Source organism: Pleurodeles waltl, chromosome 9 (assembly GCF_031143425.1).
Source record: "Pleurodeles waltl isolate 20211129_DDA chromosome 9, aPleWal1.hap1.20221129, whole genome shotgun sequence".
Classification (NCBI taxonomy): domain Eukaryota; kingdom Metazoa; phylum Chordata; class Amphibia; order Caudata; family Salamandridae; genus Pleurodeles; species Pleurodeles waltl.
In genome coordinates, this window is record NC_090448.1 from 816,572,723 (window position 1) to 817,561,241 (window position 988,519).

General features: G+C 44.9%; 1 protein-coding gene across 3 annotated transcripts; it reads left to right on the top strand.

Moving 5' to 3' along the window:
- The first annotated feature begins 239,487 nt into the window (after positions 1 to 239,487).
- On the top strand, positions 239,488 to 867,030 carry ITPKC (inositol-trisphosphate 3-kinase C). 3 transcript variants are annotated; one of them, XM_069208096.1, is made up of 10 exons: positions 239,488 to 239,734; positions 488,844 to 488,982; positions 654,341 to 654,494; positions 655,156 to 656,767; positions 809,285 to 809,384; positions 846,035 to 846,248; positions 847,204 to 847,408; positions 852,791 to 852,892; positions 860,196 to 860,267; positions 864,104 to 867,030. In XM_069208096.1, the coding sequence occupies exons 4-10, from the start codon at positions 655,349 to 655,351 to the stop codon at positions 864,305 to 864,307; spliced, it is 2,316 nt and encodes a 771-aa protein (XP_069064197.1). In that variant the 5' UTR covers positions 239,488 to 239,734; positions 488,844 to 488,982; positions 654,341 to 654,494; positions 655,156 to 655,348; the 3' UTR covers positions 864,308 to 867,030. The 3 variants fall into 3 exon arrangements, with proteins under 3 accessions (XP_069064197.1, XP_069064198.1, XP_069064199.1); XM_069208097.1 differs by lacking the exon at positions 654,341 to 654,494; XM_069208098.1 differs by lacking the exons at positions 239,488 to 239,734; positions 488,844 to 488,982; positions 654,341 to 654,494; positions 655,156 to 656,767 and adding an exon at positions 721,769 to 723,122.
- The last annotated feature ends 121,489 nt before the right edge of the window (positions 867,031 to 988,519 follow it).

Sequence of the window (988,519 nt, forward strand, 5' to 3'; positions counted from 1 at the left end):
TTGTGATCCCATTTTTAAAATCAATGCATTTTAAACAATGTCGCCCTGCCTTCATTTACCTCCTGTCCCTACCATCAATTATGATTTGCAATGGAACAGCTCTATTTTTTTGTGCAGTGATAAAGGCTAGACCACATCATCAGCTAACCTAGATAGGGTTTTCTTATTTGTACAAATGTTAAATGTATTTTATTAATGATAATAGCTTTTGTTTTAAAACATACTCTTATACTGATTTTATCTGTCATGTTTTTGAACTGTGGTTTTTATGAGAAGTTATTTAATTCCTTGCAACGTAATCTCGCTACACGGTCCTTTTAGGTATGGTCTGACTTACTTGTGTTCTCATATTATTTTAAATATTGAGTGATGTTTTCAATATGAATTGTCTGCTTTTATGATTGTTGTATTCAATCGAATAAAGTATTTTTGATGATGATGATGAAGTCCCCTGGGCATGGCCATTGGGCGCAGTGCCATGTAGGTGGGCCCAAGTTAGGCCCCCCATGGCACTTTGCAAAAAAAATAAAAATACGTACCTGGACTTACCTGGGATGGGTCCCCCCATCCTTAGGTGTCCTCCAGGTGTGGGTGCAGATGGGTGGGTGTGTCCCTGGGGGCAGGGAAAGGCACCTGTGGGCTGTTTCCATGGTCTCTGACCATGGAAAAAGGCCCACAGGTCCCCTAACACCTGCCCTGACCCAGGCGTTAAATAATGGTGCTAAGCAGGCTGAGCGCCATTACTTAAGGCCCTCCTCGTCCCGTGCGTGATTTTTGCATGGGAGGATAAATAAGGCGCTAGGGCCTTTGAGTAATTTTTTGCCCGGGAACGCCTACCTTGCATCTCATTGACGCAAGGTAGTTTTCCACAGGCAAAAAAATACTTTAATTCCAATGTTTTGGCGCTAGATATGTCTAGAGTCAAAATATAAATATGGAGTTACGTTTGCGCCGGATTTGCGTAAAAAAAATGACACAAATCCGGCACAAACAGAGTATAAATATGCCCCTTGAATTTTTAAACTGAGATAATGGCAATATAACAGTGCGAAATTCGGCAGCGTTTAACAAAGTGATGAGCTTGCAGACAGGTAGCGCTACTCATGTGAGGAATATACTGACACAACTTGAGCATGCATTCTTTCTTTCGAGAGTGTGCCGTGCCATTTTGGGTATTGACGAATATTTACTCAATCAAGAGCTCAGTATTTGGCAGCAGAAAGGCATAAGGCCTTAAAAAAACCTCTGTGGTATAAAGTACATTGGGCAGCTGTAAATGAGACTTCGTGGTTGACTTCTCAGGTCGTGACACAATCCTTCACCTCCGATAACCCAAAGCACCACACCGCCTGACTTACCTCCTCAGTCTCTGCCTAGGCGTCACCTACCTGTGCCCACACTGGGTGGCAGTGGAATCAGGGCTCTGCTCATTTCAGAACAAAACTTATGACTCTCTTTCCACCTAGAAACTAGTATGCTTGCATTCAGGAGTCGGTATTTGAATAATTAGTGTAGCGCTTCATGCCACAGAGCCACTATGAAGCGCTGTAACTAATGTGCGCTCCTGGGCCTCAGAAAAGTAAACGCAATTGCTGTTCTGATAGTTGCTGGGGCCTCAGATCTGTGTGTAATCACATGTCTGAATTCTCATAAAGATCTTGGACGGGTAATTGGCCTGCTGCAGAGCATTCTATGTAACGTTAGGGCACAGATGTTTATTCTAAGTAAGGCATGTCAGAAGGCTAGTACTGTTGCTGGAGATATCCTTAGGGATAACCTTCGTCCTACGTGTCACACGTAGCCTATGATCCACTCGTTACAATCTTGGTATAGTAGCTCACTGACTTATGCATCCACGTTAAACTGCTGCATGTAAGAAGCAAGGCTTAAGGTAGCTCAATCTGTCTTTCTTTTAAAGGTTCGTGACAATGGTTCAGGTATAAAGTAATAAACACCATTAAATGGGAAAAGAGTCCGTTTGTACGGTGGAATGCAAATGTATATCATTTCCGTGACACCACGGACACATTCTCTTATTCTGACAGGAAGGGGAACGGGGCGGCCAACTACGCTACCATGGCAGTGGGACAGCATTGCTCCATGTTCAGCTGGTCCTTTTTCATGTTCGGGCAGCATGGCAGGAGTTTTTAGACTGTTTCCTATCCAACATTGTATCCTTATTTGGTAGGGGTGGTTCTCCTGCCATGCCACACATCATATTTGAGCCCTGGTCTTGAGTTCTGACCTCATTCTTCCCCTTTCACATCTACCTGAAGACCCTTTATCTATAGTGTAAGGGGTGGGAATTCTTAGCTTGGACCCAGGGTCACCTACCTTTCAACCTTAGTCAAGTACCATCTACTCTTCCTCGTATTATCTCCCTTGAACCCATACTCTTCGTATAGGGAACTGAGGCTCCCCATCAGGCTCCCACTCTATTGCCAGTGATGAGGAGTCACGTGATATTAAATCCTGCATGCATGGTATGGGTACACCTATGAGAGTGTGTGTTCCAGGGAGAATGCACTGTGTAAATATGAGTGAGCGTGTATGATGTTACATCACCTGTGATAACATCCATTGACTTCTGTACCAATGATTTCACTATAGAAAGCTCGAATCATATGCCACTGACCAGATAAGACGAAATAACATGGTGAATATGGCCCACATGACATCATGAGAGCTAAATAATGACATAAACGAGTGACACAGAGCACCACGCCTGGCCTTTACACCCATTTACATCTCTATTCACCAGCAAACACATTTATTCAGTTGTGTAAATTGTCCAGCTGCTGGCAAGAGGGGTTTGCATTTAAAAAATATTAAGCACTCTTAGAACATAGTTTGCAACTTGTCTTTCTGCTCTGGCAGGTGGCTGCATCCCCCTAGAAGTGTTATTTACAGCCTTCTCGGGGGAGAAGATGCCTCATCGAAAACAACTATACCAACTTCCTATATCAGCAAGCTTGGAAAATGTGTGTGTCAAAAGAAACAATCTCCAAAGTCAATGAGGTTACAACTGAATGAGCAGTACACAGAGATTGCCTGCTAGCCTTTGAGAGACTCTAGCTGTATTGCTTGATGCCCATTTCAGGGCCTCCTCTTCTGGGGCCCTTAATATTGAGGGCGGTTGATGGTGGTGGTTGGCAGTTTCCTGTATGAAAGTGTTGCTCAGCAAGATGCCAGTGGTACTCTTTGGATGAGTGAGCTCCTACGGCCATAATGGGATTGAGAGGGTTATCATTAAGGGGTGGACAACATGTTGCAGCTCCTGTTGGGACGTGGCAAACTCATATCTCTCCATTCTGTAAGAGTATTTTTTTTCTACCTCACAAACTTCCTGCACCACTCCTGATTTGAGAGGGATGATGGCGTATGGCGCAGTTGAATTTCTGGAGGGTAAGTTTCTTGTATCTGCCTGTCCAGCAGGTTGGTTCCGCATCTCAGGTTCCCTTGCTTTTAACGCACCACTATCCAATAAACAACCAATGTCTGTATAGGAAATCCACCATTTCTGTATGGTCATCCCAGATTCTTCATTTTTTGCTGGACACTATATTTTTGCTGGCTATGTAACTCTGTGCACTTTACCCTTGCGAATCAGTAGTAAAGTGCCTGTGCCCCCTCTAAACACATTCCTACTTGGAATATTTACCTTGCCTTTAAGTCCCTAGTACATGGGGCATAATGTACCTAAGGGTCCAAAAAGTTAAACACTGCCAATGAACCTCAGCACCACTTGTGCCATTCACTACAGTGGCAGTGTAAACATGGCTTCAGCCTTACCAGAGGAGCGTGTCTGACAGTGCAAAACCTTTGACCTTTCAAAATAAATCCTTTGTAACAGGTAAAGAAAATCCCATTTAAATAACAGCAGGTCACCCTTTATAAGCCTTGTAGCCCACAAGGTAGGGTGCATTGTATTTAAAACATGTTTACAAATAATATTTCCATGCCCCTTCATGTGTCAAGGCCCTAGAAGCTGTGGCCGGCCTAGGTGTCTTATGTAAAAAAACAGAGTACAGATAAAAATACTAATTCTATATCTCAGGAAAGGGGCCAGCTAGAAAAATAATTAAACAACTATTTTTAATAGTTATTATAATCCAATTCAATGTAAAGTCGGATTTTTTATATATATTAAGGAAAAGAGGTTTTTGTCAGGGAGTCCGGATCCTAGGGGTGTGCGCCTGTTCCCAATATGTCCACCTCTTGGCAGCTCCAAACTCTACTAACCATTATAGCACAGTGTTAAAGAATGGCCAAGTAGGGGATGGGGTTTTAGGTTGGGAACAGCGGGGAAGGAGACCTGTGGAAGTGAAAGTTAAGAACACAATAGCCAGATTATTCACATTGACTTTCATAAGCTTTGTTCATAATATCTATATACTGATAATATGAATGATCAAGAGCTTTCCTATATTATGACCCTATTAGCTCTGAGTACCTGAAAAATAAATAAGGATTATGCAAGCTTTCATATGAGAGTTTTGTAGAATACAATCTTATGCTCTGAACCTTGAACTGACTCAAGTTATTTTTTTGACTAGAAACTACTAAATAACAGTAATCAATAAACACATTAGTTTTCAGGAATAAACTGTGTTAGGCTCATGAATGATACTGCAAGGACACACTATAACAGTGATCAATGAACACATTGGTTTTCAGGAATAAACTGTGATAAGCTCATGAATGAACACATTGGTTTTCAGGAATAAACTTGTGATAAGCTCATGAATGATACTGCAAGAACACACTCTGTCTAGACATTCAAGATTCAATTGCTTAGGAATTATTATACACTTTGAATATCAAACTGTGCATCAAGATTTCAATGTCTAGAAATGATAGCGCAATCTGCCGATCTGAAACACAAGGGTTAAATGCCAGGAATGGGTCGCGCACTCTGCCATTGATTCAACCATCAGGATTTAAATGTCAAAATACGATTGCGCACTCTGCCGATCTGAATTGCAAGTTTTAATTGTCAAGAATGAATCGTGCACACTGATGCCGATTCGACCATCAAGGTTCAAATGTCAAAACATTCTGAGCTGAGAGAAGCCCCGAAGGACTGGAACTGGTCTCTCTTGTACCCAGGACAAAGAAGTGGACTTCAAGGGTCAGTTGACTGACCTCATGTATGGCTACAGGGAGACAACAAGCTGCAAGAGGCCTTTTCCTGGAAGCACCCAGCTGACCAGTGGCCACTGGACCTTGGATGGACCCAGCTGTTGGCTTCTGCCTGACATCCCGTGAGTGTCTAAGCTTATCTCCTGAGGTCCTGGGGGGAGGAGGATTTAGGATTGTTCTCGTTTGGTGGACTGGGATTTGTAAAGCTAAATTAGAAGGTAAATTCTTTGACAAGGAGGATCCTACTTGATGACAAACTTAGTTGATGTATCTGACCCATGCTACTTCACAAACAGCCTCAAATTACATCTCTGTCCCAGTCTATCGTAACCACTGACTATCGTGGGTGCTTTGTGCTTTTTTGGTGCTATTTTCCCTTAAATCTTTAAAAACTCATATTATTGGTTCCCCTTATTCATAACATTGGTTCCCCTTATTGGATTTGTTGTTTTGGTGTCATTAGGTTTATTACATTTTACCCTAATTTTTCTGATTTGTTTTGGTAGGTATTTTAATTGCTTTGACTTTTGACATTATTACTGTTTTGCCAGTACATAAATATTTTTCACATTACCCTCAGTTAAGCCTGTCTGCTCAATGCCATAGCGACCAGAGGGTTGAGCTTAGGTGAATTTACTGACTTTGAAGGTTCACCCTGACAATGGGTGTGTTAATTCCTTGAAGTGGGTAGTCACCCACCCCAAATAATAATCACATTTCTTGCAGTAAGGTAGTTTATTTAGTACATGTTTGCTTATGTGTTTGTATCTAACCAAATGACTGGTATTGTACCCATGAATCTGTGACCATAGCTATTGTATTTCTCTCCTTATTTTCACCCCCAAAGGACAATATGTCCATCAGATCGTAGTGGTCAGAACACCTACACTGTAGATTACTTCCTCACACCACCCTACATAAAAATGGCTCCAGGACACCCATGGCTGATGTTTTGTGCCACTTCAAAAGGACATCCAGATCAAGCAATACTTGCATACTGCATACACCACCACCACACATTAGACACAACTCTTGACACCACGTGTGATACATTGCAAGCCATATAAGTGGCTAAGCATATGCCACTTCAACAGTACATACATCAAGTTATAATGAGTTATTTATATATTATCACATATCTACATATAAGCCATTCTAAAGAAGTTAACTCAAACCTGCAAACCCGCATAGTTGGAGTGGCATAAACACCACATCTATTACAGGATATTGCTCGCCATTCTTGAATATAACTCACCAGGGCTATACGGAATTCTCCTGTATATGGCACACACATTGTATTTCTGCAGACAATGCTGCAGGTGTCTTGTTGTCAGCACGATGTACCTGGACTAAGGATGCACTGAAAGCGAGTGCCACAGGAACCTAGTTTTCCAGCACAAGAAAAGCTGCTAAAGTCGGTATCTGTATTCCATGGGGCTGCTAGCGGATACATGCTGCGCTCCCTGCGGGGCTCGGGATGCGGGCTTCTTTCACCTGACATGGGAGTGCGCGGAAGTGTATAAGTTTTGGGAGGAGATAAGACGGTCGATTGTTGAAATGATAGAAGTGGAAGTACCCCTCTCCCCTAAGATAGCGCTGTTGGGATATATAGATGAGGTCCAGGGCTCGCATAGACGCTTGGTGGGCCTTCTCATGCTGCTGGCTAAGCGTAGAGTTGCTATGTGTTGGGGTCGGGGGAGAGCTCCCCGTAGGTCCGACTGGTTACGAGATGCTGCTTTTTGCCATGATCAGCTGTTAGTATTCTGGGAACTTATGCCAGAGGGATCCCGCCCCAAAGATATCTGGGCCCCTCTAAATGAATATCTGGCGACACAGACGGAGGGTGCTGTGTGACTGATGACCCCCATCTGCGCGATTCATTCCCCCTCGGATCATGCGAGTTACCATGTTGTATGATAATCCTGCGCGATGTGACTTTGTGCTCCACCTGCGTTTTTAGTGGTTTTTGCAACTGTTATTTTCTGCAGTTCTTCCTGCTCGACGATGTCAGATTAGTACCATTGGCGTGTATCCCTAGCCCTACGTTGGGGCGGCGGACTTCTACGCTCCTCCGGTGTGGAGGCTCCTGTTTGGAATGGATCCCTTGATATTGGCATATAGAGAGAGACTCTGTCAGAGAGCCGCTTGCGACTTGGGATACTACAGTAGCTGTATGGTTTGTAATGGTTCTCATTTACCTTATCCTCTCGTCGAGAGATCTGCTGTACTAATGTATGTTTCTTTGGTTTGTGTTCAAATGAATAAACAATAAAAAAAAAAAGTCGGTATCTGTCTTTGTTTCCCCACAGTGCCAGCGCTGACTATAATGGCACTACCCTATTTACTCAGACATATCATAATCAGGTATTCCATTAGTGCCACTTAGCTGCCCGTTGTCCCGTCCCTATGATTGACATTTCGACCGATTCGTCTCCAGTCTGGCTTTTTAGCTCACATCATTTTGTTTTTCCATGTCACATATTGTTTCCTATTGTCTCTAAAAGAGCGATCAATCTAGAATTTCAAAACCCAAAGTGCTGGGAGCTTAAACTGAGGTTACTAGGGTGTCAAACATGACGCCCAGCAATTACCTCATATTCCGTAGGCATTGTTCTATTGAGGGTAAGATTCTGGGTCCATTTTAAACCTGAGCCTTGCCCTCTTCCCAGCAATTCTATGTCGGGACCAGAGACCAGGATTATGTATTATCCTCTTCACTTTTATTGTCACAGTAGTTTAAAAGAACATAACAAAAAACACTGAAAAACGTTAACACTACATGTCCCATGAACCAAGTGAGGGGAGTCCCCATAGCAACCATTGTCCAATCAGAGTTCAGTCCATTGTATGTATGTGTGTGACGCCCCTTCCTATTCCTTCTTCTTTGCTGGCGGAAGTTAACCACTGGCATCCACTGTAATCCTATTACTGGTCATTGTCTAAACTATACAAAATTATGTCTTAATTCAGAAGTTCCCAAAAACAATCATTATCCTCATTTAGTACCATGCATAACACAGATCTCATCATAGTAACATGACATTCAAAAGGCAAACGATATATGGCAATAACAATTAAGTATTATAGCATTATATCCATGCATTTCTTTACAAAACTGGCTCTTCACATTCATTTCATTATCATGAAAATATTTGCAAATTCTTTAGAGAAGATATATGAATGCAGTTACATACTTTCTATGACATAGTTCTAGGGAGGGAAACATGGTCCCCAACATCTTGGGAGGGATAATCCTCATCTCTGTGTCCTTAATAGAATTGAAACTTTCCTTCTCACTAGCTAAGACATTTTTCATTCTATGTCAGGACCGCAGGCGAGGATTATGCATTTTCAAAGCTTACTCACCACTAAGGTTGCGGTATCATAGATAGGCTTGAAATACAGGGGCATATTTATACTCCGTTTGCGCCGAATTTGCGTCGTTTTTTTCGACGCAAATTCGACGCAAAACTAACTCCATATTTATACTTTGGCGTTAGACGCGTCTAGCGCCAAAGTTCATGGAGTTAGCGTCATTTTTTTGCGTGAACACCTTCCTTGCGTTAATGATATGCAAGGTAGGCGTTCCCGTCTTAAAAAATGATTCAGATGCATACGCGTCGTATTTATACTCCCGGGCAAAAATGATGCCCGGGAGTGGGCGGGTCTAAAAAACCCGCATTTGCGCCGGATTTTAGTGCCTGGGTCAGGGCAGGCGTTAAGGGACCTGTGGGCTCAGAATGAGCCCAGAGGTGCCCTCCCCTGCCCCCAGGGACACCCCCTGCCACCCTTGCCCACCCCAGGAGGACACCCAAGGATGGAGGGACCCACCCCAGGGACATTAAGGTAAGTCCAGGTAAGTATTTTTTTTTAAAAAAAATTGTGGCATAGGGGGGCCTGATTTGTGCCCCCCTACATGCCACTATGCCCAATGACCATGCCCAGGGGACAGAAGTCCCCTGGGCATGGCCATTGGGCAAGGGGGCATGACTCCTGTCTTTGCTAAGACAGGAGTCATTTCAATGGGGGATGGGCGTCGTAAAAAAATGGCGCAAATCGGGTTGTGGCGATTTTTTTGCCTCAGCCTGACTTGCACCATTTGTGGACGCCCATACGCCATTTTCCCCCTACGCCGGCGCTGCCTGGTGTATGTCGTTTTTTTTTAACGCACACCAGACAGCGCCGGCGGCTAATGCCGGCTAACGTCATTGAATAAATACTGCGCCCGCATGGTGCTTCAGAATGGCGTTAGCCGGTGCTAATTTTTTTGGCGCAAAACTGCGTTAGCGCAGTTTTGCGTCAAAAAGTATAAATATGGGCCACAATTTCTTGAAGGTCAATTCCGATGACCAATCTGCCACATTCATTATGTCTTCAAGCCTTGTACCAACCTGAATGGCTCTAGACTCCATAGCGCTCCTAGCCGAATGAGCACCAAACCTCCTCACATTAATTCTTGCCTCTGCCATCCCCACCGTACCAACCTTGCGATGGAGGGTGAAGAAACTGTTTTAGAGGGCTTTTAATCGCCATTTGCAATTTTCTCTTACTTGCAGGTCTATACTCAATTGTCAATTCCTCATGCACCTTAATCCAATGCACCACATACAATTTAGGAGTATTTGTAGATACAGGATAGGATACTGACCTGGTATTAGTTTTCGTTCTTCTGGAGACTGTAAACAATACCCCCTCTGGGTTGAAGACCCAGGGGGGATGTCACTTATGCCCGCACATCCAAAACTCTCTTGCTGTGACAGTAAAAGTGAAGAGGTTAATGTATCATTCTTGCCTCAATGTCCTTAATAGAATTTAAACTTTTCTTCTCACTAGCTAGGACATTTTTAATTCAGCTTTCTTCTGTCCACCAAGCTGGCCGACAACTAAATTAACGCTGACAGAAAGAGGACTGTAGTCTGAAAGAACCACTCTTGCTGAGGAGGCGGCCATCTTTGATTGGTGTGTTTGGTCTGACCTATGCGACAAAACAGGGAGAGGACTGGGCCATCATGTCCATTGCTAGTGAACATTACACATGAGGTGGCCATACCATAATAGACACATGTGTACAACCACCCTACTTGTTTCAAGGTCTAATACCATTGCCTGTTAAGGGGAGCTCGAAGCACCTACACAAACTTGTTTCAGCACCCCTCTAACAAGAACATACTCTACTGCAGCCATATGTAAGAGGTAAGGGATAAAAAGGAAAAGGAGAGAAATAAAAGAAGAAAAGGGGAAGGAAAGAAGGGAAGGGGAAGGAAAGAAAAATGAGAAAAGAAGAAAAAACAAAGAAAAGGGAAATAAAGAGAAAAACAAAAGAATGGAAAGGAGAACAAGAGGAGGAAAAGGAAAGACAAAGGAAGGAAGAAAAAAAGGAAGGAAAAAAGAGGAGAAGAAAAAAGGGGGGAAGGGATTTTATTTTGGTCAGTAGCACAAGGGTACTGTGGCTGCTTGTCGATTAGAAATTTGCAAAGGTCTGGTCCCTCTTCGGTAAGTGAGTACCATCATTGGCCCCTCCAATAGAGGAAGATATTAGGCCACAATAACGCAATTGCTCTCATCCTGTCCTCTGCAGGAATAAACTCATTCAGAATCAAAAACCCACCTGTCTTATACAAAAATGGAGCAAGAAAATTCAAACACAATATTCTAAAAATCAACTATGAACCTCTCATATCAGACTTCTATTTTTGCTTCCCAAAAGGAGCCATCAAGACTGAACTGATCTTCCACACGAGATGCACAGCAAAACGGTGGAATGCAGTTTACTCCCTCGAAGCAGTCAATACCACACAGAACATCCCCTATGGTCTCAAACTCACAATAGCACCCTCGTGCTTACTCAAAGCGAAAGCTACAATTCAATTTATTAAAACGACAACATCCTCATACAAGCAGCAGACAATGACCTCCTAGCCTTTCACTCACTTTTTAGTGACATGAAAAGACAAGTAACAGACCAAGCTAAATCGCCCAATTACCCGTCTCATACCCCAAATCCTAACCATTACCTTACACCTACTAACACTGCCCAAAGCACTACACCCAATGGCAATCGGAGCCCTGCAGTCTGCACAGCCGCACAGAGACTTCATCTAGACCCTTCATCAAACGGCCCTCTCAGCTCGAGGAGCAACTACTCTACAACAGTTAACAGCTCAGTGAATAAAAAACATCCCCTGTCAAAGAGCAGGCGAGAGAAATGCAGTTATGGTCCACTCTACCTAATGTAAACCATGACCCTGTCAATTTCACACAGAACAATAACACATTTTGTCAATGCCACTCAATGTACCCATAAATCACACCAATGACAATCTGCAACTTCTCAAAGTAGAAACAGAATGGGCAAAAAGGAAAGTCATCACATTTGTACACACCCTAGAAAAGATGTACACTCCCACTACCAAGCACACTGACTCTCCATCTAACAGAAAACTTTCCTACAAACAAAAGTCTCACAACTCCTTGTGACAACAAGCTTCAATGGCCAAGAAGAACGAACAATCACATCACAGAAGAAGAGGTAAACACTCTGTTAGTATACTATCAGGGCGCACAAAAAACCCACCTTGACACTACATCCAACATCCCAGTTGTCAAGACTTCCAACTACAAAAAAGGAAAACACAACCCTCTACAAGTCAATCACAACAACTTGGTCCCAATTGCAACAAACACATTGTCCACCACAGTAACTCAGAAAAAAGTAACAGACCTCAAATGCATGCTTCACAATTGCAGATCAGCTGCAAAACATGCAACCAACATAGCAACATAGCAGATGTGATCCTCGCATATCATCTGTACATTCTCTTTCTAACCAAAACTTGGCTCAACCAAATGGCTGCCCCAATACTGGAACTTCTCATTCTCCTGAATTATGCCATCTTGAAGCAGAGGAGAGGTCTCACTATAATCTACAGAAACTCCCGAAGTGTAAATTCACTCTCACTTGAAGAGACATCATTGTTTGAACTTTTGGGATCTAAAATCAAGCTTGAAAAGAAACTGCTTGTGAAAACACTCCTTGTATATCATCCACCTAGGAACGACACAACCTTCCTTGAGCAACTTATGGAAACAATCACAATAAATGCTACCTCACTCTCTAAGACAATACTACTAGGAGACTTCCACCTTCATTGGACCAATTGCTGAATGCTGCTGACAGCACTCAGCAACCTACTTCAAGACCTCAACAAGATGTAAACATGCGAGGGATCAACTCACAACAAAGGGGCTACACTTGACCTGATCATCACTAAACAGGAATCCATCCCCTGCCAAGCTAGTGACCAACCCAGGGAATATTTCTCCCCCCACTCTCACAGCGCACAGCAATATCACAGACCCCAATTCTCACTAGAAAAATTTAGCATTCTGAAACAGTTTCAGATCTCTATTTGAATGTGAAATCTAGAATACCATTCAGTCAATTAAACTCCCCACACACGTTGACCACCTTTTTCCCTCCCATTTATTGAAAGAGACCCACCAATCCACCACTCCCCTTTTGACAAAAATTGTGAACGCATTTCTCCAACAAGGATCCCTCCTAGAATGCCTAAAGATGGGCCAAGTATCTCCCCTTTTTTAAAAAAATGGCACAGATCATAAAGACTTACACAACTTCCAAACTGTATTGAGTTTGCCTTTCATGGCTAAATTGGTTGAAAAATGCGCCCATGGGCATTCAATTCTCCCCACCCCGTAGAACACAACAACATCAACTATGATCTTATAACCTCAGTTCACTAAACTGCACCCCAACCTTCTGCAACTTCGAAAAATCACTAGGCATTACACTAGACTCTAATCGTAACATGCAAGCTCACATACAGGCTGCAACCAGAAGGGCTAACCTACTCTACACCTACAAAAAATAATATTCATACTGTTGTGAGACCTCAAAACGGTGGTCCAATCGCTAGTGCTCACAAGACTTGACTAAGGCAATACCACACTCATAGGTATTCCGAATGCCAGCCTAACCCCAATGAAAGCAACATTAAATGCAGCAGAAAGACTCATAACAGGCACACAAGCGTTATGATCACATTTCCCCATCACTCAGAGCCCTCACTTGGCTTCTAGTGAGAGCTAGGATCAAATGAAGGTTGAATGCATAACACACAAAGCTCTACACAACTATGGCCTTAAATACATAGCAAATAGGATCAAACTATCAGGAGGTAGAAGGGATTCTAGAAAAGCTAAATCCCTCATACTAGAACCAGACAGATTTGAAAAAAAGAAAAACACATGGCCACAGTTTTACTGGATTTGCCCCAAAAATATGGAACTCTACCACCTTCAAGGACAGCAATCACCTCCTTTAGGTTTTTCAAGATGGAAGGAAAAGCCAAACTACTAGAAAAACGTTTCATAAGAGAAATGTTTATACTTGTAATTCATTATAGCTCATTGGAAATCTTTTTGATTTGTACCAAGCTCTTCGACTTATTTGTACATTGTATTATAAATGTTTGGTCTTTTACTGTAATGCAACCCTCATCAGCTCTTTTTGTACAACACTTCTGATACCTTGTTGGTTATTGTTTGTGCTATATAAAACACTATAAATAAATAAATAAAATAAATACCCCTTTTAAGTTTTCATCTAAGTCATCACCTGAATTGTGATGTTTGCACCTCCCATGGACAGCAGTCTGCCTCAAAGGGTTACTTCCTCACTGAAACAGGTAGCTGGGTATTTTACCATCTAAATTGTTCTCTTCCACCTAGCATGGCTAAGTCTGTCTGAAGAGCTTTAATTAAAATGTGATATATTTATGTCAGTGGGTTACTACAGTGAAAATTGAACAGTTCAAACTGTTTAAATTGATGAAGATGAAGTAATCAGCATTTCACCTGCAAATGACGATTTGGAAATGAAAACGAAAGCTACAAGGGACTATATTTACCCACGTTCTGTGGGACCAGAGCCAGGGCAACCACACAAAAGCAACACATGTGTAAACAGTTCTGAGCTGTGTTATATGAGATCTCAAACCTTTTGCAGATCTAATCTGCAAGGCTTAGAAGTTTATGAAGGTTTAGGCTAAGTTTATCAATGCAAAAAAGACTGCATCTTTTTTGTGAACCCCGCAAAATGCTACCAATACATTTATAAACGGGTGCAGAGTGACGACAGACCAGTCATATGCATAATATTGATTCTCAAAAAACCTAATATTACTAGACCCATGCAAAATAATTAATTTTCTGGACTTGAGTTGTCAAGTGAAAACTGGGGCAATCTGTATGCTGTCATGCCCTGACAAATAAACGTGTTTAGTGGTAGCATACTGGACTTTGGAAATAAATAATATTCTTTGTCCTTTGTGATCTTGTGGTGTGACATTTGTTTCTGTGTATATTATTGACACCAAGACTGCCCTTTCTGTTCCAACTACCTTTAAACGAAAGCCTCTAAACTTCCCATTACACCTGCGCCTGCCCCCTGACACTCTGCTGCCCCAGCCCGTTCCCTGTCCTTTTTAAGATTGACACACCATGCTGCTTGCATAGGTGCTGTAAGTACGGGTGCGGGAAGTACTGAAGTACCCCTAAAATAAATGTGCTGTATAACAGGTGAATGAGCACTAAAGATGGATTTAAATTTTGTTTTTATCTTTTCTCATTTGCAATGCATCCAAAGATAGATGTCAGGCAACATCTTCTGGGATCTTCTTGGAAATTGCTGCTTATTCACTTAACATGGAGGTTGGTGTTTACTTTTCCTTCAAAGTTAAAGAACTTTGTAAAGAATAAATGAAGCACATTTTTTTAATTCTAAAGTGTGATGGAAACAATATTTTATTTGGATCATAACAAATTAATACATTTTACTTTGTGATGTGCAAACAATAGGACTGTCCTATCTTTTTATGTGTGGAGACTCCGCAGATGTAAAGATCCTATTCATAGAATAGGTTTATGACTAGCAAACAATTGCAAACTTTTATAAAAGTGTAAGTTTACCTTTGTGAATCAGGTCCTGAGTTTGTAACCAGTGGCAACTAGAATTTTCTGCAAGCAGCATATTGTTGTTCTCTGCATAGCCCCAACCACTTTCTGCCTTTTCTTTTGTGACTTCCTCCCGATTCCTGAAGAGGTCTCGAGTTGCCACACTACAGATGTAAGTGGCTCTTACAGGCCTGTACTTTTTGTTGGAATTCTTATATTCTTCCTCTATTTTAACAAACTGTCTAAAAAGACATTGTACAAGTTGAGATTGCTGCCTCTTGAAGAGCCACTGTTTCATTCCCTACATTTGCCGAAATAGCAAACATCTCAAAAGCACAAAAAAAATGAACTCTTGCTCTTAAAGTCTATCAATGCCACGCTAGCATGTTATGAAGACAAGAAGACAAAACCGGGACTCACTTGTGTCTCCAAGTCACAAGGACACCATTTTTCCAGAACTGGCATTTCCCTTTACAAACCAAAGTCATGTTAAATTGTAATTCAGATTGTTTAGTTGAGGTCAAACTAAGTGACACCTCCCAGAATGCCTATGTTTGTTATTACATTTATACAGTGCTTTCAACCATTGTTGTGGTATTGAAGAACTGTCTTCTTCTGACCACCCTTTCTTACCAAGCTGAAGGTCAATCATTTGTTACTGAATTGTTAGTGAGTTTTCTTCCAAAACTTAAGGTTGCATAGTCTACTCTTTCCCAATAGAAGATGATCCCACATGTTCTAAAATCTAGCCATGTCACTTCTCCATTAAAAAATCCCCAAAGCTTGCCTAAGTGTACTCATCAATTACAGACCACTATCCAATCTACTCTGGCTTAGGAAAATTATCAAAAATGCGTGTTGCAATGCAACTCTCACCATCAACAGAAGATAAAAATCTACTTGTAAACTATCCATCAGGTTTCTGAAAAGGCTGTTGAACCAAAACGTCCCCCACAAATTTTTGGATGTTACTAATTTCACACTGGACAATGGAAGGAAAAGCCTGCCTTTGGGTCATTTTTACCCTCTATATGTCCTGGCGCAAAATTGATCACCACCAGCTCACAGAGTTCATCAAGACTCGCATAGTATTCAACACTGTTCTTAGCTTGTCCATCTCATTCATCAGCAGCCCCACACTTTTAAGTAAACATGGGACATTCCACTCTGACCACAACTCGGTCCTGCAAAGTACCACAGGCTTCCAATCTAGCCCCTAAACTATTCAATTTGTTTGTAGAGCCAATGAGAGCCACGATGAAAGAACAAGTGTTACTCTCAAGCTCTCTCTTGGAAAAAAAATAAAAAATGCATGTCCTCAAACATCCTCAAAGTCAGCAATGAAAAGACATAATACCTCTTGTTCTGCGTGGTTAGTTGAAATTTGTTCTTTGTTTAGTTTGGGAATGGTTTGCATGAGCTAGTGTGAACTAGGAAGTATCGGTGTTGGGGAGGGGGGTCTTATCTGTCTTGCTGGTTAGGTTGATGAACTTTGGCCTCTAGAATGAGTGGTGCATTGAGCACTCAGAGTGTGGGGCTTTTTTTGTATACATTTCAAACTACGTCAATGTCTTATTAAGAGATGTATGTGCATGAATGTGTGGTGTATTTCTGCAAGATTCTATATGCATGCCTCTGCTCTTATGTTGCTGTGGTGCATGACAGTGCTCTTCATTTGGCAGTGCTTTGTCAACGGTGTGACTTTTGTGCTGTGCGGTAACCATGATGGTGACAGTGGTTTTTCTAGTGTGTGCTATGTATGACCATACATAGGTGAGATAGGAAGGATGGAGTGTGGGTGGATATCTGATTAAACCGGAGATCAGATGTGTGGGATGGGATATTGGGTGTTGTTTGTGTATGTATGTAAGGGCTCTCTGTGATGTATTGAACTTGAGAGTGGTTGGATGTCTGATGAGCTGGATAGCGGAGGCTGTAGTAGGAGGGGTAGGATAGGGTGGTGTGTGTGTGTGTATGTGTGTGTGCATGAGGGCTGTGTGTAATGTACTGAGTGGGAGTGTGGTTCCATGTCTGATGCAACTGGATGTCAGAAGATGTAGGATAAGGTAGTGGGCATGTGTAAGGGCTGTCTGTAATGTATTGAGCTGGAGTGCTGTTAGGTATGATAGTGGTGAGGGCTGTAAAAGGAAAAGGTTTATGCAATAAATGAATAGATATGTGCACTACTGTGTGGTGCATCCTGGGGGAGATTAGTCAGGCCTGCAGGAGAGAAGCAATGCGCTCAGGGCGGCAACCCTGTCCTTATTGGCTCAGAATCTGTTAAATGAGCTGTAGCAGATGGAGTAACTCGGTAACTCGAGAGCAAATCTCTCACAGTGTATTTGTGAAAAAAACAGCACGTGACGTTGCGCCCATGACTGTTCCGGCGTGCAAGGTGTCGTGCGCACTTGCTCGGCTTCAAGGCTTGTTTTTTTTACCTTTTATGAGTGCCTCCTGCCGCGAGTTCATTAGCCACAGTCTTGCGTGGGAGGCTAAATGTCAGTCTAATCTTGGCGTCATCTATATGCCAAGCTGCATATTTTGTTGTTTGAGAGAAAATTGAAAAACAGCAAAAGCGAGACGATTACTAAACTCTCCTGCGTGCTTGAACGACCACTGTGGAAAGGGTATGACTGAATGCCATGGCGTTTTTCCATATCATCTGACACTGACAGAATCGAGCCTCTTGGTCGGATCACACAGAGTGAGCATTGTATGTGATAATACAAGGCTTAGGGCCTGACCACAAAACATTGTTGACTGGCGCTATTTCCTGTCCTTGGTGGTGAGATAAGGCAGGACTTGTTCCAAACGTTTTTACCAGCCTATTATGAAAGTAGATATCTGGAGACGTTCATGTGTGAAAAGCATGATTCTTTCTTTAGTGGCATTTTGTTGTATTGGTGGTGTATGCTGTGTTGTTTGTGCTCCTTTTTTGTACTAAATTACTGCAATCTGATGTTGTGTTGCACTGTGAGTGCTGCATTACGTTCTATTTTGTTGTGGTGTGCCTTGTTACATTTTAATCATGTCATTATGTTTTGTGTTATGTTACTATGTTATGTTCTGAGGTTTACATTAGATGGCAACAAATTCTTCCACATTTCCATCCAAATGGGCAAGGACAATTTAGCAACTATTTACCAAAAACGAAGGTGTTCGAACTGTGCTGCTCCAAGTCTTCCACTATTTAAGACACCGACCAGCCCGTTGCAGTGCATCGTTTATGTGATACGACCCATGGTCTATGTCACTGTTTTGTGCAGATTCTTGTCTTAAATAGTTGAAGAGTTGGAACAGCGGCGTGTTACTGCCATCGAGAGCAGTAAATGGTTGTTTGTCATTGGAATTTAAGTGCGGAAGGGAACACGACGGCTGTTTTGGAGAGCTTGTAAGTTGTTCATAAAATATTTGGGTGCGCTGACGTTCCATGTTTGCCCATGAATACCTTCTTTCTGCTCGGATTTTGAATTTGTTCACAGTATTATATCCCTCGATGGGGATTGACTTGTAGGTGTGAGGAAGTGTTTTTCGTTGGTGTGTGAATATACCAAGGGCCGCAAACATTTCTTGATTCTTCTACACACTACTATGAATCTTGCCACTCTCTTCCCTTGAGCATCTAGCACTTTCATTCCTTTGTTCATTTTCTAACTTTCCCCCCCCAAATAAAGTGTGTATAAACGAAAGCGTGGTCTCCACCGCCGCCCAACTCAACAGGGCAAGGCACAGTGTTAGCCCTACGCCTGTCCAGTGGCGTTCTTAGCGAGATTTGATGGTACGGGTGTTAGACTGAGGTTTTTTGTAATAAAAATACAACTAGAAAGGGTCATGGAGAGTGGGACTGTGAGAGAAGAATGATGGAAAGGGATGACGGGTCTCTGGGGGAGGTGGACGCTGTTCTGAGAAGTAAACAACAGCCTTGGAATTCTTAACATATGGACTCCACACAACAGCATTAGAATATAGAGGACTCCGGTACAATATAGAGATACAGATAGAGCCAGTGAATATCACTAGCTAAAAGCCCTCTCTCGCCCTCTCTACCACCAGTTTAAAGCTAGGATCTACCCTGCAGGAAAGTGCACATACGGGGGAAAATAGACTATTAGTACACTTATTGACCAGATCTGAGGCCACTAGTGTTCTTCAACAATCTGTTAGCACATAGATAAGTCAGGTCTGTCATTATCTTCTTTTGTCTCTCTCTCTAGTCACTTGTATGTCATGTGAGTTGTGAAGGAGGGTGTGTAATGCGTTGTTGTCATGCATGATGAGTAGTGCAGTGCACTCCTTGTGTCACTATGTATCAATGACCCTGTCGCTGCACTTATGCCTGAAGTGGAATGAAGTGGAGTGAGATTGATATGCTTCAGGTCAAAGAGGCAGATATGGATTTAACAGGAATGCAGTCATCTGTGGTAAATGCTCTCTACCTTTTTTTGAGGAGCAACAGGAGAGTGAGACACAGGCATGCACTTGTTCCTGACAGTCATGGCAAATGACCTATAAAGTCCACCTAATAGTGACAGTGGCGCAGCACAGAGCTATGCACCGGATAAAGGCAGAAAAATGCACTATGGAGTCCATTGAGGAGTGACAGAGTTGCCATCCATATAAATGCACAGGTTATAGACAGCAAAGGACAAATGATCCATAGCAGCTGTTCTTAACTTGTGGTCCGGGGACCCCTGGGGATCCACAACGCTTACTCAGGGGGTCCGCGACTGCCTAGAAAATTAAATAATATTAACAGATTAATAAAGTGTATATAAATAGAGAAACAAAATTAGAAAATGGAACATTTTACAATGTTCGATAAAGGTGACAGAATTTGTAACTGGAGACTAAAAAAGTGTCCTCAGATTGATTTGTGGGAACAGTGCAATGCATCAAACAGAATATAGTATGGACAACCTATGGCCTCAGTTGGATTTTGTAAATCTCCAATATTCCCATTAAAATTAAAATGTTGATTATTTATTTTTGTGTTTGTCAATTAAACATTTCATAATTTGATGATTTGTTTGATGAACACTTGCTACCATAATGCTTTGTATTCTTTTTTGGTTCTAATCACCGAAACTGCTTAGGCCAGAGTCCTCCGATTCCCAAAATAACTCAGTGGGGGATCACTGGATTTCAACAATGATTTAGTGGGGGTCCCTGAATTCCAATCAAGATTAAAGTGGTCATTACAACCCTGGCGGTCGGTGTTAAAGCGGCGGTAAGACCACCAACAGGCCGGCGGTAAAAAATGTGCAATTACAACCGTGGTGGAAACCGCCAACAAAGACAGCCGCTTTAACACTCCGACCACCACGGCTGTACAAACAAACAGCACGGCGGACACCGCCAACAGACAGGCGGAGGACAAAGTACCGCCCACAGTATCACAACAGGCCAATCTGCCACCTTTTCCGGGGCAGATTCACCGCGGATAAAAACACGGCAGAAACAGGATTCCGAAGGGAAAACGCTCACCTCTATACACCCCACGAGGAACTAGGACACCATGGAGCCGGAACTCCAAATTCTCCCTGCGATAGTCTTCCTGTTCCTCTACCAGGAACACGAACGCTGGCGGCGAAGACCACGGTGAGTACTGCACCTACGACACAGGGGAGGGGGGAGGAAAAAAACAGACACACACACACGCAACACCCCCACCCCCACCCTCACCCACTACAACACACACACTAATACATATTTATACATGATAGTTAGACCCCCCCAAGCCCCCCGGAAGAATGCAAAGACAAAAGGAAATGAGTGTAACCATAGAAATATATTAAAATCAAGTATGCAAAAATATGTATATATACACCATTAACAAAATATACACCAAGCATAGTAGTCCAGGTAGTGTTCCAAGCAAGTCTGTGGAACACTGGGCCCACACAAGATCCCCGACCATGACGGAGAGAACACTGCAGGGGCATCAGAGAGCAAGAAAACAGGCACCTCAGGGGGAGGGAAAGGGGGAGCACCTCAGCCGGTTGAGTGCACGACGCCAAATCCACGAGAGAGCCACATGCCCACTGTTCAATCCTGGGGAGTGCAAAGCCACAGTCTCTCAAGTCTATACAGTGGGTGGGTTGCCCACTGCCATATCCTGGGGAGTACAAAGCCACAGTCTCACAAGTCTCTACAGTGGGTGGGTTGCCCACTGCCATATCCTGGGGAGTGCAAAGCCACAGTCTCACAAGTCTCTACAGTGGGTGGGTTGCCAAACTGCCATGTCCTGGGGAGTGCAAAGCCACAGTCTCACAAGTCTCTACAGTGGGTGGGTTGCCCACTGCCATATCCTGGGGAGTGCAAAGCCACAGTCTCTCAAGTGGATAACAGTCTCCACTGGTTCTGGAGGAGGCATTGTGCCCAGAGTGCTTCATCCTGCTAAGGACAGAGGTAGTGGATGCTTTTCTCCACTGGTTCTGTAGGGGGCTTTGTGCCCAGAGTGCTTCATCCTGCTAAGGACAGAGGTAGTGGATGCTTTTCTCCACTGGTTCTGGAGGGGGCTTTGTGCCCAGAGTGCTTCATCCTGCTAAGGACAGAGGTAGTGGATGTATCTCTCCACTGGTTCTGAGGGGGCTTTGTGCCCAGAGTGCTTCATCCTGCTAAGGACAGAGGTAGTGGATGTATCTCTCCACTGGTTCTGGAGGGGGCTTTGTGCCCAGAGTGCTTCATTCTGCCCGTGACGGACTCAGTAGCGTCAGTGCCCTTGGCGCTAATGGGCCAGCGGAGCTTGGAGCGGCGGTGCCCTGTTCAGCGGTGCTTGAAGAGGCGGTGCCCTGTTCAGCGGTGCTTGAGACGGCGGTGCCCTGTTCAGCGGTGCTTGAGACGGCAGTGCCCTGGTCAGCGGTGCTTGGAGCTTTGGGGATGATGGCTGTGGCCTCCTGGGAAGCAGGGATGATGGCTGTGGCCTCCTTGGCAGCGGGGATGATGGCTGTGGCCTCCTGGGCAGCGGGGATGATGGCGGTCTCCTCCGCCGTGCTGCTCTTCCCAGACTTTCCGGTTTTCTTGTGGCCCTTCCCCACCTTGGAAGGTGTCGCAGCTGAATCCACACTCCCACCGGCACCACTGGGAGCAGCTTTGGTGGTTGGAGTCTTCCCCCTCTCCCGCCGGGTGGGGGACTGTCTGTGCTGTGGCTCCGTGCCACACTGGCTGCCCTGGCGGCCGCTGCACTCCAGATTCCGGTGACTACAGGCACCACTGGTCCCGGAGATGTTGTGGCTGAGGTGCTAGTTCGGGGTGGGGGAGGTGTGGGAAAGAGGTCAAGGTTGGACAGGAAAAGTTTTTGGGAGACACTGGGACGGGCAGCTGGAGGGGGTTTGGGAGTGGAGGAAGAGGTTGTGGTTGTAGGAGGTGTTCGTTTGGTGACTTTGGGTGAAGGTGCATGCGCTGGAGGCTGTCGTGAGGTGGATGGCTGTTGGGTGGGTGTGTGCCTGCGTTTGTGTATCTTGGGAGGTGGCGTCACAGACACACTGGGAAGGACACAGGGGACGTGTGAATGGTATTGGGGGTGGTGACTGCACGTAAGCGGGGTGTGGTGGTGGGTGTGCTGGTGATGGCAGTAGTGGCTGTAGATGTAGTGCATGCAGGTGTGAGTGTAGTCAAGACTGGGAGGGAGGAGGGAGACGAGGAGGAGGGGGATACAGTGGAGGCAGTGGATGTTGGTGTGTCTGCATGTGTGTGATGCTTGCGTGAGTGCCTGTGGGATGTGTGGTGCTTATGTTTGCCAGAGCTTCCCTTGTGTGTTGACGTGTGTGCATGCTGGTCTGAAGGTGTGCTTGGGATAGGGATGGGTACAGAGGATTGGGTCTTGGTGGAGGAAGTTGGAGGGGTGAGGCTAGAGATGGGGACAATGGCTGCCATCAGTTCTGAGGCCAGAGTCTGCCGCCTGACCAGAATGAATGCCCTCCAGGAATGCATTCGTTTTTTGCAACTGCCTATCTACACCCTGGATGGCATTCAAAATGGTAGACTGCCCAACAGTGACGGACCTGAGGAGGTCAATGGCCTCCTCACTGAGGGCAGCAGGGGTGACTGGGGCAGGGCCTGAGGTGCCTGGGGCAAAGGTGATGCCCACCCTCCTGGGTGAGCGGGCACGGTGCAAAGGCTGAGGGGCTGCTGGGAGAGCGGTGCTGGTAGGGGGGGTGGCGGCTGTACCTGGAGATGCGGGGGGCACAGATGTTGCTGCCACCACAAGGGAGCTCCCATCAGAGGACGATGTGGTGTCAGCTCCTGTCCCCGCAGTGGAGCTCCCCTCGCCCTCCATCCCACAGGTGAACTCCGAGTCCGTAGTTTCGGCCTCCAGGGCCATGTGTGATGCAGCTCCCTCCTGCTCCGGTGCCACTGCTCCTCCGCCTGATGATGCTAATGCACACAAGAACAGGGAGACCACAAAAAGGGGGGGACTACAGAAGAAAGACATGTTGAGTGCATGCATTTCCGCTATCGTTGGTGGACACGACAGACACAGAAGCCCCCTGACCTACGCCGCGCTCTTGGGCTCCACTGTTCAATTCCTGGGAAATGGCCTACTAGGCTATGGACGACATCTGCACACATGGATGATACAGGGGCATGACTAGGTGTACTTGCCACTCTACAGAGGTGGGGTGGGGTGCCACATGGGCTGCCTTACAGAGGGACCTTGCCTACTAAAATCGCCCTGGCCTAGGGAAACCCACAGCCCACCTCCCCCACCCAAACCCCTCCACTGCGCACAAAATCAGCAGGATGAAGTGTACTCACCCCCTTGTGGCTGCTGTGATGCCCTCAAGCGCCCATCCAACTCCGGGTACGCCACCGCCAGGATCCTGAACATCAGGGGGGGTCATGGTGCGACGGGCACCCCTCCCACGTTGGGAGGCCATCCCCAGCTGAGCCTCCACTGCCTTCTTGCTCCAGCGGCGAATGTCCTCCCATCTTTTCCAGCAGTTGGTTGTCCGTCTGTGGCAGACCCCCAGGGTCCGGACGTCCTTGGCGATGGCACGCCAAATATCTTTTTTCTGGTGGGCTCTGACCTACATGATTTGTACAGGGGGAAGAGAAACTTATTACCAACTGCACCGTCACAGTCATTGGCCCCCATCCCTACCCTTGGCATGTGGCACATGCACTCACCGTCGTTTCATGCACGCCGCACTCTCCTCCCTTCCTTCTTACATCCACACCCCTCCAACCAGGCATTGCCCATCCAGCATGCTCCCAGTGTACTTACCTGTTTGTCTGGACGACCGCAGAGTAGCGTGTACTGGGGGGTGGACCCCATCCACGAGTTTCTCCAACTCCTCTGATGTGAAGGCAGGGGCCCTTTCCCCAGACACTCGAGCCATTGTCTCTTCCAGACCGAGGTCACAGCAGCACTTGCAGTGTAGGTCCTCTCCTGTTGAAGATCAGGTATCGAGTGATTGAACAGTTAGAAAATGGCGGTCACGTCCGCGACGTTGCGTACCGTCACCACCAGCGTACATCGTCATTGGCTCCTGGGACCCATAGGGTCCAATGTTAACCAATGCAGCATTGCGCCGCGGTCTTTGACCGCCTACCGCGATGGTGTACAACGTCAGCGCAGTTACCTCACATCCAATTGTCCCACTTTACAGGTCATGCAGCCGCCATTTCAGGGGCCCACATGGCTTCATTTTTAACTGCGTCACACATACCTAGGCCTAGCCTCAACACACATACAGGCCACTTTTTGGATTACGAATCGTGTTCTGTGTAAGCTGTGGGTACGTACCTCTGAGTTGTTTGACTCTGTGCTCGCTGTTGTCTTTCATAGGCACCGTCCGCTGGGACATGTGAGGAGATGGTGGCATCCTCCGGTGTACCGACCGTTGGTGGACCTTTCGACAATGGAGGAAAGACATGTGATCATCACCTACAGGCTTGACCGTGCCACAATCCAGGAACTATGTACCCAGCTGGAGCCAGACCTGATGTCAGCTATCCGCCATCCTATAGGATTCCCCCCTCGAGTGCAGGTGCTGTCAGTGCTCCATTTCCTTGCAAGTGGGTCATTTCAAACAACAATGGCCATAGCATCAGGGATGTCCCAGCCTATGCTTTCCAATGTGTTGTCCAGAGTGTTGTCTGCCCTGCTGAAACACATGAGGAGCTACATCGTTTTCCCTCAGGTGGAGGATTTGCCTACAGTGAAAGGTGATTTCTATGCCCTGGGACATATCCCCAACATCATAGGTGCCATTGATGGGACACATGTGGCTTTGGTCCCCCCCCACAGGAGTGAACAGGTGTACAGAAACCGGAAGAGTTATCATTCGATGAATGTACATATGGCCGACCAGTACATCTCCCATGTGAATGCCAAGTTCCCTGGCTCAGTGCATGATGCCTACATCCTGCTTAATAGCAGCATCCCTTATGTGATGGGTCAACTCCAGAGGCACAGTGTGTGGATATTAGGTGAGCACCTGGAAGCAAGACAGTGGGAATGGTTGTCTGGGTCTGGGGATATCCCTACAGGTTAGTGTGTGTCTAACAGTTGTCCCTCGCCATTTGCAGGTGACTCTGGTTACCCCAACCTGTCATGGCTACTGACCCCAGTGAGGAATCCCAGGACAAGGGCAGAGGAAAGCTGCAATGAGGCCCATGGGCGAACTAGGAGGGTGATCGAACGGACCTTTGGCCTCCTGAAGGCCAGGTTCAGGTGCCTCCATATGACAGGTGGATCCCTATTCTACTCACCAAAGAAGGTGTGCCAGATCATCGTGGCCTGCTGTATGCTTCACAACCTGGCTTTGCGACGACAGGTGCCTTTTCTGAAGGAGGATGGTCCAGATGGCGGTGTTGTTGCAGCTGTGGAGCCTGTGGACAGTGAAGACGAGGAAGCAGAAGAAGAAGACATGGACAACAGGGACTCAGTGATCCAGCAATATTTCTAGTGAAACACAGGTAAGAATACAAACCTGCCTACTACATGTACTTAAACACTACTACCTCTCTACTGTCTGTCGTTTTCACCCAGGGTATGGTCACTGAGTTGTCATTTTCCCTTACGATTTCACAGATGTGAGTCCCAATGTGGGACATCTGCTTAGATTCCTCATGGACTAGAGCTGTGTGACATAGGTATGTTGACATTACAAATGAAAGAGCTTTTTGCCACAGTAATTGCTAATACAGTATTCCGAAATCACAGACTGACTCCAGATTGTTTTGTGCTTTAAGGGTGTTTATTTTAGTGCTCAATATTGGAGGGGGTAGCAAAATGTTGAGGGATGTCCATGGCAGAGTCCAGTCTATTAGTCTCACAGGTGCATTGCCCAAATGGGCATAAGAAGTGGAGCTGGGGCAGTTTAAGGATGGACAGGGTGACAAAGTGGGACAGTAGGATGACATTCAGGGTGGGCTCATTTCTTGGCGGGGGTCTTGGCATCGTTCTCCGTCTTTGTCTTGGATCTCAGGGACCGTTTGCGAGGTGGTTCTCTCTCTGCAGGGGGTGGGGTGCTGGTGTGGTGGTCCTGTGGTGGTGCCTCCTGTCCACTAGCGCCGGCGGAGGTGGTGGGCAGTTCATCGTCCAGGCTAGTGTCAGGGGCCCCTTGTAGTGCCACAGTGTCCCTCCTGGTGTTGAGTACTTCCCTCAGCACCCCTACGATGGTGCCCAGGGTGGAATTGATGGCTCTGAGTTCCTCCCTGAAGCCCAAATACTGTTCCTCCTGCAGGCGCTGGGTCTCCTGAAACTTGGCCAGTACTGTTGCCATTGTCTCCTGGTAGTGGTGGTAGGCTCCCGTGATGTTGGAGAGGGCCTCGTGGAGAGTGGGTTCCCTGGGCCTGTCCACCCCCTGTCGCACAGCAGCCCTCCCAGTTCCCCTGTGTTCCTGGGCCTCCGTCCCCTGGACCGTGTGCCCACTACCACTGCCCCCAGGTCACTGTTGTTGTTGGGGTGGTGGGTTAGCCTGGGTTCCCTGTAGTGGTGGACACACTGCTGATTGACGTGTCCTGGGGACGGAGGTATGGGCCCGCTGGGTGGGTGCTGTGCTGGTGTTTCCAGAGGGGGGAAGCTCTGTGTGGCCTGTGACTGGGTGAGGGGAACCGACTGTCCCGAGGTCCCCGATGGGCTGGGCTGGTCATCTCAATCCAGTTGGACAGAGGTGCTGTCATCACTTTGGGCCTCTTCTGTTGGTGGTGTGGACATGTGTGGACCCTCCTGTCCGGTGCCGTTGGGTAGGGGTCCTGCATTGGTATAAAAGTATGTTTATTACATCTGTGTGCGGCATGGTGTGCAATGGGTGGGTGACCGTGTACCCCAGTGCTTGCATTCCTGTGTGGGACCTTCTGTGATGATGGTTTAGGGGGGTGTATGTGCAGTGGCCATGCTTTAGTGATGGGCGTCCATGCTTTGTTGTTGCATGCAGGGCTTGGTGTTAGGATGTGTGGTTTGTGATGTTGGGACATTTGTGAGGAGTTAGAGTGATGGGGTGAAGGTGGGGGTATGTGCTGGCATGCAGGTAGGGTGGGGGATGTAATAGTGAAGATGTAACTTACCAGAGTGCATTCCTCCACCTACTCCTGCGAGGCCCTCAGGATGCAGAATCGTCAAGACCTGCTCCTCCCATGTTGTTAGTTGTGGGGGAGGAGGTGGGGGTCCATCGCCAGTCCGCTGAACCGGCAGGTGGTGTCTGGAGACCATGGAACGCACCTTCCCCCGTAGGTCGTTCCACCTCTTCCTGATGTCCGCCCGATTTCTTGGGTGCTGTCCCACTGCATTGACCCTGTCCACTATTCTTCACCATAGCTCCATCTTCCTTGCAATGGAGGTGTGCTGCACCTGTGCTCCGAATAGCTGTGGCTCTACCAGACGATTTCCTCCACCATGACCCTGAGGTCCTACTCCGAGAACCTGGGGTGTCTTTGCCGTGCCATGGGGTGGTGTAGGTGATGTGTGGGGTGGTGTGTGGGGTGATAAGTGTGCTGATATGTTGTGGTGTGTAGTGTGAGGTGCGTAGAAGTTATGTGGGTGATGGTGTTGTGTGCCTGTGGATGCTAGTATTGTTGATGGTGGTGTCTCTCTCTGGGCTTCTCTCAGTAATTGTGGTTGTAGGGGTTTGTGGGTGATGTGGGTGTGTGTTTTATATTGTTTTGGGTGTGTGGGAGTGGTGTGTGTATGTGTATCAGGTGTGTGTATTTCGATTTGTCCAATGTGGCTGTGTTTTGTATATGTGTGTGTATTTTGAGCGCAGCAGTGTGCACCGCCAATGGAATACCACGGTTGGAAGACCGCCACGTGGATTCGTGTGTCGTGATAGTGTGGGGTATTTCTGTTGGCGTGACGGTGGAGGTTTTGTTTTTGCCAGTTTATCACTGATCTTTGGTGCGGCAGACTTGTGTGGGTGTCTGAATTTTGGTGGATTCCGTGCTGTGGGTCATAATAGCTGTGGCGGATTTCCGCGGCTGCGGCGGTGTGTTGGCGGTCTTCTGCACGGCGGTAATCGGCTTTTACCGCCAATGTTGTAATGACCACCTAAGTGTGAGTTCCACAGAAGTCAAAAGGTTAAGAATACAGAGTTCAACCAGGAGCATCAGATGAGCAGTCTACAGACATACAGCCAGGTAAATATGGTCAACAGAGGAGAAACCCACAGGAATGCACTGATTATAGGTAACCACGCTAAATGATCTATAGAATGCACTCAGTAGTGAAAAGGAGCAACCCATAAGCATGCTCTGGCTGCAGGCGACAAGCGCCCTGAGGTCATATGGAGGCCCACAAACAATTAAAGTGAAGCACCCTGTTGAGAAAAGAAAGAATTAATGACAAATTAAAAATAGAAGAAGATATAGCCTAATACTTAATTCCTATGGGTCACATTCAGTCCTTCATTACCCACAATTACATTTGACAGTATTGTCTAGGGTAAATGATCTATGGAGTAGGAATGACAGAGGTGCAACCACAAGCATCCTTTATTTAGGACTAGTAAATGATAGATGTAGTCCACTCAAGAGTGATGTAGTTGAACCAGCAAAACAGTAATTTTGTACTCCCAGAATTGATATTGGTGGTAGTAGGCTAATTCTGTGGAAAGAACATGATTTGTAGGGTAGACAGATGGAATGGATTTTATATACAGTGTCAATTGTTCTAGACTGATCTGTAGAATCAATTCACTTACAAGGCCCTTCATTTGAGCTTTATACGCTTGTCAGACCTCGAGCACCTGAACAGTTTTGTGATTCTCTCGAAAGAAAAGTAGTGTTTTTGACGGAAGATCAGTAAACAAAACTACATTCTTCAATACTACCCTGTCAGCCATCTTTTCCTCTACCCTCTTGTAACACACCTAGTGGGACCCAGTTCCTTACAAATCAACAAATAGTCAGTTTTAGAATAAGAAAGTGTCCAGTTCAGAAAAACGTTTATTTTGGATCATTCTATTGTCTCCCATGATCCTGCACTGTCCCAAATTTTGGGATAACATTTATATATCTCGCCACCCACTCCGCATACATTTGATCTGGGAAGAGCGTGAATTTAATAAAACTGTCAACTGTATTCAGAGAAGCAGTCCAATACCATTCTAATGTAAACAGTGCCTGAAGTTGTGATATGTCTATTACTATTCCATTTTTGACCATGCCCACTTACTACCGGGATAGATTTTCCGTCTGCTTCTAGAACAGCTGCCACAGCCTTTGCTGGTAGGTCACCTAGGGCCAGATGTAGCAAGCAGTTTTGCCCATTTGTGTCTATGGGAAAATGTGTTTGTACATATGGCCCCTAATGCCTTAGTACACATATTTGAAGCTTAGGTCCTGATTTAGTGTTTGGCAGACGGGTTACTTCATCACACACGTTATTAGAAGTGTATTATTTCCTGTGCCACTTATAAAACAGCGAACAGCATATCTGTCACATTTGTGATAGGGGAACCCACCCATCAGTCTCTAAATCAGGCTCTTGGTTTCTTACACAAATAGTTACGTCATTAGTTGTGTTTTGGATGGATGCTGCTACTCTTGTAGACCACAGATCATTCAGAGTTTATGTTGTTATGTTGAACGCGTGAATCTAGTAGGAGGAAGATGTGTGTCTTTGACTCCTATAGTGTCTGATAATTGCCTGACATTTTTGTGGATTATGAAAGAGGCAGTTAGGCAATCTGTTTTTTTAATGTTCTTTTTTGTAGGAGCGGAAATGTTTAACCGTTGCAACTGAATGTCTGCAATCAAAAGGCAATCTCCATCCTCACCTCCCACTTGAATGATTAATGTTTAATTGTATGCAAGTGAAAAGTCAGAAAGTTAAAAACATAAACATATTTTTTTTTTTACATAGCTTCAGAAGGCCCCAAGTCATTTGTAGGGTGAGTGCAGGGTAACCCTGTAATCCTGTTGGACCGGGTACAAAGTGAACAGGTAAGTGCCCAATGAGGAACCCATTTAGCAATACTCTGCACAATATGCGCCTTTGTCAGGATTTGTACAATGTGATTTTAATAGCTGTATGTTATTTTTCAATTCCACTCAGCCTCAAGGACAGATACCATGTTTTGAGTTTCATCCATTACAATCACTCATATAAAAAAGTTACATTCAAGTTGTGAAAAAAATATGTCCAAGCTGCTCTTTATTCTGTGTTTTATACATTTAAAGAGTGTTCTATAGGCTGCTTAGTGACATTATTTACAATTTCTCAGACGTTTAAAAACAAAAGGACTGAAAACTCGAATAGTGCCGAGCCCTGTAAACCAATTAGTAACCTAATATAGACTGACGAACAGCTTTCGCCTTAAAGTATTTCAGAATGTAGAGGTCTGCTCAAAGGAACTAAGGGCCAGATGTAGCAAAAAAATATTTTGCGAGTTGCAAATTGCGAGTCACAGCGACTCGCAATTTGCAACTCGCAAAATATTATGCAGAAACGTGTCTCAGACACCTTCTGCGACTCGCTATGGGGTCTCAAAGACCCACCTCATGAATATTAATGAGGTGGGTCGCAGTTTGCGACCCCATAGTGAGTCAAAGCACTCACAGCGATGGTGGCCTGCTGGAGACAGCAGACCACCATGTCGGTGACTGCTTTTAAATAAAGCAGTTTTTTTTTTCTTTTTGCAGCCCGTTTTCCTTAAAGGAAAACGAGCTGCAAAACGAAAAACTTCCAAAACCATTTAGTTTCGGTTTTTTCAGAGCAGGCAGTGGTCCATAGGACCACTGCCTGCTCTGAAAAAATATTTTTTTTTGCCTTCACAAAGGGGAAGGGGTCCCATGGGGACCCCTTCCCTTTTGCGTATGTGTTACCATCCACTTCAAGTGGATTGTAACTGCGAGTTGGTTTGCGACCGCATTCGCGGTCACAAACCAACTCAGCATGGTGATGCAATCGCAAATAGGAAGGGAACACCCCTTCCTATTTGCGAGTCGCAGCCTCAAATTGCGAGTCGGTACCGACTCGCAATTTGAGGTTGTGCATCGCGTTAAGCCTTTTGCGCGTCGCAAACTGCGTTTTTCGCAGTTTGCGACGCGCAAAAGGCTTCCTACATCTGGCCCTAAATATTTAGTGAATGTTTTTGAATTTCATTATTTCAAGTACCCGACAGCACATATTGCTAGTTTCCATGGTGTACACTGTTGTAAGAGGTCAGCGGGTTTCAACCCCTCCTAATAGCTTCATGGGCCTTCATTGGGCCTCATAGTTGGGCCACACATACTGGTTGTAGAGTACAACGTCCAAGGACAAAGATCATGTTTGTGTCACCTAAGGATACCTACTTATGGGCTAGATGTATGAATATCTGGTCACATAATACTGGTCACACACTGTGACCAGTATTTTTGTGACAAGTAAAGACTCTTAGGAACCGACTCCTAAAAAGGGATTAGTAGATAGGAAAAAAATAACTGTCACAAACGCCGAACTGGAGAATTTGTGACTGTTAAAATGCTAGTAAATCTGGCCTGTATTGCTTTTGAACTAGAAAGTCTTACATTATCTACCTTTTGTCATTCAGTTTTGCATATGAAATGAAGTACAATATTTTTTCTCTCTGGCTGTGATTTAATCATCACGAAACGTACAATGGCGGAATTGGACACGGGTAAAGCCTGTATCTGTACATAGAGTATCAAGTGAAAAATACAATGTAGGTGTCATTTTCAAGGAGAAATGTTTCCCAGGGCACAAATTAAAAATGTACCTCTTCACCTAATTTTGTCCAGCCACCTCCACCCTTTTCATATAATATACCATTTCTAGAGCTCTCCCTCTCTTTCCCTTTCTCTCTCTCCCCTGCTATTTCTATTTTCAGCATCTTCTCATAATGTCCCCTCTCACAGCCTCTTATTTCTCACACCTTCCTCTCTCTCCTCCAATCTCCCTGATTTAACCTCTCCACTCACTTCTCATTTTCTTCCCCTTTTTTGACCTCCTGTTTTTCATCTACCTCTTCTCTTACTTTCTCCTCTTTTACAACTTTCTGCATCTCCACCTCCTACCGCCAGCGCAATAAATTTTGTCTATATTCCCCTTGAGCAATGGTGTACATTGCTGAGCTTTTGGACAATCCACTGTTGGTGGCATCCTACACACCATGTGAAGTATTATCTTCCCTAAATTGACTGCAGTGTCCTGTATTTCACATATGATTCTATCTTTCCCACACACACCCTTTCTCATGTGGCTTTTCTATTGTTTGTCCACCTTCACATTCTCACCCTACCTTAGGATTCGTCTGCCTTGCCTACACTTTTCCTTCACCTTCCATCTCATTCTCCTCATCAAAATCAATCAACATCCTACCGTCATCCTCTGACACCTCACCTCCCACTCCTCCTCTCTTTCCTGTAGCTTGTTTCTTACACCATCCTCCTTACCATCCTCTCTGGAACCCTCCTCTCCTTCACACATCTAGTTCCACCTTTTGCTTACCTCCCTCTCCTACACCCTCCTCATACCCAACCCCTCTAATTCACATATGTATAGTCTCACACCCTTTCTCTCACTAAAACTTTTCTGAACACACCAAAACATCTCCCACTTAACATCAAGGATTTCTTACCTGGCCACAGTTAGAGAGAGAGATTACAAGGTTTGTCAGGGAATGGGGACCATGTAAGAAGGGGTTTAGACAGTGGTGCACCTGTAGTGGGGGGGAGGCTGCTGGGGGAAGCTACATTATGAGATGCCATGAAGCCATCAGCTTGTCTTCTATTCAGAAACTACATGAATTAGCGGCTTGTAAGGATGAACGCCCATCAATTTTAGTTGGTTATAAAGTGCCCATGTCACTCCATCCGACGATCAGCTTTTTTGGGACGTGTGGGATTTTTGGCCACTCCTTGACTATTGCTTGTGAATCTTGACAGATTGGCAGGATACCATTATATACTTGATTGTTAATTCGCCAAATGCTGTGGCCCACGTCTTTAGTGAAATACAAAATGATCCATAAATTGCTTGGCAGAAGCAAGCCAACATCAGGTATTGTAAAATACAGCAGATTGGTTCTGGGCACACAAGGACATAGAACCTCTTCTATTTCAAGATCATTGCCTCTACATACCAGTCATTACAACAGCATGTTTTAGATTAAAGTCATAAGACTCAAGACTGCATAAAACAAGTTTTGGTGGCCCATTTGAGAAGGGAATTTACGCAGTATGTTATGAAGCACTCAAGCCAAGTCTGATCCTACCTATTCAGTTGGTTTATTATAACCCCTTCCCACATCCTGAATCTTTGGCCTCACATATCAATGGGTTTTGTTTTTGACTTACCTGTGTCCCTTGAGTGTAAAATTTTATTGGTAGTGATTTATTAATTCACCCTATTAGATCATTTTATTTCTTGGCCTGGCCTCCCCTCAGCTCCCGAGTTATCACAAGCTTTTTTGAGAGATTGTTTTTTTACATAGTCACCCCAGTTTGAATCACAATTTTGGAACTTCTTGTGAAAACAATTGGGCACTCAATTTTAAATCAACCAGTTATAATACACAAATAGATGGCCAGACAGAGGGTCTTAGTCCATTGAACAAAACATCAGTTGTTTCCTGATCGATCATTCAGAGGACTGTAAAGATGACACTGCCTTGGCGGGAGCAAGTTTACAATATTAAACTGTATATGCCTGATGGGTATTCTGCCATTTATTGTATTTATGGCATTTATCCCAACTTCTCGCCAGAAACCTTGATTTCCAGTGATGTTCATTCTGGGCAGACGGTGGTTAAACCCTTGCCCAGAGTACACAAACTGGTGTCCCCTCATCTCGTGGGGGTACAGCTAGATTACGAAAGATATGTCAGACAGAGGCTGTCCTATACGATGGGAGATGATGTATGAATAGTTTTGCCACTCCTGTTGATCCCTGAAGGCCACCCCAGGTTCACCCTATGCTTGTTGGGTCTATTTCACATTACTCAAATATTGGACAAGGCAGTCCTTTACCTGGATCGTCCACCTAGATGGAAAATCCAACCTCTAACACATGTCTCTCATTTAAAACCTGTGGTTTTATATGTCCGTAACCCTTTCCAGCTTTAGTTGGCTGACTGGTCTTCAAAACATGACGTTGAGGTCATTTTAGGTTGAAGAATTAGACAGGCGTAGTTAAACAGGAATGACATTTCTTAGAGATCCGGGGAACCTTTGTTCAGGCTCCACGATTGGCCCCTGACATCCAGTGGTAGATGTCCCGATAACCCTTCCTGGGAGCAAGGGGGAATCCTTGGGTCAGGGTACAACCAGCAGTTCACACCAGGCATCAGAAAAAGAGAGATGACAAGGTTAAATGGGATGTGGGGGTTGTGCAGAAAGAGCTCCAGGCAGTGGCATATTTGGAGGGCTAGGTAGTGGCCGCTGGGCACAGGATGTATGGACTACGTGAGGATCATGGAGCAGAGTGTGCCAGCCTCCTCTTTTGGGATCTATGTGACTCAGCAGCACAGATATCATGGATAAGTGAACACCAAGCAAAATGAGTTTGTTTTATGGCATCCCTGTTGCTAAATTTTCATATACATTCTTTTTTACTTTTTTCCACCATTCCTTGGTGTCAGGGTTGTTTTTGTTTATTGGCTCTGTGTAGTACTGTTGTATCCTTTTATTGTCCCAGATAGCATTTTATTGTCAGTGGATCGCCCCCAACTTCTTAAAGTGTCTGGAGGTGGCATCTTGGAGAACTCACAGCGCATTTTGCCATGCTCTCCTGAAGAAGTCGAACCTGTCGCTCCTGCGTAGCTTCCCTTTTTACTTTGATAACCTGATCTTCTGAACTAAGAGGTGGTATCAGCAGCCTGTCAACGTAGATACAATACGATGTCTCTTCCTACGTGCCCAGCCTTCTCCACTGACCTGTTATTAAGGGCCTGATCACAATACAGGTGCTATTTATCACAGCTGGTAATAACCATACCACTGGGTTCAATATGTATCGGGTGCGATTAATAGCACAAATTACAAGTTTCTGGAGAATTACATGCACATTTTGATGTTTAACGCACCAACATCTGCATGCTCCAGTAAGTATAGTATGATTTCCCATGTTAAATTACAGCAGTTATGACCTGCCGAAATTTAACGAAAGTTGAGGTATTTAAAACACACACACGTCCACACACACACACTCTCCCTCTCTCTCTCTCTCTCTCTGAGTTTGCTATGAGGGTGACCGTTTCATAAATATTTAGGTGTGGAAAAAAAGCAAAATAAAGTTCAGTAGGACCTTCATAAACTGATAAACTTTGAGCTAATTATTTCATTTTCCACATACTGAAGAGTGTCCGTAGGACAGCTCCGAACCTATCAGGCCAGTGTGACTGGAGCAGCCCAGCCACACCCTAGTGATAATGCACTTAGTTCTGCATGCGCACCCACTTCATGTTTAAGTCACTGAGAGCCACCACTGAAATCAACGGTCTAGTTTTTGCAAACACAAGACAGTGCGCACGGGCAGCATACATTACACACTGAAGGTTTGCAGTAAGATGTGGCTGACTGCGGCATCTATCCTCTACATCAGCAGTTCTTTACATTTTGATTTCTGGGAAACCCAAGTGAATCATTAATTTAACCTGGGGACCCCAACACGTTCATTACTGGAAGCGAGGGACAGTAGATGGAACAGTTTCAATGATTGGAACTGCTAAACAATGTACACAAAAACAGAAACACATATACTTCAAAAGACTACACAAATGATGTAATCTTTTACTCAATTCACACACAAAAATTGGATTTGTACTTTATTATGATGCTAATATTATTTCATTTTCTATACAGTCGCAGTCCCCTTGAGTAGGCCCCTGGACCTCAGGGGTCCACGGACTACAGGTTAAGAACCACTGAACTACATTATTCTAGAATGATGGAATGTTCTGATCGAAAATGTTTCATTGAGGGATTGTACTTGTTTGAATTGACAGCCTGTGACCCTCTATAGCCTCCTGACTCATGCACAAACCCCCAAAATAACAATTTGGCTCGTGACAAAAAGAGAACTGTCATAGCAAGTCAAATATTGTGCAATGCAACATTCTTAGGATGCACAGCATGTGATGTTGTGGCCCTCGTAGTCATTTTCAGGTTCACTGAATAAGATTCCCAGCATCCCCCGTTAAACAAGTTTTTTCATTGGAGGAAGGTTGCAAGTGCACTCTTTTCATTGGGAGTTACAGGTTTAAGCCTGGTGCCTCTAGAACTCCGGATGCACAGTGGCAAACACTGGCGGAATGTTTCAGCACTTCTGCTGCCATGTGAGACCCAGCCGCTCAGTAATTGTGCGGTACTAGGTAGGAGGAACCCTGGCAGTCTCCCCGTACCATCAGCCAAGAATCAGGGCAAGGGCGATAGATAACCACACAGAAGACCCCTTGATCTCTTTGTACATTATCCCAGATCCTCCTCTGTGCAGCCACCTTTTACCCAACTTCTTGTGACTGGTGATGGGCACCTTATGTGTCCAGTACTGAATCTGAGTTGGTGGTTGCAGTAGGAACCCACCAGCATTCTTTTTTGGGGTTTGGGACTTTTTTACCATCAGACACTGACACAGAACAAGAGAGAGAAAGACACAAAAGGAGGAATAAAGAAGAGAAAGACGGAATAACAGTGACAGAGATGGAGAGCAGGCACGAAAAAGAACATGTGAGAGTGTCAGAAAGCGACCAGGGAAAGAAGGCGAGTTGCTGAAAGTCATGAGGCTTAATCAAGATTATACAGCCTTGGCATTTGGCAATCCTGACATTTGACAGCTGGGCCAGAGAGTTTCTGTGTAAAAAAATTGGCCTTGGCAAGTATTACTTTACTAAGTAAGCACTGGATGGTGCGTTTTTAATTTTGAGGATTCAATATTGTTTATTCAGTTGCATCTTTAGGCAGTTTCTCCCTGGTTTGATGGACAGACACCTTCTTCCACCCACAACTTGTCTCCTCCCCCTTGTGTGTGCTTGTGCCCGTAGAGCACACAACCTTGACACATTCAGTCATAGCAGATAGAAGAGAATCTCCACTACGTGAACGAGTTACCAATCCTTGTTTATAAGGATGTTTACTTCAGTCAGTGCCTATTTTGTTGCACGTCTGTGTGATCGCTGCTTCTGTGGACTTGCTTCTTTGGCTCTTGTCGTTCTGCTTTCATTTCAAACAATTTTGCAATCTTCTGCTCATCCCGGAAATTCAGACAGAGGGCAAAGCAGAACAACATTTACAAATGTGCAAGGTCTGTGGAAAATGTATAAAATATGCAAAATCTTTTAGAAATCATGAAATAAATTTAGATTCCCTGCAAAAAGATTCGAGCCTCAGATTTGGTCTGTTGCTAGGTATTACGTTTCATTGTGAAATCAAACACTGCAACTCCTGCACACTTCTTTCCTTCCTGTAAAAAATACATTGTTTCATATTGTGTAATAAATTGTGATCCTATTTTTTTCCACAAAAGAAGTGTGACATAATCCTCCCTGTAGTACGTTTGGTCCCAGCTCACCGTAAAGAATCATTAACACCACAAGAGAATGAAAATTCAATTCAAGCAGATGGACATTAATGCCTTAGCTAAGCAGAGTGCAGGGTCACTCCACGGTATGCATTGTCCCCTGCAGATGAAGCATGCAGTCCTTAGGTACACAAGCGATCCTGCTAAGGCCTCTCACCCTTATATAACAAAAGCTCATGAAGCAAATATGCACAAGGAAAAAGACCAACTGACAGTTTGACAAGTATTGAATACAAGCAGGGGGGAGGGTGTATTGTGTTTTTGTTAAGTGGAGAATATTGTCCAGGCTTGGGTTTATTATTCAAATGGCAGTGGAGTTCCACCAGCAGAAGCATTAGACTCTGCCAATGATAACCTACCGTCTGTTGGATAAGGCGTAGTTGAGTTGCATGCATAGCATTTTTTGGCGATTCTGGTCTGCTGCAGTCTTTATCACATATGCTCTACGTGCAACTATGCATGGTCAATTTACCTTGGATGTGACCGGGCAAATTAGCCATACCCCAGCCTCCACTAGTAGGGGAGATGCAATAACACTTTTGGGTGGGTGAAAAGGACCTCTGATGCTGTCAAGAGGGAACTGAAGAAAAATTAGATTAATAAATGATGCTGTTCCTGGTAAGACTGAGAACATTATGTAAAGGGAAATCATCTTATATCACCTGCGTACACAGAAATGATTATATGAGATAGGTAACAAAGCAGGGATTCTCATAGCATGGATTAATAACAGAACTGTGTAAGCAGCGCTGAACTGAATGGTGCACCGCCAGTTACAAATATTACAGAACAAATTCCAATTAGCTGTGGTAGTCCCAGGCTTTAGCTGCTTCCCTTTTGGCTCTCTGATTTCAGCACCTGCCCTCAGACCACTAAAACAGTCAAGAGCCTGGTGTCAAGACTGATGCTTCTATCCAGGTGGACACTCGAATTTCACCTGAACTTTCCTTCTATATGTTCTACTCTCCACGGCTGCCTCTGCTCCAGATAGACTACAGGTTCTTTCAATGTAGCAGCTCAGATTGGTTCAAGGCTAGACCACTGTATCAGTTTATATCGTGACATCAAAGCGTCAATATTGTCTTACCTGCAAATGATCCAAAATCAGGCTGCACATCTGGTTACCGGTGCACCAGGCTTTACACATCCCACGCCTGTATTACATGATCTGTTGACTTCTGCTTAACAGGAGGGGCTCATGCCAACAGGTGCTAGCCATAGAGGAGGTGGACTCAGGGATAGAGGTTTCAGTTTCTTTATTGCTGCCAACTGATGTGCTAAATCATTACAGAGGGCCTACTCATGTGTACACCAGTCTACCTGTCCTTCTCAGAGTGACCGTACTTCCTCTGCTTCTTACCAGAAGTTCCTGTCGGAGCAGTTCCTGATGAACAGCTAGACTGCTGACCTGCTCTTACAGGCATCCTTTCCAGGAGGACATTAGATGATCTACCTATTACAGTACATCAGCCGCCTATTCGACATAGTATTACAGCAATTCCAGTCACATAATCTATGATAAAATCTCAGAATTTATTATCCGGGAAAATGACAAATTACAATCCCACAAAAGGCTCTGTTCTGTTGCATTTTTGTCTTCCTCGTTTTCACAAAACCTGACTTCATGCCAGGTCTTTTTCTGTCTTAGCACCATGTATATGGAATTCTCTGCTGGGTACCTTGCAATGCAGAAACACCACTGAAAAATTCTTAAATCCAAAAAATCCTAATTACACCCTTCCTTCTCCCATTTGTTTTCAGTCTGTTACTCAGTCCTCAGTCTGACAGTAAGAGACCCCCAGGTGTAAGTGTCCTCCACAAACCTCAAATACAAATACAGAAGGAGAAAATAGATGAATTGGTAAACTGAAAATTGTTAAGGAAGGAGGTAGACACAGCAGATTACGCACATGACACAAGGAATTCCACTGATCATTCATAACAGATGCAGCAATATGTAGATTGTTTCTATACTGTAGATTTACGAAAAGATCAAGTTGTGTGGTCCCATCAGGTCCAGGCTGCAAATGAGGTGATAAGTGGTGATAGCATGTTTAATGGGTTCCAACCTCCAATTTTACAATGTCCCCAGGTCTGCCCACCAGCATGCTGCACTAACCTTACCTTCTGTAAACCCAATCAATCCGCCTGTGTGACGTTGTGTGACAAATAGGTTTGCACTGGGCCCCAAAATCTTTCGATCTGTTAGCTTAGGGGATAGTGGAATAATAACGCTATAGTTTCCTATTGCACAAAAATCATATCATTCAAGCATTTCTCGGTGTTGGGGACCTTGTCCCTACCCCAAGTGCAGGCCATTCACCTGTTTTCCAAAAGAATCGTGACATATACCAATTCTCGGACACACTGCGTTGTACATTAACTGTGCTCCCAAGAAGAGCAAACTTCAGAGACGGTGCCAACGTGGACCCGGTCATTTCCGAGAGGGAAGTGAAAACCTCATTGCAGAATCTATTGATAGGTGGGCAGTGCCGGGAAACATCACTTCCAACGCGGTGAACGAAACTAAATGCATTTACCACAATGAATTTACAACACATATGCATTTACCACGCATGCCTTTACCACTAATATAACTTTACCACGCAAGCCTTAACAACGAATTTCGTTGTTAAGGCATGAATAGTAAAGGTGTATGCGTGGTAAAGGTTTTAAAGGTAAGTACAGGTAAGTATATATATATATATATATATGGTTTAGGGTGGGTAACAGTTATTGGTGAATATATATATATATATATATATATAGATAGATATACGCCCTCATTGTGACATTGGTGGCAAATGACGCCTACCGCCACGGCGACGGCCGCTAACATCCCGTCACCATGGCTACCAACTGTTCATGGCAGAAGGCTGGCGGAATTCCGTCTACGGTCATGGCGGCAGAGGGCGGTAAGGTGGCACTGCTGCTAGCCACAGCACCACACCAGCAAAACACCGCCTACCGTATCATGTTCCATGATACGGCCTGGCGGTGTTTTGCTGGCGGACGATACAGCTGGCAGCAGCGCCGCGTCCCGTCTCCTGCCGGAGGACCCCTTGCAGGCAGGTAAGTCGGGTTCACAGACAGGGGAGGGGGGTGGTGGGCGTTGTGTGCGTGTGGGTGTGATTGTGTGTGAATGCGTGCATGCGTGTGTAATGCGTTTGTGCATGAGTGGGTGTGAGTGTACGAGCATGTTGTGTCGTGAGATTGCGTGTGTGCCTGGATGTATGTTCTGAGTGTTGCTGTGAGAGTGTTTGAATATATGAATGCGTGGGTGAATGTGTGTATGCGTCTGTGTATGGGTGTGTATGTATGTGCGTGTATGTGTGTAAATGTGCTGGGGGGTTGAAAGAGGGAACGGGAGAGTGGGGGAGGACTCTGGGGAGGTGGACGGGGACGGGGGAGACCCCTATCAGTGCCAGGGAAGGAAATCCCTGGCACTCAAAGTGCCTACCGCCATGGTTTCAGTGGCGGTACAGAAACCACTGAAACCATGGCATTGGGAGGGGTCAAAATGCCATGGGCGGCCTAGTGACGCTGCCGGACTGGAGACTGTAGTCTCCAGCCCAGCGGTTGTTACCCCTGTGGCTGTCGGTGTGTTGACTTGGCGGTTTGGCTTTGGCCAAACCACCAATGTCATAATAGAGGGGGTAGGTACTGCCAGCCTGTTGGCAGTAATACTTCCACTATACCACTGACCGCCGGGGTCGTAATGACTCCCTTAGTGTTTAGGGTGGGTAACAGGTATTGGTGGTAATTGCATTTGTAAGTTTTAGGGTGGGTATGGGTTTTGGGTGGTAATGTTATTTTTAGGTTTTAGGGTGGGTATGTGTTTTGGGGTGGTAAGTTTATTTTTAGGTTTTGGGGTGGTAAGGGCAATTTTAGGTTTTAGGGTGAGTATGGGGTTTTGGGGTGGTAAAGGCATTTTTAGGTTTTAGGCTGGGTATGGGGTTTTGGGGTGGTAAGGGCATTTTTAGGTTTTAGGGTGGGTATGGCTTTTTAGGTGGTAAGGCATTTTTAGGTTTTAGGGTAGGTATGGGTTTTGGGGTGATAAGGTTATTTTTAGGTTTTACGGTGGGTATGGGTTTTGGGGTGGTAAGGGCATTTTTAGGTTTTGGGGTGGGTATGAGGTTTTGGCATGGTAAGGGCATTTTTAGGTTTTAGGTTGGGTATGGGATTTGGGATGCTAAGGGGTGTTTAGGTTTTAGGGTGGGTATGGGGTTTGGGGTGGTAAGGGCATTTTTAGGTTTTAGGGTGGGTACACATTTTGAGGTGGTAAAGGCTTTTTTAGGTTTTAGGGTGGGCATGAGTTTTGGGGTGGTATGGGTATTTTTAGGTTTTGGGATGGGTATGGGGTCTGGGGTGGTAAGGGATGTTTAGGTTTTAGGGTGGGTATGGGTTTTGGGGTGGTAAGGTAATTTTTAGGGTTTAGGGTAGGTAGGGTTTTTGGGTGGAAAGGTGTGTTTGTGTGTGTATATATATATATATATAATTTTATATACATATGTTTATATCTATACACACACACACATATATATATATATATATATATATACATATATATAAAAGTATGTTATACATACCTCTAGCTTTTACCATGCATATGCCTTTACTACGAAATTTGAGTGGTTATGACATTTGTGGTAAAAGCATATGCATTGTAAAAACATTTTGTGGTAAGTGCATGCGTGGTAATGACCATGCATTGTACTTACCACTTTGTTTAGGCATGCATTGTAAGTGCATGTGTTGTTCCATCATACATCCGGCAGTGCCAAGCAAGGTGAACGAAATCTGCATTTGGAGCATCTCCACTGGGGTACAGTTATAATAGAGCTAAAAGTCAGGAGCTGTGAGGCCTCCGTGTTCGTAGGGTAATGTCAGTAGTTCCCAGCAAATCCTGGGCTGTTTACCCACTTTGGCCAGGGAGATCTTGTGGGATCTCAGGGGCATAGTTACAAGAAAGGGGGTCATCATAGATGATGCACCACTGTTCTTGCGCCCCCTTACCTCACCTAACAGCACCGTGGTTGCACCGTATTTATAATACGGCGCACCACAGCGGTTGTCAGCACAATAGCATCAAATTTTTTATGCTATTGTGGCGCATTGCTACACTAGCGTGAAAAATGTTGACAATAGTGCAGCAAAGCACAGGGAGGTCCCATGAATATAATGGGTGCATCATTTTAATGCCTGCTCTGAGCAGGTGTTTAAACTGACGGAAAAAACGGTTTAGTGGAATGTTGTATGTTTCACTGCACCATTTTTTACGGCCTCCCTGCGCCTCCCTGCGCCGGCCCCCCTTGCATACATTATGCCTGATGCATGCATAACGTGGCGCAAGGGGTTGTAAAGTGGCGCAATGCAAGTGTTGTTTCTCTTTGTAAATGTGGCGTGGCAGAAAAGCCACCTTAGCAAGAAAATAAGGGGCTTACAAATATGCTCCTCAGTGTTTTGAAAAATTGCTGATTCTGTACAAAAGGGACATTGTAAAATAAATAAATCAACCTAGGCAACTTTAATCTTCATCAGGGTTAGCCACCCCATCGGAGGGAGAGGTGAGTTTCCACCTGCTGAACTGTTCCTCTATCTTAGCCAGGGCCACCCTATAATTTTCACATATGACAGTGTTTTATCGCAGTTAGTCCTTACTTTGAGGTATTTAACTAAAGTTGAGCACCAGGGTTGAGGAAGCTCTAGTGTACAATAGGGGGTCGTTGAGTATTTCTGTCTAGACATCCGCTTTAGATACAGTGTCAAGGAAAGCCGATGGGGGTAAGTGCCAGTTAAAAGTAGAGGTCTTGGATTCCGGGTTCTCAATCATTAGTCTGATTGAGGTATGATCAGAGAAAGTGCACAGTAAATGCTCGACTGATCTAGGTCATGGGCACATATCACATGTACCAATTCAATAATTCAGTTGCAGCCAGGGGTTGTGTGCTGAGGATATGTGCCTTCCCTTCCTGTTAGAAGGGCTCCTACACCGCAATATATTTATAATACCGTTGGTCTTTATTATATCAGCCAGGACAGATGTGGCTGCATGATGTGTGCGACTAACGGCATTAGAACAGTTCATATATTCATTTAGAACCACATTGAATTCCCTGCCCCAAAGTATAGTCTAAGAAGGCAGCGTGGCACATCTGTATAATACCAGTCTGAGAAATTCCGGAACATCGTTGGTAATGCTATATGTGTTGATCAGTGTAATATCATTACAATTGAGATGGTCTGTATTAGGATTAGGGATCCCGGTTTTATGGTATTTCGTTTTTTAACATTTCTGTCTGTATTTATCCATATTTATTTTTGGGCCAACTTACTGGTATTTATCCATATTTATTTTCTGTTTTTGAGAATGAATGGAGTCAAAAAATGGTATATTTCCACAATTATATAACTGATGAACATGTGCCCATACTTTTATGCCTGTTGTATTTTAGCAAGTTAAGCAGCCAAATATAGCACACAACTACACCCACTGGTAAATATCAGCATTATCCTACAAACATATGTTAACGTCCTTGTATTTAGGGGAATTTCAACCTGTTTTTTAACTTCCCAAGCTATCAATCTGTTCAGCTGTTGCCCTGGAATTCATGAAAAGCAGCATGGAGAGTCACAAACAAGAAGCACAATTTTCAGTATTTTGCTACTTTTAAAAATACATACAGACAGGAACCATAATGTTTTCTGTCTGTATTTATCCGTAAAAACAGAAAACTGGGAGCCTTAATTATGATATGTGGACCTTGTGAGTAATTGATCTCATGAAACAGTCACATTTAAGCAGGAGGGCAATGTGTCTGACAAATAAAAAAGGAGCACCAGCCCATCAAGGAGAAAGCCTGAGGATGAAGCATGACACCCTAATGAGTGTGTGAGTGCTCTTGCTCCTGAGCAATGGGATCCCCTGAGATTCACGTGCTCAATCTTGCTTCTTTCGAATTTCCTTCCTGTTCTCTAGTAAAGGAACTGCACACTTGTTAGATAAATATTTCAGTTTTGTGGTTGTCTCTATTTGAAAGTGTGTGCCTGGTTGTGTGCAAATTGTTTAACCCCTAAACATTCTATGCATTAAATTGACTGATGTTGAACTTTCTTTACTCATGGACATGGAGCATTAACCCTACCTAATGGAGAATGTGGTCTGCAGCTGTGCTGCGCCTTCTATATGCATTTCTATATTCATGTGGGGTAGAGTATGCAATGAAATGTCTGCTGCGGTTCATGCTGCATGCTATTGCTTCAACCCATGCCAGTAATCCACCCCCACACACACTAGCAACCCCCAACCAGCCACTGACTTCCCACTCAATAACCAAACCAAACTTCCACCAACGTGGTGTAACTGCATCTACATGCATGACACACAACTTTACCAATGGTAAGAGGATTTAGAGGAATCAGAGTGCCAGGTGACTACCCTATCCACTCCATTTTGGTGTAAGCTTAGATGAAAGGGCTACAGACAAGAGCAGATTGTCTGAAAGGCACAGAGACATTGTGATCTAGGGCAGAGAATTTGGTGGTCTGTCGCCTCTGAGGCCAGGGAGAGCACAAACATGGGAGCCCCCTGCAGCACAAGAAAGTAGGCAGGCCAGGTGCATAATTCTCAATAGGGAGACTGAGAATGTCCACCAACGTCAACACACAATGTCAACATTCATGATTTACGCCAGCATATATTGCAAAAAAATTGTCAGAACACTGGGTTTCAGTTATAAAATATATGCATGCTTAGAGCAAGCTCAGATTAGCTCTGTGGAAGTGTTATGGCTTTGTTACGACAAAGAATTCCAGGCAAGGATGTGCCTCAATGCTTTGGCATTGAGGGGAGAACAGGGCAATGAAATATGGCTGCAATGCATGACACCTGCAAGGCCACTACAATACCTGCACATTGCCAGAAGCATCTCCTTAGCATATACAGCCTTTCCCAACCACACAGGTCAAGGCAGGTCCAAAGAAACTGGCTTGAGGAGAAGCATATTGTTCTTTAAATAAGATACATGTTATCATACTCTGTGCAAATAGAGACATATGCGCTCAAAATAGGCAGATTTAATCGCCCTGCCATCCGAAGTTATTCTAACCACTGCATGTCCTTCAATGGGCTACCGAGCGTCAGAGGAGTCGTGTACGGTCTGCTTGGAAAGGGCCAATATACCGGTTAAGCTAAGGCAGATGGAGCCACAATTGCAAGAGTATCCAGAAAAGCTAGCTTCAACATTGATTCAGGATTAGGTTTAGGACACCTCACAGGTTGCCAACGTCAGAGAGATCGACAAATAACTTGCAGTCTGTTAAGCGAGATACACAACTGGAGTCATAAACATTGAACAAGTACTGGCAAGCCCATGATCATCTAGCCCCCTGGCTAGCACCCCTGGATGTCGTGCTGATGAAGGTGGCAGGGAAACTTTGAATGACCCTTCTGTTGTTGTGGCCCATGGGGAGCTCTGTGAATGATTAAGACAACCAGGGCAAATGCTTGCTGTCGTGTTCAAACATTTACTTGGGAATCAAACTAGTGTGAACTTCCCATGGAGATGCAAACATGGGAAAGTGTGATCTAAAATCTGCCTTTCTGTTACCAACAGTTGATCCCAAAGGCTTTCACTTACTTGAATGCAGTTTGGTATGAAGTTTAGTGGTGTATCTATGTAAACAAAGCCACGTCCGTGATATGTTGGGTTTGCATGCACTGCTTCGGAGATATGAGCATGTTTCTAGAGTGGACAGTGACACAGGAGTCTAGCTTTGAGTAGGTGCTACACCACCTAAATGTCTTCCTTTTCATAGGCAAGCCTGAAGAATGAGGGCATTGTAAGACATTGTTGTGAGTTTACGATAGTGGTGCAAAAATTGGTCGATAACCAGCAAAAATAGAAGGTCCATCTACTTTTTGGGGATTGAGTGGTATTCCTTGGCCACGGTGTCACAGCTATAAAGCAACAAACTGCAGAAGCTGAGAGAACATGTTAATAAAGTAGTGTAGTGGAAAAGAGGTGAGATGTGACTGGTCCAACAAGCCCTGCGACATTTGAACATTGCCTGCAAAGTAGTTGCACCAAGCAGGGCATTTTGAAAACAGATGGTTGTATCCATTAAAGAGACAGCCAAACCTCATCACACAAAATGAGAGAAGGAAAGAGCTTAGATGGATATTCTGACTTGCCAGCGTTCCTGTATGAATACAATAGAGTGACGATGAGGCTGCAGGATGACCTGATGTCCTGTAGGGCAGCAATATTCTAAGATGTGGAAGCAAGATAATAAAAAAGAGACAATCGTGGTGGACACCGAGGCAAAGGTGAAGGTGAATAGCAATATGACTGCAAGCAACAAGTGGGTTTCCTGACATTTGCGGTAACTGGTGCTATTGTGCCTATGAAGGAACATTTTGTTTAGGGCCAGGCACGTACCTGAAAGCGTAGTGTACAACCTGTCTTGTTCCAAGTTAACAAGAAAATGGATTGGTTCCGGGGCTAGAAGAATTTGCAGTGCAGCTCCTAGAAGATAAATTGTCATCAGTAGAACAAGGACACTGAATTTGGCTTAAGGGTCTCTGGAAGCATCAACTGTGGTGACGTACTGGCAGGCATTGGATGAATATCTGATGAGTCTAAAGTTCATAATTAATTTCTTGACGGACATGGTGGAGAGATATTTAGCCTATGCCACCACTGCATGGAAATTGTGAGGGATGGCATTTTGTAGTAAATACCTTTGGGGCTATGATGTTGGGCAGGGATGTTGTAGGCAGATACTAGAAAATGGGCAAGAGAGAAGTGCCACTATGCAGGCACTGGTGCCCCAAGCAAGATTTGTATGTGTATAAATTTGGGATGTTTTGGGGGAGCTCTCAAAGCAGGGGTAGTGGGACACAAGAACTAGAGGGCTTATCACTGGAGAATGTAAGCATGGGAATAGGAAGGTGCTGGTGATGGTGTGAAAGAACAAGACAGATCAGAGGAAGAAAGGTATAGTGGTAACAGCTTAGAGTCTGGCCAACAAACAGATTTGCCAGTGTGCACATTTCTGCAGTCCGAACAGCAGAGAGGGGTACTAGTAAACCAAGAGTTATATTTATGATGCCCCTAGTGCCACTTTGCGCCACATTTGCGTCATTTTTTTAATGCAAATGCGCAGTTAAGGTGGCATTTCCCACATGCTATATTTACAAAATGGTGCAATGCAAGCATTGTGGCACTTTGTAAACCCTTGCGCCACATTAGGCCTGCACCAGGCATAATGTATGCAAGGGGGAGGTGTTCATAGGTTGGCTCAGTAAAATGGTGCAGTGAAATTTACTAGATTTCACTGCATCATTTTTAGTGTTATTATTAACGCCTGCCCCAGGCAGGCATTAAGATGACGCTCCCATTGAAAACAATGGGCCTCACTGTGCTTTGCTGCATTAGCGTCATGATTTATGGCGCTAATCCAGCAAAGCACCACATTAGCGGTATAAATTATGACGCTAATGTGGATATGACGGCCATGGTGCGCCGTATTGTAAATACAGCGCCCACATGGTGCAGTTAGGGGGACACAATGGGGTGCTAGAAAAGTGGTGCATCATTGATGATGCACCTCTTTTCCATAAATATGCCCCAAAGTGTTTACACATGAAGACTGAAGACTGGCCAGGTACTAGGGGTACTGAGAAATTGCCTGGCTGTAGGAGTACTCTAAAATGTGTAGGCAATCACATGTTCATTTATAGTGCCTAATTTGTGAAAGAAAGGGTGCTGGTGCCCAAAGCTCTCCTCAGAAGCCAGCGGCTGGTGCAATTAAATGTTAGCACACGGAATACTGATCCTGGTAGACTTCAATCCACTTCCATACACTCCCTGCCCCTTTTTCTTGTTCTTACACGTTCCTGGTTTCTACCTTTGTGGCGGTTTTGCATCATTTCTTTTACACAAATGTGGCGTTAGGGTGGCATTTCCCACGTGCCATATTTACAAAGTGATGCAATGCAAGCAATGCGCCACTTTGTAAACCCTTATGCCACATTATGCCTGTGACATGCATAATCTATGCAAGGGAGGCGCTCCCGCCTAGGTTGGCCCAGAAAAATGGCACAGTGAAAGTTACTAGATTTCACTGCACCATTTTCAGCGTCATTATTAACACCTGCCTAAGGCAGACGTTAAGAAGACGCTCCCATTGAAAACAATGGGCCTCACTGTGCTTTGTTGCATTAGCACCAATGTTTATGGCACTAATCCAGCAAAGCGCCACATTTGTGCCATAAATTATGACGCTAATGTGGACACGTCTGCCATGGTGCGCCAAGTTGTAAATACGGCTCATACAAGGTGTTGTTAGGGAGACGCAATGGGGTGCTCGAAAAGTGGCACATCATGAATGACGCACCACTTTTCCGTAAATATGCCCCAAAGTGTTTACACACGAAGATTGAAGAGTGGCGATGAGTAGCTAGGTACTAAGGGTACTGAGAAAGTGCCTTGCTGTAGGAGTGATCTAAAATGTGTAGCCAATCTCATTTTCATTCTTGGTGCTTAATTTGTGAAAGAAAGGGTGCTGTTGCTCAAAGCTCTGCTCAGAAGCCAGTGGCTGTTGTAATTAAACGTTAGAACACGGAATGCTGAGCCTGGTGGTCTTCAATCCACCTCCATACACTCCCTGCCCCTTTTCCTTTCTCTTACATGTTCCTGGTTTCACTCTTTGTGGGAGTTTTGCCATCTTTCCCTTTCTACGTCTTTCCAGTCTGTGTGTTTTCCTCTTTCTTGCACTCAGTAAATATCTAAAGGAGAAAAATAAGTTCTGGTCCTCAAAAATAAGTGCCGGTGGCCCCCACAGGCTCAAATCACGCACCATAAATGAGATTTTAATAGACAGCTATAAACGAGGCTTGAGATAAAAAAGACTGAAAGATTTGGGCAAATGGAAAATGGTGTCAGGGGATTCATTTGCCAGCAGAGAAAATCAATAAGTGACAATGTATGCAAATATCAAGGTCAAAGTCGGGTGGGCAAGAGAAAGTTGGAGTTGTAGAACTGCATAAACACCATTGATACGTGGGCCAATGCGCGCACAAGTAGGCACTATTGTGGTTGAGAATTGGAACTGCCTTTGGAGGATATTATGGTGCATTAACCTGGACAAGGTGAGGTGTGGTAGGACTAACTGCTGCCCATGCTGTGGCACCAGGGAATGAGTCAGCCCAATTCAAACATGATTATCATGCACGTAAGGGAGATTGGCCTAATGCAGTTGGTGAGCCTAGGGTTGCTATAAATTGCAAAGAAAGATCTGAAAACTATTAACAGCAGATGGAATTAGTCAGAAATAGTCTACACTCATTCATGGCCTTTAGTCCATCAGATCACCAGGTCAGCAGATGTTATGGCACTATTTAGATATCTCACTTGCCTACAGGGGATTTCCATTGCCTTTAGTGCATGTGTAAGTTGCTGTATAGGCTGTGATCTTTGCAGAATGAGTTGGTGGCGCTAACTCCAAAAAGGTTTTGTGTTTTCCTAAAACTAACAAAGTGGAGGTTTGTTGCTGACAAACAATAACATTAATGGGCCTATGCAGAGGGAGTTTTCTCCTGTAATTGATTCCTTCAAGCAATTTATCTCCTTGAGACCACCATGCTTGGAATAAAAGTGGCGGGCAGGGAAATGTAGTGATGGTCGTCCCGTCCTTACAATGATCTGATTGTCCAGTGGCTGGTGGGCCGTTAAGTCAAAGGATTCTATTGGATGAAAGGAGTTCGGACCTGGAGTGGCAAGCTGTCTGAGAGACCTGTAAGGCAAAAATAAAGTATCATAGTATGTGGTAGTAAGGAACAGGTGGTGGTAGGGCCTAACTAGGTAAGGAGGCCCATAAACGTAAACAGGTTTAGAGAACTGTTAAAGAAAGCTGAGGATATTAGGACGGGGGGGTAAAATAGTCAATTTGAGTTTTTGTAATGGATGGGGGTAGTTTGGGATGATATATCTTAGCTTGACAAATGGATGTTATAGTTTGTAAGCATTTGACCTGAAGGTTTAGTATGAGCTTGCTCTGCTTTCAGATAAGCAAACTTTTGCACATTTAGAGCGAATCTGTGTCCACTCTTCTCCTCAGAGCGTTCATGAGGGATGATGGGTAGATCATAGCTGCATTACCCACTCATAAACGACTTCCCTGTATCACAACTCCAAACTAACGAATTGGGAGTGAAGCAAAAGATTTAGCCTTTGCTCTGTATAGTTCAAACAGTTCACATGGAAGATAAGAGCCATACAAGCAGACATTGTTCTGTAATGTTTTCTAGCGTAAAATCTACAAAGGGCATGGTGGTTCCTGCTGGGCAAATATGGCATTTTCAAGACTTGCTTTTATTTAGAATATAAATATTCCTTATTGTTGTGGCAGGGAAAGCACAAATAGCATCTTATGCTGACACACGTGTCGGAGAATGAACTATTGAACATAATTTCTCCAGCGTTTTTTCTAAGTAATTAAATTACTCTCTAGGACAATTCTGAGTTTATTTCTCATCTAAGAAGTAGCAGAGGTGCATTCTGTTTCTATTACACTGCTACATATATCAGCTAAATATATTTTAAACTGCAGCATTCAAACAAAGCAGACTTCCAGGTGTGAGTGTAAAAGTATTTGTTAAATATGCAAGGATACATTTAAATAAGGAGCAAAAATGAAATATGGATAAATACAGACCATATATCCCAAAACTCTGCACGCTAATGGTAAGGCAGCTGAAAGTGTTTCTTCTCAATCTCTCTTAAGGCCCTACTTAGATGTGAAAACACCTTCAAAATTAAAAAACCCCATCAAAAATGCGGATTAGGAGATTGTCACTCTGTAAATTTTCCTGCTGTAAGCAAATTAAATGTTTGGGTGCAAACTGGTTGGGAATGAGGAATTACAAGGGGAGTTAGGTGTGGAATTACCGAATCCCTCAATAATTTCTCATGTCTAAGAATAACCTAATGGGTCACCTCATAACTGGTGCAGCAGAAAAATGGCTTCTACCTTTGACATCACAATGTTGATCTGATCGTGACCATACTGAAAGTATAATGTGTGAAAGTGTGACAAACTAATTGTGATGTGGGGCTCTTAAAGCCCATATTGAGGTTCATTCACTATAGTGTAAGAAAATAAATGTGTGTGGTATAAATCATATTAATTGAAATGTAACCACTGATTATGAATTGTTAACCATCCTCATGTAGTTAGAAAGTGTTTACCTTTGAAACGATAATGATTTCATAACATGTATGTACTAAATGTTATAAGCTAATGTGGAAAATTGTAGTTCTCTACTTTATTCACTTTTATTAACAATTTTATTTGTTTTGCATTTACTGTAGCATGAAGTTGAATGAGAATGATTATTGACCACTTATAGTTTCAAAAGTCAATGTGTTCTGTTTAGCTTGAATAAAATTGGGAACTTCTTACTCTGTACTAGTTTAGCCATGCTAGGTCTGCCCATAATGTGGGAAACTGTTTTTCATTTTTGCTAACGTGTAATTTCTTTCCAGGAACCTTTCACATGCAATCTTTGTTTGGAAATAGATGCGCTATTGTTTTACTCATAGAGAGGCTGAGAACTCAACCTTGAGGACAGTACACAGAGAGAATGAGAATGTGAAGACTGATACTATTCATTATGTTGCAAAGTCATACAGGAGACCAAGGACAGCTACCATGATTGTCCTGAGAATCTAAGAGACTGTTTCAAACCTAGCTGTGTAATATGAGGGGATTGGACCATTTGAACTTCCAAACCGTGGGCATTACCAATGAACTAATCATTCTTTTAACTAGGACTTTCACTGATCATTTTAGACAGAAGTCAGTTAGAGGCAGAAGACTCATTCCCTTGGAGAGGAGAGGTACAGAACCCTTTTCCTTTGTCCTGCATTTTCCCAATGCTTGCTGAGAGCACTTAGATTTTCTTTGGCCCTTGGGGGGATTCTTGACCGAGCTTCTGGTATGCTGACACCTTCCCTTTATACCTCCTTTTTTGCCTACTTTAGCTAGTTTCATTTTGCTCAAGATGTCCTTTTTCCAGGTTCTCTTTGTCCTGTATTTCCTTTCTACCTTTTGTCCCCATGTTTTCTAATTCAGCTTGAGTAAACTAGTGGCATGGTGTTTAAGGAGGATTCCCTTTGTCCCAGCTAGTTTAATTAGGTGTATTTGAGCTGCACTAATGTGTAACAGATTGGATCAATGTTTCTTTTCTGGACACCCAATTTTGCTGGTGTTATTCTGTGTTGCTGTAACAGAGTGCCTAGTTTGCTTGATGTACATTTAAATACATTTCTTAAGGCACTTCCTATGGTGATCTTGTACCTTTACGGTCTATTTTTGTTTACATTAACCTGAGTATTAATTTGTAATAAAACCCTTTAACTTTATTTTCAATTTAGGTTTTCATTGTGTGGCCACATTGGTTACGATGTAAATTGGTTGTTCTTTACTACTACCCCTTGCTAGGGTGAAAAGATACGTCTACATCAACTTAGAGCATAAGGAAATGCTCCATCATAGTCCTCTAGTATTTGCCCACCTCCCTTGGGATACTGATACCCACAGTAACAAAAAAGGCAACTCAAAATAGCTTTCAAATCACAATTACTAACCGTCAAAAAGCAACATTTTTGAAATTATTTTCATGGCACCTGTAAAAAAAAACAGAAGCAGATGTTTCATGTCAGCTATGGTTTACTGGCTACTTCTTGTGTACCACCAACATTCTGAATTTGTTTATGAGGAAATGTCTATTCCTTCGAAGATAAAATCAGTTCTACCGCTTCTGTTCTTTTGTCATGTACCAACTGAATTTCCTTTAAATTGTATAACTTCTCACTGATGTTCAGAATCAACTCTTAAATCAGAATTCGGACCCCTGCACTTCATGTGATAATCATTGGTTCTTTCTTCTTTTAACCCATCTTCTGAGGAATATTTTGAAAGACTGTTACCTCATTAAGCGGGCCCCTGCTTCCCTGAAGCAGGTAACTGTCACACATTCCTTAAGAAGGCTTAATTTGATCCTGAGTGGTTATCTATCTTTCCACCCATCACTCCACTTCCCTCGAAGATACTATAATGGCCTTTTCGTTTGTTCTGCTCCATCAGGGACTGGGAATCCCTTCTAGTTTTTTCTTGAGTGGTTTTCACTTGGTAGCATCTGGCAATGGTACAATCACTTTCATCGTCTTTAATCACTGACTGATGGATACTAAGCAGTTTCCCTACCAGCATTCACTTCTGAATCTCTGTTCTTAACGTGTGCATTAAGCCAGGAGACTGTTTCTCTTCTGTTGCTAACATGTCGTCCAGAATTCAAGTTAACACCTGTTTGGTGCCCATGCATCACCTCTGCTTAACACTTTTAGGCTGTCTTTCATTTCAGACAGAATTAATTTCAAAGTCTTGTGTACTTTATACCAATCAGTATGGTGGACAGCAACTTAATATGTCAAGGAAAATTTTCATAACCATAAATTTGGCACAATCAGAGAAAGTTGCATTTTAAACAGAAGTTTCATGCTTGTGCGATGGCAGGGAGTGCAATCAATTGAATTCTGGTTGGGAAAGAAAGGTCCTGGCTGGTTGTGCTAGTGAATATCAAACACAAGAATATTGACATACAAGAATATCATGAACAGAGTATTGAGAGAAAAAATATTGAAAGCTAAGTGCAGATAGGGAAGTATAGATTTACTATTCCAAACACCACATCTATGTACCTCGAAGATACATTCATCACCAAGGAATATACATGTGGAGATTGGTATAGAAAATCTATACTTACTTATCTTTTGGTATTTTGTCCTCAATATTTGCATGCCCCAATATTCTGGATTTGATATTCAGGGTATACCTCGTCTTGGCTAGGTCCTTTGAGCAGAGTTTGTAAATGGTTACCCACAGTGGAATGTTCATGAATATGGTGGTTCAGAAACATAAGAGCAGGCAACTAGGCGTAATCCAATCAAGCACAGCACCAGCAATATCAGACAAATATATACAATCCTGGGTACCTAACACCATAAATACAACTTATCAACAGTAAATAATCAGGCCTCACACAGATACACCCATATTTATTCTCTGTTTCTGGTGGGACTGGGTTTAGCAACAACTAATTACTATGTACTGAGTAGTCAAAAGAAACAAGAAGGGAGAAAGGACTCAACTAATTTCTACCCTAGAGTGCACCCCTTACCACAAAGTTAGGCATTTTGGCAGACAGTGGTGTTACATATACGTGGTGTGGAGTACTTTGTAGCTGTAAATTTTAGCATATTTGGTCTGCTTCTCTTGTGACACCCTTAAATTTAAAGCCGTGTAATGTAGATACATTTAATTCTAACGTGGAAATTAATGGACAGGTTCTCAAATGGAATCCATGGTTAGCAAAAATTTGACTGAATCCGGTAGATGAATGCTTAGCATTGGTGCATGCAAATTCGGCTGAAGGTAGTTGAACTTCCAATTGGTCAGAAAACTGTTCACAAAGAAAGATAAGTATTACACTAAAGTCTTATTAAGTCTTTTGGTTTGACCATTGGTCTCAGGATGCAAATTAGATGATAAGGCACTATGAATTCTCTTGTGGATAAAATTTGGAAACAAACTGCACTTCTCTGTCACAAACAACCTTTTTAGGTAAACCATGTAGATGAAAAATGTCTGTGAAACAATATTCACTAGTTGTGAAGCACAAGGAACTTTGGCCGAAGAATTAAAATAAGCTGTCTTGGTAAAAAGAACCACTGACTACAATTATATCTATACACCCTGCTGATCTGGTCAGATCTATAAAATAAAATGTATAGAAAAATACTCACTGGGCTGCTGGGGAAGTTATAATGCTTTCAGATAATTTGGCTTGAGTTTGGTCTTTGGACTGAGCACAGATGCCACAAGATTTCTCATAGTCAATTACAACCCACTTGAACTGTCAACCATCAAAATCATATTAGATTATATTTTCAGTCATGTTACTTTGTAACCTCTATAACCAACAGTCAAGGCATGATGAGAAGCTTGCAAGATTATCTTTTGCAGCCTCTTGGTTGGACTGAAAAAGTTTTTCTTAACAAAAATGAACCCATTCTTTCTTTGGATGTTTAGTTCAGGAGAATTCCAATTATTTCCTTTTAATTTATTGGTCTTACTCTGAACTTCTTCTAAAGGTATTTAGTAGTGGAAATACTTCTTATAGGTTCCTGAGCGAATAGAATTTTCTCTCTTGAGGGATGGTCTTCTTCAGGATAGATCTTTGATAAACAGTCAGCCACAGCATTACATGTACAAGGATTTTTTATATTAACAAAGTCATGTTGTGGAAACATAAAAGCCCAACAACTTGACAACTGTTTTGGCATTCCACCTGTTGTAAAAATTCTAGATTGATGTGATCAGTTCATACAGTAACCGGATAAAGAAAAACATACAATTGGGTGCTCTTCCTTTAATTTATGTACCTGAAGAAGAACAACCCCAATTGCTCAGTCAAAGGCATCTGTTTTACTTTAATGGTTTTGTACTGTCAGGCGTAAAGAAGCTGTCAGTCCATTTCTGCTTTTGTTCTGTCGAAGCTGTTGAGACCTCTTGTGACCATTTAAAATTGTCCCCTTTTTAAAAGATCTGTAAAAGGATTTATAATTTTGGAAAATTTCTTAATATATTTCCGGTAATAATTGGGGAGGCCAATTAGACTTTGGGGGTCATTCTGACCCTGGCGGTCATGGACCGCCAGGGCCAACGTCCGCGGGAGCACCGCCAACAGGCTGGCGGTGCTCCCATGGGCATTCTGACCGTGGCGGTACAGCCGCGGTCAGAAACGGGAAACCGGCGGTGTCCCGCCGGTTTCCCGCTGCCCAAGGGAATCCTCCATGGCGGCGCTGCAAGCAGCGCCGCCATGGGGATTCCGACCCCCTTCCCGCCAGCCTGGCTCTGGCGGTTTCCACCGCCAGAACCTGGCTGGCGGGAACGGGTGTCGTGGGGCCCCCTAACAGGGACCCATTCAGATTTTCAGTGTCTGCGTGGCAGACACTGAAAATCGCGACGGGTGCAACTGCACCTGTCGCACCCCATCCACTCCGCCGGCTCCATTCGGAGCCGGCATCCTCGTGGAAGGGGGTTTCCCGCTGGGCTGGCGGGCGGCCTTCTGGCGGTCGCCCGCCAGCCCAGCGGGAAACTCAGAATGCCCGCCGCGGTCTTTCGACCGCGGTACGGTCTTCTGGCGGTTCCCGCCAGGCGGGCGGCTTCCACCACCCACGGAGGTCAGAATGACCCCCTTTGAGTCTCTGAAGTGAGGGAAATGAAACTCAATGAAACGATTCCTTTTTCTTCATTTAATGTCACACGGGAGACGGAGAAGATTCATCTCAACAACGGGGGCACAGAGGGAAATAACCGTCTTAGCAAGGAACATAGAACACAGTGACATCATGTCAATGATGCCACGCTGTTCCATGTCCCCACGAGGAAATACATTACAAAGCAATCACCACAATTATCTTCCCCTTTTTTTTTTTTAAAGTAAATAATGAGAACAAATAAAGTAAATTATGACATAACAAAATCTTTAAATTTTTTGGGCGTTTGACATATTCTGGTGATTTTTCTACATTTGTGTTCACCAGTGATGCCTGGCACAATTCCACCGCCAGAGACAACAACATCAGAATAACTTTGTGCAGTCGGATCCAGTGCTATGCGAGAATTGTTCCACCAGCTCCCATCTGCCAACCTAACAGCATTCTTCCGCACTTCACGGATTTGCTGAGTGTTCTTGAACTTAGATAATCCTTTCTTAACTAAAACAGGATTTTTCACCCTCACCCAATCGCCAACTTTTAACTTACTTTCCTTGTTGCCTTTACCAGTTGCCCTTTTTAGACCACTGACATTGGAGTTAAATTCTGCAACCCGCCAGAGTTCCTTAAGATCACAACCTCCATGGAACAACTTTACCATCCAAAAAGGGCACAACTCAGTAGATGCCACTCTCCCTCTCATAAGTTCAAATGGAGTTTTCCCTGTGGCAATGTGAGGTGTGGTGCGATATGACCATACCAATTCCTTAATAGCTTGATCAGTAGACAGGTGATTTCTATATGAAGCTTGAATACAGTCTACCAGCACTCGATTAAACCGTTCGACCATGCCATTACTTTGTGGATGGTAAAGAGGTGTCCTGATATGCTTCACACCACACTTATTCAAAAATTGAAGCATCTCCGCTGAGACAAACTGAACACCATTGTCTGTTAGAATTTGTTCAGGAAAACCCTCACGACTAAATATCTTTTTCAGGCATTCTATTACTAGACGAGTAGTGGGAAACCTGACTAGCTCAACCTCCACCCACCTGGATAAATGATCAATTATTACAACAAAGTATCTCATATTGGGAGGCAAAACGTGATAAGGACCCAAAAGATCAAGACCGAGTTTCTGCCAAGCCCTTGCTGGAGAAGGAACGAAAGTCTCCAATGTTCCTTCCGTGATCAACACTTTGTCACTAGTACAGCATCTTGTGCAATTCTTTACATAGTCTTCAATTTCAGTATCCATTTTGGGCCACCAAAATTCGGATCTCAATTTTCTTTTGGTGATTGTAGACCCCAAATGACCCATATGAGACGACGCAATCAATCTTCTCCTTACGCTTTCTGGTGGGACCAACCTTTTGCCTCTAACCAATTTATCTCCTTCAATGGACAGCTCATCAGATACCTTCCAAAATGATTGTAACTCAGGTGATAGACCCCTCTCCTTGGGCCAACCCGATTTGACCAAACGCATCACTTCACAGAGAATCTCATCATCCTGTACAGCCTTCACCCATTCTCTTTCATCTAAAGGCACAGTGCTTTCAGCAACACAGGCAATGAAACATTCTTCAATTTCAGTTTCCCATTCTTGTTCATCATTATCATTAATGGGTAGCCTAGATAAACAATCTGCCCTCCTATTTTTCCCACCAGGTATGTACTCTACTGTAAAAGTGAACTCCAACAGCTTGGCAGATAACCTTGCAATCCGCGCTGTTGAACGTTTCACTTTTCTACCTGATAGAATTTCTACCAGGGGTTTATGGTCTGTCTTCAGCACAAATTGTCTACCCCACAAGTACTGTTTAAATTTTTCAATACTCCAGACACAGGCTAATAATTTTTTTTCGATCACTGAGTACTTGCGTTCCACCTGCCTTAGAGTTCTAGATGCGAATCCCACAGTGCTTTCCTTTCCATCGTTGCAAATTTGAGATATGACAGCACCAAGCCCATATTCACAAGCATCTACAGTAACTATGGTGTTCTTGTTTTCCGAAAATGGCTGTAAGGCCGGAACACTAACAATTTCTTGTTTGATTTGCTCAAACATGTCATTACATTCATTGGACCAAAAGAACACAGGGTTTCTCAATATAGTTCTAAAACACTCAGTATTTTTTGCAAAGTTCTTCAAAAATTTTGCATAGAATTTGCATAACCCAAGAAACGACAGTAGCTGGTCCTTAGTTTTGGGAGGAGGTGCCTCTAGTATGCTTTTAACTAAACTTGGCTTGGGTTTGATGCCATCCCTTGAAAAAACATGGCCAAGGTATTCAATCTCATCAACCTTGAAAACACATTTATCTTTTCTCAAGGTAACGTCTCTGTTTTCCAATGTGTACAACACTTGCTCTAAAACTTTATCATGTTCAGCCTCATTTTTAGCAAACACTAGAATATCATCTTGAAAGACTGCAACGTTAGGATTGTCCGTAAACATGTCAGACATTAGTCTCTGGAAAGCTGCAGCCGCTGAGGCTAAACCAAAAGGTAGTCTGCAAAACTGATAAGTACCATCAGGAGTAATAAATGCAGTAAGATGTCTAGAATCTACATCTAAATCTACTTGGTGGTATGCTGACTTTAAGTCTAATTTGATGAACCACTGAGAAGAGCCAGTCTTCGCAATCAAGTCATCAATTCTTGGGAGAGGAAAACTATCCACCCAAATCGCCTCATTTAAACTTCTCAAATCCACACACATCCTCAAGTCACCTGACTTTTTCTTAGCTAGAACTATGGCTGTCAGTCCATTTCTGCTTTTGTTCTGTCGAAGCTGTTTAGACCTCTTGTGACCATTTAAAATTGTCCCCTTTTTAAAAGATCTGTAAAAGGATTTATAATTTTGGAAAATTTCTTAATATATTTCCGGTAATAATTGGGGAGGCCAATTAGACTTTGAGTCTCTTTGACAGATGTTGCATTTTTACAATTTAAAATTGTTTTCACCTTCTTGTCATCCATGGCCAATGCGTCAGCTGATAACACCAAACCTAAGTATTCTACGGATCTTTGGTTAGATTTGACTTTTTCAAGCTTGGTGAACAGTTAATTTTCATTCAGTCTTTGCACATTTCTTTGATGGGTTTCATGAGTTCGAAGGTCTTATGAGAAAATCAGAATATTATCAAGATAAACTATCATAGAATGAAACAAAAGGTCAGAAAATATCAGGTCCATAAACCTCTGCAAAAGCTAGGAAATTGTATAGCTCGAAAGGCATTACTTGATTTGAACTGTCCCAAGGAAGTTCTGAACGCAGTTTTCTTTTTGTCTCCTTCTTAGATACATAAAAGATGATAGGCTTCAGTTCAGTCCAGTTTGGTAAAGTTCTTAGCCTCCAGGCCTGTGTTAATCCTCATAAGGCCTAACTTAATCTTCAGTAGTTAATGCAAGTGCATGCTGCTGAAGAATTATTTTTCAGAACCAAAAAAAGAGACTCACTGGGATTTTATCAACCCATTCTGTACATTCTATACTAAGGCCCTGATTTATACTTTTTGGTGCAAAACTGCCCTAAGGCAGTTTTGCACCAAAAAGTTTGGCACCGGCTTGCACCATTTCTGTGCACCAGCCAGGCACCATATTTATGGAATGGTGCAAGCTGGTGCAAAGGGTAGACTAGCGTAAAAAAAATGACGTTAGGTGGGTGGAGCTGGTGGTATGGAAAAAGGGGGTTTTGCACCAAAAAATGACGTTAGGTAGGTTAGAGTAAAAAAATGTACTCTAACCTGCCTAGAGTAATTTTCTGACGCAAACCATCCATGCCACATGACTTCTGTCATAGAAAAGACAGGAGTCATGCCCACCACTCCAATGGCTAGTACAGGGGATGAGGTTCCCCTGGGTATTGCCATTGCACCCAGTGCCATGTAGGGGGGCCCATTTCAGGGCCCCCAATGGCACTTTAATAAAAAAATACTTACCTATACTTAACTGGGATGGGGTCCCCCATACTCCACTGTCCCTCTGGTGTTGGTGATGGGGGTCCCTGGGGCCTGGGAGGGCACCTGTGGGCTTATTCCATGGTGTTCCACCATGGAAATAGGCCAAAAGGTCCCCTAACGCCTACTCTGACCCAGGCATTTTTTGACCCCTCCTTCCCCGTGCATGATTTTTGCACGGAATGTTAAATGACGTGCTAGGGCCTTAGAGACATTTTTTGCATGGGAACGCCTACTTTGCATCTCATTGATGCAAAGTAGGTTTCCACAGCCAAAAAATGACTTTAACTCCATAAATTTGGCGGTAGACAGGTCTAGCGCCAAAGTATAATTATGGAGTTAGTTTTGCACCAAATTTGAGTAGAAAAAATGACGCAAATTCAGAGCAAAACAAGCAGAAATATGCCCCTAAATACTCTATAAGAGTTTTTCTTCCTTTGACAGACAAGGAATACATTCTTCCAAATGGTGCAGTGGAGTTAGAGACTAAGGGGGTCATTATGAGGTTGGCAGTCTTGAGATTGCCGGCCCCGTGATGACGGTTGGAGCACAGCACTCCAGGTGGTCAGACCGCCACATTACAACCCTGGCGGTCAGACTGCCAGGGAACTGCAGTCACCATCGAAACAAGGTTCCTGACCCTCTGACGGCGATGGGACTCGTAGTCAGCCACTGTGGCACTGAACTTAGCGCCGCCATGCTGATCACGACTCCTGTTTCTGCCAGTGTTTCCATGGCAGGGACCCCCGCCATGGAAAGGCTCGTGGAAATACAGTGCTGGGGACCAAAAAGGGACCCCTGGACTGCCCATGCCTGTGGCATGGGCAGTGCAGGCTCCCCCCCAGCACCCTTGGAATGAGCAATGTCTGCCTTGCGTTGCAGACATTGCGCATTCCAAGGGTGCTTGGGTTGCAACAATATTGGCCTTGGCTCCCTTAAGGGAAGCAAGACCAATATTGTAGCACTGTTCCCACTGGGCAGCCAGATGGAAAGTTGTAATACAATGTTACCACCAGTTAGCCCGGCGGAAACATTGTAATACAATGAAGGGGAGGGCTGCAGGTGGCATGACAGCAGTGTCCTCCCCGCGGCTTTGGCAGTTCCTTGGTGGGATGGCCAAAGTCATAATGAGGCCCTAAATCTATGGAACAGTCCAAATTCCTACATGGAGGGAGACTTATATTTTCATTCTCAATGAAGACCTCCAAATATTTCAAACATTTGCTTGGAATCAGTGTTATTTGAGCCACCATTCCATTTTCTTCTGGTAATTGAGTTTTTTTTGTGGAAAAAACAGAACTATTGATGATTAAACAAAGTTTGATACAAAATTCAGAGACAAAGCATAGAGTTGTAGCAGACCAACTGATAAAATGTTTATGCAAAGACAACCAATTCATTCCAAGAATCACTGGGTACCGATTAGTAGATATAATGTAAACAGTAATCTTCTTGCTGTGTTCCGATATTAAAAGGATTATGGATTTGTTCCTACATAGGTCTAGAACAAGTACCATTAACAGCTTCAACATTCAGGGTAGCCTCCTTTCTTATTTTCTTTAACCTAATGCAAGGCCATGTAAGTTCCAGAAGTCACAGAATATATCTAACAAGTATATTTTCAGAGAAGAAGATCAAGGTGGCTTAAAGAACTATAAATCCAGACCCTGAAACCAGTTGATTTATTCATGGCAATGTGTTCAATGCTTCACTTGTTACCTCCCACAACCTCAAGGACAAGTATGGGCATTTCCCAACTCCTTTTCATGTCTAAATGTTCCTTCAGTAATGAGAGAGACCCAAAAATCTTCCCTATTTTTCTTCTTCCGACATGTGATCTTACTAAACCAAGTTGCATAGGCTCTTCCTCTAAAAAGCTGGAATATGAATGACTTGGTGAAGTGGAGTACTCTGTAAAGGTTTTTTAGTACCATTGAACATCCTATGTTTCCCTGACTTTCTTTCTTTGATACTGCTATCAAATTGTGAGATTAATACAAACCATGCAGCAACATTTGGTGGTTTACAAATATGAGTAAACTCAACTTTTATCACTTAATCCTTTTCTAAGAACTGAAAACAAAGTTGAATGTGTCCTGATCATATCTCTTGTAAGAGGCGTATACCTAGTGATGTAGAACTGAAGGCCTTTCTGAATCTCCTCTAATTCATCAAGTAAAAACTCCTACTGATCCTGTTGTTCAAAAACAGCCTTAAAAGAGTTAATGGATACATTGTAATTTTTGAGCAAGGGGTTGCCTTGGTCTGCCAATGAAGTAGCCCAGGTGAGGGCATTCTCAATTCGGCTACTCTTGACAAATCCTACTTTTGAGTGTTCATGGGCATAAATATGCAGTTTTGACGTGAAATGTATAAGGCAAAAGTCCAAAAAGTATTCGCACTTGTGAGGATTTCTATCAAATTTATGTTCAGTCACTGGTATTAATGAAGGGTCAACAGAGCCATGCTACAGAATTGCCAAAGAGGACCAGAGAGACGAAGTCTCAGTAGTCAGAGCTTGCACTTTGGCTGTGAGTGTGTTGACAGTCGCCAATAAATCCTGAACTTGATCCATCTTAACTACAGACCTTAAACAATCTTAGCATTGCAATCTGTCAAGGCTTGCCAAGGCTTGTTTCTTTTTAGCAGTAATATCTGGTATTTGCTTGGTGCCAAAATAAAGTTGGCAGCTTAGACTGGCATGCTCATACTCCAAGATGGTTAGAATTCGCTCTGGAGACTGACCAAACTATTGAGCAACTGGAAAACAAGGGTTCTGGAGGGAAAATCTCAAAAGCGAAAAAAAACTTCTGGAATAATCAGGCAGAAAGCAAAGGTAAGCAATGTCAGGAACGAAACAGGAAATGCACATTGCAATGCACTGAAGTAGCCTCCTGAGCAGCTTACATACCTAAAGGAAGCAGGAAGTAATGGCAAAACCTGGAAGTAGTTGACCACCATCTTGGATTGGTCATTCACAATGAAAGAACATGAAACTCAGCATTTCCTCCCAAGGTAAGACCCGACATGGAATTCAGGAACACAAATCCAAAGAATTAGGATTGCAGTGTGAGACATGCTGAACAGACTAGTCCAGAGAATGAAGGCACGCCACGGCCAGCAAGTCGACACACGCTATGAATGTTGAAGATACGCAGCATCAATACGCCATCTGGAGAGTATTACTATCATCTAATTTAGTATTGACAAGAGCACTAGTGAGGAAAGCCTGAATGGACCAAGCAATTTATCTGATTAACCTATGAAGATCACAATATGACAACAAATATTACTGCAAACTGCATTGACAGAAGAACCATAGAAAAGGTGTAATCAAAACTTTATATTTATTAGATGAGATATTATCAAGCAGTGGAGGAGGAGAGAAGTATTGCGTAGCAGATAGGAAGGTGAAGTGTATTGTACAAATGAAAATTCAATTATAGTCAATGTCATGGCCAATAAAAAGATAACAATGTCAACCACAATAGTGAAAAAAACAATACTTGTAGGCTTGTTCTGCATGTAGCAGATAAAAAGATAGTTAAGGACAAAACCATGCACATGATTTTAGGAAAAAAGAAACGTGAAGCAATTCAGAACTGCACAAGAATGATAAAATGACAAAATACAGCCATGTAGATGATAATTATGAAACCTAACCAATATATTTACTAAAGTTTTCGAAACAGAGTAAGGTTTGTAGCCCAAGAATGTACCAAATTTACTGGCTTCTTCTTTAATACAGTCTAAGGCAGCTACCGGGTTAGAGGAATATATTGCAACGTCATCCGCATAGGCTGTGATTTTAAGCTCGCTTCCCTGAGAGACAAAAGGCTGGATATAATTGTTGTGATGGAGGGAGAGCAAATAAGGTTCCAGATATATCGTAAATAAGAGGGGGGTACCGGGCACCCCTGTATAATTCCCCGATAGATCCTAGAGCTGAAAGGATCCCAGCATAAGCCAGTTTGGCACAAGGACGTTCATAAAAGGCCTGCACCCATTTAAGGAAGCGGCGGATGAAACAGAAAACAGCCATTGTGGCTATAGGCTCTCACACACAACACAATTGAATGCCTTCACTGCATCAAAAAAGTATCATCCCCATGTTTAAGCCAGTTTTCACAACAATATCAAAAGCTGCAATTGCAGTGTTAACATATGCCGTAGCATCGCAACCGGGGACAAAGCCATGCTGGTAATACGATACCAAGCCGGACATAAGGGGGGAGCAAGTCGTGCAGCCAAGATCTTGGTGACTATTTTGGCATCTGTGCTGATAAATGATACAGGGCGATTTGACACAAGTTCCTCCGGTGGCTTGCCCTTCTTCAGCAAGGCAACTATCCAAATTATATTCCAGGATAAAAGAACCTCACCACTAATCCCCATATGCTGGATAACTTGGACAAAGAGAGGTCATAAAGACCTTATAGAATTCCAATGGAATGGCATTGTTCCCAGTCGCTTTACCAGAAGGTAAAATTGTTATAGCTTGATTGAGTTCACAGACAGTAATGTCCTTCTGGAGGGGAGAAAAAGACAATCCACTAGGAGAAACAATATTAGAGGCCCGGAGATAACGCTTAAACCCGGGCTCATCAAATGCCCCACCTGGACCATGCAAGCCCCAGTAAAAAGTAGAAAATTGTTCCACAATCGCCTTCAGGCTAGTATGTACTGTACGCTCATCCTCTTTCACAAAGTGAATACGAGACTTAGACTGCTTGTCTGCAATTTGATGTTCCTTCAATTCCCTACCTCACTTAGTTCGATTCTCGGTCAGAGAGAGATAACATTTCTGTTGGTCAGCGTCCCCTTAAAGGATTTCATTGGCGTGAGATAGTTCTAACTGCGTCACCAACTGAAGAAGTGAATGTAAGATGATGGATTTGTCTGTATTCTGACGAAAGATAAACTGCTGCATCAGACCCTGCACAAAAGCTTTCAAGGAGTCCCACACCACAAAAGGGGAAGCTGTACGCAGGTTGGTTTGGACAAACTCCCTCAGCTCTTTGGTAAGAAACAAGACAAATCCTGGATCCGTGAATAGGTAACGCGTGAAAGAGAACTGACGTCTCTGACTTGTTCCAGGCAGAAGTTGGCAAGATACCAATACTGGGTTGTAATCTGAGGTTACTCTTGGGCACACTTCTGTTTTAGTGCAAACATGATTAATAAAAATTGTGACATTAAAATATAGTGTGAAATAACATATAATAAAAGGTTGTTTGAAAATCGTGTATTAATAAATAACAATGTGTAGCTGTTCTGATGGACACTATAAACAGCATGTATAATTATGAAAAATAAATGTCTAATGAAAAGATATTTTGTTTATTCATAATTAAATGTAGTGAAAATTGAATATTGATATGTACTAAAAGGATAAATAGTTTAAATATTATGAAATGTGTTATTCTTCATGTCTTAGGATTGGTTTAAAAAAGTTTTAGTAATTTTCCAGAGACAATTTTTTTTAAGTGTTATCACCGCAAATAATGGTTCTTTAAGCATCCTGTGTGACTTGCTCACTGTGGAACAAGTAATGTTCTTATGTTGTAGCATTTGTCTGCCTTCCTAGGTTGAGATAATGTGTACCCAGGAACAATAGTCTTTAGTGCTCATGTATAACCTGCAACAATTGTATTCTACTGTGGAAACTGGTGACTGCAGTGAGAAAAGATGAGCCAATCGCGAATTCAGAAAATGAAGAAAAATTACTTCAGAAACATGGAGAAAAGCTAATTAGTTCTGACCTAAACTACCCCATAGACTGACCAATAGAAGCTTAGTTTGTTGCTTTCTAGGGATTTAATATAGCAAGACCGAAGGGATGTAAGTGCAGATTTTCCTTTTCCCACCTAGTGAAATGATGTGTTCCTGTTTCTTAGCTCTTTGCTTATAATTCTGTCAGTTCAGATACATTAAAGCCGAACATTACTGAACTGTTCCCTATTATGTAATTACCCAATGAGGAATACCAGAAGATGCTCTACTGATGAAGACATTGCTGCTTACTGATCCATTTAGGAGAGGTCTAACCAAATGTGCATTTATCTTTCTTGCTGATTTTTCTCTTTTTAGAAAACCTGACCACTATTTTTGGTTAGCGCCATAGTAAGATGTTTTCCAAACTATTTTTTGTCTTCTTTTCTTTTTGTGTGAAGCTCAAACATGCTTATTGAATTGGAGTAATAGTTAAGAATGCCAAATTCTAAATTTGCCTGTTTCATATAAATTGATTGTAAATAAACTTATCTGCGATAACTAAATGTATTCTGTGTCCATCATTCATCTGCTATTGTTATTCTGCATGGTGGTTCTTGAATGATAAATATTCTGTTTAAGTTGAGATTCAAAGATTTGGACAGCCTGTATTTTTTCTGTACTTATATAATTTGGTCTTGCATTTGATTTACATGATCTTAGCATTGTTAATCTAAAGGGCAATAAATACTTGAACTTTATTAAACTGGTTTGGTGATTCATGGCCACATAGGCCATGGAGCGTATAAATTACTGGCTACAGTAGTGAAAGTGATGATGTTTATTGATTTGATCTAACTGATGTTGATTGTTATGATGGTATCTCACCCCTATCTGAGTCCAGAGATTCGTGTTGACCTCTAAGGGTAATTGATGGTTAACCTGAACGTGTCACCTTATAAATAAATTATCAAAAGAAATGTAAGGCCACACACGCCCAGACTTCCATTGAAGCATACTGGAGTAAGCCATTGCACACAAAAACCAAATTTATTCTAGAATAAAGTTATGTGGGACTGAATAATACGTGTACCATGGCGCCGATGGATGGAGGGCCCTCCAAACATCTCTAAGGCAGTGAAGCTGGACCATTTTATTTATAGAGGCCCTATTTTTACCCATTTGTGAGGAAGCCCTGTGATTAGTCGAATCCAAGCCATAGTTCATAACACAATTAAAGTCCCCCAGTACAATAAGCGCACCAGACCACTCGAGTAACTCGAGAGTTAACTCATATATAACCTCAGATCATCCACATTAGGGCCATATATTGTACAAAATACGTATTTTACCCTGTAAGCAAGAGCTGTGCAATTACCCAATGACCCCTAGTGTCATCTGTGGTTTTTAATAATTTATAATCCAACAAATTATCTTCCATCATGGCTACGCCCCTGGTTGTATCCAAGCTCACGAAATAACAGTGTATTCTTGTAGGCTAAGTGTGTTTCAGTCAAAAAGAGGAGATGAGGCTTATATATTTGAATCTCCTCCTGGACTAATTTATGTTTAATAGGTGAGTTCAGCCCACACACATTCCAACACATAAGCTTCATAACCCATTACGAGCATCCCCAGATTCTGAATTTAGTAAGCCATCATGCGTCTAATAAAAGCCCCTCACCACACCAATAACTGAGACAAAAGTGATTCCCAAACCCTTTATTGCACCATTTGATTGCTTGAAAGCTTGACAACTTTTCGCCCCAAAAATAAAAAGGTCCACCACCCCACTTTCCCCACCCACCACGCCTCAACAACCACCCAGCCCACCTAATGCTAGCTACAAGAATCACCGCCATCCCACAACTGTCAATGGAGCTGACAGCTAAGAAAGCCTACACCCCTCTAGCCCTATCGCTGCCCATTCCCCACCCGACTACCCAAAGTGAAACACCCATGCAAAAGAAAAAAGAAAAACACCCCCAGAGCCTAGAGAGCAGAAGAAGAAGACATAAGCTAAAAACAAATAAATAATCTGCCTCGAAAATGAATTTGTCCAAGCGGTGGAAGGCCAAGCTAAAGCACTACTGGATGCCACACAACACACGTCCAATATGTACGACACTCTACGTGAAGCGCACACTTCGGACACCGACTCCTCGGAATGCCACTCCAATAGCATGATAACCGGCTCCCACCAGGGCCCGGATGTCGCCCCACACAGCAGACAACTTGTGACAATGCCTCCATGCACGTTAACAATGGTAAATTACGTCAGGACAACTCCTTGTGCAGTGGGGAGGCAATTTTGCACAAGACTTAAGACCTAGAGGACAATCAGTCTAGAGTGAGAGGTCCATCTGAATTAGGTCAAAGTACTCAAACGACCACACATGTACACTCAGACTACTAGAGGGACCTCAAAATTATGAAATCTGATTAACAGCACAATTGCAACAACAGATCTTGATAATTGCTGAATGACCGCATACCCCAAAGAAGGCTGGGAACGTGGGGCGAGGGAACTTGTTTAGCTTGTGAACACGGCCCAGAGAGACCCTGGACACAATTCCGGATTCCACACGGCCCCAACAGGACTTTCCAAATGGACGATGAACAACCCACCAACGGGTTTGATTTATGTTATGTTCACAGGGGGTAGTTGACTGTAGGCCCGTTGGCCACAGACCTAACATGGTTGATGTTGAAAGGGCTTTTCATGTTAACAAGGGATCCTGGACGCAGACACAGGATGACACGGGCGGGGGAGGACACAGGGATGATGGTAGGGTTATACTCAAGGCACTGCATTATGATAATGCAATAGACACGGGACAGGGCAATGAGCGCACAATGAACATCACACGATCACAGATACATGGGAGCCACACGATATAACATCTTAACCGGGAATGTGAGGGGCATGGCAACACCGATTAAGAGCCAGCGGGCACACTCCTGTCTGAAATGCCACAATGTGCAAATAGCAATAATCCAAGAAACACACCTCACTGCAGGGGAACTATAAAAACTCAAAACTAAATGGAGGGGGCAGGTTGACGGCATGACACTATCGGCATTTGCCGAAGGGGTTTTTATATGGGTGGCTTCCGTAGTCCCTTATATCACAGAGCACGTCACAGTTGACAAGGAGGGCAGATATGTGCTATCAGAAGGTACACTTGATGGAGAGCCTCTAGCATTAGCCAGTATTTAAGCCCCCAACTCAAAACATAGAGAATTTCTGTCCTCCATCACACCCACACTCTTCCATGACCCCTCTGTCTTATGCATAGGGTGAGGCGATTTCAATTGCATTCCAGACATAGACACAGATAGATCCCACCCTCCCCTATCCGGGACACCCAGTAGAATCACCACACAAGAACTCTGCTCATGGATGTCTGATAGAGGGCTACATGATATATGGTGTTTAAAACACCCCCAAAAATGTGAGTACTCTTTTTACTCTCCGGTACATAGACTGCACACCAGAATAGATCTGATACTCAGACCAACTCGCCTGGCACAGGATGTTATGAAGGCGGAATATATGGCTAGGACACTGTTGGGCCATTGTCCGCTCATGATTTGTCTTCAGTGGGGTAGATTGCACGCAAACATACCAATATGGCATTTACAACTTTCAGTACTCACTGACCCTCCATTCTGTCAGGATCTGGCCAAAAACATAGGCAGTTACTTTAAGCACACGGCTTCCTTGCGAGCTGTAGAATCGGACGCTCACAAAGTGGTTGTGCGGGGTCACTGCCTCTCGGCCACAGGGGGAGTCAAGCGCATTCTGACGCGCGAACTACTCGCACTAGGGACGGACATGCGCGTCATGGAAAGAGATGTGGCGCAGGGCACGCGGACCCAGAAGCACTCCGAGAATTACATGCAAAAATTAAAGATGCAGACTCAAGCCTGCGCAGCCATGATTACAGATATTACATCACTAGGTTACATGCAGAGGGGAACCGATCCAGTAGGCTGCTCACATGGTTGGTAAACGGTGGACAGAACCACACTCCCATTGGATCAATTAGATTAGAGACGGGTGACATGGTTAACTCTCAAGTTGCTATAAATGAAACTTTTAGGGACTACTACAGCATGTTATATGCTGAAGGGCCAATACCCACCACAACACAATTAGATGACTTCTTTAATAACCACCCACTGAACCAACTCACTCTCCTGCAAAAAACAGAGCTCAATGAGCCTATAGATATAGAAGAGATTTGTACCAGATTGTGACAATTGGCACTTAATAAAGCGCCCGGAACGGATGGGTTACTAGCTAAGAACTATTCTACTTTCTCAGCTCACCTGGCAGGTCCATTATCGGAGGTGATGAACGAAGCAAAACAGCTGGGCAGTCTTACAGAATCCCAATGTGAAGCGCTAATAACGGTCCTACCTAAACCAGGCCGCGACCCGCAGGACGTGTTCTCATATAGACCCCAAACGCTACTCAACTTAGATTGCAAAATGTTGGGCAAAGTGCTTGCCAACAGGCTATCCCCATTGGTTGGTCACTTAATCCATGAAGACCAATCGGGATTCATTCCGGGACAGAACACTTCCCAGAATATCAGAAGGTTCTTATGCCTCTTACATGGCACACCCAAAAGGAAGTCTGATAGGGTAGCAATGTCACTGGATATTGAAAAGGCCTTTGATACCTTCGGATGGTCCTTCTTGAAGGCAACACTGAGATACATGTGCTTTGGCCCTGGCTTTATGGAGAGGATTAACACACTGTACTGCAACCCCACCACCCGGGTGTAAACGGGCTGTGTTCTTTCAGAGAGCTTCCCAATCCATAGGGGCACCAGACAGGGATGTCCACTATCGCCCCTATTGTTCGTAATAGCAATTGAGCCCCTGGTAGCATGCCTTCCCTAGCGTGTCCGGCAGTGTGGGATCATGGAGCAAGACACTCCTCACATTATGTCCCTTTACGCAGATGATGCATTAATATATCTATGTAAGAGTGATTCCACTCTTCCGGAGGTCATGCGACTCCTTGAAGTGTTTGGGGACTTATCCTGCCTATGGGTGAATTCGACAAAATCATGCCTGTTTCCCTTGACACCCATCCCGAAACATTTACGGCCTCCACTCCCGTCATACCGACTGTCTTGGAGTCATGCCACCTTTGAATACTTAGGTATCCAAATATATCACACCACAGAAGACCTCAGGTAAGATAACCTAGGAAGGGCGATGGGCTCGATCCGCGGATCACTGGCATTGTGGGGATCGCTACCATTATCACCCCTGGGACGTGTGGCAATAGCAAAAATGATAGTGCTCCCCAGTTTGTTATATTACATCAGAGCGCTACCACTGGTATTGCCCTGCTCATTTTTCCGATCACTCAAGGGAATGATGATAAACTTGATTTGGGGAAACAACCGACGAAGGGTCACCCTAACTACCATGCACCAACCGCTAGAGTAGGGGGGTCTAAACCTGGCTAATTTTGAATTATATTCTTCTGCGGCCCAACGCCAATGGCCCCTAACCTGGCTCCAGACACCTCCCACAGCAGAGAAAGAAATGGTGCAGGACAGATTGGGTCGCACGAATGTGCTGACATGGCTATCAGATTACACATGTCCTCCCTCACACAGCAACACTTTGATGGCACAGCCCGAACATGCTGGCGTAGATTTGTTGAGAAAGGGGGCCCATTACCGCCTTTGCTCCCAAGATTCCACTGGGGAAATACACATGCACCATGCAATGGGACTCTGGCTAGCAGCTGGACTGACCACAATAGGGGATTTATTCAAAGAGGGGACACTGATGGCATATGCAGACATTGAGAACACTTACAACATAGGTCCGGGACGCTGTCTAACCTACTGCGCCATGAAACAGCTCATACACAACACATGGCGGAATGGGGACACCGAACCCACAACATCACCCACTCTTCACCTCCTACTGTTAAATGCTGGGCACACTAAAGGGGTATTCCTCCTACGCGGCGCTCTCCTGGGAAGTATGGGAACAGGCCAGGCAAGAGCTAGAACCAGATGGGAGACGGACCTACCCAACTCGCTGTCTCAATCAGCTTGGACCAGGGCACTCCAACATGTGAAGGGTATGTCCCACAATTCTAGATTTCGCTACACACAATTTACACCAAACTTACTTATCCACCTACTGGATTCAACGCATGTTTCCACAACGGGCCCACAGGTGCCCTGGATGCGGAGACCAGGAAGCCAACTTCTGTCATATAGTGTGGTCCTGCCCACCCATGCACCGCGCCTGGCATGAAATTACCTTATTAATGGGGGAATTGATGAACCACCCATTGCTTCCCACCCCTTAGTCCTGCCTATTGGGCATACGCACTAGGGTCAAGGGGGAGAAACAATTGCATAGGTTTATCGACCTCGCCTTTGTCCGTTTCAAATGCCTCATAGCTATGCAATGGAAGGTGCCAACCACCCAGATGTAAAAAAAATGGCTAACAGGGCTGCAGCAATGGGCTGGGGCAGAAGCACAAGTGCTTTGCTCCCTTAATGACAGGGGTGTAGCGGTGGCAGGACGTGGAAACTGGGACATGTACATTGCAAGGGTGGAGGCTAAGAACGACTTACACCGCCCCCTGAATTACGATAGCCACCATTCACACTGGCGATAACTAGCACTTCCAGATCGCCTCACGGGAGGGCACTACGTGTAGGTGATACATAAACTTGCACAGCTCACACCAATAGCCCAACTAGGGACAAACATAACATACAGAGAGGCGAGACACACTACTCCACACAACAGAGGATGGAAACCGAGCAGAAACACCAGGACCACTAATGGGATCACACCAAGGTGCACGGTGGAAAGCCTGGGTGGCATTACATCATCGTAATCATACCCATGACAGCCAGATACAATGATAAATGTCGTAAGAATGCTGCTCTGATTACCACCACTCACCGTCATCAGCACCCTGATGTTGTGAGAATACACATATACACATGAAGCAAATAATTTTGTTGAGAAAAGATATTTGCTACAGTAAGAACTATAGTAATTTGGACTCCTTCCCCATTGTTACCCCTTCCACACAGTCTCCCACCTGTACATCATACCTGACATCAAATATTTGCATGCATAATGAACACCCAGTGATCTGCATTGTTTGATTAGGTTGTAACAATTAAAACAAAAATAGATTTGTAAAAAAGGAAGCTATTGATCTTTTTCTTTAGCAGAAAACCATTCAAACCTGGTCATCCATGTAAATCCATGGATGTGCATGTTTAGGATGCACTGGTGGCAGTCCCTAATTTTTTTCATAAATTAAAAGAAAAACAATTCCAAGATGGCTGCATGTGTCTACACGTGCGCTTATGCAGTCTGGCGCATCAGCTGCCATTTTATTAACGCATTGACAGTATCAGAGCATACAAACACTGGAAAGCCAATACCTCATCATTCATAAAAATGAAACCTGTTGGCTTTGCCAGTGCTTGCATGAAGACTAACCCTGTACTCTCACCACAAATGGCAAATCATTAGGACCCTCTGTGTCACCTAAACTGGTGTGCATGGACTGAATGTGTCCTTAAATGGTTTATGCTTCTACCAATTAGAGGGTAGTGGCAAATCCGTGGAAGCACTGTTCTAAACCAATGTGTCTGGCGTAATCGGGAATTGAACCTCACTAGGGTAGTGCACGTAGCGCTGCCCCCTAAACTGAGGACAGATAAGCATTTGCAGCTTTGTCTCTGTACTGAAGACATTGTGCACGTGCAGCTGTTTACTTGCGCGTGAATTAACTGAAAAAATGCGGCATTTGAAGTTTTGTTTAAGAGAGTTCACTGCTTGTTTACTGCGGGTAACGGAAGTTGAAATACAAAACTCGCATTAAGTGGCGCTAACTTGTTTTCCACTTCTGTACGTTGCAGTTTTCATTTTATCATGAAAAGTACAAAAGTACAAGTAGTTACCGTGATGTTTTTCAAAAGCACTACTGCAATTTTTTAACACGCAATTTGTAAACAAATAAAATCATGCAATTTGTAAACAAATAAAATCATACAATTTGTCATTGCTATGAAAAAAGTCCAACTATTTTACAAACTAAACAGTGAAAACAGTGCAGTTAAGCACTGTGAGGTTGACTACTTTGAATCAGGTGGTTGTCGCTCCTCTGCAACATGACAAGTGACTGTTGAGTTCCCCTCGCCTTTAGGGAGTACTGTCCTCTCAACGGAGAGAGGGACCCAAAAACATCCTAGGCCAGATTTACAAACTGTGTAGATTTTTAACAGAAACCTGATGCAAAGTTTTGCGGTGGGATTTACTATCCAATGCAAATCACAATTTGCCGCGGTTTGTGACCCAAAGTAATGCAAATCTGCGCGATGTGCTGCCTTGTGTTACTTTGCATCAAGGGGCGGTCCTTGGGTGGTGCATGGGCGTTCCTGTGCAACCACTTGTGAGTTTTGATGCAAAGCTACTTAGATTTGCACTAAAATACTGTGCTTCCTCAAGGGAGGCATATTACAAATATAACATACACATTCTTCTTGTTTTTCTCACTTGGCATGTGTTCTGCATAATCCAACACACTTACAAAGTGAGACACTCTTTACAGCATAGTTTGTGCACTGGAAGGGAGCACTTTCATAATAAACCCTTTGCTTCCCACAACGCAGGCACCCTTGCATTATGGTGCAAAGGTGTCTGAATTGGCGCATGGCTGCCAAAGCTGCGGCAGCGCAGAGAGAGAGAGCAGAACAGTGCCACATCTTGGAAGATATGCTGCTTACCGTTTAGGAGGAAAAGGGCATAATATATAAGTATACATACATTGGCCTTGTCTGGTAAACAGGAGCTCCCTCCAAAAATGAGAATGACTGTATAAAGTTCACAAGCCCACCCAAAGAGTGAGCTCTGAACACTGAAAATGTAAAGTCACGAGGCTTGTTAGCACGATCGTTGCTGTGTGGTGGTGCAGGTAATGCACAGATGCAGTGAGGAGGGTACCACAATGGGAACTACAGGCTGTTTCTGTAGTGACAGAAGAGAAGACCTGCAGTGGCAGAGGAACAGAGCTTCATTGAGGAATCCAGGCCTGTAAGCCACGTTGAAGCACTAGTCATTCTGGGTGGTACAACAGCACTACAGCATTAACAAGAAAGTCTCAAATCTAGGCGCCACACACACAAGTGCGTTGGCAGTCCTGCTCCTTTATCAATCGAGGACACTACGGAACCTACAGCTGTGTGGATGGTAGAGGTACCAATGCAAGTGTAACTACACCTCTACCGAAGACGCTATCGTACAGGCCTCCTAGCTCTGTATTGAAGACTTCCTGTGCCACCTGAGCTTAGTCTAAGTACAGCTGTCTCTGTACCTTTATTCTTTGGCTCAGGCCCCGCTGCCCCGCATCTGGGTATAAGTGGTGCACGTGCAAGCAGCTCTGCCTTTACAGACAAAGTGGTCAGTGTCGTCTGGTAATAGTGGTGCCAAGAAGACAGCCTAATGTGTATTAATTGTGTTATTCCAGTGTTTTGTGTACGTTGTTGTGCTATGTTCTGTTTTATTTTGACTTGTAAACAAATATTGCTGCATTTCCATCCAAAAGCAATGAAGTTCACGCGATAAGTAACACTTGGTCACTGTCTAGAGTGGGAAACAAGCACTGCTTCAGCTATTTAAGACACCAGTGAGCACAAAGCTGATGCAAATACTGTTTCTTAAATAAACACTTTACTTTATGTGATACTTCAAATGGAAGAGAAGTTTTGCAGTTGGCCTTTCGGTAGGATTTTGTACATCAGCCCCATCTTTCCTTGAGATTTATGATCGAAATTCCAAACACGGTGTAAAGCTTGCCAGTGCCCTGGAAGCGCTGGAGTTTGTACAGAGATGAAGGAGCTACCAGGCCGCCATTGAGTAGGAATAACGGGAGTCCAAATCTGAGGGAAAATTATTGAAGATCTGCAGAAATATTTTATTTGTGACAGGAAAAAGAAATTGCCTGTTTATAAAATTAGATAACTGTTTTTTTTAGCTTTCTGACTCCCTCAAATACATTTCTCTTCAACTTACATTTGTAAGTCCTGATGTCAAGATCTTTACATTGGATTTATGAAGGAACCACTCATGCTTTTTCCACCCGTCTTTACAATGCAACCACTATCACACATATATTTTTACCACACATATAGCTTTACCACGCATGCCTTTACAACGCGACTATTACCAGGGATATGCTTTTAACACGCATATATCTTTACCACACATGCCTTTACAACAAAATGTAAGTATTTCCCAGGTAAGTATTAAACATATATATATATATATATAAATATACACATATCCATTCAGTGACTGGGAGCCTGTGCAGGCTCTCTCCAGCCTGGCAATTGTGTTGCTGGGCTAAAGAGACCCTACTGCGCATGTGTTTTTGGCTGGCCCGAGACAGCCAGCCAAACATACATGCGCACTGAGGGGGAGCTGCTTATCATCCATCGTGGCCTTGTCCCTTTACATGAAAATGATAATAAACACAGTTTATTATCGATTTCTTCTAAAGGTTTTGCAGCTGGCAGGGGTGACACACCTCCTGCCTAATAGAGGAGCCGCCCCTGGTTTCTACATACAAGATATAAAATCTATGAGGAATTTCCAAAATGTCTAGAATCTTCAAGGAACTCAAACATGTACAGAGAAATAAGAAATCTGCATTTTCTACAGAAGAATGTGAAATGCAGATTTTGGCAGTTTCCAAGTAGGAGATTGCATTGGTATGCACAAGTGGTGGGAGCAGTCTGAAAATTCTAGAAATGTGATGTCCTAACCAGGCGCGGCCCGAACTTAAGGGCGGAGCGGCCACGCCCCCCTCTTTTTCCCCTCATGAAGAGTGTCTGTCAGGCTGAGCAAAGGTCAGCCTGACAGACAAACTTCATGTTCAGGTCAGGCAGCCAGGAGCAGACATGTGCAAATTGCACAGACTCCTGGCTGCCTGAGCTGAACTTTGCTGGGCTGAAAAGGTCACAGCCCCTATGGGCGTAACCTCCGCGGCTCAGCAAATGTGGCTCAAGGCCCTCCCCGGGTGATGAGGAAAGCGTCACCCATTGACTTCGACCTGGGCGCTTGAGTTTTAAGCCCTGAAGCGCCCAGGGCGAGCGTCAATCAGTGACACTTCGTCACAGAGTGGGGTGGGGTCAGCAGTCTCACTGACCCCATCCCACTCTGTGACGAGGCTGGGACTGCTGCCTTCCCTCATTGGCTGACCAAAGGAAAGGCAGCAGTCCCAATCCTCTTGGGAACTCCGAGGCTGAAGTTAAGTGTGTGTGTGTGATCTTTTTAAATGATTGTTTGGTGCGTGCGTGTATGTTTGAATGTTAATGAGTGATGTTAATGGATGTGCGTGCGTGTGTGTGTGAAAGTGTGAGTGTGTTTCCCGCCCCCCCATCTCCCTCCTAAAACTGCCGGCCGCCACTGGTCCTAAGAGAGGAATTAGAACTTGAGGCTTCTGAAACAAATGCAAACGCACCAAGAAATGTACAGCATTGAGGAACACCCCTGAGTATATATCATAGACATCAGTGACCACTGTTTGTAATCTCCGAACCCGCTTTCTGGGGAGTAGCGTGCATTTTGCAAAACAACTGACAATGGACATGTGCTTCTGAGTGGGTAGAGTTGGCAGAAGCACTAGAAGTTTCTCTTTCTCTTTCACAATCTGAAGTGTTATTTTTCTTTTTGCTTCGAGTCATTTCATGGTGTACATTAGCCATAGTTCTTTTTATGATTTCTAAGGTTGCGAGTGGTGCTTTTCCAGCAAGTATATTTTTCACAGCAGTTGCAGTGCAGGGATTTGACTTGACATCCTTTGAATAATTGAAACCTGAGTGTAAGGCAGAGCAAGATTTTGATCTAACATGGCCTAGAGTATCTTCTGAAGTCTAGGTGGTGCCACAGAGTGGTTTAGAGTTTTTTTTTCAGATTTGCACAGAAGTATGCTAACAGATTTGTCTACACGAGAAGGCATGATCTTTCCTGCACTGGGGGAGATGGTGTTTTGATGCACACTTCTTTGGGACTAAGTACAAGTCCGCAGTGCTTTGTTCGTAAAAGAATATGTGCCAGGGCCCAAAGTTTTGCCCAGTAAATGGCAGCCATGCTACTGATAGTGTGCCGACTACCAAGGCTGCATGGTCTGGATTCCTCCTCATGCGTCTTTATCTGACATACTCTGCTCAGTTACCTCACTCTACAGGATCCTGCTTTCTCCCTTAATCACGATTTTTCATCGATCTTTTTGTTCTTTTTTCCCCTTTTCTATTTTTCTCTCTCCTGCCCTCAGTAAAGGTGATATGGGGAAACATAAATGCCGGTCCCCAAAAACGAGAGCCGGTGGTCCCCAATTGCAACCACTGGCTTAAACTAAGCACTGTGACTCATTCAGAGGGGAATTATCATATAGAATCCCAATCCACCAGATTCCAAGTGGATCCGTTTTTCCACACCTGTTTTTTTTTTCTGCGTGGAGGACCAAGATCCTGCAATAACACCCAAGCCTTTTTCCTAATGCATACAATGCTCACCCCCCAAAAATCATTTTCCCCTTCCCTCCCTAAATCCTCCACCCCACCCTCACCGCCATCCCACCTAGAGGTCCCTTCATACATTTACCACTTCCTAAAAGGTGGTGGTAAATGTATGCATCAAACCCCACAAAATTGGACATTTCTTCTTGTTTTACAGCCGGAGAAATCGGGCCCACATGATAATTCCCTATTCCAGGGCTTTAACTTGTAATTGCATTGTACTGGGACAGATTTACGCTGAGTGGGAGGTGCGATTTACGTCCATGTGCTTACGAAACCGCCTGTTTCGGTTGCTCTCAGGCGAAAGCCCTTCCCTCTACAAATATAAATACATTCAGACTTTCTTTACTGGAAATGTCCCCCCAGAATACCCCACCTCCCAGATCTATAGGATGTTTATCCGCATCTCTGTTGCCTAGCAGCGCTGTTTTTACTGGTTAATATAGCTAGAACACTTTCTTTTTGTTTGGATAAGACGTACTTGCTACAAAATTATGTGGTTACATCCTGACTGAGGGCATGTTATCACACAGTTCGCACTCTCTGTTTAATGCTGTGTTCCACGGACCACTCTCGCGAAGGTAATAGAAGTAGTGATCATGTGGTGTAACTCATAGTATCTGAAAATATGTCACGGTGTTGACCGTGCATCTGATTACTATAATATAATGGCTAGAACATCAGTGGCAGATTTACCACATGCTAACGGGAACATTTCAGGCGATTTTGCTGTGCTCCCACTACCATTCAATTTGTAATCAGGCCGTGGGAAGGAGTCCAGTTTAATCTGGTCTTTGACCGTCCTCTGATAGCCACATAGACCCTATAGGAGGTATTATTTTTGCAAACGGAGTAGGACCCTTTAGTGCACAAGCTCTTGTGCTGGGATAGTGCTCCACTGAGCTTAATGCTTCTTAACACAATAATCTTGTGGTTAAAAAATGTACTTCAGAGAGCACTTCTGTTTTGCCAGTATCGAATCCATCTTAGCTTCAAACAGAATAAAGTGGCACATATTCAATACAAAAGGAAAGCAGGGAATGATGCTTCTCCTTTAAGATGAGCCTTTCTAGTCCAGGTGCCTCTCTGCAAACACCATGGCAAGCCAGGCCCAGGTGGTACAGTTAACTAACAGGATCTGTAACCCGGGAACCTAGGCCTCAAGTACGCACACACGGTTTAACTTACTAAACACGATGTAAGTCTGCAAATATTTATTGTTTCATCCTGTGATAACCGTCTCTCTTCTGTGGCATCATGAATGCGGCTGAATATAAATGCAACCCTCATGACTGTCTGCCCCTCTCATGGCTTTAAGTCTTTTTCCCAGTTACCAAGTGCCAGAACAGCCCTATTCCTCAGTCGAGGGTAAAAACGACCTCCAGGGGAACTGAACTGGAAATTTGTGCACCCGATTATAAGTTTTTCCCTGTGCAGTGGGAAATAGCATGCAAGAACCGGTTTTACTGCATTGTTTTCTTCTTCCTTCCATATAAATCTTTATTTGAGCTTTACATATAAGGAACAAAAACGTACAGCAGTCACGGTATTAAAAAATAACTCGTACATCACATTCGGCTGCAGGCTACTTGAACGAGATATTTACTTATGGAACATTCGGAAAAAAAAGTAAGAGAAAAGCACAAAGCAAAGAAAAAAACGAGAAATAAACAAGGACAGTGGGGTAAATTCCATAACACATTAACTGGGACATATTGGAAAACGGGGGTCGTCATAGGTCTCATACAATGCCCGAAAATGAGCACGAGTTAAGCGGGGTAACATAATTAGCTTAGCCAGTACATGTGCACGCCCTGCAATGACCCCCATGCAATTGGTGTTATTCACATCCAAGGAGAAGCCTACCTGGGCCGGCCCGGACAGCCCTCTATCACATCTCTCAAGTGGGGGCCACACTGGGTAAGTCAACTCACCACACCTTTGGACACAACCCGGGTCCACTGCTTATTTTATACTCTCAAACCTGGTATGAACCTGCCTCATTTCGGGCGGCCTCCTGCCCGATTGAACCTCCAGTGCTCCTAGGAATATGTTCCATACTGTGCAAACTGGCCTTTTTCCCACAATTTTCCGAAGTTTGCTAAGTGGATCCCCTTCATCGGTGGCCCTTTTTCTCAAGTCTCTGAGCCCAGTGGCTGTATCTTGAGCATTGGCCGATTTTCAAGCCATGGTAAACTGGTATTTAAACCAAATAAATGCTTGGTCTATAAATGTGGACACATATTCAGTAATTTTTAGTTCTCTGTATTTAACCCGCAAACATGCCAAGGGTTACTCGACTAGTAAGTTCCAACACTTCGCCCACTACCCACTACTGCTTGTCCAGAGTTGTGCTACTGTGAGATATAACCATTCCATGTGATATCAAGCATGTGCAATGCAATATGTCTTGCATTTGCTTGAGCTAGAGCTATTGGGGTTGTAAATACATAACTGGACTTTTCTTGCCACATAAATTGATCAATCCTGCTGCATAATTTGGTCCTTTCTGTCACATAATTTCTGTGAAAATGTTGCCATTATTTATTATATTTTGTAAATTATTATTTTGGGTTCTCCCCAACCTAGTGTGGGGCCCCATAGATGACCTAGAGAGAAAGACCAATTTGTGCAGTGAGTTATGGGCAAAAATGTTTTGTCAAAGGAATGCCCCACAAAGCATTATGGGGGGATTGTTTGAGTGCAGCGAATATTGTAGAATCTTGACTGTAATGCTCAGAACAGCCCCTAGAGGACCCCATAATAAAAATAGCATTTGTAAGAAACATGATCATGGTCATGGTCAGCCCCTAGAGGGCATCACAGCATGAAAAAAGAATGGCAGAAAGTAATGCAGTGTAGCAATATATGTAACACCCAGAGGGCTTAGTGCCTTACACATTATCTGACCTAGCAGGCCTACTACAATACTATTACAAACAAGGCCCTTAAAACACCAAAATACTCCCAAACTTAAAACAAAAATTCCAGCCACAAGAGAGCTTAAAAAGTCATTGAATAGTGGGAGAGTTTACTATTTTGGGGTCCCGCCAACTTGTGTGGGGACTCAGAGATGACCTAGACAGAAAGAGTACATCATGCAGAACATTTTGATGGTGGTCCCATTGCCCTAGAACCACCACACAGTCAGTAATGGGGAAAATGTTTTGTAAAAGTAATGCCCTGCAAAGTCAATTTTTTTAAGTGGAGCGAACATTGTAGTATCTTGACTGAAATGCTCAGAACAGACCCTAGAGAACACCATAATTTAAAAAAACATCTGTATGAAACATGGTGATGTAAGCATACAGTCAGCCCCTAGAGAACATAACAACATGAAAACAGAATGACAGAAAGTAATGCAGTGTAACCATATATGTATCCCCTAAAGAACGCAGTGCCTAACACATGTTCAAGCCTAGCAGGTCTACTGCAATAATATTACAAACAAGACCCTTAAAGCACAGACTACTCCCAGCTGTTAAACCAAAGTTCCAGCCAAGAGAGAACTTAAAAAGACATTGAATGGTGGGAGAGCTTACTATTATGGGGTTCCCCCAGCCTAGTGTGGGGACCTAGTGATGACCTAGACAGAAAGAGTGTGCTGTGCTGAACATTTTGATGGTAGTCACACTGTCTAGGACCACCACATGGTGAGTTATGGACAAAAATGTTTTGTAAACAGAATGCCTGCAAAGCATTACGTGGCAAGTTTCCAAGTACTACGAATATTGTAGTATCTTGACTGTAATGCTCAGAACAGCCCCTAGAGGACACTATAATAAAAATTGCATTTGCAAGAAACATTGGGCCAGATGTACAAAGGCTTTTACCTGTCTCAAACAGCCCATCAGGCAGTTTGCGACTGGTAAGATGCCTTTTGTCATGTGCCATCCCCATTTTGCAAGTTGGTAACCTATTACCGACTCGCAAAATGTGTTTGCAGCTCGCTAGTAGGAAGGGGTGTGCCAAGGGCATCCATTCCTAATTGCGACTCTCAAGGGGATGTAGGAATGTTTTGCACCCAGGAATGCGGCTGCAAAAGATTTGCAGTTACCGCTAACTTCAAGTTGTTGGCAACCCATTTGCAAATGGGAAGAGGTCCCTGAGGGACCCCTTCTCCTTTGTAAATGGCAGCGGAAATGTTTTTTCAGTGCAGGCAGCAGTCCCACTGACCACTGCCTACACTGAAGAAAACTTAAAAGAAAACTTTTCATTTTTTATTTTGAAATACGTCCCATTTTCCTTTAAGGAAAACGGGCTGCATTATTAAAAAAAATGCTTTATTGGAAAAGTAGTCACAGATATGGTGGTCAGATGAGCCCAACAGACCATTATCCCTGTAAGTTTGGCCATTCAGAGATGAGTCGTAAATTGCGCCCTGCCCCATGAATATTAATAAAGCAGGTCCCTTGCCACCCATTTGGGAATCGCAAACAGGGTGTTTAACACTGTTTTACATTTTGTTTTGCAACCCACAATTTGCGATTTGGAAATGAAGCACAAATTGCGACTTGCAAAATAAAATGTCGTACATCTGGCCCTAGGTCATGTAACCATATAGTCAGACCCTAGAGAGCACAGCGACATGAAAACAGAATGACAGAAAGTAATACAGTGTAACCATATATGTAACCCCTAGAGGGCTTAGGGCCAGATGTAGGAAAATGCCAATTTGCGACTTGCAAATTGCGAGTCCCTGCGACTCGCAATTTGCAACTCGCAAATTGGTATGCAGAACGGTGTCTCAGACACCGTCTGCGAGTCGCTATGGGGTCGCAATGACCCACCTCATTAATATTAATGAGGTGGGTCGCAAATTGTGGCCCCATAGCGAGTCTAGGCACTCACAAACATGGAGGCCTGCTGTCGTCAACAGACCTCCATGTTCGTGACTGCTTTATCAATAAAGCAGTTTTTTTTTTTAAGTGTAGCCCGTTTTCCTTAAAGGAAAACGAGCTGCACTTAAAAAAAAAAAACGAAACCTTTAGTTTCGGTATTTTTTCAGGGCAGGTAGTGGTCCCTTGGACCACTACCTGCCCTGAAAAAATTGCTTTGAGTCCATTCGCAAAGGGGAAGGGGTCCCATGGGGACCCCTTCCAATTTGCGAGTGGGTTACCATCCACTATAAGTGGATGGTAACTGCGATACCATTTGCGACCGCATATGCGGTCGCAAATGGTATTGCATGCCACTCCGAATCGCAAACAGGAAGGGAACACCCCTTCCTATTTGTGATTCTGAAATGCATATTGCAAGTCGGTCCCGAATCGCAATATGCATTTCTGCATAGGGAAATGCGATTAGCGAGTCGCAAACGGCAATTTTTGCCGTTTGCGACTCGCTATTCGTTTCCTGCATCTGGCCCTTAGTGCCTTACACATTTTCAGACCTCGCAGGCCAACTGCAATCCTACTACAAACAAAGCCCTTAAAATACAAACTACTCCCAACTGTAAAACAAATGTTCCAGCAATGAGGGATCTTAAAAAGACATTGAATGGTGGGAGAGGTTACTATTTTGCGGGTCCCTCTCAACCTAGTGTGGGGACCCAGAGACGACCTAGACAGAGCACGTTTGGTGGTGGTTTCATTGTTGTAAGACCACCACATTCTGAGTTATGGGCAAAAATGTTTTAAAAAGAAATGCCCTGAAAAGCATTATGAGGTTAGTTTCCCGAGAGCAGTGAATATTGTAGTATTGGCTCTCCTGCTGTGCTGGGAGAGCCATGTTGAGGATTTCTGTGTTTTTTCTGTTGTAATTGCTCCAGTTTGGATATTTTTCAACTGCTAAAAATGTACGTAAGTGGTAGGCATGTAAAGCTCTCCTCAGATCGAGGTCACGCTATATGAAACTTCAGGTAGTCATGTAAAGAGCTCCTCTGATCGAGTTTGCGCTATAGGAAACTTCACGTACTCATGTGAAGTGCTCCTCTGATCGAACTTGCTCTACATGAACCTTTTCAAAGATATATTAAATAAATAATGAAATAACCTCCCTCCAGCTTGCAGCCTTTGTGCGCAGACACCCCAAAGAAACAGTGGCATGCCCATAACAAGAAATATGGCCACGCGCGTGAACCCGCGAGGCAAAAGAAAAAAGTAGTGTGCCACAGTAAGGTATATGGCCGATCGTGCAATAGTCCATGTAACTGGGCCAGTCTTCAAGGCGGTAACAAAGCAGCCTCTAGGTGGGAAAAACGTAAAGCATTTACATACAAAATCAAGGGAATTTTGAAAGGCAGGCCAAGGAACGAATGAAAGTGATCGGCGTGAGATGGATGTGTTGTAAGTCCACAGATGTAGAATACATGTCGAGAGACAGTGCTTGCGCGCTGCCTAGGCTCAACCTCTAAAATCAGGCTCTGAATGACCACATCTGGGACACCGACAAACATACCGCTTATATGCTTTGGCGTAAGGTAATTGTGATGGAGATAGCTGAACTGTTTGTATTTTAATCTAGGGTTTCTGTAGACCTTTTTTGACAAATTCCAGCAAGGTCGCTCACTGCTTATCTGACACAGCCTGACCCACACACTCCTATCACATATTTTTAAGACATGGGCATTTGTATGCCTGTTGTAAGGTTAATGAACCATGGCCCGATGTACAATGCAATTTTGCGGTCACAAAAGGTGAATTTCACCTTTGCAACAGCAAAATGGCCTTTTCACATGTACCAGCCCCTTTTTGCAAGCTGGCATGCAAATACCGACTCGCAAAATAGAGATTGCAACTCGCAATTAGGAAGGGGTGTACCAAGGCATCCCTTTCTAATTGCCATTCGCGGTGGAATGAATGATTGTTTTGTGACCACGATTGCGGTCGCAAAATAATTGCAGTTACCACCAATTCAAATTGGTGGTAACCCATTCGCAAACAAGACGGTGTCCCCATGGGACCCCTTCCCCTTTATGAATGGAAGCAAAAATATTTTCTCACAGCAGGTAGTGGTCCCACTGACTACTGCCTACTCTGAAACAATTAAAATAAAACTTTTCATTTTTTGTTTGAAATGCATCCCGTTTTCCTTTAGGAGTAACAGGATGATTTAAAAAAACTGCTTTATTTAAAAAGCAGTCACAGACATGGTTTTCTGCTGTCCTAAGCAGGCCACCATCCCTGAGAGTGCAGCTAGTTCCAATGGGCTTGCAAATTGCGACCTAACTCATCAATATTGACAAGGTAGGTCATTTGCGATTCTATTGGGAATCACAAACAGTGTGGTTGACACTGTTGTACATTCCAGATTGTGACTCGCAATTTGTGACTTGCAAAAAAGTGCAAATTTCGATTCGCAATCTGGAATGGTCGCACATTCGCCCTTATATTTTGAATTATTTGCTTTTCTCCCTCCTCCATGCTTTAATAGGAGCTACAGGACCTCCTATTGTTTTGGTTCTTTCTGGTTCTGTCTGAAAACCTGCTGTATTGTCATCACCATGGTGATGGACATCAAAAATCAACACAAACCCATCCCATACATGCCTAATGTACTGAAACGTGCTCAGTGTACCATGTACAAACATACAACCCAGAGCCATCAGACTCTCTTCTGACCATGATCTTCCATGTGTAGCAGTTATACTTCTGAATTCTGGTGTTGCCTATAATGGTATACCTGAATCATATGGAGGAGGCCGCCCTTTCAGCCACACATTTCATCCAAAAAAAATTGACAACAATTGCAAGCTTATTCAATTTGCGAGATATTGGTTTTGGACTCATTAGCCAGTCTAAGAAAACACGACCCTGCAGGACCTGTATTCAATGTAGCCCCTTTAGGGTTAGCAGTGCTGCTCAGCCATTTCATTCCCCACTGCAGATGAGCTGCTGCATTGTATAGTTCATAGTTTGGGGCCCTATACTAAAGCAGTCTTTTGTTTGTTTTATGAATCTCAATTCTCTTCCTTCCCGTTAGAAATGGGGTCTCTAGTTGACAGTGGTTTGCACTCTGTCCAAGTAGGGACCCTCACTCTAGTTAGGGTAAGGGAGTCACAAAGCTAAGATAACCCCAGCTCACCCCCTTGGTAATTTGGCACGAGCAGTCAGACTCATCCCAGAGACAATGTGAAACACACACACACACACAGTGACACAGTGAAAACACCACAAAAGTACTCCACACCAGTTTAGAAAAAATAGCCAATATTTATCTCAGTGAAACAAAATTAAAACAACAAAAATCTAACATACACGTGTAAACATACAAATTTCCAAAGATTAAATCTTAGTATAGCGCTTAGAAACACAATAGCTCCTACTGGGGCTATCACAACACCTTGACGGAGTTGCAGGGACCCCGAGTACAGTACCTTGGAAGATGATGAGGAAGCAAAGATGTTGCACAGAGCCGGGGAGGTGAGGTGTCGCTGAAGCCTGTGAGGCGTTGGTCCCTTACTGCTAGGCAGGGGAGGTAAGGCATTGGTTCCTCACGGGTGCAGGGGAGGTGATGCGGTGTTGGCGGTGAGGTGTTGGTTCCTTGTTACAAGGCAGGGTCGATAAATCCAGCTGGTCAAGACGCAAGGAATTGACTTCACGGTGTCACAATCAAACCATGGAGCCACAGGCACTGCATGGAGTTGGGAGCCACGGATGTCGGTGACACAGCGATCTGGACTCATGCTGATGCGAGACTTCGAAGGTGCTGTAGCAGCATCGGGCCTGCAGTGTCAGTCACTTCACTCAGAGGGAACCATAGCTCTGGTGCAGGCAGCGTCACGGATTCCGACAGTGGTGCCAATTCCAAAGTCACTCTGGAGTCGATGAGCTTGGTTTCTTCTTGGTTGCACCAGAACTTACTCCCAAGGACCCAGGAACTGGATTTGGCACCACTTAGCAAGTCAGAAATCTCAACAAGAGAGCCTACCAGCTAGCAGGTGAAGTCTTTGTTCCTGAGACTTCTTAACAGGAGGCAATCTCAGTCCAAGCCCTTGGAGAGCCTTTGGAAGCAGGATGTGGAAAGCAAAGTTCAGTCCTTTCAGTCCCAGCACAGAAGCAGCAAACCAGCACAGCAAAGCAACAGGCAGAGTGGAAGTCCCTCCTATAGCATACAGCTATTCTTCCTTGCAGAGTGTCATCAGCCCAGAAGGATTCTACCTATGTGGTGTCAGAGGTCCAGTACTTATACCCATTTTTGTCTTTGAAGTAGGCAAACTTCAGAGAGAAGTCTTTGTAATGCACAAGACCCTGCCTCGCCCTGCCCTAGCCCCAGACACACTTCAGGGGCTGGAGACTGCTCTGTGTGAGGACGGGTACAGCCTTATCTCGATGCAAATGTCAGCTCCTCCCACATCTCTAGTTCAGGAAGACCCATCAGAAAATGCAGGGCACACCTCAACTCCCTTTGTGTGACTGTCTAGGGTGAATTCACAAAGAGTTCAAGTGTCATCGTGACCCAGAGGTGTATTCCACAGACAGACAGAGGCACATAATGGTTAAACAAGAGAGTGCCTACTTTTTAAAAGAGGAATTTTCAAACCTGCAATTCAAAATCCAACCTCACCAAAAGATGTATTTTTAAATTGTGAGTTCAGAGACCCCAAACTCCATATCTCTATCTGCTCCGAATGGGAAGTAACACTTAAAAGATATTTCAAGGCATTCCCCATGTTACACTATGAAAGAGGCAGGTCTTGCAATAGTGAAAAATGAATTTAGCAGTGTTTTTCTATCAGGACACGTAAAACACACCAGTACATGTCCTACCTTTTATATACACTGCACCCTGCCCATGAGGCTGCTTTGGGCCTATCTTAGGGGTGACTTACAAGTAGTAAAAGGGAAGGTTTGGGCATGGCAAGTGAGCGCACTTGCCAGGTTGAAACAGCAGTTTAAAACTGCACACACAGACACTGCAGTGGCAGGTCTGAGACATGTTTACAGGGCTACTCATATGGGTGGCACAATCAGTGCTGCAGGCCCTCTAGTATCATTTGATTTACAGGCCCTGGTCACACATAGTGCACTTTACTATTGAGTTACTAGTACATCAAATATGCCAATCATGGATAAACCAATCACCAATGCAATTTAGACAGGGATCACTTGCACTTTAGCACTGGTCAGCAGTGGTTAAGTTCCAGAGTCCTAAAGCCAGCAAAAACAAAATGCAGCAGAGCAAAAACAAAATGCAGCACACAGCCAAAAACAGGAGGTAAGAGGTCAAATGTTTGGGGATACCCCTACAAAAAGGGCTGTTTCCAACACTTCCATTCCCCCATATTAGGTCAGAGAGGGAGCCATGCAGTTCCCACAAACAAGCCTTTCACTAGTTTCACTAGTAATGCCCCCCAAAATACAGCAATTTCGTCAAAGCCAACATCTTGGCTATCGCCATCGATTCCTTTGGGAGAATAACCATGAATGATATGGATTGCTCTTTCGCTGTTCCTACCTTGCCCAAATTACCTTTAATGAGGTCATCCTCTGTCTGCTAGATATTCCCTACCAGATACTTGAAAGTGTCAAATTTCCATGCCAAACCTGCATGGTGTTCTTCTTTCTGCACTGTTCTGCAAGCATGCTCAATATCCTCCAGGTACTATGAAATACTGGAATTGGGCCCAATTTCTGTGGAATGTATGACACTGGCATTCAAGAGAAGAAGGTTATTCAACAATGTTCATGGATCAGATGTCTGGGGTGAGAGACAGGAAATAGAGGAATTGGATTATTACAAAGGGTCTGGAGAAGAACTGGGGAACTGTAATATAGGTTAGTACGAGGAGTCTTAGGGCCTCATTAAGAGTACAGCAGTCCATGGACCGCCGTATCCGCAGTGCGAACTCCACATTACGATGCTGGTGGTCGTACCGAGAGCACACTGCTGCCACCGACAGGATCAGAGATCCCGACCGGTTGGTGGTGGTGCAAGTCGTGGTCAGCCACAGTGGTGCCAAGTTCGGCACCGCTGCGCTGATCACGACTTTCCTTTTCGCTAGCCTTTTCATAGAGGTGTCACTGCCAAGAAAAGGCTAGTGGAAAGGTAGAGTTGGGGCCTCAGAGGACCACTTGCACCACTCCTGACTATTTTGTAGGCGTTGCAGGCCCCCCCATCAACACACTCAGAAAGCCACGGTCTGCCATGACAGACAGTGTGCATTCCGAGTGTGCCGTCAAACTATTTCTGCCAGCCAGCCCGGCAGAAATATCATAATACGGTGGTGGGAAGGCCGCCGGCTTGGTGGCCGTATTCTCACCGTCACATCAGTGGTCTGGCGGTCTGCTTCAAAGTTAACAACTAAGTTAGTGAACTATGTGAGATGGAGGCCTGATCCAGGGACAGTTGCAGGGGATGCATTCAGTTTCAATTGGAAGACCATGTGACGGTATACGTTTCCTCCATTCTCTATTATACAGAGATTTGTGATGCAGGTGAGGATGCAGAAATGCCAATTGGTGTTAGTAGCACTCTTTTGGGAGACTCAAGCATGGTATCCATCAGAGATGGAATTGGTAATTGAAGATCCTTTATTAATTAAGGCTTGCAGAGTTCTTCTAAAACATTTGAATGGAAGGGAACATCCTTTGGTAGAGTCAGGAGTGCTCAACCTTCTAGTTTGGAAAAGATCAGGGGACCAGAGCGATTCAAAGATTTATCAGGAAAGGCTACAGAATTATTATATGAGTCGGACACCAGAAATATGGGAGTTCATGGAATGTGTGGGTACGTTGGTGCCTGCAAAGGGATTTGAATCCTCTGGAAGGGAATGAGATTATGATTGCAAATGTCTTGTGGATAGTATATCTGTGCTAAGAAGTCCATTATTATGCAGTGTGATGAAAGAAATAAAGATAAAGAAACCACCTGTAGCTAGATATAAGACTCTTTGGGATGTTGGTTTAGTTTTTTCCATGTTTGTAAATTGGCCAGGATTTAACAACAAGGCAATTGTTGTGGGTGTTAGCAACGTTATTATGTATAATTTCATTTAAAAGAGTTTCAGATGTGAAAGCATAGAAATGACAAACAGATTTTATCATCCAAATGGCGTACTATTTGAGATAAGGAAAAGAACAATGATCATCCAAAGTTGTGTTTGATGAGATATATAAAGGATTATGAAAGGAGAGTAGGTGAGCACAGGAGTGCAAATATGAATCAATTACTAACCTCATATGTGAGGCCACATGGAGCAGTATCATCAGCTACAATTGCTAGATGGGTAGGAATCACAGGGATGTGGAATTCTGATTGCCCAATGCTGTGACATATTGTTTGGGGTCAAGGGCAACACGTTTTTATGTTTATTTTGTCCTTGGGTACAGGTACACCCAGCTCCCTGCAGCACAAACCCTTTGTCTGCCAGTTATCAAAGAAGGGAGCTGTCTGAAGTTGAGGTAACATGGGTGCCTATAAGTTAATGCTGCTTGAATTTGTATTTAAGGTTAATTAATGAAAACCCTTCATTATTAAAGTGAGAGCTGTGAATAAACTTTTTAAGGCCACATTGCACTACTGACAGTGGTTCCAGTAAAACAAAAACGTTTACACATCTTTAAAAAATTTAACAATATGAAGCTAAGTATAATGCTCCCAGAAGGCTCTCTGATTAGATGCAAATGTTTGCAGAAGCTTGTAAGCAAGAGTGATAATTCTTTGCTTTCAAAATAAATTGTTCAGGAAAAAATGCAGGCAGTAAAGAAGATGTTTCTCTACTATGAAACTTTAGGTGCTCTTTCTTTCAAGCCTCATTTATTAAAATGTGTAGATGAACGCTAGTATTTCCAAAAAAATATTCCTATTGGAAAATCAGTGCAACCATTTACAACAAGATTATGGGAAGCATGGAAATAAATAAGCGCAGGCAAAGCGAACAGATCCAACATTTTGTTTGAGTCTTTTGGTTTCGCTAATGTGTGTCTTGTTTTGACATGGCCTTCAGCATTGCTACAAACACTGGCAAAGAGAAAAAATAATTTTTGGTCTTAAAAAGCACACTCTCCACCAGTGGCGTAACAAAGGCCCCTCAGCCCCCTTCAGGGGGCCGCCTCTGTACAGCACCTGCCCTGAGTGACTCTGGAGGGGGTGGCCTCCATGTTCTTTGCAGGGGGGGGGGCTCCAGTTTTGTTATGCCACTGATTGCCACAGTGGTTCCTGGCACTGAACAAAACTACTTTGTAAGTCAATATACTCCTTGTGGAAGAGCAAAATGTGATCACTCACAGTAAACCCAGCTGCTAGATAGAGAAATAGAAGCTTAAGAAAAAAAAATGTCTTTCCAACGCCAGACCTAATAAGGGACCCAATTCATGAAGAAAGTCACAAAAGTGCACCCATGGTATGTCTTTAAGTTAGTGGCTTTCATGAATTCACAAGAACTTACAGAAATACATCAGGAAATCGTACTCCTAGAAAATATTTGTGAACTGTATTTTAGCACAAGCAAATATGCATGTGTAGATTTGCTCATGTGAAAATCTATTGAGTGTTTACAAGTTCACTTTCCCTCAACCACTTTTTTCCCAACCCTTGAAGAACTTCTACTTCTGCCCTTGTCAGGCGTACATTTCCAACTTTTCCAGTTATGTGAAAAGATTAGGGAAGAGCTTGTGAAAATCCAACATGCAAGTTAGTAGGTTTGCACCAGGGAACTATTGCTTACTGCTTCCTCCAGTCCCAGTATGTAGATTTAAGAAGCAACCCGTCCCATGGACAAGTAGATATTTTCTCAAATTCCACACCCCTGGAAACACGATGAGTGAATATGGGTTTGTTCAAGCCACATTCAATAAAAGGAGCAAATGCTTCAACTGTTTTTAATGCAGGGGAACAACAGTAAACGTTCCATGAACAGAACAGAACTACATTAGAATTAAACAAAACTCATGTCCATATAAATCTCCCTGTCCCCCATTTTCTTCATCTTTTGTTTTGTCTTGGTCAATGTATCCTCTTCCTAAATATTTTTGAACCATCAAGCTTTTATTGGTCTGAAAGACAAACAATAGCATGCAAGTATATAGGCCCTCATTCTGACCCTGGCGGTCGGCGGAGAGACGGCGGTCGGACCGCGAACAGACCGGCGGTATTAAAAATGGCATTCTGACCGCGGCGGTCCCCGCCGCGACCGACCGCTACTTCTCCACTCCGACCGCCACGGCGGTCATGACCGCGGGGCTGGAGTTTGCGCACTCCGGCCCGGCGGTCGTCCCAAGACCGCCAAGGGTATTATGACCCTGCCTACCGCCGCGGTTTCTTGCGGGCGGGAACCGCCGTGCGAACCATGGCGGTAAGCACTATCGGGGCCAGGGAATTCCTTCCCTGGCACTGATAGGGGTCTCCCCCACCCCCCACTACCCACCCGAGTCCTCCCCCCACACCCTCCACCCCCCTGCCACCCCCCAGAGGTGGTACGAACCCCCTCCCCACCCCCACCCCGACATGCACATACATGTACCCCGACATGCACACACCCCCAACATGCACATATACACACCCCCTACACACACATACACAACGGGGACACATACCCGCACACATACATGCCGACATGCGCACCTGCCGAACAGCACACATTACCCATAGACACAGCAGCAACCCCCGCCCGCATACACGCACTCACACACCCCCTCTACACACTCACACGCACACCCCATGCACGCACACATCACACAACACCCCCCCACCCCCTCCCCTCACGGACGATCAACTTACCTTGTGCGTTGGTCCTCCGGGAGGCGACGGGAGCCATAGGGACGTGACCGCCAACAGAAGACCGCCAACAGAAGACCGCCACACAGAAATGTGGGTCGTAATTCTGTGGGCGGTGTTCTGCTGGCGTGGCGGTGGAGGTTGACCAGTCTCCACTTTCCCGCCGACCGCCAGTGTGGCTGCTGGCGGTTTTCCGGCGGAACGCTCCCAGCGGTCAGAATGCGCACAGCGGCACACCGCCGCGGTCGGCGGTCTTCACCGCGGCGGTAACTCAGCGGTCTTGCGAAAAGACCGCCAAGGTCAGAATGAGGGCCATATTTTCTTTAAAAAAATCACTAACACCTTAGAACTTATCTTTTTGTATTTACCAAATTACAAAGTAACCACTTCCTCCAAAGAAACTGAGAGGATATGGTGGGATAATGCTAGACTCCTTGTCTTTAATAAAATCACAGTAAACCTTTAAGAATTGGCATTTTCTGGCAAGACATGAGGTTAGCATTATGCATGTCCAAAGTCATATACAGAACAGCGCGATATATGCTGTATTGGCTTAAAATAAAACTTCCCAAATGTATCTACATTTGACCAATCAGCTGCTTTCATAATGTCATTCAACCTTCAACATGACATAAATGTCTTACTTGCCATGGCACCCCTTACTGAATGTGCTGTATTTTTTTTTTTTTTTATCAATAACTGCTTCCCTCATTGCACATAACCAATCTCACAAATGTTGCATGGAATGATTTCACATACAAAATCAATAACTATTTCACTCCAGCACTCCTTTTTCCCAACATTCTGCACTCATACTCCTTAATACATCTTATCACCCATAATTTAAGAGAAATATACAAAATTGGATAGAATATAGAAGTAGACATGGCTCAGCTGTTTGTTTTTTTTACAATTGGTTTTCTTAGTACTTGTTTGGCTACTAATTATTTGGATTGGCAGATGTGTGTGTTGGGAGCAAGGAGTTCTCAGAGTTTGATGGGGAGGTTGGGGGATTTTGGAACTGGAGAAAACTGAGTGACTGCTTTGTTGGTTGATACTGTTGGACATAGAGTTGAAGATGGAGGCCAGGCGGATAGATGATGACAACAAATGCAGATAATGAATGATTGAGGAGGTGGTTACCGAAAATAAATTGGAGTTGAGGAAAATATAGTTTTTGCTGAATCAGTTCAATTTCACATTTCAGGAGGTATAGGCTGGCCGTGTTCTTTGAGGAAACTAGGTGTCTTCATGGCAGGTTCAGCTTTGCTTCATCACAGATTTTAGCTAAAGGGGGATGATGGCAGGTTTTCAGGGTTTGGTAGCTTTTTTTGAGAAAATTCAATGGCATAATAGTCTTTTGTTAAATGTTGAGTAAGAGTGGCAGCCACACATCTTTTCTGATATGGCTGCAGCAGGAACCTTAGGTTTGATTTATGTTTGCAGGTGATGTGCAAAGCAATGTGTTGTTAGTTTGGTCTTGGAGTGTTCCCCATGAGTGGCAGCCATATATATGCGGAGAGGGTGAGATTCCAAACAAAAAAGTGACCCACCATATGAACAAACAAACAGTGGTAGCACTGAAAAATGGACAAAAGCAAAAGATGATAAAATGTTTTGAGGCTGTTGATGGGTTTGTATACTTAGCTGTTCAATGCATAATATTTGTCTAGAGCTCAACATATCTCAGAGGCAGATAATAGCACTGCACATGCTTTGTATTGTTCACAGTGACAGAGATTCTGTGGACTGGTGCCGTGGGTCAACAGACTGAAGACTCCAGTACTAAAGGAATTGTGAGAGAGTATGGTGAAGAAATTTAATTTGGTGATTGTGTCCATAACTGCAATTACTAGAGAAGTCACAAGCAGGTGTGGAGGGGAATTTTTGATGAATGGGGCAGGAGGATGAGGCACTTCTGAGAGTAAGAGGAGACAGACAGTAAGATGCGATCTGCTTTAGTTCAACATTAATAGGTAGAAATTTGTTTCCTGTTAGATTCACAGGGAAGTTGGTGGGGTTCTTTTTTTAGCTGCGACCAGCTATCAGTGGGTAAGTTAGGTCACAGAATGGTAGAAGGGTAGCATAGATCAATATTTTTTCTGCTTGTGCATAATCTAGAAGTATTTGAAGACTTTAGTCTCAGAGTTATTCAGTAACAAAAGGAAGTGGGTTTGAGGTGGGGAAAAATTATTGGTTGATTAGCTATGAGTAAAGAATTAGTTGCAAAACTTGACAACCGATTAGGCTGAGTGGGGTAAGGCGGTATATCTGAAAAAATCTGTGAATGGGTTGATTTGTCTAGTGAAAACATTTAACAGCTTTAAAGGCATGACGGGCTCATGGTTGGGTTGAGTTTTTCGACAAAGGACCAGGCAAACTTTGTCATTCTGTCAGTTGTTACAAGGAAATTAGTATTGGGAGATGGCAGTCAGAATGTTGTGGGAGATAGGGAGATATGTTTCACTAGAAACGGTATTGCATTACAAAAATTGGGTGGGAGATATTGTGGTGTGGCTAGGTAGGCACTAAATAGACATTTGCAAGGACTTTCTTGATTGTTCTTTGTTTGTTCAGATAATAGAGGTTGTTTCCAGGGCCTGCGCAAGGAATGACCTGTGTTGATCATTGGGCATTGATGTATGAAATGGTTGACATGGGCTTCCAAGCAAACCAAGAGCTGACCATTTCTTAGACAAATGGATTTCTGTACAGTGGTGAGCAGCTGCAGCCAACATTGGCATAGCTCCTAAAAGTGGGTGGCTGTCCTGATTTACTACTAATACACCTGGAGGAGGAGGCTTTGTCAAAGCTATAGGGCTGCTTTTGGGCTGCTGAAGGCAATGAACTACTGAGAATTCTACAAAGTTAAGCAACCGTGGGCAGGGACACACATCTTCTGGAGGGAGTTGATGCAAAGGATGAAGTAGTGAAGCAGGTGGCTGTTGAGAAAGCACTTACAAAGGCAACTAATGGATGGGGAGGACAAGCTTTGTGATAGTGAGGCACCAGCATATAACATTTGAGGCTGAACCCAGTTGCGAGGGAACGAGGGGCATTTGTTGTTCTAAGGGAATGAAAATTACCTGGTTGAAGTGATGGACATACTGCATTGCACCTTGGTGAAACACTAAAGGGAGATGATGGGCTGGGCAGGGGACAAGAAAATGCTGAGGGAAAGAACTGCTGGTTGTCAGGGAAAGAAAATTTAAAGGAGCAGTTGTGAGCCTGCCAGAGAGTAGATGAACCAGCTAATGGGTAGTGATCTGAGGGTGCAGGAGATGTTCCAGAAACCTGGAAGTTGTTAAGGATTGAAGATGTTGGAAAACGTTAAATGACTAAGAGTAGGAGGCAAAGTAAAAAATAGGACTTTCGGACAGGAGATGACAAATGAGGACAAATAGGGGGGATTATGATGTAAAGTCACAGCTTGGAAATTGTGGATATTTGGAGGAGGATCAAGGGTGGCTTTCAAATCTGTCTTAAATTAATGGTCTTCCGTACATAAAAAGCGCCTGCCCTGCCCGAAGGGTATTTGAGGATAGGTAGCAACTGTCCGATCTCCCCTTAGCACTCTCCTCAATGGTGTTCTTTAGGTAGATGGTGTATCTGGAATGCCACAGGGGCTGGGGATACCTGAATAGTCATAGACAGTGGTGTCAAGTAGGGTTTAGGGAGTTGTGCAGTGGGAGGTTGTCCTCTTTTGCATGTGTTCAGACCTGGCTTATTAAAGTGACATCCCACACATAAGAAAGTGTCTGGCCTATTTGGTGCCACCCTGCTCAATAAACTTGATGGAAATGATTCTTCAAAGCAACACTGCAGTGATTCCACCTCACCCGTAAGACAAAAAAGTAAGCTTTAAGCATGCACATTCGTGCTTGGAAACATCCACCACTACTTAATATTTCCAGTGTTTTGTTTACAGCAAATATGATGACTGTAGACCAACATGCCCCTAAGGACACAACTCAGTCAAAAGAAGCATGTTAACCCTGGGAGAGAGGCTATTGCGGAAAAGGGAGTCTCCATGGACTCGCCTAGCCAGGAGTGAACAATCCAGTGTCCCCTGCAACTCTGGCTGCCCCAAGAGGACTCTTCCAATTGCATTGGGAGACAGTTGTGGAGGTTACAAGGCAGTTGCAGCCAGGAGGGAACCTGGAGTGGCCACAAGCAAAAATATTCGTCCCATCATTATATTCTCCTTCATGATTCTATGTGGCCAAGTCATTGTCACAGCCTCAGTCCTTCTCATAATTCAGATTCTCAGTGTCAAAGCGAAATTTTCACTTTTATGCACTCTAGTACCTCTGGCATCAGGGGTGCTTGCCACGAGATGCTGGAGGACACAACATTGCTCTAGCAAACAATGCTGTCATAAACAATGCAGAGGCTAACAGGGCCTTCGGAGTACAGTCCTTGGAATGGGTCACTGGTAACAGAGGGCTTCATTTCGAATTCAGAAGATGGAGTATGTGCCATCAGCGTGGTGGAATACATCACAACTGCCATGCCAAAGGTACTCTGCCTGCTGAATTTAGAGATAGATGTCTGCCATGTCAGCAGACATCTTTTGCATTGGTAGAAAGCACCATCACTGCAGCTCCTGTCAATGCATTGAAAATTCAACGGATATCTCAGTCAACATCATGGAGCTGTATGGCAATCTTTTATTTATTCATTTTTAATTTGAAAACGAAAATCAGAAAGCGGGGTTCGTTTTTGAAAATAAAAAAAGCAGTGACACACCCTCGCCATGGGTATTTTCTGCCATGGCGTGGGAGTAATTTTGCAGTTTTCACTGCTGCTCATAACGAACACTAAAATGTCATCATTTGTTTGCCCACTCTAAATATGGCAAGCAGACAAAGGGCAAAACCTTTGATGGCCCTTCCTCTGTCAGGCAGTCAGAGGTATATGTCCATCTGTTTCAAAATTCGGTGGACGGGCCTTCAGTTTGGAGCAGAGGGTACTCCATTGCCTTTGTAACTGAGAAACCGCTCTACCATACTCTAACTCTGAACCATAAGCACGTAGTTTCGCAGAGCACTTTGATTGTGGCTGAAATGCTACTGATGATGGCACCCTGTTGGGTGTCTTGGTAAACCTTGCTTGGTTGATGTATCCTTGGGACAGGAAATACCATAAGTAGCCAGTCTAGGGAAGGTGATGGTTGAGTCTACAGGAGACATTGACAGGGCAAATGTGATAATTCAAGTTCACCCTCACTTTCTGGGCACACTCCTGGTTTTAGTGTCAAACGGTCCTTGTGAGATGTCAGCATATTTAGGAATTCCTTTGTTGTGTTTTGAATCATCTGAAGAATGATACAAGCTTGATGATTGTCTTATCTCCATGATTTGCTTTCATATTTGGGGCACTAACATGTATTGTTGTAATTTAAAGTACATCCCAAACTTTCCTCTTGGGTTTGTTGATATCGAGTGAGTGCCTCATCCCCCACTTGGATATCTAATGGGCATGCAATTCTCATACGTAATTTGTCAGCACTTGCTATAAATGCTTGCTGACTTGAGACAAGAACGTGATCATAATTTAGGTGGTGCTGTTGACCATTTGTCAGAATAACACACACTTGGTAAAATCAGGTGAAGATATGTGATGCCCCCTGTATTCTCAAAGTAATCTAAATACTGCAAATTTTGATCATCATTTATTCTTCTGCTATGCTGCTATCTTTGAGTTTTCATATGAATATGTCTGCCCGTCTCCTGCCTTGGGGCATGTAGGGAGTTATTTGGCAGGCCTGTACAATTTAAAGTTTGTGCCTTGCAACGGGAGTCATTGTTGACTTTGAGTTGCAATTATGACTTTCCCTAGTTTGGGTATGGCTAGTTTGGTGTCAGTGCTTACAATCGACAATTGATACTATGAGTAATTTTCTATTACTATGTGTAGCCATTGCTCACCAAGTAAACCGCAGAAGCTTGTGCACAGCTTAGCCAAGTGTGTATCAGTTGCCTTTTTAGTGATGAGTATCTACATTGGCATACTTCTTTTTCCAAGGAACTTTACACCTCTAAGATACCAGCTGTACCACCAATTGGTGGCTTTCATGAGCCAGCTTGACTATTTTGTGAGTTTTGTTGCATGACATGGTGATTCAAGTCCATCACAGTAGTAGGGCTCTGATGTTCAAAGTTGCTTAGAGACTGTTATTGGTTGCCAGGTTCAGTAAATGTGTTCATCTATGAGTTTTTTCCAGCTGTCATCTTAGTGGGCACCGGTGGCTGTTTGTAGACCATGGTCTGACTCACAGTTTGTATTTCTTGTGGCAATTATATGACTTCTAAGGTTGCACATCGGACTCACCTGATCTCTAGTTCCAGTGGGTTCCACACACTCCAACAGTGTGATTGGTTATGGGTGTGAAGAAAGATAGACTTCTGGGCTGTGGGATCCCCATCTCACACTTGTAGCAATATAGCTGCAATGTCTAATTTTCATTCATGTCAAGAAGGGAAGAGTGAATCATTGCAATAGTTTGCATCTCTTCAGTCCCCTTTCCAACACTGCTTCCCAAAGTAAAGGTCGAAATCTAAAATGAAAGATTTCTGCCAGCATCTGACGCGGTTTCTGTGGAAAAAGAGAATTTGGGCCCTCAGTCTCTGCCATCATCTATTCTTACACTACTGAACTTGTCCCCTGATGATGTGAATAGTACTCTGGTTATGTACCCTAGCCATTCAATGAACAGCCCAGGCACTCTTTCAGTGAGAGTGTGGCCAATGAAGGTTCGACATTTTCAAACCCCACTGAAGTTAAAGTTACAGAAACAATTAAGCGAGTAAGGCAGGGAAGTTAGTGAAGCTGAGGATAGAAGCAATGGGTGGGCACGAAAGTATACCTTGCACACCCATGAAGATCTCAATGAACCACATTGCTTAATTACTGAACTGCTCCCTCTGTTTTTCATATGTGCCCTGTCCCTGCTCCTTCAATTTGTGGTCCCTGCCACCAGCCTGGCCCTGGTCAGTCTCATAACTTTGAAATGTTTGTAGCGAAACTTTCAACGGACACCAGAGGAGTTTCTTTGAGCAATCCATTAAAGATGTAAGGGGTATGAGGGCCTGCAGGGTCTAAAGTAGTGCCTGCAGAGTCAAAAATGTGAGAATTGTACTGTCCTGCCCTGAAGAAGAAGGAAACAGAGGGCTGAAGGAGATACTTAGAAAAAGAGCTGAGAGAGGAGGCAAGTGGCTGTATGCAGAAAGCCTTCAAGTAGCATCTGATTCACCTGCACACAGTAGTGCTCCGTTCATCCTTTATTTTCTATTAACAAAGATGACTGCACAGTAATACAATTATAGAAAATATAAGCGAGAAAGATAGTTCCTACAATATTATACATATAAAAATATGTAACATTCTTGCTTGTTGTGTTCTGATCGGTAATTCAGGGGTAATGCAAATGCATAATCTCGCTTTTTTCTATGCAAGTAATCTGTGTTCAGTTGTCATGATAAAGTAAAATGCAATAAACAGATTTATGAAAAAAGAAATATATATTTAACATTTGTCAAGCACCCTCCAGTTGAAGGACTGGATTACAATTATTTAAAAAGTGTGTTTACAGTATGTGTGCTTCTATCCACGAGTCAACATCATCTCAGATCATACCTAAATGGTTTCACTTGTGGTGTTTTTTTTCAATAATAGCCATTTCTAAGCAACAAAGATTTAGAAATTCAAACCATCAATCACATTCTCTGGATTACTATCCGCTGGTAGTGGCACAGATTAGAGCAGTAGCCCTTGTCCCTAGTTGGGAAAAACCTAGCCAAGGGCAAAGGGTGACTTGAAGTCGCCACACAATATCAGAGGTTCAGGCCAGTGATGCATCTCGCAAAGAAGACCATTAAAAACCATGGGATCATCCACGTTAGGACTGTAGCCTATACCTAATGTAAACTGAACAGTCTCCCTGGTAATTGCCAAAATTAGCCATCAGCTATTCGGATCCAGGCTGTGCCGGGCCAAACCCAAGCTCTTATCCTGCACCAATAGGGCTACTCCCCTCTCAGCGGAGGGGAAGCAGGCAGCACTGAGGGTATGAAAGGCCAACTCATCTACTTATGGAATCTGGGTATTAGAAAGGTGAGCCTGTTGCAAGCAGACTATGAGGGTCATTCCGACCCCGGCGGGCGGCGGGCACTGCCCGCCGGGCGGAAACCTCCAAAAGACCGCACCGCGGTCAAATGACCGCGGGGGTCATTACAACTTTCCCGCTGGGCCGGCGGGCGATCTCCAAAAGATCGCTCGCCGGCCCAGCGGGAAAGCCCCTGCAAAGAGGAAGCCGGCTCTGAATGGAGCCGGCGGATTTGCAGGGGTGCGACGGGTGCAGTGGCACCCGTCGTGATTTTCAGTGTCTGCAAAGCAGACACTGAAAATCTTTGTGGGGCCCTGTTAGGGGGCCCCTGCACTGCCCATGCCAGTGGCATGGGCAGTGCAGGGGCCCCTAGGGGCCCCACGACACCCGTTCCCGCCAGCCTCTTCCTGGCGGTGCAAACCGCCAGGAACAGGCTGGCGGGAAGGGGGTCGGAATCCCCATGGCGGCGCTGCATGCAGCGCCGCCATGGAGGATTCCCTGAGCCAGGGGAAAACCGGCGGGAAACCGCTGGTTCCCCTTTTCTGACCGCGGCTTTACCGCCGCGGTCAGAATGGCCCGGGAAGCAACGCCAGCCTGTTGGCAGTGCTTCCTCTGCCCTCCACCCTGGCGGTTTGAAACCGCCAGGGTCGGAATGAGGGACTATATGTGGATGGAGACAATATAGCTCTTCCATTATTAATTTACGCTTAAGGGGCAGCTTAATGTCAGTTACATTCCACAAGAGAATATGTATTTTCTTGTCATGACTATTAGCCTGGTTAGCCATTATCATGATCTATCCAACTTCTGATGCACCTTTCAAAAAGAGATAAAGCCACATTCTAGCTCTGTGACCTGCTCTTATTAGGTATGCAACACTGGATGGATTACTATCAAGCCAAAGTCCCACAATGCAATTTCTAACTATAACTATTGAAGCAAAAAGAATAATAATTAATATGTCAAAGGTAACAAAGGCTTAACTTTTAGCAGTATTACCTTTGTAGATATTGCAAGCTAACCATTGATTAGTCTGCTCAGTTCCTGGAATACATGTCTAATAATCCCTAATTTTTAAACAATAAATAAATAAATTCACAGCATCTGCACACGGTTCCCCACACCTAAATGCCCCAAGAATTAAGTCTTTTAGCTGGTAGTATACATTCTATAACATCCTATAATGCTGTGATTTGAGCTGTGACACATTGAGTATCTTGTGTCCTAATATAAAGCCTTTTATAATCTCATCCTTGCTACCAGTGTCCCCTGCTTTAGTTGACTATTCGCTACTTAGAGCATATTATCTGCTATATGTTCTAAAAATATGTGTTTGTTCTACTAATACGCTTCTTACCAGCTTTAAAATGCAGGTGGTCAATATATGGAAATGATTCAATGTTTACTATTGGCTCTAACATATTTGCAAAAACGTACACATTTTAAAATACTTTAAAAGATTTTTGGTGGAACTGAGTGTTGGGCAACCAGTGAGCTAAAGGATTGGGAAAACAATCCATCAAGTAACTGACCCACATGTTGGAGTGTGACGCTGGGCAACAAATGAACAAAGATATCATTTGAAAAACTTAGGAGTAAAAGGTTATGCCAAAGAGAAGTATATTTATTAATTTAAGGTATGCTTAGATGACCAAAATAGGGCACGAGTTGGATATAAAAAGTGGATTGGGCCCTGTTAGTATTTATGTTCATACTTTGAAGAAATTTCTTTGAAAATGTTCTGAGAAGATAAAGTTCAGCGGAGCATGGCTGCAGGCAGTGTCCGAGGAAGGAACCTGATTGTCGGGGAACTGCTGGATGAAGCAGCGATTAATAGTTCTACATTTTGAAGTAGTCACATTTTTGGAAGTTGAAAATCTCCAGCGGGATGCAGCTGTATGCTGTTGCCAATGAGATTTTCAGGAGACTGGATACCTCTTTGCCGAAGGATTGCTAACAGGATTGGTTACTGTGGAGAATAATGTAATTCGAGGTGCCACAAAGTTAGGCCAACCGGTAATGTACCTTGAGTGAATAGACAAGCAGGAGGCCCTGGTCTTTTCACAGTCCTCAGAGCAGTTTTTAGCCAAATATTTTTTAAGTCCCAGGTTTTGACTCTCTGGAAACCATTTGCATCACCTCTAAATGTCCAGGACTATGTGGGGGGTAGAACTCACTCAGACTGGATCCCGGTGCGGGTTTAAGATGGTTGGAGCCTTTTCTGTTCATGAGGCACTGATTAGGAGGCCACCCAACTAGCCCTTGGAGTCACTGTGGTAGGCCTGAGTTCAACTGCAGAAACAGGGCTCAAACAGCAGGGCAGGCTTCTGAGAGTTTATGGGGTGCTCAAAGCAGCAAATCAGTCCTTCCAGGTGCAGCACGTCTTGTGGAGTACACAGCAGGCAGCCACAGCAGCAGGCGGTCTTTTGAGAGTCTTTCCACAGAATGTGAACTTAAGAGTGGGTGAGAGAGTCCTGTTTTTATATCTGGTGACTTCTTTCAAGTAGGAGAAGTTCTCTAGAGAATTCCCTTTAAATTGTTTGAAGTTTCCTACTTCCCTTGCCCTGGCTCCTGGCTGTCTGCATAAACAAACCAGGGGTGATGTCCTTTGTGTGAAGGAGGGACACAGTCCTTTCAGTTGCACATGGGGCTGTGCCCAGCTCTGCCCCCATCCTGCCAGTAATGCCCCATCCAGGCACACCTAATCCCACTATTATGTGGCTGCCTGGGAGTAATAAACAAAGTCCAACTGCAAACTGCAGTCATGTGACCCAGTGACAGGCTGCAGGTGCCATACAGCTAGGGCAGGAAAATTCCAACTTTCTAAATTGGCATTTTCAAAATTGTAACTTAAAATCCAATTTTACCATTAAAGAGGATTTTTAATTACAATTTCTCAGACACAAAATGCTTTCCTCCTCCCAATATGAAGTTAGCACTTATTCAAAGTAATAAGGCAACCCAATGCTATCCCATTGGAGAGTTAGAGCTCACAGTAGTGAAAAACAAATTTAGGAATTTTTCACACCGAGGGCATGTACAGCCTAAACGTACATGTCGAACATTTTAATTACAATGCACCCGGCTCTATAGGCTACGTAGCTCCTTTTTTGGGGTGACTTATATGGAAAAAAAGGAAGTTTGAGATTTGGCAAGGGAGTTGTATTGCCAAGACGAATTGGCAGTTTAAAACTGCATTCAGGCTGCAATGGCAGGCCTGGGACATGTTTTAAGGTACTACTTACATGGGTGGCACAATGAGTGCTGCATGCTCACTAGTAGCATTTAATGTATAGTCCCTTGTTACATGGTATCCCACTTTACAAGGGACCTTTAAGTACATTAAATATGCCAAACAGGTGTAAGCCAATGTTACTATGTTAAAGGGGGAAAGCACAAGCACTTCAGCACTGGTTAGCAGTGGTAAAGTGCACTCAGTCCTAAGGCCAACAAAACCAATTTCATCTAAAAGTGGAAGGTAAAGGCAAAATGTTTGGGGGTAACTCTGCACATATGGCCAAGTCCAACACTTTCCAATAGGGTGGAAGCAGCGTCCCTGTATAAAAGAATTCAAAATTAATAGCAAGAGGGGTGCTAGAATTTTAGAAACACTTTTATAAATATCTGAAGTGATGCAGTCTGGAACAGGCGCCTTACCATCAGATAAACTATTTATTGTTCTCACAACTTTCTGTCTGGTAAAAGGGGTATCCAACAACTTAGAAACACTGTGGGGGGTTACATATTCCAGAATCTAATCTCTGTTGTATGTTGATTCTTCATTACATAAATTTATATAAGAATCTCAAAAAGCAGCAGCAATATCATTTGGTCTGTGGAGTTCTTAACATGGCAAGCCTCTAACGGCATAAAATAGTGTTCTTGGTGGCTTACTTTTTGATTTTAGGAGCCAACCCCTCCTACCCATGTTGTCATTATTTTCAAAGCATTTAGTGCGATTTTCAAAGATGTCGAATGACATTTTATCCCAAATCTTTTTCTTTAGAATGTTTCAGTTGTAAAATGTTTATCATACATTTTCTGCTGGGTCTCAGCTGACACAGCACTAGGACTGCCAGAGCATGTCCACTTCTCGATTTAGGAGTGATGTTCTTAAATAGTCTCATTCTAATTTATATTTTCTGTCTCTAGAGATGGTCAGTGATAATTTAGATCCTCGTGTAACTGCTTTCAGACATGCCAAACCAATTTTAAGCTAGTGGAATGTAACTTGATTTCCCAATAATCAATAATTATTTTGGAAATATGGATGCGATAATCTGCATCTGCAAGACGCTCCTAGCAAAAGTCCATTTGTGTTGGGTATTTGGTATATGAAGAGAATTCAAGCCATAGCTAATGCCAAAGATGTATGATCAGATACCAGTCGATGGTACATCCAAATACAAGACTGTAAGCAGAGATTCTGTGTTACTAAAAAGGTGTCAATTTAGGAGTACGTGTAATGTGAATGAGAGTAGAATATAAAGTTGTGTCTGTTCGGATAAAGCAAGCACCACACATAATCAAGACCATAGGAAGTAATGATATGTTGCCATGTTGCACTGGAAATGTTTCTAGATTTGTAGAATCTTTAGGAGGCTGGTAAATTGATATCACTGCAAATAGTGAAAGTGGACTCCCACAGAAAAATTTGAATCAAAATCTGCTGATATACTGAGGGAACATTGTTGTTTGGAGCACACATGCTGCAAACCGTGACATCATATTGCTGTTTCGTAAGTCTAGAAATAAATAATCTTCCTTGATTATTATTTTTCAATTAGCAGCATTTCCAATTATTGTCTTTTTATCAATAAAGTCACTCCCCTTACAGGAGCTTCCTAAGTAGACATAACAATAATTTTAAAGCCAAGCTGTGCTAATTTCTCTGAATCGCTTTTAGTCAGGTGAAATTCCTGAACACATATCATCGCTGAAGCTATATGTGAAATTCAGCTAATATACTCCACCTTTTGTAAGCAGATTTTAAGCCATCTACCTTCCAGGTAATATTTTTCAAATTAATAGCTGGCAAATACCTCCCCTACATGTTCCTGCTGCTATCCAAACCGTTTATCATATTTGCACATTTTTGCATATCCCCCCACACTCATCGCCAGACAAACCCCAACTCCTTCCCAGAATTCCACCCCAAAGGGAGACCTGCCCAGTCCCTCAGCCAAACCCACTGGAGATCCCACAGAAGGCAGTCTGAACTCTGTAAATGGTTCTCATTGTATTTTGAGGAGGCGCAGCCATGCCCGTGCAAGTTATAAAAATAGCAGAATTCATTAATTGACTTAACCTTAAAAATCCTCCAGTAGACCTAGCCCCACCCAGCTCACTACCACCAATTACTAATCCAATCGGATTTAATACACATCTGAAATATTTCTTTTGGACCAGTTCTGAAGAAGCTGTTGAGCTTTAATATACAGGGTGCACATCTGTCTACATAAGTTATAGATCATTTTTAATGTAGTCAAACAGAAGACTTGTTCTCCTATATTCTGGGGAGAGGTTTAGGAGAAGAAGTGTACCGGCAGCTCCGTAGGTGTACAGGCGAAACCCAAGCCTTGATGAATGTGTGACTACAAGAGTGTTTCTTCCCCAGTCTGACTGCCCGACTTAAACCCTGTAAGAATAGGGTAAAAACTGTTGGACGGTAGAGGTAAGTCTCACTCCTACCTACATGTTCAAATTAGTACTTAAGGACAGAGAGTGGTGGTACCTTATTTGCCCTGACAAAGGCCCTACTCCCTGTTGTAAGGGATCTTATTGTGGCCAAATTACAAACAGAGAGGATGCCGGAAATATAAGCACACTGTACTATACTGCTTTGTTTTTAACCCTGCCCTGTGTACCCTCTGGATAAAGGGAATACCTCGGCTTACACAGAGGTTGTTTTAGACTATTACCTGGACCCCTTGTATGATCAGAAACTATTTATCTTGCTCCCCCTCCCTACAAGGTCAAGACCATCATATTAGTATCATCTTAACCTGATGGGGCAGACTGGCCAATGATGAAGGATGCAACAAACAAGAGGATGAGGCCTTTCCGTCCAAATCTCTTTTGCTTGTTTTTTTACAGTAATTATCCCTATGTTCCAGTGTCGCATGGCAATAAAACAAATTGCCGTATTTTTGTGGTAATTAGTTTTAATGTGGAGGATGTACATCAATAATCCTCTTACTCTCTTGTTGTGTGAGGTATAAGGTCTAACAATTTGCCAGCGCCCGCCTCGACACTCTGCATCCAGGCACTGAGAAAGCTAATCTGTTTAGAGACATTATGAACTGCTGCATGAGTCTTTAAATGTGTGCTTCATTTGATAGAGTGGTCTTTTCTGTACTCTTCCAGTAATGAGCAAATCAGGTAATGAAAAGATGTTAATGTCATTTTGTGGAGCAGGGTATATTGATCTTACAACTGTGCTTGAATCTGCTCCCTTAGACTCTGTTTGTCTTGGAGGATCGCAGTGGCTGTGGTGTGTTGACCTGGCAGGCAAACCAGAGGTACCAAAACTAATGGCAGCTTAAGTGTCTCAACAGTATGTTCCCAAGAAAGAAGATCCTCCTCGGACGGACACTCATCATTGGGTGTCATAGGAACATCTTACTCTTCAGGATCTCACCAATAAGTTGTCAATTTCTTCTGTTTTATCAATGGATAGCCCAGATCCACACATCCACAGGCTTGCTCTTCAGAATCATCTTCTGTGCCGGACCCAGCATCAGAGGCATCCCATAACAAGAATAGTTTAGCCACCTCATTTGTGTCTAGATCGTAAACTAGATGATGAGGGAGGCTGAGAGTAATGTGTCTTTATCTTCGTTGGTGTCTGAGATTGCGGAGTCTTCCAACTAATGGTCAAACATTCTTGATTGCTGTTAATATCTTTTCTTCCTTTGTCTCCTGTGCCTTCTTCATCCTCACTCCCCACTTGCAGCACCCAGGTTCGAAATCTTCCTACCCAACCCCCATAATATCAGATTCATAATACAGATACTATAATCCAGGACCAGGTTCGGTGTATCAATCACCAAGGACAGGGTACGTCATAAGGCTGATCTTGTTTAGAAGCAGAACTCTGTTTATTCTCTTGTATAGTCTCCTGTATAATTAAAGTAGAGAAGTAGTAGCCATTGAAACTAATCGTCCGTGTTCCTTTTCAGCCAGTTCTCCAGATGCACAAGTGTCCATTTGCACAGACTGATCATTGTTTACTTTATCCCCGGCTCGCTTCCGCTGCGCTTCCTGTTGGTCAGATGGATCCAGCTGAGAGTGGAAATGATTAACCTGGAAGCAACCCAGGAAGAAGTCCTTTTTAGAGCAAGCCCCTTGCGAGGAAGAAGTATAGTCAAATCAACGGAGGCATCAAGATGCTGGGAAGAGCCTACATGCCCCCAATGGATACAAGGGTGTGCAAGATTTCCCACCTCTCAAAGCCTTTGCACATGGCTATGGAGTGGGGTGAATTAGGGTAGTTTGGAGTGGGGTAGATTGGAGTGGGAGATTTAGGTAGATTAGCATGATCGATTGGAGTAGGTAGAATGGTGTGGTATGGGGTAGATTGGGGTGGAGAGAGGTAGATTGGAGTGGAGTGGGCTCTGGTAGATTACAGTGAGGTAAATTGGAGTGAGGTAGATTGGAGTGAAGCATGGTAGACTGGTGTGGGATATATGGAGTAGACTGGAGTGAAGTGAGGTAGAGTTGGGAAGAGTGGTGCACAGTGGATTGGGGCAGATTACAGTGGAGTAAATTTCAGTGGGGTAGACTGGAGTGGATAGGAGTGGGGTAGATTAGAGTGGGGTAGATTGGAGTGTAATGGGGTAGATTAGAGTGGAGTGGGGAAGACTGAGTGAGATAGATAGTAGTGGGGTAGATTGCAGAAGACTAGAGTGGAGTGGGGCACATTGGAGTGGAGTAGGTTGGGGTAGGGTGATAGGGTGGTGTGGGGTAGATTGGGATGGAGTGGGGTAGATTGGGTTAGAGTAGGGATGATTGAGTTTGGCGGATAGAATGGATTGGAGTGATGCAGATTGGAGTGGAGTGGATTGTGGTAGATTGGAGTGGGACAGATTGGAAGGGGTAGATTGGATTAGGGTAGGGTGGGGTGGTGCGAGGTAGAGTAGATTGGAGTGGGATTGAGTGAGTTGGATTTGGGTGAAGTGGGTTAAATTGGACTGGATGTGAGAAAGTAGCCTCTTTCTAGCCTTGTTACTCCCACTTTTAGCCTGTTTGTGAGTATATGTCAGGGTGTTTTCACTGTCTCACTGGGATCCTGCTAGCCAGGGCCCAGTGCTCATAGTGAAAACCCTATGTTGTCAGTATGTTTGTTATGTGTCACTGGGACCCTGCAAGCCAGGACCCCAGTGCTCCTAAGTTTGTGGCCTATATGTGTTCCCTGTGTGATGCCTAACTGTCTCACTGAGCTCTGCTAACCAGAACCTCAGTGGCTATGCTTTCTCTTTACTTTACAATTTGTCACTGACAGGCTAGTGACTAAATTTACCAATTCACATTGGCATACTGGTACACCCATATCATTTCCTAGTATATGGTACTGAGGTACCCAGGGTATTGGGGTTCCAGGAGGTCCCTATGGGCTGCAGCATTTCTTTTGCCACCCATAGGGAGCTCTGACAATTCTTACACAGGCCTGCCAGTGCAGCCTAAATGAAATAACGTCCATGTTATTTCACAGCCATTTACCACTGCCCTTAAGTAACTTATAAGTCACCTATATGTCTAACCTTCACCTGGTGAAGGTTGGGTGCAAAGTTACCTAGTGTGTGGGCACCCTGGCACTAGCCAAGGTGCCCCCACATCGTTCAGGGCAAATTCCCCGGACTTTGTGAGTGCGGGGACACCATTACACGCGTGCACTATACATAGGTCACTACCTATGTATGGCGTCACAATGGTAACTCCGAACATGGCCATGTAACATGTCTAAGATCATGGAATTGTCACCCCAATACCATTCTGGTATTGGGGGGACATTTCTATGATCCCCCGGGTCTCTAGCACAGAACCCGGGTACTGCCAAACTGCCTTTCCGGGGTCTCCACTGCAGCTGCTGCTGCTGCCAACCCCTCAGACAGGTTTCTGCCCTCCTGGGGTCCAGGCAGCCCTGGCCCAGAAAGGCAGAACAAAGGATTTCCTCTGAGAGAGGGTGTTACACCCTCTCCCTTTGGAAATAGGTGTGAAGGCTGGGGAGGAGTAGACTCCCCCAGCCTCTGGAAATGCTTTGATGGGCACAGATGGTGCCCATCTCTGCATAAGCCAGTCTACACCGGTTCAGGGATCCCCCAGCCCTGCTCTGGCGCGAAACTGGACAAAGGAAAGGGGAGTGACCACTCCCCTGACCTGCACCTCCAAGGGGAGGTGCCCGGAGCTCCTCCAGTGTGTCCCAGACCTCTGCCATCTTGGAAACAGAGGTGTTGGGGGCACACTGGGCTGCTCTGAGTGGCCAGTGCCAGCAGGTGACGTCAGAGGCTCCTTCTATAGGCTCTTACCTCTCTTGGTAGCCAATCCTCCTTCCTAGGTAGCCAAACCTCCTTTTCGTAACGAATGCAAGAGCTCATCAGAGTTCCTCTCCATCTCCCTCTTCACCTTCTGCCATAGGATCGACTGCTGACTGCTCAGTTCGCCTGCAAAACCGCAACAAAGTAGCAAGACGACTAGTAGCAACCTTGTATCGCCTCATCCTGCCGGCTTTCTCGACTGTTTCCAGGTGGTGCATGCTCTGGGGGTAGCCTGCCTCCTCCCTGCACCAGGAGCTCTGAAGAAATCTCCCGTGGGTCGACGGAATCTTCCCCCTGCTAACGCAGGCACCAAAAGACTGCAACACTGGTCCTCTGGGTCTCCTCTCATCCTGACGAGCGTGGTCCCTGGAACTCAGCAACTCTGTCCCAGTGACTCCCACAGTCCAGTGACTCTTCAGTCCAAGTTTGGTGGAGGTAAGTCCTTGCCTCCCCACGCTAGACTGCATTGCTGGGTACCGCGTGATTTGCAGCTGCGCCAGCTCCTGTGCACTCTTCCAGGATTTCCTTCATGCACAGCCAAGCCTGGGTCCCCGGCACTCCTTCCTGCAGTGCACAACCTTCTGAGTTGTCCTCCGGCGTCGTGGAACTCCCTTTTGTGACTTCGCATTGAGACTGGTTCACTCTTCTTCCAAGTGCCTGTTCAGGTACTTTTGCAGGTGCTGCCTGCTTCTGTGAGGGCTCCGTGAGTTGCTGGGTGGCCCCTCTGTCTCCTCCTCCAAGTGGTGACATCTTGGCCCCTCCTGGGCTACAACAGCACCCAAAAACCTCTACTGTGACCCTTGCAGCTAGGAAGGCTTGTTTGTGGTCTTTCTGCGTGGGAACACTTCTGCAAGCTTCATCGCAATGTGGGACATCCGTCTTCCAAAGGAGAAGTCCCTAGCTCTCTTCTTTCTTGCAGAACTCCAAGCTTCTTCCATCCAGTGGCAGCTTCCTTGCACCCTCAGCTGGCATTTCCTGGGCTCTTGCCCACTCTCGACACTGTCGCGACTATTGGACTTGGTCCCCTTGTCTTACAGGTACTCAGGTCTGGCAATCCACTGTTGTTGCATTGCTGGTGTTTGTTCTTCCTGCAGAATCCCCCTATCATGACTTCTGTGCTCTCTGGGGGTAGTAGGTGCACTTTACACCTACCTTTCAGGGTCTTGGGGTGGGCTATTTTTCTAACCCTCACTGTTTTCTTACAGTCCCAGCGACCCTCTACAAGCTCCCATAGGTTTGGGGTCCATTTGTGGTTCGCATTCCACTTTTGGAGTATATGGTTTGTGTTGCCCCTATACCCATGTGCTCCCACTGCAATCTACTGTAATTCTACACTGCTTGCATTACTTTTCTTGCTATTACTTGCCTAATTTTGGTTTGTGTACATATATCTTGTGTATATATCTTATCCTCATACTGAGGGTACTCACTGATATACTTTTGGCATATTGTCATAAAAATAAAGTGCCTTTATTTTTAGTAATTCTGTGTATTGTGTTTTCTTATTATATTGTGCATATGACACCAGTGCTATATTAAGAGCTTTATATGTCTCCTAGTTCAGCCTAAACTGCTTTGCCATAGCTACCTTCTATCAGCCTAAATTGCTAGAAACACCTCTTCTACACTAATAAGGGATAACTGGACCTGGCACAAGGTGTAAGTACCTCTGGTACCCACTAGAAGCCAGGCCAGCCTCCTACACTGGAGTAGGGTAGATTTGAGTGGCGTGTGGTAATATGGAGTGAAGTGGAGTGGGGTAGATTGGATAGAGTAGACTGGAGTATGGTAGACTGGGGTAGAATGGAGTGTGGTGGATTAGAGTGGGTGGATTGAAGTGGGGTAAATTGGGGCAGAGTCTAGTGGGGTAAACTGGAGTGGAGTGGGGTGGAGTGGAGTTGAATAGATTAGAGTGGAGTAGAGACTGGAGTGGAGTGATACCGATTGGGGAGAGCGGAGTGTAGTGGGGAAGATTGGGGTGAGGCGAGGGAGATTGTGTGGATTAGACTAGGGTAGAATGGAATGGAGTGGGATGGATTGGGGTGAGGTAGATTTAAGAGGGATGATTGGAATTGGAGTGGGGTTGGTTGGAGTGGATTGTATTTGTTGTGGGGTAGACTGGGGAAGATAGGAACAGAGTGGGGTAGATTTGAGTGGAGTGCAGTATACTGGAATGGAGCGGGGTATACTGGAGTGGGGTGGGGTTGACTGGGTTAGATTGAGTGGAGTACATTGGACTGGAGTCACGCAGTTTGGCGTAGAGTGGTGTAGATTGAAGTGGAGTGGGGTAGATTGGAGTGAGGTAGATTATAGTGGAATTGGGTAGATTGGATCGTAATGTAGGGGACTGGGGTAGATTGGATTGGAGTGGGTTAGACTCAGTTAGAGCAGAGTACATTGGGTTAGAGCGGGGTAGACGGTTAGAGTGGTGTAGATTGAGTGGGGTAGATTGCAGTATTGTGGTAAAGATTGAGATGGAGTGGAGTACGGTGGAGTAAGTTGGAGTGGAATGGGTAGATTGGGTGGTGTAGGATGGGGTAGACTGGAGTGGAGTAGATTGGGGTAGATTGTAGTGAAGTGGAGTGGGGTAGACCATGGTACATCAGAGTGGAGTGGAATAATTTGGGATAGAGTGGAGTGGGTTAGAGAGGATTAAGGTAAGAAGAGTGGAGGGGTGTAGAGTGTAGTGGAGTGTTGTGTTGTGGAGTCAGTGGTGTAGATTGTAGTGGCGTGGAGTTGAGAGGCGTGGCGTGGTATGTCGCAGAGTGTCTTAGAGTCAAGGGACGTAGTATGGAGTGGCATGTCAGAGTGGAGTGGAGTGCCGTAGAATGGAGTGGCGTGGCACAGAGTAGACGGGCATAGAGTGAAGTTGCATAGTGTGTAGTGTGCATGGTGTGGTAGCGCACTGCCATTACAGAAACACATTTCAATTGAAATGACAATTACATTTGCACTGAAATACAGAACAACCCTTCTGGTCTTACATGGATACTCAGCAGGATTGTCACATAAATTCTCTCACTTTGAAGTCAGAGAAAACAAAAAAACATCAAGGTCCCTGGAAGAGAGAGAGCCTGACAATTGACCTCTATCTTTGAATGCACAGCAAATGTGACAAGATAAGAACAAGATTTGAAGGCCAGTTTACAGAAAGCAAGTTTGTGGAAGAATACAGTAAACACAGTTTGGGCAATGGGAGGGACGAACTCAAGATGGACAGCCTGAAGCAAATGAAACCAGCATATAGAAGCTGAACAAGGTGAGTTTCAGACCACAAGGCCAATGGTAAGCAATGAGCAGAATGCATTCCTAGGTCCGTTTTTTTAATGTCCCCGAGATGTATTTAGCAAATCAGACAACTGCATTGTCTGGTAGGCTACGACCTAAAAAGCAGGGACTGGGCAGCCAGTCAGGCCGTAGCTTCAAACCAGGTACATAAGCGGCATGGGAAGGCAGGGGTATTCACAGGACTCATTAAGGTGTATTTACTTCTGCTCCTTTTGTCCTTTTCGCCGTCAACTTCCTTCGCTCTTCTTTTGTCCTTTGCACACCACTAGGCAGATGTCAATGGCACCATCATGCTTTAATTAGATTGCTTCTTCTCCGACAGGCATAGCAACTGCAGCCTCCGTGGCAAAGCAAAACAAGGTGGGTGGGGAGACTCTTTAAATATCATCAGAAAATAGTGGCAGCTGAGGAGACATGAAGATGAGAGAAAGGCCAAACAACCTTATTGTGATTCGTACAAAGACATTTACATTTTTTTCTATCATGGCTTTAGCAGGCTCTCAGATCCTGCAAACTTACCAGAGTGAAAAAATACAGAAATTTTCTTGAACAAGATCAAGAGGTCCAGGAATGAAAGACAAGATGTCAAACGGCTGGAAATCTCCCACCTCATCTTTGATTTTATTTAAGTAAATAATTATATTCGTTGAAATTAAGTAACTGGAGACTCAGCTGGCAATAAAGATAAAATCAAACACCCTAAACCAGTGGTTCCCAACCTGTGGTCCGTGGACCCCAGGGGGCCACAAAGCCTCCTCAGGGGGTCTGCGACTGCTTAGAAAATTAAATATTATGAACATTCCAGGTCCACAGCTTTTAGCATTGACTCAGTGGGATTCTAATAATGATTCAGTGGCTGTCCCTGGGATCCCGTAGTGATAAAGTTGGGGTCCACAGAAGTCAAAAGGTTGGGAACTACTGCCCTAAACCATTGTGCCCCTCAAAGACAGGATTTATGGCTATGCTAGAGAGCATAGCGAATAAAAAGATGGGAAGTTGTTTGACGATGTTTTGTTAAGTTATTTGTTTTTTTATGTATCACATCTTCCAATTATATGCTTTATTTACAGATGCATGTGTCTGCTTTTGTAGGTTTGCCCACAGAGGTCCTTCATTGAGATGACTGTGGACAGACCTTGCCCAGTGCTGTGAAAGTGGTTTGTTGGATGTTAGGGGTTCCCTGGTGGTGCTATCCAAAGGTGAGCTATTCATTGTAACATACCAGCCAACCCATGTGAGGGTCAGTTGGTTTTAGCCTTGTCTGGGTGGACTATTGGTCCATCCACTCCTCACATCACGCAGGCAAGGGTGCGCATTGCGCAGCTGACCTGCTGCGTCCACTTGAACACACCTCACTGCGTCTCCTCTCTGCTACAGCACCCAGGAAGGCTTGCCAAGGCCCGCTTCTCTTAGTCCAGTGCTGCCGAACCACTGAGCCCTCTCTCGGGACCCTGCACTCAGGTTCTGGTGGCAGTTCAGACACTTCAGCCGAGCTTCGGCCCACAGCTACAAGAGATGCGAAGGAGCATATTTATGAAAAGTGGCGCTGCAACCAGTGCAGCACCACTTTTCTTGCGGCCCTTAGCATCCCCCCATACGCCACCATGGTAGAGCGGTATTTATAATACGGCGCACCATGGTGTAGTTAGGGTGACTAGCAGCATAATTTGTGACACTAATCTGGCGCTTTGCAGGACTAGCACCACAAATAATGACGCTAATCCTGCAAAGCACCCAAAGGCCCATTGTAATCAATGGGAGCATCTTTTTAATGCCTGCACTTAGCAGGCGTTAAAAAATGCTGATAAAAATGGCGCAAAGTAATCTCATAGATTCCTTTGCACCATTTTTACACCCCTCAGCACCAAAATGCCCCTAACATACATTATGCCTGGCGCAGGCATAATGTGGTTCAAGGGGTTACAAAGTGGCGCAATGCAAGCATTGTGCCACTTTGTAAATATGGTGTGTGGGAAATGCCACCTTAATGCCACATTTGCTTCAAAATAAATGCAGCAAATGTGGTGCAAGGTGGCGCTAGGGGCTCATAATATGCCTGAGGTGCGCAGGAGAGACGCTGCAGCTACTCTACCCCTGCAAGCTCGCTTGCTGTGTGCTACCTGCTATCCATTTGACTCATCACTTATGTATGATACCCTGATTTCAAATGTATCAAGGTATTTGAAGTTAGAGGGAAGTAAGTCAGGCTGTCAAGCTACACAGAATTATACATAAGGATGTTCTTTAAGTGCTACTAACTGAGAAAACTGGTCCATCATAAACATCGAAAAATTTAATGACCTACAACTTTAGTTTAAAGCTGCCAAAAATGTATATCCGAAGTTGATTACCAAGAGAAAAAATAAATTGTATTTTCAAAGCTGGGGTGAAATGATAAACGTAAACTTATGGGGTGACTCAAAGCAATTCTGGCCTTTGGTTAATAACGAAATAAAAGGTGCCCTAACTTATTAGAATATACAGTGTCAGAGGATAGCTGGATTTTCCATCTTTCTCACCGTTGTAAGAACAATAAAATGACAAGGTCTGGTACCTGGGTGTCTCAATGCCCTAATTATCCTGTGCTATTGAAAGTTATAAGTGTGGAGTATATTTTAGCAATAATTTCACCCATTAATCCACATGCAGGAGGGCCTGATAATGTTCTAGCAGCAATAATTGTTGCCAGTTTCTCATGGTGGCCCACAATGTTATGTCCGTGTTTTAGATGGATAACTATCAATAATTACATCTCTATTTGGTGAAGTGATGCTATTGTTAAACCCATTCACGAGAAAGGAGATGTGAGCTACAAAGGGTTCTCAAATGGTTAAAGTGCTAGGTTACAGGGCAATGCCCCATCCCATATGAACAAGTTGGGTATGAAGACAATCTTTCCACAGTAAACAAATGTTTTACTCAGAAAGCAAACACTTGGCTGTCCATTGAAGTAGTGGGACTACTGCTGCTTTGCAAACTTCCATGCCAATTTTGATCTGGTTTATTGTAATGTTTCATGGGCCAAAGTTTGGATTGTGGACATTCTGCTCCCTCAGCTTGCAATATTCCAACAACTGTACGCAGAAAATTGGGCTCAGATTGTTTGTGATGACAAAGGCAAACTCTCCCCTCGGATTACTATTGAAAACGGTCTAACAATGGCTGCGTTCTTGTGTCAATGCTTTTTAGTTTGTTTTTAGCTGATTTACCTAAAATATGATCTGAGAGACAGTCTTTCCTCCCCCAAATGGGAATTTTCTGTTTATTTTGTACATCTGTAGCCTTGCGAACATGGACTATACACCTATTGGGTTCCACTGTAAACCAACAGCGATTAGTGATTAGCGTAGTAACAAGCATTTGCAATGCAATAGGTCTCGCATTAGCGAGAGTTAGAGCTGTTGGTGTTGGAAATGATAATGACAACCTCGCATTTGAAACCTTATAAATATTTAGTTATGCAGCACATTAAGGCCCATATTTATACATTTTGATGCAAACCAGCGCTGGCGCTGATTTGCGGCAAAAAATGTACCGCCGGCTAACGCCATTCCTACGTGCCGTGCGGCGCCTTATTTAAGGATTGACATTAGCCAGCGCTGCGGGCTGGTCAGAGTAAAAAAAAAAAGACTCAAACCAGGCAGCGCCGGCGTAGGGGAAAATGGGGGTTGTGCGTCAAAAAATGGTGCAAGTCAGGTTTGAGGCAAAAATCATGGCTCAAACCGGACTTGCGCCATTTTATGATGCACAAACCCCATTGAAATGACTCCTGTCTTAGCAAAGACAGGAGTCATGTCCCCCTGCCCAATGGCCATGCCCAGGGGACTTCTGTCCCCTGGGCATGTAGGGGGGCCCAAATGAGGCCCCCCTATGCCACTTACATTTTGTTTTTAAATACTTACCTCAACTTACCTATACTTACCTGGGATTGGTCCCCCCCATCCATGGGTGTCCTCCAGGGGTGGGTGGGGGTTGCAGGAGGTGTCACTGGGGGCAGGAAAGGGCACCTCTGAACTGCTTCCATGGTCAGAGACCATGGAAGTGAGCCCACAGGCCCCTTAACGTCTGCGCTCACCCAGGCGTTAAAAAACGGCGCACATCAGGCTGTGCACCATTTTTTAAGGCCCGCCCCTTACTATGTGTCAAAATGACGCAGGAGTATAAATAAGGCGCACAGGCCTTAAAGTCATTTTTTGGACGGGAACGCCTACCTTGCATGTCATTAACGCAAGGCAGTTTCCCGCATCCAAAAAATGACGCACACGGAGGATTTTTGACGTCCGCGGGGTCGGGCGTCAAAGTATAAATATGGGGCAAGGTTTGCGCCGATTGTGCGTCAAAATTTCTGATGCACATTCAGTGCAAACAGAGTATAAATATGCCCCTAAACCTTTATCATACATAATCTGTGTTTGTGCATTTCTTCATACACTTGGCATTGGACTGTAATGGTCTAAACAGCTCCTACAGAGTACCACAGTACAAATAGCATTGGAAGAAACATGGTCATGTAACCATATATTCGGCCCCTAGAGAGCATAATCACATAAAAAAGAATTATAACGAACATTGCAGTGTAATCATAAAATCAGCCCCTTAAGGGCATAGTGTATTAAACATTTTCAGGCCTAGCAGGCCTTTTATATATCATTTAACTGTGGAGTAAGTGGCACAAGGGTGCAGTGCGGCAGTTCGTTACTAGGTATCCCTGTAGAGTCAACAACGGAAGGTACAGTACCATTGGTCGTGGCTAGATGTCTCTGTACAGTCAACAACAGAAGGTGCAGTACCAATGGTTATAGCTAGCTATCCCTGTAGAGTCAACAACAGAAGGTACAGTACCACTTGTCGTGGCTAGATGTCTCTGTACAGTCAACAGCAGAAGGTGCAGTACCACTGGCCATGGCTAGATGTCCCTGGGGAGACAAAAGCACTCAGAGTACAGCGTCACAAAACACTGCCAGAACTTCTTTTGACTTTAGAAGCTTAGAATGTCCCCCACGGCTGGAGAAGTACCAGGTCCTCGGTGAAATGGTTGAAATATTTAGCCATGCTGTACATTAAACCTTTATCAGAAATAAGCTGTGATTGTGCATTAGCAGAAGATGCAGTACCACTAGTGGTAGCTAGAAGTCGCTGTGGAGCCCACTGAGTTAGTAGTGCCCTGGGCAATTCTTATTCTTCAGCCCTTGGAAAGCATAGTGCATTACACATTTGCAAGCCAAGAAAGGCTATTAGAACATCATTACAAACAAAGCCCTTGTAACACAAACTCCTCTCAGCTATAATTTAATTTAAAAAAATCAAAAGCTCCAATCATAAGAAAATATAAACATGCATTGAATGGTAGAAGAGATTATGATTGTTGGACCCCCTCTACCCTAGTGTGACCCACAAGATGGCCTGGACAAAAAAGCACATTGTTCTGAATGTCTTGGTGGTGATCCCATTGCCCTAGGACCACCATAGGCATAGTTATGGGGAAAACCTTGTTGTAAAAGGAATGCCTGCAAAGCATTAAGGGTGGGTTTCCCCGAGCTCAGTGAATATTGTAGTATCGTCTCTCCTGTGTGCTGCGAGAGTCACTGTTGAGGATTTATTCCTGGGTCGAATTCATGCTGTATAAAGCCACAAAAAGTGTACAAAACACATGCACAAAACAACTACTTGTAATTACTGATTATGTAAAGTAAGGACCAAGTGAAGGGCAACCACGGAAAACGAACCGCATGCGTGAATACGAGTGCTTACTGACAAACACAAGAGGCAGGAAACAAAGAAAAATAGTCCTTCCATGCAACAGAATAACATTACAGGCGTAATTAAACTGTACTTGGCCAGTGCTCCTCAGCCAACTACAAGAAATGACATATCTGCTGCCAAACAAGTTAGGAGGCAGCAAAACAAGAGCGACACTTCCTTCAATCTATGGTAAGCGGCAGGCAGCAGCAGGCGAGAGCAGTCCTATACTCCATCTAACAAGTCTTGCAGACAGCGCGTGCGCTGTCTAGGATCAACCTAAAAACTGGATTGAAAATAAGGTGGCCTTCTCCACTCAGCCTATGCAGCATGCTTTGTGGTTTGCAAATACTAAACCAGAGCAGGTGTGCTCTAACAAGCATTCAGCTCTTTTATTTTCAGCCGATTCACGCTGGAAAGCCTATTATTCCTCCTAAAAACTATATTGATTACCTTCAGTAAATGCTCTTTTGCTATTTGATTATCGCTATGGAGGTTTGTCTGTCGAACCTTTATGAAAGGCTTTTCATGGGAAGATAACTCCCCTGGCTTGTTATGCAGCAGAGTTGTTGTCCATGGACCCCATTGTTGAGTGGCATGGGCTAGAAAATTGTTGGAAAAGCGTGTTTTCCTTGCCTTCCAGTGCCTCAGTCCAAGCTGTAAGTTTAAAACTAGGTATTACAGCTGAGGAGTTGGCATCTCGGATGCAGAGTTTGAGATTTATTCATTCATTGAGGTTTCTAAACATCAAAATAAGGTTTCAATAATATGTTGAGTGTTTTTGATGCATAGGTTTGGGCCATGTACTTCCGTGATGAAACATTTTGTGAGAAGAACTTGTCATTGAGAAAGCACTGATACTGCAAATGTTTATATGTCAGGTGGAACACTGAAATGTGCAATAAAAGCACAAGCTACTAGCATTAGTAAAATAAGATTGGAATTATGTAAGTTATAAATAATTCATTTCAGTTTTTTGTCTTGATAGTGTCATAGCAAAGTATATTTCTAACCTTGTTTATTCTGCCTGATAGGGTAAACCGTGATCAATTATTACAATGAAGAATAAGAATTAATCCGAACTGGCAGATAAAGGGCTGATTGCTGTGATTAAGACAAATGGTGGAATTCTTGTTTGTAAGCTTGGGGTGAAATTTGGTGTAACACTTTTACTTGTTCATTGTAAAAATGTGGTGTTGAAAACCTCTCAAGTGCCCAAATCTTACTTTATAAAACACAATTTATGGATGTTGGTATAGGGGCTGCTTTCTTTTTCAAAACTCGGCAGAAAGTTAAATTTGAGTTCTGTTTTTATTATGGTTGTTTTATATGTTGAGTTTATGATCTAAATTGATTGTTTTTTTAGTTTTTATATAAGACGTGGCCCTGGAAAGCAAGGAGAAAGCAAAGCCATAATGCAACCTACAATTCTGTTTAAAAGAGGAAGTGAGAAAGAGACAATATTCAAATTTAGACCGGAGGCCATAATACTAAATCTAGGGCATTGAAGGGCCCAAAAAATCTGGACTAGATTTAGAGTTCATGCGAAGGAGTACCTTGTCTACCAAACTGATGGTCTGCCTGCCCTATTTAAAGTGTGAGGACCCCCACCTTTCGGTTGGTGAAACTCCTGTTGGCTCTCTCGAATGACAGCTTCTTCTAAAAGCCCAGAAGAGTAGGGGCTGTCGGTGGAAGGGCATTTCACTGATCACCCTATTTGATGGATAGAAAGAATTACCACCCACAACAGCAAAAAACAACTCTGGGTGTGGGTGTCATTAGTATTTTGTTTGTCAATAACAAACTCCAGTTTGTTTTTGAAATATAAAAACTTTGTAAAAGTTTGGTGGAATGGCAGTCAAAACCAACAGCGCTCATCCACCAAACCTTTTGCACCTTGGCCAGAACTATGATGACGGTGGCTCTTATTAAAAGATCACTCCTGGGCCAGAGTGATCTCTAAAATTGGTCACACCAAAAGTTAAATCTCATTCTCTATTTCAGAATGAAAATGTGAATCTAATAATTAAACAGAGGGTTTAACCCAAGAAGAGCCAAAAACAGGCAGAAATCACTTGTGATTAAAAAAAACAGCAAGTAACAGAGGCCCAGTACTCTTTAAGCCCCTCCAGGTGCTACTGCAATACAAACCTAAGGTTACCCTGGATGCACCCAAGAGGTTTCAAATTCATGTAATTAAAAAAGAGAAATCAGCACAACGACAATCATCAGGTATAGGAGCAAGGCGATAAAGAGATGCCCTTACCAAGGCAGTGGCCAAGCTAGATTGGCTAAACACAGCAGGAGACCCAAATAATGTGGCGTTAAAGGCAAAAGAAAATCCTGTAGAAGTAGGATAGCAATATCTGGTATATAAAAACATGTGGTAGTGATGAGCTCTTCCAGGAGTGTCTGAAAGTCCCAATCCCAATGCTGTATCAGGTGATTCAAAATGTTGGTACTTCCAGTATTGCAAAGAAGATTAAAATGTGTACACGGACTGAAACATTAGATTCATCAACTGTACAAAGGAAAACGCCTTCTAGCAGAAACAGAGAGTACAAACCAAACCCCATAAAACATGGCGATCAGGGTCCCCAGGCTGCACGCTTTTTATGACGAGGGTGAATTGAGTACTAATGAATCAATTAGAGAGAAATACTCACTTTCCTGCAACACTGCCTATCGCGTAGGACAAGCCTTACACTGGGCAGGGCTCCCAAAGGCACGCTTGGCCATCTAGAGAGATGAAACAGCCATTGAATCACTATTTCACTCAACAACTGGCACAAAGGCATTTCGTGGATCTTCCGATACATACACAATCTTACCCTCCCCAAGAAGCATGGGTATATGGTGCAATAGGAAACGGAATTAGGAACCGAAATCTCAGAAGACACGTGGGGGGCGATATGGCAACAGGTATCTAGTTCGTCGGTTTACCTTTTCCATAAAGGAAATGTCTATAAATTGGTCCCACATGTCAACATCAGGACAGTGCGCGCTCTACGGTCGACGTAAATGCAAAAACCCAGTCCTCATGCAAATGCATATTTTATGCATTGTGTCTCTATGCAGTATGTTAACTTTTTCCATTGCAGAGCTTCTACCTTGAAAAGTCATTAACGCTGTTTGTAATTCATTGTTCATTTGCAAGGCTTGTTTGCAGGTCTACAGGGTGTGGTCCTTTATTCTAAAACCTTCTAGAAGTCTTTCTTGCAGCATGGTTGGGTGAGGCTCGTAGGCGGGGCTTCGCTCTATATAAGGGAACTAGCCCAGCTCCACGTGTTCACTATTCAGAGGTCCCGGTGCAGAGCAGCAGCATTTTCCAGAGTTGCTGTCCCGGAGGCCTATCCAGTCATTTCCAGGCCTGCCCTTGATTCTTTGGTGATCTTCCAGCAGGGCGGTAAGGCGGAGGTCGGGTTAGGCCCCCGACTCCGTTTCCAATAACACTCGAGTTTTGGGCCTAAACTTGCCATTGCGTGTGCAATTGTTTTCCTAGCATTTAATTATTGATTTTCAGATTGGCAGTGAGCGCGATCATTTCATGGCATTTGTATCGTGAATTCCGAATCGGCAAAAGTGTGCGCGATTCATTCCTAGCATTTACTTCTTGGCATTCAAATCGGCAGTGCGCTCGTTCATTTCATGGCATTTGTATCATGAATTCCGAATCGGCAACAGTGTGCGCGATTCATTCCTAGCATTTACTTCTTGGCATTCAGATCGGCAGTGAGCGCGATCATTTCATGGCATTTGTATTGTGAATTCCGAATCTGCAGCAGTGTGCACAATTCAATCCTGGCATTTACTTCTTGGCATTCAGATTGGCAGAGCGTGCAATCACTTCATGGCATTTGGTTCTTGATAATCGAATCGGCAACAGTGTGTACGATTCATTCCAGGCATTTAACTTTTGAAATACAGATGGCAGAGTGCGCGATCATTTCTAGATATTGAAATTTAGAAGTGCAAGTTTGATTAAGGTGCATAATATTTCCTAACATTTGAGTCTTGGAACTCTTAATCAGAGAGTGATGTAGCTGTGTTATTCATGAATCTCGTACAGTTCATTCATGCAGAGAAATAACCATGTGTTCTTTGATTCTTGTTACATTACAATGACTACTCTAAGAACTATTTGGAGAGCGTTTATTGTGCAAAAAATATAATATGTTAATTCTGGAATGTTCATATGAAAACCTTGTATAACCTTTTCTTGATTTCTAGGTACCTAGATTCTTGGGGCCTAGTTATAGTGAAGCCTTAGGCCATTCATGTTTTCAGTATAAGTGTTTATTTGACACAAAACTTATTGAAAGTCATTGTGATTAATCTTGCAATTGTGTTGTTTTACTCTTGCTTCCACAGGTCTCCTTCCCCGATGTTCCCAACCCAAAACCCATTCCCCCACTTGGCCATTCCTTAACTCTGTGCTATATTACTAGTGGAGTTTGGAGCTGCCAAGAGGTGGACATGTTGGGAACATGCGCAAGCCCCGAGGATCTGGTCTCCCTGACAGAATAGTGAGCCCACAAATTTGTAATCCTCCTGGTTTGCTGTAGGTTCTCAATATGGCCACATTGGATGAGTTAGTTAAAGTTATCACACAGCTCCAATCGGTTGTGGTAGCATCCAAAGACATAGGAACCAGTTTAGCTGAGAGAGTGAGTCAGTTACAAGACCGAGTAGAAAAGAAGGAACAAGGTCCTCTGGGTGCGGGTTGGCTTGGTACTCCTCCTCAAAGTTCAGGAGGTAATCCTCCAACTAACATTTCCATCAACGTTTCCTCCGCCATTCCTCTGGCTTCTCCAGAACGGTTTTCAGGTGATCCTCTGAAAACGCAATCCTTTTTGACTCAAGTAGAATTGTACTTTACCTGTCGACCACACACTTTCCCTGACACCCAATCCAGGGTGGCTTTCCTGTTATCTTACCTGACTGGAGACATGGCCACCTGGGCAATTCTTCTTGTGCGGAAAAACAGTCCCCTGCTTTACAATTGGAGAAACTTTGTTTGTGAATTTGAAAGAGTGTTTGATCGAAGAACAGTGACTCTATCAGCAGACCGAGAACTCTTAAAATTGCGACAAGGCAATAAAAATGTAGTTTCCTATTTGGCTAGTTTTAATCGGCTGATAGCAGAGACATCCTGGCCTGAAGAAAAGCAAGCAGCCCTTTTCAACCAAGGACTCAGAGAAGAGCTAAAAGACATTCTTGCCCAGATCGATGCTCAACCTACAGATTGTCAAGATCTGATAAACCTTGTTTTGAGAATAGACCATTGTCTTGCAGAACGACATGGAACATGCAAAAAGACTGAGAAATATTCCTGGCGTGTTCACGAACGTAGAGAATCAAGAACTCCGAAACAGAGTAATCACGAACCAATGGAAATTGGAACTATATGGCGGCCTTTGACAAAAGTCGAAAAAGACCTACTTAGAAAGAACAGACAATGGGGGTCATTCCGACCCCGGCGGGTGGCGGGCGCCGCCCGCCGGGAGGAAACCGCCAAAAGACCGCACCGCGGTCAAATGACCGCAGCGGTCATTCTAACTTTCCCGCTGGGCCAGCGGGCGATCTCCAAAAGATCGCCCGCCGGCCCAGCGGGAAAGCCCCTGCAAAGAGGAAGCCGGCTCCCAATGGAGCCGGCGGATTTGCAGGGGTGCGACGGGTGCAGTGGCACCCGTTGCGATTTTCAGTGTCTGCAAAGCAGACACTGAAAATCTTTGTGGGGCCCTGTTAGGGGGCCCCTGCACTGCCCATGACAGTGGCATGGGCAGTGCAGGGGCCCCCAGGGGCCCCACGACACCCGTTCCCGCCAGCCTGGTTCTGGCGCTGTAAACCGCCAGAAACAGGCTGGCGGGAAGGGGGTCGGAATCCCCATGGCGGCCCTGCAAGCAGCGCCGCCATGAAAGATTCCCTGGGCCAGGGGTAAACCGGCGGGAAACCGCCGGTTCCCCTTTTCTGACCGCGGCGGTCAGAATAGCCCAGGAAGCACCGCCAGCCTGTTGGCGGTGCTTCCTCTGCCCTCCACCCTGGCGGTTTCAAACCGCCAGGGTCGGAATGAGGGCCAATGTCTTGACTGTGGGCGCAAGGTCCACTTTGTCAAAGAGTGTCCTATAAAACCGAAGAGGTCCAATCAAGAAAATTGCAGCAAATGTACAAACCGAGCAGGAAAACGAGGTCACCAAGATGTAAAGAAGGGTTGCTCTTGGGTGTCACCATGGACCCTTCACAGTCAAGGCATCTTAAGTTAGACATCGAAGTACAAGTAAAGAAGAATAAATATCTTAAGAAAGCCTTAGTGGATTCTGGGGCTACCGGTAACTTTGTGGATGCACAATTGGTTCAAACACGAGGGACCCCATGCACCAAGAAGAAAACCCCAGAAATCATACAAGCCGTAGATGTAAAACTTTTAGCTGGAGGCCCAGTGACTCTGTAGACCATCCCCTTGTCGTGACCTGTAATGGGGGAGATCAGAATATCAAACATGAAGAGAAAATTATCTTTGACGTCATCCATGCTCCTCAGTAAGGAATCACTCTTGGACTGCCGTGGTTCAGTTATCATAACCCTGAAATCCACTGGTCAGAACGGAAAACCGTATTCTCCTCCATCCGTAATGAAAAATGTCTCCAGACATCAAGAGTCACAAAACCTTGTAAATCTCACATAGCAACAGCTGCTGAAAAAGATGTAACGCTGCCCTGGCAATACTCATCCTATCTAGATGTTTTTGATGAAAGAGAAGCAGAAACCTTGCCACCTCACAGACTATATGACTGCCAAATTGATCTAACTCCTGGTGCTACCCTTCCTAGCTGTCGTGTATATGCCTAGTCAGAACACAAAAATCTCCACCTAAGAAAATACTTAGATCAATTTCTAGCTAATGGCTTTATTCATCCTTCCAAGTCTCTTGCAGCGTCTCCTCTTTTTTTTGTCCCCAAGGCTAATCTTCGAACCTGCATAGACTATAGAGGATTGAACAAAATCACAGTCAAGAACAAGTACCCATTAACTCTGATTCCTGTCTTGTTTGATCAAGTTAAAAAAGCAAAAATCTACACTAAGTTAGACTTGAGAGGTGCTTACCATTTAGTCAGAATGAGAGAAGGCGATTAATGGAAAACTGCCTTTAAAACCCGATATGGTCTATTTGAATACACAGTCATGCCCTTTGGACTTTGCAACACTCCAGCAGCATTTCAATTCTTTCTGAATGACGTCCTTCGAGAGTATCTAGATCTATTTGCAATAGTCTATATCGACAATATCTTAATCTATTCAGACAATGAAGTCGAACATGTGCAACATGTTAAGAAGATTCTCACAGCCCTTGGTAAGCATAATCTGTATTGCAAATTAACCAAATGTGAATTCCATGTTACCACCGTCGCGTTCTTAGGAGTCATCCTTACCCCTCAAGGTATGGTCATGGCAGAAAGAAAAGTACAAGCAGTAGCTGATTGGCCCACTCCAAAGACTGTTCGAGATGTTCAGTGCTTCCTAGGTTTTGCCAACTTCTATCGCAGGTTCATAGATCATTTCTCTCAGACAACGGCGCCAATCACCAAGTTGTTGAGAAAGAAGGAACCATTTGTATGGTCCCCTGAAGCTTACAGAGCCTTTTCAACCTTAAAGGAAGCCTTCTCCGCTGCCCCAGTCTTGACTCACCCAGACATTGAGCGTCCATTCATAGTGGAAGCAGATGCTTAAGATGTGGCCATTGGTGAAGTGTTATCACAAAGCAGTAAAGATACTGGTCAACTACATCCTGTAGCCTACATGTCTGGAAAACTGAAAGAAGCAGAACAAAATTATGTTATTGCTGAGAAAGAACTTCTGGCAATTTGTGATGCCTTCAAAGAATGGCGACACAATTTGTTAGGCACCAAATATACTATCACAGTATATACAGATCACCGCAATCTCCAGTTCATGAGTTCAGCTAGACTTTTGACTCCTCTGCAACTACGATGGATGCTGTTTTTTTGCCGAGTTTGATTTTGTGGTAACCTTCCGTCCCGGAAAGGATAATCGCAAAGCGGATGCTTTGTCCCGTCAAGATTCTACAATGTTACCCGCGATTCAGTCTCCTAGGTCTATCATTGCTCCAGACAAGGTTTGCTGCATCATAAAAACCGAAGATTTTTTTGAAGAAATCCGTAATTCCTTCACCATTGAGAAATGGCAAACATGGGCTCAAGCAGATCTCAAAAGGTCAATCAAACAAGGACCACCTTTCCATGATGCCAGTTTATTTGTTCCAACTACCAAGTTGCGCAAGTTGGTATTTCATTGCCTGCATGTTATACCTACGGCAGGTCATCCAGGTATTCCTAAAACTCTTGAATTAGTTCAACACTACTTTTGGTGGCCTACTTTGATAAAAGACGTCAAACAGATGGTAGCTAACTGTGAAGTTTGTGCTCGCATCAGGTCAAGTAATTCAAAACCAAAAGGTTTGTTACATCCTCTCCCAACTACATGTCGACCTTGGGAGCACATCTCATTAGACTTTATTACTGGTCCACCCATTGTACAACATCACTCAGTAATCCTTGTGGTGGTAGATAGTCTCACGAAATATGCACATTTCATTGCTTGCAAGAAATTGCCCACCTCCAGTGAACTGGCAACAATCCTTTTAAATCGAGTGGTCCAATATCACGGATTACCAAAAGTGATTCTCTCAGATCGAGGATCACAATTTGCCTCTAACTTCTGGAAAACGTGGTGCAAAACACTTCAAATCACTTCTACACTGTTTACCAGCCATCATCCTCAAACGGATGGCCAAACTGAGCGACCAAATCAGACATTGAAACAATACCTGCGTGCTTATGCTGAGAAAGCTTTTAATTCTTGGACATCGATACTTTGGTTAGCTTAACTAGCCTATAATAACTCATATCATACTTCCATTGGTGTCACCCCCTTTTTTGGTCTATTTGGCTATCATCCTGCTACCCTGCCAATCACGATTCCACAAGAAAGTTCACTTACATCAGCCGTGTCAGAGGCGATTCAACAACTCCATCAAATCCAGAAACAAATCCAGCAACATCTAGATAAAGCTAAACAAACGTATAAAAAGCACTATGACAAGAAACATTGTGAAGGACCCCAATTCAAGCCAGGTGATAGAGTGTGGCTTTCCAGCCGTCGTATTGACTTCAAGAAAAAGCATATGTTTAATCCCAAATTTATAGGTCCTTACACAGTCCTTCAGCAAATCAATCCAGTGACCTATAAACTGCAGTTACCAAGGTCACTAAGTATTCATCCAGTGTTTCATACTTCACTCCTGAAAAGAGCTGTCCAAAAAGTCCGCTCCCAACCAGCTCCAGTTCTAGTACAGGGAGAATTGGAATACGAAGTTAAACAGGTGCTGGATTCAAAATTTAGAGGTCGTAATCTCTGGTGTCTAATATCTTGGAAAGGTTATGGTCCTGAGAGCAACTCATGGGTCTCCGCATCTGACATTCATGCTCCACGACTAGTGAGGCGTTTTCATCGCCTACATCTAGACAAACCAGGCCCTAGAGCGCGCGTGGGAGGGGGGAGTACTGTCAACCTCAGGACAGTGCGCGCTCTACGGGCGACGTAAATGCAAAAACCCAGTCCTTATGCAAAGGCAAATTTCATGCATTGTGTCTCTATGCAGTATGTTAACTTTTTGCATTGCAGAGCTTCTACCTTGAAAAGTCATTAATGCTGTTTGTAATTCATTGTTCATTTGCAAGGCTTGTTTGCAGGACTACAGGGTGTGGTCCTTTATTCTAAGACCTTCTAGAAGTCTTTCTTGCATCATGGTTGGGTGTGGCTCGTGGGCGGGGCTTGGCTCTATATAAGGGAGCCAGCCCAGCTCCACGTGCTCACTATTCAGAGGTCCCGGTGCAGAGCAGCAGCATTTTCCAGAGTTCCTTTCCCAGAGGCCTATCCAGTCATTTCCAGGCCTGCCATTGTTTCTTTGGTGATCTTCCAGCAGGGCGGTAAGGCGGAGGTCAGGTTAGGCCCCCGACTCCGTTTCCAATAACACTCGAGTTTTGGGCCTAAACTTGACATTGCGTGTGCAATTGTTTCCCTGGCATTTAATTCTTGATTTTCAGATCGGCAGTGAGCGCAATCATTTCATGGCATTTGTATCGTGATTTCTGAATCAGCAACAGTGTGCGTGATTCATTCCAAGCATTTACTTCTTGGCATTCAAATCGACAGTGCGTGAGATCATTTCATGGCATTTGTATCGTGAGTTCCGAATCGGCAACAGTGTACGCAATTCATTCCTAGCATTTACTTCCTGGCATTCAGATCGGCAGTGCATGCAATCATTTCGTGGCATTTGTATTGTGAATTCCGAATCGGCAACAGTGTGCACAATTCAATCCTGGCATTTACTTCTTGGCATTCAGATCGGCAGTGCGCGCGATCATTTCATGGCATTTGTATTGTGAAGTCCGAATCGGCACCAGTGTGCGCGATTCAATCCTGGCATTTACTTCTTGGCATCCAGATCGGCAGAGCGTGCAATCACTTCATGGCATTTGGTTCTTGATAATCGAATCGGCAACAGTGTGAGCGATTCATTCCAGGCATTTAACCTTTGAAATACAGATCGGCAGAGTGCGCAATCATTTCTAGACATTGAAATTTAGAAGTGCAAGTTTGATTAAGGTGCATAATATTTCCTGAGCATTTGAGTCTTGGAACTCTTAATCAGAGAGTGACGTAGCCGTGTTATTCAAGAATCTAGTACAGTTCATTCATGCAGAGAAATAACCATGTGTTCTTTGATTCTTGTTACAATGCAATGACTACTCTAAGAACTATTTGGAGAGCGTTTATTGTGCAAAAAATATAATATGTTAATTCTGGAATGTTCCTATGAAAACCTTGTATAACCTTTTCTTGATTTCCAGGTACCTAGATTCTTGAGGCCTAGTTATAGTGAAGCCTTATGCCATTCATGTTTTCAGTATAAGTGTTTATTTGAAACAAAACTTATTGAAAGTCATTGTGATTAATCTTGCAATTGTGTTGTTTAACTCTTGCTTCCACAGGTCTCCTTCCCCGCTCTTCCCAACCCAAAACCCATTCCCCCACTTGGCCATTCTTTAACTCTGTGGTATATTACTAGTGGAGTTTAGAGCTGCCAAGAGGTGGACATGTTGGGTGACATGTCCACCCCTTGGCAAGCCAAAGGATCTGGTCTCCGTGACACCACATTAGTATTTGACTCCAGTACAGCTGCACAAAATGTTTGTGAGCCCAGAACCTTACTGGAAGGGGTGCAGGGAATGAGGCACATTTTTGAATGCCTAGTGGTCTTGCCTGATGATCCAATCTTTTTGGGAGGAGATCCTACATAATATATGCAGTATAACTATTATGGAACTTCTTCGAGATCCCTTGCTGGTCCTTCTGGGTGATCTGGCCACAGAGAGAGCTCTCCCCACAATGACTCCACAGGGACGTTTTTTGTCTCATCTCCTCCTTGCAGCACGATTATGCACAGCACAACTAGGGAAGCAGCCCCATGCTCCCATTCTAAATCTGTGGTGGGGTATATTGCTTTTCACATGAAATAATATGACACGGTGCCAAAGCAATTCAGCACTCTTAGTCTGAATAATGTACTTCTTAAGGCACTTCCCAAACATCAAATAAAAGACACGAAAATATGAGACTAAGCATATAACTCAAGTGCAGAAGAATATGTGTACATACAAGAATACGGATATCAATTAGGTGATAAAGAGAATAAATGTTCAATGAATTAACAATGATAAAGATTTAGAATACATCATCAATTGAGTTGCAGACAACATCCTGGCCAGCACGACTGAGGAGCCCTCAGGTCAGTCAGGCAGGAGTCTCGATCGGGACCACAAAAAGACCCCTGGGCAAAGCATCCATTCCACAGACGAGCTCCTGTCAGAGCGCCAAGTTTCCCGTCTTTATACCTTAAAACAACTCAAGGGGAGAATTCTAGACACTCCCTGCCTTCTGTTATGCAATGAAAGCTGGCTGTACTTGTCTGCACAGAAAACACTTACAGGAGCTGGCCAGACTCCCATGTTTGTTCTGAGACAAGACTGTACATTACTCTGGCAAAAACAATCTCATTCCTGTGAACTTTATCAAATGCGCATCCCACATACCATGTACCAGAAACTGCCTGACCCTGTACTGTGGAGAGGAAAACAAATTATGTGAAGAAAAACACCTGTGCTGCACTGCAACTGCTGCAGGACACAAAATGGAGTCAGTCAAACAAGATGGAGTAGATGGTCAAATCCACATAGTATCATGTGGAGTAAGCTCTTGAACTTGTACACCACTGGAAAGCATACAAAAGCAAAAAGAACAGATGATGGACAGAATGCTGAACAATGCAAACATTCACCCCAGTCACAAAGATCTGGGTTTATTCCATTGTTTATTTGCCCACCACGCCAACCCAGTTTGGACCCAGCCATATGTAAGTCAGTCTTGACTCTGTTCCTCATGGGAACAGTCCAGCCAGAATTGCCAAGCCAGGTCCTCACTAGGCCTTAAACAAGCAACCTGGGATTGGTTTCAGGGTAGCACCCTTCATCGCCAGGCTAGCTTGAATCCAGTGGTGGAGTGAGCATGGGAGCCACGTCTGGGCATACCCTACCTACGTAGGAGTGACAAGAGCAAAAAGAACAGATGATGGACGGAATGCTTAGTAATGCAAACATGGAAAAGCCTACAGCAATCATTAGAGATAGTGTGGATAAGTTTCAGGCCGTATGGCACCCCCTTGTTACGCACTTTCGATGCCAAAATAGGGCAGGGGATATATATCTTACCAAGACGCTAAAAGCCTCAGACATATAGGTTTTCTCGTCTTCAGACTAGGCAGATGACTCTGCTTGACTTGCCTATGCTTTGACCGCTCTATATTTATGCTGTCACACTACGAGGGATAATAGGATATCCAGATGGAAACAATGGTTATATTTGATTCAAGTTCCCGCTTGTCTTTGGTGGGAGGTAATGAAAGACTTGTGAGGGATTTCCTGGACGACTACGGTGACTTCCTTTACAGTCATGATAACTATGCCCATGGCAATGTGGAGCGTCGATTCCCCTTTCCTGTCCTCAATGCTTATATGTTTTTGCTTATATAATGTGTATTGAATGAAGCTGCTAAATGTGTCTTGTTCTTAATTAAAATGCTAAATAAAGTTGATCACTTCCAAGTAGAAGAACATTATGAAATAGAAAAAGTCATCCCACTGATTCCTAATTAAAGAAAAATATATAATACACATCAACGTAGACTGACTCCCATGACGGGAAATGAGAGATAAGCTGAAAAATACAAACTACAGGCCTGGCTGGATGTAAAGATAGACCTCTACGATCATAATACCCTATAAAATACAAAACAAAGAGTGTGCCATGTGCAAGGATTACATAGTACCAGACTGTGTTGAAGGGATTTCCCTGTGGTTTGGGAACTTTAACTAAAGACTGGAACAGAAATGTTTGACCCAAAAACTTGGCTGCACATTCTCTGCACAAGGCCTCTTTATTTATTTAGCAAATTTACTAAAGCGCTTTTGGTGAACAAAAAAGGAAGGATATCCTAAGAGCTAATAACACTGTTCTGAAATTCTAAAGCCTGTTTCCGGTGTTTGCCCTTCAGTCACAATCTCTGCTTACTGAGAGTCCCTCGTTGTTTCTAGGGCTAGCCAATTGACAGACAGAAAGGAGACAGAGCATGTGGATGCATACAAGCTGCTGTTTGCTCGTAAATAGAAGGATACTGGAAGAAACAAGCGATTTTGTGTTGTTGGAAATCACGTAGCCGAACTATTTGAACATTTGCAGTGGCACATATCCTGGGTTACCTTCCATAGGGGGCCATGCCCATCTTACAAAAGAAGATAAACAATACTTTCGGAAACTCACCCCCAGTCACAGATCTGGGTTTAATCCATTGTTCATTTGCTCACCATGCCACCCCAGTTTGGACCCAGCCATATGCAAATCAGTCTTGACCCTGTCCCTCATGAGAACAGTCCAGCCCGAACTGCCAAGCCGGGCCTCCTTGGACCGGAAAAGAGCATACTGGGACCGGTTTCAGGGTATCACCCTTCATCAGCCAGGCTAGCTTGAATCCAGTGGCACAGTGAGCACGGGACCCACGTCTGGGCTTACCCTTCCCACTTAGGGCAACTTTAGCAACATGCAAGGATGAAGGAACACTTCTTAGTTCTAACAGTCCATGCCCTACATGCTGTTCCTCACCACTGCGAATCACTGAGCCTCAACCACCTGCTCCCATTACTTTTCCCATGACAGCAATACAATGGAGCTAAGGAGCTCAGTTTGAGGGCAAGGTTTCAATGGTCCATGACCCCACCCCTCTATTGTCCATGTCTGCTAAGTGATGGAACAGTTCCTAAACCATGTTTGTGCACCACTAATAAAAGGCTGTTGCGAACGAGATAAGTGATTGGAATCAGGCAGCCATTCCAACCTGCACAGTAACTTCATGGAGCATGGTCACTAGCAACAGTCAACTTAGTTAATATTCAGCCCACCAGGAACCACTACTCCATTAGGCAAGTGTTAAGGAATAACAAAATAATTAGGCCCATCTAGATGTGGTGCAGTTGCGTTCAAGAGCAGATATCAGACACTAGAAAAAGGTATTAGGAAGTGAGAGCTCTATAACATCCTAAAGGGGGTCACAGGTAAACAGGGGCCCAATATGATAGCCCTGCCCAGTATATTCGAGGGAGTAAAGCTTGTCAACAAGTTGCACCCAGGACAATAATCAAACAGCAAACGAAACATCTCTTTGGATGGCAGCTATGCCCACAGATCCTGGCTCTCACAAGGGAATTCAGAAGGTGATGGGTGTAGACATTAGTATTTGCACACAACAAACAAGGAGTAAGGCAGGGGCAGTACTCAGCAGACAATAACAGGAAATATAGCCACTGAGATCTAAGTAGGCAAATAAAACCACAAACACCTAGGACTAAGGTAACCATAAAAGGACTACCGAATTCCCACGCTACACTGACACTGCCAGAGTGTGGAGGAAAGGAAAGCAGAAACTGACTTGGAACCTGCAACCCACCATAAGCGGTGCAATTCATATTATGAATTACTTGGTAAGTGGTGTTGGTTGGCTCAGGAAAAGGGTGCAGTACCAAGCAGTGGTGCCCAACGATGGCAAGCAATGCAAGCTCATGAAATATGGGTGCAGTGCTAAACAATGCTGGCCCAGGAAACTCTAGCAGTGCTAAACAGTGCTAACTGAAGAGACAGGTGGGATGCTTCACAGAGCTGCCAATGAAAACAAGACTTGACTGCTGAACAGTGGCAGCTCGGGAAATGGCTGTCTATTGCTAAACAGTGATGGTTTCGAAAAATGGTTGTACTGGAACACATAGCTGATTCTGTGAATTGGAGTTCTACTAAACAGAAAGTACTAGCGCAGGAAATGGGTGTCTTGATAAATGTGCCAGTTTAGAAGAGAGGGATGCACTGCTAAACGGAGATGGCTCTAGAAACAGGCTCATAGCTAAACAGCGATAGCTCAGGAACTAGGGTTCCAATAACAAAGAGTGTATAATCTATGAATCAGAAGTACTGCTTACCTGAAATAAAGAATTGCTACGGATAATAGCAATTTATTTAACAAATATTCACTTTAGCACACATTCCATATCTGAAAATTAGGAAATCTCTAGATAAAAGTCACTCAAAAAGAGGAGCAAGCAATGCTGGAGAAGTAAAGTGTGATCTCACTTGTGATCACGGTCCTCAGTCGAGGCTAGGACTAGCCAGCCACAGCCAAATTGTTTCATCTGCACCTGGCTAAGGGTGGAGAGGAAACTGATCTGTGTGTAAAGGGATTTAAGAAAGTAGTCTTTGGAGATAAAGTATAATGGCTGTTTCAAAAACCAACATGGATCCTTGACAGAAGGCAGATTCTAGATACCTTCTAAGAGTCTGGAAAGTGATACACAGGTAGGCAACAAAGAAAGAGGCTGTAATTTAGCACTCCATAGCCATGCCCCAATTATTGAGCAAGAGCGTGAAAGTAACAGACTGTGACATTATAACCCGACCCATAAGCTCCACCTCCCACTCAACACGGGAACCAGAATCTTTTTTCCCTTGAGAGAAGTACTTTTGTACCAGAGTTAGCATTGAAAGCACAAGAGGCCTACGGGCAAAAGTGAGATGGACTGTATACTTGATAATCAGAGTCAGAAGAAGAACTCTGTAGAGCAAAATAGCCAGGAGCTGAGGAGGATGTGGTGCTGCTTTCTGGAGTTTGCTTAGTCTGGAGGCAGTAGCATGATGGATTGTAGGCTGAAATATCCAAAATGCTTAGTTGACGATGGCAGGTAGGGTTAATGAGAAGGAACTGAATGCAGCCTATAATCACAGGACCAAAATCAACTGGCTTCTCTTCTTAAGTAAATGTGTTGCTTTAACCTCACCACAGCATCTATAGGAACATCAGAGACGTATGGTAATGCAAAACAGACAAGTGGTTGCAGCACGTGCTACCCAGAAATGACCAGCAATGCATGACAAATAACTGTATGGAATGCAAAATTACATAGCTATGGAGAAGGAAAGTTTCAGTTCTATTCAGGTCACAGTAGTGAAGATTTTTGTCATTATCTTTTTTCTTTTATTGGTCAGAAGCTTGTCTTTCATGCAACCAGGGCCGACTGGGAACCCAAAGAAGCCCTGGCAATTTTGTCAGATCAGCCCCAGGAGTGGTGGGGGGGGGGAGAGGACGAAGCACTGCTGCTTCTGTTCTTTTGTGACTGAGGGCCAATATTGCAGCACTGCTACACAACTGGCCCTCAGTAACAAAACCGTCCCCATCTCTGAAAAAACGGCCCCCACCCTTCCAGCCACCCGGGAAAACACTTGATGCCCACTACGCCAGCCTGGACATGCATGCAACTCAGGAAAAATGACTTGGATCAAAGATGAATGTAATTGTCAGATCAGGACACTTACGCGCGCTCCACTTCTTGGTGGAGTGTCACGCACCATCCAACTGCTTGATGCTCCTCACGGCTACCTGTGTCTATCCAGCAATGGTCACAAGTTGGCCATCCACAGGGAGGCAGGGGAAAGGAGGTTTGGAAGGAGAAGATAGATGAAGAGCACTGAGTTTTGCTGTCTGTCTCTGAGCTGGGTTGACCTTAGAGGGTAAACTGGCCTGGTCACCAATCGCCTTCCTGGTTGTGGTTGTGTGTGGGGGCTTTAGATTAAGACAGGTTAGGTTTATAGTGACCCAGACCAGGTCGCCTCCGCTATGACTCTTTCCCTGGGATAAATTACATTCAACCCACCTAATATCCATCTTCCCTTCGAAGGATAGATATAAAGCACTTCTTGTCATCTTGCAAATTAAATAGTGTCTTAACACATTATTGAGTTTTTTACATCTACCTACGAAAATATCGATCCCAGAATGCCGACTACCACTATATCATCAAGGAAAGTAAATTTAAGTATGTGTAGATTCACACTTATTAACGCCAATCTACGTACCTTTAGGATGTGTATATCTTTGATCAGGTGGATATTGCCATCTTAATATTATTAGGCCCCACCCTCAGCACTCTATGGCAACTGCAAGGCCTAATTCTTATTCCAAAGCCACTTGACAACAGCATTAAATGTTACTGTTTAAAGAGGGTGAACCAAGGTCGAAGAACATCAATAGTTCAGCGACCTCTAGGGTGACTATATCATAAAAGCTGAAAATCTCCTTTCCAGGGTCCACCAAGAAAGAAAGTAAGAAATCAAATTTATTCAAAAGCAAACGTGCCTTGAATAGTTTAAGTCTCGGGGGTTATAACCTTTTATTTAAATGTAAAATGACACCATCACACGTTTTGCCATGGATCTCACTTTAGATGCAGCTACACCTGCACAATCTTTAAGTAAAATGCCCAAAACCCTGCTTAAATGTTTAGACCTTACCATTGTTTCATACCGTAAGTAGCTTTGGTTTTCTACATTAGGTAAGTTCAGTTTTACTTGCCCAGTCGAGAATATTTTGCCTATCATCCTTTATTAGTTCATGATGTTAACAGCTGTATTTGATAGACAAGTTATTGTATGAACAATGAATGGCGCTGCCCTGCAGGAATGAAGAGCAGAGCTTTCCATTATTATAAATCACAGGATATAACTTGGCAGTAGTTCTTAAGCGGTTCTGTTGCTCTGTCCTCAGCCCAGTGCCTACAAGCCCACCGGAGGCGCGTGGTAATGTCAAAGAGGGTGCCCCTCTTGCCATGTAAGGACAGATGATAGAACACTCCAGGACACCCGGCCAATAAAATTTCACTCTTGACTGTGTAAGCGGAAATTTGAATCTCTATTGGCCTCTTTCGGTGCACGAGCTGGCCGTTAAACAGTGCTTTAAATGACAGGAACTCTCTTTAATTAGGAGAGGCATCCCTCCGTACTGCCAAAGTTGTACATCTTCACTTCTTAAAATAGTTCGTGCCAGAGCTTTCCAAGTATTGTTTACTTAACATATGTGCCCCTTCAGAATTATTTCATTGTAATGATACAGCAATTGTTGTCCTTGTGTTACTAGGAGTTTCTCTGTACCCCTAATGAGGGGAAGGGTGGGTTCAGTAAGGCACCGAGGGCCTCATTTACAAGGAAATGGTGCAGTGCGGTGTCACAAGCAATCTTGCTGCACTGAGCTGCGTAATTTGCAAAACGCAGGGATGCGCCGTATTTAAAGGAATACAGCGCAACCCTGTGTTTCCCCCTGCACCAGCACCAAATTAGCTGCCTAGCGCCAATGCAGCCACCCTTGCGATGGCTGCATTGCGAAGGAGATCATTTTGTGCAGGAAGGGACACCTTCCTGCAGAAAAACAATCTTTAATGGTGATTTGATCCTACTATGTCTGCTGCAGAATGCAGCACAAAAAGAGAGAGCAAAAAACGAGGAGAAATAAACGTTTTTTTTCTCGTTGCTCTACTCTAAAACCTCCCTTAGGGAGGTGTTAGTTTTGGCGCTGCCTTAGGTTTACGATTTCTTGTAAATCTGAGGCAGTGTCAAAAAGCAATTGGTGTTGCGGGGGTACACCCACAGCAGCACCCATTAAGGCCCCTTAGCTGCCGAAAACTGCTTCAGGACGGCCCATATCTAAAAGACCGTGTTAAGCCAGGAAAAGTGGCTTAAGGCCTCCTTGTCGGTATGGTGCACTGCACAGCGCCACCGGAGCATCGCATAAGGAGACGCTCCAGTGGCTCTAGGGTCTTGTAAATGAGGCCCTGAGAACTTCTGACAAATGCTTCAGTAATAGCACTGCAAGTCCAGGTGTCCCACGCAATAACACCATATCTACAGCATAGGCAAACCTGGCAGCTTGCTTTCAATTGTTACATTCTGTGATACATATTTCTAACAGTAAATGTAGTAAGAAAATAAGGACCTGGATAGGATTTTTATTTTTTCCAGCTACTTGTAGTTTTAATTATTTGAAAAGAGTGGACCCAGTCAAAAGGCAGAGGAGCACTGTACTGGGTCGGGGGAGAGAGAGTCAAGAAGTGATTGATGAGGTAGTTGGCTTTTGTGAGAAGGGGTATACTGTTACTGTTCCCTAAAGAGGGTGGTGCCCATGATGAATGCAAGGAACTTTGCTTTGGGAGATAGTTAGGGTTTTAAACTGTCAATGTTGATACCATTGAGCCAGGTTTGGACTACTACTTGCTTGTTGTTCTTGATAAATAACAGAAATTCTTTCTGGGTGGAACTGAGATTCAGATAGGTCCTAAACATCGAGGGTTGGATGGGATGCAGGAAATGTTTGAGACAGTGGATATGTGAAGCAGAGGGGACTTTTAAATTGAGTTGCACATCACTGGAATATTGGTGAGTTTTGATGCTGTCACTGTAAGTAGAGCCCCAAAAATCTATTAATCTAATCAGGGCCGGAGTGAGAATCAAAAGCAGGCCTGGCAGGTTTTGTCACACCAGTCGCCAACACTGCACAGAGATAGAGTGAAGTGAAGTGAAGCGAGAGACCCTGACCACTACATGTCAGGTTTAGGAGGTTTGTCACTAAATTTTTTCAATTGGGGAAAACTGATGCACGTAGCAACACATTATCCGTCATATGCTAACATTTTCGCATCTCTGTTCTCTCTCAGTCCTCCTTTCTTCTGTCTGCTCATTCTTTCTCTTGAACCCTCACCTTCTGTTCTCTAATTACAGCACCTCTGGCCTCTCCTTTTTATGCTCCCTCCTAGTTACTTTTGTTGTCCTTCTACCTCCCTTGTTATTACTTCAATCTTCCTTCCCTTGTTTTATCTCTGCCCCTCTCCTTTCCATGCTTGCCTCACTGCCTTTCCTGGTTTCTTGAGTAGTTCTGTCTCCTCCTTCGCTTTTTCCATCTTTTCTCCTCCTTTCTTTCTAGTGCCTTTTACTTCTCTCTCTACGTTATCCCTTATATTCTTCCTTATAACACTTTTCTCTCTCTACCTCCCTTCTGTCACCCTTCTACCTGTTTCCGTTCTCCCGCCTGTTGCCCCCCCCCTCACCCCCTCCCCTGTATGCGCAGCATACAGGTGACTAATGATTTGTGCGAGTGAAGGAAGTGGTTAGTCCGGGTTGTGCTTTCGCTTGATTTTTATGCTAGTGTGCAGGAGTTAGGGATTAATGAACTCACGCAGATACCGAGTTCACTTAAATGCATTCTTTGCTCGTTTAGAGAGCAGCGTTCTCACGCACAATGCAGTCAGCACAAGACCACGTTTACATGGTACTTTATTTTACTGAAAAATTATGAAGGGAAGTATAATTAATTGCCCGTTACAAATGTTAGGTCTTTCTACGTTAGGACTGTGAGGCTGTCACTCCTTGCGGCACTAGCACCTAAGGACTAAAAGAACCGAAGCTAGGCTGCAGTGCCATACACCAAGTCTTGACCTCATACTTTGTCGTTGACTGGGCACTATGCTGATTGGCTGCCAATCCAGTACAGTAAGTCTCGGGGAACTCTGTTTGGCTGCCCTGAGACTTGTATTTTTCCTGCAGTGGCTGCTGGAATTACTTACTACATTCAAGGCCTTTGGTGAGAGCAGCCACCAGTAGGTGAAAATTGGACCCTTCGCCTCCAGCCCACCAGGGAAACACCCTATGCCTGGTCCAGACAGTTTGGCCCTGCATCTACTCTCTTTTAAAATGATAAATCACTGACACGTTGTACATAATATGGGCTTGATGAAGCCTAGTACGGGCATACCCCTTGGCATACTTATGAGGGATGGGCGGAACTGGGGCAGTATTAGATCTACTTCTTTTGTCACACTGTATGTGATGTGCAACAAAGACACAGGAAATTTCAATACTGGTAGACTTAGTCAGCCTGCCATCCATTAAAGTTGAAAAAGCGTCCATCTTTGGCCCTCTTTACATGTGCATCAGGCTGACCATTGCAGTCAGTTTACATTCAGAGTTACCAACACCTGAAGCATTGGTAATTCTGGGATGTGGGGCTACAGGGCATCACAGGTGGAACCCATGCTCTGAGAAATGGAGAATAATCAGATAAATCTTTATTACCGCACTGATTTATGTGGGTTTGTAGTAGAACGCATGGGGGTCTCTTCCTCCCAATTTGGAATCAGAAACCACAGGCGGGGGTGACACACCATGAGTCGCTCCACCCACATTAGAGGTCAATTAGATCTTTGGACTCAGTGAAGAGTGGGTAATCAGATTAATCACAAATCAATAACATGAGAAATCCAAACAATTTAAATACCATGTCCAATTTGGCCTCATAAACAAGACTCCAAACCGATTTAAGTTACAAAGCTTTATTACAACCACAGAGCCAATATAACAAAATGTATGCAAAACTAAGTTATAAGCATACATGAAAACAATAGGCTGACCAAAAGTTCTGAGGAGATTAAGCCTACTAAACATCAATACGATTAAACACTCCAAGAAGTTATTGTCTGAAACACAGTCTAGTAGATACACTAAGTGGACAGCTAACTGTCATCAACATGCTGCTTCCCATTAGTTCTGTGTAGCCATTTGTACAAGACAGAGAAGTGAGGCATGCCAGGGCTGATCAGAAAACGAATAGGAACTTTCAAGGTGTCCCACCTAAATTTTTGGCTTTTTAAATCATAATCCAGAAGGTTTCCCTGAGGCAGGTAGCCATACCCACTGAAATCAGCATACTTGCGGAGGAGCTCGCTGAAACATTCTAGACACTGCGAACTAGAAAGACTGATTAGCCTAATCCAGTGTAATAAGCATGAAACAACACAGAAAGTTCCTTGACAAGTAAATCATGAACACCATCAAAGCACTCTGCTTCTAATCCCAGCATTGGTAGACCTGCCCACCGTCCCAACATGTTGGAAACAGGCAAGTGGTTGCAGCACATCCTACCCAGAAATAATCAGCAATGAATGATAAATAACTGTATGGAATGTAAAATGACCTAGATGTAGAGGACGAAAGTTTCAATTCTATTGAGGGCACAAAGGTGAAGATTTTGCATTATATTTCTTCGCTTCTTTTATTTGTTCAGAAGCTTGTCTTTCATGCAACTCAGGAAAATGGCCTGTATTGAAGTTGAAAGTAACTGTCAGATCAGAACACTAACCTGCGCTCTACTTCCTGAAGGAGTGACACGAACCCTCAAGCTGCTTGATGCTCCTCACCACTACCAACCTGTTTCTGTCCAGCAATGGTACACCAGAATTTTGCAACAACCACTCCGACATCGTCCACAAAAGAATCATCAAGATCTACAACAACTTCAAACCCAGCTACCCCCATCAACCTTCCTCGCCTGCTAAACTCATCAACTGTAGACTGCCAACTGAGAGCATGACATCTTCTATCCATCGAGGACAATGAAGCACTAACGAAGACAGTCCACTCAGGGGCTCACACAGACCCCTGCTCTCACTATATCTACAACCTGGGAAGCGCCGCTATCAGCACCTCACTCACTCCATCAACATCTCTCTAAAGACAGCCAACTTGCCAGAGAGCTGGAAATATGCCAAAGTCATGGTCCTTCACAAAAAACCCTCAGCCAATCCCGAAGTACTCAGCAACTACTGACCCTCCTCACTGCTTCCCTTCCCAGCCAAAGTCATTGAGAAGACCATAACTAGACAACTCTTTGACCACTCAACATGTCACAGACTCCTGGATGACTCGCAAGCAGGATTCTGAAACAACCACAGCACCAAAACAGCCCTCATCGCTGCCACAGGCAACAAACGCACACCATTCTCCTGTGGATTGACCGCCACCCTCATCCTCCTCAATCTCTCTGCTGCTTTCAACACCATCTCTCACGACACAGTCATCGCCAGAATACACAGAGTGGGAATTAAGGACCAGTGCTCAAATGGATAGTTTCCTTCCTGTCTGGAAGAACATAGCAATTTGGGCTCTTGCTATTCACATCAGAACACAAGGACCTCATCTGGGGAGTCACACAGGGATCATCACTTAGTCCCACCCTTTTCAACATATACTTGACTTCTCTGGTAAACTTCATCAGATCCCACGGAATCAACATCATCGCCTATGCCGAATTCTTTCCCTCTCGGATGACCTAATCACCACCAACACAAACTTCAAACAATGCATAACCAGCTAGGCCAACTGAATGAAAGAAAATTGCCGCAAACTCAACATCGACAAAACTGAAGTGCTGATCTTCGGGAATAAGAGCTCATTTTGGGACTCTAAGTTGTTCCCTACTGATCTCGGACTGACACCCACACCAACCAGCCAAGCTAGGAACCTAGGCCTGATCCTGGACACCAGCCTCACCATGAAGTCCAAGGTCAAAGCTGTCAACTCCTCATGCTTCCACATCCTCTGCATGTTACGTAAAATCTTCAAGAGGCTCCCACTGGACAACCAGACGTACCATCATGCAGGCCCTAATCACAAGCAGATTGGATGGCGGCAACACACCCTACACCAGCATCACAACCCATCTTTTTCACAGACTTCAAACCATCCAAAAACCTGCCTCTAGACTCTTCCAGAGCCTCCTGTGCCGAACTCACGCCACCCCACTCCTCAAAGAGCTCCACTGGCTCCCCATCCAGAAGCACTGCCAGTTCAGACTTCTCAAGTGCATTCAAGTCACTGTACAACATGGTACCTGCATACCTCAATCACGGGCTTCACTTCCACTACCCCATCAGACAAATTTGCTCAGCATCACTCTGACTCGAACACATACCCTGCAACCACTGAAGCAGAACAAGAGGTGAATCATTCTTCTACCAAGTCGCCAAATCCTGGAACGACCTCCCCCAACACATGAGGCTTGCTTCTAACTGCTTGGCTTCCACAAGAAGATGAATGCCTGGCTATTCAATTAGTCTTCTTGTGGGACCATTGAGAGTGCCTGTATTCAAGCTCAGCCTCACCACATGCCTTCTCAACACCTGAATACCTTCATGGATGACAAGCAGCGTACTACAAATCCACCTTACTTTTCACCAAGAAAGATGGTCTGTTGGGTGCGGCCTTAAAAAGACTTGCAATATTGAAAATGGCCACAGCACTTGCAGCAGTCTGAATCCTCACGAGATTGTGCCAGGTCAAGGCAGGGATCCCTTCAGCCCCAACCCTTGTAAGGCTAACAGGTAGCCATACAACAGTCTATGCCCTCTTGCAGGGGCACAGTGTGGTGTAGGTGCACACAATGTGGTGTTGTGCTGCTGGGTGAGAGGAGTGAGAGTAGGGTGTGCATGATGAGTGAGCAGATGACCTGCTGTCCGTGGTGTAAGTGTATTGGCAAGCTGAGGACTGGCAGGTTGTGGTGTGCTGGTGCTGTGTGCTGGTCGGTTCCTAACAGTAGCTCCACAATCGTGGTTTGTGCTTGAAGGAAAGCATGTTCTGCAGAAGGGCACTCTTGAGTTCCTTCTTGATCACCAGCACTTCTGTTGCTTACAGACTGAGGGCCACCCCTAAGGACTCTGCAACAAACCTAGGAAATTCATGGGGCAACTGGGAGTCAGCTCTACCTTCTGTGTGATCAGAATGCCCAAGTCCTGTAAAAGATCAATAGTTGTGTTCAAGTGATATTGTAGCTTATCTGGACATTGGGTCAACAAAAGAATATTATCCAAGTAGCTGATCATACTGATCCCCTTAGACCTCAAGTACTCTACTGCTGGCCGAAGGAGCTTAGTAAATATCAGCAGGAACCCAAAAAGCAGTGCGAAGAACTCAAAATCTGCTCCCTGCAGAAGAATTGGAGGGAGGGTTAAAGATGGTCTAAAATGGAGACAGTCACATAGGCCTCTTTGACCATTCAGTCCCTCAGGAGTAGCATGTCCCTCAGCAGAAACGAGCCATTCATTGAATTCCTTCAAGTTGATTACCGGACTTTGACCCTCAACATTCTTTTCCAATAGTAAGATGATGCACCAGGGCCTGCTCCCACCTGCATCACAATCACACATAATCCCATCATCTGTCCTGTCCTCCCCTCTAGGAGATTGTTGAAGGTTCACACTTTTGCTGCCAGCTTGTGCAAAGTTTGAGAGCTTTCATACTGACTCACACTTTACCTTCTAGTTATACTTTACAAAGAAAGCCACTCAGAAACACCGGCCCCTTCATCATTACTACTATACATTTTATGTCCCAGACACAAACCCACGTTCCTCACTCAGCTAGAACACTTGGAGAATAACCGGTGGTTGGGTGCCCACCAATCAGGTTTCCACTTGTAGTGGTACTGACACTGCTTTAGTCAATGGTACAAATCAATTTGTGAGGGACAGTGATAGAAGTATAACCTAGTATTTGTTTTGTTGGATGTCTTTAGAGTGCATGTTAACCAACAGGCTTCTTGGTGGTAGGAAAGGCTCCAGCTGCAATCCGACCTAAAGAAATGACTGAATTACAGAATTGTAATAATTTGGTACTCAGCAGTGTTCTAAAAGTGTCAGCAGGGACATAATAGAGATACCTCTCATGATTCAAACATACGGGCAACTGGCAGGTTGCTGTACCTGTCGATGTTCATCTTAATCACTGTATGATTTTGCTGGCTGAGACAGGCATGGCATGTTGTAACTATGCTGCTCTATTTCATTTAATTTTCTCGAGCACTGTCAAATATAAAAAAAAAATCTCCAAATGGTCAGGCAACAATTATGCTGCGATAAAGCAAAAAATGGTTCTAACTATTTTTCCTTGAACGGTAACAAAACTGAGCTGACGCTGGCAGATATAGAAGTATTCTGGAAAGACTGGGACCTGCATACAAATCTTTTATGATAGAGGACTGATTACAACACAACAAAAAGTAAATACTTTGAGTTACATGTTGAACATCAAGTAATCAATGGAGAAGCAGATCAATGAGATTTAAAACAAATGTAACCATTATTTGATGCTTCCACACTGACAGTACCGTTTGAAGTCAGAAGCAGATAGAGCTACCATATCATCAATCCTCTAGACTGAATAATTGTGATGCGGTGGTTGCAGAAATACCAGTGTTTTAAGTGCCCGTGTGATCTTGCATTTCATCAATTACTGTGGTTACTCAAAGCATAAAGTGTAAATTGGAAACAATAATTCACAAAGTCATTTGGACCCCAGATTACTTGTAAAATGAGTTTTACCTCATGTGTTAGGAAGGCGCTTAAGAACAAGTACAAACGAGCTGTTTGTGCCTAAGGACCAGATGTATCAAGGGGTTTTACCCATTCTGTGTAAATGGGAAAATGCTTAGGTACATACGGCCCTAAATTCCGTGAAATTGCAAGAGAAGAAAAATCCATTACAGTAACTAGAATTTAATTGTGGAATTAATTGCCTTCAGAAATCAGGGAAGAACGGAATATGACGAATTTCATTAAAAAAACTATAAAACCCTTTTGATTTTACTGCATTACTGAGGATTTTTTGAGTGTTTAGGTAAACAGGTGTCTCGGGATTTGATACCACTCTTGGTTTTTAGATAGTACGGAAAGGTTTGCTGCAATTGCTTTGTTTATCAGATTTCAGGAGATGCGTGCAAGATTGGTGGCAAGTTACTTTCTTCTTGAAGCAAGCCTGAGCAGAAAGCACTAATATAATATATCTGAATGAAAGAGATGGTTTCCTTGATGCCTAGAGAGAAATTACGATCCCTTGGAGTCAAAAGTAATTTACATTTTCTTAGTTCAACTGGATGAAGATGGAATGGTTTACAGAATGGTGAAGTCGTTCGGTCCAGCCATTTCAGTTGAGCATGTACTTGTGTCCAGAATCCTCATGATGAAACATGCCTTGCTGTAAACTGTTGAGAGGTAATAGAGATGTGAAACCCCCAAAGTGCAGATATATTCACCTGAGGATCGTGAATAAGGTCCAATATTGTTCTTGATCTAGGTACCAAAAAAACCTTTTGACAAAGAGTTGTTGACCAAGCTGATTATGTGACTTGCCTCATTTTAGATGTGTAATAGCTAGAGGTGGATTGGATGTGGATGAAATAATGTTTACTCCTGAGGAAGTAACATTTACGATTTAAAGAAGACCCAAGTCCAACACTTGCACAGTGCTTACTGGACATTCCTAGATCAACCAAAGCTCTGTACGGATCAATTTGCCAGCATCTATGCGAAAGTAAAGAACAAATTCAAACTTGGGTGGTTTACCAACTGCTATTCTCTTTCAGAAGACTTCTGTATCACAATCATCTCCAATGTTAGCTATGCAGATAAGATGAATCATGCAGGAAGCATATTTAGATACTTCTACATGTGGGACCTATTAATTGGTGTCCTACTACAATATCATTGCCAGAATTTCATCTGAAATACATAATGTGACCCAGGTATCATCCAACTGGAGTTAACACGTATGTTGTTATTGGTTGTTATACAGCACGAACCTAGCTGTGAAGCAATTAAGTGCTGCTCATGAAATAGGGGCATTGAGGATGATCATAGATTATCTACATCAAGTGGGGATGACACAAATATATTTTACACACATTTAGGCACAGAGAAATGAAGTGATTTGCCCAGAATCACATGATGTGAGGCCAATTGCTGAGGCCACGATTCAAACCCGGTTTCCCAAGTTCCAAAGGCGGCAGCTCGAGCGACTAAACCGCATCTCCTCCATAAGGAAATCTACACCATATGGGAGAATACTTTTGCAAACAAGATTTAGGGTGCAACATTTATGTCAGAGAATAGTTCAGTATACGATTATCTGACAGATGACCAGATTTATTTAGTGGCAATTGCCTTGAAGGGCTTCTTGCTGGGCAGCAATTTAGAAGGTATTTTAGCTCAGACTGAATCTTCAATTACTCGTAATACCTGGTCCATGCTTTTAGTATCCACGAGGGAGTGAATGAATGGTCACTTTGAGCTTGCCTTTCTTCTCTGACAGGACACACTTGATTCTTGCCAGGTCTAAGAGGTCTGCCTTTCGAAGATTTTCGGAGAGACTTACTGATGGTTTTGGTGAACGATGTAATCTTTTCTCCCTGCAGAGACCAGGATAGATTAAATTGTGGCTTATGTTTCATGTCTATCTGTTTTTCGCATTCTTAAGGAATCGTACCTGTCGTCCATTTGTCTGGATCATGGGTAGGTGAAGCTCCACCTCTTCGGCCATCAGTAGCTGTTGGCCAGTATGGACTGGTCAGACTAAGTTGTGCTTTGACCTCTCTAACAGAGGTGTAGTTCGTCCTTTCGTCTTACTGAGGGCCTCATTTCAAGTCCCCCAGTACAAAGGGTGCTTATTCTGAACCTCTGGAGTTAACAATACTGGGGGTTGTGTGAACCACAGACAGGGGTGCTGTATTAATGGGGGTTTGGGTTGAACCCTACAAATCTACTGAGTAATGAGGAATTAACGGGGGAATCAGTAATTACAATCCCAATTCCCCCAGCTAATTCCTCAGTGTAGAGCAGTTTCCCTCTAAGGATTCAATATCTTCGGGCAACATGAAAGGTCTGTGGGAACTTTTCAGACTCCTTATTTCCAGATGGATACGGTGACAGTATCATATCCCCCATTGGAAATGGTCACCCTCTCATAGCAAGGGCCCAAGCCGTATTGAGGCAAGTGCTTCCCTAAGGGCTCTTTCCCCCAGTGGCTTGTTCGCTTTCACTGTCCTCCGGGCAGATATTTGGAGTTTGGCTCCTTCCGTTATTCGTTGTAGAACTTCTGGCTTGAACAGATGTAAGTTTGTGACTTGGACTACTTCTCATTGACTGCGATGATGTTTATTGAATTAGTAAAAATTGAAGGTAAATAGGAGTCTGTGTCCGGCTGCGCGTCTTTTATGAGGTGAGCGTCATTACTATTTTACTACAAATATTATAGTAGGACTGAGATGCAGGAGGTATTCTTCACACTGTAGTGCGGTACTCACTTGCAGGGATGCCGCCTTCACCTCGTGGATGTGCATATGTTGCCACATCCGAAAGGACTCGGGTGTCCATACTCATCCTGTTAACCAACCGATAGGCATCATATGGGGCTTTCACAAGTACTAGTACACTCTGACTAAAATTATTAGTAACGTAGTAACTGCAAAATGATGTGTAGAAAATGCTCCAGCTTTTCAAAATCAGGCCCCACAGAACTATTAAAGTATAAATTAAAGCTAGCAATAAGCCACTGGAAGATGGAATGTTGCTATGTGTTTCTAAGATTAGCAAAGCAGATTATTGGTGTGACATTTGTCACCACTAACAGGCTTCATTTGGTACAATAACCGCTGAGGTCCCTGAAATCACGGTCACAAGGTTCGGTGGGTGCGATCAGGAATCTGTTAATCATGGCCTTGGCCGCCCAGTCCAGGCCATGCCACTGTGACTCAGTGCCCAGATGCGAGCTCTTCGAGCCGCGGCCTGCAATTGTTGCAAAATGTGGTTTGTTCTTGGGGGAGTTTCTCAAGGTCTGTGGAGCTACACAGCTGCAACTGCAAAGTGAATTACTCATGTCTCATTAACACATGACTCTGGCCAGTAAATGTTCTCGTAAACATTGTATAGTATATGGAAATACAAAGCAGCATTTCTCGGAGTTCTAAAAACCGGTCTACCTGCCGTTCCCTCAGTTCGATCTGACTGGGACAGATATTTACAGTGTTTCGGAAAAGGAAAATAGAGGTGATAGATGGAATTCTTCCAGTCATTGGTAAATACGCTCCCGTCCATCATTCTGATAGGAGCAGAACTAAGACTGATTTGCATGTTAATGGTCCTTGTTTAGTGTAGAGAATTGGGCAAAAAACGAAGGTTTGGAATGTGCTCGCCTGTGATCGCCAGTGGCTGACAACGATTAAAACATTCCACCCATTGCTGTATTGCTTGTTGTAGTTCGAGCTCTAAGTGTGACAGGTATGCCTAGACATGTGTCCTGTGATGCAGAAGTCTAGCTACATCTTGTAGAATGAAACTGGTCTGGGATTGCTTCGATCAAGAGGGCTGTGTGTCTTCGGGTGGACTGTTCTAAAAAGTAGCAAGACCAGGGCCAGTTTACATATATATGGCTGGTCTTTGTCCAAAGTGAGAACATGAATGAAATGTGATCAACTGTAATGCATTTCAAGCACACCTTCAATCGCTTCATTGTTTCTTAAAGCCTCTTGAACTGGCAAATTCAATAGATGGGCATAAATCGAGAAATACATTCACTTCGTTCATGAAACCTAATCATGGCCTTTGCAGTTTATGTGGTCCATCGCCAACCGTTCACCAACGTATTCAACTAAATCAAACGTTTCATGGATTGAATCACTATTCACTAGCATCACAATAGATCAGTGATTTGTACCAGTTTTTGCCAATTTCTTTTTATCCTCACTACACATATGAAGTTGTGGGCTGCAATCTGTGAGAATGAAAGGCTGATGTTTTGTGTTACCCTGCAAGGGGGTCTTTAGAATTCTTATTAAATAAAAGGCTAACCATATTTGTCTCATTGGTTTTAATTAAGTCGTTGTAGGTTTTTGAATCCCCGAATGCCAGTGATACACTGCTGCCCTGCATATTGAACAACTCTGTAACCCTTTGGTCCACTCTCCATTGCGAGGTGGCCCTTTTCTTGGCCCTTCTGTTGATTTAGGCAAACTGCATAAAAAATGAGCTCTAAAAGGGAGAAACGAATGGTGAATGGTTGGAGGGAAGAGGGTAGTAATGGCACCTGCCACAAGCACACTGACAAGGGGAGATAATTGCGGGGTATCTGGTTGGATCACGTTATTATATTTCCAGTTGTGGATGTTCATTTAAGAGGCTAGTCTACTCTGGGAATTGTAGTCTTGATTCACACCAGCTGAGTCAATTGGGGGGAAAGTAATGCCATGCACTAAACCATGGATGTCTGCATGAAATGGAGCAGAGATTGTAGGGTTTGTCATGCAAGCCACTGGCCCTCAGAGCACCCTACAGTATTTTTTGACACACTGACAAGCAGAGATGAGACAAATAATGATACATTCTAACTAGAAATATTTTGCTCCAAAACAAACCTTTTAATAGATATCTAAACGACATGGGTTGACCATCAGGTCATTCATTACAGGAGCTTTTACCACGATCATTGGCTGAGGAGTGGAAGAAAATGGTGCATCTTGCAGTAAATGGAGGAGCTGATTTCACAAAAGATCAAAGGAATGTGCTGTTAGAAGTGGCATAGATGGTGTCTGCCTATGAAGAGCAGCCTGCCACAGACAGAGGGAGACAGAATAGAAGGGAAGCGGAAGCGGAAAAGTAACAACTACACAGGGAGGTTCAAGGCATCAAAGGTATGAAAAATAAGGTCAACTGGAACAGCACCATCCTACGTCACATGGGAAGAAGTCTGGAATGAGGCAGATTTAGGATAATCCATCAGGGACAGAGGGGCTCATTTATAAGAGTCCTGGGCCACTGGTTCGTCACTTTTTCAGAAGCTGCGGTGGCGCAGGACTCTCAATCGTATCTATGAGGAAATGCTTAGCCAACCTGCGTGGCTTTGCATGGCCTCATAGATATGGAGTAAGGAAAGTCAGCACAAAGCCTTACTCTACGTCAAGTAGGCATTCCATGGGCCTTTTGGTTTGTGTTTCCAACAAACACAACTGAATTTACAAAATCATGTAAACCTGGGGCAGTGCCAAAACCTTACGCCTCTCCAGAGTAGGTGTAACGAGGAGAAATGCTTTAATTTCTCCTTTTTTCCAATCTTTCCATGTTTGCTGCATTTTGCAGCACAAATTGAATGAGGAAACACCTCCATGGATTGTTTTTGTGCAGGAAGGCTTCTCATTTCTGGACTGCAGGAGTGGAGGCACAGTGAGTGGTGGGTGGCTGAACTCGGACCCACACCCAGAACCCATGACAGGAACCTCTGGATAATCACTGACAGTAAACTGGACATGACTGCACAAGTCAATGCTGTCACTACATCCTGCTACCACACCCTGAAGATGCTGAGGAAGATCTTCAAATGGTTCCCAAGCAACACTGGAAAAACTGTCACTCATGCCCTAGTCACCAGCAAGTTGGTCTATAGCAACTCACTGTCTGCTGGGTTCACCAAGAAAATCACTAGAAGACTACAAACCATCCAGAACTCGGCAGCCAGAATCATCCTCAACCTCCCACACAGAACTCACATCACACCACACCTCAGAGAACTTCACTGACTCCCAGTACCCAAACATGCTCATTTCAAACTTCTCACAGATGCATTCAAGGCACAACACAATTCAGATCTCACCTACCCTAACAGTTGCTTCGCTTCCACCAATCATCCAGACATTATCCCTCCACAGGATTCCTACTCGCACACATCCCACACATACACAGAACCAGATCAGGAGGGCGGGTGTTCTCTTACATTGCTCCCAAAGCATAGAACTACCTCCAATTTCCCATCAGAGCCTCCTCCTCTCTTCTTGAATTCAGCAAGAAGCTGAAAACCTGGTTTATCAATTAACAAACCTACCATAGGTAGGGCTAGGCACACACACCTGCTCAGCACCAGGACAGCTTTGCAGATGATAGTGAGCTACACAACTACACATAACATAACACAGGAAACACTGTGCTGAGGAATCCCCCAAGGGCTAAATGCCACCCCTGAGCCTGGAGTCTAATTGATACCCTCTTATTTCCTGTGCGTTGATAGCTATCAACAGCTCATGCCTATAGGCTGTCTTTGAGAACAGATACTCGTTAAGTCTCACCATTGTCTCTTTAATGATGATGATCGACATATTAACCCCAAATGCTACTTTAGATATTCATTCCTCATCAAGCGTTTTCTTGTCAGTGCCCTCATGTTGACACCCACTATGACACCAGACCCACAGACCATTCATGAGCCTAGATTCTTATTGATCTTTCTCTTCCAACTCCTCCATATTGACAGCCAGCATCAATTCTGACCTGTTGTCATCAACATGGAAAAAAATGGAATCTTCCTTGATGTGAGCTACACATTGATTTCATTACATCAAAACAAAAAAGACTATTCTCCACGTACTTTCTTCACACTCCATACACTGCTACTTAGGAACACAGCCATTTAAATGCACAGCACATGTAATATCATCAATGAGTGCCAAAAGTTTTTCTTTCATCCTGCTTTGCAGGCCATTGTTTTGTGTGGGACAAAGTGCTCCTCACAGTTAAATCACTTACTACAATTATTGGCAACTGGTGCACAGAGCGAGCAATTTAGACTCCTTGTTTTCCCTTTTTGTGCTTCTTAGTTGTAAGCCATGTAGCATCTTGCTTCCTCATGCCAGGATAGTAATGTAAAGTACTTAATCTTTTGGTAAGTTATGCTGGTGTTGACATTGTTGATGATAATGAGACCCTTGAAGGCAGAGGTGCTCTTGTTGCATTTTTGTCAGTTGTTTTAGTTGGCAGGAGATTGCAGGAAGCTCATAAGAGGATCAGATGTGGAGACAACAAAGTTTCACATGAGAAGGGCATAGTAGCCAGCCAGGTGTGAAAGAAACAATGCCTGCTGAGCAGATAGATATTTGCTTTCCATAGCAGTGAAAGCCGGTGAACTGTTTGGATTTTCTGTATTGCATTGGTGGAACGGAGTTTAGTGCCAAGGCTGATTCCGAGTAATTTAGCATTAATGGTGAGCTAAGTTTTAAATCAGTGTAGCTGGACTGTTCCCATGAGGGAACAGGGTCAAGATTGATTTGCATATGGCTGGGTCCAAACTGGGGTGGCATGGTGAGCAAAAGAACGATGGATTACGCCCAGATCTGTGACTGGGGGTGAGTGTTTGCATTGTTCAGCACTCCGTCCATCATCCTTTTGTGTTGCTAAAGTTGCCCTAAGTGGGAAGGGTATGCCCAGACGTGGGTCCCTTGCTCACTGTGCCACTGGATTCAAGCTAGCCTGGCTGATGAAGGGTGAAACCCTGAAACTGGTCCCAGGCTGCTTGTTTCCGGTCTAGGGAGGACCTGGCTTGGCAGTTCGGCCTGGACTGTGAAAGAAACAATGCCTGCCGAGCAGATAGAACAGATAGATATTTACTTTCCATATCAGTGAAAGCTGGTGAGCTGTTTGGATTTTCTGTATTGCATTGGTGGAACGGAGTTTAGTGCCAAGGCTGATTCCAAGTAATTTAGCATTAATGTTGAGCTAAGTTTTAAATCAGTGTAGCTGGACTGTTCCCATGAGGGAACAGGGTCAAGACTAATTTGCATATGGCTGGGTCCAAACTGGGGTGGCATGGTGAGCAGAAGAACGATGGATTAAACCCAGATCTGTGACTGGGGGTGAATGTTTGCATTGTTCAGCACTCCGTCCATCATCCTTTTGTGTTGCTAAAGTTGCCCTAAGTGGGAAGGGTACGCCCAGACGTGGGTCCCTTGCTCACTGTGCCACTGGATTCATGCTAGCCTGGCTGATAAAGAGTGAAACCCTGAAACCGGTCCCAGCCTGCTTGTTTCCGGTCCAGAGAGGACCTGGCTTGGCAGTTTGGCCTGGACTGTTCCCATGAGGGAACAGGGTCAAAACTGATTTGCATATGGCTGGGTCCAAACTGGGATAGCATGGTGAGCATAAGAACGATGGATTAAACCCAGATCTGTGACTGGGGGTGAGTGTTTGCATTGCTAAGCACCCCGTCCATCATCCTTTTGTGTTGCTCATGTCAGATAACCATTATTGGATATGATCTGACTGGTTTGTGTTTCCAATAGGGAGAATGTTGGTTTTGTGTGGTTCAGATTTAAGGAAGCACTTAAGACTTAGGGGCATCTTTACAAGAAAGTGGCACCACTTTTCTTGCGCACCTCTGCCCCACCTAACAATGCCATGGTTAAGCATTATTTACAATACAGCACACCATGGCAGTCGTTAGGCCAACAGCGTCATAAATTTTGATGCTATTGTGACGCTTTTCTGCACTAGCATCAACATTTTTTACACTAGTGCAGCAAAGCACAGTGAAGCCCATTGGTTAAAATGGGTGCGTCATTTTAATGCCTGGTCTGAGCAGGCGTTAAAAGTTATGGAAAGAATAGGGCAGTGAAATGTTGTAAATTTCACTGCACCATTTTTTTGGGCTTCTCTGTGTAGGAACACCCCCCTTGCATACATTATGCCTGGTGCAGGCATAATGTGGCCCAAGAGTTTACCAAGTGGCGCAATGCAAGCATTGCACCACTTTGTAAATACAGTGCAGGAGACAGGACTCCTTAACATCTTAGCGTAAAATAAAATGATGCTAGGGTGGCACAAGAAAGTACTAGGGGCTTGTAAATATGGCCTTTATTTTCATATGAGAGTAAGTTATATCTTAAGTTTCTGAATGGTGATATGGTCAACAAAGGAGAATTCTGATAGCGGTACATGTCGCATAACTCATAGATCGGGACGCTGAGGGGCATATTTATACTCCGTTTGCGCCGAATTTGCGTCGTTTTTTTCGACGCAAATTCGACGCAAAACTAACTCCATATTTATACTTTGGCGTTAGACGCGTCTAGCGCCAAAGTTCATGGAGTTAGCGTCATTTTTTTGCGTGAACACCTTCCTTGCGTTAATGATATGCAAGGTAGGCGTTCCCGTCTTAAAAAATGACTCCGATGCATATGCGTCGTATTTATACTCCCGGGCAAAAATGACGCCCGGGAGTGGGCGGGTCTAAAAAACCCGCATTAGCACCGGATTTTAGCGCCTGGGTCAGGGCAGGCGTTAAGGGACCTGTGGGCTCAGAATGAGCCCAGAGGTGCCCTCCCCTGCCCCCAGGGACACCCCCTGCCACCCTTGCCCACCCCAGGAGGACACCCAAGGATGGAGGGACCCACCCCAGGGACATTAAGGTAAGTCCAGGTAAGTTTTTTTTTTAAAAACAATTTTGTGGCATAGGGGGGCCTGATTTGTGCCCCCCTACATGCCACTATGCCCAATGACCATGCCCAGGGGACTGAAGTCCCCTGGGCATGGCCATTGGGAAAGGGGGCATGACTCCTGTCTTTGCTAAGACAGGAGTTATTTCAATGGGGGATGGGCATCGTAAAAAAATGGCGCAAATCGGGTTGTGGCGATTTTTTTGCCTCAGCCTGACTTGCACCATTTGTGGACGCCCATACGCCATTTTCCCCCTACTCCGGCGCTGCCTGGTGTACGTCGTTTTTTTTAACGCACACCAGACAGCGCCGGCGGCTAACGCCGGCTAACGTCATTGAATAAATACGGCGCCCGCATGGCACTTCAGAATGGCGTTAGCCGGCGCTAATTTTTTTGGTGCAAAACTGCGTTAGCGCAGTTTTGCGTCAAAAAGTATAAATATGGCCCTGTGTTTATTGAGTAGGGCACCAAGAGGCTGCATATGAAGGTTGATGATGGAAAGAGAATGGATCACCTTAGTAGTCAGCAGGTTAATGGTAGGCACTAAGATCCTGAAGTGGACAAATTAATGTCAGTTGAAGTGGTAAGAGGGATTAACAAAAGTAATTTCACCAGAATCTAATGTGCATATCTAGGACATTTGTTAGGCCTTTATGGTCAACAGTGTTGCAGGACATCATCAGGTCAAGCAAGATCAACACTCCAAGAAGTGGTTGATCATTGTCTTTGATGAGGGGGAGTAATGGCTCTAGCTATGTCTTCCATAGTTGCTGTTGTAATACTGCAAGGTGGCCAGAAGTCCAAATGGTAGTCATGCAGAGCATCATCTTTTTGGTTTGATAATGCAGCTGTATGTAGATTTGTTAATTATCAGTAATTATTGGTCACTAATTTGCAAGGTCATCAAGAACAAGGTTTGCTTTCTTTATGGTAATAGGATATGCACATATTTCAATGGGGCAAAACAAAAGCATGAGTAATTGCCTATTTTGAGTAAGGAGCAAATACTTCAAAACACAGTCACATTATTATGGCTAAGTGAAGGCTTCCTATCTGGCAGTTATGAAAGCTGTCAGGATGTTGGCGAAGACTAGATTGAAAGTGGATTAAAAGTCATCCATTGCATGGTGGACAGGGGCGAGATGAAAGATTTTGGTTTGTTTGTGGATATAAATATGTCTAAACTTGTTTTTCTTCTTTGTGGTGAAATGGATGAATTAGAGAGTGAGCGATTTCAAATGATTTAATCAGTTTCAAAATTAACAGGAAAAATTGGATTTGAGGAGAAATGTAAATGAACTCCTAAACTGGTCTGAGATTGTAAATATAAAATTTTTAAATCAGTAGCATTTTCAACCAAAATTCAAGTTTTTCTAGAGTTGAGGTGTTAGCAGAGGATTTTCTAAAATGCTAAAGACCCTCAATTTAGCAGAGGTAAAATAGAGACTGAGCCAGTGAAGACCAAAATCTCAGATGAAGAACACTGTGAAGAAGACGAAGCAAATGCCACAGCTGTTAGTTTGTTTGCAGACATGAAAGTTGCAAATACAATGCAAACAGAGCAGAAGGGAAAGGGGATCCCTACAAACCGTTGCACCTCTTGCTGTGACAAATCTTTGATAATGCTTGGTTAATGCAGATCAAAGACTTTGGGCCATGATAATAATTTCGAGCAATATTAATCAATTTAAGTGGCTCAGAAATGTATTGCTATAATACTTTCTTTATTGTCATTTTTGTCAGTTCAATAAAAAGGGTCTGAAAACATGGAAGGGCCGACAAATTACGTATCAACACTGGAAAATTGGCAATTCACATACTCACAATTCTTTACCCAATCAATAACTTTGGTTATCATTTCTTCCAAAATAAGGTTTAGGTGATATTTGTAAGGGGTTTTATTGTATGGTGCTGCGGTCTTTCCTAGGTTTGTCTTATCTCATGATGCAACCTTTCTTTTGTGGATGCCATAGTCTTCCAGTTTTAATGTTCTGCCATTCTCCTTGTATTTGTGCCATGTCCCTGGTGAAGCATTTCTCAGTTATGCTTTTAACAAGGTCAATCAGTCTTTTCACTCAGCATACGAGAAACTAGGCATAAAAATCAAACAATGCAAATTAAAATGAGAGTATGATCTGTGTGGCCATACAAGGAAAACTCCAGTCTGAAATTAAGTTAAGGCTTTTATTACAGATTCAGACTCAATTTTTTGTAAATGATTCTCTAAACAAAACTATATGGATACAAATCACCATTGGGTGTCAAAGATGACGAAAAAGATTTAAGCAAACTAACATCAAAATGACGAAGCAATCAGCAATACAGAACAACAAAAGAATGGTCTGATGAGCAGAAAACAAGGACTGTGCACGAAGGCAGTTTAAGAATCATCTAAGTTTAACTAACTAGGTTAAGGGAAATCCCTACAGATTAGCAAGTCACAAGTTAGCATGTGCTGGGTTAAAACACACGAGGACAAAAACGTAATAAGAAAAAGGACAAAAGGAATTTGGAAAAACACATTTGGGGCAAAATGTGACTAACCAAGGTTGCCAAAAAGTAGGTAAAAGGGGAAGGCGTCAGCATTTCAGAAGCTTGGTCAAGAGTCTTCTCCTTAGGTCAGGGGAAAAATTCTAAATCTCAGCAAAGCATTGAAAAAAGAGGGTATGGCAAGAGAAGTACATACCTCTCAGGAGTCCATATGGGGATCGGGAATGGAGAAAATGCCAGGGCAAAAGTGGCAAGCAGAGTGCTGCTAATCCAACTGGGAAATGGTATCTTAAAATCAAAAGTGACTGATGATTCGTCCATCAGCTGCATGACATCAAACAAATACTTCACTGTCCAATCAAAGTTCATTGCATGACATTCACTTGAAACATCAGACAAGATTGCCATGTTCAACATGGGAAAGGCATCAATCTTACCTCATCTGTATGGGTTGAAACAATTGTATATTTTCCATTTCCACAGTTCCTCAATGTACTGGGTTCAAGGTTACTTTCTAAGGCTCACTATGCGTAAAAACAGTAGGAGAACTATTTCCAGGCTAGCATTTCATGGGAAGGAAGTCTGAAAAGAATGTCACGTTAGAAAGCATTACTAAACATGTTTCTACATGTTATATGAAACAGGGCCTTGCAGGCCTCACATAGACTAACTAAAGCGATTTAAAATGGCACATTCATTTATATAAAGCAAGGCTCATGTTACAGTCAGAATTATACATTCATGGTCAATGTTCACATTAAAATAGGTTTAAACGACATAACTCTATCAATACGTGTTATGACCTATAGTGCAGAACTGCATTTTCAACATTTGCATGTAACATTAAAAAACTTTCTTCTTAGAAATGAATTACAGTTTTAGTGAGAACTACACATTAACATTATAAAAAACACAGGATAACAAAACACATGATTATACTTTAAGTTTTAGGGCTATCCCACATTACTTAAAATCACTAAGGGACATAGGAAACATGACCATGATGGAACAGCAGTGAGGGAGAAGATGGCAGGGAGATTTGGTGATCAGAAAGAAAAAGGGACTGAGCAAGAAAAGCTTCATGCAGCATTATTGTTCTCTTACCATGTTTAGATCTCCTTGCAGTCACATTTTCAAAGGTAACCGGCCAGGCACAATAGATTTCACATAGCAGGTCTCGCATTTAAGCCTATTGTGAAATTAACTAGACTTCAATGAGTGAATTACAGTCCATACACAAGCACAGCTTCTTGTTCTGCTAACCCTTCTCAGTACAGACATGAATGCTGGGGAGCCAGATCACAACACCCCATAGTCATGGGAAAAGCGAATACAAACACAATTCCATAATCACAAAATAATGGTGGGACAGAGGATTGGAACACCTCATGTTCTGTGTGTTCTATGGTAGGCCCGTTGAAGAGACAGCCTTCAGATGATGTCCAATAGGCTCAGCTAGAAACCTCATGGCTGCTCCTCCAAACACCACTAACAACTGGCGCAGGGAACATTTGACTTTTTTTTTACACTGCCCCACTAGTACAGGGGCAACCCCTAAGTTGTACCCACTATTAGAGCCACAGCAGTCTTGTGTTTCACACAGGTTCACAATATGCCCTGGTGCTTTTAGTGGCCCAGTGTGAAACTGTTGTCACAGCGATGACAGCTTTCCTCCTACAAGGGAGCAAAGACAACTTACCTGAGACACAAGGGGAGGGAGTAAGTGCCACCCTGCTTGTCAGCTATATTACAACTACTAAAGACACAGTCCTGCTAGCACATCTAATATGCAACGTTCAGTCTATTTTCTGCCACTCTCAGTGGTTCTACATTCCATTATAGACTCTGTATTTGCTACCACCACAGTGACCCACCGGCTTGTGGAATTAGGTCAAGGTCTGCAATAGTGGTGCCAGCTGAGGCTCTATTCTCAAAAACCCAGAAGCAGGGGAACCATACGTTTGGTGAGGTGGGAGCATTCCAGCACGTCACCATAATCTTGCCCTCAGAACAAGCAATAAAGGCAATATATCCAGGGATTCCACGAGGTAATATTACTTGAAGTGCTCCTCTCTCCCTCCTATACAAATTTTATGAGCTCCCTGATAAGGTTAAGCCCATCCAGACTATCAATGTTAGGGCAAGGAAGGGTTACCTATTACACAGCATGCCACTAAAACATGAGTGGGGTTTCCAGTTATGAAAAAAAATCGCTCAGTTGGTAGGGTAAGGAGAGTGGCACATTTCTTCGGGATAAACCTCTTTATGTTACATGTTGTTAGTAGAGAGGCTGGATTAGCTGACAGGAACCTCTCTCACCTTTAGCAGTATATGGTGGTGGGACAGTGGCCAATTTGCGGCAGTGCCAGACATGCCAATATTGAATATATTTTAAATGTGTGTGACAGAGGGCCGTGTCTTGGAGCTGGCAGGGACTGGAATGTGGGGCTGGGCTCTGACCTTTCACTGCCTAAGGGGTAAATTGGTCTGGGATGGTATATGGAAAGGAGGCATATAGGTTTGAGCTTGGCCCTGCCTAAGGAGATATTCTTACTGCCCCAAAAACAAAACAAAAGCTTATTGCGCTGCATACAATTTCCTTTAGAGTAGGAGAGTTTGGGGGCCTACTTATACTTTTTGATGCAAAGCTGCACTAATGCAGTTTTGCATCAAAAGGTTTAGCACTGGCTTGCCCCATTCCTGAGCGCCAGCAGGGCGCCACAATTATGAAATGATGCAAGCTGGTGCAAAGGGTGGGCTAGCGTAAAAAATAATTATGTTAGCCGGGTGAGGATGTCAGTATGGGAGAAGGGGGTTTTGCACCCAAAAATGACATTAGGCTGGTTAGAGGCAAAAAAAAACCTCTAACCTGCCTAGCGTCATTTTCTGACGCAAAACTATCCATACCTCATGACTCCTGTCTTAGAAAAGACAGGAGTCATGGCCACCACCTCAATGGCCAGCCCAGGGGACCAGTGTCCCCTGGGCATGGCCATTGCACCCTGTGCCATGCATGGCGCCCCAAGTTGGCCCCCCGATGGCACTTTAATTTAGAATAACAAAAACTACCTATACTTACCCTACTTACCTGGGATGGGGTCCCCCATACTCCGGTGTCCCTCTGGTGTGGGTGGGGGTGTTCCTGGGGCTTGGGAAGGGCACCTGTGGGCTTATTCCATGGTGTTTAACCATGGAAATGGGTCCACAGGTCCCCGAACACCTGGTCTCACCCAGGCGTTAAATAATGGTGCAAAGCAGGCTTTGCACCATTATTTAGCCCCTCCTCCCTCCCGTGCGTCATTTTAGCACAGGGGGTGATAAATATGGGGCTTTGGGGTTAGCACCATTTTTTAGATGGGAACGCCTACCTTGCATCTCATTGACGCAAAGGTAGGTTCACGCATCTAAAAAATGGAGCAAGCTCCAATATTTTGACATTAGACGTGTCTAACGTCAAAATATAAATATGGAGTTAGTTTTGCGCCTTATTTGTGTCAAACAAAATGAGACAAATTTGGCGCAAATGGAGTATACATTTTCCCCTTGGTTTATGGTTGCAGCAGAAATCTGGATATTTATACTAAAACGAGGCTAAAAAGGGGGCGGGACTCTAAAAAACAGAACCTGGAGCAGCGCTTGATCAAATACACTGCTGGGGCCAAGCAGTGAGCACATCTATTATGAATTATATAAATACAGTGACTAGTTCCAGCATACGAAACAGTTAACACAACAGAGCACAATTCTTACCCTTTCAAAGCAATAACAAGAGCACATAAATTTTGGCCTAACTTGAAGTTTCTATTGAAATGTATAGGGATGAAGTAATAGACAGGGCTACCGCAGCGCAAACATGTTATTTCTGACAACAATTGAATGGAAAATGTCGGTAGAATCTAAAAACTATTATCACTTTCGAGCTATAATGAAGTTATCAGCTGAACAGGTGTAAGTGTAGAAAGTATTATACAAACAAACAAGTCGTGCTTCGTAGCGAAACTCTGTTACCCTTTTGGGAAGTTGTGCTCAAAATAAGTTGATGGCAGTGGAGCCAAAAAAGCGTGTCTTTACAAATTGAAAAACAAAAGCAATGAAATAACACTGGTCTGTTGAGCACTTCGCAAACCAAGCCTCTGCGGGGGAGGTTTTACTGTATAAGGCAACAGTCTTTGCCTGTAGCTCATCTTTTTTTTTCTCTTCTTTTTCACCAACAGGAACTTGGACCGGAAACTGGAATTTTTCTTGCCAGATCTTGTTGAGCTGCTTGCTTCGTCGATTTTAATGAGTGGAATTTAAAAAATGCGAAGGCAGGGAGTCATGGGAGAAAGAGAGAAGAGAGCCCAGGCCAAAAGTGGTATTAGAAAACACATTTAATGAAGGCGGGCTGTGTTTGCAGAATGCTTCAGGACACAGGGCGAGTCCAGGAGGAATGAATACATTTGTATTTGCTCCGAAAGGCTGGAAATGACAACAACATTAACAGGTCAAAAAACAATGTCTCGCACGCTTCTTTCGAAAAAATGTTCATTACCTTGTATTTTTTAACTATGATAGAAAACAACAAACGCTGTCATTTGACAGTCCAACAGAGTACCCCGCATTTGTGTTATTTGTCTTATAGGCAGCATTTACTTCTCCTTTAATAAATAAGAAAACCCCATCTTTAGCATGGGGCTCCTAAAATGTATATGCTGAAAAAAATCTTTCATCGCGTAGAGCCTTTAACATTTTGGGGGTCATTCATGACCGCCAGGGCCGGGGACGGAGGAAGCACCGCCAACAGGCTGGCGGTGCTTCTGGGGCAATTCTGACCGCGGCGGTAAAGCCGCGGTCAGAAAAGGGGAACCAGCGGTTTCCCGCCAGTTTTCCCCTGCCCCAGGGAATCCTCCACGGCGGCGCTGCAAGCAGCGCCGCCATGGGGATTCCGACCCCCTTCCCGCCAGCCTGTTCCTGGCGGTGTAAGGCTGGCGGGAACGGGTGTTGTGGGGCCCCTGGGGGCCCCTGCAGTGCCCATGCCACTGGCATGGGCACTGCAGGGGCCCCCTAACAGGGCCCCATTCAGATTTTCAGTTTCTGCGAAGCAGACACTGAAAATCGCGACGGGTGCCACTGCACCCGTCGCACACCAGCAACTCCGCCGGCTCCATTCGGAGCCGGCTTCATCGTTGCTGGGGCTTTCCCGCTGGGCGGGCGTGCGGCCTTTTGGCGGTTGCCCGCCCGCCCAGCGGGAAAGTCAGAATGACCACTGCGGTGCGGTCTTCTGGCGGTCTCTGCCCGGCGGGCGGCGCCCGCCGCCCAGCGGGATCGGAATGACCCCCTTTGTCTTTGGCACAAAAAACAACTCGGATACATGGTATGGAATCCTTGTTGCAGTTTGCATTTTGTGGCCGACTTTGGACTGTTCGGCTGGAAACTCACCTACAGAGTCCTCAACCCACTGAGTTGTCAATCCCGGTAGCTGGAACCACCAAGTCAGAGGAGAAAAGGGCCTGACATTTTATCAAAGTCAGCCTTTATTATTGCACATCTGCCCCCCTGAATGAGGCAAATGTAAACAGAAAAGTAAATTCTTGGAGTTTTCCGAGATAATCCAAATGTTGCCCCATAGCTCACCACTGGCAAACGGCCTGGATTTTAAGAAAAATCTAGCACCGTGCTTAAAAAGTCTATAGATAAGTATGGGGTTTTATTTTGACCCAAGCTTGCGCACCTTCTTTTTTTGTTTTGTCTGTATCATAACTTCAGTTGTCCGATTTTAGCCACCTCTGCTTAAATTCCTGTAACACTGACTGTCCATTCACTTTATTTTGAGTTAATTACTGTGTTAGTCTGTCTTTAGGCTTTGAACCCTGTCATCTCCAAGACCTAACGTTTATTACTTGACGTTGCAACCTTCGGAATGTCAAGTGCCTAAACAGAGTGATTTTGTTATCCACTTGTAATGCCCCTGAGACACCAGTGGTATGACATTGTGCCCAACACAGATACTTTCCAGTAACCACTGATTATCCAAGGAACTCAAAACAAAGATGTTACATTCCTTAAGCCTCAACATCCACAGTTGAACTGACACCAGTTAGAACCTTACCACAATAGGGGCCAAATTCTCAAATTTAAGTTTACCTTTTGCTGCATATGCACATGTGATAGTATGCCTACTACCTTTGTTAAGCCTGCACTGCAGAAAACAGTGAATGGAGGGCAACATACAACGTACAAGACGTTACACTTAATTACAATCACTCAGATCACGCCCCAGTCACAACTGTAAATATATAAATACACACCACTTCCAAGGCTCTGTCTCCTTCCCCTTGTGTTATGTGTAGCTTGCAGCCAGAGCTTTGCCAGATCCTACCAGTTCTAGAAAGATTCCACTCAAAAGAAAGAGGAACTTCACAAAGAAGGAGACAGACATAACTCCAGGCGAGAACAGCCTCCAGAGGAAAAGGGAAGTTAAGAAAAACAAAAGATGATGTCCTCAGGGCCCTTCACGGTGACTGCATCAGTTCAACTCGCTGCAGATTTCTGCAGTGTTCTAGTATTATCATGTGTCCTTTGTGTCTACAAGTTTACACTATGTGTGCTTGGGACTTGTTCTTCTAAGGCATAAACATAACCATACATGGAGTGAAATGGTAAGTGTAAGTGCTTACCTAAAACCTCCCACTTTTCGCCAGTATCTATCAGCTGGGACCCTGGGTGTGCAGTGTAATCCTAAGGTAAATAAATAAATGCAGGATATAGGTGAAGTAAATACTCAGCAAATCAACTACTAGGACATCAGTATAGTACCCATAGGTACCTAACAATGAAACACAGAGGTCTAAGACTGATCAGATATGCAATGTAAATAAGCCATTCCTTAAAAGTCGCACAAAATCAAATATCCATAAGAATAGTGATTGAGTCAGATCTTAATTTGAGCTGGTGGTTTACGGTACTCTGCACCAGCACTTAATTGTCAACACCAGTACTTATGAAAGTCTGCCACACGGTGGTGCTGTTTGTCAAACACAACGACAGATGTTTAATAATTCAATATGCCTTCAAATGACTAATACCTGCCTCCCAAGCAATTCTTATAGCTTGGGGAGCCTGCCATAGTCGGAATTATCACACTTATACAGGTGTCATGGTTAGTAGCTGTGTTGATACTGTCATTGGCAGCGCTAAAAGGGTCAGAGGATGGTGCAAGCTGCAGTGGCCTTCTGACAAGGGACCAGGCATTTATATTTTCACAAATTAAGCACTGGATTGAGCAATGTCCCCAAGGATCACCAACAAGTATCATTAAATAGTCTTTAACACTCAATCAATGAACTGAGTACAGTGAGCACAACCTAACTGTTTTTTCTTCTTTTGCTGCATAGATAACCACAATCCAAAAGGTTCCTGGAGTCATAGCACTGGGCGTTGACTATATGTTCAACAATAGCTTGTAAACATGCACCTTACCACTCAAACCCTTTTGTTCCCTCTTTGTCTCCACAGATTCCAAGGAAGAGGAGTAGACAAGATTGAAAAAATGCCAAAAAGCCAGCAGCATAGAGAGCAGCAAATGAAGAAATGCAGGAATTCTCTAAAGCGGTCACAGAGGGAAGCAGAATTGTGACCGCTGTGGAAACTGTAGGTATGCAAAGGTTCAAATAATTACAGGGAAAGTGGGACTATTTCAGCTTTTATGCTGCAGCACTCAAAAAAACCTGGCTGTGACTAGCGTGGACTACTGGGAGGCTGAGTCAGCACAGGGGAACGTGGAAACACTAGACTGTGCCCCCACCTCTGTCTACTCCTCTACTTCCTAGTTTTCAGCTGCACCACGTGCCCCAAAAAGGGACACAGGGTCACAGCCATGACAGTTGCCTCCCTCCCAAACCGAGGTTAGCCTCCCCATCATGAAACCCAACCACTTGCTTAGCCTGCCTATTCCAGAAACACCCATCATCAAGTGAGATAAAATGTGCATAGTAGTAGATTGAGCAGTTTGTCATAAACACCACAGCTATCATCATGTACACTTACATCACACGTCACAGGAGACATAGGGCACACTCATAAACATGTAAACACTAGATACTCAGACCAGATGAATGACATAGCCTAAGTGTCTATAAATAAAAAAGAAAATGTCACAACATATATTGTGCTTGCATGCTGTTATCCATCTGTACACTACATTGTTACTCAGAAAGGATTCCATTCCTTGCATATACCATATATAAAAATGGCTTTGTTCTGTTATAGATGCTTCAATTGTGCCATTATTTTTCCTTGCATTGCTCCCTCATCGTTATGATTTTTTGCCTCAGAGTTTTTTTTAACCTATTTATATCCATTCTGATGCTATTTTGGCTTTCCTAGTGCTGGTAGATACTTTGTGTGTGTTAGAAATGGGGTCTCTGGTTGACAGTCAGTTTGCACTCTGTCCAAGCAGGGACCCTCACTCTAGTCAGGGTAAAGGAGAAGCACACCTGGTTAACCCCCACTAACCCCCTTGGTAGCTTGGCATGAGCAGAAAGGCTTAACCCCAGAACCAATGTGTAAAGTATTTGTACCAACACACACAGTAATACAGTGTAAACAATACAAAATGGACACCACACCAGTTTAGAAAAAAAGCTAATATTTATCTAAATCAAACAAGACCCAAACGACTAAAATCCAACATGCACAAGTCAAGATATGAATCCTTAGAAATCAGTGAGCACACTGTTGTTACACAAAGTATCTGGTTTGCGTAAAAAATAAAGCAGTACGGGCGAGCATGCATTGGAAAAGTCAGCGATGCGTCGATTGCTTACACGCCAGTGAGGCCATGCATCGTTTCTTTCTCCAGTCGGGTCGGCGTTGCGTAATTTTTCTCCCATGCAAGACAGCAATGCATCAATTTCCGGACGGGCACCTCGGGTTTGGGCAGGCTTTGCAGCGATTTTTCACACCCAGCGATGTTGCGTTGAAATCCAGTCACACAGTGTCAGGAAACCGCTCTGCATCATTATCAGCAGCCGCTAGCAGGTGTTGCGTGTCATTTCTCCAGCTGCGATGTGTCGACCTTCCAGCCGCGATGCAAGCGGAGAATCGATTTCAGCTGCGAGACCGGCGGCGCGTCGTTTATGAGCCTCGTTGCGGATGGTGTGTCGAAAATGTCCCTGCACTGGGGTCTTTGCGAGGATTTCATTCCTTTTCCACCAGCTTCACCTTTCAAGGGCCCAGAGATAAGTTAGGGCACCACTTCGCAGGGTAGGAGTCTCCGCAGAGAGTCCAGGTGCTGGCAGAGAGAAGTCTTTGATGTTCCGAGACTTCAACAACAGGAGGCAAGCTCAATTCAAGCCCTTGGAGATTCTTCACCAGTGGGAAGTCACACAAAAGTCAGCCTTTCTCCTCTCACAGGCAGAGGCAGCTACGTCAGGCCAACCCAGCAAAGCACAGTCACAGGCAAAGGGGAAGTACTCCTCCTTCAGCTATCCAGCTCTCCAGCTCTTCTTTTTGGCAGAGGTTCCTCTTGGTTCCAGAAGTAATCAGATTTTCAGGGGTTTTGGGTCCAATACTTATACCCCTTTCTGCCTTTGAAGTTTGCAAACTTCAAAGGAAAGTCTCTGTTGTTCACAAGATCCTGCCTTGCCCAGGCCAGGATCCAGACTCACACCAGGGGGTTAGGGACTGCATTGTGAGAGGGCAGGCACAGCCCACTCAGGTGTAAGTAGTCTCTCCTCCCTGCACTCTAGCACACATGGCTCATCAGGATAAGCAGACTACACCCCAACTCCCTTTGTCTCACTGTCTAGAGGGGATTCACAAACAGCCCAACTGTCAAATTGTCCCATACAGGCAATCCACAAACAGGCAGAGTCACAGAATGGTTAAAGCAAGAAAATGTCTACTTTCTAAAAGTGGCATTTTCATACTAACAATCTAAAAACCAACTTCACTAAAAGATGCATTTTTAAATTGTGAGTTCAGAGACCCTAAACCCCATATTTCTATCCACTCATAAAGGGAATCTACACATAAAAAAGTTATTTAAAGGCAACCCCCATGGTAACCTATGAGAGAGATAGGCCTTGCAACATTGAAGACTGAATTTAGCAGTATTTCACTGTTAGGACATGTAAAACACATCAGTACATGTCCCAGCTTTAACATAAAGTACACCCTGCCCATGGGGCTACCTAAGGCCCACCTTAGGAATGCCTTACATGTAGAAAAAGGGAAGGTTTAGGTCGGGCAAGTGAGTACACTTGCCAGGTCGAATTGGCAGTGCAAGACTGCACACACAGACAACGGAATGGCAGGCCTGAGCCATGTTTACAGGGCTACTAATGTGGGTGGCACAACCAGTGCTGCAAGTCCACTAGTACCATTTGTTTTACAGGCCCTGGGCACCTCTAGTGTACTTTACTAGGGACTTACTAGTAAATCAAATGTGCCAATCATGGAAAATCCAAGCACCAATACAATGTATACAGAAAACATATGCACTTTAGCACTGGTAAAGTGCCCAGAGTCCTAAAGCCAACAAAAACTGGTTAGAAAAAATAGGAGGAAGGAGGCAAACCTTTTAGGGATGACCCTGCAAAAAGGGCCAGATCCAACAGCATGGCTCTTTCTCAACCCTGAATTACCCTTTCTCAACCCTGGTCATCACAGTCAGACTCAACCTCATCTTGGATGCTGATGACACACAGCTCATTATCTCACTGTCCGAAGATCTCTACACCACAAAAGCTAACTTCCACAGATGCATGATGAACGTAGCAAACTGGATGAAGGACAACGGTCTCAAACTTAACACCGAAAAAAACAAAAGTCCTAATTTTTGGGAACAACACCTCGCCATGGACTGACACATGGTGGCCTGCACAGATCAGGGACAACCACCTCCCCCAAAGACCACGCCCGCAACCTCGGCATCATCCTGAATAGCAAGCTATCCATGAAGAAACAAGTCTACACAGTTTCAGCCACCTGCTACCAAATCCTTCGCCTGCTCTGCAAGATCTTCAGGTGGCTGCCAGCAGACACCAGATGGACCATCATGCATGCCCTCATCACCAGCAGAATGGACTAGGGAAACACACTGTACACTGGCTCCCGATTCAGAAGAGATGCCAGTTCAAGATGCTGACCCACACCTACAAAGCTCTGCATAACAAAGGACCAGTATACATCAACAAATGCCTAACCTTCCATCAACCGACCAGACACCTCTGATCAGCTTCCCTCTCCCTCGCAGACACCCCATGGATCTGTTGAGCCAACAGCAGAAGACGCACCTTCTTGCACCTGGCAGCCAAGGCTTGGAACAGCCTCTCCTGCACCTTAGGACCGCACCATCACTCCAGTGATTCAGAAGAGAATTAGAGACCTGGATGTTCAAATGATCATTCTTCCACGCAGCAGCATACGGCTCCAGTGCCTCAAGACCCTCACAGGTAATTTGCTGCATGCTATAAATGTTTGATTGATTGATTGATTCAGGGTGGTATTGGTGCCTTGCTTACAAACTCTAATATCCTCAACTATTTACAATCAAGAACTATCAAGATTGCCAAGGACTTTATACATGTAAAAGTATTGGTGTTTTGGATTCTACTCATAACAACACTGACCTTTACCTAATACTCACTCCCCACATTTGGTTTCCATCAATTTTAAGAGACTTAAGGTTCCTTGGGTTGAAACAACACTTCATAATTTCTTGGTTCGAAAATAAACCTTTTTGACCTGCTATGATAATTGCTAATCTCATTTGCCTAACTGACATGATTTTGGATGCTAAATGATTACATCTGTTTTACAGCCTTGACGAAGTCCTGCAAACAAAACAAATGTTGGCTGTTTTTTCAAGGGATCTATAATGTGGAGTATAACATTGCAGTATTCATTGAATAATTAAGGCGCTATACTTCTTATTAAAACTTATCTTGGACTACATACACTGACTATGTATGAGTACTCCCATCTCACTGTTCACATGTAAGGAATGCCTGTTCACATAGCCACTCCAAGTACATTTAGGATAACAAGATATATTGATGGTATAGCACAACTTATTTTACTAGTGCACAGTGTTCATATACATATCTTACAAGTTTCTGTTTACTCTAACATCCAATTTTTGGGTGTGCAACCATATCCCATTTGCTACCTTTACAATAGCTGCAAAATTGCCAGGGTGACGTTTCGTCCTTGTGGCTTTTTCCTCCAATCTGGGACTCTTAAGGAGACACTTAACTCTGTTTACATGCATGCATAGTGCAGGGTGGCATTGATTCTACTGGAGGGACTAGCCAATTTTTTGGCAGTCAGTGAAAAAACATTAAGAGGCCTTCACAGCATCCTGTCCAATGGCCAGAAGAAAGATGAGTGTAGGAGGAGAAATGAGAAGAGGCGGAAAGGAGGAGAGGAAGAGAGGGGAATCCAGCAGGAGAGAGTGCTACAGGACAGAATGCAGAAACGACCCAATTCGTACCTGTTTGATATTTCTTTCTTTCGAAGGGAGGCAGTGACTCTCCAAGAAATAGCAGGCCAACCTGCTTATAAACTAAAGGACAGCACACATCTGGAGAGAAATTGTTGCTTATCATGAGTGTATCATAGATAATAACTAAATATACCACATGACTATTAGTATCTCAGAGTGTGTTATATGTGACACACCTCTGACGACGTACTGTCCTAACTAAAGGCAATAGGAATAGACTGAATGCAGTCAATTGCTAATCTACATCCAACATCTAAAACATGAAGACAATGAGATTTAGGCCCTCCTTATGAACATGGTGGTCCGTCCCGCGCCGCCGCCGGTGGCGGTAGAAACCGCCAACAGAGGAGCGGCCGGACCGACAAATAATGAACCAAACAAAAGACAGGCAGAGTCCGCCCACAGGCCGCCGGAAAGGCCCAACCCACCCATCAAATAATGAACCACCAGTCCGCCAGTCCGCCGCAAGTTCCGGAGCAGGAACCAGCGCCACGCAAAGCCAGGCAGAAATAAACCAAATATAAGGAAACACTCACCGGAGGCCCACAGAACGTGCCGAAGCAGACATAGATAGAGAGCTGCAGATCATGCCAGCCCTGCTCCTTGCCATATATACCTCCACGACCGAGACCGCCGATGAAGACAACGACGGTAAGTACCACAACCTACTGAACAAGGGAAGAAAGGGCACACTCACATACCCACCCACCCTGCTATGCCCCCCAACCCTTCACAGTAGCACACGTCATACACCCCACAGGAAGAGGTATTTACCCGACACAAGGCTATTCCAACTTGACTATACTACATACAAATGCCCCACACCCATTAACAATGAAACAAAAGACCAGGGTTCAACAGCGTGCTGCCGAAACACAGGCGACACAGAAACTTGAATGTGAAGCTCACAGAGCCAAACAGTCCAAACAGGGCCAATGGCCAGTCCGTATGGCTAGAATTGCCATGGGCCACAAGGGACCCAACCTGACTCCCACAAGTGCATGGTAATCTGCCTAATGAGGCAACATATGGGCATCCAGACACCTCACGGAACGGGGGCAGGAGATGGTGGGGGTGGGGATTTGCGATGGGGGTGGGCCTTGGACTTTCATTTGGAAGGTGGAGGGGGGTGGGTTCGTCCTTTGAAGGGGGTGGGGGCTGTTTAGATCGGGTGGAGCTAGATGGGCTGTGATGTGGAACGAGTGGAAAGAGCAAGGAGGTGAGCACATTTGGAGACAAGATGGGGTGGGCCAGTGGGTTGGAAGAGGTCAGCACAGGAGAGGAAAAGTTTCTTCGGAGCAACTGGGGTGGTCCTGGATGAGGGCGTGGGAGTGGAGGCAAAGGGTGTGGATGTATGTGGTGTAGGGGTGCGTGTAGTGGGTGCAGGTGACTGGACAGTATACTGTGGTGATGTGGATGTCTGATGGGTTGGTGTCTTGGTGCGTTTGTGTGTTTTGGGAGGGGGGGTGGACACAGTGGGAGAAGACAGACAGCTAGTGCGGATGTATGTTGTGTGGGTGTCTGCAAGTCTGGTGAGTGTGCTGCATGTGTCAACTACAGTAGTTGTGGTGAGTGCAGGTGTGGTGTATGGGGTGCATGTATGGATGTCTGCTATTGTGGTGAGTGCAGGAAGAGGAGCAGCAACAGTGACTGAAGGTGCAGTGCTTGAGGGTGTGGATGTAGGGGGACAGACAGGGAGGCGGAAGAGGTGGGCACACTGAGGGAACAGGATGTTGTTGTATGTGTCTGTTGGCTGTGAATGCTTGTGGTGGGAGGTGTGGTGCTTGTGTTTAGAAGTGTGTTTCTTGTGTGTTGATGTGCTTCACTGCATGTCTGAATGTGTGCCTTGGACGGGTGAAGGGAGTGGGGTGCTGGAAGGGGTAGAGGAGGTTGGAGGGGGGACTGTATGGCCAGGGAAACTGGCTGCCGTCCGACAGGAGGCCAGAGCCTGAAAAGATCTCTGTAGGGCAGACACAGCACCATTGACAAAGGTTGTCCGCCCTACAGAGATGGTTCTCAGGAGGTCAATAGCATCCTCTGTGAGGGCAGCAGGGCTGACTGGGGCAGGGGAGGAGGTGCCTGGGGCGAAGGAGACACCCACCTTTCTGGGTGGGCGGGCACGGGCAACTCGGTGGGGAGCAGAAGGGAGGGCGGTGATGGAATGGGGGGTGGCGGAAGATGTCATGGTAGTGGTGTGGCCACTAGGGTCTGCCACAACAAGGGAGCCTCCATCGGAGGTGGTCTCGGAGTCACTACCTCCTGTGGTAGTTGCCTCACCCGTAGAACTACCCTCACCCTCCCACCCACTGGTCCCCTGGGCGTTGGTTGTCTCTGCCTCTGAGGATCCGTGGGCCACTGCTTCCCTACTTGCCAGTGCCTCAGCTCCCTTGCCAGATGTTGATGCTGTACCAAACCAACACAAGACAACAGGGATGGGGAGACAAAACAGGAGAGACACTTGTAAATAGCTGAATGGAGGTACATAATGGCCAGACATACACCCACCCAGAACACACACCAACAGGCAGCACCATTCACTATGCCCATGGCCATGCCCCTGACTACTGGCCAGAGTACTGCTCTACACCCATCCCCTGGAATACCTAAGGAGGCGACATATGGGAGACCTGACAAAGACACCCCTACACCCTTTGGGGACCATAAAGTAGATGGACGCCAGTCAAAGTCCCTGCCTCTAAGCAGCATGAACCCTAATGCACACCCAGACATCCTTCCAGACCGAAGTATGTGAAATGAGTACTCACCCCCTTGTGACTGCTGTGCAGCCTTCAAGCGCCCATCCAGGTCTGGGTACGCCACCGCCAGAATCCGTTGCATGAGGCGGGTCATTGCCCGACGGGCACCCCTTACACGTTGGGGGGGCTTCCCCAGCTGGGCTCCACTGATCTTACGTACCCAGCGCCGCAGGTCCTCCCACCTCTTTCTACAGTGGGTGCTCCGTCGGTTGTAGACCCCCAATGTCCGGACCTCCTTGTCGATGGCATGCCTATGTGCCCCACTTCTGGTGGGCGCTGACCTAAAAGGGCGACACAGAAATGGAACACAGAGGTCAGGCACTTGCACGATAGGAACAGCTGGCTAATCGTCCACTATGGGACGGACAGTACTGTCAGACATATAGACATACAGGACATACGCACGCAGCATGCCATGCACCATGGCCCATGCAGGATCAGAGGGGCACCCATATGTACAATCAACACCATCCATTACACACACACAGTGCCCCCCAAAACCCAGACTCACCTGTACCTCTGGCCGTCCGTACAGTTTTGCGTACAGGGGCAACACAAGGCACATCCATAGCTAGAGGCAGGCCACAGCAGTACACACAGTGGAGTACCTGTGCACACGAGATCAGGGAGGCAAGTGATTAAATGATGACGAACGTGCATACGTTCCTCGGCGGTGTGCACCGTCGCTGCCAGCGGCGATCATGATACGCCAGGATTCCCCATTGGCATCCATGTTAACCAATGAGGGTGCAATCAGCGGTAAACACCGCCTTACGCTGTGACATCAACCGCTAGCGGTATGAGGTCACTTCCACAACGAAAGGGCAGAATTACAGTGGGCAGACATTTTGCCATGACTTACGCATCTAAAATAAATTACTACTCATAATGCAGGCCCTACTAGCCACATGAAGCACCTAGGCCTATGTCAATTCAGTATTGTAGCACACATGAAATACTATGTTCCCTCCTTGTTATGTACATGCATATCTGTCAGGTAGCAGTTATTGTAGGGACACTACAATGAACAATGCAGTGCACAAATGATGACAAGTGTGCCTATGTATGTGTCTTCATCACATCTTTTTGAAACCCCTCGTAGGTACCGACCCTTGTGGAGAAGAAGGGCACCATCGGTGTACAGACCACTTGTGGATATGAGGACCATGGTGGAGTGTCAGATCATAATCACTTACAGACTCACACGTGCAACAATTCAGGAACTTTGTGCATTGCTGGATCCTGCACTAACTCCGGGAAATTATAATCAGCATGCCATCCCAACTGAAGTGCAGGTGCTCTCCGCACTCCATTTCCTAGCCACGGGCTCATTTCAATGGACAGTGGGCATGGGTGCTGGATTTTCACAGCCAGTGTTCAGCATGGTACTGACAAGATTTCTGAATGCATTTGTACGACATCTGCAGTCCTATGTGAGGTTTTCCCAAAGTACTGACCTCCCTGCCATCAAGTCTGAATTCTATGCCTTTGCCAACATACCACATGTTATATGTGCCATCGATGGCACCCACATACCGATCATACCCCCAAGAGTGAGTGAACAGGTGTACAGAAATATAAAGAACTTTCACTCCATGAACATCCAATTGGTATGTACTGCAGACCAGTACATCTCACATGTGAATGCCATGTTCCCAGGTTCAGTCCATGATTCCTTTGTGTTGAGGAACAGTAGTGTGCCACAGAAGATGGAACAACTCCAAGAGGACAGAGGGTGGATCATAGGTAAGTGTGCCTGTCACTAACTGACACATTGCAGAGAACCAGCCTGTCTGACTAAGGGGCATAACAATGACGGCTCTGTATTGCACCATTTTCTAGGTGATTCTGGCTATCCAAACTTGCGTTGGCTCCTGACACCAGTGAGGAATCCCAGGACGGATGCAGAGAAGAATTACAATGAGGCCCATGGACGTACTAGGAGGGTGATAGAGCAAACTATAGGTCTCCTGAAGGCTAGATTTTGTTGTCTACATATCTGTGTGGGTTCCCTGGCCTATGGGCCTGATAAGGTGTGTAGAATAGTGGTGGCCTGCTGCATGCTGCACAACGTGGCAGTGAGACATTCTATCCCCCTCTTGGAGGTGGAGGGTGCTGTAGGTCCTGATCAGCTACCTCAGAGAGGTGAGGAGAGTGATGGTGATGATGAGGAAGGGGAAGATGTCAATTCCAGGAGCCAACTGATACAACTCTACTTCCAGTAAATGTGTGGGACTTGGGCCTGACATTGGGGTTTGTGATAAATACTGTCAGTGTGCTCAGTCATAAAGGGGGGGTTGGTAATAATAGGCGAAACATGGCCCACTTCTGCATGGTACAGACTGAAATTATATGCATTTCCTCATTGCCACCATTTAGACACACAGGATTCCCTTCATGCACAGATTTGACAATAAAGTTGTTCTCTGCATCCATACTTCACTTTGTTCACAATTTAACACAGGGGACAGTGTTACAGGTGTGATATGTGTTTTATTGGTTGAAGTGAGTGAATAGTGCTATTTACATTGATGGCAAGTCAGAAGGGGGGTTGTCCTCAAGACCAACATGGTGGCAGACTTGTTGGTAGTATTGATGGGTCCATCTTGTCTTACAGTAGTTCATATTGCCTCTTAGCAATGTGTGGTTGGTGATTGGGTGTGATGGTTGCTGTGCATATTGTTGCTGAGTTACTTATTGAAGGAGACCTTGTTCTTAGCTATGATTCCAGTGCCATATCTTGGCCTGAGGGCCCGTTTGTGCGCCGGCTGTTGATCTTCAGGGGATGACATGGTAGGCCCTTGGGTTTCCTGTGAGGGTAGTTCCTGGGATGTTTCTGCTGATGGAGTAATCTGATGCTGGTTGTCCGGTGCTGTTGTGGGGGCCTCTTGTCCTGTGTGGGTGTCAGACTGTTTTTTGACCAGCTGCAGCAGTGCTCCTGTTGTGGTGGCCATTGTGGTGTTGTGCTCTTTCCACTGCTCCATGGCCTGTTGGTGGTATTCCTGCTATATCCTCTGACTGTGCTCCAGGGTGGACACAATCTGTGCCAACCTGTCATGGGTATGTTGGTAGGCCCCTAATACCTCTGAAATCACGTCCTAGGCTGCTGCATCCATCCTGTGACCTCCCCCCTGGCACACTGCCACCCTTGCACTTGCCCTAGCCCCCTGTGCCTGTGTTCCCGGCAAAGGTATGGCAGTACCACTTGTACTGGGGCCCTCGCCTCCCTGCATGTTGGGAGTGGGAGACTGTGGCCTCTGTACCTGTGTTCCACCAGTCTGTGGCCTGGATACACTTGTGTGGGGACACCTGCCCTGGGCTGCTGGTCTTGACTGGGTGGTAGGGGTGACAGTGGTTTCCTGGGTGGGGCTGCTGCATGGTAAGAGTCCAGGACTGTGTGAGGGGCCTGCCTGCTCATCAGTGTCAAGGGATCCTTCACCAGTGTCCTGTGAGGTGCCTCTGTCTCCCTGGGGGGAACTGGCACTCCTTGTCCTGTCCTTTAGGGTTGCATGGGTGGTGGTGCCTGTTGGGGGACATAGACATGTCTGTTACATCTGCATGAACGTTTGAGGTGAACAGCACTGGGCTATTTTGTGCTGGTGTTACTTTCAGTGGCCTTCCAGGGATGTGGGCCTGTTAGTGGGTTTGTGGTCATGCGGAAGGGTGGATGTATTGGCTGATGCCTGGGTGGGGTGTTGGTCCTGGTGGGTGTGGGTGGGGTGGGGTGGGGTGGTGCATGCATTACAGGTATGGTGTATATGGGGTATCTGTTGATGACTTACCCGAGTCCATTCCTCCAGTGAGTTCAGTGAGTCCCTTAGGGTGCAGGATGGCCAGTACCTTTTCCTCCCAGTCTGTGTATTCTGGTGGTGTAGGTGGCGGTCCTCCCCCAGTCTTCTGCACTGTGATGTGGTGCCTTGATGCCATGCCCCTGACCTTCCCCCGCAGGTCGTTCCATCTCTTCTGGATGTCGTCCCTGGTGCGTGGATGGTGTCCCACTGCATTGACCCTGTTTACAATGGTCTGCCACAGCTCCATCTTCCGTGCGATGGGTGTGTGCTGCACCTCGGCCCGAATATTTGTGGCTCCACCTTCAAAATCTCGTCCACCATGGTCCTTAACTCCCTTTCTGTGAAGTGTGGATGTTTGGGGGGTGACATGGTGAGTGTGGTGAATGGTGTTGGGGCTGGGAACAAGTTGAGGGTGCTCTTCTGTGGGTCGGTGTGCGTCTCCTCTATGCTGGCGTTCGCTGTCTGCCTCTGGTGTTCTCCGTCTTCTTGGCCTGGTTTCGTGACAAAGGATTGTGGCGTGTGTCTGGGGGTGTTTTATGGGGTTCTGGATGTGTGTCAGGTGTGTGGGTCATACGCCTATCCAATGTCTGCACTTCTTGCTGTTGAGTCCACTTGCCGCCCGTGGCGGGCGCAGCTGCCAATGGTCGTCTGGCCTCCACTGTCTGCCAAGGTGATTTGTGCATCATTATTTGGAGGGCGGGATGTGGGTGTGCTTGGCAGTGGTGGGGTGGGGAGGTCCGGGATTCCCGCCAACAGGGTCATGGCAGGGAGTGGTGGTCTGGTGATTTTTGGCGGGGTTGGAATTTCCGTTCATTACATGGCGAGCTTCCATTCACCGCCAATGGCGGGATTCTGTTCACCACCGCCACGGTGGTCCGCGTTGTTTCCCGCCGTGTTCATAATGACCGCCTTAGTCAGTGTCATAATTTTGGATATGATTACCTATAAGAGGTCAAAGTCTTCTCTTACTTAAAGATAACTATTTCACTCTGTCATTGAATCTACACATTTAAACCACATTAGCCAAAACAACAGCCTATTGGGATTTCAATTAGTTGCTTTGCAAGGAGACACTATTCTATTCCTTGGGCTCTTTTGAAGGGGAGATACATTTTTCAGTATTATAGTAGTCTAATTCAGTAGGTGAAAACCAACTGCTGCATGATTTGTTTTATTGACAAGGGTGGTTTTAATTAATACAAATCAAAAGGGAACCGCACAAAGTCATTTAAAACACCTTTTGTGGGTACTTGTTTAGTGAGAATAGAGTTATGCAAATCAGTAAATGTGTGATATCATTTGTTGTTTACACAGGTCTTGGTAGGTTTACAGGCTTCTTCATAACCTTTCTCATAAGCCCATCACTAAGTCGACTGTGAATGATTTCATCCTACACTAAGCTACTGTGTGTCAGAGCAGGATCACAGCCCTTGAGATTAGTATCCTAAACACATCCTTAATGGTATGTTAGTGCCAATCTATCCCCTTTGTGAGGTCTGCCTTCCTTACTACTAAGTTAGATGGGACATTTGTGGGCTGATCACACAACCTACCTTAAAGGGATCTTGTTATCTTAGTCGTGTCCTATTTTACAAAATTCAGTCTAACAACACCTAGATATACAGGCCTGTTTCACCTCAGGAATTTCAGGGGGCACCAAAGTAACACAAGAGCGTAGAGTTACTCTTCACATTGTCTCTCACTGGTCAGCCAACAGCGGCTACCTTATGATTTCCACTGTGAAGAAACGACTATCTCATACTACCTACACCCTCCTCCCTGCCTTGCTACTCCAAAGGGGTTGTTTATAACACCTTTTATCAGCACCAGGAGATTATACCGTTTTGGCTCTGTGCTATTAAATTTAATTAATATCTATAAAATACGGCACCAGATGCCTACGTTACACGTTCCTTCTTCACAAAGATATTACGAGATCTAGTCTATTTAACCCTACGCATGGGTTCCCGGGAGGACTGTTAGACACTGAGATGGAAGAAGGTGGCAGGGCTCCAGCTATCAGTAGAAGTGGTGGCTTCGCTGGTGCAGCTTTCTTTCACTCCCATTAAAGCTGCTCCCCGTCCCATTAAGAATACCATTCACACCTTACGACATTGGGGCATATTTACAAGAAAGTGGTGTATCGGTCCCGAAGCGCCACTTTTCTTGCGTCACCCCTGCCCCTTCTAACAACACCCTGGTTGCGCCGTATTTACAATACAGTGCACCATGGCATTCGTTAAGACAATAGCATAAAAAAATGTTATGCTATTGTCGTGCTTTGCTGTACTAGTGCCAACAATTCTTACGCTAGTGCAGCAAAGCAAACGGACGCTCATTGATTAAAATGGGTATGCCATTTTAACGCCTGCTCTGAGCAGGCATTAAAAATGATGGAAAAAATGGTGCAGAGAAATTCTGTAAATTTCACTGTGCGATTTGTTCAGGCCTCCCTGCGTCAGAACAATCCCCTTGCGTACATTATGCCTGATGCAGACATAATATAGCGCAAGGGGTTGCAAAGTGGCGCTATCCAAGCATTGAGAGGGGAAAAGCCACCTTAGCGCCTCCTTAGCATAAAAAAAATGACACAATGGCGGCACTAGGGGCTTATAAATATGCCCCATAGTTTGTTACGCAAGTGAGAACGCACTACAATCACATTAAGCTACTGTATAGATAGACTGCAAGTGGCAATCTCTGACTGGCACCTAAAACAGACATTGGCCCTCATTCTGACCTTGGCGGGCGGCGGAGGCCGCCCGCCAAAGTCCCGCCGTCAGGTTACCGTTCCGCGGTCGAAAGACCGCGGCGGTAATTCTGACTTTCCCGCTGGGCTGGCAGGCGGTCGCCTTCAGACCGCCAGCCAGCCCAGCGGGAAAGAGGCTTCCACGATGAAGCCGGCTCGGAATCGAGCCGGCGGAGTGGAAGCTGTGCGACGGGTGCAGTTGCACCCGTCGCGTATTTCACTGTCTGCGCAGCAGACAGTGAAATACATGTAGGGGCCCTCTTACGGGGGGCCCTGCAATGCCCATGCCAGTGGCATGGGCACTGCAGGGGCCCCCAGGGGCCCCGCGACCCCCCCTACCGCCATCCGGATCTCGGCGGTCCGACCGCCGGGATCTGGATGGCGGTAGGGGGGGTCGGAATCCCCGCGGCGGTGCAGCAAGCTGCGCCGCCGCGGAGGATTCAATGGGGCCGCGGTACACTGGCGGGACCCCGCCAGTGGTGCCGGTCCGACCGCGGCTTTACCGCCGCGGTCGGAATCCCCATTGGAGCACCGCCGGCCTGTCGGCGGTGCTCCCGCGGTCCTCCGCCCTGGCGGTCAAAGACCGCCAGGGTCAGAATGACCACCATTGTGTCCCATTGTGCTACCATCTTGTTTCTTAAAACATTAAACCATTTCTACTACTCTAAGCACGGAGTGAGAAAAGAGCGCCAAAAGAGGCCAGGCGGCAAAAAAAAACGACAAGCACACTTACAACTGCAATTACAATTCAGTAAAGCCTTCATCCTAAAACACTACTCTCAGTTGTAACACATCGATACACGTCAGCATAGCTGTGACACTAAAGCAAATGGCAGATTCACTTCCCGCAACTAAATGGCAGTGGTCAAAGTAGTTAAAGGAAGGTATGGGTACTGTGATCCTGGTTTCAGTTTGGGCGGTATCACCGAGTGTGGGGACAGGGTCCGATAATGCCTAAAAAGAACAAAATATTCTCTCATTTTGTGTTGATCTTTCACATATAGGTTACTGTATATAAAATACAATGCACAGGCCATAAGTAAAAAATAAATGCAACTGAAATGCATCCGTGGGAAATGCTCTATATGGTACAACAGTTTGGGTGTTTAATGCGATCACTTCAGATGTAAAGGTTTATACCGGCCCGAACCAGCTCCCGCGCACATTTACATTTCTCTCGGGTGGCAGGCCACCCGCAGCGAGAGCTTGTTCTTCTTTAGCTGTTCCCGCCTTTCTCTCACTTTACTATAGAGAACTCCTTTCTTCTCCCCTTTCAATCTTAAACCACTCAATCCCAGGAATGGTCGTTTTAAAAAGAAAAAGTAAGGAAACCGTTTTGGTCAAATGAACGTTGTTCCCTCGCGCACTTTGACGCGTGCTATAAGGACCTACGACGCCGGCCTTGTAAAATGTATCACTCCTTTTGATGCCAAACACCCGCCCAAGAAAGGCATTTTCAAATAACTATTGTAATTTGCGGACCACTGTGGAGCAAGTACAGAATTTGGAGGCAAAGAAGATTCGCCCAAAACAAGTGTGGATTTATTAAATTAAAGAGATTAGTACATTTGCTGCATTTTGTAAATGACATAAACTTTAAAAGCCCCCACTCTATCATCAGTAGAAAATAAATAAACCGCATTTTCTGTTGTAACCACTGTTCACGTTAGCTGGCGCGCGCGTGGGCGTGTGGCTTCCTTCTCTTAGCTGTGCTCGGCAGGCAGCACGATGAGAGGCGATGGGTGCACGAACGCGCTTCCAAAAGCAAATTGAAAAACAAAGTAACTTTCTCCGTACCAGTGCACCATCGATGTAGCAATGCACACCGGGTGCAAGATGCTGGGAGTGAGTTATGTTCTCATAACCTATTTCTTTCCAATTCCTGGGCAAACAATTTGTTACAACGGCGGCCTAACCTTATGTAATACCTGAATTTCATGCTACAAAGATTGTGCAACATTTTTGTATTTTCAAATAACACAATATTGTGCATGTCTTTTACTTCCAGGAGACTAATTCAAGTAGAAGATGTCTTGCAAGAGACATCCACTTTCTGTTACTTCATGTGACTTTTTTTGTGAAAGGCACTTGCAATACCAATGAAATATATTTTTGCGTTGTAACTGTAATTCTACAAAAAATAATATTTTATGAAAAATAATTTTGTAAACTTTGCACATCCACAGAATTCTGAAGGAGGGAGATACTGGATTGTGTCTCGACCACCGAATGGGGATGGGATCTTAACCACACATGGGGAAGGGTGGTGGGTATAGGCTTTACACGTGATCACCAGGAGTTGTATGTCCCAAGATCTTCAATGCCCACACCATTTACTTGTGTGCAAGTATTCTCAACTCAAGAGCAGATGTATGTAGTCTCCATAGGTTTTGATGTGTATTCTTTGTCAGGTGTATCCTGATGACTTAGGTCTCCCTGCAAAGTATGGGGTGTATTAACTGTCCAAGAAAGTTTTGCGCCCCAATGCTGGGCTGCAGAAAGAGTTAGAAAGAGTGAACTTAATCCATACAAAGAAACTCTGGGTATCCCAAAAAGCAAAAGCTTGACTTCTATCCAATACAGGCTGCCTGAATACATCTAGCAGACCCCCAAGAGACTCCTTTTGATTCCAAAGATAGATTACAATTCACCACTCCTCTACAGGTCCATAAAGTCCTAACAAATAAGACCTCTCATTATACCTCAAACAGAATCTCTCAGATAAAACTTAGATCTCAAATATAAATGTCCTTCATTCAAATACTTGTCCTTTGCAGACACAAGATTTTCAGTGTGGTCAGCGACGTTCAGATACTTCTAAATACATCAGAGGCATCTCACACCTTTTCTCATTCAGGCAAAAACTAAAGATCAGGCTGTTCTTCTTTATTTAATGTCCCCTCCTTGAAACCGCCATCTGCCCATGTCCTGGGCCTTTCCGAATATGCTGCATTTACATTTTTTTTACAATATGATGCATTTGCTCTTCATACAAAATACTCGGGAGATGTTACTCTCATTCTAAAACGTTTGGATAATTTTATTACTTGTGAATCAGTTTCGATGCCCCTAAATAATTGACTAAACCTCTAGCTGTTCTGTATATTCAGAAAGTCCTGCATTGGCCATGTATCTTTCTCAGTGCAGTTGGCCAAGGTCTGTAATTCACTCCCCTCAACAATAAGTTACCTCCACAACACAATGAGTTATGAAGGGCATTAAAACCCTGACAGATCCCAAACACCTGACAATCACTCATCAGGCAATGAGGATGAGATGGTCTTATGCGAAACATTCTCATATGATGTGATTCTCATATGATGTGATTGAGGATCTTCAGCCTCAAATTCCTGCTGCAAGACTGTTGTATAATTCTGGTGTATTCTGCTCAGCCTAGTTACTCAGCAGACTGTATTCAGTGTGTGTACAATAGTCTGCTGGACAGTTATCACATCTTTGGTCACTCAGTGATCATTCTGCCAGTACTTGGTGGCTGCCAAGAGGGATGTAAATAAGGATATTGCAAAGGGATGTACTCTCTCTTCGAACCTTCTGCTTCCTGTCTATTGCATTTCTGGGTTGGTTACAGACAGGCTGATGGCGTTCTTGTGCAGTTTGCTTGTGGCATGGCAGCATTTCAGGGGCTTTTGCTGGCTTTTATCTGGTTCTACACCCTAGTAGGGTCTTCCAAAGCCAAAGGCACAATTTGAGCTGGAAGCTACCTTGGCCCATAGCTTTTAAAAGATGTTATGTGAACGCTTGAAGGTGAATTGGTGGGCACTGGCTACTGCAATCCCATCTCACTTCAGTATGAAGAAGATATCGGTCTTCCATCAAGACATGCACATGAGCACATTGTGCTAAGAGTACACTTGGACACGCTTTTGATCTCTGGTCAGCTTCTGGCCACAGGTATTGTGCAGATGGCAGCACCAAATACAACTATAAACTTAGTACTAGTAGTGGCTTAACTGAATTTCATATTCCGTATACGTGGCAGAGACCTCCACAATTGGGCAGGAGATCGCTATATGGTAAAGTATGAGGAATAGTTTAAAAGTGTTTTAAACTTTAAAAAAAAATATATATATATTTTTAAGTTAGATATTACTGCTAAGTTTATATACTTATTTTAAATGTAGAATGAAATGTTGCATAATTAATAACATTTTTAAATAAAAAAAAACTTACTTTCAGTACATTAAATTAAACTAAAATTATTTTTCTAAAATTTATTGAAAACAATATTTTGTATTCTGTGTTTACATTATAAAAAGTGATGCATAGGAGTAATGTAATCACATTTAATACAATATTAATAGTATATTAATTTTTACATCTAAAAAGTTAATAACATATTTTAAATAAATGGATAATTATGTTTTATTTTTAGACTTTTTTAACATTAAAAATATATATTTTTAAACAGTTTATATAATTTAATTTATTTTCCCAGGGTTCCTGTGGCTTTTCTATGTCACTACATCCATTATGTTCTATTTGAGGGTATTCCAGAAGAAGTGGCTGGCCATATCTGGTGCTGGATTTATTTAATCTTTGAGCAGGAGTACATATACTGTTTTGGGTCCATTTTGGCTATAGTAACTATATAGATAGACAGATTGTGAATAGCAAAGGGGTTACTCTTTTGGGGTCAGTGCATGCCACTCCCTAAACCCCTCCCAAACCCTTCTTAAACCCCTCCTTACTCCTCTCATAAACCCTCCTCTTTAGTAGTAAGTAGTCCCCATTTTCCAGCCATTCACCTCTGTTCCTCCTACATTTACTTCTAAAATGTAAAGTTATGTGTGTGGAGAGCTCTGCAGTCGAGTGAGGATCTCCACATATAAAAGATAGAAGAGCGGAGGGTGTATATCTCCACACTTACGTACGTGAACAGCATTTTGTATTACATTAGTAGTACTACCAAACATACTACAAAATGCAGTTTGTGAATAGGCCATAATGTGTTTTCTCAGTAGAAAGCCTAGCAAATATATGAATTTATTTTTGTCTCAGCAAATAAGAACACAGATTTGGGAAAGATACCTTTGCATATATTTATTTTGGGGTCAACAAAAATTGTACCTGTAGCAAAGTCATCTTATATCCTTCCATTTGCTGAATGGACCTCCAATAACAAGGTTATTGGTGGTATGTGTATTATTGTTCAAGGGGAAACAAGCTTAGAATTATTCCACTAGTATATATTTTCTTAAAATAAAACCTCTCGTTCACCAATGCACCCCCACCACGATCTTACTTAAGTTTAATCCCATCCCAAGATGTACACAAGTTCTAAGCAATCTGTGTGAACATGGAAATACTTCCAGATGAAGGCTGCTACATCTGTATGTGTCTGGAGGTAAAGATAGTAGAAGCTACAAATGCCTGAGTAGTGATCAGCCTTAAGAAGGAAGTCTTTAGGATGGAAAGGTTTCTAAAGCTTATAGTCAGTGATAACATATTGCTGGTACGTTAGGAACTACATTGGAAACAATCTTTGCGGTTCTATCTGCAATGTAATGGCTTGGTTGAATGTGTCAACCTTATTGTCAAGGAACTGCTACAGCTCTGTACAAAAGAGTGTCTCAGAGCCAGAAAAAAGATAAGCTGGATGGCATATTATGGACTTACAGAATGACTGCTCGTTCAAGTGACAGAAGAGCAGAATTTGTAATACTAAACATTTGACTTGATGAATGACTATGTTCAGGGTGGCTGATTAGGACTACAAATGGCAAATACTCATTTTGAAATAGAACATATTAGGTAAATTCATTGTAAAGCAGCAGTAAGGTTGTGAAGACACTGTGTGTGTGTGCACTCGTGTTTGTGCTTGCAGCTAAAAAAGATGGGCAAACATCAAATTAATTAGCAGAGAGAGCCGAGCCAAGGGTGTAGCTAGGACCTGAAAGCATCTGTACAATCCAAGCCTAGAATATAGTTGTCATTTCAATCATGCAGTATCATGTAACAACATGAAAAGAGCTCTTCAGAATTCAAGTGTATATGTTTAACATGTAGAAGCCTTTCACCTTAGTAGATCAGATTATGTCACAGCATTGAGACGTAAACAGTGATCATTTTTAAACATGAACTTAGACACATTGCTGCCCCTGTGCCCTTATGACAATGCCATTAGTGAACTAAGAGGCAAATCACTTAGCCTAGATCCTTATTATATATGGAGCAACACTTTATTTTATTAAACGAAACACAAGAAGTTTTGTACATTGCACCTGCTGAACACACATACAGTATTTGAATGTGCTCATGTGTGATAATTAAGAAAAAGGAGGCTCAGTGAAATAAAATATTTGTCTGGGATCACACAGTTTAAGTGAGGAAGCCAGGATTGATTCCAGGTTTCCTGGTTTCACATTATATGATTTAGCCACTAGATGGCTTATTCCCTCCTTTATGCATAAAAGGTGTATGCTTTATTTTAAATTCTTAGCGCATGATGTTAGCGTGTGTTGGCATGCAGCACCCATAAGAAAGCTTGGCTCGATTTGGACTTTACAGTTCAAGAGGACCTTGAGCTGAGACAGAGCCAGTCCTCTGGTTCGAGCCTTCGTGGCTCACCCTCTTCTACTAGCAAAATGAGAATGAATGATGAAAATGTTTGTAATATAAGCAAAGCATTCCATGTAAAACCGTAAAGGCCTGGGGAGAGAAACAGTATGGATGACAAGCAAGTAATCAAACTGGCAGAAGTGGAGAAAAAGTTTGGTGGATTCAACATGAAAAGTATACCTGGAGGATAACAGATGAGGTGAGGATAGTGAAAAGTGGGTAAGGTGTTCTGCATTAAGAATGGGTTTACTCTTCATTTTGCTGTGAGGCATGGAGAGGTAATTTTGTTAGATGCATATAGTAGTGAACAAAGGAGAAATGACGAGGGAAATATATATTACTTGTATCTAAGAAAGGGAATATATTTGTTGAGAAAGGTGTTCAAGGAAGTACCATCCTGTGAAGGACAAAAGAGGTGTGTCAGGAGAAAGTTCTGAAATGAGTGTACTAACAGACAAGAGGGAAATAAACTGTAGGATTTTGTGGATGGGTACATTTTACAATAGAAATTCATTTATGACCTTTATTATTGCTTATGTTACAAAAGTGAGAAAAGTTAATGTATTGTGTATAGTGAGTCACTTTATTTTGTTGATCAGAAGGGCGTATGTAATTTATGGTGTATGTGTGTGCATTTATGTGGGACTGCAGAGCGCAAAACAAGCCACAGAGCAATGTTCCATTGTGATACAATGCTTCAAAGGGTTGAGGACATATTGATAGGGTAGGTTACAGCAGGGGAGTACGGGCCTGAGAGTTTATGCTATGGATCAAGCTGGAGCAGCGGGGAGTTTACAGTGCGGGCTAGGAATTCAGCGACAGCAGGCGTAAGTGGTAGGCAATAGAGTAAGGGAAGCTGGGTCGGAGGAAGGGCATAAGGCTACAGCTAGTGTTGAATAAGGTAGTCTTCAAATGTATCCAATAACCCTCTAGCTTTCTAGCAACCAGGTACTGATTGATGACTAAGGGCCCAATTACAAGCTTGGTGTCGGACCACCAGTTTGTCACGGTGGCAGTCCCAAGAAGACCACTGCGCTGGTGGTCTCCAGCCCGCTGTATTACGATGTATGCGGTTTGAACCACTGACTGCGGTGAAATATTGCTGCCCGCCAGCAGCGTGGCAGGCTGCAATGTTGGCGGTTCGTACCCTGATGCCGTCATGGCCGTGGGAACCGCCGAGCCTATTATAAAAACACAGATGACATGGCGACCCCCTTGCAGCAGTTAGCTGATGGCGGTCAGCCATCGTGGTACGCTCTCAGCAAAGCACCAGAATATTGGCCATTGGATGGATTACAAAACAACACAGCTGACAACCATTGGCCAAGTGGACACACCTGCAAAGCACACTACAAACCACACCCCATTCCAGACCATGACCCTTTGCTTCTCCACTGCAGCACAGAAAGACAGTGACCACACATATTTGTTTATTTTTGTGATATAAGGAAGCCCTTTTCCCATCCCATTTAACACCTTTCACACACCTCTTCTAATTTTTCCCAATTTCACTTGTCCTGTTTAATTAGTCACTAAAACCCACTTTAATTTACATTTGTCATGTCCCAAAAATCCACATTTTTCTGAGGATGAGTTGAGAGTCATGGTGAATGAAATCATAAGAGTAGAGTCACAATTGTTTGGTGCCCAAGTCTAACATACTCTTCTCAGTAGAAGAATGTTAATGTGGCAATGGGTAGTCTACAGAGTGAATGCTGTAGGCACCACCTTGTGCAAAAGGATGATATTAGTAAGAGGTGGAATAACCTGAGGGGGAAGCTGCATTCCCTGGCTTCCAGACAACTTAGGGAGTTCCAGAAGACTGGTAGTGGTCCTCCCAGCGCCCCATTACAACTCTTTCCCTGGGAGGAGAAGGTCTCGGCCATCCTACATTCTGAGGGCATGACAGGAATATCTGGAGGAGCGGAGTCTGGTAAGTTACACCACAAAAACTGCCACAAAGCTTCAATTTCCTGTATGCTCACATCTCAGCTTTGTCTTTGTGTTGCTCATCTACTTTCCTAACATGCAATACCCAAACTATCAGAGAAGGTAGATTGTCAATGTGTATTGTTGTGAATAACATCACATGTATCAATCTCCATTACATGCCATATGTTGGAATGAGGTCTGTAAGTGTATTACTATCAAATTACCATCCCAGGACCCATGGTATGTGTCAACATGTAAATGTCTGGTCTAACCTAACTGCAGTGTGGCAACAGGTATGTAAGACTAAACATTTGTCAAGTGTTGGAAAGTATAGAGAGTGACATGAATACACCTACCATGAGGCTGTCTCTGTAACTCAAAACAAGAGGCCATTGTGCTCTTACCCAAATACACTTGTTTGCCATGTCACAACTGATGTTCTCTCATCATGGAGTTTATCATTCGTGTAGTGTTGGGAAGTAGAGTGAGTGACATCACTACAACTACCATGCGGACCTGATACTGTATGGCAAAACAAGAGGCCATTGTGCTCTTGCCCATATTGACTTTTTTGCCATGTCACAAGTGATGTTCACTCATCATGGACTGAGCAATCTAGATATCGTGCTTAACTAAGAAACATGTCTGCCTACCTAGCTTGATGTTGTCTGGTATCCTCAAATGAAACTATTGATGCCATGAATGACACCTTACCAAGTGTACAGATCAAGTATGTTTAAGGCATTAAGCTGTTTCAGCCGATTGGAAGTTGTAGGTAACCCATTGACCCTGCACTGCTCATATGATGTCTACTGCTACATGTACAACTAAGTTATGTGTTCACCTGTATCTTACACAACTAGGCTTTGGAATAGTCAAATACACATGTTAATTCTCCACTGTGTTGGCTTAACTATTTGTTAGATGTTATCTTCATTCCTTCATCTACACTACAACTTACCAGCACATCTAATGAGTTGCAACCTCCACTAATGTCTTGTCAATAACTTCAATATCCATGGAAATATATCACAATAGGAAACCCTACCTATTAACATTTTCCTAGATCTCTACTTACTGTGACACAAAACATTTGGATGTAGATTCCACACTTCAACCGATAACAATGTACTCTGTGTATTAACAGTTCAAACTGGCACAGCACCTGGATAGACACTGTCCACCAACCAGACCCCAGCCCACCGCTGATTGAAGCCCTCTGGGATGACAACAGTCCTGGGCATGTGGATGTGCAATATGGACCTGACACATCTGGTTAGCCTGCTCAGATGGAAATAGTGAGTCTCACTGTGGCCACATCAACACCTCCCACCCCAACTGCTACAACATCTCAGCCAACAACATATCCCCAGACCTGTGTACCTAGCACAATTACTACAATCTTATGCCCCCAGTCCAGGATCCTGAAGTGCAAATCACCAGCCCTGACACAGAGGGACCAGGACCCAGCTGGAGATGGTACCCTGGGCCAAGGGCACAAGCTTGTGCAGGTAGAGTCAGTGGGAGGGATGCTGTGGGCAAGCAGAGTCACTGGAGCCACTCACGACCAGGACACCATCAGCCAAGTCTTGGGGGTCTATCAGGAGTCCCAGGGCGTGATGGGCCAGGCAGTTACCAAACTCCAGGAAATTAAGCAGCTGCAGAGGGGCATGTACCAACAGGTGGAGGCCTATAACTCCAACATGAGCACCCTAACAGGGGTGCTGATGGACATCCAGACAACCCTAAGCAGGGCTTTTCTACCACCGTCTGCCCCTTCCTGTGGTGCAACTACATCAAGCCCATCTACATCTGCAAACATCAGTGCCTCTAAAGCCGCTGAACCCCCCGCCAGCATTAGAAGGGACATCCACACAAATATCCAGGCGGTGCAGATGGCAAAACACCCACAACTGCCAGCAAAAAAAACTCAACCTTAATGTCCTCCTTTGTGTGCCACACAGTCACTCTGTGGACTAATTCTGAACACTATTCCATTTCTGATGGGAGGAGTAATCTGGACTTTAGAATTATGATGATTTGGCATCTACATCTATGGTTTAATTCACCATGACTGACTACTTCACTTTTCATTTGTTTGTTTTTGCACCAAGTATGTCTTCATCTTTATCACTTTAAAACATTCACAAGACATAAAGTGATTGTCTGCTGTAGTAAAATTCACATTTAGCAACACAGAAATATCAATCAATCAATCAATCAATCACTGCATTTCTAAAGCGTGCTACATACCCGTGAGGGTCTCACGGCGCTGGGGGTGGGGGCGCTACTGATCGAAGAGCCAGGTCTTGAGAAGTCTTCTGAAGGCCAGCAGGTCCTGAGTCTGTCGAAGGTTGGTAGGGAGAGTGTTCCAGGTCTTGGCGGCGAGGTAGGAGAAGGATCTACTATATAGGATATATAAGACCATGTGAACTATACAATGACAAAACAAGCTACTTGTGTAAGCATGGATATGTTGAATGTACATGTTTAGCCCATGATCACAGCCATGCCACCCCAACACATACATACAAGTGTCTTGGTTAAGAAGATTTTTATTACATTGTTCAAATCACAGGCTTTCAAGATGTCTGAAACATGGAAAAACATACATAATTAAATCATACTGTGCAAGTGATCATATTTACAGGTACAGACCTCCAGAACATGGAAGGAAGGGATATATCAGACACTGTCATGTAGAACAGGCAAAAATAAATTTGGTTGGTGTCATCAGCTGGAGCCATATCACCTACCTTACAAAAGGAATCCAACATCATATAATGAGGGATTCAGGTAGATGGCAGTGCAACAGTTCCTGATCACAGGGTCATTAGTATCCAATGCTTCTGCATCTGGTGGTATGGCAAAAACAAATGTCAGTTATGTGCCACGCGCACTTTGGCCTACAATGATGAAACACAACAACAGCAACATACAGTTCATACAGAAAGAGTGTTTAGCCAATGTGAAGGGAAACTAACACGAATTAGGCCTACAACTACAAATTTACTGACCACATGATGACACACATAATGCATCATTGCCACCACATGAGAAGTCAAATGGAGTCTCCTTAACTTCCATCCTATCACTGTGCAAGCTGTCTTGGCACAGGTCTTGTACACCCTAAGTCTGTGACATACATTCCCAAAAACAATCCACGTCCCCTTCGAATGTCCCAACAGCATCATATACCTGTCAATGTCACAATTCTGAAATGTCCATTTGATGATGCCATGTTGAAGGTACCTAAACAAACACAAAAATAAAGAGTATAGTTATGAAACCATACATATTACACAATTCACATATCAAATGTCTGGCAAACACAGTCCATGACAAAAATCTGACATAAACAAAGCAACATTAACAAAATGTGAATGTGTGAAAAGCTTTCTCACCAAACACCCTTTGCCCTATTTTGATTCAGCTTTCTAACAATTTCAAGAAATGTACTTTTACATCATCACAACAAGAGTTCATTCTACAGTCAAAGACATGACATCTCATGACATACTTACGCTCATAAGAAGAATCTGTCCATGAGATCTTGTCGCAAGTCAGCTCCTTCCTCTTCACCACTGTCATCATCATCATTTGGCATTTCTGGAATCTTACCTGGTGGCACCTCAGGCTCTCGGACTTCCCCTGGCGTATTTGGATACCTCAGTGGTGTTAACAACCAACGCATATGCTGAGTCTCCTGTTTTGTACTGAGACATATGTGCTACTCAATTCCTGATTATAGCACCTGACACTGACACACAAAGTTAGGACAGATGTTACTTACCAACAGGCCAGGTCCTCTCTGGTTGCAGTTGTGCCATAAGCTGGGGTATGGTGCTGTTCTACATTACAAAGGAATCATGGGCTGAACCTGGGAACCGGCCACAGACGTTTGAAATGTACAAATCTGGCAAGCAGAGAACTTGCATGTTGATAGAATGGAAGTGCTTCCTGTTTCGATAGACTTCTTCACTGGCATGCAGTGGCACTAATGCAATATGGGTGCCATCAAGGGCTCCTACCACATGTGGGAAGTGACCAAATTCATAGAAGTCACCCTTCAAATTGGCTTTACATTGGCTAAATCCTCACATCTGGGGAACGTGATATAGCTGTATATTGAAAGGACCTGTGGCCACAAAGTCTAATACTGCCATGGATCTCACAATGGGTGGTATACATGTTCGATTATAGTTTGATGAATGAGATCTGGCTCCAACTGACAACATAAATCTTGTATAGTTTGAAACTTCTTAATTTCAACCCTTTCTTCCATGGTCTGAAGGTCTGGAAATGCACGATACACTGGAGGTTGTAATCTCCTCCCTCTCCCTGGTTACCTATGTGTAGAATCAAATAAATAGGAGCATTAGTCACAGTATCCAGAGCAACATATATAATAAGTAAGACAAAAGTAATGTGACAAAAAATTACTGGCTGAAAAACCATTACACATATTTCACATTACAATTGTCTACTACCCACTATCCAGCTATAATCTCCATTGTGGCCTACAAATGTGTCTACAACATATATGTGCACATTATACACCTACATGGTCCTCATGTACACCTTGATATTGAAAAGTATGCTTTGTCCTCCCAAAATACCGTCACCGGTGGTGTACAGTGCGCTGCTATAATATAGCATTCATGACCAATAACACACGCCACTGATGATTGTGTAGAATAAATTAGAAATCAATGGAGTATAACTTATGCTTACATGTTACAACACATGCCTGACCTCATATATTGAACTTTTGGAAGCTGCTGCCACCAGCAGAAGTTGACCACGCGGTGGCCCGTTTCATTCACTGCGGACACAGCCATAGGCTAACATTGACTGTGATGGTCACAGCCCATTGGCTGTGCCTGTGTATGCTGATGACCGGGTACGCAGCATACATGTACGCCATGGTTGACTTCTGACACCGCTGCCATAAACACCTCATCCACTTTGGCTGCTCTTTGCCACCTCTTAAAGCTCTCATGCCAGGCCAAGCAGGTGAAAGGAGCCCTGCCTTCTCTCCGGAGGAGCTGGAAAAACTTATTGAAGAGGCCTTTCCCTGTATGGTCAGCACTACGGCACACCAGAGGAACAGGTAACTACCTCATATACGTATTTGACTCTGTTCAATACCATCCTTTCCTTTCTCACAACCTACAATGTGCCTCTGAGTCCCAGAGAGTTTCTTGGATGACTTTAGTTACATTTTGTGGTCCATGCATTGGTTGTACATGCTATGGATTGTCCAGCCCTACACTTTGTGTATATCAACTGACCATTGTGTTGTGTGAAGTCTGATAAGCCCTAGGTCCTCCTTCTGTTGCATTCACATATTTATGCTACAACACTTTTTAGGGTAACAAGGATATATTTCAAGATCAGATGATGGTAAATTACAAAATAAATATATTTGCATTACAGTGTGAGCTATGTATGTATAGTGTTAGAAGCAGTTGAGAACGATGTTAGCAATTTTTACAGTCGCACATATCACTCAGCCCAGATCAGGCTTTGGCAAACTATTGACTGAGAGCTCACTGACCCCTTCAGAGTGCCACACAACCTTGAGCTCACATATAGGATGGCCACAAGTTATACTGTTATGCATTGAAGTAACGGAAATGTGATGTTCAAGTTGGTTCAGTATTCCCAGCCTGAAAAGAGCAAGGCGTGTCCAAGGTTTTTCCATTATGGGCCATAACCCAGGCTGGGGCAGAGTTACTGTGACAATACAACTTATGCAGAGGGTAAACTCCTTGTAGACCTGCAGATCCTTGGATGTTCCCAAAATGAGTATTCTGAACCAATGGTAGGCCTATATGCTTTTACATTGAATACATTTGGAATGGTGATTGAGGTAACACTCTGACCTGGTAAATCTTTCCATTGACCCACATTGTGAATGTGTGACATTTACTACTGACAGGCCCGTTACTCCCACAGGTCTGTTATCACTTTTCCATAAGTCATGTTTGCACTGTACAAGCCTATTGAACAAGTGGCAGTGCAGATGGTTAATTCTGGAGAGATCATTACATGTGAATCACTAGCTTTGTTACAATCAATCAGTCAGACCAAACATACCTTGGTATGATGAATGGCATCTCTGTAAGAGTGCCATATATAGTAAAAAGTGTGTCCTGTGATAGAAGAACATACCACACAAAATCAATCAGATGTAGTATGAGATTCCATTAGGTAGTCCACATGTCCACACATCCACAGAAAGGAAGCTCACAGTGACACCTATGCCAGCCCATTCATTGTTACCTAAGTCTTAGGGTATAGTCTATACTATGGTAGTAGCCTATATGGACCATATGCAACAAGACAATGTGCCTGAATGTAAAGGTGTCTGTACAGTCATGCATAGATAGTTTACCCTTCAGAAGGTTACAATGTTGTGTTTCATAGTGGCCCACATCACAGTACCTGTTGTTTGGCCCCGGGATACATGATGTTAGTGGGCTGGCTTAGACAGTGTAGGCCATGACCAGGGTTGTGGGTAGTCAGCAGATGACTACAAAAATGTGTACTTATATCCCTGTACTTAGCAAGTGAGATTTACACATGTAGTGTGATAACAATTCAAAAATGCTTGTGCTAGGCGTTAACAAAATGTGCGTTAACCAAACAGATATCCTATACTCTGCAGTTATTATCTCTTCAATCCTCTAATGCATCCATAAAGGTCTACGCCCATCAGAAGCAAGCCATTTGGAGAGCGGTCACCCAAAAGGTGTGGACCCTGGTGGTGTAACGTCCATTGTCGATAAAGGTGGGAGAACCTGAGACGCTGGGCCTGGAAGGTCACGGAGGTCCAGCTGGGGCTGTAGTCCCATCATTGATGGGGCACGTGCTGGACCTTGACCCTCTAATGGTCCACATACTGGCAGTGGCCTACCCAGAGCTTGATGGGCGGTTGAGGGAATCAAGCATTTACCAGATGGGTGAGTCTTTGCAGATTCATACATGCTACAGTGCCAACTTTATGTGTTAGAGGCAGCCATCTCATCATGAATATTTGAGGTGGTCCATGTGTGACCCACAAGATAAGTAACTGTTTGTGCAGGCCTGGTAGTAGGTGCATGCTGATGTTCCTTGCCTATTGTCCTAATGACCAGGAACACAACAGAGTACCCTCCACTAGCAATATACACTCTTGAGCAGACACATGGCTGAGTACAGTGATCAATAAGCTCATGTCAGTTTCAGGCAGCTGTTCTCCATCATCAATTCGGTGATGGCCTTCATTCCTTCGTGGAGGTTGGTTTAGGCGGTGTCCTTGGTGAGGGAGAGGATCAGCTGCGTGTCATCGGCGTATGAGATGTTGTTGAGGTTGTGAGATTGGGCGATGTTAGCGAGCGGAGCCATGTGGACGTTGAAGCGGGTCGGGCTGAGGGATAAACCCTGGGTATGCCGCAGAAGATTTTGGTGGCTTCAGAGCAAAATGGAGGGAGGCGGACTCTCTGAGTTCTGCCAGTGAAAAAGGAGGCGATCCTGTTCAGGGCTCTGTCGCGGACTCCTGCATCGCTGAGGCGTGCGTGTAGGGTGTGGTAGCAGACGGTGTTGAATGCCCTGAGAGGATGAGGGCCGCTGTTTCACCGTTGTCCAGTATGGTTCTGATGTCGTCAGTGGCGGCTTTGAGGGCAGTTTCAGTGCTGTGGTTGCTGTGGAATCCGGATTGGGATGGGTCCAGAGTGTTGCTCTCCTCGAGGAAAAGGGTCAGTTGTTTGTTGACAATTTTCTGTATGACTTTTGCCTGGAAGGGGAGCAGGGAGATGGGCCGGAAGTTCTTGAGGTCCTTTGGGTCCGCCTTAGGTTTCTTAAGGAGGGCGTTGATCTTGGCGTGTTTCCAGCTCTCCGGGAAGGTGGCGGACTCGAAGGAACTGTTGATGATCTTCCGGAGTTGTGGTGCGATGACGGAGCTTGTTTTGTTGAAGATGTGGTGAGGGCAGGGATCGTATGGTGAGCCAGTGTGGATGGTGTTCATGATTTTGATGGTGTCGTTGTCGTAGACGTGGGTCCAGGAGAGCAGGAGTCTGGTGGGTGGTGAGTCTGTGGGGCCGGTGGTTGACGGGGGGTCTGAGTACTGAAGCTGTCATGGATGTCTGAGATCTTGCGGTGGAAGAAGGTGGCTAGGGAGTCACAGAGGTCTTGTGATGGCGGGATATCATTGACGTTGGAGCCGGGGTTGGAGCGCTCCTTCACGATGTTGAAGAGCTCCTTGTGGCTGTGTGCGTTGTTGTCGATGCATTCTTTGAAGGCACTTCTCTTGTCGGTTCGGATGAGTTGGTGGTGTCTGTGGATGGCGTTCGTGAAGGCTGTGTGGTTGTCCAGTGTCTGATCTTGGCGCCACTTCTTTTCGAGTCTTCAGTATGTTTGCTTAGATTCTTGGAGGTCGGCGGTGAACCAGAAGGCCTTTCTTTCGGTGCGTCTTTTGGAAGGATTTTTGATCGGGTGAGAGTGTTGGCACAGTCGTCGATCCATTGCCTGAGGTTGAGGGCTGCTGTGTCAGTGTCGGTGGTGTCGAAGGGTGGGTTCCGGGAGAGGGTAGTGATCAGTTGGTCTTCGGTGACCTTGTTCCATCTGCAGTGGGGAATCCATTGCGGGTGATGGTGTGTTGTGGGTTTCTCGAAGGAGAAGTGGATGCAGCGGTGGTCAGTCCAGTGGAGTTCATATACATTATCTTCCATGAAAAATTTAAAATAGTATTATACAGCAAAACTGGAGCGATTGCTTATCCAAACCTGGCCTTCCCCGAACATAGATTAACCAACCATCGTAAGCTTTTAGTATGATTGGGCAGCTTGACATAAAAACAAAGAAATTGCTAAAGTGCAACACGGTTAGGTGCAAGGTTAGGTGTAAAATAAGCTATTTGGCACACAAGTGCTACAGTATGTTTCTAAGAGTTGCAAATTACAATCAACTCACTCAACAAAATATATTGCACATCTGAAAGTTAAACAACTTAACATCTGTGCAAATTTGTCTTCATCATATTTATGGAACCATTTTCCCAGCAAATGGATTTACATAACTAAAATGCAGCAAATTTTGATGCAAAAATGGGCAATTTGATACAGAAAGTGCTACAGAACTTTTGCAAAAATTGTATATCATATTTATCCAACACAGCAAAAAAAAAACTACTGATCTAAAAATGTATCAACATAGCATCTGTACCAACTCATCTTCATCGTAATTGTGAAACCCTTCATCAGAACAATAAAGTGCAATAGTTTAAAGAAGAATTGACGATAGAGTCCTGCAGCTGAGTTTAAAGTGCATCAATTCATAAAGTGCTTTTGTGCTTTGCAAGATTCGCATTCTGGAACAAAACTAATTCTTCATACCCATTACATCTTTACTAAAGTTTTACATTATACCAAAGTGACTATGGGCCAGATGTAGGTACAGAAAATGTTGCGAGTTGTAAATTGCAACTCGCAAAATGGTATGCAGAAAGGTGTCTCAGACACCTTTTGCGACTCGCTATGGTGTTGCAAAGACCCACCTCATAAATATTAACGAGGTGGGTCGCAAATTGCGACCCCACAGCGAGTCCCTGCACTCACAGGGATGGTGGCCTGCTGGAGACAGCAGACCTCCATGTCTGTGACTGCTTTTTTTAATAGAAAACGAGTTGCAATTCAAAAAAATAATGAAACCATTGGACCACTGCCTGCTCTGTAAAAATATTTTAAGCGACATTCACAAAGGGGAAGGGGTTTCATTGGGACCCCTTCCCGTTTGCGAATGAGTTACCACCCACTTCAAGTGGGTGCTAACTGCAAATTGCTTTGCGACCGCTTTCGCGGTCACAAAGCAATTCTACATCGCAGTGCGAGTCGCAAATAGGAAGGAAACACCTTCCTATTTGCGAGTCGGATTCACATTTTGCGAGTCGGTACAGACTCGCAAAATGTGAATCAGAATCGCGATGGCCGTTTTGCATGTCACAAACTGCGTTTTTCGCAGTTTGCGAAATGCAAACCGGATGCTACATATGGCCCTTAATCATGCTACCTAATAGTATTACCTAGTCTCTTTGCCTTCTCGGAGTCGATTATACTTTAGCCATAAAAGCAGTATGGCGATTTTGTTACAATTCTGCTATATATATGGGCATCAATTCTAATGGAGCCCACACACTAAGATATTTCTTCAGGCTACCCATTCTCCTAGCGTATGCTTCCTCAAATTGCCCCGTCTTCTTTAGCCGCATGAACCATTTCTTAGGAGTTGGAACTGTAATTGTACGCCAGCATTGTAAAATTAAAATTGTAAAATTCATAACCTCGCAGTTGGCTAATGATGCTGAGACAAAATTCTGAATATTCTTACCTAGCCAGGGAGTTTGGCTTGATACCCCAAAAAATACCAGCTTCGAATCTGGCTTTAATGTCACCTCAATTCCATGACTCAATTCTCGAAAAAACTACATTCCAGATTTGCAATAGCGTTGGAACACCCGAAAAAATATGTTGCCAATCCCGTTTTCCTCTTGAGCACACCTAAAGCATTTGTAGATAACAGATGGGAACATTTTATGAATAGCTTTAGGTGTATAATATGCTAACCAACGACATTTGTCTACTATCGAGATGCGCTCCCATTGTCCAATTGTTACTCTGCACCCTGTCTCCTGCGCTAATTACTCAGATGCCTTTCGATCAATAATGAGTCAGTATATTTTCAAAGAGACCTACACCAATGTCCTATTCCCACCATTTGACTTTTGTACCACAGTTTCCAAATTACCTCTGAAGAATGCAGCATTCCTTGGAGACTGCTATTTATCAAACATTTAAATTGGACAAAGCTGTACCATAGCTCGCCCGCCTCTGCCACTACTCGTAATTTTATCTCTGTCCAGTTAGCAAGTCATGTGCCTAGGAAAAAGTCGCCCAGTGTCCAGTAACCTTTGGGGTTCCAAATCCTACAAATACAGTGGTGGCTGGTGACTGAAAGCAGTGGTGGGGCACAAATACAAGACGGAATTGCACCTTGTGAGAGTGCCTCACTACCCACGTATTTCCATTCAGCTACTCACCCACTGCCTTTGGCCACCTATCCATTTACTCATCCACATTGTCATCCACTGCCATTCACACAACTCCTATACACAGACACCCACATTTTCTCAGCCACTCTGTCAAGCCCTGCAAACACTTATTCAAACAAACACACATTGCCTCACCCATCCAGTATCCAGCAGTTTCAGTGATAAAAGGTACACGTTTATTTGAGCTGCAGATTACATGTTTAATATGACATATCACGTCATTAGTCTGCAGAAGAAATAAAACAATAACTAGCCATGATAAATTACTGGAACCATTACTACCTTTGAGAGACGAAATCACCTACAGAGGCAGTGAAAGGAGAGGAGAGCTGAGAGAACAGATTTTTTTCTTATTGTCTGTAAAAAAGATAGAGCTCCAACTTACTTGTGTGCAGGGTTGTCTTTGGCATATTTATGACTTGAGGTCTTCAGGTCACACTCCTGTCTCCCAGAGAGCCCTGGATGGAGTTATTTATTGTATTTATTCCATTTCTCTGCCGCGGACTGCTTGTAATGCAGGTAAAGTGGAATTTCTTTGCACAATGCCACATTCTTTTAATAAAATGTGACCTCTGGTATGTAGACCCTTCTGATCACACCCCACCATTTGAGTAAATAGGAAAGGGTGGAGAATAATATCAGAGTGACATGAAGTTTTCAGAAACCCGGGCTGAACAAAAAACGCTCCAGGCTGTTTACTATCAGGGCATCTGGTGGAGGAGGAGATAAGCCAGGGACGTCACTGCGTTCTGAGAAAACGTCAAGACTCTGAGTGGACAAGCCCTGTCAGCCATACTGTGCAGCTTTCAGCCACATACTGACGCAGGCGCAGTGGGGCTTTTCAAAATGCATAACTTTCACTCGGAAAATGTTGTGCAGAAAATGTTTTACTTTCATCATGTAATTAAATATAGGCTTCACTAGAGAGGCCAGAAAAGGCTAGGGGTGCAGCCCCTTAGCCCTTGAACACCAGCTGCCCCTGTACAAATAGTTTCTGAAGTTACCAAATCCAACCCCCTGGTAGTCCTGTAGCCTTACCGGCCGAAGACATTGTGGAATGTGCCTAGACCTAAACAACTTTAGTGCAAACCAAACAATTTTGCGTAGCACCTTGTATCTTGTTCTTTTCGTCAAACTCACCATCTTTAAGAAAGCCGCCAAGCTGCCTCCGCTCCTTTACCATTTTTCTAATGAAGAAAATATCAAAATCCCAGTTTAATCTCCCGTCCACCATACCCATTTTGACCAGCATATTCAACCATGCAGCCTGGTAATACAGAAAGAAATCAGGTAATGCCAGTCCTCTTTGTTCCTTATATAACTGAAGAATGGAGTATTTCACTCTAGGATGTGGTCTTTTCCATAGAAATTAGATTATGAGGGAATCTAGGGCCAGATGTAGCAAAGGGTTTTTCCCATTCTGTGTCAATGGGAAAATGTGTTCGTACATATGGCCCCTAGTTCTTTAAAAAAACATTGATGTCCTTTATGGGGAGATTTGCAAAAAGAAATATAAACTGCGGCAAGACTGACATTTTAATTAATGACACTCTCCCTGTTAACGTAGGCGGCAGCAAGGATCATTTTTCAAGGAGCCCTTTCACTTTCACCATTGTTTTCTCATAATTTAATTTGAATAATTTCATATAGATATTCGTCACCAGGATCCCGAGATAACGTATAGGATGATTATTACTAAAATTCTGAATTAATGCTGGTGGCAGCACTGATGGAGAAGCACTAAAAAGCAACATCTCTGTTTTATCCTGATTTACCTTATGCCCCCAAAATTAGTGTAATCTTTAATGATATTGACTGCTCCCTTAATATTAACCTGGTCAGCCTACAGATATAACACCAAGTAGTGCGCAAATAATTTGAGTTTGGACATCCCTAGCGGGGGGGGGGAATGATACAGTCGGCACTACGTGTACATTCCACTAACGGCTAAATAAAAATCGTGAAGAGTATAGGGGACACTGGGCATCCTGCAGGGTGCCGCACTTTGTCTGCACAGTACCTGCAAGCTTTGCAATAATTATTACACATGCTTCTATCCCTTGATTTAATCTTTTGAACATTGAAAACATTCGATCTGTGAATCCAAATTTCTCCAATGCAAACAAAAGAGCATCCCAGTTCACAAGATCGAACGAATTCTCGGCGTCACTCATTGCAACTGCATGCCCATCTCGAGCGCTGGGGAAAAAGTCGATAGCCTGGACCAAATACTGCATGTTCGCAGCCATTGTTCGCTTTGGCAAAAGCCTGCACTGATCTTTATGAACCACGGACTACCCAACCTCAATTATACATGATGCCCAGATATTGGCTACTAATTTGTTGTCTGCATTGAGTAGACTTATTGGTTAATAAGAATTTACACTAAGGGGATCTTTATCTCTTTTCAAGAAGCTTACTACCACTGATTCATTAAATCGGAGGGGTGTCTTTACCATCACTTATTTGATTAAATAAATGTACCAAATGTGGTGATAGCTCTTTCTGAAATATCTGATATATTTCAGTTGCAAAATATCTAGTAATTGTGCCTCTACCTGCGTTCCAGACAAGCGAGGAAGCCTGAATAAACTATAATACTCCTCAAGACTAGATCTGGAAATTACCCTATTACAGCTAGAGATTTTATTATAATGCTGCAAGAATACCTGGGTGGTTTTGATATCATCTTTTTCACTCAGATTGGAGCTGGGATCCTTAATCTCCCTAATACATAATAAGTATTGTTTCCCACGTGCTGACCAGGCTGGTAGTTTTCCCACAAGCTGACTCTCTTCATTTTGTTTCTGCTGAAAAGTTTTTGAGCTAGTAATCTCTTCAAGACCATAAAAATTGTGTAGCATCTGTTAAGCCTGATCATACTTAACTTTTAGATACACTCTACACTCAGCCGCCCAACTAGATAAAGCTTTCTGTTGCAGTTCCTTAACCCATATTTCCCGAACTCTCCTCTGGACTGATGTATACAATCACCTGACCTCTGAATGCAGCTTTGAATGATTCCCAAACAGAAAACAGGGAGGCAGTGCCCTGATTGATCTCGAAGAATTCTTTGATAAATTTACGCACACTATCCAGCCATTCCTGATTCACCAGGAGTGTCCTATCAAACTGCCAATATGCCCTCGAGATTTTGGTACCCTCTACCTCAAAAGTGACCCCTACCACAGAACGGTCTGAAAATGAGTTGTGCCAGAACCTTGTCCCCTTCCATTTTACTTGTTTTAAACTGAAAAGTAGTCCAGCTAAGAAGCTGTGTTATACTGGCTCAAGAAGCTGATAAATTGCTCTTGCCCACAATGATCGAGGCGCCACAGATCGACTAAATCTTAACTACTTTTCATTGCACCAGTCAAATTAGCTGTTTAAGGCTTCAACTGTTTTTTTTATTTATTTATGGTCTCCTCTATAAAATTGAAATCACCTCCCCAAATTAATGGGCCCGTTGCACTCATTGCCAGGGAAAACATTGCCTTCAAAGGAGCATCCTCACCCTGGGCTGGGCCATAATAATTGAGGAGGTTAAAGGAAACTCCTTGGACCCGAACTTTCAGCCAGATCCATTAACCCTCCTTGTCTCTAATAACTTCCTTGATATCCCAGTCAATTGATCTGGAAAAGCACCATGGCACACTTCTTAGGGATACATGATCCCCCACCCTCCACCCCACGGCCAAGTCCTGAGCCTTAGCTGTGCCGTACTCAGCCACACTCACCCGTTTAACCCCCCCACTTTTTCCTGGTTTTGCCTGGTTTTGCCTGGTTTCCTTTTTACATTCTAGCTAACAGACCCTAACACCTTTCACCTGACTCTGGACAACTTTTAGCTAACATACCAAAAAGTGGCAGAAAGTAGACCCAACGCTAACCCGACTTTGCCTTTCCCAAAAGATTCTGGGCCTCTTCAAGAGTTGTACATAAATAAAATTGGCCTTTAAGTAAAACTTTTAACTTTGATTGCTGAGCTATTGGAGCCTGGGCCCCTGCTACCATAAGTTGACCAATTCTCTCCTTCTCCAGGCTGAGGCTGCTGACATTTCTGACAACACTTGCACCTGTTCTTTCTCTGCCAAAGAGAGAGTTTTTGTTGGATTGCTTTTATGAGAATCTGCTCTTTAATCCTGTAGTCTGCAAAATTCACAATGATTGTACGAGGATACTTTGCGTTCGGCTGCTTTTTGGAGGGGGTTCCAATGCACTCGTATGATTGTCAGGTTGGCTGGAGGGTTTTCCAGGCTATGGCTCTTAATCAGGGCGTCCATAAATTGCAGCATATCTTGATGATTGCCCTGTTTTTCTGCCCCCTCCAGTACCCCCACAAGATAGAGGTTTGACCTCCTTGCATAGTTCTCCATAGCCTCAATTTTATTTTGGGACTCATACAACTTCTTCTGAACCCTATCCAGCTCGTTATCCCAAGCTAAGGAGCGATCCTCAAGATCTGATATTCTCTGCTTCAATTTCTGGAGGCATGCTGGAATCTGCCCCATTGCTTCCTCAATTTTATTGAGCCTTTGTTTTATCGCAGCTGTCTCCTTTTGTTGCAAATTCTTTAATTCTTGCAGTTCCTTCAAAATTGTTTCAACCAATATCCGTGACTGCACCTGAGCTTCATAAGCTGTATCCTGCACTTGCCAGTTAACGAGCTGCTCAGTTTGAGTGCCCTGTGAGGAAGTCTGATCATCAATAATTCTCTCTTAGCTGCTGGCTGGACTTCCGGCACCCGTCCACTAATTAATCTCCTGGTGATAGCTCCTGACTTATTGTCTGGCTTGGTAATTTCCCAGTTAAACCCTCTGATACCAGTTCAGTTGTGGACTCAAATACAGGTGCTCCACCAGTGCCGCAACCACCCTCCTGCACCTCAACACCTTCTGCCACATGTGGTCCTGAGGCATTCACTGGGTACATGGCATTGGTGGTCTTAAAGATTAGAGGGTAGTCTCTCCTGCTGCCAGTGCCAGATTATCCCGTAGAGTCAGGGTAGCCATTAATACCTGTGTCTGAAGGTGAACATAAGGGGAAATAGACACAACTGCCTGCTGACAGTCCTGTGCCACTACTCACTGACTAATTTCCATGGTCAGAGCTCGCTGCTTTCGGTCTCCAAAACCTTTGGGTCATCTGACACTTGAGTCACTAATCTCAATCGCAGTTCAACTTTTGCCATTGTTGACCCGCAGGAATTACCAGTTAATTTGCCCTTATGTGCAGCAGCAGGATGAGTGAGACACTTTTGAATATGTGGAGATGAATCAGCAACTCTGAAGCTAGGATTAGAGCCTATGTTAGACAACTGTCACTTTTCAGATATAAAAAAATCAGCTCTTTAATTAGTAATATGTGCTTAATGAAGGAGCCAAACCAGTCCGTTTGCCAGGCTGTCAGACATGCATGCACTTGCAAGGAGCCTGACCCAGCGACCCTCTACCTTCAGCAAGAGCGCACTTCCTCACAGCCACCAAGCGCCTACCGATACAGTGAGAAACCTGGTGGCTCTGGAAAAAGTGTCTTGTGTGCGGTTGCAGCTACGCCCGTAATCTTAATCATACATCAGTAGCGGCAGCCACGTTTCAAAGGAAGACACCAACCTCCTTGCGCCCGCGTGCTCCGTCTCTGCTCTGCTTCCTGGACAACAGCGTCTTGTGTGCCGACTCCTCGTAGGTCGCAGCTGTGCCTGTGTTTTTTAGTCATACGACAGTAGCGGTAGCGGCAACCATGCTTCAAAAGAAGATGCCATTCTCCTCTCGGCTCTTTGCTTAGTCCCCGCTCCACTCATGGCTTCCGACTCAGCCAACAGCGCCCACACGTATCGAGGGGGAAGTTCCAGGTGTGCCTACCAGCGGATCATGTGGGACGCGTCCGCGAGAAGAGCTTTCACGATACCATGCTCAATTAAACTGTTTATCAGGCGAGTTATTGTAGCAATTGTCTCAGGTGTCATATTATATGGAGGAGTTTCTGGATATACTGTATTTGGCTTCTCTGTTATCTTTGCAGGCTCACCTCCTTTAGTAAGTGCTATCTGTTTTCCTGAAAAATCCCAAACTTCAGGTGTCACTGTGTCTTTTAAATCTTCGGGCAAATCATTACGTCAGCATTGGGTACAATGTGACACTAAGGTACTGCTTCACAATTTTACAGGACACATCTTCCTCATTTGTCTGTATTACAATTCCTGGGGGATTGGAGCTAATGGGCCAAATTAATGCTCATCTTCAAATTAGCCTTTTTTATGGGGACAGATTCTGTTACAGGGTTGGTCAGTTGTTTATTTGTGACTCCTACAACTTGTATTATTTTTCCTGAAAGGGGCAAATTCTGTACTTCTGCTGTTATAACAGTGGAGCATTTAGCCCCAGTGTGAACCAAGAATGACAAATGGTGACCCATTACATCAGTATTTACGTAGAGACTATGTTGATCTACTTCTAAGGATGCACCTAGCATGCAATCCTCATCATCTGAGCTATCTGCCTGAAGAATGTCTGAAAATTCCTCATCACTCAGGTTCATTCGGGGAAACTGTGATGCTAACTGATTCACATTTGCAATTTGATTTAGATTCTGTTGGGGAACGACCATTTGCTGTTGAGTCATCGAGCTTGCAGCATTTGTATCTGCTGTTCTTGGGACACATTTAAATATTGCACTCTGGATCTTTGAATTCTCTGAATTTTAACCTGATTTTTGCCTTGTATATGAGTAAATCCTATATTCTGTACCTGATTATTCACAATATTAAGGGGACACTCCCTTCTCCAATGGCCAAAATTTCTGCACACATGGATTAATTCTTTTCACAGCCTGGACATTAAAAACACCAGTCTGATCTAGCTGAACATCACGTCTTCTACCTCTAGGTTGAACAACATTAGATCCCTGCGGTTGTAGTTCTTGCATACCACCAGTGTTGACCATCATCTGCGGGCTTTGACTAACCTTCTGTACAGCTTCAATTCCAAATAACTCCTGTATTATTTTGCATACTGCAGGATTTCGTCAACCATTTCATGTCTGGGGTTAATCCCTGTACAAATCTGAACAGTAAATGACCACTGAAATGTTTGAAAGCCTGCAACAGTCTGTAGTAATAAGCATGAATTGACTCCTTCAATTCCCGTGTCGCCCTGTCAATCCCCTGATATTCAATATCTTTGAGAAACATCTTGTTTTTCAAAAACGTTGTCACGTTGTAATACTTTTTCATCACTTCTTCCAATGGTGCACCTGTTACTGGATCTCTTGGGGGTTCACAGTCTAGCCAATCAACATTAACTTTGCATTCAGTCCACAAATCACTTGCACACACAGTGTCAAACAATGTATTCAAATCTTCCCATAGCCGCTTTGAAAGCTTCACACACCTTTCTGTTTGCTTGTACCATTCCACTGGTTTCTTTCTCTATCCCAGGTAGTAATTTGTAAAGATAAAATATCACTCCCTCTCACAGGTACATGAATATAACCTCCACCTGGTATTTCTCTCAGGGACAGCATTTTTACATTGGCCTCATCTTGCTTTGCTCCTGCTAAGTCACATTTGGCTTCACATTATTCTGATCGCTTTTTTTCACCTATCTACCTTCCCACTTATCTATAGCATACCATTTCTGATTGTACACGATTAATTCCTCAATGTGCAATTTCATTCCAAGGGATCCCATGTTGACTATACATTTTGTGCTGAACTCCAATCTGTAACATCTCTTTAAGGTCTTTGATTTCTCCAAATCCACATCATATTTTTCAGTTCGTCTTCTGTATAGGTTTCCAATTGGGCTGTGTCTAAAGTTCCTAATATCATTTAGTTTAATTCCAATTTCAGGCTTGGTACATTCACTGGTCTATCTCTCTCTGGGGTCTCTTTTGTTCTCGCATTGCAGTTTGCTATACCTTGCACCTTCAAGACTCAAATTAATAAACTAATCATTTAACTGCTGTGCAGTGAAACCTCTTAGGCTTACAGGATTATGTTGTAACACTTCTGCTCTTCATGGACCTACAGTCTGCTGGTTTGAGGTACTAAAAATAGACACCTTTTCTGGCATGGTAAAAGGTACTACTCCTTGTGGAGTGCTGTAGTTAACATTCGGGATCTGCTCTGGTCTGGGCACAAAATAATGTGAGACTCTCTGTGGAAACTTCGCATCAGATGTAAATCCTGTCTGACTTGTCATTGGGGTTGGATCTGCAATTTGTGTAAGGGTTAACGGTCTCAATAGAAAACCTGTTCTTTCTCTCTCTGAGTTGTAAGAATATACTGATCTCTGCATACCAATTGGTGACATCCCAGTGGATGTAACTAGTGTATCAGGAACTGTTGGAACATTTAAAGAACATGAATTGCTCCATATGTACCTGGAGCATACAAGGGAACAACAAGACCTACAGTCACCAGAATTGTTAATGCATCTGGACCATTTTGATTCGTCTGATTCTTAGGAATTGTCATTCCTACACTCTGCCCTGTTAAGACAGTACTGAAACGCTGTCCTGTTTGGGTTGGTGAAACATTTGGTTTAGACTAACCTGGATTGAACATTAGCACAGATTGATTCAGAATCAAATTTGGCAAAGGAAGATTTGTATAAGGTGACTGCACTGACTGGTTCACATTAGAATTTGGCACAATCTGATTCACAATAGGACTTGGCACAGGATGTACTATGTTAAAACTCTGAACGGGTTGATTCACTTCAGGAATCTGTGTCACTGAATTTAGAGGTGTACCTGGTATTATCTGACTCGGGTTGTGCAAACAGAACAGTAGGCACACTCAGGGTTACATTTGGTGAAGCTTCCCTTCTTGCTCCTATCTCGACTGTATGATACAGAGGCAGATGATTTAACAAGATCTGATTTATAAACTCATCATCCAAATCAGTGTATTATGTTGCTGCCTTTTTCTCTTCAGTATCTGTGGTCTGCAATGCGTTTTCTGTTTTTTTCTTAGTCTTGGGTTTAGTGCTTTCTCCATCTTCACTAGAAATAGCTAAAAACATTATAACTTCTTCAATTATGTCTGCTCCCCAAGCTTTCTGCTCTTCATCCCACCTTGCCTCTGCAAGTGTCTTTATTAGTTTTTGCATTCTGCTCTCATATTTACTTGTCATTTTCTGACGCGCTATATTTTCCCAAATACTAAGGGCTTCAAATTGTGTGGGTCTCAAAGGTGGTTTCATCTCATTAAACACTTGCCTCAGAATATTTAGAATTCTTAGGTTAAAAGTTCCATAATGGAGAAAACTAATGCACATTCTTTCCTAGTAATCTTCCACAACTGTTCAAGCCACGCATATGCAAGAAAACCTTTTTCAGACTAAACATAATGACCTGGAGTACCTTCAGGTAGGGACTCTATAGTCTCTATACCTGGAAAAACACATCTGCCTTTAATGCACTTTTCAACGCTTTAAAGAACTTAGGGCCAGAAGTAGGAAGCCGTTTGCATGGTGCAAACTGCGAAAAATCGCAGTTTGCGCCATGCAAACAGCCTTATGCGATGCACATTCACATTTGCGAGTCGGTACCGACTCGCAAATTGTGAATGCGACTCGCAAATAGGAAGGGGTGTTCCCTTCCTATTTGCGACTCGCATCGCAATGCAGAATTGCTTTGTGACCGCGAATGCAGTCGCAAAGCAATTCGCAGTTACCACCAGTGTCACACTGGTGGTAACTCATTCGCAAAAGGGAAGGGGTCCCCATGGGACCCCTTCCCCTTTGTGAATGTTGGCAAAAAGGTTTTTTCAGAGCAGGCAGTGGTCCAATGGACTCTATAGTCTCTATACCTGGAAAAACACATCTGCCTTTAATGCACTTTTCAACGCTTTAAAGAACTTAGGGCCAGATGTAGGAAGCCGTTTGCATGGTGCAAACTGCGAAAAATCGCAGTTTGCGCCATGCAAACAGCCTTATGCGATGCACATTCACAATTTGCGAGTTGGTACCGACTCGCAAATTGTGAATGCGACTCGCAAATAGGAAGGGGTGTTCCCTTCCTATTTGCGACTCGCATCGCAATGCAGAATTGCTTTGTGACCGCGAATGCAGTCGCAAAGCAATTCGCAGTTACCACCAGTGTCACACTGGTGGTAACTCATTCGCAAAAGGGAAGGGGTCCCCATGGGACCCCTTCCCCTTTGTGAATGTTGGCAAAAAGGTTTTTTCAGAGCAGGCAGTGGTCCAATGGACCACTGCCTACACTGAAAAAACGAAACCAAATGGTTTTGTTATTTTTTTTATTTTGCAACTCGTTTTCCTTTAAGGAAAACGGGCTGCAAAATAAAAATAAAAAAACTGCTTTGTTGAAAAAGCAGTCACAGACATGGAGGTCTGCTGTCTTCAGCAGGCCACCATCCCTGTGAGTGCAGGGACTCCCTATGGGGTCGCAAAATGCGACCCACCTCATTAATATTAATGAGGTGGGTCTTTGCGACCCCATAGCGAGTCACAGACGGTGTCTGAGACACCGTTCTGCATCCGAATTTGCGATTCGGAAATTGTGAGTCGCACCAACTCGCAATTTCCGAATCGCAAATTAGGACCTTGCTACATCTGTCCCTACATTTTTAACCAAATTCAATAATTTACAATAACTTTTCATTTGAATCAGGAAGTAACTTCAGTGCCACTGGCCCCTTTCTCAATGTTCTCAACTAATAGCAATGCAGCACTGTTCACCAATACCAGCGAAGCCTTAACCCAACTGACATATACCAGTGCAACACACGATAACGTCACACTCAATTCTTTAAGCAATGCAGTTGCTTCACCATTGCCTTTCACACAATCCCTCATACACACCTTATGCAAAAATACTGCGAGCAGAAGAAATCAACAACCTGTCTACACATTACAGGATATAAACTCAAACACTTTAAAGTTGTAGGGAGATACACTTTCTGACTATAGCTTTCACAAATACACAAACAGTGAAACTTGACCAGCAAGCCTCTCTCAGGTTGATACAGATCCTCCAGGGGCCCTCAGATTCACTTAATACCAACCAAAACCCACACTCACTCAAGGGAAACTATTGGCAATGTCAACGACGTCTCATGACAACAAATTAACCAAGTGTCTTCTACACTTGTGCGCTATCCTGGGATCTTAGGCAATGATGGACCTTTCAACAACAAATCAACGCAGAATTTTTTTAGCAACAAGCGCCACAATCAAACAAGTACGACGACACCGCAGTAATCTTCACAACATCACAAATCGCAAAGACTGGACAAAATAGGTACCACCAAACTTGCGATATGTACTGTCTGATGAAAATAATGGAAGCTAGATAATGACTACTTTCACCACATTGTTTCTTTTCTACCCTGAAATATCATTCACTAATAATATTCTAGATACACAGGAGGGTGCATGCCACATACACTAGATATACCAATGGTCTCTGTGAGAAATTGAACGTTTTTGGCACATATGGAAGGTGAGAACAGCACGTTAATAAGGGTAGGCTGCAATGTCACTGTTTCGCTCCTGCACTGCAGTGCCACCAATCCACCATGTGATTTGTCTCTCACACTGCATCTATCTGTAGCTTCAGTCTGATCCTCGACTTTGGCTCAGGTCTGAGCCATGTCCCAACTACGGCATGCCCACCTGGTGCTCGTCCATCTTCGTGAACCTTTGAGACCATAAGAGGAGTTTGGGGTGTGAATCCCTGCTCAAAATGTTGGCTTCCTTAGACCTATCAGGAGTAGGTGCAATCTGGACTGTTGAAAGAAAGAATTGTAGTTGCTCTTCAGGTTTCCAAGCTTGATGTCTCTTTCACTTCTTGTAAATCTTGTTTTCCGGCTTAACTTTTAGCTAAAAAGTTGTACAGAGGTAACTGAAGGAGACCTACATTGGTGCTACACCCAAATCAGATAAAAATGCTTCAGACTCCAAGTGTTCAGTGAAACTATGAGTAATATTATTGGAAGCACTTCAAAAATTGCAGACTAGATCATGTCGTATAGAATGTGTTTCCTGACAGGTTCCTAGGCCTTGGTGAACTTCTCCATAACTGCCCAGTTTCGCAGGTCCATGCATGATGTGCTGCTTCAGTCCAGGTTTCTTTCTTGGAATTCTTGGACTTGAAGTCATGGTTTATAATGGGATAAACAAGACAATAAGTCCCAGAATTCTAATGGAAATCCTGGACTAGAGCAGCACATCATGCTTGGACCTTGGAAACATGGCAGGGCTGCTTCTCTTTGTCATCAACATCTGTGCTCATTTAGCCAAATATCATTATTTAACTGTTTGACTCTCCTTGTTACAGAGATTGTAGTTTATCTTGCATTAACTTCGTGGTTTAGCAATAAATTGTCTTTGCCTTTGATTACCCTATGATTTTGGATTAACACAATCTATTGAATATTTTAGTAAACGTATGCTATACAGATGGTGTAATAGTTTCTTACAAACTCAATGAGATTACCCTTTTACCTTGCCTTTGGAACACCAGAGATCCTAATCTTAGTGTGTCAGGAATAATAAATGTGGTTTATATCTTGCATCTCTCTGCTGAGCACAGAAATCAGAGATTTTTGGCTGCACAGAAACAGAGTTGCCTTCGGAATCAGAAAGCTGTGGTTTAGGTGACCTTCATGTTGACACCATTTTATTTTGCAACATAGCACTTTTTTAAAAAGAGTTTTCTTAACTGTAGTCATATCAATTGTCAACCGGGAGATCATTTCAAACAGTTTAGTTAGACCTAGTGAGATTTTTTCCTCTTCCTTAGAACATAATACCCTTATTTTTCAGTGAACCTTTTTACCAAGTTGAATTTCCTTTTTGTTAGTATGTAGTTGAGTATCCCACAAAGAATGCAGAGGTGAACAAGATGCTTGCTTTTCATTTAGAATGCATGCCCTGATCCTTTTTTTTTTTTTATACCCTAGTAGCTTGACCTTGTGTTTCAATAGTGGTAGCCACTCTTGCTTTGTATGGATTGTAAACATTGTTGAAATAAAAAGCATGCCCCCCTATTGTCCTCCATTCACTCCAGATCCAGTGGAGTCTTCATGATAGGAAAATACAATACTTTAGTGTGTCCTGATTCACACAAGTGGTGAAGGATTTGAAGATGAGAAACCAATTATTTTGGATCCCAGTCACAATGTTGTCCCCCCTCTTAAGAGTCTTTAAATTACTGAAATTCTCAAAAGTTAAATCACTCTGAGCTGTTACAGATAATGCCCAAACTCACTCAAAGCTCTGGTAATATTCTGACTCAAAATCACCCATGACTCAGCTCCTTCTAATAGCAAGACTATCTCAGAGTACTGTTTCTGATAATACCCAAGATGCTCGGCTGAGTTATAGACTAGCAACTGCTGCTGGCCTCTCATCTGGGTCTGATTTTGGGATGTGTTGTGTGCTAGTGTGGAGATTACATATGAGTTGTTGTGGGCTGGACTGGTCTCTATGTTTGACTCTGGAATGGTCTTAGATCTACAGTGGGTTACGCTATACAAACAACAACACTGGGCTGAGGTTTGCGTCAGGCTTTGTGCTGGGCTTAAGGACATTCTGGGTTGGCACCTGGGGAAGGCTAGCTCCAGGTTAAGTTGAGCTGTGATTTGGAATGGTTTGTGGACAAAGTAAGGCATTAAGCTATTCATCAACGTCAAGTGCTCATAATGGTTAATTAATGGCTTCTGTGAAATACCATTCAAAACCTAAAATCTGGAAAGATGTGCAGTGGACCAGGGCTGCAGCACATTTTAGTGCCAACATTTGCTAAATATATGGTGGAAATGTCTGTACTCTGCAACGCCATTGCCCTCCTCTCTGTGCCGCCTTTTTCAGAATCAAGTTGTCAGTATGAAGTGCAATATAAACCAGATGTGGCCTGCACAATTTTCAAGTTGATTTGCTGACAAAATTAACTCTCTGATGTACCTCTTTGTTCAGACGGTCCTTTGATAATGTTTGAAAGAGCATATTGTGTATTAGGCTCATATAGCCTGTGCAGTGCAAGTGGTCTACACCTCTTCATGTAACCCTAACATAACAGTCCCATTCCAGGGCTCAAGACACTGAAAGTGTGTCCTTAAGACATTAGCTGCAGGCTAGGGCGCAACTGTCAGTGAACCTAATAGGGAAATGCGCTCGAATCAAACCAGAACCCTGCAGTAAGGTGGCACTTTTGATCTGATCATTTCTGACCCCACAAAGATAGCACTGTATAACCTCACACAAGTTGACTGGTCTGATCACTCCATCTGTTACTGGATCAGCACAACTAAAGTATTTCATCAATAACAGCTGAATCCTAATCCTAAACATGAATGGAGTAGGAACACCAAAACACAGCCTTTCACACTCTAAGCTCTGTCATCTCAAGCTGTGATACTGGAGAACACAAATGCTGACTCCTTAATAAAACATTACGAAACCTCAAGCATAAAATTATGAACACATTAGCTCCCAACACCACAAAAGGGATAAACAGGAAGGTTTTAAAAGGATGGTTTACTCCTTCAATAAATTTGGAAATATAATTATGCAAAGAAGAACATAAATAAAGGAAAGACCCTCACTGATCCTAATTAAGGACCTAAGGCAACTCACAATAAAATATAAATAAAACTTGCTATGCACCAAAGTTCTTTGAAAGACCATATGCACTTAGCAGAAACCAAACTTTTTGTTTTTGTCCAAGCCCAAATCCATACAAAGAAGAACTCTGACTTCACCCAACTCCCTGATGATTGTTTCTCTAAACTTGTCAATTTCTTTGATAATAACATAAATACTAACTCTAATACTATTGCCTCCACAACTACCTCTAATTCTCTGATCCCACAATGACCATAACAGATTGAAACAGCCTCTGATCATACCTCTTTTAAACCAATCTCAACAGATTCTCTATAGACAATCATTTAGTCTACTAAATCATCTAGTTTTCCCCTTTACCTCCTTCCTCATTACCTAGCAAGATCAGTCAGTTCATCTCTTCTCTCACTCTGAAAAGACATCACCACCTTCCTTGATTAAGGATTGTCCCACTCTTTCTTGAAAAAATGCATCATTAGAATCAGGATGTGTCAGGAGATGCACTTACTCTCACACACTAGTTCAGTGCGCCACGCTACTCTGAGGCTCATTAATGTGCATACATGCAAGAGCAGAAGAAGATGAAACAGTGCTGCTTAGACAGTATCCTCCAATAACAGAATGGTGCGATTGCTGAATACCCTTTAAAAAAACACAAGGACCATATGTCTCATAAGCCACAGAACTCTTCCAAAACTTGTCAATGATGGTGGCTATCTTGAAAGCAACGTTCCTCTTGGTCCACAGCATCCTTGGAAGGCAATCATGAAGCTCAGTTGCTGTCAACAGTACTTGCTGTTGTATTTATGTCATCTGTTCTACCATCAAGTCGACAAAAGACTCTTCAATCAAAGAAGTATCTCGCAAGAATAGAGACTTCTTTGTTTTCACAGTGAATCACCCTTGGGATCAAAAAGCTGACATGGCTTATTTGTTTTCACAGAGTACAAAAAGTTATTTCTTCTATTGAAGTTAGCACTCTTTAACAAACAATGCATTATAAGTCCAAGTGTGATTCATAGTTACCATATCAATTTTAACTGTATTTTAACTGGTAAGAAAGATTTAAATCAATTTATAATAGAATGCTGAAATGTAGAGAGGGTTAGCAGATATATCATAGACAATATCTAAGTTAAAACTCCAATGCTCAAAAGAAGCTAAAAGATCTTCTTTACTTTTTGATATCAATGTTCCTACAGTGCAGACAAGGCACAGTTGTGTAATCAGGCATATGATGATATCCTGTGCCACTGTTTCTCTCTGTCTTCTACAGTTCACCTTTCCCCAGACCTACTGTTCACCTTTATTTAGTAGGGATTGGCAGTGGGTTTGACAAAGTGTGGAAACTACCACTGGTCCTATCACATATGGATTGGCAGCTCATGTGTCTTGTCAGATTGCCTAGCCCACACTATCCTTTCAACTGGAACAATGGATTTTCAAACCACATTATCTCAAATTCTGGATATAGTACATAAAGGTAAACAGCAGAGGCAGATCAGTTTCATAAAACTTGAGAATAAAGTTCTACAAACTCAGTTATTACAGATTATTCAACAAATCAGTTTTCTGGTAAAACCTGATGAAATGCTAGTCAGGTATCATGCCCACAGAGCATAAGGTTACTGGATCCTGGATGTTACTGCATCCCATAAAAGACTGTATGGCTAGTGCACAGTCGTACACTAAGGTGTTACTTATAATACCTTAAGCACCACCAAGAGTTTTAGTGGAGACCCAGAAATGTACCTTGTTCCTTAATCATCAGTTTTTACTACATTTCCTGGTAAACATATGACATTTGTAGATAATTAGTCTAAGGTAGCCTTTTTCTTATTTTACATAAGTTGCAGCTTACATAATGCTGACAGCTGGTACATTCCATTAATAAAAACAATAATGGCCCCTTTCTATATAATTTCTCTGCCCTCTGCAAGTGAATGTGGAAGCTGTTTGCTAGGAAATCACATGTTCTTTCATTAGACAAGTTATAGAATTTAAAACAAATCATCAGGATTACGTAAGTTAAATCAATACCTCTAATGGTCTACTCTAGTGGTCTGAAGAGAAGAGGTCCACTTTATTTTACCAAGGGTTAAGAAGTAAATGAAAGATGTACTCATACAAGCAGTCAGTTATCCTAGGAAGTTTAAAAAGCTCACAGACGTATTAGTAAAGTTAGATCATTATCCAACTGATCAACAATCTGACAAAACATAATAATGTTAAAATGTTAGTGGGAAGTTCAAGAATTGAAGAGAACATGAAATCCGAAGTTCCAGAGTCTATATAACTAGATAATGTCATTGTCCTTTTCAAAAGAGAAATAGGAAAGAACACAAGCTCCAAAACTGCATATTTATTTTGGTCACATTTGACACTTTGTAAAAGCAATACACTCAAGGCTTCTAAGAGCCATTTAGTAGCAATCCCACAGTTAAAATAGGTACAATCATCTGAAAAACAGACTTTTTGATGATGAAGAAGCTGTCTTGTTGATTGAACTTAAGTCACGCCAACTTGGGTAGTGAATGCTATGTAGTTTTCAGTTGCTCTTATCAGACTTCCTATGAAAATGACTTTGCTTGATGGACAGGGAAAGATTGTTCACAACTATTAAATTCAGAAGCCTCTGGAATTTACATGCCCATTAAATTTGCTCAATCCTTACAGTTACTGGTGATTAAGAAAAAGCTGCTAAAGAAGTCAAGTGATCATTGTTCAGCGTTGTGCTCAGGGCCTATCCGTTTTCATATATACAGTTATTTTAGCATATTTTGGTAGTCATCATGAAAAGATTTTTTTTTATTTGACTGCTGCACGTCAAGTTAAACTGATCTTCGGTATGCCATAGTTGACCTTGCATAAACCTCACAATGATTTAGCAGATAGGCCCTTACAATTGGATTTTGATTATTGAAACAATCATTACTTCACAAATTATGAATCATCCTATAGTCAACCCACTAAGGCATTAGCAGGCGTTGCAACGTCGCACATCATTAGATGTAACATAATGATGTGTCTGATAAAAAGAAAGCAAGTATAATACCTCCACATAGGAACTATGGGTGCAAAATCAATTAAAAACCTGGAGCAGCAATACCCTGTACTCATGTGTATGCACTTACAGAGTCTGGTGTAACACATTGTAGGCAGTCCATAGATGAAAATGCAGCCAATGGGTTTAGAAGCCCTTGACAATCTCATTCATCAGTATTTTCGTGCCAAGGAAAGGATGCAAATTAGTAATATGTAATGTTTACAGAGTCATCAACAGAGTTACTGTAGAGACTAGATGTTGGTTACCTTTGATATCTGTTCTTTTAGATCAGATCAAACATGAAAAGATTCTTATTAAGCTGGACCTTAGAGGAAACTATCATTTGGTTAGGATCCACCAGGGTGATAATTGGAAGATTTCATTCCACACTGTGTTTGGTTTATTTGAGAATACCAGTCATGTCCTTCAGACTCTCTAGTGCTCTGGCGGCCTTTCAACATTTCATTGATGAAAAAGGGTTTTCAAACATGTTCTGCATAGTGTAATTAGATGACATTTTACTCTGTTTCTTCGGAGAAACACGCACAACATGTAAAAGCACTTCTGTGAATATTGCTAGGCATGAATTTCCCACTCGATCTGAAGACTTTTTGTGTTATGTATTCATGTGCAAGGTATTCAAATGGATGAGAACAAAGTGTCTGCAATAATTCAGTGACCTACTTCTACATCTGTTAATTCTGTGCAAAGTAGGCTTCGCCAGTCTTTATAGATGGTTCATTTATCAATTTTCTGAAATTATCACATTTATTACGAGTTGTCTTCGGAAAGGAGTTAATGTTGAATGGTCAGAGGAAACTGGTATTCAAAGAAGCATTTTCTTGTGCTCCTATTTTGAAGCATCAGAATGTAGAACTCCCATTTATTGTTGAAACTGAAGCATCACATCAGGCAATGGGGGAGTGTTATCTGGGTGAAATCCTGTAACTAGACAGGTGAATTTCACAGCCTACTTTTCTCATAAGTTTTCTCTAGTAGAATAAAACTATACAATCACAGACAAAGAACTGCTAGCAATAAAGAGAGCATTTGAGGAGTGGAGTGATTGTATATTGAGAGCTAAACACACAGTGCAGGAGTACACAGACCATAGAATTTTTCAATTCCTCAAATCAGCTAGGGTGTTAATTCCTTAGTCGACTCAGGTGGACATTATTCTTTTCTGTTTATGGTTGGTGTCAATTATAACCCTGGTCCACATAATGGGAAAGCAGAAGCCTAATCTTGTCAGAATCAACCTGAACTTGAAAATATAATAAGTGGTAAATCTCCCTTGATATTACTAAGCAAAGCACAAAATATTAATTCCATTTCGCTGATTAATGTTGATATCATCTTAACAGAGATCTGCATAGAAATACATTTTATTTATAAGGAAGCTTGATTTTGAGAAAAGAAACACAAAAATGAGAAAGATGAATTATAGTAATAAATAAGAAATTCTGTATTTGCCTTCTAAACAGTAGAGAAAACAGGCTATAAGTCGGTGTCATGATTCTAAAACTGCAGGGCACCTTGGGATTGCAAAAACACTGTCTGTAGTTAAAATATATTTTTGGTGGCCAACTCTGTTTACTAGTGTTAAGCAATATACGCATATGTGCTATTTGTGCTAATGTTAACAGTTCACACACTTAAGCCTATGGAATGTTTAAGACAATTGCTTGTTCCACATACGTCCTGGCATACAGTTTCTACAGACTTTACAACGGAATTACCCAAAAATCATAAGTGTGCCATAATCTTGGTTGTTGACCATTCATCAAAGATGGGGTATTTCATTGCATTGGGCTGCCTACTTGTAAAAATAGCACAGATTTTTGAACATCATATTATCCATCGGCATATAATTCCACTGATTTTGATAACCAACAAATGTTCCAACGTTTTTTCTATTCACTTTATAAGTTCCTGTCTGTTCTGTGTAAGGAACTGGATATATAAGTGCATTTGTCAACCTGATATCATCCCCAGAAAAACTGACAGCCAGAATGGTTGAATCAATGTGTTTAACAATATTTAAGATATCAGATGAAGGTGCAGGAAAAGAACTGGAGCAAAACATTATAGTTAGCATTCTAAGTACATGATAACACTAAGCATTCTGCTACAGGATTGTCACCCTTCTTTTGCTTGTATGCTTATCAACCTATACTTTTACGTTGAATTTACCCTTGTCTACACAAGTGCCTTCAGTACAAGAAGATTTAAATAAACTCTCAAAAATTCAAAAGGAAGTACAAGGGTCAGTAGAGAAGGCAAAAGCTTGTTATAAGCTCCATGCTGATAAGAAAAGAATTCTAACACCTAAATATATAGTGAATAAAAATGTTTGATTACTCACTAGCATTTAAAGACATTTTCTAAATTACAACATGAGTTTGTGGGTCCACTTACCTTTGAATGTGTAGGGAATCCTGTGACTGTGCGGTTGAAGTTGCCCCAGAATATGAACATTCATCCTGTGCTTCATGTCTCCTTCTTCAAATCCTGTCCTGCAAAAACACACCTTGCTCAAAACCCTACACCGATTCAAAGTAACGCTAAAATGTTTATGACGTACTTAGGATTTTGGGTGCACTAACTGTTAGGAGACAGTTTCAGTTGCTGGTAGATGGCAGGATGTTTGTCCAGAGCAGTGATCATAGGATCCAGCATCTAATCATCATGCTCATCACTTATAAAAGGCATTTTACAAGCTTTAATTGAATGAAGTATGAGGCCAGCCACTAAGTCACTAACCATTGGGAGGGGGCACTTGCAGCATGCAGTGTCTGTCGTGCTTATCTACATCATGGTCCAGAGCATTACACTGCTCTAGGCCACTTGAACCTACATGTCTGCAGGAGAAAAAGAGGTTAGAATGGAATCCAGGTTGTGGCAGCATTTGGACAGAAACCATGTTTAAAAAGAGTGGGTTTTCTGAAACACCTGACTAAGGGCACACATAACTACATGTACCATCAGGCCACAGGACTCTGATAAGTCTTGCCAATAGTGACATCTCTCTGGAACTCAAGGAGTATAGGTTCCTCCTGATCCAGGAGTTGATGAAAGTCTGTCTTCTGTTATTCTCAAAAGTAGACAAAAAACATCTTGGAGCCAATGAAGTATCCTGCAAGGATAGGGGCATGCACTTGTATGTTTTCACAAGGATTCGTCCGTTAGAATTATGAACTGTATGGTGCTTGTTTGTTTTCACAAGGAACCATTGATTTATAATCACAAACTCTTGCACCAGTTTATTTCAAAGCCATCCCTTAGGATGAACTCTTTTGCACTTCCAACTCCATAAGAAGTTACCTGTGTGACCCTTAACTATTTTTAATGTATACTGCTGAAGAAATACACAGGCACTAAATTATTGTTGTGTTGTATGCTGAAAACCAGGGATAGAAATTAATAATGCAATACTACATTATGTTATGTTATGTGGATTTGTAGAGCAAGGCTAATCACCTGTGAGGTTATCCAGGCGCTGACTAGAGAAGACTTGAGGGGGGGGAAAAGAGATCTTGTCTGTTTCAGCTGTCTTGAGGTTCCTTTGGAAGTCCATGAGAGAGGGGGAGGTTCTCAGGTATTGCAGGAGATTGTTTCAGGTCTTGGCTGCAAGGTATGAGGAGGAGCATACTCCGCTTCTGGCCTTCTTGATGCAAGGGAGGTGTTTTCTTATCTGGGACGCAGATCAAAAGTGTCTGGTGGGTTCGTAGAAGTTATGGCTGTGGTTGAAGTACACTGGACTGGTGTTGTGGAGAAATCTGTAGCCATGGGTGAGTAGGTTAAACTTACATCTTTCCTGTACTGAAAGCCAGTGGAGATTGTTGAGTTGTGGAGAGATGTGGTTATTTTGCAGGATGTTGAGGGTGAATCTGTCGGCGGCGTTTTGGGTGGTTTGGAGTTGGTGTAGAACATGTGCTGGTACCCTGTAGTAGAGGGCATTTCCATAGTCAAGTCTACTTGTGATAAGAGCCTGGGTGACTGTTCATCTGGTGAGAAGTGGGATCCACTTGAAAATCATGTGTACCATTCGAAGGATGTGGTAGCATGATCAGGCGCCAGCGTTGATCTGTCTGCTCATGGGGAGCCTGGTGTCCAGGATGATCCTGAGATTCTTGGTATAACCTGCATGGGTGAGTGGGGGCCACATTCTGAGGGCCACCAAGAGGTCTCCCCATGGGAATGGTTGTTCCTGAAAGCAAGGACTTAGTTTTGTCTGTGTTGAGCTTGGGGAAATGTTTTTCATCCAAGCAGTGATGTTGCTCATGCAGTTAGTGAAGTTTGCTTTGGCGGTGCTGGTTGAGTCAGTAAGGGAGACGATTAGCTGTGTGTCGTTAGTGTAGGATACTGTGTTGATGCCGTGGGCTCGGACAGTGTCTGTGAGGAGTGTCTTGTTGATGCTGAAGAGCCTTGGGCTGAGCAATTATCCTTGAGGGACCCCACAGATGAGTTTCTTGGATTCTGAGGTGTGGGGGCGGGGGAGTCTAACTCCTTGAGATCTGTCCATGAAGAAGGAAAATATCCACTTGAAGACCGGTGCGCAAAATGCTGACGTATTCTGATGAGTGAGCTGTATTGAAAGCTGCAGAGAGTGTGTCTGTTTTCCCTCATCTCCTCGGCCCTAGGTATCAAACGTTTTTCATGTTGCAGTCATCCAGTTATTACTTTGAACATTACCAGAGCATGGACATTTATTTTCAAATATTTAAGGTATCTCTCTTTAGCAAATAAGCATTTGTAGCCTAGAGTGTGATTTAGAGTTAATATACCAATCTTAATTATATTTCAGATCAGAAGAAATATGAAGTTTCACATTATAATAGTTGGTGGAGATACAGGGAGGGTAAACAGGTATATCGAGGACAATATATAAAGTTAAAATGCACAAACTATAGCCATGCAAAAATATTTTTTTCACTTCTGATATCAATGCACCTGCAGTGCAGACTAAGCCCAGCTATCCATTCAGGTATGTGATGATGTCCAGTATCTCTTCTTCTCTCTTGTACTATTCTTTTTTTCCTCAAGCCTCCCTCATATCTCCAGGGTAGTACCGTGGGACTGGCTGTGGGTTTCGCAAAGTGTGGAAACTACCATTGCTCTTCATGTATCTGCATTGACAAGTTAGTGGACTTTTACAATCAGGCCCATCCTCAATGACCATAAATCTGATCTAGACAACAATGACAATTATCGGTCCATCACTAGCTTAACCTTCCTTGCAAACATTGTGTAGCAAATCAGGTAACCCAAAACATTGAAGAAAATTAGACTCCTGAAGAAGTTCCAAAAAGGCTTCAAAGGAAGCGATAGCAGAAAACTGTCATGTTCAACATTATTGACTAAGCCTATAATGCAAATTACTTCTCAATATTATATCCACTCATTTTGATATCTGAGGAACTGTACTTAAATAGTTGACATTGTATCTCAATAAAAGTTATCAGATTGTGAAGATCAAGAGCACTTTCCTGAACCTTACAAGAATCCCTTTAGTGTCCCACGGGGCTCAATACTGGTCCTTATCCTGTTACAGCTGCACCTCGAACTTTAGATGATTTCCTAATCTCCAACAGCCTGTCCTAAAACCAATACATGCAAAATTCAGATCTTTGTGAAAGTGAAATATGATCTTTCTAGTCACTTCATAAAAGACTGATACGTGTGTTATACTGTGCAGGGTGACGCTGTGGTTATTCGGAGGACTATCCCTACCCTCAGGCAATAAACAAGGAAACTGATTAGACTCTCTCCACGTTCAGTCCTTGAAATCTCTGATCTTAGGGCTACTAGATGACTTTGTGTAACCTGATATAACATTCCAGCCAGGTGCTCTCACTTAACAAATAAACTAAAACTCATTTGGACTATGACACACAAAAAATTATTTCTAACAGTAAGGCCCATACACCGAAAGGTCTGTACCAATGGCATAGAATCATCTTGTAACCTATCCTAAATTTAACCAAACTATTGCCATGCTAAAAAAAAACATAAAATTGTAAAAAGTGTCTTTTGTTCAGTAAGGTAAAGTTGATGAAAAAAATTGAAAAACGGCTGAAGTAAATTGTTTTAATTCATACAAGTCAAATGATGAGTGCTGTTTCTGAAATCCGTAAAAAAAATAACTATGGCTCCTTTGTGTATTAAAGGCCTATCACTTACCTGCTTTACTCTAGAGAATACACCGCATAACTCAGAACTCTGACCCGTGCGCAAACACGGGTTTGCTCAGGGGTTGGAGAACTCTAGCCCAATTGTAATGAGGAGCAAAACATCGTATAACTTGTATAAACAGTTGTCAAACAAGAGGTTAACAGAGATAATGCAAGCTATTTCAGATTAACCACATTTAAAGCTAGAAGATAACTAAGTAGAGAAAACAAGGGAAGGAGAAAGAATGAAGGTTTAGGGGGCACTATTGAATGACAGACTCCCAAAAAAGGTCGAAGGAGCAAAACTTAACTTTTCATCCTGAAGGGAAATAAGGTTAGTGATTCCATGGAGGGAGACATCAAGTCCTGTTTTTCCTTACTTTACCTTTTGATGCCTATAGTTCTGTATTTAGAAAGGGAGATGCAAGACAAGTAGCAACAGACTGCAAATAGGAAAAAAACAAGATTGGGTAAGTGTTAGGCTGGAGAAAGGTCACGTGGATGGGTCTGGAGGGAGTGACCCCTGTCTCGACATCATCATAGCAAGCTCTATAGATTATCTGAACACCAGCTCAACATACATTACAATTACTGGTGTGTTCTGAAGGCATTTATGTGCCAAGAATTAGGTCCCAGAGCGCACCTCTTTACCAAAGCTGTTTTACCTATCCCTACCACAGAAAATTACCTACTGGCCTTTCCCACCTTTTCGAAATTAGATTGTCAATCTCCTTCAACCGAGTCCTTCGAACATCCATGTGGGACACTGATATTGTGCAGTTCTTACGGTTGTGTAGAGGGGATGTTTTTGGAGTATGTGTGAGGGATGATGTCATAGCCACACTGGAATCTATTTTGTGCTTCCAACATTCAAGTGGTACTGAAGATGGAGGGTTAGAAAGAGCCCTTACAACAGATTTGAAATCCAGGACTCATCCAAGTAATTCCAAGAAACCATTCTAGTGGGTAAGAATGTTGGCTGTGGAGGGGAGGAGATAATGTGCTGCTTTGAAGCATAGTTAGCTTCCCCTGTCCTTTTCCTGATTAACTGTTAATTTGAAAGGCTTGCCAGCACAGTCAGGGGTGTAACATAAGCCCCCACAGCCCCTGTGGTGCAGGGGCCCCCAAGGACCAGGGGGCCACCTCTGAAAAGCTGGTAGGTGGTGGGCCGGGGAGAGGGGCTCCCTCCATATATGTTGCAAGGGGGGGCCCTCAAGTTTCGTTACACCACTGAGCACAGATGACCAGGTAGTGAAGAGGTACACAGGGACCTTCTCTTGTACCCTTGCTTTGAGTCTCTCCTGTGAGGAGACATTTAGATCCTTCCTGCTAGCACCTACCAAACCTTGGCTGACCTTGACTGGACCATTCTGAATGGAATAAAAAAAAGGGCCAGAACTTTGAAGAATCATCCTCAAGACGGACTGCTGGAGTACACTTTGTGGTATAAAGATGGGAAAGCAACAACCACTGAGTGTGCCAAACTTTCTTTACCAGAATCCTGGGGTCCCACATCAGTGGCAAATGAAAACAATCTTTGTGTTCCAGGGATGGGGTATTTACCGCCCACTATTGTTGCTTGCTTTGGGTCTAAAAACCTGGGAATCCTCAACTAAAACTGCTACGAGGGTCTGCCTTGGATCCTACTTCGAGAAAGAGAGCTAACGAACTGCTCAAAAGGGACTTTGGAAGTGCCCTTGCACAAGGAAGATGCTCAGAAAATGAGCCATGAAACAGTCGAGGCCAGGAAGAGCCGAAAATTTCTGTTGTGGCATTCAGGGAGGCCTTGAACCTTGTGCCTACCTGAGCTCCATTATGAAGTTAAGCACCATAAAGTGTCAAAGCACTCAGAGCACTAAAAGAAGCCAGACAGTTCAACAGAAGGAAGAACCTGAGTGTCAAAAGAAACCCTACTGTCACGAAGAGGCCTGCAACAAGACTTAAGTATTTACTGTTAGAAACGGTGATGGGCACTTAGGTTGTTTGTATGGTGTCTTTCGTGATTGGGTCAAATGACAAACCCACGGTGCAAGATCCAGTGAATCATGATCAACATGACAACCCTCCAGATCCTCGACAGGTGCTTACTTTGCCTCCACCTACCTGACTCACTGTGCCAGCACAATAAATATCACTTACCTGAGTCTGTCGACCTGGGGTAAAAACACTGCCCTCCGCACTCCCTAGTTATGCCCTGCTAACTACTACGTAAAGCAGACAATGCCTTTGCTCTAGATGATCAAATGGACAACAAGGTACTGTGCAACCTTGGAGAACACTAACGGGGAGAACGAAGCCAATATCAATGGTTAGAAAGTAGTTGCAAGTGTGGGCCCAACCACTGCAGCCATCCCAAAGATTTTCAGAGTTCCCATCACCACCTTAAGAAGAATACTAGAGACTGTTCTGGGTTGTTACACAAATTCCAACTCAAAGAGACTGTCTCAACAGAATCAGCCTGGGCTGTGCGTCCCCAGTAAATGTTGAACATTTTTTTAAAATACATAGTATCATGTTCTGCCTTCTAACATATTATGTAAGATATTACGCTGTGTGTGATGTCATAAAGTACTTCTTATTGTTCAAAGACTGAGAAAAACCAGGACATGGAATTATTAACTTTTATTGAGCGGTCCGTTCAGTTCTGAATCTCTCAATCACACCACCTCCCTGAGTAAGCCTTGGACAGCTCAACTTTGCTACCCTGAGCGTCAAGTGCTAAAGGTGGGTCCTTGATGCTCAATTTGTTTCTCAATAGTAAGGTTAAGTCCATTGACTTCAGCGGTAAAAGGCTAAAGGTACATAATTGCAAACAAAAAAGTGCTAGAATAATCAGCAGTGTTCCTTTTACCCTGCTTGGATAAATTGCTACTTAAAGTGTCAGGCATGGGACATGCAGATGGCGCATATAAACAGAGCCAGTGCTATAACCTGAACAACCATACATGTGTCTGGGGCAGCAGGAGGTGATGGGAAGCAAGAACGTTTTATTATAAAGCACCTTTTCATTAAAGTCTGACTGCTTAACAGTCGGGGAGGTTGTTTCTTAAAGAAAATGTGAAGTTGTTAAAAGGAGTGATTGGCATTGCAAAACTTTAGCGATGAGACGTGTATATGGCTCCAGTACACAGTCATCCCTCGTTGTTGATACAAAATCCCTCTGTAAACCTATAACAGCTGCATGCTTTTTTACTGATTGATAGTAAGCATGTTAATGTGCTACACAAAGTAGCTCCGTTTTGCCCTAAAATATTTTAATTTTAAGTAATTTTTAAGCTCACATACCCTTTACACTTTAAAGAGCCACTTGTGAGTTACAATGGATAAACATAAATCTAAATGTTGTCACAGTTTGCAGCCGATTTAGTCAACCTGTGGGAATATGACTTCTTCCCTTAGGTTATTTTTATAAACCACTGTTCTCTTGTCCTCCTCACCTTGGGCCCAGTGCAGATCAGGTTTCTACCCTGTTAGACCTGGGAGCCTTAGGGTGGTCTTCCCCCAAACAGTTTGCCTGGGTCTTTCCATTTTCTGACCTCGTTTTTTCTGGTTTTAGGACTGTATCACTGCTAACCACTGCTACAGTGCTTGTGCTCTCTTCCTTAAAAAATTGTACCATTGTCTTAACCCCAATTGACATAATTTATATATACGTCCCCAGTAAAGGGTGCTACCTGTGCACAAGGCCTGTGAATCAAATTATATTTGAGGGCCTGCTGTACTGCTTGTGCCACCCTCTTAAGTAGCCTTCTTAGCATGTCTCGAGCTTACCACTGCACAGCTTGTGTGTGCAGTTTTACACTGCCAAGTCAACCTGGCAAGATAAACATCTTGCTAGGTCTAAAACTTCCCTTTTTATACACATCTCACCCCTAAAGTAGGCCCTACATGAGTCACAGGGCAAGGTGCAATGTATTTAAAAGGCAAGACACATACTTTTAATTTAAGTGTTACATGCCCTGATAGTGAAAAACTCCCAAATTCGTTTTTCACTACAGCAAGTCCTATCTCTCCTGTAGGATAACATTGGGATTACCTTATTACATCGTCTAAGTGTAATTCTCAATCTGGAAGATATTGGTTTGTCCAGTTTGGTATGTCTGAACTAACAATTTAAAATCACAACTTATGGTGAAGGCGGAGTATAAATTGCAGCTCTGTAAATGCCACTTTTAGAAAGTTAGCATTTTCTTACTTTAGCCATTTGGTGCCTACTGCCTGTTTCCAATACACGTCAGGGTGGGGTGACGTCTACGCTTGTGCATTCCCTCTAGACACCCACTCACAAAGGGAGCTTAGGTTAGACTGATAGGCCATCAACATCCAGATGGGCCATCCTGGGCAGGATGGGTGGTAGGGGCTGACACACACCTGAAATGGCAGTATCCTGCCACACACAAATAGCTGTATATCCCTTTGTAGTGAGTCTGGAGCCAGAGCAGGTAAGGAGGGCCTCAGTGTACTTCAAAGGCCTTTCTTTGAAGTCTTCCCCACTTCAAAGGCACAACTGGATATAAGTACTGGACCTCTGACACCATTAACTCAGTACACTTCTGGATCTGTGGATACTCTGTCAGGAAGAAGGACCTCTGTGCTTCTACAAAGACTGTCATCTGATGAGCTGCTACTCTGCTCAATTCCTGTTTTGCTGAGCTGACCTGCTGCTTGCTGCCCTCCTGCCTGGGAGTGAGAAGGGCTGGACCTGCATCTCTCCATCCCAGAACCAAAGTAACTCTAAGGGCTTGCTGGTCTGCCTCCTGTTTTCTGAAGTTTCATGGGCACTAAAGACTTTCAACACTCCTGCTAAAGCTCCTGGTCCCATTTTCAATCAGCATCTGACCCCCAAGAGGTGCCCCTCCAGTCCTGTGCCCTTAAAAGGGGTTTGTTTTGTGGCTCCTGAAATAGTGCTTTTGGGCTTTTCAGGGCCACGCGCACCAGAACCGATTTGCTCACATGAAGAATCAGCGTGAGCTGCCGCAAGCTTGTCTCTTCGCACAGCAAGTATTACACTCAAGACTGTGGGGCTCCAGCCTGCCTGTATGCGATGCCAGGCTGACTCCTCGTGCCGGTGGCCCACAGCACTGATGTTCTCCTTGCACCCGGAAAACTTCTTCCCCCGAGCAGGACTCTTGGCTCAACTTTGAGAAGGTAAAACTTCAGCAAGACTTACATAGGACTGTATCCGACTTGCACCCCATCGTGGTTGGCCTGAACTTTTGGATTTATCCCAGTCTAGCATGACCAGATAGCCCTGGTTGGTGCTTTATGCTTTTAAGCACTAAACTGCATTTTATTCTTTAGAAATTCATATCTCGATTTCTACTCCTTGGATTTTTGTTGCTTTCCTCTTATTTTCCTCATAAAATTCAGCTCCATTTTTCAGGTGTGGTGGCTTTTTGTGTGGTATCTCACAGTTTTATTGTTTTAAGTGTTGCACAAATACTTTACACATTGCCTCCAGAGTTAAGCCTGCCTGCTCTATGCCAAGCTACCAGAGGGTGAACACTGGTTAATTTATGGTGTGTAACTGACTTACCCAGGCCAGGATTGTAGTCTCTACTTGGACAGAGTGTATACCTCTGCCAACTAAAGACCCAATTTCTAACACCTCCTGTTTCTTCAAATGTGAGTTTGAGGCCTGCCTAGGAAAGTAGTTTACTAATTTCGAATATATTTCCTTCTTTAAGTACCTTGATGTATATTGATTGACTTTCATCTCACCCCCTTGTGACTTCGGTTGCTCGCAAGATTGATACTGATGGGTGGTTGAGTCTTCCTAATGTTATTCCCCTTTTGAGTTACAATGTCATAGGCCTCTCAAACAAAAGTGGTATTGAAGAGTTTTTATCTCTGTTATATAGATTTAAAATAATTTGTTTACAGGATATGTGGGATACTGATACTAACTTTAATCTGGATGATTATATCTCACATTTTGTCCCGGCTACTCCCTGTTTTCATGGGAGGGCAAAAGGGGGCCTCCATATCTTGGTGTGTTTGTCCTTAAGATGTTCCATTAAAGCATTACCTACCAGCTCTCCCAATATAGCTGCACTTCTGTTGAGATTTTTCAACCGTCGCAGTATTTTGTTGATTAATTGTTACAACGCATTTTTGCAGACAGCTAGTCAAGGTCAAGGGAAGGTATTAAAAACCTTCTTGGGCAGTTTATCCAAACCCCTGCTGGGAAATAATATTACTATACTAGCCGGAGATTTTAACTTGCATCCTTGTTTTCAACAATGCTAGACACAACATTCTGTAGGTCGTGACCCCTCCCCAGAGGTCGCTCATTTTTTACATTCGCCCGAGGGGAATTTTAGGTATCTATTATTGGATGATTATAACCTCGTCTCTATTTCTACTATATTGACCGATCCCAAACCTGATGCGGTCATTCCTACCTTTACTGCAAGAGGAGCAGCTAGTGTAATTTATCATATTTTTATTTCTTCACCAATTGTACATTTGCTGTTGGACTTTGAGGTGATCTGGTCCCCTTTGAGTGATCATAATCCCCTCACAGCCTTTTTTGTTGACACGCGGGGACTGCTCCCTCTAAGCATCGTATTCTGGACAATGTTATTTCTAGTCCCCTGCGCCGGTGCCTTAGGTAGAAGAATGTGATTCTGGACCCTTTCCTTTTAAACCTGTTTAAAGGTTGTCACTCTGAGATCGAGTTGTGTCTGAATAGCAGCTCTTCTGATTTGGATATCCTGGGCTCATTTTCTATCATTTGTCACAATATTAAGCTCCTTCTGACTTCCAACTCCAGTGCTAGGATTCCTAACCCACCTAAATGGTTTGATGCAAACTGTTCCAAGGTGCATTGTTTACTGCTGGAAGACTCGAAGTCTGTTCCTAGGGATCGTTTGAGGGTTGCTTCCTGACGTTCTTGGTATAGAAGGGTATTAAAGGAGTGTTAACAAGTCTTACCGAATGAGGCATGGGGGAAATTGTTTTCTGCTAGCAGGATCCATGATGGATCCCTGTTCTCTGAGATTATTAATCACCCTGTTTTTAAGCCTGCAACTCACCCGGATTCACTTTGTACTATCCTGTCTGAGCTTTGGGTCAAACATTTTGAGCATATCTATTCTGGGCCTAATTCCACTTCCACACCCTGTAATTTGCCTTTGTGACCTGCTCTTAGTGCTCCTGTGATAATCTCACATGATGAGGTGTGCAAGGCTATACAGCTGTTTCCTTCCAACAAGGCTCCTGGTGTTGATGGAGTTCCTACAGATGTTTTTGAAGCCAAATTAGTAGCCTGGTCACCTTTGATTACTCTCAATTTTGTTGCCAAGCATTCGATACCCGATTCCTGGTCCCACTTAATAATTGTCCCCGTTTTTAAAAAGGGTACCTGGTCTGACCCTAAATGTTATCACCCAATTTCTCTGATCTGCTCAGATGTTAAGATCTTTAGCCGAATAGTTTGAATAGACTAGTGAACTGATATACTGAAGGTTCCATTCTATTGAACATCCAGTATGGGTTCCGGACAGTCTTAGGGGCTGTTGATCAGTGTCTCAATTTGTATAGGATTATTTATATACTGTGGTTAAACAAGAGTCATTACATCTGGCCTTCATGGACCTGAGCACAACTTTTGATAGTGTAAACAGAGATAAAATGGAACATTATGGTGGGTTTTGGGGTGGAAGTGAGCCTAGTCTCTCTCTCACACAATCGTCATTTTAATATGACTGTTGTTGTTCATTTTAAGACACAGGGGGAATTCACTAATCATTAGTTGAGGGTGATACCGACTTGCCCCAGATTGGCAGCTGTTCCAACCTGGTATTGCTGTGTGTGGATGATGCTGTCCTTCTTGCTAGAACTGCCATGAGGCTGGATCATCGTGCTTAATTGTTTTGTTAATTTTATGGACACACTTGATTTAAGGACTAACTTTTCCAAATCCAGTGTTATGGTTTTAGGCCCTAGGTTTACGAAGTCTAGACTTTTTAAGATACATGAAAATATTTTTAGCTATGTTCCATCTTTTCCTTATCTCCGTGTCCAAGTCGATTCTTCTTTGTTGTGGTCCTTCCTGGTGTCTGCTAGAAGCGTCTCTTTTACTAGGAGTATTGCTTCTATTTTTGATTTTGCAAACAGACTGGAACATAAATCTATTAAGAGTTTTCTTGAGATTTACAATACTAAGTGTGTACCTCTAGTTGCTTTTGGCAGTGAAATATGGGGCTATGCAGATTATTCTGCTCTAGCAGTAACTAAGAATACATTTTTAAGAAGACCTTTATGCCTTCCCCAGAGTATTTCTGTTTTTATTACTCATGAGGAACTCAGTTTTGGGGACTTGGAGGACACTTACAGTTACGGTTGTATCTCCTCTGGTTATCTGTTTGACTTCATCCTGAGAAAAGTTTTAACTGTCTGGTCCTGCCTGAGTCTGGATCGACTGGCCTCTATCCCATGGATAAGTAATATCAAATCCAGTTTTACCAAACTTTCGCGGCCTGACATAAATCCAGACTCAGTTGTCAAAGGTGATATTGTGTGAATTAAAAAACCTTTAAGACTTGAAAAACTAATGAAAGAGAAGGGGTAGTAATGCACAAAAGTTAATTTAAATTATATATCCCACTGCAAACCATTGTTCTTATTGAGCCCTATATTTATTTGGACATGCCAAGCCACCACTGGATTTTATTGACTTGTTTTAGACTGAATATAAGCCCCCATGTGTTGATCATTCCAAGTGGCAGTGCTTTTGAGTATGTTATTATTCCCTGTAAATGTGATGGCGTCTTACCTCGGGACAAGCTGCACTTTATAATGTTCTCTTCTTTTTATTCCAAACTGGGAATTGTTTATACTCCCACTGTTTGCTGCCACCCATTTTATTCAAGTCTATCCTGCATTGTTTTATTTGATGTTATTATCTTATGGAAAGACTTGTTTTTATGTGGCTAACTTTTTACCTGGTGCAGTGCAATTACGGAAAGGCTTATCATCTATGTGAAATGTTATGCTTTTTGACTGTGTCTTTTATGGTTTGTTTTTATAAACCATATAAAGAATATTTGACATTAAAACTCTAATTTATTTTTGCCCTTATATTTGGGAAACTATGTATTGCGTGCATTGCTTTCATACAAAGCTCAGGCTTCATAGTACTCATAAATACATAGTATGATCACAAACCTCATGCACTATTTAAACCATTTTTAAAGCAAGAAATGAATTCCTTAATAAGTTTCATGGTGACATAATTCTGAAGTTTGTATGTCTCCTGACAAATGTATCTTTGGTAATGGGCTTAGTTGAGGTGCAAAGTATTTTAAATCAGTGCTTTAAAGGGAAAAAATAAGTGCAGCTACTCACCAAAAGAAGCAAGGGACTAGGGTGTAGTTTGAGGCAAGCATAAGGTGGAGAGAAAGGTTTATGAACTTTCTAAGCTTTGTATGCGAGAATCTGCATGTATATTGAGAATGTCAAATGTATCTGCCCATGAGTTATTACACTGACAGCCATTCTATAACACTTACTAACAAGTGTTTATTATTAACCAAGGTAACCTTTTATCAATCTTAAAATAAAATAAAAACATTGAGATAAAATAGCCAGGTTTCAAATGTATGCCTTGTAGTCTGCATGCATTTATTTAATGCAGAATCATAAGTCCCTAAGCTATATGACAAGGATTTTGACTTGTGACGACCTGCAGGAGGCACAAGATTCTCTCAAACAAAAACAGTAACTGAGGTATCTACGTAAAAAAACAAATCTGTGATCTGCATGCTACATGCTGTGCTTTACAGGCCCAATGACCCGCTATTCAATTTTATGCTGAGTCAAACGTTTGATTAGAATGCACACAGATCTTTCTAGCAAGTGCATCACCCACTAGAGTTATTAAAATGTCATAGTGCCATCGAATTTAATGTATACACAAACATCTCTCCATCAGGTGGCATTTTGAAAATCAGCCTGTTGTGATCAGTTACAGTTAAGCAAGCCAGAATAGAGGTATTATAGCAGTTGTCTTGTTGTCAAATTCTATGGGGCAAAGAGTTTTAAAAAAATTATAATTTCAGACTTTGCTTTATGTGACTCCACCCATTTTCTGCTGCCAACCGTTGACCCATGCCCAATTAATAAAACTAGTGTTGGCCTCATGACTAGCCATTTTTAAAATACATTTGTCTCCACAAAGGTAAACCTGCTGCATCATTTATTCACAAAGCTGGTATTTTCGCAAAGAAATCAACATCACAAATATACAATTCCCCAAAGTTCAATTAAAAGTCCTCAGCCAGGGAATTAAAAAGCACTTCCTGCACCCATGCTCTAAGGTTTCTAGAGTCTGAAGTGTTGCTGTAAATATCTCATTTCATACTCTCTGAATCACAATCAGTTTCACACAAACAAATAAGTACCTCTTTTTAGTCTCACGGATAAGCCCACACTTGCAAACTCACACACTTTTTTACCTTTACTTTCAGTTCCTTACGTGCTTTTTTACATATGTACTGCTGGACAGTGACAGTTCTCAAAAATGTTCACAGGTACAACACCAAGTCTAAGGTTGCATTTTGTGCGATGTGCGAGTTCTCATTCAGAACATGTTCAGATGCAGTCAAGAGTGTCTCTCACTGGAGCAGAGTTACTTAAAGTGTGATTTGGCTGTTCCAAATCACCAAAGACGTTTACATTTCTATAAGAAACATGTAGTAATAAATGTCCCACTAAGGAATGAATACTAGTCCTGCTGTTTTTTTTCAAATCATCAATGCATTGATTTAAGTCTAGATTCCTGCATATTTTCACTTGAGCATCAGAAGGGCATCTAGTATGGAGGATGCATACTCTGCCAGGATGGATTTTATCCAATATGTAACACATGCCCAGAGATAGACGGATTTATAGACGGCCCGGATGAATACATATAGCCTACGCCAGAAGCAGTGCTCTGAAAGGATTCCATTTTCTGCATAAAAAAGCCAAAACAATGGTCCTCGTTGGTATTTGTTTATATGCATGATGTGTGTGGACTCCTACAGGGTATGTGAGCAGTTTGCAATTGGCACCATTCAAGGTGATACGTTGAATCTGTCCCTGATGTTTGCAATAAATGCTTTGCGTGCTGATATTTTAAAATGTTGTACTGAGAATGAGAAAAGGAAACTATGAGTCCCAGAATGCAAAGATTTGCCAGCTAAAAGCCAAAACTGTGTGAATGTCTCACAGGTTCCATGGAACCTATCACATTTGGTTTACTTCTTGTTTTCCACCCGTAGCAAGAAGTTGCCACTTGTAAATCATATATATCCATAAACATCATTCTATTGTAATTGTATTTATATTGCACTTACTACCTCTGATGGTGTGGAACCCAAGAGAAATTAGTGGTGGATTAGTATAGGGAAATATGAGTACAGTATTAGAATTAGTTCATTTGAGCGGAGGATATGTGTTTGTTAGTTGGATTGGCTAAAGTAATGGAGGGCTAGAAGAGGGCAGAATCCAGAAGTGTTAATTGGGAGTTTATAGTAATAGGATGAGGCTTGGGACGAGTAAAGGAGAGATTGAGGAGGGAAGAGTCTGTGGAAAGGGTTTAGGGAGATCATAGTAGTAGAAGGATTTTTGGATGAGTCAAAGGTGGGATAAATGAGGGAGAATTTAGTAGGGCTGTTTGGGAGATCATAGTAGTAAAACTGAGGTTTGGGGTGAGCTAGATGCGGTAAAGGAGGGAAGAGCTTAGGCAGGGTTATTGTGGAGATCAAAGTAGTAGAATGGGTTTGGGATGAGTCAGAGGGGGGATTGAGAATGGACTGATAGAGACATAGGATGATGGGGAGACAGAGTAAAGATTACAAGAGAGTAAATGTTATTATATATATATATTTTTTTTTAATGTATTCATTTATTTAAATTGTATGTATTTTTTGTTTTATTTTCCTCTAGTACAGTAGGACTAGAGTAATAAATAAATAGATATGAAAATACATAGTAAGGCAATATATATGTAAGGTATATAGTAATGGTACTAAAAATATGCGATATAAGGTTGTATTGTATAAACACAGACTTTAAAGATTGGCAAAATTTGAATGTTAATTTATAAGTGTACTTTTCTAACATTCATTTATCTTTCCTCAATTTTTCAATGGCAAAATGCTTGCTGATAAAATAGTTTTGATAACATTTGCTCATTGTGATATAAAAAAGAAAACATGGATTCATAAGTATCTAATAGAACAACTTATCTAGGAGCTATGCAATGACCTATTAACATGTTAAGCATAGAATAATATAGACATATTTATGTATATACACACACATATACACACACACACACATATACACAAATATACATTTAACCGTGAATAAATATACATTTGTTAAACAGGCCTAAAGAGTGTGCGTATATTTTATTATTATGAAATAGTAAATATACATATTTCTTAAAGAAGTATACATGTTTAGAATATACACATAGTCAGATTTAAATATTTATCAACACAGGCATATGCAGTCCATTGCTGTTTGGGTATGGGGGTTATGAAGGAAAGAGTCAACTCTGGAGTAGTCTTCTGAAGACAATATAGTTATAAGTGGATCTTATATTTCGGGGAAATGAATTACATAGTTTGGCTGCTTGAACAGAGAAGGATGTACCACCTATTGTCTTCTTTGAATGGTGGTGTTTTAAGGCAGGGTGCCAATCTTGAAGGGAGGTTTATTTGTTGAATGTATTTGGTTATTTTGTTTCTAATGAACAATTGTCCTGTTCCATGTATGGCTTTGTTGGTGATACATAGCAGCTTGAAGGTGGATCTTCTGGGAACCGATAACCAATTTAGTGCTCTCAAGGCAGGGGAGATGTGTGTGTGTGTCTTTACATGTAATAGTAGTTTTTTCATAGTAGATACAGAAGATCCATGGTAGAGGCCATTGGCATAATCTAGTTTGGATAGTACAAGAGAGATAGTAGCCTGCACCTTGTGTGGAAATCTGAGGTGGGGGAAGATGCGTTGCAGACTCTTCAAGGTGGTGATGCTTGATCATGCTAATTTGTCCACTTGGGTATTCATTTTTAACTTGGAGTCCTTGGTAATTCCAAGGTTTTTAACTTCCTTAGATACTTGAGGAGGTGGTCCCAGATCGTCTGGCGCACAGTGGGCCAAAATGTTTTCCAGTCTCCATATGTGAGTATGTCTGTTTTGGAAGCATTCAGTTTGAGATGGCTCCAAGTCATCCACTGATCAACGGCTCTGAAGCAATTGGAGATTTGTGAGTTTACAATGTCTTTGTGGCATTCCAATTTAAGGAGTTTTTGTGCCATCTGCATGGCTGTAGTATGTTAGTTGAAAATCATTGATCAATTCTGGTAATGAAATCATGTAGATGTTGAAAAGCATAGGTGAGATGATTGATCCTTGAGAGACTTTTGCCTTTGTGAGGTAGGGTTTGGACGAGAAGGGGGAGAAAAGATTAAATTAGTTCTGTTTTGAAGGTAGGATGTAATCCAGTCAAGAGCAGTCCCTTTATGCTGGCTTTGTGGAGTCGTTGAATTAAGTTGCCATGGTCAACAGTCTCAAAGGCAGCTGAGAGGTCCAAGAGAAGTAGTGCAGCAACTCCACTGTGGTCAACTGTGTTTTTAAGATCATCCCAGATTGCTATGAGTGCAGATGCAGTGCCTCTTCCTGGGCGGAATCCAGTTTGGTAGTCTAAAAGTGTGGAGTTGTCTTCAATGAACTGTAACATATGGGTGAATGCTGCTCTTTCTATCAGATTGCCCAGGGAAGGTCCATTTATAATTAGTCTGTAGTTGTTGGGAGCATGCAGGTCCAGGTTCGTTTTCTTTAATAACGGGCATATGTATGCCTTTTTCAGGTCTTCAGGAAAAGTTCCCATAGTTAAATAGTTATTATTTACATATTGCATTGTATGTCATTTTAATTTGAGGTTAATTGGCAAACTGGTGGAGAGGGCAAGGATTTTCTTTCACTCAAATACCTTTAATTTAAATAGCTGTCAGACGAAGACTTTCAGGCTTTTTATGTCATGCTAAAAAGCTTTCTTGCCCTGAACAATCCGTCCCACACCTCCTAACCTGTACCTTGACAATCACAGACATTAGCGGGATGCGTTCTCTATCCTTGACCGTGATTGGCAGCTAATAAAACGCACGGAGGTGCCGAACTCAGTCGTGGGGCCAGGTGAAAGCGTCGTTTCCCAGAGGCGCACGAGACGCCCATTGGCCTTTCACTGACCAAAACTTTGTAAGGAGGTGGCTGGAGCAGGCTGGGAGTGGCAAGCTGCGCCTCCTTCCTGTGATGGCCACGCCTCGCGGCAGCGTTGTCGCGCTCCGCTAGCCCTTCTAGTGTCACTGCGTCTCGAGCAGCGGGCGCGTGGGAAAGGTTCTGTGAGGGAAGCAGGTTTCTTACGTGGCGCGGCGGGGGACACAATACCTTGAGTGATGACGCGCCCTGTAATTCGCCTTTACTGGGGAGACCAGGGTTCGCTGTCGCGTGGAGTCCCGCAGTCCGCTGCTCTGCGCAACCCAGGAGGAAGTTGAAGTTCTTGACCCGAGAGAAAAGAGGCTTCGAGGGCCAAGAAGACAGGCGGAGTGCAGGTGAGTGGACACGCGAGTCCGCTTTCTATTTCCCTGATCCTTTCTCTTGAGAAAATAACGGTAATGTACAATCAATGTTATGCCGCCAAACCTACAAACGTAACAATTTAGGGAGAAAAGACTAGCTCAGACCTCTGCTATCTTAGAATAAACACCTAAGTGGCACGAAACACACACTGCTTGAGGAAGTGAATAGACCGTCCTCAACCTAGTCACCAAAGAGCATGCAGTCCTAAAACAGTTAGCCAAAGAATAATCATGGGAATAACTATCACAACTTGTTTCACCCCTGCTAAACAAGCCATCAAAACAACATTCAGTCTCAAAACGGCTATTCAAAAAATATCCCGATATATCATCTGCAAAACATATAAACAGGGCAGCTGAAAATATGTGTTTCTGCAGTATTTTCAACCTTGTTGTGTCTTTGCCGTGTGTTAAGCTGGTCCCAATTTACATATGCAGTAAAAATGCCCAAAATTGATGAAGTTGCACTGGCTTTTGTCTGCGGCTGAAAGAATCCCCGTCACCGTTGAAATGCACAGAATGAAAGAGGGGCATATTTTTTTATTATAACTGTGCACATGTAGTCTTGTTTTCTGCTGAGTGCAGCATTGTATCTTAGAAGGGGTACTGTTAGTAAAATGTCGTGTCGTGCTTTCGTGTGCAATTTAATATTTTGTTGCATTTTCAACGGGACCTGGTGAATGTGTATACTGTTCTTTCTTAATAAACCTTTGCATTTTTGCCTAGCGTTGGGGACCCCATTTTAGACCTGTCTTCAGATAGCTTTAGCTGCTAGTATGATCGCTAATTGACAGCATTTATTCAAAAATGTACAATAAAGAGAACTACGTAGAGAGCATGGGATTTGGGTCTGCTGCTTTCAGTCATTGGCTCTTACGTTCTTTTCTTGGTTTGACATTACCTTCATGGGCTGTGCATTTTGTGGATGTTCCATTTTCCAATTTGTGATACATTAGGTTTCAGTGATAGGCTGTCAGTGGCATAGCAAATATTCCATAGACTCTGAAGTAAGGATAGTGAGCACTGACTACTGTTTGAGTAGTAAAATGTAGCAATAATCATGGTTCGGTAGGCCCCTCAGGCCACTGTCCCTGGTCATCATTGATTGATGCTCCCTTATGAGCATCAATAAGTCCTTTTTTAGACTGTATCTTGTAATTCCAAGCCAGTGTGTGTTCTCTGGTGTATTTACTGTCTCGTATAATGGCATTTTAGTTGCTGATTTGTGTTTTTTTGTTTGTTTGAGAAACATGTCCTTTTTGGATGCCTTAGCCTGTAATGTATTTTGCTCGTTCATATATATTTTTTTAACTTTGCCGGCATAAAAACATGTTGGATTTGCAGCCTTCTTTTTTTCAAAAGTGAACATTTGTGCATACATATACTTTTTAAAGGCATCATGAAATACTGGGCATGGTCAAAACCATCCAGGTTGCAGTGTATTGTAGTGTCTGCTTTCTAAGTTCTCCACTTAGTATGCCAGCATCATTTCCTGATTTCTTTTCATAACACACATCTTTGATGGCCCACCTTACCTCTCCTAATACTGTCTATTCAGAAAAGAGGCTACACTATTATCTTTCATATTGGTATTGCCCAAGATTTTGCTTTAATATGGTATTTTCTTTCTGGTGCGGCTGGAGGGAGCACACACAGAGACTTCAAACTGACACTTTTCTTAACAAAAAGAAATAACGATTTACTTTTCCAATGTTTATATATCAATGTTGTAAAATTAAAAATGACAAAAGTTTAAAAATTTCAAAGTAAGACAATTAAACGTGCTGCAAAATTTACCTGCATTAATTCCTGTCACATATGTCGGTCTTCCAATGTCACTAACTTTCAATGACCCTGCCTAAAACCCAGAAAAGCGCAAAATTTGGAAAACAAGTCAATAAAGCATTACACTTGTCAAATGTCAAACCACAACATAAGAAGCTATGCAATGGTAGATATAATTAACCATGGCATAAGCAGTCAACAAAACCACCTCATCTTAAAGAGCAGTCAGCAAAATCTTGGCAACATAAGTGATCAGAAAAATGTTTGACCATTCTAAAAACAGCTAATAAACAGTTACACAAAAATAAAAAAAATGGATCACAGTATTTAAACAGCAGCCAGGAAAAAAGTGTTCACATCCAAAAATAGACAGTCAAATGCTACACAATCCTGCACTCAATGACCCCAAAGGTAAGCTACACAATCACTACTCCACAAAAGGCAACCCTCCAAATGAGCCCATAAAAGGACGTCACATTCATAGCCAATCTTAAGATCAACCAGTGGAACATTGTTTGATTCTGTAAAGAGCTAGTGGGAAAAAAAGCAGCATCTCACATACAGCCAGTAGAACATCCCACGATGATACCAGCCAGTTTAAAAGAAGCTAGCAAAACTCCACTGCATAATTATTTCGTCGACTTTTGATTTATTAGACCTAGTCTATATGTAAACGAATTGTATCATACTGTTTGTTTCTGAATTGCATCACAATGTTAGTGCGGATGGATCACATTTGCTCGTCAAACATTAAGGGCAATTTGGAAGCCTTGTTGGGTGTATGCCCCCTTCTATCAATGCCACTCACTACAGGCCATATGCTGATTTCCCCTGTGGTCTGTCCTTTTGTTCCAAAAGAGATAATAGAGTTGCTTCTAACCCGACATGTGCACCTCTTTTTGGACACATCGGTGCTTTCTGCTGCCAGAAATGTTAAACCAGTTATTTTCCTTTGTATTGGGTCTTTGGCTCCCTCTTAAGCCACTTCTCACCTTATTGAAGTTATCCCCTCCTCCCCCATTAGTAGTTCTTAAAAGCAGTACTTCAGCAACTGTGCTTGTAGTGTGGTGTCTGAACGCCCCATGCTTCTAATCATTTGGGTCAGCTTTCTTACAGTGCCCCTTAGGAATTGTCTATGCAGATTGAAGGGCCTCTCATATCAGTTTGCTCCATGAGTTTGCAGACTTAGTTGCATAGTTGTTATCCTCTAGCGCAACCTCTAGCGCAATCACTTATTAGTGGTGATTTGTTCATTTATTCTGACCAGCTTGACATGCTAGAGCTTAAGTAGTCATACGAAAGGCAATCTACCCTAGCAACTACAAAATACTGATCCAGTCTAGCTCTTAGGTACCCTCACAGCCCAAAACCCAGATCACTCCAGTCTCCCATAATTTACTAACTTAAGGGATCATGTAGAACCATAATCTTCCTGTCACAAAGCTGTCATCTTAGATACTGCATACTTCTAAAGTGAGTAATACTGATGATATTGGTCTTGTAAGTCACCCTCCTGTTGTGACACTTTCTAAGGCACTGAAGAACAACAGTGAGAGGTGTGGTCTGAAGAAATATTTGGAACTCTGATGGCCTAGGCTAAATTATTTTTCTTCCTTCTCTGAAAGACAATATACTGCTTCAATAGTTCCTGGTGATTCCTCTTGCTTTTCCTGCAAAACTGCTTTCTTCAGCCACCAGGGCATAAACCGCTTTCCCATCCAGCGTCCAAGCTGGGTTAAGGCAAAAACTTCCTTACTTACTACTGTGGCAGTGTGGAAGGCTCTGACACTTTGCAGCATGAAAGGACCTTGGCTAAGAAGGATGGTTCTTGCCACCTTGGTTTTCCCTTTTCCTACGGGTTTATCAGAGGCACTTAGTTCATGCAATCTACAGAGAGACATCTTTTCAGTTACTGGAACCAGGAGAATGCCCCTCATTCCATGCTGGCTCCTTTTGTGGTTCATTTAAGAATTACTTAGAAAAGTGGTCCTCTGAACAGTAAGCTTCGTTGTGGGTCACGTTCCTATATTCTCAACCTAGAAATATTATTACTTGTTGGTTCTGATAGATATTGATGTTACATCTTATATATTGCGTGTTACAGTCTAATTAGTCCCTGTACTAGCTACCGCCCTGTACTAGCCAGTGGGCCGGTAGCCAAAAGAAGTAAAAGCAAATGTTTTTTATGTTGTCATCAGCGGCAATATAGATTAAGTATGTTTTTGTGAGTATGAAGGGTGATGAAAGAGGCATTCAGAAATTTAGTACAGGAAGGGAAGTTATCAAAAATGTATTAGCTACCCGTGACTACTGTGATATATTTATGACTAAATAAACTAAAAGAACTGTGCTATTATATGAGGTTGTATTGCATACGTGAGTCGGACATAATCTAACACAAAATCGAAGTGACGATACAGTGTAACAGTGAAGCATACACACTGTTAGTTTAATCTAAAAATGAAAAATTCTGTAAGATATTTACAAAAAAGTGGATTATTTAATTTACTTATAGCCATATTCAGTGCTCATTGGAGTCTGGAATTCTGTCTATGTATCCGATGTTTTTAGAGCGTGAAAGCAGCTACGGGGCAGAGATGTTCGGTGGCAGATTAAAAGCAAATACCGCCAACAAATGCTTACAGGGATAGCTGAGTTTTGAAAGCGGAAAGGGACAGTTACTACTTTGTAGTTTTCTATCAAGCAATGTTTCTTCAACTATTTCCTAAATTACTGTAGGTGTGGGAGGAGGCTTATTACAATGTGGATGCAATTCCAGCTTCTTTGTGTATAGATGGAGAAGCCCTGTTCTTTAAATTTTTTGTTTTTTTGCACTTCTGTGCCAGTAGCCTGACGGTGTCCTGGCTGCAAGTGTGCGAGTGCCACAGGCCGTCATAAGGCCAGACTGACAGGGGTCGCTGTCATATTCCAATTACAAGATTATGCGGGCTTGAACTGCAGTTCAGGAGCCGATTTCTGGGAGAAGCAGTATCCCCTTTAGTAGATGTAGCTAGTATCAGGCAGCCTTTATTTTCTTGGCTATGTGTTACTTGAGGATTAGGTCCGTTTCCAGGTTGTATCAGTGTGTTGGCACAGGGCGATAGTTGTATTTGTCTGATATTCCCAAATATACACCATATCCATTGTTTGTTTTTTTAAACTTGTTTTTATTAAAGTTTCTCGGTTTACAGTTTGCAGACAGGAACTAGCCAACAACATAACTGTTGCCGCAGTGTTGCACTGAATAGCCACTTCACTTTCCAAGATTCCATAAGCACAACCAGCAAGCCTCGGGAGAAAGGTGGGGAGATGGGTGGGGGGGTGGAAGTAGCAGCAAGGGGGAGGGCATAGTCGACTGGGGCTCTCTCTGCATTCCGTGCTTTCTTCACACCCCACGTGCAGTGTGGTCTGCCATGACCCTTCCCCACCCACTGACAGACGGTCTGCCTGATCTATACTGTCCTTTGCACCATTCGCATAATTACGTTTTCAGATTCTTTTTATGTGGAATCAGATGGGATCCTCTTATCATTCAGGCACAATTGAGCGTATTACTCCTCAACTTTGTCTACCTGGGTTTCCAAGGAAAAACCTTCCCAAAGAAAGCTTCTTCACTTGGGAATACAGATTGATTGACAAGATGCGAAGGGGTTGAGCTAATCTGTTACTTTCAGCAGTTTAACTTTGGCCTGGTATTTAACATCCAGTATGGGACCTCAGTTTGACACGTTCGCCTCTCCTTTGAAAAATATATTTCAGTAAGGCTAGAGCTGGATCAAGGGCTCATTGCCTACCATATCCAACCCAGGTGATACATTCAGGAATATAAGCCCTTTGATGTCTCTCCAGCATCCACATCATCTTGGTAATGAGGGAGTAGTGTGTAAGAACAATGGGAAGCACATAGTACACAGGGAAAAGAGGGAGAGGGGAAATGAGTAGGGTCCTGAGGAACGCATGTTTGAGTGGGGCAGAAGGAAGAGTGAGCCACACTGGAAATTAGGAGGGATTTGAGTGAGCTAGCAGAATTGCATATGTAGTCTTTTATAGGTGTCAAATAGATTATCATACATTTCATTGTAAGCATGTAATTGAAGGTGGAAAGCCCCATCAACCAACCCCCAAGCTGATAGCATCAGATGAGGGAGAAATACTGCTTTTGCCTGAGCCAAAATATGAGTGAGAAAATATCATGCCAATGGCTGAAAGAGGCTGTTCTGAAAATAAGACAATGGTTGATGGGGGTGAACTTAAAGCCTACAAGATGAAAAAAACGACCACAATACAGAAATGGAGATGCTCAGAGCTGGAATGAATCTAAAGGATGACAACATTTCTAAGCAATTCAACATGGCTATTGAAGAAGCTTTAACTTTCCTTTATATTCTATATCCGCTATGATGCAACAAGGGTACTGTAGTACAGTGATTTGGCAGTGAAGATAAGACTTTCTAAAATAAAGTATTGACTAATGTATATGCCAGCAAAGGTTGCTGGTTACCAGCTGCGGTTATTATGTAACGACCCCAAAATCCCAATGACCTAGAAGAAGGTTTGACACGACTTGGACAAGAAAACTTTTTTTTATTAAATATATGGATTCCGTGCAAATAAAATAGGTACCTTTGGGCAGTACTTAATTGAATATACAAAAAAATCATATAAATATCGAAGCTTTGGTAAAACATGCATTTTTCGTCAAGGTTTTAATCTGTTATTGTTTTGTAATGTACTCTGGCAAATTCAGTGTGGAGCAAGCCAAACGATACCAGCTCAGGCTTCGTAGTCTCACCCTTCAACCTCCTGACCACCCAAAAAAATCTATGCGCACTGGTGAAACCCAATAGCCTTAAGTCACCATCCTGGCACATGCGACTGATTTGAGGCTTTAGGGAATATTGTCCTGAATAAGCTGGTACGGATGTAAATTACGGCATCTGTCGCTGTTCATTTGGAGAATTACAAATTAACTGATTTCCCATAGGCGCAGATTCAGTTTCTAGCTGCCATCTCCAGAAAAACCAACCATGCATGTACCTGTTATTTTATAAAATTATGTTTTCGTGCTATAACCAGGCAATATGTGATGAAATCTGTGTTGTTTCATATGCCTGTAGGTGATAACAACTTCGCATGAATTCTGTAGGTGTACTTATTAATAAATATAGATTGTAATTTCACAAGAGTACGCCAAGCCTTATTCATATTTGCTCACCAGCGAGTGTCCTCAGTGTGCTTGAAAACTATGGACAGAAACATAAGAGAGTCACTAAATATATTGTGTTTACTTAATTGTGAGATTCTCTCCTCTTGTCATGCGGACAAAAAATAATTATTCCAGTGGCAGAAAGCCCTAAAATAATTATTTTGGCTAATTTTAATGCAGTTTAAGAGTACTGTCTGTGCTCATGCTTGAATATCCCACTGTGCTTGTTTGTTTTCAATAGTTTGAATTCATAAAATTGCAGTATTTTATTTCTTGTACCTGTACATTGCATTTTATTGTTTACCGACTGTTAAGATTTATCCTTATAAAACTCCATAAAATACTAATCTTGTGCAGGCTCCTATTACTGTATTTTTTAATTTAATTTGAAGTTTTTCTTGCAATTCCACAAAACAAAGAGTAAACAAGAAGTAATAAAAGTACCTAAATAGTCCCTTGCTACTGCTAGGTAAAACCTTCCTCTCTGTGCATATATGCAAAGGCAGTATTCTTAAAGGGAACATAAAGCCCCACAATTTTCAAGTCTTACTGCTTCTCTTCATGCACGCCATCATCTCTCCCATTAGCTCCATGCCATTGACCATTTGCATCCTAGTATGTCAGATACTCCTGAACCGGCCCCTGAATGTTTTTGGGCCGAGACATCATAGGTACTGTGGCAGAGTAGTTATCTGCCATGTCGTTACAGTAAATAAGATCTGTTCAGTCTTCAGTTTTAGGCATTACCCCATTTCAGACATGCCATAGATGTATATTTCCTCATTCCTTTAGGTACCTCCGGGTCATAGCTTAGCGAAGCTGCGAGGGAGTTATTTTCATTTGTGTCAGTTTGGAAAGTATCTCAACATTGAAACCCAACATTGTGATACTCGGGGCACAACCAAGCAGCATGTATATAGTCTGCTCTAGCAGTTTATATCGAGGGCAATTTGTGTTTGCATCCAAACCTATAGCCTCAAATCAAGCTGGAGTGTAAATAATCAATGCAAGAATTTAAAGTGTATGATTTTCTGTTTGGATACAGCAGTAATGCAATGCCTTGTCTGACAGTGCCTCTGTCAGATCGGCCTCCCACTTTGCCCTGACTTTAACTATTGAGGTTAATTGGTTAACTGTAACTGCTCTATATAATTTTGATATAACTCCATGGTGCTCGCTAATATTTATCAGCTATGTCAGGGCTGCAAGTGCATGTGTTTCACAGAGAAAGCAAGACTGACTTGGGTGTAGTGAATGACGAAGTCTGAAGTATAAAAAAAATCTAAAGGTATGGATCCCTCCATATCTTTAAAGCCTTCTAAGGACAAGAATTAGCCTGCTGATTAGAGATCTAGCTCAGGTACATTTAATCACAGCAACTGTTGTGCTCTCAGCTCTAATGATGCTTCCAGCCATGGGTTACGATGGATATGGCTCTCGGATGGGTATACTTACTCCAACCCCACAGTTCTAAGAAACTTGGGCGAGGTATATATGGTAGAATTTACTGTGTAGAATTGCACTTGAGGTGTAGAAAAGGGCTTGTAGTTAATGGGAAGGGGCCGGCATATTTATTTCTATTGTAAGAGCAGCAGATATGCACTCAGGGTATTATTACTGAAAAGCAAACCTTGCTTGTGCTACTCAGAATTAAGGTCCAGTTATTGCACCACAAATCCACCCCTTGCATATGGGAGAGTCCGCACTTCCCAACTCAGCTGAGGTTGCCTTGCTGTCCACATTAATTGGTAGGTATCATATGCAACCAGGTCCTGGGAACACAACATGCATATTGGTGAACATGTACAATAACTTGAGTAAGAAGATCATATTTAGGAAAGCAGGAGGGGACATCAAACCCATGTTTTCTTCTCACTTGTATCTATAATAATAATGGTCCCGTACCTGCACTGCATAACTTTCCCCAGAACCCTAGATATATTTTTAAGCCCAAGGAGCACACCAGTACAGCGCATAACTCTAGTGAGAATTCAAGGTGGAGCTTATTTGTATTCATTCTATTCGGAATACATCAGGATTTATTCCAATTGATCTGAAATCACAAATCTAGTCCAAACTGTATAATCTTTCCAACCAGAGACAAAACATTGTTAGACAGATATCTCACATAAAGAAGTATATTTTCACCATACATTGAGATCAAGTACCTAGCACCATGAATCCTAGCCTCCATATGCGTGGGATTCTCTAATAATAGAAGCCAGGGGCTCTACTGCAATTATAAACAGTAATGGTAAAAGGTGGCAGCACTTATGTCCTGTACCAAAGGTAATTGGAGAAGCAGAGGAGACGAGACCGTTCTATTCAGTCTAATCCGTAAAAATGTATTTATTATTGAAGTTATGCAGCCTAGTATCCCGGCTCCTAGTCTCATTCGCCTGAGAACTGTAAACATGTACGGCCATTTGAGAGAATCAAATGCCTTTTGTGCATACTGTATTAGTTTATGAACACCTGTTTCAAGTTGATTGAAAGATTCAAATATACTTATCTTTACTTGGATGTAGCATTAGCTAAACTGTATATACTAATGGAATATTCAGACTGATAAAGTTTGGCATACCATATGCCACAGGGTTTGTAATTGGTTAAGCACCTTTTGTAAATAAGTGTCATTAGAGGACAACCCTCATTTACTTCTGTGCCAGCCTTCAGCCAAACCTTTCATAATGTAATGCCTAAAAGGACATCAAACCAGACAGGAAATAATGAAATACACACTAGTCATAATATTTATCGGTTTTGTAGACCTTTTGTTCTTAACCTTTTGAAGTCTGTGGACGACTACTGAATTACTGCCGAAAGCCAGGGATCTCAACCTAAGCATTTTCTATGATTTGAAGTTCAAAATATTAAACACAAATAAAGAAACAAGTATACATCAAACAAATTATGAAGTATTATTTTATTTAATTCACAAACGAAAAGCATTCGCACACCAAATGTATTATTTTTTAATAGAAAAGTTGGAACTTTTTTAAGTTTTAGTTAAATTTCTTAAAGATTAAGTGATATGCTAAACTCTAGCTTTTCTAATGTTTTGCTCATAATGCGCGCTCTCTTTTTGCTGTAATATAGCAGTTCTTCATTTGAGGCAACCAATTGTCCATAATAAATAATTTTTCATGTACTTGCAGTACTCTCACAAATCAAGTTAAGGATACTACAGTGCTTAATTTGAGCTGGTCGAGGCCACCAGCACTCTTTTTTTTGGGGACTGGCACTTATTTTTCCTGATCAGACATTTCCCTAGAGCAAGTGAGAGGAAAGACACACAACGGGAAATAAGGAGAAAGAGAAAGACGCAAAAAGTCACAAAGAGAGAAAGCAAGAACTCACAAGAGTGAAATAAAGAGGAAGGGAATGTGTGGTAGTGGATTAAAGAAGCATGGGGTAGATTTTGACCACTCGTGCTAAAATATAATAACACCGGCTGCTGGCTTCTAAGCAGAGGATTAACCACTGGCACTCATTTTTTAAAAGAACTAGGATACTAGCTTGATTTTTAGCCCCAGGTTTTAAACTATTCACATTTTCAGTAAGTTTTTTAAATTTTTAAATTGTAAAATGTTAAGTTTGCTTTCACGTATTAGTCTGCTAACATTTCATTTTTATAACAATTGCCCACCCCCTGAATAGGTGTTCAAATCCCCAGGGGCCACGGACTCTAGATTAAGAATCACTGTTTTAGACTGTTAAGTGGCAGCACATATATATATATATATATATATATATGTTCCTTAACCATTGTCAAATTGTTTTTAGAACGCTCCTTACAGCTATTTGGCTTTAGTCTCTATCTAAAAGTACTAGGTATGGTACTTCTTTAAGTGGCTTCGAATAGTATGGGACGGGTACAAAATATTTAGTAGTCATTTGTTACTGAGCACAAAGGCTTTGTTGCATACTTTGTATTGATTGTGGCACTTCTGTGGTTAGTTACACTTTTTACACAAATTGATGCGTATTAAAACGCAGACGCCCTTTCTTCCAAAGGTTTTGTGCTTGGCACATTTAATAAAGGAATTCTGACCTGTCTAATGTTATGTTTGTCGAGTTGTTTTTCTTATCTTAATGTTTGCTTATCCAGAGCAAAACGGTTATGGCACCCCTTCCTTGTGATTTCACAATTTGCTGCAAGATTGTGTGGTTTTAATGGAACAAGTCGCATAACAAGATAAAAAGCGGATCAATGGTCAGTGAAAAATTAACGTTTCAAAAAGAAGTTAATATTTGCTTATGTTAACAAGGCTTGTTTTTGTCCTCCTCGAGACGAGCAGACCAGCTGTTCAATAGATCTTTAAAAACTGGGTGATTGAATCAAATTGTCATCACACCCGATGCATACAACGCTCCGTTTCTATGTGCCCGCAATTGTAGCGTTTCCTGAGCACAATCTGGACGATAACAAAGCCTAAACAATCCTCCCTATCTCCGATTTATAGTTGCCAAGTTTAATGAGTGTAACATTCAAAGCAAACAGTTTTAGTTTGTTTCCAAATGGTCGGGAGATAAGCACAGCGATTTTACATGCAAAACAGTGTGATAAATACACCTTTCAAGGTAAGGTTCTTGAAGTTAAGCTCATCTAAACATTCGACAGGCAGAAGGAGTTAGGCGGAGGTAAAACTTTATCTTCCGTTCTTTATTGCCCGTCACCTGCAGATTTATGAATCAAAGTGATCCGTCTCGCCAATTGGGCCTACAGTACAAACCGAACGGCCCAAGGTGCATGATGAAACCTTCTGGAGCACTAAAATCCACATTGCGTAGTCGCAATGTAGCTGCCTTCAACTCATTTGAAAGTGGGAGACAGAAGAAAGTGTACTAGCCCAGGACCCTGCTGCGAAAGCCCACACAGTGGTTCAAACGGGTTGTCGTTTGTATTGTAGGCAGAAGGGAGATGAAATGGAACCAATAAAGAAGAACTATTTCCCTCTAAGGACAGCTTATGGAATCAGAAAGTAACCGTACAGGGCGGCTGACCGGTTAATTGCTACCTCCACGGCACAAACTGAAGACACACAAGGCATTTATAGTAGTCAGTATTCGAACACACAGCATCCGAAGTGAACCCAAATGAATGGTATAATGGGAGTGAGCATCCACGGTGTTGCAGTGCTTTGTATTGAAATATTACAGGTCGCTGTTGATTTGGTGTACAAAAACAGATTTGCTACTTTTTTCTTTGTTGTTTATTTATATTCTTAACAGTGCTTTTATTCAAAGGTGAAAGTTTTTAAATATGTGTGCATGCCCGCGATTGCCTTATCACATGGAAAAGGGTGAGTAAGGAAAGTAGATATATATATACAGAGGAAAAAGTAAGGCGGAGGACCATTTAAATAAAATATCGACAGAGTTATTAAAGAACGCTGGAAATTGTGGTGGTGACGCCAAAGGTGGAAGGGACTTGATTGATCCAGTTCCATTGGCTGCACAGGGGTTGATTAAGCACCACCACAACTCATTCCTGGCCAACAGGAGACTAGTGTGAGTATTTGGTGCATTTTATGGTATGACTGTGCAGCCTTACTGTGTAAAAGCTTTGCAAAAACTGTCTTGTGTCCAGTCAGCCTTATTTGTCATACCTCGAGCTCAACCCTGTAAAGCTATGGCTTCGAGCAGGCAGGCTTAATCAAAGGAACTAGTGAAAAGAATCTAACAGTACCAAACAACGAAATAAAAAAGCCACATAACTCAAAAGAAATGCAACACCAACTTATTAAAAAAAGATGATATTATTTATAAATTTTCATTGTCTAAGATAAGTAAAATACACTGGAAGGTTCCCGATATACGCATTTTTAAAGAAACATTAAATCCGTTTAACTGCAAACAAGCATTGGTAACTGTAAAGTTTGTAAACTTTTGAAAAGTTTGTAAGAGTTGTGTTCAGCTACTCTGGCCTGATTCGGGCTACCCTAAAGGAGTATTTGGATGGTTACTTGTCCGCCAAAGCATGTTCCAGTCCAAGTTTACAGCACAAGCGCCATAGACTTCAGTGGAGTGACCATGATGCTGCGGATGCAGGAGATGAAATATGCTCTGGGTGCTGTGCAGTTAAAGGGGGTGCCTTTTGCAGTTATTCCTTGGTCCACCAGTCAGGTGGAGTGACTTTGGCCACAGACGTCAGGTCCCTCGAAGTTCTCTTTGGGACAGTAGAAGGCCAGCTGCGTCTAGGCTTCTGGTCTCCATCCATAGCAGTTCAGCTATACGCTTCAGTGGAAGCTGTGTCCCTTTTTGGTGACCAATCTGGACTTAGACGACACTCCTGGGTCCAGCTGACTCGGGTGCAACTTTTGTCCATCGAGGATCGGTCTCTTGGAGTGCCCAGAGGCAGTCAGCGGAGATTCTTCTGGAAAGGCTACTGATTTTCTGAGTTGGGCTACTTTGGCTTTGTTGGCCCTGGTGCTGGTTCCAGGGGGACAGTGGGCTGACCCTTGGAGTCACTTCTTAGGTCTGGGGCTAGCGAACAACTTTACCCCAAGCCTTTTCCCAAAAGTCCTCTCTTTGCTAGCCCAAGGTGGGGGAGGTGTAATCCAGCAGACAAATAAGCCTCTCTCTGCCAAGTTCAAGGGTCAACAGGGCAGTCCTTCCTTGGTCCTCTTTCCAGTTCTGGCATGATCTGAGGTTCAAAGTAACAGGGGTGCATATTTTTTCCCAGAAAGTGCCAGAGGGGTAATGTAGTCACTAGCCAATGGGTTACCAGGTCCACTTCCTCTGGGTGATGACTTTCTGGCTATGTGTGGCACCTGCAATCCGAGAATATACTTTTCTGCCCACTTTCAAGATGCCGGGCCCTTTCTCTGATGTTAGGAGCTTGGTAGTCCACCTTTAAGGTGTGGCTGCCTGTAAGCTATACACCCACTGGAAAACTCGTTCAGGCACTGGTCTCCCCTATCTGTTCCTACCGCCAGCCTGTCCACTTGAACAAAGGGCAGCCCCTCAAACGTGTGATTGCCATTTCCCCACCAAAGGCTGCTATGCCTTTTGAAGCTCCCCTTTCGGGCCATCACCTTCGATGGCTTCTGGCAAAGAGGAGGTAATAACCGTGCACCGTAGAAGGCTGCTATTGTCCCTATGCTTGAGAGTCATTCAGACTGCTCCCCTGGAGGTCAGAAAGCTGTGTGGTGGCCAGTGGTCACGTGAGACCATTGACAAACTGGGACACAGAGTGGCAACTTTTTCAAAGTTTCTTTTTTGTAATAGTGACATCAAATTCAACATGGGTATCAAGTTGGGTTTAATGCCACAATTTGATACCTTACTGAACCTATCTAAGTAGTCCCATTCAGAAGTTATCCGGGCTGAGGGGCCAGGCTGTAACTCTCTTTTAACCAACGGGTCTACTAACTCTCCCACAGCAAAACAACAGTATTGAACTGTTGCTGTCAGGACATGTATATAAAATACATGTCCTAATTAGTAATCCACACCTTCCTTCCTTAGGTTTCCATAGTCCTTCCATAACGGGGGAGACTTAAATACGTTAAGTGAAGTGAGCGCTTTGCTGCTGGTTTGAACGACAAAGTTGAACTACAGTGTTACCTTGGTCACACACAGGGTTTCACAATCAGTGCTGCTGCTCTGGGTGGACACTCTGCCTTACATACCCTTGGTACCCTGGGTGCCATATACTAGGGACTTAAAAGTGTCTGTCTCTGCCACTTGTGGATAGCCAATTCAACATAAACTTTGTAAGGGATTAGAACATTGGCACTGAGGTCTGGTTAGGCAGCCTCAGTGCACTTTCATAGTCGAAAAACCAGCAGCATCAGTCCAAAAGTGTGGAGGTGAACATGCAAAATGAGGCATTTTTGTTTAACTAGGGTCTCATTATCAAACAAACTTCTAGCAAGACCCCCTGACGGGCACAGATGAGAAGAAGGAAAAATGGAGTGAGGAGTGGTGGCTTTCTAACCTCCCAGTGAAACACCAGGTCTTGCCATGGCCTGAGGATGCGTCGCAGGTAAATGAGGTGGGTCTGCGTACAGGACTTAGGGGGTTATTACAACTTTGGAGGAGGTGTTAATCTGTCCCAAAAGTGACGGTAAAGTGACGGATATACCACCAGCCGTATTACGAGTTCCATAGGATATAATGGACTCGTAATACGGCTGGTAGTATATCCGTCACTTTACCGTCACTTTTGGGACGGATTAACACCTCCTCCAAAGTTGTAATAACCCCCTAAGTCTGGGTAGGGAGATGGGGTGAGAAAAGATGGCGAGAAGCCATAAAGGAAGGGCGTGGAGACAAAACGGAGTGCGCTAGGTCTTTTGATTATTTGCAGGGCCTCTTTTCACTTGGAGGTGGAGGGTAAAAGGAAGATACTATATTGAAAAATACTTTGTTCAGGGAAAATGACAGGGAAGACAGGGTCTGGAAAGATTAAGGGGTCTCTGCTTTAAAAAGAAATGAGCAAGCAGGAACCCTGGCAGGCACTACTCTAGACAGGAAGTTATGTGTCTAATATCAGAGACAGTGCATGACTATTGAAAGCGGTAGGACGCGTAACACTTATATGCTTATTAAGGATGGTAAATGCTTTAGCAGCAAAAGGTGCAGAATGAAATTCGTATTACAGAGACGATTGAGGCACATTCTATTTATGAAGCTTTTACCATCTGTTACAAGCATGGAATACTGCCATAAATAAACATAATCTTACCTGGACATCTTTATTCTCCAATGTTGCGCTTCCTGGCTGTTAATATATGCTTGCTGGTCCCACACACTATAAACCCCAAGCATCCCAAACAATCCAAGTACTGCTGTCATGCTGCTTATAAAACTTGTAAAACTAAACAACATAAGAGAAGCACCAGGATTGGCTCGGTAAGGCAAAGACAGCTCTCTGTTAGAGATCGATTAGGCTGTGACTCTGCTGTGCCAGCTCCCTGATAACATTGCTTTTAGAAGCCTGAACTACACATGGTAGGGTGGCCACAGTGAAAACACCGGCCAATCTGACATGCACAGTTAACTCTGCCTCAGATGGGAAGAAGAGCTCTATAGCTCACCTCTAATAGAATAAAAATTAATGTCGGTCCACGGGGTGGGTTGATATTTAGAAGGAAAAAAGTGTGTTGAAAATGAGTCTGTCTCACATGTGGTGGCTCGCTGTAGGGAGTCAACGCCCACATGCCCCCATAGAGGAACTGCCCCTGGTAATGTAAAGGCTTTAGTTTATTGTCTTTCTTTCCTATAATCAATTCTCACTTGCTGATCCTTTGAAAGCAATGAGACCGGACACTGGGGAATGAGCTGAAGCCCAACTTCATAACAGCTAGACAAAGAAGGGCAGTCACGTTTAACAGATACTGTAAAACAGAGAAGGAAGAGGGCTTAACAGTTGTGAGACTGTGAACATTGTTCTTTTGTTGGATGGCACAGCAGAGGAAATTAAGACAGATCAGTAATAAAACTCTTATAAGATACACAGGTTCGTGTTTCCTTCTTGATTAACGAGGTATTCACTTTCCTTAGATTATTTTCAAGCTTGTACGTCTCCCCTCATTAAAATATTGATGGGACATGGTGAGTGGGGAAGCAAGTCCATGAGATTCTGCCCCTACACCTTCCAGTGTTATTTAAATGCAAATAGCGTGTTAGATAACAGTTACAGTGGTTAATGAAATAGTGTCAGCACACACAGGAGGCGTGTCTTCCCTGAAAGCCATACACTTGAGAAGTAATTACATGGCTTTTGGATGAATAGAAATATAACATGGTTCCACATAGTATGTTTAAAATTTGTAAACTATTTTTTAAAATTCTTTCCTAAAAGAAGGTCATGCTACAGTTCAAAAATGGCTGGTAAACACAAATGTACTGTAAATATGTTAGATTTTCGGACTTTTGATATTTCATGAGGTAATTGGTTAATGCTTTATATAAAACAGAAATCCTCAAAGCGAATGCGGCTCTCCCAGCACAGCGGGAGAGCCTATACTACAATATTCACTGCACTCTGGAAAACCCAACCCATATTGACTTTGCAGGGCATTACATTTACACAACACTTTTGCCCATAACCCAGACTTTTGTGGTTCTAGGACAATTGGACCAACTTCAAAATGCTCTTTCTGTCTACAGCATCTCTGGGTCCCCACAGCAGGTTAGTGTGGACACCATTCAGTGTCTTTTAAGCTTTCTCATGTCTTCAATGTTTGTTTTACAGCTGGGAGAAAGTTTGTTTAAAAGGCCCTGTTTGTAATATCATTGTAGTAGGCCTGCTAGCCCTAGCTAACAATATGGTTACATGACCATATTTCTTACAAATGATATTTTTGTTATGGTGGCCACTGGGGGCTGTTTTGAGCATTACAATCTTAATGCCAAACGTTTATTTCTGATAAAGGTTTGTATGATAATTGTATATGTTTAAATAATCTCTTACTATTACAAATATGACCATAATTCAGGCCCACATAACATCCTTATTACACTATGACTGTTCGAACTCCCTTCTAGTTTAATTCTCCTCTTAATTGTGCCAGCCAGCCAGCACCTCTAATGGCTGGGTGTTGAAAGTGGTATTCTATTGGAATTAGCATGACAGATTTAAATTAGGATGCTAAATGGCAACATTTTCATTTTTTGCTGCAGATTGAGGAAGAAGATAAATGGAAGTGCTTTAGTTATATGCAGGGTCACTGTAAATATATGGCAGGAACAGATGAAAATATGAGGCACGGTCGACTAATTTATGTGACAAGAAAAGTCCAGTTATGAATTTACAATGCATATAGCTCTAACTCAAGTAAATGCATGACATATTACATTTCACATGCTTGTTCATTTTGAAAGGCCGTTTTGATTTGGGTAGTGACTTCGGAGTTCCTTTATAAAGTAAGTAACTTACAGAGTTCCTACTTAAATGTATCAAAGGACTGATGACAAACACTCCTTCCCAAATAAAGTACGTCTGGGATTTGTTGCCAACAGAGATCTCCGTTGCAGTTTTCTGGTGGCCTAAATTGCTATTTCCTGATCCTTTTGGTCTTATAATATCAAGAACCAGCTTTCTTCATTGCGCTCCAGATGCCTGTATTTGCTTTAACATGCTAGTTTGTTGGTACACAGCAGGAGGTAACACTCTTTCTTGCCCTCCATGAGTTAGTTATTCTGAGCTGTTTGATAAAAGTGTGGACATGGCCGTCTAGTGGGCAGGAGTAGTCCAGACTGTGGAGAAAACTTTTTTAAAAATCTTTCTTCATATTTTTTTTTTTTAATCAATCTTTTTTTCGATTTTTAAAACTTGAGAAAAAATAGCACACACAATACTATCATCCCAGACGTTCTTTCCACAATCTTCAGAAAAATTCTGCTCAGTAATATAACCTCTTACCACGCATGCATTGGCATTCTGTCAATATGAGCAACCTTGTTATCATTTATCCTTGCCTTATTAGTTCAATTCCTGGTGGTATTTCGTTTCCAGTTATTGAGCATTGGTTCCATGTCGGTTTAACTTGAATTTGCATTCATCTGAGGTGTTGTAACAGTTCTATATAAATGCTTCCAAATTGGCAATATTAACTGCCTTTTATTGAATCCACATTTTGCCATTCTGCTTTTTAGGTAAAGGAGTGTATACTTCAATCAGTACTTATTACGAAATTAGATATAACTTCTACCACTCAATCCTACATATCAATATCTGGTTGATTCTTTGATAATGCTGTGGTGCCATGTTGGACCACAGTAGCCTTATATATACATACCCACAGTTCTCCCTTGCAGCATTTACATGTGATGGAAAAGTTGCAAATTTATCATATTTCCTTGATATTTTTATCACTGTAGTTAAACTATATACGTTTACATTTGTTATTGCCTACATCTGGCCCACTGTGTTCGGAAAGTATGTAGCCTACAGCTTTGTTTTTGTGACTGGGCCACCCTTACAGCAGTGCCCTGAGACACCCATTTAGAACCATTTACAAATTGAATAACTGGGTTTACAAGGTTGTATTTCTTTGGTTTAATTGTGATTCACTTGAACATAGTGGACACAAAGAGCCTTGCTTGTGGATTTCATACCCTAGCGAAAGCTGTACATTTGTTAGCTCATGTGCTGTACAGAACAACTCCTATTGTTTGGAGAGCTGAATAAGTGCTTCTAACTGCATATCTTTGAGACATCCTGCACATCTAAATGTTAACTTGTGCTGGTAGTACAGAAGAGGCACCATTGTCCAAATATCTAGTCTTGGGTGTGTGAGCTTTACTATCGGTGTATGATACAGTTTTCCAAAGGAAAAAAACTGAGGAGTACCTGACTCCCAAAACTCTTCCCGAACCCCCACAGCTCTAGTTCTGATTTCGAATTGATGATGTGGGAAGAAAGCAGTCTAATATTGCTGTAGCCTGATCTGAATATGGACTTTAATGCAAACAATGCATCTTTTCATTTACTTGAATTTTCAGTTACCAAATAAGCATGGGTTATATATAACAGACAATTTAAAATTGAAAATTAATTTTGTTACCTGCATGTTAACATTCTACTTAAGACTGAGATTGTTTTTGACTTCCTAAGAAATCATTTAAAAAATATTGTAAGGCAATTCCTGCATATCAAATTCTCCTCTGAATTCTTGTGCGAATTGCATCACCCTTATTATTGTCATCCCTAACACTCTCTACCATAGTCATGGTGGTATCGTGCTATTTCCCCAGTTGAACAAACAGCAGCAGCTTTAGTGACTGCCCAGCCATCCCAAGGTTTTTTGATAGCCTAGCAAGGGTCATCTGTTCCTTGAGCAAGTTGATCCTGCTCTGGAGTTGAGTTTCACATCAGTAGCTTTTCAGATATGAGACAGCATGTTCAGTCATTCACCCAATTTGAATTGACATTTCAGACAGAATCCCCCATTGTCTCTTGACGTTCCTCAATGAAACCTTTTGCAGGCTCTTGACATATAAGAAGAATGTGTTGCAATAATATATCTTCAGATATCCAAATCCAATGAAGAAACGCTGGTTTAAACAAAGGTACTAGGATGAACCATTGCCTAGCACCTCTTTCTTGTATCATTTCTACATTTACCTATGCCATAGATAGGTATTGCCTAATTTCACTGTTATCCAAATAAGAACTGTAAGAGGTACTTTTAGTCTTGTTTTTTCCATTCTAACCCAAGACTGTGAGTCCTAGAATTTAAAGAAAAAAGACCTCTGCTGGAGCACACATCACACCTGGACCTGGTAAACTTGTCAGATCTGATGTTTTATCCAACTTTATCAAAGTAGTTGTTAGTTTCAAAAGCCAAGATCCTGTCTCTAAAGCCAGGAAGGGTTCTGCTGGCTATAACTGCCAAACATAGATTTTATAGTCATGTGGTTCTTTCACAAAATGTCATTAAGTTCCTCAAATAAAATAAGACGTTTTATACCGATGTGGCTGGAACCTCTTGAGCAAGGATAGTAGTTCTTTGGAAACCCTTTTCCGACGAAAATAATACTTTATCCTTCAATCTGGAAATCAAAATCTGCATTAAAACCTCAGTCTTGGTGCTATTGTAATGATTCGTATTGGACTAAGCCTTCTGTCTTTACCTGGGTACCCCCTTGCATTAGCGTGACTTGTGTAGCTACAGTACCATCTACGAAGAGCAAACAACACGTGGCAAGAAGGTGCCATCTAGAAAGGTTGGAAGGGAGGACCAGCATTGAGGTGAAAAACCCTTCAGAAGCAAATGAAGATGTTCTAAGAAAACTATCAGGACTCAGCTACATTAATATTGAGTAGAAAGGTACAGGCTCACAAGACTTGCAAAACTTTTTTGAATGATGACTCATATGAATTATGGATTTCATCTAGGAGGGCGTTTATTGGAGTTGCCAACAGTTAGTCTTTTTTTCTTTCTTTATTTAAATTGCTACAAGCAGTTGATAGAAAAAATCTTTAATACAATATAAGTTTATAATACACAACATTATTTAAATAGCTCATATAAAAGTGTTCACTAAAAAATTCTCATAGATATTAAAGACACATTATAACACAGAAAAAAAGTCCAAGAAATTTCATCATACAATGACAAGTGATCCTAACAAATATTAACAATTTACAAATGTTAATAACATTATAATATAAGAAAGGATCCAAAGAATTTCATCAGACAATAGCAAATGTTCATCGTAGGTAGATGCAACAAAAACTAAAGAGCTTTGTTGTGTGTTTCGGTAAAATGTTTAGAAATAACCGGGCAAATTAATTTTTGCTGACGATGTAAAAGACCCGTGCAAAAGAATAAAACATGATTCATATCCTGTTACGTGGCACCACAGTATTGCAACCTGGATGAAATGGTGTCCCCTCCTTTTGATCCATCCATTTTTATCAATTGGTATTTGCCCAAGCCTAAATTTAATAAAGAATCTTTCTCCTGAGGGACATACATTAGCCTCTAGGTAAAATTGCATCTCACTACACCTTACAAACAAACAGCTCAGGTGCAGTCTTTTCATATGTGAGCAGTGTTGGAAATCATCCTAAAAGCTTTCTATGTTAGCATATTCTATTAACCCCTTTGGTGCTGAGGATGGAACAGTTTCGTCCTCAGCACCAGCGCTCGTGTGCTAAGGACGGAACCGCTGTTACAGCAGAGGAATTTGTTTTTTCTATAAACAGCCTCGGGAGCTTGGAAAGAGCTGTCCGAGCTCTTGAGGCTGTTTTTAGTTTTCACTGAAATGATGAGCAGCTTGCATAATACGCTGACGTCATTTCAGTGAAAACAAACACTTTCTCTGCCTTGGTGCTTGGGGGGTTATCTCAGGTCCCTGAGCACTGATGCAGACTGGAGAGGCATGATTGGAAAGGGGAGAATCTCCCCTTTCTAATATTACCTTTCCCTAGTGGACCCCTGCTTGGGGATCGCCGCAGAACGGTTATCCCCCAAGCAGGGTTCCACCCACTAGACACCAGGTAGGCAGGAGCTGCCCCTTGGGGAAGGGCTTTTGCTCCCCCCCCCACGTTTTTTCAGCCAAATCAATCTTTTTGCGTCCCCTGGGGGTGATAGGGGCAGTAGCCTCTGATCTGACCCCTGGAGGGGTGGCGGAAAGCCCACTAGGCCCTAGGGAGATTGTTTTTTAGCCTGAGGCTGCTCAGAATGGGCTTGGCAATGCCCCTGCGCCTCCCAGAAAAATGAGCACAGCCTTTCTGCCCCCATGGGGAACAGATGGGGGCAATAATATGTTTTAGCCAGAGTAGGGTTGGAGGCTTCCCAGAATGGCCTTTACAGTGCATCCAGTCCCCCAAACAAATGTGAGCACAGTGGGCAGATATGGGCAACAGACCCCGATCTTTCCTCTGGCGGGGGAGGTACGCAGAAAGCCCACTATGCACCAATTACTATTTTTTTCTTTGTGTAGGGGTTGGGGCTGCCCAGAATGGCACCCAGCGTTCCCTGGTAAAGATGATACCTCGCTTGCGTGGGTGCCCAATGCAGAGTCAGCCTAAAACAGGGGTCTTCAAACTGGGGGACAGGCCTCCCTTTGGGGACCTCAAGTGATCGCAGTAGAGTATCAAGCTCTGGCCCAAAAGAAGCATTATACTGCTAAGTGTTTTGTTTTAGTGAGTGGATGTAAGCTGCTCTGTAATGGGCCATCACTAACATCTTTTGTCATTCGTATCCTGCTGGGAGAAGGTGTCAGAAGGGAAGGGACTTCAAATATTCTTCAAACTCCTCACTCCCATTTTTAATAATCACTCTGTGGTTACTTTTACAGTTAGTAAAGCCTGCTTCACAAGAATAATATGTTTGGCAATCATGTATTTGTTTTCAATTTTAACTCTGTAACTGAACTTAACTGCAATGTTTAAATTAGTCTAGATGTAGTTAAACATTGCCAGTTTAATAAAAAATAATTGTGAAAAAATTTGAGGGGGCTCCAATTCTTTTTTTTCCCTTTGGGGTGGGGACGCTGCATTAAGTAGTTTGAAGACCACTGGACTAAAAGCATATTAAAAAACTGTACTTATGAACATGTTTTGGTGCCCCCTCAATCTCTACATGTTTTTGGCCCTTTCCTGTTGCAGGCCCTTGGCCCAGACACACAAGTGAGGTATAATGTTTATTGGGAGACAGAGGGGAACGCCAGGTGGTAGGAAATTTGTGCAAGCATGGTGATCCTACACAGAAATGTGAGGAAAATATGACTTTTTTGTGCTAAATTTGAGGTTTGCAGGGGATTATAGGTAAGAAAATATTGGAGAATCTTTGCAAGCCACACCTCCTTGAACTATAGCCAAAATCTCAAGCTACCAGCATTGGGGAAAAAAAGGATCAGGTTTCTGTGAAAAACTGCACTGTGTCCATGTTGTGTTTTGGACCGTTTTCTGTTGCTCCCACCGGTTCCAGCACTAATACTGCTGCATCATCAGTCGGGACGCTCGTTCGTCGCGGGGGCCATTAGATGATCCATCTGCCCCTTGGGGGGGGGGGATCAGGGAAGTACTGTGGAAGACAGGATGTGAGGGGGTAAGGGGATCACCAGCAGGAGCCTCAAGGAGAGGCTTCCTCCTCCATTGCCATTAGGCCACCTTCAAAAACCGCTTTTCTGAAGGGCATTTACAGATCTGACTGTCTGTCCCTGACTGTCTGGCATTTGGAAAACTCCTCTATCTTCCTAGGCACAGTATGCCAGCTTCACCCCTTAATTGGTCAGTAGAAAAGTACACCCAAGTGTCTCAGAGCATTAGGAAAACTTACAACAGTTTATTGACTTTTATCTACTCTTCTGTGAACGCTTGGGCTCACATTCTGCCTTTGAAATAAAAAGGGTGGAACTGTCACACAGTTCCTGTAGAAAGAGAGAGAAAGGCTTTCCCAGTGCCAGCGTGTACAGGAGAGACAGCCAAAGCTGCTCTCCGTAGACACACTCTTGAAAACCTGCCATGGTGAGCTGAATTCATCTCTTCTGCCTGCAGTATGCTTAAAAATGCAAGAATGGAACGGTACAACAAAGAGATGAGGGCCACCCTGAAGCCAATTGGGATAGGTTATACCAGACTGGCAGGAAGCTGAAAGCCAAAGAACACCTCTTGAGTGGGACTGTTGCAGTAGTTATAGCTAATGATGGAAGCATTCTGATTCACTGAGATTCATTATCCCATTGTTAGTAGGCCACTGGAGAATCTCTTCCTTCAACAACAGTCTACTTCTTGACATAGTAAAACACATCTTCTTCGAACCTGCACCTTCTGAACAACATAATTAAACAGTTCTTAGTACTTACAGGTGTGTAGAATTATATAACTGTCCAATGGATGTAATGATTCTGAAATGTACTTGTCCAGTAATAAAACTCCTCTTGTCCCACTTGGTGCTGACAGAGAGGTATGGCAGAATTCTCATAATGCCAGAGCTCTTATAATAGCCTCTATGGATATGTTAATGTTCATATTATATAAGGGATTGGATTCTTGAAAGGCTCTGATTTTGTCACTTGTCTGCAAATCTACATGCAGGGACTTTAAGTAGGTGTGAAGCAACAGATTCAGGGTAGGAATGCCCTGTAAGTCTGCACACACAAAAATTAACATGTTTAAGGATATCACCAAATCCGCACCAATCTCTCATTGCACCTAAAAAAGTGAAAATTTACTCCTGGCAAGGGCATGAGTAAAAACCTTTCCAGGATGGGGGGGGGGGGGGGGAAGGGAAAAAAGGGGGATAGGGAAAGTGAATTTGCTGTTGCTCAGCAGTTTTCCACTTGAGAACATTTGCATAATTGCTCTTGAAAGAATGGAATTCACAAAAGTGTGTTAGAAATATGTCTTCCAGGTTTGCTTCTTAAAACTCCTATGAATTCACGAATGTCTTAAATCTGCACAATTGCAAGGACATGACTGCAGGTGCATTGTGACTTTCTTCACAAATCGGACCCTTACTTTATTTTCATGCTGCCCCTTATGGTTTTGTATTAGGTCAACCTTAATAATCTCTTTTTTGTTTTTTTAAATATTGGCGTGCCTCAAAAATGTTTAATTGAATAATGCCTCAGATAAATGGTATTTAAATTTGCAGTTTGGCAAAGCGTTTTTCCAGGTAGCATTTTTTTGCTTACCTTTTATTTTGAGAGCAAATGATCACCAAATTGTTTTCATGCATATGTTTGCACATGATGAAGTATCATTCTTGGCTCATTACAAATAGGCTCATACTGCTACATTTTCAACCATATGTACACATTTTTGTACTGGAAAGGCAAGCTCTCTGTAAGGTAAGCTGACCTCACCACTTACTGTATTTTTTTTCAGAGCGGTTGCCCCAATAGGAAAAGCTTTGCATTAATGAATTATATATACAAGTATTCAAAAGTTATAGGTGTAGTTGCATATCTTGCCTTAGTGGCAAACAGTCATCAATTCACAGATCCATACTATTGTACTTGTAAACAAACAGCCAAATAATTTTTACTGCAGGGCTTTGGGCCTGCTTGTCCACTGCACGAAATGATCATGAAATCTTGTCCTCAATCCTAAACAATATGTTGTGCGCGTTGGTTGGCACGATATCCACAAATGTGTGCTTTCAGTAGAGTCTGCCAGTCCAGTCATAAAAGTAACTGACAGTTTTCAATTAATACTTTACGGTTGAAGAATTTTTTTTTTTCATTCTAACTGCAGCAAAATAAAAACATATTATAGATATCATATGGTTTACTCCATTAAAACCACTTGAGTTTCTTGTGACATTTACAAAACACTCTATCTTCTTCATATATTAATGTACCACCATGGAATTATCACTCCGTAACCCCATCAGCGCCATGTACGTAATGGTTACGTGTGGTGGCGCGGTGCTGGAGCACCACTCACTTAACCATTATGTCCTTGCACTGGCCCATGGGGGGAGCGCTAGGGCTTCCCCCTCGCACCCCCCCAAATCAGGGAGTGGGGGAGATCGGAGGGACAGAAAAGGAAAGGCTTTTCCTTTCCTTTCATGTCTCTCTGATCATTTCTACAGCCCGATCGCATAGCAATTGGGCTGAAGAAAGGCCCACTAGACACCACAGACTTTGTTTAGTTTTTTTTAAATTTACTTATAAGGGAAGCGACCCCTTAGGCAAGGGTCGCTCCCGAGGGGGGCAATTTACTTTAATGCCATTTCTGCCCCCCTTGGGGGCAGATCGGCCTATTTTTATTAGGCCCATCTGCCCCCAAAGGGGGGCAGAAACCACTTGTGCACCAGGGATTGGTGTGTGTGTGTGTGTGTTTTGTTTGGGGGTAGCCCCTTGGGCAAGGGTCGCTCCCCATGGGGGCACATTACTGTTGGCCATTTCTGCCCCTCTTTGGGGCAGATCGGCCTATTTTTGTAAGGGCCATCTGCCCCCAAGGAGGGCAGAAAGCCCAACAGACACCAGGGAAGATTTTTTTTAAAAAGAGGGTGTGGTTATGGCCATCACCCCACACCAAATAAATGGGGACAAGGTTGTTCTGCCCACCGGTGGGTATATGTGGCAGTTACCCCCGATCCACTCCCTGGGGCGGGCAGAAAGCCTACTAGATATCAGGGGGGAAAAAATAGTGGGGTGGTGGCTACCAACCAGTATGGGCATGGTTATGCCACCACCCCAACTGAAGGGGGTAACAGTCTTTAGTTCTCCCCTTGCACACTAAAAGATCTTATCCCAACGGCAAGCAAAGGAAATTTGATTATTTGGGGTTTTACATTCGGGCTATGAGAGCTTGGCAAACTCTCAGAATCGTCCAACTTGGAATGGTGAGGGCTGCACTTCGGGATGCTGCCATCTAGAAAATCTACGAGACCTAGACTCAGCTGAAAACTAAACATCTGGGTGAGTCCAGGTTGGTGTGCTTCACATGCACCCACACCATTTTCTTACCCACAATGCCCTGCAAACCTCCAACTTTGCTTGAAATCACACATTTTCCCCACACTTTTGTGATGGAACCTTCCGGACTCTGCAGGAATCCACCAAATTCCTTCCACCCAGCATTGTCACTACTACACCAATAAAAATTCTGCCCCACTTGTCAGCCCAAAAATGTTTTTTTCCAAAGTGCCCTTTTGGACCCCCTTTGGTTCCCTCTCAATTTCAACATGTTTTTGTCTGTTCCCTGTCACAGGGATTTGGCCCACCTGCACAAGTGAGGTATAATCTTTATTGGGAGGCTGAGGGGAACTTTGGGTGGTAGGAATTTGTGCTGGTGCGGTGATCCCACAAAGAAATTTGAGGTTTACTGGGGATTCTGGTAAGAAAACACTAGGGGATCCACACAAGTCACACCTCCCTGGACTAACTCAGGTGTCTAGTTTTCAGAAATGTCTGGGTTTGGTAGGTTTCCCTAGATGGCTGCTGAGCCCAAGATCAAAAATGCAGGTCTCCTGCCCACCCCCCACACACACACACTTATGCAAAAACAGGTAATTTTGTATTTGATAATTTTGATGTGTCCACGATTCCTGTCGCAGGCACTAGACCTACCCACACAAGTGAGGTACGATTTTTATTGCGAGACTTGGGGGAATGCTGGGTGGAAGGAAATTTGTGACTCCTCTCAGATTCCAGAACTTTCTGTCACCGAAGTGTGACGAAAATGTTTTTTTTGGGCCAAATTTGGAGGTTTGCAAAGGATTCTGGGTAACAGAACCTGGTGAGAGCGATACAAGTCATCCCATTCTGGGTTCCCCCAGCTTTCTAGTTTTCAGAAATGTCCAGGTTTGCTAGTTTTTCCTAGGTGCCGGCTGAGCTAGAGACCAAAATCCACAGCTAGGCACTTTGCAACAAACAGGTCAGTTTTCTTTGAGAAAATGTGATGTGTCCACATTGTGTTTTGGGGCATTTCCTCTCACGGGCACTCGGCCTAATCACACAAGTGAGGTATCATTTTTATTGGGAGACTTTGGGGAATACAGAACAGAAGAACAGGTATTATTGCCCCTTGTCTTTTTCTACTTTTTTCCCTTCCATATGTAAGACAGTGTGTAAAAAAAGACATCTATTTAAGAAATGGCTTTTAATTCACATGCTAGTATGGGGACCCCAGAATTCAGAGATGTGCAAATAACCACTGCTTCTCAACACCTTATCTTGTGCTCACTTTGGGAATACAAAGGTTTCCTTGATGCCTATTTTTCACTCTTTATATTTCATAAAATTAATTGTTGTATACCTGGTACACAATGAAAACCCATTGTAAGGTGCAGCTCATTTATTGGTTCTGGGTACCTAGGGTTCTTGATGAACCTACAGGCCCTAAATATCCCTGCAACCAGAAAAGTCCAGCAGACGTAATGGTATATTGCTTTAAAAAATCTGCCATAGCTGAAAAAAGTTATAGAAGAAAACGTGGACAGAAATGTCTCTTTTTTTTTTCACCTTAATTTCAATATTTTTTATTTTAGCAGTTACATTCTGTAGGAAAACCTTGAAGGATCTACACAAATGACCCATTGCTGAATTCAGAATTGTGTCTACTTTTCAGAAATGTTTAGCTGTCTGGGATCCAGCACTGGTTTCACACCCATTTCTGTCACTAACTGGACTGAGGCTGAAAGCACAAAAAATAGTAAAAATGGGGTATGTCCCAGTAAAATACCAAAAATGTGTTGAAAAGTAGTTTTTCTGATTCTAGTCTGCATGTCCCTGAAAGCTGGGAAGATGGTGATTTTAGCACTGCAGACCGTTGTTTGATGGGGAAAAACCCCATCCTGCTTTCTTCTGCAGCCCTTCTTTCCCATTAAAAAAAAAAAAAAAAAAAACTACATTTTAGTTGTATTTTGGCTAATTTATTGGTCTCCTCCAGGGGAACCCACAAAGTCTGGGATGTTAGAAATTCCTAGGATGTTGGGAAAAAAGGACGCAAGTTTGGTGTGGCTAGCTTATGTGGACAAAAAGTTATGGGGGCCTAAACGCGAACTGCCCCAAATAGCCAAAAAAAAGGCTTAGCACAGGAGGGGAAAAGGCCTTGCAGCGTACACCTACGCATTATGTATACTTTAAAAAATGCACCCCACAAATGTGATTGCGTCCTGTCAAATAATTGGTGTTATTACTTATCTCCCGTTGAAGAGGCAGAACGTGGAGCTGATGAGTTGCCTCTGTGTTAATATGTGCATCTGCTGAATTAGCGCTGGTCCTAACTGCAGATTATTTAAAGCATTTTGCCTCCTTTTGAAAACGGCCAAATAATTTAACATGTGTGATAGTGCACTGTGCTGAGTCAAATGCAGTGTAGCAATGCATACCAGTTTCTGGTGCATAAATGTACATTATTGTAGCAGAAACCCTTACTTGCGTGGATTATGCGGGTCTACTGTATTTTCTGTTTGCTAACGCTTGTACAAAAGATATTGGATATTTCTTTAAGTTGTTTTTTTATAAACAGTTTTATTGATTTTGTAACGATATAGCGGGTCACAAACACATCATGGTCACAGTCACTACCACTCTGGTATAGAGGTAATGCGAGATTCAGTATTGCACCAAGGGTGAGTCTACAGGACAACCAACTAAACAACACAGTGTTAAAGATAAATGCACGGGGCTACATCCGAGTCTCTACCACTTATTCTGTACTCTTTAGGTTGTTTATCTGCTTAGTTTATATTTTCGTTGCTATTTAAATCTTTTCCTAGCTGTGATAATGATCTTCAATCCCCTCGAATTTGAGTATTGAAAGCTTTGTGCAATTAGATTAACCTGAAGTTTTACAAAGCATTTTATATTTAAAATCATTCTTGAGGGCTCAAATAGAAAATGGATGTGTGGAAAACAGAGGCGCTACGGTGGAAAGTAGCACAGAATATAGCAGGATAGTTTTTACATCTGTATCGTGTTCCACTGCTTTGCCTCTGTGCTTACCCATTGCCGTATTGAATGGAAACTGGGTAGGTGGCTGGAAGACTTCCTTGAGCTGGAGCTTTGGCATATGAAGAGCCAAATCAGGCTCTTCCGAATAAAAGAAGAAGAAGATGGAAACTGAGACAGTGATTGATGATTACAGAAGTCTTGTAGAAGCCCCATAACACCAGTCAAGGCTAACAGACAAATTGATTGTTTTAACTGGTTTGCCTGTCCCACCTCAGTGCTTAACCCTGTTTTTAGGTTGAGCGCATAAGCATTCTGACATGTTGTGATCTATCTGTGGGCTTTTAACCATGGCCACTGCGCGCCCATCACTATCATTCGTTCATGGGCTTGCCTTTCAAAACTCCTTTGTTATCATTGGTAAATGCTTTGTTTGTCCCTTCTTGGGGCAGTTTTGTTACCTTCATGGGCATTGACCCTATTACATGGATTATTGCACATTTGCCGAAACGTTTGACTGCAAACTAACTTTTTTCCTTTTGTGTCTCTCCTTCGCGCTCACGTTCATGGCGGCTGTAGTGCTTTGAATTGGCTTGCTTATGCCAACTGTTGTACTTTTCATTTTCAATTAATGTGGCAAGAAAAGTCCACTTAGGAATTTACAACGCTAATAACTCTAACTCGAGCAAATGCAAGACCCATTACATTGCAAATGCTTGTTTAATGTTTGGAGCACTTTTGCCTAACCCTTCATAACCTTTTTCTTTTTCTCACAGGCGGTATCCAGGACAAATATGGCTCTTTCTTTTCTCACACGTTGGGATTGTGGGTTCCCCTAGAGGGAACTGAGAAAAAAGCCGACATGTGACAATGTGTTGGTTATTTTTTTCTCAAATGAGGGAAGAGACACCACACAAGAAGGCATATATTTTATTCCTAGAAATGACATAAAAAAACGTTTTCTTGGTTGACATCACTATTTTTACGGCTTCCAGGAACAACCAGAGATGTAATACAAAGTATTGTTCTATCACACTTTCGATATTTTTCTAAGCAGTGGTAAATGTTTTCTTTTTTTGTGTTTTCAGCAGGTCAGTTGCATATTGTGGTGGGAACTGGTATGAAACCCATGGGTCCACTCGGAAATCTAGGCATGTCTGAAAAATAGACAAACCTCTCATATTCAGCAGCTGTAGTGCAGATTACTCATGGTTTACCCAAACCACTATTTTTTTAAAATTCAAAATAAAGAAAAAAAAAGTAAAACATGTTTTAAACTGTAATTCTTTGCACAGGAGGCTGATTTGCAAAAGTTATATACTGTTAAGTCCAGCAGACTCTTCTGTTTGTAGAAATATACAGTGTTTTTCATTTGTCCTAAGATCCTAGAACCATTTGTTCTAAGTACCTAGAGCCAACAACCGTAAAATGGAAAATGTGTATAATGGAAACCTATCCATTTTTTAAATGTTCTCAAGATACTGAGTTTAGGAAAAGTGGTGATTTGTACAACTGCTGAATTTGGGGGTTACTAATACGAACGTGATACAGAGGGTATTTAGCTAAACATGTACACTTTTGCACAAAGGCTTACATTCTTAAGCCAAATATGGAAGGAAATTCAGCTGATATTACCAAATGTTCTACTATTCTGTATCCCCACACTTCTCCTGATTAAAAAGGGTGCCCCCAGATGTGTGTGAAGGCTTAGCAGCTGTGACGGGAAAGGTCCCAAAATGCACATGTGAAACAACACATTTTTGTCATCAAAATCAATCCATTCTGGCAATGTGGATAGCGGAATTTGGGCCTAGTCTAGGCAGGCACCCAGGAAAACCTACTAAACGAACGAGTTACTTACCTTCGGTAACGACTTTTCTGGTGGATACATTAGCTACCTGTGGATTCCTCACCTCATGAATACTCCCATGGCGCCAGCATTAGACGGAAATCTTCTTACTAGTCTCTGCACGTCGACGAGGACGTCACTGTCTCGCACGCGACGCCGTCTGACGTCATACAGGCAATAAGAGGTCCTCGACGACGTGCGGACGTCAGTACCAATCATTTTTTACGTGCATGAGAACAACCAGGCAATGCAATGAAAGAACAAAGCAACATCCATTATATTGTAAAAATACACCACATTGTATGAATAACTGTAAATCTTTTTATGTACATATATATATATATATATATATAAAACTCTCTCTTTTAAAATATATACACACACCAAGTATATACATAAAGATATATACACATATACCTATATATATATATAAATATATTATATATATACATCTATTGCACCCTCAAAGATCAAGAGGAGCGCACTCAAGGATTACTTGGCAAGACCATAAAGGCAACGGGGAGGCGGGTGGGACCGTGAGGAATCCACAGGTAGCTAATGTATCCACCAGAAAAGTCGTTACCGAAGGTAAGTAACTCGTTCTTCTGATGGATACAACTACCTGTGGATTCCTCACCTCATGAATAGAGTCCCAAAGCAGTACCACGCCCGGCGGTGGGTGCCTAAATGGTCAAACCAAGAAATCCTGCAGCACTGACCGTGCAAAATGGCCGTCCCTTCTAACCTCAGAATCTAAACAGTAATGTTTTGCAAAAGTGTGAAGGGACGACCAAGTTGCGGCCTTGCAGATGTCGACCACAGGAACACCTCTGGCTAAGGCCGAAGTGGCCGACTTAGCTCTGGTGGAATGAGCTCTAATGCCCTCAGGAGGATCCTTCTTTGCCAAAGAGTAACATATTTTAATGCAAAGAACAACCCACCTGGATAGTGTTCTCTTGTGGACTGCCTTTCCTCTCCTCTTGCCCACGTATCCAATAAACAGCTGATCCTCCAGCCTGAAATCCTTTGTTCTATCGATAAAGAAGCTCAACGCTCTCTTTGGGTCCAGACGGTGCAGTCTTTCTTCCTCTTTGGAAGGATGAGGCGGAGGATAGAACGTGGACAAAGTAATTGCCTGAGCCAAATGGAAGGGTGAAACAACCTTCGGGAGGAAAGCAGCCTTGGTCCTCAACACCACCTTATCCCCATAAAAAGTTGTATAAGGGGGTTTTACTGATAAGGCCTGCATCTCACTCACTCTCCTTGCTGATGTTATAGCTATCAGGAAGACTGTTTTTAAAACCAAATACCTCAAGGGGCAAGAATGCATAGGTTCAAAAGGGGACCCCATAAGGAAAGTCAGGACTAAGGACAAATCCCATTGCGGCATAACGAATGGCTTTGGAGGATATTGATTTAGAAGACCTTTCAAGAATCTGATAACAATAGGGGATTTAAATAAAGATGGTTGGTCTGGAAGACATATGAAGGCTGACAAGGCCGATAAATAACCTTTAATGGTAGCCACTGCACAACCTTTCTGCGCCAGAGATAGAGCAAAAGACAAAACGTCCGATAGATGAGCATGTAAAGGATCAATCTGCCTCTCTCCACACCACGCAACAAATTTAGACCACCTATTAGCGTAGATAGATTTAGTGGAGTGTCGCCTGGCCGCTAATATAACATCCACTACCTCAGGCGGGAGAGAGAAGGAACTCAGGTTGCCCCGTTCAATCTCCAGGCATGTAGGTGCAGACTCTGGAGGTTGGGGTGTAGAACCTGCCCCTGCGACTGCGAGAGGAGGTCTGCCCTGAAAGGGAGATGGAGCGGCGGGCACGTTGAGAGTTGGAGAAGGTCGGAGTACCACACCCTCCTTGGCCAATCCGGAGCTATTAAGATTACTAGAGCCCGGTCTTGGCGAATCTTCCTCAATACTCGAGGAATCAAGGGTATGGGAGGAAACGCGTAAATCAACTGGCCGCACCAGGTCATTTGAAACGCGTCCCCCAACGCTTCCTGCATCGGATACTGAAGGCTGCAGAACAACGGACAATGCGCGTTCTCTCGAGTGGCGAACAGATCTACCCGAGGAAACCCCCACTTCTGGAAGATTAAACGGACTTGATCTGGATGGAGACGCCACTCGTGGTCTGCCGAGAAGTGGCGACTGAGACTGTCCGCACGCACGTTCAAGACTCCGGCCAGATGGTTTGCTATCAAGCAAATCCGATGGTCCTTCGCCCAGGACCATAGTCGAAGAGCTTCTCTGCAGAGAAGGTACGACCCCACTCCTCCCTGCTTGTTTATGTACCACATCGTGGTAGTATTGTCCGTTAGGACCTGTACCGACTGACCACGAAGGGAAGGGAGGAAGGCCTTGAGAGCCAGACGTACAGCCCGTAACTCTAACAGATTGATGTGAAAAATCTGTTCCTCTGGAGACCAAAGACCTTTGATCTCCAGATCCCCCAGATGAGCTCCCCACCCTAGAGTGGAAGCATCCGTTATGACTGTGGCCACTGGTGGCGACTGCTGGAACGGTTTTCCTTGTGAAAGATTGTTGCTTGCAATCCACCACTTCAAATCCACAGCAGCATCTCTGGAGATCTTGACAGTACCCTCTAGATCCCCTCTGTGTTGAGACCACTGCCTTCGGAGGCACCACTGAAGAGCCCTCATGTGCCAGCGAGCATGCGTGACCAACAGAATGCAGGAGGCAAAAAGACCGAGCAGACGAAGGACCTTGAGGACTGGAACTACCGCTCCATTTCGAAACATTGGAACCAAATCCTGAATATCTTGAATCCGCTGAGGCGGAGGAAAGGCCCGACCCAATGTCGTATCCAGTACTGCCCCTATGAACAGGAGGCGCTGAGAGGGCTCCAGGTGAGATTTGGGCTCGTTCACCGAAAAGCCCAGGTCGAACAACAACTGGGTTGTTGACTGCAGATGACGCAACACAAGCTCCGGGGACTTGGCTTTGATCAACCAATCGTCCAAGTAAGGGAATACTGCTATCCCCTTCCTTCTGAGCTCTGCCGCAACCACCGACATCACCTTCGTGAAGACTCGAGGTGCTGAAGTAAGACCAAACGGAAGGACCGCAAACTGGTAGTGTTGCGATCCCACCACAAACCGGAGATACTTCCTGTGTGACTTGAGTATCGGGATATGAAAGTAAGCATCCTGCAAGTCGACAGACACCATCCAGTCTTCCATGTTCAACGCCAAAAGCACCTGTGCTAGGGTCAGCATCTTGAACTTTTCCTGCTTGAGGAACCAATTCAAGATCCTCAGGTCCAGAATTGGTCTCAAACGACCATCCTTCTTGGGAATCAGGAAATACCTTGAGTAAACTCCTTGACCCCTTTCCTGCTCCGGGACCAACTCCACCGCGCCCTTTAAAAGGAGGACTTCTACCTCCTGTTCTAGCAACAGGAGGTGTTCTTGTGAACAATACAAAGGGCGGGGCGGGATGAGGGGCGGAAACTCCCGAAAGGGAAGGGTGTAGCCTTTTCCCACAACACTGAGAACCCAAGTGTCCGACGTAACAGTCTCCCATTTGGTGAGAAAATGCTGTAATCTTCCCCCTACAGGAGAGGAGTGAGTGGGAAATGGTGGAAGCCTAAGGCTGCTTCCCCTGCTGCACCCCGCCAGAGGATGAGGAAGAGGCAGAGTGCTGCTGAGAGGCTCCCCTGGTGCGGACCCTACCCCTCCCCCTAAAAGATCTATAGGGATGGGAAGAGGCAGGTTGCTGATATCTTCCCCGAAAGGAAGAGGAGGAAGAGCCACGCCCAAATCCACGAAACCTCCTGAAGAATCTGGAAGAGGCCGTGGAAGAAGGAGCTTGGAGTCCCAACGACTTAGCCGTGGCCCTGCTCTCCTTAAAACGTTCCAAGGCCGAATCAGCCTTAGCCCCAAACAGTTTGTCCCCATCAAACGGGAGATCCAACAATGTGGACTGCACATCTGCCGAAAAGCCCGAGTTACGGAGCCAGGCCTGTCTCCTTTCCACCACAGTTGTGCCCATTGCTCTGGCTACCGAGTCGGTGGTATCCAGTCCCGTCTGGATAATTTGGGTCGCAGCAGCCTGGGCATCAGAGACAAGATCCAAAAGACCCTGGGGAAGCTCTGTAAACGAAGAGGAGATGTCATCCATCAGAGCATGAATATACCTCCCCAGGATACAGGTCGCATTAGTGGCTTTTAACGCCAGACTGCAGGACGAAAAAATCTTCTTCGACTGCGCCTCTAGCTTTTTTGAGTCTCTGTCCCCAGGCACCGTCGGGAAAGAACCAGGCGCTGACTTGGACGAACAGGAGGCCTGCACTACCAAGCTCTCCGGCGAAGGGTGCCTAGATAGGAAACCAGGATCAGTTGGAGCCGTCCGATACCTCCTGGCCACGGCTCTGTGAACTGCTGGGGAAGATGCCGGCTTCTTCCACACCTCTAAAACCGGATCCAGCAGAGCGTCATTAAAAGGTAATAGAGGCTCCGCCGCGGCTGAGGCCGGATGCAACACCTCTGTCAAAAGGTTTTGTTTCGCCTCCACCACCGGCAAAGGCAGGTCCAAAAAACTAGCTGCCTTCCGTACCACTGTATGAAAGGAAGCAGCTTCCTCGGTATATTCCCCCGGGGACGAAAGGTCCCACTCAGGGGAAGTGTCCAGCCCACTGGCCGACTCCAGTCCACGCAGCCCATCACCCGAGTCCTCTAGCTCTCCTTCCTCTAGGGCTCGTTGGTACTCCTGCTCCTCTAGTACCCGGAGAGCACGCCTCCTTGAATGCAGTCGTTGCTCAATCCGCGGAGTCGACAACACCTCCGCCGAAGTCGGAGATCGGCGCCGATCTTCCGAAGCCACCGACGCCGCATCCGGCGCCACAGGTAACTTCGGCGCCGACTGAAGAGCAGATGAAACGGATGGACCCACCGGAGTCACAGGCCGAAATCTCGACGTCGACGGGATGGAAATCCCTGGGGCCAATCCCTCCGAAGCCATCGGAGCGGCCACCGGCGCCGACACTGGCGCCGAGCCCACGTTCCCAAACGGGAGAAAGGGCATAAAGGGTGCCGGCCGAAGAGGCGCAGGATCACCCAAAGAAAAGGCCAAAGGCCCAGCCGGAGCACCCCCTGGAGCCATCTGTTGGAAGATGGCATACATCGCATTCAAGAATGCGGAACTATCGGCTCCAGGGGTGGGAAAAGCCGGATACTGGGGTGCCTGACTCGGAGGCGACCCCGACGCCGGCCTCGGCGTCTGCGCCGGAGAAAACACTTGAGGCTCCAATACCTCAATCACCGACGCCTGTCCAGGCGAAGTTGGAGACGCCGGAGAGAGCAACGGCGTCGAAGGATGCGGCGTCACCGTGGGGCTGACCTCCCATGTCCTCCGGCGCCGATCCGGAGACCTGGAACGAGCCTCCCTTGAATGACGCCGAGATTCTCTACGGCGCCGGGAGTCTCGATGACGCCGATGTCTTGGAGAAGACTTTTTCTTGTGATGCTTCTCCTTTGACTTGGCCATAAACAGCTTCGCCTCACGTTCTTTAATGGCCTTCGGATTCATGTGCTGACACGAATCACAAGTCGAGACGTCGTGGTCGGAGCTCAAACACCAAAGGCAATCGGAATGAGGATCCGTCACCGACATCTTGCCTCCACACTCACGACAAGGCTTAAATCCAGACTTTCTCTGCGACATATTTTCCACAGAGAAAGAGTACGCAGCAAGATATACACTGTAACCGCAAGAGTAACAGTTGCTCCCTCGAAGATAACCGTTTCGAATGCACGGAAAAAAGGGAACTGACGTCCGCACGTCGTCGAGGACCTCTTATTGCCTGTATGACGTCAGACGGCGTCGCGTGCGAGACAGTGACGTCCTCGTCGACGTGCAGAGACTAGTAAGAAGATTTCCGTCTAATGCTGGCGCCATGGGAGTATTCATGAGGTGAGGAATCCACAGGTAGTTGTATCCATCAGAATCAGTCATTTCTGAAAAGTAGACATCCAGGGCAATGAGGAGTGGTGTGACTTGCGTGGATCCCTCTATGATTTTGTACGCATAATGCCCTGCAAATAAACCTCAGACTTTGGTTAGAACATGCATTGTCCTCACATAAAAAGTTCCGGAATCTGCTGGAATCAACAATATTCCCTCCTCTCAGCATTCTTACACTTCACTCGGTAAAAACGGTACTCCACATGTGTGGCTGGCGTGGCACCCTCAACAGGAACAATTTGAATCAGGGTCCATTGTAAAGATCACAGTTTTTATCTACTTTTGTCACAGGCGCTAGGTCCAGCCACACAAATGGGTGCAGTTTTTATTGGGAGAAGTGTGGGAATGTGGAATGGAAGGGAGTTTGAGAATCCTCCTAGATTCACAGAAATGTGAGTGAAAATGTGTGATTTTAGCTAAAGTTTGAGATTTGCAGGACATTTTAGCCTAGTAAGCGTAGAGGATTCCACACTAGCCACATCACCCTGGAGTCGCCTGGGTCTCTAGGTTTCAAAAATGCGTAGGGTTCCCTGATTGCCCACCGACCCAGAGCCCAAATAGTGCAGCTATTCACCATGGCAAGTGAGAGAAAATTGGGAATTATCCACTCTTTGCTGGCCTGTATATCAAAACTGCACTTTAAAAGATCCACATTTCCTTTTGCTTGCCATTCTGATGCTCTGAGCCCCAAGGAACAAAGACTATGGGTGCTTTAGTGGTAAGGGTATGGCCTAATGCAGAGACAAACCTCCACCTCATTATCTTGATAAAAATATCCCTGGCATCAAGTGGGTTTTCTGTCTTTGGGGCAGATTGGGGTATATTCTCTTTGTTGTGTGTGTGTGTATAGTGCTCTTTCAGCAACCCTCTTCCCCACGCTAAGAGGGCCAAAAATTCTGTTGGGCCATCATTATCTTGGGGCAGTGCCTGATGCTGGCACAGGCTGACCTTCTCTTCTTTTTTTTTTTTGGGCCACTTTTTCCTGGTGATAGGTGGGCTTTAGGCTTTTCGGCAGCCATGAATTTAATGTGGTCCGAGTGATTAGTAGTAGCTGAGATTAATTGAAGTATTCCACTCATCGCTGTTTTGTATACTTATTGTGTCGACCTAAGCACACCCCTTTCTCGGCTTATGACTCTCGTCATAACAACACACCCCTTTCTCAGTAATTTCATGTGTGTTCTAGGCCCATGGTTGTGGAGATGGGGCATTGATGGGGAAGACTCTGATTTAAGAGTAATGCAGTCTCTATGAGGGTAATATCACACTGCTTTTATGTTCTGGCTCTCTTCTGTTCTCTCCCTGTGAGGAGGTTCCATAACATTTTACAGCCATAAGGGTATAAAATGGTTCGTTAATTAGCTGAGACCTAGGCAGACAGATTGTGTAGGACTTTGTGGCCTGATTCAGCATAGCTCCAGGATACAACCTCATTAACAGTGTATTCAGAATAAATGTAGGTTAATCTACATGATTTCCAGGATATATTTCTGGAGCATGTCACCAACACCCCCGTAGCCATGTTGAAATTTGCCCAGGTATAATATGGAGATTGACCCTCATGCTCAATTTCATAATTTATATTACATGTTATCCATCTTGAGTTTGTAGCATTAACAGCTGCTCAGATGGTCTTATTGCATTCAAAAGACGCAAATAGTTGGTCAGTAGAATGCAGGTTCATGCCTCTGTCACAATAAAACTACTAGGTATGGCAACATTAACATTGGAGCAAAGGTGAATTGAGTTCCCAGGAGCCACTTCCCCCTACAGAAGACTGTTAAAGGTTCAAAGGAAAAAAGTTCATGCAGCTCGCTTATGCCTCTGTGATTCTATGACTACCAACCAAACAGATTTCTGCATACCATGTTTTGCCATGTGAGACTAGTGACTTCAAGGATCTATGCATTAACCCAGACATGACCTTTTTGAGGTCCCATTGTGCCTTGGGTAGCCTGACAAGTATAGAAGGAAAGAGCTGCACTAGGCATTTTTGGTTTCTTTTGGCACATTATTAGGTCTGCAGAAGGACTCTCAAAGCTGTTTCACGTAGACTTCTGCATGCATTGTAACGGCATGTGAAGTTCTGAAATCAACAGCTTTGAATCATTTTCTATTTTGGTCATTTTCTAGAGTTGTTTATACTTACCAGTTGATAGTTCAAAGGAAACTGGGGACGAAGTGGAACAGTGTTGTCATAAAAGGAGTTGAATCTTTACCATGATCTTGAGCACTTTACTAATGTCGATTTGTGCCCCATCTATAGCATTTATCCCGTGATGGTTAACAATGTATCCTTCCTAGACAGGTGTATACACTACCTTCCTTTAGGCCATATGACTGCTTCCTGCTAATCTGTGCCAATTTGCTAGCTCCAGCTCTTTGCATTCGCTGTAGTTGCAATTTCACGTGTTTGAGTACATTTCGCAGTGTTACCTGTTAATTGCTTTATTTGTGGCTTAAGTTGGCCTATTTGCATACTCATGTTTGCACTAAGCGGGGTACCAAATTTAGTTCATTGACAGCAGAAGAGATATGATCTTTCTGGGTGAAAGAAGATTTTTAAAGTTCCACATTTTCTGGGATATATTTTTATATCCTTGGCACATTCATAATAGAGATGACCCTTGGCTATATGTTTACTTACATATTTTCACATTTTCGCGGACTGGTGGCAGTAGTGTTTGTGAAGGCGAATCTCGCACTGTGTGTTAACAGGATCAGTGTAGTTTTAAGGATGTTGGATAGAACCGTGTGATAGAACCTGGCTTCATTGCACCATGCTTTGTGACTTGTTACCTTTACAGTTTATTTTAAAACTGGCTTTGTAAATTGCTGCACACCGTCTGTGCCATAAAGTGTGCCTGTGTTCCATACTGTGTCTTTTTTGTGGAGTCTTCTGGGTTTGTGCATTTTCTTTCCTAGTTTGCAGTACCGGACATACTTGTGGGATTGGCAGATATTCAGCTGGAGATCCTGTCATTATTTAGGCTTGAGGATCTACTACTAGAGTTGTGGTGCTACGCAGCACCAGTTCTGGAGCCTGTCATGGCGAGGGCAAACAATGCTCATAACAGCTACGTTGTCTGCTGGTGACTGGAGTTTTATAGCAAACTCAGCATCCGCTTCAATTCAAAACCACTAGCACAACTCAGAGGAGATGGCAAAGCCACCCCTCTCTGCAGCTGCCAACACTGAAGGGTTTTACCTGTGGAAGCACAGAGAAAGTCAGTGTGATATATTTGGAGAAGGTTTTGGAAAGGCCAAGAACATTGGGGCCCGATCAGAGCTGTGTAGCAGATCCCCATAGGAGGCTGTCAAGTTGGATAGGACTTGGGACCTGATGACAGCGGGCAGAACAGATGAATGAATGACCATTACATGCTCCACTGTGGATCGCGCCCAATTTCTTTGCTTGCAAACACTGTCCTACTTGTGTCATTTTGTGCAATTCAACACAAAAGTACATGCATTTTATGAATTTACCATATCTCAGCGTCATCACACACTTCACAGAATCGTGGTACATTTTAATGGCATCTTTTCTTTTATTGTACTTTTCCTATCTACTTGCTTTGAGTCTGTCTGAGTCGTGTCCTGACTCCCGTGTTATTTCATCTCAGTCTTCAAAGATCACCTTCCATCCATTCAGCAATTTAGTGTCAGTTTGAACAGAAGGCCAGATTAACGCAACCTAATTTAAAATTAATGCTGCTATTACATGTGTCTGAGCAAATTGTTCTTTCTACAACAAGCATTGCCACCCGGAGTCAGATGTAGATTCCATTGATGTTTAAGAGGGCAGCTTCTGCATTCCATTTTGTGGACCCGTCCCGCCTCGCAGATATCAAAAAGGTTTGCTGGACCCTCAAAGATTGTTGCATACATTGCATTCTCCGGGGGGCCAGGTCACCAAGATTACTGAGCATGGTAGTCATGCAAGAAAGTCAGGGTTTAACTCTAGCATATGAGCATAGCCATCTACATTTCTTGCTCCTTTCAATCTTCATTGGAAGCTGCATAAGCCCGCCAAGTGTACCCTGGATAGAAGCAAGGGACAGATGGGGAAAGTCCAAGAAAAAGATCAGGGCATGAAGAGAGACCCCCACAACGTCTGTCCATGCACACCAAAGAACTTACAAGGCAACTGTTGCTAATTTGAGTCAAAAAAACAGGTAAAAAGCTACAAGAATGTCACAATTGATACGCCTTTCCAGAATAGTACCCAAAGGGTAGAAAAGTCCTGCAGAAAGAAAAGAAAGAACTGTAGGAGAGGTAGTTTCTGAGCCTCCATTGTCTGAGCAGGCGGGTGAGTACCAGGCTGCTTAAAAAGAAAAGGTATACACGAAATTGAACTTGATTTGCAACGAAAATTCGTTTTTTGACTCATTGGGTACAAAAATCAAGGAAAGCTTCCACCAGTTGGCCCAGATAAAGTAGTGGTGAGGCATTTCCTAACTTTTAATGAGTTCCTAGTCTTGGAAGAGCCCCTCTGCAATGTCTCTAGACATTCCAACAAACGTGCTACAGCCCCTAATATAACCCTTAAAACGGATTCTTCTAAATAATCTGAGACATAAGTCTCTTCAGACTGGCAGAGAGGAGTAGAATATCGGATATGAGGGGCAGGAGGTCAAATTAAATGCCTCATTGCCAATGTCTGAACGTTCATGACATTCTGGCCAATTAAAGAATCATTCAAAAAAGTCCACATTCTTAAGGTTAAAACTCGTTGTTTGAATCGGAGAATACAGTGTAAAGGGTTCTAAATACATATAAATAAATGATAAGAGCCTTGACATGCCTGAAAGAATAAGGTTATGGCTATGGCATGGCCTCAATCCAGCATTGACTGTGGTGTAATTAGCCCCTCCAAGACATCACAAATATAGAATGGATGAACATAGAAGATTGGTGTACCCACATCTCACTGGATTGTGTCATTACGAATTCTAGTAAAACTTTACTTACCTATAGAAACTTACCTTCATGATATTTTTGTCCGCGATATTCTTGACACAATATTTGTCCACATGATATTATTTCTCCAGTATTTTGTATAAACACCAAACTGACAGAGTTCCTCACTATTTTAGATTTTTATTAACTACATCAGTTCCTCTACCTACAGAAGTTTAATATATTGACATAGGGTAATTTTCTGGCAGCTGTCCTAAATGTCTGCTGACTTCAAGATCACAGGAAGTACCTCTTCCTAGGTCTGCTTAACAGCAAACCTGTCACCTAACGGCACTGTTGGAGTGCTACAGAGAGTGTCTTTGACTCCACCCACATTGTGGTAGATAGGAGTACATGTTTTGATTGTACATAAGTTGTGTCCTTCTGCAGAAAAAAAGGGTTCCCCTCCAGGTAGATGTGGATTAATTTGTTTAATTATTCAGTTATCTGAGTCAGAAGCAACATTGCTGCCTAAGCTTGAACTTTTACGGACACACCCAACATTGTAATGCTGTTAAAGTGTCTTTACATAACTAAATAATTTACAGTGTTTCTTTGTTTTTCTTTAGCAGCAGCACAGATGGGAGGAGGGCAGTCATGAATAACTTTTTGCAGTCCCAGTACCCTCCCCTTCCATCATTAACTTTAGACTTCAGAGTTCATATGTGCCTTTGTCATGAACTGCTAATTAACCCATATATGAAACCACTCATTAAATTATCTAGGGCATTATTGAAAGCATGACTACAGCATCAGAAACAATATAATTTATTCGAGATTGTGCAAGGCATGGGTGTGAGTTATAGTTACTTTGGAGTACGAGTTATAGTTACTTGAGATAATTGTAACTGTGGTGAATTTCAGTGGTTTTGTTCGTTTAAAATGCTAGGTTTTAACTGGCATTTTCACCTAAATATAATGTTACTTTAACCTTATTGTTTCAGTGAGTTGATACTTTTTGTTGTTGATTTGAAGTAAGGTAAAATTACAATTCCTACCTATGTCAATTTAACCTTTGTTTTGTAAAGTAAATATATAGAGACACATATCCATATAGATACATAGAGGGCATTTTGGGCAGTTTTGTTCTGCCAAAGGCCTGTCTGAATGTCATTTACACTGTGCTTTCATCTATAACCGCATACTGCATGGCGTAATGGTTCAGTCCACATTAGTTATTAGCTTTCTTCCTCTGTGAAGGACATCATTTTCGTGCACAGCTACCCAAAAATCAGTGTGCTTCATTCACAGAGTTGGTTGGCCAGTACTTCATAGTCCCACTATAATTTCTTTGCTTCTCCTCTTTTTATGTTAACATTTCTTAAGAGGATGCTACAGCTCTCCAAACAGTACTAACTGCTCTTTTGCTTCCCACTCATTTCATCTACAGTGCACTGCGTCCCACATGGCCACTTCTTCTAAACCAGGAGATTATTATGAAATGCTGTTGTTCATAGAATATCATTGTTTTACCATTCCAAAACGGCCAAAACATTGGTTCTAAATGTGATGATCTTGTTAGAGCTTTAAGACTATTTACGATACCGATTTAATATAGACATTCACTGCTTTTTGGTGTTGATTTGAAGTAAGGTAAAATTACAATTCCTACCTATGTCAATTTAACCTTTGTTTTGTAAAGTAAATATATAGAGACACATATCCATATAGATACATAGAGGGCATTTTGGGCAGTTTTGTTCTGCCAAAGGCCTGTCTGAATGTCATTTACACTGTGCTTTCATCTATAACAGCATACTGCATGGCGTAATGGTTCAGTCCACATTAGTTATTAGCTTTCTTCCTCTGTGAAGGACATCATTTTCGTGCACAGCTACCCAAAAATCAGTGTGCTTCATTCACAGAGTTGGTTGGCCAGTACTTCATAGTCCCACTATAATTTCTTTGCTTCTCCTCTTTTTATGTTAACATTTCTTAAGAGGATGCTACAGCTCTCCAAACAGTACTAACTGCTCTTTTGCTTCCCACTCATTTCATCTACAGTGCACTGCGTCCCACATGGCCACTTCTTCTAAACCAGGAGATTATTATGAAATGCTGTTGTTCATAGAATATCATTGTTTTACCATTCCAAAACGGCCAAAACATTGGTTCTAAATGTGATGATCTTGTTAGAGCTTTAAGACTATTTACGATACCGATTTAATATAGACATTCACTGCTTTTTGGTGTTGATTTGAAGTAAGGTAAAATTACAATTCCTACCTATGTCAATTTAACCTTTGTTTTGTAAAGTAAATATATAGAGACACATATCCATATAGATACATAGAGGGCATTTTGGGCAGTTTTGTTCTGCCAAAGGCCTGTCTGAATGTCATTTACACTGTGCTTTCATCTATAACAGCATACTGCATGGCGTAATGGTTCAGTCCACATTAGTTATTAGCTTTCTTCCTCTGTGAAGGACATCATTTTCGTGCACAGCTACCCAAAAATCAGTGTGCTTCATTCACAGAGTTGGTTGGCCAGTACTTCATAGTCCCACTATAATTTCTTTGCTTCTCCTCTTTTTATGTTAACATTTCTTAAGAGGATGCTACAGCTCTCCAAACAGTACTAACTGCTCTTTTGCTTCCCACTCATTTCATCTACAGTGCACTGCGTCCCACATGGCCACTTCTTCTAAACCAGGAGATTATTATGAAATGCTGTTGTTCATAGAATATCATTGTTTTACCATTCCAAAACGGCCAAAACATTGGTTCTAAATGTGATGATCTTGTTAGAGCTTTAAGACTATTTACGATACCGATGTAATATAGACATTCACTGCTATGTTTCACTATTGCAGGCATATTCGTTGACCTAATTGTATGCTTTTAATTTGTCTTGCATGTGTTTTTGATTTTTGTTTGTGTTTTATTGTGCTTGTGTTGGAGGGTGAATGCAAAAAAGAGTCGGTGGATTGATGATTGGATGCACGACTGCAAAGTTTAGTGACATTGCATATACGATGACTTATTGAATGCCTAAATGCATCATTGGCACAAAGGGCACATCCACTCATCAGCCAGACCTAGTGGTGTTTCCATTTCTTGTTAATATGGGAGCCAACTCTAGATTTACAGTACACTGGATTTTGTTTGTGGTTTGCAGTGCTGTGCCCTTTTGTCTTTATAAAATGTTTGGGGGGCGTGGCCAAGATGGCGTAGTGAGCGGACGCGTTTCCGCGAGCTCTGCCGCCCGGGCCTCATTAATGGCATCATGACCCCTGCGCATTGCCTCCTGTGCGCCCCGGCTTGCTGAGGGGCGAGTGGAGACGGTGGGCGTGCAGGAGAGGAGACCCGGAGTTCGGCTGTGGGCACACGGGGCCGGCAGTAACGGGCCGCGGCTAGGCCAGCATGTGCTGCCGTGCGCGGCGAGGAGCTTGGCGTGACTGGCCTCGCGGCGAGTCCTGGAGGGCCGGAGGGCCTGAGACGGCCTGGCGGGGCCCCTAGAGGCACCGGAACACATCCGGCGGACCCGGTAAGAGACCGGAGGCCTTGGCGGGCTCCGCTTCTAGGGCCTAGGTGGACAGAGCTGGGCCTGGGCCTGTGGCGGGGCCCGGATTGAGGAGGTGGCGGTGGAGCAGAGAGGACAGCATATCCCTGGGCCCCCGGTGGAGGGACCTGGCTTGGTTGGAGCGGGCCCCGGTCGGTGGCATAATCGGCCTGCAGTGAACTCCTCTGGGACGGAGGAGAAGGAGGAGGCCCGGTCGGCCCGGTGTGTGGGCAAGAAGTCAGCAATGTGAGCCTGCGGCCCAAAGTGGAAGGTGACATAAGAAGCTTTGCTTACCTGACTTGATTAGGGGCGAATAGTTTGAGGAGGTCACTGGCGCAAGATACGTGCCAGGCGCCTGGACAGGCTTGTGACGGAGTGGTCGGGGCCTGAGGTTGACGACCGGAGCAGGAGAGGCAGTATCATGGCGTCCTCTAATACCCGGCGGGAGCAATCGTGAGGGACATGCTGACCAGATCCCAGCCGGCGAAGAGCGGTCCTACTGAAGGAGCAGTGACTACAAGGAGCTGTGATGACCGAGAGGATGTGTACAATGACGGCGAGGCCCCAGTCACCAAAGGCTTTCTCTCCTCCCTGTTTGATTCACTTCGGAGCAATCTGCAGGAGCTCAGGAGGGATATCTCCCAGGACATGAAGGAACTACGCACAGAGGTCACGTCCCTAGGGGACAGAGTGGTGAACGTAGAGGATGGTGAGATCTCTCGAAGGGAGGAGGTTGAACGCATGCAACAGGAGATACTACGTCTTCGCGAGCAGCAGGATCTTCTTCAGATCACGGTGGAAGACCTGGAGAACCGGTCACAGCGGCATAACATACGCATTAGAGGGGCCCCAATGGGAGCGGAGAAGGAGGATATTGGGGAGTTCGTCACAGAGCTGTTCAGCTCAATCTTGGGTTCTGATGAATCAAGAGAGATTATATTGGACCGTGTTCATCAGGTGGGCCGTACTGGGGAGTCTGGAGGTCGTCCGACTGACATATTGGCGTGTGTCCACAACTATGGACTAAAAGAAACCATCCTACAGAGAACCCGCAACCTGTCACATGTACATTTCCGTGAGCATAAACTGCAGCTATTTCAGGACCTCTCACTGCGAACGTTGCAAAGGCAGAGAGACTTTAGATCTATAACAGAAGATTTGCGGGCTCATGCAGCGTCCTATTCCTGGGGTCACCCATTCCGTCTTATGTTCCGATGGGAGGACCAGTGGCATCAGGTGAAGTCTGTGCCGGAGGCGAGAAGGTTCCTGCGACTGGAGGATAATGATAGAGAGCCCGGGGTGGCTGTAGAGGAGGATGGTGACGGGCGCCCGCGGTGGTGGCGGAAGGAGAGGAAGAGAAGGCAACGACGGCCCACCACGACAGAGCAGGTGCTGGAAAGACAATCTGTACTAAGTAGCTTGGCCGCCGGGACTAACGACTAGCTGATGGGCCGCTGAGAAATGCCACTGAGATTTGGGATCGTGTAAGTTCTGAATGGGGTCTTTGACCATTCTGAAGGGGCCCGGGCGGGGAATTCGCTGGATCCATGGTGACGAATTCGGAGGATCTACCGGCCCAACAAGACTGTACCTCTTTCGAGTTGTGCATAAGAGGACTTATCTGTTCTAAGCACCTGTTGTGCGTTAAGGTTGTGTGTAGGAGTGCTTCTACTGGAATTTCCACAGCTTCCGTCTTTGCTTGCTATCACTGTGTGGAAGACCGCTCCAAAGGTGAATCGGGTATGGGTCCGATGTTAGCTGTGCTTGCAGGAGAATGTAACTGGTCTGACATCCTATGTCCTTTAAGTGTTTAAGTCTGAATGTTCGGGGACTCAGTAGTCCAGCGAAGAGATTGGCGATATTGTCTGGTCTTGAGCAGTCCGGGAGTCATGTTTGTCTCCTGCAGGAAACACACTTGGTGGCCAAGGATACGTATAGAATGCATTCAAAGTGGTTTCCTAGGCAATTCTGGTCCTCAGCCCCTACAAAACATGCCGGGGTGGCGATACTTTTGTCGAAGTCCTTCCATGGTGAGGTGATTGGTAAGCTTCATGAGGTGCAGGGTAGGCTTCTGGCGCTCAGGGTACGGGTGGGGACCTTCCACTTCACTATTGCGACCATATATGCACCTAACATGCAACAAGAAACCTTTATGAGGCAGGCCATTTCACTGGTGCTCACCACCCCTGACAGTGCTATTCTCGTGGGGGGAGACTTTAACCTGGTAATGGACAATGAGATGGATAGGTCTGGCATCGTTATGGGCAGACTGGTGCGCTGACGGCAGCCGGGTAGCAGTGCCTGGCTTAATGTGGTCTGGAGGATGTTTGGAGGAGGGAGCATCCCACTCTTGGGGACTATTCCTTCTATTCTGCTGCCTCAAAAATGTATACACGTATTGATTACTTCCTGGCCTCCGTGGCGTTCATCTCTCGGATCAGGGAGACGTCAATCGAGCCCTGGGCCTTGACAGATCACGCACCTATCACCCTGGAGGTGAGTCTGGATATGAGGCGTGTGGGAAGCCCCAGCTGGCGCTTTAGAGACTCTATATTACAGAGTAGAGTAGCAGAGGAGACGCTGAGACATGTGATAGTGGATTACCTTAGCATTAATGATGATGATCGAGGAGTTAGCATAGAGACTGTATGGGAGGCCCTGAAGGCGGTGGTGCGGGGGGCGTGATTTCCCTAGCGGCTAAAGATAATAAAGCACGGAAGGAACAGAGAGCAGTGCTCGAGCAAAAAGTGGCTGCTCACATAAATATACTGGTGCACCTAGAGTATGGCGGGAGCTGGAGAGAGCGCGTCAGCAGCTGAATCGGCTGGACTGGGATAGGGAATAATATGCGATAGCAAGGCTCAAACACAAGTACCACATTGGGAGTAATAGATGTGGGAAGCTTCTGGCACACCGGCTTAGGGCGCAGCGCTCCGCATCGGCCATAAAAGTGATACGCTCCCCCTCTAAGGGGGAAGTGTGCACGGACGACCAAATGGCAGAGGTGTTTGCAGAGTACTATAAGGGATTATATTCCGCAGATGTGAGGTGTGATGTGGATCTGGCTGCCTTTTTGGCGGATAGTACTATCACTCTGCTTGGAGAGCACGAGGCGTCCTCGTTGGAACAGCCTATAAGAATATATGAGGTTATTTCTGCGATAGCACGTCTAAAGAACGGGAAGTCGCCTGGCCCTGATGGCTTTACGGCACTCTTTTATAAAACGTTCTGTCCAGAGTTGGCTCCAGTCTTGGCGAGGCTCTTCAACTCCTTCCGGGTATCTGGGGCTCTCACGCCCAGCATGCTGGAGGCTACCATTATGGTTATTCATACACCTGGGAAAGATCCGGAAGATTGGGCCTCATATAGGCCCAGTTTGCTTCTGAATATTGACGCTAAGTTGTTTATGGGTATCCTTGCTCACCGCCTCAGTCTCTATATGCCGGGACTTATCGATCCAGACCAGGCGGGCTTTATACCCCACCGGCAGTGTGGAGATAATACAAAGCACCTTCTGCATTTAATAGACAAAACTGGCAGATCGCGTAGGAAGGCGCTCCTCCTTTCTATTGATGCAGAGAAGGCGTTCGATAGAGTCCATTGGCCTTATCTATTTCAAGTGTTGGAGCGCTATGGGTTGGGACCGGGGTTCAGGACCTGGATTCAGTGCATCTATCGTTAGCCCAAGGCTGCGGTACGAGTCAATGGTACCCTGTCCTTGCCATTCTCGGTTGGACATGGAACCTGGCAGGGATGTCCGCTCTCCCCGCTTCTATTTGCGTTGTATATGGAACCCTTTGCGCAGCGCCTCCGTGATAACCTCCTAGTCAAGGGCATCAAATTTGGGGGCGACCATCACCTTATTAGTCTCTATGCGGATGATGTGATCCTTACCCTTGCGGAGCCCATGGAATCGCTCCCGGCTCTGATGGTAGCTCTGGAGGAGTTTGGGCAGGTCTCTGGATTCCGTGTAAATATGCAGAAGTCGCAGGTCCTTGGCTTGTCCATTTCTCCTGACCATGCGGAAAGTCTGAGGGCCCGATACCCCTTTATATGGTCGATATCGCAGGTACCCTATTTGGGTATTGATCTGCCTGACATCGGCGGTAAAGACGGCGAGCGTGAACTATGCTACTTTAACTCAGGAGGTTCTGCGAGACCTTGGGAGCTTGGGGAAGCATAACCTCTCTTGGCTTGGCAGGGTATCGGCGGTGAAAATGGCTTCCGCGCATACTCTGTCTTTCAGGCACTCCCTCTCACTCCCCGCCTCGCACGATAGCGACCCTACAGGCCGCGATTTTGAAATTAATCTGGGATGGTCGGCTGGCGCGGATCCTGCGGAACGTTCTGTGCCGCCCTAGGGGGGAGCGCGGACTGGCTGTCCCCTGTCTATTGCGGTATTTTCAGGCAGTCCAGCTGCGCTTTCTTTTAGAGTGGAGTAGGCCGCTTTCTGAGAAACATTGGTGTTTTATGGACCAGGCGGTGGCAGGGTCTCATTTTTGGAAGGAGCCCTGGCTCCGAAGACGGCACAGGGCGCACAGACTGTATTCCTCCCCGATCACGGGGTGACGATGCGTGTGTGGGATGCGGTGGCGAGTCGGCAGGACTCACAACGTTTCCATCCCCTATGTCACCAGTCAGTGAGAACCCTGACTTTCCACCAGGCCTACAGGTAGAGAGCTTTCGCCATTGGTATGATGGGGGCTGTAAGAGGGTGGGGAGTCTCTTTGATGAGAATGGAGTGATCCCTTTTGATCAGATGCAGGAGACATATCAATTGATTGAGGCAGATAGACTATTGTATTATCAAGTACGACATTGGGCCCTTATGCCTGCGAATAGGGCATTGATAGATAGACCACTAACCCCGTTTGAGAAGTGGATATTCACAAAGAAGGATGATAAAGGGGTGATATCAGAGCTTTATTGGTTCCTGCAGGGTCGGGGGCGACCGCTGAAGACGAGGGGTCAGCGGAGGTGGGAGAAAGAGCTGGAGAGAGAGTTCACGGAGGAGGAATGGGACAATATCTATTACAGAACTCATCATACGGCTCATAGTGCTGCGGGGACAGAGATGGCCTATAAGATAACCTCTTATTGGTACTTTACTCCACCAAGAATAAATGCATTGGATCTGGCTAACTCTGGCCTTTGCTGGAGAGGGTGCCGTAACACAGGCAAGTTGGCAGATCTTCTTTGGCACTGCCCCAAATTGCAGCGATACTGGACGAGTATATTAGATGATATTGATAATGTGTTTCAAACAGAGATCCCTAGATTCCCCTCATATGTCTTGCTGGGCCTACCCAATCCTATTATGTTTCCCCTTCGCTCGTTGAAGGGATGACAGATGGAACTGGCTCTTAATGCTGCTCTGCAGACAATTCTTGCCCTATGGGGCACAGATAGGTTGCTGACGTATGGGTCCTGGCTCCAGAAGTTATGGTTTATTCTGGCGATGGAAAAGCTGACTTTGGCATCCAAGCAGAGAGTAGGTGATATTTATACGTTGTGGAGACCTTTCCTTCAGATCTTATCCACAGAATTTACCGAGCTGACATGCCCAACATACCTAAGAGTTCTAGGACTGACCCGAGAGGTTTAGTAGGATGACAAGGACTAGGGCTATGAGGGTGGCAGAGATGATCATACGATTGGAGCGGTGAAAGGTTGAGACGAGAGGGAGACGGAACATGTAGGCGAAGAAGCACAAATGTTCTTTTTTCTTCCTTTTTATGTTTGTTGGGTGTGAGCACTGTGAGATGGTGTGGTGTGCCCTCCGGTCCTGAGGCTAATATGAGCCATATTAGATTGGGGAGATGTCCCCCTAATTTGAAGACTGGGATGGCTGTGTGACGACAAAAGCATGTTCAGGGCTAAGGGGCCTGTCACTATTGAAATGATTGGGGGATCATTACAGTGCTTTGTATTGTTCATCATGTTTAAATGCCAATAAACAGATTTGATCCATAAGATGTTTGCCCTGGTGCTGGCCTTACTGTGGTATGGAAAGATTCACTGCAGTCCATACTTATAAATCCTGTCTCATCCCAGAAGGGTCATGGGAAAAGGCAGAGTCCAGCCTAGTCCCAAGCCTTGGGAACACAGACAGTCATAGGTTCTCATTTAATTATCCCAAATACCTCTTAGTAGCATCCAAGAGTATCCAGTTGGAGCAAGCATGGGTTCCAGCTTGGCAAATGCCTTCCCTCCTCAAGAGAAAAAAATTGCCATTGGCCAAAGGATGGCTCATTAGGTCGAGCGTGCAAGCGCTTTGACCTGTTGTAAGGATTGTGGGCTTTCAACCACGCCCACTGCACTCCCATCACTTTCACTCGTTAGCGGGCTTCCCTTTCAAAAATCCTTTATCATCATTGGTAAATGCTTTACGTTTGTCCCTCCTTGGGACGGTTTTATTACCGCCTTGCAGACTGCCCCTGTTACATGGATGATTGCACAATTGCCGATACGTTTGACTGCAAGCAAACTCCTTTTTCTTTTTGTGTCTCTCCTTTGCTCTTATGCCCATGGCAGCCATTGTGCTTTGAATTGACTTGCGCATATTAACTGTTTTACTTATCATTTTCAATTTATGTGACAAGAAATTTACAGCACTAATAGCTTTAATTTGAGCAAGTGTGAGACCCATTGCATTTTTTACAGGCAATGAGACAATATCAGCGTATGGATCAAGGGGATTTTAAAACAATAGTAGTCCTAAAGTGCAGTCCCTCATACCAAACTGCATGTGCTCACTGAAGCCACATCTGCCTAAGCACTGAGCACAACTGATGGACCATCAGTCCAGAGTCATCAAAGTGTGACCATCTTTGGATCCAACTTTGTAATGATGGGCAAGTACTCAGAGTAGCCCATATGCTGCTCTGTCCGCATCTTGCAGTCACAACACTGACTCCTCACAGCATGGGTGTCAGGCACCTTGTGAAGTGCTGTCTTTTAGTGATTTGAGGCATAAGTAGAGATTTGTCTCTTGACACGAACAATATCAATTACCTCTTCTACGTAAAGAAGCATAAAGATATCCACTTAGAGTTGTGCATGCTTGTCTTTGGTAATGGACCTTAAAGTATTACATGTTCCTACTGGTCATCCACATTGCGGGTATCACACACCAACACAAGACAAAATGACCAGGCATCCTCGTTGAGTGAACATTTTCCAATAGGTGTGTGATCCCTTCTTCGAGGCATGGGTCTGTTCAGCTATAGATGCCAAAAAGGGTTCCCCACCAGGTAGATGTGAATTATTTTGTTTAATTATCCAGTTAGCTGAGTCAGAAGCAACTTTGCTGCCTGAGCTTGAACTTTCACGGACACACACAACATGGTGCAACAAGCAGGTGGGCCCACTACCCAAAAGAATGGCCTTTCTTGTATGTCTTGTATGTCTTTCCTTTAACTCCTCTGATTCCGAAGATTCCCTCAAAAGATAAGATAGAGCCAGGATGCTCAGTCATTCTAGTGCTCCGCCCTTGGCCTCACCAAGCCTGGATTTTAGACCTGCTCTCAGTGGTTTAAAAGGACCACATCATCACCTCGAGAGGAAAGGCATTCAGATCATGAAGGGGAAAGAAAGTGACACCCTGGATCAATTACCTTAAATCTGGTTTTATAAATGTAGGGTTCCTGGAACTTTGTGTTTTTTTTTTTTAACCCAATGAATGGAAAAGCAAAGACTGTGTTGCAGGTGAAAGGGGTGTTTAAGAAAAAGCAAGGAAGCCTCTATCAGGTGGATTTTGATAAACTATGCTGCATAATTAGCTATAACTTAATTAGATTGTCTCTGGGTTGTCAATTTTATCTGATATCGGTTTTTAATGTGAATCTTAGGTTATAAGATTTTGGTTTCATATATTACATTTGTTTAGTGACATTCCCTAGGACGGTAGATTGGAGTTCAACATTACAAAGGTGCCCATGCGATACTGTCTCCTCACAATGCACTTTATTCTATTTTGTTGCTTGTATCCCCATACATGGAAATGCTTCCTGATCCCAAACCAACGCTCATCTAAAGTTAGATCCCATAAGGAAGCCTTAGACTGACTTCTTGCAACAATTGAGTAACATGGATTTCTGCGTTGCTGTGGCAAATTTTGTTCGCTGTGCATTGGGGATCAGAAACAGCTTTGGGGTGATGTGAATTATTCTGTATTTTAATCTTCATGAGTCTTATTTATTATTTTGTTCAATTTAAGCTTTTATGGCTCCATTTTAATAAGCCAAATAAAGTTTATTGACTGACTGACTAAAAGCAGCACCCTTTCCTACCACTTTTGATCATGTTAGCATTTGCACGCCTAGCTCTCTGTTCAGATTACTTGGAGGTCTTGGTGGCTGCCATGAAGGACTGCACAAGAACTTAGTCTAAGCATTTGCGTTTGCATGTTCTCATTGTTCGCTAAAAAGAACATCAATCTGCTCACTGGTTTAGTGGATTGTATTCTTTCTTATTTCACGTGGCTGAGTGCAGGTGTTGGAGACTGATGTCGGAAGATCACCTGCAAGACTTGTGGTTTGGCCAGTCAAAACATCAGCCAGTGAGTAGGCACACATTCCTTTTGGTAAAGCAGGTTACACTTTAGGTTGTAGAGTCACATTTATGCTTAGGTGTCTTCAAGCACTTTGACTTTGAGTTCAGCATGTTCAAGGTGGGCAATCTACAGCTAGAGCTAGATGCCACCTGCAGGAAAGTCAAGAGAAGTTACATGTAGCTGTAAGGAAAACTGCAGCGGTGGAAGAAAGTTACATTTTTTTCATGTAATTCAGGCTCTCAAAGCATGACAAAAACAGCAGATGAGGGCTTATTTTTTATAACCCATTTTTATTGAGTTTTATCACCGACAATATAAACCACTCAGATGGCACAGGAGGGTACATATCATATAGATCATAATCCAAACGTGCAACAGTACACATCAGTACTATGTGAATGATCAATAGGAGACAGGGTCACAAGGCATGGCTACGTAACCCAAAAATGCAAATCACAAAAACCTATTATCAAATGATTGAATGTAATTTGGATCAGAACACGCACCTAGTACTCATCAACTTCTATAATAATGCAACGCATAGAGAAGTCCCCAAAATTTTAACAGAGATGGGTGATGACCTAGAGGAAATATGTGCGAGTAACAGACGTGAGACTCTTATTATATGGGGGGGGCGATTTTAATGTACATCTTTGCAAGGAACCCACAGGAAAGGTGTGTGGTTGGGATACTGAAGACATCGGCGTAGGACCGCACTTTTCACATACCATTCAAGGAGAGGCAATGAATTCAGTGGCCCAAAAACATAATTTGTCTCTTGTAAATGAACTACTTCCCAAAGAACTACAGCTTAAACCAACTTTTAATGGAAGGGACGCAAATACAGTTATTGACTATATTTTAATGTCAACACATTTTGTTCACTATTTTACTAATTACATAATCCACGACATCGCAATAAGCGACCATTTCCCTCAAAGCCTGGAACTCTCATTAATTCCTGCCACACAGGCCAATGCCAGAGAGGCAACGATGGTAAATGATATTGCACTAGCCCCGTGTAATGGTTATATACTGAGATGGACTCAGACTGACCCTCAGGCATTATTAAAAGAAATATTACGTGAACATACCCAAGTGTTCCTTGATTGCCTTAGTGATGACACGGCCCCAGGACAATGTCTAAGTGCTTTCCAACAAAAAACCTACGCCGTAAAAAAAGCCCTCACGTCTAGGACAGGAGGGGCAGGGGGCAAGAAAAGGGAAACCGGCTGGTTTGACCACGATTGTACGAAAGCGCACACAAGACTAAAAAAAGCCCTAAGTGCCCCCATAAGATGTCAGACAGAAATACGCACCTGCAGACTGGCATACAAGACAGCCACAAAAAAGAGGAAACTCGCTTTGAGAGGGAAGCTATGGGACAATCTACACAGAGCTAGTCTGACGAAAGACAGTGCCCTCTTCTGGAAAAGAATAAATACTCCCGTTCTAGGGGACAATAATACCCCTAGAATGGAAATTGCAATCTTGGAAGAGGACTGGATCACGTACTTTTCCAAGATATACTGTCAACCCAATGACAGAGTTCCTCTGGACCTTCCAAAAGTCCCAGACTCAGAGGAAGATCGACACCTAGCAGTATCACCTCAGTTTACCTTAGAGGAGGTAGTAGAAGCTATAAACACTAGCAAAGCCGGGAAAGTGCCAGGGCCCGATGGTGTTCCAATTGACCTATATAAAACCAACACCGACTTATGGGGCCCTCTATTGACGCAGGTACTGAGGGCCATTAGCACACAAGGCCCACCATCAACATGGCGCCACTCTATCTTCATACCCATATACAAAAAGGGGGATCGCCTTAACCCAGCCTGTTATAGGCCAATTTCTCTCCTCGATACATCAGCCAAATTAGCGGGGAGAATAATCCTAAATAGACTCCAAATATGGTTGGAAGAAAATAACATTCTATCCCCAGTGCAGTATGGCTTCCGCACAGGACTAGGTACAGTGGAACAGGCTCTGAACTTAACTATCCTAGTGGGGAAGTATACGAAGACCAAAGAGGGCAATTTGCACCTGGCCTTTATAGATTTGTCCTCAGCATTTGACTGTGTTTTGCATGAAAAGTTATGGGATATCCTAATAAGCATGGGGGTCGAACTAACGATAGTCCATTTCATAAGAGATCTGTATACTGGGTGCAGAGCAAGTGTAAGGTACGGGATGAGAGGGGAATGCACTAAGTCTTTTGGCATATACAGAGGGGAGCGCCAAGGCTGTGTTCTCGCACCACTTCTATTTTCACTATGCATAAACACGCTAGAAAGTGAATTGATAAGCAATTGTAAAGACCTTCAACAAATAGGCAATCGTCCCGTCACTGCACTCCTTTACGCAGATGATGCAGTACTCATGGCCAGGACACCGCTAGCCCTCCAGAAACTCCTAACCACTTGTATAAATTACATGACAGCCCTGGGCCTCACAGTCAACCGTTCGAAAACGTTCATAATGAACTGTGGCAGGAAACTGAGCAAGTCCTATAAAATCACTATTCACGAGGACAAGGTGAAGATAGCTCCCACCTTCTCATATTTGGGCATAATGTTCGACAAACAGGCCACTTGGGCACACTGCGTGAAAACAAAAAAAGACCAGATTATTAAAACAACGGCAGCCTTGAAGATTTTTTCCAAAAAACTAGGGGGGATCTCCCCGTCAAATATGGTAAAAATCTACAAGGCCAAATGTATCCCGGCGGCTACTTATGGAGCATGTATCTGGGGGTATACGAACTGCCATGCGATTCAGTTGGTGGAAAATGACTTCCTGAGATACCTGCTAATGGCACCAAATAGCACGTCATCATATATTAGCCATTCGGAACTAGGGGTCCACTTTGTAACTGATCTAATTAAGATACAGCCTCTATTATTATGGCATAAAGTGTGGACCTCTGAGCATACCGGATTAAACCAGGCCATACTATCCGACTGCATGAATCGTAACACACTCGCTTAGAGTCCCCTGGCTAAGATATATTATGACCTTTTTTAAAAATACGGGCTGCGAAGCATATTACCAAACCCACAATCACTGGAAAAAATAACCAGGAGAGATTTGAGGGCTCTGACTTTGAAGTACTTGGATGAACAGAGATGGGAAGTGGAATCAAAAAAATCTACTGTAATGTCTAACCAACTAATTCTGTCGACGGATGCAGTCCAGCCCTACTTAGTAAGCGTGGCAAATCCCCGACATCGATTTGTCCTTACAAGATTCCGCTTAAATATCTTCCATCGACTAGTAACCTTTCTGATTATGTGCGACTGGAGTACAGTCTTAAGAGTATGTCCATGTGATGCAAAAGCTCCCCAATCTACAATGCATGTGGTCCTCTTTTGTAAATTTTATGATATCCCAAGAAAACGTATTTTATTGCCTTTTTTAAGATCGACTAATTTGCGTCAGTGCCGCGACGCGTATTTTAGCTTACAGATTTTATCCTCTATTGAAATGTGTGGAATTTTAGCAAACTTTTTATGTACAGTACTCTCTGTAAGGAAGTCTATGGGCGTACTGAACTAATTTTATTTGAAAAATTTGGAATTTCCGGTAAACTCCTCACTTTCCAGAAAATACTGTAATTGATCTCGATTTTGCACTGATGTAAATTTATCAAGTTTTATATATCTGTCCTTGATGATTTAACGATGTGTTTTATTATCTTCCCTATTTATTTATATTTTTTTCTATTTTTTACATATTTATCAATGTACTATTACTTGATACTTTTATGGCCTGCTGAAAGCCGAATAAAGTCTGTTTGATGATGATGACAGGGTCACAGAAGCATAAAACACACTTCAGTCAACGATTCATCCCAGTTGACCCAACCATGTCCACTATATTCGTTCGTGCTTTGAAGGACATCCTTAGGCTTCATATACAGGTCTCTCCTTTTGTGCACATCAGTCCACTCCTCTCCGCCACTGTGTTATTGCCGGAAGAGTAGGGTTCTTCCATCGAGTTGCTATGTCATGCTTAGCTATCATGGTGGACATGCCCAGGAACACCCTATCCGCCCTGGAACCCGCTGAACCCTCCAGGACTCCCAGCATCAGAGAGGAAGAGTACTACCTCTCAGATGTGCTGGGCTGGGAGTTCACTTGTCACGGACGTCCAATATCTTTGAATTAAGGTGAATGACAACACTATGTGGTAGAAGTCAGCAGGTGCATCGGAGCAGCGGGGGCAAGTGGGGTCGAGGGAAGGAAGCCTGCCTGGTGTAGTGTGGCCAGGGTGAGATAAGCACAGTATAGATAATAGGTCTAAATGAGGCATAACCTGAAGGAGATGGTTATGACTTGAGGGGTCATCATAGCATCTCGCCAATCATCATCCTCAAGGAGACCAAGCCATCCCTCGATTGTGTCCTAAGATGGTCTAGCATACCAGGGGCATTTAAGATTAGAGTACAGTAAATCTGTGATATGCTTCCTTTTACCACTGTGCCCAAGAGGAGTTTGGCCTCTAGAGAGTTGAATTCTGGGAAGGAAGCGTCCAGGGCTCTATGGGCATGGAGTGCGTGTCTCAGTTGAAGGTATTTGTAGAACTGTGAAGAGGTGAGTGCGAAGGTGCTTAATTTAAGTGGAAGGAGGACGGTTTGTGCCGCACAACTTCTGATTTCCTATCTCTTGTATCTCGTTATGCTTGAGATTGATTTATTTTTTTTCGAAAGGCAAACTGTTGCAGAAAGATGTGATGTCTTTCCTAATCTACTCACATAGTGCATCCTAGATGGATGATAATAGGGTGCCTGGAAGAGGAATAAGAAAGTTCATTTTAGAGGAAAAATCAACAGGCTATCAAAAAATACATCAAATTCTCCTTTCTGTCAAATTGTAGGCAATCATCCGTAAAATTCATACCAGGGAGCACGATCCATTTGGTGGCCATAAAAAAATATTGGCGTTTTTAACTTTAAATGCTATATTATGTAGTTATTGAGTCAAATGCCAAAACAAGCAAACCATTCAATTTGCGAAACTGCAGGACACAAATCGTTATTAACGTGGTTTGTATAAAAAGTCCGTGAACATTAAACTCAGATTTTTATAATGTTTTATACTTTGATTTTTGTTTCCTAAGCTGTTAAAAACATTACCTAAAAAATCATTACATTGTGCCGTAAACGTGGATGATCAATGAAGGTAGAAAGTGATCCTGTGGATTTATTTGGCATTCATTTAATGTATTTTAAAGCATACACTTATTCTACCATAAGTCCAGACGTTGAGGCAGAGTACAATGTCTCTATGTTCTTTTTATAATGACAGGTAAATACATCGTCATAGGTCACTCTGCTGGCAGTCCTCTTTTCAAGATCCTGGAGAAAAAATATGGGCTAAATACGCAAACAAAGTACATCTAGGCTGACCGCAGCCCAAAAGCAAACAAAGATCCTCCTTCAACAGTAGGGAAAGGTCCGCAATTGATGAAGAGACACAAATATCGTGAACAAAAGGGTCTTGCGGAGCTGTTTATTCTTGCCGCATTGGAGCACAGGTGCTAAATAGCAAGTTACAATGAAGCCTGACATTTATGATGACAGATGGAGCCTCTTGCTTAATATCAAAGTGCATAAGTCTGCTGTAATATTATTCTACGAATCCGTTTTTAACCTTTAACCTGCCCTCCAAGATTACGAATTTTTAAGTCTAGCATTAGTCAAGACCATTTGATTTTACCGACATTATATATAGTGTACTTTAAGGGAGGAGCTTTCAGACCATCCTTTAATTGGCGTGCTGTTGTGTCATTCACATTTTCTGCCACCCCCTCCAGCATAGGGCATGAGGCACTGGCCTGCCCACTCCAGCCGATGTCTGATTTTTACAGCGAGTGATGACATTCTGCGTTTCTCAGGCTGCTCATCAACACAACGTAGTTTGCTTCACTGCCAAGGACTGCAATGGCAAAGTGTGCTGGGTGAGACCAAAAATATTTCTGCTCTGAGCGAGTGTTTATTTTTTATTTTGGCGAAAGCCCAGCAACTCCTCAAAAATAAAGTTGTACAAAACCCAGGGCTAAAAGAGCCCCATCACTTGCAGAGCATCCCCCCCCCCCCTCAGGATTCCAGAAAGCCTCCTGTCATCTTCAACTTTTACATAGAGCTTCTTGGCTCTCTACTCACAGATAACAGCATCACGTTTCACCAATATGCATATGATACACAACTTTGAAATTCTCATCTTCTCCAGACATCCAGTGCTTCAGACTCTGCTCATAATCCAGACCTGGATATCCAGCACCTCCCTGAAGCTCAAACCAGCCAAGATAAAATCCCTGTTTTTTGCCAAGAACAAACAAACAGTACAGACCTGGCTAAGTAACATGAACTTTGACAGCTTTGAATCTCAACTTTCACCAAATGTCAGGTTACTTGAAATTACCCAGAACACCAACTTCTTCCTCGAGGAACACAAGGCGTTAAAAAAAAAAAAAATGGCCTAATACTAGTCTCTCTTCAAAAGAAATTGAAACCATTACTTTCAGAAAGCTACTTCAGAACTGCTGTTGTAGCTCTCGTACTCTCAGATCTGGATGGTGGTAACGCCTGCCCAGACTCCACACTGGCACCCCTTAAGGGCATCAAACATGCCACAGCACACTTCCTCGAGGGCCTAAACCAGACCCCTGTTTATCTTCCAGACCAGGGTTCTGCAAAGTCGGTCCTGGAGAGCTGGGTCCATGCCATATTTTTAGTATATCCACATTTAGAAAAAATATGTTTCAGAAATCTACATTTTTCTAAATGTGGCTATGCTAAAAATCTGGCATGGACCTGGCTCTCCAGGACTGACTTTGCAGAACCCTGTTCCAGACGAGCTCACCATATCTGGTGGTACTGAGCTCATCTACAGCCAGAAAACCATCAGACTGCAAACTAAGTGAAAAAGAGCAAAATACAAGGCAGCAGGCCTTTTCCATCTAGGCTCCCAAAGATCTCCAACAAAACCCCTGTATACATGGCGATCAGTGCTATAAGTTATGAAAGATGTGAAGACTCCCCTCTTTCAAGAACACTACATCACAGTGCAAAAACCACCCATAACTTTGCTATTACTCATTGTCTTTTACCCTGTAGAGTGCTCTGCTACCTTTTGGCTAGGTTTGTCACAATGTGCTTTTCTCCTACTGCCTCTGTCGGATGTAAGTGGAGTATGGCTCATCCTGTTTTGGCCAAGATAAGGGTGACCTCTTCCGGTAGCCATGGTGCTGCTGGCACAATGGAAGCCCAAGCAGTTTATGCCTTCCAGAAGGAGCTCCAGAGGAAAAACCACAAGGGTAAAAAACCTCCAGTAGGAAGCTCCAGAGAATCAGAAAAGGGCACAGTAGAACTCAGGACTCAAGAACTGGAACATCAGAAAGCTGCAAGTAAAACCACGCAGAAACGATCCACAGCAGGAACAAACAAGAGCGAGGACAGCCACCAACCAACGCAAAGAAGGAAGAAGCTCATGCTCCTTATATACCAGGAAACATAAAGTGAACAAACAGGAAAAAGGAAAAATGCCATATTAAGTTGTGAAAGTGTCATAGGACAAACTAGGCAGAACGCCATCTTGGAAAGGGACTAATAAAAGGAAAGAACAGTGCATGCTGGGAAGGACAAGCATTCTGGAACTAAGAAAGTATGTCCCCCAAGACCAAAGAACGAACAGTCCAGAACCAAAGAATCAGATAAGTAAGAACAGAGCATGCAGTGACCGTGGCCCGACCCTGGGCCGCCCGACTTTGCCCTGGCACAAGAGAAGGACACTGCGGGCAGACAAGTAGCCCTCGGGCAGGCCCAACGCACCGAAAATCACTGGACCTCAGGCCTCCCCGTGGAACCAGAATGGAGCGCCGCGGGCAGATTACCGACCCGCGGTGTAACAGTTGTCCCCCTCCCAAAGCCCCAGGTTTAGCAGAAAAAGCTGAAATAAATTGCGAATAAGAAGGGGATCATGGACAGAAGAGGCATCTTCCCAATAACAGTCACTAAGAGGGTAACCATTCCAATGAACCAGAAATTGAAGACTGTTCCGAAAGAACTGTGAATCACAAATCTCTTGTACCTCATACTCTGCCTCATTATCCACCTACAGAGGAGGAGGAGGACAAACATGATGTCTATGAAAAGGATCAGAAACATATGGTTTCAACTGTGAAACATGAAAAACTGGGTGTATCTTCCATGTCAGAGACAATTGCAGATGGAAGGACACTAGCTTCACAATATGTACGATATTAAAAGGACCATATTATTGAGTATTAAATTTGATTGTGGACAAACGAAGAGACAAAAATTTAGATGAAAGCCAGACCTTGTCCTGAACCTGATACAAGGGAGAAGGACGTCGTCTTAAATCAGTAGCTTTTTTCATGAGTTGCTTTGCAGCCAGAACGTATCTTTTTTCGGACACTGCAAAGACAATGGGACAAAGAAGTTATAGATGGAACGGAGGAAGACTCTATATTCACTGTAGAAAAGGACCTGGGATGATACCCATACGTACAAAGAAAGCGGGTTGCCTTCGATGCATTATGCACCGTATTGTTGTATGAAAACTCTGCCAAGAATAGATATTGGAACCAGTCACTTTGAGTTGTATTACAAAAACAACGAAGATACTGCTCAAGTTCCAGATTTAAATGTTCTGTATGTCCATTTGTTTGAGGTTGGAAACCAGAGGATAATGCTACCTCAACATGCAATAGCTTACAGAATTGTTTCCAAAAACGTGAAACATACTGGGGGCCTTAGTCAGAAATGATAACTTGAGGGAGACCATGAAGATAAAAAAAATCCTGAAAAAAGATGTGGATCAACTCTTGAGCAATCTGTAGTTTCTTTAATGTCATTTTTGAAAAATAATCTACAGTGACATGATCACAGTATACCCTACAGAAGAAGGTAGGAACATTAAATATCTGATATAGTATGCCATGGGAATGATGGAACAGGCAAAGATTGTAATAATTCTGCAGGTTTGGTATGAGATACCTTAGCTTGTGCACACACTGCAGAAGAAGAAACGTAGGTTTTAACGTCTTTTACAACACTATGCCGCCAAAAAGATCAAAGGATTAGTTCTTGAGTTGCTGCGACACCACGATCACCTGCAACAGGCTAATCGTGACACATCTGTAATGCTTCTATTTGCACCTTTTTGGGAGGAAGGAATAACGCTTTTTCATGGTGATAATATCGCTTGATTTTCCACAATTGGGGACTCAATGTCTCTCATTCTTCTTTAGTAAGCATAGCTTATTCAGTTAACACTCGGTCCATAAAGGATTGTACCACTCCAGTGATCCAGTGGGGTTCTAAAATGTGCTGCGCAGGAATGGTCACACCCTCTGGCTAACGAAGGGATAAGGCAGGCATCTGCTACGATATTCTGTGATCCAGGGATGTAAGTGATGAAAAAATCATTGACTGAAGAAAAAAGCCCATCTTGCCTGTCAACTGTTCCGACATTGAAAGTTCAGAAGGCATAGTAGATTCCGATGATCAGTCCTGACCTCAAAGGGTTCTTTGGTTCCCATTAGGAATTGCCTCCATTCGGTACAGGCCACCTTTTAAAGCAAGTAATTCTTGCTCCAATATGGAGTAGTTACTTTCAGAATCTGTCAGAATGTGAGATTAATAGAAAACTGGATGTCCTAATCCATCTTCATCATGTCTTTGTAGGAATAGGAGCCCCTATGGCTCTAACAGATGCATCAGTTTCAACTAGAAATGTTTTCATAGTTTCGGAATGCCGTAAGATTGGAGTCCGTGTAAAAGTTAATTTCAGATTGTGAAAGGCTATCTCAGCAGATTCAGTCCAACAGACTCCATTCTGGAGATGTTCTTTCTTTAAAGTGTCTGTGAGAAAACCTGTTTGATGAGCAAAATCTTTAATGAATTGATGAAAAAGATGAGATAATTCTATGAAACATTGCATTTCCTTTATAGCGGAAGGAGATGGCCAGCCCAGAATGGCTTGAACTTTCCCAGGATCCATGGCTATACCAGTCCTGTTAATATGGTAACCCAGATAATCCACTTCAGTCTTGTCAAACTCACATTTTTCTGGTTTACAAAAATAACTGATGCTTTCGGAGTCTTTCAAGAACTTGGAAACATGTGACGTATGTTGTTCTAGTTGAATAGAATACACTCAGATGTCATCTAGCTATATGACAACTATTTGATTTAGGACATTTTAACTTACAGAATCCATGAATCTTTGAAATATAGAAGGAGCGTTTGTTAGTCCAAAGGCATCACTCGATATTTAAAATGACTTAAGGGGTCCTAAAAGTGGTCTTCCACTCATCTCTTTCCTTTATTCGGAGGAGGTGATAAGCAACCCGTAAATCCAACTTGGCGAATATCTATACTCCTTTAACGGCTTCCAGTATATCCTTTATAAGAGGTAAAGGATGTCTGTCTTTTATGGTTGTCTTATTGAAACCGCAAAAGTCGATGCAGCTACGTAAATCTTTTGTTGTCTTTGGTACACCAAAAAGAGGAGCCACTGCAGGTGAAGACTATGCAATCAAACAGCTCTTTATATTCTCATCCAGATATTCTCTAAGTTTTTCTTTTTTGGGTTCAGAAAGAGAATAGATCTGCCCAAAAGGGACAATCGCTCCGGGTTCCAGTGGAATGGCAGAATCATATTCTGGATGTGGTGGCAAAAAAGAACTTACACGCTTTTGGAAGACATCTAAGTATTCTTTCATTGTTTGGGTACCGCTTAAATGGCATTAATAGAACAACCTGCCTCTTTGCTTTTAAATGGCGTAGGTCTGGGAGACCAAAACATATCTGAAGGATAACAGTTCTGTTCACAAAAATTAGAAGATAAAGAAATGGTTCTGGCTACCCAGTTAATGAAGGATTGTGTTGTCAGCCAAGGTACCCCTAATATAATCGCATGATTAGGAGAAGTAATCAGATCAAAAGTAAGATATTCCTGGTGTTTCCCAAACTTCAAACACAAAGAAGGAGAAGTTTCTGTTACAGGCCCCAATGAAAGAAGAGCACCATCTACAGTATGGACCTGTTCAGGTGTTTTGAGGAGTACACCAGGTATCTTAGTTTCCTTGGCCCATTCCTTATCAAGATAGATACCACTAGCACCAAATTTCAATAAGGCAAGGACTCTCTTCTCTTCCATCCGTTAATTGTAACAACATGGGCAATAAAAAAAGAGATGATAAATCCATTTTAGAAGAACAAATAGAAGGGATCTCGAACCACCTCGTCCTCTCCCTTCTTACAGAGGACGCAAATTGACGTTTCCCATAGCCTTTAAGGGATGACTAGGACAAGCACAAATCAAATGTCATGAAATGCACGGTACAAGCACAGTCCTTTCTTTCGTCTATGTTCACGTTCTGTTTCAGATAGTGGGCCTCGGGTCATGTCTGTTTGCATCGGTTCTTCTCCAGAGACAGCGGGTGCAGCAGCTCGGGTAGCCTCTTGATGGTTGGTCACTGTGCGTGAAGTTCCCATATGCAATTGATTTCAACCTTTCCGTTTCTCCAATTGACGTTCCTGAAGGCCATATTCTATGGCTAATGCTAAATCCATAAGTTCCTTCATGTTGTATGTACGTGTAGAATGTACCAGTTCATCCTTTATTTCTTCAGGTAACCCAAAATGAAAAAGGGTAACAAGGGTGTGTTCTACCCAAGTGGTCTCTGCTGCCAAATAACGTTAACTGGTCATGTATTGCAAGACATTCTGATTACCCTGCTTAATGTCACATAAGGCCTCTTCTGCTGAAGACTCTAATCCAGAACGCTTGAACACCAAAGGAGTCGCCCATACTAAAGCCAGACCTGACAGGGCACTTATCAAGTAACCAACCGTGGTCTTCTTCTGAAGAAATTGTGATGGGCGAAATGCAAAGAATACTGTCAAGGAATCAATTAATTCTTTCAGCTTATTGGGATCCCCAGAAAAACGTGGCGTAGCAGTAGAGTCAAATGGAACTTCTGTTGTGTTAGAGGTAAAGGCCTGTCGTAATGCAGCATTTTCAGAACGTAATTGTTGCAGCTCTTGAGCCTGTTGTTGTACAGTATGTACTAATGATTGAGCTGTCTCCACCATCTCACCATTATCTTTTGGCCACAACGGGTTTTGGGCATTGCAATCTGTCACAATTTGCCATTCTCTTACCGCTTCTGTCGTATGTAGGTGGAGTACGGCTTCAGATCTTGCATGTCCTGGTCTGGCCAAGATAAGGGGGACCCCTTCCGGTAGGCACGGTGCTGCTGGCAAGATATAAGCCGAAGCAGTCCGTGCCCTCCAGAAGGAGCTCCAGAGGAAAAACCACCAGGGAAAAAACCTCCAGAAGGGAGCTCCAGAGAATCAGAAAAGGGCACAGTAGAACTCAAGACTCCAACAACTATAACATCAGAAAGCTGTAAAGAAAATAAGGCAGAAACAATCCACAGCTGGAACAAACAAGAGCGAGGACCACCACCAACCAGAGTGTTGCAACGCAAAGAATAAAGAAACTCAAGCTCCTTATATACCAGGAAACAGGAAGTGAACAGAGGAGAGGAAAAACGCGATATTGAGTTGGGAAAGTGTCATAGGACAAAACGCAGAACTCCATCTTGGAAAGGGACTAATAAAAGGAAAGAACAGTGCATGCTGGGAAGGACAAACATCCTGGGACAAAGAAAGTATGGCCCCGAAGACCAAAGTACGAACAGCCCAGAACCAAAGAAACAGATAAGTATTGTATATGCGTCACGGGGGCCACCCGTGACACAATAACAGAGCATGCAGTGACCCCCGCAAGATCTGCGGCTTCACACTGAGCCGCCCGACCTCGCCGTCACACAACAGGACGCTGAGGGCTGACAAGTGGCCTGTGACAGGACCAACGTGCCGAAAATCAAACTGCAAGCCTTCCCGCAGGATGAGAATGGAGCGCCTTGGGCGCATAACTGAACTGCAACGTGACAAGGTTTGCTCTATGGAAATACAATGTATGTATAAACATACACACCCAGGACAATACAAAACAAGCATTGATTAATCTATTAAGACTTGCTGTCAATTCTAGACATACTGGGTTTGCAAATGCTTCTTTCCTTTGTCAAGTAATAGACATTGACATCCTTTGTTCTCTGTACTCAGTGCTGGCTGCAAAGACAAAAGTGAATAGGTTTTTTATATATTTAACGTTGTATCGTACTCGCTCATCAACTTCAAGGCCAATAGGTACCTTATGCTGTATTCACTGGGGTGCTTTTGATCTGAACCCATTGAGAGCACTAGCATGCTTACAGGTACTTCTTTGATGATGTAAAGAACTAATTGTCAATCAAATCTTGCTGAATGATTATGCCATTTTAGTAACTTATTTTGCTCAAGATTGTACCCGTTTTCTTGCAGTGGGAGATTGGGAGATCGGATGAATGGATCAAGGTCAATGTAGCATAATGAGAACTTGTGGAACTGCTCTGTGTATTTAAAACACCACTGAAAGGGCCAGTGCAGCCACACTGAAACCCAGTGCTCCTCTTTTTATTTTCCCTGTACAGTACACTAGCGCTGACAGTAGGTACTTGCAAAACACCACAAGCCATGCATCTTTTAGGTATTTGTCTATTTTTATTAGCACTTTAATCCCCCTTTGTATGGTGTCTGTGCAGTTAAGACCCTATTCCTCAAAGGTTTATTATGAACTACAATTTATTTTCAAAACTGTTAATATCATTATGTTAGCGTGCATTAGCATTACCTGATTTTAATAATTCAAACTGTGATGCTGAAGAATTTGCTTTAAAAAAGGGCAATGTAGGCGGGAAGCATGCCTTTATTCGAAGGGTAAGACTTGTTACTCTCACTGCATTTTGCAGTTCCAGTTGCTGTGCAATTGCTCGTTCAATTATCACAATACAATTTCATGAATGGTAAATGTGTTTGGATTGTTATACTACTGCTACAAAAACCCCAGTGTTGTCCTTGGAAATCCTGGACAAAAAGGTAGGTCTGTCAAATGTAGAGATAATAGCCCATGTTTTAAAGGCAGTCCATTTATGTCTTGATTTTGAAAAGGGCACTTTCAGTCCCCCATGCCCAGCTTCAGAAGAACTTCTGGTACCTCATGGCAAAATGATAGTAGAGCGCTTCACCCTAAGTCATTTGAGTTGAGGAGGTAATAATTATTATAATAATGACTAAGACCCCTTGTGTGTCTTTTCATGGCACAATACATTAGCTGTTCCTGTGATTTATTATTTCAGTTCTTGTAGAGAAGTCCAGTGTCCAATATGGTGGTTCCATGTCTCTATGATTAGCTATTTTGAAATAGTTGAGTAGTGTAATTCTGCTCACTGATGTTTGTATTCAGCAGAAAAGTAGATTTCTCCATTTAACTATGCAGTACAGGTAAACCCTAGTGTAAGGAAGCTGAAATCAAACTTCTCTGAAGAAAAGTTCCACTTATTATGTACAAGTTATTGAATTGCCCATTCCTTTAGAAGCCAAGCTCGATTTTATGTAATTAGCAGCCCACAAATTCAATATAATTACCAAGTATGTGCGGATACGAAGTGCAGGTAATCTTTGGTGCCAGATTACCTGTACTTTACAACTCCACAGACTTGGTGATTGAACAGTTCTCGGCATGGGATCACATATCTCGTGCCCCCACCAGCCTGCATATTGTTTGCGGCCTCTTATCAGTGGTGATATTTTGGGTAGTCCACAGTACTATTGAAGCATATGTTACTCTTGTAGAATCCAATGTCCCACTCAACATTCCAATTCGATTGGAACAATTTAATCTCGCTCATATCTTGATGCACCTGCATCCCCCCTTACAGTGATTATTGTATATACTAAGATAGGATTCTATGTTAGGACTGGCGGTAGGGATTATGCCTTTCTTTCTTTATTTATTCTTATACAGCAGCTTCAACCTTAACAGTAATAAACTACAGTTCCCATGAAACATAGGGAAACAACTACAAGTCCCATGATCACTGGATCAAGCCCACTCAATAACATCCGGGTTGTTTCCCTTGCAATGTCCTCTTTCTTTCCTGCTCGCAGCAGCTAAGTACAGGTTTTTTTCATTCTCCGATAATGAAAGTGATTTATACAGTGTTTCTTTGCATTTCAGCTGGCTATCTGCAGCCCTAAGCAGCGCCGCAGGAACATGTCTCGGAGTTCCTGTCGCGGCAAGCTTAAGCCTCGGGCCCCAAGAGTGCGGTGTGGCGTTCTTGCCGCTAGGGGCGTAGTAGGCTACCAACTGGACACGCGCTTGTCAGTTTCCAGAACTGAAATGGACAGCTGCATTGCTTCAGCCTGACACTCTTCGGAGCCCTCGAGCCACCTCGAAGCCTTACGCCCACAGCTTGTGGGTGTGTATTTGAGGCACTAAGTGCCAGTTTTTCTTGAATTCAAAGGCAGTTCCTCCCCATGACACCTGCCAAGCGCATTTGGGTGTCAGCGTTTTACGCCAACTACTGCCTCAGGGGCCCGGCCCAGGTTTTATAATAATACTCCATCTCTCTGCCCTATATACATACCAGGGTGTGGGGGCCCCAAGGGGATTGTGCAGATAGCGCTTCGTGCAGCTAAACTTGCTACTTGGTAGCTCCAAAAATCACCTCAGGCAGCCCACCCACCCTTTTCCCGTCCCTCAGTCGGAGAATGGCGGAGGAATATATGGAAGAGGAGTCCCTTCAGGGCTCCCAATAGATGATGAATTTTGCCAGGCGGTGGATGCCTCCATTCACCAGGCAGTAGCAACGGTGATGGAACCTTTTGAGCGCCACCTACTTGAACTGGCCTCTGCTTGCCCCATACCCATAGGGGTGCCCTAGATCTCTACCCCCCCCCCCCCAGCGGGGTCCCTTTTTTGAAGCACCCTCCTCAGAAGCGCAAGGCAGACAGATCTGCAGATCTTAACATTTTTTAATCCCTCAAGAAAGCCTTTACTAGACCAGAACCTTCTGCGGAAGACAGTCCTCAAGACCCATTAGAGCTCCCTCTGCTGTCTGACAATGCTGATTCTTTGGATGAAGTGGGCCATCCCGCCCTTGGCGTCCTTCGCTCCTAGAGGACCCAAAGGTTCAGGAACCTGTGACCGGCTTGCTGGACCCCAAGGACTTGGTCCATCCACGCTCTTTGGAGTGGTTTCCCTAGGATAAGGTGTCCAAATATGTGGCCGCCCGCCTCCGCAAGCCCTTGGATAAAGAGATCAGGGCCTGTCTTAGAGCAGAATGTTGCGCCCGTCCCTTCCCGGGAAGGTGGCGTTAACTCCCGAGCTCGACCCTCGCATGGCCACCTTCCTCCAGAAGTACTTCAAGGACCCCAAGAAAGGGATTGATAGATCATGGCGTTCATGCCAAGATAAAATGCTGGATGTTAGTGGCCCTCTGACAAAGATCCTCGACTTGGCTGAAGATGCTAAGGCCACTAATTCTCCCATTTTGCCAGAAATCCTATCGGTATAGGCCCAAAGGGCGATCATATTTTTGGGGAACGCCAATTGCGTGCTCTCCACGGAGAGAAGGTGTTCCTTCCTCCTTGGATCCGAAGCTGGATGACTTGGCATCCACGGAAGCTGGCCTTGCGGCACAAGGGGGGACTCTTTGGAGAGCCTTTTATTAAGGAGCTGGGCAAGTTTGTGGCAACATTTACCTCATGGGATAAGGTACAGACGTCAATTAAAAAGATTTTCAACCCCAAAATTTTCATCAGGGCCGGCCGTGGCAGAGTGCGCTCGACCGGCTGGTTCTATAACCAGAGCTCTCCCAAAAGCTTCCGACATCCGCAAGAACTGCTCCGTCATAACAAATTCTTCAGCTCCTGGAGACCCTACAGAGGTCGGGGTTCGAGAGGCTCCTCCAGGTCCCAACTCCAAGCCCAGCCAGTTAAGGCTCTGCTCATCTTCCCCCTTAGGTCTAGGAGGCAGGCTGGCATGGTTCAAACACAATTGTGAAAAACTCACATCAGACGCATGGGCCTTACAAATCATCCAGGGCTTTAGAATAGAGTTTTATGGTACCCCGGTACCACAGATTTCCCCACGTCCACTGCAGTTTGCCGAAGATCAAGCTGCCTTAATCGACAAGGAAGCGGCAGATCTTTTGCAAAAGAATGCCATAACCGGACACGACGACACCCCAGGAGTTTTTGGAGCATTGTCTTTCTGGTAGAGAAGCGGGACAGGGGACATCATCCAGTGATCAACCTCAGGGAGTTCAGTGGTTGGTTAGTGTACTGCCATTTCAAGATGGAGGGTATCCATCTTCTGTGACACCTCCTGAGACCCAACGACTGGATGGTCTGCTTGGATCTTCAGAACGCATATCTGACGGTCCTTATTTTCCCCCCTCGTTGCAGATTTCTTCACTTCCGATGGAGACATCAGGTTTACAAATTCAAAACCCTACCTTTCGGCCTGTCCTCCGCTCCTTGGTGTTTTACCAAGGTCCTCAAGCCGTTGATGGAGAATTTGAGAGCTCAAGGCTTTTGCCTTATAGTGTACCTGGACGATATCCACATAATGGATCAGTGTTCAAGCCGTCTGTCAGACCAACTCCAGCTGGCAGTCACTCTTCTGAAGGACCTGGCCTTAGTCATCAAAAGGCGCAAGTCCCTTCTAGTCCCTGCGTGCCAGACCACCTTTCGAGGTTTCCTGATAAATTTGGTCGAGAAATCGCTGAGCTTCCCTAAGCGGAAGATCGCCAAAATATGTGTGGAGCTCAGGAAAACCATAGTGAAAACCTCCACTTCTCTCCTACAGATTGCCAGGGTAGTTGGCTTACTGTCCTCTTCAATCCAAGCAATTTTTCCGGGCCCTCTCCACTGCAGGGCCCTTCTGCGTCTGAAGGCCTCTCACTTGCGCAAGGGCCTTCAATACACAGAAATGGTTTCCCTCACAGACAAGGTAGTGGACGAGATGAAGTGGTGGCTGATGCACATGGAGGCCTGGAACGTCCGTGCCATTTTCGGTTCCGATCCTGATCTGGTGATCGGATCGGACGCCAGCAAATCTGTCTGGGGAGCGCTTTGCCGGGACTCTTGTTCAGACGGAAAAGTGTCCGACGAGGAACGGACTTTGCATATCAATTGGTTGGAAATCATGGCGGGTTCCTTTGCGATAAAATGTTGGACGAAGGACCGGATTCGGTGCACTGTCCTGTTGAAGATGGACAACCGATCGGTGGTCAGATACATCAACAAAATGGATGGATCCAAATCCAAGATGTTGGCGGATTTAGCCTAAGATCTTTGGGAGTTTTGCCTCAGCAAGAACATTTCTGTTACAGGGAAACATCTGCCAGGGGGCCTCCAATTCCGTAGCGGATTGGTACTCCAGGCAGTGGTCGGACTCGAGCCTATGGTGTCTAGACACATTGATTTTCCACCGCTTGGGTACCCTTTGAGGTCCTTTCTCGATAGACCTTTTTGCATACAGGCTGGATCACCAGGTACCGCGTGGAGGCCAGATCCCCTTGTGATAGCTACAGGTGCCTTTTTCCAGGACTGGTCTAAGGAACAGGGGTATGCGTTTCCCCCCTTCTTGACAGCACACGTTCGCAGGCAAGAAGCCAAGGTGGTCCTGATCACTCCTTACTGGAGGTCCCAAGTATGGTTTCCGGTTCTTCTGGAACTTTCCTGGGATTCTCCAATCCTACTACTCCAAGTTCTGCAACTCCTCCGGGATCCCCTGGGCTCCTGTCACCCATTGTTGATACGCTGCCGAATGCCGCTTATTGCCTGGTGGATTTCAGGCAACTCTGGAGAGTCCCAGCATTATCAGAGGAAGCTAAGAACATGCTGGTAGCGGCATAGGCAACTGGAACAAACAAGAGCTATAGGTCAGCATGGATTAGATGGGTACGTTGCCGTGTGCAAAACAACCAAGATCCCCTGGGCTGCCAAGTGGTCCCCATCTTGAATTTCCTGACCTCCCTGGCGACCTGTGATTGGCATGCAGGACAGTGAATTCTTACAGGTTAGCTATTTCAGCGGGCCATTTCCCTCTGGAAGGTTCCCCGGAAGGTGAGCATCTTCTGCTTTGTAAACTAATGAAACTAATGAGGGGCATACATTTGACTTTGCCGCCTGAACCGCGTTATTCATTTCTTTGGGATGTAAATCTCGTTCTCAACCTCTTCCTTTCTTGGCAACAGAACTAATATTTATCTCGCAAGAGTTATCGGCCAAATTAGCCATTCTTTTGTGCCTGGTCTCATGCTGTAGAGTATCGGATGTAAGGGCCCTGGACATTCCGGGCAGTTCTTTCATGCCAGACGGTGTGACATTCAATATTTCCAGGTGAACAAAAATCAATTTAAGAGTGGTCTCTCACCGCTTTTCCAAGACTTCCCCAATCTGTGTGTAGTGCATTGTCTCAAGGCATACGAGACAATGATGGGTGAGTTCAGACCTCCGGGAGAGAGACAATTACTTATCTCATTTAGGAAACCTCATAAGGCGGTTTCATCTCCCACTATTGCGAGATGGGTCCGGAGGATAATGTAAGAAGCAATATTGTGATCATTGGAGCTCACTCAGTTTTAGGAGCAGTGGCCTCTAAAGTGTTCCGATTGGGAGCCAAACCGGTATTGGACATGGCCTCGTTGGTGGTGAATAAGCTTTGAAAGGGCATAAACCTTACCTCCGGTCCTGAATGAAAAATGTCCTAGTAAACATGAAGGAAAGTTTCAGTTCTGTTAAGGACACGGATACGAGGATTATTCCCACCCTTGGCTTATCAAGACCATTGCCCGCCCCTTGACTTCTACTTATGTGTAGTTTGCTAACAGTTACAGCATAAGGTCTAAGTAATGTTCACATGGTTTCCTTAATGTCCTGTATGAGTTCGAGGTTATGTAAGGTTACAAGATGTCTTTTGCACTAAGCATAACTGTCTCTCTACGTATGACTACCTTTTGGCTATTCGGACCATTGAAATGTTATACTGCGTTAGTTAACCGTTGGCAATAGATTACCAGGTTCTCTTTGTTCAACAGAGACTGAAGGATCCAAACAAGAATGAAAAATGTGGAGATCAGCATTGCTCCTCGCACTCAAGAAAGAGGATGTTGCAAGGGAAACTATCGAGAAAACAACACAAGAGGGGCAAAAGAATAATGGGAAATTCGGAGAATGACTCCTGGTCCCGTGTGTAAGGTTCCCAATACCGTAAAACAAAAAGGATTACACACGGTTCCACCTCATATAGTAGGTTTCTTTAAAAAAAAAAAAGGGGGGACGGTGGTGGCCCAGTCATTAACTGAGAACCAAAATGTTTCGAAGCAAGGGCCCTCACTCACCATCCGGTGACATGCTTCATCATAGGGCCAGCTCCTCGTCAGGCCGGCGCTGCAATGCCTGACGGGCCCCACAGGGGGGCTCTTTGCCGGAGATCTTTTAAGAATTGTGAAAGCCGGTCAAGAAAGGGAATGGATTGGTAAATAGGAGATTAAAAATGCCTAGAGGTGTTCACTAAAAATGTTTTTAATTCTCGTACTACAACCTCTGACAAGATTAAAAACCGAACACGGGGAGTTCGTGGGATGATGTCCACACCCCCCATATAAGTGTAGGTAGGTATAATAATAGTTGATGAGTCTCTTGGAAAGATACAATAGTATACAAGAGGCGGAGCACACAGGATCCCCTGTGTCACTCTCTGTAGATGGTCAACATGTTTCTCGCTTTCTAACAGTCAAATTAACTTATGCGATTCATCAGGACCTTATAGCATACCTAATCCGTTAGTTGGTGGATAATTTCCACATATGTAAAAGTCAAAGACCTAAAAAGTTGTAGAAAGAAACCATAATTAACATAATACAATTCATATAGGAAGGATATTCCCAAGAAAATGACGTGGTGCACCCCCAAAAACCAATTGTGAAATCACTCTCGTGCCAGGTGGAACATGAATGTTACTGTAAGTGCGAAAGCCCATTCGGCAGACAAACACCTAATTCGCTTACCCTCCAAAAATTCATGGTAGGGCCACATCGGGGGAGTCAAGGCTACAGAGATCAATTCTGATCTAGCAATATGCATAAGAAGGAACATAAGTTAGGCTCACATCGAAGAAGTAATCTAGTATTAAGCTAACATTACAACATAATGGTGTAATATGCAAAGGAACAAAGGGATACGTCGGATCGTACTAAAGTTTAGCTCGAAATCAATCCCCAGGAGACAGGAAGTCAGTCGCAGGAATTAAACAGAGATATAATAAATCTTAACCTGCGACCCAGGCAGCCAAACGAAATCGGAACAAACATATGGTTCAAAACAGATTTCTAAAATGATAGACAGCGAAAGCTCAAACAGATAACAGCGTATATAATCACGCTGAAACAAGTGGAAGTAAAGCGGCGAGCGCGTAGATGCAATCGCGTCTCACCATCAGCTAGCCGCGAGTAGCTCGCAAAGACGGGTTGTATCTACCACGCTGCACCGTAATGGTGACACGCGGTAGTGGCAAGTTGGAGATAACAGAAATAACAAAAATTAGAATACCGGGCAACAGGGATCACATCGCCGTACTTGTCAAGTAAATTGACATAGTTACAGGAGTGTAAACAATAAGAGGTAAGTCACATACTAGTCTGTGGATCCGCTGCTGCCGATACACCTACGCCAGTACTTCAAACCCCGGTATCGATAAAACCACTGATGCCGGGGGTCTTTTTTTAAAAAGGAAGTAAAAGAAATAAAAGCCGGACTACAAAAGCAGAGAGGGTGTCGGCCATATTGAAAATAGATACACATCTGAGGGAAGCGTCGGCCATCTTAGAGTGTATATGTGATGCAGAGTTCCATTCAAGAAAACGCAATAAACAGATATATGGCAGTCTAATTGGAAAAATCTCAAGTTATATTACAAATATATGAGAAAATTCTCAAGTTATATTACAAATATATGAGAAAAAAAAATTGAGAAAAATTTTGAGAAAATTTGAACCAGGATAGCCATACAAAACAGGGAATGCTATTATTAATGTATGAAATTGGTCCATTGGATATCATCGTTGAGACCAATTGTATGAGTCTGGAGTCTAAAGACCCACCGTTGTTCTTTCTCGAAGAGCTTCTTGGAAATGTCAATGTTGTCTCTCATAGTTTCTAAGACAAACCATTTGATGTCATTCGGTGTGTGCTGTTTCTCAATAAAGTGGTTAGTCAGCTTTGTGGAGTACCTCTTGCATCTAATGGTGCTGCGATGTTCATTAATACGGATTTTAACCATCCTGGTTGTCATGCCAATGTATCTCAAGTTACATGGGCAAGTAATCATGTAGATACAATTCTTAGTTCAACAGTTAGTATGAGATCTTAGTTGCCAAATCTTTTGTCCGTCTATATCTACTTCACGTATGTTATCAGTAAGTGGACAGACATTGCAAGATCCACAAGGATAGTGGCCCATAACTTTGAGCCATTGACCAGGGGCCGGATTATCGGAAGGCCGTTTTACTGCAGGTCTCGTATGTACTACCAAATCTTTTATATTAGAAGTTCTTTTGAAGGCAAATAAAGGACGTTCTAGGGTGGTACCTGCACTTGTCAAAATTGGCCAAAGTCTGCGTACAATCCCTTTAATTTTATTACTGAGGGGAGTAAATGTAGTAACGCAGGTTAATCTAGTCTGTTGAGGGCGATCGTGATTGGTCAGTAGTGTCTCTCTAGGGATATTACCAGCCCTCTTTTTGGCCTGCCGAATATTTGGTTGAGGATAGTTTCATTCACTAAGTTTACGACATAGAGTGTTGGCTTGTATATGAAAATCATTTTTGTCTGAGCAGTTACGTCGTATCCTTAAGAATTGCCCGAAAGGTAAATTATCTCGAAGGGCTTTTGGATGGTAGCTGTTATAAAGTAGAAGGCTGTTACGATCTGTGGGCTTGTGGTATACGGATGAGTTGAGAATACCATCCCTAAGTGTAATACGTAAGTCTAAAAAGGACACCTCTTTATCGGAGACAGTCGAGCTGAAACGAAGGTTGGTGTCCAGAGTATTAACCCACCGTGTGAAGTCTACCGCACGTTCCTTTTCACCCCTCCAAATCACCAGGATATCATCTATATACCGGCGCCACAGTATAATGTTGGAAAAAAATGGTTGGTGGGGGGTCAAGATGAATCGTTGTTCAAAAGTGAACATGTAGATACATGCCAAACTGGGCGCAAAAGTGCTTCCCATAGATGTACCCTGTATTTGGTGAAAAAGGCTATTTTCAAATTGAAAAAAGTTCTCTTGAAGAGCCAAACCAGCACATTGCATAATGAAGCTCACTGGGGTATTGTAAGACCATGTGTCAGCTAGAAGTATTTCTTCGACAGCGGCGAGTGTGGCCTCCTGTGGAATATTGGTATAAAGAGCCTCTACATCTAGACATATCAATATATCGGTGGTGCCTGACTGATTAATATCATTCAGTAGAACCAAAGTATCTTTTGTATCCTTCAAAAAGGTAGAAGTCCTTTGAACGATGGGCTGTAGGTAAAAGTCACAGAATTTGGATAAAGGCTCCAGTAAAGAACCAATACCTGACACTATAGGGCGACCTGGAGGTGGTAGGCCTTTATGGATTTTTGGAAGGCAGTAAAAGTACGGGGTTCTGGGATTCTTTGTATCGAGGAACTCCGCTTCTTGCCGAGTGATCCACCCGGCTGCTTCAGCTTCGATAATCATACCACGAATTTGTCGTTGCAACCGTGGAGTGGGATCAACAGAGATCGGGCGATAGTAGGAAGTGTCACTAAGTAATCTCCTGCATTCCTGTTGGTAGTAGGTGGTGTCCATAACCACTATGGCACCACCCTTATCTGCTGGTTTAAGCGTAATATCAGGGTTCGAGGATAAAGAGTTGATAGCTAATCGTTCTAATTTAGAGATGTTCTGGAAAGCTTTAGGAGGGTTGAGTTGCTCAATTTCATGCCGGACCGCCTTTTCAAAAGTAAGTACTTCCAAAGGGACCGTGGCGGTGGGGGGCATGAAGGTGGAAGGATTCCTTAAATTAGTATCACCCCTTGTCTCTGCATTGGGACCGTCTTTAAAGAAAAAATGCAATCTAACCTTGCGAAACAAGGCTGCCATCTCACAATGTAGTCTGAAGTAATCCTAGCTTGGAGTGGGAACGAAGCCTAAACCTTTTTCCAGAACCGCCAGTTCTGGTGGGGACAAGGTAGAACTTGAAATGTTGACCACTAGGGTTTCTTTTGGCTTGTCGCACTGCGGCTTCTGGTAATCATCTGGGGCTCTTCTTGTGCCCAGTGGACATTTCTTCCTCTCCTTCTGTTTCTGCCTCTGCCCCGGCCTCTTCCTAAAAAAGGATTAAAGTTGAATTGAGGCTGTGGTTGAAAGAACGGCATAGGCATCGTTTGCCAATGTGGTATCTGCTGGTAAGGAAGAGGGAGGTTGAAATGAGCAGGTGGGACATAGCGGTTCCGATTTGGTCTCTGTCCCTCATCTCCGCTCCAGTCATCCGAACTAGAGCTGTTCTGTGGAAAACGAGGCCTCCGTTGAGAGGTCTCTGAATCATCAGAAGTATCGGAAAAGCCCTCACATTGATAGTCTTCTCTGGTGTAGGGATAAACTTTCTCTCTGCTGAAACGTTTGATGTCTTTTTGTAACTTACTGATTTTCTGACGAGTAAGATAGTCTTTAGTCTCGTTAAGTTCAACATTGATCTCGGCTAGGCGAGATTTAAAATGTGCAAGTTGGACCGTAGTCTTCATGGCTGCTTCGGTAATGGAAATCTGGATGGTAATTGAGTCTGCCAACCGTTTTGAGGTGTTGATAATGAGGATCAACCAATCACGCGTGCATTTCCACGATATTTGCGACCAATCCTGGCGAAATTGAAGGTCTTGAAGGAAGATCCTGGGTACGTTGGTAACAATAAGGCCATTAGGGGATATATTAGCCCTAAGATATTCAGTCATAATAGTGCCGTGTAAGACGGTCTTGACGAGTTCCTTCTTAAGAGCTGATAATTTCGTCCAGTCCTCTTTGGTGCCACTAGAGGGACTACTGTAATCGTCCCCTAGGATGGAAGGAGTTTGAAGGATAGCCTGAACCATGCTATCATCAAAGCTGAGACCTTGTAGGTCCGACATATTTCGCCACCAGATATAGTCTATCGGGGTATTGAGATAAGCAAAAGGCAAAAGGGATGCCCGTAGCCAAAGGCTACTCTAAATCATCAAGAAAACAACACAAGAGGGGCAAAAGAATAATGGGAAATTCGGAGAATGACTCCTGGTCCCGTGTGTAAGGTTCCCAATACCGTAAAACAAAAAGGATTACACACGGTTCCACCTCATATAGTAGGTTTCTTTAAAAAAAAAGGGGGGGAGGGTGGTGGTCCAGTCATTAACTGAGAACCAAAATGTTTCGAAGCAAGGGCCCTCACTCACCATCCGGTGACATGCTTCATCATAGGGCCAGCTCCTCGTCAGGCCGGCGCTGCAATGCCTGACGGGCCCCACAGGGGGGCTCTTTGCCGGAGATCTGTTAAGAATTGTGAAAGCCGGTCAAGAAAGGGAATGGATTGGTAAATAGGAGATTAAAAATGCCTAGAGGTGTTCACTAAAAATGTTTTTAATTCTCGTACTACAACCTCTGACAAGATTAAAAACCGAACACGGGGAATTCGTGGGATGATGTCCACACCCCCCATATAAGTGTAGGTAGGTATAATAATAGTTGATGAGTCTCTTGGAAAGATACAATAGTATACAAGAGGCGGAGCACACAGGATCCCCTGTGTCACTCTCTGTAGATGGTCAACATGTTTCTCGCTTTCTAACAGTCAAATTAACTTATGCGATTCATCAGGACCTTATAGCATACCTAATCCGTTAGTTGGTGGATAATTTCCACATATGTAAAAGTCAAAGACCTAAAAAGTTGTAGAAAGAAACCATAATTAACATAATACAATTCATATAGGAAGGATATTCCCAAGAAAATGACGTGGTGCACCCCCAAAAACCAATTGTGAAATCACTCTCGTGCCAGGTGGAACATGAATGTTACTGTAAGTGCGAAAGCCCATTCGGCAGACAAACACCTAAATCGCTTACCCTCCAAAAATTCATGGTAGGGCCACATCGGGGGAGTCAAGGCTACAGAGATCAATTCTGATCTAGCAATGTGCATAAGAAGGAACATAAGTTAGGCTCACATCGAAGAAGTAATCTAGTATTAAGCTAACATTACAACATAATGGTGTAATATGCAAAGGAACAAAGGGATACGTCGGATCGTACTAAAGTTTAACTTGAAATCAATCCCCAGGAGACAGGAAGTCAGTCGCAGGAATTAAACAGAGATATAATAAATCTTAACCTGCGACCCAGGAAGCCAAACGAAATCGGAACAAACCTATGGTTCAAAACAGATTTCTAAAATGATAGACAGCGAAAGCTCAAACAGATAACAGCGTATATAATCACGCTGAAACAAGTGGAAGTAAAGCGGCGAGCGCGTAGATGCAATCGCGTCTCACCATCAGCCAGCCGCGAGTAGCTCGCAAAGACGGGTTGTATCTACCACGCTGCACCGTAATGGTGACACGCGGTAGTGGCAAGTTGGAGATAACAGAAATAACAAAAATTAGAATACCGGGCAACAGGGAGCACATCGCCGTACTTGTCAAGTAAATTGACATAGTTACGGGAGTGTAAACAATAAGAGGTAAGTCACTTACTAGTCTGTGGATCCGCTGCTGCCGGTACACCTACGCCAGTACTTCAAACCCCGGTATCGATAAAACCACTGATGCCGGGGGTCTTTTTTTAAAAAGGAAGTAAAAGAAATAAAAGCCGGACTACAAAAGCAGAGAGGGTGTCGGCCATATTGAAAATAGATACACATCCAAGGGAAGCGTCGGCCATCTCAGAGTGTATATGTGATGCAGAGTTCTATTCAAGAAAACGCAATAAACAGATATATGGCAGTCTAATTGGAAAAATCTCAAGTTATATTACAAATATATGAGAAAATTCTCAAGTTATATTACAAATATATGAGAAAAAAAAATTGAGAAAATTTTTGAGAAAATTTGAACCAGGATAGCCATACAAAACAGGGAATGCTATTATTAATGTATGAAATTGGTCCATTGGATATCATCGTTGAGACCAATTGTATGAGTCTGGAGTCTAAAGACCCACCGTTGTTCTTTCTCGAAGAGCTTCTTGGAAATGTCAATGTTGTCTCTCATAGTTTCTAAGACAAACCATTTGATGTATTTCGGTGTGTGCTGTTTCTCAATAAAGTGGTTAGTCAGCTTTGTGGAGGACCTCTTGCATCTAATGGTGCTGCGATGTTCATTAATACGGATTTTAACCATCCTGGTTGTCATGCCAATGTATCTCAAGTTACATGGACAAGTAATCATGTAGATACAATTCTTAGTTCGACAGTTAGTATGAGATCTTAGTTGCCAAATCTTTTGTCCGCCTATATCTACTTCACGTATTTTATCAGTAAGTGGACAGACATTGCAAGATCCACAGGGATAGTGGCCCATAACTTTGAGCCATTGACCAGGGGCCGGATTATCGGAAGGCCGTTTTACTGCAGGTCTTGTATGTACTACCAAATCTTTTATATTAGAAGTTCTTTTGAAGGCAAATAAAGGACGTTCTAGGGTGGTACCTGCACTTGTCAAAATTGGCCAAAGTCTGCGTACAATCCCTTTAATTTTATTACTGAGGGGAGTAAATGTAGTAACGCAGGTTAATCTAGTCTGTTGAGGGCGATCGTGATTGGTCAGTAGTGTCTCTCTAGGGATATAACCAGCCCTCTTTTTGGCCTGCCGAATATTTGGTTGAGGATAGTTTCGTTCACTAAGGGAAACTACCCAGGTGCAATTGAGCAGGCCTGATGTAGTGATCATGGGACTTGTAGTTGTTTCCCTACGTTTCTTGGGAACTGTAGTTTATTACTATTAAAGTTGAAGCTGCTGGATAAGAATAAAAGAAAGGAAGGCATAATCCTCGCCTCCGTGTCCTTAATAGAATTGAAACGTTCCTTTTATGTTTACCAGGAAATGTTGCATTTTACTCATCACAATATTGGGCAGACTTTGATTCAAGTTCTGATGCTGATTCCTTTATGTATGTGGATCTAAATGCTGTCAACCAACTGAGCAGACCTGTTTTAATAATTTTATTGATTATACCGGCTGTTTATTGATTGTGTAACTTGTGGTATGCTCTTTGTGTATTTGTATCATCTTTGCATGAGCACCAAGCATGTTACTTGCACCCCACTGTTACTTATGTACGTGAAAATTGTTTACTTTCATTTATTAAAACATTGTTTTTGGAATATATTTTTTATCCATGAGCTGTTTTTTATTATATATTAGGGGCCACTGTTTCTTTAAAACACTACCAATTGTAAGTGAAGTCTGGCTAAGACGTAGATATCCTAGAGAGAGATCGCAGAGAGAGAGCTAGCATGTCTAAAGTGAATTTATGTTGCATGAGAGTTAATTGACTTGAAAACATTTAGGAAAAACTGCACAAGGCTGTGTGTCTTAACATTTTTTTTATCTGATAGAGACTTCTAATTGCAGATTACTTACCTTTGAATTACCCCAACGCTTCAATTTAATCTGGATAATTTTCTGAGCAGTACCTGTGCGCCCCTTTATATGGTGTCGAACGGCTCCATTCCCATCTGCGTATGACGTCACAGGTCCTATACAGGTACTATCCCGGCCCGCTGGCATTATTTCTCTTCTTTCCAAGCCAGCTAGCGCTTATCTAAAGAGAACTACTGCTCAGTCACTTTTTGACTTTTTTTTCAAGTTTTCCACTCCTGGTGTACCAGGAATGTCATAGGGGAAGGCCAGGTTTAAGCCTGCGGGTTGTGTCATTGGGTAATGTTGGTGATGGATCCGCACCTTATGTATCTTTGGTGCCTGCAGCGTGACCATGACCCAAAGTAGTGCCCAGTGTGTCAGGGCATGCAACAAAGGCTTTGAGGGAGCAGTCTCTGAAGATGATGGCGGCCTGATGCGCAACTCCATGCTAGTCAAGGTCCTGGTCAAGAAGAAGGTCCTCCGAGCTGTCCTCCATCGTTGGTCTTCCACTCCAAGTCCTCAGGACATTCGGATAATTCAAGGCACAAGAAGAAGAGCAAGAAGTTGAAGCTTACTTCGACTCCTCCTCGTCTGTGTGCTAATCAGACGAGGAAATGTTGGTTCTCTAGGCCTCCTTTCCGAGTAATTTGCGCCTAGGCCAACTCCACACCTCCCCAATTTTCTGGGCGCCGGAGCGGCCAGTGCCCAATTTCGAGAGTTTCATGAGGCCATGTGCCTCATTTTTGGGCATCCCGACTCTGCTGGAGCACCGCAGATTCAGAAGGAGCCCCTTTGGGTTGCACACCGGCGTCTTCGGCCTCGGTGCCAAGGTGTACCCCTGGATCCAGTCCTGGATCCAGAGTTGCCTCAGTCAGACCATGCAGGCCTTCACCGAAACTAGTCCTTATGCAGACGCTCCCGGCATCGCCGGCACCCACGAGTGGTGCCATTCCAATTCTCATTTCCAACTGACACGTAGACAGATGGGTGTCATACGACACCCATTCCGAAACTGGCAGGAGCCTTGCCTCCTATGTCAGATCCTGAGTCCCTTTCTTAAGGGCTAGGTTATGGTGAGGAATGGGAGGGGTTGCTTGACCCTTTAGAATACCAGCCCCAAGACCCTATGGACTGGCATACAGACTTGGGTGAGGCCAGCGGACTGTATACTTCTCCGGATACTGGCATGCTTTCTCCCCCTACCATGGCTATGGAGGAGGGAGCTTCCTATTCCATGGTGGTAAGAGCAGCTGAGGTCTTGGACTTTGAGTTGCCTTCAGCGGTGGTAAGGGGTAACCTCCTGGCAGGTGTTTCAGCCTGGAGCTTCCACCTCAGAACTCGGGCTCCCCTTTAATGAAGCCCTCACGCATGTCCTACTGGGCACCCGGTCCAAACCTAGCACAGGGGCTCCTCTGAACAGGACAATCACCCGCTGCCATTGCCTTGCTCCAGGGGACCCAAGCTCTCTCTCCCAATACCCCACCCCTGAGAGCTTGGTCATCCAAGCCTCCACATCCCAGGGCACTTTCCCTTCCTTATGCCTGAATAGGGAATCCAAAAGGTTGGCTACACTTAGGAAGAAGAATGTTTCTTCCTCCAGCCTAGTATTGGAGTCCTTCAACACTGCATGCTTTTGGGCCGTTATTCCCACACACTGTGGGTTACAGTTGACCAATTGCTGCTACAGGTCCTGAAGGAGGCCTGGGCTGTACTCTGACAGGCAGTTGCCGATGGGAAAGACACAGCAAAATTCGCTATCTGTTGTGGGCTGGACACGACCGACTCACTGGCAGAGCGGATTTAGCAACAGTGGCCCTGAGGTACCACACCTGGTTGAGGATGTCAAGCTTTTCAGGGGATGTCCAGGCTACCTTGATGGATATGCCCTTTTTTGGCTCCTCTCTCATTGTTGACTAGGCAGACTAGGCACTCGAGCGCTTCATGTATTCTCGTGCTACGGCCAGGTCCTTGGGTCTTGCAGAGGTCTATCGTCCTCCCCCAGCCTGCCTTTGGTCCCTTTCGGGGCTAGAGAATGGGTCTCCAACCGCATCTGTCCCCGGCCAACCACCTTGATGCACATGCTCCCAAGCCTCTGTGTGGACAAGGGCGTGGGATCCACCCACCTCGTGGATCAGGGAGCCAGTGGTCTGGCCAGGCAACTGCCTCCTTGCCACCTTTCTCTGCAGCAGCCTCTAAACCTTCCTAGTTTGACACTTCACCAGGGGCCAATCGGAGGCAGGATTCACCATCACCTGTTCAGCTGGCAATCCATCACGTCAGACAGGTGGGTTTTGAAGGTAGCTCGAAGGGGCCACTCCCTGTCCTTCGAGACTACTCCTCCATCCATGCCACTCTCATATGATCGGTTGACTGGGGATCACCTATCCCTTCTCCTTGAGGAAGTTAGGAGTCTCTTGGCCAGGGGGGCCATAGAGAAGTTTCCGGTGCCAGAAGAAGGTAGTGGTTGCTATTTCCGCTACTTTTTGTTACCCAAAAACAGCCCACAGATGTTACCTGCGGTTCACTGTAGGCCACAAGCACTTTCAGTTCACCATGCTCCCCTTTGGCCTTATCAGCGCCCCTCACATGTTCATCAATGTGATGGCAGTCTTCCCCTATCTCGACAACTAGCTGTTAAAGGCGGGCTCGCCCCAGGCTGTTGTCTGCCACCTCCAGAACATGGCGGACCTCCTGCATTCACTGGGGTTCACTGTAAATGTGCAGAACTCACACCTTATTCCCTCTCAGACGCTGCCTTTCATCTTAGCTGTTTAAGACACAGTGCAGTTTCAGGCTAATCCTCACAAGCGGTGAATCCAGGATATTCAGGCTGTGATAGCGATGTTTCAGCCTCTATCCGGGTTTCGACAGGAATGACTCTGAGGCTGCTGGACCTCATGGCCTCCAGCACCCTCCTGGTGACACATGCCAGATAGCACATGCGGGCTCTGCAGTGAGACCTGGAGTTCCCGTGGGAGCACCATCAGAGGAATCTCTCCGACAAGGTCAAGATCTCGTGGAGAACTGCTCAAGACCTTTAGTGGTGGTTAACGAACCACAGATGGGTAGGGGCAGGCCCGCTCCTTTCCCCAACCAGACCTGACAGTAGTGGCAGATGCGTCACTCTCAGGATGGAGTGGCCATCTGGGAGAGGTGGAGATCAGAGGCAGCGAAGTTCGGACTCCATATCAGTCTAGTGGAGCTCCATGCAATCCGGCTAGCATTGAAGACATTTCTGCCCTCTCTCAAAGGGTAGGTGGTGCAGAGGTTCCCAGACAACACCACCGCCATGTGGGACTGCAACAGGTAGTGGGGGGTGATCAAGAGGTTGTGCACCTCTGGACATGGCTGAAACAGCATGGCGTATCGCTGGTGGTTCAACATCTTGCGGGCTGTTTGAACGCCAGAGCTGATGAACTTACCTGAAAATGGCTACTGGATGTCTAGCGTCTCCATCCTAAGGTGGCGCTAGGCATCTTTCAGCAGTGTGGAGAGCCATGGTTAGATCTGTTCGCCTCCCTAGAGAACAAGCAATGTCAGCAGTATTGCGCATTGGAGTTTCCAAGGCAGCAATCACTCTGATACGCTTTTAGTCTCAAGTGGAACTCGGTCTTCTGTATGCCTTTGCGCCCATACCACTTCTGCCCAGAGTTTTCAAGAAGATCAAGAACGACTAGGCCCAAGTAATCCTTGTGGCTCTGGACATGGAGAGTCTGGTATCCCGAGCTGCTGACATGTCCATCGATCCATCAGACTGCCCCTTCAGGAGGATCTTCTATCTCAGCAGCAGGGGAGGTTTCTGCACCTCAACCTGTCCACTCTCTGTCTTCTTGCATTTATATTGAGCGGCAGTAGTTGACAGCTTTTGACCATCCTCCCGAATTCTATAACGTTATCTTGGCAGCTAGGTGTCCCTTCACCAAAATGGTGTACACCTGCCGTTGGAAGAAATTTGTGGCATGGTGCACAGACAAGTCTGTTGACCCCCCCTCTTTCTGTCCCTCTTGCTGAGGTTCTCTTGTTTATATTTCCTTTAGCCCAGCAGGGCTCTATCATGAGCACTCTCAAAGGTTATTTGTCTGCAATTGCGGCTTTTTTAAGTTTGCGTAATCAACCCTCTTTGTTTGAATCTCCTATTGTAAATAGGTTTCTTAAAGGCCTTACACATGTTTCCTCCATCCCCATTCATTATGTCCCAGTGGGATTTGAACTTGGTTTTGACATTTCTGATGTGCTCTCCTTTCAAGCCTCTCTACAATTGTCCTCTCAGGCGTCTTACTTTCAAGACAGCCATCCTTGTGGCTGTTACATCTGCCCACAGGGTGAGTGAGTTGAAGGCACTGTCATCTAAGCTGCCCTACCTTTTCATTTATCCTGACAAGGTGGTGCTTTGCAATATGGCATCTTTTCTGCCAAAAGTGGTAATGCACTTTCATGTAGGCCAATCCATCAGCTTTCCTAATTTTTACTCTCCTCTTCCTTAGAAGGATGTAGGGGTGAGACTCCACTGCCTGGACCCAAAAAGAGCATACACCTTGATCGTACAAAAGAGTTCCGGGTGGATAATCAGTTATCGGTTATGTGGGTGCAAAGAAAGGTCAGGCAGTGCTGAAGCGGATTATCTCCAGATGGGTCGTACTCTGCATTAAGATCCGCTATGCACTGGCCAAAAAGCAATCCTCTGAGGGCCTACGTGCTCATTCTACTCGACCTATAGCTGCGACCACTCATTAGCACTTGGAGTTTCAGTCCTTGATATTTGTCAGGCGGCAATGGGTGCATCTCTAAACACATTCACCAAACTACTGCCTTGATGGTCTGCTCCGTAGGGAGGGGTTCTTTACTCGGTCGGTCCTGCAGGACTTGCTAGTTTGATCTTGGTTTGCAGACCCACCCCGGGAATGTTATTGCTTGGCCATCTAGTCAAAGGTAAGGAATCTGCCATTTGCAGCACTTTTTTCGCATTTTTTCTCCCCAAAAAAACACACAGAAAAGATGGTTGTCTCAAGCGTTATTGCTCCGCTGTTACTTTCACCACAAGAGTGTTGGGTAAGGATCACTCTTGAATGAGCACATCACTCCTTACCCAAATAGTACTCCCATCTTGTCAGTGAGCTTACAACCAGTGTTTCTAGATTCATAGCACCACATGAAAAGCAGTGGATTAAGTAGTTTTTCTTCAGAGTTGTAGCAAAGCTGATCAGATCACTGTTATGTGAATTATCCATAACATTCACATTGCCGAAATAGTTTTTGGACCCCATTCCCTACTTGAGGCTTACACTGTTGTAAGTCATTTGAAGCTAGGAAAGGGAATGGAAGAGGGTGAGATGTTGGCCTACTCCATGGCTGAGGCATTGCTTACTCTGAGGCCTGAAAGTGCCACAATTGGCCGTGTTGTGTTCTTGTATGCCCTGTTAGTTGCTGTGTGATGATATTTTCTCACAACTATGCCTGGGAGAGAAGATGTTCTTGTACCCGGAGGAAACGGAAAATAAACTCGGCCCTCAACTTTTTGGAGTACAGTTCGTAGACTCGGCAGCCCTATGTAACAAATGTGCTCCTAAGTATAATAGGGCAGAATAGCAATTCATGTTACCTTCAGTACACAGCTGGCATCACCAACCTATCTCAAAACTTCCTGCTAGAAGTTTCTTCCAACTGCTCACCTACATGTTTTCCGAGGCAGACACTCTTTGGAGGTGACCGTCCGCGATTCAGCTTTGCCTAAGTACCGTCCTTCTTTAGAAACTTCTTGAACTTTTCTGTTGTGGCCTGCTTTGATTACCCGGCTACCTGCCTGAGGAGGTAAACTAGCCAGTATTCTGTTCTCTTCGGTTTTGTTCTAACTTGACAGAACCTTGAATTCGAGTCTTTTATGCTGTTTACTTGCTAAGAAGAAAAGTAGCTGCAAATGACGCTGCAACGCTCAGTTCAAGATTATTCCTGTTCCTGATATCTTGGTTTTCAGCCACGGCTTTACTGCTTACTCTCCCAATCGGTTTTATGTGCTTTGCCGCTACACCCACCATCGCTGCCAGCAGGCAAAGGGGAGATTGTAATCTCTTTCATCACGAACTCGAAAAAAAAACTTCGATCCCACGGCAATGCAGTATAGCAACTCCTCGTTATTTGTGTACATGCGAATGTTTGTGTTTCGTCGGAACTGTGGGTTATACTTTCAGCCTTGAAAGAAATCCAACTGAACTACTCAGATATATTTCCTTAGAGCATTTCGGAGTTGAGGACACATTTACGTAGCACTATTAGGGCAGCTGCTTTGAAAGGCTCACACTGAAAACAGCATTTAACAAACTTCTGTTATTATTACTCAGAAATATACTCCATTTTTAATAGTATTAACAGGAAGCCTTCAGCTTCTGTTGTTTGATGGTCTCAGGTAGCTCATAGCATCTCTTAGTATGATTTTGCACTTGTCTTGAGAGAAGTGTATTAATAGGTTTTAATGATGCAAGAGATCCATCTTCCAAGGGCTGAACTCGAAGATGTCTAAATTCTCTTTTCTTTTGTTTAGCTTATGCTGTGGGTTTGTTTGTAATTTGTATTTTCGTTTCACTAAATGTTAGTGTTTTAGTATGAAATACACAAATAATCTGAATGTGTCTATCGATCTTAAAAAGTGCAGAAGCTGCTGTTGGGTCACAGAGTAAATCGAAGTGATGCAAGTTACATAATGATTCCTCTAACTCTTGCAAACCTGCCCCTTTGCTCTTGTGCTTGCAGAAGAGAGCTGACATTGGTGCTTCAGGTCATGCTAGGAAACTTTCATCAAGTTTAAAGCTTTCAAGTGTATATTCTCATTGACAGCCTCTAATCAGTTCCATTTTGAGGACAGCTTGATTTGAAACTGCTATCATCAATCCCCCACTGCAGCTCACACCAATGGGTTGTGTGGCTAACTTTAAAACTCATTGCTTTGATGTGGTTGTACCTGCAAACTTTGAGTTCTAGGCTTACATTTCTCACAAGAGTGCAGAGTCCTGCAAGAATTCTGTCTCACAAAAACCATTAATCCGCCATTCGCGTGAGATGGACAGTGACCACCTCGAGTCGCCACAGCATAAAATCCCCAGCTTCTAGTCACTTCAGATCTTCATTCTGAACTTCTGGGGGAGCATATCAACTATAGGGTTCTGCCCTCAGATCTGATTTCACAGTACTTGTCTAGTCTTTGAAGCACGTTTCCATACCTGTGGCACTTTGTGTCGGTCTGTCATGCCTGCAGGGAACTTTAGTCACTACAGCGTGTAGAATCTGAAACCAAAACAAGACAAACTAAACAAATCAAGACAACAAGGCAAGGTAAATTATACAGCAAACAAGGCCGCCAGGATTAATATTGCATATGGGTATGATTCTTAAATGTGTTTGTGTTGACCCCATCCCTGAATTTGAGGATAAATTCACTTAAGGTAAGGGGAAAACAGGTGTTAACGCCTCATGTTGGAGGTGTGTCATGTTAGTTTTGGGACTTTGATTAACACTGCCTTCTTAGGTCCCACATGAACTTATACGCAGCCACATCAACCTTGGACATAGTTTGTTTTCTTTCTCAATTTCCTCTTTCTGCCCAGCTCCTTACTGTTTTCTCAGCTGATCCTCGTGGTTACACCAGATCTGGAGGGACTGGGACCCAAGTAGAACTTTGTATTCGTGAAGTTAAGAATTGTTAAAAAATCCTAGACTACCGGTAAAGATAGTGTTATGGGTTTGTTTTAGAAAATCATTATGTGATGTTAGTTTGTCAGTTTCGAGTATCACACAAAAAAGCAATAACCAATTGGGGCTGTGGATACACGGAAACAAGGGGTGCCAAGAGCTCCTTATTAGTATCCATTATTAATAAATAAGAGGCAATGTTTACTGGCCTTCTTATTGGCTGGCAGAAAATGTAGCTTGAAAATGTGGGACTCAGCAAGGCAGTTCTGTGAATCATGCTCTAATCTAGGCTTCTTTCTGTGGAAAGGTGGCAGATATGTTTTCTAGTTTGTATGATACAAAGACATGAAAAGGTCACTAGAGAAGAGATATGAAGCTGAGGGTAAATCATATAGCAATGTAGTGACTGTGAAACTTAATGGCTCCTTTTAAAAGGTGTGCTGCTATATTTTAAAGAGCTTCAAGACTGAGACCTTTTGGGTAGGGTTGGACAAAGCCAAGTCTGGCGCCAGTGATGATGGTGGTTCTACCTGAGAGTGCTGCAGAAGTCAATCTGAAGCTTGGTCACTCTTGAAGGCAAACTTTATGGTCTGAACTGACAACCAGCCAGAAACGAGTAGTTCCACAGTTTTGCGCTGTCTCCAAAAATCATTCATGGCCTAAATTGTAATGATATTATTTTTTTCATAGTTATTTTCACACAATTAGTCAGTTCTGAAATGTTTTCTCAGAGTAGATGATGAGAGAACATTCCGTTACATCACCTGTTTTCTGAACTCATTACTGTGATCGCGGCTGCTAATTAAAGCAAAGGTAGGTAAGAATCGTGTGCAAATGCAGGCACGTATATTTTATTAGCCCTTACACTGCAGTTTCTGTTTTGTTCAGTTGAACACCCAGATTGCTAACATTGTATAATGGCACCTTTCCCGATACGGTGCTGACTTGAAAACATTTTGAAATGCAGTCTTAGAAACGAGATTGATATGTAGTGCAACTCTACGTGTTGGGCAAAAAAAAAACCTTCGCTTTGTAGGCTTGACAGAGAAGATATGACACTTGTGGAAAATTCCGCAGTCGTTATCTGCTTAACCAACATTTCCTTCACTTGTTAAATAGTTCAGAACGTCGGAAAAAAGTATATATTTAACGTTTCCACTACTGTGATGCCCTGGTCGAGTAAAGTCTGGCTTACTTTGAAATTGTAAACACAATCTAGTACTAAAGAAACGTACATTAATTATGTTCATTTAAAAATAATGCAAGCATAGTTAAGTGTATCTCATCAGTCTCGCTTGTCATTTAACAAGCATTGTTCTATACAACTATGTTTTCTGCGTTCCAAAAGATGTAACAGAATATAAAGTCTTCAAGCCGTTCAGTAACTTAGGTTGTACTTTTTGAAATCCGTGCTGCATGCAACTTTGTATGAGTGTGCTGGATCTAGGCTTGACGTGAACTCGTAAAAATCGTTCTTGATATTGCAGGAAAGGAAACACACATTGGTAAATGAATGCAATCGGGGTCGCCTACGTGATTCATAATAAGCTGTTTTTTGTAAGTTGTAGCTTGAGAGCATTTGTGCAATATAAGTGTCTGAAACATAAAAACAGTTTGTCGCTGTTCACACCATCACTAGTTGTTTGTAACTGTGACATTTTTATGTGATGTGCATATATGATTACCACTTTAAAGTAAAGAATTGCAAGATGTTAGGGTATTGGAAGTCACATCACACACACTTGTAAACTGTCCATGACATCACAAAAATGAACTGTTGCCCCACCCTTAGTCAGCAAAAGTCTCCTACTACAGGCGTACCTAAGGTTGTGCGAGGGAACTAAACGTCGAGCTAGTGTCAACATAGCGCAGGGCATCCCTTTAGATTTGATCCCTCAAACCAACAAGCGACCGCCTTGCAATGCTCGGCTCTCTACAAAACGTACGGTGGCCCTGTTTGATACAAAGTTATATTAAGTACAGTTGAATAAAGGAAAATAGTTTCCCTGCTAAGAAATATTCTACATAGGAAAAGGACCAGCTTACTTAAAACCATAAACTCTACGTCTGTCTGTCTCACCTCTTCCTTGCCCACATAGGAATAGTAAGCGCTATATAAATATTCCAGTACCAACAAAAAAAGAATCAATGGCCATATATCAACAATGGCCAATTGAACGGACACTCAAATTGTATATAAATCATTGTTTCCATAGCGCTTCAATGCCTCATGTTTGGGAGTAAGAGCTGCGTATAAAATAACTTCATACTCGGGTGTGATCTTCCAGAGACAGATAGACGTACATCCAATCCATTTTGAAATAGAGTTGCGTGGGTGGAAGAAGGGGAACAACACTGATAGGAATAAACAAGGGGTTTACATGTCAAACGCTTTGCCCCAGTGATGGAACTAATATTACAGCCATCTCTCTGTCTACTCGCTAACTCCACCTGCCTTATAACCAAAAAAAGATCAAATCCTATATTAAGAAAAAGTTCATAATATCGTGAATCGGTACCCGTGTATTTTTTTAAATTTCCGGTTATGATACAAAAATAGCAAATCTGCATATACAAAGTTGAGTGTTTATGAACAATGAGCGAAGCAGTTAATATTAGTTTATTGCAATTTACATTGTCGATGTTATAAAAAAAAGAGCTGTTCCTTCTACTTTGTTTTTAACGTACACGGATGACGATGTGGTCACCCAAAGAATGCCACTGTGTTTCTGTCATAGAGCTTTAGATACAAGGTCCTTCTTCTGTGTGCATTATGAGAGTAAGCAATGGAATAAAAAGAAAAAGAAAGTTAAAAAAATTCTAAGAGTACTAAGTGCATGGTTTGCTTAGAACGCCTATCCCTGGAAGCTGGTGCTACGTATTTTCTGTGGGAAGGCAGTACCCGGTTCAGACCTAAATTGGTCCCGGAGGAGTTCCGAACACAATGAATGATTGTAAGTCTGTGCTTTCTATGGAAACCTTACCTAAGTGAAGGATGGTATATTTCAGTTCTTTTTAAATCAATGTGAACTGCTGTGAGTAGTCTCACTGTTATATTTTTTCAAAATTCTGAATTTATCGTATGAATTTTTGTACAACTTCTGGAGAAGAATTTATCTAGTCCTGATGAAGCGCCAAGTGATTCGTATAGACGTAGGAAGCAGTGAAACAAATTGACTTTCCGGAGTGGAATAAGTAATTGCTTTTGGGCTACTCACTCTCTTTTTTTTTTTTTTTTTTTTTGAGTAAAGGACCGTTATTTCCATAACTCTATTGTCGTTTTAAATCTTGACTAACACTTCCTTATCCTAATAAACTTGTTTTTCAGGGAAGTGTTAGAGCCAATTTTAATCATTTTTCTTTTCTCTCCAGCTCTTTTCGTCTTTCTGTTTTTTCTTGAAATTCTGGCAAAGAGGCCCCTACAATGGTCCTGTTAGACATTTCAGTGCCAGTCTGATGTGGAATAGCCCAATGATGATACATGAGGGCCTTTGCTTCTGAAAATATCCATACCCGAGACACCTATTTTTCTGTGTTGTCATGACTTGTTTGGAACAGTGTACTCTGTTAATTGACATATTATGATTAGAGAGTATGTACACTGGACCAGTTAATCTCCCAGTCCCTCTTTCTTTTTCACTATGTATTTTCCTACATAAGATAATACCGGAGGTACATTATACAAGGCATAATTATGGCCAGCAACCGATAAAATTCTCGAAAATAGCCCATAATATGTTTATTTATTGGTATTTAGGTTGGTACATCAACTTAGTCACAGGATCATCTCTACTGTTATAGTCTGATAAGTCACATGTTCATGACAATCATTACATAACCACCATACACTGTTGTCATTTGATATGCACCCCACATTGGTGATTAACCCTCATCTTATTCTGTGTACAGATAAAGCGAGTACAGTGTGAGTTACCAATGGTTCTCTGGTTTGTGCGGTGTATTCAGAAGGTCGAGTGGCTATACACCACCATTGTCGACTCTAGGCTCTCAGGTACCTAACTAATTCAAGTGCTGTAATGAACCATCTCAACATATAAAATAGAGCAACTTGCCCAGTAATGTGAACCAAACTACGTAGTCTGAAAGTGTGTCTGCAAGCACAGGGGCCTGCCGGGGGGGGGGGGGGTGGCTTGGAGGGTGGGATGGCTTGGAGGGTGGGACGACAGGCCTCGGTCCACTTGCGCTTTCGTCTGGGGGTCCCAGGTGTCTGGCACAGTTGCGATCCTAGTTTCCCTGTTCGGGCAGTCCATTTGCTGGGTAGTCCATGGTAGCCTCAAGTGTTTCCCACGTTCCTACCACTTCTGCCCACCAGGGGTCTATCGGTCTACACCTCATCCCTCTTATTCCCTCTCTATGGAGGGCCTACTCTTCCACCCTAACCCCAGCGTACAACATCTGACACCCATGTACTCAGTCTGGGTCCCGTGCTAGACTTCCAGGCAATCGCCACCCTCCTGTGTGCCAGTCCGAGCGCTAGCTCAATAAATCTATTCCCCACCTTTAGTGCAGGAGGACTTTCGAAGAGTCCCAGGAAGCAGACAGCCGGGCCGTAGTCCATGAAAATGTCCCATAAAATAATAAAAAATACCATCACCCAAACGCAGGCAGGTAACAGTACCCACTCTCAAAGAAACCAGCTTGAAGGCCACAAATCACAGTCATTATCGTTATTGGGTGTGAGCGCGGTTTATCACTGGGGCAGTGCAAAAATGTGTGTGCTGTTAAATAACATGAAATACTGCTGCTGTGTTAATACTTGTATGCGGTAATGTGGTCTAGGGATTTATCTGATGGACTCACCGTGGACTTAACTTCACTGGGAATGTGTGAGATGTTACACCTCCCAGTAAATTAATTTGCATGCTGATTAATCTGATTCATTACTTCCAATTTGTGTTATGACACTGCCTACCTCTGGCTTTTAGTCAACAGCAGAACTGCAGTAAATCTGCCTGCCGTGGACTGTTGAGTGTGTTGATCACTTTGCAGACAAAAGGGAGCACTAGAGTGTGTCCCTGCTTCAGCCCCAAGGGGACTGCTGAGTGGGCGTTGCGATTAGAGCGTTAGCTTCCCACAAAGCTTAAAAGAAGTTCCCGAAAAGCAGATGTAAACAGTACTTGGGCCATGGGACACTGATAAAAAAAAACACACGAGGAACAACAGGAAATATTAAGGTACAGCCAATAGAAATAGAATAAAAGTAAGTGGCAAGCACACAAACCAATTAAAAGTGAGGGCTGGATGTAAGCCTCTTTTAAGATTTATATTAAATACAATAGATTTCACAAGCACAGCGCAAGCTCTGTGCAGGCGAAATCTAAAAAGGGTGCTAAAAACATAAAGATGGGAGAAAGAGTGTTGGTGCAGGAGATTCTGTGGTTCGTCCTGTAAGGGGAGATGTTAGTAAACACCTTTATCTAGATTAGCAAGAGGGTCCAAAACATTGTCCCAGGGATGGTTATTCTTCAGCCCTGATTTTCCCAGATGTAGTTAAGAATTATACCTGACTGGAACAAGGAGTCCTGATTAGTTGATGTCTTGGAAGTGTGTGATGAGACACTTTACTTTGTGAATACTGAAGATCAACCTGACATGTATATTCATGCAAATTGCATAACCAAATTGCTTCTACTTGCTTGAACGAGCCACCGCCTGGTGCTTGAGGTGTTGTGATGGGTTACAGTAACTGAACCAATGTTAGAAGTTGTAAGAAAAACAGAAGTTATAGGTACATCAGTAATAATGTTGTTTGTCCTAAGTGGATTACCAAACGCAGTGTTTCCCAAACTGTAGGTCGTAGCCCACTGGTGAGCCGTGAGCCAATTTTTGTTAATGCGTGGAAGTCCAAGCAAGAAATGAATATGCTTTTTAATTCTGCATTTATCTTGTTACATTTGCTGCTCTTCAGAGACAGAGACCAAATGTCAGGCTATCTCTTCTGAAAAACTGGCAAGTTTTTGACATGGGAATTGGCCTTTACAAACTTCTCTCACTTTGCAGTCAGAGAAAGTAAAGTGAATGACGTGGCAATCTTGCTGTGGTACAAGTAGTAGCATACAACAAAATGTAAATACCAGTAAATGAACCGTACACATTCCGCAGTTAGGAAAGCAAAAATGAAGCACATTTTTTGGCAATTGTGAAGTGTGATGGAAACAGAGATTTTAAATACGATCACAACAAATCAAGAGACTTTAGTCGGTGTTGTAGAAATGATAAATATTCACTGAAACTCGATTTCCACCCATTAACATTTGTGTGCGTTATTGTTTTATCAGTAAAACAGTATATTTTTGCATATTTAGTGTCCTTTTTAATGGAAATGTGTGGTCTGTAAATGACAGTGCGCTAGCACACAATGCTTTGGTTACATTATAAAAACAAGCATTAGCAAATCTAATAGGTCTCACGTATAAGATTGTGTTTTAGCTGTTTTGTTTACCAATGTGGGTGCTGTTCAGCATGGGTAAAAGTTAGTGGGGTGGGGTAAATAGGGGTAGAGTTAGAATTGGGTTAGAGTGGAGTGGGGTAGTTTAATGTAGAGTGGAGTGGGGTAGAATGAGGTACAATGAAATGGGGTAGATTGGGTAGATCAGTGTGGTAAACTGGTGGGGGTAGATTGCATTGGAGTAGATTGGATTTGAGTGGTGTAGAGTAGGGTAGATTGGAGTGGGATATATATTGAGGTGGAGTGGTGTGGATTGGGAAAGAGTGGGGCGAAGTGCATTGGTGTAGATTGGATTGGGTAGATTGGAGTGGGGTAGACTGGGTATGGTTGGGAATATTAGAGTGGATTGAGGTATATTGGAGTGGAGTAGATTGGGCAGATTTCAGTCTGGCAGACTGGATGGGATAGATTGGAGTAGGGCAGTTTAGGGTCGCATGGTGTAGGGTAGATTGGAGTGGGGTGGAGTGAGGTAAAGTTAATTAGATTGGACAGGAGTGGGGTAGATTTGAGTGCCATGTAGTAGTATGTAGTGGAGTGGGGTTTGTTGTGTAGAGTAGAATGGAGTGTGGTAGTGGTGGAGTGGAGTGTGGTTGATTGGGTGGATTGGAGTGGGGCATGTTGCGGTAGAGTGAGGTGGAGTGGAATTGAATGGAGTGGAGTCCAGATTAGATTGGAGCGCGATAGACTGGGGAAGAGTGTAGTGGGGTAGATTGGATTGGAGTAGGGTAGATTAGGGTGAAGTGGCGTAGATAAAGATGGATTCGGGTAGGGTAAATTGTAAGGCAGTGGGAAAGATTGAGCGAGATGATTAGATTGGAGTGAAGTAGGTTAGAGTGTGGTGCAGTATAGTGGGGTTGAGTTGGGTGGGGTTGATTGCTGTGGAGTGGGGTGGAGTAGATTGGCATGGAGTAGATTGGAATAGAGCAGATGGGGTAGATCAGACTTGGGTAGATTGGTGTGGGGTAGATTGGGGCGGAGTCGGTTAGAGTGGGGTGGAGTGGGTGGGTTATATTGAAGTGGAGTAGGGTAGATTGGAGTAGATGGGAGTGAAGTGGAGTGGGGTAGATTTGGGTAGAGTGTAGTAGAGTGGGGCAGATTGTGGAAAGGGGTAGAATGGAGTGGTGTGGGGTAGATTGGGATGGGGACAGGTAGATTGAAGTGGGGTACAGCAGGGTAGATTGGGATTGAGTGGGCTAGATTGGAGTGGAGTAGATTGAATTTGGATGAGGTGGAGTAGATTGGGGTGGAGTGGGTAGATTGGGGTGGAGTGAGATAGATTGGAGTGGGGTAGATTAGAGTGGAATGAGGTAGGTTGGTGTGGGGTAGATCGGAGTGGAGTGAGATATGTTGGAGCAGAGGGGGTAGATTGGGGAAGAATGAGGTGCCGTGGATTGGGGCAGATTGGAGTGGAGTGAGGTGTACGTTGGAGTGGTGTGTGATAGATTTGAGTGGGGTGGGGTAGGGTAGATTGGAGTGAAGTAGGGTATAATGGAGTGCGGTAGATTGTAATGGGATATGTGGGTTATAGTAGGGTAAATTGGAGTGGAGTGGGGTACATTGGAGTGAGATAGGGAGAGGATGTAGCGCAGCAGTCAGGGCAACTGCCTCAGCAGCTGGGGATCGGCATCGGCGCAATGTCCTGTGATTCTGGGCAAATCACTTAATCTCCCCGTGTCCATTGACAGCGTGTGGACACCCTCACAGATGATAAGCCACACTATATTAATCTGCACACACATGCAGATAGGAGTGGGGTACTTTGGAGTGCAGTAGATTGGGTTAGGGTAGGTTAGAGTGGATTGGAGTGGAGTAGATTGGAGCGGGGTGACATTGGAGTGGGGTGGATTCAATGGGATAGATTGGAGTTGGGTAATTTGGTGGGGAGTCGGGTAGGGGAGATTGGATTGGATTGTAGTGGGGTGGATTGAGGGTGGAGTAGGTTAGATTGGACCGGAGTGAGGTAGATTTGAGTGGCGTGTGGTAGATTAGAGTGAAGTGGAGTGAGCTAGTTAGGGTAGCGTGAAATGGAGTGAGGTAGATTGGGGCAGAGTGGAGTGGGGTAGATTGGGTGCATTTAAGTGGGTAGATTGGAGTGGGGCTGATTGGGGTAGATTGGAGTGGAGTGGGCCAGAGTGGAGTTAGATAGATTGGAGGGGATGGGAGTGGAGTGAGATGGATTGGTGAGGAGTGGGGTTGACGTAGTGGGGTAGATTGGGTGGATTAGAGTAGGTCAAAGTGGAAGAAGTGGGGTAGATTGAAGTAAGGTAGATTGGAGTAGGGTATTTTGAAGAGGAATGATTGGAGTGGGGTACATTGGAGTGGAGTAGATTGACATGCAGTGGGGTAGATTTGTGTGGGGTACATTTGGGTAGAGTGGAGTAGAAAGGAGTAGATTGAATCGTAGTGGAGTGGACTGGGGTAGATTGGTTTAGAGTGAAGTAGATTGAATTGGGTAGGATAGATTGGGGTGAGGTGGGTAAATTGGGGTGGGATAGATTGGGTTGAGTGGGATAAATTGCTGTGGTTTAGATTGTAGTTAGGTGGATTGAAGATGGATGTTTAGAGTGGGGTAGAGTGGAGTAGATTTGAGTGGAATGGGGTGCATCAGAGTGGGTTGGGGTAGATTAAAGTGGGTTGAAGACGGGTAGATTGGAGTGAAGTAGGGTAGAGTGGAGTATAGTAGATTGGAGGCGTGAAGATAGTGGGAGATTGGAGTGGGGTAAATTGGGCTGGGGTGGAAAGATTGGAGTGGAGTGGATTGAGGTGGGGTGGGTTAGAGTGGAGTGGGGTAGATTTGAATGAAACGTGGGGTAGATTGGAGTGAAGTGGAATGGGTTAGATTTAAGTGGAGAGGAGTGTGGTAAAGTGCAGTGTGGTAGATTGGAGTGGCGTACACTGTGATCCATTGGATCAGAGTTGGGAGTGTGTGGAGTGCAGTAGGTAGGAGTCGAGAGGGGTAGATTGGACTACAGTGGAATGGACTGGAGTGGGGTAGATTGGTGTAAGGTACATTGGGTACATTGGGCATTTTCTTCCTTTGAATCCGAATCTGTTGAATTTGATGTATTATATTCTGCATATATTTATAGGCCGTTTTTGTTTTTTTAATTCACTGGCTGCTGTGTTTTCTTCACTTTTATCAGCATTGGGTGCTGTGTATGTTTTTCTTCGTTTTTAAACATACACTAGCAAATGCAACTTTTTAAAAACTAAATAACCCTTTTTACTCCGTTTTAACCTTTTGTATATTCTGAACTTGGGAGCCACGGGGGATATTTTTTAAGTCAATTCGTTATTTGATTGGGACTTTTCACTCTGGGGCCTAATTTCGCAGAGGCACCCGGCGTTTTTTTCTGTCTTGACCGGTAGACATTACACGGCAATTTTGCGGCAGCCATCTTGGTTGCCGCACTAGTTGTTGGAGGTTGTGGAGCTTGGTCGTCCCAACCACATGAAATACTTAAACACGGGCGGCCGCCGGGCGCACCAAAGGCAAGCCCGTCTGCGCCCTGACTCACCCAGAGCCCAGGGATGCTGCCCTTTTTTCCATCAATAGGTTGAGCTATTCTTCTTCTCAATTGCATGCCCTTAGAGGCAATCTGTCATGTCCTGTTAAGACAAACATGCATCATCCCTTCACCTGCTTTTCTTGTCCTAATTGCTCCTGGACCCCTCCTACTGCCCCTCCGACTAATTCTCCTCCCCAACAGTTGGGCAACATGTTGCTGCTCAACTGCCACTCCTTATCAGCACATGCTTTACATATTTATACACTTTTGGAAGAATCAGCGCCTGATGCCTTGTTCCTGACGGAAACCTGGCTCAATGAGGATTCTTCAGTTGATATCTGTAAGTCCCTGCCCCCCTCTTATTCTATAACCCATACAGACAGACCTCAGAATAGAGGTGGTGGTATAGCAATTATTCACAAAAGGACCATTAAGTGTCTGACACTGCCACTTAGGATTCCAGACTGCGAAGGTATGACCTTCTCTCTATATCTATCAGCCACTTTTACCTTTTCAGGATTTCTTCTCTATCGCCCACCTGGCCCTTGTGCCTCCTTCTTAGAAGCACTACCTGAGGCTGTGGCTAGCCTTATAGGTAAGACCCCAAATGTAACTGTCCTCGGGGACTTTAATATCCATCTTGATAATCCAGACTGCCCTGGGCAAAATCCCTGTTGGCCTCCTTTAATGCGTTAGATATGACCCAATCTGTCATGGGCCCTACTCATGTGAGAGGCCACACCCTAGATCTGTTATTCAGCAATATCCCGGATCTTATCATCTCATCATCGTTGCCTTTATCATGGACTGATCATTCCCTTCTTTCATTTAATTTTCCCTATGACATCCCCAGAGACCCTCAGCCCAGGCTAACCACCCCGGGGCGTACCTGGTCAAAGTTGATACCTAATCTTTGGCACAGTGCACTTTGTGCTTTTACCGAGTATTACGACGATCCCCCCTTGAACACTCCGGAACGGTTCGGCAGCTGGATCTCTACCACTTTGGATCTAGTATTGCCCACCAAACTAAGAATAAAAAAACCCTACCATAAATCTAAGCCATGGTATTTGTCCTCATTATTAGAACTTAGAACAAACTGTAAAAAATTAGAAAGGACTTGGAGAAAGGACTACAGCCTTTTAGCCAAAGAAAATTATAAGCAAGCCATCAGAATCTATCATCAAAACATCAAGGCAGCTCAAACTAGCTATTATAGCAGGAGAATAGAGAACTCCTCCAATTCCCAGAAGGAAATATTTCAGATTTTCAAAGAGCTCACCATTATCCCTATGCCGGCCTCTCCGATAGAAGCTTCCGTTACATATAGTAACTCTCTAGCTGCTCATTTCCAGGACAAGGTTACGAAGATTTATACTGGCTTCTCGTTGGCCCCTCCTCAGAAGTCATCTGATAAGCTGGTATTGAACTCCCTACCGGCTGGGCCCTCACTAACTATGTTTTTACCGCTCACAGATGTGCAAACTCTTAAATTATTACTTACTACTATTAAATCTGGTTCCCCTTTGGATCCTGCCCCTCCAGCTATTTTGGCAAAAGCCACAGACATTATTATTTCTCCTTTGACTAGAATACTTAATAACTCCCTCAGCTCGGGCTTTTTCCCTCAATCTCTTAAACATGCCATCGTAAAACCCCTTCTTAAAAAGCCTAAACTTGACCCCTCTGTCCTGGATAACTACAGACCCATTGCTCTTCTCCCCATTCTAGCTAAGATACTGGAGAAACATGTAAATTTGCAACTGATGAGCTATCTTGAGTGTAATACGCTTTTTCACCCCACTCAAATGGGTTTTAGAGCACACCACAGCAATGAGTCTGCGCTCCTAACTGTGACTGAGTCGGCCCGTCAATTATTAGACCAGGGAGGATATGCAGCCATCATTCTCCTTGATCTTAGCGCAGCCTTTGATACGGTTGACCACTCTCTTCTCTGCGACAGACTCTCCATGGCAGGCATGGGAGGCCTAGCGCTCTCCTGGCTTTCTTCCTTTTTCACAGGAAGAACCTTCCAAGTCCTGGACCGTTCTTTTCTTTCGGATATCGTTCCCCTAACCTGTGGAGTCCCTCAGGGCTCCTCTTTAAGTCCAACTCTTTTTAATATCTATCTATCCTCCTTGTCTAAAGTAGTTACTCCCTATAATCTTTCATTGGTCACCTATGCTGATGATACTCAATTAGTGGTTTCCCTTTCTAGTACTGGGAACCCTCCCTCTGTCAACCTAGCTGGCTGTATGAGGGATATCGGCGACTGGATGATTCAATCCAAACTCAAATTTAATTATGGCAAATCTGAAGTACTCATTTTAGGCAATGGCTCTCCTGCTTCCCCTTTAACATGTTACTCAGAGGCCTTTACCAGTCTGCCTCCTCCTAAAGGACAGGTAAAAAGCCTAGGTTTTATACTAGACTCCCGTCTCACGATGGAACCACAAGCTAAGAAAATTTCCTCGGTCTGCTTTGGTTTTATTAGATCTCTCAGGAAGATTCTCAATCTTCTTCCCGTCTCATCCAGAAGAATCCTGGTCCAGACACTGGTCCTTTCCCGCCTGGATGGCAGCTAGGCTCCTTATGAACTATCCCAGACATCTATCTGCCAAGCCGGCTCTTGCAGCACTCCATTGGCTGCCGATTAAACAGCGCATACATTTTAAATCCATGTGTATCACCCATAGAGCCCTACACAACAAAGGTCCATCTTTCCTCAGAAAACTTATTTCCATTTACGCTCCTTCGAAACACCTGAGATCATCCTTTACCCGGCAGATTCATATACCCCGCGTCAATAGATCTTGGGAGGAAACTCCTTTATCATCAAGGCTGCCCATCTCTGGAATGCCCTACCTCTTGAGCTCCGCCATGAACCTTCTGAATCTCTTTTTAGGAAGAGGTTGAAAACCATTCTCTTCAGTCGCTAGCCGGTCCTTCCTGCTCTCTTCAAGAACTTTCCTGCACCTTCAGCGCTGGGATGCCCTAGGGTAGCTATGCGCTTTATAAATGTATAAAACTAAAACTAAACTAAACTAGATTGGATCATAGTGGAATGGATTGGGGTAGATTAGGTTGGAGTGTGGTAGATAGGTTTAGAGTGGTGGCGATTGAAGTAGGGTGGATTGGAGTGTTGTGGGGTACATTTGGGTGGAGTACATTGGGGTGGAGTGGAGTGGAGTAGAGTGGTGTTGATTGTAGAGGGGGGAGGTAGATTCGATTGTAGTGGAGGGGAGTGAGGTAGATTGGGTTGGAGTGGGGTCGATTGGGTTGAAATGGGATAGATTGGGTTTCAATGGGGTAGATTTGAGTGGTGAGGGGTAGATTAGGATGAGGTGGAGGTGGGTAGGAAATTGGGGTGGGGTAGATTGGCTGGAGTGGGGTAGATTGGATTGTAGCGGGGTAGAGTGGAATGGGCTAAGTAGTGTGGAGTGGAGAGAAGTAGAGTGGATGTGCATATTGTTTTATGGAGTGAGTTGCGTAGTTTGGACTGGCATGGATTCGATTGGTGTGTTTCAGAGCGTCTTAGAGTGGAAGGGTGTGGAGTGACATGTCGTAGAATGGAGTGGAGTAGCATAGCATAGAGAGGAGTGAAGTGGCGTAGTGTCTGGTATGCATCGCCCTGCCATTACAGAAACACATTTCAATTGGAATGACCATTACCTTTGCACCAAAATACGATTTTACTGCACACAAACGATAATGTGTGCAAATGTCATCACCTAGTGCATTGATGTATTTTGATCATATGCAAATATTCTACCACACTTGCGAATTACTAAAAAATGTGCTTCATTTGTACTAATTCTGATATATTGTAAAACATCAATACAATTAATTTTCTTTGTTGTGTGCTAGAAATAAATAAAAAAAAACTTTTTCTCTTACATTTGGTACTCAGCAGGATTGTCACAAAGTCAGAGAAAGAAAAATAAACACCAAGCTCCCAGGAAAAGAGAGCCTGACATTTGTCCCCTGTCTTTAAATGTTGTACTTAACTTGTCACATTTACTATGCATTCAAAGCCTGTTTACAGAAAGTAAGTTAGTGGAAGAATACAGTAAACATGGTTTGGGCAACAGGTGGAACAGACTCAAGCTGGACAGCCTAAAGCAAATAAAGACAGAAAATTGAAAGCCAGAAAATTTGATCTACAAATCACAAAGAAGTGGTAAGCAATGGGGGAATGCAGTCATAGGTCAGCTTTCTGAATCTCCCCAAGATGTCTGCGCTGTCTGGTAGGCTTTGTCCTAACCACAGGTCTCATGCACATTGACATAGGTGGGTCTTGATCCTTTGTCATTCTAATAATTGGGTTGTGGTTCTAAACAGTTTGGTAAGCACTGGCATAACATATTTGTAGTTCTGAAAATGAGGCTATTGTAGGCATTGCTCTGGAGGCCGACAACAATAAAATGCAGATGTAAATGACGTAAAAAGAGTTTAGTTGCACCTGTAACAGAATTGCAGGGGGGGCATCTCTAACTGAAAAGGGGCGAAGCTTTGGTGCGAGAGCAAGTCGTTACAGTGATTGACAGTGAGCTGTGGTTGGGGATGAGCTAGAATTGGAATATGTTGGTTTTTTATCAATATTTTTTGTAAATAATAAAAGTGGCTTTTATGATATGATTCAATAGTCACATGCATGTTATATAAAACATTTAAATATCTGACATATTAGTTATTGTATACTGTGTATACATAGCATCAAACAATGTCCAGTAGAATACATTAAAATTACACTGCTGGAACTAATGTGAGTGTATCTGAAAATATTCCCATCACTGACCAGGGACCTCTGTGTGTTTAAGTGGAGATCCTGTAGCTCTCTTTATGGGTTTACGTGATATGGCAATCCTGTCCATCCCACTTACCATTCTTGGAGCGGCTAGACAGTAGGGGACAGTCAATACTTTGCTCTTTCTCTTTTAGTAAGTAAAGGTTTTATGATGGGTGGAGACCACATTCCTCTTTGGCAGCACTCCTTCTCCATAATACCTACTGATACAGTCTTAATGGATGCTTCAGTCTGATAGTCAATACCATAGTCAGTGCATGTGCATTTCTTCCCATTATCGTTGCATGATATTGCATCCACAAGTGACAGGGAAGAAATCTCTGTTTATAGTGGTGAGAAGAAAGACAATCTGGGGAAGCACCTAGATCCAGTCTCCAAAGTTAAATGGATGAATAATGACCTCTGTCTGGTCCAGGTGCAATTTCTGAGAGCTATCAAATTCTTAAGAGGCCATCAAAGCTTCCATTCCGTAGGTTTCATCATCCATACCAAGACCATCCTCTCAAAGCTTTCTGAATTTGGCAAACTTTTCTGAGGCATTTTAGACCACTGTGCAAAATGCTTACAATATACCTCTGGCCTCAGTTGGTGCAGCCCTAGTTTGGCTTCCAGTGGACTGAACTTTAAATAATATCTGCAAGTCTGACTTACAAATTTCTAGTGTAGTTTGTAGACAGAGATACTTACTTAAATAGAATTTGTGTAGGTAGAATTCTGCACTTAGCCGAGAAGAATTTCATGTGGTCCTCCTCCCAGACATTGAGATGCATATTAAATCCCATTTCCTAAACCCTGCCAGGCTTGCCATGTGGTTCAAGGATTTGCCACAACTCAGTGGTCTCGTGGGCCAATGTTTGATCCCAGCCCATGCACTGCAGACTCTTTTTCCATGCCTCCATCACCACTCCAGGGAGAAAGGTATTAGACCACTATATACCGCAAAACGAACCTGCCAATCCCATGTTTCTTTCATATATTGGTAAACCTCACTTAATTTCCAGTATATTTAGCCAATGCAGAGCTAAACCATAGAAACAATCTCATGAATGCATTTATTATTTTATTAGAAAAAATATTTTCCATTTTTTTTACAATAATAAAAATATATTTTTGGCAGATTTTATATATTTACTGTTAAGTGCTATTTCTTATCTATTGAGCTGTTCCAACAATGTATCATAACATAGCTACTACATATACCCACATTCTTTACCAATGATCACATGCCTCCCCCAACCCTCCCTTGACATTCAACCCTAAAATCCTAATTACTCAAACACATTCATACACAAATATATAGCATCACCCCATTAAAATCAACTCAATATCTTCAAGGTCTGGGCATTAAAGTAGACACAGGCAATATATTTCACGCCCCCTTCTCAGTCTTCAATTTCTACAAAGCATAGTTTGCAACTTTTCAATAACTAGTATTATCTAAAGAACATAGGGGGTCATTCCAACCTTGGCGGTAAAAGCCACTTACCGCTGTCAGAAGACCGCCAACATACCGCCGCGGTAAACCGCCACGGTCATTCTGACCCACAACAAGCAAACCGCCAATATACAGACATCCACAAAAGTCCGCCACACCAAAGGCCAGCGAGAAACTGGCGATGGCCAAACCTCCACCGTCACGCCAACAGAAATACGCCCACACTATCATGACACACGAATCCACGCGGCGGTCTCTCACCCGCGGTAATCCATTGGCGGTACACACCGCTGCGCTCAAAATACACACACACTTACAAAACACAACCACATTGGACAATTCAAAATACACGCACCTGATACACATACAAACACCACTCCCACACACCCAACACAATATAAAACACAGACCCACATCACCCACAAACCCCCACTCCTACCGAATCGGGACCACGCACTGAGAAAAAGAGAGCTGAGCACCCATACCCGCATTTTACTATCACCCAGCAATATTTCCACGCACTTCACACAACACACCAATACACATCACCACACAATACACCCCACACATCATCCACACCACCCCATGGCACCGCAAAGACACCCCAGGTTCTCCGAGGATGAACTCAGGGTCATGGTGGAGGAAATTGTACGGGTAGAGCCACAGCTCTTCGGGACACAGGTGCAGCACACCACCATTGCCAGGGAAGATGGAGCTATGGAGCAGAATAGTCGATAGGGTCAACGCTGTGGGACAGCACCCAAGAAATAGGGACGACATCAGGAAGCGGTGGAACGACCTACGGGGGAAGGTGCGTTCAATGGTATCCAGGCACAACATCGCGGTGCAGCGGACTGGCGGCGGACCCCCACCTCCTCCCCCAGAACTTACAACATGGGAGGAGCAAGTCTTGGCGATCCTGCATCCTGAGGGCCTCGCAGGAGTATCTGGAGGAATGGACTCTGGTAAGTCAAATCATCACTACTTCATCCCCTCCACCCCACCAGCATACCAACTCATACCCCCACCCTCACCCTCACCCCCATCACATCCTGCTCCTTGCAAATGTCTCACCATCACAGCCCACCCATCCCAACACCAATCCCTGCATGCGACCACAAAGCATGGACACCCATCACCAAAGCATGCCCACTGCACATACCTATCCCCCACCAAATCACCGTCACAAAAGCCCCCACACAGGAATGCCAGCACTGGGGTACAAGGGCACCCACCCATTACACGCTATGGCACACACAAATGCAATAACCATACTTTTATACCCCTGCAGTACCCGAACGCCACATCACCGCGCAGGAGCGTCCACAAATGTCCACTCCACCCCCAGAAGAGGCCCACAGTGAGGACAGCACCTCTGCCGACCTGGATCTAGATGACCAGCCCGGCCCATCGGGGACCTCGGGACAGTCGGTTCCCCTCAGACAGCCACAGGCCATAGCAGACCTTCCCCCCTCTGGGAACACCAGCACAGCACCCACCCAGTGGGCCCATCCCTCTGTCCCCAGGACACATCAAGCAGCAGTGTGTCCACCACTACAGGCCACCCAGGTTAACCCACCACCCCAACAACAACAGGGACCTGGGGGCAGTGGTAGTGGGCACACGGTTCAGGGGACAGAGGCCCAGGGAAACAGGGGAACTGGGAGGGCTGCTGTGCGACAGGGGGGGGACAGGCCCAGGGAACCCACTCTCCACGAGGCCCTCTCCTCCATCATGGGAGCCTACCACCACTCCCAGGAGACGATGGCGACGGTCCTGGCCAGGTTTCAGGAGATCCAGCTTCTGCAGGAGGAACAGTATTTGGGGTTCAGGGAGGAACTACGAAACATCAGTTCCGCCCTGGCCACCATTGTAGGGGCTCTGAATCAGGTAGTCACCACATTGCGGGACACTGTGGCACCACAAAGGGCCCCTGACACTAGCATGGAACAAGAACTGCCTACCACCTCTGCCGGCGCTAGTGGACAGGAGGCCCCGCCACAGGACCAACAGGCCACCAGCACCCCACCCCCTGCAGAAGGAGAACCACCCCGCAAGCGGGCCCTGAGATCCAGGAAGAAGACAGAGTAAAATGCCAAGACCCCCGCCAGGAAAGGATACCTCCCTGATTGTCATCCCACTGTCCCACATTTACACCCTGTCCATTCTTATACTGCCCATGCTCCACTTTCCACAGGCATTTGGACAATGCGTCAAGAAAAAGTGGGGGGATTAGGAGGAATAAAGGTCCAGTGTATATCCTCCAAGATAAGCTAAATAATAACGTAATACACTGTTCCTAAGTAAAGCCAGGGGACTGTAGGATGAGTGCTCTAGGATCCCATAAATCAGGAGCACGAGTCCTCACACACCCGATTGGGTGTCATGCTTCATCATCGGACAAGCTCCTCGTCAGACTGGCGCTGCAATATCTGACGGGCACCACCCAATGGGGGGCTCTTTGCCGGAGATCTTTTCGATGATGCCGCTCTTGCCCTCAAGTCGGTAAAGGGGGAAGACAACGCGGAGGGTTGGGAAAGGGATATAAAATTGACTCTGGACCCGGTATCGTATTGGCTTTTTATTCTATTAATGGCGGGTAAAGGTCAAGATTAAAAAAACTCAACAAAAGAGTGAAACAGAGGTAATGCTCAACCACTCTTTCACTGTATATGACATAGTGGTGGGTCAAGAAACTACAGGACCCCATCTCTGTATTGGGTCGACATGTTTCGCGTCTCAGTGGTCCATATGGATCCGGTGACGCTTCCTCAGGACCTAGTATAAAAGAAAACTCCTCCAACTATAAGCTGAATTAGCTAATAAGAAATCAGGACTGACAGTCAAGACAGTAGATAACGTCAGTCACTTACAGTCATACTTTGTGGCCATAGGTTCAGTTCCTATTCGTCGCCCTGGAAAACAACAATATATTAATTGCAGAATAAATGAAAGCTAAGTGCGTGACAAACTGAGTGGCAAACGGTGATGGTGTGGTGATAACAAGTCCATGCCAAAAGGAAAAAAAGAAGAAGAGAGACTGTGTATATATGCTTACCCTCCCATTGAGAGTAAGGGCTTCCTGGGATCACGCGGACCTACAACCAGATGCGTATACCAAACTATTTGTTGCATAGGAAGCAATAAAACATAGGGGTGAATCACATTGATTGAAATAAAAACAATGTACATACCCCTGTAACATTAAAAAGAAAGTCACAGTATTAACTCTCATGTAGAAATCTCAATGAATATCAAGTTACACACTAGGGACTTAAAAATTGCTTCAAAATAGTGTTATAGAAGGGATAATACATTAGAAAGTCCCATAATCTATCTTCATTCATAGTTACAAGAGCTATCACAGCGCGTAAAAAATGATTAGGGTTGATAAAATCTATTAACAAATAAATGCGTACATGATTGGCAGCATCACTAAGGTCAGTGAGCTAATCACTTGGCACAACACGAAGCTCGGATGTTAACAAACTCTAATAGTAAAGGTCCCAAGTGTCTGCAGGCAAGCTGGTTCTCGAGCGTAACAAAGCTAACACTCGAATCGGGTTATTTGTTAAAAAATTCCACACAAGTATAGCGGCGGACAAAGTACACTTACTTCAGGTGTCTTGGTTGCGAGTAGGGGCACCTACCCTCGTCGCGCTCCCGGAGTTAACTGGGAGACGCGACCGGGGCTGTATTTCAAGTCCGCGCTTGAATGGAAAACAAGGCACCGGTGTGCGCGTTGCCGGGGGATGCTGACGCGTCCCCGGCAGTGCGGCCGGTCATCACAATAGAAGAAGGACTCAGCAACCTCGGAAAACATAAGTCGGAGGTGGCGGCCATTATTAAGAGGAAAGCCCATATGTTGATACAGGGGTGACAAGTAGTCACCACGTCAGCCTATTAAGCAAGCTATTGAGATGAAGCTCATCTCAATAGAAATACAAGCTGTGTGTTGTAGTCTAAAAACGGTCGTCTAGAGGAAACAATCAGTAGGTAAATTAAGGGTGTGCAAAAAAACTGCATGTCACTCTAGTATGCGGCACTAGTACATTCTAAGGTAGTAGAAGTGGACTAATCCTAGTCTTGTATGGGAAATGATGCGGCTCATGTTTCATCTGCCTTTCATATAGTCATAAGGGGTCTCACATATCTCATGTACCTTTACTAATGAATGAAGAAAGGGAATTTAACGAGAGAAGCTCGTCCAAGGGATGTCGTCATTTAATCCCTTTCGATGTGTCCCCAATTTATACACCCAGCGCTGTTCTAGTTCAAAAAGGTAGTCAGTGTTTTTTGTGGGGCATGTTTGTAATACCACCCACCACAAATCATCTGGGCTGTGTTGTGCCTCGATGAAATGGATACTCAGTTTCGTCGAAGTCCGTCCACAGCGAATGTTGCTGCGGTGTTCGTTGATTCTAATCTTGACTGCTCTAGTGGTCATCCCTATATATTGTAGACCGCAAGGACAAGTGATCAAATAGACACAAAACGTAGTGTTACAGTTAGTATGTTTGAGCAGTCGCCAGTTGCCTATTGGTGCTAAAACAAGATTGTCTAATCGTTTCGTTAGTGTGCAGACGTTGCAATTGCCACACGGATAATGTCCAGTCACTGGAGGTAAATCCCATAATGTCCCTTGTTTCTTGGCTGATGTCTGTGGTTTAGGTCGCGTGTGAATAAGCATATCTTTCAGGTTGGTCGTCCTTTTAAAAGCAAAAAGTGGTTTAGGGATGTTCTCTCCACCACTGCACAAGATGTTCCATCTTTTATTGACAATTTTTTTAATAGTGTTAGACAGTGGTGTGAAGGTGGTGACACAAGTTAATTTATTCACTGGACACCTAGGGGCCGTATGGAGTAGTGATTCTCTATCACTATATTTGGCTCGTTTATAGGCGGTATTGACCACATTGGTGGGATAGTGGCGGTCACCTAATTTGTGTTTCAGTTCTGTAGCTTGTAAGTCAAAGGACCGAATGCTGCAACAGTTACGGCGTAGTCGCAGAAACTGACCAAAGGGTAAATTGTCCCTAAGTGCTTTGGGATGGAAACTCTCGTATAGTAGTAGACTATTACGATCTGTAGTTTTATGATAAGTGCTTGTCTTTAATTTACCTCCATCCATACTGATTGTCAGATCCAGAAAAGGGATCGTGGTGGTTGAAACCGAGGAGGTAAAATGTAAAAAGGGATTCAAATTGTTAATCCACGTAGTAAAGGTTGTCACTTCGTCAATGTGGCCCTGCCAGATGACTAAAATGTCGTCAATGTATCAGCGCCATAACTTGATGTTGTCGTAGAAGGGATTAGAGTCAGGAAGTATGAATCGTTTTTCAAAGTCATACATATAAAGGCATGCTAAGCTTGGAGCGAAAGTGCTGCCCATCGAGGTCCCTCGAATTTGATGAAACAGAAGATCTTCAAACTGGAAGAAGTTCTCTGTCATGGCTAGGGAGGCACAATGCATGATAAAATGTGCAGGTGTGGCAGACTGTAAGGTAGCAGTGAACAAAGCTGATTCAACTACTGACAGGGTATCTTGTTGTGGAATGTTGGTGTACAACGCTTCAACGTCTAAAGTAATCAATGCTTGAACAGTATCAGAGGTATTAATGGATTCAATCAGTTTGAGAACATCTTTAGTATCTTTCAAATAAGTAGAAGATTGCTGTACAAGGGGTTGCAAAAAATGGTCGCAGAATGTCGAGAGGGGTTCAAGAATTGAGCCTATACCTGAGACTATAGGGCGACCGGGAGGAGGCATTTTCCCTTTGTGGATTTTAGGGAGGCAGTAAAAGTAAGGAATTCTAGGACATGGTGTGTCTAGAAAATCAGCTTCTTTTTGTGTGATCCATGCATTACTCACAGCCTCATTTATCATACCTCGAATTTCTGTTTGAATTCTAGTGGTTGGGTCATTGGTAAGCTGTGCGTAGTAAGTAGAGTCACTAAGGAGTCGAAGACACTCCTGTCTATAGTCAACTGAATTCAATATGACTATAGCTCCGCCTTTATCTGCTGGTTTGATGGTAATGCTACTATCAGCTGCCAGTCTCTTCAGAGTATCGTTCTCATCTTTGGATAAGTTACAATAGTGATGCTTATGCACCTGTGATACTAATAGTCTGGACTCTGCCATGGACAATCCTCCACCATCACCCCTCACCGATGTGCAATCACCCACCAATATAGAGCACTGAAATAAACACAGGTATTGCACAAAACAATCAGGAGTCTGGCTGTGATTTTGTACTAATGTATTAGACATTACCGTCCCAAAATGCATATTTACATTGTGATGCCAACATACCACTGTCACACAGCTGTAGTCCATGGGGAAACAAAGCAGATGTCACGCAGTATGGCCCACATCTCTGAAATTGGAAGGGAAAGTCACAACTCAGTTACCATACACTGGGGGAAAAGGTCAGACAGTAGAGAGGTAGTAGGGGTTAAGTATATCTAATATGCCGGGTTGGAATCTTACCTGTGTGTCATTGAAAATACTGCTGTATTACTGTGTTCCTGTTGTCTATGTCGTCCTCTTCGGCTTCCTCGTCTTCACTCTCCACAGGCTCCACAGCTGCTACAACACCACCATCTGGACCATCCTCCTGCAGAAAAGGCACCTGGCGTCGCAAAGCCAGGTTGTGAAGCATACAGCAGGCCACGATGATCTGGCACACCTTCTTTGGTGAGTACAATAGGGATCCACCTGTCATATGGAGGCACCTGAACCTGGCCTTCAGGAGGCCGAAGGTCCGCTCGATCACCCTCCTAGTTCTCCCATGGGCCCCATTGTACTGTTCCTCTGCCCTTGTCCGGGGATTCCTCACTAGGGTCAGTAGCGATGACAGGTTGGGGTAACCAGAGTCACCAATTAGCCACACTCGGTGCCTCTGGAGTTGACCCATCACGTAAGGGATGCTGCTATTCCGCATGATGTACGCGTCATGCACAGAGCCAGGGAACTTGGCATTAACATGGGAGATGTACTGGTCTGCCAAACACACCATCTGTTCATTCATCGAATGAAAACTCTTTCTGTTTCTGTACACTTGTTCACTCCTGCTGGGGGGTACTAAAGCCACATGGGTCCCATCAATGGCACCTATGATGTTGGGGATATGTCCAAGGGCATAGAAATCACCTTTCACTGTAGGCAAATCCCCCACCTCAGGGAAAACAATGTAGCTCCGCATGTGTTTCAGCAGGGCAGACAACACTCTGGACAACACCTTGGAAAACATAGGCTGGGACATCCCTGATGATATGGCCACTGTTGTTTGAAATGACCCACTTGCAAAGAAATGGAGTACTGACAGCACCTGCACTAGAGGTGGGATCCCTGTGGGTTGGCGGATGGATGACATCAGGTCTGGCTCCAGCTGGGCACACAGTTCATGAATAGTGGCTCGGTCAAGCCTGTATGTCAGTATGACATGTCTTTCCTCCATTGTCGACAGGTCTACCAGCGGTCTGTACACGGGAAGATTCCTCCATCTCCTCGCATGTCCCAGCGGACGGTGCCTATGAAGGACAACAGCGAGCACAGAGTCAATCAACCCACAGGTACGTAACCACAGTTTGCACAAAACACGATTCCCAATGCATTGAATGGTTTGTATGAGTGTTGATGCAAGGCCTAGGTATGTGTGACGCAGTTAAAAGTAAGCCATGTGGGCCCTTGAAATGGCAGCTGCCTGACCTGTGAAGTGTGACAATGGGATGTGAGGTAAATGCACTGGCGTGGCACACCGTGGCGATAGGCCGTCGAAGACCGCGGCGCAAAGCAGCATTGGTTAACATTGAACCCTATGGGTCTCAGGAGCCAATGACGATGTGCGCCGGCGGTCGCGGTACGCACCACTGCGGGCGTGACTGCCATTTTCTATCTGCTTAATCACTCGATACCTGATCTTCGACAGGAGAGGACCTACACTGCAAGTGCTGCTGTGACCTCGGTCTGGAAGAGACAATGGCTCATGCGACTGGGGAAAGAGCCCCTGCCTTCACTGCTCAGGAATTGGAGAAACTCGTGGATGGGGTCCTCCCCCAGTATGCGCTACTCTACGGTCCTCCAGACCAACAGGTAAGTACACTGGGACCATGCTTTGTGGCCAATGCCTGTGTTGAGTCGGGTGGATGAAAGATGGTGGGGAGGGGAGCGAATGAGGCATGCATCAAACGACGGATGACAGGATGTGCCACATGGCAAGGGTAGGGATGGGGGGGCCACTCACATTGAGGGTGCAGAAGGTGATGACTCTTTTTCTCCCCCTGTACATTTCACATAGGTCAGCGCCCACCAGAAGATAGACATTTGGCGTGCCATCGCCAAGGACGTCCGGGCCCTGGGGGTCCACCACAGACGGGGCACCCACTGCCGGAAGAGATGGGAGGACATCCGACGCTGGAGTAGGAAGACGGCGGAGGCTCAGCTGGGGATGGCCTCTCAACGTGGGAGGGGTGCCAGTCGGACTTTGACCCCCCTGATGTCCCGGATCCTGGCGGTGGCCTACCCTGATTTGGATGGGCGCGTGAGGACATCACAGCAGACACAAGGGGGTGAGTACACTCTCATTCTGGTGACTTTGCGCGCAGTGGAGGTGTCTGGGTGGGGGAGAAGGGCTGTGGGTATCCCTAGGCCAGGGCGATATCTGTAGGCTAGGCCCCTCCGTAAGGCATGGCCCTGTGCCCCCGCCCCCCACCTCTGTAGGGTGCCAAGTACAGCTATTCATGGCCCTGTGTCATCTATTTGTGCAGATGTCGTCCATAGGCTTGTAGGCCATGTTCCACAGATTGAGTAGTGGACCCCAAGTGCGCGGCGTAGTGCAGGGGGCTTCTGTGTCTGTCCTCTCCGCCAACGGTGTCGCCAATGCATGCACTCAACATGTCTTTATTTCGCCCCCCCCTTTGTTGTCTTCCTGTTCATGTGTGCATTAGCATCATCAGGCGGAGGAGAAGTGGCATCGGAGCACGAGGGAGCTGCATCCCACATGGCCCTGGAGGGCCATGCAACGGATTACGAATACACCAGTGGGACGGAGGGCGAGGGGAGCTCCACAGCGGGGACTCGGGCAGACATAAGTGACACGGACTCGTCCTCTGAAGGGAGCTCCCTTGTGGTGGCGGCAACATCCGTGCCCCCCGCAACAACAGGTACAGCCGCCACCCAGCGCACCAGCACCGCCCTCCCAGCAGCCCCTCAGCGTTTGCCCCGTGCCCGCTCACCCAGGAAGGTGGGCATCTCCTTCGCCCCAGGCACCTCAGGCCCTGCCCCAGTCACCCCTGCTGCCCTCAGTGAGGAGATCATTGACCTCCTGAGGACGCTCACTGTTGGGCAGTCTACCATTTTGAATGCCATCCAGAGTTTCGAAAGAGAGGTGCACCAGAGTAATGCATACCTGGAGGGTATTCATTCTGGTCAGGCTGCCCTTCAGCGATCGTTCAACACTCTGGCCTCAGCACTGATGGCAGCAATTGTCCCTGTTTCTAGCCTCCCCCCTCCAACTTCCTCCACCCATACCCTATCACCTGTACCTCTGCCTATCCCAGACACACCATCAGACCAGCCTGCACACACCTCAACACCCAAGGGAAGCTCATCCAGACATAAGCACCACACATCACACAAGCATTCACCGAAGCAACATCCACATACAGACATACCAACACCCACTGCCTCCACTGTGTCCCCCTCCTCCTCGTCTCCCTCCTCCCTCCCTGTCACGTCTCCACTCACACTTGCATGCACAACATCTTCAGCCACTATGTCCATCACCAGCACACACACCAGAACCCCCGCACACGTGCAGTCACCACCCCCACTACCATTTACACGTCCCCTGTGTCCTCTCCCAGTGTGTCTGTCACCCCCTCTTTCAACGCAGGCAGCCACCCACCCAACAGCCATCCACCTCACGACAGCCTCCAGCCCAAGCACCTGCACCCAAAGACACCAGACTTAAGACTACTACAACCACAACCTCTTCCTCCACTCCCATACCCACTACACCTACCCGTCCCACTGATCCTAAAATGCTATTCCTGTCCAAACTTAACCTCTTTCCTACAACTCCCCCACCCCGTCCATCTCATAGGACTCCAGTCAGCACCTCAGCCACCACAAAACCGGGCCCTGTGATGACAGTCTGCCATGGACTGTGGAGTCCCCCACCCTCAAGGGCAGCCAGTTCAGTACAGAGCCAAGGCACGGGCAGCCCACCCCCGGAGAAACACCCGAAGATAGTCAGCGGCCGGCGCGAGAGGGTGAAAACACCAGGCACTAAAATCCCTACCATGGCTCCGGCACAAAGTGTGGAGACAGGTGGCACACCGCCCAAGGTGGGGAAGGGCCACAGGCGAACAGGGAAGGCTGGAAAGGTCAGCACGCCTGAGGAGAGCGCTATCAGCCCAGCTGGCCAGGAGGGCCCCGCCAGCCCCATCCCAGGTGGGCAGGAGGACACCAACAGGCCCCCCGCCAGCCACCCGACAGATGGGCAGGAAGGCCCCGCCAGCCACAGGACAGGTGGCAAATGACCTGCACGCCATGGCCGGATCCGCTGAACTGGGCCCTTCATCTCAAGCACCGCTGCACTGGGCCCTTCATCTCAAGCACTGCTGCACTGGGCCCCTCCGTCTCAAGCACCGCTGAACTGGGCCCTTCATCTCAAGCACCGCTGCACTGGGCACCGCCGTCTCAAGCACCGCTGAACTGGGCACCACCGTCTCAAGCACCGCTGAAATGGGCCCTACATCTCAAGCACCGCTGCACTGGGCACCGCCGTCTCAAGCACCGCTGAACTGGGCCCTTCATCTCAAGCACCGCTGAACTGGGCCCTTCATCTCAAGCACCGCTGCACTGGGCCCCGCCGTCTCAAGCACAGCTGAACGGGGCCCTTCATCTCAAGCACCACTGCACTGGGCACCGCCGTCTCAAGGACCGCTGAACTGGGCACCGCCGTCTCAAGGACCGCTGAACTGGGCACCGCCGTCTCAAGGACCGCTGCACTGGGCACCGCCGTCTCAAGCACCGCTGCACTGGGCACCGCCGTCTCAAGCACCGCTGAACTGGGCCCTTCATCTCAAGCACCGCTGCACTGGGCACCGCCGTCTCAAGCACCGCTGAACTGGGCCCTTCATCTCAAGCACCGCTGAACTGGGCCCCACCGTCTCAAGCACCGCTGAACTGGGCCCTTCATCTCAAGCACCGCTGCACTGGGCACTGCCGTCTCAAGCACAGCTGAACTGGGCACCGCCGTCTCAAGCACCGCTGAACTGGGCCCTTCATCTCAAGCACCGCTGCACTGGGCACCGCCGTCTCAAGCACCGCTGAACTGGGCACCGCCGTCTCAAGCACCGCTGAACTGGGCCCCGCCGTCTCAAGCACCGCTAAATTGGGCCCTTCATCTCAAGCACCGCTACACTGGCCACCGCCGTCTCAACCACCGCTACACTGGCCACTGCCGTCTCAACCACCGCTGAACTGGGCACCGCCGTCTCAAGCACCGCTGAACTGGGCCCTTCCATCTCAAGCACCGCTGCACTGGGCACCGCCGTCTCAAGCACCGCTGGCCCATTAGCGGCAGGGGCAGGCCCGCATCTGTGTCGGGCAGGGCTGCACGAAGCACTCTGGGCACCAGTCCCCCTCCAGAACCAGTGGAGACTGTCATCCACTTGAGAGACTGTGGCTTTGCTCTCCCCAGGATGGCACAGTGGGCAACCCACCCACTGCAGAGACTTGAGAGACTGTGGCTTTGCACTCCACAGGATGGCACAGTGGGCAACCCACCCACTGCAGAGACCTGAGAGACTGTGGCTTTGCACTCCCCAGGGTGGAACAGTTGGCAACCCACCCACTGCAGAGACTTGAGAGACTGTGGCTTTGCACTCCCCAGGATGGCACAGTGGGCAACCCACCCACTGCAGAGACTTGAGAGACTGTGGCTTTGCACTCCCCAGGATGGAACAGTGGGCAACCCACCCACTGCAGAGACTTGAGAGACTGTGGCTTTGCACTCCCCAGGATGGCACAGTGGGCAACCCACCCACTGCAGAGACTTGAGAGACTGTGGCTTTGCACTCCCCATGATGGCACAGTGGGCAACCCACCCACTGCAGAGACTTGAGAGACTGTGGCTTTGCACTCCCCAGGATTGAACCGTGGCCATGGAGGCCCCTCGTGGATCTGGCGTCGTGCACTCATCTGGCTGAGGTGCCCCCCCTCCCCTTCCCCCTGAGGTGCCTGTAGTTTTCCTATCTGATGCCCCTGCAGTGTTCTCTCCGTTGGAGTCAGGTATCCTGTGTGGGCTTTGCCCATGTGATTTGGGCCCAGCGGTCCACGGACAATGCCTGCTACAATGCTCGGACTTGTATATATATGTATATAAGTGTTTTTGATGTGTAGAGATATATATATATATATATATATATATATAATTCAGCCAGTAATACAATATATTCCAATGTTTAGAATCATTTCCTTTTGTCTTTGCATTCTTCCAGGGGATTTGGGGGGGTAACTGTGATGTATTACTGTGCATTGATGTGTCTGTTGTAGTGGGTGAGGTTGGGGGTGGGTGTGTCGCGTATGTGTGTCCCCGTAATATTTTCTCCTCCCCCTCCCCTGTGTCGTAGGTGCAGTACTCACCATTGTCTTCTGCGCCGGCGTTCGAGCTCCTGGTAGAGGAGCAGGAAGACAATCGCTGGGAGGATGTGGAGTTCGGGTTCCATGCTGTCCAGATTCCTCGTGGGGTGTATGGAGGTGAGCGTTTTCCGTTTGAAATGGCTGTTTCCGCCGTGTTTTTATCGGCGGGGCTACCGCCCCGGAAAAGGTGGCAGATTGGTGTGTTGTGATAGGGTGGGCGGTACATTGACTCCCGCCTGTCTGTTGGCAGTGACCGCCGCGCTGTTTGTTTGTCCCGCCGTGGCGGGCGGTGTGTTGATGTGGCGGTCTCTGTTGGCGGTTTCCGCCAGGGTCGGAATTAAATTTTTTTACCGGCAGCCTGTTGGCGGTTTAGCCGCAGGTTTAACACCGACCGCCAGGGTTGGAATGACCACCTTAGTTTTGTGGTTACAGCTCGAAGTCACACTTTCTGTCTAATATTAGATATTTTGTCTATAAAACCATATTATGGTGTCTACATCTGGAAGTGACACTTTCTATCAGATCATGTTCTGGTGCCATTCGGTGCTACATGGCCAGATAACTGCTCACCTTCGGGGCACCGATAAGTATGGTAAGCTTCATTCACAGCTAGAAATGGGTGGCAAACCTCAATAAAGCAGATACCAGTGAATGGTGAAACTCCAAGTTCTCAACAAATATCTATCCTCCAAAAGCTCCTTGATTCAGTTCAGAAATCACATGGCAACAAAACAATAAATAACTGGCTCAAGACATTTTGCAGATGTTTTCAATAGTTACTATCCAAAGAGAACTTACTATCTGGCCGGCTTGACCCCTTTTTACATGAAGAATACCTTTAAAACCTGGCATTTGTATAGCAGACTACTCACCCGTTAGGGTCTCAAGGCTCCGTACACATACTGCTGTCAAACCCCTCCTGGCTTTTCCCTGTGAGGCACCCACTCCTGGGCAACCTCCAGGGTGAAGCCAGGCATCCAAGCGCTGTCAGGGCCGTTGAGGAGATTAAGCAAGCTATTGCCCAGAGTTACAGAGTGGGACCCATTAATTAGATTAGGCACTGAGGCGAGAATTATCTGGTCCAAGGGAATTGAGCCCAAGACCCGCTGAGGCGGGAATTGAACCCTGGTCCCGGGCCAGATCTCTGCATCAGGGTCTGCCGCTCTAACCATTGTGCCACACTTCTTCACCTTTATAGTCCCTCTGCCATGTGTTATGGCCTTCTGCATCTTAGAGTTGTGCCATGATTGGAGCACCTAGCGTTCGTTTTCTAAATGCCAAGTGGCCGAATATTTGCGGCATAAGCCAGCATATGTTTGCAGAGGGCATGAAGATATATTCAGTAAGAGGGCTGGCCTGGTTCAGTGGTGATAAATAAGTGTACTCTAGGTTGAGATTCCACAAACACCAAACCTCACTTAAATTCAGTGCTGTTGCCAAGTCTGGGAGCAGGTAGGATTATCATATTTCTGTTCCCCATCTCCTACATAGTTGTAGCTCATGGTTAAAGACTGCACTAACGTTGCCAACAATTATCTTGGATCCTGTGGTGCCTTTATAAAAAAGTTATCCAGCTCATTTACTTTAGTGATGGGTGGGGTAGGGGGAGGTTTGCAAATGCTAACAAACTTCCATGGCTGGCCATTACATACTTAACACCATTGCTTAGCACCCTTTTTATCTGAGAGGTTTTAAGGGAGCACAAATAGAAGATTTTTTGGCACCCCATTTTTGCCCATAAAAGAAACGCTTAGATTACCCATATTACCCAACGAAAAGTCAGTTGGTATCTAGGATGCCAGTCTTCCGAGCATCAGGGTAGCAAGGGAATATCTCTTTGCAAACTGCAAGTCCACACCTTGTATATAAGCCTGTTGTTTATGCATTTCACATTTCAGGACAGTACCTTGAATTTGAGAGTTTTCTTTTGTGTCTATCTCTATCTTGGTGTAAGGGTCACATCTGAGCAAGAAAGAATGTCAATCAACCAAAACCAATAAAAAACAGCAATGCAACAAGGTGATGCTCCCACACCCCCAGGTTTTCTCCACCCTGCACTTCTAACCCAGAATCATCTTTCACTTAAACGCAGGTCCAATACCAAGGTGTATAAAACATTACAAAGAAAAATTAAACCAAAGTTCTTGTTGAAGCCCTGTTCTGAACTTTGTATTCAATAAGCACATCATCTCGTTGGCAGTCATTTTTTAGGCAAATTGGGCAAATGTCCAATCTCCACATTACACTATTAAACTGAGTGTTAATTTTAAGGTGGACTGTATGGTAGAGATTTATAGAGATGTCAGCCATTGATCATAATACGTGGAATTGCAGCAAGTTTGGTGCCGAAGAGATGGAAAGGTGGGCAAGAATTTTAACCACTGGCCCTATGTTTGTAAACACATCAGCCCTCATTACAACCCTGCCAGTCGGTGTTAAAGCAGCGGTAAGACCGCCACCAGGCCGGTGGTAAAAAAAATGGAATCACGACCATGGCAGAAACCGCCAACATAGACAGCCACTTTAACACTCCGACCGCCACGGCGGTACAAACAAACAGCATGGCGGTCACCGCCGACAGACAGGCGGAAGACAATGTACCACCCACACCATTATGAGAGGCCAATCCGCCACCTTTTCCGGGGCGGATTCAACGCGAACAAAAATACGGCGGAAACAGGACTTGGGAGGGAAAACTCTCACCTCTACACACCCCACGAGGAACCAGGACGCCATGGAGCCGTAACTCCAAATTCTCCCTGCAATAGTCTTCCTGCTCCTCTACCAGGAGCACGACCGACGGTGGCGACGACCACGGTGAGTAGTGCACCTACGACACAGGGGACGGGGGAGAGAAAAGAGAGTGACACACACACGCAACACCCCCACCCTCACACACAACAACACACACACTGGTACATGCTGAAACATTACATTTCCCCCCAAACCCCCCATGGAAGAACGCAAGGACAAAAGGAAATGAGTTGAACGATTGTAATCAGGAAAAATTAATTACTCACAAATATATATACACTATTAACAAATATGTACACCAAGAATTCAAGTCCAGGAACTGCACCTACATAGTCCGTGGACCACTGGGCCCAAAATGTATGGGCGAGGCCCACACTCAATACCCAATCCAAACGGAGAGAACACTGCAGGGGCATCAGATCGAAATAAAACAGGCACCTCAGGGGGAAAGGGAAGGGGGGGCACCTCAGCCGGATGAGTGTATGACTCCAGCTCCACAAGGGGGCTCCATTCCCATAGAGGTATCCTGGGGAGTGCAAAGCCACAGTCTCACAAGTCTCTCCAGTGGGTGGTTTGCCCACTGCTTTATCCTGGGGAGTGCAAAGCCACAGTCTCACAAGTCTCTCCAGTGGGTGGTTTGTCCACTGCTTTATCCTGGGGAGTGCAAAGCCACAGTCTCTCAAGTGGATAACAGTCGCCACTGGTTCTGGAGGGGGCCTGGTGCCCAGAGTGCTTTATCCTGCCAAGGACAGAGGTAGTGGATGTGATACTCCACTGGTTCTGGAGGGGGCTTGGTGCCCAGAGTGCTTAATCCTGCCAAGGACAGAGGTAGTGGATGCCTTTCTCCACTGGTTCTGGAGGGGGCTTTGTGCCCAGAGTGCTTCATCCTGCCAAGGACAGAGGGGGTGGATGCCTTTCTTCACTGGTTCTGGATGGGGCTTGGTGCCCAGAGTGCTTCATCCTGCCAAGGACAGAGGTAGTGGATGTGATACTCCACTGGTTCTGGAGGGGGCTTAGTGCCCAGAATGCTTCATCCTGCCAAGGACAGAGGTAGTGGATCTGACACTCCACTGACGGTGGGGCAACATGGAAGCTGTCCAGGCCCCTGGAACTGACCACCAGCCTCGTACGAATGACCACTGGGGATGGCAGCCATGTCTGCGGTGGTGCCAGTGGCACAGGATGTGGCAGGGCTGCTGGCGGTGCTGGCAGCGGGCTCAGTAGCGGCGGTGCGTGCGGCTCTCATTGGGCAGCGGTGCTGGTGGGGGTCTCACTGAGCTTGCTGCTGGCGGCGGTGTCCTGAGCGGCGGTGCTGGTGGGGGGCTCACTGAGCGTGCTGCTGGCGGCGGTGTCCTGAGTGGCGGTGCTGGTGGGGGGCTCACTGAGCATGCTGCTGGCGGCACTGTCCTGAGCGGCGGTGCTGGTGGGGGGCTCACTGAGCGTGCTGCTGGCGGTGGTGTCCTGAGCGGCAGTGCTGGTGGGGGGCTAACAGAGCGATCTGCTGGCGGCGGTGTTATGAACAGCTGTGCCCATGGCGGCGGTGCATGTGGCGGTGGTGGTCTTGTCCGCCGTGCAGGTTGGTGGCGACTTCTCTTTCTTTCTCTGGCCCTTCCCCACCTTGGATGGTGGTGCAGCTGTCTTGCCATTTCTAACTGTTGTCCTGGCTAAGCCCTTGGTGGCAGGTGTTTTGGCCTTCTCCCTCCGGGCTGTGGGCAACTTCTTTTGTTTTGGAGGTGGGGGAATGTCCTTGGCCTCGCTCCTTGGGACACTGGCTGCCCTGCTGTTTGGCGCACTCCAGACGCCGGTTACTGCTGGCACCACTGTTCCCGGTGATGTGGTGGCTGAGGTGCTGGGTTGAGACCTGGAAAGGCGGGCAATCAGGAACGGAAGGGGTGAGGGAGGTGAAGGGAAGAGGTCAAGGTTTGACAGCTAAAGTTCTTTAGACACACTGGGACGGGTAGATGGAGGGGGTTTGGGAGTGGAGGAAGAGGTAGTGGTTGTAGGAGGTGTTCGTTTGCTGACTTTAGGTGAAGGTGCATGGGCTGTCGTGAGGTGGATGGCTTTTGGGTGGGTGTGTGACTGCGTTTGTGTAGTTTGGGAGGAGGGCTCCCAGACACTGGGAGAGGACACAGGAGATGTGTAAATGGTAGTGGGGGTGGTGAGTGCACGTGAGCGGTGTGTGGTGATGGGCATGCTGGTAATGGAGGTAGTGGCTGAAGATGTAGTGCATGCAGGTGTGAGTGGAGATGTGACAGGGAGGGAGGAGGGAGACGTGGAGGAGGGGGACACAGTGGAGGCAGTGGATGTTGGTATGTGTGCATGGGTATTACGCTTGTGTGAGTGCCTGTGGGATGTGTGGTGCTTATGTTTGCCAGAGCTACCCTTGTGTGTTGAGGTGTGTGCATGCTGGTCTGATGGTGTGTTTGGGATAGGCTGAGGTACTGGCGATTGGGTCTGGGTGGAGGAAGTTGGAAGGGGGAGGTTGGACACAGGGACAATGGCTGCCATCAATACTGAGGCCAGATTCTGAAATGCTTGCTGTTGGGCTTCCTGGCCAGAATGAATGCCCTCCAGGTATGCATTTGTCTGTTGCAACTGCCTCTCTACACCCTGGATGGCATTCAGAATGGTAGACTACCCAACAGTGAGGGATCTGAGGAGGTCAATGGCCTCCTCACTGAGGGCAGCAGGGCTGACTGGGGCAGGGGCTGAGGTGCCTGGGGCGAAGGAGATGCCCTCCCTCCTGGGTGAGCGGCCACGGGGCACACGCTGAGGGGCTGCTGGGAGGGCAGTGCTGGTAGGGGAGGTGGTGGCTGTACCTGTAGATGCAGTGGGCAAAGAGGGGCCCACCACCGCACAGGAGCTCCCATCAGAGGAGGAGTCGGTGTCGCTGGTCTCAGCTCCTGTCCCCGCCGTGGAGCTCCCCTTGCTCTCTGTCCCACTGGTGAATTCTGAGTCAGTAGTCTCGCCCTCCAGGGCCATGTGGGATGCAGCTCCCTCCTGCTCCGGTGGCACAGCTCCTCCGCCTGATGATGCTAATGCACACAAGAACAGGCAGACCACAAAGAGGGGGGGGAAGAAAGTAGAAAGACATGTTCAGTGCATGCAATACTGCTACCGTTGGCGGACACTATAGACACAGCAGCTCTCTGCACTACACCATGCACTTTGAGTTCCCTAATTGATCACAGGGACATGGGGTACAAGGCCTATGCCTGATTGCTGCACACATGCAAGTCACAGGAGCCTGGCTCTTACCACTGGTGGGGATGGGGTGCCACTGAGCCTGCCTCACAAAGGTTCCTTGCCTACAAGGCTCGCCCTAGCTTTGGGGAACCCACAGCCCACCTCCCCCACCCAGACACCTCCAATGCGCGCTGAATCAGATGGATGTGAGTGTACTCACCCCCTTGTGGCTGCTGTGATGCCCTCAAGCGCCCATCCAACTCCAGATACGCCACCGCCAGGATCCGGAACATCAGGGGGGTCATGGTGCGACGCGCACCCCTCCCACGTTGGGAGGCCATCCCCAGCTGGCCCTCTGCTGTCTTCTTGCTCCAGCGGCGAATGTCCTCCCATCTTTTCCGGCACTGGGTGCTCCGTCTGTGGTGGACCCCCAGGGCCCAGACGTCCTTGGCAATGGCACGCCAAATATCCTTCTTCTGGTGGGCGCTGACCTACAGGAATAGTACAGGGGAAAAGGAAAAACTATACCGGTCCGGACCATCACAGTCATTGGCCCACGTTCCCACCCTTGCCCTGACGCACATCCACTCACCGTTGTTTCATGCATGCCTCATTCCCCCCCCCCCCCATCTCCCATCCACACCACTCCAAACAGGCCCATACAGCATGCTCACAGTGTACTCACCTGTTTGTCTGGAGGACCGTAGAGTAGCGTGTACTGGGGGAGGACCCCATCCACTAGTTTCTCCAACTCCTCCGATGTGAAGGCAGGGGCCCTTTCCCAGCAGCACTTGCAGTGTAGGTCCTCTCCTGTCGAAGATCAGGTATCAAGTGAGTGAACAGAGATAAAATGGCGGTCAGGTCCACGGCGGTGCGTACCGTCACTGCCGGCGTACATCGTCATTGGCTCCTGGGTCCCATAGGGTCCAATGTTAACCAATGCAGGATTGCGCCACTGTCTTCGAACGCATACCACGACGGTGTACAGCGCCAACGCAGTTACCACATATCCCCTTGTTCCACATTGCAGGTCAGGCAGCCGCCATTTCAGGGGCCCTCAAGGCATTAATTTTAAATGCATCACACCAATGTAGGCCTTGCATACACACTAAGACAGGCACATAGTGGATTGACAAATGTGTGCAATGAAGTTGTTTATTTCGTACCTCAGTGTTGGCTGACCCTCTGATCGCTGTTCTCATCCATAGAGCACATCCGCTGGGGCAGGTGAGGAGATGGCGGCATCCTCCGGTGTACAGACCGCTGGTGGACCTGTCGACAATGGAAGAGCGACATGTAATAGTCACCTACAGACTTGATTGTGCCACAATCCAGGAACTGTGTGCCCAGTTGGAGCCAGACCTGATGTCAGCTATCCGCCATCCCACAGGAATCCCCCCTCTAGTGCAGGTCCTATCAGTACTCAATATACTGGCAAGTGGGTCCTTTCAAACAACAGTGGCCAGTGGCCATTGCATCAGGCATGTCCCAGCCAATGTTCTCTAACGTGTTGTCCAGATTGTTGTCTGCCCTGCTGAAACACATGCGCAGCTACATCGTTTTCCCTCAGGTGGAGGATTTGCCTACAATGAAAGGTGACTTATATGCCCTGGGACATATCCCCAACATCATAGGTGCCATTGATGGGACACACGTGGCCTTGGTACCCCCCGCAGGAGAGAACAGGTGTACAGAAACCGGAAGAGTTACCATTCAGTGAATGTGCAGATGGTGTGTTTGGCCGAACAGTACATCTCCCATGTGAACACCAAGTTTCCTGGCTCAGTGCATGACGCTTAATTTCTGAGGAATAGCAGCATCCCTTCTGTGATGGGGCAACTCCAGAGGCACCGTGTGTGGCTATTAGGTGAGGACATGGACCCTATACAGTGTGAATAGTTGTCTGGGGTTGTCCCTAAGGGTTAGTGTGTGTCTAACAGTTGTCCCTCGACATTTGCAGGTGACTCTGGGTACCCCAACCTGTCATGGCTACTGACCCCAATGAGGAATCCCAGGACAAGGGCAGAGGAATTCTACAATGAGGCACATGGGCGAACTAAGAGGGTTATAGGGAGGACCTTCGGCCTTCTGAAGGCCAGGTTCAGGTGCCTCCATATAACAGGTGGTTCCCTATACTACTCACCAAAGAAGGTGTGCCAGATCATCGTGGCCTACTGTATGCTGCACAACTTGGCTTTGCGACGATAGGTGTCTTTTCTGCAGGAGGATGGTCCTGAAGTAGGTGTTGTGGCAGCTGTGTAGCCTGTGGACAGTGAAGAAGAGGAGGCAAAAGAAGAGGGCATAGACAACAGAAACACCGTGATCCATACTTCCAGTGAGACACAGGTAAGAAGACATCACTGCCTCCTACAACTGATAACATTGTTCTACCTCTCATCTGTCTGTCACTTTCACCCAGTGTATGGACCCTGATTTGTCACTTTGCCTTTTGATTTCACAGATGTGGGTCCCACTGTGTGACCTCTGCTATGTTACCTCATGGACTAGAGCTGTGTGACATAGGTATGTTGACAATACAATGGACATTGCTACTTCCCTTAGTTTTTGCAAATACACAATTGTGAAAGCACAGACTGACTCCAGATTGTTTTGTGATTTAAGGGTGTTTATTTAAGTGCTAAATAGTGGAGGGGGTTGTAAAATGGTCAGGGGTGATGGTGGAGGAATGCCCATGGCAGAGTCCAGTCTATTTGTCTCACAGGTGCATTGTCCAAAGGGGCATAGGAAGTGGAGCTAGGGCAGTTTAAGGATGGACAGGGTGACAAAGTGGGGCAGAAGGATGACAATCAAGGTGGTCTAATTTCTTGGCGGGGGTCTTGGTATTGTTCTCTGTTTTTATCCTGGATCTCAGGGACCGCTTGCGGGGTGGTTCTTCATCTGCAGGGGGTGGGGTGCTGGTGTCGTGGTCCTGTGGCGGTGCCTCCTGTCCACTAGCGCTGGTAGAGGTGGTGGGCAGTTCATCGTCCAGGCTAGTGTCAGGGGCCCCTTGTTGTACCACAGTGTCCCTCCTGGTGTTCACGAGTTCCTTCAGCACCCCTACAATTGTGCCCAGGGTGGTATTGATGGATTTGAGTTCCTCCATGAACCCCAAATACTGTTCCTCCTGCAGCCGCTGGGTCTCCTGAAACTTGGCCAGTACCGTTGCCATCGTCTCCTGGGAATGATGGTAGGCTCCCATGATGTTAGAGAGGGCCTCGTGGAGAGTGGGTTCCCTGGGCCTGTCCTCCCCCTGTCGCACAGCAGCCCTCCCAGTTCCCCAGTTTTCCTGGGCCTCTTTCCCCTGAACCGTGTGCCCACTACCACTGCCCCCAGGTCCCTGCTGTTCTTGGGGTGGTGGGTTAGCCTGGGTTCCCTGTAGTGGTGGAAACACTGCTGCTTGTCGTGTCTTGGGGACAGAGGTATGGGCCGCTGGGTGGGTGCTGTGCTGGTGTTTCCTGAGGGGGGAGGCTCTGTGGTGGCCTGTGACTGTGTCAGGGGAACCGACTGTCCTGAGGTCCCAGATGGACTGGGCTGGTCATCTAGATCCAGCTGGACAGAGCTGCTGTCATCACTGTGTGCCTCTTCTGTGGGTGGAGTGGACATGTCTGGAACCTCCTGTCCGGTGACGTTTGGTAGGGGTCCTGCAGGGGTGTAAAGGCATGATTATTGCATCTGTGTGTGCCATGGTGTGCAGTGGGTGGGTGACCCTGTACCCCAGTGCTTCCGTTCCTGTGTAGGACCTTGTGTGATAATTATTTAGGGGTCTGTGTGGGTATGTGTAGTGGACATGCATTGGTGATGGGCGTCCATGCTTTGTTGCTGCATGCAGGGCTTGGTGTTGGGATGTGTGGTTTGTGATAGTGGGACATATGTGACGAGTTGGAGTGATGGGGGTGAGGGCGAGGGTGGGGGTATGTGATAGCATGCAGGTAGAGTGGGAGATGAAGTAGGGAAAGATTTAACTGACCAGAGTCCATTCCTCCAGCTTCTCCTGCGAGGCCCTCAGGATGCAGTATAGCCAAGACCTACTCCTCCCATGTTGTTAGTTGTGGGGGAGGAGGAGGGGGTCCGCCGCCAGTCCTCTGAACCGCAATGTGGTGTCTTGAGACCATGGAACGCACCTTCCCCCGTAGGTTGTTCCACCTCTTCCCGATGTCATCCCGTGTTCTTGGGTGCTGTCCCACTGCGTTGACCCTGTCCACGATTCTGCGCCATAGCTCCATCTTCCTAGCTATGGTGGTGTGCTTCACCGGTGATCCAAATAGCTGTGGCTCTACCCGGATGATTTCCTCCCCCATGACCCTGAGCTCCTCCTCAGAAAACCTGGGGTATCTTTGCGGTGCCATGGGGTGGTGTGGGTGATGTGTGAGGTGGTGTGTGTTGTGATGTGTGGGGTGATGTTTAGGGGTGTGTGGTATTTTGTGCGTGGATGTGTATGTGTGATGGTGTTGTGTGCCTCTGTATGCTGGTGTTGTTTTTGCTTTGCTGTCTCTCTGGCCTTCTTCAAAATGTTTGGTAGTAAGGGTTTGTGGGTAATGTGGGTGTGTGTTTTATATTGTATTGGGTGTGTGGGAGTGGTGTGTGTATGTGTATCAGGTGTGTGTATTTCGATTTGTCCAATGTGGTAGTGTTTTGTAAATGTGTGTGTATTTTGAGCGCGCCAGTGTGTACCGCCAGTGGAATACCGCGGTTGAAAGACCGCCGCATGGATTCGTGGGTCGTGATAGTGTGGGCGTATTCCTGTTGGCGTGACGGTGGAGGTTTTGTTATCGCCAGTTTATCACTGACCTTTGGTGTGGCCGACTTGGGTGGGTATGTAGATTTTGGCGGTTTCTGAGCTGTGGGTCGTAATAGCTGTGGCGGAATTCCCCGGCGGTAAGCGGCATTTACCGCCAATGTTGTAATGAGAGCCATAGTGTTCAATACTGAGGTGGTCATTCCGACCTCGGCGGTCTTTTCAATAGACCGCCGTACGGAAGACCGCCAGTGCTGGCGGTCTTCCGCACGGGCCATTATGACCGTTGGCAGTGCTCCGCCCGTTTCCTGGCGAAGAGCCGCCAACAGCCATACTGGCGGCAGGCGGGGAAGTGGAGGTAGCTCCACCGCCACGCTAACAGAACACCGCCCAGCGAATCATGACCTGTGATTCGCTGTGGCAGTGTTCTGTTGGCGTGGCGGTGTCGGCGGAGCTGCCCCCATGGGTCCCGTTCCCTCCCGGAGGATCACCGGAACAGGTAAGGTGATCGTCCGCTAGGGAAGGGGGGTGGGTGGGTGTTGTGAGTTGTGTGCGTGCATGGGGGTGTGCGTGTGTGTATGTTGAGGGGGCGTGTGAGTGCGTGCATGAATGCAGGGGGGTGTGTGTATGTGCATGAGTGCGTGCATGAATGCGGGGGTGTGTGTATGTGCATGAGTGCGTGCATGAATGCGGGGGGGGTGTGTATGTGCATGAATGCGAGGGGGTGTGTGTATGTGCATGAGTGCGTGCATGAATGCGGGGTGGTATGTTTGTATGTGTGTGTATATGTTGGGGATCGGGGTGGGGACGGGGTCCTGCAACCTTTTGGGGGTGGCAGGGGTGGTGGGGGGGTAGGGGAGGGAGTCGGGGTGGGGGTTGGGGAGACCCCTATCAGTGCCAGGGAAAGGATTCCCTGGCACTGATAGTGCTTACCGCCATGGATTTCATGGCGGTCCCAAACCGCATGAAATCCATGGCGGTAAGCCGGGGTCAGGCGGGTTGGAATACCGCCGGCGGTATGTGACGACCGCCGGGCTGGAGACCCAGGTCTCCAGCCCGGCGGTCGTTACCGCCGTGGCGGTCGGAACGGTGAAGTGGCGGCTGGCCATGGCGGTAACCGCCATGGTCAGAATTCATGAAAAAAGACCGCCAGCCTGTTGGCGGTCTTACCGCCGCTTCACCGCCGACCGCCACGGTCGGAATGACCGCCTGAGACCCATGCCCAGCCACCCCCTTTGGTGACCCCCAATCCACTCCCCGTCCAGCCTGAGCACTCCCATAAAATTGTCAAACACATCTGTAAACATATAGTTAACCGTTCTGGTTGTAAGGTGCAGAAAGAGTGTTGTACTATATTTAACCTACTGGAGAACCTGTACCGGACTGCCCAAGTGGAGACCAGTACAGAGACCCAGTTCTTAACCTTAGGGCAACATTGGCACTAAGAGGAGCCAAGAGACAAAGACTAAGAACACCTAAGTGCTATGTGATGATTCTTCCTCTGATGAGCAATCGGTCTCACCCGAATCTGTCGCCCCTCATTAGTCATCTCCCCGATGAAGGTGTCTATATGTCTCATGAAAGACAATGGGGGTTATTCTAACTTTGGAGGAGGTGTTAATCCATCCCAAAAGTGACGGAAAAGTGACGGATTTACCACCAGCCGTATTACGAGTCCATTATATCCTATGGAACTCGTAATACGGCTGGTGGTATATCCGTCACTTTACCGTCACTTTTGGGACGGATTAACACTCCTCCAAAGTTAGAATAACCCCCAATGTCTTCAACCCCTCTTGCCCAAAATACGCACTCGGTCAAGAATCCCTTGTGACTGGGTTGTGGTCATCGGTCCAGCATGTCCAAGAAGGACCTTCGTCTCATCCATGCACTCTCATGCTGCTCTGGGTGTCTTAAAGAAATATTTTGTCCTCTTGGAGTGTCTTTTGATCTTGGCTGGATAGTGTCCACTTTTTGAATGAAACTGTAATCTAGTATTTCTTGGTTTTGTAATTAATGTTTTCTGAGCCTTCCTGGAAGACTCAGAAATGCTGTAGAATCCAGTTTTTCATTCAACAATAACGTATTTTGCAGGATCTTTATATGTCAGTCTGATCCATGGACTCCACATCCCTTTTAGTACTTATTTCCCCCTCAAGAATGCCTTATCTCACCTTAATGGATCCGTCAATGTAGAGTTGTTGTAAAGTAAGCATGTCAATTATTTTTTTAAGCTATCCATGGACTAGGCTATTTAGTAAAGACTCTTTACCAGCACTAGATTTGCAACCCATATTCTCATTCTAACCTTGAATAAGCTTTGCTGTCACATTGTTCTAGTAATGAGGAACAGGGACTGGATGCAGGGGTCCCCTGAGAACACCCTCTTGAATAAATAAGCTAATTACAACTGAGTACCCAGGTGAGACTATAATGACCTCTGAATGTATCTCAGAAAAATATTGAAATCTGTTGAATCAAAAATTCTTCACATAAATTAAGCAAAAGCCCTTACTTGCCCAAGGCTCCTCCTCGCAGAGCTGTGACCCTGAAAAACAAGGGAGCTCTTGATGTGTGAAAGAGTTAATGCCCTGATATGCTGCTGTAGCTGCCACGTTAATGCAAACAGAAAAGAAGTGTGCACTCTGACACTCCAAACTGGTGGACTAAACCGTTTTATTCTTGTCCTTAGTTATTGGGATTAAACATGGTCAGTAATTTTTCCACCTTACAAAACGGTTAACATGTTTCTGCCTTAACAGAAAGGTGTAATGTGTATTGTTCAGAACCTTCCCCCCTCTGTGTGACGATAACTAATGAGTGAAAAAATAGAACACAGAAATAAAGATAATGACATTGGTGTACAGAACCGGTTGATTGCTCAGACTTACACCATCTTGCAGGACCTAAAATAGGAGAGAATAGTACATTGAGGCATACAGAGACATAAATTCATGAGCATAATTTGGTCACCCATGCTAGGTGAGTACTACATGTCTGTCACTGCATACTGACACATTAACACGTGGTGACTAAACCTCTAACTTGAGTGAATAGCAACCAAAATGTTGGTGACAAACTAAGGACCCTTCCCTGTAGTTGGGCATTATTACCTCTACATTTGTGGTTCAGCTGTGGGAGTCCACTTTTAGGATTCCTTTGGACACCCATTCTGCACCATTAGGGACAGTCCCTTTAAATCCACAAAGTTCCTCTATTTCTACACATTGTTTTGCATATTTTCACCCTATCTACACACCTAAACTAGTAACAGTGCAGAACAAATAGGTCTGCCGTTTGGTGAAAACATTGTACTAAACATTTTTTCAACGTCTCATCTTCTGGACACTCCTACAATAGAGGCCTCAACTCAGACTCACTGGCAGAATAAACATTCCACTCTCAAACATTATCAGAGTATGGCTGAACTCCATGGTGAAATTATGGCTGAATATTTGACGAGCAATACATCACAACAAGGTCTCATTGTTTCTAACAAACCAAGGTTTTTGCTGGAGGACAAGGCTGTCAGGAACTTGAGGCTGAGGCTGGTAAAAAAGAAAAGTCTATGTAAACAGCTGAAAACAGCAGGGAAACAAATTCTAGAATGAAGCTTGGGGAGGGGGTACAGACTAGACTGAGGAAGCTGGGAAGGAATAGCAGGAGGAGGGGTGAGGTCAAATACAGGTGGCTGATCAGTGGGAGAACAGGTGGAGCAGGATCACCACTTCCCATTTAGGTTATGTAGAGTCAGTTGGCTGGAAGAACTCACCACACAACTTCTTTCTTTGTAGGGCTCCCAGTTGCTCTCAGTTGCTGAAATATTTGTTCAGTTAGCATCCCTTTTCACATTTGTTGTGCATACCGGTCCTTTCCCTGTCTCATTTCCCTTTTGCTGTGATATCCAAAGTACCTTTTCATTATGATTTACCTGCTTTTTCCTCCAAGAATCTTGGTGTTCTGGCTGTGTGGTCACTACTGATGTACCCATGTCTTGTGATGATTTCTGGAACTCCCTGGGTTTGTCAACTGGTCCATTATTGGAGCATCTGGTAAGCATGCATTGTTAGAGCAATTCCCATAAATCTGGAATATTTGTGACAAGTGTCATATAGATTTTCATTATTTGTGTTTGAGTCACTCTTGTGAGAATCCATATTGAAGCCCTGGGGGGAAGATATTGAATGTGCACTGATATGTCCCATTCCCAGTGAAGGTACTGGAAAAGATCATCAACAAGCAACTCATGGCATACCTGGAGCAGAACCAACTACTTGATGCGTCCCAGTCTGGCTTCTGCAGCAATCACAGCACCAAAACTGCCCTGATCGCAGCTACCGATGACTTACGAACATTCCTCGACTGAGGGCAAACAGAAGCTTTTATCCTTCTCGACCTCTCAGCAGCCTTCAACACTGTATCCCACCACATGCTGATCGAAAGACACCACCACATCGGCCTCCAAGGGGACACACTCAGATGGTCACCTCCTTCCTCACCAGAAGAACACAGAAGATCTACCTCCCACCTTTCATCTTAGAACCCAATGAGATCATCTGTGGTGTTCCCCCCCTGCCCTCTCCCGTTCCTCCCCAGGGCTCATCCCTCAGCCCCACACTACGCATATATGACCCCGCTGGCCAACATTGTCAGATCCCATGGTCTCAACATAATTTCCTACGCAGACAACAGCCAACTCATCCTTTCACTCGCAGACGACTCCACCACCACCAAAACCAGCTTCCACAGATGCATGACAAGCATCGCTAATTGGATGAAAAGCAACTGCCTGTAGCTAAGCACAGACAAGATGGAAGTACAGATCTTTGGCAACAGCAGCAACACAAGAACGACTCCTGGTGGACATGAGACCTAGGAGACAGACCCACTTCTTCCACCCACGCAAGGAACCTCGGAATCATCATTGATAAGCTCACCATGAAATCACAGATCAATGCCGTCTCCTCATCTGCTTCCTCACTTGGTGTATGCTATGCAAGATCTTCAAGTGACTACCCGTGCCCACGAGAAGCACCGTGACACAGGCACTCATCATTCATCACCAGGAAACTGAACTACGACCCTCTACATAGGAATCACCATGCACCTCCTACAGAGACATCAGGCACTACAGAACGCCGCAGCCAGACTCATGCTCGGCCTTCTACGACGAACCCACATCACACCCCACCTCAGGCAACTCCACTAGCTCCCCATACAGAAGAGATGCCAATTTAAGCTGCTGGCCCAAGCACACAAGGCTGTACATAACCAAGGACCCACGTACATTAACCAGCTCCTGAACTTCCACCAACCGTCAAGAAGACTACAGTGTGCCTCCCTTTCACTTGCCTATACTCTGAGCATCTACAGAAGCAGAAGTGGAGGACTCTCCTCCTCTCTATTTGCAGTAAAAACCTGGAACAGTCTCCCCATACACCTCCGGACCATCACCTCACTTCTGGAATTCTGAAGGGCCCTCAAGACTTGGCTGTTCAAAGAAGCCTCTGGGACATACAAGAGCCTGGGTACCCTATCTGGTGATTAGCCGTGCTTTGTAAATCCCGATTGATTGATTGATATATAGGACAAGACCAGTGGAATGAACATTATTGTTTCTCTTTCCTTTCTAACACCCATTTTCCATAAACAAGTGTTTCCCATCTGTGTGGGCTCTTCTCTCAGTCAGGAGGGTGATGAATTATTGTTTCTGATAATTACTATAATCACGCTCCACAACAGTTGTCTCATGACAAAAGCTTTTAGAAAAGATTGGTCACTGACCTTGCATTGGTGCAGTGGTCATTGGTTTATTTTGTTTATAAAAACCTCTGAGTGCCTTTCATGTAAGAGATTCAAACAGTGGAGAATAGCATCAAAATCAAGATCCAATTGACTGTATATAAGATACTGGGCAGGATCAACGATACCATTGTAGGAAACAAAACGTTTCTCAACTAGAATGTGATAACCATAAAAAATGGGTTATTAGTTGAGTGTAAGTAACTACCTCATGTAATAATTACAGTCCTTGTCAGGGTGAACCACTAAAGTCATTAAATATTCCTGAGCTTCCATCCCCCCCCCCCCTTTAGTTATGACATAGAGCTTCCACCCCCCCCCCTTTAGTTATGACATAGAGCTTCCTCCCTCCCCTTTAGTTATGACATAGAATAGAGAAGGCTTAACTTAGAGGCAATGTGTAAAGTATTCCGTACTAAATTAGTAATAAAGTTGAAATGCAAAACAGTCGAAATCCCAAATCGAATTAGAATACTAGAGTACATTTCCATAAACAAAATAACAAAAAACAATAGGGGGAACTGGATAAATGATTTTTTAAGTTTTAAGCTAAAATAGCACTAAGAAGCATAAAGTGTTAAAGATATTCAGTGATCATTGTAGACTTAGACCCAGGCACAATTTAATGCTGAGTGCAATGAAGCGCTGGTCGCAAACATCAACCAGGTTCATCCTGGTCAAATATTTTATATTCTTGCTTTATTCCTTTAAAGTCTCGGTCCACTACAGGATTACAGTTCTAAAGCTCCCCAGGAACACAGTGGAGGTGCTTTGAGACTCCCTACACTCCAACAGCAGTTCCCAGGCCAGGTCCAGTTGCGATGTGCAAGCTGGGCAGTTGTAGGGGAGGCCTCTTGTAGTTTGTTGTCTCCCTATAGTTTGAACAGGAGGTCAGTCTTATGAACATTGAAGTGCACCTGTTTGTCCTGGTTGCAAGAGTGAGAGCAGGTCTAGTCCTTTGGAGCTCTTCTCACCTTCAGTCCTCTTCTGATCTTCCAGATGTCCAGGAGGTTTTTGAAGTGGGTGTGGTTTTTGAAGTGGGTGTCTGGAGATGTCATATTTATACCTGGCATGAGCTTGCGGGTGGGAATGACACCCTAAACAATGAGATAAAGGTTCTTGAGCCTAGGTTACACGCATTGGGCATTTTCCCCGATGGTGAAAATCGTTGCCCATGCTAAAGCTGGGCTCTGAGGGCTGGTGGGGTGTGTGTGTGTGGGATAGTAATAATGGTTATCCTAGTGTCCTCCTCTATCGCTAAAATCCAATTTGAAACAGCCACTGGTCCCAGAGACAAAACTCTGGTAGAACACAAAGTAGGGTTTTCAACACCCAGACAGTGGATATACAATAAGTGTTCTGTCATCCTGTTTCCCTCATTTGAAGTGGGCCCTAAGTGTTATATGCAAGTCCAACAGACCCTTCAAGTATACTTTGACACTGAATTTAAAAAAGAGGCCTACTATGATTGGAGCCTGCCTGGCCTGGGTAGACAAAGTAAGGGCCCTGCCCAGGTGTCAGCTTACATTTACCTGACAGGGTAGGCTGCTTTGAAGCATGAAAACCACCAGCAGGTCTGTCAAGAAAGATTTGACACTCAAGCAGGATTTGTCACATTAATGTAAAATAATAGTTCACAGCCCCACTCTACATATTCTGTCAAGTTCAGAGGGGTCATCTCTGCCCATTCAAATCGCCTATTGTTGTTCTCGGGTGGAATTTCACACCCCATCTATTCAAGTGCACATTACTGGCTGGCAAAAAGGGAGAGCAAAATGCAAATTAGTCTCCAGGCAGAAAAAAGGTAACTTTCTAGAAGTTATGTTTCCCTAGTATTTAGTAGAAATTCACTTCACCATTAAATCGGATTTTTTTAATAACTACTAAGATTGTGGTTTAATTATTTTTTCAGCTAGTCCTATCCCTGAAATACAATCTTAGTATTTAATATTACATCTTTGGTTTCTAATGAAACAGCTAGCCTTGCTACCATGAAAATAGCTTTTGTGGCCTTTCCACTTTAAGGACATATGTAACCTTAAACCTTTATGTGTCCTACCTTTAAATACCATGCACAGTGCCTTACGGGCAATAAGGCTTCCTTTGGGTTGACTTATAAATATTTAAAGGAAAGGTCTAGGCCTGTCAAAACTGGTTAATTTGGCAGGTTGAGTTTGCAGTTTAAGACTGCAGAGCCAGACTACAGAGGGCAGCACTGGAGTCAGATTTATATTGTCACTATAATGGATGGCACAGTAGGTGCTGTAGTTCACAAGTGACATTTAACTTACTGGCCCTGCGTATACTTTGTACCTAATACCAGGGACTTATATGTAAATTTAAAATATGTAAGAGTATCCCAATGTCTCAAATTTGAAAGGAGAAGCACAAGCACTCTGTGCACTGCACTCTTGCCAACCAGTGATAGAGTTTTAGAGCCAGCAAAGGTATAGGATGCAACAAAAGGTGAACAATCCGGAGTGACCAGGCACAAATGGCAGATTTCCTACAGTTACTAAGTTGAAGGAACATGGCTAAATGCCCTCCCCAAAAGTTGTATCCATATTGCACGGAGGAATATTAAAGACATTTACAAGAGAAGGACACTGATAAAGATTAGAGAAAAATGCATAGGACCATATCAATGGCACTCCTGCTCTGAAGTCTGGTGCAGTGGAGAAGAATCAGACTGTGGCACCATGGTACCCCCCACTACCATGCTGCCTACCATTTTGGACCTCGAATACCCTTTTGGCCACTTTAACTTGTTTGATTCTATCGATCAGAATGCTTCCAAGGGATTCAGTAACCCTTCCCAAGGTGGCTAAACCCTTTGTTTTAGAAAAAGGCAGAGGAATAGTTAGAACATGGAAGTGTGGTACTCATCAAGTACACTTAGGGGGTCATTCTGACCCTGGCGGTAAAATCCGCCAGGGCCAACGATCGCGGGAGCACCGCCAACAGGCTGGCGGTGCTCCCTTGGGCATTCTGACCGCGGCGGTACAGCCGCGGTCAGAAACGGAAAACCGGCGGTGTACCGCCGGTTTTCCGCTGCCCTGGGGAATCCTCCATGGCGGCGCAGCTTGCTGCGCCGCCATGGGGATTCCGACCCCCATACCGCCATCCTGTTCCTGGCGGTTTTGGCCGCCAGGCACAGGATGGCGGTATGGGGTGTCGTGGAGCCCCCGTAACAGGGCCCCACCAAGATTTTCAGTGTCTGCCATGCAGACACTGAAAATCGCGACGGGTGCAACTGCACCCGTCGCACCCCTTCCACTCCGCCGGCTCCATTCGGAGCCGGCATCCTCAAGGAAGGGTGTTTCCCGCTGGGCTGGCGGGCGGCCTTCTGGCGGTCGCCCGCCAGCCCAGCGGGAAACCCAGAATACCCGTGGCGGTCTTTTGACCGCGCAGCGGTATTCTGGCGGGCCCAGCCAGGCCGGCGGCTTCCGCCGCCGGCCGGGGTCAGAATGACCCCCTTAATCTCTCCACCATCACCACAATACAAAGGCAGTCGTACAAGAGATAAACAGGCAACTGCCAGCCAAGAAATGACCTAGTGGTTAATTTAAGAGAAATAAATACTGAGTGCATACCAATTAAAAGTCTTTGACAAAGGATTGGGATTTACCCTAACCCACGATTGTGATGAATTTATGTTGGTTCCGAATTGGCCAGCTTTTTTTTTTGGTAAAATCCAACTAAGATTTTACTTCAACTCCATAGGGGAATGTCCATGTGAAGAGACCAACCCTGGTCTCAAAAAGAAGTCTACTTTTAATCTATGTCCTCAGTTTATTCCAACAGAAGTTGCAACGTTTAAAGAGGCTGAATCTAGTAGGGATCGAATTGGAGCACAGCCTTTTCATAAATTGTCAAATAAAGAAAGCAACATCCTTGGAGCCCTATCAAATTACCCGAGGTTGTGATCAGGCCAGCAGATAAAAAGGTGGGGGGGAGGTAGGGAGAGTCATTGTTCTTCTATGTACATCAGACTACAGAGAGGAATGCCTATGGTTACCGAATGATTTACAGAACTTTAAATAGATCATCTTGATCCCATTTTAAATCTACAATGAATGACTTGGTAGAGGAAGGTCTCCATATGAATTAGATCACTATGTGTTAGGCTAACTTCCTTCAAATTGACAAACTAAGAGTTCTGTATTTTTACGCTCTCCCAGAAATGCAGAAACAGAGAACACCACTACCTAATAGACCAGTCGGTTCACGTATTTGATCAATCTTGGAACCTTTGTCTCAATTTACCAACTGTTTTTTTAAATCTCTTGTGGGCTATATGCCCTGTTTTCTTAACAACACCAAAAATGTTCTGAATTTCTTGTAGAATATTGATGTTCACTCAGTAGAAAAATGTTTACTGTTTTTGAATGTTGAAGCACTGTACACTGGTATCTCTCAAGATAAAACATTATTAATATCAGCATCCAACCAATACATGTCAACAGTTAGTTTTATAAGGCAGTGTGCCACGCTAGCCATGAAGGAGAATTTCTTTCAGTTTGACATACAACTATACCTTCAGGCCACAGGGACTTCACCTCTAGAATGGCAAACCTTTATATGCACCAATGTAAGACATAAACGTATGAAAAAGTATCTTGATGATATTGTAAGAGTATGCAAGTGTGATGATGCTACTATCAAATATTTCTTCATGTGGCTTAATACATGCAATCCACATAGCAGCCTTATCAGCACATCAAATAGTAACTATCTTTCCTTTCTGGATCTAGTGATTTTTCTGGCAAATGTCAGGTTGGCCCCAGAGCTATAGAATACTCCTGTTGGCTGACATCATAGTACGCCAAAGTTAACCACCCTAGAGCAATGAAATAGAACCTACCAGTGTGTCAGTTCTAAAATATTAGGAGGTACTGCTCTAATTGGAACACTTTTGAAAACCATGCACAAAAACTTACCTCCCACTTGATGGAGAGAACATACCCAAGCCAGCTGGTGAAGCAAGCCAAAAAGACAACCGTAAAAAATAAACATATTTGAGACAAATAACAAGGAACCATCAGATTGATTAGTATGCTTGAGCACTTACTCTGACTAATCTAAAAAATCAAGAATACTTTAAATCACAATTGGCATGTTCTTGACACTGGCACCATGTTGCTGACGAAGCCATTTTTTGCTTTCAAAAATAGCAAATATCTGAAGAACCTGGTTGTACATACCACCCTCAGACATACTACTTTGACTACTCAGTCCCAACTTTGGAGCTTACACAAGGTCTCAGTCCACCAGCCATGTGGAAAGTGCAGGTTTGTAGGATCCAATATAGAATTACGCCTGGATCTGGTCACCTCAACGTAATAAGTAACTTCACAAATTGTTATAGCATTGGTGTGATCTGTGATCAGTTGCCCATGTGATTTGAAATATGTGGATTTGATTACCCACAAAATAAAATTTTAAATTGCAGAACACTATAGCAATATCAGGTGTAAGTACACCATTAGAAAACTAACTGCTGATTTCTTGGCCTCCAAATACCACAAAGATTATATAAAATGAGCCATTTTAGAAAGACCACACATCTATGATAACTGGGAAAATATCTTATTTCCTTTTTGTGAGGTGTTGGATGATCAAACTCAAGGCTTGTCCCAATAGACTCGGGAACGATAGCCGTTTGATGTCCTTAGGAGATTGTTCTTTTATAGCATGAGTGAGGTTTTGCTGTCACTGGTGGCTGGTGATCTTTGAAAGTGGTAGGACATAATATTTGCCAGGAGTTTACCACATTTCTTTTAGAATTTGCTTTGAGAGTTTTCCATATGTTAAAAATTATCTTCATTATGCCAGTGGGAGGCATGTGCTATAGTAGCCCCCTTATACCACAGTTTACATATATTTCAGTACCAGAATTCTGTCCTTGACATTGCCCACATACCATGGGCCCATATGTAAAAATGTACCTCCAGTATTTCAGTCCCAACATTTTGTCATTGTTTTCTTCCTCTAGCACACTCCAGCATCCCCCTATATGCCATGGGTACTCTCTCTGAGGCAACATATTACCTCACGTATGCCAGCACCAGCATTAGATGCTTTCCCTTGTGGCACGAAATACCGCCAAGGTATCATTGCCAGCATTTTGCCACAGATATCTCCATGCCAAGAATTTCCTCCAGTATGCAAGCACTACATTTTTCCAAAGGGACCTTATGCCAATAATTATTTTTTGTATGCCAGGGCTTGCATTTTGCATGAGTGTCTTTCCTTACACCGTGATTTATCTGCAATATTCCAGCAGCATGTTACTTTAGTTGCCACCCCAGAATTATATTCTGTATGCCATGGCCAGCGGCAGACACACCATTTTAAAACATGCAAACAAACACACTTACTCACTCAAACCATCTCTCTGGACCACTATCTCCTACTCACTCCCTCTCACATTCAATCACTTTCTTTCCTTTCACTCTAACAATTTCACTTTCCCATTCTCACTCATACTCAACTCCACCCACAATTACCCACATGAAAACATATTCATACTCACTGGTTTTCATTCTCGTAAACACTGATAGACTCAAGCTTTCTGATGGATACACCTACCTGTGGATTCCTCACCAAAATAATTCTCCCCTCGCGCCAGCCTTCGCCGGAAATTTCTTCTAGCTCTGCACGTCGACGATGACGTCACAATCGCGTGACGCCACATGACGTCATCCAGGCAATAAGAAGCCCTCGTCGACGTGCAGACGTCAGTTCCCTTTTTTCCGTGCCTCAATAACGGTTGTTTCTTCGAGGCTCACAGGGAGCAACTGTTACCAACTGTCAGTTACGATGTCGCAGCCTAGAAAATCCGGCTTTAAACCTTGTAACCAATGCGGGGGTCGGATGTCGGTTACCGACCCCCACGATAACTGCCTCTGGTGCCTTAGTTCAGATCATGAGGTCGAGGCATGCGGTTCGTGCCAGCGCATGAACCCTAAGGCGCTCAAAGAAAGTGAGGCGAAGTTATTCTTGGCTCGATCCAAGAGAAAGAAAGAGAGGCGTCATAGGAGGGAGTCTTCGTCGAGATCCTCGAGGTCTCGCCACCATCATAGTGGCTCTCGGCGCCGTCATGGATCTCGGCGGCGATCGAGCAAGGGTCGGTCCAGGTCTAGATCGGCTTCTCCGTCGGCTCGGCGTCGTCCGACGTGGAAGATAAGCCCGACCGTCACCCCTCCTCCTCCGACGACCCCGACGTCACCCGGGTCGGTCTTTGAGGTCGAGCCTCTCCAGAGGCCTGAAGGTTCTCCTGGCCAGGAGTTACTCAGACCCTCTTAGCAGCTTTACCGGCGCCGGTGCAGCAACAACAGTACCCGGCTTTCCCGACTCTGGGATCGGATCCTGCAGTGTTTTTGAACGCTATGTTTAACATCTTTGCTTCCATGGCGCCGGGTGGAAGTCACGCAGGTCCGTCTGGTCCTTTGGCCTACGATTTGGGTGTTCCGGCGTCTTTCAAGTCGGCGCCGTTCACCCTGTTTATGCCTACTGCGTCTGAAGCGGCGCCGATGCCTACGACGTCGGCCAGGATGGCTACACCTGTTACGGCGCCGGTGGATTCGCCTCGGATCCCATCGACGTCTAGGATCGCTGTGGAGCCGGAGCCTCCGGCTTTGGACAGATCCGAGGCTCGGCGCCGACAGACGTCTTCGGCGTCGGCTGACGCCTTGTCGACTCCAGGCTTGGAGTCCAGACTTAGATCAAGGCGTCTGGCCCTCCGTCTTTTGGAAGAAGAAGAGTACGCAAGGCAACACCTGGAGGAAGGAGAAGTTGTTGAGCCCTCAGGTGACTTCCAGGGTCTAGACTCAGCTAGCGGCCTGGACACTACCCCGGAGTGGGATCTAGCTTCTCCTGGGGAGATCACGGAGGAGGCAGCTACGTTCCATAAGGTCATTCGTAAAGCTGCAGACTTTTTGGATATTACTCTTCCCACCGCGGAGGTTAAGAGAAATTTGTTGACTGAGGTTCTCCATCCAACATCTGCTTCTGCTGAGCCTCTTCTTCCATTCACTGAGGCTCTGCTGGACCCTGTAAAGGATATTTGGATGAAGCCTGTATCCACCGCTGCAGTCAACAGGGCGGTGGCTCGGCGTTACAGGACGGCGCCTGGGGATCCGGTGTTTCTCTCCAGGCAACCAACTCCGGAGAGCCTTGTGGTCCAAGCATCATGTTCCTCCAGATCCTCTCCTGGCTCGTTTCCTGGGGTTCCTGCTGATAGAGAGTCGAAAAAGATGGACCATACTGCTAAAAAGACTTTTTCATCGTGCAGTATCGCCCTGAAATCTTCTAACGCCACATGTATACTGGGACGTTACATACATGCCCTTATGGAAGAGGCAAAGGGCCATCCTAATGTATCACAGGAGATGCTGCAACTCTTTTCGGATGCTCAAGCGGCTGCGACGCAAGTCATCCAGTCTGGTTTGGACACTTTGGACTCGGTTGCTAGGGCTATGGGCACGACCATAGTCTCTAGAAGGCAGTCTTGGCTCAGATCATCTGGCTTCTCGACGGACGTGCAGGCTACGCTCCTTGATCTCCCGTTTGATGGGGAAAGGCTCTTCGGTTCTAAGGCTGACTCGGCCTTAGAACGCTTTAAAGAGAGCAGAGCAACAGCTAGATCCTTGGGACTCCAGACGTCGGCCTCATCCACCTTTAGAGGCTTTCGCAGATTTAAAGGTTTTGGTCGTGGTTCCTTTCGAGGAAGACTGCAAGGACCACAACAAACTGCTTCTACCCTGCCTTACAGATCCTTCAGGGGCAGGGGCAGAGTCCGTACGAGAGGAGCCACCTTGCAGCACTCTGCCTCTTCCTCTTCCTCGGGAGGGGTGCAGCAAGGAAAGCAGCCGCAGTCCTCTGCCATTCCCTGTCCATTCGTCTCCAGTAGGGGGGAGACTTTCCCTTTTTCTTCCAATGTAGGAGGTCATAACATCAGACTCCTGGGTCATCGACATTGTGAAGAAGGGGTATGCTCTTCCCTTTCGAGAATTTCCTCCCACCCTCCCTCCCCGCACATCCTTCTGTTCGGAAGATCATCTTCTCCTGATACAGCAGGAGGTATTATCCCTATTACAAAAAGGTGCAATACAGTAGAGTTGGTTCCCGAGGGGTCAGGGGTGCTATTCAAGATACTTTCTGATTCCCAAAAAGGATGGTCGGCTAAGACCGATTTTAGACTTGAGGATTTTGAATTGGTTCCTCAAACAGGAAAAGTTCAAAATGCTGACCCTCTCACAGGTTCTTTTGGCGTTGAACGAAGGGGACTGGATGGTGTCGGTCGATTTGCAGGACGCGTATTTTCATATTCCGATCCTCAGATCGCACAGGAAGTATCTCCGTTTTGTGGTGGGATCACAACATTATTAGTTTGCGGTCCTCCCGTTTGGTCTTACTTCAGCACCTCGCGTCTTCACGAAGGTGATGGCGGTGGTAGCGGCAGAGCTCAGAAGAAAGGGGATCGCTGTGTTTCCCTATCTGGACGATTGGTTGATCAAAGCCAATACTCCAGAGCTCGTGCAGTGCCATCTCCAGTCGACGACGCAATTGTTGTACGACCTGGGGTTTTCAGTCAATGTACCCAAGTCTCACCTGGAGCCCTCTCAACGCCTCCTGTTCATAGGGGCAGTATTGGACACGATATTGAATCGGGCCTTTCCTCCGCCACAGCGGGTTCAGGACATACAGGCTTTGATTCCAATGTTTCGAAATGGAGCGGTAGTTCCAATCCTCAAAGTCCTTCGTCTGCTCGGTCTGTTTGCTTCTTGCATACTGTTGGTCACTCATGCACGCTGGCACATGAGGGCTCTCCAGTGGTGCGTCCGCAGGCAGTGGTTTCAGCACAAAGGGGATCTCGAGGACTCGATAAAGATCTCCAGAGACACTGCAGTGGATCTTCAATGGTGGGCAGCGGTCGACAACCTGTCTCAAGGAAGGCCGTTCTCGCTACCCCCACCAGTGGCCTCAGTGGTAACGGATGCTTCCACTCTAGGGTGGGGAGCTCATCTGGGGGACCTGGAGATCAAAGGCCTTTGGTCTCCAGTAGAACAGAAATTACACATCAATCTGTTAGAATTGCGGGCAGTACGGCTGGCACTCAAGGCCTTCCTCCCTTCCATTCGCGGTCAGTCAGTCCAGGTTCTAACGGACAACACGACCGCGATGTGGTATATAAACAAACAGGGAGGAGTGGGGTTGTATCTTCTCTGCAGAGAAGCTCTTCGGCTCTGGTCCTGGCTTCAGGACCACAAGATCAGCTTGATTGCACATCATTTGGCCGGAGTCCTGAATGTGCGTGCAGACGTTCTCAGTCGACGCAGTTCGTCGACCACGAGTGGCGTCTTCATCCAGATCTAGTTTAGTATATCTTTCGGATGTGGGGATATCCACAAATAGATCTGTTTGCAACTCAAGAGAATGCGCAGTGCCCGCTATTTTGCAGCCTCCAGTATCCAGTGCAAGAAGCTTTGGGGGACGCGTTTCAGATGTCCTGGAAGGGTCAGTTGCTTTACGCGTTTCCCCCCCATACCCTTGATTCCTCGAGTTCTCAGGAAAATCCGCCAAGACCGAGCTCAAGTCATTTTAATAGCTCCGGATTGGCCGAGAAGGGTGTGGTATTCGGACCTATTCCAACTCTCTCAGTGCCCTCCGCTCCGTCTCCCTTGCAAGGTGAACCTCCTCTCGCAGGGGCAGATTCTACACCCCCACCTCCAGAGCCTGCATCTTCATGCCTGGAGATTGAACGGTGCAATCTGAGTTCCTTTTCTCTCCATCCAGATGTGGTGGAAGTTATTCTATCGGCCAGGCGACACTCCACCAAGTCAATCTATGCGAATCGTTGGGCTAAGTTTACAAGCTGGTGTGGAGAGAATAGTTTAGATCCTTTAAAAGCTGGTTTATCTGACATTTTGTCATTTGCACTCTATTTAGCACAGAAAGGTTTTTCAGTTGCCACTGTTAAGGGTTATCTGTCTGCATTACCTGCTTTTCTGTGCCTTCCTGATCAACCATCCTTCTTTAAGTCACCAATTGTTTTAAAGTTTCTAAAGGGACTTACTAATAAGTACCCGCCCAAGCCATTCGTTATGCCTCCGTGGGACCTTAATTTGGTTTTAACTTTTCTAATGGGGGCCCCGTTTGAACCCATGCACTCTTGTTCTTTACGATTCCTAGTATTTAAAACTGTTTTCCTGGTGGCAATAACATCTGCCAGAAGGGTTAGTGAGCTTCAGGCTCTAACTGTAGAAACCCCATTCCTTTCCTTCTTCAAGGACAAAGTGGTGTTGAGAACCAAGGCGGCTTTCCTACCGAAGGTTGTTACACCCTTTCACCTGGGGCAGTCAAGTACGCTCTCTTCCTTTTACCCTCCACCTCACCCATCCAAGGAGGAAGAGAGGCTCCACCGGCTGGATCCACGAAGAGCGCTGAGCTTCTACGTCGCCAGGACGAAAGAGTTCAGACAGGATGAACAGCTCTTTGTTGGATACGTGGGGAAGAGGAAAGGTAGAGCGGTCCACAAGAGAACGCTGTCCAGGTGGGTCATTCTGTGTATTAAGATCTGCTATTCTTTGGTGAAGAGAGATCCACCTGTGGGGCTTCGTGCCCATTCCACCAGGGCCAAAGCTGCTTCATCGGCTTTGGCTAGAGGTGTTCCTGTGGCTGACATCTGCAGGGCAGCGACCTGGGCATCCCTCCATACTTTTGCCAAGCATTACTGTTTGGACTCTGAGGTCAGGAGGGATGGCCATTTTGCTCGCTCGGTGCTGCAGGATTTCTTGGTTTGACCATTCGGGCACCCACCACTGGAGGTTATACTGCTTGGGGACTCTATTCTTTTGGTGAGGAATCCACAGGTAGGTGTATCCATCAGAAGAATAAGTTACTTACCTTCGGTAACGCTTTTTCTGGTGGATACAGTAACTACCTGTGGATTCTTCACGGTCCCACCCACCTCCCCGTTGCATGACTGGTCAAACCAAGATCTCTTTGGGTGCGCATCCTTGATCTTGTTTATATGTATATAGCTTTTTCATGCATATAGTTGTATTCATTGTATATACTTTTCCTTTGCAAATTAAGATAGTGAAAAGGACATTTAGGACTGGAATTATACATATATATATTTACTTCTATCTCGAATTGAGCATTCATACCTGTGATTTATATTGAGTTTTATATTAAATGTTTTATTTTCATCTATTCTGGATGAATGTGTGCTCTTTAGGTTAACCTGTTCGCCTCTAGGGCACGTAAAAAATGGTGAAAACTGACGTCTGCACGTCGACGAGGGCTTCTTATTGCCTGGATGACGTCATGTGGCGTCGCGTGGAGTCGGGCGATTGTGACATCATCGTCGACGTGCAGAGCTAGAAGAAATTTCCGTCGAAGGCTGGCGCGAGGGGAGAATTCTTTTGGTGAGGAATCCACAGGTAGTTACTGTATCCACCAGAAAAAGTGTTACCGAAGGTAAGTAACTTATTCTTCTCACTGTTTGACACTGCCGGGTGCAATTGCACTTGCTGCACCATTGATAGCAACACCCCTGACTCACTTCCACTCCCTCTCACAATCTCCATTCACTTGCTCCTTTTAATACTTTCACACTCCTTCACCCACTGTCTCACACAAACTTTCACTTACTCATACTCTCTCCCAAACTCTGGTTCTCATTCACTTGCACTGTCATTGACAAACACTCTCACTCATTCACTCACAAACACATATATGCCATGCACAGAAAAAAAAATATTTTATTTACCTTGCTTCATTTGCAAGCAGCTTGGAGGCAGTTTGGTAACAGCAGAGAAGGAATCTGACAATGGACATTGAAACTGGCAAGCCATGATTCTCACAGAGAAGCCAGCCAGAGTAGCACATCCAGTGTTGAAAAGGGGAAGACACATATCAGTCCCTCTCCCAGTTTCTTCATAGCTTCTTCTTAGGGCTGGAAGCACAGCCCTATAGCAGGCTGGGCCAGTGCTGGAGGCTCTCCCTCTGCTTCTCTGTGTGGCTTCTCTTTGGCTTCAGGGGTGTACTGATGTGCGCCCTGACAGCTTCATTTTAGCAGATATACCTTGTTGCCTGAGGCATGTACAGTATGTCTGCCAATTAAAATGGATGGTGCCTGAATGATGGGATTGTAGTTGAACTACGCCCAAAAGACATGCGTGTTGAGGCAATAATACCCAACTAAGGAGTATGGACGTTGTTAGTCATCATTGTGTGGTTTCTATTCACTTGAGTGGGATGCTTTATTCATTGTGTGTTCAGGTGTGAGTTTGCTGTGACGCAGACTTGTAGACCTAACCTGGTATGGAGGACCACATTATGCCATGAATTTGTTATGGGCCTGTATGGCTCGATGCATTATTTTCTCCTCTTTTAGGTCCTCTGAGATGATGTATGCCTGACCAAATCAAACAATCAACCTCTTCTGTACATTAGCCTCATTATTTTGCATTTTCTCTTCTTTTTTCACTAGACAATGATCACCTAACAGAGAGAGCCTGATCTTGAGGAATGCCCTTTCCACCTTCCTTTTAGGGCAGAATCAAGAGTAAAAACATGTTGACCTCAGTTTTAAAGGTTGAAACATCCCCCCTCCATTTGTAATCCTACTCTGTGCGGACAAGAATAAAATTATTTTTTCTGCCTGTAGGTAGTTTTTGATAACACACTTCTACCCCCTCTGTTTATATTAAAGAGACATCCACACCAGCAACATGATTTTGGGCCTACTCTTTGACACCTCTCTGACAGCTCTCCTTTTTTCAAGGGCTGTAGCCCAAACACATAAATGTTTTTATCAATATGAGGAGGAAGAGATCTGTGAAGAAGAAGGCCACCAGCTTGGTGAGCACTTTCACCCTATTTATAGGAAGATTCTTTGTTTCATCTGATATGAGGAATTTTTCTAGGTACATTGAGTGCTCATTACATTCTCCCTCTGGGTACTTTGTTGCCTTTAACCTTAATATTGTTCCTCACATGATAATCCAAATTTTTCTGATTTGCTCAGCTTTATGTATGCATGAAGTCTAACCAAGAATCTAATCCTAATAGAATAAGCCTACTTACATTTCATCCTCCCTGCTTATTTGATAGTTTTTCAAACTCTTTCAAGACAGCAAAGCATGGTGACTTTGATATCTTGCCCCATATGTGAAGGCATTCCTTACTTATTCCAGTAGCTATTGAGTAAATACTTAAGTCTGAACAAAATACTTAACTAGGAGGTGTTAACCATTCTAAAGAATATATTTTATAAATGTGTTTTCTTCTGTACTTAGCAGTACCCAACTGCTGAGGATGAAAATGGTCACTAACCTTAAGTGCCACTCCAACTGCTTTAGTGCTAGAGGTGGCATAAACTCCACAAGTAGGGCCCCCTCTGTTTACATTTAAGTTGAAGTAAAGCAGTATTTGGGTAGTTTATCAATACTAATCTTACTTACTCATGCTTCAATACAAAATGATAAATAACTGTAATTCATCACATATTGTAACATTTTATATTTTTTGAGTTTTCACTGTGAATGTCTTCCACTTCTGATCTTTGGTGCCCCAAGGGCATCACTTTAGATTTTCTTGTGAAGCTTTTGTTTTTACTTTGTTGAAATGTATTTCACCAATCTAAAGCAATGGTGAAGCAAGCTAACTTGCCATTTCAAAACTGTGGAAGCTGCCATTTTTGACAAATGGGGTGGAATCCAAGTAGTTCACTTTGACATTCAGAGCACTGGGCAGAAATCACATTGCGTCAGCACCTGCCTTGGGACTTCGCAATTGTTTGTTTTAATTAAACAGTTGGATTCCCCTGATCTACACCAGTTCTAAGTTAGCTGCAATGAGCCAAGGGGCACAGAATGCCAGCCCTGTGCCCCGTGGAAGGCCACTGGGAGAGGGAACCACTGCAGCTGAGGCGATACACAGGAAGAGCCCGGCTTGCGTCCAGAGTCACCTCCACCACCCTGGAGGGTGAAGCCTCATCCAGCCATGGTGAGCACCCAGCCACAATTCGTGCCCCAGCTTGACCAGCCCAGGCCTTAGAGTCAGTCCTTAGCTCAAAGTAACAGATCTGACTTGCCGACTTCCTTATCCCGAAGTAACGGATCCTACTTGTCGACTTCTGTTAACTACATTGTTCCAATATGCCAGAGGATCTTCGCCTTGGAGACCTGCTGCGGATATGTGTATGGCCTGGAGCAAGATTTACAACATCTCCCCTGGATTATCAAGGACCAGGGAGGGCCCACCGTACGCCGCCGAAACCACAACACTTTTCAGGGCCTGTGACAGTCTCTCAGGGCGAACGCATTCCAGGGTGCCCTGCCCTTCACAAAGAAAAGGGAACTTTCCCCAGAACTTCTGCTGGCTTTTCTGGGATTGTTTGCTTTACCGCAGTGCAAGTACCTAAAACTGAAGTTTATTTCCAGCTTTGGCTGTAATAGTCTTCAGTACATGCCACAGCAATGCAACTGCTTTTTTTCAGGACATCCCCTCTGGACCTTCTTTCTCCATGATCCATTAAAACACTGTCCCCACAGTTCATGTACTCTCATGCGCACACACAAGGGTTAATTGCGACTTTGGGGGTCTTTTTGGAAGACCGCTGCGGTGGCGGTCGCCAAAAAGACGGTCATGTTGGCGGTCATCTGACTTCGGTATTAAGAGTCACACAGTGAAGATGGTAAAAAAACAGCCACAAATCTGACACCGCTGGGACACTGGAGGGCGGAAAACAGGCGGTTCCACCACCAGCACCGCCAGCCTGACAACTTTCCACCCACCAGATTACGACCCACAAATCACCACAGCAGTTCTTCCAAGCCGGAAAGCCATTGGTGGCATTCAAAAACTCACCTTGGACAGTTCGAATACCCCACACCTGCCACACATACACACAGCAGACACACCCACTCACAGCACTATATATCACACCCCTACACAATCCTTTGTGACAAAAACTACATACACAGACAGCAAGGACCCACAAACTCATTACTTAGCACATATACGTCATAGGCACGTATACACTCCACACTCTGCACACACCACACAAATGCATGATCAACACTATAAACACATCACTACTGCACACTAACACCACAACTAACCACCACACACACCCAGGTACCCGCACCCCACCAAACATCCTACACTGCACCCTGACAAACACAGCACCCACCCCCAACCACAACACAACCACCATGTCCTGTCAAAAGCACCCACGCTTCACAGACGATGAGTTGAGGGCCATGGTCGATGAAATCGTCAGGGTAGATCCACAACTGTTTGGAGCACAGGTACAGCAAACATCCATTGCAAAGAAAATGGAGTTATGGCAAAGAATAGTCGACAGGGTCAACTCAGTGGGCAACCATCCACACACAAGGGAGGGCATCAGGAAGAGGTGGAACGACCTACGGGGGAAGGTGCATTCCATGACATCCAGAGTCCACATTGCCGTGCTGAAGACTGGTGGTGGGCCCCCAGCTCCTCCCCCAGAGTTACATTGTGAGAGGAGAAGGTCTTGGACATCCTGCATTCAGAGGGCCTGACTGGAATACCCAGAGGACTGTACTCTGGTAAGTAACTAACACTCCCCTGGCACTAAATCATATGGTCCAGCATGCCTCCTCACCACCCAATCACTGTCCAATACACCCTATCTTCCACTTCACCTCCCACCTAATCATCTAATGCCCCACTCCTGCGTGCCACACCACCACCCAGCCCCAGTGACCACACAGTTCCTGCCAAGTGCACAGATAGCACTGCCAGTCATAATCACTACGACTCCCACAATGCACCTGCACATCCTCATCAAAACCAGCAATGTGTAGTGCACCTCACATCTCTTGCATGTATGACTATTCCACCAGCTACACAAACTGAATGCTTCGACTGAGGACCACTACATGGCAATAGCAGCAATGCAATGACACAACACAATGCCAAACCACACCAAACACAGACACAGCACTGTCACCAAACCTGAGGGCCACTAATCCAGATCCACAACCCAGAAATGGACTGAACATGGGCTTGTAGGTAAGAAGGGATACACTATGCACAACATGCACAAACAGGACAAGCAATCTTGCATACACATACATACCCCATCCCACTTGGGCACCTTGCTGCAATGTACAGCCATGCCCACTCACAACTAGCAAGCCTGAATTACCACTTGCCAACAGGGCACACCTGTCATGTGAACCATCACACAGGAACAGAACCCACCCACTGACCTAAAGTTACCAGCCTGATAGACCATAATCCACTATGGAGCATGGTACATATGTCACAATCCAACATCCACAAACTATGGTAGCAGTGCTGCACCTGTCATTGTCATTGTTGGGAATCCAGTAAAGCCACTTTATGCATCACACATAGTCACAGCCATTCACACCTCCACCATTTAACCCTCTCCACTCCATCCACAGGTACCCCTGCCAGTGCCACCATGGAGAGGATACCAGAGACTGTCAGCCCTCCCTGAACCAGAAACAAGCATCTGGTTTCATGGTATCACCCTTCATCAGCCAGGCTAGCTTGAATCTGGTGGCATAGCAAGCACGGGACCCATGTCTGGGCATACCCAACATATGATGGACGGAATTCAAAGCAAATCAAACATTCCCTGCCAGTCACAGATCTGGGTTTAATCCATCGTTTTTTTTGCTTGCAATGCCATTCCAGTTTGGACCCAGCCATTTGCAAATCAGTCTTGACCCTGTTCCCCATGGGAGCAGTCCAACCCGAATGCTGAGCCAGGTCTTCTCTGAACCAGAAGCAAGTATCCTGGGACCTGTTTCAGGGTATCACCCTTCATCAGCCAGGCTAGCTTGAATCTGGTGGCATAGCAAGCACAGGACCCACGTCTGGGCATACCCTTCCCACTTGGGGGGACAAATGCAAAAACAACAGATGATGGACTTAACACAGAGCAAATCAAACATTCACCCCCAGTCACAGATCTGGGTTTAATCCATCAGTTGTTTTTGCCTGCCATGCCATTCCAGTTTGGACCCAGCCTTATGCAAATCAGTCTTGACCCTGTTCCCCATGGGACAAGTCCAGCCCAAATTGCCGGGTCAGGTCCTACCTGAACAGAAAGAAGCATCCTGGGACCGGTTTCAGGGTATCACCCTTCATCAGCCTGGCTAGCTTGAATCTGGTGGCATAGCAAGCACTGGACCCACGTATAGGCATCCCCTTCCCACTTAGGGCGACAAATGCAAAAACAACAGATGATGGACGGAATGCAGAGAAAATCAAACATTCACCCCAGTCACCGATCTGGGTTTCATCCATCAGGTTTTTGCTTGCCAGGCCATTCCAGTTTGGACCTAGCCATATGCAAATCAGTCTTGACCCTGTTCCCCATTGGACCAGTCTAGCCCGGATTGCTGGGTCAGGTCCTCCCTGAATCAGAAACAAGCCTCCTGGGACCGGTTTCAGGGTATCACCCTTCATCAGTCAGGGTAACTTGAATCTGGTGGAATAGCAAGCACAGGACCCACTTCTGGGCATACCCTACCCACTTGGGGCAACAAATGTAAACACAACAGATGAAGGATGAAGGCTCCAGTGAGGACAACACCGCTGGATGTCTGGACAATGATGACCTATCTGACCCATCTGGGAACCCTGGTCAGTCTACCATTCCCAGCCTCACCCTGCCCACATCAACCCCACCCTTCTCCCCCACCCTATGGCCCCATCACAGCCAACCCTTTGTCCCCAAACCTGTGTCCCAAGAACTGTTCAATCAATAGTGTGCCCCACAGTACAAGGACCTAAGTCGACCCCTCACACCCAAGACAATGAAGGTTCTGCTGGCACTGGGAGCGGGGACACCGTGCCAGGAGTACAGGCACATGGGGGCAGGGAGCACAGGAGGGAACCTGTGGGCCAGAGTACGGGGCGACCAAGGCAGTCATCTTCCCAGGAAGCCATCTCTCAAGTCCTGGGAACATACCATCAATCCCAGGACAGGATGGGCCAGATCATCAACATGTTTAGGGAAAACCAAAGGCTTCAGCGGGAATACCTCTAGGAGGTCATGCAGCAGTGGCAAGCACACAGTGTCACCAGGGCCTCCATTGCAGGGGTGCTCAATAACATAAACGCAACCCTGTATGCTTTCTCCACCCACCAGCAGGCCCCTTCCACTACCCACATCACATCTGAGCCTTCAACATTTGCGGCTGCTACTGGAATGGAGGCCCTGCCAGGGGAACCACAAACCGCAGGAACCCCTCCCTGTGTAGCTGAAGAACCCCCTCACAAATGTGGATGTCCATCCAGACATCCGGCTGCAGCAGATGCCTAGACAAAACCCACTGCCAGGAAGTGAGCCTCTCGTGATGTTTTCTCCTTTGTGTGCCACTAAGACACCCGGTTGACTGTTTAATTACATTTCTCCATTTCCCCATAGCCCTTGGTAATGGACATGTGCTACCTACAGCTGTGCCACCTACACTGATGATTTCAACCACCATGACCCCACTCATCTTTGTGACAATTAATGCACAATAAAAGCTGTAGATCACAGCAAATGCATATGTGTCTTTATTTGTACCATTACAAAAGTTTGGTCAGCAATATGGAATGTGGGTATGGCCCCCTACACCAACAGGCAGTGTAATGGACTGCAGAGGGAGGCATCCTCTGCAGGAGACACAGGACAACAGACATGTCCCAGGGCAGATGTAAGGAAGTCACTAGTCCAGCCACACACCAGAGTATATCCACTGATCCAGCCTGCAAAAAGACCATGACAAACACTTCCATCAATATAGTAGGCATGGTGGCACACAAAGCACATATGGAATTCATAGATATTGTGCCCAGTGTGGATTGCCAACTTAACAGGGCACAACAGATGTCACTTCTACATCACCTGTTTCAGGGAATACATCACATAACACTGTAGCTGGCATCTGTCATGGCCTAATCTCATCTCTGTAATCAGTTACCAAAGGCTATTGAACACGAATGCCTCAAGCAATATGTTGTGAGGCAAAAATTCAGAGTAAACAGTAACTTGCTGGAATGACATGAGTACAGGAGAATGCTGGACACACAGCCCAATGCAGGCCTGTTCATAGTAGATGTGATACTTGCAACCTGCATAAAGTACACATGCTAGAGAACAAACACTGTAACTCTGCACCTTAAATGCAATCAGCCACAACACACACATAGGGATAGGAACACATTACACAACCACTGATGATTCTAATCAGAAGGACCGTTGACAACAAACTATGTGCAAATACAACACTTGCAAGTACACACACAGCATACCTGTGTGTCACTGGAAGTACTGATTGATGATCTCTGTTCTGATACCTTCCTCATCTGCCTCCTCATCACTTTCCATGTGTGCATCAACAGCCACTGGTCCAGCTGCCTCCTCCTCTTCAGCTGATAATGGTATCTGACGTCTCAGGGCTAGATTGTGGAGCATGCAGCAGGCAACTATTATCTGGCATGCCTTTTGGGAAGTGTTGAGTTCAGAGAGGTTCAGGCACCTGAATCTTGCCTTCAGTAGGCCAAATGCCCTTTCAGTTTCACACCTCGTCCTGCTGTGGGCCTCATTGAAACAGAGTTCCCCTTCTTTGGCAGGGTACCTTACTGGTGACAACAGCCAGGGGCCAGGGAAGGTTAGGATAGCCAGAGTCACCTGTCTGCACGGAGGTGGGACCTGTTACAATACAGATACAGACACAGGGAAGATTGTGGCGACAGGTGCCAAAACAGAACACACATCCAAATGCATACATACCAATGAGCCAAGCCATATCTCTCTGTAGACATGCCATCATGTGTAGGACATTGCTGTTCCTCAGAATGAAGGAGTCATTCACAGATACTGGAAACTTTTTCTGTCAATTGGGAGATGTACTGGTCTGCCACACACACCACCCGAACTTTGATGGAGTGGTAGTGTTTCCTGTTTCCATACACTTGTTCATTGGCACTGGGAGGGACCAAAGCTACATGGGTGCCGTCTGTGGCCCCTATCGCATGAGAGATGTGTCCCATCTCATAGAAGTCTGCGTTCACATTGGCCAAATCTGCATGTTGGGGGAACCTAATGTAGCTTTTCAGTTGTTTCAAGAAAGCCCACAGTACATCCTTCAAAACAAAACTGAATATGGGCTCTGACATCTCTGCTGCCAAGCCCACTGTATTCTGAAAGGAGCCTGTGGCAAGAAAGTGTAGCACTGACCGGACTTGGACTGTGGGAGGGATGGCATAAGGATTACATAAGGCAGGCAAGAGTTCTGGCTCCAACTAGGTACAAAGCTCCATGATGGTGTGATGGTTCAGACAATAGGTCTGGATGATGTGCTTCTCCTCCAGGGTTGCAAGGTAGACTAGCGGACGGTACACTGGTGCATCTCTCAGTCTCCTCCTGAAAGGCCATCTAAGATAGAGAGGAGTGAATGTACAATGTGAGAAGCACACCACACATATCAGTTGAACACGTCCTCATCACACTAATCTAACACTGTAGACATGCCTCACGCTGCTGACACACACCATATTAGACATACTGTGCGGCATGGGCACCATCCTTGCTGGCCCTGGTCAGTAGTTTGTGACACACATCACTTGTGTAATGTCCCATATCTGGTTCACTGAGATGTCCTGCCCGGAGCATATATGTAGTCATGCTGTATACCTATGTGGTTAAACTGTCTATGAGGCTCTGAGCACCTGGACATGCACGTCATGTGAAAACCGTTCATATAACACCACTTTGTCATGCATGTCACATGTATCAGCCTAACAATGATGGCACAGCATAGGCCTGCTCTGCATTTTGGTTAAAAAACTGTGTATGGCGCACTTACATTGGTGCAGCAAGGCATGATATGTGAATAAAATGTCAGCCACCTGTCCTACTCCACAGGACAGTTGGAAGTGACCCAAGTCCTCCACTTACGTTGTCATGGCGGTAGGCGGTTGCAACCGCCGTGCAACTTCTCATTGGTTAACATTGCTGCCAATGGGGGGGGCGGAGCCAAGATGGCGCCGAGGACGGACGCTCCTTGACGAGCTCCGTAACGGCCTCCACCAAAATATCCTCTATAACATAATTTACCTCTCCGGCACATACCAAAACCAGAGATGGGGAGTCTCCCTCCCTCCCCCCTTCCAATTGGGGGTACCCAGTCGGAATGCTGCGGAGCCGCTGGTGCGCTCCTCCGGGGCAGTCGAGAAGACGCGGCGGGCCCAGATGAGGAGGCTTCCCCGCCGTGAGGGAGGACTGGGAGCCTCAGGATTGAGGAGTGGCCGGAATCGGACCCAGGCTAGCGGGTCCCCCTGCCGGGGTCCCCCCGAGAACACCCGGTGAGTGAAATTAGTCAGCTGTCTGCCGCAAGAGCGGGGAGAAGAATCGGCGGGAAGTAGCTCCCTCGAGTTGCAGCCCCTGATATCTGCCACCCGGTGCAGGTGCTCGGGCGGCGGAGGAGCGGAATGGGGAATACACCTCAGATGGAGGAAAAGAAGAGGTGAGGGCCCGCAGACAAAGGGACCTGCTTCGGAGGCCCCCGGGGCGCTTGAGACAGGGCGACTGGCTGACCCCGGAGGAAACACTGCTGGGGCCTGAGGTGACTGGGTGCGTTCCCCATGCCCCCTCTTTGGGCCCCGAGCTTGGAGGAGACGGGGGACTCGCTACCCTGATTCCCGTGTGGACGGGGAGAGCCCAAGAAAGAAAAGACGGTGGTGAGTCGGGCCCATCACGACCGGTTTGTGAGGCGCAGAGAGAAGAGGAAGATTACGCGCTGACCTGAGGCCGGTTGAAGGTGAGGAAAGAGCTGAGAGAGAGGCCATTCACACGTGGGAGCACAGTGAGGAGAGACTTGACAGTGAGACTGAGCAGTTGAGCACCAGGCTTCCCCAGGGACGGGTGGGTCTGGGAAGCCCCCTCACCTGGTCAGTCCCCGCCTGCGGTGGGTGCGGTGATCCACTGCTTGTTGTAGGGCCACTGGGAAATTGGTGAACCGAAGAGACTTGTTGACGTCTCCCAATGGCAAGAGAGAAGGAGCCTAAACCGCCTCGACAGGGCAAAATGGATAGATACACAAAGGTAGTGACCCCCCCTGCGCTGGTGACGGACTCTGTATTGGCCCCAGGCAATTATGCGCTCCTCTTGGCGATACAAGCATCCAGGCGAGCTCTTGGAGCGGATGGGCGAGGTGCATTTGGAGGTCTCCCTGCTCGCACAGGATCTCCGTAAAGAGGCAGAGCGAGTCACATCTGCGGAGTCACGCACATCTGAAATGGAGGACACAGGGACCTACGGAAAGAGGCGTTAGAGATCAAAGTCATCAATAAGGACGTAATGTGGCTGCTGGAGGATGCTGAAAACCGAGCGCGACGCAATAATCTCCGCTTTGTGGGCTTTGCAGAGGGACTCGAGGGGACTGACATGAATCATTTCTTGGAGCAGTGGCTCAGGAGAGTCCTCCCATCTGAACATTTCTCTGCCTGCTTTGTAATTGAACGAGCCCACAGGGCGTTGGGAGGGGAGGCCTCCGTCTGGTGCACCCCCTAGGCCTGTGATAGCCCATTTTCTAAATTATCAAGGCCGAGATATGATCCTAATGGAAGTCCGCAAAATGGGGGAGGTCTGGTATGAAAACTCCAAGATCCTGGTCTTTCCGTACTACACTAGAGAAGTTCAGAGACAACGTCGCACCTTTGACTCGGTGAAGGTCAAGCTTTGCGATCTTCAGCTTCAGTATATGCTCCTCTTTCCGGCCAAGCTAAAGGTCCTGTTTCAAGGGAAGATATTCCTTTTTCAGTCTCTGGAGGAGGCCTGGGGATGGATCGAGGAGCGTCCCCGGCTCGCCAAACGGGGGGAGTGGAGAGACTGAGAAGGTACCTCAAGAGAGGGAAGGTTCGAGACCTAAAGATTGGTCCCTCCCAATACGCAGAGGCAGGCGGAGACAAAGAATTGGTAAGGACACGCCATGGCGGCTTCCCAGACGAGCAGAAAGAGGAGCGGACACTACTGACTCGGAGGGGAATTGCAGCGCAGGGGCTCGGACGCATAGTGGAAATGAAGCTATGGACTCGCTGACACCTGGGGGGTCTACTCGACCCCGGGGGGGAGTCTCCCCACCCGCTACTGGAGGCTATTGACAATATGGAGGCGGAGAGAGAGGTCCGGAGATCTAGAAGTCTGGAGGGGTAGCTGCACGATTGGAGGCCAAAGGAGAGTGGAGGAATGGTATTGCTTTGTCCCCCCCACCCATTAGGAGGACTAAGGTTCCCTTAAAATTAAGGGGGTTGTGAACATGTTTTACAAGTTCGTATTGCAGGGAGGGTAGGGTGAGGGAGGGGGGCTACAGACCTCTTGACTCTTGTGGGTAGGGATATAGAGAAGTACACTCACAGGGGCCACAGGGAGGTAGGGAGGGGAGTGGGAGGGGTTTATATTAAAAGAAGGTTATGTTCATTGTTATTGGCAAGTTGTACGGCTAACCCACAGACACAAATAGTTGAGCATTGTGTGATGGGAGAGACTGTTCCCCTATCCCCTCTTTTAAACTCCTTGAGGTCCGAGCGGTCATGGAGCTTTGTTACTAACATTCACTGCTTAAAATGGCCCCCATGAGTGAAGCCAGGGTGTTGCCCTCCGAGAATGAACAGGGCTTTGCTATCCTCTCCTGGAATGTAAATGGTCTGGGAGACAAGGTTAAGAGAGAAACAGTCTCCCAATATATCAAAAGGCAGAAGCCAGACATAGTGCTCCTCCAGGAAACCCATCTCAGAGGTACGAAGTGTGCATTTCTAAGTCGGGGTCCCTTTGTAGTGCTGGCACACGTGGGATACACATCTGGCTCCAGGGGGGTAGTGATCTTGATCCGTCGGTCCCCCCCTTTCGTGTCACTCGCTGCTGGGAGGACCCTGATGGTCGCTTTGTAGGGGTGGAGGGGTTCTGGGGACGGAGAGAGGTTCTGCTGATTAGTGCATATGCCCCACAGAGACTCCAGGGCCCCCTTCTAGAGAAGGTAGCAAGAATCCTACTGGGGTCCTCTTCCTCACTTCACATATTGGGAGGGGATTTTAATGATGTGATGGAAACAGGGATGGATAGATCTGGGGGTGGGCTGACCCCGGGCCTGGCTACCCCACTGTACGGGTTTGCTGCAGCCTTGGGATCAACGGATTTATGGCGACTGATGCATCCAACGGAAAGAAAGTACTCATATTTCTCCAGGGGTCATAGGGTTTTCTCCCGCCTCAACTATATCTTTTCCCCGGCTGGAGAGGTAGGCAAAATACATCGGACTTAATACCTGGCATGGGGGCTGTCGGACCACTCCCCTTCGATGGTGCGTCTGGGAGGGAGGCCAAGGGGTCGCAAGGGGTGGAGACTGTGTGCTTGGGATTTGCAAGACCGCGAAGTGGCGAGAGGATTACGGGTGGATACTGACTTACACTTTCAAGAAAATGTGGGGTCAATGGGATCTGCGGTGGTGTTGTGGGAAGCCTACAAGACAGTGCTCCGAGATAGTGCACAAAATCTAGTGGCTCAGAAAAGGCGAAGGGACAGTAAACAGTTGAGTGATATGGAAGGTAAGCTCCTGGAAATAGAAGAGGAGGTGGTGCGGATGCCTACATCCTTGCTTCTTCGGCAACTAGAGTTGGCGAAAGTTGAGTATCGAGAGACAGCAGAGAAAGAGGCCAGGAATCGCCTCCAGGCAGTCCAATACAGGTTGTACGAGACTGGGGACAAAGCCGGGAAATTTCTGGCTTGGCTTGGAAGGAAGGAAAGTGAGGCTAGATGGATTCAGGAGGTAGAGTCCCAAGATGGGAATAGGGTGTCCGCCAACAAAAATATTGCATAGACATTAGCTTGTTATTACAGAGACTTCTACAGGGCAAGATCATTAGAAAGTGTTGACCGCATCACTGAATATCTGGACAGGATAGATATTCCTGTCCTAGACGTGGAGGGACGGGAAGGAATAGAGGGAGATATTACCCTAGAGGAGATCTCGGCAGCACTGACGAGGCTTAGACCGGGCAAAGTTCCAGGCCCAAATGGGTTTCCGGCAGAGATCTTTAAAAGCTTCCGCGATGTACTGGCTCCTCATCTATTAAATATGTTTCTGGAGGCTTGTGAGCAAGGAGTCCTTCCCCCGGACTTAAGGAGGGCTGAAATAGCAGATATATATAAAGAGGAGAAACCCAAATGGAGGTGTGCATCATACAGACCGATATCCCTGCTAAACGTGGAGGTGAAGGTCTTGGCCACAGTGTTGGCAACCCGAATGATAGATGTTATCTCTCCACTAATTCACATGGACCAGACTGGCTTTATGCCAGGACGATCCACAAGACATAACCTGAGACGGGCGCATATGTGGCTGGCCACTACCATGGACCTCCCAGAGCCTCACCTGTTTCTAGCCCTAGATGCAAAGAAGGCCTTTGATGCGGTGCACTGGCCCTTCCTAGGGGCTACGCTAACACAATTTGGTTTCGGACCAAAATATAGAGGGTGGGTACGTCTGCTTTACTGCAGCCCGGTGGCGGCGGTGAGGGTAAATGGAGTCCTCTCCTTGGAATTCTCCATCTCAAGGGGCACAAGACTGATGCCCACTGCCCCCTTACTGTTCGCCCTTACTTTGGAATCCCTAGCGTGTAGGATCCGCACCTGCTCAAACTTTTATGGTTTTAGACTAAGAGAGGAGGAAGAGGTGGAGGAACGTATTTCTTTATATGCAGACGATGTCCTCTTGTACATCACCCGCCCAGGTGACCCTCCCGAGGCTTTTTCTCCTGATTGAGGAATATGGGAGACACTCAGTATACTGTATTAACTGGGATAAATCTATCCTTTATGCACCACAAGGGGACATGCACCTGCCCCCGTTGCCGATGGGGTTGCAGTGTACACATACTATCAGCTCCCCCCACGCCTGTTCAGGGCCATAGAACGGGACATGCGGCTCTTCCTATGGGAGGGGAAACATGCACAAATAGCTCTTAAAATGCTGCAACGCAATCAATATGCAGGGGGATTGTCCGTACCGGATATAGAGGCATACTACTGGGCGGCACACCTCGTCAATATTAACGATTGGTTATTCGCATCGGAGGATCACCCCTCGTTCTGCCTGGAGTGGCTACAGTGGTCGGGGAGGTCGTGTAGGCAATTCTTGTACGAGGGAAACGGGATCAGGCATCTTACTCCTGCTACACAGGTGGCCTTGAATGCTTGGACAAGAGCTAATAAGATGATGGGGTGGCATAGACGTTCCACTAAAGAAACCCCACTATGGGGGGGGAGCTGGCTGCGGGAAATTAAGAAATTGGAGGGTTTCGAGTGCTGGGACCGGATTGGCATTTCAAAAGTTGGGGACGTGATGGAGAATGGGGACATTATATGAGTCCATTCAAATGGAGTATGCACTGAACAGCACACAGCATTTCCACTACACTCGCCTGAGACATGCATGGAAGACGGAGGGCCTCCCGGGAGAAGGAATACCAGAGTACGCCCCTTTAGAGGGCCGACTACTAATGGGTGAGATAATTGCTAAAGCGACATCCGTAGTATATAAGACCATAAACAATAACATGCCAAATGCACTGGTAAACCTGTGTAATAAATGGGAGGCAGAACTGGGAACGATGGAAGCCATAGACTGGGATGCGGCACTGATGTTCACCCGAGATGTGGCGATTAGGGCACGACTCAGCCTAATACAGTTTAAAGTTTTACACAGAGTATACTGCAACTCACAAAGACTACATTTGATGGGGAGGGCGAGACACCCGGACTGCATTAGAGGTTGTGGTAATGTCGGATCCTTTTTTCATGTTTTGTGGGAATGCCCCAAGATCAAGGAGTTTTGGAGTAAGGTGATGGGAGAGCTGGCAGGAGTGTTGTTGGTGCAGATCCCCCTAGATCCCAAGTACATTCCACTAGGCATACCTAATGATATATACTTGCCCCGGAGAAAGCTTACACTGTGTGAACTGGGGTTGATGGTAGCAAAAAGGGATATAGTCCGCCTATGGGGCTCAGAGAAGTGCCGTTGATGGGGGTATGGCGGAGGGGAATGGACGGGTTCATGAAGGCGGGAAAAAACGACATACACGAATAGAGGATGCCCGTGGAAGTTCCAAAAGATATGGGGAGCTTGGATGACATACTATTCCCTTGAGATATAGTTGACAGGCGATTATGGATTCATGGGGGATGAGGGAGACACTCCTTTGCGCTCCGGAAAGGAAAGACCGCAGAGACAAACGAGGGTACTAAAAGAACTGAACTCTGGGACTGTTCAACGTGCTGATGGGGCTGTATGGGGATTTGGGGGGGGAGAGGGAGGGTTGGGGATGTTTTATATATGTGTTTTTGTCTGGAGACACTGCAAAGAGATTTTCATGTAAAGGATATCTGGATATGTTATGTCTCTGTTAAACTGCAAATATTTTTTTTTATTAAAAACAAATTGCTGCCTATGGGGTACTGGGGTCAATGGCAATCACCGTCCATGGTGACGGTCCTGTACGTGCTAGTCGCGACCGCCATTTTTTGCAGCCTTCCTCACTTGACACCTGACACTCTTGCAAGCAAGACCTCCACAACGTGAGCTTCTGTGTACTGTCTCTGGGAGCCATCATGGGACATCCTGCAGGAGAAAGGTCCCCAGCCTTCACCCAAGAAGAGCTTGAGAAGCTGGTGGAAGGGCCCTACCCCGGGATTGACAGCTGTATGGGCACCAGAGGAGCAGCCAAGCCCATTGCCATAGTCATGTGTGATAGGGGTGTTTGTGAGGGTGAATGGCTTAATTGTGGCAGTCTGGGAGTACATGCATGCAGGGTGAATGGAGTTAAGGTGTACAATCCGTGACCATGGGCATGTGTGGGCATTTGATGTTTATATTCCACTGCTGTTGATATGGTTCCGGTCTCCATGACTTTCTCCTGTCCGTGTCACCCATGCAGGTAAATGCTCATCAGAAAAAAAGAGGTCTGGCGTGCCAATGCCAAGCAAGTGCGGTCCCTGGGGGTCCATGCCCGGGGGAGCACCCATTGTCGCTAGCGGTGGGGAGGACCTGAGACACTGAGCCTGGAAGACCATGGAGGCCCAGCTGGGGATGTCCTCCCGACGAGGGAGGGGTGCCCGTCGGACCCTGACCCCACCTTATGTCCTGCATTTTGGTGGTTGCCTACCCAGAGGTGGACGGGTGTTTGAGGGCAGCACAGCAGCCACAAGGGGATGAGTACTGTCTGTATTCTGTAACTTGGCTGCCCTTAAATGGGATTGGGTGCCTCCCTGCAGGCAATTTGACAGTGTCGTTTATGGTGCTTGTTCATCATCAGTTGGCAGTGGGTATTTGGCAACCTGGCAGTGTATCATTAGTAGATGTGATGCCATGCTGTACTGTCAGTGGATGTACATTTCGCATTTACATTCCTCTTCATGTCTGTAATGTGGATATGCAGTGAGGACATAGGCACATGTTTGACCCCATCCTGGTCATGCAATGGATGTGTGTGTTTGGATCACCCTAAACATTGTGTATGACCAGCTCCATCCAACTGGATAGTGGCTCTGAGGTGTCAGGCCACTCACATCTGTGTTGTCAACCTGTAAATGCTACTGTGTCTGTGTACATCATGTACTGTATTTGGTATTGACCTGTTGTGGGGCTGCCAATACAGCTCCACCACAGAAATGGCCCTCATGGGACAGGGGTATAGGCCTGATAGCTGACTAGGCAAATATGAGTGAATTGTTGACTGTAGGGTATGTGTAGGTAGCCATACTTTGATACTGGAATATGTATAATATATGTGACCCTGATTGCAATGTTCATGCATTTCTAGGAGCTATACTTGGGTGGATGTGGCCCTCAAACCTGTGGGATGGTACTAGAGGTGGGAAGTGCCCTGGATGATCCCTAATTTGTCACCATGGTGTGTACATAGCATGTTTGACAAAACCCTAGCAATTACTATGCTGCATTGCTGGGTTACTGCCTACATCATGTCAACAAGGAAATTTGGGGGCACATCTGATGGCCTGTGACTATTATAGCTTGACTGGGGCAATAGTTAGTGGCAGATAATGGGTGGTTTGGGTTAGCATGACACATGGGGGGTCATTCTGACCCCGGCTGGAGGGAACCGCCAGAATACCGCTGCGCGGTCAAAAGACCGCCGCGGTTATTCTGTGTTTCCCACTGGTCTGGCGGGCGACCGCCAAAAGGCCGCCCGCCAGCCCAGTGGGAAACACCCCTCCATGAGGATGCCGGCTCCGAATGGAGCCGGCGGAGTGGAGGATGTGCGACGGGTGCAGTAGCACCCGTCGCGAATTTCAGTGTCTGCTGAGCAGACACTGAAATTCAAAGAGGGGCCCTCTTACGGGGGCCCCTGCAGTGCCCATGCCATTGGCATGGGCACTGCAGGGGCCCCCAGGGGCCCCACGACACCCCTCACCGCCATAGTGTTCCTGGCGGGCGGAACCGCCAGGAACAGGATGGCGGTGAGGGGGTCGGAATCCGCCATGGCGGATTCCCATGGGCAGCGGAAAGTCGGCGGTACACCGCCGACTTTCCGTTTCTGGCCGCGGCTGTACCGCCGCGGTCAGAATGCCCGGCGGAGCACCGCCAGCCTGTTGGCGGTGCTACCGCCGACCCCGGCCCCGGCGGTCCTTGACCGCCGGGGTCAGAATGACCCCCATGGTGTATTGATGTGATTGACAATTTGGATTCAGTCTCCTCTTGCTGCCTTATGTGGTAGTGGGATGTGTAAATGGTGTACAGCCAGTGGTGTTTGTCCATGTCTACCATTTGTACCTAATGAATGCTAAACGTTGCCCTCTGAGATGTGTGTTGTCTGGCCTCTGTGACAGGTTTTGGCATATGTGGAATGGTGTGTCTGAGGCTGGAGTTGTCATGGTATTTAGTCCAACTGGTGTACCTGCATGTGTGGTGGGTGGCATTGGAACTGGTCCATGATGTTAAATGTGTGTTGGAATGGTACTTCTGTAGTGATACTCCACTAAGTGGATGTATATGGATGTGTTTTATGTGGTACATGGCCCATTGATGGTGCACTTAGGAGTGTGCTGAGTAGTGTTATATGTGTTGGAAAACATCCTTTTTTACGACTTTTATTACGAAAGTCGTGGTTAACGAAAGCATAACAACGCTTTTTTTAACCACGACTTCGTATTTTTGTGCCTTAACTACGAATGTTCTGAACAACGAACATGTGTGGTTAAGGTACAAAGAAGGGGGTTGGCGAAGGTAAGTGGTGGGTTTAGGTTTTGGGGTGGGGTTGGGGCGTTTTTGGTTTTGGGGAGTGGGTGGGGGGTCAGGGGGTTTTAGGTTTTAGGGTGGGGTTGGGGGGTGGGGCGTTTTTGGTTTTGGGGAGTGGGTGGGGGGTCAGGGGGTTTTAGGTTTTAGGGTGGGGTTGGGGGGTGGGGCGTTTTTGGTTTTGGGGAGTGGGTGGGGGGTCAGGGGGTTTTAGGTTTTAGGGTGGGGTTGGGGGGGGGTGGGCCGTTTTTGGTTTTGGGGAGTGGGTGGGGGGTAAGGGGTGGGGCGTTTTTGGTTTTGGGGAGTGGGTGGGGGTCAGAGGGTTTTAGGTTTTAGGGTGGGGTTGGGGGGGTGGGGCGTTTTTGGTTTTGGGGAGTGGGTGGGGGGTCAGGAGGTTTTAGGTTTTGGGGTGGGGTTGGGGGGGTGGGGTGAGGGATGTAGGGTGAATGGCGCCTATTGCTAATGATTTTATCGGGAATGCCTTTACAACGAAATATCGTTGTTAAGGCATTCGTGGTAAAATCATTAGTAGTAAGGACGAGGTCGGTGTTCCGACCTCGTTGTTAAGGTTAGAAGTTGTTTTTAATTCGGTGTTCCGTCATATAATCATATGTGTTGGGTGTCAGCTACACTAGCTCTGTGATAGGGTCTGACTGATCACATGGCTATACCACAGATTCACATGGTACACATCAGATGTGAACTGTTTGGTTGTTTGACTTGTTTTTTCTAACTCAGAGTTGTTCTCCATCATGGCATCACTGTACTGAGTGGCCAGCCATGTAATATGACAGGTAGGTGCAATGTGGTCTGTGAGTGGGGTTGTCTTCACTGTGATTGACATGTCACAGAGGACATGGACTTTTCAAGTGTTGTAACTATAGAGGTCTGGTGTGTTGTGTTCAGTCAGCAACACATTCGATGGGTGAAAGGGGTATGGAGAGGTAAGGTGTGTATCCAGGCATTCCATTGATAGTGCAGCCAGACCATGCTGTGCAGGCTAAAAGGACTTTGGGTGGCATCATGAGGTTGACTCCTGTAGTGCTGCTCTACTTAAGTATTGATGTAGGTGTGAGGGATGGCATACAGGTGTGGGTAGAAGGGAAATGTAAGAACATGCTATGGATGAAGTGTAATGGCAATTGCCATGGCCTGGCTATTATATGGAATGTCACAGTTAAACATGTTTTGCCGTGTCTATGGGGGTATATGTTGACCCTTTTCCCCGCTATCTGTCTCTCCCCTCTCCTTTCTTCTCTCTCTCTCTTTGTGTGCATCAGCATTGTCTGGTGAAGGAGAAAGGGGACAGCTGGCACCAGCGAGAGTGAGGGACCCAGTGGGACGGGGGGCGAGGGAAGTGCCACAGGGGTTACCGGATCTACCACCTCTTCTTCGGAATCTTCCTAAGGTGGACACTCCCTGGTGGTGGCAGACCCATCTGGGATCACACCAGCACCATCTTTGTCTGCCACCCAGCTTACTAGCACCACCCTCCCAGGAGAGTGGGCGTCTCCTTTGCCACAGGCACCTCTGCCCCGACCCAGTCAGCCCTGCTGCCCTCAGTGAGGAGGCTGATGACCTCCAGAGGTCCAAATCTGTGGGTCAGTCGACCATTGTGAATGCTATCCAGGGACTGCCAGCTCATGTATAGCACAGCAATACATTCCTGGAGGGCATTCATGGTGCCATAGCTGGCCTACAGAGATCCTTTCAGGCACTGGCCTCCACTCTGGCGGCAACCAGTGTCCTTTTGTCTTCCGCCCCCCCCCTCCAGCTACCTCTGCCCAATCCCAAACCCGTCTCCCCATACCCATCCAAAGCACACGTACAGACAAGCATGCTCCATCTCAACAGGCAGTGGTAGCTCAGGCAAACACAAGCACCACAAGACCCCCCCCCACCAGCATGCACAAAAGCAACACCCACCTACAGAACACCCACCTACAGACACAACAGCATCCACTCTGCACTGACTCCCCCGCCACCCCTTCTTCACAGACACTACACCAGACACACCTGCAGCCACCACACCATCATTCACAGATCCAGCCACCAGTCCTATCTTACCCACAGTCAGCACAATATCAGACCCGCAGACATCCACCCCAGTCGCCAACCACATGTGTCATACCTGCAGACACTCCCCCAACAGTCACCCATCCACCACAGAATTTCCCTGCACCCCCTCCTCCCAGACACCTAAATGCCCACACTCACCCACCCAACAGACACCCAGCACCCACAAGCATTCCAGGCACGCACACACGCACCTGCACCCAAGACATTCACCAAGACCCATCTCACAACCACTCCCTCTCCCTCCACTCCCAAACCCTTTTGCCATGACCACCCTGTGTGTCTAAGAAACATTTACTTGCAGAGTTTTCCCTGTTCCCTACCCAACTCCCACCCTGTGTAACTCCCAAGCACTCTGTGGCAGTCCCCAAGTCCAGCCCTTCCACCTCCAAGTCCTCTCTTGCCCCCAGTAGTGCTCATGCCCCTCCCCCTGCCAAGAAGTCTGCCTCTCCCATGCCCAAGGCCAAGTACCCCCCTTCCAAGCCCAAGGACCCCCCTCCCACGCCCAGACCCAAGCCCAAAGACCTCTCACAAGTCTAAACCCCCCTCTACTCCCACCCCACAATCCCTGACATGCCTGTCTGCTTCCTTGATGCCCCTACCTTGTGGAGGTCATTTTGCAGTCAGGAGTGAAGTAGGGGCACAGTGAAGTGCCATTTGTGTCTTTGGCAGGAGGAACATTGGACTGGCCAGTGGCCTTATGAAAAAAAAATATATATTTTGATTACATTTTACCTTCCCAATACATCTGGACCAACCTGGTGTTGGATTGGATGGAAGCATACTTGTCCTGGCTTTCTTTCTGCATGGCTATTTAGTGTTTGTGGGCTTTGGATTGTGTGCGTGTCTGACATGTATGTGTGTGTTGGTTGTGCTAGCTGTTGTGCCTACGCTGCATGTGTGTGTGTGGCACTGCCATTAATCCTGCTGTCATTGCTGTGTATTGTGGGTAGGATATATTTGCGTTTGGTACCTTCATGTGTGTAGCTAAATTGTGTATTGTTTGTGTTTCCATGTGTTATGGTGGTGTTGTGTACCCTTGTGTGGTTGTTGTGTATCCGTGATGGCTCTGTCATATGCGTTGTGTGTGTGTTGTGTGACATATGGAATGTTCTATGGCAGTGTGTTAGTGTTGATTGTTTGTTTGGTGGTGTTGTTGTCAGTATGTGTTGTCATGTGTAAGTATGTAGTGTAATTGCCTGGCAAAGCGTTGTTGTGGTTGTGATGTCATTGTGTGACTCAGTCATGTTGAGTATGATTGTGTTGGACAGTGACGGTGATGTGTGTGTGTAGGTGGGCTGGTATGTGAATGGCACATGTGTGTTGGCCGTGATGTGTGTAGTTTGGGTGTGCATGTGTATAGTATGTGTGTGTATGTAGGTGTATATGTGTTCATATGGATGTGTGGTTGTGTGTGTGGCCGTCACTGTCCGTCCCGGGTGGGTATGTTGCGTGTGTACTGTTGCATTTCCCTCTAGTTTGTGCTAGGTGTGTATTTACGGTTGTCTTTGTCGTTGGCTTCGGAGTGGTTGTGCGAGCAGGAGCAGTGGGAGGACTTCGAGTTCAGGTTCCATGGCAGCTCGGGAACTGTTATGGCTTCCTGAAGATGAGTGTCTCCTTTTATTCTGTTGGTTTCCGCCAGGGTTTTGGTGAGTGGTGCGGCAGCGGCGTAAACCTTGGCCGTGTGCAGCCTCGTAATGTGTTTGGCAGAAACCTGGACGCTGCCAGTCTGAAGGTGCCTAAAGCCGTCCGTGGTGGCCTGACCGCACTGGCAGTTCAGTCGTCCTGCTACTCATGTGAGGCCCTCAGGATGCATGATCACCAAGACTTGCTCCTCTCATGTTGTTAGTTGTGGGGGAGGAGGTGGGGGTCCACCGCCAGTCCTCTGTACGGCTACCTGGTGTCTTGATACCACGGAACGTACCTTCACCCGTAGGTCATTCCACCTCTTCCTGATGTCATCCCTTGTTCTTGGATGCTGTCCCACTGCGTTGACCCTGTCCACAATTCTCCGCCACAGCTCTATCTTCCTTGCAATGGAGGTCTGCTGCACCTGTGATCCGAATAGCTGTGGCTCTTCCCGGATGATTTCCTCCACGATGACCCTGAGCTCCTCCTCAGAAAACCTGGGGTGTCTTTGAGGTGCCATGATGTGGTGTGATGTGTGAGGTGATGGGTGATGTGATGTGTGGGGTGATGTGTTGGGGGGTGTTGTGTGAAGTGCGTGAATGGTGTATGTGTGATGGTGTTCTGTGCCTCTGGATGCTGGTGTGGTCTTTACTTTTCTTTTCTCTGCTTCTTCAAAATGTTTCGCTGTAAGGGGTTATGAGTAATGTGGGTGTTTTATAGTGTTGTGAGTGTGTGGGTGTGGTGTGTGTATGTGTGTCAGCTGTGTGTATTTTGAAATGTCCAATGTGGTTGTGTTTTGTAAATGTGTGTGTATTTTGAGCGCAGTGGTCTGTACTGCCAATGGTTTACCGCGGTTGAAAGACCGCTGTGTTGATTCGTGGGTCGTGATACTGTGGGCGTATTCCTGTTGGCGTAACTGTGTGGGTTTTGCTATCGCCAGTTTATCACTGACCTTTGGTGTGGCGGACTTGTGTGGGTGTCTGTATAGTGGCGGATTTCTCAGTGTGGGTCATCATACCCGTTGCGGATTTCCACCGCGGTTACGGTATGTTGGCGGCCGTCGGCACGGCGGTAAGCGGGATTTACCGCCAGGGTTGAAATGAGGGCCTAAGAGAGAGAGTGTTCTTTTAAAATGTAGCTTATTCATTTCTTGCTGTTGTTTAAACACTTTTCTACATACCCACATGAAGCAAAAATGATCTTTATCAATACTTGCGGTATATTCTAAAAAACAAGAGAGGAAGCCGAAAATGTGGGGCCTAGGATTAATATATACACAGGGGTGTGGAATTTATTAAAATATCTACTTGTCCAGGGGACAGGTTGCTTCTCAAATCTACTTGTCCTGTAAAAAGATCTACTTGTCCCTTTGGTGCCATGTAGTGTGGCGACAAATTATGGCAGCAATCTCATTATGTAAGAGCTCTGATAATAGCCTCTCTGATTATGCCAGGGCTACTACCATAGTAGGGCTTGAATACTTGCAGTTTCAATCCCTACTGTAGTAATTTCCTTATTTTGCCACCTTTCGGCAAATCTGCATACTGGGGCTGGAGGAAGCAGTAAGCAATAGTTCCAGGGCTGGAATGCCTTTAAGTCTGCAAACCTACTAACCTGCATGTTTTAAAGATTGTCACCAACTTCTCTAATATTTTCCCATAATAAGAAAGGTTGGACATTTACTCCTGACAATGGCAGAATTAGAACTTCTTCCAGGGTTGGGAAGAAAGTGGCTGGAGGGAAAATGAATTTGCAAATGCTCAATAGATTTTCACATGAGCAAATCTACACATCGTATTTACCCATGCAAAAAAGAGTTCACAAATATTTTATAGGGGTACGACATATACCATGGGTGCACTTTTGTGACTTTCTTTAAGAATTTGGGGCCACATGTAGGTAGGTTCAGATTTGCGAAAACGAGATGCATTACAAAAACGAAAAATGAAACGTTTTCGTTTCATTTTTTCAGAGCAGGCAATGGTCCGCAGGACCACTGCCTGCGCTGAAAAAATGTTTACAGTGACATTCACAATGGGGAAGGGGTCCCATGGGGACCCCTTCTCTTTTGCGAAAGTGTTAGCACCCATTTGAAATGGGTGCAAACTGCGATTGGTTTGCGCCCGCGGTCACAAAACAATCCTACATTGCACTGCGAGTCGCAATTAGGAAGGGAACACCCCTTCCTAATTGCGCATCGCAAACCCATTTTGCGATTCGGTAACCAGGTTACCGAATCGCAAAACTGGGTTTGTGCATCGCAATGTGCTTTTTGCACGTCGCAAACAGCGAAAGTCGCTGTTTGCGACATGCAAAAAGCTACCTACATGTGGGTCTTGGTCCCTAATTTGGTCAGGTGTTAATAAAGACATTTTGTTTTTATTAAACTTCTATTTCTCTCTCTTTCAGCTGGCTTTACTGTGAGTGATCGCATTCTGCTCTTCCACAAGGAGCATATTGGCACACAAAGTAGTTTTGTTCAGTGTCAGGAACTACAATGGCAATCAGTGACGTAACGAAACTGGAGGGTGCCCCTTTGCAAAGAACATGGAGGAGCCCCCTCTCCAGACTCACTCAGGACAGGTGCTGTGCTGAAGGGGCCCCCTGGAGGGCGGCTACGGGGCCTTTGTTATGCCACTGGTGGCAACGTGTGCTTTTAGAGTTCAAAAAGTTTTTTGTTTTTTTTTGCCAGTGTTTGTTACAACGTTGAAGGCCTGGTAGCTCCCACAACAATAAAGTGTTACAAAAGCCATGTCAAAACAAGACACGCATTGATGAAACTAAAAGACTTATAAAAATATGTCAGATCAGTTGGCTTTGTCAGTGTTTGTTTATTTTCATGCTTCCCATAATTGTGTTGAAAATGGTTACACTGATTTTCCATTAGAAATATTTTTGGGAAATACTAGCATGCATCAACACATTTTACTAAATGACACTTCATTTGCATCTAATCAGAGAGCATTCTGGGAGCATTATACTTAGCCTCATAGCCTAAACTTTTCAAACATGTGTATACACGTTTTTTTTTTTTTGTACTGGAACCAACGTCAGTAGTGAAGTGTGACCTTAAAACATTTATTTACAGCACTCACCCTAATAATGAAGGCTTTCAAATAATGAACCATAAATACAAGTTCGAACAGCATTATCTTTTGGAAACACATTACCTCAACTGCAGAGAGTTCCACTCTCTGTAAACAGGCAGCTCAAAGAGGGTTGGGCCTACTTGTCCCAAGGACAAAGTAAACATAAAAACTTGTTGCCCTTGACCCCAAACAAGATGTCCCGGGCATAGGAATTCCACATCCCTGATACATTCAAACAGATAACATAATATGCATCAGCACTCATGAAAAAATGTCTTTTGAAATGCTTACCTATGTCTGATGTTTTAATTGGTTTAGAACCTAAGAGAGATTTAGGCCCTCATTACAACCATGGCGGTCCAAGACCGCCAGGGCTGTTCCGGAGGAAGCACCGCAAACAGGCTGGCAGTGCTTCGGTCGCACCGGCGGTTTCCCGTCACATTTGACCCGGCGGTAATAATCTGCCTGGGCAGCGCTGCCCAGGGGATTACGAGTCCCCGACTGCCAGCCTTTTCCTGGCGGTTTGAACTGCCAGGAAAAAACTGGCGGTGCGGGGAGTCGCAGGCCCCTGGGGGCCCCTGCATTGCCCATGCCACTGGCATGGGCAGTGCAGGGGCCCCCTGACAGGGCCTTAGCAGCTTTTCACTGTCTGCATAGCAGACAGTGAAAAGCGCGACGGGTGCAACTGCACCCGTCGCACGGCTGCAACACCGACGGCTCTATTTGGAGCCTGCTCCTGTGTTGCGGCCGAGATCCCCGCTGGGCCGGTGGGCGGAAACCAGGTTTCCGCCCGCCGGCCCAGGGGGGATCTCATAATGACCGCGGCAGGAGTGCGGCCGCATTGACGGCCGCCATGCCGTCAGATCTTTGCGGGCGGCTGAAGCCGCCCGCCAAGGTCATAATGAGGGCCTAAGTGATTTGCATCTTTTTAATATCTTTCTCGATGGCCTTAATCTAGTAAGAGAAATACTTAGCCCTTACTTTTTCAATGCATGATCAGCTCCATATTCACCTCGGACATGCAGTCGCTCCTGGTCAAGAAAAGCAACTGCCCGGATACACCTATGTTCCTTTGAAGCCTTGGATGCCTCTGATCTTCATGTCAGAGGTAACGCACTTCCCAGTAATGTCAGATCGGAGCAGAAATGAACTTTGGAATAAATGGTACTGAAAGTTGTAATGTCCATATCGGCTTTTTTCAGAACGGAAGCCCACTTCAAAAATGACATGCTGGGAAATTGATTCTTCAAGGCTCACTATGTACAAAGGCTCTTCTATTCTCTATAAAATATTATTTGTTTCTAGTTTAGGTTTTTGAACCTAATAAATTCAGTATTTTCACTACATGTCCAGCAAGTGGAATTAGACCATTATGTGCAAGAGATAAAAAAGGAGTGCACACTAGGGACGTCCAGATGAATACACAATAAGGCAAAACGTTTTTCATGAGTGAGATATATATCACTTTTCAAAAAAATAAATATTACCAATCTCATTCATTTCATTTAGTCCTGTTTCAGACGTCCATAATTACATTACCATAAAGGCCTCTTATCGAAGTAATGCTGAATCTCCACATGATTTCACTTGTACTTGTCATACTACGGACCATTTCAGGTCAAAGATCACATGATTATATTGTAGAAAATACTGCACTAAGGGGGCTGACATTATACTGTACCTGAGTTCTTACTTATGCTGGCTGAATCGATGTTGTACTTCCTGATTGATTTTCACAATGTAGGTGTCTTGGCAGGGGAAAAGTATGCAAAAAATAACATTCTTTGATATACAGTTTGTAAAATCATTGTGTTTAATTGCATGACTCCATATGTAAAATCAGTGCCCTCAATTGTGAGGTTGCGAACAGTACAATTAACACATTTACAATGGCAGAGTGCCAGTGGGTGTCCCAAGAGGCTTCTGAGATTCCATTGGGGTTTATGTTTTTTTCATATTGGAGTGAACCAATCTATCTTTAAAAAATCTTATTACGGTTCAAGGCAGATGTGTGTACTTATTTGAATGGTTCCAATTTTGAGACCTTATTCCCATGTTTTCTGATTATTTTCTTTACTTTGTTCTTGCTGGTGTTAAAGGTTATCACACATACCATTCTTTCCAGCTCTTTCTTTTTCTGTGGGCTGTGGGAGTGCTTCCCTTGGTGTATAATGCACTTTTTTCCTTACTCTTTCCTAGAGTCTCTATGGTTAATTTCAGTATTGGATCTTTGATAATAATAGCTCTGCATTGTGAAAATAATCCTCTTCTGTTTTTTTAACACTTTCTACAAATCCGCAGGAACTGGCTGTAAGTTAAGTTATCCTTTAAGTTCCTATGATGATGACTTCAATAGTGGAGGAATGTATTTATATCAATTTCTTTTGTATACAGCGCAATTAAAATTTTAATTTATGTTTGATGGTAAGATCCAACAATGTAATTTTGTTCCTTGCTCCTGTGTGATATAAACTTAATAGCTGTTGTTTTGTTATTAAGCCAGTTAACACATTCTTGAAGATGCCCTTCTCCACCTCTCCAAATTACGAATATATCATCTATAGAGTGCTTCCATGTCATGGTGGGGCAAAGGGACATGCCTTTGCGGTCCGTCCGTTGCTTCACGGCTAACTTCTTGAGTGACGTTGGTATATAAACTTGTGATGTCAGGAGTAACAAAGAGGTCCATATCAGCATCAAATTCCACTTGGTTCATTTTATTTAGTACACCTGTAGTGTCTTTTAAATAGCTTGATATCTGATGGATCAGAAGTTTTAAGAAGACATCCACATATTTTGCCAAAGGTTCCAGAATCAAATTTACCCCAGATAGAATTGGACGGCCTAGTAGAGTGAGGGGGTCTTTATGGTTCTTAGGAAGTGTATATAACACTGGAGTTCTTGGATGTTAATTAATGAGGAATGTCTTTTTCTTTTTTGGTCACCACCCCCATTTATTCCTTTCTCAGTGGATTAATTTAGCTGAACCGTGATGGAAAGTGACGGATCGCCAGCAATTTTCCTGTAATGAGCTACTTGTTGAAGTTGCTGTAGTATTTCATTTTTATATTGGCATCTGTCCATTATAATGATTGGCCTGCCTTTATCTGCCGCTTTGACAATTATTTCCTAATCTTCCTTTAATCTGTTAAAGACCAATCCTTGTTCTCATTAGCGATTATATTCCATTTCTTTTTAAGTTCAATTTGGTTCAATTCCCAAAGGACAATCTTCTCAAAGGAAATTCATTCCACTGGCGTACTATTTGTTGATGGAAAAATGTTTGACGGCTTCCTTAAGCCTGAATATCTGCTTGTTGAGAGGTTATACTTGTCAGAAAAAACATTTCAGTCTCATCTTCCAAAAATTTTTATTATTTCAAAGCTGATGTGTGTGTGGTCAGTCTCTGCATTAGGCACAAATGACATGCCTTTAATCAATACACTTTGTTCATTTTCATCCAGTGATCTTTTTGACAAATTGTATATGGGCATTAGGTATCGCTACCCCTTTTGTATAGTGGCACCTCTTGTGTATCTCCATGGTTCTGTTTTTAGGGACTTATACATCTTCATCTCTCTCTCCCTCATCCTCTGCCTAAAAAAAACCTCCTCATGAGTAGCCTTCAAAGGTACTAGTTGATGGGTCAGAATCACTGGTAGTAGTATCCGAATAAGAAGAGGTGTCTGAAAAACCTATACATCGTCTTTTACTCCTGGCTTGGTATTGAGGGAGAAACCTGGTGTTTTCCTGGATATAAAATTCCTTTTGCAAATATGGATATATTATTTATTTTGAGAAGCTGACTACATCCCTTTGTAGTTTCTATTGTTTCTCATTTTCAGTATTTCTCTTAATGCTCCCAACTTCTTTTTCAGCGTGAGATAGCAGTGCCTCAGAAGCTAAGATTGCTGAATTTATTTTGATTGCTTCTTCCAGTTCCTTGATTTGTTCCAGTTGTTTCCTACTTATGCGTTCAACTTTATTTATAGATAAAAACATTCAGTTTCTGGAGCATTTAGTTCTGATACAGCTAAGAGTCCAAGATATTCGGGAACATCTATAAAGATGACAGATACATTTTTCACTTGCAGACCTAAAGGAATTTTCCAGTTTCACAAATGTTCCAAAAGATGTGTGTGCATCTGCTTTATCTTTAATGTTAATATTTTTTTCTGCCTCAGTTTGTTCCGTCACGTTCGAGCATCCATCTCCCGTATTTAATACAGATGGACGTGTTAGAAGTTCTCCAATAACATCCTCAGCAGAGCTAAGTGTTTGTAGTCCTGACATTTTTCGCTAGTGGGTATGAAAACTGTATTAAGTTTATCCAGTACTTATAATTTGGAGCAGGAGGACTTGAGTCCTGAATATCTTAATATTTATATTAGAAAATCCCTTGTGTGCCACTGCACAAGTCCATAATCATAATGGGGTTTGATCCTGTAAGTCTTCATTGGGGGATTGCATTTATGCAAATCAAAATTATGTCCACCAATAGCCATAAATAAAGCACTATTCAAAATTTTAGACAAAACAAGTTCCGCTGTTATTCATTTATATTTTATGTAGCATTTCCCCACAAAACCTCTTAGTATAAAGACACAAAGACAAATTAAACTGTTTTACATCCAGATCACATAATTATATGTCGCATATCATGTACAATAAACAATAACACATGAATTTCAAGACAATTGACAAATAGTCAACACAGTAAACAAGAGATATGAAACTTTGACAATATTCTCTTCTTTTATATATTCTCAATGAGTCAATTGAATACTTAAAACTAGTACAATGCATATAACTTGTGCATATGTATAAATTGTATTAGTTTTGACAAATTTCCAGATGCGTAAAACACTAAATGAAGTGTAACAACACAACTTGTTCTCCATGTGTACCTAAACACTCAATGCAGTCCCATAAAAGAGGGAGGGTGGGTTTTGTATTCATGGTCCCATTTGCACTTCAGGAAAATGTCTTCCCATTCTTTATTTAGATTGTCCTTAGTGATCGTTTGATGATGACCTCCTAAAATTTTAAGTCCTACCTACATTGGGATTGAAATGCTTCTGCAGTGTTCAAGGAGAGGAATGTGAAGAAACCATTTCTGCTTTTGAAAAAACTGTAAATGAACCATTAATGACATATTTGATTTTGGAGCCTTTGCCAAAATATGTGAATGTCTTTCTAAAACCTTTGATCCATCAGATATGAAGCTATTTAAAATAAACTACGGATGTATTGAATAAGCTGATTCAAGTGGAATTTGATGCTGATATGTACCAGTTTGTTACTCCAGACATCATGAGTATATATATCAACATCCCTCAAGATGCTAACCTTGAAGCAATGGAATATTTTTGGACAAAATTGCAATGCCCACACAAAGTACCAGTGTGGTTCATTATAGAACTGGCACCTATTCACTTAAAAAGGCGTTGCTTCTATTTTAATAACAAATTCTACTTGCATGTGAAGTGGACTGCAATGAGATGCCCCTTCGCCCTAGAAATAGCTGTCATGTTTATGGCAAAATATGAAGACAAATGGATTTATGGAGAAAATCCAAAAATAACATCATGACATGTAAGCGCTTTGTAGATGATATATTCATGATCTGGAAAGGTGAAGAAAGCATCTTAAGGAATGTGTGGATTAGTTAAATATTAGAGCTGCAGATATTAGGTTTCCATCACACTGGAGCAAGGAAAAAAATCAACCTTTTGGATCTTACCATCAAACATAATGGGAATAACATTTTCAGTTCTTTGTATGCACAAAACTTATAGAAATACATTCCTCCACTAATCAAGTCATCATTAGAGGAACTTGAAAGATAACTCGCCTTACAGCTAGTTCCAGCGGATTCGAAGAAATTGTTTAAAACATAAAAAATTAAAAAAAGGTTATTTTCACAATGCAGTTCTATTAATGCTGAAGCTAAAATACTAAAATTATCCATATAGATTCTTGGAAAGAGCTGTGAAATGGACATGGAATGCAACAAGGGAAGCTCTCCTAGAGCCCACAGAGAAAAAAGAGCTGGATAGAATGGCGATGTGTAATAACCTTTAACTCCAGCACAACTGATGTCAAGAGAATAATCAGAAAACACTAGAATATGGTCTCAACATTGGATCCATTCAAAGAAGTAGAAGTACCCATACTTGCTCTGAAACGTAATAAGAATCTCAAAGATTTAATGGTTCTTTCCAGTACCAAAAAACATAAACCCAAACGGAATCTCAGAACCCTCTTGGGACTACCACAGGTACTCGGTCACCATAAACGTGGGAATTGTATTGTTTATGACTTCACACTTGAGGGCATTGATTTCATACATAACAACATTTCAATTTAACACAATTAATTTACGAACTGAATATCAAAGAATGTTATCTGTTGCATACTTTGCCTTTACAAAAAGCCTACATTGGGAAAACCAATTAGGAATTACAGCATTGTATCAGTAAGTATAAATCATAAATCAGGTGCCATACAATATCAGTCCCCTTACTGCAGCATTTTCTGCAATATAATCATGTAATCTCAGAATTAAATTGGATGGCACTACGAAAAGTATCAGTGAAATCAGGTGGAGATTCAGAATTACTTTGAGAAGAGGCCTTTATGATAATGAAATTATGGATGGCTAAAACAGGACCAAATGATGTATCTGAGATTGATAATTTTTATTAAAGAAATGTTATATATATATCTCACTCATGAAACAACTTCTGCCTTAATTCATTCACTTGGTTTTCCCTACTGTGCTCTAATAATACACCAATCACACATAATAGAGTAATTCGATTTTATTGAATTTATAAGCCTCAAAAACCTAAACTATAGACAAATAATCTTTTTTTGAGAATATGAGACCCTTTGTACAAGGCGAGCCTTAAAGAACATATTTCCCAGCATATCCTTTTTTAAATGACCATCCGTTCTGAAACTAAAATGCTGTGGAGACTACAACTTCCAGTGCCACTTATCCTGAAGTTAATATCTGCTCCAACACAACATTACTGGCAAGCTCATTTCCTCTGAGAATGTCGCTACCCCTGAGCCGTGAAGATTGGAGGTATCCCACAGCAGTGGGCATATGTTTGGACTCGGGCTGTGGTCTTTCTTGACCCAGAGCGGTCACTGGTCGGCAGTGAACATACTGCTGATAATGTACTGAAAAAAGTGAGGGCAACATACTTCTCTTAAAAGACTAATGTTTGAAGGTCATCTAGAAAGATATTAAAAAGATATAAATAACTTGATTGTCCTTATGTTCTAAACCAAATACAACATTGGTCATAGGTGAACGCAAAGACAATTTTCCACAGTTACTGGTGCACATTCTGGGCCAGACGTACAAAGCTATTGGCAGTCTCAAATTTGCTGCTTGCAACTGCTAAATGGCCCTGTACCATGTACCAACCCTATTTTGAGAGTTGTAACCTATTACCAACTGGCAAATAGGGTTTGCGATTTGCTATTATGAAGGGGCGTGCCAAGGGTGTCCCTTCCTAATAGCAAGTTGCAGGGGGATGTATGATTGTTTTGCAACCATGAATGCGGTTGCAAAACAATCGCAGTTACCACCAATTTCAAATTGGTGGAAACCCATGCGTAAAAAGGAATGGGTCCCCAAGGGGCCAACATTTTTTCAGAACACGAGCCACCATCTATTCTGAAAAAATGATAAGGAAACTTTTCCTGGTTTTTTGTTGTTTTTGTAATGCATCTCCTTTTCTTTCAAGGAAAACGGACAGCATTAAAAAAAAAAAAATGCATTATTTAAAAAGCAGTCACAGACATGGTGGCCTGCTGACCCCAGCAAGCCACCATCCCTTTGAGTGCTGGCCATTCCCAACTCGGTCTCAAATTGCAACCTGCCTCATGAATATTAATGAGGCAGGTCCCGCGTGACCCATTTGCAAATCACAAATAGTGTCTGATACACTGTTGTACATCAACTTTTGTGAGTCACTAAAAATCACAATTTGTGGATTACAAAAGCTCACCGTTGAAAAGTGTTTAAACAACTGCAAGCAATTAATAAGCTATGTTTTAAAAGAACTGTGTATTACCTGGTTTTATAAATCATTGTTTCTTCACCTTAGTGTCCATATGTGTATACAAAAAATAGAGATATGCCTTGATGATGACTTCCAAAAAGTATAAGACCCACCTAAATTGGGGTTAAAATGCATCTTCAATATTCAATTAGAAGAATGTGTAGGAACCTCTTCTGCTTTTGAAAAAACTCTAAATGAACCATTAAGAAAGAACTAAGGCGGTCATTATGAACATGGCGGGAAACACCGCCGTGGCGGCGGTGAACAGAATGCCGCCGTTGGCGGTGAATGGAAACCCGCCATATGATGATCGAAAATCCCAACCCCGCCAAAAATGACTAGACCACCACTCCCGCCATGACCCTATCGGTGGGAATCCCAGAGCTCCCCGACCGCCACCGCCAAGCACACCCACGTCCCGCCATCCAAATAATGATGCACAAATCACCTTGGCGGACAGTGGAGGCTGAACGACCATTGGCGGCTCCGACGGCCACGGGGGCGGCAAGTGGATTTAACAGCAAGAAGTGCACACATTGGATAAGCTTGTAACCCACACACCTAACACATCCATAACCACATAAAACACCCCCAGACATACCCCACAATCCTTTGCAACAAAACCAGGCCAAGAAGATGGAGAGCACCAGAGGCAGACATCGAACGCCAGCATACAGAAGACACACACCAACCCACAGAAGAGCACCCTCACCGCATTCCCAGCAGCAACACCATTCACCACACTCACCATGTCACCCCCCAAACATCCACGCTTCACTGAAAGGGAGTTAAGGACCATGGTGGACGAGATCCTGAAGGTGGAGCCACAAATATTCAGGCCCGAGGTGCAGCACACACCCATCGCAAGGAAGATGGCGCTATGGCAGACCATTGTGAACAGGGTCAATGCAGTCAGACATCATCCACGCACCAGGGATGACATCCGGAAGAGATGGAACGACCTGCGGGGGAAGGTCAGGGGCAGGGCATCAAGGCACCACATCGCAGTGCAGAAGACTGGGGGAGGACCACCACCAACACCTCCAGAATACATAGACTTGGAGGAAAAGGTATTGGCCATCCTGCACCCTGAGGGACTCACTGGACTCACTGGAGGAATGGACTCGGGTGAGTCATCAAAATATACCCCAAATACACCATACCTGTAATGCATGCACCACCCCACCCCACCCACACCCACCAGGACCAACACCCCACCCAGGCATCAGCCACTAAATCCAGCCCCCCCCCTGGCATGACCACAAAACCACTAACAGGCCCACATTCCTCACCCTGTGCACAGTCACCTACCCCTGCAAGTACCCACAATGGAACGACACCCCCACCACAATGCAACCCCACAGTTGACGCTAAATGCAGTGTCAACCTCACAAAGGCACCCTGTAAGGCCACTGGAAGTAACCCCAGCACAAAATAGCCCAGGCCTGTTCACCTCAAACGTTCATGGAGCTGAAACAGACATGTCTATGTCTCCCAACAGGCACTACCACCCATGCAACCCTAACGGACAGGACAAGGAGTGCCACTGCCCCCCCAGGGAGACTGAGGCACCTCACAGGACACTGGTGAAGGATCCCTGGACACTGATGAGCAGGCAGGCCCCTCACACAGTCCTGGACTCTCACCATGCAGCAGCCCCACCCAGGAAACCACTGTCACCCCTACCTCCCAGTCAAGACCAGCAGCCCAGGTCAAGCGTCCCCATACCAGTGTATCCAGGCCACAGACTGGTGGAACACAGGTACAGAGGCCACAGTCTCCCACTCCAAACATGCAGGAAGGCGAGGGCCCCAGTACAAGTGGTACTGCCAGACCTGTGCAGGGGACGCAGGCACAGGGGACTAGGGCAAGTGCAAGGGTGGCAGTGGGCCAGGAGGGAGGCCACAGGATGGATGCAGCAGCCCAGGACGTGATATCAGAGGTATTGGGGGCCTACCAGCATACCCATGACAGGTTGACTGTGCTCCAGGGTGGACACCATCTGTGCCAGAGGATGCAGCAGGAACACCACCAACAGGCCATGGAGCAGTGGAAACAGCACAACACCACAATGGCCGCCATAGCAGGAGCACTGCTGCAGCTGGCCCAAAACCAGTCTTACACCCACACAGGACAAGAGGCCCCCCTACAGCACCGGAGACCCACCTTGAGAATACACCATCAGCAGAAACATCCCAGGAACTACCCTCACAGGAAACCTAAGGGCCTACCATGTAGTCCCCTGGAGATCAACAGCAGGCGCTCCAACGGACCCTCAGGCCAAGATATGGCACTGGAACCCCAGCAGAGACCAAGGCCCCCTTCAAGAAGTAACTCAGCACCAATCTGCACAGCAAACATCCCACTCAGTCAGCCACCACACATTGCTAAGAGGCAATATGAATAGTAAGAAAATATGGACCCATCATTAGTACCAACAAGGCTGCCTCCATGTTGGTCTTGAGGACACCCACTCCTTACGACTTGCCATCACTTTAAATAGCACTATTCATTCACTTCAACCAATAAAACACATATCACACCTGTAACACTGTCCCTGTGTTAAATTGTGAACAAAGTGAAGTATGGATGCAACTGGCTGATAACTACTTTATTGTCAAATCTGTGCATGAAGGGAGTCCTGTGTGCCTAAATGTTGGCAATAAGTAAATGCAGAAGAATTCAATCTGTACCATGCAGAAAGTGGACCATGTTTAACCTATCATGATCAACCCCCCCTACATGACTGAGCATACTGCCAGTATGTGTCACAAACCCCAATGTCAGGCCCAAGTCCCACACAGTTACTGGAAGTAGAGTTGTATCAGTTGGGTCCTGGAATTGACATCTTCCCCTTCCTCATCATCACTATGTCTCTCCTCACCTCTCTGAGGTAGCTGGTCAGGACATACAGTAACCTCCACCTCCAAGAGGGGAATAGAATGTCTCACTGCCACGTTATGCAGCAGGCAAAGGAATCATGGACTGAACCTGGGAACATGGCATTCAAATGTGAGATGTACTGGTCTGCAGTACATACCAGTTGGATGTTCATGGAGTGAAAGTTCTTTCTTTTTCTGTACACCTGTTCACCCATTCTTGGGGAGATGATCGGTATGTGGGTGCCATCAATGGCACCTATAACATGGGTTATGTTGGCAAAGGCATAGAATTCCGACTTGATGGCAGGGAGGTCAGTACTTTGGGGAACCCTCACATAGTACTGCAGGTGTCCTACAAATGCATTCAGAAATCTTATCAGTACCATGCTGAACATTGGCTGTGAAAATCCAGCACCTAGGCCCACTGTCACTTGAAATGAGCCTGTGGCAAGTAAATGGAGTGCAGAGAGCACCTGCACTTCAGTAGAGATGGCATTCTGATTACAATTTCCCGGAGTTAGTGCAGGATCCAGTAAAGCACAAAGTTCCTGAATTGTTGCACGTGTGAGTCGGTAATTGATTATGATCTGACGCTCCACCATGGTCCTATCCACAAGTGGTCTGTACACCGATGGTGCCCTTCCTCGCCACAAGGGTCGGTACCTACGAGGGGTTTCAAAAAGGTGTGATGAAGATACATAAATAGGCACACATTTAATCATTTGTGCACTGCATAGTTCATTGTAGTGACTCTACATTAACTGCTTCAGATCTACATCACAATGAGGGAACAGAGTATTTCATGAGTGGTATATTACGGAATGGACACATGCTTAGGTGCTTCATGTGGCTAGTAGGGCCTGCATTGTGCAAAGTTTTATTTATAGATGCGTAGTTACTGCTAAAATGTCTGCCCACTGTAATCCAGGCCTTTCGATGTGGAAGTGACCTCATACCGCTAGCGGTTGACATCACAGCGTAAGGTGGTGTTTACCGCCGTTCGCACCATCATTTGTTAACATGGATGCCAATGGGGAATCCTGGCGTATTATGATCGCCGCCGGCGGTGACGGTGCACACTGCCGCGGAACGTATGCAAGTTCATAATCGATTATTCACTTGACTCCCTGATCTTGTGTGGACAGGTAGTCCACTGTGTGTACTGCTGTGGCCTGCCTCTGGCAATGGATGTGGCTCATATTGCAGGGGAAAGGGCCACGGCCTTCACCCAGGAGGAACTGGAGAGGCTAGTGGATGGGGTCCTGCCCCTGTACGCAAAACTGTACGGACAGCCAGGGGTACAGGTGAGTCTGGGTTTGGGGGGCACTGTTTGGGTGTAATGGATGGTGTTGGATGGACATATGTGTGTACCGCTGAGCCTGCATGGGCCGTGGTGCATGGCATGCTGCGTGCATATGGCCTGTAAGTCTGAGAGTACGGTCTGTCCCATAGTGGACAATTAGCCAGCTGTACCTATCTTGCAAGTGCCTGACCTCTGCGTTCCATATCTGTGTCACCCTTTTAGGTCAGCGACCACCAGAAGAGGGCACATTGGCATGCCATCGCCGAGGAGGTGCGGACCCTGGGGGTCTACAACCGGCGGAGCACCCACTGCAGAAAGAGGTGGGAGGACCTGTGGCGCTGGGCGTGTAAGATCTTTGAAGACCAGCTGGGGAAGTCCTCCCAACGTGGAAGGGGTGCCCATCGGGAACTGCCCCCCCTCATGCGACGTATCCTGGCAGTGGCGTACCCAGACCTGGATGGGATCTTGAAGGCTGCACAGGAGCCACAAGGGGGTGAGTACTCATTTCACAAACTTCAGTCTGGAAGGATGTCTGTGTGTGCATTAGGATTCTTGCTGCTTAGAGGTAGGGACTCCGACTGGTGTCCATCTACTTTACGGTCCCCAAAGGGTGTAGGGGTGTCTTTGTATGGTCTCCCACATGTCGCCTCCTTAGGTAGTCCAGGGGATGGGTGTAGAGCAGTATTCTGGTCAGTAGTCAGGGCCATGGCCATGGGCATAGTAAATGGTGCTGCCTGCTGTGTGTGTTTTCTGGGTGGGTGTATGTCTGGCCATTATGTACCTCCATTCAGCTATTTACAATTGTCTCTCCTGTTTTGTCTCCCCATCCCTATTCTCATGCATTGGTTTGGTACAGCAGCAACATCTGGCGAGGGAGCTGAGGCACCGGCAAGTGGGGAAGCAGCAGCCCACGGATCCTTGGAGGCAGAGACATCCGACGCCCAGGGGACCAGTAGGATGGGAGGGTGAGGGGAGTTCCACAGGGGAGGCAACTACCACAGGAGGTATTGACTCCGAGTCCTCCTCCGATGGCGGCTCCCCGGCGTTGGCGGACCCTAGTGGCCACACCACTACAGTGACATCTTCCGCCACCCCTATTCCATCACCACCCTCCCTTCTGCTCCTCACTGATTTGCCTGTGCCCGCTCACCCAGAAAGGTGGGTGTCTCCTTCGCCCAAGGCACCTCTTCCCCTGCCCCAGTCAACCCTGCTGCCCTCACAGAGGAGGCTACTGACCTCCTGAGAACCATCTCTGTAAGGCAGACAACCATTGTCAATGCCATCAAGGGGCTAGCATCAGAGGTGCAGCATACAAATGCCTATCTGGATGGCATTCACGGTGCCGTGTCTGGCCTACAGAGATCTTTTCAGGCTCTGGCCTCCTCTTGGACAGCAGCCAGTTTACCTGGCCATTCAGTCCCCCCTCCAACCTCCTCTAACCCTTCCAGCACCCCACTACCTTCACCCGTCCAAGGCACACATTCAGACACGCAGTCAAGCACATCATCATACAAGAAGCACACTTCTAAACACAAGCACCACACCTCCCACCGCAAGCATTCACACAGCCAACAGACTCATGCACACACAACAACATCCACTTACCCCAGTGTGCCCACCTCTTCGACCTCCCTGTCTGTCACCTATGCATCCACACCCTCATGCACTGCACCTTCAGTCACTGTTGCTGCTCCTTTTACTGCACTCACAACAATAGCAGACATCCATACATGCACCCCATGCACCACACCTGCACTCACCACAACTACTGTAGTTGACACATGCAGCACACTCACCAGACTTGCAGACACCCACACAACATACATCCACACTAGCTGCTTGTCTTCTGCCACTGTGTCCACCCCCCTCCTCAAAAACAAACGCACCAAGACACCCATCCATCACACATCCACCACACCACAGCATACTGTCCAGTCACCTGCACCCACTACATGCACCCCTACACCACATACATACACTGCCTCTGCCTCCACTCCCACGCCCTCATCCAGGACTACCCCAATTGCTTCGAAGAAACTTTTCCTCTCCCGTGCTGACCTCTTCCAACCCACTGTCCCACCCTGTCTTGTCCCCAAGTGTGCTCACCTCCTTGCCCTTTCCACTCCTTCCACTTCACAGCCCACCCCTGTCCGCCCTTCGGTCACATTCCTGTGCCCCTTCCCCAGGTAAAAAAAAGGCCTGGGCTAAGCCTAGTCCATCTGGCTCCACCCGCTCAAAACACCCACCCACCCCTTTCAAAGGACAAGCCCACCCCCCCCTCCACCTTCCAAATGAAAGTCCAAGGCCCACCCCTGTCTCGAATCCCCACCCCCACCACCCCCTGCCCCCGTTCCGTGAGGTGCCTGGATGCCCTTTTGTTGCCCATTAGGTGGAGTACTGTGCACTTGTGAGAGTCAGGTTGGGTCAGTTGTGGCCCATGGCAATTGTAGCAGTACGGACTGGCCATAGTCCCTGTTTGGACTATTTGGCTCTGTGAGCTTTCATTAAAGATTTCTGTGTGGTCTGTGTTTTGGTGGCACACTGTTGAATCCTGGTCTTTTGTTTCATTGTTTATGGGTGTGGGGCATTTGAATGTACTATGGTCAAGTTGGATTTGCCTTGTGTCTGTAAGTACCTCTTGCTCTGGGGTGTATGACTTGGGCTGCTGTGAAGGATTGGGGGGCATTGCAGGGTGGGTGGAGTGGGTGGGTATGTGACTGTGCCCTTTCCTCCCTTGTTTCGTAGGTTGCGGTACTTACCATTGTTGTCTTCGTCGGCTGTCTCGGTCATGGAGGTATATGGCAAGGAACAGGGCTGGCATGATCTGCAGCTCTTTATCCATGTCTGCTTTGCGCGTTGTGTGGGCCTCCGGTGAGTGTTTCCTTATATTTGGTTCATTTCCGCCTGGCTTTGCGTGGCGGTGGTTCCTGCCCAGAACTGGTGGCGGACTGGTGGTACTTTATTTGATGGGCGGGTTGGCGTCTTTCCGTCGGCCTGTGGGCGGACTCTGCCGTAGTCGGCGGCACTCCTCTGCTGGCGGTGGGTTTGGTTTGGTTCATTATTTGGTGGTCCGGCCCGCTCCTCTGTTGGTGGTTTTTACTGCTGGCGGCACGGAACGGACTGCTGTGTTCATAATGAGGGCCTAAATAACTAATTCGGAGACATTTTTTTGAAGTGGAAATAAGACTGTGAATACAAACCTCCCTACTCTTTTATGGGACTCCATTAAGTGTTTCGGTACACATTTTTTTTTTTTAATATTTTTTTATTAACATTTTATCATTCAATAAACAGTATTATGTTTACAGCACCATCTTGTTTGCTTCGTGTTAGTGCATAACAGTGTTAATATCACTACTGTCTACATTGTTTGAATGTTCTACTTCATTAATTATTCGATAACCTTTATACTTTAAACGTATGCAAGAATAGAACATCAGTGGCGCTTCTTCTCGTATGGGTTGCCCAATTGGCCTAGTGTAGCAGAGTCATGTTTTTCTAGCTATTATACAACACCTTTAACTCGTTTCAAACATTAATTAACTTAAACTTAAACACGATGGCAAAGTAGGGTGTGGAGGCTGCTAATGCAGGGGGATGCCATTTCTTGGCTTTTCCAGTATGTATGGTGACATTACTCATAGACTTGTCTGGTTTCAGGTGGGTGGGGCGTCTACCGGGTCCAGCCTGTCTGTTAATCAATGTCATGGGCTCTGTCCCCTGTTGTCCGCCTTTTGTTTAATCTCGGCCTTATCGTGTCTTCCCTTATCATGTCCTAGAGGGCGAGGCAACATTTCCTCCCTTCCTATGTTTATCCAGTCTCCACTCCTGTTGGAGTGTCTGCGTCCGCTGTTCTCAATATATTGTCCCAGCTTGTCATTGCTACTTCCCATTTCTGTGCTATAGGGTGGCGACGCAGTCCCCTCCCCTCCTCGCTCTTCAGGACCTGGAGTTCGGCTCTAGCCCATGTTGTAACGTCTTGTCTCCACCCAACCCGGGGGGGCCGAAACTGTGCCTTCCAGTTCTTTGTGATCTGTCTCCTATATAATACCAGTGCCAGATTCAGAAATCGGGTCTCCACTCTTCCCCGCGGCAACCCATTCCCAAAGCCCATCAAACATCTGTCAGGGGTCGGAGTCAGGTTCATATTAAGGAGTCTCGATAGGTCGCACATCACCTCTTCCCACCCCAGTTGGATCTCTGGGCAGGTCCATACCATGTGGTCAAAATTTGCGTCTACATTTTTACATCTGGGGCACACCCTAGGAACTCCCCCATAGATTACTGTTAGCTGATGTGGGGTGAGGTACGTTCTGTGGAGATAATTATATTGTATATATCTCAGGCGCGTACTGCGAGCGACGGACCGGGGGTAAGCCAAAGCTCTGTTCCATTCCGCATCTGACGGTTCCCTACCGACTGTCCTCCCCCATCTCTCTCTCAGTGGCCGCAGGGAATCTAGTGCATCCTCAACTTGAACTCGGTATAATTTAGATATCAGATGGGACTCATCTCCTGATGTCAATAGGAGATGCAGCACCCTGTGGGTGGCTGGTTCCGCGTTGACCGTGATTCAGTGCGTTTTCAGCACATGTATCAGTTTATGATACATAAGGAACTGACCCGGGGAGACTCCACTGTCAACAAGATTAGTGAAAGACCTCAACACTCCCTCCTGAAACAGGTCTCCCACCGTTTCTATTCCTGCTCTCCTCCAGGTTCCGAGGCTCATGCCTCCCAGGTTCCTCTCACCAGCCTCGATCGTAAGTACCGCCAGGGGTAGGGCCGGAGAGTACGGGGGGACAGTGCCATCCCTTTTCACGCACCTCTTCCAACATGCTGACGCCACTTTTGTCATCGGGCTGTGCATGTGGGGATTAAGCTTCCTATTTGTCATTCGAGCAATGGACTGATTTATGTCCTCCACTACTTGGTCGGCGTACCTCTCCAGGTGACCCTTACCTGTGAGCCACCCGGCAACCCATTGCAGCTGGGATGCCAGGTAGTAGGCTTCAAAATCTGGTGCTCCTAGACCCCCCTTGTTAGTTGGCCTGCATAGTATCTGGAGCGAGGTGCGTCTACGGCCATCATCCCATATAAGTTCCCTGAGTAGGGTGTTTAGTTCACGAAACCACGCTGTTGGAATCAGAAGGGGCAGGTTAGCGAAGTAGTATAGAAGCCGGGGCAGCATTACCATTTTGGACAATGCTACTCTGGCCATTATCGTCAATTTCAGCGATCGCCAGAACCCCACCGAGGACTTCAGAGATCGTAGAGCTCTGCCCAGGTTACCCTCGCGCAAGTCTGCCCTGTCGTGAAACACCTGTATGCCCAAGTACTTAAAGGTTCGAGGGGCCCAAATCATATCCCCAGGGCATGTTGTCGGGCGTTCGCCGCCCGGAGCCATAGGGAACACGCATGTCTTGCTACGGTTGAGGCAAAGTCCAGATATGTTCCCATAGTTCTCCAGCACTCCCAGCGCCCATGGGAGATCCTTCTCTCCGTCCCTAAGGTAGACAAGTATATCGTCAGCATATAGCAAGATGATATGTTCTTGGTGTCCCCATTCCACTCCTCTACCCACGCCCTCCCGCCGCATCTGGAACGCCAGCGGCTCGATGGCCAGGGCGAATAACAGTGGGGACAATGGGCAACCTTGTCTGGTTCCCCTGTGAATTGGGTAAGTTCCGGATACTGTTTTACCTGTTCTCACTCTTGCCAGCGGTGACGTGTACAACAAGTCCACCCATTTGACCCAATCTTCACCCATTCCCATACGGAGCATCACTGCTCTCAAGTAGTCCCATCTGATCGAGTCAAATGCCTTCTCAAAATCCACCGCGAGCAACACCCCTGCTGCAGGTTTCATGTCGCTAGGCATATTCAGGACCGCAAAGAGACGTCTCAGGTTTAAGGAGGTGCTGCGATTCGGGACGAAACCATTCTGGTCTACATGTACCAGAGTTGGTACAAGAGGGAGTAAACGGTTGGCCAAGATCTTGCTTAGTATTTTAAAATCACTGTTTAGCATTGACAGGGGGCGGAAGTCAGTCACCGAGGGTTGCCTAGATTTTGTCTTAGGGAGTGGGACTACCATTGCCTCTCTCATGGTGCACGGCATTATCCCATTCTGTAGCGATTCTGTATACATCTATACCAACTGGGGGGTCAGTTGCTTCTCGAATTTTTTATAAAAGTCCATGGGGAGGCCGTCTGTTCCCGGGGTCTTCCCTGAGGCTAATTGAGCTATAGCTTCACTGACCTCCGCCACCGTCACTGGGCCCCCCAGCCTATCCCTGTCTCCGGCCATCAGGCTCGTTATAGGTATATGTTGTAGGTAATTATCAAAGACCTCCGTACTGATTTCAGCCGGTTTTCCATATAAAAAGGTGTAATATTCCTTGAATGCATCATTTACAGGGCCTGGTCTACTTCTGCATGACCCTTCCTTATCCAGCACATTTGTGATGGGCTCAGCATCTCCACCCGGCCTCACCAACCAGGCTAACATTTTCCCAGACCTACCCTCTTCAGATTGTAGGGAGGCAAAGTATTTTTGTGTGCTGTGGCATCTAAGTTGTTCTTCGATCTGGGAATGGTCTCTCTTTGCCTGAGTATATTTCTCATTTACTAGTGTGCCAGTCCCCTGAGTAAGTTCTCCCTCATGTATTATCTTCTCTAGCGTAGTCAGCTCCCTTTCAAGTGTGCGTCTCACTCCGGCCGATTGTCCAAGACAAAAACCCCTTGTCACCACCTTGAGGGCCTCCCATTCCGTAGATCTAGAGGTGGTGGATCCACTGTTAAATTGAATATGGTCAGTCAGATGCTGTCTCAGGGCGTCTCTATATGCTGGGTCCTCAAGTGCTGTAGGGGACAATCTCCAGGCCGGAATGGGGGGCCTAATCTCTGCTGCCCTCCATGTTACCAATAGGGGGCTGTGGTCGGACAGTGTACGGCCCAGATATTCTGAGTGAACCATCCCACGTGCAAGGTCTGCCGTACACGCCGCCCTGTCGATTCTGGTGTGGAGTCGGTGAAGGCCCGAATAATATGAGTAATCCCTGTTGTGTAAGTGTTGTTCCCGCCATATATCCACTAGCCCCCAGTAGCTCATCCATTCACTAAGTTTCCCAGCTATCTTACTTGACATTGCACCCTGTAGTGGGGGGGAGGATCTATCCAAGTCTACATCTAATATACTATTGAAGTCCCCTCCAACCAAAAGCTCTTCTCTCCTCTGGCGGGTGAGGTGGCTCGATAATTTCGTCAAAAAGGGGATCTGGTCCTGATTTGGGGCATACATGCAGTACAGGACAATCGGTGTGCCGCATAGCTGTCCCTCCAGAATCACGAACCTCCCCTCACGATCTATGTTGGAAGCTTCTATCTCTAGGGGAACCCCTGCACGGATCCAGATCATTACTCCCCTTGCGTACGCGGAGTACTCTGTTGCGAACACCCGCCCCCTCCACCTACGTCTCAATCTCTCAGGTTCGCCAGGTGGGTCTCCTGTAGCATTGCTACCTGTATATTCCTCCTTTTTAAATAAGCCAGTATTTTGTGTCGCTTGGCCGGTGACCCCATCCCTCTAACGTTCCACGTTAAGAAATTGTATTCTGCCATGTTGGTGATTTTTAAATTTACATTGGCTACTCTTTGCTACTTTTACCGTCTGCTGTCCCCTGATCCTTAGTGAAGCACTGTTGTTACGCAACCATTCACCACCCCCTGCCATCCTAACTAGTAACTGCTTATCCCAACTCCCCCTCCCCAGGGCACCTCTCAAACAGTAGGCTGCCCATAAACAGAAAAAACACCCGTGCAACAGTGCAGCATGTTTCATCTTTTAGTTGCAGTTCTCGCCAGTCCACCTGTACAGGCGAGATTCCAGTAGGGGGGTGGCCCTGCACGGAGGGGCCATTAGTGCACCATTTGCGCCCGCCCCGGGGTATCCGGTAAGCCTCTAGGCCTCAGAGGTCATCTGCAGTTTGTGGGGTCACTACCGGGGCCTGCACCGAGCTGCTCGAGCCCCCCGCCGATGACATCACAGTCTCGTCAGATTCACCGCCAGAGTCCTCCCGGGGGGTCCCCTCTCCGTTCACACGGGCCGCTGCCTCCAGTGCTGCTCTTCTGCCACTTTCTTTTTGGTTCCGGGATGGTGCCAAGCGTGGGCGACTTCGGGTCCGTCTTTCCCTGGGGGGCCGGCGCGGTCCACCCCCGGCCGGGCCCCCCCTCCCGAGCCGCTCTGTCTGGGTCCCATGAGTTTCCAGCCATTCCCATGCGTCCTCCGGGGATTGAAGAAATGTTGTTTTACTGTCAAGCATTACTTTCAGCTTAGCCGGGTACAGCAACGAATATTGTATACCTTCGTCCCTTAGGGCCCTTTTGACTGCCATGTATGAGGCACGCTTACTCTGTACCTCTACTGTAAAGTCCGGGAACAGCGTGACTTCGCCATTTGCTACCTTAAATGGGCCCTCTTCTCGCGCCCTTTGTAGCAAGATGTCCCTGTCTCTATAGTGTAGTAATCTTGTGATCACCACTCGGGGGGGCCTGCCCGGCGCCAGGGGCCTCGCAGGCACGCGGTGCGCTCTTTCCAGAGTGTAGAATGAAGTCAGCCGGCCCGGTGCCACCACTGTGCTCAACCATTTTTCCAGGAATTCTACCATATTTGATCCTTCTGCCCCCCCCGGGAGGCCCACCACTCGCACGTTATTCCGCCGGCTTCTCCCCTCTGCGTCCTCAGCTCTTCGCTCTAGTCGCATCACTCTATCTCTGAGATGCGACATTTCGGCCTGCAGGTCTTTTTGTTTTGGTGCGATGTCGGCCAGTGTGGTTTCTGTCTCTTTGACTCTGTCCGATAATTTGTGATGGTCAGCCCTCAAGAGGCCCAGTTCAACCGCGACCTGATTGATGTCGTGTTGCAGTGTTAACTTAGTGTCTTCTATCGCACCCAATATTTTGTCCAGGGTGTCCTGTACATCGACCTGCAATGGACCCCGCACGTCCCCCCCCCGCGCCCGGGGGTCGCTGTGCCGTCCATGACTTTAGCCCTGTGGCGGTTCTTAGGGGACATCGATTACGTAGGAGATCGTCCCCCCCCAGTGGCGAATCCGACCACGGTGCGTTAGCTCAGGGGATCCCCCATCTAGGACTTCCGTCTCAAGCGCAGTTCAAGGCCCGCAGGGGCCGCCAGGTATAATCCCATCAGCACCAGAGACCCGTGCTTTCTCGCTCAGGATCTCCGTGGACTCGGGGCGCGTTGCACCAGGACACAAGGCACCACACCAGTTCGACCACAGCAGTCGCCACTTCAGGGGCCGGACCGGTCCGGTCAGGCAAGGCGCCCACTATCGACCATCCCCCGCGGTGGGCCACCGCGCGGAGTACCGCGGACCGCTCCCATCCCGTTTCGGCAGGCGAGCCCTGCTAGGCAGTTCATCCACTCTTAAGGAGGCGCTGCAAAGCGCCGCTTCGCTGTGCCTTACCCCCGGGCCACCGGCCGTCCGCCGTTACTCAGTTCCTCGATTGGCATGCCCCAGTCGGGGTCACCCCGGGATTCTCATCTCCCCAAATGCAGCCGGGCGATCCTTCATGCTCTGTGGCCCGGGGCCCACCATGCTAGTCCCAAGCTCAGGGGCCAGCGCTCCGTTCGCGCAGTAGGCCACCACGGGCACGACCATCCAACAGGGGGCCCCTCTATCCGCCGATCGTCTCGCTCGGCCGGGGGTCCGGTACTTTCCTCCCCAAGGGCGGCCCTCCCGGGGCCCGACCCGTTCCGCAGGAGTGTGCCGGTGCTCAAAGTGGGTGTCCGCTACACCAGAGGCCCCTTCCGCCAGACACAGCGTGCCGCATGCAGGGTCGGCGCCACAGCCAGGCTCCCGGCAGGCGGGCCCCCGCCAAGCCCAGGGGCTCCGGTCGTTTCTCCTTACTTGCGAGGGTGGGGCTGGAGGGCCCGCACGCACCCCCGGTCGCCGTCACACCGTCCTCTGCGGTCTCGGGAACACAAGGCTTTCCACGAACAGCCCTGCAGCAACCCCCAGGCAGGAGGGGGGCCGCCCCGTCTCCCCAGCCGCAGTCGGCTGGCTCCCCCTCAAACGGCACGCGGTCCCACGCCCAGCCGCGTATCCGCTCACTCGCTCAGTCCGGCTCCCGACATTAACGCGGCGACAGGCCCAAGGCGGAGGGGCTCGCTGGCCGCCTCCGACGGGCTCCGCCAGGCTCGCTCTGGGCTCCACCGGTGCTCGGGTCGCCCACACGGGTCCCCGAACTCGCTCCCCGTCAATTTGCCCCGGGGGGAGGCCCAGGATAACAGGAGAAGTTTAGGCCCCTCCGGAGCAGACGGATCAAGCGTGCGCCATCTTTGGCTTCGTGGCCACGCCCCAAGTGTTTCGGTACACATGACATGGAGAACAAGTTGTGTTGTTACTCTTCTCTTTGTGTTGTTAGTCTCTGGACATTTGTCAAGACCAACTACTATATATATATATATATATATTTATATATATATATATATATATATATATATATATTTATGCACAATGTATATGCAGTGTTTCTGATGGATACAACTACCTGTGGATTCCTCACCTCATGAATACTCCCATGGCGCCAGCATTCTACGGAAATCTTCTTACTAGTCTCTGCACGTCGACGAGGACGTCACTGTCTCGCACGCGACGCCGTCTGACGTCATACAGGCAATAAGAGGTCCTCGACGACGTGCGGACGTCAGTTCCCTTTTTTCCGTGCATTCGAAACGGTTATCTTCGAGGGAGCAACTGTTACTCTTGCGGTTACAGTGTATATCTTGCTGCGTACTCTTTCTCTGTGGAAATAATGTCGCAGAGAAAGTCTGGATTTAAGCCTTGTCGTGAGTGTGGAGGCAAGATGTCGGTGACGGATCCTCATTCCGATTGCCTTTGGTGTTTGAGCTCCGACCACGACGTCTCGACTTGTGATCCGTGTCAGCACATGAATCCGAAGGCCATTAAAGAACGCGAGGCGAAGCTGTTTATGGCCAAGTCAAAGGAGAAGCATCACAAGAAAAAGTCTTCTCCAAGACATCGGCGTCATCGAGACTCCCGGCGCCGTAGAGAATCTCGGCGTCATTCAAGGGAGGCTCGTTCCAGGTCTCCGGATCGGCGCCGGAGGACATGGGAGGTCAGCCCCACGGTGACGCCGCATCCTTCGACGCCGTTGCTCTCTCCGACGTCTCCAACTTCGCCTGGACAGGCGTCGGTGATTGAGGTATTGGAGCCTCAGGTGTTTTCTCCGGCGCAGACGCCGAGGCCGGCGTCGGGGTCGCCTCCGAGTCAGGCACCCCAGTATCCGGCTTTTCCCACCCCTGGAGCCGATAGTTCCGCATTCTTGAATGCAATGTATGCCATCTTCCAACAGATGGCTCCAGGGGGTGCTCCGGCTGGGCCTTTGGCCTTTTCTTTGGGTGATCCTGCGCCTCTTCGGCCGGCACCCTTTATGCCCTTTCTCCCGTTTGGGAACGTGGGCTCGGCGCCAGTGTCGGCGCCGGTGGCCGCTCCGATGGCTTCGGAGGGATTGGCCCCAGGGATTTCCATCCCGTCGACGTCGAGATTTCGGCCTGTGACTCCGGTGGGTCCATCCGTTTCATCTGCTCTTCAGTCGGCGCCGAAGTTACCTGTGGCGCCGGATGCGGCGTCGGTGGCTTCGGAAGATCGGCGCCGATCTCCGACTTCGGCGGAGGTGTTGTCGACTCCGCGGATTGAGCAACGACTGCATTCAAGGAGGCGTGCTCTCCGGGTACTAGAGGAGCAGGAGTACCAACGAGCCCTAGAGGAAGGAGAGCTAGAGGACTCGGGTGATGGGCTGCGTGGACTGGAGTCGGCCAGTGGGCTGGACACTTCCCCTGAGTGGGACCTTTCGTCCCCGGGGGAATATACAGAGGAAGCTGCTTCCTTTCATACAGTGGTACGGAAGGCAGCTAGTTTTTTGGACCTACCTTTGCTGGTGGTGGAGGCGAAACAAAACCTTTTGACAGAGGTGTTGCATCCGGCCTCAGCCGCGGCGGAGCCTCTATTACCTTTTAATGACGCTCTGCTGGATCCGGTTTTAGAGGTGTGGAAGAAGCCGGCATCTTCCCCAGCAGTTCACAGAGCCGTGGCCAGGAGGTATCGGACGGCTCCAACTGATCCTGGTTTCCTATCTAGGCACCCTACGCCGGAGAGCTTGGTTGTGCAGGCCTCCTGTTCGTCCAAATCAGCGCCTGGTTCTTTCCCGACGGTGCCTGGGGACAGAGACTCAAAAAAGCTAGAGGCGCAGTCGAAGAAGATTTTTTCGTCCTGCAGTCTGGCGTTAAAAGCCACTAATGCGACCTGTATCCTGGGGAGGTATATTCATGCTCTGATGGATGACATCTCCTCTTCGTTTACAGAGCTTCCCCAGGGTCTTTTGGATCTTGTCTCTGATGCCCAGGCTGCTGCGACCCAAATTATCCAGACGGGACTGGATACCACCGACTCGGTAGCCAGAGCAATGGGCACAACTGTGGTGGAAAGGAGACAGGCCTGGCTACGTAACTCGAGCTTTTCGGCAGATGTACAGTCCACATTGTTGGATCTCCCGTTTGATGGGGACAAACTGTTTGGGGCTAAGGCTGATTCGGCCTTGGAACGTTTTAAGGAGAGCAGGGCTACGGCTAAGTCGTTGGGACTCCAAGCTCCTTCTTCCACGGCCTCTTCCAGATTCTTCAGGAGGTTTCGTGGATTTGGGCGTGGCTCTTCCTCCTCTTCCTTTCGGGGAAGATATCAGCAACCTGCCTCTTCCCACCCCTATAGATCTTTTAGGGGGAGGGGTAGGGTCCGCACCAGGGGAGCCTCTCAGCAGCACTCTGCCTCTTCCTCATCCTCTGGCGGGGTGCAGCAGGGGAAGCAGCCTTAGGCTTCCACCATTTCCCACTCACTCCTCTCCTGTAGGGGGAAGATTACAGCATTTTCTCACCAAATGGGAGACTGTTACGTCGGACACTTGGGTTCTCAGTGTTGTGGGAAAAGGCTACACCCTTCCCTTTCGGGAGTTTCCGCCCCTCATCCCGCCCCGCCCTTCGTATTGTTCACAAGAACACCTCCTGTTGCTAGAACAGGAGGTGGAAGTCCTCCTTTTAAAGGGCGCGGTGGAGTTGGTCCCGGAGCAGGAAAGGGGTCAAGGAGTTTACTCAAGGTATTTCCTGATTCCCAAGAAGGATGGTCGTTTGAGACCAATTCTGGACCTGAGGATCTTGAATTGGTTCCTCAAGCAGGAAAAGTTCAAGATGCTGACCCTAGCACAGGTGCTTTTGGCGTTGAACATGGAAGACTGGATGGTGTCTGTCGACTTGCAGGATGCTTACTTTCATATCCCGATACTCAAGTCACACAGGAAGTATCTCCGGTTTGTGGTGGGATCGCAACACTACCAGTTTGCGGTCCTTCCGTTTGGTCTTACTTCAGCACCTCGAGTCTTCACGAAGGTGATGTCGGTGGTTGCGGCAGAGCTCAGAAGGAAGGGGATAGCAGTATTCCCTTACTTGGACGATTGGTTGATCAAAGCCAAGTCCCCGGAGCTTGTGTTGCGTCATCTGCAGTCAACAACCCAGTTGTTGTTCGACCTGGGCTTTTCGGTGAACGAGCCCAAATCTCACCTGGAGCCCTCTCAGCGCCTCCTGTTCATAGGGGCAGTACTGGATACGACATTGGGTCGGGCCTTTCCTCCGCCTCAGCGGATTCAAGATATTCAGGATTTGGTTCCAATGTTTCGAAACGGAGCGGTAGTTCCAGTCCTCAAGGTCCTTCGTCTGCTCGGTCTTTTTGCCTCCTGCATTCTGTTGGTCACGCATGCTCGCTGGCACATGAGGGCTCTTCAGTGGTGCCTCCGAAGGCAGTGGTCTCAACACAGAGGGGATCTAGAGGGTACTGTCAAGATCTCCAGAGATGCTGCTGTGGATTTGAAGTGGTGGATTGCAAGCAACAATCTTTCACAAGGAAAACCGTTCCAGCAGTCGCCACCAGTGGCCACAGTCATAACGGATGCTTCCACTCTAGGGTGGGGAGCTCATCTGGGGGATCTGGAGATCAAAGGTCTTTGGTCTCCAGAGGAACAGATTTTTCACATCAATCTGTTAGAGTTACGGGCTGTACGTCTGGCTCTCAAGGCCTTCCTCCCTTCCCTTCGTGGTCAGTCGGTACAGGTCCTAACGGACAATACTACCACGATGTGGTACATAAACAAGCAGGGAGGAGTGGGGTCGTACCTTCTCTGCAGAGAAGCTCTTCGACTATGGTCCTGGGCAAAGGACCATCGGATTTGCTTGATAGCAAACCATCTGGCCGGAGTCTTGAACGTGCGTGCGGACAGTCTCAGTCGCCACTTCTCGGCAGACCACGAGTGGCGTCTCCATCCAGATCAAGTCCGTTTAATCTTCCAGAAGTGGGTGTTTCCTCGGGTAGATCTGTTCGCCACTCGAGAGAACGCGCATTGTCCGTTGTTCTGCAGCCTTCAGTATCCGATGCAGGAAGCATTGGGGGACGCGTTTCAAATGACCTGGTGCGGCCAGTTGCTTTACGCGTTTCCTCCCATACCCTTGATTCCTCGAGTATTGAGGAAGATTCGCCAAGACCGGGCTCTAGTAATCGTAATAGCTCCGGATTGGCCAAGGAGGGTGTGGTACTCCGACCTTCTCCAACTCTCAACGTGCCCGCCGCTCCGTCTCCCTTTCAGGGCAGACCTCCTCTCGCAGTCGCAGGGGCAGGTTCTACACCCCAACCTCCAGAGTCTGCACCTACATGCCTGGAGATTGAACGGGGCAACCTGAGTTCCTTCTCTCTCCCGCCTGAGGTAGTGGATGTTATATTAGCGGCCAGGCGACACTCCACTAAATCTATCTACGCTAATAGGTGGTCTAAATTTGTTGTGTGGTGTGGAGAGAGGCAGATTGATCCTTTACAAGCTCATCTATCGGACGTTTTGTCTTTTGCTCTATCTCTGGCGCAGAAAGGTTGTGCAGTGGCTACCATTAAAGGTTATTTATCGGCCTTGTCAGCCTTCATATGTCTTCCAGACCAACCATCTTTATTTAAATCCCCTATTGTTATCAGATTCTTGAAAGGTCTTCTAAATCAATATCCTCCAAAGCCATTCGTTATGCCGCAATGGGATTTGTCCTTAGTCCTGACTTTCCTTATGGGGTCCCCTTTTGAACCTATGCATTCTTGCCCCTTAAGGTATTTGTTTTTAAAAACAGTCTTCCTGATAGCTATAACATCAGCAAGGAGAGTGAGTGAGTTGCAGGCCTTATCAGTAAAACCCCCTTATACAACTTTTTATGGGGATAAGGTGATGTTGAGGACCAAGGCTGCTTTCCTCCCGAAGGTTGTTTCACCCTTCCATTTGGCTCAGGCAATTACTTTGTCCACGTTCTATCCTCCGCCTCATCCTTCCAAAGAGGAAGAAAGACTGCACCGTCTGGATCCAAAGAGAGCGTTGAGCTTCTTTATCAATAGAACAAAGGATTTCAGGCTGGAGGATCAGCTGTTTATTGGATACGTGGGCAAGAGGAGAGGAAAGGCAGTCCACAAGAGAACACTATCCAGGTGGGTTGTTCTTTGCATTAAAATATGTTACTCTTTGGCAAAGAAGGATCCTCCTGAGGGCATTAGAGCTCATTCCACCAGAGCTAAGTCGGCCACTTCGGCCTTAGCCAGAGGTGTTCCTGTGGTCGACATCTGCAAGGCCGCAACTTGGTCGTCCCTTCACACTTTTGCAAAACATTACTGTTTAGATTCTGAGGTTAGAAGGGACGGCCATTTTGCACGGTCAGTGCTGCAGGATTTCTTGGTTTGACCATTTAGGCACCCACCGCCGGGCGTGGTACTGCTTTGGGACTCTATTCATGAGGTGAGGAATCCACAGGTAGTTGTATCCATCAGAAGAACGAGTTACTTACCTTCGGTAACGACTTTTCTGGTGGATACATTAGCTACCTGTGGATTCCTCACGGTCCCACCCGCCTCCCCGTTGCCTTTATGGTCTTGCCAAGTAATCCTTGAGTGCGCTCCTCTTGATCTTTGAGGGTGCAATAGATGTATATATATAATATATTTATATATATATATGGGTATATGTGTATATATCTTTATGTATATACTTGGTGTATGTATATATTTTTAAAAGAAAGAGTTTTATATATATATATATATATATGTACATAAAAAAGATTTACAGTTATTCATACAATGTGGTGTATTTTTACAATATAATGGATGTTGCTTTGTTCTTTCATTGCATTGCCTGGTTGTTCTCATGCACGTAAAAAATGATTGGTACTGACGTCCGCACGTCGTCGAGGACCTCTTATTGCCTGTATGACGTCAGACGGCGTCGCGTGCGAGACAGTGACGTCCTCGTCGACGTGCAGAGACTAGTAAGAAGATTTCCGTAGAATGCTGGCGCCATGGGAGTATTCATGAGGTGAGGAATCCACAGGTAGCTAATGTATCCACCAGAAAAGTCGTTACCGAAGGTAAGTAACTCGTTCGTTAAGTATTCTCTTGACGCACTGAGAATGTTGAGAATGTATTAAGAAAATTGTTGAAGCTTCATGTCTGGTGTTTGTTGTGTTGACTATTTGTCAGGTGCCTTGAAATTAATTTGTTATTGTTTATTGTACACAGTTTGCAACATATAATTATGTGATGATAGTGTAAAAGAGTTTAATTTTGTTTAATGTCTTTGTGTCCTTGGCGAGGTTTTGTAGCAGTGCTCCATAAAATATAATTAACATCGAATCTTGTTTAAAAAATGGTTTAATAGCACACATGATTCATGTTTGCTGTGTGCAGTATTTTGAATAGTGCTTTTTTATGGTTATTGAGGAGTCTTTTTGGTTTGAGTATACGGGCCCAACATAGCAGAGTGGTCTTCCATTTGTGATACTGTTGGCAGGTTCACCCTCTGCACAAATTGGATCCTCTGAGGCCATCACTTTACACCTTTTGGCACCTTTGCAGACTCCACCTCTGGCTCCACATTCCACACCAGTCCCCGGATCATGAACTCCGATGCGACTCCATCAAAGCCAGAAGAGGAGGCACTACCACTGTGCCTTCTGGGTCAGTGCTGTCCCGACCTCGACTGAGGCAGTGTTCTGTGTCCATCGAGCCGCAGCCATTGCCCACTCCAGCTGAGCCTCTCATCTTCCCAGTTCTGCTGGAGAGATCTCATACTCTGCATTCTGTATTTGGGGGAAGACTCTGACAACGGGTATTATGTGAGAGATGAGTTTGGGCAACCCCACAATGAAGACAACTGGTATGAGGATCCACACAATGCCAGTTGCTAGAATCCTCTCCTGAAACTGGCCTAATCTTGCCTCCAGGCACTGCCACTGAGGAAAGTGGCTTCTTTGCAATTGTTACTTGCAGTATTGCTGACGTTCTCTACCTCCACCAGTTTGGAGGTTAAAATTAAAGTGCTAATTGAAGTTCTCCAACCAGGGCAGTTGCCCTTTACTGAACCCTCACCAAGACTCTTAAAGACATGGGCTAAGCATTGCACTGGTCCCCAGTGAATCACCAGACATCATCCTGCAGCTCTTCTTTTCTGACTCAGCCCCCCTCTCCTGAGATGTCTCCCCCACTACTCCTCTGAATAGCGGGTCTAAGAGGGTCGACTCGTCGGTTGGTCAATGCCAGTTACCTTTTAGGCTGCTATTCCCTTGTTACTTGGGACTCTGTAGCTCAGGTTATCCCAGGGGTCCCAGAAGATCTTCATCCCGTACTGACCTAATTCATACAAGATGCTGTGATGTTGCCATATTTACTACCCGTTGTGGCATGGATACCACAGACTCCATTGGTGGAACCATTGGCATTGCTATTCGTCACTAAGCCTGGTTAAGATCAATGTGTTTCTCCGATGATGTACAGTTGTCCCTTATGGACATACCCTTTGACAGAACTTGCCTTTTTTTGGACAAAGTCTCTGCCCCGGAGCATTTCAAAGAAAACAGGGCCACAGCACACTCCTTGGACTTGTCTGCTTCTCCATGCCAACCGCACCAACCTTTTTTTAACCTTCCATAGCTCTGGCAAGGGCATTGCATACAGACATCTACTTCAGCTGGGTTCCCAGCTCATTCGTAGCTGAGGCTGTGGCACTCACCACTCCCACGGTTAGGGTCAGTGTGCCAGTCGGTCTACAGTCCCAGCTGTATCCACTTGCAAACCCCTTTAGTGTGCGCTTAGTGGAGACGAGTCACCTGGTTGGAGGCAGGAACCAGCAATTTTTACGAGGCTGGCAGGCTATAACCTAAGACAGCTGCTGCAAATTGTACAGAAAGAGCATGTCCTACTCTTACTGGTCCCTCCACTGCACCATCCACTATCCCCAGAATGCCTTACAGAGGACCATGTGTCCATGCAAGCCCTTTTACCCAAAGGGGCTATTGAGAGGGTGGCCATATTGGAAGTGGGTCATGGTTGTTATTCCCGCTACTTCCTAGTGCCAAAGAAGGATGAAGGTTTTTGTCCACTTTAGACCTTCACCCTCTCAACACCTTCCTTTGGAAGGGATAGCTCAAGATGCTCATTATAGCCCAGGTCCTTTTTGCTCTTGACGTTGGAGATTGTATGGTAGCGTTGGACCTGCAGGAGGCTTATTTTCACATTCCTGTCCTGCTCGACCACAGGACCTGTCTGCTGTTCTTGGTGAAACAGGAGCGTTTTCAGTTTGGTGTGCTCCCCTTTGGTCTCATCAGCCCCTCTGAGGTATTCACGTAAGTGATGGCGGTGGTTAGAACTTCTTCGGTTGTCAGGGACACCAGTAGTCCCTTACCTCGGCAACTGGCTGCTGAAAGTAGTCTCCCCTCAGGCACTTGTCTCCAACCTCCATACTACAGCCAACCTTCTGAAACTCTTGGGGTTTGCTATTAATGTGCCAAAGTTACACCTGACTCCTTCTCAGATGCTCCCCTTCGTGGGAGACAGTCTGGATACAGTGCAGTTTTGTGCATTCCCCCCAGAAAGGAGCACCCAGGACATTCAGCCTATGGTTCCAGTCTTTCAGCCTCTGTCCTGGATTTCAGTGAGGTCGACGCTGAGCCTGCTGGGACTGGTCACCATCTACATCTTGCCGGTCAAGTACAACATGCGGGATATGCAAGCTCTGGGTTGGGATCTGAAGTATGAATGGCTCAACATTAAAGGGATCTCTATGACCATTTCCAGATGTCGGAGGAGATTGACAAAGACCTGCAGTTGTGGTTGCTCGACTGTGACTGAGTCAGTTACAGACTCTTCCCCTACCCCAGCCAGTGCTGACAGAGGTGACCAGAGTATCGATTCTGGGTTGAGACGGCCTCATTGGTAGAGGTGGCGACCAGAGTTCACTCTTCTCCAGCGGAGGCCGGACTCCACATCCACCTTTTGAAGTTGAAATCCCACATAAGGGGAATGTCGGTGTGGGTGTTCACAGACAACACCACCACCATGTGGCATTGTAACAGATATGGAGGAGTGGGGTCGTGGAACCTGTGCCAGAAAGCTCTGCTTCTGGAAATGGCTGGACCATCAAGGAATCTTCCTGGTAGTGGACCACCTAGCTGAACTATTGAACATCAGGGTGGATGACTTCAACGGTCAACGCCTAGCAGATCACAAGTGGCAGTTAAACCCTGATGTGGCACAGGATGTGTTTCTCACATGGAAAGAATATTGCCTCGGTCTCTTGCTACCACTGAGAAAGGGCAGTGTCAGAAGTTCTGTGCGTAGGAGTTTCCAAGGCGTCTCACTGTCAGACGTTTTCTGCCAATGGTGGGACTCAGGACTCACTGTGGTGGGTACACTAGCACATTCAAGAGGTTGATTACAGTAGGATGCTGTTGCTTGCAAGTTTGCAATAATAAATGCTTGTTAAATGTTTCATTTATTATAACCACTGCATGTTGATAATGCACATTGTATTCCACCTGCTCCTACTGTAACTGCCAAAACATGTGCTCTTTACAATGTGATCTGTATTGAACATGTGCCACAATCAGGAGGATAATTGTTCATTACCTTAAAACGCAACCAACTGCCTTTCCACCTCCTCCAACTTTAACTGCCAAAATATGTGCTCTTCACAATGTGATCTGTATTGAATATGTGCCACAGTCAGGAGGATAATTGCTCATTTCCTTAACAATCAATCCACTTCCAAAAGGCGCATATGCACATTTGATTATTTAAGGATGCTTATGAGTCTGAGGCCTTGCTTGGTTTTGTTTTTTGCTCTGATCACCTGTTTCCAGTCAAGTCAAGTTCCTTGTCCTCCAGCCTGCCTCAGTCACGTTCCAGTGTAAGTCAAGTTCCTTGTTCTCCTACCTGCCTCCGGTCCAGTTCCAGTGTTCCTCATTCTCTGACCAGCTTCCAGTCGAGTTCAAGCATTTCTCGTCCTCTGGACAGTCTCCAGTCGAGTTCTGGCAATCCGCGCCCTTCGATTGGCTTCCTGTGGAGTTCCAGCTCTCCTTTTCCGTCTTCTGCTGACAATCCCATATTTCCTGTAAAAGAAAGAAAATTAGAAAGGTGAAAAAACCCATTTTGGGTTCTTCTGAAATTTTCAAGCATGTAACTTCAATTCATGTTAAAGAAAGATTAATTGCTTAAATGAAACAAAACATTGTTTGTGAGGGCACCCCTGCATGACCAGAGGTATTCCTATGAGCTACAGCTCCATTACACTGGACTTCTTAAGTGCTGGGAAGCCATTTTACCTGTGTCCAGCTACTTCATGGTAACTCTGAATCATAACCCAGTACTGTTGCCAGTATTGGTTGTACGATTCAGTGCTCTCTGGGGGTTCCTTGGAGGACCCCCAGCATTGCTCCTACCAGTCTTCTGGGTTTTCCTGGCAGCCCAAGCTGCTGCCACCCCTCAGACAGGTTCCTGCCCTCCTGCTGCTCGACCAGCTCAGGAAGAGGAAGGCAGAGCAAAGGATTTCCTGTGGGAGAGGGAGGTAAAACACTCTCCCTTGGAAATAGGTGTTACAAGGCTTGGGAAGGGTAGCTTCCCCAAGCCACCGGTTTGCTTTGAAAGGGCACATCTGTTGCCCTCCTTGCATAAACCGGTTTGCAACAGCTCAGGGAAGCCCTGGCATGAAACCGCACAAAGAAAAGGGCAGTGACTACTCCCCTGTCCATCACCATCCCAGGGGTGGTGCCCAGAGCTCCTCCAGGTAGCCACTCACTTCTGCCATCTTGAATCCAAGGTGGGCAGCGGCCCCAGGGAGCATCTGAGTGGTGAGGTCAGGTAGATGACGTCACAGTCCCCTACTGATAGATGGTCACCCTGCCATGTGACCAATCCCCCTTCCTGGGCTATTTAAGGTCTCAGGTGCCCAATCCCCCTTCATAGGCCACGTAGGGTCCCCCTCCTGGGTAGGTCCTCAGATTCAATGTGCAAGATTCCAGCAGAACTCCTCTGCATCGTTTATTTCATCTTCTGGCCACTGGGACTGCAACTGGACCTTCCAGGAACCGACAATCTGCAGCTCCAGATAGGACTCAGCTCTGCAACATTGTTTCTCCGGCTCCTTCTAGCAACTGCAACATTTCCCCCGGCTGTGTATCCTCTGAGGGCTACAAGTCTTCAGCCTGCACAAGAAGTAAGAAGGAATCTCCCATGGAGTGAAGGAGTCACTCCCTTGCACCCGCAGGCACCAACTGCAATGACGACCAGATGTGTGGATCTTCTCTCCTCCGGAGCTGCTTGGATCCTGCATCACAGGTGGTAATCTGGAGTGGTCCCCTTGGTCCTTTCTACCAGCTGTCCAACTTGGGAGATAGTAAGCCCTTGCCTCTCCTTGCAGGACAGTACCCCTGTGCACTGAGACTCCTGCAGCTACCATGGCTTGTTTGTCCTCCTCCAAGGGATCTTCAGACTCCCTATAGCCCCAGCCTCCAGCACTCCTTCCTGCAAAGCACAGTCTCCTGCCTGCTACTCTAGGGACCTGGGACTTCTACTGCCTGCTACTCTAGGGACGTGGGACTTCTACGTTCCACTTTTTTAGTATATGGTTTGGCCCTCCCCTAGGGCCCTCACTATTTACAATTGCTTTTTTGTTATAACCAATATTTATTGATTTATAAACATAAAAACCAAGTTGCAAAGTAGAAGTTACATTTCATTATCACATTTGATTACAGACTCCTAGATTACAGGTCCATGGTGGATTTGGGTAAGTTAGAATGTTTATGTGCGAGTAGCGCCCAGCCACACGTCCCAAATCTTATGGTATTTGCTTTCACAACCCCTTGTGTGATAGACAGATCGTTCCATTTGAGCACACCAATCCACCCCCCGTCTCCACTGTTGTAGCGAGGGAGGGGTCTTGGACCCCCAGCATTTAGCAAGAGCTCAGGTCACAGAGGGTTCGAGCGCAACTTTCGTGCCAAGGTATGTGAGGCTTAATCGTCGGATAGGAATGGTTGTTTGCCAATCAATCAACGCTCGAGATTCTGAAAATGGGACCAGCAGAGATTTCGTAGAGTTAATTTTAAGGCCAGATGCCTCACCACAAATATGTATCAATTGAAGACACCTCGGGCTGCTTATCTCTGGTTGCGATAAGTAAAGCAGGACATCATCGGCGTAATGTGCAATGCGGTCCTCCCCGCCCACCGCCATCCCTCTAGGAAGGCATGTTGGCGAACCATTTGTGCAAATGGTTCTATAGTGAGGGCAAAGAGGAGGTGGGATAGGGGACAACCCTGTCTAGTGCCCCTCCCAATGGGGAAGACCTCCGACAGCCTCCCGTTCACTAGGACACGGGCCAATGGTGTATGGTATAATACCTGAACCATGTGCCTAAATGGGCCCCCAAGTCCACCTTCCAGAAAACCAAGTCTAGGTAGCTCCAGTCCACCATATCAAATGCTTTTTCAAGATCGATTAGTAGGACGGCCGGGGGGAGTGGAGCATATGTCTATGTGCCAGGGCAACATGAAGCCTACGCAGGCAATGTCTAGTGCTACGGGTGGGCATAAAGCCACGCTGATCAGGGTTGATCAAGTGTTGCAGAACCGGCCGAAGACGAGTAGCCAGTATATTAGCGTAAATCTTTAGCTCAGTGTTGATTAAGGATATCGGGCGATAGTCGGCGCAGTGCAAGGAGGACGGCTTGAACTTAGGCAACACAACAATCGTGGCCTGGTCCAAGTCGAGAGGAAAGGCACCCTTCTCCAAGGCCTCAGTATATAGACCTTGGAGTTGGGGCACTAATATATCTCGGAACTTAGAGTAATATTCTTCTGGGTATCTGTCCGGGCAAGGGGTCTTTCCGGATCTAAGATTCGTGATGGCCTCCCCTATTTCCTCCAAAGTTAAGGGGTCATCAAGACCTCTGCTAATGAAGGCTGAGAGGACCGGCATGTCTATTTCATTCAACAATGCATCTGTTGTTCAATAATAGGATTGGGCGCTGCCGTGGACAGGTTGGCATAATATTGAGCGAAGGTCTCGGCTATGTCCTGGAGGGTGTGTGTATCAGTCCGGAATCATCTGTTATCTCGGGGATCACTCGTCTCTTCATTGGTCCGGTGGCCAACTAGTAAAGGACCTTACTGTTCTTATCCCCCCAGCCATAAATTCATGCCTGTGTTGCCCGCCAGATCTATTTTGCCTCTTCCAGGGAGTGGGTTCTAATTTCTTGCCTCACCACAGGGCTCGTCTGTGTCCCACCCTCCCGGATCTCAACATCTTGCGTTCTAAGAGGAGTGCTCAGGCCTCAAGGGATGTAATATGGGTTTGTTTCTCCCTCTCCCGTCGTCGCAGGAGACCCTTCGCATGGCCATAGACTGTGGCCTTACCTGCTGCTCAGAGACTGATACGGGGTTAGACCGACCTGGTGTTTTCACTGAAGTAGTGTTTAACCTCTCTGTGGAGGTCCGCAAATTAGGTCTCAGCTTGTAGAAACCAAGCATTGAGACGCCATATCGGTCTCCGATTCTGCTCCGGGTGGCCAATGACCATAGATATAGGGGTGTGATCGGAGAGGCCACGGGCATGTATCTGGATTTGGGTAACTAGAGAGAGGCCATGGCCGGTGTAAGGATCATGTCTGTAGGGGCCTGGGTGTGGTGCGCCGCTGAGGTGTGGGTGTATTGCTGGTGGCGGGGGTGCCACAGTCGCCATGCATCACTGAGGCCCATGTCCGTCATCCACCAGGCAAAAGCCAGAGAGCGTCTGTGGCGAGTATCCAACAAGGGACCTGTGATGTCCAAGTTCGGGTCCAAGACCACATTCATGTCGCCGCCCACGGCTGTGAATCCTGTGGGCGTCTGGGCTAGGATGGTGGTGAGGGTGTGAAAAAAAACCTCAAGCCTCGTAGGGGGGGCATATATGCTAAGTAGATTGATGTTATGTCCGTCCAACTGCCCCGTCAGGGCCACGTACCTTCCCTGTGGGTCCTCCCAAGTCTGTTGTATTGTCAAGGGATAGCCCCGGTGCAGAAGTATCGCCACACCCCTGACCCCCCTGAGCGTACCCAGAGTGGTAGACCTGGTCAAAGCAGTAGCGGGCCAAGAACACACATGGACCCCTATAGGTGTGTCTCCTGGAGAAGTAGGATGGAAGGTCGGAGGTGCTGCACATGGCGCAGTACCACCGTCTGCTTAACCTTGTCAAGGAGACCATTAATGTTCCAGGAGATTATTTTTGTGGGCGCCATATGGGGCACCCCCCTAAGCCGTGTGCACAGCTGGGGGAGCATGACATTGATCTGAGTGAGGTGCGGTGGGTGATGGGCCCTGCATTTGTCCAGTGTCTGAGCGACCTGTGTGTGCCTTCCAATGTGCGACCTCCAAATAATGAAGGCAAAGAACAATTAACAACATAATAATGCCATCATACAGTGATAAATACCTCCCAACTACCCCCCGTATTTCCCCTCCCAAATCGAAGAAGCATCTGTTGCCCTAGAAAAGCCCCAACAAACCAACATAAAGGTAAGGTAAAACCCATAGTGGAGTGGTGGACCCTTCCATTGATTCGGATCTCATCTACATTCCATTAGTGACCCATGCAGAGCCATTCGTCGCCCCAGGGGCGTCAAATGAGGGGAGTCTGACTCAGTCTTTCTCCTTCTTCCGGAGCGGATCGCCCTGGCGATGTCGATCCATGAGAGGCCTCCTTCCGCCGAGGCAGCAATGGTGAGGGGGCGCTTGGCCCGCGGGCCCCGGTGGTCCGCCAGGATCGGTGTCTTCTATGGTGGGAACTAGCACAAAGGCGTCCCAAGCGGCCGGAGCCCCCGGAGATCGCCCCAGGCAGAGCATCTAGAGGTCTCTCAGAGGGAGGGGGGGGTCCCTCGGTGTTCCCCTGAAGTGGTCATTCCTCTGTCGCCCACTCCCAGGCCGCCTCCGGTGTATCGAAAAAATGCGCCTTGCCTGCGTGCAGGACCTTAAGGCGGGCCGAAAAAAGTAGCATTTACTTTAGGTGTATAGCTCTCAGTTTCTGTTTTACCTGTTCATGTGAGCGCCGCCTCGTATGGGCCTCCCCAGAGTAATCTGGGAAAATCAGGATCCTTGAATTCTGATAGCGAAGTTCCGGCTGCGCCCCTGCCTCATGTAGTATGGTGTCCCGGTCCGGAAAGTTGAGTAAGCGGGCAATGGAGGCCCTGGGCGGTGCCCCCGGTGGATGCCTCGCGGATAGGGCCCTATGGGTGCGTTCAATAGCAAACCATGTGTATAGCTTTTTTGAGAGCACCCATGATTTGAGCCAGGTCTCCAAGAACTCCACGAGGTGGGGACCTTCGGCCGCCTCCGGGACCCCGCGAAGCGCAGGTTATTCCGTCTTGAGCACCATGTCTACTCTGATCTTCCCAGTCTTGTTCTCCACCACAGCCTGAGAGGATTGTATAGCGTGTAGGATCTTGTCAGTGTATCCCTCGGTCTCTCCAGCCAGGGCAGGAGCCCCCGCGGCACCACCCTCAGTCTTCCCCGCCAGGGTAGTGAACTTATCAATACAAGGTTTAGAGGAGGATGGTTTGGTTTGCCTGTCCTTCCCCATGGCACCAGGCGTCAGTGCGCCACAGGCACAGTTAGATCCGCAATATACCAGGAGGCCCAGATCCTCCCGGCCAGCCCGAGTGGAGTCCTGCCGCACAAGGCCCACCCGCCTGGCAGGACCAACAAAACGGGGGCTAGCAGGCGAGCCCTGCCGCGATCTACTGGCCAACGAGCACCGAGCCAAGACCAGACCCAGGCCCTCCCATCAACGCAGTTCCACCTCGCCTCCTCTGGGACACGCACCCAGCTGGCCCAGCAGAGCAGGCTCCAGTCAGGCCCAGGCCGCTGGGGGCCAGCAGGAGAGTCCCGGAGTCACCTCCTCCAGCGCCACTCACCTTGCGTCCGTGGGCCCGCCAGCCGCGCGGTCCCAGCAGCTGCAAGCCCCGTCCGAGATGCCATCAGGCTCCAGGGAGCAGCAGCAAGCCCCCCCAGCCGGGGGGCTACTACCAGTCTTTTACCCCCACTGCCAGATCCGGGGGTGCACCTCCGGGCAGGGGGACAGAGACAGAAGAGGGGGGTGGAATAGTCTCCGCCATGGTCCGACAGCCACGGGGACCCCTCCATCTTAATGCGCTGCTGCAGAAGGCCACTCACCGCCCCACCGCCGCCTCCAACCTCTGACGCCGCCAGCGCCAGAGTCTCCCTGTCCCCTCCGTCAATCCGCAGCCCGCCGGGACTCCAAATAGTCAGCCGCGATCGGCCAGGCGAGGGGCAGGCCCAATCTTCTGCACCCCCACACTGGAGGCGATCCAGTTGCTGCGCCGACCTCAACGGGCGCCCGCCATCTGGTGTGCCCGTCATCCAGGACCCTCGAGGTCTGAGCAGTCCGCACGCCGGCTGGCCCGTAATGCGCCTCCGCCTCCTTTCTCTCTACAGCCGGCAGGGCTCCAAAATTTCAGGAAGGGGGCCCCCGCATGGCGTGGATGACGGAAGGGTCCGGAGCACTCTCAAAGTGCTGCCGCTGTCTTGACGCCCCAAGCCACGCCCCTGCAATTGCTTTTACCAGTGCCAAGGGCTTTCTGTGCTATGTACTGATTGCTAATGTATATATAATAGTGTGTTTACTTACCTCCGGTTCGGGATTGTCTATGCCGTATTTTAGTATTTGTGTTACTATAATAAAGTACCCTTATTCCTGTACTGTACTTTTGTAACACTGTGTGTTTCTTTCATGTGCGTGAGTGATGTGTGACTAGAGTGGTATTGCATAAGCTTTGCATGGCTCCTAGATAAATCTTGGCTGCTCATCCACAGCTACATCTAGAGAGCCCTAGCTTCCTAGACACTGCCTACACTTCACTAATAGGGGATACTTGGACCTGGTACGAGCACCTATGGTATTATCACCAAATGGTGTAACAGTGCTAGTAAAAACACAGTGAACTCAGTGTAAAGTCAGCCCAAAATAATTCAAGGTCCCAAGAAGCCTAGAATTAAAGAAAATTCTAATCCATAATTTGCATACAGAACCACATGGTATGGTTGTGGCGAGTAATCGTGAGAAGATACTTCAGTTGAGTGGATCAAAGATTTCATATTTATACTGTTAGTTATGTATTTGACTGAGTGATATATAGGGTTAGTTAAGGTATACTAACCTGTAATCATACAAGGGAAAGGTCTTTCTATCAAGTGCTTAGACCAAATTTTGAAGATTGGACAGATTGTTTGGGATTGGAATGGGGCAGATTGTATTGGACTGAAGTGAGACAGACTGAAGGGGGGCAGATTGAAGTGAGGCTGATTGATTTTGATTGGGGTGAGGCATATTGGAGTGGGGCAGAATGTTGTAGTTAGGAGTGGGGCAGTTGTTTTGGCTTGAAGTGGGGCAGATTGAAGTGGGACAGATTATTTTGGATTGCAGTGGTGCAGATTGTTGTGGATTGGAGTGGGCAAACTGTTTTGGTAGGAATGGGGCAGAATGTTTTGGATTGAGTGGGATAGATTGTTTTGGAATAGAGTGTTGCAGATTGTTTTTGAATGGAGTGGTGCTGATTGGAGTGGGGCACATTATTTTAGATTGGAGTGGGGCAGATCGATTTAGATTGGTGTAAAACAGATTGCTTTGGATTGGCGTAGGGCAGATTGTTTTGGATTGGAGTGGGACAGACTGGAGTTGGGCAGATTGTTTTGGATTGGAGTGGGACAGATTGGAGTGGGGCAGATTGTTTTGGGTTGAGTGGGGCAGATTGTTTTGGGTTGAGTGGGGCAGATTGTTTTGGATTGAGTGGGGCGGATTGTTTTGGATTGAGTGGGGCGGATTGTGTGGGGCAGATTGTTTTGGATTGAGTGGGGCAGATTACTTTGGATTGAGTGGGGCGGATTGTTTTGGATTGAGTGGCGTAGATTCTTTTGGATTGAGTGGGGAAGATTCTTTTGGATTGAGTGGGCAGATTGTTTGGATTGAGTAGGGCAGATCATTTTGGATTGGTGTGTGGCAGATTCGATTGGCCTGGATTGGGAAGGTTAGAGTGGAGGGGGCTTGGAGTGGATTTTGGTGAGTGGTTTGGTTTGGAGTTGAGTGGATTGGAGTGGGGTGGGCTAGATTGGTCTCGGTCAACTGGATTGAGTGAGGTGGATTGCTGTGGGGTATTGGAGGTGGATTGGTTTGAATTGTAGTGGGACAGGTTGGATTGGAGTCCGGTGGATTGGGGTGTACTGCATGATTGTATCCAAAGCATAATTTTGGAAATTGCATATATGAAATAAACAATGTTGCTTTGCAATATTTAAAACAAGATAATCACCATCTTTTGAGAACAACGCTCAAGCAAAAACAAAACATGAGTGCAAAGTGAGAAAAGAAGACTTGGCAAAATAAAAGAAAAAAGTTAACCACAGAAAATAAAACTGTGCAGTTTTCTTTGTCCTGCTGGACATGTTTTTGCCAGCCACACACCTTCTGTTTGCAGGGCCCATGAAGTCAAAAAGAAGTACCTCAATCACATCAGGTGCCGCAGACGGGCACTGATTAAATTTAATCAATTAGTGGTTGGTCCCTGCTCCACAGAGAGCAACGGATATGATGTTTAGCCTGCCGTGACAAAGTGCAAGACTTTAAAGAAGAGTGCCACACTAGCCAACAAATGGTAAAGAACGGGCGGGCTCCAAGCCCTTTTTAGATTACAGAATCTCCCTAGCGAGATGCATTCACTAACGAATGCTCTCGCAGGCTCCACCCTAACACGGAAAAAAAAATCTGATACATTTTGTCTACTTTCTCTGTTCTGGGAATGGAAGGAGGTTGACAAAGCCCATGTTCCGCATTTTCTTCAGAAATTGTATTTGATGGACGGAGAGGATGCTCTGCCTCCTTAGATTTCATGCTGGCTACTTTGATTGGTAAAACAGCTGTCAGTCCTGAATACTGTACTCTTTCTGATGCCACTGACCGGAAGGTGGACTCTGGTATGAAGAGGGCTTTTTCTACTGGAAATTTGACTCTTAGGGCTGGTATTTGTTTGGCTTATTCTGCGCAGTCCTTGGTTCTGGACTTTGACAAACCTGCTGTGGCTGTGCAGGATAGGTCTGAATGTTCTGAATTACTGTCGGTTATGGAACAACAGGCCTGTTTATTATCATATATTTCTTCTGATGTTATCCGGTCCCCTGCTATGGCTTCTGGGGCAGTGATTGGAGCCCGCAGGTCTCTTTGGTTGCGGCTATTGAAGGCTGATCCTGGAGAGAAGGTGGCTCTCCTGAGACTTCCTTTTGAGGATCAGGCTCTGTTTGGTGATCAATTGCCTGCTATGATTTCTAAAGCCTTTAAGGACCGCAAGCATGCATTGCCTTTTAAAAGAAGTTCCGCATCAGGCAAGGGGTGGAAGTCGCATTCCAGGTCCTCGCCCAGGTTTGTTCCTCAGTCCTTTTCTTCCAGGAAGAGTAGGTTTCAGCCTAAGTTTTCTCCAAAGAGGTCAGTTTCCTCGGCGAAGGGTGCCCCCAAGAAGGGCTCCTGACAATCAAGGTTTTGGAGATTGCCCAGTGGGAGGAAGACTGCGGCATTTTCTGTCTGAATGGAGAAAGGACGTCACCGATCAGTGGGTCCTGAACACTGTAGAGAATGGATACTCCATAGAGTTCGAACTTGTTCCTCCGGATACTGGGGTTTGTCCAACTCCTTTGCCTGTGGAAGAAGGCAGACGAGGGGCTTTGGTGGAAGGAATCTAAAATTTGCTGTTCAAATGAGCCATTTGCAGGGGCCAATGGAGGAATGGGGAAAGGGGGCTTATTATGTTCTGTTTCTTGTTCCAAAACTGACTGGGGGTTTTCGTCCTGTCTTGAATCTCAAATGGGTGAATTCTAGGATCAAGACTGTGCACTTCAGGATGTTGACCATTCAGGATATTCTTCCACTGATTACCCGGGGGATTTTTCGGGGTCTCTGGATTTTCAGGATGCTTACCTCCATGTGTCTGTCGCAGTTTCATCTCAAAGGTTTCTGCGCTTTGCAATAGGCCTGGACCATTTTCAGTTCTGTGTTCTTCCCTTTGGCCTGAAGTCCGCTCCCAGGGTGTTCAAGAAAGTACTGGCTTCTCTTGTGGCGCTTTTGCATGTGGAAGGGGTGTTTGTGCATCCTTACCTGGACGATCTGTTGATCCAGACTCCAGACGCAGATCTCATGAGGCTTCATGTGGAAAGGGTCTTGGGGGTCTTAATCAGTTGGGGGAATTCAGATTTGGTGCCTTTCCAGGACCTGGTGTTTATCGGGGCTAGATTTCTGACTCAGAGGGGGTTGGTGACTGTTTCAGAGAGGAGGTGAAAGGGTCTTCAGGATCAGGTGAACGCTGTGCTGTCTCAGGTGGCTCCCAGGGCGCTTCAGTGTTTGCGGCTACAGGGTCACTTTGCTTCAGTGAAATTCTTGGTTCCTTGGGCAGGTTTCATCTTCTTTGTCTGGTCAATTGGTTGTTTTCCCGGTGGTCTGCGGATCCTTGCAATCTTCTGGCCTGCATTCCTGTGTCGGATTACATTTGCCGGGATTTGAGTTGGTGGATGGCGCCAGCTCCTCTCCAAATTGCGGCTCTTTTGTCTCCTCCAGTGCCTGTGGTGCTGATGGCCGAAGCCAGTCTCTCGGGGTGGGGGGCGTGGCTGGGGTCGGAGCAGGTTCAGGGGTTTTGGTCTCTGAGAGAATTGGAGAGGTCCTCGAATTGGAGGGAGTTGACTGCGGTCCGGCTAGCTCTGGTGCATTTTCAAGTGATCTTGAGGGGGGTGGCGGTGTTAGTCCAGACGAGCAACTTGGTGGCCAAGTCTTATATCAACAGGCAGGCGGGGACCAGGTCCCGCTCACTGAATCTGGTTGCTCTGGCCATTTTTGTATGGGCTCAGCATTCGGTTCTGTCTCTTCAGGCCTCATAAATTCAGGGGACGGACAATGTTCTGGCAGATCAGTTGAGCAGGGTCATTCCTTCCTCCTGGGATTTCTCCCTTCAGGTGTCTCTGATCCGTTGTCTGGTGCGGAGATGGGGTCGTCCGGTTGTGGACATGTTTGCATCCCCGGAAAATGCAAAAGTGGGGAAGTTCTGGTCCCAGTTTCGGTATCCTCAGGCATGGGCATTGGACAGTCGGATGTGTCAGTGGCCGCAGGGTCTTCTTTATACGTTTCCCCCTTTTCAATTGATCCGATCCTTTCTTGTCTGGGTCTGGCAGGTGGGGGCTCGGGTGATTTTGATCGCTCCCCGTTGGCCTTGTGTGAATTGGTTTCCTCTGCTTCAGCGGTTGGCCTCTGAGACGGAGTGGGTTCTTCCTCTCCATCCCTCTCCTCTGGTGTTTCCTTGTCTCTTCCGGGGATCCTTGCAGAGGCTGCACTTGATGGCTTGGAGGTAGAACAGCAGGGTTTGACTGGACTGTGGATTCCTGGTCCTTTGGCTGTGACTTTGCAGGCTGCTAGGCGTAAATCCACCTTACATTCCTATGGACATCAGTGGAAGGTTTTTTTCTTGTGGTGTTGCATCAGCATATTGACCCTACGGTGGTTTCTCTTTTTGTGATAGGCAGTTTTTGCAGGATGGGGTGCGTATGGGGTTGTCTGTGGCTACGGTGCGTGTACAGTGGGCGGTGACCCAAGCTTTTAGGGGTCTTAGGCGAAATTTGGAGGATGAAAGTCATTTGATGCCCACATTTTTTCCTGGTCTGGTGAATGTATTTCTGCGACCTGTGCTGTCTTTTCCTGACTGGAATCTCCAGTTGGTGTTGATGTGTTGCTGGACCCCCCCTTTCAAACCTTTGGGGGACATTGATTTTAAACATTTTACTTTGAAGACTTGTTTTTTGGTGGCTATTACTTTGGCCAGGCGTTTGGGGGAGTTGGGTGCGTTATCCTGTTCTTTTCCTTTTTGCTAAATTTTTCCTGATCTGATTGTGCTGGTTCCGGTTCTCTCTTTTGTGCCTAAGGTTAATTCGGCTTTTCATGGTCGCTAGGAGGTGATTCTCCCTGCTTTTTGTCCTGACCCTTCCTCTGAGGAGGAGGGCGGATTACATGCTTTGGATGTGCGGCGGGCCTTGTTGTGTTATTTGAAGATGGTTGCTGCATTTCGTAAAGGGGATTCTTGGTTTGTAAATTTTGGTCTTGCACGGAAAGGGGAGAAGGCTTCTACTGCTTCCCTGAGTCGCTGGATCCTGTTGATGGTGCTGTTTGCCTATGATTTGAAAGGGGTGGTGCCTCCTTCTCGTATTCAGGGTAGTTGCACTCGGGGTATGGCTGCTACTGTAGCTGGGTTGCAGGGCGCTTCAGTGGTGGAGATTTGTAGAGCCGCTACTTGGGCGTCTCTGTCCACTTTGGAGCGACACTACCGTATTGCTGAATTGGGGTGTTTGGAGGCTGCTTTGAGGCACTGAGTTTTGTCCTCTATGAAGGAATAGGGGCCTTTCTGTGTCTGGACTGGTTGTAAGTGTTTTTTTGTGTGTATTACAACTCAGTTGTCTGTTCCTGTTTTTCTTGCTATGTCTCATTGGTCAATTAGGAAGGCGAGGGCGGGACAGTAGGTAATGCGTCCACTACATATCATTAATGGCATTACTCCTACTCCCTCGCCTTCCTTACAGTTACTTCCCTCCCTGCCGTATCAGGACAACTGAGTTACCTTTGGCTTGTTTCTGTACAGGAGTGGGCGGGGGAACCTTTTAAAAAGAAAGGGGAGGGATCTAGGTGTGACAGAGGCGCCTCATTGGTCAATAAGGAAGGTGAGAGAGTAGGACTAGAAGTAATGCCATTAACGATAAATAATAGATGCATTTTCAGCAAGCCTTCGTTTTACATTCCAATGTTTTCAACTCTTTAATTTCCATTCAACTATGACCTAATAAGGATCATCACTCCTTCCCTTTTATTGGCTTGTTTTTTAAAAATTTGATGCATTTTAATTGTGCTATACTTGTACAAAATGTAAAGTGCATATAACATTTCCTAAATTTTAACATACGAGTAACATTTATATAACATTGGGCTAAAAGTCAAATACCCAAAGCACACTTTGGCATGGATTATTTTGGGGTTATCGTGCGTTTGTATTAAACTGAAATTGTGATTTCAGGTCCTTTAGAATACAGGAAAGAGGCGAAATATTTTATTAAATGCTGGAAATTAACTTAAAAGTAGCTTCACCTGTGTGTTAATAATACTACTAATGAGGGGTCCCTGGATTCCATTAATCTCCGCTATCCAAGAGAAATCCTGTGTTTTGCCAGTCTAAAAAGTTTTCGAAGGCATTACTCCCACCCGGGATGGTCTCAAACCGAAATGGCAACTACTCTTTCCCCACCCTCTGTTAATTTTAGTATGGAACTGAACTTGTCTGTCTTGCATGTCTAGTTTTACTTTGTGTGTGCTTTTCTGGGGTTTAACAGACTACCTTTCAAATAAAAATGGATTACATTTATGCATTGCCTTTTTAGTTGTGAAACTTCGCCCTGGGTGAAATCTCAAAATGGCTCCCAGTTTTATCTGATTCTGACAAATAGCTGGCCCACCTCTAGTGATTAGTTCCTGCCCCACGGTGTCTTGCCATGTGGTGAATTTTTAGGCACCCCTAGCTCTTCCAGTATGTCGATTTAATTCTCTTGAACTTGTTATCATTTTGGTATTTGAAATGCATAATTTGGTTTAATTTCCTTGTTGATTCAGTTGGTTCCTTTTTAGGTCGAGCTTGCAAGCATTCTGACCTGTTGTGATCTATCTGTGGGCTTCTAACCATGCCCACTGCACGCCCATCACTATCACTCATTTGTGGGCCTTTCTTTCAAAAATCCTTTTTATCATTGGTAAATGCTTTACGTTTGTCCCTCCTTGGGGCTGTTTGGTTACCGCCGTGGACATCAACCCTGTTACATGGATAATTGCACATTTGCCGATACCTTTGACTACGAGCGAACTTCTTTTTCCTTTAGTGTCTCTCCTTCGTGCTCGGGCTCATGCTCATGGTGGCTGTGGTGCTTTGTATCGGCTCGCTTATGTCAACTGTTTTACTGTTCATTTTCAATTTAAGTGGCAAGAAAAGTCCAGTTAGGAATTTACAATGTTAGCAGCTCTAACTCGAGCAAACGCGAGACCCATTACATTTCAAATGCTTGTTTGTGGTCTAGCTTGGTAGCGCAGCTGTCGCCAGACAATTATTTGAGAATCACCAGGAGAGAGGGGCTTTCCCTCCACCCAAATGTTGGGAGCCAAGAGTACATGTTTTTATTAGCCAGAAGTTGTATGCTTCCCTTCCACACACACACACACACCAGTTAAACTGCCACCTCACCTTTTTACCTATGCCAGAATTATTCTAAAGTTTTTTGCTTCCACAAAAATGCATATCCACTATAATGCGATCTACTTTTAGTGCATTACACATTTCACATTACCACACAACATTCCATTAAAGCCACACCTATTGGCATGGCCAATGCATCTTTTGTTTTTTTAGCAATAACGCAAGTTCGTCAACCTGTGGCATAATGCTGAATTGATGTAGCTTGAGGAACATTTCGTCAGTGACTAGTACAGAAAAAGGTAATCATACAGTTGTATTTAACTTACATAACTGCTAGAAAGAAGGAAAAGTTAAAAAGTAATTGCCCTCTTTGTTTATGCAATGTGACAAAATCATGCAATGCGATGTAAGCCAAACCATCTAAGGAAAGCTAAGATTTACAATGGAAAGAGATAACATGACAGATCTATAGTAATATGCCAGCCAGATGACTCGGCGAACTGAGTAGTTGCTATATATACATGTGTAACTTATGTTCACAAATTCCAAACTTGTCAGGCCAAATCAGCCTTTCACCATTTCTAGATCAATAAATGTAATACTGTTATACTCAGTTATGACAGCACATGTTCTACCTCATGGGTTCTTCATAAATATACATAACCCACTGAATAGCTCCACCAGATTACGTGGTCCAGGAAACTTTTATCAAAGAGAAAAAACGTGCTCTCAGTATGTTCTAAAGCACTGCTTAGTTGCACGCCTGATTTTTTTAAAAAATGTTTTACCTTTCAATTAGAGAACGAATAATCTGTGTAACAATGCCTCAGATAAAAAAGGGTTTAAATTCAGTGGAGCAGGTTTGCGGTTGAAAACTCCCTTATTTTTCTCTTTTTAAACTTGGCTAACAAAAGGAAATAAATGCGTTCGAGTAAAACCCAGAGCTTTATGGAACCCAAGGAATACCATAAACGCAATATGCCTTGCAGTGGCAATGGATCTATCAGTTTGTTTTTATCGATATATTGTTGGCTCACCAAAAACATACAGAATCTTGCAGTCTGTCCATTGCTTACCATTCCTTGAATATCATCTCATGTCAATCTCATTTGCCTGCTTCCTATTTATTTCTTATTTGTGTCACAGCCTGTCAGTCTTGCTGTTGCTTCATCAGTCAAAGCAGCTTTGGCCAGTAATTGTTGGTCAGCACTAAAGTACAAAGTTACTGGACGAAACATAAGCAATCCTCAATAGACCACTGGTTTTCCCAAAGATAGCTGTGAGCTGTTGTACATATGTACCATAATTGGAAAGCCATGGGCACTAATTTAAAATTAACAGGGTAGCCCAGGCTAAAGCATCTTTACAAAGATTACAAAAAGAGGATAATACAAACTGACTTTGGCTTGATCGGTAGAAAATTGCTCGTGTTTAGTCAGAAAATGTAAACTACATTGAGCCATGAATGACCGAAATCTGTGAAGGTCTTCTGAAAATCTTTCAGGTGCCACTTTATTAGTAGGAAAGTAGGGTAAATTTCATGAAGACCGGGAATGGCTCTGATGGCAAAGAAAGACATCCGTTTCCACAGTGAAAGTGCATAGATGGGATGATTAATATGCATGCAAGAGTGAACACATCTTTTAACTGTTGAGAGGCTACATCCTGTTCCAGAGCCTATTGAAACCAAAGACGTTTTTGAGTCAGTTAAGAAATGGATGAATAATGTCTGAGAAGTCTTGAACGAAAAGACTATTAGTAAATCCCAGGAATCAGTGACAATTCTGAGTATGGGCCAGTCCTAGATGACCCTCACTTTTTCCTTATTTATGTATTTATCTTAGAATTTGGAGACCTATGAAGACCAGCTCCAGGTCTTTAAAAGTGCCCTGCTCCAATGTGGCAAAGAGAGAGAGTTTTCATAGACATCCTAACACTTCACATGTTTTTATGCTTAAATAGTGTTTCAGGAAAGACCAAGGTATCACTGGCGAAAAGGGTTGTATCTAAGATGTCCCTAAAGATGTAATGTACAAAGCGCTGGAAAGCTGCTCTAGGGTATTGACCAAACTGTAGGGCATCACAAGATACTCGAGGTGTCCATTTCTTGTGTTGAAGAAACATTTGGGTACCTATATCAATTTCGTTCAATGAGATGGACATTTTCGTAACGAATTGGCTTTATATTTTTTGAGTTTCTGCTTTCCCTTAGGTTATAAGTGATGTGTGTCTGCTTCTCTAATGTGCAGAAAAATTCGGATCCTCTAAGATAAGTAGTACAGAAAACAGGACATTCTTTGCAGCATCACCTAAAGGCTTGTTGCACAGCCAATGGGATATAACCAACCAATTTGTCCACCTTCCATGCACACTCGAGTCCAAGAAACTGGTGTATGCTTGTTCAAGTACAGGACCAAAGGGCCCTCACCCTGAAGAACACCCCAGGTTAATGTTGATACGATGGGGTTGAAAGGCACAGTGTTGTCTACAATATAATAAGGAGGAACGGAAATACTGCTTATGCGTGAATTAGGAGGAGCGTTTTTTCAACCCACTACCCAGAGACTGTATCAGCCCTTCTAAGGAACTCCCCTTTGTAAATTACAGACATTGATATAATTACAGCTTCTGCAAACACTAAAAACAATAATTCGAATGAGACTTTTCGTATTTGTTTGCAGTAGGGTTCTTCACAATCATTTCCCCTACTAGGGTTCTTCATAACCATTTTTGTTTTCCCTGATTTTATCTCGGTGTGTGCAATTGATGCAGCTTGCAGGTAATACGCTAATCGTGTGGTGGGGCTGTGCACGAAACACAACTATAAAGATTAAAAAAAATAAAAGTATTTTCAGTATATAAGCAAATAATTATACAATTACATATTTTCATGCCACAACTTCCTTGTCGCCTAAAACTGAGGTTTGTAATTAGTATGGTTCCCAAATACGTGTGACTAACAAGCATTCAAAGTGCCCCAGAACCATGACTAGATCGTTTTTTCTTTATAACTACTGTTACGTGATCATGTACAAGGAAAGTCTCATCTGTTCACCTACATTATCGTCTTGACCCTTCATACACTTCCCGAAAGGGCACATTCTCACCTTTGCCCTGCAGACACCACTCTTAATATTAAACGTCCGTTTTTTAAGCACGTCTGCGGCTGTGTGCAACTGGTACTAACAAATCCTTACTGGACTAAACCTGATATGTATTTAAGAGTTTAGCTTCTCTACAGTTAAGTTAACTTTAACTCCAGGACAGAGATATAGGATCGATTCCCAGAGGCATGGCATATTTGTGCATAAATGTGACAAATAGGCTAAAAGATTATCTTGAAATCACTTCTGGACTACGGTAAAACTTTTAATGTTACACAGGCTGCTGATAATGCTCTCTGAGGGTGTGTAGGATGCTTTCAGACAGCTTGTACAGGAAATTATTTGTATCACAAAAATCTGTCTTTACTTGTGTTTATGTTGAAAGCTGCCAAAATTGAAGGGTGTTGACATAATTCAAATGTGGTTTGTCCTGTCCTGAACAATAATGCTAATTCATTGACTGAAAGCAAGTTCAGACTAAGCATAGAAGCCTAAGATGACAGCTTGGCTGTCTAACCTACCATGTTTATCTGTAGATTTAATGCATTTTATATTCTTTGGTCTCACTTGAGTGTTTACGATAGTGATGTTAGTGGTCACAGTCCATCTTCACATCCCTTCCATACCTCAAGGACTGGCTGCTGAAACCAGGCTTAATTGCCTACCATCTCTAGACAACTTCTAACTTCTTTCATCCTTTGGGCTTTCCACATAGCTGAGTCCCACCTGACACCTGCACAGAGGATTCCCTTCATAGTGGCTATTCTGGACACAGTGGTATTCAGGTCTTTCCCTTCACCACTGCAAGTCCATGACATTCAGGATATGATCCTAATGTTTTGTGCTCATTTTTGGGTTCTGGTGAATACAGGTCTGAGGCTGGAGTACTGACCGCATGCATCCTCCTGGTCCCTTGGTTCTGTTTGCACATGCAGGCCTCCCAGTGGAATCGCTGTTCTAAGTAGTCACGGGTGCTACCTGTCATACAGCATATGCTACTCCAAGGAGACCGGGCAGAAGCTTCTGTTTTGGCAGTTGGACACGATCCTTTCATGTGGCAGGCCATTCTTCCTGCCCCTACCACAGCTTTTAGTCGTGACAGATGCCTCGTCTCTTTCTTTAGGTGGTCATTTGAGAGTAGTGGAAATCTGGGGTCTTTGGTTCCCTCTGATGCAAAAGGTCCATATCAATCTTCTGGATCTTTTTTTGAACAATAATTTAATGACATTTTCGATAATCAGATCTTCCTAATCTTTGTGACATTGGATTGACACTCAAAGGCTTCCTTCCACCGATCAAGTGAAAGCAGGTTCAGTTTCTGACAGACAACCCAACCTCCACGTGGTACTGCAATAAGGAAGGTAGAGCGGGGTATTGGACTTTGTGCTAGGAGCCACTGAACCTTTAGACGGGTCTGGTCCATCAGAGTGTGTCTCTGACAATCTCAGCAGTTCTCATCTGGCTGAGCACAAATGTTGTCTTCATCTGGGAGTAGCTGAAACCATCTTTTCTCAGTGGGGAGTGTCCTGGGTTGATCGTTTAGCCCCTGCAGAGAACATTCAATGCCACTATTGCTGTGTGCTAGAACATCCACCAAGAGGATCCCTGGTGGAGCATTCTGCCTGCAGTGTGGCACATTGCTCTTGTATGCTTTTTTATTACTCCTTTCCAAGGTTCTGAAGAAGAGCAGGACAGACCCAGCTCAGGTCATCTTGCTAGCTCCATATTGGGCAAGGAGAGTTTGATACCTTGATCTGATGATGTGGGGTTTTGTTGTTTGTCCTATCATTGGTCCACCACGGATTTGCATTGGGCACAGTTGGAGATGATATGTCAACCACTTCAGCCTTTTTGCGTTTCCCCAATAAGTCTGTCATTCAATTCACTAGTTGTGGTGAGATTTCTTAGAGGACTGACGTACTGTTTCCCACCAACTCCTTTCATTATGCCTCACTTTTACCTTAACTTGGTACTTATGGTTCTAATGTGTACACCTTTTGAGCTTGTGCAGCTGTGCTCTGTGACTGCTCACCATAAAGACAGTGCTTCTTATTGCAGTTACTTCTGCGTGCCTCACAAGTGCATCCCATGTGCCCTATCTTTCCCTGACTAATTGGTGCTAAAGACCTGTACTTCATTTCTGCTAAATGTTGTATCAGCCTTACATGTTTCAGCCTTTACCCTTTCTGCCTTTTTCTCTTTACCACATCCCCATCAGCTAGACCCAAAGAGAACTCCCAGTTTCACGTTGAGCATATCAAAGAGTACCATGTTAATGACCATCAGTTTGTAGGGTTTACCGGTGCTAAGAACGGTAAGATGTTGAATACACAAATCCTGCACAGGTGGCTAATCCTGACAGTGAAGCCTGGCTAGGTCCTGCCAGGATCAAAGCCTGCTATGACTGCACTGGTGATGGGTGTCCCAGTCCTGAACATCTGCTGGGCTGCTGTATGAGCATCTGTGACTATGTTCACCAAGAACTACTTCCCTGACGGTCAGAGAGGGCTCTTTTGCAAGGCTTCTTTGAGTGAGTTCACTCCTCAGACGCTCCACCTTATGGAACATACTCCTTGGGTGTTTATTCAAAAGGAGAGGAATCAACTGTTAAAAGTATCCATTAAAAAAAACACTTGTTGTTTTTGCATTTTTCGCCCTAAGTGGGAAGGGTATGCCCAGACGTGGGTCCCGTGCTTCCCATGCCACTGGATTCAAGCTAGCCTGGCTGACGAGGGGTGAAACCCCGAAACCGGTCCCAGGATGCTTGTTTCCAGTCCAGGGAAGACCTGGCCTAGCAGTTCGGGCTGGACTGTTCCCATGGGGAACAGGGTCAAGACTGATTTACATATGGCTGGGTCCAAACTGGAATGGCATGGGCAGCAAAAAAACGATGGATTAAACCCAGATCTGTGACTGGGGGTGAATGTTTGACAATGTTCAGCATTCCGTCCATCACTTGTTGTTTTTGCATTTTTCGCCCTAAGTGGGAAGGGTATGCCCAGACCTGGGTCCCGTGCTTCCCATGCCACTGGATTCAAGCTAGCCTGGCTGATGAGGGGTGAAACCCCGAAACCGGTCCCAGGATGCTTGTTTCCAGTCCAGGGAAGACCTGGCCTAGCAGTTCGGGCTGGACTGTTCCCATGGGGAACAGGGTCAAGACTGATTTGCATATGGCTGGGTCCAAACTGGAATGGCATGGGCAGCAAAAAAACAATGGATTAACCCCAGATCTGTGACTGGGGGTGAATGTTTGACAATGTTCAGCATTCCGTCCATCACTTGTTGTTTTTGCATTTTTTGCCCTAAGTGGGAAGGGTATGCCCAGACGTGGGTCCCGTGCTTCCCATGCCACTGGATTCAAGCTAGCCTGGCTGATGAGGGGTGAAACCCCGAAACCGGTCCCAGGATGCTTGTTTCCAGTCCAGGGAAGACCTGGCCTAGCAGTTCGGGCTGGACTGTTCCCATGGGGAACAGGGTCAAGACTGATTTGCATATGGCTGGGTCCAAACTGGAATGGCATGGGCAGCAAAAAAACGATGGATTAAACCCAGATCTGTGACTGGGGGTGAATGTTTGACAATGTTCAGCATTCCGTCCATCACTTGTTGTTTTTGAGGTATATTAATAAGTCATCCGCTTATAGGAATACTCGGTCTTCATAACTATAAGACCATTTGAAGGCCCATGTATGTGGGTCTGTGTAGAGAATGTGCAGTAGGGGTTCTACAACTAAAGCGAATAGGGGTGAGAAGGGGCATTCCTTTTGCATCCCCCTCTCAAACCAGCAGTGCCCGTATAGATCCCCCAATTCTTACTTGAGAGTGTGCTTTATCAAAAAGAAATTTAACATTTAACAAGTAGTGCAGGCTGAATTCCATGTGTTTGAGCAGTGAGAACAGAAAATTCCACAATACACAGCCAAAGATCTTCTCGAAATGTGTTAGCATCACAGCCAGTAACTGCTGTGGTCTTTCTTAATGTCTGTTGGAAGCTGTGTCGCAAGTACTTTGGCAAATAATTTAGTTTTGCAGTTGAACGAAGACATGATGACCAGAGATTTGCAGGGCGATCGTGTTAAGGATAGTGACAATATGGGACTCCTTCAAGTCCCTTGGAAGAGTACTGGTTTCCTGCACTTTGATATAGAGATCTAGTAGAATTTGTGTACTGATGTCTGATTGGAAGATAAAAAAAAACACCAGAAAGGGTCCATTGGGTCCTGCGCTTTTTCCTGTGGATAGTTGAGAGATAGCTGAAGCAATCTCATCAACAGTGATAGGCACATAAAGGCTGCATCTCTGTATGTGTCAATTTCTGCCACCTGACAAGCCTGTGCTTTTGCAGAAAGCAAGACATATTAGTCAGCAGTGCATTTGCTCTGGAGTCGTATGTATGACTCCAGACTCGTATACCTCAGCCAGTGAAATAGTTTGCTTGCTTTGTTGTCTAGCTCATAGTCGGCACTGGGACACCTGCCAGAGTTTTCTGGCCTAATTAGATTGGAGTTGATTGAGTGATAAAGTGGCTTCTGTAAGTACATTGTGTGTTTCTTAAATACCTGATTGTTTGGCCCTTCTGAGGATGGCTGTCCTCTTATTTTGTTGAGCAGTCTGTTAACATTTCATTTAAGGCAGCTGAGTGGGACATTAGTGTTTTGAAAGGTCATAATTAGACATTAGATTGAAAGTTACAGACTGGAACCAAGTCTTGATGTGGTCATGTTGAGGGAATAAGGTGCTTGAGTGAACCCAACATATATAAATGTTCCTACCCTACTCCCGATACTTCAAACTGTGAATTTCCTGTCCTCTAAAAACAAAGTTGATGCCCCATTCCAAGACGAGGTAAGATCTCACACTCCATCTAGAATATCTCAAACAGCAAAGAAAATACATTAACTGTCCATGTGAAAACAAATTAAAGAGTAGGACGGCTGCAGTGATGAACCACAAGTACCTATAGGATCTCAGACTCAGGATGGCATGTAACAGCATGATTTGACTGCTGTGTATGACTAAAGACGGAGCCAAGGGCACCCGTACCGGTCAAGCCTGTTTGGGGAACAGAGTAATGGCAACTCAGCACAGTAAATCAGACCACTGTGGACTGGACCATTAGTAAAAACAGCTGTGAGGATATTGTTGAGGTCAGGTAAGGGTAACAACCAGTTCTGAGCCCCGGCTGGGTGTTGTCAGGGCACTTTCTTATGAATGAGTTGAGTGTCATTCCAGAGAGGCTAATCCCTCTACGGCCTCCATAGTTCATGTTGAATTCAGCGTATCCAACTGAATGAAGCACTGCCCTATACGCCTCCCTTTTCTCCAAGACCTCTTACGCCAATAGATGTTGTGAATGTATAGCTTCTGAGGAGCTAATCACTGACAAACTAGCTTTTCCACTTAGTGTAGGCTTTTTCCCACCCACTGTCAGGCAAGCTCTGGTGTATTAAAAACATCAGGATTGGAAAATATCATTGAGTTTTTCAGGGAAGAGTAGCAAGTATTACAGTCAGATAGGTCCTAGCTTTTGTTTGATTAAGTTGCAAGTCTTCTGCTGTTTTTGTATGTCTTTCATGTAGTCCCTAAAGACTATTACATTATGGAAATCATACTGGATGTTGCACTTTGTCCTGACTGTATGAAAGACTGGGTCTTGAAAGTTCCAAAATCTAGCAATAAGAAGTCTGGAAGCAGTCCCTGGATGTGGCCTCAGTCAAAAGAGCAGTGGACATGCTCCAAAAGAAAACAGCGAAACAGCTGCTGTGGAGACGTTCACCTGCCAAGTCATCAAAAATTGACTGGGGTCCGATCTGTCCACCCCTTTGGGAAAGCCCATGAATCTAAAGTTAATCCGTCAGGGGCAGTCCTTCACTTGTATGTGAAGGGCATGGAACTCAGTCGACAGCCCCATCACAGTACCATTGAACTCCTTGACAATATACTCAAGCTCAGATTTTCTCTCATTCTCATTCCGTGATGCTCTCAACAGCATTGCAAACGTCTTTTGGAGCAGAGAGACATTGGTTCTCATGTCATCAATTTTCGACTTAAAAGTAGGTTTCAAGTTGTTTATGGCCTGTAGAATAACTGCAGTAGAGGTTTGTTCAAACTGAGGTGTGACCGCTGGTGTTCTATCTTTGTATGTGCCCCTTATAGTGTACCCACATTGGTTTGTGTCATGGATTTGTCAATCTTCTTCTGTGCGGAGATTGAGGCTGATCTTTCCCTCCCACCCAACATGTTTGTCTTTTAGCGGTTTGTCCACTAAGGTCAGATATAGGTCTAACAGAGGCCAGAAGGGTGGGGGGGTTACTGGCTTGCAAGCAACCATGTGGGCTACACACAACACCTGAAGCACAAGGTGGAGATAACTGTCTATATCTGCATCCGCTTTTTAATGTGAGCATGGGTGGCTCCGATCTCCAATGCCCATTAAGCCCCAACCAATGTGACCATTCATGAATAGTCTCAACCACTCGGAAGTTGCTACCAGTTGTCACAGAGCCCTAGGAACAGGTGAAGTGATGGATAAAAGGTGATAGTTGAACTATATAGAGGGGAGAGAGATATATATGGAGTGATTGCCTTACATCAGGGGATAGCAAATCATTGTTCCCCTATTTTTTCCCATGATTGGATCCCTCTAAAGCAGCAGGTAGGCAAGGAACAGCATCCAGAAAGTCCTGGGAAGAGGTGAACTATGGCCAAGAATATCCACAATGAAAGAACTTCCCTGCTCACAGTGTGAGTCCAGCCACGAGTCATCTATCAAAGGTGGATGGACACGCACTTTCCCCCTGTTCACGGAAGGCAACGAGCAGCCATGTATGCTTTCCAGGGTAGTGAATGTGGTTTGGACCTTTCGAGGACACTGTCGTCTGTAGTGGCAAAGGGCTCCAGGATTCTGTGATGGATCAAGTGGGGTTTTGTTAGCCCCCTCTGCCAGGGAGCTACAGAAGTGCATGGAGTGGTATTGCACCCGAACACCCCAAAATTGGGTTGTCAAAATAATCAATAATCACCTGAGAATATACATCTCTTTGCTCCCTGAACTGGCATAAAGCATTACCCGGACACCCTTATTGATTTAAATGAAGAGGGATCTTCAGAGATGGGGATGGCACATCCTCCTCCTCGTCCTCAGGCAGGTGGCCCTCATCAAAATAATGATGCTGCCTCGTTTCTTTTATGTCTTCTAAAATTTCCCATTCCTTATTCCCACCCATGGTTTACAACCCTTAACTATATCATTCGTCCCTTTCTTTGGGTGGGGGACCACCCCCATATTACCTTTGATAGTAGCTGGCAATCCTCCTACGATGGTGGAATGGGAATGTCAGACTTAACTCACTACTATAGAGCCTCTCAGTGATTGTGAATAATGACTGGCTTAATGGTTGCTGGAATTATCTGAGTTGGCCCTGTTGGGACTTGACCGATTCATGAGTATCCTGTACAACGCTCTGATCCCTCAATCCCTCCCCGGAATTACATGGGTGGTCTTCCTCAACTGGAGGCGGTGCACCAACTTACGGTTGGGAACCGTAGACTTACATGTATGACTGTTGTCTGGCTGGAAATGTGACTTTATCACACATCAGGCCTGAAGGGTTTGTGAAATGGGACAGGATAGGAATCACTCAGCTCGAGGATATCTGGTCCAGGACCCACATTCAGACATTTCAGCAACTATAGGAGCAGAATTCATTCTCCCTTACCCAGTTTCACAACCACCTACAATTACAAAACACACCCTAACAGCTCACAGCCCCTTAGATACTAACATTCCTGACTTTAGCCCCCTGGAGGCTAAACTACTAAGCGGGGGGGGGTCACCAGTGGTGCAATCTCTCAATTTGACTAATCCCTGGTCATCAACGCCCCTGACTGGTTTACATACTGAATCAGTGGTGGGAGGCATGGGTGGGTGAACTGGATGATTCAGAATGGAGGGAACTCTCCCATTGTCACATGCCTCAGGTTGAGCCAACTCAGCTATCTGCATCTAATCTACATGACCCTTCAGCGGCTTCAGTGGGCAGACAAGATTCTCCAAGCCAGTTGCTTCCGCTGTTTGTCGCCGGATGCAGAATTTTTCTACATGGTCTGGTCATGCCCAGTGATTACCCGGTACTGGGGGTTGTATAGAGGAACTCTTCTCAGTCCTGGACTGGCCCTTAGACCTCTCCTCTGGAGATACCCTTCTGGGCTTGTGGGAGGCCTTGGAGTGACCGAGCCTGGAGCGTGCGTTCATTTTGTTTGCCACATTGGTCGCCAAGAAGGACATCGCCCACTGTTAGAATTCCAAGAACTCTCCTTCAATGGCTGTTTGGCGGGTGGGGGTAGGCTGGTGTGCTGAACAAGAGCAGCCTATCTCCACTGCCAAGGGTTGCCCACAGAAACATGTAAAGATTTGGGGCAAATAGTGGGAACATCACAGTTTGAGTCTGCATGACCTTGAATAGCCAATAACTAGAAGAACATTCAAGCAACTTGAAAGTCTGTTAAATTCACTTATCTGAGTGGGGAAAAGGAGACAAGTCAGATTAAATATCCCAAAATCAGGCACTCTGAAGGGAGCCATGGGACTCCTCAACCTGGAGGTGTATTATCTGCCAGCCCAACTACAGCATGCCACTGCGAACCATGATAACTGGCAAAAGTGACTACCTGCAGGCTCCTTGGGTTTGCAGGACCTGCCAACATATTTAATGGTAGGTAGGCGACAGGATAAACACTGTCTGTATTTGGTGCGACAAGCGTCACAATAAAGGGGGTTTTGCGCAGATCCCAATTCTCTGGATAGATGCCAGTATGGTGACTACAGCAGTTCATACGAAACAGTGATGCAGTGTCTATGGAGGCTTGAATGGAGGGAGAGTGCAATACATTGGATGATCCATACCCAGATGACAAGTGCATTACGTTTCAAGAGGCACGTGACAACTTTGAGGCAGGCCTGGATCAACTTTTAGAGTTTTTACAGTTTGCCACACTGTCTAGGATGGCCACAGAGATCTGGACATGTTTTCTCGACACCCCAGGCAAGACATATTTCTTGGGGATGTTGCTTAAGGTGGGGCTACTCCAGGGGCCTGGTCTCTCCCCTCTATGCGACCCTGACACAGGAGAAGACGGAAGTGGAAATGCTTGCAATGACAAATGGGAGACGTCTCTCACTGAATCACAAAGAGATGGGGAATGGCAAAAGGCTTTTCAAATGGTACATGGTGCGAGAGGTAATGCTCCATTCAGAATGGCTCATTTCTGTGTGCTTCACCACGCTGATTGTTCACAAGTGCGCTTATGCAGACTTTACCCAGGAAAATTTGATTGATGCCCCAGATGTCAGGAGGGTTATGCTGATTACCTGCATATTATCTGGAACTGCGCCATCATGACATCATAGTGGAGAGCCGAGGCAGGTTGCAATAAGCATTGATAAGTATTCCCTTGAAGATAATCTCTCCCACATTACCTGCTAAGGATTACCCCTATCGCTAAAAACAAGAAAATGTAACATAGATTTGCATTTCTGGAATTAGTTTTGACAAAAAAAGAGGCTAGCTATTAAATGGCTGTTGCACATGGGACCCACCTTTGAGGTCCTAGATGTAGAACAATGGGCCTTAACCAACGAGAGACGCGTGAGAGAGTGATGGGAAGTCCACCTGAAGTTGGGAAAGATAGTCCCACAAACACAACTACTAGTGTTGTACCTGCTCAGGCACGATATTAGGGCCTAAAAGACTCAGGGCCTCATTACAACATCCGTCAAGCTGTAACCGACGTGCGGCCGCCAATGCGGACGCACTCCTGCGGTGCCCATTTGGATATCCCCGCTGGGCCGGTGGGCGGAAACCAAGTTTCTGCCCGCCGGCCCAGCGGGGATGTGGGCCGCAACATGGGAGCCGGCTCCAAATGGAGCCGGCGGTGTTGCGGCCGTGTGACGGGTGCAGTTGCACCCGTTGCGCTTTTCACTGTCTGCACAGCAGACAGTAAAAAGCTGCATGGGGCCCTGTCAGCTGGGGCGGTTCAGACCGCCAGAAAAAAGCTGGCAGTCGGGGACTCGTAATCCCCTGGGCATCGCTGCAAGCAGCGCTGCCCTGGCGGATTACAACCGCTGGGGCCATTGTGGCAGAAAACCGCCGGCGCCGGCGATGCGACCGCGGCGCTACTCCCGCGGTCAAAATACGCCGGGAGGCACCACCAGCCTGTTGGCGGTGCTCCCGTCGTTTTGGCCCTGGCCAGGGTCATAATGACCACCTCAGTACTAAAATTCAGACTGAGTACAGCACTGTTTTGGTAGCTACTAGATAGGCAGGGGTAACAGAATACAGAACACAGCCAGCACCTTACCTATAAGAAATATATAATTATGAATGTAACTGGTTGTCATAATATAGGCGGAGGGCGGTGCTTTCCCGTTGCGAAACCTGAGAATGTAATGTCAAGCCTCTGTCCTGGTTGTACAGTTTTTGTATATACTTTTATTGAATGTTCTGCAATTACATACAGCAGTAATTAAGCAGTAATTTGGCGGTTGAGCATATTGACAACATCTTAAACAGTATAGGCATCTAAAAGCATAAGCCTGTCAGGTAGTGTAGCAGAAGTGTAAGATAAAACATATCCTGGTAAGTTTCTACATTAATAAAAAGCTGATGACTGCAGGCTCTTAGCATACAACGACTGTGGCAGTGTGATTACCACCAACAATACAGTGACAGGTAATACTTTGTTATCAGAAAATTATGTGTTAGGGTGCAAGCCTACAGCGACTCCATACCATCCTACAAGACCACATCTGAGTGTGATGTCCTGGGCTGATTCGGCCATCTCTTCATCCTCTACCTCTGAGCCAACTAGCTTTTCATTATTGATGGCATATAAGTAAGTCTGATATGGCCCCCAAATATCCCAACGACAGCTGCACATGGGGAGCAGTTCCTTATAAACATCTGATTGTGTGCTGCAGTATGTCTTATTGTTATGCCATTCCTTCACCATTGACAACAGGACCAACAAATTGCTACCCTGCACCGTGCCAGCAACAAACCTATTGCCACCAACTTTCTATCTCTGCCACGTATGTATCTGTCATATCCCATTAGAGCCAGTAGTGGTTTCCTAGCCAAGGAGTCCACAGTAATAGCCTCCAGGGCTTGAAACACCTCCTCCCAGAAGTTTTGGATCCCCTGGCAATACCAAGCCAGGTGTGCTGACCCAGCTTCATCTTCTCCACAACGCATACACTATGCGTTCTCATGCAATCCATACCGAGCAAGTCTAACCGGTGTGTAATACAACCTATTTATATATTTAAAATGAATAAGACTGTGTCTACTATTCAGTGAGACCAAATTTATGACCGAGCAATAGTATTGCCATTGTTTAGTCGCGATGTTGACACCCAGGTCTCTTTGCCAGTCCAGCCATCGCTAGGCCTGGTCTGCGTGGAGCGAGGGAGAGAGAGAGAGAGAGAGAGAGAGAGAGAGAGAGGAAGAGGAAAAAATAAAATAAGAATAGATTCTAGCCAACATATGAATAGGAGTGGGCAATTGTAACAGAGAGGAAAGGGCCCTGAGTAGGAAAGTACCCTCTTTTTGGCATGTTACCCCCAATTTCTGCCTGTCAGGGTGTTTGACTGTGTACACTGGGATCCTGCTAACCAGGACCCCAGTGATTATGTGCTCTCTCCTCTAACTTTTGTACTAAATACTGGTAACCCAGTATTTCTCACAAAATTGGCATACTGGTCCCCCTTATAAGTCCCTAGTATATGGTACCTAGGTACCCATGGGATTGGGTTTCAGGGGATCCCTATGGGCTGCAGCATTTATTTTGCCACCCATAGGGAGTCCATGCAAAGGCTTCTACAGGACTGCCATTGTAGCCTGTGTGAAAAGGTGCATGCACCCTTTCGCTGCCATTTACACTGCACCAGGTCCCTTATAAGTCACTCCTATTGCAGGCCTTTCAGCCCTGAAGTTAGGGTGCTGAGTACCTGTGTGTAAGGGCACCCCTTTACTAGCAGAGATGCCCCCACGACCTCCAGGACCATTTTCCCAGACTTCGTGAGTGCGGGGACACCATTTTACACGTGCCCTGGACATAGGTCACCACCTGTAGCTCCGAATATGGCCATGTTTGGTATCAAACATGTTGGGATCATACCCCAAGGCTTTTGCAAGCGTTGGCTGTATGATTCCATGCACTCTGGGGGCTCCTTAGAGGACCCCCACTACTGGCATTACAGCCTTCTGAGGTTTTCAAGGCAGCCCCAACTGCTGCCACCTCACAGACCGGTTTCTGCCCTCCTGTTGCTCAAGCATTTAGAGCCCAGTAAGGCAGAACAAAGGATTTCCTTTGGGAGAGGGGTGTTACACCCTCTCCCTTTGGAAATAGGTGTTACAGGCATGGGAGGGGTAGCCCCCCAAAGCTTCTGGAAATGCTTTGAAGGGCACAGATGGTGCCCTCCTTGCATAATCCAGTCTACACCGGTTCAGGGACCTCCAGTCCCTGCTCTGGTGCGAAACTGGACAAAGGAAAGGGGAGTGACCACTCCCCTGTCCATCACCACCCCAGGGGTTGTGCTCAGAACTCCTCCAGAGGGTACCTCGGTTTTGCCATCTTGGATTCCAAGTTGGCAGGGCACTCAGGGAGCATCTGAGTGGCCAGTGCCAGCAGGTGGCGTTAGAGCCCTCCCCTGATAGGTGCTTACCTGTGTAGCTGACCAATCCCTCTTTCAGGTCTATTTAGGGTCTCTCTCTTGGGTGATTCTTCAGATTTGGATTGCAAGACTCCAGCAGGAGTCCTCTGCATCCTTTACTTCACCTGTTTACCGAAGAAACTGCATCTGGACCCTCCAAGAACTCTACAAACTGCAACAAAGAAGCAAAGACGACTTCTGCAACATTGAATCTCCTGCCAGCAACTGCAACTTTTTCCAGGTCGTGCATCCTCTGAGGACTGCCTGTCTTCAACCTGCACCAGAAGAACGAAGGAATCTCCATTCAAGTGAAGGAGTCACTTCCCTGCTTCAGCAGGCACCGCTCTGCAGCGACAACCGGTGGTGTGGGTCCCCTCTCCTGAAGAAGTGCGTGAATCCAGCAACACGTTTGGTAGACGGAAGTGGTCCTGACGTCCAACTGTCCAACTTTGGTGGGGGAAACAGCTTGCCTCTCCACGCAAGACAGTACTCCTGTGCTCTGCCTGTTTTGCAGTCGCCAAGGCTGTTGGCATCCTTCTATGAAGTTCTTTGTGCACTTTGCAGCTCCACCCCTAGCACTCCTTCCTGCAATGCACAGCTTCCTGAGTGGTTCTCCAGTGGCGTGGGACTCCTTTTGCACCTTCTTTGTCCCCATGCTGTGGGACTCCTGTGCATGCTGCCTGGTCTTCTGGGGGCTCTCTGAGTTGCTGACAGCCCCCTCAGACTCCTCCTTCTGGGTAGAGTCCACCAGGTCCCTTCTGGTCCTGGCAGTGCCATTTTCCGCTAACCTCTTGCTTTGTGTGTGCCAAGGCTTGTTGGTGGAATTCAGTGACGCAAACCAGACTGCATTCATCCATCTGGCGTGGGACATCTTCTGCACCAACCAGGAACCCGCATCTGTCTTCTTGGGTGCAATACTGACTGTTGTTCCTCACCGGTGGCTCCTCTTTTGCATCTTCACCCGGGTTAGCAGGGCCTCCTTCAGTGCTTCATGGACTTGGTCCTCAGATCCAGGAATCCATCATTGGTGTCTTGCAGTCTCCTCTGATTCTTGCATAATCTTCTTTCTCATTTTCTTGTGTGTTCTAGGAAAGTTACTGTGATTTACTCCTGCTTTCCTGGGCTCTGGGGTCGGTTCTATCACTTACCTTTGGTATTTTCTAATACTCCCAGCGCCCCTCTACACACTACAGTTGCCTAGGTGGGAAAACCGACTTGCGCATTCCACTTTCTTAGCATATGGTTTGTATTCTCCTTGGCCCATTTCTAACTATTGTGATTTTCACTATTTGCACTGTTTTCTGACTGTTTTTACAGTTATTTCTGAATACTATTGTATATAATTTGTGTGTTACTTACCTCCTAAGGGAGTACAGTCTCCATGGTATTTGTGGCATTTGTGTCACCAAAATAAAGTACCTTTATTTTTGTAACACTGAGTATTTTCTTTCATGTGAGTGAGTACTGTGTGACTACAGTGGTATTGCATGGGCTTTGCATGTCTCCTAGTTAGGCCTTGGCTGCTCATCCACACTACCCCTAGAGAGTCTGGCTTCTGGGCACTGTCTACATTTCACTAATAAGGGATAACTGGACCTGGTATAAGGTGTAAGTACCTTAGGTACCCACTGCAAACAAGGCCAGCCTCCTACACCCCTCACTCTAAAGATTCCTGTAGATCATCACCAAGGAGCTTGTTCAAGGCCTGTCTAGCTTTATAATAGCAGGATTGTCTTAATGCCTGTGGGTGCAGTGATTGAGTCAGAGAACAGGTCCCAGCAGCGCATCATTCCCTCTTCAAAGAGGTCTCCCATAATATGTATATTCAGGGATGTAAAGGCCTGTGCGGTGCCCTGTTCCTGTGCCAATGGTAACCATAGCCACCAACCTAACTGGGCATGGGGCGAGTACAGGAGTGCACCAGCTTGGCACTCCAAAAGACTCAGCCAGGAGCAAGTCGGGATGGTTAATGTATCAAAAACACAGTGATGGTGCACTGGTTTACGAAAGAGCACCTGAGGCAAAGTCAGGAGGGCTGCCATTGCACATTCCAACCAGAAGTGGATGGGGGTGGTCTGTGGTCTGTGTATCCAATAATAAGCAAAACTTTGGGCAGCCCTACAGTAAGCTTTAAAATTGGGAGCGTTCAACCCACTCGTATAGTAATGTTAGAGTCTCCCAGCGCACCCGTGGCTGTTTCCTCGCCAGGCCAGTTGGATCATAAGCGCCATCAGTGTGTCCCAGACTGTTCATGACATCAGGAGTGGGATATTCATACACAGGAATAAGAAGCGAGGGAGTACTACTATTTTTATGAAAGCCTCTTGACCAGAAAGTGACAGTGGCAGTTGTCCGCTGCTTCTGTTAGTTTCTGCAACACTCTGCCATTGTTTTCTAGCAGTCTGACTTTTGGGTCCTTATGTACCCAGATCCCCAGATAGCAGACTGCATTGGTTGTCCACTACAGCAGGTATTCTGCTGGCACTGGAGTAGTGGCCAATGTAAGTGGGAAGACAAGGGGTTTGTCCGGGTTTATATGGAGCCTTAGTGCCGCCGAAAAAGAACCATCTCTTGCAGTACTGGCGTCAGATTGCTCTTGGTGTTGCAAATGTACAGCAATGTGTCATCTGCAAGTACTGAGACAATTAAGTTATAATGGGGAAACTGAAGACCACAACGCGCATGGTACTCCCAGACTGCACAGGCCAGCAGCTTTGCCACTAATGAATACAGCAGTGGAGAAAATGGGCTCCCCTCTTGAGTGCCTCTGCCGATATAAAGGGTGTAAAAATCATACCATTGATATGGATCCAAGCAGTTGGCTGCGTGTAGAGAACATGAGTGAGCTGTAGGAATAAATCTCTCACTCCAGTCGGCCTCAGTACCGCCCTCATGAATCTCCAGTCTATCGTATCGAATGCCTTTTCGGCATCTATGAAAAACGCTACTGCATGTGCATTGGGGTCTAGTCTCTGGATTACCCAGAAAGTTCTAAGGTTATACACTGGAGTGCATCCCAGGGCAACCCCAGACTGTTCAGGACCCGCCACCACCGGATGTATCATCACCAGACAATTGGCAAGTATTTTAGCGTACTGTTTGGTGTCTATATTCAGTAGTGACTGTGGTCGAAATGATGAGCATGCATTTGCGTGTTTCCCCAGCTTTAGGAGTGTGACAATGAGGGCCTCGTCCCTCATAGTGGGTGTTCAGCCACCCCTCTGCAACCATTTCTTTGAAAAGAGTTACCAGGTGGGGTATTTTTATATCCTGATAGGCCTTATAGAAGGCCACCGTGAGGCAGTCCATGCCAGGCCCCTTCCTGGATGGAATGTCTTTTAATGAGGCCCGCATCTCCCCAGGCTACTGCAGAGCTCTCAGCCTCTCCCTGTGCTCATTTGTGAGCCACATCATCGCTATATGTGCAAGATAGTCTGCAGTGGAGTCCTTGTCTGTGGTTGGCTGTGCGGAGTAGAGGTCGGTATAGTACCTATGAAAACGATCTGCTATTGCCTCGGTGATGTGCACTGGCTGTCCCTTTTCATCTAACACTTCTATTATTGTATCATCGTCTCTGCGGGTTGCATCATAGCAGCCAGAGTGTCGCTGGGGTGCTTGCCCTCACCGTGTACTCAGGCCACAGCGCATTTCCCTAGATGATTCACCTTGCTCTGGGCCACTTCATGCTACTCATCTATCCTAGTGTTGATAGTAGCTAATAGGTGCCTCTTCTCAGTCTCCCTATGTTGTCTTTCAAGTTATGCCAGCTCTAGTTCTAATTGCGCTGGTTATGGATGGAGCAGAGGACTCCAGCATGTTTGGACAAGGTGACTCCTCTTATATAAACTTTAAAGCCTCCCAAACTGTGTCAAACTTGTTTACCAACCCAACATTGGTACAAAAGAACTATTCTATGGCTTGCAACAGTTCCTCCCTGAAGGCTCTGTCTACTAACGAGTATGGGGAGAAGCGCCATGTGAATTGGGCCTGTTGCGGGGTGCATAACTTCAGCTCCAACACCACCAGCGAGTGGTCTAAGTGCATGCGGTGGAGTGTCTCACATTGATGGACATGTGGAAGCAGCTCATGTGACAATAGGCAAAAATCAATTTGCGTGTGGATATCATGTACCGTGGAGAAGTGGGTGTACCCTGGGACATCTGGGGAGTGGTGACGCCTTACATCCAGTAGCACACTCTGTGCTGCAGTATCTGTTATAGCTGCTGCCAACGGGCATTGTAGCGGACTCCTGAACCGATCACACTCTAGGCATAGCATGCAGTTGAAGTCCCTACCCCCATAGTTGAGGTACGCTGGCCCACTGAGCTAGCCGAGCGCTTAGAGTGTAGTAAAACTGAGGGTCGTCATAAATGGGTCCATAGACTCAGACCAATAAGACCATGGGGTTGTTTTTGCAGCACACCACTACATACCTACCATCTGGGTCCACACATACTTCTTGCAACTCTGCCCCCAAGCCTCCGCAGGTCCAGATCAGAACACCTGTAGTGTGTGTAGTGAATCCTGCTGCGCAGCACTGATCCTATGGTCTACGGGGTGTTAACAATCTATTCCTTGGCACCAAATATGTTTCTTGTAGGATAGCAACATCTATAGTATGCTGCTTAAGATTGGCCACTGCCATACGGAGTTTCCTAGTCACTTAAGCCTCTTTCCATGTGAGGAAGAGGACCGGCAGTGAGCCATCAGGCCTCACTATGGATCCATCCTCCATTCCATATCCTCAGCCATCCCTTGTGCGCCCTTCAAACACTCAGCCTCTGATGTGTGCCTATAGTGTGTGACAACAACTGCTGCATGAATCATTCCCCTCCCCCTCACCCACATTGGGCCGTGCCCCAGCTGACACAGTGTCCTAATACCCTCCCAGACTCCAACCTTTTCCCTATAGTTAACTCCACCATTTCCAACCTTCCCTTTTGATAGGAAACAAGTGGTAAACAAATTGGGGGGTGTGGGGGGTTGTGATTGCCATACCCAACGGCTGTGTACCTATGTCGATAACCACAACGGCAGAACTGCAGATATTTCATGTTCCTAGCCATGCCCACAGTCAACTGTGCAGACGAAGCAAGGGTCGCTTGCCATTACTTCAAAGAGACAACACCCACACGTAAACCCAGACCTCACCCCCTCCAGTACCCAAAGCGGCATTCACTAGTACATAGCTATAATGACTGAATAGAACAAACCAGTCTGCAGTAAATTCAAGGAATACAAAGAAGACAAATAGGAGACATAGTTAGTGTCAGGTTCAATAGTGAGGTGTGGTCCCAGCAGGCATCCCAACTTCATGAGCGCCAGGTGTAGGGGCAAAATCTGTTGGCATGAAGGTGGATTCTTTAGTTACTCCACCATTTCCAAACTTCCACCCACCTTATCAGTATCCAGCCTTGAAGACTGGTGTCACATGTCCTTGGGCTCCCTGCACTTTAGGAAATGCTGCAATGCCTTTGAAAAGCCTTGCTGGATATAGCATAAAGTATTTCAGGTGTAGGTCTTGCATCTTGCGTTTGGCTGAGGCAAATTGTTTCTGTTTGTCCTGTACTTGTTGAGTGAAGTCTGGGTAGAGGGACACCTGAGGACCCCCAAACCTTAGTATCTTAAGTTTTGGGGCCCTGTAGGGCACGCATCCCTGTCCCTGTAGTTCAGTATCCTCGCAATTATCGCAGTCACAGGGATAGGAGGCCCCACCAAGCCAGCCGGGTGCCATTCCCTCTCTTAGTCGTGGGCAAGCAAGGGAGAAGATCTCTGGAATGTATGCAAATATTAGGGGATGAGTGTCTACCTACTGCACGCCGCACTAGTCACAAGCATGTCTAATGTTCAGGGGCTCACCTTAACTGCCAATGTCTGCCCAACCTTCAGGGACATCCACCCCACTAGCCTCCTCGTCCCCACCCTCTCACGCCCACCCCACATCCCTCTGCTCTCTGCCTTGTGCGCTTGACTGCATTAAGGGGTCTGCAACTCGATGCCTCCAGCGCTGCTGCTGCTCACTTTGACGGCTTGGGTGCCGTAGGCTGCACACCTCAGCGCCAGGCCGTGCTGGTCTGCTCCTAAAAAATAATAATGAAAATGAGTAGGAAAGATTAGCAATTGTTAACAGTGTTTTCATCTGTAATTTTTGCTCTGACGGCTGATTTACGAACCTAACATACCATTACACCCATCAGATCTTTCTGGTCACAGGTATATATAGTGTTTGTTAACTGACCAAAAACATGCAGCAGCCAAAGCAAACAAATTAGCTCCAGCTTGTAATGATTTTTCTTTGTGTACTGTCCTTGCAGCAAGTCATGCAGTAAAATGTAATTAATGTATTTAGGTAATATATATATATATATGTTTTAATGTGTACAATTTATTGAATTTAGGGGTAGTAGTTATTTGTAAAGCCCTGAATTTGGGCCCATACTGTCATTTAATTCAGAAGGCAATTTGCAAGATTTTTTGTTAATATTCAGAAGACAATATTGGAGAGAGATGCAATTAATAATAGCAAATGATATTCTATTCTGTATTTCTGCTGAAACACTGCCTCACCTGTATGGATCGGCCTAAACACCATGACTCAACAGGCCCCAAAATGCAACATGGAGACAAAAGCATTTCCTGTTTAAAAAAAAAAAGACCTGTTATGGTGATGGGGTTAGCTGCGTTTTTAGGGTGAGGGCTTGAGAATTTGCACAGATCCACAAAATTCCTGCCACTCGGCATTCCCACACTTGCCTTAGTAAAAAAGCTACCCTGCTTGTGTGGCTTGGCCTAGTGCCTGTGACAGGAATGGATCAACCAGGAGCAATTTGAGGCCTCACGAAGGACAGGAACCCCAGTATAGGGCAATGTGTGAGCCCTTTCAGGCACCAAAAAGTTGTTGTGACATTCATTTTACTTCCACCCAATGCAGAATATATCAGGGGGCATGGATGAGACCATTTCGACCACTGATCAGTTATTCAGCTATCACCTTTTGTTTCTGCGCACCATAACATAGATCAATGTGTTGGCCAACTTAAGCCATTGACCAGTTACTGTGCCATTCACATTTTACTTCCACCCAGCGCAGCATATACCATTCATGGGGCATTAGGTGACCATACTTCAGCCACTCGTAGTCAGCAATTCATATTTTGTTTCTGGCAACCACAGCATAGGGCAGTGCAGCAGCCCACTTCACTCATTGATCAGTTAGACAAGACGGCAGCGCTGATCCTACTTCGATACTGTGTCTCATGACATACTCGTGGGGAGACTTATGCAATTGGGATTCACTGGAAAGCCTTGGTCTGGTAATCCTCCTTCTTGAGGAGCCATACTTTTCAAGTTTCCTCTGTCTGAGTTTTGTCCACATGTCACACTGTGGCGTCTGGAGTTCCTCAGAGATTAAGCCTGGCGCTTTTTAATTTCTATGTGTGCCCTTTGGGTGGGCACTGCGTTGTTACTCTGTTCTCTTACGCCAATGATATGCAAATCATATTCTGACTATCATCTGCTGTCATCCGCTCAGGACCACGGCCCTGTTTCTCTGATCTCCTGTCTGGTTCAGGTAGCCTCCTGGATTAATAAAAATTCTCTAAAACTGAATGGCGATAAAACAGAGGTGCTGATCTTCTGGGGCTACAGCATTGGCCAGCGCTTGGGAGCCAGGCAGCCCCCACTAGGGAAGGAAAATACCCAAATTATTTTATTCTAAATTTGGGGTGATTGGTCAACCCGTACCGAGGAATGTGAATCCTTATCACTCCCCACCCAGATTAGCTGTCTGGGGACCGGGCAGTGCTATACTTAAAAGAATGGCCCCCAAATTTTTCCCTTTCTCTGGTCCCAATCACCCTCTGAGGGAAGGGAAAATCTCAAAAACTTTATATGCCCCCATCGGGGGCTAATCCATGTCTAGATAGCTGACACCCTCCACAGAAAAACTAGACAAATTTAGTATCTAGTGGGATCCCTGCTCATGGATTACACTACATCCACAAGCAGGGATCAGTTTGAAAGAGGCATAGCTTGATGTCTTGCTGCACATATTAGCTCCTCATGGCACCATCCAGTGGGATCTGGGACGGCAGCATACACTGTTATAACTTGCTGGGCAGGGGGAGTTTTTGGGATTGATGCAGAAGCAATTCCACATTGACACCCGTCACTGGTCACATGGGGGGCAAGCCTTGGATGCGAGCACAGGAATTTCCCCACACTCTCCCTCCCTCAGATTAGATGTTTTTTTAAAGAATCTTTTTATTGCTAATTTAACAGATCAATAGATAAATTTAGCACTGACACAGCCAGTGTCACGTAAGGATATCCGTTGCAAATCACACATGTAAATATTGCAATTTATTGCTATCTCTACTTTCCCTCCCACCGCCCTACCCCATTTCAGTCATCCTTATTGTCCCCTATTTTGTGAAATTTACATGGGCAACCCCTCACTTTATATACTGTTTGTTCTGCTGCCACGAAGATGTCCATACCCTGTGCCTATTCACCCACACTGCAGCTGATGGCTCCGATCTAGTTGTGAACTATATCTCGCTTGCCAGCTAGAGGGCCCACCACCACAAATCTTTGAGCTTCAGTAGTATCTGCTCTGCCCTGTTCAATCCTTAATAATGAATGGCCCTAGTCCGTGTTCTAGGAGTAGCCCACCACATTTCCCAGTTTGATGTAAATCTCTAACAAACAGTGAGCAAATCTGGGGCATTTTGAAATCATGTGAAAGAAGTCTGGTTGTCCATGAGCACACTGTTGGCAAAATAAGTCCCTTCCTGTACCCATATGTCAAAGTTTGACAGGATCATAGTAGATGTATGGAAGTATTTGAATTGTATCCATCTTATTTCTTGGATTACCTGTTGACATCCTCTGCACTGCAAAGGTAGCACAGAGAACAAAAACGGGTAACCCAAGCACTGTAGGGATTAGTAAAGCTCTCAACATGTATTTGTTTAGGCTTTTGATAAGACTCTTGACAGATGGTCCTGCTGAAGACCAATTTGTCTCGCCGAAGTCAGACAATGGGACATATAAGGCTTAGAGACAATTCTAAAAACTCAGGGTTCCTCGTTTGTATTTGTTGCTCATCTGTTATTGTGATGGTCATTGGGGTTTCATCAAAATGAGACCTCAAAATATTCTTGACTTTTATGTTGCAAGCTAGATGTGCCAGAACTGTTACCTCAGGCATGACTGTGTTGTGGTGTTGAAATGTTCACAACAACGCCACATTTTGAGCCTTCTATGTCGGATCTTCCGTTACTTTGAAACTATATTCAAGTGTTTCATTATTCACCGACTAATAGAGAAAATGAGATGGATTATTTTACTCTTTAAGAGCCTTGATCTCTGTCTCATTCAAACAAAGTGAAGAAGATGAAAATTCTGTTTCAGACTTCAGTGGATCTGATGCACAGTATGACTTCTTGAATTCACTAAGAATATAATTTGAAAAAACGATAGGCGAAAACAGATTTCCCCAATCAGATATTGCTGCAGTATGTCATAAATGGAACAAAAAGTACTGTACCTGCAACTGTATATATTAATTGATTGGCTGCATAAAGTTAATTAGATTTCATTATAAGATATACAAATGAGTTCTAAAGCATGTGTAAGTTTTAGTCCGGACGGCTGCTTCAACGTATCACTTTAGAAGCTGTCTTTCTACCACCAAACAAGGTCGTTTTTTTTTTTTTTAGTTTGCCGCTTATTTCGAATTAGTATCAGGAGCCTGCCCAAGGGGTGTGGTGTTAAATCTTCTAGATTTCAGCGGACTTGGAAGTTAACGTCTCTAGAAAAAATGTATTTTTTTAATATCATGTACGGAAATGGAGAAAAACCTCAAGAGGCTCTCTCAGTTTTTTCGACTGAGCTCACTTCAGGGTTGAGAGGTCATCTTAAAGCGTTTACGAAGGTGTATTGAAATTTGATTTGCAGCCTTATGGGATGTGAAATACTAAACGCAGAACTGTAAGTGCTTGAATGTGCGGTCGTTCTAGATAACTCGGCTGTTGTCTGCGGGCTTACCTGCTATAAATGGATTTGTTAGAGCATTACGTTGTTATTTCTATATTGCTCAGAAAGCATGTAACATAATTGTTTTATGATTCATTTTTATCGAAATGCACAGTACAACTTTTGGAATTCTTTGAGCGAAAGAATGGTTAATGCTCATGTATTCAAATTCCAGTAGGCAAGTTCTAAAAACCTTGTTAGTATGTTTCTTACTGCAATGTTTGGTCATTGCAGGAAGAGGGCAGCATTATCAAACATGTAATGCATGCTTCCCTAAAGCATAGAACTGTTTGACATTTTGTGTTTGGGAAATCCCTTATAATTTCTGGACAGACCTTATGTGATCAACGGAAAAAAAGACCTTCAGGAGGCACTAACAGAAAGAGGGGCTTAGCAAACATGTTGATTTGTTTGGGCGGAAATCGTGTGCTTTGGTTGAAAAAAAGGAAAGTATTGCCGATTAAGCTTAGCAGGATAGGCCTGAGTTGGTTATAGTGACAAGCCAATAATCAAGTCTGTAGGCCATATTGGTTCATTAGGAAAAAATGTTAAATCAGATGCCACAGTGCTGATCTGTTCATTAGGAAAAGTTATGACAAAGGCAGTCGGCAAGACTTATTTATGACCATGCACGGTGCTCATCTGCCTGTTGACTCGGTTTGTGCTATAGAAACAACCATAGATGCATAAATACATACATTTATTGTAAAATGCATATGTTAAAACGAATAGGCCTTTATGTGTGGATTATTTTTACACTATGTTAGGGGTTGCAGACAAGTAGTTTCTAACATGAATTACCACAGCTGACTAGTAGACAAGCCTTTTGGTTTACACCTGGTTAAAAATGTTTTTTTTTAACCTACATTGTTTTATTGGCATGGTGGTATGTGATCACAAGAAAGCCAGCTATAAATAGCGGTACTAACAGAAGGGCTGTGGTTCCTTCTGCTTCTTCTTCTCTACAAGCATCGACTGCAAAGTAGTTGTGATAGTCCGCCTAAGATGTAGCTCCTTGCTCCTAATTGAATAGTACATGTCAATAAATACCTCATGTCGAATACAGTAGGAAGAGTCTTTGCGTGGTGTATGCCTTTGACCAGTAGTGTAGTAAGGGGTGTCACATTAGGAAATCTGCTGAATATTATAGGAAAGGGTTTTATGTCAAATTGCTCGAGAGAAATCAAGATAGGTGGTCTTACATTTTGAACTCTGTGACAAATACACAGGGTTTTAACAGTGTGATGATCGGGCCAGACAATATGGACATGGACTTTAAATTGTGAACCCACCAACAAATCCATAAGGAAGAGGCTTTACATTGTCGACTCTGACTAAGGTAATAAGAGGTTTTTTTTATTGTGAATTCCACAACAAACACCATATTAAGAGCCTTTAGTTTTTGAAGAAATTGACTAATACAGTAGGAAAGGATTCTACTCTGTCAGCTCTGATAAATGCAGCGAGAAGCATTTTAGTACATCTATCCATTTTTAGTTCCAGACAAGTAAATGCTCAGTGTTTTCGAAGCAAAGTTTAATATAAAAAAAAGTATAGTTTTGGGTCTACCTAAATCGTTTGCGGGTCGCTCTGGGTTTGGGTGACATGGTCGTGTTTATGTTAAAGCCAATAGACTTTTTCTATTGATTTTTAAATTTGACAAGGGCGGTAGCCACTCATTGTACAGTGTCAACAGTTTTACAAACTGTGTAGGCTTAATCTTTGTGATCATGATGTGCCTCATTTTTCTCGTAGGCTCGTAGCTGCAGACCTATAAGCACATTTGTGGACCTGAAATTCGATCTGCAAATCCAGCAAGAAAAAAGGGGCACATTCACTTTGTTGACTTTGTACCTGCCCCTCTGAGATAGCCCCCAGAAACATCCTCCCTGTGGTAAGTTCTTGCACGTCCATCTCTTATATGTCTTCTGTCAATTTTTGTGGTATGTAGGCTTTGGTGCCTAGCATCATGTAAAGCCACAACAACAGTTGTTTGTTGCTTCCAGCCAATCAGATTGCCTTTGCAGGATTAGAAGAGTAAACATTTAGAGAAAACTTCGCCATTAAAACTTACAGGCTTGAAACTCTTTTGAAACCGCATTTGAATTTTTCAACAATGCGATGGACTGTTTCAATTAATTATTTTTTAAAAGCAGTTTAAAATTTGTGATTTCAGCAAAATATGCACTTTAAAAAAAATAATTGGAGAGGATGAGAAGGCATGATGTTTGGTTTTTAAGCACCATAAGAGAGTGGATATGCTTAGAAGCTTGGGAAAAATTGCATGGAAATAGTCAAACATGCACTCTTAACATATGGTAAATTTGTGAATTTGGGGAATTTGATGGAACCCATTTTTATTGAAAAGGGTGTAGTGTTTTCCCAAATTATCTAAATTAAAAAATAATGGGAATTGAAGAGTTTCATGAAACTCATAGGTGTTTTATTTTATTTTTTAATTGTGAAGGATCTCATGGACACTTCTAACCGCAGATTCCTCTCATTTAGAATATACCTAGGCGCAGGCTGGATTTCAAAGATTTAAACAGAATTGATCCAGCGTGCCAGTAGGTGGCATCATGTGGCTCCGCATTGACTTTGTTCTGCCCCGGAAGTGACCATGAAACATAAGCAACACTCCTATGTGTCAATGTTAATGCCTTTCTGTCTGCCCCAAAGTATGTGGTTCTGGCACTTCCTCCAAACTATTCCCGCATCAAATGAGGTTTTTTTTTGCTCAATTTTCTTTTTTCCCAGTATGCAAGAAAGTCATGTCCCCATCCTCCCCCCTCCCCCCCCCCCCCGGAAATCACAGGGTTTAAGCCTTGTAGATGCTGCCTCAAACAGATGTCTGTGACATACACTATTGAGTTGTGTCTGTGATTTTGGGGTTTGAGGCACAACTCAGTCCTGCAGAGAGGGAGCCCTTATGAACACAAAGGTGATTCAGGAACATGAAGCTCAGCTGTATGTCACTAAACACAAAAAGAAGTCGCAGAAGTCCTGCTACCACTGGATTTTGAAGGCAAACCTGTTCCCGCACTATTTAGGCTGCTCCCACAAAAGGTTTTTGTCGTGGTCCAAGTCTTCTGGTAAGTAAGATCAAGGCACAAGAAGGCTAAACGGGGCTCATGGAGTCCAGACACTCGCAGGTTGTGAGGATGTTGGGGTGCCTCTTGGACTCTTTCCCTGTTCCCTACCGAGGAGCAGCTGATAAAAATGCACCCCCAGTTTCAAGGGCCATCAGAAACTTCCGAACATCTAAAGGTCTTCAAAGAGGCCACGTTGCACATCTCTGGCACACATTCGGGCCCCAAGCATTCGTGGAGGCTTCCAGTTGGGTTACCATTGGCAGGATTGCACTTGGCCCAATTTGTGCCTCTTCAACCCATCTCCAGTTACACTCTAATGCCCGAGACGACTACTGATCCAACAACAAAATCCATGTTCTGTTTGACATTGACGCCGGCCCTAACAGAATCTGAGGTCAACCCTGCCCCAATAGTCCTTTTGGACTCCAAGTCAAATTTGTCCAGCCTACACTGACATCACGTCCCGAAGTTGCACCAACATACCCTGTCCCATTTAAATCTGATTCCCACATAACCATACTTTTTCATCAGCGCTGCACCACAGCGCAACCGTTTTTTAGTTCGGACTCTGATCAGTCAGCCAGCTTCTGAGGATGACAATGGAGATAAGGGGGGTTATTTTGCCCCACACTGTGAAGATGACAATTTCTATACATACTCGCAGGAGGCCAGTGAGTTGGACACTGCATACTGGGTTCTGTTCTTCACCTGGGCCATCAATGGAAGAGAGTACCTCCTTTGCTGTGGTAATGAGATCAGAGTTGGAGGTATTCAGTTTTTAACTGGCAACTATGCAAGTTAAAACTAACTTATTGACAGAATTTTTACAACCTGGACAAACTTCATACGCTACCTTACTTCAGTTTAATTAGACCCTGACTTACACTCTTATGTCCAACTGGTGTAAGCCTTATTTCAGTCCACTAGTAAACAGACAGGTTGCCAGACACCACAGGTGGGCACCAGGCAACCATGATATCTTGTCACAGTCCCCTAGACCAAATGTTTGGTGGTTCAGGCTTTCATTAGCAGGGGGAACCCTGTTCATTCCCTACATCTCCCCCAGGGAGAGAGTCAAAATAAATTGAGGCATTCAGGAAGCAGATTGTTCCTATGCCAACCTGGCCCTGTGTTCAGATCTTTTAGAGGAGATACTCCAATGTTTTATGGGGCATGGTTGGTGAGATCTTGCTGGTAGTCCCAGAGGAAATTTGAGACAACTGGCTCATAACATCCAGAATGGCCATTATGGGATGAAGCACAGCTATTGGAAACCCTGCGGTGCACTGTTTGAGGTCACGGGCATGTGTCGGGCCCCTGCTGGTGAATGTGGTGCCCAAGAGGCAGGAGAACTTTTGAGGAAAGGGGCTGCAATCACGTGGGTGCAGTGCTCTGTGCATTGTGGCAAAGAGGTACCCGGCGGTGATATCCAGGGGCCTGCCCTCCGAGCATGCCTTAAGTACTCCTGAGACTGGCTGCAGTGGCAGCATACAGAATTGGGGTCTTGCGCTGGGAGCAGACATCTTATTAGCGGTACGTGGAGGGGGTCACAACGCAGCCCTTACACCCATGTGGATCTAAACAGCACCCCTTGAGCACCCCAAAGTGACTACGGCACAGTGGTCTGCCACAGGATTTTCTTGCTCCTCTCCTTCGAACCACCATAAGTACCCTGCATGGCACCCTATTGGACAGAGGTGAGCAGAGGTGTGAGGGACAGAATTGGCAGTGGGCACTGTAGCGGTGAGGTCCCGTAACTTGCATTTATGCCACAGCCAAGTAGAGGCATAACATATCAATTGGTACACAGATCGGACATCGCAGGTGGGGGTGCACAGAGGAACAAGAACTTGTATGAGATTGACCACACCAGAGGGTGGGGGGTTTGGCAGTTGATCTTGTGTTGCGGCCTGGGCCAGTGCGTGGGGAATGGCCCACATGGAACTCTGAGACCCTCCTGCACAGTTCAGCTGCCCCAGTGGCATGGGGTTCCTCTGCCTTGGCATGTGACCGATTGCCCCAGCCATATACGATATTGCCTCACTCATTTGTGGCTGACCCACTGGTGCTGTGTGCCACTCATTGTTGCTGAGGCTGTGCAGGCGACCCAGACATCTTGATGCAGGGAACGGAGATCTCAGCAGAGGCCCACACGTACTTCAAACCCAGACCGTCTGTTGTGCCTGTGCCCCCCCACCCCCAGGGGGTGGGGGTGTTGCCATCGTTGTCTGTCACAATCAGAAATACAGATAAGTCCCAGCCCAAACTACAGTTCAACCTCCAAAAAACCCCAAAGGCCTGTGAATGGTCACCACGGCATACTGGTCCTCCCCGATTATCCCTTTAAGAGAGTCGGCACGAAGCTGAAACAGATCCTGATGGCCATGCAATACTGTCTCATGAAAATAGATGACAAGATGGATGCCTTGACCTTTAGAATCGATTGGATGTCGGAGAGGCTGGACAAGCATGCCCAGCACCTCGATATGGTTGAACAATGTGTTTTGAAGGCTGAGGACGAACAAGTTGTGGCACCTGCGTTCCAAAGTAAGATGGACATGCTTCTCCTTCTCCAGCTTTGAGGAGAACATGCTCCTCCTCAAAGCCGGAGGATCTGGAAGACCCCTCAATTAGGAACAATCTGAGAATCGTAGGCATTGTAGAGTCCACCAATTTAGACAACATGGAACACTGTTTAACAACTCCTCCACCGAATTGATGGGCCAGGACACTTTCTCTGAGATCTTAGTGGTGGAACGTGCCCAATGCTCTCTTGCCCCGCGTCTGATCCCAGAGGCCAAAACTCGCTAATCATAGTGAGACTGTTAAATTACAGGGACCATGCTGTCAGACTATTAAGGCTCGAGAGCTGAAGGTCCTCCTGCACAAGGGATCTGACCTATCTTTCTACCCAGACTTCATGCAACAGGTACAGGAAGTGAGGAACAGTCATCCTGCCCTAGAAAAGGATGCAGGAGCTGCAAATGAAGTACAGTATGTTGTACCCCGTGAGGTTCCGTATCATACTAGGTTGCAAGGTGAAGATTTTCCAAGACCCCCAAGCAGATGCAGGAGTTCCTCAAAAATAGGGAAGCGGCAGTGTTGAGGTACCGTTGCCCCAGGGAGGACAAAGATGAAGCAGGAAGCACGCACGACATGGAAGACTAAGGGCCTGATTTAGAGTTTGGCGGATGGGGTTGCTCCATCACATATGTGATGGATATACCATATTATGAGTCCATTATATCCTATGTACATTGTAATACGGTGGGCCGGCTATCCGTCATGTGTGTGATCGAGTAATCAATCTGCAAGACTGTAAATCAGGCCCTTAGACTGCTCCTGCCTGGCTGGTCACTTTGGTTTCTGCCCCTGGGGGCTACTATGGCAGGCCTGCACAGGGAGCGCTGCCCCGCTTTGGAACTCTCTGGAAGGGCCTCCAGGCCTGCCTTTTCTCTTGGTGGGGGCTCGGGAGCTGCAGAGAATGCAACAATGGACTTGAAAAGAACTCATGCCAGTGCTGCATACGCTGGAGTGTGGTACAGGGGTTCCTATAGCTGCAATATGTTTGTATGATAGACTGAGGCCCTTGGCGTTACTGCCCGGCTGATGAGACGCCACAGTGTGCTAGAGTTCGCAGCTGGGACTGTCATGTTAATGTTGTTATCTATGCTTGGTATACGGACCCCTGTGGCTCTATGCTGTATGGGGTACTAGGTCAGGCAACATCTGTCCCCCATGTGTGCACCACCTTGTTCTGTTCAAAGCAGGGTGGGGTAAGAGTGTGACTCGGCGTGTAGATGCATTGCTGTAAAAGTTGTGGGGATTCATGGTGTGGGAGGGGGGTAGGTATTTGTTTCTGCAGCTGTATTTTAAGCGCTGGCAGTGGTTGTAAGCGTTAAATGATTCCAGGATAGACTAGGCAGGATTTGTGAAACTAGTGGCGGATGGTGAATGACACAAGACGAGCAGTGTCTGAACCTCTGGGCCACTTGCTGCTACAGTTTACTATGTGGAATGTCAGGGGGCTGGATGACTGCAGAAAGGTATGTAAAGTGGTAGCTTATCTCCAGAGGCACAGAGTGGATATTGTAATACTGCAAGAAACCCATTTAGCACTGGAGATTGAGGGTTGATACAACGTAGAATGCAGGGACTTCGCTGTGCAGCAGATTTCACTACATGCAAGATTCTGATCTGGGTGCGCAAAGGGTCGGGTGTCAGGTTACAGGAGGTGTGCATAGATCTGAGAGGCAGATATGTGGTGGCACAATGCTACAAGGATGACCTGGCGGTCTTATAAGACAGAGTGCATAGGCCCAGCTTTGACGATACACAGTTGTATTGCTCCCTTCATGCTCGGCCGGTAACAGTGGGGTGACCTGGCCCGAATTTGGGGCAGTGATTTCAGTTGCTTGCTGTGCTTGGATTGCGATCGATCCAGGGAACCACCCAGGCGGCCATCAGCAGTGGCCCGAGCCTTTTCAGAGATAGTTGTTCAAGAGGTGTTGTTGGATATCTGCAATTATAGGTCCCCTATGTGGTCGGGGTACACCCACTATTTAAGAATGCACAACATTTCATACCTCATAGACTATTGGCTGCTGTAGTGTGGCTGGCTTCTCATGAGCCATTAGTGCTTACATATTCTTACCACTCACTGGTTCTGTTGGTGCTGGAGCTGTGCACTCCACAACGGCCCGCGTTCTCATGGCGCTTCCCTGGGTATTCATTGCTAGACACTGCGTTTCGAGAGGAACTAGCTCAAGTGATCAACAAGTTTTTCCATGCAGCATATGTTCTGTGGCTACGTGTGCAACGGTGCGGGAAACGTTTAAAGTGTACATATGTGACGTTACATTGTCTAAGTATGCCGGGGTCCTCCTTTCACCAAGAGGCCGACTGTCTCAGCTGGAGACAGAGATTACCTAATTAGAACTGCAACACAGGGAAACGGCCAAGCGGCTCCTCCTAAGTGACATCAGGGCCAAGATAGACAAGTTCCATGAAACAGCTCAGAGCAAGGTATGCGGTTGCATGATCATATGGGGATGGTGAGCATTCTGAAGTGACCCTGGTGGCACTGCGGCTACCCCGCTGAGAAGCTGATACGGTTCTAGATGTGCAGGATGAGCAGGGGCAACATCTGTGTACTCCCAAGCCGGTGTCTGATTGTTTCTGTATGTATTATGCCGACAGTTATAGGTCACGACTTACTTACGATGATACTTCTGACACACACTACCCTGCACATATTGCCGTGAAATGGCTCCCTGTTGAAATCAGGGAACACCTCATGGCTCCGCTGTGACCTGAGGAGATATGTGCTGCACTCAGATATGCCGTCTGGGAAGGCACAGATGGGTTTGCTGTGGCCTTCTACAAGGGCTATCTGGATCTTCTTATTCCCCACCTGGTCACTCTGTAGGAAGAGAGGGTTGAAACCAGTAGTATGCTTCTCCACATTGCACAAGTCTATGCTGGTTACTCTTCTGAAGCTGAGCATGCCGCCAGCTTGTTCTTCATCTTATAGGCTGTTGTCACTGTTAAACATTGAAACTAAAATCTATGCAAAGATACTGACCAATTAACAGGCCGCGTTACTTGTGGCGGTTGTGGGCCCGGAGCAGGGTGGGTTTGTCCCAGGGTGCAACATAACATTCAGTCTCTGTATGATGTTTGCCACAATTCAGTGTTTAGATCTCGAGGTGTGTGCCGTGGTGGTATTTCTAGACGCAAAAAAAAGCATTCAACTCAGTTCTGAGACTCATAGGGGTGTGCAAAACTTTTTTTTATAGCTGGTAGCAGTGCTCTATACACCACGGACCGCCTGAGTACAGGTTAACAGCATTGTCATCGGTCCCATTGATCTCAAGAAAAGCACCAGACAGGGCTGCCCCCTGTTCCCTTTGTTATATGCCGTGGTGGCTGAGCCTCTGACCTGTGTGCTCTGGGAGTATCACACACATCAGGGTTTACGATATCTGGGTTACAAATTGATCATTTTGGCACCTGACGATGACACTTTGCTCTATATACTCAATCTGAAACATAAACTTGTGCCAGTGCTGTGCGGGGTGGTGTGGTTTTGGGGGGACACTCCAGGCCTTGCGTAAACTGGAACAAGTCCATAATATTTATGCTCACCCTCACCACAACACAGATGCAATTGGATTAACCTCTGCAATTGTCGATGGATGTGGTGCGTTACCTGGGAATACAGGTGTACACGGATTCAGCAGTTGTGATGCTTGACAATTACAGAATATCTCACAAGTGATACATCACTGGATTAGATTGCTGGTGTTGCTCACCTGGTGCATAGTTGTTATGAAAATTGTGGTTTTACCTTGATTCTTATTCCTGTTTCTGACATCCTGATTCTATTACCCGAGCGTTTGATAATCTTTGGGCTCTCATGATCAGTCTGGCATGGGCCGGAAGACAACCACGGGTGCACCTGGACACCGTTACCCTACCTTATGATATGGGGGGGTTTAATGCTCCTGATCCGGAAACCTATTATAGGGTGGCACAGTGTAGGTTTGCATATCATTGGATCCATGGCCCATGTGACTTATAGCATCTGTGGTTAGAGCATGATGCTGCATGCCCACATACATTACCCCAGACACTGTTTAGGATTCCTGTGCAGCGTCACAGTGTCTTTGATTCTCTGAATGCAATGGCACCCTCTTGGCGGTGCCTCTTAGAGTGGAGACCGGGTCTTGCTGTACTCACCACACGTGCCCTTAGATTGGAGCTTATGGTTCCCTATGGGGCAGGAACAAGGGGCTGCAGATGCACTAGAGGAGGTGGGTGTGCACACTATGGGTGATTTCTTCTTAGAGACGGTGTAATGTGCACCTGGGATGAGATTTGGGAGTGCAGCAATAGGCTCACTACTCTCACTCACTTCTATTACTATAGAGCATGACACACACTACAGAGATTATTGGGCTAAGATATCCTAGAACCCCCAGATATACTGGCATTGTCTTCTCTTCTGCAGACTACAACCGCCTGTTGATTGGTGGTTATAGTGTACGCATTTGCGCAGGAAGCACTCAGGCTGGGAGTCTTTAAGGTTCAACTTGAGTGGCAGAGGGGCCGGGGAATAGTCAACAGTGATAAGCAGTAGCAATATTGCTGCTCAGTAGTGAAGACTGTCTCACTAAATAACAGATATAGACTCTTGCACTTTAGGTATTTCAGCAGGGAATACAACACCCAGGCTCAACTGTCTAGATATGGATTGCGCCTGTGGGCTGCCAGCGCTGCAGCGAGACGGAGGTAGGATTTGAGCATCCTGCTTGGTTATGTACAGGAGTTCTGGCGGGCCGTGTTTAGGGAGCTTGAGGTTATCACTGGGGAGACATTGGAGCCTGCCCCTTTGCTGGGGATCACGGGTTATGACAGGGATGTACAGGATGCAGTTAGGTAGTTGCTGACTATTGGCTTGCTGCTCATGAGGCCCCAGGTGGCAATGCACTGGGTACCTCGGCCCGTTCCTGACTTTGGGGGGTGTCATGCTTATTTGGTCTAGTGGTGTTTGGGGGCCATATCAGGCTCACCCATGAGGTAGCAGAGCCAGCGAAGGAGACTGCTGCTGGTGTAGTGGATGAGTAAATGACTCAGTATTCTTCTTTCCTTGTATAATGTTATTGGTCTACTTCTGTGCAGCTTTGTTTGGCCATCTTGTCTCTCTGAGCCTGGTGTTGGAGAATCTAGCTGTAAATCTGGACTTCAGTGGGTACCCAAGGGAGCAAGGTTCTCGTAAAGCAGTATATTATGTTATGTCATTTAACATGGCACTGTCTGCTGCCGGAAATGCAGTAAAAGTCACAGTATTTCCGTCTTGCACTCCACACAGTGTGTATAATTGTACTTGTAACCATGTCAATATTTTAATGTCATATTAATTAAGCTGTTTGTTTGATGTAAACTGAAAATAAAGTTAAAACAAAACTTGTAGGCTAGGAGACAAGCTGGTTTAGAAAAGTCAGTTTCCTCAGTGGATGCTCGCCTAGCTTGATCTTCACTGGATTCTCCCTGAGTTTGATGCGGTCAAGGAGGGGAGAACTATGGCTACATAGTGTCATGGGGTTGGGATATAAAACCAGCACATTATCTACCAGTGTGCCTTTTGAAAGATGGCAAGAAAATGGCTGAAGACAGTCCAGATCTGCACAACCTTAATTGTATTTTTCAGTTTGTTCAGTGAATTTGCAACTCAAAAGACAGTTGATACGGAGAAGAGAACTCTAGGCCTGTGGCTATGCCACATAAGTGGGAGCTCCTGAGTTATTGACACGTTATGAAGGGCCGGCAAGTTGAGAATTTAGGCTGCACATTTGCCTCACAGCCTTGGAAGGAGGCTGTTCAATCTGCAGCAGTAAATAAGAGTGCCTTCTCAATTTTTCGACGGACTGGAAAAAATATGCTAGAATTTGAAAGCAGGTCTCTGAAGCTGTGAATTTTCTGCTGTATTTTGAGTTGACTACTACGTTGGACCTTTGGAAGTTAGATTCCTCTGCAGAAGCTGACTGTATAAATCTGGGCCTAGTCTGAGATGACTAGTGCAGCTGGGTATTCTGCAAGCAGGGCAAAGAAAATGCATTAGGGATTGTCTTTCCTGCACTGTGAGTAGGACTAACAATACATGAGGAATTGTCCTTTATACTAGCCTGAGGGCCAGGTGCAAACTTTCACCATGTAGGCAGAAGCAGTAGATACTAACAGTTCTTTACTTTGCAGGAAGTGCTCCAAGGCATCTGTGTGTTGTACAAAGACTTACTAGAACTGCCTTTTTCCTGTGAGTCTTTTGCTGAAGTGTTTTGGCAAGGGGGGTTGGGAAATTTGGCTTCAGTGTTCTTTTAGAGGATTTCTTAGATGGTTTAAGGGTCTAACTAATATTGTGTCTACAGTCCTGTGAGTGCTTGGTATTGTACATGGTGCAAGTCCTTTGTTATTTTTAACTGCACTCGTTGGTATGGTCTCGGCCTACATGTTTAACACCCGGTGCATATCTCCACTAACAAAGCTTCAGACTATTTTACAGAGGGAGACTTCACACCCTGCATTTTGTTTACCTTATTCTCTAGTTATTTCACATTTCTTCTGAAAGAACACAATGTGTGCTTTCAGTTACTGACTTCTTTATCAGTCCAATCCCAAATCTTGGACTTTTGAGAGCAGATGTGTGTTGTTCATAGTGTTTCTTTTCTGGTGTATGCAAAGAATAATGGTTTGTGAGTGTGGGACTTTGCTTATGTTTTCTGGGGGATACTAACCACAGCTGTCAAACTGAATCCAGAGAATTTTCCACCAATGCTCCCATACAGCTGTAGGTGCCAGTAGCAGTAACACTGATTCCATATCAGCCTGGAAGTGACAGAGCAGAGCCGCATATGAGCTCCACCCCTGCTCGCTGAAAGTAGTTTCTTTCCTTATGCACCTTCTGATGCGCATCTGGAGCTCTCCACTCCCACCTTTGTTATTCTTCCGATGACTCCAAAAACTCTTCACAGTATGCAAAGGATGATGAAATCAACCGGTTTGAAGCCCTGCCGCAACTGCAGAAAGCAGATATTGGTCACAGATCTGCACATGGTGTGCTTTTAGTGCCTCGGCTCCAGCCATGTTTCGTAAGTTCAAAGGTGATTGAAGATTGGGAGACAAAGCTGGGCATTATTAAACATAAAAAGTTGCCGTCTTCACACAGGTACCACTCCAAGGCCTGAGCCTGCTCCTGGTTATGAAACCATTCCCGTGCTCATCCCACTTCCCACCCAAAACCTTCAGGTATGTCAAAGTCTGAATACAAACACCTGCACAAAAAAGCAAAGCTCCATTCTGGTTCCAAGGAGAAGGCCGAAAGGTGTCAATAGTAGAGTTGCACTCTCTCACATTCACTGGCCACAGAACCGATACATTGTCTGGTTGTGACGCAAAGTCATGTGGTACAGAACTAATACCTCAGCTAGTTGTGATAGACCGGGGCCCTAGGGGCTCACAGCAAATTGAGGCATTGAAGGAGCCAAGCTGCAAATCTGTAGTACGTTTCTTGCTCCCACTGGCATGCATTGGGCCGCATTCAGGTTCCTGTTGCTGGGCTTCTCTTGGCATCATTTGTCCATGTGGTGCCCGTTATTCGGCCTGTACTAACCCTGGTACAGACATCAACTTCTGCAATATGGTCCATGCTGGTTCCTACCACTCCAAAACCGATACTGATTCCACTGGCGCAGAATGATGACCCACTGCTGACATCCATGTCTGATCCCAAACCTTTGCCTTGCTACGGAATCACAAAAGTGCAACTAATTCTTTATGCATCTTGACTCTCATCTGGTGCCTCTTTAGACACATCTATCAGCAGAGGCTCTATTCTCTTTTTGGTTCTGGCTCTGTTAAACCTATCAGCCTTAGGGCGGTCTCCCCCACCCCAGTTTTTCACCTGCCTCCTCCATTTTTTGTGCTGATCTCGTCATTAGAATTCTATGCACTTTACCACTGCTAACGGATGCTAAAGTGTGTTTGCATGCTCCTCTAAATGTGGTAATATTGGCTTATTCCACTATCGGCATATTGAATTACTGATAAGTCCTTAGTAAAGTGATATTGCATATACCCAGGGCCTGTAAATTAATTGCTACTCGTGGGCCTGCAGCAGTGGTTGTGCCACCCACTTAGGTAGCCCTTTAAACATGTATCAGGCCTGTCATTGCAGAGCCTGTGTGTATGTTTTAAACTGCCATTTCAACCTAGTGAAATAAACCTTTTGCCAGGCCCAAACCTTTCTTTTAAATACAGATGTCACCCCTAAGTAGGCCCTGGACAGCCCAGAGGGCAAGGTGCAATGTATTTAAAAAGTAGGACATGTGATTTTAAGTTTTTACATGTCCCATTAGTGAAAAACTCTTGCATTTGTTTTTCACTACTGCAAGGCCTACCTCTCCCATAAGATAACATTAGAGTTGCCTTACATTTTCTAAGCATAATTTCCAAATAGGAAGAGACCATCAGTTCATGTTTGGTGTCTCTGGAATCATAATTTAAAATCTTTAAAGTGCTATGTACCTGGGTGCCTATAAAACTAATGTATACTTAAATTGTATCCATAAAAGTGATTTAAGACAAATGTCCATTCTGTGTGAGCATTTCACTGAATGTAGATAGAACCTTTACCAGCCTAATGTTGAATTGGGTGTTAACCAGGTTTAGCACCTCCGTAATAGCCCCTCCTCAAGTGTTCAAGATATCTCTGTGCTCTCGAAGGGGTGAAGGTCACAAACAAACTAAAAGCTTAAGGCTTTCTATTACAGTCTTCCAGAGCCGGCAGGTGCACTCTGTGGGCTGAGTAAGCCACGTGGGTAGGAAGTCCAGGGTTGGAAAAGCCTCAAATCGATAGCGCATAAACTTCAGTCTGTTGTACTTCAAGTAGTTTGTTCTTAAAATTTCTTTTTAGGAAGTTACATTTTCTTTCCTTAGCCATTTAGTGCCTGTAGCCTGCCTCTGGTCACATTACTGAGTGTAGCTGACAGTTGAGCTTTGTGTATTCCTGCTAGACGGCCACACACAAGAGGGAGCTTTTGTGTGCCTCCCTGGTCCATCACTGGCAGGATGGGAGGGAGGAACTGGACACAGCCCCACTTACTCCTGAATAGGCTGTGTCATGCCTACACAAAAAGGAATGCAAATTCCCTTTAGTTAGTCTGGAGCCAGGGCAGAGAAGAGAGGGTGTCTGGGGACTTCAAAGGGAAACCTCCAGAAGCTTCTCTCCTACTTTAAAGGCACAACTGGGTATAAATACTGTGAATATTCTCTCAGAAAGAAGGACTACTGTGCTGCTGAAGGACTGCCAGTCTGCTGGACTGCATTTGACAAGGGAAAAAAACTCCAGAAGTCAGGAAACAGAAAAACTTACTCCACAGCATACTTCTCCTAGTAAGATAATCCCTCTAATGCCAGTATATCTTTTGGAGGGTGATGACGACTCGGATGATGAGGGACCATTTGGGACAGCACACAGCCCCTCACAGTTGAACGTGAAGTATCAGGATAACGATGAGGAGTACGGCTAAACTTACGATCTGCAGTTCTACGCAGGGGATCAGCCATATCAGGAGGATGTATACATGCCAAGCTCATTACTGTCAGATCTCAGAACGATGCTAGCCGACTATAGTAGGTGCTTTCCTCCTCCAGAACAGGTGCAACCGCAGCCTCCTTCATCGCCTGTTTCAAGGGTAACCACCCCACATCAAAGGCCAACTACTTTGCCACTAGCGAATGTGGCCACACCGGATATGACCATACCACATGACATTGACATTTTGTAGGGAGATCAGGAGGAAGGTGAGCTCCTCGATAACCAGTCAGACTGGGATGAATATATTATTCCAGCTCCTCCTCCTTCTCATTCAAAAATAGATTCACCTCCAGATGACATTGGAGGATACCATAATCTTTTGGAAAGAGTGGCTAAGCGTTGTGCGCTTTCAATGCCATCCAAGCAAACCGATTGCTTTCTATATGGTTTTAAGGAGCCTTTCCAGAAGTCAGTACGCTTCATACGCTAGTTAGTCACATATAAGAGGAGGGTTTGAAGGTCATGCAAAACCCTGCTACAGTCACTGCAGTACTTTCTTGCTTGGATAAGAAATACAAAGCACCGGAAGATGCCCCAGCATGCTTGACTGGTCACCCCCATCCAGAATCCGTGGTCAGTCAAGCAGCACAGAGAAGATCCAAAAATCCCCTGCTCCAGTCTCCGCACCTCCCGATAAAGATTGTAGATGGCTGGATAACATCGGTAAGAGGTTTTCATCAATGTCTAGCCTCCCTATAAGAGCGGCGAACTCCCTGGAAGTGTTAGCCAGATACGATAGGCAATTATGGGCAGACATCAGTTGGACTCCTGGTTTGCGGTGCTGACCTGATGCCCTCTTGCCTGGGTGAGAAGGACTGCATATTCATCTCTTGACCCCCGAACCCAGCGTGACTCCAAGGGCTAGTTGGCTGGTCTCCTGACCTGAAGCCTCAGGGTCATAACAGCCTTCCACCAACCTTTCATCTGCACCTGGACTCTACCATCTGTGAGTCTACCCTGCCAAGTGGTGCCACCCCAGTCCTGCACCCTTGGAAGTGGTCTTAAGGTTACTCCAGTATTGGAACTTTCATAGATTCACATGCTTGAATCATTCCCCGTCGTCGAGATGGGAGCCCCCGGTAAATTTATCCAAGTAGTATTAACATAGGTTTAAACCTAAAGGCCCTTAGCCCTCTCAGTTTAACACTCTATCAGAGTGATTTTTTTTTTAAAGGACCAAACTTTAGAGTCCACCAATCAGGCGACACCACCTGTTAGAACTTACTTGAGAGAAGCTCCAGCACCTCAGATTTTCTACTGCATGTCGTGCTAGGGAGTCTCCTCAGAGCTCTGCTCTATTCTTTATAAGTTTTGGGATAGTTTCAACTTCATATTCTTCAAACTTGTTCTGACTGATTGTGTGTAAGGTCTACAACATGTCTGACAAGGAAAGGAAGAGTTTGTTCAGATCCTGTAAGACCTGTGGGAAAAAGAGGTTACACTCTGAAGACCCTCATCAGGACTGCATATACTGCCTCTACCCAGACCACTTTGCCAAGGACTGCAAGGTATGTCGCGCCTTCTCTTCTAAGACCCTCTAGGATAGAGAGGGCAGATTATTAATATGGCGGCAGAAACATAAATCTAGGGACAACCCTGGTTATGAATATTTGTAAAATTCATAGCTACCCAAAGGCCTCCCAGCGCTATACGGAAATCTTCAAAGACACAACCTTAGGGGCAGGCAACTAAAACAGCCAGGTTTTCAATAGATTCTGAAATGGAAGTTCACGACTTGTTTGTCGTAGATTCAATGGTAAAGAGTTCCACAGTTTAGATCCAAAATAGGCTAACTATCTTCCTCCCCATTTAGCTTTTTCAATTTGAGGAATGGATGCAAGGGCAGCAGAGGATGATCTAAGTTGTCTTGCAGGGACATGGAAGGAGGCCAAAGTTTTCAAAAGAAGTGGTCCTTTGCCTTGTAGGGCTCTATGAATATAGTATAGAGATTTGAATTTTATCCTTTTCTCCATGGGGAGCCATAGCAGAGAGGCTAAAGCCAACCTGGCAGATTCATAGCTTGGTATTTTAAAGAGAAGGTGGCAGCATTCTGAACCACCTGTAGTTTTTTCACCACATATTTCGGTGCTTCAAGAAACAAGGCATTCCCGTAGTCTAATTGCGATATTATTAAGGCCTGTATGATAAGCCTTTTTGCCATGAAATGGAGTATTTTTAGAATTTTCCTGAGCAGTCTGAGTAGACCAAAGCAGGAGGAGGATATTATTTTTGCCTGGTATTCCAAAGTCAGCCAAGGGTCTAACCATACTCCTAAACTCTTGATGTTTACTTTGGGCACTGGAAGGTCTCCTAATAGACAGTCAACAGGAAGTCTGGGTTTGGGTTAGCCTGAGGACCCAAAAACATGACCTCAGTCTTTTCTCCATTTAGCTTCAGTTTAGAATCCAACATCCACTTGGATATTTCCTGAAGACAAGGAGTAAGTCGAGAACTGAAGGAGTTCTGATCATTGGAAAAGGAGACCACAAGCTGAGTGTCGTCGGTGTAAGACACTAGAGAAAGACTAAAGGGTTCCACTACTTTAGCCAGTGGACTCATATATATGTTAAATAGCCTAGGGCTCAAAGAGGAGCACTGAGGCACTCCCCAGCTACTCTTAAAGCAGCCGGAGTAAAAAGACTGGTCCAGTACTTGAAATGATCGTGAATCCAAAAATGAGGAGAACCAGTGTAGAGCGTTTCCTGAAACTCCGCTTTCCCTCATTCTTTGAAGTAGAATCCGGTTGTCAACCGTATCGAATGTGGCACTAAGAACTAATAGCACTATTGCTGATACCATGCTCTGATCCATGCGTTTCCTTGCTTCTTCAGTGACCGCAATCAATGCAGATTCTGTGCTACATAACGGTCTAAAACCCATCTGAGAGGGATGCAAGTCGTTGTTTTCCTCAAGGAAACTTGAAAGATGAGTGATGACATGTTTTTCCAGTATCTTTACAAGGGCTGGAAGCATGTAGATGGGTCTATAGTTGTTGGGTGAAGCAGGGTCGAGATTGGGCTTTTTAAGCAGTGGTTGCATGTGATTGCATGTTTCCATTGCAGACGAACAGTGCCAAATGATAGTGACAGGTTTAATAATTCTGTTAACACTGAACAGTTGTTTCCAGGGTGCCTATCCATTCCTTGACCCTAAGCTTATGCCAGCGCCTATAGGGTTGTGTGGTACTTTGGTAGTGTTTTTTGGTTCCTCTGACCAGAAGAGAAAAAGAGATTAAAAAGTGGTCTGACCAAACCAAGGGGGTAGGAGGCAGAATCGTTAAATCGGTTATGTTGCTAAAGACAAGGTCAATGGTATGACCTTTAGTATGGGTGGGGCCCTTGGTTCGTTGGGTAAGATCCAAGGCCTCCAAATCAGAAATCAGTCTCTTGGCGGAGGCATTATCCTGATCCTCAGCGTGAATATTGAAATCACCAAGGAATGTAAAATTTGGCTTTTTACACATTAGGTTGGCCACCTGATCCGATAATGATTGAAGAAAGTGTTGTGTTGCACTGGGGGGGGGCAGGGCGCGGGGCGGGGCTTTACAGTAAGGTCCCCGAAAACTGTATTGGGGATTTAAAAGAAAAGAAAAGTACACGCTTTCACAGTCCACCAGTTTAAGGGGCTGGATGGTGACCTGCACTGGATCCCTAACAATGATGGCAATCCCTCCCCCTTTCCTGGAGCTTTTATCTTGCCTCGATATTGAGTATCCTTTGGGTAGGGCCAAGTTGATATCTGGTACGGAGCACTCATGGAGCCATGTTTCAGTTAGGAACAGAGCTGTAGGTTTCAATTCAAATAAAAGATGAATGTCCAATTTATGCATTGCTAATGATCTACAGTTTGCCATTAGAAAGAGACTACCTGAGGGTTGATCTGGCGGTCGTGAGTTCTGATATGCTACCTGTGGGAGTCTAAAGACCCTTGTAAGCGGAGCTGTGGTGTCCCTGGCATCAGCTTGCTGATTGCTTCCAGAACTGCTTTCAGGTCTGAGGGAGCGAAGGAACACAGCCTCGTAAGTTATTCTCCTGGTGTCAAAAAGTCCAGAGTCACTGGCACCTGGGACCGGTCGGGCCTGGACAGGCACAGACGGGCATGCCTTAGGTGGGCCCGCTGTGCGGCTGCAGCATGACAGGCTTTATATGATCCAGTTTGAGGATGATCAGACGGCTAGCCCGCTGACTACCCAAGATGGCGACTGAGAATGTGCCTCCGAGAGGGTTGGAAAATGGCCGCCGTCTCAATACACCGAGACCGGCAGGCCAAATCCTTCCCTAGTAACAGCTGAACAGAGCCTGATAGACCAACCTGATCGGTCTAGTCGTAATTACTAGCACCCTTCAAAGTGTGTAGAAAAAGAAAGTAGGAAGTCTCCCCTATTATCACCTCTGGCCTCTAAACACGGACTGAGGTGGCAGAGTAAAATAAGCCTCCTTCACATAGTAATAAAGTAATTAAAAAGTATTTAAAACGTATTAAAACAGTAGCTTTATAGTATCAAGATTAAGAATTTACACAGTCACCTGTGGCTGTGTCTCCAATGAATCCACTGTGTGGGCGCCGCATGACAGGCTTTATATGATCCTGTCTCTGATTCGGTCAGCGATGATTCCTCACCATCATCCAGAAAATCATCTAAGAGACTTAGATCTCATTCAAGATCTTCCTCAGAGCAGCCAAGAAAGGCCCATAAAAATACCACCTCAAGGTCTTCCAAAGGCCGCAGCCCTTCTTCCTCGCCTCACAAATTCTCCAAAAAAGGGGAAAGAGAACATGTCAGCAGTTCTGAAAGGCCTAGGAAATCATCTTCTGTGCCTCCATCTACGTCTGCTGAACATTTTAAAAGACCCTTCTCTGCTCCGATGGTTGATAGACCACTGGCAAAAACTGTACATTTGACGACAGCCTCAACAACGGCAGTGAGTGCCATTTCACCGTAGACGATGGTTTCCACATTAACGCCGCTGACGGCCATGCTGACGATGACATCGTCTATGACGAGCCTTCCACCGTCCATGAGATCAACATCGACGTCATCGTCGACTTAGACCTACAAATCCTCATCGTCAACGTCAATAACTATGGTCTCTTCACTGCCATCTTCATTGTCGATGATCCTGTCGACGGTAGCTCCCACACTGAAACTGACAATGGTTAAAATTTCCATGCGGACATCATCGACGACTATACCGTCGACAAAGGCGTCTACAACTCCGACGACTGAAAAATTCAGCAGAAGTCAGGAAACAGAAAAACTTACTCCACAGCATACTTCTCCTAATAAGATAACCACTCTAATGCCAGTACATCTTTTGGAGGGTTATGACAACTCGGATGCTGAGGGACCATTTGGGACAGCACACTGCCCCTCACAGTTGAACGTGAAGTATCAGGATAACGTTGAGGAGTACGGCAAAACTTATGATCCACAGTTCTACGCAGGGGATCAGCCATATCAGGAGGATGTATACATGCCAAACTCATTACTGTCTGATCTCAGAGCGATGCTAGCCGACTATAGTAGGCGCTTTTCACCTCCAGAACAGGTGCAACCACAGCCTCCTACATCTCCTGTTTCAAGGGTAACCACCCCGCGTCAGAGCCCAACTACTTTGCCACTATCGAATGTGGCCACACCGGATATGACCATACCACATGACATTGACATTTCGGAGGGAGATCAGGAGGAAGGTGAGCTCCTCAATAACCAGTCGGAGTCGGATGAATATATTATTCCAGCTCCTCCTTCTCCTTTTCATTCAAAACTAGATTAATCTCCAGATGACATCAAAGAATTCCATAATCTTCTTGAAAGAGCAGCTAAGTGTTTTGCACTTTCAATGCCATCCAAGCAAACTGATTGCTTTCTATATGATTTTAAGGAGCCTTTCCAGAAGTCAGTACGCTCCATACTGCTAGTTAGTTACATATGAGAGGAGGGTTTGAAGGTCATGCAAAGCCCTGCTACAGTCACTGCAGTGCTTCCTCACTTGGAGAAGAAATACAAAGCCCCGGAAGATGCCCCAGCATGCTTGACTGGTCACCCCCATCCAGATTCCGTGGTCACTCAAGCGGCACAGAGAAGATACAAAAATCCCTCTGCTCCAATTTCCGCACCTCCCGATAAAGAGGATAGATGGTTGGATAACATTGGTAAGAGGTTTTCATCAATGTCTAGCCTCACTATAAGAGCGGCTAACTCCTTGGTAGTGTTAGATAGATATGATAGGCAATTAAGGGCAGACATCGCCCCATATCTTGATAAGTTGCCAGAGGACATAAAGTAGGAAGCTAAAAAGACATTGCATGATGGAGAACGCACATTGGTGGAAATAATAGATTGTGCAGTGGATATAGCCACTACTGCGTTTCGCCAGCTTGCAGGTTCGGCCGTCCTTGGGAGGCAAGGTTGGTTAAAGGCCATATCGTTCTGTCCGGAAGTGCAGAATAAGATCCTAGATCTTCCCTTTGATGGCCAAGCATTGTTTGGCAAACATATTGACGAGGCGTTGCAGTTGATTAAATCCGACACAGACACAAAAAGATCTTTGGAGACACTCCAGTTTCGCAGGCCTTTCTTTTGAGGCACGAGAGGGTGTGGAATGCCTTCATATAGGGGAGGCTACCGGCAATTCAGATACCGGTCGTTCTTCCTCTCAGCAATTTCGACAATATTACACGCAAAGGCAGCCGCTGCAAGCTGCATAGAACAAGTCTGCTTCCAGGGGACGCTCAGCTCGTCCAGCTAAAGACTCGGCTCACAGAGCTTGATGTATCCAAGGGTCCGGGTGCCCCCAACCATCTTCCCCCATTTCTAGGCAGAAAGCTATCTTTGTTTTCCAGCAATGGCAAACCATAACATTGGACAAGTGGGTCTTACAGCTGATAAAGTGTGGACACACACTAGAGTTTGTCCAAAGGCCTCCTCCCAATCCTCCTCACAGAACTTCATCAAAGTATCCAGAACAACTCAAGAGAGAGATCAACAAAATGCTCCTCAAGGGCACAATAGAAAGGGTGCCTCCATCGCAGCGAGGAAAAGGTTTTTACTCCAGATTTTTTCTCATTCGCAAAAAGTGGAAGGACTGGAAACCGATCCTCGATCTCAGAGAATTAAACACCTACTTGAGAAAACAGTCTTTCCGCATGATCACCCTGTAGGACATCCTTCTTTGGTTGAACCAGGGAGACTGTCTATTCTAGATCTGAAGGATGCATATTTTCACATCCCAATTCTCCCAGCTCACAGACAATACCTGAGATTCATGGTAGCCTGAAGCCATTTTTGATTTCGAGTCCTTCCATTTGGTGTAAGGTCAGCTCCCAGAATATTCACAAAGTGCCTAGCTCCTATTGCAGCCTTTCTCTGGAGAAGAAAACATCAAGTATTCCCATATTTGGACGACTGGCTGATAAAAGCAGACAACTATGTGCAAGCACGCAGGTCAACAAGAAAGTGCGTTGCCTTGCTCAGCAGCCTAGGCCTCACTATCAACTGGGAAAAATCCAACCGTCAACCATCACGCACAATCACCTTTCTAGGGGCAAAACTGGACACTCAATCCACCATGGCATGCCTTACTGTGGAGAGACAACCGAAATTAATATCTTTAGCAAGACCAATACAAAGAAAAGAATACATTTCAGTACACCTCTACAAGTCCTTATTGGGTATGATGTCCTCATCCATACCTCTAGTTCCTCTCTGCAGACTCAAAAGGCACCTCCTGCAAGAGCAGATCAATCTACAATGGCACCAGGTTTCAGGAAGCTTCAAGATCAGATAAAGATTACTCCGGCAATCACCAAAGCTCTGGTGTGGTGGGCTCAGGAACATCATCTTTCTATCGGTCTATCTTTTCTTCATCGCCCAGCAACATGGACAATCACCACAGATGCCTCTCTGGAGAGTGGTTTTACAAGACCTACAAATAAGTGGCAAGTGGCCACTGGAGCTGCAAACAATGCACATCAATCTGCTAGAGCTCAAAGCGGTCTGTCTAGCTTTACAGGCTTTCCTCCCAAAGATTGCCAGTTCAGAAGTGGTAATAAGAACAGATATCACCACTACGATGCATTACCTCAACAAACAGGGAGGTACAAGATCTCTTCCTCTCTCCAGGGAAGCTTAAGATATCTGGAACTGGGCCTTGCAGCATGGCATCCCTCTCACAGCAGTGCACCTTCCACGCATACAGAACAGGATAGCAGACTCGCTCAGCAGGCAAAAATCAATTTGTCACAAATGGGAACTGGACCAGTCCACTGTCACCCACATCTTTTCTCTATGGGAAACACCCAAACTCGACCTCTTCGTCAGCTGGTCGAACGCCAAATGCTGATAGCTGGCATCACCAGAAGGAATGCGTTTTCCATAGCATGGTCAGGAATCTTTGCATATGCCTTTCCGCCAATTCCCTTGTCCCGAGAGTCCTAACGAAGATGAACAGAGAACCGTGCATGCCAATATTAATAGCTTCGTACTGGCCTCGTCAACATTGGTTCAAGGAGCTTCTTCTCCTGTCACTGAAGCCCCACATCCCACCAAGAATATCTCTGCATCTCCTAAGAATGAGCAACAGACAAATCTTGCACCCGAATCCTAAATCAATGCGATTATCAGCATGGCTCCTGAGCCCCGTGAGTTTGCACATCTAAACATTCCACAAGAGTGCAGGGACATTCTATCCAAGGCCAGAGCAGTTAGCACCAACAAGACTTACTCACGTAAGCGGAAAAGGTTTTGTTTGTGGTGCCATCAGCAACATATTGATCCTCTTTCTTTATCTCCGGAATGGCTATTATCTTATTTGCTACATTTAGTGAATTCAGGCCTTGCGCATTCCTCTATAAAAGTTCACCTAGTGGCGATTGCGTCTTATAGACGCTCTGGCGCTTCAGCTTCGTTATGGTTCTCTATGTTGATTAAACGATTTCTGAAAGGGCTTTTCATAGTGTTTTCACCATTCAGACCTCCTCCTCCCTCTGGGAATTTAAATATTGTTCTTGCGCAACTTATGAAACAGCCTTTTGAGCCAATCCATAGAGCTTCTACGAAACTCCTCTCCTGGAAAGTCACTGTCCTTTTGTTCCCCCAACATTAACCAGGCGAGTCAGTGAGTGCAAGCACATTCCATAAAGGAGCCATTTTTACAGCTTAAGAAGGATAGACTAATCTTGCGTACTAATCCGCATTTCATTCTGAAGGTCTCTTCAGATTTTCATTTGAATGCGCCCTTAGTTTTCAGGACATTCTTTCCAAATCCTACAACACCAGCGGAGAGAGCATTACATTCTTTGGACATTAAAAGATGTCTTAAATTCTATTTAGACAGGACTAGACCATTTCACAAAGCCAAACAACTATTTGTGGCTTTCAGTGCACCCAGACGGGGTCAACCGTGCTCTAAACAGGGCGTAGCTAGGTGGATCTCCTCAGCAATTACATTTTGCCGTCAGGAGGCAGGCAAGCCACTGCAATCATCTGTCCGTGCGCACTTAACACAGGAAGTTTCCTCTTCAGCAGTGCTGTTTGCAGGTGTACCACTTCAAGACATTTGTAGAGCAGCAACTTGGAAGAGAGAGATAGCGGTGGGACAAGCAGTCCTCAGGAATCTTTCACAGTGAAGGAGAGCTACTTCTTTCATCCCACCATCCTAATTTCAGGTATGCACATTGTCTATGTCAAAGAGGTCTGAGAGACTTGCTACACCTTATTGCGGTGTGCCTATAATGTTTGGAAAAACATTTCTATGTATTGGTGTATGTTAACATGCTTTTAATGTATCTATTTAACAAATTAGATGCGCAATACAATGTGCATTTGTACTGCTTACTACTCTGATTCAAGCATGGGAATCTATGAAAGTTCCAATACTGGACTAAGAAAATTAGTTACTTACCTGTAACTTTAGTTCTCCAGTATTGGAATCTTTCATAGATTCAGATGCGACCCACCCGCCTCCCCAGAGAAGCTCACCTTCACCTCTCTTTTTTATTTTACATCTTATACGCACTTCTGCTTAGAAAATCTGAGGTGCTGGAGCTTCTCTCAGGGGAAGGTTCTAAAGGGTGGTGTCACCTGATTGGTGGACTCTGAAGTTTGGTCCTTTTTCTTAAAATGACTCTGTTAGAGTGTTAAACTGAGTGGCCTAAGGACCTTCAGGTTTAAACCTATGTTAATACTACTTGGATAAATTTACCGGGGGCTCCCATCTCGACGACGGGGAATGATTCAAGCATGTGAATCTATGAAAGATTCCAATACTGGAGAACTAAAGTTACATGTAAGTAACTATTTTTCTTTGGTACCAGCCTCTGTTGACCCAGCAGCGCAACCTCAAGCAGAACTGATGCATCTCGGCTGCTGTGTGGATTGGACCCATCACAAAAAACCTTCTTCTCTGCCGCAACCTGCAATGCCTTTGGAACCCCCACTGTGTGATGCATCCTCATCGCAGGCCCTCGCATCCCTCAAGTACAGCAGCCTCGATGATGACACCGGACTCCGCATCCCAGTCTCGCAGCTCTTCAAAACTGACACATCACCCGACTGCGCACCACATCCTCAACGCCGGACTTAGCCTCAAAAACCCCATCAAAGGGATCCTCAATGATGACGCAGGCCCTCACATCACAGCCTCACCGCTTCTCAGAACTGATGCATCTCTTTGGCTGCACATCACATCTTCGACGTGGATCCACGCAACGCTCTGCAAACCAGGAGTAAAGGTACCTTGCTCAGCAGTGCTAACGGGGGTCCCTGTAGCTGGCCCGCACTTCAACGTGGTCAGTCTGAACACAGATTAATGTAGGGATTGCTTCTGACTTCATTCTGAGAGGAACTGTGGTTGCAGCATGAGAAGGGGTTCACATCCCTCAACCAGTAACTACATTTCTTACAGACTCTGATCCTGTGCCAGAATAAGGTGCACCCCATGATACAGGTGATGATGGTGAAGGGGATGGCTTGCTAGATGCTCATTATACTGATGATGCCTTATGCCTTGACTTACAAAGCACCAGTGGGCTTACTTCCTCCTCTGACACAGAGCTTGACCCACCACATGAACAGTCAATGGAAGAAAGCGCCTCATTTGCTTTTGTGGCTTGGAGGGCAGCTAAGGTACTAGAGTTACAGTTGCCCTCCATTGAGACTAAGGTGAATGTTTTAGTAGAAATTCTACAGCCTAGACCAGTAATATTAGAGCCCTTGCTCCTATTTGGTGAGGTCTTCTTCGATTCCTTGATAGCTAACTGGTTAAAGCCATGCTCTTGTTAGCCTGTTAGTTCGCAGGTGGCCAGATGAAACAGGCTTGCACCTGGTGATCTGGATCTTCTCACCAAGCACCCTACCTCAGAAAGTTTCCTTTCACAGGCTTCAGCCATTGAGGTGAATCCTAAACATTTCCAGCCAATCATGTAGATAGTGAATCTAAAAGGATTGATGGTTTTGACAACTGAGTGTATTCACTCACTGCAGTCTATGGGACATAGCCAGTGAGATCTTTCCAGCAGTCCTGGAAGGCCGTAGTGCCTCCTTGCTTCAGAAGCTCCATAATGGGCAGTATGCAGCAAAACAAGTCATCCACGCAGATTCCATTGGTAGAGCAGGTGGTACTAGTGCCAAGTTCCTCAGATATGCCTGGATGAGGTTGACCTGGTTCTCTGATGAGGTACTGGCATTGTTATTGGGCATGTTTTTAATGGGTCTCGACTCTTAGCCAATAAAGATGCTCCATGCCAGAGTATTTAAAAGATAATAGTGCAGCAACCTGTTCCTTGGTGGTTGTTGCCATCTGCATAACGATTTCCTCAGCAGACATCACACAGGCCAGTAGGTGTACCAGTTTTTCAACTCCTTTTCCCCTGCTACAACAGACACCAGCACTTTACTTTTGTCCTCAGTAGAACACACCTGGCTGGTGAGAGGCAGGATTGTGTATTTCCTCCCACACAAGCAATCCACCTATTTCTGCAGATGGTTTTTACAGATTTTCCAAATGGGCTACCACACCTTACTTTTATTTCCTCCCCATTTAATATACCCCTGCACCAGAACAAATTTTGGAGGATCACTAGGCCATCTGGCTGCAGGCAATATACCTATTTCTCTCCAAGGGTACATCAAAGGGGCACCAGATTTGGAGAGGGGCCAGGATTGTTTTTCACGTTATTTAATCATCTTGAAAAAGGATGCAGCCACGGTGGGATTTTGGTCCTTCAACCACTTAATGCTTTCCTGAAGAAGTACAAATTCAGAATGTTGACATTAGCTTGGATCCTATCTGCTCTGGACCCAGTAAACTGGATGGTATCCTTGGACTTGCAGAACACATAGTTTCATATAACCATCCTGCAGTCCTTCAGTCTTCATCTGCGGTTCAGAGTCAGCCAGGAGCACTTTCAGTTTGTAGTGCTCTCCTTTGGCCCCACCTATGCAACTCGGGTCATCAAGAAAGTGATGGAGGTAGTCGATGCACATGTTCAGAGGTTAGGAGTTTTTATATTCCTGTAATTTGACAACTGGCTCCTGAAAGCAAGCTAGCTGCAGTTAGTTGTATACCACTTCCAGGTGACAGCAGTACTAATATAGTCAGGGTTCAGTATAAATTAACCAAAATCCTACCTGCTTCCCTCTCAGTGGCTTCTATTCATTGTGGAAGATCTGAACACAGCAGTTTTCAAGGATTTTCATCCACCTCAACAAATCAGGGGTTTGTTGGTGGTGGAAAATGATCCAGAACATGATCCATTTTTTTCTGTCTTGGTTCTGTATCCCAGGAGTGTGGAGTTGAGGCTTCTAGGTCCCTTAGCTTTGTGTATCCTCCATATCAAATAAGCCAGGTGGCAGGTGTTGGAAGTGCAATGGAACCTGAAATCCCTCTGGGCCCAAAAGAAGGCCACCAGAACAAGGCTTCTTTTCTGACCCCATTCATGTCTCAAGGGAAATTGCCTATGATCTGCAGTGGTGGCAGACTGATCATGAATTATCCACCGCTGGATGCTTTTTCCCACTATCCCCCATCCAGATCTGACAGTGGTGACAGATGCAGCGCTGCTGGGTTGAGGGGTTCATCTGGGTGAGGAGGAGATTAGATGCCTCTGGTGTCCCTGCAGAAGACAAGCTCCAAATAAACCTAATAGCGCTATGGGCCATCAGTTTGTCCCTGAAAGTATTCCTGACATTTATCAAGGTGAGGCTGGTGCATGTCCTCACTGACAACATCGCTATGTTACTGCAACAAGCAGGGTGGAGTGTAGGTCTGAGGCATTTGGCAAAAGACTTTGCATTTCTTTCGGTAGCTGTAGCTCCAAAACATCTTCCTTACCTTCAACCACATGGCAGGGTCCCTGAGTTCCAGACCGAATGAATTTAGCAGACTTTTTTTTTTGCAGATCACAAGTAGTGTATGCATCCCGAGGTGGCACAGGGCATATTAGATCCATGGGTAGAGCCCTGGATAGATCTGTTCACCAATGCCGTGAACTTGCAAGGTGAACAATTTTGTGTATTTTAATTTCCACAAGAGCACTTGTTAGGAGACTCATTCTGGCATGATCGGATAAAGGGGCTCCTGTACGCCTTCTCAACACTACTTGTCACGCCTTAAAATCAGAAGATCTAGAATGACTACGTTCAAGTCATCCTGATTGTCCCGGATCGGGCCAGGGTAGTCTGGCACTTGCAACTCCTGAGCATGAGCTTCTGAACTCCAGTCAGGCTACCATTTCGCAAGGACCTCCTGTCTCTGCAACAGGGAAGGGTCCTTCACCCACAGCTGTGCAATTTACACCTCCTGGCGTGGAGATTGAGCAATGGCAGTTGACTGCGTTTAAGTTGCTGGCTGAGGTGATAAATGTAATTTTTACTGCCAGACACCTTTCCACTAAATCCCTCTATGGTAGGCAGTGGGACAACTTGTTGTTCCGGGACACTGACCTCTTACAAGTGAAGCTGTCTGGCAATGTTTTGTTTGCTGTGTCTTTAGCCCGCAAAGCTTCGCAGTGGGCAATTTAGATGTTTATTAGTTAGCCCATGTGATTTTTTAATGTTGGCTTGACCAACCTTCCTATTAAATTACCAGCTGGGATGCAGTTTATGAAAAGTTTGACACACGTTCCCTCCTGAACTGTTTGTGAGGCCTTGTGGGACCCTAACTTGGTCTTGACATCTCTCATGTGAACATCCTTCAAGCATAAGCAGAGCTGTTCGCTGGGTCTATTGACCCTGAAATTGTCTTCCTCATTGCGATTATGTCAGCTCACTGTACGTTGCAGGCACTTTCAGTGCAACCGTCCTGCACCACCTTATTCACAGACATTGGGGATGAGGACTCTGGCAGTGTTATTGCCTAAGACTGTGACTCTCTTCCATGTTAATCAATTGATCGTTGTACTAGCATTCTTTGCTTCTCTCACCCCTCGAAAGAGGAGGAAAGTTTTCATTGGTTGGAGCCAAAAGTAGTTTTGAGTTTTTATATTTATCCGACTAAGGCTTATCAAGTATGCAAGCACCTCTTTGTGCGGTTTTCTGGAGGGTAGAAAGGAAAGGCTGTGCAGAGGAGGACACTGTGGTGATGGATAATCATCTGCGTCAATATCTGCTATGCATTTTCCAAGAAATAGCCCCCAGAGGGTCTGCAAGCTGATTCCACTAGGGCCAGCGCTGAAACAACTGCGTTGGTGCAATTGGTGTCTGTCCTTAATATCTCTCAAGCTGCGAATTAGACATCAATGCCTATCTTTTCACAGAGCTACTTCCTTGAAAGCCTGCAGAACACTTAACTCTCTGTCTTGCTTGGCTTTTTTTTCATTTATTTTGTATTAGTATTGAGATTCAATGCAGCAAAACAATATTTATACACCAAACATAAAGCAGTGAACAAAAATAACAAAGAAGACATATATATAGATAATTTCGTATTGCACAATTGTCTCCAGGAGCCTGACAACTTTCAGAGACTCATATTTCATCATGTATCCAATTCCAACCATGATAGTCAAGCTGGGGAGTTCTCCCACCAGCCTCATCAACTCCTTTTATTATACCATGGTGCCTCCATAAACTTCCACCAGATTTTAAGAAAACGCTTAGTCCCCCGCTTCTCATTGCATACAACTGCTCTTGTTTCCTTATTTGCTGCATTTTAGCCATCCATTCCTCTAAAGTAGGGATAAACGAAGTACGCCATTTCTATAGTAGAAGAGATCTAGCAATTGCCATAGCAATACATATCAATCTTATACATTTAGAATCACACTTTCCCAGAGGGTCATAGCCAAATGCTAGCAGCTAAATACTTGGATCAATTTTTATCCGTAGGGCTATCTCAAGATACCTTACCAAATTCTTGAAAGAGGTGACACCGACCTACAGTGTGTGTCCAGTTTGTGATGACAGCCACTTTACATCTAAAGCAGAGACAGGACTGATTAGGATTAACCTGCGCTAACAATGTGGGGTCCAATAGAGGAACCATTTACTAAAATATAACATTCTGTGGCAATTGGCTCCTTTTAATACGTTAAAATTCAGCCAATTAATTTCTGCCTTCATTTTCTCTGTTAATTCTAACCCTTCATACTTCTCCCATTTTCTGATTGCTTTTAAACAGGGATCTGAGCCCATCATTTCCATGAGAAGCCTTTTAAATTCACCTGCACGCTTGTAGCCTGAAGGTTCAACCAGCTCTTGACTATCTTTTGGTTGGCCCACATCTGGCTATTAACAAGGCCACTGAAAATATTAGACCCTGTTCTGTAGGACCCTACAAGCAGGAAATGTCCCTGCACCGCTTCCCCAATTTCTGACGAACTTTTCCACTTATCGCCAGATGCAAAGTCACCAACGTTCTGAAATCCAACATGCTCCCACTTTCTTTTTAAATCAGGATCTAACTGGGTGCCGGGTTCTGTTCCCATTTCTGATAAGGGGGTAATGGTATTAATATAAGATATTGAATACCTGTGATAAACATCAGCCTTCTTCCTAAATATAAAACCTGAGGATCTTTTCTTTGGGGATTTGGATAATTTAACCGCATCGAGTACACCATGATCCTTACAAATCAATCCACAAAGAACTGCTGAAAAAAAACCTCCTGTTGCGGCTTACCATTAAATCTAGCCATGTATTGCGCAAAGTATGCAAGGTAATAGCCTTTAATAATAGGAATTGCGAGCCCCTCGTCTCCGGTTCCACGTATAAAGTGCTCAGTGCAATTCGGGCAGTTTTGTTTTACCAAATAAAAGAGGTGAACATAGATTCTACTTTTCTAAGGTATGGAGTAATTAAAACACATGGGATGGCTGAGAATAAGAAGTTGAATAATGGCAGTATTGACATTTTTAACCAGAACAACCCGCCCTAAAATAGTCAGAGGGAGTGAACCCCACCGTGATAGCATGGTCTGAACTTCGGTGAGCAGAGGGGCAAACTTAAGATCATATAAAACTTCAGTTTTTCAGGAATATCTAACCCCCAGATATCTCTTGGGTAGGGAACTCAAATATGGAACCAATTCAGGTAATAGTGTGTCAGAGCTACATCCATATAGAATAATATATGTTTTCCCCCTGTTGATCTTATATCTCCCCACTTGCTCAAAGTGCAAAAAGATTTCAAAGGCTTTTTTTCTGTGATCTCCTATTTTAAAAAAAGGAATAAGTTAATATCATTAGCATATAGTTTAATGTTCTCCATCTGCTTCACTGGGGACAGATTGCAACATTCTGTCTAATAGAGATAGCTAGCGGCTCAATAAAAAAGGCAAACAGTATTGTCGAAAGGGGGCACCCTTGTCAGGTACCCTGACAAACTTGTAGTTTACCCGCATCTACAGAATTTATTATAATATTGGCTTCAGCCCTCTGATATATCTTTAGCCGCAGATTGTGATCTTGGAGGGAACCCCAAATTTTTCTAGGATGTCAAATAATGTCTCCCCGGCCACAAGTCAAATGCTTTTTCTGCATCCAGTAAAAGGATGACAGCTGGGATACTATTGACAGAGAAATAATCTAAAGCTTTGGCTAGAAAATGTGTGTTTGCTGCCAATTGATGACCAGCAACAAACTAATTTTGATCATGATACATCAGTTTGGCAGCAGTGGAGTTAAGGTGATTAGCCAACAGCTTCATGATGATCTTATAGTCATAATTCAAAAGTGTGATCAGACGATATGTGTTTGGATCTTCCCTGTCTCTGCCTTTTTGAAAAAAAAAAAACTAATTATATTTCCTACACGAAATGGTATTGGTATAGTGTCCCCTTGTAGCATAGAACCAGCCACCAGCAAAAGATAATCTGCGAGAACGTCAATAAAGGTTTTGAAAAATTAATCTGAAACTTTATCCGGGCCGCATACCTTTCCATTCTGGAGGTTTTTAACCACCTCCACCAGTTCAGCCGTAGTGAAGGGGCAAGAGATACTTTCCCTATCTTCCTCAAAGAGAGTGGGGATAGTGAGCCCAGCCAAGAATTTCTTTAGTTCTTTACTAGTCACAGCTTGATTCGGACTATATATCCGCCTATAATGTTCTAACATTATTTTCCCCAGCTCGCTATGTTCCGTATGTCTAAGTCCGGGGATCAGACATTTCAGTGCCAAGAACTTATTGCTGGTGAACTGCTCATGCGCTTGCCATGCCAAGAATGTACCCGTAAAATTACTTTCCTCATAAACTTTCTGCCTATGAGTCTGAAGCATTATTTCACTTCTACTAAAGAACTGTTCGCTAAAGGTCTGCTCGGCCTGATTTAACATTATTAGTTTTTGAGAGGTACTTTAAAAACTTTTTTCTAGACTCTTCTGCCCCCTCTCTTCTAGGGTCCGCAACAGTTGTCTAATACGACGACCATTGGCTGCATCCCTTGCAATCATAATCCCTCTTACGTGTGCTTTCAAGGAGTCCTATACAGTGCTTGGAGGTGCCGTTCTGTGATTCCTGCAAAGAAATTCTATGATCTCCTCTCTGCAAATCTGAACCCAGCCTTCCTTTTAAAGATGCTGCTTATTGTAGAACCACCTCCTGGGTCGGGCACACTCTGCTCCAGTACAGCTTCCAGAACAAGAATTGCATGGTCTGAGAAACCACTGGGAGGCATCCGCTGACCCTTATAAGCTAAGGTTTTTGTAAGCAGGAAGAAGTCAATCCGCGATGAGCTACGAAATCGACTGGAGAAACATGTATATTCTACCGTAGATGGAAAAGCCTCCCTCCAGGGATTGCTAAGTGTTAGTATGCTTGAATAAGTGTGAAAATCTTGCGCAATTTTAATTTGTAACTGCTTTTTCCCTTTTTCAGAGGAATGTAAACACGGGTCTTGGAGAAAATTAAAATCCCCACCAATAATAATCTCCCCGGGTACTTGTATTAAATAATGGAAGAGTTCCTTGTAAGGCCCGGGGTTATCTTCCACGGAGCATAGAAGCTCACAAGCATAAGTCTCATGGAGTGCACAGAACGTTGCACCGGGCACCGGCACCCACTCTTGCACTAACTAAATCTAGTACATGAGCCCCTAATCTTCTCGCCAAAAATACTGCCGCCCCTCTGTGTGCGGCCTGTGCAGTAGAGAAACCCCTATAATCTGCCCAGTTTTTAAACAAAGAAATTTCTGTGAGCTTCTTAGCTGGAAAATGGGTCTCTTGCAGCAGCACCATAGAAGGATTCTCTGCTTTAGCCCAAGCCTCTGTTGCACCCCTCTTCTTCCCATTATTTAGGCCATTAGTATTCAGTGAGACAACCTTTATCTCAGCCATTCCAAGGAATAGGCACTGAAACGTCGTTCTAACTTGTTGGCTTGAACCTGTATGTAGAAGAACAACTTTAAATGGAGGAATCAGAGTGTAATTGTAGCTACAGTGCAAAATATGCATAAAGTGCCTACAGTGCATGATTACAAACAACGGCAAATCATCTATGTTCCGTAGGGCATAGACATATAACCTGCTGCCTGCACAATCCACCATTCGTGTCTGCCCATTCACCTTTAAAGTGTCTATAGTGCAAATACACAGATGAGATCTCACGGGTATCCAGCTATTAATGTGCTGGACATCCCCTCTGCCGCCCCCCCAATCCTCCCAGGCCCACAACCGATCCTTCCCATAACTGCGCACTCTGCACAGCTCTATAGGTCTGCTGCCCTGCATTGAAAGAGGTATACCAAGATGTGTACGCTTCCCGGTTTTTGCCCATGTGCGCCAAATATCGACCTATAAATCACCAACAAATCAACTTTTGTATCTCGTTTTTCATCCCCTCCACACCCCTCCCCCCTCACTCTGTGCACCCACATTCCCCCATCCCTCCCTAAGCGACCTTTGCTTGAGGCCCCCCATGTAGGGACTCTAAGATCTCAATTCTGTATGGAGAGAAGGGGGGGGTTTAGCAGCTTCAACCATGTACAGAATATTTTCCCACCCTTCAAAAAGGACTTTGAGTTTTGATTGCTGAACAAGGCCCACAGTGGCCCTGACTTTTTGGGAATCCAATATCAGCTCTATGAATTTGCACCGTCTCCGTGCTGCAAGCGCTGACATATCTGAGAAAATTTAAAACGGGTACTTGAGAGACCTTAGCCGTAATTGCCAGTGCAAGAATACGTTCTTTAATTTTAAATCTTAAAATTTCTCCAAAATTCACCACTATCGTCCGAGGATGTCTTGCGCTGGGGGGGCTGGACTGCTGGAACTTGATGAGCACGCATAATAATGAGATCCATGTTTCTGTTCCTAATTAAGATACCAGCTTGCATCATTCTGAGCAAAGCCCACAGTTAAATTACAGGAGTGAGTGCCTTCAGAGTTACCCGCTATTCGCTGCAGTTGGGTCCAAGGAGCTTAAGTCAATGCAATTGTTTGATCACTCATCAGAGGGTCGGCAGGCCAGATGTAACTCAGTGCCCTTTATAAATCTTTTCTGCCCAATATTCAGTCGAATATGCAGCGCTGCTCCAACCCTTATATTTCTTCTGGCACAACAGTGATCACGCTAACTTCTGGCTTAACCAGGACTGGGGTGGAACGGCAGAAGACTAGTAACATGGCAGAAAATAGGGGTGCTTCTTTTGGTAAAGGCCCAGGCCGTCCTGAGTTAACTATCCAAAAGCAGAAGGGGGTGAGAAAGAGGGGGAATGTACTACGCAAATAGAAAGCTTGCTTCTTCAAATTCTGGGCGAACCTAAAACTTTGAAAGTGTCACAAGAAGAGGCAAATCGAAAAACTGAAGCTCAATTAAATCTTGTAAGAAATAAAATGCAACAACTGAACACCCGTATTAAAGAGGTAGAGCAACGGGAGTCGGACCAGGAAGATGGTGGGGCCCACCTGGATATATCTGTTGCTAAATGTCAATCAGAACTAGGTGACTTACAGATATGGATTGACGACAGCGAAAATCGATCACACTGTTCCAATTTAAGGTTATCAAATTAATCTCTGATCATATAAATCAGCACATCTTTACAATATCTGGGGATAGAAACATGGAGCCTTTCTCTGCTTTTGATTTAAATCCACTCCAGACCCTCAACATTTAACACGGACTGCTTTTGGGTATTTGTTCAAAAAGTGACAAATCTACAGGTAGAAGTATCCTTCTGAAGAAATTAATTAACCTTTGGTAATGCCCCTTCTGGTGGATACTCTGTAGAATCACAGATTTCCCCCCTGTCCTCCTACCTCTTCATTCTGTGAAGTGGCATCTGTTTAGCTTCTAGGAAAGTCTTACATTAGTGCTTAGCACACGGTCACAAGTAATTGTTTTATGCTCCATGTCTGACGGTGCGTAAAACGAAGAGCAAAGAAACTCAGGTCACTGCACAGTGCAGGGGCATGTCACTTGGGATTATCTTTATAGAGAAGCAAGTATTAGGGTATTAGGGTAATAATGATGCAACGATGGGAGGGAGGAGGATGGGGTGGTAATCCTGTTGTGATTTGTAGGTTTTCCAATTTCTTTAATTATTTCTTACTCGTCACAGAGAGTACATCCTTGCTCCTCAGTGCAGTCCTCTGGCTTCAACTTTCAGTATGCTTTGGTACACAGGAGGTCTTTTGGGTAAGGTAGACTTAATAGTTGTGCCCTGGAAAAGAAGGAATCAGGGGCCTTTATCTTCAGGTGAACTTGCCCTATAGGCAGATAGCCTGGGAGGATGGAGAAACCCTTAAAGTAATAAAATAATTGGTAACAAATTGAGACATTCCATTCAGATGCGCCCATATAAATCCTGGGCATGCTTAATTAAATTGCAGCAGATTCATGTCCTGTGTCGGGCACTATGCATTTTTAGGAAGGCTATTTCTTAACTTTGCTCTGATTGCTCCTGTACCATTACAAATTCACACCAGTGTAGTCTCCTATGCCCTTTAGAAGACACCCGCAGTCAGGGGTGTACCTATTAATAGTGCAGTAGGCGCAGTTGCATATTGTCGCAGGAGCGTAAGGATCCCAGTGGGCCTCAAAGATGTATTTTTGTTTCAACTAAAACAAGGGATTCCTTATTTGCAAAAGGCCTGTGACAACCTTTGTCAAGCAACTGCTGTAGTGGCCGTTTTCTCCTAGGTCTATCCTTCAGTGGAGAGATTAGCAAGGATGCATTTTCCAACCACTTGAAAAGCATGTGACCCTGAGTTTACCTTGCGGACTTTGAACTTACAACTTCCAGAGGACTGCATTTGCGTCAGTGGCGAGCTTCAGTGCACTCAGGCATCATCCCGGCATGACATGGAACACCGCAAGGCAGATCCAGCTTCACGTTTTTGTGGTGGTTAAGTTGATTACCATATATTGGGTAATGGTAACATCTGTTATTCACGACACATAGAAAAAGCAGAAGAGTGCTATTAAGTATTGCATAAAACGTATAACAGTTGGGAAGGGACAGAGGGAATACAACCAAGTCCATGTAAATGCATGTGGAATAATGATGGCTTTTAAAGAAGGGATTTCTGCTAGTTGAGCTAGTGAGACGAGCCTGGTTAGGGTTGAGATTGGGTCAAGGGTGAAGGAGGCACTACATTTCTGGGGGGGGCAGGGATAGGTCTGGGGACAGTCCTATGCAAAGTGCATGAGGTCTGCGATGTTGCAGGCGCTGATAAGCTTATACAATCACAAAGTTCTGAAGTGATATAGAAAGGCGGAGATGTAAGCATAGTTTGCAAGTATGCTTTATTGTAATATACATTTTACAGTGATTCAAGGGTAGTCATGTGATGTCCGGCATAGGTATTGGAGTGGAAGGGTGCCCTTTACCACTTTGTGTGTATGCTATAAAGTGCAGTATGTACACAAAGTTCTAAAAGTTGAGAAAAAAGAAAACTTTCCTCAAACTGTATAACCGCATCGAGGAAGCAGAGATTTTGGCACAAAGTCCTGTGCACTTTTCTTTTTAATAGATACAGCTTTGGATAAAAAAACATGAGTGGTAGCATGGAAATGGCCATTTACAACCCATGGAATGTCCCTCTGTCGCAAAAAAGCACATAGCTGTACTTTGCGCAACAATATGCAATTTTTAAATGTAAATCAGAATTTGTGTTGGAAAGTAAATCATAACACAACACTTTGCCTGGGTTTGCATTATTTTGTGATGCACACATAGTGAAAAGTGTTAGTATATTTTCCCCTAAGTCTTGTTGCACATTTTGTAGCAGCATGTAGGGCCTATCATACACTGTGTGTAATATATTTTTTACTGATATATATATTCACAATGCTTTTTCTATCAGGCTGGGATCCCTACGTCTGTATACACACATCAGTAGTATCCATTGCACCAACCAGTTATACATACAGATATCTGAAGTCATTATTTTAAACAACTAAGCTTTCCTACCTGAACAATACATTTTTGGTTTGTCTTGTATTTAATTTCCACTCAAGGTGTTTGCATTATATATTAGACGCAGTTAACACCCACGGTCAGAGCCACTGGTATTATGTAGTGGAGAGGACCAAATTGTGTGGCATGGTAGAATCGATTATGCAGCAGTAAAAGGCAAATTAGAAGGCATAAAGCAGCCCCTTTTTGTGATGGCATTATTTCATTATTTTTGCATTTTTTACAAATCTTAGCAAAGGTGTGACATCTTTATTACACGTTTAACAGAAAATTACAGGAATAAGTTACTGAAAGGCTGACGTGTCACCTTAGGAATGGCTTTCCACTGCGCAGTGATTTCTGTGGCTGCAGTTTCAGTAGCTTTTAATCCGTTTGAGATAGAAACAAGAGCTTCTTGTTAAACACTGAAGGTTATGCAGCAGAACACAGATCATGTTACAAATGCAATAATTCCATAATTATGCAGGAAATGCAGCACCCGCCGAATTGCATAATTACAGTGGCCCTCCTCATGGTACACTGCTTTACATGGTATTCGTAAAAGTCACAAGCTGGTCCATACACAAAAAAGGTTTGCTCAGCACAGTATGATCTTGTCAAGACTGGCTGTTCTTAGTTTGATGTGAAATGCAGTCACCATCAAGTGACCCATCATGAATTCCAAAAGCAGCAAAATACATTTTGTGAGCAGAGCATGTAAGAAAATGGAGAACAGGAAAAACTGTTAGTGAAATATAACAAATTGGTACGGCTTCAACACAGAAGCCTTGAAAATTCTGTCAGCCATTGAGACATGTTGTGTTTCAGGGAGCAAATGAATGTACAGAAGCCACTCAGCCTCTGGCTGTGCAGTCATGACGTGATTGAGAAGAACAGATATCAAGGATATGACTTAAGTGGCCACTCCTTGAAGAGAGAAAATGTGAATTTAAGTGGAGACTAAACATGATTAATTCAAGGAATTAAAATGGGCTTATTTAGCTTAGGTTCCTCAATTTTTAAATCAGAATATGTTTAATAAATAGTTCATACAATAAAAAAACAACAGAAACTTGACATTGGTGTAAAAAGTCAGCTGGGTCTATGAATAAAACTATATTCACAAGTTGATCTATAAGTCATACACCAGCAAAATGATGAAATATGTCATTTTTTCCACATCTCTATCCCCATCTCCTTTGTAGCGAGGATCATAGTTCCCTTGCTTTTATGCACTGAAAAACGAAAATTTTAAACAGGACTGCATTGATGTATCGGTTTAAACTTTACATGCTGTTGGAGTTTGCATGGTTACACTCTAACAATCCCTTACCTGGCTGTGGTACTATGGTGGCTTTGGGCTGAGTTGCACACTGATTTTCCTCTTTTTCAGCATGAAACTTGGCTTTGAAGCATCAAGCAGGTTAGGGATACATAGCTGTAAACTTTCCCAGGTGCACGCATAATGACTACTCCTTTCAAGGTTTTTTGCTTTGAATTCTGTGACTTGTTGCATTAGTTTTATAATTCAAGAAACAAGACTACAAGTCCCACAATCCAAAGAAAACATCTAGACTGAAGCAGCTTATAACACATACATGTAGGAAATTTGTTAAGGCAGTTTCTGAGGAGGGCCTAGGGCACTAGATGACACAGAGCCGGGTTCAGCCAGCCAGTGGGTGGTATGTGAAGGTCCTAGTTCTCGTCATTGGCAGGCTGAAGGCAGTAAAGAGTAGACAGCAAACAGCTTCCTCCTCTTTTGTCCTAACTGGCACTGGACACTGAACCTGTGGGCGACCAGACACACAAAGAATGGGCAAAGCCTTGGAGTCTAAATAAAAAGTCAGAGGGATTAAGGCTAGAGTGAACTTAATGAGAGTCGGTTGCATTACTAGGGCCTGGTCACACTGTCAAAAGCAGGGCCATAATAGGTTAAAGTGACCTCATTTTGAAAATGAAAAACTGTGACATTTGACGAACATAGAAGTAGGACTACAATTTTGCATTGGCTACTGGGCACAAGTAACAAAAAGGAGATTTGGTGAACTAAAGTAGTTGCCTAAGATCACACAGTTTATGGAAGCTGGTCTTGATCCCAGATTTTGCAGTTTTACACTGATCAATTCAGGAACTAGGTGTGCATGTCTTTCTGAAATCAAAGGGTAATGCTTTGTTTTAGAGGATGAGATTAAAACGCAGGAAGCAGACAGACTCCATATTTTATTTTGGACATTTTAAGATAGTGCAAACCTTGCCCAAGGACAGAAAAGTTCTTCACAATAGACAGACCGTGAAACATGTTTTATTTTTTTCAGCATAGCGATAATTGCCAGGGTTTACAGGATGCAGATCTGAGGCCAATATTCAAACAGGGTTCCCCATGTTACATGGTCAGCAGCTGTAGCCATGAGGTCATATCTTCTCTTGTGAAAGCTCAGCTCGTTTTGGGCTTGATGTTCCAAGAGGACCGCAAGCAAGGCAGGCATTTGGCTCATACCTGGCTCAAGCTTTTAGTGGCTTGCTCAGTTCAACATTTAATTTGGTTGTATTCTGGTACTTATAGTTTTGCCTCTAAAAAAGTAAAAATAGAGCTGTTAGATGCTGTAAGAAAAATATAAAACCACGACTTATTATGTGTGATATGTGCCTCCTAAACAGAAGGGAAAGTAGTGAAGAGAGGCAGAAGGATCTATAAAACAAACTGCCTTTTCTACAATCCCGAACCAAAAAAGAAAGCATACCTGGCCTTTAATAAAAAAAAAAAAACCTCGATATAGCATCAAAGGTTTGCCAATTTTGTTACAATTTAAATAAAAACAATGCAAATGTGTTTTCATTTTGTAGCCCCATTCCTTTTCAAAAGTTTGTTTTGCAGGTAAGAGGAAATCTCATGAACTCATGTGTTGGCTGAGGGTCTTTCAGATGCTGATTTGCGTCTCTTTGTGTCCTGCAGTGCTGCTTCACTGAGAGGCTGCATCACAACAGGGGAGTCTCTGAAACTACTTTAAAACAAATACCATATGTCCTTGTGGTGATAGGAGTGGGATTAAGTGAGTGTCTCTGCTAATGGTGGAGGTTCCCCAGAGTTTTCTTTATTCCCCTGATCCCCCCCAACCTCCCCCTCCCACCTTGTCCCCCTATCCCCTCCACTCCAAAATCTGGGTGGGGGAGACATATCCCCCGTGTCCACCACACTTCCTACCTCCATGGAGGGGGGGTGGGGCATGGGGTCGACGCTAACTTCCCATTATTCATTTACTACCCTTCCAAATCTACCGAGCTAGGTTCATACCATTAAGACCTGTAGCTCCATAGCATACAATTCACAAGGTATCCTCTTTCTGGAAAGACCGTTTCTTTTACTGGGGTCTCCGCCTGCCTACCTCATGATCCCACTAAGGAAAACCATATAATTAGTGTGAGCAGTGCAGTACTTAGCAAGGGTTCGATGGGTGCTGATGCACAAAAGGAAATGGCTTGCCTGTCCATGATGGGTGGTAAGCTGTAGCCATATATGGAGTTTATTGGGCTCCCGCATCCTGTGCCCCGGCGCCACTTAATCTGCTGCACTATTAATAGATAGGTCTCTGAATTATCATAGTGCTGAAGTGGTCGCATGATGTTGCATCCCATAAACCACTGCTATGGATAATAACAACGTGTTCCAATTAAATCTGAACACTGAGCAACCAGTGTGTACTGTTTATAAAGCAGAGGGCTTTTGAGGTTTTATTTTAAAAGTTGTGTGTGTGACATTACTTCTGTTTTTTAGCTAAAGGTCTGCGGAACAAAGGCTTCTCTGAGGAAGGTCATGTCGTTAAAAAAAAAAATGTACTTAGTAATGTGAACTTTAGTCTGTTGCGTCTGTAGCATGTTAACATCCTCTACGGGATTAAGTTTCACCGATACGAGCATACTTTCTCAGATGCCTGAGGCACTCGGTACCTGTCAAGGCTTGCATTGAAGAGGGCTCAGTACATTCTGGGAAGTGGTGGACACACCTAAAAATTCTTTCTCTTTTTACTTCCCACTTGTAAACGTAGCGTCATCATGACTAGAAATTTAGGTTGCTATTATTAGGAAAGTTAGACCTTTCTTTACTGGCTGTATAAAGACATATGGAAAAAGCATTATTGTCTTCTAAAGGTTTGTTACATGTGTGACTAAAAATTACACCCTTAAATATGACAGTGTGCATTTAATTTCCTGTATAATTTTGAAGTCCGCTAATAACTATAGCAGTGAGTCATTGATTAGACTGATCATTCACCAGAATGTATGGCATAAATGGAGTCACAATTATTTTTTTCCTGTTTTTTTGTCTGTTGTGAGACGGTCTACTTATTAGTTTAAGGTAAACACAGATATTGTTTTTCATATAAATACTTTAATGACTTTGGTATGTTTTCTATACAACAGACATATGCCGTCCATTAAATTCCATCGTCCATTCAACCCAAGATCCGAAGGGTTCAAACCATACATCTTACCCTGTCAAATTTTGTACTTTTGCAGAAAAAAATGTGACCCTTAGGTTGACGTGCCGAATGCTTATATTTGTGAATAGTTATCTGTTTGCCTCTATGTGTACCTTACGTTAAAATAAAAAAGCAGATGTGGTACAGAACAGAAAAAAACCTCTAGAAATCATTCAGTTTCTTCTTTAGTCCGTCAAGTAAACGTTAGTAAGTGAAAGAAGAATTTGAAAACCCACTTGGTTCACAAGATAGTGAAGACACAACAGTTACTGTAACAAACTTGTAGGTTACCAAGATCTGAACTCCAGACGCTGAAATTAATTTACAGTACTGAGTTTAGGCCTATACATTACGCCTAGACCTACTGAAGTTCGTTACCCAGTGTTCCCAAGCTGACTTAATTTTGGCAGGACTTTTTGGTCACTTGTGACAGTTGTGTCAAAAGCACATAACTGTAAGTGCCCATTAAAACAGCAGTGACAGGTTTTGCAGTGCAAAATGTTAAAGTTAGCCTTCACAATATCACCAGGCATACTTCCTCTGGAATCTAGGATGTGGGCGTCCTGGATGACTGTAACATCTGGATCACCATCTCCGCTTTCCTCAGTTTTGTATTTCCTTTCTCTCACACTGCGGCTTTACTGTAGCGCCGTGTGCTGACCCAGTGCCTAAGATTTTGTGCCCTAAGCATGGTGCTGTATAGACTACTCAGTTCTACAATCTGTACACACATTTCCTCGCGTATTCTTTCAAATAATTTATCAGGTATGTCTCCTCCTCTTCCGGTTTGCTGAGTAGTAAGTTACGTGGTTTCTGTGGAAGTCAGATCTAGAACTTCAGAGAGACAAAGCTGTGAGGCGTGCACGAGGTATGGTGTTGGGGTTTAGTCATTTATTTATAGTTGCAGTTTTATTTTGGGTCAAATATGTCCATGGGCGTTTCGGCTCTTTACAAGAGAACATGAATACATGAATACAATAGAACAATTGTCATGAAGAAACAGTTAAAGAACTAAATACAGGTCAAATTAACGTGAAATTAAGCAGTGGATCTTAAGGGTAGGAATTAGATAAAGAGATCACAGCATTAGCCAAATTGTCTTTCACATAGGTAGTCCCAAGAAGTTTCCACAGCTCTGCCTGCAGACAACTAGTGCCTGGACTACAGACTTCAAGTTCTGTTTTGGAATGAAATGCCTGAAGACCCACAAAAGACAGAATTGGTTGTGAGCTGTGCCAGGGCGTTAGAGCGTAAGAGGATATCATTCAGGATGAAGTCTTCAGATAGATTTGAGTTTAATTTACATACTTGTGATAAAGATTCACAGAGTGACTGAGAATATCTTCAAATGGTTCTAAATGTAGATTGAACAGAGTTGGGGATAGGACCCCTGTGGAATCCCTTGTGGTAAGTAAGCTGGACTTTGATAAATTAAGAGCTCCGAGTTTCAACTACTTGAGAAAGATTCAGCAAACAAAAGAAGAACTAATTTAGGACTACTCCGTTGACGGGTACCCGTTCTGCAGGTTAGTTAATCAAAGGGATGTAATTGAGAGTATCAGCAGCATCTGGAGAACTAACAGCATAAGTAGGCAGGGGCTGCCATTGTTCAGAAGGCAAAGAGAACACTCCAAAACTCCACCCTTTCCTCCTGGGCGTTTAAGGTTGCAGCACTTTTTCGACCCCGCCAGTTTTTCTTCATATAAATTTGAATTATTGTGCAGTTTCCTGTGAGTTTGTTTTTATTCTTTATTTTTCTCACATATGTGCATTTGATGTAAAGAATTCACATCACCAATTTGTATAAGAATTGTACTAAATGCACATATTTGAGAAAAATAAGGATCAGTTGGAAGAATTGTGTAATGTATTCTGAGTTTTATGTAGTCTTTATTTTCGGCGGTTCATTCTTTAACCTGCTTTCTTTAGCTTGTGTTATTCATGCTACTCTGTACCTCATTTTATTTGAAAACTAGGAATAGGAGCAAGAATGAGAAACGTGTTTATTTCAGGCTATTGGCCCATTATTTATTTTACAAATTGAGCTTTGTTTTGCAATAACTGGCCTGAGGCATCGCACAAGGATATAATAGCGGAAGCTACACACTATAGTAGTAGTAATTACCACAGCAATAACATACTTCTCAATACTCTATTGCTCATTTTATATGAAAAGCATGTACATGGGAGCACGGATGAATAAATGGATGTAAGGGTGGATGCTTGAAGGCTGAGCAACAGCCTCTCATTAAACAGACTGGTTTTCATGATGCTGTTCAATTTCCGGTCCCACCATGCAACACAGTGCTTTATTATGTGCACTCTACTGGGAATATTGCAGCACTGACAGAGGGATGGGTTTGTGGATTAGACTGATGAAGCTGTCATTAAATCATTGGCGGGCTATAGTCCCTTAGTTACCAGAAAGTGGTTGCTGCCCACAGATGTTGGCCGCACATAGATGTTGCATAGTACTCCATTCTTTTTGAAGACCATGTGCATGGGAGCATGAACGAAAAATATATGAACGCTAAGCAATAGCTCCTTATGGATTGAATATGCCTTTGATTTTGCACATCAGTGGCCTCAGCACACTATACAGATGTTAATTAACAATACCACGCTTCTTAGTACTTTGTTGCTCAAGTACACCGTGATTCCTATAATTTGGAAAAATAATATGCATGATAGCAAGGTTGAATGGCTCTGTGGATGTACAAATGTCATGCCACAGTCCCTTTTGTAATAGAATGGCCTTTATTGTGCAGTCATTGACCTTACATGTAGCCTGAGAAGTATCCCGTTGCTCGTTTTTAAAGGGGCACAAAGCACAAGGAACATCAACCAGACAGCCTCCTAATGGGCTAAGATTTTTCAGTTGCTTATGGATAGATAATCCTTTTGTCACATGTCTCCTGCCAGTGTCACATCTTCTGCCTCAACTTCACCATTCCAGAGGATGTCCTTCACGTGAGAGAGCATAGCCTAAGCTGAGGATTAGAGATGCTTGAAGTCCTAATGATTTTCCAAAGCTACAACTGTCCCGCCTTTTGTAACTGGAAACGTGCCATTGTGGGGGGTGAGTTGTTCAAAGGCTTTACGACAATTGTTCTCAACTAAATCTCTACCACTAAAGTACTCTGTGCGGTTTTTGATGGTTCTGCAGCATCTTCAGCTGCTACTTTGAGGGCTCCTCTTACTGAAATGGGGTGAAGCTGCTACTCCTGTTAAGAACTGTAGAGTTGGTCCATCCACCTGTACGTGGCTATTATCCTCATTTTGTTCTCTTACAAAAGAAGGGAGATGGTATTCACCCAATTTTGGATCTATGTGATCTGAACCAGTTCTCTTGAACAGGTGCTGACATATTCAGAATACGGACTAGATGTGTACAGTGAGTCTACAGGATGCATGCTCTTGTGGTCGTATCCAGACGTTCCACACCTCCTTTCATATATAGCATAGAACACTAATGCTTCCAACACAAGAAGCTTCTCTATATTCAAAACCTGTTCCCCTGAGTCTTCACCAGACTTTGGATTCTGGTTGCAGTTTTATGCATCTACATAAGGTACACTGCTAACACTATCTAAAGGAATGTGTCTAGGTTGCTGGAGGGCATCCTTAGGAGATAAATAACTTAAAGTTTTTCAGTCAATCAAGTGTATTTGTCATGACAATCCAGAAAGCATCCATACAAATGTTGAATAAATAAAGAAGTAAAATAATACATTAAAAAGACTACATTCAATACAGAATTCAGGTATGTATAATTTACAATAAGTATAAAAAGAAATAGAGTGAATAAATAAAATCCTATTAAAATGCTAATAATCCTGCAACTGATAAGTAGTTTAATCTTATTTTTCAGGCAAACAGTATGAAGCGTGAGACAGCAATAACTATCAGCCTTGCAATAACTGATTGTAAAATCTGCCATACAACAAGATAATTTTGTAAACCCATGTTCTTTATGATAGGAACAAGCCACTTGAAACTAAGTCTATGATATGAAGGACAAAATAGTATAGTGAAAACTGGTGTATTTATGTTCCTACCACTAAAGGAGAAAATAATCAGTACTTTGTGTGAAATGTATCTGGTGACAATTAGGAAGTAACAGCAGCTAATGATAAAGTGATGAGCCTATTATTTATATACAGACTCTTAGCTATCAGGTGTTCAATCTCTTATGCCTGTACAATTCAAATGGGGATTAGATTTGACAGTCAAGAAAGCCTTAATTAGACCACCAGATGGAACATTCCTGTGAATGTTAGCTGCAAACAAAAGAGCAATAATGCAGATTTACTAGGTTTTATGTTGAGTAATTTGTTTGAGTTTGTGCCCTAGGCATGTCAAGATTTCCCAGAATGCTTGTTTATGAGTGCTTAATGCCGAGTTACTCTGTAATCTAATACAATAAAGGACCAGCCTTCATTTAGCCACTTGTTTGATGCCCCAAGTCCCAAGGTGCAACCATAAAGGGGTAGGTTTTGTGCTAAACAGTAATTGTAACAACGTTTTGATAAATTTAACTTCACTAAATTTCAATGTATCTAACATTTGATGACACCATAGTTTAGAGCCACATATAGCTGCAGATTGAGCCTGTGTCTTGTAAATTTCCATTACTGGGGAAATAATTTGTGGACCTATTCTCTAAGCAAATATCAAAGAGACATTTGGCCTGTGGCCCACTACAACAGTACTACTTGTTTTGCCCAAGAACAGTTTAATGCGACCCTAAGACCAAACAGTCAAAGTCATGAACCCTTTGTAGCCTCTTTAATGCTAAAGAGGAGACTTAAAATGTCTAGAAGAGTTAAAAAACACGAACTTTGTTTTTGATGGATTGACAGTCCACATTCTTCACATATCTCACAAAATTATATAGTATGTTCTGGAACCCTGTCGCTGATTTAGATATAAATGAAGTGTCATCATAAAAAAAAGGCCATGTCTTTGAACCTGCCAAGTTAGACGTATCATTCAAGCAGCTTTCAACAGCATTAACCACTTCATTTATAAATAACAAAAATAATATCAGAGCCATTACAGATCCTTGGTGATCATCACAGTTAACAAAGATATGTTGAGTCCATTTACCATTAGTCCCACGTCCTAATCTGGTGTAGTTATTGACTGCAACCAAATGCTCAGGTTCAGTGTAGAGGTTGATAGTTCCAGATATAATACATTTTTCCACAAATTCTAATTAGTCTATGGGTCAATTTGTAACTCCTTTTTATATATTGGTAACATTTTTGCTCCAACCCTGGACTGTGGTATGGAAGCTCCTTTTGCATTATAGATGGCCAAACTGTGTGGCCCCTTGGTGTCAGGGTCATGCTTATTTTAAACTCTGGGAATATTATCCACTAGTTTTTTAAACTACTCAGAGCAGAATTAACTTTTTGATATTAATTTCAGTGCCTGCATCACTTATAATTGTGCAAGAGAGAGCACAAATTTCTACCACGTCGAACTAACTATATAACATGAACAGCTTCCATACTTCTGGCATTGTGCGTGCTTCTGGCTTAATGGAATGAGATAGGGTGCCATGTGATATGAAATCCCAGAATTTTATGGAGTTTTAGCTTTCAAGGTACTAAGTCATTCAACCAACTGTTCTTGGACCCATCGATCTTGTTTTGCCTTTATTATGATTTCAGATTGCCTGTGAGCATCTTATTTTTCGGCCACATAGCAATTTAAGTATTATGTTTCATAGTCTTAGATGTCATTTTGTCCCAAGTATGTTTACTTGACTTATGGCCCTATTTCGGCAAACATGCTTAGTAAAATTCGTAGCCAGCACTAAAAAGAGTCAATCGTTGAGATCTAACAGGGAGTGACTATATTCAAGCAGATCCTTTACTTCTTCCAGAAAGTGAATTACATCTTTATAGATGTTGCTTGTAATACGTCTACCTTCATTATAATGTTCCATTCAGTCCTTCTTCGATCATTAGCTAGACAAATTTAGTATCCTGTCGGATGATCATTTTTAAAATCATCACCTTTAATGGTAAGTAGCAAAGGCTTGTGATCACTCTTTGGTCTCTCAGGAATCATCATATCTATGATTTGGTGCCTTAGGCAAATGTACACATCTGCCAAAATATAATCAATTTGTGATGACTAGGGGCCCTTCTTGGAAAGTTGGCATACTCGGGCTTTCAGAGGGAGTTCTCCCATTACATGCCCCTACAAGGCCATTTGTTAGGCCATGGAATTGGTGTGTTTCAGATTAGTCTCATTCCATTGGCATATACTCCACAAGTCATTCTCATTTTCCTGAACTGATATTAACATAGGGATGTTGTTAAACCTGGCATTATTGGCATGGTCTCCCCTACCTGTTTGCCTCTACTTACCAGGTTGTTTTTGTGTGCTGGGCTCTGTTTCTGCTGTTTTGTTTGCTCTGGACACTTTGCCACTGCTGACCAGTGCTAAAGTGTAAGCGTTCCCTGTAGAAATTATATGTGTACATTGGCTTATCCATGATCGGCATATTTGATTTGCTAGTAAGTCCCTAGTAAAGGGCACTAGAAGAGCCCAGGTCCTGTAAATCAAATGCTACTAGTGGGCATGTAGCACTGGGTGTGTCACCCACCTTAGTAATCATGTCTCATAGCTGCCACTGCAGTGTCTGTGTGTGCAGATGTTAACTGCCACTTCGACTTGGCAAGTGTACCTACTTGCCAGGCCTAAACCTTCCCTTTTCTTACATGTAAGACACCCCTAAGGTAGGCCCTAGGTAGCCCCATGGGCATGGTGCAGTGTATGTTTAAGGTAGGACTTATACTAATGTGTTTTATATGTCCTGACAATAAAATACTGCCAAATTTGTTGCTTACTGTTGCAAGGCCTATCTCTCTCATAGGTTAACATGGGGGCTGCCTTTAAATATTCTTAAAACGCAGATTCCCTTTGGGAGCAGATAGACATATGGAGATTGGGGTCTCTGAACTCACAATTTAAAAATACATATTTTAGTAAAGTTGGTTTTTAGATTGTGTGTTTGAAAATGGTACTTTTATAAAGTAGGTATTTTCTTGCTTAAACATTCTGTGAATCTGCTTGTTTGTGTATTCCCTGTCTGTGTCAGTTTGACAGTTGGACTGTTTGCACCTCTCCTCTAGACAGTGACACAAAGGGAGCTGGGGTGTAGCCAGCATATCCTTATGGGCTATTTGGGCTGATAGGTGGGGAGGGGAAGAGTGGTCACTTAAACCTGAAAGGACTGTGCCTGGCCTCACACAGTGCAGTCTCCAACCCCCTGGTGTGTGTCTGGGGCCTGGCATGGGCCAGGAAGGATCTTGAAAACAACAGAGTCTTCTCTTTGAAGTAGGCCTACTTCAAAGTCAGAAAGGGGTATAAGAAGAGCACCCAAAACTCCTGAAAATCAGATTACTTCTGGAACTAAGAGGAACCTCTGCCAAGGAGAAGAGCTGGAGAAGTTGGAGGAAGAGTACTGCCCCTTTGCCTGTGACTGTGCTTTGCTGGTTTGGCCTGCAGTAGCTGTTTCTGCCTGAGAGAGGACAAAGACTGGCTTTTGTGTGACTTCCTCATGGTGAAGAATCTCCAAGGGCTTGAAACAGAGCTTGCCTCCTGTTGTTGAAGTCTCGGGGACAGCAAAGACTTCTCTCTGCCAGCATTTGGGCTTTCTGCTGAAAGTCCTGCCTGCCATGTGGTGCCCCAACCTGTCTCTGGGCCCTTGAAAGGTGCAGCTGGTGGAAAAGGACAGAAATCCACGCAAAGACTGCTGTGCGGGGAAACTAACGATGCGCTGCCGGCGTCGCGGGTAAAATCAACGTTCCACCTGCATCGCGGCTGGGGGATCGACGCGACATGGCTGTGGAAATGACGCGCAACACCTGCAGCGGCTGTTTATAATGACACAAGCCCCATGAAGTGCAGTTTCTTGACACTGTGCGACCGGATTTCGACGCAACATCGCTGGGTGCGGAATATCAGCGCAAGCCTTGCCCGGACCTGAGGTGCCTGTCCGGATCGACGCATCGCTCTCTTGTGGCGAGGAAAGAATTTGCACGCCGACCTGACCAGAGGAGGAACGACGCACGGTCTTGCGTGCGAGTGAGAAATCGATGCTTCACTGGCCTTTTCCGACGCACACTCACCATGTGGTGTTATTTTGACTCAGTTTGGTCTTGTTTTGTTTAGATAAATATCACCTATTTTTCTAAACCTGTGCTGTGTAATTTTGTAGTTTTTTCACTGAGTTACTGTGTGTGTTGGTACAAATACTTTACACATCGCTCCTGAAGGTAAGCCTGCCTGCTCGTGCCAAGCTACCAAGGGGATGAGCGGGGGTTAACTGAGGGTGATTCTCCTTACCCTGACTAGAGTGAGGGTCCTTGCTTGGACAGGGGGTAACCTGACTGCCAACCAAAGACCCTATTTCTAACAGATGTTTATAGAAATAACATTAAAATCGACATCACACTATGGTCATGTTATTAGGATCTCTAACTGTTAACAGATGGTCAGCATTCACCAGGGTTATTGACTTCCTGGATTTTCGATTTTCCCGGTTATGCACTTTGAATAATAATCATTTATTCACAGTTGGGGATCTGCTAGTCAAACATTGTAAATTAGGACAATCAGTAAACAATTATTTTCTGTCATCATTTATTAATACTTTTTAGCATAGAGTGAACGTTCTAAATGGGCAGTCTATCCTAGGGTAATGATCTTCAGTGAAGAAATTTAAAGAAAACATTAAGGAATTTAGGCAAAAATCCCAGGTCTGCTGTAATATCTAAATGCTCCTACCATCTTGGGTCTTTAAATTTTGTCACTAGGCCAGCTACATCCCAAGACATGATCTTTGAGGTTTGAATCATATGTGTTTTAGAAGTCAATTCTGATGGATACAAATACCTACGGCTTCCTCACCTTATGAATTCTCCCAATGCGCCAGCATTCCACAAAAATGTTCTTCCCAGCTCTTCATGTCGACGAGGATGTCACAATTGCACGGCTCCACATGCGACTCCGTCTGACTTAATCCTGGCAATAAGAAGTCCTCTCTGGCGTGCTGATATCAGTTCCCTTTTTTCCATGCCTTCGACGCCAACGTTTTTTTCCTGGCTCTCGAACAGCTGCTGTTTTGAAGGTGTTCTTGTTGTACTAGACACGGGGGTCGAATGTCAGTCACAGATTCTCATGAGGACTGCTTGTGGTGCCTAAGCTCGGACCACGACGTGGAGGGGTGCATGTCCTGCCAGCTGATGAACCCAAAAGCCTTGAAAGAGAGAGAGGATAAGCTCTTCTTGTCAAAAGCTAAGAGGGGGCATAAGGGTCATCGAAGATCTAAGGCGAGGGACTCTTCCTCACACAAGTCCTCGAGATCTCACAAGAAGCGGCGCCGGCACGATTCCCGACTCCATTCTTCCAGAGATCAGTCTCGGTCCCCTCCGAGACAACGCCGTACGGCGTGGGAGGTCAGTCCAACGATCACTCCTCAGCCTCTGAGTCCACAGGCTTCTCTGGCGCTGTTGTTGATTGAGGTCGCTGAGTCCCCGGCAAGTCCTTCGATTCACTTTACACCCGTGTTAGCTCAGGAGCCGGTGGCACAAGTTTCAGATCTGACCCAATCGCATCAAGATGAGCAGAGGTTTCCTGCCTTTCCGACTCTGGGAGCGGATCCAGCGGCGTTCCGTAATGCTATGTTTAGCATTTTCAACAATGCTGCGGACCCTGCAGGTGCACCAGCTGTCCCACGGGTCCATTAGCTTTCTCCTTGAGTTCATCGGCGCCGTCCAAACAGGCTCTTTATGTACCCTTCTATCCGGCTATAGGTGCTGGTTGGACACCAATGACGTCCTCACCGCAGATGATATTGCCAATGGCGCTGATGCCGGTGCCAGATGAATCCCGGTCGGGGCGCAGTATATCTCCACCATCTCCTACACCAGAGCGTCCATCTGCCCTGAAACCGGTGTCATTGATGTTGGCTAATTCTCTATTGACGCCGAGATTGGAGGCCAGATTGAGAACAAGGAGGAGAGCCTTGAGGCTCTTGGAGGAGCAGGAATATCCGCATCAGCTGTTGGAGGAAGGAGAGATTCCTGAGCCTATGGGGGAATTTCAGGGTCTGGACTCTGCAAATGGATTGGATACGTCCCCGAGTGAGATTTGCCCCGGGGCAAATTTATAGAGGGGGCAGCATCTTATCACAGTGTTATAAGGAAGGCTTCTGAATTCTTGGAACTTCCGTTACCAGCATCGGAGGTGAAGACAAACATCTTGACTGAGGTGTTGCATCCTTCCTCTGCGTCTGCAGAGCCTCTACTCCCTTTTAATGATGCCCTTACTGATCCTATTTTAGACATTTGGAGGAAACCTGTCACGACTCCAGCGGTTTCCAGGACTGTGGCTTGGAGGTACAGAGTTGCTCCTGGGGATCCTTAATTTTTGTCAACATCCAACTCCTGAGAGCTTGGTTGTTCAAGCTTCTTGTTCTGCCCGATCTGCACCTGGCTCGTTTCCTGCTACTCCATCGGATAGGGAGTCTAAGAGGATGGAACAAGCTGCCAAGAAAGGTTTCTCCTCATGCAGTATGGCCTTGAAATCGGTCAATGCTACCTATGTGCTGGGGAGGTATGTTCAAGCCATGATGGACATGGCAAGAGCTGTGGTGCCGAGCTTGCCTCAGGAAGTGCAGGGGCAGTTTGATGAGCTTCTTTTGGACACTCAAGCAGCAGCCAAGCAGATTATCTAGTCTGATCTGGATACAGCTGATTCAGTGGCCAGGGCAATGGGCACTTCAGTGGCGACCAGGAGGCATGCACGGCTTAGGTCTTCTAGTTTTTCCACTGAGGTTCAAACAACTTTGTTTAGACCTTCTGTTTTATGGCAAGAAGTTGTTTGGGTCCAAGGCCGACTCTGCTTTGTAAAGTTTTAAAGACAGCAGGGCTACAGGCTTCAGCGTCCACACCCTTTAAATCCTTTCGGAGGTTCAGGGGGTTTGGCCGTGGATCCTCTTTTCGTGGAAGGCCACAGTCCAGCAATCAACAGACTGCCAACCCTCTCTATAGGTCTTTTAGAGGGCAGGGGAAGATTAGAACACGAGGAGCCACCCAGCAGCCTCCTGCCTCATCCTCTTCCTCTGGGGGAACCCAACAAGGAAAGCAGCCTTAGTTTTCTATCCATCTTGGATAATGCTTCTCCCGTAGGGGGCAGGCTATTTTATTTTCTCCACAAGTGGGAGTTAGTCACATCAGACTCTTTGGTGCTAAATATTGTGGGATATTGTGGGGAAAGGTTATGCCCTTCCTTTTCAGGAGTTTCCCTCTCCCATCCCTCCCAGTCATTCATTTTGCTCGGAAGATCATTTCCTGGAGGTGCAAGTCCTTTTGTTAAAGGGTGCAGTGGGGTTGGTTCCAGAGCAGGAAAGGGGTCAGGGATGCTATTTGAGATATTTTATGATTCCCAAGAAGGATGGTCGATTGAGGCCTATCCTGGACCTGAGGATTTTGAATTGGTTCCTCAAACAGGAGAAATTCAAAATGCTGACTCTAGCACAGGTGCTTCTTGTGTTGAACAAGGAAGACTGGATCGTGTCTGTCGACTTGCAGGATGCTTATTTCATATCCCCATTCTGAAGTTGCACAGGAAGTATCTCCGGTTTGTGATAGGGTCGAAACACTACCAGTTTGCCATCCTTCCTTTTGGTCTTACTTCCTCACCTCAGGTCTTCACGAAGGTGATGGCAGTGGTTGCAGCGGACCTCAGAAGGAAGGGAGTATCTGTATTCCCTTACCTGAACGATTGGTTGATAAAAGCCAAGTCCCCAGAGCTTGTGCTGCATCACTTGCAAATGACAACACGGTTGTTGTTCAACCTGGGCTTTACGGTAAACGTGACCAAGTCTCACCTGGAGCCCTCTCAGCGCCTCCTGTTCATAGGGGTGTTTCAGATGTCTTGGTGCGACCAGTTACTTTACGCATTTCCCCCCACACCCTTGATTCCTCGGGTTCTGAGGTAGATTCGTGAAGATCGGGCTCAAGTCATTTTAATAGCTCCGGATTGGCCAAGAAGGGTGTGGTACAGACACCTTCTCCAATTCGCACTGTGCCCTCTGCTCAGTCTCCCTCACAGGGCAGACCTCCTCTCGCAGTTACAGGGGCAGGTTCTACACCCCAGCCTCCAGAGCCTGCACCTACATGCCTGGAGATTGAACGGGGCAATCTGAGTTCCTTTTCTCTCCCTCCAGAAGTGGTGGATGTTATCTTATCGGTCAGGCGACACTCCACCAAGACTGTCTATGCTAACAGATGGGCAAAAGTTTTTGCTTGGTGTGGAGAGAAGCAAATTGATCCCCTGAAGACCCATTTGTCTGATGTTTTGCTTTTTGCCCTTTCCTTGGCACAGAAGGGATGTACAGTTGCAACTGTGAAGGGTTATTTATCGCCGCTGTCGGCCTTTCTGTGCCTTCCTGATCAGTGTTCCTTATTTAAGTCTCCTAGTTATTAGGTTCTTGAGAGGCATGAGTAACAAATTTCCTCCCACTATGTTTCTCATGCCTCAGTGGGATTTGAATTTGGTTCTTACTTTTTTAATGGGTTCACTGTTTGAGCCTATGCATTCTTGCTCTTTGAGATTTTTTGTTTTGAAAACAGTTTTCCTCACAGCTATTGCATCTGCTAGACATGTGGTGAGGGAGCTCCAGGCTCTTAGTGTGAAACATTCTTTTACATCCTTTCATGCTGACCAGGTGGTGCTGAGAACCAGGGCGGCTTTCCTTCCTAAGGTTGTTACTCCCTTTCATATGAGGCAGTCTATAACACTCTCTTCCTTTTACCCTCCTCCCCATCCTTCAAAGGAGGAGGGGAAAAGGAAGAGCCTTCATTGCCTAGATCCAAGAAGTGCTTTCAGTTTTTTCATTGAAAGGATAAAATACTTTCGTATTGATGATCAACTCTTCGTTGGATATGTGGACAAGATGAAGGGTAAAGCAGTCCACAAGAGAACCCTTTCCAGGTGGTTCATTCTTTGCATAAAGATTTGTTATTCACTGGCAAAGAAGGTTCCTCCTGAAGGTATTAGGGCCCATTTTACCAGGGCTAAGTCTGCCACTTCGGCCTTAGCTAGAGGTGTACCAGTTGTTGATATTTGTAAGTCAGCAACTTTGGCTTCCCTCCACACTTTCGTGAGGGATTATTGCTTGGACTCAGAAGTTTTAGGGACGGCCGTTTTGCATGTTCTGTGTTGCAGGATTTCTTGGTGTGACCGGTTAGGCACCCACCTCTGAGTGCAGTACTGCTTTGGGATCCTATTCATAGGGTGAGGAATCCATAGGTAGTTGTATCCATCAGAAGAACAAGTTACTTACCTTCGGTAATGCTTTTTCTGTTGGATACAGTAGCTACCTGTGGATTCTTCACAGTCCCACCCGCCTCCCCGTTGCCTGTCTGGTCATACCAAGACTTCTTTTATTAACATTATAAATGTATATATATGTTTTTAGTATTTCTAAATAAACCGATATTGTGGTTTATGTTTGTATTTGGATTGGCATATATTATTTTTGTGAGGTCGGTATTCACCTGTTTGCCTCAAAGGCACGTAAAAAATGGTGAAACTGGCGTCTGCCGGCGAGTACTTCTTATTGCCGCAATGACGTCAGACGGAGTTGCGTTCGGAGCCGTGCAATTGTGACGTCCTCGTCAACATGAAGAGCTGGGAAGAAAATTTCCATCAAATGCTGGCGCATTGGGAGAATTCATAAGGTGAGTAATCCACAGGTAGCTACTTTATCCATCAGAAAAGGCATTACCGAAGGTAAGTAACTTGTTAATCAGGTATAGTAGCAGGTATGTATATCAGAGATGCCAGCATGGCAATGAATAAATAGTTGTCAAAAATAAGTACACTCAGGCCATCATTATGACTTTTGGTGGGCGGGCGGTCCGGGTGCCACTGTGAGCCTGGCGGTTCCTGCACTGCCAGACTCATAATGAGGGCCTCAGTCCACAATGGATAAAAGGATGCCAAGTTTAAATCTATTTTCTGAGCTGTAATATTGTGTGGCACAGTACGTTGTGAAACAGAAGGCTTTTGTATGTATTTTGGTGAAGCAGACTTAATTAAACTGGATATTAGTTTTAATGGATGCTGTGGTCCGAACGTCTCTTTGCCAACAGTCCAGTCCTCAGATTTATATGTGAGGCCCACAGTTATGTTATCCAAAGGGTTGTAATCACAAGAAACTCGTTTTACTGAAACAATTGCTGATCTAATTACTGTGTAATGGTGCCTAATATTTTATCCAATGTATAGATTTATTAGTAAGTGAATTCCTGTCTTAGTGTTTCAGAGGAACCAGCTTGGGCACGCCACAATATCTACTAGAAAGTTAGTTTTAGGGCAAGTACATTTTTCTTCCAGTGTTATTAATAGTCAGAGTAGTTCAAAGAAACTTAGCAAGAAATAATCATTGGTGAGAGATACTATAACATTTACAGGAACGTTGGTATAAGACCAGTTCAAAAAAGGCTAGCAACACTCAATCAGTTGTGTCCAAAGCCTTAAAAATATATATTATTTTCATCAGCGGAAAGTTACCCTATAGTCCAAGTTTTCTCAACAGGTGTTGTCTGTTCTTAATGTATTAAATAACTAAAAAAATAAAGTCAAGTAGTACCCCAGTCGGTAAGGGGGCACAGAGAGGTGGCCCAAGCAAGACCCTTCTAGGCTTTCACATGTGCATAGGGGTCTAGTCTATTCCCAAGCACTGCTCGGTAATGTACCACGGAGCATGAGAGAAGCGCACTTATTATAGTGCCAATGTTGGTGGGAGGGAGCTCCTTTGGCTCACTGCTCTCTAAGAATGCTAGGTGTTGTAGTCCTCCTCTCCCACAATGTCCTCCTGGAGCATCCTTTGTTACAGCGGTATGATTTAGACTTTTTTTTTTTTTTAAACCAATGCTCTTTTAGGATCATAGGTTCCAGGGAACTTTCCAAAATCCTCTTGCATCCTCATAGAAGATCCATTTCATTGAGGCCTACAGAGAGTGTCTTTAGTCAGGGAGGCTGTGAATCTGTTCCTAAAGAGCTACTCCATGACTTCCTAAAGGTTGCAGGGTCTTTTGAGTCAGTGGACCTCTTTTGTGAAAGGTGTCTCACTTGACAAACTGCGAATGGAAGGCTAACCAGTAATAGTTCAGCCATCTGTTGTTCTAACCTTGAGAAAGTTAGCCAGTGGTCCTAATTTGCTGGATGGGTATCACATCTCCTTGTGAAGACTGCAGGTCAGGGTTTGCCACATATTTGACAGTGTGTGTTTTCTGCAGTCCAAAAAAATGCATTCCTTAGCCCCACCCTCTTCAACATCTACGTGTCCCCGCCTTGCCTACTTAGTCAGATCCCACGGACTCACCATTATATCCTATGCCGATGACTTGCAACTCATCCTCTCTCTTTCCAAGAACCAGTGCTTAATTTGTGCTTGTTGTTTCCCTTGCTGAGCACCAGCACTTATTTCTGAGGGCCGGCGCTCAGTTTTGTGTCTCAAGCATTTACTGTGAGCAAAAGACACGTGGGAAAGACGGAGGAAGAGAAAAAAGAAGAAGCGTCAGAAAGGGGAAAAGCAGGAAGCTTCAAGAGATAGCTGAAGGGGCGGGGAGTGGCTGTTAATGGATTGAAGAAGCCAGAGGTGGCTTCAGGATTACTCTGCCTCAGTATTATGTGCTCGCACTTTTAATTGCAGCAGCCGTGTGTTTAAGAGGAGAGATTTTAGCACCGACACCTTTTTATTTACAAATTAAGCACTGCCTAGAACAACTCCTCCACCACCAGAACCAACTTCCAACAATGCATGACCAGTGTTGCCAATTGGATGAGGGATATCTGTCTCAAGTTCAACATAGACTAGACAGAAGTTTTCACTTTCTACTATGGCAACTCCCCCAGACAGAACAAGCGCCCACTCTAAGCCCAGCTGAGCACATCAGCAACCTCAGTGTCATCCTGGCTAGCAAACTCACCATGAGCTGCCAAATTAATGCAGTGTCATCCTCCTGCTTCTATATCCTGCACATGTTATGTAAGATTTTCAAGTGGCTTCCCCAAAAAGTGAGACACACCATCACCCAAGCCCTCATCACCAGTTCACTGGACTATGGAAACACCATCTAATTGGGTATTGAGACCCACCTAATTGAAAGACTAAAGACCATCCGGAATGCAGCAACAAGATTCATTCTCGATCGCCCTCACCGCACCCACATCACCCCCCACCTCAAAAACACTCCAGTGGCTCCCAGTTCAGAAGTGATGCTAGTTCAAGCTCCTGCCTATGCGTTCAAGGCCCTGCATGACTCTGGACCCGCCGATATCAACCAACACATGATAATACACAAACCCTTCGAACACCAGTGCTTCGGCTGCCTCATACTGGCCCATACCTCCTGTATACAATGCAGCAGAGCAGGATGATGCTCTTTCTCCTACCTTGCAAAGCCTGGAATGGCCATCCCCCGCACCTCAGGACCTCCCCCGTCCTACACAAGTTCTGTAGGATGCAAAAAAACCTTGCTCTTCGACTGAGACCCTGGACACTGCCAGCTCCTGGATACCCTCATGGGTGAAAAAGACGTGCTTTGAAAGTCAACTGATGGATTGATTGAAAAAACAGTTTTGATAACTGTGGTAATCTCAATGACTGTTGTCATTTTTAAATTTAAGTGGTGGATGTATAAATTGGTGCACAGGGCCAGCAGTCTTTTTTAAGAACTGTATAGCAATTAAGTACTACTCTGTCTGGTTGGTTGGAGGTTTTCCAGTGAAATCTTTGAAGACATTAGTTACTTGCAAGGAAGTGTGTCATTGGTTTGAAACTGATCTTTCTGTCTCCCCCTCCGTTTCTAGGATTTTTAAAATAGAAGGCACTTGCATGGTGAGTCCTGCTACTGTCCTTTACATTTGTATTTGTATGAAGTATCTCTGTTCGTCCTCTACCCAGAGTAGTACCTAACCTCCTCGTTTTTTATGACACAAACCTAACTCGAGAGCTGTGGTGTTGTACATAACAAAAAAGAAGTCATTACATACCTTATTTTCTTGGTTTTGTAGATGTTGACACTTACGGTATACACAGTGACCATTTTGGGAGAATGGACGACAACACTTTTCCCGTGGTTTTCAAATTTGTTTTCCTTTTGTGAAGGGAGATGTTGTGACGGAGTACCACCCCACCGCCGAGACTCTAGATCAGGCCCTTTGTCTGTGATGGTAAAAATATAGGTGGACTCAGATTTTTTTTGTGTTCCATTTCTTGCATTGGGAGAAGGCTATCCAGATTAACGTTCCTAACCTTGTTTCCATGTTGGGAGCAGTGGGATATGATGGGCTTTGCATTTCTTACCTTGCTATGGCACTGCAAATTCCAAACCACTGTAGACTACTCACCCTTTCTATAAAGAGCATTTGCTGCATCTGATGCTATAGTAGCATTGAGTCCTAAGATAGATAAGTTTCTTCACAAAAGCAGTAACTTTCTGTTCTGTGTCCTTTTCATTTTAGTCTTCAGCTATTCTCAAACATCTTTTAGTTCCATGCATTGAGTAAAGGAGTGAATCACGTTCATTCTATTAAGGACTTCATATGCAACAGAGATTAAAGTACTGCATCGATTAGCTAGCCTTGTCCAAAGAACAGTGTTTTAAGTTCAATGCCCCTTGTTCTTAGGCAGATACCATGCCAGGAGTAGGATAGCTGGGTTTAAAGTGATAAGGAATCTTTCTGGTTATCTGGTTCCTCAGGGTTATATATTGTTGTTGTTGTCGTTTTTGTATTTGGCATCTGCTGAAAGAGCGGATGTTGTAGTACATAGTGTCTAAAATTTGATGTTGAGTTTGTTGGGAGAAAATATGCTTAATTAAAGTCTTCCTCGTGGTAGAAGAAAATGTTTTAAAAGTCCTTAATTAAGATTGAGGTTTGATAGCTTATTATTGCTGTCACTTAGTGAATACATTGCTTTACTTATTATGTACTGCTCATGGAAGGTTAGAGGTGTATTTATTTTCTATCCTGTGTCCTCAATGGGAAAGGGAGTTGCAGACATCAATTTCAGCAATTTTCAGTATCTAAGTAAAAGAAAGACCGTCAGACTATATCAAGACCATTAAGAGCCATATGGAACAACCTGAGACGCAACAACTTATTACACCTGCCCACAGGTAGTTGTTTTGCCTGCTCTTTATACTTCCCCAGATGAAATTCTACAAAATATTCCGAAACCCTCTTGCATGAATATTAACATTATTTACAGTAGGGATTATTCTCTCTGCTGCACATCTCTTGGATTGATACTCTCCTTACACTTGCTCCTGTGCCTGCCTCAGTACCTGAGCGTACCATTCTTTCACACGTTTTACTCTTTACTGTGCTTCGACAAACTATTCATTCTCCGTTTTTACAAATCATAAACTCTCCTGAGTAACCATTCGTGCAACATCTAACCATTTCTAATCATCCCACTCCCATAAATCATGATTTTCCCCTTCTGTGCTATCGCTCATTTTGGTTTCACAATATCTAACCTCATCCACCTTGTGAAGAAGTGTGGCACAATTGTTAGAGCGGCAGACCCTGAATCAGAGATCTGGCTCAAGACCAGGGTTCAAGTCCCGCTTTGGCAGGTCCTGGGCTCAATTCCCTTGGACCAGATAATTCTCGCCTCAGTGCCTAATCTAATTAATGGGTCCCACTCTGCAACTCTGGGCAATAGCTTGCTTAATCTCCACAACGGCCCCAACAGCGCTTGGATGCCTGGCTTCACCCTGGGGGTGCCCAGGAGTGGGCACTGCACAGGGAAAAGCCAGGAGGGGTTCCATAGCGGTATGAGTACAGCGCCTTGAGACCCTAACGGGTGAGTAGTGCGCTATACAAGTGCAAAGTTTTATCCACCTAATTTAATTATCCATTTTTGCCACTTGCATGAACTCCCTCTGATCATTCCCCACGTTCTATTGTCTATTAACTTAATTCACCATTAGAAACTGGTGGAAATACTTCAATTTTCTCAGAGCACAAGACTAACACAATATCCAACAGATTGACAACAATAAATATTAACCCCTGGATTAATTACTAACTTTTGGTTACGGAGTAGCCTGCTACCCACCATGATACGTGTCATCGCCTCAGTAGGAGTAGTAAGCCTTATATAAATGCTATTAAGATACCGTACGTCATTGTCTGCCCGAGAGTCTAGTCATCTTCTGTATTCCCCTATATTCTTTCTTTCATCTTTCACGCTGCTTGAGAAGGGAAATATATTATTTTGTCGTTCTTCATATTTGTATAAAAGGGGGACATGTAATGACTCTTATGTGCCTTTCTTGCCCTGCACTGGCTGAAGATCTAGTGCAGTCCAGACTATGAGCGAACCACACCACTTGGAAGGGGACACGTGCAGTACAGCTGTCCTTGCTCCGGGTGTACTTACTTGCTTTCTGTCATACTAATTATTCAGTAATCTGATAAAGGACAATTACGTTTGTGTGCACTGTGCACCACAACCTTTCTACTCTGGGACCATCTTCGGGATTCTACATATTTTTATCTAACACGAAAATACAGTTTTACACATAATTGTCAAATCAGCAGTAGGTTTAAACAGGTTTTCCATGTCAACTTTAGAACAAAATGCGGTTACTCTGGGATGCATAGCCCAAACAAAGTGCATTCAAGTTCTCAGGTATCCACGTGTATAAAGCTGGATGCCGTAGAAGTACGTGCTTTTGTTAAACATGTAGGCAGGCAAGCTTAAAATAGATCTGTGCTGTGCACACGTCCAGTTTATTAAGCTGTGTTCATTGTATAGGTGACTAGACACTTTGGGGGTCATTACAACATTGGCGGTATAAGGCGCTTACCGCCGTGCAGAAGACCGCCAACACACCGCCGCGGCCGGAGAATTCCGCCACAGCTATTATGACACACACCACGGAATCCGCCGAAATTCAGACACCCACACAATCCCACCACACCAAAGGTCAGCGATAAACATGCGGAAACAAATCCTCCACCTCCACGCCAACAGAAACACGCCCATGCTATTACGACACACGAATCCACGCGGCGGTCTTGCAACCGCCGTATTCCATTGGCGGTACACACCGCCGCGCTCAAAATACACACACTCTTACAAAACACAGCCACATTGGACAATTCCAAATACACACACCTGATACACATACACATACCACTCCCACACACCCAACTCAATATAAAACACACACCCACATCACCCACAAACCCCAACGACCCGAAATTAGAGAGAAGGCCAGAGAGAGACAGCACAGAATAGAGAACCCCATCACACAGAGGCACACTACACCATCACCCACACAACATCCACGCACAAAACACCACATACCACTACACTCACCACAACCATCAACACATACACCACCTCACACATCACACACACCACCCCATGGCACGCCAAAGACACCCCCGCTTTTCCGAAGAGGAGCTCAGGGTCATGGTGGAGGAAATCGTACGGGTAGAGCCACAGCTATTTGGATCACAGGTACAGCACACATCCATAGCCAGGAAGATGGAGCTATGGCAAAGAATAGTCGACAGGGTCAACGCTGTGGGACAGCATCCAAGAAATAGGGAGGACATCAGGAAGAGGTGGAACGACCTACGTGGGAAGGTGCGTTCCACGGTATCCAGGCACCACATCGCGGTTCAGCGGACTGGCGGCGGACCCCCACCTCCTCCCCCACAACTAACAACATGGGAGGAGCAAGTCTTGTCCATCTTGCATCCTGAGGGCCTCGCAGGAGTCGTTGGAGGAACGGACACTGGTAAGTCAAATCTTAACTATCATATCCCCCACCTTACCTGCATGCTATCACACACCCCCACCCTCACACCCTCCCCATCACCCTAACTCCTCACTAATGTACCCATAACACCAACCACCCATCCCAACACCAAGACCTGCATGACACAACTATGCATGGATACCCATCACTAAAGCATGCCCACTGCACATACCCAGAACACCCCCCAAACATCAGCACACAAGCCCCTGCACAGGAATGCCTGCACTGGTGTACACGCCCACCCAACCATTGCACACCATGAAACACACACATGCAATAATCATGTACTTATACCCCCGCAGGAACCCGAAGGACCGTCACCACACCAGAGGGTCCAGACAACACCACTCCACCCCCAGAAGAGGCCCACAGTGATGACAGCAGCTCTGCCCTACTGGATCTTGATGACCAGCCCGGACCATCGTGGGCCTCAGGACAGTCGGTTCCCCTTGCCCAGCCACAGCCCAACACTGACCTTCCACCCTCTGGTAACACCAGCACAGCACCCACCCTGCGGGCCCATACCCCCCTACCCAGGACAGGTCAATCAGCGGTGTGTCCACCACTACAGGGCACCCAGGCTAACCCACCACCCCAACAACAACAGGGACCTGGGGGCAGTGGTAGTGGGCACACGGTCCAGGGGATGGAGGCACAGGAACACAGGGGAACTGGGAGGGCTGCTGTGCGACAGAGGGAGGACAGGCCAAGGGAACCTACTCTCAACGAGGCCCTCTCCTCCATCATGGGAGCATACCACCACTCCCAGGAGACGATGGCAACGGTCCTGGACAAGTTGCAGGAGACCCTGCGTCTGCAGGAGGAGCAGTATTTGGGGTTCAGGGAGGAGCTCGGGACCATCGGCTCCGCCCTGGGCATCATCGTAGGGGTGCTGACGGACATTCAAAAGACCTTGAGGGACACCGTGGCACTCCAAGGGGCCCCTGACACTAGCATGGATGATGAAATGCCCACCACCTCCGCCGGCGCTAGTGGACAGGACGCCCCGACACAGGACCAACACACCAGCACCCCACCCCCTGCAGACGGACAACCACCACGAAAGCGGTCCCTGAGATCCAGGAACAGGACAAAGCAAGATGGCAAGACACCCGCCATGAAATAAGAGCACCCTGATTGTCCCCCCACTGTACCACTTTGTTACCCTGTCTAAATCGGAACTGCCCCTGCTCCACTTCCAATGGCCAGATGTGCAATGTACCTGTGAGACTAATAGACTGGACTCTGCCATGGACATTCTTCCACCATAACCCATCCCCATTTCACAACCCCCCTTCATGTTTATGCACTTAAATAAACACCCTTGAACCACTGATAAAACTGGAGTCAGTCAATGAATTTGAACTTTGTATTGTCAATTACAGTGTCAAAAATGGGTACCCATTGGAAGGCCAACATACCAATGTCACACATCACAAGCCTTGCAAGGGTGCAAGCTGTTGACACGTAGGTTACCACATTTGTGAAACTGAAATGGAAGGGGACAACTCAGTTAACAAATAGTGAGTGAAATGTAGGTACAGGATAGAGGTAGACGTGTGAAAGTTAAAGTTATGTTAAACCTGAAAACATACTCACCTGTGTCTCACTGGAAATATTGCTGTATGACTGACTCCCTGTTGTCTTTTTCTTCTTCATCAGCTTCATCCTCATCACTGTCCACAGGCTCCACAGGCTCCACCGCTGCTACAACACCGTCATCTGGATCATCCTCCTGCAGAAAAGGCACCTGGCGTCGCAATGCCAAGTTATGGAGCATGGAGCAGGCGATGATGATGTCGCACACCTTCTTCGGTGAGTAGAATAGGGACCCACCTGTCATATGGAGGCACCTGAACCTGGCCTTAAGGAGGCCAAAGGTGCGTTCGATAACCCTCCTAGTCTGCCCATGGGCCTCATTGTAGTGTTCCTCTGCCCTGATCCTGGGAATCCTCACTGGGGTCAATAGCCAGGAAAGGTTGGGGTAACCAGAGTCCCCCAATAGCCATACACGGTGCCTCTGGAGTTGAGCCATCATATCAGGGATGCTGCTATTGCGCAGGATGTAGGCGTCATGCACAGAGCCAGGGAACATAGCATTTACCTGCGAAATGTACTGGTCTGCCAAACAGACCATCTGGACATTCATCGAATGATAACTCTTCCTGTTCCTGTAAACCTGTTCACTCCTGCGGGGGGGGGGACCAGAGCTACATGGGTCCCATCAATGGCACCTATGACGTTCGGGATATGTCCAAGGGCATAGAAGTCACCTTTCACTGTAGGCAAATCCTCCACCTCAGGGAAAATGATGTATCTCCTTACGTTTTTCAGCAGGGCAGACAACACTCTGGACAACATGTTGGAAAACATAGGCTGCGACATCCCTGATGCCATGGCCACTGTTGTCTGAAATGAACCACTTGCAAGGAAATGGAGCACTGACAGCAGCTGCACATCAGGGGGAATTCCTGTCGGATGGCGGATTGGTGACATCAGCTCTGGCTCCAACTGGGTACATAGTTCCTGGATTGGGGCACGGTCGAACCGGTAGGTCACGATCAAATGTCTCTCTTCCATTGTCAACAGGTCCACCAGCAGTCGGTACACCGGCGGATTCCGCCATCTTCCAATATGTCTCAACTGACGGTGCCTAAGAAGGACAACAGCGAAGAAACTGTCACCATTCCTCCAGGTATGTACCCACAGTCACACACAAGACTACAACAGACAATTAACCCATCCGGGAAAAGTTTTGAGTGTAGGCCTCGGTATGTGTGACGCAGTAGTAAATGAAGCCATGTGGGCCCCTGAAATGGCAGCTGCCTGACCTCTAATCTGGGACAATGGAATTGCGGGGTAACTGCGCTGGCGTTGGACACCGTCGCGGTAGGCGGTTGTAGAGCGCGGCGCAATGCTGCATTGGATAACATTGGACCCTATGGGTCCCAGGAGCCAATGAACAGGTGCGCTGGCGGTGATGATGGGCCCCGCTGCGGACGTCACCGCCGCGGACGTCACCACCATTTTCTATCTGTTCACTCACTAGATACCTGACCTTCGACAGGAGAGGACCTACACTGCTAGTGCTGCTGTGACCTCGGTCTGGAAGCGACGATGGCTGCTGCGTCTGGGGAAAGGGCCCCTGCCTTCACTGCACAGGAGTTGGAGAAACTTGTGGATGGGGTCCTCCCCTAGTACACGCTACTCTACGGTCCTCCAGACCAACAGGTTAGTACACAGGGAGCACGTTGGATGGGCTAGGCCTGGGTGGACAGGGCTGGGTGGGAGAGCGAAGGGGGCACAGTTCTTACAACAGAAATGCATGGGGATGAATGGGCCACATGGACAGAGTTGGGAGGGGCCCACTCACATTGACGGTGCAGTAGGTAATGACTGTTCCTCTTTCCTTGTGCATGTCATGTAGGTCAGCGCCCACCAGAAGAGGGACATTTGGCGTGCCATCGCCAAGGAAGTCCGGACCCTGGTGGCCCACCAGAGACGGGGCACCCACTGCCGTAAGAGATGGGAGGACATTCGCCGCTGCAGCAAGAAGACGGCGGAGGCTCAGCTGGGGATGGCCCCCCAACGTGGGAGGGGTGCCCGTCGCACCATGACCCCCCTGATGTTCCGGATCCTGGCGGTGGCCTACCCGGAGTTGGATGGGCGCTTAAGGACATCACAGCAGACACAAGGGGGTGAGTACACAATCATTCTGTGGACTTTGCGTGCAGTGGAGGTGTCTGGGTGGGGGAGGTGGGCTGTGGGTGTCCCTAGGCCAGGGCGAGTTAGGTAGGCAAGGCCCCTTCGTAATGTAGGCCATGTGGGACTCTACCCCAGCTCAGAACAGAGGCAAGTTGATGTATAGTTGCCCCTTTGCCATCCATGTGCGCAGATTTCTACCATTGCCATGTAGGCCATATCCCAGAAATTGCATGTGCAGAGGGCAGGAGCACGGCGTAATGCATGGGGCTGCTGCGTCTGGCTTGTCCGCCAACGGTAGCGGTATGCCATGCACTAAAACTCTTTCTTCTGTCTCCCCCCTTTTCCTGCTCTCCCTGTCCTTTTGTACATCAGCATCATCAGGCGGAGGTACAGTGGCACCGGAGCACGAGGGAGCTGCATCCCACTCTGAATGCACCAGTGGGACGGAGGGCGAGGGGAGCTTCACGTCGGCCACAGGATCACCAACCAGCGACACAGACTCGTCCGCCGATGGGAGCTCCCCTGTGGTGGCGGCACCATCTGTGCGCCCCACTTCTACAGGTACAGCCGCCACCTCCCCTACCAGCACCGCCCTCCCAGCAGCCCCTCAGCCTTCGCCCGTGCCCGCTCACCCAGGAGGGTGGGCATCACCTTCGCCCCAGGCACCTCAGGCCCTGCCCCTGTCACCCCTGCTGCCCTCAGTGAGGAGGCCATTGACCTCCTCAGGTCACTCACTGTTGGGCAGTCTACCATTGTGAATGCCATCCAGGGTGTAGAACGAGAGTTGCAACACGGTAATGCATTCCTGGAAGGCATTCATTCTGGTCAGGCTGTCCTTCAGCGAACCCTGCAATCTCTGGCCTCAGCACTGATGGCAGCCATTGTCCCTGTGTCCAGCCTCCCCCCTCCAACTTCCTCCACCCAGACCCAATCCCCTGTACCCCAGCCCATCCCAAGCACACCTACAGACCAGCAGGCACACAAATCAACACCCAAAAGTAGCTCAAGCAAACATAGGCACCACACACACCACAGGCACTCACACAAGCATCACACCCATACAGACACAGCAACATCCACTGTCTCCACTGTGTCCCCCTCCTCCTCTTCTCCCTCCTCCCTCCCAGTCTTATCTACACACACACCTGCATGCACCACATTTACAGGCACTAGGACTCGCACCAGGACACCCAGCACCCCAAGCCGCTCACCTGCACTCACCACCTCCACTGCCATTTACACGTCCCCTTTGTCCTCTCCCAGTGTGTCTGTGACGCCCCCTCCCAAAGTACACAAACGCCGGCAATCACTCACCCAACATCCATCCACCTCACGACAGCCTCCAGTACCTGCACCTTCACCCAAAACACCTAAAGTGACACCTCCTACAACCACCTCCTCTACCTCCACTCCCAGACCCCCTCCAGCTACCCATCCCAGTGTCCGTCAGAAACTGTCCCTATGTCAAATTGACCTGTTTGCCCCCACCGCCCCCCACTCCAGTTCATCAGTCCCGTCGTAGCGCCTCAGCCAAAAAGCCTCCAGTGCCAGTGGTGCGTGTTCCAGGTTTTTGGAGTGCACCGTCCACCAGGGCAGGCAGTAGGACCCGGAGCCAAGGCACTGGCAGCCCACCCCCTGTAAAGGCTCAAAAATTGGAGAGTGGACGACGGGACCGTGTCAAGACTCCTCGTGGGACAACAACTGAAATGGGATCGAAGGCGATTGGGGAGTCAGCTGTAACTCCAAAGAAGGTGGGGAAGGTCCTGAGGAAGTCTGCCCAGCCTGTTGTGAGTGTCACGGCGGAGAAGTGCGCCATCATTTCCGGCGGTCGAGACACAACCGCCAGCACCGTCGTTACTGGTCAGGAGACCACCGCCAGAGTCACAGCCCAGGAGGGCACAAGTATCATTACTGGTCAGGAGAACACCGCCAGAGTCACAGCCCAGGAGGGCCCAAGTATCGTTACTGGTCAGGAGACCACCGCCAGAGTCACAGCCCAGGAGGGCACAAGTATCGTTACTGGTCAGGAGACCACCGCCGGAGTCACAGCCCAGGAGGGACCAGGATCCCACAGCCCCGCTGGGCAATGATGGAACTTTAAGCCACACACCAATGTCCAGTGTGGAGATCGTCATGCCACACACCAATGTCCAGTGTAGAGTTCGTCATGCCACACACCAATGTCAGTATCCGAAGCGCCATGTCGGAGCACCGCTGAACAGGGCAAAGACTGCCATGGCTAAGCATCGCTGAACAGGGCAAAGACCGCCATGTCAAAGCACCGCTGAACAGGGCCAAGACCGCCATGGTGAAGACCGCTGAACAGGGCAAAGACTGCCATGGCTAAGCATCGCTGAACAGGGCAAAGACCGCCATGTCAAAGCACCGCTGAACAGGGCCAAGACCGCCATGGTGAAGACCGCTGAACAGGGCAAAGACTGCCATGGCTAAGCATCGCTGAACAGGGCAAAGACTGCCATGTCAAAGCACCGCTGAACAGGGCCAAGACCGCCATGGTGAAGACCGCTGAACAGGGCATAGACTGCCATGGCTAAGCATCGCTGAACAGGGCAAAGACCGCCATGTCAAAGCACCGCTGAACAGGGCCAAGACCGCCATGGTGAAGACCGCTGAACAGGGCAAAGACTGCCATGGCTAAGCATCGCTGAACAGGGCAAAGACCGCCATGTCAAAGCACCGCTGAACAGGGCCAAGACCGCCATGGTGAAGACCGCTGAACAGGGCAAAGACTGCCATGGCTAAGCATCGCTGAACAGGGCAAAGACCGCCATGTCAAAGCACGGCTGAACAGGGCAAAGACCGCCATGTCAAAGCACGGCTGAACAGGGCAAAGACTGCCATGGCTAAGCACGGCTGAACAGAGCAAAGACTGCCATGGCTAAGCACGGCTGAACAGGGCAAAGACCGCCATGTCAAAGCACCGCTGAACAGGGCAAAGACTGGCATGGTGAAGACCGCTGAACAAGGCAAACACCGTGTGGGTATGAATAGTCCGCCACATCAGGCATCCTTATCCCATGTGCAGCTGGGACAGTGACAGGACATGAACTTTCACGGGGAGGCTCATCCTGACTGGGCACCAGTCCCACCCAGTACCAGTAGAGAACTGCAGATACTTGCGAAAATGTAGCTTTGCTTTCCCCAGGATGGTCTAGTGGGCAACCCACCCACTGTAGTGACTTGTGAGACTGTGGCTTTGCACTCCCCAGGATGTAACAGTGGGCACGCCACCCACTGTAAAGACTTGTGTGACTGTGGCTTTGCACTCCCCAGGATGTAACAGTGGGCAAAGCCACCCACTATAAAGACTTGTGAGACTGTGGCTTTGCACTCCCCAGGATGTAACAGTGGGCAAGCCACCCACAGTAAAGACTTGTGAGACTGTGGCTTTGCACTCCCCAGGATGTAACAGTGGGCAAGCCACCCACTGTAAAGACTTGTGAGACTGTGGCTTTGCACTCCCCAGGATACATCAATGGGCATGGAGCCCAGTCGTGAATCTGGCTTTGCATTCATCTGGCTGAGATGCCCCCCCTTCCGTTCCCCCTGAGGTACCTGTAGTGTTTCTATCTGATGCCCCGGCAGTGTTCTCTCGGATTTTGGTCAGGTATCTATTGTGGGCCTCGCCCATGCATTTTTGGACTGTTGGTGCACGGACATTGTTGTGTACATATCTGCACTACTTCTTGTATTGTATATTTAATTATGATAGATTTTGAGATATATATCAGTATTTTTTTGTATGACATGTATATTGGCACATTACAATGTTTTACCGCAATTCGCTTTGTCTTAGCATTCTTCCTGGGGGATTGTGGGTTGTTAATGTGATATTTTTGACTGCATTGGTGTGTATGTTGTGATATGCGAGGGTGGGGGTGGGGGTGTTTGGTGGGTGTCCCCCTAACTTTTGCCTCCCCACTCCCCCGTGTCGTAGATGCAGTACTCACCGGTATCTTCTGTGCCTACGTCGCTGTTGGTCGCAGAGGAGCAGAAAGACAAAGGCAGGTAGGATTTGGAGTTCCGGCTCCATGGAGTCGTCGTTCCTCGTGGAGTGTGTTAAGGTGAGCGTTTTCCCATAGCAAAAGCTGTTTCCGCCGTGTTTTTATCCACGGAGAATCCGCCCCGGAAAAGGTGGCGGATTGGCCTGTCATAATAGTATGGGCGGTACATTGTCTCCCGCCTGTCTGTTGGCGGTGACCGCCGCGCTGTTTGTACCGCCGTGGCGGGCGATGTGTTAAAGTAGCTGTCTTTGTTGGCGGTTTCCGCCAGGGTCGTGATTCCCTTTTTTTGTCCGCCGGCCTGTTTGCGGTATTTCCGCAGCTTTCACACCGTCCGCCAGGGTTGTAATGACCACCTTTGAGTGTAAACGCCCAGTTCCTGGACTAGGTACATTTGGGTTTATATCAAATTTCAAAGCGCAATCAATGTAAATATCGTTAGTTTTGCTTCAAAAACATTTATTTCTAATTCCTCATTTTCCTCCTCTATGCGATTCATTTGAATAACTTTGTTTTGGACTATACCTTTGATCGTAACTTTTTTTTCAATCTGATAACGTTTTACAATGTGTGCTTGATTGTTCATGTTAGTTTTTATTTTCTACTAGGAATTCTCTAGCCTGGATCTAGTGGTCCTGCTACAGTTATTTTTTCAAACCTATGAGGAAACATTATACAACTGCCCAAGTTCTCTTATGAGGAAAAGATATATGCTTTCGTTACATGCTGGGCTATGTGAAAGCAAATGAATGAAGCATATGCAAGATGAATGCTTGAAAGTTCAGCAATTAGCGTTCTGTTTCGTTTAAGCATCCAGTCTGTCACACTTCTAGACAAGAGGGTTACTATGTTGCTAGGAGAAAGTTGTTTTAGATCTGCATGACGAAAACATTGAGTATTGTACCTAACAGTAGGGAATTGGAAAGGCAAACTAGATCAGGTGCCTCCATAACACATCGAATGCTTCGTCCGAGACCAATCTGGAAATGACACTCGGAGTGAAACGCTGAGCGACCTATTCAGAGTGGTGATGATTTAAAGACTTTGCAGAATAAGGATTGGGAAAACATCCCTAACAAGCATTTGCAATGCAATGGGTCACACATTTGCTCCAGTTAGAGCTATTGGCGTTGTAAGTTCCTAAGTGGACTTTTCTTGCCTTATAAATTGAAAATGAAAAGTAAAACATTAGTTGACATAAGCAAGACGATTCAAAGCGCCATGGCTGCCATGAGCATGAGTGCAAAGGAGCGACACAAAAGGAAAAAGAAGTTTGGTCACAGTCAAACACATCGCCAATCGGGCAATTATCCATGTAAAGGGTCACAGAAACCGCCCTCATCTCAGTCACAGACGACATCAGAACTCTGATGGACATCGGAGAAACAGTCGCCCTCATCCTCCTTGACCTCTCGGCTGCCTTCGACACCGTCTGCCACCGAACCCTAATATCCCGCCTCCGCTCCACCGGTATCCAAGGACAGGCCCTGGACTGGATCACCTCCTTCCTCTCCAAACGCTCCCAAAGAGTCTACCTCCCACCGTTCCGCTCAGACCCCACCGAGATCATCTGCGGCGTCCCACAAGGCTCCTCGCTCAGCCCGACTCTCTTCAATGTCTACATGAGCCCCCTCGCCGACATCGTACGCAAACACATCAACATCACCTCCTACGCCGACGACACTCAGCTGATACTTTCCCTCACCAAGGACCCCACCAGCGCCAAGACCAACCTGCAAGATGGAATGAAAGACGTCGCAGAATGGATGAAACTCAGCCGTTTGAAACTGAACTCAGACAAAACGGAAGTCCTCATCCTCGGAAACACCCCGTCCGCCTGGGACGACTCCTGGTGGCCCACGGCCCTTGGCACCGCACCAACCCCCTCAGACCACGCACGCAACCTCGGATTCATCCTGGACCCACTTCTCACCATGACCAAACAAGTCAACGCCGTATCATCTTCCTGCTTCCTCACCCTCCGCATGCTCCGAAAGATCTTCCGTTGGATCCCCGCCAACACCAGAAAGACTGTGACCCACGCCCTCGTCACGAGCCGCCTGGACAACGGTAACACCCTATACGCAGGAACCACCGCTAAACTCCAGAAACGTCTGCAGCGAATACAAAACGCCTCCGCCCGCCTCGTCCTAGACATACCCCGCAGCAGCCACATCTCCGCCCACCTGAGACACATGCACTGGCTTCCCGTCAACAAAAGGATCACCTTCCGGCTCCTCACCCACGCACACAAAGCCCTCCACAACAAGGGACCCGAATACCTCAACCGTCGCCTCAGTTTCTACACGCCCACTCGTCAACTTCGCTCCGCCATCCTCGCGCTAGCCGCCGTCCCTCGCATCCGCCGCACCACGGCAGGTGGGAAATCCTTCTCCTATCTGGCGGCCAAGACATGGAATTCCCTCCCCACCAACATCAGGATCACCCAGGACCACCTCGCATTCCGGAGGCAACTCAAGACCTGGCTCTTCGAGCAGCAGTAACCCCCTCCCCCTAGCGCCTTGAGACCCTCACGGGTGAGTAGCGCTCTTTATGAATGTTTTTGATTTGATTTGATTTCAGTGTGCAAGGCGGTAATAAAACCTCCCCGTAGGGACACACGTATGGCATTTACCAATGATAACAAAGGATTTTTGAAAGACAAGGGGGTGATGGGCGAGCGATGGGTGTGGTTAAAAGCCCACAATACTTACAACAGGTCAGAGCACTTGTGCAATCGACCTTAAACGGACCCTTTTATGGGTATTTCCTTCAACCCTCAAAGCAAAGGAAGGCATCCGTACAACTCAATAAAGGTTCACAGCAACGGTTTCTGACTTCCAAACCATATTCCCCCATCAGAGCTCATTTGAATACTGAAATGTACTAATACTTCATTAACTCCACCTGACCCATTCAGTCTACCAATCATAAAATCAGTAGCTCACTTCCACAATACTACTCTGGCCTCCCTAGTTCACCATGCAATACAATGTGCTACCTATCTTTCGTGCTTTAAAACTGTAGTTGTTCTTCCCTTATTAAATAAACTCCTGTTGGCCCCATCTGTTCTTTTAACAAACCCCCAATGTCTCTACTTCCCTTGTTCTAAAAAATAATCAAATGCTAACAATCTGCTCAACCCCCTCCAATCAGGCTCCTGTGCCCTCCACTCCACTGATACAGCCCTCATATATGCAGCTAACGTCGTAGCCTTTGCTCACAACAACCACATCTCATCCCTCCTCATGCTCTAAATGCTCTGCTGTTTGTGACAGTTGATCACCCTTCCTTACATGCCAGCCACTGGCATTATAGACTCTGCTCTGAACTGGTTCTCGTCCTGTCTATCTTAAGTCTTTAGCTGGGGGACTGTTAATTCATCACACCCTCCCCCAAACTATTACCACTGTACTGAACTGTGGTCCCTCCTTTTCTCGCTCCGCACTACCTCCATTGGTAATATCTTTTATTCATTTGGGTTCTCTACCACCTACAAAGGATGGGGCAGATTTTCATCTCCTACCCTTCCTTCTCATCCCTTCTTTAATCTAATGATTTAGATTGCCTTTCTGTTATTTATCACTGAATGGGGTTATGCTCCCACATTGTAATTCTAAATTATATTTATATAGTGCTTTCTGCTATGTTGAAGCACTTTGCACTGAGTAGCACACTACTCTGTAAATCTAGATAAGAGTTTAGTTGTTAGGAGGTTACTTAGGTTTGTGATATTGATTTCTTGTGTGTTTAGTAGAGTTTAGAGTAGGGATAGAATGATTGGAATGAATTTCGAAGTGGAAGTAGTCATTTCTTTTTTTGTAAGTAGTGGTCTGGTGTTCCTGATGGGTGATATGGCTAAAAAGGAGGTGGAAACTTGAGAAGGATGCTTGGGAATTCATAGTATTCCGAAAGGTTAAGACGAGTCAGAGGGATGTGACAAAAGTTTAAGGGGGTATTTTTTTGTGACAAAACTGAAATTAACTTACGCATACATATGTAAACATTACATTTGGGAACATTTTTACTGACTGGAGTAAACCCCTCTATATCAATATCTGTATGTACGTACAAGCAGCAATATGTACATGGTCTGATGTGCACATTTATCTTGCAGTGAAGTATGCTGTTTGTTTTGTTTCAAAATACAGTAATTAATTTAGAGATAAATATATACAATGATTCTTAACGTTTTAATAGCAGGCATGAAACTGCTCTCTGTATGCACCTATATCTACATAGAAGCAGCAATTCTGATGGTCTGTGATATACACAGGTAACTTGTGGTGTAATGTTTTTCCTATATATATAGATAAAGACATACATATATATATATATATATATATACATATATACATATATGTATATGTATATGCTTATAACAGAAGGAAAAATGAATGTAAAATGATACATTTATAACGGCAAACTCATCTCCAAGCCGTTATAAACCTAGTTTGTCATGTCTGAATATACTGTTGTGGCACTCTTTTGTGTTGTGACTATAGTCATCATGTGGGGAAGAGCTGGCGTTTGATTAATCTTCTGAATGTGATGTAGTTGTCATTGGATCTTATGTTTGTGGATAGCCAGTTCCATAGTGTGGCTGCTTGAGCATAGAAAGATTTTTCACCCTTGTTTTTTTCCTTGAATATAGGAATTTCGAGACAAGGAGCCATTCTTGAGTGTGGGTTCCTTTGTTTTGTGTATTTGTTGATTTTCTTTCCTTATGAAGAGTGGTCCTTTTGCCATGTATTGCTTTGAGTGTGAAACAAACCAGCTTGAAAATGGATCTTCTGGCAACTGATAACCAGTGTAGGATGATCAAACCAGGGATCAAAGGTGCTGGAGTCTTTACATGTAGGAGGGGTCTAGCAGCTGTGTTCTGAATTCTCTGTAATCTTTTAGTAGACAAAGGTGAAGTATGTTACAGATCAATAGAGTAATGCAGTTTTGATAGGACAAGAGATGGGAGCTTGAACCTTGTTGGGGAATTCTAGATGTAGGAAGATGCATCACAGTGTTTTCATTGTGAAAAAGCCTCATTTGGCTAACTTATCCACTTAGGCACTCATTGATAGCTTGGCATCCATGGTAATTCTGAGGTTCCTTACCATCTTAGATGTTTTTGGTGGTGGTTTTGGATTATCAGGCCGACACGCAGAGGGGATCATAAGTTCTCCAGTAGCCACAGGTCAGTATTGGAGCATTTGGTTTGAGGTAGATCCATGTCCTCAATCGTCAATTGCCTTTGGGTCAACGGCCGGAAGGCAACTGAAGATTTTTGATGCTCCAGTGTCTTGTGATCTTACTAATTTCAGAATTATCTGTGTGTCATCTGTGTAGTTATAGCAGGTGAAGTCAAAACTACTGATCAGTTCTGGTAACAATTTCATGTAGATGTTGAAATGCGGGAATGAGATGATTACCTTGAGGGACTCCTGCTTTAATGCTGTATGGTTTAGAATAAAATGGAGGCGTTTGAATAATATTTGTAATATTGTGTAGTCATGATGTGATCCAACTGAGACCCATGTCCGCTTTTCCAGCTTCCTCAAGTCTTTGGATTAATGTGTCGGGTCCACTGTATCAAAGGGAGAGCGCTGAAAAGTAGAAGAGAAGAAGGGCAGCAGCCATGTTCTGGTCTACTAAGTTGTAACGGTCATTCCGGATAGAGATTGCGGCCGATTCAGTACCTCTTCCTGAACAGAATCCAATTTAGAAGTCGAAAGTATGGAATTGTCTTCAAAGAAATGTGACATCTGGGTGAAAGGTGCTCTTTCAGTAAGGTTACCCAAGAATGGTCCGTTTGCTGTGAGTCTGTAATTGTTGGGTTCCTAATTGTACAGGTGAGTTTTTTTTAGTAACTGGTTTATGTATGCCTTTTTTAAGTTTTCTGGGAAAACGCCTATCTGGGATGACAACTGAAGTTGCTAGTAGAATGCTTTGAAAGGTTTTATTTGGACAAGGGTCACAGAGGCAGCCAGCTGGCTTGCTTGCTTTGGTAAGATCCAGAAATTCACTCAGTGATAGTTCTTTGAAGGAGCCAAAAGGCTATGTTGGCCATTCCCTGAGGGATTTTTGTCAGAAGTGGGTAGAGGGCTGTTTTTTTATTGTTTAAGTAAGAATCCAACATTGTTTTAATTGTGTAACAATTTTATAGTCTGTCACAGAATTCTTGAGAAACAGGATTGGTAGCTTCTTTGTAATTTGATTATGGAATTCTGTGACTTTGCATCATGGTCTTGGCTGAAATAATATAGTTATTTTACCTTTTTGATTGTTTGCTTGTCTATTATGTTGTGTCCGTGTAGGCATATCTTGTTTTGAGGCTTGTTTTTCTTTAAGCCAGTTGCTTTGAAGCTCAATAATTTCTTTTTTGATATTTATTAATTCTGCATTCCTCCAAGGCGTGTATGTTCTTATGTTATATATAGATGTTATCAGAGAAATTAAGAGATTAACAGCTTTGTGGAACCATTTATATAGTGTTTGTACAGAGTTCATTGTAACCAGATCTGTGTTGTAAGTAAGCAGGTTTCTAGTTCCTCCAAATTCAGCTTGTTCTGAGATTGATAAGTAGTTAAGAGTACGATGATTTTAGTTGGAGTAAGTTGTGATGTTTTGTTGGAAGGCAATGAGGTAGTGGTATGACCACGTAACTGGAGTAATACTTTGGAACATTCTAAGTCTGGGTTGACAAATATGGTATCTAGTGTGTGTCCAGCTATGTGTGTGAGATTGGGAATGAAGTGCTGTGTGTTTCTAGGCTAGTGAGGATGATGCAGAACTCTTCTAAAACAGAGGTCAAATACATTCCCTTGTCCAGAACGTCTTCCACTCCTAGCTTCATCTATGATCCATAGGGCAGCTAACTTTTTCCATGTTGGCCAGAATCAGAAGAGTGCTCTTCAACTCTTCAATTTAGATAACACCGTTCATTGCCATCATAGCCACTGCAGTGATATATCCAAATGCTTGAATATTTATTTTTCCCACAAATGAAATACGCTGCTGATCACAGTCAAGTAAATTCTTAGGGATCTTTGGTCCTGATGTAGGCTATCTGACCCTTTAGGGCAATTAAAAAATGGCCTAATATGTAGACCCATAGATGTTTAGGCACTAGAGTAATAATGATCTCCTTGCGCCACATCTTCGTTTTAACCTTACCAGAGGACCCCAATAATAAATATATTACTTGGTGTAGCCTACTAGGAATTTCAACAGAATATTTTCATACATTCCCTCTGATCTACATTACCACGAGCTCCCTTTCTTAGGTTGAGCCCATCCAGATGCACTGCATTCTGGATGAAGGACTCCATGATGTGGCATGCCACATAGATCATGGGAGACAGCCTAGCTGCTTTGTGATTTTCAGCACTGTTGTCATGTACATCTCATCAAGAGTTTACAACTCATTTTATCTTATTAGAAGGCTAAATCTTTCTCATTATTAACAGATTGGTAGCTCCAGTCAAAATAAGCTTGGTAGGACCAGCTTTTGGTCAAAATGTGACTCTCCTACAGTATCACTGAATACTTGACCATCAAATAGATAGTCTGTTCTGACCCATCGATTCAAGACCACTTTCCTTTCACCTTTCAGGTCTGAGGCAAGATGCTTCAGCTGGTGTGTCTTCCCAGGGTCTAAACTCTCCTTTCCCCCTCCTCACTTCATGAGTTCCACAAGAAGCTGAAGACTTGGCCCTTCATATAAGTACCTTTGGAACCACAAAACTACACACATGCCCTAGCACCTAGATATCCTCTTAGTTAATATGTGCCTATAGAAGTCACTATAACATAAAACACTAAGGAGTACAATTCCATGATTATGCAGATGACATGCAGGTTATAGTCAATCCGTTCACTTACTAGGCAAATCCTTCTATCTTTTCAGCTGCCCAAAACATATTCGCTAAGGTTCTAACAACTGTGAAGTGGTTGATGGCCTCCAATTTTCTGAAACTCAGTCCTACAGAGACAGAGCTCCTCATAACAAACAACACAGTGGATAAATTAAACCCCTCTACCTGACAAGGGCTTATGGGCCCACCTCTGCCCCCTTTCAACGTGCTCCGAAATCTAGGTATTCATATAAATGCAGAACCTCTCCTTGGTGCCCTGCCTTTCCAAGGAAGCCAGCACTTGCTTCTTTCAAATGAAACATTTGGAAAAAATTCTTCCCTACATTGATGCATTCCCATAGTTAGTGTCATAGTGCAATCTTGGCTTGACAAAAGTAATTCTACCTATCTTGTCCTACGAGACCTAAGAATGTTACTAATGGTGCAGAGCAGTACTTAGTTTGTGCCAGTGTTTTTCAGTGCTCAGCATAAGCACATATTCCGTAACACAGTCTACCACATGGTGGCTCTGTCAATCTGTTTCTTAAAAAAAAAAAGCAAATTTGCTAAATGTTTAACAATTTTATGTACAATCAAAAATAATAATACCAGGGTATTAGTCTATTCTTAAAGCTTTTGGTCATCTGGCACAGGCCTAGTTGCAACATTTGTAGGACTTTAATGGCAAGTAGGTGTTGTTGCTACGTGTATTTGGCAGTGCTGCCAGGGACCTGAAAAGAAACAAGCAGCAATGGACTCCTGAGAAGGTTTTGTGCCCTGGCACTTATTATTTTTCAAACTAAGCAGTGGTGCAGAGTGCCGTAACTAGACTTGTCTCCAGTACTAGATTCTGTGGATTCAGGCCAGCCTCATTGCCTGGTTCTGTGAAACTAAGTTTTGCAGTTCCAGTTAAGGAACTGCAAAGCCAGTAGGTCTCGCCTGTGTGACAGCTGTTGTCTTTGCCAATGTCAATTAGCCATGCTGTACAGCGGTAGTGGAAAGTAGCATAGAGGAGAATGGAGTAGAGTAGCATTGAATGGCATTGGGTAGAGTGGGGTATAGTAAAGTGGCTTAGAGCAGAATGGTATGGAGTGTCAGCGTGGAGGGGAGTACAGTACTGTAGAGTGGAATAGAATGATGTAGAGTGCAATGGTGTGGTGTAGAGAAGAGCAGCCCAGGGAAGAACGGAGTGGTGTAGAGTGTAGCAGCATATAGTGACAGAGTAAAGTGGCATAGAGTGGAGTGATGTATAATAGAATGCCATAGAGTAGGGCGGAGAGGCGCAGAGTAGAATGGAGTGGTGTAGAGTGGCATTATGTAGAGTGATGCGTCATTGCGTAAAATAGAGTGGCATTGAGTGGGATGGCATCGTGTTGGGTGTAGTGACGTAGAGTGATGTGAGGTGACCTAAAATGGTGTAGAGTAGAGTGGCATAGATTGGGGTGGAGTAGAGTGGCAAGGAGTAGAGTAGCATAGAGTGGGTTAGAGGGAAGTGGCATAGTGGGGAGTAGGTGGAGTGGCGTAGAGATATGGGTGCCATAGAGTAGAGTGGCAATGTGTGGAGCTGAGTGGTATGGAATGGTGTAGAGTGGAGTAGGTTACACAGGTGTAGATTAGAGTGGCATGGAATAGAATGGTGTGGAGTGCAGTGGCATAGAGTAGAGTGGTGTTGAGTGATGTAGAGTGCAGGGGCATAGAGTGTCATAGAGTAGTGTAGAGTAGAATGGTGTAGAGTGGAGTGGCATACAGTAGAGTGGCATGGAATAGGGTGGAGTGGCATAAAGTAAAGTGTTGAAGAGTGGCGTAGAGTGGACTGACATTGTGGGGAGTAGAATTAGGTGGTGTAGAGTAGAGTGCAGTGTAGTGGCATAGAGCAGGGTGGTCTGGAGTGGCATTGAGTGGAGTGGCATGAAGTGGTGTAGAGTGAGGTAAAGTAGAATGGCATAGAGTAGAGTGGCATAGAGTGACAAGTGGCAAAGGGTGACGAGTAGAGTGACAGAGAAGAGTGGAGTGGCATTGTTTATAGTGGCAAAATAGAGAGTGGAGTAGTGTGGAGTGGCATGGCATAGAGTGGAATGGAGTTGCTTAGAGGGTGGCGTAGAGTAGAGCGGCAGAGAGTAGAGTGGCGTAAAGTGGCATAGAGTGAGATGGAGTGGCGTGGTGTGGAGTGTCATAGATTGGTGTAGAGTGGAGTGGCATAGGAGGAATGGCATAGAGTGGCACTGTTTGGACTGGAGTGGCCTAGAGTAGAGTAGAATGGTGTAAATCAGCATAGAATAGAGTGGTGCAGAGTGGCATTGTATGGAGTGGAGTAGTGTAGAGGTGAGTGGCATACGGTAGGGTAGGCCAGTGTTGAGTGGGGTGGTGCAGTAGCATAGAGTTGAGTGTTGTGCTTAGAGTGTAATAGAGTTGTACAGTTGTGGGTGTAAGTAACTAAAGCATCAATAGAGACAGCAGATAGAATAAAAGCAACATAAATAAGGCGGTGTATGCCTTTATTAAAAGTAGGAAAGCACATTGCACATCCAGGAATAGTACTGAAATGCTTATAAGATTAAAAAAATAGTGCATTGCAAACAGATGAGAAAGAACAAAGACTAGGAAGTACACATACTTTGTCCATTCTTCAGGGAGGATATTCCAAAAAAGGAAGGGAGTTGAGTAGTCAAAAGATTCCAAAGTAAAGTGACAATGAAAATAATTAATGGATTCATGTGGCCAAGTTGTAAGCCCACTGAATTGCAAATACATCATGCAGAGCAGTACATGCACTGTGTAGGCGAGACTTAAACGTACTGAAAAAACGAGCCTGGTCAAACACAGTAGCACATTTGGTGTTGACCACCTATGGCAGGATGGGCACACTGCCTGGCCAAAAGCCAGGAGGGGTTGGCAGCAGTGCCTGACCTGCTGGGCAGAGCGCCTGGTCAGTGGCCAGGAGTGTTGGCTGCACTGCCTGGCCAGAGGCCAGGCCCTATGAATTGCTGCACATAGTGGTGGGTGGCCACCTGTGGCAGGCTGGGTGCATGTCCTGGACGGAGCTCTGGGCCTTCTGGCACCCCACCCGGTTCATGGTGAAAGGTCGTCCATTTGGGATAGGCAGCCTAGGGCTGGTTGGTGCAGGGCCTGGTTGGAAGGTTGGACCCTGCAGGAAACCCGTGTACAGGCACAGCCAAAGACCATACACAGAATAGATTGGTCAGGCTGGCTGCAGGCCAAAGATCACATACAGCTTGGGTTAGCTGGCCGTCACCCATGGTGGCCAAACCCTCTTTCTCGCTTTTTTACTTTCAAGCACTCTGTCACTGATTCTCTTGAGCATTCTTTCACTCTTCAATCTCTTTTTGTGCCATCACTTGCACTGACTCTCATTCAAGTGTCATTCACATATGAAAAAATAACATATCATTTTACCTTTTTTAAATCATTAAAGTTTGTTTAAAAAAGAACCATTCTTTGGTTTCAGTTTTTGGAGAAAACAGCATAATGCAAATTCAACTCTGGCATAAGAACTGTGTAAAAATTAGATTTTTTTTTTGCAGGTCTGCTAGTGGAGAAGCCCTAGATTTTTCTATTGTCTCCAATTGCAAACTCTACCAGAAATGACTGTGCCGTACACCAAGCAGAGTAAGCCCACAGTGGCAAAGCAGGTATCCATCTAGTTGTGCTTCTGATGCAGGGCATCTACTGGCAACCTTTCAAAAGAGGGGTTGTGTTTTACAATGTTGAGACAGATGTAGGTGCCTCTTCTGCATCCCGCTTCTTAATCTGGGCATGGAATTGTCATTTATGCCAACCGTTAAAATGATTATGCATCAAAGATAAGCTAAAGCTGAACATTCCTGTGCTTCCCCTGCTCAGTTTCTTTTTACACTATTTGTTTTTTTTACTAGGCAGACTAGTGAAAGATTTCTACACAAAGGATTCTAGTGGTGTTCTTGAACACATGGTGTCGACATCGCCACTTTCTTCATTTGTCTCCTGGGCATGTTCTTCTGGATTTCCCCTCACCTGTTTTTTCTTGTCCAGAAGACATTGTAAAGGAGCAAAATGTTTTGAAACCCCAAGAAAGAAACCTTCAGCAAAAAAACTACAGAGTCTCTTTAGCTGTAGAGCTCGCTTGTGGCAAGGAGTGTTCCGATAAATGGAAAGAAACAAGAATTATTTGAATGTAAAAGAATGTCATGTCAATTGAAAGTGTGTTCTGCTGTCATTCCATATGAAAATAAATTAAATATTTAAAAACAATATTTGAATGTGGAACTCTGCATTCTAATTATCGAAACAAGCTTTTCAATGGTCAACAAGGATCAGCAGATTCTATGCGGTTCCTAGAAACTACTAATAACCAGAAGAAGTGAACCCCCATACCATATCTTTTCAGTCCCTCTGAGATCTTTCTCAACAGACCCTCAACAATTTATTCTACCCTCGACGGTGAATGGTACCACCATAGGGAGATTTTGTGGGTAGCATCATCAAGGGGTCTCCATTCACTTCAGTATCCCATCATCCAAATGAACTGAAGGATATCTCAGTGAGAAGGTAAGTGAAAGAATGTGAGTTAAAATTACCTCATATCCTAAATTCCTATTTATTAGTGTCCATAAAAAGGATAACAGTAAGATTAAAAACAGGTGACGTTGTGAGGATCAGCAGTGAATCCTATACAACTAAAATTAAGGTCGACATGTTTCAGCCTGACACGGCCACTTAGGGTCCATGGCTTTCATCAGGACCTATTGTTAATTAGATTACCTGCAACTTTCAAGTAATCACCAAATGTAGTTATGATTTGTGGTTCAACTAGTGCCGCAACATTGGGAGCACAAAGAGGAATCCAAAATAATCAACAGACAATGAGGAAAGAATAATCAATATTATTCATTATATTCTCAACCCATATCCCCCTTGCCCACTCTGTGAAAGCTACATTTTGATTGCATTAAAAAAAACAGAACTAGGAGCCAGATGTAGCAAGGCTTTTCCGCGTCGCAAACAGTGAAAATCGCTGTTTGCGAGGTGCAAAACCCACATCGGGATCCCCATTCCCATTTTGCGAGTCGGTAACCTGGTTACCGACTCGCAAAATGGGACTGCGGGTTGCAAATGGGAAGGGGTGTTCCCCTTCCTATTTGCGCATCACAGCGCGATGTAGGATTGCTTTGTGACCGCGGTCACAAAGCAATTGCAGTTATCACCAGTGTCACATTGGTTGTAACCCATTTGCAAAAGGGAAGGGATCCCCATGGGACCCCATCCCCTGTGTGAATGGCCTTGAAAACATTTTTTCAGAGCAGGCAGTGGTCCAATATTTGACCCACCTCATTAATATTAATGAGGTGGGCCTTTGCGACCCCCTTGCGACTCGCAGATGGTGTCAGGGACACCATCCTGCATCCTGCATTGCGACTCGCAAATTGCGAGTCGCTCAGACTTGCAATTTGCGATTCACAATGCAGGTATTTCCTACATCTGGCCCTTAGTTCTAGGTGAAAAAAGGGTGTAATTGCTCAATGTTTTATGTACATTTAGTGACTTAATCAACAAAAAAGCTTTTTCTAGGAATAAGTGGCAGTTAGGGTGTCAACTTAGTTGAGTAGAGTCCACAGAAGAAAATGAGCAATCTGATGATGGTCTACCACATTAAAAATGGAAAATATAGCCAGAGAAACTCTATACAAAAAAAAACTCAAGGTTCAAATTCCTCAGTGGGAGCTCTCCCTCTATCTCACCACAGGAAAAGGCCTCTAGATGTAGAAATACACATATATGCACACAGAATATTTATGTGTTGAGATAGATGTCTAGACTTAAAAGTAAGCCTTAAAGTCCAGATGTAAGGAGAAGACTTTCTTTTGGAGAAGCGATCAAAATCTTGCAAAGACCTGTAATGCTGTCCTGATCCAAGTGAAAAGGATTGCAAAGATGGCTGTCCTTAAATACAGAAAGCTTGAACCACTGAGTAAATATTGCTAAGTTCCCAGGAACTAGCCAGGGGTCAGTAGAAGACTGCCTGGAACCATGGTTCCGGTTCCCAGTAAAGTGAATCCAACTAGGCTTAGAACACGGAAATGTTGAGAGGTACTATAGGCATTCTGCTTCAGTAAATCCACCTTTTCTGTGTGGTCACCGCAGATTTGTCAACTTTTGATAGATGTTGTTTGTTTGGCGGCCCGCGTTACTGCTGCAAACCAGTAGGACACTGTCTGTGTTCTCCTTTAAACATGGTGTTTAATTGCCTATAAGTCCCTAGTGTATGGTACAAAATGTAACCAAGGGCCTGGAAGTTAAATGCTGCTAGTGGACTGCAGCACCCATAGTGCCATCTACTATAATGGCAATGTAAAATGGCTTCAGGCCTACCACTATAGCCTGACTGTAGCAAAGCAAAGAATGCACAGAGACTTGGTATTTAAACGTGGGACATGTAGAGAAATAATATTACTATCTCCCTGCATTGACATTACCCTAAAAGGTATTTTCACTGAGGCAGGACCAGCTGCCCTATGTAGAAAGCCAGAGTTCATATTAAAATACTAATGTTATATGTTGGGAACAGGCCCACCTAGAAAAAAAATTTAATAACTATTTTTAGTAGTTATTAAAAATTCAATTAAATAGTGAAGACTGATTTGTAATAAATGTTATGGAAAAGTAATGTTTTGCTAGCTACCCCTTCCCCGCCTGAACTATCAGAAAGCTAATGAGCATACGTCTATGCTATCTTTCATCCTGTGCTCAGCCTGGAATGACGGTGTGAAATGCCTCCCAGGATCAAACAATAGGCCGACCTGAATGGGAAGAGATGACTCCTCTGAACTACACAGAATATGCTGCGTGGGGGCTTTGGGAATTTTTTTGATAGTACAGTGCCAAAGCCTGCTTAACATGTCTTTTGAGCCACATGTAAGACTTAGGGCACACTTCAAAGAGAGAGAACAGGATGTTAAGACAAAGACTTACCAGATCTCTGTCTCTGGGTTTGATGCGGGTACAGTGCCTGTCTGAAACTGGATTTTAGTGTTCGATGTGGGAGGACAGTAGTATTGCCATAGTATACCCTCCCCCATCCGAGCCCTCAGAGCCCAAGTTTAGTGTGGCCAAAAACTTTTGGCATCTTGAAAATTTCTTAACACGTGGCATTTTGGGCCTGCTTATAGTAAGGCAGACAGGAATTACTGAAACAGTATCTGGGATTGGCTCGGGGATTTTTTTCCCCCATTGATTAGAGTGTGCCCAGGAGTCATTTCCACCCACCAACTAGTCCCAGGCAAAGATGTGGCATCTCCAGACACCCACTTAGGAACACTATGTGGTCCTGTGGAAGATCTGAAGAGGACTAGACCTGCTGTTTGTGGCCTGAAAGACTGGACATGGTCAATTTTGTATCCAGGACAAAGAAGTTGACTCCAAGGGCCAGTTGCCTGATCTCATGTGTGGCTACAGAGAGACAACGAACCGGGACAGAGCCCTTTTCCTGGAGTTACTTCACCTAATCAGTGGCAACTGGACCCGTATTGGATCCTGCTGTTGGATTCTGTGTGATACCCTGTGAGTTTCTAAGTGCCTCCTTGAGTAACTGGAGGGCTTTGAAGTATAGTCCTGTGGTGGATTGGGACTTAAGCCAGAATGTAAACTCTTTCACCAGGATAGAACCTGGTTGATCTATCCTGACTGCACTCCATTGCAGGCAGCTTCAAATTGTATAGCGGTCCCGGTCTACAGCGTCCATTGACGATTGTCTAGTATTGGTGCTCTGTGGTTTTTGGCACTATTTCTGCTTAAATCCTTAAAAAGACATGCATCTGCTTTCTCTTATTATATTTTTGTCATTTTGGTGGCATTTTGGCTATTTTAGCTTTTATTCTATTTTTCTAATTTGATTTTGGATTTTTTTTATTTTTTTGCATTTCAACTTTATTACTGCATAAATACTTTCCACATTGCCCTTAATTAATCCTGTCTGCTCTGTGCCATAGCTACAAGGGAATTGAGCTTTGGTTAATTTAGTGACTTTGAGGCTTCACTCTGACAAGTGTTCTGATCGTGCAATGAGGTGGGTACTCACCCACTAAAAATAATAATCCAGTTTCCTTCATGTACTATTACAGGTGTGAGTTTTAATTTGTACTTAAGAACCCACTAGTCTCAAACAAAGTAAAACAATTTGTTTTCTAACAAAACATAATTTTGAGGTTTGCGGTATTCAGGGAGGAAGTCCCCCCTCTGAACGCGTACATGCTGTGTACTGGGAAAAACAATTACTGCACTATTGCTTTGCTTCTATTGGAGGTGCCACAATGGATCTGTGAATACTAAAAGAACAAATTAAAAAAGAAATGTGCATCTGATTATCACTCCACACTATCCAAAAATGAAGTTCAAAGTCTGTATTGAAAAGGAGCTCACTCGATGGAGGACACAATTTCCTCTTTCCTAAGAGTGAGAGAGTGATGCTTCTGCTGTGACCAGTGGATCAACACAGCAGATTGGAAGTTAGGAGGCAGCTGTATCCAGTCAAGGGCAGTCCTCTGCAGAAATACAGCAACACCATGATGTTAAAGTGGCAACTACTTCAAAGGCTGATGATGCTAAAGTTTTGGGATGAGAATCGGTAGAGTGGAAAGCAAACACCTGAAAGATCATATGCACTCTATGCGGACAGGACATGCAGAACAGACATGCTTGGATATACTTATTTTACTCATTCGGCACGAGTGCCATGACAAAGACCCTCAGGGCTATGCACCCAAATGGGCACTTCCTAGATAAAATGTAGAGGTAGCAACAGGTGGCTGTCTAGGAGGAAATCTTTCCGCCAGAAGCCCTCTGTAGGAAGCTGGCACTCTATATGGTACTCTAAAACGAAGTACACTGGGCAGAGAGTCCAGTGGATTCCCAATTGGTATTGCAGATGCAAAAGTAGATAGGACTTATGCTCTATTTCTGGTAGTGTGGGCGAGCAGTTGAGCTTATCAGATGGGTGTGCTAAGCATTTGTTGTACTCATAGAGGCAATAAATGAGACACACACTCAAAGAATAAATCTGAGACCAATTTAGAAAATAATAATTCTTTTTATATATGCTTCAAACCTAAGAACTACGTAATGAGGTAAGTATGCTTTCAAGCATAAATACTTTGCAGTTTCAATAATAGACACTTAGTGCAATTTTCAAAGTTCTCTCAATGTTTTCCTATGGAGAAAAAACAATGTTCAGCAGGGTTAACAATGACTTATGAAGCCAATCTCAGGTAGTTAAGGTAAGTACTGAGCACTGATCAGAACAACTCCAACAGGTCACACCGGCCGGCACTGGTGCGGCCGTGTGCAGAGTTGCAGTAAGGCGTTGGGTGCCCAATGGTTTCCTATTGGAGATTGACCGCATGACAAACAGGCTTCAGGCTTTGGCTAGAAAGCCAGTCGGGGACAACAAACATGTAGGTAGTAGACTTGAGGTGCTCGGAGACACAAGTGCAGCATTGGTCCTCTTCTCCTGTGCCCAGGGGAAACGGTTGCAGGGATGCCTTTTGGTGTTGGGTTTTCTTATCCGGGAACACTCGTGGTCAGGGGGTCCCGTGAGCTGAGGCTGCAGGCGTCGTGGGGGAGTCTGGCAGGGGTGGACCCAGGTTAGACTCGAGCTCTCAGGAGCCAGGGGACGCCGCTGGCACCGATGACCCACCTCAGCTGGGGTCACAGGTGCAGTGGTTGCTGTAGGTGTCAGGTTTTGGGGAGAGGGGGCCTGCATGCAGGGGCAACAGGCGACTGGTTGAGTCCTGTAGGGGTGACAATTGGGTAGACTTTGGGGTCAGGACAGCATGGGAGCCCTGCTGGCACCATTGATGGGCTTCTCACCGGGTCAAGGTCGTCGGGTGCAGAGGTCACCCAGTGCACTAATAGTCAAAGCCACATCAGAAACCAGGCAAAACGTTGGGGCTAACCATGTCAAAAGGGTGCTTTCCTACACACTTCAAGAAGCAGAAGAGGAAGGCAACCCAAGATCTAAGATGTTTTCCACAGACTGCAAGCAATGCAAAAAATATAATTTATGTTATGAACCAGCACCTCAAAAAGAATCACACAGCGGTCCTTCAAATAAAAAAAAAAAAGGAAAGAATAGTACAAAAAAGTTATACATTATGTTAAAAAGTTTTAAAAAAAAAAAAGAAAAATAACAGTTAACATAAAAATTTTAACAAGAGAAGAGCTTTCCAATATAAGAGGCTTAGGAAAACTTAGAAAAACTTGGAGTTGTCTGCCCATTTTAGGATGGACATAGGGCAAAGCTGGATTCCAAGCCCTTTTCCAAACCACTACTGCTGAAGGCCATGTGCGGCAGGCTAGCTGCCTGCTGTGGGTTGGAAGTAGGGTCTAGCCACAAACCGGGCCTGTGGGCAACATCTGCTGTGCATCGCATAAGGCTGTTCTGGTGGGGGCGTTGCATGCTTGTGCCACATTGGGCACAGGGCCTGGCTGCAGGGCAGGCCTTTTTTGTCAACCTACACTGTGCACAGTATAAGGCCTTGCAGAGTGGTGCACAACCTCTGGCGTGAGGCCCTTCAGCCAACCCAGGCTGTGCATGGCCCCCACACTGAGCATGGTCAATGACTGGGTGCAGCTACGTTTGGCCGCCCATGGCAGTTTTCTTACAGGGCATTGCTGGAACCTAGGCTCTAGAAGCAATCAATCACTGCCATGGGCAAAGGCCATGCACAGCAAAGGTTTGCTTTGTGGCACATGTTTGGCACGAAGGTCTGCCTGGGAGCTAGGCACTGTACATTGGTTTTGCCCCCTGCAGCAACTTTGGTGCAGGGCCTGGCCGCAGCCAAGATCGCCCATGTACTTCCTGAGCCTGTATGCAGTAGCAGTTAGTAATCAGGTACAAAATAAAAAAACATGAAATTCACTGATAAAGTCACAATTGGAAACTTTGTTCTTAAGCACAGTAGTGCAGCATTCTGTCCAATAATACTGTTTGGAGACACTGCACGAGACACAGTGGACAAAGACAACAGATCATACATAATCAGTCAATCTCTTTAAAACAACAAATTTCTATGGCTTTTTATGATGCACTTCATTCACCTGAGATGTACCCATTCAGCAGTACACATGGCGTACAGCCTTCTACAGCACAGTCTGGTGGCAGCCAGGTCCTACACTCTTTTTTTCTTTCTGGTCTGACTTCTGCCCTTATGAAATAGTCGAAGGCATATATAGGAAGTAATACGGACAGCCTCTTGGTCCACTTCCAGTCACGAAAAAGGCCTGTTGAGTTGGCTAAAACGTGTGTGTGTGTGTGTGTGTGTGTGTGTGTGTATATATATATATATATATGTGTGTGTGTGTGTGTGTGTGTGTGTATATATACATTTATATATAAACACACTACCTGTTTATCTCTCTATATTACCTAATGGTGGACTAGTTAGGACCTAGGGCCTGATTACGAGTCTGACGGTCTCAATACTGTCAGACTCGCTGTGGCGGTCAGACGCCCCCCCTTCCTCTTTAGTTACTGGGTGCGCCCTGGTGGATGGGGTTCCCGGGGTCAATATTGGCCCGAGGAGGGTGGGGGGGAAGGGGGGGGGTGGCTGAATGCTCCCTCTATAATAAAGTCAGGCACCAGGAGATGGGGTTCCTGGGGCTGAAATTGGCCTGAGGTGGGGGGCTGCATGCCCCCTTCTTCATAATTTAATGGATGGGGCCCTTGGGGCCAAATTTGGCCCATGGATAGGGCCACATTCCCTCCTCTTCCCCCCCCCCCCCACAAAAATAAAAAGGTGGCAGGTCACAGAGGATGTATTCTGTGGGGCTGAAATCGGCCAGGGATGGGCCTGCTTGCCCCCTCACCCTGGTTGAAAGCCTTTGAGGCATTTGGCAACAGTCTCTGGATGCAGGCCAGGCCCTATGGCCAACCTCCTATTGTACATGGCCGTAGGCCATGCTCAACATGGCGTTAGCTACATGCGAGGGCCAAGCCTAGCCTCCAGCCCCCTGCTGAAGGCTGTGTGCGTTGGAGATTGGATTGACATATGGTAATTACATATTATTTTGCATTAAATTTGCTGAAAAAAACAAAGGTTACATGGATGTTATAGTTGGGAAATAAAATTAAAAAACCTATGAAATTCACTAAAAAACCAATGGTTACAGGGACATTATAGTTAGGGTCACCATAGAAATGCAGCAGTTATAGTTAGTTATCTCAAGTAACAATAACTCGTCCTGTAAGGTAACTATACCTCGCACCCTCACCAAGCATAGCTGATTACCCCACATACTACATCACTCATGACATCTTCTATGACATCATTCATAATATCAGTGCAACATTTGCAGTCAAATTATTGATGAGAAAACTGTGCATGGTGGGGGCACGAGTTATAGTTACTTGAGACAACTGTGGTTTTGTGAGTGTAAAATGTGAACCTACTATAACGTCCCTGTAATCTTTGTTTTTCGAGTGAAATATATATATATATATATATATATATATATATATATATATATATATATATATATATATATGGTAATCCAAAGTTAAGGAGCACTCCTGGGTTTCAGGATAACGATTTATTAACACAGCAAACACGTTTCAGCTGCATCGCCTTTCTCCATGCCAGTTAAGTTCAGACAAAAAAATAAATATGTTGTTTTTGAAAGTTTCATGTTGCACTCCCATTGGAAAATCACTTTCAGAAAATCCAAGACAGACTTATCAGTGTCAATATCTCGCGCGTTTCTTATCTCGCCATCTTTGAAAGATATTCAGACCACAATAATCCCAAACACTGGTGCTTGTATGTTAGTACATTGTCGCCACAACATGTTGATATTAGTACACACCGTATAATATTAGTGAGACTACGTGCTCAATTTCCTGATAAATCTGTCTTGGATTTTCTGAAAGTGGTTCTCCATTGGGAGACCACTATCACGAAGGAGACCCATTTAGAAGAGTTTGGCAGTGTAGTGGTGTTTGGTGAGACTACAATATATATGTCTATATCTAGACCTATATTATATATATATATATATATATATATATGTATATATATATATGTATAGAAAAATATGAAAAAAACTGTTTAGGATTAGTTATAGTTAGGAAAACTCAATTTAGTATTTTCATTTCTATAGAAAAACAACTTAAACTACACAAACCTTAAAATTTACTAGATACATATAACTTTCAAGTTATAATGTAAAGATATAATTTACACCCACACTAAAATTAATATAACTCGTGCACCTGCACACAGTCGTCAACTCACTAGCCAGACTAAATTGTCTGTGTGTTATAAAGTAAAGTGGTGTGGAGTGATGTAGAGGGAGTTGCGGAGAGTGGAGTAAAGTGTTGTGGAGTAGCATAGAATGCAGTGAATTGGAGGAGTGGCGTACAATGGAGTGACGTGGCGTACAGTAGGGTGAATAGAGTGCAGTGGGGTGGCTTGTCATGGAGTGCCGTGCCGTAGAGTGTCTTAGAGTGGAGCAGCGTAGAGTGTAGTGGCATGTGGGAGAAAGGAGTGTTGAGTGTGTCATGGAGTGGCGTGTTGAAGACTGGAGTAGAGTGGAGGTGCATAGAGTGGAGTAGCGTGTTGTGGAGTGGCTTAGAGTGGAGTGGCGTGCCATAGAATGACCTGTTGACAGTGTCTCAGAGTGAAGTGGGATGTTGCAGAGTAAAGTTGTGTTGAGTGGAGTACCGTGTTGTAGAGTGGCGTGGAACCTTGTTGAGTGGGTACTGTGTCATAGAGCGGAATGATGTGTCAGAGTTGAGTGGCGTGTCATAGAGTGGCATGTCATAGAGCGAAGGGGCATAGAGTTTATTGGCATGTTGTAAAGTGAAGTGTTCTCGTGTAGTGTCAGAGTGGAGTATCATTGAGTGGAGTGGTGGGTGTTGAGATGGTATTGATGAGGTATACTTTTTAATCTCTCTGTAGTGTCTCTGAAGAAGAAATACAGCTGTATTGCTTTCCAACAGTCAGAGTGTCTATGGTTGTTGATGTAATTTAGTTATATTGGGCTGTGTGTATAGCTCACTTTGTGTTAATAACAACCATATGATGTTTCACTTATTAATTTTATTTCTTATCCAGTTTTCTGTTATTTTTTATTGACAGGTGACCAGAAATGTGTATTTTAAATGCCTTTCTAATACTTTTAGCCCAAATTATATTCAAGCCAATACATGTACCCTTTGAAAATTAGGATGTTTCTATTATTTACTTTTTTAATAGCCAATCATCTAAATCTGTATACATTTGTTTGTTCGCCTCAGTGTTCCTCATCCTTGTATGGCAGCATACATGCAAGATGGTTAGGGGTTGGCTTCTTGGACACAGTTTCATTTTTTGGGCGCAAGAGCATGCCAGGAAAGCATATATTAAAAATTATTTAGGTTGGAAGGAATTGAAATAGAGTGGATTGGTGAAAGAGGTTTAAAATAGAATCAGTTACTCACTCTATTTTCCTCTGTTAGTAAATATGACCACCCCCAGTTTATGGTTAACCACTGTGTTGGTAATAATATAGGACATTCAACTGGAGTTAGACTGGAAATTAAGATGAGGGAGACATTTTCCAGCTTAATGTCTATGTTTTCGAAAGCACATTTTGTGTTCTCAAATATTTGTCAGGCACAAAAGTGGAAGTGTCTCACTTTAGATGCTTCCAAGATTGAAAAGACTCAAAAGCTCTGGCAGCAAAGCAGTATCAACATTCCTTCAAGATCATGAAATGCCTTCCATTTTTCTTTTGAATATAAAATATTACAGTATAGCACAGTGCATAGGCTTTCATGGAGTGAAGCATTACTCATTGGGTAAAAGTTTTTAATCAAAGCTGAAGTATGAGCTCTTAGTTATGTACCACTTGAATTTTCCTTCAGTTTTCGTTTTTAATTATTTTTACTTGGTGTACAAATAAGCTAGCTGTGTGCTTCAAATTTATGGTCATGAATGTGGCATAGTTTCATTTTGAAATGGTTTCTTTATTACAATAGAAGAGCATGTATATCATTGATGACTTATGTGAAAATTTCAAGATGCTGACCGCAGTGAACTCTTTTTTTAGTAGACCTTTGTTGATATTGATGTAGTTCTGTGGGGGAGGAATCACGTATATTTACATAAAAAGTAATGGCTTCCAACATTGTGATCAAGAGTGCCGGGTGCACGTCGAAACTTGTAGATGTTATTCTTCAGCCACTGCCGTTGAAACTAAAGCGCCTTACACAGAAACTGGAGAGCCGGTCTCGTGGTTATCTCAATGAGGTTTGTGATATTCAGACAGGCAAATGAACGTGTCCCAGTAACAAAATAAGCAAAGAAACTGTATTAATAAACATATCTTCATAATTTTTTTCTACAGTGCAAAGGTAAAATTTGTGTTTATTACCACAGTACCATAAAATTTAATTGCGAAAAATACATTTTGTTACCTCACAGAATGCATGTAACAGTTCCTTTAAACAAGTCTTCCAATAGTAATGAGGGCACTTAAAAGTGGTTCAAGAACAAGTTTCAAAGTAGGGGTCCTGGCCGTCGGCACCTCAGAGACAGCGGTCTCTGAAAAATCCAGCTATCACCTAAAGAGTGGGTGCAGCAGATGGGACAGATGCATTTGTGGAAGAGTGCTTGAGTGGTGCAGGATCCAGTCGTGTATTTCGAATGGCATTTTCCGAACAATGTATATGGATAAATGACGTATGGTATAGTAATGGTTGTTCAATATCACCATACTCAAACAACCTCTGAACTGGCAACTCAGTTGTGACTGAGGAAAAGCAAGTTCCTAATAACTTTAGCTGATTATGACTGATAAGACAAACCTGGGGAACTGTGCTATCTCAACAAGAACAGGCACTAAGCATTGAGACCTTCCACCAACACAGATACAATCAATCAGGATTTATAAAGCGTGGCTAATCACCAATAGGGTATCCAGGCTCTTGCACGTCAGGCGGTTTCTGACTGACCAGTGATATATGTTCCTTTGCATGTTTGGCTATTAGTGCACGTAAACACAAAAATATCCTTAGTACTTAAACAGATTTTGCCACAAAGTAAATGTTCTAGATGAATTCCTCCAATTCCTATTTTTCAAATTAAAGAAGTTGTGGAAACAGTTAAAGGGCAGTAAATCAAATTATTGTGCCAATGTGTTTTTGTAAGTTATTTGTATAATGATGTTGCTGGAGCTGTAATAGTTCTCATTTTTCAATGAAAGGCCCTCTCCAGCATGCATGCATTCATGCACAGCAACCCCCTCCCCCCAAATTGATAAAAACTGAAAATATCATCCAAATACTTTACAATGCCAACAACAACCCTGATGCATTAGTCCTTGGTACCTACAAAACATTGATTATTCCAATAGAAACATTTTATGACCAGAACATGTCTAATTTCTGTTTCATTCAGTAACACTGATTCAAGCAGTGGTCCTAAGAATTGTCCGCATGACTGACCTACCTAGGATTGCAAAATTGTACCATGTCTGCAGGGCACCATGTTTCTGTTCTTTCCCTTTTTCAAAACATGATTGTCAGGTGTTATAGTCCACATGGGTTCACTGAAAGCAAATGAAACACAACTCTCATAATGCACTTAGATTTACCAAAAAAAGTTCAAGACTATCAACAGGCTGACTTATTTACATGAAGAAATATCTGTCAACAGTAGTACTGCTAAACATGGATAAGGCTGTAGCTGTGCCTGACCTGTCCTGAACAACACAATCGCTTAATTATTGTCAATGCACACTATCATACCCCATTCAGTAGGTCATGGAGCAGGCAGGGGCTACTGGGTCACAACTGTGGGGGTTTCGGGCCTTTTACCTCTGCTGTCCTGGACCGTTCATTCTGTAGCCCTGCAAATTGGACCAACTACAACCCTTTCCACACTTGACTGTCAATGATAGTGTAGGCAGTAGTCACAGGCTTCTAGGAAAGTTTAATGTGGGTGTCACTCATGCTCAAGAATCAATTCCACTCCACTAGTAGTCAGTTAAAATGAATGTCCATCCTAGCGCTTTACTTTGTAGGAAAAGTCAAGTACTTCTATTAACACAAAAACATAGATGGCCACTACACATTTAATTATGCACGAGTACTCGATTCCCGGGTGTGGGGCTTTGAGCTCTTTGGTACCTCTGCTGATTAGACATAACCTGGCTCTTGTGGGCTCCCTCACCCATGGTACTGAATCCCCCACTCATAGCAGGCTCAGGGTCAGTCAGGTAAAATCCTGGTAAAATCGCTTGCAGATATTGATTCTCCTGTGCCCCTGGTGGCAGGCACTATCTTCAGCACCTAGTGCCTCGAGGCAACAACCTTGAATCTCCATGAGGCACCCCCTAGAGTACCTCTATGGTCAATAAGTCTTCAGGACTGGTCTCAACCCAACAGCACACTTGTTAATGTCATGGTCACATAGCCTACTTGCTTCAGGACTGATATGAACTCAATGACTCACTTGGCATTGCCATGGTAATACAGTCCACTTACAGGGCACACAGGTTACAAGCAAGAGTCTACCCCAGCTTCAGTTGGGCCTGCCACAAGGGCACACCACTCCAGGGGACTGGCACCTCCAACGGTAATATGTCTAGTCAATCGCACTGCCTGACCTAGCAGTACAGAAATTCCTTAGTCTCTCTTGCTTACCGAGTTTGTCGGTTGGACCCTACACCAATTACAGCAGTTCCTTCCATGGTCTGCTCCTCCTACAAAGATGAAGAGTCCTTTCCTCGCTCACAAGTAGGGTATCTTGGCACCCAGGACAGTCAGTAACACCTTCTTCAGATCTGTCTTCAGGAGAAATTTTCTTGCCTATGTGAAGTTGGCTGTCAGTGCGACACCACCCCTTGGGTGCTTCCCAGTCCCTGAGTACTCTGTGGAGTACCCTTCCTTGGTAGAAGGGACCACAACAATGAACATGAACGGGTCTTTAGCTCCCATATTTATACCACTTTTTCAGTTGGAGGTTGCGTATTCCAGGTCTGCTCCTTGGAACTGGTTTGCGTCTATTCCACTTTCATGTGCCCTGTTTTGTTGGCATGGATGCTCTGCCTAGCAGGACAGTCTCCAAGTGGACTATCCACCACAAAAGTTCATTGAGATGAGAGCAGGGTGCACTTAGTTATTCAGCACCCTACCTCACAGAGATCAGGAGCAGAGACAAGAGCCTGTGCCTTTTCAAGGAACTCCTTTCTCTAACAACAGATAATGTAGGCCTCTTCCTGTAGTACCAAGCAGCAGCTGTAATCCGTCATTTCTTGTCCCATGTATCAGGATAGGCCCTGCCACTGCTAAGGAAAGTCTACATGACCAAAATCAAAAAAAGGATGAGAGGTATGCAATTCCAGTACGCAGGCCAGGAGAAGCCAACATATAGCGTGCATGGGACATTCCAGTCCCAATACACACTAACAAGGGTTGGTACCTACAAATGTCAGGGTGAATGTAGGATTGTGCAGATTCCTGTGTAATAACATAAGCACAATCCAGCCTGCCATTTTACAAATCAATTAGCATTTTCATATCCAGACGAGTTGTGATAAATGCATAATAATAGATTGATATAATTCTGTGTAGGATGTAATATATATTTAGGTTTTGTTCTATATTGTTTAATATAGTAGACTATTTAATTTTCCCTGCTTTACATTTTTGATCCATCGTATACATCATGTCTCTGGCTGGTTCTGCAAGTGGAGCCATTGAGTTTGAGCTGGCCAAGCTGGAAGATTATACAGTTAACCAGTTGAAAAGCATCTGAGGAGATAGGGGTGCCTGCCTGAGGAGCAACCAAGAAGGTGGAGTTTCAGATGGCGCTGGTGGCCTGGGTAAAGACCTGCTCCCAAAAGAATGATGAGTTGGAGGTGCCTGGAAATGGCTCTTCCAAGGAACTACCTGCAGCATTTGAGAGAGACACCCCATGGATATAAGCTTTATGTGAGACCAAGTAGCAGTGTCTCCATCCTTGACCTGTCCCCAGGGGAGAGGGGCGAGGAGAGAAAATTCGAGCTTGAGTTGACAAAATAAAAATGGAGGCTGAGGAGAGAAAGGCTGAAAGGGAGCATGAGAGAGTCTTAGCAGAGACAAAACTATGTCTGGCTCATGAACTGAGTCTAAAAGAGCTAGAAATCAAGGCCAGATAGGCAGATTCCAGCAGTGATGGTGGCAGCATACATGCAATAACTGATGGAGATAAGAAGGTTCATATACCCAAGGTTTGGTGCCCAATTATGTACTGGGAGATGACATTGATACACGTTTTTCTGCTTATGAAGTTGCACTGAAGGCACACAGTGTCCCTGGGGAGCACTGGATGGGGGAGGTGTATCTGTGGAAACACATGCCAACACTTTGGGAGGAACATACTTCTGTTGGGGACCAAACGAAGTACAGTCCCATGAAAGCTATCTTACTTTCTAAATTTGGATTGGTCCCTGAGAAGTATCGCCAAAGAATCACGGACAGTCAGAAGCCCCCCAACCAATTTAATTGATTACTCCAGTAAGTCACTTAATGGATGGGTGAGGGGGCAGCAAAGTTAAAGATTACGTTGTGTTATACAATCTAATCATGAGAGAGGCACATGCTCAGTCTCTATTTTGCAGAGCTGCACTAGCACCTAATGGACAGTAAGCTGGCTAACCCCAGGAAGGTTGCTGAGGAGGCAGACCTCTGGGCTAGTACCAGAGTGTACAAAAATGTATCGGGTAAGGACCCCCACAAAGGTGGTCAGGGTTCCCAACAGAAGAAAGAGGAGGGGGGGGACTCAAAAACAAGGAGTTCTCAAAAGGCCTCCAAAATAATTCCCAAAGGAGTAGCAGTACCCAGTTCCAGGCTGATTCTAAGAAGAAAGGGTTCTTTACCATGGGACAGGGACATTTGTACTCAAATGTACAGAGTGCTATAAGTATGGTCACTCTAAGGGTGACTCCAAATGTCCCAAAGGGCACAGTCCCCTACTGGTGGGCAGACACTTGGATTGGCGAGCGTAGCACTCGGGCAGGAGGTAGTACCATATCATTTTGGGGAACAGATAGAGGTAACCGTAGTATCCCTGGGAAATAGAGAAATTGTGCCAAAAGCCCACATGCCTTCTAATACTTCAGAGTACAGGGAGTAGGTCACCATTAATGGCCTAAGGGTGGAGGCTCTGCGAGATACAGAAGCCAGCATGCAAACTGTCAAGTGTCAGCTGGTGTCTGCAGAGGAGGTCCTACCAAACACATTCCGTTAAGTCGTAATCCCAGACAGTCCTGAGAACCATCTACCAGTGGCTTTGGTTCCATTTGAGTGATGGGGGGCTCAGGTTCTCTGAAAGTTGCTCTGAGCCATGCCTGTAGATTGTCTTTTAGGCAGTGACCTGGAGCACACTACCTGGAAGGAGGTAGAGCTTAGTTCTCACTTGGAGACGATCAGACTACCTGAGTGGGTCTGCATGACTACACGAGCCATGGCTGCCCAGAAAGGGGATCAAGGAAGTCTGGAGCCTTGAACAATGGCCCAGACAGGTGCCAAGGAGAGGGGCAAGGGGCGTGGGAAACTGGTCCCTGTAGTTCCGCATCAGAGGTTGATGGGGTCCCTGAGGAGGAGGACCCCCCGAGCCAACTGGGGAAGAGATTGCTGCCCTAGGTGACCCACCTCAGCTTGCCAGCTGGCAAGTTGAGGGTGGGCCCACCAAGGAGAAATTCTGCCAAGCACAGAAAGTGTGTCCCACTTTTGAGGGCTTGAGGCACCAGGCCTCAGTCTGTGCAGCAGGTGAAGCTTCTGGAGATCACCTAATCTATGGGAAGAATCATTTCCTTTACAGTGAGCCTAAGGTTTCTGGTGGTGGATGGCCTGTGTGCTGGTGGTCCCCCAATGCTACCAGACTACTGGGTCTGACTCAGGACATATCCCTGGCAGGACAATTAGGACAAGACCTTTTCCAGACTTTTCTCCCACTTCTATTGGCCCCAGATGAAGGCAGCCTCAGATACATTCTGCAGGTCCTGCCTGCCCCATCTACCAGGCCAGTGGAAAATCAGGAGAAAAGCACAAAACTCCAGTGATCCAACTACATGTTGTTGGCACCCCCTTTTGAAAGAGTGGGCATCGACATCATTGAACCTTTGGACCCCAAGACAGCCTTAGGCAACCGGTTTGTCCTGGTCTTAGTGGACCTTGCCACCTGCTACTTAGAGGCAATCCCTCTGAGGTCAGTGAGTGCACTCGTAGTGGCGAGAGCTCTGATGGGGATCTTTACCCGTGTTGGGTTCCCCAAGGAGGTTGAGTGAGACAGGCACTAACATCATGTCAGCGTACATGAAGTCCTTGTGGGATGAGTGTGGTGTGACTTAAAAATTCACCACATCCTATCACCCCCAAACTAGTGATCTAGTTGAAAGATTCAGCAAGATCTTGAAGAGCATTTATTATGGGCCTACGTTAGCCAAGAGGTGTAACTGGGATGTCCTCTTACCATGCCTTCTCTCTATAGGGAAGTGCCACAGAAAGGAGTAGGGTTCAGTCCCTTTGAACTCCTTTATCTCCTTTATGGACACCCTGCTAGAGGACCTCTTATCCTTGTCAAAGAGGGGTGGGAGAAAGCTCCCAAGACCCCACCCCCATGATGTGGCCAGCTTTGTGCTGGCCCTTCACAGCCAGATGCACTGCTTCTGGAAGAAGGCTAAAAATAACCTAGAGGCCAGCCAAACAGTAATGAAAGACTAGTACGACTAGAAGACCACACTGATGGAGTTTCAGCCTGGCCAAACTCTGTGGGTCATGGAACCAGTAGAGCCCTGATCTCTCCAGGACCACTGGACTGGCCCATATGAGATCAAGGAACAGAAGAGGGAGGCGGCCTACCTGGTGGACCTCCAAACCCCTCAGAGCCCCTTAAAGGTGCTCCATGTGAATTGACTGAGGTCTCACTTCATGAGGTCTGAATACAGCATATTCGTAGTGACAGATGAGGGAGTGGAAAAGGGGAGTGAACCTATCTTTAGGCTCCTCTCTGCACAGGAACACAATAAGTCAGTGAAGGGTGTCGCAATCTCTATCACACTGACCACAGAACAGCAAGGTGACTGTTACCAGTTACTGGAACGGTTTGCCCCATTGTTCTCACTGACCCCATTACTCACACATCTGTGCATCCATGAAATTGACACTGTAAACGGTTCTAGGGTAAAGAACAAAACTTACAGGCTGCTAGATGAGGTGAGAGCTAGTACCAATGAGGAAGCCTCCAAAATGTTAGCTTTAGGGGGATAGACCCTCTAATGGTCCCAGGTCGAGACCTGTAGTTTTGATAGATAAGGCTGCCTCACCGGGCGCCACACCAGAACTCCGGTTCTGCGTGGACTACAGGGGACTCAATGTGGTCACCAGGACTAATGCACACCCCACCCCCAGAACTAAGGAGCTAATTGACAGTCTGGGTGCTGTTAAATTCCTCAGTACTTATGACTGGGCGCTTCCCCTCTCTGTCTGAGGGGGCCAAAGAGAGGTCAGCGTTCTTTTTTGTTTTTTAACATTTTTTGGGGCATTTATAATACAAACAAACATAACAGTATAATGGGGGGATAAGAGGGAAAGGAAGGAGGGTTATGGCGGGGGAAGGTGTAGGGGCAGCGGGGGAGTAGGAAGAAACTCAGGAATCTTGCCCAAGTTATTGGAGCATGCTTGAGTATACATATACCATAAATCAATGATAGTGTTCGGCAGATGCAATATTTAAAACAAAGGCCCGTGTTAGCAGTGCACAGGCAAGAGAAATTCGCGAGGGGAGTTGTAGGGGTCCCCTTTAGGAGGAATGTCAAAACGTGATCAGTGGACCTTGACAACTTGGTGCTGACATCTGACATTTGGCTCAGTGTATTACATTAAACATTACAGTGAAGCAATCTTCATTCAGTTATCCCCAGCCAGCTGTGTTCCATCATTAGCATTTACCGGCGAGGTTGGATGTGAGTCTCTGTCGCGAAGTAAGGTTGCAAAAGGCTCCCATATGTCTCAAGGTCAGAAGTGCAGGGGCATAAGGTCTGAAAAAATTTGACAATTGTTTCTGGCAATGTATCTCATCATTCTTCCAATCTTTGGAGGAGGGGTTGGGCTTCCTGCCCACGTACATGGTGACTTTGCGCGTAGCCAGAAGAAGAAGCATTGGAGTGAGGTTGCAATGGGAATTGGTAGCTCTCTAATGAAACTCAGGAGGCCAGGCAGAGGAGTAAAGTGGGGTGAGTGTCCGGTAATTTCATGTACAGTGGCAAAGATCTCTGTTCAGAATGATGCTATGTGCGGACACTGCCAGACGAGGTGTATAAAGGAGGCAGAGAGGAAGTTAGTCTACAGCGGGAATCTGGAGCTAGTCCCATTTTGAAAAGTTGTAAAAGGATGCAATATAAGCGGTATAAAAATTTAAAGTGGATAAGGTGGAGTCTGTATTTGGGGGGGGGAGCCTCACTAATGGGCCATAGCAATAAGAACCCTGCGCATCAAAAAGAGGCGGAGATATATCTTTGTCCCAAACCACCTGAGCTCCCAGGGCTATAATTGAAGTAGAACATTGAATAGAGTTGTATAGATGTGTAATTCGTTTCCGGTGAGATGGTGAAGTGAGGCGGTGTTCTAGTGCCAGTAGGGGCGGTGGAGGGGAGGGGAAAGCATCATACAAGGCACGACAAGTGGCACGCAGCTGGTAGTACAGCAATGTATCAACCAATTTAGGAGAAAGGGACAGCGCAGCATCAAACATTGACAAGAACTGGCGATCGGGTAGAGGTCCGAGAATAGTTTTATGTTGCGACTTTGTGCGCTAGTAATAGCGCTCTTGACCAAAAGTGGAAGTACCATGGGATTTCTAGCCAGAGGGATAGATGGTGCATATGGGAGGGTCAAATCGGCTCTCTTTTGCAAACTCTCCCATGTCCATGTTGATTTCAGCCCTGGGTGCCTTGTATGATGCATAGAGCGTAGTCGACAGGGGCCACGTAGCAGCCGTGTGGGGCAAAAACGAGGTGGGGTGAAGCAATTGGGCTTAAGCGCATAGGGCAAATAATGTCACATCAGGTGCCCCAAGGCCACCCTGTGAAAGTGGCAGGGTGAGGAGCTCCAAGGAGACCCGTGGCTGTTTACCTGTCCAGGCCAGGGAAACCAAGTCAGACTATAGCCCCTTGAGGAACTGTGTCATGAGGGGAGAGGAACATTTATAAACAGATAAAGGAATTTGGGGAGGATAATCATATTCGCAATTGCGATGTGGCCAGAAATATAAAGTAGGAGTTAAGACTGCGTTGGAATTCTGTCCTCCAGCCATGGAATGGCTCGCCCATAATTTACATGCCATAATTCTTAGGCTCAATCAAATATCCAAATATCGCACCGTTTCAGCCCATTTCAGGGGGTACTCTGTGGGGAAGTGATTTGTGTGTTGTCGGTGAGGTGGAAAAGTATAAACTTGGCCCAGTTCACTTGTATGCCAGAATATCCGCTAAATTGCACCACTTCCCGGGTCAGTGGGGTTAAGTTGTCACCTGGGTTGCAGGCATATAGGCCCTCATTATGATATTGGCGGTAAATCCCACTTACCACCACGCTGACTGCTGCCAACATACCGCTGCCGCCGCGGATATCCGTTCACTATATTATGACACACACACACATTAATCCATCAGTATTCAGCCACAGACACAAGTCCGCCACACCAAAGGTCAGTGATAAACTGGCGGTATCAAAACCCACACCGTTACGCCAACAGAACAATCCCCATCACATTATGACCCACGAATCACCACGGCAGACATTCAACCGCGGTACACCATTGGCGGTACATACCGCTGCGCTCAAAATACAAACACACATACAAAACAACACCTCATTGGACAATTTAAATAACACACACCTGACACCCATACACACACCACACCCACACCAGTATTAAAAACACACCCACATTACCCACAACCCTTTACGAATACAAATCATTGCCAACAGAGAGACAGCAAGAGCACTCATAACCAGAGCCACATACCACTCACACCTATACACCACTCACACACCCCACATCACACACCCCAACACATTACCCTACACACCCTCACCTACACACCTTACACAACAACCATGGCATCCCCGATTTTCAGAGGAGGAGCTAACGGTCATGGTGGAGGAAATCATCAAGGTAGAAACACAGCTATTTGGAGCACAGGTGCTGCAGATATCCATTGCTAGGAAGATGGAGCTATGGCGGAGGATCGTAGACAGGGTCAATGTCGTGGGACAGCACCCAATAACCGGGGATGACATCAGGAAGAGGTGGAACGACCTACAGGGGAAGGTATGTTACATTGCAGCAAGACACCAACTCGCTGTACAGAGGACTGGTGGTGGACCCCCACCTCCTCCACCGCAACTAACAACATGGGAGGAGCAAGTCTTGGCAATCATTCATCCTGAGGGCCTGGCCGGAGTAGCAGGTGGACTGTACTCTGGTAAGTCAACCCTTTACTACTATCACCCCCCTACCTGCATGTCATCACATACCCCCACGCATACCATCACTCCCATCACTCCACCACCTCCCACACACCCCTCCATCACATCTCACTCATCCCAATGCCAAGCCCTGCATGCCATACCAATGCATGGATACCACTCACAGACCTGCATGGACACCTATCACTAAAGCATGCACACTAGAGAGAATCAGCTAGCCCAACAAATACCAACTTGCAAAAGTCAAAGCTGCCAGAGCAAATACAACCAAACAGGGCAACCCACTGATGCACAATATGTCACACAAAGAAACAATAACACTTCATTTACATCCCCACAGGTACCCCAGCCAATGTCAGCGACGAAGAGGTACCAGCACTATCCAGTCCCCCCACATAAGAGGCCGACAGTGATGACAGCAACTCTGGTCACCTGGATCTGGATGACCAACCTGGCCCATCAGGGACCTCTGCACAGTCGGTTACCCAGGCACTGACACACACCACCACAGAGCCTCCCCACTCAGGAAACACCACCACAGTGTACCCATACCGCTGTCCCCAGGACACGTCAATCAGCAGTGTGTCCACCTCTATAGGGACCCCAGGCTACACCTCGCACCCAAGACAATCAGGGACCTGGGGTCAGTGGCAGTGGGCACACGGTTCAGGGATCAGAGGCACAGGACAACAGGGACACTGGGAGGACTGCTGTGCGCCGGGGAGGACAGGCCCAGGAAACCGACTCTCCAGGAGGCACTCACCGAGATCCTGGGAGCATACCAACATTCCCAAGATACGCTGGGCCAGATCCTGGCCAAAGTGCAGGAGATCAGGGAGGACTTGAAGGCCATTAACACCACCCTGGTCTCCATTGCAGGGGTGCTGGCAGACTTGGCCAACATCATGAGGGAGGCAGTCTTACAACAGTGGGCCCATGCCACTAGCCAGACATCTGAACTGCCTTCCACCTCCTCTGCCCCTAGTGGACAGGAGGCCCCTCCACAGGACCAACAGGCCACCTGCCCCCCTCCACCTGCAGAAGGAGAACCACCCCACAAACATTCCCTGTGGTCCAGGCAGAAGTCAGAGACTATTTCCAAGACCCCAGCCAGGAAATGAGACTCTCCTGATTGTCCCCCTTGTGTCCCACTCTGTCACCCTTTCCACCTTGAACTGCCATTGCTCCCTTTCCTATATCCCCTTGGACAATGCACTTGTGCTATCAATAGACTGGAACAATACCCTGGACTTTCACCCATCATCACCCCAGCCCATTGCACTTGCCCCTCTACTTCTTAGCACTTAAATACACACACTTTTAAAAATACAAGTATGGAGTATGTTAAATTTATTTTAGTATGTATTGGTTTAACCAGGTTCAAACATTGCAATTCAACTGTACAGTAATGTTCAAATAGGAAAGATCTGTAGTTGGCTGCAGTGATCACACCAGGAGCGATAGTTGGGCACCAACATCTGCAAAATGAGTTGCCAAAGGGTAAAGTGAGAGGGCATAGATGTGGGAAATAACACCATGCCAGTGACAAAGTTAAACCGTAAATTGAAAATGAAATATGAAGTAACACTGTCTTACCTGTGTGTAATTGGAAGTATTGTCGAATCACTGCAGTTCTGTTGTCCTCATCCTCATCCTCTGCCTCCTCATCCTCACTGTCCACAGGGTCCACTGCTGCCACACGGCCATCTCAAGCTTCCTCTGCCTGCAGAAAAGGCACATGGCGTCTCAAGGCCAGGTTGTGCAACATGCAGCATGCCACAATTATCTGGCAAACCTTCTTGGGTGAGTAGCAGCTGTTAGATGGAGGCACCGAAACCTGGCCTTCAGGAGGCCAAAGGTATGTTCGATAATCTTTCTTGTTCACCCATGTGCCTCATTATAACGTTCTTCTGCCCTTGTCCTGGGATTCCTCACAGGGTAGCCATGATAGGTTTGGGTAACCAGAGTCACCTGCAAATATCGAGGGACAACATTTAGCCACACACTGTCTCAAATGGCCCACACCATACCCATACACCAACATCTACTGGGTGGGAACCAGGGGTCACCTATTAGCCACACCCTGTGCCTCTGTAGTTGGGCCATCACATTTGTGATGCTGCTATTCCTTAGGATATAGGCATCATGCACCAACCCAGGATACTTAGCATTGACATGGGAGATGTACTGGTCCGCCAAACCCACAATCTGGACATTCATTGAGTGAAAACTCTTTCGATTTCTGAACACCTGTTTATTTTGACAGGGGGACAAATTCAATATGTGTAACATCAATTGCCCCAATGATGTTAGGGATATGTCTCATTGCATAGAAGTCGGCTTTCACTGTGGCCAAATCCTCCACCTGGGGGAAAACAATGTAGCTGCACATATGTTTAATCAGGGCAGACAACACTCTTGTGAGCACTATTGAGAACATTGGCTGTGACATTCATGCTGCCAAGCCCACTGTCACTTGGAAAGAACCAGTTGCCAAGAAATGGAGCACAGATAAGACTTGCACAAGAGGGGGGATCCAATTGGGGTGACGGATAGCAGAGAGTAGGTCAGGCTCCAGTCGGGCACACAGCTCTGTGTTTGTGGCCCTGTCAAGTCTAGAGGTGAGGATAATGTGCCTGTCCTCCATTGTTGCCAAGTACACCAGGGGTCTGTACACGGTGGGTATGTCTCCATCTCCTATTCATCCGCAGCGGTAGCAATCTATGGGGCAAAAGAGTGAGGAGCCGGTCACAAACTGTCCATCGTAGCCACAACAGTACAATGCATGATGTTAAATTTCAATGTATAAGTGGCATTTGTCCTGTATGTCCAATTTTGAACAGTGACACTGTTATTATCCAGGGCTGTACCCCCTCCCCCTCGCCCTGCAACTCCTCATTGGTTAGTATTGGGCCCTATGGGGTATAGTGGCCAGTGGTGATGTACGCCGGCGGTGACGGTATGCACCGCTGCTGACATGACCGACATTTTCTTTCTGATCACTCACTTGCTACCTGACCTTCAACAGGAGAGGACCTACACTGCATGTGCTGCTGTGACCTGTGTCTGGAACCTACCATGGCTCGTGTGACTGAGGAAAGGGCCCCTGCCTTCACCTCAACAGAGTTGGAGCGACTGGCGGATGGGGTCCTACTCCAGTACGGACTGCTGTATGGGCGTCCAGACCAACAGGTGAGTACACTGTGAGCACGATGCATGGGGCATGAATGCATGATTGGTGGGTGTGAAGGCCTCGGGTAGGTGGGGCAGGTGGATGTCCCCTGAGCGGTGTGCAGCTTGTGTGCTGGGCCATGTGTGTGCAAATGTCGATGTGAAGGGGTATGGTGGGCCATAAGTGTAACAGGCAGGACTGTTTGTCTAAATATATTTTCCTGTGTGTATTTCGTCTGCAGGTCAGTGCCCATCAAAAGAAGGGTATATTGCGTGCCATCGCCAAGGAGGTGCGGACTCTGGGGGTCTACGGCAGGCGGAGCACCCACAGTCGTAAACGGTGGGAGAACCTGAGACCCTGGGCACAGAAGACGGCAGAGGCCCAGCTGGGGATGGCCTCCCAACGAGGAAGGGGTGCCCATCGAACTCTGACCCCCTTGATGGCCCGCATACTGGCGGTGGCCTATCCGGAGATGGATGGGTGCTTGAGGGCATCACAGCAGCCACAAGGGGTTGAGTACAGTTCCCATCATTACAACTTATGCATGGTAGGGGGGGTACCAGGGTGGGGGATATGCATCTGTGGGTGCCCCTAGGCCAAGCTTGACATTGCAGAGCAGGTCCCATGTGGCCTGGGTTCTGAAGTGATAATCCTGCTACCTAGCTTGTAGACATCCAGTACTGGTCACGGCTGTGTGGGTCGAAGTTGTGCTGCAGTTGGCGGTATGTGCCCCTCACCATGCCCTGGTGGCTAGCATTATTACTGGTAGTGCATTGCTTTGTGCGTAGGGCTATTCCCTGTGTGTGATGGTAGTGTGTACGCCAATGTTGGTGTTGGAGCAGCCATTGACCAAGTGTATCATTTGTCTCTTCCCCCCCTTTTTGTTTTGTCACCCTGTCCTTATGTGCATTAGCATCATCTGGTGGAGGAGCAGAGGCACCAGTGACGGAGGCAGCTGCATCAGACAGGACCCAGGAGGCAGAGCCCACCGACGCCGAGGGAACCAGTGGGACGGAGGGGAGCACCACAGCAGAGACAGGAAAGGACAGTACGGACACACATACCTCCTCCGATGTAAGCTCCCTGGTGGTGGCGGACACTTCTGTGACCACCCCAGCTACAGGTACAGACGCCACCCCGTACCAGCACTGCCCTCCCAGCAGCCCCTCAGCGAGTTGCCCGTGCCCGCTCACCCAGGAGGGTGGGCATCTCCTTCCACCCAGGCACCTCAGGCCCTGCCCCAGTTAGCCCTGCTGCCCTTAGTGAGGAGGCTATTGACCTCCTGATATCCATTTTTGTAGGGCAGTCAACCATTATGAATGCCATCCAGGGGCTGGCAGCCCAAATGCAAAAGACAAATGCTTTTCTGGCGGGCATTCACATTAGCTTGGTGGCCCAACAGAGATCAATCCAGGCTCTGGCCTCCTCTCTGATGGCAGCCATTGTCCCTGTTTCTACTGTCCCCCCCTCCAACTTCCTCTTCCCAAACCCATTCCCCTCAACCCCAACCTATCCCAAGCACACAGGCAGTTGAGCATGCACACAAGGCAACACACAAGAGTGGCATAGGCAAACATAAGTACCACACATCATCCCACAGGCACTCACACAAACACCATCCGGATGCAGACATACCAACACACACTGCCTCCACTATGTCCCCCTCCTCCTCCCACACCTCCCTCCCAGTTCTGTCTACACTCACACCTGCATGCACTGCACCATCATCCATTACCAGCATCACCACCACCACCACACCTAGCAGAACACACACCTCATTTGCAGACATCAATACAATAGCCATGCACACGTCCCCTGTGTCCTCTCCCACTGTGTCTGTCCCCCCACCTCTCAAGGTACACAAACACAAGCACTCAGACACCCAACAGCCATCCACCTCACAACAGCATCCAGCCCATGCAACTTCACCTTCACAACACAGCAGACAGACACCTCCTACAACCACTCCCTCTTCCTCCACTCCCAAACCTTCTCCGTCTTCCCGCCCCAGTGTCCCTAAGAAGCTTTTCCTTTCCACTATTGACCTCTTCCCTACCCCTACCCCCCGTCCTTCACGTCTGGCCAGGGTGCCAAAGACCCAGGCAAGCACCTCAGCCACCCAGTCCACGGGACCACTAGTCTCCACACCCATTCGTGGTGGGAAAGGATCCTGGGCATCAGCCACCAGCCTCAAAGAAAGTGTGCCTGCCTCAGCTGCTGCCGGAAGGGCAATGAGCCTGCCCCAAGTGCTGCCAGGAAGGTCAAGGAGCCACCCCCAGCTCCTGCCAGGAAGGGCAAGTTACTTGCACGTGCAGGCAGGAAGGACAAGGGGCTGGTGCAGGTACTCAGTTGGAGCCCCCACCACCAACCATGGCTGTGCAGCCATCCGAGGCTGCAGGGGATGGGCTGGAGCTTCGCCCCACCAGCAGCAGCAGCACCGCCACCACCAGCAGTGGGCAGCCGTCCGAGGCTGCAGGGGATGGGCTGGAGCTTCCCCCCGCCCCCACCACCAGCAGTGGGCAGCCGTCCGAGGCTTCAGGGGATGGGCTGGAGCTTTCCCCCGCCACTACCAGCAGCACCGCCATCACCAGCAGTGGGCAGCCGTCTGAGGCTGCAGGGTATGGGCTGGAGCCTCCCCCACCAGCGGTTGCAGCAGCACCACCACTACCACCACTGAGCAGCTGTCACTACTGGCGGATGGTGCGTAGTCCTGCCTCCATGGGCTGCTGTGTGGCCTGCCCCCTGCAAATCCTGTGGGAATGACACCCACCTGAAAGACAATGCCCCCTCCAGAACCAGTGGGTAAGCCACCCACTCACCCCATCTTCCCCAGGATCAGAAGCACAGGGCACGATGCCCCTTCCAAAACCAGTTGGGAAGACACCCACTTGAGAGACTGTGGCCTTGCACTCCCCAGGACCAAGCACAGGGCATGTTACCCCCTCCAGGACCAGTGGTGTTGTTCCATCTGCTGGCTGAGGTGCCCCCCGTCCCCCTGAGGTGCCTGCCTATTTTCCAACTGATGCCCCTGCAGTGTTCTCTCCGTGTTGGTGCAGGTGACAAGTGGGGCCTTGGACTTTGGCCTGTGGCCCACGCACAATATAGACTGGGCAGTGTCCCTTGAACTGTACATATGCATATACCATTAGATAGATTTTTCGTATTTCTACTATATTTATATTATTAAACACACTTTTCATCAATTCCTGTAGTCGTTGCATTATTCCTGGGGGGTACGGGGTAATTATGTTTTATTATTGCATCGGATTGTGTGTAAGGTATTGGGGGTGTGTGTTGTGTGTGTGTGTGTGTGTCATTCTCTTTTTACTGCCCCCCTCCCTTGTGTGCTAGGCGGCTGTACTCACCGTGGTCGTCTTCGCCGTTGTTGGTGTTCATGGTGGAGCAGGACGTAGAAGAGCATGGGGAAGATCTGAAGTTCATGGTTGTTCCCTGTGTCTCCCACATTGAGTCCTTTCCCTTCTGAGCTTAGTTTCCGCCAGGCTTTTGATGTCATTGTTACCGCCCTGGAAAAGGTGGTGGATTGGGTTGTCATAATATGGTCTGCTGAACATTGACTTCCACCTGGCTGTAAGCGGCTACCTCCGTGGTGGCTCTTGTTTCCGCACTGGCGGTCGGTGTGGTAAAGTGGCTGTCTATCTGAGCTCGCACCGCCACGGTCATAATTTGGCCGTAGTTACCACCAGCCTGTTGGCGGTATTACCACCACTTTATCACCGACCGCCAGGGTTGTATGAGGGCAATAGTGTGATGTTGTCTGCATACATTGCTACAACCAGGCCCCTGGTTGTGAAGCCAGTGCCTTTGATTGCGTGGCATTGTTGGAGCCTCGCCTGCAAGAGTTCCATTGTAATGGGGAAGAGTAGCGGTGATAGCTAACATCCCTGACGTGTGCCACATGTGATTGAGAGCAGCCAGGTAAATTCCTGTTGAGATGCACTTGCATGATTGAAAGCGTGTATAGGAGGCAGATTAAAATATTAAATTGCGGAATAAGGCCTAATCGCACTAATAGAGGAAAAAGGTAACCCCATTCTAGAGAGTCAAACACTGTAGTAGCATCCAATAGTGCAACTACAGCAGAGATGTGGGGGGTCAAGATGACACATAACCGCAAAGATGGTTCAAAGGGTATGTAGTATGGATCGACCAAGAATAAAACCAGATTGATCAGGCCGTACAATCTTGGCCATAAGGGACAAAAGTCTGTTAGCCAACATCTTAGTGAATATTTTATTATCAACATTAATGAGGGATGGAGGTATATGTGAGTCGCAGCGGTTAGCATGTTTGTCTGGTTTGAGAAGTGTAACGATTACTGCCTCCTGTAACGACGGTGGCAGTGAACCCGCATCCAAAGAGTCCTGATACATAGCAAGTAAGTAAAGGGACAGCGGAGGGGCAAATTTCTTATAAAAGGAGGTTGTGAGCTCTTCTAATCGGGGAGCTTTATCTCTTGGAAGGGTGTTGATAACCTGCTCAAACTCTTCCTTTGTGATGGGAGAGTCTAAGTAAGGGCGGTGGGTGCGGTCCACCCACAGTAATTGTATAGTGTCAAAGTACCCAAGTAGTTTGGATAATCTGAGGATTGGGGTGGCGGTATAAAGTTGGGAGTAGAAAGAGGACATCACGTCCAGTATCGCGGGTGTGGAGGAAACGGGGTTGGAGTCAGAGTCTATAAGTTTGGCTACACAGCTGGACCCATGTGGTTTTCGTAGCAGCCCAGCTAGAGATTTGCCCGACCTGTCACCCTTGCCATACTGTCTGGCCTGATCATCTCGATTCAGGAAGTGGGTCCCATGAAGTGCCTCCTCTTGAAACTCTGATATCTTGTTGCAAATATAAACCAGTTCATCAGTTTCCTTGGAGAGAAAGTATTATTGTTGATGAGTCCTTATATCCTGTTCGAGTCGGGACAGGGACCCCCGTATGACCTTTAGAACCCCCGATAGCTTTGCAATACAAACCCCGTATTACAACTGAAAAAGCCTCCCATAGCACAGAAGGTGAGTCCGCTGAGTCGACATTGTGCACAAAATATTCTATGATTTCTTTATGGATCTCCTCCTCGAACACCGTGTCATGCAGCCCTCCAAAAGGTAAGCACCATGAGAAGGTGCAAGGGGGTCATCAGGAGAATCTGGAATGTCAGCAGTACTGGAGAATGATCCAAGAGGGTGTGCGGTAGATGGGACACCTTTGCCACCCAGGTTAGGACATCCTTGGAAATCAGCTAGCAGTTCAGCCTGGACTAGGCATTGTGATGCACTGAGACACAGGTGCTTTCGCGGGCATATGGAGGCGAGAGGCGCCCCACATCTTTGAGGCAGTTGTCATGTGCTATTGAATTAATCGCTGTTCAGTCGAGGCATGGAGGTGTAAGCTTGTAAGCTTCTGGAGATGCCAGATCGATCCATCCAGTCATCTAGCATAGCGTTAAAAATGCTCCCAGCCCATAAATGGATTGGGCACCAAGACCAGAAATCTTTTTCCATATATCTGAGAAAAACTCGGAGTCGTCACAGTTGCATCCATACACGGCTGCCAGAGTTACTGGCCTCCCATGCAGGAAACTCGCAAGAATGACATAGCGACCGTTAGGCTCTATTCAGGAGTGTGATCATCACCATTGAAGCCCTGTGCGTATTGGGATCATCACCCCTCTAGCATAATTTGAATACGTGGAGAAATTGACATCTCCGCACCATGGAGCACGTAAAGCAGGATTCGAGGGATAATGTATGTGGGTCTCTTGCAGAAAGCATACATCTGTTTTATGTCGGATGGGGTAAGCATGGACTAGGCAAGCTTTTCTACAGTCATTGAGGTCTTGAATGTTCAATGAAACGCAAGTTACAGTGGCTATTCTACCTGCCAAGGAGGAGGAATAAGGAGAGATAGATAAAGAGAGAGAGAGATGTTGCATGATGAACGAGCTTTGGCAATGAAATTTTCAGAACGTGGCAATACCTGAGAAGCAGGGGAAAACAAACTAGATAACAATACCAGAACATAGTAACTCAACCCATTTCATCCCTCCCACCTCAACCCCAGAACTAGGCTGAGACACCCATACCTTCCCACCTTTGAAACAATGCTTTCCAAGAACAAACCAAAAACGGAAATTATCGCAGATGGGGTGGGGGAGACTACAGGCCCACATCCCCACCATTAACAGCTGGGTGGCCGAACAAGGAGACGAAGGGGCAATTAATTCTGGAGTAGAGGAATGATTATAAGCACAGAGTGAGAGTTAATTGTGCAGTTTTTGTAAGGAGTGTGATGCACATCATGTACAGTTGTTAGGTGATATTTATGAAGACCATTGTCATCCCAGAATTTTGGAGTGAGGCAGAGTGCAACGATTACGTAAGGCAGCTATGGTTCAATCATTATCGCTTAGATGGGTCTCAACAGAGCTGCCTGTTGCGGCTCTTGGGGATCGCCTATCTGTGACAGCACACTTAAACTTTAGGGTGGATTTTGCATCTGTAAAGAAGTGGGGTTTGCTGTAGAAGAAGATTCTCAGCTTGGCCGGATACAGGAGGGCATATGGTATGTCCGCCTGCTGGAGAAGTCTCTTGACTGGCAGAAATTTGCGGGGCCACTTGTACCGACAGTTTGGAGTCTGGGTAGAAGGATATGGGATTTCCCTGATGTTGGATTGTTCCTAAAGTCATAATCTATTCTTCTAACCTGGTGTGGAGTCTTCTTGTTGTGTTTTCACTGTGTTACTGTAGGAGGTATTGCACAAATACTTTACTCAATGCCTTCTAGGTTAAACCTACCTGCTCTGTGCCAAGCTGCTCGAGGACCACCACAGGATCATTTAGGTTGTGTTTTGACTTACCCTGACTAGGACTGTGGTCCCTACTTGGACAAGGTGCATATCTCTGCCAACTAGAGAGATTATTTCGAACATTAGTAAATTAAATATTTGATGTGTGACTTTGCTTCTTACTAAGAGTATGGAATGAAATGTGTTTTATTTGTATAGTTCAGTAGCTTAATGCACCTCCTACTCAGATCACAGTGTTTCAATTAAAAGATCAGAAAAATATAACATAAGGTAAATAGAAACAGTATGGAACATTCAAATTCATAAAGTTAAAATACATTTGATGGTTCTTAATTACCGCACACTGCTAAATCAGGAGGAAAAAAACCTAACAAGCATTTTCCACTGGAACATACCTCCCAATTTAACCTTTTTGTGGCACATAATGAAGAGTGACATACAATAACACAGTACACAATTTTATACATTTATAACTCTACATAATCACTATCGTTTGCAGATGATAATAGGGACATTTTGGGTGCAGTGATGCCGGCTTACTGTATAACCTACATGGACAACATTTCATACAATTTTATCACTAAATTCACGGCGTACAAACTATAATGTATGTAAAAGTAAGGTTTCCCTACATATTTTGATGTAGTCTTAATAAGAGGCAATTCTTTGTAATTAAAAAATGACAGCATATGCTACTTGGATTTGATTTGACTGTGTACATCAAAAATACAAGGATTTGGGGGTTTCCAAATGTGTCAAATTAACATTTAAATGAAGAAATAAATCAACGTAGTTTCATAATTACATATCTTACTAAAGGTAAACTTAATTTATTTTGGTCAAACTAAAACATTTTGTTTCCATCAAATTGTAAGATAAAGTGAAATGGTTGACCATGTGAACTTCAAATTCTTCTGGGATTAAAAAAAAAAAAGTTTTGTTATATGAGGAAGAAACGTGAAATGAAATGCTGAAGCCTCCTTTCACGCACTTGTGTACACCAGTTAAGAGTATACCATGTAACAATGTATGCTTTCTGGACAGTGAAAGGAATATAAAAGCATAGATCTTCTTGGTAAAATAATTAGTAGCAGTTTGACAGAAGATCGTGCCTGATATTTGAAAGTCTGTGTTTGAAAACACAATAAATGTTTTTAGAAGGACGGAAAAGGTTATTGCATATTCTCGATTTGAAACTTCAACGTATTCTGTGGTAGTACAATATAGCCTCTCCACTATTTCCAGTACCACTGTCTATTCAATATGATTTTTTCTAGCTGTATAAATGTAACCTGTGCATCCTGGTTTTGTTTAAATATGTTTAGTTAAAACAAATACACAAGCAAAAAAACACTATGGCATAAACTATATATACAGATGCGCCGAGTATAATATGCTGTTTATTGCCATTGTTGACTGAGGCAAGGGACATCATTTCTTAATCAAGGCCTTTCATTGCCAGATATACTACATATTTATCTATATAACATGTATGCCATGGCAATAAGTGATGAGCAAAAATATAACCCAAGAAGACGTGTTTTTAGAGCAACTGTACTACTAATCACCTAGTCACACATTGAAGTGAGGCCCCTCCAGAAGAAACCATCCGACGACCCAGCAGAACCAAAGAACTCCTGCACCATCTTCCTGCTCCCCTTCCCAGCGAAGGTTCTTGAAAGGGCAATCAACTAGCAACTCGCCGAACAACTGGAACATGGCAACCTCCTGGACTCCTCCCAATCCAGATTCCACGCCAACCACAGCACCATGACAACTTTGATCACAGCCAACGACAACATTAAGGCCGCCCTGGACTGCAGCGAAACAGCATCCCTCATCCTCCTGGACATGCCATCCTCCTTCGAAACCGTTTCTAATCACATCTTGATTAACAGACGCCACCAAATCGGAATCCAGGAAGACGCCCTCAAATGGATCATTTCATACCTCACTGGAGTAATCCAGAGAATCTGTCTCCCCCCGTATAACTCAGAACCCTAGAATTGTCCCCCGTAGATAGTCTGTCAGCCCTACCCTCGTCAACATGTACATGATCCCCTGGCTAACTCTGTCAGATCGCACAGACTCAACATAATCTTCTACGCCGACACCCAGCTCATCTTCACACTGTCAGAAGACATCTTCACCACCAGAACCAGTTTCCACAGATGCAAAATAAATGTCGCCGACTGGATGAAGGACAACTGTCTCAAGCTCAACGTGGACAAGATAGAAGTCCTCATCTTTGGGAACAACACCTCACCATTGAACGAAACATGGTGGCCTGCAGAACTCTGCCCACCCACTGCCTCGACAAACCACGCCCTTCATCGGCATCTTACTGGACAGCAAGCTATCTATGAAGAATAAGGTAAAAGCAGTCTCATCTGCCTACTTCCATACCCTGCCTATGCTCTGCAAGATCTTCAGATGGCTCCCAGACAACACCAAAAGGACTGTCACGCAGGCCCTGGTCACCATTAGCCTGGACCATGGGAACAGAATCTACATAGGAATCACCGCACACCTCTTGAGGAGACTACAGACAATACAAAACGCAACAGCAAGACTCATCCTCGACCTCCCCTGACAGACCCACATCACACCAAACCTCAAGAGACTACACAGGCTCCCTATATTGAATAGATTCTAGATCAAGCTATTGAGCCACACATACAAAGTCCTGCACATCGAAGGACCAGCATACATCAACAAATGCATGACTTTCCATCAACTGACCAAACAGCTATGATCCACCACCCTGTTCCTCACAGACACTCCCTGGATCCACCGTGGCAACAGCAGAGGACCATCATTGTCACAGCTGGCAGCCAAAGCTTCAAACAACCTTCCCTTGAGCCTTAGGACCGCCTCATCGCTCTGGGAATTCAAATGAACAGATCACAACATAGCAGCTAGCAAATCCAGCACCTTGAAACCCTCCTCATGGGTCATTTGCCGTGCTTTACAAATTCTTGATTGACTGATTACTAGAGGGCAAAAGTCAAATTCCAGTATAATACCATAGTAGAGCAAGATTACATGAGAAGGCACTGTTTAAAGTCTCACAATTGTGCGTTATAGTTACATTACACAGGGAAAGGGAGAACAAATCTCCAAATAGTATTGAGGGCTCTTCAGTGTGATTTTACATTGCAGCTTGACTTTAACCCATTACATCCTCGTTTTGTTTAAATACCTTTTAAAAACAAATATACTAAAAAAAAAATGCAATGACAAAAACCATATATGCAAAAACCTAGGATATAATACGCAATTCATTACCATTGTTGAGGGGGAACATGACCTGCTCAAAGTTTCACTTATCGTGAGTTATTGACGCTCACCACACTCATCCACTGTCCATTGCATTGTGTTGTTATGGTTAGGTTAGACCTTTTATTTAAATGCCATTTTATTATTTTGCTAATACTATTAGTATGTTTAAACAGTTCAGCATGAAACCTTTGAAAAAAATTAATTCAATTGGAGTTTGATAATGTAAGTTTCATGCAGGCTCCTTCAAAGGGGGGACATGAGTGTAGAAAGATAACAGGAGTTTATAAATTGTGTTTCCCATTTTAATTCCTGTAGGACTCTTTGCTACTCACTAAGAAAAGAATCACTGAAAGGAATTACACCATTGCTTGGCACAAAACTAAAACTTTATTCAAGGAGGTGCCTTTGTTTGGAATGGTGTAAACCTGTTCAGTAGTTTTCACAAAATTAGTATTACAAAAATGTTTCAAATGAGCTGCAGAGGTTTAAAAGATAACGATATCCTGACAGTTAAAAAAAAAACATTTTTTTAATTTGACTTCGGCACCATTTGACAAATTTACAAACAAAATGGCAGATATAATTTGCTTAAGTTAAGCCCAGTGTAGGTATGTCAAATATTTGAAAATGGTTGGGGGATTTAATAAAAATGAGTGTTGTCATTCCTAGCCTGCAGCATGACTCAGATGCATTATCAGTCATCACCACCTTCACCACACACCCACCACATATATCCACACCACCACATGTCAAACACTTTCACCTTTCTAACTTAGACATAGTTAATATGAACATATGTTTAGCTTTGGTCTTAACACTTTAATGTATTTTTATGAAATCTCAGAAATTCACTTGAAAACCTCAGTTAAACTGCTGTTATGGCTATGAAATAAAGTTGAAATACCTGTCCAGTTCCCCAATGATGTTTAACCTTGTAAACCATAGATCTCACACCTTCCATGAAAACCGTAACTCATACTGTATCCTTAAGATAGAACTCATATATAAATTAAGTCATATTGTACCAATAGTTAAATCATTCATAAAGTTGATAGTAAGGCAACATTTCATGTCAGCAGTGAGGTATTTTTTTATGTGGTGGGATTGAAAAGTCCCTTGCATGTTACGCAGATTTGTAGAGCTCCCTTTCACCTGGGAGGGTATTATGGCACTGAGCAGGTGTGAGTCTAGGCACAGCAAGGGCTTAGTGGGACTACTCAATAGCCAGGTCTTCAGCGTCATGTGGGATTCAAGAGGTTGAGGTTGAGTCTCTTATGTGCAGCAGTAGGTCATGCCATGCTTTAGGAGCGATGTAGGAGAAGGCCTAAGTGCCAAATTTAATTTCCGTATGTGTAGGATTTGTGCAAGTAGGAGTCCGGTCAAGCAGAAGTGTCTGGAGGGTTTGTGAAAGCAGATGCAATTGTTGAGTAATACTGGGCCAGTGTTATATGGAGCATTGAAAGTGTGGGTTAGGAGTTTCAGTTGTGCTTGCTTGTGAATGGGAGACCAGGGGATCTACTTCAGGTGGGGGTGTGATGTTAGTGCAGCATGGGAGGTTGAGAGTGATTTTGGCTGCTGAGTTCTGAATGGTCTACAGCCTGATGGTTAGTGTTTTGTTGATCCCGGCATAGAGTGTTCCCGTAGCCCAGCTTACTTGTGACCAGGGCGCGTGTGACGGTTTTCTGGGTGCTGATTGGAAGCCATCTGAAAATCTTCCTCAGCATCTTTAGGATATGTAAACATGAGGTCATGATGACATTGACTTGTGGAAATGTCAAGTTTGCTGTCACTGAGGATCCTGAGGTTCCTGGCGTGGATGGTGGAGGTGGGTGTTGGTCCTAGCTCTGTTTTGCCTACGATGATGAGGTGTTCCTGAAGATCACAATTTTTGTCTTGTCAATGTTCAGCTTTAGACAGTTGGTCTTCATCCAGTGGGTGATTTCAGTCATGCCGGTGTTCAACTTGATTCGGGTACTGGGTGTCTTGTCCGTGAGGAAGAAAATAAGTTGGGTGTCATTGACGTAGGAGAGGATATTGATATTGTGGGAACGGTTGAAGCTGGCTAAACAGATCATGTATTGATGAGGGTCGGGCTCAGAGAGGATCCTTGCAGAACTGCGCAGGCTAGGTCTTGGGTGTCCGATGTGTTTAGTGCCAGGCTAACTGACTGGGTTCTTACAGTCAGGAAGGAGCAGCTCATCGGAGTGTTGTGTCATGTACGCTTTGGATGAAGATGGGTGAGAGACTGTGTCAAATACTGTGGAGAGCTCCAGGAATTTGAGAGACGCCATGCCTCCTTTTCTAGGGTTATGCAGATGCCATCTGTAGCAGTGATGAGGTCAGTCTTCATGCTGTGGTCTGACACCAGACTGAGAGGTGTTAAGGAGTTGGTGGTCATTGAGGTATTCTGTGAGGTGTCGGTTGATAATTTTCATTAGGCCTTAGTAAGGAATGGTAGGAGGGTGATTGGTTGATAGTTTGCCAGTATTGAAGGTTAAGCAGAGGCTGTCTACTGCAGTAGGAAGACAGTTGTGTATTTCCAAGCATCTGAGAAGGGTGCGGACGAGATGAAGGCATTCAGAATGGGTGGGAGCAGGGCACTGATGGATTGCAGTCCTCTGGAGTAGTCATGGTGGGTGCAGTAGCTCGATGAGGCCTCTCAGTGGATGGACTTCTTAGTGGCTGCGGTTTCTTCTGGGGTGATGACAGGTCAGGTGGGTGACATTGGTTCTTTGGATAACATCGGGAGGCATTTGGCGAGGTCTGTCAAGTCAGTTTTGGGCTGAAGTTGCTGTAAACGGTGGTGGTTTTGTTGCTGAGGAATTGAGAGAGATTGTTGCAGAGGTTCAGGAAGGGAGTGATCGTGTTGGAGGCGGCTGATAGTGCGGTGATAACTTTCACAGTGGTGAAGATTTATTTTATTTTCTTGGTGCTTGCATTGATGCTGTCTGTCAGATCTGTGAATTTGGTGTCTGGATCATTTGGTGGTAGTGTCTCAGGATAGATTTGAACATGCTGCACTGTCCTGTCTCATTCTCTGTTTGTGCTCCACTTGTTTTCAGTTGAGTTTCATCAGTCTGATTTCTTCTGTGTACCAACTGGCCTGTGGTTTTTATTTTGTTGTACTGCTGTGTTTGGGGGTGGCTGAGGGGCATGGTGATATGAATTTACCCCTGCCCTGAGTGCCCAACTATAATTATGTCTGGATTCCTGATGCTGATTTTTGCTGTCAGGGGAGAACAGGGATCGTGTGTGCGCATGATATGGGCGTGTTTACGGATTTCGGTCTATTTGGGGAGTGGGACCCATAGTGGTGAAAGGCTACCACCGTTGCCAGGAGTTAAGCAGCATGAGTGTGGTGGTGGCAGCATACTGTGGAGTGACCAGTCTGAGTGAACAGGCTTTTTTTCACCTGCCACTGAAGTGAGACCTACAGGCTAATTTATTTAAAGTTCAGTTGCTGTCTGCTTAACTCACCCTTGGCCTACATCGGATTGCTGTGTAGTGCTATTCAGTGCATGTGTGTTATATGCATGTGTTTGGATGTATGTGTGCTTACAAATGGCACAGTAAAGGCATTATGCAGTGCTGGGCAGAGCATGAGTGTTATATACATACGAAGGATATGTGTTTGCCTGTTAATGGTACAATACATGGAAGATGTAGCACTGTGCCAAGGTTGTATGTTATATGCATGTGCTGGGTGTTAGTTTGCTTGTGAATGGTACAATACATGGAAGATTCTGGCCACCATTTTGAGACCCCCATGGGTACCTGGAGGAGCATGAGGAGGTAGAGGAATCCCCCAGAGAGATTTGTGGACTGCTGCTTTCCTGTCAGCTGGCTGGGAGACACTGAAGGAATGGAGAACCAGGCTCTTCAGTGTACTTCAAATGGTTCTTTTTGATCCAGAGAGGTCACTGGGAAGGGGCCTAGGCATATCTCAGGAAGGAGATTGGGCTAAGAGAATCATAAAGAGTAAGGTTGAGGTCATGGGTGAACCTTTTGACACAAATCACTGTGGCTTACATCCAAGTGTGAATCACTAGTCAGTCCCATGGCCTGTGTTGTGGGCTTTTCAGATTTGGAGTTGCTCCTGCTACGACTGACTGTTTTCTGGAAGAAGGGCAGGGCAGAGGAGATGGCACTTCAAAAGGAAGAAGACCTTCACCATACACTTCAGAGACTCAGTATGTAAATCACATTTGGGGTCTGACAATTTTGGGGACCTCAAGCTCCCCTTCCTATAGCCCATCTCCAATCAGCCAGTTGGGCTGTGCATGAAGGAGAAGCTCTGCAAGACATCTGCCTGTGATCAAACTGGGGGCCAAGGCCTGCCAGTCTCCCAGCTAGGTGAGGGAACATCACCCAGGGAATCCAAGATCACCTGCTTCTGGAGCACTAGTGCCTTCCTGCTTACCAAAACCAGTGTGTCCTTTGAGTGAGAGGGGAGAGCTGGAAGGAGTAAGGTCCAGTGGGAGATCCTGGTGATTGGATCTGTGAAGCGAGGTGTGAGGAGAACAGCTTTTTCACCGATTGGGTCATAGCCCTGTTCAGAAGGAGGTTGCTAACACCTAATGCCAGGTGGGGCCACGTTGAAGATTTCTGCCATGCTGATCGGGCCGTAACCTGTGACCGGGTGAAGTCCGCAACTCAGTATGCCAGATGGGACCATCGTAGGGATTACTGCTGTGCCAATTGGCCCATAACCTGTGTGTGGAGTGAAGTTGCAACCCCAAGTGAAGTGCAGAGTGAAGACAGTGACCCCGTATGCCAGGGGGCCACCGGGAAAAGGCAAGGAGTGTGGTCTGATGAGACAGTTGTTGAGAGGAAGTGGCTGCTGTGGGGACCCGTACATGCTCCTGCCCTGACCGAGGAGCAGCACCAGCATCGTTGAATTCCCACACCATCTGTGGGGAGGATCCAGGGGAACTTATCAGCATCTCAGGAATCTAGAGAACCCACCGGTCTCTGCCTCTGCAGGACTGCATTTGAGGAACTCCGGGACACCTGACCACTGCTCCTGCAGGACCATGTGTGAAGAACTCATGGGAGACAACCACTGCTGCTGCAGCACCCGTGAAGGAGGAGCACTTAGAGACTCTGCTCATGCAGGTCATGCTGGTGTGGGTAAAACTGATTTAAAAGCCAGAAAGCCCCAGAAGACCTTTCCTGCCATATAGAGCTTCGGCACTGAAACACTTTTGACTTGAGTCGGTTTGAGAGTCCTGAGTCTCTGACTACCAGTGGGACTTAACCTAAATGTCTCCTATAGTGGGTGGGAAATAACCACTACCTCTAGTGAGAGGGGAGTAGTACTGAAGAGCCTGCCTATCAAAACACTAAAGCTGATCTCAGGGAACTATGTGTATTGCTTGTAACTGATTATTTTACTCAGTTTTAGTATATAAATATTTCTTTTTTCATGAAAGCAAGGTTTTGACCTGACAATCATCTATTGCTGTTACTGAATGTATTTTGAGGTGTGAGCCTGTGTTCAATCCTTGCCCCGCCACCACCACCACCACCACCACCAGGAAACCTTGAACTGCTCGACCCACCCTACCAATAAGAGGCAAGTACTGAAGGGTACTTGACTCAGTTGCCCCCGGACATCATGAGTAAAAGGCCTCACCCCCCAGTAGCCCTTGCTTGCCTCATGGCCCTCTGCACGGGGTTCTAACAATGTGATTTTGTGAAGTCACCTGTAACATGAAGTGTGAGTTCATGAGTATTGCATTTTGCGTGTGTTTTTTTTAAATGTTAAAATGGCTTTATTGAAGATGACAATCATTTTTATGTTGATTGTTCTGTGAATTTATAAAATATACATTTGGTCATGGTAATTGGTGACTATTTGACAAAAAGAGGTCTGCCTAATATATGTCGAAGTGCTGACCCACTGATAAAGCCAATAGGCCTGCTTTTTATTTCTAATACTTTGCCAAAGTCAGTAGGTCTGCCTTGCTTAAAATGACAATCTATATACTATAATATGATATAGTTAGCCATGCATGTCCAGCCCCATGCTGCTGAAGGCCAAAGGCCGTACGCAGCAGGGGCTAGGTAGCCCAACCCAATCCTGCTCAAGGCTGTGGGGAGTTGGGCGTAGGGCCTGGTCACACCGCGCATGGTGATGGAATCTTACTTTACATTTAAAAAACAATTAATTTCACTGGAAAACATAGGTTAAAGTAATGTTATCCTTAGTAATTCTTATAATATCTTACTTTACATTAGTAAGGCTTGAAATTCACTGAAAAAATAAAGGTTAAAGGAGATTTATAATTAGGTGAAAATGTCAATTAAAACATACATTTTTAAACAAGCAAAACAACTGAAATTTACTAGTTATAGTTATCTCAAGTGGCTAAAATAACTAACTTGCGCCTTCACCATGCACTGCTAATTACGTCAAATATTGACATCACTCATGACATGTTCTGTGACATCATTGATAAGATCACCTCAACATCCGAAACAACGTCATTGATGAAAACACTGCATGGCAAGGGTGTAAATTTTGGTTTTGTCAGTAAATTTCAGATTTTTTTTATTCTAGAGTAAGATAATATATAATGTTCTAACTATATCATCACTTTAACCTTCGAATTTTTCAGTGAAAATTACTTTCTGACTCCACTTGTATGAAGAAACATGACTTATTTTAGTCAGCTGACCTTCAAGATGATTTTAGACTAGGGCTAGAAATTTCGGTCCTGAGGCTGGAGTGGAAATGTTAAAAACATCTCTGCCATTACAAAAAAGGTAGCAGAAGACGTAAGAAAAAGTGAGAATCCAAATCATAAGGGGCAGAGGGACGCTATGTGATGATGACTCCAGGTAGCTATAGAAAAGCTGAAGTACCGTCATCTGGTTAAATTTCTCAAAGAGGTATGCCAATAAGGTATGTAGAGCATCATGGCAATAACTGCGGGGGCAAACTACACAGTGGGGCATGGGTACAGATAGAAAGTCCAGGACATGATTTATTGGGGTAAGGTGCGTGGTGTGAAGGTATTGTACCTAACAGTACTCTTTCTCTACCATTGAGCACTACAAAACACATTTTTTTAAAACGCACTTTATGAGCCAGTTTCAAAATGGGGGAACTACTCTGGGAGCAGACACTGTTTCTGTTGATCCGGTGTTGGTGGGTGCCAGTTCTATATATTATGTTTTTGCCAGTTCTTCCCACATTGAACCACAAAGGCACCAATATGGCAGCACTATTTTTTAACATTTTCAAAAAGGAAAATCTGTCAGAACCCATACGTTTCTGGCTTTTTCCATGTCTTTACATGTCTTGGAAAATGCTTCATAATTTCTCATGTGATTCCTTGACAGTTTAAGGCATGTGAGCTAAAATACGCTCTGTTGTGTATTGGGAATATATATATATTAATACCCTGTTATCACTCTTTAAATCTGTACTATGAATGTAAGCAGTACTAGAATCCCCGGCCAGTAACCTATTTTCGTACGTGCTAGATAGTTGGATTGTACAATAAACTGTTTAATCCTAATGTAAGTTCTCTATTGTGAGGACTGGCTTTGGTTTGGCAACAATGGTTGCATATTGCTTTGTCAAAATGTACAATATAAGGCAAGGGTATACTTCCACACTTCATAGTATAGATCAGGCCATCACAGACGTGTAAGAAGCCGTGAAGTGGCTGGATACATTTCTTGGCATGATACTGGAATTCCTGCCAATTTTTGATGTACACTGTTAATGTCTTTCTGTACCAGAAACATCGGAGTGCTTAGTGACTGACTGATACTATCTTGATATGTAATGGCTATCGATTTGACAGTCAGCCAGAGCAGGTATAAGGTTCTGAATTACCTTTGCAGAAACTAAGGGTAGGGGTGTAATATACAGCGAGGAAATTCTCACTAACAACTTGCATTGTATCATCCAAAGCAGAAAGGGTCATTCCGTATCTTTAACACTCAGCAGTGAGTTAGTGCAGGAATGCCACCACTAAGGGACTTCAACTTCGAACTTATGCATATGACCCATGTGTTCATACCAAGCATAGCAACTGCATTTCACCTTTAACAGGGTTTGTTCAGAAGAATGGTCCCGACTCTTTCACTGAGCCCCCATGTCTCAACTCTAAGTAGTGTATGAGACAGTGGCAAGCTAACAACATGCTCACCTCAAGTGCAGGTCCTCTGTTTGCTCAGGTGGCTACTTCTGTAAATGCCTCATTTCCAAGCAGCCATTGGGCTCTCTGTTTGCTCAGACCGCTACATGTGAAAATAGTTCACTGTCCAAGTAGTTCCTTAATTAAGAATCTGTATGTGTTTTGTTTTGAGAGATAGCGATCATTGAAATACCATAGAGATTAGATTTGGACTAAGGGTCAACTGGCTCAAACATTAAGAAACCAAAACCCTTTCTCAAACAAAAGAAACATGCATAGTAAAACCGTGAATTAACCTGCTGTTTCTCAGTTGAAAACCTTTGGTATTTTGTTTTAGCAGTACTCCTCTGCACAAAGGAAAACCTTTACCAGACTTCAGTTTAACCGGTTGAAGTTGACCTCAGTGTGACAGGCATGTGAAATTAAATGGCATGTATAAGAAGGCGCAGCTGGGTGGAGACATTGACTCACTTCCTCTCACTTTTCCCAAATGCAGCTTAATGAGACTGATAGCTGCAGCCTGCTCTGTTTGCCTTAAGTCACTATGTAATACAGGAGCCAAAGCTGTCCTACTGGATAACCATGGGGTTGCAATTAGGACAGTCCTATTTTATAGCATTGAAACCTAGGTTAAAATTCCGACAGTGGTCCGATGACAGTATGAGGACAAACAGGTTTGCAAACCCTGGTAGTACCTTGCTGCAACTCACCAGTAAGAGTCTAGCCAGCTGAGAGGATCCAAGTGCAAGAGTATCAAAGGGTCTCTCACACAAACTGAGCACTTTAATATCAAATGGTAGCCGATAATAAATAGTTTTGTGTTTATTATTCCTTCAAAAGTAGAAACAGTGTTCAAATCTTAGAGTGAGTGCCATTTGGAAAATCAGCAACCGTTAAATGACTGATGATAAACTATAATTTAGATTGATGGTTAGATAATACAGTTGACTATGGACAAACTAGACATTCATTGGATGTTTCATGTTATGTCCTTTAGGACCTGTGTTTTGCAGTCATTTTGTCTGCTTTTACTGGATGTCTGAAAGACACTGGCTCCCACAGATTCTGCCAGATGAAGGATTTGTCCTTCACTTCAAGTGGTTTAAAGAGTTATACGGAGTTTGCTCTCCCATGTTTATTAAAATGTTTACACAAATAACAATAAAAATTGTGGCTGTGTAAAGATGGTGCGCACTTCCAGAAAGTAAGCTAAAGTATATATGTAAAGTCCATGGTAGTAAAGTCTATATTGTAGGAAGGAGTGTCCAAGTGATTTGGCACCCAGCCACAGGGTGCATGAGCTGTCACCTTGAAAAGGCCACAGTTAATTTGTAGGAAGAAGAAAAACCACGGCACATCGCAGATATGTAGAGATTTCAATTTATTCCTCTGTGGTGTCTCAGAAAAAACATCACCTGACCCAGTATCTTCACGATGCTGTTAACAGACTTAACAAACATTCTCCGTTGTCTGCTAAGGCTTATCATGGTCTTCGGATACTTTTTTCATTTCATGTTACGTTACCTTCTAAAACATTAGTGGAGATTGGAGCCTAACTGTACAACTTGATACTTCCACAAGTTGGAGCCTTGAAAAAGTCAATTCTGACAAAACACGTGTCGGCTGTTGTTTTTCCAAATAGGAGAATTGTATTGGCCTTTTGACACCGTGCCCATTGTGTCTTACTGGGTCAGGTGATGTTTTTCCTGAGACACCACAGAGGAATACATTGAAATCTCTACATATCTGCGATGTGCCGTGGTTTTTCTTCTTCATATTTTATTAAAATGTTGTTCCCCTTTGCAGATCACTAATGATTTGGAACAATCCTTAGATTACTTGAATTTCAATTCCCTTCATACCGCCATATGGGCTTCCCAAATTTCTAAGTTCTCCATTGTATCATTTGCAAGTGTGTTTATGTTCTACATGCTAGACTTTGCCATTGTAAGGACAATTTAGTTGCTTGTTCGCAATTGTTGCATTGCATTCACAATATAGCTTTTTTTATCTAGTATGGCCTGTGATGTGCTGAAAGATTACCTTGAAAGACTGGATATTATTTTTATGTGTAGTGATACCCTCTATGGGGGGTCCATTTCGATGTTGTTACAGTCACATTTGGATACTAATGTTTGTCACTGCACAAATTTGACCATATCTGCTCATGTTTTACTATTTTAGTGAACACTTATAAGCACAGAGTGCAGAAATACAGAATCATTGTGCACTGAGATTTTTTTCTTCAATTAGTACATGTAACCACTGTATATTGAGCTAGGTAGAAGGCAAATAAGTAATATTGAAGAAGAAAAAGTGAGTTTCAGGAGAGAGGGGATCACAAAAACTACTCATGTGAATAGCTTATATTTACCAAAACTAAAACAAGAAATGTTTGACATGCTGAAGCAATCCTGAAATATTCATCTGCAGTTTTTACACTATATTATGTATAAAAATTATCCACTGGAGTAAAGTAAATTTGTAAACCCTATGTTCAGGGTCACTCTGTGGAAAAAAAAACAGAGAGAAGGGGTGCCATAAAATGTGGAGTAAATTTGGCTAGCAAAACTTTATTTCAGTTCAGGGAATTTATTATTAGCCAGCTATTTCATGGAGGCTCAACCAATCACATAACCCTGCAAAAACATTTCTGAGTTTAAATAATCATGACTGCATTAAAATGACAAAAACTGGATAAGACATTTGATAGTTGTTCTAATTTTTCCATGAACAAAAGCAGTCTGACATATTGACAACGATAATCGCTGTGACAAATAGATGAACTGTGGGCCGCACATCGCTTAAACATCAGACTCCTGTATAACATAACATGCTGCCCTTACCACAAGCTGCCATACAACCACATGATTTAAAATTAGGGTAAAATAAGCACACCTGAACCCCCTGGATAACCTACATATTGGAATGGTGGCAACCAATTTGAGGAGATACATAAAGCAGATACAGTCTCTTAAACCTAAGGCAAACCTCCATTCATACACGCCTAGCAGTAGCATCTGAGTGAGCAACTTCATCCTGTTGCCCTACTCTGCTTATCATAACCGTGCAGTGCCCAGTGGCCAGTTTCACACATTCCTCTCACCCATGATTGCAGACTTGAACACACTTGCAGTAGGTCACTTCTGCAGTTCACTACCAACCCTTTCTGTTGCCCTCTATGACCTCCAAACTACTTCTTCTCATACTTCCTTGATAATGACACCAAATAATTCAATGCATAATCTCCAAAAAAAGTAGGCAAAACTCCTTTGAAGTCATCTACCCACCATTGTCAGCCAAAAATATGGCCAGAAATTCAAACAAAGGCTACATTCCTTAACTAACCAGAAACACTAATTCTGGGTCAATACTGTAGTGCTAGAAAGGGCTGCCAGAAAATGAATATCTTTATTTTCCTCCAAAAACCCTTCATCTGTCTTGGATCAACACCTTTGAGCGCAACATGACTACACATTTATGATAACCCATGGTCGAACGCTCTGTACCTCCTGTTCCACTTTTATTAAAGCCCACTTATCTCTGTTTTTAGCAGCAGAAGGAACTTGATTCAATCATCTTAGTCCAATAAGGAAATATTGCACCTTCACTTTACAATGATCACCCTGTTGATACCAGCTTTCTGACAAACTTGGCCATTAGTTTCATTACCTCCATCCCTGCAGAAGTCACTTAAACACCCTATCTTCTGTTCCCCGACCTGCTTTTCCTTCCAGCCTCCACCTCACCCTCCTAAACAGGAAGAACCCCTCTCTGGCAAGAAACTCCAGTCCAAAGACCTCCACCCCTTGGGAGGTAGTACACACCACTGATATGGCCTCCTCATCTTGAGGCAATTAATATATCGACTCAGCTAAAAATCCTCACTATAAATCCCTATCTCTAACACTCCCCTCATATCCTTCGAAAACCCCTAGTGGTATGCATCCTAATATTATAATTCCCCTCACTACTCTAGCCCAACTCCCAGACTCATTTTCAAAATCATAAAAGCACAATCTTAACTCCCTATACCAGTGTTTCCCAAACTGTGTGCTGTGGCTCCCTGGTGCGCCATCAGAACTCACCAGGGGCACCGCACACTTCTAGGGAACACTGAAATGCTTTCATTTTCATACTACCATAGGGCCCCATTCTTAAAATTACATCACATTTAGAATGGAGCTGTACAGGAGTATGAAAAAGAACAAATCACAGTGGAAATAAATCAAACTTGTTAGGGTTTTGCAATGTTATGTTGTAAGTTGTAAAACCCATCAAATTGGATTTGTTTCCACTGTGAGTCTAGCTAACAAAGCTGGATGGTAGTATGAAAGGGAAAGACTTGCAGTGGAGACAAACCAAACTTGATGGATTTTACAATAGAAGGGTAACATTGCAAAAACCTAACAAGTTTGATTTATCTGCACTGCGTTTCTTTCAGTTTCATACTACTGTACAGCTTCATTCTAAAGACAAGTTACATTTAGAATGGAGCCGAACAGTAGTATGAAAAAGAAAGAATCACAGTGGAAATAAATCAAACTTGTTAGGGTTTTGCAGTGTTACATAGTAAATTGTAAAATCCATCAAATTTGACTTGTTTCCACTCAGTCTTTAATTATTTATAAATAAAAACATACCTGAAAGCTCTCCTCTGAAACACCTGGCTGCTTCAATTAAATAGGCATGCACAGAAAATTGACGCAGCGGTAATCCTAAAGCCATTTTGGACCTCTTAAATCCATTTACAGCTTCTCCCTGGCCCTTCAATTCACTCTTGCATCTTTCTCCCAATGTGGAGCTTTTCCGTCCTTCTCTTCCTTCGCCTTTCCCGTATGTGCCTTTGCTCGCAGTAAATGCCTGATGCAGAAAACTAAGGCTCATATTTATGAAAAATCTGCGCCGCATTTGCGTAATTTTTTTAATGCAAAAGCGGCACAAACTTTTCATAAATATGGGCTTAAGTGCCAGTCCTTAAAAATAAGTGCTGGTGCTCCCCACTGGAAATCCAGTGCTTAGTGTGTGAATAAAAATGTGCTGGTGCTCAAAGCTCTCTTTTGAAACAAGCGGATGCTGCATTCAAATGTGCGAACCTTTTCGGGCCTCTTTAATCCATTTACAGCCACTCCCTACTCCTCCATCTCACTCATGCAGCTTTCTACTTTCTCCCTTTGTGATGTTTTTTAGTTTTTCTCTTCCTCCATGTTTCCCATATGTATCTTTTGCTCTTACTAAATGTCTGATGCAGAAAACCGGAAACCTCCTGCTCAAATTAAGCCCTGCGGAGAGCACTGTCTCAAATTAAGCACTGTTTGCACTGTCATTCTTTCTCTTTCATACTACCATATGGCTCCATTCTAAAGATGTTATGTTTGGAACAGAGCCGTACGGTAGTATGAAAAAGAAAGAATCACAGTGCAAAAATCAAACTTGTTAGGGTTTTGTAATGTGCATTTGCAGCCATGAGTAACCCATGTGGGAATGCCATGTGGGGTTGTTATGGAAGCCACAGCTGTCAGCGTCTGGAATGGTTGGACCAGCGCATGATGTCTTGCCTAATAAATAAAAAGTGTCTGGCACAATCAGGACAGTGATGGAGTGTTACATCTGTCCGTATTCTGCAGCTACTCAAGAAAAGAGGGTAATCATGAAATTACAAAAATGTCAACATTTAAGAGGAAAGTGGGAGATAAAAAAAAAAAGAATCTGGAGAATGTATTTCTCTCCTTGAGGCCTGAATCAGGTCTATTGTCATATGTAGGACTCCCAAGTGTTGTGCTGCAGGATCTGAGATAAAAAATGCAAATGTGCTTTTTTTTTTTTTTTGACTTGCCAGGAACAAGGAGAAAGCGCTATGGCAGGCAGAAAGAGCGTGACAAAAATGTTGTGCATTGGCCTGCAGGGGCAGATTACTGGCAGTGCGTAGTCCGTCACTAAAGACTAGTCCCTATCGCAGAAGCCCTTTATCGGCTTCATCCCAATTATTGTTTAGGGAGAAAAATTGAAATGCTCCCTAGTCCGGGCTTACATCCCCCCACCCGTCAAAAAAAGTGACATAACGGGGAGCTGCAGCCAATAGGTCAAGGGAGCCACAGGTCAAAAAAAATTGGGAACTACTGCCCTATATAATATTCATTTCTTGCTCACACTCTTGGAAATGGCCATAAGGTGAGACACTAACACTGAAAGACCAAGAGCTAGTTCTCAATAAACCCTCTCCTGTGCACTACAAAAAATGAAAATGCCTAAGCAACTATTCAGCTACCCTCTTAGAGTTATCCAGTACAATAAATATCCTTTTTGGCACTATCAAGTCTCTTTTCTCTGAAACAAAGCTATTAACCATGAAAACCTCACAATACAATTCAGTCTTGCCTATTACACCAAGACCCCACCATCTACCTTTACCTAAGAGAGTGACTTTATCCCTCAGCTCTGTAGGAATCAATCCCTTACTGACAACCTACCATTATACAATAGATGAAAACTTCGAATATGATCGCAATATTCCACACATCATGTCTCATGCACAATCTGGATGAAAACCCACACATGGAACTAAATGCATCCCACTTCATATAGGACCCTCCCCCCGAAGTGTCAGACATTCTACCAGACTGGAAAACAGCAGGAACCTAGGTCAATTTCCATTAATATCCACTCTGTACAGCAACACCTCCACTTACTCTATAAAGCATGGTACATAACTGCAGGTCTGCTAATGATCTCAAAACTTTGACTGTGGACTCGATCTTAGATTTAAATCTGCCGGAAAAATGGCTCAATGAATACTCTCAACTGGTCTTGGATTTTCTCTTGCCTCCTGAGTATATCACAAACGTAGACAGGAAAGGTAAAATTGGCAGTTTAGCTGTGATCATCCACAGGAAATCAATCACCTATAAGCATGTTGGAGCAGACTCCATCCCAGTTTTTTAACACCTCACTGTCGACCTGAGAGTTGGTGTCAATAAAATGTTCATGTTCAACATCATCTGTCACCCTTCACGGGACAACAAACTATTTGTGGAGTAACTTATGGACTTCACATCACAACTCATGGTTTTCAGTCACCACCCTATTTTTCTAAATGATTTTAAAATCCAAGGACAAGTTTTACCAAACCCTCTCCCCATTCCTTACAGAGAATGACCTGACTCAAAATTCTCTGAATGCCAGCTTATCAAAGGGGCCATACTCGATCTGATTACAGAAGATAAGGGCTTCATCCTTGTTAAAGACCCAGCTGGAATTGACTTGTCTGACCACCTCCAAATCTTTTTCAACCTCATTTTTTCCACACCCAGGACATGTGGCTAACCCAGATAATCACACATCTGGGCAAAGAGATACCAAATACACGAACCATGGTGACGTTGAAGTATGCCTAATAATCAATCTTCCCCACACCTGTGAACATCAGGATGTAAATACAGCATCTTTGCATTTCAATAATGCAGTGACTGAGATCATGGATGAGGTGGCATCCATTATAGAAAAAACCTTTAAGAAAAGAAGAGCGCACCAACAGTATACAGAGGAACTCAATTAAAAGAAGAACTACCTCAGACTACTCAAAATGCCATGCTGTCAAAAACCTTTCAGGGCAAACCGTGCACTACTTCCTAATTCAAGATGATCCTACAAAAAAATCTGTCTTCGAAGCAATAGCTCAGTCCATAAAATCTCAAGAGTCTGCAAAAAAATAGACCTAGAAAGCTTTTTGAAATATTTAAAGCAGCATCACAGCCTAGTACCACAAATGAACCATCAGAACTGGGAAAAAAAGTGTGAAGAATTTGCTCACCACTTGGTTACCAAGTTAAAAAATGTTAAAGCTTCCCTGGCGTAGTCTGGCTGAGTGGCAAGAGGGCTACTCTTTAGGGAGGCTCTGCTCCCGAACATCACATCTGATTAGACTACCTAACATCGGGACTGCCTACCCCTTCGAAAACACTACACAGACCTGCCAATTCTGAGTTGTGCTGCATTTTTTAAATTTAGAAGTGACTGGCTGCAAAGATATTCTGACTCGTAGATTACCGGTGCTGCTGCCTGTCGCCGGGAGGGTGGCCGGGCCTGGTGAGGACAGAAAGTGGAAAGAGGTAGCTTGAGTGCAGGCCCATAAACTGTTAATCCCGGGGCACCCCTTGTCGGGACGCGAGGGATGCCCCCTGTAGCCCCAACATACTAAACCGTGTCATCCTGAAATTGCCTGGTGCCAGGTGGGAGGCCTACGTTTTGCACAGGAGACCACATGGCTCCAGTGGGGCCTTGCAAAGTCCACTAGAACTCGGTGCGTCCTGAGGAGAGATATTCACCGCCACGAACCCAGGGTTCTCATCACCTCGGGAGGGGCTGCTCCAATGACAGCAGGGTTGTCGGGCTGTGGTAGGCGGATCCTCGCAAACCGAAGTGTGTGCGCCAGTTCCGGTTGCTCTGGTGTGCCTCTGCTCCCTGCCTCGCTGGCCCCTAGCCTTGATATCCTGACCCACACTGTGCAAGTAATGAGGGCCCAAGAAAATTCCTTATCCTCAGCCTGGATGTCAGGCCTTGGCTCTGGGCTCACAGTTGCCTTCCCATATAGGGCACTCAGGCCGCTTGATATGCTGGAGGGGTACCTCGCTCGCAAGGACGCTGATCAACAGTAAGTCGACGCAACACAATACCTGTGGCCCAGACGCGATGAGTCACAGTGCATGGCTCCTTAACTGTTATGCCACTATCCTGGCCATAAGTGTGGATGTCTGCTTGAAGGCTCAACTGCGAGGCCATGGGGGTCATAAATTGCATCTCCCCTCAATGGATATTATGGGTACTTGCATGCTCCACACATGGCAGTCTGGGAGGCCCCATTCATCCAGTACCAACTCACTCCAACTAGCCTACCTTATTGAACAGATTTTTTCCTGCTCCTGCCTCGGCGTATTACCAGGGTCCTCCATTGGGAACAAGGCCCCAATTAAGAATATGTGACATTTGTGGTACCCTATGAAGCTATTTTAAGAAGATTGTAGGTGCAAAAGAAGCCTACAGCATCGCCGCCAGTCTGGCCTGGTGGCTGAATCCTCTGTGCCTGCTTGTGCCCCCTGGTCAGTCCTCCCTCCAGGGCGTGGCGGTACCCAGGTGTGCACCATTTCCAACAGGCTTGTTCCTTCCCTAGTCAGCTCCTTTACAGCCGGACAGTCTCCCTCGGTGGGTGCGATCACTAACACCAGCTCATAATTCATACCAGCTAACGCCATTACTTCCATTGTCTCTAAGTGTTCATAGCCTGCTCCAACTATGGGGAAACACAACATGAAACAGCAAAAACTCTCCTTTGATATTAAATGTCCCACTCGTCAGACTGACCAGGAAATGCACTAGGGTCCGTCGCAAAATCCTACTGAAGAAGATACCCAGCAGGACGGCGACCTCAAAGACATCCTTATTGAAGTCAAAATGAGTTTCAAAGCCGTGGATGCTAAAATAGCCTTACTCACCATCAGACTGGAACATGATAAACAGCGAGTCGACAAACATGAGAATCGGCAGGATCAGCTGGAAAACCACGTCTGTGAAGCTGAGGACTTGCAGGCTAATGCCCAGGAACACCTCCTTAGAATGGACAAAGTCCTTGAACGTTTCAAAGCTAAGAATGAAGACATGGAGGAGCGTTCTAGGTGCAATAATCTTTGGATCACTGGCATACCAGAATCATCCTCAATAGCCAGGATGGAAGACTTCATGGAGGCACACCTCAGACACACTTCGACAGTCTTTACTGTTGAATGAGCCCACTGCTTGCTGGTCCCTCAGCCACCCCCTTGGGCTCTGCCACGTCCTATAATTGCTCACCTCCTAAATTACAGGGATCGTGACACAGTGCTACGATGAGCCCAAGAGCGACGTTCCATATAATATCAGAAAAGTAAAATTTCCTTTTATCCTGACTTCACAGTGGCGGTACAGACGGCACCCCGAGAATTTTTATAAACAAAATGTCTACTTCAGAAGGGAAATATTCCCTATGCTTTATTATATCCAGCTAAACTTCAGACTACAGTTGGGAACAAGCAACACTACTTCACTGATGCAAAGTCGGCCCTGAAGTTTCCAAAACATGTTACAAGAGGTGGAAGGTTCCCCAGGGGGACAGGGCGCTTCTTCGATCAGACTCCTCTCAGCGACAATGACAAACTCCTTGCCACATCAGTACAGGTGGTGTTCGCTCCCCTTACGCGAGGCCCCAGCACGTTCTGAAGCTACATGGTCCTGTGACCTGGCTACTAGGAGTCCAATCAGTACTGTAAACACAAGCCGTTATTGTTATCTGTATGCAACTCCACCAAATGTGCAGTGTCATGGCAGCCCCAACTGTCTCTTGTTTGGCCACCCAGCCGTTTTGGCATGGGGTTCGCCTCCAGACATGATTCCCAACTTAACTGTTCTTATTTTGATCTATTGGGGTAGGGCAGGGATAAGTCCTTCTCAAACAAGTTTGTGGGTTGGAGTTGGAGGCGGGGGAATGGGATGTATTCTTCGATGTTTAATGTTTTCCAAGCATGCCATTACAATTTAGCCCACAGCCACTGTGTATCATACTCGTGTCCCCTCCCACTCAACACATCACTTGCCGGACCTGCACATGACAAGTCACTAAGTCACTGCACCATTAGGTAATATGTCCACCATGACCTGCATCACTTGGACTATAAGTGGTCTAAACGACCATAGGAAGGCACACCTAGTACATTCCTACTTCCCAAGACACAAAATCAATATCTGCTTTTTGCAGGAGACTCACTTAAGCAATGCAGCGGCCCCCTGTCTCTAGGGCCCACTGTTGTGGTGGAATCGACGCCGCAGCTTTTCCAATTATGCCAAAGGGGTCGCTATTCTGTTGTGTAGAGGCCGCCACTGGCAACTATCCCACTCCCATATTGACAAAGAGGGCCGTTATGATATACTTGCTGGCACACTGCACAGACATCCAGTAATTCTAGCTGCTATACATGGTCCAAACACTGATGACCCTCAATTCTTTTCTGGGGTTTGGAGATTGATATCAGAGCTAGGTCCTTGGGCGATCATCTAGGGAAGAGATTTCAGTATGGTGTTAAAAGACCAAAGCAATCGCCATAGTATTTCCAAGAGCCTACATCCTCAAGCTGCGCTATCCCTCAATGCCATAATCCAAGACAACTGCATACAGGATGTATGAGGGCACACACATCCCACGAAGGCACATCCCTCTCAGCATAACGGAATGCCTAGTCCAGAATAAACTTCTGGTTGCTGTCAAGAGACGCTCAGGCCTGTGACACAGAGGTTACGCATCTCCCACACACCCACTCCAATCATGTGGCAGTTAAGTTGACACTGCGAATTCCCTAGGCCCCTCTAGGGCATTCACCTGGCAACGTCTGGCAGGGGAATTATGTGACGTAGCGTTCCGCAAGGGAATCCAGTCGGCAAAAATGTAGTATTACGAACATATTAAGGGCTCAGTACAATCGCCCTCCACACTCTGGGAGGCATTCAAAGTGGTATTATGTGGGGTATATATTGCCAAGCAGTCAGGCGTCCTCAAAGCCATTCGCGGCACTCTAGTCAGACTCAAGAGGAACATCTGCATGTTAGAAACAGAATACTTTGAATCAGGAGATCCTTCCATTTTAGCTAATAGTCAAGACAAATTGTCTGAATATCACAAAGAGTCAACTCGGGAGATGTGATATTTATTCACAGAGATTCCGACCCCCCGGTTCGGTGAGGGTGACCGTCCTGGCAGGACACTGGCCGGGATGCTACCTAAACCACACGCCTCCACATATGTGACAGAAACCCTTGACTCAATGTCCCAGCCTGTTTCCTCCCGTACGGAGCTCTTGTGGGTGATGTAGTCCTTATATTCCCAATTCTATAGGCAAACTTTGATTCCAGGCCGGCCTGAGATAACCGCCTATTTTGGCAATATACAAATGCTCTGGCTGGACCCAGCTCATCGTGAATACCTCGATTCTCCCATAACTACTGAGGAGATTGTACAGGTGATAAGCGGCTTGATGGCCTGACCATTGCCTTTTGTAAAGAGTTCGCCACTTTACTAGCCCCACACCAGCTAGCGATGTATCAGGATTCCCTCTCCACAGGCTCGCTGCCCCCTACATTGAGGGAAGCACTCATTATAACCCTCCTCAAGCCTGACAAGCCAGCTGAGCTCTGTGACTCCTACAGACCCCTCTCACTCATCAACGCTGACAATAAGATCTACACCAAAGTGCTTGCTAATCACCTGTTGGCTATACTGCCATTGATTGGGCGACTGGACCAATCAGGCTTTATCACTGGGCGCTCCACCTCACACAACCTCTGCACCATATTTGCCGTCATGTACCATCTTGTTCCCCACGTTCTCACTTTGGCCGTTCTGCTAGAGGCCACCAAGGCATTTGTTTCCTTATAATGTGCATACATTTTTCCACTCCTTGCGTGCCTCTGGATGAGTCCACAATTCATCAAGCAGATTCGACTTCTCTACACACTCCCCACCGGTTGTGTATGCCTAAATGCGCTCTTATCTGATCCTTTCCCCATCACCCATGGCACACGACAAGGATGCCCACTATCGTCTATTTTATTCGCTATTGTATGGAGCCCCTGGTCGCAAGACTCTGACAACACCACGTGCTCTGACAACACCACGCAAATAGAGGCACTGGATTCAGAACCAGCAGACTCATGGTCTCATGTATGCAGACGACATTACACTATATGCATGCAATCCGACTGAGAATCGGACCCTGCTCGGCCGTGAGGTGGTGTGATTTGGGGGCCAATACAGACATTGATTAGATTGGAGATGCCTCTCTCGAGGGATGGGGTGCTCACATTAGCCTCCTATAGACTCAAGGTGTTTGATCAGACAAAGAAAAGACCTATCACATCAATATGCTAGTATTGATAGCAGTTAGTTTAGCTCTGAGGTCCTGCTAGCCATCAATAACAACAAACTGTCTCCTTGTTCAAACACATAACACAACCAACATGTACTACCTCAACAAACAAGAAGGAACCCATTCTCACCTCCTATGTCTGGAGACTCAAGCCAGGTGAAATTGGTTAAAAGCCAGGTACCTAAACAATAACAGTCATTCATCTACCAGGCGCACAGAAAAGTCAAGGGGACTATCTCAGTTGAAACTTCCATGAAAGTCATGACTGGATTCTAAACAACATTATGTTGCAAGACATTTGCCAAGAATGGGGGCATCCACAGATAGGCCTATTCGCAGATGCTAAAATGTTGCGATTATGGGTCCAGGTTCACCCAACTAGGGTTGGAGGGGAATGCCCTTTTGATAAGTTGGTCGGGGAAATTTCTCTGCATGTTTCCACCAGCTCCTCTCAATCCATCAGTGATAGTCAAACTGTACAAATCCAGAACCAGAATGATCCTAATAGTGCAAGAATTGGCTCACCAGGGGTGTTCATTCGTCTGTCAGAGAGACCACAGAAGAAGGTGCTGTGCAGGCAGGATCTACTTTACAAGTTTGTAGGACAGATTCTACATCCCAACATATTTCACTGAGTTTGACAGCATGGCTCCTGAATTCCTCCAATATGGGAAGTTAGGCCTTTTGCAGGAATGTATGCACATTTAAAAGAGGCCAAAAGACCTTCCACCAGAAAATCGTATGCTTTGAAATGGAAAAGATTATATTTATGGTGTACCCATAATGATTTCCATCTGACTTTGGGCCAGGAAAATGTCATCTTACATTATCTTCTCCATTTAGCTAATTTGGGCCCTCAGTTTTTCTCCATAAAGGTATTTCTTGCAGCCATTACAACTTACACAAGGTCCCCTTCACAGACATCTTTCTTTAAAATGTCGGTGGACAAAGATTTTTTTTTTAGAGTGGCTTTAAAAGGTATTTCCTGCGATTAGATCACCTTTTCTTCAGTGGGAACTTAGTATTGTTCTTTCAAAACTAATAGGTCCTCCATTTGAGCCAATACATAAAGGGCCAGATGTAGCATTTTCCGATTTTGCGAATCGGAAATTACGAGTCAGTGCGACTCGCAATTTCCGATTCGCAAAATCGGATGCAGTACGGTGTCTCAGACACCGACTGCGAGTCGCTATGGGGTCGCAAAGACCCACCTCATTATTATTAATGAAGTGGGTCGCATTTTGCGACCCCGTAGCGAGTCCCTGCACTCACAGGCATGGTGGCCTGCTGAAGTCAGCAGACCTCCATGTCTGTGACTGCTTTTTAAATAAAGCAGTTTTTTTTATTTATCTTGCAGCCCGTTTTCCTTAAAGGAAAACGAGTTGCAAAATTAAAAAAATACGAAACCATTTGGTTTCGGTTTTTCAGAGTAGGTCTGAAAAACCCTTTTTGGCAACATTCACAAAGGGGAAGGGGTCCCATGGGGACCCCTTCCCTTTTGCGAATGGGTTACCACCAGTGTGACACTCGCAAATTGTGAATGTGCATCGCAAACGGCATATTGCATGACGCAAACTGCGATTTTCGCAGTTTGCATCATGCAAAATGTTTGCTACATCTGGCCCAAAGCCTCTTTGCAACATCTCAAATGGAAAATGGCTTTTCTAGTGGGCATTATTTCGGCCCGTAAGGTCAGTGAAATTCAGGCTTTGTGTTCTGAAGAACCATAAACGATCTTTAACTCCAATAGGGTAACTCCAATCCATCCTAGTTTTCTCCTGAAGGTGGTCTCATACTTCCCACATTAACCAAAACTTCTCACTGCTTACTTTCTTCCCTAATCCTTCCACTCCAGATGAAGGGGCTTTAAACTCGTTAGACATTAAAAGTGTACTAAAGTTCACTTAGATAAATCCAAATCTACAAGAAAGTCCGACCATCTCTTTGTTAACTATGGGACGATGAGAACAGGTTTGGCTTCCTCCAAACAAAAGATTTCTAGGTGGATAGGCTCCTGTATAATCCTTTTCTATCAGTTAGCTGACAAACTCTTCCCTGCTGGACCTAAGGCGCACTCTACATGGGGTAAAGCAGCAACATCTGCTATACTAAATAATGTACCTATTTCCGAAATATATGAAGCTGTCACATGAAGATCTGTACATACTTTTACTAGGCATTATAGTCTAGATTAAGATGCTAAAGGAGATACACAAGTATGACAGGCTTCTTTGAGGAATCTTTTTGGGTTGTTGCAAAAGCTGCCCTTGTTTCACATCTGCATTTTTGAGGAATGGGCTTGCTATTCTGTTCAGTGCTTATGACTTATTACAGGAATGTTATAGTTAGGTTCTGAATTTACTTGCACAAAACCATAGAAATTCAGCAGTTAGAGTTATTTCAGGTAGCTATAACTCGTGCTGTAAGGTAACTATAACTCGCGCCCCCGCCATGCACAGTTTTTTCTTCACTAATAATTTGACTGCTGTTGTTTCATTGATATTTTTATTGACGTTATAAAAGTTGTGATGAGTGCTCTAATATCTGGGATAATTGGCAGTGGAGGGCGAGGGCGAAAGTAATAATTACCTTAGGGCGCAAGTTATAATTAGAGTGATTTCAAGTAACTATAACTGTTGAATTTCTATGGTTTTGTGCAAGTAAATTCAGAACCTAACTATAACGCCCCTGTAATCTTTGTCTTTTTAAGTGAATTACAGTTTTTTTTAATTCTGTTTCCTAACTAGAACGTTCCTTAACCTTTGTTTTTCCAGTGAATATCTATGTTTTGTTTTTTTTAACTTAAATTGATTTCAATTACTATATGTTAATCCAACCACTACCGCTCCGTGCGCTATAGGGGTTGGCCTGCAGGCAGACCCTATGGCCAACCGCTTATAACCACCAAACGAGGGCCTGGCCTGTGGCTAGGCCCAACGGCTAACCTCCATAACCACCCAACCCCCGCGCCGCGCACAGCCTTCAGCCATTGGAGTTGGCCAAAGAAAGGGCCTGTCCCTCTGGGTGTGAGAATAGGTGTGAGAAAGTGTCTCTGGGTGTGAGAGTGTCTATCTAGGTGGGAGAGTAGGTGTGAGAGGGTGTCTCTGGGTGTGAGTGTCTTCGTGAATCTGAGAGGGTCTATGAGTGAGTACATGAGTCTGTGAGTCTGTGCATTAGTGTCTGAGTGGGTGTGAGAATGTCTGTGTCAGTAGCAGTGTGAGTGACTCAGCCACAAAGGAACCTCACCTGCCCTTTTATCCAACAATAGTCCATAGTTTTGCTCAAAATATCTACCCAAGAGGAGTTCTTTCTGCAACCCCCACGCCGCTCACAGCCTTCAGCCATTGGAGTTGGCCAAAGAAAGGGCCTGTCCCTCTGGGTTTCAGAATAGGTGTGAGAAAGTGTCTCTGGGTGTGAGAGTGACTGCCTAGGTGGGAGAGTAGGTGTGAGAGGGTGCCTCTGGGTGTGAGTGTCTTCGTGGATCTGAGAGGGTCTGTGAGTGAGTACATGAGTCTGTGAGTGTGTGCATTAGTGTCTGAGTGAGTGTGTGAATGTCTGTGTGGGTGTGTCAGTAGCAGTGTGAGTGACTCAGCCACAAAGGAACCTGACCTGCCCTTTTATCCAACAATAGTCCATAGTTTTGCTCAAAATATCTACCCAAGAGGAGTTCTTTCTGCAACCTTGGGTAAATGTGCAGTACGTATTCTACATTACAGCTGCGTTGTGAACCACGAGGAAATGTCTTGAACGAACTTGTGTGCCTTTGGCAATGTGATTGTCACCTGTGCATGTTTCTCCAAAATTCTGTGATAAAACGAATCCTCCTATAGAGAGAGCAAAGCAGCTATAAAGACGCACATCTCCACTAAACCAGGGTCCTTCCTTTTTTATGTATGACATAAGTGCTTCTTTGTTTTTAAAGATCTCATATCCCTCAACATCAAGAAGGTGCCATCAAAATCGGCATCAAATGCACTGGGGGGCCCGTTGGTAAGCTGTCCATCATCCTAATAAAAAGGGGCAGCTCTTTTATTATTTATAGAATTAGGGAGGGGGCCGTGCGGCTCTCCTCCCCCGACCGATTTCAGCCCAGGGTCCTTCCCCTGGGCTCCGCCTTAAAATATATTGGCCCTCATTACAACCCTGGCAGTAAATCACGCTTACCGCTGTGGTGACGGCCGCCAACATACCGTGACCGCGGCGGAATTCCGCTACGGGTATTATGACCCACACAGAGAAATCTGCCACTATACAGACACCCACACAAGTCCGCCACACCAAAGGTAAGTGATGAACTGGCGATTGCAAAACCCACACCGTCACGCCAACAGGAATACGCCCACAGTATCACGACCCACAAATCACCGCAGTGGTCTTTAAACGGCGGTAAACCATTGACCTCACCAAAATTTACACCATCTTGGTTACCATAGCAGGGGTGCTGGCTGATATGGGCAAGACCATGAGGGAGGCAGTGGCTCAACAAAGGGCCCTGACACTAGCCAAACCGAGGAACAGCCTTCCACCTCCACCGGCGCTAGTGGACAGGAGGCCCCGGCACAGGAACAACAGGCCACCAGCACCCAACCCCTTGCAGTAGGAGAACCACTCCGCAAACGGTCCCTGCAATCCAGGCAGAAGCCAGAGAACATTGCCAGGACCCCCGCCAGCAAATAAGACTCTCCTGATTGTCACCCTTCTGTCCCACTATGTCACCCTGTCCAACTTGAACTGCCATTACTCCCCTTCCTATGCCCCATTGGACAATGCACCTGTGATCAAATAGACTGGAGTCTACCATCGACCTTCCTCCACCATCACCCCAGCCCCTTGCACATACCCCTATACCCATTAGCACCTAAATAAACACCCTCTAATCAAAAACCAATCTGAAGTCAGTCTGATCTTTCACAAATGTATAATTCAAATCAAATCAAATCAAATCATTAGCATTTATAAAGCGCGCTACTCACCCGTGCGGGTCTCAAGGCGCTAGGGACAAAGGGGGTGGTTATCGCTGCTCGAACAGCCAAGTCTTTAGGAGTCTCCGGAGAGCGGAGTGGTCCTGGGTGGTCCTGAGGCTGGTGGGGAGGGAGTTCCAGGTCTTGGCCGCCAGGAAGGAGAAAGATCTCCCACCCGCCGTGGAGCGTCGGATGCGAGGGACGGCGGCGAGTGCGAGGCCAGAGGAGCGGAGGGGGCGGGTGGGGACGTAGAAGTTGAGCCGTCTGTTGAGGTATTCCGGTCCCTTGTCGTGGAGGGCTTTGTGTGCATGGGTGAGAAGTCGGAAGGTGATCCTTTTGCTGACTGGGAGCCAATGCAGGTGTCTCGGGTGTGCGGAGATGTGGCTGTTGTGGGGTACGTCGAGGATGAGGCGGGCTGAGGCGTTTTGAATGCGTTGCAGGCGATTTTGGAGTTTGGCGGTGGTCCCAGCGTAGAGGGTGTTGCCGTAGTCCAGGCGGCTCGTGACGAGGGCGTGGGTCACGGTTTTTCTGGTGTCGGCGGGGATCCAGCGGAAGATCTTGCGGAGCATGCGGAGGGTGAGGAAGCAGGCGGAGGACACGGCGTTGACGTGCTTGGTCATGGTGAGAAGGGGGTCCAAGATGAAGCCGAGGTTGCGGGCGTGGTCTGCGGGGGTCGGTGCGGTGCCGAGGGCCGTGGGCCACCAGGAGTCGTCCCAGGCGGACGGGGTGTTGCCGAGGATGAGGACTTCAGTTTTTTCAGAGTTCAGCTTTAGGCGGCTGAGCCTCATCCAATCTGCGACGTCCTTCATACCCTCTTGTAGGTTGGTCTTGGCGCTGGCGGGGTCCTTGGTGAGGGAGAGTATAAGTTGGGTGTCGTCGCCGTAGGAGGTGATGATGATGTCGTGCTTGCGTACGATGTTAGCGAGGGGGCTCATGTAGACATTGAAGAGTGTCGGGCTGAGTGATGAGCCTTGAGGTACGCCGCAGATGATCTCAGTGGGTTCTGAGCGAAACGGAGGGAGGTAGACTCTTTGGGAGGGCCTGGTCTTGGATCCCGGTGGAGCGGAGGCGGGTGATTAGGGTGCGGTGACAGACGGTGTCAAAGGCAGCCGAGAGGTCGAGAAGAATGAGGGCGACTGTTTCACCGTTGTCCATCAGGGTTCTGATGTCGTCTGTGACTGAGATGAGGGCGGTTTCAGTGCTGTGGTTGGTTCGGAATCCGGTCTGTGAGGGGTCGAGCAGGTTGTTGTCTTCCAGGAAGGTGGTCAGCTGTTTGTTGACGGTCTTCTCTATTACTTTGGCTGGGAAAGGCAGAAGGGAGATGGGGCGGAAGTTTTTCAGGTCGCTCGGGTCAGCCGTAGGTTTCTTTAGTAGGGCGTTGACTTCGGCGTGTTTCCAGCATTCGGGGAAGGTAGCAGAAGAAAAAGAAGAGTTGATGACGGTCTGGAGGTGCGGGCGATGATGTTGTCGGCTTTGTTAAAGATGAAGTGCGGGCAGGGGTCCGAAGGGGCGCCGGAGTGGATAGAGTTCATGATGGATTTGGTTTCTTCCGTGCTGATGTGGGTCCAGTTGTTGAGGGTGATGGTCGGGGATGTGGGTTCGGTGGTGTTAGGTTGGGTCTGGTGTCCGAAGCTGTCGTGGAGGTCGCTGATCTTGCGATGGAAGAAAGTGGCGAGGGATTCGCATAGATCCTGTGAGGGCGTGACGGCGTTGGCGTTGGAGAACTCCTTGACGATGCTGAAGAGTTCTCTGCTGTTGTGGCTGTTTTTGTCCAGTCTGTCGGTGAAAAAATTCCTTTTGGCAGTGCGGATCAGGTGGTGGTGTTTGCGGGTAGCGTTCTTGAGGGCGGTCATGTTGTCAGCGGTGCGGTCCTTGCGCCAGGCTTTCTCAAGTGCGCGACAAGTTTTCTTTGATTCTTTGAGGGTGTCAGAGAACCAGAGGGGTTTCTTGGTGTTGTTCTGTCGCTGCGAGCGTTTGAGGGGAGCAAGGTTGTCTGCGCAGTTGGAGATCCAGTTTGTGAGGTTGAGGGCTGCGACGTTGGGGTCGGTGGTGAGGGTGGGTTGGTTGGCGGCGAGTGCGGCGAAGAGTTGCTCTTCAGGGATCTTGTTCCACTGTCGGCGAGGGATGGGTTGAGTGCGGAGGTGGCGGGTCTCGCGTCGGAATGTGAAGTGGACGCAGCTGTGGTAGGTCCAATGAAGGGCGGAGGCGTGGCTGAAGAAGACGTGTTTGCTGGCGGAGAAGATAGGGTCGAGTGTGTGTCCGGCGATGTGGGTGGCAGTGTTCACCAGTTGTTTGAGGCCGAGGTTGGCGAGGTTGTCGAGCAGGGTGGTGGTGTTGGGGTCGTTGTTTTGTTCCAGATGGAAGTTGAGGTCGCCTAGGAGGATGTAGTCCGGTGAGGCGAGGGCGTGCGGGGAGATGAAGTCGGCGATGGTGTCGCTGAAAGGGGCGCGAGGTCCGGGAGGACGGTAGACGAGGGATCCTCTGAGGGTGGTCCTCGGGTCGGTGCGAATCTGAAAATGCAGGTGTTCAGCGGCAAGAGGGGAGTCTTCAGTGGAGGTGGTGACGCTGATGGAGTCTTTGAAGACGATGGCGATGCCTCCTCCTACTTGGTTGGTGTGGTCTTTCCTGGAGATCTTGTAGCCTTCGGGGATGGCGGTGGCGATGTCTGGAGCAGAGGAGGCGTTCATCCAGGTCTCCGTGATGAAGGCGACGTCCGGTGCTGTGGAGTCTAGGAGGTCCCAGAGTTCAACGGCGTGTTTGTGAACGGAGCGAGCGTTGACTAGGATGCACTTGAGGTGGTTGATGGCGCGTGGGCTTGTGGTCGTAGTTGTTGCGTGGTGGAAGATGCGTTTGCAGGAGTTGCAGGCGAAGGGTCCATGGGTGCGTTTGGGGTGAGCTTGGAAGCAGGTGTTGGAGCGTCCTGGGTTGAGGGCATGGAGGGTGGTGGGGTCATAGCGGATCATCGGGGCTTGGGAGTGCTGGGGACCAGGGGTCATGGCGCTGGGCGCGGGCCAGGCGCAGACGGGCTTGCCTCTGGCACGCCTCCGGCGCGCCCGCTGCGCAGTCGCGCAGCGGCCGCCATATGAGGTAGGAGGGGGGAGGGGTCAGCTGGGGGCGAATGGGAGCTGGGGGGCGGGGGCGTGCAGGAGGTCGCGGCGGGAAAGCGCGAGGGAGGGGGGGGGACAGGTAGAGTGAGAAGAGCTGGGGGATGGGGGTTTAAGGGTGGAGGGGGGAGAGTGTTAGGAGGTTTAGGAGATTAGGGAGAAAGATAGGTGTAGGGTTGTGAAGATAGGGGAGGGGGGGTTGTAGAGGTGGGTGAGGGTGAGAGGTAGAGTGAGGGGATAGGAAGATAGGTAATAGAGGGGGTGGCGGGAAGGGGGGGAGAGATAGAGAAATAGGTAGAGAGAAAAGGTAGATAGAGAAATCGATAGATAGGGAAAAAGATAGAGAGATAGGAAGATAGGAAGATAGGAGGAGGTGGAGAGTGAGGGAGTTGGATAGTGGGATAGAGAGATGGAGAGATAGGTAGATAGGAGGAGTGAGGGAGGTAGAAAGTGAACGGGTTAGATAGGGGAGATAGAGGGGGGGATGCGAGTGGGGGAGGGGGATGAGGCAGGAGCAGGAGGGCAGGCGCGGGGAGAAGAGGACGGAGGAGGCAGAAGAGCCGAAGGCAGAAGACAAGAAGACAAGAAGAAAAGAAGAACAGAAGAAAAGAAGAACAGAAGAGCAGAAGACCGGAAGGACTGAAGACCGGAAGAGCAGAAGACCGGAAGAGCAGAATACACACAGAAGAACACAGAAGAACAGAGAGGAGTACAGAAGAACAGAGAAGAATACAGAAGAAAACAGAGGAAGACAGAGGAAGACAGAAGAACAGAGAAGAATACAGAAGAACACAGAGGGAGACAGAAGAACACCGAGGAAGACAGAAGAACACCGAGGAAGACAGAAGAAGACAGAGGAAGACAGAAGAACACAGAGGAACACAGAAGAACACAGAAGAACACGGAGGGAGATACAAAAAACGAAGAAACAGGGTGCAGAATACCACAGCAGAAGATGAGGAAGAAGAGAAGAGGAGAGAAGACGGGGAGAAGAGGAGTACAGAAGAAGAATACAGACGAGGAGCGAGGAGGAAGAACAGAGAAGAAGGAAAGAGGAAAAGAAGCAGGAGCAGGAGAGAGGGAGAGTAGCGCGGGGCAGAACGAGGGGCTGGGAGGTGGGGGGTACTTACTGTGGGGTGGGTCTCAGGAACTCAGGAACCTGGAGGAGCTGCAGCGGCAGGGGGAGCGACCTACCCTTGGGTCAAGGGTCGCTACCACTGTCGCGCAGCGGCCGCCATATGAGGTAGGAGGGGGGGGAGGGGTCAGCTGGGGGCGAATGGGAGCTGGGGGGCGGGGGCGTGCAGGAGGTTGCGGCGGGAAAGCGCGAGGGAGGGGGGGGACAGGTAGAGTGAGAAGAGCTGTGGGAGGGGGGTTTAAGGGTGGAGGGGGGAGAGTGTTAGGAGGTTTAGGAGATTAGGGAGAAAGATAGGTGTAGGGTTGTGAAGATAGGGGAGGGGGGGTTGTAGAGGTGGGTGAGGGTGAGAGGTAGAGTGAGGGGATAGGAAGATAGGTAATAGAGGGGGTGGCGGGAGGGGGGAGAGATAGAGAAATAGGTAGAGAGAAAAGGTAGATAGAGAAATCGATAGATAGGGAAAAAGATAGAGAGATAGGAAGATAGGAAGATAGGAGGAGGTGGAGAGTGAGGGAGTTGGATAGTGGGATAGAGAGATGGAGAGATAGGTAGATAGGAGGAGTGAGGGAGGTAGAAAGTGAACGGGTTAGATAGGGGAGATAGAGGGGGGGATGCGAGTGGGGGAGGGGGATGAGGCAGGAGCAGGAGGGCAGGCGCGGGGAGAAGAGGACGGAGGAGGCAGAAGAGCCGAAGGCAGAAGACAAGAAGACAAGAAGAAAAGAAGAACAGAAGAAAAGAAGAAAAGAAGAACAGAAGAGCAGAAGACCGGAAGGACTGAAGACCGGAAGAGCAGAAGACCGGAAGAGCAGAAGACACACAGAAGAACACAGAAGAACAGAGAGGAGTACAGAAGAACAGAGAAGAATACAGAAGAACACAGAGGAAGACAGAAGAAGACAGAGGAAGACAGAAGAACAGAGAAGAATACAGAAGAACACAGAGGGAGACAGAAGAACACCGAGGAAGACAGAAGAAGACAGAGGAAGACAGAAGAAGACAGAGGGATACAGAAGAACACAGAGGAACACAGAAGAACACAGAAGAACACGGAGGGAGATACAAAAAACGAAGAAACAGGGTGCAGAATACCACAGCAGAAGATGAGGAAGAAGAGAAGAGGAGAGAAGACGGGGAGAAGAGGAGTACAGAAGAAGAATACAGACGAGGAGCGAGGAGGAAGAACAGAGAAGAAGGAAAGAGGAAAAGAAGCAGGAGCAGGAGAGAGGGTGAGTAGCGCGGGGCAGAACGAGGGGCTGGGAGGTGGGGGGTACTTACTGTGGGGTGGGTCTCAGGAACTCAGGAACCTGGAGGAGCTGCAGCGGCAGGGGGAGCGACCTACCCTTGGGTCAATTACAACATTAGCAACAAATAGCACTGTAAATGTTCATTTAGTCATACCAATGTATGACAGTTGTTGGGCAGCAGTACATATAGCAGAAGGCAGAATTGGGTACCCAGATCTGGAAAAAGGAAATCCAAAGGGAACAGTCATTGACCATAGACAGAGGTTAAGAGGCTGACATGTACAATGTCCCAAAGTATACTGAAATGTGAGCAGGAGTTACAGTCTCTTACCTGTGTGTCACTGGAAGTACTGCATGATGATGTTCGTTCTGTTGTCAATATCTTCTTCCTCTGCCTCCTCTTCCTCACTGTCCACAGGCTCCACCGCTGCCACAAGACCATCACCAGGCTTATCCTCCAGCAGAAAAGGCACCTGGCGTCTCACTGCCAGGTTGTGCAATATACAGCATGCCACGATTATCTGGCACACCTTATTCGGTGAGTAGTATGGGGAGCCACCTGTTAGATGGAGGCACCAGAATCTGGTCTTCAGGAGGCCGAACGTCATCTCAATAATACGCCTAGTTCGGCCATGTGCCTCATTGTAGCGGTCCTCTGCCCTTGTTCTGGCATTCCTCACTGGGGTCAGTAGCCATGAGAGGTTGGGGTAACCAGAGTCACCTGCAAATTTCGAGGGATACCTGTTAGACACACACTCACCCTTAGGAACTAAGGCTCACCTATTAGCCACACCGGTGCCTCTGGAGTTGGCCCATCACATAAGAGATACTGCTATTCCACAAGATATAGGCGTCATGCACAGAGCCAGGATACTTGGCATTCACATGGGAGATGTACTGGTCCTCCAAACACACCATTTGCACATTCATCGAATGGTAGCTTTTTCTATTTCTGTACACCTGTTCATTTCTGCAACGGGGGACAAATGCCACATGTGTACCATCAATAGCACCAATGATGTTGAGGATATTTCCCAGGGCATAAAAGTCAGCTTTCACAGTGACCAAATACTCCACCTGGGGGAACACGATGTAGCTGCGCATGTGTTTCAGCAGGGCAGACAAAACTCTGGTCAACACGTTAGAAAACATTGGCTGTGACATCCCAGATGCCAAGGCCACTGTAGTTTGAAAGGAGCCATTTGCCACGAAATGGAGCACTGACAGGACCTGCACTGGAGGGGGTATACATGTGGGCTGGCGGATTGCTGACATCAGGTCTAGCTCCAATTGGGCACACAGTTCTTGGATTGTGGCACAATCAAATCTGAATATGATTATGATGTGTCTGTCTTCCATTGTCGACAGGTCCACCAGGGGTCTGTACACCAGAGGATGCCGCCATCTCATCATCTGCCCAAGCGGTTGTAGCCTATGGAGGAGAACGGTGAGCAGAGGGTCATTTACCACATAGGTAGCACAACTGTGTCTGCAGTAATGTTAGTGAATCCGTGTGTGAAAGAGTTAGTCCGTAAATGTGCCAATATGTGGTGTGACGCAGTTAGGTGATATGCCATGTGCACCCCTGAAATGGCAGCTGCCTGACTTGTGAGGAGGGACAAGGGGAAATGAGGTAACTGCGCTGGCATTGTGCAGCATCGCGGTAGGCGGTCAAAGACCGCCGCGCAACTCAGCATTGGTTATTATTGGGCCCTATGGGTTCCAGGAGCCAATGGCCATGTATGCCAGCGGTGACGGTACGCACCACTGCATACGTGACCGCCATTTTCTATGCGTTCACTCACTTGATACCTGACCATCAACAGGAGAGGACCTACACTGCAAGTGCTGCTGTGACCTGATTCTGGAAGCGACAATCACTACAATGTCTGGGGAAACGGCCCCTGCCTTCACTGCGGAGGAGTTGGACAAACTGGTGGATGGGGTCCTCCCCCAGTACACGCTACTCTATGGTCCTCCAGACAAACAGGTGAGTACACTGAGAGCATGATGCGTGGGCAATGCCTGTTTGGAGTGGTGTGGATGGAAGCCACATGTTTGGGGGGGGGCTGAGTGCTGCATGTGAGGATAGTCAGTGTATGTGCATCAGGGCATGGGTGGGAACTGGTGGGCAATGAGTAGGACGGTCCGGACGGGTGAGTAATTTCCTTTCCTCCTGTACTTTCCCTCTAGGTCAGCACCCACCAGAAGAAGGGTATTTGGCGTGCCATCGCCAAGGAAGAGCGGACCCTGGTGATCTATCACAGATGGAGCACCCACTGCTGCAAGAGATGGGAGGACCTGCGCCGCTGGAGCAAGAAGACGGCAGAGGCCCAGCTGGGGATGGCCTCCCAATGTGGGAGGGGTGCCCGTCGCACATGACCCCCCTGATGTTCCCTGATTCTAGCGTGGCGTATCCGGAGTTGGATGGGTGCTTGAGGGCATCACAGCAGCCACAAGGGGTTGAGTACATGCACATCCATCTGATTCAGCGTGCATTGGAGGTGTCTGGGTGGGGGAGGTGGGCTGTGGGTTTCCCTAGGCTAGGGCGAGCCTTGTAGGCAAGGACCCTTTGTGAGCCAGGCTCAGTGGCACCCCATCCCCACCTGTGGTAAGAGGCATCTACACCTAGTCAGGCTCCTGTGACTTGCATGTGTGCAGCAATCGGTCATAGGCCTTGTACCCAATGTCCCTGTGATCAATTAGGGAACTTAAAGTGCATGGCGTAGTGCAGAGGGCTGCTGTGTCTGTAGTGTCCGCCAACGGTAGTGGTATTGCATGCACTGAACATGTCTTTCTACTTTCTTTCCCCCAATCTTTGTGCTCTCCCTGTTATTGTGTGCATTAGCATCTTCAGGCAGAGGAGCTGTGCCACCGGAGCAGGAGGGAGCTGCATCCCACATGGCCCTGGAGGGCGAGACTACGGACTCAGAATTCACCAGTGGGACGGCGGGTGAGGGGAGCTCCACAGCAGGGACAGGAGCTGAGACCAGCGACACCAACTCCTCCTCTGATGGGAGCTCCCTTGCGGTGGCGGGCCCCTCTGTGCCCACCGCATCTACAGGTACAGCCGCCACACCCCCTACCAGCACCGCCCTCCAAGCAGCCCCTCAGCGTGTGCCCCGGGGCCGCTCACCCAGGAGGGTGGGCATCTCCTTCGCCCCAGGCACCTCAGCCCCTGCCTCAGTCAGCCCTGCTGCCCTCAGTGAGGAGGCCATTGACCTCCTCAGATCCCTCACTGTTGGGGAGTCTACCATTCTGAATACCATCCAGGGTGTAGAGAGGAAGTTGCAACAGACAAATGCATACCTGGAGGGCATTCATTCTGGTCAGGCAGCCCAACAGAGATCATTTTCAGACTCTGGCCTCAGCACTGATGACAGCCATTGTCCCTGTGTCCAACCTCCCCCCTCCAACTTCCTCCACCCAGACCCAATCCCCAAACTGGCAAACATAAGCACCACACATGCCACACGCACTCACACAAGCATCACACCCATGCACACATACCAACATCCACTGCCTCCACTTTGTCCCCCTCCGCTACATCTCCCTCCTCCCTCCCTGTCACGTCTCCACTCACACCTGCATGCACTACATCTTCAGCCACTACGTCCATCACCAGCACGCCCATCACCACACACCGCTCACGTGCACTCACCACCCCCACTACCATTCACACATCCCCTATGTTCTCTCCCAGTGTGTCTGTGAGCCCTTCTCCCAAAGTACACAAACGCAGCCACCAGCAGCACGCTCAGTGAGCCCCCCACAAGCACCGCCGCTCAGAACACCGCCGACTGCAGCATGCTCAGTGAGCCTCCCACCCACCAGCACCGCTGCCCAATGAGCGCCGCAAGCACCGCCGCTACTGAGCCAGCAACCAGCACCGCCAGCGGCCACGCCACATCCTGTGCCAGTGGCACCACCGCAGACATGGCTGCCATCCCCAGTGGTCAGTCGTACGAGGCTTGTGGTCAGTTCCAGGGGCCTGGACAGCTTCCATGTTGCCCCACCGTCAGTGGAGTATCAGATCCACCACCTCTGTCCTTGGTAGGATGAAGCACTCTGGGCACAAAGCCCCCTCCAGTACCAGTGGAGAAAGGCATCCACTACCTCTGTCCTTGGCAGGATGAAGCACTCTGGGCACAAAGCCCCCTCCAGAACCAGTGGAGACTGTTATCCACTTGAGAGACTGTGGCTTTGCACTCCCCAGGATAAAGCAGTGGGCAAACCACCCACTGGAGAGACTTGAGAGACTGTGGCTTTGCACTCCCCAGGATACCTCAATGGGCATGGAGCCCCCTCGTGGAGCTGGTGTTGTGCACTCATCCAGCTGAGGTGCCCCCCCTTCCCTTCCCCCTGAGATGCCTGTTTTATTTCGAACTGATGCCCCTGCAGTGTTCTCCCCGTTTGGATCGGGTATTGAGTGTGGGTCTCGCCCATGTATTTTGGGCCCAGTGGTCCACGGACTATGTAGGTGCTGTACATGAACTTGAATTCTTGGTGTACATATTTGTTAATAGTGTATATATATTTTTGAGTAATGGATTTTTCCTGATTACAATCGTTCAACTCATTTCCTTTTGTCCTTGTGTTCTTCCAGGGTGGGTTGGGGGGGGGAAATGTTTCAGCATGTATTTGTGTGTGTGTTGTTGTGTGTGAGGGTGAGGGAGGGGGTGGGGGGTGTTGCATATGTGTGTCACTCTCTTTTCCCTCCCCCCTCCCCTGTGTCGTAGGTGCAGTACTCACCGTGGTCATCGCCGCAGTTGGTCGTGCTCCTGGTAGAGGAGCAGGAAGACAGTCGCAGGGAGAATTCGGAGTTCCGGCTCCATGGCGTCCTGGTTCCTTGTGGGGTGTGTAGAGGTGAGTGTTTTCCCTTCCAAGTCCTGTTTCTGTCATGTTTTTGTTTGCGTTGAATCCGCCCCGGAAAAGGTGGCGGATTGGCCTCTCATAATGGTGTGGGCGGTACATTGTCTTCCGCCTGTCTGTTGGCGGTGACCGCCATGCTGTTTGTTTGTTTCTGCTGCAGTCATAATTCCCTTTTTTTTACCAGGGTTGTAATGAGGGCCTATGTGTGCCACTGATATCCCCTGCCTGTTGAGCTGCAGCTTGCTACCTCAAGCTCCCCTGTGTGGGACAAGTCTTTTGTTCCATACTGAATTCCTCTCTGACGGGTCCCCCTGCACCCAAGAGCTCCGCTCTGTCAGCTTGCAACTCCTCTGGTGTAGCTTCCTCCCAAAGAGTGGATATGTCTCCCTCTGGAGTTGAATCGTCACTGGAGACTGGAGCAGGAGGTGCTTTCTTACCCTTCCTGCTTTTTGGTTTAGGAGGCTCTTGGGCCATTTTTCCAGGCTCAAAGGGTCCTTGTTCCTTCTCCTATTTAGTCTGTGCTCTTGTGAGGGTAAAGGTATGCCCTGAGATGCCCAGCGTTGCTGCATAGGCCTCTAGTTCCACTTCAGCCCAAGCTGAAGTCTCCAAGTCATTCCCTAGTAGACACTCTACCTGTAGGTCTGAGGAAACCACAACTTTTTAGGACCAGCAACCTCACCAGCTGGAATCAATAACTGCCATAGGGTGGCACAAAGTGTTACTATGAGCATCAGTCACTTGGTACATGTGACAAAGTAGGTGTAGTTTTTCAGTCACCATAGTGACACTGGCACCTGTGTCCCTGTAGGCCTCAGCCTCAACACCATTTATCAAGGGATGCTGCCTGTACTTAACCATGTTAATGGGACAGGTAGCAAGGGGCTCAAAGTCAATGCCTCCATCAGAGACTAACACTGCTTCAGTGGTCTCTCTAATCAGCCCAGGCCCCACTACAGTCCCTAAAGTGACCCCAGCTACACTCTTGGATTGACTACTGTTAGTAGTCCCACCACTACTGCTATTGCTAGGGGCACTAGGAGTAGGGGTGGAGTTTGTAGTGGTAGAAGGCTTGGTGTCTTTTTTAGGACAGGAGCTGTCTCTTGGCCTATGGCCTTTGTTTTTACAAACATAGCACCAAGGCTTCTTGAAGTTGAAGGAAGAGGATTTGCCCCCACCCCCAGAGGAGTTTTGTGGGCCTGATTAAGACTCTTTTGATTTTTCTTTGTTCCCACCCTTATCCCGATGCTTACCAGCTTCCTTCTATTTGTGGTCACCCCCTATGTGAGTCTTCCTACTCAATCTGGTTCTGACCCACTTGTCTGCCTTCTTTCCCATTTCTTGGGAAGAGGTCAGATCTGAGTCGACCAGGTATTGATGCAGCAAATCCGACACACAAGTTATTCGGAATGTGCTCTCTTAGAATTAGGTTGTACACGACCTGATAATGACTAAGTTTGTTCCAATGCAACCAGCCTTCCAGAGCTTTTACAGAACAGTCCACAAAATCTACCCAATCTTGGGAGGACTCTTTTCTGGTCTCTCTGAACTTGATTCTGTATTGTTCAGTAGTCAGATGAAACCCATCTAAAAGTTCTGTCTTGAGAACTGTGTAGTTTTCTGCATCCTCTTCTCTGGTAGTAAGGAGCCTCTCCCTACCGTTGTCAGAGAAGGAGAGCCACAAAATATCTGCCCACTGCCTTTGGGGGACCCTCTGTACATTACAGACCCTCTCCAAAGCAGTGAACCACTTGTAGATGTCATCCCCCACTTTGTAAGGGGGGACTACCTTGTTCACGTTCATAGAATCAAGAGTCCTCCCTGACCATAGTGTCCCTGAAACTAATACTGCTGCCACCATGGGGTGTTAACCCCATACCCTGCCTTTCTGTCTCTCCACTGCCAAGGCCTCCCTTTCTAGGGCCACCTGTTGCTGCTGCAGCCTCAGCTTGGCCTACTCCAGTCTCAGTTGCCTGCGTTCCCTATCGAGGGAATCCTCACCTGAAGTTGAGCAGTGGCCCCCTCAGAGACTGAAGAGACATGAGAATTTGCAGAGGAGGATCTGTTCCTATTTATGAAAACCCTCTCAACCAGCCCTCTAGGGACAAAGGTGGCCCTACTTGTATGACCCCCCCTTCCCACTACCAGTAGTTCTCCTAACAGGACTTTGAGTGTTTCTAGGTTCTGTCTGAACTGGGTACTTTCTGACCCTTCTCAGTATCTAAGTCTACTCTATCTAGAACTGGGGGTCAGATTCTACTTCTTCCTCCTCCTGGCTACCAGTATGGTCCTGGTCACCCTGGAGATGTAGGCCCAGAAGTAGACACTTGTTGGGATTTCTCCCTGTCTTCAGCTTTCTCTCAGCACACATCTCCCTCAACTCTTGGAAAGTTAGAGCTCAATATTGGGAGTCCATGAGTCCTGAAAGGTGTGCTCTACTGAGGACATGTTGTCAAACTAGAGTGGTGTAGGTGTCCCTAACTACTCTACCTACTAGGCTCCCAAAAACTTTTGCAGCAAGAGCTATGCTAGACCCCTAGCTTACAGAACCTTAGGAGACTAGATCCCTGACACTAGGTGCAGTATGTACCTACTAGTTAGCAAATGGTCTTTCCTGTGGAAAGTACCCAGTGGTACTTTCCACAGGAAAGACCATTTGCTAACTAGTGGCAGTGGCAGAGTGGTAAGGCAATTGCAAGTGCTTATCCCACTGCTGCACCACCAATGTAGGAAGCTGGCCTGGTGTGTGGTGAGCACCTATGGTGTTATCACCTTATACTACGTCTGGGTATCCCCTATTAGTGAGGTGTAGTCAGTGTCTAGGAAGCCAGGCTCTCTAGAGGTAGCTGTTTATGAGCAGCCAAGACTTATCTAGGAGACATGCAAAGCTTATGCAATACCACTATAGTCACACAGCCCTTACACACATGAAAGAACCACACAGTGTTACAAAAATAAGGGTACTTTTGTTATGGTAACACAAATACTATATAATGCAATCCCCCAACTGGAGGTGAGTAAACACACTGTTATGTACACATTAGGAGTCAGGAAGTAGCATAGGATGCAAGAGAAAACAGTGAAAGCAATAGTAAGTACTAAAGGCCCTGGGGGGGACCAAACCATATACCAAGAAAGTGGAATGCGAAAGTCGGGCCCCCAACCAAGGAAGTGGAATCGGTAGAGGGGAGCTGGAGGAACTAGGAACCCCAAAAGATCTATGCCAGAGTGCCTGCCAGCGACCAGGAGAAAAGAGGTAAGTACTTGGCTCTCCCCAAACCAAACATAAGGACTTCAGAAAAGGATAATGCAAGACTCAGACAAGACAGCAAGAAACCAAAGGTGGATCCTGAAAGAGGAAGACCTGGAACAGAAGGGGACCAAGTCCAGTTCACGTTGGAGTTTCCAGTGGTGACAGGAGCCTCTACCCACCCATCTGTTGAGGCAGGACCAGGTCAACAGTGGACGAAGTCAGTCAGCAGCGCAGCACTGGAGCACCTGAGGCATTCCTGAAGTGATGCAGTCGACGTACCATGCCGTAAGAAGGATTGCGGTCGGTCAGTGGTGAGGAAAAACCACCTACAAGCCTTGGCAAATGGCAAATGTTGTTGGAGAACAAATGCGAAGCTGCTGGGGACCAGCATGGTCCAGGAGGATGCAACCTAAGTAGGGGAGTCCCGGGTGACCCCCAGCAGTGAGGAGAGTCACAGGAAGAGGAGGCAGCCCCCACAGGCGGCCCACAGACAGCAAGCACAGGAGTCGCGGTGAGGCCCACACAGCACACCTAGGAAGGAGTCCCACGTCACGGGAGAAGCAGGCAGAGGGCTGTGCGTCGCAGAGAAGAGTGCTGGGGGCCTGGGGCTACACTGAGCCTGGAGGAGATGCCAACAAGCCTTAGTAGCTGCAAGAGACGCGCTGTATGGGGGGTACTGTCCTGTGTGCAGAGGCAAGAGCTTACTGTCTCCCAAGTTGGACAGCTGCTAGAAAGGACCAAGGGGACCACTCCAGACCACCACCCATGATGCAGGATCTACGCAACTCTGGAGAGGAAAAGATCCATGCAGCCCGTCGTCGTTGCAGTTGGTGCCTGCAGATGCAGGGGAGTGACTCCTTCACTCCAAGGGAGATTCTTTCTTGCTTCTTGGTGCATACTGAAGGCTTGCCACCCTCTGAGGATGCACAACTGGGGAAATGTTGCAGTTGCTGGAAGGAGCCAGAGAAACAATGTTGCTGAGCAGAGTCGTCACTGCAGCTGCAGATTGTAGGTTCCTGTGATGTCCAAGTGCTGTTCCAGTGCTCAGAAGGCTAAGTAAATGTTGCATGGGAGTCCTGTCTGAGTCTTGCACGTCGAATCTGAGGACCCACCCAAGAGGGAGATCCCAAATAGCCGAGAAAGGTAGATTGGTCACCTAGCATAATGACCACCTATTAGGAGGGGACTGTGATGTCACCTGCCTGTCCTGGCCACTCAGATGCTCCCAGAGGCCTCTGCCCACCTTGCATTCAAGATGGCAGAATCAAGTGGCCTCCTGGAGGAGCTATGGGCACCACCCCTGGTGTGGCGATGGACAGGGGAGTGGTTACTCCCCTTTCCATTGTCTAGTTCCACGCGAGAGGAGGGACCGGAGGAAACCGGTTTACTCAAGGAGGGCACCAAATGTGACCTTCAAAGCATACCAGTGGCTTGGGGAGGCTGCCCCTCCCAAGCCATGTAACACCTATTTCCAAATGGAGAGGGTATTGCCTCCCTCACTCAAAGGAAATCCTTTGTTTTGCCTTGCTGGGCTTGAGCTGGTCAAGCAGCAGGAGAGCAGAAGCCTGACTGTAGGATGGCAGCAGCGCGGGCTGCCTGGGAAAACCCTGCAAATTGGTAGGAACAAAGCTGGGGTTCCTCTAAGGAGCCCGTAGGGTGCATGGAGTCATACAGCCAAAACTGGCAACAGTATTGGGGTATGATTCCGACATGTTTGATTCCAAACATGCCCAGGTTCGGCATTACCATTATGTAGCTGTGTCCAGTCTATGCGTAAAATGGCTTCCCTGCACTTACGAAGTCCAGGAAAATGGAGCTGGAGTTCGTAGGGGCACCTGTGCTCATGCGGGGGTGCCTTCACACAAAGGTACCTGCATCCTGCCCTCTAGGCTGGAGGGCCTACCATAGGGATGAATTACAGTGACCTGAAGTGAAAGGGTGCATGCACTTTTTCATGCAGACTGCAATTGAAGGCCTGCAGACACATTTTACATGGGCTCCCATGGGTGGCATAATACATGCTGCATCCCATGGGGAACCTCTGGTGCCCCAATGCCCTGGGTACCATATACTAGGGACTTATGGGGGGCACTACTATGCCAGCTGTGGGGGGGGGGGTGAAGTCCCAGCAACCAAATTTAGAGGGAGAGAGTACAGTCACTGGGGTCCTGGTTAGCAGGATCCCAGTGAACACAGTCAAAACATACTAACATCAGGCAAAAAGTGGGGATAACCATGCCAAAAAGAGGATACTTTCCTACATATCAGATGAACAAGTTACCTTCGGTAACAATTAATCTGGTAGAGACCTATTCTTGTTGCATATTCCTTACCGACCCACCCATCCTCCCCGCTTGCTAACTGATTTCTAGGGACAGAGATTCCCCTTTCAGGACCTTAGCTCTGGTGCACCAATTTCAGTATTGTTCATGGCTCCTCGCTGCTGCCGCGGAAAGTCGTGAAAAGAAATGGACATCAGTGCACCTGGGTGGTGCCTATGTACAATTGCAACGTCATCACAGTGGAAGTGGAGTCGACCGATGCCACCTAACGGCGTGCAAGGGTACTGCTCAAAGAAAAATCTCCAGATCAAGTCTGACACCTGGGGGAAATTCTAAGGAAAGGAATCTGAAACTATAATATGTCTGTACCATATAAATCGTTACCAAAGGTAAGTAACTTGTTCTTCAATGGCTGCTCGATCAGGAATGGCGTCGCCATCTGCAGGTGGAGCAAGGACCCTTTCAGCAGTTTGGAGATCCTTGGTTAGATCTGATCACCTCTGCTAAAACCGCGCAATGTCAGTTTTGCGCTTTGGAGTTTCCAAGATGGCACTCAATCAGTGACGCTTTTCATCTCGAGTGGAGTTTAGGCCTTCTGTATGCCTTTATGCCCAAGAAGAAGATCAAGAACGACCGGGCCCAAGGTTTCCTTGTGGCGCGAGACTGGGCATGAAAAGTCTGGTATCCAGCGGTATTAAGCATGGCCATCAATCCTCCGATCAGACTGCCACTTCGGGATGATCTTCTATCGCAGCAGCCGGGCAGGGTTCTCCACCTGAACCTGTCCAGTCTCTGCCTTCTTGGGTAGAGACTGAGCAGCAGCAGTTGACAGCTTTTGATCTTCGGCTGGAAGTCTGTGACATTATTTTGTTGGCCAGGGTATACCGCTGTCAATCGAACAAATTTGTGACATGGTGCACAGACAAGTCTGTTGACCCTCTCTGCCGCTCTTTCCAAGTTACTTTTGTTTATACTTTCTTTGTCCCAGCAGGGCTCTGCTATCTCTGCTTTCCTGAGATTACATGACCAACCGTCCTTGTTTAAATCTCCTATTGTTAGTAGATTCCTTAAGGTCCTTACCCATATGATTCTTCCATCACTATTGATAATGCCACAATGGGATTTGAATCTGGTTCTTAATTTCTTAATGTGCGCTCCCTTCGAGCTGCTTCATAACTGTCCTCTCAGGCTTCTGATGTAAAAAACAGCCTTCCTTGTGGCCATCTTACTGCTCATAAGGTGACTGAGCTGTAGTCTTTGTCATCTAAGCCACCCTACCTTTCCATCTATCCTGACAAAGTAGTGCTTCGCACCAGGGCTTCCTTTTGACCAAATGTGGTCATGCCCTTTCATGTAGGCCAATCCGTCACCTTGCCTACTTTTTACGTACCCCCTCATTCTTTTAAGGAAGAGGAGAAACTCCACCGCCTAGACCCAAAAAGAGCGATGGTGTTCTACCTTGATTGTACCAAAGAGTTCTGGGTGGATGATCAACTCTTTGTTGGGTATGTGGGTGTGAAGAAAGGTCGGGCAGTGTAGAAGAGAAACATCTCTAGATGGGTTGTTCTCTGAATTAAAATGTGCTATGCATTGGCTAAAAAGGAACCCCCCGGAAGGTTTATGTTCTCATTCTACCAGGGTGACAGCTGCAACCACTGCATTAGCACGTGGAGTTCCAGTCCTGAACATCTGTCAGGCAGCAACGTGGGCACCCCTGCACACATTTACCAAACACTACTGCCTAGCCAGTCTGGTCCGTAGGGACAGGTACTTGGCCCGTTCAGTCCTGCAGGACTTCCTAGTATGATCTTGGTTTGCAGGTCCTCCTCCGGGGATGGTATTGCTTGAGTATCTATTCTGCGGTAAGCAATCTGCAACCTGAAGTCTCTATCAGAAGAGCAAGTTGCTTGCCTTTGGTAATGCCTTATCTGGTAGAGACTTATTCTAGTTGCAGATTCCTTACCGAGCCATCCAACCTCCCCGCTCCGTGAACTGATATTTAGGGACAGGGATTTCCCTTTCAGGGCCCTGGTTCTGACGCACCAGTGGTCAGTGTTCTTCATGGCTCTGCGCTTCTGCTTTGGAAAGTGATGAAATGAAACTGACATCACAGCACCAGTGTGGTGCCTATGTAGGTCCTGCAACATCATATTCTGTGCGCGCAACACTGACAATGGACACAGAGGCAACCAATGCCACCTAACGGCACTCAGGGATACTAGTCCGGATCCAGACTGTCATCTGGGGAAATTCAAAGGTAAGTCATCTGCAACTAGAATAGGCCTTTACCAGACAAGGCGTTACCAAAGGTAAGTAACTTGTTTATTAGCCTACAATTGATGTTCTATGTTTCAGGTAGGTGGAGTATTTCCGGATTGGCACAGGTTACTGTGCAGGAATGCTCCAATAAATTGTCACTTCTTCCACATTTTTGCAACAAGTGTTTCTGGTGCACCTACCACCTGTACCTTATGGTGTAGGTAAAGTGCATAGTGATTGTGGCGGAGGTGTGGTTACTGCTGCACCGCCAAATGATGCATTAGCCCTTGCAAAGGTTGCTTATGGGCACCGAATTGCAGGGGATCAACCTTTTACCTTAGGTAATTTGCTTCACTGGTGCTGGGGCTAGTAATCACAGTAAATTTGGTGGAGGAAGTGGTTGAGATGGCTTTTGCACAGGCGTTTCTGTTTGTGACATTGAGGCGTGGCCTTTTGGTGTGTGCAAAGAGGAATGTGCTAGTAATTTACTTCAGGAGTAATTGTCTAATGTGAACGGCCAGCAACATCATTGCTTCACTTGTGCACTAGAATGGTTAGATCTATGCGTTGGCATGCAAGCAGGGCTGTGTGCAGATCGCATTGGAAACCAGCGTTTGAGGAGGACGATATTATAGATTATCCACTGTGTATCGAGTACATTGGTTAGCGAACCATTGTATCAAAAACAGAATCGGTTCATAGTGTCTTCATACTTAATTGGGGAAAGTCCAAAAAGTGAAGTGCACCAGTTTTGGACACATTGCCTATGGTGAGAATACCTTCACTTTGACACTGTAAAATCATTTCAAAGAAGTACCTTGCATCTCTGTACTGCGCAATCTGAGTTGACAGTGTCACTATCCACCACTTCAATTTTTCAGTGGGCCCAATCAATCATGCATGAAATGGGCTAAGATGCTTAACAATGATATGCTCGCCGTCAGTGGTGATACTGCCTCCAGCACCAAAAAGGAATTCTTATTGAAGTAAAATTGCAGGGTTAGGAGGGTGAGGAAGTATTTGAACATCTTCCTTCACGTCAGCCTCAAAGGAGGGTAGATGCCAGAGAATGACTGTTTTACAGAAGCTATGAAAAGGTTTTAAAATCATTTTACTGAAGAGCCACACATTTGGATGGAAAGATTTATTTTTTACAAACAACATTATCATATCAAGGAGCCTATATATTCATGTGTGTTGGCTTTGAGAAGTTTATCAGCAGATCGTTTATTTAGCCTTACTGTATCCTTTTACACAAGAGATCAATTGATTGATGTAATTGATTATTCATTGGTCTAAAAGATGCAGAGCTGCTCCTTTGCCAAAACAATCCATAGTTGCAGGAGGAGACTCCAAGAGCGTGGAGCAGTCAATTGCACCATTTAAAACTATCAGTATTGGAAATCAACCTCCAGAGGTGATGGTCATTTCATTTAGAGAGAGTAAAAATAAGAGCAGGTTAAGTAAAACAGGATTTTGGAATGTTATATGTGATAGGTGTGGGTCAAGAAAGTACTATTTAAGGCATGTCAGGGCAGGAACAAATAACGTTTTAAGCGTGGCGGCAAAATGGGTAGTTTTGCGAGATTGTGTTTATCAGGTGCAAACAATAGCGTAGTGCAGATTCAACAGTATTCTGGATCAGATGTTAAACTGAAGGGGGATATAGTGTACAAGGAGTTGGGTGAGAGGATAGTGTGGTTACAATGGGGAAGATGGTTGTGCACAGGAAGGATTCAAATTCAAGTGGTGCTGAGTGTGGGTATTGATGAAGAATCATCTTCACCTCCTTCTTGTGGTGTGGTGGTGGATACAAGAGTGATGATAATTTTGGTGGATTTAGGTTTTCCATTCACAATTTTGTCTGATTAGTTCTTTATGAGGATTGGCACAAGTGTCTTGAATCGATTAATGTGTGTTTGCATTTGGCAAGGGGAAATTGGAATGATGTGGTGAATATACAGTTCCAAGATAAAACTCTTGTTGGAAAAGTATATGTGGCATCTAGAGCCAACATGTATTGGAGGTAGCAGCATCAAGGAAAATTAAGATTAGCTTTGCATCCAAGTGCCATCAATCCAGAGGTGTGTATAGATTTATTGTAGACTTCTATACACTGTTTAGCTTTTCAGGGTGGTGTGGTTTTGGATTGTCACAACAGTCTATTTCGTAAGGAGTTGGGCAAGATGATGGGGTTTTCGCATCATATCCAGCTTGAGCGAAATCCCATTCCAATTTGACACAAAGTGCGGCATGTGAGTAATGAGTTCCTGCAGGCACTGGATGATGTGTAATGAAGCAATGATTGAACTTGGCAATGCTTCAGAATGGATTAGACCCGTGGTTTTGGTAAAGAAAAAAAAGTTTAAGATTGTACGTGGACTTCCAGTCTGTGAACAAACAGATTGTAGATTGCTGTCATCCGCTACCTTTAATTGAAGAGTTGCTCACTAAGTTTGATGGGGCTACATTTGTCTCAGCCATTGATTTAAAGTCAACTTACCACCAGATTGTACTTACTGAGGAGTCCTGCCATTTCAGCACCTTGCTACATCTGGATGGTGTTTGGGGTGGCATTGATAGCCTTTGTGTTCCCTGAAGCTAATTCATTGCTTGCTTGGGACACTGAGGAGGTTGGTGCCTTCCAGGATGACATCTTGATGTTTACTGAATCATTTGAGATGCTTTGTGAAATTTGGAATCATACTTAATTATTGCTAAAAAAACAAAAAAAGGGGGGTGGTTTGCAGCTCAAGTTGAGAAGTGCAAGTTTGAAACCTCAGAGGAGAACTGTCTGGTGCACAGAACTGCCAGTGGAGAGATTGCTGCTAAATACGTCTTATTGAAAGCAATTAAGATCATTAAGGTATCGGAGAATAAGGATCAGTTGAGATCTTATTTAGGGTTCTATGAATACTATTTAGTTTGAACACAGTTTTGCAGAGTTAGCCATGTCTCTAGAAATGTAATGAAAAAAGGGGCAAAGAACGTTGGCAGGAGAATTAGGCTGAGCCTTTTACGAGGCTGAAGAAAGAAATTATTAGTGACAACCCACTGCCGCCTTATTTTCTTGATGCTAGAAGCATTATTATGGTGGATATGCCTGTGTTGTCTCGAGTAATGAAAACGAAATGGGGTGAAGAATGCACTATAGCATTTGAGTCAAGACTGTTGTATGAGGCAGAGAGGAAATACTCCATGACTGAGAGAGAGGCTAGGTTGTGTCTGGGGTGTGGAACAGTTCAGGACATATTTGTGGGGAGGGATAATTAAGCTAAGAACTAACTGAAACCATTGGTGTTCATTTTGCCTAAAAATAGAGTGTTGTTATTTTTTTTGAGGTTGGTGAGGCTATTACCGAAGCTATAGGAGTACAATTTTACTGTGTTTTTTATTCCAGGATTATGCAGTGTCAGAGGAAATTGTTTTTCGAGGTTGCCTATACGTCAATATTTTATGTTGACCAAGGTCATTAGCGAAGAGTGTGTGGTGGTTTCTGTTGATGTGGCAGAGGTAAATCAAATACTGACTAGAGAGGACTGATCATGAGCAAATTTACAAAATGTTATATTGAACAAGGTGAAGAATTATCTGTTGAGTGGATATCCTAGAGAAAGAAAATACCACAAGAGGTACAAGTGTATTGTAAGATACTAGAAGAACTGTCTGTGGAGTATGGTGTGATGATGAAAGGTAATTGCTTTGTTGCACCAGTGGGCATTTGATCTCAGATGTTGGGGTGGGTGCATTAGGTTACGTGGGTGAGACAAGAACTGGCCAAAAGTCCAGTGAAATATTTTAGTAGTCATATATGGACTCAGGAATTAAGGTATTTGTTAAGAATTTGGTGATGAGTCAACTCGTTGAAAACTAGGGTAGGGGAAAAAGTGGTTAGAAATTACTTGATGAACCATGGAAGGATTTGCAATGGCTATTGTTGGAGCTGTCTAAAGGTATCAAACAGGTAAATTGGGCGCTTTGGTCATGGTTGAATATTCCTCCAGATGAGTTGAATTAAAATGGCTAAGCACTCCTGATATGGTTACTGTAAGTGAGTTTTTGATGGAATGCATCAGGAGGGAAGGGTTCCTGTATACTCTTAAGTCGGATAATACTACACACTTTACAACTTATAAAATGCAGGAGTTATTCAGGAAGTTGAGAATAAAGCGAAAAACGTACAATCCCAATATGAATGGTTAGTGGAAAGATTTAATAGTGGAAGGGGTCAGTTAGCAGTAAAGTTGGGCCTGAATGTTAAAACACATTTACAAGTTCTTGTGGTTGTATCATTGTACACCCCCTCCACACACACACACTGTATCACCAGTGTAAGTACTTTTCTTATGCTGATGCGGTATGAAACCAAGAGATGTATTAAATCCAACGTGGTTAACAGGGTCTTATCACATGAGGGAGAAAACAAGATGTGTATTCAAGAGTTAAGCAGAATATATTGTGTAGTAGTGCATCTGCTAGACATGATAAGGTTCAATCAAGGTAAGTGTGGTCTTAGACAGGATACCAACTTGATGGAGGGCGCTGTGGTGGAATTTAAGTTGCTCTGGCATGTAACCATAGGTGATCAAAGTTTTCCAGGGCTTTAAAGGAGTTAGAGTAGGAAGACCATTAGCTTATTAATAATATATCAAGTTGGAATTTGAGGAAAGTGTCTATGGTGAACAGACGCAATTCAAACATGGTGAACAATTTGGTGAAGCAATTTCGCTGCGTTTAGCGGTGGATCCAAACACAATATTCCAGGATGTGTGACGAGTACCTAGCTGCAGTGTAAGGATAAGTTGGAATGACATGGCCAGCACCCTGAGTGTCACATCATCTGGACTGTCTAGGGTAGTGTGTCAAAAGGGTTATACACCAAATTCTAAGTTACTGTGCAAAGAGAGTTGTGCAGCTGAGAAATAATCAGGTTCCGGGAATAAATGCGTTCTGAAAAGAATGTCTGATGATCTGAAAATACAAGGAAGACTATTTGATGTATTAAATGGTGGGACTGTCATAAGTGTTATATTTCCATGCCACAACTTCGTGAAAATCAGGTTGTTTCTTTTTTTGGATTCTTCTCTTTTTCTCTTCATTATTTCTTTATTTAATTTTTCCAAAGGATAAAGTGTATGGTAGGTATGTTTTCTTTGTTTGACAGTTTGTTATGTGGGTCACTGTAGAATGTTATTTTTGGGTTCTCTTGCTTTCATTGTTGGGCTTTGTTAGCCTATAACTGATTTTCTATGTTACAGGCAATTGGAGCATTTGCCGACTGGAACTGGCCACTGTGGCTGGCGTCTACCCTTAAATTGGCATTTTTACTTACCTGGTGATAATGTGATTCTTTCACAAGTACTGATGCAGTATTGCCATGGAAAAGAAATTGACTCATCATCCAGTTTTCATGTAAGGCGATAATATGTAAATCCTTGAACAACCTAACCTGGGATTTTGACAAACCAGGCACGCGCTGCAACTTTCCAAGAACAATCATAAGCAAAGCGGTGCCTGGAATCAATTGGAAAGGGTTGTCACAAAATTCCAGTTCTATTCCCTTATTGTTACACCATTCCTTGCTAGCACTAGAACCAACTCTTTAATACCCCTTCTGCTGAAGCTTTAGCTAGCAATTTGTGAGAAATGACTACAACCTCAGGAGATAAAGAAAGCAGCAGCCACCATCTTTGTCATGTTCTTAAAAGGGTGTGGCCTCTCAGATTTGCAGTTTTTCTCTGAATGCTTGTTATTAAACCATACACTTAGTTCCCAGCAAAGTGTGACTTTCTACATTTACTCTATGATTCTTGAGAGTGGTCAGACCACATCGCCTTTCATATGACATATAGACTACAGAGATATATTTTTGACAGTTTGTGTGTAAACAAGTTTCCATTTCAAATAAATACATATACATCTGTTTGTGCCAGTAAAGCAGGGTCTTGTTGCATGCATGCTTATGAGAAGGTTTTACAATCAGCATTTGTAAAATACGTGTGTGTGTGTGTGTGCTAATAGTTCTGGTTGCTATGAATGGTAATAATGTGATTTTCTTTTTTATATTTCTTAGTCTGCAGAAGACCTGAGAAACCTGCCGATGTTCTCTTGAACAGTGACCAAGATTGGAGAAGGAGCTAATTCAGGATATTGGATTTGGAAATCAGAGTCCTTGGAGAGCAGCTGGTGGCACTATCCTTTCACAACCCCCGATCCTAGCTGCAAAAGCACGTCATCACCAAACAGTTAGGGATACACCTCCCGGCATGGGCCAAAAATCATCCAGATGTGACAGGAAAGAGAAGGCGACTACTAATAAGTCTTTAACACTATGCCTAGATTGTAGTCTGCACAGGAGGAAGAAGAAGCGGCAAATGAAAATTCATATGATCCCTAGCAGGGAGGAAGAGAACTGGAGGAGCAGGGAGCAAGTATCACCTCTGCTGCAATCGGGCAAGGGTGAAACCAAGGAAGAGTTGAATGGGACCCTGCCCGTGGAATGGAAGCAGCAGGTACAGAATTTCTCAGGACTGAAGTTGGGTGGAGAAGAGTTGGAGGGACAAGGGAGGAGAGAGGACCAAGAGGAGCATCAGTTATTAAGGCGAGACATAGAGGAGGAGGTGAATATCAGGATTGACCAGGCTGACACCATCTGCAGTACAGTGAGCTCAAACTTGGACACTGGGAGGAGACAACATCAAAAGCAGCATGTGGCCCAAACTTTGAAGGTGCTTGAAAGGGTGACCCAGAATATGGAGGTACAGCAGACAGCACAGGAGTACAGGAGTTCTCAGAGTGGATCTACAAATGAGCCAGAGAACACCCAGGACATAACACTGAAGGAACCAGAGAACCTTCAGGAGATAACTACGGAACTGAGGTGCTCCCAAGATTTTACAGTGAAAGAGCCATCAGTGTCCACGAGTAAGGAATTTGGATTTACAAAGTGCTGCGAAGAATGGACAGACGCAGTAAAAATCACATCCCTAGAAAAGAGCAACAAAATTGTGAGTGTTTCACAAGTCAGGACATTGCTTGAGCAGAAGAGAGGCAGCAATGATTTTATTAATGTCCTACAAGATGACAATCCCATTTTTACTGAAGAGCCCTTAGAAAGAGGTGCCCATAGAAGTACAAGGATGGGGCTTGAGATCCAAGAGAGCCAATCCCCAGCCTTCACAGGAAGACACAGGGTGTTGGAAGATGTAGTGCTCTCACACAACTGGAGTGATGAAATTGACAGGACATCTGCTGATATCACACCAGAGGTTGTCATTTGGACTGAGGAGTACTCCCAGGTGGATACAGCCTCTGAGTTGCAACAGAGAAGGACTCCTAAGGGTCTAACTTTTTCAGGTCCCATCCCACAACTAATAGTAACCCAGGAGCCCAGCCCATGCCGAAGCCTTAACGAGGAACAGGGCATCCTTTGCCAGAACCACGGCGAGCTAGGTCCTGATCCCAAGGGACTGGGTGAGGTGGAGTCCCCGTGCTCAGACAGCGGCTGCGGAGGCTCACCAGTACCCTCTTTCTTCCTCCGCAAGATGTCCAGCTCCTCTTCTGCTGGCCTTTCCTCTGCCTCTTCATTTGACGAATCAGAGGATGATTTTGGTGGAAGCGACTTGGAGCACACTGGGCATCACCTAATCCCTACCTTTGGAGGAAGCCCGGAAGACTGTACAAGGGTAAGCTTCCACTACTTTTTAAAATAGCTCATCTGTTTGTTTCGTGTTTATACAGGAAAGGTGTGTAAACATCATGGCAGGCACTTGGTGACAGTGTGGAGAGGGAACAGTTGGTTAAACGGGATAGTTGAGCATTTGTACCACTTCGTGGGTGTTTGTCATGTGGTCAAAATGAGTACGCAGATCTTAGACTGTGGCTTATGAGTACTTCATTTGTAAACTCATATTCCTGCTCAAATGGTCTTTCTAAATTAAGAAGGACCGTTAAATTGTAAATAAAGTGTTATTTAAATACAGTATTGTGGTGCCGTAAATGCTACCTTGCACTCACTTTGCAGTGCAACATTTTACAGTAGGACTTCCAAAACCTTCTTTAAAGGTGTGAAATGTGATCCTTTTCGATATTCCTTAGCAGCTATCCTCAACATTATGCTCTGTCTGTTTAAAGTGAGTTTAGTTCAATTTCCAATAGTACCGTGGATCTTAACTCCGTTATCAAACCTTGTTGTTTGATGCAAGCAAACCTCATGAAGGGAAGAATTTGAGAGATTCTGTTAATGTAGACGTTAAAGTCAGGACCACCAGAAGCACACCCTTTGAGAGTGTGTTTCGCAGCACGTTGAATAATTATGTAAAGTACATTATTGACTCTTTGTGATGCGTGATAGTTGGTAAGTGAGCAAACAGATGTACCCTGTTTTTAAAATCTTTTTTTCTGAATCAAAGTATCAGGTCAGGCAAGTTCTCCATCATATCTGCCAGAACTGACTGTGGTCTGTGACAGTTCCATCACCTTTCTGAAGTCTTTGGTATTGTGGGACCTCCAAGAGTCTGCAGTAGGAGGAATATGGAACACAGTGTTTAATTTTCGAGGTATTAACAAGTGCTTATCTCTGTAATCTCACTTCAGAGTGCTGACTGGAAGATCAATCAGTGTTACAGATGTTTGGAACATTGCTTGATTACATGGCACTTCCATTGGGTTTGTCTATTTGGTTATGATTTCTAAGGTTCCTAATCTGTGCAATTGTGCTTTCAGGGATGCAGATAAGAACATTTCCTGCAATTCTTTTTTTTTTTTAGGATTGCTTGGGGTCTCGTAATATCGTGTAGCGCCTAGCTCCTGAGTGTATGTATACACTAGATAGTTACCAAACATCTTAATATTAAAGAATGGTGGCTTTATCTGAAGAAAATCCCCATGTGGTTGGTGCATTGTGCCTTAAATTTGTGTTACCTAGTGATAGCTGGATGATCCCTTTTCTTCATTTTAACCAGGCAAATCGTTGTATTCTGAATTTAGGGCATGTGAGATGCTTCTTTCAGCGGTCCAGTCAAATACTATCCCATTTCATTAGTTTTCCATGAAGTGGTTGCAGTCTAAAATCAGCAATGACCAACTGTGCCCTATTTTTGACTTTTCGCTACTTCTATTCTGACAGAGGAATCTTTTGTAAAAAATTTCAAAGCAGTAATTATAATGCATATTTTTGTTGTCATACCACATTTGCCATGATTCATTATCATTTTATATTTGCCAGAACAAGACATTGAGTTTCAAGTAGCACAATAGATATGCACTTTATATTTTCATTTCTACTACGCTGGTGCACACAAACCCCATTGGTTGTAAGTGAAGTTGGTAACAATCATTGTTAACATTGTTAACAAGCTTTGGCAGTACCAATAGGTCTGCCTTTAAATAAATGTGTGTAATGTAAAGCATTACAAGTAAATAGTAAGGCAGTAGACATGTATTTGTGTGGAAGCAGATAACTGTAGAACAATAATGGTTTTGGTTAAAAGGACAGGTGACAGTTGGACTGCCAAGCCAGACCTAAAAATCCATTTAGGCCATTGACTACCCTCCTCCAATCTATGCTGCTGCCAGAGAAAAACGACATAAATCATCTAGTTATCTAAGGCACTGTAATAGCCTAGCCTTCTAGTGTTGTGTGTGCCCGTGAAAGTTCAAGTTTAGCCTGCTGGATAAATAAACAAAATGATCACAACTGCGTGGAGGGCAAGCACTTTTTTGTGGTAGCTCAGATCTTCTGCCCAATCAAAACATACTCTTGGCTTCCAAATGTAGGCAGAGTCAAAGCACCTCTCACATAATTGTCTTGCAACAGATGTGCTTTCAAGCCAGACCATAAAAAGGCCCAGATGTTGATAAGGGGGTATCAGTGTAGTTCTTCTGATTTGATTTAGGAAGTTGATTTCACACCAGTGATGAAACGTAAACTTGAAGGCTTTCAAGAGGGGTTAAATTACTCCTTCATCGCGGTCATTGGAGGCCCACTAAAATATGGAGCAATTCACATCAATCAACATTTGTGTATAACGCATACAGAGATAACTGAGTAGCTGGAGCCTGCAATAGCACTCATTCTTACCATTGGAAAAGTTGAAAAGGATTCCAGCATCTGTATGAGTGGGAAAAGTGTAAATAAAAAGAGGACGTTTCGGTAGTTGTGTAAAGGTTGTCTGCCTAATATTACATTTTCAACTACTCACATTTAATTTATCACACTGATTGAGGGATAACGTTGGAACCCATTTGTTTTTTGTTCTCCCTTATTTATAAAATTGACCAGTAAAACTTTCCTTGTTTATGGTAGCATATCATGGAAATGTGAGAACTTTGGGTTCACACTAGGAAAAACATCTGCAAAATCAATTGGAGTTTTCTTAAATTGAAGCATTGGATTAAGAAGGATTGATTCCATGGAAATGGTGGCTTAAGGTCCATTTCTGCCTTTGAAGCCTTTTACAAAATATTCACTTGGTAGAACCTTTTAGTTTATTTACAGTTTAGCCATGTTCCCGAGGTTTGAAAGATTTCATTCTACCTCCCCCCACCCCGGGGAGTGCTTTACAAACTAGGCAACACCTTTGATACTTGATGCCACATGCCACCTAACATTAGTTCCCCCTTGGGTTAGCTTCTCAGTGTATAGAGTGCCCACACCTTATGACTCATGAAGGAGTTCTCAGTCATACGATGTGGCCAAAAAAGCAATGTTTTGTATGTTAATCAGAAGTTGCTGAAACTAGCCTTGTTATTTCGATTAGGGAGAGGCATAATTGCAGACGCTTTGCTAGATTTGAATACTTATTACTCAGCAGAAATGCTGTAAACTGTCTCGCTAATGAGTAAATGCTGCAGGGTCTATTTCCTCTGCAATTCTTAGCGATCATGAATGAGATGGGGGATGATTAGATTTTTTGCTTAAGAGTTTGTGTAATAGTTTTTTATACAGCGAGAATCAAAGTGAAGATGTTGCCGTTTATCGAAACAGTGCACTGGTGCATCTAATACAAAGACGCTCCTAGCCATTACCATTCAAACTGCCTTTGGCATGACGTGGCTGAACACTGTAAATGGCAAGTTAAAAAAATAAATAAAAAAAGACCGTCACGTCTTTTCTATTGGCCTTATTGTTAGTCCCAAAACAAAACAGCTGTGTGAGCTCCAGTCCTCGAGACCTAGGGGGACGATGTTCCGAGGAGCTGCTACTCTGTTACTTTCAGTGCAGACTATTAGGGAAATGTGTCCGTAGTCTGGAATGAGGTGCGTTGGATTCATTGTTTCCATGCAACAAGCTAAAGCAGGCGCACGTGCTAACCCTTAGAAAGGCATGGTTGCAACACTGCCAATTATGTTGAAGTAACAGCATGTCACTGCGATGTTAGTTTGTGGTGAACTCCAACGATTGTGTCATACATGACAACGGATTCCAATAGTGGTTTAGGACCATAACAATATTGACCATGTGTTGTATAAATGCACTCAGCATAGGGTAATATAACATAGAAGGTAAAGGGCAAATATCCAAAGGTGGAGCCCCAAGGCCCAGTAACTGTGAGGGGGGCAGTTGAAGGGTGAACGGAGCCGCGGTTGTGCTGCTTGCAGTGTGCACCATTGTCCCAGCTTACCAGTTTACCTCCTGACTCGGGAATGAGGATAACTTACTTTCCATGCCATATCTTGACCAAGTTTAAAGATATCACCCCCTGTAACCTCCCAGGAGGTCTTAACTTTGCTTGTTTAACCTTGATGGTTCTCGACATTTAGGTTTCCTGTGTATTTATTTCCTATCTCTTTAGACGTTAACATAATTAATTATACATTAGGAATAAAACAAATGTCAATGTGTATTTTCCATAATACACTGAACTTTGCGGAACTAAAATCCAATTGGAGTCTTTTGGATCCCTTTACCTCAGTAAATAAAAGAAAAGACCACTGGGTGTATGAAGTCTCATTTTGATATATATTCCCTTTTTTTTAAACAAAATGTTACTTCTGCTCGTGATAATATTTACCAGTGAAGTGAAATCCCACCAATTATATGCATCCTTGCTCCTTCAATCCTCCTGACTAAACTCGCCTACTGGAACTTGATTGCAGTGGTGGTACCTGAGCACCAAGGAAAGTGGTGATTGAACTCACTAGTTTGCTGCTCTAATTCGAACACAGAGAATAAGGTTCAGCTGAAAATCATTAAAACAGGCTAATTGTAAAGTGACATTTTGCCTTGTATGGTGCTACATTCAGTGTAGAACGTGTCTAAACACTGAGTAGACTCTGTTGAAGGATAGAGTAAAGGGCATAGTACAGGCTGGGTTTCGAAAGGTTGCTTGTGTTTACATTGCAATTTTGTAGGGATTGAAGGCCGAGACTGCAAAGCCTCATCCTCAGATGAAGATTTATGATGTTCTAGGAGCTGCATCCAAATGTTTTTTGTCCACCATGCAACAGTTTGGACCCAGTAATATGAAACTAGTCTTATCCTTCTCCTAATGGGAAGAGTCGAGCACGAATAGGGAGGACCTGTCTTGGCAGTTCGGCCCGTATTGCTCCCATTGGAGCAGGGTCAAGACTGATTTGCATATAGCTGGATCCAAACTGAGGTGGCATGGTGCGCAAAAGAACAGTGGAATGGGATGGAGCCCTGAGTAATTACCAGTAGCTGAGATTAATTCAAGCATTGCATCAATCACTTTAGGTCGCCCTAAGTGAGACAGTATGCCCTGACGTGGGTCCTGAGCACACTGTGTCGCTGGTACCAGGTTATGCCCGTAATAAGGGCAAAACCGGTCCTGGGTTGCTTGTGTTTTAGTTCAGTGAGGGCCTGGCTTGGCAGTTTGGCATGGACTCTTTCGACTAGAGCAGGGTCAGGACTGGTCTGCATATTGCTGGGTCCAAACTGATGTGCATTGGTGTGCAGAATAACCGTGTACGGGGATGCAGCCTAATGTAATTTCCAGTGGCTGAGAATTAATCAAGTATTTCTCCCATCACCTTCTGTTTACTTTTGTATGTCGCCCTAAGTGGGACTGGTATGCTCCCAGACATGGGTCCCGTGCACACTGTGTCACTGTAACCAAGCTACACCTGGCTGATAAGTTCATAACGAGGGAAAAACTGGTCCTGGGGAATGCTTGTTTTCTGGTTCAGGAAGTACTTGGCTTGGAAGTTCAGGCTGGACTGTTCCCACTGGAGCAGTGTCAAGAATGATTTGCGTATTACTGGGTTCAAACTGAGTTGTTATGGTATGAAAAAAACAATGGATTAGGGCAGTGGTTCCCAAACTTTTTCGACCTCTGTCTCCCTTGACCTATTGGCTGCGTCTCCCTGTTATGTCACTTTTTTTGACGGGTGGGGGGATGTAAGCCTGGACTCGGGAGCACTTCCATTTTTCTCCCTAAACAATAATTGGGATGAAGCCGATAAAGGGCTTCTGCGTTAGGGACTTGTCTTTAGTGATGTGGTACGCACTGCCAGTAATCTGCTGCTGCAGGCCAATGCACAACATTTTTGTCACGCTCTTTCTGCCTGCCATAGCGCTTTCTCCTTGTTCCTGCCAAGTAAAAAAAAAAAAAAAAAAAGCGCATTTGCATTTTTGATCTCAGATCCTGCAGCACCACACTTGAAAGTCCTACATATGAAAATAGACCTGATTCAGGCCTCAAGGGGAGAAATAAATTCTCCAGATTTAGTTTTTTTAATCTCCCACTTTCCTTTTAAATGTTGACATTTTTGTAATTTCATGATTGCCCTCTTTTCTTGAGTAGCTGCAGAACACAGACAGAAGTAACACTCCATCACTGTCCTGATTGTGCCAGACCCTGCCTAAACAGACACACTTTTTATTTATTAGGCAAGACATCATGCGCTGGTCCAAAGCATTCCAGACGCTGACAGCTGTGGCTTCCCTAACACCCCCATAAGGCATTCCCACATGGGTTACTCATGGCTGCAAATGCACATTACAAAACCCTAACAAGTTTGATTTTTGCACTGTGATTCTTTCTTTTTCATACTACCGTACGGCTCTGTTCCAAACATAACATCTTTAGAATGGAGCCGTATGGTAGTATGAAGGAGAAGGAATGGCAGTGCAAACAGTGCTTAATTTGAGCCAGTGCTTTCTGCAGGGCTTAATTTGAGCAGGAGGTTTCCGGTTTTCTGCATCAGACATTTAGTTAGAGCAGAAGATACATATGGGAAACGTGGAGGAAGAGAAAAACTAAAAAAACATCACAAAGGGAGAAAGTAGAAAGCTGCATGAGTGAGTTGAAGAAGTAGGGAGCGGCTGTAAATGGATTAAAGAGGCCCGAGAAGGTTCGCATATTTAAATGCAGCATCCGCTTGTTTCAAAAGAGAGCTTTGAGCACCAGCACATTTTTATTTACACACTAAGCACTGGGTTTCCAGTGGGGGGGCACCGGCACTTATTTTTAAGGACTGGCACTTAGGCCCATATTTATGAGAAGTTTGTGCCGCATTGGCATTATTTTTTTACGCAAAAGCAGCGCAAAGTTTGCCCCGCTTATGCATAAAAAAAAACGCAAATGGAGCGCAGACTTTTCATAAATATGGACCATAGTTTTTTGCATCAGGCATTTACTGCGAGCAAAGGCACATATGGGAAAGACGAAGGAAGCGAAGGACGGAAAAGCTCCACATTGGGAGATGCAAGAGTGAACTGAAGGGGCAGGGAGAGGCTGTAATTGGATTGAAGAGGTCCAAGATGGCTTTAGGATTACCGCTGCCTCAATGTTCTGTGCATACATATTTAATTGCAGCAGCCACGTGTTTCAGAGGAGAGCTTTCACGTACGTTTTTATTTATAAATCATTAAACTCGGAGTGGAAACAAATCAAACTTGATGGGTTTTACAATTTACTATGTAACACTGCAAAACCCTAACAAGTTTGATTTATTTCCACTGTGATTCTTTCTTTTTCATACTACTGTTCGGCTCCATTCTAAATGTAACTTATCTTTAGAATGGAGCTGTACAGTAGTATGAAACTGAAAGAATCGCAGTGCAGATAAATCAAACTTGTTAGGTTTTTGCAATGTTACCCTGTCTATTGTAAAATCCATCAAGTTTGGTTTGTTTCCGCTGCAAGTCTTTCCCTTTCATACTACCATGCAGCTTTGTTAGCTGAGACTCACAGTGGAAACAGATGAAATTTGATGGGTTTTACAACTTACAACATAACATTGCAAAACCCTAACAAGTTTGATTTATTTTCACTGCGATTCGTTCTTTTTCATACTCCTGTACAGCTCCTTTCTAAATGTGATGTAATTTTAGAATGGGGCCCTATGGTAATATGAAAATGAAAGCATTTCAGTGTTCCCTAGAAGTGTGCGGTGCCCCTGGTGAGTTCTGATGGCACACCAGAGAGCCACGGCGCACACTTTGGGAAACACTGAATTAGGGATACTACTTCAAGAAATTACCAGTGGATGAGATTAATTCAAGCATTCCATTTGTCACCTTTTATACACTTTAGAATGTCGCCCTAAGTAGGACGGGTATGCCCAGACATGGATCCTGTGCACGAACCAAGCTATAACTGCCTGATGAGCTCATAAAAGGGCAAAACCGTCCTGGGTTGCTTGTGTTCTGTTTCATTGAGGACCTTACTTGGCAGTTTGAGCTGGACTGCTCCCACTGTAGAAGGGTCAAGACTGATGTCCATATAGCTGGGTCCAAATTGAGATTGCATTATTTGGAAAATAATCATGGACTGGGATAGATCCCAGAGTAAATACCAGTGGCTGTGATTAGTTAAAGTATTCCGTCTATCACTTTCTTTAATACTTTAATATGTGACCCTAAGTCGGAATAAGCTTAAAATCACACAGTTTGGTTAAGGGGAAAGCTGAGTTTAGGAGCCAGTTCTCATGGTTCATACAGAGCAGCTTAAGTGAATCTCTTACTTTGCCTTTAAAGCCAACTGCACACATACCTGTAACTACCTGGCCCTGCAAGTGAGAAGCGATATCAGACCTTGGGGTGTAAGTGGTTCACCCCCCCCCCCTTAAATGTTCTCTTACATACATCAGCATTTTCTTTTATATGTAGGGGTCTACAAATATATATTAGAAGGCACAGAAACAACCACAAATGATAATGATAGAAACCTGGCGCAGGACAGCATGTGGCGTCTGCATGACAGTGGTTCATTTGCTGTCATGGTAACTACACCCCAGCAGTACATAAAAACCTTGGAATACTTCTGTTGTCACATGTAGGGGCAAACCAGAACAGATAAGTGTGCCAGGTAGGAACAAGGGGATTCCTGGCATGTGAGATCAACCCTTTAATCCCCAGATGACTCAGCCTTACCAAGATTACAAACCTGTTACTCAGAAGCACACATGTTAACCCCCAAATCATCACAGTAGCGCTTTAAACTACAAGGGTCCTGAGTCAGTATTAATACTATTTTCAGTATAAAAAAAAAGAAAATTGATAAGAGAAAGCAGTAGCATGCATGTGTGTGTGTTTGTTGAATAAAGTAACGTTATAGTTTTAGGTGACTGTCAGGGACTATATCAACATTTATAACTCAACAGAACCACAGAAATTCAGCAGTTATAGTTAGCAGAGCCCCCCTCCCCTTGATTGAAACAATGTGGCCCAGGGCTGTCATTTTGTTTTTGTTTTTTTTGCAACCCCACTGGTGTCCCATGGGATAGAGGCAAAATTTGCTGTTTTCTTTCCCCAATTTTGTCCATGGGGCCTAGGGAGGCAGGGTATCCTTACCCTGCCCCCTTATAGAATATTTTTTGTTTTTCTTTGCAACTTCAGGACAGGGGACTAAGTCCCCGAGTCCAATAATGACTGCCAGAAACATTTTTCTTATATTGCTGGCAGCCAGTCAGAATGCGCTCTACCACGGGATTAACATGCAGGACCTTCAAAGAGTTCCGAAGATTATTAAGGGCCACTAGGTAGGTGACCTCACTCTTGCGCTCCTTTACCTCATAGGGCCCAGACCAGTGGTCTTGCAGAGAGGTCAGAGCTCCATGGTCTTCATCACCCACACTTTTTGGCCAGACTGAATCTCAACCAGAGTGGCATTCAGGTCATATCAGTGCTTCATGTCCTCCTGGCTAGCTCCCAGATTCTCCTGGGTGAGTTTACGGAAGCAGTCTGTTTTGTTGTGAAGGGCCAGCATGTAGCTGACCACATCCTGCGGGCTCTCCCGGGAGCTTGCTCCCAGCTCTCCTTTACCAAACTGAGCAGCCCTCTTACAGGGTACCCAGAAAGAAGTTCAAAGGGGCTGAAGCCAAATCTCTTCTGCAGTACATCCCTCTATGCAAACAGAAGGCGTGGCAGGAGGACGTCCCACTTACACCTTATGGGTTCGGGTAGACCCTTAATCATGCTTTTGAGGGTTCGGTTGAACCTTTCAACCAACCCATTGGTTTGGGGTTGTAAGGAGTGGAGAACGTTTAGGTTACCTCACTTTCTTTCCACATGGCCTTCATGTAGTTAGACATGAAGTTGGTACCCCGGTGAGATACCACCTTCTTGGGGAAACCCACACAGTAAAGATCTCCATCAGTGCCTGGCCACAGCGGGCACAGTCGTCTACAGTGGGATAGCTTCCGGGTACCAGAAGGCAAGGGTCCATCAAACCAGAATAAATCGGTTGCCCATGGCTGTCGAGGGGTCCAGAGGCCCAACAATGTTGTTGATGCCCAGATTCTCCAAGGGGGTGCCAGCAATAGGAAATGGTTGTAGGGTGGGCCTTGCGCTTCCCCGGCTTGCCACTCGCCTGGCATGTAGGACAGGACCTACTGTATGTATCTGAGGCCTTCCTCATTTGAGGCAAATAAAAGTGGGTGACAAGCCTGACAAAGGTCTTGTCTTGCACCAAATGACCTGTCAGTGAGACATCATGAGCCAGACTTAGTAGGAAGGTAATGTAGCACTAGGGGACCACCAACACATGTTGCACCAGGCTCAGGAGCTGTAGGCACACTATACAGGAGACCATTCTCCCAGTAAATTGGATGCTTACCAGAGGCGTCACCAGCTGCCTGGGTCTTAGCCTGGTGCCGAAGACCCACAAGAGTAGGGTATTCCCTCTGGGCCTTGCAGAACTCCTCCCCGGTGGGACTCCCTTTCTGCTGCAAGTTGGACAGCTTAGACATGTCCTCTCCTGTATGTACTAGTGTGTCCCCGTTAGGTTCAGCCTCCTCCCAGGCTGTGGGAGTCTCAGGAGCAGGCTTCCTGTGCCCCTTATCCTTCTTTTCGGCAAGATCCTGGGCCATTCTTCTGGACACTAGCCCACCTCAGTGGCTGCTGACTGGTAAGAGGGGGGGGCTGTGCCTGTGCCCGCTTGGGACACTTGGCATCCCCCTTGTAGTGTCCTTCCTGCTGACACTCATAACACTTAGGGGGTACCTTCCCTGTAGACCTACTGTCAGGGAACATTTTTTTCTTCTTTTTAGTAGGGGATGGAGGCCCTGACCCACAGAATTAGTTTTGGGTCCCTTGGAGCTCTCCTTACCGTTTTTTTTACACCCCGCCCCTTCTTCTGTTGAGGACCCTGCTGCCGATATGGTGATTCCTCCCCAGATATCTTCTTATGGACCCTGGTGCTGACCCAGTGTTCTGCCTGCTTAGCAAGCTCCTCTGGGGTCAGTGTGCTTACTACTAACATGATGTTGGCGCACATGTTGGAAACAAAGACTAAACATGTTCTCCTTGGCAACCAAGTTATACACCTCTGGTAATCCTTGTCAGGGGCACGGTATTGCGTGGTCCAGGGCCCGCCTCCACCAGTGTCTCCACTGCAGCCATCTGCAGTTCTCATGTTACACATCTGTTAATTGTCAATTCCTGTGCAAAAGCTCGCTCTCTGCACCCCTCGTGTGGTAGAGCACATTGGGCTGCAAGCACTGATTGTTGGTGGTTACATTGCAACTACCACTTCCATGTACTCTGTGGAAACTGGGGTTTATGATCGGACTACCATTCCTAGCTTTGCACTGGCGGCGGCCATCTTGGGGTGTGGCTGCTCTATAAATACCAGCCACACCCTACTGGGCTCGCTCACTATTCTGGAGGCTTCGTTCGAGGAAGAGCTAATCTCTCCAGTGCTCCCTTTAAACGAGTAGGTCATATTCGTTACGGTGAGTGTGTTCCTCTGAGTGGCTCTCTCGTATCTGGATACTATTGTATCCCTCAGCAACCTGGAACCGGATGCTTCACCGCAACAGAGTCTCCTATTGCAATTATTCCCGGGAGCGGAGGCAAGTCACAAAAGTTTTGCCATGTACATCTGCGCCCGCTTTTATTGGCATCTAAAGAAAGACTTGAAACATTGTATTTGGGTTTACTGCTGTTCCCTGTTTTAAAGACTTTGATGATCATTCCAATATTGTTCTCAGGGAGGGGAGGACGTCTCAGTTAGCATTTCTCTAGTGGAAGCCCTCAATTAGAAGGGACAGAAATTCCCCTTGAGTTTTGGATTAATTTTGTAGGACTTTTTTTTGCGGCATGTTTAGATAGCAGGATCTTGTTACTAGGTTTCTCCTTCGGTGTGGAATTGCGATAGTTTAACTCCTGTGATATCGAGTGAGTCTTGGTTGTGATTTTTGAGCTCCTTGTCCAATTGGGCTGTGAAAGTTGGAAGCGAACTTTGTGAAAACTCGCTCTCTTCACTCAACAACATTGTTGATGTCAAGATTATCTACTCTACTGTGTGATAACTGTTACCTTCGTATAGTTGTGCTTGTATTATGTTAACCCTTGCCTTTCAGATCTCCCTCTTACCGGTTCCCTTCCTAATCTCCCTTCCCCTTGCCTGGCATTTCCAAAACTCAGCGCCATCACACCCTTCTGAGTGGGTGCTGCCTGGAGGTGGGCCTCTTGTTCAGCGACGTGCAGATCCCGAGGAAAGGGCGGCCCTGACATCCTTTACCTCACTGCCCTTCATTCAGCTATCCAGTGCCTTGCAAAAGGAAGCCACACATACCACCCAGGTCTGTTGGGATAGCTTCTGACTGTCCCTGAACTTCTGTCTGTACTTTTCTGGGGTCAGACGAAACTTCCTGGTTAGGGCCTCATTCATGGGGTGGGGGAGCGATACCTCATCCGGTAACACCTCTCTAAGGCCAGTAGTGTCCCTCTCCTCACTAGGGATATGGCTCCACAGACTAGCTTCCCTATCCCCTCCACAGACTAGCTTCCCAATCCTCCTCAGTGACCTTGTGCATCTGTAAAGCAATCTTACAGGCCTCAAACCATGTGTCTATGTCATCTCCCACTACAAAGTCAGGCACCAGACCTTTGAGTATGTGGACACTCCTGTCAGAGGCCACTGAGGAATTTCTGCCACCATCACTTCTGACTCAGCCCGTCTGGCCTTACTGTCCAGCTCCTTCAGACTCAGTTCATGTGCCAACATGAGTTTCCTCTCATCTAGCCCTCTCTCTGCCTTCTCTTTCCCCAATTTCAACTTAGCCAGCTCCAGCTCCAATTTCAATTTTCTCTTCTCCCTCCTGTCCTTGGGTTCCTTTGGGACAGGCCTCTAGATACAATGCGTCTCCCTGCCCTGTTGGGGATATCTCCACTTCATTGGCTCCCTGCCTCACAGGCAGTTCCAGTGAATCCCGGTCCACTTCATCCTCTCTTATGTCATCCTCCTCCTCTGGGGTCACATGTACATTCCAGGCTGCTAACGAGGCCCTCAGTGCCTTGTGCAGCTCCACCTTCCTGGTAAAGCCTTTTGTAGAAAATCCAGACCCCCTGCAGAAATCATTGAGCTCAGCCACAGTGTAACTCTCCAGCTTGGCCAGCTCACGGTCTAGTTCAGCAGATGCATGTACTTAGGAGGCAATGTGTAAAGTGTTTGTGCAACACTTAAAACAGTAACACAATGAAGACACTACACAAGAGTAATCCACACCAGGTTAGAATAAATAGGGCCCAATCTAATGAACAAAAGAAGACCAAAACAACAAAAATCCAATAAGTAGAAGTCAAGATATGATTTTTTAAAGAATATATACAAATACAGTGCTTAAAGCACCAACAAGGGCTATCTGGTCACACTAGACCAGGTCAAATCTGAAAAGTCAAGCCGACTGCGATGGAGCACTGGCCGGATGCAGGGACTAACCTGTAAAAGTCCCACTGAAAAAATACCTTGTAGATGGAGGATGCGTCAACATCGCAGAACTGATGCGAGGAGCAGAAGAGGCGATACGCAGGCAATGCGTCAGTTCTAATCGCACAGTTTGGATGTGTCTTTGGCGAACCCTTGGTGATGAAGGTGATGCATGGTCAAGCCACCCAGCAAGCAATGTGAAGGTTGTTTTGAGCCACCCAGTAGGTGCCGCAATGTCCTTGTCCTCAGCTGCGATGCGTCGGGGAGAGATGTGCTGGTCCCGGTCTGCGCAGTGATGGCGATGCATAGATCTTTAGTAGAAACAGCTGAAGATCCCACTTCCAAGGGCTCATGACTGGATTGGCACCACTTGGCAAGGTAGAACTCACAGTCCAGAGACTGTCACAGAGTTGAGTGAAGTCTTTGATGTCCCTGAGATTTAAGAACAAGAGGCAAGCCAGCAAACCCTTGGAGTTCCAGGGATGTAGAGATGCAGAACCAGTCCTTCTCACACCCAGGCAAGGAGGGCAGCAGGCAACAGGACAGGCATAGCAAGTCAGGGGTACAACAGAATGACAGTCCCATCAGCAGCACAGCCGTCCTTCTTCCTGGCAGAATGTCCTCAGGTCCAAAAGTATACTGATTTGGTGGGGCCAGAAGTCCAGTTCTTATTCCCAGTGGTGCCTTTGAAGTGGAGGAGACTTCAAAGAGAAGCCTTTGCACTGAGTCCCTGCCCTGGCTCCAAATACATTAGAGGGGGTTATACAGACTTTTGTGAGGGCTCAGGGCACAGCCCATTCAGGAGTGTCGGCTCCTTCCTCTTATCCTGTCGAGGATGGCCCTTCAACATGCATATGGCCACTCAGTCACAGCTAAACTACCTTTGTGTGTGGCTGTCTGGAGGAAATGCACAAAAGCCCAGCTGTCACCCATCCAGACGTGTATTCAGAGATAGACAAAGGCACTAGATGATTTAAATTAAGAAAATACCAACTTTTCAAAAGTAGCATTTTTAGAATTACAATATAAAATCCAAATTCACCATAAGTTGTCATTTTAAATTGTGAGACCGGAGACACTAACCTTGGAGGTCACATCCCTTCCCAGTTGGGAATTCAACTTAAAAAATGTAATAAGGCAATCCTATTGTTAACCTGTGGGAGAGATAGGCCTTTTAGTATTAAAAAATGAATGTAGATTTTGTTCACTACCTGGACATTTAAGACTAAAAAGTACATGTCCAACTTTCTAAACACACTGCACCCTGCCCTTGGGGCTGTCTAGGGCCTACCTTAGGGGTAACTTAAATGTATTAAAATGGAGGGTTTGGGCCTGGCAAGAGAGTTAACTTGTTAGGTTGACATGGCAGTGTAAAGCTGCACACACAAGATCTGCAGTGGTGGGCCTGAGCCATGTTTGTTGGGCCAATGAAGTGGGTGGCACAATCAGTGCTCAGGCCCACAGGTAGCATTTAATATACAGGCCCTGGGCATATGGAGTGCACTTTACTAGGGACTTAGAAGTAAATTAACCATGCCAATTCTAGATAAGTAAATGTTATCATGTTTTAGGGAAAAGACACATGCACATTAGCACTGGTCAATAGTGGTAAAGTGCCCAGAGTCCTAAAGCCAGCAAAAACGAGGTCTGCAAAACAGGTCGTCAGAGGGCGAAAAGTTAGGTAAACCACGCCAAAGGTACTAGGTCTAACACTAAGTATAAGTTGAAAAGGGGGGGACAAAAGATAGAGCCTAGTGGAAACCCCTTGCGGGAGCGTCCTTTTGCAGAGGCGGACATGTGCCTTTTTATGCACTGAAAGTGATTGTCTAGGTAAGAGGTGAACCATGTGAGCACAGTCCAAACTTGATTTCTAAGATTTTTAGAAGCATGAAGTGTTTGACTGTGTTAAATGCCACAGAGACGTCAAGAAGTCATGACTATCCTTTGTCTAACATGAGGAGATCATCATCAACAATGTGTAAAACAGCTGTTTCTGTACTGCAGCCTGTTCTCAATGCAGATTGGGCATGGTTGAGAAGGTCATTGTCGTAGATGTGTTGTTTTAGCTGGGATTCTACACAGCTTTCCATGGTCAAGCACTCCAGCTGAGAAGGTCCCTATTCAGTGAAATTGAAATTCTGTTAAAAATTCTACTCTATCAGGGAAAGATCTTTCAGAAGATTAGTTCACATTTTTGTTGCGCAGTGAGCACCTTCTTCTTGCACTGCACGTACCTTACAACATAGGAAGGTTTTGTTGCCTGACCTGATGTGCTGCCATCTTGGTGATGAAATTCCATATATGAGGAAAGAAGTACACATTATTCCACTAGTTCCACTAGATAACAAAAAGAACATTTGTGTATTTGATGGTAAAATATCCTGTGGCACTCACGCTCACTATTTCATTCAGATGCTTGCATCTATTGCTATAGCAAGCCACGTAATCAGACATGGTAGCATTTTTGGGCTGATATGATACGTCGGAAATTTTGTGAATTCACTCACAGTTATTCATAACACAAAGGGTTGACGACAGGTAAAAGGTGCTTTTTTTTTTTTTACATTGTTCCTTATTGTTTCCTATTGTTCACAGGTACTTTTTATTATTAATTAACTAGTGCAATTTCTCGCAACACAAGTGGTGGAGTACAGACACTGGACAAGTCCTAACTGTGAAGAAAGGACACTTAACTATTATTTTTGTTCTGTCATTCATGCTAACGAATTAAGAGTGCACAAAGTTTCTTCATCAGCCCTCCACAAGCATTTTGGCCTGCAGGTGGAGAACCCTTCTTAAGAAGGCCAGAACAGAATGAGCATTTTCTGAGTCATTTACTAACTATTGATGGAATCAGTGTCATGTCTGCAGATCAAAAATAATATTCCTACACTATAAATGGCCTAAAGGATTAAAAATATATAACCAAATGACTTAAGAGCATGGCTCTGTTGATGCTAATGTTGTTGACACAACCATCAGATATTGATGATTATTTTGTACCAAATGTATATATTGATATTGTAGGGTTCCATTTTTTTCCAGGGGAAACAAGTGAATGAACCAATTGCTGAGTATGTGAGCATATATCTGCGCTTAAAAAACTTGCTTACAGATTTGGAGCTTTGCAGGAATAACTTACTAGAGACCAGCTATTCATGCATACTAGTGGTTTAGGAGAGGCTGTGGGTCAGCAGCAACTTTAAAGTAAAAGAGATTCTAGCAATTATATAAGAAAGGCTGAGATATCATGAAGATGTGCAAAAACAGTCAAAATTGAATCAAAAAACAGATGAGTGACTTTGTGGGTAACTTAAAGGGAAATACAGTGTAAAATACTTTAAAAACCCAAAGAATTATTTGTCAGAAAAGACAAAAATAGAGAGGACCCTAAGTGCTACAGTTGAGAGAGTAAAAATCATACGGCTTACAGTAAATCCTGCCTAGCATTAAAAAAAATGTACCTCATGTTGGTTGGTAGGTAATTTTTCTAAAATATGCATTAAGAAATAAGAAAAATGAAGTGTGTGGATGAGCAGCGTTCTAGAAAGGAGGAATGCACAGAATGAAAAAGGAGATTAGTGATGCAAGTGACAGGTTTGCATTGAACGTTGAATGCATGTGAGAACTAGAAAATGACACCAACTTTGCATAATGGTCAGTGGTGGAATTAAAATCTGGATATATTCAAGCTCTGGATGGCCAAAACCATTGTTAAAGTGTGGTGCTAGGAACGTGTGAGCAAAACTGGGTACCTACTATGTCCTCCAGTCGTTCAACCTGAAGAATATAGCGGGAAGAGGATAGAAATGTTAAGTTACCTCTGATATTAACCTCTTTGGGCGTCTGACAGCCATTGGCCGTCACCAGGGTGGGCTTTAAAAAATACTCGGGTGCAAAGCACCGGAGCATTTATTTTTTTAAAACCCCGGGGGAGATGCGAAACAACTTCCACGTCTCTCTCACCTCCCCTCCCAACCATCTCCAGGCACGCTGACGTCACAATTTTTTATCCACCGGACCGGTTGGAGGGGGAAAGGCCAAAAAAAAAATGTGGTGAGAGCTATGCAAGTCAGCTCACCCTAGATACCCCTAGGTGTCTAGTTTTAAAAAATGTACATGTTGGCTAGGTTTCCCTAGGTGCCGGCTGAATTATGGGTCCAAAATCTCGAGCTATACACATTGAAAAAAAAGGTTCAGTTTTCGGTGAAAAAATGTGCTGTGTCCATGTTGCATTTTCGGCCGTTTCCTGCCGCAGGCTTTTGGCCTATATAAGTGAGGTACCATTTTCATCGGGAGACATGGGGGAATGCCGAGTGGAAGGACTTTTGTGGCTCCCCGCAGATTTTAGAACTTTCCATGACAAAAATATGAGGAAAATTAGTTTTTTTTAAGTCAAAGTAAAAAAGAAAATGGTGAGAGCCACCGAAACTCTGTGAGAGCATTGAATAGTAGAACATTTGTATTACCTATTGGATTTCACTGCATTTGTACCTTTCAACGCAAGGCAGTGTATAGAAAAGATGATATTTGGAAAAGTACCCTCCAAATCATATGCTAGTACGGGTGCCCACAAATTCAGAGATACAGAAATGACGACTGCTCCTAAACTCTACATCTTGTGCCTATTTCAGAAATACATAAGTTTCATTGATGCCCATTTTTCACTCTGCCTATTTTGCCATAAGAATTTGACTACACTCAGTATTCAATGAACAAACATTGTACAATGCAGTGCAGTTGTATATCCCCGCAACCACAAGGGTCTAGCAGACGTAATGATAGATTGCTTTTGTCAATTGGACAAAAAAAATTACACAGGAAAATGTCACAAGTAGCCATTTTATCCTACTCGTTTTCAATATTTCTTTATTGCATCAGTCCTTTTCCTTGGAAAACCCTTGAAGGTTCTACACCTACAGCTATGACCCCATGCTAAATTCCAAATGTTTTCGAATTTTCAGAAATCTATAGCTTTTCTGGATCACCCAGGGGTTTCACACTGGTTTCCACCACAAACTGTAAGTTGATTGAGAGCACAAAAATAGGGAAAATAGGCTACCTCTTAGAAAAATGGCAAAACTGTGGTGCAAAATTTGGTTTTTGAATTCAGCTCTGCATGCTTCTGAAAGCTGGGAAGATGGTGACTTTACTACAGCAAACCATTTGTGGATGTTACTCTTAGAGAAAAAAGCTTTTACCTGGAGCACTTTTTCCCCTATTTTTCTTTTTTTTTTTAATTGCTATATTTTCCCTATTTTCTGATTCCGCTCTAGAGGAATATACATACACTGGGTACCCTTAAAACCCCCAGGATGTTGGGACAAAATTATGCAAGTTTGGCATGGATAACTTCTGTGGGAAAAAGTTATGGAGCCCTAAGCCCAAACTACCCCAGAATGCCGATTGTGAGGGGGGGGGGGGGTAAAAATAGAAACACAGTTGGAAATATGTATAGCGCAAAAAAGGCCATCTGTTTTAGGTTGGTTTAACCAAGGCAATCTACATATGGTTCTAGGCCTCAATAAACCCGAACCTGTGCTAGTGACAGACAATTGTGAGACTGCAGGAAAAAATCATTGGACAAATTTCCCAAGTTTTCAGTGGTTGCATTGGTATGTTAATTGGATTGAAGCACAAAATAATTATTTTTCTACTGTTGACCACTTCACTGGTTATCACCATATTCTCTAAATGAAGAATGTATGATGTACACAGCATTTATCACGCCAGTGGGATGTTTACAGTATACTGAAATGCCATTCAGGTTAGGCTCAGCGGCTGCAGTTTTCCAACGGTTAATGTTTCAGTTGTTTGGAAAAAATTAAAGGAGTGAAGTCCAGACTGCTGGATATTAGTCTTTGAACATTGTGAAAGGCTGATAAATGTATTTGAAATTTTGGATAAGAAAAGTCTTGACATATTGAATATTCTAAATGCATAATTGTGGAATCCTCAGTGTCTTACTTGAGTCATATCAATCAATCAGCTTTATTTCAGTAAAAGATATACCATAAAAGCACAGTACAAAATATTTAAAAGAAGGATAGAACATAAAATCATTGGCTTTGAAATGTAACCATACAATACAATAAAAGCTTCAAACAAAGCAAGCTGCATGTTAGTTTAAATAAATAAACAAGTATAATCAGGAGCTTGCAGTAGCTACTATGCAATGGTAAATAGTCCAAAATATGTTGATGATTGTACAATATAATGCACCGACTAAGAGATTGCGTTGCCCGCAGCCAATGTACGTGGGAGAAATTTACCTTTTAAAATTCCAATTCGGAGATGCCAAATGGATTCGAAGAATTTTGCCAAAGAGCATGCCAATGGCGCACATGGATCTGATTTAGATACCCTCAAAGCTAGTAAGCAGTTTCTAAGGCCCATAAGCTTACATGAGGGAATAATCCAACAAGCCCTTTGTTTGGTGTATGCAGGGCATTGGAAAAGAACATGAGTAATGGATTCTTTATTCCCGCAGCCGGTTGGGCATAATTTGGACTTATTAACTGAGTTGGACCAATTGTAGGTTAAGGAACACAGGGGAAGAACCCCTATTCTAAATCTTATGTACAAGGCATGTGCAAATGGAGAGAGTATTGTGTCCATATAATGCTCAAACTCATAGTGGCATTTGATTTGTAAGAAATTATCAATCATGGTGGAAGGAGGAGCAATTGCCAAATACAATGTTTGAACATTTAGCCAATAAGCATCCTTCAAGATCTGGGTGGCATCTGTCCAGTAGTTCCCCAACCCAAGAATAGAGAACGACCGCTCCACATAGATACACCACTTAATTTTAGTAGTAGAGCAAGTGATCACCAGATTATTCAGCCCAATTCTATAAGGGATGAGAAAATCTGAAGACCAAATCCGGATCCAATATAAGAGTGGCTTTCGAGCGGCGATGTGGCTAATGGAAGAGAGATTGAGATCCATTCGAATTGGCAGTGTTGGAGTGCTGGTAGGAACCCTCATCAACGCCTTTAGGAAGGAGTTTTCCACTTTTTCTAAAGCCTCCAGATTGTAGTAGCCCCATAATTAAGCTCCGTATAAGCCCCCCACCCATGCTTGAAATGTATATATTTCTATGGCAGGGGTGATAGCAAATCTGGGAGACCTAGCTGCAAATCTTACAATACCACCAGCCCTTTGTTTCAAGCACGTCGATGATTTCTGCAGGTGGGCGCACCATTTATGAGAATCTTCTAGTTTCAACCCTAGGTAATCAAAGGCACCCACTCTTTCCAATTGGACGCCCTCCAAGCAAATGTGTCAACTCATTTTGTGTCTTATATACCCAAACACCATGTATTTGGTTTTGGCTGAGTTAATTTCTAAGCCATGGTCTATGCAGAAGGCCACAAACATCGAGAGCGAATTGGAAAGGCCAGGCGCCGTTTGTGATAATAGCAAGGTGTCATCTGCGAATACCAGGCATGGTATCTTTTGCCCTTCCAGTCTAGGGGCGTTGTTGGAACATTTCAAGAGGTAGGGGATGCATGCGTTTATAAATAAGAGAAAAAGTGTAGGAGCCAGCACACATCCCTGCCTCACGCCGCGGTTTGTGGGAATCTCCGATGTAAGTTCGCCTTTTGGGCCCCAGCGGATTCTAGCACAATTGCCAGTATAGAGATCTCTAATTATATTTATCATAGAGCCTGGGACCCCCGCTCTGCTCATAACTTCCCATAACTTTTGTCGTGGAACAAGATCGGATTTCAAATCTACAAATGCCACAAAAAGATGGCCCAAATCCACATCAACTGTTTTCCATTTGATTGAGAGAAAACAAAATGCCTGGTCATTTGTGCTTACCTTGTCTCTAACCCCCTCCTGGAGATGACTGAGCGCTTGGTTATCATCTATCCATTTTTTTAGCCTACTTAATAGTTGATGGCAAAAAACTTTTTGTAGATTATCTAGGAGGCTGATAGGACGATAATTCCCTAGGATTCCCCTCTCCCCCTTTTTATGTATGGGTATAATGGTTGCTTCCTTCCATGACCGGGGGGTAAGATCTGCTTGCCAAGACGGCATTTGAGACCCTATTCACATACAAACCCCATTTAGTCAAATCTGATTTTTACATATCCGAGGGAGTGCCATCTGGCCCTGGGGCCTTCCCTAATTTTTTGAGGGCTGTGATGGCGAGCTCTGATTCTGACAGTGAGAAGGGTGTCAAAGTAATCAAAGACAAATCTAAATATAATGATTTCCCCATGGCTTGCAGGTTCGCATTCAGATGGGGAGCCATACAGTTCCCTAAAATGAGTGAGCCAGACTTCAGGGGAGATGTGACACTCTGGCTTTAATGCTTGATTTCGATCCTTTCGGGCCACCAAGGACCAAAAGCATTTAGAATCTGAAAGCCTGGCTGCCTGCGCCAAATCTTTCCATAATGCCTCTTCCCAGTCAATTTTGCAAGACTTACATATGGAAGCATAATTGCGTCTAGCAAAAGCTATTTCGTCTCTATCTTTTGTTATTAATGCTTCTATCAGGGAGCTCTTGGCCTTTCTACACCTCTTGTCGAACCACTTATTGTTAGAGTTAGATGATTGGTGAACTGGTTCCCTAACAGAATTAAAAAATAGATCTTTAAGGTTAGAGAAAAGATCCAAATGTAAGGTCATAACCTCAAGTGCAGTGAATAAGGAGTGGTCTACAAAGAGCGGATGGTTAGAAACTAAAGCACATAGTTTGCCCCATAGTTTGTTAGAGTTCTGGAAGGATTTCCATCTTACCACGCGCTTATTATTAGAGACCTTCAGGACATTAGTAATTTCAAAGTCCGGAGGAGGCATGGGAGACACAGCACCTGAAAGGAACTGCTATCATATACTACTAAAAGAGGGGCATGATCGCTGGTATACTGGTTGCCCACTCTCACATCTCTTATATGATGCCAAACCCTGAGGCCAAAAAGGACAAAGTCCAAAAAGCTGCTGTAAAACCCCCCTAAAGAAAGTTGGACTAGCAGGGGTATCTGCAGGAAAACGCCCATTGCCAGGAGGAAGGCCATGGAGTATCATGAGGTCTATTATCTGCAGCGCCCTATTACTAGCTTTAGGGGGATATTTAACGGGCGGAGTAAGAAGGGATGTTCCATATGGAGTCTTCAGTCTGCGTGGCCTCAGCAAAGACAAGGTTAGGCTCAATTGGCACATTAAAATCCCCGGCTATTACAAAATGATAGGTTGAATAAAAGTCAAATACAACAGAATTCAAAAGCTCTATAGTTGGCGAGAGCTGGTGAGAAGGATCAGTCTATTGTAAATGTTTATACACAAAACAGGGGGGCCCAAAATTGGTTGTATAACTATAGCCAAGATGTCGGGGGAGTCTACATGTAATTCTTTTACTCTGCCCACCTCTGTCATTCTTACCCAAGTAATGAGGCCCCCTGCTGCTCTACCAGCGGGCGACGGTTTTGCTTTTTTCGAAAAAGAGATAAACCCCTGCCTATGCATACTGCAAGTTGCCCAGGTTTCCTGGAACATACAGATAATGAAGTCATCAATAAAAAAAAACAATCAGTGTCAGCTAATTTGCTGCAAATGCCGGCCACATTCCAGGACAGAAACTTCGCTAATGGAGGATCAGTAGTACAGTAGGATTTGTGTGGAATAGCAGCATGATGGGGAATACTAGAGTGCTCAGCAGGGATTTTTATTGTTGCAATACCATTGGAAAAGGATGACGACCTCCACGAAGAGGCATCTTCTAAAATTAGAGAATTATTAAAAAGTGGTAAGGCAGTTTGGGAAAAATTAATATTAGTATTATGTAATATTACTTGAGTCATATGTTAAAAGCTGAAGGAATTTCAGTGGAAGCAATGGAAGCAATTGTGAATACACTCGCAAATGAGAAAGGAGTTAGGGCCAGATGTAGCAAAGGTTTTTACCCATTCTGTGTCTATGGGAAAAAGTGTTCGTACATATGGCCCTAAGTGCCTTCCTAGAATTTGCATAATTTTATTCAAAGGATGTAAAAGGATTTACTGAAAGCACATTCCTCTTATTTTGGAGTGCAGGGTGAATTGCCATGCTATATTTGGGATTTAAATCGTAGACGCTCCGGCTTTAATGGGTTTTTAGAAAAGCGTTGTCACCACCAATGTCAGTTGTAATGAGTTGTGTGATGTACTGTCACATAAGAATTATGGAGGTAATGAAATAATAACACTGCACACTTCCTGCCATTTGGCTATTTCTGAAGAAAAATAGGCTGTAGTTAAGAACTAGACTCAGGCATGTGTATGAGAGTCATAACATTTTAGGCGTTTATGATGGGGAAACACTTTTGTTTTACGTAACGTTTAAAAAGGTCTTGTCAAATCTTTAAATACTTAAGGAATATTGCATGATTCTGCGTGTGTTAAGGGACTCATCTGAATGTGGGTGTGCTTTCGAAACATCAAGACAGCCAGTATGTAAACATTATGGGCCAGATGTAGCAAAGGTTTTTACCCATTCTGTGTCTATGGGAAAAAGTGTTCGTACATATGACCCTAAATTCCCAGTAATCCTTGGGATGTAGTTGCAGCAAGTGCTTAATTTGTAAATACAAACGTACCGGTGCCCAAAGCCTCCCTATTAAACACGCGGCTGCTGCAATTAAATGTGCAAACATGGAATACTGAGGCAGCCTAATCCCGAAGCCATCGCGGGTCTCTTCAATCCATTTAGAGCCATTCCCTGCCCCTTCAGCTCACTCTTGCAGGTTTCTGCTTTCTCCCATTAAGACATTTTTTCGTTTTTCTTTTCCTCCATCTTTCCCATGTGTGTCTTTTGCTCGCAGTAAATGCTTGAGGCGGAAAACTAAGTGCCGGTCCTCAAAAATAATTACTGGTGCCTCGCACTGGAAACAACAAGCACAAATTAAGCACTGGTTGCAACTGACATCATGGGTCCTGTTGGCCCCTCCCCCAAGAACATTTGTTGATGCTTTCTCACGTTGGCCTGTGAGTTGTATAGTGAATGGGGAATACTGACATTGTCCTTGTAATGATGGAGTGCTCGTAAACAGAGGAGTGCCAAAGGGGTGCAATCCAAGATGAGTAGTTGCAATGGCACTGAGTTCTCTTCACATAAAGCCAAGAAGTATTTTAATAAGAGTCAGCATAAGACATTGTACGACTTCCTGTACAATGCCATTGGTAACGTTATGATAGAGGTTTAATAGTGTACTTACGGGGTTATTCAATTACCTCTAATGAATGGGACTGACTGGAAAGTGCAGGTATGGAAAACAGTTTGGATATATCGGACACCTCAAAATAATGCTACTGGTTTTCCCCCGTTTAAGCTCATGAGTCCGAGAACTAAGAGAAATCCGTAATGGATAATAACAGAATATTCCACTGGATGATATAGGGAAAAAAAAAATATTGGAAACTCTTTTAAATTACGAGTCTTTTTTATATGAAAAGAAGTGCTACCCTAGTTATGATTGAGGAAAGTCAAGGGGCTAGGTTGTAAGGAAGTAAAGGGGAGAGCTTATATTTTACTCAATTAAAAGTTGTTGTTAAAGTATTGAGGAACGCTGTGCAAGTGAGTGATGGAAAGGTATAGAATTTCAGAAGGATTGTTGTTCTGAAGGGGAATTCCAGGGGGGTGTCACGGGTAGAGAGTATCTATGATTCTTGTATCACATTTTATTTAGGTGTTATTTAGATACTAATCCAGTTAATTCTAACTTGTATCTGGAAATTCTCCAGAATACCAACTGTCTTCTGAAACAGAACAGGATGAGAGGCAAGGAGGACCCAACTACATCCAAGGATGTAGAAGAAGGTGGTGTGCCATTGAAGTGAACGTTCATTGAACGTTCATTGAATGAAAGGTTGTTGGAAGAGGAGTCTCCAGTGGACGAAGTGATGTAGTTAAGAAAAACAACTGACGAAGGAAAACAGCAAAGTGTGTATGTGATTACGACGGTGGCGAAGAGGGTATATAAGTAGGAAATGTTAACTTTTTAGTAAACAAATGGATTAATTTTGTCATGCAGTTTTAATAAATAGATTAAATATTAGTATACTGGCTTGGACAGAAAAATTAGTCATGTTTTTTATTTACTTGGAATGGGATGAGCTTGTCAGTCTTTTGGACAGATTGTTAGCATAAAACAATGACTTTGCTTATGGGCGCTGTTCTTAAATGATGAGGATTAGCTTGTTCTAATTATTGCAAAGCGACATTGTTTCTTTCTTATATGCAATTTCCGAAATTATGCTTCAAGACATAATTGTGGAGTACACCCCACTCCGGTCCAAACCAATCCATCCTACCTCACCCCACCCCACCCCAATCCACCCAACTCAATCCAGTTGACCCCAGGTCAGTCCAATCCACAACACTCCAAACACCCCAGTCCACTGCACTCCAGTGCTCCCAACCCATCCCACTGTAATCTGCCCAATATGCCCCACTGCAATCCAAAACAATCTGACCCACTCCAATAAAAAAGAATCTTCCCCACTTCCAATAAAAAACAATCTTCCCCACTTGCATCCAAAACAATCTCCCCCAATACCAATCTGCCTCCCACTCTAATCCGCCCCACATCAATCCAAAACAATTTGCCCCACTCCAGTACAAAATAATCTGCCCCAAAACCAATCCAAAATAATCTGTCTCACTCCATTATAAAACAGTCTGCCCCAAACCAATCCAAAATAATCTGCCCACTTCAATCCAAAACAGTCTGGCGCATACCAATCTGCCCCCCCATCCAAAATAGCCTCCCCCAATCCAATTCAGAACAATCTGCTCCTATCCAAAACAACTGCTCCAGTCCAATCCAAGACAATCTTTCCCACTTCACTCAGCCTCACTCCAAACCAAAATAATCTGCCCCACTCCAACTCAAAACAATCTGCCCAACTCCAATATGCTCCACACAAATCCAAAACAATCTGTCCCACTCCAGTCTGCTCCACTCCAAACCATAGCAATATCCCCCACTCCCATCCAAATCTGTCCAATGCCAATCCAAAACAGTCTGCCCCACTCTAATCAAAAGCAATCTGCCCCAATCCAAAACAACCTGCCTGACTTCAGTCTGCCCCACTTAATCCAAAACAAACTGCCCAAATCCAATTTAATACAATCTATCCCACTCCAGGATGCCCAACTCCAGTCTAAAAGATACTGCCCCATGCTAATCCAAAACAATCTGCTGCACTTCAATCCAAAACAGTCTGCCCTACTTCAATCTGCCCCAGTCAATCAAAAACAATCTGCGCCACTCAAATCCAAAACACTTTACCTCACTCCAATCTAAAACAATCTGCCCCTTTCCAATCCAAAACAATTTGTCCCACTCCAATTTGTCTCACTCCAATCCATTACAGTCTGCCACACTCCAGTCTGCCCTACTGCAATCCAAAACATTCTGCTCCACTTCAATCTGTCCCACTCCAATCCAAAACTATCTTCCCCACCACAAACTACCCCACGACCAACCAAAACAATATGCCTCACTCCAATCTAAAATACTCTGCCCCACTCCATTCTAAAATAATCTGTCCCACTCAATCCAAAACAATCTGTCCCGCTCCCAACTAAAATAATCTAACCCACTCCAGTGTGTCACACTCCAATCCAAAACAATCTGCCCCAGTCCAATCCAAAACAATCTGTCCCAGTCCAATCCAAAATAGTCTGCCCCACTCCAATCTTCCCCACCCAATCCAAAACAATCTGCCCAACTCCAATCCAAAACAGTCTGCCCTACTCAATCCAGAACAATCTGCCTCACTCCAATCAGCCCCACTCCAATCCAAAACAATCTGCCCCACTCCAATCCAAAACAGTCTGCCCTACTCAATCCAGAACAATCTGCCTCACTCCAATCAGCCCCACTCCAATCCAAAACAAAATGCCTCACTGCAATCCAAAGCAGTCGACTAGACTTGAATCTGCCGCACTCCGATCCAAAACAATCTTCTGCACTCCACTCTGCCCTACTACAACCCATACCTTTCTGCCCCCCCAATCCAAAACAATTGCCTAGCTCCAATCTCTCCCACTCCAATCGAAAACAATCTACCTCACTCCAGTCTGCCCAATTCCTATCCAAAACAATCTGCCCTACTGCAAACTAAAACAATATGTCCCACTACAAACCTAAACAATAAGCCCCACTCTAATCCAAAAATAATCTGCCACACTCCAACAAGCCCTACTCCAATCCAAAACCTTCTGCCCAACTCCAATCCAAAACAATCTGCCCCACTCCAAACCAGAACAATCTGCACCACTCCAATATGCCCCACTCCAGTGCAAAACAATCTGCCACACTCTTGTCTGCCTAACTCCAATTCAAAAACTTTTGCCCCACTCCAGTCTGCTCCACACCAATCTGTCCCACTCCAGTCCAGAACAATCTGCCCACTCCAATCGGTCCCATTCCAATCTCCCCCTTTCAACTGCCCCACACAGTCCAAAACAATCTGCCCCACTCAAATCTAATGCAAAAACAACAGATGATGGACGGAATGCAGAATAAATCAAACATTCACCCCCAGTCACAGATCTGGATTTAATCCATCAGTTTTTTTGCTTGCTGTGCCATTCCAGTTTGGACCCAGCCATATGCAAATCAGTCTTGACCCTGTTCCACATGGGAACAGTCCAGCCCGAACTGCCAGGCCAGATCTTCCCTGGACCAGAAACAAGCATCCTGGGATCCTTTGACAACTCAAATCTAAAATAATGTGTCCCGCTTCAGTCTGCCCCACTCCAATCTAAAAAAAAAACTACCCCTCTCCAGTCCAAAACAATCTGCCCCATTCAATCTAAAACAATGTGCCCCACTTCAGTCTGCCCCACTCCAATCTAAAAAAAAATCTGACCCTCCCCAGTCCAAAGCAATCTGCCCCACTTCGGTCTAAAACGTCCCCATGCCAATCCAAAACAACCGGCCCCACTTCAAATTAAAACAGTCTTCCCCGCTCCAGTCTGTCCCACTCAATCCAAAACAATCTGCCCAGCTTGAAACTGCCCCACTCCAATCCAAACCAACATGCCCCACTCTAATCTGTCCCACTCCAATCCATTACAATCTACCACACTCCAATCTGCCCTACTGCAGTCCAAAACATTCTGCTCCACTCCAGTCTGCCCACTCCAATCCAAATCAACCTGCCCCACTCTATTCCAAAACAATCTGCTCCCACTCTAATTTGCCCGCACCAATCCAAAACAATTGCGCTAAACCAATCTAAAATAATCTGCCCACTCCACTCCACCCGCTCTAATCTAAAACAATCTTACCCACTCCAATACAAAACAATCTGCACCAGTCCAATCCAAAATACTCTGCCCCACTCTAATCAGCCTCACTTCAAACCCAAACATTCTGCCCTACTCCAGTCTCTTCCACTCCAGTCCAAAATAATCTACCCCACTCCAAAATGTCCCATGCCAATCCAAAACAATCTACCCCACCTCAGTCCAAAACAATCTGCCCCACACCAATCCGCCTCACTTCAAACCCAATCTACTTCAGCCCTACTCTAATCTGCCCCTCGCAAATCCAAAACAGTCTGTCCCACTCCAATTCAAAATAATCTGCCCCACTCCAATGTGCTCCACACCAGTCTTAAAAAATATGCCCCATGCCAATCCAAAACGATCTGCCCCACTCAATCCAAAACAAATTGCCCCACTCCAATCCAAAACCATCTGCCTCACTCCAGTCTACCTCACTCCAATTCAAAACAGTTTGCCCCACTCCAATCTGCCCCACTCTGGAACAATCTGGCCCAATCCAGTATGTCACACTCCAGTCTAAGAAATCTGCCTCACTCCAATCTATAACAATCTGCTTCACCATAACCTGCCCCACTCCAATCCAAAACAACCTGGCTACCAATAATCTGCCACACTCCAGTATGCCCCCACTCCGATCAAAAACAATCTGCCCTACTCCAATCCAAAACTCTCTGCTGCACTCTAGTCTGCCCTACTCCAACCCAAAACATAACATCCCTCTCCAGTCTGCCCCTCTCCATTCCAAAACAATTTGCTGCACTCCAATCCAAAACAACCTGCTCTAATCAGCTCCAGTCCAATCCAAAACAATCTTCCCCACTCCACTCGGCCCTACTCCAAACTAAAACAATCTGCGGACCTCCAATCTGCCTTACTCCAACCCAAAACAATGTGACCCACTCCAGTCTGTCCCACTCCAGTCCAAAGCAGTCTGCGCCATTCCTTTCTGCCCGACTCCAATTCAAAACAATATGCCCCACACCAATCCAAAACTATCTGCAGCACTCTAATCTGCCCCACTCCAAAATAATTGGCCTCATTCCAGTCTGACCCATTCCAATCCGCCCCAAGCCAACCCAAAACAATCTGCCCTCTCCACTCCAAAACAGTCCAGCCCAGTCAATTCAAACCAATCTGCCCCACAACAAACTAAAACAATGTGCCCCACTCAGGTGTGCCCAACTCCAATCTGTCTCATGCCTATACAAAACAACGTGCCCCACTCCATTCTGCCCCACCGCAATCCAAACCAGTGTGCCCCACTCCAGTCCCAATCTGTCCCACTCCACTCGGCCCAATGCTAATCCAAAACAATCTGCCCTACTCCAATCTAAAACAATCAGCCCCACTCTAATTTTCCCCATTCCAGTCTAAAGAAAATCTGCCCATTCCAATCCAAAGCATTCTGCCTCATTCCAGCTGCCCCACTCCAATCAAAAACAAGTCTGTCCACTCCAGTATAAAGCAATCTGCCTCACTCCAATCTAAAACAATAGGCCCAATCCAGTGTACCCCACTCAGTCAGAAAGTCTAAAACAAATCCCCCCCATGCCAACCCAAAACAGTTTGCCCCACTCCAATCCAAAACAATCCAGCCCAGTCAATTCAAACCAGTCTGCCCCACTCCAATCCAAAACAATCTACCCCCCAATCTGCCCCACTCCAGTCTGCCCAACCCAATCCAAAAAAATAAGCCCCACTCCAATCTGTCCCACTCCAATCAAAAACAATCTTCCCCACCCCAATCTGCCCCACTCCAATCCAAATCAATCTGCTTGAATCCAAACCAATCTATCCCACTCTACTCTGTCCCAACCTATTCCAAAACAATGTACACCACTCCAATCTGCCCATCGCAATCCAAACTAATCTGCCACACTCCAGTCTGCTCCAATCCAAAACAGTTTGCCCCACTTCAATCTGTCCCACTCCAAAATAATCTGTCCCACTCCAATCTGCCCCATGTCAGTTGAAAACAAGCTGCCCCACTTCAATCTAAACAAATCTGCCCCACTCAATCCAAAACTATCTCCCATACTCCAGTCTAAAACAGTCTGCCCCACTTCAATCCAGAATAATTTCCTATACTGCAGTCTGCCCCTCTCCAATGCAAAACAACATGTCTCACTCCAATCTGCACACACTGTCCAAAACAATCTTCTGCACTCCAATGTGCCCCCACTCCAATCTAGAAAATCTGTTCCAATCCAAAACAAGCTGCCTCACTCCAATCTGCCCCACTCCAATCCAAAAACAATCTGCTCCACTACAAACCAAAGCAATATGGCCCACTCCAATACACCCCCCTCCAATCCAAAACAATCTGCTACACTCTAGTCTGCCCTGCTCCAATCCAGAACATTCTGCCCCACTCCAATCCGAAACAATTTGCCCCACTCCAATCCAAAACAATGTGGCCCACTCCAATTTAAAAAAAGCAATCTGCCCCACTCTAATCCAAAACAATCTGCTCAATTCCAGTCTAAAATACTCTGTCCCACTCCACTCCAAAACAATGTGCCCCACTCCAGTCTGTCCCATTCCAATCTGGCCCACGCCAGTCTGTCCCATTCCAATCTGCCTCACTCCAATCCAAACAATCTGCTCCAGTCCAATCCAAAATAATCTACCCTACTACAATCAGCCTCACTCGAAACCAAAACAATCTGCCCCACTCCAATCCAGAACAATCTGCCCCATGGAAATCCAAAACAATCTGCCCCACGCCAATCCAAAACTCTCTTCCCCACTCCAATTTGCCCCACTGCAATCCAAAACAATCTGCCTCACTCCAGTCCAAACAATCTGCCCCAGGCCAATCCAGATCAATCTGCCATGCTACAATCTAAAGCAATTTGCCCAACTCCAATTTACCCCCATTCCAATCTAAAAATAATCTGCCCACTCCAATCTAAAGCAATCTGCCCCACTCCAGTGTCCCCAATTCTAGTCTAAAAGAAATCTGGCTGCCCCATGCCAATCCAAAACAATCTACCCCACTTCAATCTGAAACTAACTGCGCCACTCCAATGTGCTCCACTTCAGTCTAAAACATCTGCCCCAGTCCAATCCATAACAATCTGCCTCGCTCCGATCTGCCTCACTCCACTTGAAAACAACCTGCCTCACTCTAAACAGCTTCACTTAATACAAAACAATCTGCTCCACTCCAATGTGCCCTCACTCTAATCTAACATATCTGCCCCACTCCAATCTAAAACAATCTGCCTCACTGCAATCTGCCCCTACTCCAGTCTAAAACAATCTGCCTCACTGCAGTCTGCCCCGCCCCAATCCAAAACAATCTATTAACTACAAACCAAAGCAATATGCCTCTCTTCAATATGCCCCACTCCAGTCTGTCTCAGTCCATTCCAAAACAAACTGCCCCACTCCTATCCAAAACAATCTGCTGCACTCCAATCTGCCCCACTCCAATAAAAAAACAATCTGCATCACTCCAATCCAAAACAATCTGCTCCAGTCCAGTCCAAAACAATCTGCCTCACTCCAGTTTGCCCCACTCCAATCCAAAACAATCTGCCCCACTCCAGTTTGCCCCACTTCAATCCAAAACAGTATGCCCCACTCCAGTCTGTCCCCCTACAAACCAAAACAATATGCCCTTCTCTAGTATGCCCCCTCAAACCTGTCCCAGTCCAATCCAAAACAGACGGCTTCACTCCAATCTACCCTACTCAGTCTAAAACAATGTTTCCCACTCCAGTCTAAAACAATTTGGTCCACTCCAATGTGCCCTCACTCCATTCTAAAAATAAAATCTGCCCCACTCCAGTCAAAAACATACTGCCTCACTCCAAGTGGCCCCACTCCCAACCAAAAAATCTGCCCCATCCAATATGCCCCGCTCCAAACTGTCCTACTCCAATCCAACACATTCTGACCCACATTCAATCCAAAACAGTCTAGTGCACTCCAATCTGCTCTACTGCACTCCATAACAATCTGACCCACTCCAGTCTCTCCCACTCCAATCCAAAACAATTTGTACCACTCCAATCCACAAAAATCTGCCTACAACCTGCCCCACTCAAATCTGTCCCTTTCCAATCTGCTGCAATCTAATCTGCCCCACTACAATCTAAAACAATATGCCCCACTTCAATCTAAATAAAATCCGCCCCACTGACTCTAAAATGATCCAACCCACTCCAATCTAAAACAATCTGCCCCAATTCAGTCTATAAAAACAAATCTTCCCCACGCCAATCCATAACAATCTAGCCCACTCCAATCCAAAACAATCTGCCGCACTCCAGTCTCCCTACTCTAATTCAAAACATTCTGCCCCACTCAAATCTGCCCCACTCCAGTCCAAAACAATCTGCCCACTCCAATCCAAAACAATTCACCTCACTTCAGTCTGCCCCACTCCAATCTGCCCAATTCCAATCCAAAAGTCTTCCCCACTCAAATCAGTCCAGCTCCAATCCAAAACAATCTGCCCCACTCTAAACCAAAACAATCCGCCCCACTCCAATCCAAAACAATCTGCTTCAGTCCAACCCAAAATTATCTGCCCCATTCCAATTGGCGCTACTCCAAACCAAAACAATCTTCCCCACTCCAAACTAAAACAATATGCCCAACTAAAATCTGCCCCACGCCAATCTAAAACAAACTGCACCACTCAAATCTAAACAAAATCTGTACCTCTCCAGTCTGCCCAAGTCCATTCCAAAGCATTCTGTCCCATTTCACTCCAAAACAATATGCCCCACTCCACTCTCAAAAAGTCTGCCCCATGCCAATCCAAATTAGTCTTGCTCCAATCCAAACCAGTCTGCCCCACTCCAGTCTGCCCCACTCCAATCCTAAAGAATGTGTTTCACTCCAGTCTTACCTCCTCCAATCCAAGGCAATCTGCCCCACTCCAATCTGCCCTGCTACAAACCAAAATAATATGCCCCATTCCAATCCGTCCCACTCCAGTCCAAAACATTCTTCTCCACTCCAATCTGCCCCACTCTTATTTGCTCCACACGAATCCAAAACAATCTGCCCCACTACAATCTAAAACAATCTGCTCCAGTCCAAAACAATGTGCCCCACTCCAGTCTAAAACAATCTGCCCCACTCCAATTTTCCCTACTGCAATCTAAAATATTCTGCCCTCTCCAATCTAAAGCAGTGCACCTCACTCCAATCTGCCCCACGCCATTCCAAAACAATCTGCCCCACTCCAATCTGCCCACTTTAATCCAAAACAATCGTATCCACTCTAGTCTGTCCCACTACAAGCCAAAACAATATGCCCCACTTAAATCTGCCCACTCCAATCCAAAACAATCTACCCCACTTCAGTCTGCCCACTTCAATCCACAACAGTCTGCCCCAGTTCAGCCTACCGAACTCCAATCCAAAACAGCCTTCACTACCTGAATCTGCCACACCCCATTCCAAAACAATCTGCCCCACTTCAATTTAAAATAATCTGCCCTACTCCGATTGGCCCCACTCCAGTCTGTCCCATGCTAATCGAAAACAATCTGCCCCACTCCAGTCCGCCCACTGCAATCCAAAACAATATGCCAAATTCCCCAGTCCTGTTCTGTCCCACTCGAGTCTGCCCCACTCATTCCAAAACAATTTAAAAAACATCTGCCCCATGCCAATCCAAAACAATCTGCCACACTCCAATCCAGAATAATCTGCCTCACTCCTATGTGAAACAATATGTCCGACTCCAATCCAAAATAATCTGCCCCAATCCAGTCTGCCCCCCTCCAATCAAAAACAATCTGCCCCACTCCCATCAGACCCACTCCAATCCAGAATAATCTGCCTCACTCCAATCTCAAACAATATGCCCCACTCCAATCCAAAATAATCTGCCCGAATCCAGTCTGCCCCACTCCAATCCAAAACAATCTGCCACCTCCAATCTACCCCACTCCAATCCAAAACAATTTGCCCCACTCCAATCATCTTAACTCCAGTCCTAAACAATCTGACCCACTTCAATAAAAAACAATCGGCCTGCTCCAATCCAAAACAATCTGCTCCTCTCCAATCCAAAATAATCTTTCGCATTTCATTTTGTCCCACTCTAATCCAAACCAATTTGCCCCACTGCAGTCCCAAACAATCTGCCCCACTCAGATCTCCCTTATTGCAAAACAATCTGCCCCACTTCAATCTAAAACAATCTGCCCCACTCCAATTCAAAGCAATCTGCCCTACTCCACTCCAAAACGACCTGCGTCACCCCAATCTGCCCCACTTGATCAAAAACAGTCTGCCCATTCCAATGTAAAACAATATGCCTGGGTCCAATGTGCCACACTCCGATCTAAAAAAATGTGTCCCACGCCAGTCCAAACAATCTGCCCCACTCCAGGCTGCAAGAGTCTGTCCCACTCCAATCTGTTGACTCAGTCCAAGACAATCTGCCCAACTTCAATCCAAAACAATCTGCTCCAGTCCAATCTGCCGCACCCAATCCAAAACAGTCTTCACCACCCCAATCTGCCCCACTCATACCCAAAACAATCTGCCCCACTCCAATCCAAAACAATATGCTCCAGTCCAATCCAAAATAATCTCCCCCACTCGAGACCAAAACAATATGTCCTACTAGGGTCTGCTTCAATCCAATCTGTCCCACGCTAATACAAAACAATCCACCCCACTCCAGTCTGCCCCATTCCAGTTCCAAACAACGTGCCCCATTCTCCAGTCTCAATGTGCCTTACTCCAGTCCAAAACATTCTGCCCTACTCCAATCCAAAACAATTTGCTCCTTTCCAATCTGCCCCACTCCTATCCAAAACAATCTGTCCTACACCAATAAAAAAACAATCTGTCCCACTCCAATCCAAAACAATCTGCTCCAGTTCAATCCAAAATAATCTTTCCCACCCCAATCTGCCCACTCCAAACAAAAACAATCTGCCCCAGTCTAATCTGCTCCACTCCAATCCAATACAATGTGCCCCCACTCCAGTCCTAAACAATCTGCCCCAATCCAACCTGCCTCACTCCAGTGTGCCCCACTCAATCCAAAACAATCTGCCCCAATCCAATCCACCCTGCTCCAGTCCAATCCAGCTCACCTCTCCCCAATCCAATCCACTCCACTCTATCCCAGTTCACCCCTCTCTAATCCATCAGTCTACCCCACTCAAAATCACCCCACACCAATCCAATACAGCCCAATCAAATTGAATCCACTCCAATGCAATCTACCCCACTCCAGTACAACCCAACCCACCCCAATCTATCCACTCCACTCATCACAATAAATCCACCCTCCACCATTCTAATCCACTGTACCCCAATCCATATCACTCCAATTCACCCACCCAACTCCAGTTCACCTTAATCCACTCTGCTCCACTCCACTTTAATCCACGCACGCCCCCTACACCAATCCAGTTCACCCCACTTCAATCCACCCTGCTCCAATCCATCCCACCCTAAAAATCCACCCCACTCCAGAAGGTCCACCACACTCCAATCCACCGCCCCACCAATCCAAATCACCCCACTCCAACTCCCCCCCCCTTCAAGTCCAGTCCACCACAGTCCACCCCACTGAAACCCAGGCAACTCCACCCCAGCCCTTTTTGCCCCACTGCAATCCACACCACTCCAAAAGTCCATCCCACTCCAATCCATCCCACCACACCCCAGTCAGTCCAATCCACCCCACTCCAATCTTCTCCAATCCACCCCACTCAATCAAATCCACTTGACTCCCATCCACCCCACCCCAAACCAATCCACTGCACGCACTCCATTCCACCCCACTCCAGTCTACCCCATCTAGTTCACTCCAATCCACCCCAATCCAGCCCTGCCCACCCCGGTCCACCCCACTTTACTGCACCCCACCCCAAACCAATACACCCCACCACAGTTCGCCCCACTCCAGTCTACCCCACTCCCCTCCAATCTAATCCACTCCATTCCAGTCTACTCCAGTCTACCTCACTCTGCCCCAATCCAGTGCACCCCACCCCACCCCAGTCCATCCAGCCAAACCCACTCCAGTCCACTCCAATCCACCCACCCTAATCCACCCATCCACTCCACTCTAGTCCACTTAACTCCACACTAGTCCAATCCACTGCACTCTAATCCAGTAAATCCAATTCATCTCACTTAAATCCAAACCAGCCCTGTCCAGTCCAGTCCAATCCACCCCACTCCAGTTCAGTATGATCTACCACACTCAAGTGCCATCTAATCCACTGCCCTCCACTACTCTCCAAACCACCCCATTCCAATCCACCCTACCTCAGTCCAATCCACCTCACCCTGTCCTATTACTCCAATTCAGTTCACACACCCCAATCCAATTTTATCTACCCGGCTCCAGTGAACCCCATCCAAAACAAACAAAAAACTATCCAATCCGCCTCACCCCATTTCATTCCACCTCACTCCAACCCACCCCATACAGTCCACCCATTCCAATCCACACCTCTCAATCCATACCACTTTACCCCAGTCCACTCCACCCTGTTCCACGCTACACCACACCACTCTACGACACACTCTACCATTGAACTCTAATCGCCTGTACTCTAGTCTGTATCACTCTACTCCCCTCTACTGTACTCTACTCCAACAAATCCACTCTACAACACTACTCCCCCACTCCAATTCAGTCTACTCCAATCCACCTCACTTTAACCCAAACCAATCCACCCACCTCACTCCAACCCATCCAGCCTACCCCACTCCAATCCAATTAATCCACCCACCCTGATCCACCCTACTGTAGTCCAATTCAGCGCACTTTAGTGGAATCCAGCCCACTCTAGTCCAGTCCATCCCATTCCAATCCAGTGAATCCAATCCACCTCTCCCCTTTCCAGTCCAATCCTATCCACCCCACTCCAGTTCAGTCTAATCCACCCAACTCCAAACCAACCGATTCCAATCCATCCTACCCCAACCCACCCCGTATGAATACTCCGATTTAATCCACCCATAATTTATCGATCTGTGCGCTCCTTTTGACCAGGTTCCCAGAGAGAAGCTCGGAGAAGTCCTCCAGGGAATGGGTACCACACCTGACCTACTCCACTTGATCAGCCTGCTCCATAAGGGAAACTTTGCAGAATTAAGGTGTGGGGTGACCGGAGAGTTAACTGATGCCTTTCCTGTTAACTAAGGTGTACGGCAGTGTTGTGTTTTTGCCCCAACACTTTTCCTTTTAGATATCAACAATACTATTGCCTACCTACTTGACTGTGTGGTTGTATGATAGAACCACACATAGCAGAACCACACATGGCTTAAGCTTGCCTTTGCAACGAATTTCATTGTAAAAGCATCCTTAGTAGAGGTATATGTGGTAATGCGATGCATGGTTGTGTGATACAAACCCCCCGATCTCCGCGCCCTGCCCTAAAACCTACTCTGTCCTAAAAACTACCCCATCCTTTCCTAACAACTACCCCAACCCCCGCCCCAATCCTAAAACCTACCCTGCCCTGTCCAAAAAACTAGAACAAAAAAGATGGGGGGATAGGGAGAAATAATGGTCCAGTGTATAATCTCCCTCAAATACAATTTAACAAAAATCACGATACACTGTTCCAAAAGGAAAGGGACAGGAGAAAAAGTACAAAGGAGTCCTAATATTTAGGAGCAAAAAACCTCACACACCCGAATCGGTGTCATGCTTCATTATCGGAGTTGCTCCTCGTCAGACCGGCGCTGCAATGTCTGACGGGCACCCCCCGAGGGGGGGCTCTTTGCCAGAGATCTTTTCCCGATGATGCCAAGACCCCGAGAGTGAGTTTGGAGAAAATAGAGGAGAAAAGGAGAGAAATACTAGAGGATAAAATTGACTCACAACCCTACCCTAAGAGTAACAAATTTATTAATCCATGTAGGGTATAGGCCAAGATTAAAATCGATAGGGGGAGTGCACCTGAAATAATGATCAGGTACTCTCAATCACACTTTTTGAAACACAGGAGGTGAGGCACTACCAGGACTTCCCTGAAAAAAGGGTCAACATGTTTCGCGTTGCTATGGTCCAGCTGGATCCCATGACGCTTCTTCAGGACCAAAATAACATATACTTCTCCTACCACACATTACTATACTGTCAAGACTCCTATAACCTACAACTGTCAGTTATAATGTCCCCAGTCACTTACACATTATCTGGTGTAACTTGAACGTACTAATCCTACATGTTGCCCTGAAAACAAATGAACACAGGTCACTTGTGGTCTAAATGAAAATAGTTGATATAATTTCATTAGTGATATTGTAAAACACAAACGTGTCAATCTGTGAGCAATCAAGTGATGGTGCAAAAAGTGGCATACTAGTGTATGTACATCAAAGAAAACTGCTTACCCTCCCAATTTGAGGAATGCACTTCATGGGACAGCATGGACCACTGGCCGGGCGTTAAATTACTAATAGTCAGGTAGAAAGAAAACAACATGAAGCCATTAGTGTGGCACTTCTCAAAGATAGATGGCTGTAGTGAAATAGAAACATAAATAACCGCCCAAAGGGCATAAGTTAAGATTGGACACAATGATCCTCTTGATCAGCCACCAAGTGGAGGCTACACATATCTAAAAGTACACTGTATAGTTCTTATGGTTATAGTACCAACAGGTCCAGAAAATAAAGAAGGAAAAAAGACAAATATATATATTCCTCCCTTAAATATAAAAAGATATCATGATTAATTGCAGTGCCCTGACTATTGTTAACACAATAATGACAGTGAAAAAAAAACATTCAGAAGAAACTGTCACTCTATAAAATATATCTCTGAATTGATGGCCATATGACTCAAAGAAACAAGAAACCAACGGGAGAGCGGAACCCAACTCCCGATCTACGTGGAGAGACAAACTGCTGCATACATTCAAATGAACGTTATTCTCTTCAGGAGAAATGTGAGTGCCATGTAATCCAAACGGAAAGACCATGTCAAAACGAACTGTCGTTAGGCAACTCACTCGAAGAACACATAGTCAAGGCAGTCTCATGCAACTTACTTGATCTGCTCCCGAACCGCACAGGGTGACCTACCCCTGGCCGTGCTCCCGTATGAATAAGGGAGGCCGCGGTGCTCGGGATAAAAAAGCCGGCAATCCGGAAGTGAATGCGTCACACTGACGCTCGCGTCGCTAGGTTACGAGTCCCTGCGCAAGTACGCCAGGGGCTCGATCAAGGCGTGAAATGATCGGCATAGAAAAAGGACTCAATTTTTAGAAGTGGGAAAGGGAGTAACGCGGGTAATATGTTACGCGACGATTTAACCCTTGGAGCAGATGTATCTGCCTAATGCCAAAGTAGCCTCATAACCGAGCCCTGAAGGTATGAAGGGAGGGCTCCTGAAAGAATGTCAAAAAGAGGTCACAGAAAGAGTGCTAACTTTAGGCACTCGATACAAAAGCTAAAAAGCTGTCACAGCAGTACCGGTCAGTCAAAACGACAAATGCAGAATAGATAATAATTTATCCCACCTATTCTGATTGGACAATGCAGAAAAATCTAGACCGGTCCTCAATCGTACGTAATAGGCAACATGGACATAAATAGGTCGGGAGCCCACCTTCAACCTTAAGGTAGGAGCCATTCCAGATGTGAAAACAAGACTAGTACAGGATTGTAAAGTGTCCCCAAGCCACGTGAATAACTATCTCTGCGATAGGCTAATCCAATGGATGTCATCATTCAGACCCCTCACATGGGTATTTAATCTATACACCCAGTGTTGTTCAAGTTCGAAAAGGGATCTCGTACCTCTTGGTGAGCTAGTCTGTAGAACAATCCACCATGTATCATTTGGGCTATGATTAACATCCATGTAATGTATGCTAAGTTTGGTTGTAGTCCGACCGCATCTGATATTACTACGATGCGCGTTAATTCTAAGTTTAACTGCTCTGGTGGTCATGCCTACATAACGTAATTCGCAAGGGCATGTGATCAAGTAGATACAATTGTTAGTGTTGCAGTTGGTGTGTCTCAATAGTCGCCATGTACTTATTGGTTCAAGTTCAAGAGTGTCCGTGCGTTTCGTTAAAGTACACACATTACAACTTCCACACGGGAAATGGCCTACGACAGGAGGAAGGTCCCAAAGGGCTCGTTGTATAGGAGGTACAGTGCAGAGTCGTGGGCGTGTGTGAACCAGCATATCCTTAATGTTAGTGGTCCTTTTGAAAGCAAAGAGAGGTTTGGAAATATCCTCTCCTCCGCTGCACAACCTGGCCCATCTCTTGTTAACCACTTTCTTAATAGAGTTAGACACTAAATTGACTTGTGTATCCACATTTACCCCTTTGTCTAACTCTATTAAGAAATAGGTTAACAAGAGCCATTTTGTGCAGCGGAGGAGAGGACATTTCCAAACTTCTCTTTGCTTTCAAAAGGACCACTAACATTAAGGATATGCTGGTTCACGCCCACGACTCTGCACTGTACCTCCTAGACAACAAGCCCTTTGGGACCTTCCTCCTGTCGTAGGCTATTTCCTGTGTGGAAGTTGTAATGTGTGTACTTTAACGAAACGCACGGACACTCGTGAACTTGAACCAATAAGTACATGGCGACTATTGAGACACATCAACTGCAACACTCTTGAACCAGTAGGTACATGGCGACTATTGAGACACACCAACTGCCACACTCGCAATTGTATCTACTTGATCAGATGCCCTTGCGAGTTACGTTATGTAGGCATGACCACCAGAGCAGTTAAACTTAGAATTAACAAGCATCGTAGTAATATCAGATGCGGTCGGACTACAACCAAACTTAGCATACATTATATGGATGTTAATCATAGCCCAGATGATATGTGGTGAATTGTTCTACAGACTAGCTCACCGAGAGGTATGAGATCCCTTTTCGAACTTGAACAATGCTGGGTGTATAGATTAAATACCCATGTGAGGGGTCTGAATGATGACATCCCTTGGATTAGCCTATCGCAGAGATAGTTATTCATGTGGCTTGGAGACACTTTACAATCCTGAACTAGTCTTGTTTTTACATCTGGATTGGCTCCTACCTTAAGGTTGAAGGTGGGCTCCCGACCTATATATGTCCATGTTGTCTATTACGTACGATTGAGGGTCGGTCTAGATTTTTCTGCATTGTCCAATCAGAATAGGTGGGATAAATTATTATCTATTCTGCATTTGTCGTTTTGACTGACCGGTACTGCTGTGACAGCTTTTTAGCTTTTGTATCGAGTGCCTAAAGTTAGCACTCTTTCTGTGACCTCTTTTTGCCATTCTTACAGGAGCCCTCCCTTCATACCTTTAGGGCTCCGTTATGAGGCTACCTTGGTATTAGGCAGATACATCTGCTCCACGGGTTAAATCGTCGCGTAACATATTACCCGCGTTACTCCCTCTCTCCACTTCTAAAAATATAGTCCTTTTTCTATGACGATCATTTCACGCCTTGATCGAGCCCCTGGTGTACTCGCGCTGGGACTCGTAACCTAGCAACGCGAGCGTCAGTGCGTCTCATTCACTTCCGGATTGCCGGCTTTTTTATCCCAAGCACCGCGGCCTCCCTTATTAATACGGGAGCACGGCCAGGGGTAGGTCACCCTGTGCGGTTCGGGAGCAGATCAAGTAAGTTGCATGAGACTGCCTTGACTATGTGTTCTTCGAGTGAGTTGCCTAACGACAGTTCGTTTTGACACGGTCTTTCCGTTTGGATTACGTGGCACTCACATTTCTCCTGAAGAGAATAACGTTCATTTGAACGTATGCGGCAGTTTGTCTCTCGACGTAGATCGGGAGTTGGGTTCCGCTCTTCCGTTGGTTTCTTGTTTCTTTGAGTCATATGGCCATCAATTCAGAGATATATTTTATAGAGTGACAGTTTCTTCTGAATGTTTTTTTTTTCACTGTCATTATTGTGTTAACAACAGTCGGGGCACTGCAATTAATCCTGATATCTTTTTATATTTAAGGGAGGAATATATATATGTCTTTTTTCCTTCTTTATTTGCTGGTCCTGTTGGTACTATAACCATAAGAACTATACAGTGTACTTTTAGATATGTGTAGACTGCACTTGATGGCTGATCAAGAGGATCATTGTGTCCAATCTTAACTTATGCCCTTTGGGCGGTTATTTCTGTTTCTATTTCACTACAGCCATCTATCTTTGAGAAGTGCCACACTAATGGCTTCATGTTGTTTTCTGTCTACCTGACTATTAGTAATTTTAAGCCCGGCCAGTGGCTCATGCTGTCCCATGAAGTGCATTCCTCAAATTGGGAGGGTAAGCAGTTTTCTTTGATGTACATACACTAGTATGCCACTTTTTGCACCAACACTTGATTGCTCACAGATTGACACGTTTGTGTTTTACAATATCAATAATGAAATGATATCAACTATTTTCATTTAGACCACAAGTGATCTGTGTTCATTTGTTTTCAGGGCAACATTGAGGATTAGTACGTTCAAGTTACACCAGATAATGTGTAAGTGACTGGGGACACAGTTGTAGGTTATAGGAGTCTTGACAGTATTGTAATTTGTGGTAGGAGAAGTATATGTTATTTTGGTCCTGAAGAAGCATCATGGGATCCGGCTGGACCCTAGAGATGCAAAACATGTTGACCCTTTTTTCAGGGAAGGTCTGGTAGTGCCTCACCTCCAGTGTTTCAAAAAGTGTGATTGAGAGTACCTGATTATTATTTCAGGTGCACTCCCCCTATCGATTTTAATCTTGGCCTATACCCTACATGGATTAATACATTTGTTACTCTTAGGCTAGGGTCGTGAGTCAATTATATACTCTAGTATTTCTCTCCTTTTCTCCTCTATTTTCTCCAAACTCACTCTCGGGTCTTGGCATCATCGAGAAAAGATCTCCGGCAAAGAGCCCCCCCTCGGGGGGTGCCCGTCAAACATTGCAGCACCGGTCTGACGAGGAGCAACTCCGATGATGAATCATGACACCCATTCGGGTGTGTGAGGTTTTTTGCTCCTAAATATTAGGACTCCTTTGTATTTTTTCTCCTGTCCTAAAAACTACCCTGACCTGCCACCCTAAAACCTACCTTGCCCTGTCCTAAAACCTACCCTTTCCTGAACCCCACACCAACCCTATACCCTAAAACCTACTGTCTTAAAAAGACCCTAACCTGTCCTAAAAACGACCCGACCCCACCCTAAACCCTAAAAACTACCCCACGCTGTCCTAAAAACTACCCCGACCCCTGCACTAATCCCTAACACATACCTACCCTAAAAACTACCCCCAACCCCACCCTAACTCCTAAAAGCTACCCTGTCACAAAAACTACCCCCACCCTGCACTGAAAATTGCCCTGACCCCCCCACCCAGCCACAAACCCTTAAACCTACCCTAACCTAAAAACAATCTCATCTTGTACTAAAACTACCCTGACCACCTGCCCTAGACCCTAAAACCTAACCGGTCTTAAAAACTACCCCCACCCCTACCCTAAAACCTACTCTGCCCTAAAAACTACCCTGACCCCTGCCTTAAACCTTAAAACCTACCCCACCCTGTCATAAAAACTACATTGACCCACCTGCTCTAAACCCTAAACCCTACCCTGTTCTAAAAACTACTTCACCCTGTCCTAAAACTACCTCAACCTCCCGCTCCCACCCCAAATGTGACCTCTCCTAAAAACTATTCCGACCCCCTGCCCTAAACCCTACTCTGTCCTAAAAACTACCCCACCCAGTCCTAAAAACTACCTGGACCCCCCCCCACCCCGAATTCTGAAACCTACCCTGCCCTGACCTAACAACGACCCCGATTCTCACACCCACCCTAAAACCTACCATGCCCTAAAAACGACCCTAACCCCCCCTCCAAACTGAACCCTAAACCTACCCCTCCCCATCCTAAAAACTACCCGACCTCGCCCTAAAACCTACCTTGTCCTAAAAACGACCCCATCCTGTCCTTAAAAATCCCTACACCCGCCCTAGGCCCACTTATCTGGCTGTCACGTTCCTCCACATGGCTGTTCCTGCTGTGTGCCTGAAGCACGCATATGCATTGAGCCTTAACTACGCATTTATGTGGATCAGGCACATGTGTGGTTCAGGCAAGCGTGGTAACGGTATGCGTTGCTCCGGATGCAGAAAAAAGGCTGTTTCCAGACTGGGTGAAGGAGTCCCCTTTCCTGGTAGGGGTAAAAATACCAGCACTACTCTTTGCACACAGACATTTTGTTGCCCTATACTAGGAGGGTCCTGCAAAATTTGGTTGTCTGCTTCAATCAATTTTTCAGTCCTTTTGGCCTTGAAACTAACACCCCTAAGACCAAATATATGGTTTACTCCAAGAAAGTAAGGTAAAAAAAGGTCATCAAGGTGAGCCCCGAGGTATTGGAAGCGTTACAGAGGTTTGCCTACTTGGGCATCAGGCTAGAAGAGGCAGAATCATGGAACCCACAGATATTAAAAAACACCCTAAATGTGAAACATTGGGCATGTGCAATACAAACATTTGCAAAAAAAGACAGCTTGGTCCCCTGTTCGCCCAGCAGTAGAAATATATAAGGCGCAGGCAAAAGGGTCAGGATTCTATGGGGTGGAACTATGGGGCTATTGCAACATTAGCCCCTTAACCATAGCAGAAAATAACTTCCTTAGAGGACTCTTGGGCCTAGGGAAGGGTCCACCATTAGTCCCCCTCCGTTTAGATTTAGGAATCCATAAGACAGGGACAGTGCTAGTTCTAAAACCTTTGCTGTACTGGATTCAAGTTTGGAGCACTGACGAACTGTGCCACCTCAAGGAGGGATGTCATCTTGGCCAATGGGTTGTGGAGGTTGGTTAAGGGTCAGGGGTCCTATAGCCCGATGCCCAGGATATATTGTTTGGGGTCAAGGACAACAGGTTTTCGTGGTTATTTTGTCCTTGGGACAAGTAGGCCTAAGCACCAATCCTTTGGCTGCAAGATTACAGTACCACAGTCTGAATCAGTGAAGGGCATTGTCTGCAGTTTAGATAATATTTGTGTCCATGTATTAATGTTGTTCGAACTTGTGCTTATGGTTCATTAATGCCAAGCCTTTATTATTAGGGCGCGCATTCTAAGAAAATGTTGTAAGCTCGGACTATACTACTGACAGTGGTTCCCATGTAAAAGGGTGTAGACAAGTTTGACAAGTCTAACAATCAGAGACTATGTATAATGCTCCCAGAATGCTTCTTGCTTAGAGGCAAATATTTGCAGAAGCTTGAAGGCAAGAGTGGTTCTTTGCTTTCAAAACAAAATGTTCATAAAAAGCAACTAGGAAAATAAATGTATTGCTGGACTACTGTGAAATTTTAGATACCATTTCTTTGAAGCATCATTTAGTAAAATGTGTTGATGGGTGCAAGAATTTCCAAAAAATATTCTTAATGGAAAAATCAGCTAAACCAATTTCAACAAGATTATAGGAAACATGAAAATAAACATACATCAGCAAAGCCAATAGGTCTGACATTGGTTGTCAGCCTTGTGGTTTTGTCAATACGTGCCTTGTTTTGACATGGCTTTTGTAAAACATTAGTATTATGGGAGCTGCTGGGCCTCATCATCATAACAAACATTGGAAGAAATATTTTTGGTCTCAAAAAGCACACTTTGCCACAGTAGTTCCTGACACTGAACAAAACTACTTTATGTGCCAATATCCTCCTTCTGAAAGAGAAGAATGGTGTCACACAGTGAAGCCAGCTGATAAATACAGAGATAGAATTTTAATAAAAACAAAAGGTCTTGGATAACCAATTAGGTGCCCAATTCTTAAAGAAAATCACAAAAGTGCACCGATGGTATATGTCCTTGTGTTAGTGCAGATTTACCACTTTCATAAATTCACAAGAATTTATTGACGTAGGCTAGGAAATAGTACTAACTCCTGAAAATATTTGTGAACTAGACTTTATCATGAGCAAATATGCATGCGGAAATTTGCTCATGCTTAAATCTGTTGGGCATTTACAGGTTCACTTTCCCTCCAACCACTTTTTCCCAAACCTGGGAGATGGTTTACTTCTGCCCTTATCAGGAGTAAATTTTCAACCGTTCTCAATATGGGAAAAGATTAAAGAAGAGCTGGTGAAAAACCCTAAAACATGCAAGCTAATAAGTTTGTACAGATTCAAAAGGGCATTCCAACCCTGGAACTATTGCTTACCCCTATATCCAACCCCTCTGTAAATCTGCTGAAAGGTGCAAAATTAGGTAATTGCTAGTGTTCAAACCCTACAATAGTATGAGCCCTGCATAATTAGAGACGCTATTATCAGAGTTCTTATATAATGAGACTGCTTCCATAATTTGTCAACATAGTACATGGCAGCAACGTGACAAGTGGATTTTTTTTTTTACAGGACAAGTAAATTTAGGAAGCAACCTGTCTCAAGGACTAGTAAATATTTTATGAAATTCCACACCCCTGAATGATGCTTAAAAAGCACTGGCTTGATTTGGGTATCAGGGAATTGGGGAGCAAGCCCCAGCCATTCGTAAAGGTGATGCTGCTGCAATGCTGCTGGTGGGAGAAAAAGCTAGCAGCTTAAGATACCACACTTCATCTATAGGGAGTTTGGCAGACAAGTGTGTTTCTCCTCCACAAATCTGTTCCCAAGGCTGAGAAGTTTTTGGATTTTATACACCCGGCACAGGCGCGACTCCTATATTCACAATTCAGGTATGGGTGTTTCCCTGTAGCAGCCTTTACTGTAAATTGGAGGAAGTCGAACAAGAAATCTGGCTGCTGCCTATGCTGCACAACTACATGTGAAAGAGATGAACATGTACTGTGATATTTATTGTTGCTTTTATCGGTTTTCCTATTTTGTTTAAATATTTTTATAAATGTACTTTTGATTATGAAACAAATGTTTTGAAATATCAATAATCTGACGCTCCAATTGAATCCACCCACCCCAATCTAATCTAATTTAATCTACACCACTCCAATCCATCCCACTCCAAACCAGTCCATCTCCCCCATTCCAATTCATCTCACTCCAGTCCACCCATTCCAATCCACACCACTCCACCCAATCCACCCCACTCTACTCCATTCCAATCTACCAGACTACCTCAATCCATTCCAACCTACCCTATTCCACCCCATTCTACTTCACTCCACTCTGACACTGCACTCTACAACACTCTCCACCACTTAACTCTATTCCCCGCCACAACACTTTACTCCCCCTACTGAATTCTATGACACTCTACTCCAACAAACCCACCCTACAACACTACTCCCCCACTTCATTCTGACACTCCACACCACTAACTTTGAGCCATGCTGAACTGCAGCAACACTGGTGTACAACATGGCAAAAACACAATGTCAAGCCAACAGCTCTTATATAGGCGAGACCTATTTGCTTTGCTGATGTTTGTGTTTTCGTATGTTTTGCAGTTTTATGTTGTGCGCAGCAAACTTAGCCCTAGGTCTTTCAAAAGAGCCAGATTATGGTTACACATATTTTAGGCACAGTCATATTAAGTAACATACCCAGCATCATAGGGTGTTGGGCATAGGCTCAAATTCTAATCTTGTTCCCAGTTCCAAAACATGGACTTCATTTAGGGGTCGCCAGAGGTCCCAGCTTCAACCCCTGGCTTGCCCCTTGTGACCCTTGGCACCGCCTTTGCGACCCCAGGCCTCAGAGGTGGCAAAATCAGTGCCAAGAGCACAGAAGTATATTGCATTTCTAGTGTCTGACTGCAAACTTGTTTTCTGCTAATTTTTATTACACTAATATTAAATAATGCTCTTAGTGTAGTTGAAAGTGGAGACGCAGGATCTGGAATGGACCTTCATTGGCATTTAAAGTAAGAAAAATAAAATAGCTTTAAATTCATGTTGTATGTGTGCACGTGGGTGAGCGTGAAATTGTCTGAGAGAGTCAATCAGTATTTGTAAAACGCGGCTACCCACCTGTGAGGGTCTCAAGGCGCTGAGAGTGTGTATATGTGTGAGCATTTATGTTAGTAAATGGGACTGTGTATATATGTGCGTGTGAGTGAGTAAATACAAGTGAGTAAGTGTGACTAAAATAATGCTAATGAGTAAGTCAGGGTAAGAGTGAGTGGATGAGACTGTGAAAAAGGAGTGCAATTGAGCGCCAATGAGTGAGCAAGACTGAGTGTGAGTGATTGTAAATAAATGTAAGTGAGCAGGAATGAGAATGTGTTATGCTTGCAAGTCTGATGTTGGACCCAGCATACATCTTGGCTTACAGAAGCACCATTCGGAAAATGCTGTCACTGGCATACTGGATGCAATACTTGCATATGGGATACCCCCGGTGTGAGTAATTGGGTTGTTGGCTGACTAGGGAGTGAGCCTTGGTCTTGGTTGACTGGGAAGTGAGCCCTGGTCAAGCAACAGCCACAATCCCTAGCAGGGTGAGCCACAAAAAGTCGTTAAATTAACCTGTGCTTAACCCTGGGTAGCTAGGCACAAAAAGCAGTTAGGCTAAACTTAGAGGCAATGTGTTAGGTATTTAGACAGTACACAGACAGCAACACAGTGAAAGCACAACACAATAAAAATCCCAGACCAATTTAGAAAAATAGAGACATTTGTAATAAATGATTTGATATCAAAACCCGATTAGTAGATCCGGAGTTATGTTTATTTTTATTTAAGTTTAAGGTTCAAAATAGCAAGTCTGTAGTTTTAGAAAATGGCCACCTGGGCACCTTTAGCACCCCAACCAAGGGTCCAGGAGTTGAGAGAGACCTCATGGGGGTGTAAGACTCACTCAGACTTGGTCCAGGTGCAGGTTTAAGATGGTGGGAGTCTGGTATGTCCCTGTGGCTCAAAACAGGAGACCAGCTGAACTAGCCCTTGGAGCCACTTGTGGAGTCCTGAGTGTAGGTGGTGATGCAGGGCTCTGCAGCAAGGATGGTCTCTGAAGGTACCAAGCAGGCACAGGAAGTAAAGCAGTCCTTCCAAGTACTATAGCAGTCTGGCAGAGTGCACAGCAGGTCACAACAGCAGGCAGTCCTTTGAGAGTCCTTCCACAGTCCAGTAGGTCTGAGAGTCCTAATTTTACTCCCTGCCCCTAGAAGTTTAGAGACATTTCCAGAAGAGCCCTCTAAATTCAAGGAAATCCCTGCTTGCTCCTCCCCTCCACCCCACTTCCCCCGATCAAGTCAGTCAATGGCCCATTCAGGCTCTGCTAATACCCATATTGTTTGACTGTCTGGGGTGAATTCACAAAGTCTCAGCTGTCAGTTACACCCAGTCATGTGACCCATAAGGCAGGTTATAGGCGGGGGGATAAGGGAAGGAAAATGCCAACTTTTTTAAAGTGGCATTTGACTTTACCTTAAAAGAGGCTTTACCATTACAAGTTCATAGGTACCAAACATGATATATCTACCACCTATATTTTAGGAATTATGGCTTATTATTTTCAATAGGGAATCCCCAATGTGACTCTGAGAGGGGTAGGCCTCTCAGTAGTGAGAAGCTGGAGTTGAGAGTTTTGTCACTACTAGGACACAGGAAAAATAGAAAGTGCATTTCCTACCTTTTATGATCTACCTAAGGCCTACCTTAAGGGTGACATTTGTAATAAAAGGGGTGTTTAAGGATTGGCAAGGGTTTTTAATGCCACGTCGGAATAGAGGTGGGACACTGCCTTCAGGCTGCAATGGCAGGCCTGGGACAAATTTTAAGGGGCTACTTAAGTGGGTGTCACAATAAGTGCTGCAGGCCCACTGGTAGCATTTATTTTACAGGCCCTGGGTATATGCTATACCACTCTACATGGGACCTGGTGTAAATTATATATGCTAATCAGGGGTATGCCAATCAGACCATGTTGAGAGGAGTGATCACATGCACTTTAGCACTGGTCAGCAGTGGTAAAGTGCAGAGAGTCTTCAGGCCAATAGAGCAATAATCCACACAGAATGGAGGCAAGCGGGCAGAAACTTTGGGGCAAAGACCACCCTAAGGCTGACAGGTCTAACCCACTGCAAAATGCTAGCACTGGACACACTATAGGTCAATTTTGGCATGGGAACCCATGGAAAATGTCAGGGCATACTGGGGAAATTCTTGGCATAGTTGACACCAGTGGCAGGCTGCTGAGGCTGACACACTTGAAATTCTTGGCATTTTGGAGGACAAAGTGACATATGTCAGGGGGCCCATCCATGACAAAATGTAGTCCTCGATGTACTAGGCGTAACTTTTTACATAAGGGCCCCCAATACTACATGGACAATAGCATTAGCAAAATTCTGGCACTGGCATATTGTATGGAATGCTTGTGCAAAAGAGGCGCCAATAACAAAATAGTGGCCCTAGTAAGATTTTGACATATGGGGCACACAAGATATTGTAAAACATAGTTGTTTCAACTCATTAAGATTATGATATTTCAGTAGCATGGCACACCATGAAGGCACTTGCCATGCACTTTAAGAGCCCATTTTGTTTTCAAAATGATCCCAGGAGAGAGAGAAACCCCCACCCTCCACTGGAGGACATCAGACTGTCAGAGTCACTTTGGATGCTTACTACAATTCAGGTAACAATTCCCTTAAAATATTACATCCGGCACCTTTATAGTGATGATATTCAAAAACAGACGTGCGTTTATGGAACTTCACCAATGTTAATTATTGTGTTTCATCGGGACTAAGGTCATGTGACAAAACTGCCTGGCAAGATTCATTGTCAAAGGTCAGATGATGTCACTTACTGTGACATAATTAAAGTGAAAATGTATAGGATGTGACTTCTGCTATCCCTAGCATTTTGGTGAATTTACATCCATGTTCCAAAGTCGTCAATTCTGCCCCCAGTCCGCCTCTTGTTCTTTTTCGCATTGAAGGTGTCTTCTGTCTGTCATGTTGTTAGAGGGAAATCAGTTAATAAAATAAGACAGATCAATTTGACACAATAATATAGGTTTAATCGATTTTCAGCCGGGAACAACAGGCAGTCTCAACATAGAGGCCATGACTGAAGTTCAAAGTTCTAGTTCACAAGCAGTGGTATTTATACTGTAAAAAACACAAAAAACTATGCTGAAAAGTTCAGCATAGACGTAAGCAAGAACAAGCAGTACAGATAAGATAATAGGTGAGAAGGACCTCTTGACAAGAGCACATGCACGATTACTGGTCACCTCATGGGTGGGTAAGTTACATTGTCGTCATTCAGCATCTCTATCTTTCCTGCACCACAAGTGATTATATTTTACATGATGCTCACGGTAGCCCTGCCTGTGCTAATGCTTATCTGACCCTTACACAGTTCCCCTCACCAAGATATGAATGACTTGTGGTTTTCAGGACCCTTGTGCTAAAGCAGGATACACCCTTTTGTTCCACCCTGTTCGTGCTAAGTGAACATTTTGAAAGCAACAGTTGGTGCAGCTTTAAAGAAAAACTCTCATTCTAATGTGGCTTGGGCCTCTTGTGTGTTTCAGCACAGCTAACTTAACAATGCAGCATGTGTATAAGTTTCCTAAGTAATAAATGTTAGTTTGTCCTAAATATGACCTGCCTTTTCTATTGAACCAACAGTCTGTCTTTTTTTAGGATGTCATGTATTAAGCCTTTCACTACTTGCATTAGTTTACAACTATCCCTAGCCTAAATTGTTTGTATTGGGATTTGGGAACTTATGTTTGTTTGTATGTGAGGTATGTGTTGTGTTCCTATTCTTCCTACATCATTCCCCCCTCTAGTTGATTATTCAACTACTTTTCCTACCTTCCCATCTACTAATGAAACCAGGGCAATCACCACATACCAATACTCTGCCCCTCCCAATTTAGCTGTCATCCTTTTGCAACATGCTAGTATTACCTGAAAAATAAGACACATCAAGAGCAACAACACGATCAAAGGCAACAAGTCCTTGAACAACCCCGACATCCAGGACGGCACACATTCGAACCAGCCCTCGAACCACCCATCAGGGGCACCCCCTCATCGATCATTTTCTTTTGTAGATCATGCAATGTCTGAATGGCCCGAGTTAATGTCCCATTGCCGCATCATTGGCCGGCACATAAGTACAACAGGCCGATCCAATCTTCTTACACACCCCTCCTTCCATGGCCGTCATTAAATCAAGTACATATCTGTGTTGCATTTCCATCAGCCTAAGGGCTCGGGTGTTCTTCTTTGATAGCATTGAACCCATCTTCGGTTGCATTTATGGCCTTCATCAATTCAAAGCGTGTGATCTGCAGCCAGCGTGCAGTTGCTTTCGCCTGAATAAATGGTAGGATGCTACCAAAAAAGATTTGGGCATCATTAAATAGTCTATGTTCCTGTGGAACGTCTTTCCACACTTCAGTACCAAGAAACACAGCAGCACGTTTTGTCCGGTAATGGTGAAGCAAGGTTGTTGGACGGCTCATGGGATGGTCATGTAACTGAGAGATGTCCACACCTGGTATCACCAGGGAGGGGGGGTGCAAAGTCAGAAGGGAGCAGAGGCCATTCCAGTTCAGGGGTAGTTGCATGTGGAGCTGGGCCCCACACATCCAGTAATGATCCATCAGGCTGGAGGTGCCGCCCTGCATATCAGCGTTGTAGGTGGTGATGTTGCAGTTGAGGTTACTCCCCACCTTCACTGTCCATTCCCTCTGAAACAAAGAGAAAACAGTGTTAATTTCATTGCTATTCTAGGGCGTATGGTAGTTCCTGTCCATGTATATCTTTGTATGTTCGCATCCCATATTTCCTGACATTGGCCTATTATCTTATTAAAACTTAGTGGACCTTGTGTCTCATTGCCATTCCATAATGATATTGCTCTACATATGACTTTGGCCTCGGTATGCCATTTATCATGGGCAAATACTGATCCTGTGATACTAAGAACTGGCCTGCCTGCGCAATCAGGGGGCAGGGGTTTAGCTAAATAGTTACTACATTCAGATGATGGGTAAGACCTTCCAAAAAATACATTGATGTAATACCCCTTTTTCCCAATCTGGGTGAGACCTTTTTTGCCCTGCTTTCTTCATTTTTTATATCTCTTCCATTATCTCTTGTTTTCCTGTCAGGACTTGTAGGACTTCTGGGGTGGTGTCAAATCTAGTTGTGTTAACTAGTGCAGTAACAGGACTAACGTGAGTTGGTTGTAGCTGTGCTCTCATTCTGCATAAAAATAGGTGCAGGAGACAATGTAATGTTTGGGGATACCTCTTTTGGGAGATGCAATCTATCTACTCCAGCAGCATGGGGGATGAGAGAGCATACATAACAACTGGTGTTGGACGTGGATGTGCCTATACTAGGCATGTGCTGGTACCACATATTATCAAACAAAGCAGTATGGAGAGGGTGATGGTCAAAATCATTATCAACAGTTCTACGCATGTGTGTAATAATTAATATAGGATCAAAAAATAAAAATATCCAAGGGCTAAAAACATCAATATCAATGCACTGAGGAGGAAAAACAAACATAAAATACATAACTGGAAAGAAGAATTGTCTAATATTGGAGCTTTAGAGGGAGGCTTTACTCCTGTTGCTACCCCCTCTTTTTCCTGCTCGGTGTCCAAAGGGATGGATGGCATGGTTGGGGCCAGGCGGATGTCCTGGAGGTGGTACCATGGTTTGTGGCCTTGGATTTTCACTGCTGTAGTCGAGATGTCTGTCACTTGGAAGGGTCCATTGAATTTGCAGTCCTCCCACTTTCTGACAAAATTGCGAATATATACTAAAGTTCCTAAAGGTAATGGTATTTGTTGATCCTTTACAGGAGATGCATGGGTGCGCTTCTTGGCTGCACGTGCAACCTGTTTAGAGAAGAACTTTGCAACTTTGGTTAGCTCAGACATGTATTCATTCACTTCAGGTGCACTCTCAGTCTCCAACTTATGTCTAGTTGGTGGTACAAATGTGCTTATTGTTCTACCTGTCACTATTTGATGAGGAGTCAAATGGTGATCTGATCCTGGGGTATTTCTCAAAGCAAAGAGTGCCACCATTTCTTCTTCAATGTCACACATAGTTTACTTATTTTGTTCTTGAGGAGGCCATTAAGGCGCTCCACAATTCCATTGCTTTGTGGATGATAAGCTAAGGACAATTTATGTGTTACTCCTAACAAGGTGGTGAGGTGAGGAAATATATTATTGACGAAGTGGATGCCATTGTCGGATCTGATCCCCTCAGGGACACCCCACCGTGGTATTACCTCACAGATCAAACAAGCATTTGCAATGCAACGGGTCTCGCGTTTGCTCATGTTAGAGCTGATAGCGTTGTAAACTACTAACTCGACTTTTCACCTATCGGACAAATGTGCATTTATATACATAATCCGAAAAAGTGCAATTAACTATGTAAAGCGCTCGACTTCTGCCATGCGGGATCGCGCTCGTAAACTAGAGAAAAAGAAGTCCACGAGCCAGACAGAAAACAGCGCGGCTCGCATGTTTTCTGTACTTGGTTGCTGCGCTCGAGGAGGGATAGCCACTGGAAAAGGCATGACGACGTATGCATGCCTTCGACTAATGAAAGCAAGCAGATTTTATTAGGCAAGCCCACGAACCAATAAAAAACACTGACGTGACGTTGACAGGGCTCCGAGCCCTTTTCTGAACACTAAAGAGTCTTGCTGCAATACGCATGCGCGAGCGCATGCAACGCAGGCTCGACCCTAAAAATTAGCAGCAGACTTGGCATCACAGTGAACACAAGGTCCTGCTTCAATCCACCTTGAAAATGGGCAGACTACAACTATAAAATAGCGATAATGATTGCATCTGTCAATCATATCAATGTGCAGTTCCTTAAAGGGACCTTGTGGGCGAGGTATTGTGGAAGCTATTACCTTAGAGGTGGGACTTGGTGAATACTGTTGGCACGCTGTGCAGGTGTGTATGTACATTGTAATCATCTCATGTAAGTTAGGGACAAACCAATCCTGACGCATTTGGAGGGACATATTGGGCCTGATTCTGATTCTGGCGGGTGGCGGAGGCCGCCCGCCAGAATTCCACCCTCCAAAATACCGCGCCGCGGTCAAAAGACCGCGGCGGGTATTTCAAGTTTTCCCCTGGGCTGGCGGGCGGCCGCCAAAAGGCCGCCCGCCAGCCCAGGGGAAAACGACCTTCCCACGAGGATGCCGGCTCGTAATCGAGCCGGCGGAGTGGGAAGGTGCGACGGGTGCATTTGCACCCGTCGCGTATTTCACTGTCTGCCAAGCAGACAGTGAAATACTTGTAGGGGCCCTCTTACGGGGGCCCCTGCAGTGCCCATGCCATTGGCATGGGCACTGCAGGGGCCCCCAGGGGCCCCGCGACTCCCCCTCCCAAAATATACAACACTGCCTGGAATGGGGTCCTCTGTTGCTTGGCTACACTCATCTGGAGAATATGTGGCACAGTCATGGGCAGCATCGTCAGTGTCTGAAATGGGGTGTGCAAAGAAAGTAGCAGGATTGACTATGTGGCATTTAACCACTTTCAAGGACGGTAATGATAATATTATCTCATAGCCTGATACTCTCTGTGTTGATAATGTTGTTTTAGCTTTCTGAATTATTGCAAACACAGCATTTTCAGCATACGGTGTCAGAGGTGCACCCATGACAATAGGGGCACTTTTCTCGACTGCAAAGGCTGCTGTGGCTAGTGCTTGTTCACAGGGGTAATTACTTTCCATGACAGAATCAAGTAGGCCACTAAAATATGCAATTGGTTTGTGGCCTAAAGGATACTTTTGGGCGAGGACAGCCGTCATCACCTGGCCATTACAGTGGCAAAAAAGAAAAAACTCCTTGTTGTAGTCTGGTGTTCCTAACACTGGTGCATTTGTTATCTCTGTTTTTAGCTTACTGAGGTTTTGTTCCATCTCCGTAGTCCATGTTATCCTGTCTTTCTGTGTTTTCGCCCGTTTGGTAGATGCAAGCAGTGGGGATATTAAAGTACTGTAGTTAAAAACCCATTGTCTGACATAATTACATAAGCCTAGGAACTTCTGCATTCCTTTCACAGTCTCAGGTTCTGCCATCTGCCAAATGGATTCTGCTCTCCCAGGCATAATTCGGCGGCCTGATGCTGACAGTAGTTGCCACAAGTATTGAACTTCTTCCTGGCAATACTGTAATTTGTCCCTGTCTACCTTGTAACCTCTTTGAGCAAGGGTGCACAACAGGGACACAGTGTCCTTTCTACACTGTTCCTCTGCTGGACTACAGATCAGTAGGTCATCAACATACTGCAACACTGTGCTGTCACATTGAAAATTGGTGAGGTCATTCTTGACCGTCCTGTTAAAGACACTAGGGGACTCACAGTACCCTTGAGGTAATCAGGAATGAAGGTACTGTGAACCGCAATAGGAAAATGCATTCAAATAGTGACTGTCTTGGTGAAGGAGAATGCTGAAAAATGCATTCTTCAAGTCTATGACTAAAAAGTATTTAGCATCTTGGGGTATGTTGGTTAGGATGATGGAAGGGTCAGGTACTACGGGGAATTCTGGTATCACTATGTCATTAAGGGGGTGCAGGTCTTGAATCATGCACCACAAATTTCCCTTGGCCTTCCTTATAGGGTAACTTGGGGTGTTGCAGGGGGATACACCTGGGTATATGACTCCATGCTCCACCAATGCCTGTATAACAGGTGCAATGCCCTCCTCTGCTTCTTTGGATAGAGGGTATTGTCTCACTCTTGGTAGTATTGCTCCTTCCTTCAAAATTATTCTGAATGGTACTGCTGTGCAAACCAGGCCTGCATCATAAGGGCCTTTTGTCCACAAGTTGGAGGGTACCTGCGCAAGATCATTATCTTTGATAGGACTGGAGACATTTACTGGTATCACAGGCTTTGTCTTCAGTGTGGTGCGTAGAGGTATAATGTTTTGAAAAACAATCTCTGTCTTTCTAAGGTCATCAGCAAACAAATGGTCATCTGATACGTCTCCCACCTGCATGTTGGGATCATAAAAGATGACACATGCCCACATCGCACCAGTGTGGTCACTTGCCATCAGTGTCTCATAGGTGGGGGACACTTCTAGAGCCTCTATTTCCAGAATGAGGTTTTTGTCTAATATTTCAAAATAGGGGCCCTGTCGTCTAAAGAGAAAGCTCTTGGGTAATTCAGCTAGCTTCCCTGTCAGTTCTGGTGTTTCTTCTATGATGGTGTACACTGCTCTAGTAAAAGCTAAAATGTCTCCAGGTATGGCTCTAACTTGGTTACCATCTGGGGGGTGTGTATCCATTGTCATGATGTGTGTACTAGATACTCAAGGTGTTGTACAGATCATAGTCCCATCCTCTTCAAAGTGAATAGTCATGTTTAATTTTGCCATGAGATCACGTCCTAACAGATTAGCTGGTGCATTTGGGTAGAATAAGAAACATCCATCAACATACCTTCCCCCTAGTTCCATCTCCACAGGTTTAGTGAATGGAACCCTCATTACATCCCCGGAGAACCCCTCTGTGTCCATTGATAAATTTGACAATGGCAGTCCCCTCTCACGGATACAGGACCTAGTGACCCCAGTGTCAATGAGAAAGGTGTACTCTTTGTCATTTATAGCTACCATCAAAGTGGGTTCCTCATCTGGCCTGTGGGTTACCGATAAGACTGAACACATGAGTCTTCTCCTTGGGCACCTTCATTGGGCATATCCTCCCATGTAGTTTTGCTGGAATGGGTTTCCTCCCCTGACAGTTACCCCTCCTTGTAAGTTCTGGTGCTGCAAGGTGGGCTGCACTGCTGTGGCCCATACTGTATTTGGGGCACTGATAGCTGTAACATGCTGAGGCTGTATCTGTGATTGAGGCTGCAGTTGTATTTGGGGCTGTGGGAGATATATCACTTGGGGACTCGTGGCAGGTTGTGCTACAATGCTACCAGGCAGTGCCATTTGTTGGCCATAATTTGCCCTTGTCTGGTTGCTAAGTTCATCTTACTTTTCAAACCTACAGTCTCTAATGAAATGTCCTGTCATCTTGCAATAGTGGCATGTCTGTCCACTCTGGAATGTGTTTACTCTATTTCCCCCAAACCTTATTTGCCCTCCTCTTCCATTATTCCTGTTATTGCTTCTCTGGGCATACTGGTAGGGTTGCATTGGGGTGCCTTAAGGGGGCACTCCCAGGGACGCTGCAGCTAACTAGGTGGTGGCAGTGGCAATTCCTTCCTCTGTTTTCTTAGTCAGTTTTTGCTGGACCAATTTAGCTGCTGCTTTCTCTATTTTATCTTTCTTGTTCTTTTCCTTTTCTTGTCTCTTCCTACAAAAATGTATTATGTGTGCTTGTATCTCTATCCATGGTTTAGCCTCTAAGGCCACTATATTATCTAATTTATCCTGTACTTCAGCTGGCAGACCCTTTTTCACTATATTGTAAAATAGTATTGCATTCTGTCCAGTTACATCCCAACTCTCCCCCACTTCCTGTGTCTATTTTTCCTTCATTCTGCTAAGGAATTGGGCTGGGTCCTCATTTGGCTGCATTGTTTGTGCCATAAGGGACCCAATGTCTGGCCTGTCTGGATAAATGTTTCTCAGTTGTTTCCAAACAATTCCCCTTACTCTATTAAATGGTGCCCCATCACATTTTGGGTTGGTCAATGTCACATCCTTTACTCCTGCCTTTGTGAACAATAGTTCTGTCTCGTCTCCTATAAGGGAACTTAGTAAACTCTTAATGTCCCCTATTGCAAGAGTAATCCCTGCAGTAAGTTTTTCCAGAGCTGCTATCCATTTCCCAGCACCCTCAGCAAGTTGTGGCAACTGTTTTTTAAGATTTTCTTTGTCCATCTGGGGCCATGGTATATACTGAGGAGCCCCTGGGCCCTTGAATATCAAGGGCAGTTGTGACAGGACTGTGGTCCTATTGCCAGTAGGGTGACGAGAGTCATGCTTACAAGCATTTTTCTGCACATAGGGATAATCCCAGTAAGGATCCCCTGTGCCCTGAAAAATGCAAGTTTCTGCATTAGCCATGTCTCGGGGTTCAAAGGAACCCTCTCGTGGCCATGGTGTCATCTGTGATGCCATTCCTTCTGTCCATCCTACTAGGTTGTCAGTAAAAGGGACAACATTATACCAACTATTTTCATACTGAGCTACTATTTCATTGGGCGTCAAATTATTGCCAGTACATACAGGTAATGCATGTGCCATGTCTTTCCTCAGTGTCATTTTTCCTGCCATATCAAATGTTCGCTTGCTCTCATATGGGCGTGCATGCGCCCCATCAAATACTAATCTCTGTAATTCTCTTGGCTTCTTTTGCAAAGTCTGTCCCGTCTTATTGTTTTCTTCTCCCTCACAGGCATATTGTACTGTGTTCCCTGTTATGGTCCTCAAGAAGGGACATTCTTTTAACATGTTCTGTGATGTCATCTAATGCCCCCTCTGATGCTTTGTAGGATTTTTCTAAATCCAGATCTTCTTCACTTAAGCTGCTATGTGTGGAGACTGTGTCATCTAGTCCTTCTTGTTCAATCATCTGTGGCCTAGTGAGGGCCCTTGACTTCCTCAAGGGCCCTTCCTCCTTTTCCCAATTCGCTCTTTGGTCTACCCGTCCATTTTCCTGCACTGTGCCCCCCTTTCCTACACTATTCTCCTCTGCTCCTGGGTGCATAAACCTCCAGCACTCTGTGGGAGGACTTTCTGGTGTGTAAGCTAACCTTCTTGTCTTTATATTTTAAGGTTGGTACTTGGTTTTTGTAAAACAACTTCTTTTTTTCTAGCCCCATCCATTCTCTGTGCCTCTCTTGACGCCTCATTAGGTATACCTTCATTTTTTCTAGTGGGGGACATCTCGTCCTCTAAATGAAGTGTAAATGTGGCATCTACTGTCCCTATGGATTTAGTACTGTCCCCACCTAACATTTCCCGTGGTGTACTGGCCATTTGAAGACATGGAGATGGGAAGACATATTCTCTACGTTCAGAAAAAGATTCTAATGGTGGGCTATACCTGGGGTCTGTATATCCCACAGCAGGGGATGTGAAGAGGTGGGTAGTGAGTGTGGGGTACCAGGTTGCATCGTATACATGCCCTGTACCTTTGCACTGCCTAACCTTAATTTCATGTCTTGATAGGGGGGTGGAGGAACCGAAGGGAGGGTCTGAGGCTTTGTATTTGACTCATTCATATTTGTTTCACAAAAGACCCTTCAGAGGTCTAGTGTGATCTTCCTTTTCTCTAGTTTATTTCCCTTGAATTAACTCTGTAGGAAGGTGGCCATGTGTTCTATTGTTGTATTATCAAATGTGCCCTCTTTGGGCCATGCATGTGCAAGTTTGAATGTTGCTTTGTGCCATTCCTTACAGTATTTTCCTATCCTGTCCTTGTCTCCTGGGAACCCTTTAACCATGTGTTCAAAAGGAGACCCCATGTCTGTTTAGTGAACTTAGGGCCAGATGTAGGAAAGGATTTGCAACTCGCAAACGGCAAAAACTGCCGTTTGCGAGTTGCAAATCGCATTTTCCTATGCAGAAATGCATTCTGCGAGTCGGACCGACTCGCAAAATGCATTTCAGAATCGCAAATAAGAAGGGGTGTTCCCTTCCTATTTGCGATTCCTAGTGGTATGCAATACCATTTGCGACCGCATATGCGGTCGCAAATGGTGTTGCAGTTACCATCCACTTCAAGTGGATGGTAACCCACTCGCAAATTGGAAGGGGTCCCCATGGGACCCCTTCCAGTTTGTGACTGGACCCAAAAACATTTTTTCAGGGCAGGGAGTGGTCCAAGGGACCACTCCCTGCCCTGAAAAAATACCGAAACTAAAGGTTTCGGTTTTTTTTTTAAGTGCAGCTCGTTTTCCTTTAAGGAAAACGGGCTACACTTAAAAAAAAAAAAACTGCTTTATTTAAAGCAGTCACGAACACGGAGGTCTGCTGACTACAGCAGGCCTCCATGTTTGCGAGTGCCCATAGTCGGTATGGGGCCGCAATTTGCGACCCACCTCATTAATATTAATGAGGTGGGTCATTGCGACCCCATACCGACTCGCAGACGGTGTCTGAGACACCGTTCTGCATAACATTTTGCGAGTTGCAAATAGCGAGTCGCTAAGACTCGCTATTTGCAACTCGCAAAATGCTTCTTTACTACATCTGGCCCTTTATCCTTTATACTATATGGTTTACACTCTAAATGAACTTCTATTTACTTCCTGGAGTATTTCCAGACTTCACATACACTGTTACTAGGCTGTGAAGGTGAACATCAGATATATATATCTCTAATCTCTGAAGGACTGTTCTTTTATATATATATATATATATATGAGGTAGGTGCATTTATGTGTGGCCTAAGTGGTTTGTTTGCCTGACACAATAAACAATTATGTTATTGTGATACATATATACATGTTTATAAGTTACTCTATCCTAAATTCCACACTGGGAGGTCCCTAACAAATGCATACAGTAGGAGGTCTAATACTAAATATGAGTCTTATTATTGCAGAGAATTCACATGACTGTTGTCCATGGTTCCACTGAAAAATTGCAGTGACTTCAATATATTCACTTTCTTGCCACAAGGTGGCACCAGTGCCACACATGAAAAATTAAACAGAATATTTTAGAGGCCTTCAAAGGGGTGCCTCACTCTTGGAAAGACAACTGCAACAGGTTTTGTAGATTTCAAAACAAACTCTTTTGTTCTAATTATGCGAAGGTCCTGTTCACATCTATCTGAAAGGTAGTTAAATATATTTGTATGTTTAGTAGCTGATAATTCTTCTTCTATTTGTCTACCCTCAAGATATGTGTATATGTCCCAGTCTATACTGTTTGATAATTCATTGTGCCTCCAATCTTGAGGCTCTATTGTTTCATAATGAGGATAATAGTTAGTAGTGTCCGTATTTGTTATGGGGTTCATGAGGCTACTACACTACATTTAACTTGGAGGACAATGTCCTTATATTAGTTCTTTGAATAATTATTTATAATTGTCTAACGGGCCGTTCTCTTATGTCAATGTAGGTTGTTTTTAAGGCCTAGAGGTGATATACTATAAATACCTAGACATTCATAATCTTCTAACTTAAATGATTCTATGGTATTGATATTACTGGTCTACTAAGGTCAGTTCTGTTGCAGAGGGCGACAGCCTGACCATTATAAAAATGAATAATTAATTCAGGAATGTGGAATTAATTAGTTTACGTTTTTAGGACATTTGCTCAATCCAATCAATTACTTTACTCTTGAGTATCCTGTTGTAACTTTACCTTCATAAGAATAGGATGTCTGATACTTATTCCTAAATTATACACTAAATAACATAAACTTATATATTGACATTATTATGTGGCCACATTTCTATCTATACATGCATATACATACACAGTAATTCTTCATTTCATACTAGGGCAAACAAAATACTACTGGTCATTTCCCTCCGGATTCATAGAGGGGACAACTTTTTCATTATTTGCAATTACAAATTGTGACTTCCAGACTTAAGGTCTGGGTTAGGTTGACTTGAGTGTTCTTTAGAACATACACTGATTGCTCAGCCCCAAGTCCAACACTACTCTTGACCACTTTTGACTTACTTAGTCAAGCTCCCTGTATCTTCCGGACTTACCACCGGGATCCCTTAATATTAAATCATTTCATTCATAATCTTGCACGCAAACACCAAAATTATATACATTACTGTGTCAAAATTGTAAATGTCTTTATAAAATAAAAGGAACAGGCCTCGTACTTTGTCCACCTCACTACCTTCAGCTGAGTCCCATCTGTCCTCACGAAATCAGAGATTTTTACATAAATGTTGGCATCTCCCTTACCTCTTTAAAAGGTGTGCAAATCACCTCGTGGAGACAGGCAGGCCGCCCAGTCCAGCAGTTGGTGAGATCAAAGTAGAGCTCCTGGCTGGCTCGCCAATATGATCAATATGACAGATCAATTTGACACAATAATATAGGTTTAATCGATTTTCAGCTGGGAACAACAGGCAGTCTCAACATAGAGGCCATGAATGAAGTTCAAAGTTCTAGTTCACAAGCAGTGGTATTTATACTGTAAAAACCACAAAAAGCTATGCTGACAAGTTCAGCATTGGCGTAAGCAAGAACAAGCAGTACAGATAAGATAATGGGGAGAGGGACCTCTTGACAAGAGCACATGCAGGATTACTGGTCACGTCATGGGTGGGTAAGTAACATTGACGTCATTCAGCATCTCTATCTTTCCTGCACAACAAGTGATTATATTTGACATGGTGCTCACGGTAGTCCTGCCTTGTGCTAATGCTTATCTGACCCTTACACAGTTCCCCTCGCCAAGGTATGAATGACTTGTGGTTTTTAGGACCCTTGTGCTAAAGCAGGATACACCCTTTTGTTCCACCCTATTCATGCTAAGTGAACATTTTGAAAGCAACAGTTGGTGCAGCTTTAAAGAAAAACTCTCATTCTAATGTGGCTTGGACCTCTTGTGTGTTTCAGCACAGCTAACTTAACAATGCAGCATGTGTATAAGTTTCCTAAGTAATAAATGTTTGTTTGTCCTAAATATGACCTGCCTTTTCTATTGAACCCACAGTCTGTCTTTTTTTAGCATGTCATTTATTAAGCCTTTCACTACTTACATTAATTTACAACTATCACTAGCCTAAACTGTTTGTATTGGGATTTGGGAACTTAGGTCTGTTTGTATGTGATGTGTTCCAATTCTTCCTACAGCTATGTTACACCAAGATGCCAAGGCTTCCTTTCCTTAGTGCAATAAAAATTATTTCTCTAGAGGTCTGCCCCAGATACTTACAGCAGCGGGATAAGTTGAAGCTGAGCTGACCGCAGTGTAGTGTCTGCTCGAAGTTTCCCCAAAAAATTACTTTTGAAATTTCAAAATTATTTACTTCTGACCTAGACGAATGTACTGGTTTTTTAAATCGGACTTTTGTGTTTTGAGTACCTACTGTACTCGAACAATGTTATTGCGTGTGTACCATACAACCTGAAAGAGATCACCTGATCATGCGACTTTGACGGCGTCGAGGTCTGTGAGCTGCACCACATTACAGCTCCAAACATGCACTGAAATAAAACGGTATTTTTGTCATGTCCCCGGGGAGTAGGGCGTGGACTGCAGACTAATGCCTCGCAAGATTGTAAAACTGAGAGGGTAGCACTGCATCATCTTGTCGGCAATGCAAACGTCGCACGCACGCACCGTCCTTACGTCGACTAAAGACGTCACACGCAATGTTCTCTCCGGTGGATTGGTGAGAGCTGGAGGGGTGGAGCGCTGGGTAGTTTGTCCTGTTTGCACAATTGAGACACACTGAGGCACTGCTGCTGTTAGAGCTGATGCACAGGAGGGAGTGGCGAAGAGGGAGAGCGCAAGAGGTGATCGTCGTTTCGCAGAGTATAGTGCTTCGAGATTCGACTCCAGTTCGCTCAGAGGCACAGGCAAAGTCATGTAGCGAAGAGTTTTGGAGCTCATCAACTTGCGGAATGTGCTGTAGGTAAATTATGTTCAGAAGATAGCTTTGCGAGGTGCAAGGAAAGAACCCCGTGCCCCTTGGCCGTTTTGTATCGATGAGTTAGGCTTCGTGAGCTGATCAGTTTTGCTCGTTTGTCCGCGAAGGTGTTAAGAAGACTAGTCTTTGCTGACTTTCGTTTCCTACTGCGGCAAATCTTAGAAGTAGTGTTCTTCGGTGTCCGCGCTGTGGACCCAATGAGTGAAGACCTGTGGAAATGTGAGCAGGGCCGATATTTAACTCGGTGGCACATGCTCTTCTCAAACTGTTTTAACAACAGAGACCTGTATTATTTCTAAATGAGAAGCGTCCGGACGTTGGGACTGACGTCCAAAAACTCCACGGCAAATACGGAACGTCTGGTGATCCTGAGCAGGGGCTCCCACAGGAGCCTACAATGAGAGAGCCAGCGATGCCCAACAGTGAGGGATTTGGGTTTACAAGGTGCTCACAGGATAGGACACTGAGTGTGAAGGTGCAATCCTTGGACCGCAGCAATAGCATTGTGAATATCTCACAAAGCATGACTATGGAGGGACCGGAAAGAAGCAGCAATAACTTTATCAATGTCTCACAGGTCAAGACATCCAGTTTGATCGGAGGGTCCTCACCAGGGAGTGCCCAGGCCAACACAAGAGAGAGCCACATGAACGTGGATATTACAGTGCACCCACAAAACAAGAGTACCCAAAGTGACCGGAGAATACTGACAGACGGTGTTACCCCAGAGGTTGTCATCTGGGGCGAGGAGGCCCCCGAGGACGAACTGGCCTTCCAGCTTCAGCAGCGCAGGGCTCCAAGGGGCCTGAACTTCTCTGGCCCCATCCCAAGACTGATAGTTACGCGAGAGCCAAGCCCCTGCCGGGGGCCTAACGAGGAGCGATGTATCCCGTGTCTGCATCCCTGGGAGCTAAGTCCTGACACCAAGGGGTTGGGGGATGCCGATTCTCCTTGCTCGGACAGCGGCTGTGGAGGCTCCCCAGTGCCCTCTTTTTTCCCCCGCAAGATGTCCAGCTCCTCGTCTGCCGGCCTCTCCTCTGCCTCTTCCTTTGATGAATCCGAGGATGATTTTGTTGGAAGTGATTTGGAGCTCAGCGGACACCACCTGATGACTGCAGTAGGAGGTAGCCCTGACGACTGTCCAGGGGTAAGCACCCAATGCTCTTTATTTTTTGTCTGTAGCGCCTGTACCATGTAAACACCACTTCAGGCACTTAGACGTGGTAACATTCAGGGGCATTTGATTCGACGAGGGTTATTGAGAAGTTGTTCTACGTCGTGGAGCGTTTTTAAATGGTTACTATTAATACACGAATGTTGACGTACTGTTTATGATTTGTAAAACTCAAGTTCACCATCATAGTGGTCGCTTGGAGCTAGAAGCATAGTTAGAATCTAATCAGATTTGAGGTGTGATCCTCTTGCAATATCCCTCTTTCGTTACATACCGGCTCTCAGATGAAATACAGTTTGAGCGATTTTATTTTCAAGAGTTTCCTGTAACACATGTGGCTCCGTCCTTGACACTGATTTTTTTTTTTTCACTGCAAAGATAGTATTTTTGTGGTCGAACTAGGGCAGGCTTGAGCGTAGTTCGGTCCAGAGGTTGAGCTCTAGCCTGGCTATTGGCCCCAAATTAAAGGGCTAGCACTGTACCCGCCAGACCTGTGCCTAATTTCCCCCGCCTTAATGCAGATCTGCAGTTCAAACATAAACAGTAGCAACTTAACATTGAAGAAGAGCTTCTGCAACAGAAGAAGCATGAGTATGTTAAAATGCATGTTCTTGTATTTTTTATATGACAACTAGTGTGTGTTTTTTACTTAGTTGTTTATTCAGTATCTTATCTTGTGCTTGGACTCACAGTGTCAATCTAGACCTCTAGTTTGACCCTCCTTGTAAAATTTATGTCCTGCCCATCTCCAACGTTGGTGTGTCAGACTGAGAAAGAGGCGAGTTCCTGTGGGTTGGTGTTGATATTGAGCATGCAGTGACAACTTTTCTTATCCTTTTTAAAGACCACCAGAAATACTCCTCATGAGACGCCATCTGGGAGTACATTAAGCAGTTAAAGCACGTTACTACTTCGGTGAGCCTCACGGCCATGCTGTCTGCATCTGTTAACCATGTGATTCATTTATTGTATAAGTGGCATGTGTACATGTTGTATCTGTAGAAGTGAATTAAGCTATCCATGTTGGTAGTCTCTGGAAAGGGATACATTCTTAAGCATATATACGTGAACTGAGAGTAGTCTGCTACCGTTTCACGACATTCCATAACTGTGATATCGAAGACCCTGTGGTGGGGGAAATTATAGTGTTTATTTGGATGTTTTGCATGGGGCTGGTTAATGCATGGCCTCCTCTTGGTGCTGAATGTGGAATCGCGGTCTCGGACGTCCAGGACCATTGGTTGCTAAAATGCCACTTCTTATATGTTTTGTGAACTCATCAACTGTTCTTAGAGTCTGTGTGCTGTACTTTTCCGCTTTCATACATGTAGTTTGGAAGTGCTTTGTTCTACATTTCGCGATTTTTAAGCTTACTCCGCTTATTGGTGGGGCAAGAGCCAATTATTAGACGCTGTCCCTCAGATTTTGCTCTCCTACAGCACTGGAAGTGTTTAATATTATCCAAAGGAGGCTAGTGATGAGAAAGGTCCTATACATCGTTCGTAATGTTAAGACTAAGAGGTTCTTATGATTAAGTCTAATGTGAAGAGCACATCATGCTTTACAGTGTGAGCAATGCATCATGCGTTGAACTTGTTTTCGTAGTAGCTTGTTGATAAAATCCTGTGATGTTTGGAGAATCCTAGCCCGTTTTTATTTTAACTCTTAACCAGGCGGATAAACACGTTACGAAATCACTGCAAGAACCTGATTTGTTAGCTTTGTCCAACAAAATACACCTCATTTGATTTAAATCAGATGCTGCAAAGTAAAACCCGCACCTACTGACGGTGCACTAGTTTTGCCTTTTCACTGTGTTATTAGGTCTACTTTGTGTCTGTTTCCGTGTTACTGTTTTGTTTTCACAAAATACGTATAACGTTGAACCAAATCAAAGATAGTCTGCGTTTAGAAGAATCCTTTCCCTTATATGTATTGTATGGTAGGACTAACTCACGACCATAATCCCTTAATTTGTAAACATTTTAATGAGCAAGATGTGCAGAGAGATTACTGTCTATGCCGGGCGTCCAAATCATGAAATGGACTTTGTTTTAGTCTTATGTGTAGTACAGTCACAGTGCCCACTAACGGGGGGTAACAGTCTCGTACAAGTTCGTTTAGGTTTATGTGGAGAAACGGACTGAGCTCTTTATTAAACGGCACCCACTTTGCAAACGATACTGATACAGGACTTCTACAATTTTCTCTCTCTCTTGGGTAAATTTGCCAGCTTTCCCTGTACCGACGTTTTTGATGCAGTTGTTTAAGGTGCGTTGTCCTCCAGAACCCTGCTTAACAACATTTGTATTTAGCTTGACTATCTCCATCAGCCAGAGGCATAACTGTAGAAGATTTGAATCATTTTAATTACTCCTTCATCTGAGTGCAGTAAAGCTTAGAACATGGATACTCAAAGTGCGGCCCGCGGGCTTCATGCGGCCCCTCTGACCTTTACATGTGGCCCCTTGGGCAACAGGAGCACTGGGCAGCTGTTTGCTCGACTCTGCACTAACAATAAAAATATTAAATAGACACACAATCATTTATTTCAAATTTATTTAGTGTTAAAGAAAGTAAGTAACTAACTAGGGACTCCTGGACTTCACTTTAGAAACGCCTTCATTTTTAAAGACATCTTGCAGCACAAGTGTAAAACTAAGACAATCTCTTCAAAATTAAAAAAGTGTATTTAGTTAACATGCAGAACCTTTTTGCCTTAGTACTATGTATTTTATCAGTGCATTGAGATGTATTAATTTACAAGTGATAGTTTTCAAACATAAATTTGGAAACATCAATTCTTTCCCTTACCCTGAGAACACCACCAATAGTAAATTAAAGAGGCAAGTCACTTGGTATGTGCACTTTATGGGTGGCCTGGGTTCCTATCATACATGAACAACATTTTAGTTTAATAAATCAAACATAGAAGCAGGTTTTGTGCAGCGCACACCATGAATCATGTATTTCGAGGTCATCTTAAATGTGATAATGCAGAAAAAGGATGGAAAGTGAGACTAAACAATTGCCTAGGATCACACAATTTGGAAAAGTAGGTAAGCCGGGAGTAAATACAGGTTTTCTGGTTTCCCGTTGTTTTTTTCAGCCACTAGATGTATACAATTTGCTTCTCCTACACCACCAATTCCCCCAGCCCCCCCCCCGACCACCACTGCCCTGACTTCAATGCGGCCCCCAGGCATGTCACAGACCAAACTTTTTGGCCCCTGGGAAAATGTTTGTGAGTACCCATGGCTTAGAAGAATGTGTCTCACCGTTGAGTAAGTATAGGTTTTATTTTCTTACAACTCTACAGTTCCTGGAGGATCCCGAATGGAGAGGATTCATTCCTGTACTTTAGACGCAAAAGAATGGTTTGCATATAGCGAGAGTTGATTGAAAATATCTCGGATGCATCTGATATTAAGAGAGCCTAACAACCAGCTTGTATGCGCGTTTGGTATAAAGCAGTTGTACCCATGCCCAAACCTTTGTCAATTCCAGGCCCCCCTTAGTATCAAGAGGAAACTGATAGCTGACTCATTAGAGCAACAGGCATAAAAAGGTGGATAAGGTATGATTTAAACAACCAGTTTGTCTGTTACTTTAAGTACACAGCATTATTAATGTCCCATTTTCTGCCATGTTTTAATTTGTTAAAAAAAAAAAACACCACCACACACATGCAAACCTTAAAAGAGGTATGAGTGCAACATGACCACATATTTTAAAAGTGTGGTATTGGTTTGTTGTAAACGCCAGTGGGTCTCTCAGATATGCTAAGGTGGAAATTCAAAATAAACTAAATAGTGGGGTCACCAGGCCTGGAAAAGAGCTGTTGTTGTGCTGCTTGCAGTTTAGAACATTGTCCTAGAATGGCCTCCTGAACGAGGTTAATTTACACCACATGCATCCTATGCCCAAACTTGACCTAGATGAAACATTATCCCCTGCTTGACCTCTCAGTAGGTTCATTTCAGCCTATTCAAGTTGCTTAAATGTTTACCAGAATTGAGGCATCTTAAGGAGAGTTTTTTTATTTTCACTTCACCATAAGGCTTAACGTAATTGTAAGTGAAAGCCAAACCGAATTCATAGTCTTTAACATCCATAATCTGAACTTTACAAAAGTGAGACTTTGGTGGCCTGCTTGGTTTCTCTTAAGATTCCACTAAAATGAGTCCTGGACACATTTGTGTGTTTGGAAGTTATCTTTCAATAAATTCTTTGAAACAAAATGTCATTTTTTATTGGGATGCAGAATTATTAATACAGTGTACAGTAGCCCTGTGAATCCTCTTTCTCTTGTTACAGTATATAAGCTTATATGAGAAATCGTTCTTTAAGCTTGTCCGTATTGACTTTCCCTCCTTTGCGAAATTTCTCCTTCTTCTCCTTCTCCTTCTCCTCCTCCTCCTTCTCCTTCTCCTTCTCCTAGGGCTCAGCCCCATGCGCTTCATCGTATGCATGATCTCGCAGGCCAACAAATCAGATCCCACGGTCTCAACATAATTTCCTACTCAGATGACAACCAACTCATCCTCTCACTCACTGACGACCCCTCCACCACAAGAACCAGATTCCACAGATGCATGACAAGCATCGCTGATTGGATGAAGAACAACTTCCTGCAGCTGAACACAGACAAAACGGATGTACTGATCTTTGGCGACAGCATCAACACATGCAACATCAGACCTAGGACCTACACCCACTCCCTCAGACCACGCCAGAAACCTCAGAATTATTAATAAAAGCTCACCATGAAATCACAGACCATCGCCATCTCCTTCGCCTGCTTCCTCACTTTGTGCATGCTATACTTAATATCGTCAAGTGGCTACCCTACACATGAGACGCACCATGACACAGGCCCTCATCACCAGCCGACTGGACTACTGCAACACCCTCTATGTAGGAATTGTAGTGCACCTCTTACAGGCACTTCAGACCATACAGAACTCTGCAGCCAGACTCATCCTCTACCTTCCCCAACAAAGCCACATCATACCCCACCTCAGGCAACTCCACTGGCTCCCCATACAGAAGAGATGCCAATTCCAGCTGCTGACCCATGCACACAAAGCTCTACACAACCAGGGACCTGTGTACATTAGCCACCGTCTGAACTTCTGCCGACCATTAAGAAGACTACGCTCTGCCTCCCTTTCATGCCCATGCTCCCAGCGTCTACCGAATCAGAAGTGGAGGATGCTCCTTCTCTCACGTTGCAGCGAAAATGTGGAACAGCCTCCCAACAAACCTCTAGACCATCACCTCACTTCCGGACCTTAAGGCCTGGCTGTTTGAATAAGCCGCCTAGACCTGTAAGAGCCTGGATACCCTATTGGGTGATTAGTCATGCTTTATAAATCTTGATTGATAGAATGTGAGCATTCTGGGAGCATTGTATATAGCCTCAGATTGTCAAACGTTTTATACTGGAACTACTGTCACTAGTACTGTCAGAGCTTACAACATTTTCTTAGAGTGCTTGACCTAATAGTAAAAGCATTCCATTAATGAACCATAACTACAAGTTCGAACAGCATTAACATAGGGAACAAATTTTAACAAATATGTTGGGGTACTGTAAACTTTCAGCCAAAGGGTTGGTGCTGCAGGTGGTTAGGCCTAATTGTCCAAGGGACAAAATAAACAAGGAAACCTGTGGTCCTTGATTTCTCCACCCCCCCCCCCTTTTTTTTTAAAAAACAATATGTCCTGGGCGTCTGGCTTAAGGAGTTCCACACTTGTGTTATAGTACACGACACACAGTACAGTTTGTGTGCTCCCACTGCTCTCCTTGCTTTCAACAAGAACTGTTTCTGAAATACTGAGTTGTGTGATACTGGTTACATGTCCTTGCTGTTGCCCTGCTCTCCAAATGAGTTGCAAAGTGTTCCAAACCGATGTAGGGGAGATACTTGTAGAAGTCATGTACCTGTCCACATACATACCAGTAGTCCTCTTTCCATGATGGTTTTGTCTCTCATACCTGGAATGGCACAAAAGCAGATTTGCCTTCCAGTATGCATGACACCAAAGAACTTTCAGAACTCAGTGAATCACATGAATATGACCACATTGACTGCTTACCGTCCAGCTTTGTTGAGAATTCTGTCAACCCGTTGGGCCCAGATGTGATATGAGCTTTATTTATAATGTGTGGGGCTGTACAGAATAAGCTATAGATCTCCTGGTCGGTGTCTCTGGAATATGCTTTGCCAGAACCTAGGTTAGCACACGCATGCTACAGCTGGTCCTGCTTGAATTTGCGCTTGCATCACCCTTAAACTTGTCAAAGGGATCGTTGCCCAGAGAACCGTTGTTCCAGTAGCCACCATCTGGGGGACTGAAGGCTGCCGACTGTTGCAGTTGAAGCAGATTAGCTGATGGAGAACGGGTGAACAGAGAGGAATAAGAGTAATTGTGGTGAGCTGAGTAGAAATTTGTGGTGGATTATTCCCCGCCGCACCAATCGGAGTAATAATAGCATAAAAAAAGTTATACCTGCATGAAATAAAGTAGTTTGATATCAAAACCTGCTGGACAACCCAATCAGACAATTACTAAAGGGGGCTGTAGCAACTGAGCGAGTGGTTGAAGGAGGCAAGCCCAAAGTCCCTTTCTGACTGTTATGTGTCCTGTGTGTGCATTGACATGACAGACAGCTAAATATGTCTGTAACTAAGCCTAAAAGCGAGCAGAATGTTGTTGAAAAGAGGGGTAGAATACACAGCTTAGCATAGTTAGCTTTACCATCAACCAGACCAAAACTCAAATGGCGGTGACATAAACTGAATAAATTACCCAATTCATTCATGAACAAGTAATGAATAGAAAACACCTGCATCTGTGTTTATTTTCCACTCCCTACTCCACCCCTGTATAGAGAGCTTGTGAAATGCAGGCCAACACTGCCAAAACACCACCTAAGTAGAGAGAAGACATTTTAGAAGAGACGGGCATAGAGCAATCCTTTCAGTTTGGTACACGATAAGAAAACAATTTTTGTATGGTATTATTTGACTCTAGCTTGAGGTGCTACTTTATTTTAACTACTGATTTATTTATAGTTACTTTTCTCAATTTGCATCTGTTTAACTGACATTAAATATCTGTAGTTGCTCAGTTCAGTTGTTGAAATGCCGCTCTACATTTATTTATTTAATGATGGAGCTAGAGGATTGTGACTTTCCTCTCAGAAGCACTTTACATAGTGATAGTACTGCATTAGGTCATTACCTTAAAGCAAGAGTTTGTGCAAGCAATGATAGGCAAAACATGGTACGAAGAAGGTGAGATATTACTGTAAAGCGGGTTACATTTTGTATATTTTTGTCAATGGTGTTTCATGTTCAGTTTAAGAAGTTGAGTAGATATGCCAAGGGATCATGAGTAGCGGCGGCACACGGAGCCCTTTCCCATTGTGAAAGTGCAGAGGCGATCTTTTTAAAGGATTCCTGATATTCTGGAATGAACACTCTCATAACGTTTTATGTTCTAGAGCAATTAATGCTAAAAATAGGTGTGGGATGGAAAGACTGATGCAACAGATGAAACACAGACTGAATCAATTGGATTCAGAAGGCCTAAGTGACAGAAACAGCATGAAGTATTTCGTTTGAAGAATTGTTACTGACTTTAAAAAAAATTCAAAGGCTATACACGTCGAGGAACAAGGACAGTAATTGCGATTAGTTTATTATCAGTGCGTTCCAGACTTTGAAACTGACCTCTTGCATGGTTTTCACAAAGCGTTAAGATGTAGGTGTCATAAACGATATAAATTGTTCCGAGTATGCTTATTATTTTTAGGTGTTGTCACTGATTGTAACTTCTGCATATGTTACATATAGGGTAAACTTTACTAAGCATTTTTTTGTCCCAGGCTAGGTGCCTAACTTAATGATTCTTTGTCAAGAAGGACTGATGTTGCTGGATCGTATTGATCATAAACTCATTTAGAATTAATCTTTGGCATGTGCATTGAACTGTTCATGTTTGCCATTTAACTTCTGTTTTTTTTTTTGGGTGTGGGAGAGGGGGGCGGCGTGGTTTTGGGGAGTATGCGGCTAGATTCTTTGTATTAGGCAGAATGCTATAACTGACATCTTTCTGGTTATTTCATGACAAGTCTTTCTGAGTTTGTGAAAGTGGAATTATAAATGACAATAGATAGCCTCCTAATAATTGCTGGGGAGCTATATCTTTATCCTGCAGGTCCTTAAATACATGATTGGCTGGTTAGTTCTGTTCAAATGTAGGACTACCACTTTATAAACACATCTTGTTAACCTCTTTGATAAAATATTCCCATGAGTGATTAAGGTGATTACGTGAACTGGAGTAACAAATCAGTTGGTACTCAAGTTGAGTTTTTCTTAATACCTCTGAATAGTAGTGACACGAGTTGCTTATTTTGGTTACCTCCTAGTTTCCCAAGATGAGGTTATATGATGCAGGGATCAATTCATCAGATACTTTATACAGACAGGAGCGTCCGTCCCAGTGGGAACAATTAAAATGTTTAATGGTTGATTAATTGGGTAAATCACGTGACACCTTCACTGAGTGCTGCAATCCTATAGATTTTGGCTGTAAATTGCGGCTGTGACCGACATAACAGCCCCGCTGCCATTAGGGACGCTAGTACCTCTGCGTCGTGGACGTTATCAGGGCTATGACTTGAAAACACAGAATTTTCATAAGTTTGAATTACCCTCCAGGAATTTCTGCGTTTGGTAGGTAATTATTAGTTAAAAAAAATAAACCCTGTTCAGAACTTTGACATGCGTTTTGTTTTGATAGCCTACGACCAGTTTCTCTCCCCTGGAGGTTTTATATCAGTTGGTAAGACCACATGGTGGTTCTCACTGAGCACGCACTGGTGTTTAGGTCTCTAAGTAGGAAAATGGCAGAAGAAAACAATGAAGCACTATGTCAGATTGACTGATACGTTGGTGACAGGTACATTTGGCTGGGTTCTGCACATAATTGCACTTTGATTGCGGTATAGGAGGTTTTTTTTTATACATATTTTCATCCCAGGGAATTGTTACATATAACAAACACTGGAGTAGCATTATTGGTTAAGCTCACTACAGTGCGATAAAAGGTTGCGCCTTCTGAGATGAAAAATACTTTTTGGAGATGAACTCCTTTCTTGACATTAAATAATACTGGAATGTAGTGGCTAGGTTGCCATTATTTGTTTTTCTATTTACTCGGTATGGTATTGCTTTATTGTATGTTACATTCTTATACTTGTTTATATGAGTTCCCTAATTGTAGACAGATTTTCCCCCCTGAATAGGCACAGTTATGCACTAAGTGCATTGGACTGCTTTAATGAAAAAAATATGATAATCCACATATAGAATGATGGCTCGATTAATTCTAAAATTAATCCGAAATCATGGTTGAGGAGTGATGAAAACAACTGAGCCAGACAGCAAGCACATGCGCTGACATAGTCTTTTATTAAAACTTCTCCAGACTTCTGTTGTTGTGTACTTTGAGTGGCAGGTGTTAAGGGCGCTTTGCATGTGCTCCCAGTTATCATGCAGTGTGAGACACCATTCTCTTCCATAGATCGCAAGCTACAGTACTAATTTGGCAGCCCAGTTCGCATACAACCTTTTTGCAATTGGAGTCTCCCTCTTTTCTTTGGAATTACATAATCGTTAGGTTCCCTTCTACAGCCACACACTGAAGCCACCGGAAAACTCACCGGTCTCTGCTCAGTGCTGAATCTAGCTACTAACTGCCCCGAGTATGGCCATCAGTCCCTCACTCCTTCAGTGAAGACTTCCTCTACACTGCTCCCGATCTCCTCGAAGGCAGTTTGACTATTCAATTTGCCCTGCATTCTGTTGCACCCTCTGTGCTTTCTTCTCCTCCCCGCCCCCATTCAAAGCTGCTGTCTTTATCATTTTGGTCCTGGGTTTTCTGGTTGGTATGTCTGCTGAGGGCATGTTTCTGTGGGGATGAGCGTGTATGTACATGTCTTTAAAGGACCCCTGTTTGTGTCTGCAGATTGTAGGTAGATCTCTCTCTTTCAGCAGGTGTATGTGTCTAAGCCGTTTGTCTACTTGCATTGTGTGTCTATACAGTGTATGTCCATCACTCTATTTTCAGGGGGGGGGGGGGGGGGGGGGTATGTGTGCTTGGGAGTTGTGCCCGTAACTGCAGCTTGAATGCATATGCAGAGTTTGAGTCTTTCTTAACAGGTTATTAGTATTTGGCTTCAGTGTATGTCTTGGTCTCTGATGCTATTCCGTGAGACCCTTCAAGCTCACAGCAGCTCCCTTCTGGTCCTGCTGCACAAATTACTTTGCCAGCACGTGTCCCTTAAATGCTAAAAACGGAACAAAATAAGAAATGGCGAATTAAAAAAGAAATTAGTATGCGATTGCTCAAAAATAGGGAAAGAGTAAAACATAGTAATGGGTAGAAATGGTTCAGATATAAAAAGCATATAAAACACAAGGGAAGGCAATACCCATCCAGATATAGGGTTCCGGATGAAACTATGAAAAGTAGCTGAGAAATAATTATCTTCAATATGTTGGAGATTAAAAATGGTTTGGAGATCCTGCATGTTATGCTCAGTGCAGAGCCTAAAGTTAGAATACATGGTAGTGTCCTGGTTGGGTTTCTTTAACAACGAGGAAATGGCATAATCACTAAGCATGGATAGGTAGAAGGCCCTCTTGATAAGACTTGCACATCGGTACCTTCATCTTTCATTAATTTTGCCATAGGTAATATTATATGGGAGAAATTAATAAACTTGGTCCATTAGGGAGGACTCTTCCAAAGTCTGCAACAGGTTCTTTGGGTGTGATAAGGAAATGTGTGGTGGTTCTTCAAGGTATGCTGCTTTTCTCTTTTTAGTAGAGCATTAGAATGGATGTCATCGCTGTCAGCAATACAGCAAGAATATATCCTCTTTACCTTTAGAGTGGAATAGTAGAGCTGAAACCATAAATTTTCAATGTGAGCTGCTCTGTATACTGGTCAGTACTACTTTGGGCATATTTATATCTTGAAGTGGGAATGCGTCCTGACTTTTTCCTTTTCTATGTTCTCTACTACTTAAACGCTTTGAAACTGGCTTTTCTTGATATTTGTAGGTCGAGCATAGCAGCGCGCAAGCGCTGCTTTTCCTACTTTTAACCACGCCCACCACACTTCCATCACTATCACTTGTTCATGGGATTGTCTTTCAAAAATACTTTGTTTTCGTTGGTAACTGCTTTACATTTGTCCCTCCTTTGGGCTGTTTTGTTACCGCCTTGGCCATCGAATCTGTTACATAGATAATTTCACTTTTATCGATAACTTTGGCTGTGAGCAAACTTATTTTTCCTTTTGTCTCCCTCTTTCGCGCTCACTGCGCGCTTTGAATCTGCTTTCTTCTGTCAACTGTTAAACTTTTTATTTTCAGTTTGTGTGGCAAGAAAAGTCCAGTTGGGAATTTACAACGCTAATAGCTCGAAGTCGAGCAAACGCGAGACCCACTGCATTGCAAATGCTTGTTTCTCTAGCTTTGCACTTACGGCTTAATCCAGGAAACCAGCTGCTCTTTAGATCTGCATGATCTTACTGACAGATCTCACCAGTAATTACACACTTTCTGGAATTGGTGTTGTGGTCCTTAGTCCGAGGCATTAAATGCCCAACTCATTAGTGTGAAGGCGCCGAATGGCCGAACCAAAATGCTATGTGTTTTTGGATTGTTTATCTTCTGGATCGATGCCTTGGAAGTCCCTGAAATTCCATAATTAACATGGGGAGTTTAGGGCAGAAATTTGTCAGCAAGTACTTATTGTAAGATGACGCAGCTGCTATGGTCCCTCCCTTGGACTTAAAATGTTGAACCCAATAGTTGCTCAGATCTAAGCACGTTTAAATTAGTGATAAATGAGTTGGCATACTTCATGTCGAAGGGAGGAGAGGTGTGCCCATGCCCACTGCTGATAATCAGGAACTCGCATCAGATTAGTCGTAGAGTTACTTTGCCCAGGCTCACCATGCCTTCTACTCCCCTTGGCAAAGAGGGGGCCTGCAACATCTTAGCATAGTATAACGCTTACACCATAACAGCAGCAAGCACAGTTTGTCCCCCAAAGTATGCACATATGTCTATCGTTTGTCGAGCATCCAGCCCGATGCCCTTTTTGCTTTGTCGTGCCTGGAGTTTAGGCAAATCCAAGTCCTGTACAGTTGCAGTGGTATAGATCATAGATCGGCTGAAAAAACTGGCTACAATTCTGACCAGTGGTGAACGCAAAATGTCGCCGCCCCCACCAAATAAAAAAAAAATAAGAATGTGACGAAGGGGCCTTTAATCTCCTGTATCTCACAGATATTCATTGACTTTGGCCAGAATGAGAGCCCTCAGAAAGGTCGGGTTGCAGGGGCCTGCCTTGCACTTATTCTGGTAGTACTCTTCCCCACTGCGTGCGAGAAGTGTTCAAGTTGAACAATGTTTATGTATGGACCTCTTGTAATTTTTGAGCTACTCGATGTTCATACTGGATTTTTTTTTCACACACTATGTTGTGGGCTCATAGACTTTTCCCCCAGCCTTGCAGCTTTCGTATCGTTAAGCGCCTAGAACAGTGCACTAGAGCAGTGGTTCCCAAACTTTTAACTTCTGTGGACCCCCACTTCTTCATTACTGGAACCCGGGGACCCCCAACGAATCATTATTGGAATCCGGGGACCCCTCCACTGAGTCATTACTAAAAGCTGTGGGCCTAATCTGTTAATATTATTTAATTTTCTAAGCAGTCGCGGACCCCCTGAAGAGGCTTCGCGGATCCCCCTGCCCCCCACCGACCCCCGGGTCCCCGGAACACAGGTTGGGAACCACTGCACTAAAGCGCATAAAATAGCTCCATCAGTAGATCTATTTTGGTTAATCCAATACACGTTAATTTGTTATTTTAAACCATATTCTTTCTCTGCTGTTATGTCTCAGAGATGGAGAACCGTACCGGTCAATTCTCAATGCGCCTTATCTTTTGACATGATTTCGCTACTGAATTTACTGACAACACTAAACTATTTAGTTGTTGAAATAAACATTTTTTAGAAAATTTACTTCGGCTACTTCATTAGGCAGATCTCTGCAGCTGAATTACAGCCATTAAGCGATTGACTTTTGGGCTATTGTCTGGGCCACTGAAATTATGCAGCAGGGGAGTACCAAATTATGTGGCAGCGCTGACCTACTTATTCGGCAAGAAAAGGCAAATTAGATGCCATAATCCAGTACATTTTTTTGATAGTATCACTTAATTATTTTGTAAAAACTTTCACACGCATAGTAATACAGATTTCACCTCATTAGTACCATTTTAACAACCAAATACAGAAATAAGTAACTGAAAAATGACCAGTTAATCTTTGCAAAGTGCTTTTCACTACGTGCAAACACTCTTTGGCAAGTTTTTAGTAACGTTTGATCTGTTTGAGCTAGAAATGATGTTTTGTTAAAATCTGCACATTATGCAGCAGATGATTGATTATATGGCAAACAAATACAGCAAATCAATAATATGAAAAGGTCACGGCTGCATAATTCCAGCGGCTTTGATTATTGTAAGTAAAGTTCACTTAAAGAAACAACTGAACGTGCAATTTGAGAAAGGTTCCCTTGGACATAAAGAAAACTTGATTATCTTAAAACTGAAAGAAATGAAAATCACGATTGGGAATGAGTCTTGTTTCCCTGCATTTTTGTTCAGGTATGAGAGCCCCATTACTTAAAGTGTATTGTATTCTAGGTGCATTTTTACAGCACCTATTACCCTTGATGAGGCATTGAAACATTTTATGTCAGGCAACATGCCTCTCCAGAACCCAAGATTAGTGGTTAGTCCACTGTTATTGCTGGCTATTGGGGTTAGATTTTTGTGTTGAAGCAAACCATTACATGCATTAACTCCAGTTTCTTTGTTATATATTAAATCAATAGGAATTTGGTGTCTGGAGGTGTGCAAGGTCATTCAGATGGTTGGTGGAATTAATAAATGAGCTGGAGATGAGTAGGTATTTGTTAGAATGCAGGACTTTGACTTTCAATGAAGTAGATTTGCAGTATGAAGTTGTTGTGGGCAATTTGCAGAACAAAATAATAGACATTTAGGTAAAATTCCATGTGACTTAGAGCAGTTTGTGTTCAAAGAAAGGGAGCATGCAGAGGATGAAAGCAAAAGAGAGGGGTATTTGAAATGAAAAAGAAATGGAGATGGAAATCAAGTTTGAAGTAGAGGTCAGTTTTCATGTAGAACTTTAAGAATATCAAGGTTATTATTATTTTATTTTTTTAGATTGGATGCAGTTTTAGGATGCACTACAGTAGGAAAAGTGATTATTTGCATGTGGATGCAGTTCTACACTAAGGTATTTTTCATGGACACCAGAATCTAGAAAACAGTCATCCCTTTTTAGGCTGCTGCTGTGTTACTGCTCCATCCAGGTCAGCTGAGGGTTGGAAGTGAAACATAATGGCTGGTGCATATATATAGGCAAATATCAAGAGATATGGCTGCACTCAAATGAAGCAATATCGTTATGTATGGGCGTTATGAAAGGGAGATTCAGCAAGTTCTAGAGCCATTTCATAGAACTGTTTGCTAATCAGACTTAGTTTAGATGTGAGATGGAATCCGGATTACTGTAAATGAGGGATCAGTTACTTTGGCTTAAGGAGGAAGGGTAGCTAGTGATTTCGATCTGATTGGACCTGATAACAGGTCTCCAGTATAACAGATCAGGAAAATCTGTACCAGAAAATATCTATAGAATTGAAAGTAGGATGAAAACGGAGGGGGGAGCACAGAATGGCTGCACAAAGGAACAACTAATTTTTTTCCGACTCTAGGGTTAACTTGAGATGATCATCATTACTATAAAGGTTAATAATTTGTCTTTTAAGTGAACCCTTTCTCTTGCTGCTGGTCAGTATTGCGATGCTGCCCTTCCCCTAATTGGCAACCCACCTGCGCACTTGCGTATATGACTCTTCATTTAGCTTGGGGTTTTGCGTATTTAGAAGCCATTGATCCAAATCTAGATTTCTGCAAAAGTTTGTTTAATGCACCAATTTTAGGGAAAGACATATGTATATGATGTAGTGGTTTCGAGCCACTAAAGTAGGCTCATTTATGCTTCTAAAGGTGTTCCCACACTCCTTTTGACGCTGCATTTGGATGAGGTTTTGGACATAAATGTGGTTTATTGTCCTAACATTTTCAACCTCCTGATGTTGTGCCAAGGGTATTTTTCTCCTTAATGTGATTTTGCACATTAATGCATTTTTTCGCCTAAATGTAGTGGCATATGGCTGCTTTCTTTGCACCAAGGGTGATTTCGCACTTTTCTGAATTTTTGCATTGTAATGTAATTTGTGATCACAAAGGTTTAATACCGCCGTGCTGATTTTGCCCTTATGGTAATTTTGGACCTCACTGTGCTTTCAACCAGACGCAAGGTAAAATCTGCTGGATTTTGTTTGTCCTGGGGGATTTTGGTCCTAAATGTGATACATTTTCCACTTTCATCTTTGTAACAAGGGTGACTCTGCACTCAAATGTGTTCTTTTTTTCAACCTCAGTACTTTCAAAATACTTTTAAAACTTTGCTTATTTTGTATCTGTATGTCGTTTTAGGTCCTGCATGTGTTTCCATATTACTCTTGATTTTGAACCAAAGGTAATTTTTACCCTGTAAGTAATTTTGCTTCTCAATGTGACTGGGGTTTCGAGTTATCTCCCAGTCAAAGTGATTAACTTCTTTTGGACTGGAAGTGCCTCTTTCCATTGTTCCATAAATCAGGGTTTATTTTAACTTGTAATTAAATAATAGTCTCTTCTTAGGAATCCAAACCAGTTTTTTTTACTCCATCTTTTTATTGATATGTTGTTATAACAGAAAAAAAGAAAGAAAAGCAATTCAAGCATACATTCAATAGGCTTTATGACCGGGAGTATTAGGCTCGTTGTGGTCGTCTCCCAGAAATGACAGAAGTTTGATGGGCAGATCACAATAGGGGAGCGCAGAGCCTTGAATCCGTTATTCTCACACTGTTGCGCTTGGTCGGCAAGAGCGCTGAAAACATGAAACTAGAAGAAGAAAAAACGGAACATGCCTTAACAAGGTCGCTTTCAGTAGGCATTCTAATGCGTAGGTGTCGGGGGAATGTAGATCATAGCGCAGGGGAAAGAGCAAAGGTACTTCTCAATTGATCTATGAAGTGGATTAGAAGGATTGCTTCGTAATTATTAATAGCAAATAATTCACGGCAGGTATTCACAAGAAGTAGGTCTCCATTCTTAAAACAAATCATGTCAATTATATCAAAATGAAGACAAGGGCCTATTTATAAAGGACTTTTCTGAAAAAAAAAAAAAACAATGTTCAATATTTTCATGTATGTTGTTAAAAAAAAAAAACCTTTTTATATAATGATTCAAATCTGTGGACTGTGAGGAAACACGAGAATCATGAGGTGAAAACTCCCAGGCATTCGATAGAAGCACAAGGCCAAGGTAACAGATGTGGGCTACAAGACTGCTGGTACTGCAGCAAACAAATGGGCGGATGCACAAGTCAGATATACGCATATCTAGTTTGTAAAAGAACTGACCTATGAACTAGTACGTGTTTTAAAAAAAAATCTAAATCGTAATGATTAGAATCCACCTCATGAGTATTAATGGGGTAGGTCTCAATCAGATTGGATAACATCACAGGGATTATGGGCTGCTAGGGTCAGCAGACTGCCGTGTCTGTGATCGCATTTTATTAAAGTCAAGGAAACCGAGCTGCATTAAAAAAAATAAAGTTAGTTTTGGCAGTAGTCCTGTGAAAAATTGGCTACCCCCAAACAAATTTTTTAACATTACAAAAGGTATGGGGGTCCTTAGAAACTCCTTTCCCTTAGTGAAAGAGCTAACCACCCAAACTTTCCAATTTATATGCCTATTCCACTTTTATGGATAGGAATCGCTGTTAGGAAAGGATGACTATGACCTGTCCCTTGAAATAGCATTTACTTATGTGTTTCTAACCCTATTTTAAAATTTGTAAAACAGTTACCAACTAGTACATTGTTAAAATCAGTTTTTAGGCCGTATACTCTAGATTTGAGTGCGTGCAACCAGGAAACTGCTTTGTCATCCCGCCCAGAATTATCTGTTTTGCAACAGAATAAATACCTCTTGTGGTGAATACACAGGCTCATTTTCTGTTTGTGTTTTAATTGCTTCTGTAAGAGACATTCTTCACCCATGGCCATAATTCGAGGATGCAGCAAATACATATTTTCCCAAAGGTTCCAGGAATCTGCTTACAGTGGACCTCTGCAACCCTGACCTGTAGATCACTTCAATTTCCCCGCTATTCTTGGTGTTTATCCAAGGGCACTTATCGGAGAACTTTTTTTTTTCTTCACAAAGCAAAAAATACCATGCAATGCAAAACCAGCCACAATTAATCTTCTTTTTTATGTGTTCTCTTCTCCTGCTCCCCTTTGTTCCTTTTTCCCTCTGTTCTTTCTCCTTTCTTTTCCACTTTTCTCACGTTTTCCCCACCTTAATTTTTTTTCCTTGATGTCTTCATTTTTCCCTTTATTTCTTTTCCACATACTCCCTCCTTTTTCTCTCCTTTGTTGCTACCTTTTTTCCTTTACGATTACTTACCTTTTCCCATTGCTATTTTTCTTTCCTGTCCTTATTTTTTCCTTCTCACCTTCTTACTCCTGTTTTATCTCATTGTTTTCTTTGCCTCTTTGTTCTTTGTCACATTTTCTGTCACATTCTAGCACTGCTGGGGTGAGTCATCATCCCCTAGCAGCTATTTCCTTGACTTCCTCAAACCAGCAGACAGGAGGAGGGGCTCCGGTTCAATTTTTGGCGCTGCTAAAGCATGTAGAGTCCTATGGGCTGCGTTTGCTGCTGAATTCTAGCACTGGGGTGAGACTACGTCTCCCAGCAGCCATCTCTCTGACATCTTTGAGCCTGCAGACAGGAGGAGGGGCTCCTGTGGACTTTTTGGCAATACTAAAGCATGTGGAGAGACCCACAGGGCTGGAGTTACTTGCTACCTCATTCTAGTACCGCTGGGTGGGACTACATCCCTCCAAAGGCCATCTCCCTGACATCTTCAGGCGTGCAGACAGGAGGAGGGGTTCCTGTGGACTTTCTGGTGCTACTAAAGTGTGCACAGAGACCTGGGCAGGGGACACATTTGCTGCCACATACTAGTACCTCTGGTGTGGGACTTCATCCCCCAGCAGCCATCTCCCTGACATCAACGAGCCTTCAGGATGAAGGAGGTGCTCCTGTGGACTTTTTGGCTCTACTAAAGCATGTGTAGAGGCCCGCAGTGTGGGACTTGCCAGGGCTTGTGCGCATGCAAAGACTGGGCCGATCTGCACCCAGGGGAGGCTGGGTGGGGCCACTCCTCTTTCGTGGATTTTACATTCTTGTTATACTGTGGCTCTTGTGTGAGTGCCACCTTTATTATTGATAATGGGCAAACGTAAAGCTGCTGGACATGTTAATGCCCTGCGCAGAATAACCACCATTGATATCATGCTGGAGAGAGCAGTGGGGATAGTATCACAGGAAATAGCATTAACAGAGCATAGACAGCCAGCCAGTATCCGTCTATACAAGCTGCGGTATTAACACTAATGGAGATCCAGTAGCAGGAGATGAAGTTCAACCTATTAGTCCCCATAGCATATGCGACAGATCCATAGATGATCTCGACATCCCCTCGGCCTCATCAAGCCCTTCAACCATTCATTTGCCGTAAGAGCCAGCTGTCGAACAGAAAAAGAAAAGCCTGCCTCTATCCCGGCCATGTCCAGTAAATATTGGTTCTCACAGAAGAACTTTGTAAAAAAAAAAAAAAATCTCCGCTGACATGCAGAACAATTGAGGCCTATTACAGAACGACTGGACCGCAGAGAGAACCAAATAGCCAGTCTTTGAATGGAAGATGCAGGCAGGAATCACCCCAATTTAAATTCCAATGTCTACACCCGCTGCTGTATTCATCGAGTAACAACTCACAAGGAAGCTGGATCTCTAACCACTGAGGACAATCCATCCTTCGAAGTAGCTGAGCTGCATTAAACTCCCTCAGTTGGCCCTCGTGGGCAACTGCCTTTCTCAACAGCTGTAGCCACTTTATGGCCTGCACTAATGATCATCGTACTCTAAATTCATTGGTTAAATGCGCTCCAGGGAGCTCTTTAAAAGTGGATAATGAGAGAACTATATTTCTCCCTAATTACACAGCACTAAACTTACCACCAGCCTTGTGCCCTATGAGCTGGTTTTAGCCGATGTACCACCTCTAAGGCGCAATCAGTCTGAATCTTGGGAACAACATAATAGAGTAACCCATTGCCTTTGTAGAAACACAAATTTTAATTTGATAGAATATACTGAGACCTTATTGATATGCAGAGTTGGTTGGGTGGACCCACGAGGAAAAACCTAAAAGGAGACTGCTTTGTGGTGAAATTCAAGACATCTGGCCTGTGTGAAAAATCTACTTAATTCACATGCAGAGGGTAAGCATTCTGGTTCAGAGATTGTCATATTATCTCTGGATTTCTTTTATAAAGCAACATTGCCCTCCCTCATGTGTAGTTATCCACAACCTAAGCCATCCCTGTAGGGTGAAAGCAAAGATTTGCAGTCCTGTCTGAGTTCACTGACGTTGACTGGCTTGACACATGGGCACAACTCATGAGGCGGTGCTTGATCAGAATATGGCTTCTCCCTGGCCTCCCAATCTCATTTCATTGATTGATTGTAAATTCTAATCAACACGCACCCCCACTAAAAGTTCTGATTTGGAATGTAGCTTGCCTTCTCACCAAGGTACTTTTCCTGACTAGCAGTTATTTGTAAGAAATTATGATATCCTGCTGTTTGAGGAAACCTAGGACCCTCTGCTCTCAATGTCTGTTTCAGCATGCCTGCTAAACCCTCTCGATATGGCCTTGCATCAGGGGAATTATCTATCTGGATTAATACATGCCCAAGCCCTGGAAAACCCGGAAAGGATTTTCTGGCTATACTCATAATGGGGAATTTAAGCCTATACATGATTCATTTTTATAATTATGATTGTGTAATTACACCAGAAATGAAGTTCTCAGTTTTGTTTGAATTCATCAAGGGCCAGATGTAGCAAAATCCGATTTTGCGACTTGCAAATTGTGAGTCTGACGACTCGCAATTTGCAAGTCGCAAAATCGGATACAGAATGGTGTCTCAGACACCTTCTGCGACTCGCTATGGGGTCGCAAAGACCCACCTCATCAATATTCATGAGGTGGGTCGCATTTTGCGACCCCATAGCGAGTCCCGGCACTCACAGGGATGGTGGCCTGCTGTAGTCAGCAGACCTCCATGTCTGTGACTGCTTTTTAAATAAAGCAGTTTTTTTTTCATTTTGCAGCCCGTTTTCCTTTAGGACCATAGGACCACTGCCTGCTCTGAAAAAATATTCGACATTCACAAAGGGAAAGGGGTCCCACGGGGCCCTTTTGCGAATGAGTTACCACCAGTGTGGCACTGGTGGTAACTGCGAGTTGCTTTGCAACCGCATTCGCGGTCACAAAGCAACTCTGAATTGCGATGCGAGTCGCAAATAGGAAGGGTACACCCCTTCCTATTTGCGAGTCGCATTCCCAAATTGCGAGTCGGTACGGACTCGCAATTTGGGAATGAGCATCGCGTGAGGCCGTTTGCATGGCGCAACCTGCGTTTTTCGCAGTTTGCGCCATGCAAACGGCTTGCTACATCTGGCCCCAAGTCACTTATAGGTGAGACTACTTTTAGTGGGCGTCCAACGCATCTATGTTTAGCAGGTGATTTTATCCCCAGGCTGACCCAGCACCTTGTGTCACACAACGATGAGCATATTGTAGAGGGTGTAGACATTGAGGCAAGGAATTGGAGGCTTCTATTTCGACCCATGATTTGAACAGTATTATGAATTTAATAGATACTAGGGAACATGGGCTGTGCACCTGTAGGGGTAGAGGGAGCACATCAGCATTTGATTATATTTTTATTTCTAGCAACCTAACCAATATATTACAACATGGAGCTATTATTCCCTCAAAGTTTGGTGTTCATAACCCCATAGAAGCAGCGCTTTCTGTACCTCTAAGTATCACACCCAGTATTGATGAAGAGATGAGTAAATTACATTCATCCCCAGACAGTCTTAGATTGATATGGAAACTCCATAACCCGGCCTAATTCCTGGAACTATTAACTATGCACAACTAGGAGCTGACTATGTGTTGCTTTGCCAACGAGGTAGGTCAGGACTCAGTAGATTGTTGCTTTGTTGTACTTTGTACCCACATTACAAAAAAACAGTTGTAAAACTAATCAGACCCATACATACTATCCCTAGGCGGTATAATAAAGATTGCTGTATAGCCAATTGACAGTCATGCAGGGATCTTACTGCTACCTCTAGGGACTCACTCACAGTAGCTGCTTTAAGTAAACTGTATAAAATAGTTACTGTAAAGACACAGAGTTAGAGCATTGGAACATGTTAGCTTCAGCAGCATCTTTGAAGGATTACAAGTCCTTCTGATCTGCTGTAACTGCCATGCAAACCCTTAACCATGCTGTGACTCAGATTAGCTGTCACACCTCGAGTGGAGCAGGAGTAGCTAATTTTTCTAAAATATACTCTGACACAGCACTGACCACACAGCCCAGCATGATTGTAGCAAGCATCAGGGAATATTTGTTTCATTGTTTGGAGTTGCTGACTCTGCTCAACAGAGCATTAGTGGGAAGCCACGGGCAGGGCTGAGTCCCTATAGATCTGATAGAGTGTAGCATTGAACTCTGGGTACCAATGTCGACTAACCTTGCACACTCCCTGCTACTGAGTTCATGGACTACGTCAACCATTGTCCCAGTATTTGAAAAAGTAACTGGTCTCATCCTAGCTGCTACTGCCCTACCCCACCCCACTCATTGATGCATCCGTCAAAATACTAGGTTGAGCTATTTATAATAGGATTAAGGAATGGGCATCAGGAAATACTGTCAATATGGCTTTAGAAATCGTGTCGGTACAATTGAGCAATGTTTGAACTTAAATCTAATTCTTGGCAAGTACACAATAGCTAAACAAACTCCACTATATCGTGCATTTATGGATTTGACCTCGGCATTTGACTGTGCGAACCGCTCGAAGCTTTGGAGATTTCTTCTCTCTATGGGCATAGACAAGGTACTTGTACAATTCTTAACCTTCCTACACAGAAACATGAAAGCCAGAATAAGGTTTTGGCCAAATGGTGAACTTTCCAAAGAGATTAAACTCTTTTGAGACGTGAGGCAAGGCTGTGTTTTGGCACCCTTATTTTTTATGCTTTATGTTAACAAGCTCAGCCCCTATCTAACCACGATTACCCCTGATGTCCCTTCGCTGAATGCTGCTTTACTCCCCACAATGTATACGCTGATGATGCAGTGCTGATGGCTCACAGCCTGAAAGCTCTAGATTTGCTGTATCCTCCTTCACTCAATTCATGGATGATCTCGATTTTCAAACAGGCTTCTAAAAAGGCTTATATTATGGCCCCAAACGATTTAAAGTTTCCACCCTTGCAGTTGGTACTAACTATTCAGAAAGAACTAGAACCTTCTCCTATCTTGGGGTCATCTTTGTTTCAGCTGAATCATGGGCACCTAACATCAACCACAACGTAGGCTGAAGCTATCTAGAGCATTTGGCTCCCTCTTTAGTCTCCCTCAGCCCTCTGGGGTGTCGGCACCCACCCTACTTTATGCGACCCGGTGTGTCCCTGTGGCAACATATGGGGTATTGCTAATTGCGAAGTCATTCAGGTGGAGGAAATTTGTTTTTCCAGAAATGTTCTTTCAGTCGCTTTTATCCTCTGCCCATTTAATTTGCCTTTTGGAGCTGGGCAGGACCTATATGGTAGATTGCAGTAGAGCCCGCCCCCTACTCTTGTGGCTATCCATTTGGAGAACTGAGGAGGCGGCCTTAAATAAAGACATTATCAAGGGTTGCTTAGCATGTGATAAGGGTCTTAGCATCCTATGGCTAGTGTGTGTGAAGAAAACATTCCAGGAGACTGGGCTGCCTCACGCTTTTAAAGAGCCTTGCTCCAGTGGGAGCCAAACATGTAAATACTCTGGTATCTAATCATGCTCGACCACACAGGCTTTCTATGGAAATGTTAAAGCCCTCAGTCTTAGCCTATTTTCACTTGAGCCTTGATAGTGTAGTGGCACATTATCTGTTTAGTGCAGTTTGGCAAAGGGAAAGATGTTTATTATTTTGTTTTGGGGTGGACACTTTTAAGTACTTGCTCTGTTTCCCACTGGGCTGTCAAACAATCTTGGTACTTGCCCAAGTCCCTGTGATGGCAGATCCAGGCAAACAATGCTGTGTTTCCTTTTTTTTCTGTAAATTTTTATATAAAATATACCAAAAAATTGTAATTCTATTTATCAGATTTCGAGATTTCAGACAGTGTAGACCGGCCTTTCCCTTCTTACAGCAATTGACAGATGTTGATTTTGCTCCTATGTTGGATCCTTCTTGAGATTTCTTGTATGGTCTTGAAGAACTATGCACTTTGAGTAATTCACTAATCCTTTTTATCGCTTGATATGTTTTTGTTGCACTTGATCTATTGTATCTTTATTGTATTACATGTTATATGATTTTCAATATTTTATATAGTATTTTAAATTGTATTTGAAAATGCATTTTCTCCTACCTTGTTTTTAACTTGGATTGCACCTGAATAAATCTCTACTTACTTCTCTCTCCTTCTCTCCTCCTTTGTCCCCTTTTATCTGTCTGCTTATTTTATTACTTAACCTTGTTCTTCCATTAATTTTTCCTTTTTTTAATTTATTAATGTTTATTTATTTTTTGTCCTCATTCATACCAGGCGCCAGGTCTTTCTTCACTCTTGTGATCGACCTGCTTCCTTAACCGGGGAGGGAGCCGCCTTCTCTCTCTCTCTCAAAATACACGTCACGGGGTGGGGGGTCCACATACCACCCTGATCTCATAGCTATGAGAGACATGAAAGAAGAATAATCATCGGACAAAATTACATGTGTAATTGGAGGTGTGTTCCTCCAACCAGACTTTAAATGGTGACCAAACTTTCTTTGACTTCGTAATCCCCATTACCGTGTCCATTTTAAATACATATATCAATTGATACCAATCACTCTTTGTAGGAGGGTGTGACCTTACCTACCCATTTCCTACAAATTTCTCACCTAGCTAATAATATAGCGTAGAACAACCATTTCTGCAAATCACTCCTTAGATTTCCTACCTGATCTAATCTTCCAAAAATAACTAATAGTAAGGTAATCTTAACCTCAACCCCCAATTCCTTTGAAATCGTATACCTCACTGCCTCCAAAAAAGGTTGAATTACCGAACATTCCATAAACATATGAACATCCGTGGCCTTTTCCATACCACACTTTCCACATTTAGCCACCTCTCCCTTCCCCATTTTTGAAAGCCTACAAGGTGACAAATATTCCCTCTGTATTACAAATAAATTATTTCTTCTAAACGGGGTAGGTTTAAACACTTGGTATAAGGTACGCATAGACACCTGCCAGACCTCAAACAACTGCATTTCCGGAAAAAAATCACCCCATAGATCTTTGGCCAACTTAAATCCCCCCTCTTCTAATACCAGGTAGCCACTACTTGTTTTTTTTTTTTTGGGGGGGGGGGGGGGGTTCCCTAAGCTTTTCCGCTATCTGATACTGCAGGCCACAACTCTTATTACCCTTCCATTCAGTTGGAGGTACTTTAGTTTTAACACAACCCCACCTGTTTTCGTCCAGATTTCCTCCTAAGGGAGTAAACACCCCTTCCTTAACTAACTCACCCCAGCATTTGAACCCTGTCTTCTTGATTGGAATGGCCAACACATCTTTAAGGCACTCTGGCGTGCCTGGTGAATCCCAAATGGGAGCCAGACTACTGTAGTAATCCATCTTAAACATACACCTTATGTTATACCTTAATTTTGCTGCATCCCTCAAAACCTTTACCTTAATTTTTTTGAAAAATTTAGGATCCCCAAGTTTAAACAAGAAATGGTTAGAGCCCCCCCTTCACTTCCGCTAGCATAGCCTTAAACATAAACCCCACCTCTGTGGTCTCTAGGGAGGAGCAAAGCATCCTAAAATTTTTAAGTTGAAACACCCAACCATATAACGCAAATCAGGTAACGCTAATCCCCCGTTTCCCCTTCTTCTGTGTAACTTCTTCCAAGAAATTCTTGCTCCATTCAGTGCCCATATAAATGAGTTTATATCTTGTTGAAATTTGACTATCAATGTTTTATCAAATAGCAAAGGAATTGAATTAAATACAAAACTAAACTTGGTCAAAATTATCATCTTCACTAATTTTATTCTACCCAAAATTGACAAAGGTAAATACATCCAAATTTTCATCAAATTGCAACAGTCCCTACGCACTATTTTAAGATTAGCACCTGCAATTTGCTCAATATCTAGCACTTTTTTGATACCGAGGTATCTCATTTCACTTTTTATTAATGGGCATTCCTTCCTCTGATTCCATACCATAATTACTGTCTTATCGGCATTAATCTGATAACCCGAAACTTTGCAGAAAATCCTCAACTATATTCAAAACTGACGGCAATGCTGCATGTAAATCCAATGTACACAATAGCAAATCATCAGCATATAGGGAGACTTTTTTTTTCTCCCATCCACCATACAAAAAAGATGGGATCTTCTGCTCTTGCCTTATTCTTCTGGTCAGAGGTTCAATATATAAATTAAACAATTTTGGTGAAAGTGGGCAACCCTGTCTCGTGCCCCTAAAAATGTGGATGGTAGAAGTTAAACTCCCATTTACTAAGACCCTAGCTGTCGGTTTCAAACAAATTTGGCTCATCATCTGACAAAATATATCCCCAAAACCAAATTCTTTTAAAATAGTAGCTAGAAAGACCCATTTCACCCTATCAAAAGCCTTTGAGGCATCCAGCGTTACCACTCCTAAGGGGAGACTAAATGTTATTGCCATATCAATAGCCCCTATTAGACTAGTTGTCAACTCGTGAAGGTGCCTACCCGTCTGATCTTTATGAAGAAGGCCACCCACCACTTTAGCCAATCTTTCCGCCAGCACCTTAGCAAAAACCTTATAATCGTTGTTCAACAATGAAATTGGTCAGTAAGACTCGCATCTAGATGGACTTTTGCCTGGCTTCAGAACCACTGTTATTTTTGCGTTATTCCAAGATTCAGGGAGTTTCTCCCCCTTATCATAGATCTCTTCGAACAAAACTAACATTATTGGAACAATTGCATCCCCCAATATTTAATAGAGTTCAATCGGGATACCAGCCGGCACTGCCGCTTTCCCTCCCTTACTTAACATGATAGCAGACTTAATCTCTTCCATAGTAATTTTTTGATTCATAGTTTCCTTCTCTATAGCAGTAATTTTGGGGAGTATATCCGCTCCCAACCAACTTGGTACCTCTTCTATCATTACCACAGCATCCTCCTTGTATAACTCTGAAAAAAACAATTAAAAAGCCTCCCTTATATCATAACTGCTGGTCCGTCTCTCTCCCATTTGATCAGAAATCTCTCTGATTTTGTTTTTAGTCATGTCTGTCTTAGCTTTCCAGGCCAGCAATTTACCTGGATTCTCTCCATATTCAAAATGGGCCAATTTACTAGCCTCCCATCGTATTTTTAACCTAGGCTGTACTAACTCCTCCAATTGTAATTTCAAATGAGTCCTTAAGGCATCCAACTTATCTAAAGACTCTGACCCACCCATCTCTAGGCGATCACACTCAGTCAATTTGCCTTCCAATGTACTCATTTCCATCCTATACTTTTTATTCCTAGCAACAGGGAGACTTGTTATTTTGCCTCTTAGAAACGCCTTAAGCGTATCCCACACCAGACTTATTGAGGCCGATCCAATATTAAATTTAAAGAACTCTTCTGTCTCTGTAAACAATTGTGTCTTAACATTGCTCTCCAACAACAAAGATCGATCTAATGTCCACCTCCTCACCTCTCTTTGTGATTAAATTAATTGTTAAAACCACCGCCGAATGGTCCGACAATATATTCTAAATTATCGACCATTTCCACTGATCCCTAATCTATCAAGAAGTAATCTATCCTAGATGCATGGCCGTATTTCTTATTCTTAAAAGAGAAAACCTGTTGAGTTCCTGCTCTTATTCTCCAAATATCACGCAAACCCAGTTCTCTCATTCTAGACCTGAGAAAACGCTGAGATTTTGGCATAACTGTGGACCTTGCACTTAGTGACCTGTCTAAGTTATTATACAACAACACATTGAAGTCTCCTGCTAGAATAACTGGGATGGTAAAGTCCAAAAGATGCAGAAACATCTTCCTCATAGGTTCCACATCATCCGAATGGCCCATAAAACCCGACCACTGTTAACACTGTGTCATAAATCTGAAGTTAAACAATAGCCCAACGTCCCAGGTTATCTGATACAGATTTTAACACTACTGCATTGAGTTGCTGCTTAATAATTATGGCCACTCCTCTAATATTAGAATTATTTTCAGTGAAGACCACATGTCTAACCCACTTCTGAGCTTTAAATAGCTTAGAGCATTCACTCCCTGTCAAATGGGTCTCCTGCAAAATTAAGATATGAGCTGAATAATCCCTCAAGTATTAAAAAAAAAATCTAGTCCTCCTTCCCCTTATTCTCAACCCGTTTACATTTCATGTCATGACCCATAATCTTTACCCATTTCTTTTCCTTTTTCCCAATTGGAATGCTACCTGGTATGCCTGGGGTGAAAGAGGTTTTTTTTTTCTTCTTTTTTCTCCCTAATGCTCCCTACCCTGTGACTCCAACACCCTCCCCGCCCCCTGGGGAACGCATCCCTGACTCGAACTGGGCTGGATGGTAAGCCCCACATTAGGAGCGCTACAAAAAAAGCCTGACCAGAGGGTCGTGAGAGAGGAGGACCCAACCTTCACATCTAGGATGATCCATTTCTAATCGAGCCTAACAAGTCGTCTGCTGTTTTTATATCTCTTACATTGTACATCTTGTTGTTATGCATCACGCAAGGAGGCTGGGAATTTAAGTTGCGCTGAAGCACCTAACTTCTCGGTGTCTGAGGCAAATCAGAGAGGCCTGCAAAATATTGGAAAGTAAATTAGATCTATTGGCTAAAAGAACGCAGATATTGGAAGAGACAGTGGAGTCTCTGAAAGAAGACGTAGTACTGATTAAGCAGGACTTGCAGCAATTGAGAGTTAGTGAACAAGAACTACAGGACAAATTGGAACGGTTGGAGAATGCAGCAAGGAGGAATAATTTGTGAATTTTAAATATACCAGAAGGGGTGGAAGGTGACAATATTAAGACGTTTATTGTCTTGCTTATCAGGAATACCCCGCAGTTGGAAGAGACTGAAAAGGATATTGCTGCAATTGCTGCAGATATTCAGAGGATACATAGGGACCCGTTTAGGAGAGATCCTGGTAGGAAAAAACCTCAGAAGGTTGGGATTAATTTTCAGACTTATGCACTAAAGGAGAAGATCTTGTCAAAAGCATTAAAGCAAAAAACTTCAAGGGGGGAAGGATTTCTCCTTTCAAGTAATGTCGGATCTTGCCAGAAGTACCCTTAATAGATAGTTGGAACTAAGAAATCGCCTTGAGGATTTCAAGAACTCTTTATTCCTTTTTGCTTTCTTTCACTTTCTTCCTTATTTTGCACTTTTGCTGTTTCCCTCTCCACATTGTGCTCTCTCTCTCCACATCTTTCCTTCTATCCATTCTCCTTAGTTTTATCTTTTCTATTTCCAGCTTTCATTTTGTTCCTTCCTTTTGTTTTCTTTCATTGTTTCTCCCCTTTGTCCCTTTTTCTTTTTGTTTTCTTGCCTTTATTTTACCTTTCATTTGTTTTATTCTTTATTTATTTCTTCTTCTCTTCCTTAGGTTTTGTTGTATGAAATTGATATAGCGCAAGACCAGCCATAAGTGATTTTCCTGACTCCTGAGGTATTAGTCACAAGTTCCCTCCTCCAGAATTACTGGCCACTTATTGATGGATGGATGGAAGTTTTTAGCAGTCTGTGGTGTGTGTGTGTAACATGCTTAGTATTTGTGTGTCTGATCAGATTGATGCAAGTCTGGTTGTATTTGTGCGTGCCTGTGATTGCATGCATTAACATGTTAAAGCTACACCCCATTGCTTCTTGCCATGAGTTGGAGGTCTCTGCATTTTACCACTTCTTGCTCTTAACATGGGGAGTATTCATTAATGTCAGAGCTTTGAAAGAAGTGAAAATGAGTACCTAAAACACAGGCCCATGGTAAAGCTCATATTGTAGTTAGGGAATGCACAGAGTTGTAGATTAGTGGTTCCCAACTGTTTGACCACTGTGGACCCCCACTTTATCATTACTAGAACCCAGCAACCCCCCCACTGAATCATTAGTGGAATCCGGGGATCCCCCTACTGAGCCATTACTGGAAACCATGACCCTGGCTTAAACATCATAGATGATTTGAATCGCAAAACAGTACACAAAAAATATAGAAAAAGCATTCATCAAAATGCAATTTTAATAGTAAGGTTGGAGCTTGTCTAAATTCAATTGAAGCCACACATCGTCCATATTATATTCTGTTTGACGCACCTGCACTGCTCCCATGAATCAATCTGAGGTTACCAGTTTAATTTGTAGCCTCCAGTTTCAAATTCCTTGAAATTTACAGTACATTTTGAAATTTGCAACTGTACAGTTAACCACTTTATATACACTTTATTATTCTGTTAATGTTATTGAATTTTCTAAGCAGTCACGGATCCCCTGAACAGGATTCGCAGCCCCTAGGGGTATCGCAACCACAGGTTGGGAACCACCGATGTAGGTTATCTGATAGAAAGGATAAGAAGAAATATGTGTAGGGTCTTATTTTTCCACACGAGGTTGAAATATCCCTTGAAAATCTAACCAGAAGCAGAGGTAAATTGATCAGTGTTTTAAGCAAGGCTACCATTAAAAAAAATCATTTTGCTGCTAGGTGGGTCCTATAAGACATTCAGCATCACTTTTAGAAGTGTCATGTTTGTAAATGCACAAGGAGAATATTTAGTGAAACTCTTTATATACAAGAAGCCCCTTAATTGCAGAGACAAACACCAACTAGTTTTTCTGTCTGTGGTGGAAGTAGTAACCTAATGATAAGACCGTGGAAAGGAGGATATACAGAACCAAATATGGAGGAATGCACTAACCCTCAAGTCAAAGGCTTGGATTAGGGCAGATTTAGAAGTTGTATTAAAGACCTACAGTGTTGGAGGGTAGCTTTAGTGTGATGTGGAGAGTTGTCACTCAGTTTTAGGTCTCCTAGTTCTAAAGACTGCATTGGCATTTAATGTGGGATGTGATCAGAGTAGCACAGTGGGTGGAGTGTTAGATGTAATTTCCATGATGGAATGCTATTAAAGAATGGAATTGGTGGGTGGGCGTATTTGTGTTTGTGCTGGGCTTTTTGGAAGCAGGAATGTGGACTCAAATAAATGGAGATTGATGTCCAGTAGAGCAGTCCCTAAGAGCAAAGTGCATGAGAGAGAGAGGTTTGCAGACTTTGTATTGTCTCTCGCAGGTGGTTCAGATTCTGCCTGGTGTCAAGCAGTTATTTCTTGGGAGTGGATAAGAAATTTGTGTTCAGGTGAGCAGCAACTGGCTATAATGAAGGCGGACAAATTCAGTCTTGCCTCATGTTAATCTTACCTTTGGGTTGCTAAATTGTTCTTTGAAAAGTCTCTGTGTATGCTGATTTGTTATAGCTGCAAAAGGAGTTTGATTGACAGTGAAGCTATTTCAAGAGGCAAGGGAGACTACTGGGATAGATTTGTATTTAGTCATTCACAATATTTCAGTCTTTGTTCAGCTAGTAGCTTAGTTGTTAGTTATTGTTTGTCCACCTTGATGTACGCTGGCATTAGCTATTATGGTTTAATTACAGAGAAGTTTGTTCTTGATTATGAGTGTTAGAAATTGGATCTCAAGTTTGCAGCCGTATTCACCCTGTCTCCAAGTAGAGACCACAGTCCTAGTCAGGGTAAGTCAAAATACACAAAATAAATTAACCTGTGCTCATCCTCTGGTAGCTTGGCACATATCAGGGAAGCTTAACTTAAAAGGCAGTGTGTCAATTATTTTTGCAATACACACACAGTAACAACAATGGGTACTTCATAAAAAGGTCACACACAGATATAAGAAAATAAAGCTTGTTTATCTGTCTAAATCAAGACCAAAACGACCAAAGCCAATAGGTCAATTATAAGATATTCACTTTTTAAGGTTAAACAAAAACAGTGCTTGTAATCGGGACAAAATATGATACTGTGCACTCTGCAGCAGGAGTGCGCTTTAAGTGCAATACAGGAATAATCTGGGTGCGCTCAGAAAGTGGTTGAATGTTATGTTCCCAGGTAGACGTTCCCCTGCGCGATAGCAAGGAAGCTGGTTGGGGCCGCAGGGAAACTAGTAAGGGAGACCACGGCACCAGGGGAAATCACCGCCGTGGCCATGGGTTTTGAGGGTTAAGAAGGGAGTGTGGCAGTTGGTCGAGTCGTCCCGTAATCCTTTACAAGTGGGCGGTGGGCCTGCAGGGAAGCCACTCTGCAATCCTTGACAAGGCTGGTGATCTGCAGGGAATCTGCTCTGTGATCTTTGACAAACCAGGTGCGCTGCAGGGAAGCCGCTCTGTGTTTCTTGACAAAGTGGGCTAGCTGCAGAAAAGCCGCTCTGCGATCCTTGATAGAGCATCCAGCAGGCTGCAGGGAATCCGTGCTGGGTTCTTGATAAAAGTGGGTGGCAAGTTGCAAAGAAGCAGCTCTGGGATCTTTGATGTCCCAGAGCCCCCTAATAGAACCGGAGGCAAGCCAACAAGCCCTTAGAGTCACTCTGGGGTTAGTGGTTCAGTCTTGGGCTGCAAGGCAGAGATCAGCAGGGCAGCCCAATGAGGTAGAGCAGCAGTTTTGGGGAACAGTCGGTCCTGGCAAAGTGGTGATCCTGGCATAGCAGTCTTTACTCCAGCAGGTTTCTTCAGACCAAAAGTGTACTAACTTCAGTGGGTCAGAGACCCAGTGCTTAACCTAAAAAGTGACTTAAAAGGGTTTCTGTGAAGTGCACAGGCCCCCCTTTCAGCTAAGCCCCAGCTCCAGGCTATCAGTCGGGGGAAAGGAGAGGGTGTTGGTAATCAGCCCCTTTGTGTGGGCTCTGGCCGCTACCCTTTAAGACATAAGTGGGGGGGGGGCCTTCCTAACCTCCTCCCCAGGACGACCCGTCAGTATGCAGATGAATGCTGATGCAGTTGAGTATCTTGTGTTATGGGTGTCTGAAGGGAATGCACAGGTGTAGCTGCCACCTAGCCCAGCCAGACATGTGTTGGATACAGGCTGTAGGCACAAGGGCAGTGAGGGCAGAGAAATGCATACTTTCTAGAAGTGGCATTTCTAAAATAGTAATAATCTACCTTTACCAGGAAAGAAGATTTATTGTTACCATTACAGTTATACTAAACATGATATAGCTACTCCTCTCTGATCAGGAATTACAGTCTAAAAGTATTTTAAGGAATTCCCAGTGCTGGCCTAAGAGAGGAGCAGGCCTCACAGTAATAAAAAACGATTTTGAGGAGTTTTATATTACTAGGACATGTAAAACTAAAAAATACATGGCCTGCCTTTTGCTTACATGGCACCTTGTCCTATGGGCTACCTAGGGCCTGCATTTGGGGTGACCTATGTGCATTAAAAGGGGATGTTAAGGCTTAGCAAGGGGTTTTAAATGCCAGATCGAGGTGGCAGTGAGTCTGCACACAGGCTCTGCAGTGGCTGGCCTGACATGTTTACAGGGCTACACAAGCAGATGGCACAATCAGTGCTGCCGGCCCACTAGCAACATTTAATTTACAGGCCCTGGGTGTATGGTATACCACTTTAGAAGGGACTTAAATGTAAATTAAATATGCCAATTGTGGTTGCACCAATGTTACCACGTTGCAGAGGAGGAGCACATGCACTTTAGCACTGGTTTGACAGTGGTAAAGTACTAAGAGCCCTAAGGGCAACAAAACGTTACAGCATCAAAACAGGAGGTAAAGGCAAAAAGTCTGGGATAAGACCACCCTAACGATGCCAGGTTTAAAAATGAGTTAATGGTGGGTCTGGGGGAAGTCGTATTGAAGTCAGCAGAGATGTAGGCATGGCATCAGTTTTAATGCCCCTCACCATGGTAGGGGATTTTAAATATTCTGGTTAAGATTTGCGGTGGATATTCGAGGATTGCGCCATGACCTTCCCATTTTTATACAGGATGATGTGTAGCTCACATTTCTAGATTTTTTAACCTGAGGTAGGTTTTTCTTGAAAAGAGAATTTTGAGCAATTATATGATTGAAACCTCCACTTAAGATGCTTGCATCTTGCTTCAAGTTATATAAAATGTTCTACAGATTATATGGTGGTCCTGCGAAAGATTTCTTGAGAGCTGCCCTAGAAGAATGAGTGATGTACCCAAGACATGAAGACGGGTATCCCGCTAAGTACTAATTGTAGTAGACCTTCATAAAATATAATTGTGGGCATCAAGCTGCAGGGCATTATTGCAGGTTCATAGAGAGGATGCTCATTTGGAGAGTGTAGCGTGGGCGTCCACGAAGGACGCTGACCGCGGATGCCCCGGGGGTACGTCCTCGGCCGCCGATGGCCCTGGGCGTACTTCCGGTGCCGGGTTATCTGACCCGGAAGTACCTTCCATGAGAGGACTGACGGAGGAAACGCCAGGAACTTCAGGGCTTTTAAACAGCCCAGGAGATAGAGGAGAGGCCTCCGTCAACAGAGGAATCGACACCAGAGGAGCCTACGCCGTCAAGCAAGCAGCCACGGAAGATGGACTGGCTGACCACGACACGGGACGAACGGTACACCCAGACGCGGCGCAGCAGACTGGACGACTCAAAGGCAGCAAAATGCTGAAGCCGGCCACGCTCTAGGAGAGCGTGGCTAACCAGCTATGGGAGGGGGGGCAGGTGAGAAAGGGAACTGTGTTTTTTTTTTTTTTGTTCCCCGTTTGGTGCTTTGATTCTACTTTGCATAATCCTCTTTAATAACAAACACTGGCCCAGATAAAAAAAAAAAGACCGGAACTTGGTGTGAATTGTTTTTTTCTTTGTTTTTCTTCCAACAGGAAGCTTGTGTTTAGTTCACTGAGGTCAGGATTGAGCTATAGAGCAGCCCCAATAAAAATACCAAATTAAATAACCAAAGGAGACTGGGGAAATCAGGGCTTTACATCTTCATTTATTCAAAATTGCAGTAGTCATTTGTTTGAGCTTGAGAAAATTACAAATAAGACAAACAATAACGAGCAGAACAGGGAAAGCCCAGTAAAGACAGAAAGAAAAGTAACAAGAAGAAAGAGAAAGAAGCACAACAGGAAGTTCATAAAAGTACAAGAATAGAAAGGTAACGGAGATAAACACAAAGAGATGCCAGCACCAGAAAAGAAAAGAAGAGGCAAAAAGGAAAGAGAAGGAATTTAAAACAAAAAGAGGACATACTTACCCACCTCTGTTTTTTGTTTTCTTTTTGCATGCTCCTTCCTGAGTTGACCCTGGATAAGAGAAGAATAACAAGAGGAGAAAAGCTTGAAGAGAAAGCAAAGACGCATCAAAAATAAAACGATTAAGAGACTGTTAAAACTCTTCATTACTTCAGTAAACCATTATAACAAAAGACAAGTGTGCTCCTCCATTTATGACGCTCTCCTTCAGAGAGAAACCACAAAAGGGGCCTATTGGATCGGTAGAGAAATGGAGAGATATTTTGACTGTCTGACAAGCTGCAGTGAGAGGGACATAACCAGAGGAATAGAAGCCAATCACATTATTAAACATAAGACGAGAATAACTCAGAAGAAGTAGAATTACAGTTAAAGATTATTTTGAGGAAGTATTAGGAGGTCTATCCAAGAGTGCAAAACTTCAGAAACGCAAATGTAGAAGAATGTGAAAACGCAAAGCCCAAAATTGATCAGTGAAGGTATGAACATATGATTGCTCAGAGCACGGAAAGGAGTGAAACAGGAGTTATAGAAGAGAGGCGGAGGGAACGCGTTTATAAAGAGTTTTGCCATTAGGATTGATGAAGATGTCAGACGTAGACCTAAGTAACCATGCAATTACACAAAAGAGATATTGAGAGTTTCTAGTGAGTGCTCTTAAGCCTCCCTCACTCTCTTCTGTCTCACACCAGTACTGGCATAGGGAGCAAAAGAACGATGGATTAAACCCAGATCTGTGACTGGGGGTGAGTGTTTGCATTGTTCAACACTCCGTCCATCATCCTTTTGTGTTGCTAAAGTTGCCCTAAGTGGGAAGGGTATGCCCAGACGTGGGTCCCTTGCTCACTGTGCCACTGGATTCAAGCTAGCCTGGCTGATGAAGGGTGATACCCTGAAACCGGTCCCAGGATGCTTGTTTCCGGTTCAAGGAGGACCTGGCTTGGCAGGTCGGGCTGGACTGTTCCCATGAGGAACAGGGTCAAGACTGATTTGCATATGGCTGGGTCCAAACTGGGGTGGCATGGTGAGCAAAAGAATGATGGATTAAACCCAGATCTGTGACTGGGGGTGAGTGTTTGCATTGTTTAACACTCCATCCATCATCCTTTTGTGTTCACCCCAGTACTACCACAGTGACTTTTTTTTTTTTAAGGCCATGTATGTACTGGAAAGCAGTCTGATGTACCTTTGTTTCTACCAGACCGTTAGACAGTGTTTGTTTGTACAAACAGCTGAAGCAATCCTTAGGCTATAGTGCATTGAGGGTCCATACTTTGCCATGTTTAACAGCTGTGACAAAGAACATTCTTGTTACTAAACTTATGATCCAGCACAATTGGTCATTTATTCCCAAATTGTGTTTAGCTTAGTATGGGCCTAAGACCCAGTTGTGTCTCAGTGCCAACATTCTAATTGTAAACAGAAGTGGTGACTTTTTTGTTCTCCTGTTTCTCCCCACCGATGTTGACCTTCTCAGTAGCTATTTACTGCACTAGACATTGCACTTACGTGGATGAATTTTATTCCTCTTTTCTTGTGTTCCTCTCTTCCAGTGTAGTAAACATCTTTGCTGAAGAGTTAGGAATACAGTGAGCTCATTGTGAGCAAGGGCTAACCTGGCCAATGCTTGATTCACAGCTTCAGTTGTAGCACACCCTTCAATATAGTAGTATCCTTTAGTTTATTTTAGATTGATGATTCATTTCAGAAGGGATGCCTTGGACAACACTTAAATTGTGCTTTTCCTCGCCTCCTCTGCCAAAATCATGTCTCCTCTTCTGTGCTTGCAAAAAAACATCTGCATGGTGAAGAGCTATAGCACTTAAACTGAGGATAGTAAATAGTGATATATTTCACAAGCTAGCCCTCGCATCACAACAAGCATTGGCAAATCCATTAGGTTAGTTTTTTGTTAGGGGCAGTGTTTGGTAATAATTAGGTGACTGTGTGGTTTTTTTCCCCAGCTGTTTTCAAGTGAAAATCCCTTGATGAACCAACATCTTGCACTACAAAAGCATAGAAGCTCTGATTTCTTGAACAGAGTTGGATCCGCAGACTTAAACTGCATCCTTAATGAATGGTGATATGGAAGGAGTCAGAAGATGAAATTTGCCTTGTAGGTGGTGAATGTAAAAGTGGCATTTTGCCTGGAAGAGATTTTTGCAAAAGTGCCTGTGTTTCAATCAAAATGGAGGAACTGATTACTGGTGAATGGAGTATAATAAGCATTTGCAATGCAATAGGTCTTGCATTTCCTTGAGTTAGAGCTGTTGGCATGGCAAATTCGTAAATGAACTCTTCTTGCCACATACGTTAGTCAGTCCGGTCACTGGCAACTACTGACATCAGAAATCATTAAGGGAGATGATGGAAAGTAAGGCTGGAAAAGTTTTTTTTTTTTTTTTTTTTTTTAACAGAATGAAGTCTTGTAAGCGTTCATACCTCGCATTTTGACAAAGTGCTAATGAAATTAACAATAGCGGAGCATCCGGAGAAGATTTATGGCCCTAATACCAGAGATCAGTAATGCCATGTGCATTAGTGCTGGGAGGGAGGAGCCCTGGAGGAGAGACTCCAGATAAGAGGCTAAGCTAGTTTCAAATCATTGCTTCTAGGTTTAGCTACATTGTACGGAAGGGGCATATTGTGGCTTTCTTGAGCAGTGAGCTTTTTTAAAATAAGCTTATTATAGGAGCCAGAGGTAAACTGGGGCAGTACTGGAATAAAGCCAAAACAAATGTGAGCAACACAGGAGGAGGTGGTAGGAACGGAAAGCTGCAATAAAAGGCAGGCAACTACCAGCCTAAAGCACTCACAGTGAAAAGGGAGCACCAAAGACATGCCAAAGTAGTCTGTCACAGCTACACATAAAGAAATCAAAGAGGAATAATACAGTAGTTAGTCACTGCTCTGAAACAGAAAAAGAAGGCAGAAAAAGGCAGAGCTGACCACTAGTGAGCAAGAATTTTTAAAGGACACTGCAGCCAACAAGTGAATTTGCTTTCAGCCACAAGTATACTAAAAGTTTACATGAGGTTGAATGCTAATGCTCGGCCTAAAAAGGGAGAGGAGTAGAACAAAAAAGTTAAAAGAAAGAGCAAAACTGCTAATGTGTGGATTTTAAGAGGTGGAAAGAGAAAAGTATGGGAGAAAGAAGACATTGAGCGTAAACAGAGTAAAGGAAAAAACAGAGTGAGATATGTGAAACAGACCCTCCCAAATAAAGATGGCAGCTAAGAATAGATTTAGTTGGCTCCTTGCATCCTCAAACAGAAGTCAGTGTGTGGAACAGCAGGGGGGCACTGCAGAACAGCAGGAGGTGCATTAGCAGAGGTTGATGTGAACCCCATTACAGCAATATTGGGGTGCTTCAGATCAGTATTAGAGGTATAGACTGATCTGTGCCTTGGCCCAGTGATGGAATAACAGAAAGGTAGTGGGTGAGGAATGAGAAACAGAGCGGTGTGTAATTCCTTGAATAATGGGGCAATGCAGGTTAAGGTTGAGGTGCACTGACCGAGTTGTATGTGGGCTGCAATACTGGAATAGTAACGGCACACAAGGTCAGACGTGAGGTGTTATTGGAGCTATGTATAGAACCTATTGGCGACAAGTCCTGAAGGGAGTGTGTCTGAGCCTTAATACTGAGAGAAATGTACACTGAATGTTAGAATTAATGGATTCTGGTGGAGCTGTGGTAGTTCCCATCAACAGTAGCATTGGATGTTAGACTATAGGTGCACTGGCTGAGCTGTGTTTTGCTCTTTTGGGTCCAGTATTGGCTTGGCAGTGGGACTGCGTATTAAAATTGAGCTGCTGGTATGTAACTGTATGTGAGCGGGGTCCCAGTATAGGAAAGGAAGTGACCTCGTGGGGTAGAACTGAAGTGCACTGATAGAGCTGCGCCCGTGGTCCCAATACTGAAACAGCAGAGCGTACTGACTGTAGAACTGAAGTGCTCTGGCAGACAGTGTGTGTGGCATTCTGGCATGAGCGGCTGAGAGGCTTGGAGTGTGTGAATTTAGGTGCACTGATGGAGCTGCGCCAGAGGTACTAGTACTGGAACAGCAGTGTGTGCTGACCATAAGAACTAAGGTGCTCTGGCACAGTGTGTGTGTGGTTCTTGCACGGGTAAGGGGCTTGGAGTGTGTGAACTGCGGTGCACTGATGGAGCTGCATCCGAGGTCCCAGTACTAGAGCAGCAGAGTGTACTGACTGCAAGAACTGAGGTTCTGAGCAGGCATTGTGTGTGGGTTTCCTGACACTGGCACGGCTGAGGGCTTAGAGTGTGAGAACTGCGGTGCACCGATGGAGCTGCGAGCAGGAGCGCAGTATGGAGCAAAAGTGGGCACTGTCTCTAAGGATTGCAGAGCCTTGGTAGAGCTGGGTGCCCAGGCTATAAGCAATTACAAGAGATCCTCTGCCCTTGTTTTCAGCACACAGGCAGGCCCACTTGGTAAAGAAAATCCAAGCCAAGGAAGTGCAAAAGCCAGGCAGCTGAAAGAGGGTCCTGAGAGCCCTCAAAGACGAAATGTGACCAAAATAACAGCCTGATTTATATCCTTGTTTACAGCTAAGCTCAGAGGTTGAATGTTCTCCATATGAAAAGGGAAGCTTCCCTGGAAAGGACCAGGAAACACAGTAAAAATAAAAATAAAAAGTCCTCTACAGACCAGATAAACAGGACAAAGCGTAATTATACCGTAGTTGTTACCTGCTTCCACTCAGAAGGAGGGACAAAGAGACATGACTGACCACTAACAAGCAAGGATTTGTAAATCACACTGAAAACTAACAAACGAAATAGCTTGGAAGCCCACAGAAGAAGTATGATTAAAAGTATACAAGAGGTCATATGCTTACCCTCGACCTAAAAGTGGAGAGGGAACGCTCAGTTTCATTTGATTTGTTTACAGGTGATACCAATGGACCTTCTTTTGTTAAAGAAAATAAATTGCAGCTGCAGGGTTTACATTTTAGGTATGGTACTAACAGTCATTTCAGAACATAAGTCTAGCATGCTAGTTCATAGAAGGTTGGTAAATACCCACTTAAGGAGCCCAAGGCTACTTTGTGGCACATACAGCTGCAAGTGTTTGTAATATAAAACATTTTAAAGATTGGTAATATTTTTTTACAATTTTCACTTCAGCAGAACACATTTGATAATATTAGCTGCCCGGAAGAATGCATCATTTTGAATGGTGATCTGGAAGGTGCATCCTGCATGATAGCCCCAGAGAATGCATTCTTTGGTTTGGGTGTCTAGAATGTGTGCATCCTCTTTGAGAGCTCTGGGAGATGTATACGTTTTGGTTACGGTCCCTAACGTGCATCGTCATTGAAAGAATATCATAATGTATATTTTGTTGTGAGGGTTCAAATGATGCTTCTGTTGTAATGTGGGCCTTGTAAGTAGCTCCTGTTTGTTAGTCTAAAAAAAAATGATTAGGTTCACAAGACTCGTTATACATGACAGGTTCCAGAATGGCCATCATCTGAAAGGTTAGTATATGCATCTCCTCACAGTGAAAAGGGTGCATTATTTTGGTGGTGTAGAACGCCTTTATCTGTTTGAGGCATAGGAAATTTTTCCTCTAAGATTAAGACCTCAGAAATTGTACACTTGTGCCCTCTTGGCGGATGCATCACTGATACTGTCAAAGGTGATTATTCTCTGAAGCCTTAAAAGTTACATTCCCTGATGAGGACCTAGAAGAGGTGTCATTTGGGATGAGAGCTTAGAAGTTGCTTCATATCTGATGTGGTTCCAGAAAGTGCCTACCAAAGAGGGGGCCCAGAAGGTGCATTGTCTGTGTTAAAGATCCATGCGTTAAGGAGTTTTTTACTGATGCTCCGTTCCCTAGTTCAGGTGAGAATAACTTATTGCCCCGAATTCAGAGACAATGTTTGTATCTTTGTCTGTGGAGTGGAGTAATGGAAGCTGAAATGTGCAGTTGCAACCTCACCTTTAGCCAGTGCCATAGTTTAGAACATCATATAAAATCTTGGTCTATCGTACGAGTCATTTTGACTCTGTAAGTGCTCACTACAGAGTATTCAGCAGGACCACAATTTCCTGTGTACTTTGTAAGTAAGAATGTTGTTTTTCCATCCATGACTTAGCATGCACAAAGCTGTTATTGTTTAAAAAAACATGAGAATTTACAACAGTATCTATTCCTTCGCATAATCCCTGTTCAGTAATTTTTTCATCTACCTTTTCATAATAAGTTTCGAAATTGGTAATTAATAATAATGTTTTTTTTTTTTTTTTTCTATCACCATAATACACGTTAAAATAGCATTATTCAACTAGTAAAGTGCTTCAAATCCATAAAATCATAATAAAACCCCAGACAATTCAGTAATAATACTGCAGTTTTTAAACTCATTATGACATTGTGATTGACTGGTGAGCGATGGAGCCTGATTTACAAAACAATAAGGGATATGTCTCAGTTTGCTTCTTACCCTTTTGGTATAGCCCACAACATATAATTCACAACAATAGTAATTATAAATATTGTATGAGATACATGTAGCTTGGTTTGAAGGTTATCCTAGAATGTGATATGGGTCAGCTTTTACTTTACCAACCAAAAATTGCCAGAATTAGCTGTTGAATGTCAGCTAGTTTTGTTTTCAGGAAAAATTGCATGAAAAATCTTTCTATGATGGGTGTCTATAAAAAATTAGCAATGAAGAGTGCAGAGACACGAGTTAAGTATAATAGTGGACATTCCCTAAAAGTGATTCCATTTGTTAATTTGCCTGTGAAATCATTTGCCAAATTGATATGACGGATTTAACAATAAGGTTTAATCTTCAGGCTGAGATTAAAATATAACTGCATGCCTGCTCAATTTGGAACTAGTATTTGCTTCAAATTAGATTTGAGTTAAAATGAACTATTGGAAACTATTGTGTACTAAGGAAATGCATGCAATTAATATCAACCCCTTTGTTGACTTCAGCAACCACTTATGTTACTTATCTGTGGAGTAAATGCTATAGACGGTTTTTCTGATATATGGCAGTTTCTCTTTAAAATTGAACATTATGTTGATAGTTGTGTCTTGTTAATCGTGTAGATTTATTTCACCGTAAATGTTGTAAATCTTCATTACGTTCAATGGTAAAAGTTCCATTACATGAAAAACAGTATGTGTATATTCGTTTTGCCCCTAGTACAAGCATTTAGACGCCGATATGAAAGTTTATGCTGGTCAAAGCAAATAGCCCTGTAAATGATGCATTAATGTTTCCACTATCATAATGTTTCCCAGTGCTTCCTGAGGAGTTTAATCTTCTTTCCAAATTATTTGGTAGATTTTTGGCACTACTTAAATCCCCTGACTTAAAGGTATGCAAGACTTGAAGTGTATGTTAATTGACTTGCACCACAAATGCACCCTAAGGCACAGGGAACAAGACAGCCAAACATTTTAAACCTCTTTCAATGCAAACTGTAGATCGCCTTGATCTGACACTAGATTACGGTCTTACTTTGTCTTCAAAATTCCTTTCCTAAGCAGAGATACAAGCAACAAAAAAATTCCTCCCTTTACAGTAAGAAAGGAAAAAAGAGAACCAAGAGTCTTACATCCTTTTTGAGTGCCTACACCAGGGGTCTTCATTCTGGGGGACTGGCCCCCCTATGGTGGCCTAAAGTGATCCCAGGGAAGGCGCTAGGTTCTGGCCCAAAGATGTATTATGCAGATAAAAGTGCTTTGTTTTAAGCAGAAAATATTGTATTGCATTTTTAAAATGGTAACAGAACTTAACTGCAGTGTTTAAATAAGTCTAGACATATTTAAACATTGCCAACGTAGTAGAATAATTGTGAGAAAAATCTGAGGGGGGGCAGATTTTTTTTCCACCTGATGATGGGGTGACGCAACATCAAAAAGTTTGAAAACCACTGGCCTACACCAACTTTGCATATACCAAGTGCTTTGGCATTGCTGTGTCTTTTAAGGGGATCACTTTAAACCATTAAGGCTCATTCACCTGAGACTCCTTTGCCAGCGCTGAGAGATGTTCAACACTGTTGAAGTCTGTTGATGTCCGTGTTCAGACTGCAGTTTTGTTATCTAAACTTTCAGTCTTGTCTGAATTGAGGAGTTTAAGTCTGGTCTCAAACCAGATTACAGCTCAGACTTTTGACATCTGTGATTAAGTCAGGTACACCTTCATCAACCTAAAGTTGTTGGTGCTTCAACAACACCTTTGTTCGAGCTGATTTTTCAGTTTGCACAATGCAGGGCACTGATATTTATGGAAAGCCCCTTTTCTCCAAATAGTCCTGAGATGTATCGGGAAGTTCATTTGCGGAGAAAGGAAGACTTGTTTGCTTAGGACACTGACATCCTTGAATTTTCACATCCAAATTCACATGATACTGACCTTTCAGATAAGGATGATTTTCTGACCCTGTGGGTTTGGACTCCAGTTTGCTGACAGATCTTCAGTGTGCTAGTTATTCGGATATGTCACTTGGCACGGATGTACCAAAATTGAAAGTTCCTGTTTCAGTAGTCCAAAAATTCTAAGATGCTGGTTTGAAGAAGAGAGCTCAGCTTTAAACATAAACTCACCTAGACAAGAACATAAGTCTTCCTGGTTTGCAAATATTATTACAGGAAAATAAACTACTGACAAGTTCCTCCCTCCTTGAAAGGCTCTTATGAAACAGTGGAAACACCTTTGGTTGACGCCAAAGTTGTCGACTCCTATTTCAACTTCTTTCAAAAGAAAGTATTGGGCTTTACCTACCTGAAAGCTTTTTTTTTTTGTATTTCTTGTCCCTCAGGCAACAATGGGAATGTGCAGTCTACATGGGGCAATGTGTCATCAATGTTACCGGTCTTATGAGAACTTAAGAACACAAGGTGCGTTTCAGTCCCCACTTCGTGAACGAGTGTTAACATGTCAACTGATTCACCTGGGGAAAGAGCAGTTTGACTCTTCTTGGTTGGCAGTTACTTTGTTGATTGACGCTTTTCTTTGTGGGTGAGGTAGCCAATGTACAAGATCTAACATTCAGTGCTTTATGGGCTATTTGGGACCAGAAAAATCACATGAACATCGTAGAGTTGAGTGTGATGAAATGAGCCCTAAAAGTTTTTTTCGTTTCCCTAGATGCATGACAAGCAGGGCCCCAACAAAGTTGTCACTTTTTAAAAACCAAGGAAGTGAATAGGTCTTGCCCTTGTGTATGGAAGATCTGTCACTTTGGCAGTGGGTTATAGAAAATCAAAATGGTCTTCCAGCAATTCATATAATAGGAAAGAAAAATGAGGTTCAGATTTTCTGAGCAATGAGTGGCGTCTTCATCACGAGATGGACCACATGATATTGCACAAGTTATGTGCGTGTATTGGTCTTTTGCCTCCCAGTAAAACAGGCTTTGTTTTTATTTCTATTCCAGAGAGCTCCCTTGGAGTGACTCTTTTGTGGAATACTCTTGTTTCTGGACTGGACGTTCAGTTCCTGTTATGTTGTTCCACACTGATGAAGGTGATTTGCAAGATTTGCTTGCACAAGACTTGCTTCATTCCGATTGCTCAGGAGTGGGCTTCCAGCCATTGATATTAGAACCTTTTTCTCACCAGTGTTTCCTCAAAGCAAGGGTTTCTTTATGCATGGGAGAGAAGTTGTTCAACTCAAAGCTGAAAGTGCTATGCCTTTCATCCTGCTAATGTGAGTTAGCTCTTTATTTTCTTCGATAGCACATTCCTGAAGTCTTTGAGCAGCTCATAGACCATTGAGCAGAGCAGTTTATTCTAGTAAATGTTGTGCATTTTCAAGTTGTTCTGAGTATTCCATTGACCATTTGGAAGGCTTGAATGGGTGACTTCTGCTATTTGCTTTTTAATGAGATTGAATTGAATTGAATATTAGTGTAGTTACAGACTTTTTTGTCTATTTTAGAATTTTTGTTTTCATCTGAGTAGGGTTCTTTATTCTCTCTAGGTTCTACAGCAACAAAAATGATAGGGATACACATTGGTTATTCCTTACAGATAGGTCCTAAAACAACAAAAGAATCTCAGTAGAACCATTCTCTAGTTTGGGATACAAATAATATTTCCAAGTTAGATGAAAGCCTAAGATGTCTCTGTTGTGTACATACAGAGCAGTCCTCAAAGCTTACCTGTATTTGTCCTGAATGATGGTCAGTCAAAAGTAAAGAAAATGCAAAAAAAAAAACAAGAGGTGCACCAAGGAAAGATGGCACAGATTAGAAAAGAAAAAAAGTGTTGGAAAGAATGGAGAAGGTCTTTCACAAACCTCGGGCATGTATCCAGTCAGTGTCATTGTTGGTACTTTCGCCACAGCCCAAAACATGCATGCAAACATCAGTTATGAAGGGGACTTGGTTTTCATTTTTAAACGGCAACTACTGACCATAAAAATCTGAAACTTTGCTGCTTAAACTGTGTCTCTTACAGACCTGACCCCTGTTGGTGTGAGATTCCGCCAGAGAGGTGTGTTCGTAGGAGAGAAAGTTACTAATGTATAGCTAAAACTATATTTGGCAACAAATGTATCAAGCCATGGTAGCACACATCACATATTGTGACTGGTTTGTTTAGTGAAGTATGGTTGCTGTAGTAAGTAGGCTTGTTAGGCTTTTACAGAATGCATTTTCACCTTAAGCCTTATCTTAGCCCCAACTTGAGATCTTACTTTAGTATTGACATTTCATACGGGTGCCCAAGGTGCAGTCTTCTTGCCACTTAAAGTTTGTATCTTGTAATATACCACTTTAGGGAGCTGTTACATCTGCCGCCCATTCTTTCATGGTTTTATAAAGAATAAAATGGTACTCCAGCTGGTCATCCTGTTTTGCTGAAGGCTGTATCGGTGTTTCATGCACCTCTTTCTGCTATCTGCACCATTATCGTTTGTAAGAGAAGCGGCTGGACTGCAAGAGGACTTTCAATTAAAACATTCAATGAACAGGAGATGTTTGGAATGGTAATTGTTTTCCCCCCCCCCAAAGTTGAGTTGCGTGGCATGGTTTGTGCATAAAACATTTTATGCAAGATTTCTTTGATGGTGAATTATTGTTATGCTTTAGTTAGAAAATCTCTGCAGAGGGGTTTAGGCCCGATTTCACAAGTGTTATTACTGCAAAGGGTGTTCAGTTTGTAATCCTGGTAGTCTATTTTTTCAAATTAATATTTTTTTTTTCACTCAGATGTTACTGCTTGGAAGTGGGGAGCTATGTTCAGTCTCCAGTTAGTACGATAGTTATGCAGTTTTTTTTGTTTAAATTCCGATGGATCCATTAACTCTCCTTCATGTGTGGTATTACTTTAGGAGTGTGCAAATAAAGACTGTGGGCGTTGATATACAGAAGAAGAGCAAGTTACCTTTGTAATGTTCAGTCTGATGAATATGATGACTCCACTTGATTGTTTACACTCCAGTCCACCCCTTCTGAGGATTTGTTGTGATACTGTGTTTATTTTCTCCCCTCTGGCTCTTGAAGTCGTTACGTCGTAAACAAAATAATCAAACTGGTGTTACAGGAGCACACAACACCATATTTAACAGTTGGCATCACTTCTGGTGAGGTGTCAAGGTGCTATTGTCAGTGTCACACGAAGCCGGATAACAAATCGCTGTGGAAACTATTTTAGGATCCACCTAGGCACCTAAAACTTGTTAAAGTAAGGAATCTACTGGATGGGGGGTGAAGGGGTGGGGTGATTGAGTGAAAATAATGTCTGATCAGCCAGAAGGAATGTTAATGTTACCAAATGTCAGTAATTGTCTTTTACTGCAGTTTAGTTCTTATTATGCCACCTGTAAACCGAAGGCTAAGAGCTGCATAGCTGGACAGTTACAGGGATATGCAACCTGAGTACTGGCAACACAACATATATTTTCTTTTACCTAACTATTAAGAAGTAGTTTCTGATCCCACCATTCGGTGGGAACAATTTCAATTAGTTTCCAATAGTGGGTATTTTATGTACTACAATATCTATTTAGTCAGTGTTGGAATTAGCTGTTGATGAAGGACACCAAATGTCACCCCATGATGATGACTAGTGTCCCTTTGAACCTAGACTTCAGATCTTTCCTTACATGTGTACACTGATCTTTGAAATATATTTGTGCTTTATACAAATGGAAATTACCAGTAATAGTGAATGTGCAGAAAAAAATTATTTTTAAGACAGTGTAACTTGTCATTTCACTAGTAGCAGTGTGTTGAGCATTTCAAGGTGTAAAGAATAGGGGTAAAGGAGCAAAAGGGTGAAGATTATGCTAAAGAAACAAACAAAAAAGAGAAGTTAAAAAGAAACACAGAAAATAAATTGAAAAGAAGTACATTGAAAAATAGAAGGGATTAAATAAATGAGCTGATATAGGATAAGGGTTCAGAAAATGGAAAATCGGGAAACATTTTTTTTTTAGACGGTTGAGAGATTGAAAATGTGAAATAAAGCGACAGATAAGATTATAAAGGGATAGTAATGAGGGAGGCAGAAATAAAAAAGGACACGTCGCTTGAAAGATGGGGAGAGTGAGAGAAATAGAAGAGAATTAAATTATAGAAAATTAAACATGGTCCTTTGCAAAGATAAATTGTGGGAAACTGGTTCGTTACGTAGACAAAGAGCAACCAGAACAAAAAAGGAGCACAAAGGAAGGAGTGAGAAGGGATTTAAGACTTTGACATGTAATTTACTGAATACATCTAGTGTAATGTATTAGATTCATCCAGTCTTGCATATTTGCATTACATGAATAATTGACATAGCAATTTCAGTAAATTTTCAGTGTACACTCTGTCATGTAATGAATTTAAAACACATTTATTGGGTTGTTTTTTTCCCTAGCACTCTAAATCGTGAAAGGGAATCAACAAAGACACGCATGTATAGGGCCTCTTGCAGTAACAGAAAGACAAGTGCATCTGTGACCTACATGTGACATTACGCTCCAAGCGGACTATGTTCCGGAATGGGGCATATTCAATTTCTAGTAGACACTCTTAATTATCCAGAGAGATGCGGAATAGATGGCGTTGTGGTATTGTAATACGTTGATAAGATTATCCTCCATACGTTGTGACATAATGCAAAATGACAGACCCCAGTCCCTGAATAAAACATTAATATGTCGTAAAAATATAATTTATGTAATATCCAACATGAATATCAACTGTACATTGATAACATTAATAACTAATTTGATTCAGTATACATCATTCCATATTATGTATGAACAATTACTTATAAAGGTATGCAATACAAGTTGCAACCAAACATTCTGTACTTTAAAATATAAGACATAGTGAATTGTTTTGAGGATGTGTGCATACGTGAGAGTCATCGAGCCCAAATAAAGCATATTCTGGTTCAAATCAATTATACAAATAAAGAAAAGTAGGCAACACCAACTTACTTATGTACTATATCCCAGGGACCCCAATGTGTATAACATATGATTCTCCAAGGCTGCGTCAAGAAAACTAGAAAAATAAGCGACACCAAAGTGATAGATCAAGACCTATGAAAAGTAAAGATGGTGTGGAAAGAGCACAGCAGAGCCACATGCCAAAACAAATCTTAAGTGTACCAAATAAAGAAACTAATCAAAGTGACTACAAGAATTAAACATTTGAAGATACCAGCCAATATCGGATAGTGGGTGCTCAAAGGTAATCACAAAGATACAGATATATATATATATACACACACACACACGTTATTTAAATAATGTCAGTAAACCATTATTAACTCCAAATACATCTGAATATACTAATAAATGCTGTGACATAACTTGTATAATACACAGTGAGGATAAATGTACTTACTTACCCGCTAGTGAATGTGATCTGCAGGCATGGCCAGCGAAACTGAGAAGCACAGTGCACATAGTTGCTGGTGTCCTGCCACCATATTCTAGTAAACCACACAACTCAATACCTCCTATTTTGGAAGTGAAAGAGCCACACTACCAAGCTGCCATGTTGCAGTTAATACTACACACATCTCCCAGCGTCAAATTACAGGAAAGATAGAAATTAAATCAAAGAGTGTAGATAAAATAACTATGCATAACGTCATACCAGATTTAAAATGGCTTATGAAAGAAGCCCAGACAATAGGAGAGTTGAAGATCAATTGCACAATATATTATAGAGTGCATTGTCTGCAGTCAGACCTCTTAGGTAGTCTCTCCTTAAAAGATAAATGTATCTGTGGGCCTGTGAATGAAGCCAGTGAAGTTTGGAGAAATTGATAAGGAATGTCAAACATTGTGTGGGTGCTCTTTTCTATAGGTACGATGACCTTGGAGTGGACAGATGAATCAGGTTTTCATAAATGCCTGTAGAAATCTCTATGTAACTTGCAGGTCACATACTGTAATACCAATTAGATTGCTCAATGGATCAGTGCACCTACCACAGAGAAGTGTGTAACCTGTATTTTCTGATCTTAATTGAAGAAGCAAGAATAAATCGAGTAAAGTAGTATTTTTATTTAATGTATTTTATGTACAAGTCCTATAATGCGACATGAAGGTCATTCTTCTTTCTTTCCAATAGTGAGCATTTTGAGTCGTTATGGCTTGCCAGGCCACAAGGCTATATATTCACGGCCAGGTTCACAAACTGCATTTTCTGCAATGTATAGTAGTACTACTTAGAATAAAATACAATTCACAAACCTACGTTATTACACCTGCCAGTCTTTTCTATAGGAAGATCCTCACACATGCAAGTTTGTTAATTAGTAGTAAATGTGGGAAAGACCAGATTGAGTGGCTGGAATATTTACGACTAAATTAGAGGGATTTATGGATGGGTAGTTTGGGCTTAAGAGAGGGCTAAGGAGGAGTTTAGGGAGGGACAGTCAACAGAAAACTGGCCAGCAAAAGAGTAAACCCATTGCTATTCACAAACTGCACTTCTAAGGTTACTACAAACAATTCAGAACACACACACACTGCTTGACTGAAGTAAGAGCTGTCAAACAGCTCTCATTTCATGAGAGCAGAGTTTCCTCTGTTTCCCTGCCCGCGGAGTTGCATGCAGGGAAATAGGTGAAACAGTGCTCTCACAGCGAGGGAGCTGCTTTAGCGCACTGGGGAAGAGTCTAGGGAAGGTGTCCCCTGGTCTGGGATCAGCCTGGGGAGGTGGGCAGCACAGCGAGGGGTTGGGTGGAAATACTGGCTGGCCGTAGGGCCTGGCTGCCGGCCCTCTTCCCAAAACGCATATAGATATATTGTCTTGGCCCAGGAGGATAGGTCTCCCAGGGGTCGAGATCGGCCGGCTTGAGATGGGCTGTATGGCCGCACACTGCAGGGTTGGGTGGTTATAGGGGTTATGCAAACCTCCTCTGCGCACTGCTAATTACCCCACAAATGTTGGCACTAATGACACCTTTGATAACATCATTGATATTATGAATGTAATATTTGCAGTAAAATGTTTGTTGAAAAAACTGTGTGGCCGGGATGCAAGTTATAGTTGCCTTAGGGGGTACGTGTGATATAGTTATATGAGATAACTCTAGATATAACAGGTGAATTTCTATGGTATTGTAAGTTTAAAATGTGAGCCTAACTATAATGTCCCTGTAACCTTTTGGGGTTTTTTCACTGAAAATATATATATATCAGCTGACAATGGAAATAGATGAGGGCTCACGGGTGGAACATTTATAGTGTGGGTTTTAAGGGGGTAAAAATGTCCGGTTGAAGGCGTTTGCTGAAACGCGTTGACATTTTTTTAACGGGTGACAGCGTTTTTCTTACCTTTTTTTTTTATAGCGCGTTTATAATAAAGCAGAGGAATTCTGTGGAAAGATTTCTCCTTTTTTAATACGTTGGTCGATGGTACATTGAGATACGGTGCAGCTGGTTTGGTGAGCGGACTTCACCTTTTTGAAGCATATATATATGTGTGTGTGTGTATATATTCGTTCAACCTTCATCCAATTCTCGGACACTCATGAATGTGATCACTCATTTGCAGATTTATTGTTGCAGATGGTTCACACCCAACGCGTTTTGGCCATAGCCTTTATCACGGTTGGGGAACAAAACAACTTTTAAATTCACCACACATGAAAACAACGAAAGGGCACCAACAGTTTACATCTGCTTACAGTGATCTCCGGAGCTGTCGCCATTTTAGAACACACTTTGGACTTAATGAAAGCCACATCTTCCACATGGAATCCGAATCTTAAAAAACATTTTGACAGTGTATTGTTAGTTGCAGTTATCATTATTCCAAACCATTCTTAATAATCAATGCCAAATCACATGAATATTGTTGCGTAGGAGTCAACGAGGTTTGAATGACAGAAAGTTATGATAAGTTCCGATATTGCACAAGCACACAATTTGGCTTTAAAAGAACACGTATTTATAGAAATAATGTATTCATTAATGTTTTCACATAAGTCTCAAAATATTTGTTTCTGTCAATTACTGACTTGAGCCATGAGAATCATAAAAACGGTTTTACCATGTAATATCTCATACATTAACATTAATGTGTATTATGGGCCACTGATGGAATCTTGGGCTTTAGATAAAGTTTAAAACCTATTATGTCCTCAGCCATGTGATTTACGTTCATGTCACTGGGAAGTGAGCACCCCTATGGGTGCAGCTATCTTGTACAGCAGTTGCCCTAATGCCAGGTCCTGGGCAGTGCGAGGCCCATATCACTCCAGCTAGGGTAGTATTGAGTCCATAACACCCTTGTCACATTACTGAACACCACAGTGTCAGAATAAGACGTGATATGTGGTTACAAAAGTATATGTATACAACGTACATATCCATCCATGTAATTCTGTTTTTTGTTTTTACAAAATTCACAATGTTATAACTGGGCGGGGGAAGATAGATCTGTGTTTGTTAGTTGAAGCGGAATTTGCTTCTGGTTATTCGGCAAAGCTACCTCGCTAGAAGGTAAAATCTGACCCCTACAGAGAGATTTTGTTTCTGTAATCCTTGTACAGAAATACGTTTTCGTTTCTTGTCTTTTGTTGCCACCGCCAGATAGGTGATTTTCTCAGGTGCATTTGTCTTGCTTTTATTGTCAGCTTACCAAGTCGGCTACAAACCACAGCAAGTCGTAATGGAAAAAGCCTGTCATGCGGTCTGTGGGATAGTTTACCAGTATGGGCTAGTTTCAAATAGTGTTTCTGGGTAAAAGTTTTTCTGAAGTACTCCTAATTAGAAGGTGTCAACCGATGTATCTATGCTGTCGTTTCCTAAGCAACATGTAGCCTCGAATGCACTTAAATATGAGTACGGTCGATTTTTTTTTGTTGTAAAGAATGAATTGTTAAAGGAAATATTTTTCAGGATTTTTTTTTTTTTTTTGCTTTAAATTCAATTTCCGCTTTTATATTGTGACTTGGTAAATCTCTTGATTTTTTTTTTTTCTGATGAGGGGCTCCTTCAGTCTTCAACTGTGGAAAGATTCCTCAGCACGGTAAAAAAAAATACTATTACAGTGACATTATATTTTGATCAGCAGCCTAGGCTAGCTTGGATTGCGCTTCACTATTTTACCAAAAAACAGAAACAGACGTTTCAGAAATTACAAAGTAGTTCGGGGTTTTTAGATTAGAAATAGTTGTATTTTAAGTTTGGTCCTCTACCATAGACCGGCTAGGGAGCTCTGTCACCAACAATGAGCTACTAAAACATAGGAGAAAAACCATGAAGACATTTTCAAAGGTAACCTTGCGCGGGGAAATACTTCGATAAAACCCGATGTACACGTGGGAAAGTTGATAATAAATTTCAGCCGTATGAATGAGAAGACACTTCCCTGGTCAGTTTGTCGATTTAAGACCTGGAGTGCACAGCAGAGCTGACTAATAAAAGCCAACCAGTTCTGTTCTGCAATATGTGGCACGTTCAGACAGGATACCTGTAAGAAACTGATTAAACCTGCAAAACTAACCTCAAACACGGTAAGTAGTAGAACCAGCAACAGGCACAGCATTGCCTAGAAGTTATTCCTCTCTACTCAAATCTTAGTTTAGAGAGAGCAGTGCTTCTGTTTTTTTTTTGCCAGCCCCATGTCTTTTTGACACAATATATTGAGGACTAGACGCTAGAGGGAAGGCTGCGTGAAACCATTCGAGTGCTGTAATTTATGACCAGAATGACTAACGTCAGTCCGTTCCAGCGGTAGAAACTTTGTTGCTCATTTTTCAATAATGTTGGTTATTTCTTTGACTCTGTTTACTTATGTCGATTTGCATTTTCACGCCCTTTATCGGAGAAGACGGGAACACATGCATTTGAGAGTTCCATTCGACCTTTATCACGTTGCGTGTGCATTGTACCGACTTGCTTTTGTTAAGGCAATATACAGATGAGAGTAATCTCGGTGACCTCTATACTGCGGAAACTGATGAGTTCACATTGGCAGGGAAAAAAATACATTTCACGAAAACGGCATGTTTGTTAGTTGGGAAATTAAGTTACCATTGAAGTCTGAATCTATGTGGAGAGCTCTTCTAAGGAATTCGAGGACAGTCGGGCATTAAAGTTCCCAATTAAAGACAATATGGGACCGAAAAAAAATGTCTACTCTAAATACATCTGATGAAAGAACCATAACACATTCAGTACCTCGTACAGGTTATAGTTATCGTTGCTGTGAGAATTTATATGGAGCATACTATGCTTTTAAAATATTTGCCTCGAGTAACATACAGGGTTTTGCAATTAACATCATTTTTATCCTAGTCACGTGTATAGGAAGTTCTGAATTGTGTATTTTCAAAATAACTCCTGTTAAATCGTTTATCACTTGTATGTTAAACCATGTGTGAGACCCCGTTCAGGGAGTGGTGTGCGGAGCACTGAATAGATAAAGACTACAGGGCCCAACTGTGGTAGTTGCAAGGGTGTGCAGTCACAGGCCTTCCAGGGCGGTAGTGTGGAGTTTACGAGCTCAGAACGTAACAATCATCCAACATGCCCCTGTTTCCTTGAAGACCCAGAATGGAGCTTTGGGAGTGTGAATCAGACTAAAGTCTAGCAGTGATTGGCAGCTTCTTGCGTGAGTGAAAGTTTGCTGCACTTAAAATTGTAGGCTTGGATGCCCATCACCTGACATAGCTCAGTTATTCCCTGGCCTTTTGTTGTATTTGAACCTCTAAATATATTCGGAAAGGACTGATGTTTGCTTTAGTGGTCCTTCTATTTTGAGCAATAACATTGTCTTGCTGCCGCTACCTTTTGAACGTTCTCTTTTTCATAAATACTTGTAACGAGGAAGTCAAGACAGTAGATGCATGTTCTTAAACTCCCATCTCAGGTGTGTGAATACTTTTAGAACATGTCTTCTTGTAGCACCTACTCTAAATTTAAAATGTTTGGCTCAGCAGTTGATTTTATAATGGCTCTGGCAACGGGATGATGGGCTAGCACTGATAAGCGAGCGCTGGCAAATGCCTATGAAATATGAATACTGCAGCTGCTGGAGAGGGAGAAAGCCAATAGGTCTCATCCTTGTGCAGTGAGCACTAACCTATTGGCTTAGCCAGTGCGTGTATGTATTGATCTTACAGTGCACTTTATTTTTTATTGGCACTTTACTGTTTCTAAAATTGTTGTCAGCCATGTTGGAACAGTACATTAAAAAGGCCAAATGCCTACCAGTGCATCATGACACATGCACAATCATGCACAATCATGCACACACTGTCGCCTCCTTGATTTAAAAAAAAATAAAAATCATTCCAAGATAGTCTTGGTTTGCGCGTCGCCATTTTGTCATTTTTATTAATGTATTGTTTCAACAGAGCAGCCACTTTGGACAATAAGTGCCAAAACAAAAAAAACAGAAGCGAGTGGGGCGATTGCACTTTGCACCTACCATGTCCTAGAATTCAAATGAAAAGAGGGGGCAGGATGAGGACGGGTGTTGGAGTACTGGGGAGCAATGGGCGGGCCAGGTGAAAGGGTGAGCAGACCATGAGATTGCGAGGCGCACCTCTGAAAAGGGAGAAACTAAAGAGCTGGGGAGGAGGTTAAAGCAGAAAGAAATGACGGGGATGAGAGAGGAAACAAGACATGCAACCTCCGAAACAGTTTGAGAGTGTAGGTGATTAAAAAGAATAGGAGTGCTTTATGTCACTAGAACGGTCTGCATTTTTTGGCCTCTGAGATCTAATGTAACATGTCTTATGTGTGGGAGTTTTGGCATTCCACAGACTTTCAAGTGATACCTTAGTCGGTGAAGCGCCGACTATTTAGTCTGTATAAACGGAGTTTCTCTCTTAAGTAGTGTTAACGCGTCCCTTTATGACTAATTTACTCACTTTGGGACTCGTTTTAGGCCAATGAATCTTTTGACCCTGATTGAAGACACCTTTAGGACGAGATAACTAATCAGCAAGTCAATCAATATGTCAATAATGTCATCAAAGTTCACAGTAATACGACAATTCAAATTAGTCAAAGACATTTAATAAAACTCAGAAACCACCATGACCTTGCAGTCACGAATAACCACACCAGATTAGTACTATTATATGAAGTTTATTCCCTATTGATTACAATTCTACTAGCAAGTTTATTAGTCTCAAAACCAAGAAACACATTAGCATAGTCACAATATGGCAACTCTGATAAGATTTCATCAACGCAAGAATCACGAACATTAGAATATAACACAACATCAGCATAGGTTATCCTTAGCAAAGTATCATCATCATCACGTTATTCAACAAAGCATAGATTCAGTCATTTGTCTATTTGCGTCAGTTAAGTGAACCCCTCATCTAACCTCGAATCAGCATTGGCATGTTGGGCTTCATGCAAAACAATTTAGTAACACCAATTTGGAAAACATCTAGCTATGGTCTCTGTCAAAAGAAGCAGTTGGTACCTAGAAACGAAAAGCAAACGGACAATTACAATTTCATTGTCATATAGTTACTCTCCGTATTGGGTCAGTACTCAGGTTCGGTCTTCGTCCTCAGGACATCAGTTGATTCGCCATCAGGAATTCAGTAATCTGGTAAAGGGATACTTCCCTCATAAGGAGGTAAAGTGTAAACAGACAATATAAGGCAAAATCTCTATGCAGAGTGACAAAGTGTCTAGGTCATAAAACGTGACAGCATCTCCCTCTCATCTATCTCCCTCTCATCTATCTCCTAATCTCCTATTCTCTCCTGTACTGATTTACTTCCTTGTGTCAAGGGTTTTTATCCCCTTTTTGTTGTACATTCCCCTAAAATGTGGTTGGATGAGGGGTTGCACCCCACTATCTCCCTCCAATAGAGTTTCAATTATCTCATCAAATTTGTCACCCCATAACAGTGCTCACATATTTTATTGGTCCTTATGATTGACGTCTTTAACCCCTTCCCCGCCACGGACGTAATGGTTACGTCCATGGCAGCGCCCGTGTGGCGCCATGGACGTAACCATTACGTCCTGAATGCTGCCCTCCGGAGAAGCGCTAGCGCTCCTCCCGAGGGCCGCCCCCCCACCCCCCTAGGTCAGGGCTGACAGGGGAATCCCTTCCCCTTCGACCCCCCCCCCCACTGTGACGCCAGCGCGCGCTGACAATCACACAACCTCCCCCATCGCGCTGGAAGCAGAGCTTCCAGCGCGATCGAAAGAGAAATGCTCAGCATTTCTCTTTCGATCACGTGGGGGAGGCCCGGAGGGGCTTCAAAGGGAAGGAAATGTATTTCCTTCCCTTTGAAGTCTCTCCGAGGGTTTCAAAAGCCGGATTGCTTGCAATCCGGCTTTTGAAACCCCACTAGACACCAGGGATTTTTTTTTTTTTTATATGAAATTGACAGAAGGGAGCGAACCCTTGGGCAAGGGTCGCTCCCAGGGGGTCACTTTTTTTTAAGGCCTTTTCTGCCCCCCCTGGGGGCAGATCGGCCTATTATTAGGCCGATCTGCCCCCAGGGGGGGCAGAAACCTCTAGACACCAGGGATACTTTTTTTTTTTTTTTTATTTGTTTTCTTTTGTTTTTTAGGTGTGGGATGCGACCCCTTAGGCAAGGGTCGCTCCCATAGGGGGAAATTATATTTAGGCCATTTCTGCCCCCTTTGGGGGCAGATTGGCTTATTTTTATGAGGCCAATCTGCCCCCAAGGGGGGCAGAAACCACTAGACACCAGGGAGTTTTTTTTGTTTGTTTGTTTTTCACGTAAGGGGAGCGACCCCTTAGGCAAGGGTCGTTCCCTTGGGGGGCAAATTTATTTTAGGCCATTTCTGCCCCCCATGGGGGCAGATCAGCCTATTTTTATTAGGCCGATCTGCCCCCACGGGGGGCAGAAACTACTAGGCACCAGGGATTTTTGTTGTTGTTGTGTTTTACAGATGGGGAGCGTCCCCTTAGGCAAGGGTCGCTCCCCTGGAGGGGCAAATTGTATTTAGGCCATTTCTGCCCGCTTTGGGGGCAGATCGGCCGATTTTAGGTCAATCTGCCCCCAAGGGGGGCAGAAACCACTAGGCACCAGGGATCTTTTTTTTTGCGCCGTCACGCAAGGGGAGCGACCTTGTAGGCAAGGGTCGCTCCCCGGGGGGGGGTGAGGGGGGCAAATTTATTTTAGGCCATTTCTGCCCCCCCTGGGGGCAGATCGGCCTATTAGTATTAGGCCGATCTGCCCACAGGGGGGGCAGAAACCTCTAGGCGCCTGGGCAAATAGTTTTTTTGTGGTTTTTTTTTTGTTTGTTTGTTTTTTTTAGAGATGGGGAGCGACGCATTAGGCAAGGGTTGCTCCCCTGGGGGGCAAATTGTATTTAGACCATTTCTGCCCCCCTTAGGGGCAGATTGGCCGATTGTAGGTCAATCTGCCCCCAAGGGGGCAGAAACCACTAGGCACCAGGGATCTTTTTTTTGCGCCGTCACGCAAGGGGAGTGACCTTGTAGGCAAGGGTCGCTCCACGGGGCGGGGGGGGGTGAGGGGGGCAAATTTATTTTAGGCCATTTCTGCCCCCCCTGGGGGCAGATCGGCCTATTGGTATTAGGCCGATCTGCCCACAGGGGGGGTAGAAACCTCTAGGCGCCTGGGCAAATAGTTTTTTTGTGGTTTTTTTTTTGTTTGTTTGTTTTTTTAGAGATGGGGAGCGACGCATTAGGCAAGGGTCGCTCCCCTGCGGGGGGAATTTGTATTTAGACCATTTCTGCCCCCTTTGGGGGCAGATTGGCCGATTGTAGGTCAATCTGCCCCCAATGGGGGCAGAAACCACTAGGCACCAGGGATCTTTTTTTTGCGCCGTCACGCAAGGGGAGCGACCTTGCAGGCAAGGGTCGCTCCCTGGGGAGGTGGGGGGGCAAATTTATTTTAGGCCATTTCTGCCCCCCTGGGGGCAGATCGGCCTATTGGTATTAGGCCGATCTGCCCCCGGGGGTGGCAGAAACCTTTAGGCGCCAGGGCACATTTTTTTTTTGTGGGGTTTTTTTTTTGTTTGTTTTTTTAGAGATGGGGAGCGACGCATTAGGCAAGGGTCGTTCCCCTGGGGGGCAAATTGTATTTAGACCATTTCTGCCCCCCTTGGAGGCAGATTGGCCGATTGTAGGTCAATCTGCCCCCAAGGGGGGCAGAAACCACTAGGCACCAGGGATCTTTTTTTTGCGCCGTCACGCAAGGGGAGCGACCTTGCAGGCAAGGGTCGCTCCCCTGGGGGGCAAATTGTATTTAGACCATTTCTGCCCCCCTTGGGGGCAGCTTGGGCCGATTGTAGGTCAATCTGCCCCCAAGGGGGGCAGAAACCACTAGGCACCGGGGATTTTTTTTTTGGCACCAATGTCACGCAAGGGGGGGCGACCCCATAGGCAAGGGTCGCTCCCGGGGGGGAATGGGGGTTGGGGGACAAATTTATTTTAGGCCATTTCTGCCCCCCCTGGGCCCGGCTGAGCTAGAGGCCAAAATCCACAGGTAGGCACTGTTTTCTATGAAAAAATGTGATGTGTCCACGTTGTGTTTTGGGCCATTTCCTGTCGCGGGCGCTAGGCCTACCCACACCAGTGAGGTATCATTTTTATCGGGAGACTTGGGGGAACGCTAGGTGGAAGGAAATTTGTGGCTCCTCTCAGATTCCAGAACTTTCTGTCACTGAAATGTGAGGAAAACATGTTTTTTTAGCCAAAATTTGAGGTTTGCAAAGGATTCTGGGTAACAGAACCTGGTCAGAGCCCCACAATTCACCCCATCTTGGATTCCCCTGGGTTTCTAGTTTTCAAAAATGCGCTGGTTTGCTAGGTTTCCCCAGGTGCCGGATGAGCTAGAGGCCAAAATCCACAGGTAGGCCCTGTTTTCTATGAAAAAATGTGATGTGTCCAGGTTGTGTTTTGGGCCATTTCCTGTCGCGGGCGCTAGGCCTACCCACACAAGTGAGGTATCATTTTTATCGGGAGACTTGGGGGAACGCTGGGTGGAAGGAAATTTGTGGCTCCTCTTAGATTCCAGAACTTTCTGTCACCGAAATGTGAGGAACATGTGTTTTTTTTAGCCAAATTTTGAGGTTTGCAAAGGATTCTGGGTAACAGAACCTGGTCCGAGCCCCGCAAGTCACCCCTCCTTGGATTCCCCTAGGTCTCTAGTTTTCAGAAATGCACAGGTTTGGTAGGTTTCCCTAGGTGCCGGCTGAGCTAGAGGCCAAAATCTACAGGTAGGCACTTCGCAAAAAACACCTCTGTTTTTTTCCAAAATTTAGGATGTGTCCACGTTGCGCTGTGGGGTGTTTCCTGTCGCCGGCACTAGGCCTACCCACACAAGTGAGGTATCATTTTTATCGGGAGACTTGGGGGGACGCTGGGTGGAAGGAAATTTGTGGCTCCTCTCAGATTCCAGAACTTTCGGGCACAGAAATGTGAGGAACATGTGTTTTTTTAGCCAAATTTTGAGGTTTGCAAAGGATTCTGGGTAACAGAACCTGGTCCGAGCCCCGCAAGTCACCCCTCCTTGGATTCCCCTAGGTCTCTAGTTTTCAGAAATGCACAGGTTTGGTAGGTTTCCCTAGGTGCCGGCTGAGCTAGAGACCAAAATCTACAGGTAGGCACTTCGCAAAAATCACCTCTGTTGTCTTCCAAAAATTTGGATGTGTCCACGTTGCGCTTTGGGGCGTTTCCTGTCGCGGGCGCTAGGCCTACCCACACAAGTGAGGTATCATTTTTATCGGGAGACTTGGGGGAACATAGATTAGCAAAACGAGTGTTATTGCCCCTTGTCTTTCTCTACATTTTTTCCTTCCAAATATAGGAGAGTGTGTAAAAAAGACATCTATTTGAGAAAAGCCCTGTAATTCACATGCTAGTATGGTCACCCCGGAATTCAGAGATGTGCAAATAACCACTGCTCCTCAACACCTTATCTTGTGCCCTTTTTGGAAATACAAAGGTTTTCTTGATAGCAATTTTTTACTCTTTATATTTCAGCAAATGAATTGCTGTATACCCGGTATAGAATGAAAACGCACGTCAGGGTGCAGCTCATTTATTGGCTCCCCGCAACCAGAGGAGTCCAGCAGACGTAACGGTATATTGCTTTCGATAATCTGACATTGCAGGGAAAAGTTACAGAGTAAAACGTAGAGAAACATTTATGTTTTTTTCACCTAAATTTCAATATTTTTCTTTTTCAGTTGTTATTTTCTGTAGGAAACCCTTGTAGGATCTACACAAAGGACCCCTTGCTGAATTCAGAATTTTGTCTACGTTTCAGAAATGTTTAGGTTTCTGGGATCCAGCATTGGTTTCATGCCCATTTCTGTCATTGACTGGAAGGAGGCTGAAAGCACAAAAAATTGCAAAAATGGGGTATGTCCCAGAAAAATGCCAAAATTGTGTTGAAAAATTGGGTTTTCTGATTCAAGTCTGCCTGTTCCTGAAAGCTGGGAAGCTGCTGAGTTTAGCACCGCAAACCCTTTGTTGATGCCATTTTCAGGGAAAAAACCACAAGCCTTCTTCTGCAGCCACTTTTTCCAATTTTTTTGAAAAAAACAAAATTTTCCCTGTATTTTGGCCAATTTCTTGGCCTCTTTCAGGGGAACCCACAAAGTCTGGGTACCTCCAGAATCCCTAGGATGTTGGAAAAAAAGGACGCAAATTTGGCTTGGTTAGCTTATGTGGACAAAAAGTTATGCGGGCCTAAGCACGAACTGCCCCAAATAGGCAAAAAAAGGCCTGGCACAGGAGGGGGGAAAAGGCCTGGCAGCGAAGGGGTTAACAGGTGGAATGTCCGGTATGATTTCATACTCCAGAAAAACACATTTTATATGAAACCAGGCAGCTAGGCCTCGACTCATGCTAACTAAGGCCTAATGACTTTATTACAGAATTCTAACATATCACCTTTCATTATTAGTATAGATCACGTTTCAATATATCATTTCATAATTATTAGTCAGTTTCATTAGTCCCGTATTTATTAGCGGCCACTCCCCGTGGGCACATTTAAAGCGCACCTTTTAGGCAAAATACATTAATACATTTTCTATGCAGCATTATTACACATTAGTGCATAAACATTTCATGTTAATATAAAATATATAAGCTACGCTCTCTCAGTAGTAATAGCTTTATTAATAGTTTGTTCGTGGACCTATCCACATTGCAAACTAATGTTTACCCATTATGTGCAGGGTTTTCTGCCACATTATTTCTGCTGCTGCTTTGTTGTATAATTTCACAAGACCCCCTTCTGTTTTTGCTGCAACAATACCGGAGTGGCTCCTGGAATATTTCTCTAGTTCAATGGCTCCTTTTGGACGCTCCTCTTCCTGTAGGCTGCGCCAATATTGTTAGTTGAAAAGAAAGAGATTCTTAAAATATCTTTAAAATGAATGTCCTCTCGCTTGTCATGGAAATGTTGGATTTGTTTACTGGGTTACAGCAGTTCTGTGGGTGGGCTCTTCTCTGTAACTGCCCACTTCTTAATATGTACTCAGCCCGGAGCATAGGGCTCTCCAAAACAAATGGCGGTGCAAACGTATAATATGAAGTAAAACGAATCCGCTCCCTTAACTTGGCTATCAAAATGATTTAATATTGCAAGCTTTTAGACCAAACAAATTACTTCTTCTGGTACATCGTGACGCAGTTAAGATTAACAAAACAAATAATTCCTCTGAAAACTGTCCCTTATTCAGGTCATTTTTGTCCATTTAATTTACTGTTGAAAATCCTTCGCAACGAGGCAAGTATTCATTGTATTCTATTATGAGGATACGTTTTATCTTGTACTCGCGAACGACTTGCAAACTAACGCCCGTTATTGTCCATTCCATATGTCTGGGATCCTGCAAACCTGTTGATGCGCACTGCACTAGCGAGGTTTCCGTGCACCACACGGAATGCACTCATCATATGCTTGCATGACAAACACACACACTGGCTCGTGTGTCAGAGATTAGGAAGAACGACACAAACTGAAGGGCTTTTGAGCTTCTTAAAATAAGTCATTACAGGATTTGCGTGCACAAATTGTTTTCTGTCGTTCCTCGTAAGCTGTTTGTGGCACACACTGGGTAAGTGTGAAAGATACACTCTCTAGTTGTTGAGCACTCTTGTGAATGTTAGTTGGCCTTGTGGGAGGACATGGTCTATGCGCTGGTACTGAAACGAATCTGAAGCGTTCTTTGCAGAGGACCAAACGGACAAAATTATTCTTGGAAGCATACACTCTTGGCACGTGTGCGTAGGTGTGTATATAGACACGTATTTTCATCTTGCTTGAGGAGAGATTAGAACCTACAGTCTGCTCCAATCCATTGTTGTTTCATTTCACTCCGCATTTACCACATGCAGTAATTGCTTATCAAGCAGTGTAAACTGTAATGGATGTTGACAGATAACTTTAAAGTTCAACAAAGTTGACGCTTGTGGTTTCCTTTAGGGCAAGGGGCACGTGATATCTTTTTCCACTGCTTTTGACGTTCAAGGCTGTTGAAATCAAATCGTTGAATCGCAGTATGTCCCTTCTCAGCCTTAGTACACACGTTTACTAAAAGAATAGTCGTTTTTTCTCTCACGTGGCATACTAAGGTGTCATCTTTTTCATGGAATTATTTCCACAAAGTATTAATGTCTGCTTTAATGCTAAACAAACAAAGGAAAAAGTCAACAGATTATGTATGGTCCGTAGATGAAGTGAGTGTTCCAGACATCTGAATTTGCAGATTGCAGCTGCCTTTCTTATTCTTGGACTAGCCTAAACTCAACTCAAGGGTTTACCATGATAATGTTACCGTAGAGTGCTCATGGAACTGGCCATTGAATTATATTATTTATATAATTGACGTTTTGGAACAGAAAAAGGCAAAATGCTGAAACAAGAACTTGTTACTATTTCGATAAAATGTTAATATCGAAGACTGGCCTACAAATAGCCTTTTTCCTCATTTCATGCAAATCAAACAACTTCATAAATAAACATTTACATCAATGGGGATGTTGCGGTCAGTCACCATCATGCATTGGTCTTCTATACTGTCATTCGTATTATGCTTCTCCTGCCACAACATAGGGCAAAGGGTCAGCCCAGTTCAGCCATTGATGTCTTGTACTATGTCTGCCTTAATTTAGATCTTTAGATGTGCCTACGTCACCTGCCTTACGCGAAGCATACTTTAGTGTTGGCTGATAAGCAACTAATGTATAGTGCCAATTCTGTTTTCTTTCCATTCTTTCCGTTTCTCTTATTTTTTAGTCATCCTTGTGTGTTCTAACTGTCTTCATGTTGCAGACATTATACGGCCAATAGTATATTTTCCCTGTGTTAATAAGTCATTTTTTCTGTGATGGGCTTAACAATTAAAAAAGGGGCTTGTTTACATGTTCTAAGTACACGCTACTGTAGGTAAGTACCGGTACTGTTTTATTAAACCTATAGTTGATGGTTACTTTTTAAAAGAAATGTTAAATTTTTATTCCAAACCTATGTCCTGCACCTTTTGGCAGTGACAGTTTTTTTTTCTTTTTTTTTTTTCTTGTATTCATTTTTTTCATGGCAAATCCTTGCAAAAAATTGCACAGACTCGCCAAAGCAGGACCTACAGGCTTTGCCGATGCTTGTTAAAAATCAATAATTGGCGTGCAGGCCACCTTCCGACCATTTAAGAAAATCATACTTTCAGGGGCTTGGCAGTCAAGACAAGTTCCATCTCTGAGTCACAATACAGTGCCTGATAGCACTCCAGGCATCAGTTGAGATAGCGTAATTTATCTGTCTACCATAATTTGAATTGTCTACCTATTGTGGCCAGAGTACCTTGATCAGTTTGCTTCTGCAATGAGATGCAGTTAATTACAATGGTGTTTATTCAAAGGATGGGAGTTGCAGCTCCTCCCTTAACTGAATAAAGAAACTAGTGACCAAACCCGAATACCTTACAGTGTGTACAGGTAATGTTCCACTGAAGTACATACGCTCTTCAGGCACGTACTCTAGCGCACGTGCATGCTTACTGATCTTGTGCATCAACAAATAAATTACAAGTCCTGGTAAATTCAATCCGTGCTTTAGTTCACCTAGGTCGGATGAGTCAAGCATAATGAGGTGCGGATTTGAAGAAGAATGTTGCCTTTCATTGTGGAAATATTTGAATTTGAGTAGGAAAAAGTTAGTCTAGACTGGGGCGCTAGAAAAGATATTCTGATGGAATCTAACAATCAACTCAAATGGCACCATTAGTTGGACGTCCAAACATTGTCTCGTAATCAATGATGATAACTATATTTCCAATCTAAACTTCTATAGAAATATCATACAAACTTTGGCATTCTAATATCAAAAAGGCAAGCTGACATCCAGCAGAAGAGTTTCTGTACCTGCGAGAACTGCGTTCTGCACCATCATGCACCAAAATAAGCTATCATTAATCTTGTCATAAGAATGTTTTCTACCTGAGAGGTGAAATGTCTGCATTGAATAAGACTTGCTTACAATACTGAATACTCGACGGCATAAGGGATTTTAAGCATGCTGTCATCTTCTTCCTTCTTCCTAGAGCTCACGATTTAGTGATGGTTTTAAGGCCTTCCGTATAAACCTCTGCATATCCCATATTGTGCCTCCACAGACAGAGGAGAGAGAGGTGAATGCTAGAGTAACAGTTACGCAAGTGGTGTTCTTGTCAGTGTAAATACCTGTATTGAGACTGGATCAACTAAATAGGGCAATGATCTTCTTTCGGCGGTGGCTCTTCATTAGGGTGGAGGAGCATAGCCTGCCATTCCCCTCCCCTGCCCGCCCGCCAGCAGCAGAAGCTGCAAAACCTTTCACAACAAAAGGATAATAAAACTGGATTTATTATCCTTTCTTTATGAAAGGGGCAGAGCATTGGGGGATGACGGGACCACATGTGTGTTTGGCCGGCTGTCTCTGGCCAGCCCAACACACATGTGCGGTGTGCCCGGTCTCTGGCACTGTGTTGCCGGGATGGAGAGAACAGGCACAGGCTCCCAGTCTGCCTGGGAGCGCTCTGGCTGGGCTTTCCAAGCCAAACCCGACGCTGCTCTGAGCAGCATCAGGATTGGCTGCAAGGCAGGCTGGGAGCCTGTGCCTGTAGCAACAGGAGAAAGAGGAGCGGCGTGGCAGCGGATCAGGTACATTTTATTTTTTTTATTTTTATTTTTTTGCTTTTTTTTATTAAACGTTACAACAATACAGTTGTGCATAGCAAGTACAGTACTTGCAGTACCCTTTGAGCCAAACCAAATTAATCCTCCTCTTTGACCAACTCATGCACTCCAATGGATTCACCCTTCAACAGAGCTACACCCTTACAAACAGTCACAGTCACAGTACAATAAACCCCATTAATGTATCCTACTTTGTAGCTAACCCTACAACTCATGCATATTTTTAAAGAAATGTAGACTCCCTCAGGAGCACCTGCAGGCACCATGGAGCCACCAGGGCTCTAGTAGTGTTTCCACTGGCAGGTCATCCCTTTCCCCCTGACTGACCCCATTGGGCACTCTTCTGGCTCCTTGCAAGTGCTGGCCCATGCCTCTACTCTGGCCCCAGAAATTACTGCTGCCCCAATTGTTCCAGTTGCAATCCTGACTCCAGTGGTGCCTGCTTCAGGTCTCGATATTTCCGATCCAGAGCTGACGCTGTCTTGCGCTTTGCCCATCTCTCACAATAAGATAACAAAAGTGCAATCTTCATCCTTGTATGGTCCCCAACCTTGTCTTTGATATCAGTACTACTGAAGGCCCAGTTTGCCTTGGATTTTGAGCAAGAGAACTTCCACTTGATAACAATGAGGAGGCTGAATAGCTTACCTCATCCCTCATTATACTGACACTGGGCTATCCCTGGAATGCTAGTGGGCTAGTCACCTCTGCTAAGATGGAGTTAGTCTCCACCAGAACCCCCACTGAGGAAAGTGCCCCTTTTGGAGTTGTTTTCCACAGTGCTTCAGGAGTACTATATCTGTCACTTCCAAATATCGAAACAAAGCCAGCTTATTGATAGAGCTTTTGGAAGCCTAGACTGGTGCCTTTATCCCTTGTAATCACTTACTGAGGCTCTTGCAGACATCCTCATAGCTTCATGGGTTAAACTGTGTATAAATGACCCAACCAGTCGCCCAGTAGCTAGGAATCCCCTGGAGATCTTGCTTTTATGATACTGCCTCGACGAGCCTGGTGGTCCAAGCTTCCATGCGTAAGGTCAACCCTAATGCATTCATTCCGATTTGCGCCAGATAGGAGTCACAGTGCATTGACGTGTTTGTCAAAAGGGTGTTTTCTTTCCCCATTTTGGCCCTTAGAGCCTTAAACACTGCCTGTCCCCCTGGGCTGCTACACACACCCTTTGAGATATGGCCAGTACAAACTTGATGCCGTCCTTGTTGAAATCAGGAACATCATTTCCCCAAAAAATCAGGGCAAAAAGGATGCTGCAAATATGTGTTGTTGGCCAGCCTTAACACAGTAGACTGTGTGGGTGGTGCTACTGGGTTCTCTAGTGATATTCAGGTATCCATCACGGACATGCCTTTTCATTGTTCCACCCCTTTCAGAGAAAAGACTGACTTAGCTCTAGAGTTTTTTAAAGACAGATGCATCACAGCCTGCCATTACGTCTTACTGTCACCACAGCTTCCATTTCAAGTACCTTCTGAATTTCCTATACCGTTGGTGAGAGGCCAGCGTTAGCCCTCACAACCTGTGCAGCAGCCAGTTCAGGTTTTTTGCTTTGTCAGAGGACGTGGTGGTAGCTGAGGTCATGGACACTATGAAGGACAGCTATCTTCATCTTCCTTCTTACCTTGTGCAGTATCTTTACACTATTTAACGACTGGACCTGTGTTGATGCTTTCACAGGAAACAGTTGGGAGCACACTTCCACACACTCTAGCATGCAGTTTGCCCCATTGCATTATGATAAGTGCAGTACAAATTTGTGCTTGCTTCCAACTGTTTCTTGATGTAATCATGCCTCCACGTTAGGCCTAGATATTTACTAGCTCGAAGGCCTCAAAATAACTCTCAACCATTCCTCTGGTTACTCCCAGTCCCATTGCGACCCTCCAATCCTATGCAGGGTCAAAACGCTGTCAACACCATCTAAAGACAGACCTCCGATCTAATCATTCACTGGGTACTCTCCGTGGTGTGGCTAACTGTTTAGCATCATTGACTGTCTTATTGTGTATACCAATATACCGTTTTAAAGTCACCTAACTTATCTCTACTCTTATTTGCTAACATTAAGTTTTTTTCACTTGGGACTCTATATAGTTATTTTTTCACCATTCACTTGACTGCCTGTGTGTTTATATACTACGGTTGGAAATGGAAAATTCAGTTCAGAAGAATTGAATACGAAATAATACTGCTTGACTTGTAAACAACAGTTTTTTTAGATTATTCCCCAACAGAATATTTCTGTCGTAGTGATACATTCTCTGTTTTGATTGATTCAATACAGAATTTCCGTGTTATACCATATGGCTTTACAAATGAGTTCCATGTGAACGCTTGTTCCAAGTTTACACTTGATACCCATGTTTACACTTGATACCCATGTTAGTGTGGACATTTGGGTTGCTCTTGTTTTGTTTTAAACTACTCCAGTGGCTTCCAAGCCACTTTGACCTTTTCGGGCCATATTCGACTGAATTTTTCATACACGACTGGAAAGCTAAAGCATCAGATGAGTGAGTGCTACAGATTGAGTTTACATCCTGCCCCTCGCCCCTCTCCCCTACATCCCACTCATTTTCAGTCTAAATTGAGCATATAATGTTTGAATCGTTCTGCGGTAAGCTTGATTGCTTAAGGCCAAAGAAGCCATAAAGACTATCTGTGTTATTTCTGCTACTTCTTGGTGCCTAAGAAAGGTGGAGAATTCAGACCAATTTTTCAGTCTTCGCCCACTGAGAGCCATCCTCTGGATTATCAATGTCAAAGTGCTTACTCAGACCAAGGTTCGTTCTGTTAAGGAGCTGGGATATTAAAAGGTATCCTAGGACCTGTAAGATGTGTCTGTCCTGCAGTCCCACAGAGACTATCTTTGGTTCATGGTGGAGTGTAGCATTTCTAGTTTGCTGCTGAGCACTTCAGCCTCATCGTTTCCTCAGGTGTTTATGAAAGTCATAGGGGTGGTAGAGGCCCATCTTCACAGCTCGGAGGTACACATATTTTCGTGCTTCGACATCTGGCTGCTAAAAAGGCGAGCAGGCTGTAGTCTGTCCTGGACCACCATCCTTTCATCCCTGGGCTTTCCATCAGCAACCCAAAGCCCCATTGGATGCCTGCACAGAGGATTCTTTTTATAAGGAACACCCAGGACATGATGCTGGTTAGTGCCTTCTGACTCCTACAAGATTTGGACAATGGGATATGGTTCCAATCTTTTGGGCTTAATCCTGGGTTCTTGTGCAGACAGTTCTGAAGCTTCTTGGACTCTAGGGCTCATGCATCTACTTGGTCCCTCGTGCCCACTGGCGCATGCTGCCTTTGCAGTGGAACCTCTGCTTCAGTGAGCACAAGAGTGGATCTGCATGTCAAAGGAGGCCCTCAGTGGTGGCATGTAATTTGAGGCAAAACGTATTTTAAAGGGGGTTAACAGTGGTTGAAGAGAGATGTCTGCATAAGTACAGATTCCCCTTTCAACATCTGTTTACATACATAGATATTTGTGCATATGTCTCCAAAGGTTAAAGTGGCATCGTTAGGCACACTAATAAGATCTTAACTTCTGTGGGGGGAAAAAAGTATAGAAATGCACTGGGGAAAAAAAAAAAAAGTTTCAGTGCTGTGTAATATAAAAATACACTTATACGTTCAACTGAGAGGGATAGGTAAGCAGAGCAAACAGACGTGGAAAGGGGATTTAGATAGATATATCTATCTAAAGTTACTGTGGCGTTATTGTTGGGTATGTTTTTATTTATTGAAATGCCCATATAAAACTTCCTTCTCTGCTGTGCATGCTTAAGAGTGAAGTATCTGTTCAACTTCAGAGCTTATTATTATATAATTCACAGTTGTATTGAAATAGCCTTGAACGGGCAGACTTTTCTTTCTTGATTCTGCTTTTTTTTCTCTACACTGGAAGTTTAAGCTGAATCAAGAAAGAAAAGCCAGTCTGTTCAGTCTGGTTGATGCAAGTGTAAATTATTTTATCATAAATACGCTTAGAAGTTGATCAGGGAGTTAACGCTTAAACAAGCATGGCAGAGAAGAACTACATTTCACGTTATCTTTTAAATAAATAAAACATTTCTATCTCATCAACTTAAATTGAGTTCAAAAGGGCACTGCAAGAGAGACGGTTCTGGAAGTGGGTGGGGGGGCTGTGTCCTCATATTTCCTTGTCTGCTGATGCTGAATGTGTGTCATGATTATTCTTTTTGTCTACCAAAATGATAAATAAAGTTGTCAAAAAAAATAAAATAGGTGTTCGAGTTTACAAACTCTAGGACGATATCACAGTGATTGTATGATTCATCACTGTTGTCATAAATGATGTCATCAATAATGTAATTTAACATGTCATGAGTGATGTAATAAGGGTGGTCATAAGAGGTGAATGACTGAGATGCATGGGGGGATTTATTAAGTTATAGTTGGGTCCATAAACTATAAGTGATGAATTTCCGAGTTTTTTTGTTTTTAAGCATTAGTTTTTACTTTTTTTTACCTTATTTCAGCATCTAGCTATTACGTCATGTTAACCTTTTGAATTTTTCGGTGAGTGTCTGTGTATTATTAGATTATAAATAAAGCAATTTTTAGATTAAAAAAGGATTATTGTTGGCATATTGAAAATATAAGTACATAACTTGGCATGGCAACTCGGCACACGAAAGTGAGACTCCTCTGGGAACTGGCCTACAGAGTAGCTTCAGATTGGGGGGTGACTATTCATAGAGGACTTTACAAGGGGTTATTATTGAAGGTTGGGTGGGAGAGATTGTTTCAAGGGCAATCCACTGTAGAGAAAAACAGTTGTCATTACTAAGGCTGTGTCTCTAACAATCACCAACACTGGATATTCCATAATGTTGTTTTGTATGATACTGTCTGCTTGGGTTTTGAGACCTATCAAGACATCCTTCATTAGATGGTCCCTTTCTATTGGAACGGTAGTTTGGAGAGAATATGCTGCCTTTAATGCAGTAGTATGTTTACATATTTAGGTCGTTGCCCTTTGTTCCGACTGTTGACATTTTCTGGTTGGTATTTTGACTTGTATACTAGAAACATTGATTTTAATAATTTATGCCACAAAACGTAGCACTCTTTAAAAAGCTAGAACCTGTATCTAGTTTTTACTAAAGCTTACTTAAAGGTTTTTACGTGTTTCGGCATTCATATAAAATATAGATTGTGGTGCTTGTGCGGTCGCTTTCCACCAGTTGGGATGAGGAAATAATGGGCAAATAGGGAATGCTTGATGTTGGTCATTTTTATTGGTATAACCACAAACTAAACCATTTATTTAGATAACTATGTATCGGAAACAGACTGCGCAGTGTAACACAGTCCTCAATCAATATTCTGCACGCTTAATCACTGATCAACAAATCATTGATGTTTTTTCTATGGCAGTGCAGTTTTTTCATTTTTTTTATTTATCCGGTTGAGAAGAGAAGGAAAACCTTGTCAATGTGGTTGAATGTTTGAAGAATGAAACTACTTAACTCCATGTAATTAATGTTTACTAAAGATAACATACTGCGTTTAACGTCTTGTTTCGTGTCTTCCGAATGTCCGCTGAAGTGAGTCATTGAATTATGTATGTATAAAAATGGGGTGGTGTGTAGTTTGTAAGGCAAGGAAATCCCCAAGTGAATGCTCAGCGGTTTAATCCTGTACTTGAACGCCTTCACCCTTTCACAAAACATTGATCTATTGTGTCCTTAACCAGGAAAATCAACATAAAGCCACACTGCTGTTTATACATTTAATTGTTTGATAATAAGACTTTGTTTTCCATCAGTCTTGATGACATTTGCATAATATTTGAATCTGAATATACTGTAGCGGGAAAAGAAATCTCTTCTGGACAGCAGCATCTTCTAGTGAAAGAGATTCTGGAGTCGGCTTCACCAGATAGCTTAGAGTTCATTCAGCAGAACAGGTTAGTGGGCGTGAAATTTAGCGATCACATAAGATTTGGGGACGGTTATAAAACAGAAAGTATTGACAACCTTTAATTGCGTCTCTGCCCTAAATGAGCACTAAATCAATTCTAGTTTGTCTCTTAAACGGCCCTGGATTAGAGACATTTCCCATATTGTGTCTGTATCTTGTGAAGTTGTTCATAGGCGAATATACATCTTTGTTCCGTTTATTTCAACGTCCCTTCTATACCGCAATATGCTATAATATCTATCTACTTTCCCCTCTCTGTCCTTATCCATCACAAGAGTTGCTTTTAATATGTATACTGATGAGAACCACTTCATTTGCAAATAAAAGGATCTCTTGGATAAATTAACTTGCCACTTTCAGATATGTGTGCTAGGTGCATGGATGAATGTGTTAAGATCAGTTTGGACAAAATTAAAGTAACACTTGCAGTGAAACTGTGGTCCTTTCGACCACATTCACACTAAAAAATGTGGCAGTCTTTCCTCTGACGGTTAGCAAATCCTGTGAAATGACACTAACTTACTGGAAATGTTAAAATTCTTTTGTTCCAATTTCTGGCAGACTGATTTTTCCTCAGCATGCTCATCATCCGTTAACCCCCGTGAAGTGTTCCATGTGATTCAGCAGGAGAAGCCAAGCCTCTGTTGAAAAATTGGACTTCCTAAATTTTACGCTACCTATAGTAGTTTGTGGGAACTGCCACATTGTCAAGCTATGGAGAGGCTGATGGTTTGTCGCAGCTGAGATTCTAGGGAGGGACACAGGACTTTCTAGAACTGTTTTCCCACCAGGCCTGAGTACTGTAAGAGAATTTAGGGCCCACCAAACAGATTTTGATGACTGTTGGTCTTACCTGCATTTCTGCCTCGAGACAAGCTTTTGCCCTTGCTTAGGATGTCTAGGATGTTTAACCCAATACATCCTTTAAGCCATCGGTGGCCTGTGTTTCTGCCCTGAACTGGGAGCTTTTGCAAGATTGCTATGTAGGAAAGTACCCTCTTTTTGGCATGTTACCCCGAATTTCTGCCTGATGTCACTGTGTTTTTGACTGTTTCAATGGGATCCTGCTGGCCAGGACCCCAGTGCTTATGGTTTATGGTCTGTTTGTCAGTGGGTTTCACTGTTTTCTAAATTGTCACTGGAGTCCTGCTAATCAGGACCCCAGTGCTCATGCTGTCTCTGTTTCCAAATTTGTAAAAACATAATGGTAACTCAGTATTTCACTCCAAATTGGCATACTGGTCCCCCCTTATAAGTCCCTAGTATATGGTATCTAGGTACCCAGGGCATTGGGGCTCCAGAGGATCCCTCTGGGCTGCAGCATTTCTTTTGCCACCCATAGGGAGCCCATGCAAAGGCTTCTACAGGACTGCCTTTGCAGCCTTTGTGACAGTGCACTATTTCACAGCCATTTTCACTGCACCAGGTCACTTATAAGTCACCTATATATCAGATCTTCCAACCCTGAAGGCTGGGTGCAAAGTACCTGTATGTGAGGGCACCCCTGCACTAGCAGAGGTGCCTCCACGTCTTCCAGGCCCCTTTTCCCAGACTTCGTGAGTGTGGGGATGCCATTTTACACGTGCACTGGACATAGGTCAATACCCATGTCCAGCTTCACAATGGTATTCCCTGAATATGGCCATGTAAGGTGTCTAACAACTGGGAATTGTACCCCAATACTGATTCCAGTACTGGTTGCACAATTCCAGGCACTCTGGTGACTCCACTATGGACCCCCCAGTACTGCCATACCAGCCTTCTGAGGTTTTCCAGGCAGCCCCAGCTGCGGCCACCTCACAGAGAGGCTTCTGCCTTCCTGGGGCTTGAGCACCTCAATCCCAGGAAGACACTACAAAGCATTTCCTTTTGGGAGAGGGGTGTTACACCCTCTTCCTTTGGAAATGGGTGTTAAAGAAATGGGAGGGGTATCCTCCCAGAGCCTCTGGAAGTGCTTTGAAGGACACAGATGGTGCCCTCCTTGCATAATCCAGTCTACACCGGTTCAGGGACCCCCAGTCCATGCTCTGGCGCAAAACTGGACAAAGGAAAGTGGAGTGACCACTCTCCCCTGTCCATCACCACCCCAGGGGTGGTGTCCAGAGCTCCTCCAGAGTGTCCCTGGGTTTTGCCATCTTGGATTCCAAGGTGGTGGGGCACTCTGGGAGCATCTGAGGGGCCAATGCCAGCAGGTGACATCAGAGACCCCTCCTGATAGGTGCTTACCTGGTTAGGTGACAAATCCCCCTCTCAGGGCTATTTAGGGTCTCTCCTCTTGGTGTTTCTTCAGATTCGGATTGCAAGACTCCAGTAGGAGTCCTCTGCATCCTTTACTTCATCTTCTACTGACGGAAAAGCTGCTGACCGCTCCAGGAACTCTACAAAACTGCAACAAAGAAGGTAAGATGACTTCTGCAACATTGTATCTTCAGCTCTGCCAGCAGCTGCAACAGTTTCCATGCCGTGCATCCTCCCAGGACTGCCTGTCTTCAGCCTGCACCCGAAGAACCGAAGGAATCTCCCGTGGAGTGACGGAGTCACTTCCCTGCTTCAGCAGGCACCTTTCTGCAGCAACAACCGGTGGCTTGGGTTCCCTTTCCAGATGACAGGCATGGATCCAGCAACACGGGTGGTGGACTAAAGTTACTCCGACAGTCCCAATGTCCAGCTATCCAACTTTGGTGGAGGTAAGAACTTGCCTTCCCACACAAGACAGTACCCCTGTGCACCGCTTGTCTTGCAGTTGCCAAGGCTTGTGTGTGACCTTCCAAGAAGTTCCTTGTGCACAGCACAGCTTAGGCCCCCAGCACTCCATCCTGCAATGTACAGCTTCCTGAGTGGTTCTCCGGTGGCGCGGGAATCCTTTGTTTCGTGCTGCATGGGCCTCCATTTGTGCCTCCTGGGTAGAGGCCACCAGGTCCCTCCGGGTCCCAGGCAGCCCCATTTTCCGCTAATCGTGAGCTTTGCATGTGCCAAGTCTTGTTGGTGGAATCCAGCGACGCAAACCAGACTGCATTCATCCATCCGGCGTGGGACATCTGCACCAGCCGGGAACCCGCATCTGTTTTCTTTGGTGCAATACTGACTTTGTCTTCTCACCGGTGGTTCTTCTTTTGCTCCTTCATCCGGATTAGCAGGGGCTCCTGTTCTCCCTGGACTCTTCAGTGCTTCTTGGACTTGGTCCCCTTCTTCCACAGGTCTTCAGGTCCAGGAATCCATTGTTGGTGTCTTGCATAATCTTCTATCACAACTTCTTGTGTGTTTCAGGAAACATACTTTGATTTACTCCTGTTTTCCTAGGCTCTAGGTTGGGGTCTATTACTTACTTTTGGTGTTTTCTTACACTCCCAGTGCCCCTCTCCACACTACACTTGTCTAGGTGGGAAACCGACTTTCGCATTCCACTATTTTAGTATATGGTTTGTGTTCCCCCTAGGCCCATTGCAACCTATTGTGATTTTCACTGTTTGCTCTGTTTTCTGTCTATTTACTTACCCGTTTTTGGTTACTAGTGTATATATTGTGTATAATACTTACCTCCTAAGGGAGTATAGTCTCTAAGGGATTTTTGGGATTGTGTCACTAAAATAAAGTACCTTTATTTTTGTAACACTGAGTATCGTCTTTCATGTGTGTGAGTACTGTGTGGCTACAGTGGTATTGCAAGAGCTTGGCATGTCTCCTAGTTCAGCCTTGGCTGCTCTGCCTACAGCTACCTCTAGACAGCCTGGTTTCTAGACACTGACTACATTTGACTAGTAAGGGATAACTGGACCCGGCATAAGGTGTAAGTACCTTTGGTACCCACTATAAACCACGCCAGCCTCCTACAACGCTTACCAGTTGAGAAGCCTGTACTATTTACCTCGAACTATAAATTCCATTGACCCTTTGTTAGTTTTCCATTTCTCCTTTATGAGGAAAACTTGGTAAGATGTGCACAGCTCTGGTTGGTCAGTCTTGTGAATTTTGAACATGATCACCTTTTAATTGGCCACTGCATCCTAGAAATGGCAATTGGATAGCAAATACTGAAAAGACCTGATTGAATTGCTAAAAACTGCAATGGTAAAACAAAGACACCGTTGTCTACAACATAAGGCAGGTGGATAAGTGAGAAGACATGTATTTGTAAATGTAGTAAGGTACCACAGCTTACAGTGACTTGCTGTATGCAGAAGGAAGATACAAACCAAAATGCAGCTGCTGCCTGCAACACTAGCAGACTAGGATATCACTTCCATTTTAGGTGCCAATATCGCCAATTTCCCAGCCTATAATGGACATTGTCTGGTTTTCTTTGATTGTTCTCCACAGGGTAGTGCTTCTTTGGCTGAAACTGGTTACCAGCACACAGACTATGGACAAATCTGGTCAGCAGAGGCTATTATACTGTCTCATCTTTGAGTTACATGTACTCGAATTATTTTGAAGTACTTAAAATGAGCATGCAGTGCTGGCAAACATCCTGTTGCCATCCCGGATTGATGTGTCAGCTGCACAAACAAATAATATATTGAGGCAGTGAAGTATGCTAGTGTCAAATCCCCAAAACTCGATTATCTTTGCATCCTTTTCCTTTTCAAATTTATTTTGCTTTTAGATCCGTCAGTTCAACAATCCAATTCAACACGTTATCCACTTGGACTTTTTCTAGGTTCCATTTGTGACCGTGTAACTAGCTAGGTTCTCTGGAATGCCTTAATTGGAATGTATAACATCAGGCCTTGTTTGATGTCTGAACAGAACAGTTCAAAGATGGGATGGCATAGGTGCTCATCCAGGTTCTTTTATCTTTAAAATATACATCCATAACTCCAGGACCCCTGGGTGTTTTTGTTTACTTGAAAGGTGGCTTGAAACATTCTACTTCTGTATTGTGCCTAATTGCACAAGCTGCCATATTGAGAGGCCAGTGCCCACTGTACCATTATGCTGTTGGTAGGAGCGTTTTAACAACTGTGAGATGTAAGTCCTGTTGTTTGTGTGACTCAGAGTTTGGAATTACCTCGCTTGGGGTGCAGTAGTTCAGGAGCTGCACGCCACAGCTGAGAAACTTAAGACAGATTGTAGACCTATAACAGTTGAAACGTGTTGCATTTTGTCTGACGTCATTGCCTATTGAGAAACAATTCAGTAGTAAATGAACCGAGAGCCATAGGATTTTGCAGATTGTGGAGGACTCAAGGTCTTCATCACACAGATTAACATTGTTCCTTGACTCACTGTAATTGTGTTATAAGTCCTTTACTGTGTAACCACTATGAATTCACAGCGGTACGTGTCTCTGCTGTATTCGGTGATGTATCCTTATTTGTGTTGATTATCATTTTATGTGCCCTATTGTACCCCTTTGTTAGTATTCATTATTCTTTTAAAGTCCACTTGCAATGATTGGAGATTTAATTTGTGTGTGATTACCGTGCTCAGTTCCAAACCTATGGTGTGACAGGGAAGTACTGCAACTTACCAAAGCTGTATAACTACTACTGTGAGAGCAGCATACAACTGTGATCCCATCTGGCACCCAAACCATAGTGCATAGCCAACTTGGCAGGCACTCTTTAATATTTGTTGCTTTTAAATGGTTTTATACAGTTATGAAACACTTGGGGGTGGGATGAAAGAAAAAGAAGAAAGTTACGTAGTGTAGTATACAGAAAAAAAACATTTTCTTTAGAAAAATCTGGAATTGCTTTCTTTCACCAAAATCCTGAATTTGGACACTTCAGCAGATAAAGAAGATGCAGATATAATGAGCATTAGCAAAGCTAATAGGTCTCGCCTATGAGACCTATTGGCTTTGCCAATGATTTTTAGCCATATTGTACAGCACCATACCTGCTGTGCTACGTTAAAAGAAATCACTTGCAGTTCAATATGTCTTGCATTAGCGAGAGTTGGAGCTGTTGGCGTTGTAACTGATAATGACAACCTTGCATTTGAGACCTTATAAATATTTAATCATGCAGCACATTAAACCTTTATCAGAAATAAACTGTGTTTGTGTGTTCCTCCTTACACTTGGCATTAGACTGTAATGGTCTGAGCAACCCCTACAGAGCACCACAGTGAAAATAGCATTTGGAAGAAACATGGTCATGTAACCATATATTCAGCCCCTAGAGGGCATAATACATTAAAAAAAAGAATGATAAAGAAAATTGCAGTGTAATCATATAATTAGCCACGTGTGGGCATAGTGTGGAGTCCGTGGAACAAGGGTGTAGTGCTGCAGGTCGTTGCAAGATGTCCCTGTAGAGTTAACAGCAGAAGGTGCAGTACCACTGGCTGTGGCTAGAAGTCCCTGCAGAGTCAACAGCAGTCAGAGTAAAGTGTCACAGAACACTACCAGAACTACTTCTGATGTCAGAAGCTCTGAATGTCCCCCAAACCGGGGGCTGGTAAAGTACCAGGTCTTCAGTGAAATAGCTGAAATATTTATCCATGCTGTACATTAAACCTTTAACCGAAGTAAACTGTGTTCGTGCATTAGCAGAAGTTGCAGTACCACTGGTTGTGGCTAGATGTCCCTATGTAGCCAACTGAGTTAATAGTGCATTGAGGCAATTATCATCCTTCAGCCCTTTGAGAGCATAGTGCATTACACAGTTGCAGGCCGAGCAAGGCCGTCAAAATATTAATACAGACAATGCCCTTAGAACACAAACTCCTCTCAGATGTAAACACAAAAGTCTCAGCTGTAAGAGAGCTTAAATATGTATTGAATGGTGGAAGAGGTTATGATTTGTGGGCCCCCTCTAAGCCTAGTGTGACCCACAAGATGTCCTGGACAGAAAGAGCATATCGCTCTGAATGGTTTGGTGGTGGTCCTATTGCCCTAGGACCTCTGCAGGCTGCATTATAGGCACACATGTTGTAAAAGGAATGCCTGCAAAGCATTGTGGGCTGAGTTTCCATGCATTCATTAAACCTTTATCCGAAATGAACTGTGTTTATGCATTAGCAGAAAGTGCAATACCACTGGTCGTGGCTAGATGTCCCTGTAGAGCCTACTGAGTTAGTAGTGCCTTGGGGCAATTATCATCCTTCAGCCTTTGAAGAGCATAGTACATTACACCTTTTCCGGCCTAGCCAGGCTGTCAGAATATTATTACAAACAAGGCACTTATAACACAAGCTCCTCTCAGCTGTAAAAACAAACGTTCTTGCCATAACAAAGTTTAAGTATGTATTGAATGGTGGAAGAGGTTATGATGTTTGGGCCACCTCTAACCTAGTGTGACCCACAAGATGGCCTGGAAAGAAAGAGCACATCATTCTGAATACTTGGGTGGTGAACCCATTTCCTTAGGACCACCACACGCTAAGTTATGGGCAAAAATGGGTTGTAAAAGGAATGCCTGCATAGCATTATGGGGTGAGTTCCCGGAGTGCAGTGAATATTGTAGTATCGACTCTCCCGCTGTGCGGGGAGAGACACTGTTAAGGATTCATTCCTGTGCCGATTTTATGCTATATAAAGCCACAAAAAAATGTACAAAACACACGCACGACACAACTACTTGTAATTACTGATTATGTAAAGTAAGGACCAAGTGAAGGGCAAATGCGGAAAACGAACTGCACGCGTGAGCACTAGTGCTTAATGACAAACACGAGAGACAGGAAACAAAGGAAAATAGTCTGTCCAAACAACAGAAAAACATTCCAGGTGTAATTAAACTGTACATGGCTGGTGCTCCTCAGCCAAGTACAGGAAGTGACATAAGGGCTGCCAAACCAGTTAGGAGGCAGCAAAACAAGAGTGGCACAGCCTTCAACCTATGGTAATCGCCAGGCAGGAGCAAAGTGCTATACTCCATCAAACAGGTCCTGCAGACAGCGCATGCTCGCTGTCTAGGCTCGACCTAATAAAACTCTTTCGATGCGGCTGCTACGTAATTTGTAGGTGCATGGCATCAAGCATATACAGCCCTACAAAGTGAAGCATTTCTATTTTTTGTTTTTTACCAATCTGAGATGGATTGATAAATATACAGTAGTGCCAAAAGTGCTTTTTTAAAATTTTGCACAAAGTCTTTTTGTTTAAAAAAATATATAAATACAAGACCCACTGGGGGAGTATATTAGGTGGGGGAGGGGGTGAAAGCAGCAGACAGAATGCAGGCTGGAGGAGAAGGACATGGGCAAGAAATAACGTGGAGCGCTACTGAAGCAAATTTGCAGAGAGCAAGTTGAGCATCTCAGAGCAGAAGCTCCAAATTTGCTGAATACTCGGATAGACTTCACTGGCATATTTCACAGTGACACCTCTAGTAATCTTTTATGGGAGTATGATATATATTCAGCGTGTCAAAGCCAATAGAGCCGGAGTGATGTTAAAAAGCACAACAGACACATGGTGAGGGAACAAAAGGCATTGGGGGGAAAGCAAAGGGCAATGGTGGGCAGTGAGGAGCAGAACACGGGAGAGAAAATAAAGTGGAAGGCTGGGCTAGGCAGAGCGCACATGAGGAAGACAGCTGGAAAACATGCACTCTTATGAAGTACTTTACGAAAACGACGGTGCCTAAAAAGCGGGCACTCTTGGAATAATATGAGGAGCTAATCGGAGAGGTGGGAATCAGGCTGTGCTCCACAGGAAGGACAAAGTCAAGATGGCGGGGCTAAAACAAATAAAGCCAGCGAATCGAAAGCAAGTAAAAGTGAATGGCAAACCACTAAGCCAGTGGTAAGTAGTGGGCGAAATGCATTCTGAGATAAGCTTTCAGCATGTCCTCATTATGCATTTGTGGGCATCGATCTGAAAAGTAAGCTTTTGCATCTTGCAAATAATATAGTTTTTGTGTACGTGGTGTACAGCACTTAATTGACCTTGGTCACTTTTTAGGCAGAATGTATTGCATAAATGTACTCTTTTGATCTACCTCAAAAGAATGAAATGCTATTTAAGGCATGCTGAGATTTAACCTTATTTTCTGCAGGTTTCATACGCCCCTGCAAAAGGCAAGACTTCAATAGGCAAGACTTCAAAAGGCTTTTGTTTAGAGTTGGTTAAGAGTGCAATGAATTGTGCGACATATGCGGTACTTGGTTTTCTGCACGTTTAATACGGCTTTTCAATTTACAGAATTATTTTATGTTAATTGCATTTGTATAGTTAATTCCTATCACTTGTACGGTACAAACACATTCAAAATCTGGATGCCCTTTACAGTTCCGGAATAACCCTTGACCAGAGCCTAGCATTACTACATCAGAAAATCAGTCATATCACTTAACTGTATGTGCCTGATAGCATCGGCAAAAGGCAGTTATCAGCTTTGCACCTTCGAGTGCAGAAGAACATGAAGAAGTATTGTTGCCCCAAGTTACTTTCCCTTTAACCTAAATTTGCAATAATATCACAACTATTGATTGCGGTAACGCGATTACCTAATCGTATTATTACCGTAGTCAGATTGACATTCTCTAAATGTAGCTGTAGGTAACGTGCCTTTAGAATGGAATTGACAATTAACTGTAGTCTTTTTTTTATATCTACATCCACAACTTTGTGTTTCCTCGTTGGAAGGTGGAGCATGAGGATATCAAGCGTAGCCTTCAGAGCTCCTTTATGTTTGCCAATCTCTGCTTTTTAAACGCGATTCATACATGGCGTCTGCAGACTGCTTAAATATTTCAAAGCGCTTTGTTTTCCTCATCCAACCTGCATTTAAATCACAGTGAACTTTGAGCAGGGTTTGTCAGTCCTGCACTCTGCACTCTTGGTGGCATCCTATCAGATTCCTTGTTTTTCCCCTTCTTCGCTGTTACTCTTAACTTTTAGTTAGCGATTAACTTGAGGGGTGGCTAGGTTTGGGTTGAGCACCACGGTGTGGATCCAACTGTCAGCTTGAGCAAAAGACCAAATCTGACATTTCAGGGAGGTGCTTGATGTTGCACCGTAGCCGTTTCTGAGACCTGAACGACGGCAGCTGCGGAAGAATGTCTGAGCACCCACTGGGTTTTGGAAGCCGGTCTTGTAAGAGAACAGCCCGGCAGCAGTTAAGACCATCTTTGCTTTTACACAGTTCAGATCGTGAAATTCTGTCCATTATTTGTTACTAAAAGGCGTTTTCAAAATAGCATCTTAACCGACAATTGTCAACCTTTTATACTTCTTCCTCTGTAACTAAAACCACGCGCTTACAAATGAAGCGTTCGTTGAATATGGAGCTTCCCACAGAAGAGGTAATCCACCACTTTAATGCTCATGTTAATGTTAACTATCTAACAATATTTTCCTGAAAAGGAATAACATCTTATAAAGTGTGAACTTAGTTGGATGATTAAAATCAAGTTAGTTTTCTACTCTAGATTCTTTGTATTTTGCTTTGTGTTTATGAAGCAGAGATTGTTTTTGTATTATTACGTTTGGTTCCTTAGCTGCTCAGTGAGTAGATGGCATGGGTTCATGAGGTGTCGTCTTACAGACTGGATGTGAGGTCAGAATACTGTCAGTCGTCGCTTAAGCACTCACTTAACTGGTGGTCAGAAGACCACTCTCTTTGCGTTCGTTGTTGTTCATTCTTATATAGACTGCCTCTTTTAAACTCCTCGTTACATAGTGTTCGACTTCAACCACCATTTTGTCTTTGATATTTGCGTAGATACACAGTTCAGTCGATCTTATTATGTTTTCCGTGTTGTGGCTCCTGTTTCTTGCTTTATTTAAAGGTATATTGTACTTTACATGACAAATCTAAAATGGACAGGCAGAAAGAGAGAGATGTTGTGCACCTCCGTTCTCTGTTGGCGTTCAATACAATAACTTTTCCTGCTTGTTCAGCAGTCATGTTTTTTGGGGGGAACTGGGCGAGATAGTAAAACCATGACACTACTTGCTCTTCAGTACCTTATTTGCTAAGTAATTATCCTGCAGCAATTCTGTCAAGAAGTACAGCATGAAAGCATTGCCTACTTAAACACGATACGAAGGGGCAGTCACGACTCAAAAGTGAAAGGGCCCCTAAAAAGTACGCCTGACACAAAGATAGACCACCCCAGCCCCCAACACCTTATGCATGAATTTTGCATATTCCTGTACGTCATTAAACATCTGCATCCCTTCATGGATTGTTTGATATCTTGCACCGCTTTCAGTTGTTGCACTGCAGTTTACTACGTTTCATTTCTTCTAGTTCAGCGTAATGTGTGCTGTGAACAGTGGTCTCTATGGACATTTGGGGCAGATAGGGGTTTTGTGTTGAGGTGATAACTTTATGGCCATGTTTATTCTGACATTCATTGTGGTACTTCTGACATGTTGAACTTATTTTTATATTCACCCTTTCAGCTCATTGATATGAGTTTCACATAGACTTCTAATGCTTACTAGAAGAGATAACAGCTCCTTTGTCCACAATCTTATAATTCTTAATGTCCTCAATACTTGTGTAGCTGCAGACCAAGAAGGAATGTCAAAACTAGTCTTTTTAACAAACCATGTACATTCTTTCTGAGATAAATAAAAAATGTACTTTTCAAATTATAATTGTCCCTTTGTTTTTATAGATAGCATGCCTACAAATTGTTTGTCTAGTTATTACTTTGGTACACAGCTTATTGTAATAGTATTTATGTAGCGCTTACTACCCCTCACAACTCATTGAAGCACTTTTCGGCAAGTAGTATGCTGCTTCGAAACACAAAGTGGATTAGTGGTGAATTTGTATAGGGGAATATTAGTTGTTAATTGGAGCCATGGACATGTGAGCCTTTTAGTTGGAGTAAGTAGGATAGAGGTGGGATAGAGATGGGAAGAGTCAAGAGGGAGTTTTTTGGGGGATCATAGTAGTAAGATTAGGTTTATGGTGAGTCAATGTAAGAATAGAGGAGGGAAGATTCTAGAAAGGGTTATTTGCGAAATCATAGTAAAATTAGGTTTGGGATCAGTCAGAGTGGTGATAGAGGACATACGGAAAGATGTATAGAATGCAGCAGAGTAGTGAGTTGAGGGAGTTGAAGTTTTTTTTCTACAGTGGGAGCAAAATATTATATACACAACTACTTAAGATATGCATGTATATGGAAAAATATAAAGTTGTATTTTTACAAATTCCCAAATGTACATCTATGGATAAATATTTGGAAACGCAGAATTTCAAGGGTTCCTCTATATAAAGTTAATTTAATTATTTTTATATTATTTATTTATTTTATATTTTCCCAATATTTTAGCACTGGAACACTTATAGATATGCTTATTATGATCATATTTACACATGATAGGTAAAATAAAACAGGACTCATAAGCTTACGTACCGCTAGGGTTTCGTCACCAAGTCAGTTATGCACTTTGTCCATCGATTGGCCCTAGCCTGAGTATTCGTGGTGTGGAATGATTGTAAGCTGTTTCCTGTGATTGTGTATTTTTGTGTGACTGCCTTTAGTGGCATGTCATTCAAACCCTTGTGAGAAGTGTGTATTTGGGTTGTGAGTGCGTGGTGTATGACAGTGGTTGTGTATTCTCTATCTGCATCAAATCTGAGGCTGCTGTGGAGTTGTAGTCTGTTGCTTGGGCTCGCTTTGGACCCTTCACTGCACAGGCTGCTGAAAGCCTTTCCTGTAAGTTTGCCGTCTACATGGCCATGAGTGAGAGGTGGTGTAAGTTACTATTAAACATTTTCCTTATACTTGTCTCAAAATTTGCAGATTACCCATCTTTGATCTTTCCTTAGATATGGGATAAACGTTGCTGTCTAGTTCCGGTAGGACGTATAATCATATCTCTGGGCTTGAACCATATTCCTAGCTGGCCTGTGTACCTGTGTTAAACTGAATGTCTGTTCTTGCTGTTTCACAGAGGTACGGTTGTCATTTCGCTATCTCTGTTAGTGCACCCTGAGTTAATATTGATTTTGTGAGCATATCTTGGGAACTCTATTTCATCTCACTGAAAAAAAATGTTTAATTAAATGCTATGACCGTTATCTTTTAAAGAGTAATCAAACTAATTTTATGTACTCGTGTTCCAGTCTTGAGGCACAACTAGGTTTTGCATTCCTATGCCCCTTTAAGTTTGTGTTCCATCGTCATGGAATATCTTCGATGGACATGTGGGACCGAAATTCCCCCCCCAAAGTTATCAATGAACCAAAGATCTGATATGCCTTTTCTGTGGCAGTTCTGCTCATAGTCCGCTGGAAAGACATACAAAGTAGAAATCAAATAGTATGTTGTTGGTGTATAGATGCCTCTACTCAGCTTCCGTTCGTCTGTAGAGATCGAGTTGGGCATGGTCCAGGGCAGCCCAGTCTACGCTTAACATGGTGCAGGTTATTTCTGATCCGTCTAACTCACTCTCACCTGTCATTGCTTTTTGAGAAGTACTCTGAAGTGAAAAATGTCGGTACAGTACCTAGAGCAGTTAAATTCCCAATGTATACTACAACGCGAGGATGTTCTTTCGAGATAAACTTGGTAAGGGAAATCACTTTAGTTGTTGTTGGTATGGATGAATTAAAAAGGAGTTAACAATGACTGTATGCACTGGAACCCCAAAGCAACTGGAGAATGTGGATGAGTTACCCACTCGAAAGACCTACATACTCAGAAACTTGGTTTGGCAACAGCAGAGACAGACATCAAATTATTTCGTAAAGAAACAGAGCCTACCCAATCTCGAAAAATTGCATATGTAGTTGAAAACAATTTCATACAGAGGAAATGTGCTTCAAGTAGGAAAAACAAATAGGTACTCCTAGTTTGGCTATTTGGTGTTATTGAATCAAAGTGTTAGCAGCTAAAATAGCTTGAAAGTTGAATGGAGCAAGTGGGATAAAGAATATTCTTGGGTATGTTCGCACAATTGCATAAAATCAAGATGAATAGCTAACGGCTGAACTTCCGTTCAGTGAAGTTGGTACACTTGCAAACACTATAGAAACTGAAAAGACCTTCATTGTTAAAAGGAAAACATTTCTCCCCATATTAAGCACCATAAGCATGGAACTAAGAAATGTGAAGGAATATTGAAAGTGTAAAAAAAAAAAAAAAAGGAAATCTACTAATTCTGAAAATATATACGCTATTAGAACATAAGTAACATTTAACCTATCTTAAAATGTTCATGGAACCATGTGAGGTATTATCAAACCCAAAAACTTTGTGAAAATGATGGGAGCATGCACATCACTAATATACTTTGGTGGAACACCACCACCAATATCCCATTTTCACAAATGGATCCTGTATGTTCTTCGAGGTGGTGCTGAGACCAAGCAACAAAATGTGCTCAGACCACCATGAGAACAAGAGACAAGAAGGCAGCAAGCTATCAAAAGTCTTTAAAGCCTTTGTTAGAGCAAGATGCATTTGAATTTGTCTGAATGCCAAGATAGTCAACTGTAACCTCACCCCCAGAAATAAGTGTTCCTGCCCTTGCTGCTAACAGCAGGCCTTGGTGATTCTGGAAACACTCAGTTGTATTTTCAACATAGCTGCCCACCTGCATTTTTTTTCTGTATGTTTTATAGTAATGGGGAAGCCATATAGCATTTGTGAAAGCACCTTGGCTTTGACTTGCAGAGTCTATGCTGTTCTGGTGCAAATAATTACTTCCTATCCTGTAATCCTGATACCACCTTTACGTCAATCCCTGAATAACTGATGCTTGAGCTCCATTCAGATTTATTTGTATTTTCTAGTGTAGACATTTGTCATCAAAAGAGAATTTTGGTGCACTCAGATGAGATCCCCTTCACAATGTAATTGTTTTGAGATTTTATGTAGTTTATGTATCTAAAATGATTTCTTCTTTTTGCTTTTTTTAGAACAAATCATGGAAGAAGCTGAAGACGGTCATGCACTGGTCTCCATTTGTTGTGTCTTTTAAAAAAAGATATCCTTGGATCCAATTAGCTGGGCATGCAGGTAAGCTGTATGTGGGGATTTTGTGTTGCTTACACTTGTTACAAACAGTGACCATGGCCAACATGGCGGCCGGTGTATGCTTGTTTTGTTGAGCTCTGCACCGGGCCCCACGACATCCTGCTTAATCTCAGCCCTGATGCTGGGGGACTCTGCACAACAAGCGGGGGCTCACCCCTAGAGTCACAAGTTGGGGCAAGGAACGGCGTGTGGCCTAGCATGGGAGACCGCAGCTATGGCACCAGACGAGGCCTTAACTCACAGGCCTTGTTTGCCTGTAGGTTCTGCCAGAGGGCCTGGAGAGCGGTGGCAGTGGGAGCAGGGACTGTCCCCTGCTGAGAGAATGGGTCTCTGATTGGATGCTGGGTCTGCACTTGCAGTGAGAGGCCTTGAAGGAGAGGCTGCAGAGCTTGGTAAGCAGGCAGGCCCCATCCGGTGATTAAAGCCTGCTGGAGACGTGGACAATGGTGGCGATCATATGTGCGACCTGAACTAGAACTCTGCACAGACATTTGTCTCCGAAGGGATTTTCTGCTCCTGTGCCAGGAGGCCCTGCAGATGCTGGCAGTGGGGGAGGGGAGCAGACGCCCAGGTTCCTGGTACGGCATGCGACATTTGAGCCCCAAACCTATTGCCGCTGCAGTGCATGAGGAGCATGCATGCCATTAGACCCAATACAGACGGGATACTCCCGATTTTTCAAGCCAAAAATTGCCTTATTTTCGCTGTTTCCTGTCTGAAATTGCATCTTCTATAGCAGTCAATGGGGAAATTGCATTCCCCAGATTTCTGTTTCAAAATGTCCTCTTCCCACTCCTAAAATGTTGGGGTGTTTACTACCCTGTGCATGACATGCACAAACTACTAGACCTTTTCTTTTGCAGCGATATGTGGGTGTGCATTGACCACAGAGAATTTGGCACACACTGTCTCCGATCAGAGCCCATTACTGTTGAAGATACTCTGGGGCCAAGAACGAGCAATAATCTTCAACTGGCAGATGGAGGCTCTGCAGTACCCCCCTGTTCCAAGATGCCATAGCTTAAGAACTTGCACAATATTTTGAACAGACCACTAGTTCCACTGTGTCATGTACTGTGAGTGGAAGGTGCATAAACTGGTCATGCAGGCCAGTTCATTGGTTGGGAGGGGCGGGAGAACACCTTGTTCTCCAATAGGGTCTATTTGCACTGCGGATGCAGGGGAGCTGAAGTACTTCCAAGCTGACATAAACACAGCATTCAGGACATACTACAGCGCCCTGTACATGGCAGGGAACACTGTTACCACAAATCAAATCTGGGACATCCTGCAGGAGGTTATCCTTCCCTGTCTAAACCATCTCCAGCATGCGAAGCTGGAGGAGCCCCTATAGGTGAAAGTGCTACACGAGGCCATCCCACAGATGTCACAAAATACAACACCGGTGACAAACAGTATTCCATGTCATTCAACATGTTACTTACCCCAGATCTACTGAAATTATATGAGAAGGTGATGCAGGCAAGGGTCTTCCACTTATCCTCAGTTGGACTCCGATTGTGGTACTCCCCAGGCCCGGGAGGGACAGCAGGACTTGCAATGTACTGGCTACTTTCTCTGTTGAACCTCGATTATAAGATATTGGGGAAAGATCTTGGCAAATAGGCTGCTGCCATTTGTAGGCAAAATTTACACCTAGACCAGAATGGGTTTATACTGGAATGCAACACCTTTATGAACTTCTTTTGGCTGTTGAACCTGATGGGGTCATGCAGGAGGGCAATCCTATGAATAGGCCAGCTGTGTCCTTAGATATAGAAAAAGGCGTTTGACACCCTCAGCTGGCGTTATCTGTTTGCTGTGCTTGAGGTTTGGCCCAGGCTTCTTGAGGTGGGTTCAGCCCCTACACTGCAACCCAACAGCGCATGTTAAAATGGCACACTTACATCTGACAGTATAGGCATACGTCGAGGCACTCAACAGGGGTGCCTGCTATCGCAGCTTATTTTTGCACTTGTCCTGAAGCCTTTGGTAGCCTGGCTCCACACTAAGGCTAGGACGCGGATAGCGCGTGCATCAGATGATTGACACATAGGGGGTTATTACAACTTTGGAGGAGGTGTTAATCCGTCCCAAAAGTGACAGTAAAGTGACGGATATACCACCAGCCGTATTACGAGTTCCATAGGATATAATGGACTCTTAATACGGCTGGTGGTATATCTGTCACTTTACCGTCACTTTTGGGACAGATTAACACCCCCTCCAAAGTTGTAATAACCCCCATAGTGTTGTGTACGATGACAACACTGTGATTTATTTGCGGGACGCCTGCACTCCTTAAAACTGCTCAGGTTGATGCGGGACAGATTTGGTGACTTGTTGGGCCTCTGCATAATTGGGACAAATCCTGTTTGTTCCTGCTCTGATGGGTGGAGGAACACAGACGAGAGAATGTGATGCCCACACAACTGGAGTGGTACTTTGATACGCTTATATGCCTGGGGGTGAACATCTATCATTCTGACGCAGACTTAGTGCGTGGAAACTTGGACTGGGTGGTTGTCTCCACTTGTGGCTCCCTCCCTCCCTTTCTGGCTCCCTCCCTCCCTTTCTGGCTGTCGTTTCCCTCCTCTCCAGTGGGCTGAGGTGAATGCTGATTTTTGCCTCTCTTGCTGTACCTGTTCTCAGCATCGCTGCTGATTTTAACATTGCACTGTTTCCAGGGGCCTTAACTGGCTGGCTGCTGTCAGAATTGATCTGGGGCAGTTCGGGCCGAGGGCTGCAATGCTGACAACGCAGCACCCTTTAGTGGATGGCCGCCTAGGGGCTTCCAGTGGCGAACTTTACTACGCCACGGCTCAGGTGCAATGGCCGATGTGGGACGGCACCCATTGCGGAGCGGAAAGTTGTTCAGCATGTCCTGCTGGGGTAGCCATTCCTGCCGTGGCTGTGGCATAATGCCTGCTCAGGGCACCCGAAAGACAGACTGATGCAAGTAAGTGGGGGCAGAAATCTGTTCAAGGTAGGGTGGAGTCACCCATTGTATGCACCCTAGTTACAGATTTGGCAGCTGTCTATAGTAGTAAATGTATTTGACAAGAGTGCTATGCGCATCTGGACGGAGGTATTACTAAGGGTTTGTATCAGGAGGGGCTGCTGAGGTTGTTTCAGGCTCAGGGGGATGACTAAGGAATAAGGGTGCTTCCTGGAGCATACTGCGATTTGGCGGAGGAGGGATTAAGAGCCACAAACGGTACACCTGTTACAGGTTTTGCTTATGCAAACGGATGCCAGGAAGGCAATCACTGTGATTTATAGCACTCTGCACGCCCAGCGCTGTGAGGCAGTGATGCCAGCTAGTGCCAAGTGGACGACTGCTCTGGGCGCCACCTTGTCTGATCAGCAGTGAGTGAGTGCAAAGCTGCATGTGAAGGATGTACAAAGGAACCCATACTTCCATTGCATACAATTTTACTACTTGCACCAGACCCACCTGACAGCACAACACATCCATAGAATATTCCCAGGGGTTCCACTGGAGTGCCCGTGCTGTCACACACAGCCGGCTGACTTTTATCACATAGTGTGGGCTTGTCCTGTCTTTCGGGAGGCATGCAGTGAGGTGGCGGAGACTCTGTCATAGGTAGTGGAGAGGGGGGTTCCCCTCATCCTAGAATACTGTCTTTTGGGAATAAGGTCCAGGACCGAGGGTGGTAGGCATATAAGCAGGTTTGTTGCACTGCCCGGTTTCTATTTATGAGACAGATAATGATATCATGGAAGACCAGCTCAGCACTGGATGTGGGGCTCTTGCTGCAGGGCCTGGTAAAATGGGCTAAGGCAGAAGTGGTTGTACCAGCCCAGCGTCGCTGCAGGGGCAGTGGGAGTTCTGACCCCACCATGTGGGACACGTTTCTCTTGAAACTATAGGCAAAGGACGATGAAAGGCCTCTCAGAGGAGAAATGTTTACACAGTTGTTGTTGACTTGTGATATTAATGCTTTTATATGATTGTTCACGTTATGATGCTTTTGAGGTGACCTGGGCCAGCCACAGGCCTTCCCCTCCAGCGTACTGTGCTCCTTCCTGATTCTTGTGAATATGTGCTCTGATGATGATAGTGCCTGTGACTGTAGATTGGTGCCGGTTGGGACTCTCTTCCCCAACTGGCACCAATCTACTGTCACAGGCACTAACATTACCCAGCGATAAGGTATGGACTGTCTGGGGAAACTCCATTGTTGTGGATGGCGGAGGGCTTTGCTCTTGCCTGAAGAGCTGTTTATTGTTATAATAATAATACTGTAAAGTGCAATAAAGAGATTTAAACAAAAAAATGAAAAGTGGCCCTCAAACCTATCTGCCCTCATCCTCGTATCTCAAATTGGAGACGCAACAGTGAGTGTGGTAGAGAGAATAATCTTTCAAATAATATAGGGAAAGCAGACCAACTGTGTTTAAAAGGCCAGCAACTCTACCTTTAACATTCCTTGTGTGTATTTATATACCTAACCCCCTCAGTATCCTATATTTCATGTTGACATCTATGAAATTAAACAGCTATCCTAAACTGTCTGCTTCGCTACATATTTCCCCTTTCTTTTGCCTACAGAACGCTGAAGCATAGGTATAGGCAGCCCCATCCATGAGCTGATAAAATGGCAGAGTGGAGGACTCAGACCGGCACACTATTCTGTGCACAGTAGTATTCAGAGTGAAAGTACGGCATTGTTTGCTCCCACGAATCCAATAATGGGCTTTAAGGACCTTGCATTCTGTGTGGGCATGATTAGCCATGTCCAACAGTGGTTGTGAAGCCTGTTATAATCAATTGTTTGATATATTCCCTGTTGATATTACTTAGTGGCTTCCATCGAGGTTTCAGTTTGTCGCAACAGTCTTAATTTAAAATGTACTGTACACATTAGAACTCCAGCTAGGATTGTTGGTGAGATGGACATTCAGTTGTCTTTCCTGACTGAATTCCCTATCTAAGCGAAGAGGCTTGTTCCACTTGACTTAACTGTGCCCAGTGGGAGTTCCACATCAGGAAATGGAGGAAAGATTGCAGTTGAACCATTATCAATCATACTTCCCTCATGCATGTATCCATGGATTTAAGAGTATACTAATCTGACCTTTGAACTCTGTGGAGCAGGCCGGGCCCATGCTTGCCTCAGAAACCTGCTCCACTTTGTAGATCCAGGCAGTTTCCTGGATCTGAGTTCCAGTGGGAAGATGAAAGATTGGCCTGACATGAAAAGATCCACAGGATTAACTATTAGAGGCTTTAGTTTAAAAGGCCACTGACTGACTGGCGTCCCTCAGTAATCATAGTTTGCTCAATCCCAATCTGTGGCGCTCTTTGCAGACTCTGCTTCTAGCATCCCCAAGGTCCTTCCAGCTGGAAAAGGTTGATTACCTCATCTACAGTGATAACAATGAGTTCCAGAGAAGACTTGGTAATACACCTCAGGAGTTTTCAGTGAAGGACGGTGAGGTTCTTAAAATGGACCTTAGTCAACCCTTGACCTGTGGCATTTACCTAATGTCGGATTTATGTACTTAGAAATGACACTCTCTCTGAAATGCTGGGGGGGACGGTCTCATAGAAGGAAACAGCATTAATACACAGGTGGTAGGAAAATGGGTGAAACAAATTAGGAATCCTCCAAATTGGTGACTGAAGCAGAGTTGGTAAAGCTAGGGTTAGTGGCACAAGAGTATTGTGAGTTGAGGTGGTTCAGTCAGATGCCTGATGTCACAGAGAGCATTGGGAGAAGAACTCTATTCCCAGTGTGCAGCTTTAATCTAGTTGGTGACTGGAATTAGTTATGGTCTCAAATCCACCTTACTGGAGGTTTGTGAGCAAATGTAGGACATTGTAGATTCTGCTGGTTGATCCTTCCTAATACAGGAGAACCAAATACTAGTAATACTAAGTCACTGGTTCCAGGCATTCCTCTTTGTCTAAGTGGCAAAAGACTATTGGGGCTCTAGCACATGTGCTGATGTGATTCTGGAAATAATTAAGAAGACGGAGGATTACATTAAGACAGGCACAGTGTCATACCTAAAGAAGGACAACTACAGAAATTCCCCTGAACTCATGATTGAGTTGCAACGTATTCCCACAAATGTAGGTCTGTAAGGGATGTTTTTTATCTTGGTTTGGAGGGGATTGTTACATGTCAAATAGTAAAATGACCTCTAACCGCTGAAAATGTCTTTGAGGAAGATGGTGCTTTGCACAGACCAGTGAATAGGGGATGGGTGCCTTTTCTTATGATGTGAGAGGAAAATATTTGGATTTTTAACTGAAGGAGGTGGCAGTAGAAGTAGGTGAAATTATGTGATGAGGCAAGATTGAGGTAATTCTGAACATGGTTTGTGAATCCCCGACTTAATGAGTCACTAAAAGAAAAAGATGGAGGAGTGAAGAGGGTTTTGTCAAGACTAGTGGCTAATGACGTTTTTGAAGTTCATCAATCGGGTATTTCTCAAATAGATCACTGCCATGGGCACCACCAGGTCCCAGAAGATGCAGATCACCGTTGGAGTTCTGGTTCCATCTTGTGCCTGGTCATCTTCAATCTATGCCTGGTGCCCTTTGGTGCTCTACTTGCGTTTAACATAACATTCACCAATATGCCAACGAACCAAGTGCAGTTGTATTTAAATGTCCCCTCTGCTTCAGACTCTGAGCCTCAAACACTGCTTACACCTCATCCAGACCTGGATGTCCAGCACCTACTTAAGGCTTAACCCCACCAATACCAAATTCCTTCTGTACGCCAAGATCAACTAGTCCAGACTTGTCTCAACATTAGCAACCTGGGCATAATTGAACACCCACCCCCAAAATGGGCACTCTGCCATCACTAAGAAAAAAGTAAAACCATTCTTCCAAAATCGACATCAGAATAGCCATCCAAGCCATCTGATGGGGGCAGTGCCTTCTTCACAGCCTCTAAACTGCCTGACCCACCTCCACACATAAGCCAGCCTTCATTTAGTCACACCGCTGCATAGGTGCCTGGAGAAATATGTCCACCTCACTCTCACCCTGAAAGCCTGCATCAAAATCATCTACAAAACCATTGTGACAGCACACCTGCTTTTCTAGCTGGAAATATAATCCTCTTATGTGGCATACCTGCAGCTTAGGCCACTGTCAGACTGGAGACAAAGTGGAAAAAAAAGAAAAAAGGCAACTGGCCTCCTCTTTCGATGCACCCAGTATCTGGAAAGACAACCCTGTATAAATCAGGACTGTCCCAACCCTGCTCCAATCTGGGATAGTGCTGTGCACCCATATTTAGAAAATACTACATCATGATGGAGTAACAGTTCACTTTCGCCAGCATCCCTTCCATTCATGTTTACTGTCTTTGCCTTGGACTCTATACAGCACTTCACTGCCTTTTGGTTAGGTTTGCACTGTGTAAATGCTATATACCTACATACGTACACACCCAGCCTGCACTTGAGTGCTTAAGATGCGTCATACTCACTGGGAATTTCTGTGCCTTTCACCTTCGCCATCTCTTCGGTCATTGCTGGGCAGCGCTATATATTCTGAGAAGTAGCAAATCATAAACTCAGTGCGTAACCAGCTTGCAAACCTAGTTGTCTGCAGAATGACAGCGGGAAAGTAAACTTTCCTCTGTGTGTTACAGCTCATTTTCTGAAGTGTAGCAAACAGAAAAATGTAATCAGCCATTCTGAAACACCTTCCCTGCATCCCAACCCCACCATCCAATTCCTATAGGTTGAACAAGTAAGGGGGACCAGATAACAGCACCACCCTCAGTTGGTTATTTTTCTGCCCCGAATGCAGATTGAAAATCTTTCATGTGCCTTTGGTTTGTGCAAACACCATGCATCATAACTTTTGGTTGCAAACTGTTATGCATGTAATTGGTCTGCTGGTTTTAGTTCTCAACAGTGATTGGGTTCCAAAGCCTTTAGTGGCATTTGATTTATAGATACTAAGTAACTTTAGTTTGCACAGTACAGAGATTTAGATAAGTTGTCACCAAATGGAACAGTGTGTCTGGTACATCATTCTCTGTTTAATCACAGCAGTAATAGAGTATATTGCATGGCACTCAGTGCAATTGGCATCTGCTGACTGGAGCATACTGCGTTGAATATTGTACATGTCATGTAGATGAGGTCCAATCAGAAGCTGCTGAACTCATTGAATTATCTTTCTCAGCCTGGTTCCTCATTTATGTGGGGGAACCAAAAGGAAGTCCACGTTATCACATTGGATAATGACTTCCTGCAGAAGTTGAGCTTCGTTGCTGTTGCTGTATTTCCATCGATGAAGATGTGGGAGGCCGATTTGGTCTACATTTGCCTAACTCATGCACCCACACTAAGGAGGAGACAAGATCCACATTACCAGAGCATGCCATAGGCACATCTGTCCTGTGAGAACCTTCAATGCATAAGGTTTCTGTAGGAAAGTGGAATATTGTGTGGTAGGGTTTAGTAGCCTTACCATGTAATATTATCACAACACCCCACAACAAAGATGATCCTTGGCTTCACACTAATAAACCCTTAGCTCAGTCCTGGTAGAGTGTCAAAGAGAAGCCAGACTTTACGAGAGGAGCATGTGTTAAGCATTTCAGCAGCACCAACATGGAAGATAAGTAGATAGTAGACTCATTAGAAATTCCTCACCAACTTATAAAAATAAAGTGTATTTTTATCTTAATTTAGACACCAAAACAAACGGAATGGCACACATAAAACCAGAGTTAAAGATTTTAGAAGTAGGTCGGATGCAGGTTGTTTGGCTTTCCCTGTAGTTGCAGTTTGGAGTGTGCAGGTTGGTTACTGTCCTGGTGACCAACAACCCTTGGCAGCGGTAAGCAGTACGAAAAGCTTCACTGGTTCCGGGGGAGTGACGTATCAGCCTGAAACTAAGGGGCAGGCAAGACTAAAATTCCCACAATGCACTGGACCACCTGCATTTGGGCAATCCCACAGAGGGCCTGGTAGGCAGTGATTATTTGGATCCAGTGAGTGTTTTTATCTGCAGCTTGCAGGGGACTAGTGTCTGTAGTCTGAGGAAGATGGAGGGTGCGTCTTTCGTCCACAGGGGTCCCTCTCTTTGGGTGTGCAGAGTTTGAGCCAAGGACAAGGGTCGGTCACACCGGAACAGAATATCCCTCTTTTCCTTTGGTGCTGTGGGCAAAGTCCTGTTGTCAACGACATAGGTCTCCTCTTGATTCTTCTTTGAAGTACGTTGCTCAGATCTGAGGTTCTGGTGTCAAGGGTGGCCCTTAATTCCTAGATTTAGGAGATTTAGGGGCGTGGAGGCTAGTAGCCAATGGGCAGCTAGCTCCTTCAGCTCATCAGTCCCTGAGGTGACCAAATCCTGCGAGTTTGGTCACTTTTTTTCTACCCAGAACCATCAATTCTGCCACTCCTAAAAATGACATAAAACTACAATTAGTGTACAGCCTGGGCTGCTCACCCTGGAGGTGTGGTCAACCTTCTAGGGGTGTACACCACCTTGCATAGCCAATTTCCTTCCTGTCTGATCACAGATGTGTCTGGGGGAGGGCTGTTTCCTCCACTTGGAGCATATCCGAGGCGGTGCAGCCATTGAAGATCACCACCTTGATGTGTCAACTTACTAGCCTGCTTGGGAGGAGGGCACTGTGACCTCCTTCCTGCCCAAGCATTTGTTCCTGACTCCTGGCAATGCTTACACTGCAAGGCAGGAGGTCAGAATTGTGTCTTGGCCGCAGAAGGCACTGGAAAGCGCAGGCTCATCAGCCAGAGCACAGTGAAGCTCAGGCAACCTCTAAGACCGCCACCTTGATGCATGCCATGTCACCCAAGGCACGAGGTTCGTCTCAGCAGTGAGAAGGCATGTAGTTGAATGCCAGACATGACAGTCTTGTATGCCATCTTTAGGCCACAGAGTCACTCTGGCATGTCTTCGGGCTGCATAGAGCAGCAAGGTGAATCGGCTCAGTTACTGCCGGCAGTTTTGCCGCCGACACCAGCTGGGCCCTTTGGATCCATCCCCCTGATCTTGTTTGACTTCGGCACGTGTGCCTGTATCCAGCCAGACACCAGTTCCCCCGGCACCGACCCCAACGTTATTGGCGCCTCTGGACAGCAGACCTATCCCCTTTTTCAACTCCAAGCCTGCGCAACTTTAGCGTCTAGCCAGGTAACGTCCAGACTGTTTTCACCTCTAGATTTGCCACCTTTGAATATGCCCTTTATTCCTGAGGGGGGGGGGGGCCATGAGGAAGAAGATTATGTCCTTCTGAGGATGACCCTGACTAGGGAAAAAAAAACTGGTACAAGGACCATGGTGACCCTAAAGGCCTGGACACCTCCCTAGACTCTGCCATGCTTTCACCTCCGAGGCCTGTTTTGGAGGAATGCACTTCTTTCACAACAGTGATGTGCAAGGCAGTAGAGGTCCATGACCTACAATTGCCTGTGGTCGAGGTCAAGATTAATGTCTTGATGGAGGTGCTTCACCCAAGGCCGAGCTCTGTGGAACCTGTGCTCCCCTTTAATGAGGACCTTACCAGTGTTCTTCTGGAGGCCTGGGCTAAACCTTAACACAGGATCTCCTTGTCACTGCATGATTGCCTGTCACCACTGTCCCGCCCGAGGAAACCCAGCCTTCCTCTCTTAGCATCCCGCCTCTGAGAACCTGGTGATATAGGTCTCAACAGCCAAAGATAACCTGAACACATTCCCTTCTATTCCATCAGGTAGGGAATCCAAGAGCCTGGATACTTTTGGAAAGTGAATTTTCTCTTCCGCCAGCTTGGCCTTGCAGCTGGTGAACACCGCATGTCTCTTGGGCCGATACTCCCATGCATTATGGAACGATACTCCGCATTCTCTCTGAAGAGGGCAGTGCCATCCTGAACCAAGCCTGGTGGACAGTCGGGACACAGCAATGTTCACCATGAAGTTTGGGCTGGACACCATGGTCTCCCTTAGCAGGGCCATGGCCTCTGACGGCGATCTGTTGCACACCCTGTTGCGGTCCACTGGGATTTCTATGTATGTGCAATCGTCCGTGATTGATATGGCATTTGATGGCACCTGCTTGTTTCGTGACAAAGCTGACTCAGCGCATGAGCAGTTTTGGGAAAGCTGAGCCACCGCCTGGCCCCTGGGCCTTTCTCTGGCTTCCTGATTACAGCAGCAGTTCTTTTGTACCTTCTGCGGCAGTGGCACATATGAGCATCTGTAATATCAACCCTTCACCCCCCATCCCCCTTTCTCCCTGGCACCCCAACAGGCTACTCATACCTTTCGTGGATGGCGTTGCAGATCCCCAACATGATAAGGGAGTCCTGTCCAGTGCGTCGTCCAGTTCCCCCTTTGGCCTCACCCCACCCCTGGGTGTTCATTAGTGATGGTGGTGGTTACAGCTCATCTTCCAGGGTCAGGGTTTCATTCTTTCCTTTACTCGGCGACTGGCTGCTGAAGACTGGCTCACCCCAGGCAATCATCACTGTCCTGCATTCACTGAGGATTACTATCAAACTACTGAGGTCACACCTGACTCCGTGAGGATGCTCACCTTTCTTTGGAGCTACTATGGATATAGTGCAGCTCTGTGCCTTTCCTCTGGAGCAGACAGTCCAGGACATTTGGGTTATAATCCGGATGTTTCAACCTCAGTCCTAGATTTTCGTTACACTGACTTTAATGCGCTTGGGCTTAATGGCTTCCTGCATCCTGGTGGTGAAGCACACCTGATGGCACATGTGGGCTCTGCAGCAGCAAGTGCCAGCGGCACAGCATCCGAGGACACTCTCCGCCCTGTTCCAGATTTGTACAGACTGCAAACTACAATGGTTAACAAACTGTTATTGGCCTGGTGGCAGACTTTCTCCATTCCCAGCACTGAGCTAACAATGGTGACTGATGCATCACTTCTGGGCTGGCTTGGCCACCTGGGAAAGGTGGAGATCAGAGGACTGTGATCACCCGCACAGTCCCAGCTCCACATCAGTCGTCTGGAGCTGAGGGCGTCTCACTTGGATTTGAAAGCCTTCCTCCAATTCAAAAAAGAAAGGTTGGTTCAGGTGTTCACTGACAATCCCACTGCCATGTGGTATTTCAACAAAAAGGATAGGGTGAGGTAGGCAACCTTGTGGGTGTAGGCCCTGCACCTCCGAACTTGGGTGGAGCGACAGAGCATCTTCCTGGTCATGCAGCACCTGGCAAGATCTCTTAACACCAGGGCAAACTAGCTAAGCCACCAATGCCTTGCAAATCACACATTATGTCTTCATCCAGAGGTACCGCAAGATCTCTTCCGTGATAGGGAGGAACTTTGGCTTGATCTATTCGCCACCACAGAGAATGTGCATTGTCAGCACTTCTGTTCATTGGAGTTTCCAAAGCGATTCTCGTTTGTATACTTGTTTCATTTAGGCTGCAACCTGGGGCTCCTGCATGCCTTCCTGCTAATACCGCTTCTGCCCAGAGTTCCAGGAAGGTCTGGACAGACTGGGACCAAGTAGTCCTAGTGGCTCCAGACTGGACAAGGAGTGATTGAACTCCTGAGCATGAGCAGCTGTTCTGAGATTAGGCTGCCCCTTTGGAAGGATCTTCTATTGCAGCTACAGAGCAAGGCTTTATACCCGAACCTGCGGATGCTCCATCGTCAAGTGTAGTGATTGATCTCCAAAAGGTAAATGCCTTTGATCTCCAAAAGGTAAATGCCCTTGATCTGCCTCTTGAGTTCTGTGACGTCATCGCACGGCGAGGGGACAGGATAGGTGCAATAGAACAAAGCTCCTTTTGATGAATGTTTGACTACAGAGGGCGTTGCCCCTCTCCTGAACCAGGAAACAAGAGGTCCCTAAATTTAGGGTGGCATGTGAAACATTAACCTATGCTAAGGTAGGATCCTATGCATGAGGCTTCCCTGCACATTGGATTGTAGTGTGGAACTAGATAATTAGGTTTGGTAGGGATCCGTGGCCCTGATGAATGCCCAAGACTTGTTAAAATGGGCAGAAACATGTTGGCTGGTTAACCGGTGATTCAAAACAGAACTGTTGTGACATCACCTTTTTGTTTTTAACAATAACTATTTGTTCCCCACTAATAAAGGCAAAATGCTATGGACAATACATAAGTTATTTTTATTGTAGTAGTCTGGATCCCGTTTTTTTTTACCAGTAATCACTTATAAGGAACTCTCTTGTGTTCTGAGGAGACAGGTGGTTGAGTCCACCAAGGGGGCATTGTTCCTACCAAGGTGGGGAGAGAAAGCCTAGGATGAAGCACAACACTATTAGGTGTGTGAGGCTTCCTCAAATAGAAATGACCCAGGTGTGGCTACAAGAGAGTAGGAACTAACTTCAGTAGTTGGATTCCTTTACAAGGGAACTGAAAACAGGTTCCCCCACTTAGAACAGTCATATTTCTTGTGGTGTATGTTGACAGGAGGAGTGATGTGACTGCCTTTTTATTTCCCCTTCATCTCCATCTTTTGTGTTAAAAACGGCATCTTGACAGCAAGATATCCTTCGACCAAGACTGTATACGCCTGCCGTTGGGAAAACAATTGTGGCTTGGTGCACCTCTTGCCAAGTTGACCCGCTCTCAGCCCCTTTGTTGAAGGTCTTACTGTAATGGTTTTTAGTCCGACTAGGCCTTGCCTGGACAGCGTTAAGCGTTAAAGGTTACCCTTTGGCCATATCTGCTTTTTTCGGTTGCCGGATCAGCCTTTATTGTTTAAGCCATCCGTTGTGACTTCCATTTTCTTATTTCTGTTTTTTAAGGTTTTGAACATCCTTAGAAAAAGTTGATAACATCTTTGTAATAAGGCACACAGTTATGCTGTAACCTTGAAGAAAGTGGCCTAAGTCCAACCACGGTTTCTAATAGTTACGCCACATGGCTGCCAAGCCCCTCTTGCAGCTCTTGGCAATTGGAAGCTCTTGGAGCTCAGCTCAATAGCTCTTGCTCTTTCCACCCAGTGCCACTCATGCCTTACTAGATCCTCTTAGTCTGCATCAGCCGTTGCCTCCCTCCATTGGCCACAGACCTTATTGAACTTGCAGGGGCAGCTCCTGGACTAATAAATCACCTTCTCTGTGCTCATGCACCAGTGTATGTTGGAGATCCACTTTGACAGCCTTTCGATCATTGTCCATCCCCAATAGTGTCCTTGCAACAATCAGTGCCACGTTACTGAAGAGGAGTGTGTACCTATCTAGAGTCTGCTCCCTCTCTTTATACCCGGGCATTCCCACAGGGTATGCAACAGATACCTCCCTCTGTCCACATCCACTGAGGCATCTGTAGTCCTTCACCCTCCTCATCCTAAACAGTCTGGTTCTCATGTTTGATGCCCTGTGAAGGATCTTCAGTTGGATAAGCCTGAACCCTGCCTGGGTGACTCACTTTCTTAAGGGTTTGCAACATTTGGTCTCACCTACCCCTTTCATCATACCCCAGTAGGACCTTAATTTGGTCTTAATGTTTCTTATAGGCTCACTATTCAAGCCCCTGCAAACCTATCCAGTCAGACTCCTAACCCTCAAAACAACCTTCTTGCTGGCCCTTACATCTGCCAGGAGGGTCAGCAAGCTTCAAGGTCTGTCAGTTAACCCTCCATACACAAGCGTCTAACCAGTCAACCTTTTTCTTTTCTGCCGAAGATGGTCACCCCCTTTCACATCAGCCAGACCATCACGTTGCTGACATTTTTCACTTCATTCTTCTAAACAGCAGAGACTCCACCACCTGGACCCAAAGAGAGCTCCTTTTTTCTACCTCAGTCACATCAAGGAACATCAGGTGGACGCTCTGCTCTTAACTGGGTTCACCAAAGCGAAAAAAAGGTGAAGTGCTGCAGAAATGACTATATCTCGCTAGCTTGTACTCTGTATCAAGATCTACTACACATTAGCTAAAAAGTAGCCTCCTGAAGGCTTGCGGTCCCTCTCCAACAGGACCAAAGACGTTACTGTGTTGGCACTCAGGATCCCTGTCCTGGAAATCTGGCAAGCATCCACTTAAGCGTCACTTTATAAATTCATTAGACACTACTTGCGTGGATACTCTGATCTTTCGAGAAGAGCTTTTCGCCTGCGTGTTCCTCAAAGGCTTTTTTGTTTGAGTCAGTTCGCAGGCCTACCTCCGGAAAGGTATTGCTTGAGCATCTATTCATAGGTGGAAAGGTGAGAAATCTGAAGCTAAGTCTTTCAGAAGAACAAGTGACTTACCTTCGGTAACGCTTTTTCTGGTAGAGGCTATATCTAATTGCAAGTCTCTCAACAACCTTCCAATCCTTCCTGCTCTGCAAACTGAGCTCTTTACCCTAAACATCCCATTAGACACCGTACGCAGGTTAAACATTGGTTTTTACCTGTCTGTGTTTTTGGTGAGGAAATAATCATGAAAGAAGCTGATGTCAGTGCGCCAGGGTGGTGTTTATAGAGGCACTGCAATGTGCTTCTAACATAGACAGTGCCAACGTGAGCTGATCGACAACACCTCCCGGTGCCCAGAGGTAATGCTTATGATTTTCTGAATCCAGTCTGATGTCTGGGAAATATTCTAAAGTGGGGAATCTGCGGTTAAATAGTCCCTAACAGAAAAGGCGTTACAGAATGTAAGTAACTTGTTCATTAGCCATGTTGGAAGGAAGCCAACAGTAGGATTCCCATGCTCACATTTGAGATGAGGCATGTACCACTATGTTCTCTTAAGGACGAGACCTGAAAAATCAATACCATTCCTTCCCATTCAGTTGAAGTATGATTGACACTTGGCGACCTGTCCCCACTCAGTTTCTAAATCCGTAATGCAGCCTAAATTCTTTATTCATACGAGTGTGCCCTTTGCAACCCATCACCATTCACTCTGGATTGAAGGTAACATCTCTGGTCCATAGGCTAAACTTTCTCCTACTCACACCTCTCTTTTCACCAAACCACTACTACAGCTGAGAGGTGTGTGCTTTTGACATAACCCGCTGCGCCTGCCCTCCCACCCATCCACCGGACCCTTTGATACAAGAAGCATTTGCACTCTCCTCATCATAGAAATATACAACTGTAGTAGAGGCCCCAAATGCAATGCCCTAGTCTGAGAGATTGTCTACCCTGTACGCACCATCATCACTTTTCAAAAGCACATGAAAAAGATTGTAAATTCTCTGTGACATCAAACCCAGAAACCTTTGTAGCTGATGTGTATATACATGCCTGATAAAAAAAATATCTCAGAGAACAGCAAAACGTCCTCTTGTTTACAGCCAATCCAAAATCATGGCACCAAAGATTTCGGTGTAAGCTCACGACAGCAAACTTAATCCTATATCTTCTCTGCACCAGTAAGATCCATCATTAATATTTATTGTTATCGAACTATGGTCATCCAAACCTACAATAGGAGGCAGTTGGCCTTTGAGATCTTTCAGTGCTTCAAACATAGAAAAAATTAGCACTACAGAATCCTCTAATTCCACCTCCTTCAAACCCGTACATAGTGCCATGCTACCTTTGCCATCCACCGTACCACCTTCAAATCACCGATAGTAATTCCGTGTATGCCTCTTTGTCTCTCTACACTCCCTAGATACCCATAGGCACTTCCTGCCACCTTATACTCTTCTGCTCTAGACTACCCGAAGCCTAGATACTAACCCTGCCTAGTTTCAACACTGTTCACAATGATCAACCCCAAGCTCCATCCCCTGGACCATGAATTTGCCCCTAATAAAGCCTGATCAGCCTTGGCATTTCCATGACAGCCCTGTGACCTCCTATCTAATTTCAGCATGGTTTGGCCCTCAGGAACATGATTTGGACAACATGCAGTTTCCACTCTCAACTACTATCTACTCCTGAGTTAAAAAATAAAAAAAAATAAAGTATAAGAGAAAGAATAGACTGAGGGAGGAATATTGCTTGCCTTCAAAGCACAACAGATCTGCATTTTAAGTTCGAAGACCACATTTCCATGCTCACACAGGATAGCAGCCTTGGTGTATCATTAGCCCAATTGCTCCTTTATGTCGGGAGTGGTATGCCACCTCTGGGTACAACCCTACCTTTCTGGATGAATCTAAAATGTTCTAGCCATTGTCAAGGACAGTTTCAATTCTATTTAGGACATGACAGCGAGGATTATGCTTAACTCTTCCTTTATTTTCTACTTAGCAAACTTAAAAATTAGGTAACCAACCTTTCCAAATACTCCATATCCCCATAAGTCTTTGCAACAAACTGAAAACAACCATAGAGATTCAGTCCTGTAATATGGTAGTAAGGAGTAGCCCTTCCCCTTTCTTCGAGCATGCAGACTGATCCATGTGTCTTTCAGAAGACATTTTTGATCCGTTCCTGTGAAAAGGACACAGAACGAAAGGAGAAATGTATAGATATCTGAACAGCCATTCATAGCAAGACATATCTAGAGATCAAAAGGACCGTTAAGAACAGTGTGAGTTGCAAAAGGTACAAAGCACAACTCATCAGAATCCGATTAATACATCATGACATCGCAGATGCGGGTCAGCATGATTTATACTTAAATCCCAACTCGAGGATTTAATGAAGTGTTGAGAGGGTGAAGAAAAAGAAACTGATCAGGAGGGATAGTCATCGCTTCCTTGTCCTTCATAGAATTGAAACTTTCCTTCACTAACTAGGAAATTTCACATTCTGTGTCAGGATTGGAGGCTTAGATTATGGTAGTTTAAAGCTGATTGACTACAAGAGCAGCCATGCTGGGACCAGTCTGCTGCTCTGAGGATATCCCCAAGTCTGCCTCCCAAAGAAAAGGCGGTTGAGGCCTTTGCACTCCTTGTAGAATGGGTGCCAAAAGAGGATGTATCAATCACAACTTCCTGAGGAACCCATCAGACCCAACGAGCAATGGTAGCAGATGAAACTGGTTTAACAGGCCTTTTGAGACACTTTCTTGCTAGAAACTAGACATAATAACATAGCATACTTACCTGAAAGGTCCTTACGGAATAGATATTGATTAACCTGCCAAGAGCATACGCAACACAAGATTAAAATCCCAAAGTGAGGAATATTGTAGTTTCCAGTGGAACTCATAACTGTATAGCGTTAAAAAATCGGCAAACAGGAGATGTTCCATTATTGGAATGTCGTGGCAGGGCATGCGAACCACCGAAATAGCCGATCTACCTACATTTATAGTACCAAATGCCAAACCCCGTCAGCTAACTCGGACAGAAAATTAACATGAACTCCATCTGCTCCCACACGATCCAAATTCTGTCGCAAACATCAGCTTGCCCACCTACACAAGGCTGATCCATAGCATATGACTGTAGGGTCACACCATGCTTGTTTGATACGGGTTGCAGCCTGCGCCGAAGGGCATGGCATTTCCCAATGGCCTCTGTAATCCTCCAAACGAACGAGTTACTTACCTTCGGTAACGACTTTTCTGGTGGATACATTAGCTACCTGTGGATTCCTCACCTCATGAATACTCCCATGGCGCCAGCATTCTACGGAAATCTTCTTACTAGTCTCTGCACGTCGACGAGGACGTCACTGTCTCGCACGCGACGCCGTCTGACGTCATACAGGCAATAAGAGGTCCTCGACGACGTGCGGACGTCAGTACCAATCATTTTTTACGTGCATGAGAACAACCAGGCAATGCAATGAAAGAACAAAGCAACATCCATTATATTGTAAAAATACACCACATTGTATGAATAACTGTAAATCTTTTTATGTACATATATATATATATATATATATATATATATATATATATATATATATATATATATATATATATATATAAAACTCTCTCTTTTAAAATATATACACACACCAAGTATATACATAAAGATATATACACATATACCCATATATATATATAAATATATTATATATATACATCTATTGCACCCTCAAAGACCAAGAGGAGCACACTCAAGGATTACTTGGCAAGACCATAAAGGCAACGGGGAGGCGGGTGGGACCGTGAGGAATCCACAGGTAGCTAATGTATCCACCAGAAAAGTCGTTACCGAAGGTAAGTAACTCGTTCTTCTGATGGATACAACTACCTGTGGATTCCTCACCTCATGAATAGAGTCCCAAAGCAGTACCACGCCCGGCGGTGGGTGCCTAAATGGTCAAACCAAGAAATCCTGCAGCACTGACCGTGCAAAATGGCCGTCCCTTCTAACCTCAGAATCTAAACAGTAATGTTTTGCAAAAGTGTGAAGGGACGACCAAGTTGCGGCCTTGCAGATGTCGACCACAGGAACACCTCTGGCTAAGGCCGAAGTGGCCGACTTAGCTCTGGTGGAATGAGCTCTAATGCCCTCAGGAGGATCCTTCTTTGCCAAAGAGTAACATATTTTAATGCAAAGAACAACCCACCTGGATAGTGTTCTCTTGTGGACTGCCTTTCCTCTCCTCTTGCCCACGTATCCAATAAACAGCTGATCCTCCAGCCTGAAATCCTTTGTTCTATCGATAAAGAAGCTCAACGCTCTCTTTGGGTCCAGACGGTGCAGTCTTTCTTCCTCTTTGGAAGGATGAGGCGGAGGATAGAACGTGGACAAAGTAATTGCCTGAGCCAAATGGAAGGGTGAAACAACCTTCGGGAGGAAAGCAGCCTTGGTCCTCAACACCACCTTATCCCCATAAAAAGTTGTATAAGGGGGTTTTACTGATAAGGCCTGCAACTCACTCACTCTCCTTGCTGATGTTATAGCTATCAGGAAGACTGTTTTTAAAATCAAATACCTCAAGGGGCAAGAATGCATAGGTTCAAAAGGGGACCCCATAAGGAAAGTCAGGACTAAAGACAAATCCCATTGCGGCATAACGAATGGCTTTGGAGGATATTGATTTAGAAGACCTTTCAAGAATCTGATAACAATAGGGGATTTAAATAAAGATGGTTGGTCTGGAAGACATATAAAGGCTGACAAGGCCGATAAATAACCTTTAATGGTAGCCACTGCACAACCTTTCTGCGCCAGAGATAGAGCAAAAGACAAAACGTCCGATAGATGAGCATGTAAAGGATCAATCTGCCTCTCTCCACACCACGCAACAAATTTAGACCACCTATTAGCGTAGATAGATTTAGTGGAGTGTCGCCTGGCCGCTAATATAACATCCACTACCTCAGGCGGGAGAGAGAAGGAACTCAGGTTGCCCCGTTCAATCTCCAGGCATGTAGGTGCAGACTCTGGAGGTTGGGGTGTAGAACCTGCCCCTGCGACTGTGAGAGGAGGTCTGCCCTGAAAGGGAGACGGAGCGGCGGGCACGTTGAGAGTTGGAGAAGGTCGGAGTACCACACCCTCCTTGGCCAATCCGGAGCTATTAAAATTACTAGAGCCCGGTCTTGGCGAATCTTCCTCAATACTCGAGGAATCAAGGGTATGGGAGGAAACGCGTAAAGCAACTGGCCGCACCAGGTCATTTGAAACGCGTCCCCCAATGCTTCCTGCATCGGATACTGAAGGCTGCAGAACAACGGACAATGCGCGTTCTCTCGAGTGGCGAACAGATCTACCCGAGGAAACCCCCACTTCTGGAAGATTAAACGGACTTGATCTGGATGGAGACGCCACTCGTGGTCTGCCGAGAAGTGGCGACTGAGACTGTCCGCACGCACGTTCAAGACTCCGGCTAGATGGTTTGCTATCAAGCAAATCCGATGGTCCTTTGCCCAGGACCATAGTCGAAGAGCTTCTCTGCAGAGAAGGTACGACCCCACTCCTCCCTGCTTGTTTATGTACCACATCGTGGTAGTATTGTCCGTTAGGACCTGTACCGACTGACCACGAAGGGAAGGGAGGAAGGCCTTGAGAGCCAGACGTACAGCCCGTAACTCTAACAGATTGATGTGAAAAATCTGTTCCTCTGGAGACCAAAGACCTTTGATCTCCAGATCCCCCAGATGAGCTCCCCACCCTAGAGTGGAAGCATCCGTTATGACTGTGGCCACTGGTGGCGACTGCTGGAACGGCTTTCCTTGTGAAAGATTGTTGCTTGCAATCCACCACTTCAAATCCACAGCAGCATCTCTGGAGATCTTGACAGTACCCTCTAGATCCCCTCTGTGTTGAGACCACTGCCTTCGGAGGCACCACTGAAGAGCCCTCATGTGCCAGCGAGCATGCGTGACCAGCAGAATGCAGGAGGCAAAAAGACCGAGCAGACGAAGGACCTTGAGGACTGGAACTACCGCTCCATTTCGAAACATTGGAACCAAATCCTGAATATCTTGAATCCGCTGAGGCGGAGGAAAGGCCCGACCCAATGTTGTATCCAGTACTGCCCCTATGAACAGGAGGCTCTGAGAGGGCTCCAGGTGAGATTTGGGCTCGTTCACCGAAAAGCCCAGGTCGAACAACAACTGGGTTGTTGACTGCAGATGACGCAACACAAGCTCCGGGGACTTGGCTTTGATCAACCAATCGTCCAAGTAAGGGAATACTGCTATCCCCTTCCTTCTGAGCTCTGCCGCAACCACCGACATCACCTTCGTGAATACTCGAGGTGCTGAAGTAAGACCAAACGGAAGGACCGCAAACTGGTAGTGTTGCGATCCCACCACAAACCGGAGATACTTCCTGTGTGACTTGAGTATCGGGATATGAAAGTAAGCATCCTGCAAGTCGACAGACACCATCCAGTCTTCCATGTTCAACGCCAAAAGCACCTGTGCTAGGGTCAGCATCTTGAACTTATCCTGCTTGAGGAACCAATTCAAGATCCTCAGGTCCAGAATTGGTCTCAAACGACCATCCTTCTTGGGAATCAGGAAATACCTTGAGTAAACTCCTTGACCCCTTTCCTGCTCCGGGACCAACTCCACCGCGCCCTTTAAAAGGAGGACTTCTACCTCCTGTTCTAGCAACAGGAGGTGTTCTTGTGAACAATACGAAGGGCGGGGCGGGATGAGGGGCGGAAACTCCCGAAAGGGAAGGGTGTAGCCTTTTCCCACAACACTGAGAACCCAAGTGTCCGACGTAACAGTCTCCCATTTGGTGAGAAAATGCTGTAATCTTCCCCCTACAGGAGAGGAGTGAGTGGGAAATGGTGGAAGCCTAAGGCTGCTTCCCCTGCTGCACCCCGCCAGAGGATGAGGAAGAGGCAGAGTGCTGCTGAGAGGCTCCCCTGGTGCGGACCCTACCCCTCCCCCTAAAAGATCTATAGGGGTGGGAAGAGGCAGGTTGCTGATATCTTCCCCGAAAGGAAGAGGAGGAAGAGCCACGCCCAAATCCACGAAACCTCCTGAAGAATCTGGAAGAGGCCGTGGAAGAAGGAGCTTGGAGTCCCAACGACTTAGCCGTGGCCCTGCTCTCCTTAAAACGTTCCAAGGCCGAATCAGCCTTAGCCCCAAACAGTTTGTCCCCATCAAACGGGAGATCCAACAATGTGGACTGTACATCTGTCGAAAAGCCCGAGTTACGGAGCCAGGCCTGTCTCCTTTCCACCACAGTTGTGCCCATTGCTCTGGCTACCGAGTCGGTGGTATCCAGTCCCGTCTGGATAATTTGGGTCGCAGCAGCCTGGGCATCAGAGACAAGATCCAAAAGACCCTGGGGAAGCTCTGTAAACGAAGAGGAGATGTCATCCATCAGAGCATGAATATACCTCCCCAGGATACAGGTCGCATTAGTGGCCTTTAACGCCAGACTGCAGGACGAAAAAATCTTCTTCGACTGAGCCTCTAGCTTTTTTGAGTCTCTGTCCCCAGGCACTGTCGGGAAAGAACCAGGCGCTGACTTGGACGAACAGGAGGCCTGCACTACCAAGCTCTCCGGCGTAGGTTGCCTAGATAGGAAACCAGGATCAGTTGGAGCCGTCCGATACCTCCTGGCCACGGCTCTGTGAACTGCTGGGGAAGATGCCGGCCTCTTCCACACCTCTAAAACCGGATCCAGCAGAGCGTCATTAAAAGGTAGCAGAGGCTCCGCCGCGGCTGAGGCCGGATGCAACACCTCCGTCAAAAGGTTTTGTTTTGCCTCCACCACCGGCAAAGGCAGGTCCAAAAAACTAGCTGCCTTCCGTACCACTGTATGAAAGGAAGCAGCTTCCTCAGTATATTCCCCCGGGGACGAAAGGTCCCACTCAGGGGAAGTGTCCAGCCCACTGGCCGACTCCAGTCCACGCAGCCCATCACCCGAGTCCTCTAGTTCTCCTTCCTCTAGGGCTCGTTGGTACTCCTGCTCTTCTAGTACCCGGAGAGCACGCCTCCTTGAATGCAGTCGTTGCTCAATCCGCGGAGTCGACAATGCCTCCGCCGAAGTCGGAGATCGGCGCCGATCTTCCGAAGCCACCGACGCCGCATCCGGCGCCACGGGTAACTTCGGCGCCGACTGAAGAGCAGCTGAAACAGATGGACCCACCGGAGTCACAGGCCGAAATCTCGACGTCGACGGGATGGAAATCCCTGGGGCCAATCCCTCCGAAGCCACCGGAGCGGCCACCGGCGCCGACACTGGCGCCGAGCCCACGTTCCCAAACGGGAGAAAGGGCATAAAGGGTGCCGGCCAAAGAGGCGCAGGATCACCCAAAGAAAAGGCCAAAGGCCCAGCCGGAGCACCCCCTGGAGCCATCTGTTGGAAGATGGCATACATCGCATTCAAGAATGCGGAACTATCGGCTCCAGGGGTGGGAAAAGCCGGATACTGGGGTGCCTGGCTCGGAGGCGACCCCGACTCCGGCCTCGGCGTCTGCGCCGGAGAAAACACTTGAGGCTCCAATACCTCAATCACCGACGCCTGTCCAGGCGAAGTTGGTGACGCCGGAGAGGGCAACGGCGTCGAAGGATGCGGCGTCACCGTGGGGCTGACCTCCCATGTCTTTCGGCGCCGATCCGGAGACCTGGAACGAGCCTCCCTTGAATGACGCCGAGATTCTCTACGGCGCCGGGAGTCTCGATGACGCCGATGTCTTGGAGAAGACTTTTTCTTGTGATGCTTCTCCTTTGACTTGGCCATAAACAGCTTCGCCTCACGTTCTTTAAGGGCCTTCGGATTCATGTGCTGACATGAATCACAAGTCGAGACGTCGTGGTCGGAGCTCAAACACCAAAGGCAATCGGAATGAGGATCCGTCACCGACATCTTGCCTCCACACTCACGACAAGGCTTAAATCCAGACTTTCTCTGCGACATTATTTCCACAGAGAAAGAGTACGCAGCAAGATATACACTGTAACCGCAAGAGTAACAGTTGCTCCCTCGAAGATAACCGTTTCGAATGCACGGAAAAAAGGGAACTGACGTCCGCACGTCGTCGAGGACCTCTTATTGCCTGTATGACGTCAGACGGCGTCGCGTGCGAGACAGTGACGTCCTCGTCGACGTGCAGAGACTAGTAAGAAGATTTCCGTAGAATGCTGGCGCCATGGGAGTATTCATGAGGTGAGGAATCCACAGGTAGTTGTATCCATCAGAACATTAGTATTAGAGTGCTTTTCTGAACCAGAGAGTGTCGGTTACCATGAGGATCCCTCAGCAGATGAAGTGTCTATAGTGTAAGGGTCCGGGAAAAAATGCCTGGATGGAAGAGATTAACAGACCCACAATTCTGGCCACATGGCGAAGAGAGATATTCTCTCTCTCTCTCCAGCATTTTCCGCAGCTCCCTGCAAATTAACGCCATTTTCTTCAGCGGTAAGCAGAGCCATTGCTGTACTGTATTGATTTCAAACCCCAAGAAATGCATTTGTTGAACTGGCATGAAATCCCATTTTTGACAATTTATAATGTCAGTTGAGAGATGAGAGTGGTTCTGTTATGATGCATCAGGAGGATATTGTGCAGATGCAGTATGAGCCTGACACGTAACCTTCCACAACTGGACTTATCACGTTGGTGAAAGACCAAGGCACTGAGGACAGTCTAAATGGAAGACATGTGAATTTGTAAACTTGACTGCCCCATTTCGAATTGAAGAAACAGTCTGTGCGGCTGGAAAATGGCTATGGTGAGGTAAGCGTCCTTTAGGTCGAATCTCTCCAGCCAATCATTGGGCAGAAGAATATCCCTGAGGCGATTAATCCTTTCCATCTTGAAATGGTGGCATACTTACCCACCTTTTGAAGCTGTTCAGATTGATTATTGGATGGAAACCTCTGTCTTTTGTTTTGAGTAGGAAAGTATTGCTCACAAACCCTCGTGGGTGGAGACTGACTGGTTTTCTTTCAGGAGGAACACGGATGGGTGGACCATGAGGTTTCCAAACTTCAACAGAAGCGCACAATAACCCAAAGGATGTGGGTGAGTGTTGGTGTGGGATCCCATAAAGCTCTATATGGAAACCCTGAATGGTTTGAAGAACCCATGCATCTCCTGTAATTGACTCCCACTTTTGACTGGACCACCTTAACCTGCCCCCCACCTTGCGAGGGAAAGAAGCGGTATTGCTTACCAGAAGCACCTCTTGGTGTAGTACTGGATCCACAGAAAGCTCTTTTCTTGACATGGCCTGTGCCACTTACTCTGGGGGTAGAAACCTGTGAATCGTTTCTGATCCTGCCACTGGATAGATCTCTTTGTAGTTTGCTGGGGTTGGAAGAGTATGATTGGCCACAGGAGCACCCCATTTCTCTTCTGGCCCCTGCAAAAATGTGCTGGCTAAAAAACTTTTTGATAGACTGCTGTGGCTTGTGCAAAGAAGAAAAGTATTTACAAAATGGGTAAGTTCTCAAATGAAGGGATCCCCAAAGAGGCCCCCCATCTGCCACAGTACCCGCTTCCTTAGTGGCAAGCTCCCACAACCGGGGTTCAATTTTAATCAGACTGAAGGGCCTGCATTCTGTGAACAGGGCACAGTTCACATTGCCCAAGAAACACAGGGCCCGTTGGGCCCAATCTGAGAGGATGGTAGAGTCAATGAGGTGGCTGGATTCAGTGGCATCATCTGCCTAGTTTTTGATCTTCGTGAGTGGTCCCAGGACATCCAAGACCTTATCCGCCAAGATCAATCTAGACTTTATTTTTGTAATTAATTTTGCAATGAAAGTAGCCATCTTGGAGTCAGTCTCAGGGTACAGGATACTTTTTTGGGCCAGGTATGGTCTAGGGTATTCTGCCCTCAACCTGCTGATCTGACTGTCCACAGAACATGCCACTTTCACTGCAGGCACCCAGTCGGCTGAGCAGGGGTGATAAATGTATTCTGAGTTAAGCATACCCAGCACCCCTGTGGGGTCCTGATCATTGTCATCCAGTCTGATCTTCTTGGTACCGCTTTCCAGTTGCCATAGTCTGCACGGGCCCGGTTCATCTCCCAAGTCCCCCTTATGGGTGTCCGATTCTTCCCTGGCATGGTCAGCTATCTTCTGAGGCGCACCGGAATCTTCCTTTGGGGGGTAAAATCAAGCTGGGCATTATCGTGGCTTTGTGAAGCCATTCAAAGGCATAGAAAGAAGAAGTTGACATCTTGGCCTTGGAGTCCGGTCTAGCCTTGTGTTTGGTTTTAGAAGCCACCGGAGTTTCTGCAGAAGGAGATGACCTCGAACCTTCCCCCAACTGGGGTGAAAATGAGCTTCAGACAGCGAACTCTTTAAGCTTCTGACTCAGGGGTTGTTAGGCTTTAGAGAACGCCCTCTCCAACAATGCATCCATAGCATCTGCAAACTCCTGATTAATAATGAGGAGTGTTTGTTCCTCCTCCATGGACTCACATACCTCTTTAATTTGACTGGCCATAACTTAACTGGGTCACAATGTTAGCAGGGGAAAGGAAAAACACATCGGTAATTCCTAAGACCAAGTACAAAAATTGCAGTATCCAAGGCTTGTTGATTTACCTCAGATTGGTTTTTGCAAGGTTTGTTGGCTAAACACTGCCCTCTAAATACACTGGGCTGAGAAAATGCAATTAACGCTCTGCAGTAGGAACCGCTTATCTGAAGCCTAAGGATGAAGGTAGAAACGCCTCAGCAAATCAATCTTCAAAGCAGAATGAATTAGCGACGATGCATCAGCAGCGCACAAATTCCAGGAATGTGAAGAATGCGCAAGGAGCGCATCGACCTCTTCTTCCTGGAGACGTGCACCTTTCACGCCTCCCGCTGGTCTCAACGCACACTGCAATCTTTTACAAGGGCGGGCAGAACTCTAAAGGCAGATTAACAATGACTCATTCTCCTCAGATAAACTGGCTTGCACCTGCCAAACACAATACAGGTGATGCGATTTTCTCCATTGTGCAGGAGACCCTGGAAATGAACTGAGGAGTCTCGGAGGTCCAAAGGCCGTAACAAGATCAACGGCACCCAGCCTGTGTGCACACATCAATTACCAGTAACCAAAGGCAGGAAAGCCAAGGAAAAGTTGCGTGCATATACAAAAATACCAATAAGAAGAAAAAAACATTGGTTTTAAGCAAAAACACAGAATAAAGCACACTGAATAAATTAAAAGTAAATATGAAAATGCACTTACCTGGCCGCTGAGCAGCAAAGAAAGAGGATGTGCTACTCATGACTACCATATTAATGGGACTGTATCTCTATGGTTGTTTTCTGTTAATTGCTAAGACCTATGGGATATGTAGTCTTTGGAAAAGTTAGTTACCTGTTTTTTAAGGCTGTTGAGTAGAAAATAAAGGAAGAGTTCAGCTTAATTCTTGCCTCTGGTTGTCACATAGAATTCTTTAAACTCTCTGTTATTTATTGCTTAAATGTTAATCTCTGGCTTAGTTACCGTATCTGCTCTTTCATGCTCTAGCTTTGATTTAAGAGAACATCAATATTCGTATTTCGTGCGTTGTTTGATGACGAGTGCTTTTTTTGCCGATACTACCAGTTAAGCATTTTGGCTGCGATGCTGAGGTGATTCAGAAGTGACTGAGGCACACCCTAAGCATTACTTATTCCAGACAGAAGTTGTTTCTTTCTCTTCAAACATGAATTATATAGTTTGCATCTGCCTCCATACAAAATGCCTGTATGAGGACTCTCCACCTAAGAACAAAGTTTGTGCCATGATAAACAACTTCCTCGTAATAAAAGATCAACCAAGTAGAGAGCTTTTAATCCTTCTTCACCGAAGGCTTTGTGTTCAGTGCTATTGAAATGCAGTCCTACTCCTGGTTAAACTTTAACTTAGAGGTAATCTCTACAGTCTGCTCCTAACAAATGTTTGCTTCTAATATCGTCTCACTACTCTACTTTTTCTGTTCTTTATGTTCAATGCAAGTAGCATTCCCTTGACCAAATAGCACTTGCTCTGTCCACTGCTGTCCCTCACACTCTCCTAATGGGTAGTAGGGTTTTGAGGTTACAGGTGGTCATGAATCTTACATGTATAAGGTACCTTTTTCATTGACCAAGGAAATAGTTTCCTTGAGTAACCCCATTAAAAGGGCTTATAATATATCAACGTTTGTTCAAGTTCAGTAAAAATAATAGTTTCCTCACAGTTTAGTGTATTCAGACTCTTGGTGTTACAAATGCTTCTTTTCCTTTTGTTTGCTGTCACTTTATTTATCGTAGATCCATATTTGGTAAGTACTAACAAGGCTTTGCTTATACCTTGATTCGTCAGGGATGCCCCTAGATTCTAAAGGGACATAGACATTAGCTCAGATCCCACCTTATTGAGAGGACACCCTTCCAGCAGTAATACTGTGTCCACGGCAAAAGATGCAGAAAAAAATTTGTGATTCTCTTTCATTAAAGCATCTTCATCTCTAGCTCTTCGTCGTTGATATACAAACCCTTTGGTGACATTCTCCAGGGTGGCTGATCAGCAAAGAGTTTTGATTCACAGCTCATGGTTATATAATACATACTTTGCTTTTTGGAATTTTCCTACAGGGACTGGCTTCTGATTCTTCTTGAAAATAAGATTTTGTGAGCAGTTTTCAAATATTGTGGTCCTTTTATATACACATTGAGGGAAACTGGATCTTATGTTCTCATGCACCTTTCCCATACCATACCTCAGAATTCTTCCCTGAACTTAAGATGAACTTTAGGTGTCTTGAAATATTAAAAATATCTACTCTAGGGCCCGGGCATCACACCTTTTCTAGTGATGAATTTTCAGGAAGAGCATCTTAGGAATTGCTTTCACTGAACTAGTCCCCGAGGCCAGAGTAAGACAGACACATCCACATTGTACTAGAGTGATCACACTCAACAGTTTTTTTTAAACCAGTATATTTATCTTCTCAAGGATCATTTGTTGTAAATGCGTGGTTAGACTTTATAACACTAGAACTGGTTCTATGTATACTCTGGACAGCGTCCTGTTATATAAGTTTCACTGTTGTTTTTTGTAGTCAGAGATGAGTGTAGAAAATCATTTTGTTTTTATTCCTTTTTGCGCAGCCAATGCCACTGTTGTTGAATTTAGCTTTTTTATATTGCTTTGAGCGACATATATATATATGTGTTCGGTGGCATGTGTAGCTGCAGATACACATGCTATGCACAGTTCCTGCCATCTAGTGTTGGGCTCGGAGTGTTACAAGTTGTTTTTCTTTGAAGAAGTCTTTTCGAGTCACAGGACCGAGTGACTCCTCCTTTTCGGCTCCATTGCGCATGGGCATCGACTCCATCTTAGATTGTTTTCCCACAGAGGGTAAGGTAGGAGTGATAGAGTGAGAATAGAAAGATGTCCATGCAATGGGATAGAGATGTATGTACAAAGTTTAAGTAAAGGAATGTTTCTATACATATGTACAATTTCTAATTCTAACTTAAACGGCTGCAGGCTCCTGGGGAGGAGGGAGAGTGCATGTGAATCTGCAGCGGAACATGCCACGAGCAGATGTACACTGGGTAAGTGGCATTTTCCGTTCGGTAGCATGTGTAGCTGCAGATACACATGCTACGCATAGACTACAAAGCAGTAATCCTCCCAAAAGCGGTGGTCAGCCTGTAGGAGTTAAAGTTGTCTGAAATAATGTTCTTAGTACAGCCTGTCCTACTGTGGCTTGTTGTGTTGCTAACACATCTACACAGAAATGCTTGGTAAAAGTATGAGGTGTGGACCAAGTGGCTGCCTTACAAATCTCTGTGATTGGTATGTTTCCTAGAAAGGTCATTGTTGCTCCTTTCTTTCTAGTGGAGTGTGCCTTTGGTGTAATGAGTAGTTGTCTTTTAGCTTTCAGGTAACAAGTTTGTATACATTTCACTATCTGCCACGGACAGATGTACACTGGGTAAGTGACATTTTCCATATATATATATATATATATATATATATATATATTCGATGGCATGTGTAGCTGCAGATACACATGCTTTGCACATCCCGCCATCTAGTGTTGGGCTCGGAGTGTTACAAGTTGTTTTTCTTCGAAGAAGTCTTTCGAGTCACAAGATCGAGGGACTCCTCCCCTTTCGGCTCCATTGCGCATGGGCGTCGACTCCATCTTAGATAAAAAAAATTCCGCCATCTGGTTCGGACGTGTTCCTTTTCGCTCCGTGTTTCGGGTCGGAAAGTTAGTTTGAATCTCGGAAAATTCGTCGGTATTGTTTGCGTTCGGTATAAGGTTAGTTACAACAAATCGACACCGACTTTTGAAGAGCTCCGGTGGCCCTTCGGGGTTTTTTCGATCCCCCGTCGGGGCCTGGTCGGCCCGGCCATGTGTCTCTTCAAGGCTGATGGAACGTACCCCATTCCGCTTCTGCCCAAAATGTCATAACAAGTATCCGTATACAGATCAGCACTTGGTCTGTAACTTGTGTTTGTCTCCAGAGCACAAGGAAGATACTTGTGAAGCCTGTCGAGCGTTTCGGTCGAGGAAGACATTAAGAGACCGAAGAGCGAGAAGACTGCAGATGGCGTCGGCGCCGACACGACAAAGGCATTTGGAGGAGGAAGAAGAAACCTTCTGTATCCAGGAGTCGGACTCGGACGAGCTCGATCCCAAAGAAACGCCTAAAACCGTGAGTAAGACGTCGAAACATAAAACTCACGAGAAGACCACAAAAGCCCAGGGGACGCCACCGCCAACAGGCCATGGCTTAACCCGAAAAATAGGTGACTGATCATCGGCACCGAAAAAGGGCACGCTGGTGTCGAAGTCATCCCACTCCGGTCGAGATACCGGCACACAGCAATCTCTGGCCCGAGACAGCGGTTCTGAGCACGTTCGGCACCGAGACAGTGGCACCGAAATGGGTCGGCACCGAGAAACCACGACGCCAAAAACGAATAAAGTTTCGTCGGAGCCCAAAAAGGCGACCGAAAAGGTTTCGATTTCGAAACATCCAGCCTCTGAACCGAAATCCGGTTCCTACACAGAGGAACAGGGATTGTCCTCCCAAATGCAAGGACATAAGTTCGGACAAGAACTAGAATCAATGGAGCCAGACTATACTCAAAGGAGGCTCCACATTCAAAAGGACACAGGGAAGATAAGCACTCTTCCACCAATTAAAATGAAAAGAAGACTTGCCTTTCAAGAAAAGGACAAGCAGCCACAGGCAAAGGTAGCAAGACAAACAACTCCGCCACCATCTCCACCACCATCAATGCACACATCACCGGTAGCCACTCCACCACTGATGCAATCCCCGACTCATACTGCAGTGAGTCAAGATGATCCCGATGCATGGGACCTTTATGATGCTCCGGTATCAGATAACAGCCCAGACTGTTATCCAGCGAGACCGTCGCCACCTGAGGACAGTACATCCTACACGCAGGTGGTCTCAAGGGCAGCTGCTTTTCATAACGTCACCTTGCATGCAGAACTAATTGAGGATGACTTTTTGTTTAATACACTGTCCTCCACTCATAGCCAATACCAGAGCTTACCTATTCTCCCTGGAATGCTAAAACACTCCAAACAAGTATTTCAGGAGCCTGTGAAAGGCAGGGCCATAACTCCAAGGGTGGAGAAAAAGTACAAGCCACCGCCAACAGACCCTGTGTATATTACGCAGCAATTAACACCAGACTCTGTGGTTGTAGGGGCAGCTCGCAAGAGAGCAAACTCTCACACCTCTGGAGACGCTCCACCTCCAGACAAGGAGAGTCGCAAATTCGATGCTGCAGGGAAAAGGGTTGCAGCACAAGCAGCAAACCAATGGCGCATTGCCAACTCACAAGCACTTCTGGCAAGATATGATAGGGCTCATTGGGACGAAATGCAGCATTTCATAGAACACTTACCCAAAGAGTTCCAGAAAAGGGCACAGCAAGTGGTGGAGGAAGGACAAAGTATCTCAAATAATCCGATACGGTCAGCAATGGACGCAGCAGATACAGCTGCAAGGACAGTAAATACTGCAGTAACAATAAGGAGACACGCATGGTTGCGTATGTCAGGATTCAAGCCGGAAATATAACAAGCCGTGCTGAATATGCCTTTTAACGGACAGCAGTTGTTTGGGCCGGAGGTGGACACTGCTATCGAGAAACTTAAAAAAGACACTGATACGGCAAAAGCCATGGGCGCACTCTACTCCCCACAGAGCAGAGGCACATTTCGCAAAACACAATTTAGAGGGGGGTTTTGAGGTCAACCTACAGAACCCACAACCTCCCAAGCAAGGCCCACTTATCAAAGCCAATATCTGCAGGGAGGTTTTCGGGGCAATATAGAGGGGGACAATTCCAAAAGAATAGAGGGAAGTTCCAAAGCCCCAAAGCTCCTCAAAACAAACAGTGACTTCCAAGTCACAAATCCCCAACACATAACACCTGTTGGGGGTGGGGAGACTAAGCAATTTTTACAAACATTGGGAGGAGATAACAACAGGCACTTGGGTACTGGCAATTATCCAGCATGGTTATTGCATAGAATTTCTCAAATTCCCTCCAAACGTTCCACCGAAAACACACAATATGTCAAAACAACACATGGATCTTCTAGGACTAGAGGCCCAGGCATTGCTACAAAAAAGACCAATAGAATTAGTACCAATTCAACAGAAAGGAACAGGAGTTTACTCTCTGTACTTTCTAATACCCAAAAAGGACAAAACACTGAGACCTATATTAGATCTCAGAACATTAAATACCTACATCAAATCAGACCACTTTCACGTGGTGACATTACAAGACGTAATCCCACTGCTCAAACAACAAGACTACATGACAACACTAGACCTAAAGGATGCATATTTCCATATACCAATACATCCTTCACACAGAAAGTACCTAAGATTTGTATTCAAAGGGGTACATTACCAATTCAAGGTGTTGCCATTCGGAATAACAACTGCACCAAGAGTTTTTACAAAATGCATGGCCGTAGTAGCTGCGCAAATCAGTAAGGGGCAACAATAGACACAGCAAAAGCGATTGCCACTCCAAGTCCACAAAGAGTACAAGCATTTCACAATATAATACAGGTCATGTATCCAAACCAAAGAATACAAGTCAAAATAGTAATGAAACTCCTAGGCATGATGTCCTCATGCATAGCCATTGTCCCAAACGCAAGATTGCACATGCTGCCCTTACAACAGTGCCTAGCATCACAATGGTCACAAGCACAGGGTCAACTTCTAGATCTAGTGTTGATAGGCCACCAAACATACACCTTGCTTCAATGGTGGAACAATATAAATTTAAACCAAGGGCGGCCTTTTCAAGACCCAGTGCCTCAATACGTAATAACTACAGATGCCTCCATGATAGGGTGGGGAGTACACCTCAATCAACACAGCATTCAGGGACAATGGGACTCCCGGCAAAAACAGTTTCACATAAATCACTTAGAACTATTGGCAGTATTTCTAGCGTTAAAAGCATTTCAACCAATAACAAGCCACAAACACATTCTTGTCAAAACAGACAACATGACAACAATGTATTACCTAAACAAACAGGGAGGAACACACTCAACACAGTTGTGTCTCCTGACACAGAAAATATGGCATTGGGCGATACACAACCACATTCGCCTAATAGCACAGTTAATTCCAGGGATACAGAATCAATTAGCAGACAATCTCTCTCGGGATCACCAACAGATCCACGAATGGGAGATTCATCCCCAAGTACTACACACTTGCTTCCAAAATTGGGGAACACCACAAATAGACCTGTTTCCAACAAAACAAAACGCAAAATGCCAAAACTTCGCATCCAGGTAACCACAAGATCAGTCTCTGGATGAGTTGGTCAGGGATATTTGCATACGCTTTTCCCCCTCTCCCACTCATTCCATATCTAGTAAACAAGTTGAGTCAAAACAAACTCAAACTCATACTCATAGCACCAACTTGGGCAAGACAACCGTGGTATACAACACTACTAGATCTCTCAGTAGTGCCTCATATCAAACTACCAAACAGACCAGATCTGTTAACTCAACACAATCAGCAGATCAGACACCCCAATCCAGCATCGCTGAATCTGGCAATTTGGCTCCTGAAGTCTTAGAGTTCGGACACTTAAACCTTACACAGAAATGTATGGAAGTCATAAAACAAGCTAGAAAACCAACCACTAGACATTGCTATGCAAATAAGTAGAAAAGGTTTGTTTATTATTGCCATAATAATAAAATTCAACCCTTACACGCATCTGCTAAAGACATCGTAAGCTACTTGCTACATTTGCAAAAAAGTCAAACTAGCATTTTCATCCGTTAAGATACATCTTACCGCAATCTCAGCTTACCTGCAAATTACCCACTCATCTTCACTGTTAAGGATACCGGTCATAAAAGCCTTTATGGAGGGCCTAAAAAGAATTATACCACCAAGAACACCACCAGTTCCTTCATGGAACCTCAACATTGTCTTAACACGACTCATGGGGCCACCGTTTGAGCCCATGCACTCATGTGAAATGCAGTATTTAACATGGAAAGTTGCATTTCTAATTGCCATCACAACTCTAAGAAGAGTCCGTGAAATCCAAGCATTTACCATACAAGAACCATTTATTCAAATACACAAGCATAAAGTAATTCTACAGACAAATCCTAAATTTTTACCAAAAGTCATATCACTGTTCCACCTGAATCAAACAGTAGAACTACCAGTGTTCTTCCCACTGCCAGACTCTGTAGCTGAGAGAGCACTACATACATTAGACATCAAAAGAGCGTTAATGTACTACATTGACAGAACAAAACAAATTCGGAAAACAAAACAATTATTTGTTGCTTTCCAAAAACCTCATACAGGAAATCCAATTTCCAAACAAGGCATTGCTAGATGGATAGTTAAATGTATTCAAACCTGTTATCTCAAAGCAAAAAGAGAACTGCCTATTACACCGAAGGCACACTCAACTAGAAAGAAAGGTGCTACCATGGCCTTTCTAGGAAACATTCCAATGACTGAGATATGTAAGGCAGCCACATGGTCTACGCCTCATACGTTTACCAAGCACTACTGCGTGGATGTGTTAACAGCACAACAAGCCACAGTAGGACAAGCAGTACTACAAACTTTGTTTCAAACAACTTCAACTCCTACAGGCTGAACCACCGCTTTTGGGGAGATAACTGCTTACTAGTCTATGCAAAGCATGTGTATCTGCAGCTACACATGCCATCGAACGGAAAATGTCACTTACCCAGTGTACATCTGTTCGTGGCATGAGACGCTGCAGATTCACATGCACCCACCCGCCTCCCCGGGAGCCTGTAGCTGTTGCGAAGTTGATCTTGAACATTTGTAAATTTGTTATTTTATGTACATACATGTTTACTCCATAGCATGGGCACTATTACTATAATACACAACTCCTACCTCACCCTCTGCGGGGAAAACAATCTAAGATGGAGTCGACGCCCATGCGCAATGGAGCCGAAAGGGGAGGAGTCCCTCGATCTCGTGACTCGAAAGACTTCTTTGAAGAAAATCAACTTGTAACACTCAGAGCCCAACACTAGATGGTGGGATGTGCAAAGCATGTGAATCTGCAGCGTCTCATGCCACGAACAGATGTACACTGGGTAAGTGACATTTTCCATATATATATATCTCCTTCTGGGGATAGAAAGTAGGTAGTTATAGGTAGTGCCAACTTTTCCCACAGACAAACCATTTTTTGTTATGTTAATAACTTTGGTGCCATTTGACATGACATATTATAATTTTTACAACTTGTACGCTAATTAGTTTAGCTGCTGTCTGGAAAGTTTTGGGGTGATTCATTAAGCAGATCCTGAGGAAAAGGAGAGGGTGGGGGAGTCCCAAAACACTTTTTCCCCATGTTATGTCTATGGGGATTTTATCATTTTTGAACATCACTAAAGCCCAAACTGCTGAACAGATTGACACCAAATTTGCCAGAAAGGTAGATCTTGGTCCAGAGAGATCTTTTGTTTTTTGGTGTAAATCTGTTAAGTTGTTTCAGAGTAATTAAAGGAAATAAAATATAGCTATCAAGGGACACTAATCCACGGGTACTAACAGATCCAAAGCCCAATTCTATCTTTTTGTGTGGGTAAAATGTGAACCTAACTATAACATCCCTGTAACCTTTGTGTTTTTATAGTGAATATATATGTAAATGGCAACAATTATAATACTTTTATACACTAGGTATGGTCTAATAATTTGCACTGGAATTAGGTGTATACATTATTGCTATTTAAAAAGGTTTTTTACTTTCTTTCATTTGTTTGACAATATATTTTTGATTTGTTTTTCTATGGAGACGTGTTTGAGAAACTAATTTTAAAACCTTATGAATGATCGCGTTTTTGCATTGTTTTTGTTTCTTGAAGGTAACTTCAAGGCTGGCGAATTTGGTAAAATCTTGAAAAAGTATTGTGAATGTGAACAGCAGTGCCTAGAGTTACTGAATAAAGATGTACTGCAGCCATATGTTCCAGGATACTACGGTGTGGTTGAGAAGGACGGGGAAAACTACAATCAGATGGAAGATCTTCTTTCTGAGTTTGACTCTCCATCTATTATGGACTGCAAGATGGGTATCCGGTAAGCCTGGACTTGGGGACCTACGTCTGTTTGAAGTGTGTCTACTATTTAATGCTCAAAAAATTCTCTCTTTGTAATCTCTTAAGAAAAGGGAATTGCTCGTGTTTGTAAAAAGTAGGTCAAGGTTTATCAAAAACAGAAGTTCAATATGAGTAAATGAGAAGTATTCGTTTCATCCTTTGGATCTTTGCTAGTTTCTCCCAAAACTCCTGCCTAATCACTCAGGTCAACTATAGTGACCTGACTAAGTTGAAGTCATTTATATGTGTTCCACTTTGGTTCACTTCACAATGAGGATCTCGGAGAAGAAAGTTTAGAATCAAGTGTTCAAATTGCCATTTTTTTTTTATCTTTCAAGAGGTCTTTGTTGGGGTGACTTTTCATACTGTAATTTGTTGGCAAATGTAATTTCCATTTTATAGTGCACAAATTATTTCACTTAATAACTGTATTCATTAAGGAGCTACAGGGCACCAAAGAGCTAACATTCTGATATTTTGCCTGCTGGCTGCCACATTCATTTTTTTTTTTTACTTTCATGGCGTTGTAAAGTCTTTGCCTACTGTCTTTACCCACAGAACTTTACCAAGCATGCCTTCTAAAGGAGTTCTGTGGTTCCCTGGATGGGTACGAGTGCTGGATGTTTACGGTTAATATTTCTTTAAAAGGGGGGTAGGGATTGGGTCCCCTCCCCCTCACTTCCCCCCAAAAAGTGTTAAAAGCCTTTCCTTTTATTACAAAATGCTGTATAGATCGGAGCGCTGTAATGCCCTTGGAATAAAGGCATGCTTGCTATAGACTGATATTCCTGGCCGACCTACGTGATCATGCAATTCACTAACTGTCTTCTGATCATTCCTGTAGCAGTCTGCATCTTTGAAATCTGGTTTGGGAAGTTTTTATTAGAGAACTTGTTGGAAGTAAGGTACTAAATTATCTCTCTCGTATTTCACAGAACATACCTGGAGGAAGAGCTTGTGAAAGCTCGAGAGAAGCCAAAGCTCAGAAAGGATATGTACGAGAAGATGATTGCTGTGGACCCAGATGCACCTAACGAGGAGGAGCATGCACAGAGGGCAGTTCTCAAGCCACGCTACATGCAGTGGAGAGAAACCCTCAGTTCTACAGCTACTTTAGGTTTCAGGATCGAAGGCATAAAGGTGAGAAGCACAGAACAGCATATTAAGCAATCCTGCTAAAATAAGTTTGGAAAGCTGCTAGTGGTGATTCTTTTGTCTCATTTCGCTGAGGTCCTGAAGTAATGAAAAGGAAGTGTCTAAACCTTTAGAACCTAAAATATCAGCACAGAGCATCAGTCCAGTGACTTTGCTGGTTTGCGGATTAACACTGAATAAAATATTGGTGCCATCCATTAGTAATTCATTTAATAATTTCTGTGTTTTGTGCCCACACCCTCTCACCTGAAAAAATTCATACCCAATCTAGGAAGAATGGTGATATTCTTAAAGACTACTGCTATACATAAGCTTCCAGAATCCACCTTTTCATAAATATAATAATCACTCTTAGTATGGAACATGGCCTTGGTCTTGTTCAGTTTTTCTTTTGCTTGCTTATGTTCTTTCTCTCTGAGCCTTTTCTCATGCACGTGCCTGGATCTCTTGCCTCGAAGATTTGAGAAGGCCCAGTGAATCTATTTAGATGAACGTTTACATAAAGGGCAATGTCTTCAAAGGCTGTTTCTTAAGGGGTGTTTAAGGTAAATACATACAGCTATCAGTGCTACTTTTTCTTTTGATTTGTGGGCACATTTATATATCTACTCTCTTCTGAAAGAATTACCTCAAATAAATTTATGTTTTAAAATCTGAAATCTGCCTTGAATGTTCACAGAAACTGGTGATGTCACAGACCTGTTAACTCTCCTTACAAGAGAGTAGTTTAAGATGTTGATGTCAGAACGCACTTTGAGAACAGAATATTTTTAATTTCTAGGATTAAGTGATCCAAACGTATCCTTTTTTTGTCATCCTCTGATATGGGAATCCAAGTGGAAAAGAGCTGTAGCAGTAGTGTCACCAGTGGGAACACTTTATTTGGAGATGCTTCTGCAAAAAAGGAAACCAACTCAGCTGTTAGTACTGTGTACTAAATAGAGATAGTTAATGTCAAACCCGTATTTTTCTTCCACCAAGAAGGAAGAAGGGCTCAGAATAATGCGAAGGAAAGTCTTTAGTCAGCATATTTATTGTGAATTTGTTCTGTTTTCTTACTGAAAAAATGACGTGGAAGCTGGGAATGTGAAATGCACAGACCATCATTGGCATCTAATACTGAGAAGTGGAGAGGTTCCTTTGTCTCAGACATGTTGCTTGTGTTGTGGTGATCTCCTCCGCCTGACATGCGTATCTTTACTCTTCTCCACCATGTGATGATCTCCTCTGTCTGATCTGCATATCTTAACTCTCCTCCTCTAGTGCTGTTTTCAAGCATACAGTATTGGACCTTCTTTACTTCTCCCCAAAAGTGCAAACGTCATGTGAGGTGTAGTAGTCTGCTAGCTACCTATAACTTGTCGCTCCATAGGTCTCCTAAACTGAAATCTTAATTTGTTGCTTTTAGTCTCTGACTTAAGTACATCACCTGCCCTAGAGCAGAAGCATGACTTGTCCCCTAACAAAACCGAAGAAATAGAACAGTAAAATCAGAGTAACTTCGAAGGAGCCTTATACATCCTACACATAGTTGACACTACAGCCACTAACTTCTTACCAAATAATCCACATTCCTCAGTCATTGGAAGTGATTATTCTCTATATACCAGTTCTGGGCGACCACACTGATCTTTTATTACTGTCCATGGTAGATATTGTAGACTTAATATTTGAGCTCTTCTGGAACCAATGTGCAGAAATGTATGCATAGTGTCATGAATAGAACTCCTCCTACATCCTTCCCGAAATCCCGGGTATTTCTTTACACCAGGAGGACTTTGTGCCAATCTTGCACCAACGCTCTCTGAGCTTATGTCGATCACCTAAGATGTCAAGATGTTTAAACTCTTACTTTTGGAAAAGCTGGTCTCTTCTCAAGCAGAAACAATTTTTTCGTAGTTGTAACATAAATCCAGCAGAAGTATTGAAGCTGTTCCCTCAAAAAAAAAACATGCTAAAAAGCTTCTGATCTTGCACTGGTCACAGTAAGGCTCTGCGTTCAATATACAAGAAAAGGCACATTGCAAGACAGAAGTGGGTTACCCACTTGGGTCATAATTCAACCAGTTGTTAGTGGCGTCTACCTTTAGGGAGGAGCTTTTGTCAAATATTAGACTTAAAGCTGAGTCTAGTGTACCTCACTGAAAAATGGGTGAAAAGCACGGGCTGGATTATCAAATGCCTAATGAGCTCAGTCTGCTGCTCTGCCTGTGACTAGTCACCTTGTTCTTATTAGAACTTCTCCATTTCATCGAAAAATAACTTACAGGAGAAACGGTTCTGCTCCAGAAGAATAAACTGGAAAAGTTTAGGAATATAGTAATTCTGGCACCATAGGTCTTAGGAAGAAATGAAAGTCAAACCATACACTTCTATACAGTTGCTTCCCTATTCCTTTCTCACAAGAACTCTTAGTGACTAAAATTCCATCTACTGATGATAAAGCAGATCAATGCCCGGTTTGGAGCCTTTCAAAGTTATCCGCCTCTCCAACCAACAGTCTGCATAATCTTTACTGAGAAAAGGGATGAATCATGCAGCCTCAATGTTGCACCCTAGGTAGGAGTGAAATATCTTTATTATGCTCAGAGTGGTGTACTGTACCCAAGTGAAAGCTGATAAAAATGAGCATGTGCCAATTCAGGCTTGCTAGCATCATTGATTGTGCTGCTATGAATTGCGAAATTATGTAGATCTTTTAACTTCCGATGCTAGCAGAGAATTTGATTACAAGGTACTAGAAATGTAAAGTGTACACATTTCCTGATCTAGCAGTTCAGCATCTGATATGAGCCACATAATATATTGGACTCCCCTTTCATTGAAAAAGTGTTTCATTCTTACGTCGACATGGGCCCATACGCAGTCATTTGGGGTGGAGCACTCAGACCCATTTCATTAAATACCCTTAAGCCTACTTTTTCCATGAGGTGCACAGCCTCCCTTTGGGCATCATGTAACTTTGTTTTCTACCATAGCTTCAGACTAGATGGGTTCATAAGTCAATGCATTTCGTGAGAAAAGAAGCAAAACACCCCTGTCAAACTCCCCTTGCTTCTTGCTTCCAAGAATCTGCACATCCACTTAACCTTGCACTAGGGCCATGCCTGCTGACAGCCAGAACCTCTGCTTTTGATTCCATCTTTACCCAAGATCTTAGCCATCTATCAGTGTCTTAAAATGTCACTTTACCTTCCCAGCTCTTTTCGCCCCCTTGAAACAGTTAAGGATTCTGGGACGTATTTGTTTAGTTAACCGAGGCTGATGTCCTCTGAGCACAACCTGGTATTAATCTTTGAAGTAAGTCAAAGATGACCAGCAAAAACAAGAGCTTGGGGAAGACTAGAAAGTTTCAAGCAGATGCTAAGACTTCAGCATTAGATAGTCATAGATTTGTCTTCGAGGGTGAATATAGTGTAAAGTTTTATGGACCTGTGATGGAGGGTGTTAAATGCATTGAAAGCCAAACCCATTAGGGAATAAAGCCATTTTTTATGGTGCCCGTTGTCAGAGCAATTCCAGTTTTGTTTAATGCTCTGCACAATTTGATTCAGTATGGGTTAGAGGCCCTCATGTTTGACCGAATGCTGCTCCCTTATCACAATTTTTTTTTTAGCCCTAAGAGTGTGTAACCTAGCCTGCTGTTAGTAAAAGATCCTGTAAATGTAACTCAACTTACAATGACAATATGCACAACCTTGCTTGATTGAATGGTAGGTTATCTGACAAGTTGTTCAAACAGTCCTAGAATCAACCTTATGATTGGTCAGGTAGTCTGATTAAGCCAAAACTGTTGACTTAAACCTTTCCCGCACCACAGAAAACATGTCAGCCCTCAAGATCGCCACCCGTGAACACCACCAGCTGATCCGCTCCACCATAAGGACATCATTCAAAGAGCGACTACACAACAACACCCACAACAGCAAAGAACTCTTCAACATCGCCAAAGAGCTCTCCAGCCCCAGCGCCAGCTCCAACGTCCTCACGCCCTCACAAGAACTCTGCAACTCCCTTGCTACGTTCTTCCACCGAAAGATCGCAGACTTACACGACAGCTTCGGACCCCAGACCCCGCCGCCCACCACCGAACCAACAGCCCCCACCACTACACTCAACGCCTGGACCCCCATCAGCTCTGAGGAGACCAGAATCACCATGAACACCATCCACTCCGGCTCCCCCTCGGACCCGTGCCCCCATCACATCTTCAACAAAGCAGACTCCATCATCGCCCCCTATCTCCGGAGCATCATCAACAGCTCATTCTCATCTGCCAGCTTCCCCGAGAGCTGGAAACACGCGGAAGTCAACGCCCTCCTGAAATAACCCACGGCTGACCCCAATGACCTGAAGAACGTCCGCCCCATCTCTCTTCTCCCCTTCCCGGCCAAGGTCATCGAGAAGACCGTCAACAAGCAGCTGACCTTCAGGCTCCTCACCCCCGCACACAAAGCTCTCCACAACATGGGCCCCGAATAACTCAACAGCCGCCTCTCGTTCTACACGCCCACCCGTCAGTTTCGCTCAGCCAGCCTCGCCCTCGCCACCGTCCCACGTATCCGCAGAACCACCGCAGGCGGAAAATCCTTCACCTACCTGGCAGCCAAAGCATGGAACTCCCTCCCCGCACACCTAAGAACTACCCAGGACCATCTCGCCTTCAGGAAGCACCTCAAGACATGGCTTTTCGAGAAGCATACCTTATGTGTTTTTTGTTTTTTTGTTGCTGTTCCCATTATGCGTTGCACTGCTTGGTATCACAGAACAAGCTAAGATCGGTACTGCATAGTGCACCTTGTTTAATTTTGGATCACAATTTTTTGGGTTTTGCCTCTCGTCTCAGAAAAATTGGGGATTTTATTTTATTTTGCTTACATAGTAGAAAATGTGTGAAAAAAGTACTTTTTATTCTTATGAAAAGGAATACCAGCACTTCACTGTTTGTGAATGGCTCGTAGGATATTACAAGGCTTAAGTGAATCCTTTGCAAACATAATTTAGCAAGATTATAGGATATAGGTTAAATCTAAGGTTGTGTTGCTTTATATATTGTTTTGGCTTGGATACAATTTCTCCATTCAAGAAGTTTGTCTGTCAGTCCAAATCGTCTTATTTTGAAATCTCATCTGAACAAAAAGTATGACATTTGTTTTTGATAACACTTAAGTATAAGAAACATCTATATAAGGGTTGCCCTAAAAATGTATATATGTTTAATACTTAGCAAGATTATTGTGGTAGAATGAATGGATCTTATTATAGTTGGAAGTTTTAATGACTTGTACAGTATTCCAAATGTTAAAAATGAAAGCGATCTAGCTACAGGTGGTGGTCAGCTTAACTAATTTGGACTATTTTCTTCAGAAGTCAGATGGGACTTGCAACACCAACTTTAAGAAAACCAAGCAGAAACAGCAAGTCATGAATGCACTGGAAGACTTTGTTGATGGAAACAAAAATATTCTTGTGAGTTTTTATTCATGCAATTTTGGATGATGTATGATTAAGGAAGGTGTTGGGTTCAGCCTGTCACAAATTGACAATCTTGACTCATAGTTTGTTTTAGAGTTATGAATAGGGTTTTCAGTTTCCTTAACTCAAATACTATGCCCTGGTACTTACTGCCTTCAGTTATATTTCTTTTAGTGTGAAGTTTAAATCCCCACATACAAGTCAAACTTGCCTTTATCTAATCTGAAAACTATCATGTACTTGTCCCATTAAAGCCTCCACTCCCAAAATCAAAGATACTAAATGAAATTATAAATGCCTAGAATTTGGGGAAAAAAACTTGCTGTCCCTTTTCAGTCAGCAAATATTTTGTGTTCTTTACTACAAATATGTAACAATTAAATGCATACTATACTCATATTGCCTTCTGAGCTCACACGCATTCTTTGCATATGTTTTAACTGGTTTGTACCTTCTCCAGATTGGTGCCTTTCCTGACTGTCTATGTTTCTCTAACTAGTGATGACACTTAATAATCTGTGATGTGGCATAAGCATTCTTTGGTTAAATTAGACCATAGCAATACGTGTCTTTGGTTGTCTTAACACAAACATTACAACAGTTAGCATTATTAAAACGCTTCCCGATTAACAGAGTCCTCTAAACATCTGAAAGGTGAGTACGATTTTTAGGTGCTCACAATTATAGCATTCGTATATCAGAGCCCATAATTCAGATATCTTTAAAAAGCAATTTAAGTGATGGTTTAATTTCTGACTGTTCTGGTGATGGTAATCATGGAGTAGAAGTTCAGTGCCTGCCATCATTGTCTGAACTGCTTGAAAGGAGTCACTGACACAGGTACATCAAACCTTTTACACATTCAACGTGTGGTTGAAGAGGGGAGCAGTAAAGGAAAGACGTTAATTCTCAGAAAAGGAGGTCGAAGCCCTGGTAAATGCTTTGAATTATACTGGAGAAAGCCAGAGAGAGATTCTGGGAGACAGACATCTGCCTGGCATCCCGGCCCACCCACAGTATCTATATTTACAGCTCATGCAGCTTATCTCAAATAGGCCTATTTACCTATGTCCAGAAAAAAAGGGATGGAAGAGAAATAATGATCTAGAAAAGTAGAGGTCACACGCATTTCATTTTCACAGGTGCCTCGACTCCTGAGATTATACAGGTTTCATCAAGACCATTTAGCTAGGTGCTCAAGACTTGGTATTGTTTGCCAGCCAGCTGTATGTGACCTGGACGAGGCTTTTCATGGCCAAGATCTGTCCACGAGTTGTTTATCTGGGTACTCTAATGAAGCCCCAGTGCTTTTCAGTTCCTTTTATCTATTACTCGCTATAAATACTGGTCTGTGTCTACAGGATTTATTTTCAATAAGTCTGTGAATGAGTGTTATGCGTCTTTGAAAAAACAGTGTGACAGTCATGCCCAATGAGCACTGCAATTAATTGCTTAAGCCATACCTATGCAACATCCCTTCAGAGCCCTTCAATTGCCATCTTTGGTTATAGTGCAGTAAGGTGGCCCAGCTAGGGTCATAGAAACTTTGTATTTTAACGTAGAGAATGTCTTTGTACTGACCTCTGCTGGGCCTATGGTAACTGACAGCAATTAGTAAGTGACTGAATTTTGTGCAAAGTCTCTGGTGAAGGAGGAGATAGTATAGAATCCATATGGCAGCAGTGCCTAATGAATGGCACCCAGAGGAGCATCTCAAGGCTGAACTGTATCCCCCTCTTCTGTTCTACAAAGTTTTTAAAATCTTGGCCAGGTGTGTTTCACTATGAATGCCTTACAGTCCCTGTAGCTGCCCTGCTGCAAAAGATTTTCAAATCTCAAGGTATGTTTTAGCATGCCTTTTGTAAGTGGTTAATTTACCTCAAGCTGTCTCCTTCTCAAAGCTTCCTGTAAGTTTTTAGACCTGAGGCCAGGTTGCAATGTGTGGTCTGCGAGGAGTCTGGTCTGCTTCATCATCACTGTGGAATATAAGAGAATCAGAAGGTCTGTATCTGTGAGTGGCTTCGGGCTGGGGAAACTTTACCTGTGAGGCCAAGAGCAGAAAGGTGATCTTTAAGACCGCAAACAAGGCAGTGACCTGTGCCTATGGTAATCAAGAGCCTGGTGGCAGAGGAGGAGACCCAAGAACAAGAAAGGAAACATACGGAGGGGCCAGTGACCGACCACAAGAAACCGAGAGTGAAAAGCAGGTGAGGACAGCAGTTGTGGGAGAAGACCTATAAGTAAGAGAAAACCAATAGTAATGATGTAGTCAAGAGTAGGGAAAATGTCCCTGATTACGAAAGACCACGAGCACGATGGAAGTTTAGACTGTGAGGTGTGCCTATGAGAGACTTGCCACTGACAAGCACAGTGCAGGGTTGATTACTGTGACATTGATTGGTTACAGTAAGAGATCAGGTTATATTAAGGGCATTGATCTTTTCAAAGTGGCACAGGTAAGGTTTTAGAAGCTGAGAGTAAGATTAAGTATGACTTGTCCATCATGATCCCAGACTCCTACTTCGAAAAAATTGTTTATATGCTTTGCACACTCCTATGTAATAGGGGCACCCCAAAGTTTTCTCTGCAGACTGTGCAGAACAGTGTATAGTGGTGGGATAGTGCTCCCAAGCGTGAGGGAGTTTTATTGGGCATCATAACTCTAGAAAGTTATTAAATGGGTTTTGTTAAAAGAAATGCCCAAGCACTTCCATTGGAGAGATTCCAAATGGAGTCTCAGACCTAGACAAACTAATTACATGATAAGGCAACCAATAAGGAACACGGAACAGACTGCTAGAATCAACCAAAACAACCCTTTATAGTTGGAACAAGACCACCAAATACTTGGGTTGTCAGAAGAAAATAAAAAAGGATTTACCTCTGTGGAAGGGGTCACTGCTTAAATAAGTGGGGACATTGACAGGCTTTAGAGGATTACACTTAATTGGCATCTCCAAGCACAAGGCGATGTCATGGGAGGTATTAGAATGAGATCAAATTGAACATGACCTAGCACAGACCTATGTTAAATAGATTTTATGTTAAATTTGTAGAGCGCAACGTATCGTCCCCGAGGGTACCCAAGTGCTGGAGCGAAGGTTGGGCGCAGCTCCTAATTGAACAGCCAGGTCTTCAGTTTCTTGCATAGAGATGGTGAGGTTCTGTTGTGTTGTGGGATGTCATTCTACGTCTTTATGGCAATGTATGAGAGGGTGTGTCCTCCTGACTTGGTTCTGCAGATGCAGAGAACTTGTGCAAGGGCAAGCGAGGCTGAGTATAGATGTCTGGCTGCATGATAGAATTGAAGACGGTCATTGAGGTACGCAGGTCTGACATTGTGGAGGGCTTTGTAGGTGTGGACAAGCAGCTTGAATTGGCTTTGTTTCTGGATGGGTAATCACTGTTGTTCTATGAGGTGGGGAGTGGTGTAAGTGCTTCAGGGGACATATAGGCTGAGTCTGGTGGCAGTGTTTTGGGTTGCCTAGAGTCTTTGAGTGAGGTGAATGGAGAGTTCGTTGCCCTAGTTCAGTCTGCTGGTTATGAGGGCCTGGGTGACAGTGTGCCTCGTGTACGTGGGGAGCCATTTGAAGATCTTGTGGAGCATTCGGAGTATGAGAAAGCATGAAGAGGTCACGGTTTTCACCTGTTGAAACCTTGTGAGTTTGTCATCCAGGATGATCCCAAGGTTTCTGGTGGGGTCTGTGGGGTGGGTGTGACTCCCAGTTCCACTGTCCACCAGGAGAAGTCCCAAGGAGCACTTTTGTTACTGAACATCAGGCTCTTCGTTTTGTCTGTGTTGAGCTTTAGGCAGTTCTCCCTCATCCAGCTGGCCATGTTGGTCATACAGGTCGTGAAGTTGGTCCTGGTGGTGGTGATTTTATCTGTGAGGGTGTGTCCGCGTAGGAGACAATGTTGATGTCATGGGCTCTTATGATGCGGGCAAGGGGTGTCATGTACATATTGAAGCGGGTTAGGCTGAGGGAGGATTCATGGGGAACTCCACAGAAAAGCTTCTTGGGTTTGGAGGTGTACTGGGGGAGTCTGACTCATAGGGTTCTGTCGGAGAGGAAGGGGGGGATTCTTCTCAGGGCCAGTCCTTGAATTCCTGAGTTTTGAAATCTTGAGATGAGGATGTCCTGGGATACGGTGTTGAAAGCCCCTAAGAGGGCGAGGAGGATGAGAGCAGCAGTTTCTTCTCTGTCCTTGAAGGCCCGAATATCATCTCTTGAAGCCAACACAGCAGTTTCTGTGCTGTGGTTTCCGGCAGAAACCTGACCAAGTGATATCCAGGAGGTGGTGCTGTTGTAGGTGAGTTGAGAGTTGCCTGTTGAACTCTTTCTCCACGACTTTCGACACAAATAGTGGTAGTGAGATGCGTCCTTAGTTTCTGAGTTCTTCCAGTTTTGCCAAAGGTTTCTGCAAGAGAACTTAGATCTCAACATGTTTCCAGTTATCTGGGAGAGTTCCTCTACGGATGGCAGAGATGATGGTGGTGAGGTTGGTGCTAATCAGTGTTCCTCCCAAGTTGTAGATGTGGTGTGGGCAGGGCTCAGTAGGGGCCCCTATGTTAATGCTCTCCATAATTCCAACGGTGTCTTCTGTGGTGAGGAGGCTTCAGTCTGTTAGTTGATGGCAATGATGGGCAGTTGTCTGATGAGGTCCTATGAGGTGGGTTGGGATCAAAATTACTGTAGATCTTGACTATTTTGTTATGGAAAAAGTCGGAGCGTTGCTCTCAGAGGTCTTGTGTTGGGTTTATGGTATTGGTGGCTGCTGTCAGGTTGGAGAATTCTCTAAAAATGTTGAGGGGTTCTTTGCTGGACTTGAAGCAGGATGCCAGTCTCAGTGCGACTGCCACTTTCCTGGCTTCTTTGATCTGAGCGAGATATCTTATAAGCACAGATTTGTAGGTGTCTGTTGTGGTGCAGATGGTTCTCCATATCCTCTCCAGCTGCTTACACTAACATTTGGATTTTCTTATGTCTTCCATGTACCAGCAGGGTTGAGAATTTGTCCTTGCTTGACTGACTTTCTTTAGGGGATCCAGTGTGTGTTGGCACAGTGTGAGATCGAGTTGTTGGATGTGGGTATGCAGTTCTGTAGGTTTCCTGTGAGGACAGGCAAGTTGAAATTGAGTATGTGAGTTCAGTCCGCATCTGCTATTCTGTTCCAGCTGTGTCTGAAGTTGCTGACTGGCTTTAGCTTTCTGGAGTGGGGTGTGTTGATGAAGAAGTGTACAATGGAGTGGTCCATCCATGTGAGTGGAGTGAGATGTCTGAAGGTGGCCTTTTTGCTAGCTGTAAAAACTCGGTCAAGGTTGTATCCTGTGTTGTGGGTCAGACCTTGGACGAACTGTGTGAGTCCGATGTTGTCAAGGCTCTTAAGTTCGGCAATAGAGTTTAGGTCTGTTGTGTTTCAAGATGAAGGTTGAAGTCACTGAGGATTTGCTGCATCTGGTGACAATGGGGGTGATTAAGTTGGTGAGGAGGATGTTAAAGGTTATGCGTTGCCTGGCTGATCGATATGTGAGGGTGCCTGTGTGGCCATGGCGTGGTTAACCTGTACTCAGAAATGCATGTGTTTCATGAACGTGGTGGGTTCATCAGTGGAAGTGGTGCAGGTGATGGTCTCCTGGATGACTGCAAGTCCTCCTAAGGGTTTGTGGTGGATTATGTAGCTTGGAGGGACGGCCGTAGAGATGGCAGGGTGGATGACAGATTGAGCCAGGTTTCTGTGAGGAAAAAGTATGTCTGGGGAGTACGTGTCAAAGTCCCAGACCTCAGAGGTCTGCTATTGAGGAGCATGCATGTGATGAGGGGTGAGGTGCGCGTGGGGGTGGAGTAGGAGTGTTGCTGCAAGTGAAATGGCAGCGATCGCATGAGAAACATCTTACCATGGAGTGAAGCGTGGGCACGGAGGTAGTTGTCATGGCAGCGTCTGGTGTTGAGTGCTTGGAGGTCAGAGGATGTGTAGCGCTAGAGGACGGGTAGACCAGGGTTCATGCCGATGAGCACGGTCCAGGCATGGGCGGAAGCAGACAGGCTTGCCTTTGGCACACCTAAGCCTTGAAATACTTGCAGGTTACTCATGCCCTGCTGGCAGAAGATGTACATTGGGTAGAGGTATCACACTACAGTCCTCTCATGGCCCGGATCCATTGGGAAGAGATCCGTTCAAATCCACCTCTGAGATATTCTTCAAAATCATTAAAATGCCCCAGATACCTTTCAGAAACCTAGATGTGGGGTGGGGTTTTGGTTGTGGGGTGGGGTGGGGGGGAGAGGGGCTTGGCCCTCTAGAGGACAGAATGAGGGACGGCCCTGATGCACCCCAGGGAAGTCACTGTAAAGGCCAAAAATAACACTAATCCAGTTACCTGCATAGGGTTTACTACAAGAGCAGACTCTTCAAGATAGGCGCAGACCCTGATCTGTACGAGATGTCTTCTTGAAGATAGAATATTTATCCACACGAGCTGGCAGTGTCCAACCGGTGTCCAATGATCAGGACCTGCTAGAGGCTAATGGCTGTGGAACTAGAGGCAATATTAGACATTGTCATACCCCACCGCCCCCTCTTCCTGCTCATCACACTTTACTATCGTGGGCATACCTTTTTGACGTGAACCTCCAGCAGTCCATTGCACTAGGCTTTATAATGGCAAAAAGAGTCTGACAAACGGGATCCACAAACAAGCATCATCTGTACAACTGTGGCACACGGGTGTGAACACATGCATGGACCCCGAAAGATTGGTATATAAGGGGGAGAGAGAGAGAGAGAGAGAGTACCCACGGAAATTCATTACGGTGTAGGGCAGATGGAGAATTCAGAAAAGGTTCCGAATGGGAAAAGAATCTGTCGCCAAATATTGGCCCCGCCCTGACACCAAATGAGCAAAGTGATGACTGAAAAGTGATGCCATGATGGTAAGTGAGAATCTATGGAAAACAGCGGTGAGTGAACACTGCTCTAAAGATTGATCGACTGGCGTTCTGTTGAAATCTACCTGGACCAAGGTGATGCTATGCATCAATGTCAAATTTAATTTGTGTTATGCTGGAAAAGCAATAAAGTTCTTTAAAAAAATAACGCTTCTCAGCTGAAAAGCGTGGGAGAGTTCTAAAACTGTGAAAGGCAGGGAGCAGAAACGTATTTCAAATTTAAATACTCAAGGCTGGAGCCCTGAAAACAGTATTGTTCAGCAAAAATATTAAGCTCCAAAATCATTTTATCTTATATTTTTTTTTAAGTTGACTATTGCCTTTAACCAAAGTATGCTTTCATTTCACAGAAAAGCTATGTCACGAGGTTAAAAGAGCTTCGAAACGCGTTAGAGAAGTCTGACTTCTTCAAATCACACGAGGTAAAATTCTCACGTTTGTCTCCTTTCAGCACTGATGAATGGATTTCAGTTATATGCGCTGTTCGGTTTCTTTGTAACCTGCAAACACACTGTGGTTCTTGGCTAATTTTGCATTCCCAACCAGTACAAGCAACATACGTGCCATCAGTTGTTGATTTGAATTTGTTCACAGAAAGTGGTTTACTGAAATCTTTTTTACACCTTGCTCCAGGCAGCTTTAGATTTGTGTAATACCTCATTTTTTAAAACAAACTTTATTGCGATATTTCATTATGTGAGCAAACGATACCAGGCTTGGTAACGGTGCAGTCAATCACTGAGCTGATGTAGCAGGACATTTGTCTAGAGTTTATCTGCTTGAATAAAGGCGAACATTTTTGTAGGCAAGGGATTCATGTGTTTGTGGTCCTTTTAGTATTGAAGGTTGTTGCCTTATTGCAGGATCACTAGCCGAAGCTCGACCCAATGTTATCTGTCGCTGTCTAGGATCAAATCCAGGTCAACAAACTGGGAAAGGACATGGAATAGGGAAAGGAAAAGGGAGAAAGGAGGACCTCTGACCTAAGTAAGCCAGTCGATCTGGAGAGGTAGCAGTTGGAGAATACATGCCAGTATGCCAAGCAGTGTGTGTAGATGGTGCTGTGCAGATGTACTGTTTGATAAGGGGAGGAGAGTTTATTGGAGAGGCAAACCTGGTGGAGAGAGTGCAGTCAGACTTTATAATTGTGCACCCTAGACCCTAGCGATGGGACATCTGTGAAGGCCTCCTCTAGATTTCTCCTTGTGAACGACATTGCTTTCAGCACCTACCCATTTAATGAAGGCATTTTGCCAAGATTGAGGGGTTGTGGCCTTCCAGTTTGAGGTGATAGTTTACTGTGAGGAAAGCAAGGTTGGCAAAATGAGACACCACTTTCGTTTTTGGGATGACGTATAAACACGAAGGGCCACTCGTAGGCATTCCAGGAGTGTGGGCTTTGTAGTGACAGAAGAATGTAACTTTAACACCCCCGTGCTAGTAATTTCCCAAGGAGAGGGGCATTCCCAGAGCAAGTGAAGACAGTAGGTTGCGTCACTGGGGGAGGGCGTTTGTCAGCCTGCTGTGTAAAATTAAATTGTATGTGTTTAAATTTGGCATTACGTGGAACCAAATGTGGAAAGGGCAAGGCATGTGACCACTACTTTTTCGGAGAGCACGCTACCCACCTCCACCTCCCATTTACCACACAGCAGCAAAATCACTATGTGCATGTGAGAGAGGAGGGCTTCATAGAACTAGGTGCCGTGTGCCTCCCAGGCCATGGTGTAAAGAGGATTGTATGAATGCATGTATCTCCGGTTCAGCATCATCAATGAACCAGTACCTTTGGAGATAGTGCTTAATTGAAAAATGCACAATGAACAGGCTCCTAGCGTAGTAAGAATTTTTAGAAGACAGCAAAAGAAGACTAGCCCCATCAAACAAGTCTCTTATGGCAAAAAGATAAGAGCTATGCCAGGGTAGTACTTTAGTCTGCCGAAGGGCAACTTGGAGAAGGCAGGGATGAGCATGGATCCAATGGGAACAAAGAATCAGAAGGCCTTTTAATTTGTGAGGGTGGAACGGCCGTGCCTCAGCACGTCTCTTAAAGAGGCAGGCCTGCAAGCAGTCTGCTCAGCTATTGCTATTGGGCTTAGAGAAAGTGAAGCTCACATTCAAGTGCCCCTCTAAGCCACCTGCCCCAGTCGGTAGACTTATTTAGGCTGAGACCACCCTGAGCCACCCGGTGTGCCAAATGAGCTCTCCAAAGATTTTGTCCAGATTGTGAAGGAACTTGTTCAGTAGACTGATTGGGAGATTTGTGAAGTAATATATTAGTCGGGGTATCACCGTCTTCAAGAGGGCAATTCAGCCCACTTGAGGGAGTGGGGAGGGTCTTAAACCCTGAGAGAACATTGCTCTTGTTAAGTTACTGTCCAGAAGATCTTGGTCCCAGGGCTAGACCGTGATGCCCCGGTAGCAAAATGTAGTTCCCTCACAACGGAGGGGTCCTCCACCTAAGTCCATTGTTTTTGTGAAGCTGTTCGGGAAAAAAAGGTTATCATCAATACTTTGAAAAGGCGCATCTATGCAATACAGAGACTGTAGGCTTTGGTTGTTAGGCCTCAACATGAGCCCTCCTCATGTAGTCTGGATATCAAAAAGCCTCTGGTTATGCTGCAAAAAAGTGAGGGGCAAGACTCTTAGGGCTGCTGTGGCTTATCTTGTGGTCTGTATTTGGCACCACAGCCAATACGCCAGGCTTCCCGATCTGTTGCTCCTTGTATACCCTGCAGTCTATTTTAGGAGTTAGGTCTATTCCCATAGGGTCGCCGAGCCTTAGCGCGTGAAGGAGTGTCCCCGATACTTCTCCGGCAGAGGGTGGAGAAGGTCTCAATTTCTGCTGCCACTTTTCCCTGGTGTGGAGTTCACGGGTTGTAGCCCATTGGCACCACATCAGGGCTCACATGCTTCTACAGTGGTTTCTCAGGCCAGGGTGGGAGCTCATCCGTGGTCTTCAATCCAAGACGCACCCAGGAGCTGTCTCAGTGGCAGCAGACAGAGAACACCATCCATCATTCATGGATCCATTCAGCACCATTCAGGTTCCGGTTTTATGCAGGATAAATGGCCTCACAGGGTTGAAGCGTGCCAGAGCTTGGGTGCTACGTTGCTAACCCCATGCTCCACAGGCCACACCCTCCTTTTGTGTTTTTTTTTTGTTTACCTCTACAATCCTCATCTCAGACTGAACCTTTTAACACATGATCACTCTTAAATCTCTTTATGCTTGTTTTTTGACAACCAGAAACTCTTTGCTACCTCTGAAAATCAGTACCCCTTTTCCTACTCTTTTTTATTATTAAGGTAAATGATGACTCCTGTAGCCTTTACAATTTATGTAAAATTAACAGGCTACAGCTAATGCTGAGGTTCGGTGTTAGATTTAAAGCGTGTTTGTAGAAACAGATAGTATGTTTTTCTCCTAAAATTCGTACTACTTTCTACTAGAGCCAAAATGCACTTTTCTCATCTGTTATTAACTTATTGTTTAAGAAGCTAGTTGATAATCATGTTCTTTAAAGGTACAGAAGTTATGAAGAGTTTGTATTGTGTAGAAAAAAAAGAGAATCTTTTTGCATCTTTTTTTACCGTGGTCTCCATTTTGAGAAAATATTGAATTTATGATCCATCATGTCAATCAACTTAGCCAATTTCCTCTGCAACTTTCAAAAGTATGTCATCAACATGGGTATCTGCTATATATTTCAATGCGGTCCACCCAAAATTGCTCTTGACCGTCAGGACGTAGAACAGCCCTGTCCAAAAATGAAAGAAAAATCTCCCCATTGGCTGTTTATATGGATAGTGTTGTTGGGTGTGTCTGTGGCTTAAAAATTATTCAAAGCGTTTTTCTACAAATGTATTTGCCGGTAAGGTATTTTAATTGTTTTTCTTTCTTTTGTCATTAATAGTTTTTCTTGCAAGATGCACATAGAATGTTAAATAGTCTAACAAATGTAACCGCAGATACTTTATACAGACGGTTGCACTGGTTCAACATATGTGAATTTTAAAATATAAGCTCACTAGACACTAATCTTGTAGATAAATAACACTGTCACTCAACTGATCTGATGTGTAAACTGAGTATACATTCTGAAGTCAAGTGACACCGTTTCCTTTCAAGACCAGGCAAGCCTTTTTTGTTTAAAAAAAAAAAAGAAGTCTGTATCCTGGCGTTCCTTGTTGCTGTTGACAGACATGGGTACATTCTGACGAGCATGCAATCTAAAACGTTTGTTTCACTTTGCAGGTGGTAGGCAGCTCTTTGTTGTTTGTCCATGACAAGGTGGGACATGCTAAAGTGTGGATGATTGATTTTGGAAAAACCGTGATGCTACCGGACAAGCAGACCCTAGATCACAGATTACCGTGGGAGGAAGGCAATCGGGAAGATGGTTATCTTTGGGGCCTTGACAACCTCATCAACATATTTACTGATATGGTGACGGAGTGAAGTGGCTGCATTCTCTTTGGCTTGCAGAAAACGTAAAAAAAGATACCTAGTTATCTTGCTCTCTTCTCGTAAAACTGCAATGAATATCAAGCACCGCTCGGAAACTGGAATCCTATTGTCTTGATAGTGAAACGCTACGTTGATGTATAAGGGAAGAGAAAGAGTCCGTGGGTCCAGCTGCACTGAAACCCAACATCTCGAACTTTGCTGTGGAACAAGGAACCGGACCCCTCTTGGAAACGTCAGTGCAAGGATAGATTTAGCTGCAGTGCATTCCATGAAATATACTGAACTTGGATCTTAAATTCACTGGAACAACCTTTAGGTTAATGTACAGAACACTTATTAGTACTACATGGACGCTAGTACTTGAGTCTACAAGTGCCCTTGAATTTTATAACTGTCAGTGCATGATTTCTGCTATTTTTGTTATATTTATACTTACATATATAAATATATATATGTTAATATGTGTTAAAGGAAACACTGGAAATATTGTACAGATTTTACTATTGTACAGGGATATGTTATTTAGCTTGTTTTAATTACTTTATTGAGTATATTGAGGATTTTTAAGGCGGTCTTTTATAGGGGCTGCTGGGGAACATTTAGGTACTTTCAAGGGTGGGGTAAAGTTTGATGGCAGCTTCAGAGTTGCTTATTTCAAATAGGAATGGAGGGCTGAATTAGCTATCTCTCCATCGTGTTTATTACCTCCACCGAATTTAGAAAAAAGTCACTGATTAAACGAAGCCCCATTTTTTGTGATCGCACATTTTAGAATTTTTGTATGCGACAGCACTTGGAAGGCACACAGCCCGCATGTCTCAGCTATGATGTTACTGAGGTGTTTATTGCTGACGAAGGTTGTTTTCCTACTGTGTCCTTAAGGAGGTTTCAGACAGAAGCCCCGTTTGCTGTAAGTGCTGCATATTGTATAATCTTGGCTCACTGAAAGAAAGTTGCACCCCGGACTCCATAGATAAGGAAAAATTACATTTAATTTGTTTTAGCCAAACCTCCTTCTAAACGAGCACCTTAGCACCTCTCACTGAGCGTACAATTTTGTAAGTTGTCTGGAAATTAGAGAGTTTTTCTAGTGGCTACCTTTGCTCACCCAAGTACATTTAATCAACAGTACCACCAGGTGTAAGGCAAGCATACTGTAATGTAGGCTTCAGTAACGCACATCAATTAAAACTGCTCTAGAAATATTATAATAATAGATATGTGCCTTACTGCAAATCGTTTTGCACACTAACTTTTATCAAGTATGCCTTTTAGCATTAGAATTTTAAACATGAAAAATCAAGTACAGACACTGTAGGGTGCTTTAAAGAGACAATGTATTGGAAACAAACCAGTAAACAGGTATGTCTAATTGGGCTACGTAGGAAGGGAGGTAACACCACTTTGTCTTTTTGCACATTATCCTGTATTTTAAAATATATTTATGACACTCAAGCTCCAAACGTTGTATTTCACATGGTCTTGTTAGGAACCGAAATGGATGTGGGGCTGATTTCATTTTTCTTCTTTGATAAGAGAATGGTGATTTTAAGCAATTTGGTAGTATGCTGCAGTTCCAAAAAAAAGAAAAAAGAGCAAAGTGCAGTTTTGCATACTTGTCTGTCAGGGCTGTTGCTGAGAAGAGTCAATGCTGCTATCTTGCAATAATCTCTGAATCTGCCTCACACTTTAGTTATTTTGTTCCGAATGTACGTTTTTTACAGTGCACACCGTCTGAGCGGTGGTCCACTACGACAGCACTGATGTTCCAAGAAAATTACTTGTAATTATGTGATATGGTTTTTGACATGCTTTTGAACACATTTTCAGCACAGCGGCAAGCTTGTAACACAATAACTAACTTTCCAAGTAATTATGAATAACTTAGTTTAGACTTCCATATCTCATGCATGATGCACATGATAAATTAAACAAATTGTCTGATTTTGCACATGCAAAAACAAACTAAATTTGCTGGACTGTAGAAGGAGTACAGTGCTTGAATCATCATGACCCCGTTAAGATAGAGCAGTGGTCTCCAAATGTTTTAATGCCACACCCCCCCAGTTGAAAAATACAAATCTTTGGGCCCCCGTTCAGAATTTTTCACAATTATTTTATAAAGATGGCAATGTTTAAATATGTGTAGATCTATTTAAACATTGCAAATAAGTTCTGTTACCTTTTAAAAAATGCAATAACATGCTTCTGCTTAAAACAAAGGCCTGTTATCAGTGTAATGCTTCTTTTGGCCAGAGTCTGTTGCCCCCTCTGGGATCACTTGAGGCCCCCCTGTGGGGGGCCCACCCCCCAGTTTGAAGACCTCTGAGACCGGGACTATGGCCCACTATACGATTTTAAAAAGCTGCTTGGAATTGCGAAGGCAACTTAAGAAATTTTGTTTTGTGTAGAAAAATCTAGCCCAGTTCTCTTTTCCCTGCTGCATGGTCGAGGAATCAGACCTTAAGTCTTTGGCATTGACTCTCAAATATTACTTCCGTAGTCATCTCATACCAAAAAGGGATTTATTTTTGTATCGTAATTGATTAACCAACTTGTGTTGTTATATAGGGGCAGAATGTTTGTGCAACATATGTTTATGCCACTTAGAGATGTTTGACTGGTATCCTTTATCGGACCTAAATTCACAACATTAAATGCTGTTTGTACATTCCTTTCGAAGTTTGTTTAATATAACGAGGTTTTCAACATCATTGTCTATGTATTTTTATTTTCAATAGTTAATATGCAGCTATGTGCAATCATTCACCTTTAATGGAAAGTCAGCATTACTGCCTGCCACTAAAGCAGAAGTTGATTTAAAAAAAAGTCGATAAACACCAGTAATTATCTCAGGACTTCTTAATGGCTTCCAGTGAAAGTAATGCTTCGGGCTTTAAGAAAAATAGGACAGTGCAAGGTCTTAATTACCAAACATTTGAATGCTGTAGTAAAATTGAAGAAGGTTTGGATAGTCGAAGTTGCGTGTGCGGTATTGTACCACTGGGTTGAGGACCTTATCAGTTTGCTGCCCTTTTAACAGCATGGCTAGTGGGGGCTGCATGCTAATTGATTTCAGCACCCTTTTAGTTTATTTGGAGTGTTGTACAGGTCATTCATGCCACCGGTAAGCTTGCCAAATCATTGCAATACAGAAATATTAATTTATTTTGAGTGTCTTGTATTGCACCACTGTTAGGCTCTATCATCCTTGGCGTGGTTTTGCCTCTGTTTCTCAGGTTGATGATGTGTGCTGGACTCTGTTTTTGTAACTCTGCACACTTTACCACTGCTATCCAGTGCTGAAGTGCAAGTGCTCTTGTTTAAAATGTGTATGTAATTGGCTTTCCATGATTGGCATATTTGATTTACTGGTAAGTCCCTAGTACAATGCACTAGAGGTGCCCAGGGCCTGTAAATCAAATGTTACTAGTGGGCCTGTAGCACTGGTTGTACCACCCACATTAGTAGCCCTGTAATCATGTCTCAGACCTGCCACTGCAGTGTCTGTGTATGCAGATTTTAGCTGCTAATTCGACTTGGCAAGTGTACCCACTTGCCAGGCCTAAACCTTCCCTTTTCGTACATGTAAGATACCCCTGGGTAGCCCCAAGGGCAGGGTGCAGTGTATGTTTAAGGTGGGATATATAGTAATGTGTTTCATATGTCCTGACAGTGAAGTACTGCCAAATTCAGTTTTCATTGTTGCAAGGCCTATCTCTTTCATAGGTTAACATGGGGGCTACCTTTGGGAACAGATAGACGTGGAGTTTGGGGTCTCTGAGCTCTCAATTTTAAAATACATCTTTTAGTAAAGTTGGTTTTAAGATTGTGTGTTCGAAAATGCCACTTTTAGAAAGTGAGCAATTTCTTGCTTAAACCATTTCTGTGACTCTTTGCTTGTTTGGGGATTCCTTGTCTGGGTCAGTTTGACAGTTGGGCTGTTTGCACCTCTCTCTTTAAACAGTGACACAAATGGAGCTGGGGTGTAGTCTGCATTTCCTGATGAGCCATCTGTGCTAGGAGGGTGGGGAGGAGTGGTCACTTACACCTGAAAGGGCTGTGCCTGCCCTCACACAATCCAGTCTCCCCCCCCCCCCCCCCCCCCCCGGTGTGTGTCTGGGGCCTGGCCTGAGCAAGGCAGGTTTTCACAAACAAGAGCGATTTTTCTTTAAAGTAAGCCTACTTCAAAGGGCAAAATGAGTATAAGAAGGGCACCCAAAATCACATACTTTAGATCACTTCTGGACATCAAGCGGAACCTCTGCCTGGAGAAGAGCTGAGGAGAAGTGTTGCCCTGCCTGAGACTGTGCTTTGTAGAGCTATCCTGCAGTTGCTGCTTCTGCCTGTGCAAGAGGACAAAGACTGGACTTTGTGTGCCTTCCTGCTTGTGAAGAAATCTCCAAGGGCTTGTCCTGAGCTTGCCTCCTGTTGTTGAAGTCTCAGAGCCATCAAATACTTCTCCTGCCAGCACCTGGGCTCTCTGCTGAGACTCCTGCCCTGCCAAGTGGTGCCCTATCCAGTTTTTCGGGGCTCGGAAGGTGAAGCTGACAGACCAAGACTGAAAATCCACGCACAGACCACCACGCGGGTAAAAGTTCGACACACCCTCTGTGATGCGGCTGAAAAACGACCCGCTGCCGGCTTCACGGCAGAAATCGATGCTCCACCGGCATCGCAGCAGGAAAATCGATGCACGGAGCTGGAAGAACGACGCTCACACCCGCTGACGGAGGCTGTTAACGTCACATCCCACATTGTGTGGTTTTGCTGAGACAGTGAGGCAGGATTTTCGACGCAAACCTTGCTGGGCGTGGGAAAAACGACACAACGCCTGCCCAGACCAGAGTGCTGGCCGGATTAATGCATCGCTCCCCTGGGGGAAGGAAAAACGCCGTACGCCGACCCGACCGGAGAATGAGAAACTAAGCACAAGCTCAATTGCGGGTGAGAAATCGACGCACCGCTTACCTTTTTCGACGCACACTCGCCTGTGCGTGTTATTTTGCCGCGACCCAGGTACATTTCCATGCTAACAATGTTAGCGTTGTTTAAAAGAACATGAAGACTCTTTTTTGCATTTTAATTAATAACTTGACTTGTGTATGTTGGATTTTTGTCGTTTTGGTCTTGTTTTATTTAGATAAATATTTTCTATTTTTCTAAACCTGTGTTGTCATTTTGTAGTGTTTTCATTGCATTACTGTGCGTGTTGGTACAAATACTTTGCGCCTAGCACTCTGAAGTTAAGCCTGCCTGCTTTTGCCAAGCTACCAAAAAGGTGAGCGGGGGTTAGCTGATGGTGATTCTCCTTTACCCTGACTAGAGTGAGGGTCCTTGAATGGACAGGGGGTAACCTGACTGCCAACCAAAGACCCCATTTTTAACATTGATGATCAGCGGTTGGGATTGGACTTGTATTTGTACTTGACATACAGTGATTAAGTGTACACTACTGTTTTCAGTGCAGACCGCTACGTGACCACATACTACTTGTCTTGTGATTTAGCTTTTCTCTTTTTTGGGGAATTTTTCCCTGCTTCCATTTTTGTGGTAATCCTCAATTGACTTTTGAACTTCATTGGGAACTTGTTTTCTGTCTTTGGAACTTTGCACTTCTGTTAACTCTCCATCATGTCTTCGTCTGGAGATGCATCTGCTGGAGCTGCTTTTGATTTAGGTAAACTGTAAAGTTACACAGTGGCCCAATTACATTGAAACAGTTCTGTAAGGATCTTGCCTGCCCCATTAAGAGCTCTACCAGGAACGAGGAGTTGCAAAAGGCACTGCGGGCCTGGGTGGCATCCAAGGAAGGTGACGGGCACACAGGAGATGAGGGTGAGGAGAAGGAGGAGGTGCACAGTATTCACAGTGTATTGTGGGAAGGCCTGTCCTGTCTGTGGGGGAGGATCTCCAGGGAAGGTAGCAGTGTCTCATCTAAGGGTCTGACTCCTGAAGAGTTGCAGGACAGACAGGCAGAGAGGACTCACCAGTTAGAGTTGGAGAAAATGAGGATGGCCATAGAAGAGAAAAGGTTGTTGGCTCATGAGCTCAGCCTGAGGGTTCTGGATCAGAGGAGTCAGTCTAATAGGGATGGTGGCAGCAACATCACAGTGTAGCCTCAGAGAAGGGTGCACATTCCTAAGGACCTGGTGAAGGATTACAAGAGGGAGGCTGACACACTGCTGTGGTTTAAGGGGTATGAGTCTGCTCTCCACATGAATCTGGTCCCTGAAGCTCATCGGGGAGTGGGTCTGTGGAAGCACTTTGAGGTAGAGGGAAGGGACACTCTGACATCCTTAGGGGATCCCCAGGGGCTCACTTACCCTGTCATGAAGGATGCCCTGATCACTAGGTATGGTCTCACTCCTGATCAGTATAAGGATAAGTTAAGGTCTTATAAGAAGAAGGAATCCCAAACATGGTTGGAATGTGTTGATTCATTCTGCAGGTCACTGGATGGTTGGGTGAATGGCAGTAAGGTAACCACATATAAGGGGCTTTACAATCTGATTGCTCGGGAGCCCTCGTACAGTTTGTTTTCCAGAGCTGCACCAGCACCTGATTGACAGCAAGCTGACTGACCCCAGGAAGCTTGCACAGGAGGCGTACCGCTGGGAGAGCACCCGGATCCAAAAGAGGTATGAGGAGACCACATCAAGAGTGGGCAGGGTCTCTCTCAGAAGAAAGGGGGGTAAGGGTAAACAGGGAGTTCTCTAAAGGGCCCCAATCTTATTCCCAGGGTAAGGATTCCCAGTCCCCCAGTGAGAAGAAGCCATGGTTCTCCAATGGGAAACCTGTTGCAGCGGGTCCCCCACGTAAGTGCTATACATGTGACCGGGTGGGTCATGTGAGGGGGGACCCCAAATGTCCCAAGAGTACATCGGCACCCACTGGTGCGCAGTCCCAGGGTTTGGCTAGTGTAGTGCTTGGGGAGGAGTTGGTTCCAGGAGGGTGGGTGACAGCTGAGACGACCCTTGTCTCACCAGGGGACAGTAAGATGGTCCAGAGAACCCTTAGTGCCTGAGCACACTAAAATGTACAGGCAGCGGGTGACCATCAATGAACAGATGATGGAGACCCTGAGAGACACAGGAGCCAGTGTGACTAAAGTGAGGAGTCACCTGGTGTCTGAAGAGCAGATAGATCCCCAGGTACTTCACCAAGTAGTTGCGGTAGACAACTTAGAGTGCCTGTGCAGAGTGGTGCAGGTTCACTTTGAATGGGTGGGGAAGTCTCAGGTTCCTTGAAGGTAGCTGTGAGTCCAACAATGCCTGTAGATTGTTTGGATGGCAATGACCTTGAGGATTCCCCTTGGAAGGAGGTGGAACACAGGTCACACTTGGAGATGTTGGGTCTTGCTGGGTGGTTATGCGTATCCACCAGGTCTATGGCACCCCGTCATTGTGATCAGGAGATCCTGGAGCCTGAAAGAGTGGCCCAGGTGTCTGCCAGAAGGAAGAAGGGCAAGTGGCGTGATAAACCGGCCCAGACATTCCCACGGTCCAGGAGGAGGCTGAACCTGAGGGGGGAGGCCCTGGAGCCTACAGGGGAGCAGGTGACTGAACTGGGTGAGGTCCCTGAGTTGTCGGCAGCAGGAAGGGGGGCCCACCAGGGATGAATTCTGTGAGGCACAGAAGTCATGCCCTACTCTGGGGGGTTTGCATGCAGCATGCTGCAGACCAGGCGTCTGGCAAGGAGCCTGGATCACACTTGATTTACTGGGATGATGGCCTATATAGTGAGGCTAACGTTCCTGAACCTGGGTCAGCCTGTGTTCTGGTGGTACCCCAGTGCATCAGAGCCTTCCTACTGGGTCTGGCTCATGACGTGCCTTTAGATGGTCATTTGGGGGAGGACAAGACCTTTGAGCGGCTTGTCACCCACTTCTGTTGGTCCCAAATGCGCAGGCACTCTGATGCTCAGTGCTGGTCTTGCCCAACTTGTCGGGCAAGTGGCAAGAGTGGGGGAAAATGTAAGGCTCCCCTCCAACCTTACCCTGTTGTTAGTACCCCCTTTGAAAGGATTGACATTAACATTGTGGGGCATCTGGATCCCAAGACAGCCATAGGTAACAGGTTTATCCTGGTCTTGGTGGACCATGCCACTCGGTACCCAGAAGCCATTCCTTCAAGATCAATCACTGCCCCCGTGGTGGGCCATGCCTTGATGGGAGTTTTTACCCGCATGGGGTTCCCCAAGGAAGTGGTATCTGATAGGGGTACCAACTTCATATTTACTTATATGAAGTCCCTGTGGAAGGTGTGTGGGGTAAAGAATAAGTTCACCACATCTTATCAATTCCAAAGTAATGGTCTGGTTGAGAGATTCAACCGCACCTTGAAAGGCATGATTATGGGCCTGTCAGAGCCCTTGAGGCAGAAGTGGGACATCCTCTTGCCATGTCTTCTGTTCGCTTACAGGGAGGTGCTTCGAAAGGGACTTGGCTTTAGTCCTTTTGAGCTGATTTATGGCCACCCTGTGAGGGGGACCTTTAAGTCTGGTCAAGGAGGCTTTGGAAAGGTCCCAAGGATATATCTAGTTACATGCTGGCTCTGAGAAACCAGACTGCCCGCTTCAGGAGTATCGCACAGGAGAACCTAGAAGCAAGCCAGGAAGACATGAAACACAGGTATGACCAGAATGCCACTCTGGTCGAGTTTCAACCTGGTCAAAAAGTGTGGGTGTTGGCACCAGTGGAGCCTAGGGCGCTCAAGGGCAAGTGGACTGGGCAATTTGAGGTGGTGGAGCGCAAGAGTGAAGTCACCTACCTGGTAAATTTGCAGACTCCCAGGAACCCTTTAAGGGTTCTGCATGTGAACTGGCTTAAGCCACACTTTGTGCGGACAGAGTTGTCCATGCTCCTAGCGACAGATGACGGGTTGGATTAGGAGAGTGAGCCTCTTCTTGACCTCCTATCTGCAGGAGAAAAAGATGGGAATGTGGAGGGAGTGAACCTCTCCCCCTCCCTGACTGCTGAGCAGCAGAGGGACTGTCGCCAGGTATTGGGACAGTTTACCTCACTGTTTTCCTTGATCCCATGGGCACACACTTGTGCAAACACTGGGACAGTACACCCATTAAACAAAAGGTTTACAGGGTGACTGACAAAGTCAGGGCTAGCATCAAGGATGAGGTATCCAAGATGTTAACCCTAGGGGTTATTGAGCATTCCAGCAGTCCTTTGGCCAGCCCTGTGGTTTTGGTCCCAAAGGCTGCTGCTCTGGGTGCCACCCCAGAACTCCGGTTCAGCGTGGACTACCGGGGTCTCAATGCGGTCACTAAAACTGATGCGCACTCCATCCCCGAGCTGATGAGCTCATAGATCGTTTGTGAGTACCTCAGCACGTTTGACTTAACTTCTGGGTATTGGCAGATTGTCTTGACTGAGAGGGCCAAGAAGTGGTCTGCATTTTCTACCGCAGATGGGCACTTTCAGTTTAAGGTGATGCCATTTGAGATGAAAAATGGCCCTGCCACCTTTCAGAGGTTGGTCAACCAAGTGTTGCCTGGGCTGGATGAGTTCAGTGCCACCTACCTGGATGACACTGCTATCTTCAGTTCCACGTGGGAGGGACACTTGCAACACCTCTGTAAAGTGTTGGAGGCCTTGCAAAAGGCAGGACTCACTATTAAGGCAAGTAAGTGCCGAATAGAGCAGGGTTCTGTGGTGTACTTAAGACACCAGGTGGGGAGTGGCCAGGTGGCACCTCTACAGCCAAAGATTGATACCATTCTGGCTTGGGAGCCTCCCAAGACCCAGACTGAAGTGAGAGCCTTTTTAGGTCTCACAGGATACTATAGGAGGTTTGTCAAGGGGTATGACACCATTGTTGCTCCCTTGACTGAATTGACATCCAAAAAGCAGCCCAGAAAGGTGATGTGGACTAAGTCTTGCCAGACGGCTTTTGATGCCCTGAAGGCTCCCATGTGCACAGCACCTGTGCTGAAGGCACCTGACTGCTCCAAGGATAGTGCTGTGCAAACAGACGCCTCAGAGCATGGTACTGGAACAGTAATCTCACAGCTCAATGAAGAGGGCCTAGATCAACCTGTAGCCTTGTAGGTGAAGTGCCATAGAACATGAAGCTTTTGCTGTGGTCGGGCGCTGAAGAAGCTAAGACCCTACTTGTTTGGGACTCACTTCTGGGTTTAGACCGACTACAGGTGCCTCAGATGGCTAATGCAGATGAGGGGTGAGAATCCAAAACTGTTGAGGGGGTCCATTTCCCTACAGGGGATGAAATTTACGGTGGAACACCGCACTGGCACAGAACACGCCAATGTTGATGGTCTGTCCAGGTTCTTCCGCCTTAGTAATGAGAACTCCCATGAGGTTGAGTAGTTGCTCCCCACTTTCATCTGGGGGGGACACTTGTTAGACTTTTTCATCCTTGGCATGGTTTCCCCTAAAGTTTTGCCTCTGTTTCCCAGGTTGTTGATGTTTGCTGGACTCTGATTTTGCTGTTTTTGTTAATCTTGGCACATTACCACTGCCATCCAGTGCTAAAGTGCAAGTGCTCCTGTATAAAATGTGTATGTAATTGGCTTTCCATGACTGGCATGTTTGATTTACTGGTAAGTCCCTAGGACAGTGCACTAGAGGTGCCCAGGGCCTGTAAATCAAATGCTACTAGTGGGCCTGCAGCACTGGATGTGCCACCCACATTAGTAGTCCTGTAATCATGTCTCAGACCTGCCACTGCAGTGTCTGTGTGTGCATATTTTAACTGCCAATTCGACTTGGCAAGTGTACCCACTTGCCAGGCCTAAACCTTACCTTTTCTTACAGGTAAGATACCCTTAGTTAGCCCCATGGGCAGGGTGCAGTGTATGTTTAAGGTGGGACTTATAGTAATGTGTTTCATATGTTCTGACAGTGAAATACTGCCAAATTCAGTTTTCACTGTTGCAAGGCCTATCTCTCTCATAGGGTAACATGGGGGCTACCTTTAAAAATGATTAAAGCGCAGATTCCCTTTGGGAGCAGATAGACATATGGAGTTTGGTGTCTCTAAGCTCACAATTTTAAAATAGATCTTTTAGTAAAGTAAAGTGTGTTTGAAAATGCGACTTTTAGAAAGTGAGTATTTTTATTTTCTTGCTTAAACCATTTATGTGACACTGCCTGTTTGTGAATAACCTGTCTGGGCCAGTTTGACAGTTGGGCTGTTTGCACCTCTCTCTAGACAGCGGCACAAAGGGAGCTGGGGTGTAGTCTGCATTTCCTGATGAGCCATCTGTGCTAGGAGGGAGGGGAGGAGTGGTCACTTACACCTGTAAGGTCTGTGCCTGCCTTCACACAATGCAGTCTCCAACCCCCTGGTGTGTGTTCCGTGCCTGGCCTGGGCAAGTCAAGATTTCACAAACAAGAGAGACTTTTCTTTTAAGTAAGCCTACTTCAAAGGCCAAAATGGGTATAAGAAGGGCACCCAAAACCACAGACTTTAGATCACTTCTGGACATCAAGAGGAACCTCTGCCTGGAGAAGAGCTGAAGAGCTGAGAAGTTCTGCCCTGCCAGGGTGTGCTTTGTGGAGCTATTCTGCAGTTGCTGCTTCTGCCTGTGCAAGTGGACAAAGACTGGACTTTGTGTGCCTTTCTGCTTTTGAAGAAATCTCCACGGGCTTGTCCTGAGCTTGCCTTCTGTTGTTGAAGTCTCAGGGCCATCAAAGACTTCTCCCCCAAGCACCTGGACTCTCTGCTGAGTCTCCTACCCTGCCAAGTGGTGCCCTATCTAGTTTCTGAAGCCTTGGAAGGTGAAGATGACAGACCACTGAGACGTGGCTGAAGAATGACGTGCCACCGGCTTCGCAGCAGAAATCTACGCTCCACGGGCATCGTGGCTGGAACTACGCTCACACCCGCTGAATGAAGCTGTTAATGTCGCAACCCACACTGTGTGGTTTTGCTGAGAGCGTGCGGCAGGATTTTTGACGCAAACCTTGCTGGGTGTGTAAAAAAACGACACAACACCTGCCTGGACCAGAGTGCTGCCTGGATCGATGTATCTCTCCCTTTCGGGGAGGGAAAATAACGCAATCCGACCGGAGGAGAAACAACGCGCGCGCTCACTTGCGGGTGAGAAATCGACACACCACTTACCTTTTTCAACACACACTCACCGGTGCATGTTATTTTGACACGACCAAGGTACATTTCCACGCTAACAGCGTTAGCGTTGTGTTTAAAAGAACATGAAGACTCTATTTGCATTTTAATTAATAACTTGACTTGTGTATGGTGGCTTTTTGTTGTTTTGGTCTTGCTTTGTTTAGATAGATAGATAGATAGATAGATAGATAGATAGATAGATAGATAGATAGATAGATAGATATTTTCTGTTTTTCTAAACCTGTGTTGTCATTTTGTAGTGTTTTCATTGAGTTACTGTGCGTTAGTACAAATACTTTACACCTAACACTCTGAAGTTAAGCCTGCCTGCTCGTGTGATTCTCCTTTACCCTGACTCTAGTGAGGGTCCTTGCTTGGACAGGGGGTAGGTAACCTGACTGCCAACCAAAGACCCCATTTCTAACAACCACCATCTTGTCTTCTGAACATCACTAAAGCTTCGATGTGTTGGAGAACAGGAGGAATGAAGAAAGTCGAAAGATAGAAAAAGAAGGAAATATAAAGATAGAAATGGGCAAGGAAAAATAAGAGGGTTTGAAGAGGATTGTGGTGCCGTAAGCACCTTCTGAGTACCTGGGATAAGTGGAGAAAATGGATTGCTGAGAGAAAAAGACATGGAAGGGCGCGAATAGTGCTTAATATGTAAACAAAACAGTGTGTGGACCCAGGATTCCTTATAGGCTGGTACAGGCTCTGTAGAGAATACTTACTTCCACTCAAATAGCACCCACTGTCTGGGTGGTTGTAGCAATAAAAGAGTACTGATATGGGGGTCAAGTAGTGAGTGAATGGGAGAGAGTCCTACTCAAGTCATTGTGCTCACAAATTCACAATTTACCAATGTAGGCCACTTATTTGGGTGTCTGGGCCCATTTGTCATCACAATCTGGTCCCAGTTTGCTTCTGCTGCTTATAAAAAACAATATGCAGTAATAGCTCCCATGACACACTAGTCTCAAGACTTACTGGAGTTATGTGTTGAAACTATCACATCTTTTCACCTCTAAACTCACTTGCTCTTGTTTTTGGTACATACGTACTTTTATTGTAAACTTCTATGAAATGAAAGTTTTGTTAAAATCATGGCACAATCCCAAATAAAGCCTAATTTTTGCAAGACCTATAAATGTTCTACTTCAAAACACGATAGACAAGACTACGGATGATGAAGGTCATAAGACAAAGCAAAAAATATTCGACACAAAATTAAACCCGTATTTCATCTTTACCTCATTTGTAGGTTAACTGCTGACCACACTGTGACTTGTATCTCTGTGTCACATGCTGCTGGCTTAACTGTCCTGCTGTGCATGGATTTCCGAAACTAACAAGGAAAAGCATTGTGGATTTGTCCGCCTAACTATCTTGTTCTAATGGAACATCTAATTTGTTTCATGAGAACATAATACTTGGATCCCTTACTCAGAGGAAAGAAGCTTAATGGATAGACTCATGGTGAACAAACATACTTTGAGAGAACTATATTACATTTCCATTGAGTTGGCTGTCTCATAATTAGAGTGAATAGCTGAAGCAGAGCCCCAAGATGGCTGCCAACACTTCCTTGCTGAAGTTGGCTGATAGCACGGGGGACAGTTGGCTCCGCGGATGATCCGCGTTCCTATTTATCTATATTTTTTGGCCGTACATTTCTCCGAAACTACTGAACGGATTCACATCAAATCACAAAAAGCGTAATCTGCAGAACAGAATATAGCTTCATGTCAAATTTGTTGTAATTACGTTCAGTGATTTGGGCTGTAGGGGTGTCTAAAGGCCCTATGGAAAAATGAATGGGGAAAACACGTTTAAGGACCCCCCTTTTTTTTTTTTTTTTTTTTCCCCTCGGACCCTGCTTCACATATCACCCGAAAGTTTCAAGAGAGAAGCTGTACTAAGCAAAGTATAAGTTTTGAAAATGTTGTGAAGATTCATCAAACGGCGCCAAAGTTATTATCAAAAGAAAAAACGCCCTTTCTATATAAACTAGGTCCTAACTATAACTACCTAGTGGTGACTGCCACTAGGATGTGTATATATATATATATATACATATATATATATATATCTCAAAAGACACTTAAAACAGCCAAACATTTCATGCGGGTGCCTCCGTGATGCTAGTCGCAAGCACAATTACTTTTCTACCTAACCCAAAAGAAAATTGAGCACTCGCGGCAATGCAGCTGTTCAATTTATTTATCACCAGACACGTTTTTGGCAGGAACTGCCTTTCTCGATGGTATTGGCGTGCATACAGAATGGTTTCCACACTTTTTTTTTTTTTTTAAAGAACTCTTGCTCTCTCATTGGTCGCTGGTTAACAATCCACATGCACCCTTTCTTTGCGTGAATTGTAAAAGAAATATTTAAACGAACAGTTCCCAATACGTTTCAAGACTGTGTCCGTACGTTAGCTTTCCTTAAGTAGTAGTTCCGCCCTTATGGCAAAGATGGACACTTTCACATAATAAGCCAATTCAAAAGTCTTTGATTATCCACACCCCATATAGTTTATATATACAAAACAGCTGCATCCCTCGCTGCCAATACTTCCCTCTTTAACCTCGAAGCACAAACTTAGTAGTATGTGTCTCTCCATTCAGTAGTGTTCCATGTAGGCAGGTTTCTCTTGTCCTGGCTGTTCTGGCTGTTTGTAACTAAATTCCAAACCAAAAGCCACTTAAAACAGCTGAACACTTCTAGCTGGTTCCTCTGCGATACTAGTGGCAAGCACAATTAATTTTCTCCCAAATCCAAAAGAGAACGGAGCAATCAAGGCAATGCAGCTGTTCAATTTATTAATCACCAGACGCGTTTCAGCAGGAACTGCCATTCTTATATATTCGATGGCATGTGTAGCTGCAGATACACATGCTGTGCACTCTTCCTGCCATCTAGTGTTGGGCTCGGAGTGTTACAAGTTGTTTTTCTTCGAAGAAGTCTTTTCGAGTCACTGGACCGAGTGACTCCTCCCTTTCAGCTCCATTGCGCATGGGTGTCGACTCCATCTTAGATTGTTTTCTTTTCGCCATTGGGTTCGGACGTGTTCCTCTTCGCTCCGTATTTCGAATCAGGAAACTTAGAAAAGAATCAAAAAATCGTCTGTATTGTTTACGTTCGGTACCGGTTTAGTTTTATCGTATCGGCACCGACATCAAGACCGCTTCGGCGGCCCTTCGGGGCTTCCGCACTTCATCAAGGCCTGGTTGGCCCAACCACACCCGTCGTCGAACACTAATGGACCGGACCCCCTTCCGTTTCTCTTCTAAGTGTCACGCCAAGTATCCTTATACAGACCAGCACCGGGTCTGTGACCTGTGTTTGTCACCAGAACACAGAGAGGATACTTGTGAAGCTTGCTGGGCGTTTCGATCCAAGAAGACCTTAAGGGATCAACGCGCAAGACGACTACAGATGGCGTAGAAGCCGAAACAACATATCGACGTCTAGAAAGAAGAGATGAGAATTTCCATCCAAGAATCAGACTCGGGTGAATCCGACGGTGATCGACCTTCGACGCCGCGGCAAACAGTAAGTAAACCTGCCCCGTCCCACACCCAGGGTCACACCAAAAAACTCAAGGCCACGGGGACGCCACTGCCAGGAGGCCATGACTCAACCCACAGAAAAGATGGTGACCAAGTAACATCGGCACCGAAAAAGGCCAAAGATTTGCCGAAGACTTCCGACTCTGGTTGAGAATCCTGTACCGAAAAAAGTCGCATCGAGTAATCGAGTCGGGCAAGCCTCGAAAGAGCTTATCGGAACCGAAAAAAACAATTTCGATGGGAATTTCGGTACCGAAAAAACCGGCTTCAGAGCCGAAGCGTTCTTCCTACACCGAAGAGCAAGGGCTTTCTCTGCAGCTCAAAGAAAGGCACATATTTGAGCAGGAACTGGATTTAGAAGAACTTGACCAAACACAGCAAAGGTTAGAAATCCAGAAGGACACAGGGAAGATACAAACCATCCCTCCACTCAAATCAAAAAGAAAACTGGCTTTTCAAGAGACTGAAATGCAACCGAAAGCCAAAGTGGTTAGAGAAAAGTCACCACCACCACATTTCTCACCACAAACATCCCCACTGCAATCACCACAATTGTCACCAGTGGGTACACCGATGGCGCAGTCACCCACCCATACTGGGATGACTCAATATGATGCGGATCCCTGGGATCTATACGACCCACCTATATCGGACAACAGCCCAGAGTGTTATCCAACCAAGCCTTCACCACCAGAGGACAGTACAGCATACACGCAGGTACTAGCCAGAGCAGCTACGTTCCACAACGTAACCATGCACTCGGAACCGGTGGAGGATTACTTCCTGTTCAACACTCTGGCATCCACGCATGCATCCTACCAAAGTTTACCAATGTTACCGGGCATGCTGAAACACGCACAACAGGTCTTCCAAGACCCTGTAAAAGGGAGAGCCATCAAGCCAAGGGTCGAAAAGAAATTTAACCGCCCCCTTCAGACCAAGTGTTTATTACTCAACAGCTCCCTCTGGACTCAGTGGTTGTGGGGGCTGCAAGAAAAAGGGCAAATTCACAATCATCAGGGGATGCGCCACCCCCTGATAAAGAGAGTCGAAAATGCGACGCGGCGGGAAAAAGAGTGGCATCGCAAGCAGCCAGTCAGTGGCGAATTGCCAACTCACAGGCCCTACTTGCCCGCTACAACAGGGCGCACTGGGACGAAATGCAAAACATCAGCCAGCATTTGCCCAAAGAACACCAAAAACGTGCCCAACATGTGGTCGAAGAAGGACAGGCCATATCAAATAACCAAATCCGGTCTGCCCTAGACTCTGCTGATACAGCAGCACGGACTGTCAACACAGCAGTAACTATTCGAAGGCATGCATGGCTGCGAAGGTCTGGATTTAAGCCAGAAATACAACAGGCGGTATTGAATATGCCGTTTAATCAACATCAGCTATTTGGGCCGGAAGTGAATACCACAATTGAGAAAATGAAAAAAGACACTGACACGGCAAAAGCCATGGGCGCCCTCTACTCCTCACAATACAGAGGAACATTTAGGAAACCACAGTTTAGGGGGAGGTTTACACAACAGCCATCAGAACCATCCACCTCCCAAACAAAACCCTCCTACCAATCTCAGTACCAGAGAGGGGGGTTTCGTGGTTCCTACAGAGGACAATTCCCAAGAGGAAGAGGGAAATTCCAGCTCGCCAAGCCAAGCCCTAGCAAAGAGTGACTTCAATGTCACACTTCCCCAACACTTATCACCGGTGGGGGGGGGGGGGGGGGGGGGGCTAACCAAATACAACCACAATTGGACACATATTACCACAGACACATGGGTCCTATCAATTATCCAACATGGTTATTGCATAGAATTCACAACAATCCCTCCAGATGTTCCACCAAAACCACACAAATTGTCTCCACAACACTTAGACCTATTACAAATAGAGGTCCAAGCACTGCTACAAAAGCAAGCCATAGAGCTAGTACCCTATCACCAGAAAGGGACGGGCGTATACTCTCTGTATTTCCTTATCCCAAAAAAAGACAAAACGTTAAGGCCTATCTTAGATCTCAGAACACTGAATTTCTTCATCAAATCAGATCATTTCCACATGGTAACACTTCAGGACGCAGTTCCCTTACTAAAACAAGGGGAATACATGACAACACTGGATCTCAAGGATGCGTATTTTCATATACCCATCCATCCATCCATCTCACAGGAAATACCTCCGGTTTGTAATACAAGGCAAACATTACCAATTCAAAGTGTTGCCGTTCGGAATAACAACAGCCCCAAGGGTATTTACAAAATGCCTAGCTGTAGTAGCAGCTCATATAAGAAGACATCACATGCACGTATTCCCATATCTGGACGATTGGCTAATAAAAGCCAACACTCAACAACAATGTCACGTTCACACGCAATACGTAATAGATACTCTACACAAACTAGGGTTTTCTATCAGTTACCAAAAATCTCGTTTACAGCCATCCCAAAGTCCACAAAGGGTGCAGTCGTTTCAAAATATAAAATCAAGCATTCAACCAAACCAACAATACACGGTCAGGTTTGTGATGAAACTGTTAGGCATGATGTCCTCATGCATAGCTATTGTCCCAAACGCAAGGCTACACATGCGGCCCTTACAACAGTGCCTAGCAAAACAATGGACGCAGGCACAGGGTCAACTCCAAGATCTAGTGTTGATAGACCGCCAAACACACTCTTCGCTTCAGTGGTGGAACCAAGTAAATTTAAACAAAGGGCGACCTTTCCAAGACCCAGTGCCTCACGCCATTCTCACAACAGACGCATCCATGATTGGGTGGGGAGCACACCTCAACAATCACAGCATACAAGGTCAGTGGGACAATCAGCAAAAACAACTCCACATAAATCACTTAGAACTGTTGGCAGTCTTTCTAGCAATAAAGGCCTTTCAACCCCTTTTAGCCCACAAACACATTCTTGTCAAAACAGACAATATGACAACAATGTATTATCTAAACAAACAGGGGGAGGGGTACACACTTGTCACAGCTGTGTCTCTTAGCACAAAAAAATTTGGCATTGGGCAATTCACAACAACATTTGCCTAATAGCACAATATATACCAGGCATTCACAATCAGTTAGCCGACAATCTCAGTTGAGATCACCAACAAACCCACGAGTGGGAAATACATCCCCAGATCCTACAGCATCACTTCCACCACTGGGGGACACCTAACATAGATCTGTTTGCAACAAAAGAAAACGCAAAATGCCAAAACTTTGCATCCAGATACCCTCACCCTCAGTCCAAGGTCAATGCTCTATGGATCAGCTGGTCTTGGATATTTGCTTACGCTTTTCTCCCTCTCCCGCTCATTCCTTATCTGGTCAACAAACTGAGTCAAAACAAACTCAAACTAATACTTATAGCACCAACTTGGGCACGCCAACCCTGGTACACAATACTGTTGGGCCTATCTGTGGTACCCACATCAAACTACCAAACAGACCACATCTAGTAACTCAACACAACCAACAGATCAGACACCCGAATCCAGGATCGCTCAACCTAGCAATCTGGCTCCTGAAGTCTTAGAATTTGGATACCTAAACCTTTCCAAAGAGTGTATGGAGGTCATTAAACAAGCAAGAAAACCCACAACAAGACATTGTTACGCTAACAAATGGAAAAGGTTTGTCTGCTATTGCCAGGCGAATCAAATTATGCCATTAAACGCCTCCACACAAAACATTGTAAGTTATTTACTACACTTACAAAAGTCCAATCTGGCCTTCTCTTCCATTAAAATACATCTCACTGCAATATCTACTTATTTGCAGATTAAACATTCAAAATCTCTTTTTAGATTCCCAGTTATTAAAGCCCTTATGGAAGGACTAAAAAGAATCCTACCCCCAAGGACACCACCAGTACCTTCGTGGAATCTTAACATTGTATTAACACGACTTATGGGCCCACCATTTGAACCCATGCATTTGTGTCAAATACAATTTTTGACTTGGAAAGTAGCTTTTCTAATAGCTATCACTTCACTTCGAAGAGTTAGCTAAATAGGCATTTACTATTCAAGAACCATTTATACAAATACATAAACTTAAAGTGGTTCTCAGGACAAATCCACAATCCTTACCAAAAGTCATATCACTGTTTCATCTAAGCCAAACGGTGGAACTCTGTCTTTTTTCCACAGCCAGACTCAGTAGCAGAAAGGGCATTGCATACATTAGACATAAAAAGAGCACTAATGTATTATAATGACAGAACAAAACAATTCCGTAAAACAAAACAATTGTTTGTAGCTTTCCAAAAACCACATGCGGGTAACCCTATATCCAAACAAGGCATTGCCAGATGGATAGTTAAATGCATTCAGACTTGCTACCTTAATGCTAAAAGGGAATTACCCATTACTGCAAGGGCACACTCCACTAGAAAAAAAGGCGCCACAATGGCTTTTTTTGGTAATATACCAATGACAGAAATGTGTAAATCAGCCACCTGGTCTATGCCCCATACAATTACTAAGCATTACTGTGTAGATGTGTTGGCAACACAGCAAGCCACAGTAGGACAGGCTGTACTAAGAACATTATTTCAGACAACTTCAACTTCCTACAGGCTAACCACCGCTTTTGGGGAGATCACTGCTTTGTAGTCTATGCACAGCATGTGTAGCTGCAGCTACACATGCCATCGAACGGAAAATGTCACTTACCTAGTGTATATCCGTTTGTGGCATGTTGCGCTGCAGATTCACATGCGCCCTTCCACCTCCCCGGGAGCCTGTAGCCGTTTTAGTTGAATGAAAATTGTAAATATGTAAATACTTGTTTACTTTACTACACACTATGTATATACACATCTACTCCATGGCATGGGCACCTCTAGTATCCTTACTTCACAACTCCTACCTCACCCTCTGCAGGGAAAACAATCTAAGATGGAGTAGACGCCCATGCGCAATGGAGCCGAAAGGGAGGAGTCACTCGGTCCAGTGACTCGAAAAGACTTCTTCGAAGAAAAACAACTTGTAACACTCCGAGCCCAACACTAGATGGCAGGAACAGTGTACAGCATGTGAATCTGCAGCGCAACATGCCACGAACAGATGTACACTGGGTAAGTGACATTTTCCATATATATATTGTCAAGTATGTTCATCAAAGAAATGCAAGAAAAAAGGTTTGAAAAGACATTTAGGGCCTCATTAAGAGTTTGGCGGGTGGAGTCCACCCGGCAAATTCTTTAGGATGGAAGACTGCCAGTCCGGACTTCCACCCGCTGGCCCTGTTAAGAATTGCCTGCTGGACCAGCGGGAACTCACTACAACATTGACGCCAGCTCGTAATCGAGCCGGCAGAAATGTTGTGGTGCATCATGTGCGACAGCACCAGTCGCGTGAAAAGCACGACTGGGCTGTCTATGGGGGCCTCTGCACTGCCCATGTCAAGTGCATGGCCCCCCAGGCACTCCGTCTCTGCCAGCCTTTGCATGGCGGTGGTACCGCCATGCAAAGGCTGGAGGACACGGGGGTCGTAATCCCCAGGGCAGTGCTTCCCATGCGGATTAAGACCGCCAACTGTCGGACCGTGGCGCTTTCTTCACGGTCAAAATGTGGAGGCCAGACCCTGCGGCATTGGCGGCGGTTCGACAGCCACTGCGGCCCTGCCGGCCTCATGACCGCCAGGGTCATAATAACGGCCTTAGTGTATGTGATAAGTGTTACAAGATGTCCTCGACTCTTTAGCTGCTAAGGCTTTCTTTAGTTCCTCCTTAAAGTGGCTGAGGGCTAGCCCATTAATTAACATTGGTAAACTCTATTGTCACTCTGTTTGCTTGCTTCTTATCCTTAGTTTATGTAGGCTTTCTTTCCTCTTAGGTTTGTCCCTCCCATGGAGCATGGATGCATTGCTTGTGTCCTTTCACTGTTTTGAACCAGTACTTTTTTCCTTTTGTTTAAGGAATCTACAAGAGTGCATGTTTTTCCTAGCATTCTCCCGGATGTACTTCAGTTCCCCACTCCCCACAGCTCACCTCCTATATTGCGCTCACCTTTGTGCTTTCTGCCCCTCTGCATGTTGTGCTCGCCCAGTGTACCCTCACATTGCTTCTCCCCGAACTCCATTTTGCTTTCTCGTGCTTCTGTCCCCTCCTCGCACTCTGTGTTGCTTTCCTTGCCTGTGCACTCCTTGTTGCTTCCCCGCACCCTTAATGTTGCTTCCTTCCCCCACCTGCGCCATCTATTTTGCCTTCCTCATCCTCTGCCTTACTTCGCCTAACCCCCACCACCCACTTTAAATGAAGAATTGCTTTTGCAATGCTTTCCTTCTTGGGGTACTTTATGGGAGACTTCTGTAGGAGCTGTGCAGCTATATTTTAGATTCCTGTGTGGGGGTGCTGGGGCACTGTGTTTCAGGGCCAGATTCGGAACACAATTAGGGCCGGGCACTTCCATTGCATTGGAGCAACTTACGCACGGACCAGTTGCACTGTACAAGTTAATATTCATTTTTATTTTGATATACCATGGCGTGGAGGGAAACACAAATAGTCTGAGGAACTCTCTCGCTGGCCCTCATCGGCCCTCCACCACCCTAACTCTCCAGTCTTGTACCCTAATTATCTGCAAAGCGAGTGCTAATGGGTTCTCATCAGCAGCTCCTTGAGGTCTCTGTCGCACCTGGGGGAGCCAGGGGGCAGGCACACCCCATGATGTGACAGAAGGAGCAGTCCATTGTCACTGTGCCTCTGACGTTTAGCAGTCCTGACTTGGGTCAGGCTAGGTATATATATGCAAAGGCTGTAACAACTGCCTTTCACGTTGTGCACATGCAGTGGGGACGGCCTAGCTGACTGGACTACTTAGGCCACGAAAATAATGGCCCACCAACTGGTCTCGGCCACAGGCCCATCTGGCCATCTGACCATGACCGAATGTCCGCATTGCCAATCAGAGCCGGCTGCGTTTTCACGTGGTCGGTTTGTTTTAAAACAAGTCACATAGAAAGCGATGTGTGGATGTGAGTAGGTATGGAGGGGGCCAGGGAAGTCACATTTTCAGTCAGACATAATGGGTCCTCATTCGAAGCGGAGACAGGATACTGGATGCAAGCTATTGTTGAGTCTGCAGTATCATAGTGGAAGGTGGTATCTCATGAACATCTCACAGGTAGCCTGATGCTACAGAGACCATCTGAACTCTTGACAGCAGCGCTGTAGCAAACTGCAGAATCTCTGAGCTGGGCTGCAGGTACATCAAATGTATTGTCTGGAATACACACATTTATTGCTTAAACTTTAAATCCAAGGTTTCCTGTCCTGGTGCATTCCCTGTCCTATAAACACAATTACTTCAGCTTACTGATAACACCAACCCACATATCAGTCCCAAGTTGCACTGAAATTACCATTCACTTTCATAATTTCATCACTCTATTCTTACAAAAGATCCTTTTCTCATGTTTCCTTCACACTATTATTTTTCATGAAAAGTTTATAATTCTCTGTCGAATGTGCATGTATGTATACAACATCATTCATTTCCATTGTCTGCACAGTCAGGAATTTCAATTGGAAACCTAATGCATTTCAGGTCACAAACCCTTCATCAGGGGAAAACTGTAAAAACATAATTTTGATAATATACGTCAGTTAAACATTTCATATTCACCATATAAAAAGAAAAAGATAACCTTTGCAACTGTTAAAAATTATGTACCTTATAGCAGATTACCATTTGCATACATGATGTTTTTCACCATTAACAAACTAGACCACTTTATTTTGTGCCGATCCTAATCACTGCATAATGCCGAAATACATGCATGTATTACTCTAAAATAATCCATGCATTACCCCGAAGATCACCATGTCACGTCTGCCCCAACAAAACACCGAAATCCCACTCAAACAATCCTCAACCAACTGTCATCTGACATGCACCAAACAAACCCTCTAGTTGCTCTGAGAACACCGAAATACCGCAAATCACATTCTGAACCACCTCTACTTGCAAAGCTTGAAACCTTCACATACCTGTATATCAGCAAGACCATCAAAACGCTCACGTTTCAATCCAATGTGTAGCAACGCTGAATTTGTTTATTATGATCATGTATATTGCTTTTATGTTATGTAATCCTTTTTTTAACCCCTTCGCTGCCAGGCCTTTTCCCCCTCCTGTGCCAGGCCTTTTTTTGGCTATTTGGGGCAGTTCGCATAACTTTTTGTCCACATAAGTTAGCCAAGCCAAATTTGCGTCCTTTTTTTCCAACATCCTAGGGATTCTAGAGGTACCCAGACTTTGTGGTTTCCCCTGAAGGAGACCAAGAAATTAGCCAAAATACAGCAAACATTTCGTTAAAAAAAAAAAAAAAATGCGAAAAAAGGGCTGCAGAAGAAGGCTTGTGGTTTTTCCCCTGAAAATGGCATCAACAAAGGGTTTGTGGTGCTAAAACCACCATCTTCCCAGCTTTCAGGAACAGGCAAACTTGAATCAGAAAACCCAATTTTTCAACACCATTTTTGCATTTTACGGGGACATCCCCCATTTTTACTATTTCTTTGCCCTTTCACCCTCCTTCCAGTCAGTGACAGAAATGGGCGTGAAACCAATGCTGGATCCCAGAAACCTAAACATTTCTGAAAAGTAGACAAAATTCTGAATTCAGCAAGGGGTCATTTGTGTAGATTCTACAAGGGTTTCCTACAGGAAATAACAACTGAAAAAGAAAAATATTGAAATTGAGGTGAAAAAAACATAAATTTTTCTCTACGTTTTACTCTGTTACTTTTTCCTGCAATGTCAAATTTTCGAAAGCAATATACCGTTACGTCTGCTGGATTCTTCTGGTTGCGGGGATATATAGGGCTTGTAGGTTCATCAAGAACCCTAGGTACCCAGAGCCAATAAATGAGCTGCACCCTGCTGTGCGTTTTCTTTCTATACCGGGTATACAGCAATTCATTTGCTGAAATATAAAGAGTGAAAAATAGCTATCAAGAAAACCTTTGTATTTCCAAAATGGGCACAAGATAAGGTGTTGAGGAGCAGTGGTTATTTGCACATCTCTGAATTCCGGGGTGACCATACTAGCATGTGAATTACAGGGCATTTCTCAAATAGATGTCTTTTTTACACACTCTCTTATATTTGGAAGGAAAAAATTTAGAGAAAGACAAGGGGCAATAACACTTGTTTTGCAAATCTATGTTCCCCCAAGTCTCTCGATAAAAATGATACCTCACTTGTGTGGGTAGGCCTAGCGCCTGCGACATGAAACGCCCCAAAACGCAACGGTGACACATCACATTTTTTTTTAAAGAAAGCAGAGGTGTTTTTTGCAAAGTGCCAACCTGTAGTTTTTGGCCTCTAGCTCAGCCGGCACCTAAGGAAACCTACCAAACCTGTGCATTTTTTTAAACTGGAGACCTAGGGGAATCCAAGATGGGCTGACTTGTGGGGCTCTGACCAGGTTCTGTTACCCAGAATCCTTTGCAAACCTCAAAATTTGGCTAAAAAAACACGTTTTCCTCACATTTTGGTGACCGAAAGTTCTGGAATCAGAGAGGAGCCACAAATTTCCTTCCACCCAGCGTTCCCCCAAGTCTCCTGATAAACATGATAACTCACTTGTGTGGGTAGGCCTAGCGCCCGCGACAGGAAATGGCCCAAAATACAACGTGGACACATCACATTTTTTCATAGAAAACAGTGCCTACCTGTGGATTTTGGCCTCTAGCTCAGCCGGCACATGGGGAAACCTAGCAAACCAGCACATTTTTGAAAACTAGAAACCCAGGGGAATCCAAGATGGGGTGACTTATGGGGCTCTGACCAGGTTCTGTTACCCAGAATCCTTTGCAAACATCAAAATTTGGCCCAAAAAACACTTTTTCCTCTCATTTCGGTGACAGAAAGTTCTGGAATCTAAGAGGAGCCACAAATTTCCTTCCACCCAGTGTTCCCCCAAGTCTCTCGATAAAAATGGTACCTCACTTGTGTGGGTAGGCCTAGCGCCCACGAAAGGAAATGGCCCAAAACACAATGTGGACACACATCACATTTTTTCACAGAAAACAGAGGTGTTTTTTGCAAAGTGCCTACCTGTGGATTTTGGCCTATAGCTCAGCCGGCCCCAGGGGTGGGCAGAAATGGCCTAAAAAAATGTGCCCCCCCGAACCCTCACCCTCCCCTGGGAGCAACCCTTGCCTACGGGGTCGCTCCCCCTGCGTGACATTGGCGCCAAAAAAATAATCCCCGGTGCCTGGTGGTTTCTGCCCCCTTGGGGGCAGATTGACCTAAAATCGGCCAATCTGCCCCCATGGGGGGCAGAAATGGTCTAAATACAATTTGTCCCCCAGTGGAGCAACCCTTGCCTAATGGGTCGCTCCCCATCTCTAAAAATGGCCCTGGCGCCTAGAGGTTTCTGCCCCCCCTGGGGGCAGATCGGCCTAACAACAATAGGCCGATCTGCCCCCAGGGGGGCAGAAATGGCCTAAAATAAAGTTGCCCTGGCGCCTAGACCTTATCTCCGAACTATGTAGATCGGACTACACCACTATAGATAATTAAGCACCTGTCGGCGCCAGTGCCAGAGGAAATGTGATACTCTTACTCATGCTAGAACTAAAGTACCACTAGGTCACCTCGTCCAAGGCATGCGAAAGGTTAATCTTCTTTACCATTTTTTCCACATACAACAAACCACATGGGCATTTTATACTGTTTTGGTATGTCGAGTGTGCAAGCGCTTTTCGACCTGTTGCAAGTATTCTGTGGGCTTTTAATCATTACCATCACTTTCCCTCGTTAGTAGGCTTACCTTTAAAAAATCCCATTGGTAGGCTTGGCTTTCAAAAATCCTATTGGTAAATGCTTTACCTTTGTCCCTTCTTGGGGCGGTTTTGTTTCTGCCTTGCAGACTGACCCTGTTACATGGATTACTGCACGAAAATACTTCATCGTGGGTGAATAATTTTCTTCTTTTGTCTCTCCCCTTCGTGCTCCATGGCGGCCATGGCACTCTCAGCGTGAACAGTGCAGACCAGCAGTGCAAACTCCATTGGCAGTGTTGAAGCGCTAGTCACATTGTTCAGACTAGTAGCTAACCAGAGTAATTTCTTTTGGCTCTCCCCTTCACGCTCCATAGCTTTAAAAAATAAACACACTTACAATTGATAAATTCTTTAGGCAAAAAACACAGAAATCCTCAAAGTGGCTCTCCCAACACAGCGGAAGAGTCGATACTACAATATTCACTGCACTTGGAAAACTCACCTCAAAATGCTTTACAAGCATTCTTTTACAAAAAAAATTTGCCCATAACTCAGGTGGTCCTATAGCAAATGGGACCACCACCAAAACGTTCATCACAACTTGCTGTTTCGGTCTAGATCATCTCTGGGTCTGTACACTAGGTTAGTGGGGACCCCAAAATAATAACCCATCCCACCATTCAGAGTATTTGTAAGCTCCCTTATGGCTGGAACTTTTGTTTTCCACCTGGGACTAGTTTGTGTTTTAGGGGCCTTGTGTGCCAAAAAAAATATTCCAGTAGGCCTACTAGCCCTTTATTTATATGCTGAGCCACTGGAATTATGTGGCAGAAAGGACCAAAATATGCTGCAGACCAATTAATTTGGCTAAAGAAGTCCAGTTATAAATTTACAATGCCAATAGCTACAACTCAAGTAAATGCAAGACCTATTGCATTGCAAATGCTTGTTTATTGATTTTGCCACATAACTTCAATGTGATAAACAATAGACCTAAATTCGACAAAAACTATCTACAAAATCCATAAAAGCACCCTAAAAACAGTCTCTTACCCTGAGATGAAGACCTTATCTCCCAACTATGTAGATCGGACTACACCACTATAGATAATTAAGTACCTGTCGGCGCCAGTACCAGAGGAAATGTGATACTCTTACTCATGCTAGAACTAAAGTACCAGTACATTAACAAAAACCAAAGGCTGTACAATTACATACATAATAAGAAAAAGAGCTGATATATTATTCTATAAAGATGCAAAGAAAAAGAAGAAAGGCAGATCCAAACAAAATCAGAACATAGACAGATTCAAGCGTGTCAAAGAGATCCCTACAGGATTATACAGTGAAGGTGTAAAAATATACAGGAACAAATTATTTGGTTATAAAATAGCAGCACGTGGTTACCCATTACTATAAAGTGCCAATATGCAGTTATTATGATGAGCACATAGTATCAAAGCAAAAATGTAAGCATAACTTATAAACTAAATCATCAAGTGCAGATACCCGTCCTAGTGAGGTCAAACCATGAGCAGGTTCAACTGGAGCAGCAGAATGCCATGAGACCTTATAAAATGCAGATGATTTAATATAAAGACAATTGATAGAATTATAAAATAGCAGCAGATCTATATCTATGATCCTTTCTATGGAGTGCAGAAAAGCAATCCTAATGAGACACAGAATACCAGAATTTAAATGTAGGCATCATAAATATGCATTATAAGCTACCACAAATCCAGCAATTATAAAGTGCAAATGCCCATCCAGGTGCTCTCAAGGCACAGAAAGGTTCAGCTGGAACAACTGAGTACCCAGAAAAACTTATAAAGTCCAGGTGCTTTGATGTTAAAAAATAGATATAAATAAAATAGCAGCATGTCCATAACAACTACTATTAAGGTGCAGGTACATATAAAGAAAATACTCCTAATACCAGAGCCAAAAATATGAGCAGCGTAACATAGGTTATACTGTAGACATCAAGCAGTTCCCAAGTGCTTGTAAATAATAGCATTGCTACAACTATAGAAAAACTACCACCTCATACTGCTACCTGTTCCCTCATCGCTCTGACAGGCCCTCCACCCAGCTCAGATCCTGCCCCCCTCCACCTGTTTCTTGCAGCCCTTATACAAGCTGATTTTCTTGTTACATATTGCTAGAAATATGAACCTCCACATTGAAAATGACAGGGGCTCGGGATTTTGCCACTCAGATGCAATACAAAGTTGTGCCACTGCCATAGCAATAAATAAAAGATATGCCTCTCTCCTTGCTACTTCACTACCATCAAACCCATCCACCACACCAGTGATCATTAATATGAGGGTAATCTGTAGCTGCCCCCAATAATGGCTCATATAAAATTCTCATGCACTAAAGAATCCAAACTGGGACATGAGAAGAACATGTGGACAATCTCTGCCTGCTGCGCACCACACTGATAACAGTTGCAGCTAAATCTGCCTCCCCATCTGTCAACCTTTGCTGGAGTGCAATATAAATTAAATAGCGTCTTAAAATGTTGGCACTCAAACCGACCATTAACAGGACCTTATTACCTAAATCCAATGACTCCTGTAAATAAAGACCCCGCCCCTATCAATTCTAGTATCCCATTTAGATTTTTGAATTTTGAGATCCGTTTGGCTTTGTATCAAAAGATGGTAAGGTGAGCCAATTCTATCCCACCTTACTGCCTTAACTAAGGGGATCTTGGCCAGAGAAAATGAATACCGTACTCTCTTATTGATAGTCACAAATCTGGAGAAATGTAAAGAAATCACCTTTGCTCAATCCAAACTGCTCCTGTAACTTACTAGAGGAATGAAGATGGCCCTCATTATATGTCACCCTGCACTGTAATACCTTTTAGAACCCACCCATTTGCCATTGCATCTTGAAATACTAAGGTATTCAGACTCTGAGAAGACAGGAAAGAACAGACTAGGAGCTGATTGACCACCTCAAAAGCTCAGTTTGTCCTAGTGTGGAGAGCACCCCACCATCAGATGCACCTGCACAGTGAACTTCAGATGGATTGCTAATGAAAGACCAAGCAAGTTGTTGGGGGATGGAGGGTCTGTGCCTGCCTATAGAGCAACATGCGTGACCAATAACGACTTCAGAGGAAAGAAACTAAGGAGTTCTTAACATTCTGCTGAAGGGGTATTTGGAGAATTCAAGGAGAAAAAAAAACTGGCCTGGAGCAGCACATCACGCATTCACGTGGAATACTTGGCAGGACTTTTAGCTGGTGACTAAACAGTTATAGGGGATGCGCAGAAACTTGCCATAGGGACTTGGTGTCCCAGGATCCAGTCACGGGACTCACTGTCCCATAAAGCCTTGTGGAGGGGGTGGAGCCAGAGAAGGAAGGAAATGCTCTTAAGCGCTACATCTACGCCGCAACGCGGGACACGCGCGGGCGAAGCCTGGGCCAAGGGTGGTCCCGTCCCTTGCCAGTCACTGGCCGGAAGAGGCCAGGCTGGCCCCACCCCTCTTAGTTCCAGCAGAGGGGGTAAGTGACTGGGCCTCAGATCTCAAATGGATTGTATACATGGTTTTATTTATTGTAATTAACTTTTATGGTGGAAGAAAGTCTTTGTCTCACCAGCAATTCAAATAGTGGCTGCTCCCTGTGATTGACCTGAGAGGCATCTGGGGCACCTGTGGCCTCAGTGGAAATCTGTGAAGATGGGCAAGAGAAAGCCATTGCCAAATGGGGATCAGGGAGGAGGGGAAATGGGTAAATCAAACTCAAACTCAACATTGGATTACTTTTTAGTACGTGCTGTTGGCGTAGTCATGAGAGAGATTAATCTGGCAGAAAGGAGACTCTCACTGGAGTTGGGTGACTGGTAACAAACTTCCACTGAGGAAGGGGGTTTGGGGATCATTGAGGGTGAGGATGGACAGTCTTTGGTCAGCCAGGGGGATTTGCCCAAAACCCCAGAGCAAGCTCAACCAGAGGGGTCAGGGGCAAAGTGTTTGGGAGGAGGAATGAGGAAGGGAAAGAGGCTTTTGATGGGCAATAGCAGTCCTCCGACGAAAAAGAATAAGACTGCAAACAGACCGGGGAAGAAAACTAAATTGCTCCTGCCTGCCAAATCAAACTTGCCCCCTTTGGGCCCTATGGATCAGTGCCCTGGTTTCTGCTTTGAAAATGTATTGCCAAAATGTAAAGAAATGATCGAGTCTTGCTTGGTCCCCTGTTGAGAGAGATGCAAAAACCTCTAAGCTATCCCATCTAGAGGGCTGCTGGTCTTCACGCAGAGACTGTGATGGGAGATTCCTCAGTAACCCCTGAGACAAACTGCAGGAGGGAGGGTGGCAGGATATTTGGTAATGTGTATAAGGAAAGCGTGGGTGTGAGTCAAGATAGAGGTGAGACTCAAAACCCTCATGGGGTAATTTGTCCTCCCCTTGTCTGTTTAGAGCTTCCTCCAGCCTGCGCACCTTATGTGGTGGTGCTTACTGGTGTTCCCCCTTAGCACCGGGTATAAGTGAATCTACAGCCCAATTAAAGAACCAGACCTGCCATTGGTTGAGTAAAAATCGTGACATTGTCTGCAAGGACTTTGAAGATATCCTGTTTGTCAGAAGAATTGACTGGGTCGGGCCCCGGGTAAAGGTTGGCCATGGGCACTGAGTGATTGTAAATTATAGATATCCAGACCTGGCCCAGAGGATCTTTTTGTCACAACGTTTTCCTTTCCAGCTGAAGAGTAAGATTGGCGTGGTCCCCTTGGGTTTTTTCTATAACCACACCCAGCCGAGAGATGATATTTTAATTAGGAATCCCAGCCCAGAGCAGGGTGCCCTACAGCCAATAAATATGGGTCATGACTTTTTGCCCCCCAACATAGCTGGAGAGGGTGGATTGATTGTAAGCACAGAGCCAGACGGGGGTGAATAATACTAATTCTCCTTTTGCTGCCTTGATCACTGAAGGGTGGGGGGTTTCAAATATGAAGTGGTTCCTTATCTCATGGAATGTAGCAGAGTATGATTCTAAGTTTTCGGAAAGCAACTGGTTGAAGTTTGTGGCGCATTACGATTTTATCTTATTGCAAGAAACCTGGTCGGATGGGATGGCAGTATGGGATGTTTTTTTAAATTTTACTGTCCCAGCCATAAGGTCTCAAGGCTGGCTCCCAAAATGTGGTTTAGTCACCTTAATTCGATTCTCCAAAATAGCAAGAGCTTATCAAATTACGTGTAATCATCAGGGCTTTTTAATCACCTGGGTAATTTTCTCAAACAAATGTAATGTTCTATTGGTCAACTTCTACAATGCTGTTTGGGATTCAGGTTGCCAAATTGAGGTGCTCTTTTCTATTTTGCAGAAACTGAAGTGCAGACTGGAGGGGTTTGTCCTGGCTTTCTGCGCCTTGGTGGCAGGGGATTTTAACACTAAAATAGGGAGCTATAGTACTATGGAGAACCCTTTTGAACAGGATTACAAGACAAAGTAAGTAGAGGGGGCACATGATGTGAGGGGTGGGGTTCTGATTAAAGGCATAAGGAGTTTGGGTCTCTTGAACCTCTGTGACCTGGGAGTGGTGGGTACACATCAGGCCTCCACTTTTGTAGGGAGGGGGTTTGGAACAACAATTGATTACATTTTTGTGTCCCCTCCTTTAAAGAACATGGTCAAGGATGGTGAAGTAGTAGTGCAGCATTTCAGTGACCACAATCCTCTCAGGATTTCTTTTAATTTCCCTGACACAATGCGGAAATCAGTGCGGGGTGGGCCAGTGTTCGTGAGACCTAAAGACCAGGGTAGACAACTCGGTTGGAAACAAGTTAATATTCGGCAATTAACAGAGAGGGTAGTGGGCAAAAATGTAAACATGTTTTTAGTAACTCGCCTGGCCGATTCTCCCAGCCCAGGGGAAGTCATGGATGCCATATCCAAAGTAAATAGAGCTTTTAAAGAAAGTATGACTGCAGCTCCCTAGCCTCCGTGTAAAGTACAGGGGGGTTGGTTCACCAAGCCCCGTTACGAGGCCAAGCAATCTCTGAGGAAGGTCTTAAAGGAAAAACCAAGAGATATAACACTTGTAAGAGATGCGAGGGCCCACTATAAATCAGTCCTGAGGATCAGGAAGCAACAACTTAAGGGGCAGGCCTGGGAGGTGCTGGAAAGTGCAGCATTACTTAAGAATCCCGGCCTGTTTTGGAAGGTGGTCGACAGGGGCTCTATTGAGACTGAAACTTCTGAGGGTTTGGGTTTCAACATCACCCGTGAGACCTGGGTGGCCCACTTTTGTAGAATTTTCTATGGGTGCCCTATAGGAGACCTATGGGGCGATCAGCAGGGACACCCCCCCCCCCCAGATTTAGCTATTAGGTTTAACCTAGAAGAGGTAGAGGAGGGGCTGCAATGCAGTGCTAGCCACAAAACCCCGGGCCCCAATACTATTTCAATGGACTTATACAAATATTGTCCACAGCTGTGGGCACCCATTTTACTTAATGTCCTCAATGCAGCGGTTAGTGTAGGAATTCCAGCTACTTGGAGAACGTTATGTATTGTTCCAGTGTATAAAAAGGGTAATCGTAATTACCCAAAGTCGTATCACCCAATCTCACTACTTGATTCCTCAGCAAGAATTCTGGGTCGGATCATCCTAAGACGTATTGAGGATTGGATGTTTTAAAATACAATCTTGTGCAGGGTTCAGTATGGCTTCAGGGAAGGGTTAGGTACCCTAGAGCTGTGCTTAAATCTGCTTATGCTGATTGGCAAGTATTCACAAGCCATGAGGGGCGCCATGTACCTTGCCTTTATGGACTTAAGTTGCACCTTTGATAAGGTTAATCGCAGCAAGCTCTGGGATAGGCTTATACAGATGGGCATGGATTCTCACATTGTGGTGCTGCTCCGTTATCTCCATTCAGGTACAAATGCTAATGTGAGGGTTGGGCTGCATGGTGAAAGTACAGAGCTGTTTGAATTAAATAGGGGTGTGTTTTGGCCCCTACCCTTTTTTTGTTATATACAAATGGGTTGTTTGATTTGTTAGCTGAAAGATGTAAAGGCGCTCCTAAAATTAATGGCAAGAGTATTGCTGAACTGATATATGCGGATGATGCGGTTCTTATGGCCCGCACTGTGAACGATCTATGTGAGGCAATTAAAGCATATTCAACTTTCATGACATCCTTTGACTTGGAGATAAACTGTAGTAAATCACATTTTATGGTCTATTGTAAACCTCTGAGCAAGATGGGCGCACTAAAATTAAAGGAACAGGTAATTGGAAAGGTGCAGGATTTTCCCTATCTTGGAGCGATTTCTGATGATAAGGGCACTTGGAAATCCTGTATTGCCAAAAGAGGGAGGCTCTTTAACTCCACCGTAGGTGCCACGTTTGAATTTGCTGCCAGGGTAGGTAACAAACCTATAAAGCCCCTGCTTGAGGTATACAGGCGCAAATGTCTTCCAGTTTTGTTGTGTGGGGCCCCACTCTGGGGCTACATGGAAAATAGGGTCCCTGCAACTGAGGAAAACCGTTTTTCTAGAAAGCTATTAGGGGTGGAACAAAACACTCCTGTGTTTTGTTTGCATGTTGTGCTGGATCTGGATTTTATAGAAGACACCATTAAATTAGCTCTTATTGTATTGTGGATTTCAATTTGGTCTTAACAGGGAAATCCTGCTGGATTGCCTTGATGCGATCACGCTAATGAAATTCCCAGGTTGGCTTATGTAAGAAAGGTAGCTACGCTTAGACATCTTTGATGCACCAGAGGGTCTATCCAGCGTGGACAAATGGTGGGTAAAGGAGAATTTCCTAAAAATGGCAATGGCCAAGAAGGAGGAGTTGGAGCTAAGGAAGAAATCAGTGAGGGATTTGATTATGATAAAGATGGGATGGGCCCAGAGACCTACCTCTTGGAAGTTAAAAACGTATGGGAAAGGACCCTCATTACACGATTTCATTTGGGGGTGATTAGAACTGATCTGTGTTTCCCGTTAGGGCAGTTTGACCAGAACACCATACAATTGTGCCCTTGTGATGGAGTTTCCTCGCAGACCCTAATGCATTTTACTATGTTTTGTGAGCTATATGCACCTTTTAGGAAAATATATTTAGTCCCTCTTTTGAGGGACAGAAGTTTTGTGCAATACCGTCCAGCTTTTATGTGGTTATATATGACTTCTGATGCGTTGGTGTGGCGAGGGATTGGTCCCTTCTTAAAGGGAGCTATAACTTGACGGAACAGTGTAAATTTTGAATCATGGTTTAGTGTTTATATACATTTTTATCTTACTCTGGAACCATCAATTTGAACAATGTAATCTTAAAAGCAATTTTTTTAAATTGATTTTAAAATGTAATTGGGGGCTATAAGGTCCAAGAGATTGTGATGTGTTGGGTATTTATATGTTTTTATGGTTGAAAATTTTTCAACCGAATAAAGTGATATGATGATGATACTAAGGTAGAACTGGCGAGGCTGATGGAGGTGTACAAAAATGGAGCTTGTGATCTTAAGCCTCCACATTATCTGTTGCTAGACTTTGTATACATCTCTTAAAATCATACATTTGTTTTATTTTATTTTTTGGGAATAGCTAGGTTCCACATTTTTAAACCAGCATTTGCAATGCAAGGGGTCTCACATTTACAGCTATTGGCATTGTAAATTCATAACTGGACTTTTCTTTCCACATAAATTGGTCAACCCTGCCTCATAAGTTCATCTTTTCCTACCATATAGTTCCAGTGGCCCAGCATTTAACTAAAGCACTTCCATTTACCTTCCTCCTCTATCTTAAAACATATACAATTATCATATCAGCCTCTATCAGAAATAAACTTTTGGCATTACAGTGTAATGCTCAAAACACCATATCAAAAATATCACTTGGGACGATTGGAGGGTGAAAGGAAAGAGGGAGTAAGGAGTAAAGATGGAGAGTACAAGTGGCATAGTAATGGTGTCATGGGCCTTGGATTTAGAAAGAAAAATGGTTGACTGCAATTTTGGTAGGAATATTCAGCAGTATTTAGAGTTGAGAGAGGTACATAGGCGTCTGGGCCACGGTGCCACTCACCTGTTGCTCCATCTTTGATAACTAGACCTCAGGAAAGAAAGCGGATGGAGCAGAAAAAAAGAAGGGAAAGAAATACAAAAGATAAAAGAAAGAAAGAGGCGGAGTCACACAAAAATAAAAGAAAGAAGGGTACGATAGAACAAGGAAATGAAAACACAACTAAGAAGAAATAGAGCAAACGTGAGACACAAGAAAAAGGGAAGGAAGCTAGCGAATGAAAGAAAGAGGAAATAAATAATGAAAAGTGTGAAAAGAAAGAGAAAAATTAACATTAGAGAAAAAAAGATGATGAGAGAAACAGGCAGCAAAAGAACCAGGGCATTTATGTACTGACACATTTCCCACAGACACAGAATGGGAAGACCACTTTGACACTTTGGGTCTGACAAGTAACTTGTTGCTTCCACATACACACGGGAAAAAGAAGGATTTATACTAAAATGTTAAATGACAGATTAAGGTAAGTAAACCACCAGAGAAAGGAAGGTAGTGAGATATAAAAAAAAAAGTGAAAGAACACATACCAAGTCAAAGGAAATAGCAAATAAAAAAGACAAAAAGAATGAAGGGAAGTGAAAATATAGTGAAAGAATGAACACATGTTGAAAAAAAAAGATAGGAATGAAACAAGGAAAGAAATAGCCCAGTTTTTGTGGGTTTGAAAGAGGAGGAAGAGGGAAAGTAAAAAAAAAAAAAAAAAAAAAAAAAAGAAGAGTAGAAACAAACAGTTGAAAGAAAGAGCAAAACTGTAAGCGTGTGGGCCTCCGACCAGCTTTCATAGATGACGTTGTAGACATTACTACTCCCCCCCCCCCCGCCCCCCCAGGCCCGGGTGTCAGTCGAATACCTCCTCCTCGGCGACCTGAACTTCCACCTCGAGTACTGCACTGACCCAAGCACCACCACTCTACCTGACAACCTCGCCCCCCTCGGCCTCAGACAGTTGGTCTCCACACCCACACACATCGCAGGACACACACTGGACCCCATCTTCACCTCAAGCAACCGGATCACCATCAAGACCATCTCCATCCCATACTGGACCAACCACTGCTGCATACACTTCATAATCACTGCACCCAGCAGCCGCACCCGCACCGCCAGGGCCCCCCTCCCCCACAGGAAATGGAACAAAATCACCAACGAGCAACTCACCTCATCGCTCGCCAAATCCCTCCCTCCCTGCTCTGATGATGCCAACACAGCAGTGCGCAATCTCAATGCAAGGATCACCAAATGCACCGCACTCCATCCTCTCTCTGTCTGACATCGGCCAAACGTGTACCTATGAAGGCCAGCTGGTTTACCATCGAACTCCAAGAATCAAAGCGAACCTGCAGACGTTTAGTGAAAAAATGGAGAACAGCCAATCCAGCGAAGACCTCACCTCATTCAGTGCCGCAACTGCCGCCCACCGGCAAAAAATCAAGAATGCAAGGAAGGCCGCACTCTGGGAGCGCATCATCTCCTCCGCACACAACTCATAGGACCCCTTCTAAGTCATTAATGAGTTCACAGATCCCCCCCCTCCGAAGCCACCATCATCCCCCCGTCACAGGACCTTTACGACAGACTTGCCTCCTTTTTCCATCACAAGATCCAGGACATCTACGACAGCTTCCTGGCACTGGAACCTACGACCGACCCACCCACCCAGACCATTCACAACATGTCCACACTCACCACAGAGGAAACAGTCAACATCATGAGCAGCATCCTCTCTGGAGCCACCTCGGACCCCTGCTTGCACCACATATACGTCAGAGCCAGCGCATCCATCGCCCCCAAGCTTCGTAACACAATCAACTGCTCAGTCAGGACGGGCACCTTCCCTGAGGACTGGAAACACACAGAAATCACACCACGGAGACAGCACTCCTGGCAGCCACCGACGACATCCGATTACTCCTAGACCGCAGACACACCGCAGAACTCATACTCCTCGACCTCTCAGCAGCTTTCGACACGGTCTACCACAGCACTCTGCACACCAGACTCCACGACATATGAATCTGCAGAAGAGCCCTAGATTGGATCCACTCCTTCTTCTCCGGGAGGACGCAAAGGGTCAGACTCACGCACTACACCTCCAGACCCACAGGAGTCAACTGTGGAGTTCCCCATTGGTCCTCACTGAGTCCCACACTGTTCAACGTATTCATTGCCCCTCTTGCTGCCATCATCAGAAGCCACGGTTTGAACATTGTGTCATATGCCAGTGACACACAACTCATCATTTCCCTCACTGAAGACCCGGACACGGCCAAAAGGAACTTTTAAGAAGGAATGGAAGCTGTCGCCACCTGGATGAGAGAAAGCTGCCTCAAGCTAAACACAAACAAGACGGAGCTCATCATCTGCGGAAATGCCACCTCAGCTTGGGACGACTCTGGGTGGCCCACATCCCTCAGCACCCCCACGCACCGACCGAGCATGCTCGCAACTTAGGAATCATCCTCGGCTCCTCCCTATCGATGACCTGCCAGGTAAACTCAGTTGCCTCCTCCTGCTGGCACACACTTCGCAAACTTTGGAAGATCTCCAGATGGATCCCAGGTTCAGGTCGCAGACTGTCACAGGACAGACACCAACGCCTTAGTCCCGAGCAAGCTCGACTATGGCAACGCCCTTTATGCCAGCACCTCAACTAGGAACATCAAAAAACTTCAACTCATCCAGAACGCCGCCGCCAGACTCATTCTGGACCCGCCTAGAACACATCTCCCAACACCTCAGGATCCTCCACTGGCTACCGGCCGAGAAGCGAATCACCTTCAAGCTCCTCACCCACACGTACAAGGCCATATACAATGCAGGACCAGCCTACCTGAACCACCACGTCCCCTTCCACACCCCCGCCAGATCCCTCCGCTCCACCCAGATGGCCCCGGCCACCGTCCCTCGTATCCGCAAAACCACAGCCGGAGGATGAACTTTTACCTACACTGCAGTGAAGAGCTGGAACAACCTCCCCCTGCACCTCCGGCAAAGCCCTTGGCTCTTCGGATGAGGCCCCTTCCCACCTCCCTGCGCCTTGAGACCCTCACGGGTGAGTAGCTGTGCTTTGCAAATACTGACTGATTGATTGATATTATAAGAGCTGGAAAGAAAAAAGTGGGGGAGAAAGAAAACATTGAGAGTAAACAGAGTAAAGAAAACTGAGTGAGTTTGGTAAAACAGACTCTTCCAAAGAAAGATTTCAGCTAAGAATAGATTTAATTAGCTCCCCCACATCCTCAAACAGAAGTCAGAGTGTGGAACAATAGGGGGCACTGCAGAACAGCAGGAGGTGCATTAGCAGAGCTGTATGTGAACCCCCAATACAGCAATATTGGGGTGCTTCAGATCAGGATTGAGGGTATACACAGATTTGTGTCCCGGCCCAGTGCTGGAATAACAGAAAGGCAGCAGGTCAGGAATGAGAAATGGAGCGCTGTGTAATTCCTGGTATTTGAATAATGGGGAACTGCAGTTTAGGGTTGAGGTGAACTGACAGAGTTGTATGTGGGCTGCAGTATTGGAATAGTAACGGGCACACAAGGTCAGACGTGAGGTATGTGAATGGAACTATGTGTGGAACCTAGTATTGGCTTGCCCTTTTGCTGAGTGTTAGCCTGGAGGTGCCCTGGGGAAGCTGCAAGTGGGGCCCAGTAAGGGAGTGGTATTGCATCTGAACCACAGAATCGAGGGTTCATGAAGGACGTGTGTGTGAGCCTTAGTACTGAGAAGAAATGTGCACTGAATATTAGAGTTGATGGATTCTGACTGAGCTGTGGTGGTTCCCATCAACAGTGGCGTTGGATGTTTGACTTGAGGTGCATTGGCTGAGCTGTGTTTTGCTCTTTTGTGTCCAGTATTGGCTTGGCAGTGGATCTGAATATTGAAAATGAGCTGCTGTAATGGAACTGTATATGAGCAGGGTCCCAGTATAGGAAAGGATGTGACCTCGCTGAGGTAGAACTGAGGTGTAGAGGTGGAGCCGCGTCCGAGGTTCCAGTACTGGAACAACAGAGTGTACTGACTGTAAGAACTGAGGTGCTCTGGCAGACCGCGTGTGTGGGGTTCCTGGCACTGGCACAGCTGAGGGCTTAGAGTGTGTGAACTGCAGTGGACTGATGGAGCTGTGCCCGAGGTCCCAGTACTGGAGCAGCAGAGTGTACTGACTGCAAGAACTGAGGTGCTCTGTCAGACAGCGCCTGTGGGGTTCCTGCCACTGGCACAGCTGAGGGCTGGATTGCGTGAACTGCAGTGTACTGATTGAGGTGTACCTTAGGTCCCAGTACTGAAGCAGCAGAGTATACCTACTGCAAGAACTGAAGTGCTCTGGCAGACAGCGTGTGTGGGGTTCCTGGCACTGGGACAGCTGAGGGCTTGGAGTGTGTGAACTGTGGTGCACTAATGAAGCTGCGCCCAAGGTCTCCGTACTGGAGCAGCAGAGTGTACTGACAGCAAGAACTGAGGTGCTCTGGCAGACGGCATGTGTGGGGTTCCTGGCATAGCTGAGAGCTTGGAGTGTGTGAACTGAAGGGTGCTGATCGAGCTGCAAGTGGGATCCCAGTATTGAGCAGAACTAGGCACTGTCTCTAAGGATTTTGGAGCCCTGGTAGAGCTGGGTGTCTAGGCTATAAGCAATTACAAGTGATCCTCCGCCCTTGCTCTCAGCACACAGACAATCACACTTGGTAAAGAAAATCCAAACCAAGGAAGGACTGGAGCAAGGCACCTGAGAGAGGGTGCAGAGAGCCCACAAAGACCAAACATGTCCAAGATAACAGCCTAATTTATAGCCTTGTTTACAGGTAAGCTCAGAGGAAGAATGCTCTGCAAATGAGAAGGGAAGCTTCCCTGAAAAAGAGCAGGAAAGAAAGTTAAAAAAAAAAAAAAAGTCCCCTACAGACCACATAAACAGGACAAAGCATAATTATACAGCAGGTGGTCCCTGCTGCCAAATTTTAAGAAGGAGGGACAAAGAGGCATGATTGACCACTAGCAAGCAAGGATTTTTAAATGACACTGAAACTAACAAATGAAATAGCTGGAAGCCCACAAAAGAAGTATACTTAAAAGTATACAAGAAGTTGTACTCTTATGCTCAACCTAAAAAGCAGCCCTTAGCCTAACTCGTCATTTGTTTGGGTTTCGGCCAGATCTATTCCCTCCAACTCCCGTAGTTAAGATCCCCAAATGTTATAACATCAGGCTCAGTAATAGAGGGTAGACTTAGGGACCACCAGGGAGCACCATGTATTTGGCTACTCTTCTTGGCCTCCTATATTCCCACATAAAACTAAAACAAACGCTCTCCAGTTTGGTCAGCCAAGATTTGCTCATTTCCAATGGGCCATCCCTAAGAACACACGCCACCTTAGGCAGAATAGTCATCTTTAAAACATTATATCTCCCTAATAGCAACACATATAAATGATTGATTTTGGCAAGCTCCTGCTTAATATTATGTAGCAGAGATGCCAGATTCAATTCTACTAATTTATCTAGGGTTGATGTAACCTTTATCCCTAGATAAACTGCATCTGGAACCACCCACTGGTCGGTAATTTTTGTCTCCTTAGCATATAATACGTGGGTCTTACCCTCATTTAATCTAACCCATGACTGTGCCCCAACCTGTTTAGCTAGTTTTTCAATTGTGGGTAGGGCCTCTAAGAGATCTGATGAAACCACTGCAATGTCGCCTGCGTAAGCAAGGGTTTTATCTTTTACTTAAATCACTTCAAACGGTTTAATACTTGAATTATTTTCAAGTAAAACTGTAAAGTGATCAATATGTAGCGCAAATAACAGTGGTGCTCATGGACAGCCTTGTCTTGTTCCCCTTGAAATTTGTATACTATCAGACTCAAGACCCATTATTCATAATATAGCCCTAGGCGCCTTATATAATATTTTGATGGCCTCAATAAGACTCTTGCCAAAGCCCTTCCATTCTAACACCACCCACAGAAAGCCCCATGGCACTTGCTCAAAGGCCTTTTTGGCATCTAGTAACATTAAACCCATTGATGAAATGGAAGCCTCAGCAGCATCAAAAAGAGTGATCATGCATCTAACATAATCTACTGTGCCACGCCCTAGTATAAAACCATGCTGCTGAGGTGATACCAATGCAGAAACGACCTTCCCTAACTGATTCAGCAGAACTTTGGCATAGATTTTGCCATTACAATTTAATAGAGAAATCTGCCGATATGAGCCCGGCTGCAAAGGAGATTTATCTTTCTCCCTAAAGACTATTATATTAGTTGTTTTTCAGGGAGGATGAAAAACTCTTGCTTGTGCCTGTAAAAAAGCCTGATGCATATCTTGTCGGAGTATGCCAAAAAAGGCTTTGAAAAACTCAAGGTAAATTATCTGGCCTGGTGGCATTCACAGCAGCCAATGAATTCATAGCCTCAAATATTTTTTTCCATAGATACTGGAGCATCCAGGATAGTCCATTCCACTTTATTTATATTAACCCTACCATGCCTATAAACACATCTTCATAAGCGTCTGACAAGAGTACCAGTTCTTTCGTATAGACAATGTGGTAAATATCACTAAAGACCCTAATAATGTGGAGTGGGGATTCGAAGGTCTTCCCTTCATTATCTATTACAGCCTCAATCCCCCTTTGCACCTCTTGCCTTATCTGCTGCGCTAACAATCTTCCAGTTGTCTCCCTGTACTCCTAGCACTCAGCCCCATAATGATGAAATTTGACAGCAACCTCTCTGCCAAAATACTGATTAAGTTTTGATTTCAAGATAGCCATTCTCTGCCGGATATCCATGCCCTTAGCCAATTTCCGGTTAAATTCTCCTCTACTGAGGGTAATTCCTCATAAAGCCCTTGAATCTCGAGTTACCCCTGTTTTTGTCGAAATAGGCTAAAACTAAGGGTTTCACCCCTAATGTCAGCCTTCAGGGCATCCCACACCAAGCCATTTGAGGCCGTCCCCATATTGATTTCCAAAAACTCTATAATCCATTGACGCATATGGTCTAAATATGTTGTATGCAGCAGAAGTTTCTTATCAATGATCCAGGGCCCCTGAGGCCTAATGATATTATTCAATGGGACTTCATGTACCAGTGGGCTGTAGTCTAAAAGGGCCCTAGAATACCTCTCTGTTGTAAGTTGGCCAGCCAGGGCCGTTTATACAAAGAAATAGTCTAACCGTACCAGCATACCATGTGGAAAGGAGAACAACGTAAAACCCGGATTTGGAGCCCTACATCTATCCCGCACATCAGCAAGACTGTGGTCTTTATTCTGCTGTTGCAGTGCTCTATTAACAACAGACTTCCTCCCTGCATATAGAGTTTCTGATTGATCCTTCCTCACATCAAGATTGATAAACAAAAATCGCCACATAAAATGAGGTTGAGTGGCTTCATTACCCTCTATGTTAGTGCCACACTCTCCCTCTTTTCTCTATCATTAAGACCACATATATTAATTGTTCAAATAACATTGCTTATGAGCTGCTGTTCAGGTTCTTACCAGGGATGCCTTCTTCCCAGCCCTCCAACAATCTTCCTTCAATCTGCACCATGGGAGGTGCCATTGGTGGAAGAAGAGCTGCAAAAGAATCTCTGCTTCTATATCTTTTAACGTTGTTAGCGCTGTTAACGCTGTGGGTGAAAACATTTCCTTATAGCAATTCTGCTTTTTTTAGTCTCAACAGTTTGTCTCTGCTGTGGCAGCCCACCCCACACAACAACCTTATCCCAACCAACCGAGTGCCCCTCACCTCCCTTAAACACTCCCTCCCTCTGTCAAGCCTCCACCACCAGCCAATAGAAGCAGTTGGACCGCCCACGTCCGTTGATGGTAGAGTGCCCTCCTCCCACCCGGGGCGTCAAATCATCATATCCCAACTGTACTGCTACCCTCCAATAAACCTATGAATAAATCCAGCATTCCCGCCTGTAACATACATACGCAGCGTACATCATACGCACATGAGTACAATCAGCAGTTCAAGAAACATCACACCAGGCACTTAAAGCGCTGCTGAGGTCAACGCGAGCTGGAATAACTTAGCCTGAACTCGCATATCCAGGAATTCCCTTGCCTTAGCTTCAGATGTCTGAGTGGATTGAGAGCAAGAAAAATGATCTCCCTATCAACCTCCATGCCTGCCTTTATTAAAGAGCAGTCCAGGACTTGTAGTGACTGTGACCAGTTATGAGCAATGCCAACCTCCATCGGCTTGCCCTTCTCCAACGCAGGATTCTGACAAGCCTCTTCACTGAGGTCCTGTGCTTTGCTCACTGTGGTGCCCCCTGCTTAGGATTCAGCCCCGAGATCCTAGTCATTGCTGTTGTTACAGCTGTAGTGACCAGCTCAGCTCCCACATTAGACATCGCCAGACCCCCAGACAGAAAGTCTCACCTGGGATTGGTGTCTCCACAACTGACGAGACTACTGTAGCAGAGCTTGCCACCTCCCCTGCGGAGGCTACCAAAAGTATCTCAAAGCCTGTAGGACACAGGAAGGGTGCCTCAAGGTGAGTTGCAGATACTGCCGCCCTTGTTGCGATGAGGTTGAACGTTTTAAAAAGGTCTGCTACTGTTGTTGTGGTCGTTGATGATTTAAGGAGGCCCTCTACCCCCGTTTAAGGGCTTCGGCTACCAGAGGGTTTCCCCGACAAGTTTTGGTCTGAGCATTGTGCCCCAGTTGCCTTTCTGACCGCCAGAGAACTGCCAGTGCCACAAGGAACCTCTCACTCACTTCGGTGTCATCGCTGCCCCAGTCGCCACCGTATAGAGCGTTCCTCGTCTCAGCCTTACAAACGCCAGACAATCTGTCCAAGAAAGCTGTAAAATGAGTTTGGCCGAGACAGCACATTTCCCATTAAACAGACAAATAACTAGCGTTTTTGCTAGTGAGGCAAACACCCGCGTTCATCACAACCAGGGACTAACTGGAGCAGATCAAAAAAGTTGATTGAGCCCAATGAGGACGGAGTGCGCCCAGCCGCCCTCACATGGTCACCATCTTACTTTCCACCTTCTCAAGCATGTTATCCTGTAAATAATACTGTTGCTGTTACAATCACAGAAAACATCAAAGGGATTGTATTACCTTTTTAAGGGTAAATTGTTGCAGTGTTTGTGATTATTACATTTCTTAGTGCCAACACCTTCTGTTTCAGAAACATTTTTGTTGGAATTCAACATGTCTTTTATGTTTTTGGAACTCTGGTAGGCAAACAGGTTTTTCTTTGAATAGTGCCTGTTTCTGTTCTGTTTCCAGGCGTTCCCATCCTTTATTAAGGATTTTCTTGATTGCAAAAATTGCAAGATTTGTTGACAATTTCAACGCGAACACCATTCTCAGCTTATTTTCCTTATAAGTCTTGTGTAACAAAACATCTCTGTGACTCTTTTGTACTCTTTTCTATGAAGCGCGTTAACACTGATTCCAGATATCCTAGTTTTAGATACTTTTCTTTATATATGCCCAACATATTCAGATATTCACCTGGATCAGAAGTGATTCTTCTCAAACACATAAATTGTGAAAAAGGTAAATGCTCTTCTAAAGATATGGAATGAAAACTTTTCAATGTAAACTTGTATTTTTATTTGGCGATTTACTTCACTGGCATGCAGATTTCTGATCCAACAATGCTCACCAAAACATCCGGGAAACAAATCTCAGTTTTCTCAATCTGGTTTTAGTTCTTTGTATTAAATATGTGAAAATATTATTTTCCAATGTATTTTGTTGCCCCTCATATTGTCAATGTAGCAATAATATTCCAATAGATGCTCATGCAAATCTTGTTGGTCGAGTACGCACTGAGTCTGAAATTAGTACATGAAAATACTGGAATAACTTAGTGCTCCAGAAAAGCCTAAAAAGGTACATGGAGGTTGTTTTTGGAAAAAAAAAAGAATATCTCGTCATTGAAAATAGTTGTGATGTAAGGCAAAATGCAACAACTCTAACAAAGAACTTTGTTGGCTCCAATCTCGCCTATTTGTAATAAAACCCTTCCAACAGCTTCCAAACCCTTAGCATGAGGGATGGATGTGTAAAAGGAATTAACATCAATAGTACACGACCACAGAATTTGTTTGGTATCCATTGCAATATTTGTTAATTTGTGTAAAATTGCAGTTGCGTCTTCAATACAACCCACCCGCCAAGGCTGAACCGCCAAACGGCCGCAAACCCACCAGCCACATTTCAACATCCCCGCTGGGCCGGCGGGGATGTGGGCCGTAACACTGCAGCCGGCTCCTAATGGAGCCGGCGGCAATGTGGCGGTGCGGCGGGTGCAGCAGATGGGGCTGTGCCTGGGGGCCCCTGCACTGCCCATGCCAAGTGCCCCCAGGGGCCCTGCGAGTCCCCTTCCCACCAGCCTTTCCATGACGGTGTCTACTGCCATGAACAGGCGTGGTGGTAAGGGGAGTCAAAATCCCCAGGGCAGTGCTGCTTACAACACTGCCCTGGCGGATTGCGACTGCCGGGACCGCGATGGCGGTATACCGCCGTGGTCAAAATGTGGCATTTTGTACCGCCAGCTTGTTGGCGGTATGAACGCCACTTTAACCCTGGCGGTCAAAATGAGGCTCTTAATCTCTTGCACTATCACTCTGGTGTCTCTATACTGCCCAACAGGCTCATTCAAAGATCCAGAAACACAAGCTATTGGTCTAACAGGAGGAGCTAATAAATCCTTATGTACATTTGGAAGCATATACATTTTTGTCTTCAAGCAAATTCTGTTCTCAAACTGTCTAGTTTTCACATTAATCCAATCCATGTAAAGTGCTCAACTCCATATTTGATCCAATTATTTTTTTATAAACTCTGAATTCTTTACATGAGTCTCAAGATTTTATTATAGAAAACTGTATCCATAACTACGAGACCTCTTCTTGTATGTGCTTTCTGGAAAGTTAGTTCTTGCTTCTTAACCAAAGCATTTAGCACTGCCCATTCTATATTAAACAGATTGTTTTTCATATTGTTTTTTAAATTCTAAGATTTCAACTCAATACTCACTAGCATCTCGGAGGTATCCAGGGTTTTATGCAAAATTGGAGACATAAACATACTCTTTGCTTAAACTCCTTTTAATTTCCAGGAACTTTTTCACCTTCTACTTTTTCCAATGTATTGAAAAGATTATTAAGATTTGGACTCCGCATAAATTTAAAAAAGACAATTCCACATTCCAAAGGATTGGTTTTACAAATTGGGACAAAAGAAATATCTTTTTTCAATACCATAATTTGTTCTGAAGATAATGCCACTTAAGAAATGTTAATAACTTTATTTTCGTGTGACTGTGTAAACTAATTTTCTTCTTTTCCTTGTCTTTTCCTTTGTCTTTTATCCCTCCTTGTTTTCCTCCATTGGAGGGTTTGTTGTTGGATGGTGGGCTGATTGATTAAAAAACTTTGTTTGACTGAACATATGTTGACAAACTACTAGATGGGTAATTCACTTAGTGTGTTCGACGCTTCAACTGATTTTCAATTGTCAGATTTATCACTGAGACACTTTCATCAGACGACACCAAAGTTTTTTTTTCATATTTCGTTTATTTGAATATACTGCAGCCCATGTCTAGACCTGTCAAGTTTATTATCAGTAGTAGCTCTTCTACAAAATCTTAGTTTTCTATCATGGATTTCTTTGTCATAAGCCTCAAGTTTTTTTTTTTTTTCCCCCCCAGTGTTGTTTTCCATTGATCTTGATCAATACGCATTGTCTGATAATATTGATTTTGTCTTCCAAACCCTTCAACACTTTAGATAATTCTTTAATTATTAGCAATATCAAATCCCAAAACAATTTAGTGAGAATAGTGTACCAGTGTTCAATGAATAGTTTTAGTCTTACAAAGCTTAGGCTTCAGAGCAACATGTGATTCACGTGGTATTCTTCTAGACTTGTGGTACTGAATTAATATGGTTGCGTGTAAATGTTGATTTGTTTCTCTTCGTAATCCAGGGTTTTATGCAAAAATGGAGACCTAAACATACTCTTTGATGTCTGATCTGTTAAACTTGTTGTATTTATCTGCGGGCACCAAATAAGAAGCATGTTTTATGAAGCCATATCACACTTGACTGATAATAGGGTAAGTACCTTGAGGAATACTCCTGAAGAAGCTATAGAAATGTATTTACTCATATGGGAAATAAAGCAACTAAGCACGTCGTCAGGCACTGGTGCACCAGAAGGATTTTTCAAGGAATTTACCTCATGTCTCAAAGATCTTTTTCTTTTCAGCGATACTTATCCCAAAAGGATTCCTGATCCCAAAGCAGGGATCCACTCAGTAGTACCAGGGAATTTATGTTGGAGGATGGAGTGCCCTCCCCAGCCATAGGTAACTACTCTCCCATGTGAAAATGTTAAAACTGTCTTTCTACTCCCATGGGTGGGATAATTGGAGGTTTAATCTAATCTGCACCCTTTTACATACACAGGATATTTTTTTATGTAGGAAAAAGGGAAGAGGTGGTCCGTCCTGGCATCGGTCCATGCCCCCCTCCCCAGAATGACTCCAGCAATCTTTCGACTCTCTGACGTGTGGCAGATTAGGGATTCCTTCCAATCTTCACCTTCTTCCAGGAGCAGAAAACCCAGTAGATACAAGAATTATTTTAAGGAAAAAATATGGGAGTGGGGTGGCCCATCCAGGCATCAGGGCAGACCACCATACTTCTAAAGGGCTCTACAGTCTTTCTTTCCCCCCCCCCCCCCACTTCCCCATGGGCATATCAGAGGTTTACATCTTATCTATCCCAAGGGGCCAGAAAGCCCACCATACAAATGAGATTTTATTTTTAAGGAAAGAAAGGTATGAGTGCTGCAGCTCACCCAGATTGGGGGTGGGCAGAAAGTTTACACCTAATCTGCCCTACATCTAAGGGGCAGAAAGCCCGGTCAACACCAGAGCTAATATATTTTAGGAAAAAAATGAGATGCAGCGATCCACCGGGCATTGAGCCTTTCCCCCACCCCTAAAGCACCAACAGCCTTTCAACCATCCTGAAACTTAGAGCTTACACATCCCCATGGCAAGCAAGAGGAATTTTTGATTTTTGAGCTAGGAGAGAGGGGATAAATTCCAATTTCTTCCTAGTTGTCATCGTCAGTGGCTGCATTATTCAGGCTCCGAGTCAGCCGGCAACCACTGAATCATATGAACATTGGTCATTTCAGAAACTCGGAGACCAAGCCAAATCCAAGGTGGTGTTTTATTGCATCAATTCCACTTGGTTGTCTTACCCGTAATGCCCTGCTAAAATCATGAATTTTTCTTGAACAGCGTTGCCTCCATCAATGTCAGTATTACTGTGACTGTATCCACACTGATGCTCAACCTTTCAGTTATTACTGGGTTCTACACCTGTTATACCTGTCATACCTGTTATGACTCCAAAATCAGCAGCAATTTGGTGTCCTCCTGCCATTAAGCAAAGAAGACTTCATTACGTGGAAGGAGAAGATTCCCTGAAGATGAAAGACCGATATTCGTTCAAGGAGAAATTTTTGTGTTTGGTGGGAATTATTTTTCTGCTCTGCCAAGACTCCAATTTCACTTCCTGATTGGTGGATGGAGTTAATTGCATTTAATGCAGTGACTGATAGAGCACTAAGAAGGCTTAAAATTGGGGCAAATGCATTGCTTTTTTGAGACACTCCTTTCTAACCCACAAGTCAGACCCTAAGAGGGTCTAGTTCCAGGATTTTCGGAATATACACTGCACACCTTCTTACGTGGCATCCATGAGGCTACTTGAGTAGCATTCGAAAAAGAAAACACATCTTCCGATTACAGTTGTTTCTGCCTGTGTAGGGGCAGCTCAGCTAAAAAAGATGCTTTATCGCTACTGGTTCAAAGTTCTTTGCGCCTCCTAAAAATGATAGTAAGGCTAACTAGCCAAAGTCTTATGGTTTTTCTGCCTAATTGTCTATGGCATTGAGAGCTGCAATCTCTACTCTGTTAAATCATAATAACAGCACTCTTAGGGCAGTTGTATCAGTTAGACCGAGTATACTGGATTTAGAAGGAATGATAACTCTTCAGATTATCCTGCAGGCAGATACGCAGCTGAACTGGCTACTTGTGTTATATCACAGTCTCTCAATAAGGTGTTCCCCGGGGCTGAGACTCATTCAGGAACCCGTAAGCACTATAAAAAATTCTAGACATGTCCTTTCTGCCCCTTCCTTATATTGTATCATGCTGTCTGACATTCAGTGCATCTAGACAGAATGTAAGCCACTAAACTGTATCCGACTAGAAAAAAGAAAACTTTGCCAAGATTCAAATCTGTGGATGTGGTAGTGGTTAGGAATGCATGCCTTTTTAGAAGAGACAACAGCAACTGTCGAGGCATGAACAGCAGCTTCCACTGAAATAGTATTTTCAAAGGCCAACGACCCAAAAGAGCAATGGCCCCTGCCAAACTTTGACTGCCATAGTCTCCCCCGCCCAGCGCCGTTTCACTCACCAGTACATCTGTGAAGGAGAACATCTCCAACTATTTCCTCCTCATGGAAAAGGATACCCGATAACAATTGGGCGAGCAATGTCAAAAATGGATACAAATCAAGTTCCGTTCTTGTACACCCTCCCTGCCTTCATCTATCAAAGGGTGCCAAGACCCCTACATCTAAATCGTCTGGTTCTGACGTAACATGTTCTTTTTTTTTTTTTAAATAGAGTAAATACTCCAGGTAAAGGGAGTATCCAGAATACAGAACAAGGGCATCTACTGCCATACTTCTTTGAAAAGAAAAAAGCTAAAAACTATATTAATGTAATATCCGGAATCTGAAATATGCCAGCAAATGTGTAGAGTTTTCAGAATGTTAGCTCTCTATCAGCTTTTTTCTCATATTTGTGATGGAGGCTTGGGGATGTCTGTAGATATACAAGATGCATATCTCAACATCCCAATTATCAGGAACCACAGGAAAGTTCTCAGGTTCTGAATAGGAACCTTATGCTACCAGTTGCAAGTTCTCCTTCTTTGTCTCATATCACGGGACAGAGTTTACTTCGCAGTTGCTGGGATTTTTAGAGGTCAAATCAGTCTTTTCTTCTGACAGATTGCTGTTTATATGTTTTCAACGCATGGATTGTTTAAAAACTCGTCTCACTTTGCAGACGGAGAAAGAAAAGTTAATTAAATGACAATCTTGCTGGGGAACAGAGAGTGTAAAAGCAAAGGATGTAATTTTTTTTGTAACACACAAAAAAATGTTATCACCTGTAAATGAACTGTACACATTCAGCAGCTAGGAAAGCAATAAATGAAGCACATTTTTTTTGAAATACAGAGGTGTGAAGGAAGCAAAGATTTTAATATGGTCAGGGCAAATCAAGACACTTGGTAATACACAAATAATAAATATTCACTGAAACCAATTTCCACATATCATTTGTGTGCGATATAGTTTTATGTGTAAAAATATGTCTGTGCAAATTTAGTGGCCATTCAATACACTGATCAATGAATCGAACATTCATAGAGCTTGGCAAATCACTCGTGAGATTCTCGAGGCTCAACCTGCGCAGTGGAAATTCTGATGTCTGTATATGGCAGTGCACTGCCATGTAATGTTTTACATTAAAAGATTGTCTGCCTTACGTCCATTAAAGTAAAGTTCGGTGCATGGCGGAGATAACGGCTCTAAGATCAAAGAACACGAACACAACACACACACACACACACACACACACACTCTCTCTCTCTTTCTCTTTCTCTTTCTCTTTCTCTTTCTCTCTCTCTCTCTCTCTCTCTCTCTCTCTCTTTCTCTTTCTCTTTCTCTTTCTCTTTCTCTTTCTCTTTCTCTTTCTCTTTCTCTACAGGTACCAAGAAACTCCCAACCGGCACCCAAACCGGGGAGGCGCGTCTTTCAGTGGAGAAAACCTGTAACAAATCAATACTGATGGTCACAGAAAGTAACTAGAAGACGCACACTCAGGCGTACTGTGTGCATAAAAACACATTTTTTGCAACAACAAAAAAAGACGCATTTCGACTTAACAATCTTGTTTACAAAAGCAAAAAGCAACCAAACTCAATTGCGGTGTTATAACAGTAACAACAACAAAAAGGAACTAAAATTCAAAAGTGGAGGGAAAGAGAGGGAGCGGCAGCTCCATATGGGAATGTAATATAGAATCATGTTCAATGAGAGAAGTGTAACAGAAAATGCTGCCTAGTGCCACAAAATTAAAACCTTACCTCACAAAACGTGAGTATAACATAAGAACGACAATGAGCCAAAAAATACAACATTGTACTCAAAATAACATTAACAGTGCATCTAAATATGCATAATGGCAACATACCGCACAAAATGAGTTCAGGCAGCACCTCATAAATATGCCAAATCCTACAAAAGTGTGTATATGTGGAGGGAAAGAGAGGGAGCGGCAGCTCCATATGGGAATGTAATATAGAATCATGTTCAATGAGAGAAGTGTAACAGAAAATGCTGCCTAGTGCCACAAAATTAAAACCTTACCTCACAAAACGTGAGTATAACATAAGAACGACAATGAGCCAAAAAATACAACATTGTACTCAAAATAACATTAACAGTGCATCTAAATATGCATAATGGCAACATACCGCACAAAATGAGTTCAGGCAGCACCTCATAAATATGCCAAATCCTACAAAAGTGTGTATATATATATATATATATATCTCTATCTATATCAAACCAAGGCCCTTTCAGGGATAGAGTGACGCATAAATTATGCAAAAAACAAAGGAGAACTCTGGGAAGTTCCCAATTTTAGGTGGAGAGCTGCTCTAGTAAGGAGCACCCAGCAACACCAGCGACACTCTAGATTTGCTCACCTCAAATGTCTGCTTATCTAGCAAAGTCTTTAAGCATAGGATTAGCACAGTGCTATCCTTGCTGAGCTAGATAGTGACAAAGTCTTTTGCCATTTGTACAGCAAAATCTTTAAGCATAGGATTGGCATACTGTAGTGTCATCCTTGCCGAGCTGTAAAATGACAAAAGCCATTTACCACTCCAGGCACAGTATTACAGCTTTGGACTTGTGAAATACCGTCCAAGCCAACCTGGAATGAGTAAAGCAACCCCTGACACGCGTTTCGCTCTCATTAGAGCTCTTCAGAGGAGTATAGCTTTGTCCAGACACAAGGGAGCACCCAGTATAAGTCAAACCAAGGCCCTTTCAGGGATAGAGTGACGCATAAATTATGCAAAAAACAAAGGAGAACTCTGGGAAGTTCCCAATTTTAAGTGGAGAGCTGCTCTAGTAAGGAGCACCCTGCAACACCAGTGACACTCTAGATTTGCTCACCTCAAATGTCTGCTTATCTAGCAAAGTCTTTAAGCATAGGATTAGCACAGTGCTATCCTCGCCGAGCTAGATAATGACAAAGTCTTTTGCCATTTGTACAGCAAAATCTTTAAGCATAGGATTGGCATAGTGTCATCCTTGCCGAGCTGTAAAATGACAAAAGCCATTTACCACTCCAGGCACAGTATTACAGCTTTGGACTGGTGAAATACCGTCCAAGCATATATATATATGTTCGATGGCATGTGTAGCTGCAGATACACATGCTGTGCACATCCCGCCATCTGGTGTTGGGCTCGGAGTGTTACAAGTTGTTTTTCTTCAAAGAAGCCTTTTCGAGTCACGAGACCGAGGGACTCCTCCCATTTCGACTCCATTGCGCATGGGCGTCGACTCCATCTTAGATTGTTTTTTTTCCGCCATTGGGTTCGGACGTGTTCCTTTTCGCTCCGTGTTTCGGGTCGGAAAGTTAGTTAGAATCTCGGAAAAGACGTCAGTATTGTTTGCATTCGGTATCGGGTTAGTTACAACAGATCGACACCGAATTTAGAAGAGTTCCGGTGGCCCTTTGGGGTTTTTTCGATCCCCCGTCGGGGCCTGGTCAGCCCGGCCACGTGTGAATTCAAGGCTGATGGAACAGACCCCATTCCGCTTCTGTCCAAAATGCCATAACAAGTATCCGTATACGGATCAGCATCTGGTCTGTAACTTGTGCTTGTCCCCAGAGCACAAGGAAGATACTTGTGAGGCCTGTCGAGCGTTTCGGTCCAGAAAGACGTTAAGAGACCGAAGAGCCAGAAGACTGCAGATGGCGTCGACGCCGACAGAACAAGAGCGTTTCGAGGAAGAAGAGGAAGCTTTCTCTATCCAAGAGTCGGACTCGGAAGAGCTTGAGGCCAAAGAAACGCCGAAAACCGTGAGTAAGACGTCGAAGCATAAGACTCACGAGAAGTCAACAAAAGCCCAGGGGACACCACCGCCAACAGGCCATGGCTTAACCCAAACAAGCGGTGACCGAGCCAAGGCACCGAAAAAGGGCACGCTGGTGTCGAAGTCATCCGACTCCGGTCGAGATACCGCCACACAGCAATCTCGGACCCGAGACATCGGCTCCGAGAAATTTCGGCACCGTCACAGCGGCACCGAACAAATTCAGCATCGAGACACCAGCACGCCGAAAATTACAAAGGTTTCTTCGGAGCCTAAAAAGACCTCCGAAAAAGTTTCGGTTCCGAAACATCCAGCCTTGGAGCCGAAAACAGGTTCCTATACAGAGGAACAAGGATTGACCTCCCAAATGAAAAAACATAGATTTGGAGAGGAACTTCAAGCTGTAGAGCCAGACTATACTCAAAGGAGGCTCCACATTCATCAAGACACAGGGAAGATAACCACTCTTCCTCCAATTAAGATAAAAAGAAAACTTGCCTTTCACGAAAAGGACAAGGAGCCACAGGCAAAGGTGGCAAAGGAAACAACTCCACCACCTTCTCCACCACCATCAGTGCACACATCACCAGTAGCAACTCCTCCACTGATGCACTCCCCGACTCATACTGCCATGAGTCAAGATGATCCCGATGCATGGGACCTTTACGATGCTCCAGTATCGGACAACAGCCCAGACTCGTACCCTACCAGGCCATCCCCTCCTGAGGACAGTACATCTTACACACAGGTGATCGCAAGGGCAGCTGCTTTCCTTAACGTCACCTTGCATTCAGAACCAATTGAGGATGACTTCTTGTTTAACACGCTAACCTCCACTCATAGCCAGTAGTAAAGACTACCTATGCTCCCAGGAATGCTAAAACATTCAAAACAAATCTTTCAAGATCCTGTTAAAGGCCGAGCCATAACTCCAAGAGTGGAGAAAAAATACAAGCCACCGCCAACAGATCCTATTTATATTACAACGCAGTTAACTCCAGACTCAGTAGTTGTCGGGGCAGCTCGTAAGAGAGCAAACTCTCATACCTCGGGAGACGAACCACCTCCAGACAAAGAGAGTCGCAAATTTGATGCTGCAGGCAAAAGGGTTGCAGCACAAGCAGCAAACCAATGGCGCATTGCCAATTCACAAGCGCTTTTGGCAAGATATGACAGAGCGCACTGGGATGAGATGCAACATTTGATAGAACACTTACCCAAGGAGTTCCAAAAAAGAGCACAACAAGTGGTGGAAGAAGGACAAAGTATCTCTAATAATCAGATACGGTCTTCAATGGATGCAGCAGATACGGCTGCAAGGACAGTAAATACTGCAATAACAATAAGAAGGCACGCATGGCTCCGCACGTCAGGTTTCAAGCCAGAAATTCAACAAGCCGTGCTAAATATGCCATTTAATGAACAGCATTTGTTTGGGCCGGAAGTCGACACTGCTATTGAGAAACTCAAGAAGGACACTGATACAGCAAAAGCCATGGGTGCACTCTACTCCCCGCAGAGCAGAGGCACCTTTCGCAAAACACCTTTTAGGGGAGGGTTTCGAGGACAACCTACAGAAACCACAACATCACAAACAAGGCCCACTTACCAAAGCCAATATCAGCGGGGAAGTTTTCGGGGGCAATATAGAGGGGGACAATTCTAAAGAGGTAGAGGAAAATTCCAAAGCCCCAAAAGTCCTCAAAATAAGCAGTGACTCACAAGTCACCCATCCCCATCACATAACACCTGTGGGGGGGAGATTAAGCCAATTTTACAAACATTGGGAGGTAACAACAGATACTTGGGTACTAGCAATTATCCAGTATGGTTATTGCACAGAATTTCGAGAATTCCCTCCAACAGTCCCACCGAAAACACACAGTATGTCGAAACAACATATAAATCTTCTAGGATTAGAAGTTCAAGCATTGCTCCAGAAAGACGCAATAGAATTAGTACCAAAACAAGAACTAAACACAGGAGTTTACTCACTGTACTTTCTAATACCCAAAAAAGACAAAACTCTAAGACCTATACTAGATCTCAGAATATTAAATACATACATAAAATCAGACCACTTTCACATGGTTACATTACAAGAAGTAATCCCACTGCTCAAACAACTAGACTACATGACAACACTGGATCTAAAGGATGCATATTTCCATATACCAATACATCCTTCACACAGAAAGTACCTAAGGTTTGTATTCCAAGGGATACATTACCAATTCAAAGTGTTGCCATTCGGAATAACAACTGCACCAAGAGTTTTTACAAAATGTCTAGCAGTAGTAGCTGCACATATCAGAAGGCAGCAAATACATGTGTTCCCGTACCTAGAAGATTGGTTAATCAAAACCAACACGCAAAAACAGTGTTCACGACACACAAATTACGTCATAGAAACCCTACACAAACTAGGTTTCTCAATCAATTACTCAAAGTCACACCTTCTGCCGTGTCAAACACAGCAATACCTAGGAGCAACAATCAACACAGTAAAAGGGATTGCCACTCCAAGTCCACAAAGAGTCCAAACATTCCAAAATGTAATACAAGCCATGTATCCAAACCAGATGATACAGGTCAAATTAGTAATGAAACTCCTAGGCATGATGTCCTCATGCATAGCCATTGTCCCAAACGCAAGGTTGCACATGCGGCCCTTACAACAGTGCCTAGCATCACAGTGGTCACAAGCACAGGGTCAACTTCTAGATCTGGTGTTGATAGACCGCCAAACATACATCTCGCTTCAATGGTGGAACAGTATAAATTTAAACCAAGGGCGGCCTTTTCAAGACCCAGTGCCACAATGCGTAATAACAACAGATGCATCCATGACAGGGTGGGGAGCACACCTCAATCAGCACAGCATCCAAGGACAATGGAACATTCAGCAAAAACAGTTTCATATAAACCACTTAGAACTGTTAGCGGTGTTTCTAGCTCTGAAAGCATTTCAACCCATATTAACCCACAAATACACTCTTGTCAAAACAGACAACATGACAACAATGTATTACCTCAACAAACAAGGAGGAACACACTCGACACAGTTGTGTCTCCTAACACAAAATATATGGCATTGGGCGATTCACAACCACATTCGCCTAATAGCACAATTTATTCCAGGGATTCAGAATCAGTTAGCAGACAATCTCTCTCGGGATCGCCAACAGATCCACGAATGGGAAATTCACCCCAAATACTGAACACTTACTTCAAAATGTGGGGAACGCCACAAATAGATCTATTTGCAACAAAAGAAAACTCAAAATGCCAAAACTTCGCATCCAGGTACCCACAACATCAGTCTCAGGGCAATGCACTATGGATGAACTGGTCAGGGATATTTGCATACGCTTTTCCCCCTCTCCCATTTCTTCCATATCTAGTAAACAAGTTAAGTCAAAACAAACTCAAACTCTTACTAATAGCACCAACATGGGCAAGGCAACCGTGGTAGACAACACTACTAGACCTTTCAGTAGTACCTCATATCAAACTGCCAAACAGACCAGATCTGTTAACACAACACAAACAACAGATCAGACATCCAAATCCAGCATCGCTGAATCTAGCAATTTGGCTCCTGAAATCCTAGAATTCGGGCACTTAGACCTCACACAGGAATGTATGGAGGTCATAAAACAGGCTAGAAAACCTACCACTAGACACTGTTATGCAAATAAGTGGAAAAGATTTGTTTATTACTGCCATAATAATCAAATTCAACCTTTACACGCATCTGCAAAAGAGATAGTAGGATACTTACTACATTTGCAAAAATCTAAACTAGCTTTCTCTTCCATTAAAATACATCTTACGGCAATTTCAGCTTACCTGCAAATTACGCACTCAACTTCATTATTTTGGATACCAGTCATAAAAGCATTTATGGAAGGCCTAAAGAGAATTATACCACCAAGAATACCACCAGTTCCTTCATGGAACCTCAACATTGTCTTAACACGACTCATGGGTCCACCTTTTGAGCCCATGCACTCTTGTGAAATGCAATACTTAACGTGGAAAGTTGCATTTTTAATTGCCATCACATCTCTAAGAAGAGTGAGTGAGATTCAAGCATTTACCATTCAAGAACCATTTATTCAAATACACAAAAATAAAGTTGTTCTACGGACCAATCCTAAATTTTTACCAAAAGTAATCTCACCGTTCCACTTGAATCAAACGGTAGAATTACCAGTGTTCTTCCCACAGCCAGATTCGGTAGCTGAAAGAGCACTACATACATTAGACATCAAAAGAGCACTAATGTACTACATTGACAGAACAAAACTAATTTGAAAGACAAAACAACTATTTGTCGCCTTTCAAAAACCTCATACAGGAAATCCTATTTCAAAACAAGGCATTGCTAGATGGATAGTTAAGTGCATTCGAACCTGCTATCTTAAAGCTAAAAGAGAACTGCCTATTACACCAAAGGCACACTCAACCAGAAAGAAAGGTGCTACCATGGCCTTTCTAGGAAATATTCCAATGAACGAAATATGTAAGGCAGCAACATGGTCTACGCCTCATACATTTACCAAGCACTACTGTGTAGATGTGTTAACTGCACAACAGGCAACAGTAGGTCAAGCTGTACTAAGAACATTATTTCAAACTACTTCAACTCCTACAGGCTGAACCACCGCTTTTTGGGGAGATAACTGCTTATTAGTCTATGCACAGCATGTGTATCTGCAGCTACACATGCCATCGAACGGAAAATGTCACTTACCCAGTGTACATCTGTTCGTGGCATTAGTCGCTGCAGATTCACATGCGCCCACCCGCCTCCCCGGGAGCCTGTAGCCGTTTAGAAGTAGATCTTAAACATTTGTACATTTGTAAATATATTACTTAAAACTTCATTATGTACATACGCATTCACTCCATTGCATGGGCACTATTACTAGCATACACAACTCCTACCTCACCCTCTGCGGGGAAAACAATCTAAGATGGAGTCGACGCCCATGCGCAATGGAGTTGAAATGGGAGGAGTCCCTCGGTCTCGTGACTCGAAAAGGCTTCTTCGAAGAAAAACAACTTGTAACACTCCGAGCCCAACACCAGATGGCGGGATGTGCACAGCATGTGAATCTGCAGCGACTAATGCCACGAACAGATGTACACTTTGTAAGTGACATTTTCCATATATATATATTTATATATATATATATATATATATATACTGGCTCATGCATTTAGAAATGTAAAGGGGGGACAGCATGCAAGCTCAACCAACTAGTCATGCAATAGAAATATGTTGAAAATAGAAATGAAAAAATACATGCGCCCAAAGGCAATGAAATGCGTCAAATGCCCACAATGTCTCTCTCCAATCCCTGCCTGTGAAAAGTGAAAAAAAAGGGAGGGTTAAAAACATAAACCAATATGCAACAACATATTATATCCATCAAAAGCTATACAAAGAAAGAGATAAAGAGACACAGATCAGGCAAGGTGAAAATCATCATAGAAGAAATATTAATCACCCAAGTGTACCCTCAGTTCTTCTTTTATGTACAAAACCATAGGGTACGTGGTTTCCAAGTCCAAAATGCATCTGGATTCACTTCTCCGAAGTATATGTTCCCTGTTACCTCCTCAAGAATCCCAATTTATCTGATTAATAGAGAAAACTGTAACAAATCTCTATTGCTAAAATGGAACTCTGAAAAGAGGCATGCCACAGGGTAATGACTGTCCTTGTTGTCAATCTCTCATATGTTCCAGAATTCACTTTTTGACTGGGTGAATAATACTACCAACGTATTTGATTCCACAGAGACACATTAACACAAATCACATAATCAGAACTGCAGATTAGAAATGGATTAATACTATTGGTCCCTTTACCATGAGGCAAAATGAACTTTTTTGTGACATTACTGATCCTACATGCCTTGCATTTTTTCAGGGGTAAAAAACCCTCAGATCCCAAACTTTTTTGCCACGTGCATCAATGAATTCACGATGTGCCAAAGAGTCTCTCAATGACCTGCCCTTCTTGTAGGTTATGCTTGGAATATCACTGATCTCATTCTGTATGATCAGATTACACTTGTGCTGCTGCCAATTCTTGTTGATAATCTTTTTTATCTCTATGGAAGCTTCATTGAATGTTGTAATAAATCTATTCTGATCTCTGTCAGGGGTTAACAATAAAGATTCCCTAGTCTTCTCACTTACTCTTGTGACGGCACTTTGCAGCACATGTTCAAGGTAGCCTCTCTTTCGGAATCTAGTGATCATATTTTTTTTGTTCTATGAGGAAGGACTCCTCAGTGCTGCAATTCCTGAAAGCTTGTAGGAGTTCTCCACAGGGAATGCTCCACTTTAAGGGCTGGGGGTGAGCTCTAAGGGCATGTAAGATCGTATTGCCTGCTGTTAATTTGTGGGAAAGTTTAGTCTGTAATTCCTTACCATTAACCTTCACCAAAACATTTAAAAACCTAATTTCTTCTCTGTTAATAGCTGCAGAAAAAAACTAGATTGTATTCATTATTGTGAAGGCAATTGACAAATGATTCAGCTTCTTCTTTGGAGCCGTCCCAGTTGACAAAGAGGTAATCCATGTAACGCAGCCACAACACCACTTTTTTTTTTTTTTTTTTTTTTTTTGTCCTCATAATTATCACCCATGCTTTGGTAGAAGAAGAATAGTTCCGGACGGGGGAAACGTAACCCTTGGGTCGTCCCGTTTGGTCTACGTATTATTATTCTCCCAATCGTATGCCATCAACCAGGATATACTATTTTCTATGAAACCTAGTCTTAACCAGAGCATCGCCCAGTATTGGGTAAGGGGAGTACTAATCATTGGACTAAGTTGCACGAGGTGGAGACCAGACAGCAAAACAGTAATATACAAAAAAAAAAAATAATAATATACTATTGGTAGACATTTTCCCAATTCATCCAGAAGTTATCCCTTCTAGAAAGGGGACCTCGTTGTTCCATTATACACATTCGATTTACAGATATTTGCCAATCCTTAGAACGGGGGGGAAAGGGGTCAACCCATTTACGACAAATTTCTCGTCTAGCCAAAAGTATTAATACAAACAACAAGTGTTCCTGATGTGCTGACAATTTTTGATAATTCATACCCTGTTCACTGACCCCAAACACCACCATAGAAAGATCCAATTTTACTTTCACATTAAATATTATCTTTAGAGTGTTTCCTATCTCCTCCCAATATTCCCACAACTTTGAACATTGCCAAAACATGTGTATATCGTTTGCCTTATCGTCACCACACCTCGGACAGTTTTTCTGAGTTTTCCCGATAGCTGTTAATCTGGCCGGCGTCCAGTAAACCCTATGAAGTGTGAACAAATGGTTTTTCTTCAACTCTGCCGGGCTGGTCGTGAACCACAATTCTGAGCAGGACCTATACCATAAAGATTTCACATCTAGAGTTGGAAAAATCCCCCCCCACTTCAACAAGGGAAGGGATATCCCATCCCCTGTTGCTTCCAACAGAGCATGGTACCACAGAGCAACTTCTTTATTAATGGTTTTCTGGTTTAATTTCCCTTCCCATATATTCCTTCCTAGTTCTCCTGTTTGTTGCGATTTAACCCAACTAGCTATCTGAAGATACTTGAATTTGGAGACTGTCCCTCCAGTCCCTTCACAAAGTGTCGACCAGCTTAACAGTTCTGGTCCTTCCATTATCTGGCCCCATCTTACAATCCCACTCACTCTCAAAGGAATTGATAATTTATCAGTAAGACATTCAGGAGTACCAGGTGAATCCCAGATGGGGGCAGAGCTGCAAAAATAGGGTATCTCTAGCACCTTCCGAAAGTACATCCAAATGTTGCATGCATGTCTGAGTGTCTTCAAGCGTACCTTCTTGAAGTACTTAGGATGGCCGAATTTATATAGAAAATGATCTGCTCTTTCCTCGAGGTGTGCCGTTAAGGCTTTCCACGCCGGATCATATTCTGACTTCTTATTCAATAGGTTTCTAATGTTTTTTAATTGAAATGCCAGATAATACTTGAAGAAATCTGGAGACGCAATGCCCCCCCACTCTTTTTTTCTACTCATCTTTTTCCACGAGATCCTTACTCCTTTAGAGGCCCATACAAACGAGGATAAATCCCCCTGTAGTTTTTTAAACCAGCAGTTCTTAAACTCTAATGGAATAGTGTTGAATAAAAAGGTACATTTTGGGAGAATGCACATCTTCAAAATGTTGGATCTTCCAATTATGGAAAGAGGGAGAACGGCCCACGTCTTTAGCAATTTTTTGGTTTCTCTGTATGTTATGTTAAAATTTAGTTTAGGTACCTCATTTAGATCATTTGTTAATCGAATACCCAAATATCTGATCTCTTGTTTGACTAAAGGAGAAGCATAAGTCAAATTCCAACACATTATTTCTGTCTTTTCTGTGTTTACGCTGTAACCAGAAAATTTACCAAATTGCTCCATCAAAGTATTGAACGCAAGTAGGGTAGAACTAACATCCTTGGTGTATAGCATAAGATCATCCGCATATAATGCTACTTTTTTTTCCCAGTCCCCACTTTGAAATGGAATAATTTCCTTACTTAACCGAAGAGAAATTGCCAGAGGCTCAATATATAAGTTAAAAAGCAAGGGAGACAATGGACATCCCTGTCGCGTACCCCGCCAAATCCTAAATTCTTGTGATAACTGGCCGTTGACCAGAATTCTCGCTGAGGGGCGTCTATACAATTCCCTGACTGTCCTAACAAAAGGAAATCCCAAGCCTCCTTTTTCCAGCACTAACCTCAAAAAAGACCAATTAACCCGATCGAAGGCCTTTGCTGCATCAAAAGTCAGGATCGCCAAAGGAGCCTTTTCTTGTTCCGCCAGGTCTATTGCAGCGAATAACTCATGTGTAACATCCTGGAGATACCTCCCTTTCATAAAACCCTTTTGATCCGTATGAATCAGATTGCCTATGGCACTCCCTAATCTCCTGGCTAAAATCCCTGTATAAAGTTTGTAATCGGCATTCAACAGGGAGATGGGTCTGTAAGATGCACAAGACATTGGATCCTTACCTGGCTTTAAAACTAGACAAATTATAGCCTCTCTCCGGGATTTAGGCGTCTGAGCCCCCTCAACCAGCATAGAATTAAATAATTCTAATAAAAATGGACTAATAACTTCCCCCAAAACCTTGTACAATTCATTAGGTAGGTTGTCTGGACCAGCGGCCTTTCCTTTTTTTAACGCTTTTATGCCTTCAATAAGCTCAGCCTCATTTATTTTACAATTTAATAGGGTCTTTTCAGAATCTTCTAGAGCTGGAAGGTGTAGTTTTTCTAGAAAATCACTAATCGACTCGTCTGAATTAACCAGGCTTTCTGAGTATACGTCTTGGAAAAAAGATACAAATGCCCCCTCAATCTCTTCTTGCTCCACACAAATCTGATTCGTATAGTCCGATTTGACTGCTGAAATATATCTTTTAGAGAGGTCTGACTTAACCTTCCATGCTAGTAGCTTACTGCAACCTTCTCCATATTCATGGTGAGCATATCGACTAGCTTCCCACTTTAACTTCTTCGATTTTCCAAAAAAGCCTCTAGCTTAGTCCGAACATTAACCTCTTGACATATCAAGTCCTCTAATAAATTGACCTTCTCTTCTGCTCGTGCTTTATGGATTGCAGCTTGCAAGGTTTTTAGAGATAATTCCATATCTCCCAATTTCTCTTTTTCTTCACGATGTTTGTATATTGCCAGGCTCATAAGCCTCCCTCTAATATAGGCCTTAAAGGCGTCCCAAACACACCATAAACTTGCCGTACCTTGGTTCAAAAAAAAGAAATCTCTTGTGTCTTTTTTTAATGCTTCTACTATAGAGTCGTCTAATAGTATAGCGCGATTAATTATACATCTAATACCCTTATTTACGACCCTGATATCCAAGTGTAATTTTACAGCTGAATGATCTGAGAGGTGAGCTGGATTGTGGGCTACCTTTCTGACCTCTGGGCATAAACTTTTGTGAATTAAAAGAAAATCTATTCTAGATCTATGCCCATATTTTTTATTGTAAAATGTATATCTGTCTCCTTCGCCTCCTCTGCAGTGCCATATGTCTACCAATCCTAGATCTTGCATGGCTTGTTTCACCTGTGCCCTCATTTTAGGAGAGTTATCCGTACCTCGAGGGGTTGACTTATCGTATACAGGGTCTAACAATATGTTGAAATCTCCACCTAGTACCACTGGATATCTAGCTAGAAGTAAAATATTGAATAACTCTTGAAATGGTGTGGGATCATCTAGGTTAGGTCCATAATAGCCTGCCACCGTGACCCAATAGCCACATACGCACAGTTCTACCACTACCCATCTCCCTCTAGGGTCAACTTGCACCGATCCTATCCTAAGCTTTAAGGATTTTTTGATCAGAACTGCCACGCCTTTTATCACACTAGTTTGGGAGGAGCATACACTAAGAGAAACCCAATTCAACCGTTTAACCCAGGTCTCCCACTCTGTTTGTTGGAGATGAGTTTCTTGCAATATGATAATCTCCTCTTCCGCCAATCTTAAATATTCAAAAATCTTCCTCCTCCTGCCTACCACCCTTAAACCATTCACATTCCAAGAAAGAAATTTCAATCTTAAATTCCCATACTTAGACATATCTGTCAGGAGAAAAGGAAAACGTCATGAGCACAGCGCACCCCCCTCCTAGGTAAACAACATATGAGGACTTTCTTATTTTTATCCTTTCAACCCACCTAATCCACCTAACCCAACCCAAACCCCCACACCCAGTGCCTCCCACCCCCTCCACCAACACCAACACCAACTCCCACCCAAACCCAACCCCCCTACCCTGGGGAACCCTCCCTGATTCTACTAGGATAACCATCCTGTTATCCTAAATTCGAACTCCCCATCGGACGAGATACTTCCACTAGATCTTATTGTGACGCCTTAATCTGGTCTATAAATGCGCTAACCTCCCTCGGATCTCTCATGTTATACATTTTGTTCTTCCACATGATCCGGAGTGCTGCCGGAAACCTTAGCTGTACGGTAGCCCCAAGAGAACGAAGCTCGCACATAAAATTTCCCAATTCCCACTGTCTATCTAACGTTGCTTTAGACAAGTCCGATCTTATCCTGAAGTCCCAATCCCCCTTGGAAAAAACACCAACTTTAAGGGCTTCAGACAGAATTTTTTCCTTGATAGAGTACGTATTGAAGTTTATCAGAATCCTCCTGGGATTCTTCCTCCCGGGATTTTTCTTGAACGGATCGCGATGGACTCTTTGAATATCCTCTTCCAGGTTAAACACTGCTGTATTTGGGATAACCTCTTTTATCAAAGCAATCACATAGCCCTTGATATCTTCACCTTCCAATCCCTCAGGAACACCCAAAAGCCTGATGTTATTTCTCCGCATGTTATTTTCCAAAGTCTCTAGTTTGTCCTGTAACAACTTTTCCCCGCGTTTTAATTGTGAAATATCCTCAGATTGAGCTACCACCCGCTCCTCATGGGCCGCCACCACAGTCTCGAGTTTACCCATCTGCTCTGTTAACAAAGTGATTTTATTTTCCAAAGCCTCACATACTTCCCGAATCCTTGTTTGGTTATTTTCTGATGTCTCAAATTTTTCCCTAATCTCTTTAGTAAGAGAGATTAGCAGGGCCTGTACGTCCATACCATAAGACATTGTACCTCTGAGAGGGTTACTCTCCACTTCTAACAAAGCCGATACTTTAGAGGAATCCTCTCCCTGTCCATCTAGATCCTTGTCTAGTGGATTTAGGGGCGAACGCATAGCCAAACGCATAGCTAAATTTGACATTTCTAAATCATCTGAGGTTAGTTGACTATTTGCCATATCCTGCGATGGAAAGGTAGTGGTCCGAAAATATCTTGTGATCAATGATTCACTCCTCCCCAGAGGTTCAAGTTGACCTTCCCCCAAGAGAGGGATAGGAGGGTCCACGGATGACAGAGTTTGATCAGTCCCCTTTAAAGAGACTTCGCCGTGAGTCTTAGATCCAGGATTTGTAGCTGCTACAGTCTCTGATGAATAAGTCTGGGGCTTATCACTCACACCCAGGGGGCCGGGCTTACAAGTCCTTGCACCAACCAGGTTTTTAACCTCTGTCCGTACAACCCTGGGGCGGCGTTTGATTGGAGACATGCACCGAGAGGCTCTGCTGGTATCACGTTCTCCTCCCACCCTATTCCTGTTCAGATTACTCCTAGTGGAAAGCCCCGGAGTCTCCGGTAAACTCCCACGAAGAGAACAGCGAGAGGTATAAGATCTCCCTCGTCGCACACCCCTCACTGCTTCAGCCCAAATACTGGAATTTAAAGCTTGATTCCAGGGGACCCCCTGACCACCTCTCGCCGAAGCAATTTCTCCCCCCTCCTTGTTCGCCGTGTTTTTAATTAAATCTCCCGACCTGGGGCGGGAAGGTCAATATAAACAAGTACTCTCCAGTAGTAACGTATTCCGAAACTGGATTTTCTAGGATCCTTTCGAGTCCTTCAAATAGCTACTCCAAGCCCGATAGGCAAATGATGCCCAGTAATGCCCAGCTCGGTCTAATTCAAAGAGTAGAAGCAACGTTGAAATAGCTCTTAAAGCAAAGAGACAGTGCTCAAAGTTTAATGATAACAGGGTGTTAACAACAAACCTCTGTGGGTGACAGAAGAAGTCTCAAGAAAAAAAAAAAAAAAGGGCTCACAAGGGAAAAAAAAATCTTATGCAGATTCAACATGCGATTGTTTTTAAAGATCCAGTGTTCCGGTTAATTAACGTTTTATGGTATTCCTACCAATCTGGATTTATCAGTGTGTGTTTCTCGCGCGAAGAGAAAGAAAAAAAAACAAAAAAAAAACAGAAAGCTCTGTCAGCCTCAACACGGAGAAAAAAAAAACCGCCACCAACAGCTCTTCCCGGCAAGAGGAACGACTCACCCGGGCGCCGGTCTAGGAGCCCTGCCTGTAACACAATCCCAGTCTCTCCACCAGTCTCTCCCCCGGCGTCTCTCCTCCAAACCTCTTCCTCGTCACAACAAGGGGGCCCCTCTACGGCCGCGGTGATCCTCTCGCGCGTCGATCCAACCCCGGCACTGCTCCGGCTCTCAGCGCGTCATTTCCAGGTCAGGGGTCGCAGGTCGCGTCTCTCGTCCGATGGGAGTTCGCGGTCAGCGCTTCAACCGGCCGCCATGTTCCCCCTCAGCCACAACACCACTTGTTTGAAACCTTCCAGAGTCTCATCTGCAATGGATCTCTGTTCCTCTCACCAGACCATCAGCAAACCAGCGTAGCTGGGGGCAAAGCAAGTCCCCATTGCAGTCCACTGTATTTGTGTATACAACGCATAGTTAAGCATAAAGACATTGTGTTCCAAACAAAATTGTGCCACAAGGAGAAGCATGTTGGTGTGCGCTAACAGATGTTTGGGCTGCACTCTCAAAAAGTGTTTCATAGCTTGTAAACCATTTCTGTGGTGAATGCTTGTGTATAATAAGGACACATCTAAAGTAATCAACTAATAGTTCTCTTCCCAGCAGACATCATGAATCTTTTTCAGAAAATCATTGGTATCTTTGACATAACAGGGTAAATTCACCACAAAAGGTTTTATACAGGATCAGTTACTTGGAGCAATTCTCCAGAAAACTGCCCACAAAAGATACTATGGGTCTTCCAGGGGTATTTTCTGTATTTATGCACTTTAGGGAGTAGATATAATGTCAGAATCCTATGCTGTTCACAATAAATATATTCATATTCCTCCTGTTTGTGGAGTCCCTGCTCCTTCCGATCAACTAGCATATCCCTGAAGGTCTTAACCATCTCTAAATACTCCTTTCCTGTGATGCTGTCATAGCATTTGGGTATGTTCAATTGACGTGTAGCTTCACTTATGTACATGTCTGTCGGTAAGAAGACAATGTTACCCCCTTTATCTGCTGGGTGGATAACAATATTCCTGTTATTAGCCAAAGTACTAATAGCTTTCAGATGTGAACTAGATAAGTTTCTTGTACACTTGTACTTTCTCCGCCTCAGTTTCTTTAAACCATAATGGTCATTTCATGAAAGCATCAATTATGTCATGGTTAGACATAGGAAGAAATGTGGATTGAAGTTTGAAATGGCTGTGTGCACTGCTATCATACGTAATGCCTAAATTATCCAATGTTTTCCACGCCTACAGTCTCCCCACTTTCCAATTCATGTAAAAAAATTAAAAAAAAGAGCTGATACAGATGTATTTGTAGATCCATATTCTCCCTCCTCAAACAGGCACATCGAAGATGCGTTATCTCAACAAGCAGGCACATAATCTTTTTAAGAGAATCACAAACTACAGAACTGTTCTCTTGTGAGAAACATTCCTGTGACTAATGTACGTTACCTCCTTCTTAGTCTTGCTTGTCAGTTGACGTCGACCCGGTACCAGGTAGGACTGTTGAAGTTTGTTTGAAGTTTTGTTTAATATTCTCTTAGTTTTTGCATTCAAATTCCCCCACTCCCTGCTGGACTACTGGGGTAGTGCTATTTTTCTCTTAAAGGAAAGGAATAGTTTGGCTTTATTCTTGCCCTAAGGATTTTAGGAAGCTGTACCTCCCTATTTAGTATAAAGTGCGCCGCCTGACTTTAAGGTGACTGCAGCAGGCAAATTCCGCCTTGAGAGGTTGGTGGGCAACTATATAAAGCATGAAGTGGCTACCTTTAAGGTTTCTGCTAAGCTGATGGTTAGAACTTGTGAAGTATGGGGGGCAAGAGAGCTGGCAAGACACAGCGTGCTGTGGATTCTTCTGGTGGAGAATCTCCTCACCATGTGTCTGCAGAGGTGCCTAATGCCCAGAACTTAGACATGCTGTAGGATGTAATAAAGCAGTGAAGGCAGTATTTAAAGCCAGAGAAGCCCCTTCAACTCCTAAGAAGAAACTTTTCTCAGCATGCTGACATGATATCCCTGAGGAAGAGGTTGACCAGAGTGGCTGCTATGTTCAAGGCTGAGACCTATTTGAAGTCATTAGATGTCTGATATATCTCTTCTGGGGTCAGCATCTGCTGCTGACGCAGACAACTTTTTTGCACAGTGCAAATGCTAGGACCAGGATTCACTACCCATTCACACCAATGAGAAATCTTATAAATATAGAATGGGAAGATGTAGACAAATCCACTTTTCCAAGGTTATTGGCAAACACACACATATTGGATGGGTTTCAGGAAAAGTTCATAGCTCAGGCGAAGTTGGGCACCTTAGTAGCTTGTTTTTCCTCGGGATGCAATATTATCTCCAAAGATGCATCACCTTCTGAAGCTTCAGATAAGAAAGCTGGTGAATGAAGCAATTAAACAAGCCTATGCATCCTTGAATTTTGCCCTAAGAACTGGTGCCTATCAGTCAATCATAGATTTGTAGAGCGCAGCTAATCGCCCATAGGGTCTCAAGGCACTGTTTGTGGGTGTGCTGCTCAGTTGAAGAAACAGGTCTTGAGGTCCTTCCTGAACTGCTTCAGTGATGTGATCTGCCTGAGCTTGAGAGGTAACGTGGTCCATGTTCAGGCTGCCAGGTAGCAGAAGGATCTTCCTGCTAGGCTTCTCTGGATCTTGGGGACATCTGCAAGGGCGAGCTGGGAGGAGCGGAGATGTCTTTTGGGTACATAGAAGGCGAGGCAGTGGTTTAGGTATGCCGGTCCTATGTTGTGCAGTGTCTTGTAGATGTGGATCTCGAGTTTGTATGTGATGCGCTTGTTGACTGGGAGCCAGTGTAGATCTCTGAGGTGGGAGGAGATGCGGTTGTGTTGGGGGTTGTCTAGGATGAGTCTGGCTGCTGCATTCTGGACTCTTTGTAGTCTTGATTGAAGTTTCTTAGTGATGTCGGCATAGGGTGCATTGCCATAGTCCAGTTTGCTGGTGACGAGTGCGTGGGTGTCTGTCTTCCTTGTGTTGGGGGGAATCCACCTGAAAATCTTCCACAGGAGTCAGAGGGTGTGAAAGAATGATGAAGAGGCAGCGTTGACTTGGTGGATCATGAATAGAGAGGAGTCCAGGATGATGCCCAGGTTGCACGTGTGGTCTGTGGGGGTGGGGGCATTTCCCAGAGCAATGGGCCATCAGGAATTGTTCCAGGCAGAAGGGATGGAGCCGATTACGAGGATCTCTGTCTTGTCTGTGTTAAGTTTGATGCAGCTGGCTGCCATCCTGGTAGTAACTGCTCTCATCCCGTTGTGGAAATTTCTCTTGTCCTTTGCAGAGTCCTCAGACAGGGAGAGGATCAGTTGGGTGTTGTCGGTATAGGAGACTGTTCAGCCTGTGTTCTTTAACGATCTTGGCAAGCAGGGCCATGTAGATGTTGAAAAGCGTCAGGCTGAGTGAAGATCCTTGGGGCACTCTGCAGCATCTGTCTTTGGGTACTAACGTGACTGCCGGTAGTCTGACACTCTGTGATCTTCCTGTGAGGAAGGACCTGATTCAATCCAATGCTTTCTCTCGGATGCTGACATTGTGTAGTCTGACATAGAGGGTGAAGTGGGCGACAATGACAAATGCAGCGGAGAGGTCGAGGAGGGCCGTGCCTCCGTAGTCCAGTATACTGCGTATGTCATCGGTGGCTGCTGAGAGTGCAGTTTCAGTGCTGTGGTTGCTTCTGAATCCGGATCCGGATGAGTACAGGATATGTTGTGTCTCAAGGAATTCAGTGAGTTGCTGGTGGACGGCCTTCTCCTTTACCTTGGCTAGGAGAGGGAGCAGAGAGATGGGTCTGTAATTCTTCAGCTCCCTAGGGTCAGCGGTGGGTTTCACGAGTAGTGGGTTATTTCAGCGTGCTTCCAATCTGAGGGGATGGTGGCAGTCTCGAAGGATCGGTTGTTAGTTCAGCAGAGCTCCGGTTCTATGGTGGCTCTGGCCAGTTTGAAGGTTTGATTAGGGCATGGATCCGAGGGTGCTCCAGAGTACTTGGAGTTCATTAGTCTTCGGGTGTCCTCTTTGGTGATGAGGGTCCAGGAGTTCAGTATCTGGTGAGGTGCTAGGTCTGTGGTGTTTAGCGATGCTGGTGTGTTTTGGTTCCTGAAGCCTTGGTAGATGTCCTGGATTTTTTGGTGAAAGAAAGTGGCGAGGTCGTTGTAGAGGTCTTGGGAGGGAAAGATGGATGAGATGTCTGTCCCGGAGTTCGTGAACTCTTTGCCGATGGCGAAGAGCTCTTTGCTGTTGTGAGTGTTGGTGTTGACGCGTGCTTGAACGGCAGCTTTTTTGACAGATCTGATTTTCTGGTGGTGCGCGGTGACTGCATTGTTTTAGGCTGTGCGATTTTCAGTTGGTTTGCTGATCCTCTATTTCCATTCCAGTCATCTGCAGAAGTGCTTGGATTCCTGTAGGATTGCCATTAACCATTTTGGTGTTTTGCTCTGTCGATATTGTGCTGTTTTCCTTAGAGGGCTACGTTGTTGGCACTTGGCACAGTTCGATAGCCAGTGGTGTACATTGCGTGCGGCTTCATTGGTGTCCGGTGGGAGGAAGTGGTTGAGAGAGTTGGTGATTTGTTTTTCTGTGGCTTTGCCCCAGCATCTGCCAGGTGGATGAGGGGCATAGTGGCGTGCGGTGTTCTTTGTGTAGGTAAAATGGATGCACCTATGGTCGGTCCAATGGTGTTCGGAGATGTGAGAGATGGTGATGATGTCCCCTGCTGAGAAAACTGGTTGAGAATGTGTCTGGCTCTGTGGGTGGGGATGTTGATGAGTTGTTTGAGGCAGAGAGTTGTGAGGTTGTCGAGGAGGTTTGTGGTGTTGGGGTCATCGTGGGTATCAAGGTGAAAGTTGAGGTCACCGAGTAGGATGTAGTCGGAGGAGGTGAGCGCTTGAGGGTGACGAGGTCAGTGATGTATTCACAGTACTAGGATCGGGGTTCGGGCACCTGTAAATGAGGCTCCCCAGAGGGAGGTGTTTGGGTTGGCCTGAATCTGGAAGTGTAGGTGCTCATGGGTTTCCTGACACTGCGACTCGGTTGTTGTCAGGCAAAGGTTGTTCTTGTAGACTATTGCGATGCCACCTCCAGGCCGGTTGGCTCTGTCCTTGTGGATGATCTTGTCGTTGTCTGGGATGGCCGTGGTGATGTCTGGGGCGGCGGTGGGGGTGATCCATGTCTCCGTGAAATAGGCAACATCCAGGGCTGTTGTACTCGAGGAGGTCCCAGACTTCTACTGCATGCATGACAAGGAAGCGTGTGCTGAGGAGTATACACTTGAGGTGGCCATCCGTGCTTGGTGCAGGATCATGAGGTAGTCCTTGGAGGGTGCTGGAGCAGGCGTGGCAAGAAAAAGGTCCATGAGTGTTCCTGGGGTCGGCTCGGTGGCAGACTGAGAATCTTCTTGAGTTGAGAGCGCATAGAGTGCTGGCGTCAAACTGGCAGATGGAGTGAGAACCAGGATTCATGGTTCTGGGCGTGGTCCAGGTGTGGATGGGGCAGACGGGCTTGCCTTTGGCACACCAGGTGCACGCCCACTGCGCGCAGCCGCCATTAAGAAGGGGAGGGAGGCCGGAGGTCTGGTCAGCAATGAGGCGAGGCGGGAAGGCAGGAAAATCGCTTTGTGAGGTGGGAGGGGCCCCAGGGGTAGCAGTGGTGCTGGGGAGAAACGCGGAGAAAAGAGACAAGGGGGGTAAAATAGAATAAAAGATAGGAAATAAAAACAGAAGTAAAGGCAGAAGTAAAAGGCAGGAGTAGAGAGAGACAGAAGATGTTTACTTGCAGATGGCCACTAGGCCACCAGGGATAAAGCGCAGGCGGGAGCCTGTGGGTGGAGTTGGGCCTCGAACTGAGAGTCAAGCAGGCTTTCAGTTCGCCAAGGCAGAGGCAGCAGCAACAGGAAGAGCCTCACACGGGAGGGCAACAGACGCTGACCAGGAGGCCTCATTAAAACCTGCGACTTCTCTGACCTCTGCCTATACCGTGTACCCATTGTAATACTACTGCATGATTTCCAGGCACTTGTGTCAGTGGTGGAGCAAAAAGTGAGATTCTTAATCAGGTATCTCCTTTGATTACTTGTATGCTTCAGTGTCTGCCTCAGGTTCAGGAATTTCCACAAGCATACATCTTGGTACAAGGAACTTGAAGGTAGACAACTCACAGAAATTGCTGGTGTCCCACATTCCTTTACTGGTTGCAAGTTGTACCGTCCCCGGCTGGAAAGCCTTGTTAAAAGGTCAACAAGAACATAAACTGAATGTGCTGTTCTGTCCTTTCTAAAGTGGATATGGTTTGTTTTCAGAAATGCGTTTGGTTCTTCTGGAGGTTGGAACTTGCCCTTTTTTAGACATAGGTTGTTGCTGGAGTGGGCGCTTATCTGACAAATCCTGGGTCCAGCCTAATGTCTGCCCTACCTCCCAGTCCTCCCCGATGTTATGACTATGCCATTAGTGTGGGAGGAAGACTCCTTCTCTGCTACTACTTTTGGAGATCAACAAATAAAGGACTTGATAATTCTAGAAAATGTACCAGAGGCATACAAAATAAACTTCATCTCCACTGTGGAAGATTTCTTCTGTCTGACCCCTGTTCTGAAGTTTTGCCATCACTGCAATGCTCTGATTCAGGATGTCTTGAACTTTGATAAAAGGGAGCACTAAAACCTGTTACAAATGAGGAAATAAGTAAAAGTTGCCACTCTCTGAGGTTCTTGGTCCAGAAATCCTGGGGTATTTTGTTTGGTTCTTGACTTGAAGAATTTTAATCTTTTCCTCTCTGGGATGTTTCTGGCCTCTTTGGACTTATTAGATGCTTATCTGCATATACTCATGAATCCAGATTCTCAAAGATTCCGGAAGTGTGGGGCTACAGGAGACCATTCTCAGTTCCACATCCCGCCCTTTAGGCTTTCTTCAGCCCCAATAATTTTCACAAAGACCTTGGCTCCTCTGGTGGTTAATCTTCATATTTTGGGCATTTTAGGATCTTGATGTTTGGTTAGTGCGTGATTCTTCTTTTTCCATGGCTTCGGAGGCATTGTCTCAGATGCGCAGGATAATGACAAATCACAGATTCCTCCTGAACATGGAGAAATCCCTCCTTCGGCCAGCCCAATATGTTCAGGTAATCTGGACTGTGTTCCGCACAGATCTTGTGGCAGCCTTTTCCCACCTCTGCAACAACATAAACTGATGTCCCATCTCCAGTCTGTATTACAGAAACTTCGCTGACAGCAAGACTTTGGCTGATTGTGCAGGAGGATATGGCAGCTGATCATCTCGTCTCTAGGGTTCAACTCCATCTTTGTCCTCTAGTCAACCACCTTCTGCCTCATTAAAACCCGTCCTCAGGGACTGCGTATCAGAGATTCCAGTGAATCAGGACATTGCCTAGAAACTACACTGTGGTTGATTCTAGACAATTTAAAAAAAGGAATTTCTTTTTCTCCAATGTTTCCTCTGTTTTTGAACTCAGGTGCCAGTAATTAGGGTTTCTTTTCAAGCATTATGTTTGGAAACAGAGAGTCTGATCTATTCTGTCTGGTAGAACCTTTTTAGTTCTTGCCTCTTATGTATAGAATCAGCCAGTCCAGTTTGATCAGTCAGATGACTAGGGAATATATCAACAACCTAGGAGGTTCCAGGGCCCCTTCCTTAAATCTGCTGGTAGAGATTATTTGGGATGTGGGCAGAGCTCAGTAGCCTGTCTATGTCTGCAGTCTATCTTCCAGTAAATGTGTATGGGCCTTCTGACAGAATAAGTTGAGTCTTTCCATCCTCGATATAGATGTCCCTATCTCCCCAGTCTTTTCTATCTCTGCAGGCAACAATGTTCCATTGTTAGATCTCTGTACATTTTTTCTCCTGTCATGAAGCTGAGCAGAGATCAGCAGAAAATTATACCAGATCAGGCTAAATGAATCGTGATCCCCCAGAACTGGTCTCACCAATAGTGGCACCCTCTCCTTCTCCATCTGTTGGTCCTTTCTCCTCTAATCTCTCCGGCCTCTTAACTGCCTCTGACATTCTCACCTCTGTCAGTAGGTAAGAGAAAGTACTTGACTTTGGTGACTGAGTCTGATCGTTCTGGCCTACTCTCATGACAATGTTCTTTCTATCCATAATTCCAGGAGGCCTGGCACTCAATCTATGAAAGGCACTAGAAAAAAGTTGAATTCCTCATATCTTTTGTGGAATCGGGCTGATTCAGGTTGCAATGGAAATGCAGGGCCTGAATTTCTGAGCAATGTTTTTTTGTTTGGTTTAGCCGTCGCCATGCTGCGGAATCAGTGGTTAGCCAGTAGAGCCGTCAAGGATCTGTGTTCTGTAGACAACTTGGCAACATGTCTTCTGAGAACGTTTGCCTTGAGAAGAACAGTTTGTCACTCTCTGGTGCCAGCCTCTGATCTTTCTTTCATTATCAGTTTTATGAGAAATTGGGTGAGTTCTGGGCCCTTCTTTTCCATGACCCTTTAATAAAATGTTTTTGAAGACAAGGTGGTTCTTGGACCAGGTCCCACCTTATAGCCCCAGATGTCATCCTCTTTTTATTGCTCACAAGACTTGGGGCCATATTTATACTTTTTAATGCAAACCAGTGCCGGCGCTCGTTTGCGTCCAAAAATTTACTGCCGGCTAACGCCATTCCTACGCACCAGGTGGGTGCCTTATTTAAGGATTGACATTAGCCGGCGCTGCGGGCTGGTCAGAGTAAAAAAAAATGACTCAAACCAGGCAGCGCCGGCATAGGGGAAAATTGGGGTTGTGCGTCAAAAAATGGTGCAAGTCAGGTTTGAGTCAAAAATCATGGCTCAAACCGGACTTGCACCATTTTTTGACGCACAACCCCCATGGAAATGACTCCTGTCTTAGTAAAGACAGGAGTCATGCCCCCTTCCCCAATGGCCATGCCCAGGGGGGACTATAGTCCCCTGGGCATGGTCATTGGGCAAGTTGGCATGTAGGGGGGCCCAAGTTAGGCCCCCCATGCCACTTTAAAAAAATAAAGAAAATTATACGTACCCCAACTTACTTGTACCTACCTGGGATGGGTCCCCCATCCATGGTTGTCCTCCAGGGGTGGGCGAGGCTGGCAGGGGGTATCCCTGAGTGCAGGGAAGGGGACCTCTGGACTGCTTCCATGGTCAGAGACCATGGAAGTGAGCCCACAAGTCCCTTAACGCCTGCCCTCACCCAGGCGTTAAAAAACGGCGCACATCAGCATCGAGCTGAGTGCCATTTTTTATGGCCCGCCCCCTCCTGTGCGTCAAAATGACGCAGGAGTATAAATAAAGCGCACAGGCCTTAAAGTCATTTGTGGGACGGGAACGCCTACCTTGCATGTCATTAACGCAAGGCGGTTTCCCGCATCCAAAAAATGACGCACACTGAGGATTGTCGACGTCCGCGGGGTCAGGCGTCAAAGTATAAATATGGGGCAAGGTTTGCACTGAATGTGCGCAAAATGTTTGACGCACATTCAGCGCAAACAGAGTATAAATATGCCCCTTGGTTCGCCCTCTGTTTTTCCCTAGTTTTTCCTCAGTCCAAGAGAGGTTGTGACACACCCTGCATTCACCAAGGGCTTTTTCTATCTATCTGGACAGGTCTTCATGTTTTAGACAGGCAGATGCTATTTTTGTTATCTTCGGTCTTGCTGGAACGGATCATAAACCTACTGCCTCTTCCTTTAGTAGTTTGGTAAAGGCAGCTATCTCCCTGTACTAAAGCATGGGGTCCTTCAGGGTAAGTCCACTAGGTTCATTTCTTCAGCTTGGGCTGCTAGAAAAGGAGCATCTTTAATGAACTTTTGCAGAGCAGCAACATGCTTTGCCGTATATCTTCATTTCCCATTACAGACTCCGTATGGGAGAAATTCTGTCTTCTTTTGGTGATGTGTTGCTATCTACCATTAATTGATTATTATTATTATTATTATGTTTTACAAATAAAAGCACTGGGTACAGCAGTAATTAAGGTTGTCCTTTTTGTTATTTTTACCTGTGGCAATTTTATCGTGCTTTGGCATATGCTCATTCGGTACGAACTGTGAGGAGGAAGACTGAGGAGGAGGTAATTTTCAGATTACTTACCTCATTACTCTGAGACATTGTCTTCCTCCTGACGGTCATGAGGTTAACTCTCCTGGGTTGGAGTGAGAGATCAAGTAGCCTTTCTGTGCAGTGATTATCTTTCTCTGTTGTTTGAGGAAGTGTTTCTCATCACTCCACCCCCCCCCCCCCCTCCCCAAGTAGCTCGACAAAGGAAATTATGGTGTCAGCCATATTAAGAGGGGTGAAGCTTTTTTTCCCCCCTCCCCCTCATATAGGTTTTTTTTTCTCTTTTGGTAGGGAGGAGACTGTTGTTCATTCATTATGGACTTGAGGAGGAAGACAATGACTCGAAGTAATGGAGCTCACTGGTGAGTAACCCGAGCATTTGCCACATATCTAAAACTGAAACGGGGTTACGCTCAGCAGGCATCTCTCAAATGAGCAGCATTGTACTCCTCTGAATTATTTGTTTGCCAGAGGAAAAACACAAATGCTACATCTTTGCATCCAGGCTGCTGTCATTGGGACCTATTGGCAATCCCTTTTTAATGGTTTTGCACACACTTTTCAGAGTTTCCTTGATATTAGCAAGTACTGTCCAACAGTTTAAAATTCAGGACTCATCGCAGTGAGCTGAATCAGCTGCCCACCGCTGCCATTTGGCTGTGCCACCTTCATTTACTTAGACTTATATGGGAAGCTGTACATGTCAAAATTACAGCCCCCTCTATAGGACACCTCCTGAAATGCATAGCATGTTGCAAAATGAATATGACACACACGAGATTGAATGTACTCTGTGCCAAAACAAATATGAAACCAGGCAAAGTGAATGTGCTACTAAGGGATTATTATGAATAACTCACACTCAAAATTGAATAGGAGATATACTGAAATAAATATAATTCATACTGAAATTAATATGTCCCTCACTGTAAATAATAAAGCAATCACTGAAATACATACAATATTCATCGAAAAAGAATGGGACATTTCATGAAATGACTGACATATGCCTAGAGGAATATGACACACATTGGAATGTATATGACGGATTGAAATGAATATAAGGTACTGAAATGAAAATGCATTATTCTGAGTGGAATATAATGTGCAATGAACATTACATTTATAAAAAAATGAATATGGCTTTGAAAGTAATATGAAACACATTGACATGATTGTGACGTGTTGCAATTGGTATGAGTCATGTTAAAATCAATATCATGTTTAATGTGAATCAGACATCCATTGAAAGGAATATGACATGTGATAAAGTGAAGATGACATGCATTGAAATGAATATGAGCCCCTTTGGAATTAATTCAACATGCCTTAAACTGAATATGACCAATGCTGAAATTAAAATGAAACTTGTCAAAATGAATGTTATGCTTTGAAATCAATATGATATACATCAACATGAATATTGTATATATTAAAATTAATTTGACCTATGTTGAAATGGATATGACACATGTTAAAATTATGTCAGTTGTTAAGATGAATATGGCATCTGTTGAAATGAATATGGCATTCATTTAAATCAATATGACACATGTTAAGATTAATATGAACTACTTTTAAATGAATATGGCATCTGATGAAGTTGATATGACCCATATCAAAATTATTATGACACTCATTAAAATGAATATGACACTTTTTGAAATGGATATGAAACTATGTGAGATAAATATTGCATGCTTTGAAATGAACAAAGCACATATCGAAATGAACACAAGCCATGTGTAAATTATTATGACCACTGTTTAAATAAATATGGCTTGCCTTGAATCTATGTTGATTTGCTTTAAAATTAAAATTACATACAGAAATTCATATTACATACTCTGAAAGGATATGATATTAACAAAAATGAATTAACTAAAATAAATATATGTTTTCGACTATGTGCTACATTTAGTTTTTGCCGGCTTTCGGACTCTGAGCACTTTACCACTGCTGACCAGATTCATACAGGCAGGACCGCCATCCACCAAGCAAAACAGGCAGACTGCCAGCAGCGCGGCGCAGCGGCATGGATTTAGGTGGTCTGACCCCCAGTGCAATCAGTGCAGCAGCAAAACACCAAGCCTATTACAAACACACAGTTGCCGCAGTGGTCAGTGTTAGACTTTTCATCCTTGACGTGGTCTCCCTTAACTTTTTGCCTCTGTTCCCCAGGTTGTTGATGTGTGCTGGACTCTGATTTTGCTGTTTTTGTTACTCTGGGCACTTTACTACTGCTAACCAGTGCTAAAGTGCAAGTGCTCCTCTACAAAATGTGTATGTAATTTGTTTATCCATGATTGGCATATTTGGTTTACTAGTAAGTCCCTAGTAAAGTGCACTAGAGGTACCAGGGCCTGTAAATCAAATGCTAGTTGTGGGCCTGCAGCACTGGTTTCGCCACAAACATAAGTAGCTCTGTAATCATGTCTCAGACCTGCCATTGCAGTGTCTGTGTGTGCAGTTGTAACTGTAAATGTGACTTGGCAACTGTACCCACTTGACAGGCCTTAACCTTCCCTTTTCTTACATGGCAGACACCCCTAAGGTAGGCCCTAGGTAGCCCAAGGGCAGGGTGCAGTGTATGGTTAAGGTAGGACATATAGTAATATGTTTTAAATGTCCTGACAGTGAAATATTGCTAAATTCGTTTTTCACTGTTGCAAGGCCTGTCCCTCTCATAGGTTAACATGGGGGCTACCTTTAAATCTGATCAAATGGGGGCATGGCCAAGATGGCGGTGTGAGCGGACGCATCGGTCCTTGCTCTGCCGCCTAGGCCTGGAATTTACTGCCGATAAGAGGCCTGGCACCCCGGGGGCGCTGGGGTTTTGCGGCGGCCTCGTGAGTCGCGGGGTCGCGGCGCCCGAGTAGCGCGGATCCGGGAGTGCCGGATCGGAGGCGGAGGCTGTGAGGCCTGGAAGGGTGCGGGTTCTTTTTTGTCGCGATCCCGGGCCCGAAGGACTGCTGGCGGAGTGTGGGGGTGCGGCAACGCCCAGGAGGGTGCTGCAACCCTGCGGCGAGGGCGACTGGCGTGTGAGGCCTGGTAGGGGCCTGGAGTCGGGCCCCGGTGGTGGCCGGGCCGTCCGTTTTGGGCCGCGCCCGGGAGACCTGAGGTGGAGAGAGGGGGCGAACCGGTGGGCCCACCTGTTGTTTGGACCTGAGGTGGTGCTCCCTGAGTGCTGAGTGGACCAGGACTGTGGTCCAGTGGAGCGGACGGCGCATGAGCGCCATACTGGGAGCCGAGAGGAGTGGGGCCACGAGGGGGGCCACGGACTGTTGGCAGCTGGTGAGTCGATGTCCCTGAGGGATTGAGGCCTAGAGGAAGTTGCCTGCGGCGACTCTGGGTAGTGAACAGTCAGAGTCTGGTTTCCGTGCATGGCCGCGGGCGGTTGAGATGGCGACTTCTAAGCCCAAGAGGGACCGGACGGTCCGTGATATGTTGACCAGCAGGTGCCAGGTTTCGGGAGGGGTGCTGGAGGACATGCAGTACACGAGGACCCCAGAGACGGTCAGGGAGGCGACGGAGGACGAGACAGCTCCAGTCACCAAGGGCTTTCTTACCTCCTTGTTTGAATCACTTAGGAGTGACCTCCATGCACTTCGTAAAGACATATCCCATGAGGTGAAGGAGCTGAGAGTGGAGCTTTCTTCCCTGGGTGAGCGGCTGACGCAGGTCGAGGATGGTGAAATTACCCATGGCGAGGAGGTGGCGGACTTGCAGCAGGAGGTTCTGCGCCTGCGAGAACAGCAGGACCTCCTACAGATGACAGTGGAGGACCTGGAGAACCGCTCGCGCAGACATAACATCCGCATCAGAGGAGTGCTGTGCGGGGCGGGGAAGAAGGACATTAGTGCCTTCGTGGTGGCGCTGTTTCGCTTGATCTTAGAGCTCGAGGAGAACCGGGAGATCACCCTCGATAGAGTCCACCGCGTGGGCCAACCTGGAGGAGCAGGAAATCGCCCACCAGATATCTTAGCATTTGTGTATAACTTTGGTCTGAAAGAAAGTATATTGCAAAAGGCGTGCAATCTCCCGCAGGTCCCTTTTAGAGGGTATCAGCTTCAACTTTTCCAGGACCTTTCGGTTCGGACTTTGCAAAGACGGCGTGAGTTTATGTCCATCACAGAGCACCTGCGCGAGCGGGCGGTGTCACCCGTTCCATCTTGTTTTTCGCTGGGAGGATCAACTGCGTCAGGTGAAGTCAGTATCGGAGGCTAACCGCATCCTGGGCTTGGAGGAGGGTGCCTCTGCTTTGGGTTCCGGGTTGGATTCGCCTGGCGGCGGCCGTCCACACTGGCGGAGGAAAGAAAGGAGAAAGAATCAGCAACGCCCTACCGTGTTGGAGCAGATTTTGGAGCGCCAGTCAGCAGTCAGCAGTGAGCAGCGTAGCAGCCGGGACGAGTGCTTAAACAGGGTGCGCTGTGGTCCTTCTGGTTGGCTCGGGCCATTGGCCGCGGCCCTGTGATTGAGTGAGCGGCCTGGGCGGCGGAGCCGGTGAACTTGGTGGAGGAACATGTGTGGTTCTACAGCCCAGCTGAGACTTTTACCTCTTTGGAAGTGGGAGAGAGGACTTTGTTGGTATAGGCACCCATTGTGCATTTTGTTTATTTGTTTGTATGCTTCCCTGCGAGCTTGTTTAGGCATGCTATCGGAGGTCTGGTCGTGTGGGCTGGAGTGGCAGGGGTCCGGCTCTGGGCCTTGGCTACTCCGTAGACCTCCCTCCTACCTGAATAACTGCTTTTCTGTGCTGTATGACGGTTAAATGTCTTAGCTTAAATGTCTGGGGGCTGAATAATCCGACTAAGCGTTTAGCGATTTTGTCAGGTCTGGAGAAATCTGGGTCTCACATATGCCTAAGACTAAAGGCAATTTGCGATGGGAGAGGGAGTTGGAGAGGGAGCTCTCGGATGAGGGGTGGGATGGAATCTTCTTTAGAATACATCACACAGCCTACAATGCAGCGGGGACGGAGACATCATATAAGGTGGCCTCCTACTGGTACTACACCCCGGCGCGTATACACACATGGGATCCTGCTAAACCGGACCTATGTTGGAGGAGATGCGTGTACGGGTACATTTGTCCATCTGCTTTGGCACTGCCCCAAACTTCACCGCTACTGGGACGGCATAATAGACAAGATAGACATAGCGTTTCACACTAAGATCCCCAGATTTCCATCATACATTTTGTTTGGGCTGCCTAATCCTCTTACCTTTCCCTTGAAGTCGCTGAGAGGGAGACAGATGGCTCTAGCACTTAACACAGCCCTACAACTGATCCTAACCATGTGGGGCACGGATAAGTCCCAACTCGTAATGCGTGGCTGCAGAAACTCTGGTTTGTTCTTGCCATAGAGAAACTCCCATTGGCTTCGCAGCAGCGGACAGGGGAGTTTAGTGAATTATGGAAGCCATTTCTGCAGATCTTATCAGCAGAATTCACTGAGTTGACATGCCCAGCTTACTTGAGAGTCCTGAGGCTGATTTGAACCATGACTAGAATGCTTGATTTAGAAGCGTCTGAGGGCGGTGATGCGTTGGGGAGGGGGGTTGGACTGATGACAAGACAGGAAGTTTATATGGGTGAGATGGGGGAGCATTGTTAATGTGTTTCATTTTATGTGTATGTTTGATTGGATTTTCTAGGCGGGACTCGCAGTTTTGAAGATATGTGCTCCGTATGCTAATTCTATCAACAAAGGGTGGTTTGTTTTGAGGCATTTTTTAGCCAAATTTAGAGTTGGCCTAGAAGATTCTGGACAGTGGGCTTGGAGCTTCTGAAGCGCTGATATTGACCATAAATAGCACTGTGATGTACTGAACTTGCATTTCATATTTTGTATGTATATGTTTTCGTGTTTACAAAATAATAAACAGATTTGATCCATAAATCTGATCAAATGTAGAATCCCTTTGGGAGCGGATGGACATGTGGAGTTTGGGGTCTCTGAGCTCACAATTTAAAAATACATATTTTAGTAAAGTTGAATTTAAGATTGTGTGTTTGAAAATGCCAATTTTTGAAAGTGAGCATTTTCTTGCTTATGCCATTTCAGTGACTCTGCCTGTTTGTGGATACCTTGTCTGGGTCAGTTTGACATTTGGGCTGGTTGAACCTCACACTAGACAGTGACACAAAGGGAGCTAGGGTGTAGCCTGCTTATCCTGATGAGCCATCTGTGCTAGGAGGGGGGGAGGAGTGGTCACTCACACCTGAAAGGGCTGTGTCTGCCCTCACACAATGCAGTCTCCAACCCCCTGGTGAGTGTCTGGGGCCTGGCCTGGGCAAGCTGGATTTCACATTCCAAAGAGAATTTACTTTGAAGTAGGCCTACTTCAAAGGAGAAATTGGGTATAAGAAGGGCACCCAAAACCACAGACTTTAGAAACCCTTCTGGAAACAAGAGGAACCTTTGCCTGGAGAAGAGCTGAAGAGCTGAGGAAGAAGAGTTGCCCTGCTATGACTTTGCTTTGTGGAGCTATCCTGCAGTTGCTACTTCTGCCAGAGTAAGAGGGCAAAGACTGGACTTTGTGTGCCTTCCATCTTGAGAAGAAATCTCCAAGGGCTTGATTTAGGGCTTGTCTCCTGTTGTTTGAAGTCTCAGGGACAGCAAAGACTTCTCTCTGCCAGCACCTGGAGTCTCTGGAGAGACTCCTACTCTGCCCTGTGGTGGCCATCCAGTTCCTGGGAACCTGAAATGAAAAGCTGGCTGCCTAAAGAAAATGAAATCCACGCACAGAGCGGCGTGCGGGGAAAAGATCGACGCGATCGACACGATCTGCGGCCGAAGAAACGACGCGCCGCCAGCTCTGCAGCTGAAAATCAACACTCATGGGAAACGCGACTGAAGAATCGACACACGGAGCAGGAGAAATGATGGGCAGCATTGCTGACAGAGACTCGGAGATTGGAAACCGCGCTGCATGGTTTTTGAATCATTGGGCCGCTGGATTTCCGACGCAAGTACCGCTGGGCGTGTAAAAACAACGCAAGGCATTGCCGAGGGTGCTGACCGGATCGACACATCGCGATGCACCCCGACCCGAAGAAAGGAGAAACGACGCAAGGCCCGCTCGTGAGTGTAATCGACGCATCGCAAGCCCTTTGAGACACACACTCGCCTGTGCGGGGTTATTTTTGATGCACCCAAGGTACTTTTTCAGGCTAACAGTGTTAATGTGTGTTTGAAACTACTTAAAGACTCTTTTTGATTTTTAATTGATAACTTGACTTGTGTATTGTGGATTTTTGTTGTTTTGGTCTTGTTTTGTTTAGATAAATATTTCTAAACCTGTGTTGTCATTTTGTAGTGTTTTTCATTAAGTCACTGTGTGTGTTGGCACAAATACTTTACACCTAGCACTCTGAAGTTAAGCCTACTGCTCTGCCAAGCTACCACAGGGGTAAGCAGGGGTTAGCTGAGGGTGATTCTCTTTTACCCTGACTAGAGTGAGGGTCCTTGCTTGAGCAGGGGGTAACCTGACTGTCAACCAAGGACCCCATTTCTAACAATCAGCCAATGGCGGTCAACCGCCATGGTCTGCCTTCAGCAAATTAACAGAGAAGTGTACTCTGTATGAATTCAAAAACAACACAGTGGACACACAATGGCTAAGTGGACGCACCTGCAAAGGACGCTATAAAACACACCCCTTCACAGACCACAATCCTTTGCATTTCCACTGCAGCATAGCAAGGCAGACCATACATCATTTCATCCATTTTTTGTCATAAGGCAGCCCTTTTTTTCCCCATCCTATTTTACACCTTTCACACACATCGTCTTTTTTTTCTCCATTATTCACTTGTCTTGTTCAGTTAATCACTGTCACCCTCTTTCATTTCCAGGCATGTCACCGGCCAAAAACCCATGATTTTCATAGGATGAGTTGAGCGTCATGGTGGATGAAATCATTATAGTAGAGCCACAATTGTTAGGAGCCCAAGTCCAGCACACTCCTCTCAGTAAGGAAATGAAAATTTGGGACAGGATTGTTGACAGAGTGAATGCTGTAGACACCACCCTGCGCACAAAGGAGGAAATTAGGATGAGGTGGAGCAACCTCAGGGGCAAGGTCAGTTCCCTGGTCTCCAGGCAGCAGGTGGAAGCCAAGAAGACTGCTATTGTCCCTCCCATTGCCCTGTTAAGGCTCTTTCCCTGCGAGAAGGTCCTGGCCATCCTGAATCCTCAGGACTTGACAGGAATAACTGGGGGAGTGGTGTCTGGTAGGTCGCACACAAATAATGTCACAAAACTGCAATGCCATGCATGCTCACACCTTAGCAGTTGACACTGTCTTGTTCATGCACCTCAACAAAATTCAATGCCCAGAGTTTCTGAGTTGGAATACTGTCATTCTGTATAAATTGATCCAACATCACAACTACCAAGGCCCATCACTTGCCATATGTCAAAATGGTGTCTAGAAATCTCACAAAAACAAAAACACATTCCAGGATTCATTGTATGTCCCAAAATGTAAACTTATGCTCAAACCTAAATGCTGCCTAGTACAGATATGAAATACCAAATGTTTGTCACGTTAAGGGGAGTAGAGAGAGTGACCTGACTGCAAATCCCAGGAGGCACTGTTCCAGTAACTCTTAACACCAGTCCAGTAGTCACTTGTCCAAATACCCTTGTTTGTGAACTCTCAATTGTAGTGTACTCACCAGGGAGGATACAATTTGTCAAGTGTGTGTAGTAGAGGGAGTGACCGGAATACAACTTCCAGGAGGCACTGTTCCAGAAACTCCAAACACCAGTCCAGTGGTCACTTGTCCAAATACACTAATTTATGAACTCTCAATTGAAGTGTACTCACCTAGGAGTGATCAAGATGAACGAGTTACTTACCTTCAGTAACGACTTTTCTGGTGGATACATTAGCTACCTGTGGATTCCTCACCTCATGAATACTCCCATGGCGCCAGCATTCTACGGAAATCTTCTTACTAGTCTCTGCACGTCGACGAGGACGTCACTGTCTCGCACGCGACGCCGTCTGACGTCATACAGGCAATAAGAGGTCCTCGACGACGTGCGGACGTCAGTACCAATCATTTTTTACGTGCATGAGAACAACCAGGCAATGCAATGAAAGAACAAAGCAACATCCATTATATTGTAAAAATACACCACATTGTATGAATAACTGTAAATCTTTTTTATGTACATATATATATATATATATATATATATATAAAAAACTCTTTCTTTTAAAAATATATACACACACCAAGTATATACATAAAGATATATACACATATACCCATATATATATATATAAATATATTATATATATACATCTATTGCACCCTCAAAGATCAAGAGGAGCGCACTCAAGGATTACTTGGCAAGACCATAAAGGCAACGGGGAGGCGGGTGGGACCGTGAGGAATCCACAGGTAGCTAATGTATCCACCAGAAAAGTCGTTACCGAAGGTAAGTAACTCGTTCTTCTGATGGATACAACTACCTGTGGATTCCTCACCTCATGAATAGAGTCCCAAAGCAGTACCACGCCCGGCGGTGGGTGCCTAAATGGTCAAACCAAGAAATCCTGCAGCACTGACCGTGCAAAATGGCCGTCCCTTCTAACCTCAGAATCTAAACAGTAATGTTTTGCAAAAGTGTGAAGGGACGACCAAGTTGCGGCCTTGCAGATGTCGACCACAGGAACACCTCTGGCTAAGGCCGAAGTGGCCGACTTAGCTCTGGTGGAATGAGCTCTAATGCCCTCAGGAGGATCCTTCTTTGCCAAAGAGTAACATATTTTAATGCAAAGAACAACCCACCTGGATAGTGTTCTCTTGTGGACTGCCTTTCCTCTCCTCTTGCCCACGTATCCAATAAACAGCTGATCCTCCAGCCTGAAATCCTTTGTTCTATTGATAAAGAAGCTCAACGCTCTCTTTGGATCCAGACGGTGCAGTCTTTCTTCCTCTTTGGAAGGATGAGGCGGAGGATAGAACGTGGACAAAGTAATTGCCTGAGCCAAATGGAAAGGTGAAACAACCTTCGGGAGGAAAGCAGCCTTGGTCCTCAACACCACCTTATCCCCATAAAAAGTTGTATAAGGGGGTTTTACTGATAAGGCCTGCAACTCACTCACTCTCCTTGCTGATGTTATAGCTATCAGGAAGACTGTTTTTAAAAACAAATACCTTAAGGGGCAAGAATGCATAGGTTCAAAAGGGGACCCCATAAGGAAAGTCAGGACTAAAGACAAATCCCATTGCGGCATAACGAATGGCTTTGGAGGATATTGATTTAGAAGACCTTTCAAGAATCTGATAACAATAGGGGATTTAAATAAAGATGGTTGGTCTGGAAGACATATGAAGGCTGACAAGGCCGATAAATAACCTTTAATGGTAGCCACTGCACAACCTTTCTGCGCCAGAGATAGAGCAAAAGACAAAACGTCCGATAGATGAGCTTGTAAAGGATCAATCTGCCTCTCTCCACACCACGCAACAAATTTAGACCACCTATTAGCGTAGATAGATTTAGTGGAGTGTCGCCTGGCCGCTAATATAACATCCACTACCTCAGGCGGGAGAGAGAAGGAACTCAGGTTGTCCCGTTCAATCTCCAGGCATGTAGGTGCAGACTCTGGAGGTTGGGGTGTAGAACCTGCCCCTGCGACTGCGAGAGGAGGTCTGCCCTGAAAGGGAGACGGAGCGGCGGGCACGTTAAGAGTTGGAGAAGGTCGGAGTACCACACCCTCCTTGGCCAATCCGGAGCTATTACGATTACTAGAGCCCGGTCTTGGCGAATCTTCCTCAATACTCGAGGAATCAAGGGTATGGGAGGAAACGCGTAAAGCAACTGGCCGCACCAGGTCATTTGAAACGCGTCCCCCAATGCTTCCTGCATCGGATACTGAAGGCTGCAGAACAACGGACAATGCGCGTTCTCTCGAGTGGCGAACAGATCTACCCGAGGAAACCCCCACTTCTGGAAGATTAAACGGACTTGATCTGGATGGAGACGCCACTCGTGGTCTGCCGAGAAGTGGCGACTGAGACTGTCCGCACGCACGTTCAAGACTCCGGCCAGATGGTTTGCTATCAAGCAAATCCGATGGTCCTTTGCCCAGGACCATAGTCGAAGAGCTTCTCTGCAGAGAAGGTACGACCCCACTCCTCCCTGCTTGTTTATGTACCACATCGTGGTAGTATTGTCCGTTAGGACCTGTACCGACTGACCACGAAGGGAAGGGAGGAAGGCCTTGAGAGCCAGACGTACAGCCCGTAACTCTAACAGATTGATGTGAAAAATCTGTTCCTCTGGAGACCAAAGACCTTTGATCTCCAGATCCCCCAGATGAGCTCCCCACCCTAGAGTGGAAGCATCCGTTATGACTGTGGCCACTGGTGGCGACTGCTGGAACGGTTTTCCTTGTGAAAGATTGTTGCTTGCAATCCACCACTTCAAATCCACAGCAGCATCTCTGGAGATCTTGACAGTACCCTCTAGATCCCCTCTGTGTTGAGACCACTGCCTTCGGAGGCACCACTGAAGAGCCCTCATGTGCCAGCGAGCATGCGTGACCAACAGAATGCAGGAGGCAAAAAGACCGAGCAGACGAAGGACCTTGAGGACTGGAACTACCGCTCCGTTTCGAAACATTGGAACCAAATCCTGAATATCTTGAATCCGCTGAGGCGGAGGAAAGGCCCGACCCAATGTCGTATCCAGTACTGCCCCTATGAACAGGAGGCGCTGAGAGGGCTCCAGGTGAGATTTGGGCTCGTTCACCGAAAAGCCCAGGTCGAACAACAACTGGGTTGTTGACTGTAGATGACGCAACACAAGCTCCGGGGACTTGGCTTTGATCAACCAATCGTCCAAGTAAGGGAATACTGCTATCCCCTTCCTTCTGAGCTCTGCCGCAACCACCGACATCACCTTCGTGAAGACTCGAGGTGCTGAAGTAAGACCAAACGGAAGGACCGCAAACTGGTAGTGTTGCGATCCCACCACAAACCGGAGATACTTCCTGTGTGACTTGAGTATCGGGATATGAAAGTAAGCATCCTGCAAGTCGACAGACACCATCCAGTCTTCCATGTTCAACGCCAAAAGCACCTGTGCTAGGGTCAGCATCTTGAACTTTTCCTGCTTGAGGAACCAATTCAAGATCCTCAGGTCCAGAATTGGTCTCAAACGACCATCCTTCTTGGGAATCAGGAAATACCTTGAGTAAACTCCTTGACCCCTTTCCTGCTCCGGGACCAACTCCACCGCGCCCTTTAAAAGGAGGACTTCCACCTCCTGTTCTAGCAACAGGAGGTGTTCTTGTGAACAATACGAAGGGCGGGGCGGGATGAGGGGCGGAAACTCCCGAAAGGGAAGGGTGTAGCCTTTTCCCACAACACTGAGAACCCAAGTGTCCGACGTAACAGTCTCCCATTTGGTGAGAAAATGCTGTAATCTTCCCCCTACAGGAGAGGAGTGAGTGGGAAATGGTGGAAGCCTAAGGCTGCTTCCCCTGCTGCACCCCGCCAGAGGATGAGGAAGAGGCAGAGTGCTGCTGAGAGGCTCCCCTGGTGCGGACCCTACCCCTCCCCCTAAAAGATCTATAGGGGTGGGAAGAGGCAGGTTGCTGATATCTTCCCTGAAAGGAAGAGGAGGAAGAGCCACGCCCAAATCCACGAAACCTCCTGAAGAATCTGGAAGAGGCCGTGGAAGAAGGAGCTTGGAGTCCCAACGACTTAGCCGTGGCCCTGCTCTCCTTAAAACGTTCCAAGGCCGAATCAGCCTTAGCCCCAAACAGTTTGTCCCCATCAAACGGGAGATCCAACAATGTGGACTGTACATCTGCCGAAAAGCCCGAGTTACGTAGCCAGGCCTGTCTCCTTTCCACCACAGTTGTGCCCATTGCTCTGGCTACCGAGTCAGTGGTATCCAGTCCCGTCTGGATAATTTGGGTCGCAGCAGCCTGGGCATCAGAGACAAGATCCAAAAGACCCTGGGGAAGCTCTGTAAACGAAGAGGAGATGTCATCCATCAGAGCATGAATATACCTCCCCAGGATACAAGTCGCATTAGTGGCTTTTAACGCCAGACTGCAGGACGAAAAAATCTTCTTCGACTGCGCCTCTAGCTTTTTTGAGTCTCTGTCCCCAGGCACCGTCGGGAAAGAACCAGGCGCTGATTTGGACGAACAGGAGGCCTGCACAACCAAGCTCTCCGGCGTAGGGTGCCTAGATAGGAAACCAGGATCAGTTGGAGCCGTCCGATACCTCCTGGCCACGGCTCTGTGAACTGCTGGGGAAGATGCCGGCTTCTTCCACACCTCTAAAACCGGATCCAGCAGAGCGTCATTAAAAGGTAATAGAGGCTCCGCCGCGGCTGAGGCCGGATGCAACACCTCTGTCAAAAGGTTTTGTTTCGCCTCCACCACCGGCAAAGGCAGGTCCAAAAAACTAGCTGCCTTCCGTACCACTGTATGAAAGGAAGCAGCTTCCTCGGTATATTCCCCCGGGGACGAAAGGTCCCACTCAGGGGAAGTGTCCAGCCCACTGGCCGACTCCAGTCCACGCAGCCCATCACCCGAGTCCTCTAGCTCTCCTTCCTCTAGGGCTCGTTGGTACTCCTGCTCCTCTAGTACCCGGAGAGCACGCCTCCTTGAATGCAGTCGTTGCTCAATCCGCGGAGTCGACAACACCTCCGCCGAAGTCGGAGATCGGCGCCGATCTTCCGAAGCCATCGACGCCGCATCCGGCGCCACAGGTAACTTCGGCGCCGACTGAAGAGCAGATGAAACGGATGGACCCACCGGAGTCACAGGCCGAAATCTCGACGTCGACGGGATGGAAATCCCTGGGGCCAATCCCTCCGAAGTCATCGGAGCGGCCACCGGCGCCGACACTGGCGCCGAGCCCACGTTCCCAAACGGGAGAAAGGGCATAAAGGGTGCCGGCCGAAGAGGCGCAGGATCACCCAAAGAAAAGGCCAAAGGCCCAGCCGGAGCACCCCCTGGAGCCATCTGTTGGAAGATGGCATACATCGCATTCAAGAATGCGGAACTATCGGCTCCAGGGGTGGGAAAAGCCGGATACTGGGGTGCCTGACTCGGAGGCGACCCCGACGCCGGCCTCGGCGTCTGCGCCGGAGAAAACACCTGAGGCTCCAATACCTCAATCACCGACGCCTGTCCAGGCGAAGTTGGAGACGTCGGTGAGAGCAACGGCGTCGAAGGATGCGGCGTCACCGTGGGGCTGACCTCCCATGTCCTCCGGCGCCGATCCGGAGACCTGGAACGAGCCTCCCTTGAATGACGCCGAGATTCTCTACGGCGCCGGGAGTCTCGATGACGCCGATGTCTTGGAGAAGACTTTTTCTTGTGATGCTTCTCCTTTGACTTGGCCATAAACAGCTTCGCCTCGCGTTCTTTAATGGCCTTCGGATTCATGTGCTGACACGAATCACAAGTCGAGACGTCGTGGTCGGAGCTCAAACACCAAAGGCAATCGGAATGAGGATCCGTCACCGACATCTTGCCTCCACACTCACGACAAGGCTTAAATCCAGACTTTCTCTGCGACATTATTTCCACAGAGAAAGAGTACGCAGCAAGATATACACTGTAACCGCAAGAGTAACAGTTGCTCCCTCGAAGATAACCGTTTCGAATGCACGGAAAAAAGGGAACTGACGTCCGCACGTCGTCGAGGACCTCTTATTGCCTGTATGACGTCAGACGGCGTCGCGTGTGAGACAGTGACGTCCTCGTCGACGTGCAGAGACTAGTAAGAAGATTTCCGTAGAATGCTGGCGCCATGGGAGTATTCATGAGGTGAGGAATCCACAGGTAGTTGTATCCATCAGAAACAGATCATACTCAAATCAAATAGGTTTCTGTTTACCTAGCGCCATCTTGACTTGCTAACCCAAGATGAAACTATTGAGGAATGACACTTTACCCAGTGTGTACAACAAGTATTCCTAAGGCCTCAAGATGCTTCACCAGATTGGTATTCAAAGTCCTGGGTTTACTTGCATCTCACTTAACGAGACCTCAAAATGATCAAGGCCATATCTTGCCTCTCTATTGTGCTGGCTGCACTGGTGGTAAAATGTCATTTTCAGGCCATCTTCCAAAGTGCAAGTGATCTGCTCATCTCATCAGCTGCTTGAGTCAAATTGTGTTGCCATGCTTCATACGTGTCATGTCAAATTACCCAATACCATTATTACTTGACACAATTGGATTACCTACAACTTAACTTTGTCCAAGGTCTCTGCTTACTGTAACACAAAACCTTTGGAGGTAAATGTCATAATTCAACAAGTAACAATGTATGTTTTTCATCAACAGGTGGATCTTCTGTTAGGCATACTGAGGCCACAGAACAGACTACTACTACCCCCCTTAGATGAAGCCCTGAGTGATGCCAACACTCGTGGACAACGGAGGATGGTTCCGGCTCATCTGGACAAGCTGATCAGATGGCAACAGTGAGTCTCACTGTGCCCACAATGTCACCTCCCAGCCCTGTTCCTTCAACATTACAGGAAACCATTTCCCCCACCCCAACCTGTGTAAGTAGCACAGTTTTCAGCATCTTGTGCCCACTTCCCCAGTCTTGGATCCTGAGTTGCAGTGCAACACTTTGGACAATGAGGGACTATTGGGCCAGTGGGGTGAGGCTACTAGGGCTCTTCTTGGCCAACTACAGACATGTCTTGGGGGTCTATCAAGAGTCCCAAGGAGTGATGGACCAGGTGCTGACCAAACTCCGGGCAATCAAGCAGCTACAGAGGGACATGCGTGAACAGATGGAGGCCCACCATACCAACATGGCCTCCCTAACAGGGGTGTTAAGGGACATGCACACAACCCCAAGTAGCGTTTTTCAAAAACAATATTCTCCTGCCTTCATCAACAACAGGCCCATCAACATCGGCATCAGCCACAGGAAGGGAGGCCCTGCCAGAGGAATAACCAGCCACAGACACCCCTGCCTCTGTAGCAGCTGATCCCCTGCTGATTTTGCTTTCATATTTAGCCATGTAACTATGTCAGATTATGTGAACCATACAATGATTATCCAAGGTACTTGTATAATATGGGCTATGTTGCATGTACACAGTTTCCAGCTCAGGATTACAACCACCCCACACAAACACTTACATACAAGTGTCTGGTCAAACTAAAAAAATATATATTACAGTGTTCAGCACATAGGCTGTCAATATCTCTGAACTCTTGTAAATCATGAATGATTGTCTCATACTAAGCAAATTAATATATTTACAGGTACAGACCTCTAGACCACGGAAGGAAGGAATTTGTCAGACATTGTCCTGCAGAATAGGCAAACATGAAGTGGTTGATGTCACCAGCTGAGCCTTATCACATATCACACCAAAGTAATAAAACACTACATAATCCAAGATTCAGAGAGATGGCAGTACAACAGCTCCGGATCACAGGGCCTTCATAATCCAACGCTCATGCATCTGGTGATATGACACAAACATATGTCAGTGTTTTGGCACAGGCACTGTGGCCTACAAGGATGAAACACATCTACAGGTACATACAGGTCATACTAAAAGTGTTTAGCAAATGTGAAGGAACAATGACTTGGTCGTAAGCTAGGACTACATATTTTATGACCACATGATGACATACATGATGCATCATGCCCACCACAGGACACAAAACAAATGCAATGGGCACTTCTGAACCTCCACCCAAACACTTTGCAAACTGTCTTGGTACAGGTCTCATACATCCATAATCTGCAACCTACATTACCTGGAACAATCCATGCCCACTTTGTATGTCAGAACAGCATCACATACCTGCCAATGTCACAACTCTGAAATGTCCACATGAGGATGTCATGATGAAGGTACCTGTACAAAGAACAAAACAAGGAGTATAGGCTTAAAACCATACATATGACACATGTCACATAGCAAGCATCTGGAAAACAAGTTACATTGCAAAGGAACTGACACAAACAAAGAAACAGCATCAAGATGGGGATGTGCAAAAAGAACAAGTGATGGACAGAATGCTGAACAATGTCAAACATTCACCCCCATTACAGAGATCTGGGCCTAAATCCATCGTTTTTTTGCTGCCCATGCCATTCCAGTTTGGACCCAGCCATATGCAAATCAGTCTTGACCCTGTTCCCCATGGGAACAGTCCAGCCCGAACTGCCAGGCCACATCTTCCCTGGACTGGAAACAAGCATCCTGGGAACGGTTTCGGGGTTTCACTCCTCATCAGCCAGGTTAGCTTGAATCCAGTGGCATGGGAAGCACGGGACCCACGTCTGGGCATACTCTTCCCACTTAGGGCGACAAATGCAAAAAGAACAAGTGATAGACGGAATGCTGAACAATGTCAAACATTCACCCCCAGTACAGAGATCTGGGCCTAAATCCATTGTGTTTTTGCTGCCCATGTCATTCCAGTTTGGACCCAGCCATATGCAAATCAGTTTTGACCCTGTTCCCCATGGGAACCGTCCAGCCCGAACTGCCAGGCCAGGTCTTCCCTGGACTGGAAACAAGCATCCTGGGACCGGTTTCGGGGTTTCACCCCTCATCAGCCAGGCTAGCTTGAATCCAGTGGCATGGGAAGCACGGGACCCATGTCTGGGCATACCCTTCCCACTTAGGGCGACAAATGTTCACCACTCTGTCCATCATCCTTTTGTGTTGCTAAAGTTGCCCTAAGTGGGATGGGTATGCCCAGACGTAGGTCCCTTGCTCACTGTGGCACTGGATTCAAGCTAGCCTAGCTGATGAAGGGTGAAACCCTGAAACTGGTCCCAGGATGCTTGTTTCTGGTCCAGTGAGGACCTGGCTTGGCAGTTTGCATATGGCTGGGTCCAAACTGGTGTGGCATGGTGAGCAAAAGAACGATGTGTTTGCATTGTTCAGCACTCTGTCCATCATCCTTATGTGTTAGTCAAGATGGGGATGTGTCAAAAGCTATCTTATCAATCAGCCCTTTGCTGATTTATGTGGAGTATCAGCTCCCACAAAGTTTTAAAAACACTAAATTCCACACATTCCCACAACTACAGTTAATTTTACAGTCAGTCAATACATCACATGACAGACATACACTCACAAGAAGTAGCTGTGGATGAGATCTCACAAGTCAGCTCATTCCTCTTTACCGCTGTCATCTTCATTTGGCATTTCAGGATTCTCACCTGGTGGCACGGCAGACTCCCCCTCCTCTGGGATGTACAGGATATTTCTCAGCAGGGTGATGTTGTGGAGCACTCAGCATGCTACAGTGATCTGACACACTTTCCCAGGTGAGTAGAGGAGGGCTTCACCTGTCCTGTTCAGATAGCGGAATATAACTAAGGATGGTTTGGAAATGCTAATTCTCCTGTTAAGGAAGAGGGCAAAAGTGCAACAATGAGTCACTCACTTCATGATTGCTCACACACAATCAGTACAGATGTGACTTACCAACTAGTCAGGCTCTCTCTGGTTGCAGTTGTGACATCAGCTTGGGTATGGTGCTGTTCTGCATTACCAAGGAATCATGGGCTGATCCAGGAAAACAGGCAGACACATTTTAGATGTAGAAATCCACCAAAAAGACAGCTTGCACGTTGATGGAATGGACATTTTTTCTGTTGCAATAGACTCGTTCCGTGGCCTATGGTGGCACCAGCCCAACATGTGTGCCATCAATGGCCCAGATCACATGTGGGATGGGTGCAAAACCTTAGAAGTCAGCCTTTACATTGCTTAAATCCTCACGTCAGGGGAACATGACATAGCTGTCTATATTTTTCAACACTGCTGATAGGAAATCTTTCAACACCAGTCTGAACATAGGTTGGGACATAGCACAACGTAGGGCCACTGTATGTTGGATGGACCCTGTGGCCAGGAAGTGCAATACTGACATGACTTGTACAATGGGTGGTATGCAGTATGGATTACTGTTAGCTGGCATCAAGTCTGGCTCTAACTGATGACATAAATCTACTATTGTTTGCCTATTCAGGCGGTAGACCTGGATGTCGTGGCATTCCTCCTTGGTCTGAAGGTATGGCAATGGACGGTAGAGAGGAGGTTGTTGCATCCTCCCCCTCCCAGGGTACCTATGTGTGAAAAGACATGATTTGGAACATTAGTCACTGTGTCCACAGCAACATGATGCATGCTAACAATATCATGTGACAAAGCATTTCTGACTGGATATACATAACACCCAGAACATATGAAGGCTGGCAACCACACAAGGTTCAAATGTGACCCCATGGTTGTGAACATGTGTGCACAACATGGATTTGGGTGACACCCAACTATCTGCTACACAGTTTCCCCTCAAAATGTGACTGTATTTACCGACCCCAAAAAATACTGTCAACTGTGGTGGCCCGTGCACCGCCATCATATACCATCTGTGCCCTACAACTTACTACACTGGTGATTGTGTAGTCAGACCTGCACTACAAGACAGATGGAGGATGTTTGTGATGATATTAAACTTATATTATTTTTGTGATGCATATAACAGGGCCATATACAGTCTTTCAAACTGCCAAAATGGTAGATGCCTGACGAACTCCACTGGACATCAGGAACCGCCCACGGCCGGCAGCGGAAGTCTTCTGCACAGTAGGTGGTTTCAAACAGCAGCAGACACAGCCATAGGCCAACATAGTTGCCTGTGGTGGTAGCTCCCCAATGGCTATGTCTGTCGACAGTGATGACTGCGTATGTGGCATACGTGTACCCCGCGTTGTGCAAAATCAGCCACTTGACTCCTGATACTGCTGCCAGCAACACCTCCACCACTTCAGCTTCTGTGTGCCGCCTCTGGGAGCAATCATGCCACGTCCAGCAGGTGAAAGGATGACTGTTTTCTCTGGAATGACTTGTGAGCAAGGTTCTTCCCCTGTATGGTCCGCTCTACTGCTCACCAGAGGAGCAGGTAAGTAGCTCATAATTGACTCTGATCAACACCTCTCCTTCCCTCCTCACAGGCTACAAAGGGCCCCTTTGTGCCAGTTAGATTTCTTGTGTACCTGTTGTGGCAGTCTGTGTGGCACCAATGGGATGTAAATGGTGCCAGTATTGGAAACCAGTACTATATGTGTGCTCATTCACATTGTGTTGTGTGTTTTTTTGGGGGGCCCTAGATCCTCCTTATGTTAGATGAACATAGCTAGACTTTACTGCCGTCCAGTGACTTTTTTTGGTTTATGATGACCATAAATGTTAGACAATATGTATGTGCATGACAGCATGAGCCATGTATGCATCTTGTCTGAGTCATTGAGGATATTGCAAGCAGTGTGTATTGTGCTACAGATATTTCACCCCACATCTGACTTTGCCAAACTGTTGCCTGGAAGGTATATGATGACTCACTGTGCCTATCAGGTTGCCCCAAAATCCACATTGCTGATGGCCACATGATGTACTGTCTTGCATGGAAGTGATGGAAATGTGAGTGTCATGTAGGTTCTGTATGCTCAACCCGCAGAGATCAGGGCCTGTCAAATGTATCTCCCAAAATGAAAGATAGTCCAGGCTGTGAGAGAGTTACTGTGGCTATGCAACTGTGGCACTGTGCCCACTTCCTGTAGACATAGAGATCCTGTCACGTGGCCAATATGAGGCTCTAGTGGCAAAATGTGCCCTGAATGCCTCAGTCCATTGACTAGATTAGGAATGGATACTGCGGTAAATCTCTGAATTAGCCCATATGTGCATTTTGCATCATTGTCAATGTGAGTTTTTGACTCATGGCAGGTCCTTTACTACCACAGCTCTGATGTCACCTTCATGGAAGTCATATTTGTCCTGTACAGGCTCATTGTACAAATGGCAGACCCACAGTGCAGACAGTGTATAGATTCCTGGGAGGCCATGACACGTGACTCAGTAGCTTGGTTGCATAGCAGAAATTGTACAGTGCATACCTTTGTATGTTGGATGCTGTCTCTGTAGGTTAGAAACATATGTTTAAAGGAGTGTTTTGTGGTACAGGTACATACCACCGAAACCTACTCTGAAGTCCATGAGTCTGCAGTTGGTAGGCCACATGTCCACACATGCACAGGGAAGACACTTTGCAATGCCAGCCCTTTCTTGTCACTCAAGTGTAGAGGTGAAGTCTGTAGTATGATAGTTGCCTGTATGGACTGTATGCATTGAGTCAATGTTGCAGAGTGTAAATGTGTTTGTCCAGTCAGGACTAAGGAGTTTACCCTTCAGAAGCCACATTGATGTGTGGTGATTCATTGTGGCTCACATCACAGTACAGGTTGCTGGAGCATCGAATACCTGATGTCATTAGGCTTGCTTAGTCGTTGTAGCCCTTGAGCAGGGTAGTGGGTTAGACTGCAGATGAATCCAAAAGTGTGTAGTCATGTCCCTGTACTTAATGACATGTGTGCTTCACACTTGTGAGGTGTTGACAAATTGCCCATTTTATGCTTGATGTTTGTAATGTGTTTGACACAACCATTTGAGCAAAAACTTGTGTTTGTAAATGCTTGATTGGTCTCTTGCATCCATATAGGTAAACACCCATCCAAAGAAGGAGATTTGGAGAGCCATCACCCAGAAGGTGCAGCCCCTGGGGGTCCATAGCCGGCAAAGCGCCCACTGTTGCAAGAGGTAGGAGGACCTGAGGAGCTGGGCCAAACGATCGCAGAGGTTGAGCTGTGGCTGTCCTCCCAACGTGGGCAGGGCACACCTCGAAGCATGACCACCCTAAGGTCCCACATTCTGGCAGTAGCATACCCAAACCTTGATGGGCATTTGCAGGGAGCACGGCAGCCACAAGGGGGCGAGTACAGGACATATTCCTGCCTGTCACATAGCCAAGTTGATGTGTTAGGTTCTGACGTCTCCTCCTGATGACCGGGTATGGACTGTGTGTGACACACAAGATGAGTAACTGTGTAGATATGTAATTTGGTGCATATTGACATGCCTTCCCTAGTAGCCCAGGGACCTAGGACACAACTAAGTACAATCCATAAAACAATTGCTCTCTAGGGACAATACATTGCTTTGTACAGTGATCAATCAAGGAAGGTTTGTTGTTATAGTGGGTCCAAATTCTACACAACAGACCACTACTCCTCAGTGTTACAGTCCAAAGAGAAAGAAGTGATAGATCACTGTCCTAAGCCATGTGTCTGGTCAAGTGAGTAAATTTGCATCTGCTCCACAGAGGGCACTTGTTTTCAGTGTGTGATGAGTGCTGGTACCTCACTACTGCCTGACATGTGAAGATGTCATCAAAACTTTCCCTTGGTAAGTGGGGAATGTCCATTGACATGAGTTATGGCCCATCACTGTTGCCAAAATTTATTGTTCCAACTTGTCAGCATGTGTCCCGTTCTCTTTTGACAAACTGTGTACACTGCTATTTCATGCTTCGTCTACCTCTGTTCACGGGATGATTACTGTATTCCCTCACATATATTTGCATGCCAACCTGTCTTTGGAATTGGACATATGCAATGGGGCTACATTTTATGTGGTGTCTCAGACAGGAGTGTGTCACCATTGATTGTTGGCTCACGCATACCCTCAGCCGTCATTGCAATGTAATTTGGCATGTACAACTACAGTAGCAAGGAGGGACACGACAGGAAGGACTAGAGTTTTTATACACAATGTCCATTTCCATGCCATTGAGGTGCAACAAGTGGCAAAGTGCACTGCACATGTGAAATGGGAATGATTTGTTACCTGATTGTTGGCACACATTATGGAGTGACTTGCAGTTATGTTGGAATCACATGTAGTTGGGTAGAACTATTCATCCACGGACATCTGTGTTTGCATGACCAAAATGGAGACAGTGATGTAGCTTCCCATAGGGCAAAATATTGAGCGCCTTCTACAAGTGCTTGCAAATCCCTGGGCCTCTCCAACATACAAAGGTCTCATGGCTTCTACTGATGCAATCAGAGTATGTCATTGTAAGGGGTGCCATATAGAAGGGGTGATTTTCCTGGGGCTAGCTGTTTCATTGTGTTATGTACTTTAGCAACATATCTCCCTGTCAATTTGCACATTTTGACGACAGTGTTCATTTCCATGCCAAATAAGTAGTATATATGAGCAACAGTAGTACTACCTCCATGACTCCATTAGGACAATTTACACATGGTGAAATATGTATTGTTGACATGTTTCCAGTGTGACATGCGTATTTCCATATAACCTTCTTCAGGATACCCTACTGCTGTCAGCAACATGGCAGGATTTGGAGCATCATTTCTTATTGTTGTTTTATTGTGAATGTGACAAATAGATGTCTGCATGACCTTTTGTGGGATCTGTTGCAATGGACTTGGCATTGGCCTGCTATTGTATGAAAACAGGTAACAGGTATGCTCCATGAGGCAGAAGCAGTGAAGGTGATATGCTCTCCTACTTGTTCAGTTGTTATTGTGATTGCACAACTTCACCCATGCAATTGGAGTTGTCTGAGATCCTGATTTTCCTGTGGGCAACTGTTGACAGTTCATGTGGCATGCATGCATATGGTATGGCTCACGTAGGAGCCACCTTGAAGTAGTTTGTTGCTGGGGCCTACTTGACATCATGGTAATGTTTGTAAATCACAGCTTTTGTTCAAGTGTGATCAGGAACATGTGGGGACCCTTTTCCCCTTTGTATTTGCAGCATCATCCCAGGAGAGCAAAGGAGACAGGGCGAAACCAAGTGGGGAAGCATCTGGCCACGGTACATCCAGTCATGACACCACCAACATAGAAGGACCCAGTGGCCTGGAAGGTGAGGGGAGTGCCACAGAGGACACAGGATCAACCTTGTCATCTTCAGATTCTACCTCCAGTGGCCACTCCCTAGTGGTTGGGGACCTATCAGGACCTGTTCCTGTACCACCCCTGTCTGCCACCCACAGTACTAGCACCACCCTCTCTGTTGCTCTCCACCCAGTTGCCTGTTCCCACTCACCTAAGAGGGTAGGCGTCTCCTTTGCCCCAGTGCCATCCCCTGTTACTCCTGCTTCCCTGAGTGAGAAAGCTATTGACCTCTTGAGGAGTATCAGGAGGTCAATAGCCTTCTGTGGGGCAGACTGCCATTGTGAATGCCATCCAAGGGGTGGCAAGCCAATTTCAGACAAATTCTTTCCTGAGAGACATTCATAGAGACAAGTCTGGCCTACAGAAATCTTCTCAGGCTCTGTCTTCCTCACTGATGACAGCAATCCATCCCCAATCCTCCCTCCCACCACCTCCCTCTTCCCTATCCAAATTCCATATTCCCCTACTTGTCCTAAGCACACAGACACATCCATATGCACCACCCTCAACACACACAAGCAACGCACAGCGACACAAACTCCACCAGACACACCAGCATGCAGGCACTTAACATTCACCCACAGACACCATTTCAACAGTCACCTCTACCTACCCACACACCACATCCACCATACCCACAGACACCACCACAACACCCAGTGACACATCCATCACACACATCATACCCACAGACACCATCCCAACAACTACACATATCAACCATACTCACAGACACCACCCCAATACACAGATACATCCACAACATCCACCACACCACAGACACCACCCCAAAAGACACACACACATCCATTACTCCCACATCACACAGCACCCTCACCTCCCAGCCCCCAAAGACACAAATGCAAACTCTCACACACACAAAAACACCACCCAATCGAAGGCATACCTCTCACACATGCACACCCAAGGCATCTACACCCACAGACAAGCCCACCACTCCCTCAACCTCCAAATCCCCAACCCCTTCTGATGGCCCTACCTGTTTTCCCAAAGAGAGTTTCCTTTTTGACCTTGCCCTTTGCCCTGTTACATCAAAACCCCCTCCCAAACCCAAGAGGCCCTACAGCCCAACCCATCCCTTCTACATCCAAGTCCTCCCCTGTCACACCTGTCCCCCTGTAAGCACCCACACCCATCCCCTCACAAGAAGAAGCCCACCCTTCTGAAGAAAAAGTCCCCCTCACAAAATCAAACACACCTATCCTGAATCTGACCACACCACACCTAAGGATGAGCTCTGAGGTGCCTGCCTGCCCACTTGATGCCACTACCTGTGGAGGTTCCCTGGCAGTGTTTGGAGTCAAGCTTGGGCACAATAACGTGCAAGAACTCATCTGGGCTGGCCAATGGCCTTTGCTCTTCAACATTTTAACTGAATAAACCAAAACTGTTGTTTTGATGGGTACACCTTTGTCCTGCCATTACTTTTCTACCTTTATGTTGTTCCTGAGTAACTTCTGTTTCGTGCCTGCAGTTGTGTGTGTTTCACCCTGATTGCTGATCCATTTGCTGTTGTGTCCAATATCTGACTTTGTGGGAAGTGTTGGTCACCCAAGACAAGGGTAGATGTTCACTGTATGGATACGGGGGTGTTAATCCAATTGGGGTGTTATTGCATTGTGTTATGCTTGCTAGGGTAAGTATTTCATCTTGTGTTGGCCAATGTCAGCATGTATTGTGTAGATTTGTCCCCTGATATGGACTGTACTTTCGTCTCATGTGTGGGAGCTAGAATTCTGTTTGTCCACACATAGAGGGTGATCAATTGTGGTAGCTTCCTTTGCATTTGACTGACCATGTGTCCATTTTGATTTGTGTACCTTACATCTACATCATCTAGATGTCTGGACCATGCTGCTGCTGTTGTATGTGCTTTCTTGACATGCACTTACACATTTGGCAGCTAGGCATCTCACTTGGCTCAAATATTGTTTGTCCCTGAGATACATGAAGGGCCAGTTCCTGTGCAAATGTTGTTTTAGGGGCATGTGTAAGTGACATGTATCCATGAATGCTCCTGATGCCACCATCCCTACTGTGCAGGTATTGTTTGCATTGTGAGCTTTGGATATTTGTTTCACAGCCTATTGTGCATCCTATTGACCTTCCATTGTGTTGCAATGTAGGTGCTGTGTGGGTCCATCGATGAGTAGCACCTGTGGCAGGACGTGTGTGTGATGGCCTCCATGGCTGCACAGGTCATGTAACACTGCCTGCAGGTGAGTTGCTTCTTTTATGCGCTCCATTCCCACCGGTGGGATGTGGCAGTTGGACTGCCATGGTCACGCTGGCGGTAGGCAACATCATAATGTTTCCATCAGAAACACTAGCTCCGTCGGCCTGTTCGGCCTGCCTCGCCACCGTGGTGGTCTGCGCTGCCTGATGGTGCTGGCGGGACTGCGGCAGTCTTTCTTCTATGGGACTGCCAGCATCATAATACTGTGGTATGACCATCAAGCAGATGGTGGTTGAACCGCAACATGGTGGTGCACAAACCACCAAACTCATAATGAGGCCTTTAATCTTTGAAAATTCATGTCTTTGCTTGTGTATGTGGGTTTTTGTTTGTTTTGGTCTTGTTTTGTTCAGGTAAATATTGACTATTTTTCTAAACTATGTGGAGCACTTTTCTGGTGTTTTCACTGTGTTACTGTGTGTGCATGTACAAATACTTTACACATAGTCTCTGAGATAAGCTTGACTGCTCGTGCCAAGCTACCAAGGCTGTGATCAGGGGTTATCTTAGCTGTATGACTCCCTTACCCTGACTATAGTGCGGGTCCATACTTGGACAGGGTGCAAAATACTGCCAATTAGAGACCCCATTTCTAACACCTCCCTTTACCTGTACGCACACATACAAAATTATGCTATTTACATACAAATACTTACCTGTGTGATAAAGTACTGTGTGATAAATTTAGAAATACTTACATGTATTGTAAATGGATACATGTAAGGGATGCGTAGTAAAGGCTGGTTCCTTGTTTTATATTCTGTTATATGTGTGGTATACTAATTTTAGCTAATTCATTTTAGTCCATATGATACCCTTTGAGAATATGTAACATTAATTTCAATATGTAATATTAATTTTAAAGCAAATCATCATAAGTTCAGAGCAAGCTATATTCATTTAAACAGCAGTCATATTCATATAAACATCGCTTCTGTTCATTTCGATATGTGCATAATTAATTTAAAATCATGCTACATTTTTAACTCACAGTTTCATATTCATTTAAAAAAGTCTCATATTCATGTTACAGAATGTCGTGTTACTCTTGATGTGGGCCAAATTAATTTCACCAGGTATCATATTCATTTCAAAGTGGCTCATATTCATATTAACATGTGTCATATTCCTTTCTATGAATGTCATTCATTTCAATGGATGTCATATTCACCTTAACACCTATCATAATAATTTTAACACAGGTCATATCCATGTCAAAATAGGTCATATTCATTTCAATATATGCAAACTTTATTTTGCTGTGTATCATATCAATTTGAAAGTATAACATATTCAGTTTGACAAGTTTCATTTTGATTTCAGCATTGGTCATATTCAGTTTAAGATATGTTGAATTCATTTTGGTGGACCTCATATATGTTTCAATGCATATCATATTCATCTTAGCATGTGTTATATTCCTTTCCATTGCGTCATTCATATTCACACATCTTAATTTTAACATGAATCATATCCATTGCAACATATATCATAATCATGTCAATGTATATCATATCACTTTCAATGCAAGCCATATTCATTTTGATAAATGTCATGATCATTTTAATGTTACTCGTATTCATTTTAAAACATGTCAAATTCATTTAAATGAAGGTCATATTAATTTTAACTCATGTCCTATTCATTTTAACATGTTATATTCCTTTCAATCAATGTTAAATTTATTTCAATGGATGCCATATTCATATTAACATTTGTCATATTATTTTTAAGATGCAATTTATCCATTTAAACATATATCATATTAATTTGAATATGTGTCATATTAATTTCAAGGCGTGCCATATTCATTTTAACAAATGTCATGTGAATTTCAGCTTCGGTCATTCTCATTTAAAGGCATGTCAACTTCAATTCAATGGGATTACATTAATTTCAGCACAAGCCATATTCATTTTCAACCATCTATTCATTTCTGTATGTCTAATTTTTATTGCCATCTCAGTAATATTCATTTCAACACAATTTAAATTCATTGCAACATGTTTAATGTTCATTTCAGTGTACATTGTATTAGTTTCAATGTGCATTGTTTTCGTTTTCAGAATATAATATATTCATTTCAGTACTTTACATTATTTTCAATCTGCTGTATTAATTTTAATGTACGTCATATTTTTCTTGGCATAAGTCAATCATTTCAAGAAATGCCCCATTCTTTTTGATGAATATTGTATTTGTTTCAGTGTTTGCTTTATTGATTACAGTGAGGACCATATTAATTTCAGTATGATTTATATATACTTCAGTATATATTTTCTTCAATTTGGTGTGTGTGTTATTCATATTAATTACCAAGTAGCATGTTCACTCTGTCAGGTTTCATATTTGTTTTGGTTCAATTCAGATTCACTCTGCCAGGTAGCATAATTATTTTGACACATAGTACATTCATTCTGGTCTGTGCCATATTCATTTTGCAGCACTCTATGCATTTCAGGAGGTGTCTTATATGGGGAGCTGTAATTTTGACATGAATGGCTTCCCATAGACTTATTTACTACAATTGATATTTATTTATTTATAGGCTTCAGCCTGTCGTCCTTTAAGTATGATGATTGTGTCAAAAAATTACAGCCATAACCTACAGGTGCTGTATTGTCCTCTGGTTTATAGGGTTTCCACAAACAAGTTTCAGTCCTGTGTTTGGCCTTTTTCATGTGCTTCAATTGAGCATTGTACCATGGCCATTATGAGTTTGGGCCCTGGACTTAGAGGAGAGAACAAGAGTTTCCCAAAGGTGAATCGTCCACTCCAAGCATGTTACAAGCTGAAATGCAAGATCCAACCAAGTTACACAACTGGTGACAGGGATATGAATGTGACACAAGGGGGCATATTTATACTCTGCTTGCGCCGAATGTGCTTCAAATATTTTGATGCACATTCGGCGCAAACCCTGCCCCATATTTATACTTTGACGCCCGACCCCGTGGATGTCAAAATCCCACCATGTGCATCATTTTTTAGAAGGGGGAACCTGCCTTGCGTTAATGATATGCAAGGTAGGCGTTCCCTTCCAAAAAATTACTTTAAGGCTTGTGCGCCTTATTTATACTCTGGCGTCATTTTGACGCACAGGAGGGGGTGGGCCTTAAAAAACGGCGCACAGCCTGTTGTGCGCTGTTTTTTAACGCCTGGGTCAGGGCAGGCGTTAAGGGACCTGTGGGCTCGGAAGGAGCCCAGAGTTGCCCTCCCCTGCCCCCAGGGACACCCCCTGCCACCCTTGCCCACCCCAGGAGGACACCCAAGGATAGAGGGACCCATCCCAGGGAAGTTGAGGCAAGTTGGGGTAAGTATTTTTTTTCGTTTTTTTTAAGTGGCATAGGGGGGCCAGATTTGGACCCCCCTACATGACATGCCACTATGCCCAATGACCATGCCCAGGGGACACATGTCCCCTGGGAATGGCCATTGGACAAGGGGGCATGACTCCTGTCTTTGCTAAGACAGGAGTCATGTCAATGGGGGTTGTGCGTAAATAAAAATGGCGCAAGTCCGGTCTGAGGTCTGATTTTTGCCTCAGACCTGACGTGCACCATTTTTTGACGCACAACCCCCATTTTCCATAAGCCGCCGCGGCCTGGTGTGAGTAATTTTTTATGCAGACCAGTCCGCAGCGCCGGCTAACGTCATTCCATAAATAAGGCGCCCGCATGGCGCGTTGGAATGACGTTGGCCGGCAGTAAAATTTTTGACGCACAACTGCGTTGCCGCAGTTGTGCGTCAAAAAGTATAAATATGGCCCAAGGTACTTCTGCACTAAGGGGCACATTTATACTATGTTTGCACCGAATTAGCGTCATTTTTTTTACTCTAATTCGGTGCAAAACTAACTCCATATTTATACTTTGGTGCTAGACCCATCTAGCACCAAATTTATGGAGTTAGTCATTTTTGGGAAGTGGAAACCTACCTTGCCTTAATGAGATGCAAGGTAGGTGTTCCTGTGCAAAAAATGACTCTATGGCCTTAACGCCATATTTATACTCCTGTGCAAAAATGGTGCACGGGAGGGAGGAGGGGGTCAAAAAATGGTGCAAAGCTTGCTTTGCCCCGTTTTTTAACTCCTAGGTCATGGCAGGCGTTAGTGGGCCTGTTGGCCTATTTCCATGGTGGAACACCATGAAATAAGCCCGCAGGTGTCCTCCCCAGGCCCAGGGGCACCCACACCAGAGGAACTACGGAGGATGGGGGACCCCATCCCAGGTAAGTACAGATAAGTACAGGTAAGTATTGCATTTTATTTTTTAAAGTGCCATAGGGAGCCCTGTAATGGACCCCCATACATGGTACAGGGTGCAATGGCCATGCCCAGGGGACACTTGTCCCCTGTGCTGGCCATTGAGGTGGTGGGCATGACTCCTGCCTTTTCTAAGGCAGAAGTCATGTGGCATGGTAGGTTTAGCACCATATAATGACGCTAATCTGGTTAGAGTCATTTTGTTTTTACTCTAACCTGCCTAAAGTCATTTTTTGGTGCTAAACCCCCTTCTATACCGCCAGCACCACCCGACTAAAGTCATTCATTTTTACTATAGCCTACCCTTTGCACCGGCCTGCACCATTCCATAAATATGGTGCCCGGCTGGTGCACAGAAATGGTGCTAAACTTTTTGGTGCAAAACTGCCTTAGTGCAGTTTTGCACCAAAAAGTATAAATAAAGGCCTAAGAGTGGTATCTTTTTGTCTCAGGAATATTGGTGGGATGAACCAATTATGCGCTTGGCAGATGGGATTTCTGAGAAAACATTCAAACTATGATTAGACCATATGCTGGTGGTGATTAATAGCACAGTAATGTCTTGAATTGTTACAGAAAATGTTCTCTGTAGTGTTGCCCTGTCCAAACCTGACCAAAAATCTATTTCGGACAATGTGGACAAGAAGAGAGACCACAAAGGGTCAGTAGGATCATTGAGTCTTGAGTTGAAATGCCCAGGAGGCATTTATCCACGAATATGCTTGTATTATCGAGAACGTTTTCTACCTGGATCATGCGCCTGCCACTGGGCTTTAGCATATATGCTAAGTGCTGGGTCTAGAGTATTTTGGGGGATATGTGGCTTTGAGCACCCAATGTCTTGCAGCCTACTTGGCTTCCTGTAACGGCAGCAGATTAGATTTGAATGCTATTTTTACAAATAATGGCATATCTCTCCCACTCAGTCAGTCCTAGTAAGGAATGAAATAACCAGGAAGATCTCTGTTTCAGATGGCAACTCTACTCTGGTTATGGCCAGGATTCCACTAAACAACAAATAATTGGGTTGGGTGCTTGAATCAGGTTGGGTATTTCTTGTTTGTGCTTAAATGGTGACCTGGTATTCCGTAATGGAATGTTTCCTTTGCTGTTGGCCTTCACAATCCCTTAAGGAAGAAGATGATGTTCCCTTGCTGCTGCCTGTTGAAGTCACTGTACTGGAGTGGGCGATGGAGAGCAGGGAAGCCTGCCAGTTGGCCATGCTGGCACATTTAAAGGTGACACTGTCCTTGTGAAGTTGGACAAACAGACGGTCATGACGCTGACAGCTGTAGAGCGGTGTCTTAGGAGAGGCATTATGGTCTCAATAGACCATCATTGGAGGCAGGTGGTCCCCATGAGGGGAGCTGCTTATCTGCTTCTGTAGATGCATTCCTTCTACAATAAGACTCGCCTGGAGTGGGAAATATGTGATGGCTGATTCTTCTGACTGAAGATGAGTGAATTAAGGTGCGTGAAACGCAGCATCATCAGCCGCTAGGATGAATGTTGACCTTTACACAACAGCACAGTAATCTGTAGGGTCATGGAAACATTTTCTTGGGGAGGATTGGGGTTATATGTGAGAAATATTCATGACTGAGACTGACTTTTTGTGACTAAAACCTAATATAAAAACGGACATCTCAAAACACCCTGAGATTTTGTACATTGGTAAACTGTGAATTAATTGCAAAACTTGAAACAAATGATTAAGGATATATTGAACACATTTTGTTGCTCCAGCCTTTTAAGAAAGTATATTTGCTTGGGAGGATATACGAGTATTTCTTGTTTAATTTTGCCTTAATGATACTTAGTGCTGCAGATTGACCAAGACTATATCAGCATCTGACTTGGTTCTCCTAACACTGCAACCTCACAGGAGGCTGCTGTGCAGTGTGGTTCTTTTTCCCAAGATGTCGGGCAAATGTCAATATCCCTTCCTACAGTTGTTGATCTTGACCTCCTGGCTCCCGAGTATTTGCAGTGTTGCCAACTGAATTTATCAGATGGCTGCATGATCATCATGAACTACTTCAAACATCATCCCAATTATGCATCATAGGCCTTCAAGTGGAGGTGCTTTTGCTTAGGGTGTCTGCAAACGCAATTGGATTCAAGGACATTCCTGGGTCAAATAGCAATGCCTTTATACGGTAATGTCTGGCATTCTGTTTTCAGCCAGCCCTGCCTTTTTTTAGTTTGGATGTACTTTTCCCACTGGGATTTTTGAGGCCTTGCTTACGATGTTCTTAGTAAAATTAAAGGTCCCAGGAAGCATATCGGTAGACTAAAAAGATATGACATGCTGAAGTTGTCACACAAGACATGGGACCAGTTGGCAGCTACTGACAATGTTAAGAGTGTACAGTATATCAAAGGGTGTTTTTCGTTGCAGTTTGTGGATGTGTCTAGTTAATCAGGCAATTGTTGAAAGGTGTGTTTGCTATGTAACATTTTAGTGTAGATTTCATGAGATTCCTTTCAGGGGCCTGACCCAAACCCGACAACAGGCAGGAAGAAGACAATCTGAATTATTTACAGAAATAAGGAACACTGGCACAGGTCACTATGGCCTGGTAGGCTTTGAATAGTGTTTCCTCCAGCCACTAATACAAAGTGCTTATGGAGCTCTTGGGGCTACAAGCTTTGAATGTCTTCCTAAATAAATGCAGTCTGTGGTGAAAGTTACTATAAGAAATATACGGAAATGGGCTCTCTTTTCTTCCTGTGGATTTATAAATATCTAAGGTTTCCTCATTTTCGGATGTTCAAAGTAGATTATCACAACAGATTATATTTGGGACTATCAGTTTCTGCTATGCAAAAGCTTCCAAGACTACAGAACTCAGAAGTTCAGCTAATTTGGCATTTCAAATAATACAATAAAGTGTTAGAGACTCACAGAAAGCATTTTTGCCAACGGAGCAGAGTTCAGTTTGACTGTCTCTGCTTGATCCATAAATCTTACCACCATATAGATAGTGTGTCCACAATGTGCAAGTAGCTGCCCCACTGAACATCCCCGCCTCCAATGTAGACGATCAGGAAAGAAAATACACTGCTGATGGTTGAGCCAACGCGTATCCTTTTTATTTGACAAGCCCCAGTAGAGATATAAAGACACGTCTCTCAGGTCCTTTACCTAGAGCATCCATGAACTATTTGGAAAAGAACACACTTGGCTTGCAGGCTAATGAACGTCAGCACATCCTCTGCCTCCTATGAGGGTACTATTCTTACTATTCCAACACATTCTCCAGGGCACCGTATAGCGCACCAGCCATGTCGGGGTACCTGTCCAAAGGTAAAGCCCCCAAGAGTTCTATTCAAGACATCAAGGGGCAAGGCGGAAGGGTCCAGGGACACCAGCAGGTTAGTCCCCCTCCTCCCGCCAGCCTGGTGCCCACACAAACATCACCCTGCCAAGGGGTCAGTCCCGTTAAAGAGTCCAACTCTTGGGTATCCCCCATTTCTCTGCTGCCAGAAACTCTACCTCTTTCCAAGGGTCGGTTGGTGCACAATTTCGTGTGGTTCCAAAGGTGCGATGCAGGTGAAGAGAGGTCTGCTGCTGGTGCCTGCTGCCTTAAATGTCCCGTGAACTGTGGCGCACTTTGATGATGTCACACAAAGGCACTAAAATCAATGACAGGCAACCTGGCACAAAAAATAGCACCCCTACTTCCAGCTGAAGGGGGCACCTGCCCATAGTACGTACACAACATGCAAGTCGCTGCGCCACTGAAAATTCCCCCCACCATAGGAGCTCAGGAAGAAGAATACACTGCTGATAGTTGAACCAAGTTTTTGGACAGTAAATAGAGTAAAATATTCCTTTCTCAGCATTCAAGTAGTCATAGAAATACAGGCTGTAACACAGAAACGCGCTCAAATATTGAATATCAGCTACCAGATGAGTGATACTTTACATCGTATCGGCCTGCAAGATATGCTGAATACATTGTGCTAGAAGGCCCCGATAGAGATACGTCTCCCAGGACCTCTACCTAGGGCATCTGTGAACTATATGGTGAAGTAGCATTCGGCTGGCAGACTTTAGAAAGAACATCAGCACATCCCAGAGGGGTATTATTCTCACCATACCAACACATAGTTCAGAGCACCACATTGAGTGCCAGCCCAGTCGGGCTACCTGTCCACAGGTGAAGCCCCCCAAAACTTCCACTCACGACATCGCAGAGTAGAGCAGACGGGTCCAGGACCACCAGCCGGTCGGTCCTCCCTCCAGCCAGTCCAGTGCCCATACAAACATCACCCCGCCAAGAGGTCAGTCCAGTAAAAGAGTCCAGTGCTTGCGTATCCCCCATTTCTCTGCTGCCAGCGACTCCCCCACAGGGTGAGGAGATCACTGGTGAACTTGACCTCCCCCCCCCCCCACTACCACTGACAGAGTTCACCAACAGCCCACAAGATAGTCTTAATCAAGAGCTCCTGACCCCTGGAAAACATGTGAACCCCGTCCTTCTGGAACGAATCAACCCTGAATAGCTCGATCAAACTCTGCTGGGTCATGCCTTTAGAGGAGCCAGTCGGAATTTTTGGCACTGAGTGATTAAGCTTCTTCACCTAGTCATTCACAGCTCTGGCAGGTGCCCCATCCTGGGCAGAACTGACCGTGGTATAATCTCAGACCATAAAATTGCAGCATCTGGTAGGTGGTTCCTCAATTTAGAAAGGCCTAAGAATAGTGCCTCCTGTAAAATGTAAATGTAAATTAGCACTTGTATAGCGCACTACTCACCCGTTAGGGTCTCAAGGCGCTGTACTCATACCGCTATGGAACCCCTCCTGGCTTTTCCCTGTGAGGCGCCCACTCCTGAGCACCCCCAGGGTGAAGCCAGGCATCCAAGCGCTGTTGGGGCCGTTGTGGAGATTAAGCAAGCTATTGCCCAGAGTTGCAGAGTGGGACCCATGAATTAGATTAGGCACCGAGGCGAGAATTATCTGGTCAAGGGGAATTAAGCCCAAGACCTGCCGAAGCGGGACTTGAACCCTGGTCTTGAGCCAGATCTCTGCTTCAGGGTCTGCCGCTCTAACCATTGAGCCACACTTCTCCACATCCTCCTGTACCCCTCACCTCTCCAACGGGACCAAACCGTGGCCCCCAACATGAATAATGAGAATGTCACGGATGCAAACCCCCTTCCTCGAGTGCCCTTCAGAGGTGCTCAAAGAGGTTCTACAATTTGAGCCCCCCCAATACCCACTTGATGCTTAACTCCTGCAGCCACATGGGCCCTCTCGAGCCTGGATCGGCGAAACTAGTCGGCCTCTCTACAGACAAAAAAGAGTGACCACACCAGCAAACGTTCACCATGCGCTGCTTGCCGTCTGCAGAAGAAGACAAGAGAAAAATGTTCTCGGTGTTATCAGCTTCCACCCCTTGATGGCCCTCTCCACTATAATGTCGTTGGTTGGATCACCAACACTCCACGGACCCGCGAAGAAGGCGATTGCAGGCTTCTGCAATCTTACTAATAGTAGGGACTTACCCTGAGCTCTCCACATAAGTGAAAAATGCAATACTCCCACAGGGGAAAAATTTTCAGAACTGACAGGTGAACTAAAGGATGAGTTGCACACTCACCATGCAGTGTCATATGCACATTTTGTACTGGGGGCCAGGAGTGCCTCGATTAACTCTGGGACAATGGGACACCAAGCTTCCACAATACCTTGGGGAAGTTCGTCGTCACCTCGTATGACTGTGGCCACAGCGCTCTGAACTATGCCACTTTGGAACTGGATAATGCGTCAACTACTGCATTCTTTACCCCAGGAACATGTTTGGAAGGGAAATACACATTTGAAGCGAGGCAGCTGCGGATGAGGGCCTTAAACAGCCTCAGCACAAAAGGGCATCTAGCGATCTTATTGTTAATTGCTGCCAACGCTAACATGCTGTCAGAGCAGAAGATGATCCTTCTATTGGATAGAAATACTCCCCAGATTTGCAAAGCCACAACAATTTGGTACAGATCCAAAAATATAATGTTCCAGATGAGACCAGATGAAACCCAAATGCTGCATGTACCACTTGGTGCTGTACACCGCTCTGAATCCCACATTGGACTGTGCCAGTTGGTATCACAAGAGTGTGCCGTTAAAGGTTGAAAGGAAATCTTTCTGTATGCACATGTCCTCCCTGACCTCTGGTGATAGCCTTGTGTGGTGGTGTTTGGCTTGTAGGCCAGACATGGCCCTGGCAATATTCCTTGAGAAAACCCTCCCCATGGGAATCACCTTGAATGCAAAGTTTAACTAACCCACCAATACTTGTGATGAAGTGTGACCTTTTTTGACTGACAGACATGACTCAATGGATGCCTTGAAGGTTGACATTTTACTCTGGGGTAGCCTGCACATCCATGCTACTAACTCTATTTCAATGCCAAGAAAAACAATACAGGTAGGCCCGTATTTATACTCCGTTTGCGCCGAATTAGCGTCGTTTTTTTCGACGCAAATTCGGCGCAAAACTAACGCCATATTTATACTTTGGCGTTAGACGCGTCTAGCGCCAAAGTATGGGCAAATAGCGTCATTTTTTTGCGTGAACGCCTTCCTTGCGTTAATGAGATGCAAGGAAGGCGTTCCCGTCTAAAAAAATGACGGCGACGCAAATGCGTCGTATTTATACTCCCGGGCAAAAGTCACGCTCGGGAGGTGGCGGGTCAAAAAAACCCGCATTTGCGCCACTATTTAACGCCTGGGTCAGGGTAGGCGTTAAGGGGCCTGTGGGCTCAAAATGAGCCCACAGGTGCCCTCCCCTGCCCCCAGGGACCCCCCCTGCCACCCCTGCCCACCCCAGGAGGACACCCAAGGATGGAGGGACCCACCCCATGGACATTCAGGTAAGTTCAGGTAAGTATAATTTTTTATATTTTTTAATTTTTTTTGGGTGGCATAGGGGGGCCTTATTTGTGCCCCCCTACATGCCACTATGCCCAATGACCATGCCCAGGGGACATAAGTCCCCTGGGCATGGCCATTGGGCAAGGGGGCATGACTCCTGTCTTTACTAAGACAGGAGTCATTTAAATGGCGTCTGGGCGTCGAAAATAATGGCGCAAATCGGGTTGAGGCGATTTTTTTGCCTCAACCTGACTTGCCCCATTTTAAGATGCCCTAACGCCATTTTCCCCCTACGCCGGCGCTGCCTGGTCTACGTGGTTTTTTTCCACGCACACCAGGCAGCGCCGGTCTGCTAGCGCCGGCTAACGCCATTCCATAAATACGGCGCCCGCATGGCGCTTCAGAATGGCGTTAGACGGCGCTAAATTTTTTGACGCTAAACTGCGTTAGCGCAGTTTAGCGTCAAAAAGTATAAATATGGGCCGTAGTTTGTCCCTCTGTCTTGTTCTCAGCTAATGGTACTCCCAATGCTAGAGTCAGTTCACTGAAGCTCAGTAGGGCCTTTCCACAAGCTGGAGAGCCCGGTGGTCCCATAAACAGAAAGTCATCTAAGTAAGGCACTACGTTCTCGGGGGCCACCAGGTCTCTGATTGCCCACTCTAAAAACAGACTGAAGGTTTCAAACAAGGAGCATGCAATGGCACACCCCATGGGAATGCATAGACCAGGTAGAATTGTCCCTCAAAATTGAAGCCCAGCAGCTGGGTGCACAAGCAGGAGGCTAAAAGCTGCTTCTATAGTTGATTGACATCAAGGCTCTTCACACCGGCTCTGGAGCATGCAAATTGTCACATCAAAGGTAGTGTATCGCCCTGTGCATAATTCCTGTTCCGGTCCATCATTGACAAACAAACCATGGGGACAGGACAAGTTGTGGATCAGCAGAAACTTGCCTGGCTCTTTCTTTTGAACCAGCCATAAAGGTGAGCGGACCACGGCCTCACATGGAACAGATAACAGACCTGCCACCAGTTCTTTCTGTATCTTCTCGCTAGCTATCTCAGGTCGGTGCACTACAGACATTTGGGGGCATATTTATACTCCGTTTGCGCCGAATGTGCGTCACAAATTGACGCACATTCGGCGCAAACCGTGCACCATATTTAAACTTTGACGCCCGAGCCCGCGGACGTCAAAATTCCTCCGTGTGCATCATTTTTTGGATGTGGGAAACTGCCTTGCGTTAATGACATGCAAGGTAGTCGTTCCTTTCCAAAAAATGACATTAAGGCCTGTGCGCCTTATTTATACTCCTGCGTCATTTTGACACACAGGAGGGGGTGGGCCTTAAAAAACGGCGCACAGTCTGATGTGTGCCGTTTTTTAACGCCTGGGTGGGGGCAGGCATTAAGGGACCTGTGGGCTCACTTCCATGGTCTGTGACCATGGAAGGAGTCCAGAGGTGCCCTTCCCTGCCCCCAGGGACACCTCCTGCCACCCTCGCCCACCCCTAGAGGACACCCATGGATGGGGGACCCATCCCAGGTAAGTACAGGTAAGTTGAGGTAAGTATTATTTTATTTTATTTTTTAAGTGGCTTAGGGGGGCCTAATTTGCCCCTCCCTACATGCCACTGTGCCCAATGACCATGCCTAGGGGACAGGAGTCCCCTGGGCATGGCTATTGGGCAAGGGGGCATGACTGCTGTCTTTGCTAAGGCAGGAGTCATTTCAATGGGGGTTGTGCGTCAAAAAATGGCCCAAGTCCGGTTTGAGGCATGATATTTGACTCAAACCTGACTTGCACCATTTTTTGACGCACAACCCCCATTTTCCCCTACGGCGGCGCTGCCTGGTTTAAGTCATTTTTTTTTACTCTGACCAGTCCGCAGCGCCGGCTAACATCATTCCTTGGGGCAGCATTAGAAGGAATGCGAAAACTGTCCCGAAAACCATAGTATAGAAGATGTGTATTGTGGTTATTTTTGTGTTTGCCAAGGAGGTGAGCTAACTTAGGCAAGTGGATGGGTGATGGGAGTTTGGTTGGCAACGGGGTAGAGTCAATGACATTTGGGGGTGGGGGTTGCTCTATTGGTTTCCCATGTTTTTTGAAGCGCGATACCCTTGGGCTCCACAGCAGTTGAGGTGTTTGAACTTGCAGACTGTGCCTCTGTGACATTCTTTTTTGTTGGACTGCCAGGAGGCCGACTTTTTGTCCCCAAAGCCCTTTTCTGCCTGAAAGGACTGAGAATATTTTGACAAGGGAGGAGCCATGTTGAATTTGGAGTGCCAAATGTAAATTTTACTTTGATCCTATGCCACCTCAATCCTGATCGCCTTCATCTGTCTAAATTTGATGATATATTGTAATTTTGCTGAGCCCTGAAACTCTGACGCCACAATGTATAGAGAGACATATAGCCAAACAACTGGGGAGCTAAAGCCGGGAACTTTTCTGTCAGGATAGCTGAGTAAATGTAAAAACCTGTCACCAAGTTCTTCAGGGACCACTCAACCCGGACCTTCTTTGGCTTTTGCTCACTCTCTCTCAGTCCTGGTCTTCCCCGAAAACCACACTCACATTTAATAAGAAAAAAATATGTCACAGAATTCACCTTTGTGGGTCTTTTCCCTGGTTTAGGCTGGCACATGCTACGTGATTGCCTACAAAGAAGCCAGATTGGGTGACTTTGAATTAAAGAGCATGGGATTGGTGGAGAGAATTGGCTGCCCTGTGCTGCAGACAGTATTGGGAGTAGTGATCTCCTGTTGCCCCCAGGCTTGAGTGGCTGTGCCCACCACTTAAGATACCTCACCCAGTGTGGCTGCAGGTGTGGATGTTACTCCAGCCTCCCCTGACTGAGCAGATGGGCCTATGGGTGGGTGATTTGCCCCAGTCGCAGGTAAAGTTGATGGCTGCGGGTCAGGGCCGCCTCTGACACTTCACTATAGTAGGTCTTGAGCCTGCCATGGGGAGACCATCGCCTTGGGATGCTAGAAAAATAGCCACGTTAATCTGACCCACCACCCCACATTGGTACTATAGAAGAACCCAGTGTAACCCTGACCTCCCTGGAGGAACAAAGGCAATTGCCCCCTTCATTCACCCTCCACTGTGGAGGTAATCTGTGACTGAGACTAGCTTTGCTCCTCGGCGTTATGAGGGCGTCTTTGTAAAGTGCCGGTGCTTTTCTCTGGCCCTTGGGGAGAAGCGTTCGGACACCATCTTGAGGGCCCAATCGATGCCATGGGCTTTCGCCTCCTTCCAAAGCTCACTGAAGGAGCAGAGTTCTTCCTGCAAACTGGGTCTATCTGTGGCCGGGCATGCGCACTTCAGGGCCATGCTTCTGATCCACTGGACAAAGGGGTATTGCGAATACAACAAACTAGTATGCTGTCAATGGTCAAGAGAAGACCACCACTATTACTTAGCAAGAGGATAGAGATCAGAACAAGTAAGAATGGGCGAGCATTGCCAAAAATAATCGGAATGGCATTACCCTCCCCTGAAGACATCAAGATTTACCTACTGATCCCCAAGGGACCCAGTGCCAAAATGAGAGCCATCTCTCCTCGAAAGACTTACCAGATGCGAGGACCCCACGGCATGAGGGGTGTAACTTCGCCAAAATATAGCCCAAAACTGTATGTTGGCCTCAGAGCGAACAGGAAACAAAAAACAGGTCGACCCCCCCCCGGGACCCCTTCCTGCAGAGGCTAACCAAGAAAACAAAAGGAGGGGCCGAGTATGTTACCCAGGGAGCCGCCAGAGTTGTAGCAAAGATTAACAATCACCTTTGAAATAAACAAAAAGTAGCTGATGTCACATAGGATAAGAACGAAGTATAGAGAATGGCCAAAAAGGTCTGCGTAAATGAAGGCCAACAAATCGGTCCTACTCTGATGATCGTTTTATAAGGCAGCTCATTTGTAACAGCACAATACACCATATGACAGACCATAAAATAAATTGCTGCCCTCTGGTACAAACTTTGTTTATTGAGATTTCAAGCACTGCTTGAAATACAACTTGAATTTAGTAAAACTTGTGAAACGACTGATATTGAGTTGCATCATACTTGAAATTAATCAAGAATAACTCAAACTATAAATGGCAGAAAGAAAACAAACGAACATACAGGGCCGTATTTATACTCTGGTTGCGCCGAATTTGCGTCGTTTTTTTCGACGCAAATTCGACGCTAAACTAACGCCAACTAACGCCATATTTATACTATGGCGTTAGACGCTTCGGGCGCCAAAGTGCCCGGAGTGAGCGTCATTTTTTAGCGTGAACCCCTTCCTTGCGTTAATGAGATGCAAGGGAGGCGTTCCCGTCTAAAAAAATGACTCCCAGGCCTTTACGTGGTATTTATACTCCCGGGCAAAAATGACGCCCGGGAGTGGGCGTGGCCAAAAACGGCGCATTTGTGCCGCTTTTTAACGCCTGGGTCAGGGATGGCGTTAAGGGACAAGTGGGCTCAAAATGAGCCCACAGTGCCCTCCCCTGCCCCCAGGGACCCCCCCTGCCACCCCTGCCCACCCCAGGAGGACACCCAAGGATGGAGGGACCCATCCCAGTGAAGTACAGGTAAGTTCAGGTAAGTATAATTTTTGTTATTTTTCAATTTTTTTTTGTGGCATAGGGGGGCCTTATTTGTGCCCCCCTACATGCCACTATGCCCAATGACCATGCCCAGGGGACATAAGTCCCCTGGGCATGGCCATTGGGCAAGGGGGCGTGACTCCTATCTTTACAATGATAGGAGTCATGTTGATGGGGGATGGGCGTCGAAAAAAAATGGCGCAAGTCGAGTTACGACGATTTTTTCGACGTAACCTGACTTGCCCCATTTTAAGACGCCCATGCGCCATTTTCCCCCTACGCCGGCGCTGCCTGGTGTACGTGGTTTTTCTCGCGCACACCAGGCAGCGCCGGTCTGCTTGCGCCGGCTAACGCCATTCAATAAATACGGCGCCCGCATGGCGCTTCAGAATGGCGTTAGCCGGCGCAAAACTTTTTGACGCTAAACTGCGTTAGCGCAGTTTAGCGTCAAAAAGTATAAATATGGGCCACAGTGTTCGGTGCAACCTGGTGAGATTTACTAGTTCATGGTTGCAGTCACGACCCAAACCCAAGTAAAGCCGCCATTGCCCTGCACAATACAGTCGCTAACACCAAAAGACACGCTGCAACCAGTGAGGCTCTCCAGCTCTCGGTTGCCTGCAACAAATCTTGGAAAACAAAGGACTCACAGGTAGAAAAAAGCCCAGAGAGTCTTACTGCCTCCCAGAACCAACAGACAGACACGAGACGGACGCGAAACACCCGGCAACCGGCGAGACTCACCAGCTCCAGGTTGCGGGCACAAAATATCGGAAAACAAAGATATTACAAATTGAAATAAGCCTGGAAAGTCTTACTGCCTCCGGATCCAACGAACACGAAACAGAAAAAACATCGGACAACAAGGACAATAAAACATGCAACCTGGAGAGTATTACCACCTCCCAGAACAAAGGACACAAAACACGCTGCGACTGGCAAGACTCACTAGCTCCCGGTTGCGAGCCGGACAGGAACCATAAATAAGGCATGATACAGGCACAGCAACACATAAGGAAAGCCTGTGTGACTGACAGACCTCCCGAGCGTGCCCCACATCCGCCTAACTCACCTTGTGACACACAGCAGCTGGGAGGAATATCCATGAATCCAGCAAAGACCTGCACAAATTCCAGGTAGCTCCAAGGACGCAATGCAGAGGAAGAGGGCTGTTGCTGGTGCACGCTGCCTTAAATGCCCCCTGAACTGCTGCACACCTTCATGATGTCACGCCATGGCACTGAAACCAACGACGACCTCCAAGACTAATGGCACCCCAACCTCCAGTTGCAGAGAGCACCTGCCCAGGAGTGAAAAATTTGTTGGCTTACACACCAAGAATCAACAATTTTCTAGCTTACACAACAAGAATTTTCAATTCTATTAAGGACACGGGGTGAGGATTATGCTATCTCTTTCTTTTCTGTCAACACACAGCAGCCAATAAAAAATCAAACTACATTTCCCATGAGACCACAGCCTCCCTATGACCCCCAATCAGGGTCTACCATCCCATATATATGTCATAATCCTCCAAGTCCGTCCTCTTTCTTTGCTCATCTAGAGAATCAAAACATCCAACGAAATCAAACTCCAACCATGTCCTCTTCAGACCAAGGGAACAGCACAACCGGTGCAATGTACGTCTAAGAACATCAGGAACCACTCCCTGGAAGACGCACAGGTAGTTTTCTCATCTGTAAAATAAAATAGCGCCATAATATCTCCAGTTGAAGAAAAAACATCATAATACTTCATAACACATCAGGAGGGACATTTAATACCATAATACATCATGTCATATATTAACTCCTAAATTATTCATATCACGGGTGGGATAATCTTCGCCTCTGTGTCCTTAATAGAATTGAAAATTATTGTTGCGTAAGCTAGAAAATGTTTGATTCTATGTCAGGACCGGAGGCTTCTGATTATGCTAGTTTAAAGCTGATCCACAATCCCAAAAGCAACATCCACTATAGGGTTATGATAGAATAATTTAAAGGTGGAATATGAAGACCAGTCAGCTGCCAACATAATATCTTCTAATCTGGACCCTGAGTTAAATGCTTTTGATGCCATAGCCCCTCTAACAGAATGAGCAACAAAGATTGAAATGTCAATTCCTGCTTCCTGAAGTAACCATCTAACCCACCTGGCCAAAGTCGCTGAATGTACAGGTCCAAAGTGTTTCTGCAAAGAAATCAATAACTGTCCAGTCGGATTCCAACGAAATTCACGAGTGTCATCCTCATACACTTTTAGACATTTAAACACAAATAATTTAGAGTTGTCTCTAAAACATGGATAAGAAATACATATAGAATTTGATTTCGGACGTTTAGAAATTCGAAAAGAAACTCCTGTAGGAGTAAATACTCTACCTGCAATGTCCACTGCTTTAGCGTCTGACACTCTCCTGCATGAAATAAGGCAAAGTAACATAGCTAGTTTTGCTGACAATTGTTTCCGGGGTAAACCTTCGTTAGCTGGCCATGCTACCAAAAGTTTTTAAATTATATTAACATCCCACAAAACTGAATGTTTAGGTTGGGGGGGACGCACCAATCGAATACCGGGTAGAAGTTTATATATCAGCGGATGTTCACCAACCAGTTTACTGTCAATTCGAGGATGTTTAGCTGAAATAGCTGACCTAAAATTATTATCCCTTCTATAAGCTAAGCCTTGAGTAGCCAAATGTGACAAAAAATCAGCAATCATTTGCACAGAGGCCCCCACAGGATCCACACCCCTCTGACCGCGCCAATCCAACCATCGCTTCCAAGCGGAAGAATATCTTTTATGTGTGCTAGGGGCCAAGGATTGGGCAAGAAAGAATTTAGAGCTCTCTGAAACCTGAGAGACATGCTCCAATCTCCTGAGATCCTCCATGCCATGAGTGATAACTGTCCTTCCATAATGAGAGGATGTGGAAGGCCAGTCGGATCCAATAAAAGATCCTCTGACCTCTGAACTCGTACTGGAGCTATGCAACAAAGGGCCAACTCCACTGGGAACCAGGTTTGCGCTTTCCAACAAGGAGTCACTAAGACCATCTCCGCCTTCTGCCGAAGGACATGGGAGAGAACTCGGTGAATCATCGAAAAGGGGGGAAACACATATGTCAATTCCTCCGTCCAGGACTGAAGGAAGGCGTCCGAGCTGAGAGCTTGCGGATCTGGTCTCCAACTGTAAATGCACAAAAGACATGCATTTAGATGGGACGCAAACAGGTCTATCGAAAAAGGACCCCAAAGAAGATTGAGAAATTGAAAAACTCTGGGATGTAACATCCAGTTGCTGACATCCCGAAGATATCAGGAGTTCCAATCTACTATCACGTTCACCTTGCCCGGAATATACTCCGTTGTGACAGAGATCTGGTGAGCTAGACAGAAGTGCCAAAAATCCTTTCCAATTTCCACTAGCACCTTGGATTGAGTTCCCCCCAGTTTGTTTATGTACCTGACGGCAGAAATGTTGTCCCATTTTCAAGAGGATACAACATTGTGCTTTGACTGGGGACAGTGTCTTCACTGCAAAAGAGCCTGCTAGAAGTTCTAGACAGTTGATGTGCATTCAAAGTTCCTCCGGGAACCTGCATCCCCCGTCTCCATCTCTCCACATCTGGCTCCCTTGCCCCATCTGCTGGCATCTTACTCTATGACAATCTCCGGAACAGAGGCAAAGTTTGCTCTGCCATTCCAGGTATCCATATGAGTCAACCACCATTGAATTTCTGTCCGGGCTACTTGTGACAGGATTACCTGTTCCGAATAGGAAAGACCCTACCAAGATGCAAGATTTTCATTCTCTGAAGGGCTCCATAATGGAGGGGGCACAGGAAGATGGCCTGAACATATGAAGCATGGAGTCCAACCAATCAGGCAAGAACCCTCAAGCCAATCTCTTGGTCAAGGGAAGATTCAACTGAGTTGAAATTGAGCCTATCTTGAACCCCAAAAAATCTATCTGTTGGGAGGGAACCAACTGGGATTTTTCCGCATTTATGATAAACCCCAGATCCTGGAGCAGTTGAACTGTCCATGAAAGATGGAGGAGAACCAGACTTTTCTCTTGCGTCATGATAAGAATATCATCGATATAAACTATAAGACGAACAGCTTTTTCCCTGAGCCATTGCACAACTGGATGCATAATCTTGGTGAAACACCTAGGAGCTGAGGACAGACCGAAGGGAAGAGCTGAGAACTCGTAACACCTCATTTTCCAGAAGAACTGAAGAAAACGTCAATGAGGTGCGAAAATGGGAATGGTCAGGTAGGCGTCCTTGAGATGTAGTCGGACCATCCAGTCTCCTTCCAACAAAAGGTCGCGAAGGAGGTGAATGCCGTCCATTTTGAAATGTCGATAGACAATCCATGAGTTAAAGAGGCAAAGATTTAGCACTAACCGAGAACCCCCTCCCTTCTTTTGGACCAAAAATATTGTGCTGATGAACCCCCTGGGGTGAGGAAGGGAAGGCACAATCGCTCCTTTCTGAAGCAAGCTTCGACCTCCTGATCTATAAAGGAACTCTCTTGTTCGGAAAAACAGAGAGGAGGTGGAATGAAAGACTGTTCGGGATTTGAGTAAAATTCCAGATGATATTCCTGTATTGTTTCTAATACCCAAACATCTTGGGTGATTAGAGACCAATTGTGTACAAAGAGATTCACTCTGCCCCCCAGAATTACTTCCCCAGCAAGAAGAAGTGTTACCTGACTGAGCGGGGCTTTGGTTATATTGTCCTCCTCTGTGAGGTCCCCTGGGGTTGCGACCCCTGTATCCTCGTCCTCTTGAAGGGTAGAAGTTAGCATTGGATTGGAATCCGGAGGATCGTCTGCCTCTGTAGTATGGTCTGGAAGTATGGGGGCTAAAACGGCCTGACGCTTGACCTCCGAAGCGCCCGGCCATATGAAAAAGGCCACTATTAAATACCTCCTTGTTAGAAGTTTGGGCTTTGTACAGGGCCGAAAAGGTGGCCACATACTTGGCCAAATCTTTGAAAAATCTATCTCTAAACAGGGGCCCATTCACTGAAGGATCTGCATCCTATGACGCTAACTCTGCCAATTTCGGGTGAATGCGAAGTAGAAGGGATTCCCTATGCTCCGTGGAAATGGAACAGTTAGCATTTCCTAAAAGACAAATGGCTCGTTGGGTCCATTCCAACAGAATCTCAGTATCTATCATTTCTTGAGTCTCTTTAGCCTGCACTGCTAAGTCTAGAATCTTTGTAAGAGGTCCAGAAATATCTAGTAGCTTATCCTGGCAACCTCTCCAGGCTCTGTCAATACCCTTTTTGGGGTCTTTAGTATATTTTTTCAGAAAAGTTACCCTTTGAGGATCAAGTTCCGGGGTCTCCGCAACCTAGCCAGGTAGCGCTGGATGAGGACACTCAGACCGCAGGGTGTTGCGGACATCTTTTTCTAAACCCTTTCTCATTCTAGACTGTACATAATCTGCCACCTCCTGACATGGAATCCATTCCGTGGATCTAGGATGTACAATAGCGTCAGGATCAAATTGCCAATATTTACTAGGTG

What these genes read in the sequence shown, in the direction of transcription:
- ITPKC (XM_069208096.1), top strand. Translation starts at nt 655,349, where the DNA reads ATGGGCCAAAAATCATCCAGATGTGACAGGAAAGAGAAGGCGACTACT. An exon ending in CCAATTAGCTGGGCATGCAG is followed by an intron (nt 809,385 to 846,034) that starts GTAAGCTGTATG and finishes TGTTTCTTGAAG; the next exon opens with GTAACTTCAAGGCTGGCGAA. An exon ending in GACTGCAAGATGGGTATCCG is followed by an intron (nt 846,249 to 847,203) that starts GTAAGCCTGGAC and finishes CGTATTTCACAG; the next exon opens with AACATACCTGGAGGAAGAGC.